This window comes from Acomys minous, assembly GCF_964271855.1.
Source record: "Acomys minous genome assembly, chromosome: 18".
Lineage (NCBI taxonomy): Eukaryota > Metazoa > Chordata > Mammalia > Rodentia > Muridae > Acomys > Acomys minous.
This window is the reverse complement of record NC_140501.1, coordinates 21,879,341-23,032,773: the sequence shown is the minus strand read 5'-3', so window position 1 is coordinate 23,032,773 and position 1,153,433 is coordinate 21,879,341. Positions and strand designations below refer to the sequence as shown.

Below are 1,153,433 nucleotides of genomic sequence, written 5' to 3'. Positions count from 1 at the left end.
TGAGGCTGATTCTGATCATGTAAAATAGTGTATGTCAGAGTGTCTCACTGTTAAGCTGCCCTTTTGCATTATAATTTATACTCTAACCTACATGGAACGAGGATGGGATTCTGTAAGTGAGCTTGTTCCTCCTCACAATGTCACTCAGTCTCCTTCTTGCCACTGTTACTCAAGTCCACTAATCCTAGGAGGTTGCAACATGGTGACTTTGTGACTGGGCTTCTGCTATGTTAGGTATGCTGCTGTGTTAGTTCGTTTTCTGTTGCTATAGTAAAATCCTGGAGCTGGCTTTTTCTGCCTAGACTGCTACCATGGCACCCGTGAAACAATTTGTGACAAAGTGGAGGCAGGAAAAGAGTCAGACACTTGCAGGGAGGTGGCGGAGCACACCTTTAATCTCAGCACTAGGGAGGCAGAGGCAGGCAGATCTCTGAGTTCCTGGCCAGCCAGGTCTACAGAGTGAGTTCTAGGACAGCCAGGGCTGCACAGCGGAAACCCTGTCTTCGGGGCTGGAGAGATGGCTCATTGGTTTAGAGCACCAGCTGCTCTTCCAGAGGTCCTGAGTTCAATTCTTGGCAACCACATCGTGGCTCACAACCATCTGTAATGAGATTTGATGAGCTCTTCTGGCATGCAGGTGGACATGTAGGCAGAACACTACCTATAGAATATATATAATAAATTAATCCTTAAAAAAAAGAAAAAAGAAGAGGAGGAGGAGAGAAAGACTACTGCCACCACCCTGAAGAAAGTGGATCCTGCCATTTCCAGGAGTTTCTCAGGGAGAGAGTCCAAGTGAATAGAAAACTGGGAGTCTGGGTAGAGGGCTTCTACCTGTGGAGAGGAGCAAGAGCGAGCTCCACTGTAACTTTCTAAGTGCCTTTCCCCACAAGACATCTGAACCTATCTTATCAAAAACAAACAAACAAATCTAGAGAACACTAAGCTACATGGTTGGTTCCATGTCGTTTGCTAACAGCAAAGAATTAGGATTGCGTTCCTTATGAGAATGAAAACTCATTCAAACTCATTGATTTCTGATGTTTTGTGTACATTTATAAGATTTGGGAAAACCAACAAAAGTCCCTGAGCTGGGTATTTTATAAAGAAAAGTAGCTGGAAAGATGCGAGTGTATCTCAGTGGCAAGTGTGGTGTTTGCGTGTCCGTGAAGGTCATGATGGTGGAAGGGGTGGTCCTTAAAAAATAGTTCTATATTATATCTTTAAAAATAAAACTTGTCTTCAACATTCAGTTTCTACAATGCACCCATCATCCCAATTGCCTCCAACTGATAGATTGTTTATTTACTTATTTATTTATTTATTTGGTTTTTGGCTGTTCTGAATTTACTTTGTAGATAAGGCTAGCCTCAAAAATCACAGCAATCCACCTGTCTCTGCCTCCCGAGGGCAGGGCTTAAAGGTGTGCACCACCACACCTGGCATTCCAACTGAATTTTTAAAGTTGAAAAAAGAACAAAATCAAGGGCTGCAGAGCTGGCTCAATGGTTAAGAGTACAGTCTGCTCTTCCAAAAGACCCTGATTCAATTCCCAACACCCACCTGTCTATAACTCAAATCCCAAATTATCTGACACCCTCACAGTAATGCACACAAAATAAAAGTATAAATTTAAAAAAAAAAAAAAGGACTGGGAAAGAGAACAGGTTCTTAGAAGACTTTGGTATAGCCATTAAAAACGTGACCTTTTAGAATTTGACACACCTCTTTAAAAATTAGGTCTTTTCTACCTAGTTCTAAGAGCCTAAGCATTTTGTCCAAACACTGAGTGGTGTTTAGGGAAGGATATAGGCTCTCATGTAACCCAAGCTGGCTTCAAACTCACCACAAAACTCAAGGTAGACCTGAACTCCACCTCCCAAGTACTGAAGTTAACCACGCACCTTTTCAAAACATGGTTTTGGTTTTTTCTTCAATAGTGGTTTTGTTCTATGCTTAGTTTTTTGTTTGTTTGTTTGTTTTTGTTTTCTCGAGACAGAGCTTCTCTGTGTCACCCGGGGTTGTCCTGGATTCACTTTGTAGACCAGGCTGGCCTTGAACTTACAGAGATCCTCCTGCCTCTGCCTCCCCAAGTGCTGGGATTACAGGCATGTGCCACCAAGCCCAGCTTTAAAATGTGGGTTTACATGATTAAAATAAAGCAACAAAATAAAATGAGACAGACAAAGCAAGCCTGAGAAAAATCTTACGCAGGAAGTCTTATTGGCGACGTAAGACACAAATCAAGTACTGCACACATTTACACTGAAACATTCCCAGGTTAACTTCTGTGACTTCAGCTCTCTTTTGTCATTTTCCTCCAGTCTCTTTATTCTCTAGGGAGTCCTCCAAGTGCAGTCACATGGTTCAGAAGGGGGCTGGGTGAGCTGTGGCTGTACTTGCTAATTTCACTGGGAAGTTGTTTGCTCATCACTTCCAGTCTCAACTAACCCTTAATAATGCATTTTGTTTGGTTGGTTGAATTTTGGGGTTTTTTTTTTTTTTGTTTTTTGTTTTTTGTTTTCAAGACAAGGTTTCTCTGTGTAGCCTTTGCTGTCCTGGACTTGCTTTATAGACCAGGCTGGCCTCAAACTCACAGCAGTCTGCCTGCTTCTGCCTCCTGGGTGCTGGGATTAAAGGTGTGTGCCGCTATGTCCAGCAAAGATAATGTATTTTCTTTCGTTCTATTTTTGGTTGTTTAACACAAGTTTTTTTTGTGTGTAGCATTGGCTGTCCTGGACTTGCTTTGTAGACTAGGTTGGCCTTGAACTCACAGCAATCTACCTGTCTCTGCCTCCCGAGTGCTGGGATTAAAGGTGTATACCACTATGCCCGGCAAAGATAATGTATTTTCCTTGAATATTTTACTCCGATTACAGGTGCTATATATCTAATTGTCACACATGTAACCAGGATGGTGGTGGCACATGCCTTTAATCCCAGCACTTAGAGGCAGAGACTCTCTTAGTTCAATGCCAGCCTGGTCCAGGGCTGTACAGAGAAACCTGTTTGTGTAGGAAAAAAAAAAGTGCATGCTGTTTTCATTTTGATTTTGTTGTTTTCAAGACAGGGTTTCTCTGTGTATTCTTGGCTGTCCTAAACTAGTTCTGTAGTCCAGGCTGGCCTGAAACTCACAGAGGTCCTCCTGCCTCTGTGGGAGGGATTAAAGGCATGCACCACCACTGCCCTGGGATTTTGTTGTTTTTAAAACAGGAATGCTTGCTGACCAGGCTGGATTTCAATTTACTGCAGAGCCAGGAATGATGCTGAATTGCTGATCCTCCTGTCTCCACTTCCTGGGTACTAGTATTACAAGTTTATTGTTGCTTTCTGTGATGTTGGGGAACACCAAGTGTTAAGCAAGACACTTGATCTGAATTGAGCTATATCCCTAGTCTTCAAGTACTTAGGACCCCCACCGCTAATGCCCAAAAAAAAAAAAAAAAAAAAAAAAAATAGAAAGAGGAAGGAAAAGGAAAAAAATTACCCAATAATTTTAATCAACTAATCATAAACATCAAAATATGGTTTGATTTCACTTTGAAGCTGGGTGGTGATAGGTAGCCCAGGCTAGCCTCAATTTCCTCTAAATCCTCTAGCCTCAGGCTTATGAATGCTGAATTATGCAAATGCACTACCACACCCAGAACTCTGTGACCCAGATGCCTTGCATTCATGAGTCTTCTGCCACCCCCCACCCCCCCCCCACACACACACTGGCCCTGTCTCTCAAGTAGGAACTGTCAATATGAGTAGCTTTGCCTGGCTTCAAAACCCAGTACTTTGTGCTTTCTTCTCACCTCCGTGGGTACATGTTTACGGAACTTTTGCTTTTTTCATTTTCTTCTCCTGTAAGCCTCTTTTACTTCCCATGTCAGGAATTTCCACTCTCCCTGCTTCTTCCTTTTCTTTTTCTAAAAGAGATTTTCCTTATTTAAAGTGTGTGTGTGTGTGTGTGATATACATAGCACATATATGTGCGTGTATACATATATATGCTACTTTCCTATTGTTGGATACCTGTTATTTCCACTACTGTGTGTAAATGTATGTTTATAGTAAATCTTTTCTAGGTGGAGAATTATCTCTTTGTTTTAGACAGGGTCTTGCTATGTCACTTTGAATGATTCCAAGTTGACCTTGAATCTGTAACTTTTCTCCTGGCTCTGCCTCTTGAGTGTTGAGAATATAGTGACATACTGCCAGGCCTGGCTAATCTTTCTTGAAGTCATTCATGCTTTTTGCCTTCTTCAGACTTGACAAACCCTCCTCCCCGAATGCTGCCCACACTTCCTTGACCACAGCAGCAGGAGGAGTCATGGCATCAGTCCTGGCACTGTTTTTACACATTTCATCTTCAAGGATGTTCCCTGTGAGGCACGCACAGACCATGGGCCTTTGGTCTTCAGCCAACAGCCTGGTGCCATTACTGCTTTTGTCATCACATGGCTAGCCACTGGCTCATTGTGATGCTGATGATGTGGCACCCCTGATGTTCTAAAACATTGTTTGGTGTAACCGCTTCAGGCCAGGAATTGTCTCTTCCCCTTTCCCATGATATTTTGAGTCAGAATTCAAATACTGTACAGTTGAAGCTGCAGTATGCCTGGCCTCTAAGTTGGTCTAAGGCATTGTGTTTGTCATTTTCATCTGCCTAGTGTACTAACGACGTGGAAAAAGCAATCCCAGTCCCTCAAAAAGGTAACTCTCTACTTTTTAAAAAAAAGTTCTGCTAGAGTTTTAAAACTAGGATGAATGAATTGCACTATGTCCGCATATGCTGAGAGCTCTGTAGAATATCATGGGGACTGCAAAACTAAATAAAACGTATATCTTATGAACAAGGGACAGGAAACAGGGCACAATCAGGAATGTGTTGCTTTAAATTGTACAAAAAATTGTACAAAAAACCTGAAATCTTTAGAATATATTGGTTGTATACTTGTCATCACAAAATAAAGAAAAAGGGCGGTATCTAGTCAGTCTCTAAAGCTTTAGAATCAAAACCATCTCCATTTTGTTCCATCTGAGTAAGAACTTATGCTTATTGTTCCTGTTGCAGTAATTTTCTAAAACGTGTGGCTTTAAGTAATAATGAAAAACTAAAACTATTAACGATAAGAAGTGTTCTAAAGGACAAAGTATCTTCTGTGTTTCCATTGACCCAGACTCTAACAGGGATACCCAGTAAACATAAAAGTCACTTTTAATTAAGTCACCCTCTGCTAGGGCACTGTGCACTCACTTACCACAAGTGACTTTTGCTCTTTCTTGTGCCTTTTCTATGACCCAGTCCCCTTTGGTAATTCAACACCAACTGACAGTTCGGAAATGGAATATCCTCTGGATCTTCGCCCAGAGTGAGTGAGATTTGGGTGACTTTCTGTGATAGGCCGAGTAACGATGCTTCTGGCATCCTGTGTTTTTGTATACACTGGCCTGCAGAGCGCTCCTTGCTTTCCTCATCTCAGTCAGAAGCTAATCGTCTATTTTTTTCCCACTGCCTCTTGCAAGCCCCCGCCCCCGGCGCTGGATGCCGGCTCAGCCCCCACACATTCAGGCATACTTATTCCCGTAAAGATAGTGACACTTGGGGTTTATTCTAAGACTAAATCCTCGCTGCCCAGTGACTAAGGACCTAAGCATGCACACTGCTTCTATGCTTACCCTCCTAGCCAGCCTGACGACTCAACATTTTGCTTTCTTTCCCTCAGAGTCCCCTTCTTTTGGCACACTTCGGTTCACACACTACTGCCAGGCCACTAATTGATTTCTGAAACCTGACTTTTTTTCCCCCCCTCCCATCTTCCCTAATGGTACAGGGCTAGTCAGCAGGGAGGAATGCTAAGAACTAGAGAGTTCAAAGCAAGTGAGGATCTGTCCATTCACACTGGCTGGCTGCATGCCCGTGTAGAACCTGGAAAAATCTGAAAAGTATTTATCAGGCTTTAACCCTGTTTTTGGAAGCTGATAGGACAGCTTGTCAGCAGTGGTGTTTGTCGTGGTTAAACATGAGCAGCATGGTACACACCTCAGAAAAGGATTACATTCCACTTTCCGGACTATTACAAGCGGCTAAGCTAGGTATTTTCTGTGAGACTGAGGAGCTGAGCATTCGAAACTGTTACTTACTTAAAAGTGGCGGCCATATTTCCCCTATCTTTATGCCAGAGATGAGTTAAAATAAATGCGGCCATAGTTGAGAAAAAAGTAGATATTCAAGTACTTTTAAAATTGTTAATTCACCAGCTATATGAGCCATGTCAAAGCCAGGCTCATAAATACGTTCTTAAGAAAACAAATAAGTGGGTAAATAAAAAAAAATGTGACAAAGTTAAAAAGCTACATTCTTAAGTACTTGCCAAACAGTTTGGTGGGCTTTTGTAAGGGGAAGCATGTTAAAAAGCTAGTGTGAAATTTAGAAGGATTTCCAGTAAATTAAATGGGTCTTATTGCAGTTAAAAGGTCATGGCCCACTGACACTCTGGTGGCAAAAAACAAAAACAAAAGGTGTAGACAGATTTAAAAGCAAAATAAAATAAAAATATACTCCAAGATGTATTAACGTTAAATGAGATTGAGCATAAAGAGTAAAAGAAACATTCCATTAAGAATTATAAATACCCCACGCCTTGGTTTGGTCATATTCTCAGCATTAAGTATCTAAAAATCTTCCACTGATACTGTTTTTCAAAAGGTAAAAATCTAATAACCAATTCTATGACCAGTCCCTGAGTTATTTGAGCGCGTGATTGGGTTTAATAACAGAAAATTAGGCCAGATTTTTTTAAAGATGGAAATTGACAACATGAGACTGTTCACTTAGAAACATAAGTGCAAAGACATTTATTAAATAACACTCTGGTGCCATGAACGTTGTCATCGCCTGTTCTCTGAACACGACGGCGACCACAACTGTAAAAAATGAATCATTACCAACAGGAAGGAAAAGAGAGAAAAGAAATCATGTTCACGGTATGATTTTATCTTTGCTGGAAAAAAAAAGTGCACGTGCATAGTCATTTACCCATACATTGGAAAAGAGGCTCAGACCTTTGATACATTTTGAAGTGTATTTCTTTTCTAAGAACTTTAAAAAAGATGCTTCACCGTGAAGTAGCCTGTGTGCTCCCTATAGGTACTCTGGTATAACGTGCTGTCAACGTATGTACAGATCTGTAGAAATACTACAAGCATTTAAAAAAAAATCGCAGTTTATTGTTTCAGTTACCCAATAAGTCAGACAAAATCATGTAAAAGAACATTAGGGATTAAGGAAAGTGGTTTCTTTCCGTGATTGATAAACAAACAAACAAACAAAAACCAAAAAAAAAAAAAAAAAACAAGCAAACAACCCTCCAAACCACTTACCCTCCATTAAAACAATGCAGTAAATGGGTAGTAATATATTTGGCTGTTACTTTCTTACAGATTTAGATTCCCAGTTCTCAGAGCTGTTGAGTGTGTGTGAATGTTTGTGGCGTCTTTGCTTCCCGCTTCGTAGGAAAAGGTGCCACTGTCTTAGGTAGATGAACTGTGCTTCTTTTCTGAAAATATTAAACTCCGTTTTTCCCCCTCTGGAGACTCCAGTGGTAGCAAAAATAAGCCAAAGATGTAATGTCTATTTAAATACCCAGTTGAGCTGGCTGTTAGCTCTCAAATTAGATTCCATGCTCCGGCTAGAATCAACATGGCTTAAATATTAAAAAACTTCATAGTTCGTATGGCCCACCACACCTTTTCCCCACAGTCGGCGACGGAAACTAGAAATGTCTGTGAAAACTTCTAGCTCCTTAAATACCGTAGGGAGAAATATGCCCAGGTTGGTATGCAAGGACTTGAAAAAAAAAATGCTTGACATTACAGTTTTTATTCAGGCCATAAGGGACTTGCTAAAGACTAGATAGGTCTACAGCTGAAAACACACAAATGAGAGCTGGCTTACATTTGTTACCATATCACTCACTCCTTGTTTTCCTCTAAAGTACATTTTGTATACTTAAAAATACACACTCATAGGACAAGACTGGAAACCTCAGCTCCCCCACCTAGCTGCCTTCAGTCTTCAGCTTTCGAGTTTCAGGTCCTTGCACAACACCTAAGACGTGCAATACTTTTTTTTTTTCGCCCTAATCCTGGCAGAGAACAGTTCAGAGAGATCTCCCTCCGCGTCTCCACCCTGATTTCCCCTCTTCCTAGATTCCACCCGCTCCTCTCCTTCCCTCCGCCCAGTGCTCGGCCGGACCAATCTGTCAGAGAAGTTGTGTACAAACTGCGCCGCAGCCCTGCGCGCGAAGCTCGTGGCCCGCGAGGGGTGCGGTCGGCCGGTCGGAGGCGGGACCTCGTGGGCTTCCTTCCCATTGGCTAGCCTCTGGCCCTGGAGCTTTGCTATTGGCCACGACGCTGCCAGTCGCCTGAGCTGGTCCTGCCTCCCCGGAGTTGGGTGAAATAGAGGCGGGCGTCAAGTGTCAGTAGTCGCGGGGCAGGTACGCGCGCTCGCTCCTTGCTGGTGGAGCTAGGAGGTGGCGGGAGCGGGTTCCGGCGGGCGAGCAAGCGAGCGAGCGCTGGGGCGGGGCGGGAGAAAGTGGCGGCCGGAGGACCTCGGCGGTGACGCGTGGCCGAGCTCAGGAGCCCCGATCTTCGTGTCCGCCTTCGTGAGCCGCTGGCTGCCGGCCCAGGGGTCTCCCCGCGCCGAGTCCGCCGTCCCGCGCCAGCCCGGGCCAAGTGGGAATCGCGATCGCCTAGTGCCCCGACCGCCCATGGCCACGCGGGTGCTGACCATGAGCGCCCGCCTGGGACCAGTGCCCCAGCCGCCGGCCGTACAGGACGAGCCCGTGTTCGCGCAGCTCAAGCCGGTGCTGGGCGCTGCGAACCCGGCCCGCGACGCGGCGCTCTTCCCCGGGGACGACCTCAAACACGCGCACCACCACCCGCCTGCGCAGCCCGCGCCGCCGCCAGCCGCCGGCCCGCGCCTGCCCTCGGAGGAGCTGGTCCAGGTAAGCAGAGCGGCGGGCCTCCCTCCCCGGGCTCGGGCGTGTCCCGCCACTGCGAGGCGCCGGCGACAGGGGCCGCTCCAGGCTGGGGCGCGCGGGAGCGGGTGCCCGGGTGGACAGCCCCGCCCTGCGCTCTCAGATGGGGCGCTACGGAGTGAATGGGGGGGAACGAGGCGGGGGGCTGGGGCCCACTCCTACCTGCCCTGAAGAGGCTAAAGACAGCCGCGCGCTCACGCGCACCTTGTCTGTTTTCTTGCTTGGGGATGAAGGCTTGTAGCCACGCTCAACTTAAATTGCTTCACCTTGACCGCTCTCCCTTATGGCCCTCGCCCTGGAAGTCCACCTGCCTGAGTCCTCTGGGATGAAGTAGAAATGCAGATTGGAATACTGGGCTTTCATATGCCTCCATAGTTCACCCTAGAATGGATTGTAAGGCCCTGTTTGGGAAATTAAGAATCCGAAGAGCTAAGGTTGTATTTGAACACTGCTTTTGCCTTAAAAAGAAACACAGGGACAGAAAAGGCCGGGATGTTGTTTTCCTCGTGTGCGCGTAAATTTCCTACCAGAGTCGCGTTGAAAGCTGGCAGTTGGCTTTTACACTTGCCCAGCAGCCGAATTAGAGCAGCGCCTGTTCCTTTCGCCCACGCACGGGAGTCATATAGCCCAGAAAAAACTTCCCGGGACTTTTAGCTAGTCCCAAGGAAAAAAAAATTGGAAACAGACCCACATGCAAACAGCTGGAAGAGCTAAAATCAGAAACCACTAACTGCCACAGGAGCGCAGTGCACGAAAGGGTTTAGTTCGGTTTATTTCAAGACGCTTTGGTTTAATAGCCTCTTGCTGTACTGTGTATTTGCATCCAACGCCTTTTTCTCGGGGTCTGCAGGTGTCGTCGTGCTTTTAGAGGGCAGTGGCATTTGTCAGATGTGACTCACATGGCTACAACATGAATTTTTTATTTTTAAGTCGTACATATCCGGGAAATCCTGCCCGTCTTTGTCCACATCCAGATCTTAAAGATCTAAGGTCTGAGATGACTTTCTCTTGAAGATTAAGAGCAAAAATGTGACTTCTATTCACCGACTACGGTGCAGTGGTTTTCTGTTCTATGAACCATTTCATTTAGTTGGGTTATGATCTTTTTTTCTAACCACTTTCCTATGTCCAGAAAAATTGAGAGAGGAAAAAAATGAACGCTTTCGTTATATTAGAGAAGAGATCTGGCAAAACACAGGCGGCTGGTCAGTAACTGGAGTATGTATGTTTTTCAACAGTCAGGGCCCGGGAGTCTCTTGGTTCTTTCACTTTGGTAGTTTTTTTCACAGGAGATAGCAAGAGGGTCGGTGATGACTGCGCTTTTTGCAGAGGAAGGGGGAATGTAGCATTGGCCCACGGAGAGGACATGATAAATGTTTTGCTGATGACTGTGCTGGCAGGGCACAGCCTCTCCCCACCCACGGGCTTCTTAGCACCCGTCTACCAAAGGAGTGATTTTCTCCTTGATAATTAAAGATCTGTTTTAGATAGGGATATGAATAGGAACATCTCATTATTGTATTAACCAATTACAGAACCTGCCGGTTAAAATCAACATTTAGGTCAAACGTTGAATGTGCAGTTGGGTTTGTTTCCGTGGATAACAGGGGTTTTGCTCCAGATGTTGGAAGTTTTTATTAACCAAAAAGGGAATGAGATGGCCAAAGAACATTTTATATTCGACAGGCTGAGATAAACTAAGCTCAATTAAAAGCCCTTTGAAATAATTATTTTAAGATTTGCAAAAGTGTTAGTTTTCAAGTAAAGCATATGTAATGTAGTGGACGGGAACAGAGCGGAGGCAGCTTGACAATATTCTGATACTGCGCTTTTTTTTTTTTTGAGACATGTTTCTCTGTATCCCTTGCTCTCTTGGACTCACTTTATAGACCAGGTTGGCCTTGAACTCACAGAGATCCAACCAATCTCTGCCTCCTGAGTGCTGGGATTAAAGGCCTGCGCCATCACATCTGGCTTCATACTGTACTTTAACCGAAGATTATCCTTGGGAGGTGGAGGGTGGTGGTTGAGATTTGATTGCATAGAAAGGAATACGTTTTGTCTTTGCTCCCCTCCTGTTTGCCTCTTTCACTTTTTTTCTGGGGATGATTTGGGGGAGTGATTTTTTTTTTTTTTTGAGACAGGATTTCTCTTGTAGTCCTGGCTGTCCCGGCCTCATTTTTATAGATCAGGCTGGCCTCGAACTCACAGCGAACCTCCTGTCTTCTGCTTCAGTGCTGGGATTAAAGGCGTGTGCGCGTGCCACAGTGTCCCGCTTGGGGAGCGATTTTTAACTAAAGACGTGTCATACAGACTTCCCGTTGACCAATAGTTAACACAGTTGACAAAATAAACTGGCGTTTATAAGCAGCCCCCGGTATGGTTTGTTGCTGAGTTTTCAGTAAGCCCTTCCTGGACGAGTCGGGTAGATTTATGGGTATTTGTATCTCTTCTTTCAGACAAGATGTGAAATGGAGAAGTACCTGACACCCCAGCTTCCTCCAGGCCCAATAATCCCAGAGCATAAAAAGTATAGACGAGACAGCGCCTCAGTGGTAGACCAGTTCTTCACCGACAGCGAAGGCTTACCCTACAGCATCAACATGAACGTGTTCCTTCCCGACATCACGCACCTGAGAACTGGCCTCTACAAATCTCAGAGACCCTGCGTGACACAGATCAAGACAGAGCCTGTTACCATTTTCAGTCACCAGAGTGAGACGCCTGCCCCTCCTCCGGCCCCGACCCAGGCCCTCCCTGAATTCACCAGTATATTCAGCTCTCACCAGAGCACGGCGTCAGAGGTGAACAACATCTTTATCAAACAAGAACTTCCCACACCAGACCTTCATCTCCCTGTCCCTTCCCAGCAGGGACATCTCTACCAGCTACTGAACACACCGGATCTAGACATGCCCAGTTCGACAAACCAGACGGCAGTAATGGACACCCTCAATGTTTCTATGTCGGCGGCCATGGCAGGCCTTAACACACACACCTCCGCTGTTCCGCAGACTGCAATGAAACCGTTCCAGGGCATGCCCCCTTGCACATACACCATGGCGAGTCAGTTCCTTCCGCAGCAGGCCACTTACTTTCCCCCGTCACCACCGAGCTCAGAGCCTGGAAGCCCAGACAGACAAGCTGAAATGCTCCAGAATTTAACTCCACCTCCATCCTATGCTGCTACAATTGCTTCTAAACTGGCAATTCACAATCCAAATTTACCTGCCACTCTGCCAGTTAGTTCACCAAACATCCAACCTGTCAGGTACAACAGGAGGAGTAACCCTGATCTGGAGAAACGACGCATTCACTACTGTGAATATCCTGGTATGTGGGCTCGGGGCGGCAGTAGCATCTTATGTTATGTGTGCTTGAATGCTTGCGTGTGAACCTTGGGCTTGAAAATATGTAGGATGGGTTTACTTGACTGTTAAAAATAGGTAAATCGCCTGTTTTTTGCTTCTTTGTTCGTTTTTTGATTTTTTTTTTGTTCCCCCCTCCCCCCGCCCCAAGATAGGGTCTCTCTATGTACCCTTGGCTGTCCTAGACTCACTTTGTAGACCAGGCCAGCCTCGAACTCACAGTGATCCGCCTGCCTCCCGGCTCCCGAGTGCTGGGATTAAAGGCGTGTGCTGCCACGCCTGGCTCTCTTGTTTATCCAAGACAGGGTTTCTCTGTGTAGCCCTGGCTGTTCCTTAACTCTGTAGACCAGCTTGGCCTTGAACTCACAAGAGATCACAAGTGGGGGGATTAAAGGAGTGCGCCACCACTGCCCAAGGTCTTAGCTCCTAGATAACAATTTCCAGGGTTATTTTTTTGGGGGGGGGTTAATGGCTAGAACATTTTCTATGGAATAAGTTAACTTGGATTTCTTTCCCTTTAGTTGTAAACAAAACTTGGGCTTCATTTAATCTAAGGAATTGTGGCAGTACATTCTAAAAAGTCACTGGAGAGACAATAGTGTCTGTGGTGAAGTACAGGATGTGTGTTTATGTGCAGATGGACAGGTTGTGTGTGTGCAGATGGACAGGTTGTGTGTGTGCAGATGGACAGGTTGTGTGTGTGGAGATCGGAGGCAGCTCACGCTGTGGTGGTGCACATCTTTAATCCCAGCACTGGGAGCCAGAAGCAGGCGGAACTCCCTGAGTTAGACCAGGCCAGGCCAGGCCAGTCAGGATATTGTTAAACAGACTCCGGGTGGGGGTGGGGTGGGGTGGGGAAGGTTGGTTCCATTAGTGTATGCTCATTCTGGAATGAGATACGAGACCCAAAATATAATTGGACAGTAATAAATATATCTCCCAGTTGCAGGCATAAGTGGGTTTATGATTAATACCTGGCATAATTTAGTGACTCTGGTGCAGGATGTGACACGACATGCTAAATAAAAAACAAAGTAGAATAGAAAATTATAGTCATCTTGGATAATGGCTTAGCATCGTCAGCTCTACATCCACCAAATGTGTGTGTGTGTGTGTGTGTAGCATGTACTATAGCAAAGAGTTTGGCTGCATTGCCTGTGTTCTTTGGATTTCTCTGTGTAATCTTGGCTATCCTGGACTTGCTTTGTAGACCAGGCTGGCCTAAATGTACAGAGACCCACCTGCCTCTGCCTCCTATGCCCTGTGTTCTTTGCTCCCACAGTGACACAAAAAGCAGATCGCCTCTGCCTTCTAATAATGTCAGGGGCAGGGCACCTTGAAACTTACTAGCCAAAGCTTCCAATATTAAGTCTACTGTGAGATTTTAAACACTGAATCATCAAATGTAAAAGTTTCAAAGGGCCCTGAAAATGACAAGCTGTTCTTCTGTTCCTTTTATTTTAGGTTGCACAAAAGTTTATACAAAGTCGTCTCATTTGAAAGCTCACCTGAGGACTCATACAGGTAGGCAATTTGCTTGTTAATTCTGTGAGTTGGGTAAATAGTTTAAGTGGCATTCATCCTTTTAAAAGCCAGAACGTGTTTGATCTCTTCTTTCTTCTGTCAACTTTTATTTTTTAATGGCCTACCTTTTCAGCAAGGGCTTGGCTCAAAATTCAGTTCCCCAAGGAAGTCTGGTTCCAGGAAGACTGGTCTTCCCTTGGTGAGACCTTGCCCTGTCACCCCACGTAGAATTAATGACCCCCAAAACGTAAACAAGAGTGTTTACTAATGGATTTTAAAACTTTAATGGCAATGCTATTCCTGTCTTGAAAGAAGGGAAAAAAAATTCCTGGCCAATCATCTTGCTTTAATAAAGCCCTTTTATGCTAACAACTTTTCCACTTACCATGTTAAATACCAATGTTTAGCACATCTTTAGTTTCACTGGTGGCTTCAGGTATTTGTGTTTAGCCTATTTATTTACTGTGTCTGAAAAATAAGCCTAAGATCTGCAGAGTATGAAATAGGGTAGTTACAGAGAAGGGCAACAGTGTCAACACCACCCCACACCCAGCCCCAGCCCTGCCATTGAGAGGGCCTCATTTTTAGACTTTTTGTTCATCATTTGCAGCATGCTTTTATGTTCAGTCTCTAATTTTTTTAGGGGGGGAGTGGAGGGAGGAGACAGGGTTTGGTTTTTTTTTTTTTTTGAGACAGGGTTTATCTGTAGCCTTGGCTATCCAGGACTCACTTTGTAGACCAGGCTGGCCTTGAACTCACATTGATCTGCCTGCCTCTGCCTTCCAGGCTCAGTCTCTAATTTTATAATGTTTTGTTTTGTTAAATTCACAGCAACCCCTTGTAGGAGCTATTAATTTTGAAGCCTCATATCAAAAACACTTAAACTGAAATTCGGTAGCATACTTTAATAAAGGGCTCCGCATACCCATAATATTTTCATGTATCTGGATGGTTACTATTATAATTTTCTTTTAAAAACGGAATAGCCCTAAAGGAAAGAACAGATATAAAAGTGACTGCAGCTTTTTTCCCCCTTAATAAATACACCCTCCTTACCTAAAGTTCAAAGAATAAGTTTGCTAATAAAAGCAGTGACCTAGCAAAATGTATTATTCCGCCATTGCTATGGAAACCGAAGTATTCAACAGTTCCTTTGAATGGGTGGTTGGATTACTCCAATCTCCCTAGGCTAGATGTTACTATGGAAATTGAGTTTTGATAAATGAAGTAGTTATCTCTAACTGCTGCATTAAAAAAGTAAAAGCCTTTGAACAAAGGTCAGTGCTGAGCCAGAGCGCTGAGAGTATGGCTGCAGACATTTTGTGTGCGTGTTAGGAAGGCACGCTTGATATCTGAATGCTAAACACTTATTCAAATCCAAACGGTAGATAACCGGCTTTCCGAGAATGGCTTTTTTTTTTTTTTAAAGGAAGGCATCTCTCTCGTTTATCTTGATAGGAATCAATTGTTTGGGCCAGAGGTTTTGTTTGCAGGTAAGCAAGTAAGTAAAAGCTCCAGCCTAAAATTTGTCAAGCACAGTTGACAGGTGCCAGAAGATTCCATAGAGAAATAGTAAGAAACAGACTAAAATATCCTTTTACAGCGTGCTTGTTTCTGTTAGGGAAACCGTGAACTTGGGTTTTGGAGCTTTTGGTTAAGGGGAAGTGGAAGTAGCTTAGAAATGTGTGAGCTCTTCTCCCCCCTTTCCTCTCCTCTCTCTCCTCTCCCCCTTCCTCTCTCATCACAAGTCCTTGACACTGGAGATAGGACACAGGGAATGCACTTTAGAGGTTAAAGTCCCCCTAATAAAAGAAGTGTGCAATTGCATATAACGATGTAATCAACTGCTTATTGCAGGGGTGTCATCAGGCCATATCTAAATAGCCTTTCCACCCCTGTCAGGGTTTTTACTGCTGTGAATGCTTGTACCTGGGATCCTGGAACTTGACCTGCTGGCAAAGAAATTTAATAGTGGGTAGTCTGAACAATGCCTGTACTTAAAAAGAAAGAAAGAAAGAAAGAAAATTAAAAAAAAAAAAAGCAAACCGAGACAGGATCTAGGCCTAGTTAGGCTCCCATGCAGGGACTTTTTCACTTGACCATTAAGTACTGTGGCCTTAAACTAATGAGTAAGAGCGTGTAATGCGGTTTAATAAAGTTTTGTCTCATAGTCTTTCAAATGCCTTGGGGAGGGTTTGTAACAGACTCGCTCATCTGGATAAACCCGTTCTTAGGTAATCATAGGGCACTGAGGCTTTCTCCTCATTTCTAGCTTCTAGACAATGCCTTTTAAAATTACCTGTGCGCTCGCTGCCGTTGTGTCCTCCCCTCCCCCCATCCCTGCTCAGCAAATGCGCACGAAGCCAGAAGAGGCTTGTGGGGTGGCTGTTTTCTTTTTCCTTCTAATGCCCAGGTAGATGAAACAGGTTTTCTTTTTTGTCTTAATTTTATTTCCTTTCGGAATAGTACCTCTGATTTAAGAGCTTGTCCTGTTTTTTTGTTTTTTGTCTTTCGTTTCTGTCCCGTTTCCTCCCACTTGGAAAACTTGTTTGTTAGACTCAAAAAACTCCATGGCAGTACTGATTGTGTGTTTGACGTTATAAAAGAAATGCTTTTCTAATGATCGCTGGCAGACTGTGAAGCACCCCAGCTTTTCTGTGGAAAGTAATTGTAGTTGCTTTTAAATGTCAAGTTACCATATGTCTCAATTGATTTAAGCAATTACAACAACCTTCAGCTGTGGGTCTGTTTAACCAGTGACTTGAGAGTGACAGAGGGAATCTAATCAAATGGCCTGTGTCTCCTGCCCACAGCAGGGACAAAAGAGTAAAGCACTAGTCTCCTTTTTTTTTTTTTTTTTTTTTAGTTTTTCGAGACAGGGTTTCTCTGTTGCCTTGGTTGTCCTGGACTCACTTTGTAGACCAGGCTGGCCTCGAACTCACAGCGATCCACCTGCCTCTGCCTCCCGAGTGCTGGGATTAAAGACATGCGCCACCACACCCAGCTCCAGCCTACTTTTTGAATCATAAGAATGACATACAAGTTTCCTAAGTTCGTGGACTTGGATTTCTTTATAGAGAAACATACAAAAGCTTAAAGCACTTCTATGTCATATGGTCAGACAATCCCCGACACATAACTCTAGCTGCATTTATCTGTAGGTAAGATAACACGCTTGTGAGTTCATATAGGCCTGGGTGAGAGACTGCTTGTGTATGTTATTAATATTCATGCACCTACTAATATGCTTCTGTTTAGAATTAGTTAGGGCTGCTGCTAGGCAACAGTATCAATAAGTGGTCTATTCCCAAATCAAAATATTTGTACTCTTAATAACATATAAAAGAATATTTCATTGAAATTTTATGCCTTGTGTTTGCAAAGGAAGGCCTACATTGCCTTCATTCTAAAATGTCTCCTGACTGCCTTTCAGACAGTGCCACAACCCTGCCGTCATGAATCACCACTGGGAAACTGTCTTTTGTAGGCAGCTGATATATCATTTGTGTTCGTTCATATGCTTTACTGTCTTTTAAAGAAGGAACTGTCTGCATTCTAGGCTACCTTAGCGATAAGCTACCCTCCAGACACTGTCCCCAAACTCCACTCTGAAGAGGTAGATCAATTGTTAGTTAGTCTTGGCCTTTGGAGCAAGGTAGAAGGCATAGCTGTGTAAAGGAGCACCTGGAAGCAACACCAGGGCCTGCAGGGCTCTGCTGGCCACGGATGAAAGAAAAAGGCAGCTAGGAACCCTCCTACAAACAAGCATAAGTAAATAACAACAGCAGCACAGAATGCACTCTTGGAGGTCCCCTGATGAAGAAGGACGACCGTAGCCTGGCCCTCAGGGTGAAGGGTAAATCGCCACCTTCTCCCTTAACCTGCCACCGGAACCAAATTATTGAGTATCATTTATCTGTAAGATGTTACCGTGGGTACTTTGAAGTAAGTGATTTTGGGTTTCTGCCTTAGTTTCTAAGTTTGACTTGGACACTACACGTGCTATGCATACATGTAGAGTCAGGTCTTTGCTGAGGACTCATGTTCCATTGGTCATATGTTGACATCTGAGATATTTTTATTATAGGGATTTTCCAGCAGAGAAGAACATTCAGATTATTCTACGGAAGGGGCGGGGCTTTAAAAGAAGGATTTCATTTCAGGCCATAATGGATGAAGAAGCTCATAAAACAGATGGATAGTAGGTAGTTGCATATAGACACAGTTATCTAGTGATTTTCATATATTTAAAAGTATTCAGCCAGACACGGTGGCTCATGCCTTTAATCCCAGCACTCGAGTGGCAGAGGCAGGTGGATCGCTGTGAGTTCGAGGCTAGCCTGGTCTACAAAACGAGTCTAGGACAGCCAAGGCTATACAGAGAAACCCTGTCTTGAAAAGCAAAACAAAACAAAAGTTTCTTTTTAATGACTCACCAGGAAGACTGACCTTTGCTTTGGTGGTGGTGGGTTCCTTCCATCTGAAAAATAATTACATAGGAAATTGATCCAAGCATTGTTTTGAGACGATAAAGCTTATCAAAAGTTAGGTCTAATTTAATTCAGCAGACATTTTTATTGGTTTTGTGAAGGATTCTGAGAATGAATCTCGTCTCACCCTGTAGTTTTTCAGCTAGTGGGAGGAGGCAGTGTCTACACAGATGAAATAGAATTGCTGAAATTGAGATAGAAGCAGTCAGCCAAGGATGGTCCAAGGAATGCAGAGAGCAGTATATAAAGCTATATATTTTAACTACCTAGGAATTTTCCCTTGCTAGGAATTTTCAAGTTCTACCTGGTGGCCTACATCTTTTCTGGTGATAGATTAGAAACAAAGTCATGTCCTAATTGAGGGGAAGTAACTCCCTGTCTGCCCGTAATAACTCATTCACAGAGCTCTTGACAGGTCTGATTAAAGACAAGGTGTCTTGCTTTAGAAGCACAAATGTGGCCAGCTTGTGCCCCCCAAAAACCATCTGCACAGAGCGAATTTCCCTTTGGCTACCTGATAAAGAGACAGGTAGGCTTCTCGGTAGGGTAGCTAGGTGAAGAAAGGGCAATTCTTTCTTTCTTTTTGGGGGGGGGGGGGGGAGAAGGAGTTTAAAAACACTTCACTGCTTATTTTAGGTGGGTTTTTGGTTTGTTTGTTTGTTTTATAAGATAGTTTGGGACAGTACTAAAAAGCAAACCAATCGAAAGTAGCATCATGTTGTCAGGAGCCTCGAGACTTGGGTGTTTAAGTTTCCACCATGAGTACTTGTTGAGAAGCAGCCTGCTGAGTGGAAGAGCAAGGGGCCCTTCATTATTATTATCACTGTAACTGCTCAGACCTGGACCATGCACTGTTTTCATGGAGGAATGCAGAAGCAAAGGGGGAGGGCCAGGAATACAAACTACAACATTCCCCTCCCCTCCCCTCCCCTCCCCGCCCAGGGCCCATCAAACAACTAGTTGGCTCAAGTGTATTTGATCCCGGAGACCAGATCCGCTGAGCCCTAGTCAAAGTCAGCCTATGTGGTGAGGATACAGGCAGAGTACAATGGACACTCAGTTTCCTCAGATGGGCCATTTATTCTTCAGGAAGTTTTAGCTTGGAAGTACTACAGTCTTGTTACAAGGGCAGGAGACTCTGCTACACAAACCTCAATAAAATCTTTTCGTGGAAAAGTACTAGCAGAGCCCAAATCAATATCACTCTTCTCAGTTATGTAAATACCATTTTCCAAGATTCCCTTGGTGGTTTTTATTTCCCCGTTTTGATTATTAGCAAGTGTGGTATTTGAGAAACTAACACCCTTAGGTCAGTGATGATAGGGGAAACAGCTATGGGTAGAGAGCATCTTCTATCACTAGGCATCGAGTACACGCCTGCGTGTCTTCCTGGACCAACACTGGCTTCCGTTCTGTTGCTTTTATTATTATCTACTGAGTAGACTGTCTTTTCATCATTGAGAAAGAAGCTTACGTAGGTTTACTTATAAGCCTTAGAGTTACTTCATTTCCTTTGTTACAACAATCTATGTAGACCTTTCTAGAAAAGGACCTTGGTATGAGACTATTGAATATGTTCAACCGAGCAGAGAAACCTCACATTCTATTGTGGTAGGCTCAGAAGCAAAATCTGTTCATCAGAGAAAAATAGATATGCTGTAGCTTAGTAACGATTTTGTTTAATGTGTGGTGAGACAATTTTATTTATTATTTATTTTTGGTTTTTCGAGACAGGGTTTCTCTGTGTATAGTCCTCGCTGTCCTAGAACTCTCTTTGTTGTAGACCAGGCTGTCCTGGAACTCACAGAGATCCCCCTGCCTCTGCCTCACAAGTGCTGGGATTAAAGGTGTGTGCCAACACCCCTGACTTGAGACAAGCATACTCGAACCCCCCCAGGGAAAGGACCCTCCTTAGTGTGGCATCTGTAAATGGCCAGCGCTAGTATGGAAACGCTAAAAGTTGAGTCTCTGTAAAGGGACAGAGCACCCCACACCCAGTCTCACTTTCCAGGTCCCCTTAGCTATCCGTTAGCCATCCCTTTTCCTTCACTAGGGGCTGGAGAAAACGAACAAATTTGAACAATATATATGTACTCATTCCTTGCATGGTTCAGAGTGTCAGTGTTTGCTAATGGAAGACGTAAGTGGGCAGGCCCGGGAGTCTTCCGAAGGAGCCAACCAATCAGTTCCCTAGCTCACGCTGGGGCTGTCTCTGCTGACAGTTGTAGCTTATCAGCATGGGGCGTGTGCATGTTCAATATGGACACATTTCTCAGAGATTGGGCATTCTCCGGCCACCTCTAGTTCTAAGGTAGGGAAGAAAATGTGAGTAGTGAGATAAAGCAAGAAGGCTTTCCATTCCACACAACCTTGCCACTGTTTCCATTTCCCCTCTCCGTAGCTGACGCTAGCAGCAGGAGCGAGCAGGAGACCTAAAATACAAACACAGTGGATGTTGAAAGAGCTTAACTGAGCATTTCAAATTGGTGGTATTGGAAAGATATTCTTTAAAAAAAAAAAAAAATCCAATTAAACTTTTGAAAGCTCTATCCTGTTGAAATATAACTTGGGAGGAAGTCAGTTTGCTTTCCCAGAAGTACTGGCCGTAGTGTTTCTGGCTGAGGAAAAAAGGCTTGAGTCTGCTCCTTGGCCAGAAATGGGGTACCAGCTTCCTCTGTAATGTTTTGCTTGAACAGTGTTGACACTTGAACAAATCCCATAGAAACTGCCCCAAGTGGGCGATAGTTGTCCTTGATTTTATGGTAAGTCTTGGCCTGGGCTCCTGCCCGTCCAGACACTGCTGGTATTCTTGGCTAAATAACCTATAGGTGCACATAAATTGAGAGCAAAACTTCCAATGTTTTAGGAACTTTAATGGCTACTGTGTGTCAACCAATCAGTAAAGTCAACTTGACAAAATAGTGGTACAGTTTATTACTTTGCAGCCAATAAAAACAGTGACAAAAAGTCCAGTGTCCCCTGCTTCTAAGGTAAACTCTGAAAACTTCATTCTATACTGTGTAATTATGAAATTCACAAAGCTTAAATGATCCTTCTTAAATTGGGACTCCTGGGGAAACTTAAAAAAAAATTTATTTAAACATCATAACTAGACCTCTCACCAACGGAACGACAGGAAAGCCATGCTTGTTACTGTAATTTATTTTCAATAGACATTTCTATATGAAGGTCTCCTGTGTGACTGACATTGCTGAGCCTGACAGTTAGTTACCACTACCATTAAGTTTTTTTCTGTGTGTGTGAATGAAAACGGAAGAGAAATGACTTTTCTGTTACTTCAAAGCTGGAGTGTTAATGTAATTTTCTAGATTGAGTTTACTATGAGAGAGCAAAGCACATAGCCCTAAATTCACCAGACTGAACTACATGGTGAAATACTCAGAAGTGTGTGTGTGTGTGTGTGTGTTCCTGTGAAGCACACCTCTAATGGAGAAATTTCAAATTGAGATGTTCATTTGACATTTCTTTTTGGAGAGAGCATCTTGTAGCCTAGGCTGGTTTGAAACTCATAATACCCCTGCATCAGCCTCCCCAGGTCTGGGATTACAAGAATTTACCACCATGTCTGGCTGAGATGTGCATCTAAAAAACAAAACAAAACAAAAACTGGTAGGAACCAGAAAGGGGGGTAGTCCTGTGTGTGCCTTAGGTCAGAGAGAGGGAAGGCTAGTGTCTTGTGAGTGACAGTGTAGTGGCATAGGGCCAGCCTCCAGTCTGTTCTGGTCTTTGCTGCTTTGTCCCGTGAAGGGACAGTGAAGGGTCCATTGACCACTAGCTGTGAGAGCTGCAGCCATTGTGGACGTCAACACTGTGAACTGCGCAATCTCACAACAACACAGCTTCTGGAAAATGACACTGCTGGGTTAGACAAGGGCCAGAAGGCTGCTCTGCTCAAAACTGCCTCAAGTTTCTTCCCTTTGGGCCCATGCTGGCCTTTTAGTAGCGATCTTTCTGCCTCAGGCAGGCCAGAAAAAGAAAACCTTTTTAAAAAGAAGCTGGGGAAAAATGACTTATAAAGCCCCAGCAAAACAAATAACACTTGAAGTCATGACAAGTTTTCATGCACAAAGACTTGGAATTTGGGTATTTGCATAGGAAAATATCCGGTCTTACATAGGATCAATTGTAAAACAGCATGTGGAATTATAAAAATTAAGTAGTTCTAGAAGTTAAGTGGCTGGTAAATTTGGGAGAACATTAGGGATCAAACAATTGCACACTGGTGTTGGCTCAAATGCAGAGAGCTGGTAAAAAAGAAAACAGAGAAGTTGGGCCAGATTTTTAGGTGTCAACAGCGTAAGCTTCCCCAGGCCCGGCCCTTTTGCTTTATTGTATAAAATAAATTTGTTGTGGCCTAGACAGTTGCCAATTTGTTCATTGAATCAATCTGGGATGGAGGTTGGGACAGGGTCTCTATGTAGCCCTGGCTGTCCTGAAATTCACTGTATAGACCAGGCTGGCTTAGAACTCAGACCCACTAGTTTCTGTTTCCCAAAGTGCTGGGATTAAAGGTGTGTGCCACCATGCCCAGCCTCACAGAATACATGTTGATAACCTTTGTGGAGCAACATTTGACACAGAAAAAGTTCAATACACATGTGTACCACCAGCAAATGCTAGGATTATGGGTTGTAAACAAAGGCTCAGTAGAGTGGCTCTCATCCAACATGCTGAAGACTAAACCTCGTGTGGTAGCGCACGCCTGTAATCCCAGCACTTGGGAGGGAGGCAGAGGCAGGTGGATCTCTGTGAGTTAGAGGACAGCCTGGTCTACAAAAGAGTCCAGGACAGCCAAGGCTGCACAGACAAACCCTGTCTCGAAACAACAACGAAAAGTCCAGACTGACTCCTTACCACTGTGAATTTACCAGTTCCAGAACTGGATTACTTGAGGAATTTATCGTTTCTCTGGTTTGCTATGTAGACCAGGTGGGTCTTGAGTGTTGGGAAGGTGGCTGCCATTCTCCACCTGTTGCAGGATGTAGTTTGTCCTCAAGAGTCTGCTTTGAGGGGCAGGCACGCAGCCCTGTGAGGTTCACAGCGAGGATGATGCATCAAGGTGTGTGGCCATTGCAGTTGGTCTTGCTGCAGACCCACCTCACCCTGTCTCTTCCTTGTCACAGGTGAGAAACCCTACAAGTGCAACTGGGATGGCTGCGACTGGAGGTTTGCCCGGTCGGACGAGCTGACCCGCCACTTTAGGAAGCACACGGGTGCCAAGCCGTTCCAGTGCGGCGTGTGTAACCGCAGCTTCTCCCGCTCTGACCATCTGGCGCTGCACATGAAACGTCACCAGAACTGAGCCGCTGCGCCAGCCGCCCGACGCCTCAGTCCGCTCCACCATCCTTTAAACCGCAGACCTAACTTCATATTAAAAAAAAAAAAATCAAAAGAACTGGAAATGTATATTTTGTATATTTGAGGCCACAGGAATACATTGTATTATTAATACCAAAGTGTTTGGCCATTTTGAGAAGCTGGAAGCTTGCTGTGCTTACCCCTCGCTTTATTCAGCAAACTTCATCTCCACACAGGCAGCCGCATCTCAGCGTGGGGAGCCGGTAGGGGTGTTCGGGGGTGCAAATTCTGTCTTTATACAGACTGCACACGCAATCATCATTTGTGACAATGTTTAGGATAAACAGACCAGTTGACAGGCACCCGGACAGATTGTCAAGATTTTACTTGACGACGTGGACTGCTTTTTTCCCCCCTCCCCCTCAAGATCAGATTATAGAGGAGGTACCTGGCAATTCACAAATAGCCATTGAACAAATGTGGGTTTTTTTTCGTTTGTTTTTTATATGAGTTGCTTATATTTGCTATTCAAATTTTTGTAAATATGCAAATCAGCTTTATAGGTTTATTACAAGTTTTTAAGGATTGTTTGGGGGAATCATACTTTTTTAAAAAAAATTATTATTGAGGACATTTACAGTCAGAATTTGGTACTTCTCAAAAACGTTACCAAATCTGTTTTGGGGGCGGGAGTGGGAGGGTGGGATAATCATTCAAATGAAAGTAAAACGCAAGTTTTACTCTGATTGAAATAAGATTATTTTAAATATGAAAGATTGTTTTTATGTGAAATTAAACTGAACAGCTTAAAGATAGTTACCAATCACAGCATTGAAGGGTCTTACCATATTTTACGTGGAGAAGGACTGACATCTTCGTCACGTGTCCTTGTTGAACTTAAGACCATGTTTTCGCTCACGGAAGCAGTTTTCTTAAGACTGGCATGTTTGCTCATGCAGTACTGTGGGTTAAATGGCAATTTATGTGATTTTTGCATGTAATATCCAGTGAGACACAGTAATTTTATTGAAATTACAGTGCAATGTAGTTAATCTTTTAATACTGACTCGGTGTCTGCCTTTAATATCAGTGATAATGTTGAAAGCTTACCTATATGCAATATCAATAGGAATGTGACATTGATGCTGTTAAACCAAAGGGCAGAAATCATAATAAAATGCCAAAAGCGGTCTTAATTGAATTTAAGTTTGTTTTTAAAATATTGTTTATCATTATTTATTTTGTGGTAATATAGTAAGTTTTTTTAGAGAACAATTTTCATAACTTGATAAATTATAGTTTTGTTTGTTAGAGAAGTTGCTTCAGCGTGTAAATAGGTGACAATGGTGTATATAGTTTTGTAAGAGGCTTAAATGTTTATACGTGGACACCTACATCAAAAGCTAACTAACTCGGCTGCTCTTCTGCTTCTTTGTCCCTTATTTTTGTATTGTGGTCATTTCCTATGCAAATATCGGAGCAAGCAGCTGTATAGTTGTAGAATTTTTTGAAAGAATGAGATGTTTATATATTAACGACAATTTTTTTTTGAAAATAAAAAGTGCCTAAAAGATTTTACGTGGTGCCTTCTTTACCTTCCGTAGCTGTGAGTGCGCCCTAAAACCAGTTTCTTCCATGGGTCGGATCATAGTGGGTAATGGAAGAGTTAACTGGATGAGGAAGTACATGCCTCTAATCCCAGCCTCTAAGAGGTCTGTCTAACTGAAGGACATCATGAGATAGTACCTGGAAAAACAAAACACTTTGGACCATACCTCCTTGAAAACATAGGATTTATTTAAAAGATGAAATTAGGGCTGGTGTCTGATTATGTAGAGTTGGTAGAGTGGCTTGCCTAGCGAGCATGCACGAAACCTTGGGTTCCATTTGCAGCCCTGTGTAAGCTGGGCAGCACACCTGCCGTCCCAGCCCCCATGGAGGCCGGAAGGCATAAAAGTTCAAAGTTACCCTTTGCCACATAGTTCAGGCTCCTGAGCTACATGCCCCAAAACTATGAAAATAGAAAGAAAGACAAAGGGAGGACTAATTCCCAATAGCTATTTTAGGGGGAGCTTGCTATGTAGGCCAGGCTGGCCTTGAACTCAGAGAACCACCTGCCTCTGCCTCCCAGGTGCAAGGATTAATAAAGGCATGAGCCACCACACCCCACTTGGAATGGGATTTCTTTTTTTTAAGACAGGGTTTCTCTGTGTAGCCTAGGCTGTCCTGGAGTAACTTTATAGACCAGGCTGGCCTGGAACTCTGCCTGCCTCTGCCTCTTAAGATTAAAGGTGTGCCCCACCACAGGCAGGATTTTTTAATTGTGGGATTGTGCACACCTGTGTGGGCTGGCAGCCAGCAGCACTTGTTCCTCTAGCTGGCTTTTCCCCAACAGCAGCATCTAGTCTTAGTGCTTAATGTTTATCAACCTGAGCTCTTGGGATTTAAGAGAAGTGAAGTCTTGGCCTGGCACGGGAAAAACTGGGCTGGGTCTTGAGCAAAGCAAGGTGTCAGTGAAAGTAAGGGCTGTACCAGAGCAGCAGGGATCTGATTGATAGCTGCAAGGCTAAGACCTCAGTTGAGGGCCTAGTAGACAGAGGAAAAGAGACGATGCAGAACTACACAGTCATTCCATCTTTAGCAACGGAACCCAGTGCTCTCAAGTGTAATTCCCAAGACTGACTTCCCTCTGTAACGAAGTGAGAGCAGGGGGTGAGACTACATTAGAGAAATCTGTTGTTGACACTGCTCTGGCCAGGTGACCAAGGTCCACACCAACAAAGATAATAAGTCATGCTGACAGTGTGTCCCCTTCTTGTGACCTGATGAAAATAAAACTCACCTCTGTGGCCTTTGAACATGTATATCCTGTGTCAGGAGAGGCAACAGACAGCCCCTGGGGCATCCTATAACATCCTGCCAAGGCACACTGAAGCTGTAAGGCATTGCTAATCAAAAGCCACAGAGGAGTAAAAGACAGAACTGGGCATGGTGGTCACGAGAAACAGGGGAAACGGAGGAATGGGAGACCAAGGAAACTCCCAACAAGGAAGTAATTAGGGTGCCAATGTTGGGTTTATCCATTGTGATAATTGTATTACATTAATGTACACTTAATTACTTAATTTATTTTTGGCTTTTCCAGACAGGTTTCTCTATGTAGCCTTGGCTGTCCTGGACTCTTTGTAGACCAGGCTGGCCTCCAACTCCTTGAGCTCTCCCTGCCTCTGCTTTCCAAGTGCTGGGATTAAAGGTGTGTGCCGCTACTCCCTTTCTGGAAAGGAGAATGGTTATAGGGTTTCACTGTGTGGCCCAGGTTGGCTTGGAACTTGCTGTTGTATCCCATGGGATACAAGGGAATGATTCCATGATCTTTCTACCATATCTAGTTAAATAAAAGCATATACAATAAAAACTTTATTTAAAAAAAAAAACTGACAACAAGTCACTCTAGTAAGTCACCAAAATAGCAGCGGTTGGATCCCTGGTGTGCTCAGATTTTAGAATGCGAATTGCAGATGGCAGATTTGGCCTTTGTTACTTTATTCCTCCCTCCCCTTTCCAGGCCTTCAATTAGTGTGTAAGTCAGTAACAGTTTGTTCCCTATTGGCTTCTCATTCTTCCATGGGAGAAATTTTTTTCTAGCCTTAAGTTTACTTCTAGTGATGAAAAATGAAGCCACAGCCTTCTTCCCCTCCCCTACTGTCCCCCCCCCCCCACCCCTTAAGACAGTCTCTAGCCCAGGTTTCCCTTGAACTCAGCAAGTAGCAAAGATGGTCTTGCGGGTAGGTGAGGTGACACACACACCTTTAATCCCAGCACTCAGGAGGCAGAGGCAGGCAGATCTCTTGAATTTGAGGCCAGCCTAGTCTACAAAGAGTTCCAGGATAGCCAGGGCTGTTACACAGAAAAACCTTGTCTCAACAAAACAAAACAAAACAAACAAACAAAACAAATAAACATAAAAAATAGCCTTGAAGTCCTTCGTGCTGCCTCCAACTTGAGAGCGCAGAATCAGAGGCACGCACCATCCATCTAGAGACACAACAGACTAACTCGGATACATCCCCCGCCCAGCCCTGGCCACGGGCTTCTTGGAACAAAGACATAGGTGTTCAGTTGTAAGTTGTAATTGTGTGAGTTAGCCATGGCCTTGCAGCTGTAAACCTTTGCTTTCGGTTTGGTCCCCAGACCTCACTGGCATTGAAGTTGCTGACAGTTTGGTAAAACTTGCCTCTGGGTGACAGAACAAGCTGTTTCTACTCCTTCCCTGTCATTTAACTGTCCCTTTCTCTTAGGAGGCTGCTCTTGAGCAGATCCTGATTCCCCTGCCTCCACTCCCACTGCTACAGTTTCCTGTGTTGCCTGCACATGGGCCCTTTCTTTTTGCTAGCTACCTGGCTGAATGCTTGCTACCATTATTGGCCAATGTCCTGTTGTGTTTCAGAGACACACAGCACATTAGCATTTGGTTATGTGTTCCGGTTTGGATTATTCAGATTGTTGCTTTGTTGGCAGGGACCATTGCCACCTCTTTGGAAGAATTTACCCATTCTTGGATTAGTGCTATTAGTGGTTAAGAAGGGGTGTGTTAAAAAGCACAATTACATTCTGGTTCTGTGTGGCTTGGCTTAAGCCGCTGTGGCAAGTAAATAAATCTACTGCTGGCCAATTTTCTCCTTTGCATGTGTTGCTGATACAGCCTTTGGTGGTGGATTTTTGATAAGGTAGATGAATGTGCAACTAGGATTATAATACAGGCAAACATGTAATGGCCTATAGATTTTTAAAACATGATTAGTTTCCAAGGGACATACTATTTGCAAAAGTCAACTTGCTCAGTGTATTTTGAAAACTTCAAGAACTGTACTTGCTGGTCACATATCCCAGCATTTTCCTGGAAGCAAAGCACAGCAGTTTGACATAAATGGAACAAACACATCAGATTCCAGCCGGCCAGGATGCTGCTATGTGACTTGATTTCTTTTCTTTTCAAGACAGGGTCTTTCTGTGTAGCCTTGGCTCTCCTGGACTCACTTTGTAGACCAGGCTGTCCTCAAACTCACAGTGATCCACCTGCCTCTGCCTCCCGAGTGCTGGAATTAAAGGCGTGCATCACCACGCCCGGCTTGTGATTTGATTTCAAATCCAGCAACCTTGGAGTTTTAACTGTGCCCCCCTTTTCCCTTCTTTCATGCAAACTTGGGTTACATTCTCTCCATTGGCTGTTACATTCTTCCCTCGCTGCTTACAAGAGCCGGCCGTACCGGCCTGGACAGACATGGCTCACTCTAGCTAAGCCCAGTGCAGCTTTTTGGATTAAGTGTCTCTTGGACTTCCAGGACTGTGAAGTAAATAGCTGTGTGTGTGTGTGTGTGTGTGTGTGTGTGTGTGTGTGTGTGTGTAGCCTCATGTTACCCAGGCTAGCCTTGGACTTACTATGAAGCTAAGGATAACAGAATTTTTCATCCTGCTCATAGGTATACACCATTTTGCCCTTTGTTATGTGGTGCTGGGAATACAACTCAACGCTTTATTTATGGTAGGCAAGTATTCTACCAAATAAGCTATGTCCCCACACACCCCTAAATAAACTTCTTTGCAGATTACCCACCCTAAAGTATTTTATTATAGAAACTAAAAATGAATGAATATCACAATTAAAAAAAAGAAACATATTATATTAAACATTGAATTCTATTTGTAGTACCAGAATAAAACAAAAGAAAGCAAAAAGACCTCAAACAGACAAACAAACAAACAAACAAAAAAACCCACAGCTAAAGACCAAAAGACAAATTTAATAGTATATCATCATCGTCGTCGTCGTCATCATCATCATCATCATCATCATATTATTATTATTATTATTATTATTATTATTATTATATTTAAACAGGGTCTATGTATATAGCCCTGGTTGTCTTAGAACTTAGTATGTAGAGTAGGCTGACTTCAAACTCAGAGATCTATCTTCCTCTGTCTCCTGAGTTTAGGATGAAAGGCATGTATGTGTCACTGCATCCAGCTTGAACAGAGAAATTTAAGTAGAGTTCTGAAGAGAGAAAAAAAACCCACAAAAATTCATACAACCTAAAAGGAGTCAGAAAAGTGGGGACAAACAGTAAAACGAGAGTTCTAAATCTTCCTGAAACAATTATTACATTAAATGGTAAAGCAACAAGTAACCCCCCCCCCTTTTTTTTTCCCGAGACAGGGTTTCTCTGTGTAGCCTTGGCTGTCCTGGACTCACTTTGTAGACCAGGCTGGCCTGGAACTCACAGTGATCCACCTGCCTCTGCCTCCCAAGTGTGGGGAATTAAAGGTGTGCACCACCACCGCAGGGCTACAAGTAGATCTTTTAAAGGGTAAGTATTTAAGTGTTGTTTTTTATTTGTGTGTGTGTGTGTGTGTGTGTGTGTGTGTGTGCGTGTATGTGTGTGTGTCTGTGTGTCTGTGGGTCTGTGGGTCTGTGTGCATACTTGCGCATTCATGCTGTTGCGTACATACAAAGATCAGAGGACAGCTTGTAGGAGTTGGGTCTCTTCTACCAGGTGTTGGTCCTGTCTTGCCATGGTGTGGGTGAGGCTTCACAGTAAGCGTCTTTACCTGCTGAGCCGCCTTGTGGGCCCTAGTTTACTGTGTATTCTATAACACCCCCTCCTCGAGTACCCACTAACTCATCCTCATTGATGGGTAGGACCTCATGAGCTCTTCTCTCACGCAGCATGAAGTAGTGACAGGCCAGGTCTTGTGCAGATCTAGTGAGGGTAACCACAGCTGAGTGAGCCCATGAGTGGCTGTGCCATGCACGTCCAGAGGACACAGACTTGCTGCGCTCCTCTGCAGCTCCTGACCTTTGGTCTGCTTTTTCTATGATGCTTGCCCAGCCTTGGAGGGAAGGATATAGATGTCATAGCTGGGGCCACCCACTCCGTAGTAACATAGTTGCTCCACTTGGACCAGTTGGGCTTCTCTACATTAGCTGCCTCCCGACTTCAAAATGAAGCTTCTCTGAGGAAGGCTGAGGTCATCACTAACCTATGAGCAGAGACATAAAGTCAGTTCATGTTTGAGGCTAGAGGCTCCCTGTCTTTGTGGGGAGAGCCTCCTCTGGAGAGCATATTTAATTGCGTAGGTATCCTTTAATTGCAAGGATACACACATGGCTCTAGAGGGAAAGTTTGTGTGTAGTCATCACTACGAATATGACCCCCACACAGGGACAGGGTCTTTGTCATAGCCAGACACCTGTAGGTCAGTGAGTTGGAGAAGCTGGGATGTGGAAGAATCTAGTATCCCTGTATCAGATCCTGGCCTGATGGTGAACGAAGATCAAAGTGATGGAAATTTTTCTTTGAAAAATCCAGGGCTGGAGAGTTGGCTCAGTGGTTAAGAGCACTGTCTGCTCTTCCAAAGGTCCCGGGTTGAATTCCCAGCACCCACATGGCAGCTTACAACTGTCTGTAACTCCAAGATCTGACACCCTCACACCAATGCACATAAATTAAAATTAAATAAAAATATTTAAATAATAAAAAAAGAAAAGTCCAGAGCTGGTTTCCCTTAACTGTATCCCTATAAGTACTTTACAAACCATAGCTAACACCCACGACCACAGCCAACATCTAAACACCATAGGCAAAACCTAATTACCATAGACAGCACTGTATCAAAGATCATACTGTACATCGTGATGCAGAAAAGTAAGAGTTGTTAAGACTAGCAGGAAAGAGGCATTTCTGGTGGGGCACAGTGGTACATGCTTGTAATCCCAGCACTCGGGAGGCAGAGGCAGGCGGATCACTGTGAGTTCAAGGCTAGCCTGGTCTACAAAGCGAGTCCTGGACAGCCAGGACTACAAGAGAAACCTTGTCTCAAAAAACCAAAACCAAAGCCAACCAAACCAAAAAAATAAAACATTTCTGCCAAAAATACTGGTCAGAATGAATCAGATGCCACTCAGTGAGGGACAGTCTTGTCACTTTGGTGATCACAGTGAATCCGTCAGAACAGCAAGCAGTTTTTCTTTTCTTTTCTTCTTTTTTTTTTTTTTTTGGTTTGCTTTTGTTTTTGTTTTTTCGAGACAGGGTCTCTCTATGTTAGCCTTGGCTGTCCTAGACTCACTTTGTAGACCAGTCTGGCCTCGAACTCACAGCGATCCGCCTGCCTCTGCCTCTGCCTCCCAAGTGCTGGGATTAAAGGCATGCGCTACCACACCAAGCTGTCAAGCAGTTTTTCAGATCAAACAATACTAGCGTGTGCTCTGATATCAAGCTAGTAGTTTAGCACGCATTCCTTGACTGCTTGTAATCCTCCAGTCCTCCTGCTTGTGTGGGAAACCCTCTAATCACTGAGCCATCTCTCCAGCCCAACGTGCTGATGGTGGTATTACCTTGCTAGAGGAAGAAAATGCTAACCAGGAAGCTGAAGCAGCTTACCCTTCCTAGTGGAAATGTAGCAGTAGAAAGCCAAATGTTCGAGGCAGGTGGTGGTGGTGTAGGCCTTTGATCTCAGCTCTCTGGAGGCAGAGGCAGGTTGATCTCTGAGTTTGGGGCCAGCCTGGTCTACAGAGTGAGTTCTAGGACAGCCAGGGTGACACAGAGAAATACTGCCTAGAAAAAAAACTAAACAAACAAAAAAAGAACCAAAGAAAGAAAGAAAAAAAAGAAAAGAAAGCAAGGCAGGTGTTCCATCTTGAGCTCTACAATGCCGCCCTCTTACACGTGTAGGTGATTCCCTATCCTTGTAGGACATCCCATAATATACCAACAAACTAGGGGGCTGGACCCGCAGACAGTTTTCAGTTCATGCATCCATGGCTTCCCCAGGCTCCTGATCCATAGACGTAAGCCTTCTAGAAAATGATGGTATCGGGTCCATCTGCTTGGAGAAGGGACTGCTGTAGATCCCCAACTGTTCTTAGAGATCCCTGGAAAGACTGTTGGTCAGGGACAGCAGACAGAGCCAGAGCCTGAGAGGCCACCCAGAAAATGCTCCGTGTACCGACTGGAGACATCTTCACGCAACAGAGTGTCAGGTATGTTTCTGCTGCGCACACCTAGAGAAAAGCTAGGAATGGAGGAAAAGGGAGAAATGTGCCCGGGTCTTTTTGATCTGCTTTACTGGCCACAGGTCCTCCTCCCCCACCTGAGTCTTCCTGGGGCAGGAAGTGGTGACATCACCGTGGTTTGTCAGCACGCCTGGGCTCTGAGTCATCACCATTGCTGGCATAGCGATCCCTCGGCTTTCCAAGCCTTAACAATGACCAACTGGGATCTAACTTTAATTTACCTGTCCTTCCACTTGCCTCCTTACCCTTTAATTAGTTAAAAGTACATCTCAGACACTTTCTTCTCCCATGCCTAACTACTTCAGTAGCTATGACAAAGACTGCCTTTAAAATATCGCTATGACCCAAACCGCTTCTGACTCCCCCTTTGAAGCCACATGGTCTGGCTTAGCACCTGTCTCTCTCGGTGGCCCACCAGCCTTCCATCCAGTGCGTGATTTCCTTTTGGAATGTCCCTGAGGATCCTCGTAGCTGCTGAGCTTTGTTGACACTCTCCTGCATTGACAAGTTCTATGTTGGGGGGGGGGGTGAAAGGTCATAAGAATTGCGAGGAAATGACAATTCCCCTTACCCGTGGCCTCCTCAGTGTTCGATAGGATTGTGGCTTCCAGCTGTTCGCTATCACAGTGCCGTAGGAGCATTTTCTCTTCTCAGCCACGTGGGCTGGAGCATTAGTGATGGAACTGGGGTGGTAACGGCTATAAACATTTATGACGTTAAATGTACAAATTTAAAACATTTTTGCAATGGAAATTCTCAAACAAATATAAAAGGAGACCCGGTAGAGTGAACAATTATCCTCTTTATTCAGGTTTAACAATGGCCAACTCACATCCAACTCTAATTTACCTGCCCTTCTACCTGGCCCCCACTTCCTACTCGTTTATTACTTAAAAGCACATCTCAAACACTCTATTATTTTATTTGTAACTATTTAGGTAAGTATGACAAGGATGACTTTTAAAAATGTCATTATAACACAAAACCATGTATGCCCTGCAACACAGAACCGCCTCTGCACTACAAACAACATAATAGCGTTTGTTTGCTTGTTTGTTTTGTTGTAAGACAAGAAAGATCTCATGCAGCCTAGGCTGGCCCCAAACATGCTATGTAGCTGAGGATGACCTTGAACTCCTGACTCCCTGCCTCCACCTGGGATTACAAATACGCAACACAATTCCTGATTATTTTGCACAGCTAGGGAGCAGACCCATGGCCTCGTCCATTCTAGACTAGCACTCTCTGTAACTTGGGCCACAGTCTTAGCCTAGAAATAATAATAATGCCGTAAGCAGAACTCGGTGACACGAGCCTGGAGTCTCAAGCCTTTGAGGCCAAGGCAGCTTGGAGTACGTGGTGAGACCCTGTCTCAGAAAACAACGATCCTTAAAATCAAGGTCATTTTAAGTTCGAATAGGTTGTCAGAAACGGCTCAAAAGCAGCACTGATTTATCCTTTGAGCCATAGTGCTGCTCTTGAGAGCAGAATTCTGGAGAGATAGGCAAAGCTCATGGGAAAAACTCACACAACCAAAGCCGAGACACAAAGCAGAGCAGAATTGTCCCTGAAAGCCCAGCAGGCCCAGCCCCAGCTTGCTTGCTCTTAGCCCCGCTACAACACAATCTTGAATACCAGAGGACATCAAAAAGCATCTGTGCCTGTCTCAGAATAAAACAGCTGAGCTAAACAGCCAATCCAAACAGCTGTACCATTTGGACTGAGCGTTACATTAAAATTAGATGTTTTTCTGTCTCCACACTTTTGTTTCCTGGCAGAAAAAAAAAAAAAAAAACAGAAAGAAAGAAAAAAACAAAACAAAACAAAAAATCAAAACAAAACAAAGCAAAATGAAAACAAAAACACAATGGAAGCATTTTTCCTTCACCTATAAATGTTATGTTCAAGTGATTTGCACACAGTCTGAAGTGAACTGTTTCTTGTGGGGCTCTGACAGGCTGGGCTGTCGCTTAGGAGCCGAGACCCTCTATTGTTCTTGCTACTCAACACCTCATTACTTAGTATTTGCCTGTGTGCTCTCAATATCACTTATAACCCAGACGAGGAAGCTCAGCAGCAAATTTTCTGAAACTGTGTTTGAAAAAAATCGTGGAGGGCTGGGCATGGTGGTGCACGCCTCGTGGGAGGCAGAGGCAGGTGGATCCAATGACTAGCTTTAAAAAAAAAAGTTTCAGCTGGCCTTGGTGTTGCACTCTTGTAATCCCAACTCTCAGGAAGGCAGAGGCAGGTGCATCTCTGCGAGTTCGAGGCCAGCCTGGTCTACAATGGCCAGGGCTACACAGAAAAACCCTGTATTCAGCTGGGGTCGGGGAGGGGGGAGGATGTGAGTTCTGGGCCTGCCTGGTCTGCAAAGGGAGTCCAGGACAGCCAAGGCTACACATTGTAACACTGTCTCAAAAAAAAAAAAAATCAACCAACCAACCAAACAACAACAACAAAAAACAACAGCAACAACAACAACAACAAAATCATGGAAACACTACATGGAATGACTTAAACGTACTTTTTGTCTTGTTACTGAACTGTTGGGCGTTGGTTCTGGGGCCCTATGCTGCTAGGTAAGAGCTTCACCACGGAACTCTACCCCAGTTCCTTTGTGAACTTTATTTTTATTTTGAGACAGAATCTCACAAAATCTGCCACACTGGCATCCAGGTTCTGCCTCCAGACCAACTGAGGTCACAGGTGTGTGCCACTGTCACCTCTGTCATCTCATAAGGAAGAATTAAAATACACTTTGTTCTATTTTATTGTTGTTGTTTGTTTTGTTTTTGTTTTTGTTTTGTTTTGTTTTGTTTTTTAAAGAAGGGTTTCTCTGTGTAACAGCCCTGGTAGTGCTGGACTCTCTTTGTAGACCAGGAGCTCACAGAGATCCTCCTGCCTCGACTTCCCAAGTACTGGGATTAAAGACCTGCACTACCACACTGGGATTACTAAGATTTAGTTATTTACTTATTTAAGATTTCTGAGACCAGCGTTTTACTCTGCAGCACAGGCTGACTGGAACTTACTATGCAGTCTAGGCTGGCCTTGACATGGGACTATTTTCTTGCTGTAGTGTTCTGATGCTAAAACTGCAGGCACTTGTTTGTATCTTATTCCTTTTTTGCTTGCTTTATTCAGTTTACATTGCTGAATTATTAGCAAGCCAGGAGTGGTGGCACATGCCTTTAATCCCAGCACTGGAGAAGGAGAGGCAGAGGCAGGTGGGTTTCTGTGAGTTTGAGGCTATCCCAGTTGAGAGTTCCAGGCCAGCCAGGGCTACAGGGTGAATTGTACCCAGGACTTCACACAAGCCAGGCAGGTGTCCCACCTCCAGCCTACTTTAAAGCGACTTTCATTATTTTGAGACAGGCTCTTGCTGTTTAGCCCTGGCTGGCCTGGTACTTGCTTTGTAGTTCAGAGGGGCCTTGAGTTTGTGGCATTCCTCTGCCCTCTGCGTACTGGCTTCTGAGAGATGGTGTGTACCACCATGTTTTGTTTTTGAGCCATGTTCTCACTAAGTTGCCCAGGCTAGCATGGAGCTCAGGATCCTCTTGGACCCATCTCAGTAGTAGGAATTCCAGAGTTGTTTTGTCTTTAAAAAATTTTTTTATTATTTACATATACATTTATATTATTACACACATATACAATAAACTACCTATAGTGTTATGTATGTTTTTTTAGAGAAAAGCTAATAACGAAGCTGGATGTAGCGATGTACGCCTGTGATTGCAACATCATGGGGGACTTCAGGCCAAAGCTTCTCAATTCTCCGGGATAAAACACCCCTTCTCAAAGTTCCTAAGATATTGTGAACTGATAGCTTTGAAGAAAACTAAGAAAGTGGCATAATAGAAATATTGTCAATAGAGTGTTAAATATTTTATAGGAGAAGGAAATAAGGGCACACAACCTTTTCTATTATTAGAGGGATAAATGTAAAGTTGCTCTATGAAATCGATCTATAAGTTTGTTTTTATTCTCAATGGACGGGATCCCTCTGAGGACACTTGTTTACACCACTGAGAGTTCATGCAGATGGTAGACATTCTTTCCCCTTTGTGGACAGGCAGACCGGAAAAGGTTAAGCTCACGCTAATGGCCTTTAACTACAGTCATCTCCTTAAAGACATTGTCTCAGTGCTGGTAAAGTGGTACCAAGAACAGCAGAGCGTGGATTTGCAACAGCAAATAAACTGGGCCTGGTGGTCCATGCCTGAAATCTCAACACTAGAGAGGTAGAAGCAGAAGGATCAGGAGGTCAGTGTCATCGCTGGCGACATATTTGTGGCTAGCCTGCACTACATGAGACCTTGTCTCAAAAATAAATAAGCAAATAACTACATCAATAAATACCCTAGCTCAAAAGCTGTATGTGTGTGATCCCAACACATGGGATGGTGAGATAGGAAGAGGAGGACCATCACTTAGAAGCTAGCCTGGGCTACCCTGCCAGACAATATCTTAAAAAAAAAATAGCTGTCTTCAAATACATTATGACACACTTTAGCCTTAACAACTCAAGCACCTGAATGGAAGGTTAAACCTTTGGGAGAAATGTGTCTCTAATTCACTCCACACCCGCATAGCCTCAGAATGAGGAGGATCCCTGGGTGGCCTGACATGACAAATGAGGTGACCTGGTGGCATGTTGATGTTCAGTTTCTTTCCTTTTTCTTTTTCTTTTTCTTTTTCTTCTTCTTCTTCTTCTTCTTCTTCTTCTTCTTCTTCTTCTTCTTCTTCTTCTTCTTCTTTAATTTTTTGAGACAGGGTTTTCCTGTATAGCCTTGGCTGTCCTAAACTTGCTTTGTAAACCAGGCTGGCCTCAAACTTACAGCAATCAGCTTGCCTCTGCCTCCTGAGTGCTGGGATAAAAGGCGTGTGCTACCACCGCCTGGCTAATGTTCAGTTTCTTAATAACTCCTTCTGTCCTGGTCCACTCTCCCATGATCTTTGCAGACAATTGCACAGCTCAGTATATGAGCTTTGTTCAGAATTTAGCAAGCCACCATTGCATGGATGGGTGCCTTCCGTCTGGGCACTCTTCATACACTGGACCAAAGAGTGGCTTGTCCTGTCTCTGTGCTGTAGAAACTTGGGGAGCATTTTAAACCTCAACACAGTAGAGGCTAAGCCTTGGATGCCACTGAGAACTCTTGGTCTATATAACATTTTGTTTTGTTTAAATTTAATTCCCCCAAGTAAGCTAGTCATGGCGGCAGGATTAGAAATTCAAAGCCACCCTTGCTTGCATAGGTAGTACATGGCTACCCAGGGCTATATAATAAAACAGCAATGTCTGTTTCAGGAGCCTTCACTGTTCAGTAGACTCTGTTTTCCCAGAGCCTTGTTTATATAAGGATTAGCTCAATGTCCTTTCTGTCCTGCACATTTCTTGCTCTGTCCCTTCTCTCTAGGACCTGTCCATGTGGCCCAATGCCTAAGTCCATTAGTTAGGAAGAACTGACCTAATTAATCTAAAAAGCCCAAGAAGTGACATGGCAAACATTGCTGACGCTAAGCTGTTCAAAGCCAGTAGGAATAAGTTGGTTCAGTTTTCAGGCTTTGTTTGTGCCTTATACAGGAATAGTTATTTGATAACTCATTGAAGGGTTTTTGTTTGTTTGTTTCAGTTTTGGCTTTCTGAGGCAGGGTTTCTCTGTGTAGTTCTGGCTGTCTTGGAACTCTCTCTGCAGACCAGGCTGGCCTTGAACTCACACAGATCCTCCTGCCTCTGCCTCTTGAGTGCTGAGATTAAAGGTATGCACTGCCACCGCCACCACCACCACTGCCTGGCTTCATTGAAGAATTCTTTAAGAGAACTTTAAGCAGAGATGATACGTCCAAACAAATATTCCTAGGATGGAGGTATTTCTGTCTAGCGGTAATACTGTATGACATTGGTCCTCGCCTAGCTCAACAACAGCTAAATCATCCATGTTTGTGAATGTTAACAAGTCAGTTCCCTTCTGTTGTCTGCTGAACACTGATGGAGGTAAGCAGCGTCTTACCATATAGCAAGTACACTGAATAGCAGGAGTTTTCTTTAGGATCCTTGGGACTTTTCAGAGAGCTAGCCCACACTAAGTCTCCAAAGCATCAGCCGATATAAATATAAACTGAGTTCCGGTTTTGAGAGAAGCACTGTACAAGTCACTGGCCGAGTCAAAGGCAGCAGTTATGAAAACAGTATTAGGGATTACCACCGCTGTGCTTCTGTTTACTGCACCTGTCACAGCTACATGCTGGGGGTCTTGTCCTTATTGTCATCTTTGTCCCTCACAAAGAAGTTGCCCCAGTAAACCTTACGAGTCCCATTTCATCAATGAGGAAGCAGATGGCTCCTGAGGTAAGCAATGGGAATCCTCGGCAGATATTCACACATCATGTTTTTCCTTCTCCTTTGCGCTCTTAGAGAATGCCATCTCAGCCTTTAATCCCAGCACTTGGGAAGCAGAAGCAGGCAGGCAGATCTCTGTGAGTTCAAGGCCAGCCTGCTCTACCAAGCAAGTCTAGGATAGCCAAGGCTACTCCAATACAAACCATGTCTCAAAAAACCAGAGAGAGAGAGAGAGAGAGAGAGAGAGAGAGAGAGAGAGAGAGAGAGAGAGATCTCCATCTCATTCCTTAGTTTCAGTTCTAAAGCCATTTCCCTTGAGGATGTTCTAGATTACCTTTACTCCCAACCCCAGACAGGCTTTGCCCATCCTTTATATGCCTAATACTGGAGTACTTGACTCTGCAATGCTTTTGTTATTGTGTTTATGATATGCGTATGCTATTTCTCATTCGTTAGGCAATTTTCATTTTTTTTAAAAAAAGATTTATTATGAATACAGAATGATCAGATCACATTATAGATGCTTGTGAGCCACCATGTAGTTGCTGGGAGTTGAACTCAGGACCTCTGGAAGAGCAGTCAGTGCTCTTAACTACTGAGTCATCTCTCCAGCCCCGCAATTTTCATTTTTTTGAAGTCAGGGACTCTGCCTTGATTCCCCCTATAGTCTCAAGGCTCATCACATTGAAAGAATCCAATGGCTAGCTTTTAAAAAAAAAAGTTTCAGCTGGCCTTGGTATTGTACTCTTGTAATTCCAACTCTCAGGAAGGCAGAGGCAGGTGGATCTCTGCAAGTTCGAGGCCAGCCTGGTCTACAATGTAAGTCCAGAACAGCCAGGGCTACACAAAAAAACCCTGTATTCAGCTGGGGTGGGGGGATGATGTTTCTGTGACCCTGGGAATTGACTACAGGGCCTTGTTTGTGCTAAGCAAACATTCTACATATGATATCCCTAACCCCCTAAATATCTCTTGAGGAAGTGAAGAAATGCAGGAAGGAACATTGGAATTGCCTTGGCAAGTAATGCTGGCCCACATCCTGAAAGGAACTTAGACACCAAGTTTGAGTAAATCAGTAAATCTTACTACCATCTGGAGCCAGGAGCCAGGAGCTAGGGAGTAATTTTGAACATGAGTGACTCCTCTTTTTTTTTTTTGTTTTTGAGACAGGATTTCTCTGTGTAGCCTTGGCTGTCCTAGACTCGCTTTGTAGACAAGGCTGGCTTCAAACTCACAGTGATCCACCTACCTCTGCCTCCCGAGTGCTGGGATTAAAGGCGTGTGCTATCATGCCAGGCGAGTGACTCCTCTTGAATGCCAGGCTTAGAGCAAGAGCCAGACTTGTAGGTACCAGGAGGCTCCTGGAAAACCATGGAGAAAGGTAGTGAAGATTTTTAGAGGGAAGCTAAGTAAACCTATTTTTATTTGTCAGTCGTACATTCCCCGTCGAAACCTAGTGCTTAAATGAAAAAATCCAAGGTTCTCAGTTCCTGGTGGTCTTTTGTTAAAAACAAAAGGAAAAAAAAGTCCCATTGTTCCTGGCTGGTAAGCAGGTGTTTTCCTACCAATGATACCCATAATGCAGCTTGGCTGAGGGGGCCTCCCTGATAAGTGCCAAAAGTGCCCCTTTCTTTTGTAGTGCTTAGTTTAATGTCTGTCTGTAATTACACCTGTATTCTTAAAAATCACCTCATTGAAGCTGGGCTGTGGTAATGCATGCCTTTAATCCCAGCACTTGGGAGGCAGAGGCAGGATGATCTCTGTGAGTTCAAGGCCACATTGGTCTACAGAGTGAGTTCCAGGACAGACAGGGCAAAACCAGAGAAACCCTGTCTTGAAAAACTAGAAAACAGCAGCAAAAACAACAACAACAACAACAAAAAACCACTTCACTGTCCTCATTCAGAAAATAAGCAAATAAACAAACAAAACAGCCCCCACCCCCAAAACCCAAAGCCCCTCTCTCTTTCTGGTGCTTAAACTTGGATAAGTCACTTATCTCCCCAAATGGTACTGTATCTCCTTTAAAATTAGATTTAATTTAACCTAAATTTACTTTTCCTCTCCTGAGTTAGCTTTTTGTTGGTTTGGTTTTCTTCCATGACAGAGTCTCATGTAGTCCTGGCTGCCCTGAACTCGCTATGTATCTAAGGGAGATCTTGAACTCCCGACTCGCCCGAGTCCACCTTCCAGAGCTGGGATCCCCAGCAAGAACCAACAAGCCTGACTCCCAGCTAAGTTTAATTTCCTACCTTCTACAAACCACTTTAATGAGGTCTAAAAGTTAAAGTAACTAAATTGTATCAGGCCTGCATATCGGCCCATGGCTGGGTCCTCAAGACAAGCCCGTCTTAACTTTGTTTTCAGACAGATTCTAAGCCAGGCCAGGCTAATCTTGAAGTCAAGTGTGACCCACAAATGACTTCTTTCAGTAAGTTTATTTTATTATTATTATTATTATTATTATTATTATTATTATTATTATTATTATTATTATTATTATTTGGTTTTTCAAGACAGGGTCTCTCTGTGTTAATCTTGGCTGTCCTGGACTCACTTTGTAGACCAGGCTGGCCTGGAACTCACAGCAATCGGCCTGCCTCTGCCTCCTGAATGCTGGGATTAAAGGCGGGCGCCACCAAGCCTGTCCTCTTTCAGTAAGTTTAACTGGCTCTAGTGAGTGCTAAGGTTCCAGACTGCATCACTATGACCAGCTTGGTCTTGGCTTTTAAAGTAAATCATGTTGATGTTGAGGTAGGGCGTTGGCTGCTGGTTCAGGGACACCTTGCGCTACAATATGAGATTCTGTCTCAGAAATAAAACAAAATATAAAAAAAATTCACGTTTAGTTCCCGTGTCTTCGATAAGGTAGGTATCAGGGGGACAAGGAGACATCCTTATTCCTGGCTTTACTTGAGCTGAATTGACTCAAATTTTGATATGGCAAGGAGTTCCACATGGGCTGTAAAGGCCTTAGGAATGTGGCCACATCTCTTGCTATAATCCCTCTGTAGTAAATCCTGGTGAAGACCACAAGCTCTGCCCTACCTTGTCCTTCAGAGTTATCTATGCAATTTCTCTCCTATCTCTCCGAGTCCCGGGCACACTCACAGAGTGACTCTGGGCGTCTAAGATTTGCTCTATCATTTGTATCAAAAGCAAGAATTTCAACTTGAATTCCTTTATCATACAATCTTGGAATTGTTATCAAGCTTAGAGGCCATTCCTCTAAGGGACATGTAAAATTGGAAGCCTATCTTCATTATCCAAAGGACGAGCAAGGATATCAAGATTAGCAGTGCTCAGAGCAATGACCAGCAAACGTCATGTGTCCTCATGAGATACCGGAGCAGGAAGAGAAGTCTGAAGGGGGACACACGTGGTGGCCTGCACATGGAAAAAAAGGGGGGAGGGACATTAGAATGCAGATGGAGAGTAGTGGGGGAGAAGATAAGATGTGGGAAGACCACATCTTCCCTGAAACACATTGTCCCTGAAACAAGAGGACTCCCTTTACTCCTTGAGCAGCTATGAGTCACCCCTTTGCAAGCCTGATCTGAAGCCAGCAGGGTCCTGCATCTACCGGGCCCTCAATGAGAGTCAGAGTCAGATACACTTTACAATAGAGACTGATAAAATCTAACAATAGAGGGAGGCCCCAAGAGTGACTTCAGAATATACTAAACTACGCTAGCACTAATGACAGTCGTCTATCATGATCCAAGGGTTTGGGAAGCCCCTCTGTGGCTTTTTGAACTTAAATTTTAAACCTTACATTTATCTCTCTATGTGTGGAGCTGGGGAGAGGGGGGTGCGCATGTGTCACATGATGCACAAATGGAGATCAGAGGACAACTTGTAGGAAGGAGTTGGTTCTTTTACTACTACGTAATAGGTCTGGGGCTCTAACTCAGGTACTTACGTTTAGCAGCAATCACTTTACCTGCTGAACCCCCTCACAGGCACTTCTTTTCTTTTGTCTTTTTTAATAGCACAACTTAAACTCCTAAATGAAAGTACGTGCATTAAGGTGGCGCACACCTTTAATCCTAGCAGTCCAGGGAGGCAGAGGCTTGTGGATGTGAGTTCTAGGCCAGCCTGGTCTACAAAGAGAGTTCTGGATAGCCAAGGCTACACAAAGAAACCCTGTCTCGAAAAACCAAAAACAACAACAACACAACAGAAAAACAAAAACACAAAACAAGAAAAGAAACACATATTTTATGTTTAAGGAGAAGACTTCTATGAGCTGATTTATTGAATAAGTACCTAAAATAAAAATTACTTTGTAAATATCTAAGGGAAACACTTAGCACCTTGTATACATCATCATACACTATACTGATTTACAGAGTCAACATAGGTCCCATATAATCATTCTTAGAAAGTGAAAAATAAAGCTTAAAGGCCAGGGAAATGGCTCATCTGGTAAAGGCATTTGCTGAGAAGCCTGGCCATTAAGTGGACCCACTGAAACCATGACAAAGGTGGAAGGAAAGAACCCATATGGGAAAAAAAAAAAGGCAAGAAAGAATCTTTTGGGTATATACCCAAGAGTTCTATAGCTGGACCTTGAGGTAGCACTATTACCAATTTCCTGAGAAATCACCAAATTGATTTCCAGAGTAAGCCGGGCGTGGTGGCGCACGCCTTTAATCCCAGCACTCAGGAGGCAGAGGCAGGCGGATCACTGTGAGTTGGAGGCCAGCTTGGTCTACAGAGAGAGTCCAGGACAGCCAAGGCTACACAGAGAAACCCTGTCTCAAAAAACCAAAACCAAAAAAAAAAAAAAAAAAAAAAAAGATTTCCAGAGTAATTGTACAAATTTGCTCTCCCACCGGCAAGGGAGGAGTGTTCCCCTCTCTTCACACCCTCTCCAGCATGTGCTGTCACTTGAGATTTTGATCTTAGCCATTCTGAGGGGTGTAAGATAGAATCTCAGAGTCATTTTGATTTGCATTTCCCTGATGACTAAGGACACTGAGCATTTCTTTAAGTGCTTCCCGGCCATTCGACATTCCTCCGTTGAGAATTCTGTTTAGCTCCCTAGTAAGGAAGTGGGGGCTGACTCTGATGGCCTCCCTGGCCTGCTTTTTGATCACTTTCCCCTGGCAGGGCTACCTCCCCAGGCCACAGGAAAGAGGATGCTCTCATTCCTGATGCAATTTGAGATGCTGGAGTGGGTGGGTGAGACTCCTCTTCTCTGAGGAGTAAGGAAGAGGAGATAGGGGGAAACAGGGAGGGAAGAAAGGAGTGAGGGCCTCTGATGGGCGTGTAAAGTGGATAATTAATAAGATAAAAAAATAAAAAAGAAAGAATGGAATGGAAAGATAAGAATTGCTTACAGGAGGCCAAGCAGGATAGCCAGGATGGTGACTCATGCCTAGACGAGGCAGAGGCAGGAAGATCCAGGCCAGGCTGCTTTAAAAAGGGAGTTCCAGGCCACCTAAGGATACACAGTGTGGTCTTATCTCCAAAACAAAGCAAAACACAGAGAGATAAACATCTCTTCTATTACCTTGGGCTAAAATGAAATCTAGTCAGGTTTCTCTCTGTCTCTCTCTCTCTCTCTCTCTCTCTCTCTCTCTCTCTCTCTCTCTCTCTCTCTCTCTCTCTCTCTGTTTTTTGAGACAGAGTCTCTCTGTGTTAGCCTTGGCTATTCTGGACTCGCTTTGTAGCCCAGGCTGACCTCGAACTGACAGCAACCCGCCTGCCTCTGCCTCCCGAGTGCTGGGATTAAAGGCATATGCTACCGCGCCCAGCCAGCTTTCTCTTACTCTAAATTTTTTTTTCTCCTTTTGGTATCCTGGCAATATGGTTCAGTTGGTAAAGTGCAGGCTGGACATTAGGAGCCTCTTCCTTAGAACCCACGTAAAAAGCCAGGAGTAATAACAGGAGCCTGTAAACCCTTGTCTTGGGAGGAAGTACCAAAATAGGCCAATCCCCTGAAGCTCTAGGCTAGCCGGACTGATAAACTGCAGGCTTGGTGAAAGATGTTGCTTTAAAAAAAAAATAACTGTGGTGGGCCCAGAGTGGTGGTGGTGCAGGCCTTTAATTCCAGCATTTGGGAGACAGAGGCAGATGGATCTCTGTTAGTTAAAGGCTAGCCTGGTCTACAGAGTGACTTACAGGACAGCCAAGTGTACACAAAAGAAACTGTCTCCCCAGCACTTGGGAGGCAGAGGCAGACAGATTGCTGTGAGTTTGAAGCCAGCCAGGTCTACAAAGTGATTCCAGGACAGCCAAAACTACACAGAGAAACCTTGTTTCAACCCCCCTCCTTTCGCCCAGCCCCAGAAAGAAAGAAAGAAAAAAGAAACCTTGTCATGAAAAACAAAAAACAAACAAAAATGTGGCAGTGGGTACTGGTGACGCATGTCTTTAATCCTAGCACAGGGAATTAGAGGCAGATAGATTTCTGTAAATTAATGGCCAGTCTGGTCTGCCAACTCTAGGCCAGCCAGGGCTACACAGTGAGACCTTGTCTCAAATAACAAACAAATAAACAGTAACAAATAACCAAACTAAGAAACAGACTGCATATGCCCCAGTCTGTATCCTTAGGCCAGGGGTTGGTACAGACTGAGAAAGATGAAATTAACTGGTATCAAAAATCAAAACAAAGCATTCTTCACACTAAAAAAGCTACAATTAGCAGTTCTGAGGCAGTGTGGTTTAAACCTAGTGAGAAGAAAATGACGCTGCAAAGGAGTGCTGTAGGACACTTCAGGGAAAATAGAAAATACTTAACTCCAAGAAAAATGTAACCTGTGAATAACAGTTAAATTAACTGAAAGTGAAAGCTCACCTGAGCCAGGCCGTGGGGGCTCGCGCCTTTAATCCCAGCACTCGGGAGGCAGAGGCAGGTGGATGGCTATGAGTTGGAGGCCAGCCTGGTCTACAAAGTGAGTCCAGGACAGCCAAGGCTACACAGAGAAACCCTGGCTAGAAAAACCAAAATATAAAATAAAATAAAGCTCGCCTAAATGGAATCTAGTGCTTAAAAAATCATTGTATTTCAGTTAAACAAAATGTTCACTCTACATGTAGCTTCCAATGCAATGTCAACAATGGTCCCATTTTCCCCACTAAGATGCTTATTGTCATGGAACCCGTCTTTCTTTGTGGCTCTTCGTTCGTTGCTCTGTTTATATTGTCTTTCTTTAGTTTAGACACAGAGCTCTATTGCCATCTTAACATGTAGAGTGTATGTAATGTTTAGGGGAGTGGGGTGGGTATGTGAGAGTTAGAGTCTTCTGGGTTTGAGCTAGCCTTAGCTCCTTATGTAGCTGGGGTTGGCCTGGAAATGCTGACTCTCCTACTTGCACCTCCTGAGTGCTAGGATTACAGGTTTGTAACATCCTGCCTAGCGCTACAATTTCTCCTTTTTAACAATTAGGTTGCATCTGTGATAGGCAGGACCAATCATTAATGGATATTTGATAACCAAGACTTCTGGGACATCAGTCTTTTTCATTTATTTCTGTTCCCAGTGAAAGCTAAGCATATATTAGGTATTCATAAAGTACTCTTTGATTACAACTTGGTCTCAATAAAGAAGTAAATACTTTTGATATCTCGTAGAAAAAGAATTTAAAGCCAGGCGTGGTGGCGTAGTGAACACCTTTAATCCTAGCACTGGAGAGGCAGAGGCAGCCTGATCACTGTGAGTTTGAGGCCAGCCTGATCTACAAAGCGAGTCTAGGAGAGCCAAGGCTACACAGAGAAACCCTGTCTCGGGGAAAAAAAAATTAAAAAGGAGGTGGGCAGTGGTGGCTCACATCTTCAATCCAGCACTTAGAAGGCAGAGGCCAGTGGATTTCTATGAGTTTGAGGCAAGTCACAGAGAAACCCTGTCTCAAAAAAAAAAAAAAAAAAAAGAAAAGAAAAGAAAAGAAAAAAGAATTTACAGTTCATAGTTACTTCTAATCATATACATATATATGTATATGAAAACATCTCTGGATAGATTTTCTCTGGTAAAATCAAGATCTGCGTTCAAGCTTATTTAGAGCTTGGATGTCATACTTAGGTTATAGGCGGCTAGGAGGTAGTTTCAGTTCAGGTAGCTGAAGAGCGGCCTGGATCCTGTGTTTCCACCGCTGTCTCTGGAATGAGTCGGTGGGACCCTGGAGTGTAGGTGGCTTGGCCTGAGCAGAATTGAGAGCGAGGACTCTTTTGCATGCAAATGGTAGCACCGGTGGCGTGACTGTACATATTGAAAATTCAATTGCAGGTGTATTTGCAAATTGGATTTTGAGGGGGAAGTTTAAGCAAATCCTTTTGAAAAAAGAATCCCTCCGAGGAGTGAGACGTAAAGCAACAAGAAGAATGGTGACAATAAAAAACCTGTTAAAATCTAATTTCCAGAGAAGAACCTGAGTGTCTAATGACATTTATGCTTTCATAGCAAGGCGTTCAGCAGTCGTCTCTTGTCAGTAGCTTTTTTTATAAGTGCCATGAAACAAAATTCAGTTCCTTGTACTTCAGAGATACATTTCTTGTCTTTTTTCCTTTTTTTTTTTTTTTTTTTTTTTTTTGAGACAGTGTTTCTCTGTGGAGCTTTGGCTGTCCAGGAACTCACTCTGTAGACCAAACTGATCTCAAACTCACAGAGATTCGTGTGCCACTGGGCCAGGCTTGCCAAACCATTAAAAAAAAAAATTTATTATCTATTTTATGTGCATTGGGGTTTTTGTCTGCATGTATTTCTGTGTGAAGATGCCCTGGAATTGGAGTTAAGGACAGCTGTGAGCTGCCATGTGGGTGCTAGGAATTGAACCATGGTCCTCTGGAAGAGCAGTCAGCCATCTTTCCAGCCCCCAACCATTCTTTTTTGTTTGTTTGTTTGTTTGTTTGTTTTTCTGAGACAGGGTTTCTCTGTGTAGTCTTGGCTGTCCTGGACTTACTTGGTAGACCAGGCTGACCTCGAACTCACAGCGATCCGCCTGCCTCTGCCTCCGGAGTGCTGGGATTAAAGGCGTGCGCCACCACCGCCCAGCTCCCCAACCATTCTTAAATGTGCGCAATGAGCTGCTGCCCAGTTGGAAGGAGAACTAATTCTGTTCTTTGCCCGCATACGTTTCCCTGCAGGAACCTGCAACGAACGATTGGCCTCAGTCACTGATACATGGAATCAGCCGCTGCCACGTAGTCACTTATGAGTATCACTTAATTTTTATTCATTTCTCAAAATCCTTGAAATTATGGCCAAGAAAAGGCTAAGCCAACCAGCCATTTAAAAGCCTCGGTGGCTGGTATGGCGATGAAGCTTGGTGTCGACATCTTTCTTATTTAATTTACTTTTGGCTCACATTCTTAGATAAATGCCTTCCTTGGGGGGGGGGGGGTGCTTGCACATAGGCTCATGCACGTGCCTGCGTTTGTGTCTGCGTGTGTTGTTTCTACTGTTACTCCACTGTCTTCTCTAAAGATTTTCCCCCTAACTGTTCTGTTTCATGCTTAACACTGACACAGCCATATCTCTGACACAAACAAGAGAGAGCAGTGTAAGTAAAAAAGACTCAGAGCCGGGCGCCATGGCTGTAATCTCAGCACTCGGGGGAGGCTGAGGCAGGTGGATTGCTGTGAGTTGCTGGCCAGCCTGGTCCACCAAGTGAGTCCATGCCAGCCAAGGCTACACAGAGAAACCCTGTCTCAAAGAACCTAAAAAAAAATAATAATAATAAAATAAAAATTTTTAAACAGAAAGAAAGGAAAAAAAAAGAAAAAGAAAAGTGGGAAAGAGGACTCAGGAGCAACAGATATACATTTTGGTCAGACTACGAATGTAAGGAGAGCAACAGGCGATCTGCCCCACGCTGTCACCCTTCGGCTCCTTTGTTGACCTTGTTCACAGGTCAGGCGGTCCAGGACCGTCCCCTCCAGGGTAAACAGTGTGACTTAAATTGGGAAAGGATGACATTATCCATTTCGAACATATCAACCAGTTTATAAAATAACCTGCAGTGACTGGATTTAAACAGAGAGATTTTATTTGATTCCTACCGGATTCTCCGAATTGTGGTAGCTGAACTTGTTAAAAATAAATGCCACATCGAGATATGTTTTCTGAAAGCACCACTCAGTGTTTGCAAGACTTGTGGACTCGTAGGTTTCTGATTGGGTGTGTACACAGAGACCCCTCCTATGTAAATACGTACCTTCTAAATGTACCCGAGAGCTTCAAGCAGCTCTTAACATCCTATGACAAGAGGAACATTTGTTAATCAGAAAAATTACAACCTATTCATACTTGCTGTTTGATTATTCCCCTGCTGACCTCTGAGGTCCCATTGTTGATTGAATTGGTTATAGTAACTTATATTTATTTTAGCAACCAGCTATTATGAATGCAAAGGCTTCTTATCTCCAGATGATTGATAGGCACATTAAGAAGTTGTTCAACAGGTTGCTTAGTTTGAAGAAATGCTTAAATCCTGATAGGTCACTTTTCCCCTCTTCTTCTTATCAGCAAAGAGCCAGAGAATTAGCTCTGATAAGCCCATAGTAAGGGAAAATTTATTTCCAAAGTAAAACGTGCTTGCCATTTCTTTAAACTTGATTTCCTTGAGAAAAGAATCTGTTGGATTCTAGAAGCATCCTCCTTTTATAGACTTAGATGCAGTTTGGGAGGTTGAGACCGGTTGCTTTCTGGGTGTTGACCAGGGAAGATGTACAGGGAGGATTATTGAGAAGCCATTGAAAGTGAGAAAGCGCCAGGCATGGTGGTACAGGCCTTTAATCCCAGCATTCCGGAGGAGTCAGAGGCAGCTCATCTCTGTGAGCTCGAGGCCAGCCTGGTCTACAGAGCAAGTTTCAGGACAGCCAGGGCTACACAGAGAAACCCTGTCTCTAAAAACCAAAAAAAACCAAAATAAAACAAAAAACAACCCCAATATAAAAAAACAAAACCAAACCCACAAACAAACAAAAAACAAACAAAAAAAAGTGAGGAAGCGATTTGCTGGATGACTCAGGATTTTTTTTGTGTGTGTGTGTCTTTGCTTCTTTCTGTTTTGTTTTGTTTTTGCATAAAGCCTCCATTTTGTAAAGACTCTCAGGTGAATAGACAGGCATAGTTTAGTCTCACAAAGGCCTGACATGTTTCCTACTGGAGTAAATACTGTTTAGATCTTATTATTATTTTTTTTTCAAAGGGAACATAAGCACAGCAGAGTTAGGCAAATTGCCCGTGGTTCTCTCTATAGACCAGACTGGCCACGAACTCACACAGATCCTCCTGTCTCTGCCTCCCGACAGGGTTTAAAGCTTCTCTGTCAGGCCAGGTTGTGGTATACAGTCCCATCAGGGCTCCTCAGCTAGACCTGGCAGTCACTTTGTTTCATTAATGTCTCTTCCTGAGTACACAGGTATTACAGCAGGTGCACGGAAAAGTCCAAATAGTATCACAATGAGTACAGAAAAACAAATGATTGAAACGGTTTGTAAGGTAGCTGAATGATGTTGCTAGAAAATTTCTGCCGTGTAAACCGTTCAGTTTCCAAAGGGTGCCTGGTGGTGCGTAAGGGCCTCGATTTCTGAGAGAGACTTTATATATAGAGTGAGCCTCCTGCCTCAGCCTCCCAAGTGCTAGGATCACAAGGGTGCACCACTGACTCTGGCTTATATGTAGAATGACAAAATCTCAAATTAAAAATCAATGATCATTATTGCATGGATGTGTATGTGTGTGTGTGCATGCGTGCATGGCTTTGGACATGTGTATTTCAGAGGGATAAACTTGGGAAGTAGTTTCTGTCATTCTTCTGTTTGGGGGTTCTGGAGGTACAATTTGGATCCCCGTCAGCCTTGCTTAACAGGACCTATTGAGCCGTCTTAGTGGCCTGAAGATGTATGGTCTTTTGTTTTGTTTTGTTTTGTTTGTTTTTTGAGACAAAGTTTCTCTGTGTAACAGCTCTATCTGTCCTGGAATTCTCTCTATAGACCAGACTGGCCACGAACTCACACAGATCCTCCTGTCTCTGCCTCCCAAGTGCTGGGATTAAAGGCATGCGCCATCACTGCCCGGCTTCCGTCTTATATACATTTTAAAAGGGCAAACAACCAATCAATACAATGATATATAAGACAGTTTTGAAATTAAAAAATTGTGAAAGATTTTAAGGGATGATGCGTTCGAGGTCCTGAGGATGCAGTTAGCCGGGACTCTCCTAGCTGTTTCGTGCACTTTATGGGCCCTTCCTCTGTTGCCCCATTGATGAATGGGTGCTGTGGATAGAGGCAAAATGGCGGAGTGTCTATTAATTGAGTCAGAGGCTCCTGGTTCTTTCCCCCTCTGTTACCCGTTTCCTTGGAGACAGTTCCTTGTCATTTTTCTCAAATTACATTAATATTAAACTGCAAGTTTGAATCAGAAAGAATGCAAAGTATCTGAAGAGTCATATTTATATCTTCCATGTGACATTTTCATCACACGGATAACCGCTTAAAAGGTTCCTGAGAGCAGAGGAAAATAAGGAAACGGAGTTCAGAAATAAAGTATAGAACTTGCTAGACGGGTTTCTGTTTAAAACTTGGTGGATTAGAGCTCTTTGTTTTAAAGCGTCAGAACAGCAATGATTAAATATCAGATTCCTTCGAGTCCCTAGTTCCTGCTGGAAAGTTTTGATGCAAGCACTGTATTTATGAAAAGATGCTTCCCACACAACTTTCCTTCAAGCTGTTGTTTTCCCCATGTCTACTCCGTTAATATTATCTGACAGTTATTGAAAGGTTAGATACCATTGAATTTCTGAAGATTTATTTATTTATTAATTTGGTTGCTTAGGTTTTTGGTTTTGTTTTCTTTTTTTTTTTTTTCCAAGACAGGGTTTCTCTGTGTAGCCTTGGCTGTCCTGGACTCACTTTGTAGACTAGGCTGGCCTTGAACTCACAGAGATCTGTCTGCCTCTGCCTCCCGAGTGCTGGGATTACAGGTGTGTGCTACCACTGCCCGGCCCAGTTTACTTTTCTATATTGTATTTTTTTTTTTTCTTTTTTCGAGACAGGGTTTCTCTGTGTAGTCCTGGATGTCCTGGACTCACTTTGTAGACCAGGCTGGGCTCGAACTCACAGAGATGTGCTTACCTCTGCCTCCTGAGTGCTGGGATTAAAGGCATGTGCCACCACGCCCGGCTTCTTTTTTATATTGTAAATCAACCCTTTCCTTTTCTTTTAATACATCACAAGAAGCAGGAAACAGTGTGATTCCTCAAACCGGGTGGCTTCCAGTTTTGACTCTGACATGTGACTTTGGATAAGTCAACGAAAATGCATGTGGCTCAGTCTGCCGGGCTGCATAATGGGCTAATAATTCTTCTCCTTCCACCTACTTCACAGGGTGGTGGGTTTTCTTTTCACTTTAAAGGACTAATTAGTTACTGTTTGTGAACCTGTCTCAGCTGTTGATAAAACACAAAGCACCATTATTTATGACTGTAATAATAGTGTCTTGGTCAGGTAGGTTTCCTTTCATCCAAAGATCCCAAAGTACTTTCCCACTGGGATCCGAACTTTACAGGGGGTGGCTGTGTGGTGGCTGGCTCTGGTTTTCACAAGGGAGTCATTAAGTCTCCTACCGACTTCTTTCATCATTTGCATAAACTTCGCAAGAGCAGCTCTCAGCAGAGATCTGGGAAAAACTTAGCAGGGCTTCTGGGTCGCTGCTAAGGACTACTTCTAAAAGAGTCTGGGGTGGGGGGTGGGGGTGGGGTGGGGGGTCAGGAATGAGGAAAGCCAGTGTTTTCAATCCCTCGCTTACCAGGACAAGTCCCAGGGTAACTGAGAGATGTCAATGTTTTCAATACCCTGATCTATTTATTCCTTGGACTATTTAGCCAACAGGTAAATTAGGTTGAACGAAACATCCTCCAAGTGTGGGTTCCTGGGGAGCGCCTGTCACTTACAAGGTCTGTGACCTCTCTGGCAGCCTGGTTAGATTCTTCAGTTAATAGGCAAAGATGAAGTAAGTGTCTATGTCACAGGCACGTCTACAGTCACTAAGAAGGAGGATGTGTCATGTAGTTTCCCCCTACCCTCGAGTTATTTACAATCTATTTGAGAAGATGAAACTTAGTCACAGGAACCAATGAATGGAGGTTGGAAGACAGTGTTTAATTAAAGGCAAACTGTGATTAGACCCCAGGGCATCGAAAGAAGACAGTGAGGGTTATGGGTCCAGACAGTGAATGTCAAGAAAGTGTTTCCCCGCAGGAACACTATAGAGGAAGGAACAGGCGCTCCGGTTAGGATGTGAATTCCGGGAGACACAGCAGGAAGATGGGAGGAAGCTTTGGTGTTCCAGGCAGGGAGGAGGAAGTGCCCACAGCATAGGGACTTTGTAAGTAGGCAGAGGAGGTTAGAGTTCATTTAATTCACTTAAAAAAAAATTATTATTAAGTCTTAAGTACTGGGGGACATAATGAAAACGGGGCTCTGGAATCCATACTGGCAACCATGTGTAGGAGTCATGGAAGCGGGAAGGAGAGGTAGCTCCAGGAGCCCAGCTGGACCAGGATCCAGTAATCGAATGAGAGTGGAAATCTCTGCAGGAGGCCTATGGCGGAAATGGCCAGAAACAGTAAGAAAAGGGCTTCTTATTGAGCTCTCACTGTGTGCTGAAATGTATGGCATCCCTCAGCAGCACAAGGTGATACTAACACCAACCTGTGTGAGTACCAGTTTTCTGTTGTGCAAAGTGGTTGAGGCTGCCCTTTTCTTTTTTCCTTCCTTCCTTCCTTCCTTCCTTCCTTCCTTCCTTCCTTCCTTCCTTCCTTCCTTTGTTTTACCTCTCTCTCTCTGTCTCTCTCTGTCTCTGTCTCTCTCTATTCTCCTGTCTCTCTGTCTCTGTCTCTCTCTCTTTTCTCCTGTCTCCCTGGTTTTGGGGGTTTTATTTTATTTTATTTTTCGACACAGGGTTTCCCTGTGTAGCCTTTGGCTTTCCTGGACTCTCTCTGCAGGCTGGCCTCAAACTTGGAGAACTGCTCTCTGGTTTTTCAAGACAGGGTTGTTTCTTTTTGTAGCCTTGGCTGTCCTAGAACTTGCTCTGCAAATCAGGCTGGCCTCTAACTCACAGACCCCTGCTTGCCTCTGCCTCTGGAGGCCTGGGATTAGCCAATAGAAATTGTATATGTTAGAGGCCAGTCTGATCAGTAGAAATCCTAAACTACCGTTGGGCTTGGTGGTGTACACCTTTAATCCCAGCACTTGGGAGGCAGAAGCAGGCGGATCTCTGTGAGTTCAAGGCCAGGCAGGTCTACAAAGCAAGTCCAGGACAGCCAGGACGACAAGAGAAACCCTATTTTGAACTCCACCCCCCCCATTCTCCCCCAAAATCCGAAACTACCATTTAAAATTTATTTATTTATTTACTTATTTATTTATTTATTTATTTATTTATTTTTTTTTGAGACATGGTTTGTCTGTGTAGCCTTGGCTGCGGCACTGATAAGTATTCCATTTTCTTTCTTTTTATTTTTTCAAGACAGGGTTTCTCTGTGTAGCCTTGGCTGTCCTAGACTCACATTGTAGACCAGGCTGGCCTCGAACTCACAGGGATTCATGTGCCTCTGCCTCCTGAGTAGTATTCCACTTTCAAACAGAGACCAGAAGTTTGGAATGGCTTAAGCCCGGAGCAGGATATCAAAGATACAGCCATGGCCCGGTGTGGTGACCCAGGCCTTTAATCTCAGCACTTGGGAGGCAGAGGCAGGAGATCTCTATGAGTTAAGGCCAGCCTGGTCTACAGAATGAGCTCCAGGACACCCAGGGCTACCCAGAGAAACCATGTCTTGAAAAACAAAACTCCTAAACAAACAACAAAAAAGACACAACCACGAGAGGCTGTCATTTCCCCGCCAGCCCAGGTTTAGAGATTCAAGGTGACAAACGTCATCAAACTGGGAAGGCTTACACTACAGGCAACTTAGTTGCAGAGAGGACTAGGAAGTCTGCTCCCTGCTCTGTCCCTGAGCTGACTCTGTGGATTCATGTCATCTGTCCTTAATTGAGTTTCTCAGCGTGCCAATACTGAGCCAGGCATAGGGGTTCACGTCTATAACCCAAGAGGTTTGGGAGGTTTAGAAAGGAGGATTCCTGTGAATTTAAGGCTAGCCTGCTCTACACTGCTGCATGATGAAGTTCCAGGCCAGCCTGGGTCAACAGGTCAAGACCCTATTTCAAAAAACAAACAAACAAACAAACAGCAAAACCAAAATAGAACAAAACACAAAGCCTGGGCATCTCCTGCCCTTGATGTGGACTTTACAAAAAGGAAGTTTCTTGTAGAGAAAGTGCTGCAAAGGTAGATCTCCAGGCTGAGGAAAATTCAGGGTTGTAAAATTTGCTTGGCCTCAAGTTAAGTTCCGGATCGATTCTAATGAGAAAACAGGGGCTAGGGATAGAGGACGCTTGCTGCCTGTTCCAGAGGCTTTGAAAACGGAAAGGGTTGGACCCAAACTGCAGCTGAGCTGAAAACCTAGGATTCCTTAACTGCTGGCTGGCTGAACAACTGCTGCACACGTTCAAGAGCGTTAGGCACCACGGCTAAAGTTGCAATTTGACTTAGGAGCCTACACACTGATTACATTTTGGAAGCTTTCAGAAGTCAGGAAATCATTACTGGATAAAAAAGGGCCACACAGGAGGAAGTTTTTATTGGCAAATAGCAACGTAGGTATTCCCAGGACCCTGTCATCATAGCTAGAAAGAGCTAACCGGGGGACTCACAGCGGCTGCTGCTGAAAGGTGTCCAAAGAGATAACAGACTGTCTTAACGGCTGCCCTCCCTTGAAAATGTGGTCCAAAAGCCATCACTGCTATCTTATTAGTTTTAATCCATTTTTTTTTCTTGTTATCTCTTCTGTGAACATGGAAAACAGTTATCATCTTTCTTCCAAAACCCTTTTCATATTCTAGAGGGCTATAATTACACCCTCCCCCTCCCCCCAATTTTCTCAGCTTCGGATGGGATCATATTTGTGTGTGTTTCTGGCATTTGTTGGCTCTTTGGGACACTCTGGGTGACCTTTATAATCCTACATACCAACACACTATTAAAAATAATAAAAATATATTTAAGAAGAAAGAAAGACACTCCCTGCCCCCCTGGAGACTTGCCATTCAGCTTGTAAAAGTTACCATCACTTTGAGACCCCACAGTCTTGGTAACATGCGGCTGAATGGGTACTTTACTGGGCTCTTAGGAGAAGCAGCGAATCCAATTGGGTGGCGGCTTCGTACAGGCTCGGCATACATGGTGGCTATCATGATTAAGCTGTTATTTATAACTAGCCTGTTTGATAGCAATAGGACTCTTCCCCCCCCCCCCCCCTCCTTGACAGGGTTTCTCTGTGTAGTCTTGGCTGTCCTACACTCACTTTGTAGACTAGGCTGTCCTTGAACTCACAATGATCCGCCTGCCTCTACCTCCAGAGTGCTGGGATTAAAGGAGTGCGCCACCATGCTGGGCCCTGTTTGTTTTTAAACAGACTCTTACTATTTAGCCCAGGATGGCCTCAAATTCATGAAAACCCTTCTGTCTTAGCCTCCCGAGTGCTAAGATTATGGGCATGAGCCAGGACACCTAGTTTCCATTCTCCTACCCTTCACTTTGTTTTTGTTTTTGTTTTTCTTTCTTTCTTTTCTTTCTTATTTTTTTTTTTTCCTTTTTGGCAAGCCACTTTAATTTACAACTTTAAATATGAAGTCTGTGATTTCTTGGAACATCTCACTCTGCTCCTACTTGTACAGAGCTGAGTTTATACTCAGTCCTCCTCCTCCTCATCAGGAGGGACCCCCAATTCTTCATCTGTCCACTGTGAAGGATCTGGATATGGAAAGTGACCCAGCACAGCATCCGAGTCATGCCAAAAGCGCCAGAGAATCCAGAACCACATGAGTGAGCTTAAGAACTCGCCCTGGATCACCTGGGACCGGGTAAGCTGGGGAAACTCCCTGGACCGGGGCTGAATATGCACATCACTGCCAGCATGACGGACTCCACCGTCTCCAGCTGCCCGTGCGCGGCAACGCCGGAGCAGGCGGCCTCTGACGCGACCGAAAGGTGCCAGCCGGGTCAGCGCAGACATACTAGCTGCGCAGAGAGCACTTTGTAGACCAGGCTGGGTCGAACTCACAGTGATGCACCTGCCTCCGAGTGCTGGGATTACAGGCATGCTGCTAGCAGCATTAAAAATCTTTTTTTTTTTTCCTTCCAGATAGTTTCTCTGTGTAGCCTTGCCTGTCCTGGATTCACTTTGTAGACCAGGCTAAGCTGGCATTCACAGAGATCTGCCTGGCTCTGCCTCCCTGAGTGTTGGGATTAAAGCCGTGCGCCACCATGGCTGGCTTGTTGATATCTTTTAAACAGTCACTCACCAATTCTTTTCACTTTTATCTTTGTCCTTCCATTCTTAGCTACTGCCATGCTGAGGATCAACGCAAGACTTCCGTCATGCTTGGCAGGTGCTTTCCACTGATCCATTCCTGGGGCACACGCTCACTTTTGAAAATGAGTGCATATACCCAGAGTGAAGCCGAGTGGGCTGCCCCTGGCCTCCCTCGATTACCACTCTTGGGCAGAACTCTCGGACTTCTGTCTTCACAATTAGCATTTGTCTATTTTTAAAAAAATTAATTTATGTACAGGAACACTATTTGTATGTATGCCTGCATGACAAAAGAGAACATCAGACAGAAGAAGGCATCAGATCTCATTACAGATGGTTGTGAGCCATCATGTGGCTGCTGGGAATTGAACTCAGGACCTTTGGAGAAGCAGTCAGTGCTCTTAATCATTGAGCCATCTCTCCAGGTCCCCCCAAAGAGGTTTTTAACACACCATAATTAACGGCACATTCTCTCCAATCCATTCTGACTTGACATGGTGACGTGTAGCTGTAATCCTAGCACTTGGAAGGCAGAGGCAGGAGAATTAACTTGAGTCTGAGGCCAACGTAGTGAGTAACAGACTAACCAAAGCTGTAAAGCAAGGCTGTGTCTCAACAAAACATAACAAAACTGGGCATAATGTGGCATACCTTTCATTTCAGCACTCTGGGAGCAGAGGCAGGAGGATCTCTGTGAGTTCAAGGCCAGGCTGTTCTACAGAGTGAGTTCTAGAACAGCCAGCACTAATATAAAGAGAGACCTTGTCTCAAAACAACGGAAGAAACAGAAGACAATTCCCTCATTTGATTTCTGCTTCTTGCTCCCGTCCCTGATGCGCTGCAAAGGGGCATCCATCCTCCACCTTGTCCAGAACTCAACCAAAATGGACTTGCTATCTTTCCATGGTTGACTGATACGGAACCTCCCGTCCCAGGGACCCATCCATTTATTAGAGTGTATGAGGGTGAGAACCCTACTTCGTGACTAACTTCCGATGGCTCCGGGGGCCAGCAGCACCATTGTTCTCCCACTGTGTCTCAGAGAGAAATATGCTGCATAATGCCATCCACACGAGACAGTAGCTGTTTTAGAATGGACTGCTCTGTGGCTGAAGAGACAGCACATACCACACTATTAGGCAAGTGTGTCACTGTCCCGTTAAATTTTATAGTATTACTTGAGATTTTTTATGTATATATATGTATATATGTATGTATATGTGTGTGTGTGTGTTGTACAGAGACAAAGAAGATGAATATCATTAAAAAACTCACTCTGACAACTTACGCTTCCTTTTAATTTTTCTTGTTCTCTAAACTCTCTAACAGGTAGCCAAGTTTAGATACCTGATAGAATTAATGTCTGGGATACTGAAGTAATTAAAAGACAACGAAAAGGCCAATTGGTAGAATACTTATGTAATGCACAGGAGACACTGGATTCAATCGCCAGCCTAGCATAAAAAACTGGGTGTGGTACTCAATTGCACCCATAGCACTGGGGAAATGGAGGCTGCTGTGGCCTGAGCTGGAAAATGGGTGACATAAAAAGATGGCAATAATAAAATACAGCGTCCAGGAGTGCACTGAGTTTGAAGAGCTCTGCAAAGAGCCCATCTGAGGGGTGCACCTGTCTGAGGGCCCACCTGAGTGACTTTCCTCTCCCGCTGAACCTGACTAACGAGGAAGTAAGAGAACAGTGACTTGGAACACACACACACATACACACACACACACACACAGCCCCACAGACTGGACTTTACGGCACTTGCTAACAAGAATGCACAGGATCCTTAAGCTGTAGAAACTCCTGTTCCACCCTAGTAGAGGAGAGAAGTCACACCTGTCCTGCAGCTTATTGTAAAGATAAATGTGATAATGTATGGAAAACACCGAGGACCATCACTAGCCCCGGGAACGCGCTTCCAGTTAGTGCTTGGTATTTAAAGCGCCTTTCTCTTACCAGAAGATAAAACATCTGGCACCATCTGCATTCCCGAAGTTCCAATATCTGTTAGCTGCTTGTAATGGACAGTGAAAGATCTTTGACCTATGTCTTAAGTCTATATTTGGCATCCCTGTAGGATTAATTGATGATACAGACTTCATGTATGTATGTATGTATGTATGTATGTATGTATTTTTTGATTTTTCAAGACAGGGTTTCTCTTGTAGCTCTGGATGTCCTGGACTCACTTTGTAGACCAGGCTGTCCTTGAACTCACAGTGATCTGCCTGCCTCTGCCTCCTGAGTGCTGGAATTAAAGGCATGCACCACCACGCCGAGCCTAATTTTTTTTTTTTCTAAGACAGGGTTTCTCTGTGTAGCCTTGGCTGTCCTGGAACTCATTCTGTAGACCAGGCTGGCCTTGAACTCAGAGATATTCCTACCTGATCCTCCCAAATGCTGGGATTAAAGGCATGGGCCACCAGTGCTTAGCAATGATACAGCCTTTTGTTTTTTTGTTTTTTGAGACAGGGTTTCTCTGTGTAGCTTTGCCTGTCCTGAACTTGCTTTGTAGACCAGGCTGGCCTCGAACTCACAGCGATCCACCTACCTCTGCCTCCCGAGTGCTGAGATTAAAGATGTGCACCACCACACCCGGCAATACAAACTTTTTGTTTGGCAGTTTGCTTTTGATTTTTGGAGACTGGAGTAGGGAGTTGGAGCTTACTCTGTAGCCCAGGCTGGCCAGGAACTCATAAGTAGCTCAGGCTGGCCTTAAACTTCTGGCGCTTCTTCTACTTCAGCTCCCCAACTCCCAAATCCTTGGATTATAGGTCTGAGCAACCACACACAGCTACAACACAGAAACATCTCAGGATAAAACAACGAGTGGGCATTAAGATAGATATAAATATGTAAACCGGGATCTTTCTTCATCCCAAATGCAACCCCTGCTCAAGAATTCCCTGATCCTTAAACATAGGTAACTTTCAGTAGTGAGGAGGTGGGAGATTAGGGGTTCAAGGTCACCCTTGGCTACTTAGAATTTGAGGCCAGTGTGGGTACTACTTGTATGTGTGTGTGCATATATATATGTATATTCTCTCAATTTTTCTCTTTGAAGACCATTAAGAGAAAATGAGACTCTTTAGAAAAGAAAACATCTTTGTACAATAGCTTTTCAGATCCACTGCATTATTCCAATGGTTGGCTGTTGGTGGTGAGTGTATTTTTATGAAATTTTGCATACTAAAATGTCGAGCAGGTGCTGAGACCCAGATAAACACACAGCCTGGCACGGTTCCTTGACGGCTGAAAAGTGGCCAGTACAATTCCGTTATTTAGTTTTTCCTTTCAAGCGTGCCCCCAGTTCTGAGATGGGAGGCAGATGGGACAGAAGGCTTTAAAAGGCAAAGTTAGGAAATCCGGAAACGCCACACTGGCCTACTTAGCTTCAAACTTCCCTATATGACTCTACTGTCCAGCGAGGACCTAGAAATGCCCGACCCGTCACTAACCTGTCATTTAACACAGCCACTAACAGTTAACTGTGATTTAATCACTCGTTCCCTCCTTCTTCTAAACAATTGAATATGCAGTCACTATCATGGCTTCTTATCAACACCAGACATTAATAAATGCTTTTTTGACTCTCCGGTGTTTGGGAAACTTTTGGCATCTAACTGCCCGAGGACCAAGTCCACAGGCTGTGTATTCTTTTTACACACAGCCGAGAGGCGACTGGCGCTTGGTGGTCTGGCTGCTTCTGACCCGCAAGGGATGTTTTGTGTCTTAAGTATTTGCTTCTGGGAAGCTTGAGTTCCGTCAGATCCAGTTATCTGGGCGCTAAAAGATGGCAAGGACTGTATCCTGCTTCGAGCAGCACCAATGACTGTCCCCAAAGCCACCATCCAAGGGCAAGAAAGGCCTCTTTCCACCTAGGCCTTCAGCTGGCCTAAGGAGAAAGGAGGACGACAGTGCAGTGGGCAGCCAGAGATTGCCTCTGTTTGATCATGACCTGTATGTCAATTTTATTCTGTTACGTCACTTCCTGTATCAGCCTAGGACAAACTGGATGATTCCGAAAATGCTTAGATTAAAAGGAAACGGCCAAGAATAAAAAATATAAATGCCATCGGGCATGGTGGCACATACCTTTAATCCCAGCACTCGGGAGGCAGAGGCAGGAGGATCGCTGTGACTTTGAGGCCAGCCTGGCCTACCAAGCAAGTCCAGGACAGCCAAGGCTACACTGAGAAACCCTGTTTTTGTTTGTTTGTTTGTTTGTTTGTTTTTGTTTTTCAAGACAGGGTTTCTTTTGTCATGGCTGTCCTGGACTCGTTTTGTAGACCAGGCTGGCCTCGAACCCACAGAGATCCGCTTGCCTCTGCCTCGAGAATGCCGGGATTAAAGGTGTGCGTCACCACTGCCCGGTGAGAAACCCTGTCTTGAAAAACAAAAACAAAACAAAACAGAGAAGAAAACACACTTAGTATCTGGTGAGTTTGTGGTTAAAACCAAAATGATAGTGAATCAGGGAAAAAAAATTTTTTTTTGAGACAGGGTTTCCTGTCCTGGACTCACTTTGTAGAACAGGCTGGCCTCGAACTCACTGAGCTCTGCCTACCTCTGCCTCCTGAGCGCTGGGGTCAAAGGCGTACGCCACCACTGCCTGGCTGAATTGGTGAACATTTATTCTTTTGTATGTGTCTCTGCCATTGTGTCCAGATGAAAAATTTGCTTTGCAAGAGATACTTTTCAATTTTTAAAAATTTTTTGCCATCCACAACTGAATCATCATAACACTTGCCTGCCTAATTTTGTTGTTTTCCTGCAGTGCTGGTACACATGAAGAAGCGTCTCATTTTTTTTTTCTCTCTCTCTTCTATCATGATTCACAGGTTTGACCCTTTACCCTGATAGGGATGGCTTGGTTTCATTCCTTCAGCTGTTTGACCTGCTTATCAATGAGAGCACTATGGGGTCTGGAGATACCACCCTTGTCCTTTCAGATGTGCTCACAGTCAGCAGGCTCTTCCACTTCAGAATTGAATTTGAGGACTGTAAGAACAATTCTGGTACCCTGGTTTTGAAATTTGATGACTCCTTCTCATCACTGTCTGTCCCTTCCCTCATGCTCCCTCCCTGAACTCTCCCATGACATGAAAAGGAACCCAGCTTGGAGGGGACAAAAAAAAAAAAAAAAAAAAAAAAAAAAGCAGTCCCAGGACACTCTGTCAGCATTTTAAGTTCAAATTGGGATTCTGTTTTATAAGACCATGCCTTAGTTTCTGTTTTTCTTAGAACCCAGCCCATTACTGAATTATAACAAGTGGGGAAAAAAAATGCTAAAAAGAAATTGGTTAACTGTGGCAGCAGAAAAAGCTCAGGAAAAGGCTGAGCAATTGTTACTGCGGCCTGGGCTTTATTTCCAGTCATCTTGTTTTGAAGATATTGATGTTTTACTTGGGTTTTTGTATTTGTTTTTGCTTTACTTTTAATTTTTTTTCAAGACAGGGTTTCTCTGGGTAGCACTGGCTGTCCTAGACTCACTTTGTAGACCAGGCTGGCCTCGAACTCACAGTGATCCACCTGCCTCTGCAATTAAAGGCTTGTGCCACTACCCCCGGCTGTTTTATTTTAAAAATATATATATATAATGTATGAAGAAATGATCAAAGCTCGACTTCTGAATGTTGTACTTAGTCGTGTGCCATCATGCCTGCTACAAACACAAGGGCTGTTTCTGTGCTTCTAAATTCTGGAAGTATGTCTATTTAAGAACTTTGTGGAAGGAAATGTTTGAAGGAAAAACAAGTGCTTTTTAATTTCATTCCCCCTCCCCCTTTTTTTTCTTGTTAAAATGGTCTCAAAGTAGGCCACCCTGGCTGGCCTCAAGCTCTCTTTGCAGCTGATGATGACCTTGAACTTCTGACCTTCCCACTGCTTTCCAAGTGCCTGGGATTATAGCTTTGCCACCAGATTTTATGTGAGCAGGGGGCCACTCAGGGCTGAGAGCTTGTTATGCAAGCACTCTCATGGCTGACCTACACACCAGTTCCTTCATTTTGTTTATAATAAAAATGCTTCATAATTTTGGCTTGCTCCTCTCTTTGCAGAAATAACTCCAAAACAAAACAAAACAAAAAAATTGAAATAAAAGCTATCTGAGTCTTGATTTTCTTGGATACTGTTTGATGGTTTTCAGAGTTGGCAGGTGCCTTGAGGGCAGAGGTACTGCAGGCCTTTATTTACTGCTGCGTTGCTAGCACTGAATGTGGCACACACCTTAAACATGTTTGGTTATTGACTAGGTATGTAGTCTTCTATGGAAATAGTATACTATATTCCTGTTTATTTGTTTTGTTATTTTTCTTTTCTTTTTTGGTTTTTCGAGACAGGGTTTCTCTATGTTATCTTGGCTGTCCTGGGCTCTCTTTGGAGACCAGGCCGGCCTCGAACTCACAGCAATCCACCTGCCTCTGCCTCCCAAGTGCTGGGATTAAAGGCGTGCGCCACCACGCCCAGCTTATTTTTGTTTTAGGAGACAGGGTTTCTCTGTGTCGCCCTGGCTGCCCTGGAACTCACTCTGTAGACCAGGCTGGCCTCGAACTCACAAAGATCCATCTGCCTCGGCCTCCCTGAGTGATGGGATTAAAAGTTTGCACCACTGAGCTGGCTATTGTTTTTATTTAGGAAGTGTGTGTGTGTGTGTGTGTGTGTGTGTGTGTGTGTGTGTGTGTGTTATGAAGGAGGACACTTGTGTTAAGGTCTGTGTATGAAAGGTTAGAAGAGAGCTTCACGGAGTTACTTCTATTCTTCCACTTTACATAGGTTTGGGATTTTGAAGCCAAATACTTGTTGGGCCATTTCAGTTGTTCTGCCCTGCTTAGTGGTAGAAGATTTGTGTAGCACGCATGAGGCCCTGGGTTGGATCCCACCCATGTGCGTTTAATACATTTAACTTACTAGAGGTCACCTACCTCTCATACACATGCTCAGAATGCTTGCCTTAGCCAGCAGTTGTGCACCATGATGTACATAACACCCTTCAGATCACCGGGTCGGACAAAGATAGAAAGGAAACAGTCACCGCCTGGTTTCCACCGACTCAGGTCACTTCCTTGTTCGGGTGTGAAAATCATAAGTGAAATCACTGTGTACCGTGAATTACCTGTATTTCAGTGGAAGGACCAAAGCAAATATACCTGTTCCTGTGTTCCAGACGTGGGATGACTCAGATGTGTATTCACGTTTGGACACAGGTAGTGTAGCTTATCTTGTGGACTAGGGAGATTTCTCCACATGAGATAGAGAAGGTGAGAGCTGGCATGCTGGTAGATTAAGTACAGGGAAAGAACATAAAAGTTGCCCTTTGTAGTTAAGAACTGATAAGTAATCAATGTGTAAGGGTTGATCATTTAGTGAATCACTAATAGCCTATGGCTAAAGGTCATTGCTGGGATAATTGAATTATGTGGGAGTTTTGGAGGGTGGCAGGGCTGGGGAAGCTCTTTTTTGTTTTATTGTTTAGGTTTTTTTTTGTTTTTTGTTTTTTCCCTCCTGAGGTAAGGTTTCTCTGTGTAGTTTTGACTGTCCTGGATTTGATTTGTAGAACAGCCTGGCCTTTAACTCACAGCCATCCACCTGCCTCTGCTTCCTGAATGCTGGCATTAAAGGTGTGTGCCACCACTACCAGCCTAATTAGGTGTGCTTTCAAAAGATAGGATAGATTTGAAATGACCATGATTTGGTTACATAGAAATAAAAATAGAGTTGACGGGACCTTTGTAACATGCTAAAAGCCGCTGGTGTGTGGAGGGTGTTGTGCAATGCTGTCTTCTAGACACACCATGATCTCATGAACTGCTGCACTGCACCAGAACATTCCAGAAGGTACCATTAACTGGACTCAGCACACACACACACACACATACACACACACACACACACACACACTCACACAGACATACAGACATATACATGGGGAGGCAGGAGACAAAGATGAGGGGGGAGGGAAGAGGGGAAGAGAGAGAGAGAGAGAGAGAGAGAGAGAGAGAGAGAGAGAGAGAGGGAGAGGGAACATGGAAACATGGTAGAGAGGAGATGTGTTGTGGGGTTGGGAGGAGTTGGGAAGGCTAGAGCATCTACAATATATTATGTACATATATGAAATTGCCAAGAATAAACAAGAGATAGTTTTGAAGGCTAAACAAATGGGATGTTGAAAATGCCGTTGTGCTTAGACAGAAGAGGCAGAAGTGGGGCTCAGCTCTGGGTCCTTAGTGGTTCAGTCTGAAGACATTTATTTGCTGGGTTCCTGCTTAGTGACGCCATCAGTCTCTTTTCACTAAACCATGCAGAGTCCCACTCGCATTTGTGTGGCTCACTGTTTATCTTGCTCCTAAGGTGAATGACCAAACTCCTGGAGAATTCAGCTTAACGGTTTGATGCTTCAGCCATGCTTCTCTGGTGCTGCCTTCCCTGGCCAGTGTCACATGTGTATGTCACACATGGAAATACCTAGATGGACGTTCCTGCAGTGGCAGGCAACCTGTTTCCTTAGTGTAACCTTACTATTTGGAAAAGCACCCCAATTTTCCTATCTAATACCAAACGGTCAGCCCTGAAAACATATACGAAGTAACTGAGAAGGTTTTGCTCATGTATTTAGAAATGAAAATGTTTACATACAGGTGACAATTAATGAAAAAAGAGGTCATGGATTTGAAAAAGAGCAAGAGGGGGGATATGGGAGGAGTTGGCAGGAGGAAAGACAGAAACAATGTAACTATACTATAATCTCAAAAAAAATATGGCAAGTCAAGTTTAGACAAATGGTGACTATAAATTACTTTAGATAAACTGAGTTTAATATGAGTAGTTTACATATGTCCAAACAAGTAGTCGAGTTCAACAATGCTCCAAGAAATAGCAGGCGGAACTATAGCCATTGGTATTCATGATGTGGGCTTAGGCCATTAAAAGTACTGTTGTGATCTCTCCGTTTTTACCTGTTTAGGAAAAATGCTAGTTGGTACAAATTTAGTTCCTGTTTTTCAGTTGCCTTGCTTCTCTTCGTGTACTTATTTTTCATGCAAATAATAAAATGTTCTTCTTGTAAAACTTCACCTTACAAAGCAGTGTGTGACACACAGGAAATTGTCTTCTTTTGAAATGTCACAGGCATTCTCAACTCTCTTGTTCTTGATAAATACAAATAATTTCATTTCTTTTAATAGAGCAAATCATATATCCTGTCCTTTTTTTTTTTTTTTTTTTTTTTTTTTTTTTTTTTTTTGGTTTTTCAGGACAGGGTTCCTCTGTGTAGCCTTGGCTGCCCTGGACTCGCTTTGTAGACCAGGCTGGCCTACAACTCACAGCGATCCTCCTGCCTCTGCCTCCCAAGTGCTGGGATTAAAGACATGTGCCACCATGCCTGGCTCCATATATCGTGTTCTATGATTTGATGTTCTCACTTGGATTTTTCCTCATCAGTGCTGAGAATTTATTGTTCGTTAATTTTTGTTTTGTGGTGTTAGGGATTGAAACCAGGGCCTTGTCCATGCCAGGCAAATGCTGCGCCTTTGTACTTCAAGGCCAAAGCCAGCTGTTCTACAAGATTGCAATGTGAGTACTCCGTAGCATTCTACTCAAGACTTTTCTTGTGTTTTTAAAGCATTCCTCTAGTCTCCTGCTTTGATTCTCTCTGCTTCCCCAAATTACCATGAGAATGATCCTCCAGGCCCAGTTTCTTCCAGTCTTCCGTTTCTCTAATGGTTGCCTTGGACTCATCCTGCGGGGTTTGGGTCTTGTGTATTAACTGTGCAGGTCAGTGTGGGACGTGTTGAGGTTTCCTTCCTGACTCTTTCCGGGTTTGTGGGAAATCCCGGGGGAAGAACTTTCTGCACTGAGACTCCCTACGACGTCGACAGAAGCGATCCTTATACTATATAGTCTTCCACGGCGCTGTCTCTCTTTCCTCTTCACGCAACAATCAAACTTTCTCAAAGGCAGGGACTGAAGTTTACTTTCTGTTCATTTCTCTACCCCTGCAGCGTGGACTCTGCCCCACCATAGCTACAGCTTTGAAAACGGCGGCCTCAAGGCCCTACGGTTGTCACATTTAGAAAATATTTCAGGCCTTTCTGACCTGTCTTCTGGGAACCTCTCAAGACACCGCATTCCTGGCCCATCTTTCCCTACCCTCGGGTTTCTGAGGCACTTCTCTGTTAATGAGCTCCTCTTGGGAAGAAACAAAACTCAAATCAAATCAGACGAAGCTATGAGGCTTTGAGGATGCTTCAAACTCTTCTTGTTTCTGCCATTTTGTTTTTGTTTGTTTGTTTTTTGTTTTGTTTTTTTTTCGAGGCAGGGTTTCTCTGTGTAGCCTTGACTATTCTGGACTCGCTTTGTAGACCAGGCTGGCCTCAAACTCACAGCAATCCGCCTGCCTCTGCCTCCCAAGTGCTGGGATTAAAGGTGTGTGGCACTGCGACTGGCTGTTTGTCCCATTTTTGTTGGCTGGATTTTCTCCTTGTAGGAGCTTCCTTTGTAGATTGGCAGAAAGAGAAGTCTGGAGTTAAAGTTTATGTCAGACATAACGCGATCAGGAGGAAGGCGAAGTGTTATTTCTAAGAGGTATTCTGGAAAAATGGCTTCCACTAATACTTTATTTTACTTTTTTTTTTTTAAAGATTTATTTATTATTCTGAATACAGTGCTCTGCCTGCATGTATGCCTGCCCACCAGAAGAGGGCATCAGGTCACATTATAGATGGTTGTGAGGCATCATGTGGTTGCTGGGAATTGAAGTCACGACCTCTGGAAAGGTAGTCAGTGGTCTTAACCTCTGAGCCATTTCTCCAGCTTTGAAGCTACGGTATCACTGTGTTTCCTTGACAGGCCTTCAACTCACAAAGATCCACCTGCCTCTGCCTCTGGAGTACTGAGACTAAAGGCATGCGCCATCACTCTTTGGCTTCTACTTTGAAGTCCCCAGCAGAAATATTCTGCTTTCCTCAAGCCTGCAACCCCCAAAGACCACAAGAGCATTCTTCTGCGGTTGCTTGCTTGCTTGCTTTTGTTTATTTGCTGTTGTTTTGATCCTGTCTCACACAGTAGCCCTGGCTGGCCTGACGTAGCATCCGAAAGATGCACAGCTACCTCTACCTCCTGAGTGCCCAGATTGCTGACAGACAGCACCACACCCAGCTTTTTAAGCTTTTTGTTTTTAAAATTTATAATTTCAGTGGGTGGTGGTGCACACCTTTAATGGAAGGCAAAGGCAGTCAGATCTCTGAGTTCAAGGCCAGCCTGGTCTACAGAGCACAGTCCAGGACAACCAAGGCTACACAGAATAAACCCTATCTTGAAAAACAAACAAACAAAAAAACCCAGAATACATTATTTAGGCTGGGTGTCATGGCACATGACCTTAATCTCAGCACTCTTTTTTTTGTTTGTTTGTTTGTTTTGTTCTGTTTTCGAGATAGGGTTTTTCTGTGTAACTTTGACAGTCTTGGACTTGTTTTGTACACCAGACTGGCCTCAAACACAGATTTCTACCTGCCTCTGCTTCCTGAGTGCTGGGATTACAGGCATATGCCACTGTGCCTGACTAATCTCGACACTTTTGAAGCAGAGGCAGGCAGGTCTTTATGAGTTTGAGGCCAACCTCTAGTGAGTTCCAGCAGAGGCAGGACTACATAGAGAGAGACTTTCTCTAAAAAAGAAGAAGAAGAAGAAGAAGAAGAAGAAGAAGAAGAGGAGGAGGAGGAGGAGGAGGAGGAGGAGGAGGAAGACAACCCATAAATTAAAAAAAAATTTATTTATTATTATGTACACAGTGCTCTGCCTGCATGTACACCTGCAGGCCAGAAATGGGCATCAGATCACACTATGTAGTTACTGGGACGTGAACTCAGGCCACTGAAAGAGCAATCAGTGCTCTTAATCACTGAGCCATCTCTCCAGCCCAAATAATCTAAATTTCCTTCCTTTCTTTTTATGTTTCTTTCTTTTCTTTCTTTCTTTTTCTTTTTTTAGTTTTTCGAGACAGAGTTTCTCTGTGTTAGCCTTGGCTGTCCTGGACTTGCTTTGTAGCCCAGGCTGGCCTCGAATTTACAGCAATCTGCCTGGCTCTGCCTCCCAAGTGCTGGGATTAAAGGCATGCACCACCACGCCCAGCCATAAATTTTAACATATGCCTGGTGCTGTATGAGTCTGGTATACTGTTGTGTTGTAACTAGGAAATATGTGCATGGCCAACAGAAACAGCAAAGCGGTGAGTCAACCAAAAGCCATACAGCCAATTATTTTATACAAAACTTATTTTTAAAACTTCATGACTGCTCCTCATCAAAGAAATGTCTCTTTGCAACAGAAACCATCACAGAAAACCACAATCTATCAAAACGAAGCGCTCTGCAGCCCAGTCTCAGCCTGTTACACCAGCAGCACAGCTTTTATGCCTGTGCGTCAGGAATCACCGTGGAAGAAGAATGGGAAAGATTGCAAGAGACAGAGAGGCTGCAGGTTGGCTGTGAGGCTGTGTCTCCTAGAAGTGTCAGAGACGCTGAGCCCATGCCGCCGCCCCAAGATGGCTGCCTAAGCATCACCCCCGACAATGACGACACCAAGAGACATGCTGATGTTGAAGGGGAAAGCTCTCTAGATCTCAACCCCAGACAAACAGTTACTACCGCCAAGGAGTGCTGGAGAGTGGGAGAAATAGTCTTCCCCGGGGAAGAACAGGCCAATTAGTTACCTCATCCCAAAATGGTCAGCTCTCAAATGATTATATACATGCCAGTAACATTATACAGACTGAACAGGTTGTATTTATGTAATTAAGTGTGTGTGGAACAGCAAGTCAAGAAAAAGAGGCCATAGATTTGAAAGATGACAAGGCAGGAAGTACATACGCTTAGAAAGAGAAGAAGGGCAGGTAGAAATGATTATAACTATATTATAATCTTAAAAAAGAAAAACAATATTTAAAAAAACATTAGTCAGGCTTGGTGGTGCATGCCTTTAATCCTAGCCTGAAGCAAGCAGATCTCTGTGAGTTTGAAGCCAGTCTGATGTACATAGCAAGTTGCCCGACAGCCAGGGCTACGTAGAGCCACCTAGTCCCAACACACAGACAAACACATCATGACTTTTTCTTTTTTTTAATAAACATTTCCATCTTCAATTTCATGAAAAAGAACTTTCTAGCTCAGAAGCGGCCCCGGTTTCCAAGCGCTGTGCTTCCTCCTGTACGCATGCGCTGCACTGCTTTTCCGGTGACTCGGGGACTGGGGCTACAGTTTCATCTTCGTTTTCTTGCAGAAAGTGGCAAAGTGTGGCCCAGTCTGCAGGAGACTATTTTCTTTTAGGTGCTGCCACTTACACCACCTGTGTTCCTTCCTTTCTGTCAAAAGTTCCTGTCTTGCTGAGTTCCTTCGTCATGTGTCATTTATATTTCAGGATCTTTTTTTTTTTTTTCCCATTCCCTTTTGATCTGCATGTTCAACACTTTCTTCAAATATAGCAGGGGTCCTGAGAATATCTTCACACTCAAAGCAAAATCATAGCTGTCTGCTCGCTGAACTGGAGTCTCAGGGCTAATTTCCTAAGGAAGGAGAAAACTGGTTTCCATGGCACTCACCCCCACCCACAACACAGAAGCCCCCCCCCACCCCCCCCACCCCCCAGTGCACAAATAAAGCAAATGTAATGCCAACATTTCCCCCTTTCAAGACAGGATTTCTCTGTGCAACATGCCCTGGCTGTCCTGGACTCTGTAGACCAGGCTGGCCTACAACTCACAAAGATCCTCCTACCCCTGTCTGCAGAGTGCTGGGATTAAAGGTAAGAGCCACTACCACGCTTGACAGCTGTCAACTTCTTTTTGGGGGGTTTTTTGAGACAGGGTTTTTCTGTGTAGCCTTGGCTGTCCTAAACTTGTTTTGTAGACCAGGCTGGCCTCGAACTCACAGGAATCTGCCTGCCTCTGCCTCCCGAGTGCTGAAATTAAAGGCCTGTGCCACCACAGCCCGGCCAGCTGTCAACTTTTTGATTTTGATTTTGTTTTTGAGACAGGTTTTCTCTGTGTAGCCCTGGCTGTTCTGGACTAACTTTGCCTCTGCCTCCCCGGCAAGATTTATCTTTTCTATTTTATGTGTATGAACGTTTTGATTGCATGTCTATGTGTACCACAGGTGTGCCTCATCTATTTTTGTTAAAAAACCGCCGTTTTCATTCAGAAGGCAGAGGCAGAACGGTCTCTGAATCCAAGGCCCGCCTGGTCTATATAGTAAATTCCACAACAGCCAGAGTTACACAGAGAAAGTCTGTCTCAAAAAACAAAACAAAAACAAAAACAAACACCCCCCCAAAACACAACAACAACAACAAAACAAAAACAAAAAGCAGAAAACAAAAGCCCCCCCCCCCCAAAAAAAAAATAAACCCAGCCAAACAAAGCCCTCGTTTTCAGTAGAGGGCCTTCAGGAAATGGTGGACGGGTATTGGGAAGTCTTCAAAACCTGAACAACGGACTAAACATAATGATTTCCAAATAGTCTCCCAGCTCTGAGGTCGGGTGCTCTTCCTTGACAGACTGCTCTGCAGTTAGAGTGGGCGGAGTCTGTGTGAAAATGCCAGAAACTGTGCCCTGAGGCTGCGAGTGCCAGGTCAGGGCCAGTGTAAACAATAGGAAAGCAGGTCAGAGGTCCAAGGAAGCTAAAGCAAGGGGCTGGGTGGCTTAGTATGTGTGTATCTAAGAGCCCGCTGGGAAGAAACATCTCAGAGCTATATAGCATCGCGTTTGCGAGGAACTGGACAGACTGAGGCGCTTCCGGTAATGGGAGGTGATTTTCTCTTCGTTGCTTTATTTTTATGGACCACACCTCAAATTTGGCCTATATTTCTACAGATTTCCTCAAAGACAAGCCATTCCCTTAGATAAACAGATACAGATTGGTTTTTTGATCTTTGTTTTAAAGGGTTCCATGCACTGCTATCTCCGCGACCATCTCTCCCGGCCCCCCTTCCACCCCCCCACCCCCCCAGGGCTCATAAGGACTGGCACTCTGAAAACATTTTTGGTAACTACGCGCCAAAGCTATCACTACCAGGTGGTTTCCTTTCTTTCCTACGCTTTACTGTAATATTTATTCCTTATTTGACATTGAGGGTGTGCATAGGGATGTGCGTGCCGTTGGGGAGCCAGTGGAGGCCAGAGGACATTGTGGGATTAATTCTCTTCTGGGTTCTAGGGCTTGTTGGGTTTGGCAGTAAGGGGCTGCTACCTGCTGATTTATCTCGTGGACGCTAGTTTTTGTTTTTTCTTGAGAGTGACCAACCCCCCACACCCCACCCCCACCTCCCCCACCCCCACCCCAGACACACACACACACACACACACACACACACACACACACACACACACGGGAGAGAGCTTGAATGCAGTTCCCTACTACACTAATTCTAAAGTTGAGTTTCCCACCAAGTTGCAGGGCTCAGCACATCCGTCTCAGTGCAATGGATAAGCCTTGTCCTGCAGATACCACATTCGTGATCAGGAGTTCTCTGCCCTCTAAGCATGAGAGTGACTCTCATTACTGAGAAAGATTATTCAGAGACTTTGGTTTAAATATACAAAAATTAACTTCACCATATTAAAATCATAAGCTATATATTTGTTATCAGGTATCAATCGAGTCCTGATTTTTGTTGACACGTTTAATTGTTGATCTTCTTTATATGGCACATATATATGTTTGTTTGTTTATTTTCTGAGATAGGGTTTCTCTGTGTAGCTTTGTAGACCAGGCTAGCCTAGAACTCACATTGATTTGCTTGCTTCTGCCTCCAAAGTGCTGGGATTAAAGGCGTGCATCCCCAAGCCCGGCCTCATTACTCTTTCTTGTTCCTTCTTTCTTCTTCTTCTTCTTCTTCTTCTTCTTCTTCTTCTTCTTCTTTTGTTTTTTGCTCTTTGTGTTTTTTGTTGTTGTTGTTGTTGTTGTTTTTTGAGACAGGGTTTCTCCATGGTAGCCTTGGCTGCCCTGGACTTGCTTTGTAGACCAGGTTGGCTTCAAACTCACAGTGATCTGCCTGCCTCTGCCTCCCCAGTATTGGGATTAAAAGTGTATGCCACCACGCCTGGCTCTTCTTTTTCTTCTCCTCCTCCTTCTTTCTTCTTCTCCATTATCATCATCACCACTACCACCACTATTTAATATGTTTCACTAATGAGGGAAAGCATGACATTTTTTCTTTTTGAGTCTGACATTTTTGCTTAGTATGATGACCCGCTGTTCTATTTATTTTTCTTGAAATTGCTATAACTCTCCTTGTTTATGGCTAAAAAATATCTATAGTGTATATAAGCACCATTTCTTTTTTGTTTGTTTGCACCATTTTTTCTTTATCTGGTCATTGACTGATCTATAAGCTGGCTTCTGTGACTAGTGTAGCAATAAATTCAGGTGTGTTAGTATTTCTGCAATGCTGACTTATGATTCTTTTACATTAGTCCCAGCATGGTAGGATCATAGAGATGTATAATTTAATTTAATATTATTTTTTGAGGCACGGTCTTTAATACCAGCACTTAGGAAGCAGAGGTAGGCAGATATCTGTGAGTTTAAGGCCACCCTGTTTTAAAAAAAATACAAACCAACCAAACCAAACCAAAGAACAAAAAACCAACCAACCAACCAACCAACCAACCAACCAACCAAGAAAAAAAAAAAAAAAAGAAAAGAAAAAAAAAAAAGAAATCAACCAACTAACCAATTCATCAGCCAACCAAATCAACAAAGGAGTTCTTGAAACAAATAAAACAATCTGTGATTTTTTTCAATTAATATATCTCTTCTACCAGTGGAAGTTCCATTGAAAATTTCATTAACTAAATATTTTACTTCGAAATACTTTCAAAGCAAATAGTAGTATTGTCTATTTATAATCCCAACAACTAAGGAGTTTGAAGCTGGTAGGTCTTGAGTTTGAGATTAGCTTTGGCTACATATTTAGACCATGTTTTGAAAAATGAGGAAGTTGCTGGGTGTGGTGGCACACACCTTTAATCCCAGTACTCGGAAGGCAGAGGCAGGGTGGATCACTGTGAGTTTGAGGCCAGCCAGGTCTACAAAGGGAGTCCAGAACAGCCAGGGCTACACAGAGAAACCCTGTCTCAAAAAACCAAACCAAACCAAACCAAACCAAAACCACAAACAACAACAACAACAACAAAAACAAAAAGGAAAAATGAGAAAGTTTAAGGTCATAAGACAGATCCATGTACTTTGAATTTTTAAAAGTTTTTAAAACAAATTAACTTTAAAAAAAATTACTTTTTTGTTTTTTAGTGACAGGGTTTCTCTGTGGAGCCCTGGCTGTCCTAGACTCTCTTTGTAGTCCAAGTTGGCCTCGACCTCACAGAGATCCACCTACCTCTGCCTCCCGAGTACTAGGACTAATGGTGTGCACTACCACACCCAGCCAACTTTGTATTCTTTAAGGAGTAACACTTTCACACAACTATCAAATGTAATCAAGCCCAGTAAATTAATACTGATACCATATCACACCATTACAGGACCTCATTGGACTTTCCCCAGCTTACATGTGTGTGTGTGTGTGTATGCAGGTACAGGACTGCAGTTCTAGGAACGGTTGCCCAATGTGAGAATCCGTGTAGCCACTGTTAAGTTGAACGCAGTGTTTCCTCAAGCTGCCTCTGCATACACTTTAAGGTTGTCCTAAAGCTGTTTCTATAGACAGTGAATTATAACCTAACTGTAAACTGCTTCAGCTCAATCGTATCATATCAGCAGAGCATCATTTATCCACAGCCAGCCACTGGTCTTTGTCCCCGTAAGTCACATACTGGGCATTGCCCAATGCAAATGCCTTGGACTGCTGCAAAGCCAATTAAGGAATTCAAGAATAGACTCGTAGTTTTCCTCTTTTAATCTCACCACATACAAGGATCTAGGACTGTTCCACAAAGACACCCTTTTGCCATATGATTTTGAGGACCTGTCTGTTCTGTCCTCTCTTGCCACCTGTCCTTCACTCCCCAGTATCTGGTACCAACTAAGTTATTTGTTGAATGGACTTGTTTGAGACCAGATATTCGGGGGGGGGGGGGCGGTTCCTAATTAGTTTGAAGACAAGAGTATTAGTCATTTACTAGATTTCAGTTAATGAAAAGATATTTGAAGGAAAAAATATCATACAATTCCATCTCTAAGTGACTGATTTGCAGAAAACACACACACACACACACACACACACACACAATCTTGAGCTGCCAAACCTCATAGCAGACATCATGGATTATTTGAATCCTATAATAGGACTTTGTCCATATACAAAGCTTCAAATGAGGCCTCAATACATTCTCTCTGTCTCTCTCTCTCTCCTTGTGTGTGTGTGTACAAACACACATGTTTAAAAATTTGTGTGAAAGGGCATTTTTATACCCTCTGGAATCCAAGCTGGCAAGCAGAGACTGCTTAATTGAGAACACTTTGTCTGCCTCTGCCTGGTTCTGTTCCTGGTTCCGCTTACTAACACTGTCCCAGGTAAACAGAAACATGACCCTCCTCAGCTCTTTCGACTGACTACAGTGAAACCTCCACTAATGGTACCAGGGGGAAATCGACTACTCCCGAAAGATATTTGCACATTGTTAGAGTTTCTTGACCTCAAGATATCTTTTTTGGAAGCGTTTAAAGAGCTAAAGAAAAGAAATTGCCCTTTAAGTAGACCTTGTGACAGAAGTAGGTGGGAAAGTAATTACACTGCATTCCAAACCTTTGCACAGGATAACTCCATGACAAACGCTAAAGCAAACACGCCGTAAAAATACCATAATATTCCTTCGCCTTCCTTCAGATAAGAAAGGCTTATGCATTTTTATATCTTGAAAACCTTTGTTTTGCAGGGTTTGTTTGAGCACCTTACTTCTTACTGAGTGAAGGGACGATCGTTTTAGAATCTGTTTGCATGGGGGTCTCTTGAGGCCTAGCATTTAGCGTGTTTCGTGTTAGAAACCACAGGTAGGGCTTGTTTCTGTAAATGATTTATTTCCATGGATCTGTTCCTTTAATTGATTTGATATTTACTTAAGAAAGTTCTTTCTTTGCTCGACCTGTCATCTCTCTGAATATCTCGTAGAGTACGAGGCCCCAGCAGGACCTGCCTGGTTCCTTCTCAGACAGGGCATTTGAAGGTCCAGGAGTCTTTACACAGACCTGGGCACCATTTCATAGGATTTTTTAAAAAATGTTTTGTTTTCTTCTTCTTTTCTTCTTTTTCTGTGTTTGGTTTGGAGGTTGGTGGCCACAGTGGTACCAGGGTTGAATGCAAAGCCTCATGCAGTACCGGGCAAGTACTCCATCTCTGAGGCCAAAGATTTGAATTGTCTCTTCTTGGACACAGGCTGTGTCCTGGGAAGGTGTTAAAGTGTAACTAGTCATTCTACAATCCTCAGAGCAATCATAACAGTAACCATAACACTCACCTTGGAGACTAACGTTCTTGATTCTATATGACTTATAAATAAAAGCATCCTTAGGACGCCTTGCCAGTTGATTGGTTTACAGATTGTATGAAACAGTGATTGTATGAAAACAGTGATTGTGTGAAAACTTAGCTTCAGCCGGGCCTCCCAAGCACCCTAGAGCCCTCAGTTGTCTGTAAGACCAGACATAGACTCTGTGCCAGATGTCAACCTGGATCCTGTCCCCCCCACCCCCCACCCCCCAAGAAACAGGAAGCCCAAGTGATTTGTTAGAGCTCAGTTCAGATTGTGGGGGTGTCAGGGACAGGACGCACTCTTTGGGTCCAATTCCATATATATATGTGTGTGTGTGTAAACTTTTTGTTTTTTGAAACCAGGTTTCTCTGTGTAACAGTATATGCAATTTTTATATATAATAAATTATGTTATATATAAAGATATATGAAGAGAAATATATAATATATAAAAATTTATATATTTATAAAATGTATATTTATATAAATCTATATTCTCATTACATAAATATATATGAATACATATGTACATATGGTACTCTTGTGCATAACAAATCTTCCAGAAGCATTTATTTATTTATTTATTTATTTGGTTTTTCCACACAGGGTTTCTCTGTGTAATAGCTATAGCTGTCCTGGAACTCGCTCTGTAGACCAGGCTGACCACAAACTCATGGAGATCCGCCTGCCTCTGCCTCCCAAGCGCTGGGATTAGAGGCGAGCGCCACCACCACCTGGATCCAGAAGCTTTTTCTAAAAGAGGAAGTGTCGTTTTTATGTGGAGAAGAGACCACAAGCTCCAGGTCACCAGGCTAGAAGAGGGCTAAGGAGGAGAGCTCTCATGACTCCTGGCTGCGGGACTGAATTTGAGTACAGAGCTCACAGAGCAAACAACCTCTTGCTCAGACCTCCTGCCTTAGTCTCCCAGTTGGCTAAAGGGAATCATGGGATTCCTCATTTGCTTAGGAAAAACTACACCGCGGGAGGGGAGGGGGCGGCGCAGGAAAACTTGCTCCGTGTCCAGGGGACTTCCAGGGTAGCACCCTGAAGGCCACGTGCATCGCTTGGTTGATGAGGCGTGCTTTCCTAACTGCTCTTCCGTCTTGCTCCTTATCAACCTGCCGCTTTGCCCACACGTTGCTTTCAGTGAGCGTTGTTAGTGGGGAGGGCAGAGCGCTGCTCACTTTCCGGCATCACGGAAAAATATATGTGCAGGAAACAGATCCTTTCAACTGGCTTAAGCCTGTCTGTGAGGCTCATTTCAAGGCACCCTATTGTGCTCGGTCCTTATTGGAGCATGATAAAAATAGCATACTGAGGAGGCTGTGTCTATAGACGCAGAGTGAAAGGGAGAGTTGAGGCAATTGTCTAGATAATCCAAGCAAAAACAAAACCAAACAAAATAAAACCAGCCGCCTGTTGAGAAAAGGACAAGCTTAGGAAGGAGCCTGCATGGTCATCCAGCCTGGCTTTTTACATTGTTCAAATTCATCAGCTCTGGATATATTTACCTTTTTGACATAGATGGGGCTTAAGTTGCTGAAGAGGTTTTCTCCCCCAATATTATCTTAAGTCCTAACTAAAAAAAAAAAAAAAAAAGCCTGTGTTTTAAAGTGTCCCTGACTGCTCTATCTCCCAGGCAGAGAGCAAATTTATCACAGGTGGCTCAGAAGTCGTGGGGGGTGGGGTGGGGGATTGGGATTTCTTTCTTCGTCTGGCTCTGTGTGTGTGAACTGATTCCGTTTTAACAGAGAGCTGAGGGCTTGGGCATCGTTTATCTGTACACTCCCGTGTTGGAGCCCAGTGGCTTTATGCTTGGCTAAGTGCCTGTCATGTGTGTTGGTTGCCGGTACAACAGCTTGGCTCGCTTAGGAAGGTAAGGAGCCCAGTTTCCTTTGAGATAGCGCCTGGTAATATTCCACTGGAGCTGGCAGGGCATGTGTTCTTGGCCAGGGTCCCCCACCCCCACCCCCCAAAGCCCTGGCTTTCCAGGTGGGGGTGCTCCTTGCCTTTGTTCTTTTGCTCTTCGTTTGGGGGTTTGGTTTTCCAAGGGTTCCACTGCATAGCTGAGGCGGGCCTCGAACTTGCCATCTTCCAGCCTCAGTCAGTCTCCTAGTGCTGTGATTACAAGTGTGTTACGGAGTTCGGCGACCCGCTTTTGGGTCGCCATCTTTCTTCCTAGTTCTGATTCTTCCTCTCGCATCTTCCCCAGTGTGTGCAGTCTCTAAGGACTATGACTTGTTCTTTTCCAAGGTTTTTTTTTTTTTTTTTTTTTTTTTTAGTCCAGCCTCTACTTTCCCCATCCCTCGAGTTTGAATTCTAATTTTCTCATCCCTGCTAATAATCCCCCCCTGCTTTTCTCCGTCTTGCTCATCTCTAAGTAAATGCCAGAGCAGCCCTCCCTGAAGCCTTGCCTAATTGAATTGTATTTCCTTGCGCAAACATCTTCAGTAGCTCCCCGAGGCCTGAAAGATCTCACTCAAATTCCACAGGCCGGTGTTTGAAAGCTTTTGTCAATTTGGTTCTGGTGACTTCCTGGCCTTGAGTGAGCAGTGAGCTTCGGGGAGGCAGGTCTGTCAATCCTGCAGGAAAGGCCCTTTCTCCTCCTCTCTCTGTACTGCATCTCAGCTGCAGTGCTAGAGCAGACACGCCCCTCCTTCCAAGAACACTTAAAAACTCATTTTAGAGAAGAGTGGCCATCTTTGAAATGGTTATCAGAGTTAAAAGACCCTGTGGGGGTTGGAGAGACGCTCAGTGGTTGGAACACACGCTGCTCTCCTGGAGGACTGTGCTGGACAGCTCAGTGGTCAGAGCACACGCTGCTCTCCTGGAGGACTGTGTTGGGTTTTGACGCCCTCATTGAGCCCCTCACAGCTGCTTATACCTCCAGCTATGGGATCTGAGGCCTCTGGCCTCCAAGAGTGCACGCATACTGCCCCTTTCCTAATATACATAAACAAACAAAACCCAAACAATTAAAAAAAGACATCTTGGAAAATGCCAGGTCCAACTTTTTACCCCGAGGTACCTTTGAATTCTGATAGATCATGGGTAAGTTGAGGACAAGCAACGCAGCAGCCCCTTGCTCTTTTTGTCAGTTATTGAAAACAATGCACCCCCCAGATGGTCTCTTCCCCTACTTAAGAACAACAAAAAAAAGTCCCTCCTTGTCAATGTGATAGTCACTATTAATGGTATCTTACCTTATCTGTGGTTCTAATTTAAGAGTCATAGATTCTTGAATTCATTGTCTTTAAAAAATTTTTTTTAAAAATTAAAAAAAAATTTTTTTTTAAATTTACTTTTCACATATTCATGTTTTGCCTGACTGGATGTCTATGTACTTGGTGTCCTTAGAGGCCAGATGAGAACATCAGTGTCCTGGACCGCTGTGGGCCACCCCGTGGGTGCCAAGTTCTCTGGAAGAACAATCATGGTCTTCTCCAGGTAGTCATCTCTCTAGTCTTTCTAATTATTTCTTAAATTACAATGCTTTCTAATAGTGGGACCCATAGTCCTGCCACTTAGTAGGCTGAGACAGGAGGATTCCAAAATTCAGGATCACATAAAGGAAAACCCTGGCTTAGGAGGCTATGTCTATAAGCCCCAGAGTAAAACAGAAAGTTGAGGCAATTGTTCATATAATCCGAGCACAAAGAAGACCCAAACAAGATTAAACCACAAACTAAACAATAACCCGTGTGAGCTGAGGTAGGAGGATCACGCTGAGTTCAAGGCCAGCCAGGGGCTATATAATAAGTTTCAAGCTCTAGAGTAAAGCCTTATCTAAAAAACAAAAATTAACACCACCAAAATGAAACAGCAAATGCTTCCAAGTAAGTCTCTGACATGGCCCCCTGTCAGTAAGCAGTCTTCTATGGTGTAACAATAACCTAAACCGGGTGTGGTGGCATGAGCCTTTAATCTCAGCACTCGAGGCATAGATAGAGGCAGGTGGATCTCTGTGAGTTCGAGGCCAGCCTGGTCTACAAAGTGAATCCAGGACAGTCAGAGCTGTCGAAATCCTATCTCCAAAAACCAAAAAAAAAAAAAAAAAAAAAGACATCAGACAAAGCATGGGTTTCACAATCCACACTCAATGAAATGAATAGTGTGAACTCATTATACAGTTGAAGACAACCTTGAACTTAGTTAAAGACAACCTTGCACTTAAAAAAAAAAGATTTATTTATTTATTATTATGTATTCAGCACTCTGCACGCATGCACACTGAAGACCAGAAGAGGACATCAGATCTCACTGTAGATGGATATGAGCCACCATATGGTTGCTAGGAATTGAACTCAGGACCTTTGGAAGAACAGTCTGTGCTCTTAACCTCGGGACCATCTCTCCAGCACCAGCCTTGAACTTCTGACTCTCTTACCCTCACCTCCCAAAGGCTGATATTTCTTTCTTTTTTCTTTTTAAAAAAGATTTATTTATTATTTATACAGTATTCTGCCCACATGTGTGCCTGCTCACCACAAGAGGGCACCAGATCTCATTACAGGTGGTTGTGAGCCACCATGTGGGTGCTGGGAACTGAACTCAGGACCTTTGGAAGAGCAGACGGTGCTCTTAACCTCTGAGCCATCTCTCCAGCCCCTTCTTTTTGCTTTTTTGAGACAGGGTTTCTCTGTGTAGCTTTGGATGTCCTGGACTCACTTTTTAGACCAGACTGGCCTCAAACTCACCTGCCTCTGCCTCCCAGGATGGTGGGATGACAGGCATGTGTCACTGCGCCTGGCTTAAAGGCTGATATTTCAAGTGTGCACCACTATGCCCACCTTTTTACACCTATACAATACATGTATTCACACATACATATATGGTCATAACGATTGTGACTTGTACTAATGAAGTACAGATTAAAGCATGACCAAGGTCACAATACACACAACACACACACACACACACACACACACACACACACACGCATGCACACACACGCATGCACATACACACACATTGATAGATGATAAGAGATGGTTCTATGTGTGAATATGATTAAGAATCCTTAGAGATTTCAGGAGACGCTGGGTGGTAATGTGTGCCTACAGTGCCAGCACAGGAAGGAGGCAGAAGAATCTTGTGTTTCATGCTAGTCTGGGCTATGTAGTTAAGATCCCAGCTCAAGAAGTTTTGGAAGCAGAAGGATAAGGACCCACGGTCAGGGATGGTCTTCGTTCCATGCTAATTTTCTTCTATCTTTACTGCTTCGGACACTTGTGTAAAATATTGAATGTTGTTGTAGAAATAGAACATGCTTTTCTCCAGACTTAGTAAGATAAAAATGACAAATACATCCACGAGGTACACAATTTGATGGTTTAATAGACAATTTTCTCTTAAAAAATATCCTTGACCTGGGCAGTGGTGGCGCACACCTTTAATCCCAGCACTCGGGAGGCAGAGGCAGGAGGATCACTGTGAGTTTGAGGCCAGCCTGGTCTATAAAATGAGTTCAGGACAGCCGAGATAACACAGAAAAACCCTATCTTGAAAAAAAACCACTATATATATATATATATATATATATATATATATATATATATCCTTGAATTCGAGTGACCTAAGGTGTAGTGTGTTGACTGTAGTTTGCAACGCTGTAGTGTATTGGGTGCTTGGCATCTGCTAAGATCTTAACCTAATCAAAATTAAAGAAAAAAGTAAAAACTCAAAGGCTATTTTAAGATAGGTATTTGAGTAGTTTACATGTATTTTCTCTTGAAGATGAGAATATGAACAGCAGAAGCCGAGGACGGTTTAGATGTTTACTTTGATGAGGGTGCTGTGGACAAAGGCATGCTGACTCACCTCCAAGTGTGGTGATTCCTGTGACTAATGAAGTGCCTGTGTTCTTCCTTGTGGCTGCCTTGTTTTCCTCTCCTTTCTCGCTCAGCATGACTTTTGCCCACTCTTAGTATTTAAGGATGTTATTGTATATATCTATACAATGGCTCCTTTCACTCATATTGTTAATTTTGCATTATTCAGATTTCATCTAAACCCACTCTTTTCCTATATTCCCATGTATTCAACAATTATTAACTTATCTTTTATTAATCATCTGTCTGTCCATCTGTATATCATCTATCTATCTATCTATCTATCTATCTATCTATCTATCTATCTATCTATCTATTATCTACTGTCTTCTATTATGTAGCTATCACCTATCTATTCTATGATCCATTTAATCCTGTTGTGAGCAATTTAGGAGATTTCTCCTTTTGAAAGGGTTCTCTGATCTACAGTGCCATGGGGCATTGGATCCCCTACCCCCAGGCATTACTTCCCTGACAGCAGGCTTCTGAGCATCTCTGGGCGACATATTCCCAAGCTCTCAGTCATGGCCTCAGCATGGGCTTAGGAGTTGAGCATAGAACCCAGCCTCAGCCATAGGATGGGCTCAGCGATGAGCTTGCAACCCATACAGACCCAAAGACATGCCAGGGTTGTTGGCTTGAAGCTTTGTCTTCCAAGAATTCTCTCTCTCTCTCTCTCTCTCTCTCTCTCTCTCTCTCTCTCTCTCTCTCTCTCTCTCTCCCTCTCTCCTTTTCTTTTCTTTTTTTGTTTTTTTTGAGACAGGGTTTCTCTGTGTAGCCTTGGCTTTCCTAGGCTTGCTTTGTAGACCAGGCTGGCCTTGAACTCTCAGCAATCCACCTGCCTCTGCCTCCTGAGTGTTGGAATTAAAGGTGTGTGCCACCACACCTAGCCCTTCTTTCTTTTTTTCTTTTTTCTTTTTGGTTTTTTGAGACAAGCTTTCTCTGTGTAGCCTTGGCTGTCCTGGACTTACTTTGTAGACTAGGCTAACCTTGAACTCACATCTATCCACCTGTCTCTGCCTCCCAACTACTGGGATTAAAGGCATGTGCCACCACACCCAGCTTGAAGAACTTTTTAAATAAGTCATAAAAGTAATACTGGAAAAACCATCTTGTCCTCACAGGGTGCCTCAGACTGACACCCATAAGGAAATCAGAATGGAACCCAAAGATAGAAGCAATAGAAAGCCAAACCGAGCTGAGTTTTGGCAAGCTCATCAGAACTCTACTTCAGCCTGGTCTGCACCTGGTCTTTTCATCTGTGGCACCAACTCTGTAGCACCCCATATATGCACATGCAAGCATACATCGATGCATAGACACACATGCACCATTCACTTTAGGTCTGTTTACATTAAGGGTATAGTTACCTAGTTTTGGCAATTTGTCTTCCAGAGCCAATAGGCATAGATTTCTGTCCTTCTATCTCACCTCTAGTCTCAGATATAGGACTAATCACAACATGGCTGAGTAGTTATAGAGAAGACAGCAGCCATCACCACCTCCACCACCTCCACCACCACTACCTCCATCACCTCCACCACCACCTCCACCACCATAATTATCATCATTATCATTATGATCACACTGGAGATTGAGCCAATATCCTAGGGCATGGTACTACACCACTCGGCTACACACCCCTGGGCTCCGTTCTTTTGTTTTTTGATACATAATCTTACTATGTAAGATCCAGGAAGGCCTCAGTCTCACTCCATACCCTAGACTGACCCCATCTCAAGGTGATCCTCCTACTTCAGCTTCCTGTGTGTTGGAATCATTCATTTCTGTAGTACAGTGCCTGGCCTGTGTTCAACAGATGGTCTCATTTAAGTTGCCCAGGCTGGCCTTGAACTCCTGGTCCTTCTGCCTCAGTCTCTTCTTGAGTAGCTAGCACTACAGGCATGTGTCACTGTGCCCAATCCATTTATACTTCTTGAAGACTTACTTCTGTCATCTTGCTATGTGCAAAACCATGTTTCAAAAGTGTTTAAAATGTTCAAAGTGGTGCAAGCTTGTCCTTAGGTCTTTGGGTCCTTCGTCATTGGACAACCGAGACAGGAACTTTGACACTGTCTTGAAGGAGAGATAAACGTGTTTTTTAGGATTCCAAATGTGGGGTCAGAATGGTCTCGTGAGAGAACAGGTCAGGTTAATCCACTAGAAGAACAACCACCTCGTGCAGGAGCTTAATTGTTGCCAGCTGAAAAGATCCCATGAACAGACTCTGGGAGGAGATATATAAATGAGCCCAGAACTGGAGGCGGGGCTTTTTGGAGACTTGGGATAGTTTTGGCTGTTCATTGCTGCACTTCGAGACGCTCCTAGAGAGAACCGCTGAGGGAAGGCTTCAGGGCTCCGGCTCCTGCTGAGGTTCTGGGTTCTGGTTACTCCAGGTTCCTGCAGAAGGAGATTCATTCCTTGGAACTGATATCCTTACAGTTTTGTTATTGTGTCCACTAATCCTCATTTCCTATTGTTTTGGTTAGTTGGGTTATAAGTGACGTACGCTCGGTCACTAAGTTGTTAATAAAATATATTGGTTAAGAAAATTGAGCCTACGCTGTCTCAAAAAAAAAAAAAAAAAAAAAGAAAAAGGAAAAGAAAAACAGATGGACAGAAAGAAAGAAGGAAGGAAGAAATAAAGAGGAAGGAAGGAAGGAAGAAAAGGACTGGGAGTGAGCCCTCACTTAATATGTATGAGGTCTTAGATTTAATCCCTAGTACTGGGGAAAAATTTTTTTTTAAGTTGAGGATTTGAATCTGCTAGACTACACGAGGAGCACGTCACACAGTCACACACAAGTATCCTGGAACATTTTAGCCAGGCAATCAGGCACACTGGCTTCTGTTTGCTACACAGTGAAGCCACAGAAGTTGGAAACCACAAAACATTCTCAGTTTTCCTTTTGCCGTGTTCCAAAGACAACTTATCTTTCCTGCTCAGTCATAGGAAAGGGAGCCAAGAGGCTTGAGTTGCAAGCTGCTTTGGTCTCACAGGCCTCTCCAGTGATGGAAGGCCTCCTCCTTCGTGACCAGAGCCGAGTGGATAACGGGTAGACCATCCCTCCTGAGCAGGCCCCTTGTATGGAGGCTTCAATTCTTGCTGGCTCCTTGGTCCAAGTGCCTTTGTACACTACAGAAAATGCCCACGGACTTTGCTATTTCTTCTGCATTTTAGATAGAGACAAAGATGTGTGACTTTGTTTCTGCTCAAAGTTTCCTCAACATGGAAGAGTAAGGCTTCCTTATGAAGCCAGGATACCTGCGTGGCTGTCTTACCTCTGCCCTAGTCACCATATGACCGTGAGCGAATCTCTGATCTCTTGTGGGTCCTTATGTTCTGGTTTGGAAACTGGAGATCTTCTAAGTCCGACCTGGATTGAGAAGGCTTGGCTGCTAATATGCTTCAGAAAGCCCAGGACACAGGATCTTTAGGCTTCACAGCGGGGTTTGCTTTTTAACAGTCGGCCTCTATCTTCCTCCTCTTATTGAAACTCAGTCAATTAGGCAATTTCTCTGCTTTTTCATTTTGCTCTATTTGTCAAATGGAGATAAGAAGAGATGCCTTAGAGGGATCCGGGAGCATAAACTAATTAATGGTCATAAAGTCCCAGTGGCCGTGTGCTTGCTAAGTGGTCATGATCCTAAACAGATCTTTGTGGCTTCTCAGCCACGGTTTCCTGAGCATCAGGCAGCATTTCAGCATCATTTATAACCTCTCTCCCCCTCTCCCTCTCCCTTCCTCCCCACTTCCCTCCCTCCCTCATCCCCAGCCCTCTTTTCATCAGACAGAACATCTAGAGTGGATGAACATCAGCAGCAGGGGCCAGAACAGTGGCTAGGAAGGGGCTGGAGACAGACCCACACTGTGAGCTGAGGGCGGAAGCAACTGCACCGGAAGGGATGACTGTGGAATAGAGATCTCTGAGGACAGCACTCCTGGGGGTTGATGGGATTAGACCCTGGCTGAAGTTTAGCCCTAGGCTAGCAGAGGCATGCTCTGGCTTTGTGTCTGCTGTGATCCTCCTGGTTTGTCCTTGTCTTCTCCTCTTACGTATACCTGTGAGGGGAAGGCAGGTCATAGCTATCGAGAAGGCAGCATGCACTTTCCTCAGGGTTCTTGCTATGGGGCTGAAAATTCCAGCGAGCAGCCCATTTAAAAAATACTGATTTAGTATTTCGGTTCTTGATGTAAATTGTCCTCTGTGTAGTTCCATACTCCAGATACTCGATCACATACTTCAGAATACAACATAGGGCCGCCGCCGCTCATGGGGGTCAACGCACTTGCTGCCTTAGCATGAGGAACTGAGCTCAAACTCCCAGATCGCAGGGACCTAAAGCTGGGAATGGCCACACATGCCCGCAGCCCCAACTCTGAAGGGCAGGGCAGGTAGAAGAAGATCCTAGAGCCTGTGGGTAGGCCATCCCACTGCCTTTGTGTTCAGTGAGAGACTCAAGAGACTAAAGAGGAGGGCAATAGAGCAGGGCTCCCAGCATCCTCCTGTGGGTTTCCTATGTGTGAGCAAGGGTGGACACCCCATTTCCCAACATGAAGAAAACATTAATATGAGTTGCTGGCCATGTCCAGGTTCAGAGTCTTCCTTGCAGCCTTTCTAGATTTTTTTCTTTTCAGTTCATCCTAATATCTCTGTGGACTGGCATCTTTCTAGGCTGCCGTGTCCTAGAGATGTGGCACGCCCCAGGAAAAGCCACCCTGTTGTTTTCTGAGCAGAAGCAGCTTAGGGGGTAGAGTTTCTGTCCAGGGTTAGGGTGTCCCAGACAGAGTGGCTCAACCTCTACCCATTTTGAGGAAGATACAGAATACGGGAGTTCTCGTGGGCCATGTGTTCCTCTGTGGTGACAAGAGCCTGGTTCTTATCATCCTGGTAAAGCCTGTGTGTCATCTACCCCATATGGTTATGGCAGCTTCTCAAGACGTGGTTTGTGTGAGGACGGGCGGCCAGGCAGCTGAGGGAGACAGAGTTCCGGTGGGCCTCGCCCTCCTTAGGCTGCCCAGTGAGTGCCCTCTGCAGCTCGCTAGGAACTCCTTCCACATGCTCCACACCTAACTCTCTCTTGGGCACCGTGCCTTTGAAGATCACTGTCTACTTCAGGAAGCCTCTGGCAACAGGTCTGCCTGGTAAGCCAGTGTATCCTGGAACCCTGGGTGGCCACTTCCTGGCTTCCCAGAGGTTTGCTCTTTAGAGAGCATTCAGTGTAAGTTCCTCAGAGGCGGGCAACATACAGCATTCATCTGCAAGCTCCAGAGCACAATGAGCGCTGAGAGTTTTCAGTAGCTACTTAGAAAACGGAATTGTACTACTTCATACGAAATAAAAACTAGGAAAATTTTCAGGATAGTTTTTTTTTCAGGATACTTTTTATTCTTCTGCATTTATTATCCAGGCAAATACTACAGTAGTTTCTTGATTTAACATTCTTTATGAAGCCAGAGTTTTCCTTTTGACATAAAGGCATGAGATTAGCTCATTTTATAGCTTAGATATGCCACCAGAGAACGCAGATGGCAGCAACAAAAAGGGAAAACTGAAATAAAGTTAATCTTGTTTGGCATGGGGGTGGGCTAGGTCCATTTAGAATGGAAAGTAATGAATAACATGGCAGCATGGCAGAGCACAAATGGGCAGACTCTGCTTGGGTAGACTCTATTCTGTTTTCTCCCTTGGATGTGTCTTCTTGGAAAGTCCCTTGCTGTGGAGCCACTGATGTCCTTGGCTGCCTTATCTCACCAAGAACACCAAACACAGTAAACTGCAATCTGTCCTCTGCTTTGGTTGAACTTTGGCTGACGATGTCATTGTCAGCAGATCCTTTGGCTGCAGGTCTTACCATATTAATTTTCTGAGGAACATTTACCTTTGTACTCCATACATCCAGACAGTAGAGGCCCAAGGTTGCATTCTCATGCTCTTTACGGGTGAAGGAAAGCCTACTGACCCCCAAGTCATGCGTTTTCTTCTTAACATGGGAAAAATGTGTGGCTTCAAAGAGATGAAACATTATAGGCCCATCTTTGGTTCACAAGGGTGGAGGGTGGTGGCACATGACTATATTCCCAGCATGCAAGAGGTGGGAACAGGAGTATCCATAGGCTAAAGATATCCTCAGCTACCCAGGAAGTTTAAGGGCAACTTGGGCTCTGTGAGATACTGTCTCAAAAAACGAAAACAAAATCAAAGGAGGAGGAGAAGGAAGAGAAGGAGGAGGAGGAAGAGGAAGAGGAGGAGAAACAACTGCCTCTCAGGTCACACATGAAATATGGTGGCTGGGAAGCTGGGATAAAATGTCAAGACAGGTCTCACTGTTAGCTTAGGGTGATCTTGGACCATCCATGCTCATGCCTCGGTCTCTAAAGCACTGGGTCATCACACATGGACCATCTTGTTTCAACCTGTGTTTTGTGTATCAAATGCATTAGATTAAGTGACATTTGTTAGAGTTCCGTTCAGCCTGGGCTGATAATTGGGATTTGTCCTCATGCGACACCCACCGTGGAGATGTTGGGCTCTTCCTATTCTAGAGCCCAGGGGACCACTCCTGGGGGGAGCAGTTATCTTGGTACAGGAGAGGACTTCTTAGAATTACTGAATGCAAAATGTGAGCTACCAACCCTTCACTGTTACTACTGTGTCAGGAGGGAATGCTTCGTGTTGCAAGCATGCTGACTAACTGCCTTGAGCAATGAGACAATTATCTCACATACAACTGCATGAGCAGACAGTCAACGATGTTCTCAGAGTTCAAGACTCGCCCTAACTTTCTGCTCTGTCATCCTCAGAGAATTGGCATGCGGACGCACTGTCTCAAGGTGGCTAGTCTGTTTCTAGGCAACACAAGGCAAATGGGTCAGAACTGGTGACCATCTCTTATTTACCTATTAATTTTTCTTTCTGAAGGGAATGCATAGTTTTAGAGCTTTATTACCCCTTCCCTCCAACCTGAGGACTTGACATATTTTCTTTCAGTCATATAATTATGCTTGTCTGAAAGGGGACCAAGAAAATGCTTATATGGCTTTTTTTTTTTTTTTGAAGATGCCTCCCTTGGTTACTTTAATTTTTTTTATTTTCATTTTTCCTTATATAGCTTTTTAAGCTCTCAGATGAAAGTAGGCAGAAATTGTAAATCAACCAAGTTCAATATATATAATTGTTACTCTGTTTCAATGTTCAATTCTGTTTCATGGCTTTGTCTGTCTTTCCAAGTTACATGGTAAGTTTCTCAGGGTATAAGTTAAGAGAATTCACTAGTTGTGGTAAAGCAGCCATGTTGAGAGGAACATGTAAAATTGTAGGCCGGCTGGCATCATAATGTTAATGGAAATGGGCTCTTTGAGGGAAGAGAGTAAACTAGAGTGGTCAAGATCATGGGCTTTTGGAACCAGGTTGTCATTTCCCGACTATGCAGTGTCACCAAGTTACATAAGTTCTCCACGTCTGTTTCCTTATGAGCTAATACAGATAATAATACTGTATCCATTGACTTGTTGTGAAGATTTATGTTTCTAAGTCCCCAGAGCTTAGTCTCTGGCTCATAGCAAGTGTTCAGTGTTATTGTCGTCACCATCACCATCACCAGCACCCTCATCATTCTCACCGTGGTCATGTCACCATCACCATCAAAACGGGAGGTGTTTGAGCACAGGCCTTAGGAATTTGACTTATAGTACATAGACGAACAGCAGAGTCTGAGGCGTGAGAGTAGGCTTAGTAGAAAGACACGAGCATGAATTAGGCAACACAGGCCTCTCATTGGGAAGGTGGGTGTTCTTTCTGTTGCTGTGATAAACACTGTGGCCAAAAGCAACTTGTGGAGGAGAGGATTTATTTCAGCTTACAACTTACAGACCACCACGAAGGGAATTCAGGCTAGAGATTCAGGGCAGGGACTGGTGGCAGGAACTGATGTAGAGGCCATGGAAGAATGCCACTTACTGGCCTGCTTGCTCCGTGGTTCACTTAACTTGTTTTTCTATATAACCAAGGATCACATGCCCAAGGGTGGTGATGCTCTTAGCGAGGTAGGTCCTCTCACATCAATCATTAGTCAAGAAAATTCTCCACAGAGTTGTCTACTACAGGACAATTTTTATTTATTTAATTATTAAATTAAAATAAAAGAACATCTTTTATTTATTTCTTTATTTCCCTTTCTGCACCCCCCCTCTGCTTTTTGAATCAGTGTTTCACTGTGTAGTCTGGGCTGTCATGGACTTTGATAGACTTTGTAGACAAGGCTGGCTTTGAACTCACAGCCATCTGCTTGCCTCTGCCTCCTGAGTGCTGGGATTAAAGGTGTGCTCCACCACGCCAGGCTTCATTGTCTTTTTTAAATTGCCTCTCTCTCTCTCTCTCTCTCTCACACACACACACACACACACACACACACACACACACACACACACACTATTGATTAGGTACATTCACTGACGCTTGAATATATATGTCTGATTGAGGCATTTTTTTAAAATTGAGGTTCCCTCTTCTCAGATGGTCCTAGCTTGTATAGAGTTGACAAAAAACAAAAAGAAAACAAAAACAAAAAACAAAAAACGAAACCCAACCAACAACCTAATGAGCCTGGAAAGCTAACCAGTACAATGGGCTATGTCAATTAAAGAGACTACCACGCAGGGCTGGAGAGATGGCTCAGAGGTTAAGAGCACTGTTCTTCCAGAGGTCCTGAGCTCAATTCCCAGCACCCACATGGTGGCTCACAACCATTTATAATGAGATCTATTTCCCTTTTCTGGTGGGGAGGCTCACATGCAGGCAGAACATTGTATGCATAATAAGCAAATCTTTGAAAAAAAGAGAGACTACCACGCATATTTAATAGAATGCATGACTCACAAGTGGAGATTCTTAACTTGTGCCTTAAACATATCTCCTGGGAGTAGTGTATTGATTCCAGCAGAAGAAGATAGAAAGGTGGAGGGGAGAAATGAATGGGGTAGGGTTCTTTTTGACTGTGCATCTTTCAGTAAGAGCCCCATAAGTCTATCAGAACCCTTCACCATAAAAGCCTACAGAACACTGCCTTCTCTCTCACTTTGATCTTCCCTGACCTGCTTTGATTGGCATGGAGTGTACAGGTGTGTGTGTTCTGTGACTCACCGGGGATGCCCATTAGCAATGCCCATTTATATACCAGCAGCTCCGGCTTGGGTGGGCATTCGGGCTCACTAGCTTGTGTAAACCTGAGTCCATCAGGAGCTGGGATTTCAGGTGCCATAAGGAGCATCCTTTTGATTTGAGGTCTGATTTGACTTAACTTGAGATGATTTGTTTTCACTTCTGTTGGTGGAACGGCAGCTAACTACCAAATAGATGTCATACCAGCCCCTGCTAGTTGTTGTCAGTTACATGGACTCCTGTTTCCCTAGGGAAGCCATGCATCATGTGATGGTACCATCCACAGGTAGGCCCGATGCTGTTAGTGATACTAACAACTCAACCCACAGAACTAGCCCAGGGGTTGTTACAGTGGCCATTCCCGTTCTCACAGAAGAGGAAGCTGAGATCAAGTATCTGAGAGTTTCATAAAGATGAGTGCTCTGGGGAAGAAGCAGCTTGATCTAAGCACACATGTCTGGGCAGTCTAAGAGCTATGGTTCTAGAACGGCTAGCGCAGCTGATTTCCTGGACCTGTGAAGAAACAGACTTTATGAAGCACTCACCTAAACCCTCTGCCAGAAGATGGAGACTTGGGGGGGGGGGGGGAATGAACCACACCTAGGCTTTTTTTCCCCCTCCTATGTGTCAGCTGACTGCTTATGCGAGGCTTCTCTTTGTTCTGACCACACCTACGGCATAAAGTGATGGACAGGAAGGTGCCATATTTTAGCAGTTCAGACTTGATGGAGGGGTTTTAACTGAGGGGAGACTGTTGAGGAGCAAAAAGCTTTAAGTGTGGAGTTTGAGCTTGTGAAGGATAAGCAGATGATGGTGGGACAGGAAATTCTCAGCACTGGCCAAGCCGTGGGAGCACAAGAGAATGACAGGTGTCCAGGAAGGAGGCCGTCAGCTAGAACAGGCTATAGCATAGATGGGTGGGAAGATAGGTTCAAAAAGACTTTAAATGTCAGCCGAGGAGTGTGGATTCTGGCCAATGAGTGATGAGGAGCCTGTGTGTAAAAGCCAGGACCCTGTGGGGAGAAGAACTTTTATTTCAATTGTATATAGGTGCATGGAAACTCAATTGGGCCTACTTTTTAAAGAATTATTTATACATTTATATTATTACACACACACACACACATACACACACACACACACACACACACACACACACACACACACACACACACACACACCACACCCATACATACAGTGAGAAGAGCCATGAAACACTCAGGAATTATATTAATGTTAACTCATAGTGTTTTGGCTATTTGTATTTGGCAACCTTGAAGAAAACCTCTTTCCTATCTTAGTGAGTCTAACATTCTGAATGAAAATCAATATCTATCATATCTCACCTCTATCAACTTAAAACATCTATCTGGACCTAAAACCACGTTAACCCCTAAACAACTAAGCTTAATTGTAAGACTAAACTTTCTGGTCTTCAATCTCACCAGAGACTTGAGAAGGAATAAAATTAATTACCTGAGTAAACAGAAGTGCAGGTTAACAGCTTTCAAAGTAGAAAAAAAAAATGACAGAGATAGTTTGCTGCCTGAACAGTCACCCAAAACTCTATAACATTGGAGCATCATCTTCAGCCTTCTGGCCCAATATATCTGATAGACATATTTATGAGGCAGGAATTACTGAGGACTTGCTTACCCTGTCTTGGCAGAGTTTGGTCATTGACTCTGCCTGCATCCAAGCTTGCCCAGTGGTAGAAATGAGGATATTTTGCCCAGTGGCTTGTTTGCCACATTTGAAGCCATCTCCATAAGGAGGTTCTTTGATGCTCATCATCTTCTTTGAGGTAGGCTGGGTGTTGCCTACTTCATTAACCTGTCTTGCTGTGAATGAATCTTTAAAATAATAAAAACATCTTTAAATGCTATATTCTGTATGTCTCTCACGTTTTTGAAGACCTTCTCTAACTGTTTTTACCTTATCTATCTATATGGGCCTACTTTTTAAACATTTGGGGTTTTTTTTGGATCTGGAGAGATGGTTCATCAGTTAAGAGCACTTGTTGTGGACTGGAGAGATGGCTCAGAGGTTAAGAGCACTGACTGCTCTTCCAAAGGTCATGAGTTTGATTCCCAGCAACCACATGTTGGCTCACAACCATCTATAACAAGATCTGTATCCATAATAAATAAATAAATCTTTAAATAAAAAATGATTATTAAGAGCACTTGTTGCTCTTGCAGAGGGCCGAGATTCAACTCCAGGCACTCACAACCATCTATAACTGCAGCTTCAGGGGCTCCAGGGGCCTCTTCTGATATCTCTGGTACCAGGCTTGAGTGTGGCTCACAGACATATGTACTGGCAAATATTCATACACATAAAATAAAAATAAATAAATAAAATGTCAGTTGTGGTGGTCCCTGCCTTTAATCTCAGTCCCTGGAAGGCAGAGGCAGGCGGATTTCTGTGAGTTCGAGGCCAGCCTGGTCTACAGAGTGAGTTCCAGGACAGCCAAGTCTATACAGAGAAACCTTACCTCAAGACAATTGATTTATTATTTAAAATTATGTGTATATGTCTCATGACACACACATGAGAGGGAAAAGAAGAGGGAGAGGGAGAGAAAGGGAAAAGGAGAGGGACACACACACACACATACACACACACTAATCATCTATTCATGCCTGTGTAGAATCCCAAAGGGGGTCAGAGGTGTTGGTTGTTTCCCAAGATCTGGAGTTACAAGCAGTTGTGAGCTGCCAACATGGGTGCTGGGAACCACACTTGGGTTCTCAGTAGGAACAGTATATACTGCTAAGCACTGAACCAACTCTGCAGTTTAAATGACTCTACTTTTAACTGCCAGACAGTCCGGATTGCGGGTTATGGCAAGGTATTCAGATCCTCCTCATTACCTTTTGACCTTCCCTTGACCCCCAAGAAATAACTTTTTTCTAAGCTGTAAAAGAAGCCTCAATGATAATCATCACTTGCTCTCTGATGTTAATTGTATGTCCGGCAACAGTGATGGGGACATCACACTGGGCCCAGTCCTTCCTGTCCAGAGCTTACGTTGAATGGACAACGCATGCCAACAGACTCACAATAGTGAAAGCACAAATCCAGGTAGTACTAAGTACCACAAAGAGAGACAGACCAACAGACAGATGGTGGAAAAGTGGCTTTCTGGGAAGCTGACATTCAAATAGAGACTTAGATGGCCCTGACTGGGAAGAAGGTATGCCATGCTGGAAACAGGGAGAGCATCCCAAGCATAAGGAACCACAAGAAGGAAGATGCTGGGGCAGCAACCAGAGACCAGTGAGGATGGTGCCCAGGGAGCATGGGGCAGGCAAAGCATCGACTCCACGGGACTAGTATTTCTGTTTCTGACTCTCAGGACAAGTTGGCTCATTTCAAAAACACTTAGAGCAACAGCTGTGGTGAGCACTGCGTTAGGGAAAATCACCAGCCTCAGGTTTAATTCTCTGGGAGGTTGGAAGGATGGCTCAGTGGTAAAGAGCACTTCTTCTTGCAAAGAGCCTGGGTTGGGTTCCTAGTTCCTCTCTATTGGTGGTTCATAACCATCTGTAACTCCAGTTTCAGGGGCCCCAAGCCCTCTTCTGACATCTGTGGGCATGAGGCACACAAATGATTTGTGCCTATACTATGTAGGCAAACTATTCATGCACATGAAAGAAACAAGTCTTTAAAAAATTTAAAAAACATAGTTCACTATATTCTTTTTATTTTTAGAGTCCTGCTATGTAGGCTGGTCTTTTAAAAGAAAGAAGTTTCTCAAAAACTTGCTATCCATCACTTATGCCTATCAATCCATCAATGCCTTTTTTAGTTATCATTTTCCCAATTTCCTTCTTTGACTTTAAAAAAAAAATTTTTTTTTTTGAAGTAGGGTCTTCCTACTTAGCTCTGGCTGGCCTGGAACTTACTATGAAGACCATGCTGACTTTGAATTCACAGAGACCAAGCTGCCTCTACCGCCCAAGTGCTGAGATGAAAGGTATGCACCAGCATATTTAGCCTTTGCAACTCCTGAAGAAACAACATCCATTTCAGGTATATTGACAGCAGGCTGCAAGTGCGGGGGCTCACTTCTCACTTTAAGCCCCTTGGCAGCAGCGAATAGTTTTTCCTCTGGTTGTTAGTAATTAAAACAAACAAGGATAAAGACTTTATATTATTCCATCTCACTGCCAAGTTGAGTATTGCTCAACCCAAAATTAAATGTACACACACCCATAAAACTAGCCAAACTGGCTATTACAATTACATTAGGTTCCTTGTGTTCATTAGCAGGCTGCCTTTCATGGATTTATCCTGTTTGGCCTATACATCAAAGTAAAAGTCATAAAGACTCCTAAAAAAAAAAAAAGGACCATGTAGAGGGGGAAGCATTTGTAAGATTATTTTTGTTCCTGGTTTCATTGGAAGAAATACATAGTGTTGTTATTGTCATATAAAGCTTGAGGGACAGAGCATGAATCTCGGGTATTTTGTCCAAAGCTGGTACTGTTAGGTCCAAGTCACCTAAAGATGGCCGATATGATTTAGGCTGTGCTCCTTGGGAACTATGTCAGAATACACCAGCCTTGATCTCTTTGGTGACTGATTCACTCTCTAATGTGATTCACAACCTGAGAGCCAGCCATGCTGGCTGTTAATACAGACTTTTGGAAGTTTCCTAGGTTTGCAGCTATGAGGATACACTCATTTATATTCGGGAGGGTAGATGTCCTCAATCTTCTCTTCTTATTTTTAGCAGTTTCTCTTTGACTATAAGAATGAGTTTTTTAATTTATTTTATTTTATTTTATTTTATTTTTTTGGATTTTTAAGACAGACTCTCTCTGTGTAGCCTTGGTCCTGGACTCACTTTGTAGACCAGGCTGGCCTCAAACTCACAGCGATCCGCCTGCCTCTGCCTCCCAAGTGCTGGGATTGAAGATGTGCACCAACACATCTGGCCCATCTTCTTTTGAGTAGTTCCCCCCCCCCCCAAAGAATACCTTAACAGATAGGATCAGGGCCTATGAGTGGCAGAACTTCACCAAGAAAGCTCAAGGTTATAGAACTTGGAGAGTATGTGAGGTTAAAAAAAAAAAATTAGCTTTTATTCATTGACCAAAGGCATGCATGCCTCTGAAACCTCTCTCTTTTCTTTTTCCTTCCTTCCTTCCTTCTTTCCTTCCTTTACTTATTTCTTTGGCAGGGTCTAATGTAGCCCAGGCTGGTCTCATATTCACCATGTAGACAATCATGACTTTAAATTCTTGACCTCCCTTACCCCCTGAGTGCTGGGGTTACAAATATGTATTACTAGGTGGTATTGGGAGAGTCAAAGTTGGGGGTATTATGTAAGCTAGGCACTAACTGACATATGTCTTCAGTCTAAAATACGGTTCTTTCTTTCTTTCTTTCTTTCTTTCTTTCTTTCTTTCTTTCTTTCTTTCTTTCTTTTTTGAGACAGGGTTTCTCTGTGCAGCCTTGACTGTCTTGGACTCACTTTGTAGACCAGGCTGGCCTTGAACTCACAGAGATCCACCTGCCTCTGCCTCCTGAGTGCTGAGATTAAAGGCGTGAGCCACCATGCCCAGCCAAACAGTTCTTTTCAAGGCAAAGTCTGACCATAGTCCAGGCTGGCCTCAATTTTGCTACGTAGAAGAGGCTGGTGTTTACCTCTGCTGCTCTGCCTGCTTTCACCTCCCAAGTGCTGGGATTACAGGCATAAACTGATCTTGGAACATTTTAACATAAGGAAATTTAGGGCAGGAAATCTGATTTATTGTGGTGTGATTGTTTGTTTACACTCTGCCTCTAAGAGTGGACTATGAGCTCCTCTGAAGACGACTTCTTTTCACCTTTGTTCCCTGCTGTCAGCTTGTGGGGACACAGCTACAGCGCCCCTGACAGAGCTGGTCTTTCATACTTGTTAGCTTATTTAATTCTTACCGAGACCTACCTGCTGGGATGGTCGCAACGTATTTTGTAATGACACCGAGACATGAAGATGTTGGTGGATGTGCTGATGACGGTCATCAGCTACTGCGCTGCTGAAGTGGCAGGAAACTGTCCTAAATCTGTGGCAAAAGTCACTATGGTAACAAGGATTGCTTCCCCCATGTACCCATGACCCAGTAAAGAACTGAGAAATGACACAGAGGAAAATGGAGGATGGCTGGGTCCTACAACTAACCAGCTAGGTTCACCAGCCAGTGAGAGAAGAGAAAGTTACAGTGTGGCTAAGAAGTTGAGGAATTACCTTTGCCTTGTTCGCTCCTAAAAGAAGCTGAGCTACGGGAGAGCCAAGCAGAGAAAGTGCAGGGTTACTGTCTCCAGAGGAGGTCAGTTTGTACCCAGAAGCTTCTAGGCTGATGTCTTTCACCCCACATTTTGTTGGGGTTCCTGCCTGAATATGCAGAGCAGAACAAAACCACAGAGCGAAAGGTCTGGGCTTGCCTCTGTAGAGGGAGCTGCCCTCCCCACACTCTCCATACACCCTCCCTACAACCCCCCCCCCCCCCCATCCTTGGTGCTTTGGAAGCTCAGGGCTGGAAAGTTTTGCCCACTTTGGCTTCCTTCACTTTTTCCCCCCGTGGGTGTGCGTTGTGTGCCCAGGTCTGTCACGAGGAGTGCAGGTCGCCATACCTGCTGTTGCGTCTCAACATGGTGAGACATGTGCCCGTCGTTATAGGCCTGCCTGTCCTGGGGAGAACTTGTCACACTGGATATGGAAATCGTTAAAAACAAAGCGGGAGGCTAGGTTGTCTTGTTTTCATGTGGGTACTCAGGCTGCTTTCCTGGTGGAGAGCTGGACCACAGGGACATCATTTGCATGGCTCACTCACCTGGCAGCTCTGGCTGCTTCAGTCAAGAGCAAGGAGCACGTTAAAGAGGTGTGTCTCTGTCAAAACCCGCAGAGGGAGGAGGGAAGCACCGGACTACCTCGTAGTCTAAGCTTCATCCTCTCCATTATAGATGACTTCCCAGCCTTTTAAGCCAATTTTGGTCAGATTTTCTACTCTTCCTTAGTGGTTCTCTTTCTCTTGCCTCGCTCTGCCTCTTCTCCGTCCTTCTCCTATTTTTTGGTACAAGGCCTCATTATGTAGCTCTGGCTGGCCCTGCATTTGCTAAGTAGACGGGGCTAGCCGCAAACTGACAGATCCACCTGCTTGGATGAAAGGTGTACACCCTCTTGCCTGCCTCGATCCCATCTCCATCAGGATGGTCCTCTGACTTGAACTTGATTTATGGATTTTAAAGACCTTACTTATTTAAGCCTCAGCACTGGTGTGAGAGAAACCTGCTGTAACTGACTTTCCTAAAGCCCATATGCGCACTTGCCAATGGAAGGTGTTTTCCCCTGATGTAATTACATAAGGATTAATGACGGGTGAACGTCAATGTTAAGAGATTTAATTTGGCTAAACATTATACAGCATGTCTACTTAATCAGCGGGGTTTATCTGATCTCTCTGTCTTCTCTTTCTTTTCCTTGTGCTACAGAATTTCCAAGAACAGGTAGCTGGGTGCTCTTTTGCTGATTTCCTTGTTCTAGGCCCATAGGACATTGTGAGATCAGCCTTCTTGTGATACTTTGTGACTTCCACTTCAGGGGAAACTAAGAGGAACCAGATCCATGCAAATAGGGAAGCAAAGCAAATATTCACAGGGCTGACTTCACACCTCCTTTCTCCCTGCAAGGGAACTTCTAGAACTTGGTTTGTTCTTTTTCAGCACGTAGCAGAGGGCTCACTATGGCTGTTTGTTTTTGAGAGCTTCTAGCCAGAGGACAAATGGCCTAATTTATCCCTTTCTCCCCTGGACCTCTTAGGCCTTTGTGAAGCCGTTTTTTGATTTTTTTTTTTGAAATGTACACGAGACACACCTACTGCATATGTAATGTCTATAAATCCTCTTGAAGATTAAGTAGTGGGCAACAAAGAAATAGTCACTGTTTCCAGGCTCCCAGGATGCACGCCAGAACCTCACTTCTCACATCTTCCTGCTGAGTCCCCGGCAGCCAACATCCTGTGTTCTGTTTCTGCATCTTATGATTTGATTTTTATCTACACACAGGCTCACACCGCTGCCCCATAAACACTGGAGAATAGGCCTGGGGGAGAGAAAATCATTTTGTGGATGTTCTTATTTTTCTTGGTGATGAATGAATTCTCTTAAGAGAGTACGCTCCCACTTGGGAAAGTTACATTCATTTCATGGTTTCTGCTTGTTGGCTATTTTCTTTATTCAAAAAAGAAAAAAGGAAAAGCTTCTCTCCAGGGCCCATCTGTAGTTACATTTCAAGAGAATTACATGCACTAGAAAATACAGCTAACCACGCTGCGTTCACATTTCCCCACCTTTGGACTGATACCAGTCATAAAACCCCATCTTGTATAGACTATCTGTTAAAAATAAGTTACTAACAAACCCAAACAGGTATAAAGGTCACTGCCAGTGTGAGTGGGCTCCTGTTTTGCTGTGGCTATAACCAAATCCAAACTGACTGAACTGGTGTTTTATAATCCATGCTTTACATTATATGACCGTGTAACCGCTGCTGCCAGTATCCCGTTTCCTGCTTTGGAACTCTCGCGATACGCGGTACATAATGTATGCCCTTGAAGTTCAGAGTTTGCAGACAGGTTGCTTTACTGCATTTGAAACACATCATCTCTCCCAAGGTGTTCCTTGAGAATAAATGAGTGAGAAAAGGGGGAGCCACAGGCCTGGAACGAGCTGAAAGGCGCAGGGTTTCTGGCGAGTCTGAGAAAACTTTAACCAATGACAGGAAAGGCGTGCAAGTTGAAAGCCAGAGCAAGTACACAAAAGGGAAGTGGCTGCTTTTCTCTGCCGTTTTTCTGGGCACCATTTATGTACCATGCACTTTTTAAAGTTCTGCATGGACAGTATCTCATTTAACCCTTGATGGGTTTCGGTGAAACAAGACCTTGGCATGAACAAAGCCCATGACTTACTTAAGATCAAACAGTAAGGAATTAGCTGATATAACATCTTGGTTGAGTGACATTTGACTATTAAGGCAGCTTATGCCTGAAGGCACTTTCTTTAGCTCTGATCCCTCAGTTTTGTGTCACAAATGACAAGCAAAAGAGGGACGGGCATCCATTTAGATCTGGCTTGTGTTTTCAGTGAGAAGGTAAGAGTGCTGGAAACGTCAGTATTCTCTGTGGACTCAAGCCAGAGTTGATTAATGTCCCTCGTCCTCTCTTGGATCCTGAACAAAGGTGACGTGTCACTTTTGATAATGTCAGAGCTGATCTAGTCTTTTTCCATGTATGGAGACATCCATTTTTTGTTTCTCATAATCTATTCTTTATTTAAAAACTTAAAAAAAAAATGACGTCTTGTGTGTGTAGTCATGCCACTGCACACATGTGGAAGTCAGAGCTCAATTTTGGGGAGTTGACTCTCTTCTTCCATTATGTGGGTCCTGGGGATTGAACTCAGGTCCTCTGGTTTAGCAGCAAGCACCTTCACCTGCTGAGCTATCTTACAGGCCCCCATCTACTTCTTTGAAAAGAACCCACAATCTTCCAGAACTTGCCAGGTGAACTTGTGTTAGCTGACTCTGGCTGTTTCTTTACCAACACTTTCATTGAAACACACTTCTAACCCTACTTGGTCTGAGATGGAGTATCACTTTCCTTGAAGTCATTTGGGTTATACAACTGCATACTTCTCAGTGAAATACCATTAAAGACAAAAATTTTTTTTTCCAATTAGAAATTGGTACCAGAGGCAGAGGCAGGCAGATCTCTGTGAGTTCAAGGCCATCCTGGACTACAAAGTGAGTCCAGGACAGCCAAGGTTACACACAGAGAAACCTTGCCTGGGGGATAGGGGGAGAGGGAAGAAAGAAAGAAAGAAAGAAAGAAAGAAAGAAAGAAAGAAAGAAAAAAATTGGTATCAGGTGGTGATGAAAGGCAGCTCAGGTGCTAAAGTGCTTATATCACAAGTGTGAGGGCCTGAGTTGGGATTCCCAGAACTCCTGTATAAAGTTAGGCCTGGTGTGGCCTACTTGACATCTTCAATGGTCTTGAGATGGAAAGAGAGGGAGGCGGATCCCTGGGAACTGAGGGACATGGACTATGTGACAAAGGTCTGTCTCAGACCAAGCAAATTGGCAGAAGGCTCCTGATGAGTGACACCCAAGGTTGTCCCCTAAGTTCACCATATGTGTGTAAGAAACTATTGCCACTTTGCACTGAGTATTTCTTTATAGCAATGTGTAAGGACTGCCCTGGGCAATGTAGGATGACTTGTAGCATCCCCGACTACCCACTGGGTGCTAGGGTCATCCCCCTACCTCCCCAAAACTACTTCCTACCAAGAAGAGACTTGATACCCTATGATCATATAGAGGGGGAGGTAATCCCCCTCAGGAACAGTCATAGGGGAGGGGAATAAGGGGAAATTGGGAGGGAGGGAAGAATGGGAGGATACAAGGGATGGGATAACCATTGAGATGTAACAAGAATAAATTAATAAAGGAGGAAAAAAAAAAGAATTCTGCAACCCAGAAAAAAAAATCCAAACCATTGAAATCAAGAATAAAAACTAAAAATAATTTTTATTTTTAGACAAAAAGGACAAATAATTTTGTGAATCTAATACAGTAATACTTCTCTCTAAAAAAAACAAAACAAACAAACAAAAAAACTACTTCCTATTAGGAAAACCAAAAGTGTCTCCAGATTTAACCCAACACCCTGCTGAGTGATGGGGCAAAAATCATCTCCAGTTGAGAACCACTGCTTTAGAGTACACGGAATGACCTCCTAACAGGTGTGGTTTCTTTGCCTGGAAACTTGTCACATCGAGGTATAGATTTATGACCTGAGAAAAGGTGTGGGACCTGAGAAAACATAGTGTCTCTGCCGTGAAAGGACAGAGATATGCTTTTTCTTTGGATCTTCTCCCTAGGGCCCAGCAAAATTCTCCAAACATAGAAAATGGCTGATAAACATTGAAGAAATGGCCCTGCCCCTCCAGCCCCTTAGAGTCTCAGGCTGCCTCTTGTCCTTAAAGAAGAAATCATATGGACCAGTGGCTATTTACTTGAAGTTCTACACACTCGCTGGTTTAGTGTGTTCTACTTGAGAGTCACTTGAGTATTGCAGAGGTAACCAAGGATACCAGTATGGTCACATGAGCAGACATACGGGGCAAGAATAGAGCAACACAGGTCACAAGGTCTGTTCTTCATCTTTACTACCAGAGTGCAGGGTTTGGAAGAGTGTTTAGAAGAAGGGCCAGAGCCGCCCTCATACTGGATATCACTTAGAGCATCCATCATTGCTAATTATTAGGCTAACTGAATTTCTTGTCCTTGAATGGTGTGTTTTGTCCTAACCAGGGGCAGGTTTGACTGTCTAGGAGGCAGGCCAAGATGGCTGAGGCCTGACTCAGAGAAGCTCTGCTGTTTCTTCCTCATTAATAGAAGTTGGGCCAGGGTCTCCCTGTGCAGCCCTCAAACCGTCCTCTAACTTGAAAGCCTCTTGCCTTGGGTTCCCTAGTGCCGGATTACAAGCATGTACTGCTCTGTCATGCTGAACTCCTGGATTTTCAGTGAGGAACTTGGCTAGTGGGAAGATGCTAAGTCTCGGGGCTGTGAGCTTTGTGTGGCAAGGGGGTAGGTGAGCATTCTCCTTCTGACTATTTGAAGACCAAGTAAAGGATAAAATCGAGAGGGCTCACTTGTTCTCTTTTGAGGACTCTTATCTTTCCCCTATCTTTTGATTTTTGTTTTTTGTTTTTGTATGCAGCACATCATTTTGTATTTAACATCTTCCCTAAGATTAACGTGGAGACTAAACAAGCAAACAAACAAAAATCAGCTTGAGGATTTGAGGGAGCTTCTGTTTTGAGGGCTTTTATGGAAAAGATCTTCAGTGCAGTGTCCTCCTTGACAGGCCACTTTCACTCACTGCATCCTCTGGGACGGGCCAGGGCAAGGTCTACTGTCACCTAGTCTGTGATACCCCATCAGCGCCAGCATCTTCTGTAAGCCAGACTCAAGAGCTGAGCAGAAATCTCCATCTGGGGATCCAGGAGCATCTTCGATGTCCCATTTCAGAAGGAGTGACTGCCCACTTCCCCTGCAAACTCATTTCAGTGTCCTTAGCTTCTGGCTTCAAAGGCAACCTCCCCCTTTCTGAGGCTAACCCTTGACTGCAATCTTTCTCTCTTCGCTTGTCACCTTACTTTAACCAACCTTGTTCACTTTACTTCAGAAGAATGTTTAAGATCTACATATTCTTTGCCCTCTGTGTTTCTACCACTGTGTGTCTGAGGTACCAAAAACCTCTAACCACAGAGTAACAAGATGATATTTGAAAGTGATAAGTAAGACCTTGCTACTCCTTTGCTCAAATCTTCCCCAGATCCTCTTATCTCATAGGAAAGACCAGATTCCTTATGCATGCATGCCCCTGCCTTTCGTCCTTATCTCCTGCTGTTCCTGGCCACCCTCCCTCCCTCCCTCTGCTTGCGGCTCCTAAGCATACACCACAGTAGGTTGGTCTGCTTATTCTCAATGACTGGATGCCAGTCTCCAGATAACGATGTGACTTTATTCTGCTCCTTCAAGTCTTTCCTTAAATACAATCCTCCCCGTTAAGTAACCATATCTTGATGATGCTACTTAAATCTATACTTCTCCACAGTTAATTCTTTTGTCCTTTGATTTTTTTTTGTGGGTGTGGGGAGGTGCTTCGAGATAGGGTCTGTGTAGACTTGACTGTCCTAGACTCGCTTTGCATTCCAGATTGGCCTCGAACTCACAAAGATCTTCCTGCCTCTGGCTCCCTACTGCTGAGATTAAAGGCACGTGCCACCACTGTCCGGCTTGATATTTTTAATAATAGCACATATTAACTTCCACTACTTTTTTTTTTGGCGGGGCAGGGGAGGGGGTGAAATCCATTTTATTCTGTCTGTTGTATTGTCCAGAAAAATGGTAAATAGAAGGGATTGCCTTGTAGTGGATAGTATACCACACTGTTTCTTTAAGTGTGACTATAAAATTCAGGGTCCATATAACTTCCTTTCTCTTTACATCAACTTCCTGGGTTAGTTACATGAAATCAGTGATGGCGCTTATATCACCGGGGAGGGGCCTTCCTTCTCTTGTAGTCAGCTCAGTGGGGTGGGCAGAGCCACGGCGAAGGAGCATTTCTGATAGTGAACACATGCATGAATGGACGGATTTTATTGTGACTTGTCCAACCAGTGGTTTACATTTTTAGCCCGATAGCTTTGATTTAGATTACAATTTTATTTGTTTTAAAAAAACTGTATGTATATGTGTATGTCTCTGTGTGGGTGTGTGTATCAGGTGTCTGGCCCTGTGAGCTGCCCCTCTGGAGTATTGGAAACTGAACTCAGGCCCTTTGCACTCTTAGCTGCTGAGCCATCTCTCCTGTCCTTTACTAAGCTTGCTTATTTATTTATTTATTTATTTATTTATTTATTTATTTGTTAATTAATTAACATTTTATCTGCTAGGTTTCAATTGCCACCTTTCTTCCTTTTAAAAATGGATTTCAGAGTTGAGGGCACCATGATGGGCAATGTATTCATCTACGAGTTCACATATGATCCATTTTCATTTTATTATGCTTATTGAGATTGTGTGAGAACGACGTGGTCTTCCATTACCCTTCTAATCTATGAATAAGGATAAAGGCCTTTTTCTCAGCAGTTCTTAACCCAGCATGCTGCTGCAATGTATAGTGAGTGTAAGCGCTTATCAAAGGCTGCAAAGTTGAGTGAGGCCTCCTTCTTATTTGGTGCCTTTGTTAACACTCTTTGAGCTTTTCTAATGTTTCTGCCTTCAATCTTAGTCTATGATACTGATTTATTCTACCTGTTGTGTTTATATTTATAGGCTAGCTACATAATATATTCAATTTTCTAGGATTATTTAGTATTTTAAAAATTACATGTATGTTGTGTGTGTGTGTGTATGTGAGTACCTGTATATTCAGGGGCTCTCAGAGGCCAGAGGTATTGGATCCTCTGGAACTGGAGTTACAGGCAGTTGTGAGGCACTAATGTGGGGTGCTGGGAACTGAACTTGGGTCACCTGGAAGAGCAGTGCATGTTCTTGACTGCTAAGCCATCTTTTTAGTTCATCACAAATATATTTGAAATACCCACTTGTAAGGGCTCTTTATACTAAGCATAGCAAGCTTTCTGAAATAACTCTCACAGGTTAAAAAACAAAAACAAAAACTGTAGAGCCAAGAGCTCAGTAAAGAAAGAAACAAACAAACAAACAAACAAACAAAAAAGCCACTGAACATGTTGACTTCTACCTGTTGGTGAAGTGTAATCTGGCTTCTAATTTCACCATGAAACTAACATCATGGAACTGTGCTTCCTTGGCCACAGCCTGCTCCTGGCGCTGCTCCTTCAGAGAGGCCCTCCTGCCGTTCACCATTGCTGCACTCTACACTGCTAACCTTCTCCTCCAAACAGCCTCGGACTTGGGACTTGGGGGAAGTGTCATCTTCTTCCCTCCCTGGCTGTGCTAACATCCGGGCACCAGCGCTTTATTAGCCTCCAAAGATCTGTCTTTGGTTACCTTCTTGCTTCATTTGCTTTTGCCAGAAGCTAAGTTCATGCTTCACCTGTATTTATGTGCTTCTGAGATGGATATGGTCAGTTTCCTACTGAGCTCCTGACTTCTGGTCCACATTTCCAACAGCATCCTATCGTGGACCAGGGGTCATCTGTGAGTGCCGCTGTCCAGACCTCTTCACATTTCCAACAGCATCCTACCATGGTCATCTGTGAGGGCCACTGTACTGACCTCTCCTTTCCAAAGCAGCTGTCTACACTGGTGCATACGTCTAAGACATTAAGTCTCTGGTGTCAAAAATGCCCAGTGGTTTTTAGTTGAAAAGTCTTCCTGTCTTTCCACCAGAGGGGACACTTTAACACCTCAGAAGTATTGATGATGGTAAAGTTCAGGCAGAAAATGGAGGGATGACAGGGCAGTACTTAACAGATTAGACTTGTGTCACACCAATCCTCCTGCCTCAGCTTTCTTTCTTCCTTTTTTTTCAAAAATTATTTTTTTACTAATCTTTAGGCATAAGAAGACTTTTTCATGAAAAATACTATGATTGTTTATCTTTTTCACTGTCAAGTTATCAAATCTGGTAAAAATAATCATGTACTAAGTGAAGAATCAGAATGAGGCACACAGCTTTCTTAAACTTGGATTACACACATACACCATCATGTTTGGCCAATGGGCATTCATCAAAATGTTTTTCTTTATTATTGTTATCATACTGTGATTTGTGGACACATGGTGGTCTTTGTGTATCTTTGTGTGAAACTTTTCTATATTTTGGGGCATAGCTCTCCACTCCCACCCCACCCCCCAACCCCCCTCAGAGCTCAGGTGGGAGGAAAAGAAGAGACAGGTCAGAAAGAGAACAGACAGACAGGGGTCACCCCAGTGAGGAAGAAGGAAGGTGGTGCAATGTAGCTTTGCTGGGTTACGTTTTGTGCTACTACAGAGGAAATGTAAGAGACTTAGCCTAGTGGCCAAGTTCTGCTAAATTTCTGCTTGATAATTTGATGAATGAGCCAGACTCTATAGGATGTGGTAAGGTTATTTTCCTTCTCATCTTCCTTTTCTCCCTCCTCCTCCTCCTCATCTTCATCTTCATCATCATCATCATCATCATTTTCAGGGCTGGGAGTCGAACCCAGAACCTTTTGCACGTTAGACACACTCTTGACCACTGGACCATTTGAAAAGCACCATGTGGTAACTTCTGAAGTTGCCTAGACTCTAGCGCATCCCAGAATTCTCCTGTTACCCATTTTGTAGAAATGACTGCAGTTCTTGCAAGTATTGTTTTGGGTCACTTAATGGTGAGTGATTTAGTATAGGACAAAATGCAATCTCTTCCAAAATTCCTGCACCACCGAAGAAAGAATCTTCTAGGTCAAACTGTGATTTATTCTGTGTTGTAGACTTTCTGATCCACTTCTGAGAATGTGCAAAACTAGAGCGAGAAAGTGGGCAGGGGAGGTGGGGAGAGCGCTGGCAAATTATCTCTTTGCTGTTTTCCACCTTTGGGGTTAGCATTTCTATCTTCACTCTGTATGAAGGTGGTGTTGTATTGAGTGACCTAAGACTGGCTGCTTGGTGCTTTGCAGCCCAGTAGCAGTAGATGGATGAGCATGAGAAAGCAGCCACTGAAGCTAAAGCAGACCCTCAAATGACACCAGGCAGTTTGCCTATTCTGTTCTTACACAAGACACATCCCAGTTGTCACAGATCTCACCCCTCTAGAAAGCCCAAACAAAATTCACACGTGCTAAGTCTCCTCATAAAGTCGGAAAGTGTCTTCACAGCATTTAAAGCATGCACAGTAAAACTCAAGGTAACGTGCAGGTTGGAGGTCATGCGTGCATGAACTTCCTGGAGTAAAGTAAGCAAGCAGGCATGAATTAGTCAATGAGAGAAAAATGTGAAAACTCTTGATTTAACGTTCGGACCTTACATCTACCATGATGGAAATGATTGACTTAGTTTATGGCCTTGTGACTAAGAGTTAGTTGAATAAATTTTTATAGTAAAAACTAGTTCCCTCCAGTGATGGAAGCATCACAATAGAAGAGAGTACACAAGTAGATTCTTTTGTAAAAATGCATTTTTATAGACAGGGCATGGTGCCGGACACCTGTAATCCCAGGACTCACGAAGCAGAGGCAGGTGAGTCTCTATGAGTTTGAGGCCAGCCTGGTCTACAAAGCAAGTTTCAGAACAGCATGGGCTGTTACACAGAGAAATCCTGTCTCAAAAAACAAAAACAAAAACAAAAACAAAAACAAAAAGCATTTTATGTATTTAGGCAAATGTATATTAATAAATGTCCTTGAAGGATGTTATTATCCAATGTTAAGTGTGAATGCATTTAATAAAGCCCAAATATCCATAATGCTTTAAGAAATAGATTTGAGAGCCTTTTGCATATTATCCAATGTTTTCAATGAATGAAAAACATTTTCATTATGAGGTCTAACACTGCAGGCTTCCTACCTGCCAGGTGCTGGTTCTGTTTTTAAGTTTCTGAACATAAAACCAGCAAGCACGCAAAGAGCCCCACTTCATTTAATGTGCCAGTGATGTAGACTGTCATCGTCTCTGTCTCACAATGAGAAGGCTAAGACACATGGATTCTTAGACTATTGTCCGAGGTTCATGTTGCTACCTAGATGTACAGCCGAGAATTGTGCTCATAAGCAGTCTGTTTCAGAGATAAAACAATGGCACAAAACCCCAAGAGATAAGTTGGACACTGGTGGCTCATGTCTTGGGATGGAGATAACTGGCTCTCTGTACTCCCACAAATATATAATAAAGCCCCTGAAAAATATTTGTATTTAAGGGGAATGATGATGATTGAATTTACAATATGACTAGCATCATTCTGTCACTATACCAAATACAATGCTCACACCTGAATAGATTCTTCTCTTTTTAAAAAATATATTTTATTAATTTATTCATATTACATCTAAATTGTTATCCCATCCTTTGTATCCTCCCATTCCTCCCTCTCTCCCATTTCCCCCTTGCTCCCCTCCCCTATGACTGTGACGGAGGGGGACCTACTCCCCCTGTATATGCTCATAGGGTATCAAGTCTCTTCTTGGTAGCCTGCTATCCTTCCTCTGAGTGCCACCAGGTCTCCCCATCCAGGGGACATGGTCAAATATGAGGCACCAGAGTTCATGTCAGAGTGAGTCCCCCTTCTTCACTCAACTGTGGAGAATGCCCTCTCCATTGTCTAGATCTGAGTAAGGGTTCGACATTTACTGCATATATTGTCCTTGGCTGGTGCCATAGTTTGAGCAGGACCCCTGGGCCCAGATCTGCCCATCACAATGTTCTTCTTGTAGGTTTCTAGGACCCTCTGGATCCTTCTATTTCCCCATTCTCCCATGCTTCTCTCACCTAGAGTCCCAATAGGATGTCATCCCCTCTGTCCCACTTTCCTGGTAAGTGAAGACTTTCATGGGACATATCCCTTGGGCTAGTGTGCAGAAATAAGTGAGTATAGATTCTTCTCTTAAAGTAAAGTACAATGTGATGCCTGGATTGCACTGTAGAGACCTCATGACCTGACTTACTATTAGGGAAGTCTTCAGAGCACAACTCTTTTACTTTTTTTTGTTTTTTTCTAGACAAGGTTTTTCTATGTAGCCTTGGCTGTCTTGGATTAGCTTTGTAGACCAGGCTGGCCTCAAGCTCACAGAGATCCACCTGTCTCTGCCTCCCAGCATGCTAGGATTACAGGCATGCACCATCACGCCTGGCTCACAGCACAACTCTTGATAATAATGAATATTAATGGCCTTTGAAGGAAAAGCCACAAGTTTTACATCTATAACCCTATCAGCTGAGACTCAAACTTGCATACATCTTTAAGAAAGATGGACTTAACTCATGAATACATAACTCAGTCATTGAGATGGCAGAGGTGATGAGGTCACACATAAGCCAGTCAATTCTATTTTATGACTGGACACCACACCCATGACAAGACTAGTCTAGCCAGAAAGGTGATCATAGGTGGTGACTAGTGGAAATCCATACATTACTAGAAAAACAATTCAGGTGCAAATGCAAAAGGCAAATGTGGTAGCTCATAACAGGGATTCTAGCACTCAAGGGGCTAGGAGGATTGCCAGGAGAGTTCCAAGCTAGCCTGGGCTACAGAGTAAGATCCTGTCTTAAACAAACAACAAACAAAAACCTTCCTGATAAAACTAGTTCATTTATATATAGAAGAAATGTTCATATAATTCCAGAAAGCTCAGAAAGCCTGAATAAAGACTGATGAAAAGAAAATAAGCTTTTTGATGTTTTCAAGTCTACTTCTTGACTTTGTTATTCCAAGGTGAGACAGGCTGATTTAGTTGTATCTGAAGCCATAATAGATTTCAACAAAATGTCTCAGGCAGGTTAAAAAAAAAAAAAGACATTTATTTCCTATTAGTTTTTGTCCTAGTATGGAATTTAGGTCCTTGCTAATGCTAAGCATGTATTTTAACACTTGGTCACAGTCAAAGCCCCATGGGCATTATTCTAACGTCAGCCTATACCACTTCAGGATATGGGACTGTTAATATTGATAAACATATAGCCCCTTCCTCATTCCAGACAAAACTGGTTAGTCTTATGTGTAGGGGCCAAATTGTGTGTGTGTGTGTGTGTGTGTGTGTGTGTGTGTGTGTGTGTGTGTGTGTGTGTATGTGTCTGTCTGTCTGTCTGTCTGTCTGTCTATCTATCTGTATACCATGTGTGGGTCTCAGAGTACTTTATCAATAGTGTCACCAAATAGAGAAAATAAGCATTGTGTTCAATAAAGAAAAGCTGGTTGAGCAGATGGACTATTATTGGATGATAAATTAGGCCCTTCAAAAAGATGTGATGAATTTCTAACTTCTGATACCTATAGGGGTGACCTGATTTGGAAATAGGACCTTGTAGGTATAATCAAATAAGAAGACATCATTCTGGAGTCATGTGAGTCCTAAATGCAACATGGTTGGTTGTTCTGATGTGGGGAACAGATAACACACTTAGAGGAGAAAGCCCATCCCCACATGTACACACAGAAAGAGACAGACAGAGAGACAGACACAGAAGAAAACCATGTGAATGCACAAACATGGAAGGCAGCCCGATGGTAACATGACAGTCCAACTATAAGCCAAAGAACAGCAGATTTCTGGCAACCCCAGAATCCAGGAAGAGGCAGAGAAGCACTCTCCCCAGTAGCCTTCAGAGAGAACATGACTTGAGATGTCTAGCCTTCAGGACTGTGAGTGTATACACATCTGTTGTTGACTTTGTTACGGTAGCCGTGGGAAGCAAATATAGACTCGTAGCAGTGAAATGTGGGTGAAAATAGGACCATGGGAAGATCTCGGGAGGAATCCTGAAATGCCAGCTGCTATGACCACGCCAAGCACTTTCAGTGTTCTGGGATAGCACAAGCCTAGTCCAAGGCCCGCCCTTGACTTCCCATATACTGGAGCCAGTTTGGATTCTCCCTGAGTTTGTGTGAGGGATCTGCCTACCATGTTCTTTCAAACCTTAAGAAGGGGAGGTCAACTATTTGGAGTGCTGCTTCAACGTATCACTTTCCTTGTGGACCACATCTGTAAGTGCTATCCTTTAGATTGGAGACAGACCAAGCCAACAAGTTTCTCTGCAAGGAGTAGAGCCTACCAGCTGCATCTTCCTTGGTGGGCTTTCATAGATAAAGTAGGCTTGACCTTGGCTAGCCAAAGGGGGTCCCTGAAAATGGAGTTGACAGTTGTAAGCAGCCCTGTATCTGGGTATCAAAGCATCTTTTGAAGAGAGATAAGGTAGTTCTTGTCTCTGCTTTGGTGGTGGCATCCTTGTATGACTTGGGCCCCACAGCATTTGAAAGGATGTTGAGGGGATCTTGGTATTAGAAATATTAGGGAATCTGTGGCTAGCGTTACCGTCTCGCCAGCAAGAACGACGCTGCACACACACACAGGATCCTTCTGCAGTAAAGCTTTAATGCATCTTGAGAGGGAGAGCATAAGCTTACAGCAAGTAAAGTGGAGACCCCAAACAGCAGAAACCCATCCCTTATATAGGAAACTGTCCTCCGCTTAGGATGTGTCAGTCCCTGATTGGCTGTTGCTCATCGGACGAGATGACGCCACGGGAGAGGCAGAGCACAACAAGTGGAAAATCCCTTCGCACATGCGCAGATTAGTTGTTTGTCAGCATGGGACACAGGATGTCAGCGCCATCTTGTAATGGCGAATGTGAGCGTGGCCTCTCACAGGAATCCATGAAGGAATATTCTAGATGAAGAATATAGTCTGTTGGTAGATGCATGGTTATGCTCTATACAGGAGATAAAAATATAGTCCTCTCCTGGAACGTTTTCTTTGCTGTGTACCATCTGGTTTCCTTGGTATATGTATGTGGACAGGCAAAGAAATCATTGACCAGTTCTAAGTTAGCTATCAACTGGAATATCAGATTAGTAATCATGTGACTGGATTAGGAGAGGTAGAAGATCTCTGGTAAAACAAGGAAGCAGCGATAGGCATGGAGAAATAAAACAAGTCCATTGAAAGATGATGTGGTTAGATAGGAGGAGGAAGGCGTGCTGCATTTCCTGCAAAGTTGAGCCTTGAAGAATGCCTTGCTCTGCTTCCTGTGGCCATGATAAAGTTCCCAAAGCTGCGTTTGTGTAAGGACCAAGAAGCTCATGATCCTGGAGACTAGGAACCCAAGGCCGTGGTGTGAGCACTTGTTTGCAAACTAAAGAGTCTTTTTGTTGCACCATAAAATGGGTGGCCTAGTAGAGGGCAGGGCCCACGCGCTACTTCAAATGCCTCTTCCCCCACTTCTGCTCCCCTCTCGCCTTCTCCATCTCATCCTCTTCTCCTCTATTTCCCTGACTCCCTCCCTCCTTCCTTCCTTCTTTCCCTTCCTGCTTCCCTCCCTCCCTTCCTTTCTTTCCTTCTCCCCTTCCTCCTCTTCCCTCTTCCCTCCTCTTATTTCTTTAACAGTCTCATTATGTAGTCCACACTGAACTCAAACTCAGAATCCTCTTGCTTCTAATGCTAGGATTATAGTGGCATCAAATGCCATTTCAGGGGCCTGTGGCACTTTGAGTAAGAATGGCCCCCATAGGTTTATATCTTTGAATGCTTGGGCATTAGGAAGCGACACTCCTTAAGACAGATTAGGGGGTGTGGCCTTGTTGGCAGAAGTGTGTCACAGAGGGCGAGCTTTGAGGTTACAAAAGCCCATTCCAAGCCAAGAGTCTCTCTCTTCCTGCTGCCTGTACGGATCCAGATGTAGAGCTCTCTCAGCCCCTGCTCCAGCACCATGTCTGCCTGCATGCCACCACACTTGCCACCATCAGACAATGGACTAAACCTCTGAAACTGTAAGCAAGTTCCAATTAAACTCTTTTGTAAGAGTTGCCACGGTTGTGTGTCGTCTCTTAACAGTCATAGAACACTGGCTAAGATGGGCCCCATTCTCATGATGCCAACTAATCCTAATTACCTCTAAAAGGCTTCAGCCTTGGCTACTTAGCAAGTTTGGGGGTAGCCTGGACTACATAAACCCTTTAAGTCAAAACTACAAAAGCAAAACGTGTTCTCTAGCCCATGAAAAATGACATGAAACCCAAATTCAGCATCTGTAAGTAAGTTTTACTGGCTAACTTCTTCCAGTGTTGATGGCAAGTGTTCTGAGAAACAGTGGAGTTGTACCCATGGGGCCATCTGTAGAAAATTTGATGAACCCTGGTGCCGACAATGAAGAGAAAACTTCTCCGTCTGTAGAATGCCAAAGCCACGGGCAGCCTAGTGAAGGGAGTGAGTAGACAGACGAAGGAGGATGGAAGACCCTCACGGCAGCTGTGAGCTGTGGAGAGTAAAAAAGCTGTTGAAAACAGTGCCATTGGGTATCAAGCAAATGCAGAAACTTCCCGGAGGAGAGGCCAGGAGCCGCTCTGCCAACAAGCGCCTCTGAGTTTGCATCCTGGGAAGGAGAGCAGGAGGCTAGGGAGTGGCAGAGATCCCGGAAGGGATCTTGGTGGTTTTAGGAGAGACGTTGCTGTAAAGTTTAGGGCTAGTGAAGAATTAGAAGGGGCCCTGTGTACAGATGGGAACCAGGAGTAGCCAGAGAAGGAGGCGATGTGAATGAGGCCACAGACACATCCAAGCAGCACTAAAAACCCATAAAGTATGTTATAGGGCCGCACGCTTGGTACTGGGGAACCAGTTGGGGGCTCATCAATGGGAAACACCGAGCCTCCCTCTTTTCCAGTCATTAGTTGCCTGCAGTTCTTCAACCAGTGGTAGAGCCTTTCTCCCACTCACGCATGCCAACTGGCGTCATTATGGTCAGCTCTAAAAGCACATTATGTGTGAATAATAAATACTAAATAGGCTCAGCAAGCTTTGTTTGTATGTTTATATGTGTGTAACAACAACAACAACAAAGAAAAAAATAGTTAAATTAATTAGAGATTTTGGAGGGAAGCCTCAAATGTATTTACTTGTTGGGTTTCTAAGGACAACATGGAGTGAGGGCAAATGTGTTAGCAGTGGAGGAGGGTGGTTTGGAGTATGGGTTTTCAAAGTCTCTTGTCTGAAAGCTCTAAAATCTAGTTATAATTGATGTCTACATAGGACAATTTATATACCTTGTTCCCTGTGTTTCAAATGCATCAATTCTAAAGTATTATATTGATGAAATGCATCTGAGTTGTTTGATAAAGGTCATCACACAGCTAAAAAAATTTTTATTTTGAGATTTGAGGGTTTTTTTCCCTATTCTTCTCTCCCTCTCTCACTCCTTCTCTTTATTTTGAGTATTTATTTATTTGTTTGTTTATTTTAGACAGGGTCTCAACATAGCTATGACTCTCCTGGAACTCATTATATAGAACAGGCTGTCATTCAAGGCTCTGACCTCTGGGTGCTGGGACTAAAGGCATGCACCACCATGCTGTCTGAGTCAGTATCTCTTTAGTTTCTGGGCCTAGGGAGCAGGATAGGGGAAGCTGGAATAACAGAGAACATCTAAGGTACACACTCAACTGAAAATGACCACACTGCCCCACTGAGAGACACTCCTTCTGTGTCCTGCAGAAGGAGCACACAGTGTGTAGGTGTCACACTAAGCCCCATTCCTGAGACTGGGTGGACATTGCAATTGATCCTGGTACTTTTTATTGATGAAATTAAATACCAGCTCGTCATGTTTCCAATATACAGTGCTCTAGAAATGACTAAAATTAATTATCTTGAAACATTTTATATTTTGCTTCAAATGTCCTTAGCTCTCCACAGTTTTCTATGATGTCACCCTGGAATTCTGCCCCTGGGATCAATAGAGTGGAATTCGCAGTTTAGTGGTTAAAATTTCAGTCTCCCCTGCATCCACTCCTTCCCTTCTTTGTTTCTTTTTCTCTTTGTTTCTTCCTTTGTTTGTTTGTTTCTTTTTGACAGTCTCACTATTTAGCACAAACTGGCCTTGTAGGCTCTCTCTCTCTCTCTCTCTCTCTCTCTCTCTCTCTCTATATATATATATATATATATATATATATATATACATACATACACACACACACACACACACACACACACACACACACACACACACTTCCTGAGTGATGGGATTCTAAGTATGTGCCACGACACCTGATTCTTAACATTTCATTTCCCCCTCCTCCATATTCAATTTCTTATGTCCAATGTACTAGCCAGCAAAGTCCTTTATCCTATGAAGTAGAAGCCATATTGTCATATTTGGTCTTTAAATAAATTAAAAAAAAACAATATATTTAAAGATATCACTGGGAGCACGTGAAGTGGCAAATTTACTAATACTAGCACGTGGAAGGCTTGAAGTATAAGGATGGCCTAACTGAGACCAGCCGTGACTACACAATGAGATCTTGTCTCAGAGAACCAAAATGAAACCAACCAACCAATCGACCAAATAAACAAACAGAAAGAAGGAAAGAAAGAAGGAAAGAAAGAAAGAAAGAAAATTGGAGATTTAGCTTAATGGCAAAACGATTGCCTAATATAAAAGTCACTCTGAGTTCAATTCCTACATACAAAATCAATAGACAGAGAAACACAGAGAGGGATGGAGAGAGAGAGAGAGAGAGAGAGAGAGAGAGAGAGAGAGAGAGAGAGAGAGAGAGAGGAGAGAAGAGAGAAGAGAAAAGAGAGAGGAGATACAATTGTCTTTAAATTTAAAGACGAATGTAGAAGACATGAGTTCTTACATCAGAGGCCATTTGAACATCGTTTGTTAAGTGTTCTGATCCTCGCTTAAAGATTTGCCAGGGCTGGGGACAGGGTTCTTTGGTGACAGTGCTAGGGATAGAACCCTGGGCCTCACAGATGCCAACCCCAAGTTCTAAGCCTGGGCCTCACCCTGGCCAGTGAAGTTTTCACAGAACAGTGTGTTCACTTGACTAGGTATAGCGTTTATTGCAATCTAGTGTAAATCTAAAAGATTCACAGTGCAGATTGGCATTCCCTGATTTTTCAGAACTGGCTAGGGTCTGTTGCAGAACAATTTTATTTGTACTGTGGGTAAAGAAAATCTATGCTATGGGGGAGTGTGCTGATAACACTCTGTTTTTGTTCTGTCATTTCCCCCAACTATTTTCACGTTTGAAGATGTTATCTTTCTGGCGTTCGTAGCATGTTTGGAGAAGGAGGAAGGTCATGCTGTTCTCACCTCACAGTGAAGTGGAGGTGGGCAGCTGCTTACTCTTGCTTAAGTCACAGATTATTCCCCCAAGGACGTGACATGAAACAGTCTCTCTGTTTGCTAGGCCATTGTGACGCAGAGACACCTCCTGTAGAGTCAAGACCTCTTTTTTTCTTCTCTCGAGTTAATGACTACACTCTCAATTCCCGCTTATCTGCTCTGAGGGGAAGAGGGAAGATCAGGACACAGTCTCCTCCGATGGTAGATGATACAAAAATACCTCGGATTTGGCGATGGAATATGTTTTTGTACTTGTGCTGGAACCTGGGTGTGGCTAGAAATTTATAGCATTCCAGTCCAACTGAAGAAACTATGCAAGGGGACCCAGGGTGGGGACGGTCTCAGGGCTCCTAATTCTTCTCTCTTGTCTCCCAGCCCACCCTGGCCCCTCTCAATCTCCCCCTGTGGAGGTCAGGCCAGACTGTGTTATCAATCCTCAGACTGGTGCGTCAAACCAGCTGAAATAACCTGCCCCCCACTCTGTCTTTCTCTCTTCTCTCTCTGTCCCCATCTTTCTCTGTCTCTCTCTCTCTAATTCTCTCCCTCTATCCCATTATAAGCATTTATTTTATCCTTTGCCTGAGAATGGGAGAAATTGGTATCTTAACATTAAAATATATGTGTTTTTTCTAGTTTCCCCTACTCTTCCTCTTATGCTGGGACTAGACCTCAGGGCCTTGTTTCTCCATCATACCTAGGGTCTTACCCATGTTTTCTTTCTTTCTGTTGTATATGCATGAACCTAGTGACCCTAACAAATCCTACACATAAGCAGTCTACTACTGAGTCATATAACCTTAGCCATAATCATCATATGGCTTCATCATATGGCATAACCTTTAAGCTTTTTTTTTTCATATTTTTTGATGTATGTATATGTGTGTCCTATATATGCGGGTGGCCCTGGAGGCAGAAAGAGGATGTTAAAGCCCCTGACCCTGGAATAGATGCTGGACACTCAACTCAGGTCCCTGGAAAGAGCATCTCTAGTTGCCCTTTCCACTTGTTTTAAATGATGCAGAAAGGAAAGTTAAAGCAAAAATTTCATGACTATGTAATAATAAGAATGTAAAAAAGACATTGAAGGCTGCATGAGTTCCAGATAATGACAAGACCTCAAAGGGAGGTGAAAATGTTTTATTCTAAGTTTTATGATGAATGAGAATAAATTTCTAATTAAAATTTATCTGTTCATTCATTCAAAAACCTAAGCATTACTTAACAGCTACTTGATGCCAGGAACTATTTATGACTAAATCGATGACAGGAATTTGCACATGAATCAACGCCAGAAGTTAAAAGTTAAAAGTTGTTACATAAAAGCCAGAGAAGCCTTTGTTCTGGACTAAGCTCCTGCTCTGGGCCTTGAAGAAAAGGCTAAAAACCAAAATGGAGTCACTCACGCTAAAGACCCATGCCATCAGCTGAAGCTAAGCTGTTTATCTGACCTTCTCAGAAGTCAGGATTAGAGAGATGTCATGCACTTTCCTAGTAGGCCACATTCAGTTGCTAGGATGACGAGGTTTCCTCTGCAGGAAGATAAAAAGACAAAGCAGTACACTGATGCCAACAAATCCTTAGTTTTCTATTGTCCACCTTCTTGGCCTCATTTTAAAATGACCTTCCCTTTCTTTCTGCCTCCCCCCCCTTCTTTATGGATCATTTGAACATTTATTTATTTCATGGAATGAACTGTTACCTGCTCCTACAATGGAAAATAAAGCCTATTAAAACACTTGCTAAATTGTTATAATTTTGTCATTGGACAAAAAGTCAGATAGAGGGAAATATGATGGCGCGTGCCTGTGGGCCTAGCATTTGAGAGGCCAAGGAAGGAAGATAGCAAGTTTGAGTGCAGTTCAGGTTACATAGTGAGGATCACAACATGTGTGTGTGTGTGTGTGTGTGTGTGTGTGTGTGCGTGTGTGTGTGCGTGTGTGCGTGTGTCTATGAGTGAATGCATGCATTTGCGCATGTACATGTATGTGTGTGGTAGTGCGCATGGGACTGTGCAGAGTCCAGAGTGGTATGGCACATGTCCTCCCTCTGTTGTTACCCTTGTTGCCTTGAGCCTGGGTCTCTCACTGACCTGGAATCTTGTGGGCTTGCTAGACCGCCTGGCCTTAAAACTCAGGTCTCCATGATTGCACAGCAAGCACTTTTACTCCCTGAACCATCTCTCCAGCTCCCTACATTAAAAATTAGCATTTTAGAGCATTTTTTCCCCTACTTCTACAAGCAAGTTTACTATAAAATCCTATGTCATGCATGCTGGCTCCTACATCTTACGTCTGTTTAATGACAATGAGAAAAATCTCCTAACATGTTTCTCAGGGTATCACCCTAGCCACACATCCGGTGACTATTCTGTTAGTTTGAGGTTTGAAATCATCTTTTCCTACTTCTGTATTTAGTTAGCATTTTGTTTGTTTCATGAATGGGTTTCTGCTATGAGAATCAGATTCCTGTAACTCTCTCTCTCTCTCTCTCTCTCTCTCTCTCTCTCTCTCTCTCTCTCTCTCCATTCTCTGCTTCTCTGTGTAGCCTTGGCTGTCCTGAACTCGCTTTGTAGACCAAGTTGGCCTTGAACTCACAGAGATCTGTCTGCCTCTGCTTCCCTGAGTGCTGGAACCATAGGCATGTGACACCTTGCCTTGCTTCCTGGAAAATTTGTAATGCTTTTTATTTTCTTGTTTTTAACTGGCATACTAGGTTACCCAGGCTTCTCTTAGGCTCGTACAACCCCTCCGGTAACCAGGGCTCAGTGTGTGTACCATGGGGCCTTGATCTCAACTGAATGTATTAATTTTTTATTTCTTCCAGTGTCTTGTGTAAGAAGCCCAGCATCACTCGGATCCTCCATTCTTCATGTAAAATGTATATGTCTTTCTCTTCGGAAAATTGCAGGGTCTTTTTAGGTGTCAGTGGCTCGTCGTTTTACAATGCTGTTGGGCTGCATTCATTTGCTGGGTTGGACCTATAGAAGTATCATCAGCCAGGAAAGCCTTGTCTTGTAGCTTGGGGTAAAAGCCACAGTTATTTTGCGAGCAATCTGTCACCTGCGCATGTCTTTTGTGCTTTGGAACTTCTCTTGTGTGGATGGTGGTGTTGCTGAGACATCTTCCGGCTTGGTGCTAGATCTTAATCTTCCTTTTACCCTGATTTTGTTTTTCTTTCAGGGGTTTTGACCTTAATGGGAATATCCAATAGTCTTCAGAGCTTTTCTTTTCTATTATTCTACTTTTTACTTCCCAAAAGCTTTTAAAATTATTCTTTTCTGAAGATTTTTTTTTTCCAAGACAGTATTTCTTAACCCAGATGTTCTCAACTCTTTATCTTCCTGCCTCTGTACTTCACAGTACTGTGCTGGCATTATAGACTGCATCTCACTCCTAATTTTTTCTTTGTTATTAATCGCCCCCCCTCAGAGGTTTGCTTTTCTTGTCTCCTCTCTTCTTCCTCCCCTCCTTACTTGCCTTTACTTCTTCCTTTCTTTTCCCTTGAGACAAAGTCTTATTTATGTAGCCCAGGCTAGCCTGGAACTCACAACCTTCTTGCCTCAGCTTTGTAAGAGCTGAGATTGCCACTAGGCGCCTCCCCCCACCCCGCCTCCGCCCATCTCTTTCTGAAAATATTAAGATGGCTTTTGGCATGATGTCATCTCGTAGCATTGCCTCTTTCCTTTTCATTGTTTCCTCTCTTACCATGTTGTTCTGACATGTAATTCCTGAAGTACCTGGGATCCTGGGCAGTCTCCATCTTTACCAACAGATCTCTGAGAAGCAGATTAAAATTTCAGTGGGCATGAAGCTACCCGGGCTTTGCCTAGACAGTGCACTTTTATTTTACTTTTTATTTTTAGATTTATTTATTTTTATTTTATGTGCATTGTATGTCTATGGGTGTCAGTTTTTGGAGTTACAGACAGTTGTGAGCTGCCATATGAGTGCTGGGAATTGAACCTGGGTCCTCTGGAAGAACAGTCAGTGCTCCCAACTGCTGAGCCATCTCTCCAGCCCCAGACAGTGCACTTTTAGATAGCAGTAGGAAGTCATAATAACAACAACAAAATCTTTAAAAAGTAGCAGGGATGCTGCAAGTGGTGGCATGTGCCTATAATCCCAGCACTCAGGAGACAGAGGCAGGTGGATCTCTGTGAGTTTGAGGCAAGCTTGGTCTACAAATCAAGTCCAGGACAGCCAAGGCTACCCAGACAAACCCTGTCTTTAAAAAAAAAAAAAAGGAGTATGTATATCAGACGGTAACCACGTCACTTAGGAGGCTAAGGTATCGGGTGGGGGCTTTCTAGGCTGTTTTTTTAAGAACTTGCCATGAGCCTGGTTTACAGAAGGAGTTCCAACTCTGTCTCAAAAAACCTGAGGGGGCAAAATACATGCATAAACACATAAAATATTTAGGGGGCATGGTGGCGTATGCCTTTAATCCCAGCACTTGGGAGGCAGAGGCAGGGGGATCTCTACGAGTTTGAGGCCTGGTCTACAAAGTGAGTTCCAGGACAGGGCATTTTATACAGAGAAACCCTGACCTTCACTTTGTAGACTGATTCTTATCTGTCCTTTACTTTGTTATTCAGTTGTCCTGAGTCACCATGGAAACCCACATCCACAGATGCTCAAATGCCTTAGAGTAAACAGCAGAAAACCCTGTGACCATGCAGAGTTCCTTGTATACTTTATCTCTAGATTACTTCTAATCTAACACAATGCCCAGGCTATTCCATAGCTGTTACACTGTACTGGCCAGGGGATACTGAAAAAAAAAAAAAACCAAGTCTGTATATGTTTACTACAAGTTTTGGTCTGTGATGGTTGACTCTGAAAATATAAAACCTATATATACAGAAGACCAAGTGGGTCACTGGTTCTTTCCTACATTCCTTCCTCCCTCCTTCCTTTTTTTCTTTTTTTCTTTTTTGAGACAGAGTCTTTCTATGCTGTTCTGGAACATGTTATGTAGAAGGCCAGATTGAACTTGAACTCATAGGGATATTTTTGCCTCTGCCTCTGGCATTAAAGGCTAGAATGAAAGGCATCTGCTACCATGACCAACCCATCATTTCTTTTATATTCATTTGGTGATAGTCTTCCAAGAGAAGCCCCGCCCCACCCTCCATTTGCTCTCAACAGGAACTTGTTATCCAGCTAGGTTGGGCTCCGATTCCTGCCAGTCTTCCTGCCTCAGCCTCCAGAGAGCAGTGCTGGGTTTACAGATTACAGGTGTTTCCATCAGCGATGCTCATATGCACATAGATGAGTGGCCATCTATTAGGGCACGAGCAATCGACTGTGGCCACATCCCTGCTCATCTTTCCATTCTTTAGCTTTTTTGTTTTTTTGTTTTACATATATTAGCATCTGATCCCTGTTGTTTTGCACTTGGATATAAATAGGTTCCTTTACTGCTGTTTTGGTCGAGTTTCACTTAGTGGAGTTTGACCTACATCTCTAATATGATATTTATAATAGTTGAGAACCATTATTAGTCTGTGATCTGCCCTATGTAGCTTTTCCCTGGGTACCCTACAACTCAATGATTCATGGAGAGTCTCAAAGGAATGTTTATTTGCTTTCTAGCTGATGAGGGGGAACGAGGACAGTGCAGATGAACTACTAAATAAGTCAATGGATGCAATATAAGGTGAACTACATCTCCACACTTAGTTGTCTATGAACGTGGTAGATTCTAAAAACTTACTCTAAGCCTAAGGCATGTGTTCAGTAAGGAGTAGTTGGAAAGTGAGGCATATCTTGTGAATGCTTACAGGCTTCTGTGGATAAAAGAGATGTTTCAGACCGAGAAAAAGGAAGACTTCATAAGAGTAGAGGTCTTTAAAAATTTATTTTTAATTTTTTTATTTAAATAATTTATTCAGATTACATCCTGATTGCTATCCCTTCACTTGTATCTTCCTGTTCTTCCCTCCCTCTCTCTTTCATCCTATTCCCCTCCCGTAGGTCTGTGGCAGAAGGGGAACTCCTCCCTCACCATATGATGACAGCCTATCAAGTCTCAATCTGGTAGCCTGCTTAACCTTCTTCTGAGTGCCACTAGGTCTCCTCACTCAGGGGAAGTGATAAAATAGGGGGCACCAGAGTTCATGTCAGAGTCAATTCCTGCTCTCCACATAACTGTGGAGAATGTGCTGTCCATTGGCTAGAACTGGGATTCTAGCTTTACTGCATGCATTGTCCTTGGTTGGTTGGTATAGTACTTTGAGTAGACGCCCCTGGGTCCAGATCCACCAGCCTTAATGGCCTTCTTGTAGGTTGCTAGGTCCCTCTGGATCCTTCTATTTCCCAATTCCCCCTTACCTTCCTCACCTGGAGTCCCAATAGGAAGTCCCAGTATCTATCCCAAACTCCTGCTAAGTGAAGACTTATAGGGGACATCCCAGTTGGGCTAGTGTCCAGTTATAAGTGAGTATATACCATGTGTATCTTTCTGGGTCTGGGTTAACTCACTCAGTATGATCATTTCTAGTTCCATCCATTTGCCTGCATATTTTAGGATTTCCTTGTTTTTAATAGCTGAGTAGTATTCCATAGTGTAAATGTACCGCAGTTTCTTTATCCATTTTCAACTGAGGGACATCTAGGCTGTTTCCAGATTCTGGCTATTATGAATAAAGCTGCTATGAACATGGTTGAGCATTATGCCCTTGTTGTGTGGTGGAACATCTTTTGGGCATATTCTAAGGAGTGTTTTTATTTCTCAGACAGTGTTTTCCCAAATGGTTTTTTCCCAGACCAGTTTTCCTAGACCAGGAGTAGACAGCTGTTATAAGTTGCCCTTTTAAGACACAGTTTTGCTTTCTGTTTCAGGCTGGCCTTGAACTCAGTATGTAGCCAGATTACCCTTGGATCTAGACAATCTCCCCTCTTCCCCTTGACTTTTGGGACTATAGACATGACCATAACACCGCTGTTGATGGAAACACCAATGGGAAAGTGGAGCGTCCACAGTATTCCAAGCCTTTGGAGAGTCCTAGAACATCACCGAGAAAGGAAGTACGATGCTAGTGTGAGAACAGTAGCCATGAGCATGGAGACCACAGGAGAAGCTTGCAGTGTAGACAGGACCGATCCATGAAGCCACTGACTGAGGTGGCTTATGTGAAGCATTGTAGGCAAGCTGCTGACTGGTAGGTTTTGTGGGGCCTTCATACTGTTTATATTCCTCTAAACGGACTTTCTTTTATAAATTTATTCATAAGTCCATATTTCCATATCTTTTGTGAATCAGGCGATCTGTCAGTATTGGGTTTGCTTTCCATGCTCATCAATGGCTGGAGCTGGGGAGGCCGAGGGTGGCATCTGTAGTCAACAGTCTCCTCCCCTCCTCCTGCCTTTGGGCTGCCTTGCTTCTCTCATTTATGTATACCTGCCTCTTCTCTACCAGATCTCGTTGGCAGTCTGGCTCTTTCTATAGGGAGGGGGGAGAGGCAAGAGTAACATACCTGGAGATGGCTCTTGACTCAGTGATCTGAGAAGCCAGACAAGTTCCTTGTCTTGGCAGCAGCAGCTGAGGAATTGTGGGAAGATTCCCAGTGGTTCTTTTGCTTGGTTCAGGTGTCTATTCCGGAGCCAAATCAATCACAGTGCCCAGGAGGAGGGGAGACCAGACGTCACGAGTCCCTTAAAGCTCTGTTGTAGTGTTGGCAGCATCTGTCAACAGGAGAGGAAAACAGGGCTTAAATCTCAATAGCAGGTCACTTGTCTAGCAGTATGAGCAGAGTGGATTCATGGGTTTAAGCTTCAGCACCCTACCCACCCCCCTCCCGAAAGACTATAAACAAAAAAATTAGAGGAGAAGATGATAGCCTGAAAAAGTAACAGCGCCTGGAATGGTGATATGTGCCTGTAATCGCAACACTCCTCAAGACGGAGGAAGAAGAGATTGAAGTTAGACAGAGTTACATAGCGAGATCTTGTTTTAAAAACAGCAGTGAAGGGCCAGGCATGGTGGTGTGTGCCTTTTATCCCTGTACTTGGGAGGCAGAAGCGGGTGGATCTCTGTGAGTTCAAGGTCAGCCTGGTCTACAAAGTGAGTCCAGGACAGCCAAGACAACATTGAGAAACCCTCTCTCAAAAAAAAAAAAACAAAAAAAAACAAAAAAAAAAAAAACCAAAAAAACAAACAAAAAAACCCCCAAAAAACCAACCAACCAGCCAACCAAAACAACAACAACAACAACAAAACAAAAATAAATCCCAAAACCAAAGACCAACCCCCCCCCCAAAAACCAACCAACCAACCAACCAACCAACCAACCAACCAAACCAGCAATGAAGTGATGTTGCCCTGACTCTATCTTCATTCGTATCTATGATTCATTCATTTATTGTGTATGTGTGTGTGCCTGCCTTGTGGGTACATAACACAGGTGCATTTGTGTCTCTGTTAAGGTTGACATTGGATATCTTCTTCAATTGCTGTCTACTGTGTAGCTAGGTTGGCTGGTCAGTGAACCCCAGTGACCTGTTGGTGTGTTCACTGCTGGTACTCGGATTACATACCCATGTTGCCATACCTGCCTTTTGTGTAGCTGCCTGGGACAAATTTCCAGTCCTCATATTGGATATTAAACATAATATCATCTTAGGAGGTGTGTTGATAAACATGTAGTCGGTGGCAATCCCTGAAATCAGATATGTCCCTCTTGTGAAGTTTCCACATTTATGCTATCTCATTGAGGACCAGCAAAAATAGCTCTGGTGATACCCCCTCTGGAGGACGTGCTGTTTCTTTAGATATCTTACCAGCAACATTGTGTTGGTTGAACATGGAATCAGCATGGAGTGGCATTCCTGCCCGGCATTCCAGGTATTATTTTTTTTCTCAAGGAAAACCTGGGACAGAAAAAAAAAACTCTAATATTTTCAGGATAAACTTAATGTTGAAAATTCTTGGAGGTCACCACACTGCTGCTCACAGGAGGACTATTTCAACATTTCAAAGCCTGTGCAGAAATGACTTGCTGGGTTCAGAGTAATAGACCTCAGTTCCATAAATTGAGCCTGAACAGGAAAGAATCTTGGCTTGGATATTTCCAAAAAAGCTGTTTGATGATAAAAAAAAAAAAAAAAAAAAAAAAGCTAGGCAGCTTTGGTAGATGTGTGTGTGTGTGTGTGTGTGTGTGTGTGTGTGTGTGTGTCCCTGTATGTTTGTGTGTCTGTGTACGACAGAGAGGAGTCGGGGGGGGGGGGGGGAGGAGGTCTGGTCCTTTCTCTATTTTGGAGAATGACTCCAATAAGCCACAGGGTTAATGGTATTGTTGGCAAAATGAAAGGAAGGAAGCCAAGGAACTTTGAGCCACTTGAAAGCAACTATAAAAAAATGTCTTCAGGTAGAAGATTTGCCGTGGACAAGGCTCATGGCGAAGACTGGAGAAGAAGATGCACACACTGAGAGACACAGTGGGAGTGACTGACTGACTGTGGCCACCGAAAGCGCCCCCCCCCCCCATCATGTAGACCAGGCTGGCCTGCAACTTGAGCTCCATTGGCCGCAGTATCTCCAGTGCTGGGATCAGAGGCCTGCAACAGGGCCAGGAAGTTTTTGTTCTGATTCGGCTCTCCTGTGGCCCAGGATGTTTAAGAATGACTTTGAATTTCTTCTAATTCGTAGTCTCTCCTCAATTCTTCCTGCCTCTTCTCCCTTTATCTCACCCCCTGCCCCCCCCCCCTTTTTTTTTTTGAGACAAGGTCTTAAGTAGCTTTTGCTAATCTCCAATTTTCTATACAGAGGAGGCTGGTCTTGAACTCTTCCTGTCTCTAACTCCCAAATGCTAGGTTATAGGACTGTTCCAATATATCTGTCTAGGAAGCTACTCTTTAAAATATTTTTATTGTACTTATTTATTTGGTGTGTGTGTGTGTGTGTGTGTGTGTATGTGTGTGTGTGTGTGTGTGTGTGTGTGTGTGTATACACATATGTACAGGTATGTGCCTGCCACTATGCTTCCTTGAGCAGAGATCAGAGGACAACTTTGGGGATTTAGTTCACTCCTTCTAACAATTTATTTAAAAGGATCGGATAAGTCAAATCTTGAGGTTAAATTTGTTGGAATATACAGAAATAGATTTGCTTACAAATGAAAGCCTACAACAAAATAAACTTGGAGTTAGAAATCACCAAGCAAAATACCAACAGAATATAACAAGGAAGAGGCGTCGGATTGTGGTTCACTCTAGTCTTTCTCACGTTACCGGCTCTGTATTTATTTGGTTTACAGAATTAGAGAAGTCTGTGAACTTTAAGTCCCCAGAAACTGTTCCAGGCAAGTGCATTCAGTCTTCACGGTCAGTGACACGGGATATACAGTCTTGTTTCTCTTAGGACTTTTCTTTTTCTTTAAGTAACTACGTGACTCATACGCTCAGAAAATACTTTCTGGTACAGGTAAGTCTGAGCTTAACATGAACTATTCTGAATATTTCTTCTCCTCTCAAGATGAGTATTTCAAAAATAGCAGCTCCTTCCTGGAAGGTGTAATTGTCTTCCGTTTGGAATGTTACAAATGACTGTGCCTTTGTGGAATGTATTTCAAAGCAGCTAGAATATGCTTTTTCTTTTCGCTATCAGAACCCTACTAATTTGTTAGGGCTCGGTTCAGGCGTTGCCTCCTTACCACAACTTGGTTTTATTTTTAGATAGAATTCATCACCTATTTCACCTGTACTAGAGAGGGGTGACATTTCTTTTAATATTTGCTATAGCCCAGGTTAGCCTAGAACTCATGATGCGGTAGAGACTGGTCTTGAGCTGGGATTATAAGCCTGGGTCCACCTACCCAGCTTTCCCTTTGCATCTTAACAGTGGTCTTTGCATGTTGTAAGTGATGAATGAGTGGATGAATTTATTTTTAACTATTTCAAAAGTTCATCAGCATAGTAATGCATTACTATGCTTGGAAAAATACCGTAGAAGTCTTATAATGAAAACCAATACACTCTACCCTTCTTTACTAAACCTCTTGCTTCCAAGAGGAAATAACATTTCATTTTCAATTACTTTTGTTTTATATTCTTTTGTTTAAGTTATCTACATTTCACTACTTATAGTGTACTTAATTCTTATTAAATTTGAGATATTTCCTATACATTTCTATTTATGGAACATGGCTGTAGGAAACGTGAAGATTTCTTCTTCTAATTCTTTCTTGGGCCTGCTCTAGGTCCTCAACCTAGAGACCTTTGAGTCTTCTCAACTGTGGCTACCACCTTTAATCTCACACCCAAGTTGCTTTTATTTTTGAAAGATTGGATCCAGTTCCTGGAACAAAGAAGAGATTCTTGGACATTTTCTTCTAGGAGCCTGGGTAAACTGACTGATGGTCCCCCAAAGCTGTCATTGGGACTTCCTGAACTAAACCTTAACTCTTCCTCCAGGCTTTGTGGGAGTACCTTCGGAAACTCTGTAGACATGATTGGGCGGGGGTTGGGGGGCGGGAAGGAAATGCTTCCCTGTATCTAGTCTTGTTTTATGCTTTTGTCGGAGGAAAGCTTCTGGGTTGAGCACCATTTTCTCTCTGAGGATTGGCAACACTGTTCTGTCTCCTGCTGGATGCTGCCACTGAAATCACATGGGGCTGAAATCACGTGGGGCTGAAATCCCACGGAGCGGCTCTCATTCCTACGGAGACGGAAATCTCTGTAGGAGTTTAAAGTCCTCCCTTCATCCTTGGGGTTTGGAATCTTCCCAATGATATGCTTTAGGTGAGGACACTTTACATTCTCTTGAGGGACCCTTTCCATGTGGGAGCATTTGAGTTTTGGCCTTTGATTCTCAGTCTTTTTGCGGTACAACTCGAATACTTTGTATTTCATGTGTTTGAAGTGCATAATTAAAATCAAGTGTACACATCACACAACCATCACGACTGTGGCATTTTAGAATTTTTATTAGCATTTCCTGGGCATCTGCCACTTGTTGGGCTCCAGGGCTGGATCCCAGGGTCTCAAGCATGGAGGCCAATGCTTTACCACTGCTACACCTCCAGCTCCTTCACAGTGTTTATTTGCAGATAAGGGTTGATTGCCCAGGCTAGCCTCTAGCACAGGTTCTTCCTAACCTCAACCTCTTGAGATGCTGGAGTTACAGGCATGTGCTATGGCCCATGTACCTTATATTGCAGTTCTATTTGTGGTTGACTATTTCCTTCAGTGGACATAGCATATTGCATTAGTCATCATTTGATGGAATTAAGTTGTTTCTTCTTCGTGGCTATTATATAAGATTGCTATAAACTGTTTTTCTTTATTTCTTCTTTCCTGTTTCCTCGTCTTCCCCTCTCCCCTCCCTTTCCTCCTCCCCCCCCCCACTCCTGTCTCTTTTCTCCTTCCCCTTTCTTCCTCCAACTCCTCTTCTTATAGTTCTGGAGGCCTAAACCTAGGATTTTGAGCACACTGCACCAACACTCTAGCATTGAGCACCGTTTCCAACTCAGTGAGAACTTACGCACATTTTAGTGTGCATTTCTCTAGGGACAATGCCTACAAAAGGGACAGCTAGGACACATGGCTGATGCTTATATGCTAATTATTTAGTTAATCACATTTTCTTAGTTGTTTCTTTTCAGAAGATCTGACTCCTACTTTAGATTTTAATATATCCTTGAACTGGAGAAAATGAATTAGTTTCATTCCTTGTCGTTGCTATGTCTGCTTCCTGTTTCCCAGAGAGCCATAGAATTCTTCTATTCACTGATGCTCCTCCTTGACTCTTCTTTTCTCTGTTCTTTGGAGCTTAAATCTGTAGATTTATCTAATGGAATTTTTATCACCAGTCCACCATGTTGATTTAAACCAATGAAAGTTCGTTAAATGACTGTCCAATTGGTTTGCAAGGTGCCTACATGTTGTCTAGCTGCCTACTTTTATGTGATAGCCGTGGAATACTTAATGAAAGCCTGAACTATTAGGGAAAGGGAGTAGAGCTCAGCAGTGGGGTTTGTGCTTAGTATGTACCAAGCTGTAGACTCAATCCTCAGTTCTAAATAAATAAATAAAATACAAAAATCAGAAACTGCAGACAATTAACGTGATAGATAAACTACCATTATAATCATAAGTGTGTCATCAGCATTTAAGGCTTTATTACTCTTATTTGGATGTGGTATTGTGTGTTCGTATTCCCAGCACTCAGGAGGCTGATGTGGGAAGATTGTTGTGAGTTCAAGGCCAGCCTGGTACATGGTGAGTATCCAGCCATCAGGTATTATATAGCAAGATCCTGTCTTAAACAAACAAAGCCCCCACAAACAATGAAAACATAAAAGAACTTATAACTCTAATTTAGACCCTCTTTTGTGCTTGAAAGAACAGATGCAAATCTTATAATCTTTTGTGGGGAAAGTATATCATGGTTTGGATATGAAATGTCTACCCTAATGCCCAGGAGTCCCCAGAAGGTCATGGTTTCCATTCCTGAGAGGTTTGATCAGATCACAAGGGTACTGACTTCATCAGAGGGCTAACCAATCGATAACCTCAACAGGCTGTTAGGGAGGAGAAGCCAGAAGAGGGCACAAGATCTCATTATAGATGGTTGTGAGCCACCATGTGTTGCTGGGAGTTGAACTCAGGACCTTTGGAAGAGCAGACAGTGCTCTTAACCTCTGAGCCATCTCTCCAGCCCCTCAGTCTCCACTCTTGACCCTCCCTCTGTTTCTCTGCTTCCTGGCTGCCATGGTGTAAGCAGCTGGATTCCCTATACCTTCTCTGCCGTAATTCTTTGCCTGACCATAAGCCTCGGAACAATGGGAACAGTCTACCATTGACAGAAACATCCGCTAGTATGAGCTAAAACTAATTCTTCCAATCTTAAGTTGGTTATCTCAGCCATTTTGTCACAGAGGCAACAAGTTGACTAACACACTGGAGATTAGATGCAAGCCCTTGAGCATTCTAAGCACGTGTCCAATATCTGAGCCATGGCCCATTTAAAATAAATAAATAAATACGAATAATACATATTTATTCTTTGACAATTTTATGCATGTATGCAATATATGTTGATCACACTTACCCCATTAGGTTCTTATGACCTTTCTATGAACCCCTTCTGCTTCCAAATGAGCTCTTCTCCTTTTTTTTTTTTTTTTTTTAAATTCATTGAGTTTAATTACAAGCCAGGCATGGTGACGCACACCTATAATCCCATAATCCTACCCCTCGGTGTTGGGGAGGCAGAGATAGGCAGATTTCTGGTTGAGGCCAGCCTGGTCTACAAAGTGAGTCCAGGACAGCCTGGGCTATACAGAGAAATCCTGTCTCACCAACCCCCCTCCCCCAAAGAGTGTAATTGCTTGTTGGCTCAGGAGTTATTTACTGGAACATGGATATCTAACCGGTGGCTACACTACCGAAGAAAATCACTCACCCCACACCCCACCCTTCCCCGTAGTGGAATGTTGACGGGTGAAATCTTGAGCAGGTGTCTATAATTGCTGTGATTTCATGAGTGTACTGGCCATGCCATGTCCAGGAGACTTTTTATTTGCATAGAGTTTGTTACTAGTTTGACCGTGACCAAAGACAAACCATTCATCGACTGCTGGGAAATGTGAAATAAGTCTATATACAAACAAATCATGTAAAATAACACCCGTTTTCATGGAGAGAAGGACACACATCTGCCATGTACTTGTGCTCACTGTCATGTCCTTTCTTAGGTGTGACTCTAAATGATTGGCAGTCAGGTGGTATTGCATACTGTTTGCCACGGAGGGAAGAAATGCCATCGCCCCTAGGCTTGCCCAGTGGTTCTTTCTTAGCATTTCATGGCTAGCGCTGCCAGACAGGAGCATTGGTCAATAAGCTACAAGACGGGATTGATGCTTCCTTGAGTTAGCTGGGCTGGGTTCCTTAGTGGCTGGATGCCCAATGCTTACACTACTAGATTGGGTGTGCCCCTGAGGGTTTTCGTATTGAATGGGTGAATGAGGCTGACGCATGTAGAGTAATTTTGTCTCCCAAAGTCAAGCCAATTTTCTGGAGGGAAACTATATGTTTCTATGAGTGAGTTTGGGGAAAACTTTCGTTATTCATGTCAATTTCCTCATCCGCAAGCAGAGATAGTAGAACAGCTTGGTCAGAGTCACTGAGGGTGGGTTAAGCAAGGAACCTTCAAAAAGAGTGCTCTGTATAGTTGTGTTGTTAAGAGTACTGGATTCTTGGGTGGCTAATGCACACACACACACACACACACACACACACACACACACACACACACACAGAGTTCTGGTGTGGAGCTTCATCCCTTTGCCAGCCTTAATCATTGCATTCCAGATTCTATGTTACTTAAATTGATAACGAGTTCCAGGCTTAAAATGACACGCTATGAAATGACGCATTATGCACAGGAGTGGGCTTCTCTTAGTGTGGGGACTGGGGGAGGCTAGGGTAGAGGTTTGTCGGTCTAGGGCATCAGGAGCAACCCTTCCCTTGGTGGGCTCTGAGGTTGGTGCACATAGGGTTGGCTGTGGCTTTCCCCAATGACTCCCATTTCCTTTATTTCCTAGATGGTCCTGGTTTGGTGTCGTTGGTGATTACCATTTAAATAATCTTATATTGTAAACTATAGTGACTTCTCAGGGGGACTCATCTGAGCCAGAATTTCCTCATATTTGAATTCATCGAGAAAGTTTGGATAGAAATAAAACTTGGGGGGTGTGATACCGCAAGCCTCAAGTGCTTCTTGAGACAAGAGTTTCTTGGCAATCCTACTCTTCCACTTGATTTCTCACAGTCCTCTTAATAATCACTTTTTTTTCCCTCTCTCTCAAACTGCTGTAGTCTGGCCCTTAAATGTACTGACACCACAAGAAATAAAGTTTCTTTGTGGATCTTATGGATGACGCTCTACCTGCAAACTGAGAGCAGGCCAGTTATGCTTCTTAAATCTATATGGTTTTTGTTTAATTTTTAGTGTGTGTGTGTGTGTATGTCTGTGTCTGTCTCTGTGAGTGTCTGTGTATGTGCTGACCAGATGTTAACATCAGTTGTTTTCCTCAATTACTATCATATTTTTCAAGACGGAGTACCTCAGTGATTCTGGAGCCCACTTCCATGCCAGAATGGGTAGCCAGTGAATTTCAGAGATCCTCCTGTGACTGCTGCCAGTACTAGAGTTCCTGCCACTTGCTGGAACTGTGGCTTTCCTGTCAGTGCTGGGGATGGGAAGCCACACCCTCACTCCTCCATAACAGACACTTTACCGGCCAAAGCCTTATCTAGCCACTCTTTTTATAGCTTGACATTGGGAAAGATCCCCAATATAGGCTAAATTCTGAGGCACTCTATGCATATTGTCTAATAACTACTGAATTTTAGTGGGGTTGTGAGAGAGAAAGATGATTGGCCTTATGCACTAACTAGGAAAAAATGATTAGGAATCTCTATCCATAAATATGTACTTGTTCATGGAGAAGCTGAAGAATGTGGACAAATTCATCTCGGTGACTTTTCATACACACCTCTCATCGAGGCTCACAGTGACCGAGGTATCCCCCTTGAATTCTTTTGAGAACGTGTTGATAGTTCATATTATATCACTGTAATTTGGGTGCTTGGCAGGCAGGCATTTTTTTTAGAGAAAAAAAAAATTAATATTTGCTTGATTTCCAGATAAGAATACTACAAAGGAATATTGCAAAACCTTGAAGGCTTGGCAGGCTTTCTCCCGTGGGTGGAAAAATGTTGTTCTGAAGCCAAGCTGGAATTGCTCATGAAATATAACATAAAAAAATACATTAAAAAAAAGAACATTGATCCCGGAGAAAAGACACAGATGTAAATATATAAAGCAACAAAAGTGTATGGGCTTTATCAGTGTGTTCCATGCAGACACAAGGCATCATCATGATGTTACGAAAATGGCAGATCTCTGATATTAGAGATAATTGGAAACCCTTTATTATGCTGATTTTAACCTTTATCAGAGTCCCGCTGTGTCTGGGATCTGCATTTGGTGTTGATAATGCTCCTATCTTGAGCCTGATTTCATTCCACCTCAACCTCTGTCACGTGGCCTCACTCAAACAACACAGATCCCTTCTGAGCTGGAAAGCTGTTAAAAACAGGAACATTTGAGCTGGCTGTGTTGGCTCACCACTAGAATCCTCCTGCTGAGGGCCCGAGGCAGGATCAGGGGTTCGAGGCCAGCTTTGACTATATAGGGAGTTAGAGGCCAGTCTCAGTTATGTGTAATCCTGTCTAAAGAATTAAAGGAAAAACAAAATTAACCATATAACCAACTTCCTGAAAGGGACATTAGGTTTATTTTTATTTTTATTATGCTTCTAAAATTTTAAGAACAGATATGTGTCAGTTCCAGGACCATGGCTTCTCCCTCACTTCAGGCTTTTTTCTTTGAACCCCTGCTTTGGTTGGATTTTCGTATTTCTCCTTTTACTTACACATAACCTCTTACAAAATCTTCAGCATTCTAATGTCCCCCACCTTATGCTACTTTAGAAGTACATGGGACAAAGAGTATTTAAAAAGTTCACCAAGCCAGGTGGTGGTGGCACACGCCTTTAATCCCAGCACCGAGGGAGGCAGAAGCAGGCAGATCTCTGTGAGTTCTAGGCCAGCCTCGTCTACAAAGTGAGTCCAGGATAGCCAGTGCTATCCTACACAAAGAAACTCAAAAAACAAAACAGAACAGAACAAACAAACAAACAACAAAAAGTTACCAAAAGTTAGCTGGTTCAATAAAAGTCTTGCGATTTTCCACTGGAGATTTATCTGTAATTTCACTCTTTAGTTCCAGGAATGTAGATTAAACTGTGTACCCAAAGCAGCACCCATGGACACTATCAGGCTTTCTAAACTTGTGGCCGTCTGGCTTTCCTACAGAATCCTGGAATACAATGGCTGTGAGTTAGGAATTCCCTATGAAGGAAAGGTGGGTAACGCCAACTGCCGTGTTTACCATATCTTATCCATCTGAACATTGTGAGTGTGAATGGTGTTTCCCTGAAATGCAAGTAACTATTTCTCGATAAATAGGAGAGGGAAAGGCGATGATGTCATGGGACAGGTTGGAGATTATTCCAAACAAAGGGTACCACTGTATAGCCTAGGAGGAGAAGTGGGAGACCAGGTGAGTGGGAGTTAATGAGTAATCAACACAGTGTTCACTCAGTCCTTCCTATAGCCCCAGAGTGAGGCAACTGGGGTGAGAGTCAATGCTGTGGTGTGGTGACTTAAGAGGAAGCTCTGATCTTATTAGGCAATATGGGCTTTGCATATCACAGGAAAGCAGTATGTTTCACAGACCTGTAGGAATTACAGGCAGACTCTGAAGGAGGGAGAGAGCAGGGCTACACAGTTAAGTAAGAACAGTTGAAGGGGGCTTGTGATGAACAGTGAGGAATTTTAGGTGGTCCTTTGAGACCACTGGATGGATATCCGAGGTAGGAGAATGAACGTTGACGTGTACGGGTATTTATAGGACAGGACGGTGGAGTCTCATGATTGATGGCAGATGACTGTAACCTTGGCATAAAGGGAAGTGACAGTGGATTCCTAACAAAGTGCACTCTGGGAAGCCCATTCAGTCAGCAGGGCACAGAGTGGAACAGCACAGGATGTGCGGAAGGTAGCGAACTTCCTCAAAGTGTCCTTATAAAGATGATTTATTGGGCTGAGATTCAGGTGGTATGGAGTCAGTGATCTGAACCAACAGGCCAGTGGCATGTAGCAGTCACAGCCTTACACAGCCATCTCTTCTGTGTAGCCCTGAAACACTTCCACCCTTCCAAAATAAGACTCCAGCCTACTGCAGTGACTTCTTCTCATTGTCTTTCCAGTCTCTGGCTGCTGCCAGTAAGCATTCTACTTCTGTGCTTATGCCTATTTCATATAAATGGGGTCATACAGTCAGCAACTTTTGTGTCTAGTTTTTTTCAATTTAGGATATGTCAGGACTTTCTTTTGTTTTGTGGCTAAAAAATATTCTGGAGATCTATATTTTAAAGGGTTTAAAACATTTATATTCCATTTATTTTTTATTCTGTATAGATGTGTGTGTGTGTGTGTGTGTGTGTGTGTGTGTGTGTGTGTGTATACACACATTTGTGCACATCCTTGGCACATATATGGAAGTCAGAGAGCAACTTTCAGGAGTTGGTTATCTCCTTTTTCCACGTGGTCAGTGGGACTGATTGCAGGTTAACAGGTTTGAAGGTAAGCACTTTGCCAACTGAGACAGATCAGCAGCCCTGAAGACCTAGTTTTGACCAACATGGAGGTGGATGAGCAAACTAGTTTACTTAAACTATATTTTATGAAGAGGTGACTGATAAGTTTTATAGTTCCATTAAAAAATATATAGTAGATACATGTAAGGCAGTTATTTTAAGTAAATGTAATTGGACAGGCCCAGGGGTACAGGCTAGTTGAGAGTCACAGCTAGTTGAGAGGCTGAGTCAGGAGAGTCACAAGTTCAAAACTAGCTTGGGCTACAGACTGAGTTAAAACTTGCCTGGGAAATTTAATGTGAACCTGTTGCTCACATTAAAAGAGATCAGTGGGAGGTGTTGGGTGACTGTTCAGGCAGTAAACTATCTCAGTCATTTTTTCATTTTGTAAGCTGGTTCCCTCAGGTATTTAAGATTTATTCCTTCTCAAGTCTCTGATGGGCTTGAAGACCAGATAGTTTAGTATTTCAATTAAGCCTTAGTAAGTTAGGGGTTAAGATGTTTTTATATCAAGATAGATGTTTTAAGTTAATAGAGATGAGATATGATAGATATTCATCTCCATTCAGAAATTTAGACCCAACAAGATAGGAAAGATGTTTACTTAAAGTTTGCCAAATACAAATGGCCAAATCACTATGAATGTAACATTTATGTAATTCCTGATTATCTCATGGTTCTTCCTGCTGTATGTAGTTTATTTTACTCATGTGTAATAATATAAATGTGTATGTTAAAAGAAACATAATGAAAAAAAAAGGTCAGTGAATATAGCTCAGTGGTAAAGTGCTTGCCCAGCATTGACAAAGCCTTAGTTTCAGTTTATAGTAATGCACATGTGCGCAACACACACACACACACACACACACACACACACACACACACACACGCACGCACGCACAAAACAGAATAGTTGAAGTGATGAATTTTATGGCCTACAGTCTGAAATTTAGAATAAGAGCAAAATTTATCAGTAGACATATCTGGCAACAGTCTCAAAATTCAGAAAAGAAATGATAATTGATGTCTTTTTTTCAAATTTGATTTCTTGTTTTCTGAAGATGAGATAGGGTCTCTGGTAGCCCAGGCTGCCCTCTAGCTGAAGCTGCGCATTGCCTCCTGTCTCTCTGGCCCCCACCTTCTGAGTGCTGAGATTCCAGTGTGATCCCTCATGATGGCTGAGCCCTCTTGGAAAAGATTTGTTGCTTGTTCCTTAAGCTTAGACTGATGAAAGCAGACTGGAAAACAGCTCAGGTGTGGAAACTGAATATTTCACAGAATGCCAGACATAAATTTTATCTTGGCAAAGTCTACTTAGCTGTGCTTATAATGGGATGAAGTCAAAGGCTGGAGGCAGAGGATTTGGAAGACAAGCAAAGTGAAGAAATGTCACTCAGGCATTTTCTAGGTGGCGTGACAGTGGGAGAGGATGATGTTGAGACACTCACTAAAAGTTGGCTTTGGTCAGGTTTTTTTTTTCCACAGCATTGGAGGAACACACTAACATAGCAGCATCACACACACACACACACACACATTTAGTCCATCGAGATAGAAAGTGATAAACATGAAAGTTTGCTTATTTGTTTTCGCAGCATTGGAGGAGGTCCCGGGAGCCTCATTGATAGTGGGCAAGCATTTGTTGCTGAGTTCCATTCCCAGCTCCACAACGAGGAAAACCACTTCTAGCTTCATGTTGCAAATTATCATCAGGTAACTAATAAACATCTTTTTGCATGAGACCTGACCATCAGATGATCTTTCAAGTGAAAACATTTCTTTTAACCCTTTGAGACAAGGTCTTGCTCGCTGCCTCAAACTCAAGATCTTCCTTTTTCTCAGTGGCCCATGTGTTAGGGCTCCAGGCACGCACCACACCATGCCTGGCTTTCCATGTGCAGTGTATCAGTGCCATCATGCTTACAACCATTTACATGTTCAAATCTAATCATGAGAAAAACATTAGGCAAATCCAGATTCAAAGCAACCTACAAAATCCATGACCAGAACTCCACAAAAACCAAGGGAAGACTGACAAATTGTCTCAGCCTCCAGTGTCCAGGCAGAAGAAATGACTGAAATGTGCTGTGCTTTTCTGGATGGATCCTAGGGACAAGGAAAGGAAACTAATAGAAAAGCTGGTGAAATTTGAACAAAATATGGGATTTAGTTAGAAGTTCCTAGTTTTGACAAGCGTGTGTTATCCTATGACTTGTTGACACTAGAGAAAACTGGGTAAAGGGCATATAGGAAAATCCTTATGCTATCTTTGGAGACTATTAAGCCCACTCTTTCTCTAATTAATATAGCAAAAAAAAAAAATTGATACTGGCAGCGCTTAGGTTGAAAGAGAAAACGTGTATGTCTTAGAATAAACACATAGGCCTTTCTAGAATGATCTAGGCCAGTCTTTTCTTCTCTAGTCTTTTTTGTTTGTTTGTTTTTGTTTTTTGAATTTATTATGTATACAGTGTTTTTTGTCTGCATGTAACACCTGCAGGCCAGACCTCATTATAGATGGTTGTAAGCCACCATGTGGTTGCTAGGAATTGAACTCAGGACCTTTGGAAGAACAGCCAGTGCTCTTAACCTCTGAGCCATCTCTCCAGCCCACTTCTTCCCTAGTCTTATTTCTGATAAATCTCACTCCAGTACACATCTCTTTACTAGGTCACATGGGACCACATGGCCATGTCTCACTCTTCCTTGAAACTGTGTTTCCTTTTTCTGTGTCACTTCCTAGTTCTTTTTTGAATTTCCTAAATATGATTATTACTTTTTGGAATATGTCTACCATATTCCCAAGTTCTGAAGGAATTCACTATTGCACCTTAAAGAATTACAGAAATCCTTTTCTGTGTAGGGTCTGTCTTGTTCCCATCCAATGTATTCTTCACTTAGCAGTTACAGCAGACTCTTAAAAGCATAGATTGTTCTCCAAGCTTTTCACTGTGCCATCTTGCTCTCAGGGTGAGAGCCACCCAGACTCTGCCAGCCCTTAGTTGTAAGAGTTCAGGGACATAATTTCCCTAACATATGTGGAGACAGCCTGCTGTGCATTCATGTGCGATCTCATCTGGTTGAGTCCTACTGCTTGCTCAACACTTCCTGCCCCTATTCCCACCCTCACCTAATGGTTTCTGTTTAAGATGAGCGAGAGAGATAACTGCCTTTTCAGGTTAATGTCAGTCTCTCGGTTCCATCCTTTATCAGCTGTGTGGCCGTGGGTAAGCTCTTTGGATTCTCTGTGTCTGTTAGCTCATCGGTTGTGAGGAATTACAGGAAGCAAAGCGCTTCCATCATTACCTGGCAACAGAGTGGGGTTAAGAATGGAGGTAGCTAGGCTGTAATGTACTCTGTGCATTCGTAGAACTGAGCCTAAATGTAGTGAATGCATTAGATTGATACCCCGGGGTTTTCTAAAGTCTTACACAAATATTTGTTGAATAACTGCTCTTTCCTTTGTTTGGAATGTGTTTGCCCTCTTTCCTCCTACTCCCATGTAGCCAGCAACGTATGCTCCTGGCTTCAACCTCAGCTCAGGTTGAGTTCTACCAAAGGCCTCTCCTAGTCATGACCTCTCCCCTGAAGCAGATCCATCCTTCTGCTGCTGGGTACCCACAGTTCCCATGGTGTTAAAATTTCCTGCCTCACTTATCAGGATATTAGATGGGTGAGAGCTGCTGGTTCTGAACGGAGCTCTCAGTGGTGTTGAGTCAACTGCTGATCATTGCTTTGGGGTCCACAGGACCACGGTGTTGTTGTGGGGACCCACTAGTAAGTTCGTGGTAACTTTCCTACCCAGGAAACCCATCTGAGGTTTCCTAAGGAATGTGAAAGGGTTAAGATTCCCTGATGTTGTACTACTGCAGTTGATAGACTTAGAACTCAGAGATAACAGGGTCTTGGGGTGCAATAAAATGGAAATGTGTTTGAAACGGTTTTAGGTTGGAGAAGTTTAATAGGCAGGTAGGTACTGTAAACACAGTATGCATGCTCAAATCCCCTTGCCCTGGAAACAGGTAGGATAAGCTTAAGGCTATTTTCCTCTCGAATAGCTCAAGCTACTTTATATGTTGTTTGTAGACAGTAAATGCTTAGCAAGTGTTTAGTGGATAATGACAAATGCACATCAGAGATGACTAGAACAGAAAGAGCTGCAGGGACGCCTGGTCACACTCCACCATGATGAATGGAAATTATCCTCAGAAGGTTTCAATATGAGTAAAACTATTTCTGAGATTTTATTTTAAAACCTAGCTGGTGTAGGCAAAGAACAGACAGAAAATCAGTGGCAGAGCAGATTTCTAGGTCTTCTTCCCAAACAGTAGTGGGACTTTCATGTCCAAAGCATTGGCTCCATTCAGATTTTTCTAATTCTCTGGGATGGATACTTCCTTTTATATTATACTGTGCACTCTAATTTGCCTCTGTCCCAGCTGTGCCAGGTTTCCAGCCTCCTTTGGAGAGATGCAGGTGTCATACTGGGATTGCCCAGGAGTGAATTCCTGGCAGTTCTGAAGTGATACACACACACACACACACACACACACACACACACACACACACACAGAGAGAGAGAGAGGGGGGGGGGGGGAGAATTCAAGAATTATCACCAAATAAGATCAAAGTAATTTAGAACTATGTCTTAGTTACTGTTCTATTGCTGTGCAGAGACACCATGACCAAGGCAACTCTTATGTAAGAAAGCATTTAACTGAGGGGGGGGGGACTTGCTTACAGTTTCAGGGTTTTAGTTCATTACCATCTTGCTGGGGAGTGTAACAGAATTCAGGCAGGCACAGGAGCAGCAGCTGAGAGCTACATCCTGATCCTTAGGAAAAGGTGGTGGGAGAAGGGGAGGACACTTGGTCCTGGCATGAGTTTTTGAAACCTCAAAGCCCACCCTTAGTGATACACTTCCTCCAATGAGGTTACACTTACTCCAACAAGGCCACACCTCCTAATCCTTCTAATCCTTCTAATCCTCAAATCCTCAAATAGTAACACTCTCTGATGACTAAGGATTCAAATACATAAGCTTATGGGGGGGAGCATTCTTTTCAAACTACCCTAAACCATTCTAAACACACCACTTATAACGTAGAATATACAAATTTAGGAAACGAAAAACCCCAAGCGAATTCACACATTTTTGGTGTTGATACATTCAAGATAGATGAAGAGAATAATCAAAATTTTCTTAGTAATATGATCTTGTGCCTTACAACTAAGTCACTTAGACAAAGTATGTGTTTGCAAAAACAAAAACAATTGAGAGACTTTAAAAATTCAATAAAAAGATACATTTCATGTAGGAAGCAAATTTTGAGCATTGAACCCTTGGTCTTTGGCCTTTTCTGTTTTGACTGGAACCAGTGAGTAGCACACCATCACTTTCCTGGAGTTCTGCTTGCTTTGAAGTTTTCTGTGAGAACAGCAACAGGGTGTTGCCCAGCCTTTGTGCAGTGAGCATTGGATGGAAACTAGTCTGTACGAAGTGAGGAAGAGTTAGGATGCCATGGCTCTCATATTGGTACAAGTGGGCCACTACTTGTGGCACAACTTGTGGCAAGGTTGTAGAGAACTTAAATTAAAGGCCAGAGCATCTAGTCATGAAAGATTGCCTTACCTCGAGATTGACGAACACTTTCATGAGAGAGACTGAGAAAGTGAAAGCTGAGTGTCCCAGTTCTCCCAGTAGGGTAACCAGGGGGCCAGATTGAGCTTAATTTTCTTTTGAATGCTTTCAAGGAGAATCTGGATCTACCTGAGGGGCTTACACCTGATTGACAAAGCCCTTGAGGTATTCTCCTCAGCTGTGGAACGAGAAGAGTTGATTGGGCAAGATAATGGAGTCGATTTTGTTAATTCTTCAAGTATTACACTTTCTTTTCTTTTCCCTGTCAGTTTAGGGGTAATTATAAAAGCAAGAGAAATCAGATTTACAGGCTGGAGTCTTTCCAAGTGATTTAAGTACCAGTAAGGGGTGGCTGGGCATCAGAAAGAAACCGCAAGGCAGAGAGCCTTCACAGATTATTGGAATTTATTATTATTTTTTTACACATTTCTTATTTAAAAGCAAAGACCTACAAATTAACTTTTATATAGTACTTAACCAGTAATTTACTTTGAGCACATGAAATCATGAAACAGATTCTCAGTTGTCACTGTGGAATTTTGACCACATGATAAACTATAAAGTTGGTTTATCTCTCATTTTTATGAATAAGGGATTTTCCCCCCTGTGCGATTTATAATAGCAAAAAATTCGAACACCCCCATCACCCATCAATAGGCAGTTAATAAAACATATTCATATAATCAAGTGGTATGAATATAAGATACCTAACATATGTTGCTCATTAATCTAATTCATTCATTCAAATAATTGTCTTGGGTGTCAGTTACATATAGTCAAGATGCTGGGGACAAAGGACTTGAAGAGAACGGAGCAAGGCCACTGTGTGCATATAGTCCCGTGGAGGCAGAGATAGAAGGACTGCTTCAGCTAAGTGGTTCAAGGCCAGCCTGGGCAAGAGCTAGACGTGGGGGGAGGGGGGAGGAGAACGGGGATGAAGAGATTCTAAGGTGGTAGAGATCAGTTTAGTCAAGGCAACCTGAGCCTCACTGTGGCTGGTGGGAGCGTGGTGGACTGAGAGTCGAGGTAGTCAGAGGATATGAAGGGACATTCCCACCTGGTACACTGCACTCATAAGTGCTACAGCCTGTGCAGCTGGCTCCCCTGGAAGTTGGACTTGCTCAGGAGATGATCATGTAGGATATTGCATGCCACAGGGAAGAGTTTACATGGATTCTGCATTCAATGCTCTTAGAGATGGGAGCAGCATGCTCCGGTAGATGGCACGCTGGCAGTGTGTGGTTAGAAGAATGGATGCGGGGCCAGTTGTGAAGTCTGAACACTGAGTCTAAGGATGGGGATGACTAGGGCCATAATGGCGGCTTCAGGGATGGAGACCGGGGTTCATTGAGGCTTTCTCTTAGAAGACAGTGCTGCTCAGACCTGCAGGTTCTAGTCTCTTGGTGTGGAAGTTGATCTAGCTCCAACGGTTCTGAACCTTCCTGATGGTGCGGCCCTCATGTTGCGGTGACCCCCAACCATAAGATGATTTTTGTAGCTATGTCATAACTGTAATTTATTTTGCTACGGTTATGAATCATAATGAAAATATCTGTGTTTTCTGGTGGTCTTAGGTGACCCTTGTGAAGGGGTCTTTCGATCTGAAAAGGATCTGGGCTGACCAGATGAAACTACAGTTATGGACTCTAATTTTTTTCCTTCCTCCTCTGAACATCAGATTGAATGACAAATGTTCTGTGTCGTTCGGAGGCTGATGTTAGTTATTATAAGATAAACCCACTGAAAGATTTGGTAATTGTGAGTGCACTGTGTAAATACATTTGTCTCTTGACTATCAAAAGCTGAGGCTGTTCAAGTCCTTTGTATAAAAGGCAGAATTTGCATGAAACCCACACACATCCTGCACTTTAAACTGTCTCTACTTTACAGAACATGATGTAAATGCCATGTAAATACCTGTTGCATTCTCTTGTGCAGGGGCTAATGGTGAGAACAGTGCAGAGAATGGGCAAAGCCCCTGGTTCTACCAGCAGCACTGGAAAATAAACAGTGACCTGTGCATGATTGGTTCTTGTGTGTTTCTCTGCTGCCCACTTTTGAACCTGGGTTGGTTGAATCCAGGAACGTGGGCACTGAGGGTCTAGTAGCCTACTACTTACTGGGGTGGCTGGGCTGTTTCAGTCATTCCCACTAACTTAGTGAGATTCAATATGGAAAATAGCATCACAATTGGGGTTTGGGGCTCCTTTGTCTCTAGTGTCCTAGGGGTAGCATTGGCTACTTCAGAGAAATTTGTCTAGCCTTTTTTTTTTTTTTAAATGAGAAAGTTGATCATCAGGGTACAGCAATCAAAGCATAGCAGGGAGATTGATCTGGCCAGGGGACAGACTGAATTAATAAGGATGGGTTAATTGGCAAACACACTGCTTTAGTAAATGCTGGAAAGAGTAAACGAATCAAATGCTTCCCAGTCTGTCTCTGTTGTGCTAGGGATGCTGCGGTGATTTCATTATGCCAACAGTCTCCAGGGCCCAGATTCTTTTTGTTTGTCAATCAGCTTCATCCAGGGAACTTTCCCTCCTAAGCACCGGGGGAAAGGTTGTGAGGTGCCAGAAGATCAGGCGTTTGGAAATCAGTGTTTCCTAACTGGAAAATCGGAAATGGCTAGAGCCTCCGAGAAGCATAGACAACTCTTTTCATACTTTGAGGGCTTAAGGGAGGGTGCATCAGTTTTTGTGAAAGTTGTTGTGACATAAAACACATGGTGTGAAAACAAGTGTGACAGAGGCATCGTGCCAGCTCACTTAGCAATCTTTGGGTTGCCTTCAAGCCGTAGGTGTTGAATGATATTCAGTTTATGTTTTGCAACGAATATGGGGAAGGCTTTGAAGTAGTCCTCCACCCATGTTTTGGCCCAGCGCATGTGGAAGATATGGAGAGGGGACAGTGGTTTTTGTTGTTGTTGTTGTTGGCTTTTTGTTGCTTGGTTTGTTTTAGATAGGTCTTGCTAAGTAGCCCAGGCTAGCACTGAACTCACAATCTTGGATTTCAATTTTATTTATCATTATCATTGTTTGTATGTGTGTGATGTGTATGTACGGACTTGTGTGACATGATGCACATGTGGAAGTCAGAGGACAAGTCATGGAGGCTCTTCTCCTCTTCTACCACATGCATAGGTTCTCGGGACAAGGCTTAGGTCGCTAGAGTTCACCAGGCTTGAGCAGCAAGTGCCTTTGCCTGCTAATCTATGTTCAGCCTCCTCAGTTCTGGTGTTACAGACATGAGCCCGCCCGTATGTCTGGCTGTGGAGGAGCTCATATACAACACTCCTCTGAGCTATCTCTCCTCTGGAGGTTCATATAAAGAACCAGATAAGAAGGGTAAGTTTTAAAATCCAGAGGTCAAATTCTATACTTCTTTCTTTCTTTCTTTCTTTCTTTCTTTCTTTCTTTCTTTCTTTCTTTCTTCTTCTTTTTTTATTTTTCGAGAAAGGGTTTCTCTATGTAGCCTCGACTGTTCTGGACTCTCTTTGTAGACTAGGCTGGCCTTGAACTCACAGCGATCTGCCAAGTGCTGGGATTAAAGGCATGTACCACCACGCCCAGCCTATAATTATTTCTTTTGTAAAAGCTGAGTTGATGGTAATGGCTCCAAACCACTGGTGTTGACTGTCTTTGAGTTCAGTATTTTCTTGGTTTCATTGTACCACTTGCTATCTCTCTTTGCCTTCAAACAATGGCCCACAAAGCTACCCAGCTCTGCTCAGGCCCCAAGATTGCTTTCTTAGTGGAAAAACAAGCATTGCCTCTCTTCCTGAAAATGTGTCCAACAGTAGTAGGACACTCTCTGGGAAAAATAGACAGTAATATTAACACATGCCAACATGGTTCTGGCTTCATGCAATTCAAGGGCCACTGGATATCTGCAGCAGCGCAGAACGTACAGACTCTAGACGGTCTTTGGGAGACTTTTTCCCCATTCTAGTATGTATTTTTAGCATGTGAAAAATAGCAGTCTTCCATATAAAGCAGATGTGAGGCTTGCAAAACATTAACAGACTTGGGCTTGTGAGGCAAAATGGAAGTAGTGATACAGTATTTTAGCAAAAAGATGTTTTCTAGGACCCTAACAAACCAAATGAGAAGAATGCTCTTTGCAAGCAGAGTCATGAAGAAGTGTGTTGGCATTTCTGCTCTGCTCACTGCCAGCTGGGGAACTGAGAGGCTCACCTCACCGATCCTCTACTGGAAGCAACTGATGCTGTTGCCTTAACCCTTTTGACAACACTGAGTAAAGACATCTCAAAAAAAAAGTATGTTTCTCACACATACACATCTCTTTGACCCTGGCCTTGGTCTTTGTGGGGGCAAAGGGAAGCCATGCAAACTAGAAGATTCAGCCACTTCCTTTGGACAGCAGCAATGGAGGCAGAGATGCCCACCTGGGCTTCCAGGCTTCTGTAGGACTTTCTCAAACTCACCAATAGACTCTTTGGAGAAAAGACTTGTGATCTCTTAGCATCTTTTAAAGATTCCTGCCTTAATTACTACCAAGCAGAGATGGAAGAGCTGGACATTATGGGTGCTACAGAGCAGCCCCCCCCAACACATCGACACCCAGGTAGCCAAAAAGACAGAAGATAACATCAAAGGGTTGCTGTCTTTCAGTACAGTGAACTCAGACACTCTGCTGCTCCCTGTGAGCTCCATCTACCTCAAGGAAAAAGGAGAAAAGCAGCTTAAGAAATATAATGCCCAGCTGAAGACATGGCTCAGAGGTTATGAACATGCTTTTTATAGCAGAGAGCCCAACAACCCGAGTTCGGTTCCCAGGATTCCCTTCGGCTTATGATCAAGGATCTTCAGCCTGGATTCAGTGCTTGCAATCTCTCAGAAATTCAGGGGGAAAAAAAAACGAATGGAAAGAAATATAGTGCCCAGGAGATGCCTTTCAAAGTCACCAAGGATGAGGGGAAACTGTGCAAACCGTGTTCAAGACTGCTACCTTTGAGAGTCGGTTGCTTCTGCATGTCAGCAACAAGCTGAACATCACCATCACGTTTCCAGATGAACACATTGAACTAAAAAACGGTGGTAAAGAAAATAACATATGAGAAATTCATAGAGCGGATGAGGCTGGACAAGACAGATGAAGACGAGGCGGAAGTTCTCCTCTGCAGTTTAAGCTGGAGGGGAATTATGACATGAAGGAGGCTGGGCATGTGATGCCTTTGAGCGGGACAGGGCAGGGCAGGCTTTTCTGGAATATCTTCCAAGCAAGGATTGTTTCTGTCCAAGGTCATGCCTAAGTCCTTTGTGGATGTCAATGAAGAGGCTGCAGCTGCTACAGCTGCCTTCATGATACTAAGCCGAGTGCGTTTCCCCCCTCACTTCTGTGACCATCACTCTTCCTTTTCTTCATTCAGCGTGTAAGACCGATAGGAATCTACTCTGTGGCCAGTTCTCTCCTTGACAGAATGATGCTGTGTTGGCCTTTTACCCACTCTCCACTCTTTATGGTTTTCCTGGGCCCAAGCACCCTCATCTATAAGTGCAATGCAAGTTTTGAAATAAAGTGCTTTATGGCACCCCCCCACCCCCGCAAAAGAAACGTGTTGAAATAGAATTGTTCACGAGTCATTATTGCTTGTTCCCATACAAATATTTTCTGTTTAAACTCAAAGCAACATTTTTAAACGGAGACATGTCGTTTTCATGTTCCATTTAACAATACAATAACTTTGTTTTCAAAATCTCATTTTATTCCAGCTGGATGATATATGATCTTGTTATATAAAGCTTTATTATTGGAACCTACAGCTCTGTGTTTCTGTAGGGAGTGTGAGGCATATCCTTTGTCTATTTAGACTACATGCTGCTCAGCAGAAACCTCATCTTTTGGGAGGCGATATAGAAATTATTTTAATAAGGTTATAAACAGCTCATACATGAAAACATTTGTAGCTTTTTGACAGCTATATGATTTGTGTTGTTCCGCAAGGAGACTACTAAGCAATATAGTCAATGAGCAATCAGCCTTAACTGTGTGTTTGATAAAGAAATTGGGCTATGTAGAACTGATGGGTGAAATTGTAAGTGTGTTTTTGGAAAAGAGCATGCTTGAGTTTGAACAGGTCTTGTGACACATAAGCCCATAGAGATGCTTTCCTGAGACCATCTGGGTATTGTCAGGCCAAAGACTCTTGGCATAAACTCTTCGGCAGCTGCAGCCTGGAGACGCTCTTTTCAGTCTGAAATGCCTTTCTCTGCCATCCTGGAACCCAGTGTTCATCCGTTCCTTGCCTTTGGTGTCTGTTTCCCTGAGAGCATCTGGAGGTCCCTGACTGTCCAAGACTTCCCAACTAGCTTGAGTTCTCTTTGAATGGCACACCTTGAACGTCTCCATTTGTATCAGCTAGTGTGTTTGCTATCTGTTGTGATGCTTCAGAATCTCTCCCCCCCCACCCCCACCCTCTCTGTGTGCTTCTCTGTACAGCACAAGTGTGCCTGGTGCCTGTGGAGTCAGAACAGAGGGCGTCAGACACCCTAGAGTTACAGAATGATTTTAGCCACCATGAGGGTGCTGGGGATCCATCTCCACATTCTCTCCAGGTGCTCTTAACTGCTGAGCCATCTCTCTAGCCCCTTAGCTCACAGTTCTATGGAGGGGAAGGCATGGGGTTCCCGTCTATGTGGATGAAAGCTGGTTACTTTATAATGGCTCAGGGAGCAGACCCAGGAGGTAAAGCAGCTGTGCTCTTTTTTAAGGGTTGTTTACAGAAGCCTGGGGGAACATTTGTTTACAGGGCCACAGGCACCTTACCAGTGCCTACACCATGGAAGGATGGATGTTAAATGTCCCCTGCCACCACTCCCCCCCCCCCCCCATTATCACTTTCCACCTTCTTCACTTGATGTCTCACTGATCCTGGAGCAAGGCTAGCAGCCAGGAAGCCCCAGAAAACCTCCTGTTTCCACCCTCATAGCACTGGGCTTACAGTCAGGTGCACGATGCCATACCAAGCCTCTGTTTTATTTTTATTTGTTTGTTTGTTTTTAATGTGTGTGCTGGGGATTTGAACTCAGGTCTTAAGATTGCATAGCAACCTTAAACTACTGAGTCATCTCCCTAGACCCTCTCATATGGCTCTGAGGTCGGGAAGCAACGTGACTTGTAAATTGTATTTTGAGACAGGGTCTTGCTGCCTTTCCCAGGATGGCCTGGAACGTGGGATTTTCCTACCACATTCTCCCCAGTGTTTGCATTGCAGGCCTGCCTGTGACAGCTTACCTGTGTTTACAGGGTGTGTCTCTCACCTGTCTCCTGTAGTCCACCAAATGGGGTTTCTTTCCTTGCCTCTTTCTCATACAGCAGCCCTTAGAATCAACCCTGACGTCATTCTTCGAACAGAGTCCGAGATGGCCAAGGTTTTGCACACAGAGCCAATGCTTCCTAAAGCCCACAAGACTGTTTTGACCTTGTGCACTTCCTGCTCTCCCTGCCCACAGTCTCCTCTCTCTTGCTCATGTTTCATGTCACCCTGGCCCTTGGGTGACTGCCGGGGTACACAGTGCTGCCACTCTCCTCCTGCCTTCTGCTTCCTTGGGCTTCTCGTTGGTTTAAAGTTATTTCCTTGAGCAGAATGTCCTCGCAACAGCCTCTGAACTGTGGCTGTCGATCTAGCTTATACTTTTCAGCCTAACCCCTATTTTTGAGTACTTGAGTGATTTATTTTCTTCCTCCTCCTCCTCCTCCTCTTCTTCTCCTTCTCCTTCTCCTTCTCCTTCTCCTTCTCCTTCTCCTTCTCCTTCTTCTTCTTCTTCTTCTTCTTCTTCTTCTTCTTCTTCTTCTTCTTCTTTTTCTCCTCCTCCTTCTCCTTCTTCTTTTTTTTTTAGACTGGGCCACACGTAGGCCAGGCTTTGAACTCACTGCGTAAGTGAGACTGGCCTTGACTATCCGATCCTCCTGCTTTCACCTCCCAAGTGCTAGGATGACCGTTGCTCACCTCCACGCCTAGTTTGTGCAATGCTGCCCATTTTTTTTCCGTTCCATGAATTTTGTTTTTTTTTCTCCTTTATTAATTTATTCTTGTTACATCTCAATGGTTATCCCATCCCCTATATCCTCCCATTCTTCCCTCCCTCCCATTTTCCCCTTATTCTCCTCCCCTATGACTGTTCCTGAGGGGGATTACCTCCCCCTGTATATGTTCATAGGGTATCAAGTCTCTTCTTGGTAACCTGCTGTCCTTCCTCTGATTGCTGCCAGGTCTCTCCCTCCAGAGGACATGGTCAAAGATGAGGCACCAGAGTACGTGAGAAAGTAATATCCCACTCTCCACTCTACTGTGGAGAGTGTTCTGTCCATTGGCTAGATCTGAGTAGGGGTTTAAGGTTTACCACCTGTATTGTCCTTGGCTGGTAATGCTGTCTATTTAACCCCAGCCTGTGTGCTTGCTAGGAGGATGCCCTTCCAAATGAGCTGCATGTCCAGCCTTGGAGTCATCATTTTCAAAAAAAAAAAAAAAATTCTATCTCCTAACACTGTAATCCCCATCAGGGCAGGACTGTGTCTATCTGACTCTCACCCAGCATGAGGCCTGATTGTAGGTGTTTAGTATGTTTAGACTAACAAAATAAAATAATGTAAGCAAAAGCCGGCATCGCCTGTAGTTACGTCATGGCTGTTGCTCTCTGCCTGTTTACTCGTGCTCTTTCTCCTCATGTTTTGTTAGCATCTGTATTTCCCTCAGTTGCTTTGTCAGCTCAGTGTGTTTTCTATGACTTCGTGCCCTACATATAGACAGGAAGTACCAGAAGGTGCTGCTGCTATTTCCTGGCTGTGGGACAAGGCTCCTCCCTCAACAAGCAGACAGGTTGATGTCACTCATGGGATCTAGACCCCCTGACTCTCTTCCAGAGAGATGGGACAGCTTTCCAATGGGAAGGCAAGTGTCTCCTCTGGAGTTCAGTGCTTGTTTCAGGTTTTTTTTTTGTTTTTTTGTTTGTCTGTGCCAGAGAGTGAATTTAGAGTCTCTCTCACATGACGTGAGAGGCACACGCAAGGCTCCTAGGTTTTCAGCAAGCATCTTTCAACTTGTCCGAATCAAAGGGGAAACGTGTCTGGTCACAGACTAGGGTGGCTCAGGCAGAGGTGGGTTTGACGGTGAGAAAGACAGTCTGAGACAGAGAGCAAAAGACAGCATGTTGAGCGGGGCAATGGCGGCACATGCCTTTAATGCCAGCACTTAGGAGGAGGTAGAGGCAGGCAGATCTCTGTGGTTTCAAGACCAGCCTGGTCCACAAAGTGAGTCGAGAACAGCCAAGGCTACAGAGAGAAACTCTGTCTAAAAACAAAAACAAACGAAAAACAAAACAAAAACAAAATCCAACCAACCACCCAACCAAAAAGAGAGAGAGAGAGAAAAAAAAGACAGCTTGCTGAGTGAGGTCTGGGAATGTCACTTTAGTTGATGAGCAAGGATTCCCATGCAACCTACTGGAAGGGATCTGGGCTTGGCGTGTAGGCACAGCCGCTGACAGGCACTGAAACCCCCAGCAGCAGCCCCTTAGTTCTTTTGATAGCTCTGAGCCTGCATCTAGTCACCAGCTAAAATAGGATCAGCAGGAGGCTGGAGAAGTGGCTCAGTAGCTGGGCACTCGCTGGGCATGTGGAAAGGCCTGGGTTCTCCGTTCCTAGAGCCTCAGACACTAAACCAAAAATCTGGTAGGGCGAGTACGAGGCAGAGCCAGCAGTAGAGACCTGCTACACCAGGACTCAGGCAAGTGGTAGGCTGGGAAGCGGGGCTGCAGGCTCAGGTAACTTCCTGAGGCTTAGTCACTGGCCGTATCACGGCTTAGCTTCCCAGCTGCTCCACCCAGCTCAGGAGCCTCAGAGAGGTCCACACGGTTCACCTTAGTTCGTTCACGTGCTCCCCGCTTAACCACAGAGCACAGAAACAGACGAAACCTGTGTGGTAAAAAGGGCCAGGCCGGTTTCGAACAAAGGGCTTTTTTTTTTTTTTTTTACCGAAACCACAAACTGGATGAATCATCAGCCTTTTCAGCTTTTCTTCTGTGTAAATTTAAGCCTCCGGTTTGTTGGGGGCCGATCTCATCATTTGTATCTATTTGTTCAAAGGAACCCAGAATTCCTTAAAAATATCAAACTAATTTCTGCCAATAGTGAGCCCTTTAGTTCAGATTTCCACGTTAGACATAATGTGTTTTGCCAGTGCAGTAACAACTAGGCTGGTTAGCCCCCGGAAGCCTCTTGGTTTCTCAGGACACTCCTGGGTGACTTTTCATTTTCTCTTCTTTTCTTTTCCTTTCCCTCTCTCCTCTCCCTCTTGTCCTCTCTCCCTCTCTCTCCCTCTTCTCCCCTCCCCTTCTGTATTTTCGAGACAGGGTTTCTCTGTGTAGCCCTGGCTGTCCTAGCTTTGTAGACCAGGCTGGCCTCAAATTCACAAGAGATACGGCTGCCTCTGCCTCTGCCTCTGCCTCCTGAGGGCTGGGATTACAGGCCTGTGCTGCAGTGATAAGATTTGAAGTTTTTAATAGAAAACTTTGTAGGAGGGGCTGTTGTGTAGGAAAAGAAAAAAAAAAACCCTCTACAACGATTGACTGTTTCAAAACTAGAGTGTTTTGAGCATCTGAAAAAGAGTGTCTAACATTGATAGGCTAGGAGCTTAGGATAGCATTGTCACTCTTGAAAAAGTCCAGGCCACTTATTTAATTTATTAATCAATTTCCTTTTCTAATTCTTCACTGACAGTGATATGGGTTGACTGGATGGCATTTCACTATATTAACAACATGAGACAGTTATTTAATCGGGAGTTCATTTTATACTTAAAGCTTGGTTTGTGGTAAAGACTATTTCCCCTGTGTTAGTTGATATGGTAGCAGTGGTCAAAGAAAGTGAAATTCTGGGTTTTACTATAATAGAGACTGAGGAAAGATGACTAAGTCTCCTTATTTGGACTCCAGGAAGTGGTTTAGGGTTGAGATCCAGAAACCTAACTTTGTTTGATGTTCCTAGTAGTGACCTGCCTTGATGTGGTGTCCTCGGATGCAACTTGGTCCAAAAATGGTGACATCTGGAAGTGGTGGGAGACTTTGGGGGAACAGTATTAGTCAGAACACCGGTACGGTACGTGACATTTTAGCCCGATGGTGTCACTGTTGCCAGGGCGAGTAAGTTGCCTCACGCTGGCTGCATTTAGCATATCTCGAGAACGTGGAGACTGTGTGCAGACCGTGGTTGACTCGGAGCAGCCTGTTACAGCTTCTTCTTGAGCTGTGAAAGCGCTCTGCTTTCTATCTTAGCTCTTCATCCAGACAGCAATTCTGTTCTTTCTAGTCCTAAGTGAATCCTGGGAAAGTAACCTGAAGGATGGGTGTGTGTCAGGTTTGAACTCCTTCAGTCAATGGGGACCAGGGGAAACTGCATTAAAAAAAATGCATAATGAGTATTTTGCTGGGAACGATTGCTTTTTTAAAAAACTGATTTTATCTTTTTCATTTTTTATTTATTTATTTTGAGACAAGGTTTCTTTGTGTGTAGCCAGCCCTGCTTGTCCTGGAACTCTCTCTGTAGACCAAGCTGGCCTTGAACTCACAGACATCCACTTGCTTCTGCCTCCCCAAGTGCTGGGATTAAAGGTGTGTGCCACCATGCCCGGCCCATCTGATTTTATCTTAATGAAGACTGAAGCTGATTATCTAAGTGATTTTTGTTGATTGTTTCTGCTTGTTTAAACAATTGTTTTAAAAGAAATATGATTCCTCTGGGCAAAAGAGAAAAGCAGTATTTTAGTCATTTCACTATCTCTTAGGTCACGAGGCAGGATGGCTAACAGGAAAAAAGAAGAGCATTGGCTTCTCCAAGGCCTCTTTCCTTGGCTGTCAGATGTCCCCTCTTCAAGTGGTCACCCCTTCTGTCCACGTGTATCCTTAGTCCCATCAGTGTCCATGTCCTTTCTTTATAAGGACCCCAGTCTGGTTACATTAAAGCCGACTCTACCACCTCATTTTAGTGGACTCAACTGTTTAAAAGCCATATCTTTGAACACAGTCACATTCTGCAGAATTAGAGCTTAGGATTTTAGCATATGATATATAACATCTTTTCTAAATATGTCCAGTTTATGACATCATATCATGCAATGGCAGTGAACTTAGGGACAACACACTGAGAGCTGCCATCCTCCACTTGCCTTGCCAGATGGGGAAATGTCTTCTGAGTAAGCATGTCTTGAGTTTTCAGTCTGGTAATTGTGACAGTTCTTAGCTGTCCACTCTTTCTCCAAAGCTGTCTCTTACTTCTCCGCTGCACTGGTTACTCTTGACAGGCCAGTTTCCAGTCTGCAGTCTACTTCTCTGTCCTCCGTGACTCCGGATGTGTCAGAAACCAACCCATGACTGCTGGGGGCATCTTCCATCAGGTTTTGTGTAGTAGATTCAGACTGAGCTGACTGACCTTGGTCAGTATACACTTAGTATTATTGCTTCTCTCTTTCCTCACAATAGTTACTCTGTAGATATTTCAGTGGGACAATGAAGTCATAGTTTATGTTTTTTCCTCATTCTCTGCTTCTTAGGGTTTCATCGTCAAGCTGAGAAGCATCCATTTTGATGTCTGGGTCTCTATGTCCTTTCTTCTACATTTGGCCATCTGTGTTTGTTTGGGTCTCATTAGTTCTCCTGTAAGTATTTTTATAGCTTTGTGCCCAGAATTTTTCCTTTCAGATTATTTGTTGTTGCTAGAATAATCTTTCTCAAGCATAATGCTAATGAGAATCATCAAGTGTATTCAATAGGTCAGAGCCCTCCAAAATGGTTTGGGTCGTTTTTACTAGGGAACTGTCTATTTGTCTCTTCTAGCTTGCCCCAGTGTCTCTTCAAATATTCACAGACATCTTCCATTTCATACCCGGCTCTTTATTATTCTTCCAGGCAGATCAACAAATGGGAACACCATTAAAGCCTCCAGCATATGGGTAAGGACCTCTGTATGTTGTATACTTGGTACTTGGTCCTTCCTCCCCAGTTCCATTGGATAATTTTGGTTTCATTAAAAAGTTGTCTGCAAAAGAAAAAAAAAGTTATGTGCCTATCATAACAGTTTGTGATGGAGTGGGAACATAATGGCCATTGTATAATCTCTGTACTGGGGGGAAAAAGTGAAATTTGAAGATTCTAGGCTATAGCATCTTTTGAATCATGTTGGATCTACATGATGATTCTGGTGCCAGGCAGTGGAGTGGTTGCCATGCTTACTGACCCTCTGCATCCAGGATATTGCCCTCTGGGATCCTTATCTATGACTTTTCAAGAGAGAATTAAAAGGTCTCCTTTAATTGGGGGGCAGAATTGTCACCCAGTTCTTTTGGTGTGAGTTTGAGGAGCTGGATTGCGTTTAGGATTGGCCAATCACAATGGGAACTTATTGTCAGCATGCTCTCCCAAGAAGCATAGGGTGGTTCTAATGTGCTTACTGCCATTCCATTTTACCTGTAAATACTTGTGACCAAAAGATCTCATCTTCAATAAATCTTTAGGCCCAGGTATTCTGGTTTATTATGAACAAGCCTCTGTACTTTGCCAATGCCTGCCCCAAAAGAACACGAGATGATTCAGTAGACAATGGTAATGAATTGTAGCTACCCTTAGCAGAAGCCTCCTAGAGGGAGTCGTACTACTGAGAGAGGGAAGGAGCCAGCTCTCCTCAGTGGTAGAGTTCATCTGGGCTCTGACATTTGACCATGGTTTATAATAGCTTCACTTTGGAGTAAAGAAGTAGTCAGCTTTGTAACCTCCAAAGGCTACAGATTAGTGGGACTTAGTCTGCTGGACTCAGCAACTGGATGTCCTCCCAGCCTGCTGCCAGACTATCTAAGTCTGTTCTGAGTTCATTGATCTTGTATAGGATTTTTTGTTGAAAGTAGCAAGAACCAGCTAATAAGCTTCAGTGTTCTGAAAATGTCCCTTTTCAGTAGCACAGTCATCTTGGTTGATACCTTCCAGGGTTGCATGATCTACCATTTTACCAGGATCTTCACCTCCCCTCATCATAATAATTTCCTTTCATTTGCTTGTTGTTACTTTTCCAGACAGGATCTTACTATATAGCCTTGGCTCACCTGAAACTCACTATGGAGGCTAGTTTGGCCCTGGACTTTTTGTGATAACTTGGATTCTACCTTCCAAGTGTTAGAATTACAGGAATATGCTACCAGGATGGGTATTGCCCTTTCTGATGTCTTCAAATGAATCCTGTATTTCAACTAGTGCCACAACTTCCTTCTGTTATCAAATTCTCTAAAAGGATTAAATTTGGATGGATCAGAGAGCAAAATACAAGTGGCCGGAACAGTGTTTAGGCTTTAAAAAATTTTATTTATTATTTATACAGTATTCTGCCTGCATGTATGCCTGCCCGCCACAAGAAGGCACTGCATCTCATTATAGATTGTTGTGAGCCACCGTGTCGTTGCTGGGAATTGAACTCAGGACCTTTGGAAGAGCAGACAGTGCTCTTAACCTCCGAGCCATCTCTCTAGCCCATTTTTTTTTCTTTTTTAAATCAGCTTTGCGCAACATGATTGAAGGAGTCTGTCCAGGGCTGGTATAAGGTTCTATGGCAAGCTGAGTACCACCAGCTTCCTTTGCAGCATAGTCAGCTTGATTGTGGGAATTCCAGGCACCACATTCACTTCCCATACATAGAGGTACATGACGTAGGAGAAAAGGGGCAATCGTTGTCACTCGCTTTCATTGGAGTTTTCTGAACACTCTCTAGTACACGATGTATGAATGGCCAAGTTTTGATCAGCCATATGGCGCCACTTAGCTTCAAGAGAGGCTAGAAATATAATCTTTCAGTTGGATATGTAAAAAATATATTTATGTACTTATCTAACACACACACACCAAAAATCCCAAAAACCAAGGAGTAAATCTGTGTAACGGTCAAAATTAGGAAAACAACAAACTTTCCATTTTCTTTCATGATTCATCTATTAATTACCCACATTCGTTCCTTGTCACCTAATATTTACCCTTCCTTGCTTGCTTTCTACATGATCTACATTATCCACTTGTACACTTGTTTACATATGTGTGCGTTTGCATATATGTATGTATTGCATATAATATATATTAATGTAATATATAATATATTAACATTTCAAGTGAAAATGAAAGGAAAGGCAAATGTTTGGTAAAGCCTTGGCTACAGGTAAACAAACAAGTAATCGGAAAATGAAATAAACAGTAGCACATACTTTAAGAGAGCCCCAGTTAGATTTCAGGGGAGACAGAGGTAGTTTCCAGCTAGAAGAAACTCTGCAGTGCTGGCTTAGTTGTCACGGCTCCCTTCATTTGTGTTTGTCTTGAAATGCTTTTTCTTGCTCCACCAGTTTTTTGTTTTTTGTTTTTGTTTTTTTTTGCTCCACCAGTTTTAAAAGATAGCTTTGCAAGGTATAATATTAATCAAGGTCACACAGTCTCAAGAAAGAAAAATCTCATATATTCTGCCTTATATCCTGGCTTTGTATTATATATAGCTTAATATATATGTAAGTGTAGTGTAACATAGAAAGGACCACAAGTCAGGGTAAATATTAGATGGTAAGGAAGAAAGGAGTGCACGTAACTGATAGCTGAGTTAGGGAAGAAGATGAAAAGCTAATTGTCTTTCTAGTATTGACTCTGTCAAGATTCCCCTCCCCTTGTGCTAGATAAGTATATTTGATATCTATACCTATATATCTGTATCTCTATATATTTGATATGGATAGAATAAACCCCAAACTGAAGTCCCACAGATTCAGAATGGCTCTCCTAACTGTTAGAACACTACTGAGATGCATAGATTTGGAGGCTGGGTAATTTTGTTGTGTGATATTTGTTTGTTTGTTGTTTGCTTGCTTTTTGGTTTTTCGAGACAGAGCTTCTCAGCGTAGCCCTGGCTGTCCTGGAACATGCTTTGTAGACCAGGCTGGCCTCAAATTCACAGAGATCTGCCTGCCTCTGCCTCCCTTGAGTGCTGGGATTAAAGGTTTGTACCACCACCACTCGGCGTGGTGATTTTTATCTGTAAGTCATTTATTATAAAGTTTTAATTAAAAATAAATAACAAGCCAGGTGTGATGGTGCACACCTTTAATCCCAGCACTCGGGAAGGCAAAGGCAGGCAGAACTCTGTGAGTTTGAGCCAGCCTGGTCTACAAAGCGAGTCCAGGAGAGCCAAGGCTACACAGAGAAAACATGTCTGGAAAAATCAAAATCCAAAAAGCAAGCAGCCCCCTCCCCCTCCAAAGTAACAACAAGGCCAAAGTGGTGGTATTTGAACTTAGGTTTGAAGAGTGAGTCTGAGAAAAGTAGGATATTGAATTTGAAGAATGATTGTGACTAAAGGGAACATTTGTTGCGCACCATGGCTTTGGCTTGTAACCCCACAACTCAGGAGATGGAAGCAGGAAGATCATGAGTTTGAGGTTAGCCTGGACTAGTAGGTGGGACTCCATCTCAAAACCCAATGGCTATAGAGAGCTTACCCAGCATGTTTCAGACTGAATTTCATCCTAATACTCCCACAGAGTCCTGCATTTGACTAGATGGGGCTGGGTCAGGGTAGGGGTGCCTGGAATAGTGCGTGGCCTTGCTCAGGGTCTAGGCAGTAGCAAAGGGACTTATCTGTGAAGTCGGCTCTAGGAACCTCATTTGCCCCAGCCCTGGCCTGGCCTGGCCTTAGTTAGCACAGATGATACGCTAAGAGGCAAGTTTTAAAGCAAGACAAGAGTAGGCTGATCCCCCTCCAAAAAGAAAGGTTGGCCTCTTGTGCTGGGTTCAGACGATGATTTTGTGATCCTTCTGTCAAATGAAAAACGCTGGTGGTGTGATTTTGTCTACATTGTATGACAAAGACAAATGACTCTGACCTTTCTTCCAGGTATTTCTAGGGCTTTACACAGCATAGTCCTCCCTGCTTAGACTCTCTTCAGATTCTGATCTGAGGACGCAGTTGACATTTTCTGTGATGCTGATGCAGCTGACACTTGCTGCAGGCATTGTGGGAAGAGCCCATTGTCACAGCATAGCTCAGTAGTGCTCATGCTCCTGTGAGTCAGAGAAGTGAGAGAATGGTTTGCACTCATGGGGATGTGGGGGTTCAGGGGTGCTGTGTTCTGAGGTTGATCTATTTTTTGAGGTTTGCGGGGCTCTGATGAATTGGGCATGAAGGCAAGTGGGTGAAAAAGCTTTCAGTCAAAAATTAAAGTTAGGAAATGCAAAAAGTTGTACTTCATGATGACGTGGCCCTCAGGTAAATGTCACTCAGCCCATTTGGAACTGCCATTGTAAGTAAAAAGCCAAGAATGAGACTCATTGTCCCCTCCCCCCACCTCATGCTCTGCAGCACAGCTTCTTAATCCTAGAAAGTATAAAGGGACTCTGTATTAAAACAAAAACAAAAATAATGAAACATAGCAGGAATCCATTTGTGAGTTGGTCTAATAGTGTTTACACAGACACTATATTCTAGGTATTGTATTTCTATTGAGGGAACCTAGATTTTACTTATAGCATCTTATAGCACCAGGAAGAGGTGTTACAATTCTCTTGTTGACTTCTGTTTGACAAAGCTTATTAATTTTTTTTTCATGTTTACTAGGCATCTTTCCCCTACACTCCCCTTTTGTAGTTGAGTTCTGGATGCAAACGTGGTGCTCACCCTTGTCTTGGCAAAAGGACGTTTTACATTCCATGCAGCCCATTGATGCAGGGCCTCAAGCTCTTGCTGAGATCGAGTCTTGCCATGGTCTCTCATTTTTTACTGCCAGCTTCATTTTTCTCACCCAACTCGAGAACCTTTCCCCGACACTTTCCAAGCACAGCAGCTAATCACTAGACAGACGTATGCCTAGTCATTGACACTAGCCTTCTGGTGGACACACATTCCTCATGCAGAGTACACTCAAGCCAGCGCTCGCCAAGCAGGCCATGTGTTGCATGTGAGATGCAACACATCTCAATTTGATGAGAGAGATCTAGGCACACATGGGAAACAGGGCTTCCGACCTTCCTGTGAGGCATGGTCTTGTGTTGAGGTGGTGAGTGGCACCATTCCATGACTGAGATCCTGGATTGTGTAAACAGAGAAAAGGAGACAGAAGAACAGCATGCCTTCATAGCTCTCTCTGCTTCCTGAGTTTAGATGTAGTGTGACCAGCTGGCTTCCTGCTCTAGCTGTCATGATGCCCTCCTTGATGGCAGCCCTGTCTTCCCCTGCGTGGTAGACCGTTTCACTCTGAGACTGAAAACCAAGATAAACCCCTTTTTCCTTAAGTTGCTTTTGTCAGAGAATTTTCCCACTTCAACAGTAAGGAAGCTACTTGTTTTCCTTTTGGAATTCCCTAGCTTTTTATAATTTTCATTTTTTTAAAAAATCAACTTAGTGGTTCTAACAGGAGATGGTTTAATATATTTCTTCCCATCTTGGGAAACATGGTGATATTTGTAGACTTCCTTTGTACATGGTGATGTGAGCACCTGTCTAGTGGATAAACAGTCAAGTTTCTAGTAAGCATCATTCTACTAAGTGTGCAGGACCAGCCTGCATGAAGACTCATATAGAACACCAGGGTGTGGGGTGTAGTCATCCTGTGTCAGGCTGTCCTGACAGCCTTTGATTGACTTCATTAAAGGCTATACCATCTACCTATGTGTTGGTGAGAGGTTTCACATGTGTTGGCATCCCTGAGAATGAGTCCCTGTTTCACAGTCCCCTCTGCCTTGTTACATGGCGCGGTTATTTATTAGACCTGGCTGCCTTACTGAGAACAGACGGCTCCAGGTGGGTGAGCAGGTGACACTGTGGGCACAATGAAACTGACTCCCCAAACTACAACTAAAAATTAGTTTTATGAGTTTCTGGCTCCATGCCCTATAAACATCTAGGGTTTTTTTTCTTTCATTTATATGTATGTTGGATAATAACACCTTTCCTCCAGAGATTTCATAAGGATATTTGGAGAAAAAAGAGATGGTGTAGGTGAAGAGTTTTGAACTTGCTGGATGGGACACCTACTTTAAAAGCATTGCTATAATAATTAGTGGTGGCAAGCTGGTGTGTGCAGGAACAAAGCACTGTGTAGTCAGTGTTTCCTACTCTAAAGAAAAGAACCAATTAAAGCAAACATGTTGTTCTGGTCCTAACTACTTTATATGGCCACAATTGATACCCTACACTATGAATGTGTCTTCTCATTCTGACCTTAGGGGACCCTACTAGGAGTCAGTCCTTGACCTATCACAGGTGGCCGAGTCCATGACAGAGAATGACAAAAGGAAGAACACATACAGAAATCCTGAAAGAGACACACATGCTTTTATTATTTAAAATGGAAAACTCACTGGAGTGCCCTTTGACAAGCTTAACTCATTTCCCCTGTTTTCTTGCACGGCTCTAAGAGACTTTTACGTGTGTACAGGACTTAAGATATTTCTGTGCAGAGCCAGCACGGCTTGTCCCAAGCATGTGTTCGTTTGGCACGCAAACTCTTGTCTCCATGCCACCTGCCTGCCTCACCTACCATTTGTCTATGTCCTGTGGCTGTTGTGCGGTTGGCATCCGCCCCCACACTAGCATGCCAGAAGAGTGAATGAACAATGGACCTACCCTGGCAGTGGCGGGCTGTTTTAATAACTGTGGAAAATAAGGAATTTACAGATGTATGATTCAAGCTCCCACTTCAAAGGTCCCCAACAGATCTTGTCCTGAAACTAGGAGCAATACTGCCAAACACAATGCCACCTTTTGCATGGCTGCCCAGCATTACTATAAATCTGCATGTGCCAGGCTTGGGAAACAGGTGCTCTGCTTTCATCTGGAACTCACGTACAGGGCTCTGGAGGTAACTCCTGCCTGGAAAATAGGAGCTATCAGGGTAGGAAGCAATTTGCTTTTCATGGATAGTCAAGACTCAAGACAGCCTGGGTTCATTGACCATGGAGTTACGCTTACGTCATTCTTTCCTCCTAAGCCTGGACAGTCTTCATGCTGGTCAAGGATGCTCTCTTCCCAAGTCTGAGACATTGCCAGAAAAAAGAGTCTCCTATGCTTTGTTTTTTTTTTTTTCTCTCCATCTTCTACTTCTTCAGCTACCAGTCAGAAGCCTACCAGTGTCTATTTGTTTTAGTGGATCTAGGTCCCCAACTCTGCTTCCCCTTGTGGACCCGAGTTACTATATACATTAGATGTTATACACACCTATGTACGTTAGACGTACCCTCCCTTTCATTGATGATCAGTCTCAGGCACCCACTGTCGGCCCCATACTGCACAGTGTTTATGGAAAAACTCGCCTCATGATACCGTGGAGATAGCTCAGTGGGTAAAATGCTTGCTGCCCAATCATAAGGACCTGAGTTGGAATCCTCCAGCACTGATGTCCCCATAAAAGCTGCCTGTAGCTGTGTGCATCTGTAACCCTCGGGCTAAGTGCGAGGCAGTTATGGGCAGTTTCTGGGGCTCAAGGGCCAATCCGTCTAGTGAAAATGGTGAGCTCCAGGTTTTTATATGAGAGATCCTCCCTCAAAAGAACACATGGAATAGGACACAGGATGTTGACCCCTGGCCTCCACACAGCCAGGCGAGGGCACACCTCTTGCCTCATGTCTCGTTCCTCCATGGTAGGTGGACCTTGTCGTGTGTGTCTATTTTTATACATGGAAGAACGGGCTTCATGATCCTAACTTGTTCACGGTTGTGCAACCAGAGATCTACAAACTCCAAGCCAGGGCTAAAGGCCGAACTCACCATGCTTTTCCCCTCTGCATCTTCTCTTATGAACACCTATGTCCTATTCCTTCAGATTAGCACTGACAATACGATTTCACAAACAGCATTTGTGTTTTAGGATTTGCTCAGACAGCGCCTGACTAGAAAGGCCTGATTGTGAGAGCTAGCCTTTTCCCACACTGCGGCAAGTGTTGAAGAGAGGGTGGGGCCCTTTGATTGTCTACCAAAAAATACCACCCAGATGGGGAGGCTTGTGCTTTGCTAAGCCTGATTCACACAGTTCATGATAGACTTATGTAGCTGTTATTATCAGACACAATCAGTTCTGCATAGCAGTTTGCTTTCTATGACACACACACATACACAAATATATATATATATATATATATATATATATATATATATATATATAGAGAGAGAGAGAGAGAGAGAGAGAGGACCTTGCGATGTAGTGCAGGCCTCTACCAACTGAGGGGTGCCAAAATTACAGGAATATGCTACCATGGCCAGCATGGATAGCTCTAAGTTCAATGCTAAGCAATGTTTCCCTCTGTTTCTTTTTCTGATAAACTAAAACTTTCAGATCTTTGCCAAGTGTTTGTTTTTTTCTTTTTTTCTTCTTTTTCCTTGCTTCCTTTTTAATTTTTAAGATCTGGGCTGATGTAAACCTGAGCTGGCCTTGAGCTTGCTACTTGTTATGCACCAAACACTGCCCTTGAACTTTTGTTCCTGTTGTTACCTCTGGGGTGTTAGAGTGTATTACCAGTCTGTGCTACCATGTCCAGTTCAAGTGTTTTCTAGTTACAGTCTTGAGTTTTGAGATGAGTTCCTGACATGTAGTTCAGGCTGGCCCTGAACCTAATTTGCACACAGAATTGGCTTGGAACTTAAAGAAATACCCTTGCCTCATCCACCCAAATGTTAGGAACAGAGGCAAGTGCCAGCACACCCAGCTGGACATTTCTTTAGTAATGTGTCTTCGTTAAGTAGATGCTATCGTGAGTAGTGACGAGGGAGCCACTGGACCCTGTGGCATATCTTTGTGGTCACCTCATCCTCACTAGGCAGCATTTAAGACATGTGTCATAGTTTTACCTTTGAGGAAATCAAATGTAGAAACAAACGATTTATGTGATTTTTCCCTTCTGCTCACCCAAAGTCAGAACACTGAGATGAATTTGGATTTTGAATTGACAGTGTGATAGAGGCAAAGATAGAAGGCCAGTTCTGGTTGGAGTGACACGATTCATCATAGTGTTATAAGCTCCTTGGGTAGGAACTTGGCAGTTATGCACGGCTAGCTGTACTTGAGATTGATGATCGTGCAGTTAAGGATCAAAGAAAATATACTTTCCTGGGTCTCTACCAATTCATATTGTTTTCTGATTTTTCTCCTGTTTTTTTTTCTTTGTCATGATAAGCATAAACCAAAAGGGCTTTGGAGTGTGACTTGGGACCAGGCTGCATTTTGGTGTCACACAACTTGTCAGGGCCACTTCTGTGTCTCGCAGAGTGTGTAGGTACGTTCTCTGAGAGCCTCAGGCAGGCTGAGTAGGTGAATGAAGCTAATAATATTAGAAACGTATTAAAGATGGTTTATTTTCCACCTTTCTTCCTGTATATTGAAAGTTGTAAGGATATATATATATTTTAGTCTTTTAGCTTTTGCTTTGACATAAATACTAGTCTTCAGTGTTTTAAGAAATAATTTCCAAGAGTTATTAACATATTTTTTCAAGTAGTCATGATTAAATCCAGGTATTCCTTCATGCTAGGCAAATATTTATGCATAAATTAGCACATCCCCGCTCCACCAGTTGTACGAAAGTTTAACATCTATTTTTGTGTTTAAGGTCAGATTTGATCATAGTGTGGTCCAAGAGTGTAGCCGACATACACAAGTTCTCCTAAGTACAATGAGATAGACTTTGGGACATGGCTTCTGTTGATTTTTAATACATTCCCCAGTGTGTTTTACAAAAGCCCGTTTTGCTGGGCAGTGGTGGTGTGTGCTTTTATCCCCAAGCAGAGGCTGGTAGGTCTCTTTAAGTTCGAGGCCAGCCATAGCTCCATTGTGAGTTCCAAGCAGGGGAGGGGTGGATTTCAGCCTTCTTCTCCTGTTTACTGATGAGGTAAACGGACAAGTATTATTTTGAAAACAGATTTAACAACAAAATCAGATCATTGAAGCTGATGAATGAACAGATGCGAAACTCTGAACCAAATCATTAGGAAAAAACCATGCTTTTCTTTTTCCATTTTGTTTTGTTTTTCTGTGTAGTCTTGGCTGAGCGGTCAGGCTGGCCTTGAACTCCTAATCCTCCCGGCCTCAGCACCCCGAGTGCAGAGCTTACAGACGTGCACCGCCTTGAAAGCTTCTACTGTGACAACTGATAAACTGATTTTGCAGTTCATAAATTTTCAGGTTTATGCTTGTCTAGTTGTAAACAAATTTAGAATTATTATGCCACAGTGACTCAAGTATTTAAGTCCATTGTACCGTATACTCCATCTTTACTTTCAATAACACACTTCTCCTTTTCTTCTTTTGTTTGTTTTTGACACAGGCTCTTTCTGTGCAGCCCAGTGGGTCTCTGACGTAAGAGCTTCCTGCCTGGCTGAGTAGCGTTGGGATTAGAAGCAAGTGCATTCACCAGCTGCTTGCTCTTTTAAAGTCTATTTTATCTCACGCTAATTTTATGGCCTTGTGTTTTTAGGGTTGGGTAGCATTGTCTACATAGTTCTCACTTTTGGTCTTTTTATATCTGTATCTCTTACAGATGGAACTCTTGTGAAGAGAATGTCTCTCAAACAAGTGAGCAAATGATCAGATAACCTTCGTTGTTTGATGGGTTAGTTCATTTTTTAAAATATGTATTCCATGTGATTAGGGGCCATATTTTAGCTTGTTCCTATCGCCTATCCTTCTACTTTTTTTTTTTTTTTTTTTTTTTTTTTTGGCTTTTCAAGACAGGGCCTCTCTATGTAGCTTGGTTGTCCTGGACTCCCTTTGTAGACCAGGCTGACCTCAGACTCACAGTGATCCCCCTGCCTCTGCCTCCCAAGTGCTGGGATTAAAGGTGTGCGCCACCACACCCGGCTCCTCCTACTTTTACATATGTCTAATTTTGTTTTTCATACCCTACCTCTATTCTTTTGGCAATAACACTTGAAAATTTTTAAATCTTAGAAGATAATGATTATTATATCTTAAAGATTACAATTTAAAACTGTATGTATGTGTATGGGTTTGTGCATGAGTATACGCACATTAGGGTAAATGCACACAGAGGCTGGAGGTGTCAGATGCCCTGGAGGTGTAGTTACAGATAGTTATGAGCAATTTGATGTGGATGCTGGGAAGAGAACCCAAGTCCTCTGCTAGAGCAGTTCATGGTCTTCCATGCTGAGTCATCTCCCCAGGCCCCTCTTCATGTTTTAATAAGCTTTAATATGCCACTGTGCTTGTGAAGCCAAAATCCAGTGACAGATTTACCACCACCACCACCATCACCACCACCACCACCACCATCACCACCACCACCACCATCACCACCACCACCACCATCACCATCACCACCACCACCACCATCACCATCACCACCACCACCACCACCACCACCACCACCACCATCACCACCACCATCACCACCATCACCACCACCACCATCACCACCACCACCATCACCACCATCACCACCACCACCACCACCACCACCATCACCACCACCACCATCACCACCACCACCACCACCATCACCACCACCACCACCACCACCATCACCACCACCATCACCATCACCACCACCACCACCATCACCACCACCACCACCACCACCATCACCATCACCACCACCATCACCACCACCACCACCATCACCACCACCACCACCACCACCACCACCATCACCACCACCACCATCACCACCACCACCATCACCACCACCACCACCACCACCATCACCACCACCACCATCACCACACCACCACCACCACCACCACCACCACCACCACCACCATCACCACCACCACCATCACCACCACCACCACCACCATCACCACCATCACCACCACCACCACCACCACCACCACCATCACCACCACCACCACCACCATCACCACCATCACCACCATCACCACCACCACCATCACCACCACCACCACCACCACCACCACCACCACCATCACCACCACCACCACCATCACCACCACCACCACCACCATCACCACCACCACCATCACCACCACCACCACCACCACCACCACCACCATCACCACCACCATCACCATCACCACCACCACCACCACCACCACCACCACCACCACCATCACCACCATCACCACCACCACCACCACCACCACCACCATCACCACCATCACCACCACCACCATCACCACCACCACCACCACCACCACCACCACCACCATCACCACCACCACCATCACCACCACCACCACCACCATCACCACCATCACCACCACCACCACCACCACCACCACCATCACCACCACCACCACCACCATCACCACCATCACCACCATCACCACCACCACCATCACCACCACCACCACCACCACCACCACCACCACCACCATCACCACCACCACCACCATCACCACCACCACCACCACCATCACCACCACCACCATCACCACCACCACCACCACCACCACCACCACCATCACCACCACCATCACCATCACCACCACCACCACCACCACCACCACCACCACCACCATCACCACCATCACCACCACCACCACCACCACCATCACCACCACCACCATCACCACACCACCACCACCACCACCACCACCACCACCACCACCACCATCACCACCACCACCATCACCACCACCACCACCACCATCACCACCATCACCGCCACCACCACCACCACCACCACCACCACCACCACCATCACCACCATCACCACCACCACCATCACCACCACCACCACCACCACCACCACCATCACCACCACCACCACCATCACCACCACCACCACCACCATCACCACCACCACCATCACCACCACCACCACCACCACCACCACCACCACCATCACCACCACCATCACCATCACCACCACCACCACCACCACCACCACCATCACCACCATCACCACCACCACCACCACCACCATCACCACCACCACCACCATCACCACCACCACCACCACCACCATCACCACCACCACCACCACCACCACCACCATCACCACCACCACCACCATCACCACCATCACCACCACCATCACCACCACCACCATCACCACCACCACCACCACCACCACCACCACCATCACCACCACCACCACCACCATCACCACCACCACCACCATCACCACCACCACCACCATCACCACCACCACCACCACCATCACCACCACCACCACCACCACCACCACCATCACCACCATCACCACCACCACCACCATCATCATCAACAACAACTCTGATTGTTAATGAAAAACTTTAATCAATATGTGATAGATCTGGACAAAACTGTATATATTATAAGAATATGCATTTTCATTAATTGAACAACTCTTATAAAGATCCATTAGCTCAAGAGAGCAAATACTACCAGCACCCAGAATTCTCTGGTGCTCCTTCCAGGTATGCCACCCTTCCCCAGAGTCACTGTTACCCCAGCTGTTTATATCAAGGGTCACCTGCTTCCCTCTCTGGAATTGGATGTTCACTAGCTTAGTCCTTACTGCTTTGACAGAAGCTTTACTTTTGTTTTCATTGCTTTGTATGATTATACTACTATATTTAGATATTACATTGTTGAAAAATTATATGTGCCGTATAGATCTATCTCTCAATGCTGTTTTTATTTTTATTTTCAGATAGGATCTCATTTGTAGTCTAGGCTAGCTCACTATATAGCCCAGGCTGGCTTTGGAGTCATGGTAATCCCTTTGCCTCAGTTTCCTGAGTGCTGGCATTGCATGTCTATGTCCCGATGCTTAGTTTTAATATGGTCATACTTCTAGTATAGGAGTTTTAATCCACTAGATTTCTAGGAATTTGAGTCTCTGTGGTACAACTCCAGACAGAATCATCTTAAATTTTCATCTGTTGTTGGTAGAAATTAGATCAGCTTTTTATATTGATCTATAATCATTGATTATTAGAGTATTCTTTGTACCAGATGACCTTGTTAAATTTTAATAATTTTTGTTCTTTTTAAGTCCTTTAAGTTCATCATCACGTCACTTAAAAATAATGATAATTTCACTTCTTCCTCCTTTCTATCCACTTATTCCTTTCTCTGAGCCTAGTACTATCCAAGATTCCTAATATAGTGTTAATGAAAGCAGTAATGGTGGATATCATCTTGTTCCAAATTCAGGAGGATTTTGATTTTTAACACTGTTAGAACACAACCATTTATTAGTAATAATTGATGGATATGCTACACAGTAACATATTTGTTAAATCATGAAAACATAATTTCCCCATAATCTGACTTAAGGACATGCTCTCTGTACCTGTTGTGACAGAGTCTCAGTGTTTTTCCCCGTCTGAACTTGAACTTACAGATTGATCTTCATGCCCAGCTCCTTAAGCACCTGGGATGGCATGTGTGCAACATTGCATCTCTTGTTCTTTACTTTTATTTCTTGTTTGTAATTTTCCACTATGCTTAAATTTTTTCCTGGCTGCTTGTTGTCAAGAAAGTGTGCAACTATTATGCAAGGCTGCACTCCTGTTTGTGACATAACCATTTTATCAGCAGCAAGGCAGCAGCCGCAGCAATGTCACAACCCATGGGATTTCACACCTGAAATGTATCTTCACGTTGTAAGGGGCTAGAGAGATGGCTCAGTAGTTAAGAGCACCCACTGCTGTTCTTCCAGAGGACCTGGGTTCTATTCCCAGCACCCATATGGCATCTAAAAACTGTTTATAATTCCAGTTCCAAGGAATTTGGTCTGGTCTTTTGACTACCTTAGATTCCAGGCAAGCATGTGGTACACATATACATGCAGGCTAAAAAAATTCATATGCATAAAATAAATTACTGAAAAAAACAAAGTTAACAAACAAGACTGAGAGAAGTTGGGAGACCTGCATGGGGGTGTGGGTGAGAGATTTTAAAAGTTTACCAAGATTTTCATAATCAGAGACCAATACTATTATTGTATACATTATCTCTCTATAGACTTTGATTCCCTACTCATTTACTGTTTGTCACACCCTGGTCTGTGTCACAGCTTAGTCATGAGCTGCTCCATGAAGTTATGAAATCAGTGAAATTTTCCATTGCTGAACCAGAATCATGCTTTTAGAAGTCACCGTGAGATTGAAAAGTTGAAAGTGGAGGATGGAAAGGAGCCTTGGTACCAGACTTTGCTTCAGATAATCTCTCTGGAGCTGATGGTGTTCAGAGGCTAGAGATCATCAACTGAACTTGAGTCTGATCAAATTCATCTTTCAAATTCATGACCCCACAATGTGATGCTATTCTCAATCGGTGAATTCTTGTGCAGGATCACAAGCACATCAGCTATCTAAACAGTCTACCTGTGGGCCAAGTGGAGCCTAAAGAAATGTTGTTGACCATAGCACTGGTGGCTCAGACCTTTAATCCCAGCACGGAGGAGGCAGAGACAGAGGCAGATGGATCTCTGTAAGTTTGAGGCGAGCCTGGTCTACAAAGTGAGTTTCAGGACAGCCAGGGTTACACAGAGAAACTCTGAAAAACAAAACAACCAACCAACAAACAAATGAAAACAAAGGAAGAAAAGAAAGAAAAAGAAAAAAAAGTCATAAGGCAAACAGATTTGTTGGGAGGTGGATGCCAACACTGATAACTACTGTTCTTCCTGAGATCTGTAAAACAGTTAGTTTTATATTAAAAAAAAAATCAGAACTAAATCCTCAGGACAGATGATTTGAGATGGCTAGCAGATGGAATAAAGACACAGACACATATATTTATTATAAGCTTAGGCAATATAGCTGGGCAGATTCTCAGTTATTCTATCCCAACAATACTGGCCTGGCCTACGTCCGGCCACGTGGCCTGTTACTTCTCTTAGTCCAAGCTGGTGACTCCTCCTGCCTCAGATTCTTTCCCAGAGTTCCTATTCTCTCCTGTAGACCATTCAGCTCTTTATTCAACCAACCAGAAGGTGACAGAGAACAATGTTTACAAGATACTGAGGCAGAAGGTTCTTCATAAAAATTACAATACCCAGGGACTGTATTCAACTCTCTGAGTACAGAAATCAGCATTTGTAGAGTAGAAGGGCAGTCTTTACACAGTGCATAAAAAGATGACCCTAGCAGAGCTACAACCTGTCTTCAGTTATTCCATCAGTTTTTGCTGCCTAAGGAACTCAAGGCCATTGGAAATCTTTAAAAACTGGTTTCAGGAGTAGGGTCAGGGCAATGGGATGACTCAGTGGGTAAAAGTGCTTGCTGAGCAAGCATAATGTCCTGAGGTCAATCTCCAGACCCCCACATAAAAGTGACAAGAAAAAATAGATTGCCCTGATGTTGTGCTTTGACTTCTGCAACACACAACACACACACACACACACACACACACACACACACACACACACACACCTGTGCACACTCACATCATCATCATCATCATCATCATCAATGATTAATAATAGTATAATAAAAGTAGAAATAAAAAATAGTTTTGGAAAATAAAGATTGGACAGAATTAAATACTCAGAGCAATGATCGTGGGGACATGTACACACACTCGCACAGCTACCGGAAAGGGCCAGCATGTGCCAGGCTTGGTAATTGTGGGTGGATTTGAGCTCATTAGCCCCAACAAATGCAACCTGCAGTGGGATTTCTCCTTTTCTCATGATCCAGAAATGGGTCCTGAGGAATGAAGTCTTCACCCCCCCAATGTGTCTCTTTCTAGTATAGATCTTTATAACCCATAGCATATACTTAGCTACCCTTCTTTATGGAATATACTAGATGAATTGAACCCCCCTCTAGATTGCTAGGGTCATTATTAGGCATTTGGGTATATTTCAGTGCAAGAGCCCAAGATTTCCGCAGGCTCATTGCACTCTGTGGAGTTTTAGTCCGTAATTAAGTGCTCTGCAGATTATTGTTATGAGTTTTCCCTTCACGGATGTCCATAATTTTTTCATTTCTGTCTTGTGGCAAAAACAATGTTTTTATTTTTAATTCCTCTGCTGTTCACTGTGCACAACACTTACTGTTCAAACGGAGAGATTGTGGGTCATTGCCGAGTCTAGAGAACGTTTATATGGTCCTTGTCTTAGTCTTTCGACTTGGGCCATATTTGAATATCCTTACGGTAGATTAGATGGGTCAGAGGAACAATTTAACTAAGAGAGGGCTGGAATAAATGGCCCCTCTCAAATAAAGCTACCGATAACCCACTATTCCATGTCACCTTCCAATCTCTGACCCATTGGGAGACGGGTGTAAATCAGAAGGTGAGGTCTACACCGTCGACACCCTGTCCCCTGCTTGACGTTTGTGATATGAAGGGAATCATGTGCTGTGTCTTACGGTCAAGGTCAGCTAGTCTATTCTAGGCAAGTTTTTTGGCCTCTTTGAACTTCTGCTTCCTTACCTACAAAGTGGGAACATGTGGATGATAACAACGGCATACTGAATCTAAAGGTCCTGGCAAGAGGCTAGCACAGGATACATCCTCACTCTGCACCTAGAATCTGAATGCTCTCCCCTTTCTCTCTTTCTCTCTGTGTGTAACACGTCTTAATTCTCTCCAGTTGCTCTCTTCTTAATTCTCAGGTATGGCCCAGACAGTTGAGGGCCATGGATAGATAAGTCACATTCTCTTTTTTTATTAAAATTTGGCCATGCCATTTTTATAACTCAAACATGAGGGGAAATTACAGTGCATTTATACAGGAAAGCAAATTATTAGCACTGGGCATGGTAACGTATGCCTGTAATCCCAGCACTCAGGGAAGCAGAGGCAGGCAGATCACAGTGAGTTCGAGGCCAGCCTGGTCTACAAAACAAGTCCAGGGCAGCCAGCATTACACAGAGGAACCATGACCCCGCCCCCCCCCCCAAAAAAAAAATAGTTACTAAACTGGTACATTTGAGGAGGGGAGAGACCATGTCATCTCCATTTTATTATTCTCTTGTTAGAGCCAAAGAAAGCACTTGATAGGTAGTGTGTGTGTGTGTGTGTGTGTGTGTGTGTGTGTATGTGTGTGTGTGTGTGTGTGTGAATTGCCATAAATACTATTTATGTAGACTTTGAATTACAAAAAAAGTCCATGGAATCAATTCATTATTTGTTTATTTGGGGAAAAAAATAAAGGAATTTTTTTTCTTGGAAAAAACCTACCCCAAAACCTAAAATGTAAATGTTTATCTTAACAATTATGAATTGACGTTATATTATTTAGAGCCATGAAAGAACACAAAATATTAAGATAACCATTCTTTCCACTTGTAGACTAGAGCTATTATCTCTGTTTAGTTGGGACATTGTGGTAGATATTAAGTACTTTGAGAAGGAATGAGTACAATGCATTTAACACAAAATGTTCTCATTTTTGTGATTCAAAGGCCAAAAAAAATGTTGAGTTAGTTTTGTAATTTAAATGAATTATAACCTTAAACGTGCTTTATAATTGCGAGTCACACCAAGCAAAGGCTCAATTTTCTTGTCACAACATAGAGAACATTAATTAGAGTGGAAATTATGAACTATGGCAAGGAATTTTGCTGTAATCTAGTAACACAACTTTTATAGTACTTTTTCATTTTTTGAAATTATAACATAACATCATTTCTCTCTTTCTTTTCCTGCCTCTAACCCCTTCTATGTATTTGCCCCTTTTTTCAAATTTATGCCCTCTTTTTCTTTAATCATTGCTACACACACACACACACACACACACACACACACACACACACACTCACTCCTGAATATGTAACGACAATATGCTCAGCCCCTATGTTTCTTGGATTAATATGTTTTCAGGGATGACCCTGGTATTGGATAATCAATTGGGAAGTTCTTCCCTGGGGAAGATTACTTTTCCTACTCTGAGAATTCCCTAGTTATCTGTAGTTCTTTGTATCTGGTTGAGGCCTCATGAGCTTTCCCTTTCCATGTTCCATGTCTTGTTTAGGCAGCCATGTTGGTGGGACTTCATGAGTGTAGCTCCTCTGACATCTCTAGGTGACACTATTTCACAGCAAACTCCCCGTTCCTCTGGCTCTTATAGTCATTAGGGCCCTCTTCTGCAAAAACTCCTGAGCCCTAGACACAAGAATTATGTTGTAGATGTATCAGTTGGGACTGGGTACCACAGGATTTCTTGTCATCCACATTTTGGTTGGTTGTGATTTATATTAAAGATTTATTTACTTATTATGTATACAGTGCTCTGCCTGCATGCACACCTGCAGGACAGAACAGGGCATCAGATCACATTATAGATGGTTGTGACTCACCATGTGGTTGCTGGCCATTGAATGCAGGACCTTTGGAAGAACAGTCAGTGCTCTTAACTTCTGATCTATCTCTCCATCCCTGTGATTTATTTTTTCCTATAATGTTCTCCATCTGTTACAGAGAAGCATATTATTGATGAGGGGTAAGAACTACTTTTGTCTGTGAGCATAAGGGTAACCATTTAGAATGTCATTAAGGATTCTTCTTGTTGAGTAAAGTGATGGTTGTAGGTTCTCATCCAAAATCTCTGACTTTTCCAGCCCCCACCCCCAGTAGTTGGCTAGGTTACCAGTACTAGGCATAATTTCCCTCTTGTTGAGGGGCCCTGAAGTCCAATTAGAGAGCTGATGGCTGCTGCCAAGGTATGTGTGCTACTGTTGTACCCTTGGGGTTATCGTGCCGTGCTAGTCATTGCGTGGTTTATAGGCATCAAAACTGGGTAAGACTATTGGTTGCTTCCCTCCCTTGGAGGCTTGGATGCTGCTTTCTCATACCATAAAGCTAGTTTTCAGAAAGAAGGCTTTTCAGGTCAGATTCAACAAAGGTCTTTTGTGTCTTATGTTGTACACCCATGGTATCTTTAGCAATAGGTGTAGGCATATTTTTTAAAAAGCTATTTTATTAGGGTTCTTATATCTCTACCTCTCTTCTCTACCCTAGTCTCTTCTAAGCCCTCAACACTAGGTAAGTGAGGAAGAAAGTTAGTAGGGAAAAGTTGCATAGGTCTATTTGGCTTCTTTCCACACCCTGGGATTAAAACAGAAATATGTTTACATAACATACCTGAGTTTTTAAAGACATCAAAACTCCTACAACATTCCCCCCCTTTAGTCCAAAAATGACCTTTTTCTTTATCATGGATGAGACTCTTTTGTTTCTTAAAAGGAGACTATCAGCAAACCAAACATGTTTAAAATCAGTAGTCAAGATTTTTTCTTTTCTTTTCTTTCTTTCTTTCTTTCTTTCTTTCTTTCTTTCTTTCTTTCTTTCTTTCTTTCTTTCTTAAACCTGGTAACTCTCAGCTGCTCTTGTCTGGCCTGGCCTGTACTTTTTGCTGTTGAGCCTCAAGCTAGGACCCCAACACTTCCTAATGACAAGGGGTCACCTCATACATCCCTCTTGGAACTGCATTTACTAGTCCAATGACACCCTTTACCATGTCTACAAATCCCAGGCGTTCTTGCCGAGAATCCAGTGCTGCCAGAAATGGCTTGTTTGCTTCTCTGGTGGAAAATATCATATTTCTCAGAGTTAATGCACCAGCCATTTTGAGCTCTGAGGCTTTAAGTAGCTTGGTCACAATTTCTTTTCAAATGACCGAATTTTCTGCAATTGAAGCACTGAGCATTTTGATATGCAAGGCTTTTGGTGGCTACTGGGACAGCTAATGGGAAATCTTATAAATCAAAGCTGCTCCTCTGGCAGCTTGGTCTGCTCAAGATTAAGTTTTTCTCTCAAAACAAGCAGTTTCTCTGTAACCCTTTCACCCTGTATAGCCTTCTGCTCCTCCCCAGCCTGCCCAAGGGCTGTAGGAACTTAACACCGAAAGTGTGCTAAGCAGGGTGGGGTGGCAATTGGGAGGAAACGCCAGTCTCAGTAACCAGGTCTGAACCTTCTTATTCCGACTTTTTCAACATCACCATTCACTTTCCAAGTGCTTCCATCTCTACCGTCAAACTCTGGTTGCACAGCCAACTCCGCAGTCCTTTCAAAAATGAGAGAGCTGAGTACCCTTTTGATTTTCCTATTTAATCCATTTTTTTTTTTGTTTCTCAGACACCTCCATATACACTCATAACTTTTTCAATTGTTCAGCCATTCTCCCAAACTTTTTTGAAATGGAATACAGGGAGAAGAGGAGGCAAAAATGAAAACAAAAACTCCCCTCTTGGAGCAAAGTGGAAGAGAACCCAGCAACAGGAGCGGGGTGGACCTTTTACTGATACCCTGAAAGACTATATTCATTTTTTTTTGTTCCCTGCTGTCTTCTCTATGGCATTAGAAACCAGATTTTTCATTATTCAAGCCCTACATCCGGGTGCCACTTGTTGCATGCATTTTTTATCTATTTTATTTGGCTTCTTATATCTCTACTTCCCTTCTAATTCCTTTCAACACCCAAACACCAGGTAGGAAAGAAAGAAGGTTACCGGGGCATAGGACTCTGGCTACTTCCTGCTGTTTAGGGTCGTTGGGTTCATTGGGGCCAGCTCAATCTTTATTTCAGGATATCTTCAACTTCCTCTTCTCATCAAACTGCAATGCCAGCAGCCAGGAGCATCATCTGCCTTCTTCCTCAGAACCCTTCCCCTGCCCCTCTCTGGGCTCTGGCATTTATTCCCTCTCAGAGTCGCCGAAATTAAGTTATTCACAGCCAGCAAAGATCACTCCCCTCTCAGAGCCCGCATGAGGCAAATAGTCTGCTGCTGTGTACAGTCTAAAGCGGCCCTATACCCCATACCTGGAATCTAAACAAAAATATGTTTATATAACATAACTGAGTTTTTAAAGAGGCCAAAACTTCTACTATATATAGGGACTCACTTTCCATTTCTGGGAAGAAATGATGGGCAGCAGCAACAGCTTGGAATATTTTAGAAATCTATTAGATAACTCTGACCAGTAACTCAAAAGGGGACTTCGCATGCCTGGTTTTTTAGTGGTTTGATTAGATGGTGTATGGCTTTTGAGCATTGTCAACATAGATGGAAAAAATTACATAAAAATGTGTGTGTATATATATATATATATGCACATACTTATATGTATTATATATATTTTAGGTAGCTAGATAATAATAATAATAATAATAATAATAATAATAATAATAATAATATGATGCCTTATGCCTTTATTCTTCTTCCTCATTTTACAGTTATCTTCCTCTTCAACATCTCTCTTCACATCACTTGTATCCTTCTACTTCCCTGGCTGTTGCTCCTCTCCTCCCATTGCTCCTTCTTACTTTTCTGGTTTCTATTGATACTCCATGTTATATATGTACAGCTGGTAATTTGCAGCTAGGAACTACAGATAAGAGAGAACATAGTTTTTTTTTGGGGGGGGGAGTCGGGGTTACCTCACTTAGTGATTTTTTTTCCTAGTTCAATGTATTTACCACAAAGTTCATGTTTTTTTTAAAGCTGAGTAGTATTCTGTGTCTATTTGTTAGTTGAAGGATAGATAGGCTGTTTGCATTTCCTAGCTACTGTGTGAATATAGCAGCAATAAGGATGGATTCGCTAGTATCTGTGCAGTAGGCTGTCGTGTCCCCTGAGCATATGCTGAGGAGCGATATTTTTAGCTTTTGGAAGGTTCTCTACATTGATTTCCAGAGGGCCTAGATTCCTTTGCAGCTTCCCACGCTGTGAATAAAGGTTCTCTCATCTCTATATCCTCTCTAGCATTTGTTGTTGCTTGTTTTAATGATCGTTGCCAGTCTGACTGAAGTAATATGAAATCTCAAAGTTGTTTTGATTGGCATATCCCAAATTGTTAGGGACAATGATCATTTTGTGTGTGTGTGTGTGATATTCCTTAGCCATTTTATTTCTTCTTTTGGGACCTCTCTGTTCACATTCTGCTCACTCTCTGAAGGTTAATTTTTTTTTCACTCTTTGTTTTTTGAGTTCTTTATATATTTTGGATATTAATCCTCTGTTGATAAATAGCTGTGAGAGATTCTCTCCCATTCTATAGGCTTCCTCTGCATTACTAAATTCTTATTAGCTATATAAACACTTTCTAATTTTATGACATCCCTGTTGTCAATTGTTGACCTTAGTTCCAAGGCAAATGGGAATTCTTTGCAAAAAGTCCTTTCCTGTTTCTTTATCCTGTGGGAGAACTGCTGATGTTTCTTCTTCTTCTTCTTCTTCTTCTTCTTCTTCTTCTTCTTCTTCTTCTTCTTCTTCTTCTTCTTCTTCTTCTTCTTCCAGTTGCAGTGTTTCAGGTGTCACATTTAGGCCTTTGATTCACTTGGAGTCAGTTTTTATATTTTTGGTGTGAACCTAGTCTTTAAAGGCTCAGCCATCTTTCCAGCCCTGGAGTCAGTTTTTATACAGGGTGATACTTATAGGTCTAATTTCATTCTTCCACATGTGGATATTTACATTTCCCAGAACCATTTGCAAAGATATTTTTTTCCAGTGTATATTTTTGACACTTTTGTCTAATATTAGATGGCTATAGTGATGTTTACTCATGTTTGGGTCTTTGGTTCTGTTCCATGGGTCTATATGTCTATTTTTGTGCCCGTGCCATGTTGTTTTTATTACTATGACTCTGTAGCGTAATTTGAGGTCTGGGATGGTAATCCCTTAAGCATTGTTCTTTTTGTTCAGGATTGCTTTGGGTCTCCAGAGTCTTTTGCGGCTCTGTATTTCTAGCCCAATTCTAAAGGAAATACTTCATTTTATTTTTATTTTATTTTGCACTTTCCTCTGACAGTTGTATTCCTTTTAAAAATATTTATTTACTTAGAATGAGGTTTCACATAGTCTAGGCTGGACTCAAACTCCTTCTGTGTGTAAGAGGACCTTGAACTACTGGTCCTCCTTCCTCCATCTCCCTCATGCTGAGTGTGTAGCAATTCCAGGTTTACATTATGCTGGGGATGGAGCTTGGGGACTTGTGCATGCCTGACAAGCATCCTGCTAACTCAGTTGCCTTTCAAGCTCCAGATTTATCATTTTTAAAGGGTGAGCAGTCTAGAGGCCCTAAAGACAAACTCCACGTCACCAGAAGAATATGCTGTTTCAACAACACAAAAATTCATCGTCACACAAAGTCCCCTTCAGGTTTAGGTAACGCTAGGTGGTAGCTCACCTTCCCAAGTTGTTTGACCTTGGGACCGTTGTGTCTATGGTGCTTCACAAGGGAAGAGAAGTAGAGAGGCATGGATCTTGGGTGCTTCTGCTCAGCAACAACACTCATCACTTCCATTGCATAATTCGTTATCCAAAACAAGCCGAATGCCCGTGCTTCTTTTCACGGATGGAGTCCCACAGTTGGATGGAGTCCTAGTCCTAAACATCCAAGTATGGCAGGAAGAAGGGGAAATAATATTGGTGAGCTCTCAGAATGGTCAGTCCAGCAAGCAAGATCATGACCTTAAGAATCTGGTTTGCCTTTTTTTTTTTTTTTTTTAGGTGAAATTTTATTTTGTTCCTTTGTTGACAATAGCACTGAGCATCAACGAACTCTCATTTCCTAAGGTTATCAGTGTACCTCCAGGTGCGGTGCAACTGGCTCCAGAACAAAGTGGAGCGGGCAGTGGTTCTATGTTGGATTCTTTCCAAGGGGTGGGGACACGTAGTACTGGAATTGCCAAAGGAATTGGTTACAGCATCTCTTTGCTGAGAATGCAGTACTGCAGTAGGGACCTAGAGGATGATACGCCAGGGAGCCTCTCATTTAATTATCTCCCTTGGCACAGGACCTGGAGAGGAGATACGGCTTGCAGAGTAACCATAGACATTACTGTAGCATATTTTAGATTTCAGTTCATTACTGCACAGATTGAGTATATCTACCTGGCTTTCTCTAATAACTGCTGGCAACCATTTCTACTCCTTACCTTGTGAGTAGTCAAAAGGATAGAAACGCGAAATGGAGGTATGAGAAGAGCCAGTTGGCAAGGAATTCAAATTCTGTATTTTCTTTGTTCCCCTCTAAAGCAGCCATGGTGTATCATGTACCTGTTGCTCCTCAAAGGCTGGATACAATTTCTTGTCATGCTTTGCTAGTATCTGGTTCTTGGCATTTCCTTTCCTGTCAGTAAGTGCTAAGACAAGCTTTGGATGGGAGCCTTTGGTCCATTGGGGTTTTGGTTTACCCTTAGCCCCGGCCTTGTCACTGAAATGCATCATGGGAAAATCTTACCCTTTGTGTGGTGTCTCCTATGCCACAAATGGAGCTTCATATGCTGTCTCTTGGTACACCATTTTCCTTCTATTACCTCTGAATTAACTCCTGAGAGCGTCTGGGTGTCGGGGTGGGTTGGCACTGTGTTGAAAATCTGTGAAAGTACTTACCCAATTGACTTTCACACAGAGCAGCAGGCATTTAAGAAGCAATCTAAGTCAGAGAAAGTACTTGAGGTTTGGTACTGGTCCACACTTTCCACTCTTTTCTTATTACTGCATACACTTTTTTTTTTTAATTCCTAACAGCATTTTGATAGTTTGTTGCCTTGTCCTAGAAATAGGGCAGTGCCCTACAGGATGTTTTCTTGTAAAGGGAGTGAGAACAATGTCGATTTATGAGACGCCTGTACAGAGCACTGGTGTCAGTATTGGAAGAAGTAACACCAGTGTCCTGGCCTGAGGGCACTGTGGCACAGACTGCTCACCAGGGTGGTGGCACTTTCTAGGAAAGGGAAACAAGGAGAAGAAGATGCATTTCAGTGAAAAGAACCTATCACTGCAGTATAAAGAGAGGGGTAATTCAATTGTTTTTCTTATGTCACTCTCTCTGACTTCTTTTCTCTATATGTATTTTTTTCTCAGTATACCATCATCCAATACCACACACACTGTTACCTTTCTTCCACCATTCAACAACCACAGATTCACTACAGGAAAAGGTTAAGTATGAGAAACAAGAGGCAGGACTTAAAAGTGTTTGCTGTAATTAGGACAAGGCCTGCAAAGAAGCATTAGAGATAGAACAGAAATGTAAGGAAGGTGAGGTGGGACTGCCGAGAGGCACGTAGGAGTTCAAGGAGCCAGGAGGAGAATTATCCCAGTTCATCCTACGGAAGGAGAGGCTGAAGTAGAGCAAAGGGGAGTGCTGGCTCCAGGCACAGGGAAGAGTTCAGCAACTTAAGCCCCCAGACTGCTAGGTGTGACAAGTGACACATGCAAGTGGTCAGCTGAGGAGAGATTGTGGCAAAAGGTGAGAATCGTGATCAAGATATGAACCTGAGAACAGGCAGCCCGGGGCGTGGAACTAGATCCTGGAGGGGAGGAGCCGCTGAGAATTTGGGATGGAGACGTGACTGATTTAGTTGCCATGACAGGATGAAGCCCTAGAGCAGCGGTTCTCAACCTGGGGGTCTCGACCCCTTTGGGGATGGCATAGCAGATATCCTGCATGTTAGATATTTACCTTACAATTCGTCAAAAGTAGCAAAATTACAGTTTTGAAGTAGCAATGAAGGATTTTATGGTTGGGGTCAGCATACCACAAGCAACTGTTTTAAAGGATCAGAGCATTGGGAAGTTTGAGGGCCACTGCCCTAGACACAGAACAGGATTCTGAATGGAGGATGATGGTGGATGGTCAAGTTGGCAGTGGGCATGGCAGGATGAGGGGAGATGGAGGATATTTTGATTACAGAGCCAAGGGAACCTGTTAAACCCTGGGATGCCCATGGTCTAAGAGAGGAGAGAATCAGGTATAAATTCCATTTTTCTGGCTTGTATGACTGGTTTTATTTTATTATTACTATTTTTTAGAATACATTTTTATTAATTTATTCACATTACATCTCAATGGTTATCCCATCCCTTGTATCCTCCCATTCTTCCCTCCCTCCCATTTTCCCCTTACTCCCCTCTCCTATGACTGTGACTGAGGGGGACCTCCTCCCCCTGTATATGCTCATAGGGTATCAAGTCTCTTCTTGGTAGCCTGCTATCCTTCCTCTGAGTGCCACCAGGGCTCCCCATCCAGGGGATGTGGTCAAATATGGGGCACCAGAGTTTGTGTGAAAAGTATGACTAGTTTTAAATAAGAAGAAGGAACATAGAAAAGCAAGTGCGTACTGACTCTTTTCGTCATCACATCTGGACTAGCTGTTTTAGTTTCTTCCACCAAATGTGAAGTGTTACCAGAAATAAGACGCAGCCGGATGTCAAAATGTGCAGGTGTGTGCTTTGTTTTTGTTGCTTGAGACAGGGTTAGCTATGTGTTTCCCAGTCTGTTCTTAAACAGGATATATTGCTCAGTTGGCTTCCGGTTCATGGCAAAGCTCTAGCCTCAGTCTCCCAAGAACTTGGGTTATAGGTGTGCATCACTATGGCTAGTTTTAAAGTAAATACGATGCAATATGTCTCCATTATTGCAGTTGAAGAAGCCTGAAGAACTGGCATTCCATAATTTATCCCAAGACACGAAGTGAGACGGTGGAAGACGTGGCATTTGACTTTAGCCAGTGGGTCTGACAAAGCACACTTCTAATCGCTGTGCTGTGTTACTCTTTTTTTTAAAATTTTTTATTAATTTATTCTTGTTACATCTCAATGGTTATCCCATCCCTTGTATCCTCCCATTCTTCCCTCCCTCCCATTTTCCCCTTATTCCCCTCTCCTATGACTGTTCCTGAGGGGGACCTCCTCCCCCTGTATATGCTCATAGGGTATCAAGTCTCTTCTTGGTAACCTGCTGTCCTTCCTCTGAGTGCCACCAGGTCTCCCCCTCCAGGGGACATGGTCAAATATGAGGCACCAGAGTTCATCTGAAAGTCAGACCCCACTCTCCACTCACCTGTGGAGAGGACTGAGGTCTTGAAAAGAGTCATCAGGGAGTGGGAGAGAGATCTGAGAGACACGAACAATCACAATTCTCCATGAAGCTGCATGTGATAGCTTCCCCCGTGCAACCTCAGTGTTTGGGAAGCCGAGGCAGGAGGATCAGGGCATATTGGAGGCCAACTTGGTCTACCTTGTGAGTTCTAGGCCAGCCTGGCCTACACATCAAGATCCTGTCTGAAAAGAAAAACAGTGAAGCAAAACCCAAGAACAGTGTTGCAGTTTGAATATGAAGTGTTGGCCATAGGCTCACGTGTTTGAACTCTCGGTCTTCAGCTGACGGTGATAACGTTGGGGAGGTTGTGGAAACTCTAGCAGATGGAACCCTGTTGGAAGAGCTGGTAACTTGGAGAGAGACTTGGGGCTGTGTGGCCGAGCCCCACTTCTCGTCATCTCTGTGTCACCAGTATGTTAGGAGGGGAGGAGTTCCAAATGGACATTCTAGCCACATGGAGCCTCATGCTGCCAAGCCATGCCCCATCCATGATGGTCTGTGCCCAAATTATCAGGGCAGATATTTTGTCACAGGCACAAGAAAAGTAACGAATGTTTACAGCCAAGTTCCCCGTGGATGGGCAGAGGTGAGAGTGATCATACAACCTGCCATTAATGAATTTATAATGTTGTTTGGGAGAAAACAAAGACAGTTAATAACCAAACATCTCTTTGGGTACACTAAAGGGACTTAAACACCAGCCTGTGCTTGCTTCTCTGAGGCACCTGCTTTCCCGCACACAGTGCCTTTCCTCACGAATTCTGTGAAATGACAGGTGAGAGGTGGAGCTGATCTCAGTGTAGGGAATACCACCATGTGGGGATCCAGAAACAAGGGTGTGGGGTTGCACGTTCAATCCAACAGCCTGCAGTCCTGGGAATGGCTGGATCCCTTACCTATGGGCAGGTGTGTATTTGGCCACTTGCCCTTACATATAAAGCAAGACAATGTCCCTCAGCAGGTGACTCACTGCCTCTGGATTCAGTCCCTCTGACTCAATAGCAACACATTTTGTTTTTCTGTCACAAATTTTCCCCTTCCTTTTCCCTACCTACTCCTCCCTTCTTCCTTCCAGGAGGATCAGCTTCTAATGAGGGGAGTGAAAGGGGACTGCACAGAGTGTTGCAGATAGAAACCCAGTTTACAGAGATGCCAAGAAGTTAGCATAGGAAAGTCTGGGGCCCAGTGCTTTTCTTGGTGTAAGGTTGAGTTAGACCAGGAGGGTAAGCTGAGAACCAGAGCAGGAAGGTAGCTCTCTCTATCCTTCTCAAGTAGATGAGGCTCAAACACACACACACACACACACACACACACACACACACACACACACACACACACACACGGGGCTTGGGAGGAGAGAGAGAGAGAGAGAGAGAGAAGAGAGAAGAGAGAAGGGAGAGAGACAAGGAGAGAGAAAAGGGAGTGAGAGGACACAGAGAAAGGGAGACACAAAGAGAGAGGAGGGGAGAGAGAAGAAAGAAAGGAGAAGGAGAAAAAAGAGAGAAGGGAGAAGGGGTGAGAGGAGAGAGAGAAAAAAAGTGAAGAGAGAGGCAGAAAGAGAAAGAGGAAAAAGAGGAGGAGGAGGAGGAAGAGGAGGAGGAGGAGGAGGAGGAGGAGGAGGAGGAGGAGAGAGAGAGAGAGAGAGAGAGAGAGAGAGAGAGAGAGAGAGAGATGTTTTGAAAGCAAGGCAGTACAGTAGGTCAGGAGAGAGGACTGCAGGGCTGCATCAGTAGCGAGCCTTCCAGATGGGGTCAGTGTGCACAGCATCAGGAGCAGAAAGGCAGTGTAACCCAAGCACAGGATAAGACACAGAACAGAGCCAGCAGCAGCACCCCTGCGGCAGGAGGACTAAGGGGAATGGGCTTTTGAAGAAGGAAAGCATCTTGTTGGAGAGGAAAGATTCCTAGCCTCCAATTTGCTGGGAAGAAGTTGAGTCTAGCTGGCTTTTTGATCTGTGGTAGCTACTAACTGCACTCCAGCTGAAATCTTCCACAGAGAATGTTTTACAAAACCTGAAGTGGGGCTTATTAGCTTGTGCTGGGGAGGAAGCCGTGTATCGGGAAGAATTTGATTTACATCATTGGCTAGGTATAACTGTTCTCGAATTTTAGTCCATGTTCTTCTTTGATCTCTCCCATCAATCCAGTAACCCACACCAAATAGATTAGATAGGCGATAAAGAGCCTTCTAGAAATCTTTTAAACAGGAAGTGGCTTATAAATACATTCGAAGATAAGAGTAAATAGCAAAAGTCCCTATATCATCTTAGATAGTGTTGGAACTGTTGCTCCCTTTTTTTTACTGGAGAGCTTGGCAGTGATGAAACCTGAGACATAGAAGGAAAACAGTAATTTCTGGAAAGGTGTCAGCAATAGATGGTGTAGTAAATACGTGGGTGGGTGGCATCCAGGCAGACTTTCGTGGTAGTGAAATCTCCAAGTGTGAAAGAAATCCCATTTTATAGTTGCAGACAGGAGCCATGAAGCAAGCAGCGTTAGTTCCTCACATGAAACAGAAGCTTTATTCCCTTAAGTTCAGAGGCAAGCCAACTGGGCTGCTGTGTGCTGTCCTCCTTAGGTCACCAGAGGTTAAACTTTCCTTTGATCTCCAGGCTAACAGCACAGTTGCTGGTGTTCCAGCAACCACATTCTCGACTCAGGTAGACCAAATGTAAAAGGAAGGAATAAACAAAGTGAATCTGCTGGCCAGAGCACTTCTCCGTAAGTGATTTTCCCTTATACGGCGTATCTTCAAAATGCCTACCACGTGCTAGGGAGATGGTGCAGAGAGTAAAAACACTTGCCATGTGTGAAAGACCACCTTAATTGTAAAACCGTTAAAAAAAAAAGTGAGATCACCTGGGAAGAGCCTCACTAAAGGGATTCCCTACATTGGGGCCGCCTATGGGTGAGTTTGTAAAGGACTGTCTTAAATAACTTAATTGATATGGGAAAGATGCTGTCTACTGTGGGTGGCATTATTCTCTAGTAAGAGGGGTTTGTTTGTTTGTTTGCTTTTGTTTTTCAAGCCAGGGTTTCTCTGTGTCTCCCTGTCTGTCCTGGAACTAACCCTGTAGACCAGGCTGGCTTTGAACTCAGAGATCAGAGATCCACCTTAGGCAGGGGTTCTTGAATTGTAGAGGAGTGGATGAACAGAGCTGAGCCCAGGCAAGTAAGTGAGGATGCGCACACTCATTGTTCTCATCTCTGGATCGTGGATGTGCCACAGCTAGGTAGCTGGAGTTTCGGCATTGCTCATAATGACGGACTGTAAATTGGAATTGTAAGCTGAAAACTCCCTCTATTTCCTAAGGTGCTTTTTTGTCAGGATGTTTTATCATGTCAACAGACATGAGACTAGAACATTATATAAAGCCTGGTGACCTGAGTCCAATTCCTGGAACCCACGGATACACGTATGATCATGTACACACACACACACACACACACACACACACACACACACACACACACTGCTAAGAAAGGTGATTTTTCTGAATCGTGTACTTGCTTAGTTCTGCCATAGTTCTGCTAGTAGGAAAGTAGGGAAAATAGTTATTGGCTAAAACCTAGTAGACTTTATCATATGGTATGAAGTACACAACAGGGAGGTTACTGATGCTGAAAGATTTTGCCATTCCAGTGAGGGTCAGATGTTCAGACTCAGAGTGGGAATGCTGTTGTTTGTTAAGATGGGTTAGCTGCGCACACTATGTGATCAGTAATATAACTTTGCGTGGTATCTAGGCATGGCCAACAATTACTGAAGAGCAACTGGCTGATCTTACCATCTTATTGGTCAATCCTGGCATGAAGGTTACTGCCATCTGTGGTTTGGATGGGCTTTGAGAGCCAGGGGGTGAACGCAGTGCTCTCTCTACTACTTTACAGCCGTTATGCAGAGAGCATGTCAGGAGCCCATTGACTCTGCCTTCCTGCATCCCATTAGGAGTCTTGGTTCATGCTCGGTGGAGCTAGCCCAAGCACAGAGGACAACTCTGTGCGGTTATCCAGAGCCACAGCCCAATCAGTTGCCCTTTGCTTTTGCTGACACAGTGACCTCAGAGTTTCCAGAAGAAGAAGACTCTGAAGTTACTACAGCTTTTCTAATGGATGTTGACTGTGTCGCAAACTTTGCTTAATTGTCTGTGGCATTTGTGATGTAAGAAAATCTAATCTCTCTGTCCCTCTGTGTAGGTGTGTGTGTACCTAAAGTAGCTGTTTGAGTTAGTTTAGCAGTCTGAGGAAACCTTCAGTGTAGTTATTCAGGCACCATCCTCCTAATTTTTGGAGGGTCTCTCATTGGTCCTATGCTTGCCCATTAGGCTAGGTGGGCTAGGCAGTGACCTCTAGGAATCATCTGTTTTGTCTGCCTCCAGGGGATTTCAAGAGTGTACCATTGCTGGACGTGGTGGCTCATGCCTTTAATCCCAGCACTCAGGAGGCAGAGGCAGGAGTGAGTTTGAGGCCAACCTGATCTACAAAGTGAGTCTAGGACAGCCAAAGGACAGTCTAGGTCAGAGAAAGCCTGTCTCAAACAAAACAAAACAAAACAAAACAAAACAAAACAAAACAAAACAAAACGAGTGTATCATTATGCCTGGTGCCTGGCAGCTGCTTCTTAACAACAACAACAACAAAAAGTTCTTCTTCTTCTTCTTCTTCTTCTTCTTCTTCTTCATTGTCTTCATCTTCCTCTCTCTCTCTCTCTCAAGATTTTACTGTAGCCTTGGCTTGCATGCACTCATCTGTTATGCCTTTCTCTGGTTCTCTTGTCTTTTTTTTTTTTTCCCCCAGAAAGGTTTCTTCTGTGTAGCCCTGAAAATTCTGGAACTCAGTCTGTAGATTAGGCTGGCGGAGAACTCAGAGATCTGCCTGCCTCTGCCTTTCCAATACTGGGAATAAAGGTGTTCACCACCACCACCTGGTGGTTCTTGGCTTTTTAACATTAGTTTAAGAATGGAACCCAGGTCCCTGTGCCTTCCTTGTGGACGAGCTATTATCTCCGCACAGGGAATACAGACTCCCCAGGGCTGTTTTGCAGCCTCTGTTTACTGGCAGTCACTTTTCTCCCTTCTCACAAAATAATACAAGCTCCCTGACCAAAATAAACATACACCTAATGACTTTCTGAATGTTCCCTCTTGGGGCTAGAGATACGGCTCAGTGGCTAAAGGCACTGGCTGCTCTTGCAGAGGACTTGATTTCAATTCCCAGCTCCCACATAGTGTCTCACAACTGGTTGTAACTCTAGTGCCAGGAACCCAATACTCTCCTGGCCTTAGAAGGCACTGCAAATGGTACACAGGTGTACATGCAGGGAAAAAGACCTATACACAAAATAACACAATTGTAAAAAATGAAAGTTAATTTAAAAAATTCAAAACCCCCAAATGCCTTAAACTTAAATTGTTGTTGTTGTTTTGTTTTGTTTTTGTTTATTGTTTTCCCCGAAAGGGGGTTTCTCTGTATAGCCTTGGCTATCCTGGACTCACTCTGTATACCAGGCTGGCCTCAAACTCACAGAGATTTGCCTGCGTCTGCCTCCCAGAGTGCCGGAATTACAGATGTGTACCCCCATGGTGGCCGGCTTTAAACTTAAATGTTAAGCCGTGCTGTAATTGCATCAAAGGAAAGTCAGAGGTGTACACTACAGTCTCAGTGCTTATTTCTTTCCCGTCCTGGGCTAACTCCCAGAAACAACGAGGTGAATTCGGAAGTGGCAATTTCTCTAAGTGATCTCAGTGGTCTAGAACATGCCCCGTCCTCCAGAAGATCTGGTTGAACTATGGCTTCCCTGTTAATTGCAGCCAATCACTGTGCTCCAGTTAATTCTGCTGAGTGTGAAAGAAGGCTCAGAATTAGCTGTCCTTTCCTTTCCTGAGGTATTATCCCTATAGTCTCATGCCTGCATGAAAACTAGAAATCACTTTTGTTTCTCAAAAAGAAAAACACAACAAGACAAGGAAGACCTGCACTGAAGCGTGTAAATGTGTAAGGAGGCAAAAGAAAGGAAATAATTCTATGATATTTGTTTTTCAACAAGGGCCTCCATCTGTTTTTAATTCACACAGATTATTGACACATCTGGGTGTTTGGCCTTAGGAACTGTATGTTGCTGCAGTGGCATTTATGTTTTTGAATCAGCTTTCAGACCACCCTGGAACTTCAGCAGCTTGTCTGGAGAGAAGGCCGTGGTCCTTTAAATAAAGTTACCTTCTGGCAAAATCCATGACCAGTGCAAATGGGGGATGCTGTCATCTTGGGTTTTATAAATTGTGGCTTTGCATTTTTGACACCTGCAGCAAAAAGAAGACCAAAGCCAAAGGCCTAAATGGCTTGACAGTGACAAAGCATCATAGTCAGATGAAGCTATCAGGGGGACATTGGAGACGGGTGTAAGGTTAGCTGCTCTGGCTGACTGAGGTCACCCTAGATTTCAGGAGGAACCAAATACCAAAGGGGTGCACAATGAGTGAAAATGTGCCTCTCGTGGGATGTCATGGGAATGCGCCTCTAACTAAGAGAGGGAGCTGTGATTAATAGCTTTACCTCTTGGACTGATCCCTTTGGTAATCAGGGGTTAACTTTTCTCCTCATGTGGTCTCATTGCAGTAACTTATTCCAAGGGAGTGAACAGTAGGGGACTCTGGAGGAGACCTGGAAGAGTTTTAGAAAACAAAAACCCTTATTTTATGGCAGACATTACTCAAGTGAGTAGCATGGTTTTATTAAAGGAACAGATGATCTACATCAAAAACCATCATGTAAATTAGCAAGGCCAAAACAAACCCTCCAAAGTTACTTAGTCCAAAGGTACAATAGAAGTAATTAAGTGCAGAGTGTAGCTTGATTAGTTGGGGAAGGAGCCTTTTCTTTAGAGTTCTTAGGGCAGAGAGCTCTCTGTCTCTGTCTCTGTCTCTCATTGCCCCATCTCCTTTTCTTTCTTTTCTTTCTTTCTTTCTTTCTTTCTTTCTTTCTTTCTTTCTTTCTTTCTTTCTTTCTTTCTCTCTCTCCTGTCACAGCAAACCTTAAACTTCTCTCCTGTTATTGATGGAGTTTCACTAGACTGAGTAATGTTTTGCTGCAAACTGTTGTATGGGAGAGAGAGAGAGGGAGAGGGAGAGGGAGAGGGAGAGAGAGAGAAGAGTGAGAGAGAGAGAGAGAGACAGAGAGAGAGAGAGAGAGAGAGAGAGAGACAGAGAGAGAGACAGAGAGAGAGAGAGAGAGAGACAGAGAGAGAGACAGAGAGACAGAGACAGAGACAGAGACAGAGACAGAGACAGAGACAGAGACAGAGACAGAGACAGAGACAGAGACACCTGGCTTTAGTCTTCTTGAGAGCCAGTCATGCTGTTCAGACTTGAAAGGGAAATGATCACATTTACAGAACATGTGACCTATCTCAGGAACAAACGTATCAATGCTGCTGACATTCCTGCCTTTATTGTTGTGTCCTATCTCTTTTGTCACCAAGCAGACTTGCCCAGTGCATATCAGTGCCTGAGATAGATGATACAGTTAAGAGCACCGGCTATCAGCCTAAATCAATTTATAATGGGCAGTGGAATTCCTTCCAGGATTTTTGTGCAGAGGGCAGACATTGAATGAGAAGGAGGAGACCCAAATCTAAAGACCATACATCGCACAAAGGAGTTGTATAATCAGCAATGCTCCTGCCTGTTTCAGCTCCCTCTTCTATTTTAACAGACTCTTAGGAATCCATTGGGATCAATTAATGGCCATTGGGAGTAGTTTTATTGCAACTAAATAGGGTGTCATCATAGTATTATACAATATTGACCCAGATAATTAAAAGAAAAAAAACCCATTATCACTTCTAATGTCACCTGTAGTCCTGTCATTTTCACGTTTTGGGTCTATGAATGTGTGAGTCACAAAGCTGACCTGGAAAGTTGAATCATAGCATCTAGCTTTTGATCAAGGACCACTGGATACTTTGGCAGTGGGAGAGAGGAGTGGCCATCTGCATCCCACATAGCGGAGAGCATTGTCTCTGAGAGAGGCATCTCATTTCTTCTGGCCAGCCATGAGTCACAGAAGGCTCCTGGGAAATAATGGTGGTGGCCAATGGGGAAGATGAAGATGAGGCAGAGCTGAGACAGACTCTGTCTTTATTTATTTATTATTTATTATTTTTGGAGGGTATGTTGGTGTTTCCCTCCCTCTACTAGGAGACTTGTCTAGTTAGAGGGTGTCCTCTTCAGTCTCTATGGCCCCTGCTACCATGAGTCTCTGCTACAGTCCTTTTCATATCTTCCCAGAGACTACCCTGACCTAGGTCTACAGGTTGTCACAGAGGTACTTTCCAAGTTTCTCTTTTCTCTACTGGTCTCCTGCCCTCCTGCCCCTGATTTCTCCAGGTCTGACCTCGACCCTCAGATCTCTCTATGTTCCCTCTCCTACCTTGTTCCCTGTCTTCAGCCACCACCTCTGTCTATTCAATTTCCCCTTCTGTGTGAGGCTTAGGTGTTCTCCCTTAGGACACCCCCTGTCTTTAATGTCTGATTTTTGAAAATGCTCACAGACACTGAAAACTCTGCAGTGATAGCACTGTGTCCTAAACCTTGCAACGATCCTGGAAACAGAAGTGCTTTTTTCCAGAAAGCTCCTTCACAGGGCCAAGATGCTCCAGACAGCTTCTCCTGGAGATGTACCTGAGGGGATGTGCTTCTTCAGTGACCTTTCTTTCTTTCTTTCTTTCTGTCTGTCTTTCTTTCTGAGGTAGATATGCTTGTTTATTTTTTTTAATTTTTATTTTATTAATTTATTCATATTACATCTCAATGGTTATCCCATCCCTTGTATCCTCCCATTCTACCCTCCCTCCCATTTCCTCTTTATTCCCCTCCCCTATGACTGTGACTGAGGGGGACTTCATCCCCCTGTATATGCTCATAGGGTATCAAGTTTCTTCTTGGTAGCCTGCTATCCTTTCTCTGAGTGCCCCCAGGCCTCCCCAACCAGGGGATGTGTCAGTGACCTTTCTTTAGCCTCTTTTCAAGTCCTCCTAGAGCAGATAGTGAAATAATAGAAACAGTCAGGGCCCTGAGGAGATCAGAGGTGTCATAAGCCAGTTTGGAGAATAGATCAACGCAGGAGGAAACAAGCAGGATGTTGAGGTGCAGAATACCCCAGGTGTTAATTATCTTGGTCAACATCTCCAAGGTTCCTATCTGTGCTGTGCTTTTCTTATGGGCTTCCCTTCCTAACCTAACCTCTGAGAGCTGGACAAGTATGTCTTGGGGCGTCATTGGATCCTCAACATGACATAGCCCAAGAGTGCTAGAGCGTAGACTCCCCTTATGTTTATATTTGTTTTAACATATTTGTTAAATGCACATGTGTTGGAGTTGGGGTGCGGTTGCGTGCATGCCACAGTATAAGTGTATGGAGCAGGGGGACAAGAACTGATGCTCACGAATCAGTTCTCTCCTGCCACCTTGTGGGGTCTGGCAATTGAACTCCGTCAGGTCAGGCATGCATGTAGATGCCGCTACAAGCTGCCAGCCCCATCCTACCAGCCTCTCCTCCCGTACCATCTAGATGGGGAATGAAGGCCCAGAATAGAGAAGTCTCTAAGCCTAACACTAACTAACACGTGAGCTTCTGGTTTTCTGGTCTCAAACAGAAGGAAATGATGACATAAAATATCCGGACCATCAACCAAGCTTTCAGTTAGTGTTTACTGTCCATGAACAGCATACCCCATACTGATGGAGATGCAATGGAGAAAGGATGTCCACATTTGACCAGCTGATGGTTTGACACCGATAAGCCGTGTGTTCAGCAGTCGGGTAAGTGGGCCTGGACACAGAGGGTCACACAGTGAAAGTGATTGTTTGCCGTTCAAGAAACAAAAGGAGCTTTCTTCTCCAGCCTTCTGCATGAACACACTACACGGAGTTCACATAGGTATCATGGCCAGCCTTTGCACAGGGAGAGGAAGTGGTCCATCAAGCATCCAGAGAAAGGGCCATCCTCTGGGTGCCTTGGTTTGTGGAGCTGGAAGATGTTCCTCCTTGCAGTGACTGCAGAAGGCCTCTGTCAGCATGACTGATGTCTTGAGGTGGTTACTAATCTTCAGGAAGAACTCGTAGTAGTAGTAGTAGTTCCTCCTTCCTGTTTCTGTTTTCTCTTGATACTACAGTGGCTGCAGGCTTTATCAAAGGCCTGTTCTGATTTCAAAATCTTCTGTCCAAGATCTTTCTCAATGTTTTCACTGACTGGTTGGATCATGTTCAACTTTCATCTCAGTTACCAGAAATTCCTATTATTGTGACTCACTGATTTCTTTTCTTAGGAAATATAAAAAGACCACTATTTTATTAAGTATACAAGCCATAGTAATTTTTCATCTAATCTTTAATCATTCATTTTTCTTGTTGCTTTTCTGGGTTAAGAGCTTAATACTTCATAGTTATGTTAGAAGTTGATGATTATTTTCTTTTTCTTTAATTATTTTTTAAAGGTTTGTTGGTTTATTATTTATTTTGTATACAGTGCTCTGTCTGCATGTACATCTGCAGGACAGAGAGGGCATAAGAATCACATTATAAATGGTTGTGAGCCACCATGTGGGTGCTGAGAATTGAACTCAGGACCTCTGGAAGAGCAGTCAGTGCTCTTAGCCTCAGAGCCATCTCTCCAGCCTGATTATTTTCTTTATAAATTAACTCATTACATCAACCATAAACACGCCTCCTTAAATGTGTTAAATGTTGCATTTTCCAGCTAGCACTAGTGTTGTACAGAAAACTTGAAGTACAAGCTTTGCATCTCCGAACTTGGTCTCTGATGAGAGAATATATTTTCAATATTTACAAGGCATTGGGGGGGGGGCACCCTGTCCACTGAGGTTTGCCTTGGTTTCTTTGACTGGAATAAAACTCTATCTTCCCAAATGTCTCAGGGAACTGATAAAACAGGGCACTTTTGCTGTTCCTATCCCATCCCTCAATCCACATCCTGCGTTCTGCTTCTGCCCACCTGTTCCTTTCATGGTATATGCCCAGCCGTGCTGTACTTTTAATACACAGGATATTGCTAGCCCTTCTCCATGCTCTAGGGCTGTGTGTATATGACATTATCACTGATGCTTCAGAGCATGGGAACTGTTTAGTTAGAGCTGTTAACAGAGTGTGGTGTTGTGTGCCTGGGACCTCAATATCCAGAAAGCTGAAACAGGAAACCTTGCTCAGAATTTAAAGGCAGCTTGGGCCACATAGTAAGTTCAAGTCAAGCTTGGGCAATGTAGTGGGATTCTGTTCCCTGAATTTAAATTACCTCTCAATTTACCACGGGCTCACATGTCAGTGTATTGTAAATTGAAATAGTATTGCGTTGGAGTGCAATCACTGTACGTGACCTATCCAGTTTCGTAGCTCAGCATCACGGCAACTTTCAGAGCATTGCTGTTCTTCTCTGTGATTGCATGGCTGACTGGCTGCTGTGGCTTCCTCACCACAAAGTGATGCTTTACGAAAAAGTTGAACCATCATAGATCTGGTACCATTTGTGCTCCTTTGTATTACATGCCCCTCCCCTGCCCCGTTCCTCTCTGGTCTCAGTCCCATTCCCCCAAGGCTTGGTACCTCTTGCAACTATCTGAGTTAAGTGCTGCCTTCTATCATGTTTCCTTTGGATCTCAGCGTATAGCTACTGCTTTACCTACATATATTCCTGACAAAGACACACCCTTCTTCCCACCACGAAGTACTCTGCCTCCTGTGCCAACATCGTCCAAATGATGTGAATTTAAATCAGAGAAAGCTATCCCCCCTTTGAAATATACTTTTGTGAATTCTTGGTTCATTCGTTCATGTGTTTGTTTGTTTGTTTGTTTGTTTTTTAAGACAGGGATTTTCTGTGTAGCCCTGACTGTCCTGGCATTTTTTGTTGTTGTTGTTGTTGTTGTTGTTGTTGTTTTGTTTGTTTGTTTGTTTGTAGACCAGGCCAGCCTTAAACTCAGGATTCTGACTGCCTCTGATGGAATTCAAAGCATGTAGTATCACACTCAGCTCCTTTGCTCTATTCTTACTGTTTTAAATGTCTTGCTTCATTTTATTTGATGAGAATATTTACAAATTACATTTACCTTACATTAAAAAAAAATCCTTGAAAGCATCATGAAGCTACATGTGTGTTTTAAGTTGAACACAAAAGGAAACGGGGTAAAAAGTTGTTTGCCAAGACATGCTTAAGCCAGATAAAGTCCCAGCATGAAGGGTGGAGGTGAAGATGCTATTCCATCACCAACAGAGGAGTCATTGGTAAAGATAACTGACAAGAGAGGGTGAATCAGATTTCTTTAAGGATGTGACCCATGATAGGTAGACCACATCCCAGTGCAGACTTTGCTCCCAAGACTAGTTTGTGTAACATGAATTGAATTTGATGGGTTAAAAATTAAAAACACCTTTATAAATAAATAAAAAAATAAAGGCACACACCTTTAATCCCAGCACTTGGGAGGCAGACACAGGTGGATCTCTGTGAGTTCAAGGCCAGCCTGGTCTACAGAGTGAGTCTAGGACAGTCAAAGCTATACAGAGAAACCCTTTCTCAAAAAATAAAAAGTAAAAAATAACAGAAGTAGGATAGGTATGCAGGTACAGGTGGATCTGGGAGGAGTTGGAAGGCAAATATCATCAAAATATATGTCATATGAAATTCTTACAGCATTAATAAAATATTACTTAAAATTATTATTTTTTTTTACCTTTCAACTTAGTTTTTTTTTTCTCCCTCTAGTGATTCATAATTATATACTACGCTTCCTTCTCTTCTTTTGGTCAGGGCCATTTACACTTCTCTACTAGTATTAAGAATTAATAATGGGTACTGCTTCATCTCTTCAATTCCAATATGTTACTAATCTGAGGTTTTAGTTCCAGATTCATGTTTTACAATATAATTTCAAAGACTTCTCATCTTTTCCAAGTAGTGTGTCAGGTTTCATGGTTTTATTAAAGGCAGTGTTTGAAGTTAACTGTAGGATTTGCCATCTCCCTCAATTAGAAATCTTCCATTGATGGGACTTCTTTGTCTTTCTTGCATTTTTTCCCCCCAAGACAGGGTTTCTCTATGTAGCCCTGGTTGTCCTGGAACTTGCTCTGTAGACCAGGCTGGCCTCGAACTCACAGTGATTGGCTTGCCTCTGCCTCCCAGAGTGCTGGGATTAAAGGTGTGCGCCACCACAGCCGGCTCTTTTTCTACAGTCTTTATTTTAACACCTACTGTCTATGTCTGCCTTGAGTACCTAAAGCATTACCAGGGCAGCCCACTCCTCTTGCCTTGGCCAGCTCTGCCTTATACACCCAGAAACCACAAGCCACGAGCAGTGGGAAATCTCTGTCCTTCCCATGCACTGACCCCGGGGGCTGAGGTTTAAACAGGCCTGAGCTTTGTTCCTGTCATTCCGTGGCCCATGCTCATCTGCAGCTTTCATCTGATCACACGTCTTGAGTGTTCTGGAAGACAGAAGCACTAGGGTTTTCTGATAGGTGGTTGGTGAACCAGATCTTGACACCATGTGCAGTGTTCTGTTTATTTGTTTGTGGGACAGGGTGTCACCATGTAGCTCAGGCTGGCCTCAAGCTCAGGTCCTCATGGTTCTACCTTCCCAGTACTGGAATTATGAGCATGCAGAAGCACCTGCACTTTTCTTGTTAAAACGGTGAGCCTCTCATTCATCATTGTTTTCTGTCAGATGCTTAAGACAACTATTAGTTTTAGGTTGTACGTTGAGCCAGTGTCCACGTTCACATTTTTCAGCTTTCCTTCACTTCACTGTTGTATGTGTTGATTTTATTCTCAGTGTAGTTTTAAGCACACACACACACACACACACACACACACACACACACACACACACACGTGTGTTCTTGCTCTTTTAACCAAAGACGTAAGGCATAACAGAATATAAGTAAACATACATGAAGATGACTCTTTAGGAACCTACGCCAGAACAGGTAAGAGCTCGCAGTATAGCTTTTGAGAGCTGATGAGTATCTAAGGGAACATTCTGGAATGGAAAGAAGACAGGATGCAAGAAGGTCAAATGGCTGCTCATCACTGGGAGCCACATGAGGCTGGATAAGTTCCTTGATCTCTCCAGATCTGATGTGTGTGTGTGTGTGTGTGTGTGTATGTGTGTATGTGTGTGTGTGTGTATGTGTGTGTGTGTGTGTGTGTGTGTGTGTGTGTGTGTGTGAGTGAGACAGAACACATTTTTCACTAAGAGTACATAAGAATACAGAAATCATTATTACTAACAAGACAAGCAAGACAAGCAATCTAGAGCAAGAAAATCAGTGCCCTGGGTGACAAGTGACCACTCCTCTGACCCTAGAGAGAGACATAAAATAGTAGCCAAGCGGAGCTGTTAACTAACATCAAATGAGCCGAGAAAAAACACACAGTCAAGTATTTGTTTTGATCTTTGCTCTCAGTTTTAGTAGAGCAGTGGGGCACAAGGTTGTCGTGGGACAGGCAGGGTGGCCATCTGGCCCGTGTTCACTAGCCACTGAGTATGTGACAGTTAGTCACTGAGCCTGTGAATACTCAGACACCAGATAGGACATATCCTTCTCACTCACTGCCTTCCATATGTCTCAAAATATTGACAGCCTGAAGAAGTAATGTGAAGAGCAAATAGAAGGTGAGGAGGAGCGAGATTACTCAGGGCAAACAAGTGCGATGGAAACCAGCTGTTCTCCATTTTTTTTTTTTCAACAGGACAAAGAGTTCTCTTCTGGGAACAGTCCCAGCACGTTTTCTTCCACTTAGCACTTAATGTCTTGGAGTGTGGCTATTTGTGTAGGAGGCTCATCTTCTCTACTGAACCGTAAGCTGGACCCCTTTCCATCTTTGGAGCCCCTCAGGATAGGACCTGGCACTTAACAGTCTCTTGGTGGCCATGCGTTGAAAGCATAGAAGAGCTGATAGCGGCCATAGCAGGATCTAATCACACAGAGCTAAGGACTGTTTTCTCAAGGGTTGTTGAGTCAGTGAATAATTTGCTGAGGGAGTGTTATCTATTCTCGAGGTCATTTTTTCCTCCTTGTTCTTTCTTTGCTTTTGGTCTCTCTCTCTCTCTCTCTTTCTCTCTCTCTCTCTCTTCCCTAAAGAAAAGCATATTCTCATCAATTGGAAATGATTTAAATATGGTCTTGTGTGTGGCCATAGCAGATGAGCTGCCAAGCTCCCAGGACTTTATCTAGAGCTCAGAGCTCTGATTTCTAGATGAGAAATATCAGTATCTGTCTCTTTCTTCCATTCCGTCTACCCTGTCTTTCAGCGGTGTTCGAAGTCACGAGAGAGCGATAAATGTTAGGACTCCCGCATCTTACCCTTCCCTGGAGGCTTCCTTACTGGGCATCATTAGCGGAAATAGGTCCAACTCTTGCCCAAGGCCAAGGGAAATCTCTATTTCTGAGACAAATACAGAGGAAGAAATAAGGCGGTTACAAAAGTGGGGGCCATTCATAGTATGAATTGTTGCCGATACGTGCCCCCACCCTGGAAACTTAACAAATAAGGACTCTTGCTCTAGCATAAAGATTTTCTGAAGAGTTTCCAGTATTTCTCCAATTGGCCCTAGATGTCATCACCTATGCCGGCAATCTAATACAGAGCCAAGGAGAGTCTCTCTTCCCCACTCCTACCTATGACTCTGTGGTACCTAGTGTCCCAGTGAAAGTAAAAAGGGTTTTTTTTGTGTGTGTGTATGTGTGTGTGTGTGTGTGTGTGTGTATGGAAGAGCTGTATCCAGGGAAACCATATTTTTGCTTGCAGGGGCCTCCTTAGGAGAAGTTTGGCCTCCAAAGTCTAATTTTCAGACAGTTCGAAACTGTGGGTGAGACGTATTTTTCATAATTTCTCATTCTCTTCAGGCTCCAGAGATTCTTAATTTGTTTATATTTCTTAAAATTCCTTTAGAAAAGAAACCCACAAATCATGATGGTGAAGGATGATCCCTGAGGTACTTTGCTGAGTCCAGGCCCTTTAGGGGAAGCAGGGAGCAGTGATTTGATCTTAAACTGAATGTCTGGGGCTCTTGCCTGGACCATTCTCTGGTATAAGAAGCCTGTAGTCACATCTGCATCAATTTGCCTTTTTTAAAAATCTGCTTTTCTTGTCACTTTACTTCTCCACCAGATGTTGGAGGTGTGCACTGACTATCAGGAAGGCACTTGGGGCAGTCCCTCAGGGTTGCTCCAGGACCAACTATTTTCTGGAAGTGTTCATGGTACAGATCTGTGTTCTCTACTATGGTAATGTAGCTACTGAGACCGTGAAATGTGTGTCAGAACAGAGATGTCCTTCAAATGTAAAAAATAAACAGACTAGTCTCAAAGACAGGTGTAAATAAAGAAAATAGACTGGTAATCTTATAAAATCAAGTACACAAAGAGATGATAGTACTTTGGATATATTTAGTGAAATGTCGCTGCTGCTAAATCTTCTCTCTCACTCTAGTTCTTTCTCCTTACTTCCTCTTTTCTTTGCTTTTATTTATTTTCTCTCTTTCTCTCTTTCTTTCTTTCTTTCTCTCTTTCTTTCTTTCTTTCTATTTGAGGCAGAGTCTTCCTGTGTTGTTCTAGGTGTGCTGACCTCAAACTGGTGATCTTCGTGTGTCAGACTCCTGAGGCGTGGGTTATAGATGTATATTACCACTGCCAACCTTCCTATCATCATCATCATCATCATCATCATCATCATCATCATCATCATCATCTGTCTTTTGAGACAGGGTTTCTCTGTGTAGCCTTGGCTATCGTGGAGTCACTTTGTAGACCACGCTGGCCTCAAACTCACACTGCCTGCCTCTGCCTTCCTGAGTGCTGGGATTAAAGGCGTGCCATGGCCCTCCGCTTCAACTTAAACGGAGCTACTGGACATTTAAAAAGGATGCGCAGAATTGGTTTTTGTTCCGGTGATTATTTACGGCAAACGGAAATTCTCATTGGTTCTTTCTCTTCTGTTCTATTTCCTGTAAGTACTAGAACTGTCACTCTGGGAGGTGGACATGCCTTTTCCATGTGCTTCTGGTTTTTCTAACGAGATTACAAATATCTGAGTCCCTAAGCCACAGAGTCAACAAGCCACAACACGTGATAACCATTGAGTCAGGTGGAATGCTAGGTTTGAGCATTTTGAAACTGAGTAAATCCTGGCCCCTGGCCTGGGAACCTTTAATCTAGAGATAAGGCAGGGAAGTATTCAGCAGGTACGCGTGCTGTGGCGGACGAGTACAGGTGCATGAGGTTCTCCACATGGGCAGTGGGACCTAGAAGAGGCCTTCCATTGAGTCACTTATGTCTGCAATCTCTCCACCACTACTCCATCATGCTTATATAGAAGCAGGTTTCTTATCACATAAGTAAAATGTAGCTATTATTTTTTTAAAAAGGAGATACCGATAAAGCAGTAAGTGCAAATGTCACAGTTGTTAACATTCGGGATATAACCATTTCCAGAACAAAGCTTGTCAAGAGTGAGGACCGAAACTCAGATTAGACACAGGAGAAACGGGCATTTTCAGCTTCTTGGTGGTTGTATCCAGAAAGTCAAACCACTACCATCTACCTGTCTGCCTTGCTCTCTCCGTCGTTCACCCCTGCTTCGGTCGGCCTGGCTTCATGGCGTCGGTCCCAGTTTGGCTTCCTGCTCATTTGGAAACATGGACCCTGACAGCTCCTAGTTACATGATCTGTGTGCTTGAAATATCGAAGGGGAGGGAAAAGAAGAATGGATCCCACTGGGTCAATCACTGTGCTCAGGGATCAAGCTGATTGGGTAATCCACCCAGCACAGTCCCTGGATTGATTATGAGAGGGGGAGATGGATCTGCACAGAGAGAAAAGCAGAAAGAAAGAAAAAGATGCGTGTCTACTCTCACCTGCACCAGCCTATTTATTTGTAGGCATAGTAAACTATTTGGAGGTATGAAGTACAGTACAGCCTCATTTTTATTGAAACACACAGGAGATAACCAGATAATGAGACACATAGCTTTAGCTCAGTGACCTTAGACTTTGTTCCTCTGCCCCCCCCATCCTCTATCCCCCTACCCCCACCCCCCTACCCCCACCCCCTTACCCAGCACCCCTCATCCCCTGCCACTTCCATGGAAGCCACCATGGCTCCTCTTGATGAGGCACACTTTCCGTTCCTTAGTTGACATTTTTCAGGAAGGAAATCAGATGCTCTCAGAGTCTCCACACTCACTGCCATTTGGGGTGTGACAAAATGATACTACATCTCACTATGCAACTCAGAGACTTGCCCCAACATTAAGTTTGGTTTTGTGCATGTACAAACTTAGACACAGAACCTTTGGCGCTATCCTCTCTCCATCCAGTGTGTGTGTGTGTGTGTGTGTGTGTGTGTGTGTGTGCGCGCGCGCGCGTGCGCGCTATTGTATACAGGCAAATTTATGTGCCTGTGGAGAGTTCAGAAGGCAACCTTAACTGCAATTATTCAGGCACCGTCTACCTTGGTTTTGTGTATGTATGCTGGTGTATGCATGTGTGTATATATAAGTTCACATATGCATGTGCACATGTATGTATGTGTATGTAGAGGCTAGAGGTAGACATTGGGTGTCTCCTTCACAATAAACCTGGAACTTGAGGATTTGGCAAACTCAAGGATGTTTCTGCCTCTGCCTCCTCAGAGATGGTATTACAGACAAATGTGTCTGCATCTGGCTTATTTGAAAAGGAAATGTGAGCTGGGCACAGTGGCACATGCCTGTAATCCCAGCACTCAGAGAGACAGAGGCAGGTGGAACTCTGGGAGTTCAAGGTCAGCCTGGTCTACCAATCGAGTCTAGGACAGCCAAGGCCACACAGAGAAACACTGTCTCAAAAACAAAAACAAAAACAAAACAACAACAACAAAAAAAACCAAACCAAGAAACAACAGCAAAACAAATTAAAATGAAATGTGGATAGTGGGGAACAGATTTAGGTCCTTGGGCTTGCAGGACAAGTACTTTCCTGATGGAGCAATCTTTCTGGCTCCACACATTGTTGTTTGTTTTATTAATTTTTCATTTATTTATTTTATATGTGGTCATTTTGTCTAAGTGTATGCATATATACATAGGCATGCTTAGTGCCTATGGATGGCAGAAGATGGTTTGGGATCCCCCAGGAATAGAGTTAGAGATGATTGTGAGTTGCCATGTGGCTGCTGGGAATTGAACCTTGGTCCTCTGGAAGAGTAGCCAATGAGTGCTCTTAACTGCTGAGCCATCTGTCAGATTCACTCACATTTTGGTTTTGGTTTTTGTTTCTGAGATAAGTTCTTTCACTGGCCAGGAGTTAACCAAGCAGGCTGGGCTGGCTGGCCAGTAAGCCCCAAAGATGTGCCCACTTCTATCTTCCCAGTACTGAGATTATATCTGTATATTACTATGCCTGGCTACAAGGGTCCTAGGAATAAAACTCAAGTTCTCATGATTTCAAGGCAAGCACTTTGTTGCATGACCCATTACATCATCCCTAGTATTGCATATTTAAAAACAAACAAACAAAAACACAAACAATAACAAAAAATCAAGAAAACAAAACCACCAAAGAACATTTTCAAGGGACAGTGTAGTTGCAAAAACCTAAGTCTAACAGAGCTTTCTGTTGCGGTTCAGGGGACAATGACATTCTGTAGTACTCTTGTTTGGTTCCCTGTCCATTATGTCTTGTGCCTTCAGGGTGGAGCTGAGTCTGTGGTAGTTATTACACATTGCCACTGGACTGACCAAGTTCTGTAAAAAGGATCGCCACGTCCACCTTCATCCTCTTTGGGGAACCAATAGAGAATGGATATCAGCCTTGGATGAGCAGAAGAAAATCTAGAGAGCCGTGTGGCAGCAGCGGCCAAGAAGACTCCTTAAGTGTGGCTAAGGTACCAATGAATCTGCTGAGCTGCTTCTGTTTTCTGGTAAAAGAGTTAGTGAATTATCCCTTTGGGTAAAAACAGTACCGGCCCTGTCATGGCCACATACCATTCATGTACTGTTGAGTGACCTTATTGTTAGGCCCTCTTCAATAGTGTGTTCCCAGGAGGTTGGCTTGTCTCATCAGGTGACATCTTATAGGACGTCATTGCTTATGCAGTCAACCATTGACCTTATCATTGTTTTGTAGCAGGTGGCTTTTTATGAAACACATCTCCTGGAAATGTCAGAACAGTTTCTCCTGTACTAGCTTTGCACAAACAGTGGTGGCCATTTGAGTTTCTCTGCTGCCTTGATACCTCAAAAAATTCTAGCAGAGAGGAAGTACAGTCCATCCTCCTGAATCTGCGTTCCTTCAACGGGAATGCAGCTGAAGGCATCTTGAAAAGACACCATCCCGCTCTTCTCCAGACTCCTGGCTCCTAGGAAACTAGAGAGCTTTAGTTGACTGTACAAAGGCTAAAGGGGCACAAACAAATACTAGGGATTCATATTGAGTAAAGAGTCACCTTTGCCCCCTAAGATTGATATATTGCTTCTTAATCTGATCATGTAAAACATGGTTCTTAAGCCAAGAGAGGACATGATAAAACCTGAGGTACAGAACAATGTACTTTGTAAAATAGATGATTGCAAAACACGGCGAATGTATAAAGCATTATACGGGTGCTTAATGATCACAGCAATTATTTTACAACTTAATTGCGGGAGAATTATAGGAACGGAGAAGCTTAGCAAGTTCAAAACTTTATCAGACTCCGTAGTATAAAGAAGATGAATGGGATAGTTTGCTGCTTTATGTGACCTCCCATGACCCTCAGACCTGCCTTAGACTTCTGTGCAGTGTTAAAGCTGGAGACTTCGGGCTTCACACTTGCTCGGCAAGAATTCTACCAACTGAGCTACACCTTCAGTAGCGTTGTGTGTTCTGTATAGTTTCAAACACTGGAGAGCTGTGCTAGTCCTGAGCACCCTGTGAAGTGAGCTGGAGGTAAGTGGATTTTGAGCTTTATTATATTTGCCTGCCAAGTCTATTGTAGAAATAGCTTACCATATTGTTCCCTGAGAGTGCTTATGGCCTTGGGATGTTTATACCTTTGGTCTTTGGCTGCAATATTCCCTACATAATAAACTGAGATTAAGGTCGTCTGTTGTCAAGAGATGAATAATATTTAACACAAGGATTCAAGGTATTTTCTTGGCAACCTTTGACCAAATCACAGGTGTAATCTGATTTTTTAAAAAATTATAATTTCATCCTGCTTCAATGTAAGTTGATTTACTGCCTCAAACAAATGAAAAGTTTGGAATGTATGCTCAGACATATGTAGTTGCTGTCATTTATTGGGAGCAAAGCTTGAGCTGGGTCCAGGGACACCGGCCTGGGATCCTAGCTACTGGGAAGGCTGCAGAACAAGAATGGAAGTGCAAGTCTTGCTAGGGTTACAGAGAGAGTTCAAGGCCAAGAGCGAGTTCAGTACAACCTGGGCAACTTAGTGAGACACACACCTTCTTAAAATAGATACAAAAAGGACTGAGGTTCAACCCTTAGTAAGAATAAAATCTACACATAAAAAGTAGCCTCCAAATAGATGATAATTAAATATTTCTTTGTATTTGAAGTTCATATTTGCTGTCTCACAGTCATTTCCAACCCATCCACCCAATGCTTATCCTTTTGAGGTATAATCCCACATAATGTATCACTATTTTTATACTACAATTAAGTTGCTTAATTCATGGGGCATTAGTTAGGAAAACATTTGCTATTTTGTACCATCTTCCATAAGCTATATTTTTCAGGTGATTAAAATGTCAAATTGGGATGGCCAAGGAAAGCAACAATAAAACTCAAAGAGAGTCATGTGCCATCTCCTCTGATATTGGAGTTTTTAAATTAGATTTTTAAAATATCGATCGGGGCAATAAATGAATGTGGCTATATGTTTAGATATTCAACAAAATTTTCAGAGGATCAATTTTAGAAATAAATGTCTTATTAAAAAGGAGTTTTTGGCAGGGTGTGGTGGCGCACGCCGGAAATTGCAGTACTTGGAAGGCAGAGGTAGGCGTATCTCTGAGTTTGAGGTTAGCCTGGTCTATGAAGAGAGTCCAGGACAGAAAAACCAAAAAAAAAAAAAAAAAAAAAATAAATAAATAAATAAATAAATAAATTAATTAATTAATAAATAAAAGGGGGAGGTGGGGGAGATTTTGTTAGCAGGTCAATAGTTGACTCTTTTGGAATGAAAATGGCTGGGCTTACATTTCTAGCATTTGCGCAGATTCTTGTTTGATGATTTCTAAACATTTAAATCAACACCTCTGTTTACAAGCACGTTTGACAGCCTAATGTGTGTGTTGAGTGGCATGATGAACTAGTTCATGAACTTACTTCCCACTACCCTGGAATTCCAGTTGTTAACTGCTGTTGATTAATCGAACAGAAGCCGCAGGCCTTTATCACAAGTGTTGGAGCTGGAGAGCTTGGCTGCCTTGAATTTCCTCACACTCAAGCCTTGGGAAATTCAAACATTCTTGGGAAAATCTGCATGTCTTATGAAAGAAAGCCTGTTGGTAACCTGTAATGGAGGCCGAATCTATTAGCAAAACAACAACAACAACAACAACAACAACAACAACAAAAACAAAAAACAAAACAAAACCCAAACAGCTTTTGGAGTCAAAGGGTAAATATAAGAGAGTGTGGCTGTACTAACTGCCCTTTGCAGTGCTAGCTGCTAGTTCAAATTTGGAAGCCTAGTTGTGCATGCGTGAGCATGCATGCATGTGTGCATGTGTGTGTGTGTGTGTGTGTGTGTAGTTGTATGAACCTGTACACTATGCACATATGTAGATATTACCTGTATGTAAAGCAGCTTTTTGACTGTTTTCCTTTGGCCAAGAGTACACGCATACGCAACAATCCATGGCAACTTTTGATGGAGGAGCTCTTGCCTTACTCCGTGCAGGCGTTCCTCCCTTTCCCCCAGTATCCTTCTAAATGCCCAGGCATTTCTTTCCTCGTCCATCTAAACACACAGGAGCTAGCTCCAAACTACGCGACAGCTGTTGCCAGATGCGCATTTGTGACATTTCCACCGTCTGGAAGAATAGAGTCACCTTAGAGATGCCCCACCAATAACCAAGGAGCAGTTATCCCAGATGACCAGATGGCAGGAGGCTCTTTTGCTTTTTGTTTGTTTGTTTTTGTTTTTTGTTTTAAATCAGATACTAGAGAGGAGCCAGCTGTGTCTGGAACAGGCTGCTTTACAAAATACAACAGTCCATCGACGGCATCTGAAGTTGCAGGACACCTGCAGCAAGCCGATAGATCGAAAGCTGTGCGTGTGTTTAGGTTTTCACGTCCATGCATGAAATAGATACTACATGCTAAACTCCACATCCTCGGCATGGACGGCTATCAGGTGCTGAAGACCTGTATCAGTCCCACCATGTTCCAGGATTGTGACAGAAGAGATGGACTCCAGAGACCCCGAAGTTAAGTTCAGAACTTTGGAATGTGCAGACAGCCAAGGGGAGCGTTCTCTCCTATTCCAGGTCTTTCTTGTAGCTCATGGATATGTCAGATATGCATAGCAGCAACCCACCCAACTCAGTAGCCGGGTATCAAAGCAGGGAGAGGAGGGCTGGACCCGAGGAGCGCAGTATGGTATTCTGAAGGCCAGTCTAGGGGCTGTTGGAAGAGGTTAAAGACTGTCTTCGTACTGAGGTGCATGACTGTGCAATTTCAGGGCTGACAATGGTAGATTAAGAACTCAAAGCCATGATGGGCTGTAGGGTAAGACCTTGTTTCAAGAACAATAAAACAAGCCACGCGTGATGCCGCACGCCTTTAATCCCAGCACTCAGGAGGCAGAGGCAGGTGGATTGCTGTTAGTTCGAGGCCAGCCTGGTCTACAAAGCAAGTCCAGGACAGCCAGGGCTACACAGAGAAACCCTGTCTCGAAAAACGAACAAAACAAAACATCCCCTCCCATAAAGAAAACAACCACAGAAAAGCTGGAAAGAAAGAGGCTGCGGACTGATGGGGACCTGGATTGGGTGAGCATGATGTGAGAGAATAGCAGAGTTGAGATAAAACTTCCTGTCTGCAACCAAGAGTATTCCCATGTTCCTAGACACAACCTCGGCAGGCTTACATGCTTTCACACTAGCCTGGGAAAGTAGGCAGGCGGGTGTGTGCGAGTTATATGCAAACACCCACTGTGGCCTAGACATAAGGATCTGCGGTTTCATATATGGAGTCAAGGAGAGCTGGCTCCAGGTCCCCATGGAGATCAAGAAATGATGATGCATTTGTTTTGTGCACTCTTCCGTGGATTTCTTAGAAATTCTGTTAAAGCACAAACTATAGCCCAGAGGGATTTTATGGAGTCAAAAACTTACACAATTTGAGTGACTCTTTAAGAGAAACAAAATAAAAATATAAAATTAGCTACAAAGTGATCATGTTTGTGAATACGTAAAACAGTTTTAATCTGTCACATGCCACCAAGAACATAAATACACACACACACACACACACACACACACATATACATATTAATTGCCTGATAATAAAGCTCTTTTTTAAAATATATTTTTTACTCCACATTTTTATTCTTTTCTTACATGCTCTTCTCTTGCATGTTTTTACTTAGTATTATTCATAGAAAGACTAGGAAGACAGTCTTCCCAGTAACATGGTTGATCTCAGTGTGGCTCTTTTGTGCTGATGTTGTTGGGCTCTGTAAAACTCATAGAGGTACAATTACAGACCTGTATTTGACTGAAAGCTTATGTCCATACAAAATTTACATGCTAAGCCCTAATAACCAATGTGAGGCTATCAGGAGGTTGGCTTTGGAATGGTTACTGGATCATGGAGATGGAGCCCTTACGAGTGAAAGTTGTGGCCTTGTATTGGAAGCCCCAGAAAGCTCAGGGAGAAATTAACCATACACATGCAGATAGAAGGTCTTCACCTAACACTAAATCTTTCCCTATCTTGTGTGTGTGTGTGTGTGTGTGTGTGTGTGTGTGTGTGTGTGTGTGTGTGAGCACACAGGCATGTATGCATTCATGTAGATTCCAGAGGGTAACTGGGTATTATCTCTCCTCAGCCACCACCCACCTTTTCTTTAGAGACAGCAGTGTCTCTTATTAGCTTGCATCTCACTGTGGCCCATGAGCCCTGGGGTTCTGGGTGTTTCCTCCTCCCCAATCACTGTCGTCATAAGAAGGGGCCAGCAGTCCTGGCCTTTTGTGTGGGTCCTGGGGACTAAACTCAGGTCCTTATACTTCCATGATAAGCTCACTGCCAATCAACTATTCCCTAGGCCCTCTTTGGACATCTCAATTTTTGGTTCTCAAAATTATTCAGTTTACATCTCAACTGCAGACCCTCCCTTATCTCTTCCCTGTCCTCCCTCCCTCCCTCTCTCCCTCCCTCCCTCCATCTTCCCCTACCCCTCAATCCTCAGAAAGAAGGAGCCCTCCTTCCCATCTGACCCCAGTCTATCAAGTCTCATCGGGACCTCCTGCATCCTCCTCCTCTGTGACTTTATAAGGCTGCCCCGCAAGGAGGAAGCGATCAAGAAGCAGGGCGACAGAGTCCACAATTATGTCATTCAATAACGTATTAGAAAATGACCTGATGAACCAATAGATTTCCCAATTCCTCTGACCTTTGTATTACAGTTGATCAATGCTGTATTTATTAAGATAAACTTGTAAGCACATTTTTAGTAGATTGAGACTTCGAAAAACAATCTGGAGCCGTGTAATTTTTTTTGTTTGCAGGCACACACTTTCCCTGACTCCATGTCTGAATATGAGGTTCATGGGATCAGTCCTTACAATGCTTCCGGATATTTTTTTTCCCCCTCTATTTTAGCCAGTCTCCCTCTGAGGCAATTATCTTTGACTTCCCTTGATGGAGTAGTCCATTTTTCCTTAAGAGGACCGTACCATCACAGAGGAATTTTAAGTGTTCTGCTGGACACTACTTGTACAGATGCATGTTTATTTCCACAGTGCACCTGTTCCTATGGTGGCAGGCCTCTCCTCCACTCAAGCCAGCGTCAAGCACCTACCTACGCACAGTTCTCTTCCATCTTCAGAAGGGCAGAAATAGCTCAAATGTACTAACAGCTTATCAAGAGCCCCCCCAAATGTCCCGAGCAATTTTATGTGCATTATCTCATTTCACCCCCAGAGGAGCTTGATAAAATAGCCAGAGGAGAAAATTGAGGTGTAGAGAGACAACGCTGCTTGTCGAATGTCACTTTGTTAGGAAACAGAGCAAGACTGAAGCCTAGCAATCAAACGCCAGGGTCTGAATTACTGTGTGGAGATTACAAGTGGTTTTTTGTGCAGTTTGTATGAGCTGAGGGCACACAGACGAAATCAGGTCTTTGTAATAACCCAAGGCCCCAATCAATTCTCTCTTGCCAACCTTATCAGATGCTACGAGGTGCATGCCATGCTGGGCTGTCTTCATCATCAACTACCCAACTACCCAATGGCACTTTCATGAGGAGATATGTTAGAACATAATGTGCCATAGCATTTTAAACTGATTAGATCACCTACTTGGCTTACACACCTACATGGTTCATTCATGTCTGTGTAACATTCAGATGTACATAGTAGTGTACATGTATATACGTATGAAGAAAACGAAAGAGTTTTCAGTCAAGAACGTGTGTGACCAGATGCAAACGTCTTCTCTGCAGGGAGAAGCGTCCTGATAAGAAGTCTGACGTTTCTCACTGCATGCTTCAAGTCCTTTGGGAATTTGTGTATGTATGTACACGTGTGCACACTTCCACAAGATTAAGTCTTGTTTCTTGCTGCTCATGGTACCGACCTCACAAATCTGTGATTCACAGCAGGAATGTAGCCCGGAACTTCTGCTATGTAAGCAGCTGCAGATGCTTTGAATGCCATTGTACATGTGATCCAGGACTCGCTATAAATTTACCCCTAAAAATAAAGTAACAAGTGACCGAACAGCAATAAGAATTAATCACTGCAGTGCGTGAATGGAATGTGCCAGGCTCTACCTCAAAAATCCCCTTTATAAAAAGGTGCTTATAATTAAAACCCCAATGAAATGCCTGAGGATGCTGTGTTGGAGTAAATGTGCTGAAAAATTTTGAGAAACAAGTTTTATTTATTTATTTATTTTTAAGGAGAGACAGAATGAAAAAGAGCTTCCTTCCATGACTTCTATATCATTTGAAATAGGGTGGTATTATTACGTCACAGAGGAATGCATCCTGCAGTGGAATTTCAACTGGACTCAGGCTTGGTACTTTGGGAGTTTTTTTTTTTTTTTTTTTTTTTGAATGCTGAGAGGATAGACAAGCCTCCTGGTTAAGCTGTTTGCCATGGAGGGAAAGAAATTCGTTTCTAAAATTTGCATCACAGCTTGTGGCAAAGATTAACTCGGTGATTCAGAACTGTGAATAACCTTGTGAAAATAGCAGGCATCTCACGCTTCCAAAAGTCGATCTCAACTAACTATGAATTTTGTGAGAAAGCAAAAACCCAACACAAAGGGAGAAAGAGGAAGCCCAGGATTCTGACTTCTATCTGCTCCTTTCCTGTGTCTGTACAGTCCAAATCCAATGACTAAGTTCCCTGAAACAGACTAACATGAAAAGAAGAAGGTGAGGAAGGGCAAGAGAGATGGAGAGGAAGGGAGTGGGGAGAGAGATAGGAGGAATTAAGATAGAAGAGAAAGAAGGAAAGACAAGAAGAAGGGAGAACTCACTTCTAACTCACTAACTCGTTTAGAAAAAGGGGGTGGGCAGATGCGGAATATACACTAACCAACACTTCTAAAAGTTTCAAGCAGCTGTTTAATGTTCTTATGGTGTTGTTTGGGAAGAGGTCGGGGACCAGTGGGAGGGGAAAGGGGAAAAGAGAGGGTATTTGGAATAGATGTATTATCAAAATAGGTTAAATGTGTGTATGAAAATGTCACAACCAAGTCCACTATTTTGTACAGTAAATATACAATTTGAAAAAAAAGAGAAAGAGAAAAGCTTTCTAATTCTGAGTGAATCATAGGAAAAATGCTCTGTCCATCTGGAAGAAAATTTGATTGAAGATCAATTTTTGGATATGGGAAAAGCAAGAGAGAGTTCTCAAAGACACTTGAACACTGGAGATGAAAGGTTAAAAGCCTTTAAAGCCGAAAGACTACATTAACAACTGAACAGCAAATGCCATCAGCAGAGGCTTGGAGAAATCAACAGAACAAGAGCTGGAAAGAAAGAATTCATTTCAGCAGCCAAAAACATTTCCTTTTCTCTATATTCCAAAATCGATTGTTTTGTAGATGGAAGTGCTAGTGGGTAGTTTCTATTCAGTTCTTTAAAGCAAGCACACCAACCACTCTGGCTTGCCAAGGGCAGAGTTCAAGGCAAGTGGATTCTTCAGACAGTCGCACCAGTGCTCTGCCCTGCAGCGGGAGCTGCGTTATGATCCGCGTCTGCCTTAATCTCACATGAGTGGGGTTTAAAACCGCAGGTCGGAAGTCTGGCTTTTGTGTGCTGCAGGGTGAGCCTTGGTGATGGTGAGATGTCCAGACATTAAGAGGACTCTTCCAGGTAGCGAGCAGTGGGCTTTTAATTATGTCATTTGCAGGGAAGAGGATGAAACCAGAGATCATCGTGTTAAGTGAAATAAGGCTGATTCAGGAGCCCAGATATTATCTTCTTTCACATGCAGAACCTAGGCTTAAAATATGTGTTTCATAAGATATCGAAGCAGAAATGGGACTGTGCAGGGAAAGGAAGGGACCTAAAAGGAAGGGGAAAGGAAAACATGAGGATGTGGGAGAGTAAAAACAATGACAAATATTGTATGCCCTATCATATATTTTACACACATACACACACACAAACACACACACACACACACACACACACACACACACACACACACACACACACACCCCGAAAGGCATGATACACATGCATAGAAATGTCATAAGCCTATATCTATTAAGATGTTTTAAACCATCATAGGTAGAATCAAGAATGTACCTTCCTGCCATTATAGAGTAAGACGATTATGGTCTAACATCTATAGATTCTACCACTAACATGATACTTAGTGGTGTTAAAAAGTAAAGTGTTTCCTCTAGGGTCTATAAGGCATGGATGACCACTCTCAGCATGTCTATCCTGCTGCTGTTGGAAGCCTTAGTCAGAGCAACTAAGTAAGAAAAAGAAGCTAAAAGACACACCTCGAATATAACAATTAATGATCAGATTTAGCGAAGTTGCCATATACAAAACCATTACTCAAAATCAGTTGTGTTTCTATGCACTGATAAGGAATGACTCAAAAGAAAACCGAGAACACGATCCCATTAAAGGCAGCATCAGAAAGAATATAATACTTAGGAATTAAACTTAACCCAGAAGACAAAAACATTCTATAAAAACACTGCTGAAAGAAATCAAAGCAAGTTAATAAGTGAAGATACCCCAAGCGCACAGATTGAAATAGTTAGCATTCTTAAAATATCCACACAGAGTTGATGCAGTGGTTTAAAGAAGCTCCACTCAAGGTCCAATAGCATGTTTAAAGAAATGGAAAACAGTCTGTAAGTTCATATAGAACCAGAAATCCCATTAAGTGTCCAAAACAATCTTGAGAAAGAACACAACTAAGACCTCAATGCATCCTGATTTCAAAACTTACAAAGAAACTGTAATCAAAACAGTCTTATATTGGCAAAAGGAGAGTCACGTGAGCCTGTAGCAGAGCAAGGCCAGAAACAGACCCTTAATATCAAGTCAACAAAGATTTTCAACAAAGATACCTAGCCTCCCAAGGCACAAAGAATAGTTTCCTCTACAATGAGTGCTGGGAAAGTTAGAAATATGAAGTCAAATGAATACTATGTCTGCATACAACAGAAATGCATCTCAAAATATATTAAAGGACTAAACATGAGAATTGAAATTATAAAGTTCCTAGAAGGAAACGGGAAGAAAAATTCAGAACATCATAATTTTTGGAAAAGACACAAGCAACAACAACAACAACAACAATAGACAAATGGGACTCTGTAAAACTTAAACCTTCTGTGCATCAAAGAAAATTATATGGAGAAGTACAAGCTATTGAATAGGAGAAAATATTTGCAACTGTGTACTGCATAAGGGCTCCTTATCCAGCATGCATGACAGGCTGCTATATCTTAACAGCAACAAGAATTATTTATTTAGTAATCCCATAATAAGCTAGCAAACTACTTGAATAGGTATTTCTTCTAGGAAGCCACACAAATGGGGAATGAGAACATGAAAAAATGCTTCATTGACTAATGAAGAGGGAAACACATATTACGGCCACGTCAGGATCACTGCACTTAGGAACTCATAGCAGCCGTGGTTGCCTGCACAAGACCTGCATGAGATCAAGCCAGTCAGCACTCCAGGGGGGATCAGAGAGGTGCTCACAAGCTTCCACGCCCAGTTGAGGAGCTAGTGACAGTTGATGGCAACTCAGGGAGGAAAAGCTAGTTTCATTTAAGGGCGTGGTCCCTGGTAGGTTTACCAGGTTCCAGTGGGTGGCCTCACTCCCATAAAAGTATCAATAGCATGAATTCAACTTTGTGGGGTTTTCAGAAAGGAAAAAAAATGGGGGAGGGGAACACAAGTTTGGGAGAGAGAAGTAGATTTGGGGAGAGTCGAGGTAGAGCTGGGGGTGCATATAGTAAAAATCCAGTGTACGCATGCATGGAATTCTCAAAGGAGAAAGTAGAGACCTTTTTTGTGTGTGTGGGTATTTTTTTGGCAGGATTATAAAATGGGGTGCCAACTACAGAAAACAATGTAGAGACTTCTCAAAAGACTTAGAATCGGGTTTCCATATAATATAACAATGTGTTCTAAGTATAATGCCAAAAGAACAGAAAATAGAGGGTCAAAGAGGTATTAGCCTGCTTGTGTTCAGTAAAGCACTAGTAAGGATATCTATGTTGCAGGAGCAATGAGCTTTCTATCAACAGACGCATGTATAGATTTAATGTGCAGGCCATGTAAAATGAAATACTATGCAGCCCTAAAAAATGAAAGCCTAGTATAGGCTACAATATGAACAACCTTTAAGACACTATGCTAAGTGAAATAAGCTAATCACAGATAGCTAAATAATACACAATTTCACTTGCATTTGTTGTCTAAAATAATCAAACTCAGAAACTGAAAGTGGGGCAGTGATTCTTGGGAAAGGGGGAAATGAGGCTGTTGGTGAGAGTCATAAATTCAGTGAGGCCACTTGAAAACATTTCAGAGATCCGGTAACATAATGGTGCATGCAATTAACAGTACTTTCTGTGAACTTACATGTTTTTATGCAATAAATTTAAGACATATGTTTTGGGCCACAATGGGGAAAAGAAAAGGACCACCATGTATGTGTGTGTGTGTATGTGTGTGTGTGTGTTTATGTGTGTGTGTGTGTGTGTGTGTGTGTGTGTGTGTGTGTGTATATATATATATTTTTTTTTTTTTTTTTTAGGCCTTTTCAGTACAATTCACTTCTTCTTGGTGGTGTAGATTAATGCATCTTATTTGGTGATGCTAAGTTCTAATCCTCTGTCTTAGTTAGCAGACAATGTTTGGCAAAATGACCCACACCTCTTACACATTTATGAGTGTTGTGTACAGCTGATTGCTTCTCAGTGGCCCACTTCCCGACTTACTCTTATAAACACACTTCTGAGGGTTGGGAATCTTCAAATGCTTGGCCTTACCATCCTATGTTGGATATTAATGAGCCTTCTACAATTTTCCCAGAGTGAGGATAGCTAATTAACCAGATAGTTGGGGATCAGCTGTTGCCTCAGGCTAGAGGAATTCACGGCTACTTTTTTTTTTTTTTTGATAAGACCTTCATGTTTGGCCTAAGAAACATAACAGCCCCAATTCAAAAGTCTTGTCATTACTCAGACACTGCAGACACTCTAGAATTCAATGAGATACAAACTTTTCATACTTGCCACGTCGGCCATATTTGGACAGTGATGATTTCATTTCCTTCTTGGTAGATAGTATATCCTGAGTAGTAACCTCTTCAGTTTTTTAACTAGTTGAACTCGACTTCTAACCTTATTGTTACTTTTTCTTGATCTTGATTTGCTTTACAGAGACAAGGTTTTCAATGGTCATTTAGAATCATAACATTTTTAATTGTACCTAGTGAGTTCTTGTTTTCAAATTATAGACAAATCAGAGCAAAACACCATAACAAATATTTATAGTCAAAACCACATTCTATGCCCCAGCCCTCAAGTCCTCCTTCTCAGAGTCAACCATTGCTAGCCAACAACTAAGATTTAAAATTTTTATGTGTGCTTTCAGAGATACACAATTTGCACATACACACACACACACACACACACACACACACACACACACACACTACCATAGAGTCATTCTGTACTTTGTTTTCTTCACTAAAAACAATAGATATTGGATCTAAAGTTATACATTGATCTATTTCATGGATAAAATTAGTGTTCTTTTGATGTATATTAAACTTGTTATATATTTTAGCTATCATGAATACTTAGAATACAATTTAAAAATAATTTCACATATAACTCAAATTCACAAAGCAGATTGTGAAAGTAACATGTAAATTTATCATAAAATCTTAGTCAGATATATTGAAACTATTTATATATAGAAACTTAGTCTTTTTTCTTCTCCTCCTTTTCCTTCCTCTTCCTCATTTTCCCTCTTAACAGGGGGTCACTGAATGGCCCAGGATGCCCTCAAACTTACTATATAGACCACAATGGCTTTGAACTTGAAATTTTGTCTTAGCCTGTTAAAAACTGGGATCACAGCCCACTACACCCAGCTCTAGAAACTAGCCTTTCTATATTGAGAGTTTGTATACTCATGACACAGATGAGATGGGGAAGGGGGATGTATATATCTGTCCAGAATAATTTATCCCAAAACACAGTATAGGCTCCTGAAAATATGAATTGGTTAAAAAAAAACCCATACAAGGCTCAGAAAAATTAATGCTAAATATACACATTCAAGACTTTGCAGAAAAATGCTTGCAACAACTTTATTTGTAAATTCACATAGGAAAAATGAATACGTTTTAAATAATTTGTTAATATTTGGCAGTTAGCATGTCTCCCTCCCCCGCAATCCCGGTGGATTGATTTTTCCCACAGAGAGCCTGGGTTCAGTTTCCAGCATGTACATGGTGGCTAACAACTGTCTGTAACTCCAGTTCCAAGGGATCCAACATCTTTAGCCTCTATGGGCTCCTCCATGAATACGGTACACAAAGATGCACTCAGGCACACATACCTACACATTTTGTAAGGGCACCAGCCAGAGACATAGCCAAGTGGAGCAGAAGACATTTCATATGAATTTGTGGGTCTTCCTCTGCAGCACAGGAACCCCATCCTTCAACACAGCAATACTAGTCTCTCCTAAATCTCTGGTACTGATCTTCAGATTGTTTTTTATTTTGGAGTTAAGATGGGGGGGGTCCATTCCATAAGGCCTTAATTATATAATTTTTAAGAAGTAGAATATACTTTCATTTCACTTTTACTTCATTATTAAAAAGCATGGACTTTATAGATAAAAAAGAAACATCTCCATTTCCAAAGATAAATAAATATCCTTAATGTGGTAGATGACTCCTCAAGCGCTTCTAAATGTTTATTTACTTGTTTATTTTTTTAGCTTTCATATGGATAAGATCATACTGTCTATATAATTTTATTTCCTGTTCAGACAGGCCAATGGTACACTCACTCATCAGAGTCCTGTATTATAATAAAGATGCCAAGGGCCTGAAGCATTATCATCATTAACAGCTACAACCAGCCAAGATAGCCATAAAAAGTCCTCAGGAAGGGTGGTAGCAGGGCATTGAAGGTCAGCTTTGAGAGTCTCATTTGGTCTATGGCTATAAAAGTTAAACACAGGGTCCAGTGGGGCCTTTAGTTTACAGTCCTTGATACCCTCTTGACTTGGGAGAGCCAGAAGGGAGACTGATAGTTGTTCCCTTATTGTACATGTTCCCTGTCATAACTCTTACTGATCTGGCAGAGCCACCCCAGGGAGTAAAGTAGAATCAAGTCAAGAATGCTCTGGCTCCATGTGCATTAAATAAACCGGAACTTAGTTTTCTCATATGATACATACGACTTATGGAAGTGAGCGTCTACTGGCCAGTGCTGTGTGGTGCAAAATGGCCACCCTACTTTACTTCAGATGTCAGAGTTATTTCTGGGGTAGGATGATGTGAATGTGTTGTCTTTCTTTAGGAAACCGGAAGCTCTTTCATAAGCTCTTCCCTCTCACCTGCGCGTTTCTTCCTGGCCTATGTTGTAGGAAAAATGAGAAAAGTGTTTGACTGGCTGGGTTGTTGTATCTGTAAAAGAAGGTTCTGTTCTGGAGGGGGAACTGAGGGGTACATGCCGTGTAGATCTCGTCTTGTCTGTCACAGGGGATAAAGTTTATCCCCTTCAGGTGCCTTTTTAAAAAAAAGCTGTGCCTCAGATGTGTCCCTCCTTAGCTGGTGGCCTTACAGCTGTGCCGTGCTGACTAGTGAGAATAAACGTCAGCTTCATTGGGACCTCGGAGAACACTGAGCTTGAAGACAGGCTATTAACAAAGAATGGACAGCTATTGGCCAAGCGTCACCCAGGTGTTACTGACTCCAAAAAGCCATCGCTACTTAGGGGAGTGGCCACTTCATGCCACACTGAGTCCATGTTAATCCCGTTAACATGGCCCATGATCATTTTGGAAGCTACCACTGTTCTCATGTATCGCCATAGAAGGAAGCCATCTTTCTTCTCCTAACTCTTCAGTTTAGTCCAGCACCAGACTAGTAAGCCCTAGGGGGAAGAGAGGAGGCTGTGATGAAAAGCAAAGTTCTCTCCACATCCCCAGACCAAAGGAGCTGCAGAATAGACTTGGTGAGAGAGGGTTAGAGATCATATATAATTACATCCGTGGGGTCAAATCTTGTAACCCCAAATGCAGCCACGTGGATATGTATGGAAGTCTAATGACCTTCAGAATGAAGCTGGAGTCATTAAGGAAGCTGTTGATTTGGTGACACAAACCTCTATGCCCCTAATACTTGTGACTGTGATGGTATTATGCAGTGAGATCTTAGCGAATGCAGTTGAGTTGGCACAAAATCACAGTGAACAAACGCATTAGTTAGGCTTTTTTTTTTTTAATTGCTGTAGCATAATACACGAGTCAACCAACTTAAGGAATAAAGGGTCTTTTGCATCACAGCTGAACACAGAAAGGAAGTCATGGTGGCAGGTGTTAGGGCTCAAACTTTGGGACAGTCGGACAGCCGGCTAATTGAGATGCCTATTTAACATATCAAAGTGGGCCTGTCCTCCAGATTCTCCCAGCATCTCTCAGTGCCTGTTACAGAGTCATCCCCTGGCTGGCATACCCTACCCGCTACCTCAAGCTGAGCAGCACAGAGCTGGGCTTTCCTCCCAGACGTCTCTGATTTCTATATGATCCAGCCACTTTGGCTACCACTGGTCTCTTGCCCTCTTGGCCATGGCTCTTGGCTCCTGTTCTCCTGGTTCTCCTCTCTCCCCTCCTCCCTCCCACACATGGCCCTGTTTTGTCTGCTGGCCATATTTACCTGGGACTCTTCCAGATGCCTCTGGCTATGCTCTCCCTCTTATCTCCAATAAACCATCTCATCCACCCATACCCAGGAGCCTCGTGTCCTCATTTCATGTTTTCATTCATCAAGAACTTGGGTCACACTGTATCTCCAGTCAGGAAGCAGAGAGAGAGAGAGAGAGAGAGAGAGAGAGAGAGAGAGAGAGAGAGAGAGAGAGAGAGAGAGAGAGAGAGAGAGAGATCGAGATCATGGTGGCTGCTCAGTCTAATTTTTCCTTTTTAAAAATTCAGTCCATGATGCCAGGCCATGGCATAGCCACACCCACATTTAAGGTGGTTCTTCCTACCTCAATTAACTTAATCTAGAACCTTCCTTACAGTTGTGCTCAGAGGTTTATCTCCTAGGTAACTGTAGATTCTCTCACGTTGTCAATCAATATTAGTCATTATAATTAAGAGAGATGCCAATCTGATATGCTTGGAGTCCTTACTAAGGGAAAAATTGGGCCCAAGGATACACAGCAAACATGATGTATGAACACAGAGATTCTTGCCAAGCAGTCAAAGTCTGCCACCCTACACTAGGAAGAGTGTGTGGCCTCAGCAGGTCATGGTCTGACAGACACTTGGACGCTGGACTTTCAGAACAGCAGGACAAGATTTCATGTTTTTAAGCTACCCTTACCTTTGTTATAGTAGCTATAGAAAATTAATACAGTACGTATGAAGTCCAGAAAGTTGTTTTACATATCATTTTTTAATGATGTGGGAGTGTGTACTAGACCAATAACACATATGCTAATTTGGGTAAGGGTGGATCAATAGTTTTGCCATGTTATTTTAAATGACAAGGTCTCTTTCTTATCTGCTTTACAAAGGCAATGTTCCTTAAATGCCTTGCATTTTTCCTAAGGTAATGATTCTGTAATCTGTACTTGATTAGAAAATGCATTTTGTTTGTGTTCATTGTTGCTATTCATTAAGCAACTCTCTCTTTCTTTCTTTCTTTCTTTCTTTCTTTCTTTCTTTCTTTCTTTCTTTCTTTCTATGTTTGTTTGTTGAGACAGGGTTTCTCTGTTTAGCCCTAGCTGTCCTAGAATTTGCTCTGTAGAGCAAGGTGGCCTTGAACTCAGAGATCTGCCAGCCTCTACCTCCCTGAGTGCTGGGATTAAACTTTCATCGGTGAGCCAAGAGCACTAAATTTATTTCAGAGAAATCATCTAATGCCTCTCTATTTCTGACCAGGTGACTTGAGTGAGCATGTCTTGGACTCTGACTCTGTTGTGTCTATCTTTGCAAGAAGAAGGTTTCATCCTCTCAGGCTTGAAATGCTCTGACATACAGCTGTACTTGTGGAAAGTTCAGGAGTTACTGTGACCACTGAAATTGCCAAATAGAGGTCTTCCTCTAAGATACTGGTTCTCAACCTTCCTAATGCTGAGACCCTTTAATACAATTTCTCATGCTGTGGTGACCGTCAACCATGAAATTTTATTCATTGCTACTTTAGAACTGTAATTCTGCTATAAACTGTAATATAAATATCTGTGTTTTCTGATGGGCTTAGGCAACCCCTGTGAAAAGTTTGGTCATTTCTAAAGGGATTGCAACCTACAGTTTGAGAACTGCTGCCCTAAGACTTTTGGTTACCTTGGCAACAAAGGTTGGACATTACTACCCAGTCAAACTAGTAAATTAATTTGCATATATAGCCACATATAAGGATGTGAGGCTTCATAGCGTGTCTGCGTTGTATGTATTATTTTACTTGGAGTTTCCTGGCTAACCTTTTTCCATATTTTGTAACATGCCTCACACATCTTACACAACTTTAATTTCCCCCCCTAATGTTTTAAATCATATTTTAACACAACAGAACTTGGCAGTTTTAACTGCTTTTGATGGTTTCCTCACATCTCTTTTTACTTTAGAGAATACTAAATCAAATTTTAGTAAATTACATTTGAGTTCCTCCACAAGTGCTATTCTTTTAAATGGAAATATGATGAATTCTTAAGTTATGGTGTCTCCAGTTTTTGGTTTTAAAACTTTAAAATTTTTTCACATTTCATTAGTTTAAAATAGCCTTTTAATTATTATGGGGTAGTTCTTCATGTTTTAATGTCTTTGCCAGGGAAATATATTTGTTATTGTGAGGATGTTTGATATATTTGCTCTTATTGACACATTTTAATTGGCAAATATACATAAGCACTACCTGTTAAATTCTCGATTCTTAGAACATTAAAGTTAATATTCCACACATGAGATGGAATAAGAAATAAAGACATTCTTACTGCCGAGCTTCTACCATTAAATAGTGCCTTAAAGTTTTCTGAACTTCATATGAACCTTTATTTTCATTCAAGTTCCATTAAGGAATTTGAAAGGGGAGTGGCAGAAACTCTGTTTGAATTTGTCTCTAAAGCTCCTTTAACCCTCCAAGTGCCTGCTCCAAGGCAGAGGGAGAGAGCTGCTCTGCCTCCTAGGGCCACTTTCCTCCTGGCCTTTCTTCCTTTTCAAAGGACAGCAGAGATTGATGTACACAGGTTCCCTGGGGACAGACTGAGTGGTGTGGTCAATCAGCAAGCTGTGGAACACCCAGGAAGAACAGCGTGGTTTTCTGACCCTCTGGCTCTTCCCTTCTCTCTGTGATTGTGCTGACCTGTGACCCAGATCACAAGCCTGGGAAAGCCTTTCCTGATGTTACCTCTCTCTGTCCCTCATGTCCACTCTTTGGCTCCTAGGAGTGATGTTTCTTGCCTTGCATGCACGACTGCCATTTCTGCTACAACCTTGGCAACCCTCCACACAGACAATTGCAGCAGACTCTAAAATGACCTTCCAGCCCAGACTGCACTCCTGCCTTCATGCTAACGCTTGAGACATCTCCCAGTCATGAAGATCATCTTGGCTTCAAAGGCTTCTCACAACCTTTAGATTAAATCTTGATCCCCAAAGCCCAGCCTTACCTTTTCCTGTGGCCACTTAAGCCTCCCCTGTCTCCAGGGTCACTGTGTGGGATGTGGTCACACATAGGTCTGTAGTGAACAGTGTGCCTAGTAGCTGTGTGGTGGTTCTTTCTGTTTGAAATGCCATTCTTTACCCCGTCCTTTGTGACACAAACGATTCTGAATGGAGCCCTTCTTTGTCTGAGCTGTCTCTCCATGTTGCACATGTTTCTTGCATGTACTCCAAAGTACTCCGTAGCATGTATTCATCTTCACGTTTCTCCACTCCCCTCTCCCCTGGTCCTAAGAGCTAAACCATTGAAAACAGAAGCTGTTGCACCTGTTTTGATAGCCAAGATCCTGGATGCCCACACCTTGTTTGAGAGAGAGAGGTGCATGCTATTTGCTATACATGGTTCAGGTTGTATGAGTCAATGCAAGTCAAGTAACTTTGGTGTAGGCAGTTCTGCGCTCTCTGCTTGCATTGCTTCACTGGGGATCTGAGATGTATTTCTTTCTGTGGTAGCCTCCCTTCCATGCTAGCAACATCTGGCCCTGCCCACAGTTTTCTGAGTGATGTACCAACAGCTTCTGCACCTAGCAGGAACTGGCTTTCCCCCAGAGCAAGTGTTATGTGCTCTCTTGGGTCTTATTTCCCTTCCTTCGGTGGGGCATCGGCAAGATTTCCATGGCTGCAGCGCAATTGGCAGCTGCCAGAGTCAAAACTCATTAATAAAAAAATGATAATGCTTCAAAGAACATTACATTGCTCCTTCAAAGACTTTGTGAACATTATCTTATTAATCATCACAATAGCTCAGGGGAAGATAAACATTGTTGGTTATCTTACCTCAGTCATATTTTGAAGGACCTTTTTTTTCCTTCTTGTTATTGTTTGATTATGCTATGAAATCTGGGTAGTGATTTTCATACTAGCTATTTGGATATCATTTGATATGCTGATGTAAAATTTCCCTGGACCAGTAAGGTGGTTTTTATTTTTATTTTAGATGTTATACCCGAACTCTTGTAGAATTCTTTCCAAAAAGCTGAGACTAGAATAACAAGCGAAAGATTCAGAGATTTCTACCCAATAAACGAACCCATCTAGATAGCTGGACAGGCATTAAATTATTGATACATGATGTGAAAATCAAGGGACAAATCTTCCTAAACACAGTAGGTGCCTAAATAATGGACACATGTCTAAACGGGCCATGAACTTATACTCTGGCTATTTGAAGGAAGAGCATAGACAGCAAGTACACATTGAGGTTCAGGATAGATAAAGGCAACTCTTTTCGAAAGAGATTTCAGTAGGAATCTGGTTTGCTTACCTTTTTCTTTCTTTGTTTGAGGTGCTGAGACTAGACGTCAAGGAGCCTAGATGTCAAACACCATTCGGTTGTTCTGTCCCTATTGTGCCTCTGTAGTGCTCATCACACGTCCTGATGCATTTGTTTACTACTTCAGAGTCCCTCCTGTATACTTGATACAAAAGGGAGCTTGAGCACCAAGTAGAGAAGATTCTCTTATGAAAAACTGACAGGAGCAGGCTGGGGAGACAATGGCTCGTTGGTCAAGGGCATGTACTGCTCTTTTTTAAAAAAATGATTTTATTTTATGAACATTGGTGTTTTGACTGTATATATGTCTGCGTGAGGGTGTCAGATTCCCTGGAACAGGAGTTACAGATAGTTGTGAGCTGCCATGTGGGTGCTGGGAATTGAACACGGACCCTCTTGAAGAACAGCCAGTGCTCTTAACTGCTGAACCATCTCATTTCTTAGCACTAATGTTGGGTGGCTCACAACTTCCCTATATGCCAGTTCCAAGGGATCCAATGACCGTTTATGGTCTCCAAGGGCATCTGCACTTATATACATATACCCCAACTCAGACCCACATGGTTACACATAACTAAAAATAAAATGAAATCTTTTTGAAAAATGTGAAAGGAGGATATGTTCAATTTCCAAATCATAGGGGATGATTATTGTCTGTTGGGTACTTTGAAATCTCCCAGTGGCTCACAACAAACTGGCCTTGGGATGCTACTCTTCACTTAACAGATGAGCAATGGCACATGATTGCGACACACTTTCTACTACTCTAAGGTGAGATCAAAATGTATGGGAGTGTTTAGGATAGAGGGACCATCCATGTGCCTCTCCCTAGTCCCTTGATTGCTTAGCAGTGTGTTGGGGAAAGGCCCCCGGGGTTCACATCAACTTATTTTCTAGTTCAAGCAAGTACTTCTGATTCTGTAGATGACTGTCAACACTGAGTCCACCCCTAAGGACAGAAGGGTGTGGGCGTCAGCTGCACCTGCCTTTTCTTATCACCATAGTTTTGTCATGTGAATGGAGAGTTGCCTGATGGCACAGAGATTTCTCTTGTCATTAGTTCCCCTTCCTGGTAGAGACCACATACACTCAATGATGCTTCTTGCTCCTCTAATTGTGCCTTGCACATACTTTCTGAAAATTCCCACAGTATGAAAACATTCTTGACTCATTACTAAGAGCTCTCAAGCAGAAGCCAGGGGTGTTTATATGCCACCATTTACATTTGGGAGATAAAGTACCTTTCTATTTTTAAAAGCTCTTGTCCACTCTGTTTTTTTTCTCGTTCAATAAGGAAGTCAGTGCTGGCATCCTTTATAGAGGAAGCATAGCAAAGAGGATTAAAAGGGGATCTAATGGCCAATTAGCCCAACTCTGCACACTGGGAGGAAAAAAAAGAGCCAATGGCATTACAAAAAAATAATATTTTGTACACAAACTCCAAATCCTTTGTAAATGTAGGTTCCTTAGTTTTTTAAGCTTTGTGTCCATACGCATGGCAGCATCTGCTTCATTCTTTTACAAAATAGCATTGTTTTGATGAAAATTTGTGCCCTGGCTATCTGTGTTCTACACAGCAGTTTTAGATTGAGCATTGTCATTGTGATTACTGTCTTGAGTGATCTGTTGAGCATAGATCTCCCAATGTGGAAACTTCTCTTGGACATTTTGTCTAGTTTTCAGGAGCTGAAGAATGCTTTGTGCATTTGCCATGCACCAGACTTCCCCTTTCTGAGCCAGGACAGCCTTGTCTTCAAGGATGGTCTGAGGAGCCGGTTGTGGTTTGATGCAGAAGCCCAGGATGTTACTGAGACACAGGCAGGGTAGTCATTCCAGCTTCTCTCCACTCACATTAACTCCTCTGCTATGTAGATCCTCTCTCCTGAAGTGGGGATCCTGGCAGTCAGGCCATCCCAAAGCTCTTCGCGAGAGACTCAGGCCATCACAGGAAAGCCCAACTTTCCAGTGGCTGTGCCACTGCTGTACAATGAAGAGACAGAAGGAAATTGCTCAAACTTCACACTGTCCTGAAAGTTATACGTGCCCCCTAATCTAGAGGAAGAGTTATACCCAAGAACCATCGGAAGGCTGCCTATAGACTTGGGCAATTTAGGCTTGAAATAACTACTCCATTATCCTAAGAAGTACAGCTCGAAAGTGGATTGGGACTCCATTCCATGTCTGTGGAATGAACTTCATTTGTGAATTCGATTAATCCTCAGTTATGTGAGCTACCAGGTAATAGGAACATGCTTTTTTTTTTTTTTAATAACGCATCAACTGTTAGACTCAACTTGCAAAACAACAACAACAACAACAACAAAATTACCTCATTTCTACCTTGGCTCTTCCCTTACTTTTATTCTGTCTCTCATCTAAGCCATAATTTGGAAGTAAAAAAAAATCTGCCACTGATAGAAACTCTTTGATGATTTTCAATGTTTTCATCTGTAAAGTAAGCAGATACTAGCCTGTGATGGTCAGTGATGGTCTCTGTAGTGGCTAATGTCAGTGACTCTCCAAAATCTGCTTCTGCAAAACTACATAGCTGTGTCCAGAGTGTGATGTACAACTCCAATGGCAGTCACTGTCTTAGGGTCCCATGTACCCTGCCCTGAAGTTGTACAATGTTGTAGCCCAGCAGGGTATGGCCGAGCTTCACCTCAGCCTTGAAATAAATCATTAAATTCCAGATGTTCTGAAATATTACCACAAGAGACCCGAGTTTAAATATTATTCTCTCCAGCGTGGTCCTTGGACAGATAACACATTAAATCATTAACAAGTCATGAGGATTGTTTTCATTTTCTTCATGACAGGAAGATCCTGGAGAAGTGTGAACACTCTGAGGTGATGTGAATGGGGAGGCACAGAGGGGAAGGGAGGCCTCCCTGTCACTTCCAAGCCAGAAATAATGTTTCCAGTGTTGGATCTGTTTATGGTCATGTGATCAGGGTCAACTTCAAACACTTGGTCCTCAGTTTCCTGTCTGTCACGTCTCAGTGTCTATCTCTGTAGGGCACTGTGAAGACTGAATTTGAAATTGTGTAATACATCTCCTGTATAGTAGGTACTGACTACATAGACCAGTGCCACGGCTAGACTTGTGATCCAATGTCTTGATCACCTGTTGGAAAACAAAACTTGGATCAAAGCATCCAGGGACAAGCAGGCACACCTTCCCACTGTAAGAAAGACTTTGTGTTTCGTCATCATTTGTGCCAGTGGCACAGAGATGAGGATGCCAGGAAATGTTTGTTTTCTAATCTTCTACCTTTTAGCTGTTGGGTACATGCTTTGATATGTGCAAGCAGGAGAGGTGCTTTCTGAACAGTAAAATCCCATTAAAAGCTCATTTCATTTTCTCCCATTTGAGTACAATCCATAGTGCCTGAGACCATTGGTTTTGATGTTGTTGTTTCGTTTTGTTTTTGTTAGGGAATAGATTTTTTTTTCTCTCTGTCTTCCATTAGAAAAGTATTATTTTGATTGCTTGCACAGTTTAGTTTGTGGAAATAAGAGTCTATTGTTCCATCAGGAGAAAAGAAAAAAAAATCCTACCGCAATAACCATTTAAGACAAGGAGAAGGAAGGAAAGTATTTTGGAGAAAAATAATTCTTTCCCCATATTTCTCTTAAGTTGTATATCTTGGAACGAGTTTGCCATTATAAGGACCTTGCCTTTTCTTTATTTAAAAAAAATCTCTGGGAAGACAAAGCCCATAGGATTTATCTTTTTTTTTTTTTTTTTTTTAGAAAAATTTCAAGCACAATGCAAGATTGTCATTAACAATCTTTGTTTGCTATCCTTTCCAACTAAAAAATATTTCTTTAGATGTTACAAAATATTTTAAAAATGCATTAAAGGGTTCTTTTTAAGAAGCTGACTCCCCCTTGGGAGGTTTTAAAATCAGAGTTTTAAAAGTGCCTTCTGAGCTATCTCTGAACTTTAATCTTGAACAGCATCTTAGAACCTCCCTAGCAAAGAGTGGTTTGATCTGGCTTTTGGACAGTGTGATGGAGGAGGTCTGAGATAGTCAGATGGTGCCCCAAACCCAGGTTTTATTTACAACTTCTCTCTTGTTCACCACAGGAATGATTAGATTCTTTGGAAGTCATTTTCTCCACTGAAGGGATATTTGTAGCAAAGGAAACTTGTTATTTTTTTTCTTTATGTTTCAAGTCTATTAGTATTTTTTCCCCTGCAAGTAAATAACGCATTCTAGGAGCTGGGAAAGTATTCTTTGGAATTTCCCATAGTCCCTCGGTAGCTACCCCATAATACTAGTTGTCTCTTTCCTGGTTATTAATCTGTTAGTTTAATCTGTAATGCACTATTTAAAATGGAGTTTGGGGTTTCTTCTTTCTACTCAACTGAGCTTACAGGAAGAATGTGTAAAAATAAAGATTCGCTTACTTCTCTCCCCTGCTCCACACCCTTTCCTCCTGATTAGAAATCAACTATTTGCAAAGGAAGCCAAGATGGTGGAGCTCAATGCAAAGGAATGTTCAGTGAGATGAAAAGGTTGATCCGTACTTCTTGAATTGGAGCTGTGATTGCAGCATTGTTACATCCTCATTAGACTGGAAGACAGATAGACAGGGCATTTGAATGCGTTGCAGTCATACTTTCCTCTGTCAGAAGATAAGAACTGGCCATGTGACTCTATTCTGTTGTGTCTTGTTGGATTCCACTTTGAGAGCAGGACTTACTCACACTTACTTATCATGACTGACTTGCTCTGGGACAGCAGCGTTCTCTGGTTAGGCTCACCATTTTTACAAGGAAGGCGACTCAGGGAAATCACATGGCTTTTAAGGCCAAGCAGCCAGCAGTGAGCACACAACCAGGGTGAGACTCTTGGCGTGACTCTGGGGCCAGGCCCTCACATTGGCTAGTTTTCATAAAAAGATGCACACACCAGAGGGCACCCCCGCCAGTTCCCAGAGAGATTAGCTTTTCCTTCAGTATTGTGTCCCGTGTTGCGTCCTTTGGAGATGAAGACATAATGGTAATGGAAGTACTTCCTCATTCCTACCTGCAACTCCTGGGATCTAATGTTGAGATGTAGAGGTGCGAGGCACTTAAGGCTGCCTAGCAGAAATTTCCCACCTAAAGCTTGGTTTTGAGGTAAAGAGAGGGAATAAAGGAGAAGTAGGGAAAAAGATCAAAGAATGACCATCTGCTGTTGTTATGCTTTCGCCGTCACATGCTTGTAGGCCCTGCTCTGCAGCAACGCACTCTCAATTTTTAAGGAGATACATAAGAAACAGGGCTGAGGAAACCAAATCGCACAGGCTTGTTTTTGTTCCCATCGTCACAGTTTGAAAGGTGTGGCAGGAGAAAGTGAGCGGACTCTCGGACAAAACACAATATTGACCTTTGGCATGCTCCCATGATTTTTCCACCCAAAGATATAAAAATCACTTTACCCACACTAGTTATGCCTCCCCACCACCAGGGCCAGCCCTTGGCACAGCCCGAGAGTCACTGGCATTGACTTTGGCACCGCCACAAACCCCTCTCCCCTTCCTTCCAATGCCACTCTTAAAATTTATCAAACTGGCTTAGTGACCATCTGCCAAGGAGCAGTTGCCACCCAGGGAGGACAAGTGGATTCCTGGGCCCTACGCAGCTCGAGTGAGTCAGAACGCCCATTTGTGGAGCCCAGTGATATACACAGTTAGCAGCCCCTACCTGCTAAGACCCCATTAACCAAGCTTTGTAAGCGCTGAGCAAATAATGATCAATGCAGCCCCTAGAGATTCATGGTCCACTTGACAAATTCATTCTTTTGAAGAGTACACTAGGGACACAGCACTGTTCACTGAGTGCTTGTTAAACATGCTTGAAGCCTTGGGTTCAATTCCTTACATAAGCTTGGTGTGGTGGCCCATGCCTGTAATCCAAGCACTTGTCTACATAGTCACTATGTCACAGTGAGTGTGAGACCACTCTGAGATACACGAAACTTTGTCCCCAAAGATAAAATAAAACAGCAATTGTGTTTTACTCAGGCTTCTAGTCAATGGTTTGTGCTTGTTTGTTTGTTTGTTTGTTTTTTGTTTGTTTTCCTATCATGATAAGCCTTCATCAAGGCAGCGAACAGCAGGAATGGGAACTGCCATGCTATCCTGAAGCATGCATTTAGCAGACCCCTGAAACCTAGTGAGCTACAAGGAGACACTTTGAGAAACCTTTGCTCTCTGTCACTAACCCAGGTAATAGGCATCAAGGTCATACGATGGCTCCAATAGCAGCCTGGGTGCTGGGGACACAGGGCACAGCACAAAGGAGAAAAAGAACCTTTGTCCTCTTGCCATTTCCATTCTGGCAAGCATGTTCATCAGTGACTAGTATACTGCACGAATAGAACTGCATCCTAAGGGAATATAGCTCCCAGAAAAGCTGTAGCTTGCCAGTCCCAGAGCCAACTGAGTAGGGTAGGATAGGACCCCAGAAACACCGAGGTTTGGACCGCCCCACAGGTGCTCTGTGGATTCAAAGTCTTCAGTGGTTTTGAGACATACAATGCTTCTTTTGAAAGCAGTTTCAAGTGTTTCTCAGAGAGCTGAGAAACCCAGAGACCCAGTGTAAGTGGGCACCCTTGATCCCCATGGGCCTGGGTGAGCTTTCCTCCAGACTGACGGCAGGGCTTGGGTGAGTTGGTCTTGTCCTGTGTTTGATGCTGTTGGTCCCCAGAGCTTTACACTCTCACTAGAATCTGCTAAATCCCGTGGTGCATAGACCTTTAAATGACTCCATTCGTTTTCAGCTTACCAAAGGCTGAAATGGACTTCTGCGATTCATGACTATTTGAACCAAACCTTAGGTAAATCTCTAGATCCATGTATCTGGGATTTATAAACTCAGTAGTGAGACTTAATCCAAGTGAGTTTAGGAACGGCTGGCTAATACTGAGATCTATCTATGTAACATAACACAGATTGTCTTTCCAGGTACTGAAACTTCTAGTAGTTCTGGTGTAATTCCCACCAGAGTTATTCATCCATTCACTTAAAAATAGTATTTCGGGTAAGCGATGGAACATATGTACTTCAGCCTCCATTTTTGTTATATCAACATGAAAGAACATCATATTTACAATGACTCACTTATTCATAACGAAATATTTATTTTACAGCTCATTAGGACCAGGAACTTACCTGTAATAAATATTTCATTACCATGTTGTTGTTGTAATTATAATGCTTGATCAGAAAATGACTGTCGAGCACAGTTACCGGGAACTCGTTACAAATGCGCGTCGCTTAAAGCTAATCTGAATTTTGTGTTACTGGTTTAGCCTTTTGAGATGGGATCTCACTATGTAACCCATTATGACTCAGACCTGTAATCCTCCTGCCGCAGCATTCTAGTGCTGAGACTGTAGGCCTGCTCTCCACAGTCAGCTCCAAATTGATTTAGAATATAAGCTGTCTGCGCTTTTTCCCCTAAGAGGTGACTGTACTGGTGTGGAGACCTAGCCACACACCCAGGACTTGGGTAAAGGTTGTGTTTACGTGAAAGATAGCATTTGAACTACAGATGACTCGGAATTAAGTTTCATCTGACTCATTGGAATGCCACGAAACTACAACTGTCATTAGCCTTTCTCCAAAGACCTTCAAATTGAGCTGCCATGGAAACGGGATGCCAGTTGACCCTAAAGCATTAAGAAGCATTTTCAAACATTCACACCAGAGTTTCACAGACACCGTAAAAACCACCCATTCCTTATGCTGACTTATACCCAACCTCAGTGTTCTCTGAGTTACTCATTGCTGAGTGACTCACTCACACACACACACACACACACACACACACACACACACACACATTGGAACAAGCCCGGTCTGTCTCCTTGATCTGTTTGTTCTCAGGTAATTTGCAGTCTCCCCCTTCCCCCCCTCCTCTGAGCATCAGTTTGGAGTGGGCTGAGGGAATGTTTTTTAGCACATTCGGGCCTAATGATTCACAGTAACAGTTAGGTTTTTTTTTTTTTTTTTTAACAATGGGAGTTCAGCAACTCCGAATTCCATTGAAGTGTTAAGTAGACCAGCTTTTCCCAGGGGACACACTGATGACAGCACATCCCAAGGACCAGAGTGAACACCTGGCTGTGTAACTTCAAGGGAAGAGATCAGTCCCTCTTTGTGTGTATATTGTCTCAGTTTTCCTATCCATAAAATGGGCATCAAAACAGTTCTTACCTCATGGGGTGGCTGTGATGGTCAAATGAGTTATATATGTATGACTAGGAGTGGAGTACAGAAAGGGCTCAGTGACTGACGTGTTGCTGCAGGGTCTCCACAGGTATTAGGAAGGGGCTTAAACACATTTCATACTGATGCTTATTATTTACTGGCTTTAGATTGCATTACATTGCTTCCTGGCCTAAGGCACCATTTATAAGTTAATGCTAACATGGGTGACATCTAGCAGGGTCCTCACTGTGTAAGCTGGTAAGGTTTTTGAGTCCTCAAAACTAACCTAAATATCAGTCCACTGCAAAGGGTCCATTAGCAATGCAAATGTGAAGTCAACAGTACTGTAACTAATTATAATCAAGAAAGCAATTACAGCCGCTAAATGGTACTTGCAGGCCATTCGGGTTCCCTGAACTCCGCTTTGATGATTTCAAAAGGCAGCAGGAAAGAGAGGGCACAGCCAACGGTTTCTGGTTTCTGGGCAGACAGCACAGAAGTTCACTAATCTTGCTTGTCTTAAGTCCGTGACCTTATCCACAGTCTGTGCAGTGATCCTACCTATCATTTATTGATCGGTTACCTAGTGCCAGCTCTTGCTAATCTTTTTACAGACATTATATCATCTGACCTTTAGCGAAATCTAAAAAGAGTAGTGTTATTACTTCCAATGAACTAATGAGGAAATGGTGCATTTTTCAGGCTCAAACAGTGTCCTAAGATTCCTGGGTCTGGTAACGGGGAAGGTCTGGTGGCAACCATGAAGAGCACCTGGTTCCAGCACCCAAATTCTTTTAAAAAATATTTATTTTATTTATTGCATATGAGTGCTATATCTGCAGAAGAGGGTATCAGATTACATTATAGATGGTTGTGAGCCACCATGTGGTTGCTGGGACTTGAACTCAGGACCTCTGGAAGAGCAGGCGGCGCTCTTAACCATTGAGCCATCTCTCCAGCCCCCAGCATCCAAATTTTTAACCTCCACTCTAGGCACACCCCCCCCCCCATGCTCCGAGGATTCATTATTCTTCTGCGGAGCTTTTGAAAACTATCTTTGGGTCAATTCTTTCTCCCGAATTCCTCTTCTCCCCCAGCTCTTTCTTTCTGCCTTTCATTTCCTTGAAAGCAGAGTTTTATTCTGAAGCCCTAGTTAGCTTAAAGCTTGCCCAGAAGAGCAGGCTAGCTTCATACTTAGGATGATCCTCTTGCCTCTGCCTTCCAAGGGCTGGGATTACAGGCATGCCCTTGCCACACCCTGGGTAAAGTAAAGATGTATTTTCCCTTCTATTTTTTTCTATTTATTTCATTCCCTTCTCCTTTTCTTCTATTCTAGTCTATTCCATCCCATACGGTTGCGCAGGTGGATACTTCTGGGGACTGAATCATGACTTCACACACACACAACTACCTACGTATTTTAGGATTGTGTTATATCCTCAGCTTGGTAACCCATTTCATAAAGATATTAAAAAAGGGCCTGGGTGAATGTCTACACATGAGGTGCAAGCATGGTAAAAATAAAGAACTTCATAAGGCCCCTTCATTTTGGGGAATGCAAGGGAAGCCTGTTTCCCCCTTGTTGGCATTTTTTTTCCTCTACCAATAATTGAAGCGACTCTACTTCCACTGCTCTTTCTCTTTTCCTTTTCGTCCTTCCTCTCCTTAACTATCTCACAAAACACCTAGAGGAACATGAGAAGAATGCTGCCTCTGCTTGCAGACTGCTCTGACCCAAGGAAGAACTTGTGAAATCAAAGCCTCTCCCCATCACCCCAAAGTTCCCACGTTGTGGCTGATTTGCATTCATATTTGCATGTGTCAAATCCATGTCATTTCCCTAACAATCTCATCAGGGTGTCATAGGGCTTGTGATTCAAACACACGGATTTATTAAAGGGAGGGTGGGTGCCTCAGCCTGCTCGGTGCTGACTAGGTTCTATTGCCCTTGATGAGTGTGAGCTTCCTAAATCAGCTCCCGGTGGGGAGCTGGGTGACCCAGCACGCATCTGTGCTGAGTCAGAGGAGCTTGGTGCTCACGTTTGGTTCCTGTGGACTAGTGAGCACATGAAACACTGTCACGCACACTTTTGACTCCGGCAACTCATCAACCACCCTGGGGACTCACCAGGGACGGGATCACACAGGGAGTCATCTGCAGCTAAATGATTCTATTCCCCCTTAAGCTGTTCCATGTCTGAATATTGCTTGGGAGTAGGGGAGGCGATGGTGCTTTTTTGAAGGCAGTTCTTTTTCTGCCAGGAGAGGTGATGCTGACGATACACAGACACCATGATTCTGATACGATCAGCAGAAATCATGAATGACTAATTTGGATTCTGCTTGTTACAAGAACATCTGTGTGATTTTCTGATAAGCACATCTGATCCTGAATATTCTAGAAGATTCTGGCTTTTACATTCTTATGCTTCTGGTAGGTACTTATTTAGTGTTTATGGGGAGCAAAACTCTGGACTAGATACAGGGGAGGGACGTCCTTGAAAGAAAAGACACCTCAACGTGACTAAAGCAGAGGCTCAGCCCTCAGGAGGGCATATGCCTCAGGGGAAGAGGCATCTCATACACATATCACAAGGCTGGGAAAGTGGAGTCTCTGCTGTGGGATAAATTTGATATGCACACCTGTTCACTTGGCCACCTGGCACGCTGACGTTTGAATGACGGCTGCTGTCACATTTGATCTTTTACAACAATGTATTGTTATATTGTGTTATACTTTGTGTGTGTGTGTGTGTGTGTGTGTGTGTGTGTGTGTGTGTGTGTGTGAACACATAGCGCCGTGTAGTTTTGAAGGTCAGAGAAGAACTTGCAGGAGTCCGTCCTTCACTTCCATCCTTGCGGTAGACCCTAAGGATGAAACTCCAGCCATAAGGCTGGGCGGCGAGTGCCTTTACCCATAGCTCACGCTTGCTCTTTAAGAGCATTCGTACATATCTTTTTAATTTCATGCATCCATTCAGAAATCCCACCTTATGCATCAGTCCATGTAGAACTGAGATTCTCAAGTTAGCTGGGACTAATAGAAACAAGTTGAAGTTTCTTGTTCTCGTCTCTAGGCGGGGTGTTCAGTTAGCGGACATCCTGTTGTGAGCGAGAGCTCCCGACTTCTTTCTTTCCTCTTCATAAAGATAGTAAGTAGCTCTAAGCTAAGCATTAGTCAGGGGGAAGAAATAAGGACACTGCAGCATTTCAACACGAGAAGGGAGAGAGGATATTTCTCGATGGATGCTAAGTACATCTTTACAGATTTAGCATTAGGGGGAAGTTTAGAGGTCCTGATAAAACTCCTCCAGTAGAATTTCTCCTTCCAGTATCTGACAGTGGCTCAAATGGCCCCCAAAGATTCAGCTACTTCATGGGGCTCCCAGATTCCCTTTTTGCCATGCCCTATACCCACTGTAATTAGCTTTTATTAAATGCAAGTGACAGAGGTTGATGAAGCTGAGACAGAACCAGAATCTTTTACATTACGTATGTGGGGAGGCATCTCACATCCTATCGTTTGTTATCTTGTCCTTTTCTCTGAGTGGGCTCATTTTCAGACATCTTCTGTTGGGACACTTATAACTGTTACCTGTGGTTACGTAGCCTCTGACCAACCTGTCCAGTGAGAATGAAGTGGAAAGCCCAAGCATCTTTCTTAAAAGCTGCAGGGAGGAGAGACCCCCAGCGAAAGTTTTGATTGGAGGATGCCATCTCCATTTCTAAATCAGGGAGAGGTGTGGCCACCCTGCACGATCTGGCAAGTTTCACTGGAATTGTGATTTAAAGAATGGGATAAAGATGTTTCCCAAGGTTGGTTGGCACCTCCATGTGCATGGTTAGTATACACATCTAACTCACTATGGCCACAACCAAGTCCTCTCCTGTCTCCTTTATTTTTCAGCTTTGTGTGTGTACACATGTGTATTTGTGAGCCTGAGGACAAGCAACCTCAGAGATCTCTCTCAGAAGCATCCACCTTGGTTTTTATGTTTGGCTTTTGAGACAGATCTTTGACTCAGCCTCACAGGGACTGCCCTAAGTAGGGGACAGCCGGCAAGGTCCAGAGACCTCCTTACCTCTGTCTCCAGTGCATACTCCTGCACTGGCTCTTTTTTCAGGCGCGGGGGTCTGGATATCCAGCTCAGATCCTCATCCTTGTAGGGTAAACCCTTTACTGACCACCCGTCTCCCCAGCCCACGCCATGCTGTAATCAACAATTCATTTATCATCTTTGGGCTGTGTCAGCCTAACCAGAACACTAGGAACATTCTAGATTCCTTCCTTAACCTCCGAATTCAATCAGCAAGTCTTTTCAACTTGACTTTACTGTTTCTCAAAGGTTTCTACTTCACCCAATCTGATTGGACTTTGTCATCATCTCTGGATTTCCTCAGCTCTTCAACTGATCACTTAAAGCGCACTGTGCAATCTAAACTCACCCTTTCACAACAAACAAAATGGTATTTTCCAAGTCAAAGTCTGGTAATTTTTCAGGTTCTTCTAATGATGGCAGTGGCCTTTCACCCACTTTTAAGATAAAGAACAAAACTCTTAGTGTGTCTAAAAAGGTCCCTCATGATCTGAACACTGTATGCACCTAGAGCCCACGCATATGATGTTGCTTTAGTTGGCAATTCCTTTGGCCATATTTTAGAATATTACCTTTATAGCAATGAGTTTATATAGAGTTAAAATTCTGAATAGTTTTAAGATGAAGTAATGAAAATAATAAGTGGCACTTGCAGAGAGCTTGCTCTCTTCTGCTGGTAGGCAGGAAGACTCTTCATCCTTAGGTAGGTGCTTGGCTGTAGATAACAATGTTTGATCGGAGGGCTTCTAGAGCCTTCTGCTGAAGTAATTTACAATATTTCTGACAGTGACTTCTACAACAGTTGGGGGTTTGGGGGTATTGATAACTCTAAATAGAATAGCCAGGCAACTTATGATGGACAAGAAATAGAAAGTGAGGAACAAATGTTAAAAAAAATGTTTAAGCAAATGTTGGGGCCATTTGCAAGGCAGCAAAATCTATCCCATCATGCATGAGGAAGGCAGATGTCTCCTCTGGTCTTAAGAGCTAGTGCCCTTTACTATGCTACTGGAAGTTGAACTGAATTTGGGGAGTGTCACTTAACGAGATTTAGCTCATGGTGGGTGTATAATGGATGCTCAGTAGTGCCTCAGGAAGAGACTTCGTTCTACCCTGGATGGTTTAAATGTAGGATTTTCTAAGCTTAGGAAGGTAGATGCCATCCTCTCCCCACTGTGACAGGAGCCTTGAATTTATTTGTGGCTGAAGATGCCTTTGAACTGCAGATGGCCTTCCCTCCTCCTCCCAAGTGAGGGTATTACAAGCATGTACCATTCCTATCATCAAAATCTTTCCCCCCTCTCTCTATAACAATCATAGAGAATGAATTATTAAAATCACCAGTGACCCACTTATCTTTACATCTTCCTCTGCAAGAGGTAAATACTAAAATATATATATTCACAACTCTAATGTATCCTACTACGATTTAGAAGCAAATATCATAGCCCTTTTGGGAGTTTATATTATAAAGTTATGAGAAATTTAGTGTAGCACATTTATAAATTTTTCCTTCCCACGGTAGGAATGTGATGTGGCAGACTCTGAGAGGACAAAAATGGCTGCCGGCAGACCTGCGCATCACACATATATTACAATGTCTGTGTTTGAAGTTAATCTTTCCCAGAACAGAGTTTAGAGATGTCTGAATGAGTGCTTGTAAATTTGAGTCAGTGTTGGGAGCAGTAAAAAATAAGTAAGGAAGGAACAGATTTCTACAAGATAATTCTTTATTGCTATAAAACGACTCTGTGTCCACCCCACCCTAAAGCTCATTGCAGTAGTCCACGATGGGACTCATAAAAAACTAAAACCACTCACATTGAACGAAAGCAACCTTGAAATTAACAATGCCAAAGCAGACCATAAAACGTCCAGGGGCTAGTCAAATCCTCTGCCCATCTCAATGAAGATTCCATGCCGAGGCTTGTGTGGGTTTGTCCGTGACAATGGAACCTCCTGATTTTGGCTGATAATAAATGCATCTTTCACTGAGGGAATTCGAGGGTTCAGAGGCAAATCTTTCCTCATTGTTAAGTGCAAGGATTTTTTTTTTAAAGTTTTTATTTATTTATTTATTTTTTTTAGGGGATGTGATACCCTCTTCTGGCTTTTTTCCCCCTTTTTTATTTATTTATTTTTTATTTTATTAATTTATTCATATTACATCTCAATGGTTATCCCATCCCTTGTATCTTCCCATTCCTCACTTCCTCCCATTTTCCCCTTACTCCCCTCCCCTATGACTGTGATTGAGGGGGACTTCCTCCCCCTGTATATGCTCATAGGGTATCAAGTCTCTTCTTGGTAGCCTGCTATCCTTCCTCTGAGTGCCACCAGGCCTCCCCATCCAGAGAACATGGTCAAATATGGGGCACCAGAGTTCCTGTGAAAGTCAGACCCCACAGTGCAAGGATTTTTTTTATCAGAAGGGTCAAATCACTGCTCAGATGTTGTTTAATTAATCACCTTTTAATAAATGCCTTTTCAAAGAGCAGTTCAGGTCTGAAGAGCAACTCGGTGAGTACAAGCCTAGTGTTCAAGCCCAGGGATGTGAATTTGGATCCCTAGCATCCATATTCAAAAATAGGTATGGTGTCACATGTCTGTAAGCCCGAATCTGGAGCATGGATCCCAGGGACTAGTGGTCACTTAGCCAGCCAAGCCTGTGAGCTCCAGGTTCAGTGAAAGAACCTGTCCCCAAAGATAAGGTACAGAAGAAGTAAAAGAGACCTCTACCTCTTACAGAAGCAAGAATGGGAAATTAATACCCTCCACATGCAAAAACTAGATAAAACACACACAGACACAGATACAGACACAGACCCCCCCCCCCAACACACACAAAAGATAGCAAAGAAGGAGGAGGAAGAGGAGGAGGAGGAAGAGCACATGGTGCACCACAGCGTGCTTAAATACAACCTTTATCTTTTATGTGTAATTTTGATTATAGGGATGTTTACTTTTAATTACATTTTAGTTTGCTTTGTGTGTGTATGTGTGTGCGTGGACATACTTTCATGTAGAGGTTCAAGGACAACTTGCAGAAATCCATTTCTCCTTCTACCACATGGGACCCAGGGATTGAACTCAGATTGTCAGTTTTGGCTGTAGTCACTTTTACCCATTGAGCCATCTTGCTGGCCTGGCATGTGTGAATTGGGTAATATCATGACTAGAGATTTGGACCCAGGCAAAGCAGCAGTCATTTATCTACAGTGCTAATTCTACGTGGGACTGCTTTACTTTTAAAGAACCATGTCCTGGTACCATATCTAAACTAAGTGGACAAATCTGATGCCTGCAGCTGCCTCTTCTGTCCTCACATCTACCCCAATTTCTTGTTAAGTGAAGACTTTCATGGGACATGCCCCTTGGGCTACTCTTCCCTTTCTATATATATGCGCCTGTAGCACAAGAAATGGGAATGGAAGAGCTTTGACCCTAAGTGACTTAGTAGTGAATTATGTACCATTAAGAAAGACTTTCACATGGTTGGCTTAAAAAAAAAAAAAAAAAAAATATATATATATATATATATTTGTTTGTTTTGTTTGTAGTCTGCCCAGTATGACACATCCACTGTTTTATCAAAATTACATTGTAGAGGCTTCAGAGACGACTCAGTGGGTAAGAGCCCTGGCTCCTCTTCCAGAGGAAATAGATTCAACCCCCAGCACTTATATGGCAGCTCACAACCATTTATAAGTACAGTCCTAAGAGTTCTAATGCCCTCCTCTGGCCTCTGTGGGCATTGCACACTTGTGGTGCACAAACATACCTGCAAACAATAAAAAAATAAATAAAATCTCTCAATCTTTGCTCCATCTTTGTCCCTGCACATCTTGTAGGCAGGACAAATTTTGGATCAAGGGTTTTGTGGGTGTCTTGGTGTCCTTGTTTCTCCACTGGAAGTTGTGGAAGGATTGTAGGCTTTGTCCCAGGTGAAAGCAATCTTGGCGGGCTTTGTCCCAGGCTTTGTCCCTTGGAAACACCACAGATACCCCACTGAGATGGACATTGTTATAGACTGGGAGGAACCATCCTGGGTCCAGAATTCAGGGAGTAGACAGGGACTCCAGCCAGGCTATTGTGTTTCTAATTAAACATTCATCAATGGGAGGACGATCCAGGGAGGAGAGACTGTTGATTGCACAGAGAAAGAAAGAGAGACAGAGATAGAGAGAGAGACAGAGACAGAGACAGAGAGAGAGAGAGAGAGAGAGAGAGAGAGAGAGAGAGAGAGAGAGAGAGAGAGAGAGAGGTGGAAAGGAGAGGAGATTCGGACCACAAGGGTACAGATCAGATGGGGAGAGGATCAGTGAGCAGGCCCGGAGACACCAAGGGATCTGTCCCATGGAGATGATGCCTGGAAGGTTTATTCTTGTTTCCCTTTAACCTTTTTTCCTCCTGTATAGGGTAGTTGGGTTATATAATAAACTCTAGTTGTTAAGAAAATGAGCAAACAGGAAGTTCTGCCTGGCTATAAGGTGGCCACTACAGGCTCCATATCCCTCACTACTAAGAGTCTCAGTTAGGGTGATACCCATGGACTTCCTGGGGCCTCCCCTATCCTAGGTCTCTGACAAATCCCAGAGATGCCCTGTTTCCCCCCCATTCCCTCCACCCCCTTATCCCCCCAAACCCCCATCCCCCATCCCCCACCCCCAACCCCGTTGCCCCATCCCATGGGAGAGAACCAATCCCTGACACTATTAATGTAATTCTGCTATGCTTATAGACAGGAGCCTAGCATAACTGTCCTCTGAGAGGCTTCACTTAGCAGCTGATGGAAATAGATGCAGATCAAACATGAGACAGAGATTGGGGAGTCACATGGGAGAGTTGGGGGAACAATTGAGGGAGCCAGAGTGTCAAGGACTCCACAAGAAGACCTACAAAGTCAACTAATCTGGGCCCATGGGGGCTCACAGAGACTGAACCACCAACCAAAGAGCATGCATGGACTGGTCCTAGGCCCCCTGCACATATGTAGCAGATGTACAGCTTGGTTTTCGTGTGGATCCCCCAACAACTGGAGTGGGGGCCTCTCTGACTCTGATGACTTCACTTGGATTCTATTCCTCTAACTGATCTGCCTTGACTGCCCTCAGTGGGAAAGGATGCACCTAGTTCTGCAGCAACTTAATAGGGGACCTCCCCATTCTCTGAGGAGAAAAAGTGTGGAGAGTGGGGGAGGGGTATGCTGGGGGTGGGGAACTGGTAGGAGAGGGGGCTGAAATCAGGATGTAAAGTGAATCAATACATTTAAAAAATAATAGACTCTCAAAAATATTTTTAAATGGCATTGTATATTCTCCTCAAGGCCAGGATTTTCTAGTATTCAATTTTGTAAAATATAATAATATATTTAAACATATTTTTAAATTTAAAGAATTTTGTTTGCTTATTTTTAAGTGTATTTGCGTGTACTTGCATGAGTTCGTGAGTAACAATCCTTGCAGGATCCTGTGAAGACCAGAAGAGACATTGGAGTCTCCTGGAACTGGCGTTACAGATGGTTGCGAGCCATCATGTGGGTGCTGGGTATCAAACTCAGATCTTCTTCACAAGCAGTGTGTGCTCTTAATCTCCAAGCCGTTTCTCCAGCCCCAACATATCTATCTATCTATCTATCTATCTATCTATCTATCTATCTATCTATCTATCTTCACCTTTTAAATCATGAAGCTTGCTTGGGGTGATAGATAAGCCACTCTTTTGAAGAGTAAATTCCTATTATTTTAAGTTCAACAAGATCACAGCATCTAAAGTTTAGTCAAGACGTTTCCCATCAATTGCAACAGGAGTAGAGTACCCAAGTGGCTAGAGGGGGGTCTAGCTTCAAAGCAGGTAACCAGGCCTTTCAATGGCTGGAGATGTAAAGCTAAGTGTAGGCCCTGTCTGTTTTCTGTTATGTATGGGGACCAGCATTTCTAAGCAATGGCAGTGACAAATGACTCAACCTCTTTGGGGTATATATCTTCAAAGGATTCCCCTCAAGATCAAGATCCAGATCACCTGACCTTGGTATGCCAATGCTTTGGAGCATAATTTTTTTTTTAAAGCACTCATATTTCACTAAAAAGTAATTTTTACAGGCTGTTGAATGAGATCGATTTTAAAAAGTTAAGTCATCTCCACAAAGGGAGCGGGTGATGATAACTCTGCCATCTGATGTGATCCTGGATCCAGGAAGCTGCAGCACTTGGGGTGCACTTTCAGGGACTAACCAATTCGTCATCGTTTCAAAGGGGCTCTCATGGTCTTCGAGATCCCTGCCTTGATCTTCCCCTCTGTTTCTGCCTTTCTCTAAGTGGAGACAACTGCACTTGACAATTAAAGATGAGTGAAGGTAGCTGGCTAGGGCTGAGACTCTTTCCACAAAGCACACATGCCCGAGTAATTAAGATATCAATACATCATTTTTATAGTTCTCATAATGTGTTTTCCTAGGACATTGCCACGAATTATTTCCCAGTATGTGAATTGGCTTCATCGAAGACATTAAGCCAACGATCATAACTATGTTCTTTCTCTCTTACAATTACTCCATCCTTTATTATGCCTTTTAATATTCTGAAAACTGTGTATGCAGATTGAAAGCACTGGAGAGAGAGGTGCTTGGGATACATTTATTCTGCATTTTTAAAAAGAAAGGCGATGTTTTATGGTAAAAGAATAACTGATACTGGACCCACCATGTACTAATTATGTGGTCATTTTCAGAGAATTCTTTAAGCCCTTTGAACCCACACTTCCTGGTCTGAAAGGAGAGAGTGATAATAGCTTATATTACTCTCCTATGGGGTCCACCATGACGAGCCAGAGAAATAATGTGTGTGAAAGGGCTTTGAAAACTCCGAGGCTGAGTTCCCAAAGTGAAAAGTCCACAGGAGCCAAGACACCACACGGGTCTATGAATCAGAGTCAGAATGACAGTGAGAGCAGAGGGGGCCTGGCTTGAGCTGGAGAGTGTGGACCAAGACCAAAGCCATCCAGGATGCTTTTTTATCTTATAAGGTATGCCGTCAAGCAAGGTAATCTAAGTATTGCGGATGGTTTCAAGACTTATGTCCACTGTATTTATAGGATACATGGAATGCCCAAATTCAGAAATAAAAGAATGACCAAAGAGGGGGATTCAGAGTAGCATTAAGAATGACATCTCAAATAATTAAACATATTATCTATCACCTTATCAGTTTGAAATACTAATATGGTTCCCACAGTCTATTGGCAGAAAGCTCTCTTGCTCTGATCTTCTGGGTCAGGAGGTGGGAGAGGGAATGGATGGGAATCATGACTGTTTTGGCTCACATCATGTTTTGCCTTGTGGCAACAAGTCCTGCATTTCTGGTCAGGATTTACTGACCGTGTTGTCATGTGCTGCCTGGTTTCACACCCTCTGAAGATCAGTGTCAATCTATGTAGCCCAGACTGGCTAGATTGAGAACTCATGATGCTCCTGTCTCTGTCACCTAAGCTTGAGGAGTTGGGATGTGTGCCACCACACTCCACTCACTCTTGATGGGCAGCTGAGTTGTGGTTTATAACTGAGTTGAGTACAGTGAGTCTCCCTCCCTCTCTCTCTCTCTCTCTCTCTCTCTCTCTCTCTCTCTCTCTCTCTCTCTCTCTCTCTTATACAGGGTCTCTCTGTGTAGCCTTAGCTATCCTGGACTTTGTAGACCAGGCTGGCCTTGAACTCACAGAGTTCCACCTGCCTCTGCCTTCCTGTGTTCTAAGATTTCAGTCATGTACCACCACGCCTGGTTGAGTACAGTGAATTTTATACAGAAGTTCTTGAGATGAGTAAAGACTACAATAGCAGATGAGCGTGAAATGGTCCCATGTGAGCTATAGGACAAAGTCTTGGAGAAGAAAGGGTAGATGCTAGATCCAGAGGTTTGTGTCTCCTGTCTCGAGTTCCCATGCTGAAACTTAATCCCTGAAGTGGTAGGAGGAGGAAGAGCCTTTGGCAGCTCAGAAGGCCAGCAGGATGGAACCGCCAAGGAAGGTATCACTATCCTTACAAAGACCTCAGGCTTGCCTTTCTTCCATGTGAGGACAGAGTGAGAAGATGGCCTCCTGTGAACTGGAGAGTTGGCCCATTGTTCCTAGGAAGACATCACATTTCACACTAGCATGAGGACAGCTATAACCTCCTATGTGCTTATTGCTATGCCAAACCTGGTTCATAAGTCTGTATTGCCTCTTGGCCCCTGTGGCCTCTTTGCTGTACAAACTTTGCTTTGGTTTTCAAAACCATTCACATTCATTTCCTTTGCTCTTCAAAATGCTCCCGACGAGAGGACTATAGTCATTCTACAATTCTTTTTCAGACCAAAAATTTTTTGACATTTTGATAGTGTATTTTCTTTTCTTTATTACTTATTTATTTTCTTTTTAGAATTTGTTCTGGTTTGGTTTATTTGTTTTGGTTCTGTTGCAGTGCTTAAATTCAAACCCACAGTCTCATGCATGCCAATACCATTACTCAGTAGCACCAGCCAGGCATTTTGTTGGTATTTTGATAAGAGTTAAAATATATATATATTCTAAGTCATGCTCACATTTTCAACTTTGTTTTCCTGTGCACAAATAAGGAACAATCAACTGGGGCAGGAGAGATGGTTCAGTGGCTAAAAGCACTTGCTCCTCTTCCAGGGACCTTCATTCAGTTCCCAGCATTCAAAGCAGGCAGTTCACAAATGCCTGCAACTCCAGCTCTACGCAATACAACACCCTCTCTGGACCCCAGGGAAACACACTCATGGTGTGCACACACAGGCACACACATACACAGAAATGAAAAGTAAAAAGAAACAATTAAGCTATATACTGAAAACAAAGCCCACTTCATTGATACTCCAGGCAGTTGTTTAGCTATACTTTGAATTCCCCTAATACTGTTTATAATTCTTGAGTCCTAGTTGTGAATAAATTCTAAGTGGCACAAATTCAGATTCTTTACATGATTCCGTCAGTTTCATTTTTCTTCAGACGTGGTCATATTAGTCCCTTTCAAGTGTTGCTACTCCTTAATTGAAATATATTTCCTGACAAAAATGAAACAGATCCATGTATTTATGGATGACTCCAGTTTTTTTTTTTTTGAAAACTTCATACATGAGCATGGCATCTGTGTCACACACACACATGCACACGTGCACACACACTCAGCCTATTAAGTCCATTTAGCTTGCTCATATGTACATGTTTCTAGCTAGGATTGATCACTTGGAATTGCATGTACAGGTGTGAGTGCTGGTGTGAGTGCTGGGACTCCCATGTGGGGGTCATCCCTGGAGGAAATTGATTCTCCCTCTCTTAGCAGCCATTAGCCATCTATAACTCTTCATGTGTGGTAGGACCACATGCAATTTCCCCCTTCCATGTTACCGTGTCACCTGGTGTCAGTGTCATAGGCTGATCTTGCTCAGGCAACCATGTTGTTGAGATCTTGCAAGTGCCTTATTCTTGCCAAGTCTATGGGATGCTCTCTAGCATCAGGCGTTCTGGTTCTCAGGCTCTTACAACTGTTCTACTTGAGTGTAGCAGTTACATTGCATATGTATCAATTACAGTCTGGCATCCCATGGCCAGTTGTGATGTTCTTTAATCCTCTCCAACTGTTGCAAAACAAAACTTCCATGATGAGGGTTGAGAGCTACTCTTATTAAGCTTGGCCAGCGTACAGGCAGCACATTTATCAGTTCTGGAACTAACTGTGTGGCTGTGGGACACATATTGTCAGTGCTCCCTTACTTAGTCATTGGTACGGTTTCTTCTGGGCTCAGCTGAGCAGCAGTACCAATCCAGAATGTCTGCTGAGGGTAGTTTCTTTTGCTGTTGTTAATTACAATTAACTTGATGTTCCTAGTAGCACATTTTTTAAAGTTGAGTAGAGCAAGAGGATACTGATGGTACAAAATAATTGTATTAAAATCAAATTGTAGAGGCTGGAGAAATGGTTCCTTTTTTTTGTTTTGTTTTTGTTTTTTTATCTTGTTTTTTCTTTTTCAAGACAGGGTTTCTTTCTGTAGTCTTGGCTTTCCTGGACTTTCTTTGTAGACTAGGCTGGCTTCAAACTCATAGAGATTCTGCCTGCCTCTGAGTGCTGGGATCAAAGGTGTGCACCACTGTGCATGGTGAGAGATGGCTATTGAGAGTAGCTAAGAGACTTACTGATCTTGCAGAGGAACCAAGTTGGGTTCCCAGCATACACGTTGGACACCTCACAACTGCCCATAACTCCACCTACAGGAGATTTAGTACACACACACACACACACACACACGAGACAATCTTTGGATATTTGATGAAATCTTTCCATATTTTGATTTGTTTCTTTAGTAACTATAAAAAGAAAAATTCAAAGTTTAGTACTTTAAACTGAGCAGTGAATGCTCCAGGACAGCTAAACACACATGAATTTACTCGTGCTCTTAATTTGTTGCTTTGTGACAGTAAATGCATTTTTCTCCAAAGTTCAGTGTACTTAATGCCCTAGGTGGTCACGTCTTGACTTAATAATCCTCCTTTGCTGAAAGCTCCTTCAGTTTCCTTCTTGCCATGCGAGTCTCTTTGAATGATGTTTCTTGACTGTTTTGTTATTCTGCACAGAGCTGAACACACATGTATACTTTTTGCTTTGTGATCCTCTCGTAGGCTCATCCTTTCAAAGCAGAAAGTGTTCAAACTGTCTTCACCAAGAAGGTTGGAGAATGTACTATTACCCTGGGAAGGCTGCTGAAGTGAGCCTCCAATATCCTTCTAAATGCCTAAGATTTCATGTCTGAGTGGTATTTAAGGCTGAAACGACTAAGCAAGGATCACAGGCTCTTGCCTAAGCATCTTCCAGGTATTTTATGTCCATTATCTCTAATCCTCAAAACAATGTGGCAAGGTTGGTTGTATTATTCCCTGTCTACAAATGAGGTCATAGAGACTCAGGCTCATTTAATTAGTGAGTCGTTTATTGGGGATACAAAATTAGGTCATTTGGATTTCAGAGTTTATAGTCCCTGTGGCATTTATACTAGGCACCTGCAGGATTCTGGGAATTTACCAAAATGTCAAAGGACAGATCTTAAAAGCAAAAAGAAAATAGGGCCTGCATCTAAGAATTCCTTTGCTTCTTCATCTTGTTTTTGCCCTTGTTAAGTGGGCTCCAAATGCACCTGGTCATTATTTAAGTTTAGGAGGCCTCAAAGGGACCTGACTAAACTTAAGGGAACTACATACAGTTCCAAGGCTCTAATTCTTTCTCCTGGAAAATCGAATGACACAGAATTTAATCCAAAAATACAACAAGCAAGAAGGTCCTGTCGATAAAGGAAAGACTCAACTTATGATCTCTTTGCAAAGAAGAAGAGCTTAGCCACTTTTTTTTTTGTTTGTTGCTTATTTGTTTTAGACAGAGCTTTTCTGTGTAGCCTTGGCTGTCCTGGAATGTACTTTGTAGACCAAGGCTGGCTTTGAACTCACAGAGTGCCTCTGTCACCTGAGTGCTGGGCTCAACAGCATGCATCTCCATACCTGGCTGCGTGTCCACCTTTTAACAGCATGGAAAAAAATACACTACCTTTGACTGATGGAGGCCAATCTTTATTTTGACCTGTCTCTAAACTTCCTGTCTCATACTCTTAGTAAGCCATTTTACCTCTCTGAGCCTTTGTGTTGCTCTTTGTCTGGTAAGCAACCACAATAATTTTGGACTTCTATGGTGGTGTGAGCAAAAGCAGAGCCGCAGATGAAGTCCTTAACCTTATGTATGACATTAAACGCTTGGTAAATGTGGAGTCCTCCCCTCCCTGCCTTACTGAGCTACACACCACTCTAAGAAAAGGTCAAGGTTGAAGGTGCAAAGCTCCTTTCTTCCCATTCATTAGGGAGCATTAAATAACCCTCAGCTTTTAAGAGCCTGGATTGCTTATTGTGTGAATTTTAAGAACAGCCATGTAGCAAACACAAAGGAGAATCTAGACATTTCCATGAATGAACTATGAAAAGTATGGAAATTTTAAAAAAGGGAAGTGACAAGGAGCATACTGTATGCATTATGTATAAGCAGGGACACTTTCTATAGGCACTCATGACTTTGTAAACTGTATATTCTTCTTAAGGATGGGGCAGCTTAAGCTAATGGTGTGATCCATTCTCCTTGCCATGTTTTATTTATGTTTTCTTTTAAAGGGACATGAAGAGTCAAAAACAATAGGTGTCTACTCTGTAGAATAGGAGTGGGGAGTATGTTTGTTTGTTTGTGTGTGTGTGTGTGTGTGTGTGTGTAAATTTTCCTATGATTTAGACTTGGTGTGATTTTTATCCCCTTCAGCTACGAGTTTATTTATAAAACCTTTTAGTGATGTTGAGGGAACAGAGTTCAATGTTGAGGATGGCAAATGGTTAAAACCATCAGGAACTTATGTGCAGAGTTCTAGCCCTGTTCTCCTCCTGTTTCAGTCACATTACCTCTGGGCCAGGTGCTGTTCCTCGGAAGGAGCCTGCCCTGAACAAAAGAAGGGAGGTTGAAAAGTTTAGGACATGGAAAATATGCGGCATGTGCTCTTGATATAATGATTTGTATTTTTCTTTTGCAATAAAGATGACCAATGACCCAGATAGGATGATGGCAATTACTTAATGAATCAAGCTTCAGGAACATAAAAACACTTCATAATAAAAATGAGAGCAGTAATAGTATGAAGCCAAGCTAAGTAAACAAGCACGGTGCTTCATGTGTCCGTGGATGTACATTTATAAATTCCAAAGCTATGACTGCAGAGAGCATTGCTATTCTAATGACCCCAGCACACTTGGTTCTTCCTAGTTTGGCAATTTGACTTCCTGTGCTACCTGGCAGTCATGGGTCACCTGTACAAGATCGTGACTTAGCAGCCCCATGGCTCTGGCAGTGATTTACCTTGCTGTAACTCACTTTTGCCCCTAATGGTGCCATGCATTTTAAACTAAATCATTTCCAAATCTGGTATAGCCACTGTAAAAATGGCCCCCCCTCTTTAAAAAAAAATTATGTACTTGAAATCTGCATTCCATATGGATGTTTCCTCAGTGAGTCACTATTATCGGAGTCTGTGATGGGGGACATGTTCTCAAGCTTTGGAGAAGAGGAAAGATGTTCTTTTCAATGGGGGGGGGGGGGGAGTGTAGGGAGGAGTATCTGACTGGGGAAGATGTTCCAGCAGCATCTTTATGGAGGCAGCAAGGCTAAAATTTTTATTGAAAGAAGGAACTTGTTGACATGTACCCCATATGCTGTCAGCAGGCCAGTGACTTGGGGAAAGCTTCCCTTTTTCTATTAAGGAAGAGATTGGGTTCTTTGTCATGTAAGAGTCTGCTCTGCCCTAAGACAGCGTGCTTTTCTTCTTGAGAGCAGAAATGCTTTCAGGGACAAGGAAACATTTTAGAAAACAGGAGCTATGCGGTTGTTGACATCAACACCCTCCTTCACCCACAAAAAGCATCAGCGCAGCTTTATCTGAATCTGGTCTCTATGCAAATTGTAGTAGGTAAGACAGTAACATGTGGGGCAATCTGATGACTTCATCTACAGCCTCTCGCCTCTATATGCCAGTATCACTGTGTAATGGTCACCTGGAGAGTCTGCTAAAAACACATTTGCAAACTTTTCAAACCTGGAGACTCTGGTTTAGTAGAGTGAAGATAGGCTCCAAAACCAACTCACTTCTTCTCTCCTTTCCAACTTCTCTCCTTCTGCTTTTTCTGCCTTTCCTATTTTTTTTTTTTCCTGAGGAGTCTTATTCTGTAGCATCCTCACCATTTGCCTAACATTGTATGCTAACATAGCCTAAGTTTGGTATGTGTTCTCCTGTCTCTGTCTCTGTCTCTCTGTCTCTCTGTCTCTGTCTCTGTCTGTCTGTCTGTCTCTCTCTCTGTATCTGCCTTACTCTCTGTCTCTGCCTGCCGGTCTGTCTGTCTGTCTGTCTGTCTGTCTGCCTGCCTGCCTGCCTGCCTGCCTGTCTGTCTGTCTGTCTGTCTCTCTCTCTCTCTCTCTCTCTCTCTCTCTCTCTCTCTCTCTCTCTCTCATTTTGGAACTCTTTATGTGCTCAGGCTGTTCTCAAAGTGGCTCCTGAGTGCTCGGCTTACAGGTAAGAACCAGTGTCCAGCAGAAACCAACACTGTAATGGTCTCTCAGTAGAAACTGTGAACGAAGAAGCAATGCATATGGAATTACTACAAATTGCAAGGGGGAAGGGGAGTCTTTCTGGGTGTTCTCTCTGGACTATCTAGCTAGTATGAAGGGAGAAAAGTCCTTTAACAGCCAGGCCTGACTAGAGAGGCTCTAAGCATGATGCTGCAGGTATAAATCTATGGCATTCCTTGTGTGGACTGAGGATGAATCACTGCCAAATACCCTTGGTCAGTTTCAACATGAAGCAATAATCAAAGAAGCCTGTAGAACAAACGACACTTAGTAGGAAAAGGGCTCCATGGTCCAACCCATTAGTGGGAAGGAGGGAATTAAATGGAAGAGCATATAGAGTTCTTACTACATTTCTAACCTGTACCAAGCATCTATTTAACACATTCTCTCCTTTAATTCCTATGGCAGCTTGTGAAGAGGTAGTATTAGTTTGCAAATGGAGGCTGAGGGGGACGGAGCCAGTGGTTCTTAGCCAGCCTACACATTAGAATCAATTGGAAGCAGGTAGGTGGGCTGTGAAAAAATACTTTTGAGTGACTCACACCTCTAGAGATTTTGGTATTATTACTTGAGTATTGATAACTTTAAAGGGTCTTGGAAATGTACCAGAAGGGGTGAGTATCACAGTTAATCATTTAATCATTGGGTTAAGATGATTTCTAAGTCTCAATGCATCTCCTTGAATTCACAGTTTACCACCTTACTCATGTGTTGGGTAGAGTTCATAAAACTAGCCAGTCTTTCAAGGCTGGCCTATTGTCTGAGGTCTGATTTTGTTAAATATGCCTCTCATTTTAGAAATAAAATCTTTAGGGGAAATTTTGTAAATCGAAACTTATTTTACTTGGTCATTCCTATGATGTGAGAGGAATCTTATGATTCAGGTAAGAGGGAGACAGGCCTTGGCAGCTTGCATTTTCTCTTATTCTTAGGGACTAAAGGTGGAATTAAATTCAAGCTCGGATAGCCTTTGGAGTCTGTCAACCTTGGGACCTTCCACTTCTTTATCTCAGAAGTTATCTCAATTGAAATTAACTTAAAGCAATTACACTTAAACTCCTGCAGGCAATGAAAACTGATCTATTTCCACACCCCCTCCAATGAAATCCTCAATATATTATCTGTGTGTATAGAATGGTCATTTAACTTCCTGAAGGTCTCTTAGCTGTCATGATTGCTAGACACGAGCAATGGCACCAAATGTCCTTAGAGATATCGTGGTGATAAACAAACACACTTAAATTCTTTTAAAAAAATCCATTTTACACAGAACATAAAGGAAAGAAAAACAATCCTCTAGAATATGTTAGTATTATAATAGCTTGTTAGTAATGAAATAAAATTTAATCCATCAATTTGTTTTAAAATCAGGAATACGAAAATTAATATCAGCTTTTATTCATGCAGCGTTATACAATTTTCTTGGTAAGAAGCATCTAATATCTTCTTTTAAATGTTTTTCTTTTATTGAATATTGAAAATAGTTTTTTGTCTCATATAATATATCTTGGTTACAGTTTCCCCTCCTCAACTTTCCTCCCATCAGGAATCACACCGTTTCAGTCTCTATTAGGAAGCAAACAGGCTTCTAGGGATAATAATAAAACAAACTATAATAAGATAAGACAAAAACCAAAACACATGAGTAAGACAAAACAAGAAGAAGAAGAAGAAGAAGAAGAAGAAGAAGAAGAAGAAGAAGAAGAAGAAGAAGAAAAAAGCCCAAGGAAAGGCACATGAAACTGTTATAGACTCAAAAAACCCAATTGTTTACATACTCAGGAACACCATAAAAACACTAAACTGGGAGCCACAATGCATCAACAAGGGACATACATATAGGGTGTAGTGGATGGAAACAGGTTTTTGTTTTTATCTCAAATGTGGGATGTGAAACTGCCTTGTGTGAGGGTGTGTGATGATTGTCTGCTAGAAAGGGAACTGCCTCATGCACGGGGTGGGGCATCGTCTTTACCAGTTGGTAAACATCCCGGTATGGACTCTGAGAGGAGATTGCTTCCCATCACTTGGTTGTTCATTGCTCCACTTCAACATGCTCCTAGAAAGAAACCTCCAGAGACTGCTTCTAGGTTCTGGATGCTGCAGTTGTAGCTGCTTTTACTGAATTGTGGGTTTGCTGCTTAATGGTTCTACAGCAATCCTGATGACGATGATGAATAGTAGAATCAGCCCAAGGAACTGAGTCTGAAAATGTCTACTTCCGTTGTCCCTATTAACCTCCTTTCTCTCCTATCTAGGGTAGGTAGGTTGGAAGGGAGGTAGAGCATTAAAGAACCCAAAATAAAGTAGGTTTTAAGAAGATCAAAGTGTACAGTAAGGCAAAAGAAGTGTGTGTGTGTGTGTGTGTGTGTGTGTGTGTGCGCGCGCGCATGTTTAAAACATCATGACAGAGCAATGTAAAAGAAAGAACCTCCTATAATGCTTTGAGTTTGTTTTCTGTTGGTCATCTAGTTCTGGACATGCAGCCTTCCCTTAAGAGGAATTTGTTGTCCCAGTGATGCAACTAAATACTCATTTGCATGTGGTTACCAATTGGGAATAGCTTCTGGATTTAAGAATGGTGGCATGTGTCCACCCCTCCTTTCAGCTCTAGACCCCCCATCTGGTGCAGACCCCAGCAGGTCTTGTGTATGCTACTGTAGTCTCTTTGAATTTACATGTACATTGATCCTGTTGATTGGAGGGCTTTGTTTCCTTGGTGTCCTCCATCTTTTCTGGTGTTTATACTGTTTGCCTTCTCTTCCACAGGGTTTTCTGAACTTTAGAAGAGGGATTTGATGGAGGCATCCCATTTAGGGTTCTAAGGTCTTTCATTCTCTCCATTTCATTAAGTTGATGTTGTCTATTGGCTTACTGTCAACTGCCTTTATTGTGTTGAAGTACGTACCTTGTATTGTAATCTCTCCAGGACTTTTATCAAAAAGGGGTGTTGGATTTTGTCAAAGGCATTTTTTTCATCTAATGAGATAATCATGTGGGTTTTGTCTTTCAGTTTGCTTATACTGTGTATTACATTTATTGATTGGCACAAGTTGAACCATCCATGCATCTCTGGGATAAACCCTACTTGATTATGCATGGTTGGTGATTTTTTTGATGTGTTCATGGATTCAGTTGCAAGTATTTTATTGAGAAGTTTTGCATTTATGTTCATAAAGGAAATTGGTGTGTAATTTTTTTTCTTATTTGAGTCTTTATATAGTTTGACTATCAGGGTAATTGTGGCCTCATAAAATGAATTGAACAGTGCTCCTTCTGTTTCTATTTTTGTGGAATAATTTGTGGAGTATTGGCCTTAGCTGTCCTTTGAAAGTCTGGTAGAATTCTGTGACAAAACCATCTGACTTTATGCTGCTTTTAGTTGGTATAGTTTTAATAACTACTTCTATTTCATTAGGGAATTTAGGTCTAGAGAGATGGCTCAGTGGTTACGAGTGTTGTCTGTTCATCCAAAGGTCCTGAGTTCAATTCCCAGCAACCACATGATGACTCACTAGTGATTTTAGGTCTATTTAAATTTCTTATCTGATTTTGACTTAACTTTGGTAAGTGGCATATATCAAGAAAATTATTTTAAAAGCCTTTTTTTTTTTTTTTAGATTTTATGATTTTGTGGACTACAGGTTCTTAAAGATCGCCTTTATGATTCTCTGAATTTCCTCAGTGTCTGTTGTTATTCCCTTTTCATCTCTAATTTTGTTAATTTGGATATTCTCACTCTACCTTTTAGTTAATTTGAATAAGGCTTTGTCAATTTAATGGATTTTCTTAAAGAAACCAACCCCTTCTCTCACTAATTCTTTGTAAAGTTTGTTCGTTTGTTCATTTTTATTGATTCCAGCCCTGAGTTTATTTCTTGCCATTTACCCCTCTTGGGTGTGATTCCTTCTTTTTGCTCTAGAGCTTTCAGGTGTGCTGTTAGGTTACTAGTATGCGATTTTTTTTCCTGAGGGCACTAAGTGCCATGACTCTAGCATTTTCTTAGTGATGGGATTCTAATGTTGTTGCATCAGCTTAGGGAAAAAGTGAGTAAGACGTTCAGACAGGGGTACTGGTGAAATAAAAGATGCCTTTCCAAGCAGAACTATATTGTCAGGAACAGAACTAGTTCAATGTGACTGGAATACAGAGTTTGTGTGGGTAGATGGCAGGGCCTAAGGCTGGGAAGGTCAGCAGGGGTGGATCCAAAGGGATATTACATATCTAAGAATCTGTTTCTTACAGAAAGACCCACATGGTATATACTCAATTATAACTGGGCGCTAGCCCAAAAGGCATGCCCCATGAATGTCTTACCAAGAGATTGGGACAGATGTGAGGACATCCTACTGGGACTCTAGGTAAGAGAAATATAGGAGAAAAGGAAATAGAAGGATTCAAAGGATCTTAGAAACCTATAAGAAGAACATCATAACGGGTAGATCAGGGCTCAAGGGTGTCTGCTCAAACTATTGCACTAACCAAGGACAATACAAGTAGTAAGCACCGAACCCCTACTCTGATCTAGCCAATGGACAGGACATCCTCCACAGTTATGTGGAGAGCAGGGACTAACTCTGACATGAGCTTTGGTGCCCCATATTTGATGATCTCCCCTTGGAGGGGAGCCCTGGTGACACTCAAAGAAAGAATAGGCAGACTACCAAGATAAACCTGCGACCATAAATTGGGGGAGGAGATCCCCTTCGGACATGGACCTAAGGGAGGGTAATAGGGTGGGGATGGGAGGGTAGGAGGAATGGAAAGATACCAGTGAGGGGTGAACAACTGAGTTGTAATCTGATAAATTAATAATAAAAAAAGAATCTGTTTCTTCTAGATCTGTATATCAAATACCTTAGCCAGTAATACATGGACATTGAGCTCAAGAAACATGGTCAATAAAAATTAAATCACGCCATCAGGATAAACAACACATTTATTTATTTATTTATTTATTTAAGACAGGGTTTCTCTATGTTGACCCAGATGTCCTGGAAATTGCTATGTTGTCCATGTTGACTGGAAACTCACAGAGAACTGCCTGCCTCTGCCTTCCAAGTGTGTGGGCTGCCACTCCTGGCTGTTTATTTATTTTAGATTAATTTGCAAATTAATAGCTTTCAGCATGATCTGTTCATACATGTGTCATTATACATTAGTCTCGTTTATTCCCCTTTGTATATTAAACATTAATATAAGGCATGGTAAGATGCCTAATAGCATTCATGTTTATTTTGTTTAATAACACCATAACGTGTATCTTAGATTCAATAACACCTATCACTGAAATAGCTCACTTATTTCTTTACCCCTTGCAAGTTTAGAATGATACTTGTGACTTGCATTGTAGTTCTGTTTGCCCCGGGCTGCTTTAAATCAGTTGTCAGCCCACTACAAGCTAGAGGCCTGTGCCTTGGACCTTGTACATAGTTTGGCTTTAGTCTGCTCTAGGATTATCCTCTAATCATTTTCTGCATTGATGTCACATAAGAGTTTGTCACAAATGCAGGACTTCGATCTCTATCCCAGATCTTCTGAGTTAGAATTGGCATTTCAATAACCTGCCAGGTGACCCAGATATATAGAGATGCAAGAGGCAATAAACAATCACCAGATGGTACCTAAGAAGGATAAGTAGTTGAGTCTTCTCTGTGGAAACCCTTAGTTACATTAGCAAAAATATTTTGTAGTAGTTCTGGTAAGTACATGAAAAATATTATATTTTGCGAAACATTAATCTTGAAAAAGACATCATTGAAAAGACATCTGGGCAAAGTGGAGTCTGTGCTAAAGGAACCAACAGGTGAGGGTGGTAGTGCTAGACCATAATCCTAACCCTGGGCGGGCTAAAACAGGAGAGTCCTAAACTCAAGGTCACATATCAAAACTGTATCTCAAGAGTTGATACATACACACACACACACACACACACACACACACACACACACACACACGGGCTTTTCAAAAAAAAATCATGCAATGATTTTTAAACTGTTTGACTACCAACTACAGAATGAAACTTCAGCAGAGAGAGCTTTCCACCAGGAGTAGGGCGCACATCTACACTCTAAGCTTGTGTGCTTGGCATCCTTGCCCAAGAGGATGCCGTCTGAAACATAGGGAGCTTGTAAACAGGACTGAGAGCAGAATACAGAAAAGGTCACCCAGGACACAGAAGCAGATTGAACCTTAGCCTCGCCAGCGAGGAGATAGCGCAACACTTTGTTATGCCCTGGAAACCCAGAAAAGCAACAGACAATAAGAAAAGATACCAGACTTGGGGCTAGTCATATAACTCAGTGGGTAAAAGTGCTTACTCTACAAGCGTTGCTGTGGGGGTATGCTCCCTTTAGCCCACAGAAATGAGAATGGACAGGACCAACTCCATGAAGTTATTGTCCAAACTTTCTTAGGTATGTCACGACACACACTATACCTACAAATCACTCATATATCCCCAACAACAACAACAAGAAATAATTGGAACGTGTCATTGATTTTCAAAGTCGTAGTCCTTTTTTGGCATTATAAACAGGGCTTTCCATCTTTTAAATTAAATGTACACTGAGAATATTCATGAAATTGCAGGGCATCTTAGACACGGCTCAGAACTTTCGAACTTACTATTTTGAGATTGTCCCAAGGTACCTTTCAGGTTAGTTTCTAAAACATCCTTGTTAACAAAATAGAAAACATGGGGCTACGGCTACACATTTTCCATCAACCGATTTTCACAAAGGATCAAGGGACATGCAGTGAAATGATGGTCTCTTCTGTGAAAATTCTGTTGAAACTGGTTATCTATCTGTAGAAGCATGAAGCCGATTGTCATATTTCACCACATACAGAAACCTACTGAAGGCTGGGTGTGGTGGCATATGCCTTTAATCCCAGTACTTTGGAGGCAGAGGCAGGCGGATCTCCATGAGTTCAAGACCAGCCTGGTCTACAAAGCAAGTTCCAGGACAGCCAAGGCTACACAGAGAAACCCTGTCTCTGAAAACAACAAAAAATAAAAAAACAAAACAAATAAACAAGCAAAAAAAACCAAAAACCCAACCCTCCAAGAAAACAAAACAACTCACAAAGAAACACACACACACACACACACACACACACACACACACACACACACACACACTCCACTTCAAATGATTTAAAACCTAAATGTTAGGTCTCAAACTATTAAAAACCAGTAGGAGAACACAGAGGTACTACTGTATGACATGGTGATGGGCAAGGCCTTTTTGGGTAAGACTCTGGGAGCACAGACAACAAAAATAAACACACAAGTGGGATTACATTAAACTCAAAGGTTTTTGTACAGCAAAAACCAGTAGGCTGAAGATATAATCTATGAACCAGAAGAAAATACCCCCGTGTCTTACATGGGATCAATATCCAAAGTATATAAGGAGTACATGGGATCAATATCCATAGTATGTAAGTCAATAACATCAATAACAACTACAGTGAAAACTAATAGGTTACAAATGGTCAAAAGGCATTCTCCAAACAAAATAGCTTTATTGTGTTACTTTGCATAGATATTTAACTGGGATCGAATCCTAATATTTTATTATCACCCCAATGGTTTACAAAACTACTGTTTTGTGATACTGGACATGTCTGACTCCCTATTTCATGCTGTTTTATGTAAGCTGGCCTCCCCTTGCATTCTCCATGAAAGTGATGATTTTCTTCCATCCACAAATAATACAAAATGAGAATGTCATCAACGTGTCGATGTATTTGCATATTCCATGATTTTAAAAAAGCCTGAAGTTACTGCTCGTAATTATGAAAGCTCTGCTGTTCATAAAGGATTCTGGGAGCTGTGGTCTGTGTGAAAATTACAGACTCTGCTTCTGTTGTCTTTGAGCTCTCAAGGGTGTAAATAGAGGCGGTGAGCGTATGAGCTCAAAGCAGCACCGTGAAGCGAGTTGCTAGCAACAGCGTTATGTTTATTCCTTTAGTATCTTTTGGGCAAACTCAGTTTGATACTTTAAGTCAAGTATCTTAATGTGCCTGAACTGTATGGAAGTTGGCAAAAAGTCAAAGTGTAAAGCCAAAAAAGAACACAGTTTGTTGAAAAAAAAAATGGTCTCAAGTTAGAACCTCTTTAGTTGGCTAACTTTTGAATACTTTTACATTAAAAAAAAATTATCTCCACCATGGTTCTAATTTTAATTGGAAGAATAGCTATGAATAAAATATTGAGGAAAAAGAGCACTCTAAAAATTCCAAAGACATTGACTCACACATATAATCCCAGCACCTGAGAGGTAGAGGGAGAACTGCATTTAATGCCAGTTAGCAAAACATTATCTCAAATAAAACAAAACAAAAAATTAGTAAAATAAGAGTTGTACTCTGCCTGCCCAAGGAGTACAATTGGAATCCTTGCCACAAACTATATTGCTATGGAAAGAAATAGCACAGGTCCTACCCGGTAGGTCCTGAGAACTTGGAGTGGGGGGGGGGGGGGGAATATAAACCACCTAGATGTTGGATCTCAATTTATTTTACAGCTTTCATACTTATGAAAAGGTTGAGGATTTGTGGCATATAAGAGAGACGATGATTTTACTTGGTTGGAGAATGCAAACATCTGCTTCTTTTCCCTGAATACATTCTGATTTATGTGCCTGTACGAACTTGAGAGCCAAAAAAAAACCCAACTAGCAATGTAATATTTTGAAATTAGCTTCCCTCTTTGCTTTAGGGAGCTCCAGAACCTAGGAAGTGAGTAATGATATTGCATGGATAGATGAGCTTAATTCTTTCATCGTCGATTTTTGTTTGTGGCTGCATGGTAACAACTGCAAAAATAGAGACAAGCGCTCACTGCTCGGAGCGATTCTGCTTCCTGTTCGCTTTGGGAAGATGCAGCTACGCTCCATAATTTAAAGACGCTTCTGTCCTCGCTCAGCATCATGATGACTCAGCAACTTAGGCTTGCGCTGTGGAAGCAAAGGAAGCAAAGTCGAGTATTTGGATTCTGGCTTAGTGGGGTGTCGGGCCGTCTCCCTAACTAAGCCAGCTCAGTCTTTGAACTCAGTGTCTTTACAGAGAGCTACATGATATTTAAAGAATGGGTTCCAACCTGGTAGTTACTGTTTTCTCTTGACAGTAGTGAATCTTAAAGGGGAAATCCTTCACTCTGTTCACCAGGTGTCTTTTTTTTTTTCTAAAATATATTGTATTTATTTATTCATATTACATCTCAATGGCTATCCCATCCCATGTATCCTCCCATTCCTCCCTCCCTCCCATTTTCTCCTTACTCCCCTCCCCTATGACTGTGATTGAGGGGGATTACCTCCCCCTGTATATGCTCATAGGGTATCAAGTCTCTTCTTGGTAGCCTGCTATCCTTCCTCTGAGTGCTACCAGGCCTCTCCATCCAGGGGACGTTCACTAGGTGTCTTAATCCTCTTTTCCCTAGGGAAAGGTCTTCTATTTGTCCCCATGAAGGGACTTCAGCAACTTGCGTTGAAGCTTTGCAAAGCTTTTATTTCCATCCTGGATCTAATTCTCTCACTAATATCTAAGTCCAGTGTTTTGTAAGTTGACGTGATTGTAAGTCACCTCTGTTCTCACTGAAGTAGCTGTTGTTTCTCCCATTCCTCTGCCTGCCACTCTCTCATTCTTTGCCTTATCATCCTGAGGAGGCTGCTATGGACTTTCTTTAGTTAAGCTATAATTTAAGTCTGATTTCATAAGCCCATTGCTGTGGCCAGATGACAGAAGAGCCTCTCAGAGGGCGCACTTAATACAGGAAGTGAGGTTAATGATTCAGTAGGCGAAACTCTTACTTGTGACTCACCCTACCGCCTAATAAAATGCCTTGCTCACAATGGAGATTTAGTGAATGTTTGTGGACTGATTACTAGACCGCTGATAAATCCTGAGTATAAGGAAAATGTCATGCAGAAATCACCGATTTCAGTCCTAAAGATTAGGAAACAGAGAAGCCAAAAATAAAACGTGTCTGACACGCTGTGTAAGGGAGTGCAGTGGAACCATCCTTGTTAATGGCTCTACTTTGTCCTTCCATCTTTCTTTTTCTCTTCTTTGAGATACAATCTCCTTACATAGCCCAGGCTGGCCCCAAAATCACATCTCCCTCCCTCCCTCCCACCTCCCCCTGTACCCCTCCCCCCATGCTGCCAGCCTCCTGAGTGTTATCGACAATCTTACTTTAAAAATTTTGCAACCTGTCACTACATAGACTTAGCTTCACAAGACATCTCAGATGGCTTTTGGGAACAGGCACAGTTAAGAGGACTAAACACTAGGAAGACAATGAAACCTTAGATTGCCAACTGTGCCATTGCCATACCTTTAAAACGAACACCCTGTGAACTGCAGGGAGGGTTTTCACGTGGTTGATCAGAGATGACGCTGTAGTCTGACAGCTGTTCAGCTTATGACACAACCGACCCTAGTTACATGTAGTGAGTTCAATTATGCAGGCCCTCAGGGTAGCTCACGTCAAAACATAAATGACTTTGAGTAGTTGAGCAGTGGACTTTGCATTCCTTGGAATGTAAGGACACAGGACAAAGGGATACATATGCAGCCACAGCATTTTGCAGATATTTCAGCATGCTTATGTAATATTTCCATGGCTCTTTGTTGACACTTCAAGGAACCATGGAGAAAACCAGAGTTAAACCCAAGAGTCTCTGGCTTAGAGAATCAGCGGGCACATCTACACTGGTGTAGTCATTTGTCTTAGTTTTACTTACTTAGTTAAATATTTAAATCTATTTCACATGACATCAGAGAAGCATTTTTCTTGTTAAAATACATTAAAAAACACTGCCAGTTTCACTGTGGAGATAATGTTCGTCCTAGCACTTGTGATTTTTTTTTCTCATTTTAGATGTGACTCATAAAGTTAGACTTCTATCCAATTGTCACATGATGATAATTAAAATAATTTCCAGTTCTAAAAATAAGAATTTAAGGGACCTCTAAGATGGAAATGATTCTATGTGGAGAAGTAAACCAAGCCAGGAGGATCAGCTGGGCCCAACCATCTGATTGTGTAAATAGGATTGCAGTAGAATTCAAATGCGGCCACTTAGTGTTCTTGTGGCTGACTTTGTATTTCCCAGGCTGACTTGGGTAATTGTGATGGAGACCATATATTACTAGCAAAGCTCAATATATTCTCACTTGGGTTTTTAAGGAAAAGTGTACTGAACTTTGTCCTACAGTGTTCTAATTCACAAATTCTCAGCCTCAGCATTGTTGGCATCTTGGGTTGCGTAATCTTTGTTGGTGTTGGGGACATCTTTTGTATTGTAGAATGCTGGTACCTACCTGATATTAGAAGACACACCCCTACCTTCTGGCCACAAGAAAAAAAGGCCTCTAGCTATTCCTAAATATTTGGTTGAACACCACCATTCTACTTAGGTAGATGTTCTCTGTGCCTGCGACCATAACTTCTTCATGCCTTAAGCATTTCTTCCACCATTTGGAAGTGCTCTGTTTTCTTTCAAAGAGGAAAACAGTTTCTGCTATGATATCAATTTGATTCTCATTCAACTTTTAGGTGTATGGGTGGAAGTGTGCGTGAGTTTGTGCATACGTGTGTGTGTGTGTGTGTGTGTGTGTGTGTGTGTGTGTGTGTAGGCTAGGGAGCATATTGGAGTGTCCTCTATCTAATTTTGTGTCACTCCTTGGCACAGAGTACCTCCTTGAACCCGCAACTCCCCATTTTTCAGATAGGCTGGTTAGTGGCCAGTAAGCTTCTGTGATTCTCCACAGCTCTGGGGTTCCCAATGTGTGTGCATGGCTACTCCTAGCTTTCTTACATGTATGTTGGGGATCTGAACTCAGTCCTCTTGCTTGGGCAGCAAGCATTCTTACACACAGAACACCCCACCCTCACACTTAGAAAAACTAAGTTTAACAAAACTTTATTTTTACTATTGTTGTTGTTGTTGTTAAAAGCTGACATCTAAAAAAAAAATCATCTTTACTTTTAGATAGATCAACAGAATTATAAGTTTAGCCACCTAGGTAAGCGTGTTGATTCTGAGGACACATACAAACACTTTTTGATCCAGGGAGGCATCTCTTTCAATATTTATCTTTAAAATATGAGTGAACTGACTTCAGATATCTGAAGTTCGAACTCGACAGAAGATGTGTTCACAGAGAAAAATCAAGCTCTTTTGTCAGTCCAGAATAACTGACATGCTCTATTACTGCAAATATATTACAATGAAAAAATGTACACACCTTGAATACAAAATGAAATTTAGAGGTCAGGACTGAATGTATTATTTTGAAAAATGTGAAATGAGTTTAACATAAATTTATTAACTCCTAGACTTTCATGACCTGCAGCTACAATTTTTGTATTTTACCTGATGAGGTAAAAATGACCTAATGTTTTAGAAGCTTGTTCAGTATGCGTGTCAACTGTGACGTCGCCATGGATCCAAGCAAAATATTGTTTCTTTGGCTCCACTCCTTGTTAGCACTGCTCTTATGTAACCTTAATTATCAGAGTCTGAGGTAGGGATCCGGCAGAACTCAGTCAGGTTGCTATACGGTAATCCCATGTGCCGCCTACCTTTCTGTGTACAATTTTTGTCGGGTGTTGTTTTGCTTCCTTTTTACTTAGGCATAAGAAATTACTTTCAAAGCGTGGGGAAAACAAACATCTCATAGTGTTTCCTCCGAGGCCCATGCCAAAGGGATCAAAGTTCCTCGCGTCTTCAAAGCTAGGAGCATGAGCTGCTTTCTTTGTTTTCTCTTTAGCGATACAAGGTGGTCTCATTTCTTTTCTTTTGTTTAATTAATCAAATTTCCCATGCCGGAAACTATTACTGTTTCATACTTGTGTGGGTAGTCTCTCTGACCTTCTTACACAAAGAATTAAAAAAAAAAAAGTTAATTCAAACCCACAAACCAGTGTTTTTATGTGGAAGGAAAACAAACTTTTTGTATCCATGAAAAGAAAAAAGAGGAAGACAGAAGGAAAGAAAGGGAGAAAAAGAACAGGAGACCGTAGCGAACAAGTGTTTTGCGATTTGCAATTGCTCAGTCCTCTTGGCTGTGGTGATTATCCGGTTCCATGTGGTTTGTCCTGTATCATCTTGTCTGTATATCTTATGGGTGTTATTCTGTTTACTTTTGCTTTGATTATTTTAGAAGAAGTGCAACATAGAGTATGCCTGAGAGTCGAAGTTACTTTCAGGCCCAGTCTTGTCAATCTCCACACCTACTTAACTATAGAAGCTTCCAGAGGCCACGTGAGTGGAGAGGGAAGAGTGGGAGAGAGAGAGAGAGGCAGATGAGAGACAGAGAGACAACTGAGAGACCATTTAGAGAAATGGGGAAAGGAACAAACAGTTTTAGACTGCATAGGGGAGAGGGTCATTGGGCATTCTTAATCGTTGTCTTTTATCACAACAGCATCGTAACTCACAGAAAAGGTGAGACAGCACCAGGCAACGTGTCCATCTTCTCCTCTTGGGAGATGAGTCTTTCTGGTGCCAGGGTCTTGTGGTGGCTGCTTTTCCTCCTACGATAGAGTTTCCTGGGGGGATCCTAAGCCCTAGTGCTGCATTTGAGGGCCTCTTTGATTGCTGTAGGCCAAGGTATCACAAGTGGAAAGGCTGGCTCTCAGCCTGTCTGTGTTTCAGATTTTGAGGAACGCTAGAGTGTTTGGCACAGCAACTATTACACATCTCATCTCCTCACTTTCAATGGGCAAGGAGCCCAGATTTTCCACTGCTTGTTTTTTTGACTTTAAATAATAGTATTCCTAATGGGTATATCCACAAATTAATATAACAGTTTATGAAGTATAATTAAAACCTGTGCATATATTTCTAGGCCCATGATCTTAATATAACGTGGCTCTCCTGTTTCTGAGCACAGTTCTAAGGGTTCATTATGAAAAGAACTTTCTGGAGGAGTACCTGCTTGGGAGCTCAGAGCCCGCTCACTAGGGGTACTTCTTACAGTGAACTACAGCTCCTAGGATTCTGAAAAATGTATACATTTTATGACCATCTACTCTCTCTCTGGATTATGTACTTACAGTGCATTCTGGGAAATAAACATAGCAGTTGCATTTGTGATGTAAGATTCCTAGGTAATCAGAAAGTCATGGGTTGATGATTTTATGATGAGAATCATACCTCCCTTTCCTTCTGCTTAAAACATAAACCAGGCATGGAAGATTCTAGAAACAGCAACAGCAGCCATCATGACTATGGCTTAAGACGAAGTGTGTCATCCACCGTCGTGCTGCTGGCAGAGGCAAGCGTTCAGTCAGACCAGGATGCCCAGGTGCCAATAAAAGGGAATGCAGGGGGAGTTTTTATTAGAGAATATTTAATCTCATGACTCATATTTTTGAAATGTTATTTTTCCCATTTTAGCATTAACTATTCCCTAGAAATGGAACTTCATGTTAGAAGATAAATTGAATGCCCTGTCAGTATTTTAATTGAAATTAAAATCTTGATTTGGCATCATGCAGCATTTCTCTGACTCACAATGATGTTGTATTTTCCCCCCTTGAGACAGAGTTTCTCTGTGTAGCCTCAGCTGCCCTGGAACTCACTCTGTAGACCAGGCTGGCCTCTAACTCAGAGATCCGCCTGCCTCTGCCTCCTAAGTGCTGGGATCAAAGGCGTGCACCACCACCACGTGGCCATGATGATACATTTCAACCAACCCATGTTAAATCAAAAACACTTGAAGCTAAAAATAAGTTGAATACACTCAAGCTACAGAATATCATGGCTCAGTATGGTTGACCTCAGCTGTATTCAGTGCACATACCCTCATGCTAGCTAGCACAGAGCCTGGCAGACAGCAGTGTGCACCAAAAGAGGGAACATCTTAATTTAGGCTCAAAAGTTTAGAGATATGGTCCAGCTTGGCTTCCATTTGCTGCGATAAGCACCCTGAACAAAATCAGCTTGTGTGTGTGTGTGTGTGTGTGTGTGTGTGTGTGTGTGTGTGGTAGTTATTCCATGTTACAGGTTAAAGTTCCTCACCAAGAAAAGCCAAGGCAGGAAGTCAAGCCAGAAGCAGAGGTGTGAAGCAGAAAGCATAAGGAAACATCGGTTTTGGTTTACAGCTTATGCGTTGTTCAGTACATGCCAAGGGACAGTACTACCCGTAGTGGGCTAGGCCATTCTAGATCATGTAGGAATCAAGACAAGGCCCCTTAGATGTGCCCACAAACAAATATGGGTGAGGCAAGCCTTAGGTGGGGCTCCTTCTTCCTAGGTCTCTCAGGTTGTCAGCCAAGAACAGCCAGAGGAGGAGGAAAGCTGAAAATATCCATAGTATAGTATTAGACAGAGGGTAGTATGTGGAATGTGTTAGACCAGAGAGAAGGAAAAGCCCTCATGGGTGTTGTTTGTGGGGTCAAGGTTTGGTTTTTATATGATTATCTTCCTCTTATTTAACTTAGACTCACCCCTTGTACCCAAAGTTCCTCTTCTAGGCTGAAGTGTGCACTTCTCTTCTAGGCTCTTCAACTGCACACACACATGTGCCCTCTCTGTACCCATAGCCTACATCCCTCTATGGGGGAGACTCCTGGTATGGCCAAGATAATCCCTCAGAGCAGCAGTTTCTCTGTTGAGTGGGCTATAGCACTAGGCTAGTCAGCAACCTTGTTAGGGACAGTGGTTCATGTTGAGGTGGGTGGACATGTTAAATACATCTAAGAACAGATCTGACATGATTACATGCATTGTCACAGACTGTGATGACAGATAGACATCTCATCCAACAATGAAACCAAAGCATCTACCAGTTTCCTCTGGGTGGTGTGGAGGATTTGATAAAGTCCATAGCTAAAATGCCTGAGAATGCATGGATGGAAATTCAGGGAACCATGTATGAGAACGAGTACTTTTCAAATTGTAGTTTAGAAGGAAAGGGAAGGCTTGAGCATATTTGAAACCTTTAATGTATTTTATTTTATTTTTTTTAAATCTGTATTTTCGTTGTCTACTCTGAGGCCTGGTTTCTTACAGAAGGTAAGGGTGGGTTAAGTTTCTGTCATCAGTGTTTAAGATGAGGTGTCTACCATTGCCCATTCTCCCTACTCATCCCAAAGCCTTGGGGCCAGTCTGTCACCTACAGAGGTGTGTGTGTGTGTGTGTGTGTGTGTGTGTGTGTGTGTGTGTGTGTGTGTGTGCATGCACGTGCATGTTTTGACAATGTGAAGAAGATACCCCATCATTGAGATTTTTTTCTATAGTGTTAGAAGGAAGGACTTCTTGAGTTATAATTGCCTCAGTGGCTTGGTAGCTTTCTTGTCTCCATTTTCCACTATATTTTATTTTTGTCAAGACCTATTTTGGGATTATATACACATCTGTACTGCATCTCTGTTAATGATGTTGGATTTGATGCATTTAATTTCTTATAATACTATATTCATGAAGAATTTCCAGTTAATACTGAACCATGGAAATTCAGGTGATAGCCTCAACAAAAGGATGTTGAATTAGAAATGGCAGATGTCAAACAATGACTGCCTGTCCATTTATTAATCTGCCTTTATGGGATATATAAAAAGTGTAGCCTCCATATAAAAGTGACTAGGTAAATAATAACATGAAAATCTCATGTCATTTGAATCCATCAAAGTCTAGATATGTCCATGTGGACATTTTGATAAATCATAGCTAATGACTCCAAAATAGTGTTTCTTTAATGATGGAAAATACAGCTAATCTTCTGGGAACTACATCTGTGGTAGCTTCCATGTGACCATGTGTGAGGCCCCAACTGCTTCACAAGATGATTCAGATGACGATGATGATGACCATGATGACAACAAAGACGACGACAATAGTGGTGATGGTGATAGTGATGATGATGATAACTTGTTGAATGTTTCTCATAACCATCAACTCTCCTACAAAAAGTCACATGTCTCTGTCACCCTGTTCTTCCAGTCACTGTGTAGAAGATGTCCATGCTCCCTGTTTTACAGAGGACACAGAAACGTAGTGACTTTTAAGGACTTTCTCCTTGTCAAGTTTTGGGTGAGAAGTAGAGCTGGGCTTTGAACTCACCTTTAGAATGAGTCTGCATGACACTCTCTCAAAGCCACTCCGTTGTTGCCTCTCTTTCCTCTTCATCATTCACTGCATTTACTTTAACCTACATATGAGCTCAGACTTAAAAAACAAAACAACAACAACAAAACCAGTGCTTCCCATAAAGCCCCAGGATACAGGCATGTGAGAGGAAAGGAAGAAGGGTCATGTTGCCTCCTTGCTACAGACATGTGTAAACTAAAAAATGTTCATGAGGTAAAAAGCTGAGTGCAAATACATTGACTTCTACCACTCAATTTTTTTATATTTAAAGTTTGTTTGAGTTTTTACAAAAGACTTAGTCATGTATTATTTTTAAAAGAATGGTGTGTTTTAAACCTAGTAAAATTTAACCAAGCAACTTCACAATACTTAAGAAAGAGACTAATAGGTTTAACTGTGTGAGTGTATTTTTACATATACATAAAACACAGATATGCATGGTAGGCAAGCACTTTACCACTACATCACATGTCTAGATTCCTACTCATCTATTTTTTTGTTTAGTTGCCCATGCTTTTGAAATTGTCATGAGCAAAAACTACCACCACCACAAAACGAAAACAAAACCCCAAACAGAACAAAAAACTTGTTACTCACACTACTGGGCAATTCCTCTAAGTTTTCTTATAGTAGTTTAATAATCTTGGGTATTACATTTAAGTTTTTAATTCATTTTAGATCATTTTTGTGAGTAGAGAAAAAGTTCTGTTTTCCTTTTTAAAATGTGTATATACCATTTTCCCACCATCATATATTGAAAAGATTCTCTTTCCCTTACACATGTTTTGGTGCCCTTGTTGAAAATTTGTTGCCTGTAAATGTATAGATTTTTTTATGTGATCTTTACTGTCTTCTACTGGTCAATGAATCTATTTTTATGAGAATATTATATTGTTTGATAGTTTCATGGTATATTTCAAAGACAAGTAGTATGGTGCCTTTGGATATGAACTGGCTATTTAGTTCATTGGTCCAAAATATTGATTGGATAATTAACTCTGTTGAAGCTTAATCTTTTGCAGTTCTTTACATAGTCTAGATATTAATCACCTGTCTGGTGTTCACTTGGCAACAATTTTATTATTCCATTCTATAGTTTGTTTCTTCACTCTGGTAACTGTTTTTTGTGTGTTTGTTAGTTAGTTTGTTTTTATGAACAGAACTTTAGTTAATTTGCATTTTATGTACACACACACACACCCTATGTATGTGTATATGTGTGTGTGTGTGTGTGTGTGTGTGTGTGTGTGTGTGTGTTTAAGTGGACCTGTAGAAGTTAGAGAACAAATTGTGTGAGTCAGTTCTTTTTTTTTTTCAACATGTAGGCTGCAGGGATGATCTCGAGTCATCAGTCTACATAGTAAGCCCCTTTATCCACTGATTTATCTCATTAGCCACTACTGGAGCCTTTTGATTTCATGTAATCCTTCTAGTTGATTTCAGGCCTTATTTCCCTTGCTATTGGAGCACTTTTTAGAAAACCCTTGCCTGTGCTTAACTCTTGAAGGAATTTCCCTAGAAATTTCAAAGTTTGAGATTATATGTGGAAATCTGGTTCTGAACATTATTTGGTAAGATTCTCTAATGTACGTTTTTAATGTGCTTGTGAGAAATAAACTGGCAGTAGCTATGTGCACTTATTTATTTATATATATAAAGCTATAGCTCTTTATTTAATTTCATGGGTCTAATGTCTGTTTTTCTGCTACTAATTATGCTACCATGTTACTCTGGTTCTATAACATAAGCCAAGGTAAAGCCTTATGATTCTTCAAGGATTGTCTTTCTGCTAAGTACTGTTTTAGCTATTTGGGTTATTTTACATTTCCATATAACTATTAGCAATTTTTTCGATTTGGTGAAGAATGCCATTGTGGTTGATGGGGGTTTTGCTCAGTTTGTAGACTGCTGTTAGTAACATAGGTATTTTCACAAGGTCACAGGCATTATGACACTGAAGAAAGAAAATGAAGATGACACTGAAAGATGGAGGGATTCCCTTGCTCATTGGTTGGCATAATTAGTACTGATAAAACCCAAGAATTCATGGAATACAAGAAGGACTGGGGATAAGCACTAAAGGCACAGAGAATTTAGTCAATGACACTACAGTAGACAAGTCTCCCAAAGAAGGAGACAATAAAGCAGAAGAGGTATTTAAAATTCCAAATAAACATTACCAAAAAGGAACTGCTCACCAACATGGTGGTCAATATGAAATGAAAAAACTCAACAAGCTAAATAAAAAACGCAAGGGTTATTTAGAGCCTTGAATAGACATGAGCATAAAACCTTTTAACAGCATGTTATAGTCAATATGTAAAAAGCACAGCAAAAATAAATAATATTAAAACTTATAAGGGACAAATACCAACTCTTCTCAGAAGGCAGACATATCTCAATGACATCAGATCTTTTATTAGTAACCCTCACAGCCAGCAAGGCAAGGGATGCTATATTTCAAGTCCTAAAACAAACAACTGCCAACCAACATTGCTATATACAGGAAAGCTATTTTTTTTTAGAGCAATGGGAATATGATCTAGAGAGATAGATGGCTTTGTGGGAAAGGGTGGTTGCCATACAAGTCTGACAAGTCAAGTTAAATGTCCAGAATACATGAAAAGGTAGATGTGAAAAGTAACTCTACAAGGGTGACTCTTATCCTTGGTGCAGAATTATCTTCTGACTTCCACATGTGTATTGACATACACGACACACACACACACACTCAATGATGGAAAAAGGATTTCAAGATAAATACAAACTAAGGTGGTTATGACACCAAGACAACATTACAGAAAATAAATTTATACACTGGAAAGGAAGAATGAATATCTTAATTATGAGAAAGAATAGAAGAGATCTCATGAGAGGAACAGATGAGCAAAGGAAAGCCAGGAATGAATCCACCTTGTCCAAACACAGTAACCTAGCAAACCACTGACACTAACAGGGAGTCAAGAGCAAAGAATCCTACTTCCATAAAAGCCATCAACAAAATTAGAGGAGTGAAAAAACTACTGTCTCAACAATAATCTTAAATGTAAACAGTCTTGACTTACCAATAAAGAGATTCGGAATGACTGACTATATTAAAAGACTAAATACAACTATCTGTGCATAAAAGAAACACACCCCACTGGTAAAGATACTCACACTCTGAGAGCTGAATGATGCAAAGCAATCAAACATGGAAGCCAGAAACAAGTTGGTATAGCTATTTTCATATCTGATAAAATAGGCTTTAAATCAAAATTAGTGAGGAGTGATAAAGAAAGCCACTGCATATTACTAAATATTTGTTCATCAAGAATATGCAGTAATTGTGTGTGTGTGGGGGGGGTGTGTGTGTGTGTACACTGAGGCCTCTGGCTTCATACAATAAACATTATGGAGTATAAAGGTCAGATAGATGCTGATACAATAGTACCATGATTTGAATACTTCACTCTCATCATTAGAAAGGTCATCCAATCTGAAAGTCAACAAATCACAAAGTTTAACAACACTATAGATCAAATGGACTTGACACAATATTTCATTCAACAGGCACAGAATACACATTCTTCTTAGGAGCCTGTGTACCTCATCTAAAATGCACTCTAGGCCACAAATCAAGTCTTACCAAATACAAAAGATTAAAATAGCTTCTTGTCCCTCATCAGATTATAATGCAATAAACTGGAAATAAACAGCAAGAAAAACTTCATCAACTACACAAGTGCATGGAAACTGAAAAAACTCACTCTTGAATGGCCAGTCAGTCTTTGCAGAAATAAAAGAGGAAAATTTAAAAATTCTTAGAATCAAATAATGAAAAAGCACAGCCTACCAGGAACTTTGAAATACTGTTATAGCAGAAGATCCCAAATAAATAACAGAATTATGCATCTCAATGTCTTATGAGGAAAAAAAGAAAAGAAAAAGAAAGAAACAATTCAAACTCAAAAGCAGTAGATGGCAAGAAATTAGAAATATCAGGGGAGAAATTAATAAACTGGTGATTGAAATAACAATACATTGAATCTGCCAAACAAAAAGGAGTCGTTTTGTTGACACAGTAAATCAGATTCACCCTTTTTACAATCCTTTGTTTCTCATTTTTATTGTGTCTCATGACCTGTTGGGAATTTTTATCTTTATCTTTGAGGAGCATCTTCACAAATTGCACTATAGTAGGGTTATCACAGACACATTCTCTGTATCTTAAAATGTCTTAAATGCCTCAGTGGAAATTCTAGTCTCAGCTTACCACTCTGTTTTCTTGCTTCCATGATTGCCTTGATAAGTGAGCTGTTACAGTAATTGCCACTTTCTGTAGGTAATAGAAGAAACAAAAACAAAACAAAACAAAACCAGCTATCACCTGTTTTTTTTTTAAGGCAATGATTCTTGTGTGTACTCTTTTGTTGTTAAAACAAAGGTTTTACTGTTGTCCTATATATTCTATAGGTTAATTCTGATGCATCAAACTATAGATTTCTTTTTATTTGCTATCTCAACCATTGCTTCTCTCTCTCTCTCTTTTTTTTTTTTACCTTTTCCTCATTTTATCTCATTAGAATTTATGTACAACTGTCTTTGTATTTAAAATAATAAAGCATTTTCCTTATTCTGCTTAAAAAGCAGTTGCTAGTGACTTATAAATATATTTATTAATGTCTACTGCTTAGCCATTTATTATACTTTTATTTAACAACAACTCAGGTTCTCTTCCATGTGCTGGATGTTACTGAAAAAGAAAGAAAGAGTGTAGTTCAGTGGGGGTGGCCAGCCAACATTTTTATCATTTCTTCCTGTAAAGTACCTTCTTGCACCTCCTGGGCTTTCTCAGGCATGATCAAGAATGTACCATTTTATATATTAAATGACACAGAGAAAATAGAAGCCTGTTTTTCCATGCTTCACCTCCAACCCACCTCAAAAGTCTTACCATGCCACCCAGCCTAGACTAGAACTCACTGTCCTGTCATCTCAGCCTCTTGGGTGCTGGGCATATAGGGGTATGCCACCAAACATGGCTTTTAATTTCCCCTCTTTTAGAGGTTACTTTTCCAACCTCAGTAATGTTTTGCAAATAAGAAGCAACTCTGCAACATTTCTGAAATAACTTTAATATTTCCGATATATTCCTATGTTTCCTAATATTTTCCTATATTTCCTATATTCTTCTAAACAAAGCCATTATATTTAAAAATCAAAAGGGCAAAACATATAACTGTGGACCTGATTAAAAGCCTGTCACAAAACTCACAACTGTGAAATTTTGCCAAATATGTACTGAAAATCATAAGGTATAAAAATGTGACATTTGTTCTGTAATGCATAAATCTTTCCTCCTGGTACTTGGAAAAAGGCACAAGTGGCCTTACACTGTGGTCTTCGAGCTCACCTAGGTTATGCTTTGGAGATGAAATATTTGCTCTGTGCCATATTAAGCAACAGTGTGGAGATTTGCATGTGTGTTTCCTTCACGTTCGGCATGCACTGATCTGACCTGTTTGAGCCTCACCACCACCTTCAGCCATGAGAAGTCACTGACTCATGCCAGCAGCACTTCCTGTGATTCATTGGCCTCATGAATCAAAAGGTTTAGCTGGACAGTTGATGGTTACTGGAGACTCAGAAGCAAAATCTTTTCTGCAGAGGCACCTGAGGTTAGACCTGTGTTAGGTCTTCTTCTCATCACTGTGACCAAGTACCAGACAAAAAGCAACTTAAAAGAGGGAGGGTTTAGGGCTGGAGAGATGGCTCAGCTGTTATGAGGACTGATTGTTCTAAAGGACCCGGGTTCAAACCCTAGCACCCATATGGCCGCTCACAACTGTCTGTAACTTGAGATCTGGCAACTTTATACAGACATACATTCAGGCAAAACCACCAATGAGCATAAAAATGTTCAAAAATGAGTTATAGAAGCACGAGTTTCATCACAGTGGGGAACACATGGTGGCAGGAGCCAAATGTCATAGCATATCCACTGTCAGTATGGAAAATACTGGGTAAGAAATGGCAATTAAATCTCACTCCCATCCCCCTTCCCCAAGTGATTCAGTGACCTCCCCCAAATGGTGCCAGCAGATAGGGATCAAGTACTCAAACACATGAGGCTATAGGGGACAGTTCCTGTTCAAACACAGCTCCTAGTGTCAAGCCACACTCACACATCACACTATTGAAGCAAAGCTTAGATAAAGCACACCTAAATGCTTTGGTGTCATAGGGCTTGACAATTGCTTAAGTTCGTATAACATTCACAACACACAACACGACTTCCCTTTGTAGACCTTTCTAGCCAGTCTTTACTTAAGCAACCACTTTCTAAATTCTGTTGTGACAGCTTGATTTTGAGTTCTTTTTGACAGTACGTAGAGGGAATCATCCATTATTTCTTTGTGCTTAGCCTCCGACATTTATTTATTTTCTAATTAATAGAAGTTTTTTGTTTTCTTATTTGATCTACTAAAAATAACTTTTAAGGCAATCCTCAAACACTTTGGATTGAATTGAGTATTTACTTTGTTTACTGACAATATATGCAATAAATAAAAGCATGGAATATGCATGTGATAGTATAGGTTTTATTGGCAAAACACATTATATCACATTTTGCCATCCCAAGTGAGGAAGTGTTTTAGCCTTTTCTGTCTATGTTAAACTGATGGCAGCATTCAGCTGAGCTGGTTAACTCAAAGACATAAACTTTAGAGCCCAGTGCTTACTAACTACTCCACTGTCACTGGGCATCCACTCTCAAGCAGCCACTGTGCCAGACGGACTTTGAAAATGGAGTCGGCAATCAGGGGACAAGCTGCCTGAAGAAATCCAGAGCAGGAGAGATAAAGCACAGACAATAATGGTGATAGCATGTGACAAGCTGTCTGACATGGGCGGTCATGAGCTATGTGCTAATATGACTTTGTCAGAACATCCCAGAAGGTAGCCTTGAACAATGGTTTCCTTTGAAAGAATGAACAGGAGTAAGCCAGTGAGAAACACCGAGCAGAAAGATGGACAGAAGAAGAGGGAGGAACGATCCAGAGACCAGAATGGGCAGCCGTAGGGAGGTACCACTGTCAGTACTTCTGGGAACTGATGGAAGCTTAGGAAGGACTCGAAGCGGCCAAAACAAAACAAAACAAAACAAAACAAAAAAGCAAAAGTAGCAGAGACCTCACAGCCAGGTAGATGTCTCCAGTTCCCTCTGATCTCACCAGAGGCCCCTGAAGGGTTTCACATGTGCTGTTACACAACCAAACTTGCAGACATTTCCTCCCTGCTGTGGGCTAGAAAGAAGCAAGACGGGATCCATGGCGATGTCGTAGAGGCCATGGCTTGGATCAAAGTGTCAGAGCTGGAGAGGAGATGTAATCGGGAGACATTTCAAAGGTAGTTATATCAGGATGTGGTAAACCCTGATGGACTTCCTGTGGCTGGAATGATCTATTATGTCTTTGTAATGGACACAGAGGGAGAAAAATAGTTCAAAGGGTCTTCGCAGGTTGCCTGTTTAAGCAACCAGCCATCTAGTGGTACTGTTTTCCAGAAGGAGCAATGCCTGCCAGGAGCGCATCAATGTGTGTGTAAGTGTGTACAGCGGAAAGAAGCATAAGTGAAATGTTGGGGCAACTTTAACAGAGTTCTCTGTTGCTTGCAAGGCCATTGACTATCAATGGTCAGTATCCTGCAGCACACACTGAAGCTCAGGAGAGAAGGGACTTGACTGGTTGCCCAAATTTGATCATAATCCACAAATAAATTGCTTTTTGAAATGGCCTGCAGAACCAGGTAACTTTTAGAGATAATTAACAAATTGTTTTCTGAAGAGAATTTCATCAGGGACCTGTTCTATGGACTACTTAGAGTGAAATTGCTTCGTAGTCAAGCATGCTTTAGAGAAGCACGAAATAACAGCTTCTCTTGAAAATGTTTAGGAAAACGGAGCAAATTAAGTCCACCAGGGTCCAGGTGTGTTTCAATTTACACAGTGCAGAGTTTCACAAACAGCCTACTGCCGTATTCATTGAAATGCGATTTTATGCTGGCAAGATGGCTCAGTGAGCCAAGGTACCTGCTGCCAAGTTTGACAAACTGAGTTCGATTCCCAGGAACTACGTAGGAAAAGGAGGAAATGGACTCCCATGGGCTGTTTGACCTCCAAATGAGAGCAGTGGCACATTACTCACTCTCCCCCAATATTGTAATAATTTAAAAAGTCAAACAAACACACTTTTCATAAAATAGGGCACATGTATCTTAGGCACATGCAGAGTAAAGAAGAGCTAAGCCCCGTCAGCCTTCTGCAATGCAGTTTCAACTAACTTAGCCATGGCAAATGGATATTCTGCTCCATTTTCCAATGGTCGCACTGGACACAATGAGTCCATGCATAGACTTGGGGTACAGCTAATAGTCTTGATTTTCTGAATGCTTAACATCAGATCTAAAGAGCATCCTAGGGTCAATGGCCTTAGCATTTTTTTTATTTGTTTTCTTTCCTAAACACAATTTAAAATTTGGTGGTGCTATTGTTGGATTCACAAATAATTGACAATTTTCTTTTGTCATAGTGTTATGTGATAAAAGATGTTAAGTCACTTAGTGAATCTCTGAGCTGTCTCCTGTCCTTTCTTTCCTTCTTTTACAGATTTGGAAAGACTGTGGCCACGAAGTTTTTTTAAGTGACATGGGAACCTAGCTTGTGAAGGTGTGCAGTATTTGCTCAATTGAACAGGTATGTTTCCGACCTTAGCAAAAGCAGCATCTGGGTACTGGGGTAAGGCAGATTAAGTAGAATGTGTTTAGTGGTTTCACCATCTCACTTGCCTTTGTGGTGTTGACCTTTAATGGCATCAAGGTCTCACAAGTGAACACTCCCTGTACGCTTGAGGGTATGCCTGCTCTCCATGTGTTCAAGTCTCACATTTGCTCTAAAGCTTCTTCTTGTAAACTCACTGACTGGGGAGGACGTGGAAGGATTGAATCATTCCAAACCTATGTCTCGTAGTTTCCCGTCTTGCCTCTTGGCATTTCTTTATTAACTCATGTCTTCAAGGAGTCAGTTATTGCTTCCCATCCTGGGGCAGAATGGAGAAAGACAAGAAGTTGCGGTTATCTTACAATCCAGCAGCAGCAGTACCATCAACTTTTAAGCTGTGTTGGGGAAAAAGAACGAGTACAAATGTGAAAGGCATTGAAGTCAAGATCTTCCATAAGCCTGGTGCTAAGTATTCAGCGAACCAAGACTCAGAGCGAAGATGCCTCCTCCATCGCTCAGTGCAAGCTGGTATCATGTTATTCTCTCTCTCTCTCTCTCTCTCTCTCTCTCTCTCTCTCTCTCTCTCTCTCAGTTTTACATGTCTCTGCTCCACCCACTCCTATGATTGGTTGCCCCAGAGCAGATAGATGCCTGTCTTTAACTCCTTACCTAGCTCCTCTGCTTCTTTTCTTCTTCCATCCTTCTCTGGCCTCCACCCTCCTGCTAGCATTATCTTCGTAAAGCTCCCATCTGAGCGGGTACTTCTACTTCCAACCCATAATTGCCATTGTTTCTGGGCGATACATTGACGTTTGAGTAGATCTGAAACCCTAATCTGATTTCATGGATTCTCCTAATCCCATTTTTCACTTCTTTCTCCACTTCCTTCTGAACTTCTTCAAGAGACACTGTTAACTCATCCCGTGCTCTATGCCTGCTCTCCATGTCCTGCCAATCTTTTCCCTCATCTTCTTTGCCTTCATTGTTATTAGAAATGCCCAGTCAGCTCAGATGTCTCCGAGTAGAAGGCTATCTTTCCCCATTATCACCATATGTCTACCAGGGCACTAGTCATTGCTGTGAGAATGAAATGTGCCCACGTATCCCACATTCAGCTATGAGCTTCTAAAGCAAGTGCCTGTAAACTTCGCACAGGCCTTTGCAGACCAAGAGGATCCTCTTACATCAACCTTTCAACTCAGCCATCATACTGAAAGCATGCGTGGACAAAAAAGTAAAAATTTATCAAAAAAGTGAAAAAAATCCTTGTTTCCACAAAATGTGGAATATAAATATAAATATTTGAATACAATATAATTTTCATATCATGAAATAGTTCTCCTTTTTCTCTTTGTACAGCCATTCAAAACCTTAAAACTATTCTTAGTTTGTGAATCATGCAAATACGACCTTGTCCTAGAGTCTATATTTTATTCATCCCTTTCCCAAATGATAAGGTTATTTCATATTCATAGTTCCTGGCCCACTGGGAACTACCAACATACCTGACATTAAATGAATCTTCATGAAATTGAATGCATAGAAGCAAATATGTATCATTTTGCGGCATCTTCCATAACAAACTGCAGTGATTTGATAAATAACAACTATTTAATTAGCTGGAAAATCATCTTTTTATTTCATCCCCTGTGCAAAATCTTTCTGAAGTATGTTATTCCAATTTTCTGCCCTAGTAAGTATGGTTTAGTGAATATGTTTAATGATTATATTAAAGTGCCCCCAGGTCATGATTAACGATAAGAATTCTGGTGTTGCCAAGTAGCATTAATGGATAAGCTATAGCAAATTGAACCCCAAATGCCTACAGATGAGGGTGACTACAAAAATTGCCTTTCTGATGCAGAGATTAAGTGTGTGATATATGTTAATTTTTAGTTCTCTCCCCGCCCCATCTCTCTCTCTCTCTCTCTCTCTCTCTCTCTCTCTCTCTCTCTCTCTCTCTCTCTGCACAAGAACTGAAGGCAGAAGAAAACAAAGCTAATTAATGACCTTATTTGCTGGACTCTAGATCCAGTGCTCCCTGTTGTAGGCGATCTCAGCACTGGCGTTATAGATTTCTTTGCTTTTCTTCTTATCCCCTCACTCAAGGGAGTCAAAACTGCATTGCTGGCCAAGGACAAAACACTGGAAGTCAGCAAATTTACAACACTGACCTAAGGGGGAAAACACAGATATATGTGTCATGAGTGTCTGGTTTAATGATCTAATTGAAGGTTTCCTTTAAATTCATATCAAAGTAAACATTCCAACGATCCTTTCAGAAGTCTGCTCATGTGGCAAGCACACAGCCTTTACGTTCTTGTTGTTATTTTGGAATACAAAGCTCACTTTCTTCTAGTCAAAGTTTACTTTGACTTTTTCTTTTCAGCATGGTGCCACGGGGAGAGCATTTATCTAATCGGACAAACTCGATCCCTGTTTGCTCTATAAAATATTTAAAATATAATTATTTTTTTTCTTTCTCAAAAATTTTTATGCATGTATACAATGTATTTTGATCATATCCACTTTCCATTATCTTTCTCCAACTCAGGATGCTCCACTCTGTCCCTCTTCCAACTTCACAGCTTCTCTTATAATAATAATAATAATAATAATAATAATAATAATAATAATAATAATAATAATAATGCCAATTATTATTAATAATAAACTTCAGTCCAACTCTTTCACATGGGTGTGGAGCTACCTACAGGGGCATCAGCAGCCTACCAGCAGGCACACCCCTAAAAGAGTGATGCTTTCTCCTTCATCAGCCAACAACTGCCACTGTTTCAGTGGTGGGGCTAGGGGAGACCCTCCCAGTCACATGCTGGAATTTTAACCAGCTTGATCTCGTGCAGGTCTTAGGCAGGTGGGCACAGCTGTTGTGAGCTGATGTGTCCACTGTGCATGTTGTGTGTCCAGAAGACAACATTTCATAGCTCTCTTCCTCCTCCTCCTCCACTGCTTATATGCTTTGCAATATCAACGTTTGAGATGCTCATATTAATGCCCACAAAACTGCAGTAGATTTAATACAGCACACATTGGATAGATCTGCATAGATTGGGTACTTATTGGGACGGGCTCACCCTCGTTTTATTAAGGACAGACCTCACAAGATGACCTCGATGCACAGTCGCATTGTAGTAGGGAGGACTTGCCTCTATTTTTAGAAATACAACTGTGTAGGGAAAAAAGAGAATTGTGCAAATGGTCCTGTGTGTCCTTGTAGTTGAAGCATCAGCAGTTGGATTCCCATCTTGAGAGAATTGTTATTGATGGGAGATATCTGTTTGGTCAATGAATTCTTCAACAAAATATATTTAGTGAGGGGAAGTTTCAGACAAGAGCAGGCCTGATCCTGTGGAAGCATTTCTTTGATCAAAGCACAGAAAACACATCCAAATCATCACCTGGGGAACACGGTTTCAGAGGATTCTGAAGGGTCCTTTGATACAACTTGTCTCGTTCTAAATGTCACTGCACTCAGAATTTCATGAGAATTCAGTCTTTGGAGTTGAATGTGACCCTATCTCACCCTGCTTTAGATAAACACACTCAAAAGCATCCATTAAGCACCAGTGATGCACAAGCGCAATGCTATCCTCTGAAACAAAACTACCTGAGCTATTAATACCTTGCTAGTCTTCCTGAGATGGGAGCTAATACAGACAACAAGAGCTGACCCTCATTGTACCTTAGACACCATGCAGAATAACTTATATGCACTTCCTTTCCCACTTAGCATAAATCAGAAACATTTAAAACCGGCTTTACAGTTGAGGAGAAGGAACAGGGTGGGAGCCTACCATAGAGGTCCTCTGAAAGACTCCATCCAGCAGGAGATCCAAACAGATGCTGAGACTCACAGCCAAACTCCAGGGTGGAGCACAGGGAGTCTTATGGAAGAGATGGGAGACAGAAGGACCTGGAAGGGTCAGGAGCTTCACAAAGAGACCAATGACGCCAACAAATCCAGGTGGAGGGGGTAGTGGTTCTGCGGAGACTGATGCACCAGCCAAGGACCATGCATGGTGAGGACCTAGACCCTCTGCTCAGATGTAGTAGGTAGGCAGCACAGTCTCCTTGTGGGTCCCATAATGTGGAGTGTAGGGACTACTTCCGACATGGACTCTGGTGCCCACTCATTGGTCTCTTCCCGCTGGTGGGATGGCCTTGCCAGCCCACAGAGGAAAAGGATTCAGGCAGTCCAGATGAGACTTGACAGGCTGAGGTCAGATGTTAGGGGAGGAGGGCTCCCCTTTCTGAGGACAAGGGGAGGGAGGGACTGAGGGAAGGGAGGTGGGATCCGGAGGCGACGAGGGGGCTACAGTCAGGGACAAATTAAAAATAAAGTGAACAAAAAAAAAATCCCTGCTTTACATCTAGAGGTCTCATCCCAAAGAGGTGCATAACATTTAAGGACATGGGAGCACTTTTGGCTATGGAGTAAAGATGGTGAGGAAAAGATTTTGTAAAAATAAGCTAAGAGGCATGGGGCCTGCCCTTAAAAATGGTTTGCATCCCCACTGAGACTCCATTAAACAAAACTAATTTTTTTTTTATTATAAATGGTTATCAATTGAAGATAGCTTCTGGGTTAGGGACTGGGGCTTGTGCCCATTTCTCCTCTTAGTGCGGGAACTGCATCTGGTGCAGACATGTTTGTGCTGCCATGGTTACCATCGGTCCTGCTGTGTTTAGAAGGCCTGGTTTCCTTATGCCCTCCATCCCCTCTGGCTCTTACAATCCTTCTGCCTCCTCCTTATCAAGGTTCCAGTCAATATCTTATTGGATTTAAGGCCTACTGCATGATATGGAACCCATCCCAAACACCGCTCAGCTGGCCAAGAGCCTGAGACCAGACAGGCCCGGAACCTAGGGGGCAGCTACATACCATGGTTCTGCTAAAGGAATGAGGCAATAAAATGATTTCTAATGACATTCTGCTATACTCATGGACCAGTGCCTTACTCAGCCATCACCCACAGCTAGATATTATGTAGAGACAAAGAGAGGGAGGGAGGGAGGGAGGGAGGGAGGGAGGGAGGGAGAGAGAGAGAGAGAGAGAGAGAGAGAGAGAGAGAGAGAGAGAGAGAGAGAGAGAGAGAGAGACCTTTGACTACTAAGTTCTTGGTACCATAGAGTTTGCCAGAACTATTGTTTTTTTCTTTTTTCACTTTACAGATCCTATAGCTTCTGATATTGAGTTTTTAAGATCTCTCTCTCTCTCTCTCTCTCTGTGTGTGTGTGTGTGTGTGTGTGTGTGTGTGTGTGTGTGTATGTGAACATGTGTTTCTATATCCATGTCCGTTTCTTATGCCTTTTCTTTGATTCTTTTCTGTTAGCTTTTTTTGTTTGGCCTATCCTGATTTGTTGTATGTTATTTTATTTTATTATTATTCCCCAAATGTCTGTTTATTTCCTAATGGGAGATGAGAAAGATGTGGATTCAGATGGGAGGGGAGGTAGAGAGAATCTTGAAGAAGTTAGGGGAGAAAATAATCAGAACATATTTTACAAAAATAAAATATTTTCAATGGAAGAAAAAAGTCAGGTAAGAGGGGTTTTTGTTACCTTAGTGGTTGCTATTTGTTTTGTTTTGTTTGTTTGTGTTTTTAAACTGCAATTATTTGTATGTGTGTGTGTGTGTGTGTGTGTGTGTGTGTGTGTGTGTATGTGTGTGTATGGGTGTGTGTTTGTGGTCATGCAAGCTATGGTACACATAGAAGTCAGAGGACAGCTTGCCTGAATCAGTCTGTCCTTCTACTGTGTGAGTCCCAGAGACCAAACTTAGAGCTGGCAGCAAGTGTCTTCACCCACTGAGCCTTTTTGCCATCTGTGCTTGCTATTGGTAATATTGTTTTCAGTTTCTCCTCTTCTCTCCAATTTTATGCTGTTGTAGTGGACTCAGGGCACAGTCTTTATCTTCACTTCTCTATTCTCTTTTTCCTCTTTGGTACAAACACTTAGTCCCAGTTTTGGCAACGGTATACATGCTGACAGTTTCCAAATTTACTTTGCTTGCAAGACCTGTCGCCTCCATCCGAAACTCATTTACTCAATTCCATAACTGCAAACTGCCCTGGGCAGCTTATAGATCCAGCTTCCATGTGTTCAAACGTAAATTCCTCTCTTCCTTTAGCCCTGCATCTATCACAGCTGATAAATTCATAATTCCACTTTCACATAATAAGATCCTTGATGTCTGTATTGATTCCCTTGCTCCTCACTTTTTAATCTGTCAAGAAGTATTGGAAGCCAGCACCACCAGTTAACAAATACACTGGTTATATTGATAACATTAACTGACATATTCTGGTGAGCTGTATTGAAGACCTATATTATTTCTATAAAGATGCTATATAATATCATGAGGAAATATCAGATAAATCCAAACTATAGGACATTCTACAAAACACCCAACTGTTACTCATCAAAAGTGCTGGGTCATATGACAAGGAAACACTGAGTATCTGTGTAAACAAATCAGAGGAAACCAAGGGGTACAACCCTTGAAGCCCGTGTGAGCAGCTGGAAGAGAAATCGGCACTGAGGAAGGACATTGAGGAAAAACAGGAGAACAAAGAGAAGAAAGTCTGTAATGTACATATGAATTAAAGCCATAGGAAAACAGAATACAATCTGTGACTTATGTTTATGAACATTATATAATAGAGATATAAGGTAATGTTGGGGAAAATTGTATGAAGGACTTATGGGAACTCTTTCGATATTTGGTTTGTAACATTTCTACAAAGCAAAAACTATTTCTGAACAAAAAGAAATCTTGGTGGGTGGGTTCTCCTTCACAGTTTATATAAAATCACACCCCTTATATCTCTATGAAGACCAGTCTGGATTATGCTTATAGTATCCATGAAGCCATTTGAAGATTGAACATCTTCTCTCTATTTTATTTTCCCCTTTTGTTTAAAAATTTCATCAATCACTATTCAACAAGCCAAGATTGGAAGTTTCTTCATGATCTCTAAGAGGAGTTTTTCATCAGAGAGCTGGATATATATATATATATTTGGAGTCTATCAAGAGAAAGAACTTTGAGAATTATTTATCACTATGTGTGTGGTTTTTAAAACAAAGACTGAATGTATGCATGAAAGAAGAAGCAATAACAGAGACATAGGGAGGAAGGACTGAGCCATGGTACACTGCCACCCAAGTAGCAATGGAAATTCCCAATGATGGTTTTTTAAAAAAATAGTTACATTTTCCCGTTTGTTTTCTTTAATTTCTAAAGAAGCTGTCTACTTTTCTTATTTATCACCATCATCATCACCACTGCCACCACCATTATGTGTGATCTGCTGGAACTCATGCAAACGTCATGGTGTAAGGGACCTTTTCTTTCTGGCAATGTATTCTATGTACCCCAAAACTTGGGAAGAATTCTTACACAGAGTAGACAGTCTACAAATATTTGTTGATGTGTTTAACAAGAGGTAGGATGGATAAGAACTGGAAAGTAGCTTGGTTGCAAAAGTCAAGCAGACAGCATGACTCCACAGACGTGGACGCCACAGACGTGGTCTCAGTGGCAAAGGCCACGCCGCACACCACACAGGAAGACTAGGCATAAGGAAAGAGAGATGGTGACACTTCCTGTGGAGATGTCCAATAGTATGCTCACTGCATAGGCCTGCAGCTCTGAGGACATATCAGGGACGCGAAGAGACATTTGGAGGTCTCCCTGGGACTGTGGGCATGAGAAGAGTGAGAAGGCTTACAGTTTATATATCCATACCATGAAAGGTACTACAAGTGTGGGTGGGTGGACCCCTGGAAGGCAGCGAGTGGGGGGGGGTCAATGAGGCTGTTGATCAAGGAGTGATGGGGAACAGTTCTGAAATGAAGGCTACCATATGGGAGACACAGCTTTGGCTCCTACAAAATTTAACCGGACACAAGCAGCCTTCTTGGGAAAGGAGGGGGAGGTTTAGAGAACGCACAGTTAGTCATCATGAAGCAGAAGCAAAGGGCGGTGCATCCGAACCTCGAATGCCCATTCCAGACAAATCAAACCATCTTAGTGTCGGCGACACTGTTGTATTATACCAGAGCTGGAGTTGGGGCAAGGATGACGGTGCCAGTAGTGAGGTCTGGAAAGGGACAATGGCTTACCTCTTAATTTTGTAAGCTCCAACAGTTGAGGGGACACGGTGGCATTTCTGTTGGTCTTTCTGACAATCACCTTGTCCTTTCCTGGCACAGAACGTTGTCATTACAGCTTGCTCTTGGCACAGATTTGCTTCATCGGGGAAGACAGAACTCTGTGTTTGCACGCTCTAAGGCAGAGATGAAGTCTACTTTGGCAAGCCCCACAAGGAAAGAGAGAAAAGAAAATAAGAGCCATAAATCCTCTGGAGGCCAGGATGTAGGATTAGAGACACTCGATCCATTTTCGAAAAGATGTCTGCTAGCATGTTTACCTAACGGCAGTTTCCTCTCCTTTCAGACTCTGGTCCAGTCCTCTCCCATTAGTGTGGAGGGGAGAAGTGACATCTTACAGGAGAGAATGCCTAGTGGGTGCAGGGGGTCTCCACTGTTCCCCGGTGACCCTCCTACAGATCCCCGTGCTTAACTGGTGTCACCTTGGAGAAGCTCTCTTCCTCCTGTTTATATGAGACTGTATCTTCAGAAATAATCAACACTTCAAGTCACCTCCCTGCTGCATGGTGATAAACAGAGAGCGGAGAATGGCACGATTACAACGGCCTGATCCCCTTGACGGGACTGATATGATCAAGTGTTCCTGAAGTCTCGGCGAAAAGCAGAGTCTAAGGAACATACCGTTAGAGAGACTGAGTAACATCTTTTAATAAATTCTGAGTTTTTAGATGTGTGTTCTAGGAGACCGAACTTTAATGAACTTTTCTTCCTTTTTAGATAGCCTGAGAGCAACTCTACACCTCATCCTGAGTCACCTAGCTAGTTAATGCCTGCTGATTTTGTAATAAAACGCTGCTGGTCAAATCTATGATGTTGCTCTGTACTTTGTGAAGGGAGAGCAATATATATTTGCCTGGTTATACCTAAAGTTAAAAGTGTAAAACTCCATTATCGTTCATTTGTAAATGGAATGCAGTGACGGTTCTATCAGGAACCCGGACAGATGATGTAGGGAGCTTTATTTACTTCTCCAGCCTGGAAGTGTGTCTTGCACGGATTCGTTTGTCAGTGCCCATTTGAAAATGAAGCAGCTGGAAAAAAAAAGGGGGACCAGCAGGTGAGTCAGTGGGTAACGATACTCGCTGCACAAGCCTGGTGGCTGGAATCGCATCCCTGGAGGAGAGAACTGACTCCACAAAGTGACATTTATCTGCCTCAAACACACTGTGGCACGTGAGGCCCCCATTATGAATAGGCACACGCAAGCTCTAGAAAAATACATACGTAAAAAAAAAAAAAAAAAGACAAGAAGAGGAATCAGGGTTTTTGGATCCTCCTGCAACCCTTTATGTTGTGGCTTGACCACAGTCAAAGGCAGCCTTCAAATGACAGCTTGCCAGTTAATTGTAATTAGAATGTATTTACTCAGAGAGAGGGGGTGGGGTGGGGGTGGGGTGGGTAGGGAGTGCCTGACTTCCTCTTTTAGTGTGTTTTCACTGTGATGGCGTGTGTACTGAAGAAGTGAGCATGCCATGAGTAAATATCTGTGGGACAAGTACATAAGGTATTATCCAACGACAACGCGTTCTCTTGGATTCCAGGGACAAGGGGAGCCTTTCCAGCACGTTTACCTGTTGCTCGCTGCAGCTGAGGCCATACTGATGGAGGGGATATTGATGGAGGCTTCGCAGCCGAGCACCAGTGTGTTACAAAAATGCCCCTGGCTCTCCCTGCACACTGCACAGGGTGAATCGCAGTCCAACTGGAGGAGGGAGCTAAGGGGTGTGGGGACAGGGGGTGGGGGAGGGGGGCTGTCTTTATGGGCTACCCCACCTTTATTGTTTTTCTCGGCTGTGAACCTTACCTGGTGACTTATCAACTTCCGAGCCGAAAGGAGTCTCCAATTCCAAGTCGCCCTCCCTAAAACCTTTGAATTAAGACTTGAATTTCAGAGTATCTGAAGTTTTGAAGGAAAGATAGCAAAAATGGTTGAAATTTTGTATCCATTTAAAAAAAAAAAAAAAAGCTTATACGGCCTCCACTTTTAGAATTTTTAACCAGCCAGCCTATCTTCTTGTCACAGTGGTAAAAGCTGGGATTTTAGTTGACTTCTTTGCTTTCATGAGCCACAAAGAGAAAGGCTATCTCATTCTGTAGTCCCCGCTCCATGCCAGGCTCTGAGAAGGTTGCCTTGCTCGGATTCACCTATGTCTCAGTAAACCGCAGCTGGTCGAAGGTGCTGTCGGTCCGTTCAGTCATCACTAGACTCCTGTTTCTAAGCTGCATGCGGTTACCTCAGGTCAAAGGGATTTATTTGCATGAGAATTTTCTTGCAGCTGGAAATATAAATGCATGCTTCATAATCAAATGTGGAGTAAAGAGAGGTTTTTTTTTTTTAATTTTTATTAAGGCCTCTAGGCAGATTGGACTTTACATGCTAACAGCAGTGGGCGCAGCTGCCTGTTGTAAGGGGCTACAAGCTGAGTTGAGGTCAGGTGGAACCTTGAGCTCTGAGAAATCCTTTTGGTGGCTGCCACTAGGACCTAGGGCTGAATAAGCAGAAACAGAAATCTGGCATTTTTTTTCCTCACGTGAACAGTCAAGTCTTGGGGAAGTTTGCGGAGGGTGGGGGGAGGGGGCTGGGTAGGGGGGTATTGGCGGGGGGCGGGGGTGGGGGGTGAGGGGTGGGGAAGAAGTCTGAGAAGTCTCCACACAGTTTGAATCGCTACACTGGAAATCTGAGATGAAAGGTGAGTGATTAAGGCAGGCGGTTTCGGTGGAAGCTGTTAGGGGTGCTCAGCACTTCTTTTGGCAGAGCTCGATTAGCCAGAACCGTTCCACCCTTCCCTGGGCAAAGATTAAGGACAGTACAGGTCAAAGGTGAGCTGTGGCAACTTATTTAGTTGGGAAAGTATACAAAAGCCCTCGTTAACCTTGGCGTTTGAAGGCTTGAGCTGTCAGTCCCTCGTGTTCCCGATCACATTTTCGTGTAGAAATGTTTTCGAGCAGTCTAGTATCGAAATAGAATCTGTGTCTCTCTCAGGTAGAAACATGTTGCACTGCACAGTGCCCGTAATACCATGTGCGCTGGCAGTTCCCTCCTGTAGATGTCTATCATGTGAGCTAGTCTTTTGTTCCTATAACTTTAGTTACTATTTTAAGAAAGAAGGTAATTTCTTTCTTTCTTTCTTTCTTTCTTTCTTTCTTTCTTTCTTTCTTCCTTTCTTTCTTCCTTTCTTTCTTTTTTTAAAAGATGGGGCACAGCAAAAGTACTTGATTATTATTTAAACCCTTTCTGCTTTTTAAAAAACTCCCCTTTTGGCTAACCTTTTAGGGGCATGCTTGTCCTATTCCCTGCCAGTGCTCAGTGTCTTTTCTTCTTGGGGGTAACGTAGCAACAAACCATTATTGTTTGCTGACTGGTTCTCTTGTGAGCAGGCAAGCTTCTATAATGACAGCTTATGCAACAATCTGTGATATAGTACTTACCTGGATGTGGCCACAACTGTGCTGTAAGCCAAGAAGAAGGGAGATGGGGGGGGGGCAGGGAGTGACGAGGGGCGGGGGGAGGAGGGAGGGAGGCAGGGCCCTGTGCGTGAGAAGCTTGTAGATACCCTGAGGTGACTTTATATAATTCTAAAATAGCAGGTAGCTTCTTGCATAGCTAATCAAGGTATCAGTGCCTGGAGCGAGTGGAGGTGGCTGACAGTGTACTTTGGTTTCAGATGCATTCAGCTCTTTTTGAGTGATATGAGCTTAATTCACGTTCTAGTTTCTATACTCTGAAAGTTCATGCATTCCGATTTGGCACCTAGCCTCCCTAGTAACCTGGCAGCTCTGAGCGCTGAAGAAGTTGGTTGACCTTAATCTTTTACTGGTGTTTGTTCGTTCTACCGTGGTGAGACGGTTGGTAAGACTGAATAAAGGAACACTTGGGCTTTTCTTTTCTTTTCTTTTCTTTTCTTTTCTTTTCTTTTCTTTTCTTGTCTTTTCTTTTCTTTTCTTTTCTTTTCTTTTCTTTTCTTTGTGTGTGTGTGTTTCTGCTTTTTCTTTACCCACGCCCTTCAGTTTCCACTCATTGCTGAGCGGGGGACATGGGTGGCTCACCTGAAAAACTTGAAATTCACACTCCAGGAAGGCGGAAAGAAATGAAAGAGAAAAAAGTCACTCTGCCTTTGTAAAAACGGGCAGGTCACTTTTGGGGAAACCAGTCCCTGGGTCAGAGTGCAGGTCGCAGGCTGACACCCTCAGGTAGTTTCCGTTCCAATATTTACAGATGACTTTGCTTTGTCTGGCCCCACATGAGTAGCCTTTCTTCTTCTTCTTCTTCTTCTTCTTCTTCTTCTTCTTCTTCTTCTTCTTCTTCTTCTTTGTCTTTTCTTTCTCATTCTCTTGAATTTCTGGTTCTCCTGCCGCCAATTCCTGAGTGCTGAGATGACAGGCATCTGCTTTATGCCATTCTGGGGATCAAATCCAGGCAAGCACTCTGCCAGCTGAGCAATATCCCCACCCCTACCCCCCCCCCCCAATCTCAGGGCTGTCTTTCTGTTTCTCTGTGGCCTCCCGTTCAGTGCACAAAGAAACAGTTTTTTGCCAGGCCTCTCTGCCACTGCATGAAGTATACCTGTCTTGTTAAACAGCGGCTCTGAGTCACATTTATTGCCCCAGTGCTCAGAAATCAAGTGGAAAAAAACTCCATGTGCAAAGAGCCCATAATTTGACTCAACTAGATATTTAGCAGCTTATGTGGACTAACAAGGACTGTATTCAGCCAGGCGCCATCCAGGAAGATCCGGTGGGTACTTTACATTCTAGTCTCTGAAAGGAAAAACATAATTTTTGATACTTTCCCAAGATATATGGATACTTTGGTATGCAAAGCGATAACATATCGTGCAGCTTTAAAGCTGAACCGAATTCGCCTTGGCCAGAAGGATTTATTGCTGTCAGTATAATGCGGGCTAGTCAATCAAGTTGAAATTTTCTTCTGAATCAGTCGACGAGAGCTTGCTCAGGCAGCTACTTGCTTCTCTGCTGTATGCATTCACACGCTGTTTGGTTTTCCCATGCTTAGCTGACAGGCATGGCGTCCACAAATGTGAACTCTCTATAACTCACCTCTCGATGCGTTCCTCTAAGGCTCAGACTTCAGGCCTCCAGGGGCGGTTTGATGCTCTCATAGTTTTCTCTTCCACACACGCAAAATTCACTGTGACTAAGCAGAATTCTCATCCTTTTCCCTCCTCCAATCTCAGACTCCTCGAAATTATAGTCTACCATGGAGCGACCTCCCCAGGCCGTAGAGTCTCCTTTGATCCTTCTGCGTGTGCCCTCTGCGTGTCCCGATTGAATTACTGTCACTGTAGGCAAGCATGTCGAGCAGAGATTCTCCTGGCAGGGGGGCTCTGCCCGTGCCACTAGCATAAGTGGGGATCAAATCCCTTCCGACTTAGCACTTAGAGTGTGAGTTCTGTCGTTACCCTGTCATGCGGCGATAATGAGAGGACTTTTCTCCTAGTCCAAACGCTGAAGTGCACACTGCGTGGCTAGCAGGTCCAGGGGCTCAGCTTTCCATTGGTCTTCCTTCTCTGTCTTCTTATCCGCCCACAATCACGGGCTATCTTCCTTCCACTGGGAAGTCATCAAGCCCCTCCGTTCTTCAGCCATTCCTCGCCATCCTGTCTGGTCCTGTTGGTGGAGCCCTTTGCATCCATTCAAAGTCCCTCTGGTCACACATCCTTCATCCTAAGTATCTGTGCTCTGTCCTCCATCCTGATACACATCATGTTTCTTCCACCCCTGTGTCTTTGCGTTCTTTCTCTGCCACTTGTTAAGTGCCACTCATCCACTGAGGGCCTGATCACACACCATCACCACCAGAAAACGTTTTCACTGCAGTATGCTCTCAAGTCTTTCCTGTCTGTCTACATAGACTGAATTTCACTTGGGCACGAGTTTTTCCAGTACTTTGCTTGGGCTTCAAGTTAGACTCACTCGATTGTGTTTCGGAATAGAGTTTGTTGCTTGTATCCGCCTCCATTCATGGGATTCTAAGTAAGTTTAGGCCAGGAATTCTTGCTTAAAAGTATTCAGTAGCCACTTAGTCTTATGCAATCAATAGATGTTTTAGAAGTGAATTAAATTGAGTACTAAATGGGTTGCTTTTGAGTATGGGTCGCTGATCTGGGGCCACTGTCTGGGTACATCTATTATAGACTATAGTGAGCGTAGCCTTGGAAACATAACAGTTCAGGAAACTGAAAGTATGGCACATCCCTGTCTCTTTGACCTACAACAACAGAGTTGGTTGTCATCTGCCCCAGACTGGAAAATATGCCACTTGGTCATCCCTGGAGAGGATAGGGGTGTCCTTTTCTACTAAAAGGGCAGAGAAGGGTGGGAGAAAGGGATAGTGATGCTAAATCATCTACAAAGTGTGGTGCTTGGGAGAATTAAGATTCCTATTGAGATTACAAGGTGTTTCCAGATTGTGCCAACATCATACAAGAAGGCTGGTCCTAGCACAGCATGGAACATACATTCTTATTAGTTGAAAAGTTGACTAGTGATGCAGGTAAAGAACGTGTACAGAATGTCTGTGGTGAAGATGCCTCTTGCCCACTAAAGCCACTTTCCCTCCCTTTGCCCTGGTAACAGAGCCATAGCTGAGATGTGATCGGGTGCCTATTTGACTATAGCTTTCAGATTCCCTTGCAGGTAGATCTTAGAGAAAACAATGTCCTCAATAGTGATGTGTACAACTTCTTCGCATATCGAAGGAAAAATAACTGCTACTGGAATTTGGCTTTTCCCTCTCTTCCACTTGGATGCAATGGAAGTCCTTACCTTGATACTGGAAGCCACTTGTGGAGTATCACATATCTGTGTTGCCTTGGCCCTCTGAACACCTGAGTAAAGGAAAGAGGACTGTTGAAGTTGGAACAGTGTCAGCCATTGCTTTACATTTGTTTTAGCAACTGCCATTTCTTTGATATAGTGTCTGTCCTTTTTTCATCCATATAAAACTAGTAACAAACATCTATTGAACATTTTGTTAAGCCCTGGGGACATAAAAACTTGAGTGAATGTGTCTCAGTCCCTGACCTTAAGGAGTTTATAGTCAGATTGGAGCGATAAGGCACATAGCCATAAAATGAACCATACAAGGCCAGGCTGTCACTCAAACCACAGAGAATAGATATCAGGGCAGAAAGAATCCTCTAGGGCTAATGTGAGCAAAGAGGATTCATGAAGGAGTGGGCCTTGAGAAAGAAAAAAAAGTATAAGGGCATCGTTTTAGGCAGGCAAGAACAGCAGTTGTTCATTCAGACGTTTTGTCTGATACTGGAGTAGGTAGTAGTGAATTTATCCTAGGTTAGGATGAAGCACTTAGTTCACATCTGAGTAGGAGGTTGTTGAGAGATGTCCAAGGTATGTCTTAAGGACCAAGCTGCCTAGGAAGCGCATTGGTCTCTCTCTCTCAGACACTGGTGAGCTGTCCAAGGCCGCATCATTGGATACTGCCATGGATCTTGCAGGAAGAATGTAGCCACCCAAGCAAGTGTTGTCTGCAAAACTATTGTCCTGGAGTCTTATACAAAGCCACGAGGAATCTGATCCAGTCCCCAAAGTGCAGTTTTTCTACAAACAGCCGATCCATGTAACCAAAGGCCCAAGGCTATCCCACAGAACAAACTACAGCGGAACAAATACGTGGTCAGTTGGCTCACAGGCTGGCTCAGCCCTTTTCTTTTAACCTCACCTTTAAAACAAACTTCCCCTCATCTTCCTGATCTCCCATTTTCTATGCCAGTGAGTTCTCACTGTACCTGTCTTTGTGTAATCACTTCTTAAAAAAAAAAAAAGAACGCAAGTAAACTCCGCATGTTTCAGCTTATTCTTCTTACCTCACTGACTGGCATTTTATTGATTTCCTTGTCCCAAAAGTCATGTTCAGACTCGGTTCTCCTATAGTCAATCTTGTTTATTTGTATTTATCAGCTGCCTAGCAACATAGTCCTTGAGGGAACTCTCCCAAACAATTGCTACCTCCATGCCTTTCAACCATGTTGTAAAGGTTTTTCCAGCTATACAAACGTCTCTTTCTTTCTCTCTGTCTCTCTCTCTGTCTCTCTGTTTCTGTCTCTCTCTCTTTCTCTCTGTCTCTGTCTCTCTATCTCTCTGTCTCTCTGTCTCTCTCTGTGTCTGTGTCTGTGTCTCTGTCTCTGTCTCTCTCTCTCTCTCTCTCTCTCCATCCAGTAGCAATTATCGCAAAAGCTGAGAAAGTACCATCATCTTGGCTTTCGCCTCTGGGAAAATCAGGCCTGTGGAAAAGTTACTGCTCAGTGTTTTTCCTTGTCTTATCTCTCCAGTTAAACTTCTGTTGTCTTGAAAGGTGCAAACGTTTAGATGAAGGACGCGCGATCGCAGCTGGCAACACTTGAGTACTATCTTTCAACTTGGGAGGGCTGACATTAACTTCACTGTGCTCCCTCAGCCTGTGAGGTTGGAAGGCGAAGACGCCGGAACAGTTTTCTGTGACCCTTTGTCCTGGACTGATCTTTCCTGAGTTACTGGATCAGATGAAGGAGAGAGTTGTATAAACATAAGAAATCTCCCTGCCTTTAAAAGCTTGAGCTACACGCAGCATTACTCTTGACAATGCCATGAAACATAATGGGGAAATCTGATCAACACCTCAGGACTGGAGACCCCTTTTGGGATGGAGTAAAAGAATCTTAGCTGGAAGCTGAAATCTCAGTGCCAAAATAGTGAAACAGTCTCTGGCTTTAATCAACAGAGCATGGCAGTAGTCTGGCAGGCTACTTTCTTCCTTCCTTCCTTTTTAATTTTCTGATAAGTTATGCTTACATAGGTTGGGATATACTCTTCTTGAAGTGATATCCACCATTTCCTGCCTTGTAAGAGGTGATTCTCGCAGTTTGGGGAGCGCACCTATATTGGTTTGCAGGGAGATCTGCTCAAATAGAGATGCAGAGTGGGCGTGTCACTGATTCATACTCTCCCCAAGCTCGTAGGAATTTGCTTGTGTTTTCCTTTCTCTTCCTGCCAATTGCTCACGCTTCCTTAGCTTCTCTCGCTCATCCTCCCATCTTACTTTCCATAGTCACTACTTTGCTTTTGTTTGCAAAGTTTACCATTGGAGCGAGAAGGACAATGAATGTTAGATGGCACCAAGGTTTCTTTCTCATTGACACACAATGTTCTGCAATTGATTGTGGTGACATAGAAATACAACAAACACTCCCTTATCTTTGGTTTAACTTTCTGTGATTTCGGGTACCTGCCACCAGGCCAAGTTTGAAAATATTAAGAGAAAACTCCAGAGGTACAACTCATACATTGTAAATTGTGTGCTGTTCGGAGATTTCAGATGAATCCCTAAGCCCTACATGCATGTTTAATTAGCCCCCTCTCTCTACATAGGTGCTACTTGCCCATTGTCCTTCAGTAGCTTGAAGACTAGCAAACTTACTGTACCCGATGACAGTGCTTCTATTCTAGTCACCTTTGTTTCTCTTAATGATTCCCAAGTGCAAGTATCAGTGACTTTTGGGCATTGTCCCTCAAGCAGAAATGTTATGGCTAATACCAACATTTTATAACAAGTCTATCTTTGAGTCCTTGACTCAATTTCTTTCACTGTAAAATGAAACTTTATGAATATAATATCGAAAAGCTTCAGTGCTATTTTCCCTCACACTTGCACACATGTAGTGCTTCATTTTAAACATTATTATTTTTTAAAAAATTTTATTTCAAATGCATTGGTATTTTGCCTGAATATATATGTTTGTCTGAGGGTGTTGGGTCCCCTAGAGCAGGAATCACAGACAATTATGAGCTGTCATGTGGGTGCTGGGAATTGAACCCGCGTCTTCTGGAAGAGCAGCCAGTGGTCTTAACCACTAGGCTACCTCTCCAGTCTCACAGGTAGTGCTTCTAATAAAAAAGAATTGAACCTGACATGCATATTAACATTAATTTGATGTCCAGCTCAAATTCTAGCACTTCACCGAACATTTGATATATTTTATAGTCCACTTCTCCAGTTATTCAACATTCATTTCTTTATAGGTAAAAACTACTGCATAGAAATGCATTTTGGAATTTTTCTGACTATGCTAAGAGAAACTCAACATGTCACATGGCTAATTTTTAACCAAGTGAGATAACTGTCCTTTATTATTAGAAGCAGCTTCATTCCTGAGTTATGATAATCAAAGTTCAGATTCAGCCAATATCACAGTATTTAACATATCAAAGTTCCACTTCCTACCCTCTCCACTTCCATCATCTCATCCTGTCAGAAGTAATCAGTATTAGCAATTCAATGAGGAGCCTCCTAGCTCTTTTGCTGCAGACATATGAACAAACATGCAAACACACATAGGTACCTGTTTCATTTTTAGTAAACAGAATAATCGTATGTGAATAATTGAACCACCAGCCTCTTTGTTCTTATTACTCTTTTTTGTCTTTGCAGAAATACATCTTGGAACTGGGCTGCTCCTTTTAATGTCTTTGCTGTAATTGATGGTATGGATAATTCTTTTTTCTTCTTTCCTATGCTTTGGTATTGGGGGCTCAATCCCAAGATCTCATGTACATTGGATAAGCAACCTACCACCAAGCTGTATCAATCCTCCACTGCTTCTCTAACCATTCTCCTTTGAAGAAGACTTAGATTTTAGTTTGATGCTCTAAAAACCAATTCTGCTATTCAAATCTTTCCTCCTGTATACTTCTTTTGCAAGCATATAGAAACATCTATCTACTATGAAATTCAAAAAGAAAAATTGTTTGGGCAAATAGTAATAATTATGTTAATGTTTGGTTAGATGCACTGAAAACATTGTCTTACCTTTCTCTCTGTTTCCAGTGACAGGGCTGTCACTTAAGTAACAGCAACTGCATTTTTTTTTCTTATTAAAGTCACAATATGAAAATAGAGGATAAAAAAGTGACATAAAAATCATGGAATGTTAAAAAAAAAGTTGTGACATAAACGATACTGGTGCTTTCTAGTTTTTTTTCCTCTACTGTTTTATTATTGCTTTGAGAATTCCATGCAAAGTATTTTGATCATATTCACCCTCCACTGTAGGCAGTGTGTGAAGTCCTGAGTGAATAATATGTTGTTTAACATGGGTGTGGCCATATCAAGGACCTTAACGCCTCAGACCCATGGAAATGGAAAGCCTTTCCTGAGTGAGGCTCAGAGGAATGACAAGGCCTTCCTCTGGCCTAAGTGCAAATGTTGACAGTGTATGCACAAATTATCCACTCTAGCTTTCTCCCCATGAATGTCTGGGGACTGTCTGTACAGAGATCGCTCCTACTGAGACTTGCTAACCTTGCCTCACTGCTTATGTGTTTGGGAAACCCTGCCTCCTGCCTAGTATTTTTTTTTTTTTAAACAAACTTGCTGAACTTCCAAGGATGCTATGGATTCTCCACCAGGGAGCCCAGTCTACCCAATTCCAACTCTTCCATCTGTGTGTGAGTCTGCAATGTATTCCTTCCCTGAAAACCCCAATCAGATCGGTCACTGAGGCCATACAAAGTCCTGGCACCCTAGTCCTCCTATTAAGTTCTACGATCCAAGCCTAACTCCCTGACACCCAACTTCATGTCCCCCCCTTTTTTGTTTGTTTGTTTTAGTAACCCATGGACTCTGATTTGTGCTGTCCATATATTCCTGGTATGGAGCCACTCAGTGGTGTGAGGCTGACTTACTAGAGGCCACACCCTTAAAGAAAATCTAGTCTGCCTTCCCCAGAAGCCATCAACTGTCAGTAACTCCTCAGGGATGGGGGATTTGTGAACCTCTTCCCGCTCCATCCTAAAATGTTGACTGCTGACTGACTCCATCTTGAGTGATTCTTTCTGTTCTTATTAACTTTTCATGTGACAATTTCAAAATGTCCTCTGTTTGGCTCATTCACCAAGGTCACAGAGCACTGTTCTGAGCAAGGCATTGGTAATGGTGATAAACCAAGTAAAAAACAAAAAAACCCAAAAGCCTGTATTCAAAAGCTTGACCTTATAATGATGGGGATAAATAACATATATTTAAACACATTTAACACCTTAATAACACTGCTAAGAAGTATAGGAGGAAAGTATTGTAGTCTTTGTCTAAGAAAGTCACCAAGAAATGTCTCTGAGAAGGGATTGTTTCAGGCAAGCCTGGATGGCAGAGAAAACATTTACATGAAGATTCAAAGTGAGGCAAAGCAATTTATTGTCATGGTTGCAATAGGTAGTCACTGGAACACATCAAGCAGAGGCATATACTATAGCTACACTTCTAGTTTCAAGAGAAGACCCACAAACCAGTCAAAACATTGTTACTATGTTCCAAAATATGTGTGTGTGTGTGTGTGTGTGTGTGTGTGTGTGTGTGTGTGTGTGTGTGTGTTTGATTTTTATTATGGTAAGTGTAGTTGAGATAGCAGAATGCCTGATTTGGGAGGGATAACCCAATGTGTATATCTGTTATGTTTTCTATTTCCCATTGCTGTGGCTTACACAGTACATGTCTTGCTAAATGATGCTCGCAAAAGACTGTTTGGGATGAAATACTTAAGCAAAAAACTTTTGCAATAGTTGAGTTCTGTTGGATGTCACTGGATTGTCTGAGCATGTGATATCGGTCAATAATACAAGGGTAATGATGGTTTTGTATGTCACTTGTCATCATAAAGCAATACCGGAGGAAAGGCCATCATCTGAGTTTACAGAACAGTGTGACTTGGGGATGGTATGGCTTCTGTGTTGTCCTGTCACCTATTACTGTATCTCCTCACCCTGGTGCTGTTCATTGAGTTAAAACACCTTTTCTTAAAACAAACAAACAAACAAACAAACACAAAAAAACTTGCACATAGAGAGACATGACCATTGGACTAATATTCAGTAGGGGAACAGAAATGGAAGTTATAAGAAGTGGAGTCTATTCTCTGAACAATCTATTTCACCATGCACTGCACAAAGACGGCATCAGAGTCAAAGACAATCAGTTTCCGTATTTGGATGTCTTGTTTCCTGAAAGTTGGCATTGTCACAAGAGCCCCATGCCTCTTTTCTGAGAAGCAGCTGACATGGGAGGAAAAGAGCTTGTCCCTGGAATGTTATTTTCTATCCTAATTCTGTCACTTGAGTGAAACCCTTCTGGATTCAGTGTCCACAGCTGCACCATGACAGCGGTAATACATTGCTTACCAAAAAAAAAATAAAAAATAAAAATAAAATAAATAAAAATAAATAAATAAAAATAAAATAAAATAAATAAAATAAAATAAATTAAAAAAAAAAAAACCCACCACCACCACCAGCACCACCACCACCACAACAACAAAAAAAACAAAACAAAACTGATTTTGAGCACTCTTGAGGTATGAGAGATCTTACAGAAGGTAACTGAAAGTGCAAGCTCCTTTAAAAATTTTTTAAATTAAAATTTAATTACATCCCGATTGTAGCCCCCTCCCTCATCTCCTTCCGGTCCCACCTTCCTTCCCTCATCCCCCTCTCCTCCCATCCTCTAGTCCTCAGAAAGCAGGAAGCCCTCCTCCCCTATCATCTGACTCTAGCCTATCAAGTCTCATCTGGACCACCTGGATCCTATCCTCTGGGGCCTGTTAAGGCATCCTTGCCAGGGGAAGTGATCAAAGAGCAGGCACCAGAGTCCATGTCAGAGATAGTTCATACTCCCCGTATTATGGGACCCACAAGGAGAATGAGGTGCTTACTTACTACATCTGAGCAGGAAGATGTAGGTTCTGGCCATGCATGGCCCTTGGTTGGCACATCAGTCTCTGTGGACCTCCCCCCCCAAATCCACCCCCCCTTCCCTGTTCAGATTTGTTGGCTCCATTGCTCTCCTTGTGGAACTCCTGTCCCCTCTAGGTCCTTCTATTCCCCAATTCTTCCATAAGACTCCCTGCGCTCTACCTTAAATGTCTGGCTGTGAGTCTCTGCAAAGTGGAAGCTCTTTACCAACTCTCCCCACCACCCCACTTCCTTTGCTAAAGATGCGGGGAGCTGTCCAGGATCATTTTACTGCTTGTCTGCATTCCTGTGTCATGAGAACAGAGGCGCATGGGTTCTAGGCAAAGGCTCAGCATGGCGCTGAGCTGAGAGCAGAGTCCTGGCTTTCCTGCAGCACATGGTGAGCTAGCTAAAGCAGCCAAGGATTAAGTGAACTGATGGGTTCCTGTGATTCAGTCAGAATCGCAACTCATGGTAAAGATATATGATCTGGGAAAGTGAGAAAGCCAAGGCTGGCTGTGCTGTTGTATGTTTGGACAATGGGCGGCGAGCGAAGGGAGAATGGGCTCTCCTTCCAGATGCCAATTCTTTGACTCCGGTACACTTTGTTTCCTCTTCAAACTGCCACTTTATTTTCAGCCAGCAAATGAAGAACAATCATTTGTTTTTGTCACGTGAAAACTAGGATCACTCTTCGGAAAGGAGGGCTGAACTTTCTGTACCTAGCGCGCCCGCCTCTCACACAAGCACACTTGTTTCCAAGTGCTCTGAATGCCCTTTTGTGCTGTGACGTTTTTCTGTCTCTGCACCAGAGTTTTGTGCCTTGATGTCTGGGAAGCAGTAGGGATTCGTTCTTGGTACTGCAGAGATGGGCAAATCCCCCAGGAGCTTGGAGATTAAACAATCACCACCTTGCTTGTGAGTTAGGGGATCTTTCTTCTCTAAGGAAAAGATTTGTAGGAGGGGAAGGGTTCTTGGATCATATCAAACTCAGGTAATGAGAGATGAAACCAGTGGCAATGCATATGGAGACTTGTTTGCCAACACAGAAAGACCAGCATTTGTATTTGCATCTTTGACTGCAAGTCATATGATGTCATCATAGAAGGCACTAGCATGCGATGACTTGAGACTCTCCTAAGCTTTTCAAATGTGGGCATGAGCAGGCAAATGTGTGTGGAAAGCAATGAGGCTGGAGAGAAAAGCAAGAGACCAATGTCAAAGGGCTGGCTGGGACAGCCTCCAGGGCTTAAACTGTATTCTGGAGGATGAGGAAACCATGGGGGGGGGTGGTCAGATGGGAGAGATTAATTTTAGAGATTTAATTTGGAAAGGGGTCTATGGGGGTTCAGTGGAGGTTTGAGTTGAAGGGTGCAGTCTAAAGGCAAGGAGACTGAGGGAAGCTTTATGCAAGACTCAGGGTGAAGAAAGAGATTATGAATTAAAAGGCCACCACAGTAGCAAGGGAGAGACTGAGCTCAGTCTGGGATGAATGAGTAAATAGATGAAGACCCAGTAGCAATCTGATAATGATAATTACAAGACATGATCAGTTCAGTCTTTTGGCCAATTTCCAAGTGATTTAATAGATTACTGTGTGCTGAAAGGAACCTTTCCATGTCTTATATTCTTGCTCACCTCTCTCTCTCTCTCTCTCTCTCTCTCTCTCTCTCTCTCTCTCTCTCTCTCTGTGTGTGTGTGTGTGTGTGTGTGTGCACACACTTGGATTGGATTTGTGTGTATGCATGGGTCTGTATGAGATTACATATAAAGGACAAGGGTTGATATCTAGATATCTTTTTCTATCACTTACCACCTTACTTTTAGAAACAGATCTTTGGCTGAACCCTGGAGCTTCCTAACTCAGCAAGCCTAGGTTCAGTGAGCACATGCATGTGTACAAATCCACACAAAGTATATAAATAAATAAAGCCATGTTAGTTTGAATTGTGACATTCATTGGCTTTGGAGGAATAAAAAAAAAATGAAGTGATCTCCAAGTTGGGGGAAAAAAACCAATAAAAGAAATATGAAGGAAATTCTAGAAAGAGTCAGTCTTTAGCTTTAGGATCACAAAAAGCATCCAGCCTCATGTCTAGTCCTGTGGGGTAGACAAAGGCAAGGCAACTGGAATACACGTTGTGATGGTGGGCAGAAACATGCATCCCACCACAAGGTTTTGAAACACATTAGCAGAGCATTGACAAATTCAAGGTAATTGGGGCTAAAGAGAAGGCTTGCTTTCAGTGATAAACTATCCCATGAGGCTGTAGAAAAAACAGGTATTCCCTGATCAGGTGGAATGAAAAGATTAAGAAGAAACAAAAGATCAAAGGACACAGTGTCTTAGAACATTTTGGTGTCAGTCAACAACCAGCAGGACTGGCCAGAAAGCACATTTAGGAGGGTTAAAGAACTGACCCAGATAATAACAAACTTAAGTCACCCAATGAGAACATGACATGGCAGCACATAAACAGGCAATACATCCAATATGTAAACATTTTATCTTCAAACATTCCCAGTTAGCAAATTGACCAACTGAACAAAATGTTGGCCAGGTCACTGTGAAAGGAAACTGTTGGCGAGCCAAAATAAATACTGTCCCATGCGACATTTCAGAAAGGCAAGGCGTCAGGAGACCAGGAGACAAAGAAACCCTTACTAGGAATGAACAGGAAGAGTAACTCTGGGATGTTTAAGAAAGACCAACAAAAAGGAAGGCAGAACTTATATTGGTTTGGGGCATAAATTGCAGCTCAGGAAACTTGCCATCACTTCACTTCTGCCAGAGGCCCTAAGTCCACTCCTAGCAGTTTGGAAGGGTCCCGTGGCCTCAAATGGCAGTAAGGACCCAGACTGCATCTTTTTCTTTCCTAAAACTCCTCGGATGAGAAGATGGAGAGGTCACTTCTGGGCTTGCATTTCTGTGACAGTTGATGTTTAGGGAGATATTTGCACATACAAACTCAGACCCTGTTCATTATCAGAGAGAAGATTACTTTAGGAACCCTTGAGTTCCAGGGCTAATTCTGCTTGTCCTGTGGCTTAGGACAAGTCTCTCACTTGTTGCCTCAGTACCTCATGCTTCTTATATAACATAATATAAAATAGTTAAAAAAAAAAAAGCTAACTGTCTCCTAAAATCTTTAGTACATTTAATTATATGTTTCAGAGTGGGCGGGCCACCACACTATTAACTATATAAGTAATCACTACCCCCTCCCCCCCCCCACACAAAACCTCCAGAGATACAAACAACTCTTGTGGGGGACAACGCCTGGATTATCTTCTAGAAAAAAGAAAGAAAAATGCATGAGAAGTGATCTGACATCTAGCACAGATGCACAGCACTTAGTGGCTACAGAGGCAGGATACTGCAGGAAGGGTGGTTGTTGGCTCTGTTGGGTTGGCTGTCAGGCTGTTTCCTCATGGTTTCCCAAACTTGGTCACAGTGGATATTACTGCTCTAACATTGTGGTTGTGTGTGTGAAAGTGGTTGATACCTTAAGTGGCCAGCGTCTTCATGCATATAGGAGAGGCATAATACCTCTCAGAAAGAGTGTTTATATGTACAAAGCCTTGACTATATGGAACTTCTATGTTTCCCTTGGCCAATCACTGATTTATCAAGGATTTTGAGGAAGAACGAAATATTTATAATATTAAGGTAAAGACTGATGTTGTAACAAATACCACAATACACAGTGATACAGTCATAGAGAAGTTTCATCTCATTACTAGAGAAACTGGCATACATCTTTCCTCCATGTGACCACTCAAGGACCCAGGTTCCTTCTATGTTGTCGCTCTTTCATTGACGATATATGGCTTCCAAGGTTGAATTAATGTTTTGAGTGAAACCAACTGAAATGGAAATGGCCTAGAAATTGTTTGGAAAACACTCTAGCAGGTTCTTTTGAATCATTGACTCGTACCATACAAAGAAAAAAAATGAGTTTGGGGAGGAGCCTTCTGCATTCTAACAATATGCAATAACTCAAATATTATTTCCTAATTTTAGAAGTATACATATGATGCAGAATATAAATCTACAAAATGTCTGAGTCCAATTGTAAATAAAATTGGAAGAATTTTTGTAATTAGTTTCACCTACTTGGTACTTACTGAACCCAAGATCTTCAGGACTAAGCCAGGTGGTGGTGGCATACAGCTTTAGTCACAGCACTTGGAAGGCAGAGGCAAGCAGATCTTTGAGTTTAAGGCCAGCCTGGCCTACGGAGTGAGTTCTAGGACAACCAAGGTTACACAGAGAAACCCTGTCTTGAAAAACCAACCAAACAAACAACAACAAAAAACAAACTCCAAAAAACGTTAGGACTATATTACCAGTGCATCCTAGTTTATTATCATAAAGGAGAACAGTTCTATTCTTCATTCATAGCAGGCATTTACTGTATATGTTTTAATAAAATAAATCAGTAAGTAATATTTTGAAATATCAAAAGTATTCATTATTTGTTTGATTCACAAGAAGCAAATAAATGAGTGTGAGAACGGCATACCTTCTTTCTTAAAATATTATCCTTGGGCAGTTTTCAGGCTACCACCTAGTTTATTTTAGGGACTCTTACTGAAAAGCTAGTGTGTTAATAAAACTAATAGCTCATCAAATCTTCAATCAGGATTGGATCATTCTGAAATGGGGCTAAGAGTTTGTGCCTCCTCCGTGATTCTACAGAACATGACCCAGGAATCACAGCCATACAGCTACATAAAGAATGTCCATCATATTGAGTTCTTGAAAATTTTAGTGATTATTGAGCAAGGGTCTTTGATTGTCTTTCTGGTGCTGTGATAAAATACTCTGAAACATGCCCCCCCCCAAAAAAACCCCACGATCAACAACAACAACAACGTAAAGAGCAAAAGGCTTATTATAGCTCACAATGTCAGAGTTTAAGCCATCATCGGAGGTAAGTCAAAGCTATAGGAAGTTGAAACAGCTAGTCACATCACATGTACAGTCAAGAGCAAACAGAAATCGATGAATGCACACTTCTTATTGTTCAGCTTACTCTTTATCCTTACATAGTCCAAGATCTTCAGCTTGGTGGGCTGAGTCTTTTTACATCAGTTAACATAATGGAGATAATCTTCCATAGACAACCTTACAGGCCAAACTAGTCTAGATAGTCATGAAGTTTCTTAATTTTTCTTTTTTTTTTTTTTTTTTTTTACCACCAGTGGGCTACGCATATTATGTAACCATGTCTTTCAATGTTTAAAGGAAAGCAGCCATATTGGCTCTCTAAAATGCTCTATACATCATCAATTAACTATCCGTGAGCATCCCTTGGTGGACCATCTAGTTTATTCAAATTTGCAGCCTATAATAAGACAATTGTTATTGTAAGCCATTACATTTTGGGTAGTTTGTTATGTAGTTTGAATTGCCTTGAAACATTCAAGTAGAGTAGATTTATCTTTGAGCTGAAAATAACTGAGAGTTTATTAGCACATAGGTGATATTAAAGCTATAGGACTAAATAAGGTGACTTGATAAGTGCAGATTAGGAGAGACATATAGACTGAACTTGGCCTCTTCATCTTTAAAATAGCAATGATCTAACCAAGGAGCTGAAATCAGCCTATGAGGTTATGAGAGGACCAGGAGGAAATCAAGTCCGAGGAACCAAGAGAAATAATAAACATCCTAAGGAGAGTGAGATGGTCGGGTTTGTCAAATGGTACTTCAAAGGCAAATGGCAGCTCAGAGTTATCTATTGGAGTTGGTAAAGTGCTCATTGACAACACTGATTAAAGCACTTTCATAAAGTAGGGACAGAGATTTCAAGTGTCCCCTAAACGTCATACCCTGAGGACTGCGTTCTCCCACTGGTTCGGAGGTGGTGTAACTTCAGGAGGTCAGATCTAGTGAAAGGAAGTTAGGTCATTGGGAGTGTGTTCTTGGAACCCAGGTCTTCTCTCAGTTTCTTTCTATTTCCTAGCATTCCTGGAGAGCAGCCTTGATCAGACTACAATCTTCTCTGCCTTGTTGCTTTCCTAAAAACAGTAGGGCCAACTGATCATGGACCAAGCTTCTGTAACCATCTACCAAAATCAACTATTTTCTTCTTTTAAGTTGTTTGCTTTGGGTGTTTTTTCACGGTGAGACAAAGCTAACCCAGGCCTGAGTGGAGTAAGTTCAAAAGAGAATGGCAAATCAGAAGACGGAGCTGGAAAGAAAGGAAACTGCCTCAAAGCCCTTTGCAGTGAGGGCAACAGCTGCTGGAGACACACATAGGGTCAAGATGCTCTTGTTCTGTAGCTCCATGGGATGAGAGTGATGCGGTAGAGAGAAATATTGATGCCGCAGTCAATCTGTGAGCTAGAGACAAATCAATAAGAAACATAATTTCAGATGAGGGCAGATGCTGGCAGGGAAACCCCATATGATGTGTCTGGGGGAACAGTGGGGTCCTGCTGTGACAGGGGAGAGGGTGAGGTGAATGAGTCCCTTTTGACATGTTCAAGATGAAATTCAAAAACCTTTTAATGAGCTAGGGAGGAGAAGAGAGAAGAGGGTGAAGGTGAGGCAGAGAAGAGGTGGAATGATGGAATGGTCCTAGAGAATGTAGGACTGCAGGTGTATGTGGAGCAAGGCCAGTGCTCACCAGGACCAGAGCAACAGATGGATGTAGGCTCAATTTTCTTAACAAATATATTTTATTATGAACTTATTAACCGAGTGTACATCACTTATAACCCAACTAACCGAAACAATAGGAGAAGAGGATTAAAGAATACAATAACAAAACCATAAGGATATCAGTTCTGAGGAATGATTCTCCTGGCATAGTCAGCAGGATTTCTTCTGCTAGAACCTGGAGTAACCAGAACCCAGAACCTCAGCTGGAGCCCGGAGCCCCGAAGCCTTCCCTTGAGTGGTTCTCTCTAGGAGCGTCTCAAAGTGGAGCGATGAACAGCCAAAACCATCCCAAGTCCCCAAAGCCCCACCTCCAGTTTTGGGTTCATTTATATATCTCCTCCTCCTCACGGATCTTTTCAGCTGGTAACAATCAAGCTCCCACATGAGGTGGTTTGTCTTCTAGTGGATTAACATCACCTGTTCTCTCACAAGGCCATTCCCCATCCCACACTTGGGATCATAACAAAAATAGGTTTATCTCTCCTTCAGATGCACCTGGAGCTAGACAGAAGACAGATCTGGAAACTGTGAATAGATCATGAAAAGTTTAGATTTCATTTATTTATAAATGCAAGGAGAATTCCCTGCAATGTCTTAAACAGGAGAAAGCGTTCATATGATTTTTAATAATGTTGCTAATAAAATTGTAACAATTTGCATTTGTAGGCAGGTCTCAAACTCTCTATGTAGCCAAAGGTACCCTTGAACTCCTAATCCTCCTGCTCCCGTCTCCCCAGTGCTGGGATCACAGACATTTACCTGGCTTCACCTTGCATTTTCAATGTACTCTATGGTTTACAAACATTAATCTCTTCAATGGAAGGTTCTCATTGTTCAACTCCTGTGCCCAGGCTCTTACCACAAACCCTGGCATCGAGCTCAGAGGTGAGGACAGAGAATGGTTGCAGACTTAGTTTCACCATGTGCAAAGACAGCTTCATTCTCCCCCCACTCCCCACCTCAGGCTGCTATTCTCAGGCTCTGTTCATATTCCCCACATTCAATTCATGCTCTTATTACTGCCCCTCAGCAGGTTCTTTCCACTGCTACCCAGTTGTCCTTTTGTTTGTTTGTGCAACAAAAAGGAGCAATACACAAAAGCTTTCATACTTTTTTTAATTAATATACTTATTCACTTTACATCCCAATCGTAGCTCCCCTCCGTCCTCTCCTCCCAATTTCACCCTCCCTCTGTCTTCCCTACATCTATTCCTCCCTACCCCTCAGAAAAAGGGAGCCCCCTCCCCATCCCAGCAGGTCAAGCAGAATCAGGACTGAGCATTCTTTACCATTGTGGCCTGGGAGGGCAGCCCCGACAGAGGGAAGTAATCAAAAAAGCATGCAAGCTAGTCCTTGTCAAAGACAGCCCCTGGTCCCCTTACTAGGGGACCAATATGAAGACCAAGCTGCCCCATCTGGTACAAATGTGTAGGGGGCCTTGGTCCAGTCCACACATGGTCCTTGGTTTGTGTTTCTGTCTCCACAAGCCCACCTGGGTGCAGGTTAGCTGGCTATGTTGGTTTTCTTGTGGAGCTCCTCCCTCTAGGTCCTTCTATCCTTCCTCCCACTCTTCCACAAGGCTCTCTGTGCTCCACCCAATGTTTGGCTGTGAGTCTCAGCATCTGTTTTGATCCATTTTGGGGTGGAGCCTCTCAGAGGATAGCTATGCTAGGCTCCCATCTGTAAACATAGCAGAGTGTCGTTAATAGTGTCAGGAGTTGGCTCTGTAGCACAGTGTGGCCGGGCATTAGTTGGACATTCCCTCAATCTTTATTCTTTCTTTATCCCAACACATCTTGTAGGTAGGGTAAATTTTGGATGGAAGTTTTTGTGGGTGGGTGCATTTTTGCATTCTAATGGGCAAATGCCTTTTCTGTACCTCAGCTAATGATCTTAATTTTATATGATTATAATCATTTCTCAGAGGTCAAGGACTTTGCCTGTCTTATTCTTCTGTCAATAAATATTGCTATGAGTAGAATAGGTCATAGCATCCTAGTGCCTCAAAGGTCAAACCTGTTCTCATTCAGAGCTATGAAACCCCACATTTATGTATTAGGAGTGACAGCAATAAAATAATAACAGCAGATACTATTTTGAGATTTCTGTTAATAGTTGCTCTTGATCTACTGGAAGGTATTATGGGTATTAAGTGTGACTGAAACAACATTTTCTAAGACATGAGAAACCTTTCCTATTACCAAAACCCATGAGCTTTTCAAATTTGATAGATTGCTCCAGAAAACAGAAACATTTTCCTGTGTTTAATAGAAGATGGTTTAAATAACCACAAATAGCCAGATGATTGTGGCACACACTTTTAATCTCAGCACTTGGGATGTGAAGCAAGCAGATCTCTGAGTTTCCAGGGCTACACAGCGAAACCCTGCCTCAACAAACAGTAGGACAGACAGACAAACAGACAGACAGACAGACAGAGAACTTCAATTTGTTACCACGACACAAATATGGTGGTCAGAGGACAGCTTTGTGGAGTCAGTTCTGTCCTTTTACCACTATTAGTTCTGTGCACTGAACTCAGACTTGTATGGCAGCCAAGCATTTTACCCACCAAGCTGCCTCACCAGCATCCCAAAATATTTCTTCTAATGAGAATCTTACTTATATCAGTAACCAAGAAAACAAACCAAATAACCAAATATCTAAAAACAAATTAAATCACAGATCCTGTCAACTATGCTGGATGTGATGGCAACCCCTAGACTCTTGGCTCTTGAGAGGCCAAGGCAAGAGGATCTCAAGTCTGAAGTCAGCCTGAGCTATATATAGCAAGCTCTTGTTTCAAAAGAAAAAAAAAAAGATGAAAATCAATGAGGTTTTTTGGTGGACCATAATTCAATGAAGGCTCTTAAAGTTTTTGAAACAGAGAATTTCCAATCTAAAGTCCATATTTTAATCAGAATGCAGTTTAGGAAGACTTGCTTATTAATTTCTAAGTTTCATTTCTGTTTGGAATTAGTCATGTATGAGTTTTGCATTGCATCTTAAAAAACAACTCCTGTACAATCAACTGTAAAGATGAATATCAACATCTCACTGGCATAGGGCTGATCTAAGGGAAGTTGGGATTAATTGTAAGAACCATGCGTTATGTAAGTGACTTGGGAACAACAAAGAATTTAGACCAGAGCTGATGCAGAGAGTTAGTGATGGAAACTGGCCCATTGGTTCGAGTGTCGCCAATTTATTTAAAAAAAAGAAAAAGAAAACAAACAAACAGAAATGAGAAAGCCCAATTTCTTCCACTTCTATCAAGGAAATAAACCAAGATAAGTAAAATTTCCTTAATATTTATTTCATTTATTTTCTATCAGCTATGTCTTCACAGCAACATTACAATTAGCATGGTTTTAGGCATTGCAGAAAAGTTTAAGCCATTCAAAATTTATGTACATAGAATCATTAATACTGTACTTTTCAGTGTATAATTAGAGATCATGAGAATTTTATTTTAGGTGAGGCAATTAATGCAATGTATGATGGATGCACTCGTTTACAATACAATTTTTTCTACCTTGTGTGAGAACAAGACCATGATTTTTTTTTAACTTAAAAGCAACAAGAGGCAAAAGGAAACAACTCATCCTAAAACTGAAATTATTCTACATGCAAAGGAAGAACAATGCTGAATATATTCCCAAGCGGAGGGACGATGTTGACAGTAAGGAAAGTAGCTGGACCATGTTCTTCCACTATTAAATCCTACTAATGTAAAAGAGTCTGTGGGGAAAGCTACCAATGATTCAACAGCAAGTTGAGACTTGGAAACAATAAGAGTTGCAGAGTACCCACCTGTATCAGCTTAGCTATAATTATGTAGATAAAAGTTTTTTTTTTCATTCAATAACCACTTATTCAGTTCAATTCAGTCTACTGAGCAACGGAGAACTTGATTCTTGGAAGTAGTTATCAGTCATAGCCTTTTGAATGGATTAAATTTTTCCATAGTACATAAGATCACATGCAATAATATTGTTCCCGTGAACTGACGGGAGAGTGGGGATAAGAATATTTAAGCCCGGCACAGGTCTGCCTGAGACAGGGGATAAAGGTTAAGTATGTGCCTTGTGTTTCCCCCAGAGGCGTCATGAAGGCTTCACAGAGTGTGTGTTGAGTAGAACTTACATAGGCCGAGAACAAACAAGGGGCTAAGTCACAACATGGTGGAATACATCTCATTGCAATACTTTAGTAAAGCATACTGTGTGTGTGTGTGTGTGCATGTGCATGCATGGGTTTGTGTGTGTATACACATGCACACACACATATGTGCCTGGGTGTACACTGACATATGTGGTACATGTGTGTCTGGAGGCCAGAGGACCCGAGACTGGCTAATTATTGCCAAGCAGGCTGGCAGCTGAGCCCATGGACTTGCCTGTCTTCATGTGGTGAGATTACAAACACATGTTTCTACCCCCAGGGTTCTGTTAACTTGGGCTCTGAAGATTGAACTGAGGTCATAGCGCTTTTAAGGCGACCACTTTACCAACCGACCCAATGGCAGTTTTTCATCACTTCTAGGGATTTAGCAGAGAGCCCCCACATGCTACGTGAACAAGCCCCTATCAGGAAGCACATTTGCAGCCAGCATGGAATCTTAGTACAGGATGATTAGAAATGAATCTACATGGCACGAAAGATTGAAAACAACCCCCAGGGCCATCATGCCTAGTGTGTCAGAAAGTCGCACGTTTAACTGGTACGTGTGCGAGGTGAAAAGTTGTCCTGGCTAGAGATGTTCACAGAGGGAGGTTGCTTATGTGAAAATGAACAAATGGCTTCCAACTGAAAGCCAATTCATGAGGGAAGAAACCCAGTTAGAGGAGTCAGTTAGTGTAGCTTAGCATAGGCCATCCTTTAATCTGTAAACAATGAAGCAGAAACCGACAGTTGGTCCCTGAAAAGACAACAACAACAAAACTGTCAAGCCCCAGGACTTAGTTATAATCTTAAGAGAAAGCAGAGAAATATTTGCTGCCACTTATACTAAGCAAGCTGTTTAAGAAGGATTTTTTTTTTCTGCTAAAGGAAAAAGGAAGTTAGAACGTTGCTACTGTCATTTGCTGTCTCCAGTGTGACAGTTGTGACAGTTTAAGTTTGGTTGACTTTTTTTTTTTTTTCAAATTTGGGTTCTGCAGAACAGAAGATGGGTGGGAAGCGTTGGGATCCTCTGGCTAAGGAAGGGAGAGTGGGGTGGGTGGTTAAGCAGCCCCCCCCCCCCCCCCGCCAAACTCCAAGACAATGCAGTGTAGGACAGAATTAGTAAGAAGAGAGGATCAGAAGAACCGATCTCACCTAGGGCTCTCAAATCCCTACCCCCTGCACATGAACAAGAATTTTCCAACATCTTAACTTGCATTTGTAGCAAGTCAACTATAACTTTCAGTCACTCAGAAAAAGTCACCGAGATGCAAACGACAAAGCTTGGCACCGAGTGCTCTTTCGGTCCCATATTCATGCGCTAGAAACAGGGAAGGCGTTACTCTGAGGCTGAGGGTCGGGACGGTACAACTGTTGGGACACTAACAAGGGCTTTTTGTGTCTCAGCTCTTTCAGGCCGAGGGAAGGAAAATGGCCTCAGAATGTTCGAAAAAGATATTGTTCAGAAAAATGAGGCGCGAGAAATGAAAATAAAGCCGGGCAGAGTGGCGCATGCCCAGTACTCAGGGAGGCAGAGGCAGGTGTTTTGCTGTTGAGTTTGAGGACAGCCTGGTCTACAAAGCTAGCTAGTCCAGGACAACCGCCCTGCCCCCGAAACAAAAACAAAACAAAACAAAACAAAACAAAAACAACAACAGCAACTAAAAACAAAAACCCAAACAAACCAAACCACCACCACCACCACCACCACCAGAAAACCAACCAACTAATCAACCAAAACCAAAGGAGTAAACATGATGTGCTAAAAAGAAAAACCTGGGCTTGGGAGATGGCGTTTTGGCGAAGAGCACTTCCAATTCTTGTAGGGGCCTTGAGTTGCTTGCCAGGACCCCCTACACAGCGGGCTCAAGACTGCCTGAAACCCCAGCTTTGCGAACTCTGACGCCCTCTTCTGGAACCCTCTGAAAACTGCATCCCTGTATGTACTCGTCCTCTACAGACACATAAGAAAGAAAAGAAATCTTAAGAAAAAGGAAAGAAAAATCTGCGTCATGGGGCAAAACTCAGTGAGGATTTAGAAAACTGGGGGCGTGGCAAGACATTGGATATAATGGCAAGGACAGAGTCTGAGAGAGCCGGCTGGTGGGGTCTGTCACTGTTTGTTGCTGGGTGGTATGGACAGAAAAGCCAAAACAGTAAGTGAGGCCCAGAATCACAAGGTCCCTAAAAGCGATCTTTTGTTCTAGGGACAGCAGGGGGGAGAAAGACACACTTTCCTTCCCCTTTGTCCCCTAGGAGTTTTGAAGCTTGGTGGCAAATGCATGACCTTAAGTCTTTAAGTGCCATTCAATCATCAGGGATTTTCCACAAGGCCTTACAAAAATGTAGATTACACTGTAAAAAAAAAATGCTTTTCAGTCCATAAAAGTTCGTTTATATTGAGCCAATTTCTTTATGATGTTTAACTTTGGTTCAGGTCCCGATTCCGAGAAGTGACATTTGGTGGAATGGGGAGAAAAACCAACACGGAAAGAAGAAAGACCCACGACGGCCTTTGAGAACACAACCTGACCTTGTTTACTCTAAGCGTCCCTTAAAAAACGCAAGTGATTAAGAAAATCCTTAGAGAACCTAATAATAGTCCCCTGAAACCCGAAGCTGCCTCTCATCTTTCTAACTCTCTCGGGAGCGTGCTTAATAAGAACGTATGTTTTTAATACACTGATTCTTAGCAACGACGTAGTTTTTAATTAGTACAAAACTTGAATAACGTGTTGCCCGTTATCGGGCACCACACACAGCATTCGGTGACATGTACTGGCAGCTTCGTTTACAGATGTCGCCACAGTACCTGTAATTTAACTTAATGCCAGGTCACTGTGACGCCCTCTCCCCCCCTTTCTGTCTCGTGTGTGTGTGTGTGTGTGTGTGTGTGTGTGTGTGTGTGTGTGTGTGTGTGTGTGAAGTTCCTCTTATAATTTGTTTCACAGAAATTTTAAGTAGTAATTCAAGCGAGTGTCCATTTTAAGACTTCACAATCTTCCTTGCAGTTAGACACAATATTTTTTTTCACACATTCAGGCAAGAAATGGTTCACCTTCTAGGGCGTGATTTAATATTGTGTTCTAAAAAGTACTAACTAGCTCAAGGTACAGGCGATCAGCGGGCAGCTGTGTTAAGGAAGACTGGGTTCTCTCTGTGAGCTGTATGCACGCATCTAAGCTAATGAGTGGGCAAGTGGGTACGCATGCGCATGGAGGCCGGAAGTCGCCGTCGTCTCTCATCTTCCTCTACAGCTGTACCTTGTTCTGAGGCAGTCTCTCTCTGAACCTGGAACTCATCTTCTCTCCGCCTCCCTATTGCTGGGATGGCAGGTGCTGCCATAAGCGGTTTTTGTTTGTTTGTTTGTTTGTTTTTAACCTGGATGCTAAGAATCTGAACTCAGGTCCTCGGGCTTGCATATCAAGCAGTTTATCAACTGAGTTAACTGCCCCACCCCAAGATAAAAGTCATCTGCCTTTTGAGCAAGATCAATTAAAAAAAAAAAAGTCACAGGACTTCAAATTAGCTTGTGAGACCCAGTTAGATGGTTATTTCATAAGATCAGGTACAAATGACCTGATCGATCTTTCTCAGGTTTGGTTTTTCTAATTCCTCATGTTGAAACGAACAGTGTTCTGACCAAGAGAATCTCGTCTTGGCAAAAGAGTCTAGTTTTTCTTGCATGACTGACTTGCCCAAAAGAAGGACGTCTGAGAAAGAATGTGTGCCAGGCCTACCACATCAATCTCAACGAAAATCATCTTGTCTGTACAGGTGTTGTAGCAAGACATTTTGGATGAAAAAAAGATGCCAGGAAAAAAAAAAGAAGAAGAAGAAGAAGCAACGTCACTCTATGACTTTCTAAAACTACTCCCTCTCTGTGCTAACCATCAATAGAAGAGTGACCTTTATTCATTGGCTCCACACTGGATTCCAGTGGGCAGACAGATAGAAGCATGGTGTTTTTTTTTGTTGTTGTTGTTGTTTTTAATCATTGTCATGGTTTAAGTCTCTAAGATCTGAAGTAATCTGTTTGTCTGACTGTCTAATCAGTGCAAACTTTAGCTGTCATATTAAAATGGCTAACTCCACAAGCACAACATACATAATCCTTTCTCTCTCCCAGAGCTATTAGCTTCTTGGCCTTTGGCTGGCCGAGATGTATACAGTATCTATAGTTATTGCATGCAAGTGTTCTCAACTCACTCCCAAGGTCTTTGATCAAACCAGCCAAACTTGATTTTCCAGATTGCTGAAGAGACAAGACCGACAACTATCAGCTTTTCAAGTCATGGCAAGTAATGCAGACCCCATGCTCCCTCACTGGGTTTATCAGAATCAAAGACAAACAAGGGGCCCAGCTCTCATTCGAAGATGCAGCATCAGGATCTTGCCTCGACTTTCAGAGTTGTTAGCAGCACAAGAAAAACAACAGCTGAAGTAAGAAAAAGGTTGCCTTGGCGGTAGATGCCAAACTAAATAATGACACCCAAAGCAAAAACCATGCTCCGTTGAAACTCGGCGTTAGTCAGCCCAGCCTACTGGAAACAAAGCTTTTTCTGTGATTTCAAAAGTGAGCATTGTACTTTGCTCTGGCAGCCATTTCTGTGTTTGTGAATGATCCGATTATGCACAAATCCCTGGCCTCTGAACCTTTCAGCACCTCATCTCAGGGGTGATTTGAAAACATGGCTGAAGTTTTCTGCATACAGTGCTTGCAAGTTTCTTCCTCTGAATCTTTTAAAGCATAGCCTTCAAGTGCTGATGTTTGGACATATGTGCTGTTCTCGTCTCCTTTTCCTCTTACTCTCTGAAATAGTCACAAGAGACAGAGGACTATATATATATTTCCTTGTCCCTGGGAACTCTATTTTCACCACCAACTTTTCTTGCTTTGCTCTTGTTCTCTTTCTGTTGACCTCACCAGGTCGCTCTTACTAGAGGGTTGTCCCTAGTCACCATCTCTGAAATCTGTGCAACCTGTGCTTGCAAGGTGACATGGGACACCAGGAGATTTTTTGTTTTGTTTTTATGCTTAATTTTTAATTGAACAATGACATACGGGCTTGGTTAGTAAGCAGATGATTAAACTATCAGAGTATAAACACTACCAGTTTGAGAGTACATGAGAGTTGGGGAGGAGGTGGAAGCAGGCAATAATTCTGTCAGGCCCCCTTTTCTTTGGAGGAATTCAGAGCTAACAGTGCACAGTCACACAGTCTTTGGAAGAGTGCACTGCACAAGGCAATAGAACCTGATAGATCTTGTGCCAGACCCCAACACAACTTCTAATTGCTTGACTGTTTTTTTCTTCTTCTACAATTGGGGCAGGGATGGCCCTACGTTTTGCTAAATCCCTACGTGTGCTGTTGCATTCTACGTCTTCAAAGTTTCCAAGGATGCTAAGAAGGCAGCTTTCCTTCACTCTCACAAGGCATCGCCTGCCCGGTCTTGCTTGGTAGTACACAGTGGGTTGGTTGGTGCCTCCCTCCTGCGGTAAGATGCTACAGATGTGAGGAACAGGCACAATGAACCCACAAGTGACCTTTCTGTTTCATAAATGCCAAAATTATGGGCAAATTTTTTCCAGAGACCAGCACAGTGCCCACATATAATCGTATACCCACATAGCCATCCTATACTAGGAGAAGCTAATTCCATAAGCCATCACGAGGCTTCCCTGAAAAGCCGTCAGTGTTAAGATCAAACTTAAAGAAAAGCAGGCAACTATATTAAAGGGAAGAAACTTCATGCAGGACTATCAATCCCATTGCTTGCTGCGTTTATGTTTATACATACATGTAGCCTCTCTCCCCCAATGAGGGCGTGCATGTGTGTGCATGTGTGTGAGTGCATACAACTGCACTCTGTTTTCTCCTCCCGCTCTGATAACTTCTCAGTTTCCTTTGCCCTTCAGTTTCACTCTAGATGTTCTAGCTAGATAAACTTGTTTACTCCTGCAGTTTCAACTCCCCGCTCTACCGTGGTTATTCTCAAGTCGAAATCTTGAGGCAATATTGCTCTTGGGGTTTCAGTGTCCTTTATCTAACTGCATCTGCGCTCATCCGCCTCTCAGGTACCTCGCACTCAAACTGCACAGCAGAGTCATGAGATTCACACTTCTCTCTGCTTGGTGACCTGTGACCAGCTGTGTGAGGCGCATCATTTTACCACATTGTTTAAGCTGTATAGCTACAAGCACGCCTGATTTCAACTTTTCCCTTAGGCATCTAGTCAAAGCAGAGCTATCGCGTCTCTCTCCCATGTCTCTGGATCTGCTGGTTTCACTGCACCTGCTTTGGATGCCGGGCACACAAGTCAGCTCAATCTCCTGCCTAATGCCTTCAGTCTTGGAGAGTGAATGTTCTGGGCTGTGATTCAACTCTCTATTCTCCTCCAAGCCATTCATGGTTTCTCCTTGTTCTCAGGATAACATCTAAACTCTTGAGTATTGCTTACAAAGCCTGTATGTTCTGCGATTCTTTGCCTCTACCCTCTGTTTCTTCTTCTCGCCATTTCTGTTTCAGGTACTGAGCATCTTTTAGGTCTTTCAAACTCTCCTTGTAGCTTTCTTCTGTTTATTATTGCTAATACTTATACCTGGCAGGTGCCCACAAGTCTCCTTTAGACAGGGCTGCTTCTTTAGGAAGCCTTTGTTTGTCAAGCCAGTGACCATGCCTTACAACACCCCCCTCCCTTATAATTCCACACCGCAGCATTTACTTCTGTGGATGTGATTGTCTCTTCAGGAGTTTCTATTAACATTCTCCCATAAGTCATAAATCCTTCGATGACGATGACTTGATAGTTACTTCGTCATATATAAATATTTGAGGAGAAAGAAACACACACACATGGACACCAAAAGAGGTTATACCCATCCTAGCAGAGCCTGACTCAATGAATGAGATGAACAATCCGTCTTTGTCTCTTTCCATATCTCAACACATAGTTCTGGCAAAACCATGTCTGGTCAAATAGGAAGAGATCATGGAAATATAGAGACTTGAAGGATTCTCACAGGTCACCTTTATTTTATGTGTGAAGTTACCAAGGTTCAGGAAAAGTCACTTCATCATCCTTCCATAGAAGAGTTCCATAACCCTTGCCCTACAACCTCTGCCCTTGGGATTTTTAAGTTTGGCCACATTGATATGTATAATATAGTGGTCTGCTTTAGTGATTTGCTTGTTATCATTTCAATTCCTTTAGATGACTACTGGGTTGAACAAAATTTTAATATTTAACAGCTCCTTGACATTTATCTTTATTCAGATGACTACAATCTTTATAAATTTTATTGGATCACCTGCTTCTCTCTTACATGCTTAGGAATAGCTTACGTGTTGTGTATATTAACTCTTAGTCATTTATATGACTTGTAAATTTCCCTTAAACATTTTAGTCAACCCAGTGCATGCATAGGCAGTCATCCTTGAGGGAAACTCTTATGTGTAAGGAAGTATTTGAGAGGATATTTCTTGAGAGTGCTGTTTGTAAAAGTACACAATTGGAAGTGCATAAATGTATGATTGTCTACTCAAGTTTGCCTAATCCTAAATGAGTCAGTAAATTATGGTGTGTTCACATAATGGAAATAAGGCATACATGAACTAACTGGTTCTACGTGTTCTCTACAGAGTTGGTGCCAGAAATTAGAGAGTTGGGTAGAAGCATAGATAAAATAAAACACGCAGCATTTGATGTCATCAAATTTTAATTTATGTTTATGAGTAAGTACATATGAGATAGAAGTGAAAGATACAGGGGATGAAGGGTATACCAAGCAGTTATGACTGTGTACTGCTCAGGAGAGGATCAGAGTTCAGTACCCAGCACAACTATCTCTTACTCCATGACTCCCTGACGCCAGGGAATCAGGTGGTTCTAGCAACCTTGCTCACCTGCACTCACATGCATATGCCCCACCATCAAACACACATGTACACAATCTTAAGAGCAAAACTAGAGCCTACCAAAGAATGTGAATGGGAGAAATTCTTTCTCCCTAGGGAAGAAGATAGGATAAAAGTAGGGTGTTTAATGAGGTCTGTAAAGGTCTCCTCTTTAAAAGAGGTTTGTGGAAAATGGAAAGACATTAGCACATGGTTAGTCTGAGCTATTGGCAAATGAATGCCGGAGATATTATTCCATATTGCTTATGTGTGCTTGAATTATTTCCTAATTAAAGAAAATATAAAAACCTGGTGAACAACATATATCAGAACTTCCTTCTAGTCAAACCAACAGAATATGTACATTTTTGATATGTATGAGACGTGTTTGTGTAACTTACAGAAGAGGTGGAGATTCTAGCAACAAAGGCATGTTTTAGTGCAAACGAAGGACAGAGGGAAAAGTAGGGGAGTAAAGAGGAAGGTACAGGAAGGGAATGGAGAGTTGGGGAAGGAAAAATGTTTACAAAACACCTCACCTTGGGAGGAGTTGGAGAGAGAAACACACCGTTGGGAGCCACAATCTTCAATTAAACCTTTACAAGCCATTTATATTAACATATTATAGGAACTAAAGCAATTCATGTATGTCAACATGTGTTTCATGTTAGTCATAGGACAAACAAGGTACAGAAAAAAAATGGAAGGTAAGTCTGGACATTTTATATGAGAATATTTGCATCCATCTGTGCCAGTCATTGAATATACTTGAACTGCAGAACTTTTTAGTTGATGTGACATCTAACTCGACTATGGTTATACATTTTAGACCGATGGTTACAAAGGCTACATGAGTTTTGATTAGGAAGCAAGGATATTGTTGTGACTACAGAAACATTACAGTACTGACTTAGAGGTATCCCACAGGCAACACCTGTGAAATGGGTATAATTATGGAGCCTCCAAGGAGGGACACTAGAATTAAACTGCTGCTACCTCCCACGTGTGCCTGGGGTCACCTTGCTTGCTGGTTGATCAATATCATTCTGGTTACATCTGTCTTTTATGGCTCCAATGAAGACTATCTCATTAGGTGGCCCAAGGCCAAGAGATAACTTTGAAGACCTTCCATGAAATTCTTGCAAAAGGTAGCCGCAGGTCACCACTACTAAGATGAGTCACTGTGCTTTTCCTCTGGGACTTTCTTCTAGGTATGGGCTAGTTGGAAAGTCTGGAATGTACCATAATGTCACATCTTTGTGTTGGCAACATAGACAGAGATCACGGTGGGGAATGACCCTAATAAAGATAAAGGAGGCAGCTGACTGAGGCATGAAACACTGGTCCATGGGCTTTCCTACATCACGGGACCTCACATTCCCTCAGCAAGGGCCAAAGGTGTGCAGATGCTGGGGGGCTTGGTGTCTTCTTTGACACGAGCAGAAGGTCTTGAGAAGGTAACATCAGATATGCTTGGCTTGTAGCAGATCAGTACTACAATGAATTTCCTAGCTTGGCTTACTGCATCTTCAAAAGAAAAGGGAGTATTGTCCTCATGAGGCGACATGTAAGACTGGCAGGTTTCAGCTGTCTGAGGAGAGACTACACCCACTTAAAATACGTAGATAGATAGATAGATAGATAGATAGATAGATAGATAGATAAGAGACTTAAACTTCTGTTGGTCACCTTGCATTGTGGCATTATCAGGTGATTTCATCCCTTCTCAAACACTTATGTTTTCCTTTGTAATACTTAGGCAGTTTTAATCAGGCAGTCATTCCTTGGCATTTGGTAGCTTTTCTGGATAAGCTGTAAATCTCATGAGACCAGGGACCACATCTCATTTTATTATTCGCATCATCTCAGAGCCTTGCTAGGAATCTAGTTTACATTATTAAGTCCAACATTTATTTGCGGACTCTGTTGTTAAAGGAGTGAGGAAGTGAGGATAAGAACAAAGGGAGTGAGTGAACAATGACTGGATTCAATGCATGTCACACCAAGGGTACATGGGGTATTGGTAGGAAACCATTATAGAGCAACATAGGGCAAGCTTTTTAGAGACAGCAGCCTAGCAGGACTAATGGCCCGATGCTGTGATGGCTACATTTCATTGCCATTTATATGACCTCAGGTAGCTCAGTTCCTGACTCTGATTCACTGTTTTACCCCCTTTATACAATGAGAACAGGGACTGTGAAACTTAGTTGTCAATGGGCGTAAGGACTAAATGAAATGGACAGTTTATATAAAGTTTTCGAAAATGTGTTCTTTTGGAGGTTATATTAAACAACGTTTAATTTCATTTATGAGAAAAAAATGGGTATGTCCCTGGTATCATTGATGGAACTGGAAAAAAAAAAGGCAAGGGTAGAGTGTAGAGACCAACATGAATGGGACTTGATGTCCAAATCACTGCCAAGAGATGGGGCATGGAGCAGATATGCCTGAGGCACAGGAAGAAGTGTCAGAGTAGGAGGTAACAGACACTACTTTCAGAGGAAAAGGAAGTCATCTTTGGACATGATGCTAGTTATGTTTAGGATATGGTTTTACTTTTTTGGTGGCTTAATCACACTTGAGGGACTCAGCAATGTCACTCCTCAAGCTCCCAACCCAGTACCACCTAGAAAAAGACCTTGAAGGTGAGTCTTTCCAAATGAACACAGTCAGTCCAAGCTTTTCAGGTTTGTGACTCTCACAGTCAATGGTTGGACACAATTTCTAGTTTGTAGCTGGTACTGGCTCTTACAACTTAAGTGAACTGCTGTTGAGATGGCTGGGCATGGAAAAGTGGTGCGTCATGAGGTGGTATCACCCTCCCCCTGTGACCACCTCTAGAGGGCAGCACTTCCGCTTTTCTGAGATTGCTGTCCTGCTTTAGAAGATTCCCAGGATGGGAAGTAGAAAAATAATCTGTCATACAGAATTCTCTCCTCTGTTTGATCAGCTAGCTGTACTCTCTTCCCTTTGTAACCTCATAACTATATAAATGGCCAAAATATAGATGTCTTGTATGACATAAAATATTTTACATTGTGCTTGGGGTTGAGGGATAGAGATATAAATTTTATGGCGACCATCTCTGATATTTCTTTAAAACAATAATTTCTTTTGTGGTTTAGCCTAAACCAAAGAGATTTTTGCTTTTTAGTATGCAAAGAAGTAGTTACAATCAGGCCTGATTTTTTACTTTGTTTCTGTGGTAAAGGGAAGTAAGTATATTTTCTTTTAAAAATACATCCTCTTCTTAGCTTCCTTTCACATTAATTGGATGTGTGTGTAAGTAGCATGGAAAATTTTCTTCCTTTTATTTTTGACTAGATAATGATTTTATTTTTAATTAACTCATTTTTTATTTAGTATAAAAAATAAGCATGTCCAACAATTCCTCCCATTAAATTCACATTGTTTTATAGTTTGGTACAATTGCACAATGGTAGAGTCTGGTGTTTACATCATGTCTCGCCAAGTTGCCTGCTTCTGTGGGGTTTGACAAAGGTCTGTCCTATGCTTACAGTTAAAATCATATATAAAAGTTTCACTGTCCTACAGATATGTATGAATGTATGCTTTTCACTGTTTCCTTCTTCCTGCAGGCTCCTCACTGGAATAATTTTACAGATACTGGAAACATACACATTATTTCAATAAATAGAACAATTTCAGAAACAAGATAAAAACCTAATGGGCAAGTTGTACTAATTTTCATTCTATTATTTTCATCTTTTTATTACTTCAAGTCCTACTTTTGAAAAATACTTTGTTAAATAAAGACTGCTTACTCAAAAGTTATCAGTTAAACTTTTTTGTGTGGCTGTAAGGCGTGTGTGTGTGTGTGTGTGTGTGTGTGTGTGTGTGTGTGTGTGTGTGTGTTGTATGTGTACAAGGTGGAATCATACATGTTTGTGTTAGTGGGTATACCTGTGTCTGTCAATAGACTAGAGGGACATATCAGACACCCAGCACTACCCTTCTCTGCCTTATGCGCTTGGGACAGTTTCTCACTGAGCCTAGAACTAGGTTGGTCATCAGCAGTCACCAAGCTCCAGTGAGATTTCTGTTTCTATCTGACCCAGTGCTGGAGTTACAGGCACATGCAGTTATGTCTGGTGTTTTACATGGGTGCGGGATTCAAACTCAGATTTTCGTGTTTATACAGCAAGTGCTCTTACCTACATCCCTTTGTTTTGTTTTTAAGACAGGATGCTTCTGCCTCCCAGTCTTGGAATGACAGGTGTGTGTCACACTGCTAATTATTTTCATCATTCACATTGAGAATTGTTTTCATTGTCTATTTTTGTCTCTAATATTGGAACTCTTCCTCGTCAAAAAAAAAAAAAAAAAAAGAAAGAAAGAAAGAAAGAAAAGAAAAAAAGAAAAGGAAAGAAAAAGAAATGTCTAGAATAAGAACAGATCAGATATTTTCTTTGTATTTTACGGTCTTCTTGGAGACAAAGGCATCAGACCATCCGCTAAGGCTCATGTGAATCCTGCTTATCACGCAAGAATACTCGCTCCCCCTGTTAGCTGCATCAGCTTCAACAGAGGCAGAAGCATCATCAAGGCCACTGAGTTCTTGTCAGTGTGGGACATTGTTTGGCCTAAGCTATCAGGAGGAGTTGGTTGATGGTCATTTGGGGGATCTCTGGGCCTTTACCCAGGGCTTTCCCTGACTCCTAGAGAGGTTCTGGGATTAGTTGTGATTCAGTTAGGGTTGGACCCCTGGAGTGGTGCCCCCTTGCCCTGACAGGCCTATAGTATGCTGGAGACTGAAACACACAAAGAAGATGACAGAGAGAGCTTCTGTCCACTCTTGACCACAGGGACAGAAACATCCAGATAGTACAGCGTCCTGAAACATAGCTTGCCTAATTTGTATGAACACCACTTTTTCTAAATTTCATGAACTTCATCGCTATTTTAGAGTGTGACACTTGTTTTTTGCTTATTAGCTTAGGAAAATAGAGTGCGTTGAACACATTATGAAGGCCACTCTTCTAATTAATGAAAAGACTTGGCTGAGTTTGAAAACAAGTAGCTCTTTTCATATCCAAGTTGCTTTTAGAAGCTTCTATAAATTATTACCTTCTTCATAAGAGGTGTCTTATGACTAAAGGCTGAGGCAGCCTCCATCATGCCCTTTAACAATGACTCTTATGTCTCTTTTGGTAAACTCATAATGTTAATTACACTCTGCAGCAGATGGAGTGCCTTCCATCCAGGACCTCAGTGCACCTTGCAAATGTCATAAATCTTCAAAGCCCTTCCATAGTGGAGGTAAGTATCTATGGTCACAGTTTTATGGGCAAAGAAGCACAAAGCAGGCAAGTGTTTTGTGTGTGTGTGTGTGTGTGTGTGTGTGTGTGTGTGTGTGTGTGTTTAAAGTGGAATATGCTTTGGCCAAAGATTTAGTCATCATGAAGAAAGTAGTGAAAACCCATGAATGCTTACTAAAAGGATAACTGAGTGAGGTGTCTCTTTGGCAAGCTTTGCTTTTCCTGCCAGAGAGCATCTGGCCAGTATTATTTGAGAAGTCGCAGACTAATAAATCAGAAAGTTATCCGCTGATAATTAATCAACTTTTACAATGATTAACATGGAAAAAAAAAAGCTCCTGGACCAATGTAGTGATATGGAAAACTGTGAAAGTAGAAATGCCCAAACTTCTTCTTCATCATCAATGTTCCTACTACCATTACTATTGTTATTACTTCCCCGCCCCTGTTTGTGTATGTTATGGCGTCTGTGTAGGGGGCGTGTATGGTGGCCAAAGGACAACTTCGTGAATTCAGCTCCCCTTCCACCTTCTGCGTTGCTGCGATAAAACCTATGACCAAAAGCAACTTGAGAAAGACAAAGGTTTATTTTAGCTTACAGGTTCACACGGCCGGAGTTCACTGTGGCTGGGAAGGCATGGTAGCTGTTAGAAAGAGCATGGTGACAGTTAACAGGAAGCTGGCTGGCCACACTTTCATCCATGCACAGGAAACTGAGAACAGGAAGTAGAGTGAGGCCATAAACTCAACTCCCAATGCCTTCTCCGAGTGCCTTTCTCTAGCAAGGTTAGACCTTCTAAAGTTTCCATACCTTCTCAAACATCAGCAGCAGCCAGGGACCAAGTGTCAAAACGTAAAAGTACAGAGGACATTTCCTATTTAAACCACAGGCATCTTGGTTCCAAAGACTGACCTCATGTTGTTGGGCTTGTATCACCAGGCAAGGTGCCTTTACTCATTGGTCCCCAAACAGTTCTCTGCTTGATTTTTGCCAAAAGCCCAAGAAGTGATCCCCAAACATTTTTATAACCCAACATGTCCAAAGCACTGAAACTTAGAGCCAAGAGTCCAGAGATGATTTAGTCAAGCATCCTCATAATTTAGACAAGAAATTCAAGATTCAGAAAGGTTAATAGGCAAGCTTGTATGAAATCATTCAGCTTTTAAAACCTTAATTTAATTTCTATAGCCTCCTTTCTGATTCAGAAAGGGTTTAATTTGGTTGAGTCATTCAGTTAATTGGTGGCATCAATAACTAAAATCCAGACTCCTGACCATCATCAATCCATCTTCCCAAGGAATTACATTTTTAAGAACCTTCATACATCCTAAGTATCATAAAATCGTAAGATGTGGACATTGTAAGGGTTGACTATTGTTACCCTTTTCTTTTCTTGAGGAGAAATATGCTATTCATGGAGTCTAAGGGAATCAGTTGAGGGACTGTGGTGCAGAGAAGCCAGACTCTCCATTCCTCCTTCCTTCTGCAGATCTGAAATGTTCATTTCTTAACTAGGATCTCTGCAACCAATACCACCAATACAATTTTATACTGACTTTTCTGAAGTACATTTTTATTAAAGACAGATTAGAAGAAAGCCAGGTAACGTTAAGGAAATAAAACCAAATAAATCAAACAAAAAATTCCAGGGAATGCCATTAGGTAAAAACATTAATTTAAATTTTACCTGTTTCTTTGACATGTTCTGAACCTGGAAACCTGATAAACAGTTTGATACGTTGTAAGGATCATGAGGAATTACAGGATTCTAAAGTGCTTACCGATGTTTCAGAGCTCATGCCATTATCATCAAAATTTCAGGAGCATACATTTTATTTATGATTAAAGTTGTCAGCTGGTGATAGTGGCATATTCTGATAGTCCCAGACAGTCAGGAGGCTGAGGCAGGATGATTAGTCTAGTCAAGAGTTAGAAAAGAATTGGTAGAGTGAGATTCTGTCTCAAATAAAACTTCCATCCTCAATCAAAAGAAAGAAACAAAAGACAATAGGTAAGTTGGAAGAAAGAGGGGGAGGGAGGGAGGGAGGCCATAGATAAAGTTTGATAATCCTCACTAACCAAGCAGGAATAATTAATGTAAACAACACACTGATTTTTAAAAAAATCATCACCGATAACCTAGAGCTTACAGAATTTTCATGTATTTTGAGCATGTCAACTCATTCTCTGACCACCTGACTGAAAAGGATGCTCGAATCCATTGTCAAGACAGTTGTTCTTGAGATCTCTTGGCCTTGCCATGGCCCATCAGAGAAAACTGATGCTCTGGTCCTGTCATACCTATGGGGGACCAACCTTGTGCCTCTGGGAGATCCACGCTCCCACCAGGAAATACTTGGGAACCCATAGCTCCAAAAAAGCCCTGTCTCCTGGCTCCACGGTGGGATTACCCAGAAAGGACTCCCAGGGGAGGTAGTACCACTCTCCCTCAGGCGCCTCCTCCTGCATCTGCTGGACTGAAGTCGCATCCTCCTCCCCCTCCTCCTCCTCTGGAGAAGTAGTGAAATAGATTTTTTCCCCCAGCCTAAATCAATCTGTGAGGGATTGCAGTATGGCTCCATTTCCTTGGTGCATTTGTAAAATAGTTCACTCACTGAAGACCATAAAGATGTTTTTCCCCAATGCTACCCTGCTTTTGCTGGTGTCCTGCACCTGGAAGTTGTGAATGCTAAAGGCTCATCTTATATTTTCTACCCCGTTGACCATTTCTCTATTTGACTGTGCTACTGGGAGATCATGTTTACAAGCTGAGTATTACGATGTAACAACTGTGATTTCACCTCTAGAATTTGGATGAATCTAGGACATGGGCAAGATCAGGTTGTAGACTTCTCGGACTGAAGGCCATGATGTGTGTGGATCACGGTAAACTCACCAAAGCAAATAAGGCCCTGGAGACGTTCCTGCCGAAGCCAATCGTTGCTCTCTTTTGTTGATGCCCAGTCTTTGCTGTGTTACATTAAAATGGTATAAATCCATTAATGTAAAAAAAAAAAAAAAGAGACAGTTGTTCTTATATTTTATATATCCTTCCTTCCTGTGGGAGTTAGCACAATAATATTCCCTTTGGGTCCTCTGGCCTACTTTAAAAGTTACAAAATGAAACTATGTTAAATAAATCTTGTTATATGACACCTTCCAACTGTCGGGTGTTTAGTGACAGCTGGTAACTCACGTGTCAGTTCTTTGGGTATCAATGGATGTTAGTAAACATGTTTTCTTATTACAGAGGTAATGAAGGGATGGGCTTGGTTTGGGCTGGGAGTGGGCATGGGGAGGGCCAGAACATTTCCTTGTCTCTCAGTCATCAACTTTAAGGTTGGAGTGGGCCTGGTTGGACTGTCTGGGCCTTCAACTCAAAAAACACGTCTAGATTTGTCTGCTGTTGCTAACATCTGTCCTGCTGGCTTGACATCTCCAAGCCTTGCTCGGACGAGCTCCAGAAGGCTAATGATTCCTTGCCACTATTTGTAAAGGAAATTAGCCGTGCAGCTCCCCATTGCCCTGTTTATCTCAGTGTGGACCGGGGTCTTTGAAAGGCTGTACTGTGGAATTTGTACTGTGAGTTGAATATTAATAGGATAAGAAGAAACAAGTTTCTCTTTTACTCTAGAGCCTCAAGCTGGCAGCACAAATGAAAAAAAAGGCAGCTCACGTGTTTAGGCCTAGATGTCCTGGCCTTGTACTCAGTTTCCTGTTAATACCTCATGGTCCCTGAGAGATTACTTTATGACAGTTCAGATTTAAGTAAAGTGTGAAAGAAGTCAGGGTCTTTTTCTCAAGTTGCGTGCTTTGCTTTGCTACAAAGACTACATTTTAGTCTTCTTTGCGCCTTCTCTTTGAAGTGATGGTAAGAATTAGGAGTGGCATTTAGCACAAGAAAAAAATTAAAGTGTTTTAAGCTCCTAAAAGAGATACTTTGATAAGCTTTAAAAAAAAAATTCCTGAGTATTCTATGTACAGATGTGCATTTTTATAGCCTTTTCTTCTGACAGTTTCTAGCCTTCCTGTCCTTGTCCAGGTTTTTAGCTTCCATGCCAACTAGGCAAATGGTCTATAGGAGAGTACCCTAGGTTGGTATGTAAGTGACACTTAAAAAGAGAAAGCCAAGATAAGTAGGTAGGTTCACACTGTGAAATTTCTTTTTGTTCTTTCAGCTGATTGATAGGTAAATCCTGATGTAACTCTTTAATCAGTGACTATTACTGAGTGCACTCTGCATTTTCTCTCCCAGGGAATACCAAAGTGGATGACAGCCCCGGGATAGGGTCCTTCTAAGATCTTTTCAAATTGAATGGATGATTTATATTAAATGGAGTTATCAGCCTCCTTTCTTAGAGAAATAGGAATGCCAATCGGAACTACCTGAATCTGTAAGCATCAGTAGTCTACCTAGCAACCGAAGGTGTGGCATCAAGCTCTAGCCTCTGCAGTCTGAATTCAGGCTGTTCAACACACAGCAAGGGGCTGCTACTGCGTGCCACAGGCAAGGTTGCCTAAAGATTATCATATAAATGAGAAAAGACAAAAATGGTGAAGTCCAGTTACTTTCCCGGCCACTTGCTTCCTCTTTTAAATCATGATTGTTTAGAATTCTGTTTTTCTGCTGCCTGTGAAGGTGGACTACTGAAAACCTGGCCCTTGGGTGTCAAAGGTAGGTAGAGTGTTGCGAGTTCGAGGCCAGCAAAGTGCAGAACAAGTTCTCGGATGGCAAGACTATGTCGTAAGATCTTGTCTCTGAGAGACAAAGAAAGGGCTGGGGAAAGAGGGAGCTCAGACAACAAAGTGCCTGTTCTGCAAGTAGGGGGATGTGAGTTTGATCCTCAGAAGTTGTGCTGAAAAACCAGCCATAAGGGCATACATTTATAATCCCAGAACGCTTTACCTAACTTGCAAGCCAAGGAGAGATCCATCACAAAAAACAACGTAGACAATGGCTATGGAAGATGCCCCGAGTGTCCCCTGGCCTTCATGCAACTGTGCATATCCACTCGCATATTCATATAGACTCTCACGAAATATCCCCCATTACCAAGAACTACATGTTTTTCTATATATTGCACTGTATAGCTAGAAAAAATGTACAAAATGCAGTGTTATTACACTAAATGCTCAGAAATGGAGATGGAGCCAGTAATCAATGTGCTATAAGTGAATTGGGATTAAATTCACTTCTACTAATAAATAAAGTGCAAGCTTTATTTGCCCAAGCTCCTGAAATTATTTTATTTCCTGAAACCCATCTTGTGGTGCTATTAACTGCATCTTTGTCATGTGTAAAGCTGGGTCCCTGGTCCTAAGAGGAATCAAAATTCTAGACTCCCAGGGAAAATGTGCAATGCTAAGAACTAATATGGAGTGTGTCCTCACACAGGATGATGCCCTCTATATTGCCAGCAACTAACATGCAGCCTTTCTGTGGTTTCCTCTCTATGGTTTTCATTTATCTAGCCCCCTCCCCGTTTCTATAGAACTAATACTATAGGACATTCCTATTTACTCCTTCATTGTCTTTCTTTAGCAGCCTTGAGACTGAGCCGCTAATCAATATGATCATTGTGATTCATGTTTAATAGACACAAAGACCTGAAGTTACTAAGAAGCTAAGTGGGTTTGTTGAAGGACAAGCAGAAACAAGGGGCAGCTGTGGATCTCTGCTCTACCCTAGTATTTTTCCTTCCACTGAGTGCCTTACGTGAAGAAGAGCTAGTTGATCCGTTTGATGAAAAAGCATAAAACCTTTTGTTGTGATACCATTACAAAGAAGGAAAAGAAAAAAAAACCCATATCCCACTCACCCAGTTGCACTTTCTAGATGGTTGTTGTCACAGACATAGCATCTTCAAGCCGAGCTATGCCACACCAATAGCTCTCTGTCCAGTAAATATAATGGTCTTATCATTGCGTGAATGCTTCATGAAGAGAATTTAGTCCCTTTCTTATCATAATTTCTGGGATTCTCCCAGCTATTCATTGTTCCTGCTTTTGTAGGTTAGGCTTCGATTGCTGAAATCCACTTCTGACTCACTCATATTTTTAATAACATCAGCACTAAGTACAGAATCCTGCTTAGAATCTGTGTTGCATACATCTTTGCTGAAGGAAGGGAGTAAGTGATTGCTTCCCTCGGGTGGTGGGACATGATTACACAGGTGATAGTAGATGCTCTTCTTGATTCCTGTCTGTCCTCTTTTCCTTTGAGGTACTTGGTGGCTATTCCTGAATCTGTTCTAGTACCATAATTGGTCATTGAAAGCCTAATGAAACCTTGGCCTCACTCATATGGCTCGCTTAGTGGTGTCCCAAGTCTGTAAGTATGGGTGGGAGAAAGGGACAAGAAAGGGAGGGTAGAAAAGAGATTTCCTTCAGAATTGTTCCATCTCTTTAAAGGTCAGAAAGTGCTCTAGATATTTTACCTGAGTCAAGTTATTTATTCCATTCAGTGTCCTCAACAAGCAAAACCAAAGCTGAATAATTTGTTCACCTCAATAATTTGTTCACCTCAAAGAGCCAGTAAGTGGTAGAGCCACAGATCAAACCCACTGTCACCACTGCATCTCCCTGACTCTCATTAGAGCTGCATGAAGCATCAGTAAGGGATCAGGAAGAAGGAAGAAAAGGAGGTAACAGTGGTCACTAACTGAGAGTCAGAGACAGCCAGGCACTACCGTGATGAAAGAACTAAAGAAGACCCAGAAATCTCAGATCCCAGTAGGAACTTGCCCTTGTGGGACTAATTTCGTTTCATCTCTGTGGCCTCTCTTTTCTAATCTGCTAGTGGCGTGCAATTGTTCTAGACAAACCACCCTCAAATTCTATTATATAAGAATGTTTTGAAATGGGTTAAGAATAAAGTACAATACTTAAAGTAAATACTGTACTGGCTGTTATATATAAAAATATATTTTTATCAGTTATTCTCAACAACTGATAGAGGCACAAAATGAGTAATATTAATCTCTATAGGTTCTGCCCTATACTAGTGGATTAACTGCAGAAACGTTATCATACAAATATTATATATATGGACCTGGTGAGATGTCTTTTTAATAGCTGATATACTGGTATTATCTACTGTCTTCCAATGCAGTGGTAGAGGAGGAGCTAGAATGGATTGAGTAGGTAAATATACAATCAGGAAGAGCTCCACCTACTGACTGTGATGCCGCTTCCCACCGTACCCCTGGAGGCCAGCCTAACACATAGTGGATCACATACAATCTCTTCCCTTTGGAAACCAAATGTCGTCATCACCTTGGACGCCATCAGTGCACTTGCATGCCAGCCCCACAAACCCTACCCCTTACTGAGTACATGGCTTTGCATCTACCAGTCTCAATGCCAACTCCACCAGTGTTGTTTAAAAGCACAGTTCAAATCTGAACCCTAAGGGTTAAGGCCTGAATCTTTCATTTCCCAGGTGTGTGGGAAATGTGGTAATATCTCAAATCTTCAGCTTTCCACATATGACCAAGGGCTTTAATAACTTCTGCCTCATTGGATGATCATGAGGATTTTTCAATCAACGTTTGTAAAGAATTTACAAAAAAAAAAAATGCTTGACTTGCAATGGGTAAATGTAAGCTGGACATTCAAAAGGAAGAATTGCACAAGGCAATTGAGGGTCACAGAACCCTTAACGAGGCCCTGTTAGCAGATGGCTATACAAGACACCAGTGCCTGTGCTCCTGGCCACTGAGTGGCTTGACTTTTTGGCGTATGACCTACAACGATAACTCATGACTTAAAGACACTGAAAACGGGGATAAACTCATATTTGTAAGAATAATGGTGTGGTATTTGGATAAAATCAAGTTTAATCTTTTCCTCGTGGGAATGCTTGGTTTCTTAATCATTGCTTTTCTAATCCCTGAGGTTCATCGAGATACTGCTACAAGAATTTTCATGAAACATCGCGATAATGACCACAGGTTCCGATTATCTGAACATATTTATCATTTTATTTACTTGTTACCTTAGAGGCCATTCCCAAGCAAATTTCTCATTTTCAGGTTCTGTTTCAACACGATTACTAAAATCACTCACTGAACTCCTGATACAAAGGTGTGCATGACAGCAATAATCCGTACTTGATGCCGTTCCCGGGAGTGTTTGCCATCTGGAAAAGTGACTGAAAAATAGCCTGACGCTGAGCACGATGCTCAGCTGGCTCAAACTGCCGAAGCAATAACTTTAGGAGCATTGGAAGGATTCTGAATTTGGGCTGAAGGCGAGACACCTTTTCTTGGGTTGACTGATGATTCGTACGTGAGAAAACCAAATAGCCTAAAACCAACGCAAGGAAAGTTCTGAGCAGCCGTAACTTCAAGCTGAAGTTGAACAAGAGACAGAACTATATGGGCACGTAGAGCCCACTGCTTCATATTCTTCCTAAAGTGAGCAAATTACAGGATGTAGCCTCAATTTCATGACAGAGGAGGTGGGGTATTATTTGATCTTACTATATTTTATATGGGATTTACAAAGTACATCATGAAACTTGGGAGTACAAAGATAATAAAAAATGTTGGGAAACAAAAAGTTAAAGGATTATGGGAAACATAACTGGGGGAATAAAACAATCATGGATAATTGAAGTTTTTCCAATCCTATGGAATGCTATTTGTGGACGATCTAAGTAGTTGGTCTTTGTTTCCACAGAGATCAGAAACAGAAATGGCCTGATGTTCTTATAAGAAATCTTATACTTATGTACCTAAAAGTACATCTTGATTAAACTGGAGAACTTACCAGTTGTGAGTCTTTGCTTCAGGAACTCTATAAAACTTGAAGCATTAGACCTTGCATAATCTGATGTGGTATTGGGTTGGAGCAGAAGGCTTAACTGGGATCCTTCTAGGTCTCGTCTGGTACTTACATTCCTGGATTGTATGAATAAGAACTTGTCCACAAAGCAGGAAAAGGAGCAGACAGCACAGTCAGGCATGGTCCACTTAGCAATGCAGTTGCTGGTTGTAAACAAAGCTCAACGTGTGCTTTAATGCGGAGTTGTGATGCATTGCTGGTCTTGTGAATACTGCGGAAGGCTGGTCAGGCACGTAGTTCCTGTAAACCTTCCCAAAAGGCCAACTCAGCAAAGATTTGTGGGGCTTTCTGATTATTCTGATTGCATGTGTGTACTTTTCTAAACATAATTCATTGTATGATAAAGAAATGCATCTGGTGAATTTGTCAGAAATGGGCCCAATCTAGCGAATTGGGATATTTTTCTGATAGTGTAATTTAAAGTGAAGCTAAAAGCTTCCATAATTTCATGGGAAAGATAATAATGGATCTCTCAAGATTTTCAAACCCATATCTTCACTTTTTAAAAGATTTATTATGTTTAAATTATGTATATGTGTTAACATGTTGGGTATGTGTGTGTTTGTCAGAGGTGTTGGGTTCTCCAGAGCTGGGGTTATAGGAAGTTGTGAATGCTAGGAATCACACTTTGGTCATTCGAAAGTGCAGGACAGGGCACCATGCCAGCCCCAAGGTCTTTATTTTTAAAAGTTAACATCCTATTATGCTTGGAGTCTGAAATATGCCCCACAGGTTCGTATGTCTGAACCTTTGGTCCCTATTCAATAGTATTGCTCTGGGAGATCATAGAACCTTTGGGGGCATGGTGCCTAGCTAGCTAATGCGGGCCACTAGTGAAGGCCTCGAGGGTATATCTGCTTCTGACTTGTCATTGAGCTCTCTGCTTACAAATCTATCAAGATGTAAGGAGCTGCTGTCACAAGCACCCAGCACCATTGGTGGAGCTGCCCAGACACCAAGCCCTCCCCACCATGATACACTATGTGCTAGATGCTGTGAGCCAACTAAACTCCCCTGAGTTACTATTGTTGGGTGTCCTGTCACAATGACAAAAGAGGAAACAAATGTACTACTCTAGTGTCAGCATTAGACGATGCTCACATAAGGGATATCATTGTAACTACACATGGCGCGTGGGGAGTCTGGGAACAGTTGAGAATTCAGTGGACTCTGAGAAGGAAAGCCAGGATGAGAGTTCAGAACGTGACTGTGATTTCTGTCACTCAGTATCTGGAATCTCAAACCTTGGCTTCTTCTCTTGACATGGAGAACGTCTTTTCTACAACAAAAGTCATCAACTCTGGAGTCAAAGTAGGCAGAGTCAAGGGGGACAAAATGATCGGGACAGGCTTGGCAAGACTCCATTGTTAGATGAGTGTCTCATGCTATCAAAGATAAGTCAGCCCTTGCCCTCTGATTCATATTCCTCACAAAGCATCCTTCAGATAGTGACTTCCTTTCCATATTGCTTCATGATAGGATTGCCAGCTAAATTATCCCCACCTTCTCAACAGTTGACGTTCTCATAAGTGGCTTATAGTTCAGTTCCTAGGCAACCCTTCTCATGGGTGATGGACCACCCAATGGCACACTGTACTTGGGTTCTAAATTAGTAGGGTTCGCATTCTTGAATATTATTTGTATTATGGTGAATGCCAACAAATAGAAATTTGCTGAGTAGCTTGCTCTCTCTTTTCCCCCCCATTTAAGCTGAAACAAAATATGATTTCAAAATAATTTTTTAAATGCGTTGTATTTATTTATGTGCACACATTTGGAGATCAGAAGACAAAGTGTGAGAGTTGGTTCTCTACTTCTATCATGTGGGTCCCAGGGATGGACTCGGGTTTTCAGGCCTGTGGGCAAGCTCCTACCCACTGAGACATCACAATGGCCTCAAAAATATAATTTTAAATATGGTTATTCAAGTCCTTATTTTTCCCTAGTCTCTCACAAACAAGAATTCCTTCACTGCTTTGGATGGCAAAAAGGAGAATAATGGGTGAAGCCTTGGGGGAAGGAAGTAATTGAGTGGCCCTGCTTGAGGCCACATAGCAAGAGTAACTTTCATAGGAGAACAGAAGTGGGCTTGATGACTCACAGGTTCATTAGACATCTTTATCAGACGCATTGTACGTCAATGGCTTTGAGATGTACTAACCTTTGTACTCACTTGGACATACATTAGCAATTTCCTGCATTGCTTTCCAGTACCCCCACTACGATGGCTTTGTCTAAATGACTGGAAACGATACCATAAAACTCTATGGATGTACTTGTGTATTGGTTTTTAGATAGCAATGGATTTCCTGATTCTTGTACCAGCTCTGGTGAATCTATCTCACTGCCAGCCTACCGCTAGCTGTGACCTTATCAGGTTTCATAAGCTGAACAGGCTTTGTCTGCGGCCGGTTGTGAATGGCATGGGTCCAAGGAAAGCCAGGTGCTACAGGAAGTGGAATTGGTGACTCAGTCAGGTGCATTCTTTCTTATGATTCAGGCTGACCCACTCACTAATCACCGTGAGTGGGCATTCTGCTTTCGGGAGTGCTCATGAATAAGATGTATGGTAAAGGTCTTAATCATTTGTGCTGACAGAGAGCTTTCATGGAGATTTGCTCTATCTTATGTTGTCAGAATTGCAACAGACAGGATCAGTTCTGTTGTAGCAATAAATGCTAAAGGTAATACCATTTTAGGTATGCTGCATGCTTCACTTCCTATCTTTGGTCAACACGGCAATATGGGATACGTTACTAAGCACCCGGGGTATTTTACTTCAGAGCTAAATGTAAATTTAGCTCTAAATGTACTTTTAACAATTTGTTTAATCTTTGGATATTAAAATAATGCATATGTGTATACTTGTGCGTTTCTATCTGCAACTTACATATCTAGCTATAAAAAAAAAAGCTTATTTCGTCTGCTTAGGAGGCTTTTAAAAAAGGACCATCAGACAGAAGCAACAGTATAATAGATTAAAAACCGAAGCAAGAAGTAAATATTACCAAGAAAGATTGGCAGGATGGGAGCTGAGGAGCCTGTACTTGCTAAAGAACATATGATTTGTGTGGTGTAGCTAATAGTTAAGTTCTTGCTTCTTTGCCATGACACAAATGTAGAGTTGTTTCAAGCCTATACTACCTCAGGTAAATTGCTGGGCAGGGTGTGGGTTGTGGGGTGGGGAGGGAGGGAGGGAAGGAGGAAAGGAGGTAGACTGTGAAATGGACAGTAGGCTGGGATTTATCCTCCAAAGACCCCTCATATGCAGGGAGATAGCCTGCATGGCTTCTTCAACAAGACACCTGGGATGGCTTATGGTTTATCAAATGCTAACTACTTTTGCAATAAAAAGTATTATTGTGTAAATTCCTGTACGTTTAAGGCAGACTGGTAAGCTGTTTTACCACAGTTTTATTAAGCACAGTTGCCTTTAAAATTTGCAAGGCTCTTTGGTGTTTAGAGGGGCCTAAAACCACACAGTCCATGGAGCAGATTTTATCCTTCTTACGCATTTCTTCCCAGGCTGCTGGACAGGATCCCCCAAGGGGACCTTTAATCTACCCTCATGGCTTTTGCCAGCAGTACAGTGGCCCCCCCAGGCCTTCTTTGCCCTCAGTATCTTCAGTTTTCCAATAGTGATCTGTATGTGTCCTAAAGATCGTCATGGTCAACCCAGGAGTGAAATTACACTATTGGTCCTTTAGAAGCAGTGTGATTGTGTAGAAAATGCTCTGGTTTGGTTTCGCTTTGTGGTGTTTGGGAAAGCTGTTGTCCCGGCTTTGCCTCTCTGCCCAGAGCCTGAAGAAAATAACATAACTCCCAAAGCTTTGACAAAAACCTTGTACAACCTGCTGGGCTCCTCACGCAACTCCCGGTCTGTTCTTCCTGGTGTGAGCATCTCCAGATTCCCTGCCACAGGCACAGACACCTACTTGTCAGGGTGAGGCTTTGATCCCACAATGTAAGTGACATCTTAATGACTGCTCAGGGCAAGATCCCCAATTGTTCCGGAGTTCAGAAAACAAAAATCTACCAAAGGTACAAGCAAGGAGTTAGTTACTAGCTGCGCGATGACATCTTGGTCCCTTCTCTAAATGTTTTGTGACACTAGGGGGAGAATGTCTAATTTTAAGTATTGGTCATTTCTGGAAAACATTTACTATGAAGGAGGAGGAAAGGAATCTTCAAAAGCGTAATTTTGGGCTGGAGAGATGGCTCAGCGGTTAAGAGCACTGACTGCTCTTCCAGAGGTCCTGAGTTCAATTCCCAGTAGCCACATGGTGGCTCACAACCATCTATGATGTGATCTGATGCCCTCTTCTGACCTGTAGGTTCACATGCAGGCAGAGCATTGTATACATAACAATAAAATCTTTTAAGAAAGCGTAATTATAGGCACTCTCAATTCTCTTTCCAATGTCTCTTCTTTAAATGCAGAGATGAAATAGACATGGAACTTGGCTAGTTTCAACACCAGGGAAACTTTCAACCTGAAAACAAACCAGCGTTTTGGGAGGTGGCAACTCAGGTCACATTAGAAACAACCTTTTAAGAGGCACCTTCAAATCCAGGACAGCCAGGGCTACACAGAAAATCCCTGTCACAACAAAACCAACCAACCAGCCAACCAAACAAACAAACAAAACAACAAATAAAAAGAAAAGATGAGAAAGAGGCCCTTCAAATATGTCCAGCTTCCTGTGAAACTTGGTCCCTAGCAGTTTAGTAAAGTAGCTGAATTGCTTAAAAAGCATTCCCAAACTGTATCTGTTCATTGCAGTACATTTTCACCTGAGTAAATTCTAGGTTCATGTTTCAAATTTCCTATGGCCTCTCAACTTCATTTTCTTTCAAATCACTGAGTATGACTACTCTGTGTGGGCTTTTGATGGATTCAGATCCTGGCCCCACACCGACTAGTTGAATGGCTGTACGCAAACCCTCACATCTCTCAGTTCTGAATTTTCTCATAGGTGAACTGAGCCCTAATGATCATTTTGTGAAGATTAATATGAAAATTGATTAGTACAATGCATATGTGTTAGCTGCTACTGTTACTAGAGTCATTATTTTAATGCTACATGTTAATTTCAAGGGTTCGAGAGATGGCTCAGAAGTTAAGAATGCTGGCTGCTTTTCCAGAGGGTCCAGCTTTGATAGCCAGCATCCATATGGGAGCACACAACTGTTTGTAGCTGCACTTCTAAGAAATCTGATGCCTTCTTGCTTACACATACACTAATAATAACATTTTAAAAATTGTTCATTTCAAAACCAACTCATTCAGACTATGTGAAAGAATACAAAAAATTCAAAAGGAAAACAAACTTATGAAAAGATGTTTAAAATTATTGAAAATGTGATAAATGGGAGTTAAGCATCAAAAAACACCTTTTTACCTCGAGAATTAGAAGAAGCTTTCAAAAACCAGAAATCTATTGTGGAAAATACAATTAAATAGATTTTTTAAAATTAAAAATCACATATAAATGTGAAAAGAGCACATGGAATTAGAACATACAACATTAAAAAATGTTTTCAACATTTAAGATTGAGAGAAATACTCCCAAGATGTTAGACACTGAGCAGGACATATTACTACATGTTATTATCAACACATACATGTTATACACCTGTTTGCAACGTCTCTTATACATCTCCATGAGGACAGCATCAAGTCATTTCAAACGTGACCTCCCATACCCCTGAATCTGTTCCTCTTTTACTTTTGTCATCCCTGTTTGCTTGTTTCCATGTTCTTCGAGACAAGGTCTTGCCACATCATCTAGGCTGTCCTGGAAGCCGCTATGTATTTAGACTGGACTTGAAGTCATGGTCCTTTTGCCTCAAGGTCCTGTGTGCTAAAAATGACAGCCTTGTGCCAGCACCCTGGTCCTAAGACGCTTCTGCTGTTGCTGATTATTCTTGCATCTCTGTCCCTTAGAACAACTAGAATATTTTTCTTCAGCAATTTTCAAAATTCGATGTTTCATATATTTGTCCTACACCCATCCTTGTTGAATAAAAAAAAAACCCAAATGAATTATTTTGGTTCAGATAAATTTTATTATTTTAATTTATATATGTTTCAACCTATATTTTCCAAATAAGATTTTTTTCCCTAAGATTATTATCAGGAAACACAATCAATATTCCCTTTTCTACTTTGACTTGGTAACTGTTAGTGTTTGAGGCCTGAGTGACTTGTTCAGCTGTCTCTGCATTTCACTTTGGGCCACTCCATGTGAAGGTGAGTCAGCTTTATAAAGGATAAGGATCTTTGCTTTTCATTTACTCTCATCTCCCCCCCCTCTCTTTTCCTTTCTTTTTGGATGACATTATGAAAACTATGTTATACATTTTAAAATCTGCATGAATAGCACGCTATTTACCCCTCCGTGCCAATCACCACTCCAGCGATTTGACTTTATGGCCAATACATTTCTATTTTCTCCATTCCTTCCAATATAGCAAATCCCATTCTAAGGTCAGTATAGCTGTTTACAGTTCAAGAAAAGCAACATCTATAGGGTAGCGTGGGTCCTGGGAACATGACCAAGTCACTGTACATCTATTACACCTTTATACCCTTAGAAAAATTCTCGGCAAGGCCATTATTACTCCATGTAGTGATGAGGTAGGAGGCTGTGGGTTTCAGAAACCGAGTGAAAAGCCCATGGTCAGTCTGAGGCAGAGGGATTTTTCTGACTACAAAGTCTGTCACAGTTGTCATTTTTCACAGCACACTGTGGTTCTTTTCCTCGCAGTTGTTTGTCTCTACCGCTATCTGTAGAACCCATTTCAGAAAGGGCTTGAGGCAGATGACTTGGATACTCTGTTGTTTTTGCTTCCACACTTAGTGAGGCCGAGAGGCCGAGGAGGACAGTGTCAGCTGTCGATAGACTGTGGGAGGAAGCTCTTCATGTCAGAACTTATCCTCTCATTGTCAACCTTGACAAATTTATGACAGAAATGACGTCACCCAGCTGGGGACAGTGTTGGGTGTATTTTCTGTTGGGAGATCTGTTTAGCCTGGGAAATTAAGTTACTACACTATAGGTGGGCTTTGATCAGAATTTTCATTAGTCCTTTGGTGATAATTTTCTTCAGCAATTTTTAAAGTTCAAAACATTTTTTTGGAAGTTTGCATCCATGTATACAACATGTCTTATTATATCTGTCTGGCTACTCCCCCTTCCCTCTAGTTCTCCTCAGCTTCACATTTCCCTCCTCCCCCTCCCTCCCCTACCCCCCCTCTCAAGTAACACTGTGAATCCAGTTAGTATTGTGCACATCAGACATAGATGTGGGTATGAGGTCATCCACTGGGCCATGGGAAACCCACCAGTGGCCCTAGCAGTCATCAGCTGTTTTTGGAAACTTTAAAAAAAAAGTGTGTGTGTGTGTGTGTGTGTGTGTGTGTGTGTGTGTGTGTGTTATGTGCATGTGTGCTCTGTGTGTGTGTGTGTTTGTGTGATGTGTATGTGTGTATTTGTGGGTGTGGTTCACACATGTTGTGGGTGTGTGTATGTGTGGGTGCCTGTGTGTGTGTGTGTGGTATGTGTACACACTCTGCTTTTTGCTGGTTTGCATAGGTGGGTTGTGGTTCTGAAGGTTTCAGTCATGTACAGAAGAGCACATAGTGTCATTGTGCAAGAGGCTGCTGAGGAAAATGACAAAACTTCAGTCAGGTAGAGAAAGATAGCTTGCCTCACAGACTTTGCAGATGTGCTGAGCGCCAGCATTTATTGAATTGATGAATCTGTTATTTACTCCGTGGTTTGGCTCACTCCTACGAGACGTCGGTATTGCTCACTGAAATCAGCTTTATGAAGACGTCTTGATGTATGAACATCTAAGAAAGCTTAACATTGCTTTGTCTAAAGGCAGCCCGGGAGTTAGCATAACGGCTTTCTCAGCCCTGCATCTGCGTTCTAGTGATGGAGTGGTGCTGTTAAATTTACACCAAGGTGGTGTGCTGTTGGCCCCAACTCCTTTATCTAGAATGTGATCTCGCATTTGCTTGTCCTTGGGAAGAATCAAGTTCTTCTCTGATGGCATTTCAGGGGCCGGAGAAGCAAACAAGTTCTACCAGTGTCGGGAAACTATGAGTCACCCCAGCTCTCATGCTCTCGGCCTCTGAATGAAGAATAGCAATGTTCACATAGAAACCGTATAATTTGTCACGTTGAGAACAGGCTGATCTTGTTCTAACGCTCTTGCAGAACTCCAGATACCCTTGGATGAGGAGAAAACTTCAGAAATTAATAAAAGGAGGTTCAGCCTTAAGGAATATGACTAACGCATCTGAAACGAGCGACTCTAAGACATTAGGGGGGGAGATGCTTTCAGTTTTACCATGAAACAATTTTGAATTGCTTGAAGTTTTTTTTTTTTTTTTAAAGAATCATAGCAACACTGTGTCCGCATTTAAGACATGAGAGCATTTCCTCCTTTCATAGATATAAAAGGAAATCAGCTATTCAATAGAAATAGAACAAAAATGTAACCCCTAAATGGTGATATATTAGTATTTTGATGTCATTTCACCACATACAAAAGAGCAAATACTTGCTGCCACTGATTGAATATTGACCTTAATGTAGAATTTTAATCCAGGAAGAATTTCCCAAGATAATTTGCTTGTATTCATCTTTCCCTGAGTGCATAGTGTCAGTCCCTGATGTGCATCTGTGTGTGTGTGTGTGTGTGTGTGTGTGTGTGTGTGTGTGTGTGTATGTGTAATGTGGTGTGGTGAGCTATGCAAGTGAACGCTCAAGAATATGCATAGGTAGTAGCCAAGCCCTCGGGGATGTCAGATGCTTTGATGCTGGTAATGGGCAAGGTTCCATATTTGGTGCTTTTTTGCCAAACTGCAGAGTGGAGCTTTGGCAAAGTGAGTTTTATCACACAGAGTCAGTAATTTTGGACATGGAAGAGACAGATAGCTGTTAGTCAAAGTTCTTTTTGTTCAGAGGCATGGGTTAAGGGTTTCCTTAGGAAGCAAACCTGTCCTTTCAGAATTACCCAGCATGCTGTGGATGCCTGTTTTCTCAAATTCATTGCCTAGCAAGTAGTTGCTAATAAATTATTTATTAAGAATTCACTGGTTGATGGAATGAATAAATGACAGAAAAGTCTTGGACAGGAGAGGTTGTGCAAACCTTTTGGCAAAGGAAACCCAGGTGTGGTTTTTTTTTTACTTCCAAATTTCTTGTCCTTTCTAAACCAATTAATCAATTCCTTTTTCTCTTTGATCCTTAAGCCTCATTCCTGGAAACGCCACCTATTGTTAGCCAGTGGAGGCCTTTCCTTCCCGGTCTACTTCTTCCCCTAAGCTTTGCTGAGTAACTGGGAAAACAGTGATTTCTTCCTCAACTCGACTTTGTCTCAACTTGTGTGAGGTTGTGATTCACCCCACTCCTGAGACACAAGGTTTGCTCAAATATTTACTGCTCTGATCTCTGATTTACTTAGTGCTAACACAATTGTCTGGTTAGCCTTATACCTTTGGTATATATACTAATCTTACTGTTTGTCTAAGATCCCAAACTACCTCAGAGTTCTAAATTTGGTAAATATGAGATCCTTTCCCATTAAGACAGAATTTAAAATGCTTTTTAAAAAAATTTTTGGGGTGCTGGATTTTGGTTTAGACAAGGCCTGCTGATTTTCTTGTTAGAACTTTCTCATACTCTCACAGGGTGAGAGATGTTGCAGCCACAGATTATTTTCTCCACATAAGGAAACCAAGGATTCACAGAAAGTTCCAGAGCTGTGTTAAAAGTTGAGATTTATCTGATTCTGTTGATGAGGTTCTCAGTGCCATAGTAAACACTCATGTTTCTTGTATTCAACACCCAACAATCACAAAGAACATGTCTTTACATGACAGGCAGGACTGGCCTGGGATCTCCAAAGAATGAAGAACGAGCAAGTGAAAGACCCATATGACAAGAACGTCACGACTTTGAAGAAAGAAATTGAAGATGTCAGAAGATGGAAAGATCTCCCATGCTTTTGGATTGGTGGGATCAGCATACTAAGAATGACCACCTTATAAAAAGCAGTCTACAGGTTCAATGCAATTGCCATCAAAAGCCCAGCACAATTCTTTACAGACTTTGAAAGAGCAATCCTTAACTTCATATGGGAAAACAAACAAACAAACAAACAAACAAACAAAAAACCCAGAGGATAGTTAAAACAATCTTGTACTATAAATAACTTCTAGAGGGATCATCATCCTTGATCTTAAGCTGTACTACAGAGCAACAGTAATAACAATGGCATGGTACTGGCATAGAAACAGACTGGTTGGACAATGAAATCAAATTGAAGACCCAGAAGTAAACCCACACACCTACAGACACTTGATTTTTGACAAAGAAGACAAAACTATACAGTGGAACAAAGAAAGCATTTTCAATAAATGGTGCCTGTCTTCCTGGATGTCTGCATGTAGAACAATGCAAATAGATCCATATCTATTTTTATGATTAAAATAAGATATAAGGCAATAAGATAATAAGGTACCAGGCAGCAGATATTAGATTATATGAAGAGTTTATTATATGAGCATGGGGAGAGAAGAAAAGGGGGGGAGAGATATGAGAAGGGGGGGTTAAGGGCATAAGAGAAAGAGATAGGCATGAGGAGGGTCTGACCATTTATATAATCCTGGGCAGGGCCACACCACCATGGCAGGTAGGCAATGACATCATAGGCAGAAGGAAGCAGAATTCTAACATTCCTCCCTTTTCCTATAATCAACAATGAGGAATGTTTGATTGTTTTATATAAGGGAAGTTGAAATATATAAATGTAGGTAAGGGAGAAAAGAGAGAGAAAAAGCAATAGCAACAAAAGGCCCAGATTATATAGTGAAGGGGAAGGAAAAGTTCTGCCCTGAAAGTTCAAGGTAGAGGGTGGGGTATGTCAGGGTGTCCTGCAGCACATAGGGACCGATGAGTTCAGGGAGAACCTGGCACTGTTTGTTTGTTCTGGGTCTGGAGCACACCATTTCAGCCTTTTGTAAATGGATAAGGGCGAAGTAATTGTCTTAACTACTTCCTGTTGACAGTAGAGTGATATGGGGTCAAAAGGCTGAAATGTTGGCCAGGTTCCAGAAGAACAGGCTGTTGATTTGCTGTCCAGGGTCTGAGAACATCTGCAGCTAGGAGGGGGCAATGCAGGTCCAGCTAGGAGGAACAATGCAGATTCAGCTGGCACGAGCTGTGAGGTTGGACGGGAGCACTTGTGGTAGCTGCTTTGATGATGTCCCAATGTAGAAGTCTGGCAGGATACTGGGACACGTATATGGGCAGAAGACAAAGTTATCAGGTTAGTGAGAAAATTTCCTTTAGGTGTACATTTGAAACTCCTGGGAGAGCAAAGAGAAAAGGCTTGAAAATAAGGAAAGAGACAATGGTTGAAAGTTTTGGGAGAACAAAGAAAAAGGTTTGGATATCGGGAGTTTCTTTCCATTTTTCTCGACTGCTGGCAATAATTAAAATTTCTTAGTGCAAGTTTGGTTGCAGAGGCGTGTAAGATTAGCAGTCCTTAATGTGGACATAGGGATTTGAAATTCTCAGAAGGTATCCCAAAGGCATGCTAGGAGGAACAGGCTTCTGGACATTTTCCATGGAGAGGTGAAGGCAACAATCCATAGGGCATCCCCCAAAATGGATAGTGACTTTAAAAACAAACCAAACCAAAAACCAAAAAACCAAAAATCCCACCCCCAAACAAAAAACAAAAACACCCCCCAAAACAAACAAACAAACAGACAAACAAACAAACAAAAAAACCAGGCACAGACTGTTCAGCAGCTCATCAGCACTGACCAGCAACCAAAAGAGTGCTAAGAAGATACCAGATAATTGATGCCAGATATTAGATATGGAAAAGTTTATTAAATAAGCATGGGAAGAGAGGGAAGGGAGGCAGAGGAAGAGAGGGTGGGAGAGAGAGAGAGCCATGAGGAGGGTCTGTCTTTTTATATAGCCTTGGGCAGGGTACTCCCCCATGACAGGTAGGCAATGACATCACAGGTAGGCAGACTGAAGCAGAATTCTAACATCTATCACCGTGTACAAAATTCAAATCCAAGGGGGATCAAAGACCGCAACACAAAACTGCATATACTAAATCTAATAGAAGAGAAAGTGGGGAAGAGCCTTGAATGCATTGGTACAACGGGAGACCGCTTCCTGAACAGAATACCAGTAGCTTAGACACTAAGATCAACAGTTCATAAATGAGACTTCAAGAAACTAAAAAGCTTCTGAAAGGCAAAGGACATGGTCAAAAGGACAAAACGACAGCCTACAGATTAGGAAAATATCTTCGCCAACCCTACATCCAACAGAGGGCTAATATCCAAAATATATAAAGAACTCCAAAATTCAGAGAACAATAAACCAAACGACCCAATTAAAAATGAGGTACAGAGCTAAGCAGAGAATTCTTAACAGAGGAATCTCTAATGGCTGAGAAGCACTTAAAGAAATACTCAACATCATTAGTCATCAGGAAAATGCAGTATCAAAACAACTCTGAGATTCCATCTTACAGCAGTCAGAATGGAAAAGATAAAAAAAAAAAACTCAAGCCACAGCTCATGCTGACAAGGATGTGAAGGAAGGTGAACACCCCTTCATTGCTGATAGGAGTGCAAACTTGTACAACCACTTTAGAAATCAATTTGCTGGCTTCTTAGAAAAATTGGAATAGTTCTATCTTAAGACCCAGCTAGGCCACTCCTGGGCATATATCCAAAAGATGCTCCACCATACAACAAAGACACTCAAATAGGTTCATAGCAGCTTTACTTGTAACAGCCAGAAACTGAAAACAATCTAGGTGTCCCTCAGCCGAAGAATGGATAAAGAAAATATGGTACACTTACACAATGGAATGTTACTCAGCTACTAAAAACTATGGCATCATGAAATTTGCAGGCAAATAGATAGAACTAGAAAAGAACATCCTGAGTGAGGTAACCCAGACCCATAAAGAGAAACATGGTATATACTCACTTATAAGTTGATATTAGCCATAAAGCACAGGATAATCACGTTACAATTTTAGGGACCCAAAGAAGCTAAGCAGGAACAAGGAGGGCCCAAGGGAGGATGCTTGAATCTCACTGAGAAGGATAAATAAAATATACATCTGGGGTGGATGGATGGAGGGAGGGAACTTAGTGGAAGGGTGGTGGTGGGGGTTGGGGGAGGGGAGCAGGAGTGATCAAGTATGAGGATGGCTGGAGAGAGATCTAGAATCAATGTGGGAGGAGGATGTGGGAGGAGGGTATCTCTGGGAAAAGCTAGAAATCTACAATAGAAATTCCCAGGGATCTATGCAGGTAGCCCTAGCTTAGACTCCTAGCCACAGCGGATATGGAACATGGAACAGTCACTTCCTGTAACCAGGCAACACTTCCCATGGGGGAATGGGGATACCAACCCAGCCACACAGCCTTCAACTCACAATTTTTTTTCTGCTAATAAGATGTGCAGGGATAATGAAGGAACAGAAAGTGAGGGAATGGACAACCAACGACTGGCCCAACTTGTGTATTATGTCCTGAGAGAGAGTCCACCCCTGACACTATTAATAATATTCTGCTATACGCACAGACAGGAGGCTAGCATAATTGTCATCTGAGTGGCTTCACCTAGCGTCTGATGAAAACAGAGGCAGAGACCCACAGCCAAACATTAGGCAGAGCTTGGAGAATCTTGTGGAAGAGAGGAAGGAAGGAAGGATGAAGGAGCCAGAGTGGTCAGGGGAAGCACAAGAAAACCTACAAAACCAACCAACCTGGTCCCATAGGGGCTCACAGAGACTGAGCCACCAACCAGAGAGCATGCATGGGATGGACCTCAGCTTCCTCTCCATATATAACAGATGTACAGCTTGGTTCTCATGTGGGATCTCTAAGAGCAGGAGCAGGGGCTGTCGCCGACTCTGTTGCTGGCCTTTGGAACCCTTTCTGCCAAATGCATGGCTTTGTCTAGCTTCAGCCAAAGAAGATGCACCCAGTCCTACCTTAATATATCAAGGTGGTCTTTCCCTCTCTGAGGAAAAAGGGAGGTGGGAATAGGTAGATGGGAGGTGAAAGGGAGGGGCTGGGAAGGGAGATGGGAGCTCCAATTAGGATGTAAAGTAAATAAATAATTAACAAAAAAAGCATAACGGCATGGAAAGATACAATAAAAAATATTAGCAGTGGCTGTCTCTGTATCTAAGGGTGACTATGATTTCCTTTTTAACCATTCTGTTTTCTACATTTTCAAAATAAGTAAATAAATATGTATATGAATGGATAGAGTTGGTAGTCTGTTCGAGGTGTCTCTCTCCCACCCTCTGCTGCCACTACCCCCCAAAATAAGCTGGTGGTGGAAGGTTCCCAGAGTTGGAAGTGATTGATTGGTGCGATAGAAGTGAAAATGTTCCTCTTTGGGTGCCAACAGCAGGCTGTGTTTGACAGCCCAGGGAACAATTAGACAGCAGCACGTGGAGACCCTGGGTTACCTTTCATGGCAGCAGCTGGGAACAAAGGTCCCAGTAGCCCCAAACAAGCCCAAATGCAAGCACAACAGGCTGTTTTTGTCCCAGAGGCAATTGGAGCCAAGAAGTGATGGACAAGTCATATTTTGGTTTGTTTTCCTTCAACTTTCTCCTTTCTGCTGTAGCACTGGGGAAAGGAGATGGGCTTTCTCTCTTCCTTCCTCGGTTTGAACAGTTTTCTTCTGATGGGCCCGATTTTAGTTCTCATTTGCACACAAACAACTCAGCAGTCAGGTCGAGGATGAAAAGGTGCAACACAAACACAAACGATTTTTACCACTACAACACCGGTTCTGAGCCAGAAGTCTGCTCCAGGCTGTGGACAACAATTTATCTCCCAGATCTCATTGGAGAAAGAGGAAAAGTATGTCTGAGACCTTCCAGAGACAGACCCACCACTAGAGTCCCTACACAGGTAGTGGAACTCTGGCTGCCTCTCACTGGCCTACTTGGGGATCCAGTATCCCTGCCTTGAGCCTCTGCCAGATCTGGCTGCTATTCTAGTCTGGGACCTGACCAGCTCTCTGCACGCTTGCTCTGCAGAAAACTACTGCTGTAGCAGTGACACTCGCCAGCAAGCTCCTGTTTAACAGCCCAAGTTCAGATGTGTGCTACTAGAGTCGTCATCCTTCGGCAGCAACTTATATTCCATGTGACAAACAAAAGTCACCTCTTACTTGTTCACAGTCTGCTGTCTGCTCTGTTCTTGGAGGGAGGGCGGGATGAGAATTCACGTGGTAAGTGGGGAACTGACTGTCCTACAGCTTTTGAAGCAGGTGTAAACAAAAACAGGCATCATGGGTGTGGAGATGAAGAGATAAGTGAACATAAAACGTGTGAGCATCACTAGTTACAGTAGGCAGGGCGTGAGGGTACACTCCTATAATCCTAACACTTGGTCAGGCGGAAGCAGGAGGATGGAAAGTTTGAGGTGGCTCTAGAAAACATGGAGGGCCTTGTCTCAAAAACAAAACAAAACAAAACAAAACAAAAAAACAAAATAAAATTAAAAAATCAAAAGGTGCCACAAGAGAAAGGTGTGTGTCAGTCATAGGGGTTCAGCACAACGGGGCCACTAATTGCCTATAGGATGGCTAAAAGCAGGATCTAGGAAGAGGACAGTGTCTAAATTCTGTGTCATAGATGGCAAAATATTCACATAGAATACCTTCAATTTCTTTGTTTGGATTTTAAATTCTGATTTTTTTCCATTGAAAAATTTAAGGATATTTTTACTTTGGTTTCAAAGCTTTATACAAACAGGGATATATTACACCTACTTTCATGACTATATGCCTAAACAGAGAATAAAGACAACCCAAGCTAGCCAATTAACATGGATAAAGCAATAGGACTGTCAAGAACTGACCCTGTGTGGTCACTAACTATACCAATAGGACAGACAGTTTCTGTTCTGTCACCTGCTTGAACTTTAGATCCCTGAATGGCATAAGGATCACAAGAGAGCTGGAGAGAAAAAGCATGCTCATATTGATCTCTCAAGTCATTTTATAGGGTCATCAAATGAGGAGGGAAGAAATGACATCAAATTTCCAATAACCAATTCTTATTTTTTTAAATTAATCATCATCATTATCGCTATTATTATTATTGTGTGCATGTATCTGTATGTTTAGAGTGTGTGGGGGGGGGAAAGCATGTGTAATAGCATGTGGAGGCCAGAGGGCAACTGTATAGAGTTGGTTCTTTCTTTCCTTTACATAGATTCCAGGTAGCCAAGCTTTGGTGGCAGATGACTTTTCCTGCAGAGCCACCTCACCAGCCTCAACCAGGACCTTTTACTCTTCACTCCAGGGTGGTGGCCATGCTGTCCTTTCTTAACTTTGTTCACAAGTGCATTCAGAGCAGTCAGTCTAGCTTTGTAACAGTCACCTATTCTTTAGTCTTGCTGCTAAAGGGACTCTCGTATAGAACCTTTTCTTTTTTTCTTTTTTCTAAATATATTTTATTAATTAATTCATTTTACATCTCAATTGTTATCCCATCCCTTGTATCCTCCCATCCCTCCCTCCCTCCCATTTTCCCCTTACTCCCCTCCCCTATGACTGTGACTGAGAGGGACCTCCTCCCCCTGTATATGCTCATAGGGTATCATGGGACACTGCCTTTGAGCTTCTTGTTCCTTTTCTGACAGTTTCATAACTGTATATGAATGAGGGAATCTATTCTAATTGCACTTACTCCCCCATCTTTTCTTATCTTCTTCCACCTTCATCAACCCTCCTCCCCCATATGTCCTTTACCCATACTCATTGTCTTTTTGTTTTGTTTTGTGACACAAGGAGTTTAACCATCCATATGCATATGGGCGTGGAACTATCCACCAGAACCTGCAGGCTCATCAGTGCTGTACAACAGAAGACAATACTCTCCATTCCCTAATAACCAAGAGTTCCCCAGGCACAGCCTGGGTCCCATGAGCCCCTCCCTAAACCTATGACTAACTGTGGACAGGCCCAGTGTTGTGGAGGCAAGCACAGTTGCTTTGAGTCCATGATTGCAACAGCCATGTTGCGTATAGAAGGTAGTATTTCAAAGCCCTCTTCTCCCTATCCTTCAGCTCTTAATTCTTTATGTTCTCTCTTCTGTGATGTTCTCTGAGCCTTAGAGGTGAGGATGTTGATATTCTGTTTAGAGCTAAGCACTGCTCACTCACTCACTCTTAACACCTTGGACAGAGGACTTACAGCAAGCGTCTCTTTCGTAAGATTTACTGCGAAAAGCCCAGGGAGGCTGTTAATAGGCACACTGATGTCTGTGTCCCTTCTCCAGCAGAAGACAAAGACAGGTAACTCTTGCAAGCCAGCCTGTGATGGCTATAAATTGGCTTATTCGTTCCTTCTATCAGCAAAGATTTACTAACTTTTTCTATGACAACTATGCGCACTATTAGAATAATGAGCAGCCCGTGCTAATCCACGTGGAGGACATGCAGATTAAAGGGGTTAGGACAGAGAAACTGCAGCTTCAGAAGGGTCCGTGAAAAGCTTCTTGGAGAGCTTCTTGCCTTGGAAGGGATAGCGCCTTAGAATAGAGAACAGTTTGAATACAAATGTAAGGAGATGGGAGCAAGCTGTAGAAGGGGAGAAGCAGGCGGGCAAGCTTAACACAGACGGGGTCTACAGATGGCTCAACTCCTGCAAGACAAGGATGGTGTTTTCCTTCACAAGGGCCCGGTCTTCACCTGAGGTGACACTCACATCTCACAGACCACAAGGGAACACTAATACGCCTGGGGAACTTGGTGGTGATGATGGGGTGACAGAGATGATCAAAGAGCTAATAATGACTGTGAGGATCTGGTGCCAGGTAAGAGGAGAGAAAGGCGTTTCTCAGGAGGTAAGGCAGTTAGTGGGAACAGAAATGAAAAGGTACAGCTTTCTGTTTGTGTAGTTGTGTGTACGGGTGTTTTGTCTGCATGCATACTTATGCATCCTTTGTCCACGGTGGCTAAAAGAGAGCATTAGATCCCCTGTGACTGGAGCAACTTTATGGATGCTGAGACCTGAACCTTGGCCCCTCCGGAGGAGCAGCCAGTGCTCTTAGCCACCAAGCCATGCTTTACATCAGGACACTGGTGAACATTTATCTAGGTTCTATTCTGTGTTGTGTAGCTTCGAGCTAATTAGGAGTCTCATGCACCCCACAGTGAGACCTCACAGAACTGAAAAAATGGACTTGTTCTGACCATTAATATTAGCTCCAATGAGACTGATGGCTTCCATTACTTCCTTGGGGAGATGCTTCCTTAAAATCACCTTTTTAGCTCCCAGAAACTCGTATTATTAGGTCTTCCCTTCCTTGCTCTGTTCATCAGGTGTACGTCCTCAGCTGGTACAAAAGTCCCACCCAAGTCTTGCACGTGTTTTATTTCCTTCCTCTAACAGTTGCATCTAGTGTGAGAATTCTGCTCCCTTATGCTTTCTGCTTATGTTTCTAAATCAGATTTGACAAGCACTTCCTGGATGTTAGCATACCGGCACGGTTTTAGAATGTCACATGCTGGCACACAGTTTGGGGTGGTGGTCGAGATAACCACGGCTTTGGATCTGATGGGTTACGGTTGGGATCCTGATTCCACTAAATTACAGCTAAGACCCTTAAACAAGTTTGTTAGCCAACTTGAGCCTTGGCTTTCACTTGTAAAATGGGACAAGAGGATGACAAGACCTTCCTAGCCAGATTCTTGGGTGGGGGGAGGGGGATGACTGCGTGTTTGGAACATGGCACCTCTTCTGTGGCAGATACATTGGTCATCTTAGCCTAACGGGACTGCATCCCAGGAGAGAAGATGAATACAGTGTCTTCATCTTGTGCTGACTCATTCTGTTTTCCAGCTAGGTCCAGGAGGCTCCTGTTCTTCTCCTCCCTTTCTTGAGATTGACACCAGAGAGACTATCAGACTGTGTTGCAGGGATGAAGGTCTGATTATTAACTCTTTCTATCCAAGGGTGTCCACCTTGTGGGCCACATATTGCCGAAAATAGCTGTAAACTCATTCAAAACACCGAGAGAAAAACAAAACGAACACAAACAAATAAAACTCTTTTTTTTTTCAAGTGTGGGACATTGTAGATAGTATCATATTGTAGTTCAGAAACATGGATACCACTTTTACATGTAAGTGAATTGCAAGGTCCAAATTAGAGGGCAGTTGAGGCTGTTGTATTTTGACTAAAATCTCAAATCAAGTCCCCTAGTTTTCTGCTCTGGAAAGAAGGAAACTGGGTTTTGTTTTGCTTTTGTTTTGTGTTCTTATTTTTTGTTTTTTAAAAAATTACTTATTCACTTTACGTCCTGATTACAGCCCCCTCCTCTCTTTCCAGTCCCCTCTGAGCACTCCTTCCCCTCATTCTCCTCTTTCCTTCTCCTCAGAGGAGGGAGAGGTCCCCCACGGGTACCAACCCGCCCTGGCAAGTTAAGTCCTTGCAGAATTATGCGCATCCTTTCCCACTGAGGCCACACAAGGGAGCCTGGCTAAGGGAAATGGGATCCAAAGGGAAGCATCAGAGTCAGAGAGGGCCCCTGCTACAGAAACTGGTATTTTTATACTATCTGGTTGTGGTTATTTATTTATTTATTTATTTGTGTGTGTGTGTGTGTGTGTGTGTGTGTGTGTGTGTGTGTGTGTGTGTATGTGTGTGTGTAAGCTATGTAGCAGAATTCAAAGCATCATTATCATAGTAGAAGAATTTGAAAAAAATACCTTTAGGCTTTGGTTAGGAAGCTCATAACAATTAAGAAAATTCACCCACATTCCATTGGAAAGTTCCTTGAGTTTGTTGGGAATTGAGAATTTAAAACTTCTTTCCTTTATCTTTCATAATTTTGGGAAACTTGGGCTTCTTCCTACCTAATCATAATATAATGAGTCACAGTTTTACTAAGAATTTTGGACTTTTTAAGTAAACAACAGTAATAACAAAAAACTAGAAGCCATCAAGCAACAGTTTTTATAAGACACAGTGGCAGACTTCATAAGAAGTAAGGATGTAGGCCAAAACGGTATTAGCTTTTTAATCCACACACTGAAATGCTTTGTCTATTCAAACTAGAGACACATTCAAATAATTTAATGAAGTTATTTTTTAATTTATAGTATCTTGGTTAGATTTAAATGAAAGAGTAATGCACACTGTCTCATGAGCAGCCTCTAGTCCTGTTTAATCCTCAGAGTTATTCTGTAAACTAGGTGCTCTGGCTATTGGTATTTAGCACATTAACAAATATGGCCAGATGTGTTAGAACAGCCATCCATCTTTATACATCCAATAAGTGGCTGAATCAGGAGGAACACAGGCAAGTCACTTCGTGAGCTGTAGTTCTAGAAGAGCCAGCCATCAGTAGCCATTTTCTCTTTAGAGACATGTCTTTAGCCACATAACTTCCCCGAGAAATGAGGGGAATGGGCCAAGAAAGAAGATGGTTCGGTGAGCAAAAGAATGACCCCGAAAACCTGTTCATCACCTGAGTCTCACACAGAAAACTGGGTGTGGTGATGGGTGTGTGTAGTCCCAGCACTCCAACCTGACAGCAGAATCCCCATCTTCTACCAGCCTGGAGGACACAACATAGAGGCAGAAAGAAAGGACTTTGTCTCAGCAGTGTGGGTAACAAATTCCAAGAATCGACCCCAGATCTCCACATTAGATCATAGGATTCTTAAATATGCACATCAACACACATGCCCACATGCACATACATGCACAAGCACACACACACACACACACACACACACACACACACACACATACACACATATATGACAAGAGAGAGAGAGAGAGAGAGAGAGACAGAGACAGAGACAGAGACAGAGACAGAGACAGAGACAGAGACAGAGACAGAGACAGAGAGAGACTATGTAGCTCTGGCTGTCCTGGAACTCACTATGTAGACCTGGCCTCAAACTCACAGAGATCCTCCTGCCTCTGCCTCCCAAGTGCTGGGATTAAAGGTATGCACCATCATGTCAGGAAATAGATATATTTTAAGTGATAGAAATAATTTACTTTGTAAGATTTTTAAATTTCTGAGCGATTCTCCATAATCATTTTATGTTATAGTCATCTAAAAAATTGTCACCTAAAATTAATTCTTAACCGAATTTAGAATTTGTCTTCATAATTAAAAAACACAACTTAATAGCGTTCAATGGAAACACACATATTAATACAGCATATGGCACATATATGTGTAAATATGTAAAAGATACATATATGTTCATTCTTTGAAAAATTCAAGTCAGTGAACTAGTAACTTTTTTCTTTAAAACAATTTCCCATTAACAATTTATTTATTCACTTTCTATTCCAATCACAGCTCCCTCCCTTCCCTCCTCCTGATCCGACCCTTTTCTCCCATTCCCAGATCCCCATCTTATCAGAAAAGGGGAGCCTCCCTCGAACCCATCAAGTGGCATCAGGACTAAGTGCATCCTCTTCCAATGAGGCCAGACAAGGCAGGCCAGCTAGGGGAAAGTGATACAAAAGCAGACAATTGCATTCATTTACTAGGGGACGTATAGGAAGACCAAGTTGTCCATCAGCTACATTTGTATGGTGTCTAGGTCCAGAGGTTCAGTCTCTATGAGCCCCCTGCCCCCGCCATGGGCCCCGGTTAGTTGACTCTGTTGGTCTTCTTGTGGAGTTATTGTTCCTTCTAGATCTCTCTATCCTTCCCCTCAACTTTTCCACAAGAATCCTGGAGCTCTGCCTAATGTTTGGTTATGGGTATTAACATGTGTTTCGATCCACTGCTGCATGGATCCTCTCAGAGCATAGTTATGCTAGGTTCCTATCTGCAAGCATAGCAGAGTATCATTAATAGTGTCACAGATTGGCTTTCTTTCACAGGGTGGGCCTCATATTGGGCCAGTCATTGGTCGGCCATTCCCTCAATCTCTGCTCCATTTTTATCCCTGCACATCTTGTAGGCTGGGTAAATTTCGGATTGAAGGTTTTGTGGGTGCATTGGTGTTTCCCTCCCTCCACTGGAAGTCTTGTCTGGCTATAGGAGGTGGCCACTTCAACTCTCCAAATCCCCTGTTACTAAGAGTCTTGGCTAAAATCACCCCCATATCCTTCCAGGAGCCTACCTTATTGCAGGTCTCCAACTTACTCCAGAGATAACCCCTTCATCATTTCCCCTTCCTTCTCCCAGCTCTTTCACTTCCTATCCTCACTCTCCCCATACCTGATCCCCTCATTCCCCTTCCCACTCCCTTTCCCACAAAGTTCTCTCTCTTCCTCCGCATCCAGTGTCTATTTTATTCTCCCTTCTGGTGAGATTCAAGCATCCTCCTTTGGGCCCTCCTTGGTATTTAGTTTCTTTAGATCTGTGGATTGTAGTGTGGTTATTCTGTACTATGAAGGAGAGATAAACATTTTTTTTTTTAAAATTTAGATCACAAGTGGGGGATGAGAAAAAGACTTGTGAGAGAGCAGGTGATGTTTATCCCCTTAGAAGTCAAACCACCATGTGAGGGAGATTGGTTATTAACCAGCTGAAAAACATTCTTGAACAAATTCGGAGAGGAGATATAAATGTGAACCAAAAACAAGAGGTGGGGCCTTTGGAGTCTTGGGATAGTTTTGGCTGTTCATTGCTCCACTTCAAGATGTTCCTAGAGAGAATTGCTCAAGAGAAGCCTTCAGGGCTCAGGGCTCCAGGCTTCAGCTGAGGCTCTGGGTTCTGGTTGCTTCAGGTTCCAGCAGAAGAAATCCTGCTGATTACGCCAGGAGAATCGTTCCTTAGAACTGATAACCTTACAGTTTCATTACTGTATTCTTTAATCTCCAATTTTTTAGGTTAGTTGGGTTATAAGTGAAGGTACTCTCAGTTAATAAGTTCATAATAAAATATAAGAAAATTGAGCCTACAGTACTATATGGATATTATCCACTTATAAGTGAGTACATACTTTCTTCTCATTGCTGTTACAAAAACTTATGCTTCTCTGGGGCTAAAACAGTATATAGACACAGCTGTCACCTTCTGGAGGATTGATGGTGGTGGTGGTGGTGGTGGTCATGGAAGTGGTGTTGTTGTTGTTGTTGTTGGTGGTGTGTGTGTGTGTGCATTTTATTGCCTTCCCACTCTCCAGACATTGACTCATTGACTCTTTCTATGTTCAGTGTCAACAATTTCCAGGTAAGTTTCAAAATGCCTTTTCCTTCCATCTAACTCTTTGGCATTTTCATCATTTAAGGACTACTGTGGGACTCCCCAGAGCATGCTGGCTAGCTAGAGAGTCAAAACAATGAGCCACCTTGTCTCAATATACAAAGGGGAGAGCAAATGAAGAAGAGACTCTATGTCTGTCTCTTTCTCACACATCTTCTTCAACACACATGGGGACACACACACACACACACACACACACACACACACACACACACACACCACAAAAGGGATCTCTGTGAATCTTTTAGAAGCATCCGGATAATCTGTCTTAATTTTACAGTCAGCTGATTAGCAAAGTTATCCAGCCATCACACATTAGGACATATTAGAAGTTCTGGAGAGCAGTTCAGGGCTTTTCCCCCCCAGATGCTAGTATTGTGCCACCACAAACAAAAACGTTTCCTTCCTGTAAAATGTACCCTGTTTTGGGATAAATATGATATTGAATTCTGCACATTTAAAGTATCAGTGTTATAGTTTAATGCAGAACAGGAACTCATCCAACCCAAACTCATGGACCAATTGGGTAGCTGAGGGAATGCATTCGTCATAAGTGGGTCAGCTTTTGTGAACATCGATAACAACTGAGTGTGTTTCACCATTGTATTTTTTTAAAGGTGTATTTATTTATTTATTATGTATACAGTGCTCTGGCTGCATGTACACCTGCATGCCAGAAGAGGGTACCAGATCTCATTATAGATGGTTGTGAGCCACCATGTGGTTGCTGGGAATTGAACTCAGGACCTCTGGAGGATCAGTTAGTGCCTTTAACCTCTGGGTCATCTCTCTGGCCCATCACCATTGTACTTTTAACTTGAGAAATTGTTTGAAATCACTTGGTCTCCAAAGCTCAATATAAATGATTTAATTGTTCCAATAGGAACCAGAATTTGTGCATTCTTGTCACTACTTAACAGACTGACTTTATTCTGTGCATGAGTGACAGTGTCTGAGTGCTGAAGAGTGGCCTGTTAGCTATAGTACATTCTAAACAACTACAATGAACATGTACACACACTCACACAAAGACACACACACACACACACACACACACACACACACACATTCTGCCCCTCTATTGTTAATGGACTAGAAGTTTTAGTCAAAATGGAAGACTGTTGTGAAGATATTAACACACTACTCTCCATGGCTTATTGCTTCAAAGAGATACACAGAAAGATAAAATGGCATACACTTTCTGGGAAAATTGATGTGTAATCTTCTGAAAGTCTGCCTCCTGCCTTGATCCTGCCATCAGGCACAGGGCTTCATTTCCTTTGTTTTGTTCAAGTCAGTAATGCAGATGTGGAGCTCCCTCTATTAGTGCCCCTTAAAAGGCACTTGATACTTTGGAGCTTTTAAATGGACCTAAATGGTTTTCAGTTCTGGTTTGCAGTGGCTAGGGAGACCCTGGGTGGAGGGCCGAGCCTTCTTTGTAAGTCCTCACAACTCCATCATGGGCTTAGCTGGGGTTTCATTATAACTTGAAAATACAGTTGTTAACCACAAGTTGCCTGTAAAAATGAACAGGAAACAAACATTGTTTGTATGAGAAACTGGCATAAACTGCAAGTGATTTACTTAAAGTGTACTCTTGGAAGCTCATCTTTTACTTGAGACTCGGCATAGAAAGGTGAGACTTCTATATTGCATTTCTTAACTGGTCAACTTTACTTAAAATTGGAAAAGTTTTCTTCTTGACCCCCCAACGGTTGAAGAATCAATAAAAATAAACTAGAGCTAAGCTTTAAAACACGCATTCCTCCCTACTCCCCAAGTATCTAATTGTTTAGGGTGCCTGATTTAGTGTCAGCCAATAAAATATTATGTCTTCCTAAGCTGTAAATTAAAACAGGCAACTCGGCAGACATGTGTGGGTCGTCCATTTCCAAACTTGGTGGGGCTAACTGAAATGGATGACTCACGCCTCAAGGACACAGCTTGGGAAGTCCATGAGCACGTTGGCTTGAGTCTGGTCTCCTAATGAGCAGAAACAGATAGAGCATGTCTCGTGCTCGCAGATGGGATGATTTTGGAAAGTAAATGAATGCACAAGCCCACACAGAATTCCTCTGCTATCACTGGGCAGATTCTGTGAGCTGTTGGCCATGAGTTTGCAGCAATGTGAGCTGTTCCTCGCCATAATTGGCTCCACAGAATTTCATCCAGCAGACACGTTTCCTCACTTTGCTTTTACAATGTGCTGATCTCCACACAGGATTTTCGGAATATAGTCTGTGTGTAAATGTGAGAGAGATTTAAGAGTTATGACTGAAGATAGAATTTACCTTTTGAAGATTATTTTGTTAGTAATTAGTGAAATTAAAAAATTATTTAATAATTTATGGAGGTAAAAAAAAAACACTTAAAAATTCACTCAGATTGGGGCTGGGGAAATCGGTCACTCAGAAAAGTGCAAGCATAAGGACCTCAGTTATGATCTTAAGTACATACATGACATACATACATGCCCACATAACACTGACACAGATACAAAGTATCACTAAAAAAAAGTATAAGGGAGAAGTATTAGAAATGCAATAACTTTTAGAATGTAGTTTTCCAATTTATTTAAAAATGCTCTAAGATATTTATGCATATTTCTTTGTTTCTTTGTTTTGAGACAGGAGTGTCATGGGCCCCAGGCTGACCTTGAATGCCTGTGTAGCCAAGGATGACTGTGGCCTTCTGACCCTCCTGTCTCAACCTCCACAGTTCTGGAAATACAGACCTGCAGTGCCTCAAGCTGGATTTGTTAAAACCCAAAACTTAAAAAGTAAAATAGTCTAAGTTTCCAGTAGTATGGACTTGGTTAATAGTAGCTTCGGCCCTCTCCAAAGCAATAAGCAATATAAGATCAGTCATATAAGAAAGAGATGGGCTGGGGTAAATGCCAATGAAGAGAGAGACAGACAGACAGACACAGAGAGAGACAGAGAGACATACAGAGACATAGAGAGACAGAGAGACAGAGGGAAAAAGGGAGAGAGTGAGACAGAGAGAGATAGAGAGAGAGACAGAGAGAGATAGAGAGAAGGAGAGAGAGAGAGAAGGAGAGAGAGAGAGAGAGAAGGAGAGAGAGAGAAGGAGGGAGAGAGAGATAGAGATAGAGAGACAGAGAGAAGGAGAGAGAGAGGGAGAGAGAGATATGATGGAGGGAGGAAAGGAGAGACAGAGAGACAGAGAGACAGAGAAAGGAGTGTAGGTCTTACCTTGGTGACAGAGAGGGGAAGGAAGTAGTCAGAATGAAGAGTCACAGCAGTGCACTTTTAACAGTAGAATTGAAGCCAGTCACTTACCAAAGCAATCTACCCAGGAAGGCTTTAGTCAGGAGCAGTGGAAGTGATAGGCCAATAATGTTCCTTGCAGCAGAACTGAGAGGAGCCATCCCACAGCCTCACATTGCACCTTACAGTGTAACATCACCTGGATTCACACATAAATAAAATGGGCGAGGAATTGCTAACAAAAATATGTGTCATGCATTTTTATTTATAATTAAAACATGAATCTACTTTATATGTTATTAACCCTTTGCTGTATACACACATTTGCCCTGGGCAATTTTTATCCCTTTTCAGTTTGGGAGATGAAGGTGTGCTAGCGAGTTGTCATTGGCAACATTTTAAAAAAATTGTTGTATTGCTGCTTTTCTATCTGATGGTGCCTGAATTATAATCACAAAAGAGACCGAAATATGAAATGGGCCAACCATACACAACTACAGGGTGTTGAAGAGTATTCTAGTTAGAGAATAGGGCTCTAACAGGCTCTAATGAATTTAAATATTTTTAAAAAGGTGTATTTGGGCTAGAAAGTTGGCTCAGTGCTTAAGAGCTAGTGTTGCTTTCACAGAGGACCCAGGTTCAATTTTCAGCAGGCACATAGTAGTTTACCATTGTCTATAATTCCAGTCCTGGGGGATGTGACACCTTCTTCTGCTCTCCATGGGCAACAGGCAGTCATGTGGTACATATACATACATACATGCTGGCAAAACACCCATGTACAAAAAATATATAATATATATAATACAATACAATAAATGTGTCTAATTTAAACTGGCATTCATATTCTGAAAAATGAATGCTGGATATGCGACCAATAAAATACTGAACAGATATGCAGACATTGCCACTTGTTTGGATGGCATATTGGCTCAAAAGAAAGGAAGGAGAGAGCATGTACAAAACCCAGAGTGGGTAACACAACGTACATCTTGATGAGTCTCAAGTCTTTCTTATCTGTCTGACGAAAGCCATACACATAAAGATGACCTCTCCCCACCAAATTGGGAGAATACGTAAGAACAGGAAAACACTGTCTTCTCTGTTCTGTAGTTCCACATATCTACCCATGAGATACAACACTGCAGAGCTGGTAGATAACTGCTCTGGTAATGACCTTTGTATACAAGCCAATTTGCAATTAGTCACTTTGGGTCAAAAAATGGAACCTCGAAGGTGGAAGCACCATAAATTATACTAAACTGCTGATATTTTAAAACAAGAGTCCTGTGGTGAAGAAAATTTAGATATTGTTTTATATGATTTTACCTTTATAATGGTGATTAGTGTGTCAAAAAGTGTGAGCAATCCTGTCATAAGACTCCATTTTGTCTGGTTACTATGCTTCTCAAATTTAGAATTTCTTTAGCGATACGTCTAATGCCATGTGTTCATGCATTCCATGACGCACTGTGGAAGGCCAGAACCTCACTCCACCATTTTCTTTCACTTAAGAACTGAGGCACTCACATGACCTGTCCATGATCACACACATGAGCTCTCTCAGATGAAGGTGCTTGACTCAGTCAATCAGACTGACTGTATATATAATGTACGTTTCCTACCTATTAAAGACAAGAGAGCCATTTTATCATCTTTTTAAAAAGATGGTAGTAGCTAAATTTGCCAAATTTTTGGAGAGCTACTTCAGAAATATACAAATTTTTCTTGTCGTGCAGCAAAGGACCAGTGAAAAATGCATCTGTTGTCTCCTTTCTTCCTCAGCTACCATTTTGAAAGCTATGTTTTGGATGGTTGGGCTGAAACACAAGCTGCTTTAAAGATAACTAAATTCCTTCCTTTTGAGAAGCAATGTATTAGTTCGCCTCTGAAGTAACTTACAGTTGTGTCCCTTTTATTAGGTTTCATAATGGAATGCTACAAGGGCTAGGTTGATTTTCTCTTTGATGCGTTTCAAGTTATAATAGAGACATCCATATGGCCAAGTGGAAACAGATTAAAAAGAAGGCATTTAACTATGTGCTTTGGGGGTGACTCTAGATTCTTCATCTCCTCAGGGGGACCGAGCAGCTGTACCCTCAGATTGCCCCCTCCCCCTGCCTTGAACTAATTTGCCAGGAGATTAGAAATAGATTGATGTGGGGGTGTGCAGCCCGGGGGGTCAAACCATAGGCGCGCTGGCTCTTCCAGTTGTTGATGTTTTTGTTAAAGTTTCCAGTGATCTTGGTGCCTCATGTTGAGTAAGCGATCCAAGAATGCAGCCAGGTTGCTGGACTGAACCCAACTATACAAATTCTGAAGCTCTGCTGGGCTCGAACCAAGAAACACAGGTGGTCTTACAGAGCGACTTGACTTCCAGACCAGCCTTACAATAGCAGCAAATACCTGGGTGTGTTTATTATTCTCCAACAAATATTTTTCCATTTATTTCATTTTTAAAACAACCAGAGACAAAGCTTATTCAGCTGTAAAAATGAATTTCTGTCCCAATTCGGTGGACTTTCCTCTGTATTTTTTTTTCTCAGTTTAAGAGAAAAAAGGAAAAGTGCTGGGCAAAGCAGTCATTTTCACAAGGGAGTCAATTAGGGAGTCTTTAAGTGTAACCTGACATTTTTTTTTTTTTAAATAGAGGTAGGTGTCTTCTGCCTTAATTATTTCTGGACTTGTCTACAAAGACTCTCTGAATGTTTGTTTCCACAGAGATCTCTGCAAACATTAGAGACCCATGAAGCAGAGTGAATTCCCTCAGTGAAAAGGCTACCCTCTGCCAAGGGTCAAAGGTCAGCCCAGCGGAGTGCCGTCCTCATGTTCAGCCACTACAGAGTGTCTGGAACAGAGTGAGAACAAAAGTGCTCTTCGCTTGGTGCCCCCTGACTCTTACAGGAAGAATCCCAGTGAAATGGCCACTGGGAATTCAGAGAGCGCATTTGGAGACTGGGAAAGGGCCAGGCCAAACAGAAGAGAATGGCAATGGCGAGTCAATAAGATAAAGGAAATAAATGACTCAAAGAAGAGTTTTAAGCCAATATTTACACCCATATTGCCATATTTACAGCTTAAACACTATGCCCTGGACATGCAGGAAGTAAGTTTTTATGAGTCTCTTAATGAATGTTAAGTCAACAATATGGCAAACAGTGGCCCCAGTGAACTTTCCTAGGAAGGCCATGCAGAGACTTACTCAAATGGAGTCAGGCAGTCCAACTCAGCAACTTGAAGGTTTAGCAACATAAAATTCAAATTAGCCAGTTCTTCTGTGACATAAAACTAAGCGTTCCGAATATTAGATGAAACTATGACGACATAGAAATAGAAAACTTCTATACTACCTGCATCAGTCTTCTTGTTTGTAGACATGGCAGTCGAAGAACATTTGTCACCATGACCACCATTACAAGGACATGTAGACAAATCTAATTAAAGGTCTAATTAACAAACTAATGTACTCAACTGTGAAGGCTTTGATAGCCAGGCAGTAAAAGGGTTGTCAATGGGTTGATACCATGGAGCAGTAACTGCCTTTCTCAAGCCTCCTCTCACATTGTTTTAGGAGACGGGCAGCTCTGACAAGCCTCTAACATAGCCCTCTGGACAGGCCCAGAGGAGCGATCTGTAAGGCACAGACGCTCTGATATGTAAAAGACGTGCCCTGAAAAAACACTGCTTAGTGCTTTGATCCGAATGGCATGCTCAGATGTGTTTTTGAAACTTGTGTTTATATTTTGGGTGTCCCATTGTTCAGTGTTCCCAGACTGCATTTACAAGTGTAATAGAAAATGACATCCCTGCCAGTCTTTCTGGAGAAAAAAAAAAAAAAAAAAAAAAAAAAAAAGAAGGAAAGAAATGTCAAGGACCACATAAAATGAACCTCATTCGGAATGAGCCCCACTTTTGGACATTATACCAGGCTCCCAGCATGATGGACTGGGCCTCATAATTTGAAAGCATTTATTCTTGGAAATAATGACTTTGTAAAACACACACACACACACACACACACACACACACACACACACACACACACACACAATCTCATCAAAAAAAGGAAAGTATTCCAGGGGCTCATGTCATGGCTCAGTTGGTAAAGTTTGTGCTGCATAGCATGAAGACTCAAGGTCACCCACGTACGAGCTGGGTGTGGTAGGGTACTCTCGAAATCTCAGTGGATGAGGGAGGTAGAGTGGCCTATTGGTCAGCTAGTCTTACTGAATGTGTGAGGTCCAAGTTCAGTGAGAGATCTTGTTTCAAAAGAAAAAAAATTGGACAGCACTTGAAGAGATCTGACCTCAACCTCTGGCTTCTATATGCACAGGCATATACATGTATGGGCACACACCCATATGCCACACTCATCCACACAGACACATAGACTAGAAAAAAAAAAAGAGGATTCTAGCTGAAGGCTAATATACAAATTAGTGATCTCCACACATGTATCATCGTATTCATGTGCCTGCATACACACACACACACACACACACACACACACACACACACACACACCCTGCAGACATATATGACAATAAAAATTAAGTTTTAAAAAGAGAAATCTTTTATTTATTAAAAAGGAGCCACTGTTCCTCTCTTAAATGAAAAATGTATAATTACTTAGGCAGATGTTACATCAGAGCTGTGTTACAAAATAAAGCCATTGGTGGTAAACACAGTTCCAGTTATGACTGTGAGGTATGTGGTGCTGTACCTGTCAAGGATACATAAAGAAAACTTTCTGAAGCTCATTTTAGTCATTAGCGGGGCTCTGATGTCATATCTGCCTCACAGGTTGTGGTAACAATGAAGTATGTGTATATTGAGTGCCTTCGTATCCGTGAGTTTCCAAGACACTGTAGACAGCAAAAGTCTGTGGGTACTCAATTTATCTTACATTAAAGGTCAAACTGTTTGCATGAGCCAGTCCCTCCTCCATCACATACTTTTGAACATTTCCAGATTTGTTTTAATAGCTGATACGGTGTAAATGGCAGAGAAACACATATTTGTGGATAGTTAGATACTTCTCCCAATACTCTCTATTAGTTGATGGCCTTCACGGATATAGACCCTAGGAGGCAGAAGGCCAACAGCATTGACATCATGTAGTTCATTGCTGGGCATCTGCACAACTGATCCATCCGATCCTAGAGATTCTCATCCACAGGAAGCCATTGTGAGTCACCAGAGAGTAGACTGGGAAGCACAGACAGCAATGGTACTCAACACTGTCCTTTCAACAGTTTTTGCCTTGGAGATACTCTAAGAACCTGATGGTCAGGGAGCCGACTTAATGGAAGTACTAAGATTTAAAAAAAAAAAATTAAAGAGAAAAACAAAGGGGAATTGGAATCAAGTTGCATTTTTTTTGTCTGTTGCATATTTTTAACAAAATCTTCAGACAAAATGTGTCGTAGTGGGTAGCTGCCAAATTGGAGGTCGTTGCTAAGGACAGATAAAATATATATTGCTGATTATTAGGAAGGCTGAACAAGCTGGCAGCCTAGGGTAAGTGCTTTTTTTTTTAATATTTATTTATTTATTATTATGTATACAGTGCTCTGCTTGCATGTACTCCTGCAAGCCAGAAGAAGGCGCCATATCACATTACAGATGGTTGTGAGCCACCATGTGGTTGCTGGGAATTGAACTCGGGACCTTTGGAAGAGCAGGTGGCACTCTTAACCACTGAGCCATCTCTCCAGCCCCCAACGTTTTAAAGATATTCCTCGAAATCCTATTTTGAATTTGCTAGCACTTTTGTTATTCCACATGACCCTTTAAAGGAAAGCTTTTGCTTCTCAGACTTTAGAATCAATAACTTGGACAAGAGGCCAGCTCGTCCCAGAGATGAAGGAGGCGATCCGGGTGATCTGCGCCTAGAGCTTCTGTGAGCTGTGTTGAGAGTGGAGGGTATGCAACTCTGAGGGCTAAAATAATCTAGAAAAGAGTCACGCAGGACAGGGAGCTGCATCGATTCAGAAGAATTCATGGCAGACAGAAGGATTCCTGATCATGTGATCATGTGATGGAGCAGGGATGTACAGGAAGGCTCCTCTCGGTAAAAGTGCCGTGTCTGTCAGAATGATGAGGGTAAACACAGGTCCAACGTTGCTGTACTGAAGCTGCTTTGTGAGGTTCAAATTCCAGAAATCGTGTCTTGAGGAAAATATGTGAACAGAAGAACTCAAGTTATTATGGCGATATGACTTCAGTCATGAGAAGTAAATGCAAAACAGCTTTTAAGAACCCAAACTGTTAAAAAACAAAAACAAAAACCCAAGCTGCTGTAACGTGTCACAGTTGGAAAAGGACTCGGTGGGAAAAATGCTCGCCCTATAAACATAAGGACCAGAGAGAGTTCAGACAGACTCCTAGCACCAGCATAAACGCATGGTGGACACAGAGGACACAGTGAACTCCCTGTAATGCCAGGACTCAGGGTCAGAGAGAGGGGACAGACAGAGCGAGCTGGCTAGTTACACTGGCTGAACTAGGGAGCTCTGGTTTCAAGAAATGGCCCCCCATCAATATATAAAGTGGAGAGTGCTGGATGAGGGGTGTCAGATTTCCACCTGCACACATGTGCGTGCCCTTCCCCCACAAGCACAGCTTCATCAGCTTCCAATCAACATGGGAAAGTCTAAAGCTTTTCTTTTTTATGTTAGCATCTTATTTATTAAGACATATTGCACACAAATAAAACGTTCCTTTCTAAGCGTTTATGAATTTGTATTTTGCTAATTTATTCTCTCATAGATTACATCTCAACCGTAGTTTTTCCTCCTTTTTCTCCCCGGAGTCCCTCTCTGCTTCCCTTCCAATCCTCTTCCTCCTCTGTTTTCCTTCAGAAAAGTGCAGGCCTCCCAGGGATATCAACCAAACGTGCCATATCAACTTGCAATAACACCAGGTACATGCATCCTCTCATATTAAGGCTGGACGAGGCAGTCGAGTCAGAGGACAAGGGTCCCATGAGGCAGCCCAGTCAGAGGACAAGGGTCCCGGAAGCAGACAAAAGCAGGTAATAGAAACAGCCCTGGCTCCTCTGTGAGGATTTCCACAAAAACATCAAGCCACACAACTAAAACATATATGAAGAAGGTGTAGGTGAGACCCATGCAGGCTCCCTGGTTGGCGGTTCTGGCCTCTGTGGGCCCCTATGAGGCCAGGTTTGCTGATTCTGTGGGGATTCTTGTGATGCCCTCTATACCCCTGGCTCCTACAATCCTTAACGTATACTCTGTATTCAAGATGCTAAATGCAAACAATTAAGAGAAAATTGTTACTATTATATTATTTTTCTAAGAATAAGGTAAATGAGTGCTCAATGGAAAAGATATGCGCAGTGATATTTATATAGCCCATTTGCATTAAAAACTATGGTATTGCTTGGTTAGGGGCTCACTGTTATAGTGGATCACTTTATGGTTCTTTAAATAACAGTATATTCTGGAAAAAAAAGTTTTGCTGATGTTAGTGCTTCAACTGCGTATAAACGAGCATATACTTGATTTAAGAAACTTATTTTCACATTTTAATATTAATACTGTGCAGACCTAGCAAAAGAGCTTCTGAAACATCAAGTTGCATCAATGGACAAAATAGTAAGATTTGTACAGAACTAAATCTGTGGGTTCTAAGTTTGTGCATGGGCTCCTTCACAGTGAGATATCTTGTCACTTTCATACTTTACTGCTTTTCCAAAAAGGGCAGGTGAGAAGAGCTTCGCTGTTCAGGAGGATGCTCTCACAGTGTGCAGGTGTAACCATTTATCTGTACCCATAAGTACAGAGGAAACTTCTAATTGTTTGCTGTCGTCTGCATCACATCTCTGTTTGGGTCTGTTTATGGTTAGGCATGCACAGGGTTGGCCAGCAGTCATCTTCCACTGAGGGAGGGTCCAGAAGGAGCTGATGGCCGATTGGTTCCTTCATCTTCTGTGCTGTTAGTATTTGCTATTTTCTTTGAAATGGTTAAAACTATCAGAATGTACAGATAAATATGTACAGATAAATATAGGTCTCAAACACTTTCCAAGGGATGGCAAACAATTTTTTCCCTTATATTCAACTGTCACAATTCCTGTTCATTGCCAAGGACATTAAAGAACTGGTCTTATCTCACATGGTATATACTAACTTATAATTGGGCACTAGCCCAAAAGGCATGTCCCATTAAAGTCTTCACTTACCAGGAGATTGGCATAGATGTGAGGACATCCTACTAGGACTCTAGGTAAGATAAATATAGGAGATGGGGAAATAGAAGGACCCAGAGTGTTCTAGAAACCTACAAGAAGAACATCATGACAGGTGGGTTGGGGCCCAGGGGATCTGCTCAAACTATTGCACTAACCAAGGACAATACAAGCAGTAAACACCGAACCCCTACACTGATCTAGCCAATGGACAGGACAGTCTCCACAGTTATGTAGAGCACGGGGACTGACTTAGACATGAACTCTGGTGCCCCATATTTGACCACCTCCCCTTGGTGGGGAAGCCTGATAGCCTCAAAGAAAGAATAAGCAGGCTACCAAGATGAGACTTGATAGCCTATGACCATATAGTGGGGGAGGAGGTCCCCCTCAGTCTTAGACTTAGGGGAGAGGAATAGGGTGAAAGCAGGAGGGAGGGAGGAACGGGAGGATACAAATGATGGGATAACAATTGAGTTGTAATCTGAATAAATTAACTAAACAATAAAAATGAGAAAAAGGGAAAAAAAGAACTGGTCTTATTTCGATTTTTAATATGTCCACTCATTACACCAGCAACCTAGTGAAAGTCAATCTTTCCAAAAAATCTTAATTTTAAATGACTATAACTAGAAAGGAACATAGATTAAAGTAAAAACCACGCAGAAAATCTATTTAGTTACATTCTCAAACTTGACCATGAATTCTCAATTGCCACACATCTCTAGCCTTCTTTGGACCTGCTTAGGGTTTTTTTTAAGACCAGAATTATTTCTTATATTACAATAACTATACAAATATGTGCCATTTCCATAGGTAGATCCTTAGTTGCAACTTTGCTTTCTGAGATTTCAGGTACAATACTTCATGGAAAATTCTAAAAATAAAAATTTATGTTTTGTTTTGTGCATCTTTCTTAGTGGCATGTTCCACACTCACTCCATCTTACCCTACATGCTCTCTGGAACTTGTCGTCTGGGCTGAGATCACTGACTGTCATGTGTCTGTGTTTAAATGGCCTTTACTTTACCCACCAATAGCCCTACAATGCAAGAGTAATTATGATGGCGTTGCTGGTGGTGATGGTGATGATTATGGTGATGGCGGTGGTGGTCATGATGATGATGATGGTGATGATGATGGTGGTGGTGGTTGTGGTGATGATGATGGTGATGGTGATTCTATTAAAATAGATTGCTGTAATCTTTCTATTTTACTCTTGTTTTTAATCTCTTGCCATGCCTAATTTATGAACTCAACTTGTCATAGTGTGTTTATATATGGGAGAAGATATAGCCTATAGAAGATTTGGTACTTTTATTGTGCCCATTAGGATCTTAGGTTGCATCCTCTGTAGGGGACAGGGGTAGGGTGGGGTGGGGTGGTTGCTGTGTCAGAGACCTAAAAGTCAAGGCTGTGGAAGAGGAAAGGGGTTTAAGTTGAAACTCAATTACCAAGCTGAGAAAGCTAACACAGAGGGCTTCATATCTTTATTCAACAGCGATAGCATTTCATTTTCTATATTTATATCACTGTACACTTCCAATGCACAATGGAAGCTTTGTTGTATTGTACCTGGCCAAAGTTTTGCATCTGTTTATGACAGGCAGTAATTGCAGTTGGTATGTCGTGTACGTGAGGTGCAGAGGTGCTGGCTTATGGAGTTTCCTTTTAGGCAGCGTTCTAGCTGGCACTGTTGCATTTTTCCCTTACCTACCTTTCCAAGCTGGCTTCTTTCAATGCCACTCATGTTTTATTTGTTTTCTCTGATCTAATATGCTTACGTGAGGGCAGTTCAAGAATACATAAAAGTCCATTGTGGGGTGGTAATTATAAACCATGGTTCTCCCTAGCACCTCATGTGGTCAGTCAATAAGTGCATAATCACCAGCGCCATGAAAGACTCAGACTGAGGGGCCAGAGGACTTTGTTGTTTTACTCCACCCTCTGTGAGTCAGAGGAATGGAGTGAAGTATAAACCAGAAACCAGCACTTCAGTCTGATGAGACTCATCCTAAGAGGCAAGTGTCACTACATGTTGGAAGTTTATAAAATGTGAAGATCTGGCTTAACCCATTAGAACCAACATGGCCTTAATAACAGCGGCATATTGGTAAATTAAACTGCCATTTTTAAAAGCAAACTTGTCAGAATATGTTTATGCTGTGACGTACATGTGGGCATAGGCATGTGTCTTCTTTGCTCTTTCTATACTTTTGGGGGATTGAACCCCAGATATCATACATGCTAAACAAGCACTTACTTTCCCAATGAACATATTCCCAACCCATAGACATTTTCATCACAGCTACAATTGAGAACAGCTTAAGCCACTTGGCATAGCATAACTATCTGAGACAGAAGCCTGGACTGTTTTATCTTAAATAACTGGACCTTTAGTTGATGTTATGCTCCAAGGTCATTGAACACCAGAGTCCCCTAGCCCCCCAAACACACACTGAAAACTTCCTCTGTACTTGGCTGGGGTGAAGGGTGGAGCTAGAATTCTAAGGAATCCATCCCAGTTCTCTCGTGCATCTTTAGCCCTTCCCAGCCACCCACCAGTTATCCTAGCTTTCTTCCTTCCTCACCTGTGAGAAGGTCCCCTCTTTCGGGGGGTAAGGCTTTCTCTGGGCCTTGTGGCTGGAGGGCTGCCTCTGAAGACAGACACTTCGCCCTATAGAAATGAGAGAAGATCTGCTTGACAGATTACCCACCCAGAGAGGAATGCAACTGCAGCGTATGGCTAAAGTTTACATACAAATTTATATACATTTTATGCAAATATGTATGTATAATGTTTGTTTTTCATTTCTCATATTGGGAAGTTCCCTAGGATTATATTAGAGTGCAGTGAGGCTTTTTTTCCCCCTAAGGTTGTTTAAGGACCCAAAGACAGCAATAAGCAGGGATTGTGGCATGAAGTTACTCAAGACAGGCTGAAAATAATTTGATCTAGTGGAGAAAAAGTCTGACGTGTCCTACAAACAAACCACTTTTAGAGTCATCTCAGAGTCTGGCTTTATCTTGGAAGCATCTGCTTATAACCTTGGTAATGACGTGTCTGAAGCAGACAGGATATGGCAGACAGGAGGGCCGAAGCTGTAATCAGGGGACTTACATCAAAAGATCTCACTTAATGTACTGTTACCAAGGTCCCGCTAAACACCGCAGATACCCAGCTTGATGCAGCCAGAGGTTCCTGCTTTGTCCCCAACATTTGAGGGGAGAGCAATGCAGAGTGAAAGCCAAAGCTACTGTTCAAAGAGGCTGTCCCTTACATAAGGATGGCTAGTAGACAAGGGGGCTGGGTGGCCTACAGTGTGTCCCTTCATAGGTTCCCTGGGCCATGCCTCTGAGAGAAGGCTCCATCTGCCCAGAGAAGCACCGTTTTCATAATTGTGCAGAGGTTCTTAATGAGGTAGCTTTGCCACTAACATCCTCACCTCACAAGGGCAGATGTCTGGAAGGGTTTCTAGGCCAGTAAAGCCAGAGGGCAGGTCTCACATAGCTAAGACTTGAAAAGAGATGCCTCATCGATAGTGAGGAACAATGCGAGCTCAGGATGGCATTCTTTTCACCCTGAAAGTTGAGAAAAGTCCTTCTGTGTAAGGAGCATGCTGTACCACTCTTTCACTATTCTTGAGACTGCTCAAAACCCAGGATTATCCCAGAGCTAGAATCATTGAGGAGCCATGCAGAGAAAGCAGAGTAAGTTCCCCAGAAGGCCATGTCGCCTGTGTTCTGAGTGGCAGAATAGGGCTTTAGCATCAGTCTAAGAGCACTTAGCATTCTCAAGAGCATTGCTAAAACTCAGACTGACAGTTTCTCTCCTATGCTACTGACACATGCTGCTTCCATGAAACTTGGTTGGGATCCATTAATTTGTAGAGTATCCTATACTTTAGCGAAATTCTCTCTGAGTGTGTGTGAGAGGGACATAATAACATAATAAACAAATAATGAGCATATTGCTTCACGTTACATGTCCTGGCTCAGGAACACACACACACACACACACACACACACACACACACACACACACACACACTCACCCCCCGCACCCACTCATACCCACCCCGCTCCCCCACCCCCCCATTATCAATAAGATTTAAAATTACAAGGGAGAAACTATCAGGAAATGGAGGCAAAAGTGTGCAATCAAGATTTCTTCTTCTTCTTCTTCTTTTTTAAAAGAGACCAGGGCAAATGGATTTAAAAATTCTCCTTCTATGATTAAACTCTGTCTAAACTGAAGGCATCAGAACCTGGCATTGTCCATAGTTCACTAGGGGAAAGTTCTGTAAAGGAAGCATTTGTTCAGTTATTACCCAAATGTAAATTATATGTGCTCTTGAAGAATGCCCTTTATTTAATTTTAATGCATTTTAAACTTTAATAGGGATTACTCCACACAAATCACTCTCTTTTCAATCCCATTAGCACACAAAACTTGAGAAAGAGATTCTATTTTCTGGTAATTCCAAGTTTTTTTTTCTTAAATGTGATTAAGCACACAATATCATCTCTTCTATGGCAGAGGAATCTAATACTTGTTGAAGAAATTTCAGTATGTGTGTTAGCTGTGATCTACCATGATCAAGGAATGACTTTCTCTTTTTCCAGCTTAAAAAGAGCCCATTCCCATCCCTAAACCAATCATTAGTTCACAATAAAACCAAGGCACAGCTTCTTTTTTTTAAAGGAATAGACTGGCAGTTCTATGAATGTGATCAAAGAGATTTGGCCAACAAATACATATTATCCTATGTCTGCGATAGAGTATGAGATTTTTTAATATTTGACTACATTTAGTAATTCATAACTCTGTTCCTGATACTTGTAACATTTAAATTGGGGGTTAAGAAAAGTATGAAAGAGACATTCTTTTTAAAAGGGACCAGGGCTGCTGTTCATTGTTTGGATTTAGAGCAGCGTACATGAGGCCTTGGTACAACAGCAAAACAACAACAAAAAATGTTGAGGTCATGATTTAAAGTCTTTTTGAATTTTTGGAAAGAGAAGAGAGAAGTTCACTGGTCACCTTGATGCAAATTGGAACTTAAAAGGTACCAGGCAAGTGACCTAGATTTGAGACCGAAGGAGAGAAGGCAATGGTAAGGCTGGAGGCAAGGCATTACAGAGGAGACCAATGCACAGTGTAATTGAAGGCAGTGTGGTAGGGTAGCTGAGTCCCTGGGGGCAGAACATGGGGTAATCTAGAACTGACATAAACAGAAGAATGGGGCTGCAGGCTAGCTGGGAGCCATGCTATGAAAGGCCTTGCATTCGGCACATAAGCAGCGGTATCCTGCTAGGTGTCAGACAGGTACTGGAGCCAGTGAAAGGGCATCAAGAATCACAATGTCCTCTGAACTTATGTTCCTCTCACGAGGCCACTGAATGTGGAACTGGCAGAAATGATAGCAATCTGCTATGGGGAGTGAGGATAAGTCAGTTCCACCACACTAACACTGTTAGCTGAGGTCGAGGGATGAACTGCAAAGAGAAAAGAAAAGGAGAGAAGGACAAGGGGGGAGAGGAGGAGACTAATTAACCAACTGTCATCCCTGGAAGAGCCAGTTGATTGCCTACTTTTAAGAATAAACAGTGAGGGAAACACAGATAGACAAGGAGAGAGGAGAGAGGAGTTCAAGCGGGGCAAGTGTTGAAGAAGCTGAAGAGGAGAGGCCATTGAGAAATGCAGCTGAGTTGGAAATTAAAAGAATTCTGGGGTTTATAGAGAACAGTCTTAGGAACATGGTAGGGATAAAAGTCAGAGCTGGAACAATTAAGAATTGTTTCAGCATATAAGGGAATATATACCATTTGACTCTTTCTACTTCTGGGTTAACTCAACTCATTATGATCAGTTCTAATTCAATCCATTTGTCTACAAATTTCGGAATTTTTAATAGCTGAGTAGTATTCCATAGTGTAAATGTACCACAGTTTCTTTATCCAATCTTCTACTGAGGGACACGTTGGCTGTTTCCATATTCTGGCTATTATGAATAAGGGGGCTATGAACATGGTTGAGCAAATGTTCTTGTTGTGTGCTGGAGCATCTTCTGGGTATATTCCAAGGAGTGGAATAGCTGGGTCTTGAGGAAGCCTTATTCCCAGTTTTCTGAGATAGCGCCAGGTAGATTTCCAAAGTGGCTGTACTAGTTTGCATTCCCACCAGCAATGAAGGAGTGCTCCTCTCTCTCCACATTTTTGCCAGATGTGTCTCTTGAGTTTTTGATCTTAGCCATTCTGAGGGGTGTAAGATGGAATCTCAGAGTTGTTTTTGATTTGCACCTCCTTGATGACTAACGAGGTTGAGCATTTCTTTAAGTGTTTCTCAGCCATTCGATATTCCTCTGTTGAGAATTCTCTGTTTACTTCTGAGCCCCATTTCTCAATTGGGTTATTTGGTTTGGTGATATTTAATTGCATGTTCCATGAAAGTCTTCACTTACCAGGAAAGTGGGACAGAGGGGAAGACTTCCTATTGGGACTTTAGGTGAGAGAAGCAAGGGAGAATTTGGAAATAGAAGGATCCAGAGGGTCCTAGAAACCTACAAGAAGAACATTATGATGGGCAGATCTGGGCCCAGGGGTCCTGCTCAACCTATGGCACCAGCCAAGGACAATACGTCCAGTAAACTTTGAACCTCTACCCAGATCTAGCCAATGGACAGGACATTCTCCACAATTGAGTGGAGAGTGGGGTCTGACTTTCACATGAATTCTGGTGCCCCATATTTGACCATGTCCCCTGGAGGGGGAGGCCTGGTGGCATTCAGAGGAAGGATAGCAGGCTACCAAGAAGAGACTTGATACCCTATGAGCATATACAGGGGGAGGAAGTCCCCCTCACTCACAGTCATAGGGGAGGGAAGTAAGGGGAAAATGGGAGGGAGGGAGGGAGGACTGGGAGGATACAAAGGATGGAATAACAATTGAGATGTAATATGAACAAGTTAATAAAATATATTATTAAAAAATAAAAAAGAAAAATACTAATATCCCCATTTAAAAAAAAAAGAATCGTTTCAGCAGCTGTGACTTCCTGTTTATTAGTGACCAGCACTAGGCCATATTCAAACAATCCCACTATCTAAAGAAACCCTACCTAGGTAATTAAAATAAACACAGGAAGTAGACCACAGTGCCTAAGTTACAAATTCCATAGCAAAGGTTTTGGCAAGCATTGCGCCACTCATCTGGTTTGGGACACTTTAGTAAGTTCCAAGTTTTCAGACTCTCTACTTGAACCTGTGCGATCATAGAAAACCTCAAAGTTAATCTGTGAGCAATTAGCTGGGCATGTGGGCAATCTTTTTTTTTTTTTTTTTTTTTGGTATAAATCTCTTAGGGAAGTGAGAGAGTATGAATTAGGGTAAGTACAACCCGTACAATGTTTGGATATACTTATAAGTCTTAAGTGTTTGTCAACCTGACAGGGTCTAGAATCACCAAAGAAACAAGCCTCTGGGTATGACTGTGAGGGATTATCTTGACCAGCTCAATTGAGATGGGGCACTCTGCTGTAGCCAGACCTCCTTATTCCATGAGCTGAGATTCTGGACTGAATAAAGGAGAATTCTAGCAGGACATAAACATCCACTACAAGGCTTCTTGGCTGTAGATACCATGTGACAAGATGCCGCAAGCTCCTGCAGTAATTTTTTTTTTCTGCTATTGTGACTGTACCCTCAAACTGTGAGCCCAAATAAGATGTTTTTCCCCTTAAATTACTTTGCTCAGGCTCTTTTTGTCAAAGCAACAAGTCACAACGACATATTCCCATGCAATATTTGCTTCTGCATGTTTGCACGCTCAATGTGACTTTCGCCCATTTTTATAAGCAACACATTTTAAATACATGGATCCCAAGCTTGCCACATAATTTTCAGGGCCAAATGCAGAATGAAAATGTAAGGTCTCTTTGTTTCAAAACTATTGTAAATTCTAAGATGATGGTCTCCGAGCACCACGAAGCGTGTTACCTTTCTAAGCATGGCACCCTGGGTCACAGCACAGCTCATGGCCCCGTGAAACTTGCCCTATTCTTTCTGTTTGACATGGTTTATTTGGCTGCATTAAGGTATAAAATAAACAGACAGAAATAGTATGTTTCAAATGAGATTTTGATGGAAGAGTCTCAAGTGGATCACTGACTGCATCCTGATTATAAGGTACATAAGGGTGGGGCCCACATGTAAGTTACTCAGTACTTTCTACTCTGCTGAGCAGTTGGAAACCAGTTTAAATACACACTGATTATCTTACAGGTACATGTGTAATATGCATTTTCCTTGAAGTGATATTAAAATTAAATAAAGATACATTTCAAACCAAGTATTTCTGTTTGAGTCTAAGAGATTAGGTGTTTAAAGTGAATTACATATGTACTAACAGTGTACTTCTTTGTATATTATGTAGCATGCATGTAATTATATATTTACATATATTTCAAAATGCCCCACATGGTGCATATATATGGCTTTATTGATAGTAAATACCAATATTTTCATGTTTTGAGAATGTCTACAAATAGCAGACAGATCCTGATTTGATTTTCCACAGGGATAACCCCCAAAGACCCCCTGAAAATCCTTACAAGTCTTTACATGTTGTAGCTACCCTGTTGGTATCAGTCAATTCTTTTTACCCGTGAAGTCCAAGGAGAAGAACAAATGATGGATGCTTCAGTGCCAGAGGCTGTGTCTAACACTTCACATCCTTTCCTGACCACTGTGATGCCTTTGACTATTATCCCTGTGGGCAGTCTATAGATCAGTGGCTCTCAAACTGTGAGAAAGTCTTCCATGGTAGGCTCCCACAACATAGTGTTTGTGCCCCAGGCGTACAACCCTTTTCATTGATGTCTAGAAAAGAACTTGGACATTTCAAGGATGAGGTTAGTGGGTTTTGGTGGGCATCTAGAGTCTTTAGATTGCCTGGCACTACCTATGGGAGTCAGGTGATGCCCTTTCTTTAATTCAGGATCCTATTTGTCACTATCTAGTGGAGAAGGGGCCTTGTTTCACACACATCATTCTAATTCCAAATTGTAGTCAGAATTTCTCAGTGGATCTTGGCCTCTAGGAAAATGAAGGGTATTGTAGGCTTCTGCTTGGTGACCGTGGCTAGTCTATGAAGGCTTTAGAGACCTGTGTAGTCAGTGCACTCAGGCACATGTGTATGTGGTAATGTTCATTTCTGATCCTGCCAGAACTAGAAAAAGGTACTTTATAATGTACTTTACGTAGACCAGGCTAGCCTTAAACTCATAGCTGAGGCTGACCTTGACTTGTAGATCATCTTGCTTCTATCTCCCAAAATCTGGGGTTACAGGCATATAACACGGTGCCCAAATAGATATTTTTATCTCTTGAAATGCAATTTATAAGTTGCTCAAATATCTAAAGTCTGCTTAAAAATTTCAACTTATTTTATTTAACACTCTCAGAAATTTATTGCTAATCTTCCATGGTTAGACAATACCAAGTTGGTAGAAAAATACTCTTTTCTAAGTCAAATACATGATTTGCTGCACCTGTGACAAAACACCTGGTAGCAGTCATTTAAAGGAGGATCAATTTATTTTTAGCTCAAAGAGTAAGAAGGGATATAGGCCAAACTTCCAGGCAGGGGCATGAGGTAGCTTAGCTAGTCAGATTGCACTCAGAGTTAGATACAAGAAGAGATAAATGCTAATGATCAGCAGGCTTCCTCCTTCCCTTCGTTTTATTCAGTTTGGAACTAAAGTCGATTGGATGGGACTGTCAACATTCAGGGTGGGTCTCCTCTGCTCAGTTAAACTTCTCTGGAAACATCGTCACAGACACTCCTAGATGTGTGTCTCATAGGCATTTCCAAATCCAATCAAGTTGGCAGTGAAGACCAACAAGTAACAACATACTCCTAGTCAACTTGTTACCCAAAACCACCATTTTAATCCCCAAAATTCTATCGTTACCTATCTTAAGGCTCATGGCACTAATTCAAAATTTATTTCTAAGAGTGCCCCAAATACTGGTAGTTCCATCATCTTTTAAGTGGCCAAAGTTTTAATATTATTGTTAAGAGAACTTGGAATACTGTCAGGCTGCCTTCTAAATACTTACTTACATTTATACCTACGGAAAAATGCTAGTGTTAGCCTTAGCGCGGGGCAAAGAAAGAATGTAAGAACTGGAAGACATGGAATTGAAGGGCAGCAAAATGCTATCATCTGGGTAAGACACAGTTCCTAGAGCTACACACTCATAGCAACTGTTGTAACAAAACACTTGATAGATGAAACTAAAGTGGTAGATCATTTTAGCTCATGGTTTTAGAGGGGTGAAGTCCACCATGATGTAAAAGTCATGACAGTGAGTGTGTGTATAGCAGGGGGTCCATTGTATATGCAGGAGAGAGAGAGAGAGAGAGAGAGAGAGAGAGAGAGAGAGAGAGAGAGAGAGACAGAGAGAGAGAGAGACAGAGACAGAGACAGAGACAGAGACACAGAGAGAGACAGAGACAGAGACAGACAGAGACAGAGACAGAGACAGAGACAGAGACAGAGACAGAGACAGAGACAGAGACAGAGAGCAATTCCTATATTGCTTTCTTCTTTTCCCCTTTTATGCAGTCTGAGACCCCAGTCCATAGCATGGTGCTATCCACATTTAGGATGGATCTTCCCTCCTCAATTAGGCATCTCTGGAAGCAAGCACCCTCATAACCAAGTTTATAATAAAGACTGAAATCACAGCTGCCACATTTTATTTTTTATATTTGTAAGCTTTTCAGGTCGAGCTATTAATATACTATTGATTTTATTGCATTAATGATTATTTATTAATGTATATGTGACATTCCCTATTCCTAAATATTCACTAAATTAAATGGTTGTGATAGTTTACTGAGTGCTAAGGCATAATTCTAATGGGAAGCAGTGGCTTTTCACTGCTTTTTTTTTTTAATTTAAAAACTGTATCAGAATTTATGGACTCAAATAACAAAATCAAATTTCAAGGTTACAGGAACATACATTTGTCTTAGGGGAATGCTTCTTTTTTATTTTGTAAAAGCAAAATAAAAGGCAGCAGTGTATGAGCAAAATAACATTGTTTGGGAGTGAATTGATCCTGAAGATCTCTAGCAAGAGCTAACATGTCAACTTGGGTTGGTTATTGATTTTCTGTGTCCCTGTTACCTCTTTTGTAAATTCAGTTGGCATAAGGATGTCTTTAACAGGAGAGTGTGCTATTGTCGGAACAACTGGCTTCTCCTCAAATTTGTTTAAAAATGTTTCATTTCTATAAATGTTACTTGCTCAGTCTTCCTCATTGGCTGCTAATTGTTCCATATTTACTAACCAATAAACTGTGGATCTAGCTCAAGAATATTAACAGAGACCCATGTACCATATGGCTAGATATTTACAAACAATAAATCAAGCTAACACACAGCTAAGCCTTACAACTCGACAGATCTGTGTTCTCAATGGGCTGGAAGTTATGTTTGACATCTGAATTCTCGCCATCTTTACATGACGTAGTTGGGTCAGAAGAGCTGGTTCCAGCCTCTGGACTTTGGTCTGTGTGTCTTGTCCTCCCTCTCCAGCAGCCATTTCCACTCTGAGCATCTCTGATATCCAGCTTGTCTTTCCCATCCTCTTTCCCATTTTCATACGTAATAGCCTTATGTATGGCGACTTATCAATGTGGACCCCAGAGAGTGGGGCTGAGTTGCTCAGAGAGAGACGGACTAGTTAAGGAAGACATGCGCATTAGGGATAGACTTTGAGTCATCAAGGCAGCTACATCATGATACCCAGATACCCAGAGTGTGGTCTAGATATTCATGGCTTGCTAGCCTCTTAGTGAGCATGTTTGCCTTTATAGGTGAACTTTCTATTCTGTGGGAAAAGAATCATATAAAGGGAAATTAGGGCGTGGATTACCAGTGCAGATATTCAGCGTGGGTAGCTATTTCTTGGTATGTATTTTCACATGGTAGTTTTCAAAACAAACAAATAAAAACAAAGCAAAACAACAAAAAACCTCCAATGTTATTATTATCTTTTATAAAAGAAAGATTTTTAAAATTAATTTTTAGTTTGTGCTTTGGGTATTTTTGGTTGTACATATATCCACATTACATGCATACAGTGGCTGCAGAGGCAACTAGAGGGTGTTGGACTCTCTGAACATGGAGCTACAAACAGTTGTTAGCCACTATGTGGGTGCTAGGAACCAAACTGGGCTCTCTAAGAAAGTGGGCAAGTGCTAGGATCTGCTGCATCCTATCTCTAGCCCAGGGATGTTATTAACATTTAATACGGTATTACATATTGGAAATTTCTAAGATTTTTTTTGACCACGAATCTATGTATGTTTGTGCATACATATTTGCATATGTGTGAAACACCTCCATTTGACAGAAGTACTCAAATCTCTAATGTCAGAAAGTGCTTACTCCTTTTTCTTCAATTGGCTCTTTAAAAAAGTATTTATTTTATTACTGTGTGTGTGTGTGTGTGTGTGTGTGTGTGTGTGTGTGTGTGTGTGTGTGTGTGTTCATGTCAGTTGAGCCCAAAATAAGGTATCAGATGCCCTGGAGCTGTAGTTATAGGTGGGAATGAACTGCCTTTAGGAGTCACACAATGTGGAAGCTGGGAGATTCTGGAAGAATATTAAGTTCTTTATTTTTATTATTTATTTATTTATTTATTTATTTTTGGTTTTTCAAGACAGGGTTTCTCTGTGTAGCTGTGGCTGTCCTGAACTCACTTTGTAGACCAGGCTGGCCTTGAACTCACAGCAATCTGCCTGCCTCTGCCTCCCGAGTGCTGGAATTAAAGGTGTGCGCCACCATCAGCAACCCTTGTCTCTGTTTCTTTCTTGATCTACGTTTTCTTTAAATTGTCTCCAAATTTTGTTGACTCCATCTTCATGACAGTTCCCCAATAGAGCGTCAGGTTTTTTCAGGGCTATTGTTTCTTGCCTAGATTCTTACATTTATGCTTTCCCCAACATTTTTTTCCTTATATTGCAATAAGAGCATATATTTATTTTTTGAACTGCTAGGGAGTGGGCACTGGACTTCGTGCATTTTAAATACACTATATCTCTAACCTCAAGTATATTTACTTATAAGAGGGTGTCTATGATGCGCTCCACAAGAAGAGCAACAGAACCAACAAATCTGGCTCAGTGAGGCTGGTGGAGACTGATGCACCAAAGACCATGCTCAGAGAGGCCCTAGGCCCCCTACTGAGATGTAGCTGATAGGCAGCTCAGTGTCCATATGAGTCCCCTATTAAAAGGAGCAGGGGCTGTTCCTGACATGGACTCTGTTGCCTGCACTTTGATCACTTGACCCTGGTGGGGTGCCTTATCATGACACAGAGGAAGAAGCTGCACGCAGTCTTCATGAGACTTGGTAGACTTGGGTCATCTGGTAGGGGAGAAGGGCTCCCCCTCTCCTAGGACTAGGGGAGGTCCAGTGGATCTGTGTCTTGCTTCAACAGTGTTTGGACGGAACAGACACGGGCACTCCCTCTTTGTTGGCTTCCTGCCACCTTAGGGTCTCTCCAGCCGCAGCCTCTGGGACTAGCGCCTTGCCGCCCTCCCTCGGTTCCTAGGACCAGCCAGTACTGTCTCTTTGCGGTTAGCTCCAGACTGCTGTTCAGCCATGACCTCCCAGGTTCGTCAGAATTATTCCACCAAAGTGGAAGCTGCCATGACCGTCTGGTCAACCTGCACCTGCGGGCCTCCTACACCTGCCTCTCTTTGATCGGGATGACATGGTTTTGGAGGGTGTGGGCCACTTTTTCCGCGAATTGGCCGAGGAGAAGCGCGAGGACGCCAAGCATCACCTCAAGTTGAGGAACGACCGCTGGGGCCGCGCTCTCTTCCAGGATGTGCAGAAGCCGTCTCAAGATGAGTGGGGTAAAACCCAGGAGGCCATGGAAGCTGCCTTGGCCCTGGAGAAGAACCTGAACCAGGCCTTCTTGGATATCCATTCCCTGGGTTCCACTCGCGCTGACCCTCACCTCTGCGATTTCCTGGAGAACCACTTCCTGGATGAGGAGGTGAAGCTCATCAAGGAGATGGTCAGCCACCTGACCAACATCTGTTGGGCGACTGGGCCGCAGCCAGCACAGACTGGAGGACCCCAGGGGGCTCTGGGCGAGTATCTCTTTGAATGGCTCACTCTCAAGCACAACTAGGGGGCCTCTTCGCCTTCCAAGGGCCTCCTCCCCCCAGCTCAGCTCTGCACCAGCCAGCCTTAGGACCTCCACCTGAATGAATCTCTCAAGCCACTAGGCAGCTTTGTATCTGCCCTGGATCCCCTCCCAAGTCTTGGAGCAAGTAAAAATAAAGCCTTTTGAAACAGAAATAATATATATGCTTTCTTTTTTTTCTCCAGGTATTTTGTCACAGTAATGAGACAAGTAACCAACACAAGCACTCACTAGGACCGTTTATAATGGCACATATTTTGGGGGTGACCAGCTGCTATAATTGGACCTAAGAGCTGCTCAACAAGAGGAAAACCCAGCTGACAACTCAGAGCTAGCAAAATCACGGTTCCTGGAGGATAAATCTATAACCACTAATTTCCTAATCTGGCAAAGTCCTTAAGAACAATCTATAAATATTTGTGTTTATACCACCATATAAGTGTAGTATTTAACCCTCATCAAGGAAACTTCTCTTTGCAACAGACAGAGACCACTACAGAAAACCACAACCAATCAAAATGCAGAGTTGCAGGGCCCATTTCCAATGGAAATCGTCCTTTTGAAACCACGTTTCCGCAGACTGTAGTAGGTGTTTCACGGCATGGCTGTTATGATCTGAGTCTGAAATATCCGACTTGAGACACTATTTGAAGAGAATGCGGAACTGACACGGCCCCAATGAATGCTATCAGACCCTTGGGCCTTCCTCTTCGCTATTTGCAATCCCCATCCTGCCTGTCCAGATCCACCTGTGAACCCCAACTCAGCCTTCACTATCTGACTCAAAACTTTCCTCCTAAGTTGAATTGTAATTGTGGTCTATCCTCTTTAATAATTCCCCAGCTTTGCTTTTGAGACCGTCTCTCTGTACTATAATTATTAGTATATGGTTTCTGATCTGGGATATGCACTCACTAATGGTGAAACTGTCTTGTAATCATGGCTGTATCTCAAGCAAACAACACAGAGCCTGGCACAGGACTGGCTCAATTAATGATAGAATACATGGATAAATGATGCAGTGATGTGTGAGGTATTTCCAACACAATCATCTCTCCTGTACCACAGGGGCCCAGGCAAAGCCCATGAAAAAATATCATTTTCCACTGAATAGTTCAGGGTACTTAAATGATGGAGACCTGACTCATGCGCATATCTACAGCAGAGGTTTTCTTTGAAACTTGGTCCCAAGTGTTTTCTGTTTTTACCTGAGTATTTTAACTTCATATTTTCATTGTTTTTCAGCTTTGGGGTGGGTGGGTGGGGAAAGTCAATTTCCCCAGTGATCTTTCCAAAATTTCCCCAGAGCAATTTCTCTTGAGGGAGATTACAAAACCCAACGCAAAGTCAGAGATCAGCCTTGGAATGAGAAGACACAAGAAAGAGAAAATTAAATGTGGGTTTTCTTCATAAATAATACTCATGTGTAACGATCAAACACAGTGTTTCATTTTCTACCTAAAACTGCCAGAGAGAGTGGGAGGGTCATTCATCATTCTGGGAACTGAGGCTTAAATCATCCACTATGTCACAGAACACATATTTGTCTAAATGGGGAATTTAAGTTATCTTTGTCTTTTTGTGGTACTGTAAATTTTTTTAATTGTAAGAATGTGCCTTAATTGCTTTTGGAATGAGCTTCCTTGGGAAGGTGGGTCAAAAGAGCTTACTTCTAACTTCCTGTTCCTTCCTGGTCCCTACCTCAGAACATTTCCAGCGTTTCCAATGAGCCATTGAATTGTGAATCTATGAGTTAATGAACCACTGTTTAGGTCGTAGCTCCATGATTTAATTACCCCTCAATGATCTGATCCACCTGCTGGGGACCAATAACTCATAGACCTTTTGTGGGGGCACTTGATACCCAAGCCATGACATCTCTATTTTCAGATATCATTAAAACTGATTTATAAGACTGTGGATTCTCGAAGATGTGGATTTGGATTCCACCTTGGGCTGAGACATTTGCTCAGGCCCTCAAAGGAGTAGACTTCAGAACTTTGGAATGAAGCTTCTGTGCTCATTAATGTTTCAACCAAACTTAAAACTCCTCTGTCACCCACTCTCTTTTCTTTACTTCTTCTAGTGATGGCATGAGATGGTTCTTTTTTTTTTTTTTTTTTTTTTTTTTTTTTTGGTTTTTCGAGACAAGGTCTCTCTGTGTAGCCTTGACTGTCCTGGACTCACTTTGTAGACCAGGCTGGCCTCGAACTCACAGCAATCCACGTGCCTCTGCCTCCCAAGTGCTGGGATTAAAGGTGTGCGCCACCACGCCCGGCTTATGAGATGGTTCTTTAAGGAAATACGTATGGCTTTTCTTTGGATGATTCAGTATGGATTGAATATTAAATGCTTCTCACAAACACATGTGTAGTGATTAGCTGGTGATATGATTGTTGGACATCATGGAAGCATCAGAGGTTGAGGCCTAGCTGGAGAAAGCTGCTCATTCATTGGAGGTACATCTCTGAGGGTCAAGCTTGTCCCTGGCCTTTGTGTAGGCTGCTCTTGGACTTCTACACATGCGCCATAGCATTCGCACACTCACCCACCCACCAAATGAATGAGCGTAATACAAACATCTCAAAGGGTAATTTTAGGTGTCAATGCCATGAAGGTCATCAGCCAACCTTGGTCCCAGTGAAAAGGTTGGGAAGTGGCAAAGCAACTGATAAAAGACTCAGTGGCCCATGTTGCCCATGTTTACACCATGCAGTTTTTCAGTAGGGACTTATATTCCTACTTGAGGGTGTTTGAAATATTTTGGTACTTACCATAATATGGTCTGCTTACCATACAATTTGGTATTGAATAAATGGGCATCCTTCGATGGGATTTATAATACCAAAACTTAACTAATTTTCAGCAGGAATTGTAACTTGGTCTTCCTGGGCCATGGAAGTTAACATGTCTACTACAATAGTACTGCCACATGTATCTTCCTGTTGGGATATATATTTGTGTCTAAATGACTTAGCTCTATGAGCCTTCTAAAAAGTAAATAATATTAATTATATATCAAATCAATTATTACTCATAGTTTTTTCATTATATTACTTAATTACAAATCTCACCTGTATCATCATTTGCGATTGTTTCTTGAGAAAAACCCCACAAGAAAACATTTTCTACCACTCTTTGGACAGGTCTGTCAGGCTTGAGTGCCCTGTTCTTGGCTGTGATATTGCTGCAATTGGCCAAGCCAGCATTGGTTGGAAGAAGTGTAAATCTGACAGCCAGAAGCCAGGCGAAGAAGGGAAATGAGCATCAGTAATGGGTTTGTTTTGAAGGAAGATGGGAATAGTCTAATGAGTCCTCAAAAGGACATTTACTTAGAAGCAGATTTGAAATCTGGCACGTAAAGAGACTTCTACAGTTAAATATAACTTCATTGCATCATCTGAATGTGGATTTATTTGTTAGTTTGGAGAGCTTAATGAAAAGCTCTCCATAAAACAGTTATTAGAATACAGAATCATTAGTTTTCTCTATGCATCTGACTGAATTATTTAGGCTGCATGCTGGGGCCCTGCAGCATTCTATATATGTAATGAACATTTGTCTAAGCACACTCAAAAGGTACCACTGATGCTTTAGCGCAGACATTTCCTAGTTCCATTAATATCTAAAATACGTATCTATTCAAACTTGAGATTACGGGTCAGGATCCTATTTAAAATTGTACTTACAAGGTTGAAAATATATTTATATTGTTCCCATGATGCGAAGAGGTCTAAGGACAATAAGCAAAAGAGGAGTTATTTTTATAGGGAAACATCAAGCAATGGAAAAAATCTGAGGTAATCTTTCTTTAGTGGTTTCCACCAAGAACACTGGGCAACTCATTTCCTGAGCATTGCCCTAGTATCATGAGAAAGGTAGATTCGTAAACAGGAACATCACAGAGAAGAGACTTGGGCTTAGAATTATAATCAAGAGCCAACATTTTGGTTGGGAGCCAACAGTCTTGTTGTGGAAATGCCCATGACTTTCCCAAACCATTTGGCTCACCTCCTGACGTAATTGCATCTGAGAGACAAATATTTAAATGGGATGGAGTGAAGGTAATGGAAGGATTTCAATTACCAAAAAGCATACTGGATTACTTTAAGTGGCATAAATCGGCCTTAAGGCAAACTGAAAGACCAGGCACAGCATAGTTTTCCAATGCAATATGCATCTCCCTTCTCCGAAGGTAACTCTATGTGCTCTTAGGCAATGTAAAAGAAAGGTTAGGAGTTGAGATGTAATTTGAGTGGAAATCTATTGGGAAACACAAATCATAATTTCAAATGTGGAGCAAGGCCAAAATGGTTGAGCATGCTGAAATAATGGTCAAGGGGCTCTAGCTGTGCTTGAAAATGATACAATGGTTTTAAAAATTCATGCAAGTATAAATTGATAATTATTGTATGGTACCAACCAATGAGAAGCAGCGATAAAGTTGTAGAGCAAAACATAATATCTTACATACCTTGCCAATTAAAAAGAGTCAGTGTCTTTGCACTTAAGGACTTAAGCAAAATAGACCAGAGTTTAGGACTAAATGCAGAGATGCATGCTTTATTTGTCTCTCAGAGCTTTGGCTGTGTGGGAACAAAGCCGAGCTGAGGGATTTAGCTGGATTCATTTCTAGTTTCAGAGATGGCAGGAGTTATGTGGGTTGAACTCCTCCTTTCTCCTTCTTCTTTCTCTTTTTCCCTTTGTGTCCTGCCTTCTAGAGTCTTCTGGTATGTTCACTGTGCTGCTGCACCTCTTAAAGGCAGTGGTTTCTTTCTCCTCCCACCCGAGCCTATCATCTGAGCCCTGTTCCCTACACTGCCTACACTGGCTTGCTTTATTACACTACTTGCATTCTGCTCACCTGCCAAGCCCCACCTGCTCAGAATGGAGGTTTCCAAATTCTCTCTTGTTTCCTCTTGCTAGTTGTTTTATTGAATATCTGCTAGTGTCCTTGCTGCTTGATCAAGCCAGTCAGGTAATACGAGTATTTTATATATAATATCTGAGCAAACGTTGCTGGGAAAAGATCTCACTGAAAAAGCATAGGCACAGGAAATAACAGATAAGTTATACAACCACATAAAGTGGAACAAAAATAGGTTGCACATCTTGATGGTAAAAGAAGGCAGAGCTAGAAACTAATGCATTTTGAAATGCCACACAGCTAGTTGTTCGTTATAGGTCACTTACTATATGTGGGACTCTGAAATTTCTTGTTCCATCCTCTCTGTGACAGGTGAAGGACAGTGCTAGGTGTGAAAGAACTGATGGGCAAATTGACTTTCCCAAGTCAGCCTCACCAGCTAATGCTGCGGCTAGTACCAAATCCATGCTGCTGGATCCCAGAGCCATATCTTAACCACTACTGCCCCCCCCTCTCCCAAAAAGATATTTTATGAACATTACAGAAAGTAATTATTAATTAGTGAGAATTTGAGGCTCTATCTAGCCTTATGGTGTGTTATATCATAAACCAAAAAGATCCAGGAAAAGTGTTGAAATGTATTTTTTAAACCACAGAAAACACAGTACATAATTAATGTCAACTCTGCAGGAATATTAATTTTCTAACTACTAAGTAAGAGAAAACATTAGACAAACTCACACATTTATTAGCAATTTTCTAGATTATAGTACTTTCAAAATTCTGTTAGCACTCAAAATAACAAGCCAAAAATTTAAATACCAACTGTACTAGAAGATATTTTCAAAAACTATAATCAGCAGAATCCATATCTCCAGTGTATAGGAGCTCCAAAATTAACACAAATGCAAAGATCTCAAATAGTTAAATAGGCAAAAATGATTCACAGAAGATGAAACATAAATAATAGTGACAAATCAAGCAGCATACAAAACATAAAAATTATTTTTCAACTAATCCTATTATAAAAGAGTCATAGAAAAATCCAGTATACCTCACAGACCAATTAGAATAAAGAAGAGATTTCAAACAAGCTTCAGTGAAGAATGAAGAAAATGATGTTGCTGGAGAAGAGGATTTGGAAGGCTTCGAAGACAGCAGAAGATGATGCTAAACGTGATTTCGGGTACCCAGCTCTGGCTATGGGAACATGAGACATTGAACTGGCTCAGAACACAGATGAGGTTTATGGCAATGGCCATCAAACTTTAAAGTGCATCAGAATCTTCTGGGCACTTGATAACAGGAGACTGTTGTGCTCACTTTCAGACTTCTATTGGGCCTAAGTAGTGTGGAACTACACACAGTTCCAAGTGCCTCTTACGCAATCCTGATGTTTCTAGGTAGGGCCTACTCTTGGCAAACCACTGAGTCATCAAATCATCTGCAGATTCAATGGCTGAAATCAGAAAGCACAATGAAGTCAGTAGCGTTGAAAAGAAGGGAAATAAAGACAGGGAGGCAAGGGTGGGATGGAGATACAGAAACAGTGTGCAAAGGGGGCTGCGAGACAAAGAGGTACTTTCTTACCCTCTGTCCAGAAACTCTCTGGCTAGAGAGGCTCACTGGGCAGACAGAAACCCTCTAAATGTATGGGCATCATTCTCCTGTCCTGCCCTACCTCTTTTTACTCCCAGTCACCGACAACAGTGCTAATTGAATAATCTACTAGAGGGACCCCTCCTTGGTCTTCACCTGTAACTAACTCACATTCCCTAACTCACCAATGTCTACTTCCTGCTTTCAGCTTCCCACCGAAAATCATTTAGTTACTAAGCCTGTAAACTGCTTGAAGGCTCATATCCTTGGCACACCACAAATCTTTGATAATTCTGTCTATTGCTGTGTTATTTTTTCCTGTTGTTGTAATCAAACATCTTACAAAAGAAAAAGAAGAAGCCGATTTTGGCTCACAGTTGAAGAAGGGCTAAACCAAGCAGGGAGGGGGAAGGCTAAGAACAGAATACTCGAGAGACAGCTAGTTCTAAGGGCCATTGGAAGGATGGTATGGAAACCTACCACAGTAAAGGCTTCCTGAAAAAATACATTATGAAGGATATCTAAATGAAATTGCTAAATAATGGAGGAGAAAGAGCCTCCTCCCACTCTTCTTGTGAAGCTTCTAGCACTGTGAATGGGTTACAACTAATTGAGTTGTTGGCCAAAGGGCTCTCGTGGGAATCTCCAAACAACCCAGGATTTTGCCAAGACTATAGGTTGATCTGCACAAACTGATGGCAAGGCTCTATTGCTGCACCTACACAACTCATTGAACATGGAGGTGTTATTGTCTTGAGCAATAGGTCCTTCCTCCCTATGTGCTAGCATCTTTGGTACAGGAAGGCACTCTGTGTGCTACCAATGGACAAACATAAACCCCAATCCAGCTACAATGAGGACCTGCCTGAGATATGTGCTAGTGCAATGGTGGTGAAAAGCTCGTGGAAGTAACCAATCAATATCTGGCTTGACTTAAAGACCACTCCATGAGATAGAAATCATACCCAGTGCTGCTTGGATGACCAATAACCATTGTCTAGATAGGCCAGGGACCCAGGGTAAAGCCAAATGCTAATGTTAAAAAACAAAAGAAAACAAAACAGCATCTCCCAAAATGTAGCAATAAAATGACTCTTAGTGACATTCTTCTAGTCTCATAAATCAGTCCCTTGCTCAGCCATCATCAGAGAAGCTTTCTGCTGCAGGAGATGGGAAAGTGTAGAGACTCACAGCCAGACAATATGTACAGTGAGAGACCTTGGAAAACTGAGTCCTTAAATGGAATGTCTCCATCAGATCTCTCCCCTCAGGGCTCAGGAAATTCTTCTGAAGAGGAGGCAGAAAGAGTGGTAGAGCAAGGAAACAAGGCCTTCTAAGCACATCAGGACCAGTATGCATATGAACTCATAGAGACTGAGTCAGCATGCACAGGGCCTGCACAGTTCTGCACCAGATGGGGTCCTAGAGCTGAACCGAGAAGCTAAACCATGTCCCCATCTCTAATCGACCAGCAACATGCAATTGATAACCACTTGAAAATGAAAATCTACTTTTCCCCAAGGGGGTCTCACTGGGGGAAACAAACTACTCTTAAGGGCAGGTTGTGTGTCCAGCTGATTGCTAATAGAAAATGAACTCAGTGACATCATTGGAGGTTCTTTATCTCACATCGTATCAGGCCTTTTCTTCTTCTTCTTCTTCTTCTTCTTCTTCTTCTTCTTCTTCTTCTTCTTCTTCTTCTTCTTCTTCTCCTTCTTCTTCTCCTTCTTCTTCTTCCTCTTCTTTCTTCTTCTTCTTTTTCCTTCTTCTTCTTCTCCTTCTTCTTCCTCTTCTTCTTCTTTTTCTTCTTTTTCCTTCTTCTTCTTCTTCTTCTTCCTTCTTCTCCTTCTTCTTCTTCCTCTTCTTCTTCTTTTTCTTTCTTCTTCTTTTTCCTTCTTCTTCTTCTTCTTCTTCTTCTTCTTCTTCTTCTTCTTCTTCTTCTTCTTTTTCCTTCTTCTTCTTCTTCTTCTTCTTCTTCTTCTTTTTCCTTCTTCTTCTTCTTCCTTCTTCTTCTCTTTCTTCTCCTCCTTCTCCTTCTCCTTCTCCTTCTCCTTCTTCTTCTTCTTCTTCTTCTTCTTCTTCTTCTTCCCCTTCAAATTTTATCTTTTATTTTTTTCTCCATTTAAAAAAATCTGGCATATATACTAAGGCTTTCAGTTTTGTGCTTTTTATGGGATTTTTTGAGTGTGTGAATGAGAGGGTCTCTGTGAGGGAAAGGATTTTCAGTAAAATAAACAGGGGCAAGATCATAAAAAAAAATACAAAGAGATCTAGTATTTTCTAACAAGGAAGGAATGGAGGCAGAAGCATGGGAGCCATGTGATTGCATGGAGCATATGACATCTAGAAGTCACGAGAAGCCAAAGCCACTAGAGGTACACGAGGTGAAAAGAACACATTCTTCCTCAGAAGTACCAAAAGAACAATTCTCCCAGCACATCAATTTCAGACTAGTGGCCTCTAGAATAAGTCCATCAGACATTTCTGTCATTTACACAACCCAGTATGTGACACTGTGGCTGCAGCCCAGGATACTAACACTGAGCCTAGGCATCTAGAGATTTGGGAAGGAGAAAGAGGTGGAAACTTACATTCTGGTACCAGGTAACTATAAGTTCCACTTCAGCAGAGCAAGCAGCTCAGGAGTGAGTTAAGGACAGGCTGTCCAGAGACAAGCACTCAGTCTGGATTGCTCCCCCATTCAGAACTTAACAGAGGAAGAGAGCACACACCACAGTGGTGGAAAGGATGCAGAAGAAGGCTGTGTCATAGAGGTCAAAACAAACACACTTAAAGGTTTTGTTCCTCTTCCATTTGAGGGCAGCATGAACCTCTGCTAGCATAGTAAGATGAAGACAAAGACATGACTGCCTTTGGATACATGATGCTCATTACCAACCTGCGAAGACCTGTTTCTTGTTCTTGAAGAGGGTGGGGAACAGAATTAGGATGAGAAAATCTTATGGTTAATCGCCATGATCAGCTTGGTTGTACCGGTACACAGCAACCATTGTAAAGCACACCTCTGGGTGTGGCTGAGAGGGAATTTCCAGACACTATTAGATCCTGGGGGCTCTGACCTAATTAATACATCAGCCTTAGGGAGGAATGGATAATATAGTAACATTATTAGATAGGGTAAAAGGTAGGAGCTGGCACCTCGTTGGAGGAAGTGGTCACTGGGGACATAGCCTTGGGGGGGACATATTTTGTCCTGGCTCTTTCCCATACTCCTGTGTCCCACATCTGGTCTACCATGAGGTGAAGAGCTTTCTGCACTCGGAACACCTACTGCCAAAGCACATGGAGCCATGCAACCATAGGCTGAACCCCTGAAGCCACAGACCCAAAATACATCTTCCTTTACTTGGAGTCATTCTCTAGCGTATTTTGATTACAGCTACCAGCCAACACAGGAAGGGAAGATGATGACTATGGAAGACCATGAGAGAGGGGTTGTGGCAAAGCATGCCAGGAATCAAAGTGGTGGCTAGACGGAGACAGGATCAAAGGGCCAATTTTGAAAAAGAGGTGACAGTGGCATTGGACTCATCTTCCTCCCAGGTGTTAGATGACAAGAAAAGGTGAAGTGGTCCTAAGTGAGCCCAAAGTTCAGTTCGGAAAGGTTACTGAAGAGGTTGGTGCCAAAAACACGGAGAAAAGTTGAAAGGGAAAGCAGAGCACACATGGTAAAGGGGTGGTGGCTTTAGATGAATAAAGTAAAAGCAATGACTTTAAAATGGTACTGTATCCCAACTCCAGGATGCTGAGTAGAGGGATGTACAGAGTAGAGGACAAAGCAGCCTTCTCTGGAGATGGCGAACAACACTGTCAAGCAGTGGCAGGAATCATCACCTGCTCTGGCCCCAAGCAAGGATTAGGGGCCCCCTTTTAAGTTTGCCACATTCGCTACCAGTGAGTTTTGTTTTCCTTTACTTTATATTTTAAAGGGATCCCCAAATTACATAAGTCTCCGGACTACATTGTTTAGCCCATTTCAGGCATCCTGGGTCCACCCTTGCCTGGAAAGCTGGGCAGGCTAGAAATTCAGAGTGTTTAAGTGAATGGGACAGAGTGAAGAAAACGTTTAGAGGAGAAGCCCCGGGAGAAGGGAAGTTTGTCTAAGAAACAGGGTGAGATAAAGAAAACCTGCTAGAAACACAGAGGCTATCTGTCTGTCTGTCTGTCTTTCTATCTATCTATCTATCTATCTATCTATCTATCTATCTATCTATCATCTATCTATCCCCTATCTATCCCCTGGGATAGAGTGTATCAATGTCCCAGGGGACATTCCTGTCTAAGAGTACTTTGCTTAGCCTCTTCTAGAAAGTTCTATTTTAAATCAAGATACACACCCCTGGTTCTTTCCCTCTAGAAATGCTTTTCTGTTGCTGTAAAGTTTGAATGGACTCATACAGAAAGGTGAAAGTATAAATGAATTATGGATAGATTTATGTCTCCATGTTAGCAAAGATTTCTTTTTTTTTTTTTTGACCCAGTTCTCTCCTTTATTTTTTTTTGTATTTTTATTTTATTTTAATTAAAAAAATTTATTTATTTTTATTAATTTGTTCATATTACATCTTGATTGTTAACCCTTCCCCTGTTTCCTCCCATTCTTCCCTCCCTCCCACTTCCCCCCTTCTCCTCTCCCCTATGTCTGTGATTGAGGGAGACCTCCTCCCCCTATATATGCTCTAAAAATATTGAGCATGGAAGAATGGGGAAATAGTAGGACCCACAGGGTCCTGGAAACCTACAAGAAGAACTTTATGACAGGCAGATCTGGGTCCTGGGGTCCTCCTCAAACTAAGGCACCAGCTAAGGAGAAATAGGCAGTAAACTTCGAACCCCTACCAAGACCTAGCCGACGAACATGATATTCTCCACCGTTGAGTGGAGAGTGAGATCTGACTCTCACATGAACTCTGGTGCCCCTTTTCTGACCACGTCCCCTGGATGGGGAGGCCTGGCAGCACTCAGAGGAAGGATAGCAAGTTACCAAGAAGCAAAGATTTCTTAAGCAGGGTAGAGATATGTCAATCCAAAGGAAAAAATGCCAAGTTGATGTACATTAAAATTAATACAGGTTCACCAAAGGACATTCTTAAAAGGACATAAATTTCAGTTGCAGGTTGCAAGAATATGCATCTTACAAGGTTATACTAACAAAGGATATATATGTGTAAAGATTATAAACGTGTAATCAATGTTCTTTTCAATGGGTCACAGTCTAGTTTTTTGCTTAATGTGTCTACTTTATTCGTATGCTTCTAGCTTATTCATTTTAAGCACACTGAACTTTTTCTCTCTTGTACTTCTACTTAATTGTATCACAATGAACTAAGCCTTATGTTTTTGGTTGAGAGCCTAGCTTTTAGTGGGTGATCCATCTCTCCAGCCTTGAAATGAACCTTATACATTACAAATAAAATAATTGAGGCAGGGGCTCACGTAGCCTAGGCTGTCTTGGAACTCATTATATAGCTGCGGATGATCTCAGCTCCTTATCTTTCTGTCGCTACCTCCTGTGTGCCGGGATTTGAGGTATATGTCTTCACAGCTGCCTAGTCCAAACATCTTTTGAAGGATCTGGGAACAGTGAAGACAGTTGATCAGGGCCACATGGTAAGGTGACCCAGGGTCCTGATTCCATCCACCCTGTTGGTCCTGAGGAGAGATGATCTCACAGAGGGTCCTGTATATAAAGCCTTTGCCCTCCTCCCAGGTTGAACTCTGATGGCTGCGTGCTTTGTTAAAAAAAAAAAAGATATTTTTGAAAAGAGGTTCACGATTTCTTTTTCTAGCTCATTTTTTGGGGGTGTCCAGATTCCTGTGGGGATGAAATCTTGATGAATTATAATATCCCATGATCCCCAGGATAAAAAAGAAAGATTCATCAGGGACAAGAAGGAAGAGAAACATTTGCTGCTCAGAAAGGTTCAGGTTGCAAGTTCTCATGCTTATTTATTGAGGTTAAAAGTTAAACTGGATTAGGACAATCATATTTTTCTGACACGTTGACTTGCTTCTTAAGAAAACATATTTAGCTTTCTTTTTCTTTCTTTTTTTTTTTTTTTTTCCGTGAGCCATTTCAGTGGAGGAGCCAGGAGCTCTGATCATGAGTTGCAGAGAAGCCCTGGGGGCCCCTCTGTGATGGACTTAGCTAGCTGTGTGTGTTTACTTGGCTCACATCCCTCCTCTAGGTTACATGTTTTGACGGAAATATTTGTATATGGAGCAGGAGGACAGGCATTTTGGCTCACTTTTTTGTGACTTTTTCTCCCACAGATAAGAATCGCACCAAGTTCATGGGTCTGATGGCATTGTTCCCCATGCTATGGCCTAGAAGGTTCTCTGCACTCAGTACCAGTTTCTTTTCCCCCTGTTTCCCTCTGTTCTTCTTTCTATTGAGTTCCTAAAAGCTACCCTCAGGACTAAGAAACAGGGATAAGAAAAAAACCAAGAGATGTCAACCGTCAGTCCATCAGCTCCGAGATGACAAGGGACCGCAGAGTGGCCAGCCAGTCCACAGAACTCTTTCACACAGAAGGGTATATGACCCTTGTTTGAGTTACAAGTCTCCTAATATAATTTCATACTGTAACTGGCAGACAAAGTCCAATATGGTGCTCACTTATGTTTGCATTAGGATACAGAAATATGGCTGTGTTTCTGCTCAGGGCATGAAATTTCAATCCTCTTAACTAAACTTTCGCAATTCTTTGCCAGGGAATTTCCTCTTTCATAATAGGAAATTGAGTGGATAAAACTTTTATTGACTTTATGGTGGTTATAATAGTTTAGACATTATAGACCCACATAAAGGCTAAAGTAGGACGACTACGTAATCTCATCTCTGGAGTTTTATGTATATCCTTTCAAAAACATTCTACCAGCTACGAATCCAACAGTTTTTCTAAGTAACATCTTCAGTTAAAAAAAATACAGGCTTTAAAAAAAATGCTTCACTTTTATTGTCATTTGTGTGTGTGTGTCGTGCGTGCGCACATGCACATGTGCGTGCACACCAGATTTATGCAGTGCTCACCAAAGGCAGGAAAGAGTGTCAGAGATCCTGGAGCTGGAGTTCCAGGCAGATGGGAGCCAACCTATGTGAGGGCTAGGAACCTGACTGGAGCCTCTGGGAGAGCAGCAAGTGCCGCTAACTACTGAGCCACACCTCCCTGCTGGCTTCATTGTGTGCCAATAAAATATACTTTTGTAGCCTTAATAACCAAAGATATTCCACAGGCACACGCATCATATTTATTTAATTAATTTTACACACATATTGTCAGGTGGGCCCCTTGTGTTTCCCATGAAGCAATAAAACCTCCTTGCAAAACTTTTTCTCATATCCTGTACCCACCCCTAATCCATGACTGAGCGGAAATGCTTCTGTGCATTGGTAATTTTTAAATCACATGTTACATTCTTCTCTTGTGAAAGCCCTCGCTGACTTAGACTCACCAAACAACAAATAAAATGTATTTATTCCCTTCTTACCCACAGCACAGGTATTACTGTTCTTAAAATAGCCCTCCAGTCTATTGGTTGAAAATGCTGTGTTCCATTTTTGTATTGAGTTCCAATGTATTAGCTACCAGTGAGGTGGGATACATTTTACTATTTGCCCTCTGATTGTCTTGTCAGGGAAATTCCGTCTAATCATTTTCCTACTGGAAAAAGTGTGATTGACTGTGAGAATTCAAGAACAGCTCTTCCCCCCCAGTGACTGTTTATCCCAGATCGATTTTGTATATCGTCCTTATACTCTTGCTTCTAGGCAGGTCTTTTTAGGATCTCACTCTGTTTAGTCACATCTACAAACCCTTTCCTTATGGATTTATTTCTTCGGGGATGGCATGCCCTGAAAGATCCCACAAGCTGACATTTTTAAAGAAATGGGTGCAAGATTCCTTGGACATTAACTTGTGATGGGCATTTCAAGAGACAACGATGTCTGGATTGTTAGGCGAGTGTCAACATTTTTTTTTTCAAATACATAATTGATAAATTTCTTTTTAACTTTCGGAGATTATGTTTGATGAGTCCATGAAAGACAGAAATACCCATGATCACTGGGTGATTGGGCTTTCCTAGGAATCATTGCACACAAAAGCCTTTATTCCTGGGCCTGGCATTGGCCACCTTCTGTTCTTTCTGTTTCTTTGTTCTAGGCCAGGACACCAATTTTGTCTTTCCTAGTAAGTGAGACTGCGTAAATAAATGATGATATTAAAAGGTGGAGCGTTTGGATTCTGATTAACATATATAGTGACGTCATAAAACTTCTCACCATACTTTACTGGCTAATAATGTTTAAACTGACTAAACCATTTCTATAACTTATGTAAGTTATTAAAATCGATTTAAATCAAGAAATCTGTTGTAAGCTGCTGGAAGCCATGCTGTCTGTTTCTCTTAGTTTTTTGGAAGTTATTACACACAGGCGTGTGAAGAGAGAGGAGAAGAGGAGAAGAAATAGACCAGCCTAGAGACTGGGTATTTTTCCCTGCAGATCCCTTATTTAATTCTATAAAATGAACCCGTCTCCAACATACAAGATTTCAGAGTGAGCCAACTGGTGAATCCTACAAGAAATTCAGTGAGAGGGAGAGAGAGAGGGGGGAGGGGAGGGAGGGAGGGAGGGAGGGAGGGAGAGAGAGAGAGAGAGAGAGAGAGAGAGAGAGAGAGAGAGAGAGAGCAGGTCTTATATTTTTACGCTTTAAAATCACTTCCTAGGATGTCTGTGGTGCCGCAGGTACAGGTGTATCAGCTACTAGAGAAATTAAGGAAGGAGACTGCAGGGTCAAGACTGCTTGGTCTACAAAGAGAAGGCAAGGCTAATGTGGCAAAGTTAGCAAATTTCAAAATAAAAGGTAAAGAAACTGTGGCAATGTATCTCAGTACCCCTGATTCGACCTTTAGCATGAATGAATGAATGAATGAATGAATGAATGGATGAATGGATGGATGAATAGATGGATGTTACTTCCTAGGAACTCAAATAAATTTCTCTTATTTTTTTGCCATTTTTTTGGGGGGGGAGCATAGTATAAATATACTTAATGGCAAATTTGACCCATCTTCCCTGTCCTCTCATAGCTGCCGGCCAGTGAACCTGATCACCAGTGATCTGGCACAGTCCTCTGTGGGCTTTGATCAACTCTTGGTCCTTGATCAAGTTTTGGACTGGAGAGATGACTCAGTGGCTAAGAGCACTTGCTGATCTTGCAGGGGACCAGGGTTTGATTCTCAGCCCTCACATCAGCTGGTTCAAAATCACCTGTAAGTCCAGTTGCAGCGGTTCTGACACTCTCTTCTAGCCTCCCAGGTACATGTCCACACATGAGGTACATACAGACAAGTCAGCACACACATGTACAAATACATAAAAATATTTTTTTCATAGGAGAAAAGTCACAGAAATGCTTTAATTTAATGACTCAAGTTCACACACCCAGAAAATAGCTTCAAAATAAACTAGTATGTATTTTGATCTACATATCATCTGTTAATGTCTCTTCAGCTACTTCACTATGTGATTTTCTTTTTTTAGTTGCTATATATTATTTAGTATGACTACCAAGTACCCAGAATGTAATAGTTTTCTTATAAAAGTATATATATATATACATATGCATAGTATTTATTTGTGTTCATGCACTATTATGTATGGAAAACAACATGGACATTTATATTTCAAATTATTCATTCTGCTAATCCTAGAATTGTTAAAGTTTAGAATTTTTGTTTGTTTTCATGTTTTTATTAATTAAACATTTTTTATTTTTTACATATACATTTATATTATTAAACATATATATAGTAAACTACCTATAAAACTAATAACTTGTACTCCTGGCATACTCAGGTAATCAAGTTTATTCCTTCTCAAGTATCTGATGGGGTTGAAGACCAGATAGTTTAGTTTTACAATGAAGCTTAGTTGTTTAGGGGTTAAGATGTTTTTAGGTCTAGATAGATTTTAAATTGATAATGACGAGATGTGATGGAGATTGATTTACATTCAGAATTTTATAGATGCACCAAGATAGGAAAGATGTTTTCTTCAAGGCTGTCAAATACAAATAGCCAAAACACTAAGAATGTAGCATTTATATAATTCCTGATTCTGTCATAAAATATTTTTAATTAAAAATTGTTGTCTTGTTTTATCTTTGTTGCTATACTATGACCCACTAATAAAACACTGATTTAAAATTTTCCTATTCAAATCTTCCAGAGTCTTGTTACAAAACTAGACAGTTTGCTGAGGTTGCAAAAGAAATCTTCAACCCCTTCTGTTTCACTGTGTTTCTCCCAGTTTCTCAGGAAAACGGTAAGTGAAAAATGCTTTATAGAGAGCAGCTGTACTTGTCATTTAAACTGGCATGCCTTCCAAAGTGAAGTCGTGGAAAGATTATACTAACATACCAGAATGTCAGGAAGAAACTGTAAGTGCTCAGGCAAACCAAGGCAGAGGGCCACTACAAAATGCCTTTAAAATATCAGGTAGGAATATTATCATAATTGGCTATAAATGCCTCTTAATGTTGTTTATTTCCATAGAGTCATAGAGGAGATGACAGATTCTATTCTTGGTTCACTATCCAGCTTTTGTTTAATTAATTAGAGGCTTCCTAGGATGTGATAGTTTTTAAATTATGAAGTCAATAAAGAGTCAGCTAAAACAATTAATAGTAATACACCTCCACTTGAAAGATTTGGGAAACACACACACACACACACACACACACACACACACACACACACACACACAAACCCTGTATCTTTTTGGCTGTTCATAATTGTGTAACACCTATGAGCCTTGAGTTAAAAGATTTACTGGACAAAATGTAGATTATATAGTTAGTATAAAAGCAGTAACAAGTACTGAGCTAAGTACAAGGGTGTGAGTAAGCAGAAATAATAATGGCCTTTATTAAATATATAATTGTAAGTCCTTATAAAAAAACCTTGGAATGTGCTGTATTTAACAGAAGAAAAAACAGAGGTTCCCCAGCTTGATAATGGTCATGAAGTAGCAATAAAACAGACTCATTCGTTGTCTGAATTCCAAACCCTGACACTCACTGTGAATGTTTTCTCTCTGTTTTTGTCTAGTTGCTCTCGTCATCTCCAATTTTCTTTGGGATGATTAGAGACCTATAATTATATTGCGTATCTGTTTTTTTTTTTCAGCAAAAAGAAATCTGTTGTTTATGTTGTTTGTGGGAAAAAACCTTCATGGTCTATCTGTTAGGATTATTTGACTAAACATTTTATCAGTGTGGCTAACAAAGACAGTTACAGCAGTCTTCTACGGCAGAGATATTAATGCTACTCAATCACATACTTTTTGGATTTTATAGTGGGCTAAAACACTAATGCTTTCTTAAGACCAATTGTGTTCCTACTTGTTTTGTCTTCCAAGATGGCTGTCTGCCTTGGTAGCCAGTTTCAGAACACATTGCATCCACTACATCCGACAGCCTCAGCGACTTGCCTCCCTCAGTCCTTCCTCAATGACAAGTAGTAACAGGCCCCTGGCCACTGTTGAAACGTGTCATGGGAACTCATGTCTGGAGAAAGGTAACGACACACCCAGGAGCGTAAACAGTGCTGTTGATGGTGCATAGCAATGATACTGCACCGGAGAAACCCAGGGCAGTGGTTTTTAACCACCAGGAGGGCTCAGCCTCCTCCAGCACCTGCACCCAGGCGTCCAGGTGTTGAAAACTAGTGTCTTTAAAGCACATTTCCATGGAGATTGGTAGACTCCATCTCCTGTCACTTCTGAGAGATATTTGACCTTCAAGGCACTTGCCTCCCGAAGGCAAGCCTGGAGACTTTTCATTTCAATATTTTTTTTCCACCACCCAAGAAATTCTGCTGTGAGATTAATGTGTTGCTTAGAACAGGTTTCAGTTGTATCTCTCTTTCTAAATTGTGTTTGTCATTAAACTCATCAACATGTCGATCCCAAAGAACAAATCAAACAACGCAAGTGCCTAGCATAAACATTAATATTTCTTTGGCAATGCTTCCATTAAAAGTTACGCCCTGCCCCCAATTTTTTGCCCATGTTTTTATAATACATTTTTTTCTCTTTTAATTTGGCACCATCCTTGTGCAGGCAAGATGGCTCAGTTGGTGGGGTACTTGCTTGTGAAAGCATGACATCCTGAATTTAAGGCCCACACCCACGAGGAAGCTGGTTGTTGCAGCGTATGTCTGTAATAGCAGAGCTGGGGACTGATAGCCAAGGGGATCTAATTAGCAATCGTCAGGATCAGGGAGGGACCTTGTCTCAAACAATAAGGCAGGCATGATTGAGGAAGAGACCTGATGTTGACCTGTGTCTCCAGCACACATATGTATATATATTTACTCATTACACATGCTCTCTCTCGCTCTCACACACACACATACACACACACACAAAAATCGGTAAGTGAAATAAAATTCTCAATAATTATTATTTAAAACTTGAAAATATCCCAAACATTTGGAAAATGAGTAAGTTATCACACAGAGTACTTTTTCTGCTTGCAAATGCTTGAGGTTAATTGCCAGCATGATGTACTATCACGCCGAAATATTTCTATTTGGGTCAAAGCCCTCAGTGATGTTTGGATTTTATCTTTGCCACAGTGATGACCCCACGAGCCATATCCAGAACTCCGTCATTGCCACTGCTGAGCCTGAGAAGATATATGTTGCCAGTTTACTGTACAATGCCCAAGTAGTCCTCAAAGCGGCTGTCATATGTCTGTTGTAGTACGGTTACCCCTTTCCTTCTTTATGGATGACATATTTCATTAACCCCAGTTAGTAGCCTCTGTACCTGTATAGAGAGGTCCCATCACACCAAGCCACTCACTTCCCGTAGCCAGTGCTCTCGTTTGCTTCCCACCACTTCTTTGGTTTCTTCTCAGTCTTGGCATTTATAAACTTTCCTATATATTGTGAGACTATCCTTGCATTCAATTGTCTCCATTTATTGGACAGATACCGATGTAATCGAGCCCCTGTATATTTAGGCATTCTGTCAGGCACTGCATGTCCAGCTGAATTAATTTTCTTAAGCTGCAGTTTGGATCATGTCACTATGTGCTCATATAGTATATTAATGCCTTCTCCAAAAGTAAGAGCAAACCCTGCTGCATCATTTTTATTGTCGACTTGACAGAACATCAAGTCCTCTGGAAAGAGGGAATGTCAACTGAAGAACTGCCTCCATCAGATTGGCTAGTGCTTTTGAGCGATGATTGATGTGGCATGGCCCAAAGCCCAGCCCTCTGTTTGCGGCACCACCCTTAGGCAGATGGGCCTGGTTGTATAAGAAAGCTAGCTGAACATGATCAGAGAGAGAGAGAGTAAGCAGCATCCCTCCATAGCTTCTGTCTGAGTTCCTGCCCTGGCTTCCTCCAAGCTAACAAGCACCCAGACTTCACCATCCATCATTCAGAATCATTGTACCACAATACTTTACCACCTTTGCCCTCCATTGCTCATATCCGACACCAGTAGTTTTTAATTTGCATGGCAAATACCCCTGCCCTGGGAAGCTGAATTATTATGATGCTGCACCTATGAATCTGTGTATCTCAGTACTAGATTGAATAAATGATATGCCTTGCCTATCTAAAAATCTCATGTCTATATTATTCCAATTCAATGGTGTATTTAAAGGCAGTTTGGAGTGACTTGATCTGCGTGTATAACCACTAAAAAAAAACTACTTCAATAATAATAATAATGTTGAGTGTGTAAAATGTTTTGCTAACTCTAAGTGAACCTAAGTTTTTGAAAGTCTTGATTCTAAGAAAACTAGATGCCACCACCCCACTCTCTCCCTGTCTCTAAAACTCGGCTAAACCAGCATCACCTGAGGAAATCTTTCCTACATTTGTTTCATTTGCCTTTTCAGACAAGGCTCCTATGTATAGCCCTGACTGTTTCAGAATTTGCTATATAGACCATGCTGGCCTCAAATCCAGAAATCTACCTACCTCTGCCTCCCAAGTGCTGGGATTAAAGGCATTTGCCACCACTGCCTAGCCCAAAGTTTTCTTCTTAAGTTGCCTTTAATGTGTCTGCCTGTTGAAATTGCTTTTAGTACTGTCCTTACATGTGGCTGATCCATTTCTACACGTCAAAGGACATGCCTTTTTGTTTGTTTGTTTTTTGTTTTTGCTTTTCTGTGTCCTAAAATACTATTTCAGTGATGGCATAGCATTCTATTGACAAACTGTTCAAGTTGGCATAAAGCAGGCTGACAAGATTGTTCAAAGGAGAAGGCATTTGCCACCAGGCCCCATGTCCTAATTTTAATCTCTGGGGACCCATATGGTAGAAAGAAAGAACCTACTCCATTAAGTTGTTCTGTGACCTACACACACGCGTGCGCGCACACACACACACACACACACACACACACACACACACCCGATAGCTATAATGATGAAAATAAAACTACCACAGGATTAAAGAAAACACATTGGCATAAAGAGTGTCCTATGAATAATCACTGACAGCTTTCTAATGAAATCATAGGCATCTACATTAGACCTGGTGGAAACGAAGTGGTATGTTGGAAATAATTAGAAAAATTATTATGTGAATCCATCACTATGCTACTTTGGAGCTTTCAGAGCTCTGAAACTTGCCCTGATTTCCAACTATTTTTAGCCCTTACACCTATAAACAAGAAGCTGAGATAGCTCATGTTTATTTCATATGCAAAATTAATTTCCTCCACCAGATGATTAATATAATGCTCTGTCACTAAACAATATCACCTGATTAATGTATTTCCATGCGGAATTAGCTTTTCAGGCCAGAGCTCAGAGTTTGCATTGCATTGTGATAGAGATCTTGTTATCTTCCTGTAAGGTATAACTCTGATGGACTCCTTTAAGTTAGTCTGGATCGGCATCTCTGTATTTCCTGCTCAGCGTTGCGCAGAACACGTGTGCAGAGTGTCTAGTTCGCGAGCACATGCTGAGATCTGCGTCAGGAAGTGCTCTGTGCTGATCTCAATGTTGGAACAAGTTAAGTCAAACAGGACCCTGTGTGATAATGGCTCACAATCAAGGCCTAAGAAGTAAAACAGTTTCACATTCCTGAGGTAGATGGAAATGTTTAATCCCTTTCTTGCACTTCCTTCTTTCATCTCATTAAAATTACATTTTATCTTGTTTTTTTTTCTGATTAAGTATCACAATGAATTTAAATCATAATAGACACACCCCTCCCTTGGGAAACCTGCATTCATCCAATCTAGACAGGTCTTTCAGATCTGTTGTAGCTACAAAGGGGTTAGTTTAAGAGTAGACAAATGCGAAACCTTGTAGGAGGCCATTATGGCATGAACAGTAGTGCTCTGATCCCAATTTAACGTTGAAATAGAATCACCATCGTTGAAGGTATAGGGTGATCTAGTCATGCGGCTAGAGAACTCAGGAGTGGACGAGCATCCTTAAAATGGGCCTCAGAGACAAGTTCGTCCCTGTGCACAATGTGAGGCCACCATAGGGCAGCATCTCAGAATCAGGAACAGGCCCTAATGAAAGCCCAGATCTCCCAGTGCCCTGAGCTCAAGCCTCTCAGCCTTTGAATTACGAGAAATACTTTTCTGTCATTTATGAACTTAGTCTTTAATATTCTGTTATAGCAGCGCAAAGAGACTTAACGAGAACACCCAGAAGCTCAGATTATATTCTTGGTGCATAAGTACCAGTCAAAGCAGGTTCGTAAAGGAACACTTGGAAGCCTGTTTCTACACTGCGGTTTAGCCGTGCTGTACAACGCTAGAGTATAAGCTATGGTCAGCTGGGATTCAGGCTATCGCCTCTCCGCCAATTTAGAGAAGAATAATTACATTTTAAGTGGGAAAGTATCATCCACATTCCCTCAGAAAGAACAATCTCTTCTTGTCATAGTGCTAAGGGTGTACTGAAGAAAAATGACAAAGGCCAAATTAAAAAAAAAATCTCCCTAGACTTTTCCAGGGTGCAGAAATCAAGGGTCAGTGCTCTTTACACAATGGTGGTGCTGATTCAAAGTCTCTTGGCTGGAGAGCTGGAAACTATAGCAGAGCTGGGAACAAACTTGGGGAAATTCTAGGAAGCAGAAGTGGGACTCCCATCAGACTGGTGGCCATGCAAATTCGGAAACAAATGCCTCATGGCAAGTAACATTAGGGAATATTCCTTAAGGTCAATTGATCCTATCATCAGACAAGCTATTTTTAATAGTCTTTATAAAACCCTCCATATAGTCGTTCCGGGGTGGGGCACTCATTTCCTCCTTCCTTTATCTTGGCAGGACATCCCTGTAATAGGTTTCCCACAGGGAAGTGCCAAGTCGTAACATCACAGATACACTCAGAGCAAGTAAAAAATCATTTCACATTTTATTTTACCCAGAGACCAGTCACTATGACTTACCCGTGATATCCTTACAACTGCATTCAGCAGTGCTATGCAGTTTCAGTCACTTGCACATAAACCTCCGGAGCTCCTAGGTTTAGCCGAGCTCTGATCGGAGGGAGTGAACCTCTGTGAGCAACAGCGCCGTCCATTAGATGAAGGTTCCTTTTCTCCAAGTCAAGTGTGGGCTGTGAGGATAGGAAGGGCTGAGTGACCAAAGTGTTAATCACACAGCTGAGCAGATGTTCACGAAGGACCAGCTCTCAAATCGGCACCATTGACAACTGTGCTTCAAACTTCCTCGCCCACTGAAAAGCAAACCTGAAGCATGGCCAGTCCCGAGCTGCAGATATAAGATACAAGCAGCCTGGATTTCCCGTGATCCACATGGCCATCTCCAAAATCCAGATAAATTGTTACTTAGTGTTGACCTCTAATTCCAAGAAGTTGCTTTGATTACTCTTTATTAGTTGGAAAACAAGTCAAAGAAAACAGTTTTTCTTGTGCTTCACCCTGAAGTGTATGTAGTCCACAGGAAGTGATCCCAGTTTCTAAAGGACAGTCACATTTTGGGCTTACTTTTTCTGTTCCAAGGAGCATGGACAAAGTAAAGCAGTTAGGCCTGCACACAATAGCTCAGTAGCATTGGTGCGTGCATGTGTGTGTGTGTGTGTGTAAGTGTGTGTGTGTGTCTGTGTGTGTGTCTATGTGTCTGTGTGCACCTTTGCAAGGGGAAAAATGAGGGGACTATCAAGATGCTGGCTTTCTCAATTTTCCTTTAAGAAAACGCAATCAGGGATGTGAGTTAGCTCAGTGTGGGATGTTTGCCTTGCAACGGCTGGCTCTGGGTTTGATTCTTTGCACTGGAAAACAAGGAACCTCCAGACTTCAGGATGTGTCTATGGTATTTATTATCATTACTCCCACTGGCCTCACTGAGGAGAGGTATTATGATAGGCTAAGAGGGTAAGATGATCTCCTGTAGGCTTTATTCTCTATTCCTAAAGCCCTTTAGCTCCAAAGCATCAACCATGACATCATTCGTGGTTTCAAAGCACTGTCAAGTTTCAACAGATTGGTCAATAGTCATGGGTAATTTTTTTTTTAAATATATGACAAATCGCCATTTACTTAAATCCAAGTAAACATCATCTGCTAACTTGTGTCAAAACAAGGTGTTCATACATTCCCTGATTTCTTAAGCAACTCATGTTAAACTTAAACAATGCCTCCCAGGGATTGTCCAGAGGCGCCCGCTTTCTTAAGCAGCGTGTGCTCGCTGAGAAGCCAATTCAAAGTAAATACTTAAGAAGGACACGAAACCATTTCATAACTCGTGCCAAGGTAAAACCCAAAAGCACCTCCTAATTTGAGCCAAACAAAACCAGAAATCTGTGACAGGTTTGTCTACTGATGTCCTCGGTGTTGTTAATTCTACTCATTTCTATCTGAAGCCGTTTGATTTTTATCTCATCTTATAAAATATGTGTTACCGAATTGATGCCAAAATCTACTTAGTGATATCCCTCCACTGTTTTTAATACTGGAAGAAATTCAGACAGAAACTGTAGTTTAAGCCTATCTGTACTTTTTTTTTTTTTGGCTTGTTTATAAGATGTTTGAGCAAATTAATATGGATCCAGAGAAGGCTAAGTGCTAAGACAGCCATGCTTAAGCTCTAATGTGATGTTGCTTTGCCTCCAACACAGTGCTACATCTGTGTGTTCAGACTGTGTGTCCTTTGTGAACGAAGGGCTGCTTATCTCTTCTGAATCCATCAACATTAAATTCACTGGAAAGTCATTCCAAATGTCTCTCTTCTTCTCTGTCTTCACACTGATGCTGAGATCACAGGCAGGCAGCACCATGCCTCCCTTTGACTCCATCCTTATGCTATATCAATTGTCACACTGAAGTGGCCCATCACCTGCAGGCTGTCAGACACTCTCCCTGTCTTCTTTCTGTTCTTGAGACAGAGTATCACCTACCCGAGGCTGGCCTCAGATTTGCTATGTAGCAGAGCACGGTCTTTACTTTCTGGTCCTCCTGACTGTGCCTCCCAAACCCTGGGATTACAGGCATGTCCACCACACCCAGGGCTTTCTCTGAAGCACACTGCCAGCCTTCTCTGATAGTTCTTTCTCTGATGTTTTTGCGTCTGTCTCACAATGCCTCCCACAGTGTTTGGAACATGGTAGGCATGATAAGGACTTGCTACAAGCTTTCAGCAAATGAAAGGATTGATTACTGTTTTCTTTATGCAAGGATCTGGGGACTCAACTGAATTTTAAAAACCCCACAAGTAGAAAAAAAAAAGAAACAGCACTTCAGAACCACCATCCCTTAAAATGAATAGCATCTTCAATAGTTTGGTGAATGCTATGAATATTTTCATAGACTAGAGACTTCCTTGTTCCTTCTGAGCCTTTAAAACAAAGCAAAATAATAGACTATAAGTCACACCAGGGATTTTATTGAGTCATCAGGTTGATTGGTTTGTTCTTAAAAAACAGTTTTTGAACATACAGTATAAGTAGCCAGAATCTGAAAAAATACTTGTGTCCCTATGTGTTTCCAAAGCTTGGTACCATCGTTTGAGTTCTGAGCTGTATCTTCAGAGATGATTCCTGTTTTCATCAGCAGAAAACACACAGCAGAAAAACCAGAATGGGATGCATGAGAAGGAATCATGGGACTCTAACGGTATTTAAAGTTAAACCTTTGCTCTCAAGTTCAGCAGTTTTCAAGACAGAGGCTTCTATCAAAGAAAGTGGCAAGTGTTTTCTCCTCTTCCTCCCCTTCCTCTTCCTTTTCCTCCTTCTTTCTTCAGCTTCAAGGAGACATCTGCATTTGACATCCTTGTGTTCCCTGGTGGGAAGGACTTCGTTTCTGCATTTTCTCCTGTGCTTTTTCATAGTTTAGAGTTGTCGTTCTGGAGGGGGCAGAGATGGTATTGGACAATGGAGACTGCGGCTGCTGATGGCTCCCACAGGCTGAAAGAATAGATCACCAAAACTTGATTACATCAACATAAACACGCTGCCTAATGTGTGAAGAAAGTTTATGAGACACCCAGTTAGGGAAGCAACTTTTTTCCTTCTTTTCTACTCCTTCCTCTTCTTCTTTTCTCTCCTAATGGCACAGAGAGTTTTCTCCATATATCCTGCTAGCCTCAAACTTGGCAATCCTCCTGCTTCTGCCTCCTGAGTGTTGAGGTCATAAGGGTTTACCACTACACCCATCCTGGGATAAAATGAATTCTCAGGAAATAAATTAACCAAAGCTAGTTAATCTGTTTCCTGGTAACAGTTCTAGCTCTAAATACTAGTTCCTGAAAGCTATACATTTCTTAGGCTGTGAAAATTAAAAGAGAATTCATGTAAAGAACATTATCTCAAGCTAGATTGGGAGTACACACTAGAGATCCGAACACTTGGACTAACTCCCATTGATAAGTGATTTATTAACATTCTGTTTAATTTTTAAATCGTTTGCTCTCTGGGGTTCAGTCTGAGTAAGTTTGATTGACCTGCCTTGAGGTTTACTGACCTGTAACTTCGCATTGTTTCAGTTGATCCCAACGATGTTTTTTTTAATTTTGTATTTTTGTGTTTGTCTGCATTCACGTGCCATGTGTGCACTGTTTACACTCAGGGACCAGAAGCGGCCATGGTGTCCCCTAGAGCTGGCATTACAGGCAGTAAGCCACCTGACGTGGCTGTCGGACCTGAGCTGTGTGCCTCTGGAAAAGCAGCAGTGTGCTTCACCACTGAGTCACCTCTTCAGATCTGGACAACATCAACAGTTAAAAAAAAAAGCTTCATATATTATATTTTCTTACTTTAGATATGCCTTTTCTCCCTCTTAAAGTTTTTTTTAATCTTTCTTAAATTTCTCCATCTCTTCATTGTTTTTCCTGAAGAACTTTAAATGTGCTTAGTTTAAAGGATTTGGCCACCAGTTTCAACATGTAAAGGGCTTGTGGGTCTGTTTCTGGTTGAACCAACCCTCAACTATTAAAAACATTTTGTTTTTCTCACGAGTAATACTTCTTGTAAGAGAAATTTACACTGAGATGATTCGTGACCATACCCTTTTAAGAGTCTGATTCTGCATTTCCTGTAAAAAGCAATGAGAATTTTTTAAAGGTTCTTTTTAAAGCAGGCGGTTAAATTACTGTGGATTACCCTGAGCCGGTCAGTATTTAGTTTTAATTTGAGGCTCTTAGGATGAGTCTATTTCAGTTTTGATCTTTGCTCTGGGATGTGATTTTTCTCTTAAGGTGTGGCCCTCTGGGGTTTCAATGGAAAGTCCAAGTTGTTCAAAGCCCTGTTAACTCGTTAAGATTTGAATGCCAAATTCCATCTATCCAGGACCTGGGTGTGCTGATCTCTCAGCAGGCTGTGTCTCCCCAAATTTGTTTTGTATGCTGATTGTGTAATCCTTCATCCCAGTCACTGCGTGGTCGAGATGGTACCTTTCCTCCTCGGAAAGCTGCAGAGTTGGGGCGACCCCCTCTCAAGTGAAGGCTTTATCTGTTCTTCCAGTGATTTCCATGGCTCTGCTGCACTGCTCTCCAGCTTTGGAGGTTCTGAGAACAGAAGGACTTGTGTTCACTGTCTTACTTCCTAGACTACCAATCCTTAGGTGCCCCCCAAAAAGAGAAAACAAGATGAAAAACTCTTGGCATTCAATTTGTTTCCCTTATTTCAAGGATCAATTCATCACGTTTTCCAGCCTGATTTTGTTGTTGTTGTTCCACTTTATAAACTCAGTCAGTTGTGGTTTATAGTTTGACCAGAGTTCATGGTCACCAATGTCAGGGACATTCTCCAGTGAATGCTCCTCGGCCACAACCCCAAACCATCAGTGTGTATTATCAGTACACTGGGTTATAAATGTTAATCCATCAGGTGCTGTGAATGTTAAATTGCTGGCGTAAAACTACAGCCACCATCATTAGAGAAGTGAATCTGATCTCATCAGAAGTACGGTGACACGGAAGGAAATTACTGGAAAGAAAAATCAGAGGATAGAGTCTATAGCTGCTTAAGCTCTTGAAAACCTACTGTCACTTTGCCCCACATTCACTAGGGTTGTCTTCTTACAGCCAGGTGTTTCTGAAAAAAATCCACCCTGAAGTTCATAAACACTGAGCAAAGACCTCTAGCAAGGAGCTGTTGTGACTATAAGACCAATATTCTAGAAGAACTTACTCAAATAAAAAACACAAGATGTAAGAAATCTAGACAAGATTTTCTTCAATGGAGTTGACAGAACGCATTGGCAGCAGATCATTTTAGTTGCTCCTACTTCACGAATAAGGAGAAAATTGGTAAATGTGCGACATGCTACCTTCTTATGGCATGTAATCTGGTGTTAAGATGCTAGTTGTCTTAAAATACAACTTGGAAAAAAATACTGACCCACAATTGTTTTTTAAAAATCACTATACATTTATCAAGTGCCAGCTATGAAAGACACTATGCAGTTGAACTAAAATAAAGTTTCTTCAGCTTTTCTACTCATGATCCCTTTTCAACCAAGAAATTTTTGTCTGACCCTGATATACTAAAAAAAAAAAAAAAAAAAGGGTATACAAGCCCAATTTACCTTTCAATAAATCATACAGAAGTTTATCTTAAAACAAATTATATATATGTGTGTGTGTGTGTGTGTTTGTGTGCGTGTGCGCGGATATACAAGTTCACCATTTATTAAAAACAAAAGCAGAACGTGTTTATCTTTACGTAAAAATTAAGTCCTGGGGCTGGTGCCTCAGTGGATAAAGATGTTTGGTGCATAAGCCTAGCAACCCGAATTTGAGCCCCAGAACCCATATGAAGGTGAAAGAAGAGAACCAAGTCTGGGAAGTTGTCCTCTGACTTCTATTGCACACTGCAGCAGGTGTATGCCTGTATTCATATACATGAAACACACACACACACACACACACACACACACACACACACACACACACACACGGAGAGAGAAAGAGACAGAGAGAGAGAATTAATTAAAAATTGGTTGAATATTTGATACTTCAGGAGGTAGACTATCTTCACTTCTCAAAGGTGATTGATAACTTGATTTTATAGTTATTGATGTTCAGAATTCTTATTAGTATACGTACATGTAAAACAGGCAGAAACACGTTTAATGTGATTTTTGAAATTTGTGGAAATTCAGTCCTAATTCCAGGCCCAAATATGTTGGACATTTTTTTAATGAAACTTAAGCCAACAACTCTAACAACCATTTTTCTTAAAACACAAAGACATATTGGAATTGAATTTTTATTTTTAAGTATCTATTTTATTTTATGTGCATGTTGCCTGTATGCATATATATTTGCACCACATGCATACCTCACACCATAGATCCCTTAGAACTGGAATTACAAACAGTTGTGAGCTGTCATGTGGATTGCTGGGAACTGAACCTGGGTCCTCTAGAGGAGCAGCCAGTGCCCTTTACCACTGAACCACTTCTCCATTCCCTCTAACAACAATTTTCAATCAAACATTCTAACAAAAAAAAAAATTCAAAAAATATACAAATGTGATACATGCTGAAAAATTATGGTAGGGAAATATTCAAACTCTCTGTTTTCTGTAATTAAGGCATTATGTTTCTACAACAGCAGAAATACAGCAAATAAAACACATAATAGGCAGTAGTCCCAAATCTTTGCCAAAGTTTTCGTCTGGTTTATTGTTTGGTTGGTGTTGTCTGGATTGAAGGCATACACAATGCAAAGTGCCCATGTTGTGTGTTGAAGACCAAGGCTGTAGTGAAGTCACAGGGTGCAAGACGGGCAAAGCCTCCCCAGAGAGACCTTCTTTGAGATTTGGAATTAAGTTTTGGTAGTTGTATATTCAGAAGCCTTCTCCTGTTGTCAACTCCTTAGTAACTCTTTTATTCATTTATGTAGTGGAATAGTGACCCACAATTTAAGAAGCTATGATATAAAATACTAGCTTTGCTTAAAAAAAAAACAAACCTATAAAGCAGTGGTCAATTGACCATGGTCAATACTTGTATTGGACTGGTAAGGCCCAGATTTAGATGTTTAGCATTGCAAAAAGGAGGCGAAGAAAAGGGAGACAAAGAAGGAAGAGAGATAGGAGGAGGAAGAGGAAATGGGAAGAGGAGCAAGAGGGGAAGGAAAGAAGAGGAGGAAGGGAAAATAGAAGAGGAGGAAGTCTATATCACAAGACAGTAGAAACTGAAACATAACTACATAGACAAGAGTTTTAGGATGCTCTGGAATTTCAACTAGAATTTGAAGAGTAAAAGTTGCAACTAAAAACAAATATGAAGAGAAACACAAGCAAGTCTAAGAAATGTGGAGGCCAGTTCAATTCAGTGGGGTAATGCAGTCATGACCTCTCTTGTTTTTGAGTTACTAGATTGAGTCTTGTCAGGGTAGAGTCAACTGTTAGGGAAAGGAGTTCAATCTTGCCAATAGGTCTTTCCCCAAGTCTGGAAAACAGTACTCTTTAGGAAATATGCTTAGTGGGAAAGGCACACTTGCCATCGTAATGCAATTATAAGTTTCACTTGATAGTATTTCTGAAATGTTTCCTAATAAAAGGAACTACACTTAGGCAACAGAGGAGAATGTGGGAGACATAGTCTACACTTAATGGGAGCTAAGTTACTGTGAAAATAATAGGCGTACTCATTACGATGGAATACAAAGCGAGAGTCTCTCTGTACAGCACAACTTCTTTCTGAGAGTGCCCCCTTGGGAACAATCTGATGGAGTCAGATAATTTTAAGACCTATTTATGAAGCACACATGGAAGTTGACATAAAGGGGACACCTATGCTTTAATAGGAATCCATACAAATAATTTTAAACCTAGGCTCAGCATACTTGTCTGAGTCTGGCTTAACAGATGTTTATTAAAAGAATCATTTCTAAACTCACTTTTCTTGCAAATATGATTTCATTTTGATTATGACTTCATAAAGCACCATTGCATATATAGGTACATATATAAATATATCGTTATCTTTATTCATTCATCTGCTGATGGACATTTAGGCTACATCTTTTTCTTGCTACTGTGAGCATGCTTTCAGATGGATAACCAAGAGTGGTGTATCTGGGTCACATGGCAGTTCTATTTTTAGATTTTAGGTTTTTTTCAACCCCCATAGTGATTTCCATAGTGGCTACACTAGTTTACATTCCCAGCAGCCATGAGCTGGGGCTCCTCTTCTCCACGGCTTTTCCAGCATTTGTTAAATTGTTCATTTTATGTATTGAATTGTATAAATTTACCTTTCACCTACTCATTTGCTCAGTCAACTTTTATAAATTGAGCACTTGCAATGGACATTGATGCAGGCACTTGAGTTGTAGTGACAAACTACAGAAGGAGTTTCTTTGTCTATAGGACTAACTTTCTAGGCCCAGTTCCTAACCCCTCTATCTGCCTCCTTGAGGCCACAGCCTTACTCCGTCATCATTTTTTTTTCCAGATAGGTAGACACACAGACTAGTCATTTCCACCTGACATGACACTTTGTCTGTCTTTTCTCCCTTGTCTTTATTACTCAGTTCCCTGCAGTGTGGAAGAAATGCTCAGTATAAGCTTTAGACTTTGGGACCTGTTCTTTTTGCATACCCGCTTATTCACAGAACAGTTCTAAGTCTGTCTGTGACTCTAGAGTAATACCAAGGCCCAGAGCATGCTGGGGCATTGAGAAACATAGGACGGAAGTTAACTTGTTCCACTTTGAACACACCAGTGAGGGTGCCGAAGAACAGACCCTATTTGAAGATGTGTAAGGATTAATTTTTATGAGTATACAATACAGTGACCATCACACTTTGGCCTCAGTCTGCTAATTGACTGCCTTCTTTTCACATGATCTCTTTTGTTAAAAGCAGGGAAGACAAGGGCTCCATCACAGATGTTTAATATTGTTTTTCTTCAGGGGAAAATATGTAACAATAAGATGAATCCTAATATTTTTCATTGTTTGGAAAATTAAATTTTATTTTGAGGCATGTGAGTATGTATCTCTATGTAGTGTGTGTCTATGGGTCTGTGTGTGAGTGTGTTTGTGTATTTGTGTGTGTCTCTTTATGTGTGGTGTGTGTCTATCTGTCTCTCTCTCTCTCTCTCTCTCTCTCTCTCTCTCTCTCTCTCTCTCTCTCTCCCCCCCCCCCCCGCTCTCTCTCTCTCTCTGTGTGTGTATGTGGTCCTGTGACACTGACTTAAGATAGACCCCAATGCACACGAGCCCATCCTACTTAGATTTTGCCAGTGTTTGGTTATATACATGACCCACATGCCTAGAGTCAAATACAAGGAAGAAAATAAAGTCTGGACCAAAAAGCAGAGGAGGATTCTTGGGGTCTATGAGCTCTGCTCATTGGTAGCTTCAGAATCAGTTTACATGAGACCCACAACTCCAGTGTCTCATCACATCTCCTCTGGCCTTCAAGGTGCATTGATTAAATGGATTCATGTTGTATTCATTAGTGTGATGTCACACTTAGGCCATTCATTGCATTTTCGACTACTATGGTAGAAGGAAAAAATTTATTATGGTAAAGAGAAACCTGCGTATAATCTTCCCAAGATTTATAAACATCCCAATTCATAGTGGACATGGCAACAAAAGGATCTGTTAGAATGAAAACGTCTATTTCATATTCATGCTTGGTTTTTAAACTAAGATCTATTATAAATCAAGAACAAAATCCAGAAAAAAATCCCACCGATCTACGTAGAACGCATACCATCTCCTGCACTGTAGCTGATGGGAGCGCGGTTTTAACTTCTTTTTAACATGTAGACCTTACTTTCACTTTTATGCCCAGCATCTATTTTTTAAAACCAGCTTGACTTGGGCAGGTTATTCAGTAAAGTCAGGAAAGTATGAATGAGGAGTCCCTACTAGGAAGATGAATGAGGGGCTGGCAGGACCAAGTCCTCATTCTCCAATTCCAGGGCTCATGCTGCCTCCACCTGCTGGACTCCTGTGCTTGAGATACTGCATATGAACTAAAACTGGGGGCTCTATTCCTTTCTAATCATTTCTTAGCAGAATATAATTCTTGACATACCTCATAGCTATTCTAAGCATTAATTCAGTGCAGTTCAGAATGGGAATTTTAAGGACTGAATTGGGGCTTAGATGCGTAAATACAGTGGTACACGGGTTATCTGAGGTTCTTTCTCGTAAGTCACTTGTGCACACATCAACCTACACATAGAGGCAGGCTCCAAGAGTCATCTTAATCCATCCTGGCAAGGCCTAGAAGACTCTAGTCTTACCCATTCAAGAATGAACCCTCAAATCAGGAGAATTCAAGGGTCCCATTCTTGTCAATTTTGAAGGGGCTTAAGATATTGAAGTCTTGAGTTAATTTTGTAATCCAGCCACTTTGCTGAATGTGTTTAATAGCTGTAGGAGTTCTCTGGTGGAATTTCGGGGTCTCTTATGTACACTATCATATCATCTGTATATAGCAATATTTCAACTTCTTCCTTTACAATTTTTATCCCTTTGATATCCTTTAGTTGTCTCATTGCTGTAGCTAAAACTTCAAGTACTATGTTGAAGAGATATGAAGAGAGCAGGGAGCCCTATCTTGTCCTTGATTTTAGTGGAAATTCTTTAAGTTTCTCTCCATTTAATTTAATGCTGGCTATTGGCTTGCTGCATATAGGCCTTATTGTGATTAGGCATATGCCTTATATCCCTGATCTCTCCTAGACTTTTATCATGAAGGACTGTTGGATTTTGTCAAAGGCTTTTTCAGCATCTAATAAGATAATCATGTGTTTTTTCTTTCAGTTTGTTTATATGATAGATTACATTGATGGATTTTTGTATGTTGAACCATCCCTGCATACCTGAGATGAAGCCTACTGGATCATGGAGGATGATATTTTTGATATGTTCTTAGATTTGTGAGCATTTTATTCAGTATTTTTGCATCAATGTTCATAAGGGAAATTGGTCTGAAATTCTCTTTCTTTGTTGAGTCTTTGTGTGGATTACATATTAGGGTGACTGTGGCCTCATAGAATGGGTTCAACAATGAGCCTTCTTGTTGGCTCTGTTTTTTAACAATTAAACTTTGTTATACAACCTAACTAGCTTACACAAAAGGGAAAAAAAGTTAAAGAGAAAAAAGAGTGAACCTTTTGGTGTCCGTTCCATGGAATGGGTCCCTAGGTGTCTCTGGCCTGCGTGCTGCTCCGGCCTGTTCATTGATCTTCTTCCCAAGTGTGCTTAAGCCTGATCTGACCCTGCTGCTCCTCCCTCTGTCCCCTCTGCTTGCCTGTCTGTCAGGTGCAAGGGGTGGTCTCCCTCTCTGATTGAGGGTCGATTAGAAACACAATAGTCCAGGTGGAGTCCCCAGGTCCATTTCCTGAATTCCAGGCCCAAGATGGCTCCACCCAGTCTATCTCAAGGTTAATCTCAGAGAGTATCCATGGTGTGTCCAAGGGCAAAGCCAGCCAAGACTGCTTTCACAAACCTTGCAATCCTTCCCACACCTTCTGATTCTATTTTGTGGAATAGTTTGAGCATTAGCTCTTCTTTCAAGGTCTGGTAGAATTCTGTGCTAAAACCATTGTATGTACTCACTTACAAACTGATATTAGCTATAAAGTACGGGATAACTATGCTACAATCTACAGATGGTGCACACCTTTAATCCCAGCACTTGGGAGGCAGAGGCAGGTGGATCGCTGTGAGTTCAAGGTCATCCTGGTCTACACAGTGAGTCCAGGACAGCTAAGGCTAAAACAGAGAAACCCTGTCTTGAAAAACAAAACAAAACAAAAAAAGTTAAATAACAAGTAGGGCCCAAGGGAGGATGAGAAGGGGAAATGAAATAGATATCTGGGGTGGATAGAGGGTGGGGACTTGGTAGAGAGGGGATGAGAAGGGAACAGGAGGGATCAATTGTGGGGAGGATGTTAGAAGAGATAACTAGACTCTCTCTCTCTCCTCTCTCTCTCTCTCTCTCTCTCTCTCTCTCTCTCTCTCTCTCTCTGTGTGTGTGTGTGTGTGTGTTGGACAAGCTAGAAATCTAGGACAATGGAAACTCCCAGGAATCTATGAATGCTAACCTAACTAGGACTTCTAGCAATGGAGAATATGGAAGAGAAAAGGTACTTCCTCTAACCAGGCAAGACTTCCAGTGGAGGGATGGAGACACCAACTCAGTCACAGTTGTCCTGCCTATACGAGGTATGGGGATAAAGAGGGAGTAGAAAGACAGGGAATGGCCAACTAGTGACTGGTCCAACTTGAGTCCCATGCTATGAGAGAGAGCACACCCTGACACTATTAGGAATATTCTGCTGTACTTGCAGATAGGAGGCTAGCTTAACTGTCATCTGAGAGGCTTCACCCAGCAGCTGATGGAAACAGGTGCAGAGACCCACAGCCAAACATTAGGTGGAGCTTAGTGAATCGTGTGGAAGAGTGGGAAGAAGGACTGAAAGAGCCAGGGAGGTCAAGGAAAACACAGGAAGACCTACAGAATCAACTAACCTGGGCCATACATAGGGCCTCACAGAGACTGAACCAACAACCAGAGAGCATGCATGGGATTGTCATTAGGCCCCTTACACATTTGTAACAGATGTATACTTTGGTTCTCATGAGGGACCACTAACAGCAGGAGTTGGGGCTGTCTCTGACTGTTGCCTGCCTTTGGATTCCTTTCTTCTATCTGGATGGCTTTGCCTAGCCTCAGTAGAAGAATATGAACCCAGTCCTACTACAACTTGTTATGCCAAGGTGGGTTGATACCCATTGGAGCTCTCCCCTTTTCTGAGAAGAAAGGGAGCAGACAGAGAGGGTGGTAAGGTGAGAGGGGGAGAGGCTGTGAGGAGAGGAGGGTAGGGGAAGCCCTGATCAAGATGTAAAGTAAAGAAAGACACGAATGAATGGGGAAAAAAAAAAGATATTCAAATCTCTCTGGGCTGTGTTGGCATACACCTTTAATCCCAGTACTTGGGAGGCAGAGACCGGCAGATCTCTGATTGAGGCCAACCTGGTCTACAGAGTGAGTTCTAGGACAGCTAGAGTTATACAAAGAAAATCTGTCCTGACAAACCAAAAGCCAGAACAAAAAGATATTCAATTGTCATTGTGGGATCATAAAGAATTGTGTAACTCTTGGATCATGCTTTCTACCGCATCCATCAGAAGACTGAGAGAAAGGACTGGAAAGATGGGAGAAGAAGAGAGGGGCTGCAAAAAGGAGAAGTAGACAGATCTCCCTAAAGCATCAACAGGGAGGGGGCGTGGTTGGGTAGTTTCTCTGTGATTTCTTCCAGGTGAAAGGTGACTCTGTCTAGGAGTGCTCATCTATGTACATAGTAATTCTCTCAGGCCCCTTACATGTCCATGTGTTCCCCACCACTAATACAATAAATCTTTCTTCCTTTCATTACATCTGCCTCAAGTTGATTGATAGTGTTCAAAGTCCAAAGCCTCAACCGATAGGAGAAAAGTTAATAAATTGTGTTAATAAAACCTATTTCAAATATATCTGAAGTAGTGTCATTCTTCAGTTTGGTCTCCCTTTGCTGCTCGGACTATGCGTGGGGATGTGTATTTCATGTGTCAGCCTTGCCCAGTCACCTTGCATGGGCATACTCTTCTGTCTGCCTTTAAACCATTAGAATCTGGGCAAACTCAGATGTCTCCAAAGTCATCAAACTTTACCAAACCTCTCCCGATCCCCTCTTAGTTCTGCATGGAGAGTTTTTCCAGCCTGGAGACCGTGCATGTGTTTACACTTTGCCTTGCACTCATTTTAAATCTCCTTCACTTGCTCATATTTGTCCCAAAGAGACTGAATCATCTGCCACAAAGGACAATGCATTCTAGTCCACACCTGGAAGTTTCACTCTAACTAGCCCCCATGCCTCCTATTGCTACCTCTGCTGCCCTACAAATATGTGTTGGCTGTCTTTAGTACGTCCCAAGTGAATGATGAAGATGGCGTTTTATACCACGAGAAGCAAATATGCCTAAGCTCTAACTTAAGTAAAATAGTGATGGGCATAGAAACACAAGGGTTCACAACAGGAAACACAGCTACGAGGCATTACCACGCTCAGAATCCCATTTCGGAAGAAGCGGTGTTAGGATTCTAAGGCAAGTTCTATCACACAGTCTACATGAGTCATTAGTACAGGTCATGCCCTTCTCAAGCCACATTTGTTGGGTGACAGGCAGGAGGTTCAGAAACCTTTTAATATTCATTGACATTGAGGGAACGCTGTAAACTCTGGGTTGAGAGACATCTCCAGCCAACCGGCTGCAAGCCAGAAATGGAAATCCCTAGCTGCGCTCTCCTCCCAGTCCCAATCTGTATGTGGTGGCAGGTCCTGAAGTGACTGCTATGAGAACGTTTTTGCAAATCTAAAATAAATAACCAGAGTAGGGTTTGCTGCTCACAGAGAAGCACAGCGTGTTTACCCCCAACACCTCTTCTACTTGATCCCTCTGACCCGAGAACTTGAGTGAAACCGCGAGAGGTGCCAAGTTCCCGTGCTGGCAGCAGACCCACCCGGGCAGCAGGGCTTTGCTTTTCTTCCCTTAACCACCTGGATCATTATCTCCACGCAACGAAGGTTAAAAATTCACAGTTTCATTCTTGCCAATCGATCAGAGTTGTAAGACTTTGGAGGTTACATATGTAATAGGAACGACACAATTTGTGAACGGTCTACTCAGCTGGCTTTTCTTGCTTCTTGTTACTTTACCCCTATTTCTATGTTCTTTTTTTTTAAATTTTTTTTAATATTTATTATTGCTTTTTCATCATGCATACAGTGCTAGAGGGCACCAGATCACATTATGGATTGTTGTGAGCCACCATGTGGTTGCTGGGAATTGAACTCAGGACCTCTGGAGGAGCAGCCAGTGCCTTTAACCTCTGAGCCATCTCTCCAGCCCTATTTCTATGTTCTTAAACCAAGATCTTTGGGGATTTTTAGCCTACTTATCTTTGTTCCAGAATATTTTTTTTTCCTGCCCAATCTGTTTTTGCCTTAACTCACAGTTTTCCAGTCATCTTGATAGGAATCACATCTCTGGCCATTTGATTGGTCAAGTGGCTAAAGGAATGTCCAGAGACTTGTCAGGTTAGGAAAGCTCATAAAAGAAAAGAAAGTGTGTTGTCTCACAGGAAGTTGGAGAACAGATGGAGGGACCATGTACACAGAGTGTTTCTCTCCAGTTGTACCCAGTCTTTCACTGATGTGAGGTCCTCCTGTCCTTTCTTGTCCTTCCTTAAGTCCTCATAGAGAACTGGCCACTCTACCTCTGAGGTGCCATTGTCTCCTTTGCTATTGTGACACTCTCTGTTTCCTGGTCCTAGAAAGTTCACATGCTTGCTGTCTGTTCAGCAAATATGGTACTGTTTTTTTTTAATGAATTAAATTAGTTCTTTGAAAGTTACATACATGTACATAATACATTCTGATTGCTCACACAAAAACCTTCTATTACCTCTCTCTCTCACCTCTGTCAACCTCTCTTTCTTTTCTCATGTTCATGCCTTTTTGTTTTGTTACCCACTGAGTTAAACCAGGGCCATCTGTGGTTTAGATGGCAGGTATAGACCTATCTAGTAAAGCCACGATGAGCTATTGGTAAGTCCAGTCTTGAATAGGTGCTATGCAGACAACTGTAGCTACTGTGAGTTCATGACTGTCATGGGTGTATCATGCCTAGAAGACTGCATCTCACTCTTCTTTTCTCTATCTTCTGACTCTTGGATTCACTCTTCCACTGTATTATTCCCTGTGGCATAAGGGGGGGGGGGTGGTATAACTATCCAGTTTAGAGGTAAGCATTCATTCTTGCTACTCATGCTAAATTATAGACTTCTTGGATAACTACTCATGAAAAAGCTTGCAGTTGACATTTTGTATGAGGATCCATCAAAATTAATTAAAACATATTTTCAAATCAGCCTACCATATCACCCAAGCTGTGGAAAACAAACAAACAAACAAACAAATATCTTTCAAAGAGAATCCCTCCCATAGAAAATGGTCTCCAAATAGTTACTGCATTGGCTCCCCCCTCCTCCTCCTCCTTTTTGGACCACCTTATTTTAAGTGACATCATGAAAGAGCATAAAATATGTGCATTTTATGACATGCCTTTGGTTTAGAGTCACAGTAAGATATCATAATTCACTTGTAAATATCCTTCCATAAAATTACCTAAGCAAGACAATAAAACATTAGCCACACACACCATCTACTTTCCTCTTTTTCTCTTTTGCTTTCTCAGACTCATCTGGATACCAGTATCATTTCACTAGAAATGTTTTTCTTCATTGCCTTTGTGATTGCCAAATTGTATGAGGGACTTACCCTTGTTTTGGTGAATGTTGGATTGCATTTTTAACTAAAATTTTGTTCTCTTAATATATTGTTGACATTATCATGCTTGTAATAATTTTTTAAACCACATGGACCATTCTATTCTTTGTTGTAGAAAAAAAAAACTAGCTTTCAGATGGTTGGAAGCCATGGAATGTTAAGTTTTGGTCTTTTAGAAATTCAAATAACCTTAGCTTTTGAATGCAAACAAAATTCAGAGACTAGCAAATGTTTGTACCTAGTTATAGAGATGAAACCTTTCACCCAAGGAATGTTTCAGTGTTTGAAAAATGCCAGTGAGAGTCCAAAATGGCAAAGTCACGTTGGAAGAAGTTTGGCAGTTTCTTACAAAACCAAACATGCTCTTATCATACTATTCTGCAATTCTTCTCTGTAGTATTAATGCAAATGAACAAAAACTATGCATCTGGAGAAAAGCCTGCACACGATTATTGATAGCAGATTTACTCACTTTTACTGAAACCTGGAAGCAACTAAAACATCCTTCAATAGATGAATGGACAAGCAACCCGTGGCTTCACCAGACAATGGGATAGTATATAAGAATAAAAGTAAGTGATTTATCAAGTCTTCAGGAAAAAAGGAGTTTGTTAAGTGAGCAAAGTCAGTCTGAAAAATATGCATACTACATGACTCTATATAAAAATTCTAGAAAAGGTAAAAATTGTGGGGACCATGAAAGACCAGCACTTGCCAAGACTGGTAATCAATTGTCACAAATACACCATACCACAATACTGCAAAATATTAACAGGAGAAAGCTGCTCAGGACAGGGGATAAAAGAGACTAGCAGAAATATTCCTGTATTTTCTGTTTGAATCTTGTATAAATTTACTCTAAAATGAGCAATTCTTAATTTAAAACAAAACCAAAAGTATGAAGCTACTTCTCAGATGTTAGAACGTCTAAACAACTTTCAAGAATTTTTCTGGTTGCGGATGCAGCAGTGGCTCCTTGGGGGATAACTTGGTTGCTTTCCATACTTTGAAGACCTGGGCCGGATCCCTCAGAACGCATGGCACAGCTCAGTGTTGTGTCACACATCTGTAGTCTCAGTTAGGAAGGTGGAGGGGCAGGAGCACCCCTGGAGCTTGCTAGCCAGACAGGACTGAGCTTCAGGTTCAGAAATCAAAACAGAAAAGCTACCAGTCATTCAGGTTTGAGATCCTGTCTCAAAACAATATGTGGAGGGTGATGGAGGAAAGATACCTAAAGACATCTGCACTCCCAACAGCTGTTCACAAGGAAGCAAAGAGGCGGGTAGACTTTTAATAACTTTCTGGCACTTAACTATCATGAAGGCAGAGCAAACTCCCGTCTTTGGAGAGAACTAGTGCCCGCCTCTTGGCTGTAGGCTTTCTATGCATTGTCTCAGTAGGACTCCAGAAAGTGGGCATTGCATGAGGTATTGCAGCTTAGAAACATGAGACAATTTGTCTCAGGCGGGAACAATAGAGCCATGATGCTATTGGGGAAACTGAGGTTCCCCCCCTTTTTTTTTTTTAGTTCTTAATGAGGTTAATGAAATAATTAAGAACCGGGCTAGAAATGAACCCTGATAACAATTCTATTAGTGTTTGAGAGGTAAACAGCTGAGTAGGTAAGTGAAAAAATCCTAATAGCTGTCTGGAAGTGGACAGCAGAGAGACAGGCGAGCCTTTTAAGTTAAGCATGTAGGTCAGAGAAACAGTGAGATCACCTAAGGTGTCAGGGAAAGCATGCTTAGGCTTTTTTGAATTGTATCCAAAGAAAAAAGAAAAAAAAAGTTATGCTCTTTTGAGTAACCCAGAAATGCAGACAGGCTACATGTCAGAGTCTCTGTAAGTGGCTGCACCAAGGGAGGGGTTTCTGGGAAGGATAAGAACATTATCTCATTAAAGGGATAATTATTCCTCCCATCTCCTTAGCATGTCTCCAGGTGAGTCAACTTTCTCGGGAAAGGGGGCACTCCTGATTGGCAAGCCCGGCCCCATTAGCTCTTAACAAAGGTGTCAGTAATACATAATTTTTTTATGTTTTAATCTTTGGAGCAGACCGGAATGACATGTTTCGACCTAGAGCCAGAGCTAGTCTATTTGTTTGACCAGGAGGTGTACAAAGGAGCAGTTGTGATGTGTTTTTTTTCTAGTGTTACCAGGGACCCAGGCAGTGGAATACAAAGCTGACCATGGATGGGGCTCTATCCTTAATGGCCTCCAAGCCAACAATAATAGTATTGGCCAAGCTACCTAACAATGTTACAACCCAAGTCTTCTTCACGGGGGGAAAAAAAAAGACAGCAAGGCCACTTCTGAAGATGGTACCAAGAGCATAATCATAGATGAAGGGGACTGTTTTCCTGTCCTGCAAAGGGCTCACCATGGTTATAACTCTGTGGGCTCCCCTACTGGGAAAGCCACTGCTTCCCATCTCGGTGCAGGCTGCAGGACTTCCCTACAGGGAGCTGGTAGCAAGAATTTAGAGTCTCTCTCAGAGGTAGCTGAATTCCAACATCAGAGGGAAAGCAGAGTAGAAGAAGAATTGTGTGGAAAGCTTGTCTGCATGATCTGCTATTAATATTATATAACACAGAAAATGATTGCCACACTCGCAGCATTCTTTACCATCCTCTCAGGATATTTTTATTACAGTTACGAGCAACAGTCCTTGGAAGATACACCGGTAGCTCTCAATTTTCTCCATCAGCTACCCTATTCTTTTCTTTACTTCGGCTTTTACATTAAAAGGCGGGTGCAGGGAGTGGGTGTTCGGGGCTCGCATATTACCTTTGCTAATTTTGAAGGAGGAAAACCTGCAGAATCGAAAGCTCAAATAGCTCACTTTAAAAGCACTTGAGAACAGGAGAATGTTCTATGTGATTACATTAATAGCAGTGACAAATGCATGCAAAACACTTAGCCATGGTGTGTGATGCAAAGAAAAGCCATTTAGGTGTCATTCATCTTTTTCACATTAGTACAATGAGTCCTCTCTGCTGTATCTTCTCAGGCAGCACTCGATTAGGATGCTGCAGTTTTCCGAGGCCAGCTTCCTAACATGTCCTCTTAGAGCCCTTTTACAACACTGGTTAAAATCCCAAATACAAAGCAAAATCTTTCTGAAGCTCAAAATATTAAAAAAAAAAAAACAAAACCCTTCCTAAAACACAAAATAAAAACAAAACCTCTCCTCCAATTCTACCTCTCTAAAAAAATATTTTTGGAAACGCTTTGTCTTTGGAGGGACATGATTTTTTTTTCTTATTTATAATTGGTTATCTCTGATACCTTCTCTCCAAAGGAAATAAACTATGCAAAATGAGCTAGAGTCCCTGATAAGGCATTTCCAAGGTCAGCATCATGCAAAAGAGAAAAAGAAATGTGGGATTATAAAGAAAATAGTGAATGAAAGTAGAGAAATGGGTGGGGGTGGAGAGGAGACAGAAGAGTTGGAAATGACGCCTCTGAGGAAGCTGTAAGCCGGTTCCCCATGACTGTACACGGAGAAAGCTTTGAAACGTCAAGAGAGTTGAGCAGTGTTCCTCTGAACCTACCCTCTCTGCAATTAAGTTTTCCAGGTGGGAGAACATGTACGGTGTGGGAAAAAAAGGAAGGCGGGGTGGGGGAGTCGGGACAACCTCCGGGTAACCAACGATGGCCCTGGCAATCACGGGAATAACCCAGGTCCCCATTTCCATACTAGAAAGCACTCAGTGGCTGAAGAGCCCCTTTTATCTTTTATCTCTTCAGTTGCTTCTAGAGCGTTACACAGCCTTGGAGCTAGCAAGAGGCAGTTCAGGCCACCTGGAGGGTCCCCGAGGATCACTAAGATGCTCATGGCTTCCTCTTGTGGGATGGTGTGTGATTGTGACTCGTCCACCAGTGTTATCCCCCATCTTTATCAGCTGCCCCCTTGCTTCAAGCCTCTGTACGGTTTTGTTCTTCGTTTTTAAGTTTTCCTGGGAAAATCAAGTTAGTATGTCTAAGACATCCATTGCAGCACTCCCCACCTCCCTTGCTTTTACTGTGAACACGGGAAGTCTCAAGAAGACCGGAATGTTTACTAATGGAAGAGATTAGGAAGTGTTTCACCAGGGCAGACAGGGGATCAGGTAAGTAAGGGATTTGGAGAACAGAGACCCTTCCTCTCCCAAGCCAGCTGGACCTTTTCCCATGGCTGGTCAAGTGTCATCACGGACAGGAGGTGCAGTGTGTCCTCTACTCTCAACTCTCAAAACACACATTTAATGACTCCCAAAGGAATTTTTGTTTTCAAACTCTGATGCGGAAGAAAGCATTTCCAGATACATATATATTAAAATATTACAAGCTTTAACATCACATAAAAGAAAAGAAAACAGATTTCAAGCTTTGCAAGTATCTTAAATAAGAGAATTTTGGTTAGGCCAGATATGGATGCCAGTACTATAGGCAAGAACCTCATAAAACATATCAAGCCTGGGCAAAAATAAAACAGGCAAAAATAGAATATAACTTGAACCATAGCAGGTCCATAAATTCTGCTCCAAAATTCCAAGCCAACACACATACCATATTGTCCAAGTGAGCCTGGAAAGAAGGAAATTAGCAATAAAGAAAAAAATCTTTTAAAAGTAACATGTTGAAGTAGGAAAAAAAAAACAACCCGGCAAAGCTACAAAAGTCAGAATAAGTACTTATCTGGGAAGAAACATCAACAAAATATGTGATTTTCCTTTTTAAAGATTCCGGATTGCTGAGCCCATCTGAGACAGTGCATGAGTCAATACGGGTGGGTAGGTTCGGCATGTTGGACAAATAAGTTTTGCTTCTCACCAGGACATTTGGATACTACATAAATAGAAACCTTCTTTTCATCTTGAGAAGCATAAGGGAGTGCTTTCTCGGAGTGAATATTTTCCTCAAATCACTTGGAAAAGAGAGAGAACATTTATTTCCATGTTTCTTGTATCTAGCAAACTCTACTGACCCTAGCTTGAACTGGAAAACACTGTCCTAATACAGCGGCCCTTAAAAATTCTGAACCTGCCTCTCTTTGCCATCTATTCGTGGCTTAGGAACAGCATCTCCTACTTTCCACTTTTAACAATGTGCTTTGGTTTGTTGTTGTTGTTTTGTTTTGTTTTTGTTTTTTGCTGGATGGTAGACCTCACCTCTGGTATAAATGCCACCATGTGAAACAAAGCACATGCAACCAGAGGTGGCAGCTGCCTATCATCCAACAAAGCTCTCTCCCTCAGTGTCTCGGCTATCCTCAGGACTGGGTATGGGTGTGGCACTGTCCTGGGCATCAAAACTACAATCTCAGCAAATCTAGTTTTGCAGCCTTTGACTGCAGCCTTTGAGTCCCGAATAGGGAATGATTCCTCACTAGTAGTTGGGAACGGGTTGCCCTATCACACCAGAAGGTCATGTTTGTATCTGGAGAAAGGAAATGACTATCAGGAAAGCCGGAGGTGAGGAGCAGAGCCTGCCTGATTGGCTGCAGCTGTCTTTGACCTTAGTTTGAACAATGACTGCTGGTCGTTTGTCAGCTGCTTGTTGCACGCTGTAGTTTACACAAGTAACGTTGTAGCAGGGTACAGTCTGTTTACAGAACAAGTTAGGTTGTAGTGCATTATGTAAGGAGAAACCATAGAGCAAACTCAAAGTGCCTGGGAGGTACCATACATCTAAAAAACAAAAAAACAAAAAACAAAAAACCCTCACTTTTAAACTGGGTGAGGCACTCGTGGCTGACTTGAAAGCCACGCCTTAAAGCAGTGTTGTTTTGCTTCCTTGATGCTACAGCTCATGCCGGGGAACTGCAGAGACAAGGAAGTCTTTTCTGCATTTGAGTGAGGAGGTTCTGGAGCCAGTGTCAGTGCTGCCAGGATGCTGTGTTTCTGGAGCAGCTCTGCTACTCTCTTCCATTTTGGGTCCATGTAAGAAACTGGCTGTGGAGACAGCTCTGGGTCACCTATCCACTATGTCCTGTGGCTGTGGCCCAAAGTTTGTAGAGGCTGCAGGTGGGCTGCTGGTAACCAGCTGTTCTCTAGTCAGCTTCTTACCTGCAGTTTTCAAAGTCTCCTGAAATTGAATATTCATATTTGCCATTCACACCCAGAGCTATATTTGTTTATTTAAAAGGTGGGTGGCATACTGCTGAAAAAAAAAAAGGTGGATGGGAGGAAGGTGGAATATATGAATACACACATATATACACACATATCTATCTATCTATCTATCTATCTATCTATCTATCTATATCTATCTATCTATCTATATCTATATATCTATATATATCTATATATCTATATCTATATATCTATATCTATATCTATATATCAGTAAAGGGAAAGAGAATAGTCCCAAGGAAATGGGTCAGGAGTTTGCATTTTGCAATTTATTTATTCCATGTCTGCTATTCTTTTTGAGTTTCTCTTGTTTCGTCTCCTACCCACTGTTGGAGCTAGAACAGACATCACTATCCTTGGAAGAAAACTGAATAATTAAAGGCCATTCAATATACCGTCGTTCTTTTGTGTAACCTCCAAGAGAAAGGCCCTTAGCTCTCACAATGCTGCATGGTTCAATTTGGTAAAAGTAGAATTAGAATTGCAACCCTAGAACAGCACGCTTTCTGCTTGGCAGAGGGAGAGGCCCTGATGGGCCTTGTAAAATGCTTGTCTGTGTATCCACCAGCGTACATAATAGGATGAGCATTCTTAAGCACCGTATTTCCTTAAAGAGCTTATTCTAACACCAAGTATTTATACTTGTTAAATATACATTTATGTTTAATATACAAATACATATTTAGTATATATATATATATGTGTGTGTGTAATGGATAGGTATCTTTCTCTATGACATATTGTTTTCAAAAAGTCCAGGTTGGCGTTTCTTGTGCTTTCTTTCACAACTTTTTTTGTGTTTTAATATTTATTGATAGATTTAATTAATTAATTTTGAGATAGGATCTCATGTGTCTCAAACCGGCCTAGAACTCACTGTGTGACCGACGCAGTCTTTGAGCTCTGGATTTACCTGCCTCTGCCTTTGAAATGCTATGATTATAGGTAAAAGCTGCAACAACTAACTCTTGTGTTTTCTTGTAGTCAAACCTCAATTTTATTATAATATCATTTGATTATTATTTCTTTAATAGATTATAAGTCTATAGATAATAACTGTTCTAAGACTTTGAGACTGAACAGAGGTGTGCCATGGAGTAATGCACTGTATCCTTTTATACTACCTAGAAATATGCTGGGGAAAGTATGTGCAGTGTTTTACCTGCTGGGTGATGTCTGTCTGAAAGAGTGGCAGGATTTCTCTAGCATGCAGGAAGTGTGGAATGAACATGGGAGAAGCTGAGCTTGTTATCTCTCCTAACCAATCCATCTATCGATCCATCCATCCATCCATATATATTTCCTCTCTGAGTTAAACTATCAGAACTAGAAACGCTTAGTTTTAAAGTATCAGAACTAAAAAATTAAAATGTTTGATGCCTTTTGATGATGTTGAAAGAGTTTCCCAACACTTTTTTTGTGTTATGATATTCAGAAAATTTAAAAAATTATATCATAAATGGGTAAACAGCAGTATTTGGAGGGCATCTTCATGGTAGAGCATGCATTCAGCATGCATGGAACTGTGGATTTAATCTCAGAAGGGAGCAGACTCTTGGTAACTGTGGAGCACTTGGAACCTAACCGATGTTCCCCTGTGCTCTAAGTGACTTTTCTCATGGGCTTGTGTCACCTGTAGCATCTTTATCTCATAGCGACCAATTCCGATCTAAACCATAGTTCAGGTGCCCTAGCTAGGCAGGCTGCAAAGCAAGCAAAGTTTGTCTTTTCTAGTTTCAGCATTTTCATTTAATGCCTTAAGTATCTAATAAAATCTGAAGCATGGTCCCTGGCTTCCAAAATGTCTTACACATGATAATCAGGGCTGTTAAAAATATGGCAGTTGCATATTTGGGCATACTGTTGTTATTTAAAGATGTATCGCTGGACTATTTTTTTTTTTAGCTTATCTCCAATTGCCTTATCTGCCTTCTGTTTGCTCATATGACTCACGATTGCCCCCGTCCCAAATCCTCCTTTTATAAGCCCTGGATAAAACATTCGTTCTCAGGTAGAGCAATTCCTGTTCAGCTGAGGTTTTTTTGTTGTTGTTGTTGTTGGTTTTTTTTTTTTAATTCCATCTGTTGAAAAGCATTTGGGACTGTAAATCAATTTTTATTTAATGGAAGCAATAAAACAACAGGCAGTCTTAATTTTCTCACAAAATCTTCAGGACTTCTGTTTTTATTTACTTCTTTTTTTTTTTTTTTTGAGAGCAGACCAACCAATGGAGGAATTTTTTTTTTCTTAATAAAGAATCCCATGAGTTACCTTTCCTCTTACTCCCTAGAATTCTGTTCTATCTTTGTTTGGGGGCAGGGGAAGAACCACAACGTTTGAGAGTGTGTATTTGTCGTGGATAGTAGCTCAGTTTTGAGAACCGAAATCCGATTTTTATAAGAAGTGCCCTGTTTATCTCTCATTAAACTCTCTTGAGAAGTTTATTTGGGGATGAGGTCATAGCTAGAGGTAATGGGCCTCCCTACAGTATGCCGAGATAGTGGTTGATTGTGTGAGAGAGAGATAGACAGGGACTGAAGGAGAATGAGAAAGAGACATTTACTTTTTAAAATCCAATTGTCTGAAATCCTGATTCCATGTTAGAGGATAGAATTTGGTCACAGTATCATGAGGACCACCCAGCTTAGTTCTCTTTACAGTGAACACTTGCCTGCTCCCTGATAGAGTGAATCCAGGGTTGGCATCTTAAAGATAAATGTTCTGTTTAATAGAAGCACCACAGAAAGAATCAGAAAGGCTGGGGCTTGATGCTTGATTTTGGCTTTCCCCTGATAGATGGTCTTGTTTCATGTAGGAAAGGTCTCTGATTCCTCATCTATAAAATGGGCAGTTAACACTACAAAGATATTGATGTAGCAGGGAAAGGTGTCCTGCAAGGAGCTGAGCACTGACCGTCACATTTACAAGGGGCAGTTTGCATTTAAATGGATGAGAGGTGGTTGTGGTTTCTCCAAGGCACCTCATAGGATTTCATCCCTCCATGAAGTGTTGGATTATAGTTGGGATTACCACATATAACTCTGAATAGCTTAGACTTGGAGGTATCAAAGAGATAAAATAGTCTGTCTCTAAAATTTTACTGTCAAGGAAGATTTTCCTAGGAAGCCAGAAATCTCTACAAAGGCTAATCCTACCACGTGGGAGACCTACTTTCTTAGAAGGAAATCTTAGGATGTATTCAACCCTACTCATCAAGACCCAACCTCTAGCCACATTACATGTTAGAACGTCATATGGAGCTTTAAAGAAACACACAGAGACTTTCCATAAATGGCTCAGATATAGTATCAAGTACCATATTATACCAGGCTTCTAGTGTTGTAGTGTGCAGTCAAGTGGCCTTGGCAGATCTGTCACCTGAGGAGGTAGAGGTCGAGGCTGCAATTGGAGGTGTTTAGTCACTTGATCCTGAAAAACCTTCTGATTCTCAGGATCTACAGTCATCGAGGCAAGAGCTGAGATAAGAAAATTGGGGGAGATGACTTCTTTTCTAGAAAAAAAAAATTAGCTCCACCCGAGTCAGTGTTGGGCAATGAGGTGTCTTTCTTTCCTGCCATGTGGTTTCCAGTTTCCCAAGTAGCTGTTGAAAAACACAGTACCGCAGTTTTGGGTCTTCGTTGCTGTCATTGTTTTTAAACAACGTAACTCCAGAAGCTTCGTTTTAAGCTGACATCATTATGGACTTTTAAATCTCCTGCCTGCGTGCAGTTCCTTGATTTCTGAATTAAGAAGTACTTAGACCATAATGACTTGCTTAGAGTGCCTGTTCTTTAATGGTGCCTACAGAGCTGGGCTCTTACACCACTGCACACAGAGGGTATTTTCATCAAGTTGCAGTCAATTGTCTTAAAAAGCTGAAGCCAGAAAGAGCACCGTGAAAGCATTCAAATGATGGGAAGAGAATCGAGCCTTCTTGATTTCCAGTCCTCCCTATTAATTAAGCCAGATAATAAAACACAGAGAGCAACTGCCCTCCCTGAATTGGGGAGATATGTGTCTTCTCTCTTTTACTAATGGTCTCTGACCAGCTGTCATGCCCTTTCCTTCTGCCTGATCGGATGCAATTCTTCTTGCCTAATTTAATCTAACTTCTGCTTTCCCCCTTGCTTGTTTCCAGCCACAAGTACGCGGAAAGTCCTTTTGCTATGTACTGATGGCATGGGCCCCATCATCTTCCCTGTAAACAAGTTTCAGATTAAGCAAATGGTGCTGCTCACAGCAGAAACAATATTGCTCTGGAAATTAACTCATTCGAACTCTTAAGAACTAACATTTCAGGCAAGAAACACTTCTGATTCAGAGAACTATGCAAGGAAAATACTCACTTAGTGACCCAGATTTCAAACCAAAGTCAAGGGACATCACTGTCCTTACACTCCGCCCGAGGGCATAGATAATTCATTGAGGTCAGATGTGACCGAGGATGGATTCAGTTACCTTCTGTGTGGGGCTGGAAATGTATGAATGTGGTCATGATAAAGCTCCTACTAAGCCTGATGGCAGGACTACGTGCACGGAAAACTTGCAGCATCTAGTTGTAGAGGGAGGTGGTGGCAAAAGCCATGGGTGGGGTCCACAAACATAAAAGGACCTCAAAAAGTGTGTTTTCAAAGTTAATTACTGCTTCTCTCTGCATAGTGGATTCCTTCACTCCACAAATATTTATTGAGGATTAGGCACCTATTAGATATAGTACAGCGAGTTTATTGGCAGTGCAGTATCTTGTTAGGGAAGGGTGGTGATTCTGGCAAGTGGATCAGCCTGGTTTGGTACACACTCAGTTTAAAGTAGCCTCTTTGTGTCTGGTCCCATGAAAGCTTTGTGGATTACTTGGAAGTTTCTTGGAAAGTCTTCCCCTTATTTTGGTATTTGACTTTCCTTATATGGAGTTAATTTTTCCTAAATTATAACTCTTTAAATTTTCTTTCAGTCTATAGTTACTAGTTCCTTCATTGATATGCTTCTTTTATTTTGTATTAATTCTCTTCCTAATTAAATTTTATAGGTCTATCAGTACATGCTAGTGATTATCAGTTTATTGTTATATACTATAAACTAAAAGAATATATTAAGTGAGAGAAGAATAGTATTTATGTTGGAGTATTACTTGGATCAAAAGTATTCTGCCTATTTATGGAAAGAAGATGACATAAATATCTTGTCAAAACAGGCATTATTTTTAATTCCTTCCCCTATATAGCAAGAATATTCTTTTTTATTTTTTAATTTATATATTCACTTTACATCCTGATCATATCCCTCTCCCTCCTCTCCTCTACTTACCACCCTCCCATCCTCCTTCCTTTATCACCCCTCCCCTTCCTCCAGAAAGGGAAGCCCCACCCTCCAGACTCATCTTAGTACATCAAGTCACATCAGGACTGAGCTCATCCTCATGCACTGAGGCCAGACAAGGCAGCTCCTCTTTGGGAAGTAATGGAAAAGCAGGCAACAGCGTTCATGTTATGGACAGCACCCACTCCACTTACTAGGAGACCCACATGAAGATCACACTTCCTGTAGGTTACATATGTGTGGGGGCCTAGGTCAACTCCATGCATGCTCTTCGGTGTTTCCATCTCTGTAAGCTCTCATGGGCCTAGGTTATTGACTTTTTTGATCTTCTTGTGGCCTTCTTGTCCCCTCTGGGTCCTTCCATCCTTCCCCCACAATTCTTCCACAGGAATTCCCTGAGCTCCATCTAATGTTTGGCTGTGAGTCTCAGTATCTGATTTGATCAGCATAAATATCCTTATCAATATTTTAAAAATATAAACAAATAACTGTCTTAAGTGAGCAGAAGACCCAGGACATTGTTTAGAGGTGGTTAAGCACAGCCTGCATATTCTCTAGACCTTTCAAAGTTGATTGTGCTTTTGAAAGCTGACAGCATGTCAACAGGGTCTATTGCCAAAGCCCTTAAGGGAAGTCACTAGATCAACTTATCCTTGGCACAATGGCCATTCTGCAAACACGCATGCTCAGGTGAAATGAATTGCACCAAGAACTTATTCCAAATATCAGTTGTGTTTTAAAGTCCTCTTTAGTTTTAAATGTGGAGCTGTTTCACAGCAACAGGAGAAGCACTTCCAGAATTACAGCGTTTAGCTCGAACCATGCTCTCCCTATGATCTGGCGCTGCTGCTACAGTTGATTTTCTAACCACAGTCCAGTCAGAGACTTCCAAAGGCTCAAGACATATGCCAAAACAGAACAAAATTTTGATGTCTGGAACAGAAAAAGTGACCAGGAAACATGTACACAGACTTGCTACGTAATGCATATATATACAGAATATACATATATAAACAACAGATAAAGTCCCCATGGCAAATGGACATATATAAGAGCACCTTATTATTGTAAAGCAAACTTTTACAAATTCATTCAACCTACACTAAGACAAATGGATGAAAGTAATAAGCCAATAGTTCTCAAACGATGAAATAAGGTTCATTTACTCACCACATTAATTTTCATGAGTTTTTTTAGCAAGAATATCATGTATTTGTTGCCAGGTTCCTATGTAAGGTAACTGGAAACCAGGAAGAGAAGACTTAATCTTCTACTCATTCAAAATCTCCATCATAACTATAGAGAGTTTCAGTCTGGCCTAAGAGAAATGTGTTTTTAGAAGCACTGGAAATTATCACCCCTGGCGCCTCAGTGTACAAAGAGCTTTCGGATATGGCTAGCCTCTGTGCCTGCCAATATTGGACTCCATACTTTAGTCTTTGGGCTTCACTTCCAGCATGCACTAGTTCCATGTGATTTAACCCTGACTCACCCTTCCCCATCTTTTAGCTCATGGTTGCTTGGCTGTTCAGTAATTTGGGACATAGTTGAGACTGATGTAGAAGCAACAGGGGACAGGAAGAAGATAAGTTCCCAACATGCCTCACGTATTACCATCCCAGAGCAAAGCAGATTATAGGGAGCGTGAGTGAACAAAAGGAAGAGACTAAAGATGAGTACAAGTTTTTGATAGGACCACCTGGGGGAATCGTGGTGCCAGGAGCCAAAACAAAAAACTAGAAGAATCGTGTAAGAAGAAAAAAGGTGCAATTCTAAACATGTTCCATTGGCGGTATCTGGGAGATACCAACACTGAGATGTCTTGAAGTATTTGGTTATACCCAGCTGAAGTTATGAAAGAGATCAGAGCAACAGATACATATTTTGTTGTCATCATCCTAAAGATGGGAATCAAGCCATCTATGGGTGTGGAAGGAATTGCTTAAGACTGATTTGTAGTGTAAGATGACAAGTGGGGCCCGCTAGAGCCTTAAGGGACCCTGAGTTTTCAAGGGCTGGGTCAGGAGGAAGATCTGGTAAAGTGGCCACGGAGTTGGAAGGAAGAGTTGGATTGTCCCATACTCGCGTGGGTCGCTCTTCCTGGAGTGGCCGCCCTCCCTTCTTTGCACAAGAACTCACAGTTGCTTCTCAAAGACATCTGAAATGTCTTCACTATGAGGCAGACCTCCTTTTTTAATTGTTTTTCTTAATTTTTCTTTTTTTACAGCTTTGTATCGTATGTCAAGGATATGGACTCTGGTGCAAGACAAACATTCTTTAATAATTCTTCAGTTCCCTAAGTGCTAATAACATTTCTTTTCTCTGCACCCACCAGGACGACCCCAGGCAAAAGCAAAATGAAACTGTGGCTATGGCTTCATCTCTTGCTCCTATCCCCATGATTTTCTGAACTAGCAGAAAATGAAGACTTAATAAGTGATTTTAATTGAACGGAATTTCCTCCCATCAAAAGGTACCCCAGACTAATAAAGATTGTATTATTATTATTGTTGTTACAATTACTATTATGATTTGAACACAGACAATTCTGTTATTTTGTTGTGACAAGGATTTAGGTCTCCTGGGACACATCACTCAGGAAAACTTCTGTGTATTTTTAAAGAATGTTGGCTTTATAAAAGGATCTATTTTTTTTGTACAATATTGCAAGTCAATTAGTTTATTATTCACACCACACCTACTTCCACAAAGAATCTGAGAAAGCTTGCAATGAGTCACATGAATAATTATATCTTAAAAAACAGCATGGAAGCATCATGCAGCAAGTGAAGCTGATGGTTTTATCTGAGAATTGCACCAAGGCTCTGCAACTAATCTTATGATCGGAGTCTTGCTCGTCTTAGCCCACTGAGTGATGATGTGTTCCATCTCTTCCTCCTCCTCTTTTCTTCTGCCACATCGTTATCTTCCTCCTGTCCTGCTTCTCCTCTCTCTTGTCTTTGAAAAGCCCTTAGGTTTTTGTGGTGCTTTATTACTTAGGTGCATCCAACCTATGAGTCCTAGGATAGTCACGAATGTGGCTTAACACATTTATAGATCCCCAAAGTAGTGTCACATTGTCAAAAGGTTGGATATTCCTGATAGATTGATGTCACCACATGAGCCTATTATACATACCAGCTGAACTTATGCCAGGATTAATTATAGTTTTCAGAAGTATTATATATTTGCTTAAAAGTGATCTGTATAATGATATATTACAACCAAGTGATAATAATTACAGTAATAACAATAACACACACATACATGCACAACTCTCTCACTTGCAGAAAAAAATCTAAGTTGATATTTTCTGCAAATTCTTTTCTAGAATCAGAATATTTTATGCTATTTAGTAATTATTTTTATAATAATCTGTAATCAGTATATAGAAAAATAAAATACTTGATAGACCTCAATCTTTTCTTATCTACTAACATATAAAAACATGTTTGTAAGATGGCACAAATATCCACATAAATTCACCTATTCTGCATAAAGGTCTTCCATGATATGTTCTCACAGTATCTGAAAGTGTTGTGATCCCAGATTTGCAATCTTAGCTTAGCTTGGTGGGTTTTCACAGTTATTGTTGTAAATGGTATTTGTTTAATGATAACTGGTTTTAGCACTTTAGCCAAAGAATCTGCACTCCAAAGATCAGCAAGTCAGAAGCCAAGATAAGCACGAACTGTGACTGGCATGTAACGTTAGCAACCCTCATTCACCTGAGTACCTCAGGTAGCATTTTCATCTACCTAACAGCTCTGATATACAAACGAGATTGTTACAGTCATTTCTCTAGGCAACTTTCTGTGCATTTCAAAAGCTTTGCATATTTAGTTTTCTCTCTCTCTCTCTCTGTGTGTGTGTGTGTGTGTGTGTGTGTGTGTGTGTGTGTGAGAGAGAGAGAGAGAGAGAGAGAGAGAGAGAGAGAGAGAGAGAGACAGACAGAGACAGAGACAGAGACAGAGACAGAGACAGAGATAGAGAGGCAGAGAGAGACAGAGAGAGACAGAGAGACTGAGTGAATCTATATGCATCATGTCCAGGCAAGAGCTCTCAGAGGCCAGAAGAGACTTCCAGGTCCTCTACAACCAGAGCTACTGATGGCTGTGAGCCATTATGTGAGTGCTGAGAACAGAACCCAAGTCCTCTGCAAGAGCAATAAGCCATGTCTCTGGCCACCAGATCACTGGATCACCCATGGCCAACTCTATATCCTCAACCACCATGGACTCTCCTATCCATCATGTCTCTTTATGGACTGGTCTTTTGCAAATGCTTCTACCTTTGGATATCCACTCCTTCCACATGATGGGTTAAAATAATCTTTTTAAATCTATGAATCTTAGGTGCCTCTCTCTTACCAAGCCTGGCTTAAGCATTTTTCAAAAATGTGACCCCATAACAATGACTTCCATCCAGTGCTGTTGTAATTAAATTAGCCTCACAGAATTATAAAGGTGAGGTGGCAGCCAGGACATATTACTTTATCCATCTGTATAACATTCCCAGTATTGTAGCTCCACGCCTGAGAACTAGGTATTCAATAAGAGCTTGGGAATATAAACATACATAAGGGGTAGGAATCCTCTCTTGAAAATCTTTAGTATCTCTTCAGCAAATTGCAATGTCATTGTTGAAATGGGGGATTGTTTTAGGTAATGTTTTGCTCCTGTGTTTTACAAGAACAACCATTGAACTTGCTCAACAAAGCTGGACACACCATAGGATCTAGCCTTGCAGAGGTAGTCACAGCATCCTGCAAAGGCGGGACTCTGGTTCCTTGCTTTTCACTGCAGTAAATCAAACAAGCCTTGCTCATTACCTTCAGCTCCCAATCTCCATCTGGTATACCTTTGCTTGTGGGGCTGTGATCTCCTTATTTGCATTTCTTCTACAAGTATCAATTAATGACGTATTGTTATATTTAAAAAGGTAGCCTTGCCATTTAGCCATGCAGCAACCAGAATGCCACTGAAGGATGCCATCGTCTCATAAATCAAGAGCCCAACAAATGCCAAGTAGAGAATGGGTAAAGGGAAAACCCTCACAAACCGCTCTGAGAGTGCTTTTCAAGTTATAAATATGTATTGGCAAAATCCTTTGATCAAATCTCAATCTGTGCCATTCCTCATAGTGAGGAATCATCCCACTCTCTCTTAGAAACAGATTGAGGCACACTTAGAGCCATCTGGAAGACGATGCTGGCTGATTAAGGTTCAATCTCGCTCCTTAGTGAACAGCTTACACAAAATTACACTGAATAGAGTTTCGGAATCAAGCCGCTTTTTCCCTTTTCCTTTTACAATATGTACTTTACAAATGCAGAGTGATCTCTCTTAAGACAGTTTTCTCCTTTATTTCCCAGTCCCTTTCTGACAGCAGTTCTTTTCTTTGCCTAGGAATAAGGCTTTTCTTTCATTGCCTCTATTCCCTTGATGACATGAAATGTTCAATCACAACCAATTTACAGCTAATGTTGTGCTCGCTTCTTGCGCGTGTTTGTCAGTTTTGTCACCTGTGCCAGATTGTCGAATGCATGCCCTAGATAAGGTTGCTACCTCAGTCAACAAGTTACATCATGTTTCTAAATGGAAATGTTCTGGAAATTTTTCTCTTGCCAACACCCGGCCCCTGCTTTTTGTTGCTTGCACCTTGTGTGATTGGAATTGGATTTTCTTAGTCTGGACATTGTCATGATGGAGGTAGCCCTGTTATCTGCTATGTACTTGATCTGCTTGTAGACTACATATCAAATTAATTACACAGATCACTATATATCTAGGTCATCAGCTAAGAAATACAGACAGGAAAAGAACAAGGCAGGTCAGGGATGTCTCAGTTGATGACTTTAGACTATCGCACTGGGAGCCTCAACTTAACGTAAATTCTCAAAATGTTTTCAACCTCTTTCCAATGCAAGAAAAAGTTCACGTGTTGTGCCTCACTACCACATCTGTCATATATATATATATATATATATATATATATATATATATACACATATATGTATATATATATATATATTTAAATTTTTCTTTTTTAGAAAAAGAGCTTAACACATTATGCTTGAAAATACCGCACTAGCATTGCTAGAATAACTTGGGTTTGGGTCAAAGGAAGGATCTGTGGAATCACATCCTATTGCCTTGATTGCATCAATAATGGTGACCTAAATTATCTTGCTAAAAATAAAGTGGAAGATAAGAAGTATGAGAGGTACAAAAGAAGAACGTCTAACCTCTAACTTTCTGCCTATGTACTTGTGCAGCCAGACTCCAGTTTTCCCTAAATCAGAAGCAGCGGGAGCTGTGTTTGCTTCTCCCTGAATTGACAAGTGTAACAAAAACAGTTGGTGGGTCCCTAGGTCATGCACGGAGGTGCCATCTGATTCTGTGGTCAGTTAATGATAAGTTAGTGGGAGACAGCAGGAGTTAGAGGCAAATGTTCTTTGTGACAGCCCGACTTCCTAAACATGTGACATTGGCAAGTAGAAATTCGAGGTTTTGTTTTTGTGGGGTTTTTTTTTTGACTGTTATGTTCTTGATTTAATAGTGTCAATTTATCTCTTGGTGCTCTTAAATTTCTTTGTAACGATGGATCTCACTTTTTGTTGCTGTTATTTTTGCACTAGAAAACATGGAAACAATCCCAACTACAAGGTGTACCTACAAGAACAAAACAAACAAACAAACAAAACAGCAACAAAAACTAATGTAGAAAACTGAACGTAGTATGTGCAAAAAACTGTGACATTCTACAATAACCAATCTAAACACAGAACTTCCAGTTCCAGAACACACATTCATACACATGTATACAAACACACACACACACACACACACACACACACACACACACACACTTGTGTGTGTGTCTATATTGAGAGACTTTTTAGCCATTTAGGAAGAAGATTTGTTAGTGAACCTGCCTAGATTTACAAATTTCCATAGGAAGTTTGTTTGTCTGGATGTTTCCATCTGCATAATGGAACAACAATGGCAGCTCTCTCACAGGACCAATGTAAAGATCAAATTATTTAATGTGTGTAAAATATTTAAATTATATATTAGCCCATAGAAAGGCTATACTTTCTACTATGTTGTTTAAGTCAGATCATGTTATTGTGTCAGATTATATTAAGAAAGCTATATAATACAATAAAAATAATTTCTTCTTTCAACAAGGGTTGGAAAAGAAGGGGATTCTGTGAAAGCCAAGTTTATGTGACTTTTTAGACTTTCTGAAAAAATACTTATTATGAACAAAAATATAGCAATGATTTATTTAGAAAGATAACATTGCAGTGGTCAAAGATACTTAAAACATACACGAGAAGACTAGCATAATATGTTTACGTAGAAACTGATTAACAAATATTTAAAATAGTTTTCCCTCTGTTCTTTTTTTTTTGCATAATCCTTCATTGTCTCATTATTTTACAATGCCTCTCTGTCTTTTCCAATTGTGAGAAGAGAAAGATAATTCAATTGTTCTCAGCAATCTTTTGGTATGTATGGTAGACATGGTTTGAATGTAGACTGTCCCCATAGGACTGTATCTTCAAACGCGTGTTTCCCAGCTGCTGGTGCTATTTCAGAAAGGACCACAAAGGCAAGCCTGACTTGTACCATGAAGTGGCCTTGGTACAAGAAAGTCTTATGCAGCAAAGTATGGAATTCCAGTCCCTGCTCTTGTCAGCATTAATGTTTATAATTAGTCTATTAAAAAAAACAATGACCAAGCATTAATTTTCTCATCTGATATTAATAATAAGTTTTGATATTTATTGTCCATTTCCTGCATAGTATGAGCTTTAAGTACATTATCCTACAACATTTTGGACTTTATTAAAGTTCTCTTTATTTATTTATATATATTTTTTTGAGTCAAGGTTTCATTGTGTATCTCTGGCTGTTTTGGAACTCAATATGTAGACTAGTCTGGCCGTGAACTGACAGAGATCCTGCCTCTGCTTCCTGAGTCCTGGAATTTAAGATGTGTGCCACCATGCTTGCCTTAAAGTACTCCTTTCACAATTAAAGAAACTGGTGACTTTCCTAGACCATAACAGCAATTACCTGATAATAGGCCTTGTGCAGTTAAAGCAAGAATAAATGCACACATGTCTTGTACACTCTAAAAAGCTGACACAAAAACCAATCTCTATCAGATAGAGATGTGAAAAAAGTTTGGGCTCTCTCCATTAACTACCTATCAGACTGAACGTGGCCAGCCTGCTCTCCTGCTCACTAAGACACAAGTGCTGAACGAAGGATGGTGGATACCTGCATACAGTGTAGTGCAGTGGTTTCCAAACTTCACTCAACACAAGAGTCATAAAGGGATGATTGTGCTTGAGAAATGAGTCTTGCTGGGACTTAAGTCCAGATACAATCCAAGTTAAGGACATAGTTTCATGGTCTGCTCTTCATTAAGCTTTCTGGTTAATTTTGGTGGAGGAGTTTTGGAGTTGTAGATTAAGCACAGCATGTCTGGTTCTTAAGGAAGAAAGCTACCAGACAATTTGCTATTATTGTTTTATGTGTTTTTATATCCAAACATCAACAGGAAAGTGAACGAAAGAAAATGGTATATGTGTGACATAGTTGCTGGTGCTTCCAGGACTTTGATATTCTTTGTATTTTACTGGGTGACTTTCAGATGTTTTCTTACAAGGTCAGATTTTGTCTGAGAGAGGGACAGTTGGTCATTTCAGTTCAGATTTAAAGAGAAAAATCAGGTCATGGGAACGAGAGGACAAATTTTCTAAGTTTTCATCTTACCTGTGTATATTTATGCCAGGCAGGGACCAAAAGCAATGCATCACTTTATGAAACAACTGTGGTCAGCTTGGAATTCAGCTAAAGGAACAGGACGCTCTGACGTTTGTGAGCAATTACTGAGGTTTGAACCTATAAAACAGATGAAAAGGCACCACCACATGGAGACTGTATTTTTGGATCTCTCCCAGTCAGGAATATTGTTTTTCCTCCTTGAATCCATTCATAGGAATACTATGACCAGAAAATCCTGAGGTGCCCCAAGGTTTAAGATGTAATTGAAATCCAAATGTGTCATAATCAAAGTGAATTTAAAAAGTGTAGAGTCTTTGATTCTTAAAGAATAAGACATGGAAACAATCTTTTGTAAAGGGTCTAATATTAATTATATTTAATTTTATAAGCAATATATTCTTCATGACAACTTATGAATACTCTCACTGGCTTCTCAAAGCAGCCACTGGAAACACATATGCAAATGAGTATTGCTAGGTTTCAGCAACACATTAGAGCCACGGGCATTCTTTGTAGACACCTGTTACTGAAGTTGGAGATGGCATACTGCTTACCTTTTGTCTTTGTTCTTTCAGGCGACGATCACAAAATACTAGCAACTCAGAGTCTCACAGACAGTTGCAGAGAAATTTTAATCCAGCAACCTGACTACTCTGATCACATCCAAAAATCTTCTAGAATACAGACACACCCTTAGCACACACGTTTAATCCAAAACATTAAAGATAAAGTTAGTTTGTTTAAGAAAGCACCCATTTTGGAAAGTGATGTCTAATTGAGTGGTAGACAAAGTGGTGAATCAGAGACAGATTTGACAGAATAGGGTATGTCCACCTCAGGAGAACAGAGAGGAGGAAAGAGTGTGGTAAGAGGCAGTAAACCTCCAAGACAGCAATTACCTCAGCTGAATAAAAGTTACTTTTACAGACAGTACAGAGTTATGTCTCTTATTCTGAAAGGTTTGAAGTTTGAGACCAAGGTGTCAACAGATTTTCTGTCTGGGTGGTGGTGGTGCAGTCTGTATCCACAGAGGGGTCTTTTCAGCTCATTCTCATGTGGAAAAAATGATGAACAGTTCTTGGGGATTCATTTACAAAACACTTCCCCCAAACTTGTTACATTGGCTTTACCTTCTAATGTGCCACACTTGTGGTTTTAATTTAAAGAACTCATTACATGTATACACCCCCTGGCTTCTGAAAAGTTATTTCAGTTTATAGATAATTTTTTATCCTGTGAATCTCTCTCTCTCTCTCTCTCTCTCTCTCTCTCTCTCTCTCTCTCTCTCTCTCTCTCTCCTGTAGCACTATAAATGGAGCTGAGACTGATTTCTGAGATGTTCATTTACGCTGAAATCCTATCAAGGCACCATGTCTAATCATGAGAGGACCTTGTGTTTTGTTACTAGCATCTTTGGCATGCTCCAAACTATTATATAATCCTTGGTTGACTCACTCCCCCTTTGTATTGCAGTAAACAGGTTGTACCACCTCGTGCTGAAGGCAGCAAGAGCAGAACAGATGGGTTCTCAGTAAATTGTTGGGGGGAAGGCAGACAGCTTGGGTTCTATATATTACTCTAAGCCAACAGGTGTCAAGCTGACTCTACAGATCACTGAAATGTGTTAACAAATTGTCTTTATTAACTGAGAAAACATGAGTTGCTTCATTACACCCTGAGCATCAATGCCCCACATCTGCCCTTTCTTAGTTCAAATAGCTATGACTTTAGTCTCACATTTTCTAAGATCTAAGTCTAGTTCAGTGATGTTGACAGTTTACCGTTACTATCTTGGGATTTATAAAAACCTCAAGATTTATGGGATACAGGAAGATAGAGAACAACACCATTCCTCAAGTCTTGCTTCCTAAAATATGATCAACCTCCATGTAGTACCAATATTTTTAATCATAAGTAACTTGAAGGTCTTCAAAAAGCTTCCAGTGTCACACGACACAGTCTTCCCAGCAGTTAGAGACTACTTTTCAGTGATGCTTGATTCATATCTCTTGTTTAGATGGACTCTATTTTTCTCTTCAGAATCAAATGAATTCCCCAGGAATCTGTTTTTCTTATCAAATTTGAAAACATCAGTCCTGCAAATATTCTTTTTTCTTTGTCATATGATCCAGGTTACTATTCTTCTTTGGCTGAGAATGCCAATGGTTTGCTTGTTTGTCCCTTACAATGATTCATTCTGTTTTAATTGGAGTTTTCTATGTTTGGACTGGGCAGGTCATCTCCAGTTTCTAATCTCTGCCATGTTCTGGTTAGTATTCCACTCCAACTAGCTTTAGCCATCATCATTATTGCTTAGTCTTAGGAGGGAGAGGAAATAATTACTTTGTTCCTTCCTGAACAGTTTATAGTCATGCAGACTGATATGATTTGATGTTTTCATAGGCTATCTTACTACATAAATTTTAAGGTGCTATGTTGTAAAGACTTTATGTATCTATTCTAGCCTGGGGTTCTACACTCGGTTCCTGGACTACAAGTATCAGTACATTCTGGGAACTCCCACAAATTCTCATCCTCCTCCCTAGATCTGCTGAAGTAAGATTTTTAATATTAGACCCACAAATCTGCTTCGCGAAGAGACCTTCCAATCAAGTTGGAGAAACATTGTTCTAGAACATACTGTGCTTTGGATGTGGCAGTCCATCAGAAGAGAGTCTACCATTAAGCACTCAAGGTTCAGATTGGCCTTCAGTGTGTTTTTTTGTTTTGTTTTGTTCTTGCATTCTCTCCATATGCTTCTCTGTGCTCTCTTGCAGTGTATGCTCTGCCAAGGTTTTGATGGATGCCCTCTTGTGGCTGTGAGAATTTCTAAATGGATAACGAAATCCTTTGACCTACTGTTCTCTTTCTGGCTTCTTATCACTCTATCATTCTGGGAAAACTCAATCTTAATGATCCGACGTTATTGGAAGCAATTTTCATCATCTTGTCCTCCCACACAACCTTTTCTTCCCTCTATTCCTGTTTATCATCACTGATCTCACAGAGGGACTGGACCCAGGATGAGCTGCATGAATCACTTACCTCACAGACAAAGTTGGAGGGGGTTAACAATCTCAGGAACAAATAATACTGTAATGAGATATCCTTAAGTTAAAGTTGTATAAAGTCGTTTATAATGAGCTAAAAATTTAAAGTAACTATGAGAAGGCTGGGGATGTGGCTCAGTGGTAACACGCTTGTATGTATATATGAGGCCCTGTTTCCACCCCCCACCCAGCACTGTCTCCGCAAAACACATCCCTAGAATACAGTAGCTTGGCTGTAACAAGTCATGTTGGAGCTTGCGGCAAAAGAGAAAGTCGGCACTGCCAATCTTATAAAATGTACTTAAATTTTTAATATTTCATGGAAACTATGTATGTTTCTACTTTTAAAAATAATCCATTGGATTTCTTTATGCTACTTGTTGTAGTTTTGGTACTCGCTCACTGTATTGTGAGGCAAGATGTTCTCTCTACCAACTCCGAAGGCTGGGCAAAAAATGTTTCTCATTTGCTTCCTACATCAAAACAGTGGTTTGGAGCAGGGCCTCATCCTCTTCCCTGGTCCCATAAGTCTCACTGCTTCCAAGCAAGAAAACTGACGCTGTGCAACCATTTGATGGGCATCAAGTAAGACCTGTCAGGACACCCATCAAACACATCTTATTCCTCTGCCTTAGCTTTCTAGGGCATAATTAAAAGTTTGGCCAAGGAGAAAAGAACACAGCTGGGCTCAGTGAGAGGTGGTGCTCTAGGCGAGTAAGTTTTCCAGGTAAGAGGAAGGTGGCCATAGAAAGGAGGATCTTGAAGGAAGCTGGGGACCACTGCTTGCTCTGGAGCTGGTGAGATCTGATCAGCATGTCTTTACCGTGCCACACAATCACTCCTGTCACATTCCACCTTATCATTAGGCATGAATCTTCACTTACATTATACGTTTTGACTTCAGAATGCCCTCCCCTTTCTTTGAAGAACAAGAATTGGCCAGCCATTTTAGAATCTATACTAAAATTGACCTTCTTCGTCGTCTTTTTATTCACTTTACACCCCATTTGAGATGAAACAGAATTGCGATGTCACTGAATAAACCAAAGCAGCATTTGGAAGGTTGGAGGCTGAGTCGCCTTTGTAGTGTGTCAAGAGGCCATAAGCCCAGCTCTCCAGAAGCTTCTAAGGCTGCAAGGTGGATACCTCAAATTCAGATACAAAGAACAGCACATGTAAAGTCACTTACACCACATCTACTCATCAAAACAAATTGACAGTTCAAACATGTTCTTAAGGCATAGCACTGTTTCTTTCATATATTTCCAAACCGAATGCAGCATGGACCCACAGCCAGATTCACAGGTCTTTGAAGATGTGAGCACTCTGTGCACAAATTCACCTTTCATGCAAAAATTCCAAAACCCAGTCTACAAACATGCCCTTCATAAATCACCAAATAGTCTCTTTGGTTGCAGTACTGCGTGAATTAAAATTGCCAAGACTCTTTTCCTTTTATAGCAGTCGATTCGGTCTCTTTTAAAGTTCTGAGAGCTGTCAGATTTCTAGAGTTTGAACTCCAATAAAGAAACATGATTTTCTTTGTATTTAGGGGTTTACAGCAGAGAATGTCAAGCTCTGACCTGTTTTGAAAGTCACCTGAGCAGGTTGGGATTTTATTACTCTAGTAACATAACCAGGTAGAGGCTCTTAAGGATATTTTTTTTCTAAAAGTTTTAAGAGATTTCTTCTTACCATTTATGGCTTGAGAAGAACCTCTTGTGTGAATTTATGTATTGTGAAATTATCTGTCACCAGAGTGTTTAAGTTTTCATTCTTTTATATTGTAGAATGAACTGTAAGTGCCTTGAGTCAGAATGAGGAGAGTTTGGGCCATTTTTGCACCAGTGAAAGTTGTTTTGATAGTGTGGAGCTTTGTGCCATTGAGGCTGGGAGTGTGCCAATCTACTGCCAGGCCAGGGGCAAACTGTGTCAAATGTGGGGTGACTTAATTTGTACTCAGCTGATGAACAGCTATGTGATGTGCCAACCACTGAGAGGAGAAACCAAGGCCCACAATAGCACACGTCTCTGACATTGACCTTGGAAGACACGAAACACACATCTTCCAGAGGATGTGGCATACTTCTTAGGGCATTGGACAAGTGTCCCTCCAAGCCTAGTCCTAGTACAGTGGACTCCAAATCTATCAGGCACTGTAGGAGAGGGGGGAGTTGAAGAAGGAGAGGATACACACACACACACACACACACACACACACACACACACACACACACACACGTCCACCTTTCAGAAAGCACAGCAAAAGTCCTGGCATGTCTGGCCTAGGAAGGGCCTGCCATGACAGTACGCACACACTGTTCCCCTCTCTGAAGCCCACAAAAGGTTGGAAAGTACCCTCTACTCACTCACTGTCCTGGACAACATGACTCATAACAATAAGATTCCTGCGTCTTTCAAATCACTTTGCACCCTAACATGTATAAATAAATCATGAAGCCGATTGGAGTAATGGGAAGTTAACAGGAACTTTTTATTCTAAATGTTTTTAAAATGAGTTCCAAGCACTATCCTGGCAGAGACGGGAGAGGAAGTTAATGTGTACAGGTTTGCATGCACACACAGGTTCTGTTCAGTTCTTGTTGGCCCTTCTGTTCTCCTAGGGCTTGACTACTTCAGCGTTACCTGCTGTGGGTGAGTCAATTCTCTTTCAGTTGGATACAATTTGCAGCCCCATTATCCAGTCTAATCACAACAAAAAGGCAACGAGAAAGATTTCCCCCAGAGTTGCTGGCACACGCAAGTGTGACGCTTGCTCATTTTCATTGCAGTTGCCATGACATTTTCTCAATTACCTCATGACCTGAATCATCCTTCCTCAATGCTGTTTTTGTCCTGACTGTGTAGAAGATGCAGACTTGGTTTTATATGGAGGTACTTAAGGAAAATGATAAGCAGGTCTGGATACTATGGCTCTCAAGTGTTAGACACGTACACAATGTGCTTTGAAGCATCAGTCTATCTTAGGATAACCGAGAGAACCACCCGGTCACACAATCATTGGATTTACTTATTTTCAAAGAGGTATTCCTAGGAAGCATCCCCATCTTACAAATGTGGAAGAATACCCATAAAGGTCCAATGTGGGAGAGACACAGCACATATAACTAAGAAAAATAGTGGAATACAAGGACTCCCATAATGCCTATGGGAAGGAAAGGAGACATATGTGTCTTGTAAGGCCTTCACTTCTCCTGTACATGTTTCAGATGCTCTCTTTATCATCTCCATGGTAGACAGACTAGAACTCACAGTAGGGACCAGCTGGGTCTCTAAGTGCATCATGGAAAAGCTTTAATCAAGTCTGCAGTGTCTGTCCTTAGGAAGATATATGGCACAGTATTTTAGCCTTTTTGATGATAAATAGTGGTTTTAGTATATATTGAATAAACACATGAACCACTCCTCAACACATAGATAAATGAATGAATAAATAAATGAATGAATGAATAAAGAAATAAGAAACATTAAAAATGTAACAATACTTGCTCACGCAGCAAGGGATGAAGTATGGCTTTCAGTAAGAAAGAAAGAAATTATATAATTAGCTCTGATTGATAGCTCCCTGGCCAAGTCATTTAATAAAATTAGCCTTTTGGAAGAGGCATTAATGGAGAAACAAATGAAATAAACAATTATGATAATAATTATCTGTTTACATTAAGAATGCATAGGAATAATATTTCAAGCTTCCTTTCTGATTATGTGACTCTTACCAAGTCTTGCTACTGCATGGAGTTATTAAGCACATTTCCAGTGGAAACGTAGGCAAACACATGGGAAACCTCAGTTCACTTTTACTATGTCCAACCTCTAAAAAAAAAAGCCAGGCTGGTTTTTGCCCAGAAGTGGTGAGGGTGCATTGTTTTGAGATTAGGTGGTCAGTTGAGGCCTCTGCAACTAGGTCTGTTCTGCTAATATTTATGAAAGACCACAGGTTCCTGAGTCTGGGGATCTTGGAGGTAGCCTATTGTCTGAGCACACTGTAGCGTTCTCTGGGAAATCTTGGCAAAGGGAAGAACATTTGCATATTTATTTATAACAACTGTCATACTTCTTTTCCCCCCTCTAAAGAAAATAAGTCTTTAATTTTCCATTGAATATGTTCAGTTGACAGAAAATTTCTTATGCAGCAGCCTCATGTTTAAAACATGAAGCAGGAACAAACTACCAGCACTATATGGAAATCGTCTGGAAGAAAGCTCTTTTCTGGTTTGAGTCATTTACATTGGAAACACAAACATGATCTTATTGAAAGAAGTCCTGTATGAACTGGGTGGCTAAAATAATTTTGTTGCTTCACCTCTTTGGGGTCCAGAGAATGTGGTAGGAAATTGAAATAGACACATGGTGATAATTTTAGAAACAGGCTTGCAACCCAGTTGTGACAATATTTTTTCATAGTATCTTCTAGTGTGATTCTCTAATACCGGAGAATACTAGAAAGCTCATTAGAGAAAAACACTCTACTTTATCTGCATGACTTTAGTCCTCATTTGCATATATGTATATATGTACATAACTGGGTGCATTTGCCTTTTGCCCACCCTGTCTTCATTCCATGTACTTTGAAGCTTTATAATTTGTTAAGTCAGAAAACCCACAGTGACAGTTTGTCCTCTTAACCCAATTGCCTTTTTGAGGAAATTTCACTGCTCCTTATCTCTCCTTTGCCTGTCTCAAGGTTATTTTGAGTCAATAGAGAAACATGATGTTTTAAAATTAGCCTTAATCCACTTGGACTTGAGTTTTGTGCATGGTGATAAATATGGGTCTACTTGCATTTTTCTACGTGTAGACTTTCAGTTAGGCCATCACCATTTGTTGAAGATGTTATCCTTTTTCCATTGAATAGATTTGGCTTCTTTGTAGAAAAAATCAAGTGTCCATATGTGTGTGGATTTATTTCTGGGTCTTTGATTGATTTCATTGATCAGCCATCCTATTTCTATGCCAGTACCATGCTGTTTTAATTGCTGTTGCTCTGTAGTACAGCTTGAGATCAGGTATGGAGATTCCTCTGGAGGATATTTTATTGTAGAGGATTGTTCTGGCTATTCTGGTTTTTTTGTTTTTTCATATGAAGTTGAGAATTGATTTTTCAATGACTTTAAATAATTGCATAGGTATTTTGATAGGGATTGCATTGTATCTGTAAATTGCTTTTCGTAAGATGGCCATTTTACTATGTTGATTCTCCTACTCCACGAATAAGAGAGATCTTTCCATCTTCTGATGTCCTCTTCAATCTCCTACTTCAGAGATTTGAAGTTTTTTTCAAACAAGTCTTTCACTTGGTTGGTAGAGACCTCAACACAAAACCAGAGACACTAAATCTGTTAGAAGAAAAAGTAGGGAAAAGCCTGGGACTCATTGGCATAGGAGACAACTTCCTGAACATAACTCCAATAGCTCAGGCCTAAAGGTCAACAATTAATAAATGGGACCTCATGACAGAAGACACTGTCAACAGAACAAAGCGACAGCCTACAGACTTGGAAAAGATCTTCACCAAGCCTACATTTGACAAAGGTTTAATATTCAAACTATATAAAGAACTCAAGAAATTAAATACCACCAAGCCAAATAACCCAATTGAGAAATGGGGCTCAGAACTAAACAGAGACTTCTCAACTGAGGAATATTGAATGGCTGAGAATCACTTAAAGAAATGCTCTTTAGTCAGCAGAGAAATGCAAATCAAAATGACTCTGAGATTCCATCTTACACCCATCAGAATGGCTAAGATCAAAAATTTAAGTGACACCACATGCAGGCAAGGATGTGGAGAAAGGGGAACACTCCTTCATTGCTGGTGGGAGTGCAAACCTGTACAACCACTTTGGAAATCAATCTGGTGCTTTCTCAGAAAACTGGGAATAGGGCTACCTCAAGACCCACCTATTCCATGCCTTTGAATATACCCAGTAGATGCTCCATTACACAACAAGGATATATACTCAACCCTTTTCATAGCACCCTTATTCGTAATAGTCAGAACCTGGAAAAAAAAACTAAATATCTCTCAGTTGATGAATGGATAAAGAAACTGTGGTACATTTACACTACTGAATACCACTCAGCTATTAAAAACAGGGAAATCCTGAAATTTGTGGGCAAATGGATAGAACTAGAAATGACCATACTGAGTAGGTTAACTCAGACTCAGAAAGGCTTACATGGTATACACTTACTTATAATTGAACACTTGCCCAAAACAGATGTCCCATGAAAGTCTCTACCTACCAGGAGATTGGGATAGATGCAGGGACATCCTATTGGGACTCTAGGTGAGAGAAGTATTGGAGAATGGGGAAATAGAAGGATCCAGAAGGTCCTAGAAACCTACAAGAAGAACATCATGATGGGTGGATCTGGACCCAGGGATGTCTACTCAAACTACGGCACCAACAAAGGACAATACATGCAGTAAACATTGAACCTCTACTCAGATCTATCCAATGGACAGGTCATTATCCACAGTTATATGGAGAGCAGGGACTGACTCTGACAGGAACTCTGGTGCCCCATATTTGACCACTTCCCCTTGGTGGGGAGGCTTGGTGGCACTCAGAGAAAGAATAGGCAGGCTACCAAGATGAGACTTGATAGGCTGTGACCATATGGTGAGGGAGGAAGTCCCCTTCTGTCACAGATCTAGGAAGGAGGAATAGGGTGAAAGAGGGAGGGAGAGAGGAATGGGAGAAGACAAATAAGGGGATAACAATTGAGGTGTAATCTGAATAAATAATAAAAAATAAAATTAGCCTTAAAAACACATTTCAAGAGAGATCTTGGATTATTCATTTAAAATTATATCTTCCAAAATGGACTTAATTTTTGTGACTAAGTCCTGGCTAGAATTCTCCAGAAAAAGAAGACAAAGATGAAGATGAAGATGAAGAACAAGATGAAGAAGAAGGAGGAGGAGAAGGAGAAGAAAGATGAGGAGGAATAGGAGGAGGAAGAGGAAGAGGAGGAGGAGGAAGAGGAGGAGGTGGACTTAGCTTTGTTCTTAACTTGCATTCTGGTAATACATAGGGGATGTAATTTTCCTTTGCCACCTTCCAAACAGTTATTTCTTAGACAGTATAGCAAATGCATATGTGTCCTTAGCCTGTCTTTGTAAATGCCTTTATATTCCTTCTGAATCAATCCAGTGTCTTATTGAGTACCCTCTGTTGCTAAGCACTGTGTAAAGTACTCAGGGTTATACAAAGAGGTCCAAGATTTGATGCTTCATTTCTGCTTGCAATGCAGTTAACAAGACTGAATTAATGGAAGCTTAAGAAGCAATGCATTGCTTAGCATGATACAAGCTGTCAGAATAGTAAGAAGATGTGTTAGGGCTCAGTTAAGGAAACATCAGTGAATTTGAAGTAACACAGGGCTACTTATTGAAGGATGCTCTGACCAGACAATAATGGAAGGACAGCTTTCTTTAAGGAGATAATAGTGTTTTGTTAAGGCATCACAAAACCGGAAAATAATGAGGAGACCTATTTTATATTTATAAACATGAATCACAAGTGAAACATTTCACTCTAGATTAATTGTGTTAACCATTTAGGTTCCTTTAAAGCAATATATTATTCTGGATAAAAAAAATACTATCACAGGAAAAACAAACCATCTTTTCTTTGGTATTTCACATTTTCTGAAATGTAAGTGCATCTTTTTCCACCATGGTAAGGAAGCTGGTGTGTTAAATATATTAACTTTTGTTGTTGTTTGAAGCAGGGGCTCATATAGTCCATTGTGACCTCAAATTCACTATCTAGACTAAGCTGATTCTGAACTCCTGATATTTCTGCTTTAACTTCCCAAGTGCTGGGGTTATAGGTATATCAGCCAACACCATCCCCACTTTTTCATCTGTTTTTAATGTCATTAAGCAGAGTATAATCTTAACTAAACAGATGAACTAAACAAAACCAGACCTGCTATTTGGTAATTTATTGCATCAAAATTTAGTAGCACACTGAAAAAGGAAATACACATATTGTTAACTATGTCAAAATAAACTACTTTAAAAGTACCTTAAGCTTCTCAGGTATCTAAAGATGCAGGCAGGGACTTAGGCTGTAACTTAAATGTAGCTTCACAGTGTCCATCATGTATCCACATGCCTGCGTTAGCACTGCCATGGTTGAGTAAAACCATAGCGCTTTTCTTTTGGCCAGAAATCAGACGTTTGTATAGGAACTTACCCTACACAAGTGAAAAGCCCGGCTTACTAGAAATTTATTAGTGTTGTAATTTCCACGAAATGTCGCCAAGACTGTCGTATTGTCAAAAAGGTTTGTAGAGTTAGAACCACAGAGATCATCACCCAGCCCTGCCATATTACAGTGAGGACTGTAAGGCGTGCCTCTACTTCACTGAATACTCTGACTACACTGGTCCTTCTCTGAACCTTCTTTCTGTAGGTATCTTTGGGCACCCCCTTTTGAAGTGTTTTGGGATCCTGCCAAGATATGTCAAGACTTTTGGATCTTGGAACATTTCTGAGAAGCTAAGGACATTGACTTACTGTAAAACACAGAACATCCAGGACGTCAACTCATGAGAGAGTTGCTTAAACAAATAGATGAATGAGACGAAGGATAGCAGGCCACCAAGAAGAGACATGATACCCTATGAGCATATTCAGGGGGAGGAGGTCCTCCTCATACACAGTCATAGGGGAGGGGAGTAAGGGGAAAATGGGAGGGAGGGAGGAATGGGAGGATACAAGGGATGGGATAACCATTGAGATGTAATCTGAATAAATTAATAAAATATATTTAAAAAAAAAGAAAGTGACTATGGTTAACATGAAGCCAGATTAAGGAACAGGTTCACTCTATTTTCATGTGAAATTCAGTCAGTCCTTTAAATTTTATGTCTAGAAAGTTCTTAATAAATGTAGACATAGGTGAACATCATCAGGTAAGCCATCATTCTACTGTTAGCAATGGAGGTGCATATTCATGTAGCAGACTGAGTGAAACCAGCGTGGTTTCCATACAAAAGATAACACACAAGTTCATCTTAGTCCTCAAGCATAAACATAAAAATAGTGAAATAAATTAGATTCAGATGTTTCAAACTAAACATGAAAATTTCCGCTTGTTAATGAAGATAGAGTGCATGCTTTAGAAATCTTGGGGCCAATATTTCTTTCCCTTATGTCAAACTAGACTCGTTTACCAGGTTTAATTTGAGAAGTTCTGGAGAGTGGTTTTTTTTTTCTAAAAACCACCCCTCAGGAAAGCTAAATCTATTTCTGTGTAGACTTGATCATCATCTTACACAACCAAAAAGGAGAAATTTGGTCATGTTCAACTAGGTTTAAAAGATTACTGTCCGCTAACAACTGAGTAACAAGATGTGGAGAAAAGCATTAAGGTTGGCTTGTCACCTGTGAGTCAGGCACAAGCCAGACCACACCTCTGAAGGTAGACATTGTGGTTTCTTCTAAAAGCAGGGGCTCACTCACTGTCCATCCTCCTGGGAAGGGGTGGACCTTGAGACTGCGAGTATGAACTTGCTTTGTACTCTGGTCTGGGACAATGGGTCTCTGTCTCTGAAACCTCATGGAGTCTAAGGGATGGTGTGCTAGGAGACACACCTATTGCACAGATTGGCTGCTGACCATTTGTAGATGACACTAGACCAGGAGGAAGACAAAAAGTATCATTCAGTAACTCCATGAAGAATGTTGTCCTGGCCTCAGGGCTAAGGTCTCTATGGTGTAACTTGTCATTTTTTTTCCTGGTGAGTTTTTTCTGCATCCATAAATTGTCAATAAATGTGATTAAAAAAAAACCCTGCCACCTGTAATCCTCCTGGGGAAAAGAGATATACGCACTCAGAACCCAAAATCTGAGTGCTGGGAGCCGTCAGGGGAGGGCAGTGGTGTCAAAGCTAGAGCTCCTGTCCCGAGTCATCAGCACAGACACAGGAAAGAGCCAGGGAGATGCACCCATGCAAGAAGTATTAAAAAAAAAAAATCTCCTTTGTCTCATCTCAGAAATATACCAAAGACACTCTGAAAGTGACTGATCTGTGGAAAGTAAGTAGGTAGAACGCAAGGTATTATTTTCTGAACTTTAAAGGGAAATATAACCTTATTTTATAGTCATGTGTATCCGAGGCTTGAACACTTAATTACATACCTTGGTAAGCAGCATCAGAGACTGTTCATGTCATACTGGTGAGCATAGTAGATCGTCATTAGACAGATGACTTTCTAGAATACCGCGAACGAGACCCTTCCATAAGGGCAAGGTGACCATCTACTAGCAGGTCCTTGCCAGCGGGAAGAGGATGATGGGCAAGCTTTGTGGCCTCGTGAGTTTGTGTAAGAAACCCAGAGACTTTGGAGATGAAGAGGGTCTAGTTACAGCTCACTTCAAAAGGTGGATCACGACAAGAAGATTAAATTCTAAAAAAAAAAAAAAAAAAAAAAAAAAGACATCAGATGTTTACAAAAGAAAGGGGAATGTGATGTGAGAGGCGGTGGTCTTTGGACTGTACCACAGGGAGGCTGCTTCCATTGAGGGAGGATATGTGCCTAAGATTACAGTTCCCTTTGGGCCCAGCTATTCTGCTACAGGCTTGGGTTTTGGAGCTAGTGACAGGCATGGTTCCCTCTGGGTAAAGTATATATGAGGAGCTCATTTCAGGATGGATACGTTTCCGTGACATGGCGTAGAGCTGTTTTGCACAACAACATTATGTGAGTGCAAAGAGCTGAGAGAATTTTAAGCTCCTTCTCCCAAGGGGCCTCAGCTAGCCTTTAGCTTTTGAAACTTAACATTTCAACAAAGAGTCTGTATGTGTGTGGGAGGAGGATGTTTTGTTGGGTCTCAAGAGTGAGATACTGGACTTTCCACTAACAAGTCCCATGACTGCGCATCGGAAATATAAAAGCATATAGCTGCTTTGAACTGCAGTGTTAATGAAGCGGGCACCAAGCCTTCACATTTGTAAACCTACAGGGAAATCACAATGCCACATTGTGTAGGACACCCCCCAAACACACGATGATTTCTTCCTTATGTTTATTAATTTAAATAAGAAGTCCAGGGAATCTCAGACTAGCAATATGCCCTGGAATCTTTCAAATGGGGGGGGGGCACATTTATTGGAAGTCTATGAACTTCTTGCAAGAATGAGTAAAGACTTAACTTCTAACTATTCCTTTTAAGATATTTTAAAGCGAAGTCTGGGAGGGAAAAAAGCCCCACAATATGAATGTTGATTAATCTGTCTACCCATTTTATATTTAATTCAGAATAGTTGACAAATTATATATATTCATTAATTATAAAGTACTGTCACATATTTTATGCCTCATAGCACTGATGGAGATAGCCTACTTGACCTATTTAATATATGAGGACATGAAGTATCATAAAAATTAAATGGTATCACTATGAATGATTATGAGATGGATTAAATTTAAATAACAGATATTTAAAATGGTAACTTCACAGTGGAAAAACTGTCAAACATCACTTTAACCAAGCGATCAAGGTCAGCATCACCAATGAGGAAATAGATTAACATTATGTACCTCCTGTTATTATGCAATAAAGAACATATACCGTCAGTTGTGTAGGATTGTGGCCAAAAATTACATAGCCCTAATTGAAGGGCATTCTGTGAAAGATTGTCTAGAAATACACACAGTGCCAAGGCCATATAAGACTCAAATACTAAAGAACTTCTCATGGTGGCTGAAAAGATGTACGGTATCCTGTGCTTTCTTCTGGCCTCTAAAGGCACCTGCATACGCATGGCGTATACATATATAAACACATATATGCAACAAATAGAAATAAATACTGAAAATAACAACAACAACAACAAAAAACTGTCAGGTGGTAGGAGACAAAGTCATCGTGGTGGTTAAACACAGTTTGAGAACCAAATTCTGTTTTCTAGCAGGATATTGCCAGGGAATGTGATGACCTGGAAATAAGGTCTGGAGATTAGCGTGCTGGTTGGTTTTTGTTGACTTGATACAGGCTATAGGGCCAGCAGGGACGAGGGAAGCCCAGCTGAGAAAAATATCTCTGTCAGGTTGGCCTCTAGGCAAGCCTATGACGAGGTGAATCTAGTGATGATGATGTGGGAAGGGCCACCCCATTCTGGGAAGTGGCACCCCTGGGCAGGTGGACCTGGATTGTATAAGTCAGCAAGATGAGCAAGACATGGGGAACAAGCCGTGAGCATGGCTTCTCCGTGTCCTCCATCTTCAGCTCCCGTGTCTAGGTTCCTGCGGCTCCAGTTTCTCTTCATGATGGACTGTAACAGGACTGAGCCACAACCTGTCCTCCTCAAGTTGCTTTGGGTGACAGTGTTTTATCACAGCAGTGTAAAGCAAACCAAGACCACCATGCAATCGCATTATACGTTTTCTTTATGAGCTTTGTACAGCATCTGTGTCAGATGTTAACATCTGGCGAAGCTGTGAGAAAGATCTATAGGAGAAAGGCATAGACTCTTGCTACACTTTTGTGCAAATGATCACATTTAAAAGTGAGAGGCAAGATAAACAATACCTCTTCTTCTAACAATGTCAGCTTTTAACCTCAATGGCAACTTACATAAGCTTCGAAACTGAGTGATTAATCTACACTAATAGGTTATTATTTATGTAGATAAAAGGTGCATTAATCATAACTATACCACTGATACTCCGGGCTCTTCTATGATCTACCATTCTAAGGAGGTAAGAACTCGTGGCCTTGGCTTTGGATAGCTCAGATTTTAAATCTCAGTTCTTCCATTTCCCACTTAGATTATCACTAAGTTCCATATCTGAAAATAGTGATGAATAAAGGTCTGTGGATTGTCATAGGGTGAAAGGCACCAATAGGTAGTAAGCCCTCAATGCAGTCCTAAGTCCAGGTTTCAGGTTTTGAGTTAGCATGTGGCCTAACCAAAAGTGCAGGAAGCCAGTAAGGTGGCTCAGTGTGTCACAGGCCTGGTGACCTGTGTTGAGTCCCCAGAACGCACGTCAAGCTGGGTAAAGAGAACGGACTCAACAAAATTATCTTTGCATCTTTACATATGTGCTGTGGCATGAGTGCCACCACCCTCAACACATAAATGGACACATTTTTAAAAGAAAATGTTTAAAAGTTCCTTCTTTTAGAGACTTGATACCCTATGAGCATATACAGGGGGAGGAGGTCCCCCTCAGTCACAGTCATAGGGGAGGGGAGTAAGGGGAAAGTGAGAGGGAGGGAGGAATGGGATGATACAAGGGATAGGATAACAATTGAGATGTAATATAAATAAATTAATAAAGTATATTTTTAAAAGCTCCTTCTTTTGTCAAATGACAGTTGGGCTGATATTTCTAGCAATTTCAGTGGACACTTCTACTGAGAAACTGCCTAGAAGATGCTCATTACTGGTTCATCAGGGAAAGAGCATCACTTCCTCAAGTTCCCCAGGGGGTATTTTGAAAACGATAAGTGACTTTCAGTTGCACACTTGCCTCAGAAAACAGCTCGGCTGTCACCACCACATCTGGAGTCAGTTGTGTACTGTCCCTAGAAGGGAGGGTGGGGGGGAGGCTCTTCCTAAAGCCTTACCACCCCCATCACAGGCAGCAGAAGGGAAACCAGGATTGCAAACAGGGCCCAGGGAGGCCTGCCCTGAGTGGGTGGAGATGGTTTTAAATACTTGGAAAGACTCTTCAAAGAACAATTAAAAACAAGCTCCCATGGTGGGAGGTGAGACGTGCTGGGCAGCTCCCACTTTCTTTCCCCAGGGTGAAATTCTCAGGCTTCTAGGTCCGGTGGAGCACCCTTGGCAGTGCACACTGCTACATGTGCCCTTTTCCCTTCTCTCGGGGCTCAGAGTAGTGGCTAAGAGCACACGGGGTGAGGAACATCTGGCCCTCCTGAAGCTGAAAAACGATTTCAAGTCAGCAGGTGGGGGCTGGAGGCTTATGAAAATAGCGAGCTGAAGTTCATTTTGTGGACAATTCCTGGCCATAGGTGCTAGTCATTTCCAACGTTAAACTGCTGATTCCCAGGGGCTGATTACAGGATCAGCTAATAAACAAACCAAGCTAAGTTGTGTCCTGGGGATAAATGATGAGGTTGTGTGACTTCGGGGTTGGATGTTAGAGGTAAGAAGGGAACTGTAGCCGAGGGCTTAGTATAATAAACTAAATTCCAGGATACTCCCGTACTTGGCCAGAAGATTGAAGACAAGTCCATGAACCATGAGCAAGGTTGCAGGCATCAAATTAATAAATTTAAAGGATTATTGTGAACCAAGGATAACAAATAATCTTACAGAGCAGCCAACTTTCTTTAAGATGACGTGAAAAGATGTAAGAGGTATTTTGGAGAACTGATGTGATCTATAAAATAACTTCAATATGTTTTTAATAGTTCAATAATGAAAGTCCCAAATAATCATTTATGCGATCATCTCACATGCATGTTTTATGTGCCTATTACGTGCCAGAACTATACACAAGCCAAGAGTTAAGTAGGTCATGGTAAATGTTTTTTCATGACTTCATAGTTTTCCCTTTATAAAAAAAGCTTCTTGCAACATGAACACCAAGAGAATGTCCCAATCTAAGACTCAATCTTTTCAATCCGAGTGACAATCGTGTGTACACACACAGAATCTTAGTGAGTTGGAGTGGTGTGGACCAACTTCATCAAAGTATGAGTAATCAAGAATGTGTTATGTGTGGCAGTGTTCTTTGTGCAAAGCAGTGAAAATAGTGGCTGCACATTCCCGTGGTATCCATGAAACATAAGGATGCTCCTTTCTCGCTGTGCGGTCAATCCCTTTGCAATCCTGGGAAGAGAAGGCATTTTCCAAGTGAAACAGTCATAATACTTCAGTGTAGCCTTTAACATACAAGTCCAGTGAAAGAAATGTTGCAGCTAAAACAGCTAAAAAAAAGTTGTGACCGAAAGGGAAGAATGGGGGGAGGTAGCATTTGAGAAAAAGGTTCAAAGTGAGAAAGTAAAGTGAACACAACGGAAGGATGATAAAACCCCCTCTTTTTCCTACCTTATCTGATCCACGTGTGACTTGGTGGTGTTTGTGGTGCAGTTTCATCTGTCCCTTCACTCTCGAGAGCATTTTCCCCCTCAGGCACAATGGTCAGAAGCTCTAAAGAGCACAACCACAAGAGTTGGTAGCAAGGTCATGAAAGATCATCTCTGGCCTAACTTTAGATGAACAGCAATTGGATTTGGTATGTGGGAAACATGGTGTGTGTTCAAATTCTGGATAGGGCTTGCATGCTTCAGTTCATAAAACAGGCAGTTTTATTGTATTGTGGTACACTCAGCATGGGATAACAGTGATTTGAGTAATTGGGAAAACAGTAATTTGATAGTTTAGAAGTTGTTGGCATAATTTTTCAGCCTGGTTCACTTCGGATGAGGGAGAAGGAGATCTGGAAGTTCGTCATGGTGAGCTTGGTACAGGAACAAAGCCTGTCTTCACGTCACACTTGGGTTTTTCCACGTCAACTCAGTGTTCTCAGATTTGACCTTCCACCTTCCTTCTCAAGATTTTCACAAGCTTTGCTACATTCATTAAATTTTCTATTCTCCCTTTTCAATCACCTGTCTCCTCTTTTAGGGATCACGCCCTTAATTCCTGAGTCCAGCAGTCTGTCTCTCTGTCTGTCTGTCTCTCTCTCTTTGTCACTCTCTCTCCCTTCCTTCCTTCCTTCCTTCCTTCCTTCCTTCCTTCCTTCCTCCCAGTCCTCCTCCTCTTTTTTCTTCTTCTTCTGCTGCTGCTTTTTCAAGACAGCGTCTCTCTGTGTAGCCTTGACTATCCTGGAACTTGCTCTATAGACCAGGCTGGCCTCAGATCACAGAGATCGTCCTCTGTCTCCCGAGAGCTGGCATTAAAGGCATGGGTCACCGCCGCCCAATTTGAGGGTCTTTCTTTAACTCTGACCCCATTGTTGCCTTGAACCCAGGTCTCTTACTAATCCCGAAGCCATCCCTTTTGGTTATGCTGTCTGCCCAGGGAGTTCTCAGGATCAGCTTCATCTCCAATGATGGGGATGCCTGTAACATAAAGCTGGGGGTGGTTTATTACTGTTTATTCCTGAGTGTCCTGAGGACTTTAACTCAGGTCACCATGCTTACATTGCAAGAGTTCTTACCCACTGAGCCACCTTTCCAGCCCCAGTTCCTGTTCCTCATGTTCTTTGGGGGACATTTAATACTTCTTTTCCCTAAACTTTCTGTCACTGTTTAGACTTACCTGTCTGGATTTTCAGTTTCTCACAGTAGTTTTACACACACAAACACACACACACACACACACACACACACACACACACACACACACAGTAACTTATTGAGGGCCTTATACTACCTCCATTATTCACTATACCCTCAGAAAGATACGTATTCCATTCTTATCCTCATCGAACCCACATAGGCACCCAGCTATTTCAAAAGTACTTCTATAGGTCAGTTTCTTCTCTTAAGCAAAGAAAACTCAAACTAGTGTCTGAAAGCAAGCCCTTATTTGCCCTCCCGTCTTCCTGATTTCAATGACTAGCTTGCCGAATTCCTCAACAAGTAACTCAGGCTCAGACTTGGGATTCTTACACCCATCCTTGTCCCGCTCGCCTTCATTGATCACAGCCAAACTTCAGTATCTCCCAAACTTTGCTTTTTCAGTTCTATCCTCTGTGGCAAGTTTTTTGTTTTTTTTTGTTTTGTTTTTAAGGTTGTGAAATACAAGCGATAATAGAAAGTGATTTGGGTACAGAACTCAAGTCACCAAGATAGGAGAGATTGTACAATATTTTTTCAAAGTTGCCAAATACATATTCATTGTGAATATAAATCTTGCCTAACAGTTTTCCTAATTGTTATTATTGTGTACAGTCTATTTAGTAAGGAAAGGGGCCTTTTATTAGACTTAAAGGGGTAAATGTAGAGGAAATTTCTTGAATGTATATATGGAAGCATCACCTATTAGTAAAAAGCTAATAGCCTATAGCTGAGGCAGGAAATAGAAGGTGAGACATCCTGCAGGCAGAAAGGACTCTGCGATAGAACTAGGAGTGGAGGATTCACCTGGCAACTTGCGAGGAGGACAGATGCATGGTATCTGAGCAGAGGTAACCAACAATGTGGCAGAATGTAGATTAGAATAAACGGGTTATTTTAAGCTATGAGCTAGTTAGAGAAGAGCCTAAGTATATGGCCTAGGTATTCGGAAATATATTCTGAGTTTCATGAGTCTTTATTCTGGAAGCTTAAAGACAAGAGGGAAAAAAAACCACTGCTACAACCCTCACTTCTGTATCACTTTAGATTCTATTTACTGTCTTAATTTAGAATAATTTAAAAATTTAAAAAATAGTTTCTCAGCTGGGTGCAGTGGAAGATGCCTGTAATTCTAGTACTCAAGGAGGTAGAGGCAGGTGGATCTCTGTAAGTTCGAGGCCAGCCTGGTCTACAGACTGAGTCCATGACAGTCAAAGCTTCACAGAGAAATTTTGTTTCAAAAAACAAACAACAACAACCAAAAAAAAAAAAAATTTCACAAGAAACAAAAAAAGAACTACCACAACCACCAACAAAAATAGTTTCCCATGTGACTTTTCTGCCATCTTTCTTATACCCTGCTAATTGATTATCTACACTTCGGCCCAGGTGACTATTTAAAAATTCAAATGTAATATAACTAAATCTATACTTAAAAGCTCATTGGCACTAACACGTTTAGCGGTTCTTTGATGAGTTAGTGTACTAAGACACACCTGATGTGACCCATCTTCTGCTGGACTGCACTGTACTCCTCCACCTACGGCCCCAGCCTGTGGTCCATGCACAGCCTAGGGAAAAGCTCACAAAGTAAACAGTTCAGGTATAAGATCCTACAGGCTTTTATCATGTCTCAAAAGATAGCCTCAGATGGCCGTGAGTAATTAGGCTTGATATTTCATTTTCTACTATCAGCATATAACTTGATTTATACTCTGTGCTGAGTGCTGTCACCATTGGCTGTTCTTTTGATAGCCTCCTGTCTTATTTGTAGCAGCTGTTGAGGTTCTCTGTGTTGATCGTATCACATCTGATACTTGCTCCCATGAGCAAAGAAGCCTGCTTCATGTTCTAACAAAATGGAAACATTTCACATCACACTGCCAGGATCTGAGGGTCTCTAGCAAATAGCACATGTCATTAATTCCAGCCTTTGATGATCCAACAAGTATGGAAAATTTCCATCTCCTTGTTCTTTGTAGGATTCATAATTCTGCCAAGTTTGAAGCTCATCAGGATATTTACTAGCTAAGTTTTGAGCAGTAGAGAAAAAATTAATCTTCACATCTTCAACTAGGGGCTTTATCAAGAGCATTCAAATAGGGCAGCGTACTTAGAGAGGAAAAACACTGCAACCCACTTCAACTTTATCCAAGAGCAAGGTATATTGATCAGAGAAAATTTCCTAAGTCTACCTAGGATTCAGTTTCCAAATCTGTTAAAGAAGATCCTTGCCTGATGACTAAATATATTTCTAGCATAGAAGCCAATGGACCTGAGTGGTTATTTCCCAGCTGAGACTGTAGGATGTTTCCTTTATATCTGAGTTGAGGACAAAGTAGCTTTTGTCCTTCTTTAAATGAAGAGATTTAGTTTGTTGCTCACAAATGAAGTTAAAGATATTTTAGAATAGTTACTGAAAAAATCGGGATTCTTCTTTTTCTCTGCAACTGACATTGCTGATTAACCCACTGCCCAAGTGCTGACCATCTACCACACAGCTAAAGAGAAGGGCTTCTGCCTGCTTCAAACAGATTTTAGCAGGATAAAACGATGTGAAATTATTTATGACTCTGAAATTTGTGTACGAGGAATCACAATTCGAAACTAGCAACCAAGGACCCACAAGAAGACAGCGTGTGGGACAGTTTGATTCAGGGTAAAGACGGGTGCGTGACAGGTGACCTAGAGTAGAGATATTATTTTTTATAGAGGATGTTATCACATCATTGCAATATCCTCAGTTCTTCCACAGTTCTGAGAAGAATGTAGGCTCTTATCCTTTTCTTTTAAAGACCTAGCAGATGTATAAAGTTTGGCCCTGGATCAAGCAAGCCAACATTCCAATCTCATCCAAATCGGAAATAATCACGCTACTCTCTGAGTAGCTGTATTTTCTGATTAAATCATACTGCCTAAATTGAGGATGGAAATATGTATGAATAAAGGCCTCTATTTGGAAACCAGTACCTGTGTACACATAAAAAGTTAGAAATCAGAAATGAAAAAAAAAATGGAATTCATGCGTCAATATGTGTGTTAAGCATCCAGAGCAGCAAAGACAGCTTTAACTTTATGCTGTGTTAGAATAAATCCAGTGAACTGGATCTCTAGCCCAAGGAGTGATGTGACAGGTACAGCATGGAGCAAAGAAGAAACAAAAGAGGGAGCAATTACTGAAAATATGTTTATTGCCCGGGAGAAAAACAGCAGATCAACAGATTATTCTTGAAAAGCTAATAAAATAGATAAATCTTTGGTCAGATTTCTGAAGGGGAAAATATTAGACATATAAGAGAAGAGCCATATCAGCAGATGCATCCTGGAGAGAAAAAATAATAAAAAGGCTTAGTAATTTTGTGTTCATAAATCTGCATACTTGAGTGAATAGGCAATTTCCTGAAAGAAATCAAAACTGACTCGTGAAAAATATAATACAACTGACACACACACACACACATGCACACTCACACACACACACACACACACACACACACATGCACACTCACACACACACACACACACACCAGGCATGGGCTGTATCATCCTTTTCATGTCTATGTGCTGCACTTACAGTGAGATAGCTCCTCGATGCTGAGTTAGCATACATGCCGAACTTGAGATGCCCGAGGTAGAGAAGCGTGATACCAGAAAGAGAAAGTGGGCCCCAATCTCCTTTGCTCTCACACGTATAAACTTCCTCCTAATCAGAGCCAAGCCAGCAAAACATTTGTCTCCCTGTACTTTCCACATTCCAAGTTAAAAGCAGAAAGTCCATGTGACAACCCTAAGGCTTGGAGAAAAACAGTAGACTGAATTTAGTAACTTCTGACATGATAAACATTCCCAGAAAACAAGAAATGAGAGTGACTTATTTGTCCCAATACAAGTATGTTTTGTATAACTCACAGCGGATACCACACATCATAGGAAAAGTTTCAAGTATCTGATTAAAATATGAAAATATAAAGCATAAACAGTTGACCGTCGAGACTATTTAAGTTGGAATCTCTCCTACCACAAGACCAGGAAGCTAAAAAAAAAAAGGAAAAAAAGTGGAAAGTTTGTCATCATTATGGATGATTATAAATACAAGATTGAAAGTGAGTCAGAAGGAAACCAGAAAAATGAGCAGTTCAGAGGCTACCGACATATGACTGTATTAAAAAAAATCAGAAGGTATAATTTAAATAATGTTAACAAAAATAATGTAGGAGACTTAGGAGTAAGTGCAACAAAAGTACTTAGGACCTTTGGAGAAATAATTGTAACATGATTGAAAGATATTGAAGGCATTATAGTTACAAAATATGTGTCTAGGGTTAGAAAGATCAATACAAATATTGGAGCGAATGCTCATATTCTCGCCAGGCAACGCTTGACACAGAGTGCTATTCATTCCATCGTAAGCAAGCAGTGGGCCAAATGCTTACTTTCTTCTCTTTCCCATTTAAAATAGTATTCCCCAAAGCCAAATCAGATTCTATTAATTTTTCACAAATACTTTATTCATACTTTGTAAATTTGATGAGGTGTACTTTGATGGTACTAACTCCCACTGCCTCTTAAGTTCTTCTAAATTAACTCCCACCTCCTTTCCATCCAATTTTCTGTCCTCTGTTCCTCATTTCTTAAACATAAATAACCCACTGTCTTTGTTTTGTACTTCATATACACCTCCTGGTATGGGTTTTTCTATTGAAGCCACACCCTTATCATTGACTCTCTCTCCCAGGGAAGCCATAAACTGCCCACAGCTCCTGTTAGGGGCGGGGACTCATGAGCCCCTTCCCTCTCCGTGCTATAGCATTGACTGGCTTGATCTTGTGCAGGCAACCATGGCTGCTGTGAGTTCATGAGTGCAGTGGTCCTGTCATGTCTAGAAGACATTGTTTGTTGCCATTCTCCGTAACCTCTGGCTCTAGCAATCTTTTTGTCTCTTTTTCTGTAATGGTCCCTGAGCCTTGGGGAGGGGATGTGATAAAGATGTCCAGTTTGGGACTAGGAGCCACACAGTTGCTTATTTTCTGCACTTTGGCCAGTGGCAAGCATCTGCACTAACTATCATTCATTCTGAGGACTGAAAGCTGCACAAATAGACAGGTAGACAGGCACAAAGTTAGAAGACAGTGTGATGCTATGTGCATTTAGCAAAAATAATAGTAGTAAGTTCATCCCTGGGGCCTATGAGCTCCCCAACTATGTTTTCTTGGTTATATTTTCAGTTCCAGGCATATCTCATCCTCTGTGGGATGGGACTTCAGTTCACTCAGAAAGCATGTAACATACATGCCAATATTGCACCCACAGGGCTATCTTGCTAGGCTAGTCCTACCACAGCCCACAGGATTTGCAGCTGGGTAGACTTTACCCCTCAGCTGTTTGCATAGCATCTTCCACTATTCTGAGATCAAGAAGACAGGCAAGAATCTTGATGGCGTGATGTCTCCATTTTCTGAACCAATGTGTGTGATATCTTCATGACTAGGGTCTCACCATTAAGCTCTGGCAGGGGAGGGGGTCAACCAAGAACAATGGTAAGAGGCTGTATTGTTTCAGGGGTTTCCAGGATACCTCTGATCAACAGTTCTAGGGGAGGTATCCCACAGCTGCTACTATGTTTTTAATTTTAATTTTTATTTAAACCCTGGAAGTTTATTGAAAGGAAGCTATGCTTGAGGCAGTAGGTGGACATTATTTTCACACACACACACACGCACGCACACACACACGCACACACGCACACACAATCATACACAGTGAGTATAAGAACAGAAAGCTGGCTCACATAAAGAGTAGAGCATAAAACTAAATGTATGGATGTTTTTCATGAATGGATAATTTCTCAGGACTGCTTGATTGATGTTAGAAGATCATAAAATCTAAATATTCAAAAGATTAGAAGATAATTAGTGAATAGAAATCCCACTGAGGAAAAAACATCTCTCACTTAGCTATTGACCATCACTGACACCAAGACTGATATGAGTAAGCTACAATGTTCAAGTGCTGTTGAACACAGGGACATAAACTCTTTAAATCAAAGAGGTTTTAACATAATTTCTAATGTATTATGGCAGAATTAACTATCGACATCCTTGCCATACCTACCTGAAAATAAAAGCGAAATTGTCCTATCCATTTTCCTGGAGATAGCCACCTTGATTAAGCATAGTCCATTGTTCTTTTTTATACTCTGGAAAAAAATATAAAAACTTAGAGGTTTGTTTGATGAAAATTAGAGGATTGTAAACCAGGCACGATAGAATATGCCAGTAATTGGAACACTCAGGAGGTTGAGACAGGAGGATTGGTGTGAGTTGAGACCCTCTTGAACAACATGATACTTTTTTAAAAAAAATTGGTAATCTATGATTTTGGGAATGAATATGCAATGACAAAATTGAGGATTTTTTTTTCTCCCCACTAACTGACCCCATAGATAACTCTATTTCTCCAACACTGATAATCTAATGTATAACCTAAAATTAATATGAGACAATATTTGGACAGTTTTTTTATGGTGTGTGTGTGTGTGTGTGTGTGTGTGTGTGTGTGTGTGTGTGTTATGATTCAAAGAAGAGACTTAATGATCAAGTTTGTCTATTCGGTACCTAATATATATGTTCTCAAAGGCAGAGGGAGAGGGAGGCAGGCTTTCCTAGCTCCTCTGTGCGAGGCTGCAGTTTTACTGCTAAGGCGTAGAGGAGCCTGTGACCAGCCGTAGGACATCTTAGCCTCAGCCCCACTGGGCTTGTTCCTGAAGTTTTTTTCAACTAAATCCAAGGATCAAGGATCAGACAGCAGGGCAGAGAATAACTTCCTGGACACCTTGCAGAATGGAGCTCTCTCTTCTTGGCTCACAGACACGGCTGAGATACCGTACCCATGCTTAGGATTGGGATGCACCTCCTATTAGTGAGCCTGGTTATGCTGTCAGTTGGCAGTGACAACAACAGACAAAATCCATTCCTGGGGGGGGGGGGGAAAGAAATGTATCTTAGATCATTTTGTGCTCATTAATGCCTGTTTTCTAATTTTGCTATGTTTTTGTTTGCATTGAACAAAATCAATTTTGATTTTAATAAAAGAAGTATGAGATCAATATTCCGATGTCTTCCACTTTTACACATCACTCTTTTCCATCTACTTCCCATCTTTGTGCTGGTGGCATCAGAACAAATCCTTCCCTGTCATCACTGTGGCCTTTTGCTCACTTTTATCTCCTCTCTCCATTTTTTTTCCCTTTCCATTTTCTGACCTCTCCTACCCGATCCTTTGCAGTTTCCTGGTATTTTCTTGTGTCTCTACCAGTTTTTTTCTCTTCTCTACCCATTATTCATTTTTCTAAATCTTTCTCACTAATCACTGCATAACATCACTCAAGGCATTATTTTTACACAGAAGTAGCAAAGCTCCTAAGGGTAGCGATGGAAACAACAGATCAAATCACCATCAATATGGAGGACTGGGCTCCTACCATCTCTTTTCTTCCTCTCTTCACAATTGTGTTTCTTTTATTTATTTATTTTTTTGTGTAGCCAGATAACATTTCAGATAATACTCCAGAGATTAATTATCATGACTTAGCCCAATTCTGTTTTTACTGCTGTGTTTATTATTATTATTTTAGAGTTAAATGTTGGCTTAGTTACAATTGTATAAACTCTCACCAGAATTTTGTATGTGACTTACCAGCAAGATGGGTGTACTGATAATTAGGTCCTCATGGGTACTTACGGAAAATTGTAATTATCTCTCCATGCCCAAAGAAATTAATGGTCAATGATTTGTTGATTTGAGAGGGAACCAGTGTCCTGACTGATCAGTTTGAAGAACAGTATTAACGTATGTGTGTTTAGTGCCTAACATGGCTACTCATATCAGTCAGAGAGATTCTCAGCAATTGCTTTTGAGTCAATTAGTTCCCATTCAAAGTATCTTTTGGGGGATCTGGAATTTCTAACCAAGGGTGGTCATATGCCTACATATTTCTATAAATACAATAGAGTATAGGACATACATGTAAAAGATTAGGCACAACTAAAGTATTTCTTGGCATTTATAAGCCACTTGGGAGGTCTTTTTTGTTTGTTCTGTTGTTGCTGCTATTCATTTTAAAAACACTCTGGGAAAGAGGACCTTATGAATATACTGGTGAAAAATTCAAGCAAAAGGGTATATAAATCTTTCCAAATTTTCAATTGAGTTTCAAACAAATATGAAATAGGGAAAATGACCTATTATATCATATAGTGCAAATCTATCTTTTCATTTCATGAACAAATGAAATGAGCAGAAAAAAAAAACACTGGACTGGCTTCCAGGAGATTCTGTGTTTACACAGTTCACTCAGTCAGTCAACTGCTCTGAGTTCTCTCCTAGGCACCTAACATAGCAACTTAGAAGTAAAGTTCGCTGGGGCAGTCTACGGTACACAACTCCTGGGGTCACCATCTACCCACAAGCACACACAAAGTGTTCTTTTAAGCTGATGTTTCAACAAAAAAAAATCCCAGGAATCAGAAAAATCATTATCTTTCATGTTCCAGTTTAGGGACTTTAAAAAAAATCCAAAATTATATACACAGGGTTTGCAGTGATGATGTCAGATCTGTAAAAGCTCAACCCAAGCAGGATTCAGTTACAAAGCCTGTCAGTTTGTTTGATTCCCTTCTAAAGTATTTACTAAAATGTTTTTGCATATAGTCATGCACGGAGAAAAGCGAATAGGTGAGGTATCCGTAGAGAGGGCATTTATAGCCGCCAAAAGCATTCATCTGACCCTCTGAATAATACACGTGCTCATTATAGTACAATCAAGAGAATTAAACACAGACAGTATGAAATGGTGGATTCCAAAACCACCCTTGCCCATAATTATACCCAAGACCATTCCAGACCCTTGGTGCTCTTCTGCTCATCTTGCCATTATAGTCTTGAGCTCAGAGGTTAGTCACCACGATCTAATCCTAGCCTTCTACTGAAACAGAAGGGGCAGGAGCAAGGCAGCAGACAAGGGACACAAAGAACAGTGGGCTTTGGTGTCGAGCCAGCCTTGCTGGGAATGTTCACTTTCTTTCTAGCTGCGTCATGGCGAGCAAGGTTTTTGAAGTCTTCAGTCTTGAAATACCAATTTTATAGGTTTTTAAGACTATTAAGGAAATAAAACACACAAAGACCTAGAAAATTCGGGAAGCCTGTCTTAGCATGCATGCTAATCACAGCTCCGTCCCCTAGTTAAGATATCGTTCATTTATCCGATCAGCTTTCACTGAGCGCTGCTGCGGTTTGGCTATGAAACATCATCCATAGGCTCATGCATGTGAAGGCATACTCCCTAGTTGGTGCTGCTGTTTCAAAAGGCTATAGAAATTGCTAGAAGTGGGTCACTGTGGGGCTGGGGCGTGGCTAAGCCTTGAGGTTTTATAGCTCAGCCCCACTTCCTAGATATTCTTTGCTTCTTGTGCATGGATGCAATGGACCAGTTGCCTCAAGCACCTGCTACTGTGCTTTCCCTCCCATAACAGACCTTGTGCTTTCAAACTGAAAGCCAAGACTCAAGCCTTTGTTTTTTAAATTGCCTCTTTCTTGTCCTGTAACAGCAACAAGAAAAGTAACTACTGTGGGTATATACCATAAGCCACGCATGGTGCTCATCATTCTCAACTGCTCCATAGCCATTTACATACTATACTAATGCAGGCTTTTGCTTAGGCTGCTCAGACCTCAACACTACAAAAGGAGAACAGAAAGGGAGGAAAACGAACAGCCGGTGGACACTGTCCTCCTTTGTAATGCAAGAAAGTATTTTCGTTTTGTTTTCTCCCTTCCTCATCTCCACTATAGGAATTTTTAAAACTTATTTTATTTTTTATACATATACTTTTATATTATTACATATATACAATAGATTACCTATGGCAAGAAGAACCATGGCACAATCAGGAATTATATAAATGTTACATTCTTAGTGTTTTGGCTATTTGTATTTGACAGCCTTGAAGAAGACATCTTTCCTATCTTGTTGCGCCTAAATTTCTGAATGTAAATCAGTCTCTATCACATATCATTATCAACTTAGAACACCTATCTAGACCTAAAAACATCTTAAACTCTAAACAATTAAACTTCATTGTAAAACTAAGCTACCTGGTTTTCAACTCCCTCAGAGACTTGAGAGGGAGTAAACTTGATTATCTGAGTATGCCGGGAGTGCAGGTTAGTAGCTTTCCAAATGAAAAGATGACAGAGACAGTTTTCTACCTGAATAGTCACCCAAAACTCTCTATAACATTGGAGCATCTTCTTCAGCCTTCTGGCCCAACATATCTGACAGACATATTTGTGAGGCAGGAACTATTGAGGACTTGCTTACCCTGTTTGACTGTTTACTCTGCCTGCATCCAAGCTTGCCCTTTTTAAAGGCAGAATTCTGTCTGTGGTAGAAATGAGGACTTTTTGCCCAGTGGCTAGCTTGCCACATTTGAAACCATCTCCATAAGGAGTCCTTGATGCTCATCATCTTCTTTGAGGTAGTCTGAGTGTCACCAGGAGTTAACCTGTCTCATTGTCAATGAATCTTTAAAGTAACAAAAAACCTTTTTTAATGCCATATTCTGCATGTCTCTGGGATTTTTGAAGATCTTGTCTTTCTATAGAGTCATATCAATCTGCTGTACCTAAGATGTATATTTTTGTCATAAAAATAAACTAGCAATTGACATAACCATGATTTAATCTGCTAACATTTAATTTGTATAATTTATTTATCCTAAATAGCTTGGTAGCACTTTCAAAGCATTGGAAGTAAATCTTGTATTAAAATTAATTTATATGGGTACAATAACTCATATTAGACTATATATATATGTATATATATACAATGCATATACATATAATGTGTGAAGAATAATCTTACGTTTGAATTCTATACCACTGTATCTAGAACTTACTTTGCATCTGTATACAAAACTCTATATCAGTGATTAAAAATATCTTGTGAGTGACAATTGTCCACTATAGGATTTTAAAAAAGAATAACATCTAGTTAAAATTAAAAGTATATATATATATATATATATATATATATATATATATATATATATAACCCAACATAGACAGAAATCCAGCTTTTTCTATTATATTCCCATTTATTTCCTTGAGACAAGGTCTCAAGTGAGCTCCTGGACCTGTCTGTCACTGACCCCAGTGCTGGGGTTACAGGTATGTATAGCCATGCTTTGATGTCTACACAGGTGCTGGAGTTGAGCAAAGGATGTCCTGCTTACACAATGAACTATCTGCAAATCCAAAGTTTCTGTTTTAAGAGTTATGATCCAATGCTACCAGAAACTATAAACCATATCAGCCAGTGCAACTTTACTGTGAGTTAACACACACAGTGTTCTCCATAATCCTTTTACTCAGCATCTGAGATGACAGCTTTCTTTAGAAAGAGCAGGGTTCACTGCTCTAGAATCTCAGTGTGGTAGGCAGGGTAACAACCTCCACAGATGCCCGTGCCACAGTCCTTAGAGCCTGTGAATAAGCTGCTTCACAGGGCAAAAGCAATTTTTTAGCCATGATTTTGAGAACAAGGAGATTCTCCTAAACTGTACAGTTGGACTCTAAGGTTACTTGGATCCTTAAAAATGCAAACGATGTCTCAACTCTGATCAGTAAAAGAAAAGCAGCTGGGTAGGGGGCAAGGAGGTGCTACATCACTGGATTTGACGTAGGCTGTGAGCCAAAGGATGTGTCAGTTTCCAGAAGCCAGGAAGGACAAGAAAATGGATGTTCCTCGAAACTTTAAAAGGGATGTAATTATGGAAACACCTTGATTTTATGCCATCAAGTCATTATTTAAATAGATAGATAGATAGATAGATAGATAGATAGATAGATAGATAGATATTGGTTGGAGAAGAAACAGAAAACTCAGGCCCCAGAAGACAAGGAAGTGAGGACATTAGGAACGAAAGGAGAAGAGTTAATGGAGAGAAGATGGAAGATGACCTCTTCAACGCGCTTGATCAGTCCAGAGACTCCACAGCATGAGCATCATGATGCTGTCAGTGGTCAATAGCGGGGGGTGCAACACTATGAATTATTCATGCATGTTTGGGCACTTAAAAAGACAAAACACAAAGACTGGGTTTTCCACTCTGGGCATTTCTTCTCTAACTCTGTCATTATGACCTTCATGTTTATCATAATCCTATTACTTCTTTTACACAGGAGGTCATCATCAGGTGTCATTCTTCTCCATTGTTTACCCCACCTCAGACTATCAGTTCCTCCATTCCACATTAGATCGTGAGGTCCAAGGACGAGGACCTATGGACTGACATACATCACTGCATCCCTGACCTCGCTTACTAGAGAATGAATAGGGGCTTTTCCCACATGTCTGCTCAGCCTGTCGTCTACTGGAGACTCTACTCTCCTCCTAGCCATGTGCCTGCGGATGGCATAGGTAACACAAAGGTGCTTTGAAGCAGGAAGCGTATTCTCTAGTCTTTTCAAATCAGGGAACTGATTTTTTTTTTTTTTTGGTATTAGCTAAATGCTTTAGTAAAGTCCATTTTGCTTTGTTCATTGAGGTAGTCTTACTTTTCAGCTATGTGGACCAGAGAGACTTAACTTTGAACAAGATTATGGAACAAGTTTGAGAGTCAAAACATTGAAATAGTCACCATAGAAGAATAAGAAAAATATTTGGCTTTATTCAATGAATCTGCTTGATATACAAAGTCCAGAAAAAAACCACAAGGAAATTGATCGTAAGGGGAGCCAAAGTACGTAGATTAGACCAGCCAAAGGTCATTTATAAAAAGAAAGGGTGGAGGTGGACTAAACGCTGGGATTAATGAATTTAAGTTGAAAAGTTTTAGGGTTTGAATTCCCCCCCCCTTTGTTTTCCTTAAGTACTTTCTTTCCCCAGCAGGCTCATCTAAAGGCGGGTGGAATCTTGACAAATCCTGTTGGGTTTCGTGTTTTTCAATCTCTCTCTTTCTCTCCTCCCAAGACATATCTTTACACTGATGAAATCAGACAAAAAGATTTATGAGGCTCAGTTCTTATGAGTGCCAGCTGGTCAAGGTCATTCATCTGCTCCCTCCTCAGTTTACCTGGAGGATGATGGTTGCCCTTCCTAGAATGAAGGAGGAAGCCCCTGTTAGGCCATTAAAACATGCCCACGACAGTCCGATTGTACACATGAGAACTGTGTTTACTGCCTTTTTCTTGTCCATCCTTTACCCTCCATTTCTGTCTTACAACTGGTGTCTCCTATCTGCCCTCAGACTGTGGATCTGATATCTCCTTTAATTCAGTACTTGGCCTGTATCTCTGCTAATACCCAGAGGCAGGCCAGGACTTCCGGAACTGTTCCTCCCCTTGCTTCCTAGACAGGACTTGATATTCATTTCTGGCTTCCCAGACAAGGACCTGCCTGTTCCAAGTTTCAGTCTCATTTACTCAGCATGTGACAGGCAGCATATGCTATGACATCTCTGCTTCCTATCTGTCTTAAACCTTCTGTGGAAATGAAAGGTGAAGTAGACATCATTGAAAGTCCTTTTCCTTTCCTTTTAAGAAGTTTTCTCCTTAAAAACAAAATATACCATGGCATTGGCCAAAGGCTGGTTAGAGAGTGGGAAGAGTTGTTGTTTAGTGGGGATAGAAGCTGAGAACCGTGGAGTGACATTCACAGTGCTGTGGATGTACTTCATACTACTGACCTTTGTACCTAACCATAATTAAATCGGTTTTAAAAAGTCATATTATGCATCCTTTATTTACTTAGTTCTTTTTCAGTCCTCTGAGGGTGTGTGTCATTCCAGGAGAAATCACACTTCCAGACCGAGGAGTGGAATGAACGCGCTCCATTCTGTCATTCTGCTCCAGAATCCAGTTAAGTTTTTGTCCTTGGACTGAGGACATATCATGCACTAAATTGATAAGAACAGATAATCTACTTGATCTCAGCCCAAAGGCCAAGAAGTCAAGTATGCATTTATTTTTTCCAATAGGTAACTTAAGACAATGTTTTTCTCTGGGGCTCTGCTCTTCACACCACTTCTGCTATTAAGTTGGTTGCTAAGCTTACAGGAACTTCTTAATTTTGTCTTTTTAGAAAGAAATGTTTCCAGCTGGGCGTGGTAGTGTACCCTTTAATCCCAGAACTTGGTAGAGTCAGGTGGGTCTTTGAGTTTGAGGACACCCTGGTCTACAGTGTGAGTTCAAGGACAGCCAGAGCTCTACAGAGAAGCCCTGTCCCAAAAAACAAATTAAACCAAAAAGAAAGAAATACAACTGTTGCACCTGTCTTTGGGTTGCTGGTAATCATGACTTCCTACCTCATACGTCTCACCCAGCCCTTTGGAGGTTCATGTTCCCTGAGTAATTGCTGAACACCAACTAAACACAGCTAAACACTGGCCAGTCTCCAAAAATGAATCATACACAAGCCATTTCTTATTGAAATGTTGTAAACAATAACAACAGATCTGCCATTTACTAATCTTTTTTGTTAGGAAGTGTACTATTATATACATATTACCTATTTCCTTGACTTCAAAATTGGATAATGCAAGTCATTTTTCTCTAGTCTTTGGCAATGACATACACCTATTTGGAAGGCAAGCTTGGGATTAAGTGCCATTAGAAATGGGAATGGTGTTTGCTAAGGTCTCTGTGCCAAGCAGAGTGCTGAGGAATGCTACACAGGACAGCCTGTCTACATTTTAAAGATAAGAAAATTGAGGATTAGCCAGGCTTAAAGAATTTACAGAGAAAACTTAGCTAATAAGACACAGAGACTGTATTTGAAACTGAGGTCTGGTGGACTCAAGGCTGTGTGAATCTTTCTGCCACCCAAAACAGCTGTCCTACACAGCTGTAACATAACTTAAAACAGATTTAGCATGATAGGCCCTCTGAATGTTAACAGTGTTGGAGAAAAGGAGGGGTTTAGCTCTGCCTGGAGCTGGCCAGGTATGAAAAGAAATAAAAGAAAGGGGGACAATACAAGCAAAGTTCACAGAATATGCTTTTGTGTGTGATTAGTGAGCATTGGGTTAACTGCAATCTCTCAAGCAAAAAGCAGAGAAACATGGATGAACTTTGAAGACCTGCAATCCATGAAACAAGCCAGATCTATGACGGCACATATTTCATGGTTTCACTTAAATGAGATCCTCAGAATAAGCAAATCTGCAGAGACAGAAAGGAGAACAGAGGTTACCAAAGGCAGGCCAAAGTTGTGTAAATTGATAATGGTAATGGTGATGGTGATGGTGATGGTGATTGTCATGGTGATGGTGATGATGATAGTGATGGTAATGCTAACGGTAATGGTGATGGTGGCAAAAATGTCATGAGTGACCTACTACCACCGAATAGTACACTTAAAAGTGGAGGGAATGGTAAATTTTATGTTAGGAATATTCTATGATGATTGGAAAAAACTTTTAAAATAATTCAAATTATTTCTCAAAAGCTGAAGATTCTCACTCTGTGTTAATAAACACAGAAACATATAACAAAGTAGCATCAGTCTCCCATGATTCCTGCTCTCTCAGAAAACACCAATACTAATCCAAGTGCTCTATGCATGCAAAACATACATTGGGTATCAAAAGTTTACAGAATATAAAATGTCTCATTAATGATGTTTTATATTGGTAACATTCTAAAGTGATAGCATTTGTAATATGCTAAGCCATTAAAACACATTGTGTTTTAAATAAAGAAAAAGGCAGAGAATGGGGCAAGAAGAGGTTGTGGGTTACAGTGGGGTGTGGGGTGTGGGAGAGAGATCAGACAGAAGTTCCAAAACCTTCAAGCTCCTGATATTAGACTTCAAGATCCACTGGACAGATGACCAATAAGATTGGGTAACAAACACAAAAAACAACAACAGAAAAACCAAGGACCAAAGCTGTACGTCGATGTACTCACCTAGAAAAAGTCTACAAAGTCAACTGGAGGAAGGTGAGGCGAGTTGGCAAAAGGAGTACCCTTTCTTCCCTGCCCCCTTAGGTCTAGCTCCTTTTGGGTCAACATAGGCTTTGACATTGGAAATGTCCTCCTCAATAAAATGCAGGGCTCACTGGTGTGCTTGTCTGGCACTCCTTGTTTTGAAATCACTTAAATAGGATATTATTTTACCTTTCCCCTCTAATATTAGTCTGTAGGTTTAGAACACAATTTGGAGCTTGTTTTCCAGAGAGGAATCCAATTTGGCTTTTCTTATTTCTGCTCAGATATTATATGATTTTATTTTTTATTGCGACTCTTTAGAATGGTTCACAGATGTTGCTGCTAAAATAGATCCTTCTGGAACTATTTGGTTTGAGAAAAATCTCTGTTGCCATGGATTAAACTAATAGAAGACTTCGTGTTTAAAATTCAAGGCTGCATTCATATTCAGAGACTAATAGTATTTTCTTAAATTGATGTGACACCCTCATAGAGGGCTGTGCTCTGGGCATATTTAAGGCTATCTCTTCTAATCAACCAAGGTAATATTTTCATAAACAAAGAAATTAATATCTCTATTTGGTTAACTATGTGGGGAAAGCATGGTCTCTAGAAGAATATGATTTAAATTTTACACACGAGTATGCTAAAACTTAGCAAGACATTATTTAGAAACAATTCAACAAAATATTATTAGATTTAGGTTTCAACTAAACACGAACTGAGATCTGTACATTCTGCTGATGTGTGCATGTGCATCTGAGATGCGCCTCTGGTTTCCCTCTCCAGGTTTGCACTGTCAGCAATCTTGTCTTCAGTGTCCAGCAGAGGTGCGCCTCCAACTGGGACCCATCTCTTAAGACTCAATCCATATTGTTCTATTCTGAATCAGGCTGCCAGGCACCAGACATTTTATCCATTGCACCACTGCACCAGAATCTAGTTTCCAAAGTAGGATGTGCCCACCAGCAGCTTCCAAAAGATGTTTCAGGGACACTGAGTCCCACAATATCTTATGTTATAAAAAGGATTTATGATCTGGGGAATTTTACTTATAAATCAAATTGTGTTGGATGTTTGTAATAGGGACCTTTGAAAGCTCGCACATCTCTTGCTTTAGGGAGCATTATTGATTCTTTTGTTTAACCCCATGTTTTGTTGCCGCCATCATGCATAACATTGTTTAACATGTTGAAAAACTGGTGTTTGCAAAAGACACTTCCATAATGGTGACCTCCATTTTTCCTTCTTATGTCCCAACTGTTCCATAAGCTTTATCACCTTCTTGGGTTGTTATAGGCAAGAGTCGAACTTGAGGTAGACCTAGAGAATTCACTTCCTCTCTTTACTTGTCAGTTATAAGATCACAGCAAGCAACATTGTGTTGCTTCAGTTCCCTGAGTTTTTGTAAGATGGCTGCTTTTCTTTAAAAAATTGCCAGGGCTAAAGGAAGTACCGTATCCAAAGCACTTCACATAATAACACCCAGGACAAACTATCTTTGCCATAGATATTTACTGTTACTGTTATCTCTAAAATATCGCTCAAATATTTACTGTTTCTTAATGCCCTTGACACTGTCAAGGTTCATGTGCTTATCATTTCATTTCTTTTATCCACAACAGTAATCAGCAATTTATACTCAGTAGCTGAGTTATTTATAAATTTACTCAGTGTTTTCTTGCACATTATCCAATTAGCTAAATAAGTTCTTCATTTACTCGGTTCACATACTCTCTGCTCGGCAATTCATTCACCACACTGCCATTTAATTATTTTTAAACACAAATCTAATGATGCTATTCCCATGCTCACGAACAGTTAATGATTTTCCATTATCTATGTACTAGAGGGAAGTAACTAACTACTCCTCGTGGCAGACACACCCGAGCCCACACTTGCCGTGATGCAGTTTTATAATCTAGCTGCCTTGCAACGTTCCTCCAACATATAACACACAATGAGTTTTCAAAGCCCTGAATTTGGTTGATATATGTTTTTGACATCATTGTTTTTGTATTTGCTTTGCCTTATTTGCTTCTTTGAATTGTTTAAAAGTGACTGCTCACTTTTTCAGGTTCCATCTTTAATCTTACCTGCCTCATAAAACATGTTCTCAATTTCATACAATTAATGGTTTTCCCTTGATCCTAGTTTTAAAAATATGCCAGGCACAGTGGCACATGCCTGTTATTTCATTACTCAGGCAGGCAGAGGCAAGCAGTTCAAGGCCAGCCTGGTCTACAAAGAGAGTCCAGGACAGCCAAGGCTACACAGAGAAACCCTATCTAGAATATATGTGTATATGTGTGTGTACATGTATACACATTATATTTAGTATTATGCTATATTTTAGACAATACTCAGAGAGAGACTATTGTCTGTATTGAATAGTGAGCTCCATGAAAGATGTCACCTTACTGATTCTTTTATGCTATGCAAACTAAACATAAAATATTAAGTACATTAGGAACCCACATAAATAGTTATTAACTACATTTGCCTATATAGAAGGCTTTTTGTCACTAATACCTGAAGCAACTATTACACCTTAAGAATGAATTGGTTGGTAATTTTCTCCTTCTCAAAGATCCTGCTCATTACAAAAGAATTCACAATAGGACTCTTTTAAAGGAGAACATATCCTCTATCTAAATAAAAACATAATCACATGGAAATCTTGCAAAACACGCCTACAGCACACACCTGTGTGCATGGGCTTTCCCAGGCAGGAGTCTGTCTTGTACATCTATGCTTCTGTGTTCCCATGAGTCCTTTAGTGGGGCTCTCTTAAACTAAATATGCAGGCCAATTAGTGCCCTGGCCCTATAAGAACATGGTATCTTCACTTTTCCGATGGAGATTTCCTGGTTGGCTCTCAGTGGGGTGATTTTTATCTGTAGTCTTACTCCCTAATCTAAGTTCACTTGTAGGTCAGGTGTCGCAGTGTGTTTCTGATTCAATGACCTCATCTCCTTCAAGGGAGCTCCCTTTCCTTCAAAGAGCTGCTGTTGGAAAATCACGCAGGCGACCAGACCCACGGTAAAGAAACATTTTCCAGGTCTAAAGGGCAGCATCCCTGCTGCGTATTGTTCTCAACACCTCCTCTCCTGGCTGGCGATCAGTGTTAGAAATGTGGGCTAGGAGGAGTGCCTCCTCCATACACCTTCTATTTTCCTTCATCTAATTACCTGTTTTCCGAGAGTTAAGTGTGCTTGAGACAGGATTCCTTTTCTTTCTTTCTTTTTCTTTTCTTTTTTTTTTAACTTTGTGAGTCTCTCAAGACTTGTCCAATATGCTAGAGACATCTCTGTGGCGTGGTCATTTAAGCACAGTGCCACACAATGTTCTCTTTGCTCATCCTAATTTTACTGATCCATAGGAGTTCTGCTTAATCCAATTGATGCACAGGACCTCTTAGTTGGTCCTACATCCCATGGGTATGGATAGTTTGATTCCATTTTGTCAGTTAATAATAAACTATTATCTATGCCTGCTACACCTTTGCCAAGAGCTTTTTCGAGAAATTACTTTATAGTTATTATCTAATCTTTATAAAACCATGAAGGAAGTGTTCCCATCTAACAGATGGTAAATAATTAAGGAACAGACAGTTGCAGGATCTGCTCAAAGTGACAGGCCAGTTTAGTGATGGAATAATACCAAATGTTCATTTTCCGCGGGTCAATCAGCAAACCTCTAGTATTGTCTGAGTTCACGGGCATGAACATTCGCTCCACTCTTCTCACAAACAGTGGTTTGATAAAACACGGTGTGTGTCCATATGCAATAGCGTCAAAAGGCATTCTATAGAGAACAAGCAGATTCTAGCATTGTTTTTTAACCACATCTTGTCATTATTTAAGGATTTGTGAGACTGTTATTAACTACGAGGGCAGTAATATTCTTGGGTATAATTATATACATAGATAGTAGGACTTTCTAAGGAATTGTATGAATTGCCAAAATAACTTTGAAGGGTGTATTTTAACATTCTAAATTAATCTAAATATATTTCATTAGACATTGTTCATATTTATTTTATTGTTATAAACTAGTTTATATTCAGTATAATTTTATAAGTAGATGGAAAAGATAAGACTACATGTTTGACTATGTTTTTAAATTTCAATAACTATCATGTTGGCCATGTCGATGCTATGTACATGTTATTAGGGAAATGGTAAAGACTGTATCTTCACATTTCTTTCTATAAATTGCATTTTAAGAAGAGTCGATATATTCCCTTTTCCTAGAAGAATAAAAAATTTACAGGAATTCAGTTTCTTCATAACCTGCCAGTACTTAGTGAAGTTTTGTCTCTCAGCTAGATAGTGGCGCTAAATAGAATCTTGTAAGTGTGTAAGTTTCACAACATTGAGCCTCCATGAAGAGAAGGATTAGTCCTTTCTGACACATCCCTCCCATATAAGCACTGAGAAGACGGTAGGTGCTTCATCAACCTTTGCTCTGAGCAAGGAGAGAAAGCTATGTGTACGTTTCTGGTGGTAACCCAAGTACATCTGACTTTACAGTGCAATACACGATGAGGATGCGCAAGGAGGATAAGAAATTTGTAATTCTTTTCAGATGCATTTTTATATCCTCTACACTTGTTGCCACAGCACTTCCTACACATCAAAGAAGGCTGCTTTGATGTTATATGGTGTACAACAAGTTCCAGATTATACAAAGAAACCTTGTCTAAAAAAAAAAAAAAGAAAGAAAAGGAAGAAAAAGAAAAAGATAGGAGGACAAATGTTAGATCATGTTTAGTTACTGTGTATAGCGCAAGGTAGATTATTTTCCATGATGGTTGTCACCAATTCCTTCCTCATAGGAAAATACTGTTCCTTATCAAAATAGGAAACCTATTCCCCCCACCCACTTTAAATCTAGGTTGACCTTCTCGGCCAGAGTTTTCATCAGTTTGAACGACCATTCTGTAACTTCTGTAGAGTTGCTATCCAGGCTTCTTAGAACCCAGCCACACTACTCTTTTGGGGAGTGTCATGAGTGATGTTGAGTGACCCCCAAGGGCCAGATCTACATGTCAAATAGCCTAGAAGGATATCCTCCAACCCCATTTGAGATGTCCATATTCTGTCATGTGGAGGAGAGAACCACTAATAGAATGTTTCTTAGGTTCTGAGTACCCAAAATACTGAACTATATTGAAAATAAGTATTTATTTAAACTGCTAAGTTTTGGGCTACCATATCAGGCATGACTACACCACATCATTCTATCTGAACATCACCCTGAAATTAACATATGTTAGAAATAAGTTTACATTGTCTTATACCTACCTGTTAAAATTTAATCATCATTACAGGAAAAGGGAGACCTGTATTTTCTATTTTCAGTACAGGTGTTAGAAGACAAGAAAAATAAAGAAAAAAAATAGAGCCATCAATTATTCTGATGTATTAAAGTTTAAAAGGTAAGGATAGTATCTCAAGTTGGCCTCATGTTAGAAGGTTTCCACAGAACTGCCCATTGGAATCACAGAGGAAATTGCCCTGCAAGACTTTCATCATCAAAATCTTTGGGCGAAGCACAGTATAATGTGCAGGGGATGGTGTACATGAGCAGGACAGACTCAAGGCAAGAGTGGACTTTACAAAGCCCTCAAGTTTCCGTGTGCTCTAGGAACAGGCACTGTACGCATAAGAATGGAGAGCCAGACATTTATTGGAATGGCCCTTTGTATTGGTTTGGATACGAAGTGTTTCCCAAAGGCTCCTGAGTCGAACATTTGGTCCTCCATGTGGCAGCACTCATGGTGATGGCCATATCTGTAGCTCATGGGCTGTGATGGAAGCCTTAGGAGGTGGAACCTAGGTGAAGGAATTAAGTTGCCACAGGTGTAAGGTTAAAGTGTGTTTTTGTCCCTGGCCCCCTTGGCTCTCTCTTTCCATGCTTTGTAGCCACCATGTCCCACGTACTCACTCAGGATGCTCTGCCGCATCACAGACCTGGGAACAGCAGCTCCACACAACCATGAGCCGAAACCTTTGAAATAATGACTGCCACTAAAATATTTAAAGCTGTGATCTAAGTATTCGGTTACACCAGAAAACTGGCGCCAAAGCCACGATGTAAAGAATTGATGGGCATGGATTTGGAGTCACATCCACGGTTGTCAAATAAATGAGAGGGGTCATGTCTTAATGGGCCAGTTAGGCTCCATCAAATTAAGAGACCAGCTCACACATTAACTAATGACAAAACCTGGACTATAAAAATCCAGGCTTTTCAGGAATACCAAAGCAAAATCAGCCAGGAGATGGGTAGCTTAAACCAGTCAGACCCAGTTTCGTCTTTGCCACTACCACGTCACTTACATGGCTGTTCCCTGAAAATACCTTTCAGGAAGTAAATGAGAGGTTCATAAAAGAAGAGTTTGTCCAAATGGTACTGAGAATTTGTCTAAAGAGATTGTACACCATTTGATAAGAAAATGCTATGTGGGTCTAGAACACCACATCACTAGCTAGCATTGGGAAGATCTAGGATGGAGATCAAATTGGTCTAAGTAAAAAAAAGAAAGAACACAGTTTTCTAAGCATTGGAGCATAGTTTGAGTACACACCTGTGAACAAACATATGCATATACATTAGCACCATTCTTTTTTTTTTTTTTTTTTTTTGGTTTTGGTTTTTCAAGACAGGGTCTCTCTGTGTTAGCCTTGGCTGTCCTGGACTCACTTTGTAGACCAGGCTGGCCTCAAACTCACAGCGATCCGCCTGCCTCTGCCTCCCGAGTGCTGGGATTAAAGGCATGCGCCACCACGCCCGGCTGTACCATTCTTATTTTCTAGATAAGCAAACCAAGTCAAATCAAAGTGAAATTTTTTTTTCCATGGCACAGCAGACACTAACTTTCTTTTGAGATAAATGTGCTGCTCTTTCTCTGTACTTTGTTTCCTTCTGTCCCCATGGCCTGTGTTTACTATTTTGATTGTGGGTTAGATGTGAGTTCTAAGCTTAAAGCCTGGTTCTGAGATCTGAGTGTAACTATAATCAGGGAGGAGACTGAAGGGGAAAGCAAATAGTACTTCCAAGGGCTTTATAGAACACACACACACACACACACACACACACACACACACACACACACACACACACACGTACAGTAACTACATTCTTATGCATTTACACACTTGGGTAAATACTGCAGAGTACCCATATGCACAACATATTTTGCATACCTGTGCTGTGTAACTATGGACACCTGATGACTTTTGTTGGACCCGGTGTACTTCTTGTTCTTGTACCTTCTGGAAGAATGTTGAGGTGAACTATGACTTGTTTGTCGAGTACTCTAGTCAAATAAGGCCACCACTTCTAGACAGAAGTGAAGGGATCTCACCCTGCCCTTGCTGAGGCACATTAAGGAAATTAAAGGTTCAATACAAGCTAGAAGAAGGGATCTAGGACCTGCTCTTGGGAATCATAGGGTCAAATATTGTTTAAACTGTCCAATCTTGTAACATCATGTTGATCAGCTTCCCCAAGTGGCTTGATAAAACTGTGGGCATATTTATTAAGATGTACACAGTGGTGGTGAACTCCACAAAATAAAGGCACTCTGGGCACTCCAAGAGGGTTCCAGCCATCCTCGGCTATGTGAAGAAGCGAGAAGTGGTCCAGCCTTACAGAATGTGGGTACAAAGAAGAGCTGTTATCTCTGGTTACTCATCCCATACACCAGAGGGAACCTTTGAGATGGAGCCAAGAAAATGGTCCATTTTCTACATTTAGTATGGAGGAAAATAATGTTTGCAAAAACGTAGTGGAGTCTGTAGTGGAAGTGAGATGGCTCAGTGCGTAAAGGTCCTTGCCACACAAGCCTGGTGACCTGAGTTTAATCCATGAGATACACATCAAGGTGAAAAGGAGAGGACTGATTTCCGGAAGGGCTTATGAGCCCCACATGTGCATTGTGGCAAATGCTCTCCCCTACCATACACATACACACTACTAATAATAAACAAATAAAATACATGTATTTTATTGGTGGACTTAGAAACTCAGCTCAAATTAGAGGTTTTGTCAACAGATTGCCCACAGCCATCAGTCTGGAGAAAGAGTGTTATAGAAATGCAGGGCACTGGGTAGCCGTGGGGAGTGGAAAAAACATCTCCGGTGTGATCTAACACACCAGGCAGAGCATCTGTGAGTCTTTTGCCTCTCCTTTTGAGGAATAAATTGGAAAACTGATGAGTTTGAAGGTCTTATTTTGAAGAAATTGATAGAGCCTGTGAAAAAGTTTTAGACAATAATCTTAAAACAAAGTTAAAGTCAGTATGTACCTCATTTTTTTTTACAGAAGTACTGGTTGTCATGGAAACTTTTTTCTAAAGATCAGCATTATGAGCAGAGTGCTCTACTAATCTAATGGGTCATAGATGATTTCTAAACCTCCAGTAGGTCTGAAATCCACTGCCTAGAAAGATCTTCTGTGTCTGTGAACTTTGTTCTCAGTATAGTGACAACTCTTCTATTATACCAAAGTTCTCTTCTCAAATTTATGCATTGTAGTATATTTTCCTCTTCTGTGTGGGTACTCTGGATTGTTGGTCATACTCCCAAATTTACTCTTTTCAGATTCATATTTTTATTTTTTTTAATTGAAAAAAAAAAACCTTTTTCTAAACACACTTTCCCTGTCTCCCACCTTCTCCCAGATGCTCCCCGTTTCCCCACCCACCCACCTCCACATTCTCCCCCCCCTTCCTCCCTCCTTTCCTCCCTCCCTTTCTCTCCCTCAAGAAAACAAAAATTAAATACAATGCTAATTTCAACTACAACTGGATAAGAAGATGAAATACTCCTTGACTAGTAGTTGGTGGATCTCTCTCATATTCTTTTTGTCTTTAATGTCCTTTGACTCATTAGATTACTTTTAGGAAGATAAGATGTCCAAGAACAAGAGAAATTCCCTTTTTGAATCCATAACTACACAGTAAGTGAAGATTCAGAACCGAATCTGAAATGTTTTTGTTATTATTTCTGTTCGAAAGCACTTTAGTTAAATAAATTCCTCTCCACATTTTATGAGAAATAAAGACACTACAAATAACAGCTCTTTGGAGCAGTCACGCTTGAATTTGTTAAGTGTTTGGCTTCTATGATTCTTCCATCTCTTACTCTTGGGAGGTATTTGCCAAAGACAAATATTTTCTAGAAAGAATTTTGTTAAGCAAAAGTAAAAAGATTTAGTGGTTTTCTTCATATCAAATTTCCTTTTACACACCTATCAACAAACTACAAATTATATGCAGAATGAAACAAAATGGATAGAAATTTCTATTAATGCTTTATACCTCAGTGACCAAGGGAAAAACTAACAGCATTGCTCTTCTATTCCTGTTGTAAATCATTGTAAAACTAAAATAAAATTGTGAGATATAGAAGGGAAGTTTTGGAGGTAACAGCCACTTTTAGATGCAGAACGAGGCACTTTGTTCTACATAGTAAGGACTTTTACCAGCTATAGCTGCCAGAGTAAAGAAAACTTCAATCGTTTCTCAGCAATTTCCCCTCATTTTCTCGCCTTATTTTCCATAAAATTTCCCTATGTTGTGTTAAGTTCAAACAAAACAAAACAAAAGGCTGAGGTGCCTATTTAACATATTAAAGCAGACCTGGCCAGCAGGTTCTCCCAGCATGCCCCAGTCCCTACCTCTTACAGGGCATGGCTGGCATTCCTGCCCTCTACTCTGTACTGTCCAGCCCAGGGAGCTGAGCTGCTCTTCCCTATATAACTCAGCTATTTTGGATGTCTAGCCCTATTGTTTTTAAAAATTATCTGTGTTACCTGTAGGCCCGGTTAGAAATCAATGAAGACACAGACACTTGTTATATTTTAAAATAGCCTTAGTTAACCTGGGGCAGGGCAGATATCAATCCTCTAAACTACCTCCCATCGTGGGACAGGCATGGGATCCCTGCCTCAATCCCATGCCGTCTGTTTCCAATAACTTCTATCAAACTACCTCCCATCTATAATCCCAAATACTTGCTCATGTTCTTCATCTGGGCCAGATTCTCCATCCACGCTGGCCACGTGCTTCTCCTCAATCTAACCCGTGGCGGCCTTCCTCTCTTCCCTTCAGGTGTCTCTCCTTTCACCTTCTTCCCAGGATTCCTCTCTCTCTAAGACCCACCTATCTCCTTTGCCCTGCCCAGGTGGGATGGCTTTTTACTAAGCAAAAGGCGAGTCACACAGACAATAAGCAGTAATTAGCATCAAAATACATCAGACCATCCCCCAACATACTCCTTTTGTACCTTTGGCATCCTGGATACATCACTTGATTCTTCTCTGTCCCCTCTCTCTTTCCTCCCTTTTCCTCACCAGGCTCAGGGTCATGTCCACTCTGGATTCTCCCAGATGTCCCTGTCTCTGGCTATGCCCTCCCACAGATCTACAGTAAACTTTCTCCTCCACCATACTTAGGAACAGTCATGTCCATTCCTTACCCTTTTCTTCCTTTTCATTCATTCATTCTTTTTATTATTATTATTAATTCATGTTGGACACCACATCTCTATTTGTCACTGAGCAATCTGTACTTCTTAAAAGACAAGAAATGAAGAGCTCACACTACAGGACTGCCAACGAAGGAGACTCCGCACCAGTGAAGTAAGCAGAGGGGTCAAGGAAATGTAAAAACAGATCCCTATTACTTCCAAGAATTAGTGTGTACTGTCTGGTCTTGAGAAACTAGCAGACTTGACATAGAGATAAATGTATCTCAGAGGAAATGCTTGCTTGAAAAAGCAAACAAACTTTTTTTTTAGGTTGGTAGTTTATATTGTGACATAAAGGTTTTACAGGAATTCTACATGACTATATGTAAAGTATTCCCTTAATGAGCATATGCATATATATATATATTTATATATATATTATATATATATAATGGAATACTTAACAAAGAAAATTTAAAATAATTTCACTTATTTATAAAATTGTTAATTGCTGTTTTTCACTTATTAGTTTATAGTACTCAAAAATCTTATCTCCTTCCACCATGTAGTTTATATGCCTATGATGAAATACAACCGACTAAAATGAATACAGATATAAGGTAATGATGAGTGCTGTGTAGAAAATGAAGTCAGACAAGTTTTCATAAATTTGTATTGCAACTTATGCTTTAAGAAGTTAAAAGATCAGGATCAAAACTTGGGTGAAATATTCCAGGTGGATAAGAGAATAGACATTAGAGGTGCTGAGGGAGCAGAATGCTTGGCACATTTAAGCAAAAGCTCAGAGTAAAACAGATAAGAGATAGTGCAAAAGAAGTGAGTTTCAAAAGGTCACTGGATGTTATATCTCAAGGTAGTTGTATTTTGCAGTGCTGGGAATTGAACTTAGGACTTCCCACATACTTGACAATTGCTCTATCAGTAAGTTACAGCCTTAACCCTTATGAAGGGGTCACATATAACACTATGTTAAAACACTAAGTTTATTTTGCTTACAGATTTGCATTTTTTCAGGGATTTGTGGAAATGGTGTCTGTTTAATTAATACATTACAGGCAGTTTAACAAGAGTCTGGAACATCTACATAAATGTAAGCTTCCTCCATGACTGCGATTGGTATCCTGAGACCTCATCTAGAACTCTGGGACGCAAGACTCATTTTTTTCTCTTTGTAATCATTCTATGTAGTCTTGGGACTTAAGATAAGGTGCCTGGTTCCCAAGCATAAGGAAGAAATACATGGGAGCTGTGCGACTAGCCTTGGAAGTCACAGCCTTGTGCCCCATACCGATTGCCAACATAAACACAATGAGAAGAAACTAAAGCTCCGTTTCTTGATTGCAGAATGACAAAAGTCGAGAGAATTACAAGGGATAGGAGGAGATGATCTATGGCTCTCTTTGGAAAATACAATCTGCACACCAAAGTAAAGGCTTCGGCTTTTTTTTTTTTTTCAGATGAAATAGAATGACAATCAAAGTGTTCTGTGCAGTCAGCCTCTTAAATTTTCAATTGCTCATTTGAATCTTTTATATTGAAAGTAGACTGTGAAAACAAGAACGCAAATAGGACCAAATGTTGAGTCTCTTTCTGTAACAGAGTGGAAAGTGATGGTAATTTGTACCAGCTTTATCACAGAGGAGCTGGTACAGAGTAGAGAGAATTTGAATGTATTTTGAAGGTAGAGCCAAAAGTAGGTTAGTAGTAGTAGGGTATAGTAGAAATATAAAAAATCTCCTTCCTGATATAAATGATTATTTTTTTACCAAATGAATGCTCTTCCAAAAACTAACTAACTTGAAAATTGAACTGAATACAAACATAATACCTTTTCGAAGGCAGAGAAGAGTTCCAACACTGCCATGAACTGGGAATCCAAGTTGTTAAAAAAAAAAATACAAGAAAGTAACCCAAAAACTTCATGTTTCCTTTTCCTTGGAGACATTTTCTGGTTTATAAGTAAGGCATATTTAAGAGCTAAAAAGCTGAGCAGAGGTATGAGTTTAACTGGCAAAGGAGTTGAGCGTCTTTTAGTAATTTCCGGGGGGCCTAATGGGACCAAAGTTGGAGTTCAAGGCTATATGAGTAGCCAAGATTAGAAAGAATAAGATCTCAAAGCATAAAAGCACAAAATAAGTTCTTTTTCAATATTTCTTGTTGTTTGATGCTGATTTCCCTTTCAGGAAGGCTTCCAAAAAGCTTATATACTGAGAAAACAAGTAAGCTAAAAGTTGAGCTGAGGTCTCAGTAGTTGATTGTTGCTCTTTGCATAGGCAGAATTTGAGATCCAGAGGTTAACAGGGATTATAGAGTTTGCTAACACCCAGGATTTACAGCAGAGACCTGGAAGGACTACATCCTTTAATGTGCCAGGATTAAGGGAAGAATGAGACAGATGAGACTTCATGAAGAAATTCTTATTCAGCAAAGAATCATCCTGATACCACTGTGGATCCTGCTGTGTTGCCAGCTTCTCCAGATAGTCCCTTACAATTTCTCAAAAATGTCACCCACAACTGTATTAGCTGCCTTTGTGTTGTATTGACCAAATACTGGACAGAAACAATTTAAGAGAGGAAGGTTTATTTTGGCTCATGGCTTCGGAGAGATTTCCGTCTCTCATGGCAGGACAGACAGGGAGACTTCATAATATGTGAGTTTTTCACAAAGACTTCTTACATTACAGAGGACCAGGAAGCAAAGATGGAAGACTAGAACTAGAGGCAAGTACAACTCTCAAAGGACCACCCCTAGAGATCTATTTCTGCCAGTCAGGCTCCACATCCTGAAAGTTCCACATCCATCAAAATAGAACTTCGTTATAAGGACCAATCATTCAAATAAGGAGCCTATGAGAGGCATTTCAGATTTAAACAATAACAATATCTTAACAAAAATCACCAGATATTATAAAATAAAAAAGAAGAAAACAAGTAGACATAGACTTACAGGTTATTATGAATATATAAATCGACTGGGCTCAATGCATTCAAGTAAGGACAGGAAATTTCAGAAATAGACTTACATTCATATAAAAATTCTCACATTGAAAACCACACCAAATTTAATAAAAACAATATAGAGATGTAGCACTGAACAGTTGGCTGAAACACTATTTTAAATTCATGTAAGAAAGAGACTACTGAACTAGTAGCCAGGCAAATAAAAGATGCTGAGAAGTAAAGAGAGAGAAAAGTGATTAGAAGAGAAATGGAGGGACAGGTAACAGAAATGGCATAAAATGCCAATATATTTAATCTATATGCAATTAAACTTCTAAAAATAGGAATGATAGAAAATGATTGGTAGAAAAACAATGGTATGTAGTTTTCTAAGACAAACAAAATCCCCCAAATTACTGCACATTTTTTCATACTTGTTCATTCTAATCCACTATCCTTACATCCATGAAGTCATAGATGCTCCTGACCACTTCTAGTGCTTGGGAGCACACTAGGCAGTTGTTCTACTTGCTTCTGCCTTCACTCTCGAGCTCAGCTCACCACGAGACCTACTTCCCATTGACTTTCCCAGATGTTGGTAGGTAGTGCATGTTATGCAGCGTAAGTAAAGAGATGCTTTTGTTTTTCTGTGTTATTTTTATTGAACAGTCCTCCAGAATAATTTTATTGCAAAGAGCATAAGCGTGATTACATTTTTTTTACCATCCTCATAATAACATTGGTTTGATTTGTGATGAATATAATTCGTCATGCTATGCAAGCACCATTCTCTTTCTAGTTTACCGACAGATTTTAAATTAAAAAAATGCTTACTTTCATCAAGACATTTTAGTATGTATATGGTAAATATGCTTCTGTTTCTTTCATCATTTCAATGTGGATAATTCTACTAATACATATAATAATAATTATTATTATAGAACAAAAGGCCATGAATCTGAGAGGGAATGGAGGGGATGTAGAAAGAGTTAGAGAAAAAACATGGATGATCTAAATACAATACTCATACAAATAATAAGGGTTTGAGAGTTCCTAATGTTGAGACCTCACAGAACTTCTAAATTAAATACTCTTTTGACAACACAATCTACTTTTTAATGCTCTAGTGAATTCACTAATTTTTACTTAGGATTTTGTATTCTTTATTCCCATTTCTGCTTGCTATCTTCATCAAGTTTAATCATAGACTATACTAGCCACAAGTAATGAATGAAGTACCAAGTCCATAGCTTTATGCAATCTATATTAGCCTGGATACTAAGAACATGATTTATTGTAAGAAGTTATTTCTAATTGTTTACCATGAGGAAGGGCTGGGAAAGGGAATATGGTACTTCTTTGGCCATATTTTTCTTTCTTTTTTTTTTTTGTGGTTATTTGTACTTTTGTTGTACTTGTTTTAACTATCCTCTTAGTTTATATATTTTTTAGTAAAATTATATATCTCATCAAATATTAAACAGATTAGCAGAGAATTTATGACAGTGTTGCTTTCTAATTTGTGTGTGGTTCTGGTATTAAAACTAAGGCTTCATACATCCTAGGCAGTGCATAGTTACATCATCTTTAGACATTAGAGTGTTTATAATGTTAAATATTTAAATTTATAATGTTTTTTTCCTGATTAGAACAGACAGGTTTGCCTATCTTTTTTACACTCTTTATTTATAAGTACTTACTCACTTTTAAATTTATTAGTTTCTGGTTTTATGTACCCAAATTTGGTTCTCTAGCTTCCATTTGAGTTCACTTTGTTATGAATTTTCTAGCTTCTTCAATATCAATTTATATTTAAGTAATTTTAAAATTTATTTTATCATATTAGGAATTAACCCATGGCCTTGGTGTGTTAAGCAAGTGCTCTGGTACTGAGCTTCATCCACAGCTTAATTTAAAGTTTTCTTCTTTATCAAAATAGTTATTTAAGTGCCTGAATATGTATGTCTTGGTTGTGTCCTGTGTAGAGCCATCTTGTATTGGAGAATCTATACAAATAAGCTCAAATGCATTTGATGAATGTGCCAAAAAGCTCATATTCAATAGCTGTGACCATACAAGAACTTAAGAACAGAGTAAGGTGATGGACCCAGACAGGTAGCTTCCTGGTTTTTTGTTGTTGTTTTTGTTTTTTTAAAAAGAGGAATATTGTATGAAAGGCAATGATGAGAAAGCTGAGTCAAATTGGCTAAGTCACATGACAGTGAGTGGCAAAGGCAGAGCTCAAGCCTCAAAGGTTCTGGAGCCCTGTTCTTAATTTTCATTACACTACCTACCAAAGCGCTAAAAACATGAACCCACAAAACCATGAGAGAAATACACATTGTCCCAGAGAAGCCTGGGTAACAGGATCCAACACTGTGATATCGCAACTCTTTTCAATGCTACATCACCGCTATGAATACGACAGTGGTTCCCCCTCAGACACCCCTGGCATGATGATCTGGGCCACAATCTCTGAAACCCTGAGGAGGAACTATGCCCATTATAATATTAATATTAATATTAAAACTATTCCTGCGTTTTCTTCCAAATCATGTATCAATTTTCTTACTCAAAAGAATCTAGTTTAAAGGACTCTATTAGTTACTTTCCCTGTGCAACAAGAAAAGCAACTTAACAAAAGAAGGGTTTATTTTGATTTACAGACTAAAAAGAGACAGTCCAATGCAGAAGGGAATGCTGGGTGGCCGGGCCAGTAGCTCCATGTTAGCGAGAGTGTGCCACAGTGACACACTTCTAGGTGAAATAGGCTGTGTCTTTAAAAAGAACAGGAAGTAGATCCACGTTATAAACTGTCACAGCCCATGACAGTGACCCACATCTTCTGCATCTTAAAATTCCACAAATTTCCACAACAGTATCACAGCTAGGGTCTAAGTGTTTAAACCCAAGCACTGGTGGGAGATGTTTACCACTCAAAGCACAACAGAGCCCTTACCTTGAAAGTAGCCACACTCAAAAAAGAAATGTGTGATGTTATTTGCCTGTGTTCTAAGTGCTGGGATGTTGGTAGAAGGTCCCCAGCAGATTGCAGGGTGTGCCCCCTAAAGAGGCCACCCTCAAAGGGTGTTTTCTTTCTCTTCCATAAGTTCTTTCCAACTTGGCATGGGTCAGGAACTTGAGTTCCTCTCCTAGAGCATCCTTTGTTTTTAAAAACCAATACTCACTTCCTCATTTTCTTTGGCAAAAAATAAAACAACAGTAATAGTAATAATACTTGGCACTAACAAGGAGAACTCAGGGGAAGATTAAAAGTGGCACTAATTAAGCCACTCCACTGAGTGGCTGCCCTCAAAAGGGACACTAAGAAAATTAAGCTAACAGCAATCTGTTCATAGTCTCAAATTCTTCCATTTCCCTTCTCCTTTTTATGAGTTTACAATAAGAATTAGACAAAAGAATCTGGTTTGGGCTCTCATTTTGGTTGGTTGGTGTTTTGTATTGCAAGGATTGTTTTTGTTTTTGTTTTTCTTGTTTTTCTTTTTTCCTGGCCAAGTGTGTGGTGCTTTTTTAAAAAATCACTTTCCTCCTCCCTGAGGAAGGCTTATGAGTTTCCTTTAGTTCTTGCACTTGTATGGTCATGCAATATCATCTTTAAGAGGGAAAAATAAAAGCTCAAATAAAACAAACAGTTGATATTGATCTAAGCTCACTACAAAGGAGAATAATTAAAGGATGGATCATTATTTCTCTGATGTAATTTTTAATCGCCCCCACAACAAATTCTCCACCCTGATTATGTCGCTGAATTCAGAGATTTGAGCTATTGTGTTGGAGTTTTCATGCCATATAGCTCAATTGAATCTCCTCTTGAATGTGGTCAAACCAGGTTTATTTGAGCCTTGTTTTAGTAAGTACTATCTTAGCCATAAGCTGCGTGTGTGTGTGTGTTTTTAAGACCCTGGACAAATAACTTGAATAACAAGAAATGGTTTATAGAAATGTAGCTATGTCAACAAGAAATGAGTTTCCATTGACTTAGTCCAATTGGATCACGTGTTTACACCATTCAATTCAACTGAAAGAGAACAAAGCTTTCAGATAGGCACTGTAGCTTAAGGCGATTTCCCATGTTCTGTGTGTAAATCTAGTGCCTGGTACATCATAAACACTACAGGGTGAATGAAATGAACAGTTTCAATTGCGTTGGAAATAAATTAATTCCATTTCACAGTGACAAGTCTTTGGAGTGCATTTTTCATACATGGGAAACACATATAAATTACCATTTTGTTGAATTGATTTGACATTTACTGCATCCTATTGTAAATATTGATCTACTCATATTTTTGATATTTGATCCTAGCACTAGCATTTAGGATGTTTCATCATTTCTTCATACACAGCAAATCTTGCCCCATCCTTCCTTTGTCTTTGGTCTTTTCTTCCTTTCTCTCTCTTATTTCATTACTTTTCTAAATATATGTTGTGTCATCTATTATCTTTTGATGTTTTGCCTCTTCAAATAGATGGTAAGTTCCTTGTACAAGCATTCATCTTTTTCATTTTACAATTTTACCCTTTACCTCAGTCTTGTAAACTCAGTAGGTGAGGAAGGAATGCTTGTCATTAAGATTTGAAATTGACTCAATGAAAATTTAAGTGGGAAAACATTAACATGACACACACACAGAATGTTATTACAACAAAAATATCAATTGAATCAATGTGTGATTTGTGAAGACCCTATGTATGTACCATATACATAAGCCATAAGATAGTTATTTAATTATTTCCATTCTTCACCTGTGGAGATGGAGACTATATGAGGTGTGGTCCAGGAAGCAGGCCAGTGCTAAGGAATGAAGAGCTTTAGCACTAAGCCGAACTTTGACTAAGAATGGGCTCTCTCCACGAAACCATGATGCCATTTCTGAACACAGTAAACATCACTCGCTCTGGTTTGAATTTGACCCCTGAAATGAATGTGCTAGTAACTTGATTTCTCAATGCAACACTGTTGGGAGGCTAGACCTCATAGAGATACATAGGTCAAGACAGTAGAGCCCTTATGAATGGACTAATGTCATTCATGTCTTTTCCACAGAGGTGAATTATGTATTCTGTTCTCCTTTCTCTCCTAAGCATGTGTCTCCTTAGCTGTTCACTTCTACCCATGTGTTGAGAAGCAAGAGGACATATCCAAGAGAAAAGGCTAGCACTGTGCTCTGAACTCTCTTACCTCTAGAAATGTGAACCTAAACAAGCCTTTCTGATGTAAAAATAGTTCAGAGATGGACTGGATGTGGTGGTACATACAGCTTTCATCTCAGTGCTTGGAAAGCATAGGCATGTAGATGATCTCTTGAAATTAAAGCTAGCCTCATTGACACAGCAAGTCCCAGGCCAGGCAGACTGCAAGGTGAGACCTTGTTTCAAATAAAAATAAATAAAAGATATAGATAGATGATAGACAGACAGACAGATAGATAGATAGATAGATAGATAGCTAACAGATGATACATAGATAAATAAGCAACAGAGAAGGGAAGGAATTCCCAGAAGATTTTTGTAGTTTGGTAGAGGGTGAGAAGTGTGTGTGTGTGTGTGTGTGTGTGTGTGTGTGTGTAGGGGGGGTGGGTGATGGTGATACAGAAGAACTAACATGAGCTGTGTTGAGTCAATTAGTTTTCATCCATATTTCACTAGACTCAAACTCTTTTTTCCTAGCTCCTTGTAATTTTTGGTGGTCTCTACAACCATCCCCCTTGGCCTCCTATTTGCCATTCAGGTTCTTTTTCTTGAGCCTTTTGAGGTTGTCTTTGTTGATGTTAGCAAATCACATTTAAACCCATAGCCCAATCGGTAACTAGTTACTAGTATTTCCCAAATACCTCCATCCAATAAGTTGTCATTTGTGATCTTTGAACAAGCTTTTCTGACTGTATACTTGACACCTTCACTTGGACATCCAGGAGATTTTTGGATCTGACATGCCTAAAATGGAATGACTCCTGACTCCTTAGTCCCTCCCCTACTCTTCTCACTGTTTAATGTTGTTAAATAATAGAATTGCTTTTGGATTTCCATTTACCTGGAGATCATTCTAGATGTTTCTATTTCATACTCATAAGCATTCACCAAGCCCCGTCATTTCTAAATCACCTGTTGAGCCTGTCCCCATTTGCCACACTTTTTGTTAATTATGGTTATATGCCCAGTACTCTTGATTTTCTGTAAGAACTTTCTGCAATGAAAGATTTTATCAGCCCAACCTCTTATACCAGAGCTGCAGAGATCTTTCAAAAACACATGCTGTGTGCTGTCTGTCACTACTAGCCACTGTTATTGACTGATCCCAGTGTTAATAAGAAAAATTTATACAAGCTTTTGAACTTGTTACACCTGGGGTTACCTTGTGATTCAACTGTCCTTCCTAAACTGCAGTGTCTATGGTTACACTGGGCTGTGCTGAGCCTGATCTTCCCTCATACTCTCACTGTCTCTAGACCTACACTGCCTCCTCCTTTCTTTACTATGTCCCACATATTTTCAACCTCAGTAAGATATCACTTCTTTTCTGCCACCCTCTAAGATCTCTCTTCCTCCTGAAGAGGTGTGACTCCCTCCCTTGCCCCATGATACATTGTACAGAACTTCCTATTTGTAATGAGAATTCTATATTCAAGTCCATGTAATGGTCATTCTCTTTCAAAGATGAAAAGTCTCACAGACCAATTTTCTCTATGCTGAAGGAATTAAAATAATGCCTGACTTACAGTGCAGATTACAGAAAAATGATCAGTTCAAATTGTCAAGTCTGTTACAGCTCATGTACCACTTGCTAGGCCTACCTACAACAACTACTGGAAATAACTGAACCCTACTGTCAGGCCCCCTGGCCTGCTGTTACCATCCTAGTTATAGTCAATGGGCTTGACTGATAATTTTGCATATTTCAGCCTCTACTCTCATTGATATTACCAAATATAATGAGAAGAATTTTAAAATCAATGGAGAGACAGGTTATATAAAGAGATGCAAGAGTCTTATGGAGAAACTCGATGTCAACAAATGGGTAGCAGAAGCTCTGTTCTCCTGAGACGGAGTGCACTGTGGACCTAACCACAAGGGAAGCTTGAAAAATACTGCACAAACTAAGTCAGACAATCTGAGGCAATTTCAACTTTAAAGAACATTGTTGTTTTTCCCAAGATCCAATTCTCCTAGTCTTATCAGAAGCAGGCATTCCCTGTGAAGACACCAACTGAGAAGGCCAGGAAATGGGCAACACACAACCACCACACTCTCCTGAAATCCAGAGGGGAAACAGAAACCAAGGGACAAAACATCCAGCCAACAAAGACAAATCCAGAAATCAGCACCTAGACCTATAATCACCCCAAACTCAGATTTAGATACCAGGATAAAAACACAATCAACAGCATCCAGGGCAATATGTTTTCACTAGAGCCCAGCCATCCTATCACAGTCAGCTCTGAATATTCCAACATAGCTGAAGCAAAAGAAAAATACCTCAAAACCAACTATAGGAAAATCATAGAAGTTCTTGTAGAGAAAATGAGAAAATCTCTTATAGAAATCCAGGAAAACACAAACAAGTGAGGGAAATGAATAAATCTTTTAAAGAAGACACAAACAAACATCTGAAGGAACCAAATAAAAATGTTCAGGATCCAAGAATGGAAATAGGATCAGTAAAAAAAAAAGCACAAATTAAGGGAATTCTGGAAATGAAAAATGTAGGAATTTGAACAGGAACTATAAGGGCAAGGTTTGGCAGCAAAATACAAGAGATGGGAGAAAGAATCTAAGGGCCTGAAGAGATGATAGAAGAAATGTATATATCAGCCTATGAAAATGTTAAATCTAAAAATCTCCTGAAACAAAACATCCAAGAAATTTGGGACACTATGTAAAGACCAAACCCAAGACAATAGCGATAGTAATATTTTCAACAAAATCATATAAGAAAAATTTCCTAACATAAAGGAGATGTCCATCAAAGTACAAGAAGTTTACAGAACACCAAATAAATTGGACCAGAAAAGAAAGTCACCACCATATAATAATAATCAAAACATTAAGTATACAAAAGGAAGAAAGAATACTAAAAGCCGTTCAGCTTTTCTTTCAAAAAAGACCAAATAACTTGCAAAGGCAGACTTATTAAACTATACCTGACTTCTCAGTGGAGACTCTAAAATCCAGAAGGTCCTGGACAGATGTGCTCCAGACTCTAAGAGATCACAAATACCAGCCCTGACTATGATACCCAACAAAACTTTCAGTCATAATAGATAGAGTAAATAAAATATCCATGATAAAGTAAAATTTGAATCTGTCCATTACTCCTTCTTGACAGGAGGTTCTAGAAGGAAAATGGCATCCTAAGGAGGTTAACAAGACCCATAAAAACAGAGGGAATAAATAACCTCAAACCAGCACAGTCAAAAAAGGGACACACACACACACACACACACACACACACACACACACACACACACTACCTCCTCCACTACTACCACCACCACCACCACCACCACCACCAACAACAACAACAACAACAACAACGTAACGTAACAGGAATCAACAATTGGTCATTGATATCTTTCAATATTCTCTAGTAAAGACACAGACTAACAGAATGGATGTGAAAACTAGATCCAACCTTCTGCTGCATCCAATAAACACACCCCAACAAGAAGGATAGACATTACCTCGGGGTAAAAGGTTGGAAAAAGATATTCCAGGTAAGTGGACCTAAGAAGTAAGCTTGTGTAGCACTTCAATGTCTAAAAAAATGGACTTCAAACCAAAACTGATAAAAAGAGATAGGAAAAATACTGCTTACTCATCAAAGGAAAAATCCACCATGATGACATTTCAATTCTTAACATTTATGCCTCAAATACAAGGGCACCCAGGTTAGAAAGAGAAACACCACTATAGCTTAAATCACATATTGACCCTCACACACAGACAGTAAGAGACTTCAGTAACTCTCTCCCCTAACACACACCAATGGACAAAACCTAAACAGAGAAATATTGTAACTAACAGACATTATGAACCAAATGAACCTAACAGATATTTACTGAACAATTCACCCAATCATAAAAGAAGATACCATACCTTCTCTGCACCTCACAGAACCTTCTCCAAAATTGACCACATACTTAGACTCAAAGCAAGTATCAACAGATGCAAGAAAATTGACATAGCTCACCGCATCCTATCATCAGATCACCATGGATTAAAGCTAGATATCATCAACAACAGAAACAACAGAGCGCTTCCAAAAAAACTCATGGAAATTGAATAACACCCTGAATAAAAAATGGGTCAAGAGAGAAATAAAGAAAGAAATTAAATACTTTCTATAATGCAATGAAAATATATACACAGGATATCCAAACTTATTAGGCACAATGAAAGTGGTGCTAAGAGAAAAGTTCATAGTATTAAGTGGCTACATTTAAAAAAATGGAGACATCTCATATTATCAATATAAGAGCACACCTGAAAGCTTTAGAACAAAAAGAGGTAAACACATCCAAGAAGGGTAGATGTCAGGAAATACCTGAACTGGGCCTGAAATCAATAAAGTAGAAACAGAGGGAATAATATAATCAATGAAACAAAAATTTTGTTCTTTGAGAAAATCAACAAAATAGACAAACCCTTATCTAAACTAATTAAAAGTCAGAGATAGAATATTCAACTTAAGTAAGTCAGGAATGAAAATGGGGACATAACAGCAGGTACCAAGGAAATTCAGAGAATCATAAGGACACGTTTAATAACATTTACTCCACCAAATTGGAAAATCTAAAAGAAATGGAATTTTCTTGTTAGTCATCATGTACCAAAGGGTAGACAATACCTTCCTGCCCTTCATGCTTGTTGTGAGCATCCAGTGAGATGACTTCACAGTTGAAAATGAGATATGAACAAAGCTATTATTAAAGATGATGACATCAGCAGTCCTTAATTATAGTTGTTTGGGGCCAAGATGAAAGACATGGATAAATTAAGTCATTAGTTATTAGTGGGGCTTTCTATGCATTAAAAAAAATATCTTTCCTTATTACATCTTTAAGGATGCTAACAAGTGTCCAGATTGGTGTAGGTCAAGGTTTTTAATCGCTTAATTCCATAAGTTTATGTACTTGTTGATTGTTCAGTTTGCACTTGGTACCTTTGGGGTTAGCAATGAACTCAGGAGGAGCAAAGACGAACCTTTGAATCTTTTATATGGGCACAGACAAAACCAAACCATCAATGTTATTAGAAAACTTATTTCTTATTAAAAGTTTTCCTTCCTTACTTCTTTGTTTCCTTCATTCCTTCTCTTGTTCCCTCCCTCCCTTCTTTCTTTCCATCCTCCTTCCTTTCTTCTTTCTTTTCTTTCAATTTTGACACAAGTTCTCACTGTTGCCTGAGTTACCTTAGTATTCACTGAGTAGCTCAAGCAAGCCATGAATTCTCAGTCCTCCTGCTTCAGCGGATTGCAGGCCTGCACCATCAGACCTGCAAAGCCAACTTCTTTAAAAGCTGATTCAAATAGTTTTTCATTAGGACCAAAATTAAGAACTACCTCACTGCCAGTGCCCCAAACTCTAGGACAGTCTGCTCATTCTTTTCTGGTCAGAAACAATGCTGTATTTTGTTTTTCTTCCTTCCTTTCTTTCTTTCTTTCTTTCTTTCTTTCTTTCTTTCTTTCTTTCTTTTTCTTTTGCTGAGCACACAGAAAGACTACATTGCCCAGCATCTCTCACGATTGGGTTGAAACATCTGACATTGTTCTGGCCAATGAACTTAAGCAAAAGTCACTTGAATTACTTCCAGGCCCAAGGTGAGAAAGCAAGAAGTTTTCCATCTCCTTTGATGAGTTTATGGAGACTTCCCCTCAAGATGGTTGAAATGGAAACAGAAGCAGCAGGGAGCTCCGGGGTATATTTGAAAGGAAGTGCTCAAAGAAAGGAGGTGTCTCTTCTGTGCGAAGAATTCATTTGCTGTTTTATTTTCTTTTTGCAACCAACCTCTGAGATTTGAAGGTTATTTGGTAAGGCAGTCTTATCTATCCTATTTTAAGACACAGGCCCTCCACTGACTGGGCATCACAGTCAGTATTATTCCCATGTCGTTACTGCGGCCATAGGCAGAACTGTTTCTCCACATTTGGATTTCTGTGTCCTTTGTTTCTCATCTACACTGTAACCATTCAAACTAGACATAAAACTAATCATAGGCTGTGCAATATTTAGTGATCACATCTATGTTTCATATATCTTGAATTCTTAGTTCTCTTGTGCTAAATGCTTTTCCTCCACTATCTCTGCTTAGCTACCTCTCCTGTCTGGAACTTTCTGCTTAAGCCTTGTCAAGGACCACTGTTCTGATTATCCTAAATACTGCAGCCTACATCTAAACACACTTTCTCTTGCAGCAAAGTCTACCTCTAATAAACTGCATACTAATTAAAAATTTGTTTTCACTTAATGTATTCTACAGGTAGAAATGATCTCTGAGTATAGAAAATAATTTATTTTTACAGCTGGCTTGTCATGGAAACAACTCAGTTTCCAATAGCCTGGCCTGCGCATGTAGAGACAAGCACTCAAAGACACCAGGAGAATATAGCTTTTGTGTGTCTAATTTCTTCCAGGCTGTGTACTTGAGGAAGAAGCTTCAATTTGAGAATATAGCTTTTGTGTGTCTAATTTCTTCCAGGGTGGTATACTTGAGGAAGAAGCTTCAATTTGAGGAAAACCTTTTCAGCTAAGGCAACTCAGCTTGATTTTCTGTTTGTCTTCAATTGCCTCCACTCCCTGAGGCTATCCTGGGGAATGTCAGTAGCTGACTATACAGCTGTAGATGTGTCGGGACACATGCTGGAGTATCTGCAGGGTTCTCTGGCCTGGCTGGCACTGTTTTAGGCTGACTACTGAGTCTTCAGGAGAGAAATTCTATTCTGGTCTCCACAGTTGATTGGCATCAAAGTTCTTCAGTTGTATAGCTCCCAATTCAGCCCTAAATGATTGGCCATGCTTCTGTGACTCTTAGCCAGAGTCCCCATACAAATGCTAGCTAGTCTGTCAACACTTTACTTTTCCTCAGAGAAATAAGGATGTTCTCTCCTTAATCACTAAGGCCCAAAACATGTTTTTTTTTTTTTTTGGTTGGTTGTTTTTTGTTTTTTGTTTTTGTATGGGGCATGGTTTGAGACAAGGTCTCAATATGTAACCATGGCTGACCTGGAATTCATTATATATAACCAAATTATTAGAGAGCTACCTGTCTCTGCTTTCCAAAATGCTGGCTGCCATTAAATGTGTCTGCCATCAACCCTCCTCATCCATGTCTCTGCATAAACAACAAAATAGTAATCCTCAGGCCACTCTCATGCAGAGGTGTGTGTGTGTGTGTGTGTGTGTGTGTGTGTGTGTGTGTGTGTGTGTACACATGTGTGCATGTATAGCTGCATGCATGTATATGGGTATCAGTACATGTGTGGGCCTGTGGATATAAGGGCTAGAGAGCAATCGCGGGTATCACATCTGAGGTGCAATTCAACCTTTTGTTAAGACAAGATATTGTACTGGCCTGGAGCTTGACAAGTAGGGCAGGGTAACTGGTCAGCCAGCTCTAAGGGTCTGGCTATCTCTACCTCTCCAGTGATGAGATTACAAGCTCTGGCTACAATGCCTGGCTTACTATTTATTTTTATTTTTAAAAGCATGTATTTAATTTTTAAAGTTTATACATTTATGAAGTGATTTTTTTGAGATGTGTGTGTGTGTGTGCGCGCGCGCGCACGCACGTGTGCATGCATGCAGGGATGGAGTCATACTTGCAAAACAAGGACTTTGCCAACTGTTCTCTCTCCCTACCCTCTACTACACGTTCTTTTTCCTTCATAAACTGAGTTCTACTTTCCAATTTCACTGAGCATGCAATCCGTGTGATGTTTTATTCAAATTGAGATTCTGATTCTTGGTGGACCTAGGGTGGGGTGAGAGCTCTAGCAGGCTCCTGGGTGATGAGGTGCAGCTGATCCAGCAATAATACCCGAGGTGGGAAACTTTCAAAAGCCAAGCATTTCACATGCACTCACGGCACCCGCCTTCACCAGGATGAGCATGATATAGGAGGCAGGAGAGAAGTTGTAGTCATCTAAACTGAACGGGTTATTAGCCCCGCAGTTGTAATGTGCAAGGGACATTCATATTAAGTTGAAACTTGAAACTAATGGCATGCCATGATTGTTTGACCCACAACATTAGCAACTTACTATAGTTCAACAACTGGATTTGAGAGAACTATGAGAACTCAGCCTGGTATTCAAGTGAAGGTCAGCTGTACTGTTTGAGGGTTGATTTGTTTGTTTGTTTTGTTTTTGTTAACCTGAAAAAAAAAAAGATGAAGTTATCTGAGAAGTTAAACCTCCGCTGTGAAAATGCCTCCATCCACATTGTCTGTAGGTAAGACACAAGAGCATCATCTTATTTAATGGCTGATGTAGGAGTTTCTGGTCCATTGTGGGTGGTGTTATCCCTAAGTGAGTGGTCCTGGGTATATAAGAAATCAAACTGAACAAACCAAGGAGACCAACCTAGTAAGCAGGGCTCCTTAAGGACCTCTGCTTCAGTTCCTGTGTTCAGGTTTCTGCCCCCACTTGCTTGGGTGATGGACTGTGATATGGAAGTGTACATTAAATAAACGTATTCTTCTCCAAGTTGCTTTCGGTCATGATGCTTTATTACAGCAGTAGAAACACTAAGACATTAGCTAAGGCAGCTGCTATTATATAAAAAACAAAACCCAGAAACATTTTTGAACACTGCACTTTCTCTTTATGATTTATGAACTACACTTAGTAAGATCACTTATTTTTCTGATAAGCATTTCCTAGAAAGAAAGAAAGAAAGAAAGAAAGAAAGAAAGAAAGAAAAATGTTTTTCTTATTCCAAAAAAAAAAAAAAAAAAGGGCTGTCCCTCCAAATGCTATGAATGTAATTTGGAAAACAGCGTATATCACACAGTCAGGGGACTCATACTATTGATTAGCATCTTAGAGGCCCTGAGAAGTTCCTCAGCAAAAGCCTTTGTTTACCTTTGTTTGCCCTCGGGTTTCATAAATTTATTTGACAAAAGTAACATCTAATTCCAAAGAGCTAATGTTTAATGAAATAAGAACACCTTGGCAAACACCACCCAACCAGCATTAAGGAGCGTCTACTCTGTCTTCACAGTAGATTAAACAAACAGCATCTTAATATCTGTTAGAAACAGCACAATTTGTGCAGGTGTCCAGAACACTGTACAAATTTTATTTAGTGGTGAAATAACAAATAGGGAAGCCATAGTACAAAGAAGCACTCTGTCGCTTGCCAGAATACACACAAGACTGAGACACATTGGAACCAAAGCCCACAAGTCCTGACAATGATTTCCAAGCTGTGTTTACAAACAGAACTGAACTGCAAATAGTTGTCAGGGGCCACTTCTGAACGGACCATCTGCTTAAGTATTAAGGAGAAAAGGTATACTCCTTAAACCAGAAATAAAGGACCAGGGTTTGAACTATGTCATGGCAGATTGGGGCCATCAATAATTGAGAAGAACACTCAGAGAAGCTCCAATATCATCGGCAGCCATTCAGAGACCTGTAGTCTTTGCTCAAAAATCTTACCAAAAGGAACAAGACACAAGTGTATAGCTCTATGTTGGTGAGGTTCTGACCTTGAAAGCATGACTTAGAAGGTTAAATAGATTTATGTATCCTGGAGGTTGGCTGGGTAGCGGGTGGTTTCTCAGCATTTTGGAACTGAATGCCAAGTGACACCCTGACAACTTTCAGAGAATACCTGTGCACCCTCTGCCAGGGCTGGGAGGTGGGAAGCAGTGATGTGAGACTTAAGAGAGTCAGATTTATAGACTCCCTTGCTCCATCAGCGTTATCTTTGAGTATGCTCCCAGTGCAGGGCCTCGTTGCTTCTGTCACAAACAATATCTGTTATTTCAGAACACTGCAAAGCTTACCTCAAGGCCAAGCGAGACTTGTCAAATAAAGATGAAGAGAGAGCCTTTGGCAAAAAAAGTGCTCTTAAAATGTTTACCTTCTCATACCTAATGGTTTTAGATCATATCTTGTTAGCCTAGGAGACCATTATATAAAGTACAATTAAGATCTCCTTGACATTTCTAGGCATTCCAATTCAGCTTTGCTAGTAGCTATAACTTTATTGCTTTCTTTCTCTTCTTTAATTTTTTTTTAACTTAATGACGTGCAGTGCTGGAAATGCAGTTTACAATAATGGGGACTACCCAAGGTGCACTTCAGTAATTACCCAGAATGTCAACTGCCTCTCAAGCTGAGTCCTGTGTTGATTGCTTTCTGGTGACACTCTCATTTTGGGCAGCATGTGAGGATGACACCGCTCTGCCTGCAGGCTTTTGCACCTCTGCCTGCAAGCTTTTGCTTGTCTCCAGGGCTGTCCGAAAAGTATCCTGAAACTTCCGGTTTGATGTCTTCAATTGGTCTAACATTCACCACTAGTGAAAGGAGTTAAAGCTAAGTCCAAATATAGGCTCCCAGTTCCTCTCACACCGCTGTACCGCCAACATTTCCTGGTCAAGAAATACCTACTGTGTCTATTCAGCTCCATTCTAGGCAATAGAGACACAATGTTTAGCAAGTTGGTTTGCTGTCACTTTTATATGTTGAAATATAATTAGGACATTTTTCTACCCACAGGAGAATTTCTATACAGAAAAGAAATCCCACAGTTATTAAAATTTGAACCATAGGCTTCCATCTCACACCTTTGTTCCCTTGTAATTTTTCTCCTATGGGCTCCTGCTTTCTAGGCTGCTCATCACCAACAGTCTTTATGTGGTTCACAATTTGATAAATGAGCATTACCTAATATTTATATAATGTCAACTATTTACCAAGCTCTATAATAGCTCTATGATATATATGTCAACTTATTAAATCCTCACAGTGAAACTACAGGGTATATATCAGCTCTGTTTTGTATGTGAGAAAAGTGAGATAGATTGTCTCGTGACTAATAAGTGAAGATTCCTGAAGTTTAAACCTTAATTACTTACAGCCGTGGGCCTAATATTGCTCTGCCATTGGAGGGGGAGTCCTTGTACAGGATGGCGAAAAATGAAACTAAATGCTATAGAACACCAAGCAAAACAGATGATTAGTGCACATTGTATAACTAGGAGGGCTGAAAGTAAACAGGGTCTGAGAAGGAAAAGAACAAAGAAAACCAGACTTCTCTTAACTGTTTTCTTTCCCAAGAAGCACAGGGGTTGAAAAAAAGAACAATATCCAACATATGATCTGTAATTGGCTTTAAAACATGCAGCTCTCATGCTTAGGTTAAGAGCCTCATGCACCTGAACTCATGCCACAGAAGACAGACAATCTGACAAACTAGCCAGTTTTGTTCTGTCCCTAAAGACTTCTTTATCACTAAAGACTGGATAGGTGAGTTGCCCTCTCCAAGGCCCTGTTACCAGGGCCCTGGTGCAGGAAGTGAGCAGACCAGGAAGGCTGCACTTGTCATTGGGTTTGGTTGAACCAGGCTTCTCCATTTAATACAAATGACACATTATTTTGATAACTATTAAAAGTGGGAAGCAGAATGAGGAAACCCATTGCATTACACCCTCAGTGAATTGAGGAAAGTACACACAGCAGAAGTGCCTGCCAGCAGTTGGTTCCCAGGTACAGATAAGAAGACCTACAGAGTACACCAACCTGGGCCCGTGGGAGCTGAACCACCAACCAAAGAGTGTGCCTGGGTTGGACCTAGACCTGCCACACATATGTAGCTGGTGTGCAGCTTGATGGGTCTCTGCTTACAGTGGAAGCAGGGGTTTCCTCTGATGCTGGTGCTTGCCCTTGCTTCCTTTTCCCCTAGCCAGGCTGCCTTGTCAGGTACCAACTGTAGAGGATGCACTTACCTGTGCTTTGACTTGAGGTGCCAGGGTAGCTTGATACCCCTTGGTGGGGGCCTCCCCTTTTCTGAGAAGAAGAGGGGGAAATAGGGGGAAGGATTGTGAGGGTGAGACAGGAAGGAGACGAGGGAGGGGGCTGTGGTCAGGCTGTAAATTGATTAAATAAATAAATAAAAATAATAAAAAATGAAAGGAAGGAAGAGAGAGAGCAGAGAGAGAGAGAGAGAGAGAGAGAGAGAGAGAGAGAGAGAGAGAGAGAAAGGAGGGAGGAAAGGTTATGGATCAGGTGTGGGTGGAAGGAAGACTGGTAAACAGGACGGTAGGGTGGAAAGGCTCCCAACAAAAATGCCATAAGGCCACTCCCACAGTAAAACTTTGGTGCCATCTTTCTAGCTGTTTATAGCCAACGTGTATCGATTGTCACTAAATGTGCTGGAAATGCTCTTGTAGCTAAAAGGAAATTGCCTTGTTAAACAAAAGATCAGCAAAAAAAAAAAAAAAAAATTGAGTAACAATATTTCTCTTCAGGCTATTGGTAGAAACTCCAGCCAGATCAGAAATTGCTACCCTCTGGAGGACTGTGGGGGAAACTGCATTGTGGACTCAAAGGGGTCTGATGCCTCCTCTCCCGTGGGGCAGAAGAAGGGCAAAGCACAATGCACGTCCTGGTCTGGTCTGAAAAGCGGACTTTTATTATTATTATTTTTTTAAAGCTCTTGTGTGTTGATCTTTCACCTCCAGGATTTCTTACGAACTATTTATTCCCAAGATGGAGAGCCAGCTTGTGCTGCTGGGTAAGATTCCACCTCCTGTAACTTTCCCACAGGGGTTTGTCTGATCAATGTCACTGTTGTTGAACTCACATCAGTGAACCAAATATAAAGTGGAATTTCCCCCAGCCTCCCAGCTTTTCTGGACTTTGTAACCTGAGAGGCATTTCCACAAGGAAGCAAGCCTTTAATTCGAAGTCACAGAGCGATGTATGGAGAAACTCAAACACAGAAGTTCCTTTAGAGTTGAACAAAGAACAAAACTCTTGTGTTCAAGATTTACTCATGTGGTAGGCACCTAATTTGGGGTTGCAGAGGGCAGAGAGGAATAGAGGTGTTGGAGGTTCTTGCACTGGTGTGAGAGTCTTACAAGATGCCCACCAGTCAGACAGCCTCAGATAAAGCCTCCTATGGTCCATGGTCCCAGACAAAACTTCATCCTGCAACAGTGATGCTCTTAAATGCTTACATGGGTGGCAGAGTGACTGTGCTTAGGGCCCAACTTCCTGCCAGTTGATGCTGAAGTAAAAGCTTTCTCTACACCCAGGAAACACAATGAAAAGAAAATCTTATTGGCTAGCTAATAATTCTGGCTAGTATTTCCCTTTTGAAACAAAAAAAGTGAACACACTCTCCAAACTCCTTTTCTGAGGTGCATTTCCCCCCTTCAAAGCTGGGTACTTTCATTTGAAGTTATTCCTGAGGAGATTAAAAGTCATCAGAACTTCTTTTCCCTGTGTCATCTCTATTCTAAATTGCTAGCTTCTCTCCACTTCAGTTTTATTATGGAAATCATAGTAATCAAGGGAAGGCTGTGCACACATCTCGGTGTGCACTTTAAGACACATGAGGGATGCTAACATTCATTCATGCTCTAGAAAAACTGTTTCCAACCTGACGGAGATGTGACTTGGGTCGTCTAGCTTGGGATACGAGTGCTGTGATTCCCAGAACATATTGACTTCTGTTTTTTCTTCTCTTCTGTAGGCAACTGGCTTCAAACTGGGAAAAGACATCCCTGTAAGCATAACCTACTTTTACAGAAATCAGGAAAGCCCTATAATCCCCATATCATTACAACTGGGCATTTCCCTCCCTTGTATAAAACAAATTTGCATAAAGAGCTTTTGGGGTTGCTGGGGTGGGATATTGACACCCTTGGTTATCGTGAACAGGGTTCAAGTGCCTGGGTTCAGTTCCCGATGCAAGAAAACACAAGGTCAAATGTAGAATGAGTAATGAATAAACTCATCTCATTCAATAATCCCTGATTTAGTTGGTTAGACTTAGCCTGTCGGACCTTTTTCTCCTGATAAATATTTGTGGGAAGTGGTGGTTATTGCTCCCACTAATAATTCTATTGAAATGTCAGGCCAGGACAGCACTTTTGTATAAGGACACAAGTCATATTAGAACTCACCTAGTGCCTTCATTTTAACACAGTTACTCCTTTGAAGACTCCATCTCTAAATGAGGGCTCTTTCCAAGGAGGCCACTCGGAACCTCAACTTTCCTCCTTTGGAGGAGAGGGTCTGATTTGGGAAAGGCCATGTGTTTGGTCTGTGTCGTGTCCAAACCTCTGCATGCATATATGAAGCATCCTGCTCATCATTTAATCATGGGAAAGGCCATGTGTTTGGTCTGTGTCGTGTCCAAACCTCTGCATGCATATATGAAGCATCCTGCTCATCATTTAATCATGATGTACAGGCTTTGTCAACATCCCAACACTATCAAACGAACACATATAACACAAGCGAACACAGAGCACCTACATCTAAGTACCATAAATCGTGATACCTAACCTTGTTCCTATCTGCTACAAGATTCTTGCATGCTTTCCTGGCTCTTCACCTTCAAGGCTAATCTAGTCCCATTGACGGATTGGGCTGTCAGTATCCTTCCACTCCAGGGCAATGCCTGCATGCTTCTACCGCTGTTAGAGAAACTGTAGGCTATGGTGTAAGCGGAGATCTGAATAAGTTTGATCTCCAGTTGAACAAGTGAATGCCATCATATGCCTGTGCTTATCTTGGGAACAATGATAAGATAAGCTGTGCTCTCTCTCTTTTTATAGTCTCTTTTCCCTTCATATTTCGCCTCAATGGCTGGTGAAAAGAAATACACGTTTTGTTATTTTTCGGACCTAAGTAGCGAAGGGCAGAAGGAAAGAGCTGGAATCTCAGAGATACCCTCAGTGGAGAGATAATTCGGGTGGAGATTTACATGGACTCCTTTCCAGTGGTCAAGGACACCGGTTTTGTTTAATAAGATTCAGATGCTTACAAGGAAAGATAAGAAGGATTTCTGAAGCCAAGTTGGTGGTTACTGTTGCTTCCTTATCTATGTTGATAACGCTCTTGGTGCTTATTTGCAGAATGTGGGCTGCAGTGCAGTGAGTAAAAGAGAAAGAGAGGAAAACAGGTGGAGGCTTGCTTGTTCTGCACAGACTGTATGCCCACGCATACATGTAAGAAAGAAGAGAGAGAGAGAGAAAACTACAGAGGGAAGAAGAGCGAGAGAATAAAAGAGAGGAAGAGACACAGAGGGATTTTTATCTATCCAATTGAAAAGAACCTGCTGCACGTATAGAGAGAACAACTGGGAAAAAGGAGAAAATGAGAGAAACGTTTTAGATACATTTTTAGAGATGAATAGCCATTTCTCAGAATGAGCAAACATATGATTAAGTCAACAAAACCCCAAGTCTCTTAGAGTCTGCACCCTTAGAGTATTTAATTTCACTCTAAAATTTGAGCGACCATAGTTATGAAAGGTAGGGGATTTCCTTGTAGAGAGGCACCAGTGGCCAAATCCTCCTAATGAAATCCACTGTGTAGTATCAATTGTTCCATCTGAACCCTCTTCAGTTCCCTGTGGTGGGCAGGGAGAGAGTAACAGTTCTGCTTAGGTTCCATCTATTTCCAACAGAATGGTAAGAAGTTTCCCTGGTAAGTTTTGTTTTGTTTTGTTTCTCTGAAAATCAGTGCTGAGCATCCCATACTGACCTCTGCATCTCAAGAGAAATTCACATGTATTAACACTGAGGGGCCTGTTACTGCTTCGCTATGCCAGTGTCCTTTCCTGCCCAACCATCATGTTGTTGTTGAAATGGATCATGTTTGCTCCTTTTTATTGTTTCCACAAATCTTGGGAAATAAGGCCTGCCAGCTGCCACACAAGGTATTGGAAGTTGTTGAGATTTATATGGTGTTCTTGTTTGGTTTTCTCTTGCTGGGATGAAACACCAACCAAAGCAACTTGGCAAGGAAGTTGGTCTGTTTTTCTTTTAAAGTTCCCAGGACCGAGTTTAGAGAGAGAAGAGAGAGCAGGAATTCAAGGAAGGAACTGGAATGTGGGAACTGAACCAGAAGCCACGGAGGGATGTTCATTGCTTACTGGCTTGCTCCCGATGGCTTGATCAGTTTGCTTTCTGATAAGACCCAGGACCACCTTCTCAGGAGTGGCAATGGCCACCTGAGCAGGGCCCTCTCATATCAGTCATTAACAAAAGAAAAAAAAAAAGCACCGCAGAGTTGCCGATAGGCTATACTGTTGGAGGACAACTGAGGTTCTGTTTTCCCAGATGACATTAATTTGTGTCAAGTTGAGACAAGCTAATGAGAACATATAGGAAGGCTCAAAACCCAAGTATTGTCAACTACAGACTCAACAGATCATGTGACAAGGTCTATATTCTGTTTATTTCCCATCTCCCAACCATCTGTGGCTGTCACAGCTTGATTGTGTCCATATCCAGGAACACTTTTAATTGCTAAGAACCAGCCTGAACCCTTCTCTTTACAGTCACGCCCACTATTAAAGATACCATGTTTAAATCTGACTTTTCAAAACTGCTCAAGGCCTAGATGCAGGTGGTACACTGTTAGTCACTTTATTTAAATCAATATGAAGTGCTTTTTCTGTTTCAGATGATACATACTCATATGTTCTCCTCTTCCAAAAATAAATTATTATTTCCTATTCCTTTTAAAAATCTTTGAAAATGTTCATGGAATATTAGTTGATTGAGAAAGAGAGCTATCATCCTAAATTTCTTACCAGCAGGGCATAGGTGTCTTTCTGTTCAAGCAATATTTTGAGTCTCAATGCTTTTTTTTTGTTTGTTTGTTTTTCCTTCTGTGTAACCTAAATGTCCACAAACTCGACTGTAAGAGATGAGGGTATGAGAAACCCATGAGGTCTCTCTCTATATATATGGTATATTCTACAGGATACAGTGAAGAATAGCTAGTGATTCTTGGGGTGGGGTGGGTAATCACATGCTTCTCTGGTGTGGTGTGTTTTTCTATCTCCCCTCCTTACACGTGCTCTGCAGAGAGCTAGGACTGTGCTTGAATATACATTAAGAGAAGTGGCCATGATGGTGTCAAAAGAACACGCATGCTTCTCTATTTTATCTAATAGAGAAGAGCTTAATATTGAAAATGGTAGTATTATTCATAAAGGGACCATATATTAGATTTCCCAAAGGAGTATTTTTGATAACAAATCACAGTCTCGATCTGGGCCCACAGCCCTGAAGATGGATCAAAGGAAGTAAGTCTGAGCACAAGCTGTGATGAGCTATAAATATTGGAGAGAAGTAAAAATTTCCAAGAATTAACTTCTCAGTAATATGCAAAATATGGGAAAGCTTCCCAAAGGAAGAATGTAAGGACGTACCAAAATAATTAATTCAGTCTTCTGAATGCTGTTGGAACCAGAAAGTTTCATTTAGGAATAGAGACAATCTTCTTCTTACACGGTAGAGGTGGTGTTTTCTGGAGATTTTAAACTTTATTTCAAAGCGTGTCTCCCTGTATAACCAAGCCTGGCCTAGAACTCACTATGTAGACCAATCTGGCCTTCAACTTGGAACAGTTCTTAAGGGCTGAGATTACAACTGTACACCACCATGCCTTTCTGGTTATGGCACAATTTTTCCAAAAGCACTTATTAAAAACTTTTAATTTGTATTTTATCTGGGTGTTTGGGTTAAATGTGTGGCTGTGCATCACATGCATGCAGTGCCTGCAGAGGCCAGAAGAGAGCATCAGATCCCCTAGGGTTGGAATTGCAGAAAGTTGTGAGTCACCATGTGAGTGCTGGGAATTGAACTCAGTTTCAGTGCGACAGCAGCAAGTACTCTTAATGGCTGAGCCATCACTATAATCCCTTTGCTTGTATGGGTATGAGCCTGTGTTAGTGTACATGTTTACACAGGGGGGTACCTGTATGTGTGTGCACAGATACCAGAAGAGGACATTGGGTATCTGTCTCTGTCACTCTCTACTTAGTCTTTTCTGAGGCAGCTTCTTTCTGAGAAGCTAGTGGTTGCATTTGCTCAGGTAGGCTGGAAGCCAGCACCCCAGAGAGCTCTGAATCCCCCAGAACTTCGATTGCAGCTGTGCCCCGGATGCTGGGCTTGTGACATGGCCATTGGGATCTGAGTTCCAGTTCCCAGGATTGCACAGCAAGTGCTCGTAACTGTTGAGCCGTGTTTCCAACCTCTGCCAAATTTTAATCTATAGGTTTTCTTGTACTCACATCAAGTAATGGCCTATCTGTTACATAGCAAAGCCACTGCATCTTGTCCCTCAAGGGACCAACGCAAGACTTTAAAGAAGTCACAACAACTTTAAAAAAAAACTGTCAGGTTTTCCCCCATACGTTTTTCTTTTTCTCTACATGTTATTTCTAAACCAGGTATGGGTGCAGTGTTTCAGATGTGGTCGCTGGGTTCCCAGAGGCCCATCATGACCATGGACTTAGCTCCCAGAGTGATGCTATTAGGAAATAGATCATTAAGAAGAAAGAGGCCGCAGGGAGAGAGTCTTTGGGTCTCTGGTGGCACAAAGGAATTGCCATACGAGTCCTTGGCAGTGCAGGTGTAACCTCTGAAGGCTGTCATGGAATCCAGCCTGATGTGCCCTTCCTGCCTGCTCTCTGTCCCTGCTTGATCTCCGACCATTGGCTCCCACACACTCTGACAACGGGAAGCCACCGTCTCCCAGCCATCACCAGGAACCAGATCACAGAGGATCTAGTAATCATCTCTGTGTATGTCAGCAGCCTCGGGCATTTCATTAAAGCAATGTGAAGGCAACTACGGAGCCAGCTTGCAATAAAAGTGAGGCATGCCTTCAAGTCACGCATGGCCAGCCTGGCAGCCCTAGCTTTGTAGTGTTCTCTCGGAGGCAAGGGGCGACAATGGATCTCAATAGAATGAGAACCCTGAAGAAGAAACCTGGGAGCTGGAAGAAGAAAGAAAGGAAGTGATGGAGAATTATATCCCCAGATAAGCCATTTTGTTTCCTAAAACATTACTTAAAATACCAAACCTAAACTCTGCTTGTGAAATAACCCATAGAACTGTAGAGCACTGAAAACTTTCTACATGCCAGGAGCGCCTCTGCGGACTCGTGAGGAGACTGTACTTACTCCCTAAACCTGAGCAAACTGGGAGACCCTGCCCCGCATAAAGCTGCGCTGTCCTCTGTGATAAAAATAGGGCTCCGTGCCTAGTTATGTGATATAAGGGCAACCTGCAGAAACATGCTGCAGGTCCAAAGTAGTAGGCTTGGTTTTACAGCTTTGAGTTTCAAAAACTGACCTGTCCATTGCATTAGAAGTATCCACTGGAGCCTGGTGGGGTCATTAGTGGCTGTACCATTGAGGAAAATGAGTCCCAGCCTCCATGAGTCCATCAGAAGCCAAACGTTCAGCAATGCAGACCTGGTACCTTGAACCTCTCCTCCATTTGTACCTGGCTGGCTGTTAAACAGTTGATCCTTATGCCAACACCTCACCTGTATCTGTAGCTGCTATGCTTTCCTGGAGGAGAAAGTCATCAGGATAGTATATGCATGTGTGAAATGGCCAAATAACAAAATCAAACAATGAACAAAGAAGAAAAAAAAATGTCGTGACACAGGCATAGTACTACACTTCTGCAGTTCCAGCAAGTGGGAGGTAGAGGCAGGAAGATTAGCAGGCCAGGGTCATCCTCAGCTGCCTAGCAAGTTTAAGAGTTAGACAAGACTACCAGAGAGCCAACAAGTAAAAGATGGATACTAGATATTCCATGAAATATTAACAAGTTACCTGTGCTTATTATTTTCATTCTTCTGGGAATTATTTTAAGTTAATTCCCACCAAAACACAATAGACCTCTTAAAGTTTCATGGATGGCATTCAGTTGACAGGCCACAGTGTGCCCCAGGAATAGTACAGATGAACAGAGACTGCCTCTGGCATGAACTCTGGTGCTTCCACTTTGATCACTTCCCCTTGGTGAGGAAGCCTAGTGGGCACAGAGAGGAAAGGGAAGCAGGCTATGCAGATGATACCTGATTGGTTGTAGCCATGTGGTGGGGGGGAGGAAGTCCCCTTCTGTCAGAGGTCTAGGGGAGGGGAATAGGGCAGAAGAGGGAGGGAGGGCGGGAATGTGAAGATACAAGTGAGGGGACAACAATTGGGATGTAAGCTGAATAAATTATGGAGTGTTATATGCAGGGAGGGATGCTACCTGCTCACTATACGTATCATCATCCAGAGCGCCAATAAACTTCTCTGTCCACTTTGCAGCTCCATTAGTGAGGTAATGAGGTAGAACTTGGAAGAAGGCATAGTCCAGCTGAGCAAAGGTCCCATGCTTGTAATCCCATGACCTTAGAGGCAGGGACAGGACAATCAGGTCTGAGGGCAGCCTACATAAGAAGATCTTATCTCAAGAAAACAAAACAAACAAACAAACAAACAAACAAACAAAAACACATCCATGGTCAATTGATTTAAGAAACAAGTCCCAGGAAATGGAAACTGACTTTGGAATCATTTGATGGTCCTGAGAATGGCACCTCCTGCAGGCCAGGCAAGGGCTCTGACACTCAGCTACATCCTTAACCTTCTTGGCTTGTCAGTCACGTCTCACTAAACTCGCCAACCGGGTTTTGATATCACGATTCTCCAACCTCAGCCTCCCAAGTGACTGAAATTTCAAGCCTGTGGCCCTGGGCTCAGCCTATTTTTGACCATTCTCTGTTCACTGGTGTGGAAGATAACTAAATCCAGGAAATCTGAATGCTAATGAGAAGAACAGAGAAACCTCACACAGCGTGACTTTAATAGCCACGAAACCTGAAGCATTGATTCAAGGAGCTGTGTTCTTCAGAGGCTTTAAAAAAAACTATCTACTCAGCTGAAATTTGTAAATGTTCTTATACACGTATGATTTAAAGATGAGGTTAGACAAGATGACCTCCTGAATTATTTCCAGTCCTATATGAGTAGCAAAGAAGGCAACCACAGGTAAGATTTACAGCCAAAACACTGTAGACTGTAGGAACACAGGCAAATGTTCAGCTGGCCCTGGTAACGTTCATTAGTATGTTAAAGTAAAACAAAATCCTACTTTAATATCGCTGATTTATTTTAATAGGACCACTCATGGAAGATGTATTACCAGAGAAGGGGAAAATGGCTCACTTTGCCTGTGCAATTTAATCATCTAGGGATAATCAGCCCATCTCTGCTGCTGTAGATGTTGACATTATCATTTGAATGGGTGTACTGCAAATGGATGTTTTAAATCAAAAAGGGTTGCCAAAAGAATAAGTGGGCAACGGAAGGTGTTTTATATATGAAAATTGAGGAGATGTTTGATTGTGACATTTCTTTGTCAGCAGGCCTACGTCTTCTGGTCTTCTGGCTGGATCTTATCACTCCTAGTCATTTGACAAGAATTTATTGACATTTACTGTGTACCAAAAACTGTTGGCTGTGCTGGAGATTCAATGGTGAACTCGTCTGACAAATACAAACAAGCAAAAGTCCTATTCTAGATTTCTATCTTAATTGCGAGCTGTTCTTGTTTGCTTTCTGTTGCTATGGTAAGCACCATGACAACACTGCAAGCAGTATACAGAGGGAAGGGACATGTAGCTTACACTTCCAGGTCACAATCCATCATGGGAGGAAGTCAGGACAGGAGCTGAAAGTAAACAACTGGAGGCAGAAATGGAAGCAGAGGCCACGGAGCAATGCTTCTTACTGGCTTACTCCCAGTCTCACCTTCAGTTACCTTTTTTTTTTTTTAACATAGTCCAGGCCCATGTGCCCAGGGAGGGTACTGCCCACGGTGGTCTGGATCCTTCTATGTCAATCAGCAATCAAGGAAATGCCCCCCAGATAGGGCCCTGAGCTAACCTGATCCAGGCGATTCTTCAGTTGCACTCCCCCTTCCCCATCGCTGTAGGTTGTGTACAGTTGACAGCTAAACTATGACAGGGATTTTATTTCACAGTCTCACAGACCTAATGTAGAAAATAAGTAAGAAATTTAATAGAAAGGATTTGGGTGTGGTTGAGGAGGTAGAATTAAAAACTTTCTAAATAGTGTTATCGTGGACAATCTGAGCCAGACATTAAGAGAGACTAGACTCTGACCAAACTTCTGCCAGCAGCCAGCTGACTGTGCTCAGACAAGGGACATGTGAGGACAGAAGGTCCCGTATTTTTGTTTGTTTTCCTGTCTATCAAAAAGCATATTCTTCTAAATATGTCAATCTCTAATTCTTGAAGTCTATCACTATATGGCATTACATAGTCCAAAGAACTTTCTAGGTGGCGATGTTATTGGTCATTACTCTGACATGAGAAAACATTAGTATTCATTAGGACAGGCCCAATCTAATAATATCATGAGTCCTTATGAACACAGAAGAAGGGAGAAGAAAGATACAGGAAAGAAAGAAAGCAGAGAGATCCAGTATAAAGGAAGACTTGGCATGAAGGAACACATTCCTCCATTATGGGAAGGGACCATGTAGAAAGAATGAAAAGTGTGTGTGTGTGTGTGTGTGTGTGTGTGTGTGTGTGTGTGTGTGTGTGTGTGTGTGCTGACCCTGTGACCCAAGCCTTGCCCTTGGTCAACACATGGGATCTCAGTGCTACAGCATGGAGGGAGGTACTTCTCAATTTGGATGAGCTCAAGAGCAAACTCCTTCTCAGATCTTCCCCAAAGGGATGGAGCTCTGCCAACACCCAGATTCAGCTTTGTAGACTCGGATCAGGAGTTGCAGCTGAGATGAGCTGTGAGGAACAAATTGGTGTTGTTTTAAGCTGGTAAGCATGTAGTAATTTCTTATAACAATAGAAGAGTAACCCGTCGCCATTGAACCAAGCATGGGAACCATCCGCTGGCCTTCTCTGTCTTCCATCCCACATAGCCTCCCACTCTCATCCCCAAACAATAAACAATTGCTATCATTTTCCCTCTAGAATATGTGTTATTCTATTTTTTTGGATCTGTATAATTCAACTTCATCTCTTTAGCAAACTGTTCCAAAACGCATTCCTCTACCCCCATGTTACTCAGTCTCTTGGTTTTCAGACTATCTTCCAAACAAAAACTGATAACATACTTTTCTAGGAAAACTTTATGAAAAATTTTTATTTAAAACATTTCCAGGATTCCAAATACCCAACAAATTAAAATTCAGCTCTTCCTGAATAAAAACATGGCACTGACTCCTGTCTAGATCTGAAACATTTTACACCCCTTTACACACACACACACACACACACACACACACACACACACACACACACACACACCTCTTTCTTTGTTGTTAGAGTGATGGGAGAATTATGATTTTTCCTCAATACCATTCCTCTATCTGGGAGTCTGCAATGTCCCCATCTCTGATATTTAGAGATTGGGAGATTGCAGCTATGGCTTCTTGGTTTTCATTGTGGAGGAAGAATCATGAAGCTAGGTAGAATGATTTACTAAGAATGCAGGCTTAGTATTCCTCCGCGAGCTGCATGATGCAGATGCCTGGTACCCCAGGCTCCCTGGGAAATAGCCCGAAGTCTTTTCAACACCGGCAGAGGTCACGTCTCTGAGTATGCTTTGTAGGCTCAACAGTATCTCTGGGCAAGACTGAGGTATATTGGCCAAGGGACAAATATCAACAGCCTTTCCAGAGATGTGTTTGGGCTGTGGAGCCAGGCTTAGAAAAGGAGCTGGTGGCTGTATCTTCTTGTTTGAGGTGTTATAACAAATACCACAGACCACGTGTCTTTTACACCCCAAGCATTTGTTGCTCCTACTTCCACAGGCTGGGAAGTCCAGATCAAGGTGCTGGCAGGTCTGTCTATAAGGACTTTACTCCCATCACTGGGGCTCTACCTGCCCCCCCCCCATCTGAAAGACTCCATTTATGAAGATCACATGAGCAATCAAAGGTCCAACATGAACTTTGGAGACAAACGAATATGTAGCTCAGCAGCGGGCCACGGCCTAATAACTAGCTCACTCCTCTCACTACATTTTGAGCCCGGAATTCCAGAAAGTTCTAAAATTCTAAATTATAGTCCAGCCTGCCAGAATATTTTGAAGATATATTTGTCTAGGCAGGAGGATAAGTCATGTTTTGTGTAACAGTTTGTGAACTTGGTCAACAACTTCTCTTTAGGTTCAAGTCCTCAGTTGCTATTTGTTGTCTCTCCTTGATTTTCCACAAGTGTTAAGTAGAGTGCTTTCCTCTGAACGTTCCATGGCCTTGTGCTGTTCCTTCCTGTGTGCCAGGTCCTCCCTACCTTCTCAACAGGCCTGCCTGTCTTCCTCACGTGGCTCAGGGCTCATTTCAAGGCTCCCTCACACCAAGCAGCCTTCGGAGACTGAGTAGTCTTCAGCGACTAGTCTTCTGCACGCCCTCCCAATTGAACGTGTGCAACTGTGAAGCTGTTAACTGGGCCTCTTCTAAAGCCTCAGATAGAGAAACGAGAGCCTACTTTATTCACTCTTGTTGTCTTACTCTTGTGGTTTCTGGCACATGTTATGGGTCTAATTAAAGTTTATGGAACTGCAATCAGCTAGCAAATGGTGAGTGCTTCATTCAGAATACACTCCACACACATTTAAGGAATAACAGCAAGAAGGAGAAGAAAAAGATCATCTGTGGATGGAGGAGGAATGACAGGTTCCTTACTCCAGGCCAAATAATAAGTAACAGTTAGCATTTCCTCATCAGTACTTGCCAGAAACAACAAAAATAATTGTAAACATGTAGCATTCACTCCTCCTGATCCTACTAGGCAGGACCTATCTCACCTTAGGAAAGTAAGGCATACAGATGTTGACCGGTTTGCCTGAAGACGCAGAGCCAGAAGGTCAGGAGACCACAGGGGCCCAACATCCTCATGTATAGCAGAGGAGCTGAACCCACCTTCCTTTGTTGAAAAAAGAGAAGCTACAAATAACCAGGCATTAGTTAGTAGGAAGTGAGCTGCACACCCTGGGGAACAGAGTGACACAGGGACATCTGAAATGTGTAAACAATGAGAGTGAGAACTGGAAAGAGCAATTTGGATTCCAATAAGAAAATGAAAATGCGCTTCATTGACAGCAGGGGCGTGCCCCAAAGGAAGCTGGGAGGTCTTCTCTGGAGGCCCTCACTGAAGCAAGAGTTTCTGGAAATTTCCTAGGACAGGATGTGAGAAGGGAATGTATGGGGGATGGTTTGGACTTCAAATCCAAAACAGAATACCAACACAAGTTTTACATTAAGATATTTTAAGGTACAAATTGTTCCTTACAACAGTTTTTCATTTGAAAGAGGGGTTACCATGTCTCCTAAAATGCTATTTAAAGCCATTTGACATGTCAGCTAATTGGAGCACATTATGACTTTTAAGCAAAATTCAGCAAAAAAAAAAAAAAAAAAGTAACTATTTTTCTATTTGGGAAAAAAAAAATCCATGCCAAATAAATAGTGATTTGTGTGTTGTAGGCAAAAAGAAAGTCCTCAGAAATGCCTGTACAGGGAGTTTCTTTATTCTAACTGCACTCCATGTTTATTTGCATTTGTCATACAACTACATCCTAAAAATTCGATTTCAGCTAAGAAAGGGTATCCTCCCACCTTTACTCCCTCATTTCATCCTTCATGGCTCGGTTTTAAGTTTGGGCACTGACGTGGTATTGAGGCCTGGAGAAGGGCCGAAAGGAAGGATGACATTCGCCCATCCCTCTCCATCTACTGGCTCAGCCATCTTGTTGGACTCCTCGTTATCTTGTTGCAAACATTCTCTTCGGATACATAGGATCATGTTTTCTTTCCCTGAGCAGAGGAGTGGGCTGGAGGACTCTGGGGCCTGTCTAGTGCAACATTCTCGTTGCCATGAGCTCTGTGTGTGATGGAGACTCTCCCCTACTGCAAAGGCCATTGCCTCAGCCCTACGTTGTCCATGGAAACTCCAAGGGCATCCTGGGTTCCGCGCCTCGCAGTTGCCCAGGCATTGGCTTCAGGAAGTAGGTCACAGGCCCCTTCTCAGAAACCACAATGTCTAATGCTGCTTCTGGTTTATGAGACTTTCCTTTTTCATCCCAGACAATCTTTTGCCTGGAGCAGGAATTTTTTTTTAAACAAACTTTAATTAAAATACAGTTACATCATTTCCTGTATGAGCAATTGCTCTAGTCTTGTGTCTCATTCATGCTCTAGGCTTATGAAACACCAATGCCAGGAAGAGAATTTTTGACTTTGCAATTTCTTCTTTTCCTAAATACTCCATAAAAGAAAGTTTCCTGGATCATCAAAATGAGGCAATACAATAAAACATTCAAAACACCAAGTTATAGCCACATTTCAGAGACAAGCATCAGAGATAAATGTAGTTTCTCACATTAGTAATCTCACCACTCAGGGTGCTGAGACAGGATTTCTTAAACCTATAAGTTCAAAGACAGCCTGGGCAGCACAGTACACCTAATTAAATTAAAATTAAAATTAAATTAAAATTAAAATTAAATTAATTAAAATAATTTTTTAAAAAAATTAAAAAATTAAAAAAAAACTTAATAGGATTTGATACTAGGATAAGTGTGTGCACTCTAATTAATAATAATCTTTTTTTTTTAAGAAAAGTTTAGTTGCATTGTTATTGAAACTATTTTTTCTGAGATTTTTCTTTTTGCATAGATTTTTATAGAGTCCTGGCTTCAAGAGTTACTACAAAGACTAAGGATCATTTGTCTCTGGCATTTATGTTGCTGATATACCCTATCCAGAGTTTTAAATGTTATGTCATAGCTCTTACTACATATAATAAGTCACCTAGTCATCCTATAATTAAAAAGCAAAGGTGGGTTAACCTTTTCCTGTAATAGAACATGTTTCTAATAATTTTGTTATTATTATTTATTTATGAGTACTTGGATATGTCTGTGTACAAGGTCATGAGGTGCCAAATTCCCTGGAGCTAAAGTAACAGGCAGTTGTAAACTGCCTGATGTGGGCGTCTGTAATACCAATGTGTGCTCTTAACCACTCAGCCATCTCTCCAGCCCATGGCCTCTGTTTTTTTGTTTTATTTTGTTTGTTTGTTTGTTTGTTTTGATATTCTCTTCATTCAGTAAATCTTGACCATAAGGAGCATCTAGGGGCTGGAGAGATGGCTCAGCTGTAAAAAGCACCGTCTGCTCTTCCAGAGGTCCTGAGTTCAATTCCCAGCAACCACATGGTGGCTCATAACCATCTATCATGAAATCTGGTGCCCTCTTCTGGTGTGCAAGTGTACATGCAGGCAGAGCACTGTATATGTAATAAATAAAAATCTTTTAAAAAAAAAAAGGAGCATTTAAATGTCTTAGAATAATGTTCCCTGGTTGGTCGTTGTCTTTCCTTGGTCTAAAGGGAAAACTGAGCAGGAACAAAACAGGCTGTGACACTGGGCTGGCACTCCTAGCTTTTGTGGTGATTAGGAAATGGCCTGGTGTTCACAGGCAGGCCTGCAGTTCTCCAAACGTACATATTTTTTTTTAAAAGAGAAGTTTATGGTGTACCTGAAATAAGGGATGTTTTACAAAATAATTGAAATTATAGAAACTTGTTTCCAAAAATTATGGACCCTTTACAATAAAGTTGACAATTACAAAAAGGTGAATAATTTTGAGCAAAACCCTATCAAAGATTTGGGCATCCTTTTGACAACGTATCATAAAATTCAGATGTAAAACACTCACAAATAATACAATGAAGAGGGTGGCTGACTTCCAAGCCACCAAGAGAAATGGTAATTGCTTTAAAAATATCATACAATACTCTAAATTTAAGTAACAGAAAAACCTAGCTCTGATACTTCCTATGTCTCATATTTTTAAAATAAATGATTGGTGCATTGTATATATAACACATATGTTATAAAACACGAAGACCGTATTTTCAGTTATCAGACAGAATGAAAAGCCAATTCAAGGAAGAGTCTACTTCTAGTTACTGTTAGGACTTTGAAGAATTTCGTTAACTCTATTTGTCCTGAGTATAAGAAAGGCGATTTTAGCCAGGCATGGTGGCGCACACATTTAATCCCAGCACTTGGCAGGCAGATCACTGTGACTTCAAGGCCAACTTGGTCTACAAAGCGAGTCCAGGACAGTGAAGGCTAACACAGAGAAACCCTGTCTCGAAAAACAAAAACAAAAACAAAAACAAAAACAAAACAAAACAAACAAATATACAAACAAACAAAAAGAAAGATGATTTGCAAGAATTCCACCAGCATTAAAATTCCTGAGTCTGTACTTTTCTCCTTAGTTCTAAAATAGGCATTGAAGTATTTTTGCATTGTCTATTCTAGAAATTAATATGAAAATCAAAATTCCTTTATTCTGTAGGATCTGCAATGCTGCATTTGTGGAATTATTTGCCTAATGGCAATTGCCCATTTGTTTCCAGAAGAGTGGAGAGGATGTCCCTGATCCACCGTGATGACTTTCTGACCTATGAGAGCTTGTGGTACATTAATTTATGTCCACTGAACAGAAAGCTTCAGCCTTGTGCAGAGAATCGGAAACGAACAAGCAGCATCTTTAGTCCCCTTCCTTGGGAAAACAAGCTGGAAACATACGGCCACGTTTGCTCAAGCCAGTGCCAGACATCAAACTCCTTTTCTAGAAGAGAAAGAAAGGCTGTGATATGGAGCTGTTCCAAGTGTGGAGCAAGAGCAGGCACAGCAGTGAGGGATGGGATCTCGCTAGAAATGCACACTTTATTTTCCAAGTAACAGAAGTAGGGCAGGACCAAGCAGTCTGTATGTCCACACGCTCTCTAGATGACTCTGATATAAATCAAAGTCTAAGTGCCCTGTCTTTAACAATCCCACTTATGTGTCTTCTTTATGAATTCCATGCACGTTTTTACTTTTTAGTCCAAAATGAAGTTCTTTCCCTTCATCTTAGAAAAATGATAAGAATAGCAACAATAGCTAAAGTTGCTTAAGCATTTTAGTACCCCCTAGGCCATGGCTGTACTGCATAAGTCTTAGAGAAAGTCTTAAGCTAGCACTTATTAATTTTATATATTACAAAAACCAAGGTTTTGTTGGCTTTTCCCATGTTCAATAAGTGAATACAGTAGCCCCATGCTCCTCGCTGTGACATAGCAAAGACTCCACGCCAAGTTTCAGACTGAAGGCAGACTCCTTCAGCCTTTTTGGGTCCTGGTTGCTCAGTGAGAGGCATGTGGAAGAAAGCTAAGAAAGCTGGGCAGATGGCATATTCCGATGGGAGAACAAAAGACCTTGCCCGGAAACTGGGTACATGACACCTGATATGAAGGTCTGATTTTTCTATAAGATTTGTCTCTAGACCTCTCCTCATGCAAGAATGCAATTGTTGACTGTTGTCTACACAAAGCCTATTTGGTGCCAAACTCTCGTGATTATTTTCAGCTTGGCAGACATCTTACTAATCGGCTGTTTCTGGAACTACTTACACAACGATATCCATTGTTTCTTAAGATTCATTTTATCCCTCAGAAGCCGCTTGTATGTGGCAAGTTTGTTACTTGAAGCTAAACAAAACAAAGTAAAAAGCAACCCAGCTCTGGTTTTGAATAAGAAACGTAGTCAGCAAGGAAACTGATATAATTTAGAGTATAAATCCTGTATCAAAAAGAATATAGACATCTCTACCTCACCCTACAATTTCTCTACCAAACAGACTTATTTCTTTCAAAATTTTTATTCTTTTAAGATTTTATGTGTACAGGTATCTTGCCTGAGCACCGTGTGCATCTTGCGCTGTGCACCGTGATCATGCCCTGTCTAACACACAGAGGCCAGAAGAGGGTATCAAGTGCCCTGCAACTGGAGGAATAGGATTGTAAGCTGCTGCTGCTGCTGCTGCTGCTGCTGCTGCTGCTGCTGCTGCTGGCAGCGGTGGTGGCGGTGGTGTGTGTGTGTGTGTGTGTGTACATGTGCATATATGTGTTTGGAACCAAACTCAGATCTTCTGAATGAGCGTCTAGTGCTCTTAACCACTGAGTCTTCCAACCCCAGGTTTCCTAATAGACTTCTTAAGTTAGAAGGAAGGAGAATTGGAAGGGAAATAATTTAATTTCCTTCCACTTTTTAATTCATATGGAATTTTTCCAGGAATATGGAAACCCCCACACTTCAAAGGGTTTTTAGGATAAACTAGAGAAGAAACCTAGGCTCCATCATTTAGATTTATGCCAGAAGACATTGCAGGATGTGAGAAATGTGGCCTGTGCCTAGGTAACTAGGGACGGAGCCTCACTGTGTCCATTCTTCTCCACTGCTTGGATAAAGCCAGGTGGTTCCAGAAGCAGCATTTGCATGGCTCTCAGGGGGCATCAGAAAAGACAAGACCTCAACGAGAGGGGCTGGTCCAAAGCAGTACAGCACTAGAGGGACAGTTGACTCCCTGGGAACACAGCCTTCAGCAGCCAGTTAATTCTCTGCTTGTTCTTCTTACTCACAACCCATCAGCATTGACCCTGGGCTACCTGTCCTTCATCTTCAAGTACTCTTAAGTTTCTAGTCTTCTCCCCTGTCTCTCCTCCTATTCCTTGGCGTTTTCTTCAACTCTTATTTCCTGAAGCCCTCATGTGCATCTACAAAGTCCCAGACGTCTACAATGGTTCTTTCTATGCAGTCACCCACTCACGTGGCTCAAATGCTACCATGTCAGAAAGGCCCAAACCAACCCATCAATCTGAAACAGTAACTCTTGAGCCTGCCTGTTTCCTTACACTCCCAGCTACTTTCTATTGTGGGGCTTACTACCACCTAACAGCATGTATATATGCAATTACATAGATGCACAGACTTGTGAAAACACAAACTTCATCTTATTCATGATTCTAGGGTAGATCCTGAAACAGAGCGTGCCACATCACAAGTGGTCAACAACAAATATTTATCGCATGAATGCATGAAGGAATGATGCCAGAGAATCCAAGGCCCCTTCCCCCATAGCTGGTTGAAGAAGAGATGGATTCTGGGTAGAACAAAAGAGTTGCCCATTATTCTTTATGAAAACTAATTCCTATTAAAATGAAAACAAAATCATTTGCAAGATGTGAGGGTATAGGCTTATAATTGCAAAGGTAATGAAGTTCATTTGAGGAACATATAATACTGTGTTGGAAGAACCCTGCTTTTCGAGGATAAAACCTCTTGAGCCATTCTGAACTCAGTGTTAGCTGCAGGACTCCCTCTCCCCAGCAGGACCTCCGGCTCTCTGTCTGGCTCCATCTGGAGAGTGTCTTTAGATATAGATGCCCCTAACCACATTTGATACATGGCCCTTGACACAGTTCCCTGCTATCTTTCACATCCCTGTGCCTATGGGATAATTAGGTACTGTGTTTCCCTTTCATGTGATAGGAACATGATGCTAAATGTGAAATAAACATCCTTAAAGTGCCTGGTTTCAGCCAATTATAAACACCTATCCTCAAAGCCTCCTTCCCACCCTACACCGCCAGGGCTATATAGCCTTTGCTCTTTCAGAGTAAAGTTGAACTAGCTCCTGAAGTAGTTCCTGGAGTGTTTGATCTACATACTTATGGTAGTACAATAACTCAAATATCAGATAAGAATAAAAAACATACTCAAAATATTTTTAAACATTCTGGAAAGCAAGCCTGTGATAATTTGAAAAATTATAAACAATTTATAATGGCTCTTAATAATACATTCCACAAGACAGAATTCATTCATGAAATGACTTTGGGAGAAAAAAAGGATGTCAACAAATTTAAAAAATAAGAATAAGCAATATCTTTTCATTAGTAAAAAATTAATATTCAACATTTTATCTAATCTAAGCCTGTTTATAAAATAACAAAGAAACACATACACTTATTTTTTTTGTTATTCAGCATCTACTGAGGCCCAATAGTAGAGCCAGACTGAGGAAACTGAGATGGCCCCAGAGGCATCGTGATCTCTTTGGGATGGTAGACAAGTCTACAGAAGATGCCAACATACAGTAAGTACAAGGCAGACACGTCACTCAGCCTACAGGACGCATGACAAGTCATGTCAACCCTTGGTCTGATCTACACTCCTGACTGGGGATTAATAAGGCCTAATGAAGGAGAGTTAATTCAGCAGAGTGGCAGTACAAGCCATGCAGACAGGACAAAGCCAGTGATGTGGGAGGATAAATTTCAACAGAGGAGCAAGCTGCTGGTCATCTGATATCATGGCTGAATTCCCTTGGCTCCACTGGACCTTCACTTGTTGTGTTCAACACAAATGAAAACTGTCAGTTTTCTCACATAAGATACTGGTGAGAATGCAGGATTGAACAACAACAACAACAACAACAACAAAAGACAAGACTGGATAGTATAAATTGACAGACATTAGTTCTAAATTACATTCTTGAACCCTAGGGAACTAGATGCAACATAGCCTTGGCTGTCAGACCTCTTCCATGACACCTGTTTGAGAGCTCTCTGTCAGGCAAACAGGGGAGGGGACTTAAGTACCAGAGGCAGCAGTACTAGCGAGGATGAGTGTGATTGTTCTGGGGCTCACGTAAGGAGCCTCTCAGTTCTGGGGAGAGAGAGGACTGTGTGACTAGAATGCAGGAAATATTTGAGCACATCACAGAAGGCTTTATAGCAAATGTCCCCGTTCGCTTCTCTCTGCCTTTGCTCTCAAGCATACATCTAGACAAAGTCCCTTTCCTGAGGGATTTCCATATATGCACCAATGATCAAAGACTACCAAGAAGAGACTTGATACCCTATGAGCATATACAAGGGGAGGAGGTCCCCCTCAGTCACAGTCATAGGGGAGGGGAGTAAGGGGGAAAAGGGAGGGAGGGAGGAATGGGAGGATACAAGGGGTGGGATAACAATTGAGATGTAATATGAATAAATTAATAAAATATATTTTAAAAAAGAAAAAAAAAGTCCCACATTGAGGTCTCACAGCACCTCTAGAACCCTGGCAGTTCTATTGTTTTCCCTCTCTCGTTCACCGATAGCCTCCTGACCCTAGTTGCTCCTTGAAAACACCACCATTGTCTCATCTCATAGTCTAAACAAAGAAAGCAACACTCTCTAAAGTCTATAGTCAGTCAACAGTGCATTTCAACACTCATACAAGCCTTATAGGTTACATCGGTTTTTGCCCATTTTAAAGATGAGAACATGGAGGCTAAGATGAGCTTATGTTAAACTGGGTATGGTGGTGCTTGCCTGTAATCCTAGCATTATGGAGATCGAGGCAGGAATATTGCCAAAAGCTCAAGGCCAGCAGGAACTCTATAACGAGCTCAAAGCCAGCCTAGACTAAAATTTAAACAAAAACATAAACAAAAGAAAAACTCACAAAACGACAACAATAACAACACCAAAGGGGTTAACTTACTTGTGTAGTCTACTTAGTGATAAATGAATTGGAGATAGACAGAGCAACTTTCATTTCAGGGTGGTAATGGCCTTTAAAGGCCTTGCAAAGGCCACAGAACTGTCTCTAGTCACTTCTTCTCACTCCCCTCCAGTTTTCACCTTCTTGTCCCTTTTCTGTTGAAGCTTCTGATGTGGCCCTCCCACACATCCCTGCTTCTCAGAAGTGTGTCACCAAGGCTGTTCTGTCCAGTTTCACTGCCCCAGTGACACCCACTCCACCTGCTCTCTCTGACACTGGCTCACACCTATACTGCTCTTTTCTTTCTTAGCAGTGCCAAACTCTGGCACAAGCATCGCCTTTGAGGTCTGTTCTGAGTATTGGGATGTGTTCTCTATTTTTCTTTAGGATGTAGACCTCTGAGTACAATGGAGCAAGGCATCTTAAAGATATTCAACATCTGCACTTTCAGGCTGCCAGTTGCCTCAGGGATCCACCCTGTCTCTTCCGTTTCCACTGTGGGTCCTTTGGATCGGGTCACTGCCGTAGCTCCCGGGACCACAGGACCTTAGATTGCAGTCTCTGCTTACTTTTATGTGTATATCCTTATCTAGTTTTGTCATTAATGCCAAAGTCACCTTCCTGTATGATACACATCTGCCCTGCCATTTATCTCTTCTGAGCCCTCCCAAAGCTCACTACAGCAAAAATCTACATTTGTTACTGTTGGATTAATAGTTTTCTGTCACTTCACTTCTAATTACCTCTGCATGAACGTTCTTCAGTAATATCCAATGTTCTAGGCAGGCTTTGCAAATATCATATCACACATTTTTCCTTTTGACCTGTTAAATCGCAGTACAAAAGTCACAACCAAAGAAGACATTGTGGGATAACGTATGAAGAAAAGAGTAGATAAAAAGAATAATTTGTTGATTTAAGTAAAGGACAAGTTGCCCTTGACTAAATGGAGTGAGGATGGGGGAGGGGGCCCAAGACAGGAAACAGCCTAGGAAGTAGCCATGAGAGGAACGAAGTTGAAGGAAAGCCATGGTCATTGGCTGTAAACATTTCCATTTCATTTTCTGTTAACATAATTGCTGGGTTTTACCACCTAGCTTCAAATGGAAGAATGACTGTCAAGAAGAACATACTCTGATTCAGGTCCTGGTGTACAGTGCTTTGTGCACATACACTTACTTGTTCTTCACAATGTTGGGAGGAGGAGGAGGAGGAGGAGGAGGAGGAAGAGGCTGTAACTCACCTTTTAGAAGAGAGTGGTGAAGTTGAAATGGCCCACTCAACCCTGCAGCGATGCATGTGAAAGTATCTGTCGGTGACCAGATATAAGTGAGTATATACCATTTGACTCTTTCTGCTTCTGGGTTAGCTCACTCATTATGATCACTTCTAGTTCAATCCATTTGTCCACAAATTTTGGGAATTCCTTGTTTTAATAGCTGAGTAGTATTCCATAGTGTAAATGTACCACAGTTTCTTTATCCATTCTTCTACTGAGGGACACTTAGGCTGTTTCCATGTTCCAGCTATCATGAATAAGGCCACTATGAATGTGGTTGAGCATATGTCCTTGTGTGCTGATGCATCTTCTGGGTATATTCCAAGGAGTGGAATAGCTGGGTCTTGAGGAAGCCCTATTCCCAGTTTTCTGAGATAGCACCAGATAGATTTCCAAAGTGGCTGTACTAGTTTGCATTCCCCATGAAAGTCTTCACTTACCAGGAAAGTGGGACAGAGGGGAGGACATCCTATTGAGACTCTAGGTGAGAGAAGCATGGGAGAATGGGGAAATAGAATGATCCAGATGGTCCTAGAAACTTACAAAAAGAACATTATGATGGGTGGATCTGGGTCTGGGGGTCCTGCTCAAACTATGGCACCAGCCACGGACAATACGTGCAGTAAACTTTGAACCCCTACCTAGATCTAGCCAATGGACAGGAAATTCTCTACAGTTGAGTGGAGAGTGGGGTCTGACTTTCACACAAACTCTGGTGTCCCATATTTGACCATGTCCCCTGGATGGGGAGGCCTGGTGGCACTCAGAGGAAGGACGGCAGGCTACCAAGAAGAGCCTTGATACCTTATGAGCATATACAGGGGGAGGAAGTCCCCCTCAGTCTCAGTCATAGAGGAGGGAAGTAAGGGGAAAGCGGGAGGGAAGGAGGAAGGGGAGGATAACAATTGAGATGTAATATGAATAAATTAATAAAATATGTATTTAAAAAAAGAAAGTATCTGTCAGACCAGGAATGCCTGAATCCATATCTCATGCCATTGGCAATCAACAGCCTTGAAAGCTGAGTCCTTCCTTCTGCTATCATTTCCTTGTGGCAAGGCCAGCACACAACTGGCTCCATAAAGAAATACACTGAAGAGCATACTACAGTGAAAAGTGTACTGTAGTGAAGAGCTTGACCCAGACAGCTATTAGTTTTTATGAGAACTGAGTTTTTCCTTTGAAATTTCGAATTATTCAGTAGCACTGTCTTGCCTTCTCATCGTTGGTGGAAAGAGATGACATACATCTCTTTTACCTTTCGCCCCTAATGCCCAAGATTTCAAACAACTCCTCAGAAATGCACATGAAAGACCAACAGAAGAGTGGATTTTGGCATTGGGATGTCTAGAGTCAAGTTGCCCCTATGCCCTAGTCAAGATGATTCTGTAATTTCTGTTGATGCACCTATTAATAGGATTTATTTGTGTTTTTCAGCCAATGTTGAATGTTTGGATGAAAGCAACTTTATCATGATATATAATCTCATGAATCCAGCTTGAAAGTTTTAAATTTATTTTTTTCATCTTCATTCATCAGGGACAGTATTCTTTTTTTGTTTGTTTGTTTAATTGTGTTATTATCCAGGTCTGTGTCAAGGCTATACTGGTTTATAGAACAAGTTTAGTGATTCCTTCTTTTATATTTCATGGAAATACAGTTTGGAAGAGTTAGTGTTCCATCTTTCTTAAATATTTCTTAGAATTTAGGGCAACAAATCTGGTTAGCCTTGGGGTTTTCTTAGTGGGAAATATTTAATTACTGCTTCAGTATTCTTGCTTCTTGTGGGTCTGTTTATATTGTTTATATCCTCTGGCTTAATTTGGTAGGACATGTATATGCTTAAAGCCATATCCTCTGCATTTTCCCAGCATTTTGGAATATATGTTTAAAAACTGTTCTTTGAGGATACTTTGTATTTCACCAGAGTTTGTTATAATGAGTCCCCCTTTCATCACTAATTTTATTAATTTGAGCTTACTCTCTGTTTTGGTTTGTGTGGCTGGGACTTAGTCAATCTGGCTCATCCTTTCCACGAACCAATTCTTTGATTCTATGCATCACTCTTTTAGGCTCTGTTTCGCTTACTTCTGCCCCAGCTTTTATTATTTTTTGCTATTTGCCACATTTGGATTTGGCTTCTTCTTGCTTCCTCTAGAGTTCTGAGATGCTCACTAACATGGGAGCTCGCTTCTTTGTTTCATATGATCATGCATAGCTCCACACCTTCCTCCTGGGACTGGCATGGCTATAATCCCACAGACAATGGTAGGTTACGCTCTCATTCTCATTTTACTGTAGGAATTAAAAAAAAATTCCACCCCAATTTCTTCAATGACTTATTATCCATTTAAAAGCATGTTGTTCACTTTCCAAATATCTGTGTACTTTCTGAAGGTCATCTTGCTATTAGTGTCTAGTTTTATTCCACCTTGTGCTGGCAATGTGTGGGGAATTTGGAATTAGGTTTTGGAACCATTACGGCTTGTTTTGTGGCCTATAATGTGGTCACTTTTAGAGAAGTTTTCATGTACTGCTGAGAAGACTGTGTTCTGCCTATCTGCTTGGTGGAAGGTTCTGTGGGTATCTACTGGGCACAGAAGTTCTATGGTACAGCCCAGATCTGGAGTTTCTGGGCTGGTTTTTAATTTGGAAGATCTATCTAGATGTGTGTGTACAGTATTTAAATGGACTGCTGTTATTGTGCCAGGACTCTGTGGTCTCTTACGATTTTTTAGGATCTGTTTTTATGAAACTAGGGGTACCAAGATTTGATGCCTAAATATTAACAATAATTATGTTCTCTTGGTGAATTGTTCCCTTTACTAATATGCAGTGGTTTCTTTTATCTTTTCTGCCCAGTTCTTGTATGAAGTCTACATTATAAGATAAGAAAACTGTTACCCCAGGTGACTTGCAGTTTTTATTTACTTGATAGTTTGATCTCTAATCTTTGACTCTCAATTTTTGGATATCTTTCCTAAGTATGAGTTTTGGAAACAGCAGATAGTAGAGACGTATACTTTTAATCCACTCCATTATTCTGTGTGTTTTCACTGGTGAGTTAAGGCCTGTTGCCTTTAAGGTTATAATCTTGAAAGCCTGGTTATTATTTGTGGCTTGCTGTCTGTAGTTCTGGGTGTTGTTTACTTTTAATTCTTCTTTTCCTCTTAGGATTGGATATTTGCTGGCTTGCTCTATTGGACATGGCGGACTCCTTCCCAGGTCCCTTCTGTTCTTCTGTTACTTTCTTTTTTCTTTTCTTTTTCTTTTCTTTTTGTACATGCATTACTTAATTTGCTTCAGATTTTTCTTTTTTATTATTATTTTTTTACTTCTACATATACATTTATATTATTACACATATATGCAGCAAACTACATATAGCAAGAAGAACCACAAAACAATCAGGAATTATATAACTGTATATTCATAGTGTTTTGGATATTTATATTTGGCAGCCTTGGAGAAAACATCTTTCCTATCTTGGTGAGTCTAAAATTCTGAATATAAGCCAATATCTATCACATCTCATCTCTATCAATTTATAACATCTATTTAGACCTAAAAACATCTTAACCCCTAAACAACTAAGCTTAATTATAAAACTAAACTCTCTGGTCTTTAATCTCATCAGAAACTTGAGAAGGAATGAAATTAATTATCTGAGTAAACAGGAAGTGCAACTTAGCAATTTCCAAAGTGAGATGATGACAGAGACAGTTTGCTGCCTGAACAGTTACCCAAAACTCTCTGTAAGATTGGAGCATCGTATTCAGCCTTCTGGCCCATTATATCTGGCAGACATATTTGTGAAGCAGGAACTTTTGAGGACTTGCTTACCTGTTATTGGCAGAGTTTGGCAGTCAACTCTGCCTGGATCCAAGCTTGCACACTTTTAGGCAGAAATTCTGTCTGTAGCAGAAATGAGGATATTTTGCCATATTTGAAGCTATCTCCATAAGGAGGTTCTTTGATGCTCATCATCTTCTCTGAGGTAGGCTGGATATTTCCAGGAGTTAATCTGTGTTATTGTCAAAGGATTTTTAAAATCATAAAAACATCTTTAAATGCCATAGTCTATAGGTCTCTGAGGTTTTTTGAAGACCTTCTCTAACTATTTATCTTATCTATCTGTAGAATCATATCTATTTGTTGAACCTAAGATGTATATTCTTGTGATAAAAATAGACTAGTAATTCACATGATCATGAGTTGATCAACTAACAATTGACTTGTATTAGTTAATTAATTAATTTGAATCCATGTATGTATAGACTGACTTGAGTTAGGAGTCTCTATATCATCTATGTCTGTTTCATTTTGACCTTTTTCTTTTAAATGTATACTTTATTTACTGTAACCTATTCTCACTACATTCTGACTACCCATCCCCTCCCTCCCTCCTCTGCCCATTCTACTCCCTCAGACCTCTAACAGCGTGGCCCTCCCACCCCAGTCCCTAGTCATCAGGGAAATGCAAATCAAAACAACTCTGAGATTCCATCTTCCACCTATCAGAATGGCTAAGATCAAAAATTCAAGCGACACTCATTGCTAGTGGGAGTACAAACTTGTACAACCACTTTGGAAATCAGTCTGGGGCTTTCACAGAAAATTGGGAATAGTGCTACCTCAAGACCCAGCCACTCTACTCCTGGGCATATACGCAAAAGATGCTCTAGCATATAGCAAGGACATTTGCTCACCTATGTTTGTAGCAGCCTTATTCGTAATAGCCAGAAACTGGAAACAATCTAGATGTCCTTCAACCAAAGAATAGATAAGGAAATTGTGGTACATTTACACAGTGGACTACTACTCAGCTATCAAAAACAAGGGAATCTTGAAATTTGCAGACTAATGGATGGAACTAGAAATGATCATACTGAATGAGGTCACCCCAACCCAGAAATATACACTTGGTATATACTCATTGATAAGTGGATATTAGCCCAACATAGATGTCCTCTAAGAGACTCTACCCAGTGGGGGACTGGGACAGATGCTGGGACTTGCAAAAGGACTATGGGAGAAGAGCTGTAAATTGTATGCAAGAGTTGGGGGATGGGGGAGCGGGTCCAGGAGGGAGCAGGCACCACACAGGGAGACCATTGGGGCCTATGGATCTGGACAAAGGGGGTGGAGGGCTTGCACATACTTATGCACCAACCAAGGACAGTACGTACAGAAAACCAAGACACCGTCCCCAGTCATAACCACCTGATAGACTGCCAATTCTCCACTGGGAGGTGGAGGGGAGGGGGACTGTGGCTGAACTTTTGACATGTACTCTGATGCCCATTGTTTGGTCCCTGCCCTAGACAGAGAAGAGGAGGATGCATCCTATCCTGATGAAATGCATTCTTTCCTGCACTACCATGTGTTTTTCCTTTGAAAATTTGAATTAGTTAGTAGCACTGTCTTACCTTCTCATCGTTGATAGGGAAGAAATGACATCTCTTTTGTACTTCATTCCTAATGCCTAAGATTTCAAGCAAACCTTTTGAAAAGCATGTGGGAGACCAACAGAAGGATGGAGTTTGTCATCCTAATGTTTGGAGTTTCTTCTTCCCTGGTGTAATGCTCCTTTAAGAATGTTCTACACTGCTGTCTTAGTTGTCATGAGCTACCTTAACATGTGCCTGTCCTCTGTTTGGAAATATTCTTATTCTCCCTCCTATCTCAGGAGATAATTTTGCTGCACACAGCAATCTTAGTTGACAGTTATTTACTTTCAACGCTCGAAATGTATCACTCCATGCTTTTCTGGCTCTTAGGGTTGGTGTTGATGTTTTCATTTCTATATGTGGTTGGCAGTGTTTCCTCACAGCTGTGTGTGTGTGTGTGTGTGTATAAATTTATTTATGCTTTTTTTACTTTTTAGTTTTTTTTTTTCATTCTTTTCGTCCTGTCTCAGGCCACTCTTCCAATATCCCCTCCCTTCCTCATACTTACTAGCCATCTTTCTGAAGCCATGCCCCTGGGCTCCCCAGGCCGTACTTGTCCTGGTCTGCCTGTACCATTCACCTTCTTTCCTCTACATCCTCCTCAGCCCAGTGTTTATTCTACACTCTGTTTTCACCCTAGAACTACAGGTAAGGCAAATTGACTTTGTTCCTGGCTTTCCCCTATTACATTGTGTGGTCAGTCTGGATCCTTTGGTCCCATGCATGTACATCCACAGTGCCCAAGGCTGAACTTTCTATCTCTATAACTTACTCATCCCCATGTACTTTCCACAGAGCTCCCATTTTTGTGGTCGATTTGGGCTAAGCATCTGCTGATATCGTATGGTCATGGCAAATGAAACTTATCTCTTGTATCTACCACCATTGTCCTCCAAGGTCGCTGTGATGGTTAGTGTGAACTGTCGACTTGAAAGAGTCTACAATCCCCTGGGAGAAGTCAGGTGTGCCTTAGGAAGAATTACCTTGTTTACTTGGTTGGTGTGAGAACACCTCTCTGAGCGTTGGGCAGAACAGTGGGAGTGTGTGGCGTGGAGAAAGCCAGCTACTCACTAGCGCTCATTTACTTGTGGTCCTCTTCTGGCCGTGATACACTGTGCCCAGCTGCTTCAGGTTCCCGATGTCATGACTTCAGTGCCATGATAGGGATGGGCTACAGGCCCCTGGATCTGTAGGTGGAAAAAGCCCTTTGCTCTTTAAATTGGTTTTGTCAGGTTTTTTTGTTTTTGTTGTTGTTGTTGTTGTTGTTGTTGTTGTTTTATCACAACAGAAAAGTAACCAGGATAGTCAATTTCCCAGACCTCCTCTATGGCCATAGATGAAATAGCAGTTGTTAAGTCTGTATGCAAAAATTTCTGAAATTGAAAACAAGTTGTTATGTAAATTAGCATGGATTGGAGATTAACACTATCATAGTGCTTTGAGTCTTTTTTTTTTTTTATTAATCAGGGTAAAATGGAGACCTTCATGTAAGAGTAGAGTAAACCTCACTCATCATGGGCCACATTAGTTAAGAATTCTGATGGATTATTTTCTCTATCATTTCACCTACTCAGGAAGCCCATAGGATTATGGACATGATCATTTAAAGCTGCTGGCTTCCAGAGGGAACTTTCCTGTTGAGGTTGGCTCCACGTGCTTAGGAAACTTGAAACCACATGAAAAGTTAACATCTTGCTTCCAAGTCAAGAAGCCACATCCTCACTTTGCTGTTCTGTTATTTTCACTTGATCAAAATACTTCAAAACTAGGGTCTCTCAGTCACAGTCATAGGGCAGGGGAGTATGGGGAAAGCGGGAGAGAGAGAGGAATGGGAGGATACAAGGGATGGGATAACAATTGAGATGCCATATGAATAAATTAATATAATATATATTTTTAAAAAACCAGGGTCTCAAAATAGTAAAGTTAGAGCTGGGGATGGAGTTTGGTGGCGGAGCTCGAGCTTAGCAAGTGTGTGGCCCTGGGTTCAATAGCCAGTGCTACACCATCACTGTCACCATCACCAAAGCAACACAGACATGGTCTCACTTCTCAGGACAAGGGTCCAACTGCAGGCTACCTAGGTCCTTTCAGAGTCATGAGTCAACCAGTGTAAAGGTCTCATCTCACTGTTTCCATCAAAGATGCTGAACCTCCTTTTCTAAGCTTCACATCTTTGGCAGAGTTCAGATCTTCAGAGCTGAGACTAAAGAATTAATTAATTAATTAATTAATTAATTAATTAAGAAAGTAAGAAAGTAAAGGTGGCACTTTACTTCCTTAGGCCACTAGGAACCTCTCTGGGTTCTTTCACTGTCTTATCTAGGATCGTATGTTGACCTTAAAGTGAAGTGATTAAGAAATTCAATTATTCCTGGAAAGTTTCCTCACAGCAATAGCCAGATTACCATTGGATGAGTAACTCAAAGAGTGTGCACCTCATTCAGGTAGAGTATCATATCAGGGGAGAGAATCTTGGGATCATCTCAGAGTCACAGTGTCCATATTTCAGATGGAAGGCACATCCCAATCTTGAGGAGCCAAGAATTCCTTTTACAGTCTTAATTTGTGGGGGAGAGAAATCATCTCCACAGAGCTGGTGCCAAGAGCAGCTACAATGCTTGTCAGCCACTTGGATGCACTTCAAGTTGTAGGAAGTTGTTTTCTTCAGCAGACTTTCTATCATAATCAAACTGTGGGAAGTTGTGTGGGAAAAGACAACTGGTTAGTTGCAAGAAACGGAGATCATGAAAGAGACTCCACAAGAAGAGGTCAAGGTACCACTAATTAAGAAAAGATTTTGTGGAACAGCCAGTCACCTGGATTAAATTAAGTCCATTTCCTTGGCTACAAGGCTCCCGGTCTCCGACAGCCAGTCTCTTCTAGAATCCCTCTGTGCCTTTTCAGTAACCCACAGAAAATTTTGGTATTCAATACTCTGAGTCCATAAATCCATTATAAAAATAAGAACACACATCACTCTCTGGGAGGTCTGTTTGTTCTAATGAGCAAAGAATAAAGCAATTATCTCACACAATGCTGCAGGTGTAGCATGGGAGCCCTTCCGTAACTGTGTGTGCAACTGATAATAGGCCTCCAGTGAGAAGACTTTCAGATCTCCCATTTCTCATAGTCCTTCTTTTTTTTTGTCTTACAAAGTATCCAATGCCAAAATTAGCTCAATTGCTCTTTTTGAGCCCTTCACAAGCTGCAGTTGCATTATTGAGTCTTTCGTTTAATGTATACTATCCATACGCAGCTGGCCAGCCTCTTCTAAGAGTTCAAAACTCTCTCTACCCTTGGAGGAAGACACGTGGCCTCCATTTGAAGTCACTGAGAGTGGCTTCTCATCCCATTTCTGCCTCTGACTCAGATCCATCCCCAGTGCTTCCACTTAAAAAGTGCCAAGGTATTATGATGGGCAGATCTGGGCCCAGGGGTCCTACTCAAACTATGGCACCAGCATATACAAGGACAATATGTGCAGTAAACTTCAAACCCCTACACAGATCTACCCAATGGACAGGACATTCTCCACAATTGAGTGGAGAGTGGGGTCTGACTTTCACACAAACTCTGGTGCCCCATATTTGACTACATCCCCTGGATGGGGAGGCCTGGTGGCACTCAGAGGAAGGATAGCAGGTTACCAAGAAGACTTGATACCCTATGAACATATACAGGGGGAGGAGGTCCCCCTCAGTCTCAGTCATAGGGGAGGGGAGTAAGGGGAAAGTGGGAGGGAGGGAGGAATGGGAGGATACAAGGGATGGGATAACAATTGAGATGTAATATGAATAAATTAATAAAATATATTTTTTAAAAGTGCCAATGCAGTTCGAAGTGTCACCAGCCTTCTCAAGCACATCTCCCTACCTTGGTCCCCCAGTGATTATGATGTCACTGTGTAAGGAGCTATAAGAGCTGGTGGAGTGGCATCACGCAAAGGCACATCTGTGTGTCTCGTGCTGGGACACGTGAAGAAATAGATTCCTTTGCAGATGATGATCCTCTTCACTGTTTACACAATGCCGGTTCCTGAATAAAACACAACTGACAAAAGACTTGGCTCTGAGTTCGAAACAAAATGAGAAAAAAAAAAAAGTTAATTTTTAAAACCGGAAGCACTTTTTTTTTAAATCAAATTAACTGACTGAACTGGAAAAAAATAATAAAATTAAAAGTGCTCTTGAATTCCAGAAAAAAAAAAAAAACAACTGCAAACTGCTGCCCCCGCCCCCTTTACCAACAGACGAAATTTCCTAATCGCAGAGACAGACTGCTGCAAGCAGAGGTTTCCCTCTCGGATGTACCTCTGGGAACTCTTGCTGCAGTTTTACCTGTGGAGTTGCAGAATAACTTGGGGGGAGGGGGTGGGGCAGGTAAACTCATGTACGTATTTATTCTTGGTTGCTTTGCTCTTTTCAAGTAGAAGAGAATGCTCTCCCGCTGGATGTGGAAGAGTGCTTGAGACGGAGTCTTTTCCCTGTAACAGAGCTTTCTGCTGAAGAGCGTGCTCCCACTGTTGGGCCTGGCTCCAACAGTCCGTCACAGTGATAACACTTTCCAACCCTCCCACATATGAGGCAAGCATGCTCCAGTTCTCTTTTCTTTCATTTCTAAGTGCATTAATTTGTGTACACACGTATACCATATATGCACATATATGATTATATGTTAAGTACCTGCTTTGCCTGCTCTTGTAAGAATGGCTTCGATCTTCTGTGTCCCAAAGGTCCTAGCCCAAGCCCAGTAAAATTATGTGCCTAGGACTACTTTTTCTCTTTCTTTTCAAAAATGAATTTATTGTATATGTTTGCATGTTTTACCTGCATGTATGTGTGTGCAACGTGTGAGTGTATTACTTGCAAAGACCAGGAAAGAACATCTGATTCCCAAAGGTCTGGAGTTACAGATGGTTGCCAGCTGCCACGTACATGCTACGAATGGATCACCCATCTTCTGGAAGAGCAGCAAATGTTCTTAACCACTGAGCCATCTCTCTAGCCACATAGAATAATTTCTTTAAAAGCCGCATAGGTAATACTAATGGGCCACTTTATTGACAACTATGGCTCTCAGGGGATAATGGATTTATGAGACGTGTGCACATTTTACCTTTAAATCATGTTACGTATCCTCCAGCTGTACCTAGTGTCTATTCTATCAATATAGAGAAAAAAAATTCTGTTGCTTGTTTACTTGATGGATAACTGTCAGACTTCACTTTTCCTCATTCAGGCGTGAATGTATATTTTCTATCATTTTGAGTCTGATGTATTACTGATGAGGGGAAGGGTAATTTTGCCTATCACACTTTCTTCTCCGTATCTCTTCTGTTCTGGCCATTCACAGCGTCCACATTTCTTGCTTCTTTTTCTGTTGCTTTTGTTATTGTTGCTGGTGGCGTTTTTTTTTTTTTTTTTGTTTGTTTTGTTTGTTTATTTTTCTGGGACAAGGCTGACCTCAAGCTCAAGACCCTTCCTAGTACTGAAATGCATATCTGGAAATGTTTATCTTCTAAAAATCTGAAGTATATAGTGTATAGAGACAATATACTCTATGCAGCGGTCTTCTTTTTTCTCTGGTGTGGTGGAAAGTATCTTTCCCAATCTGTTGTCAAGTCATTTCGTATTCATTATACCACTTAAAATATGATTTGGTTGTAAAGTTGGGTCGGTATAATGGAAGTTTACAAAGGGATAACAAATAACTGCTCCCCAACTTAAGTTATAAAAATTATTTTATATCATTGTAGGCATGCTCTGACATCAGAACCATTTTTCCATACTTTCAATTTGTGATGGAACATTAAGTTATTTTTATTTTTTTTTAATTGCTTAAAATATTTTTTGTTGCATATTATAATTTTTTATACTTTTGTTTTATTACACATGTATAAAACAAACTACATACAGTAGCATGTGACATTCATGAGAATAATGAGTTCTATATATGTTACATTCATAGTGACTTGGCCATCTGCATTCGTCTCCTTTGAAGTAAGTATTTTTCCTGTCTTGTTGGGTCTAGATTTCCGAATGAGAGTCAATATCTGTCTTATCTCAACTCTAATAGCTTAACTTCTTTATCTTGATCAAAAACGATCTTGTCCCCTAACCAGCTAAACTTGGTTATAGAACTATATTATCTTGTCTTAAGTTATTTTTAAAGATTTTGGTTTTTGTGTGTATTTGTCAAACATGTATGTATGTGTATGTGCCCCATGTGCATGCAGAAGCCAGAAAGGGGTGTCACATTTCCCAGAACTGGACTTACAGATGGCTGGGAATGGATCTGCGGGTACGCGAAACTGAGCCTGCATCTCCCTCAAGAGCGATAACTGTTCTTACCCACCAAACCATCTCTCCAATCGCATGGAAATAGTTTGAATGCACAAGCCAGTTAGTCTCTTAAACACGTGGGCTCGTCCGTGAGAACTCCTGAGTTAGTTCCTGCCTCTGCTAGTAATAAGATTTTTCCTCTAGAACAAAAAGTGGATGCCCACGAACATTTTTTTTTGTTTTGTTTTCTCTTTCAGATTTCAGCAGTAATTTGTGAAGTCTAATGAAAACAGCATGCTAGGATTTTGCTTATAATTGTATCCAACATACAGACTAATTGCCATCTTAAATCTTCCAGTGTCTTCTTTTTTTGAAAATGAGATGTTGTCCCTTTATTTAGCCCCTCTTTTGTATTTTTTTTAAAACTAGTTTTCAAAATGTTTTCTATTGATCTTCCTTCACAGCCTTTTAGTATAATTTCAAAATGTATTCTTTGATATCTATTTGGAGATTTTATTGTTATTGTAAATTGGGTCTCTTCCTGACTTTACTTGCCTATTACTGATGTTGAAGAGGGCTGTTGGCTTTTATGTGTTGACACTTCTCAAGTAATCAAGGAACCACTTGCTGCCTCTCAGACATCATGTATTTCTATGTATGATACCTCACGTTTCTATATATGATAAGCAACAGTTGTGCCTTTTAGTGACTTAATCCTTTTATCTCATTTCCTTTCTTTGTTAGTATAACTTCTGGGGCTATTGAGTAGCAATATTGTGGAAATCCATCATGTTGTTCAGGTCCCTCTGTAAGGGATGGACTTGCTGCCTAGGCTGCTAGGACCACCTTCCAAAGATTGCTTTTGCTGCAAAGTGGCCAATATCATGCCCCTTTTGGAGCGGTCCACCTATCAGTCAGCTCCAACAAACACTCCTATCTCTATAGTTGCTTGTGATTGGCTGAGGCTCTTGTTGTCCCTACTTTAACACTCAACATTTCTATTGTCAAACTCTGCTTCCTCTGATCAGTGTTGGTCAAATGATTCTTCTCGATACTGACGTTGCTCCTATGGGTGCTAGTTATGTTATGATATCTGTGAGCATCCTTACATTTTTCAGGCAACAGCTCACTCTAGCAATCCAATGTGTGGTGACAGGCAACAGAGATTGCCTCTGGGTTGGTTGAGTTCTTGTAAGCTCCGTGAATGCTTGGTGTTGACAGCATGGTCAACCCAGTAGTATATTATGTTCCTATATAAAGAAAATATTACAGTAAAGGGATTTAAAGAAGGTTGGAAATGAAAAGGAGAGCAGGGAGGTGCTCCATTCCATACTAGGGCATTTGAAGAAAGGCTTGTGGGAAGGGGTGGGACATGAGCTGAAGTGAGCACCCAGACTCCATGGCAGCAGAGCTAGGACCACTGTTAAGTCAGCTCTCTCCTTTACAAGTGACAGGCAACTCTGTATTTCCCTTTTAGATTAGCTTTCCCTGGTCATGGAAGGATTCTGTCTACCTGCTACCACCCCGCCTTCCAATCACGTGCTCCTCACTTCTGCTCTGACTCTTTCCACCTCAGTGTGTGACATGTTTCTAGGCCACAATAGCTACATCTCCTGAACATGCTCCTGTGGTCTTTGTGACCCATGGTTTTTTCACTGATGATCTGTGACTGCCATAAAACTCTCGGTCAGAACCTGCAATATCTTTTTTGATTTTAGGCTGTCAGATTCTCTCCTTGGTCCATCTCAAGGTCCATCTATTTTTAACATTTAGTTTTTATTAATGTATAGTATATTCATGTTTACATGGTTGTGTGTGTGTGTGTGTGTGTGTGTGTGTGTGTGTGCTCGCATGCATGAATAGGTGTGCACAAACACGCACATTTGTGGAGGCCATTGGTCAATGTCTTGTATTAACCTCAATCACTTTCCACTTCAGTTCTGAGAGCTGGTCCCACTCAACCTGGAGCTGGCCATTTGGCAAGATTGGCTGTCCAGAAAACCCCAAGCGTCCTCCTGTATTCATCATTATAGACATGCCATGGTGCTTGTCTATTTACATGGGTGTTGGAGAGCTGAACTCAAGGCTTCATGCTTGCATGTTATGCGCTTGACCAACTGAGCTCCACTCTGTCTCTTTTATGAATGCCCCTTTCTCAGTGCTCCTCTGAGAGCTGTGGTTCCTCACAGTTCTTCTGAGTACTGACTCATACTATTGTTATAATAATAATAATAATAATAATAATAATAATAATAATAATAATTACTATTTACTGCCACTATAACCCATACGTGAAACAACTTTTAGGGTGAAAGGATATGATAATGTACATACTGCTTTAATTCCAGCACGTGCGATGCTGAGGCAAGAGAGGCCAGCCTGTGCTATGTAGTGGAAATCCTCCTGTCTGAAGAAGGAAAGCGAGGGGGAAGGAGACGGGGAGGGAGGGAGATAGAGAAATCTGCATTGCTTTGGGCCTGTGGCTGCACACCATGGAGGAAGGATGTGATTGAACAAAACAGCTGACACATTGTGGGAAAGTGAAATAGAGAAAGAGGGCAGGGTGGTGGCCCCGCATCCCCTTCAAGGCTATACTCCCAGTGACCTACACACGGGGTCTAGCCTTACCTCTTAATGTTTCTACCATCTTTTAGTAGTGTTCCTCTGGCAACCAAGCCAAGCACATTGGCCCCTGGGGGGGGGCACTGAAGACTCCACTGGTGGCAGTAATGAGGCCAAGACTTTCAATGACGTAGTTTCTGATTACCTCCCAGCTCCCTTTCTTTGGACTTATCTCTTTGTACTCAAAAGTATCCTCAAGGGATCAGCAGTCTTGACATCAGCCAAGAATTGATTGGGCCCCATGGCAGATAAAGGGAGTCAGAACCTGTGTGGGATGGTAACCTTTGAGCTTCACACACACACACACACACACACACTATTTCTTTGCTTGAGTTGAAACAAGATCTATACTTTTAAAGTGCAAACTAAGTGTTGGTAGGGTACTTGTAGCTGTAATAGTTTCTCAAAATACTTAACTGAACTTTCTAGAGGAATTCCTTGGATTTTAACTTCTACCTACCCCCCCTCATGCCCCCCTAAAAAAAACTATGAAAGTGCTACAGGCAGGAGAAGTGGATGTGGGATGGGTATTAAGTAAACTTAGTGAAAATCATTGTTTGTTACAGAATGCCTAAGGATAGCACTTTGAAAAACTGGAGCCACTATCCCGGGGTGGGGGTGGGGTGGGGGGTGGGGGGTGGGGCCTGGGTGTGGATTCTGCTCAGAGCTCCCGCTGTGTACAGGAACAGTGTGCTTAGGGACTGGGTTGCTGGGAGATTTGATAGCTTTGTCCTGTGTCGCTCTGACTTAAGTAAGTTTCTGGGGCTTTTCTTTCTAACATCAGTGTGGCAGTGTTGAGCCACAGGATTCTTAAGGACTAATTGAGACAGCTTTTAACCAGTATGGCGCATAGTAAGCATTACCTGAGCAGGAGCCAGGAGCTCTTAATGTCTTTCCGGATCCCATGGAGAATAATGGTGCATTTTACCACCATCTTTGCTGAACAAAATCCTGGTCAAGACATAAAGGTGGTGTCCTCGGACACTCTGCATTTTATGCAGGACTCCTGCTTACAAAGCAGAAACTGTCTGCATAGTGATGCCTATCCTGCAACCCACACAGACCCCTCTTCCCTTAAAAATAGTTTGACTTCTGCCTCCAGAATGATAAGTACTTTCAAAAGTAATGAGAAGTCAAAAGAGATGGGGCTGGATAAACAGTCCAATAGCTAAGATCAGGGACCCAAGCTGGGTTCCTAATACCCACATCCAGTAACTCACAATCTCTCTTCAGCCACAGGGAACCTGACGCCTTCTACTGGTATATGTGGGCCCTGCACTTAAAGGCACAAGGCATGCGCACCTGTGCTTTCTCTCTCTCTCTCTCTCTCTCTCTCTCTCTCTCCCTTTCCCTCCCTCCCTTCCTCTCCCCCTCTCTCTCTCTACACACACACACACACACACACACACACACACACACACACAGAGAGAGAGAGAGAGAGAGAGAGAGAGAGAGAGAGAGAGAGAGAGATTTAAAATTAAAAATAAAAACTTTAAAAAGAACCCCAAAAGATGACCCAAAGAAAGAGGGCAAGAGGCTGCTTTGTGAATAACTGACTCATGAGCAACAAATAATTGATCCAAGTTGAAAGCTCACTTGCAAGAGGAAAAGGATCCCCTTGCCCTTAGGCTTGATTTGTAGCCTACAGCTATAAAAATCTAGGCCTTTGTGTGCTGAATTCTGAGGCGGGACACATTAAGGCAAGAAATGTTTATTTATAGGCGTCAATAAAGAGCAACCCTAAGCTTTAAGATCAGACTGGGCCTGTCAGGGACAGCTAATTCCTGCAAATACCTTGTTACTCATTGAATGTAAATGATCTACCTCTGCATCTTATCGTGTTTGCACAGTGATAGTTTGTGGTGGCTGCATCCAGGTTATGTGACTTTTTAATCTGGGAAAGTCCAGAGTTTTTTCAGTTGTATGTGAAATAAAAGGTCATTGCTAAAACCCAGAACCAACCTATAGGTAAGTTTCATCAGCGGTGAGGTCACTTATCTCAGTGGTCTCTTGAGACAACAAGAAATTGCAGCTAAAAGAACACGGCTCTACAGTGAGGAAAACAGCCGTGGTGGCTCCGGACATGGCCCTCAGCTTGTATCAGAGCTGCTATGGAGACCGAGCAGCTGTTTACCCTCTGTAGACAGAGAGGGTAAAAGTGAAAAAGATGCACAGAAGAACCCCAAGTGCATGCATCTCATTTAGGTTAAGTGTCATCTATGGAAGAAGCCCCCAAGCGTTTCTCTTATGTTAGAGATAAGACTGAGAAGATCAGCAGTTCTGATCTCTAGCCTTGACACCAACAAAGCCAGAGACCAACAGGTCCAGGCTGGTCTCTGGACTTAGCTTATTCTCAGCCTTGCCTGTTCTCTCCACAGTATAAATTCATTTGTTCATTGATTCTACAAAACAGTGTTTGTTGTTACTTTTTTTTGTGTGTGTGCATGCACACATGTGCACATGCGCGCGCGCGCGCGCACACACACACACACACACACACACACACACACACATCACCAGAACATTAGTTAAAACATGAGCTTGAGTACTAGCACTACCTACTAATGACACACCCTCTGACAAGCTTGTTGCACACCAGCATTCTCACATATGGAATGGGATGCTAGGACTCTGATCGCTACTTTTATGATTTTATTTTATCTTATTTTTTAAAATATATTTTCTTAATTTATTCATATTACATCTCAATTGTTAGCCCCTCCCTTGCATCCTCCCATTCCTTCCTCCCTTCCATTTCCCCCTTACTCCTCTCTCCTATGACTGTGACTGAGGGGGACCTCCTCCCCCCTGTATATGCTCAAAGGGTATCAAGTCCCTTCTTGGTACCCTGCTACTTTTCCTCTCTAATTATGTGTATATGTGTGTCCTCTCTGTGTGAGTACATGCAAGTGAGTTTCTGTGTCGTGAAGGCTAGCAAGCCTGTTCACTCTCTTGGAACTGTAGTTACAGGTGGTTGTGAGCCACCGGACTGAGGTGCTGAGAACTCCACTGGGATCCTCTGCAGAGCAGTATAAGCTTTTTAACTGCAGAATTGTCCTTCCAGCCCCAGTAGTGTGCTGTTTAAGCAGATAAACGTAACAGCAGTGGGAAACAGAGCTGCCCTAATGAGCAGGCGATGGGTGGTTCCCAAATGCTGTCTCTTGCTTGCCAGTGCATTCTGTGGCTCCAGGCTCATAAGCAAGGTTATTCTAAAAGAGGGAAACAATGCTAATGGGTCTCCTTGAAGAAACTGGCCAAACATAGAGGAAATTTCCTTTAGATGAGTGTTTTGGCTACTACAGGGAGGAGACATTTGGCAGCATTGGATTTTGAATGCCAAGGAAATGTATGGTTTGCATACCTGAAAAAATATTATTATGCATGGAATTTCTTCACCATAGAGATCCATCTGTCTGAGTTGAACAAACTGGTATTGCAGTGAGCAGTTTGCTCAGGATCAGGAAGAAAAAAAAATGACTACTCAAAGGGCAGGTGTTTCAAAAAGCTACAAAAGACATCAGGTGGCTTATTTGGCTATAAGAAGCCCATTTTACCACACAGTACACCCCATGCAGAGAGCCTGGCCAGGAGATAGTGATATTTTTTAAAAAGCTTTTGTTTGTATATTTGTATATCTATCAGCTCTACTGGTTTCTCACCAACATCCCAGGGCCAGTTTATACTCTCATAGAGCAAAGAACAGAATTTCAAAGAAAAATAAAATATGTCATAGTCTTCAACTCACACCTCTGCATTTCCAGTTTTCTTTTTGTTGTTGTTGTTGTAAATTAAATGTCTGTATTTGGTTTTTCAGCCTTTTAGCAAGGTTGAGTGGTCAAAACTAAATTGGACCAATGAATCAGAAACCTCAAGTAATATGTGTTGTCTTAACAACATGCCTTGTAGTGATAAGCATTTTCCATCTGGCTATTAGACTCGTGGACTCTTGGGCCCGGGAGTAAGTTTTTTTGTTGAATAGAACACAGGCGTTCCTGAAGCAAACCCATAAATTAGGTGAAGGCGGTTTCCCCCTGCGCTCTTATCTCTCGTCCGTGCACCTCTGCAAGTTCCCTGTTCTATATCTTTACACTTCTGTAACTGCCGAAGACTGAGCACAGCCACAGAAGCCTACGTACTTTCGTTTCATCCAAAGCTACTTTCTACAACACGCTTTCTGACACGTCCATATTAACCTGTGACCTTTGCCCTTCGAAGCTTCTGCAGTTAAGTGATAAGGAACCTCAGACAAGTAAGAAAAAATCAAACACATAACTTCAAACTCTGAAGGAACAAATAGAGAACATAGTTGCCAGAAAGAGGAGTTAAAACAAAATACATTCTTACATGATCCATTAAAAAAAAAGTTAGCTGTCAATCTATGTAGGTTAAGGTCAGGTACCACCTCCTACTAAAGAGATGTAATTCCTTGTTCCCAAATCTTAATGCCCATACTCCAAGAAAAAAAAACACACACACACAAAAACCAAAAAACCATGCTGTTTCCTTTCTAGGAGACTAAAGGGGAAATGTTCCAAGGCCCAAGTAAGGTGATGCCTTGTAAAGGGCAGTTCTTTATCACTATGAGCTTGAGGCAGGCTGACTCTGTGCTCAGCACTTTGTGTGCATCCTGTGTCCACTTCCCATCACAACAGGTAAGCAGCATTCTCACCTCCAGGGTTAGAAGCACCTCCCTAGGCAAGGGAGATTCTGAGATCTCTCTGTTAGCAAACCCAGTAACCAACCAATGGCCTCCATTTGGTCCCTTTTTTTCCTTGAAGATTCATTTCATTTTATGTATATGGGTGTATGTATACATACATATGTATACATATGTTTATGTATATGCCACGTGTGCCTGGCAGCCCTGGAGCTTGGATGAGGGCAGCAGATGCCATGGAACTTGAGTAATGATAGTTGGAAACTGTTATGTGGGTGCTGGATTTTGAACTTTGGCTGTCTGTGAGAACAGGTGGTCTTAACTGTGAAGCTATCTCTCCATCCCCTTCATTTGGTCTTAAGGTGAGTGTTAACAGTTGAAATAGCCATCTTTTGCAACAAAGCCTAAGACTACATAGCTCCAGCTCTATCAATATCTTTTATTAAGTTTCTGTATTCAGCTGTGTGTCCCAGACACAGTTATAACATCCTACCTAGAGGATCTGGCATCATGGAGAAAGATCTATTTCCAAGACTGGGCCTATTCTATCCTCTTGCAATATGGAATAAACAATGTTACATTCACACTGTCATCACCTGGATGACCACGCACTTGATCTTATTTACAGTTGCCTCGAACACACCATACTTGTGAACTGATACCAATGGACCAGGGGCATTTCCTTGACTCTGAGCTCAAAGCAACAATACATTATAAAGAAGTGGGGGATATGATGGCAGAACCCCCTGACTGAGTTGATGAGGAAGTTAAGAGGTAAAAACACGAGAGCATGTGTGTGTGGCTTTATGGAGCAGTTAACCTTGAGACTCACCTGTGTGTACAGATAAAGCGGCAGCTTGTGGTCTGCACATTTATGGAGCGTCACAAATCCTTGTGTTTCTCCATTTGTCCTTTTATCTCTTTCTGAACTTTATGCTGGTTTCTGTCTGCTGATAGTCTTTTACGCACACAGACTGCCACGAGATCAAACGAGGAGACGTCTGAAGGTTTCCTTTGTCGTCTTTGAATGTCTAAAAGTCTTTAAGAAAAGTGGCTCAGCTCCCACCGGTTAGAGAGCTGCAGAAAATGCCACCCTTCCCCCTGCAGGAGTGACAAGCATTTTACAAATCACAGCCTCAAAGATTATGTTGGAAAATAACCAGCTCACAGGTAGAGTTCATTACAGACTCAGAAAACTGCAGTACCTCATAGGATGCAGTCAGCAAACTGGTGGATATATCTGTATAGTTACACGTCATGAAACACTATTGTTGCAGTTTTATACAGGCGATGAAGAAGAAAGAACAGGAAATGCAAACCTATTTTAGTTTCCATCTGGACTGAGGGATTTCAATACCACAGAAAGCTTCACAAAAGACAGGAAGTGACGATGCTACGGTAAAATACGTTCATATTGAAAGCAGAAAGCAAACAACACACTGCTCCAGGAGACGGCTTGCTCCCACTTGCCCTACCTGGGAGGACTCACCTTGGTGACTCGGTCTTCGTGCTCCTGGGTACTGGGTGGAACAGGGTAAGGGGTGTGGGGGGAGGGGGTTAGCTACTGTGAATTCTCTGGGTCTGGAGAAGGTGTTTCTGAATGGAACATTTACAGTTTTAGCCACTCAAGAAGAGATGTGCTCATGGTTTTTTATTTTCCCTTGAAGAAGACTGTTTTCTGACCACAGTAAACTCTGAACACCAGCTAGAATCCTAGCTAGCTCTTACAGTTTTGTTCATCTGATCAAATAATGGAGTGAAAGCTCTTTCCAAATATTCCTATACAAGATATGGGTGATGCCAATGTGGAACTTTTCAAATGTGAATTGCCATAAAGATGTTTGTACAGAAAGATGTCAAAGCATTAAAAATCAAAGAAATGAAAATAAATATAGTTTCTAAATTAGTACAATAATGTTTTGAACCAAGAATAGGAAAGTAATTTGATAATAATTAGAGTGAGGGTCTCCTGCAGAGAGAAAAACTTTCAAATAAAATGGTACTTTAGATTTTTGGATGTTTGAAATTTTCGTATAGAGTACTTTGATATTGATAGAAAGCCTAGCTTCTAATATTTGATAAGGAAGTTTTGAACTGTATCATAAATCATATAAGTAGACAAATTCCAAAGGAAAATTATGGGATACATTTCAATCACTTTCTTTCACTGATAGTAATTCAGTATTAGTATTGTTAGTAATTAATATTATTACCACTGAGGATCCAACCTACAGCTTCACATGCTAAATTCATGCTGTGACCACTGAGCTACATCCTCTGCCCTGAAAAAATTTATAGTGATCAATTCTTTAAGAAAAATAATCTACTGGTACATGTGAAAATGCATTTAAAAATCTAATCCAAACCTTTAAATTACCAGAACATCCCTTTTCAGAAAGAACATCATATTACCCTCTTCATTACCTAGGCAACAAAGTTCAAATTCTAGAACTTAGTTTTTTTGCATATCTGTGATCTGTTCCAATTTTCCTTTTCCTCCCCTCCTTATTAAAATGCTGTCTCTATATTGGATCATTTGCATAGCTATCAACTCTGATAGGAAATGACTTCTCCTCATGCATCATGCTCCCTTGAATGAGAAATGAAGAAGAAGACAATCTTTGCTCTCAAACATCTCACAATCTAGCAACGGAGATGATATTGTAATGGCTTCTTGGAGGGCTGCAGGTGTAATACTTGGGCTGTGCTTACAGCCTAAGGGGAGACACCACTCGCCTCATTGCAGCGTGGGTAAACAGCTTATGCAAGATCTCAGAGGCGAGAAAGCAGACAGACTGGGCTTCACCAAGGAAAAGCCATACCCAGCAAGAGAACAGTATGCTCTCAGGTACAAAAACTTGAGACAGAATGTGTGTTTGTGTGTTCATCAGGGTTCCCTAGAGGAACAGAACTGACATAACGAATCCCAAAATGGCATGCATTAGATTGGCACATAGAAATTCATGTTGGGGAGTCCAAATGTGGTTGCCTGCATTCTGGGAAGGATAAGCAGCAATAGGGCTCAGCCCACGAGCCTGCATGTCTCAGCCATCCCAATTCCCTGCTGGAGGCTTGCAAGTTTCTTGGAGAGTCCACATTGGAAGGCTAACAAGCTAGGTTTCTTATATCAATGAAGAGCAACAGCAGCAGCAGAATAGATGCACTCACCATCAAAGGGAGAAGGTGGGCAGGCAAAAAGCAATAGTTTTCCCCTTGAAACTCTATATCTGTGTCACCCACTCTGGGAGAGGGTCTTCTTTTCTGGATTTAATCCCTCCAGGAAATATCCTTTAAAGACCTACCCAGAGGCCTATCTCTTAGTTGATTCTATTTCCACTAAAGTTGGCAGCCACGGTTAACCATCAGAGTGAATCTGCTCAAACACAGATATCTGACCATAGTTGAAAGAGTACACTGTTTGCCATTGTCCAAATGTTCACACACTACTTATTTTGTTCATGATTTATTTGACCATTTCTGCAACCCTGAGTAGTGGACAGTGTTTGACTGCTGATGAGGCTCAGATATCCTTAACATGAGCTTGGCCTTGGCTCCTCAACCTTGACATTCTCGAAAGAAGAACTATTTAGTTTGGGAACTTTTTTTCCAGCACTGTTGGGAGTTCAACTACATTATAGAATTCTAGCTACTGGACTCACCCAAGGAACACCCTACTGGCAGTTATGAGAGACCGAAATTTCTTCAGTCATTCTCAGCTTCCCATGGAAGAGGAAAGAAACTCAAGCTAAAAAACCGGTGTCATAGATAGGTGTGGCCATCACCATATGTTGACAAGGACTATAGTTCTACTAGCCAAGAAGGATCATAAAGAAAGACTCCGCTATATTCAAAAGTCTACAGGAATAGGAAGATTCCTATTTCATATATTAAGGAGCTGCATACAAATCCACCCAAATGCAACTGCATTTTGTGTATGCAGCTGTATAGACTTCTCCGAGGATGTGGGGACATTAGGTAAACAGACAATAATGACAACAACCACAGCAACAACACCCCCCAAATCCAAATCCATGAAGGCAGTTTAACCCTGGGATGCAGACACATGATCCCTGCTGCTGAGCTGTGGATTTCCTCGTCTTTGCTCTAAAACGGGACTGCTTGTTTCCAACTTCTTATGTTTCCCATCTGTTTTGCGAATGGTATATTAGTGTCTCACATGAGAACTCCCATTTCATGCAACTTAAGCCATCTGCGAAGGTAAGCCGCAATCTGTATGAGATTTCATAATTACTTGCTTTGGATCCTAAGACCATTTATAAGTGAGTATAGAAGTATTTGAGAATCAAATCTGCAGGATAAGTATTTGAACATAAGAAATTAGCACATACTTAGTGTTTTATTGACTTTTAATGGCTAAGAGAAGTTGGCCTTGGAGAAGAATCCAATCTTGTGACGTGAATATGTATTTTCAGCAACTATGTGAAATTTTAAAGATTTGAGATTAAATCTTGGGGTTTACATAAAAACCTGGGAGACTTGGGAGAATTTAAGAAGATTGGTTTCAGAGGAAGGAGCTGTTCAGTTAGCCCCCTTTTTAAAAACTGTATAATGCTCAACTTTATTATTATTGTTATTGTTATTATTATTATTATTATTATTATTATTATTATTATTATTATTTGTAAACACCTTTTTGTGTGGCAGCACTTGCCACTTGTTACCTAATCCGAACCTGTAAATGACGCTGCCTTTATAGTCACGTGTCACATCTCTCATGAAGCTGACCTCAGCACCTCTGTTCCAAATTGAAGCTGGGACCAGAATTTTCATGAGGAAGGTGATCTCTGGGCTGTGCAAAATGTCCTTGTTGGACACATAGAAAGGGAGGTAGGATTCTGGCGGGAGGAAGATGGATAGGCGCTTGAGAAACTCAGGGTATGGGTACAGTCGGGGTTTTCCAGCAGAGCAAAAGCAACAAGTACGTGTCTAGTTCCATACAGAGACATTTATTTTAAAGAATTGGCTTATAGAACCTAGGAGATTAGTTGATCAAGTCCTGCTTTGCAAGCACGAGGACCTGAATTTGGTCCCTAAAACCTATGGACCAAAAACTTGGTGTGGGGGTGCATGCTTGTAACCCCAGTGTTAGTGAGATAGAGACAAGAGGATTTCTGGAACTCACTGGCTTGCAAGCTCTAGTCCAATGAAAGACTGTCTCTGAGGAGGTTGTTCTCCGGTGTGTGTGTTTATTTATGGCTCCAATTGACTGTGGCCTATTTCAGAAGGTTAAGGATTCTGTGCTTGGTGCATTCCTACAAAACTCCAAATGGGTCATCAAAGGTGGAGTCAGATCTGTAGACTCTAATTCAGCAGCAGATGGCATAGGCCACACAAGTGTTTGATTTCATAGCCTCAAGAATGAGCAATAATGGTGAACCTTCTATGGCGCTCACTGAATGCCCTGGTCTACGTCCATACCTAAAGGGAACAAAGCAATGTTAGAAAACAGCAAGGCTCCTTTTGGGAGGCTGTGCTGACCTGTAACTTAGCAACAGACTGGCAGACCTGAGAACTGGGTACCACAGCAGCTCATGGCAGACTTTTAGCATCTTGGTACTCATTACAGGACAATGGATGGCAGTTTTACATATAAACCATAGTTATGGTAAGATAATGGATTATTCACACCCATGTACCTATTTAAACAATTCTGCACCTATCTGATAATGCTGATGCCATTGTGGTCTTGTACAACTCTTCCTCTCTCCCTCTCTCCCTCCCTCCCTCCCTCCCTCCCTCCTGTCTCCTCCTCCTCCTCCTCCTCCTCCTCCTCTTCTTCTTCTTCTTCTTCTTCTTCTTCTTCTTCTTCTTCGTCTTCTTCCTCTCTCTCTGTCTCTCTCTGTCTCTCTCTCTGTCTCTGTCTCTGTCTCTGTCTCTCTCTCTCTCTTTCTCTCTCTCTCTCCATACACACACACACACACACACACACACACACACACACACACACAGTAGTGAAACTATCAACAAGAAAAGATCACGTAAAAGTTGTCCCCGTATAAAGAAAATACAATTTATTTCAGAAACGCACAATCACTCATGACTATGTTATGTAGGCGTTTACTGTAAAATTTAGACTAAACAGGAAGTGATGTTAATTATACTTATTATACTGCTGAGAGAGAATTATATTAAATCCAGATAGCATGGAGACAAAGCACAAGCAACCCATTGTACTGAAGAAAACCATGTAACATTGGTGGGAAGACAAGGAACTGTGTACTATAAAACCCCTCAGTGGCCACTGGGGACTGAAATAACTTTTTAGGGATCTACTTTTTTTCTGTTGCTGTGTGTGTGTGTGTGTGTGTGTGTGTGTGTGTGTGTGTGTGTGTGTGTATTAAAGCCCCAAGGCATTCTAATTGAAAACACATTCTCTACTTTTAACCACTCCATGCTGCTGTTTCTTAGCCATTCAACTGGAGCCCATAACGAGTAGCGAGACCATCAACATCTCAATGAAAGATCACAGCTATGTCCACACACCCGAGTTCCACTGAGGCCTGAAGGACTTACTGAATTTTCCACCTCCCACGTAATCTCAGTCGTTGAAATGGTCAGGAGTCACCCACTTGAAGAATCTCAACACATAGATTACCTGGAGAGAAAACATCCCCTAATATGCTCTAGGAGACTTGTCGCAGTGGCCTACTGCATGAGGCAGTGTCGAGTGGGGATTGAAGGACAAATAAAACCAAACAGAATAGATGCTTTAGCTTGCTTGAACAGACTAAAGAGAATTTTCTCCGTCTGAAAATTAAGCCAAAGATATATAAATCTAACACTCAACTTCCTATTTTATTAACAGACCACATCCAAAACGAAGTAACTAGATAGATTAGGGTCAGCCTTCCAAGTGCGTCTACTCTGGATGAAGAGCCCACAAGACAAGATTTGTTCATTACTCGTCTTTGTCTTAGAAGGGTATGCCTAAAAATGCTACCACTAAAGATACTGCAAAAAAAAAATGAGGGAAAGTGGACTGTTTGCGGGTGGGGGGGTTGGGGGGTTGGGGATGGGGGACTGGTGGGTGGGGGGTGGGGGTATGGGGGGGCAGGGGGGCTAGAAAGATTTCTCAGTGGTTAAGAGAGCAGTTGCTCTTGTAGAGGACCCATGCTTATTTTCCCACATCCATATGGTGTCTCACGGCCACCTGTCACTCCAGTTCCAGGGGATCATATGTTTTCTTCTGATCTTCATGGGTACCAGATATCCAGGTGACGCACAGATATGAATGCAGACAAAACACTCACATACACAAGATAAAAATAAATGATACTTAAAAAAAAAAAGTCAGAGTGATTGGAACCATGGAGAAGTCTCATCGCATAAAGGTAATGAAGCAGAAGCCGAGCAATATAAGTCTGATCATCAGAATTCACATAAGGCTGATGGAGAGACCTGATGCCATAAACTTGTCCTCCGTTCTTCATGTGTGTGTGTGCGCACACCCACACCCAATTTATAAAAACGGACTGGTTCACTGTGTCAGGTTTTAAGGACCATACACTCTTAGTGGGTTGCTAAACTGGTATGTAATTCCCAGGAAAGCAGCTAGAAGGCTTTTAGTGGTAGAGAAAGAGATGTTTCCAAGACCCTTCAGTCATGTTTCAACAGGGATGGACTTGAGAAAGTTACAAAAAGCAGTGGTGACCTGGCTTCTTCACACCAGGAAAGGGGCAGGCTTTGATGCTGAAGGGTGTGAGGTACAGCTTCAGGCTTAGTCAAGTTCCTTGGGATGGAATAGAACAATATCATAGAACTCAAGTCTTTTGAAAAATGATTTGAGGAAGTAGTAGAGGAATCCAAAAATCTCTTGGGATCTCTGATTTTTGTTTGCTGAGTATGAAGAAAATTTTGGTGGGCTTATGTTTTTTATATGTGCACAACAAAGGAATCTACTGAATCTTTCCTACTCCCATTCTTTTTTTAATTCAATTTAATTTAATTTAATTTTCTCCTTTATTAATTTATTCTTGTTACATCTCAATGGTTATCCCATCCCTTGTATCCTCCCATTCTTCCCTCCCTCCCATTTTCCCCTTTTTCCCCTCCCCTATGACTGTTCCTGAGGGGGATTACCTCCCCCTGTATACGCTCATAGGCTATCAAGTCTCTTCTTGGTAACCTGCTGTCCTTCCTCTGAGTGCCACCAGGTCTCCCCCTCCAGGGGAACACCAACAGCCTACTCCCATTCTTCCTAATTATTTCATGTCTCCCTCCCTACCTCTCATCTTTTTACCTTCTCTGGTGGCTAAGGAAACTGATCCTACAAATAGACTGACAGGAAATGTTGCCTATATTGAGCACCAAGCCTTTTCATTTCCATATTCACTAGAATATGGCTACATTATGACCCAAGATTTTTGGAATGAAGACAAAGGTTTGAAGATGGTGTTAAGTATAACTTACAGACATTTCTTTTATAGCATATATTTTCTAGATCTTCAAGTGAAGCACACTAGGAAATAAGAAACAGTTTTCATGAATTTATTTTGTCAGTTACTTAAAGATAGTCTACGTATTATTGTTCTTATTTTCAAACTCCCCAGTAAGCCAGTTTTCTTAAAAACAGAGAGACCAGCTAGCCTTGGCATGCTCTATTTATCAATCCATGACATACAAAGTTTGAAGAAATTACAACTCATGGAATTCAATTTTGAGCTCTGAGAGAAGCAACCTTTGTATCACATGGTATTGCTGGACCACCTTTGAGTTTGCTAACCATTAAAACACCAGGAATGTCTTTACAGGTGATGGTTGTTGCAAAATAAGAGTCTCACAGACTCTATCTTGTCCTGGGTTTCAATTTACCATATTCAAGCAGTAAAACTTTTCCTAACAAAGGCCTAATTAGAATGGTTAATAACTATGATTTCCAAAGTGCCTGAGTCAGCTTTAGTAATAATTAAGGAGACTTGTTCCATACAAAATGCTTTATTGAACCTTCATGCCTTCATTCAGATAATTATACAAATGCATACAGATAAAGGTTTAAACTCTATTTCAGTTCACAGCTCAATTCATAGGAAAGTGGAATACAGAAAAGCAATGCACCAACAGAATATGTCTGAGACACCATTAAAAACGATAACACTTGTTCATTTAAATCTCTGAGAATAGACTGGAATAATCTTCTGAGAGAACCTCATTAGGAGAGTCTCCCTTTTCATCATCATAGGGCAAAAAAAAAATCACCATTTTACAGTAAAAAGAAAAAGCTCTGAGTATATTTACAATACATACACTATACATAAATACAAGAACAACACTTACATAATATTAATAAACTTATAACAGGAGCCGCCTAAACACTACAGAGTATATAAATGCAGAGGAAACTATTAGGAAATTAGATCTTTAAGCTGAAAAGAATAAATTCATTTGCAATTAAAACTCTGAACAGAAAAACCAAACAAAGATGTAATAACTCAACACATTTGCTTGCCAGCATCCTTGGGGACTTTATCCTTTAATGCTAGGCTCTCCTCTGGGCACTCTAACTCTGGGTCATATGCCCAAGAGTCTTTTTGTAAGATGCCATCCATAAACATGAATCAGAAGCAGCCCATTTATTCACTTTGCTGTGCAGAGGCCTCCAGCCTGGAATAACTAAATGACATCTTCATATTTTTACACAGAAATATCTTGTGATCCAATCACCATGTATAATGAGCTACATGTTGAGCAAAAGCAAAGAGATGCCTGCTTGATTTGGCCAAAGATGATGTTTTTCTTTATTCTCGTGCGTTTTTTTTTTTCAGATATGACTGGGAGATTTATTCAAAGGAATATGACGTCTGCACTGACCCCCACACACCAAGAGCAATGTCTAGACTACTGCTAATTATAACTAAGTCGTTGTAAGTGGCAGGTGGGTATATTAAGGGTGGCCTGTTCTCATCACTGCACAACACAGACAGTTCCTAGTACATCCTTCTATGGACAAACATGAATTTGCTGGTTTCTCTTTGTAAAAGGTGATCATGATACACATAATTGCATTATGAGGCAGGATGACATAATACATAAGACAGTGTTTTCGAGCTGGTTTTCTTAAGTAGTTATCTCACATCCATCAATAGTTGGTTCGCCCTGTGATGCAATGTGTCCCACATAGACATGAACAAAACAATACAGCTGCCATCCCATGGGGGAGACAGTGGTTTTCAGAAATGAACCTCCAAACACAACAGATTGTACACAGACAAGTTGATAGGAAAGAGCCTTGCATGTAGGCACCAGAGCCCAGTTCAATGATAGCCACTGAGTGCAACCATTTGAGGGACAAAATATATTCTATGGTTTGGATACGATCACAAAATTCTGCCACGGGAAAGCTAGAAATACAAGTAAAGGGAAAAGAAATTATCTATAATGTTTTGTGTTCTATTTTTCGAGAACAAAATGAGAATAAAAGGAAGATGTCAAAATATTGCTAACATATCTGAGATTTTGATTGAGTGGACACCAGCACAATTGGAGCTGAATTCTCTCCCATAAATCCTCATTTCTCAACAAAAATTAATCTGTGTCAAGGACTCGGCTAACCTGCCCTTGAAAAAGAATAAGTCACAACAGGAGCCACTGAAACACTTCACATTGCTAGAGATGAAATGCAGGAGGAAAAAAAAAACATTATTGATGTGACTATTCCCGCTCTTCGTCTCTTGTCAACCCACTTAGAGAGGTGGCATTGTCATCTGAGAAAGAGTTGTTGAAACTCAATTAAGTGACAGGAGTCTCGGTCTCCAGGAGGTTGTGGACATAGACACTTGCTTTCAGAATGGGAGAGAAGTTGTTTATACAGCTTTTATCTCCTCCCGCCCTCTCTTAACTAACGGGGAGAAAGATCATAATTCAGGAGATTCATTTTCAGAAACTGAAACACTCTGAGAAATGGGATTCTTAATGTTTTCAAAGTCCATTAGCGCTTCCATGAATCAATACTGCCAGAGACCTCCTTCTATGCTGACAGGGAGGGACTTCAATCCTCTGCTGTTAGACAGCTCCGCACGTAAAACTCAAACTAACAGTACTATAAGCAAATTATTTATGAGACTATTTAAAATACTCCAAGGCAGCGCTGTGAAGTGAGAGCCCTGGGAAGGAACTGCCCACTGATCTGCTAGGTGCCGGACGTCACCACTCATGGACACCTGTTAAGATTGGGCTCTGGAAATTAGTGGCTCCACCGAGGTGTGGGCTCCAGACGCCCTTTCACAGATTAGAGCAGGTCCAGTGGTGGTGGTGGGGGATGGTGATTAGAATACATACAAAGAAACCCATAAATTGAGAAAAACTAACCGGAACTGAATTGTAGTATTAAGTAGGAAGGGCTCTGAAGATCTTAAGGGCTCTGGGCAAACATAGGAGAAAAATGTCACATTTAGATCTCTGGTTCCATGTTTGTCTAGAGTGACCCCTCCCCAGTGCCCCCTTCCCTCCCCCCCCCCCCCCCCCGCCTTTGGTGAGGTGTCAGGAAGATTCTGATGTCAAATCCTCTGTCCTATTGTCACATTATGTGCTAGAGCATGTCCTGGTATTTTATCCCTGCAGGGTCCTGATAACAAAAGTGAGTTAGAGACTAGGACTGTGGCAGCCAGGAACCGGGGGCACACAAGGGTGTGCACTGCAGTAGAAAGAACATGGGCTGCAGAGCCAGGAGGCTATGGACTCCCAGTCTGCCCATTCCTCTTACTCTCAGCCATGTGTGCTGTGCCTCAGTCTCCCATCCATGCAGGGGAGAGCAGTTGTACAGACGGGAGGTTATGTTAACGTTCTTACTGCAGCAGTCAGCATGCGGCATTAGTAAGTGGCGGCTGTTGTTTTGCTGAGAGCTACGTTAGCACATTCCGACAACACAGGGAAAGAATGAAGTCGGAAGGTCCGACTTCACTGAGCCTAGGCTGAGCTCCGATGTGGTTGCTGTTTGGTTTTTCTTCCTTCTACCTCTTGATGCATTGTTTTCACCATTCTTTTTTTTTGACACAGAGTAGGGTACATAGGCGATGGCTTTTTTCTAGACTTGAAGTTGGGGGCCTGGAAAATGGCATCCACCGCAGTGACACACACTGTGTCAAACCTTGACAGCTACTTCCTAGCCATACTTTCCCAACTGCTCTTACTTAGTGTTTTTGGCTCTGAAAGACGATAGTTCTGCTGGTAACTTCCATAGCTAGTCTGGGGGAATGCATGCTCTGAGATAGTTCACGTCTATACACAGCCTCACTACTTATTTCTACCCACGACTCTACCTGTAGCCATAAAATAATAATAATAATAATAAAAAACCTTGTGAACTTCTGAATGTACATCATGTCAGGTAACTTTCAGGATGAACTAAACAACCGCCTGGAGGCCTTCACATGTATCAGACGAGTTTTTTGGGGGGTGGGGGTGACGGGAGGGGAGGAATAATTTGTCAGTGTTCACCTCTAAATGCTCCTTGATGAAAAGAGGTTTTTATTAGGTGAAAAGAGAGAATGAGGTGCCTGAACAGGGGCCTGTGTGCTGATCTAAGTGGGGAAAATAAAGGAGAGAAAAAAAAATCCCTGCGCTTTGCTCTAAGTACATCGGTGTTTTCACTGAGCAAGTCTGTTTGAGGTACACCACAGTCAAAGTTTGATCTGAACATTGTAATTGTCATACATTGTCCTGTAATGAAAGATAGCCTTATTCTTCATATTTGCCTGCTTATATTCAAGTAAGAAAAATAAAAACAAGAGCTAGGAATTGCAAATAAGATTAGTTCTGCTTCAAACTGTTGAAAGCCCTTTTCTGTGGGTTTGTGGGAACAGATTTAATTGACCTATTGCATGTATTTACTCTGTGTGTGTGTGTCAAACTGCAGGAAAAACCCAGTATGATAAACAATTATTGCTGTGTGAAAGTACAGGATTATCTCATTGGTCATACTGACTGACAGGCACTTTTAGCATTTAATTCATTTCTGAAAAATGGGCATTAACTTTTCCCAGTTGCCACTGAAGATTACTTTAATATGTGGCCATATGCATACACTTAACCTCATTAACATGTACCCACAGCAGAAAGCAAGCCCCCTCGAATGCTAACAAGAACACCTGTACTTTTTTTTTTTAATTTTTGAAGCACTTTGTTGAGGATGAAGTGAGAAGAGAGAATGATTGCTAGATGATTCTTTCTAGAACAAGTAAGTTCCCATTTTTCCCTTTTCAAAAAAAAAAAAAAGACATGAGTTTGAAAACATGACTGCCTTCATTTGAGTTTTAAACCATTCTGACTAAGCTACGACAAGTGGCTACTCTGTTCTAACCAAGCACCGAGAACATCAAAAAGTTGGGACTGGTTCCCATGGCAACATCACTAATTGTGTGCACCATCCATACACAAGGCATATCTGAACAAGTGTTTTCTTTTTCTTTTTTTTTTATTGTGATGAAAACTAGAAGCTTTCCCCCAAGATAGGTCATCAAACTATTTACAACCTCTGTAAAATTTGCGTGTTTGAAAATACCTTTTCCATTATCACATATGTTACGAATACAGTAAAATAGCTTCACTCTATTTTTAAAGATGCGGTACCCTTCTATTTTATTTTCTTATGAAAATCTGATTTTCATTGCAATTGCTCATTATTTAGCATATTTAAAATACCAATGGGCATGGGCTGCTAAACAGACATTATTCTATAATGAAATTGTGAAAATATATCATTTTAAATTTTTATATACATTTCTTAGCTATAAAATGCAGGCAATGTTACATCCATTGTATTATAAGCTGATTCTCTAGTTAGGTAATAACTTACATTTCTACATAGGATGGATTATTACAAATTATTTCTTTAAAAAAGTTCTTTGTTGATATTGATATTTACTCGCCTGTTGGCTGCTGCATATACAGGTGTATGCACACATGTGCATGTGTTAGGGGTGTCTGTCCAGGTAAGTGAAAGGCAGTGTGGGAATAAGTAGACATGAAATATGGAAGACACGACTGGCCAAACATCTTTCCTAAACGGAACCAAGTCAAGGTGAAAATGCTTCTGTGGGATACACAGGTTGTACAGGGAAAATTAAAGGGAGAGATTTGGCCAATGGCATAGATTTATGCAATAAAGTCACAGGCAATGGGAAAGGGCGGAATCTGAGTTTGGATTCTGAACTGAGTATTAAGGCTTCCTGGCCCTATGTGGTTCATCAGCATTAGTTCACGTTAGAGCCTTTTTATGCAGACCACATCGGTGCTTGTATCAACACCACTTTCAGTTCCACGAAGCCTCACTATAAAAGTGGTAAGACAGCCCTGTAACAACATCTCAGCTACATTTCGAGACAGTCACAGCATCGAAACAAAGGCATAGTAATACAACCGAAGGCCTCACCTCGCCGGATTTATTCAGTTGTCGCTTTGGTACACACCATACACAGAGCACAGACTAAGGAACACTGCGTGGTTTTCCCTACACGTGCTGTCATGCTAACGAGCTGCTCTCAAAGCGCAGACTTACATTTCCATTTTAGACACAAGTGGCAATCTCAGGTTGAACAAGTTGTAATAAAAAACGAACACAGTCTTTGCATGAGCTAGCCCAAATTTCATCCGTGCTGAACACAGCTTTTCTAATGACCCTGGACTTTTCATTTGTAAACACTGGTGGATTTTGAAAGCCCTCTCCCTTAACTTGTCTTCTTATCTCCCTTTTTAAACTTTGAAGTGATATTTAAAAGTGCTCATTTCACGCATGAGAAGAGACGATCAACTTTTTGAAAACAAATGCCCTATGTGTTTTGTAAAGGCAATAGTACAATCTCCATAGTAAAGCCATCAGGAACCGCTTTCTAAATGCCATAAAAAGAACTTGAAATCAGCCAGTGTCCAAAGCAATTGACAGCAGGAGGTTGGAACTGAATGGGAAATTTCTCTCCAGACAACCAGAGATTGGAATATAAGGAACTCTCCGAAAATCCTCAAATATCCCAACTCCTCTGTCATCAGTCTCTACATTGCCAAGGAGACAACAGGCTCTCCCCGCTCATTGTGCGAGGCGTTCTCAAGCACACACACCGTCCCTAGCTGCAAGCTGGACCACTTCAAATCTGAACTTAAAGCATGCTCTGCTTAGGAAACAACTGAGAGACTCACTTTAGGATTTGCTCCCTTTTTCAATAGTTTATCATCTACTGTGCTTTTCAAGAAGCTAGGCACACGTGAAATGGGTGGAGGCTTTTCTGTACCTAAGGATATTCCATTTTCTTTAGTCCCAAACCCCTTTCTTTCATACAGGAGATACACACCAAGGAGGCAACTCACCAGGGGGGATTGGCTACACCCCACCCCCACCCCAAGAAGTCCCAAGTAAGCTTCAGTTCTTGGGCCGGATCAGGGATGTGTTCGCTTGTGCTTGCATCTCTTCTAAAAAATATCACTATGTCACAAGAAGGGAAAAGCTGTGATGGTGGCAGGTTCTATCATGTACCTTGCCCATCTCAGAACGCTTTCCACCTATAGGGAGTGGGGGAGGCGGGGAAGCAGCTCGCTTCCTCAAGTCTTCCCCAGGCTGTTAGAGGGACTCATTTAGTTCTGTGCTAAATTTAAATCAAGATGTCACTCAGGAAGCTTTCCCCTGCCTGTCAGCTCAATGAATCCCACCTGTAAAACTTGCAAGATGTCTCGAGGTGGGAAAGGAGTGAGAGAGCAGCCAGAACTAAGGCAAATCTACACTTCGTTTGAGTGAACTCCTTACTACGGGCCAACCAGGCTCTGGGGCCAGCGCTTGAGGAGCTCATGGTTGTTTGGTATGGTCAGTGTTCTTCGCCCTGCCCGGTTGCTAATGCTGGTATGCACCGGAAACCTGTTTTTTACTCTGAACGATAACAGGCCATGCGAAATAGGAAGTGCATACAGTACAGATTGAAAAGTTTGGCTAAAAAAAGAAAGCCCTGCTGGCTGGTGGGTACCAACCTGTGTAGCTGAAGCTATTTTTTTTTTTTTTCAACAGAACTGCAGCCCTTGTTGGAGGGAAACTGCCTACTGACTTTTTCAGATCTGGCAGAAAATACAGAGCACATAGTTTTGAAGCTGGGACGTGACCTGTAAATCATGATACTTTTGCCTGAACACTGATTACAATTCCTTCAGAAGCTATCTAACACAAACGGTTCTTCTTGTACGGCTTACAATTCTTGCACTGTCAGAATGCAAACTATCCAGAGTAGAAGCTGATACTATAAAGGATAATTCTGTCACCAGAACTCATTTTTAGAATGTCCAGACATTTCAAAATGAGCTAGAAATATCATGAGGTTGACTTGTGCAATTCCCCCAGATCAAGCATGTCATTGAAATATATTGCGAAGGTCTTCACTGGAGACCGTTTATATTCAAGCTATAAAAAGTCTTAACAACAAAAATCTCACCAAACCCAACTGCCACATAAAGCTGGGAAAACAACAGCTTTTAGTGGGGACAACAACAACAACAACAACCAAAAAATGATACTATTTTGGAAAGGGTGCTTGTTGGGGATGTATTGCTTTTCCTGTATATTTTGCTAGATACAAAATACTATTCATTGAGAGGAACAATGGAACCTGACTTAGCTCTCATCCTTCTCCCTTGGATGCTAATGTGGGAGCAGGGGATTCTGGGACAGTTTAAAAAGTGACCTGTGTGGAGAAGAATCCATAGGGGAGTCAGATTCTTGGCTCTCCTAGCTGGAGAATTAGCACCAGGGCAGGCTTTCCATGGGGGCACTCTTTCCACAGGCTCATGCCCAGGAAGAGCTAGCACACCCACGGGCTGAAGCCCTGCCTCCCTTGCCTAGCTAGTCACCAAATAACTGTTTTCCAACAAGAAAGGGGGTGGGGCCAGGGGGGGGGGATGGAGAGGGAAATAATCTTTAGTTGTGGTACTCACGCAAGTAGGACAAGAAACAGCGGAAAGATTACCTCAGTCCTGTGGCCGTAACTAAGACATCTGAAATGCTGGGGTGTTTTTTACAATCCCTTTAGTAAGTATGAAAATTGGTAACGTGAATCCTCAGTGGAGTTATTGTAGGAAAGTCCTTCTATTCATTATTGCTTTTCTCCTCAAGAGGAGCACTATTTCCATCTCCGCTCTGTCTCATTTTCGTGTTCACTGACTTTACCTGGGCAGCCCCGCCTCTTACCTTGGTGCCAGTGTGTCTAAGAAAGCACCCCCCCCCCCACCTTGATTCCATGTAATCAAACACTAAGGGCAGGAAGAGATGATGCCTAAGTGACAGAACGCTGCAATTTGAAGTGGGGCAGTAGGTATTATTATTAATTATTCTTTTTAGACAGGCTCTTCCTATTCAACTACGGAACACCTCTGCCGGTCCGCGCCAGGGAGAAGCAGGACTAGCCTTTGAGAAACTGCTCTGCCCCTCTGCTGGAACGGATGAACAAAACATAATTGAAACAGAACAGAAACAAGCAACGACAAACAAATGAAAAAGACTCAATGTTGGTTCTCTTAGGGAAATGGCATGAGGACAAGCTGTGAGTGCTATCTAGGTCTGCCATCGTCAACAGAGAGCGCTACTTCTGTGTGCCTTTCTTTTTGGGTAAGGGAGCGTCTTTGTCTCCAATAGCCTGTTCCGTTCTGGTTCATGCTGCTTGCTGGTAACAGACTGGATGTGTGTTCTAGCTTAACTGAGATCCGAACTGAAATTTCTGTCAAAAGGGCTGAGGGTTGGGGGGTGGGTTGGGTTGGGGTGCCATGGAAGAATCCTCCAAACTGAGAAGGTCTTTTCTAACCATCAATTTGCGGTAGATGACCTTTAAGGGACTGATAGCAGTGTCTGCCAGCTCGGAAAATGTACAAGCTACAAACATCTTTTCAATGGCAGAGGACATAGCATGGAAAACAATGCCTGTCTCTTCAGGACCTGAGGCGCTGAACTCCCAGGCCAGCGTGAACGCAGAGGGCTCTCTCACACGCGCGCGTGGTCATGATGGGGGGTTACCTTCAGGCCGAAGGGAGAAGGGTTGGTTCCTTCTTGTTCCTGCTCTGGTTTCGGGCACCGTGGGAATGGCGGTGCCCTTGATGTTAACACTGTAGAGGGAGCTCAGCCCTGCTGAGTTAGTTGCTCCTTAAGAGACCCAGCTCTTCCGCCCAGCTGGACCGGAGCCCTTCCTCACACCAGCATGTGCCTCCTACGGTGCAGCGCCAGGTGGTCTGACCTCGAGAAGCTGCGGTCACAGTCCGCACACTTGAATGGCTTCACTCCCGTGTGTTTGCGGTAATGCCTGGTCAGTTCATCTGAACGGGCAAACTTCCAGGTGCAGCCTTCCCACGTGCATTTGTAGGGCTTCTCTCCTGGAAGAAACAAAGACACACAAGCTTTGGGGCTCCATCCTTTTTCTTGAAACAACCTAGCCAGCACTGAATGCTGGGAAAGTGTGTTGCTGTCAATGGGTGTTCCATTTGGCAGGTCTCTGTGGAAACCTTAGCACCCCACCAGGGGCTTTTGGGGCCGAGAGGTGAGTTTCAATTTCGTCTTTCCTGCTGTGACATCAGAGAAGTCAGTTAACATTCACATGTGTAGCTGAGGAGTTGCTACGTGGTTTTCTTGTCACACTGGTGGGCCAAATAGGAGTACTAACACTTCACTAGGGCTGATTTGGCTGTAGGGCTGGACTCAGACAGACAACAGTAAAGAATACTTAGTTCCATTTTAATAGCCCCCACCCCCCGCCTTTTCCCAGAATATACATCACATCAGTGCTCTAAGGCTGCATAGGGCATCGTGTCCATTTTTCCGTCATTCAAGGTACCCACATCACTTCATTACAAGGTAAAACAATCCAAACATTAGACATACGCTATTCACAAACATCTATGTTTTGTGTATTCCTCAGGAAGAAATCGTAGATAGCCTAGCAGTGCCAAAGCAAGTACATTTTTCAAGACCGGTGAACCAAATTGAGATTGAGACTGAGAAATCCTGAAGTTGGACTGAATGCTCAAAGTCCTTGTCAAAAGTCTGAAGAAGCGTGTAACTTGACCAGGCCCTTCAGTCAGCTTGTAAGGACAGTAAAATATCCAAAACCTGTGCCGGGAAAAGATAGCCTATCCATTGTCCTTACAGACTCCCGGGGGAGAAAGACAATGGCTGACCCAGGTGCACTGTTTTCCTAGCTCTCGTTCCAAATGGAAGCCCTGTCCCCGTGCAACCCCACAAAACTGATCCCTCTGGTCCCATCTGTCCCGCGGACCACAATGATGAAGTAGGCACCTGGGGCTGAGCCTGTGTATGGAGCTGCAAAGTGTCCCCCCACTTCACAGGTCAGACAACTGATGCTCAAAGTAGCAAGGTAAATTACGCAAGGCCTGCAGCCAGAAGATGCGGTTGGCTCTGAAATTCTTACTCTAACTGAACTACTGCATCCTTAGACCCGGCTAGTTTAGTACTCTCAACCTATTTAAATCCTTTTTCAATTAAGTCACTAGCACAATATACAATGATCTTATCTTGATATTGGTCTCCTCTACAGCTGCTCAATTCTTAAAAGGTCAGGGGCCACGCTTTTACTGTGTCTAGAGCCTAGATTAGGTCCTAAGCAAGTTCTTGGGCGAATGAACAGAACTCCAAAGCATACTCTCTTCTCTTTCACACCCCCATATGCCCACACACTAAAAGCATTTATATGTCACACATACACACACACACACACACACACACCCCAACACCATAACCACCACCACAACCAGCAGCAGCAGCCACAGCAAATTCACAGGATACTTCTAGTCCCTCTAAATAAAATATTTAGATAAAGCCAACATGGGAAAATTTGACCAAATTAGAATGAACATTTTTTAAAAATTCAACTGTTAAGCTGGTGTTGGGTCTTAGGATCAAGTGGTCCTTTCAGAAGAGAGCGAGTAAGTGGTTCAGACGCAGAGAATCTAGAAATGCTGAGGCACTAATTGTGGCCACAGGAAGTACCACAATGCTCTGAAAGGATCCATTCAAGTAAAAGCATCCTGTTTGCATTGACCAAAAACCTCAACTTCTAATTCATTCCAGTTGTTCCAAGGAGACAAAACCTGTATTTGCGTGTGTATGCTGACCAGAGTCCTAGAGAAAGGAAGCAAACACAAACCAGGCAAGTGTCTAACTTACAAAGAAATGACGATCTAGCATAGAATGTGTCCCTGACAGTGAATAACAGGTTGGATGTTGTTGATGATTTTGTCTGCATGAATTCTGGCACTTAGGGCAATATAAATAAACTGTCCCAGTGTTCTTCTGCCTTTGCTACTTTGAGTTCGTTGGTTGTCTCCAGAGATATTTCCTATCAGTGCCTTGTGTTATGGGATCATCCAGAGAGAGTGTATCAAAGCTGAGGAAGTAAGGAGAAGGCATCTTCTTTTTTTTCTACTCTTTTTTATTGAAAATTGCTTTCTTCCCAACATAATATATCCTGATTACAGTTTCACCTCTCTCTACTCTTCCCAATTCCTCCCCACTTCCCCTCTTATCCAGATTGTCTGTCTCTCATCAGCAAGTAAACAGGCTCCTATGGAATAATAATAAGATAAACAGAAAACTAACAAATTGGAATAGGACAAAACAAACAAACAAACAGTAGGAAAAGAGCCCAAAAAGAGACACAAGAAACAAATATGGCTAACAGAGATCCACTCAGGAATCCCATGTGAGCACCAAACTGGAAGCCATAATATATACACAAAAGACCTGTAGGGTAAAGAGAAAGGAAAAAAAATGTAAATAAAATAAGTAAGGTAAAAAGTGTCCAAAAGAAAGGAAAGGCTCAGACATGACATCAGGAAAGAAGAAACCGCCAAAGATGCTGTTGAGTTCATTTTCTGATAGTCATCTACTGCTAGGTAGTCAAGACTGCCTCACGAGGGAGTCTCCCTTCCAGAAAACTAATTTTCACACACAAATCTGTGGAGATAGTTTCTGTGTCAAGGAACATTTGTCCATTTCTCCTTTCAGCTACCAAACCCTATCTGGTACAGACCCTACAGGCCCAGTGCATGTTGCCTCAGGTCTCTGTGAGTTTATATGTGTGCTAGTCCTATTATTTGTAGAAGGCCTTGTTTTCTTGGGGTCCTCCACCCCCTGTCACTCTTAGCCTCCTCTTTGCCCCATGAAGGGATGGTGAGGTGTTTTTGTTTTTATGAAGACATCCTATTTAGGGCTGAGTGTTGCCAGTTTTCTCTCTTTCTTTCTACATGTCTGGCTGTGGGTCTCTATATTTGTTCCATTCTGCTGAAGGAGAAGGCTTCTCTGATGCTAACTGAGCAAAGCACTGCCATTAGGAGTCATCTTATTGCTACTTTTCCCCCCAGAACATTAGTTTTGGTTTTCCCTAAGTCCCTGGGGTATCTGGTCTCAGCACCTTGGCCTCTCAAGCAACATCAAGCATTGTTTCCATCTGGTGGAGTGGGCCTTATGTCAAATCCAATATTAGTTGGTTACTCTCACAAGGTTTGTGCCACCATTGCACTAGCATATTTTGCAGGCAGGGCACCATTGTAAATCAAAGGGGCTATGTCTGTCTTGCTGTTTATGGTTGTCTCTTGGTAGCCTGAAGAGTACTTTCCAGTACTAGACATTAGTACATGGGGCTGAAGGACCTATGCAGTCACCAGCTTGACTTCTCTGTGTCCAATGCGTTGTGTAGGTATTGTCTTCAGTAACGAGGCCTTGTTGTCAGTTTGTGAAGAGCAACTTAGAGACTTGCCAATAGCCTGGCTAGTCTGGGTGTGCCCATGAGACCCCTTTAGACAAAAACTCTATTAGATGGAACAATCCCAGCACTGGAAGCTTCACTGGTGACAAGAGATGTCTAGATGAGGCCCTGTCTCCTCTACAGTTTGGCAGTTTAGATCTCTTTCCCACATGTATGGATTTTTACAAAGCTTCTACTCTATTAGGTTTTCACACTACTCCTCAAACGACTCTTAATTCTAGCCGCCACTCCCTCATCTGCACTCTTTCCTGCTACCTACTAATTTTCCTGTTCTAGTCCCTCCCCATATATCTATAACTATCTTTTTTATTTCTCTTTCCTAGCAAAATCTAAGTGTCCCCTTTAGCCCCTTACAGTATACCTAATTTCTGTAGTTCTACAGATTGTAGCCTGGTTATCATTGACTTAATGGCTAATAGTCATATATAAGAAAATAATCCTATATTTGTTTTGTCTTTCTAGGTCTGGCTTACATCACTCATGATGATTTTTTTCTAGTTCCATTCATTTACCTGAGAATTTCATAGTTTAATTGTTTTAATATATGAGTAATAGTCTATTATATAAATGTCCCACATTTTCTTCATCCATTTATTTACTGAGGTTGTTTCCAATTTCTGGCTATTATGAATAGAGCAGCAATGAATATATGCGAGCAACATCTCTGTGGCAAGATGAAGCATCCTTTGGGTATATACCCAATAATGTATTATAGCTGGATCTTGAGGTGGACTGTAGGAGCTCCCTAAGGAACTGCCACACTGATTTTCATAATGGCTGTTTGTACACCTATGAACAATGTAGCTTTCCTCCTAATCCACATCTTCATCAACATGAGATGTCGCTTGGTTTTTTGATCTTAGCCATATCAGGTGTTAGATGAAATCTCAAAGTAATTTTGATTTGCGTTCCTCTGATGGCTAAGAATATTGAACATGTCTTTGTTTCTCAGCCATCCAGCTGTCTTCTTTTGAGAAGTCTCTGTTTAGATCTATACCCCCATTTTAAAATCAGGTTGTTTCATTGAATCTAATTTTTTGAGCTCTTTATATATTTTGGCTATTAGGCTCTTTTGGATAGATAGTTGGTAAAAATCTTTTGCCGTTCTGTAGGCTGTCGCTCTGTCCAAATGACAGTGCCCTTTGCTGTGTAGAAGCTTCTTAGGGGCAAGAAGTTCATCTACTAGCTGTCAGTTTTAGTGCCTGTGCTCTCATTGTTCTGTTCAGAAGTTTGAAAAAGGCTCTTCTTGGTGGGAGAAAAGCGTCGTTCAGTTGTGTGATAGGACAATGTGTGTCCTGTCTTGGTGGGAGAGTAGCAGATGAGATTAGGACAAGGCTGCTGGGCGCTTTCCTCATTGCAGTTGAAAGAAAAGATGAATATGAAGATGATGGTATGAACGTAACTAGGGGCAAGAAGATACAGACTCATCTCATGGGGCATGGGAGAAAATAACATGACCCAAAGCAAGACAGGCTGCATGCTGTGTGTGGACTAGATTTGCTTGTTTAATTCAAACATACATTGAATTTTACCAGTTTACCTCTCACAACTGTTTTGTCAATTTAATATGGGACTTCTGTCTTTTCCATTTGAAAAATAAATAGAAAGGATTGGCCAACTGTGGTTCCCATTTTTACACTTTGAAGGAAAAAATCCAAAGCAGAATAATTCACACTTGCATTGAATGCAGGTTAAACATTAGAGTCTGCAAAAAAGTTTTTCTTGGCACGTGCCCACATTAACTTGTTTACATATTGTTTTGGCTGTTTCCCAGTGAGGACAATGTTGACCAGTTATAACCTGCAACACATATCCTTCTGTGTACCAAAACATGTAGCTTCTGGCCTTTTATAGAGAGTCCACCAAACCAGATCCAAGGTTGGATTAAAATCAAAGAGATGGGGCTGGAGAGATGGCTCAGGGGTTAAGAGCACCACCTGTTCTTCCAAAGGTCCTGAGTTCAATTACCAGCAACCACATGGTGGTTAACAACCATCTATAATGTAATCTAATGCCCTCTTCTGGTATGCAGGTGTACATGCACACAGAATACTGTATGCATAATAATAAGTAAATAAATCTTAAAAAGGATACAAGTCCTACTTGAAAGAAAAAAAAAAGGTCGAAGAGATAAATACTTCTGCTTATGGTCAGCTTCCTGAATATATGCTAATTTATTCAACCAGAGTATATATTATGTGTTGCTAGCTTGGGGTAGAGAGATTAGTGGAATACTTTGGTTACAGTATCCAAATTCTCAAAGAGTTTCAATTCAAATGTCAAAAGTCCTCTCAGCCATATAGACAATATATTTCTGTTTTCTTTTATCACTCTCCAACATCGCTATTTATTTGAAACTATGCTCTCCTCTTTTCATCAAGCTACCAGGCTGTGCCATAATACATTATTTTAGTAATTATATATTTTTATAGTTTATTTATTTTATTTTTATGTACATTGTGTTTTGTCTGCATGTGTCTTTGGGAGGGTGTCAGATCCCTGGAGCTGGAGTTATAGACAATTGTGGAATTGAATCTGGGTCCTCCAGAAGAACAGCCAGTGCTCTTAACCACTGAGCTATCTCTCTAGCCCTAGTAATTATATTTTTAAATATATTTTTTATGATTATCATTATTGTGTATATGTGATGTGTCTACATGTGTGCATGTGCCATGGTACCAATACATGTATGGAGGTCATGACAACTTTGTAGAGTCAGTTCTCTCCTTTCATCTTACTGTGGATTCTGAGAATTGAACCCAGGCCACCAAGCTTGAATGGCAAGGCCCTTTATCAGCTGAGCCATCTCACATGAAATATACTTAATACCTTTTTGAATTTATGACTCTGGGTGTGCTTGGAGTATGCATATGTGCAATTGCGCAAAGGCTTCGTGGCAAGATCCTTCACCCAATGAGCTATCCCACTGGCCAACACTGTCACCTTAATTGATAGCCACAAGTTGTCTGTCTTTATTATCATGGGATATTTATGTGTGTGTGTATACTGCTTAGTGTTAAATCAGGTTAAACATACCTAACTCCTCACTTATCATACATTCCAGATTCCTTTCATCTAAGAATTTGCAATATCATTATTTACAACCATTTGACTGTGCATTAGCATGCTACAAGTCTTTATGCCCATCTCTCTGTAACTTTGCATCACTTACTCAACCACCTCCCCCTCCTTCTATTCCTACTCTGTTCCCTCTCTGCTAATCACTTGCCTGCTTTCATCTTTCACGGGATAAACTTCCTTGTGGTCCATAGATAAGTGAGATCACGGTAGCCACTGTCTTTTGGTGTCTGCATATGTGTTATTTCCTAACAAATAAATTAAATTGAAAGTGTGGAACAAAAGGAAATGAATGCCTGCCCATCTTCTAAGACTCACTCAAGTCCACCAGACTTTACTAGTATCTTCACGATCACTGATCACCATAAGGAAAGTATAGGTAAGCGTTAGAATGACATGTGTGCGGATACTGCTCAGGATGCCAGCTGGCCACCAGAGAAGTTGCCTCTGCACAAGGATTGGAGTCCTCTTCCATCTTCTGCTCCTTGGGAAAAGTGGCCCCTGTGAACAGTGATCGTGGCTACTCTACTGAATCTAGCAAGGAGCGGCCACATGGGGAAGATCAGAGACTGGCAGTTAAGATGTCAAAAGTCATTTTCACAGTGGGGTTTTTATTTTTGGGTGGGGGAAGGTGTCTGGGAAAGTGACAACTGTTAGCAACTGTGTGAGCTCATCAATGTGGAACAAGCAAACAGTGCACACTTGCAAAGCAGTCTGTGAGGTGTACAAGCAGCCATGAGAGATGAGGGGACAGGTGTCAGGAGGACCAGAACAAACCCTCTGTGATTCCTACGAAAAGCCAGTGAAAATAACATGGAAGCAGAATCAAGCCGGGGCTGCACTGCAGGGAATGCAAAGCTGCTCCCGTGGGGGAGGCAAGGAAGAGAAGCAAGGCGTAAGCAAACTTTCCTGAGTGTCACAAGATCTCCTGATGACATTTTTTTCTTAAGGAGAAATTTTGTTATTTTTTTTTTATTACACAAAAAAGGAAAACATCATATACATAGTATTTATCATCTCCACTGTCCTGTTGCCTCCTTAGCCAATCTTTCCATTAAATTTTCACAAATGAGGGGAAAGTAAAGATCTTCAATCACTTTCTCAACTTAAAGGCCCAGCTCTTAAGCACTTGGCGGCAGATGGAGCTCTGCCGGGGCAGCCTGCCTGTCTCAGTCTTCCCTCAAAAGAGAAATAGGTCCCAGTGACATTCGCCCTAAACAAGTATTTCATTAAAAAAGTCAAAAGCCACCACTTTATCTCGCACTACTCAGGTTTTAGGCGTAGATAAAAAAAGTTTGGTACCCATTGCACTATTGCTCATTTATAATGTATATGTTTGTACTTTGAAACAATTTAGAGAGTGCACATTACCAAATCAGAGATGAGCTTAGCGATACCATAAAGACCTAATTAAAGCACTAAGCAGCTTTTTAACATATATAAAAATGCATGCCAATAAGTTTTGAGTGGCTACGGTAAAAATTATTCCCCCTTTGTGTCTCCTTTCCTCTAAAAACTTATCATATTCCATTTTCATGTCAATGGAAGATAAGCAAGACCAGGATAGTAACAATACCAGTAGGTACACCAACATGGGTGGGGGTGGGGTTCACACACCTCCATGCCCAGATGAAGGGCTATTAAGAATCAGTGACTTCTGAGTGAGGGAGGATCAATTTTCAGCTAGGGTGAGTTTCCGCAGGATGTTCAGTACATATGGGCAGCCCTACACACACACACACACACACACACACACACACACACACACACACACACACCAGTACTAATGGAGTTAGTAGGCTGTACCATACCATACTATAACAATAGTAATGAAAGTGATTTGTATAACAAAGGTAATTAGTAGTAATTTTAAAGTAATGAAAAAGAGTAGTTACATGGGGTGTGAACTTGACTGGGGCAAGGGAAGAGTTGGATGGGTAGACAAATGGACGGAAATCAAGTAACTGTTGCATCCATGTATAAAGTTCTCAAAAAAAAATACAAAATAAAAACAAAAAAAAATCATTCTATTATGACAAAATGATTGCTCGTTGTTTTGTGTTACTTCAAGAAGTTCTGTTGCACAGTAACACACTCTAAAGTTCGGCAGATAATGTTGGGGGTTGGTCTGATGTATTTTGATGCCAATTAATAAAAGGCCATCACACCTGGGCAGGGCAAATGAGATAGGTCTGGCTAAGGTTCCTGGGCTTGGAGACAGAGAGAATCTTGGGAAGAAGAGAGACCAGAGGAGAGACCCAAGGAGAGGAGAAGAAGGAAGGCCATCAAGGGTTAAGTGGAGGAGAAGCGCATGGCCCGCGTGGATGGAGACTTGGCCCAGATGAAGAACATGAACAAGTATTTGGGATCATGGATGGGAGGTAGCTTGATAGATATTATTAGAAACAGATGGCATGGGATCGAGGCAGGTATGGGTCACCTGCCCCACTATGGGAAGTACTTTAGAGCATTAATGTCTGCCCTGACCCAGGTTAACTAAAGCTATTTTAAGATATAACAGGTGTCTGTGTCTTGATTGATTGCTAGCAGATTAAAAAAATACTGTTGTAATAATAATTGTAGGCCTAATGATAAACATTATTAGGCTATACTGGTAAATCAACAACAACAAGATAATGTGATATAAGGTTGTGTCCTGTTCTCTGTTTCTGATAACTATGAGTTCTTAAAACAAAAAATCAGTTCCTGGACACTTTAACTGTATAATAGAACCACAAAACACATTGTTACTATAGGTCACTTCTTTAAATTTCTGTTTTTTTTTAAACCACTTTTATTGTTTAAAGGGAGTATTTAATGAACCAACAGCAAAATGTAAAAATGTAAACGATATTTAAATATCATTAAAAAGTTGAGATGTTAAAATTGTACATCCCAGTCAATAGATCCATGCTATTTACATATAATTTATAGTTCAAAAATCATAATACTGTATCATCAGATATGTACTATATTCCAGAACTTTAGATAAAAGCCTATAAAACTAATAATATTGAATCATGTTAATATCAGCCTTGTTTGCAATTGTGAAAACTAATGCTTTTACAACTGGTTTGTTAGTAAAAATAATAAACCAGGGATCTATTTTTATTTATGTATATAGATCAAGTTGAGTGTTTGACTTTGAAAGACAGGCAGTGGCAGGAACAGAAGGGCAAGCGAATTTTAAGTGGAATTTTTTCTGTGATAGTGTTGGACCAGTGGCTCAAACCTGGAATGTTATCAACTTAGGAGGCTGTGCAAGAAGATTTGCCCCAAATATGAGGCTATAATTGGATATAAAGAGAGAGGTTCAGGACAGCAACAATACCTGGTAGAGGATAAGACTCTGTCTTAAACAAAACAAAACAAAACAAAACAAAACAAAACAAACTGAAACAAAAAAGTAGGCTTGGACAATAAAAATAGACACCAACAGCGGTCTGCTCCGCTTCCCTTATACTTCTTTTCTTCACCAAGATGAACTCTGCTGAGAGTGAGAGGAGTTCTTCAGGAATAGCAGGTTTTCCTTGAAGTTTAATTTATCTGTAGCAGAATCCCACACATATTTTATCCCAAACTCTTTTCCCAGGAAATACATTGAAAACAAAAATATCATGGCTACTTTTTTCTTAATAAACTATTAATGTGGAGGGATTTTTTTTTTTTTGACTGTGTATAAGTCTGGGCACCAGGTAAGAACCAGGTAAGCATCTGGTGTCCACAGAGGCCAGAAGAAAACATTGGATTTTCTGTGACTATAGCTATGTAGGGTTGTGAGCCACCATGTGGGCACTGGGCATCAAATATGGGACCTCTGGAAGATAGCGAGGGCTCGTAACTACTGAGCCATGACGCCAGACCCCTTACTACTCCCCCTTCTGTCTCTCTCTCTCTGTCTCTGTCTGTCTGTCTCTCTCATTGTTTTCAAAGCAGGATTTCTCTGTATAGGCCTGGCTGTTCTAGAACTCACTTTGTAGACCAGTCTGGCCTCGAACTCATAGATCTATCTGCCTCTTCCTCCCAAGTGCAGGCTTCCATTCTACCGTTTTCATTCCATTTAGAAAAAAAAGGAACAGACAACGAACAAATACAAATGTAACCCGCCACAGACAAAATCTTTACAACATATTTAGCATTTCACAAAATAACCTGGAAATTGTGACTTCCACATCAGACTCTTATTGATTCTGATTTCTTATGCTAATTCTATGAAAGAGAATGAATTATTGGTAAAAGGTTGGTACAGTGCGGTAGCAATAAGTCTTTCTATGTAATTCAGTTATTGCAACATATAGTTAAAACGTAAAAGAATACAAAGTCAGTGGTGGGTGTCTAGCTGGGTGACACTATGCTACTTCTATGGGTGCAGTTTAGCTTCCTTTTAAGCCATTTCTTTCATTGCTATGTTTTATAGTTTACTGAAACATTTTCAGCATAATCTGAAGAATACAAACATACCAGAAAGGAGGGAGGGGATCTTGGGGCTGGTGAGATGGTTCATTGGCTACAGGAGCTTATCATACACTTGGTGACCTCACTAGTTGTCCTCCAACCTCCCTGTGCGCACTGTGGCATACTCCACCCCCTCACCAACAGTAACAACTTATACGAAGTATCATTTTCTTGTTATTCTTTCAATGTCTTACTAGGACCCTTGGAGCTCCCACTGGCTACAGCTTCGTATGCATTTGTAGCCGGCATGCGCCTGCTCACTCCCAGGTGTTTATTAATGAAGTGTCCGATAAAATAAGAAGCCATATCAGAGTTTTTTTTTTCTGTCTTGAAACAGTCAACACAAACTGATTTATTATGAGACTCTTGTCTTTTCCCATTCTGGTTAAAGAAAAGGATTAAGACGGGCTCAGTGTGTTGCCATGGCATTTACCCAGCAGAAGGCACAATAAGGTCTAAAGAAAACATCAGGTATTCAATGGATTTTCCCAAACCTACCAAACAGAAATCACTTTTTCAGGGCCTCCTGTTTTTCACCACCTGAAATGCTGAAAGGTAAATGCGGATGGAGAGACAAAGGGCAGGTGCTTTTTCATATGAAAATAATGTGTGAGTAATCCACTTAAAGGAATGTGCAGTTTCAAAAGGCCCCCGTGCTAAACAAAACACCCGTGTTCCCAGCGGCTCCTCTGTTATTTTCTCAAGCAACTGAAAAGGAACACCTTTAGCAACAGGAAGCGCAGGCATTTTCTAAGTTCAGAAGTGCATTTTTGAACGATGTCCCTGTTTAACTTTTACAAAGTTACAGGGCCCAGACACTGACAAATGAGCTTCCTTACATTCAGGGCTCAACATATTTGCTGTGACAACCTGTTTCACTTGAGGAATGGTATTTGCATATGAGGAAAGAAAGGAGGAGGGGAGGAGAAAAAGCAAAAAGCAGAATCAAGATTCCTATCTTGTCTTCTGGTTTCTGTTGCATAAGTTCATCAAAGGTCACAGATTTCTAGATCTGGAAGGAAATTAGGCACTTCAAGATGACGGAATAGAAACTGGGGGACCAGGGAAGAGCTGGCTTTATAAGCTTCTCTGAGTCGCCTAAGGATGGTCTAGGCCACACTTCCTCTTGGGAGTCAAAGCAGCCCACACTACATGGAGGTTTAACATCAGTCAGAGTGGCCAAACATGGCCTCAGTTACCAACCTGCAACTGAGCTCTAGGCTGTAGAACTCAGCTTCCAGAAGCAGTTTCCCCAACTCCAAAACGTTGGCTTGTCTTAAAAGCTGTGAAACTTCAAACTGTACATCAAAGAACATTTAATTTTATGCTTAGGAAACTCAAGGTTTTCCTATTTACTTGGAAAAATATAAATAAAAAAAAATAAAGGTAGAAATACATCTTGTTTGTGTTGTATGGGATGGGAAAACATGTGGTGTGTGTGTGTGTGTGTGTGTGTGTGTGTGTGTGTGTTATATGGTTCTTTTAAAATATATTTAGATGTGCTCACCCATACAAGCCCATGTAGATCCCAAAGGCTGACACCAGAATGTTTTCATTAATTGCTTCTCCACATTACTTTTTTAAGACATAATTTCCCCCTGATTGCAGAGCTTACTGATTTGGCTAGACTGGCTGAATTCCCAGGATCCTTCTGACTCTTCCCTGTGACAGGGCGGGGACCATGGCAATGTGCCTGTAATTGTGGCTTTTTAAAAAAACCTAGGTCACAGAGAATCAGCGCTCAGGTCCTCCAAGCCATCTCTCCAACTCTGCTATCTTTAAAGAACAAATTAAAGTGTTTAGCTCAGTGGATGTCGATCCCAATTTTAGCTTTTGAAAACACTTTAAGTACAAAGCTGTCTAAGCCAAGTAGACCAACCTATTGCATAAAATATGCGTAAACCATTTATTTGGTCTTGGAAACTCAGTCAAATAATCAGTGTTTTCCTCTTCATCCTCCTGCACTGCTGAGAGAGGCCCTGGTCTCTTCCCCATGCCATTCTGGACAGACAAGCCTTGATAACAATACTATTTGCTAGAACATACGATACTTTCCACACACCATGCCTCTTTCTAAGTGACTTCAAGATTTTGTAATGCATTTGACCTTGACAACGTTCTAATCCAGCAGCAGCAGTAGCTAAGCCCAGTTCAGAATCGGGCATCCAGTTAGTTTGAGTCCTAAGCACTTTTTACACAACCACGCCACACTTCAAGTTACGGCTTTAGTAAGCCAGGAAATCTAGTCAGAACTGGACCGGCAGACAAAAGCGCAAGTTACGACTTACTGGGTAGACACTATTGGTAACACAAGTCTAGCCTTGTCACCCAGAAAGCAAACATTAATGCATGAAAACACTCTATAATAAAATCTACTTTATAGAAAGTAAAAAGTTCAAGGTCAAAGTACATTGTTTGATTTGGCTGGTCCGCTTTGTATTTCCATGAGGTGTCAACAATGATTGCCTGTACGTCTGGTTCCCTTTCCTTAGCTTTCTTCTGCAGAGTCTTCTTTACCCCGTCAGACAAACGTGTGCCAAGACTTTGAGAGTTCCTTCTCAGTTCCCCCTGCCCTCCCACTCTCAGCTCCCACTGTGACCCTACCAGGGAAGTCCTAAGTGTCAACTTCCCAGTCTCAGTTCTAAGGACCAGAGACATTAAAGGATAATTTCACCTGTGGGCCTGAAAGCCAGCTCGGATGACCAAAACCTTACTTAGCATCTACCACCTCAACAGCATGCTCCCCCTCCTTCACTACTATAGAAAGGGGGGTAACCTTATCTATACCCCCAAATCTCTTTGGGTGGAGAGTTTCTTTTGAGATTCTTCTATGGGGCAGTGGGGCAGGTATTCTTCACCTTTCCTATCATGATGGTGACAGGTGCCAGCTCTGGCTTCCAACTGCCACTCACCCCCCCCCCCCCCACGGAGGTGCTCTGTTTTTCTTTAGTTTTTTTCACCTTTCACCGGGTCCAACTTCAATGGTTTTGTTACTGCCCTGTGTATTGAACCATCATGCGTAGAACCTTCCAGCAACATGAAAGTCAGCCAGTACAGATAAGGCTTTCAGGTAGGTACCATCTTGATGCCTCCATGTTCCATGAGTCAAGCATGAGGTGTCTTCAACAACAGTGTCTTACCATCAAGTTTTGGAAGGTAATTAAAAACAATAGCAGGAGCCTAGAATGTTTGAGAGGGAGTCCTGCAGGAACCCACAGAACAACAGTTTGAAAAGAGGTAGCCCATATTTGGTACTGAATTTTTACTTGACAGCCTAAGGTGTTTAGAAGAGATACTGTTCCGTAATTCAACCTCCTTTGGTATAGGCATAAGAACACATTTTAGGAAGTGCCTACAGTAGGTTTCCTAATGGCTTTTTCAAAGATCTTCAGTTTTAACACTTCTTCCTCATGCTACCCTCTCTACCGTATCCTCTTAGCCCTCACTCCACTTAACCCTTCCTGTTTCCTTTTTCTTTCTTCCTTCCTACCAGTCGCATTCTATCTACACTCCTTTGAAATCTCACGTAGGACCCCTTCCTATTTTCCTGCTTTTGATGAGCACTCACATTTAAAATCACATATTTAAAGATTCAAAACTAGCATCCATGGATGAGAGAGAATATGTGCCATTTGTCTTTACGGTTCTGGCTTACCTCACTCAGTGTAATGTGTTCTAGCCCATCCATTTACTGGAGAATTTCATTTTTCTTTACAGCTGAGCATCCTATTGCATACATGTACCATATTTTCATTATTGATCCACCAGTTGCTACCCTATCTGCCACTGACACCTCAAGTACTATCAAGTCTGCTAGATCACATGGGCCAAGTGGCCTGTGCAGTAGCCTGGGCCTGTTGAGGAGGCTTCTCCTTCCTGTTCCATGCCCCACTCAAAGCTAGCAGAGATCTGAGTCACTTGGTATAGGGCCAGAGTATCACACCCAAATCAGAAAGTGCTGTCTCCAGGATCCAAATAGGCCCACTAAATACTGTACTTCTTTCTTGGTGGTGGCAGAGGCCAGATGCATTAGTTCATTGTTCACCATAAAAGGAATATCTCTGCATTTCTCATACCACTGGACTCCTAACAATTTCACTGAGGAAGAAGGCCCTTTATGTGCCATCCTCTGATGTGCATGTGTTCCCAATAAGTCCAAAGTGGTGCCTACCTGGTATTCACTTGGTCCAACCAGCATAATGCCATCAATGTAGTGGGCCAATGTGATATTTTGTGGGAAGAGACAGATGATGAAGTAAGTTATAAACTAAGTTATGAAACAGGCTGGAAAGTTAATATAGGCAGAACTAAAGAGGTATACTGCTGGCCTTCCCAACTAAAAGCAAACTGCTTCCAGTGGTTTGTATGGACAGGTGCTGAAAAGAAGGCATTTGCTAGATGAAAAACTACATGCTATGCACCAGGAGATGTGTTAATCTGCTCAAATAAGGGCCCCAACATCTGGTTCATCACCTGCAATTGGGACCTCTACTTGATTGAGTTTGTTATGTTTATATGTATTTGTGTGTGCCTATGTGAATTTACATGTACCACATGAATACAGAAATGTGCAGAGGCCAGAGGAGAGTATCAGACTTCCTGGTATAGGAGTCAGAAGCAGTTGTGAGCTACCTTGTGGGTGCTGAGAACTGAACCCAGATCCTCTGCAAGAGCAATAAGTGCTCTTAATTACTGGGCCACCTCTCCAGCCCCATTCCCACCTTATTTTTTTTTTCTTTTTGAGACAGAGTCTCTCGTTGAACATGGAGTTCACAGATTCATCTAAACCAGCTGACCAGGAATCCTCCAGTTTCTGCCTGTCCAGTGCTGGCTTGATACTTCACTTGGCTTCTACATGGCTTCTGAGGATAGAACTCAGGGCCACATGCTTGTGCAATGCAATGTTCCTGACAGAGATCTGTCCCTGGTTACTTAGCCTTGCATTTTACTAAGATGAGCATTACTGTAATCTTGATGATAAGAACCTTATTCTTAGTAGGTATAAAGAGTTAATTGAAATGATATCACAAACCCTTTACAAATTCTTTAATGATGAATAGATACCCGACAAATAAGAATTCTACATTAACGTTGTATTACTGTGTTCAACAAATCTATTAAAACCCACAGAATCTATCTTAGTAACAAGTACTGCTACCATTCAGGATAAGCTGATTAACAGTCAATATGTTTGATTCTCAGGTAGAACATAAGGAAGCCAAAGGCTGGGGATAGCATCGCCCCACATTCTTCCGTTTCACATCACTTTGATAAGTGCAAAGATAAAACGAAGCTCAAAATGAAAGGGTGTCCATAAATATCTCCCAGCCATTTTAATGTGATGATGTATGTGCTCACATAAATAAAATCCAGAAGCGAAATTCACTTTGTAGTATATTATTAAAGAAGACATTCATTGGCAAGGTGGTTTTACAAGTCTTTTAAGGGTATGTAAAAGATCAACTTGAAAAACAACAATTCAGTATGATACAGCTTTTAGTAGAAAATGCAAGCAAAGACACACACAAGTGCAACACAAGTGTGGGCATTCTGATGACTATGGATGTCAGGTACAATACACACACACATACACACACATATAGCCATTAACTCTCTGATGGGTCATGAGAACTCCCTTCCCTTTAGTGAAAACAGTACAATATTTGTAACATTTTCTAAGCATATTGATGTAAATCTAGACTGAAAATAGATGCATAGCTTTCCCCCATTTAGGTAGCAATGGGTCGTGCTTGTTTGTAAAGGCAGACGGCCATCAGGGTGGCCACTGATACTCCCTCTGTGCCACCATGACAACTTGCAAAGACAAGCACCTCCCTTTTGCTAGCTTGCTCCCGTGGAAGATATTTGCTGATGCAGCTGTCTCACCCACCAGATTTAGAACCTCTAGTCTTCATTTTTACATCTCATTCATTAGTATGCGAAGAGTTGAGTGCCGTGCAAGCAAGCGAGCGAGCAAGCGAGCGAGCAAGCACTCAAGAGCTGCCTGTCTGGTTTTATTTAGTGACTAACGCTCCTGGTCCAGGTCTTCCCTCTGGGTTTCTAACCGCAAAGTGGGAAAAAGGACAGTCATGAGTGAAAAGCCTCGAAGCCACACCACCAGTTACCTCTCTTGTCATCTTCAAAGCACCCCAGTAGCTAATGCTGAGTAGGTACATGCTGCCCTCCAGGCAAGCATGGGAAAGGTAGGCCTAGTGGAGAGACCACCCTAGCGTGTTTGTGAACTTGACAAAGACTGCGTGGAATGACAAGAACACAGAGCCTAGAGTTCCCAGGGCCTCAATTAGAACTGTACTGCTTTCTCAGCACTTGAGCCCGGGTGGGTGTTCTAACCTGGCTCCTTTCCTGGGATTTATACAGCTGAGGAAAATGTGGAACATACTTGCCTAGCTGTGCTTGATTTTCTGGGACAGAAACATGTCAGCACCCTCCATGTGAGATCTTCACGTGTGCAAGGATCCTAAGCACGCAAACCACACACACAATGGACACCCTTAGCCTTGTTCTCCCCTTATCTTCACATCTGGGCAGCTGCCAGGAATGATGCTCCAGTTGCCTCAGTTTTTCCCACACGCCTTTTCCTTTCTAACATCACCTCTTAACAATATCAGGCAACACACACTGGAGGGCCCTGGACAATGGAATCCCTGCTTGCTACGGAACGCGGTGGGGGTGGGGTGAACGGGGTCAAAGAGCTTAATAGGCCAGGTGACACCAAGGCACTTTGGAAAACGAATAGGGGTTATTGACTCAAAATATAGGAAGAAAGGAGTCAAGTAGGCAGGCCATTGTGAGGGAGAAGGGGATGTAAGAATAAGCTGCAGACTCTCCAGCTCTTCTGGAGATCTAGACATGTTTCCAGCGGAGGCATGGGATGTCTGCAATGACAGCATCCTTGCTCTTTCATGGTTATCTTGTGAGTTATCTACTCTGCCATGGGCAAGCCGTGCAAGCCCTGCAAGCCCTGCAGCATTGGGCCATGACTCTGTCCATCCTTCTGAAAGTCAGTCTACAGGATGCAGAAAATGTCCACCAATAGTTGTTGAGTTCAATCTATCTCCAGGGTCTTTCAAGTGGACAACTGAAGTATTTTAATAAGATTGTAACAGCTGCTTTAGTCACGATAATGGTGACACACTGAGCTTACTAAATGATGGTTAGCTTCACCCCCAAACAACTACAATAAATACATATTAAACTCATTAGAGTCCCAAGCAAAGGTATCTAATTATAGCCATATGCTTACAATGACATGTTTCTATAGCTGGGTCCACTTCAGTAAGTAACTACTGAATGCCTGTGATGTGTTATCACTGTATGTAATTGGGTTATAAAACGGATGTCCTGACTGGTACACATGTAATGAGACTTAGTACATCTGAGGATAAAGCTAAAAAAAAAAAATCTGAGGTTCCTCACCCCTTGGGTAGCTGCTTCAAGCTTACCAATCATGAGCTAAAGACAGATACAAACATTTGTTTCTTCACTTCAGATTTCATATTTCATTTTTAAATTTCTCAGCATACTTTGATGTATGTTAAGTATTATTTACATGCTAACCCACTCCACAAACAACAACAACAACAAAAAAAACCCAAACAAACAAATTCATGTTGAAACTTAATCCCCACCATCAGGCACTGAGGGGTAGGAAGAGTTGAGACCTTCATCAGTGACTAGGGGTTGTCTATACATGGTTGTTGGTCAATGGATGGAGGCACCATCTAAAGTGGGCCTGTGGTAAAAGCCAGTGTGGCTAAGCCTCTTATACATTCCTGCCTCCTGGGCTGTGCCACCCACCTCAGGACTCCGGCATCAAGAAGGCCACTATCTGATGTAGTCCTTCAACCCTGAAGCAGAATCACGATCTACTTTATTTCTTTAAAAATTGCTTAGTCTATGCTAGTGTGCTGTTGGTTGTAGAAAGCAGACTAAGACAACTATACAGCCATACAACTACAGAGACTAAGACAGTAATACAGCTCCATAGACTATGTAACTGTAAGGCTAAGGCAACTATACAGCTATACAGGCTAAGGCAACTAGACAGCTATACAGACTATGCAGCTATACAGACTATACATCTATATAGACTATACAGCTCTACTGCTATGCAGACTATACAGTTATACAGACTATAGCTTTATACAGACTATACAGCTAGACAGTACATAGTCCTGAACTCTGTTCAGGACTTACAAGCTCCTTACTATGAGAGGATTCTACCCTGAAACCAACCAGCTCTTAGAGGACACCTTAGCAGCATCACTAGGCCTCGTGCTTTCTCTTATAAACGAGGGAGGGGTCCTGCAAATGGAGTTCAATGTCCCATGAGCTATGCATTACCGACACAAATATTGGAACAGTAGCGCTGCACATATCTGAAGGTAGAGTTAATGCCATCAGGGCTTAGAGCTGCCACAGAATCTCCCCAAGTCACTTTAGAATCTCATTCAGTTAAAACAAAACAAACCAGACATGTCAAGTTAGAAAAAAGACAACATGACTAGCAATAAGGACTGATGAGTCAAGGTAAAAGGAGGATTGGCGGGATCTGCAGCCGCTTAGGGTCCCAGGGTGCGGGAGCGAGTGTGCAATGAGGGTGTAAGTGACCTTAAGTGCATCACCACATGTACTTTATGAGTAACAAACGGCCCCTTACAGCAATGCCCCTTTCACCAAGGGAGGCGATATTAATCACTGCACAGTTTCCTTTATTTGCGAAGGTAAAGAACACATTTTAGAGACAGTTAAATCCTCACTGGATAATATTTTCAAGTTCCCTAAACTTCTGATGATCAAAATTCTGATATGAGTTATTTTATAGATGAGAAATGTATTTATCTCAACTTCTGCTTTTCATATACATTTGTAACAAACATTAAACAAGACTGACCTATTAACCCCCAGATTGGTGGCAGAGGCACAGTATCAATTTATAATATGAAATATTTCAAAGATTTAAACTCCTTTGAAAGAGAAAGAATTTATATGTTGAAATCACTTTGAAAAACTTGGTTTGAAGCTTGACTGTGTTTTTCATTCATCCCTAAACTGAAATGTTCTGTGGAACACAGATAGGCTTGTTTCCCTTTCCTATGTCACACACAACAGGAGGGCATCAGGTTTCCCTCCCAGACTAGCTGCGACAGCTGAGTCTAGTGCTCCATCTAGTGGCGATACGAATTACTGACACCTGTGGGTTAAAGCGCAGCATTGTAGAAATTACTCTGTGCTTCACAGCCTTCCTAGTGCTGCAACACTTTTACACAGTTCCTCGTGTTGTGGTGAGCCCTGACCATAAACTTATTTTGTTGCTACTGTTATGAATAGCATTGTAAATATCTGTGTTTTCAACGTCTTAAGTGGGGGGGGAGATGGCTCAGTTCCCCACAGGAGTCGCAACTCATAGGTTGAGAACCACTGGTTTAGCTCCTAGTGCACATTCTAAATATTATATTTCTTTTTAAATGCACACTTTGATAATTTAATATGCCATGTACTATCTTTAAAAGAAGAAAATCAATAGTAGTTTTTCATTGTACAAATATGACTTCATTGACTTAAACCTTTTGCATTTTCATTTAAATATACTGCATGCCTCATTGGGTGGAGTATATAACCCATGCAGACCAGAGGATATAATCAGTAGGCCTGCTGGAAAAACTGTGATGTGACTCTTGAGCTACAGTTTCTCCTTTGTAATGTTCCTTTAACAATGTAGCCTCAACAGGTGTTGCTATAGTGACAACAGTTCACAATACTTGCTCATTTATTTGTGCCATTGCCTTAGCTGCATAAGAACAAAATAGAGCTGATTATTTTAAGATTTAAATATACATCCCAAAGCTGTTCTTTAACAGTGTGTTCACTGATAATATCTACAAAAGATCCCTTTTCTGTATACCTATAAGTATTTACATTTTTAAGTCCTAAGGAAATACACAACTGGTGAGACACTAATAAAGTGCAAAAAGTTAAAATGTATTAACAGGATAATTACTGGGTCTTTCTTGAAGAAAGTTTCTCATCACAGCTCGCTCCCCTCCCATAGCGTGCTGCGATTTCATAAGTCATCTGTTATAATCCCAAACTCCACATTAAGTATTATTGGTCACATATGAGGATCTTACTCAACACGCCTGAAGCAAAGGTAAGGCTAAGATGTTTATTAAAAGCATGCAAGCCAGCCTGAATTTCTATAGAACCAGTGTTGATTACATTTCACTCACTGTGTTATGAAATCTTTTGTATAATTATAAATTATAAGCTAGCCTGGGATCCCTTGACACCAGTTACAACAAGTTAACCAAATTTTATTTTCTTTGTATTTGACAATAATGTCACTTGACTGTCAGTTCAGGAGGTCATGTATTCACAGACTAGAGTGGTCCCTTTGGATCAGAAAACTGGTTCTTGTCCCATCCCCATTCCCTGCAGATAAACAAAACAAAACAAACAAAAAACCCACAGATGCTCAAGGTATAAGACAGAAACCTGTGGAACATTTGCATCTAACTTCCACGTGTCTTCTTGTACTCTCCAGATATATCTGGTTATTTACATACATGATACAATACATGTGCTTCTCACGGCTTCTACACACACTGCTGAGGGATGCTGGCAAGAAAAAGTCCACAGATGTTGAGTCCAATCCAAGTCTAGTTGAATGCAAAGGGGCAGACCCTTTGGATACAGAGGTCTGGCAGTAACTAATTCCCTGCTAAGGGGATGGATAGGTTTGGTACATTGGAGACTTGAGTAGGAATTTAGCAAGGATGTTTTGTGACATACTAGAGGTAGCATTGCCAGCTATTTAAAAGAAAAGCCTGACATATGAAGGTCTTTAGGATTACAAGCCAAGGCATGTTTTTTGTTTTTGTTTTTGTTTTGCATTTGTCATGTTCGATTTGCCCATCAATTAACTGGGAAAGATGGAGACGATGAAGGAGAGATGGTGGAGAGGGGGACCATTCAGGGCTTATAATACTTATTTTCTAATTACTTGGCTTATATGACCCTAGAGAGTGAAACTCCAGAAGACTTAAAGGTATTTTGTACACATTAAGAGAATTTCATAACTATCTCTTCCCTCAGCATATAAGGAACACAAACTTTATATGACAGGACAAGCTAGAGCACATCTCGAAAGGCATGGCTGACAAAATTGGGAGCATCTGATTTGGAGGTCGAGCATCTCCTGACTTCCAAGTAAATGATAGCTGAAGTGTGATTATTTGGAGGGTTCCCCACACGGCACTACAAGAGATGCATGCACACTGTAGGAGAACATGACTCTGTCTTCAAAGTCCGCCCGATGTCTTCTTGACAGATACACCATTAAGGGGAGTTTATAAGGTGACATGAAAAACCTACTTTTGGGGCAACAGTGCTTGAATGAAAGCATTCTGAACAGCTGCAGGCTACCAGGTCGCTTTGCAGACTGATCAAGACAAAAGGCTTGCAAGCATGTAGAAAACAACAGAGCAGTGACAAGTGCCTGTGAGAGGGGACAGTCAAGGGCTGCTCCCTCTAATTAGAAAACACTCTGTGGTATGACGTGTAAGGCCGATGTGACCTTCAAAGTATAGGAGGTCATCTTAATAATAACTCAAGCTCATTAATTCAGCTTCAGCATTCAAGGTTTATGTTGTTATGAATTACGGTGAATAAATGACGTCTCTTCCACTAACTCAGTATATGTTAAAACCTGTACGATGAAACCCAATAGTGCTGGGGAAATAAGTCCTTTAATCACACCCGATTAAAAACCCTCTGCTCTTTCATTATGTGTCACTTGGATTAGGAGAATAAGGGTGTGTCTGTGTGAAAAGGGGGCTAATATGTATTCCACAAAGCTCAAGGAGACTAGGAAATAGCAACAGCTTAACATATGTGATGATTCACTAAAGAGAATCCCCCCCCCCCCCCGCCGCTGTGTGTGTGTGTACAGAAATTTCCCCACAATAATCAAAAAGTCATATGGCCTGATCACACTTCCCATTATGATTTCTGTTCATTAGCTGCCAACAGAAGGTACTTGTGGGCTTTCATGTCTTTATGTTCATTTCTTTGCCTTATCGATTAAGAACATGATTTAAAGACAGTCCAACGGGCTGGGAACGGACCCAGCAGTCCATCTCTTGGTAGCATGTGCAGTGCTGTGGGTTCAATTCACAGAACGGCAGTAAATCAATAAACCAGAAAACTAAAAGTAGTGTCTGAGTCAGATGAGAACTTCGCTGGAGAACGTTCATAGTCAAAGGAGAGGGAAGAAGGTAGAATTATGTAGAAAGGGGGAAAGGATTGGGAGCAGAGGAAGCACGGAAGAAGAAAGCAGGAACCACTATAGAGTAGCTAAGAAAACCCCAGTACCACGCAGGGGATATTGGACCAGAGAGCCCAAGAGACTCCTACATCAGTCAGTACAGGCCACTGTCATCCCCCTTGGCTGTCTCCTTGCTTAACTAATGTTGTCCTCCACCAGAGATGTTGCTTCACCCAGAAGTCATTGGCTGCCAAAAATGAAGCCCAGTGCCAGCTATAGGACATTTCTCCTTGAGCTGTTGATCAGGGGTGCCCCCAGAGACCCTCCAAAACAGTACAAGCTATACCCATTGCTCTTGGTTACCCATCAGTACTGGGTGGTAAGACCCCAGTGCTAAGTATCATATACAAGGCTTAGTGAAACCGAGTTGGTCCTGACCAGAAAACTTATTTCCTGCAGGCTAGCTCTCATAGTATTGGAGGGTTCTGTGCAGGCTGGTAGGGTGGGGTGGGGCCATCAACAATCCTACTACTCAGTTTGGAACCCTGGGAGTTATAACAACCAGCATGACAAGATGTGCTCATGAGTGCAAGAGATGAGTGGCTGCAGTTCAACTCATGAGCTTACAGCATGTTGCACCCAGTTTCACCCCCTGTAGAGAGCATGTTTGATTAATGCTTCTGGTCCATGTCTTTGCAAACAGATGTGGTAACAGCAGCTACAGAAATGGCAAAGGAGGCTGGATTCAATGATTTCACAATTTAGTCTGGGAAGAGGTTTGCCTTGCACGATGATGTTGATCTACAGAAATCTATTCTACCTGAAGTTTCCCATGAGGAATGCATACTGCAGTCTGGGTCATGTTGATGATGGGCCCTTGACAGACTTGCTATGACTGTTTCCCTGTTCCATTTGCTTCTTTGAGTGTCTCTGACACCAGTCACCAGTCACTTGTCTTGGGAAAGCCAAGTGATGATTCGTCCTTCTGTCTTTCAATCCAAGCCAGTAGCTCCCATTGAAGGTACCCAGAAGAAAGCAGGAGATGCCAGCTTATGGCCACACAGCACACACACAAAAAATGATGCTGTGACCAGTGGCTGATAATGACAATCAATGCTTTCTAGATGGGTGGGGCATAGGTGTATGGAAGGATGGATGGTTGAGTTGTGATAAAGTTGTCAATTACTTGTGGTGTCAAGTTCTTTTCTCCGTGAGGATCAAAAATCCCCCTCCCTATGGGACAACAACTACTAAAGAAAATCAAACAGAATTTTATGGCACTCATTAAAAAAAAAATACATCAGTGCTGCTTTGTAATATAAATTTTGAGGTTTCCTTTTATTTCTCTGCTACTTAAGAGAAAGAGTATTGCCGGCCAGTGGTGGTGTACACCTTTAATCTCAGCACCTAGGGAGGCAGAGACACGCAGATCTCTGAGTTCAAGGCCAGCCTGGTTTACACAGTGAGCTCCAGGACAGCCAAAGGCTACATAGAGAAATGCCATCTGGAAAAACAAAACCACAAACCCTCCCCCAAAACAACAATAACAACAACAACAACAACATAGAGTACACATGACCTAAGGATGGTGTGGGTTAAATGTAAGCTTTAAGGAAGGGAAAAGAAGGGAAGGGAAGGGAAGGGAAGGGAAGGGAAGGGAAGGGAAGGGAAGGGAAGGGAAGAGTTTTGTTCAGCTTGCTGTTTGAGGTGCCCTGTGGCTATTTTTAAACCTAGTAAATTACATAATTATTAAGTGGCTAAGTTGATTGCCTTAAAGATGATTAGCTCATTCTTTCCACAGCATCTAAGATGTGTATGCAAGACAAAAGGCACGAACTAAGTTCAAAATATTTAGGATGTCAGCCATACGCTAACCAGCCCAGGGTGAGCTGTCGTCACGGCTCACTCCTCCTGACCCCAGTGGGAAGCCCTGTGTACCTGTGTGTGTTCGCCGGTGTGCCTTCAGGTGAGAACTCTTTGTGTATACTTTGTTGCACCCTTCGAAGTCACATCTGTGGATGCGCCGCTTCCTGGAGTCCGGGGACTCTGATCGTCTCTGGCGTCTTGTGCTCTCAATGCTGAATGGTGAGATGGAACTGCAAAAGAAAGGGTGACATCGCACGGTGAGAAGCACAGGCCTGCATTTGGGACTCAGCAGCCTGGGAACATGGTTTAGAGAATGCAGCGTCATGGTGTCCATGATCACGCACACCACTCTCAGCTCCCGGATGTTTCTCAACACTAGAGACAGCTGCATGGCTAGTATTGGTTAGAGTTCCAGGGAAAGAAAAACCATGCTTACCACAGTAAGCGAGGCACAGGGATACAGGCATGTCATCTCAGCATGTGAGTGGCTGAGGCAGGAAGAGTTAGAGCTGGAGCCCCCACTGCCCAGCCTATATAATAAGACCTTTTGCTAAAACACTCTAACCCACCAAGCCAATCTAATGTGACAAAACACAAACTAAAACCAAGCAAATCTTTGTCAGTGCTAAATTAACAGCTCAGTTCTGCACATCTAAATTGTCTTTCTAGAGACTGTTTTAGGAAGCCCTGCTCTAGACGGCGTCAATACACACATACTTAATAAGAGGGGCGTCTGGCTTGCATGCAGCATTATACAACCGTGCAAAATCACAGTGCACGTTTCGAAACCATTGAGGTCAGGCTGAAAGCATTGGCAACAGTACATCAGCACGGTGACTCAAGACAAACCCTTTCTGTGCAAAGAAACGCGTGTGATACTGAACTTTCCCACTTGGTGTTTTGTTTTGTTTTGTTTTTTTGTGGTGAGGAACAGAGTGCATTGTCTTCAAAGATTAGCTATACTACTATTACGAGAAAAAAAAAAAGACTTTAACTATGAAGTTTGGCCCAGACTTGCGTGTTGTTTCATTTTAATGCCCAGTAGAAAAAACAGGATTACTTCGTAATGTCAGGTAATTCATTTACATGTTCCTTTTTCAAACCTTAATCTCTTTTGATTGAGACAGAAAGAACATGACTCATCCTTGTCTTAGCTACCCATGAAGTTCTCTAAAATTATAATGAAATACAACAAAGAGACAGTCGCCCCTGTTTCTACAAGATACGTCTACCATGACTGACATTTGTTTTCCTTCCCCCCCCACCCCCGTTTTGATGTTTTTGTTTTGTTTTGTTTTGGGATGTCTTTATATGTTTATTATTTGTTATTCTACATGTTTTAAAACATCAGAATTAAAATTATTTTGGGGGGGGTTCAGTAGGGGGAGTGAGATGGTTTAGACTGTTTGCTACATTATCTGAGCACTCATGAATCTACTTCACGCATAGGTTTCCTCTGGCTTCCATGATCATGCCATGACACAGGCATGCACATGTACACACAGACATCGCCACCTGTATAAAGTAAATGCAAACCGGAAGGAGCTCTTTGATGAACAAATCCACTCTTTTAAGAGCCGAACACAAAGATAAAGATGAGCTTTTGTTCTTGCGCCGTCACCTCGATCCTTTCTCTTCCTCCCAGGGAAAAGCCACTGTCAGTTTTCTTTAGATCTTTCCAAGTAAAAGTGTTTTGCTATTATGTAGGCCCCTTTACGTACAGGTATACACTGCATGATGAGTACACCTCCCCTGTACCCACCTCCTCTCTCCTGTCTCCCTCTCCTCCTGTTAGTCCCCTCTGTTCCCCTACACAACTTCACACCCAATTTCATATCATATATGTATGAATATGTTACTATATGTATATATCTGCACTCATAGAAATTTATAATATGACTGTGGGTTTTTTTAAAAACATCCTAAGTAATGCTATGTCAATGAAATAATTTTACACAGTCTTCTATCTGTTCCCCAACTCCACGACCTTTTTAAACATTAAGCATCTAATCTATGTGGATACAAGTATAAGACAGAAAGAACATGACTCATCCTTGTACTAGCTACGTATCAAGTTCTCTAAAATTATAATGAAATACAACAAAGAGACAGTTGCCCCTGTTTCTACAAGATATATCAACCATGGCTGCCATTCATTTAAGTAGATGTTATCTGCTATAACCTATCACTTCTCATAGGCATTATTCCACATTTTAAACTTTTAAAATGAAGATGTTTCTTGCAGTTGGTAGATTGTTAGAGGTTAGCTAGTATTGTTTCCTTTTTCTTTTCTTCTTTTTTTTTTTTAGAGGTACATAAAGTCACTGCAATTTTTACAATAGCTATTTCAGTTTTGAGGAAGGAATTCGGTTGACTATTTTATGCAAAAATCTAGGTAGTAACTGCTTTATCTCAAAGTTAAGGACCGTGAAGTCTTATACTGTAGTTAATAAACTCTAAAACTCCATCACGAAAGCAGCTGTAGAGCACATGGCAGCAAAGGAGCACAGTTTCAATAAAGCTTTATTTGCAAAAATGTAAGTGTCCATGTGTCATAGTTGGCTGACCCCTCAGTTATGAATTACTGTAGTGGCTCAATGACCATTTGTCCCTGCGTTTTAAAACCCCATCTCCTAAGTGACAAACAGGGACTGTCTCTGACACCATATTATTCCATTACTCCAGCCAGCTGATTTCCAAAATTTCCTTCTAGAAGATTCATGTTTACTTTTTTGAAGTGTATTTTCTTGTCTACAAATAGCAGGTTAGTGAGCCAAAGCTTTAGAGTAGTTAAGATCAAACATACATTCTGTTTATCAAGCCTGAAACAGTTTAATTCGAGACGTACACGGGAGTGGAAGAACACGGGCTATGCTTTGGGCTCAGCCACTTTTTAAAGCCTTCATTATCAACCAATGTGGCTTTGTGGTTTTCCACGTCATGCAGTCAGTTGCTGGGACAGGAGTCGATTGTGACAAGAGTCAAAACAACATGAAAGAGCAGCTTCAGCCAGTCCTCAGAGTGACTCTAGCACTGAGTGTGATTCCTGCGGACAAGAAGCACTGTGTGTTCCTTGAGATGGTGAAAGAGATTCATTTCCTGACTATGGGACCAGGAAAATAAATATAGACTTTGGCACCAGGAGCCTTATAAAAGAAAGTCCTTTATGGTGTTGTGTGATGTTTGACATCTTTCACAAATCAAGACAATGATAGCACTTGTTCCATTAAGTTCAGACTTAAGGTCTATAACAAATACACCATTTGGGGCAATATTTCCTACACATTAGCATCTAGAATTTTAATGTCACCCCACACGAGCACAGCCACAGATTTTGCTTGTGGTTGACTCTAGCCAGTTACCCAAGCTAAGACTTTGTATATACCATGAGAAGTAAAAATAAGTTTGAAACCAACCTGGCTTTGAAATGGCCTTGAAGGGACAGTGAAACATGGCTACGATAAAAGCCACCCACTGGTTACTGTGGGGCAGCACAGAGAAAAGCAGAGGTTCCAGAATGGGAGGAACTGCTTTTGGCTTTAATGGAGGCAGAGCGGACATCCTTCACGCTCAGCCCTTCATCTCTGCTCTTCTTCATTCTAAAGCATAATAGTTTTAAGTGTGAAGTAGAACAACCACGAAAAGGAATCTGTACAACAAGAATCAAATGAAAAAATACTTTTGAAAGGCACGTATGGAATGTAGGAAGGCTGGTTCTGAGCGGTGGGTGGCTTTCTTTGTCCTTACAGAGCACAGGCTCTGCCAGTAGATACAGAGGGAGCACCATTTGAGGTGACACTTCCAACTCGACTTACTCCTCTGTCCACAGGAAGGTAATGGGACTGTGGCCATAGTGGACCAAACACGCGAAGACCTTAAAGCATGCAGGAGGAAGCTAGGGCGACCCAGTGCTGTAAGGACCTCTGCTGTCTGGAAGCCAGGGTCTCCATAGTTAGCAGGCACTGTAGGTGAACCACAACAGGGGAGGAGTTTGGCTGGACCAATCCCATGCTGTCAAGTACTGGTACTTAAGAAGTGTACTCTTGTACAGCCTAAGATATCGTAAGCATTTAAGAAATGGACCATAAGGAAGGTGTTTCTGCTTCATTTAACATATAACTTTGAGTTCAATAATTAATCTTCATTAGATTCTTAGATCGTTGAGTCTTCAGATAATAGATACTCAACCCTCACTCCTCTCTCCCTTTCCCCAAGCTTCATATTTTAAATGGGACTGAATATCAGGGACTCAGGGTTAGCTATCAACATATAAAGGTCACGATACTTGTAGCAGCTCAGGAGCATGGCATTCTGAAACACGTGTGTCCACCGTGGTGTGTGTGTGTGTGTGTGTGTGTAGGAGGCTGGTGAATGCAAGGAAGATCGTCTCCTGCAGGCATCCAGGTAAGTATGAAGGAACACATGAGTGACTGCTCCCAGAAGCTTCTCCTTGCAGGATCTCATTGTGAGGCTTATTGTGAGAATGGGGGTGTGTGCCAGAACGGCTGCCAGGACCCTCGCAGTGTTTCTAGTCTACCCTTCATGTCCCGTGGTTTCAGAGCAATGTGCCCTCTGCGTAGATGGCACTGGGGACCCAAGCTGACTTGCTGCTTTACAAATTGGTCTGTTTCCTAAAGAAGATAAATGGGAAGTGATGATTGTGCATTGCCAGGACAGGATTATTTCAATGGTACTTAGTAATAACTTCTGTATGTTCAAAATTGCTGAGACCAGGCTTTCAGTACTATGTTCACGAATCTGGTACTAAACACATCTATACAGTTCAAAAGAGCAGTGGCTGCAGCTGGCTAGATGCCCAGTGGGTAAACACAGCTGGCGTGCAATCACAGAGACCTATGTTCAATCCCTGAAGCACACTTAAAGGTCGAAGGAGAGAACCAACTCCCCAACATTGGCCTCTGGCCTCCTCATGTGTGGTGTGGCATGTGCATGAGCTCCACCATACATATGTGTGTTCATATATGTATGTGCGCATGCACGCACACACATACATACACACACACACTACCACCACCACCATTGTCATCATCAAGACCAATAGTAAATAAACAATAGAGCCATGACTTTATGGCCCCTTTATTCCCAAGAAGGCCAGCCCACTCAGCGTAGTGGCTATCCATGCCTGAGGGGCTTCCAAGGCCCAAGTGGGAAAATGTAGATCCTGAGAGGATAAATGAATGAATCATGGCTTCAGCAGCAGCACCATCAGGCTTGGAGTGGCAAGTTAATTGAGAATTAAATGCAGAGAGGCTGGGGAATCACATCCAGAAAAAGCTCCACTTAAACAGAGGGCACTGCATGGCGGCCGTTGGGGGGGGGGGGGGAAATCACCGTTAAGTATAATCAGGAGGTAATAAAAGGCCATTTGTCATGGGTGACCTCAGTGTGAGGAGATGCCCTCCACTGAAATTGGTGTTCCTAAAGGAGTGAAAGAGAGAGGGAAAGAAGAAAGGAAGGAAGGAAGGGAAAAAAAGGAAAAAGAATAAAAGGCCAGGACATCCTTTCAAGGCTAAGAAGACACACACATCAAAACATAAAAACTAGAAGCAGAAAATATTGGAATTGACAGTATTTTAGCAAACACACACACACACACACACACAAATACACACACACAATGATCCTGGCCTTCCTCTTAGCGAGCAGGTAGCTACAGATGTTTCTTCCACCATGTAGCCAACTCTGCTCCCCAAAACTGGCTCCAGGTCTTTCCTGGGCTGTTAACTAGGGAAAGCTATCCCATAGACCAGTCCCTGCTAAATCCCAGGAGCTGCCTCCTTCCCAAAGCACAGCACACACAGTAGCACAAAGTGCCTTCCTTGCCGCTTGCAGTTTCCCAGCAGATCAAAAATCCCAAAACTAGCAGTTGTTCCTGTTTCTAGAAGCTGTGACTCAGATATTACCCCACTTCATGTTAGAATATGAATTCAATATTCTCCCAGAATGTATGTAGATATTAAGAACGGTACCTTGTCTAAATTAGCAGAAAGCACAGTCTTGTGAGTTTAAACTAAACTTGACACTTTTTAAAAATATAAACAGAATATGCCCTAAATGTATTTCTGATTGTTGTTTTATTTTAATAAACAGACTCGCTTACAAAGTTGACAAGATGATAATGGCTTTAGAAGCAAGTCCCTTGAGAGGCTGAGGGACTGGGAGTAAATTCAGTGTTCCAGAATTGACCTCACTATAACAGCTGCTACGAAGTGCTTTCCCACACTGCTTTCTAGACTAGTACTATATCAAAAAATACCATAGACTGAGATTTTAGACATCTCATATTTAAATTGTGCTAAGAAAAACGATGTGTAAAAAGAAAGAAAGAAAGAAAAAAGGTGCAAAGATAATTTAAAAAGGCTTTTTAAAAACAGAATCAAAAGGTATCAGATGTGATTATTATATTTGTTTCTATTATCCAACTTCTAGTATGCAATTAGACTGGCAGTTGAAAGGATTATTTCTGACCAACAAGAGAAAGATCGCTTGTAGACAGATGGCGTCTACTGAGCCAGCAACTCCTGGGAAAATACTTTATGCACGGCAAAGACTACTCGTCAAAGCCCTTCATGCCACCAGGTGAAACATCTGCTCGGGACTCATATGAACTCCTGAAGTGTGCAGCACACACCCCCCATCATGGGAGACACATAATTGGCTTCAATATGTAGAAGAACGTTTCTACAGAGATGCTTCAGACATTGAAGTTTTATGCCAGGAGCTGTGGCTTGGTGGATCCTGAGAACTTAAGAAGAAAAGAAACAAAACAAACCTTCTAGGTCACAGTAGGATTACAGGTAATTATTTTAATCTGAATGCCTTTAAGGCAAGCCCTACCCTATTCATTGTGCCCTATCTCCTGCTGATTTCTGCTGCCTAATTTATTTATTGTTTTTTCTAGAGATTCCACCCAGGACCTCTTGTGTTGTAGACAAGCGTTCTACCACAGAGGTACAGACCAACCAAAAAGTAGCCTTTACAGCTTTCCTTATCCACATGGTTCTTTTCCTTCCTTCCTTCCTTTATTCACTTTACATCCCTATTGCAGCCCCCTCCGTCCTCTTCTCCCAGTCCTACCTTCTCACCCTCTTCCCTCCCCCCCCTTATTCTCAGAAAAGGGAACCCCCCCACCCCCCGCCCACCAACCTAGTTCCTCTCCATATGGTTCTTCAACTTATCTAAGATTGAAACTCTCTGGAATCTGGTTTTATTTTCTAATTTTATTTTTTAGCTTTGTATAACTTTGTCCATTTTCTTTTTTTTCTTTTTTTAAATTATTAATGTATTCTTGTTACATCTCAATGGTTATCCCATCCCTTGTATCCTCCCATTCTTCCCTCCCTCCCATTTTCTCCTTATTCCCCTCCCCTATGACTGTGACTGAGGGGGATTTCCTCCCCCTGTATATGCTCATAGGGTATCAAGTCTCTTCTCGGTAACCTGCTGTCCTTCCTCTGAGTGCCACCAGGTCTCCCCCTCCAGGGGACATGGTCAAAGGTGAGGCACCAGAGTACCTGAGAACATCATATCCCACTCTCCACTCAGCTATGGAGAATGTCCTGTCCATTGGCTAGATCTGGGTAGGGGTTTAAAGTTTACCGCCTGTATTGTCCTTGGCTGGTGCCTTAGTTTGAGCGGGACTCCTGGGCCCAAATCTGCCTATCATAATATTCTACTTGTAGGTTTCTAGGACCCTCTGGATCCTTCTGCTTTGCTATTCTCCCATGCTTCTCTCATCCAGAGTCTCAATAGGATGTCCTCCCCTCTGTCCCAGTTTCCTGATAAGTGAATCTGGTTATAAAAATTAATTCTCTTGGGTTTGTAGAGATGGCTTGGTAGTTAAGAAGGCACGCCGCTCTCGCTGAGAACTTGGGTTTGATTCCCAGCTCCCACACTGGGCAGCTCAGAACCATCTGTTAACTCTGGTTCTCTGATGCCCCTTCTGGTCCCTGAGGGCATCTACACCCCATCACTAAAAAAAAAATAGGTATTTTAAAAAATATTTTATTAATTTATTCATGTTACATCCCAATTGTTATCCCATTCTTTGTATCCTCCCATTCCTCCCTCCCTCCCGCTTTTCCCCTACTCCCCTCCCCTATGACTGTGACTGAGGGGGACCTCCTCCCCATGTATATGCTCCTAGGGTATCAAGTCTCTTCTTAGTAGCCTGCTATCCTTCCTCTGAGTGCCACCAGGCCTCCCCATCTAGGGGACGTGGTCAAATATGGGGCACCAGAGTTTGTGTGAAAGTCAGATTCAATGCAATTCCTATCAAAATATGTAAAAAATATTTTGACGACATTGAAAGATCAATTCTTAACTTCATATGGAGAAGCAAAAAACACAGAATAGCAAAAACAATCCTATACATTATAAGATTTTCTGGAGCAATCTCCGTACCCAATCTCAAGCTGTACAATAGAGCAACAGTAATTAAGACAGCATGGTACTGGCACAGCAATAAGCTGGTGGATCAATGGAACTGAATCGAAGACTCAGAAATGAATACACACACATATGGTCACTTGATTTTTGGCAAAGAAGCCAAATCTATTCAATGGAAAAATGATAGCATCTTCAACAAATGGTGCTGGCCTAACTGGATATCTACATGTAGAAAAATGCAACTGGACCTATATTTGTCACCATGCACAAAACTCAAGTCCAAGTGGATGAAAGACCTCAACATAAAACCAGAGACACTAAATGGGTTAGAAGAAAAAGTGGGGAAGAGCCTGGAACACATTGGCACAGGAGACAACTTCCTGAACAGAACACCAACAGCCCAGGCCTTAAGGTCAACAATTAATAAATGGGATCTCATGAGGCTGAGAAGCTTCTGTAAGGCAGGAGACACTGTCAACAGAACAAAGCAACAGCCTACAGACTAAAAAATAAATCTTAAAAAAAAAAGCCTCTTTATTTGATGAAAGATAATAGCTTAGCTTTGAGCTGTTCGAGCAGGAAGCCGTGATCTCATTCATACGTCTCTATGTTTGAAAGACTGAAGAGGAAAAGGAGGCAGGGAGGGGCCTGAGGACCATCCTCTGAGCTGTGACCGATCGACAGGACAGTGCTCGCTCTTTGACAGAACTGTACGGTGAGAGGCTTGTTTTCCTACATCAGAATGCTCTCCCTAGCAGGCGGATTCACTAGTAAAGCAGTTATGTGTGTGTGTATCCCCAGGCAAACACAGGATAGAACAACACACCACGTTTTAAATATTAAAACCAATACAGCATCTTTCAAATAGGTTATTCTAGAGAGGTATTTTTTTTTTTAACACAACCATAAAATAAAACTTTTGACATAACCATCAAAACAAGTTTCCGTCTATTTTATGCTGGTCATTAGGCAGGTCTATGTCACACTAGAGATTTGTTTTATTAAAGAGCACTGAAACTGTATCAGTGAACTACCTCGCACTTAGGCTTACATAAATTATTGAAAAGCTTTTACTGCTCACGTGGGGCTACATAAATAACAAGACCAAGGAGGGCTCCCCGGTAGTTTTCCACGTAAGCTTTTTTGTCACTAAAATGATTGTAGTGTGCCACAAATAGTTATCTTTCCTACCACAAGATAGGCTTATATTTGCATTTTTGGGGAAAGCTAAAACTTTTCAAACCAGACAGGGAAGAATATTTTATTTGCTCCCCCGGCCCTGCCTTTCAGGAAAAGGTTAACCTTCAAATAATATGTCAAATTAATGGTGCTATAGTAGGGCAGTATGTTATTATGACCTGATTTCATACTTGGAAGACACTTAGAAGAGAGAGAAACTGTGGCTTTTCAGGATTAGTCAATATTTCACGGGCACGCAGCTAACTGCTGGCAGAACTCAAGTCAGGGACCTGTCTTCTTGACCCTGGTAACAACTAACACCTTCCTTAGCATCAAGATGTCTGGAACCACCAACACTCTTTGTTCTCATCAGATAGAGCTGTGCATCGCACAATGTGTGCTTTATTGCTTTGGTTGCTAGGAAACCCAGGCCAAACAAACTAGGATTTTGTTTGCTTACTTTTCATTCTCGTTACACAAGTTGGAACAAGAACTACATGGCATTATTTTCATGTGGCACTATTTATTAAGGATCTCCTTAATTTTCTGTGTGTATGTGTGTATGTGTATGTGTGTACACGGCAGGAGAGGGTCACAGGTTCCCAGGACCTAGAGTTACAGGCTGTTGATGTTGGAGATGGGAATTGAACTTGGGTCATCTGCAAACCTGATGAGTCACATCACCAGCCTTTTATGGCACTTTTTTTTTTATGTGTTCATCATGAAATCCTACTCTGACCAGCTGATCTGTTAACAGACAAGAAAATAAAGCCAAGACAGAACTAAGGCACTGTTTAAAATGGAGTGCCGAAGACCACGGGAACTCTGAATCCAAGTTTCATTTGTGGGCCTCTAAAATTTTACTACCAATAAACTGCTTTAAAGAAAACAAGAATCTTAATTTTTATAGAAGAAACTGTTCAGGACTCAGAGTCTGAACACAAAAATGTGACACAGAGTTCATAATTTATTAACTATCATGTCTTGGACACTTCAGCTCTTTGGTGGTCAGGTCTCCAAACTTCAAGTTCACATTTAACAGTGGCTACTACACAGGCTTTTTGCAGATTAACGAAGCCCAATGTAATGTTGATCCCAATGTCCAATATATGCTCTGCGTTTCCAAAAACTGTGCTCCTCCTCCCTATTTGGTTATTGGAACATTGAGAAGACATAATTTACAAGCTATAAAAAGGTACTTGAAAGTATTACTGAGGACACTCACAACACTGTACATCAATTTGATTACAAAACATTTTCATCACCGCCAAAGAAAACCCCAAGTTCATTAGGGGTCCTTCTAGCAAACTAACTTCTTGTCTCTGGGGACACTGAACATACTCAGAATAGCATTACATGGTTTTTAATGCTTCTTTCACTTAGCACCATTTTGTAAGTTTGGTAGACATAGAAAAATCTATCTTATTTTTCAGTGCTGGGTACTGAACACAGAGCTTTGTACCCACTAGATCAGTAGGCAATTTGTTCTATTATTGAGCCACATGCTTAGTCCATTTTCAAGAAGCACCAACATTCCCTTTCTTTTTAAAGTATATATATATATATATACACACTATATATATTAAAAAGAAAGTATATATATAGTGTGTGTGTATACATATATCTCTGTGTGTAGCTGATGGGTGCTTCTGCTCTTTGACATGTATGAAAACTTAACATTTTTTGTATCAACGTATGTTTTCAGACCTCTTAGTTGTATTCCCATGTGTAGGCCTTCTATGCCATCCACTAACACTGTATTTAGTATTTAAGGAACTTATGACTATTTCACAGTGGCTGTAGCACTTTAAGAAATGTCCAGTTTTTAATAGATGAGTAGTATTACATAGTGTACATAATGTGTAAATGTGTACATAGTGTAAATGTACCACAGTTTCTTTATCCATTCTTCAACTGAGGGGCATTTAGGCTGTTTCCAGGTTCTGGCTATTATGAATAAGGCTGCTATGAACATGGTTAAGCATATGTCCTTGTTGTGTGGAGGAGCATTTTTGGGGACTGACTCTGCCATGAACTCTGGTGCCCCATATTTGAGCACTTCCCCTTGGTGGGGAGGCCTAATGGCTCTCAAAGAAAGAATAAGCAGGCTACTAAGATGAGACTTGATAGCCTCTGACCATATAGTGGGGGAGGAGGTCCCCCTCAGTCTTAGACCTAGGAGATGGGAATAGGGTGAAAGCAGGAGGGAGGGAGGGAAGAATGGGAGGATACAAGTGATGGGATAACAACTGAGTTGTAATCTGAATAAATTGATTAAATTTAAAAAAAAAAAGAAATGCCCAGTTTTTCCACATCTTCCTGAGGCATGTCCATCTTTGAAGTTTTAGGCATGCAGTGTCTAGGTTGATCTTCACGTGGTTTTCCTAGGCAGTTTTCTATCAACTGAAGACGCTGAGAATCTTTTTGAATGTTCATAGGCCTTGTACATATCTCAGAGAAATTTCTGCCTCAAGCATTTTGCCCATTTTCATTTTCTTTCTTTCTTCCATGGTGAGGGGGTCTAGATTATTTGGGCTGTGGCCTAGTTGAGTGGTTACCCCTTCCTCTGTGGGCGGGGATTTATCCTGACTTTGAATGGGAGAGGGGCAAGGCAGAACACAGGTAACTCACGTGTAAAAGGAGTTGGGGTAGGTGAAGAAAAGCTATCCATGTTAGCCTGCTGTGTTTATTGTAGAAACTATTTTGGTACATGCGCTAAGCATTCTTTTTGCATCCTCTGAATTGGATGGGAGGCAGCAGGATGGCTCGCCAGAAATAGGACAGGACATGAAACCCAAAATGGTACTGGTCCTGTGGTATCTATAACTTCTCCACCTGGAGGGGTGCCTTGCGTCAGGGGACTCAGAACTTTGTAATTATGCATCTGCTTTCCATGAAACCCCTTCCACCTAATTCCAATAAATCATGTATTTGCTTTAAAAATATTGGCAGTTTTGTTTTTTGAGTTGAAAGATTTCTTTGCATGCTCTGGCTATAAGGCCTTTACCAGGTACATACTTTGTAAATACTTGATGGGGTCATTTTTTACATTATCATGACTTGAGATTATGTAATGTAAACCGTGAATAAGTCCAAGCCATTATTTCTGTAGTGGTGTATGTGTCAGGTGTGGTATTTGAGATGGATCAGACAGACTACCCTGCCATCTCAAAGATGCCTTCTTTCCTTTCTCAGAAAAGCTTTGCACTTCAGTTTTTGTACTTAGATTTGTGATGCATTTTGCGCTTATTCATGGTAGAAGAAAGAAAGACATCTGGGGTGGAAAGATGGTTAGTCCCAAAACCAAAGTGACAAGAAGGAAATACAGTACATATCATGTTGTACATATCCTATATTTCTACAGAAGAAAATATGGCTTCCCTCTGGATGTTGAATGCATTAAATCTGTAGTGAATTTGTTTGGTTATTTGTGTGTGTGTGTGTGTGTGTGTGTGTGTGTGTGTGTGTGTGTGTGTGTGTGTGTTTGGTTTGTATGGGTGTCTGTGTATGCCTAGTGCCCATGGAGGCCAGAGGAGGGCAACAGATCCCTTAAAACCAGAGTTACTGGCAGTTGTGAGCCAGTTGTGGGGCTGGCAACTGAACCTGGACCCTGAGCCTCCAAGGAGCAAGGGATTTCCTTAAGCCCTGAGCCATCTCTTCAGCCCTGAGAAGTGAGTTTTAGAGTACTACCACCCTACAGGTTTTCAATCATGAATCCAGGTCTCTCTTTCTGTAAGCTAATTTTTACAGATTCATTCATTCATTTATTTATTTGTTTGTGTAAGGGGTACACCTGCCATGGTGAGTGTGGAGGCCAGAGAGCAGCTCATGAGATTTGGGTCTCTTCCTCCACTGTGAGGACTCCAGACATCAATCTCAGGTTGTCAGGCTCATCATGATGAAGCCTTGCCAGCTGAGCCAGCCCTATCCCTACCAACCACTAAAAATGTAAGTGATGTCTTGTGGTTTCTAGTGTTCAACGTACACGTCATTTGTTAAAGTTACTGCAAGGTCTTTTCTTCTATTCCATGCTATTGTAGATGGAACTGATTCCTTAATTTCATTTGCAGATTGCCTACTGTTAGGGAATAAAGAAACACTAATTTTTGAGTACCAATTTTGCATTCTGTTACTTTGCTGAACTTATTTGTTAGTTCTAATCATGTTCTGGAGGCCCCCTTAGGCCTTTCTATGTGGAAGATGGCATGTCAACCGTGAAGGAGGAAATTTGGATTTATTACTTATTTTTTAATTGCCCTGGGCTAGACTGTTGTGTGAAAGCTGTAAATGCGGACATCTTTGTCTTGATCTTTTTGGTCTTTCATCTACGTGATCTTCTATCCTGTCATCCTGTCTGTTAGATGTGAGTCTTTCATACCTGGTCCTTATGGGGACGGGGACATTCCCTTCATCCCATCTCAGATGAGGGCTTTCATCGTGAAAGCCTGGTAGATTTGCACACACAGACTTCTTTGCTTTCTGTCAGCTCAGTTTACTAGGGTTTTGCTTTAGGATTTTGTAGTCATAACCTATATTGGTATATTGTGATGTCTCTGGGTTTGCTACTGAGACATTGCTGTCCTCATAAACTGGGAAGGGTTCTGGTCTCCTTTGCGTATGAGCTCCATGGGTAGTTTTAATCTAGAACCATGTTCGATACACACTCCTTTATAAATACTTATCCTTTGTTTTCAAATACTTTCTGCAACTAGACACTTCTTCAGAGTGGATGCTTCTCCCACGTCTTTGCTCACTTAGGATACCTCCTTTTATTCAAGTCTTGGGTCAGGCTGCCTACCAAATGTGCAGACTTGGCCCATCCCCTACTCCACTAGGCGGAAGGGCCGTGTTAGAATCTGGCAAGTTTCAAATGACATCGGTACTACCGACTTTCTTAATTTCATTCTCTTCCGTTATTGGCAAAAGACTGGCCGTAGTTGTCAGGCTCAGAGTGCCCTTTGATACTGTTTAACTTTCAACATGTACTGAACTGTTAACAGTGCGCTCAGTGTACACTGTGGAACACTTGAGCAACATAATAATGGCTTATTTATATACACAGACACTTAGGAGTCTATCGTAAAAATTATGTAAAGATTGGCAGTGTAGATAATTCTTACTGGCAGTCTCAGTAGGTAAGAATGGGGTGCTTGGAATTGCTAAGTACTTGGCCAATGAATCTTATTAGCTTTAGCTCACATCTCTCCTCCTACATTGCATATTTCCTATGGAAGCCACGGAAAATATTTTCTATAGTAAGATAAAAACAGTAAGCACCATATTTACTGATGATTAAATATTTTATGCCCTGTTAATTTTTTAGCTTGACCTTTTCCAGCTAAGATAATCAGTAGGACTACGGTTTAACACCAACGGACTCAAAAGAATAGTTATTTCCCGTGAGTCAACCAGGGAAAAGCAGGTGTCCGTATAAAGCACCATCAGAGAGTCCGTGACCCAATGAAGCACGACATTTGGTTATTTATCTACCTTAAATATGTGAAATACGACTCAAGTCTCTGCCAATACATGACACTCAGGCAGTGTGGAGAATTCCAGGAGGCTTGTGTTCTCAGGGCTATCTCTGTCTACAGTGTTAATTCTAATGTTAAAAAATATCACCCTCTTCAACTAGCATCTCCTAGACAACCACAGAGCAGTCAGCAGTCTTTACTGGCTGCTTCTCCCCTGCCAGGAGGCTGAGATTCTCCTGCAGTCTCCTCCTCTCTGCCTTGGGGCTCACTCTATTTATGAAATATTTTTGGCTCTTCTGTGCTTCTGACGGTCCAACCCAGCCTCTGGCTCTCTTCATTTTCTTGAGTGCTCTCCTTTTCATCACGTCTCTGGTTTCTCCCTCATTCCATGCCAAATATATGTAAGAGGAAAACAACCAACTCCTTTCCTTGGCACAGGCAGCAGCTTTCCCTACCCATAGCCCTGGGAGATAGCTCTCACCCAAGGGGTGCATAGGTTCTGCTCATAGTGCATTTCTAGGCCTTTCTAAGGACATACTGTCCACACCAAGAGTTTTGCTGTGGAGGAATCCAGTGCCAGCTGTGAATGTAATAAAAAATTCTCCAATTTATTATGTATGCAAATCATAATTATGTTAAGTCATAAAAATGATATGTGATAAAGAGAGCCACAATCAAGTGCAATGGGTATCCAGGGAGGGAGGGTCCAGTTCTGTCTGGGAAAACCAGGGCAAGCTTAATGGAGGACACCAAAGAATGAGTCTTGAATCTTGATGAATAGATGTGTCTGTGGCAAGCAGAGAGCAGAAGAGAAGAGAGAGCTGACAATACCAAAGGGAAAATAACTTACATGTTTAACCTTGGCACCAAATTGTCTCCTGTACAGGATTCATATGGGAAGAGTGGGCTGGGTCAGACCTAGTGTATCCAGGACTACCAAGCCCAGCTGAAGTGGTCTCTGGATGGTTCTTTAAGGAGACCTTATTTTCCGGGCTCTGACAAAGTGTCTGGATTTTGTTTTTATGTTTACTTGATGCGGTTTGGGAGGGAACTCCTGGCTTATAAAAGCAGGATTTGCTGGCGAAGGACAGATTTAAGTTACACGCTGAGAGAGCCATCCACAGTTACCACAGAAGGGAGTGACTGAAGCAAAGTCGTGTCCTTAAATCTGAACCAGAGGGGACAGTTTCCCAGGCATGTCACAAGCCAGCTGTCAGTTGTTGGTGATTGACTGGATAATGGGGAATGAAAAGTGACTCAGGTAGGTTAGCCGGGGTGACCAAGATAAAAGGAACGTCATTAACCTGAGCCATAGGGAATAAGACACCACAGAAGACGCTAATGAGAAAAATTATCCTGGATGTAAACAGTAGATTTATGTCTCCAAGACAATAGAGCAGCACTTTCTTTTCATCTCTGAGACAAGTAATAATTTAAGAGAGTCATATAAACTAGGTAATAAAGAAGTATTTTCAGGGACAGCTTGAATGGGTTTTATCAAAGAAAGCTCATAAAATAAACTTAATGGTAATGGAATTTCATTAAACACCATCCAATGTATAATTCTAAAGGCCAGGTACTTGGTAAAGAAAATTAGAGTAAAAATGCATAGTTTTTGTTTATTCAGTCAATTAACGTTCATTAAATTCTTTCAGGGATATTGCTGAGTTTATGGTTGGCAGTTTACATACTTGATGAACTAGGTGATTGCTTTTCTGATTGGTTTTAATTATAGGAGTTTGTTTTTCAGCACCTCAGAGAGATGCACTGATGTGTGGGGCAGGACAAGGGGATGAAGGAAACAGACTCTGAGAGCTTACCATGGCCTGAGGCAGCTGGCTGGATGTCCGCTAGGCCACTCCAGCTCAAACTAGCGGACAGTCAGGGTGATGGAAGCTAACAACTACACAACATCTTGCTGACATATTCTCAGGTACCTCTTAGAAAACTGTCAGCTCCTCTATGCCTTGGCCTCTTTTCCTGTAAGACAGTAGTATCTACACCTTGCAGGGTCCTAGAAAGAATCTTGCTTATGACAATCAAATAAATCGTTTAGGCAGGCATATAGGTATCCTGGAAATGACTGATGGTCCTGTGCCATTTCATGCAAATTATGACCTTCATTTGAACAAGGTGGGTGAGAACTGGAGTCAGCCAAGCAACATGCCCAAGAGTACAGATATGAAGATGCGGGTGCTGTCTTGCCAGTATCTGTTTGCCCAAGCACCTAGACCAGTGGCTCACAGCTATCTCCTGAATGTTTAGGACATGTATTCCATGTGGATGTCACAGCCCCTCTCCTGGTTTCCCCCGGCAACCCCCACCCCCAGATCAGTCCTCAGACCACTTTTTTTTTCTGCACATCATCTCCTTTCCTGAGTCACCTTATTCATCATTCCCATGTTTGGTACAGAAGGATCCACAGTCCATCTTTTCAAAGCCACACTAGTGCATCTCAAGAGCTCTCTCTCTCCTGAATGAGAGGTGCAGCGTTTGATCTGCCATTCTTGTGTCAAGTGGGCATTTCTAACATGAAATGTCCACGGCCCGATGTGGTGGCACATGATGACAGTCTCAGAATATGGGAGACAGCGGCAGGTGAATCTCAGCTTTGAGGCTAGCCTGGGTTAACTATGAAGATGCATCTAAAATAAAAACAAAGGTCCAATTCGGCTTGTTCGGTTTTTTCCCTCCTCAGGAAACAACCATTATTTTCCTGACAGTTTGGAACAGAAACAAGAATCCTCCACGACTATTGGTCTCTACCACTTCCAATCTGTCCACAGTTACTTTCCGCTCAACGTTCAAAACGTTATCTCAAATCGGGCATACTGTGTGTTTAGCTTCTTTCTATATCAACTGAAACTCAACCTTCAACCCCCACCCCCAAGACTCTAATGCCTTTTTGGTGTGTTACTTTAATATGTACATAGCGTAAAATTAAATTTTAACCTCTCTTAAGTGTATAGTCCAGTGGTACTGAGGCTATTCACATTGCTATCCAACCACCACCCGCGGCCCTTCCTAAGACTTTCCATCCTCCCCAGTAGACACCCCCACTGCACACTAACTACTGAGCTTTTAACTTTACTTCTGGGATTTTCCTACTGGCCTCCCCATTCCCCTTCCTCTCTTTTACCTCTCTTCTTCTTCCTTTCTTCTCTTCCTCAATCCTTTTCTCCATCTCTTCTCTCTTTAAGTTGTTTCCCTATGTGGTCCAGGCTCAGCCTCAGCCTCTGTGGTACTGGACACCAGACCCACTGCTCTATTATGCTTTCTGCCTCTGTGGATTTACCAAATCCAGGTATTTCACTCGTATTGAATTGGGCAACATTTGTTCCTTTCATCTGCCTGTCCACATCTTAGCACATATCAGAACTTCATTTCTTTTCTAAAATGCCCCCATTGCATTTTAGTTTTTTAAAGACACATTTTATCCACCAGTTCATTCACTGATGGCTAAGTGGATTGGATCTACCATGGAAAAACTCTGCCATTATGGCTGAGTTCCTATTTGTAAATCTGTTGGGAAGCTACCCAATTTGCTGTATTGTCAACTGTCTAACTTTGTATGAGCCACCGGAGAAACAGTCTAAGGACCACAAGGGCTGAAAGGCACGTGATGACTAGAAGGCACTTGGAATTTAAAGTGTCTCTGGTGCAAATGATGAGGAAGAGCATCAGCTGACTTAGTGACCACTTGGCAAGGGATGTCGAGGCCTGGACCACCTATTTTATAAAGACCATCTCTTTACCCTTTCTGACATTGATACTGCTCTCCTCTTTTGTCTATTTTTTGTGGAGACTGAACCTTCTGCATGCTAGGCAAGGGCTCTACCAGGCCCCCTTTACTTTTTATTTTGAGACAGATTCTTACTAAGTTGCCCAGGCAACTCTGTGTAGCTCAAGCAGTCCTTGAACTTGGCATCTTCCTGCCTAAGATGTTCAAGTATCTGGGATGGCGGGCCTGCTCTAACAAGGTCCAGCTAAAACTAAGGGACAAGGAGAGACGCAGAGTGACAGATACTTTGGCAGAGTTTGAATGCTGTGACAATGTTCTGAATATGCTGCTTTCCATTCTAACCAGAGGTGAAGTGTCACTGTATCTCTTTGTCACTGTTGTTTATAGAGATGGCAACTCTCTCTGCAGCCTGGCTTAGATCTCACTATGTAGCACACGGGCTGTCTCAAACTCACAAGATCCATCTGCCTTTGTCTGTTGAGTGTTTTGTCCCTTGTCACCGTATCTTAATGAGCACTGGTGTCACCCAGCTTAAGAGTCTAGCCTCACATTCTCTAATCTCATGGGCATCACAATGAGCCTACTAGCCATTAAACACTACGAGTACAAGTGGCACCTTTACAACAGGTCTACTGATCTAAATGCCCGTGGCATACCTCCTCACTCTTCTATTGAAGGACTTACCTTCTAGCCCTTAAAACTCCTACAGTGTAACTCAAAGGGAAAACTTTGGAGGTTGAGAGCTGTTCCGGAGAGCAGTGGCATTAATTAAGGAGCCTGGAGTGTCTATAAATTACCGTCTATTCTGCCAACTCAGAGCTAATTGTCGGCATAATAATTACTTGATTCTTACAGATGCTAGCACTAGAGCACTAAAGCATATCAGACTCTGAGACAATCACCCATGTCTTAAGAATCTTACCATTTAAAAATACTCCCATCATTTTTTATTTAAATAGTATCTGGTATATATGCTAAAGACCATTTGAATGGAGAACCTTTATATATAAATAGCCAACTGCTGGGCTTATGGAATGTACAAACTTTATAATGCATATTATGGCTCTCAGATAATATCACAGGCATTAGCTGTCAGGCAGGTCGTTTTCAGGAGGGATTAGTGGGGTATGTTGCCATGGTGTTAAAACATGTTTAATATCAGTAGTGTAAAGACAGGTCTATTCACAGAACCTACCAGTAGGAAAAGGAAATATAAATGCCTATTGTGAAACAGATATTATAAAAGTGATTGCCAGTGAAAGTTACATACTAATAAACACACACACACATATATATATGTACATACATACACACACACATATATAATTAGAAACATCCCAGCTTTCACCATTTTTAAAAAATTTAAAGCCATAAACCATTTCCTTATTTGATTTGCAATTCTCTCCTTCACATACTAACTAAAAATATACTAATGTGCTAACTCAAAAGAAAGGTTATGATCCCAGAACTTGGGAGACAGAGGCAGGCAGATCTCTGTGTGTTTGAAGTTAGCCTGCTCTAATAAGTGAATTCCAGAATAGCTAAGGCTACACAGAGAAACCCTGTGTCAATAGAACAAAAAAGAAAAAGAAAGAAACGCTATTGTATTTGAGGATCTGTGGTAATTCTTCCGTTATTTTCTGACCAACATATGGTATTTTTTATTCTGTCTTCTCTCCAGGGTACCTGAGGGCAACTTCTATAGTCCTTCAAAAGCTGTGTGCTCATAAACCTAGCAAGTTACCTGGGTGCTCAACGTGGTCCATGTATCAATGGCAACATGGGAAATCCTTCTTCAGCTATCACACACAGCCTTCCTCTGAATCACAAACTGAAGAGGTCTCATCCACAGCCATATTTTTTTTATTCTTCAAACTGACTTAATGAGCTACTGGGGCAGCCTGTTTATAACATTCTTCCAGAGCTCTTCCCATGAGTGTCAATAACGAGGGGAGTTACTCTTTTTTTTGTTTTGTTTTTGTTTTTTTGAGACAGGGTTTCTCTGTGTAGCCTTGGCTGCCCTGGACTCGCTTTGTAGACCAGGCTAGCCTCGAACTCACAGCGATCCACCTGCCTCTGCCTCCCGAGTGCTAGGATTAAAGGCGTGCGCCACCATGCCCGGCTTGAGGGGAGTTACTTTTACTCAACCTTGGACAAAGCATTTCATGCCTCAAGATTCTAGTTTCTTCATGTGTAAAATAAGAGTGAAGCAAATCCATCCTTTTTGTCTTCCAAACTATGTGTCTGTGATCCTGCGGTGCTTTAGACTAACACAAATAATGAAGAATGAGTCACCATGAACTGACGGTGAAAGACACACGAAGTTCATACTAATTCTCAGTTTCATTTCCCTTGTACACGGGGCAGTTCAAACATGTTTTAATGTAGAAGAACAGGGCCTGGGATGCTTCCTGATTCTCTGTAGGAATATTACTTGCGTATATAAAGACACAGGAACCTCTCCTTTAGCTCTATATCATGTTGTTACTGTTATTTTTTTTTTCTGCTAAAAGATTAAAGAAGATGGACACTGTCAAGAAAAGATCCCATCAGAGCCCTTCAGAAGAGAGCCAGGGTGACCAGACACACATTGGTGTTGATTTGTTTTTGTTTTGTTTTTCAAGACAGGGTTTCTCTGTGTAGCCCTGGTTATCCTGGAACTCACTCTGTAGACCAGGCTGGCCTACTCAGAGATCTGCTTTCCTCTGTCTCCTTAGTGGTGGGCAGGTGTCACCACTGACTGCCATCTTGGTGTTGAAATGAGAATGTAATCCATTGACACAGTTGATTACTCTTTGGCACCTGCAAGAAAGACCCTCACAAATAAGACCAAGACTTTAATTTTCTTAAACTAATGCTAATGATACATATTTAAGTCTCAATGTGTAGCTGTGATTTTTTTGTTTTGTTTTGTTTTTACATTGAAAAGAGAGAAGAAAAGCACACAGTGTCTGATCTTTAAAATTTCAAATCAGTTTTGGGAGAGTGTGAATGTAAGAGTGAAGCAGTATCAATAACCAATAACAAAAGTAATATAGAAACCAAATGCGATGATCAGTTGTCACACACAGTCTATTCAAGGGTGTGTGTGTGTGTGTCTGTGTGTGTGTGTGTGTGTAAGTCTGTGTGCTGAGAGAGAGAGAGAGAGAGAGAGAGAGAGAGAGAGAGAGAGAGAGAGAGAGAGAGAGAGAGAGAATGCAGAGTGGTCTGTCACCCTATAAGAGCTCTGTAATTGAGACATTCAGAAGATGGAAGTGCACATTCAAATCAGCCATGGGGACTTTCTATCAACTTCTATTCATAATTATGTTACTTTTGAACTGTGGTCTGCTTGCCATTTGTTTTGGGAGAAAGGAAGTCTGTGATCAAGTGTCTCATGCAGCAATCAGCTTTCCTAGTCTGACATACATACCTTCTTGGCCCACTTAGGCTGGATGACAGCTCATGACCTCATTGCTTCTGTTAGTCTTCTATGAAATGGAAGAAATACATGCACTTGTCTGAAAGGACGGTGGTAAGGATTTAGCTAGCTAACACGTGCAAAGCAAGGCAGTGGATGAGGTGCTTGGGGTGGGAGGACCTTAGGACACTGTTGTTTAGCTTATGGAAAATTGCAAGAAGTGCTAAAAAACATTGTAGTTTTATGACCCTTTTGCCATATAGTCCACATGGGATGTAGAGCTGCGATTACAAACTCTAGAACTTAAAGAGCTTTGTATCTCTAAGCATGTTAGAAACCACTGTTGTGGGACGAAGATTGGGAAAATGATCACTTTGTCCCTGGTCTCATTCCTAGCTCTGGGGTTAGCACATGGGCATGCCACAGGGTTCTTACAAAGACCAGATGGTAAACTAGTGTGCTGCCTTTCAAGGGACAAGTGGGCAAACAGACTGCAGCTTATTCCTACCTGAAATACTATTTAGCAATGAAGTGTGAAAGAAATCCCTCTCCCCTGTTGCCCTGCTCCTCTCTCTCGGGGACGATCTCCCTATGAAGGCTAGGTAGGCTATGAACTTACATGCCTTCTGTCTTTGCCTCATAGATGCCAGAGTCTGGTCTCTAATGCAGCCACATGGGGTCGCACATGGCTGTCACATCTCTGCTTTTCCACTTACTGTTACCTGGACTACTAATAACTCTTAAGTCATTCTGGCACTCAGAAGAGATGATGATAAATAGACAGAGAAGTAGCTTTGCTAATGGCAAAAACATTTATAAATTTATCTAAGGTTAGCACATGCTTGGATAATTTTGCCCCTTTCATAGATTGTCTTGCTTCAAACTCTAAGTGCTAACTTTAGTGGACACACATTAGGCTCTAAGGTGTATCAATTAAAAACTGGTGGGATGCACAGGGACAGAGCCAACTGACCTTCTGGAACTGACCTGATAGGATCCACCAACGTAGCAACTGGTATTGTACTGAGTTTTGTGGACTGAGACCAAGAGTGCGCAACTTACTTTTATGGTTTTAAAGGGCAACAAAACATTTTCAGTTACTTTACCACTGTGAGAATTTCAGAGTGCTGTGGGGGTGATGCCTGTTCACTCCAAATTCATAGGTGGGCATCCCAGTGCTCAAGGAAAAAGGCTTTTGGTTGGTGGTGTGGTGTTTGTAGGTGGTTAAACAATGCGACCATGTGGGTGACACCTGAGCCTGTGTAATGTGTCTTAAAGAGCTTCTTTGTGCTTCTGCAGTGTGAAGACACCACCAGAGGGTGAGGTCCAGAACTCTGCAGCAAACTTTTCCCAGCACCAAACCTTCCAGGGCACTTTGATATTGGACTTTCCACCCTGAAGACCAATAGAAGAGAAATGTGTCTGCTTCGTAAGCCACAGATCTGGTGTACTTATAGCTGTCTGGACGGACCAAGTCACTGCTTACACATCATCATAGAGGGTGTTCTAGGGCTGGTCACACCACATATACTTGAGTTTTAGTAAATAAGCTTGGGGTTTGGTTGGTGGTTTCAAAGCTGCTATTTAAACTCCCTCTGCCAAATGCTCCTTCATGTCAAGATTCAGGGATGGGGGAAAGTTCAAAGAGGATCCTCAGGAATGTGCCTGTGAACTAAGAAACATCTGCATGTTGAGGCTCCTGCACACAGAGGACTTCTGGGGAAAGCATCAGGGCAGCCTGAGTCCCATGGAACAGCCATATGCAATTTTAGATGATGGACCATGGGACCCCAGAACATCCAGGTCACAGTTTTGGATTACTTCAAGTATGTAAGGCTATTACACAAAGACTCAACTGTCCTCTGTGACCTCCCATCATACATGTGTGTTTATCAGGGCTCTCAGGCTCTGAGAAGCTGACTTTAAAAGAAACCAGAGACTGCTCCCTAAAAACAACAAACAAAACAGAAACAAAAACAAAAAACCATATTCCATGCAAGACTAGGTAGAATAGAGCTTTCATTTCCCTCAAATCTTGAGATTGTTCATTCCCTCATAATTCACAGACATTTACTGAGTACTTATTGTGTGGAGGGGACAGCACTAAAATCTTGGGGTACAGTAGTGGGTAAGAGCGCAGAAATTATCCCTGTTCCCTTAGCCACAAATCTAAGATACTGCATGACAAGGGATGCCATTCTTGGAGTCAGAGCTGTGGTAACCATGGCTGGAAAGGCCACTGCTATGGTGACTTTCAGTCTTCGGCCACACCATCTTGACTTGGTGAGTGAGGTCTGTTGTTTTCTTGTTTAGCAGAGCCAACAAGTTAGTTTAGTAAAATGCAGAATATCTTTTCTTTAGTTCGTTTCTTCCTTCATAGGTGAATGCGTTTGCATGTGTGTGGGTAACACATGTTGGGGGATGCACATGCATGTGGGTGCCCGTGCACATGGAGGCCCAAAAGTGATGATGTGACTTATCCTTGATTGCTCTTCCACCTATTCAATAAAGTTAAGTCTTTTAAATGGAGAGCTGTTGCATACAGCTAGTCTCATTAGCCAGCGTGCTTTGGGGAGCCCCTGTCTCCACCCTTTATGGCTAGCATAACAGGCAGGCTGACATGCCCAGTGGGCATTTTGCATGGATTCTGAGGATCTGATCTCTGGTTCTCATTATTGCTCAGCAAGTGCTCAACCACTGAGCCATGTCCCCAGCCCCATGCCCAAATTACAGATATTTAAAAATATCCTTAGGAACCAAAGGACAGTGCATGCTTATACTTCAGCTTCTTGCATTTGATTTGGGCAAGTGTCCTGACCACTGAAGGTGCTATATGGAACATAATTTTTTTCTTAGAGAACCAGAAAATGCTAAGAACAGAACCACGTTTACACTTACTTGCCAGATTTACTACAGTCAACCTGAATGAAAAAAAAAAAGTACATGGATTTCATTCTCAATTTAGAGCATTACAAATGGTCGTGTTTCCTTCATTTGAGTGTTTTCATATTCAAATCACATGAGCTAACAAGGGCTAACAGTTACACAATGATTTAACATTTGCTAGCCACTGTGCTAAATATTTTACATGCATCATTTTACTATTCTCCCATTACTAAGAGGATGACATTATTATCTCTGTTTTACAGATGAGAGAAATAAAGCTTAGGCAGATTAAGTACCGTAAAGAAAATGAGGTCAGGCAGCAGATATTAGTAACACCAACCCTTACTGTGGGGAGAATATGATACAAGAGAGCAGCTATTTTCAAAAGAGATATAATTTTAAGAAAACATTACAATGAGAGCCTGGATATAAGTCATTGGTAGAGCGCTTGTCTTGTGTGAACATGGCTCTTGCTTTAAGCCCTAATGCCAGGGAGAGAAAAAGCATATTGTAGCCAGAAGACATATTAATAGTTTGCCCACAAAGGACTTGAAGTAGGCTCCCATGTAGCCTTTTGTAACATCCCTCCCTAAATTGGGAGAAAGCCACTGCTTCTTGTTCTCCTGGGTACAAGGGGGAAAGTGAGGCTGTTGCCTCATTGCTCTGGTCCTCTTAAGAAAATCCTGGATATTTCCAGTAGTTTCTCAACGTTAGGGAAAGTTGCAAGTGAGGCAGGAGGAAGCAGTGTTAGTCTGGCCACATGGAGCCTTTTTGCTCAGCTCTGGACAGTGCTGCATTGCCACAAATCTAGACAAAATGGGAATGAATTTTCAGTGAGGATTTTGGCAGAATCCTTGGTGCAGGCCCTGAGCTATGGGCTGTTTACCCCCAAATACTGACAAGACATTGTTTCAGGATTGACTATTCACAGCCAAACAGAAGGTAGAGCACAGGGGGCCTTGTGGAAGTGGAGGGAGAAGAATAGAAGACCCTGGAGAAGAAATCCACAAGAAGACCAACAGAGCCAACTAACCAGGGACTAGTGAAGAGCCAATAGAGGACCATGCATGGACTGGACCTAGACCCTATACACACATATAGCCAATGAGCAGCTTGGTCTTCTTGTGGGTCCCCTAGTAAGAGGAGCATGGGCAGTCTCTGACGTGGACTCTGTTGCCTGCTTTTTCATCACTTCCCCTTCCGGGACGGCCTTGCTTGGCCTCAGAGGAAGAGGATGTGATCATTCGTGATGCTACTTCTTGTGTTCTTTTGAGGAGTAGGGGAAGGAGGATGAAGGAAGAGGGAGAAAGGGTGGGTCCGGAAGGAGAGGGAGATGGGCACTATGATCAAGATGTAAAGTGAAGGAGGTGGGGGCATGTGAAAGTGTGGACGAGTGTGGAGGTATTAGGCTGACATTATGATGTCTTCTCCAATTGTTTTTCTACCTTGTTTTGAGACAGAGCCTCTCACCAAACCCCAAGATCACCGTTTCCACTAGACCCATTGAACAGCAAGTTGTTGGGATCCACCTAACTTCACCCTGGAGCCCTAGGACAAGAGACTGTGCCAGCAGGCCTGGCCTTTCTGTGGGTGTTGGGGATCACAACCCAGGCCCTCATGCTTGTGTAAGCGTTTACCCATTGAGCCACCTCAAGTAATGTTAGAGCCTTAAACTGTGCTACTGGGTCAGTGCCATCTTATATAAAACAGACTACATTTTTTTTTCTTTTTTTAAATGATAATTTATTCAGATTACAATCTGAATCCTCTCACTTGTATCTTCCCGTTCCCACATTCCCATCCTCTCTCCCTATTTCACTCTAATCTCCTCCCCAGACCTCTGACAGAAGTAGACCTCCTCCCCTGCCATATGACCACAGCCTACAAGGTGTCATCCTGCCTGCTTGCTTCTCCTTACTCTGTCTGGCCCAGTGGCATGCAAACAGCCTAGACTTTAAGACCCTGAAATCACGGTAGACTATAACTTTGCCTTGTGACTTTTGTAATGATCTAACAAGCTAGATGGATCTAGAAATCAGAGGGAGAGCACGAGAGCAAGTATTGTCTTGTTCTGCTATAGCTACAAGGGAACTGCTTTCCCAGTGGGTTTCTACAAAGCTTCCAGATGCCAGAGTTTACATTATGCTACATTCCCAGCTCACAAGCTGGGTGTTATTGTGTATATTGGGTAAAAGCTGATGCAAGAACCAGATTTTAAAACTCTGTTTTGGTACCAGCATGGCTCAGGACCACTCATAACTACATAATAATCGTTATGGTCTTATAAGTGTTGCTATGCTAATGAGGAAAAGGACCAGGCTTTAAGGGAGGAAGTCGTAAGTGTAGAAGTGCATTGAGTGCCTTTATAGCTCACTACCTCCCTGAGGCAGGGATGCATTTTAAGCATTCCGTTTAGAAGACATTAATGTATAGCTCTAGGGTGGGTTTGCGATGACCTTTCAAGAACCTTAGTAACTTTCCCCATTAATCTGGAAAGTTCTTTATGTGTGTCAAGCCCTCTGGCTCTATGTTTCCATACTTCAAAGAAACCCAAATGCTGAGATTCATGACATCACTGAATATAAGTAAAACAGCTGGCATATGATTTTAAATTTCCTGACTACAGGTAAGAATTGCACCGTGACTTTGGGCAGCTTTGTTGGGGTTAGGAGATCCAGCACTGCACTTAACAGTGAGGCACTGGGATGTCTGTCCAGTGTCACTGTGATAGACAACAGATCATGACTCTATTTTGGACTCTCCCATCAATCGCTGAGAACGTATAGGTCAATGATACCCAATGGGAATGTTCCCAGATTAGTTTGTGATACAGCAGGAGGGAACGGTGAGACTCCAGGTGTAGGCATGAGGAGCAGGAACACTCAGAAGCTTCGTCACCTGTGTGGGTCCAGTGTGGTATCAGAAAGATGAGGGCTGCAGTGAGCAGAGCCAGGTGGAGGACAAAAGGAAGTGCCTGAAGTCCCAGGGTGATGGGCGGGTGTAGGGAGGATGGTCTAATGTACATAAGGTAAGGACATCAGCACAGGCAGCCTGGCACCAACAGGACGAGGACCAGCAGCTCCTTGTTATCAAAACTTGGGCTAGGACAGTGAGGAAAGGGTGGCGAATGGGTGCCTATGAGGGCAGGGCTTTGCGTCTTTGCATGACAAGAGTTCATGAATTTCTAAGGTGGCTGGCTGGTTTTACTATCTATGGGGGGCTGTTGCTTCAGGAAAGAAGTTGATATTTATGTATCCTGGTGTTGATTTCTTAGGCAATTTCTGCATGGACATGTAGAATACTCTTGTTTTAGTCAACTACATTTTTTAGACTAAGTCCTGCTAATTTGATCAGTAACTGTTCAGTACTTGAGTATATAGGCATATTTACTTGAATACTTACTTAGTAGGAATTTTGGCTAATTAATTATCATTTTTTATAGCATAGCTCACTGCCATAAATGATCACAGCATATGTGTGTGTGTGTGTGTGTGTGTCCAAACATGCATGCACATGTGCATGTATGCATATGCATGCATGCATGCTCTTTGACTCTTGGGGACATAAGAGAATGAATGACACAAATTGATATTCAACAGAAGCATGTGCCTCAGGTAGGAAAGAGGTGACATTACTTTTGCATAGATCTGACTAAAACCATGTAGCTATGAAAGAGTTTATGATGAAAAAGCTGTGTCTGTTGTCCTGATGCCGGCTCTGGTCTCCCAGTATGGAAAAATCACATAACATTTAAGCAACTGGGCTAAAGGACGTGCATTAACACAGAAAATTCTTATTTTCTATGTATAAATAGATGTAGTCATTTTTAAAAGTATTTTTTAATTTATTTATACATATTCAGCCTGCATGTGAGCCAGCATGCCAGAAGAAGGCACTAGATCTCATTATAGAGATGGTTATAAGCCATCACGTGGTTTCTGAGGATTGAACTCGGACCTGTGGAAGAACAGCCAGTGCGCATAACTTCTGAGCCATCTCTCCAGGGTAGGATGTAGTTATTATTATCCCTAACATGCATCTAACAAAAACTGTGTCCTGCTCTGATTGTGACAATGACAGGGCTCATTTTCTGTAAGAGTGTCACATACAAGACCAACTGTATTTCACCTATTAGGCCAAGCACTTCATGCAAAAAGAACAAAAGAAATGATTGTTTGCCTACAAAGAGGGACTCTTTAGAGCTACAAGTCTCTAAATCTGCAAAGAAGCAAAACCACAGGTCTAGGGGGCCTCCATGCCCAAGGAGAGACTCTGTTTCCAAAGAGTCCCCATCAAAAAAAATGATTGAGATTTCATTCAAAAATATTTGCTCCCAGTGAGTCCTTAGTCTTCGTATTTAGTCATCCCAAGTCAATTTGAAAGCTTGAAAGTCAAGGTTATGAACCTATACAACTGGATCAATAGCTGTGGCAAACATCAGTTAGTGGCCGCATGACAAATGATGTATCTTGTTTACACTTCACGGATCCTAATGTCCTGCTAAGAAGGTAGTACATGCTGCATGCTTACAGCACAGGCTGCAAGTGAATGTCTGATGCCTTCGATATGGATTTCTAGACCTGCACAGAAATCTGCATTCAAAGGATACTTTATAATTGAGTAGCCTTGGCCTGGTGAGAGACACAGGCAAAAGTAATAAATAGAAATACAACATGCTCACAATTGTGAGTATGTATATTAGAGCAAGCAGTCATGGAGCTATTAGTTCCACTCTTCCCCTGCTCTCAAGCATGTTTAAGGCACACTAGGAGAAAACAACAAAGAAGCAGAAGCAACCGGCAGGTATACATTTTCTTACAACACAAATGAGAAATTTAAAAGGTAAATAACTTTGACCCCCAACTTCCACTGTATTGAATGAGGCTAGCTCCCACTGCTGCATGGGATGAAGTGTTCGAAGACATCAAATATGTGTGGAACACAGAAAGTTCTATCTCTCATGACAGGCGACATTTTTTTTTCTCTCTGCACATCAACATACAGATGTGCAAGTCTGCTGACTTATTCCCGAGAGGTTGAATTCTTCCGCCCACCAAAGGCGGAAACATCTAGAGGATTCCTCAGCATTCCAAGCGCTAGCACAATGCCTGCACACAGTAGGTGAACAAAATATGATAAAGCTCTAAATACCCAATTGTTTGAGCTAGGCCAATTTGGAAAGTCTTAAAACATTCTGTTTCTCGTAAGATTACCATTTAAAAAATAAAGAGCAATTTTGTCAGGGAGTTACAAATTGTTGAAGTCATTCTATTTTCAAGAAATGCATTATTCTTTCTGTCTCTTTCAAGTATTTGTGACCCATAATGTATCAGGTTTTATGGTAAGGGCTGAAAACTTTACTATCCAGGGAGAGCTCATATCACATCCCTTCATGCGCGCACACTTACAGAAAGGTAGGGTGGGGACTCAGAGAAGCCCATGACTCTAGGTGGTTTTCATCAGTGGGCGTGGACTTCAGCTATGGAAGAGGGTTTTATTGGGCAGACTATGTAAATGAGATAGAATTCTCAAGAGTATGAATATTTAAATGAGAGAAAAGTTAATGAGAAAGAGGTTCAAAGCAATTTCAAGGCATCTTAGTTAGATGAGGACTGTAGTAGCTATGTGTGGTTATGACATTGTACTAAATCGCTTTATGTCTATGTATACTGGTCATCAAAATTTACTGACTATACTAAACACTGTTCTTAGAGCTTACACATGACGCAGGACATGTAGTGCTCATAAGAACCACAAGATAGATATTATTAGGAAGCCCCATTGTATAGATTAGGAAGCTGAACAACAGATATATTAAACTACTTGCCTGAGGTTCTAGCTAGGATATAAAAACAGAAACAGAAGAGTCAGTAGACTGATGACATCATCCTTACTGTATCCCACCTCTTCTCATTTTAAAGATCTAGGTAGCACCATCTTTTAAGACATCTCAAAAGATGCCTATAAGCCAGAATAACTGTATTTATGCAACTGAAACTGAAGATGTAAAAGAATTGTAAAATATTATTGGAAAGTTGTTCTAATAATACACACTATCTGTTTCCGTGCTTTTGTTTGGTGAGAGGTGGTAGAAATAAGGGCTGAGGACTCTGGGGACTCGCTCTTCCCTCTAAGCAGGCACACCTGGGAGTGAGCTATCACTTCCAGGACCCATATCCAATCCCTATTAGATTCTTCTGTCACAGAGAACGCGACGTCAGGCAAGTGATATTTAAATAACTGGCTTTCAGCAAACTGATAATTAATTGCCATTTGATTAATAAGCAGAATCACAAACATGCATGATATTCATCTGTTCACATCTTTAACCTGAAGTAAAAGGATTATGGGCTGAAATTTTGATTCCCCACTAAATGCTCGGAAGAGGGACTGTGTTCGAAGACAGACTTAGATGAAGTCATAAGTGTGGGCCCATGGATGGATGAGAGACCTTGCACATAAAGGAAAAAAAGACTAGGCCCCGTTTCCTCTCTTCCTTTTGGGAAAATATCAATAGAATGTGGCCCTCTGCCAGCCAGGAAGGAACCCAAGCAGCTGCTGCCTTGATGTTGGACTCCTTGGCCGCCAGATCTGTGAGGAATACGCTCCTGTGGTTTAAGGAGCCCAGTCTGCAGAATTTGGGTACGGCTGGTTGAACAATGAAAAACACACATGCAGTTTACTCTTCTCAGCTCTAGCAAAAAGATGTTTTTGTTATATTTCTCTTCAGTGGAAATGGTTGTAAAGAGACTGAAGATTTGTTTCAGGTCAACAGCAGATGGGATTTGAACCAGCTCCCTTGGCTCCAAAGTCTGTCTTTTAGTTGTTGAGTTGCTCAGATGTTCTTTGTATATATTCAAATGAAGAGTAGTTTTAAAGGCATTAAACTAATTATTGGAGAATAAAAATCTACATTTATCGCTTTCAGAGGCCACAGCTCCCTCTGTGGCCAATTATAACACTAGATTTTCTTGGATGGCCACTTCCTCTATATGTTCTCACATGCCGCCAAATAGTACTGGCCTCTGCACTGTGCCCTAGGTCCGTGGCCACTTGACTACTGCACAGGCTCTGCACTGTGCTCCAGGTCCACGAGCACTCGGCTACTGCACAGGCCTCTGCACTGTGCTCCGGGTCCATGGGCACTCGGCTACTGCACAGGCCTCTGCACTGTGCTCCGGGTCCATGGGCACTTGGCTACTGCACAGGCCTCTGCACTATGCTCCGGGTTCACGGGCACTCGGCTACTGCACAGGCCTCTGCACTGTGCTCCAGGTCCATGGCCACTCGGCTACTGCATAGGCTCTGCACTGTGCTCTGGGTCCATGGCCACCCGGCTACTGCACAGGCCTCTGCACTATGCTCTGGGTCCATGGGCACTTGGCCACTACATTGGCCTCTGCACTGTGCTCCAGGTCCATGAGCACTCGGCTACTGCACAGGCTCTGCACTGTGCTCCAGGTCCATGAGCACTCGGCCACTACACTGGCCTCTGCACTGTGCTCCAGGTCCATGAGCACTCGGCCACTACACTGGCCTCTGCACTGTGCTCCACTCATCTTGTTGGGATCTTGGGTTCTAGCTTCTTAGTTCTTGGAACTATAAACGATTTAACTCTTTACATCGGCACATAGATTGGTACTTATCTCAGTGCTGTACAAATCTCAGCACCTGTTAAGTACCATGATAGGCTGAGAACAAAGACAGTGTTTGTTCAAGTGACAATGACATGTTGTACATTAATCCCGTTACACCCTGGGTCCAACAGTGACCTCCTGTTCCAAATCTTACTTTCAGGGTTGCAATGTCTGAGGGTACTTGTGTTTTGGAACATAACAAGGTCAATTGTCAAATCCATCAATACAGACCACAAACAAACCCATTAAATTAATGCACTCGAAGGACCCAGAATTTTATTTCAAAGCCGCATAACACTCACCCAATAGGAGAACCTGCTTGTCGGACTAATTACAAGGCGATATAAAATCCAAGCTTCTAGTAATCAAGCTTGCCTTCTTCAGCCCTGAAGAACTGCCGCGCAGAAAAAAGGCAGAGACAGAGACCCCGTGCAAGCCCAGTAATGAGACTCAGGATCAAGTGGGGCAGTATCCAAAAGGTAAGTGCATGTAAGGAGAGATGGCAGAATCTGCTAAAATAGCATATAGTTTGTGGAAACAAGAAAAGAAACTTCACAAAGTTTTGCTTTCATAAAGTATCCAGAGAAAAGGTTATACTTTAGAGAAAAATGAAGAGACGAACAGAAGCACAGAGGCATGTTGTCCCAACATGACGTCCTCTATGTCTTATAAAGCCCTTTCCTACAGTGTCCCTTTATTCAGCATCAGATTCTCCCTATAAAGTACATAGGCCGGAGCAGGAAAGAGAGACTCAGTGTTGTCCCGCATTTCCTAACTGGGGAGTTACAGAGCAGGTGTCACACCTGGGCTTCTGAGCTTGTCCCCATCACATGCTTCGCTTCAAAGGTTTTGTCCAGTGCGGTCATCACAGACAGGGAAGGAACAGAGATTATGTAATTGGTGTTTAAACGTCGCAGGCATAAGGGAACCCCTAACTGCGTCCTGAATTCGAGCACTTCTGCTCTTCCTAAATTTTGTTTTGTTTTGTTTTGCTTTGTTTTGTTTTGTTTTGTTTTGTTTTTTTTTTTGAGACAGGGTTTCTCTTGTATTCCTGGCTGTCCTGGACTGGCTTTATAGACCAGGCTGGCCTCGAACTCACAGAGATCCGTCTGCCTCTGCCTCCAGAGTGCTGGGATTAAAGGCATGCGCCACCATGTCCGGCTTTTGAAAGGATGGGAAAGGATGGGAACTGGCCATAAAAACTGGAAAGAAAAAAAGAATCGCCAAAGTTACAAGACATACGTGCTGCTCCCACTTTTGATTGGCTGTGCCAACTTGGAGAAGTCTTTTAAAACTTTCTACGTTTCAGCTTTCTGCTAACAAGATGGAGATGATGAAGGATGTCCTGGCTGGGTGATCCACGTGCCCTGACCCCATTGTGGCATGTCCCCTCTGGAGCTGAGGATGGACTGTCCTCATATGGGTGGGACTTAGTATTTGAGGGGAGGTGGGAAGTGTGTCACAATCAGAATGTCCAGCTATTCCCTGCCATAGGCACGACGACGTGCATCTTCACATGGTGGTATGGAGTCAGATGCATGGAGAGCTCTAGCAAAGTCGTTCAGAGAGGAAAACGTATAAGCTGAACATTCTAGCATCGGTTTCTTTGGTAGGGGAGACAGCTGGACAATGTAAGGAGTTGAATGCAGCTGAAACTTAGGGTCCAGGATGATGGCAACATTTACAGGAAGAAAATGGGCAAAGACTCAGAGTTGTACGATGCCCAGGGCCTCACACATCTGGAAATGACTCCTATATTGTGTTAAGGGCTCTGGACTTCTGACTGAGCTGGGAAACAGGAAGCGGATTCCATTGGCCTTCGGCCTCGATCACTCCTCGCATTTTGGAAGCAATTCCAGGAAGAAGAAAGAATCTCACGTGAGAGATGCCAGTGAGAAGGTCAAAGGAGTCCTTCCATCTGGAGATGGTGAGGGCATACTGTGTAAAGAGGAGGCCAGAGACACTGCCAAGAAACGTGTAGCAGGATTGCTAGACTTGGAGTCAAGCACACGCAGGCTCTGGTAGAATTGGCGTTTGAGGTTTCTAGTGTGGGAGATTTTGTAGTCAGTGAGTGGAAAAGCAGCCGAGTTTGAAGGACATGACAAATCAGTTCAACAGCTCTCTCAGAACTAACATCTTCTCAGGGAAGAAAGGAGGCAGGAAGCTTGGACTGATGGATGCTCTCACGCGTTAAGATTCGGTTTCAGTTGACGCTGGGTTTCTGACCAAAGAGCTGTGGGCTGGCCACATACTGTAGGCAGGGAGCATCATTGCAGTGGGTTGTGGACACTTTGTGTGTGTGTGGGGGGGGGCAAAGACAGACAGAAAAGTGCAAGCCTTGGGAGCTTGGGACCGTGAGCACATATGCCGGATGCTTCGGGTATACCAGAACATCGGTGAGATTTCCCTGTAGGCATTTGTGGCTTTGTCTCCACGTTCGTCTTAACCAAACCAAACCAAACCAAACCTCCATCCCTTATCCTCAAGTACAGATACATAGACACGCACACCTCAGAAAATGCCACACCGGTGCCAAGGCTTCTGTGTTCCTAGCCATAAACTTCCCTTTCCTCTAAGCTCCCAACCACCATGTCAAATTGCTCCCATGAAATAAAAGCTGGGCATCACCCCTGATTCTTCTCTTTTCCTGACTTCGTGGCAGCAGCAATTACTGACACTTCTTCCCGCCCAAATCCTAATTTCACTCTCTGCTTTCTCCCTGGATCCTCTGAAAGACTCAGCAAGAACCACTCCCTCCCCTTAGGCAACTACAACCGAAGCCTCCTCACTCATCTCTGGCATCCACTCATACATACTGTTCCCAACAACTGCTAAGCAACCCAATCTCCTCGTGGTGTTCAGGACCTACCCATGGTCCTCACTGCCTACCCTGAGCCTCTCAGACTTTGTCCTGCTTGCTTTCACTCCTTGACTCTTCCAAGTGTGTTCCTGTCAGGCCGCCTCTGTGAGAGCTGTTTCTAGCACCTGGGGCAACATCTCCAGCGCCCTGTGAAGCCATCCTCTTCGTTCCTCCAGTTACCAGGCACACCCACACAACATCCTTCAAGAATCCTGTTTCCACTAAGTCCACTGAGTTGTTGCCATGTTTCTAGTCACATCTCTGTCACATCCTCATCAGGATAATTATCCCCACAAGGCACACCCGCCCAACTTACTGTCTTGGTAAGCGCCATGCCAACAGGAGTCTGCTTTTTTTTTTTTTTTTTTTTGCCTGCTGAATACAAGTTAGATGGCTCAGGCATCCCACTTCGAATGAGAGTGATGAACGAGGTCAGCTGGTGTAGCAATGGTATTGTGTCCAACACTACCACAACAAAGCAATGCAAGACAAGAACCTTAAAAAGGTCTCCAAAGTGATCAGGGTTTCCAGGTGACTTAGGATCAGAGCTCTTAAATTGTAGGTTAGAGTTAAACACAGCGATGGGAAATTGGAGAAGGCAGTCATGTTAAAGCCCCCCAGTAGCCATTCAGTAGAGAAGAGATCCAGTGAAGACCCTGTGCAAAAGAGAAGGGTTTCTAACAGGAAGATGGCTATCCTCTTTTGCTAAAGGATACCAGGGTGTCTTCTGGTCTTTTGGCACAGCTCTCTGCCCTGAAAACCATCATCATAATTATTATAAACAATGTTTATTCAAGGCTCTTGTTCAAGACTGGGGGGAAAAGATGTGAAACTCACACATATTTTCTCGTCAGCTTTTTTCTTCTCACTTTTCCATGCCAATGTGTTTGGCTGTAGTGCTCAGGCAGGCACCTTCCCATGAAGGTGGTGAGAAATGTGTCCCCCGAGGGTGTGCAATATGCCAGGCTCATAAAGAAGAGGACAGCATGCACAATGTGACAGCACAAAGGTTCTGGCAGCCTAGGTGTCTTCGTTTAGAACCATTTTCCACTCAAAATGTCCCAACATCTTTTTTTTTTTTAAACAGCAAAGTCCCCAACAGTGTTGTTTTAGAGGGTGGCACTATATTTGATGTAGGGATTTTTGTTTGTATTGTTGTTGTTGTTTTTTATGTTTGTTTGTTTTTCAGACAGATTCTCATGTACCACAGGCTGCCCTCAAAGTCTTAGATGCTCTTGCATCTTCCTCCTAAGTGCTAGGAATATATCCATGCACCACTATGTGCAACTTCCTTGTAGGTTTCCACATAACCCAGGGAAAGCCCAGAGTCTTCTCTTGCTTCCGGGACCGTCAGCTCCCACCACACAGGTTGGCGCTGCCCCTGCCTCCTACCCTGTTTTAGGAAAAAGTAAACGTGCACAGTCCACCCAGTTTGATGTGAAGCAGGGCATCACTAGTGGAACTGCACTGTGGAGGATGAAGTCTTTCAGGGACTTAGAACTCCATTAACAGAAACAAGGATGCAGAGAGCATAAATGGAAAAAAGAAAAACAAAACAAACAAACAAAAAAACCCCGGAGACACTACAATCTTATTGGGGATACTGGCCCAGTTTTAATGGAGGCTAGAACAGCAAATGAGTGTAGTCCTGTTGAGAGCTGGAGACAAGTCCTTAGATTACATTTCAGTTTTAGGGATCCTATGACATCAATACCTTTACTGCACTCTTGGCGATTCCCACTTTCACCTCTAGGTGGCAGCAACTCTCTTCAGTTCTTAACATGGCTGCCTACCGCCTTTGTTTCCTCTTCCAAATGTAATTCTGTACTTCCTTGTCTTCCACAAATAAATACTATGCAGTTTGGGGAAGATTACTTAACTGTAAGTCACTTTCACTGAAGGGCATCAGTCCATTCTTTAGTTAAGCTACAGGGCTCTGCAAACAACACAATATGATTCAGATCTTAAGTGAAAAATAACAGTAATGTGTTTTCTTTTCTCTCTCTCTCAAAAAAAAAAAAAGGAGTATTTTTCTTTCTTTATAGACTTTTGAGGAAATGATTAGAGGAATGGGGAAACAGATGGAATTAAAGAAATTTCCACTTTGCAAGGATATCAGTGTCACCCTTTTGGTGATTAAAGTCGTTGCTTTTTTACAGGATGTAAGTTGATGTGCCAGTTTATAAATGTTCCCCATATTTTATAGCTCAGGAGAACAACTCTAATGCTCACATAATGATGAGGACAGAGTTCTGGCCTGGGTAAGCTGAAGCAAATACTGCATTAGCCCCTACAAGCTCCCTCCTGCTTAGATGTGCCACAGACCCATTCTGGAACACGTATTTACTGACTATATTGAACCTTACCCATTCTTAAACATACATACAGTCTCGGGATACTAAATTGTTTGTATTAAGAAAGGCCCACGAGAACTGAAGTAAATTATAGCCTCATCAGGGGCTCTAGGAAATACTAGGCAAGCCAATGAATCACCAGGTCTGTAGGAAAGAGATTGCTTTTATAGAAAGCCGAAATGGGATGGTAGCTAAGGCTTGGGGTTGATGCAGCTTGTTCTTTGAAGGTGCTCCAGTGAGGGGAATGATCTCCTAAGCACATTGCTAAGGCTGCAGTAGTTTGGGCCGGACAGTCATTGACTGAGGTGAGAGAAATAGTAAAAGGCAGGAATTTAAAGGCAAATGGACAACCCAAGCTTATGGCCCTGTGCTCTCTGCACCTCCCAGGAAGCTCTGCTGTTACCGGCCCACTTTAATATCAACACAGTGTGTGCTTTCCAAATTGAGGAAGCATTTTTGATCATGTGATGCTAGAGAGAAGGATTACGGTGATTAGAACGAAAGCCTCTGAGCTCGGTGGGAAGGGCTCTGCCAGCATTTTGACTGAGCTTCCTTATGTCCTGGTTATTTAATAACTGAGGGTAACACTTGAAACAGTCGCTTACATTAGCTACTGATGATAGACTATCTTAGTATCATCGAATAGATGAGAAATTACAGCCTCCTAGGGAAATTGTTACAATTCAAATCGCTAACTCTGAGAGCATCTTTCCCTTATGGTCACTTCTAGTCTTGAAGAGAAGGGAACACTGAAGGTACCAGCCTACGTACCAGGGACCTTCTCCATGGCTTGCAATGAAGGCTCCCTTTCCTTTAGGAAACAACGACTCTTTCCCATCCCTCGCCCTCTCCTCCTAGAATAGTCTTAGTCCTGTCAACTCCCAGGCCCTTCCCTCCTAGGCCAAGGACTGGGTACCACTCAGTCTCAACTCCATTATCCATGACCTGTCTTCTGTTAGTTATGATGAAGTTGAGAAGCAATGTGAAGACCATCTGGGTCGGAACTCCACTACTAAGCCCTTCCTTCTGCTGGACCTGGCCAGCTGCTTGGAGACTTGGGTTCCTCGTCTTCTTTCCTGTCACTCCCACCTCTAATGTCCCTGGATTCCCCTTTGTTTATGGCGTTACATTTACTTCATTGCCTTTACTGTGAGCCGAAGACTCCCACCTGATAAAGGAGGCTGAAGTGAATGGAAACTTAGGAAGAGATAATGGCCTTGGTGGATTCCAGCAGAGGGGACAGTGGATTCCAGAAGGACGGGCAGCTTATTATCTGTGAATCTATATAGCTGGGACCAATGATACTGCATTGCTGTATAAAGACATTAAAAGACAGGTAGTATATTGGCATGCTTGCTATGCTGAGACATGTAATAATTAGGTTTAAGGAAATAATCAAAGAACCTTATAAAAACCCCATGGTCAGATAAAACCATCATAATAGTGCAAAAATGTTTTATTTTGAAATGATCGATAATTTTGCTGTCTTGTGTCCAGAGAACCCTCCGCGTGTGCAAAAGGGCTTGGCAGATGCAGATCAAAATGAACTTTCTAGTCCACAGGACACAAGGTAGGCCTTCTGGACTTATTACCGCAGGCACTATAGCAAGCACATTCACAGACACATGAGACGTTCTAGTTGGCTTCCCATTTTAGTTGTTTTTCTCTCAAGTACTCACATGGAACAGAGCTGTTTTTTTTTTTCAATAGCCAGTGTTTCATGCAAATATTTCTGTTGGATATTATGATAAAAGAGTAAGTTTTTCAGTCAGGTGTCACAGTGCATACTTGTAATCCCAGGACAAGGCAGGAGAAAGATCTAGATTTCAATTCAGTCTTAGCTACAAAAGTCATAGGCTAGCCTGGGCTATACCAGGCTCCACCTCACACCCCTACCAAAAAGTAGTAAATGGTGCTATTATATGGAACGCACACTTATTTTCATATCGGAGCATGCTATTTTCTGCACTGCATATATTAATAGCTCTATGTGTCCACATATCATTACACTATTGTTTATTGTAAACTTTAACATCTGAGCAAGTTCAGAAGGGGAAGGAATTGGACAGAGGACAGCCATGTGACGGAATTCTAAATTCAGTGAGCAGCAGTGGTTTGGGTAGCTCTTCTGGAGAAAGTTGCGAGTTTGTGAAATTTAAATACTCATCGCTGTATAAAACGTCATCCCCGCCTCCCCCCCCCCCCAATAACAATTCTATGAAGAGTCAACAAATGCAAGAACTAAACAAATTGCTTTAGAGCATAAATGAATGTCTTTCATCCATGCTGTAGCTACTGTGAGATAAATGTCCTAGACCTAGTAGTCCTATACCTCTACTGGCTACAGTGGTGAATAGATGACATTAATCAACAAGGACTGTTGCCCCACATGTCCACACAGCAGGTCTCCAGTGTAATGTTTATAATGGCTCTGAGCCGGAGGTGATGAAAGCAAAACATTCACACACTTGTAACAGGAAAAGAAAAAAATCTCAGAATTGGTGACCTTCATGGCTCAGCATGATCTTATAGCCCCAGTTCTCATATAATTAAGGAAATAACTACAGAAGGTAACCTAGCTAAGTTTCTTTACCACATCATCTTTATTGTGGCTATAGAGATATTAGAGACACATCAGCTGACGCCAACGGGAACGAACACCAATTTGCGGGGCTTTTATCATGAAGACCTCTTGCTAAAATTCTAGGTAGTAAGAGAATTGCAGAAAATTAGATTGAAGCTTTGTTTTGTTTTAGAAAAAAAATCAAATTTGAAGATGAAACGTTAAATGTAAGTACATGTATGTGTCACCAAGCTAAATTTGAAGAGGTGGCTGGAGTTAGAAAGGAATTCAGTGAGCCAGATGTGGTAGGGCACGCCCATACCTTCAGCAGCAGGAAAGCTGATGAGAACGGGCTGGGGATTGAAGGCCAGAGAGTTTGAGGTCAGCTCACACTCGAAGTAATTAAGTAAACAAATTGAGATATATGAACCCGTACTGAAACACTTATTTTAAAGAGCTGTGGACTTGGAGGGATTTGAGATGCAGTTTCCCTTAGAGGCATTTGTTTTATTGAAAGTGCAAACAGGTTTGCTTGTTATATCAATTGTGGCCCGTTCACAGGAGAGAGCTGTCTTCCAAAAGAATCTTAAGAGGTTATTAAGACTTATTTACAAATCCATGTGGGCTGAAAAAAACAAATCACAAAGAGCCAGGCATTTGTGCAACTGGAATTGTCACATAATGAGCTCTACACATAATATCCTATATACTTTGTTCTGTATGTCATGAAATAATTAAAGGGACACAATCAATATTGCCCACATATATGGAATGAGTAAGAATACTCAAGACAATGAGTCAAAACAGCAGAGCGCTTGCTACCTGTCTGTTGTGAGCAGCAGTGTCTTTGCCTTCTCCACTTATCCTGCTGGCTGGACATTTTACTCTACTGGGAATTTCCTAGGCAAAGCCCTTGGCTTATTTCGTAATAATGTTATATAACACTGAGGATCTTTCCCATTTTCTAAGTTGGCAGACAACGGCCGCAGGGTGGGAAGACCATGAATGGAAAGACCAAGGACAGGTGAGTAGGGACTTGGATTTTGGTCCAGGTTTGAAAGATCCCATCTTTGTATTGGAGTCTCCTGTTTCTACATGTGCAGTGTGACGGAGCACTGCAGTTCTGAACTGGTGATGATGCTTACAGTTCAGAAACTGGCGATTTGAAAAGACTCTGGCTCTCTTTAAATGGCTGGTTCTACATCAAATTTCTGAGCGCTTTCTCATAGCAACAGCTGCAGTGTCTTCCTCTATATGGGAAAGAGGTTTAAGCAAGAAAGTCATCTTATTTTTATGGCATAAAAGGACTTGAGTCTTGCCCCTCTCAGAGATCCCATAAAGCCAGTGTTAACATCTGCAGTTGTATATATATAAATATTTAAGCTTAATGTAGCTTGTCTCCAATAGTACAACACCCAAGTGTGAACTCGAACTCCCTGTCCTCTACAAAAACTTGTGACATACACGTATAAACATTCACATGTTAAATATGATTAAATCCAGAATGCATATTTTGGCTGGAGACTATTAAAACAGGGGGTTTTCTATATCTATACAATCTCAGGCATATTGGTAAGAGAAAAATCATAATTGAGACTGTGAAAGCAGCATCCAGTAGACAAAATTACTTCTGCTTTACTGAGGAAAATTTCTATTAATAAGAAGAAACGCTTCATTTTCTATGTCAGCATAAAAATAACCCTGAAGTCTCAATTATGTGGCACCAAGTGCCAGTGCATGCAATGACCCTTGCGTGTGTTCTAGAGACGCTGTTCAACCACTACCAAACAATGACAAATATCTAGTCCTTTAAACCTTTAGGTACAGGGCAGGGTCGGGGTGGGGAGAGAATTCATGAAAAGCTAAGGATGAACATATACAGAGATGATTGTGTAGTTGAACATTTTCCCCGTCTTAAAAATATCTGCAGCATAAACCATCTTTGCTGTGTATTTAACAAAAATCTCTACAGACCCCGTCTTGATCCTGTTCTACCATTTACATCCACCCAAACACACAGATTCCCTATTGTATTGTACCTTGGAGAACATAATGGTGGAAATCAGACTTGGAAATGACCACTCTCCTGTGAATCTGATAGGACAGCTTCCAGAAAACATGTCTACAATGAGTTAAATCTAAGGTTGTGTTTAATGGCTGGATAGGGAGCTATTTCCATTTGCCTGGCCGATCACATTCATTTCTTTCCTACATTTCCATGCCAAAGAAAAGGAAGTGAATGATCTACAGGAAGATTTGTATGGTGAAAGGGAACAGAACAAGACACCCTAAAATATAGCAGTTTGATATAAGACTCTACATGATACAAGGCAAACAGAAAGCAGCAGCTGTAGGCTGGAGAGATATAGCTAAGTGTGTTGCGAGCATTCACTGCTCTTCAGAGGACCTGAGTTTGGATCCCAGTAACCATGTTGGATGGTTGCAATAGTCTATAACTCCAGTTCCGAAGGCCAGATGAGATTTTCTGTTCTCTGTGGGCACCTGTACACACCTAATACACATACCTGACACACACATATGTCTCCTAGACACACACACACATCCCAAATGTGAAATAGAAGCAGATATGAGAAAACTTCTCTGTAGTCCCCATCTGCCCAGAAGGACGGGTCAATTTTAGCAAGAGAGACAACTTTTATCAATCCAGGGATGATACTGGCAGAAGCTATTTAAGCAGCACTTCCCCTCTTAGTAGAGTACCCTACATATTGACCATCCCATAACTTGCCATCCCTAGAAGTGCAAAGTCCATTCTTTTAGTCTATCACCTCTAACAAACAAACAAACAAACAAGCAAAAAAACAAAACCAACAACCAACCAAGCAAACAAACCAAAAACCAACTCTGCTCAGATGCCACAGATGCTACAGTCCAACTGCCATTCACTCTAAGTTGCTCACTGGGCGTGTTCTACAAGCGAGCAGTGAATGTGTGTTCATGACTCTGTCTTTTCTTAAGAACTTTTCATATGATACCCTCTCTCTTGTCAGCTAGACTGACAGGGTCTCAGCCAACAAACCTAAGGGATGGGTAAAAGAAAAATATTTTCTCTTCTCTCCTCTAAGGAGTTAATGGACATTCCTTGAGGGGGGGCACAGTGAAAGACAGAGGAGAAATCTGGTCCATGATACAGAGCAAGACATTCACATGAACAAAGCCCAAAGGGTCAACAACCCCCACATCAGCATCTACTCCACAGTGTCAGGCGGTGATGGGGTTAGAGCTTATATGTAAACTGGTCCACTTTCTTCGGCTTTTTAAAATACTGTGCTTCTATCTCTTGTGAGGAGGTTTTTTTTTGTTGTTGTTGTTGTTTTGTTTGTTTGGTTTTTGCCATTCCTTACTCCCTGGGAGCTAACATACAGATCACACCTGGCTGCATCTTAACATCTGTCCCTGGACCCCATAATAAGCCCTGGTCGTCTGGTTCCCTCCCTGGACATGAACACACGTTAATACATTTTCTTTTGGTTCTTTTGCCATTTGCTTTGAAAAGATATTTGTGCCCACCTATTTCTTCCCCTCCAGAGTGGTGCTCCCATGAAAGTGGCTAGCGGATGCTTCCTTGTATCAGCATTACACAAAGGAAAATGCTACTAAATTTTTTAAAACTTGCTTTGCTCAATAATAAACAATAGCTTAGGAGCTGTAAGGCACAGCCATTGCCTTCCAGAATCAACCAAGGGGAGCTACATCTAACCCTGCATTGGAAGTTGAAGCCTTTCCATTATTTATGGCTTTTAATTGCCTATTTGATGAACAGCTTTAACTGCTGGGAACATTTGCTAGCCCAAATGCACTAATTCACAGTTCTAAAGTCTCATGTATACTATTTAAGGTTCTAACAGAAGCCAAAACCAAGCTAGCGATGAACTTGTCATCTAATTCTACAAATTATCCTCAACCTCTACTTTGAGGAGAGTAAATATCTTTTGCTGGTTCTCACGGCTGCTAGATGAATAGGTAAACTTTTGGAATTTTTCACAGTCAATATCTCACAACCAAGTATCAACCATTTATCACGTCACTAGGAGGAGATGCTGGGTGATTCATGGGCTTCTTCCCTGCCAGGTGATTTATCCATCCACCAGAGTCACGGTATTTAGCTAAGGAAGATTCAAGGTAGTATAGATCATAGGCATTTTAGCTGGTGCCTGATCAAACAAGTTTATTTATTAAATCTAGCTGAGCTCCTGTTAGGATCAATTTACAATGTCTCCATCTTCTTCCACATCTGATTGCATCTATAAAGGACACACAGCTCACCTCTCTCTCTGTTTTTCCTACCAACAATATGCCTTTGTTCCAGTGTTTTCTTCTCTGGGATGGATTTTCCTCTTTTGTTTTTCCAGCACAAGTGTGCCGGGCAAGATCAATAGTACATGCTTTCCACTTCAGTTTTTGGAATTGACTTCTAAGTCTCTTTCTTTCTACATGCCCCCCCCCCCCAGTACTACAATTCTCTTATTGGTCTTAAGTAAAGGTGAGACTTGATACCTGCGAACACCACACTACAAACATGTGTCCACAGAGTAGCGTCTACGTTGTATTAGGGAATCTAATCTTATCACACATGTTTGTGAGCATGCATATAACAGCAACATGAATACCCAGAGAGTATCAGGACCTAAGAGCATTCACTCGTGTGCGCGCGCTCTCTCTCTCTCTCTGTCACACAAACACACAGGCCCCTCCCCTCTAAGGCAGTTAGCCCTCTGAGGCTAGAACCTATCTTTTATTTATCTTTCTAATCTAGTGCTTGTAACAGTGCCTGGGACATAAATAAATGTTGTTAAATAAACATGAGCTGAACTTTCTCAGGGCTAGCAGTCAAATTGCTTTTGGTTATTTTCATGGATCGCTTATTTAGAGGTAAAATAGTTTAAACTTCCCAACCGACATGCTACAATTTGGTGGGAACAAATTATCCTCACCTCTTGTATAGAAAGGAAAAGAGAAAGAAAATGTATTGTCTACTCGGCGTTTCCCACTCAGCTCTTCAGAGCTAAGGGGTAGAAACCAGACCTCGGGGCTCACAGTGCGCCCTAGGATCTTTGGCTCAGGTTGCTGGTCACCTGAGGGTCTCTAGCTCTCTCTCCATGGAGTGATGTTTCTTTGGTATACTGTGACTTCATCTAAGGAGGAATACAGACCCTATGCAGTCCAAAGCGGAGAGGCCTCTGCCTTGCTTTCATACTCTATCTCCCAGCTTTGTCGTTCTCCCTTCATTCCAGATCTGGCAGGGGACAGCATGCTTTAGTGACTGAGAGCGACCATCAAGGGTGCCCAGCCTTTGGGCAGCCAAACAAAGGGGTCCATCCTCTCTGCTCCATTTCCCTCTGCCAAGCCTAATATTCCCCAAGAGCACAGGCTATTGTGAGGGCTAATTAGATTTAAGGGAGGGAATGGAAGCAAACAGATCAGGTACTATTCACAGGGGTATTTTTTATTTCTAAAAGAATAATTCTAGTTTAGGAATCAATTTAATATAGAAGTGGAAATTTTGGCACACGTCTTCCCACATTAAAAAAAATCATAATAACCAAAATCTAGTTCTAAGCATTATCAAAAAAAAATTAAGAGAGAGATCCATGACTTTCCACTCATTTTAAAGTAACCTAGTACATGGCTCTGTTCCTTCAATTTTCTTTCTTTCATCTACTTTTCCAAGATACATTATGAACTGAAAGGTTAATTTTGCGCAGTAATATAAAGAAACAGATTTTTAAACCAATATTAATCTATTTTCTTGGTTTCAAATAAAACATTGTTGAAGTCCTTTAAATTGGCTCCACAAAGAATCATTTAACAAACGTCCTATGGTTGAAATAACTTCATGTCATTTCTGGGAAGTTCCACTTAGACTTTTGTTCAAGAAGTTCTCAATTAAAGATCTTTGCCTTGGCTCCCTCCCCCAAAGTCAATAGATATTTAAGGTCAAGGCCAAAGGAGAGGAAGGTCATCTGAAGAGTAATTGCCAAACTTAATAAACAGGGTGATTAAAAATTTTCATGAGATGCAGAAGGTGGCATTTAAGAAAAACCTGGGTTTACTAAGTCACATTGTTAAAAGGAACCATTGTTTTCCAAAGATAAATTGGACGATGCTGGGAGGTTAGATTACATCTGCTGGTGTGTGTGTGTGTGTGTGTGTGTGTGTGTGTGTGTGTGTGTGTGTGTGTATGGATCCTGCACAGAGTGCTTTTGGCAAATGAAGAGTTTTAACAGGAGAGGAACTCTGTCAATGTTTGTTTGTTTGTTTATTCCAGGCAAGTCTGGGATTCATGAGATACCACTTCAATGCACACAATGAAACAGCCGCACCAATGAAAGACTGACAAATATTCATAAATTAACTTGCATACTCACCAAGCAAACTTCTGGTTAGTCATTCGATTTCCCCGGACCCTGGACACTGGGGATGGATGGACCCTGTCAAGAGACAAAGGAGGTCAGTGACTGAGAGACCATGTTTTTCGCTGCCAATGGGAAAGCAGGCCGTTATCAGCTTTATCAATCAACTTCCAGGTTTACTCCATTTGTTCTCCCCCGTGAACCTGACCATCTCTCAGGAAACAGCTGCAATTAATTTCCTGTCCATGCAAACCTGAAGGCGCCCTTCTTTCTCTCTCTCCAGGTTAGCAAGGTGCCTGCCACATGTTACCTGTGAGGGCACCAAATGCTGGACTACCAGTTCCCAGAACAGATGTACTCCTTTAGCAGAAGACACAGTCACTAAAGATATAATCTTTGCCTGGGGGGTAAGAGTGCATAAAGTATCTGGAGGCATGGTACCTGTGCTTACATCCGTCCCCATGGAAACTGCACAAATGGGGCAGTGAAGTAGCCATTCTTTAGGTCAATTTTTGAATGTAAAAGATAAGAAAACAGGAGGATCTCATCCATGTGTCCAGGGACACAGTATGTGTGAACAGGACAGGGCGGAAGCGCGGGGCGGGGGGCGGGGGGAGAGCGGTTATTTCTAGGAGACAGGCTTGGTAGAATCTATGCCCTCTATCTGGGTTGGGGAAGGCAACGTGAATTCCAAACTTTAGCCAGGCAACAGGAGTAAAGGTATAGCTTTGCCAGCTTCTAATGTTGCACACATGCAGGCTTTGCATTCAAAGCTTCTAGGAGCTGCTGGTATTCTCCAATCTGAGGCCAAGGCTGAGCTGCCTCATCTATGCTAGTTCCCAACTGGCTCAACAGTATGCCCTATGTCAGCTGCCTCGTGGCTCACTTCTTACATTGCACTGCTTGCCTAGTATCCCGGAGATCTCGGAGATCTTGTCATCCTTTCAGCTTGAGTTTTCTTCCCACTTCCCACCGGGCCCATTACTTTCATTTACAGGGAGGTGGGGGCGGGGGGGGGAACAGAAAGGGAGGAAATCAAGGAAGGATGAAAGAAACAATATTATCTTAATTGGTCTGAAGGCCCCATTAAAATCAGCAGCCCAAGGTCTATTTGAACCCCAGCCCCTCACTACTGCTCAGTGAAAAGAACATCCAAACAGATACACCAGGCCAGCCTTTTCTGCCCCGCGGGGGGTGGGGAGGGGGAACGGGGCGGGGCAACCTGCCTCTTTGTCAAACTTGGAGCTGGATGCCACTTTGTATTTGATGGCTGACTTCCTCCAGCAGCCCTTATTAACATTCTTTTTCTCCAAGGCTTCTCAATGGTGGCTGCAGCTGAGCTGCTCAGCACAGATTTTTCTGCTCCGCGAGGGGGAGGGGGTGATAATTATGCGGAAAGATGGAGGGAGGCCAGATAGCCCCTCTGCTGAACCGCCTCAATCAAGCACCGCCCACTTCCTGCTGTTAGGCTGCTACAAGGATCACCTGTTGGTCTTGGCAGCTGTCCAGACTGGGGCCTGGCGGAAGGGACAGAGTTGGCGAGAAATGAAAAACAGCTCCTATTCCAGCACCTCAAGATACGTACTTATCTCTGTCATATATGGATGTACATACGAGAGAGCCGGAAGACTTACATAGAAGGTAGCAAAACGCAGTTCGTCCTGCCTTCTTGAGATAGGATCCTCACGATGACCACTGACCAAAGGAAAACCTAATTTTTCTTGGCCCTCGCAGAGGTGTTGGTTCTAAGAGTTAACTACACTTCCAGATGTCATCTGCCCCAAGGGTTCAGTTCTTTACTACACACTAAGTCCTTTACAGCGTTAACCCCTTTGCTGCGCCCTCCCTGGGGCTAAACTGAAAGTACCAGAAACTTCCAGAGTCGGCTGTAGTGGAATGATCACAGTATGTGGTATCCTTGTTGCCCATTTCACACCTCATGTGTACATGGGCAAAGGGGACTGAGGTCCGTTATTCCATAATGACAAAGCATCCTAGACATTGGTATCTTTGAGAACAATTCAGTGATCCTAGAGCAAACACTATAAATGCACAATTCCCATCACAGCTTAGGGGAAAAATAAAAACAGAAACCAAACCTCCTGATGACGTGTATGACCAAATAATTCTAACATTTTTTAAACTCAAAAGAGGAATGGGGAAAGATCCCCTTCTTCTGAAGGTCCCTACTTCATCCAAAAAGGCAGACCATGAACTACTGTTTGTCAGCTCTCGGTTAAAATTGTGTATCTTCAAAAGGCCATGGCAAGTTTGGGCGAGTTCCATTTTAAATTGTAGTCCCTTCTGCTATCGGCCTCTTTCCACATACAGCAGCCAGGCAGGTAGCAGAGGCAGAAACCCAGCGGCACGGACCACCAGCTAATCTGCATGTCATGCATTATTCATGACCTCCCGATTTCTGCACCTGCACCTAGGCAGGAAGCTTGCCAGCACGCTCATTATTCTTCCCCGAGCCTCATACAGGCTCCATTCCTCCCAAGCCACTTTGCTCTGTAACTAAGGGTTCCAGGCCTTGGTGCTCACTGCTGGATATGAAGAGAAAGACACATCAGGCAGAAGCAAAGGATGCTCTTGGTGCTGTGTAACGTAGTGGGTCTGACAACGTACTCTACAGAGACTAACCGCTATGTGGAATGTTACAGCTCACATGGGGTGACTTACATCACAGAGAAGAGATGGAAGTCGCACCACTGAGGCTCTGTACACCACTTGTTCTATTTATACATACTGACTCATCTGGGGGCTTCGGGCAGGTTTGTAATTTCACTGAATTCTGAGCTTTTTTTTTTTTTTTTTTTTTTTTTTTTTTTTTTTTGCTAGGTTTTCAAATCTGGTGGTTAAGTTTCCATCTTTAAACCCCACACTGTCATAATTTGTCACTCCTCCCTTCGCAGCTTCCCTGACTCACACTGGTGATCCTCTAAGCTTTGCTGGTTTTCCTCTGCTCAGTCTCTCAGCCCTACGTGTGTTTGGGGGCCACTTGCTTGTGACCTTTTCTCTCCCCTGTGGATGTGTATTGGTAGTAGCTGAAAGTGGTTCCAAGGTGGCTAACCCTCACATCAGAGCAGGCAGGCCTTGCTGGGTTTCCCTCTCCCCATCTGTCACCCCTTTATCATACCGTGTGCCCAATCACACTTCCAAAGAGCTGACCACATGTCCTGAAAGCCCAGCACAGAAGCAGACAATTGCCCTGAGTCTTTAAGCCTCACTTTCTTAAGTCTGGCTTTGCACAGAGGTCTGAGATCAAATTGGTGTACTGTGGTTTTTTCTTGCGAATTCATCCTATGTTATGTGAGTACTGTCCAGACCAGAATTCCTGATGATGGGTAAGAAGAGAGATACCTACCCCCCAGTCACCCCATAATTTCAGGCCTCAGTCAGATCAGGGTTCCTCTGTCCTAATCTTTCACTGGGGGATAGGAAGGGAGGGAGAGAGGAAGGAAGGGAACTAGGGAGGGAGGGATGGACAGAGGGAGGGAGGGCAGGAGGGAGGGGAGGTTGGAAGGCTTTATCTCAAGAAATAGCAGCACAGCACAACCCATCAAGGCTGCCCCGTGTAAGAGAGACAGCTTCCTATGGACAAACTAAGATTAAACTTTACACACCAAGGACATCTGAAAACCAACAAACAAAACAACAACAGAACCCCACTGAGTCCCTGACTCTCAGGCCCTGTGTTGGTGACACTGCCTCATACTGAAAAGGTTGGAATACATTACTTCACAGACCACGAAAAACTTCTGATAGGACATCATTTTTCCAGTGTGATGAGCCTGGTGGTGGTGGCAGTGCACGCCTTTAATCCCAGCTCTCAAAGGCAGAGGCAGAGGCAGAGGCAGAGGCAGAGGCAGAGGCAGAGGCAGAGGCAGAGGCAGAGGCAGGTGGATCTCTGTGAGTTCAAAGCCAGCCTGGTCTGCAGAGGAAGTTCCAGGACAGCCAAGGTTACACAGAGAAAGCCTGTCTCATAACCTCTCTCTCCAACCCCTCCCAAAACAAAACAAAAACCTCTTAAAAATACCTACAAAACTACATACAAATACTTGCTATTGCATTGTCATATTCTTCTGTTATGTATAAGCCTATACTTTCACCTCCAAACTATGCAAATAGTTCCAGAGTTCTCTTAATAATTCACTTTACTGCATTTATTGAGGATGTAGAAATAAACCCACAGTTGTTAAATAACAGGAAGCTCTTATGCAAAACATATGAAAGATAACTTAGAAATGATCGTTGGTTTTGTTTTTTTTATTTTTTTATTTTTTGTATTCAAAGCATTGGAAACACATTCTCATGAGTATTCAGCCTAGTCCAGATGTTATTTTAATAGATGCACACAAGACCTGGACAAGTAAAGATGATACAAGCATTAAAGGAACCTTTTAGTCTTTGGTTTTTAAAAACTCATATCTATAATTACATGATCATTAGTAATATCATATACTAAAGGATATGAGTAACCTCAGAGGTAGGTGTTTCATGAATATGTGTGAGTCCTTGCTTTGTACTGTCACACAACTAAGTAAGGCCAAATATCTTATATGCATACACACACACATATGTATATATGTAATATTTTTCTAGTTAGCATATAGAATAGTTGATTTCATTATGACACTGTCATGAATACATATGTTGTCATTGTGTCAACATATATTGTTTAATGTTTCTTTTAGGACCTTCTTTGATGTCCTCTTCTATGCAAAGGCATCAGTAGTTTTAGAGGCATGGGTGAACTTAAACAGCATATAGAGTTCATGGTGTGACCATTGTTTTCCATGTTTACTGCAACACTTATGACAGACACTTAGAAAGCTTGCAGTAAACTGTGTTAAAAAGTATAGTCTGGGCTGGAGAGATGGTTAAATCAGTAAAGAACCTACCACAAAATCATGGGAGCCTGTGTTTAGTTCCCAAGAACCCAGGTAAAACCTGGCTGTGGCAGCCTGCTCAGGGGACCTCAGTACTGAGGGGCAGAGACAGGTGGGTCGCAGCCACAGCTAAGTCTATGGGGTTCAGGTTCAGTGAGTTTGTCTCAAAAAACAAGGGGAAAGAATGATAGAGGAATACATTTGGTATTGAACTTTGACCCCTACATACACACTCAAACACGTGCATATGTAGCTACAAATACACAATATACCATATACAGCATACACATAACACAACAGAAAGAAATATAGCATATTGACAGGGATATTGGCATTCATTTCTGCTGCATATTTACAGCAGTTGCAAATCTCATGACATTTGCTGCATCATTTCAAGGCATCAATCCGTCTTAGCTCCAACCCTCACTACCCTCTCCGAGGCAGGGACGCTGGATGTTCCTGTGCACATCTTTGTTATCACATGGCATAGCTGATGCCTGAGTCTTAGAGGCCACCCACAGCCTGTTCCTAGTTCTCATGCCACGGGGTGCCCTACAGACGCTGAATGAAGACTGTCTCTCAGGGCCATGCTACCTCCTCAAGAGGGTATTGTCCCCTTTGTCCTCAATCATATCTCTACTACCTGGCGGCAAGTAGACAGCCAACAGAAAGCCCCATGAGAGTCCTACCAGACTCTAACCTCTAGAATAAAGAACAAAGGCCATATTTGTACAAGCCACCACTGCACCCTTGGGAGTTGGCATATGCAGTGTCCAAGTACGCATTAATAAAGGAAGACCCAAAGCTTTAAATTTTAAATGTGATCTATGTCACCGACTTCCCAAACATCTGTCTTCATACCTAGAGCCTCAGTAAATAAGTAATGAGTTCAGTCCAGCAGACATTGCTTAATGGCTGCCACGAAGGGGTGCTTGCTGGCATGGTAGAGCGGCAGTGACAGTCTAGCCGAGACCAACAGGTAGCCACGACAGGAGCGAAAGCACAGGCGTTAGAAGGAGTTACAGATCCACAGGTGCAAAGTGAGGTTAGAATGAATTCAACGTGTAAAGTGCCAGGGTTCCACGGAGGAAATGGCACGATGGATGGTAAGGACAATTTCCAGGGGCAGAGTGTATGGTGGATGGAGGACACAAGGACAAGATGCTAAAGGATCCCCCTCAAGAAGAAAGTGAATTGAAGTTGTGAGGTGAACTATTTAGCCTTGTTCAAAGGGTGAGCTTTCTTTCTTTTCTTTCTTTCTTTCTTTTTTTTTTTTAAAGAAACATTTGATGGAAAGGAACTAGAATGTGAAGATGACATTATAATATAGATGGCCCAATAAATACCTATGGAGACAGACACTAGGGCAGGGGCTGTGGGATAATATCAAGGTTTCCTCTATTGCTCAGAGCTATGTGTGGATCATTTATTCTTTTATTTAGTCAATATGGCCTGGATGCATCTTATTTATGTTTAAAGGTAAATATTAGTTAGGTATTTCCCTGTACCAGGCAGTGTCTTCAGCCTCGGAATGTGTGGTACATTCCTACATGGTGTGGCAGTCTATTGGATGTGTGAAGTGCTCTTGATTTTGACAGGGCTTCTGGCTTCAGGCTGCCCATCCTACAAGGTGACTGCACAGAGGCAAAGGCCCACACAGTGCCCTGTGCTGAGCAGCGATAGGAACAGTTAAACCACCATGGGAATAGATGAGTAAAGCTACGGAGTAGACACAGAAATGCACTAAAGGGTAGAAACATAGACAAACAAAACTGTGGACTGGTGGAGAGAATGAGGGTAAAGGGGCTGGCAGGCCTACAGGGGCAGGAGATTAAGGGTCTCGTGTCGTAGGATAAATACTTGACTTAGAATTAAAGACAGCCACCAAAGGACTTTGTGATTGGATGGAGCCAATCAGGTTTACAAACTAGAAGAGTCATCTGAGCAGTGGTGCTGAGGGTGGCCCAAGGGGACCTTGTGACTCACGGAGAGCATTGGAGGCTAGAGCGATGATGTCTCAGATGGCACAGGGAAACGGTGCTGGGCAGACGGACGTGAGAGGAAGACAGATTCGTGATAAATTAGGATTAACGCAGGTGTGCTGGTTCACACCTGTGATCACAGTTCATGGCAGTGGAGGCTCGGGGGTGGGGAGGTGTTGCAGGCTTGAGGCCAGGCTAGGCCGCCCAGTGAGTTGACAAATAATTTGGATTGTGTATGGAGATATGTCTTGAAAATGCAAACCATGGGAGTGTGTTCAGCAAACATATGCAAGACTCTGGGTTACACCCTCAATACAACACACACACACACACACACACACACACAGAGAGAGAAAGACAAACAAGTAAATAAAGTATACAAGATGTACAAGACACACAAGCATGCACACACAAACAAGTAAATAAAGTATACAAGACATACAGGACACACACACACACACACACACACACACACACACACACACACACACACACAAACTCAGGACCAGAAAAACCAATGAAGAAGAAAGAAAGAGCTAGAAATGCTAACTGTGGGGTATGTCCATTATAACTTACTGTGTGGAACAGGATAGTTTGATGTGGCTTATCATAGACTATGGGGCTAATAATCATGAGCTTGGCGTATGTGTAAACCTCTGAGGGCAGAGGGCTAATGCCATGTTAGAGGATAGCCTGGTGATCCTTGTGGCTCCTCTGCTAACTCTGGTGTGAATATCACCATGCAGGGTGTATATGGTTTAGTGTAGGTGTGCGAGGCATCAAAACTAGGACCACACTGCTTGAGCCCTGTGTAGATTGGCTCTAAGTAGACCCTGCATGATTTCATGAATGTGGTAGAATGTAAAAGAAGATCCTGTCTTCCTCCCCTAGCTGAGAACTGGAAGGGTAAAGTCTACAGCATCACAGAGAGAGAGAGAGAGAGAGAGAGAGAGAGAGAGAGAGAGAGAGAGAGAGAGAGAGAGAGAAGAGAGAGAGAGAGAGAGAATTCTGTAAGATCTGATGTAAGTACAAATGGTAATAAGACATAGATGACACCTAAGAACCTGAGATAAGTGATGAAAGAAGCTGCCATATGCCACAAACAGAGTTCCAGATTTAACGAAATGTTCCTAGCGATGGGACAGAGCACTTGTTGTGCAAACATGGAGTGCTGAGTTAGGATCCCTATGACCCATGTAGGGAATCAAGATTACATATGTCTGTAACCTCAGTATGCCTACAGAGAGATGGGATGTGGGGACAGGAGAAATCCCGGAAGCACACTGCCACCTAGCCTAGTATATGTAGCAGCCAGTAACTAAGAAAGACCCCATCTCACAGAAGGTAGAAAGGGAAGGCTGGAGCTTGATTGCCCTCTGACCTCCATATGTGTACACACACACACACACACACACACACACACACACACACACACACACTTTTAAAGTAAAGAAATATTCATAATGAGTTTCTGTCAGATACACATACAGGGCAGGCTTGAGCAGAGAATTTGAGGAAGAGGCTTGGAGATGTGAGCATCCTTGCCATATAAATGGCCCGCAAATTTCACAGGGTTCCAATTATGGAAGAAGAACAGTGAGTAGGCTCAGCATCTCAGGAACTACGACATCTTGGAACCTGCAATCCTTATATTTTGAGATTATAATGATATCATTTCACCCTTCCTTTTCTTCCCTTAAAAATCCTCTCATATACACCTCCTTGCTCTCTTTCAAGCTCATGGTCTCGTTGTAAATTAATTGTTGTTATATACATATTAAGCAGAATCTATATCGCTACATTTATAATTACAATCTGCTTGGTGGGTATAAAGTGATGTGTAGGCCTATATTTCCCGGACTGACCATTTTGTATTGAATAAGGAATTCGTGTGCTCTTGCCTAGGAAAGACAGCATCTCCTGCTCTCGGCATTCCTAATTGCCTGTGTAGGGCTGACGTCCTATGAATTTTCCTCCTTTCACGTTAACACATCCACTCAGGTCGTCCTTGCTGGGCTCACGTTTAGATAGCCATGCTGTTAAGACACTATGGGTGTGGCTTCTGACATTACTAGGAGACATAACCCAAGAGCATCTTTTTTTCTATGTCTCTGTCCCATATGATCCTTGAGCCCTCTCTTCCACAGTGACCCCAGAGCCTGAGGTACAGCTGTATCACTTGGAAATGGGCTCTACAACTCTGGCATTTTGGTTGGTTGTGGATTTCGGTAATGGTCTCTCTCTGTTGCAAAGAGAAGTTTCCTTGGTGAGGGGTGAGTAGTACCCTTACCTGTGGGTCTAAAGACCAATAGTTAGAATGTAGTTAGAGATTATGCAGGGTTAGTCAAGTGTTGATTCTCCTACAAGATTTGTGGCTTCAAGAACCCTGGGTAGTTGAATGAGCTTCCAATACTAGGTATGGTTTCCCCTTTGTTGAGCAGGTCTTAAGGCCAATTAGAGAGACATTTGTTATCACCAAGGTTTACACGCCACTACTGCACTCTTAAGGTTGTCATGTAATGCTGGTTAAACGTCTTGCCTCAATGTCTGTTCAGGCCTTAACCATCTCTCCAGCTTTCTCTTCCATAATATGCCCCTCACCTGCTTTCTTTTCTCATCCACCTGCCGTGGCCACTCTTTTGCTTAGTCTCACTCCAGTGTATCTGCACATGCTGTGCTCTTGCTCAGCATCTTTCTTCACCTTGTGTTTTATTCACCCCAGCTTCCTGAGTGCATCAATGCTGCTCGTCACTCGGCTCTTCTGACCACCTCTCCCTTTTTGCTCCAGTTCTAACCAGATCTTACCTAATTATCACAGATCCCCACCAGCCCCATCCTTTATAACATCCGTGCATGTAAGCATCCACAGAGGCAGTTACTTGATGAAAACTTGAGAACTACTTTTGCTTCACTTATGTAGGATGATGCCCTACTATCTAGCACAGAGGAAGCTCATGGTAAGGACCAAAGGAAAATAAACATGGTAACTCGTAATGGCTGCCTTTCCATTTTTTCTGACTATTTCTTGCAATAATCTGGAAAAAATAAGGCAACATGTGTGTATGTATAATATATATTTATGTGTGTACATATATGTATACTTAAACAATACAAATCTTCTAGTAACGATTTCTTCCATGTTTGTCTCAGTGATCTCTTTTTTTCCCCTAACAGTTTGGTTTGTAAATAACATCTATTCTATGTGTGCTAATGAATATATAAGATATATACAGAATTATATAAACTCTTCAAAAGTAATTAACCATATTATGCTATATTCATAGTTTTGCATGTAATACAGAATTACTAACAAAAGGCATGCTGCAGAGTGGTAGATAAAATAGAGTAAGAAGGAAAAAGGTGAAGCCATTTTTAAAGGTTAATAAAAATAATGCTGAGAATTGGGGGAATTTAGGATTATGTACCACAGAGTAACTCAGATTACATTATGGAACTGACCTTCATCCAAGTTACACAGTCCCCAAATTCCCACCCTGACCTGAGACACTGATAATTCCTTCAATTTTCTGCTTGACTTTGCATGTACACAGCATCTGATATTATTTTTCAGCGTTCTGTATATGGTAAATTAAGATTCCAGCTTTTTATTCTATGAGCTGAAATACTTTAATTTAGCCTTTAGTGCAGATTGAGTTGGGAAAAGTTGGTGAATTGGCAGAAACCCTGGCTGATGGTTATCCCATTAGCCCCAGTGGCATTGCCTTTTCTTTGGGGGGTTCTGTGGGTAAAGGAGTAGGTAATGGGGAAACGATTCCAGATGCATTTGCTGTCTGGCAGCATTAATTTTGAGAAATCTCATTTGGGTTTAAAGAAAAGCAAACAAAGTAGATAATTCAGGTATTTTGTCAGTCTAAATTGCAACCTATTTGAATTCAGCATTCTTTCAACAAGGTGTTAAAGTAATATTTTTTCCTTTGAGTAGGACATAATTTTATATCATTCGGCTCACAGATATAATAGAAATGATATAAGCTCTATTCTAAAGATAAATCATCACCAATGGGGAGAAAATACAGTTTACATTTTGGTTCCAATAAAACCTCAACTGCTAGAAACCCCCAATATGGCAATTAAACGTAATCATTATCTTTATTTATGTGTTTACAAAAAGGGTTTTGCCTGTGTGTATGCTGTGTGCATTCAAGTGTATAGAAATCCTGACTCCTGGCTTGTTTTTATTTCAGTGACTTCTATACAAACCAAAGGGGAAAGTATTGAGGGGCTGGCTGCAGGGCTGCATGACAGAGGGCTCTGAGCCATAGGAGCTTGCGTAGCAGCCCTGTCACTGTCCATACTAGCTGCCAGGCTGCCTGGAGAACTTGAGGGTAAAGCTGCTAGCACCTTATGGATACACAGAACCACAGAGACACCTCGGTTTCAGAGCTCAGCATCTGAAGCCATGAGCTGCAAAACACCTCAATCATGCACACAGTGCCCAAGATGCATATGGAAACTAGCCAGGAATATATGAAGAACCACAGGTTAGCCCACCAACCGGACAGAATAAACCCCAGTGAATTTCTCCACACGTGCCTGCAAAATGAGGCAGGACTTTAGCTACTGAGCTTAAGTCAGGACAAATTCACCACTCTCTGCTCTGCTGGACTTCCCAGCCATGACTATTCCCCAATGGTGCTTGGTGCAGCTCAGGTCAAAAAGGATAAAGCATCTGTGTCCAAGAAAAACATCCTGGATGTTATTCTACTAACCAGACGGCTAATTCAGAGTTATTAATGACTAATACTTTGTATGGGTCACTACATCCTTGTTTTGATTGCTGATGAAGGACGCCATCACTGATACAATTAAAAGAAAGATAAACAGGAAAGAACTGATTAAAATGTATGAGACACTGCTTTGCTCAATATGCTCATCCATCACATTTGGTAATACGAATCTAGGATTACAAGTCTTGACCTTAAAAATGGCACTAATTCAGTTGAGCGAATACACAGTAACAGAGACCAGTTTGAGAAAGGTTAAACAAAATAAAGTTCAGAATATGTGGGTTTATTTTTCAATAGTTGCTTCCAGGCAGTAGATAACCCAACACTCAAGAAATAATGGAAGGATGGCTGGAAATAAGAGGATTAATAAGTAGAGCAGTTTCTTAAAGGGTAGGTCATGACCCCGTAAGGGGTCAAGTAACTGAAGAAGAGGGATTGCAGCACTGAAGCAACAGTGAATATCAAACCCTGATTAACTTTAGAAGGTCAGGAGACACAAGAGTCCCTTTAAGCCAATGCTGTGAGCTTGGAGCTGGATATCATAACACAAGACTTTGGTCAGACATGGAGAGTCATTCAGAAGAATGAATCAGGAGCAAAAGAGAAGGAGGAGGGAACAGAAACACGTGACCACCTTAGAATGAGGTCACTTCAAAGGTGCAGACTAGTAGTGGGGAAGGCTCTGATGTCAACCCAGGAGAGGGTTCTGGAGTCTTCTCTCAGACTGGACAGGCCACCAGGAGATTCTGTAGTGTCATGAAGGTGATGGGGCTAATAAGAAGGGGTCATGGCTCCCGATAGGTTGTCTAACAGTGCAGGATCAAAAAAACTTGGGTCCCAATGAAAAGTTATGAATGCACTGTGGCCAAGAATTAGTACAAACTCAAGCATGTAATAAACACAAGGTGTCTCTGGCAGTTCTCATCTGTGTTGCATCATGGGACTTCCCTACAGCCTTGATCCTGGACACACACAACACGTACTTTGCACACAACCTGTTGTCATGCCTCCTGACATCAGTGCGAAGTGCTGAGGCTCAGAGTCCACTCAGGAGGTTGTAAACTTCAGTGTTTTCACTACATACAAAGTATTTCTGTGCTATAGAAACAATGATTTGATTATGGGAAACAAAGATTTTTAGAGATTTTCACCCTGTCATCCCTTGAATGTAAATATCACTTTGATATTTTGGGATTTGTACTGTGATAGAATTTTTCATCTTAAAAATTGCTGTTTGAGTCACTAGCTTGAGTTACACATACAGCCAAGCAAAATTCTGTTTGGAATTAGGACAGATTTTTTTTTTAGCATTTCTTAAAGGGCCCCAAATATACTTCTGACATTTTGTGTCCCATATTTATGTTCTCAGCATTGATGACAATAAAATCAAAGTATGGATCAACTCTGAAAAGTGCTAAAGATGCTCTTCATCCTACAGTATCTAATATCTGGCCAAGATTTATTTTTTTTGTGTGTGTAAAAATAAGCATGTAATCTTCTCTTAGTTAGCTTCAGCTGTCAACTGGATATACAGCCATCAGAGAAAGTCTCATTCAAGGGGGTTGCCTGGATCAGAATGGCCTGTGGCCATGTCTATAGGGTAGTTATTTGATTGTTGAGTGATGTGACAGGTCAAATTCACTATGGGAAAGGCAGGTAGACTTGACTTTTATGAAAAAGGTAGATGAACACTAGCCTCAGGGGGGAGAGTAAGAAACATGTTGTCATAGCTTGTGCTTCAGCCCCTTCCCTGATGGACTGTAACCTAAAGGATGACATACATCCCTGCCAAGGAGCATTATGTCGTGGTGTTTATCACAGCAGCAAAAAGCAAACAAGGAACTCCACCATGTCAGTAAGAAAGCTTAGTTAAGAAATATTAAAGTTGAATGTACACAAGACAGTTATTTAACAACTTTCTATAATTTACTAGTAAATTTTTTTTACTCTTTTATATCTCTTTTTTTGTGTCTTTTATATCTCTGTTAAATACCGTAATTCCAAGAGCTGGGTCAAATTTTCTTAGGTGAAAAAATTTTAAGAAACTGTTCTGGGGCTGGAGAGATAGCTTGGTGGTTAAGAGTGCTTGATGCTTTTCCAGAGAATGGGAGTTTAGTTCCCAGCATCCACAGTGGGCTTATTACAACCTCTTGTAAGCCCAGATCCAGAGAATCCAATGTCTTCTTTTGGCCTCTACAAGTACCCCACCCCTTCCCCACAAAATAAAACAAATCTTCCGATTTACAAAAAGAAGCTCTTCTAGGGCTCATGACCTATCTAGTATCAGGTTCTTGGCCTCACAGCAGTGTCAGGTGTGCAACCCATCTCATGAAGTTGCCCTTAAGTCCAACATAAAGTCATTGGCTACTCTGATAACATCCATGCCACTACAGCAGCAATATACCTCATAGGCAAATCACTATGTTAGCAGGGATGGTAGCTGGGTGAGATTGATAGTTACATTTATCCTCTGGTAGCATAAATGGTCACTAGAAGTTTCATGAATGATAGTCAATAAGGATAAAGTTTCTAGTTAGGTACCTGCATGATTTCTTCACACTCAACGAAATAAGTTAAGTGGCATCTTCAGCAATAGGGCCTTACTGTCAGGTTGTAAGGTTCATCCAATAACTTTGGCAATATCCTGTAATTTTTACGTGTCTGGTAGTGGTCTATGGTACTCTTGGCCAACAACTCAGAACGATTTAACCCATTTCTCGCAGTGGAGTTTTATCTGGTAGCATATAATATATAGTTGGGACAATGTCTCCTCCATTATCTGGTAATTCCATTTAGATTTCTTTTACCAATTTAGGAAGCTTCTAGAGTAGTAGGATTCTATTTGGCTTCTCAATAGGCCTTTAGTGTAAATTGTTCCCCCATATTTCCCCCTCAATTAATCACCCTATTTTCTTAATCTATTTATCCCTTTATAATACTATTTGCTACTTCATTTTCTTGGGAAGATTCCCTCCTCTCCCACACTACTTATGATCTACCTAACCTATGCAGATATTCTAAATGAAATACACATTTTTAAAGCTTAACTACTAACATCTACTTGGAAGAGAAAGCATGAAATATTTTTCTTTTCAGTCTGGGTTACTTCACTCAGAATGATTGTTTCTAGCTCCATCCATTCGCTTTCAAATTTCATAATTTCATTTTTTTCTAAAGAGCTAACTAATATTCCATTGTGGAAATGTACCACATTTTCATTATTGATTCACCTAGGCAGTTGCCAATTTCTGGCTAACGTGAATAGAACAGTAATGAACATGGATGAACAAGTATTTCGGTAGAAACATGTGGAGACTTTTGGGCATATGGCCAAGAGCAATATAGTAGAATTTTTTGATAGGTCTATTTTCATTTTAGGGGGGGAATTAAAATGACTACTACTGATATATTGCTAGACCCATATTTCAGTGTCTCACTCAACCCTCATGAGAGAAGCTTTTTCTTGAAGTAGTTGTTAATTAGCATAGAGACCCAGAACTCGACAATGCACAGTGAGAGGCCCAGGATCACGCAGTCCTGTATCAGTGGCTTCATCAAACTCTCATCCTCAAGACTTAGGTCAGGGATCTATGTAGAACATGAGGCAGGAAGATTGTAAAGAGCCAGAGGTGATGGACAACTCCAAAGAAGCAGCACCTTGCAGACTCAACAGGGCTGATGACAAAGAAAATCTATTTATATAATGTCTTCCCATCTCTTTTCCATTGTCACCTTGGCTTCCAATCTTTAAAGTACACACACACACACACACACACACACACACACACACACACACACCACACCTCACACCCAATAAAACAGGATAAACTGAGGGTTGTTTTGTTGTGATGTGTTTTGCCTTGCTTTGTGTCTGCTTGGTAGGTGGACATAGTGGAAAGAGAGGCGAGAAATGCTCACAGTGAGAACCTGAGTTCTAGAAGACAAAAGGCATGTGAGCACTCACAACTCTTAGAAATAACAAGTAGGTGGGCATTTGGTAAGGGGAGCTTGCAGTGATCTTTGTACTATGTTGAGTTTGACCCACAAGTCTTGGGGATCCACACAGCAGCTATGGGTGTCACTATTTTCACTTTGTAAATGAGAAGAGCATGCCTAGAGATGGTATAGACCCATCAGGAGGTCACACAACAGGGCTGAAGTACAAATATAGGCTGACAGGGTTTATGCACACTCTTAAATGACAACTCTGTTTCCTTTATGAGCAACAATTCCACTTCCCAGAATGTTGTGCTGAGATAAGATTCAATGGTATTCAATGATGTAGTACTACAAAAATCTTTAAATGATTGGACAGAGGGTCACATCAAAAAAGTTACCTGGACCTCCATCCCAGAGAAAAGGCATGCAGAGCTGAGGGGTGGGTGAACATACTTGGAGTAACCTTGGCAGCTCAGGACTACTCTCTATCTTACTTGCTTTCACTCCACATGTGCTTCCTGAGTTCAGTGCTTTAAAACAACCAGTCTCCAGAAGGAAACATTTCCCCAGGTTCTGAGCCAATCAAGCCAATGACTGGCTTCAGAGACAATTAAGAGCCCCGCCCCCACCCCACCACCACACACCACCCATCAGAGTTGGACAGGCAGAAGTCTGTGTCAGTTGATGATCCAGCTGTGTCTGACATCTTCCTCAGTGAGGATTAAACTTGCGCATGTACACAGACACCCCCACCCCCACAAAGAGACAGAGAGATTCAGACACACACACAGAGACAGACAGACAGACAGACAGACAGACACACACACACAGACAGACAGATACATGCACACATACACTCACGCACACAGACAGGCACACAATGCATACACAATGAATGTGCGCGCGCGCGCACACACACACACACACACACACACACACACACACACACACACACACAATATAGTTGCTCAGGAAGGAGTTCAGAGCAGCTGTGACTGACCTCTACATCTTTGGACACTGAGCCCTGGGCCTGGGCAAGTCTGAGTGGAAACATTAGAAATAAGTCAATTTGTTGGAGATCCCACTCGCGTCAGGTCATTGGAAAATTGCTTCTTGTTGGGACAAATGATTACACAATTTATTATTCAAGCTTGGATGGACTAGATTTTCATGATTTTCTTATGTCCTATGTCTAAAAGTGAGAATGAGTCATATGAAATAACTATCAACAGCAGATATTGTACTTTTAAAGCATGGAATATAAAACTATTAAATGTCTACAATGTTTTCCTTGAAACTATTCTCTTTCATATGCCACTATTAGATGATATAGATAGATGAATAGTCATAAAATATAATTAAGCAATATTTAAACCTAACAATCTTGATAGTCCCTTTTAAATAATAAAGGCAGAATGAATTTACAAAATATGATTAGTTTGTCTAAATGTGTAGTCTTTGATTAAATACAGATGGCTTGTAAAGTAGACTAGTACTGGAAATTACCCATTAATGAATTCTTATTGTTTAGCTTTTTTGTTTTAGAAAAAAGAAACAGATCCTCCACAGAGTCCCTGAAATAGATACAGAAATGTAAAAATTGGTAGAACAATCTAGAATTGAACTGACTAAAAAAGTCTATATGTATATAAACAATCACATTTTTAAGCAAGAGGAATAAAATTGTACATTGACAAATGCTAAACAGATATATCACAATTAAAAAACAATGCAAAAAAAAAAAGGCAGTTGAAGTTTCTTGCCTTGAATTCCTACCCTGGAAGATAAAGAAAGTAAACAATAAGGCTAAGCTAATTATAGAAGTGATAGAGTCAGTGTTCAAAATTAACAACTGAAGTGCTTACTTTCTACTGTTTTCCAGGTCCAGAAGTAGCATTTGGCATTTACAAATGCCTAAGATATTATCCCTGCCCAAAGAACTTACAAGGTAGAGACTTCAAATGTCAGGACATTTTGGTGGTGGGGGGGGGAGGAGGGAGCTATAAGGCACCTCAGTGTAACAGACTTTTAGACACAGTAGCTCACAGCTCACAGGAGGCAGAGGCAGGAGCATAAAGGGCTGGCCCAGATTATAATTTGAATTCTAGGCCATCCAGTCACTAGAAGGACCGTGTCAACAAACAAACAAACAAACAAAGAAAGAAACCAACAACAGCAAAACCAAAATAGACCAGACAGCCTGAGTTCAAATCCAGGTGCTACTACTTCAGACTTTAAGGCCTATGAAATCTATTCAGTTGGGCATCAGCCTTCCTTTATAATGGGGGAATTCTTCCCTCATTCAGAACAGGGCTTAGAATACTGTGTTTGGTAGGCAAGTCTTAGCTCGACAGTCTTGTCTTCACCTCTTAGTTTCCATGTGGTAGTAGTGCTTCCTGTCTATTGTTACCCCTGGCTCTGTACCTAGCTTGCCCCTGAGTTAAAACAGCAACAAGATTTGATGTCTTATCTGTCTGTGTCCTACCATTGACTGGGGTAAAAAGGCTCCAATGCAGCCCACTTCAACACAGCCGGCTCCCAAAATGTACGTAGCAAGGAAACTCATTAGAAAACGTTTTCATGCTTTATTTTAGAAAAACCAACTGAAGTGTTGCAACGCGAGGCTAAATAGCTAGACAAACTTAGACCACAGCAGCGGTCCCTCTTAGCATTCTGCAGGAATACTAGGCTATATATATAACTCTCTGCTGATTGGAGGAAGGACCTTGGGGTGGAACAGTGACTCCAGCCTTAAGTCTGCATTTTCCCATTTGGTGTTGATTATAATATCAAATGGTTAACTGGCAGGAGAGCCCAGAACATTTGTTAACTTTCTGTCATAAGCTTTCATTTGCTATCTTCTAATTAGAGCTTGTGTTGACAAAAGCATCATCAGATTGTCCAGGGAAAAACAAGAGGGTCAATTGGACTGATGTACTGTATTCTGAATGCAGAGCAATGCTAGAGGAAACGACCCTGAACTTCTCCGCTGCTCACACATGAATCACTATGGTGAACACAAGCCTCCTCTCTTGTTTGAAACTTTACACCAAGCCAAGCACGTTCATGGGCATGTTATCAGCTGGATTCTTTAAATAATGGCAACACCTCAAGGGTTGAATGACGGAATACGTCTCTTGTCTTAATATGGCTACTGTAGAGTAGCAGTTTTGTTTCAGAAAAGTTTGTGGGACTGTTCCTTGCACTAAGCCACAGCTATGCAATCTGGAAATAAAGCCACACACTATTATATTCACATCATGCCAACATCTTAATATCTTCACAACCGTGAGTATGCTGCTTTCTCAGCTGAACACAGGTCCAGCGTAGACCTATCTTCCCACCTGCCTACCATGTTAAGTGTCTGCGAGTATATTCTGGCCAATTCTAATCCATCTCCAATGTAAGAAGGCTGAAAACACCGTTGACTGTATTGAATGTTTTACTACAATCTTTTTTGATGGCACCAATATTTTTATTTCTGATAAGTGTCTGATTTAAGTAGTTTCTGTTATTAAGTTTGTCCTTGCTCTCTAGAAATCTAGAGAATGGAAGACCGCATTTGTGAAAAACTGCCATGGTCATGACTTATGTTGCTTTCAATATTGAACTCCTGCAGTGAGTGGTCCACGTCATTCCAGTTTTTCTCTCTGTCCTCATTTGTTTCTCTCTCCCTATATTGCTATTTCTCCCCCTGTTTCTCCCCTTTTAAACCTCATGAGGTAACTTCTACTTTACCACTGATTTTAACTCAATATAAGGTCGCCACAATAAACTGGTTTTCTTGATTCACCACTCACTGTGCATCAGAGCCGAAACACACACAGCTCTTGGGGCCCATGTCCCTGTTGTTCCAACCTTTCACCTGTTGTCCAGCATCTAAGACACTCACCATCTCCCTCTGTGGCTCCCGCTCTTCTCTGTTTATTCTCTGTGGGTGCTCTTTGAGGTACACCATGCCGGTCTCTCCCACAGTTTTATTTTGGGCTCAAATCTTGCACAAATTCTAATTTTTCCCTTCCAGCCCCTTTACTCACTTGGATATCTTGCTCTTTCTTTAAACGTAGCACATCTAAGAGCCAAATTTATCTTGAATCGGCTTCCAATCAATGCCCCATGTTTCTATTAGTAAAGTAAGTGTCGTTGAAGTGACTATATTTCAGAGCCATGGAACAACTGTTAACCTCTAGCCCTTTGAGTCAGCAGGTAAAACATCCCGACCCTCCCATAATTCCCCACAGCTATCACAATCTTGCTACATGAAGTGGTTATTATATTACGCCAACTACCATACGCTGCGTGCCACGGGTCCACATCCTTCTTGACAGTCCATCGGACTAACGAAAGGGAAGCCATCAGCAGATGCTAAAAGTCAGCTCGCTCAGCATCTATTCTCATTCCACTCCATATGCTCACTTCACTGTTTTCTGGTTCCAAAGGCCCAGGAAACCAAACACTTACACTCCCCAGAGACTGCTGCAGCTAACGTTGTGCCTGTGTGTGAACAAGCTGCCATCAAGCTAACCCACGAGAAGGATGTGGCGTGTGGGATAGGGGTCATGCGCAAAGGAGGTCTTCCAGCAAAAGTGACAGCAAAGACTAGCCCTCCTGGGGCATCTAGGAAGAGATAGCGGTAGCTACTTTTGTCTAGAACTTCAGAACTTCAACTGTTGGGCAGGGAATGGAAGAGGCATTTTTACCAGGCTTCTGATCTGACTTCTCTGGATGGCATAGCAATATTTCATAGCCCACTGTTATCATAAATTTTAAGAGAGATTCTATTCTCAGTCAAGTATGAGCCTAAAACACTTTGCTAAACTACTTCGCTCATTAACTTTCTCACTTTCTGTTCCTAACCCATTAGTGCTATTACATTCCTGCAAAAGTCTTTCTTTACAATCATTTGTTCTCAGCTACAGGGCAGCTTTAGTTTTCATCACCTCACCAGGGGAAATAGCCTTCTGACTGGTTATCTGACAACAGCACAGAATGAGCTCCAGCTCTGTCTTAAATACATCCTTAAATACATCCTGTGCTACCCCAGGAAGGAGCTGCCTTTTCTCATCCATCTCTTGTAAGCAGGTAGGGTACAGTAGTAGTACACTGTCAGAGAATCTATTTTCACTTATAGCTTTATGTTCTGGTTCATTCACTCACACAATCTCTCTCTCTCTCTCTCTCTCTCTCTCTCTCTCTCTCTCTCTCTCTCTCACACACACACACACACACACACACACACTCAAGCATGCACCAAATCACCATCATTTTCATTTTTGAAGTTCTGAAACTTTAATACCTACCTGTAACAACTACAACTATACACCAACTTATTAAGCACCTATACTTTTCCCTAGACACCGACCCATGGACTCTTCCTATCTCCTTCCTAAAACAACCACATGGCTGCATTGAAAGTAATCAAATAGATAGATGATGACATAAATGTGAGGAACTGTAGAGCTTACCCCAGGCAATCTGCCTGACAAGAGAAGGAAAAGTCATTCTTAGACCAAATGTGGATACTGTCTTAGGGTTATCATTGTTGTGATGAAACTGCATAGCAAAAGCAATTTAGGAGGAAAGGGTTTATTTGGCTTATGTGTCCGTATCACTGTTCATCATCAAAGGAAGCCAAGATAGGAACTCAAACAGGTCAAGAACCTGGAGGCAGGAGCTGATGCAGAGGCCAGGAAAGGGTGCTGCTTTACTGGCTTGCTTCTCATGGCCTTGCTCAGTCTGCTTTCTTACTGAATCCAGGACCACCAGTCCTACCAAGTCACCATTGTGTGTTGGCCCCACCCACAATGCACTTGGCCTTCCCACATCAATCACTAATTTTTAAAATGTTCTACATGCTTGCTTACAGCTTGATCTTATGGAGGTATTTTCTCAGTAGAGGCTCCCTCCTCTCAGATGTGTCAGGTTTACCTAACATTAGCCAGTACACTACTCTGCTGTATTCTTACTAGAGTAAATTATAGATTCTTTACAAAACTAGTGATAGACAGACAGATAGACATTCAGACACTTTACTAAGCTACTGATTAGGCACTCTGCACATTAATGATTCACCTGCTTCTTTCTCGAGCACTTACTAGTTACCATGTTCTCTCCTAAATATTTTATGGTTCTTGCTTTACTTAACCTACTCAAGCACTGCTGATTTAAATTCTTCTCATTTTAAAAATGGAAAGCAAGCAAAGAAGTATCAGTGGAGAAAGACGTGTAACTTGTCAGGATAAGAGTTAGTACTTAGGTCATGGCAGTTTGGGAGTTTGTTTACTTATGCATGTGTGTACATATTCATGTTCGTATGAATTTTTAAAGACAGGCTCTCTTACTGCAGCCTCAGCTAGTGTTGAACTCAACTGTGTAGCCCAGGATGATTCTGAACATACAGCAATCCTCCTGCACCAACCTGCCAAGGCCTGAGATGTCAAACATGAGCCAGCATGCCAAGACAGTTTTTGAATTTAAACTCACGCAAATAGCTCTAGAGTTGTGCATTGGGCACTTCTGTTCTTAAATATACAATACTTTGACTAGAGGGACCATACAATGAAACTGATCATAGGAGCTTTTCTAAAAAAAAACAAACAAACAAAAAAAAAAACTTATTTCACGTTTAGGGGAAATGAAAAAAGAAATAAGTTTTAAAAAATAACCATCACATAGCATTTCACTGTGGGTCCAATCAAAGTATGGCTAGTCTGAGCACTTAAGAACTCCTAGCTGTCTATAGGTAGAAGTAACCAGTGATTTTTAAGTCTAAGAGGAAATCGAGGGACAGATGGAGACAGGGTGAGCAGAAGAACCTCAAAGCCATCGCAGTGACAAGGAGAAGGCAGCTGCCACCTCAGCCCTTCCCATACAAGTTAACATGCACTTAGGTTAACACAGTATCTGTCTACCTCTCTTATTTATCACGATAGCTGGCTTTATCTCTCAGTGCTCTCTTAGACTTTCTCCTATAAATCACTCTTGTGTAGTTATTTTCCTATTTAACTTGTAATCTGCAGAACTATAGTTTGCTGCATATTTATTGCCTTCTTTCACACATTTTTTCCCCCGGCTGAAATCATCACTAGAGAAAATCTGGCAGGTGCAGAAAAGTATATGTCTTTCGGGGATTCATTCCATCAAACTGGTTTTGAATCTTGAATTTCCGAAGAAGTGACGTAGAAGCAAGGTGAAGGAAGAGACCCAGCTCAGTCCAGACGCACAGGTCTTGAAGGAGGTGGGCTTCTCCCTTTTCTTATTCTTCTTATGAAGCTCAGTGAAGAGACAAATTGAGGGTCTGTAGAAAACAGCACCTGTAGGACAACTAGGCTCTGTAATGACCATGTAGCACAGGGGGGGCAGTGTGTGGGGTCCACACTGGGCACAGAGAAAGGCACCTTGCACTCTTACATCAAACACACCCTTTGTCCATATTTCTAATTTTTATTAAATTAGTTCTTTTGTGTGGCTTCTGTTAAAATGTTATTTTGTATTTCATCTTATTTTGTATTTGTTTTTTTTAGAGCGTTTCAAATAGTTTCAGCCACTGGCCTTCAGTGGAGGTAGACTACTGGGGCACAGTGACACTTTGCAGTATGAGGAGAAGGGATAAGACCTGCCACTTATTCTTTGGTCTTCATAGAAGTCCCCAGCAGGAGTCAAGATTTTAATGATAACATTTGCATTATCAATGACCCTTGAGGACCTGAGAGGGTAGACAGAAATAAGAATTCCGAGAAAAGTCAGTGATGATTAACCCATTCCCTGAATACAGGACTCTGAAAGAACAACCTGGCGATGTGGGGACTCATGGCTTCCATACTCTTCTAGTGAAATAGAAGAGTTGCACAGTCAGATCGGGCTAAGTTAGGATGCTGTGCTAAGTCCTCTATCTCTGATCCTGTGCAGGTTACCCAACCCCGCTCAACTTCGGGTTGCTCAGAATGGTAGCATCCATTCTATGAGATTTCAGGGATTACAGGAAAGGTGGGATACAGTGCACCTCACAGAAGTGCTACGTAACATCTCTTTGTAGCTTAGTTTATATAACAGAACTATCAAAAGTCCACATATTAATGGCTTGGTCCCAGCATGGAATGACTGGGTAGCAGTGGAATTTTAAGAAGTGGGTCCTGGTAAGAGGCCTTCAGGTCAGGGGGAGCATGCTGGGAGCCTTGAGGGTAAGAGCTTTCACTTCAGCGCATTCTCTACCATAATGTGCTATCGCATGCCCAAACACTGATGCCAGCCGACCAAATCTTCAAACTGTACTACTGCATGCCCCAAACATGATGCCAGAATACCAGACCTTCAAACTATGGGTCAAGAGAACCTTCTTCATAATATCTTTGATATGTGCTAAAATCATAAAAAGCCAATACAAGAATTCTCTTTCAAGTCTTATCACAAACAAAACAAATCAGAAATCCAAACTATCTTTGAGATGTAAAATTTAAATGTCTTTGTTTCTTTCAAAGGTGATCCTTAATTTACTTTAAACTAATAACTCAAAATTTTCATTACATACAATTATTTAACTATAAATATAAATATAAACTTACTATTCCTTTCGTAATTTAAAGTTTTAAAATGTAAGTTAAAACTACACTACAATAAGAGCTATAATTTATTATTTATGAAATTAAAGTACTTTTATAAAAATAAGTGATATTATAGTGGATTCTAGTGCAATCTGTGGAATGTTATTTTTCTTGGTATTATCATTTTTCTGCCACATTGACTGTCATTCTAAATACATTGTCAGGAGAGAAGGATTTACTGTCTTTTTAATAGGAGAATGTAGTATTCTTCTAGAGTCGAATCTTAAGAGATGTATCTTCAGGTATATATGAAAGACACTTAGCTCCAGCTTTTACTTGGTATACAGGATTGCGTGCCTTATTGATGTAAGAACTAACGTATCTCTAGATTTATTCAAATATTCTTGCATTAGTTTCTCTGTACTTGCATTGTTGGCTTGTGTCTTAGTTTATCCCACTGCTGTGAAAAGACAATATGACCAAGGCAATTTATACAATAAAAGCACTTAATTGGAGGATGCACATAGTTCCAGAGGGTGAGTACATTATGGTGGGAAGCATGGTGGAAGGCAGGCACGTCTGGTGGTGCTGAAGCTGTAGGTGAGAGCTTACATATGATCCATAAGCATGAAGGAGAGAGAGAGGGATGGAGAAGAGAGAGAGAGAGAGAGAGGGATGGAGAAGAGAGAGAGAGAGAGGGATGGAGAAGGCTGGGGGGGAGACAGTGACAGAGAAAGAGACACAGAGATACACACAGAGACAGAGACAGAGACAGAGAGAGGCAGACTTGGCCTAGCCTGGACTTTAAAACATCACAGCCCACTTCCAATGACACACCTCCTCCAACAAGGCCTCATCTCTTAACCCTTTTAAACAATCCACTAACTGGGAACCAAACATTAGAATGAAAGCCTTTGGGGGGCCACTTTCATTCAGAGTACAATGGCTTGGCTGTTATTTATTTTCAGTTATATTGTATATCACAAGTGTATTAAGCCATCCTAAATTCCCCCGACATAGCAAAGGGAAGAAGTAAGATGTGACGTATTTCCTCTTATTGTCAGACCGCATGCCATGGCTACTGGCCTGGAGTTACTGGCCTTGTGGGTCTGATGGCACTGCAGCCACACAAATCTGGAGCTCATTAACAACATGCTGGGATAATCTCGGTCTGGTTTGGCAGAATGTACCAAACGGGGCCGAGCAGACTACCACCGACTAACACCATGTCACGTGTTCAGCTGCCTCTCTCAGTGTTCACAACCACAGTCATGTATTTCTTCCACTCGTGCACACGTCCTACAGATACTCATGTCCTGGAGGACACCTGCTCCATCTACGGATTTTTTTTTTTACATAGCATGTTCTATGCAGAACTGCAGAATCCCAAAGTACTAAAAGATAAAAGCAATACTTAGTTGTAGTAAGATTACTTTTGTGAATGAGAATGGGAAATGAGTGGAAATGAATTTTATGAATATAAAATAACAAAAGATTGTGCTTTAATAGACATTAACATCTTAACAGTTTCATGGCAACACTTTACTTTACTTGCATTTTATTTCAATTAACGTGTCTAAATGGTTCATAATCCACTGCAACTCACAGCTCATGGCAACTGTGTGGCACTGAGAAGCCTGTGCGTGTAAGAATAATACAAGGTATTGTTAGGTGAGGAACCACTAAAACAGTCTAGAACATTCCTGGATACAACAGCTAAAGACAAACTTGTGTGTCTCAGAAAAATCTGCATATTAGGCTATATGAGGGTAAACTCAGTGGCATGCACACAAATTAACTGAGATGTTCACTTAAGATCTGTATACCACACATGGAAATGTTGTACCTCTATGATATCGGGGTACACAGCAGATCTGGGGTTCAAAGCAATCCATTTATAAAGCAAGTATATATTGTTACTCATTATTATAAACATTAGAAAATAAGAAGGGATGATTAATCACACACCATTGTAGCTGCACACACCAGACCTTCACTTGCTCTTATACACAAGACTCCAGGCACTCGCCTCTGGCACATGCTAAACACATGTGCCTCACTCTGCCTGATGTTTAATTCAGGCTGGCACTTGCATGCTCTAGTAAGGTACTCAACTGTGCAATTTTATGTGAGTGGACATCTGCACGCACAAATTTGAAAAGACCTAGTACAAAGTGACAGCCTTTCTAACCAATAGTATGCAAGAGAAACAGTGGTACCAGAGGTTAAACTGAGTCCCTAGCACCGTGCTAAGTTCTTCCATTCACCACATCAGGGATGTCTTTTATGGGATCTTCAACATATATGTTCGATTAAGAGATCTGCTGTGGTCTGCTGTCAATAGGAAAAGCCTGAAAGCACAAATCAGTGCGCTTATAGGCAGAGAATTTATAAAAAAACGTAGGAAGCCCGCCTGCATGCAGTCGTGTAATTTTAAAAGTAATTAAGATTCACTCAAATGCACCTTAAACACCTCTACAAAGCATGGTTGTATTCAGGTACTAAAGAGCATTTTACCAATTCCTTTGCTGATATCACACCCGAGACTTCTCATTCTGAGAGGTTGGAGTTGACAAAGCCCTTTGTTTGTCCATAATAACAAGAGCTTGGGGGCTACAAACAGACTTCCCAGAGCAGAGTTCGCTCCCTGAACAATGTGTTCATTATTACCATAATTTGTTTTAAACTTATTATTATAGTATGTTGGTGTGCTGAAAGTTGGTTCTCTTTTATAACAGGTTCCAGGGATGAAGTCTGAGTCATCAGGAGGGTACCAAGATGCTTCCCTGCCATTTATCAGTTTTTCTCATGTTTAAATTTCTTGATTTTTTTTTTTACTGACTCACTTGTTAACCATCATTAACATTAAATATTATATATCGTATTTTGTCACTAAGTAAATATTATATAATAGTTTTACTTTTAGACACTAGTTTATACACTTCCTCATTTGAATTTATGTATTGCTGATTGTTAAGGGGCAAATGTACAAGTGTACAAGTGTGACTCAGGCTGAGTCATAATATGCATTTCCTTCCGAAAGCCAGAATGCACTGGGATCATGGAACAGACTGCAAAGGATGCAGGCAGCTAGAAGAAGGTGTGTGTCCTGAGGATGGTTCTGTTCTTTCATTATGTTCACATTACATAACAGTCTGGAATAGGATCCAGGAGGTCACTCAGTATAAACTCGGCATTTTCTTTTGTGTGTGGAGGAGAATGAGAGAAATGAAGTGATATTTCTGGTTGTACTACTTGAGTATGACAGAGCACAATCCACTCCCCAAGGCAACTTTGGAAATGATTCTCCACCATATATTGGGACAGCAGTTTCAGAAATTGTAAGTATATAATTATTCATATCCAAAATATACATTTTAAAACAGTCAGCTGGGCTGGAGTGATTGCTCAGCGGTTAAGAACACTTTCTACTCTTCCATAGGAACAAGGTTTGGTTCCCAGCACCCACATCACCTGGCCCAGAGCCTTGTTCCAGGGGCTCCGACTCACTCTTTTGGTCTCACTGGATACGTGGTGTACATACAGACAAATTCAAATAAGTAAAAATCAATTTAATTTAAAAAGTCAAAACTTATATGGAGACTCATTTTCACATGCATATCCTAGTTAAACCCCAGTCAGCTAGCCCACTGTCCAGTCAACATACTTAAACGCGGTTTCAGGTTCAAAATTGTCCTGAAATTCCCCGTAAGAAATAATTTCCAAAGCTGGAATTCTTCCCATTGCTAGCATGCTTTTCTGACCATTTAAGAGATGGTTTAATTTTTATTTCCTTATTTGCTTATGGTTGTGGGTATGTGGTGGATGCACAGCAAGCGTGTGTGTCTGGCAAGCACAGACAGAAGACGAACTGAGGCTGTCCTGCTCTCTCAGTCTCTATCATATTCTCTTGATCAGAATCTCTTATTGAACCCAGAGCCACGCTGGCAGCCTACAAGTTCCAGTGACCTGGAACTTCCACCCACTGGCTCTGAGGCTATAGGCTCTTAGAAGGATGTGACCAACTTTTATGTCTGGGGATTTGACCTCAGGCTCTCATGCTCCCCCACTGAGGTCTACCTCTAGCCCTTTCCTCTGATCTCTGCCCTAGATCCAATTCTCCTTATACTTTTCAAGATGGCTCAGTGGTTAAGAGTGCCACCTGCTCTTCCAGAGGTCCTGAGTTCAATTACCAGCAACCACATGGTGGCTCACAACCATCTGTCATGAGATCTGCTGCCCTCTTCTGTAAAGCACTCATATGCAATAAATTAAATAAATAAATCTTTTTTAAAAGGCAGTGTTTCTCAACGTTCCTTAAGGCTGCAACCCCTTAATACAGGTCCTCATGTTGTGGTGACCCCCAAGCATAAAATTATTTTTGTCGCTATTTTATAACTGTAATTTTGCTACTTTCATGATCATATGTAAATATTTGACATGCAGATGGCCTTAGGCAACACCTGTGAAAGGGTCATTCAATGCCCAAACAGATTGCGACCCACAAACTGACAACCACTGTTTAAAATGTATCCTGAGCAGAGCACAGGCTATGTTTTGACTAACCTGGCCATGCTCAGAATGTACTTTCTTGTGAACAAGCCAACAAATCTAAGAACTTATTACAAAATAACCCCATTCAATTGTGAATACATTCTGTGCTCTGCCCTGGACATGGTGACCCTTAGCTCACAATGACTCAAGGGGGCATTTGTGTCTTTGTATTCTTCTCTGCCTCCTGAGCAGAACCAGGTCTTACAATTCTGTTGAGGGCTCATTTCAAAGTCACCAACATCTGTATCCTAGAATGATAAAGTTTTGACAATTTTTTCCTCCAAGCTGTTTAGACATTGAAGATAACCTTGACTCTGGTTTCCACACCCATGGTGGTGGACCTATGCTGGCCTTCTACACTTGTAATCCCTTCACATACCCTAAGTGCTGGATGAAATAGGTTTGCTTTATGAAAGCAAGTATTACCATAATGAGAAGAAGAAGTTCTGCTCATCGGAACTTTCCTTTGATTGTATACAGCAGGTTATCACAGGGAGCAACAGGGAAAGCATTCCTCGCTTGTTAAATGATGTCCTCCACTTGCCGCCTTCACAATCTGGCAACAGGCTCTCGTACATGTCAGATGCTCTGTAGGCACCATGTGGATTAAGGGTAACAATGGGGTGATTTCTTTCTGCAGCTGGTCACAGGACAAAGAATCCTCAGAGCAGTATAGCAGGAGTCTCTGGGTCAGGAATCTGGACGTGGAATTTAAATCTTGTATTGCTAATTCTCTGTCATATCAATAGCCATGTGGTGCCTATGCATCTTGCAGGGCTGAAGGTGTGGTGAAGAAGGCTAATGAAGGCTTGGGTAAAGTCCTGCTGTGACTTGATGTACCAGGGAGTGTTGGTACCCATGGAGGAGCCTCCCCTTCTCTGAGGAAACCAGGATGGTGGAAAGGAGGAAGGGGTGGGTGGGTGGGACTGGTAGGAGAGGAGGGAAGGGAGCTGCTATCAGGCTATAAAGTAAAACAAACAAACAAATAAAAAACAGAGAAGAAGAAAATAAGAAAGGCTCCTTCTCATCAGGATAAAGTAACATCCAATCAGCGCTCTGGGTTTGCAGTTTCCAAATATCTATTAATATCATAAGTTAAAATGTCAAAAAAAAAAAAAAGAAAGAAAGTCTGTGTGTGTAAGAAGACAAAGATGCTGTAGCTAGAGAAAAAAATCAAACAGAGAAGAGGAAGCAAAAATGGTTCAGGTAAATATCAGTTCTCTAAGGTCCTAATATTTGACATTTTGAATGGAAAAACACCATAATTTCCTTCTACAGTAATGTATTAAGAAACGGACAAGACAAATATATTTATTCTTCATAGATGAAGAATTTTTAAAATTATTCTTTCAGACACAGTTACTGGACAAACATCTCACCCTTCGCCCCTCTGTAGATGTTTCTGCCCTACAAAAATGACTGACACTACATTAGCTGCTACTCTTTCTTTCCTCATCACCCCACAGCTGCATCTCTGCACATTCTTTCTGACATCCTTAGGCTCCTACTTAATTGCTGCTCACAATTCTTTCTTCTCAATCTCTAGCATCCTGGTTTGTAAGTAAATAACTTATAACGAAATCCACACTACACTTACTTACTCTTCCATGCTAAGTGGGACAGAGAGCTCCCTTTTCATTCTCTGGATCTCTGAGGGATAGGACCTATTTTCTCCATCTTCTGTCCCCTGATTAAATATCATTGCATGGCTTTCTTCAAAACAGACTTCTTGGCCTCCATCGCTCTGAACTGAACAGACCCTTTGTTAAATATACCTTAAATAGAGACTATCAATACCAAAAGCTGCCAAAGCTGTCAAAGTACCAATGGAGCTGCTGCAGGGGGTGTAGAGGGATTCAACACCTTTGGAATTACCTGGTTCTTGCCAAAATTATAAATGAATATAGCCTATACACTACCATATTCTTTGGACTATAAGACGCACCTGAACATAAGACACACCCAGTTTTTAGAGCAGTACAACAAGAAAAACAGTAAAAACTGCAATCGGACCATAAGGCGCACCCTAATTCCTCCCCCCACTTTTGGGGAGAAAGTGTGTCTTTTGGTCCAAAAAATACGGTAATTCCTCTCTTTGATAATGACCTAAGTGAAATGAAAGCATGTGCCCCTGGATAGCTGCACACAATGGTACGTACAACCTGACTTAGAGTCCCAGTGAAAATGAGCCCAGTGTTTATTGGAAGCTAAATGCAGAATAAATGCAGAAGAATAATCATGGGTCCCAGCCACGCAGAAGATTCTGTATAGAAAATTCTGTCTCAAAACAAAACCGAGGCAGTAAAATGGTTCAAGGAGATCAATTGTTTGCTCCCATGATTCATCTGGTTTGATGACTGGGACCAAGAGGGTGAAAGGAGACCACCTACACCAACAATTTGTGTTCTGACCTACACACACACACACACACACACACACACACACACACATCTTTTTTGAAAAAGACATAAAATCACACAAAAATAAGTGAGTGGCTTGTAAATCATGCTACATTCCCACATAATGCTAACAACTTGTAAATACTCAACATGCAAGAATCACAGAAATTCTGTGCTTGACAAAAGAAGGCGAAGCAAGAGACCACACATGGTTTCACAAACAAAGACCAAGAGTAACTATTGGTGACACATAGGATGGGAAACGAAATTACTAGAAAGGTTCCTAATGTCGCTCAGGGTGATGAAAATTGTCTGGTTATTTGAGGGCATTATGAGTTTAAGCTTTGTCAAATGTGCCATTAAAATTGCTTTACTGCATATAAAGAACATCTTTTAAAAACTTGTTTCTGTTGGCTTGCCACTGACTACCCTTCTGTATATCTGGTCCTCCCTGTTCAGTTCTGGCTCTGGCTGTCCAAATGTCAAGAGGAGAGCTACACACGCCCATTTCATGATCAGATCCAATTCCTTCACCCACCCCTGTCTACCATAATCACCCTTTGATATCTTATGGGATTCCTTCCATAATCCCTGGCATGAATACCAAAATGGTGTAGCATGTACCTGGAACGGCGCCTTTCTTATGGTACACTTACTCATTATATTTATTGCCCACAGTGCAGCATACAATGTTCATAAACCATAAATAGGAACGCTGTATTGCTTAGGAAATGAGCTCAAGAAAACAAATCTGTACTTGCTCAGTACAAACATGATTGATTTTCATATATATATTGGACTCCCAGTTGGCTGATGTGCAGGCGTGGAAAAAATAGCTACAGACAGCTGACCGCAGGGGATGCAGGTCAAAGGTATGTCTATTTCCTTTCTTTCACTGCATCTGGTATGAGTTTCTCCCCAAATGGTAACTGTAATCTTTCCCCTTCCAGAAAACAGGCAAGAAAGCTTGGTTGGTTCACATGACAGAAAAGACATTTCAAGTCGAATCAACATTGTCTTTAGTTACAGCACACAGATTAAATCACTTTACTTCTTTGGGTCTGCAAAATGCCACCACTCATTTGAAGAGCTATTAAGAAGCACCATGTAATGCACAAACAAGAACAAATTGATAATTATAAAGCACTTCTCGATTAACCCAACATTTGTGGTTATTGCCACTGACGCTGAGAAGCCAGCACAGGAGCTCACGCCTGCGTCCACGGAGGCTTCTCTCTGATCTACTATAACAACTTCCAACTACTCTTGCTAGTGTTTTGGGCACATGATCACGCTGTTATTCATTTTTGTGACTAAGAACTTACTACATAAACCTTTAAAAGCATGACTATATTCTGTGTCTGCTAAAGAGATAGTTCGCAAGGTTTTGGAAACCTCACATTTCTTTCAAAGCAGCTGCTGACTTGAAACTTGAGTAAAGATGAAGCTATAAAAGCTAAGTTCACATTTTTTTACTAAAGGAATGTATTCTCAAACTCTGGGTAATTTTCAGACTCAAAAGGATTGCATACTTTCCACTTCATAATGATTCTATTTTTCCCTTGAATGATTTCTAATTTTTCTGGGTAAACTTCCCTTTATAAAACCCTTACTGGCTTGCTGATTTCACTTGGATGATAAGCTTGTAAAAAAAATAGTATTTTAGCCATATAATGAAACATATGCAGGGGAAAAAAACAAAAGACCTTTTGATCTCCTGATTGAAAAACAAGTCATGTTTTCCCTAATCAATTTTATTTATTACATTTAATCACATATAAGCAGGAAGTTCTCTCCATGTAAAATTTAAATTAGCTTAAAACCTGGTGTGATGCCTCAGCCAATAATCTCAGTTCCACCCCCAGGAAGTACATGGTGGAAAGAGAGAGTTAGTTCTTGCATATTGTCCTCTGATACACATGTACACACATACACACACACACACATGCACACACATGTACACTGACATACACACATGCACACATGCACACTGACACACACACACATGCACACTGACACACGCACACAACACACACATACATTTTGTACAGAGTATTAGTCTAATCATGAAAACATCCTTAGGTCCTTTGCTTTTGTATGATCTCTGGAAGTAGAAGTATTCAGTGATATTCAAGTGTGTGTCAACATGATAAAAATAAGATAAAATTATGGTGAAATGGCTGTACCTCCTGGGCAGCAGAAAGAAGACAGGGTCCAGAGCATCTAGAGCCTGTATCCTGGTGAACTCTGTCAACTTCAGCTGTGTTACATTTTGGCTCTGGTGATCTGCACCTTTGATGAGTATAGCAATATATAGCGATGAACGCTTCTGAGAACTTCTAATGAGGCTTATCAATATTTCACCATTATCATTGAATATTTGTGTCACTACCTATAAAAATGCACAAAACCAATTATCTACAGTCACTGTAGACATTAATTAAGAGTACTCATGTATGTATAAGACACCTATTTTAAATAAATGAGCAATGTGATTACAGATTGAACATGTAGCAATAGCAAAGCGACATGAAGTTCTCACACACACTGTAAGATCACATGAAGTACCAATATTTCAACTTATGAATCTTAGAAGTCAGCAGCACTAAAATAAATTATAAACAGAATTGAAAACAAATCACTACTTATAAGTGTGTAAAATACTGACTTCTAGATTCTGTCTGTGATGCAATCTGGAATCTTATAATTGAAGAAACAGAGTGAAGAGCTGGAGAGCTAGCTCATTGCTTAAGAATATATACTGCTCTTGCAAAGGACCTGGGTTCAATCCTCAGCACTTACAGAGCAGCTCATGACCACATGCGACTTCATTTCCAAGAGATCTGATATGGCTGCTCTGGCCTCCATGGATGCCAGACACATATATAGTATAAATACATGCATTTGGTCAAAGTACTCTCTATATATTTAAAATAAGTGTGCCATTTAAAAACACATAAAATAAAAACATAAATTATGTATATATGTATATATATGTGTGTGTGTATATATATATATACACACATATATATATATATATATATATATATATATCCTTTTATGAATTTATTTAGCATTTTAAAGGTAAGGTTTTACTTACTACATACTCTTACCCTTAGCCAAAGCTGATCTCAAACTATGGGCATCCTTTTTTGTCTCAGTCCCCTGACCCGAAGTTCTGGGATGATTGGCAGTAACCATCTCACCCCATCTGCCCCAATTCTGTCTTTAAACTGTTTACATTCTGTTAGTCTTACTGGCACACACCTTTAATCCCAGAACTTGGGAGGCAGAGGCAGACAAGCTAATCTCTGTGACTTTAAGGTCAGCCTGGTCCACATATGGGTTCTGGGCCAGGCTAGCTTACTCAATGAGACACTGGCTTGAAAGAAAAAAAAAAACAGTGAAAGAGTCTTATTTCTTTTTAAAAATTGATTACTGAGAAGTAATTAATCTGCAGAAGAATAAGATAAGACACACATAATATAATTCACTACTAGGCTAAGCAAGGAAGGTTAAAGAAAACTCAGGGTGTTTTGTCATTGTTTGAATAGCACAGAAAATGCCAGTCACAGAGTTAAGATTTACAAGCGCCCCCTCAAAACAGCAACTTGTTTGTGGCCACTTAGAGACAGTCTTTAATTATTACAAAGATTCCCTCCAAGAACTTCTGAAGATAAGCTAGCCATTGGATCAAAAGTAGCCATTAGGGATAAAAGTACCTATGGGCTACTTGAGGATAAATAATATAGGTGAAACTCTGCAGGAAAGCAGAGCGTTGACTCATTGGGGAAAACCGTACACCTTGAAGAAAACAGAAGACAGTCTGGATCCTTTGAAAGAGCACCTCGAGACAAATGCGTATTATCATTGTAATGATTAACATTCATGGTAATATGAACAATTTTCTTTCCGTGTGTGTGTGTGTGTGTGTGTGTGTGTGTGTGTGTGTGTGTGTGTGTGTGTGTGCATGTGTTAACTTACAAAGTCTTTGAAGAATTGCCTACACTCGTGTATATAACTAGACTGCAAAGACCTAAGCCAGAAAGCAGCCCAAAGACAACAAACATTGGAAGAAAAAGATGTTTTGCATGACTTAGGTGGGAAATGTAAACAACTGTTTATAGATCCCTTTTAAAGAGACAGGCAGACCCAGGGAATGGGGATAGAGGGGCCGAGAGAGCATAATGGCACAGGAAGAAAGTAGAGACACTGGCATTCTGCCCTGATGCCTCTCCTGCAGGTGTAACGCTTAAACAGCCAGATCTGACCTCTGTAGAATTCTGCTGCTTTTGTGAAAACAAGGAATTAGAAGTATGTTCTTCATTTGGTCACTAGATTGACAGCTAGTCATTCCTGAATGCTTCTGCCTTAGGGGCTCTGCACTTATTTTATCTCTCTGGACACTTACTTTAGCTATCCAGGGCTTTGTCCTCATACTTTGCCCTCATTCTCTGTCTCTCTTTTTTTTTTAACTTCACACAAGCCAGTCATTTAAGAAGAGGGAAACTCAGTTGGGAAATGGCCCCCTCTCCATAATTGGGCCATTTGCAAGCTCACTGTAGGCAGTGCCACCCCAGGCAAATGCCCTGGGTGTTAACAAGAAAGCGAGCTGAGCAAGCCATAAGGAGCAAGCCAATAAGCAGCATTCCTTCATGGTCTCTGTTTCAATTCCTGCCTCTAGGTCCCTGCTAGGAATTCTTGCCCTTGACTTCACTTTGTGACAGATTGTGGCCACAAGAGTTGTAAGCTGAAATTTAACTTCCCTTCTATGTTGCTTTTTGTGATGGAGTTTTACAATAGCAGTAGAAACTCTGAGACACATCTCCTTCAGTACACTGAGCATAGCCTTATCAGAAGTATTCCCTGTACATCCTATATGGAACAATCACACAGCCTCCCACCTGCACACTGACGGGTGCAGATTCTCTTTCCTCCATCTGTATCTCAATGTCTTTAGAACTGTCTGCTCCTACCTCTCCACTCAAAAGCAAGTACCATAAGATCAGTGACTACTCTACCCAATGCCTTTTTGTCCAAAACAGGACCTGAGTAGGTACTGTATTAGTCTTGTGTATGCAAAAAAAGCTAAGATACAGTATCTGTCCACTGAGTAGTAGAACATATTAAAAATCGTGTGTGTGTTTGTGTCTCATATATATAGGATTGATGCTATGAGACTCTGTGTCTAACGTGGGAGGTTGAAGGCTGCTAGATTGTATGGTTCATATCCAAGGTGATAACATTGGGACCTTTCGGGGTATATAGTGCTCAGCCTGTGCACCTACACTCAGCTTTCTTGAGACTGACATCTGTGAAACACAACAGCGATCATACTATGGTTAAAAAAAATATCCATGGATGGCACCCCACTGTCAAGAGCATGAAGCCATTCTTCCTGGTCAAGATGCTAACTTTGTCTCCAAGCAACCCTACTGTCCATCTTGCTTCCTCACTCAGTTTTGCATCAGTCATGAAGAACTTCTGTATCACACCACATGAAAAAGCTCTGCCCTGCTGCACTGTGGCATAGATGTACTTATATTTTCTCACAGCAGTGCCTCAGGCTTTTACTAGACTTCAACTAATCTCGCATATTTCCACTCACAGTCAAGAGCTATGAGTCATTCTGTCTTCACTGTGTAACACAAGGGTGAATGAACGAATGAATGAATGAATGAATGAACAAATAAATCAGGGAGTGGCTTGCCTAATGAATACATGGCTCAATTTGGTAGTCTATTAAGCTATTTAAATATTAAGTAATAAGCTAGAGTTCATTGTACTTTTTATTCTTAAAGAGAGACCAAGGCTGTCTCAACAACACAAAGAAAGGGGGCTACAAGTAGACACCGGGTCTCTATCAAGCTCTTAAACATCCAGGGACTGAGTTGTGATGTCATCACTATATTTTTTTCCAGTCTTTGCAGACTGCTGAGTTGATGCTGGACAAGCATGTACTTTAGACTTTATTATGGAATAGTTCTCAATACATCTTGGCTTATTTGTTTATTTGAACTTTCTGCAAGAGCCATCAAACAGTATCTCCCTCACTGGGCAAGTGTGAGCACTTCCTTCACTTACCCATCAGCTCTGGCACACTAGGCAAGCTACTTGCTCAGCAGCGACTGACTGCTACTCTTTTCTCTAAATATGTTTGCCCAAATGTGTCTCCTAGTAGGACCTGAAGTGGGCATTTGTATGTATTTCCAATCTTACTAAGATTATGAAATGAATAGTTTCATCAAATACAGCCTGGATCTGGGAGGATTCTGAGAGCAGAACCTGAATAATTCAACCTTTGGAAAGTAGAGAACAAATGTAATTTGGCCCTGGCTTTTCCTCAGTGTCTAGTCAACCAACTCTTAGCAGCTCAGAAAAGACATCAACATCTTGAAACTTTCTAGTAGGAAAGAGAAGAGGGAGGGTACCGTCCTTTCAGCTCTCACATGTTTCCCATCATTGCTGGGCAGAAAGCGATCCTAAACAGAACATGATTTGGGAGCGTTAGACCTGTCAGCATATAGGCTATACTAAAACATACCTGCAATTACAGTTTTTTTTTTCCAGTAATAGCTTTTAAAATAAAATATAATGATAATATTTTAAAAGCACTCTAATATTTCGCATTTTATTTATTTATTTATTATTTTTTTATTTATTAATTTATTCTTGTTACATCTCAATGGTTATCCCATCTGTTGTATCCTCCCATTTTTCCCTTACTCCCCTCCCCTATGACTGTGCCTGAGGGGGACTTCCTCCCCCTTTATATGCTATATTTTGCATTTTAAATCTTCATCTTTCAACATAATACATGGTGCTGTAGATGATAAATCATCTAACATATCTGAGAATATACTCAACAGTATATACTTAGATTGTCTATGCTCACACTGCCTGGCGTTCAGCACTCTCACACACAGGTACCTAAAGACAGTTAAGGTAGTGAGTTTAAATCCACAGCATGAAATTCAGGGCTGCAGCTTTGCCTTCCTCTGGGACAGCAGGCTTGCAGATGTCTTGATTTGACTAGGAGCTCAGCAAATGCCTTTCCCTAGGAGCCTTATGAGAGCGTAAACCTCCGCATGCCTCTGTTTTCTTGCTCCAGACGATAAAGGCAGTACCACCAGGCAAATGGAATAAAAACTGCAAGACTTCTTAGAGAAGCTGGCAACTGTAAACCCTCATAATAGTTTTTGTTTCCTTCCCTTTCTCATCTCTAGTACTGCTCTCTGGTGCGATTTAAAAGACATTAACAGAGGAAATTAAGGGAAGCAAAGGTGTGTTAACTGTTCAACAAGTTAGGAATGAGAAAAAAATGAAGAGAAATAAAACCTAGCATGTCTGACTTTCTTGGATCAACATTGCAGGTTTTTTGAGGCTTTTTTAAATTGATAATATTCATATTACATCTCAATTGTTATCCCATCCCTTGTATCCTCCTATTCCTCCCTCCCTCCCGCTTTCACCCTATTCCCCTCCCCTATGACTGTGACTGAGGGGAGCCTCCTCCCCCTGTATAAACCTACAAGAAGAACACTATGATGGGTGGATCTGGGCCCAGGGGTTCTGCTCACGCTATGACACCAGCCAGGGACAATACATGCATTAAGCATCAAACCCCTACCCAGATCCAGCCAATGGACAAGACATTGTCCACAATTAAGTGGAAAGTGGGGACTGATTTTCACACGAACTATGGTGCCCCATATTTGACCACGTCCCCATGACGGGGAGGTCTAGTGGCACTCAGAGGAAGGATAGCAGGCTACCAAGAACAATGCAGTTTTATAAAGAAAGTATGATGTGTGGATTAGCTAGGGGGAAGTTTGCAGGAAACACCCTGGGATAGCAAATTGGCTGCCATATTTTCTCTTTCAAGGCACACATATGCAAAAGAGGCACCAACCATAATTTTATTCATTTTCTGAAATCCACAAGTTGGCTTCTTTACGAAGAGTGCTGTATCACATAAGCCACATAATTCAATGGGGCAAGGGAGACACTGAAGTGATGGAAGCAGCTGGAATGTGATGGAAAACAAGCCCTTTAAAAGCTGTTTCATTTTAACCAGGATGCATGTCAGGATGTTCATCACAGCATCGTCCTCTGCTTCCAGCAGAGCATCACCCTTCTCGCTTCAGCATCACTTTGACAGACACCAGTCTCTCAAATTCTACTCTACCCTCTTGACCCTGGGTAGGACAGAAGTCCCTCTGGGAAGGGCCCCTCTCACGCGCTCCTCACTTGACACTTTAGCTTAGTTTGTGTGCGCTAAGAGTATCTAGAATGTTCAGAATTTAGAGAACGAAGATGGAGAAGGAAAGAGAGGTTCTGGGTAACCAAACTTTAAACTCAAAAGTTTACTTATTTCAAAAACATCAGTATTTTGTCTAGAATTAGAGTTAATTAAAATAATTTGCTCTGACCAAGTACCTTTACCTTCCTTCCTCTAAATACTTGTTTCATAATTATGTTTGCCAAGCTGTCAAGAGAAATGGCCTTGTTTTACCATTGTGGAGGGGCCTGAGGTTGAGATAGAGACAGCACACATGTGTCTCTCAGAGTCACTGACTTCATGGTTGTTGACATGCACAGTGTCTACAAGATTAAAATAAGAAAGAGTCCATCTGTGAGACTCTCCCTGGCTGCAGTTTGCAAGTTGGCTAAATTCACTGACTGCACTGATGATGGGTGGGGGTCACATTAGTCAGTGAGAATGGCTGAGGTGCTCTTTTAAGAATACTGATCAGTGTCCTCACTAGTTAAATTTATATAAATAGGGGTGGCCTTAGGGTGTTCCTTTTTATTTGAAGACACATCTGAGTTTCTGGGTAGAAAAAGCATGCTGGCTTACAACTTCTACTCATCAAATAAAAGAAACCGTTTTTAAAAAACCCAAACATCAATGTTAAAAATACTCTTTAAAAACCAGAAAAATGAATACTACTAGAAGGAGACTTGTTGGCATAATAAGGCTTATTTGATATATACTAATGCTAATAAAACAAGACATTAGACTAAAAGTCAAGCTATAATGCCTGAGAATAAAAGTTCCTGGAAAGAACCAGAACTTACACTAAATTATCTGTAAGTCTGATTAATTGATTTGACCTTTAAAGACCTTGGAGAGTCAGGAATGCTGTAGGTCCAGAGCCAAACTACTTTGAGTCAAACTTTACCCCCTCACCGGTAATAACCATTTATTGCTCTCTTCTTTATGTGGGCTAACATTTCTCTGATTGTTAGGTAAACATCTTGGAATGTAGAAACAGAATCCATGTTTCCATCAACCAAAAGGCTAAAAATGCTGTCACATACCATCTGAGGCCAGCAACTGAGTTCTCCCCACTTTGCTTTACCTGCCTATCTGATATACCTACTAATACCTTTTAAAGCTGTATGCATTAATGACTTTCTTCACTTTGTTACTATAAAAGTTTAATCAAATCATTATCAAGTGGAATGTTGGATAACCCATCTGAATCTGCTCCCTGGCTAGGGTCTCTTATATTTGACTACAGAATAAACTGTCTTATCTTTTTGGTGATGAGAGCTGTTTTTGTTTGTTTGTTTGTTTTTGTTTTAATGTCAACATGACAGCATATGTAGCAAGTACCCAAATAAATACAGGGGCTTTCTTAGTTTGATTTCTGTTTCTGTGAAAACCACAAAGGCCAAGAGGAGGTTGAGGAGGGAAAGGTATATTTCCGTTTATAGCCCATCATCCAAAGAAGTCACAGTGAACTCATCGCAGAACCCCGGAGGCAGAAAAAGAAGCAGAAGCCAGGGAGAAATGCTGCTTAGGGCTTGCTCCTTGTGGTTTTCTCCATCTTTTTTCTTCTAGCACCATGGACCACAGGTGGCAATTCCCTTGGTGAGCGGAGCCCTCGCAAGCAAGTCATTTATCAAAAAAGAATACCCCACAGACTTGCCTACATGCACTCAGAGGAGGCATTTTCTCATTTCCGGTTCTTCTACTTCTGCCCCAGCTTATGTCAAGTTGACAAACAACTAAGCTGGATGGGGACAAAGAGCGTCAGCAGGAGATACCTGCTTTGTGGTTCAGCTTCTTGCTAGGGGCCTTTGACAAAAAATGTGACTTCGAGCAAGGCCTCCTCATTGTCTCCAGTGTCAAAATCTTTCCGACTATCCTTACCCTTACACATTCTCTCTGCTCTCATGGCCAACTCTATATTGCTGCTAAAACGTAAAGATTTGGGCAAACATTTGGTTGCATCTCAGACCAGGGCTCCACTGCTCTCTAACTGGAAAAACAAAACATAAATTAATTCTCCAGGGTTTGAGAATTCATCCATCTGTTTCACGGAAAACTCAGATTTCACCATTGTTCTCCCTGTATCCTTCTCTACCCAAGAGTCTCAGGAAACAAAAGAAAGACATTCTCAGGAACCCTTAGAAATCTTCTTGTTATTTGCATGCTAAACTGATGTTTTTAATATTTTAAAATAGCATTGGCCATCAAGAGGGAAAAGCAAGAAGAATGAGATGAAAGAGAAGTTAATAGTGAAATAATTACATTACTAGGAACTCAAGAAAAACCAAGAGCAAGAAGACAAATTCACAACTGAATTTTCAAAGGCAATGCTGAGTAAACCAATGTACAGAATTTTCTTTAATTTAACATGGATCGTATATTTGTCTTACATTCAAATTTCTTCAATATGTTTCTAGAAGTTTGGAAATGTCTCCTTTTTGGGAAATCCTACTTGTTTTATCCAAAAGCATCTCTGTACTTCTAAATGCTTGCATGCAGACTCAGACTTTAAGGGTGGTGAATTCATCATTACTGGGTCTAGGTATTGTGCAGCTTTCTAGGTGACGGAAGCTCAGTGTATGTTTTACTAACCTTTATAAAGACATTGACATGAGTAATAAATCTAGCTTCCCCTAATATGCATACATGATTTTCAGAACAGTTTCAAGGGCAAGGACTTGAATTTTTATATAAAACATTGTATTTTGAAACCATATCTACAAAGCATATCAAAGAATTACCACTAATTTGTACGGTTAAGCAAGTTGAACATAGAAAAACAGAACAAGACAGTAGGTTGCAAGAGCTGGGAAGTAGGGGGAAACCTTGAAATAAAAACAGGTAAATCGACGATCTATACACATGATATTTGCTAAAATTTAGCTCTTGGGCTGGGATGGTAGTTCAGTGGTTACAAGCACTTGTTAGTCTTGTAGCCAGCGTCCAATTCCACTTTCATTGTGGCTCACAACCATCTACAACTCCCGTTCCAGGGAATCAGAGGTTAATCCCATTCTCTAGAGGTACCAGGCATCCATGTGTATATACATTCATACAGGCAAAGTACCATACATATAAATAAAATAAAATAAAAAGTAGACCTTAAGGATCCTCAGCAGAAAGCACAAAAAAGTACCTAGTGAGCTGAAGGGCACATGGATTAACTTGACTGTGGCAATTATTTCACAGGACCGAGGCATGTAACAGTGAATTATACATTTAAACATACACAATCTTATCAGTTCTATCTCAGCAAGGTCAAAAATAATCTTCTACAGAAGAACACACATGGACAAGCACACGTTCTACAAGAGTTGACAACAATACAAACGGGCTCATTTCTACGAGCAAAGGTTGATTTCTCATCCTGTGGTCTGAGTGAAAGAAAACAAAGATGGTGTTGGTGGTGGTGGTGGTGGGGATAAACAATGCCTTAGAAAGGTGTACATGATGCCTATCTTCCGCAGTACTATCGCAGTATCTGCCAATTTTAAACCATCCGTAAAACTCTCCTGTAGTTCTCTATCGAAGCAAAATGAGAATGGGCACGAGAGATGACCCAGTGCTTAAAAACACATGAAAGCTCTTGCAGAGCACTGGACTCAGTCTCCAGGGATGGCAGCTCGTACAGAGTTGGCTATAACTCCAGCTCTGGGGGCATCTGATGATCACTTCTGGCCCCCACAAGGACTACAGTCATGAGAATACACACATAGAATTCAAACTAAAAAAATTCTTAAATTATTTTTTAAAAAACATAATAATAACCAAAACAAGGATGCTTGACACATTCTATTGCCCTTGAGTTTGAAGATGAGTAATGATGGTGATTAGCAGACACTGATATTCAAAAGGAACATTTTGCTCTTCAGAAGGGAAGGATGCAAGTTGTGTTTGAGAGGAAGCACACAGGTGTTATATGTCACAGAACAAAAACACCCCCACTGTTTTGAGACATTCCATCCTTCTCCCTAAACTGCTCCCCAAAAGTGCAGGCCAAATGGACAGATACAGTCACGTGTGCCAGTTCAGAGCTAAAATGACACGCCTGGGGAACCAGAGATGCAAAGTTCCCGTTATCCATCCATCACCTTGCAATGCTCATTTCATCCTGAGAATGTGGTACTTACTCTTGTACTGCTCTGGCTATGGATAGGGCCGTGGATCCAGTTTCATTAACGCTATCTAAGGTCACATTTGGCAGGTCATCATCATCACTGTCACTTTTACTTTGTCTGGGAGATAGGCCTCGGGGGTCCATTTGTGCTGGGAAGAAAAGGCATATATAATGAATTAAAATTAGCATGCAGAACTGAACTTCGTGCTGGACCAACATCGAGCACAGAACAACTCTTCCTGTGCATTTCCCGCAAGCAGACTCCTAAACCCTACTGGGATCATTGTTTCAATGCGCTGAGCACCCACAGGCACCTTTGCCTTGTTCCTGAGAAAACAGCACCTGCACCAGATCGCAGGACCTCCTAGAACAGAAGCCATCGATATTGGTAAATTGTAATATTGCCAACACAGCTTGTCAAAGCTAGTTGTGCAGCTTCCGAGCAAGTGTTTCACCCCTCCCCCCCTGCTTTCTTCCTTGCAGCCAGGCCACTTTTATCAGCCCTGTCCCTGGAGGATACTACACACCAGCTAGGGGAGGTACTGTTTGCTTCATGCTCTCATAAGAGGTGAAAAAAGGGAACAAAGCTGACATGACTAAAATAGTTTCAGGTTTTGCTTCTTGTGCATGTGTGTGTATGTGTGCGTGCGCATGTGAATGGTTGTCTCACAGTTTATCACTGTTTCAAGTAGAACAGAAACTTGACTGCATAAAAGTGGCAGAGGAGGAAGCAGCAAGCAAGTCTGATATCTGTTCATTTGCGTTAAAAGGTGTGCGTTCATCTCTCGCCTGACTACAGCGCTCAAAAAGACATTTTGAAATCTGGTTCTTCTCCTCCCATGAACTTGCCTCCGTGAGAAGTTGATGTTCTGAGCCCGTTGGACTGTGGCCAGCTGAGCAGTTCAAAGTGGAATTTGATGGCATACAAGAAAGACTTTTAAAAATTAAATGTTTCTACTGTTTCCCCTCTAGGAGTAGCTTTAGAGATCACCGCCTTCTGCCTTTTCCTCTCTCAGAAAACATGCATACTTCCTTAATAAAAAATGCTCGCCTGGACACAATTGTTAAAAAATACACAGTTGTAACCCACTCAGGTCCAGTCCCGATAATTACTCCTCAAAGGCGCCTAAGAAAGGCTCCCCCAAATCACCATTGTTTGCAAAGGAAAGCAAAATGTACTTCATATCAAGGTTACAATGACATTTGGGTACAACTCCATTTCAAATCAAGATTACAATGGCAGTTGAGTACAAGCACATTTAAAATTATGGTTATAATGACATTTGGATACAATCGAGCAGAAAGACACCTTTTATTTTTTTGAGTAATTTTTTTGTAGCTTAAGTATTTTACCCAGGAATTGATAGAAAGTTTCCTTCTGGGCAATTCTGTTCTAGTGTGATTCATTTAATGACTGTTTACAGCCATGCAAAGACAGCCAAGGAAATTAACAGCAGCTACATCTAGGTTTCCAACCCCCCTGCCCCTTGCATGCCTCTATATGTGCCTGTAATGCCAAGAGTAGACCACTGAAGGTTTTTGAAACATTATGTACAATTTCCCCTTTGCTAAGGTATCGAGAATGACCAGCTAGCCAAAGAACAGAGTATTCTCACGGTGCCATTTTGTCAATGACAGCTGGAGTTGCCAAACACATACAACTTGAGGAGGGCTCAGGTGGCTGTGCAAGAGGCTGAAGGTCAAGCCAAGCTGTATGAAACATTCCAGAAAATGGAGGGAGCTGTTACCCCAGTCATTTAAATTGTATGATGTTTATAGCTAAACTTAAGCATAAAATATGCGAAAGAAGTTGGCTGTTTGAATGTACTTTTCAGGAGGATCGTGCTTGAGGACTTCTTTCCAATATTTTCAATAAATATTATGAAATACATCTGCTGCCACCATGCTGGGAGATTCTTCATCCTCATATCCTTAGCCAAGCTGAGAAAGTAATCAGAGAGGCTTTTCAAAATTTGAATTGCTGATGAGGTCAGATGATTAGCTTATCTACATACTTGCATAATTTCACTCTATTTTTATTAAATGTGGAACAGGGACATCACACCCAGTTAACCTCCACTAGTCTTTGCATGTTGGGGCCCATGTTAGGATAACTAAGTCTCTCAGCACTCTTGTAGGACAATGCAAATGTTTCCTGGGCAACAAGAGCACACATGTCATCTCATATTCAATCACTGTCTCTCTCCCTCGCTTCCTCCTCCTCTTCCCCTGTCTGTCTGTCTGTCTGTCTGTCTGTCTGTCTGTCTCTCTCTCTCTCTTTCTCTCTCTCTCTCTCTCTCTCTCTCACACACACACACACACACACTCACACACACACACACACACACACACACACACACACACACACACACACACCCCTTTACATGCATTCAGAGTTCTCTGAGTTAAGAGAGCAAGAGATGATTTATAGTTGGAAAGAATTTATCTTTGAGCTTGGTGTAGCACAATAAACCTTTTCTGGCACCCAGGAGCAGAAATGCAAGGATATTTCTGAGTTCAAAGCCAATCTGTTCGACCAAGTGACTTCCATGCCAGCAAGAGTTACATTGTGAGATTCAATCTCATTAAATCACATGCGCGCGCGCGCGCGCGCGCACACACACACACACACACACACACACACACACACACACACACACATTCACACACTTATATTGAAAATTTCACACATTTTCAAACTGGAAAAATGGATTGGGTTGTTTAGAGAAACTCAGTTCCTTGGAGTTGAACTTGTTCTGGACAAATCCTAGGAAGAAAACTGCAGCACTTGAAGTTGAGCAGACTGATTTTCCATTACTATTGTTGGCAGATCATGATTAGGCAGATTGTCCTTTGCCCCGCCCTTACACGGCCACTTTTGACAGTGACTCTGCTAGACTTTATGGCTTATTGTGGTTAAATCACATAGGTAAATGCAACCCAAATGGGGGCTTGAGAAGAAGTTCCTCATGAGGGCACTTACTCTGAGAAGCAAGTTACCATGGGATGGATGGAGCTTGGACACGCTAAGAAGAGATACACTGCTTAGCTGACTACCACGCCCAGCTGGCATGTTAGCCATGTGTCATTCGCTATTCACATTCCGGCCACCAGAAGACTGCATCAGTAGTAGGCACCCCTGATGAGGCCAGTGTAAAATCTGTCTACCTAAACCCATTCCAAATTCTGACCCACGGAATTGTGACCACATAAAACAGTTGCCGTTTTAAATTACCTAATTTAGGGATGATGATGTCTTAAGAGTGTTGTAGGCAAGCAACCGCAAGATGCCCTACTCCTATGTGTTCTTTTTGTCAAGAACAGCCTTGTGTTTAGTGACAAAAGCCAATGCGGAACTTGAAACCACACACAACCCTCTGTACTTTCTGCTCTGTTTTGTTTTATTTTGTTTTGGTTTTGGTTTTTGGTTTTTTTGAGACAGGGTTTCTCTGTGAAGCCATGACTAACCTGGACTTGCTTTGTAGACCAGGCTGGCCATGAACTTACAGCGATCTGCCTGCCTCTGCCTCCCAAGTGCTGTGATTAAAAGTGCGTGCCACCAATGCCCAGCTTGTACTTTCTGCTCTTAATTAAAGCCCCCTCCCTTGTATTTTTAGGTGTTTCCTTGTGGAAAGCACTGTGTTTGAGCCTCAGCATTACTCACCAACATTTCCTCATTCTATGGGGGAGAGGGGAGACGCTACCTCCAAAGAACACCCTTCCCAGCCTTTCTCTCAGCTGTATCCCTCACGGGAGGACCATCAGGTGCCTCTTGTGAGGCCTGCAGTCAAAGCTCCATGACCTTTTCGGTACTCTTAAATGTCCTTCTTTCCTGTGTAACAGTGGGCTGACACTAATGCATTTCACTAGGGTACACATTCCCTCAACACCCTCTCCCTTGCCTGGCACTATAAAAAAAAAATTATACACTTCTGATAAAGATAACCTGTGCATTCATGCCTCTGCTTGTGAAGTTTTCCATAAGTCCCCTTCATAAATGTATATAATAAAACAATACCTGAACATACTTTAAAATATAAGGACTAACATGTGCTTAAAAAACAACAACAAAAATGGGGACCTGAAGAGTATGGTAAAGCTTTTGTCTAATGTGCACACGGCTCTGGGTTCCCTTGTGAGCATCTCAAAAGAAGAGAATGGATGACAGACAAAGGTACAGAATCCCCTTCCTTACTACCGGGGCAGAAAAGAGAAGGTACCCATAGCTGGGCACGGCTATGAGGCTCCTGCGTACGCAGTGATCACAGCATCACTGGGTTGTATGTTCTCTTTCAGCCACTCACACTGGCTGCCAACGTGTTCATCCTGCCAAGGCTGAAACTTGTCCAGCTAGGGAAAGCTGGCCTCCAGGAGGGCTGCCACTGAAGGTACGATGAAGGGCACTAAAGGGACATGAATGTCTGCAGAGGATTACGTTGTGGAGAAGTCCAGTCTCTTAGGATAGCAGCTCCTCCCCCAACACAGCTTAAGCAGGAATTGTTCCCCCAAAAAACTTGCAGAGCTCTAGCATGGAAACAAGAGGCCTGACTTCAGAAAAAAATGAGGTGACCTCAGGCCACGTCACTTGTGACCAGCTGACCTTAGGCAATCGATTTCACATTGTGCAGCCTCGATTCCTCCCCTGCTACTATCTTGTGGACGTTTAGGAGGCTAGTAGTATGCTTGTGGTCCCCAGCCTGGTGTTCAGCAGTCAATCCCCATACTGTTGGCCCTGGCAGTACATGCAATGCTTCTTCAAGCACAGGGTGAATCACTGCTCTCTGAACCTTCACCATCTTCAGGAATATCCCACTGAACTACATTTCACTTTCCTCACTCCTGAACTGACAAAAAGTTAGCAGAAGTGCAACAGACACAAGAACATTTATCAAGGATGCCACTTTGTTGGATCCAAACATCCATTTATGTATTGAGTGAGTCAGTGGGTACTAACAGGACAGTTATAGGTACAAGGCACCATTCTGAGTGTTGGTAACTGTACAGTGAGCCAGGTAGACTATGGCTCAACTTCACACTGATGCTGATTATGGTAGCAACAGTGAGACAGATGGTAAGTATTACACACATAAGTGAGAAAACAAGTAAACAAACAAATCCTGCTCATTCACTCAAGGGTCACAGAGAAAAAAAGAAGAGGTGCGGCAGTCATGGGTTGCCGAGAGGTGGGAAGACATCATTAGCGTTGGTGGTGAGGAAAGCTGTCCTGGGAATAATTACACATGATCAGGAGCCTGGAGGAGTAGTGAGAGGCTTGTGCGCGAGCTGGCTGGTTTTCATTTGGGGGTAAGGGTCATCACAGGGACAGCAAACGACAGATGCAAAGGCTCTGAGCTGGCCTGCGGTTCTTGTCAGTGGGAAGAAGCAGCTGGAACTAACACAGGGAGAAAGAAATGGAGCAAGGAGGAGGGAACCATTTGTGGGGAAGATCTTAGCTGTGGCTAAGAAGGGAAGTCACTGGAAGGTTCTGGGTAGATGAAAGGCATGTTGTGAGTTGTGATCTCGGCTAAAGATCCCAGCTTACTGTGCCTGGGTGTCAAGGTGGACCCGCACACTGGACTCATCAGCTCTAATATAATGTTCCTGAAGGACTGCAGTGACTGCTTTATCCTTGGTCACGCCTTCACGGTGACTACAGTTAAATTCAGAACATTTGTATGTCCTGTGACGCATGGCTTTCACACTGCTTCTGTACAAGTGAATTTCTTTGCTTTTAATTTGTGAGTTCTTCAAATACATGGCTTACTTTACTAGTGTTATCAAGAAAGCATCTAAAAGTAAACAGAGCTTGGCTCACAGTAACGGTGAGCTCCCAGATCAGATCCAGCCCTCAGAGTCCCGGTCTATTTACCGGGAACACTTGAATGTTTCCCATCTTCCAATAGATGAGGCTTGTCAGCCCCATACCATGCCACAACTATTCATTCATCCCCGGCTCTTACCCTGGGTGCCCTTTCACACATCTTTGTTGTGTAACTTCCTTCCACATACAACTCACCCAGTAGAAATCCACTTTCCCTCTAGCACATCTGGTACATCTTCTCCTAGCCAAATGTAATGACTCCCCTGGGAAAAGCCATACTTTGTATCTGTGAATTTTTGGTGACACTTTTGCACTTTCTATTTTCAACTCTAGTTGAAAATGTACGTACATTACACACTCCGTTATCCTGTCTGTTCCCTGAGGGGAGAGAGGCCAAACAATTTATACCCCTGTTCTTAGAATAGAAAATAATGTTTGCTGATGAAGACGGTGGGGTAAGTGCAAAGTTCTACTTAAAATCGTCACAGAGGATAGAGACTGTCAGGGGTTTCTGCCGTAGTCTGATAGAAGTGGCTAAGTCATATTTTACTTACAGTCTAAGGTTAACATTTGTTTATGAAAAGTTATAATCATTACACGTGTGTGACTCTGTAAAGTCTTAGGATACTATGCTTCGGTGTGAATAGGGCACAGTATGACACAAATGATAATATTCAGTTTTTGCTTCTTTTCAGCTAAGTTACATTTAGCAAGGCTTTCTTTTGTTACAAGAAATGATTTTTCAATATCTGCCTATGTGCCTCAGTTCTATCAAAGGTGTTAGTGCACAGAAGTAGAAGAAAGGTTATCATCATTTAAAATACAATTTAAAAACTGGATTTAGTTGAGATCATCAGAAAAGTGACAAAGGTTTCCTTTTTTCTAACAAAGTATGACTAAAAAAATACTTATCTGTGGGTGGAATAAAGTGAATACAGATTCTCAACTGTCTGGTGTTTCCTGGAAGTGTATCTTAGAGAAGAAAGGCTTTTATAATAAAAAAAAATGAATAAAAACTCCCCTCAATAAGGAGGCTTTTCCACTATGCATGGTACCCCTGAAGTTCAAGGACCCTCTGTAGAGCACTATCTCACTCTCTCAGACTTACTTTCCACCTGGTCATCTATTATAGCTGCACCAAAGCCAATCAGTTCTAATTGATTTACTTACAACCGCATCCACTTCAGGCAGAGAAGAGTTACAATACGTGATAATAAAGAGGACTTGAGGTGAGCACATGTGGGGAATAATGGTCTCACCAAGCTCATCTCCCCCTACAGCACACAGAGTAGACTTCAGCTGTCATCCATCCATGGCCATTTCATTTACTGCTCTTCTTTTATGTAGTTGGTCTTTCTCTCCTCTGTGTTTTCTGGATTAAGGATGGGGTAAAATCAAATCTAAGACACTGGCTGAGATTAAGAGCCTTACTGAATCGTGGCTGCCGGTCAGGAGTTTTAGATGTGAGAAGTACATATGAAGGGGCCCAATAGTCACCCTGCTTTTACTTTTGCTTTTCTGTCAGCTGCACAATGCACATATAGGCATCTAAGTGCCAGTTTACTATAAAAGAGAGAGCTAGAAGCCACTGTGATGCTGCACACTTATACTGCCAGGGCTCCAGAGGCTGGAGCAGGAGGACTGCCATGAGTTCGAGACTAGTCTGAGCTACATAGGAAGTACCAGGTCAGAAAAACCAAGTCCCAACAAACAAACAAATAAACAAAGGAAGAAACGTACAGATCTAGGGGTGGAACTCAAAGTTAGAGATCTTGTCTATCAAACCAGAGGCTCTGATCTTAATGCCACATATAAGAGCTATGACATCAGTAGAAGAACTGTGTCACAGTGGGTCCTGGTATCATCTCCCCTTAAATCTCTTCAGCGAGTCTGCCTTCTAAGGCGCCTTTAAGGAATGTATGTCTGCTACCTGAAAAGTCACCCAAAACTCTCTATAACACTGGAGCATCATCTTCAGCCTTCTGGCCCAGTATATCAAACAGACATATTTGTGAGGCAGGAACCAGTGAGGACTTGCTTACCCTGTCTTGGCAGAGTTTGGCCATCGCCTATGCCTGCATCCAATCTTGCCATTTTTTTTAGGCAGAATTCTGTCTGTGGTAGACACAAGGATATTTTGCCCCGTGGATTGTTTGCCACATTTGAAGCCATCTCCATAAGGAGGTTCTTTGATGCTCACCATCCTCTTTGAGGTAGGCTGGGTGTCGACAGGAGTTAACTTGTCTCATTGTCAGTTAATCTTTACATTAATTAAAACATTTTAAATGCCATGTTCTGTATGTCTCTGAGGTTTTCTGTCATCTTCTCATTTTGGAAGCAAATAACCTGCACTCCCAGTATACTCAGGTAATCGATTTTATTCCTTCTCAAGTCTCTGATGGGGTCGAAGACTAGATAGTTTCGTTTTACAATTAAGCTTGGTTGTATAGGGGTTAAGATGTTTTTAAGTCTAGATAGATGTTTTAAGTTGATAATGATGAGATATGATAAATATTCATTTACGTTCAGAATTTTACACTCACCAAGATAGGAAAGATGTTTCCTTCAAGGCTGTCAAATACAAACAGTCAAAACACTAAGAATGTAACATTTATATAATTCCTGATTGTGTTATGGTTCTTCTTGCTATAGGTAGTTTGTTATATATATGTGTATAATATTATAAATGAATATGTAAAAATAAAAAATAGTAAAAAAAAATAATGTACGTCTGGTGACACTACTGAGCACTCTTCCAGAGGACAAGAATTTAATTCCCAGAACCTGTGTCAGGCAACTCACAACTGCCTGTAACTCCAGCTCGGGCAGCCGAACACCTTATTTTGGCCCCTCAGGCCTGTGTATATGCCACATACACATGGTGTATAGTCATACTGACACAAACACACACACGTAGATACCCACATGGCTCCGCAAATGTATTTAAAAGAAAAAAACCTTTACAAAAGAATATACTTAATCCTTCTAGATTAAAATAAATCCTGATATATGATAGAGTTAACTTTTCATTTAAAAAATATGGTAGACCCTTGTCATCCTTGAAAATAAGGGGATGTCCATCAAAATGTTCAAAACTGTGAATTACTGGTTACCATGTTGTAGCTCTCTGTAATTCTGCTTGGCTACATCACTTTAATTTTGCTTTTGGCTTTTTGTTCAAGTTCTCTGGTCCTTTGGCTTTGGGGTTAAGTACACGTGTCCATCCACGCTGCATAGTATTTCTACCAAGCGTGACCACTCTTAACTTCTCTCCTTGCCCATAACTCCTGTTCATTTCCTTACTGTAGTTATCGCCACAGCTCCAGAATGTGCAACCGGTAATCGATGTACGTAGAAGTTGGTAGAATTTCCCTACTGGTTCCTTGACCTGTGGAGTGAGAGCTGTTACGGTTGGAAAGACCAAATGGACGCCATTGGAGTTATTCCTACCAGGAGACATAGCAAACCAAGGGCAATACTGAGTTCCTAAAATAACTTCAAAAATTAATGCCACTATCGATGTCTTGAGAGATGTAGACACATCTCCTTCTTTTGACTCTCATATCTGTCCCATGTAGAAGATGGACTGATTACAGAGAATGGCAGCTGACTATTGAAGACTTAATCATGTAGTTGCCTCCAAAGGCAGCTGCTGTATCATATGTGCTATATTTACCTGAGCAAGTTAATACATCTTCTGGTACCACGTATGCAGCTATTAATCTAGCAAATGAATTTTCTCAGTACCTGTTCATAAAAATCACCAGAAGAAATCTGATTTCAGTGAGCAGGACCATCAGTATACATTTACAATTTCACCTCAGTGATATATTAACTCTTTAGCCCAGTGTCATAATTTAGTTCGAAGGGATCTTGAGCGTCTGTCTGTTCCACAAACTATCACATCGGTCCACTCTATTGATGACAGTATGCTGACTGGATCAAATGAACAGGATGCAACCACTTTGACCTAGTTGGTAACACATATGCATATCAGAGGACAGGGAATAAACCCAACCAAAGAGCCAGGACCTCCCTTCTCAGTGCAACTTTTAGGAGTCCAGTGATATGGGACACATGGAGATATTCCTTCTACGGTGAGTAGAGCTTCAGGGCTATCCATGCTCCTACACTTTGTATGGAAGGAAAAATGAACAAAGGTGTACTCATTCACAGATTCATGGTCTGCAGCCAATGGATTGGCGGGATGGTCGGGACTTGCATCGAGTATGATTGGAAAACTGGTGAGAAAGAACCTGGGAAGAACTTTGTGGACCGATCTCTCCAAGTGGGCAAAGGATGTAAAGATATTTGTGTCCCATATAAATGTTCACCCAGAAAGTTTTGCCCACAGAAGAGGAGTTCAAGAATCAAATAAATGAGATGAAACATCCTGTGGGCAGTCAGCCTGTTTCCCTGGCCATCCCTGATATTTTTCCATGGTCCCAAGAGCAAAGTGGTCATGGTGGCAGACATGGAGATCATGCATGGGCTCAACAGCAGGGACTTCTACTCACCAAGGTTAGCTTGGCAGTAGCTGCTGTTAGGAGGGGTGATTTGTACAGATTCCCCAGGGGAAATTGGATTGGTTCTCATCACTGGAGATTAGAAAGATGATGCCTGGAGTGCAGGAGATCCCTTAGGGCATCTCATGGTGCTCTCATGCCCTGGGACTAATGCCAGTGGGAAACTACAACCGCCTAATCCAGGCAGGATGACAAAGAGCCCAGACTTGTCAGGAACGAAGCTATGGGCCAACTCTTCCAGGAAAAGAGCCAAGACCTGTTGAGGTGGTTGATGTGGGTGGAGGAAATACAAAATGGGTAACAGGGGAAGGTACTTATAAATACCAGCTAAGGCCACGTGACTAGTGGCATAGATGAGGATGATAGTTGCCATAACTATTTCTGTCAGACTTTGTTAAGAATGCATTTGTGCAGAAGTTTGTTCCCTTGTCATATGATGTGACATCAATCAAGATAATGGCAGTGGTTATCATATTTAAGTCTTGAGTTTAAAACAATGACCTTAAGGGACATTGTCACCTATCTTAAAAATATATGCTTTTGTGGTTGTACGTGGCATAATTATTTCATGGTATCCATAATTATGACCCAGCTATTGTTTTCATTTGAGAACTAAACATGACACAAAAATATGATTGTGTGTCAAGTTGATAAAGTGTGGACTTTTGTGACTATGCTTAGTTGTCAACTTGATTATATATGATTCACCTTCTAGTGGCAGCCTATATAAAGAACACAAAGGAAGCCTCTCTGCCCCTCAATGGCATGTTCGTTCCTTCATTAGTATTGGAGTCCACTTCTTTGGGATTCTGAGGTATGCCTGAAGACTCTCTGAGATATCCAGCCCCATTGACTGAACAACTATTGGATTTTTAGACTTTCTGTCTAGAGACAACGTGACTAACCAGACCACAGCCTATAAGACACTCTAATAAATTCCATAAAGTCTCATTCTATCCATTCTGTTTTTCTATGGAACTCTGGCTAATAAAGACTTTTATGTGGGTGCCAGGTTGTACTGCGTTCAGGTCAGGCCTGACCAGGCCAATCAGCAAACAACTCTGAGGACCCTGCTGTTTTATATCATGTGCTAGGCAGCAGACAGCAGAGGAGGTACACGCCAGTGTGTTCTGCTCTCCTCTGTCCACTCTAGGTTTGCATTAGCTTCTGTGTGAAGCTCATCCTAGTTTAGAGAGATTTCTTTAAAAGAAAACAGAGTAACAAGATAAATAATGTGGTCTTGGGCTTTCCCAGGCAAATGCCTGGTACGTCATGTACTGCAGTATTTGGATGTAAACCAGTATAGAACTTTGAACCTTGGGTTTTGTTTGTTTGTTTGTTTGGTTGGTTTTTTTTCCTGCAGTAACCATGAGAAACAGAAATTTCCTTGGTGCAGAGCAGTGACATTCACATGTGGTTAATTTTGGGGACAAGTATCACTCTATATTCTCAACATCATCCAGTTACTTTTTTCAGACAAAGCTGCCACATTGCCTCAGAAATAAACATTGGCTATTCCTGAGGCCAAACAGAAAGGATCTGAGAGCTAAGAGGTCTCATTATAATCTGTGCTCCCTCCCCTGCTGTCAGGAGTGTGGCTATACTTCTTGTGTGCCCTGTGTAGTAAAATGATCAAATCCGAGGTCCCCTGGCTGCATTGATTCTGTGCTGTCTCAATGCCTCTTTAGTTAAGTGGTGAATCTAAATCGCAAATAGCATTTCCCCTCATTATTCTCATACCCATTTATCTAACCTTGATACAAAAAATGACACACACACACACACACACACACACACACACGCATACACACACACATACACATGCATGCGCGCACACACACACACACATACACACAATTTGACATGGGTTCCAATACTTAAATCTCTTGTGTAGCTATCTTGTGTACAAAGGGAGTTTGTGTCATTTGTTTTAGCAAAGTATATATAATAATATCATACTCTAATTTGCTTTATTTTACTCAACATGGCATGTGATAGCTACTGATACTTTCTCATTTCATTGTTACACTCTGTTGCCGTCTAATTGGAATATTTTCTGAAAGGACCGCTAGTATTTATCTATTCTCGTAATGAAAATTAAGTTTTCAAAATATTCAGTTAGCAATGATAACACAAGATGCTTCACAGTATAAATCTGAAAATGATGATGTAGCTTAATTCCTGCACATTGCCAAATGGTTCTCCAAAGTGGCTGAACCAATTTATATTCCCCCCTTATGTGTGCACATGCTACAGCCGCATATTAGATGAATATTGCCAGATTTAAACATCACTCTACCGTCTAAAGCCATTTAATATTATCTAACATCCCAGGCAAAAGACAGTCTGTTTGGTACCTTGCGAAGCTGGGATAAGGATGATCTCAAGTACGAGGCCACAAGAGGAAATAAAGAAAGCATATTCCTTATCACTAGATTCGGCAAATTTTTATGAGTTGTAAATGTAGATTACATGCTTCTGAAAAAAAATTTAATTTATAGTTTGTTGAATTTTATTTTAGGAGAAAATACCACCACACTGTCTTCCTGGCATGTGTTGATTCTCAAAGTCCTTGGTATTCTTAAACTCCTACACAGAGCATCCCAGGAGGTGCTCTCTATGTATCCTGCTTAACAACTTCTCCACGCGGTTGTCAACCTGCAGATGTATGTTAGCCTACCTACACTCTGAGACTCATTACTCCCTTAACTTTCACGGATTTCCAGATATCTCTGTGAGTGCTGCAATGTGATCTGTTCTTGTCTCAGAGAGGATACCAATATATCTTTGAATATTTCCATTCCTGTCTGTTTTATTTCTTGCTTTGGTCTACTTTTCTATCCCAATGTTGCTTCCCAGATGAAGCTGTCAGTGCAATATTTCAATCCAAACATTTTTTTCCCATTCAACATTCCCACCATGTTGCCATTTTCCCTAAATGAGAACCTAGGAAATAGTCTAAATTTACCTTTTTGCTCATCCTTAAAATCCATATTTTATAGAAATGACTGTTGACAGTCAGATATTCTCAGCAGACTTCTAGAACCAGCTTTCTGCTTCTTCTTCTGCATCTTACTACTTCCATCCCTTCACATACATCTTTCAATGCTATCACACTAACTTCTACCTACTGTAGCTTTCCATGTTTTCCTAGAGCTTGCAGCAAATGTAAAGCATGTAGCTTGCCTCAATTAGCAGTTTCATTGATACATATTCCTGTCCTAACTACATACATAGTGTACAAATAGTACCAACAGCAAGTCCATACTGAAATGGATAAATCATATCAACATGAAAAAGCAAGCAGGCAAGCGAATGCAGTGAGGCAAACACAGGGTTATAAAAAACTGTACCTGTGAATATGCCTCATGCATCATGCCCACTTTCACATGTCCTTCATGTGTCATGCATCACGACCTTACATGTCATCTGATCATATCAACTTATCCATCCTTTGGTACACTCTACTTCTCCACTAAGAATGCTTTCTTTCTTTCTTTCTTTTTTCAGAGGTCAGGGGATTGCACCTTTAAAATTGCTCTTGTCAGCCTGGCATGGTGGCACACACCTTTAAGCCCAGCACTCGGGGAGGCAGAGGCATATGGACTGCTGTGAGTTCAAGGCCAGCCTGGTCTACAGTGTCAGTCCAGGATAGCCAAGGCTACACAGAGAAATCCTGTGTGGAAAAAAAAAAGAATCTAAAAGATAACTGCTCTTTTCAATATAGATCCTATATCTAATGCTTCCCTCACAAGCACCTTTCTCCTGACCTCACACCTACCGACTAATGGCTTCTTTCTTTGTATACTACATCTGTGGGCCTGCGTAGGCATAAGGTTATTGTGTAACTTAAGTGCTGATTTCTACATCCACTCATATCTGGTTGTTCTGAGAATCTTTGTCTCAATCTTGTATAAACATTGTTCCCCAATTGTCCCCTGGCATGTCAATGAAGCAGCTTATAGCCAATTGCTGAATAGGGGAAAGAATAGGGCTGGACTTCCTGCCAGCCGGGGGAAGAGGAGTTAGAGCAGGAAGCAGGGGATTCAGGCAGGGGCAGAGGTCCAGGAGAGAGGAGGGGAGAGCAGCTGAGCAGGAAAGGCATAAAACACAAGTATCCCAGGGACTTATCCTGGGAGGAAGCCAGATTAGTTTAGAAGGTTAAGAACAGAGTAATAACTGCTCAGGATTGTGCTTTAAAGCGTGATAAACAAATAATGTAATTGAATCTCAACTATTTGAGTGGTAGGTTAATACAGAAACTGAAAAAAATGTAATGTTATAAAAATAACCTTCACAGGTCTATGTTTGGCTGTGTTACAGATTTGTCTCACTGGGTTTGTGTACTTTGGTGTGACTTCTCGTTTCACTGTGGGTTTGCTGTTGGTACTATTTGTACACTATAGATGTAGGTAAAGCAGGAATATACAAAAGTGAAACTACTAATTGAAGTGAATAGAAAAGAATGGGAAAGTTCTTGGGTAAGGCAAAGGAAAAAAAAAAAAGAAAGAAAGAAAAAGAAAAAAGGAAAAGAAAAGAAATAAATCAAGCCAGGGTTGGTGGTGTATGCCTGCAATCTCAGCACTCGCAAGGCTGAGGAAGGTAACTGTTACAAGTTTGAGAGGAGCCTGGGCTTCAGAGAGAGAGAGAGAGTACCAGGCCTGCTAGGATTCCATACCAAGATCCTATCTCAGTGGAAGAGAGGAACCTAAAGACTTTTGACTACTCAGGTTCATAATTGGTAGTTCAAAATATATTGAGTTTTGAGAAATGAGTCGGCCAGCAACAAAAAACTTTAGATGGCACTGTCACCATTGCATTTCTTTCAGTAGCAGTCATAAAGACTGCTTAATTTTTGATAGAACCTCATGTAGCACAGAAGGGTCTTGAGCTAGGTACATAGTGGAGCGTGACCCTGAACTCCTGGTTCCCTTACCTTTGCAACTAACCCTGGGATCACAGGTGTGAGCCAGCCCCAATCTCCTCTTTTTTTCCCTCATTTAAATGGCACAATACAAGGCATAAAATTTATGAAGCTTATAATAAGCCAACAAACTCTTTAGCTTAGGTAATACACATCAAATATATGGCATTGCATTATGGAGTTTTTAAATACAAAAGGCCCCTCTAAGTGGCTGGCTGGACAGTTACAACTAACTGTTCAGATACTAATTGAAAAGTATGACTGAGGCAGATTTTCCTTACGTCTCTTTTGGAACAAGGTCTGATCTACTGCCTTGAGCATACAATAGTGTTCTCTTGCTTTTGCTAAGAACCACTGCATTTCCGGTGCTTATAATGCAGATCACAAAGTGGAAAAGTAGTAACAATTCAATGGTTTACTTAGATGTACAAATGGAAAAAGTTAAGCTCCTTCATTTATAGTAGATTTGGCATCATTATACAGCTAAAAATTGTTTTATCATTGAAATGGTGTTTGCTTTTAAATACTAAAGGCTTATGATGGTGATTAACTTTACAAATGACCACAATTGGCTAAGGAATAAAAAAAGTAAGCCTGCTAATAGTTGTACAAGTTTCAAGGTGGATAATGAGATAATAAAACACGTAATTGGAGGTTATAGTACCTTGATTACTGTAGATTATACCAATGGGCACAATAACGCCACGAAAGAGTGCATCATGATCAACCACTCATTTGTTGGATGATGAGTGGATTATGTTCCATGAAAAGGTGGACTTGAAGAGTATAGTAAAATGTGCTACTGCACAGTGTGATGCGCATGTGCTGGACAGCAGGTAAGGTCCTTTACACTTTGATAAATTTAACGAATAAGCAAAAAGAATGACTAAAATGTAGAAATGACCTTGAAATCAGAGCTGGGAGATGTCAGTTCCTATCAGGAAGCTAGCTAGTCTTCACATCTAAACACACATGTCTGAAAATTTATTTTCCAGTCTGATGAAAGCATTCCTAAACATCTGCTCCGTGAGCTCGGATGAGTCAGAAAGTGTAATGCCCTAAAGATGACTAGCTATTGGCTGGTGCTCAAGATTTTATTGAACTCATTAATCTAGGAAAAATAAATATCACTGGAACAGTAACATTAGATGTTGACAGTATCTTTGTTGTTTTTTTCCCTCGTGGTCTTTTGGAAAATAACCACTATCTAGTTGAGACAAGATACAACACCCATGCCTGTGTTGTATGTGTGTCTGTTCATCCATTTTCTTCTTCAAAAGAGCTCCAGGCAGGGACCAGATATGTCTAAAAATGACACAGATGTCGGAGTCTGAAACCCAGTGAACCACACTTTGACAAAATTTCCCTACACCTAGAAATGTTAACCTATAGCTTGGGGCTTTTGTTCTTATGCTGTGAGATGTTGGAGACATGGATGCACACAATGCCACACTCCAATGTCAATACTTAGCTGTGTGAGATTGCATCATATGGTTCACATGTGAGCACATGCATTTGCTGCTACAGATACTTATTTTACACATCATAAATTTTAGACCTTAACCAAAACCACAAGTGATTTTAAAATGCAAATATTTTATGTTCGGTTAAACAGCACCTTATTTCAGGAAATACAGACTTGGGATAGTACCATTGCCTAATTACTTAAATATTCCAAGCTTAACCAGTCAAGCATCAAGCCAAAGTATGGAAAAACAGTTTTGAAGTATTTTTAAAATCTGATTTAATTCAAAGTGCTACCTCTTATAAACAGAACTGTTAGGGGTTGAACCACAAACCTCTCTATATTCTTACGTATGAAAAGTTGACAGCAGTGGCGGTAATTGGGGGGCTTAAGGATAAAATATGTAACTCACCAAGAACATATAGTCCACAAAGGTTATTATTTAAATAATTTAACAAATACATTTATAAGATTTATCACATACTTTGCTGACGTTCTCAAACAGACTGACAGCGGTTTATCATTCCTTTGTTACTAATGGTCATCATTTCACAGGCAGTTATGATACTTTTGTAAGATAATATCTCCAGGGACAGAGAACGGGCTACCTAGCCCCACCTAGAGCGTCCTGGCTTTGGTGACTCAAGCTCCTCCTTTGATAATAACGTTCACATCTCTTTTGCCCACCACCCTTTGCACTTAGTGTCCCTATAGATAAAAGTCACTTTCCTAATCTGTACATCAGTTTCAAATCAGAAAGTGAGAATTGAGCACGGGTTATTTTCTTACTGTATAGAAACCTACAGAACGTGAGGTGCTACAATTTCTTGTGTCTGTTGGGAATACCTAAAAAAAAAAAAAAATCTATCGAGGAAATGTTTTAGAGGGCCCAGGTAATGAAAATAAGGGTGGCAAAATATACCTTTCACTTTCCTCTTCTTCATCATGCTTATTTACTATGCTCAATCTAGGCACAGCTAGAATAATATCCCCACATGGAGTACAATAAGTAAATCTAAGGTCACAGTTAAAAGCCTTTGGCGCTGTGGTGAGTGGAGGGTATAGACAGTGCGTGTCACACATGCATGTGTTATGCACACCACAGACAGCGTATGTTTTGGGAAGTGCATCAGATTCGACACCAACAACAAAATTACACTGTGCTGTGCACACACCCTCCATCCTGCATTCCCGTCTATTCTTTTCCTGGTCTGACATGGTCCGGTCTACTCTGACACTGAGTTTAATGTTTCTTCACCTTTCACCTCAACTGTCCTGTCTTCTACCTTCATTAGCGCAATGTGACTTCCTCCAGGGCAATGTTCTTTGCAGATTTATGAGTGAGGGCACCCCCCTACTCCCTGGAAGGTTTCCTCTGTTAAAAGCTCCCCGTGTTTATAGAGGACTGATTTAAGGCATTCACTTTGGACAAAGACCACAGCAGACATGATTAGGGGAGCCTTTAGATTAGCACAGAGAAGACAAAAAAAAAAAAAAAAAAAAAAAGCCATCAAGAAATTGACAATGCCTTCTAAACAGAGAAAGGTTCCAGACAATTCCTACAAAGCTGTCTGAGATTTGAGCTTCCTTTTGCTTAATACACCTTTAAGGCCAGAGAGATCTGAAATGGAAAACCAAATCTTCCTTTTATGGCTGCAACAAATGGGCAGGCCATGGTAAATACATCATCGATTCTTTCTCACAAAGAGATACTTAAATGCAGGGAGCAAGGAAGAGGAGCATTTTCCTTCGACTTAAGGTTTGTTAAAGGAAATTTATGTTTTTAACATGCACTGCAAACACGGAAAAACGGATTGTACCATCATCAGCTTTTAAATCAAAACAGCTTGCTATCTGGTAAAGACAGGCGTACTGGTCGATTTATTTCATAAAACTTTATGTACAAAGAGACAGTGCCTATGAACTTAATGGAGAGAATATTGAGTGTGGAGGGTAATTTTTATTACAGTTTATAGTGGGATTATCCATACTCCACAGTTTCTAGATTTTTATGGTAGCACACTGCTGATGTGGTTAGCTGCAGTGCAGGGGGAGGTACAATTGCCCTCTCCCTGACTAGAAAATGAAATTGGCATAACTATTTTATATGTTATATGGGAAACATCACTGATTATATTAATTATCTGAGTCAAATTGAAACCCTCTTTATCCTATGTCCACAGGTAAAATAGTCCACTGAGAGAGAATAAGAAAGGACTGATTATAATTTTCATACAGCACAGTCTTCTCATTATAACTTTTTGGGAACCTTTAGAACATTGCTCACTCACAAGAGTTCAACTCCAGAAAGCATTACATCAATTATCTATGACTAATACCAAAAGAACTTATGGCTAGTGCAGAAACAGTACCTACTCAAGAACCCAGAAGACCCCGAATGATTCGTTGGCATAAGCAGTAGCAGCTTTGGGGATGGTAGGCAAATACTCAGACGCTGTGTCCCAGACACTGGATCAGGCAATGAGACACTCAGAGAAGTTACGGAGAGAGAAAGAAGGAGCCAGGGAGGCTTTCCAGTCTGGCATGCGCCTCCACAGAAAAAACGCATCACTGAACCAAGACGTTTGCCCAAGGCCTTTTCTGCATGGACAAAGGCAGCCTGGCACATGGCTGGGATATGAGGCATGTTTGGTGGAAGGGCAACAGGCTGGTTTGGAGGAAGCTGGCCCGCGTTTATGTCGAGTCTCCTTCTACTTCGTCATACAAAGGAAGATTTCAGTTAGGAGTTTGAGACTGTAGCTCAGTACTGGCCACAGAATTCCTCCACACCTCACCCACACCGCTGGCTACACTGATTCTTTTTCTTATCCATTGTCATGTTCACGTATCTCTTTTACAAATATCTACTGAGCTTTTGCTGGTATCGGACACTATGTTGGAGGAACAGGAACAAAAACAGCTTAAAGGACCTCTCACAAGCCCTAGCTTTCTATGAAGAAGTCTGTTAGATGCCCCAGGCTCTTATACCATAGGGTTAAGGATTTATAGCAATGACAAGTTATGCTTTATAAACTGTATAATTTTCAACTAAAGAACTTATTCTTACTAGAGGTCACACTACTAGGTCCTTTTTTTTTCTCTCATTAGGGAAGTGAGGCATGCACCAATATGCACATATGGTTACCTTAAAATTCTATCAGGTTTAAATTTTTCGTTCCTTAGCTATTGAAGAGCTTCTCTGATGTGTTCTCTGAGGGCAAGGCCTGCTTTTCCTGGACTTACCGAGCTTCCGCCCTATCTTCCTAAAGACACAGCCTTTTAGTTTCATTTTATTTTCTCTATGATGGTGAGCTCCTTGCCCAGTGGCATAAAACTTGCTAATAGCATACAAGCTGGAGCACACATGCTCTCTTTTAGTGAATAATATAAGCTATAGCTTTAAAACATGCACAGCTATAACAAAGAGGAGTTTAAGTTTTCTAAGTAAAGATAACAGTGTCTAAGACAGAGAAATGAGATGCGTGGTTCAGAAGTCACACCTTTTCTTTCTGAACCAAATTAAATAAGGTCTCCTACATACTAGAACTCTTAAAATAAGGTGTATATATATATAAGGGCCTTATGTAGCTCAGGATTGATTTTTAACTTTGTATATAACTGAGGATGACCTTTGACTCCTGCCTCCACCTCCCTTAGTTCCATTTCTAGAATTACAGGCACGTACCATCAAACTCAGAATATTTTCGTAGAAGGGAAGCGCTGCATTTTCTTATGTCTCTGAATGTGCTAGCAAAACACAGGAGCCATTCGAGGAAATGCATCTGATCACAGACTACTCCTGGGTCTTTCTGGGTACCTTTCCTAAGATTCTACCACTAGGTGGCAGCACAAAGACTCTGTTATTTCAGGTAAGTCTTAGTTAAAAAGACTTCTGGGACAGAAGCTTTGGTGAGATATGCAAGAGAAAGAGAAATCAAACCTTGGGTGGGGTCAGGGGCGAGGTTAGTGCGGTGTGCAGGGATGATGGGAAAGGCCTGCGGGGCATGATGGGACAGGCCTGCAGTCTCAGTACTCAGAAGGTGGAGACAGGAGGATCACGAGTTCAGGGCCCGGCTCTGATACATGAAGAGTTTGTGGCCAGTCTCCGCTACATGAAATCTGTCCCACTCCCATACTCAACTCCAAATGGATCGACTAATGAAGGACAGAGGGAGGTAAAGACAACTAAGCGAAAGGAAAGTAGAGAAAAGTCCTCAAGGAGTCTCTTTCAAATACTGGAACCATAATAAGTTTATATTCATTCCAGCATGGCGAGGGCACACCTACCACTGCCTGCACTTCAGCCTGACTCAGTGCACACACACACACACACACACACACACACACACACACACACACACGCATGCACATGCGCATGCACACGCGCGCACACACACGCACAAACACAGACACATACGCGCACACACACACATACACACACATGCACAAACACAGACACATACGCGCACACACACACATACACACACATGCACACACACATGCACATACAAGCTGAGGTCCGAATACCACATACACATGCACATAAATAGGCTAATCATATTTCATGAATTATTATTTATTTGAGTGATGTTCTCAGATTTATTTTTACTTTACTTCCCTAGTGAAGGACATGGCTGTTAGGTCATACATGGCATATAAAACATTTGTTAAATAAATGAGCTGATGTTTGGGCGAAGAAAAGATGCTGATATCATCTGATTATAAAAATCCTAATTGGCCATTGATCCAAGTAACACTCATCCTACATAATGGTGTCTGGAGAAGGATCAAGCATGGGATCACTGTTTAGACATTGCTGCCAGCTTTTTCCCTAATGGACTAGTATTAATTACATTTTTTTCTAAAGAAAACAATTAAATATCACTTAATCCATTCCCTATTAAGAGTAGAAAACAGAATGAAAAAGCTTAGACAATAGTAACATAGTTTGGAAGAGGAAACAAATTACTAAGGGAACCAGAAAAGGTGACGAGCAGAAAGCACAGGCAGAGACTTGTAAATTATTAAAAAGCCAATTTAAACCGCCGCTTGTGGTGATTCTTGGAGCAAGTTTGCCTTCTGAATAGTATGGTCTCCCTTCTCCAATTTGTTCCTGCAAGGCCTTATATGTCACTGAGTAAACTGTTTGCTAAATATGTGTCTATTTACCCAAATATATATATATATATATTTGCAATGAGTGGTACTGCAAAAATGTCAAAATAGTTCTATAAATAACTACATCTGAAAGGGAAATGGAATTCTTTTAGTGCATAGCACTACCAGTACTACAAGAAATCAGAAGATTATATATAGTAATAGTATCTTAAGTGGGAAAAGTAAAAATTCAGTACCTAATCGTCTACATTTTAAATGTCATAGAAAACTTGTCAGGTGGGAGCAAATGAAGAGTCCATTTAAATACTATATTACTGTAATGTGACATTCTATGCAGAAATCTATTTAAACATGAATTAGAACTCTTTGTCATGAGAGAAACTTGTCCTCGGCAAATGAATGTGGCACACGAGGCTATTTTATTCATCAGCTCTTAATAACACACTATAACAGATTGAATCTAAAGTCTATTTTGACAACCTCCAGCTTGAGCTGCTTTGACTAAGAGATAGATCCGTCTTCCTGTTCAGTCCCTCGGTAACATCCACCTTTTCAAGCAGGCTGCCCCAAGGAATCGCTGGTTCTTTCTCTCTTGCCTTTGTTCAGTGCTTGCATTGCTGTGTTAACTCAGAAAACTGGGAAGCCAATCAAAGCCCCTCACTGGCATTATCCAGCGTATGCAGTGTTTCTCTGACAGGTTTCTCTCTTCTGCTAATCTCTAAAAGTGACACAGACAGCTTATGTGTCCTTTCTGAGACATTTACTATCATGGAATCTTAGAACCAAGCCAGTCTGTGCAAGATGAAGCCGTGGAACTGACAGATCGGAGAGCTCTCAGATACACAAGAGCACAAGACGACACATTTTTTGGTGGAATCTATTCAACCTTATATGCATACCCAGAACTTAAAAAAAAAAAAGTTAAGTTTCTATTCAGCACTGAAATTTAGGCAAAAAAAAAAAAAAAAAAAAAGCGCAGCAAACCAGCAATTTATCAAGAAAAATAAGGCATGTGAAATTCCTAGTTACAAATTTCAAGAACATGGACTCCCCACCTTTCTCTCACTAGTCCGTAAGTCCTTGAGGTTGTTTGTCACTCTGGTCTTGTCAAAGCCTCTGTTTAAAAGTAATAAAACAAAGGACAGCAGGACTCCAGTCACAGTTTCCAATAAAGAACATTAAGACATAAACTAAAAGACAGAACTACTTGGCCTATTCAGACTAACCTAGTTCCCAATTAAAGTATAAGTTTGTCACCTATTAGCTACTATATATAAACAGAGTAAGTAGATGACATTTACCAAATGAGGAGGTAGTAGCAGTCAGCCAGAAGCCAGGACAACTGTACACACAAGCACAGGTCAGCTGCCTGGGGACTATTCTGGTCCTATGGACAGATGACACCAGGGTTCCACTGAACGGTGAACTAAAAGGCGACAGTCATGTGTAAGGTAGACAGAAGAAGCAAGTGTGTAACATGCATGAACTATGACCTGAAACAAGGAATCAGTGTCAACAGGTGGTTTTGGCTGACAACAGAAACAACAACAACAACAACAACAACAACAACACAGAATGTGAAATGGACTACTCAAGTGTGCTGACAGCTAGGGTCAGCTCTTCCAGCAACCTTTCCAGCCTCCGCTTGGATGACCATATTTCCTTTCACAAATACGAATGGCACAAGACTAAAAATACACTTGCCGCTTCTTCCTGTAGGTTGCTGAGAAAAGCAACAGCACTCAGGGAGAAAACTGGGGACTGGAGATCACAAATTTCCCTGTGGTCATGACCTTCTAAATGGCCTCTAAGAACATAAGTAGTATTTTGGGAGTGAGGGAAGCTTCTTCTGTGTGTCTACATCTAAATGGAATGACCAAAGAAACTGTGCATCCAAACTGACTTAGTTTCTTAATGGCAGGATCAACTTGCTCTAGTTAGCCAGTTTAGGAAAATATATCTTATTCTCAAGGACCTGATCACTTTTAAAAATCATAAATAGAATACTTATCGTCCACAATCAATCAATTATCTTTTTTTTCCAAGACAGGCTTTCTCTGTGTAGACTTGGCTGTCCTGAAATCACTTTGTAGACTAGACTGGGACTCGAACTCACGGTGATCCATCTGCCTCTGCCTCCGAGTGCTGGAATTCAAGGCATGTGCCATCACGCCCAGCCAGTTATGTTTTCAAATATCACACTAGTTTAACAAAAAAAGCCTTAATGAGATTTTAAAAAATGTTTTGTATAATTCTAATGTTTTTTTTTTTTTTTTTTTTTTTTTTTTGGTATGGGCTGCAGGAAAACAGAGCTGGAGTTCTTCTCCCTAGATAACCCACGTCATCACTGTCACACAGACTACAGAGCGCTGCGAGGGGCTCAGGAGAAAAGGATAATGGGGGAGGGGAGCACCCAGAAATAGCAGACAATCTATGTAAGATATAAGGAAGAAAGGGAAAGCACTTAGGAAAGGAAATTGTCTAACCCTGACATACAGCCCATGCCCCAGCCGCGCTGGACCTCTTCAGGCCCTGTCAGTTTCAAAGCAACTGGTCAGTTTTACCTTTGGCCTGTTCCCAGGCATCAAGGTCACCTGTTACTCTTGTGAGAAAGAGAAAGGATCTACTAAGATACTAGACGTTGGAGAAAAGTCTGTGTTCTGTAGAGCCTTAGACGAATTGTCTGAACTTGGCCCTTTAAATTCTACTAAATTCTAAAAATATAGTATCTATAAATATTGGTATTGAAAATACCTTTAGAAAACTAGACTAAGTAATTTAGGGCTTACTGTCCACTCTATAATACCATGTGTACTCCAAAAGATAGTGATGAAAATATTTGATCTTTATTTATATTGGTTCTAGTATCACTTTCATAATCAGCAATAGCGTTTGGTTAACTTCCGTATGCTTTGCATTGACCAGCCCAGGTCACTGTTTTGGGTCTTCACAGTTACAATTAAGAGTGGAACGTTTATTTTACTTAATTTCTATTGCTATGCTTTGACTTGTCAATCACAGATATTTATTGTCTGCTTGTACATTTCTTCTCATTTTCTTTGTGCATCTTTGTCATGACGGTTTTGTCAATACAACAAATCAATGCTAGAATGCAGATTAATTACTATAAAATACAGGTTACTCCACAAAATAATAGAAGGCCTCACATGCAATGAAATATTTTGTTCTTACATTCCTCCCTTCTACATAGTTAACCACAATTATCTGTTTTCAACTCACTACTGGATTATTCTTGAGAGCACACAGATATGCTGTTCTTTGTAAGTCTCCTCAAGGGAAACGGCAACACCTCCCCAGGTACCATTGCCCACCTCCACAGCTCTTCAGGAAAACACTCCCTAGGTTGGTTCTCACTTTCCTCTCTTCCCACCTGAACAAGGGCCTATTTTAGTCCTTTGGTTCCTCACTCCATGGCCATACTGTTCATCACCAAGGAAGTCTCCAACCTCTGAGCCGCAGCTCGCAGTTTTACTTTCACTCAGCCCCAGCCATTTACCACTAACTGGGAAGTCCCTCCTTTAAACATCCTCTATGTCGGACTGTCCTCACATTCTTCCACAAAGCTCTCTCGTAGATCTGCAGTGCTGGTTTTCTTTTCCCTTCCAGGCTCCTCAGGTGTCACTTCCTAATCTCTGAAGTGTGTCTACCTTGCAGCCCAGGGTAGTTATGTACATAACCCGACACATGTGTAGAGAGCAATGCCTTATTACAACATCAAAAGGTTAGATAAAGATCGGAGGATGGCTCCGTGGAAAAGCACTTGTACAAGTGTGAAGAACCTCAGGGCTTGGATCCTCAGAACCCATCCACATAAAAGCCAATAGGCATGGTGGAGCAGCCAAGACAGGGACCCCAGGGCCAACCTGGCTATTTAGCCTAGTTAGATTCTAATATCTCTATGTTCATTGAGAGACCTTGCCTTAATAAACTGAATAAAGAGCAATCAAAGATGACATTTGACATCCACTTTGGGCCCCCACACTCATGGGCATGCACACCACATGTAGGCATGCCAAATACACATGCATACAATATGCCAAAAATAAAAATGTGGATACTCCTGCTTGGTTGGGGTTTCATGTCTGCCCTTCTGTTTTGGCTCTCATCCAAGATGATCCATAGGAGTCACCATTAAGCAACAACTATCCTACCCTAAATGATCCCAAATGCATTTTTCCAAACTATCTCCTCTTGTCCAACACCATCTCAAGCTTTCTACTTAAAGGTAGAGCAGGGAGTTCTGTTGAATATAGCACACCCCAAAGGATTTCCCTTCTCAACTACGCTCCTCCCATCTTAGGAGACATAGCATCTTTTGCTCAAATAGCTCAGCCACAACTTAGAGGCCACTCTGCTTCCCACCTGTCCTCACGCACGCTTCTAATCCATATGCCAGTAGCCCCAAGCCCGTTCCCCATTTTCAGTGTGTACCATATTCTCTCCTGTGTGCCATGGTGCTATGATGATGATATTTTTCTCCACAGATGTCCAATTATGTGGCTTCCCATCACATTTACAACAAAAGCCAATAGGGGACTTGAGGTTCTAACTACCCCTGCTCTGGCCCCAATGCCTCTTAAGTGCTCATCTCTACCCTCTCCACTGGCTGTCCATGCCAAGCGGAAGTACTTTTCTGTTCCTTACCACAGGTGGCATTCAATTGCGACTTCAGATTTTTTTGGAATTTTTTTTGTTTTTCAAGATATTATGTACACAGATGATTTCTCAAAGGGCTTTCTTGGTTATACCTGAGTGTACCTTTGTCTTGCTAACTCTGACATGTCCTGTTGTTCTCTATAGCACTTACAACACCTGACACTTATTCATCACATTTCCTATTGAGATGTAACATTCAGGTCAGCAGGGCCTTGCTTATCTTGGAACTGCAGTTCCTAGCACCATGTTTGGAGTGTAGTAAATACACGCATTATACAGAAGATGGGAGGAGAATTCTACTTCTCCTAACTTTTCCACAAGGATACTAAATAAAGCAATGACAACCTTGCCTCGGATTTACTCTAATGCTACATGGTCTTCTGCCATGAAGTACCTACAACAAAACAAAACAATGACAATCTCATGAGTAAAAACGCCATAACTTTTCATAGGCTGGATTGAAATTCCTAGAGTTATTATTTCGAGGTAAGAAAACCCTTTGAGGGTTGCAGTTGCTACAGTAACAAAACATTCTTCTACTTGGGTCAGCTGTGAACCTAGCCCTCAGCCTCACAGTAGAGAGGGTACATTCTGCATGTCCTCAGCAGCCCTGTTACAGATCTGCTCCCACAGCTCTCTTCTCAATGATGTCCATTTACTGTACCTCTCCGAACACTCCCCAGCTCTCCTCCTGTTTCATGTTCCTTTCCAGGTCCCACTGTGATGCCTGTGTACGCTGGGATAACTACACCTCTCATTCCTCTAGGCCAGTGACCTTTATACTTGGATTAGTTCAGGCTCTCCCTTCCTTAGATAATATTTTCATGTCCCTTTGGTGTTATTCAAGCATTTATGGTGAAAATTTCAACCCATTCCTCCCTTAAACTTTGACCTCCATTCTTTTGTGGAGAATTAGAGTAAAGACATTTCTTCTTCCCACATATAACCATCCAACATGATACTATTTTTTGTCAAATACAATTTTATTTACTTCTAATTATCTTCTTACTGGAGACGTCACTAGCTGACATTTTATAAATTTTAGTCCAATTATAATCAAAGTTAACCAGTATTTGTTTCTAAGATTTCTTTAATCTGATATTTTCCATCAGATTTGCAGATAAATCCAGCCTTTTGAAACTGCAATGTGATGTTGTTGAGTACAAATTTCATATTCAAGAATATGCAATTTAGTTACAAAGAAATTGAAAAGAAAATCTTAAAGTTTTAAGCACGTTTACAGTTTTATGTTGGGTTGCATTCCTAGCTCACCTCATTTGCATGTGGCCATGGACTTCAGAATGAATAGACTACCAAGCAGTGTGACAGAGAGCCAGTGCCAGCTCTGTTTATGTGATATACTCAGTAGCAATAATGCCTGCTGGTGACAGACGCTTAACAGATCCTTGGATGAAGAAATGACTCGATCCATGTGATATGTGAGTTTAGGCATGGACGTGTACATTCATAGCCCTTTGTGACTATGATGTGTAATGTCATCCACTTGTCTGTCACAGAGCACATATGTTCTACCAATGCCAAAAATAATTAGCCAGTAAATTCACCTAATTGATATAAGTGATATTTAGTACCTTCCAGTATTTTGGAAAACTGGTATGTTTCTTTTGCTCATCCACACCAAGTACACAAGCCCTAAGTAAAGGTAAATGGAAACCCACTTTATTACTCAGCCATTTCAGTGCTGGCTCCATACCCAGCTGCATATGTGCAAAATAAAGATTTGAAGAATTACCCAAATGCCCTTTCCTTTCCTCATTCTGTGAGGTAGGCAAACCTTTCCACTAGACACTTTTACTGTCCCCTAGTTAATCAGCTAAACAATAAAAGGTTATAAAAGGCTATAGCAATATTTGTAGAATATGGTGATTATAAAAACTTAATATGAAGTAATAAAAATTTAAAAATGGGATGTTTCCAGACAATTTCTCATATGAATCTCCCATCCCTTATCATTGCTGTGTTAGCAGCTTTGAGAAGTAGTAGCATACCAAATTTTTGGGTTGAGTTTTTAATTCAACAAGTTCTGCTCTCTGTTCCACCATCACCATAAACTTTCTGTTTTACGAGAGGAGAAAAGGGAAATGTTGATCATTGCTTGTAATATTTAGGAGAAAAGTAACAATGAAGAAATGCAAACATTGACTGCTTCCTGGTCTACACAGGCATCTGTACTGTGTTCTCCCATGGCATCTTAGGGTGGACCATGTCCTTCCACGGCATCTTAGGGCAGACCACATTACCAGCCCCTTTTGTTTCACAGATGAGAATGAGTATTAAGAAGATCATTTTCTACAGCTATAAGTGATAGAAGCAGGATTTTATCTCATGTTCGTGATCTTAGAAACCATAGAATAGTTTGCTGAGCTTATGATTAAGTACATTTTTATTCATGACATAAAGATCATGAAATAAAGTACACTACATGAAGCTAACAAATAACCCACACAGTGCATTAAGTGAGTACTCGAGTCTTAAAGGGCTCCTGAAACCTACATTTTCCAGAAAATTAAATTTTAGCTATATATATATATATATATATATATATATATATATATTATATGTGCTAAATAAAAAAGCCTCTCCTATAAAATGATAATGATGAATAAAAGGCATTTCTTGTCCTCATTTAGTAGTGAGTCAAAGTTGTATACAAAGCTAATGTTCAACATTAAAATGTTTACTAATCAGTTTCATAAAGAAAGTCATGTTTTCCTTAAGTGGCACTGCAGAATGACTGGACCCTATCATAGGCACCCATAGAGGATTATGATACTACAGAGACAGTAGAGTCTGCCATGGACACACACACACACACACACACACACACACACACACACACACACTTTTCTCTGTGGAGCCCTGACTGTTCTGGAACTAGATCTGTAGACTAGGCTCCCCTGAATGCACAGAGATTCACCTGCCTCTGCCTCTCAAATACTGGGATTAAAAGCATTTTCCATCACTGTTTGGCTTAGAGACATATATATGGAGAGAGATGTGCTCTAGTACCTGTTAAATGCTAACTCTTAAAATTATATAACTATAAATCTCATTAATAAGTAAAACTAAACCAGATACTTAACTATGTATCTGATTTAGCCCCCAGTTATGCTATTAGTTTCAAACATCCTTTAAAAAGCAGCCCAATCTCACTGTTCCTCTACTTTCTCAGTTCAGAGCATGGTTTAGACCACTTTCTTGTTCCATGATAGCAGATTCCTCAGAGTACAGGGAGGCCAAGAAGCCCCCTGAATGAGTGAATGTGTGTTCTGACATAGGCACGTCCACATCACAGACTCCATGGCCACCTGACTCATGGGAAATTGGCTAAGCTATTATCCATATGGGTTTGACTCAAGATGAATGGCAACACTTTCCTCAGGGAGTCTGAGTGTTTATGAAAGATTGATCAGTGGGTACAGACCAGAAACTACGGCTTCCTCCTCCCAGATGGCTATAGCCTGAGCTTGCCCAATCGGAAACCACTGAGCTTAGCTACCCATCCCCCAATTGTACCTAACAAATACGCTGAGGTCCAGGTTGGTAGTGGTAGAAAACCCAACCTGACGCCAGCTTCACCATGTGTGTGGGTTGTATGTTTGGTTTCCCTTCATTTTCTCCACACCCTCAGCAGGGTGCTAGAACCCAAGCCATGAGGGCCACAGCCACAGGGACTGTTAGATAAAGCAGTGAATGTCTACTTTTCAAACTTGCAAACAGAAACTCCTGAATCAGGAGATTTTTTTAACTTTGTTAAGGAGGAAAGGTGAAACTTATTTGAGTGCTAGGAAGAAATTTAATATTGATAAAATAATAACTTCCAGTGGTAAACACACAGCTCTATAAAGATGTTTATAAACAGTCTGCCAAGTTTTCAATAATATATCATCTCTCAATATTGAATCCTACCCTTTACCAGAAGCAAAACAACCATGTTTCCTTGCATTTTATGAGAAGACAGTGGTTTATGCATTCATTGATCATGTTTTAATCATGGGACTCGGCAGTAACATAGTGTTGAAGCAAAAAGCAATATTGGGCAAGTCTGATTCTAGCATTGCTTTTGGCCTCTGAAGACAAAATACACAAATATGCACTCAGCTTCATAGGGAATAAGTCAATACTATGGGATTTTTATATTTTCAGAGAAGGGGGGCTTAGTGTTTAGGTTTGTGTGCAGGAAAGAATAAAGACACAGTCTAGTGGGATTTAAAATTTTTTTCTATTATACCTCGGCAGAAAGCAATGATTTATAAGTAGGAGTTAACTCCATATACAGCTACATAACTACCAAAGTGAATGAAATAACAAGATAGTATCACATGGGCATGTGACAACATATCTTCTTACCTCTTAAAACTTAGAAGAACCATTAATATTGTACTTTGGATTATTTCCATTATAACCCACCCTGCTATTTAAAACAATAGTAACTGAATTAGAAGATGATTCAAAACCTGATCAATATGAAATTTTACAGATAAACATCTATTTTTGTGGTGGCAAGTTGTGGTGTTCTGGAAAAGAATGACCCCCATAAGCTCATATATTTGAATGCACAGTCACCAGAGAGTGGAACTGTTTGAGCAGAATTAGAAGGATTAAGAGGTGTGGCTAGGTTGCAGTAGGTGTGGCCTTGTTGGAAGAGGTGTGTTGCTGGGTTGGGCTTTGATGATTCAAAAGTCCATGTTAGTCCCCATGGTGCGCTCTCTCTCTCTCTCTCTCTCTCTCTCTCTCTCTCTCTCTCTCTCTCTCTCTCTCACTCTCTCCTGCATGTGGATCAGGGTGTAAAGCTCTCAGCTACTTCAGAATGCTTCCTGCTATGTGTTGTGTTCAGAGACTAAGGCTCCGAAACTTCAAGCAAGCCCCCAAGCAAATGGCTTCCTTTATAAGTCGGTTGGTCTTGATGTGTCCTCACCGCAAAGAACAGTAAATAAAGACAGGCTCTCATTATGTACCCTAGTTAACCTGGAACTCGGTATAGAGTTCAAGCTGGCCTTGAACTCTTAGAGGCTGACCTGCCTCTGCCTTCGAAGTGCTATGATTGAAAGACAATTCCATTTTAATATAAAATTAATTTAAAAGGTACTCACAAAAAAGGGCCTAGATCCCAGGCAATCCATTTTAATGGTATTTTACCTTTCTGCTATCTAAAAAGTTCAAGTCTGAACAACTACCAAAAAAAAAATTCTCATTTACCTGAAAATGCTCACAGTGACCAATGTATATAAGGAGTTTATATACTTTCATTTCGCATATAATTCTACAGTATACAGGTTGCCCTTCTCATTTGACCATTCAAGCGAAGCATTGTTTTGTAAATTGAGATAGCAAAACTCTGACATGAAATAACTAATAAGCAAACACATGGACTTAATGCAGTTAGGAGAACTGTCCACACAAATGTGGCAGCTCTAAAGCTTTTTCTACTCAGTGTGGCCAATTAGATGGTCTGGAAGGTTCTACATTGAACTTCTTTATACATAGGGTCTGCATATAATCCCGGTCCCAGTCATAAAATAAAATAAAATAAAATAAAATAAAATAAAATAAAATAAAATAAAATAAAAACAACAACAACCCCACAATCTTCCCTAGTGCTGAAAAACATAAGACTTCATGTCTCTTACCTTTGCCATGGCTTCTCCCATCCTCCAGAAGCGGCACAACGACAGTGTTGTTCACATTTCCAGGCGACCGTACAGCTGTGTAGACAACTGGCACAGACTGTACCACCACGGGAATTCGATGAACATGACTGAGTTTGTTAGACTGCAAGTTCATGGGACTGGAAGGTGGGACAGGATGAATGATGTGCAAAAACTGCTGGCCGCCCACGCCGGATGCAGAGGCAACAAGGGGTCCTGGGGATAACACTGTGGATGAACACGATGCTGAAGATACTGAAGTTATAACAGTGGGAGATGAGGCTGGCCGACTAGACGATGATGAAGAGGTTGAAGTTGAAGAAGGCGAGGAGGCAGATGCTGTCATGGAGACTGGGGAGGATGAAACTGCAGTAGGGGGGGTCCTGGCTTTGTTGATTGACAAGTCCACTGGCTCAGTTTGTGTCTGGAAGTGATCTACAGGCAGTGAGTCCTCTGGGGGCTCCCCTTTCACATTATTTAGCAAGAGGGGGACAGCTTCCATATCGGGGTAGTTGTGAACGTTTGGAGACTGCAGGGAGAAAATACAACAAATTTATCATTACTAATGATACATTTCAATAGATGCATGACTTCTTGAACGTGTCTTAATTTTTCTCTTATTGCGGTGGCACCATCAGTTCATTCACTCAAATATTCAAATAAGTTTTCTTTGACAGTCACAGTGATGACAACCAAAAGTGCAAAATACAGCAGCAAGTAAGAAAGTCATTTCACATGAGGACATTTCCAGTCCCTTAGAAGGACAAATAAACACACAACTTCCTAAGATGGAATTCACCGTTTTATCCAAGAGGTCACAGATTTAAGAATGATCACTGAATTCATGTAGAATATTTCAAAAGACAACCTCGGTGTGTAAAGCAGCATCTTAGGACTGTGGAACAGGACTTATTAAATTACAGCATCTCTTTTGTTGTTCTGAGACATTCCTGCACTAGGAGCCCGTCTTGGTGCCTTGTTATGAAGGAATAAGAGTTTTCATTAGATGAACTGAAATGCTTTCTCCAGCTCAGCGGTTCTACAATGTAATGAATGATTTTACCCTTGTGCAACATGAGACTGCTCTAGAGACAAAAATATCATCTGCAGCAATCTTGGGAAACTCACTATGACCTTTCCATACTCATGTTCAGCACCAGTGCTAGCAGGACACGCTCATTCAGAGCATCCGGGAGGCACACAACGTTCTTTAGTCTCCCAGGCCTGGTCATCAGGTTACTGAAGTTAAATCACTTGATATGGCTGAATTTTAACCCTCAGTGCCTGAAATATTTTATTTCTTAAGAAATTTCACACAATCATGCCACCTAAACTTGAGGAGACAGTTTTCAGAAAGCCCTATATAAGAAAATTTAAATTGTCTATTGGCTTTTTGCTTACTTTGAAATGATAATTTTGTTTAAATTCATTTGTACTCTTGTATATTTTAATGAGGAAAGTTTGATAATAAATACAGTTTAACATACCAACATCCTCATCACACTGTTAATGGGCACAAATACACACCTATTAGTTGCTAAGTTGAAGAAGTATTTAATAAATGCATACATTTGGGGCCAAATGAGCCATGGTGTTCTATTAGAGTGTGTTATTAGAGCCATGACAGAGAGAGACAGACCACAGCAGACTATTTTGTTACATCTAATTTAACCAGGTCAACACTCATATTAGTATTATTCTATTAGATGAAAACCCAAAATCGTTATTTTCAGTTTTCGTATGGTATCAGAACAACAGTTATGGTAAGTTGGTCATTTCATTCTTCGTTTCATGAAAGATTTCCATTTGCTGTTCTTCTTGAAAACATGAAAATGCATTTAAAGGTTTAAGAAGAAACATTGTTCTTAAAAACGCTCATTATGGAATATAAATTATAGTTCTCTCCCAAGCATACAATAGGCAGCGGGGGGGGGGGGGCGTTTTAGTCAGTCACAATGAAAAGAGAAAGAAAACAAATCAACGGTGGCACCAGATAGAATGAAAAGAAAATGGGTTGATGTTTTCATGCTTTTCCCCCTTCTTGGCTAAAACGGTTGCCTGCAAAAGCATATGAATCAGAATGGTAAAAGCCAGGTGATCTATAATGCCTCCTCTTTGGAATTCTAAATACAATTTGTACTTTAGGAACTAAAGCTGTGAAACAATTTTATAAACTATCCTAAACACATTAGGAAACAAACAAACAAACACTCAAACACCACAAATTAAACCACTTTTGTGCAAATCTGTAGACATTATCACTTCTCCTATTAGAACAATGTTTATTCTTAGCATCATCAGCAGGGTTTTGTTTCTGTAGAATAGCCTGAGTTGTTTCTTATCAGTATTTTGAATATACATTGAAAAGACCTTGTTGATATTGCTTTTCTAAAAGGGAACAACTGGTTCAGAATACAAAACATAAATCACTAAACACATCATTAAGCAGTACCAATCTTGATAACTACACACATCCTTGACTCCTCACATATCAGACAAATTTGGAAACAATGGTTACTTCTACTTTATGTAAGAACAGACCTTTACAAATACAGTTGAAGATTATTGGATCCCTGTAGAAGTCATTCCCATCAGAAATGAAAAAGTACATTGGCAGATGGTGGCAAGGGAACAGGGACATATGGCACTGAGGTAAAGTGAAGGCTTCTAAGGCATAAGGCAGCACCACTGAGCTTTAGAGGTGCTCCAACTTCTCTGTATTGTGAACCTATCATTTGCATGACATCATCTAATTCCCAACCGAGGCAAATACTTCCTCCAAGAGCTTTGGTAGAGCATCAGAAAAAGACCTCCTCTCAGTCCCATTAGATAGACTAGAGAGCTAGGAAGACAAAACACTGAGAACCCCTAGCTCCTCCCAGATGCCTTAGAACTACACAGCTTTCTCCCATGCTCAAAGTAAAAGAACAAAAGAATATAAGCCAAAGCTTTAGATCAAACATTAAGGTCCTTGGAAATTTTTTGCATGAATTTATAAATACAAACATCACAGAGACACATGGTGATACCTCTCTATTATGCAGGAGTTGGATGAAGCCTGCCTATTAAATAATTATACTCTATCAATATCAAGACAATAAAATCCTTATTGTACCACTCAACTGCTTTCATTGTTGACAGGGTATCATATCTCAAATACCATTGCTAATCTCTCGGGACAAACAACAATCTGGCAGGTAAAACTGTCTGTGCTTCCAGCCTTGGGCTGCACAGACGTATCTGTAAAGTTAGCGATGTTATAGGATAAGGCCTCTAAGTAGCCATGGCAGGCTCTCTTTCTTCTTTTTAAGAAATGGAAAAGACCCACAAGACTCAACCCAGGGATCATCGTTAGGTATTCATCTCTTTACTTTTCAAAAGTGTGTCTTACACACAAATAGAATATTGACAACTATCTATTATTTAAATAAATTATGCTTTATTTCAGTTTTACAAAATTTTGAGCAATAATTTCAAGCTAATTTTTAGGAAATGTTATAAAATGTCGATTTGTCTAACATCATGTCTCTTTCTTAGGCTTTTATGAAATATTATTTTAAAAAGAGAAAATGAGCCTTGGGAAAGAATTCCAAATATTTGAAAGAAGACATAATCTAGTTTATTTTTTATTAGCAGTGTCATCTTGAATTCCGTAAAGTTTTAGGTTTTCAGAATAGTCTTTGTTTCAGACTTGGAAAATTGCTATGAAGATTGAACTGATAGCATCAAGTTCTTGTAGTAGTAAAAAGATAAACCAGAGTTTTTTCTTCTTGCAAAGAAAAACTGCAAACAAAGCCAACCTATTACTAAAGTGTTTCAGAGTTGAGTAATTCAATGTATTCCAGTACAAGACTGCCAAAGAGTCACTGCTGGGGTATGCATCTTACAAAGCAAGCAGATATACATTACAAAACAGAATATATTGTCCTTATGTCTATCAGATGGTTAAAACTTATCCTGAATATTTAACTCATTTTTAAAAAAAGATTATTCAGATTAATCCACAAGAAAACCACATCCTAGCTGCTGGAACACATTTCATCTGGTTGGTTTGATTTCTTAATGTTACAATATAAACAACTCCAAAGAGCACAGGAGCTCTTTTTCACAGAAGTAATTTAGTATTATAAAGTTCAGAGTCTGGCTTAATGCTTGGACTTGTGATTGATATGTGCCCCATATTTGACCACGACCCCTTCATGGAGAGGCCTGGTAGCACTCAAAGAAAGAATAAGCAAGCTACCAAGATGAGACTTGATAGCCTATGACCATATAGTGGGGAGGAGGTCCTCCTCATTCTAAGACCTAGGAAGGGGAATGAGGTGAAAGTGGGAGGGAGGGAGGAACGGGAGGATACAAGTGATAGGATAACAATTTAGTTGTAATCTGAATAAATTAATAAAACTAAAATTATAAAAAATATTTAGTATCCTAAAAAAAAAAAAAGAAAGAAAAGAAAAAAGAAATGTGTATTCTGTGGCCTGGCGGATGGTTCAGCAGTGGTGTATGCTGTTCAATGGCACAGCTCCCGTTACTCACATCAAGTGGTTCACAGCCACCTGTAACTTCAGAGCCAGAGACTCCAAAGCCCCATTGTGGACTCCATCGGCAGCTTTCCTCATGAGTATGTGTGTGGTCAAACATTTTAAAGTGTATCTGCACCAAATCCCCTACAATATGCTCCACTCTCCATCTCCCCAGCCCCATCTACAGTCCTAGAGGGAGACAGGCATCAGAGAATAACAGTCCTGGAGACCAGCAGCCATCAGGGAACAGCACCAATTATCAGGGAACAACAGAGACAAACAATCATCAGGGTTTAAGAGTTCCTTATCCACTCCATTACCTGTGACCCCCAACTCCACTTGAAATCCCAGATACCAGCAGCAATAAGAGACTACCAGTCCTTCCTATATCTCCTGCTACACCCAGGAAAACCAGCGATCTGATAGCACCCGGGACCACCAGGTGTACCTACAATTCTAGAGGCCTACCACTCTCAGGCACCAACAGACGTACTAACACCAGGGTCAACCAGATAGATGGCTAGAGGTCAGAGTAAAAAGACAAGCAACAAAGTCTAGGGCCACATGGTGCCTCCAGAACCTAGATATCCTACTTTAGCAAGCCCGGGGAACCCTAACACACAACAAAGAAAGAAAATTTCAGACAAATTTTACTCATGAACATTGATGCAAAAATACAATATAATATATTCACAAATCGAATCCAAGAACACATCAAATACATAATCCACAATGATCAAGTTGGCTTCACTCCAGGAATGGAGGGATAGTTCAATATATGAAAATCCATCAATGTAATCTACCGTATAAACAAACTGAAAGAAAAAAAAACACATATGGTAACCACATTAGATGCAGAAAAAGTCTTTGAGAAAATCCAACACCCTTTATGATGAAAGTCTTGGGGAGATCAGGAATACAAGGCACATAACTAAACATGATAAAACCTAGATACAGAAAGCCAATAGCCAATATCAAATTAAATGGAGAGAAACTCAAAGCAGTTTCACTAAAATCAGGGACAAGACAAGGCTGCCCACTCTCTACGTAGCTCTTCAATTTAGCTAAAGCAATAAGACAACTAAAGGAGATCAAGAAGATAAAAATCAGAAAGGGAGAAATCAAAGTATCACCATTTGCTGATGATTATACATAAGTGACCCCCAAAATTCCATCAGAGAACTGCACCTGCAAAGTGGCAGGATACAAGATTAATTTATAAAAATCAGTAACCCTCCTGTATATTAAAAAAGGTGTTAAAAAGAAATTAGGAAAACAACATATTTCACAATAGCCACAAATAATATAAAACATATTGGTGTAACTCTAAGCAAGTAATTAAAAGACATGTATGACAAGAACTTCAATTCTTTGAAGAATGAAATTGCACAAAATATCAGAAGATGGAAAAAAGTCCCTTGCTCATGGATTGGTAAGATTACCATAGTAAACATGGACATCTTACAAAGGTAATCTACAAATTCAATTCAATCCTCACCAAAATACCAACACAATATTTTACAGATCTTGAAAGAACAATTCTAAACTTCATATGGGAAACAAAACAAAAATAATAATAATAGTTAAAACAATCCTATACTATAAAGGAACTTTTAGAGTATCTCCATCCTTGACTTCAAATTATACTACAAAGCAATAGTAATAAAATGTGCATGGTACTGGCATAAAAATAGACTGGTTTATCAATGGAATCAAATTGAAGAGTCAGAAATAAACCCACACACATACATACACTTGATTTTTGACGAAGGATCAAAAAACATACAATGGGAAAAAGCATATTCAACAAATGGTGCTGGTTTAACTGGATATCTACATGTAGAAAAATGCAAATAGATCCATATCTATCACCCTGTACAAAACTCAAATCTAAGTTGGTTAAAGACCTCAACATAAAACCACAAACACAAAATCTAACAGAAGAGAAAGTGGGGAAGAGTTTCGAACTCATTGTCACAGGAGACAATTTCCTGTACAGAATACCAACACCTCAGGCTCTAAGATCAACAACTAATAAATAGGACTTCATGAAACTGAAAAGCTTCTGTAAGGCAACATACACTATCAATAGAACAAACGGTAATCAGTCTACAGATTGGGAAAAGATCTTCACCAATCCTACCTCTGACAAAGGGATAATATAGAACTCAAGAAACATCCATCAAACCAAATAATCCAATTGAAAATGGGGTATGGAGCAACACAGAGAATTCTTAACAGAGGAATATCAAATGGCCACACTTAAGAAATGCTCAATGTTCTTAGTCATCAGGGAAATATAAATCAAAACCACTGTGAGATTTCATCTTAAGCCCGTCAGGATGTCTAAGATCAAAAATACAAGAGACAGCACAACTTAGTGAAGATGTGGAGAAAGGGGAACACTCTTCTATTGTTGGTGGGAGTGCAAACTTGTACAACCACTCTGGAAAACAATCTGATGCTGTCTCAGGAAATTGTGAATTGTTCTACCTCAAGACCCAGCTCTACCACTCCTGGGCATATACCCAACAGATAGGGTAATACCTATCTTGGGGATAGTTATACCCAAAAGGACATTTGCTCAACTATGTTCATAGCAGCTTTTTTCATAATAGCTAAAAACTGGAAACAGCCCAGATGTCGCTTGACAGAAGAATGGATAAAGAAACTGTGGTACCTATACATAATAGAATACTATTCGACTACTAAATCAAGGAAGCTTTGCTATTTACAGGCAAATGGATGGAACTAGAAAAGATTATCCTGAGTGAGGTAACCCAGACCCAGAAAGACACACATGGTATGTACCACTTATATATAAGTGGATTTTAGCCATATAGTGCAGGATAACCTTACTACAGTTTAGAGATCCAAAGATGATAAGTAACAAGGAAGACCCAAGGGAGGATGCTTAAATCTATCTCACTTAGAAGTGGAAATACAATAGACAGTGGAAGTGGTTACAGAGAGGGAACATGGTAAGTGAGGGAGCACGGAGAGAAACGAGTCAACATCAGACCTGGGGTGAGTGGGGGCAGGAGGACGGAGGTCTTGCAGAGAGAAAAGAAACCTTTGGCGGAGGCTCCTCCGTGACAAGCTAGAAACCTTCAACAGGGTAGGCTCCAGGGAGGATATGAGGGTCACTCTAGCTGAGAATCCTAGTAGTAGAGGTCATGGAGACTGAAGAGGGCAACCTCTAACTAGACAGGACTCCTAGTGGAAGGAGGGGGAACACCAGCTCACCCACAGACACTTCAACCCGGAACTTGCCCTGCCTACAAGCTGTGCAGAGACAGGCACAGAGCAGGATTGAGAAAATGTCCAACAGGTACCTGACCCATTCTGAGACCCATCCATAGGAGACATCCAGCGCCTGACACTGTTGACTATACTCTTCTGTGCTTACAGATGGGAGCGTAGCATGGCTGCCCTCTGAGTGGCTCCACCCAGCACCTGATGGAAGCACATGCAGAAATCCACACCCACACACGGGGTAGAGCACACAGGGTGTCTTAGAGAAGAGTGGGGTTAAGGATGGAGGACACACAGGTGACAGGAGCTCCACGGGAGGACCAACTGGGCCAACTCCAGGTCCCAGGGGACCCTGTGGAGACTGGGGCCCCATCCAGGGACCATGCTTAGACTGGACCTGGGCTCACTGCACAGACGGAACTGGTGGGTAGCTCAGTCATCATGTGAGTACCTTAGTGCGGGAAGTGGGGGCTGGCTCAGACAAAGGCTCTACTGCCTTCTTTTTTGTTACTTTCCTCTGGTGGGGCTGCTTCGCCAGGCCACAGGGAAAGAGGATGGCTTCAGTCCTGGTACAACTTGATATGCTAGGATGGGTGAGGGGGATTCCCTGGAGAGTAGGGCGGGAGTATGGGAGAAACAGAGAGGAAGGGTGAGAAAGGAGGGAGGGGGCTATGACCAGGATGTAAACTGAATACTTAATTTTTAAAAAAGAAAAAAAATATTTTAAAGCCGTTTTTCAAGTCTCTAAGAGATATTCTGTAGTTCTTGTAAAATCTACCTGAGCTGGACCCGTATCTATGGTCATTTGATGTTTTATACTGTCTTATTTTAAGTAAAACTATATTTTAATTAAAGGGTGATTTTAAAAATATGACATTCATAACAGCTACATACCTCAGGGTTTTTTCCCCCTTAGTAATGCCTGCTGTGATCGCCCTGCAACTAGGGCTGATTGCTTTGCTCCCAGTGGACAGGCTATTGTTCTCCATATGTGGCTACAGCATTCACTTCAGTCTTCTCTCTGTACTTTGATTCTACTGCAAATGGAGCCTACTTGTTATATTTTTATTTCATAAGTTCTGCTTCCCATTCAGTTGTCTTGCTTTCAGAGATATTTCTTCTTCACATGTTCAAGTGCATAAATGCCATGAAGATGTAAGCTTATAAATGTAGGAAGATATAACATATCCTAAAGAAAGATCAACTGTAACTTCTCTAATTTCACTCATGAGAGTAAGAGGAAGTGACTCACAGTACTACCCTGATAACTGACACTGAAATTGTTGACAAAGTTATCAACCTCTGTGTGTAAGGATGGCACACTTGAATGAAAATTTAAGTAAATTGTTTCTTATCAATATTGTGGTTGAAAGTGGAAGAAGCGACTCTTCAAGAAATCAAGGACAGGGTTGGTAAGTTGGCTCAGCTGGTAAAGGCACTGTGCTTCTAACCTCTGGAATCTACATGGTGAAAAAAAAAAAAAAGACACTCCCTCAAGTTGTCCCCTGATTGGTACATGTCCATAGTGTCTCTACCCCCCCCCACACACTATGCAAAATACAAAAAGAAAATGCATAGCATAAGCACAACATAACGTTCCTGTGCTTTTGTTTATGTTTAGTGGCTTTTACTCTTAAACTGAGAATGTGAGCCTTTGAAAAGATTTTAGTACAAACATTCCAACTGCTCCCAACTGCTTCCTTATGTTATGGTCGTTAGATATTCTATGACTTCTATCACAGGGCTTTCCTAAGTTACACCATTTATCCAAAGCAATCAGAACCAATGTTTACAGTTGACTGCCCTCTCAAACTCTGGTGTGGCCATGTGTGCTTTGAGGCTGGTGGAAAGAGGGGAAAGAGAGGGGATTTTGTGTATCCACATTTCAAATTAACAAGTGGCATCCTTAAATACCAAAAAGATGGACAAACATGTTCAGACAGGAATGCCAATATTACCTGTAAACACAAATAGCCAAGAAAAGAGAGTGGTAATGTAACTTAACTGATGTCTAAGCATTACATTTGCTACAAAAGAATATGGCTTTTAAGTTATTCTGAATCATGAACCACTTAAATTCTTCCCATCTGGTCAAGTTAGAAGAAGTATTGTTTATAGTTAGCCAATGGTCAACTTGATACACCCAGGAAGGAGGAACTATAATTGAGGAATTCCATGCATTGAGTGGTCTGTGAGCATGGCTCTGGAGCATCTTCCTGATGGCTAATTGATGTAGGAAGACCCTGTTCACTGTGGACAGTGCCATTCCTAGGCAAGTAGGCCTGGCCTCTATAAGGCAGCTTGGGAAGCCAAGGAGCACAAAGTGGTAAGCAGCAGCTTTTCTCCATGGTCTCTGCCTTCAATTCCTGGCCTGAGTTCTTGCTTTGGCCTCCCTCTGTGATGGATTGTATCATGTAAGCCATATAAGTCCTGTCCTGTCCAAGTTGCTTTGTTTAGTATTTTATCACAGCAACACAAAGCAAGATAGAATAGTATGTTAAAAAAGAAAAACAGTAAGTTTATTTTCCACTGTCTAACTTAGTTTTCAACTAAGTTTCACAAAGAGGGTCAAGCTGATATACATTCCTCTCATATTTAGTGAAACTTTATTATCTTTGATCACATTCTGAAAAGTAATATACATTTAATAGTAAGAACAAAAGAAGTTCTAGTTATAAGTGGAAAGATAAAGCTACCTCCTTTTATCTATCAATGTGCATGTAGTTTTTTATTGGCAATGGTAAAGAAAATAACAGATTAAAGCCTTATTAGAACCATGAATAAGTGAAATTATTTTTAAAATGAGTAGACTGTATTTTCATACATCAAAAGATTATGCACCATTCCAAAATTGGCTTTACCCTGATACTGAGTTGGCTCAGCATATGCAAGTTAATACATATAATAACCTGTGAAGGTAATGGGTACATGATTATCTCAGTAGATACTGAAAAAGCTTTTGCCAAAATCCAACATGTCCTTCATGATAAAAAAAATCCTAGAGAATGTTGTGCTACAGGGAATGTACCTTCACACAATAAAAATCATATATGAGAAACCTGCAGGCAAAATCCATCCTATATGGTTAGATGCTTGATACAATCACACTGAAGTAAGGAACAAGAGAGAGATGTCCATTCTTCCCCCTGCTTTTCAACATTGTGCCTGAAGTACCAGCTGGAGCAATACAGCATGGGAAGGACATTAAGTGGATGCAAATAAGGAGCGACATAGTCACTACAAATTCAGTTGAGAATATGTGGGTAGAATGCATGATATGCACATTGTCTCTCTATGCATAATTTATCCTGTTTTCAACATCTTACAATGTTGTGGCACACTGAGTGTATGTAATGAGAAAGAATTTATTATAACATTATCATTACGCACTTGTGCATTGTTAAGATAATCTATAGCTTACATGATGGCTCAGTCTGGATTGAAATGTCCAATGAGTTTTGAGAGCTGTATAGTGATGTGTATCTGCGACAGTTTCATATAACAGTGCCTCTGCACCAAAGTCCACTGTGTCCCACCTCTTCATCTCTGCCTAGCTGCCTCTCTCTCTGAAACCCTCAGGAGCCATCTGCTCTACTTCCTCTAAAATCTCACACCTCGGCCTTCATGCATGAAAGCAAGACAAACCAGCTGGGAGATGGCTCTGTGGGTAAAAGCACATGCTTTGCAAGCACTGGGACCTGAGACTGAATGCCCAGAACTCAGATGTTGCTAGACACGTAACAACAGCGGCAGCAGGAACATCAGGGATACCAGTGCTCCTGAGGACAGATCAGATGCAATGACAGATGCACCTCTGGAAAGTCAAGGGCCAGTAATGTACACAAACAGCAGCAAAACCATTGAGACCCTATCTTAAATAAAGTGGACTCTGAGGACCAGTATCCATGGCTGCTCCCTAACCTCCACCCTTTATCATGGCATGGATGAGTACACACACACACACACACACACACACACACACACACACACACACACACAGAGAGAGAGAGAGAGAGAGAGAGAGAGAGAGAGAGAGAGAGAGAGAGAGAGAGAGAGAGAAATGCTGACAAGGACGTAGTAAAAACTGAAATACTCATGCGTTGCACGGTGGAAGTGTAAATGGAGGCAGGAGTGATGCAAAATTAGCTTGTAAACATCTTACAACCCCTGTGAATATTCTGAAGCATCTAGCCAGTCTCCTTTCTACTCTCTTCCCTACAGTCCTAAGTGAAGAGGAAGTGACTTGATATTCAGAGGCCACTATCTTCCTAAATACTGTGCTTTTAAAAATTCAATGTTTGGAACTGACATCCTTAGACAACTGACATTGTGGACCTTAAAGCCTCACCAGTGAGAATTTGTTTTTAAAACTAAATATGAAAACACAAAACCAAACAGAAAACAAAAACAAAAACAAAAACAAAAAACAAAACAAAACAAAAAACCCAGAAACAAAAAATCAAAAACAAAAAAAAAATCTGAAGTCAAGGGAAGATAGCACATTTATCCAGGAATCTTGAGGAAGGAGACCATGGAGTCAAGTGCCACCACAGTAAAGAAGCTACTTAAATGCATTTGGAAGAAAACACATACACAATCTTTTCAATTTCACATAAATAAGTGTTTTAGGTTGGGGTAAGGGGAAAAAATCTCAAAGCTACAATGCCCACTTACCACAGTAGAACCTATACCTCAAGCCAAATAAACAAGAATCAAGATGGCCCATTCCTTCAAAGTTGGCTGGATGGTGTACAGAGCAGCCCAGGGAAGAGGCAGACACTTATACTGAAGTTGTGCATTAGCACAGATTAGGAGGGGCTGTAGAGGGGGCTTAGTAGTTAAAAGCGCCGACAGCCTTTCCAGAGGAGCCAGGTTCAAATCCCAGCACCAATGTGGTGGCAGCTAACAACTGTCTCTAGCTTCAGTCCCAAGGGAATCTGGGATCCTCTTCTGTCCTCAGTGGGAACTGCATGCACAGGGGACACAGACAGTCATGTATGCAAAAGACTCATACTCACAAAATTAAAATCAGTAATGACGCTGAGTGGTGGAGGTGAATGCCTTTAATCCTAGCACTCAGGAGGCAGGGGCAGGCAGATTTCTGAGTTCGAGGCCAGCTTGGTCTACAGAATGAGTTCTAGGACAGCCAAGGCTATACAGAGAAACCTTGTCTCAAAAAAGCCTACATTAAAAAATGTAATGTTATAAATTAAAACTGCCCAGAATATAAAAATATGAATACAGCATTTATATACAATTCTTTATAAAACATGATTACTTTTTTAGTAATGAATACATCAAGAGACTATAAACATTCTGTTAAAACATTGAATAATTTATATATTCATTTTGGTTATAAATCTTTCTTCCTAGGAAAATAGGGAACAAAGTAAATTACCCCAAGGAATTACATTTGAATATTTGTGTCAGTTTGAGATTTTTCACAAGAATAGTTTAATGATTGCCTGATTTATAATGGTGAAAGGTGTAAAAAGAAACTGGGCATTAAAAACAGGAGGGAGCAAAAAGTGATGTGGGGGACACACAAGAGCGATGCTGTGGCAGTCCGCATGTGGCCTGAGTCTCAACTTTAGGCATTAAGGCACCATTTTCCCTCCCTGTGACTGGGGAAAACATTTTAGATAACGCTAAGTGAGAACTGTTACTATACAAAAGTAAATCGGAAGAATGAATTTTGTCCCCAGAACTCTTTGTTTTGTTTACACATGGAAATAAGAAAAGGGGTAGGAAAAAAAAACCTAGCTTCATGGTTTCTCCATTAAGAGACTATGCTGGTGAACTATTTTTCATTTTAAACCGTTTTACTATATTTTCTTAAGTGAATCTATACCACTTTATGATAAAAAGAAGGAATGCTCTATTTTCAGAAAGTACTGAAAATAATTTCTGTGAAATGCATTCGTATTGACTTCTAAATGAACATCCTTTTTATCTAAACCCTAACCTCAAAATGTGTGTGTATGTTAGGTTCCACAGCATCATCAGAGGAAAGAAAACACATTATATTATGATGAGAGAAATCATGAACCTCATTGAAGCTTAATTTGCCATGGAAGTTACTACCATCAGGTTTTTATTGGTGGCATGAATATTCTATAGAAATTAATGTGTGCATCCATCCATCATCTGAAGCTAAGCTAAACACGCGAACTGAGTATAACTTACCACTAATGGCACGTAATTCCAGTAACCACAGTGGATGAAAAACATGCTTCCCAATTAATTGTACTTCAGATAGTCCCATCACTATTTTTAACCATGTATCAGTACTGCAAAGCCTTTCCAGTTTTGATGAAAAGCGTTCACAATTAATCAATAAGTGTTTACTGAACATATAAATGGTATGGTATTTGTAAATGTATGCAATGTTCACTTCAACCCATCTAAGAAGGTTACAAAAGGAATTTTAACCCTCATCCTGAAAGAAGTCTCCCATCACCTGAGATTCAATGGCGCTTGCATTCACCTGCGTTCATTGACAAAGAAATGTATAAACAGTGGAGAGTGTTTAACCGTCCATTTTATAAAACAGGTGGTCTTCCCTGGCATGGTGGCTTATGCCTGTAATCCCAACACTCAGGCAGTAGCAACAGGGAAATTGTTACAAGTGCAAGGTAGCCTGGTCTACACGGTGAGACTCAGGTCAGCCAAGGCTACGTGATGTGAACCTGTCTAAGAACAAAACAAAACAAAAAACCAAACAGAAGGCAGGAATGTTGAGGTGGATCAATCAGAAGTCACTTGTTGTCACTCCTCAAGACCTAAGTTCATCCCTGGGACCACACAGTGGACATTTAAGCAAGGGGTGGCAGAGTGAGCATGTTGGAGGAACAGTACCAAGATTCCTTGAGATTATGACCCATCTAGACAAATGTATCTATGTGTCCATTTGCCTTCATTTCAGGCTCTGTGCTTTAAGTGCAGGTGTGTGTGTGTGTGTGTGTGTGTGTGTGTGTGTGTGTGTGTGTGTGTGCGCGTGCGTGCATGTGTGAGTGTTGAATATGTTTTATTATTTGTTAATTAAGCATACTTGGATGAGTAGAGCCTAAGTCACAAGTCCTCCTGGCACTCTTTAAAACCACTTAGAATCTGCCTGTGCAGCAATGCCATGACATGTCTGGGGTTACATAGACCCAAGCCACATCCATGAACTGTTTTCACAGGCGCAATGCACAATGTCAGGCATACATACCATGCACAACAATGTATTTACTGCATCTTACAGCCCTTCAATACAGAAAATGAATACACACACACACACACACACACACACACACACACACACACACACACGGGATGGTCAAGAAACACATCAGTGGTTCTATGGTGGATACCACTCAACCATCCTTCAATGAATTCTGACCATGAAATCCACAGCTTAAGTATGAATGCAATACAGACTTGTATGCCTGATTTCTTTTTTAAAAAATATATATATTTAATTTATTCATATTACATCTTAATTGTTATCCCATCCCTTGTATCCTCCCATTCCTCCCTCCCTCCCATTTTCCCCTTACTCCCCTCCCCTATGACTGTTCCTGAGGGGGACCTCCTCCCCCTGTATATGCCCATAGAGTATCAAGTCTCTTCTTGGTAGCCTGCTATCCTTCCTCTGAGTGCCACCAGGCCTCCCCATGCAGGGGACGTGGTCAAATATGGGGCACCAGAGTTTGCGTGAAAGTCAGACCCCACTCTCCACTCAACTGTGAAGAATGTGCCTGATTTCTAATGTCTGCCTTCTTATCAAGATAAGGTAACTGCTGTCACCACTTTAACAAGGTGTTTCCGGTTGTTCCATGTAACCCAGTGACCATGGTGCTATTGAATAAGAAGAAAGGGCTCATAGGTTAAGTAAAAGTTCTCAGAGACGTCACAAACATATCTTAGTAAGATTACTTTTTCCATTAAACATTTCCTTTATATCTCTCAAACAACATCTGCATATTAGTTGCTTGTTTATGAGTGAATACACAGAAGGAGAAGAGGCGGACGCGTTCATCACCCCCTTTCAGTCACATAAAAGGAGCAAGCTCCCATGAGATAAAGTTACTCTGTCCTAGTTTTAAATGATTCCTGTGATGAAATCTCAAATTAATTACTGAGTAAATAAGCAAAATCCTATGAACATGCTTCATTTTCTCCTTAACGTCAGGACTTCCAGTTGCAGTAAAATACCCACCGTTCAATTATCTGCAGTCAGAGAAGAGACCACGGCATAAGCAGTCCCTAGTGGCAGATAATCCAAAAAGCATTTATGTAGGGTTTTTAATTCATTTTATGATTCCTGTAGATTTATCACCATAATTGTATCTCCCCCCCCACCCCCCGCCTCCCGCAGGCTCGTATTAAAATCCATTTGTAGTTCTTGAACACAGGCCAATCGACAGCAGGAAGGACCACCCCAGCCACGTGCTGCGTGACAAAGGAAAGCTGATTTGTTAGTGGCATTGCTTTTCTCAGAGAGAGTTGATCCAAGGATGAGATAATCAGGCGTTGGTAATAAGATCGTAGTTCATATTTGTCATGCACATACGAACTCTAAGTGATATGATAGATAACAGACTGATAGTGCAAGAGTTAGGGGCACAAACTGTGTAAGACCTAGGTTTGGGTGATGGCTCTGTCTTTATTGTGTGAACATATGGAAATTTCTTAATTTTCTAAATTTCCAATCCTTACACTTAGGAAAACAATGTGGATACTAGCAGCTGCCCGAGTCAGTGTTAGAGGTTAGCTGTGGTTCTTTTTCAATTAGAGTTATTATCTATGTCATTCTAAGACTAAACGGAGAAAGACTTTTAAGTCTGACAATTTGTATCAATTTGGTTTCCACAAAAATGAGATGAGCTCTTACTACCGAATACATTGCAATGTTTACAGGAAGGTCCAATGTTGGATTATGCTCAAAATAGTCAGGCAACTATCAACTCTCAGAACTCAGGGCTGGGAGGTGTGGTTGCTTGTTTTCAATTGATGGCCTCATTTGTCTCTGAATTCACAGTGTTGAGGTGACATTTGGGGGTGGGGCGTTCTAGGCTAGAACAGGACAGAGAACTATCCCTTATGAAGACAAGAAAGATTGGCAATGAGAGGCAAGCGGCAAGGCTATGCACTTGTATGTCAGCTCCTTCTAAGTGCTCATCTTAAATGGACTTTGATTTTAGATTCATTGATATACTGTGGAAAAGAATTAGATGCCAATTATCACCAATTTCATAGTCTTCATTCATACTGTACAAAGACATCACACTGACATATGATAAGATAAATAAGGAAGTAAAAAATCCTTCTTTGTTCAAAAATGGCCCCAAGACAGTTTCTGTCACTGAAACTCTGAACAGTAACTCAAGCCCCAGTGATTATTCCTTGCTCCTATAGAGGACCAAAGATATCCCAATTTATTAACTGGTGGCAGTATCCCTTTACCTTCACTTGTCACTTAGGAAATGATTTCTTTCATATCTATGCTTCAATAGTGAACTGGAGGGGGCTGGAGAGATGGCGCAGCGGTTAGGAGCACCGACTGCTCCAAAGGTCCTGAGTTCAATTTCCAGCAACCACATGGTGGCTCACAACCATCTATAATGTGATCTGATCTTATGCCCTCTTCTGGCCTGCAGGTGCATGTGTAGGCAGAGAACCATATACATAATAATAAGTAAATACATCTTTAAAAAATAGTGAACTGGATTATATTGTTTTATGTTAGCTGTGATAACCTATGAAATTCTTCAATGCCTTTACCAGTCAGAAGCAGTGTGATAAAAAAAGAGGGGCTGATACTTTGGGGGAAAAGATCAATGGTTTACATTTTACTTTTTAAAAAATGCACACAATGTACACTATATTACTGAAAATATATTCTAATGAGGCCAGGCCTTGTAGCACACACCTTCAGTCCCAGCACTCAGGAAGCAGAGGCAGGTGGATCTTTGCAAGTTCAAGGCCAGCCTGGTCTACATAATGGGTTTCAGAACAGACAGGCTACATAGAGTGATGCAGCCTCAAAATACATACATACATATGTGTATACATAATACATACATACATACATACATACATACATACATACATACATAAATGAAAGGAAGGAAGAAAAATTAGCCCCAGTGAAGTTGAGGCCAGAAAAGATACTTATATCTGAAAGACTGAAATATGGGATTCTATACTCACTAACACTTGCAAGTAAGGGACACATTGGTGACAAACTACTAAGTCTCATCTGAAGGGCATAAAAGAACAACAGAGTTCAGAAATTTTGAATATTGAGGGGAAAATAAGAGGGAATATGTATAGTGCAGACAAGGTGTGAAAAGCCCTGCCACTGGAGGGAGCAGTGTGCAGGATTGTGAGGGGTGGTTTAGGACGGCAGAACTTCATCTGTACTCTGCTCAGGAACCCACAGAAGTTTCTGGGTAATCACTTAACTGAGTGTTATTTTCCTTATTTACATTTCTTTTCAAAACATCTATCTACTGTCCTCCTTACAACTGTGCAAATCAGCAAGCATATCTGAAACACTGACCACTCCAGGGAATCCAAGCAGTCAGAAATTTAATGTGGAGTTAAAGTCTTCAGTAATCTGTTGAAGGGATAAGAATCGGATAGGATTGAGGGGCAGTTTGCCTCCCATCCATTAGTATGAGCACTTCCGTGAGGGAGCAGTGATGGGGAAATCTGCCTCTCACCTTATTGCTTCTGATGCAACTGCCTTCACAGTCTACTAACTCAGCCTGCACGCGCTGAGGGCTGTCACAACTTCCATACCTATGAAGTGGCTTCCATCTATCTTCTTCTGCCTCCGGACATTTATGTTGGAGGTCAAGTGACCAACCAGGCCTTAAGTAGCCAAGATGAAGTAAAGCAAATAACACGAGCAGAGCAGTCACCACGAGCCAGCATCTTCCTGTGAGGCAGTCATCACATCAAGCATTTGTGAAAATACTGCACAGTGTCCCAACACACAGTTCTGCATTACAATATTGAGTTAAAGCATAGTCTTTTATTTTCCCCCCACATTTTACTTCCTGTTTTTTCCAGATTATTTCAGCTTATTTTCCATTGTGTTATATTGAGTCCCTTCCATGGAACATATCATAATAAAATCATCCAGTTTAACAAAGGCTTTAGAACAAGGGTTAGAAAAGTGTGTGTGGTCCACGATGGGACAGTCGGCTGTGGAGACCATTTCTGAGAGTAGTTTTTAGCCATGACTAGCAAGAAGATTGAGTTCAGGGCTTCACCGCAGGCAATCAATGATGCCTTAATAGTCAGGTCATTTTGTGTAAACCCCTTTTTCTTTTGGAGGGAGCGCCTGCCTCACTCTTTCCTTACGTGTTTTGTATTACAAGATTGCACACATCTTCATCAAATATTTAGGTGTCATTCCTAAAGAGCCATCTATTTTGTTTTTGAGACAGGCTCTCTCATTGGCATGGAGCTCTTTGAGTAGGTCAGGCCATTGAGCAGGGGACTCCTAGGGATCTACTTGCCTTGACTTCCCCAGACAGCTCTGGGGACCTCCATCTCTTCTCCCCTAACACTGGGGTTGATGGTACAGTGAGCCCTCAATTTTTCACTTGGGTGTTGGGGATCAGAACCTGGCCTTATCCCAAAGCTTCATCCACTGAACCACGTTCTCACCTCTTGTTGTATCTCCTTTGAGCATCTCTCCCTGAAAGCATCCTTTTGATCACCTCCGTCACCGTTCCATCTGGTATACTGTTACAGTTTTAAGCCTGGAGCAAGCATCTTTATTATGCCAAGTATGTGTGTGTGTGTGATAATAAATGGTAAGTAGAATCACATTAAAACAACTTAGAGTGAAAACTAATTACATCATTCTCTCCTAGACTGTTCTAATGGATTCAGCAGCACATCTAAATGACTATTTTTATTACCTTGGCCATTTGTTAATGGCCTGTTAAAACAAGCTAATCAATGATCAATTTACCAATTTCATCCTCACCTCTGCCCCTCTTCTAAATGAGAATTCAGTAAGTGGTAAAGAAATCACTGTAGCAGATGCAACTTCTAAAAATAAGCAAGAAAGAAAAGAGTGGAAATGTGGCTAAGCTTTGAGAACCACCTGCTAGGTCACCCAGGGAGAATTTCCTCCTAATGCTTGATTACATGCGTTAAGATTCTTATCCCTTCATCATTAGTCTGATCTGAAATAGATTGTCATTCTCAAAATTCTGTTTTCTATTGCAAAAGGGTAGTTATAGAATGGCTCTTGGGTCTCTAACGGTGAGAACGCATATGTTTCTCAAATAAACACCTAGAGTCCATTTAGGTAGCAGATCCTAACTGGCCATAATTATGTTGTGCCATGAAGTCCCTGGGAATCAGGATGTAAAGACGCACATTATTGTTTCAGAGATGCACCTTGTTATATATGCTCATATTTATTGTGTGGGTTTTCTGAAAGCTACATAAAACTTTGCTCAGTCTAAATGGTTATCCATTATTTAATCTAGAAACAAAATGAACCAGTGTTCCATTTATGTTTCAGGACAAATAAGACAAGGTATGAAAATATACAGTACCCTGTTTTCAGAGGAAGGAAAACGTTAAGTTTTAACTACAGGTGAATTGTATTGCTTTGAAATATCTAAAAATAACTGGTATCACCATAAGATTCAGAAGCCCAACTCTGGTGTTTAGGAAGCTCCAGGGCGTTACAGGAGGCATATGGTACCACTGGAAAAAAAAAAAAGCACCAAAGCAAATAATTCACTAAATATGCAAATGAATACAAGTGAACTTGGTTGGAAAAAGCAAGTGAGGGAAGCAAAGGGTAGCCTGGCAGTGACGGGGAGGGGCTGAGGTCTGTTCACGGGGGACATATAATGATGAGGTCAAGCAGCCTGCGGAGCTGCGGCCTCTTATTATGAAGTGGCAGCTCTGAATTTTTACTGCTGCATTTTGGCTCACGCTATGATGATTTCAGATAAGGTATTTATGGAATGCCTGGATATTTGACCTTGCTCCTTTATGAGCACTACATGCATTACTCTTTATGGAGACAGCAGGCAATTCCATACGGGTATATTATTTACATGTTCAGCAAAGAAAGAATGTTTGAGTGGGACCAGGAGAAGGGACTATGGAGACTTCTCCTGCGAAACATGTTGTGGATGCCCAGTAAGTTTAAGCAATTACGCATTCAAAACACCGAAACAGATTGTAAATCAATCAAGGGCTCTTTCTAGAAAGCCACCTGGTCATGTAAAATAATGATGTTCTTTTTCAATAAGGTTCCACCTTGGTAAACCTGATTATTTAGAAAAATGTCACTGGACCGATGTCAGCCTATTGTGAATCAAATTAAGTTCAAAACCAGGATTTTATTATTCAACAGAGAGCAATGTGTTTGTTTTTTAAAAATGAAAAAAAAAACCCAACAAACCAATGAAAAATAACACAGAGACTTAGGATCAACCAAACATTTCCTATTATATTGTGCCACCCACCATTGGAGCGTGTGGCCCACCGTGACTGACGGCACTAAACACTAATAGTTCACATCACCAAACTGTATGAAAGAATGTTCATCACCTTCATAAGTTTAGTCTTTATTAGTAAAGTGGTGGTTCCAAGCTTTTCAGTGATTGGTTTAAAACCTCAGTAAAATGTTTCTATCAGTTAAACTGAGATATTTAAGAATAAACTTGTCAAGCTGGGCCCTGCAGTCTGAGAGGTGGAGTCAAGAGATAGCTTGAGCCTAGGAGTCTAAGATGAGTCTGGAAAATATCGTGAGACTCAGAGAACAACTGAGCTAATTAATTTAGCTCTTAGCTTTCGTAAACCTGCAAGTATCTAGAACCATAAATATACATTTATACATAAGTGTATGTATGTACGTATGCATCCATATGTGTGTATATATAATAGCCGAGTCATTAGATCAATAATAAAAACTAACAATAATTTGAATATTGTTTCCTTCTTTGTTTCAATCCTGGTGATAGAAAGAATATTTAAATAATCAAGATCGTTGCCCACAATCAAAACAACTCTGAGATTCCACCTTACACCCATCAGAATGGCTAAGATCAAAAATTCAAGAGACACCACATGCTGGCGAGGATGTGGGGAGAGAGGAACACTCCTTCACTGCTGGTGGGAATGCAAACTAGTACAACCACTTTGGAAATCTATCTGGTGCTATCTCAGAAAACTGGGAATAGGGCTTCCTCAAGACCCAGCTATTTCACTCCTTGGAACATACCCAGAAGATGCTCCAGCACACAACAAGAAAATTTGTTCAACCATGTTCATAGCAGCCTTATTCATAATAGCCAGAACATGGAAACAGCCTAAGTGTCCCTCAATAGAAGAATGGATAAAGAAACTGTGGTACATATACACTATGGAATACTATTCAGCTATTAAAAACAAGGAATTCCCAAAATTTGTGGATAAATGGATTGAGCTAGAAATGATCATAATGAGTGAGTTAACCCAGAAGCAGAAAGACTCAAATGGTATATACTCACTTATACTGCATATTAGCCCAAGGGGCATGTCCCACGAAAGCCTTCACTTACCAGGAAACTGAGACAGAGGGGAGGACATTCTAGTGGGACTCTAGATGAGAGAAGCATGGGAGAATGGCAAAGTAGAAGGATCCAGAGGGTCCTAGAAACCTACAAGTAGAACATTATGATAGGCAGATTTGGGCTCAGGGGTCCCGCTCAAACTAAGGCAGCAGCCAAAGACAATACCGATGGTAAACCTTAAACCCCTACCCAGATCTAGCCAATGGACAGAACACTTTCCACATTAGAGTGGAGAGTGGGATATTACTTTCTCACATACTCTGGTGCCTCACCTTTGACCATGTCCCCTGGAGGGGGAGACCTGGTGGCACTCAGAGGAAGGACAGCAGGTTACCAAGAAGAGACTTGATACCCTATGAGCATATACAGGGGGAGGTAATCCCCCTCAGGAACAGTCATAGGGGAGGGGAATAAGGGGAAAATGGGAGGGAGGGAAGAATGGGAGGATACAAGGGATGGGATAACCATTGAGATGTAACAAGAATAAATTAATAAAGGAAAAAAAATATCGTTGCCCACACTAGAAGGATCCCTGACCACAGGATATTTTTAAGAGTATATGAATAAACTTATTGATATATACAAAAGAATATGATTAACACAGGTAAGTTTTATAACATACTAAGTTCTCATACTTAGCTTTTTCCTGATATCTATTATTCCTCTTTCATCAAAACTATTTTTATGGCACCCAACCAACTTGGATACATAATATTTTATATTGTTCTTTATCTTCAAAACTTGTATTATAATTTTTTTATCTGTCTTAGAAGTGATTTCTAAAGCTCTTAAACTTCAGTGTAAGGTTTTTAATGGTATTGTCTTCTCGTTAAATGCAGTAGTAATAAAGTGTGGTATGACAGGAATTTTTAGCAGATGGCTGAAATTTACTTTCTGCCATATATTTTGGTCCAGTTTTAAAACTATTGCAAGTCTTTAAAAGGGTATCTTTTTTTCTAAGTTGTTTGATGTGGGTTTCTGTACATGTTTTTTTCTGTCTATTGTCACTAATTTGTACAAAGTTTTCTTGCTGGACTCAGTTTCTGAGAATATGAGAATATGAAATGAATTCTACTGCCACAAAAGAGTGAGAATTTTAATACTCTATGTCCATTCATTTGTGCTTTGTGTTTTCTTTCCATTATTTGTAGCTGCTTGTGAGTTTACAATCATGATGTTGTCCAGAAAAATGATGTTGAGATATCTCTCCCTCTTTAATGATTCGTTTTTTTACTAAAATATGAATGCTGTAAAACAAAACAGTATAACAAAGTCAAGCCTAGTCATTGATCTTACACTTTAAATTTTTGTTCTTATATTGAGGTAATTTTCCCTACACATAATTAAACTTAAATTTAAAATCAAATCTCGGCGCTTTGTCTTTGGTGCTTAATTTTGTGATACTGAGAGGCAAACTCTAACACTTATATTGCCATAAGAAAATAACAGAAATTCTCTCTCATGAGATTCAGGAAAGGCGTTTTAGCTCATACTTCAGGCTGGCTGGTCGCTGTCTGCTCTTAAGGTTGCTCCAGGCTCATTGCACTGTAATGGTCAAGGATTATACATTCTAAGATTTGACTTTTTATAATTTTTCTCTTCTAAGACATTTCTTATGACTAGCATGGGAAAACTCATGTCTTTTAGAAGGCAGATTCAGGCTTTTCTTAAAGTCTATTGTGCTTTTGAACATAATGTACTCAGAGGTATAACACCCGGCAGAATTATAGTTCCAGTGATTATTCAAGGCAAATGCCCTGGGCTTAAGCAGACAAAACTCTCAGGGGTCAACCAGAAGCCCGCTTAGCATATTCCTTTAACTCCATTACCATCAGTGATATCTGAATTCATTTTTGCTATCATTTTTCATTCTATTTGTGATTCTGTTTATTTTCATTCGTTTCTGGATTAAGAAATGAAAAATAAAGAGAACTGTTTTTGTGTTTCATTTTTTTCATACTAGTTTTGCACTTTGTTTTGTACCCCTTAGTGCATAAGTGCTACTATGAAGTTTAGTGTTTTGGTGTGATCCCTTCGAAAGAACAAAGGAATCAAATGTTACCCAAGCAGCACTAGTGTTTTCAGAAAGAAATTACATGGGTGAATTTATGAAATATCTACCAAGTATTTGTCACCATTCTTTTTACTTGTCAGATTACCCTTTGGGGACAATTCTTCTTGAGGCATTAATATTTTAAAAGTGTGTATATGCGCTTCCCGCATATACTTTTTTGTTGTTTCAGCTGTGTAGTTTGAGTATTGAGTCAACTATGTTTTTGTTACGGAAGTTGATGATGACTTTATTTTTACATATTTACATTATTTTTATTTGATGTATATGGGTGCTTTGTCTGCAATGTGTGACTGAGAACCACTTGCTTACAGTGCCTGTAGAGGCCAGAAGAGGGCATTAGATCTGAACAACATTAACAAAGCCACTATGTGGGTGCTGGACACTCAGCACTCATCCTTGGGAAGAGCAGTAACTACTATTAACCACTGAGAAGTTTCTGTAGTCCATGTATGAGTCTTGGTCTTAAACTGCACAGTATCTTTGGGTAATTTGAACTTATGGGTTCATAACAAGCCATATATGTATGTGAGATTTTGTTAACTGGGGGAAAGTCCTATATTAAGTAGGACTTATGGGAGTATCTAGAGGTCTCTATTTTTCTTGTGTTGTAAGGTAGCTTTATGAACTACCTTTATGCCCCCTTGTGCCGAAGTAGCAATATCTATAAAGCACAAAGGATCAAAACATTATCACAAATTGTACCACACAAAAAAAACCACTTTCCCATAATGTGAAGTTACCGCCCCATAGTTTGAAAAAAAGTGAATTCCAATCAAAACACCTTCTGTAATGGGTAGACTGTAAAAGTAAGTCTAGCATACATGATCAGTGCAGTTTTCTCTAAGTGTAGACAACAAAAGTTGGGGAAAAAAATCTTATTTGCTCCTCAGAGGGAGGATGTAATTAATATACTATTCCAAACAATTCACTATCATATTATATCCATTGATAGACAGGTGAATGTCTTAGCCTTTCTGAATGTTGGAATTATAGGTATACACAACTAAAGACAAAAGGGGAAAACCATTGCTAAGTGCTCATGGGTTAATGACCAAGAACACTTTCAGTATGTTTAGTTAGCTTGTCCTGAACTTCATCTAGAGACTCACACACCTTCCTCTGTGTGACTGGGGAAGCCAGGGCACAGAGAATAATAACCCTACACAAACATCTCTTATACCATTGTTCCTGCATCAGGGGATTTCTTTCTCACCAAAGAGATGTTTAGATGGCTGCTAAAACTGCATTACATGCAATATCTGTGCTACTTCTCTTACCGTTTTAGCCATCAGAAAGAAGCACACCAAAAATTGATACAAACTCTATTGGCATTTTCCCTTGACCTTCAAGTCTAGAGCAGTTTATTGGGTAGCTTTCATGAATCTTAGAGTCTTAATGGGTAATCAGTGTTACATGGACTTTATGCCTGGTTTTGGAAAATTATGAACTTAAAGTAAATTTAACTGAATTACCTATTCCACAGTCTCTATTCACAATAGAAAAAATACATTCAATATGGATGATCACATAAAATTATAGAGAGGCTAATAAAAAAGGGGAAATCTTTTTTCCCCTACAGGAGTCATATAGACATAAAATTTAACCTTAAAATTTTAGTATTTCTTCCATAAAACGTACTTTTCCATTTGGACATGACATGGAACTATTTTAAGTAGGCAAAATAGAAATGAATAGAGCAAGAAGAGTACAAATTAGTTTTATGTGTTTTTTCAGATCTAAATTACTAAGAATATGTTTGTTCTCTATGTTGTTGATAATGTTTTGGCCTTGGTCTCGTTATTTTGTAAGTTGCCTCACGGATCTCAAGGATTTTGAACTCTTCTCTCTAGAGTAACACCAGATATACCAGTGTGTGTGTGTGTGTGTGTGTGTGTGTGTGTGTGTGTGTGTGTGTATGTATGTGTGTGCATGTGGGCATGTGCATGTGTGTGTGCATGTGTGAGCACATGTGGACACGTGTGGTGGTCAGAAGTCAATGTTAGGTGTTTTCCACAGCTGTTTTGCAAGTTTACTTCTTGTCATAGGGTCCCTCACTGAACCTGATGAGTTAAGTTTGGCTGAACTAGCTACCTAGTGAGGCCCAGAGATTCTCCTGTTACCCCATTCCCAGGGCTAAGATGGCAGGTACGCACCACAAAGCCTGGCTTTTATTGTTTTAACGTAAATCCTAAGGGTGCAACCCAGGGCCTCCTTCTTGTTCCTGCAAAGTGAAGACTTTACTGATTGAGCCACCATCACAGCTTCTAGATTAATTGTTCTGCAGGAAAAAAAATCTATGATAAGGTAAGGAGCCCCTGAATGACATACAATGTAGCTATTTGAATGGGATGTTCATGGAGGATCTGTTGATTAAAGACAGATATGGTCAGAAACGTGAATGAAGCAAGATTGGTACTCTTCCAGAGGATACGACTCTCACATCTCTGAGTGGGTATTCATGAGCAATTCCAAAGAGAGTCACACAGATGGGATGCACTTTAGTCATTCATAGCTTTACACTCAACTAAGTGTCAGATTCCTAGGAACAGAAATGTTTTGTGCACTTAGCAGTTATTTTCCAAATGTATAAATCCTAAACTTTTCAACATGTTTATTCAGACTTAGGCCTGGACTAAGACTGAATTAAGAGTCCAAACGGATTTTTATTTTTTTACTTGATTGTCTCATACATTGAACAAGAATGGCAGCACGGTCAATGATCAGGATCACTAGTTTTTTAAAAAGGGCTTTTATCAAATATTGTTTCAATTAGAAAGCTGTTGGTTACTACCAAGATGTGCATGCCGCTATTGGTTTTTCCTACCATCCAGACTGGTGGCTGTCTCCGTTCAGAGGAATCGTAGCTGGGAAGGACTGTTCATTGTATCACTGACTTGAAAGCCTTCATGATGCCTTCTGATAATTATAACTTCAAAGAGTAAAATGTTTGCTGAAAGGATTATGTCTAAGGCCAGGGAAATGGCTCAGTGGATAGGAGCACTTGCTGTAAAATAATGAGGACGTGAGTTTGAATCCCGGACACCCTCAAAAGAGCCAGCTATAATAAGCACATTCACCTGTAAAAGTAACATTGGTTAATCACAGACAGGCAGATCCTGGGAACTCATTTGCCAGTCAGGCTAACCAAAACGTCGAGCTTCAGGTTGAGTATGAAACCTATGTCATGGGCGCAAAATGGACAGTGATACAGCAGGACACCAATTATTATAACCTGCAGAAAATGGCAGGTTTGGAGAAAAGAAAAGCTGTTGCGTGCCCTTTAAAAAAGTGCAGTCTTGGAGCAAAAGACTTTTTTTTCCCAAAGAAACAAGGGGGGATTTTTTGGTCTTGCAAGTTTCCAGAGGCAGAGGTGATGGGAGTGTTCCATGCCATGTGAGCTAGCCTACACACCAGGAGCCACCAGGAACAAATCAAGTCTGTTCTGTAAGTCAGAGGAAACTGGGCCTGCTCATAGCTTCAGGGGGAGGGAGAAGACATAATTCCTTGTGAGAGTTGTAAAATGACAGCAGTTTTTGCTTAAAAACTGCAGGGGTGTGGCTTCCTGCTGGGAGAGGGAGCAGCTAAAGGATGTTAGGTAAAGAGCATGCATCCACAGGCACACGGACACACACATACACACACACACATACACACGCACACACAAGAGCATGTATCCACAGGCACCTGCACACACCTGCAGATGAACACACACATAGATGCACACACACACATACACAAACACATGCATCCACAGGCACCTGCACACACATATGGATGAACACACACACACACACACACACACACACACACACACACACATACACACAAAGCACGCACCCTTTGCCTATACTGGATCTTCATTCCTTATAGAGAAATGTCTCCAAGCGGAGATCTAGGTTCCATGGCTGCCTGCTGCTTCCAGATGGCTGGGACCCTGGTACCCAGTTACCTATAAACTTGCTGTTTCAGGATTGTCTAGGAAGCAAGAAAGTATAACAAGTGTATGGTAAAATTGGTACCTAAAATTAGACAGGAGCGACTCTGAGGACCCATGGAGTACAAACACAGCTGCTTTCCCAATGGTAATTTTCCCAAATTCCAGATTTTTTGGCTGTTTTAAAAAAGTGTAAAGCTTTTGCATTTTGGGTTATGTTTTTCTTTTGTTTTGGTTGTATTTTGAATCAGAAATTTAAATGAACTATTATGAGATGGAAAACTACTATGACCTATTTAAAAGGAAAACTTCTACAGATCTACTCCTCTTAGAAAGAACAGACAATACACTGAACAGATACTCTAGTTTAACACTACCATAAAAGCAATGTAATCTTAATTAAGCTTGATATGTAAAAACTTTCCTGTCTAAAATAGATTTGATTTTTTAAAAATGCATCTACTGACAATCATTAATGCCCTTAAATGTTCTCTGATGATTTTTAAAAAGTTAAATTTTTGGTCATTGCAAAGTCAAAACTCTGCAGAAATTAAGCATGCTGCAGAAATGGAAGGGGACATTATGGCAACTTTGTTACTCAGATTTATAACTCACTATTTACAAAGATATAAAATCGACCCTTATTTTAGTTCACAACATCACAAATAGTATTTTCTGTAGAGTAATGCTAGAAGTGTTTTCATTAAAATGTGTATGAACCTTAGATAAGCAAAATAATTATTTTATCTCGTTATCAGAACAAAAGAATGATAATTGCTGAAATCATTTTAACCAATTTACTCCACAACAGAATCTAGCCAAACATATCCTGTCACAAACCCCACAGACACTGTAGCTTATCAATGTGTCTGTAAAGTTCCTGCCAACAAGTCTAACGATGCTCCACACGGCCTCTGCATGGCCTCTGCATCCAATTTATGGCGCCTTAGAAATGTGGCTGTGATGTGGGACGAGCTCATGAATACACTTTCAGTCTTTACTTAGGAGTGATAACGGAGAGTAGAAAACAATCCAGCAACACATTACATTTCTCTATAACCACTAAAGAAATAAACGTGTAACTGGGTTGTTTTATTGGCACAACCAGAAATAAATAGCTTGATTTCTCTGGAAAATGACAGAAGCCTGAAGCTCAGGACTTGTTGCAGCATTGCTGTGGTACATGCCCTGTGAGTGCAGAGGGGCTGCAGGTGACTTCAGATCCAATGTGGGCTACCCAGAGACCCTGACTCAGAAAACAGCACAAGGAAAACCCAAGCAAACCTAAGTGGCAAGTAAAGATTTGATGGGATTTCATTTTTGCCTTCATGACACCTTAAAGGATCAGGTTCGGGGGCTGTCAGGGCTTGGGCTGGTGTACAACAGTAGCTCAGCTTCTTAGTCTCACCTGGCTGGCTTCTTTGAGTTATGTTACCTAACTGCCGACCGCTGTCACCTCAATAAACTTCTGCAGACTGTCCCTCAAGTTAGAGGTACAGTAACATTTCAAAAAGACTTTTTTGTTGTTGTTTTTGAGTTTTCAGAACTTGATCCTCCTAAATCACTAACATTCTTGTTATATTTTACTTTCACATTTCTGCACGCAGATTATAGTAGCAAAGAGACTGGAATGAAATTACAAATAAAGCAACCCCATGTACTTAGATCTCAAAAACAATTTTATAATAACAAACGTACTTGGGTTGAAGGAATTAAATATGAATTTCAAAGCAAGGAAGGGAAATTAATAAATAATACAGAAATATGTTTCAACTACACTGTGATATTGTTTTGCTGTTTGCCATGTAAAGAACTTGATATTACAGTTTATATTGTTTAATTGAAGAAAGGACCCATTAGTCATTTTATGTCATCTGTTCAGAGTGTAATGAAAATAAGACGTTTACATAAAAATTTGGAGTTCTTAGAATCAAAAGGTGCAATGATAAAATCTAAAAGAATCAATGTTCTCCACATGTGGATATTTTACCTTGTAAGCATATTGGTAAAATTTTAACCAGAAGCAAAGCTTTCTAGTCATCACTTACATAATTATATAGTAAAAGTGGAATGAGATCAAGGCCACATCCCATGTCCCCTGGCTCCAGGCCAGCATCCCCGCCCCTCCCCCGCCCCCCCCCCCCCCCGGGCCTTTCCACAGCAGGCACACCGACTCTTCAGTTTTCTCTCCTCTAGACTGAAATATTAGGGTCTTCGCAAATTGTCCTCTATGAAATGAAAACCATCAATTTTGGGTGTCAAATTTGCCCAGCAAATCTTTGTGAAAGGTTTGCTGGACTATGAATCCCTTCTCTAAAGAAGAACCACAGGTGACGTTAACACTCTTTTAAACTCACGCTAAGTTTCCAGGTGGCTATTAAATAAGAAAAGATTTCGCTTCATTGTGCATCATTTTTTGTTAATGAGCATCTTTAATAAGAACACCAGTTAATTCAAAAAATTATGCATGGGGAATAAAAACAAGTCTACCAAAGCCTTAAAACACACACACGCTCTCTCTGTCTCTCTCTCAAAATGATATTTTGTGTCATCTTTTAATTTTTTTAAATGTGTTGTGGTCCTTACTTTTCTTTCATATTTATTTCATTTGTAATTATGTATATGGGACTGTGTACGTGAGTGCAGTTGACACTGGAGGCTAGAGAGGGTGTCCGATCGCCTTGTATGGAGTTACCTGTGGTTGTGGGCTGAGATGTGAGTACAGGGACCTGTGCTCAGGTCCTTTGGCAGAGCACTATGTGCTTTTAACTGCTGAGCCATTTTCCCAGACTCCAAAGGTTCTCTTTTAAAATAACTTGTCCTTACAATGTGAACCTTTGGAATGAGTGGAACAGCACTAAAAAAAATCAAAATAAACAACCTTGCCAAATTACTGTCTTGCCTAGCTTACATACACAGGACGGCATTTAGTTGGAAAGGCTCTTAAGTATGGTTAAAACTTTATTAGTTTATATTTGTACCCTCAAGAGATATGACAGGGTAGGACATTGTAATATCAAATGCAGAAATAAAAAAGACCCAGGAATACTGCTGGCTTGGAAATGATTCTGTAGCAGCCACAGAGTACTTAAGTCAGCCCAAACTGTATCTATTTGGTAGCTAATAACTTGTAAAACTGAGCAGGGCAATGCAAATATACACCCACCATTCCGCTAATGACCAGACAACCTGGGGCGAAAATAGCCACAAATGTAATTCAACTATTACAAACAATGTGATGAAAGTAAGGTGTTTGCCTGCAGTTAATGGCATTATCAACCCATGTCAACATGCTATTTGGAAATCATTTTTATTGAATGTTACATTTAGGCATGTGCTCTGTGATAATATCTGAGAAAACCCACAGTCTTCCTCTATCCCAAGCAGCCATTGCACTATATAGTTCACAGAAGCTGCCACAGGAGTGGCAATCTCCAACTGAAAGGCAGGTTGGATGTGTGAGATTTTTACTGGTCACTAGGATCAAATGTTAGCCCCACCCCCACTTGGATTCTAGAGGCCTATGCAACAGTTTACCTGCCAGTCTCTTTTCTCAATGGAACTCTCTTCTCAAAAAAAGATAAAGAGGAAAATAACTTCAGTGACATGGTGACGGTACTCTGAGGGCTAAAGATGCTGGAAGGAACCATGCTGTCTTGCTATTATCCTCTTTCCTCAGCTGAAGGACATCAACAACCCCTTGTGGGTCTGAGTTATATACATTGTCACAATACAGACATAGTACCTGCTAAGGAAAGCTTTGCTGCTATACACAAGACTTCACAATCTGGGTCCTTTGATTTTCCACAGGAGCCACTGCACAAAGCAGCTAAATTTAATACTCGAAGATTAACAGTAATAACAATGATTTGTGATAGACACTCATAGTGTGCAAAACCAATTGTCCATAGGCTCCTGTCCACTTCTCCCCTAGTGACCTTCATGCCCTCATCCCCTCTGCCCTAAGAAAGGACCACTGCATACCAGCGCACTGAGTCACGGCCTACAAAGATCCTGTGGCCAGCTTTTCTGGTGTGCCCTTTTGTTGAAAAAAGTTTGGCATGACAAGAAAGCATGGATGGACCCACACAGAGCATGTGCCTGTCTTATGCAGGTTCAGGAGCCCCCAGATCATTCTGCAACATACAATGAAATGTTCCACTTCTCCACGTTGTTCAACATGCTAGGCAGTCACCCATGATGCTTTCCGTACACTTGATATAGGGTGGGTGTGGCTGAGAGTTTTTAATTAACTCGAATGGTGTCGATTTCAGTTGAACAGGCATGTGTGGCTAATGGCCATGACAGTGGCCACAGAGATTCCTCTCGTTAGTGCCTCTTGAGACTGCTTGGTAGTTCCTGTTTCATCTTTCCTGACGCGTCAGGAATGTCCAGCACTGCCAAAGAATCACTTCCTTAAAAACCACTTTCTCTTTAATCATTGAACCACCAACATTCCTTGTTTTTCTGGCAAAATATCTTCATATTTGCCTGTGGTGTTCATACTCCCAGACCTGGGCTTGCCACCTCACTCCATAAGGTAATCCGTTGACACTCTATCAACTACACTGCAATGTCTCCAAATACAGATTCCCCGAGCTACAAGTCCAACCATGCTCTTCCCTCCTCTGTACTCACCATAGTACCTGAGAAGCTAAAAGTGGCACGGTGATCTCCTCACTTCTGCAAACCTTCACCTCCTCTCGCTCATCAGTGGCACCTACACCTAAGCCCATCACAGAACTAGGTGACATCCTTCAATCCTTCTACTTTTTCTCTCATCTTTTACGCTAGGTAGATGTAAAGCAAGATGAAAAATAGTGTTTATTGTAAGGGAAATGGAAAGATGCTAAGAAGTTTCAGGTTTGGGAGAAAACTGTACTATGGGGAAAATAATTTGGAAGAGGTCCCAGTGGAATTAAGGGAGGCCATCTCAATGCCTTAATTGTTACTCACAAATAAGGTTATTTTTTAATTCAATGGTATTGAGTTTTGTATATGGATGCAAATTACGGTCATGTCAAAAACTAGTCTAATTTTATCACAAGAATATATGTTCTAGGTCTAATAGATAGATATGATTCTATAGATATATAAGGTAAAATAGTTAAATAACATCTTCAAAAGCCTCAGAGACCTACAGAATATGGCATTCAAAGGTGTTTTCATTATCCTAGTCTTTGACTACAAGACAAGTTAACTCCTGGCAACACCCACCCTGCCTCAAAGAAGATGATGGGCATCACAGAACCTCCTTACGGAGTTGGCTTCAAATATGGCAAACAAGCCACTGGGCAAAATGTCCTCGTTGCTGCCACAGACAGAATTCTGCCTAAAAAAATGTTTAGATGCAGGCAGAGTCGACTGCCGAACTCAGCCAAGACAGGGTAAGGAAGTCCTCAGTAGTTCCTGCCTCACAAATATGTCTGTCTGATACATTGGGCTAGAAGGCTGAAGATAATGCTCCAACATTATAGTGTTGGGTGCCTGCTCAGGCAGTTAATTATCTCAGTCATTTTTTTTTTTTTTCATTTTGGAAGCTGTTGACCTACACTTCTGGTTCACTCAGATATTTAAGTTTTATTCCTTCTCAAATCTCTGATGGAGCTGAAGACAAGATAGTTTAGTCTTTCAAGTAAGCTTAACTGGCTAGGGGTTAAGATGTTTTTAGATCAAGATAGATGTTTTAAGTTAATAGAGATGAGATATGGTAGATACTGATCTTCATTCAGAAATTTAGATCCAACAAGATAAGAATGATGTTTGCTTCAAGTGTGCCAAATACAAATAGCCAAATTACTATGAATGTAACATTTATATAATTCCTGATTGTCTCGTGGTTCTTCCTGCTGTACGTAGTTTATTTTATTCCTGTGTAATAATATAAATGTATACGTTAAAAAAGAAACACAAGCCGGGCGTGGTGGCGCACGCCTTTAATCCCAGCACTCGGGAGGCAGAGGCGGGCGGATCGCTGTGAGTTCGAGGCCAGCCTGGTCTACAAAGTGAGTCCAGGACAGACAAGGTTATACAGAGAGACTCTGTCTCGAAAAACAAAACAAACAAACAAACAAACAAACAAAAGAAACACAAATATGAGGCACCAGAGTACGTGTGAAAGTCAGACCCCACTCAGAGGAAGGATAGCCAGCTACCAAGAAGAGACTTGATACCCTATGAGCATATACAGGGGGAGGAGGTCCCCCTCAGTCACAGTCATAGGGGAGGGGAGTAAGGGGAAAATGGGAGGGAGGGAAGAATGGGAGGATACAAGGGATGGGATAACCATTGAGGTGTAATATGAATAAATTAATAAAATAAAATATAATAAAAAGAGACACAATTAAAAAAATAATACACAAATGTCAACATTAAAACAAAAAAAGAGAGGCCAGTTGGAAGGTACAGTGAGTAATGAGTGAGCAATTCTGGAGGTGGGAATCAGGCAGAAAGATGTGGAGGGTGACACAGAGGTGGACACGGAGGAGAATACCTATGATTTGACATTAAGAAACGACATGCCCATTAGTACACCTACAGAGATGAATCAGGCACTCCATAAAGCAGTTCTGCTTCTGATGGATGCTGCCACTGTTGCTGGGAGTTACCATCAACACGTCTGTGCTCTGTGTGCATCACATCACGAGGACAGGTTTGACAAAGGAACAAAACTCATTAGGTCCCAGTCTACCTGGCTTAACAAAGATCAACGTGGGAACCTGTGGCCCCCAGTTGCCACTTACTCTCAGTATGAAGGGAATAGTCTGGAGAAATTTTCCATTCTGAATAAATGGTCACGTAGAGAAATCCAACAGCTGCAAATGCAAATGTGAACAGGAAGTAAAAAAAAAGGCTGGCAAATTTGTCTCCATTGCCTTCAAGGACCTGGCTTACTTCTGCATGGTACCGTGCTCACTAGCCCCTGATCTATGCTCAGGAAGTAGCTAAATGACAAATTAATCTGTAGCACTATGGAATACAGCAAGGGCTCTTCTTCTGGAAGGTCACTGTTGTACCAGCAGCACAGTGAAACACGACGTTAGAAAGAACACTTTTTGCTATTTATTAGCACATGCAATCTATGCACCATGGTTGGGGATGTGCATAGCTCAGAGTCTGAGTGCTCCTTTAACTCCATTTCTCCCTGAGTTTGATTCCCCAGCAAGGGTGAAAACAAAGGACTCACTTGATCCTTCATATGCACACTCATAGGCTTAACCATCAACGGCCTAAAAAATAGTCTGCTCTACAACACAGTGATGGCATATGCATCCCTGAGCTAGCCTATCCTGGTTTGAATCTCAACAAAATATTTAAAGCCCGAGACATCACTAAAAACAAGGCAAGAAATTAAAATTAGCAGCGATAATAAAAAAGTATCGTCATGGTTTTCAAAGGCTAATTTTTCTCATTGTGTTTCAAGGAAATTATTATTTATCTGTTCCTCTGAAAGACCTTTAAAGTCCTTATTATGGTCCAGAAACAATTTTATCTGACAATATCTGAATTCTTTTCAATGAATAAGAAACTGATTTCTGACACAGCTCTCTCACAGTGTGACAGGAAGTGCAGTGTTTAACGCTGACCTTCATGAACTGATTTCATTATATGTAAGAAACACTCGTGACTGATCACCATTTTTTTTGAGCCTCATGAAAAATACCCTATAATTTTTAAAGAAAAATAATTTAGATTGAGGTGACTATAGGATACTTTTGAGACTTTCATGATTATAGTAGTTTTGTTAAGTCATTACCACTCTATTGTAATTATGAAAGCTTTTGGAGAAATGTAATCTTCCTGCTGATCAAAAAACTAAAGAGGGACTTCTCTCACATTAAACACAATTCTTTCTTTCACTGTTCCATACAGTTTGATTGGGAATAGAATACATTTTTCTTCTGTATTTGTTAAAACGAGGCGCCCATACCTCCGTCTCTTAGAACACTACGGTAAGTGAGCGGTTAAAGAGTTGAGGGAGAAAAGGAGCTATGCATGGCTCATTTGTACAATTATGAACGAACCATCCTGCAGAAAACATGCTTTTAGGCCTCATGAATCTTTCTGTCTCATTTGAAACCTAAGACATCTCTTCAGACTGGGGTGCAAACCTTGGTTCCTTCCTACATCTTGTCAGCTTTTGTGCTCTTCAATTTTGTCTACCAAGCTTAACTATAGAGGCTCCTGCGTTTGAAAAGGTCACCTAGGAAATATGGTCTCCACTAAACTACTACTCAAAATTCTGAAACTGTTCACAAAAACCTCCAGCCGGATAATAAAGACATCAGAACAGGACTTTATGGAGATTATTTTAGGACCAGACCGACTTGTTTAGATTTGCTGTTGTGTTTTGACATGTTTAGTTTCCAGCAGAGCTAGTGTCAACTTCATGGCATATAGCTAGCTATATTTTTTGTTCATCACACACTGATGCACAGTGACTCATGTAGCACTGAGATATCAAAGTATATAAAGATATAGCAAAATATACAAAGGAACAGTGACACCACTGTCCCTGGACATGTGGCTTGCCACTTGCAGTATGATACTGAATAAGGTCCAGACATGAATAGGATTCTCACTTCACATATTAAAAAATTTTTAAAAATCTAGAAAGCTAGCTTTCCCTTAAGCATCTCACCATAAAAGCTGAGAATCTGAGGGACATCCCTTTGTTTATCTCAACAATCAAGTATTAGAACTTTAATCTTGGTATGCTGAACCATGTCTGTAAAGATTCCAATGATAAATATGTTGTGGAAATTAAAATATCCAAATTTAGAAGACTACCTTTTAGCCAAAAGGAGCTAAGAATATCATTACATTTCTGCAGCATTTTATATATTTTCAAACAATTAGTAAAATATAAATGTCAACAAATTAGAAGCTAAATTGAAAGTGAAATGAACTTTTAAGTATTTAATCATGATACTAAAGTGGTCCACATTTTACACAATAAATAGCATTAACAATAATCAGTTGTTATTTTTAACATTAACAAGCACTAAGCATAACTTTTCAAATAGCTTATAAAGATATCTTTTGCAAATCAGTATGGCCATTTTTATTCATATCACAAAAGCAGTGAATTTCCAGATGACTTCTTAATGAGCTGTCCTCTAAATAAGTAGGTTAAAAAGTCATTGCCATTTGATTTGCGAGGCATATAGTAATGTTGACTATGTCTGCAGCTGAGAACACACCAGAACACAACCTTAGCCCATGACCATAGTTGGAATGTACCTATTCTTACTTCTAGTTCATTATCATCAAATAAACAATGATTAATTTTCTCTGACTCATTCCTACCCACTAAATTGTTTTCATTATACTCTGCCTCACTTAACCCAAGGTCATGGAGTTTACAAGCTTTACTTTGGGCTGTTTTTCAAAATATCCCTAGCAAAATAACTCTAAAACCAAGCACCAAACCACCAACCTTACAAAGATGCTTAAACTTCTGACTAGAAATATTAAATATTTTTCACAAAGCAGCATAGAAATTCATTTATTAATTCATTTTCCCTTAATCAAAGAACACTTTTAGTCTTATAATTCTTTAAAATTACTTTAGATAGTGATAAGTAGAGTTGGTTTGTATAACTTTAGACATTATAATGGGAAAATACATATTTTAATTTTTATGAACACTTTCAAAATAATAATGAACACTTTAATGGGTCTTATCATGCTAAACACTGTTTATGAAAAGGGATGCTGTTGGTCTTGCCTCCCACGGGCCCACAGTAGAACAAAAAGTCATCACCTTTGAATACAGTCAGATTGACAAAGTGAGAGAAACTCCAGTCAAAACAGAGGGACAAATAGGTGGATCTCTCTATTTTAACCCATCAAGGGAAGTGACTTTGCAATGGCTTCTCTACTTTTTTGTTCTATTTTTGTTTCTGTCACCCTTTTCCACTTAGAAAGCCAACCTGTACTTTTCCCTTCCTACGAGTGCAATCCTATTTTGTGCGATGAGGTATTGCAAAGTACATTTGTTAAAATGTTGTCTTTTAACATCCCACAGAGACAGATTAAAAAAAAAATTAGTAGTTTTTTTCACTTTTTAATTCAGTGTCTTGTTAACTGAAAAGCACTCAAACCCGTCATACATGTCTCAAAAGGTGAACCTCAGTGTTTCAGCTGAAGTGTTCAATTCTGGGATGAGTTTTGCTAGACTGCCCCAATACCTCTTATAATATTAAAAGATGAATAAAAACACAGAATTAAAAAGCCGAAAGCACAGGCATATTTTCAACAGTGAGCTGAAAGCAAATCTGTCACCAGAGCGTACTGATGTTTCAGAGGGCAAACCACACACACGGGTATGCTTTCATGAGCGTGGGCAGCTGTGGCAACTAATTTTAAATGCCAGCTTGTCACAACCTCAATCACCTTGGAAGAAAGTATCAACTGAGGAGCTGTCCAGAGCAGGCTGGCCTGGGGGGGGGGGGGTGTGTGTCCATGAGGGACCGAATACAAGTCCATTAGTGGCTGGGGTTTCGTGGGCTGGACCCTGTGCTGTATAATAAAGCGAGCTGAGTCATAAGCAGAAGCGAACAAGGAAGTGTGCAATAATTCTCTCTGCTCTTGAGGATTGCCATGATGCGACCAGATCCTTGGTTTTTGCCTTGACGTCTCTCAAATGATGGGCTGGATTCTGGAATTGTAAGAGAATCAACCCATGCCCCTCTAGGCTACTTTCGGTGAAGGTGATTTCTCACAGCAACAGACAGAAAACTCTGTTGGCAGGCTAGGCAACAACACAAATAATAAACACTGATCAAAAGATGTATTGAAATTAAGCATTAAGTGCTATTTAAAATGTAGTTTCACATCTTTTGAATGCAAGATTGCCTCTCAAAATCTGCAAAGGAAGCTGCCTCACTCATCTAGAATGGCGCGGAGGATGGCTCCTCTCTGCTTCTCCTCTCTGCACACATGAACACATTAGCACCAGTGGCATTTAAACCCCACTCGAGATTTTTATATTGATAATTCAATAGCTGAATTACTTCTGCCTCAAAAGCAAAACGTAAAAGTCTACTGAAGGAACACAAATTTTAAGAATGTGTAAGATGATGACTTCTGAACAAAAGAACTTTAAAAATAATCAATGATCTGAAAAGAAAGCCATGTGCTAGCCTTTGTAACCCAAATCAGGGTCTTACAGATCGCTCTCCCTGCTCACACACCTGTTACATGGAACCTGAAAGGGAGAACTCAATTATTGTCCCATAGTTTTTGTTTCTGAAGAAATTCCTAAAGAAGACGACACAGCATTTTGGAGCATTTACTACTCTGGGAGAGCACCTGGGTTCAGTTCCCAGTACCCAGAGAGCAGCTCACAACCATCTGTAATACAAGTTCCACAGTGTGTGCATCCTCTTCTGCACACACACACACACACACACACACACACACACACACACACACCCCCCAAAATAAATCTTACAAACAAAGAATCCATGCCAATTAGATGGCACCAACAGGAGACAGACTAGACAGACTTGGGGAAACACTCAGGAGATAGATCTCACATCCTCAGATCCTCAGATGAACTCTGAGCCTTGGAGCAGTGGATGGTTATTTCTGCCTTCGAGTCACAGAAGAAGTTTTACTCATGATTTTAAGATACCAGAATCAATGTCAGCATAAATATTCAAGTATTTAAATAAAACAAAAATATTCTGACACTGTGGTGAAAAAAAATATACCCCAAAGCCTACTCGGTTTGCACAGGTTGATTGCTATGTGTGTGGATAGAGGCCAGATCAACTATTAAGTTTCCCCTGACGAGGAACTTAACTAGATGTGTCCCTAAGAGAGCTACCACAACAAAACAGCAACAGCAAACTGGCATAGAGCTAGGAAGAGCTAGAGGAAGAAGACTAAGGAACCCTCTTTGACAAGAAAAGGATGAAAAGCCAGCTTGGGTGGCAGCACACAATTTTCCTATTCATCATGCAGGCTCAGACCAGTGTCTCAGGTACAATGAGGCACTACCGTGGTGGTGGGCTGACTGACCTTACTATTTGTCAGCCACAACCGACTGAATTTTTCTTATCACAAGAACATATTGTTTTTCTTTTTTTTTTTCTTTCTTTCTGTCTGTCTGTCTTTCTTTCTTTCCCTATAAAAGTACCACAAGTACCAGTAGAAATTCACACTTCTATCAGCAAGGGAGGTCTGCTCAGACAGGGCACCTTGTGTGGAAGCTTTGAAAGTCAATGCTGTGAGACACTCTGCTTATTCCCCAGCTCCCAACGTACCCCTCCACCTCCGCTAAGATCTTATTTTGAATAGGTGCTCCCCTACCCATCCCTGACCCACACCTCTGTGTGCTTTTCCAATTAGCATGGGGTCAGAGGAAGGAGTCCATCTGAGTCTCTTCTCTAATGACTAGATAAACACAATCCATGGATCTAATTTAATTATGCATAGTGTGCGGATCTTCTCATTAGCTGTAGTTGCCTGAATATCTGCAAGTCATTTGATCTGTTCATTCTTTCCCCCAGATAAAGAAAAAGACAATAATATGCCGTCGTGCAATTCCATGGTAAAAAGTAAGTGCCCTGCTGAGTATTTGAATACAACATACTGAAATGAGCCAAAACAGGGATGGGAGCCAGGTTGGCAAGAGGAAAGAAAAAAAAAAGAAAAGAAAACCAAACAACAACAACAACAACAACAAAACCCAACTCCATGCCTTCTTTTTGTTTGACAGCTTTGTACATTTATATAAGGTTTTTAAAAAGATCTATTGATTTATTTATTATTATACAGCGTTCTGGTGTTTCTATCCCTCATTTCCCTCTCTTAAGTCCCTCCCTCTCTTGATGGAAGTCTTCTCAGCAAGACTCGCTCCTACCTTCTTGTCTTGGGTATGGCCCACAATTAAGTTTCTTCTTTCTGAATTTACTTAGCAAAGAGAGTACAAGGAATCAGTGACAACATCACTGAAGAAAATGACTTCCCTTCCCCCAACAATGTTTATCTCCAACAGCCCTTCAGGCAGGGAAGGACCTCAGGGGCCCCTTCTCCTCTTCATGCCTGAGGAAATGTTGAGTGCACAATCATGTAGATCCGGTGTAAATATCCACAACTACAGTGAGACCACCAGTGCAATAACCATGTCATGTGAGGAGGGCATCTTTCCGTTGCTCATCTTTCCACCTGCTGCCTCTAATCTTTCTGCCTCCTTCCACAATGTTCTGTGAGTCCTAGAGGAGGGATAATGTCCCATTCAGTGACAAGCACTCCTGCTCAGCATTTACCAAAAAGCTCCTTTCATCCTCAGAAGTGGAAGAATAGAGCGGACATGCCAGAGCACAGGTCTGTCTCCGTTTAATAGAACCCAGAGAAACAGAACTGCATCAAGAAGTTCGTAATGAGATGCTGTCACAGCCAAAGAGCGTGGCAAGACAAAAAGTGGACTGAATCCTGGTTGATACATTTCTGTCATCTTTCTAGTTGAACTTGGGAAGTCTAGGAGCCTGGGAACTTGGCACACTGTTTTTTTGTTTGTTTGTTTGTTTGTTTTGTTTTTTAAGAAAAGGGGCGAAGAAAGGGTAACAAGAGACACGTAGAGAATAGTAATACTTTAGCATTTAAAGACATCAGTTGTTTTAGAAATGTCACCAAACCAAGTGTACAAATATACTTACAACCCAGCACACACACATACATGTACTTGAAGGAGACCATATTTGATGTCTGAAAATTAATATACAGAGAGCCCAATCTTCAAAGATTACTAGGAGCTAAATGTCTCCTTGACTACTCCATAGTATCAAGTGTTTTATGCTTTGAAAATGTATATTACATCAGGCAAAATAGTTTGTCATCATGAATGCCATTATATTTTTAATTTAGTCATTAATAAAGCATATATTATTTTCTTTAGCATTATTGTCTTATGTTTTTTTGGTGGTTTTTTTGTTTGTTTTGTTTGAGACAGGCTTTCTCTGTGTAGCCCTGGCTGTCCTGGACTCACTTTGTAGACCAGGCCGGCCTCGAACTCACAGCAATCCATCTGCCTCTGTCTCCTGAGTCTTACTTATGTTTTTAAATCACCGTTTTACCAGTCGAGGTACTGACAATTTCTCTCAAATTAGACCTTTTATTACATTTTATCTAGTACTCATATGTGTGTGTGTGTGTGTGTGTGTGCATGTAAGGGGTGTGCAAAAATAGATGCCAGGCATTGAGTGCTGTCCTCTATCAATGTCTATCTTATATTTATTATATAAGTATATAATAAACAAACTATACATAATTGTTTATATGTGTATATGCATATGTGTATATACAGTTTGTTGTTGTTTTTCTTTGTGTTGAAACAATTTTTCTCACTGAACGTGGAGCTCAGCAAAGGAACTGCCTTAGCACCAGATCACAGCTCTTTATGTGAATGCAAGGATCTGAATTCAGTAACTTGCACTGTGCAGCAAGCACCTTCTATACACTGAGCCATCCACAGCCTCAGCCTCTCCAGTGCTTATATCTCATGTGTCCCTCAGGAAAACCACTCAAAAAAATCATAATACATTGTATAAGTGGGCTATTTTCTTTCTTTAATGTGACTTTTTAGTTTTTTTGTATTTTACTTTTTATTATGTATATAGATTGCTAACAGTACTTATTCTGATATAAGTAAGTTTTTAAATTAAAAAAAAAAAAGAGAATGGCTATTAAATGCCACCAAGTTTACTTAGAAGATTAGCAATAGATTTTCTTTTCATTCTTTCTTCTATATCATTTCCTTCTTGACCCACTTGCATTTCTTAGTTTATCTACATAATTTCTTGTGTATATAATATATATCGTGTGCATATAATGCATATACACATGACATATAATATGGCCAGCCAGTGCAAGTCTTTCTTTGCTCTGTGGTTATCCAGCTTTCCCCACTGCTCTCCAGGAACCACACAGTTGCTGCCAGGGTTGAATCTGAGGCTCCTCACATGTCTCAGGAGGTTACCTCACTATGGGCTGTGACACAGTTGCTTCTGCAGTCCCCACGCCTTGCTTTTACTAGGCTTCCACATTCAGAGTTGCTCTAGGTGTCTCATGCGACCGAAAGTCTAACTTCTACAAAATAAAACAAATGTCTTACAGCTTCCTAAGACCCTAGAGTGATGAGAAGATTAGAAAACATTCGCTCTTGCTACACAGTGAAAACAAATGACTAACTCCCGGAGAGGTAAGTGATTTCTCCAGTGATGTGCCGGAAGTGTCAGGCAGTTGGGAGCCAGGCTCTAATTCTAATTACCAGGTGATATTTTCCACATACGAAGACTCTCCTCTTACACATTTGCACTTGAGAACTTATATTTAAACCCTGAAACATTAGAAAAGGAAAGTAAGTGCTTTGATCTCTGCCAGTTGTGCCGGTGACTTCAGTGTGGGTGGTCAGACATGCTGACATTGAAGAAAAAGGTGACAATATGAATTACAAGCCATGTGTCAAGTCAGGAATGGATGGCAGTAGAAGTAGCGCAGGGCTGTCAGGGACACACCAGGGAGGAATGAGTGACAGGGGACAAAAAAAGTCTGATCTAACTGGAAGAAAGGGAATGGAGAGAGGGCAGGCGGATATTAGATTACCAACATCTGCAGTCCTAGGTGAGAGGTTGAACCTGGCTGAGAGTCAGCGAGGAAAAGGTACATCCTTCTAGCTGACCAGCGGAAAGGAGTCATCACCTCACGAGCACAGTAGGCAGTGCTGTGGTCTTACAAGTGGAAAGACTGCAAAGCACACGGCAGAAGACGAGGTTGTGAAGAATCAGTCCTAAGCACACTGCACATCCACAAGAAGCAGCAAACAACCTACTTATTCACTGTAAGACAAGCGGCCTCAGCATCACTCAAATTTTAAGTTACCTTAACAAGTGGTTGCCGACTCAGTAATTTAAAACCTTCCCGTGAGAAACTATTTCAGAGGAAATTAAATTACTATTCTGAGAACTGTATTTTTCCCCCAAAAGCAATGTAAATGTGAAGAGGGAAAATTGGTGCATTCTAAAAGGCAAGTGTGGGCCAAGCAACACACTAAGAATGACTGGCTGACCGCTTGGCCAAATCAGGAAACCTCCCCATCTGAAAACACCATGAGGAGCTGACTGTGAAACTGGGTCAATTGCAGCTTACCCTATACACCAGAGCTTAAGGTAAAGGTCACTGAGACATTACAGGCTAGGACTGAAAGGAGCCCCCATCTCCATCTAAGCCACGTCTTTGAGGAGGAAGCTTTAATGTCTAGGATTTGGGGAAATTAATCCAACCTCAGCGCTCACCTACAGAGTTAGCAATTCTCTCCACATTTCTCATTTCCTCTGAAACTCACAGGCTTTTTTTTTTTGATAGATACTCATTTAATCAATACACGTGGATCCTAAATGATGGCCCCACTCCCACACTATGATACAATGGCTCTTGTGGCTTTCCATCAAGAGATTATCTGGATTATTGAAAACTTCCCTTCATTAGTTCTATGTTTTATCATTTTTTCCCATATTTTTTATCTGGTTACAAAAAGTAATAGCACCACTCTGAAGATTGCCAAAATACATTTCCATACCCCTCAGTTAGTTCCCCTGAGTGATGGTGAAATGAGGGAACTGTGGCCAAAGTTAGAGTACACCAAGAACACTCAGTGGTTCTTTATGATGGGAGAAGGGCATGTGTCAAATAAAGACTGTTGACTTTGCTCATCTTTTTTTAAAAGAAAATTTTGCCTTTATTAGAATGGTATTAGGCCTTAAATATGTCAATTTTGATAATCACATTATTGTTTTTTAATAAGAAACAACTCTACAGAATTGCAATACTGGTCCAACAGTCTTGTCTTTTCTTTTAAAGCAAGAAACAGAATGTGAGTAACCGGAAAGAGGGGCAGGCATCGGCTAACCCAGGAGACTAGCTTCTTAGATCCAAAGCCTTTGCAGAGAGAACCATTGGTGGGCTGGGGACGGGTGGAGCAGCTCAAGATAACTGGAAGCCAGAGAGGGCACCACATCCCATGAGGCTGCTTCTTGAACTCATCTTCTCCTTGGTCACATTGTTTCCCTCCAATACTACAGACTTTGCTGATCTTAAGACTGCAACACACCAACATGTCCAGGGGCCCTTTATTCATATTCAGATGAGCTGTCACAAATTCAGCTTTCTAAGCATAATATGCCTTCGAAGGCCATACAGTTAAAATACTTGCTTAGCATCCCTAGGATTAATCCCCACCCATATGAAACTGTCCACCAGCAGCAGCATCCAGAGGTAGGCTTCCAGTACCCTCTGTGCCTGCATACAGTAGAATCGAACTACCTGACATCTCTGGTCAGAACATGTACCTCACACTTAGCCCCGCCCTGACCTTCAACCTATCAGGCCTCAAATGCTAATAATGTCATGTCCCAAACCACCCTTCTCTCCCAGAGCGCTCTATTTCTTCATTTAACATCACTCTGCTGTCACCCTTGGAGTCCTGTAACAAATTAAGGAATTTTCCACGCCCCTCTTCTTGATATTATATTCGATGACCTCCCAACATATCAGCAGTCTGCAAGTCTCTGCGGATCTCAAATCCAGTCTAGACAAGGATCTAGCTCTTCCTTCCCTGAGCTTGCTTTCTGTGTATTGTTATCAAACCCAGAAAGACCACAGCTCTGAGCCCCTAACTTGGCCTTCTGTTCCAGACACACCGGGCTTCTCCATTTGCTCAGGTTCCATGTACTTTCTTCATTTTGATCCTCTGTCAGGACAGTTGTCCCTTCCAGGGAACAGTCAGCATCCTCATCCCCTTTGACTGGTCAGCTTTATTCCCCCACTCTCACCCCCAGGTATTTAGGCCGACCTCACTTCCTCCAGTAGAGACACCCTTGTCTCATGAAGCTGGGTTTTTTAGCTGTCCTTCCTATGAAAGCATTTACCTTCCTCAGACTAAACTGAGCTCTGGTTGTGAAAACAAGGCATAAATCTGAATCATAGGATTTGTGCTTGAAAAACACTCAGTGGAAGCAGGGGCTAACATCTCTTCTCCTTTCTGTTATCTATGCCTGGCAAAGAGAGAGACTACAAGTATAGTCAAAGGGTAAGTTATCCCGTGGATAAAGGTGACTGTCACATTAATATTTATTTTCTTTCTCCCTCCCCTCTCATCTTGTTCTTATTGCCTTCCATTCCTGGTTTCATTATTCTCTCATTCCAAGGAAACTTCCTCATAGAGTTCTTAGAAGGTGTTTTCTGTTGTGCTAGAAATGGTCACTATCACAGCTATGGTTTCTATTGCTGTGGCTAAACACCATGGCCAAAAGACAATTGAGGAGGAAAGAGTGTATTTCATCTTACATTCAAACATCACAACCCATCATCAAAGGAAGTCAGAGCAGGAACACAAGGCAGGAACCTGGAGGCAGGAACTGAAGTAGAAGCCACAGAAGAGTGATGCTTACAGGCCCCTTCTGGCTTAATGAGCCTGCTTTCTTTGTACTACCCAGGACCATTTGCCCAGAAGTGGTCACACACATAACAGATTGGGCCCTCCAACCTCAATCATTTATCAATAATATACCATCGGCTTACCCACAACCTGATCTTACAGAGGCTCATTTCAGTTAAGGTTCCCTCCTCCTCTAAGATGACTCTAGTGTTTGTCAAGTTGACATAAAAACTAGTCAGGACAACCACTAATATCCCATTTCTATGTTAGGAACACCGTAAATATAGCGGACCAGGCCATTTGTGCAGGAGTCTTTACAATGTGGGAGAAAAGGCTTTGTTCCCCCATTACAGTGTGTATTCATGACTCTCTTGTTAACTCACAACAAAAGTATTAGGAAGAAAATAAAACAAAGAACAAAAACAACCCTAGTACCTTAAGTAGCCTGCCCAGGTGAGGGGGACAGAGCAGGGCCAATCAGGTGTTTATTCTAAACAGGTAAACAAGAGGGCAGCCATGAGACTCTATCACAAACATGACACGATCTGAAAAAAGAAATTGTACTGCCTCTCAGTCCTTAGCCGAACATCCACCTAAGCAGTCTTTCCTATTGATTATCCTTCCATGACCTAAAGAGGGAGAAGAGAAGTTAGAGAGCCACAAATGAAAGAGGGATTAAGAGATTGAGATGGGACATAGCTCCTCGCACAGGGCATTATGATGACTTGACAATGCTGTGGGATAGAGCAACACAGAAAGAAGACCAGCTTGTCCTTTATAAGAAAGAGGACCTGGGATGTGATCTGATGGTAACCCTCCAGGGAGATGATGTATGGGGGAAAGGGCACCCACCCTAGCACCAGCTTTCCCACATCCAGCAGCTCAGAAGTTCGCTCTGCAAGGACACACTCTCCAGATAGGGGCATCAAGACAGGGGCTGCAGAGGCCACAGCTGACTAAGAGGAAACATAGATGCTAGGCTCTGGCAGGTTCTTTAAGAGAGTAGAGTAAAAGCTGGCATCATCTGTATGGTCAAGGTGACATCACCGGGTCACAGCCATAGTGTTAGACTGAGTCAATCAGTCTCAAAGTGACTCTCCTTGCTACCTTCTTTCCTGTTTCTACATGTTCATCCATTAAACAGAGGGAAAGAAAGCACCCCCAAGTCATTCCTCCCTTACCCTCGTGCAACAGACACTCCAGTGGAAACAGAAATTCTAGGGAGACTGTGCCTCCTCAGAGCCATTTGGGAAGGTAGGAAAGCCTAAGCTTGGGCTGCAGGTAATGAAACTGAAATGTGAAACCAAACCTAAAACTTCTTTTTTTTTTTTTCTGTGAATAATCCAAACTCACTAATAAGTTACAGAAAATATCTGAGAACTTAAAGATGGGAACGGAAGTTTAGTGAACTCAGGAAATATATAAAATTAATGAACAGAAATTACCTAACAAGTTGATTAGAGATGGCTAGTGAGAGACGTCCAGGCTGCACATGAAAATGGAAATATCTCAACACCACAACGGCTTCCCAGAGCAGAGCTGGCATTCACTTAGATCTACATGTGTGAAGAGAAACTTCATTTGGGCCACTCTGCAACATGAATCCGTGAAAGCATTTTGCTCACCACCCGTGTCAGTTAAATGTGATTGATTGGTAGTTACCAGCACTACTCAAACAAGTGGTATACATCTCCACAAAGCATAAGAAGACAGCCTAAACCTTTAAGATTTTTCAATCTAATAGATGACAGCCCAATCCTAGACTTTAGTGGGATTCATTCATCCTACATTGCTTGTGGTAATGGAATGATTATATAGTTCCCAAATACGGAGTTTTGTATTACAGCATCGCTTGTGAGATGTCAGACTCTGGGCCCAGAACACTGAGTGTGAAACATAACTTACAAATACCTAGAAATATTATGTAGCAAAAAATTTAGGCTTGTGCAGCATAGCAATTAAGTCATATTTTGTAAAGAGGCACAAGTAATGATTTTGTTCCCCAAATCAGTCAAATGTCTACACGTTCTTTCTTTAGTAACGAGACTGTACTGGCTTATTAGATGGGGTGCTCATTCATGACTGTTAATTCAAGGAACAAAATACCCGTACATATTTCAATCAGGATGAGATTTCTTTTGGCCCATTCATCTTAAATTTGATGCCAAGAACCAGGAGAAAAAAAAATCTTGGAAGTTCTAAGTTCTAGCTGTAAAAGCTGAAGATAAATCTGATTCAGAGGCTTTGTGCTTGAAAAACACTCCAACAATGACAACGTGATTAATTCAAAGGCTGTCTGCACTGAAGTGCCCTTTCCCCTAAAGAAAATCACAGAGGTCTCTAACAGTGTAAGTGAATAGACAATAAAATCGTCCAGTGGGCTGATGGCTCTTAGTGTGTTTGTGTGTTGCTGTTGATGTTATACGGCCAACGCAATCCACATTCAGTAAACACCCTGTATTTACCTATAGCTTTACCTATGGAGACAAGAAGAATGGGCTCGAGTTCTTAATATTCCTTGGAAATGTATTTCAAAGCTGTGCTAAAGAAATCAGTCAGAAAGCTTCAGCAGTCCACCCACGTTCGACCACCTTTCCCTACCTAATGATAATTACAGTCTGTGGAACAGGCAGCCTCTAATAAATACCATCACCCTTAGAAGACAAAGATCTGTAGGGGCCTCTCTGTTGCCATGGAAATATCTTCGGGCCACCTTGCCCTCAATACTAAACATCACCTTCGTGTTAACATGCTGAGAAAGAAGGAGGGGGGCACATGTTAGCCTAAATTATAGGATAGCTCACTCTGTCCTGGTGGTTATAAATGCCATGTTGTCCACAGTTCTAGAATAGTCCCCACAATGAAAAACACAAATCTCAATGACAGCAGCTTCTGACTAACAGGCTCCTGCTCCCTTGGTTTTCATGTGGCACCCCACCCACTTCACCCCCTGCCAGTGCAGCCGAGAAATAAAGAACAGCAAAGAAGTGGCCATATGCCTTCCCCCTCTAATAAGCTCTGGGATCTATGGCTTACTTAAGTACTGGTGTGGTTCACAGTTGTAAGAAAGGGAAAGAAGAGCCCAGAATTTTAATAATCACCCATTGAGAGTGGTGGGTGAGAGGTTGTGATAGTGCTCTCTCTGCAAAGGGAGCTGCGGAAGGCATCAAGGGGCTTCCTTGAGGCATTTAAGGACTAAAAATGACCATTCAGAGACTGTGAGAGCACACACAAAGACCTGGGCAAGCTCAGGCCAGACAAAAATCCCAGCATGGAGGATGAGAAGTGAACGTGAAGTCCCATCCTTGCCCAAAGAGCTATTGACACTTGGTTGCTTTTGGGGGGGAGGGAAGGAAGGTCAGTTTTCTTCACCGGAGTGACACCCTATGTATCTAACATAGGCTAGGCTAGGGGCCCAAGCCTAGGGAAGACAGGAAGATGAAGAGAGAAAATGAAATTGGGTGGGTAAGGAAGTTGTGTGGGTAGGGAAGTTGGGTGGGTAGGGAAGTTGGGTGGGTAGGGAAGTTGGGTGGGTAGGGAAGTTGGGTGGGTAGGGAAGTTGGGTGGGTAGGGAAGTTAAGTGGGTAGGGAGGTGGGGAGGAGATGGAGGAAGAGAGTGAGTACAATCAAAATATACTGCATAGAATTCTCAAAACACAAATAAGATATATTCTTAAAGCACAAGCTCATTTAATACAATCGCAAATACTTTCAGTGGACATCAAAAAAATCTGGCCTGTAGGTACCAAATACAACTTGGTCATCTAGAAAATACTGGCAACGTATATGTAACTTATACTTTAAATATGCTTCTTTTAAAGGCCACTCAAACATAATGCTCAAACTAGTTGTAGGCAATACTTTGGAAAGAAGAATAACAGAAGTACAGCTATTTTGATCTTTTCTTTTTTTTTTTTATCCCAATTGCTCAGGTGTGCAGAGAACACATAGTGCAGAAAAGACCAGAGAGGAGGTGAGATGGCCACATTCAGCCAGTGGCTGGGAGCCTGGAAAGAGTCTGATGCGCGGCTCTTGAAGGGAGGCCCTGGGTTTCTGGGTTACCTTAACTACCTACTGTGTTTCACTCAGACTGGTAGGCACTGCAAGGGGCACCGCACTTCATATAGACTCTCCCAATTACTTCTAAAGTGCCACCTTGGGAGAAGGTGCCATTTGCTTCCCTTTTCACAGCTGACACTGAGCTTAGGAAGATGAAGTGACTTCATCAGCTTCACAGATGTGTTCTCGAGAGTTCATGACAGCATTACTTCGGGTCTTCATTACGGCATTACTTTAGATACTTACTACAGCATTACTTTAGGTCTGTACTTAGTATAATGGCCACATTTACAACGAACACTCTAAAGTGTCCTCTGGACTCACAGTGAGTCAGCTTCCCACCACAGAGGAATCAATCATTGTTAACTCAGGAATCTAAAACATCTTTTCCTTCTAGTTTTTGAATGCTGTTCTTAAACACATCTATTAATGGACAAGTGCTAAATATCTCTCTTTGAATGAGGTGGTTACAGATACTGAGACGAGGTAGCACGTATTACTTTCCATGGAATAGAGAAACCTAAAGACAGGTCCTGCTGCACAACATGACACTATTTTATATACCCAAAACCATTTCTCTGGGGGATGTCCCCATCTGCACATCCTCTACTTGTTTATCCTGACAGAACACAGCAGCTTTGTAATGATCAGCTCTTTTAAATGTACTCCTATCAAATTCTAAGTTTTTTTAAATAACAAAATTGACCCAAAAATCAAGACATTATCCTTTTTCAACTGTGCTATCATGGGTTTTTAAGCAGCAGAATCTAAAAGAATATATCTTCTCATTTAGATGATGTCTGGTTGACGCACGAATTTTAAAAACAATACCATAATTTTAAGAGGTGCTGCCTGGGTGTGGCATCTGTGTATGCCCAAACATGTTATGATACGATAAAGAATCCACATACCAAACACTAAAGGTAAAACACATAGACTAATCTAGTGCTGATTATGACAATCCACAAATACATTAAGCCAGTAGGTAGTACAAACACACTAAAAGAAAGAGAAAAAAAATTGGTACAGTATTTGAAAACAGGATAGCAATCTAGCCTGTCTTGAAAACACACATTAACATTCAGTGTAAGAGACCTGCCTCTTGCAGGTGGTTTCAAGATAGGATTACAAAATTACTTGTGAAACTTTATTCTAATATCAACTCATATGTTTCTCCAGGGGTTAAGTGCAATTAACACTGGGATGTGGGAAAAAGTTAATGCCCCAGGAGCTTCAATCTTTCCTACCATTCCTGGGCTCAGGAGGAGGCTCCTGTAACTATGGGTAGCAGAGAACACAGTCAAACATTTTCCATGACAATTACAACATGGGTGATGCAGAAGTATGCAACAAACACAAACAAACAAACACCAGTAGAAAAGCAGAGGAGCTAGATGAAAAGTGAGCAACCAGAAGCCCCAACCGCAGCCATCAGACAAAATGGGACACACAGTTAAAGGAGCAGAGGGTTAATTACTGTCAACAAGGTTCACTGAGAGTATTGTACCTTGTACCTCAATAAATTGTTTTCTGGGATATTATAGGTTGGTTTACATAAAATCATTTACCACATATCACTGAAATTCATTTTTCTTAGACTTTTTTTTTTTAATCTATAGTGGATTTTTCACTGTTGAAGGCAGGATAATGCATTAATTTTTGGAAATGGTTGTTCTGTATTTTTTTAAAGCTGACTCAGTTCATACAACTTTAATCCTAATTAGTTCATGGTTTAAAAAATATGTCATATACTCACTTATAAATGGATATTAGCCCAACATAGATGTCCTCTGAGAGTCTTCACTCAGGAGGGGGATCCAGACAGATGCTGGGACTCTCTGCTGGCCTCCAGGTGAGAGTGGTAAGGAAGAATGGGTGAGTGGAAGGACCCAGAGGGTTCAGGAGACCCATAGGGAGACCATCAAGGCTGGCAGATCTGGACCCAGGGGGTTTGCACAAACTGTTGCACCAACCAAACACAGTGCATGCAGAGAACCTAGACCCCCCCCCCTCATTCAGATGTAACCAATGGACAGCTCATTCTCCACGGTTGTGGGGACAGTGGGCACTGCCTCTGATATAAACTCTGGTGCTCCCAGTTTGATCACTTCTGCATTGCACATGTTGTAATTGTCATGGAATATGTTTGACTGCATTCTCTATTCCTTTTGTGGGAAGGCCCTGGGGCATAAAGAGGAAGGGAATTCAGGTTATCCAAATAAGACCTAATAGGCTGTGGTCATAGGATGGGGGAGGAGGACCCCACCTGTCACAGGTCTAGGGAGGGGAATAGGGTGGAAGAGGGAGGGGAAAAAGTAACAAGAACATACAAGTGAGGGGATAACAATCAGCATGTAATATGAATAAATTATAATAAGCAAAGAGAAAAAAATGTCCCCAAAGGCCAAAGAATATAAATTCAGAAATCCTTGTATCTCTAGAAAAGTATTGGACAGTCAGTAGATAGAAAGATAGTCATGAAGTGGAGGACAGCCGGAGACACACTGAGTTCTAAGATAGCCTGAGTTACATGAAGAACCTGTCTCAAAAACCAACCAAACAAGCAAAAATAAAAAAAATAAATTAAAAAATAAAAACCCTCAAAATTATTCTCCATAACCAATGTGATGTTAATTTGAATTTTATAGCTCTCTGAAACTTTTATACCATTTATTTGTGGGTCTGTTTTGTTTTATGACTATATTAGCTCTATCACACATACAAATTTAAAGCTTATTTTTAATGTGTGCTTTTAATATGCAGCATTATAAACCAAAAGTCTAAACATAGTTTTAGAGGTCCTGAGTGTTTTCTCCTTTACTGTGGTCTGTTCACGTCTCGTTTTAACCCACAGTGTGCCACTCCTATTCCGTAACTCCATAACGTCTGATTCTCAGGGCACTGTCTCACTTATACACATGAAAGGCTTTTGTTCCGTTCTGACTAGCCTCGGTCTGAGGGAATACCAACCTGCTTTTATTCAGGTGAGGTTCTAGTGACCTGTGCCATCACCATGCTTAACTGTCCCACTGTTAAGCTGGGGGGGGGGGTGACAGTACAATAGCTTCACAAATACACAGTTCACAGCAAAGCCACCAAACCTGTGCCCAATTGCAAGAATTTCTACAAAGACAACTTCCTTTACTCTTGTCTGAAAATTTTAATGCTAGAAAGATAGTTTCTGGTCAGCTAGGTACTGGGATGTGTGCTGTGGTGTTCCCTTTTTGCTATCAACCCTGCACTAGACATAGGATGGCCTATATGATGAAATGCTCCACTAAAAATCAACCCTTCTATTGTCAATACTGGATAAATGACAAAACAAAATTTAAAGTTAGATGGTTATTTTTTTCCTACAAACACTCATCAGAAAATAATTAATAGCCACACAATGGGTTTCCCTTTGAAATGCTTGTATCAGCTTATTATTCACCCCAATATATTTTTGTACCTTAAGCCAGCCACTCCTCCTTTCCTCCCAAACTACCTACTCCACCTCAGTTTCCCCTATTTTTCTCACTGCACACGATGCCATTATAAAAGCCACTAAATTGATCTTTTCCTTATTCCTCAGAATCTTCATGGGATAATTCCTTTACAGACACTGGGTTTTAGTTCAGACATGTATTGACTGTCTCTTTCTCACCGTTAGTCTCATTAAGTCAAAGCATCATCTTCAACCTTATGGCAATCAAACACATGGCCTTTTGGCCAACCCCAGGTTTTCTTTTCCAGAATTTCACACTTCAGTCCAACGCATTTTGTGCATATCCATCCCTCCTTCACTTCCCCATGTCCTCCTTTGTCCCAAACCAAACAGTACTGTAGTGGTACCAATATGTTGAGGGTACCAACAGCTATCTGGTTGGACTTCAATCCTACTCAACAGAAGGGAACTTGTCCCTGGTACTGTTAACCTAGCTAGGGCCGGAGAGGTCTTAGACCCTAGAAGGAAACCGACCACTACCATTTTGCTGAAGCGATACAGATCAAACTGCCTTCTAAACACCTTTACACCGACAGACTAGCTCTCACGGCTCCTCAAAGAAACTTCCCTTTGTAGCAGATGGAGGGTATTGTAGAGAACCACAGCTGGTCAGGTGGAGAAATGGACAATGGCGTGCCTATTCCCGAATGGACCATCTACAACACAAGCCCTACCACCAAGGCTAGGGAACAGCGTGGAAGAAGGAATAGAAAGACTGTTCGAGATGCAAGACTGGGATAACTCTTTAGAAACAACAATAACAAAAACATGTAAAGCCTGTTTTTTAAGGACCTCTAAGGAGAAATAAAATATCTTTTCCCTAGTACACAACACAAAAGTATGTAAAGCCTATTTTTAAGGACCTCTAAGAAGAAATAAAATGTCTTTTTCCTGATACACAACTATCTTAATTTTTTTTTACACTACTTGGAATACTCTGTGCATTCTCAATCCTTGAAATCATGTGTTCCATGAGGTTATTTTTCAATTATCAGTCAATATGATTGCCAACACTGGTACTGTCTTTCATTCACTATCGCTGCAGGTCTGTGATTATATCCCTTCAGCTTTCATATTTACTCTTTGTTTTGTTATATTTTTATTTATCTATGTTATGTACATGTGTGTAGGAAGCCCTCGGGTCCTCTAGAAGAACAGCAAATGCTCCTCCATGCCGAGCCATTCCTCCAGCCTCACATATTTTTATTTTCCTCTTCTCTGTTGCCTTGTAAGTAGTTCACTATGTATGCACTGGCCAGCTCAATGTCTCCTTGACAAAAGCTAGAGTTATATGAGAAGAGAGAACCAAAATTGAGAATATGTCTCCTTTAGGATGGCCTGTAGTAAAGTCTGTGGTGGTATTATATTTTTATGTATATTTTATTTATTATAATTTATTCATATTACATACACTCCCTCTTACTATCCTATTCCCCCCTCCCTCCGTCTTTTTCCCTATTCCCCTCCCCTAGACCTCTGATGGGAGGATCATCCTACCGCACTCTCTGGCCACAGCCTTTTAGGTGTCATCAGGATAGCATAAGCCCCCTTCCAATGTGCGCCCATGAGGCCATCTTGCCAAGGGGCAGTGATCAAGTCGTGGGCACCAGAGCACATGTCAGAGGTTCAGCAGACATCCCTACCCATATGTGGAAAATTAGCTGTCCATTGGCTACATCTGAGCAGGGGGTCTAGGTTTTCTGCATTCATTGTCCTTGGTTGGTGCATCAGTTTGTGCAGGTCCCTGTGTCCAGATCCACAGACCTTGATGGTCTCCCTGTGGAGCTCCTTCTCCCTCTTGGACCTTCCATCTTTCCACTCTTCCTTACAACTCTCAGAACTCTGCCCAGAATCCAGCTTCGAGTCCCAGTATCTGTCCCGAGTCCCCACTGGGTGGAATCTTGCAGAGATCTATTTTGGACTAGCTAAGAACCACCAACAGAATACAAGAAATGGAGGAGAGAATCCCAGGGACTGAAGATACCATCGAAGAAACTGGTACATCTCTCAAAGAAAATATTAAAACAGAAAAACTCCTGACACAAAACATCCAAGAAATCAAGGATACCATGAAAAGATGTAACCTCAGAATAATAAGGATAGATGAAAAAGAAGATGCCCGATTCCAAGGACCAGAAAATATTTTCAAGAAAATCAGAGAAGAAAATTTCCCCAACCTAAAGAAAGAGATGGCCTTGAACATATGAGAAGCCTACAGAATACCAAGTAGACTAGACCAGAAAAGAAATTCTTCCTGCCACATAAAAATCAAAACACTAAATCTACAGAACAAAGAAAGAATATTAAAAGCAGCAAGGAAAAAAGTCCAAATAACATATAAAGGCAGACCCATCAGGATCACACCTGACATCTGAACAGAGACCATGAAAGCCAGAAGGGTCTGGGCTGATGTCATGCAGACACTACGAGACTACAGATATTACCAACCCAGAAAGAGAAAACAAGATATGCCATGACAAAACCAAATTAAGACAAAATCTATGCACCAGCCCATCCCTACAGAAGATACTAGAAGGAAAACTCCAACCAATGAGTTCAAATAAACTGAAGAAAATGTGGGGAATATTAAATTAATTATCAATTGATGCTGGAGGGTCTCACCCACAGGAGATGACGTTGCAAACTGTGCAAACCTTGGAATGCAAGCTTCTACATCTAAGTCGCCCTCCTCGATGGCCTCTGCATCAGTTCCTGTGGTGATGAATAGTCCCTGGATGATGAACTGTAAGATGAAATAAACTCTTTCCTCTGAAGTTGCTTTTGGTCATGGTGTTTTATCACAGCAATAGAAAGCTGAACTAAGACAATGTATTTTCCAGTTCACCAATTTTCTCATTAGCTCTATCGTATCTACTTTATACTCTTACTATGCCATGTTTTCTTTCTGTCACATTGTGCTCTATTTTAGAGTAACATGGTTATGGGGGTTCTGTTGTTGTTTCAAATTTTCTTGGTCATTACACTACTTGTTCATTTTTGTCGTTCATCTTTTAGAGCTTTAAATATGAATGCACATCTCATTTTGTGTATTTGGTAACTCTAACATTTGCTGTCTGTTCTGGATAGTTTCTCTGTTGCTGTGATTTAAAAAACAAACTAACTAACTAACAAACAAACAAAACAACCTAAGAGAAAGAGGTTTACCTGGCTTGCGGGCTACAATCTTTCACTGAGGGAAGCCATAGACAGAGCTCACAGCAGAAACTTGAAGCAGAAATCATGGGGGACCACTGCTTACAGGTGTTCTTTCTTTGGCTTGCTTGGCTTTCTCATAGCTCAGGCTCAAATGCCTAGGCACAGCTCTGTTCCGGATGGGCTGGGGCTTCCTATATCAGTTAGAAATTAAGAAAATGCCTCACAGACAGGACTAGAGACCAATCTAATGTAGCTCTTCAGCTGAGGTTCCCTCTTCTCAGGTATGTCATGTTGACAACCAGTGTTAACTCTGAAACACTCCGGAAGGATATTCTGAGTTTTATTATTTGGGCTCTCAGATGAAACGGGAAGCTTCATGAAGCTGGTGATTGAATGATTGCTGCCTGCTTCGACTTAATCTGCTAAATTCCTGAAAATCTATACCGGTGGTGCCTGACAGACACCTTCTGCCTGCTTTTGTCACTGTCCCGAAAATAGCAGCCCATTTCAATGGCCCTAAATGATCAATGTTGTCAGAAGTTCAAAACCACCTTCCTCATGACTTTCTCGGGTCGTGGTATCCGCCCTGCAGGGTTTTCATACATTTCACTCTCAGAACAACCTCTATGCCACTTCTCGGCTCTCTTTGGTCCAGTTCTTCTATTTAGTAAGGGAGACAGAAGTCTCATTTTTCAGGACTTCAGCACTTACTCCTCCCAGCCCACTAAAGTGTGTTTGCCAGAGAGCTTGTTTAAGATGATCTGTCACTAGAAGCCAAGTTTATGTTCTTTTCTTAAGCAGGGTCATCAATCTTGCTCTGAAATGCAATGGTGGATGGCTCCTAGGAGCATACTCATCTTCCTTGCCCATTGCTCAGCTTGGGGTGTACACCTTCAACCTACCTGCAATTCCTCCTTCTGACCACATGGCAATGAATGGTTCTTCCAAGTTTCTCATGCCCAGTACATATTTTAGCCACTGGTTGCCCAGCATTCACCATGTCCTAATCTCACTCCCGAGCCTCTTTGCTGCACCAATCTGAGCTCTTTGCACGTTTAAAGCGGGGTCATTCTACTGTTCTTTTCAAAATGTCTTCATTTCAACTTTTATTTCTTACCACAAACCAATACTTCTTCCAAGGTTCAAAAATAGGAAGGCCACCTGCTTCGGTCTTAAAGTAAGCCCCAGGGTGGTGGAGAAATAGGCAGGGCACCCAGGTTCTATGTAGCTCAGGCCACACAGCACCTGGCTCCTTACCACAGCCCAGGCCTCTCTTTCCTTTCTACTGTGCCAATCACTGGACAATTCTATTCTCTTTTCTGAGCCAAATTCCTATAGTCACTGCAAGCTAGAAGCAGCCTAAGGGCACGCTCAATCTGCTCTCTCAGGGCTCCCTCCCAGCTACTAATAGTATAACTGTGCTGTGTGGCTGGCATATACTACTACAAGAAGTGGAGGATACAAAGGATGGAATAACAATTGAGATGTAATATGAATAAATTAGTAAAATATATTTTAAAAAAAGAAATGAGTACGTGGTTCTCTACTTGACTCTGCACTCCCTGGAAATGGCTAGTCAAGGGCAGAAACACCAGAAAACACCCCTTGAATGAACAAATGCTAATACCAGTTGCAGTTAAACAATGAGACAGTGGCAACCGTCTAACGGCCATTAAGGACTGGCCTTTCTTTACCACTGGGCAAGCAAGTCCCACCAGGACACTTGCTGATGAGGGTACATAGTGAAAAAATCATTGAAATATTATCACCTTTATACCCTTCTCATTCAAGGAGTCCCAAGTAAAACTGCGCAGAGTAGTTGAGTGAGTTCCTGTCAACTCTGGATTATATGTAAACTATGTCATGGAAGAAAACATCGTTCATGTGTTCACAGATCAGGTTTCTTCTTGGATAAGTTTCTCCATGATTGAGTATTGGCTACATACAGGTGAAAATATACCACATTTTCAAAGGGAAGCTGCCCAGGGTTTTATCCTGTAGGCTTTCCTGGAAATGGTTACATAGCTGTAGCTGAGACTGACCTTGCCATTATGATTCCTCCACTGATGGCATGGGTTCAAGGCATACGCCATCAAATCTACTTTTCTTTTTTTCAGTACTAGAGATCTGAAACCATAGCCCCATGCATTCTAGGCAAGCCGTTCACCAACCTGGCTATACCCTCAGCCTTCATTTCAAATGTTTTGAATGGCTTAACTTACTTAGATAACTTAATTGTAAAAACAACAACAACAACAACAACAGTAAATCCCATTTTATCCCTTTGGCTTTTGCTTGGTTACACACAAAATTTCTCTGTTTTTTTTTTTTTAAATTATCCTATACTTACAAAATTTATACAGATGTACAGTCTTAAGTTTTAACGTCTTAATATTTACTTCCTTGGATGCATCCAACAATTCAACCACATGAGTAGAAATCATTGCCAGGTGGTGGTGATGTAACACACCTTTAATCCCAGTGCTCGGGAGGCAGAGGCAGGTGGATCTCTGAGTTCAAAGCCAACTTGGTCTACTATAGAGCAACTTTCAGGACAAGCAGGTGTACACAGAAAAAAAAAACCCTATCTTGAAACAGACAAATGAACTAAAAGACCTTATTAGTCTTTCCTGTAAATGAGTAAGCAGAACACGTAGGTTATAGCAAACAAGGGCTGTAGCTAGAATTAAACTCCAGGCCTGGAAGCATCTGTTCTTCCTGCCCCTCTTCCCAGGCCCACATTCTCAACATGCTTCTTCTGTATCTATCTGTACTGCAAATTAACACAACCTAGCCTACATTACTTTCCATATTCATTATTTGATACTAATGATAACACCCTCTAGTGTTAAACATCCACATCTTAGCCCCTTTGTCAAGGCTCAGCATTTGATAGAACTAAAAGCAGACTTCACCCTACTTTCTGGCAAATGCCTAACTAGATTAAGAGAAAAATCTGTCATCAAAACTGAATGTAAAATTAGACAATCAAATAAAACTAAAGATTCTTTTGATTTGAGCATTTATTAAATTAACTGAACCTTACCAACAAATGGTTTACCAAATAGGAATATTAAATTATGCAGTGATGAATTTAAGCTCTTGCCTCCTCAAAAGTAAAAAAAAAAAAAACTTCATAAAATTTTTAAGGAGTTTAGTGGTGAGGAAACTGGCAGTTGTTTCAAAGGGTTTAAGATAAAAATATAATTTTTTAAAAATGTGACTATAATCAATGAAACATATCATACATTTCAAATTAACTAAAAGAATAACTTTTAAATGCTTCACTATGAAATTGGGCAAGTTTCATGACTGATTTAGTAATTAAACGTTATTAATTACTCTGTTTTACACATATAAGAGACATCAACATCATAGTGTTTTCATCGCTGTATACAACTGTGATTTGTCAATCAATTACAGTGTTATTTAGTGAGTTTTTAAAATAAAATAATAAGAGGCAAGAGTATAAGATGGGTTTAAATGAATGGATAAGAATATTTGCTTAAATCTCACAGCTTATTCAAATAAAAAAGTTACTTTAGAAACCTGTTCCATGTTTTGTCCCTAAGAGGGGCAAATAAAAACTTTCTCCAGGCAAATGGTATAAACTGATTGGAATTGCTGTGCATCGGGTGAAGGCACTGCACTTCCTGGCCTCAGTACTGTGGTCTAGCGGCCGGACATGTCCCTACCTACACTCAGAGACAGTAACAGGGAAGTGTGACTTCGAAATTCAGCCATGTCCCTGAATGAAGAAACATACAGTACATTTCAGTGAATGGAAGACACACATATATCATTCGAATTGAAATAGTCTATGTAGATTCTAATGGACTTGCAATAAATATAATATACACTGCATTAGGAATTACAGGAGCAAGAAAAAGATGTTAAGAAAGAAGACACAAGTAACCCGAAGGTCGCATTTCCTGTGTCAATCACAGAAATGCCCATTGTGTCTTTGTGCTTTACTTCTGAGGCTCGCCTTCTTAGAAATGCAACCTTTTAAGTAAAGCTCTGCTGTGTAGTCTGGATGCCCTGCGACTTCACTGGGTTTATTCCTTTATGATTCCATAAGGTATAATGAGTTAGCACAAGGTGTGTCCCTCCTCGCCACAAAGACCTGCTGAAGGCCAACCTACTTACTTCTCTCTCACAATAACTCCAGAAAAGTACTTTCTAATGAGCTTTTCATAGCACCACAGACAACTGCTACTGCTTGTTCCTGAGTGACGGCTGCTAGAGAGATTCGTATTTACTATTCATTATGTTCCTTCTCGTGTTTTTCATTCCACAGGCCACTTTTTAAAAATTACCTTGATTTTTCAGCCCACAGTTTAAGTTCCCCACCGGGCAACCTTCCTCGGAGCAACACTGAGATGAAAATAGAAACAACATTACTACCCTTCATCGATGCTGCTTTGAGTTGAACCATAAGCCCTAGAAGTGATCAGCTGAAGCCCTGGCACTCAGTTCCTCAGAAGGCCTTATATAGAAATGGTCATTGAAAGTGTAACTAGAAAAGATGACGTCATGCTGGAATATAAAGGGCACTTAATCCAACGTGACCAGTGAGTGTCCCTAAGCAAGAACAAGAGACACAATGCAACGGTTGGTCTGAAGTGATGTTTATACAAGCAAAGCAGATATCATGGGTCCTTTAGCAACTGCTGGAAATAAGGACCAATCTCTCCCTTCGAGAAAGCTAGGTCCTGTCAACATCTTAATGTGATGGATGTACTTCTGTGGACTTAAAATACCAAGACATCCTTCTTCAGTGTCCAGTTAGATCAGTAGTCTTCACCCCTCATTAAGGAAACTTCTCTTTGCAGTGTACAGAGACCATTACAGAAAACCACAACCAATCAAAACACAGAGCTGTAAGGCCCAGTCCCAATGAATACATCTATAATACACTCCTGTACCGTAGGCACAGGGAACACTGAGGAAGAAAGGGCAAAAAGATTGTAAGAGCCAGAGGAACAGGAAGTTTTCTGTAAGACTGTGTCTCCTAGAAACGTCAGAAGATACACCCATAAAGGCTGGCCAATATGGCTGCCTAAGCATAAACACCACCGATAGAATTTGCTGAAGTTGAAGGAGGTGAGCTCATGAAGCCACAACTGGACACAAAGAACACGATGACAATTAAGCAATACTGAGAATGGGAAAATAGTCTTCCCTAGGAGAGAGCAAATCAATTAGTTATCCAATACCAAATGGTCAGTCCTGAAAATATATATATACAAGAATCATTATGTGCACTGAGCAAGTTGTGTTTACATATTTAGGAATACATGTGTATTTTGAAATATTATATATAGATATACACATGTAACAAGATTAAAGAAAAAAGGGCTGTGAATTTGAAAAAACAAGGTGGGGAGTATATGGTAATGTTTGGAAAGAGAAAAGGTAAAGAAGAAATGATGTAACTATATTATAATCTCTAAAAATAAAAAATAAAATAAAATACCAGGTTTGTAAATTAGTTAAAGTAGTTCCAGGGAACTACTATGTATCCAGTCCAAACTTCACTATCGTTTCTTTGTAAAAGTAACTTTTATTGGCCAGATGTAATTGTCTTGGATGCTTACTGCCTCCCTTTGCTAGCCTAGGCCTTGTCGTGGAAGCTTCTATCCTTCATACAGTCTAATCTAGGCCTAGAATGTTTTAAGAGTCTGAGACTTCCTCCTCAGTAAGCTCACCTTTCTGGCTCTTTCTGAGCTCTGGCTGGCTGGTTCAACTCAGCTGCTCTGACTCAAACTCCTTTGCAAGCTGATTCAATATGGCTTCTCTCAGCTTCTCACGGAATTGCTCTGCTTGGTTTCAATTTAACTCTAGCAACCTGTTCCAATCCTCTGTCTCCTTCTAATTCTCTGGCTCAGTCTGTATTCACCTGTGTATAACTTGTTCTTTCTTCAACCTGTCTCTGTAAAACTCTCCAGGAAAAACTGCCCCTTCTCTCTCTCCCCCTGTGCTGCTCTCTCTTAAGCCCCCTCTCTTTCCTGTCTCCTCCCTTGAGAGTTCGATCAAACTTTTCTCTGGTTCATCACTTTGTCTGCCTCTCAATTAGACATCACTTTCAAACATGGATGCTTCCTTCTATGAATTAATTTACCTACATTGTTTGAGATTAAAGGTGTATACAGTGCAGTTCTGTATTCCAGCCAGGTAATTCTGTAATCCAGGGTGTGTCTGCATTTCAGTTGCATCACATAGACCTAAAAGGTCTTTGGATGTAATTCCTTGCCAGATCAGCCATATAGCAGGATTAAACCTCAAAAGAAAGGATTTGCTCTAATAGCTAAGACTGGCCTTGAATTCTTGGAAACCTTCTTGCCTCGGCCTAGCCTACATTGGGATTATAGGAATGATCCACCTTGCACTACACTTCTTTTTTTTTTCTTTCATGTACATGTATGTGAGGTTCATGCCCAGAATCTTCCACCTTATTCTTTGAGGCAGAGCCTATCTTCCTAGTCGGTTTGCACCTGGGATGCTGAGCCTCTGCCTTCTGAGGCTATAATTGTAGGACATTGGCATGCTCCTGCCATTTACATGAAGCCTGGGGATCATGACCTAACTCTTGTCCTCTTCCTGCATGGCAAGTACATGAATGCTGAGCTCTCTTCCCATATTGTATCTCAAGGCTTTAATCAGTTCTTCAACTATTGCCTTCCTTCTCTAATAGCAAGCAACTTATTCAAGTCTCTCTAGCCTTCACTCTTCTCAGACACTGTCCCAACTTCTCTCATTGGCATCTTACGTCATTCATTGTGTTCAGAAACCTCTCTGAAGCCAGGTCTCCTGGCAGGCTAGCTTCTATGCAAGCTTCTGCTTCCAGAATCCCAGAATGCACTGCTCCTGCACCCTGAGTCTGGGTGCTTTTCCAGCACAGTTCCTGTCGTTCTTCACTACATCCTCAGTACTGAATCACACAAAAAAGCATAGTGCTGGAGGGAAGCATGGCTAAACTATTCCTATTTTGCGCTTTCCTTTCCTCATCATACAGTCTGCTTTTTTTCCTCTCTTTCTCTCAACAAGTCATTTTTTTTTTCTGTCATGAATTTAGGATTTAGCAAGTTCAATTTTTTTGAATTTCCAACCTTTGAGAAAATTCTAGAAAAAACAGCCTGCAACATTCTTTGAGAGACAGGGCCCACCTGTGTGAATCCAGGCGGGTTCCCTCAGATTGTCTCTAGTCAGGTGAAAGTGATGGTCCACGCTCCATTCAGCTCGATGCTTTGCCTAGGTGGTCAGCAGCCAGGCAGCAGGAGCAGCTCTCTGAGGACTAGGCATGAGTAAGACAGCCCACTCCTTCCCACTGGGTAGGTGACCACTAGAAAACAAGCTCTCCACCCCCACCCCAGCACTCATAGCATAGAGTGAGAGGCAGCTATGGATTTGGATGCAGCTAGCAAAGGAAGGAAGACATTTATGTTGGCAACGACCATGGAAACTGATGTGAACTTGGCAGAAAGAATATGCTTTTTATATATTTTAAGTAAAACATAGTTTTTTTTACATTTTAATTACCTTTGGAGAGCAGCTCTATTCAAAAATATTACCTCAAGTGGGTTTTTAGCTATTACCTTTTAAAGTGCAGGACGTTAAAACTGTACATTCTAAGCAGCGTATGCCAGATTGTTAACATGGCCCCATGAATTTATGGTAATTGCGTTCAAAACAGCATTATAAATATTTCTCTGATAAAAATGAAAAGCAGCACTTGGTGTGGTGGCATGTGCTTACAATCCTAGACCTTGAAAGCTAGAAGGAGGGCCAGCCATTCGAAGCCATCCTGAATCACAGAGCAAGTCGGGGGCCTGTCTTTAAAAGCAAATAAAAAAATAATAAATAAGTTTAAAGAGAAGAAGACAGTCACACACACTTTGTAAGAAATCTTTGAGACCCGCTGCATACCCATGCAACAAATGAATTTAATTTTATTCTCTGCTGCTCTGTGGTGAATCCCTCACTGATTCTCAAAGCTGACTGCTTTACTTCTGCCAACATCAATAAAAGCACTGCGCATTTCACCTTCATTTATACACTGTTATTCCCGTTCATACATCCATCTATCTCTTCAATTCTAGATATCAGAGTAAAACATCTTAATGTAGGCATAAGGCTATTTGTAGTTTAAATTCTGATTTCCTGTCTAAATGTTGTGTAAACTCTGCTCCCCAATTGTTCCCTTGTTATGTCAATAAAGCAGCTTACAGCCAATCAGTGAGCAGGGGGAGAGAATAGGGCTGGACTTCCTGCCAGCCAGGGGAGGAGGAGTCAGGAAAGAAAGCCGGATTCAGCCACAGGGGCGTGGTCCAAGGAAGCTCAGGAGGAAGGAGCTGGAGCCTAGGAAAGCTGCAAAGTCCAAGAACCCTGGGATGTTGCCTGCAAGTAAGACAAAATAGCACTGAGGGTTAAGGACAGACGTAAACTGCACAGAGTGTGTTGTGAAGCCTTGGATTATAAAAGAGTGTCAATTATTTGTGTAATAGCCAGGTTAAGAAATAAACTAATGAAACAAACACTGTTTTGTAAAAGTAACTTCAACATCTCAAATGCTCACTATTGACACGTTGACAAAAATGGCCCAGTGTGGGCTCCTTTGCCAAAACTCATTCTGATTAGGCTCTTGGGACGGACTGCTGGGGTGCTGAGCTCCTGAGCTTGGGAAGCCTCAGAACTGCTTTTGCTGCCATTGTTTGATTTTAATAGCTTTGACACTCCATGAAGAACTTGGTAGGTTATAAACTCCTTGGTTCATACTTTATCTGTTACAGATTTGTATTGCAGCTGTTTGGGCATGCTCCCTTTGCGATGCCCAACTTCACTCTAATTACTGGACTTCGTGTTTTCCTTCTTGTTTGGTCTAAGGAATGCGTATATTACATTATTCTGAAGTTTCAGATAGCAAATTTTTTAGACATTATATGCCACACATATAATTGGTTATCATCGAACTTTGTTTTATAACTGTTTTTGTTTGTTTGTTTCTATTAAGAAAGTAGAAATCAGAAGATAGAGACGGACTCAGTGAATAACACCACAGGCACCTTTTGTGGAAGACCTGGGCAAATTTCCCAGCACCACATGGCAGCTACAAGTGTCTGTTCAGGGCCAGGGCAGCCACTACCCTCTCCTGTCCTACACAGATACTGTGTATACATGGTACAGAAGCTAATAAACAGGCAAAATATTTACACATAAAATACAAATAAATAAATGTTCAAAAAATATAGAAACCAATCTTTTAGTTACAGAGGATATAGTTTCACAGCCTTGGCATCAAGCTATAAAATACTTCTTTTACTTTAAATGTATTTACTCTTGCTAGGAGCTGTATAGAAGCTCATCACTCTTTGAAGTATATTGTATACGTATAATAAAAAGTCAATGAAGCCTACTATCTGGTACATACAATACATGGTGATTATAACTTTTTAAACACTTAAGAGTTGTTGAACATTCTTTGTCTATATTACCAGATATTTTGGGAATATGCACATTGAGGTCTTCGTCAATCAACATTTTATTAGAGTTAGCTGAAAATATTAGTTATAGTTCACTAATTATGTTTGCCTAGTAGTTCCGAATATGTACACACTACATATTTCTCTGTCTTTCATTTCTATAACATGTTAGACCGTCATAACCTTTTCACCAACGAATTTTGAGAAACTTGATTAGTTGCCTGTATTTCATTTAATGCTTTATTAAGGTTTCCTTCTAACCAGTCCCTCCTGAACATCTCATAATTCACTCTTGATTGCTTACAATCCTATCTATTTTGTGATTTTTCTCTAAGATCAAATAAATCTTATTTATTTTGTCATCTTTTTAGGCCATTTCTACTCTTAAATTTTAAACTTAAAAAGTCCCACATTTCCACCCCTGCAACCCCAGATAATTGAAAATCAGGATTGATTTTTCCTTTTAAGGGATTTGAGTTCAATTTTACTTTCTTTTCCTATGATTTTTTCCCTCCGGAAATCTAGCTTTCTTCAAGGACCTGAGAAGTAATCTGAAGAAATCTTTTTTTCAGCTAGCATCACTTACCTTCTACATGTACCCAACTTGAGAGGTACAGTACTCTCTGCTCCCCTTATGCCTGTGTTTGATATATTTCTTATCGATATGCATATATTGTATGGCACTTCAGATGTTTTAGCTATAATTAGGAAACATATGCAACAACGGGAAAGAGGCAAATAAGCAGTTTTGCCGATGGGAGAAGAGTTGATTCATACACATGTACAAATCTCATACGGAGTGTTTAAAAGTTAGTTAATCACTTTAAATATTGGCTAAAATTTCAAATATTTAATTTTAAAAATCTTCAATATTCTTAGAAATAGTCAGAATAACAGCTAATGAAAAGTGATACATTAGCCGAGCATGGTGGCACACACCTGTAATCCCAGCACTTGGGGAGGCAGAGGCAGGCAGATCGCCATGAGTTTGAGGCCAGTTTGGTCTGTAAAGTAAATCCAGGACAGCCAACGCTACACAGAGAAACCCTATCTTAAAAAAAAGAAAAAGAAAGAAAAGCCATACTTGATTGAACCTAGGAACTAGATAGATCAATCAAACAAACAAAAAGGCAAGCACATCATCTTCTAGTGACTAAAATCTTACAGTTATTCATAGAAATAATACCTCATTAAAAGCAAACATATATTGAACAAACTTGGTTGGAACTCAAAATCTAGAGATAAGAGGCATCTGAGAAATCTGTGTCAGGCTATAGCAGAAGAAACACACAGGTCACTTTGTTTGCTGCACCCACCTTTCAGCAGCCCTAACTCTGACAATATAAAACCACTGTGGGTTTTATTAATGTGCCTACATCGAGTGCAACAGTCTGCCCACTGTGCTCTATAAAGTCAATGCAGACAAATGCTGCCAGTGACTTAGTTTCCTATTCTCAACCTATAAAACTACAACCACAATATTTAAACAAGAACCCACCAAGAAAGGTCATGAAGAATTAGAGCCCATAAGCTATTTCCTAAATGAAGGCTAAAGTAGTATCATTTAACTTGATGGGTGGGGTGAGGAAGCTTAAGCTTTCATGGCAAGCAGTGGCCATATAAATTAATACATTAATATTTAATGAAGAAATGGGATATGAGGAATCAGAAGGCCTGCATCTTGACATTAGTATTCCAGGCTGTAAATGGATGAATGGTTCCAAGCTCCTATCATGGTGCCGTCATTTATATATTACTGACCTACACCTGTCTTCAATTAGATAAGGAGCATATTTATAAAAGGGTGAAATGTGATCAGCAATCATGTTAAAGGTTGGAACACGTACACAGGGCTCGTGGGCCACTCTTCTCTCCAACTATGTCAAGCCATAACCATCTTTTCACATTAGATCTCTTGCTACTGAGAAAATCTAAATGAGATTCAGATACTCTGTCCTATGCTGCGCAGGCGCGGGTTATGTATCTGAAATCTGATTGGCCCCAACTTAAGAGAAAACTCTCGATTTTTCTTGAGTCTTCCAATTATTTATCTGCCTCCAAAGGAGAGTAAGGGATACTCCAACACTCAACATAGAACATTTTTACTGTCAAATCTACATATACCATACTAATAAGTCTTCCTGGACCTGAATTTCATAATGATAATGATGGTATCCTTAGATTAGCTCTTTCAAGGTCAACATGAATGGCCATTGCCCTGGCAGTCCCTAGGTCATCTAAGTCTGTCATGAGGACCTCAATGCATAAACCCATTGTGGTGACAGCTCTCTATCATTGGCCTCACCTCTACTGTGTGTGACATACACAATAGAGTAACATAAGAGTAACGTCTTAAACACGTGGTTTCAGATCCAGGCTTTGGTGTATGCTCGGTGCCAAACTGTGCTGTGTCATTTATCTGTAGGCATCACATGATGTTTTTTTTTTTCTATAGATTCAGTGTCTTTGAGGAGGAACAGGACAGTTACAACTCACAAGAGGTGACCACAGAAATGAAATGAAGTCTGTTAACAATGTTGAATCAAGGAAATAAGCCATAACCACTAAACAGTGTATGTTATTCACACTGGGTTCTGTACAACGGGCTCTTGAAACCAATCCAAATTTTCTGAGTATAATTTCCTTTGTGTCTGAGATGACTGTATTATTTTGTGTTCTTGGAGCACCTATCATCCAATGCCTTGAGCATTAATATTTGCAGGGCATTAAAAAAGAACAAAACTAAGGTCTGAGTAGGGCACAACAGAACTCATCTAGCATAGACCTGGGTATGAGCCTTGACCATCACTAAGTATTAATTAATAAAAGTAAAATTGAATTAAAATACATGTCAAATAACATCTACTGTGTTCATCGTCTTTCACAGTATGAAAGGAAAGCAGCATCATTCCTAGCCATTAGGCCGCTAAGTGTTTAGTTTAGTTAGATAGGTTATTCCAGTAACAAGGCAGTCAGTGATTAAGTGCTTAATCCCGTTGATTACATATATTACCATTATATGTAATTTACTCACAACACTGAGTAAAAAGGATGAACCTGTTAGTTTCCAAGCAAATTATAATTTAGGGAACAAAATTTTAACTGATCAAAACTTAAAACTAATAGTTAATCTTCTGTCATTTAGCCGTAATATAACTTCTATTTGCAAGTTTTCTTCCTCCTACACAAGTCCTTGTTTCCATGGCAATATCATCACCTTGATATCTCCCTGTCCCCTCCCCACCCCGAAGCTGCTACTAGAAAAATCCAACTTCCCAGCTGAGAACGTGGATAAGCTGCATAAATACTTCCATCCTTAAATTACATTCTCACTCATCTCACCCATCTTCCAGTACTGGCCACAAGTTCCTACACAGATCTATTTTAGGCACATTTCAAAATTCTTCACAACAAAGGACAGACTCACAATGGAGTTCAGGGTTCGGAGATGAGAGTCAAACACGATTCCAGGTCAACAAGATGCAAGCTCTTAATACAAAAGCAACTTTGAACGATCTGTCTAGTCTGGAAAGGAAAGAAAGTGCAGCTACCCAGCAAGGATTTCCTGCCCCTTGGTTCTGCTTTTGGCTCCATGCTCAGTTCATCAGGTCCTGGAAGTGCTAAGAGAAACCTAACTGCCACTGACAAGTTTTACACTGAGGCATCCTCAACCCTGCCCTGACTCGACCATTTATTTCTACTTCATTTGACCCCAATTCCTGTTTTGAGCTGGGCTGCCAAACTCCGGAGGATGAAAACGACATGAAATACCTGTGAACTGACTGCTTTTAAAAAACAATCCGATTCTGGAGAAAAGCTGACAAATGTCACAAGCTGATCAGGTGTCAACGCGCAAACCTTGTATTCCAGAGGGGTTGTTCATGTTGCAGGGGTGCCCACCCTGGAAAGTACATTCATACACAGAATTCTGGTGTTTCTCAAACAGCTCCTAAGGACTCACCCAAGTATCAGCATGGATCTTTCTAGAAGGATTACTCTTACCACACATCAATATGGGAGAGGGGTAAAACAAGGCAGCAGAGTGTTAACTTCCACAGCAGGGCACTGCCCTGAAGACATCCTAGTGTGCTTTTCTTGATTGCATAAAATACCTCACATCCCCTCTGTTGATTCACCCTGATATAATGAAAGAACTCACTTTTCTCTCAATTCCAAACCAAGAATGCAAAATGAGTAAAAACAAACAAACAAACAAACAAACAAACAAACCAGAAAACGAAACAAATCCAAGCTGACTGGGGCTATCATTTACAATTTGGCCTCACAGATACTATATAATTTTTGGTGCAGTTCATTCATTCTTAATTCCTAACTATATTATTAACATAGAATAATATCCCCTAATACCACACTGTCATGAATCAGTTCTTGACATGTGAATGTGTCCAGAGATCTGGATATTATAATAAATATACTTGAAAAGCGAAGCACCTTCCTGTCGGTTACAATGCTGGAAAACACTGTTTTTCTTTCTCAAACTAAGGGTTTCTGGTACATCGGGGGCTCCATCCAACAGTCTCTGCTAAGTCCTCAGAGTCTGGGTCTTTATAGAAGCGATATACAAGCAGGTCGCTATTACAACTGGCTTCTCTTTTCATCCCCTCAACTTCCACAGTTTATAAAAAGACAGTCTACCCAGCAGCAGGCCTTGCTACAGTCTGTACTGAAGGTCTTCTCTCTGTATCACCCCCAGCTTCTTTTTAATGGTCCATTTTTGTCCCTCTATTCCTTTCACGTTTAGAGGAGCACAAAGTCATTTGCTGTTTGTGTGTGAAATTATTTATGTACATATGCATAATATATATCTGAATTATCTGATATATATATATGCATGTGTGAGTGTGTGTGTGCATGCATATGTATAGGTATTTGAAGTATGTACATAAAATATGCATAAAATATATTTATATATGTAGACCTGTAATTACACCCAGATATGCAAATATACATATGTAAAATATGAACTATGCATCTGTTTGTGTATTTATATTAAAATATACATACTACAAACTCAGTGTGGGCAAGCAGCCTTCTGGGTGAAACAGAGCTGTACGTTGTTCAAAGAAAGGCCAATAGAGTATTTGAACAGCAATTTCGCTGTATAGTCAAATCCCTCAATGAAGCCGTAAGAACTAGGACGCAGCTGTAATGAATAAGGGTTGAAATCTCCTTTTCTGCATTTCCTTATCCAAACTGTCTGCCACACTCGTCTGTCTCTATCCACGAAGGTTTGCAACTCTCTGCCTAAAGTTGTCACAGTGTTTAATGATTGCTATGATCGATTCCCCAAAGGTTGTTTCCATACTTGCTCTCAAAGTTAAAGATTCCCCCATAGGAAGAATCCCCCGTCCTTTCCAGCGTCAAGGTTAGCGAGAAGGCTTTCCTGATGGTCAAGTCTAGCTGCTCACAGCAAGTCACCCTCCTTCCCCTGGCCACACTGAGTATAACACAGGCAAACAACAAACCAGTTGGCAGGTTTACAGGCAAGAGCACTTTCTCATTAATATGAACAATACTATCTCCTATCTTTACATCTAGTAGAAAATGGCCCGAACAATCATGTTCCATTGTGTGCATACACTGGGAAGGTATTTCCAAATCTTTGGTTCAGACAGCCATTTACACATCCTAAGACTGAAATCTGCAGCTAGAAATACAGCTGCCATAAGGACCAAATGCAGCGCTCCATGCCAAAGGACCTCAACAACTCAACAACCTGGTTGTAAACACTTGTCTCTGCTGCCCTGCTACTTTCAAAAGCATCCCCTAACTCCATCTCAATTTTTTGGGGGGTAGCCTAACTTTTGAAGCAATTCCAGTACTTTAAAAGTGTCTCAGCTGGAACCAAATAATGTCCCTACTGCAACCCATACTATATGCTTTCTGGATGTTTTTGACTTTATTTGTTCATTTGTTTATTTGTTCATTCACCCATTCATTCATTTATTTACTCACTTGTTTATTGATTGATTGATATTCCCTCTGTAAGGAAATATATTCCTCCTTTTTTAAGGACCAAAAGAGATGTCTCTGTTGCTAGAGGTTATCTCTAGGATGCACCTAAAGGTTACACAATAAAGAACAGCCTCAGAGTTAGTGAGCTTTCTGTTTACATGCTTGGAGTACCAAGAAATAGAATGGGATTAATTGCATATAATCACACATGCACCCCGCCCAATAACACACACCCACACACACATACACACACACACACTTGTGTGCAGGCACGCAGTCATGCAGGCACACATGCAGGCACACATACAGGTATGCACACCTCCCCCATCTCAGTCTCACATGTGTGAACACTCTCAGGTAATAATAGTTATTGAGCAATGCACAATCTGAGGATTTTCAGCTGCTAACAGACTTGATTCCATGCTAGGTCGACTTAACTGAATCGATGTATGGTCTATTCTCTTTTCATACTGTTATTCTTTCCAAGGAGTCAAAACATTGCATTCTATGTAAACTGAGCATAGCTAGATTCTTGCCTCTCTTTGCCTATAGTATTTTGAATGTGAATTGTAGACGAAGTGATGTGTGTTGCCATTTGGCCCTTTCCCTCAGCAGTGCAAGCTGGAAATCCTACAGATGTTCTGATTTCATAAACAGATGCTTCACACATTTGAACATAGGACTGAGCTTTGCATCTCAGGATCCAACAGAAGCTGTGGCAAAGTTAGGAAGCTGTGGGGCTGAAGGAGATTAGATCTGAGAGGAGGAAAAGAAGCCTGGGGAAAGCGAAGTGACTGGGGCATATGTAAGTGATCCTGTAATCATTCTCACAGTCTTTGTTTTACTCCTCATAGTGCAGGAATGGGATCCATCTTTTTTTTTTCAACCATAAGGAAGTACACTCTGACCATTCCTGTCAGAGACAGACACAAGGACACCCCATTGTAACCTGCTGGCAGAGCATAACAGAAACATAGCTTTAGATTTCAAGACAGGATACACAAACCCTGGCTGAGAGCTCTGGATACCGTGTAAGGTGTTGGGAACCTCAATGTTCCCTTTTAAAATCCATTTTTAAAATCAGAAATGAGACATCTTTTTTTTTAATGAAAAATACTCCAGGAAATTTGCATCCTAGGGTTCTGATTGGTCGGGGGAGCACAGGCTGAATATTAACCCTCAAGCTCCCTCCATGGGGTAGCTTTGAGTCAAGACACCATAGCCCTGTGGAAAGCCCTTCAGATCATTTCCGATTCAGACTGGCTCTCTCCAATAGCTGCTATCCTGCTATACAAAAGATGTGGCATCTTTGTAGACATCATTTAAATGCCAATTTTCATGCCTCCTCTTTGGAGTCATGGCACTTAGAACATCAATATTTTAAGCAGTTCAAAGTTTTTTTTTTTTAAACTTCTGAGTCACTCACTCTTAGCAGGGAAGTAAAATAAAATGTCAATGAGGAGAGAGAGAGAGAGAGAGAGAGAGAGAGAGAGAGAGAGAGAGAGAGAGAGAGAGAGAGAGAGAGAGAGAGACTGCTGCTTCAAAGGCAGAGGTAAGTACAGAGCCCCTGGTCCATTGGTAATTGCCTTGCAACTTGGAATACAATGCTGGGCAGGACAAAGGGATTCAGTGGCTCTGCAGGAACTCAAAGGCTGCTGGAGAAAGCAGCACAGTCCTCTCAGGCCACATTTAATATGCCCTTAATGCAATCCCTTCCCAACTCTCACAGAGATTTAAAGGAATCATGTGTGACCTTCGGGGATTTACATGCATCTATTAAACAATTTCAGATACAAGAGAGAGTGAAAGAAAAAACAAACAAACAAACAAACAACTCTCCAAGGCATCACAGGACTGCTTTGCTCACTGGCTGCTCTAACAGGGCCAAACCTTGAGGTTAGACTTCTCCAGGAGGCACAGGCATGGTGCCAAACCTTCCACTGTTCCGTTATAAAGGAGGTTCTGTGACGTTTGCTAGTCACAGCCCAGAGGCCACAGGCAGCAGAAAGCAAATAAGCCAGGGCCCACATTCCCTCAGTCTATGATGTAACAGCAGGAGAGCATAAGCGTAAGAGTCACTTGGAAACTGGTGAAGCATCTCTTCCTTTGGGTCATGCAAAGTACATCTCACTTCAAAGAGAATAATGTTACTTTATTCTGAAGCTAAATGTAAGTGTCCATGTCCCAGGTACACAGATCTGGGTAGTTCTGAATACCATGTTCCAATGTCATAAGACTTTCATGACTGTTTTATGCTATATAAACATGGAACTCTTACCTGGAGTCCCAGTAGGATGTCCTCACATCTATCCCAATCTTCTGGTAAGTGAAGACTTTCCTGGGACATCTCTTTTGGACTAGTACCCAATTATAAGTGAGTATATACCATGTGAGTCTTTCTGCTTCTGGGTTAACTCACTCAGTATGATCATTTCTAGTTCTATCCAATTGTCCACAGATTTTGGGATTTCGTTGTTTTCCATGGAGTACATGTACCACAGTTTATCCATTCTTCAACTGAGGGGCATTTAGGCTGTTTCCAGGTTGTGGCTATTATAGGGGATAGGGAAATAAAAGGACCCAGAGGGTCCTAGAAACCTACAAGAAGAACATTGTGATGGGTGGATCGGGGCCCAGCGGGGTCTACTCAAACTATTGCACTAACCAAGGAAAATAGAAGTAGTAAACATCGAACCCCTACTCTGATCTATGCAATGGACAGGACATTCTCCACAGCTATGTGGAGAGCAGGGACTAACACTGACATGAACTCTGGTGCCCCATATTTAACTGCCTCCCCTTGGTGAGGAGGCCTGATGACACTCAAAGAAAGAATAAGCAGGCTACCATTATGAGACCTGATAGCCTGTAACCATATAGTGGGGGAGGAGGTCCCCCTAGGTCTTAGACCTAGGGGAGGGGAATAAGGTGAAAGCAGGATAGAGAGAGGGAGGAATGGGAGGATAAAGTGATGGGATAACAATTGAGATGTAATCTGAATAAATTAATTAAATAATTTTTAAAATGGAACTCATAAATAAGGGTGGATTTAAAATACAGTGGAGGGAACATCAGATCAGTAGGTTTTAGGAGGGCAGAGATATCTCTGATAAGTCTGATGACATTCCTGTCCTTTGGATTAGTGGAACATAATACTTTGTACACTTCAAAACTATTTTACTTAATAGTCACGTGTATTTAGGTCAACACAAAGGTGGACTATGAGGGGCTAGCCAGTGGTGGTGGAGACAGCCTGAGATAATTTGACTCTGAACCTGTAACCTCATCACTCTCCAGTCTCTGACTCACACAATTAGCCTTATAGAGTCTTTAACAGGGACCTTTGTCTTTGCTCAGAACTTTTTACCCTTGCTTTCTCCTCTTTCTTCTTTTCGTTATCACTCCCTCTCTTGTTCTCATAGTTCCTCCCTCCCCAAAGCATTTGTATTAGATACTATGCCAATGACAATATGCCAATAATATAAGTTTTTAAAAAGTGAAACACCTCACAAAATGCGATGGCATCCTTGTGCCATGGTAAACTTCTGCCATTCAGATAGAGTGTATGTGCTGTCAATGAGAGCACACACTTGAAATTTTCTGTAGGACTTTATCTCCTGTATTCTGAGATTCTCTGGTAGTCCTAGGGTGAAACCCAAGACACTAGGTAGCCATTTCCTGTTGACTACATCTTCATAAACACTGTACTTTGTTCCCAAGATGTCAAGTGCCAAGACTGGCATCCCTTCACACCAACTTAACCTGGCAGTGAACTGACTGATCATCAACCACACCCAGGAACATCAGCATGAGGACCATTTAATACAAACGATTGCTAAACTGTATTCTATCTGGGCAAAATGAAATTTCTGTTTTCCTTTATGAAAAACTATTGGAGGGTAATCTGATGTTTGATGCTAATTACTGTTTGCTGTCTTTTACTGTCCCTCAAGTATTGCAATGTAACCTTGCCTAAAAATGTATTCATATTTGACCAACAAAATGCCAACACACCTGGGCAGGCAAATGGGATAGGTTCGTGGCCTTTAGAGAACAGAGAGGATCTTGGGAGAAGGCGACCAAGAGGGAGGAAGAGAAGGGAGAAGAAGCAAGATAGGATTAGAGGAGAGGGAAGTGGATGGGTGCCATGGGTTAGCATGGGAAAGGAGCACATGGCTGGGTCAGCATGGATGGAGAGATGGAGAATATTAGCAAGTATTTTGGAATCGTGGAGGGGATGCAGCCTGAGATGGGGCTGCGAGGTAAAGTTAGTTTAGAAGGTTAATATCTGCCATCCTCCAGGTAAAGGCTTGTTCTAATTACATATAACAGGTGTCTGTGCTTTCATCGATTGTTAGCGGGTTAGAAAATACAGCTGTAATAATAATTAGCCTCATAATAAACATTTATTAGGCCATATTTTCAAAGTAACCACAACAAAAGATGATCATAATATCTGATAGGATTCCAGCCTCTCAGTGAGTGAATATAAACCTCCTTTGATGACGGTCCAGAAAGTATTTGGGAGCATGCACTGTACACACAAGTGTATAGAGACTCTCAGGCAGAGTGTGGGAAACTCTTCCACTGTGTTTTGTAAGCACATATTATTAATTGTGAATTTCATTATGATATTCACATAATGTATTTTGATCATACTTCCCAGTGGCGTTCCTCTCTTTTCCCCTCTCCCACCTGCTGATCCTCTTCCTCTCCCGTAGTCCGTTTCCTGCTTCTATGTGTCTCTTTTTAATGACCTAATACATTTCATTACAGTTGCGTACATAAGCTTGGATGGAATCCTGTTTAGAGGAACACGAATTCCTTCACTATGGCCAAGCCATTGAAGAGAATGTCTCCCTCCTTCCCTCATCAACTGTTAACTGGCTACAGACATTCAGAGAGGTGTGAGGCAGGACAGGCAACTCTTTGAACAGGAAATTCTATAATAAACTATAGCGGCCCAAGGCTGAACTATACACATCATCTCTAGGGTTTTCAGGGTTCTCCGCCTGCTTGCTTCAGTGGTCCTTTAGTATATTTAAATAAGTATGTAGAACCTATTAGGCAGAATACATAGCAATAACTTACAGTGCAGAGTGAGTTGAGCTTCACCCCTCAAACTCAAATCCGCAGACAGAGTAGACAGTGCGGCTTTAAGCACATGTGATTTCTGTGCTTAAACTAGTCAAACTGCCCCTACAGGGAATCTGGCAAAATTCAGGGACAGCAACAGCCCTGAGGATTTGGGCTGAGCGGAGAGTCTGCAGAACCATCCTCCCAGTGTTTGAAGTCAACTGAGAGCATCAAAGAGCAGTGTTGGACCCTCTGGCTCCATAAGATCCATGGCTAGAGAAAGGAGAGAGCCCCTGGCCTCTTCCCAACCCATCTACACAGAACTGTGGGGAAGACGTACGAGACAAATTGAACGGCATAAGGAATCTGAGCGGGAATGAAGCATGAAGTCCAAATGCCCAACCACTTGGCTATAGCACAGCTTCAATGTGAACAAATACAGTAGCTCCAATGTCATCTAAATGAATTCTAAAATAGTTGGACAGGCTGGAGGACTCAGTAGTCAAGGGCTGCATATGTAAAGACATAGGGAAGAGAAATGGGGCAGGCAGTTCATCAGCCTTGTGAAGGGTCTTCCTGGAGGCGTGGATAACAACCACTCTCATGTTGCTCACTCAAAATCAATACATTGTAAGTAACAGAATCCTATAGTCAAAACAAAAGACTAAAGGCTGGAGAGATGGTTCAGAGGTTAAGAGGACTGTTCTTCAGGACCCAGGTTCAAGTCCCACCACACACACACACACACGGCAGTTCACAGCTATCTGTAACTCCAGCCCTAGAGAATACAATGCCATCTTCTAGCTTTCATGAGGATTGCATGCATGTGGTACATAGATACATAAGCAGGAAAAAAATACCCAAGCACATAAAATAAATAAAAACAATAATGAGTGACTTTGAAACCCAAGAAGATAACTATCATCTTTTACTAAACAAACAAAATGAAATCTGTTGTCGAATGGCAGCATGGGTAAGGAGTGGCTGTGCCCACTCAGGGACATGCGTTTGCACATCACTTCCATGGCATCCGTATTGTTCTTTCATCTTCTCACTGCATCTTTTTAACCTTTTACCTGTAAGACTCAGCTCCATTTCTCCCTAAATTGTGTGCTGGCACCAACGTATGCCAGTGGTATTCTATAGCTCTATGGAAAATCCTAATGGGTATATGTACCAACACTTAAGATGTATCGGAGGCTAAAACCTTTAGACTGTGGCTAAGGGTTCTAGGCTTGAGTTATAGTCCCACGATGGCTACTGAGCATCTCTGGGCCTCCTGGGAGTGATTTCATCATCTTCCCAATCTGCTTATAGAATCATACTCCTGATGCTCTGCTTTGCTGCTCAATGAACTGATGCAAACACTACAGAATAATACACTAAGAAGCAGTCTGAATTCCTTGAGGGACATCAAGTCCAAAAGCAGTCCATGGTGTCATTTTTTTTTTTCATTTAGACTCAGAAGACAGCAGATTAACTTTTCAAAACCAAAGATAACTTAAATATTTTCAGTAAAGTAAATAACAGACATGATGATTTCTCAGGAAATACAATAATGAGAATGACCCTTCAAGGTCTGAAAAAGAACATTCTGTGATCCTCACACTTGGGGCCTTTTTTAGCATCTGTTAAACAGTAAGTTAGTGATGTAGAAAAGTATGATTTTTTAAGATAGAGCTCAGTGGGTTCTGACACAGAATACTATGTGACCCTGAACTCATAAGACCATTGCTAATGACAGATGCCATCACAATTACAATGTGACTACAGCAAGAAGACTAAGGGTCTTGGCTGAGAGTTTATACATGGCCAAGCAAAGAGAAGCAAGTGCACAAGGTCTCCTTCATTCGCCTTCCAATATTTTTACTGAGAAGTTAATATAAAGATGGTCCCCAGGCAAACCATAGACCTACTTCTTCTAGTCAGACTCACGCCTAACAGCAGGTCCCACCTCTCAGACTCAGTCAATAAATTACACCCAAACCAAGCTAAGAAGAGCTAATGAACACAAGACAGAACTGAGCTCTTTAGCTGTTAAATTACTGGTCAGTGACTATATGGAAGACTCACTGGCAGTCCAGGGAAGAAGATCAATGGCAACACCAGGTGGAGGGGGAGCTTGTGTTGGAACTTGCCATCTCAGAGACACTGATAAAGGGACGGAGAATAGCCAGCATACTGCAGGTTGAAGCGATAGGCAGCATCTGTGGTGATTTCATAAATAAACTTGCTACATACCCCCAACTCTTTTTTTCCCTATAAACTTTGTGAGCTAGGACTATGATAAGCCCTGTTTTAAAGTAGAAGATACTGAGGCTGAAGGAATGGAATAAGTGTCGTGCTCAGGACAAAAATACTGCCTTCCTTTCTCCTCATTAGCAAACCACCTTTACAGTTGTGGCCTGGCACAGTTTTCATAAGATGAAGGTAGACATGTATAGATATAGTATATGCATATGCCAAATTCACTTTATAAACAACAGAATTCACCCTGGCAGGTTTAAGTGAAGAGAGATATTATTTAAGTGTCATATAACACACACACACTCTCTCTCTCTCTCTCTCTCTCTCTCTCTCTCTCTCTCTCTCTCTCTCTCTCTCTGTGTGTGTGTGTGTGTGTGTGTGTGTGTGTGTGTGTGTGTGTGTGTGTTTAGAAAATCTCTTGGTATTTCGGAGAATGAGACTTAAACACTCTACAGCCAGGAATAGCATGACTTCTCTCCCTGGAATGGCTTTTTAAAATAGTGCCCTGTGCTAAGTATTATGTATATGAATTTCATCTGGTCCAGCTGGACTCTGCAGAAGGAACACCTCAATGCTACTTCTGAGAGAGCAATGTGGAAATCAGTAGCCACTGTGGAAAATAAAATTTCTAGAGTGAGTGAAATTCAGAAAGCTAGAATCATTCAATTCTAGCAGAGACATAAGTCCTCTGTTTCTGTATTACGATTGATAAGATAATAGACATTAAGGATCTTCATCCGTAACAGATGCAATATTGCCTATGGGTGTATGATTCTGTACATGGGGTGGTCATATGAGTAAAAATAATCCTACCAGTTCCCTCAACTGTGCCAGGAACAAAAGCACTGTTCACAGCAAACATTCATCATAAGGTCTCAGCTTCTTCTTCAGCCAACGTGAAAGTATCATGATCATGCACTACAGAGGCGCCAAACACTCATCTTTTATATGAAGTTGGCAACAAAATTTGATTCATCATTCTGGACACTTGTCCCATCACTTTGTTATAGCTAACTTGGCCAATGGAGGTTAGGGCCTTACGTCCATACTTGGATTGATTCCTTTCAATTAAAAAAATACAAAATGAGTTTAACTTTTTAAAAGAGACTAATAAAAATGATATGGGCTTTAAGAATAAGTGAACTGCTCTGCATAGATTCATTGAAAAAAAAAATAGCTATGACATGAACATAGCAACAAAACTCAGGGTGGAGAGTTCACAAGTAAAAATTAATCCTGGTGACCATGAACCATTGGGTACCATAACTCTTGACAATTGAAAAGAGGAACATCTTTTACTAATGACAGTCTTCCTTTAGCATAAAAAAGGACCAGTGACAGTCGCAGAAGGGATCACTCAGAAAGACATTAAGTTGACCAAGCTTTCTACTAGACTGAATGCTGTGGAATTAATATTTTCTGCCATGGTAACTGTCATAATTTATACAATGAAAAAGTGAAAAGGAAAGGACAACATCTGATGGCATCTTTGTATCGTTCCGTGTTTGTTACATTAGGGGTTCCCAAAATACTGTCATAGGAATATAACAGAAGCTGAATCCACTAGGAAATACAGAGGTCAGCTCTGCCCCATATATTGGTTTTGGACACTGACAGAAGCAAAGAAGAGCTGGTCTTTGATTTCTGACAAAAAGGGGTTATTTTTGCACCTTTTAATATCTTGTCAAGAAGATGGGGTCCTGAATGATCGCTCAGCCAGGTAAAGCAAGCTGCCAAATCCAGGACCTGTGTCTAGTTCCCAGGACCACATGGTAGAACACAAGAACTCACTCCCACAATTTCTCTGTATTTCACATAGGAACCATACACACACACACACACACACACACACACACACACACACACACACAGAGAGAGAGAGAGAGAGAGAGAGAGAGATTTTTTAAAAGAAACTGATAACAATGTATTACAAACTAATAACAATTAACAAGCGAAAAGGGTGACTCCATAGCAGGTCAATCTCTCTGCAGGCTCTTGACTTCTGCAGACTAGTATTTTTTATTGTAATCTGCTTTAGACAGTTTTTAAATATTAACATAATACTGGAAATTATGTTATATCCAATCAATGTGATAATTAGTTACAATAACTCTAAGAATTGAGCTACAAAGACAGACAGATTGCTTGCAATAATGAAGATTTCAACTCCGAAGACAAGGGTGCACCCCTCCTCCGTTCTGTACCCATCCCTGCTTCTCTGATCTTAGACAAATATTTATCTCTGCAATCTTGTTTATGCATGGAGATGACATCAACTTGAAGCACTATGGTTCATAACTATTTAATTCTATTGTTCTAGGCTAGTGAACTGGCCCCTTCATTATACAGTTCCATTTCATCTGCTCAAGTTTCTCAGTCTGACAGGTCTAACAGAGGCACTGTTTCATTGTTGTTTAGTATGTGGATACTCTAACTTTTTTCACTGAAAACTTTTCTTTTTCTAAAAATACAATATTGTTTAAGTATTTTGCTTGGAGAAGAGTATATCCTAAGCTAATAACAGTTTTTATTTCGAGATAATGCAAGCTGACCTTTTATTTTCTTCTTGATAGGTTTTGAAAAGTGCTTACACTTGTCTTATAAGAAGAAAGGACTTTTTCCTTTTCAGGCTAAGAAATGAAGGGTCTGATCTGAGGCTTGACCGTGTACACAGGCAGTCAACTGAATCTTCAAGGCCAACTCTGAAGAGCTTTCTCTGGATGCTTCTTTCCAAAGCAGAGAGACCACAAAGGGAAAGCCAGTTTTCAGCTGAGGCATGGCCACCCAGATACAAGGCCACTTACATGCAAGTGGTTGTCACTGTAACTAAAGGAAGGTTCCAGAAAGTTGCTTTCCCTTTGAACTATCTGAAGCGTTTGTGCTCAAGTGTTCTTTTAGGCTGCCGCTCACATCGCTCTCTTTCACCGTCATGAATCCTCAGCCCTTGGTTTTTCATTTTGTTTTAAAAACATTTAATTTTGGTGGAGAACATAAAATGTACCATCTGGATCACATCGAAGTGCAGTGAACATGCAGCCATCTTATTCATGTTCACAACACTGGAAACAAGACCAATGAAATTCCTCTCATCTTGCAAAAGTTAACATCTAACCGCCAAACACCTGCTCTTTATTTCTCACTTCTTCTACAAGCCCCCAAAGTGTCACTTATCTTGACTGTCTTTTCCTGCTAAATTATCCCTGCCCTCATTTTAATTATAAGAAAAGGGAGGAATGTTAGCCTACTGCCCCAGTTGGCCTAGCAACCTGCGACGTCATTGCCTACCTGGCACTGGGTGTCTCCCTGGCCAGGAGTATATTAAAGGACAAACTCATCTCATCTCTCTATCTCTTGTTCTTCTCTTGCCCTCTTACCTATCTCTATCTCTCTGTCTCTCTGTCTCTCATGTTTTTCCTCTCTGGGGTACCCTACGGCTATAACAAACTTCTCCATATTATGTCTGTTGTACATCATTTTTCATATTTCAATCCATTCGTTTTTATCTGAATATTTCTTATGTATCATATGTTGCTACGTCTCACCTCCTATCATACAAACTAACCAGTGTGTGGAAAAATTCATGGTTTTGAGTTTGATATAATCACGAATGTATTTACATATATTCTGGCATATAAGACGGCTTTTTAACCTCCCGAAATCCACACCAAAGTCGGGGGTCATCTTATATGCCATTGCCTAGTATGTCCAGTGCATATAGTAGGGGGTGCCACAGCCAATCCCCTGCTCTGTTCTCCGTGCTCTGTGCAGGGAGGAGCAAGCTGCGCACATTTTCCTGTACCCTGAGGAGGAGAATGTGAGTGTGGGTTGGCTCCCTACCAGAATGCGCCCTTTTGACTCAGAGGGCTGTGTGTCTGTCTTTGGGTTAAGCATGGAGAGCACCTTAAAGGGGCAGTGTAGGCTGGCACTGGCTGTCTGTAGCATTTAATAAAGCGCCTGGCTGTCTGTGCCCTGCCTGAAACTAGACCCATGCCCGATTCTCCTGCACAGGGTGTGCATAGGAGGAAGTGTAGCCTTATATGGAGACTATATTCCATACTTTATATTTTAACTGAAAGGCCTTATTTGCCCAGTCATCTTATACACCAGAAAATACAGTAGAATTTATCTGCCTTTTCACTGCTTCCCACTTTCCTGATCCATTCCCTGTGTGTTGTTGTTACTGTTGTTTTCCTTTCTTTTAGAGGCACTGCATAGTCTTAGTGTTTCTAGCTCCTCTTCATTATTGCTTATCTCACCACTATGAGCAAACCTCTAAGTAAGAGCAACTTGTCGGGGAAGGGTTAACTCGGCTCACAGAGAGTGAGAGGGTCCACCCATCTTGGCAGCAAAGTTGCTGCAGAGAAGGCATGGATGGATCCATGGCAGTGAGAGCTGTGGCTTGGACCCCTCAAATCTCCAGGAAACAGCATAAAATCAACAAGGACAATTTCCCCTTTAAATTCTGTCTGGGACCCTATTGGACAGGGGCCTTTCCGCTCCCACTTCTACTTTTCTGGAAACCCCCTCAGAGCTTCCACGGACACATGTCTCTAAGTAATTCCTAGTCCAGGGACACTGACAGTGATGATTAACTGTCACACTGCCTGCTATCTGATTGTTATATTTTACATGTTGCATAGCCATCAGATTTACACTTTTCTTTATCCCACTTGGACTTCAAATACCATGCACTTTTCATACAGTGGCAAGAACCCATAGCTGTGTATCGTATTCAATCCTCCCTCTCTGTTGTTGCTATTCACTCAGCTAGTCTTACCCAGGGCCTCATTACTGTAACTCACTTAAGTAGGTGAAATACAAATATTAATTTTTTAAAATTGTGTGTATAATGTAGGTGTAGAGGTATGTGCACAGTGCACACAGCATCCAGATGAGAACTCCGGATCCCCTGGGACAGGTGGTTGTGAGCTGACAAAAAGGGTGCTGGGAACTTGGGGCTTCTGAAAGAACAACATATGCTCTTAACTGCTGAGCAACCTCCCTTACCTCAAAAGATTTTTAAACATTTCTTTTTAATTTATCATTTATACACTCAAATTCATCACTGCAGATGTACATTTCCTTGTCTTGATCCAAATTTCTTTTCTTTTAAATTAAGCACATATGCAATATCTGTATGTAGATTTGTGCACATAAGTGCTGTAGTGCCCATGAGAGCCAGAAGAGGGCATCAGATCTCGGGGGGGGGGCGGTGGAGTTACATGTAGTTGTGAGCCACTCCACTTGGGTCCTGAACACCACATTTCACTTGTCTACAAGAACAGTATGCACTCTGAATCGCTGAGCCATCTCCTCAGGCCCCTAAAATTCTTTTCTAACATCCTTTTCCTTCTGTCGGAAGAAGTTGCCATTCTAAGTGGTATTCAGTGATTTTTATTAAGTTGCTGTTCTAAATGGTATTCAGTGATTTTTATTCCTCTGTATAAATGAGGTATGTTTTCCTACTCTGCCTGATTATTATTGTTGTTGTTGTTGTTGTTGTTGTTGCTGCTGCTGCTGCTGCTGCTGTTGTTATCGTTATTTTCCTTTGTTTTGTTTCATTGTGGAAGAGTCTCATTTCAAACCAGCTGTGCAGTAGACAACACCCTTGCACTCCCTTCTCTTCTGTTTCCATTACCCTGTGCCGGGCTCACTGGCATGCACTACCACAGCCACACCCAGCCTGCCTCTGCCTGCTTTTAAGACTTTCTTTTATGCGTTTGCAGCAATTGGATAGTGTGCTTGCCGTGATTTCTACTTCTTGAGTTTCCCTTCACGTTTTGAGATGTATAGATTTATAGTTTCCACTGTATTTGACCAGTGTTTTGGAAGCTCTGTTTACTTGTTTGCCAACTCCCTGAAAGTATGCTGGTGCACGTTGGCTAGACAACTTCCTATTATTCCATCACTGAGCTGCACTTTGTTTTCCAGCTTTCACCCTCTCTGTGCTCCATTTTATATAGCTATGTGTGCGTTTATAGTCAGTATTCTTTTTCCTCTGTAGTGTGTTATGCTTAAAATCAGACATTGTTCCATTTCCAGCTATTTAAATTGTTTTTTTTATAGTTTTCTTTTCCTAAAATATTCATATTTTCATTCAAATCTGTGTGCGTGTTGATGCAATGATACAAACGTTTTAAAGTCCTGGACTGTTAAGTTCACTAATGTCATTTTTAGATATATCTTGATCCACGTTTGCATTTGCTACATGTATCTGGGTTTCTTACTCCTTTGAATATGTACCAATCTTTACTGGATGCCAGACATTGTCCTTTTCAGTTTATTTAGTGCTACAGTTCGGTGACTTCCTCTGGGGGCAGTTTTTGTTCTGGAACAGGGCTGAACTTCACACAGACTGGTTTTATCCTTTCTGTGCCTGGTTCCAGACTGGTCACTGCAGACGCAAGTCTAATGGTTGCAATACTAAGGAGCTTGAAACCCAACATTAGGCTGGGGTTGCTCTGGCCTCTCCTAGAACCCGTGCTTGCAGAAGGCCTCTCTGTTTGGGTTTGTATTGACACATGTGCTGCAAACATCCTTTAGCTCCTGGCCTTCTAGGTGTTAGATTTGTGCCTTCGTTCTTTGACAGAAAACTGGTTACTCAGCCGAATGCCTTGATGACCCTTGGGAAGGCCTCCAGCACACTCCCTAACTCCACTTTCTCTTACACTGCTCCCCTCAGAACATCTCTCTGGCTCACCAGGTTCCACCCTCTGCTTACCATGCAGACCTTGCAGGCCCCTGCTTCACAGCTCTGATGCTACCTCCAGGTCCCAGGGAAGTGACATCACAGCCCCTCTGGTTGCTCTGATGCTACCTCCAGGTCCCAGGGAAGTGACATCACAGCCCCTCTGGCTTTGCTTTTTTTCCTGAGGGTCAATGCTTCCCGCGCAAAAGGTAAAAAATGGGGTGTCTCTGTTGCTTGTTTTTTTCCCCAGTGTTTGTGTTGGGAAATGGCTTCACACAGCACACAATTAGAAGTAAAGCCCTCCATGGGTCAAGTAGGATATTTTTGTAAGGCACTTCATACACTGCGCAAACATCGAGACAGAGAGAAATACATACTTCACAGTCTAAGTACACCTACTGTTACTGCAGAAAAATGAGGACTGGACCTCAGTCTGGCACAAGCACAATATCCTGAGGAGGTTAATTTGCCCATACTCCAAATCCTGAAATTCCTCAAAGCATGCAATTGCTTTACGAAATATTCCTTTTTATAACACACGGGACCCCATAAAAATGCAAATGCCTCTCAGAAAGGGTCACATGTTCCGTGCCCCTCATTGAGTGAGGCTGCAGTGACAACTGGTCATCTGTGGGAACCTTGATCCATTGTAGCATAATGGGAGGGTAGGGGCTCGGGATGGCGGGGACAAAAGAGTAAAGCCGAAGGAGAAAGACTCCAGCTAAAGGGAAGGAGGAGGGAAAACGGAATTACCAACTTCCTCTGGTGCCCAGGGCAGGCCCTGTGGGACAAGATTTGTGTTCCAGTTATATTTCCCTTGGGTGATATCTTTAATTACTATCACAGCTCATTGATTTTCAATTCTTTCTATTAATACATTTATTGGCCATTCTGACATTATTAAATTCAGGCCAACTCTGCATCTTTAGCAGAGGAGATCTCGTCCCTAAAACCATGAATTCTGTGAGCATAGATTTTTTTTTTCTTCCTCTGCTTAGAGAAAAAAAAAAAAAAAGGAGGGGAGGGGACTTCACACGTTACCAAGATCATGGATACTGTGTGTGCTTTGAAGTCATGGTACTATTATGCCAAGATTTCACTAAAGATCAAAAGATCTCTGCTGTGGGTCATCAGAGAGTATGAAGTGATCAGCAAATTCAGATCTTTAAGATATTCCACCAATTTACCAGCAACGCCAGCCCTGTGTTCCACAGTGGGAGAGGAAAGAATGCGGCCCCGTTAAAGGGCAATGCAAGTGACATTTTTAATAAACGCCTGCTCTTCACTTCTGACAAAGTCGTTAAAGTAACTGAGTCTACCTAAGCCTCCACACGAAGATGGACATTAAAGATTTAGTGTAAAATTAAACAAAGACGTTAACCAAGGGAGGAAGAGAGTCTCGCAGTTGGTGCTTTGTTCCCTCACGCTGCCGAATTGGAAAGTAATTGCCTGCCTTGAGTAAACATTACAGAGCGTGGTCTCCAGGTTCAGCTACCATGCTGTACCTGCATCCGTCTATATTTCTGTAGGAAGTATAAGCATTGAGGTCGCTTTCAAAGCAGCACCAGTCTCAAACCCCTCTCCCTTGTGCAGTGTGGCAAACAGGCTCCGGCTTTACAAAACCAGCGTCCGAATGAATCGCTGTTGATCGAGCCCTGCCTATTCATGAGCTCCTGAGCCAAGATGACGAATAATGAAGAGCATAAAGCGAAAGAATTCCTCCATTACAGCTGCTTGGCAGTCCTCCTCGGGCCTTTACTATACAGAAATACCCTCAGCCCTGGCCTATGAGCATCCTGCAGAACGCTCTGTGAGTCTCAGAGGGAATCGGCAAGCCTCCGCTGTCCCTCTTACCCCACTGTGTCTAGAATACACACGCTCTAAGCAAGACTAGGGGTGCAGGCCTGCAATCCTAGCTCCTCGGAAGGCTGAAAGGTCCAGATCTACTTGAGCTACAGAGTGAGAGTTCAAGGCCAGTTTGGACCACTTAGTGAGACTTTGTCTTAGTAAAAAGTAAAAAGAGAAAAAAAAAAAAAGAGGTTGAAGATATGGCTAGCTAGGAGAGCCTGGCTCAGCACGGCCAACACACTAGGGTGAAAGGCAGGAGGGGGTCTGCAGTTGAAGCTTTACCTTAAATTTCTTGGTTGAATCACAGAGTAACTTAGATGTTCAAATCTCCGCTAAAAACAGAACCAGTCAGGTAAACTTTAGCAAACTGCACCTGAAGCAACAGGGAAGGTGTCTCTCACCACCCGCCACAGGAAGACAAGCTATTGAGAGGCTAGGTGGCGTCACCACTTCCCGGCTAAGGACCACTGGGCTGAGAAAGACTCAGCCTGACTGACAGGCCTAGTATCTGGTCCAATAGGCACCTGTGCTCACCTAGGACTCACTTTAATGTTTTTGTGTTTTTGCATTCACGCACAAGTAGCTTCTTTTGGAGTATGATGGTGAAATCTACTGTTAGAAATGTTCTCCCTCGTCCCTTGACCTTCTCTGATCATAGGCTATCTGAGGAAACCTGGGTAGTAGAATCTCTCCCCGCACTACACTCTCACTGCACGGATGAGGACAGAAAAATCAAAGAAACCCAGAGATGAGAAAGAGCTGCTTAACGTCACTCAAACCAGTAAACTGCGGGGCCAGGAAGAAGGTCATTATTTTATGTCTTTGAGGCAGCCTCTTTCGCTACATTCAGCCTCCTCTCTAGTCCGATCATTCTAGAACTCTTCTCCCGCAGTCCTCCTTTGCTTAGTAACACGTCAGAACATCCAAAGGTTGGAGGCTTTGGAGACATTCTTCTAACAGCAGGGTATATGCACCAGAGGTCAAAGACAAAGTCACTCCCTCGCTCCTGGCTGGGGTCCCTGAAGTTATCCTGAGAGCGCACTTCCTTGCTGCAGAGTGCTCAGCAGCGTGCCCTGTCTTAGGACAAGCCTGAAGGAAACTGAATTCACAGGACCGTGTACTGATCTTCAACGTCACTTGAAGTATGAGCCTTGGAACTCTGTCCACACAGGGCTAGTGCCTATGTGTGGCTATTTCTCTTCTGTTCACGTGGCTACAAGATGAAGATCTCTCCTCCCCAATGAAAATATGAGTGTCCAATATTTGTAATTCCATGTGTATGTGTACGTTCACAGCTACCGTATGAGGTAGACAAATCAAGCTGGTGACCAGCAAATTAAATTTACATACATGCTATGCTGGTTAGAATGGATAGGCAATGGTTAAATCACATATTAACTGAACACATGTCGTATATACTGGCAACCAGTAAGAGTGGCAAATAAGAAACAGAAGAAATAGCTCCTGCTATTGATTATGTATCTTAAAGGTGGTGTCCTGAGATGTGTTAACAGATTCTATGAATGCGCCAACTCTAGGCTTCTTTATCCATTGCTGCCATATAGAATGGTTTGGTCAGTGTTTGGTCTCTGAAACTAACACATGTAGCCATTTTCAAAAGCCTTTAACTGTATGTATGAGCATTCACTTCAATTTCTCTAACATACTTTATATTTTATGACAAATTAAAATTCAATCTACTTTTGTTGTGAGATAAGAGTTTTAAAATCTTCACAATTCTAATATTTTTCTCTAAAAGTTAGGCCTCAGATACAGAAATCATATGGTATACATAGCACGTATCCCATAATTTCTGGTGAAAAATCCAGTACAGTAGCCTAAAATGAAAACCACTAAACTCATGTCACTAAACACTAGAGGCAGTTTCTTTTGAAAGTTTCCCACAGGAGGATAAAAGAAGATTATACAGTTGTAGAGGTAAGAAATACACACAAAGCTGAAGAAAAAAATAAAGTTTCTATTTCTTTCCACCATCTACAAGCTAAATTGGTGCCATTCACAAAAAAAAGTTCCTTGTAATGCACAGAAGCTTATTAATAATAAGGAGCCTACATTTTTTCCTGTCCATAGCGAAGAACAATCTTTCTATAAATCATGTGATGTACAATTCGTATTCACTATAAGAACTATGTGGATATTGGCCTTTTTTTCCTGAAAACCCTGAATGCTTCATGCAAACCTTACCTGGGAACTGAAAAATGACCAAAAAGTAGAAAGAATTCTACTGGATAATGTTCCATAGTATCAGGCTGGTGACAGTGACCTCTGTTTCTGACCCCTGGTCCACACCATAGCTTATGAGTTTCCGTAGTTTTTGCCTCTCTCTAACATGTGTGGTTTCAATAGAATTATTGTTCATGTTGAAGAAAGTCCGAGCAGATAAGAGGAATGCTGAGAAATACAGACTTCCTTTCTTTTCCCTTTTCTCCCCTATCTGTAAGAAAAGGCCCTCTTTCCTATATTATAATGTGAAGAGATCACACAGACATTCGTTTTGCTAAAGTCATGACATGGTTCACATTTTAGGAAATGAATTGAGAGAGTAGAGCGCTGACAGAACAGCACCAACCTGTCCTGTTGTTAGGTTAATTAATCCAAGTCAGTGCTAACTGCATGATCAGGAAGCTTAACCTGATGAACCTGAAAGCTCATCTATGAACAGTTAACATGGGGCCTGTGTGGTCCTTTACTTTCATGATGCTCTACTCTCTCACCATGGAGTGGTCCTTACTCCAACACAGAGCTGGGGACCGTTACTGATGGGCACTCGCTACACTTTTCATTTCAGTGCTACAAAAATCAATGCCAGATGAGAAGATGAAGCGACATCCTTGGCCAGAACAGAGACTTGTTTCAAACACTGGCTTGCACTTTAGAGGGAGAAGGGATGAGATGCTGCATGTGGCCCACACAACGCAGAGGAATGCAGAAGTGGCTGACAGAAGCCTTAGGGCTACTACAGGTCCTAAGCTCAGTGGCCATTAATTACAAAGGTGATGACATACTAAGAGGCTAGGCCTAAGGGAGGTCTCAGATGGACATAACCACATTGATTTTTATGCTGTATTTGTGAGATGCTATTTACACTTAAATTTTATTTAGAGTTTTTTAAAGTACAAAATGACTAATGCTTTATTAAGACATGCATTCGTAAGGCAGAAATGATGAATTTCGTTATGTCCTTTTGTCAGCTCTTAGTGCTGCCTAAGTAGTGGCAATGTCATAAGGTATGTGGCCAGTGTGCACTCAGGAATGCAGTAATTTCTCCTCTAAATGCCATGGTCAGGCACCCCTGCAATCAGTTATATTGGCTTGATGGCTTTTATTAGCAAGGCTTTAAATAGTCCCCATGATAAAATAACTGCACACTCTCAAATGTAATCTGTTCCTAGATACTCTGTTTTCTTTATCATAAATTAATTGAGGAGTCTATCTGTGTATTGCTGGATAATTTTTCTTTGGCTCTTGGGTGCTTTTCACATTAATTTTCCCAATTTCATCAGCCATCTACAACTGGTAGAGTTTTAAAGACAGGGAGGAGTTCTAGATAGAAATAAAAAAAAGAAACCCAATTACCCAACAGCAGTATCCTCATGCCTGTTCACTGGCATCTCCTAATTTAGAACTTCATATTGAGGAGTTATATTCCCATCTTAAGTTAAAGGCTTTCTCTCTACTTTGGTTTCAATAGGTTTTCATGTAGCAATCTTAACTCAGCCATCAGGGACTCATAAGGTCACCACGAAGAAGACTTAGCTTCAGAATGCTATCCACTCCTAAGGGGGATGCTGATGTTTAATGTGGCAAGTGGGCGAGAATCAACCACAGGCTCCGGTGATTGCTTGGGCCAGGGATGGAAGAGAGGACGCTGCTCTGGAAGTGAATGGACCAGCCATGAGAAGGAAGGGGGCATCTGTGGAGATTTCTGCTTACCCCTTGTTCAGATTCCAAAAGCTCTGTTTTGACTCTGACTGCAGGCATCCCGTCAAGCATTAGCATTCTGATCTCAAGGGTGTTGAGAGTCTGAGAATAGAAGAAAGATGAAGATTCAGTTCCGAAGCTCCAGGAGGGGACAGCATCGGGTACCCCTCCTTCACTGCCATCCCTTCAGGACTGCTAACCTAATTCTTTAAGGATGGAGCATAATTAAGTGAGAATATCAGCATAACCAATTATCCCCCGTATCTGAACTTTCATTTGAAATAATGACTAGGAAGTACACTGAATCAATGTGACTCTCTGACCTCTGGGTTGGAGGTCAGGCTGTAATAAACTGCACTGTGGAACCATTACGTTAATTTATATGAGGCTAGAAAATGTATCACACCTTCTCCACAGTGGGAGGATATACAAAAGGATCCAGAAAAGAAACGGCCAGAGAAAAATACTCTTTATACTCTTGAAGCCAGAATAATCTCAAGACAAAGTAATATAATCCTAGTTTTGCTTAATTTTTATATTATGCTAATGCTGAACAAATGAAAGCGTCTACGTATTAGCCTTCATGCAACTATCTAAAAGCCACCAAATGCAAGTTTTAATTTAAAAGTGAACAGCTACAAGTCCTCAGGAAGGAAGAGCTTGTTCTAACTCTCATACACATTTGGCTCCGTTTATCACCTCTAAAGGAAAGCCACATTAAAACTGTGGCTCAACAGATGTCGAGTGTTGATTAGAAAAGTGAAATCAAGTTCCTATTTCTCTAATTCTCTCTGCTTTAGGCATTTTCTGAATCATCAGCCATCTACAAAAGCCATCAGAAAGTCACATGGGAGGGGCCCAAATTAGACTCATTATAAAACACATTTCAAGCATGGCAACTTCAAACTGACCTGCTGACTAAACTCAGAAGCTGACATGACTGAACCTGAGGTTTCAGCAGAGTCACTCAATGACCTTGCTGAGGTGATGTGACATTAAAGAGACCTTACTATGTGGGTATGTACATATTTATGTGTATAATAAAAGCATTATATGTATAAATGTGTACATATTTGCATGTATAGATGTGTGTTATAGACATATAAATATATTCCCCTTATGTGTGTATAACTTGTTTCTTATTAGTAAATTTTACCAATTCATGAAACATGGGACAAAAAAATGTTAATTGGCTGTAAGAACAAATTTCTGTGTGTGCTTATATATATAAAACAGTTCCTAAATATTTGCCTACAAGGAGACAAAGGTTAGTATAGTGTCCAGAGTTTGATGTTTTCACTTTTCAGGCAGGTAGTTTTCATGAAAACAGTTCAATTAAAAACTCCATTCCAACAAATCATAGTTGGAGAATTTAATACCAAATTCTACCAACAGGGCGCAGTACAGTGAAGGGCTCCCAGTTCCCCAGTGCCTGACTCTGTGTGAGAATGCTCTAAGAAGTACCACTTAGAGGGCCTCTCAGAAATGTTTTCTCTAAGACATCAACAAGAAATGGGAAAGCACACTGATTCTCCTTACCTGTGAGGAACACTGAAAACGATCACATCCCCTGAACTATCACAATTTCCTGTCATATTGTTTCCCTCAGAAGTGCACACACTGTCCATGTTTGGGGAGTATTTATCATCCTAACAGATCTAAACAAAAACAGCTACAATATTGCTTAACACATCTAGTGCACTCCATTAACTTAAAAATCCTTTCTTTAGGATGGGGTGGTGTGTGGGGGATGTTTACACATGGATCATCTCTCTCAGACAGGAACTTGTCACTTGTTGCTGCCAGTTTGGAGTGCTACCAGCTACTGGGGAAAGCGGAGAAGGATGCCTTGCTGCAGCTAGAAAGGCAGCCCTCTACCACTCAGCCTGTTTTCCCTGGGCAGCTCAGCTACTCTCCCTTCACAAAGCCTCCCAATGCTGCTTGGTTTGGTAGACAGTGAAGGATGAGCTTCTTACCCAGGAGCGGCCCCGCCCAGATGAGAAGGGAAGAAGATACCTTATAAGGGAAGGCTAGGCCAAGCTGTAGCACACAGGGGGAGCACTGCAGGAAAGGAAGGTTTGATGAACTGTTAGAACCTCTTAGGGGCTTGTGTCCCTCTTAGAGCTCTGGACCAGTTTACAGCTGGCCTACTCTAACCACTGTCCCCAGTAGCTGTGACAAACTCAAAAGCTTCAAAAGTGCAAGCAAGCCAGGGTTTTGAAATTAAAAACTGGTAAGTCATGAAAACCTGACCGGGTTACATCACCCATTTAGCATATTTAAGTCACTATATTTTCACAGGTGGTTTTTTTTTCCTTCCTTTTCACTGTTGGGTCTTGAAATTATCCAAGCAGTCGAGCCAAAATGCATATTTTAGTTTCATATAAGTGAAAAAACCCACAGATTTTGTTTGTTTGTTCTTGTTTTTTTTTTTTAAATGAAGTCAAGGTTTCTTGGGAGTAATCTACCTCCATGGCTTTTTGAGGCCCATGCCCAGCCACAACCCATCAGACAACATATGCAGCAATGTTCACACTAGAGAACAGCCTCCACGGCTAAAGTCCTTCAATCAGTGCAGCAATTGATAATCGTGCAGACAACACTGCACCACTCACAAATGAAGCCTATTTTTCTACACCTAGAATTCTAGCCCCACTTCACAGACTTAGGAGCACTGAGATCCCCAACTTGAGGCTCAACCATCAGGAAGGTACTGGGGAAGGTGACAGAATGTCCAGTAATCAGACAGCATTGATGATATCATCTGTTTAAAATACTGGTAGATCCATTTCAGTAAAAAGATCAGACACATAGGATATCAGATGACTGCAGATTTTAAAGACATAATAGGTGCTGACAAATTGAATTTGTTGTCAAACATGTCTTTCTATGATCTCAATTGAAACATATTTGCACAAAACTCGAGTCCAAGTGCATCAAAGGCTTCGACATAAAAACAGACACACTAAATCTATTAGAAGAGAAAGTGGGGAAGAGTCTTGAACTCTCTGGCACAGGAGATAACTTCCTGAACAGAACACCAACAGCTTAGGCTCTAAAGTCGACAATTGACAAACGGGACCTCTTGAAACTGAAAAGATTCTGTAAGGCAAAGGACACTGTCAATAGAATGAAATGACAGTCTATAGACTGGGAAAAGATCTTCGCCAATCCTACATCCAACAAAGAGCTAATATCCAAAATATATTTTAAAAAACTCAAGAAATTAAACATCAACAAACAAAATGGAGCTAATATCCGAAAAATATTTTAAAAACTCAAGAAATTAAACATCAACAAACAAAATGGAGCAAAGAGCTAAACAGAATTCTCAACAGAGGAATCTCAAATGGTCAAGAAGCACTTTAAAAAATGCTCAATGTCCTTAATCATTAGGGGAATGCAAATCAAAACAACTCTGAGATTCCATTTTCCCTCCCTCAGAAGGGCTAAGATAAAAAACACATGCTGGTGAGGATGTGGAATAAGGGGAACAGTCCTCCATTTCTGGTGGCACTGCAAACTTGGGTAACCACTCGGGAAATCAATGTGGTGCCTTCTCAGAAAATTGGGAATAGTGCTACCTCAAGACTCAGCTTCCACTCCTGGGCATATATCCAAAAGAAGCTCCACAGCAAGGACATTTGCTCAACTATATTCATAGATGCTTCATTTGTAATAGTCAGAATCTGGAAACAAACAATATGTCCCCAACCAAAGAATGGATAAGGAAACTATGGTACATTTTACACAATTCAGCCATTAAAAATAAGGAAGTCAGAAACGATGCAGGCAGGCAAATGGATGGAACCAGAAAACATCATCCTGAGTGAGGTAACCCAGACACAGAAAGACACACATGGTATGTACACATTTAAAAGTGTATTTTAGACATATAGTACAGGATAAACATACTAAACTGCACAGACTCAGAGAGGATAACAAGGAAGACCCACGGCTTAAATTTCTCTCAGAAGGGGAAACAGAATAGATAGCTGTAGAGGATGAAGAGAGGGAACAAGGTAGGAGAGGGACCATAGAGAGATATGTGGGTGGAGCAGGGATGGGAGGACAGAAGACCTGAAGGGAAAACAGAGGCATCCTGTTTTCCAGTGATGAACTGGAGACACAAGACAGGGTAGGCTTCTGGAACAATAAAGGGGGACTCTAGCTGAGATTCCTAGTAGCAGGGGCCATGGAGACTGAAGAGGACACCCTCTAACTAGATAAGAACTCCTAATGGAAGGAGGGGAACACCAACTCACCCACAAAATCTTCCACCCAAAAATTACCCTGCCTACAAGATGTGCAGGGATAAAGATAGAACAGAGATTGAGGGAATGTCCAACCAATGCCTGGACCAACCCAAGACCCACCCCATGGAAGAGAGCCAACCTCTGACACTATCTACGATACTCTGCTATGCCTGCAGACAGGAGCCTAGCAGAGCTGTCCTCTCAGAGGCTTCACCCAGGAGTAGGTCAAAACAGAAGCTGAGACTCATAGCATTGCATGAAGCATCAGGAATATTGTGGGGAGAAAGAGGAAAAGAAGTCCACAAGAACACCAAAAAAGCCAACTAACCAAGGCCCAGAGGGGCTTGTGGAGACTGAAGCACTAACCAAGGACCCTGCATGGACTGGACCTAGGGCTTTTATACAGATGTAGCCAATGGGCAGCTCAGGCTTCATGTGGGTCCTCTAGTATCTGTTGCCTGCTCTTTGGTCATTTCCCCTTGGTTGGGCTGCCTGGGAAGAGGAGGAGCTCAATCCTTATGCAAGTTGATGATGTGGAGTGGGTGGGAACATGGGGGCGGCTCCCTTTTCTGAGGAATAGGAGAGGAAGTAGAAGGAAGGAGGTGGTACTGGAATGAGAGGAGGGAGGGGGCTATGATTGGGATGAAAATATATTAAAATGCCAAAAGAAAACTGAATCTGTTATGGTATGAGGAGGCTGGGTCAACTGGGATAATACAGGCTTGGGCAGTCAGTACTGAGCTGTCTGAGATTTATATTAGATTATTCTTCCTAACCAGAAACTTCCTAATGGTATTTGTTTTGTTCTCTGATGGTACAGGACACATTTGCTTAAATACACATATTTTCTTCACTTTATGTGTGGCTGTATGTACATGCACATACGGGACCTCAGACCTGTAGCCGTGTCATGTTGAAAGCCATGTCAGAGGCTGATGGATGCCTCAGTATGCCCTGCCCAGAATGCTGCCATAATGTTATAGATGGTATAGCAGATTCTTACAGGTTTCCAAGGCAAGCATGTTAGATGGCTCACAGTACCATTCTGTGGGTACCTTATCCATCAGGAAAAGCAGCAGAGTCAGATTACAAGGAACTTGAGCTTTCTGCATAGAAGAATACCTCAGGGGCAGTGACCTCTCCTGTCTTGTCTTACTTGTGCCGCATTGCCAACCATAAAGAAAACAACAACGGTAGTTGCTTTCTCAAATCCTACAATACATGCGCTGATTCAACCAGATACCAATTCCAAAGCCTGTGCTGAAACTCAAGACAACCCAAGAGGTCCTCCCCCTCTGTCTGCCTTTCTAGATGAAGGACTCATACACCTACTGGGTTAGAATAGTGTGTGTGCTTCGGTAACAACTTCACTTGCTCTGTAGCACACCACGCAGTGGAATGGAATAAACATTTTTATTCAAAAAGCAAAGGAATGAGAGCTCCTGAGGCCTCATAGTTAGTCAGTGGCATCGTGCCATAAACCCTATGAGTAACCGCAAGCTTTGCCCTTCTCAATGACACTCTACTGAACAATCCATTCATACACTTTCCCGCCTGTTTATTTTCCTTATCAATATATGCAACCTGCTCACAAACGCAGAAAAAAATATGAGCAACTTATTGAAGGTCCAGTGAAAGGGGTTTTGAATTCTCAGTGACTGTTCCTCCCAAGGCTCAGCTGGCTCAGTCACATGAGCCTTTTGGTGACTGGCAACATCAATATTTTAGAGAATAGTAATATTAAGTTAAGGTAGCTTCTCTTTTCAAAGCTATTTCCCATTTCTCCATGTGAACTTGTTTGAACATCCCCTTAGCTTACTGAGATTATGTATCTATCTATAAATGACTCATACTTCATTTAGCCAGTCAGTCCCATCCTGGTTTCAGCACCCAAGGGCTCTGTGTAATCTCATCTGCAATTTTTTTTAAATACATTCTTGGTGGCTTGTTCTCTAGTCCCACAATATGGAATGCATTTCGATAGTAGAGTCCTATCATATTACATATCCTATACACAGGACACATGCTCATTGGATTTATATTCCACCTATAATTGCTAAGGTTAAGAGTAAGCATGCATTTGACTCGGCTGTCATATCCTCACTTGTAACTCAGTTCTACAGGACATATTAACACCCAACCTACCTGAATGGAGAAAAGAAACATTTTAAATGGAGACTTTGCCCTTTTGGCTTCTAGTGCAGCTTTCCACATTTCATTCCTTTGCAGCCTGTTCTTATTAATGAACACACACACACACACACACACACACACACACACACACACACACACACATACACACACAGCCAAAGCTGGCCTAGAAGGAATTGAAAGTATATGCCAGCATGCCTGGCTTTTGATTACATTTTATTTACAGAACTATGAGCTCTCTATGAAGACCCTTAATTTAAAGCCCTGAGGTGATTTCCATGACCTATGTGTACAGTACTCTGAAAAACCCGTCTTTAGACTAAAAAAAAAAATGTTTCCATACAAGTCTCCTAAGGAAGCATGCAGAATGGTTTCTCTCCTAAGGACCACCTCAACAACTACAGTGAAGGACAGTCTGCAGCCTGCGTTAGTCCATAGCTAAGCCCCACAATATACAGTTTACACAAATATTTAGAAGTGTTTCCTATAAGTACCAGTTGCTAAACCAGATGTGAATAAGAGAAGCTCATATCTGAGTTGCAAATGGATGCTTTTAAAATGGCAGCCAATACAACTTGAACTGGAATCTTAAATTTAATTGTCAAAGAGCCTCAATAATGCCATAGACCATGTAGCATCTTATAGACCACAACAAGGCACAATGTTGGTCCCAAAGGTTATAGCACTTACTGAGTCTGTAGCCATCTTTGTCTAGACAAGTGTACATACTATGATGTCTACACATGACAAACAATTTCACAGCACATATATAATGATGCTGACCAATCACTAGGATACACATGGCTGTACACACAAATGCATGCCTTCTTCGCTTTGTCTCAACATGCAGAAGGAGGTTAAAATGGCACCTGAGCTTCCAAACAGCATTGCCCATTTCAACCTTAATACAGATCTTAGCAGGAAGATAGTTCTGTCATTCACATGCTAAAGAGCATAACCCAAGTGTCACACTGGGCAGATCTTGTCATAAGGATCCAGGCTGCCCAGTCTTCTCTAATCATCCCATTGCTTTTCTACCTTATTAATAAATCATGGAACACCCATGAGAGATAAAGGGGTGAGTCAGGGGCTGGAGGGAAGGAATCAATAGAGTAGAAAAAGTACTTTGGGAAGAGAAGTATCGAGCTACCCTCAGCCGGAGCCTAGAGGGGAAGTGCAATGTTTCTGCAGACAGATGAACAGTATGTGAGTTCAAGTGTCAAGGTTAGGTAGGAAGGAGTAACAACTGGCCTTGATTTCAGGTAAAGATGATAGAGAATAAGCTGGGTCCTTGAAAGTAGGTCAAAGACAAGCTTCATCCAGGTAGCAGAGCTGGGAAGACTAACGTTCATGGACTAGTCCCAGCAGAATCCCGATACAGGAACCAGGAGGAGGTGAGAATCAACAAAGCTACCAGTGTAGTGGGCTCATGCTCCAAGTCTCTTTCTTGGGTACAATGGGTACCACCCCAAGAACCTAAACTGGGTGTCACAAGTGTAGGTAAGGGGCCAATGCAGTGGAGACAGCCCATTTATGGCTGATTAGAGAGGGAATTTGCAACACAACTACAAATATGATGAAAGTACTTCCTAATTAAAAGCAGTAGCATTTATTTCTCAGTATGTACCAGGTACTGGTCCATCTGCGTTACATTTACTATGTCATTCATGTGTTCCTGTTGACTTGCTCAACACATAATGAGTGCCAGGCACAAACTCATTTAGCAATAAACAAAGCCGAGAGTGGTTTTGTAATGTTCTAGCCTCATACTCCTCAGGTAACTTATTTTGCTCTATCCATTCAAGAAGATAAAATTATTAAGGTCATAGGAGCATACACACACTACTCTGGAAAGCCAACAACAGACTCCTGAGGCACCTTCAGGTGATGCATGCAGTCTTCTTCCCTTCTTCCCTTCTCTCTGGAGAGTCTGGAGCTTGAAGGCAAAGACAAAGATGCCATGTGCAGACAGTGAAGAAGAGGGTGACAATCTCACTCTGCAGCATCCTCACCCTGCCCCATGGCAGGTGCCTTTAAGAACTTGTCCAACCCACTTTCATGATTCTGCTCAGGTTCATGTTAGGGATGCTGCTGTCTCCAGGGCTGTGACTATCCCATGCCATCATAGCATCCGTACCGCACAGGTGATTTCACTGTCTTATGCTAGATCCAGAATCTAAGGGATAGGACAGCATGGGCTTGTGTCTGGGGTCATAGCATATTTGCACACTAGACTTTCAAAGTACCAAGGACACAGTAAATTCTCAGTAAATAAATATTAAACTAATGCAAATAATGTAAATAAAATCATAAAGTGAGGTAATTCACCCACTTAGTGGTTCTCAATCTTCCCACTGCTGCCACTCTTTAATACAGTTCTTCATGTTATGGCGACTCTCAACATAAAAGGATTTCATTGCTACTTCACAACTTAAATATTGCTACTCACATGAATCATAATGTAAATATCTGATATGCAGGATATCTGATATCTGACTGTCCCAGGGTCATAGCTCACAGGCTAAGAACCAGTACCCTGTAGATCCGAGGTGATAAATTCATTGTCTCTGGGTGAGAAGAGCACAGTTAAACTTTTGCAGCTACAGACTTCTCTGTATTTATGAGGAATAAAAATAATTTAGTAACAACAAAATGATACCAAGGATGTAGACAAAAAGGAACCTTTATTGGTGATACCAATTTAATATTTATTTTTATTCTAATTATCAGTATCCACCTCAATAATGACCTTTTGCATGCTTTTATAAAAATTTTTGTCATGTACATATTTGTATTTGTGTGTGTGTGCAGCTTATGCATCTGTGTGTGTCTGTGTGCATCTGAGTCTATGCACATGAGTGCAGGTGTCTACAGTCCAGAAGAGGTCATGAGATCCCATGGAGCTGGAGTTACAGGCTGTCGTGAGCCACCAGGCATGGGGGCCAGGATCTGAACTCAGTCCTCTGGAAGAGTAGGAAGTGCTCTTAACTGCTAAACCACATCTTCAGTCCCAAATTTTAATTTTATATCGATTTATATCCTCAAATTAAAAAGTCCGAATGGTACCTCAACATTAACAGACAGAAACACTTCATATAAAGAATATTTATAGCCAACTTCAAAATACAGCTGCTATTAATTTATAACACTCCCCTCCACCCTTTCTACATATCCAAGTGTTCCCATGAAACACATGCAAAGATTCCAGAATAGGGCTGTGAATGTTTCTGCTTACTTGTTCAACCCGTGGAAAATGGAAGGATCCTGTTAGGATTCAGGATAGGTAAAGGCATCTAAGGGGAGAGCTCTAGTCTTACTTTTAGACATGACCAATGAGAATTCCTAAGTCGCCCTCAGAACAAAGCCAAACAAAAAGAATGCTCCAACGGAAGTCACTCCATTTAAAATAATTTAAATATTGCACAATTTAATTTAAATGAAGAAATTAGGGTAAGTTGGAATCCACTAGAGTTGTTGGATAGAGCAGCTTTGCCCCAAAGACAGAATAAGTGCATATATGGAATTATGCACTGTGTTTGGATACTTAAATTTGAATTTAAAAAATTTAAAACAATTGAACTTTTAAATGATGCTGCGCATACCAACAAGTTATTACACTCACAACACAGAGCCAGTCAAGACAGTTCTCTGCTTTGCTATGCAACACTTATAGACTTTCTGTTTCTTGAAAAACAAGGCCAGCTTCTATATGAAAGACTAAAATATAAACCTCTTTATATTAGAACGGTTTAGTTAGAAACACTGTTGGTTAGTAGAAAACCCATGCATCCCTTGCAAGTATTCTGTATGGTCTCTGTGAAGCACAGGTTGGGAAATTATGTGGCTAAAGAAGAAATGCAACTAGAACACAAGCACTCATCACCGGAAGTGCAGCTGCCAAAACGGAAATGTGCCCAACATACAAAATGCACACTGCGTTTTGAAAACTTAGCATAAGACAGAATTAAAAACGCCTTTAATTTCAAATTAGTTACAAGCTCGATTATTCTGGTTATATTATCAATAAGTAGGGTATTAATTTAACTTTTCTGTCTACTATAAAACAGAAACATGACAATTTTATTATGTACTAAAAACCTTTAATTACATATACGCATTTTTATTCTGTTTCTTGTGGGCAATGCTGCTCTATCCAAAAACTCTAGTGGATTCCAACTATTCCTCGTTATAATCTTTGCTCTAAAACATCCAGTGCTTTCGAGAATTGGGAGGTGAAGAGGGCACAGAGAAATAAACAGTTCTGAGTCACATAATAGTGGAAGGGTGTCAGTGGTCTGAAGGGTCCAGGCATACTAACATCCTAAGTATTCCGTTCAATCACCCTAAAACAAAGAGTTATCCACTGGAAAACAGACAGGCCCACTCAGCTGCCAGTGACACTTGGTATCTTGAGCTCTGTCCCTGGCCTCAACTAGACACCCCATGGGTGTAGCTCGGTTATCAATCTCACGTGGCATTTACTGGTCCTGAACTCCACATCCCTTTCACATTTTCCAATTAACAATGAAAATAAAACAAGCCAAATCTTGCTCTGCCTCGTGAATGTTCCTCTGTCAAAGTGACCTCATCCTCAACCAGGTCTCCAGACAACGGGCTTTTCTTTTTCGCTCTTGCTAACCCACATGGCATTTGCTATGTTGGCTCATGTCCGCAAGTCCATCTGCCCTGTGGTGATCAAGCCTTATGTGCAATTGGGTCCTGCTACCATTTCTTTTTCCAGCCCATGTAGTCAAGAACCCTGGGTCAGGTAATTGTTCTGTTCCATGTATTCCTTAGCTAATTTAAGCGACCTAAGATGGGAAACCACCATCTCTAATACTGGAAAAGCAACCAGTCATAAAGAATGAATGGGAAGTCTTCATTTTACAAAAGAAGATTTCCATGTTCCCAGAATGTCTAGAGCAATGCTTCTTTGATGGAAGAGGAAGAGAGAAGAAACACGGAGTTGCGCCAACTGGTCGACTCAGCAGTGGAACAGACGGAATATGAACAGGTATGTCTTAACATATTTTCTCCGTTTATTTTTGTTGCTGTTGTTGTTGCTAGTGAAAACTTCCTTTATTTTTTTTTAATGTAATTAAAAGAAATGTCTGATGCCTTAACATTTGAGATACAAAAAGAGCCAAGCAGGCCTTTTTTTTTTTTTAAAGAAAAGGAGAAACAAAGGATGAGAATAAAAATCCAACTTCTCATCCAGGTTGACAGCCACAATGTGTAGGAGAGTCGTTGCCGTTCTTTAGCCAGGAGAACAAGAAATGGCACCAACTCCCCCAGGCACGTACACATGTTACTATAACATTTAAGGAAGGCAAGCCTAAAATCCCTGCAGGGAAAGCTCCAGGGAGCTCACGGTCTAGGTTATACTTATAACCAATGCATGGAATCTGCTCGACTCATTCAAGTAGACTCCCAACGGATGTTTGTAATTATCATAGAGATGCAGAAACGGGTATATTGATGTCTAATCTGAGCATGATGTCAGCTTTCCAGGTTCTAGAAGATACTATAGATGCTTATACTAAGTATTTACCATTGTGACGAAAAATACATTTCTCTCTACTGCAGAATAGCCAAGCATGGCATTTAACATTTTGTAGTTATTATGGAAAATCAATCTTATCCATTCCTCTTTGGGGAAACATATATTGATCTATTGTATATTTACATATGATTGACCCATGTCATTTTTAAATGACATTTTCTGATAATGATTACAATTAGAGGCTCTGCTTTTGTGTAGCTCTTTCCTAACCCTGGACCTGTGATTGCTAAGCCAAATTCTCATATTGTATACCAATACTGAAAACTCTATATAAGAAAGTTCCTAGAGAGTTACTGAGGAAAATCTAGGTTCTCACCAATGATTATTTTTGGAAGAACTAAAAATATCCCATGAGACTTCCAGCTTCCTGACCAGCATGCATGAAGCTTAGAGGTCCCCATAGCTCCTAACAAAAGGAAGAAAACGAAGACTGAAAAGTCAACTCTTTTCTTAGATTCATCAGAACAGCAAGGTCACAAGGAAAGGCCTGCCCAAGAGGCAGAATGGTGGAAGGACACAGAACAGGGACACCTCTCCCTATCTTACCCAGGTGGGAAAATCAGAATGTCAGTGATCGATTGGAAGATAATACACAGTTAAAAGATCCACAGAGACCAAGACAAAAAGGGTCCCGTACATTTGAACATTTTTTGTAAGTTAAATATTCATGTTTAATAAAAGGAATGTGTGTTAAGAGTATTTAAGGACCAAAAAAAAAAAAACAAAAAAAACTGAGCAGACACCTTGCTTAAGATAACACATATGGCAAGTGGGCATGTGAAAAAATGCCTACCATCTTACATGATGAGAGAAGTGAAAACTTAAAAAATAAGATATAGCTATGAGACTGGTCAAAATCCAAAGACACATGCTGTCAAGCACCACATCATACCAACAAGTAGCAAAGGCGTTTTGCTTTGTTAGAGGTGGGGATGAATCTGGAAGATGGGTTGGCTGCTTCACACAAAACTAAACAATATGGTCACCAGATTTTGTTATCATACTCTGGGCAATTGCCTGCACAGCATTTGCAGTATGTTGTCCGTAACTGCCAAAATCAGGACTGAACCCAACCAAGATTGCTTTTCCTCTGCAACTCGACAAACTGTGACACTTCTAGCCAAAAGAATACCATTCTACATTAGGAAGGTATCAAGTTGGTAAGATGGCCCAATGGGTCGTGGCATTTGTCATTAAGTCTAACAATTTGAGCTCCACTTCCCAAATCCACATGGTTGAAGGTGAGAAGTGACCTTGCATGTAAGTGCGCAAGCTCCCCCCCCACACACACACACCATGCTTTTAATATATCAAGCCATTGAAAGACACAGAGGACCATGTACCAGTGTCGTGGAGGGAAAGGGACACTCTCACAGGGCTGCACATTGAGTGATGCTGAGTATATAACTTGTTGCAAAAAAATGAAAGCATGGAGTTAGTATGACCATCATTGTCACCAGGGGTTAAAAAGGATGGGGGAAAGGACCAGACAGGACACAGGTCTTCAGGGCAGTTGTGTGTCAAAACTCACAAATCCCTTGACATATACCTGAAAAATGACACCTGACACAAACTACAGACTTTGCATGCTGATGATCCTGCAGTCCAGGGTCATCAGTTCTAACAGATGCAGCCCACCATGCAGAAACATCATTGAGGAGGACTGTAGGCAGGAGGGGAGGCGGGTGGCTGGGACACTACAAATGTCTTTTCTGTGCCCCTGTGACTCTCAGTCTCTAAAATGAAGCATATTAATTTAAAAAGATATTCTCTTGCAAATTTAATTTGAAATTCCATTGACTAGAATCTAAAAGAATATACTCTATACAGTGATCTGCAAAAGCACAATTTAAAAACTAGGCAGAAATATCAATATTATTGTTCTTAGTGCACTCAAACAGAAACAAAATGTGAGCATACCACTTCCTCAAAATAAGGACCACGCCACGTCTGTAAAATTAACCCAAAGTAGTGGGTACTGTCACAGACCTCTGAGATGACATCTCTTACACTAGTTCACATCATAGAAATGTTTTATGTTTACCTGCAGCAGAAAATCAAATGAAATCTCATGACTCACACCAAGCTTAAGCTTTTTGCTAACACCAATACAAAGGACTGGTCATTAATTTGAGTATTTAGCAACATGAGAAAAAAATTTGCACTCAATACATTTTCTCCTGAAAATAAAGTTGCAACTTGGTGCGTTGAGTCAGAAAATATAAGACAAAATGAAAATTTTGGAAAAGTAAATAGTCCTTTTTACACCATGGGATAGTAGAGGCCCGGGAGTATATAGGTGGAATGGCTAATGGTAATGCCTTGAATTTTGTACCCTGAGACAATGTCTGGTGTTAAGAATAAGAATAAGAATGAAAATGAGAATGAGGAGGAGGAGGAGGAGGAGGAGAGGGAGGAGGAGGAGGAGGAGGAGGAGGAGGAGAAGAAGAAGAAGAAGAAGAAGAAGAACAAGAACAAGAACAAGAACAAGAACAAGAACAAGAACAAGAACAAGAACAAGAACAAGAACAAGAACAAGAACAAGAAGATCAAGAAGATCAAGAAGAAGGAGAAGAAGGAGAAGGACAAAAATTATAAGTTCTTGAATTCTCCCTAAACTCATCTTAATTTTAAGTGTTTCCAGTTTTCAAATGGACAATGTAAATATTTTTAAAATTTTAAGTATGACGTTTTATAACTTCCAGAGAACAGAACACGCTTTATAATAATGCTCTGAGAATATCTACCAACTATCTTTGAAAAATCCTTATCTTTATGTATGTGTGTGTATGTGTGTATGATGTGTGTATATATCTGTGTATGTGCATATATGTATGCATGTTTATGTGTTTTCATGTTTCTCTCTCTGTGTCTCTCTCTGTCTCTGTGTCTCTGTCTCTGTTTGTCTCTGTCTCTGTCTCTGTTTGTCTCTGTCTCTCTCTCTCTCTCTCTCTGTGTGTGTGTGTGTGTGTGTGTGTGTGTGTGTGTGTGTGTGTGAGTATGTGTGTGTGCGCGCGCGCATGTTCACTGTGGCTACATGTTTGTCATAGGTGTATGTAGAGGTCAGAGAACAACTTCAGGTCTTCATTTTTGGTTTCCACCTTGTCTGGGAGTCTCCTTTTAGCTGTTGCATATGTCTAGCAAGCTGACCTTTGAGCCTAATCACATTGTGACTATCTCTGCCACCTATCCCACCATAGGAACTCTGAGGTAACAAGTGCTGTCCATCACCTCTGGGTATCCAAACTGTTGTCCTCCTGCTTGTCTAGCAAGTGCTTTACCAATGAATCATCTCCCCAGCTCTGGTTAGCAACTACCTTTTAAGCTAACAAGTGATGAGCAAAGTTCCTTGCTTGGTGATGGTGGGAGATTAAATATGGAGCCAAACAAGCTTTGAACTTACATCTATCAGCCTCACCCACATGAGTGGTATAGGATTCTGAGATCACAGGTGTACTAGAATGCTTAGCTCCACATCTTTATAAATGGGGAAAAAAGAGATAGAAAAGATACTTCTGGTAGGTTAGTACTTGCATACCAATGAGAATGTCTGTCAATAATTTTTTCATCCATTTCATCATAAGTATTCAGTTAGAGTGTATTTAATAAACAGAAAAGAAGTTGCAAGAAGCAGAAAATGTTAACACATATCTACCCTTGGTCACTTGATGAAGGCTTCTATTTATATTTCTACGAGCAATTTATTCTAAAATAAGGATCAATGGAGACCTCAGAAGCTCATGTCTACTCATGGGTTCATAAATGTGAACAAACAAAATAATTGGGAGGAACACCCAAGTCTTAATGACAAATAGGAAAAAAAAGCATTGATTGGAGATTATGAAAGACAATTTGATGCACATAGGGCTGCGTCAACCTGTGTGCCTAAACTGACAATAAAATCAGCAAACAGAAAAGGCTCTAATAGGTCCTTTAAAAGATGCTCTGATGAATATCTAATATTTAATTGCCTACAGTTGAGAATTTTCTATCAAGATGATAGATAATGACAAAGAGATGATGTGTACTATGTTAAAAGGTGAAAAATGAGTCTTAGGCGCCTGGGTCTTTTCCACATCTGCACAAACTGTGACCAGTGACAAACAATCTGACCTAGGGACAGGGAGATGGTTGGTAACTAAAGCACATTGCCATCAAGCCTGAAAACCTGAACAAGAGCCCATGGAATGTGTGATAGAGGAGAAAAATGACTCCCAAAACTTGTCCTCTGACTTCTTCACATGTGCCATGACATACACACATGCACATACCCATACACACATACCCATACACAGACATACACACACACACATACACACATACTCACACACATACACACACACATACACATACTCACACACATACACACATAAACACCCATATACACATACAGAGACATACACATACACACATACACATACACACATGCATGCACATACTCACACACATACACAGGTACACACATAAACACCCACATACACATAGAGACATACACACATACACACATGCATGTACATACTCACACACATACACATACACACACATACATATACATACTAAAAATAAATCAATATGCATAATTTTGTTAAAAGATTCTCTCCCCAAAATTAAATATTAATAAGCAAGTCCACAAACCATGGAACTCCTCCAAGACTTCCAGCCAAGGCAGAGGGCAGAGAATACACAAAAAGTTCCCGTACAACTTCAGAAACAGTCTGAGAAACTATGTCACCCTAGTATCAGTGAGCCTTCCAGACATTTTGGATATCATGATGTGTATCAAAATGAGTTGTAAAAGGCAAAGTATTGAGTAGAAGTCAAAAGCCAAGACAGGGTAGGAAGTGTGTCCCTGTTGTGACAGGTAGCACCGTTTGTCAATACGACAGGACCCAGAATCCCAATTATCTAGGACACAAGGCCTGGCACATCTCTGTGGGGTTCTGTGGACCCGGGAAGCTGCTGGCCAAGCCTTGCAGAGTGTATCGGGATTGGGCTAGCAGATCTAAGAAGCCACATTCTGCATGAGGGCAGCATCATTTGGGTTAGGTCCTGGGCCTCATGGGAATGAGAAAGGTAGCTAGCACAGCCATCCAGCGCTCTCTGCTTCCTGGATCTGGTTCTGATATCACCGGCTACCTAAAGGTCTTCCCTGTTGTGATACACTACATCATAAACACACAGTGTACTGTAAGCACACACCACACATGCACGCATGGTACCATATTTTAAGTGATACATATTTTGATAGATACTGCCACAAATAAAAGTACATTTTCCTATGACACCAAACCTGTCAAATACTTATGTAAAGGTCAATGACTTCAGGGGAAAATATTTGTGTTTCTGCTGAGATATTTTATTTTAAGGGTCCCTTATTTTTGTGGCCTATTCCTACATTCTTCTACAGAAACTGTATTAATCTCATCTCTATGTAAAGCATTCAGAGATTCTATCCTCTGGTAATTTCATTGCAGGCCTACAGAAAACAAGTGATAGATGCTGGTCTCAATCCGGAGACCTTGCACCTCATCCCCAGGGCTCTTGGTGACCCTCCACACTGTGGACAGTCTTTGAAAGAGCACTGTGAAGGCGGACTACTCCCAAGGCCAGAGAGGCAGAAAATGCTCACACGTTTGACTGCATGTTGTTTCCGTACTCCTGTTTCCTTTTTACGGCATTTCCATTCTTTCAAAGTTGAACATCTGAAAACTTTCAACTCCCATAAAAGGCCTGGGGAGGATGGGAGGATGCGCGAGGTACCAACCCCCTGCTCCAGCATGTTTTCAGGCTAGAAAATGATGGTCTCGCCGCAGTGAGCTACCCCTCTGAGCCACGCTGTGGCTGCAATGTAATTAGACCAGGCCAAGCTCCTGCTCTACTGGGTGGAGCTGTTGACTGCAGGCAATTTGGCAGACTCTATCAAAACCCATGAAAATCTATATGCCTTTTATCCCAGAGAGTTCAGCTCTTGGACCTGATCCTAGATAATAAGCGAGGATGTGCAAAATCATTTATTTTCCTACTGTTCATAATTAGTAATATCGGAAGCAAGCTAAATATTCCCAAACAGAACAATGCTAGCTGTTCTGGAGTTGACATGTCACAGACGTTCACCTCACATGACATTGCAATGTGCCCTCTAACATATAACAATGGCTAGTTTGAAAGACATACATGAATTTCCAAAAGACCATGTATTTTATATAAAAATCGATTGTATTCTATACATTCTTTTATTGTTTCTTTATTTCCTTTTTATTGATTTCTACTCTGAATTTTATCATTTCTTTTTTTTAAATTTTATTTTATTAATTTACTCTTATTACATCTCAATGGTTATCCCATCCCTTGTATCCTCCCATTCTTCCCTCCCTCCCATTTTCCCCTTACTCCCCTCCCCTATGACTGTGACTGAGGGGGACTTCCTCCCCCTTTATATGCTCATAGGGTAAACACAAACAGGAGACAAGTAGTTACCCGTGTGCACACATAATGATAGTAGCCTTGTTTTTCTTGTCTAATATTCCTCTAAGAGGTATATAATGAACATATATTATTTTAACAAAAAGATTCCAGTGAACTAAAAGTAATTTTTTCAGAGAAACTATCTGACAGAAGAAGGATTAGAAACAGGATTGAGAGAAAGCCCTTCCGAGTGTCATCGTGAGGCTCTGAAATGCACAGTGCACAGAGGTCACAGAATCTGTTTGCCTGAGAGATTGTAAGGAGAGGGGAGCAACCTCTCCTTTGAGCACAGCTTGAATGTGGTCCTGACCTCCACGGCCTCCTGCAGCTCATGTGCACAAAGACTAAGCCAAAATACAATTTTCACTCACTGACACACAAAGTAGTCAATTCCAAAGACCGCCTGATCCTCTGCAATCCTTTACCCTATACAAGGGAAAGTCACGTGGTCACCTTCCACCCAGCTCTGCAAGCCAGTGACCTTCAATATATGCACCCAGCAACTTGCTTGGGCATTAACCACAAATACCACTGAGTATTTAGTTAATATTGTGCAGTGCACCGACTCCAATTTTATCTAACTGGCTTTTCCATGTAAAAGAAAACTTAGAGACACTGAAGAGATAGGTCAGTGGACCATGCTTCCTATACAAGTATAGAGACAGGAGTTCAGATGCCTGAATTCATATGAAAGTCAGGTTGGCATGGGGCTCACCTTTAATCCTTGCACTGGAAAGACAAGGGATACCCAGGGTGATCTGCCTAGTGAGACTAGCCAGATCTTGAATTCCAGGTTCATCAAAAGATTCCAACACAGCAAGTAAAGTTGAAAGCAATTGAGGAAAACACCAGACATCAACATGTGGCCTCCACACACACATATACATGCACGTGCATGCATCTACCCACATACATGTGTAAACACACAAGCATACATACACACATACATACATATTAATGGAGAAAAAAGAAAAAGTATAATTCCAGCCACTTAAATGTTGCATCATAAGGCAAAGAAAATGGTGGCACCTATTAAAGTCTTATGTATGTTTACCTGTAAGTTTTACAAAGAACAATGACATGTTGACCAAAATTATTGTTTGAAAATGTTTAAAGACAAATGAGGATGTTCGGTTCCTTTGCTATGAAAAGGTCTCTAAAACATGTTTTCTGTTCTCCCCTATGAGCACATATGTAATATTCTACAAGAACGTAATTAAATGAATTTTTCATTAGGAATAATGTTCCTAGCCTTAATCAAAGGAAGATACAATAAAGGGCTGGTGTGAAAGCAAACGAGTTGGACAAAGAATGGTAAGTTATAATACCTCCTTGGTCACCCAGACTGAGAAAGTGAGCTGGAGTCGGTGGAGAGAGCCACAGAAATGCCCTGAAGGATTCGGCCAGGGATGCAGAATGGGGTCAGACAATAAAAATGATGCAAGGCCCTGGTCAAAGCCAGAGGGCAGGGTTCGGTGTGTGGAGTGAGACTTTAGAGACCATGTTCCAAAGTTTCTGCTTTGGGTTTTTTTTTTTATATGTGGGGTGTGTGTGTGTGTGTGTGTGTGTGTAGGAAGCTATAGACATTGAAAAGTCTTTCTCAACTGCTCTCCATCCTATCTTTTTAAGACAGGTCTCTCTCTGAATCACCTAAACCGGCTGGCCAACAAGCATGGTGCTAAGATCAACTCAGGCCACCATGTTTGTGTAGCGAACATTTCACCTGCCATTCTCTCCAGCCCACCAAAACAGAGTTTAAACAACAAAGGCCTCTCTTCTTGACAACTTGCTTTCTACTAAGGAGACATCATAGCCACTGGCTTCAGAAGGAAGGCTTCTGACAGAGAAGGTCAATATTTCAGGTACATAATACTCCACGCCAAACAGCTAAGTCTTGTCATTTTGATGAACTAGTAATCTGCTCACAAAAGACATCTTTCCATTCATCAAAGGGTCACACTTAAATGACACTCTTAGACTATTTTATAGTTTGCTTTCCTGAGTGGGTGAGGAATTGCTTCTTTTCACTGTAAATTTAAAGTGGGATAAAAATAATTTGAATGAAAATATCGATACTCCATTGTACTAAGAGTTAAAGGACAGAAGTTGATTTTTTTTTCTTCTTGATGATTCAGATGACTAATTAGGAACATGGATGAGCAGGCAAGGCTGCGCACAAAGATAAGTTCAGGACCCACTGAAGTGTGTCTGCCCTAAAGAACCCGAAACTACTGGACTTTGTGTGGATGGCATATTACACAGTATGTCAGGCTGTGGCTTCTCAATACAGATGTTGCTCTGCCCTAAGGCAGAATAGATGGCAGACTACAATGCTTGAGGGCCTAGGTGATCAGTCCCAGCTGGATGAGCTTGGGTATGTCATTTAACATCTTTGGACCTAAGATGAAGGATTTCAACTAGGTGACTGTTTTCTTCTTGCCTAGATTTGCATGGAAAGCAACATCTAAAGGCGCATGCATCATACTCCCTTGTTAAGTGACAACGCTATGCCCTTGACCTTTATGTGTCTTGTATGGAGGCTGTACTTGTGTCATTCTAGCTTTTTTATAGGTCAGAGATAGTAATATGGTTCCTGGATAACAAGGATCCTACTAGTGGCTTGTCAGTCTGCTTTCTCATTCCTTGATCTTACCTAAGTGTTCTTCTGTTTTCGGTCCCCAATGAATATATGCAAATGATCAAAAGTCAGCAAAATGAAGATTACAATGGGAAGCCTCTTTCCACTTTAGCTGTTTAGATGGCAGAATTTATTGAAAGTGTTCTACAAGCCACATGTGGTGGCACCCAGCACTCAGGAGGCAGAGGCAGGTGGATTTCTGTATGTTCAAGGCCGGCCTGTTCTATGTAGTGAGTTTGAAGCCAGCCAGGACTACATAGAAAGACTCTGACTCAAAAGCAAACAGACAAAGGATAAATAAAAGAATTCTATAGGGTGATGCTTTGGAAAGCATGAGGCATTGTGCATATATATAGAATTATTTCTACAAGTCCTGTGCGGCGGACATGCATTCAGTTTTTACTTTCTGGAATTGTGAGCACGTGAGTCCCTACTGGAGGATACTCAGTGCCATCATCGAGAAGAATCTAGAACCTGGGAGGTAGAGATCGTTCAGTGGTTAACAGTGCATCCTGTTCCAGCAGAGGACCTGGGCTTGATTCCCAAATTCTCAGCACACACATCAAGCATCTCTCAACTACCCACAACCCAATCCCAGAGGGATCAGATGTTGGGGGATGGTCCTATGTATTTTGATGCTAATTACTGCTTGCTGTCTGTTTGACCAACCTTTTGCTTAATAAAAAGCCATCCCACCTGGGCAGGAAGGAGATAGGTGGGGCTTAAGGAGAGAGAAATTCAGGGAAGAAGGACCACCACCAGGAAAAGGAGAGAGACCTGAAGTGAAGAGAGGAAGGCCCCCATGGCTTAGATGAAGGAGAAGCAGGTGGCCAGCGGTGTGGATGGAGAATCCGGCCCAGATAAAGAACCTGAGCAAGTATTTGGGATTATGGATAGGAGGTAGCTTAGAGTATTGATATCTGCCTTGCTCTAGGTTAGCCAAGGCTATTTTAAAATATAACAAGTGTCTGTGTCTTGATTGACTGCTAGCTGGGCCTACAGATAATAAGGTAATACAGATAATTTTTAAAACAATAAGTGGCACCCCACTTTGGGCTCGAGCTTGAGCGCACGTGGATCAGGAAAAGGATCAGCAAACAGGATGGACCAGCGCACAGACCAGAGACACCTAGAGACCCGTCCCGTGGAATGGATACCACAAGGTTCACTCTTGTTTCCCTTTAACCTTTTTTCCTTCTCGTGTAAGATAGTTGGATTGTATAATAAAGTTTAATTGTTAAGAAACAGAGCCAACAATCAGATACCTCAACCCTCCGTGGGTACTTGCACTCACATGCACATACACACACACACACACACACACACACACACACACACACGTGTATACACACATGCACATGCACACAGAAATTACAGACAGAGAATTGAAAGTAATAAATCCTACATTATAAAGAGAGCTTGAAATCTGGGCTGATGGCTCAATTGGCAAAACCATCAAGTTGCCATAAAACAAGACAACATATAGTGAATGTAATAGTTTGGTATAACAGTGTGCACTTGTAATCCTTAGACAGGAGGACACAGGAAGCTGGGCTTGCAGGTCAGCCAACCTAGCCTACTTGTTAAGCAACAACAACAACAAAACACTGTCTCAAATATAAGGCAGGCAGGACTGAGGAACAATGCCCGAGGCTGACCTCTGAACTCCACACACACATGTGCACGCTCACCTGCATACAAGTGTATACCTAAAAACACATGAACATGTACACATGCACACACATACAGAAAAAAGAACTGGATACAGTCCCCTCCACTGTCAGGCTGCATCTCTTTCCCTTGATCGGTGGTTTCCAAGCTTCTTAAATCTAAGAGCCTTTAATACCGTTCCTCATGTTGTGGTCAGCCCCAAGCATAAAATTATTTTGTTGCTACTTCATACCTGTAATCACGCTACTGTTATGAATTGTAAGGTAGATATTTGATGGACAGGGTATCTGATGCACATTCCTCAGAGGTTGAAAACTGCCACTTAAGATGCTCACTCCTAGAGAACACACTCATCCTATTGCAATGACCTTGTCTCCTTCCATGTATTCTGTTCCGAGGCTCCTCCCTTCGCATGAGCTCTGGATTCCTGTGTTCTAGCTCCCTCTCCTCTGACTTCCCCTAAACTAAAAAATGTGAAGAGAGACAAAAGATAAAAGGAAAGAAAAGAAAACTTCAAAACCAAAAAAAAAGAAAGACAATAAAATGAAAGGTGCTCTAGAACAGTCAGAGGCTTTCATCCAGTTTTGCATTTTTTTCTCACCACATACAACGCACTCTATAAAACGTACGGCACTAATTCTCAATGGGTTCTGCTGTGCCGCTTAGGAAAACATTCGTAGGAAGCAAGCACAGGGCTGCTCCTGGGCCAGGACTGCTAACATGGACAAGGAAAGGGGTATCTAGGAAATAAGAACCCTCACTGGTGAAGGCCCAGAACGTGAGGCCACCTACTGAGCTTAAAATACAGGGACCATGACCCACCCAGTCTTACCCGGCCTGGAAGGCATTGGATATGTGAAGATACAGAAGGAGAGAAAACATCATAAGCACTGCATATACTTCTCTTCTCCTCCTACAGCCAATAAAACTGGTGGCAAGCAGGTCACAAAACTAACTTCCCCTCCACTGTCCCCAGTAACAGGCTAACACTAACATTTACACTTCCTCTACACCTCAGAGAAGGCCTATTGGGAGGATTACCCTTCCTTTCCCTTGCCATCATTCAAGCATAGTTCTGGAAAGATTTTTCTGCCTTCACCATGCGAAGGAAGTCACTACCTAAGGATAGAAGATAGAAATGAAAACAGAATTTCAGGGATAGTGAACTCAACTCATGTCCTGGACAATGAGATGAAGCATCCTGGCTCCCATCCTAGCTGGAGGTCAGAAATGCCAGATGTATTTTGGGGGTTCTGATTTCTGGTCTGTTTCTTAAATATTGTTAGGGTGACCTCTTCAAAGGGTGAACTGTCTCATTAAACAAAAGCTACTGCCTCCTACTCCCCCAAATGGAGTCTCTTAAGTGGAAACATGCCAGGGTCTTCTACCTTAAGAATTAATTTAGTCTGGCTGGCTGATCACTTGGCCGAGGGGCCATACCCTCAGGAAGGCACGCAAAAGAAATAGGAGGAATAATTACTCTTTAATGAAATAATGTACCTTTCCTTCTCAGAATTTCTGTCCCTAACACAATCCCCAGGAGATTCTTTTGTGTATGACTGCTTTGTGAAAGAGACCTTCCCCTGACTCTACTGTCTTCTGTCTTTTCCAGATGCTGATCAGAAGCCAAGTGTGCTCCCTCTGGTAGTGAGGTAAGATGTCCCTTCCTGCTTCTTTAAAACTCCCCTCTAGACTGAGGCTGGCTGCCCACCACGTGCCTGATGTTCATGCCAGCGCCACTCAACCTTCATGGCTTTCTCTATTCCTGCTGAGACTTACAGCTTGCTTGTCCTGATTGTTTCTTTTAAATGCTAACAGGAAAGAAGGAAGAGAAGAAAGAGAAGGAGGAGGAAAAGGAGGAAGAGGAGGAGGAGGAGGATATGAGGCCATTTCTTTGTCTGTGTTTAGGTTCTTCATAAGATTCAACACTTTTCAGGATAGAGACTCATGCGTTACTGATATTTGTATCTTCCATCCTCAGCACAGTGAAGGGCATCTCCATGACCTCTTTAACAATTTGTCACTTTCTGTGTCTTCCTCACTGGGCTGTCATCAACTCTTCATTTGAATGCACACACACACACACACACACACACACACACACACACACACACACTACGTACATTATGTCTGTGTCTTAGATACATACAAACATGTATCTAAACTTTTCCACTTTTTGTTCTTAATATTTAGGACCTTTACATGGTTGCAAATCTCCTTCAATGGAAACTTTAAAAATCCTCCAGTGTTTAGTTGGCACCATGGAGTGTGTGTTGCTAATTGACCCCCTACTGCTTGTGGCAAAGCCAGAGTTCTTGCGTTCTTCATTTGATGCACCTTTGGTGTCATCTTAGCTCACTTCCCATACGCCATGCTGATTCTGGGTGCTGAAAAAAGAAGGCGGAGTCTGAGGAGGAGGAGTTAAGTGACGGAAGCAATACTTCCTCCGAGTGTGACTGATTCCTTGCCTGTGGATTGGAGCTAGAATATGCTCCACAGCTATTTTTGAGGTTAGTCCAGTGAGCAACCATGACAAATGCTTTTTGCTCCATACCCATGCAAAGGTGCTTGACTTGGGGGCTGGGAACCAAACTCAGGACAATCAGCAAATGGTCTTTGTCAATGAGATATCTCTCCAGCCCCAATCATAATCTATCTTTGTACAACAACAACATAGTAGCAATCCTAACTAGTCAGAATCAGCCGAAATTCTGATTTCCTTGGACCACTCATTGCTGCAAGGGATCCTCCCAGGCTTCCTCAAGCCTTCCTGAAGCCATTAAGGACAGACTGAGGAAACTCAATGCTAACAATATTGGTGGGGCCTAAATGGGTGGAGCCAACTTCTGCCAGTTCTAACATACATCAACTGACTGTACATGGGAGCATTCTAGTGCTATCTACCCTTAGTAGACATATACCTACTTTCACCCCCATGAGATACCAGACTGTCGGACAACTTGGCTGCTAGCCTAGGAAAATGTTGAAACACTAGAGAATCATTAGCCAAGGAGCACATGCTGGCAGCTGAATCGTATGTTTAGGCTCTGAGATGTACCCAAATAAATCGTTTGTGTGTTCTAACAAATGTTTTCTTTGGAAAGCATTTCTCAGTGCAGATGCCGTCAAAAGTATCCAGTTTTCATGGGTTAAATGAAGAATTAGAAACAGCAAGAGGGTTAGAGATGCTTTTTAAACAAAATTGCACACGCTGAAAAAAAAAAAAAAAGGTCAATGTTGACTGAAGGAGTGTGTCCTTAAAAGGTAGAAAACTTGTACATGTCTTTGAAAGCTAAATTTTTACAAGCAGCTAATTTTTTTTAAAGCTTAAATTATAGATGATGAGAACCTTATTAGAACTTAACAAGGTGTAAAAATGTGGGCTAGTTTTAAAGTATGTGTGGATCATATCATACCAAAGGCATATATGAAAAACTGAAGCAAAGAGGGAAGGAAATACTAAGAGACCATAAATCAAACCCTTGAGTAGTCAGAGGCTTCTAATAAGTCATCAATCACAAACATACCCAAAAGGCCTTTTAAAGAAGGTAATAATTTGAGGGGAGAGTCACAATGCCATCCAAGTATATGAATCTCCTCATCACCCAAGCCCTCACTAGAGCATCTGATATACTAGCAACAGCTAGTGGGTCCATAATGCTCTGCCAAATACCAGAAAACCTACTGATCCCCTCTCAGTGCTGTGCTGTGTGATTACCCTCCCTGGGTAAGGTGTTCTTCCATGGCAGTATGTTTCAAGACAGGAAAAGATATTCATCTGTAAACCGTAACTCTAATTCTTCTGAGGCCCCCAGTTAAGAGTCCTCTGGTGAATATTTCCCCTGGGCTCTAAATGAGGGAACTCTGTCATAATAGCAGGCACTTTCAGCACAACCAATACAGTGTACATATGACTACAGTTAACAATGAAAACACACACTGCACTCAGGAGGTAATACGAACTATGAAGAATGAGAGGTAATGGGATTTTAGCTGAACAAACCTAATGACTCAAAGGGGAATAGGAGGCATTGTTTGTAAATGATTTTGTTTGCTTGCACTTTTTTTATTCACTTGCAGACGGAAACTGGATGCACTAAACCAATTGAAAATGTTTGCTAAATCAGACAAAAAGAAATAAATCAAGGCATAGAAAAGGAAAAATATATATGTCTGGTTATACTAAAAGCCAAAGAAAATGATAAAATTCTGAAATGTTTTAAGAAAGAAGAAAAGTTAATATTCACGAACATAAGAATCATCTCACTGTGCCAATATAATTACTATGCAAGGCTTTGAAGATTATTTTATCATAAAAGTTTTGATTCATCAGGATTAAGAAATGGATAGGACACAAAACTTCTCTCCTTTGCAAATGTTGCTCTGGCCATAAATGTTTGACTGAAGACTCCTGTAAGGTCTTTAAAAATGAGGTTAGAATTAAATTTTTAATAATTAATCCAATCAATAAAATCACTGACGGGGTTGAATAATAATTTACAGCCCAGAGATCTGGGCTCCACAGTCACACTCAGTCAATCGGAATATGCCCCATAAACAACAGTCCCCTTCTCTGTCATCTCAGAGGTGTGAAAGTATTACACCAACAGCACAAAAAGCTAAACACTGTGAGCCCACACCAACCAAGGGAGACATCCACTCCAAGGCCGATGTCAAGCTCCTTGTAAATTTATAAATTTCCATGTATTTTTCTCATCTCCAGTGTTTCTGATAGAGCCCACAGTAATCACAGCTACAGTGGATCAACTTCAAACATAAGTGAAACAAATAACTGGTAAATCAATAGGAGGTGACACACTCCTGGCTGAAATCTTGCCCCAGCATGACCCCCGCCCCACTGCCCTCCCGCCCTCTAAAGACTTAATGAATCACCAGGAGTACAGAGCAGACCTGTATATTTGCCCAAGTGACAGCCAGATTTATCTCAGTAGCAATGATCATCCCGGCACCAGGAGATATGAGCAAGAGCATCAAAAGCCTGGTGCTCCACAGGGCACTGGCCAAGGGGTCTCTTGCAGCTGTGGACCTCTGGTTTAAATCTTAGAATCTTGAACTGGCAGAAAGCCAGACAGCCCAAGGAGGGATAGTTTGGGCAGGAGGCCCTTTAAGGTTATTTGTTTCTAGGTTGACTGTACTATAGCCAACTCAAAGAGAAGAAGATTTCTGAATGATGTTGCCCTAGGAAATGTGTAGAATAGCCTGGACCATGTTCCTATGGGCCACGTGGTGATTTTAAATACTTAATTCCTCTGTGAAGAAAATTCAAGTTCAGATTAAAATCTAAGTAATAGGGCTCACAGTGAGGAAGAGAAAAGCCACAGGACCAAACAGGACTAAACAAAAGTGACTAACTCTACGACACTCAGTTGAATGGTTCAGGGTAGTCTCCTGCCTTTGCAAGTATGCATATTGGAAAGCTCCTTTCTGTGGGAGCTGTACTTGCCCAAAAATGGGTAAGGGACACAGACGACCTGGGCCTAGCACAGCACTACGCAAAACAAATGCCAACACACTCTTCCGACAGTAAGCAAGTCCCAGTTTATAGGCCCCAAGGGATAATAGGTCTAAACCGCAACATCAAAAAAAGGAAAGGAGGATTGAGCAGTCCTATGTCAACGCTAACAGAGGAGCTATCCACCCTGAGGAAACAAGGCTACTCCATGTGGCAGATGTGTCCACATCCCACAGAGCAACACGGAAGCACGGGAACCGGAGAAGAAAAATGAGAACGCCCACTTGAACACTTGAATGCAGTGCTGAAGCAGAAAGGTTCATTTTATAGAAGGATTAAAGCAGCAGCAACAGTTAAACCTCAGCGTCAAGGGCAGGCCTTGGTTAGAGAAAATGCTTTGCCTGGCAAGCCTGACAACTGAACATCAGTCCTAGAAAACACACAGGACTTTGGTACTTAGCACCGAAGATGGAACACAAAGTGTCCGCCCTTTGTAAATGGTGCTTCCTTGTGAATATCTCACTGAAGACTCCTGGTAGGTTCCATTTAGATTATTTCTTTTATCCTATTTCTTGGTCTTCTAGATTTCACTCCAAAGTACCTTTCAGAGGAAGATGGGAAGAGCTGACTCCCAAGACGTACCCCCTGAACTCAGCACACTAATAATATTGGTAGATAAAAATAAAAACAAATTTGAAAACCAGAGGACCAGTAAGCATGGACACAAAGAAAACATAAAATGAATAAAAAGATTTTACAAAAGCAATAAAAGATATTGAGCAAATCTGTCAATTTACTAGTTACAAATAAAACTACATCATCAAGAAAACGAGAAGGCATGATTGAAATACAGAAAAATGGTACAAACACAAAGTTTTAAATCACTGTGTAGGGAGAGGGAGAAAGGGGAAAGGGAGGGAGAGAGGGAGAGAAAGGGGAAGAGGGAAAAATGAGGATGAAAAGGAGGGGAGAAAAAGTCAGTACTACTTGAAAGATGAATTGTTAAGGTAGGAAAGGAGCTTAATTAATTTCAAATGAATACAAAGAAAGAAGACAAACCCATTCTTCTGTGGAGGAATGTTTAAGAGTCATAAGAAAACCAGGAAAGTTCCAGTGTTAAAGAGGATAAACCCAAAGGCTGCATAGAAATTTTATTTGAAATGACAATAGTGTGGCTGTTTCTCTAATACGAAGAACAGATGCAAATAACAGATTGAGCTCCAAAGAAAACTAATGAGGGGTAATTCAAAGGAAGCCATACTCTTGGTAAGCCTTACTCTTAGTAAATCTATATTCTGCCACATCCTCCTTACTAAACTTCAAGGGAAAGGAAAAATTCTGCAGGTGTTCAGAGGAGCAAATTCCTTCCATGAATAGGAAATCAGAATGCCTCCATCCCTTTGTTAGGAACATTCAGTGCTTTGAGACAGAGAAGCAATACCTTGAGAATTCTAAGTAAGACCCAAGAATCATAGAACAAGGCAACATACCCCCATAAGTAAACACAGTTAAACATGCAAGGAGTCAAGAGATGCGTAAGCCTAAGGCCTTCATAAGGTGAGCCACTTAGTAGTGAAAACCAGTGAATCACTATTGTAAACACTGTAACTGGAAGAGTCTAAACTGAAACTAAATTTCTGGAAAGTTCTCAGGGAAGATGTAATCTAGTTCCTGATTATCAAGTCAGTCAGATATGAGAACATAAAAGCAACTAAAGATACACTGAAACACAGAATGCCTCAGAGAATCGAGACTGTTATGACTATTCTGAAAGCTGAATTCAGAGTGAAACCTAGTTGGCCAAGAAATACACTAGAAGAAATATTTTAATGGAAAAGAAACAGAAGCATGCACTCAAAATGACTTAAATGTAAATATCATTTGGTATAAAAGAATAGTAAATTAATGAAGTTATATCTTTTTCACAGGGTCAAGTTATATATTTTGTGGTAGCAGTTAGCTAATACATTTGTGAATCTCCTAATCTATCATTAAAAGGAAATACTAAAATGTAAGGAGTCAAATACACTATTTGACTCTTTCTGCTTCTGAGTGAACTCACTCATTATGATCATTTCTAGCTCAATCCATTTGTCCACAAATGTCGGGAATTCCTTGTTTTTAATAGCTGAGTAGCATTCCATAGTGTAAATGTACCACAGTTTCTTTATCCATTCTTCTACTGAGGGACACTTAGGCTATTTCCATGTTCTGGCTGTTATGAATAAGGCAGCTATGAACATGGTTAAGCAAATGTTCTTGTGTGCTGGAACATCTTCTGGGTATATTCCAAGGAGTGGAATAGCTGGGTCTTGAGGAAGCCCTATTCCCATTTTTTTTTTTTTTTGAGAAAGCACCAGATAGATTTCCAAAGTAGTTGTACCAGTTTGCATTCCCAACCAGCAATGAAGGACTGTTCCTCTTTCTCCACATTCTCACCAGCATGTGGTGTCACTTGAATTTTTGATCTTAGCCATTCTGATGGAAGTAAGACGGAATACCAGTGTCGTTTTGAATTGCATTTCTCTGATGACTAACGACCTTGAGCATTTCTTTAAGTGTTTCTCAGCCATTCAATATTTCTCTGTTGAGAATTCTCTGTTTAGTTCTGAGCCCCATTTTTAATTGGGTTATTTGGTTTGGTGGTGTTTAATTTCTTGAGTTCTTTATATATTTTGGATATTAGACCTTTGTCAGATGTGGGGTTGGTGAAGATCTTTTCCCAGCCTGTAGGCTGTCGCTCTGTTTTGTTGACAGTGTCTCCTGCCTTACAGAAGCTTCTCAGCCTCATGAGGTCCCATTTGTTAATTGTTGACCTTAAGGCCTAGGTTGTTGGTATTCTGTTCAGGAAGTTGTCTCCTGTGCCAATGTGTTCCAGGCTCTTCCCTACTTTTTCCTCTAACTAATTTAATGTCTCTGGTTTTATGTTGAGGTCTTTAATCCATTTGGACTTGAGTTTTGTGCATGGTAAGAAATAGGGGTCTAATTGCATTTTTCTACATGTAGACATCCAGTTAGACCAGCACCATTTGTTGAAGATGCTATTGTTTTTCCATTGAATAGATTTGGCTTCTTTGTCAAAATGTCCCATGAACATCTTCACTTATCAGGAAAGTAGGTCAGAGGGGAGGACATCTTATTGGGACTTTAGGTGAGAGAAGCATGGGAGAATGGGGAAATAGAAGGATTCTGAGGGTCCTAGAAACCTACAAGAAGAACATTATGACAGGCGAACTGGACCCAGGAGTCCTGCTCAAACTATGACACCAGCCAAGGACAATACATGCAGTAAACTTCGAACCCCTACCCAGATCTAGCCAATGAACAGGACATTCTCCACAGTTGCATGGACAATGGGGACTGACTTTTACATGAACTCTGGTGTCCCATATTTGACTATGTCCCCTTGATAGGGAGGCCTGGTGGCACTCAGAGGAAGGATAACAGGCTACCAAGAAGAGACTTGATACCCTATGAGCATATACAGGGGGAGGAGGTCCCCCTCAGTCACAGACATAGGGGAGAGGAGTAGGGGGAAAGAGGGAGGGAGGGAGGAATGGGAAGATACATGGGATGGCATAACAATTGAGATGTAACATGAATAAAATGAATAAAATATTACAAAAATTTAAAAAATGAACTTCCATTGATATTCATGTTTTATTTCTACATGTTCCTATTCCACCAGGAAACATAATGCTTCCATTTCTGAGGCAGGTATATGCACCTAAAAACTTAATGTTCCCATCAACCTACACCTTAAGTATGTTGTAATGACATGTGTGCTTAGCATACAGCTCAGTGTCGGAGCTCTTGCCTACAGTGCCTTGAGGCCTGCAGTTCAAATTCCTGACCATCAAAGAGAGTAATCTCATCATTCTAAAAGCTTTGTGGTTTTGAACAGATTTTTTTTTAATTGCCTTATACTTTGCAAACCTGATTACCCAAAAATATCCAGGCCGACCTCAAAATCCTTTGTAACATCTTCTGTCTTCAACCCTACATCTAATTTGTTAAACAAGTAAATCTTCACTTAATTTAGCTCCTAAATGTGCTTCCCATCATGCATTTCTCTGTACTTTCCAAGTGAATGGAGACCCCATGGAGACATCAGCACCACTTCTCCATCAGGTAATCCTTACTCACATTTCAATTTTTTTTTTTTAACACATCTTTGGCTCTAAATGCAATCCCAGCCTGTCAATGCTTTTCTAGAAATTTCTTTAAACGGTACTCACTGTTTATATAGTACATATTAACCTTCTCTTCTTAAAGACTTTTCACAAATTCCCCACCCAGGCTATGAATTCTTTCTCTCCTATGTCTCTCTCCATAACACTTAACCTGCTCTCTACTTTACCTCTGGCAACCTTAGATCTCAGCTTATGATTCCTTTTCATTAGAACATCCTCATAATGCTTGAAATTTAATTCTTCAAGTCTGTGTTGGTGGCATCTACAAGGTGTCCTCCCAGAACTAGATACACTCATGTGACTTTTGAGGTGAAGTCCAGAGATATGAACTGCCCTTGGATGTCACTGTGGCACAAACATCATGGAACAACCTTACACACACCTAGATGGCACTATCTTTTGCACACGCAGAGACTATATTTCAGACACAGATTCTACAGCCTATTGTTCCTAGCACCACAACGGACCAAACAGCACAAGATTATTTCAAGCACAGAACAGGGATGGAATCATGAATCCTTGTGAGTACCAAGCAATGCCTGAGGCACATGGTAGGTCTTAAGTCATCACACTCCAGTCATGATGAAGTACAAAGTTCACTAAGTACATAAACAAGTACTATATTATCCACCCCCATTATCCAGCATGTGCCCAACATAAGTCAATGGAGTGTTTTACGTGACTGGCAGCACAGGAGGCTGATTTATACTAGTTTCATCATAAGGACATGGGTAATGCACTGAGATGTGACCTTAGTACAGCCTTAAAGTCTCTGGGCTACAAGGACATTTTGCTCTACTGTGTTTTTATAGGACCACATGTTGTAAATAGGGTAAGATGTCATGGAGCACTTGACTGAGCATCTCTCACCAAAACTTTTCCCACACAGTAAGAACAAGTATTTTTGCATTTATATGTGATTACTATTAAACTCAGTTCAAAGACACAGACAAAAACATCACATTTAGGGTTGGAATCCAAGCAAAAGATTCTTACGTCATTTTCTGAATTACTAGATGGACTTGGATAGTTGTTCTTTCACACATATCTTACACACACACACACACACACACACACATCACCACATCTGTCAATTCTTCCCAGGAAATGTGCAATGATCGTATTTTCTTGTCTACATCAGGCACCAACACACTGAGCCAAGCCAACACCACCTCATATGGCAAAAACCAAATGGAATACAAAAGTATCAACTGAATTATGTAAATAATGATAAAAACATCATAGAATTCTGGCAGGTAAGATGACTCAGTGAATAAAGCTGTTTGCTTCCAAGTCTAATATCCTATGTTTGATTCCCTAGAATGTACATACACAGAGGGTAGAAAGAGAACCATCTATCCATCTATGATATAATAATATATCTCACATATATTTTATATCCTATATGGAGATATATATATATAACTTTTATCTTAAAGTATTTGAGAATTACTTTTATCCTCTCCTAAAGTAAAAAGCATTTAAGCTATTCGTCAGCCAGTGCCATACTTTTGGGATTCTATTATAGCGGAGGCTGAGACAGGGGGATTGGCAGTTCAAAGACAACCAACTACAGCGTAAAATCAACAAGGATCAGCCTCGATTGCCCCGCAAACACCGTCTCAAGAAAAGCAAATGCCAGGATAAAATAGATCTTCAGAGACATTCTGAGAAATAGGTGCAGTCGTTACAAAATGAGCCTAGGAGCACAGCTCTCTGGTACTTCAAACTTGATAAACGAGCATTTCAAGAACGCTCAAGGTAGAAGCTGAAACTTCATCATCTCCACGTCCCTTTTATGCCACCCTGCACATTTTATCACCACGTCTGTCAGTTCTTCCCTGGCAACATATAATGAACTTCTCTTTATGCTCATGTCCTAACACACGGCTAACACACGGCACCAAGGCAGCCCCTCCACACGCTGCACAAATTTATATGGAATATGAAAATAAAGACTGAAATATTTAAATAATGATAAAAAGCATAGGCTCTTAGCAGGTAACATGGCTCAGAGAGTAAAGGTGTCTCCTTCCAGGTCTAATCACCCATGTTTTATCCCCAGAAGACACATGATGGAAGGAGAGAACCAATTCCTACAAGCCCGGATCTTCATACATGTACCCAGGCATTCACTTAGCAACTTGCCTGAACACACAAAGCAGATAAATTTAATGTAAAAATTTCAACCACAAGATTCCATCAAATTATTAGTTAGGTAGCATCAGAGTTTATATGGAAAAGCAAAAAGGACCAGAATCATTAACACAATATTGAAAAGCAGCAAACTGTGAGATGGCTGACAACTTCACTTCATGAGATATTTGCCATAAAGCCATGTGCTATTAGCTAGCTAAAAAATGGATAAAGAGACCAAGGACATGTAACAAAGCATCCAGTGATTGGCCTATATAATGTGGCAAATTAGCTCTGAGAAAAGAGAAACCAAGCTGAAACTGAGCTAGAATTGTCCCCCTTGCTGGCTATCACTCACACTGAAGGACAATGCTGTGAGGGCTGTTTGAGAAGAAAATTCATCACCCTTACACCCAAGCAAAAAGCCTACAAGTTTGAACTATGTGGAAACATATGCCCACTGGTGCAATAGTGGTGTGAGTGTTGTAGCAGTAATCCACCCAGACTGGATTTAAGACAAGAAAGAAAATACATACCTGGAACTGTAAAAATGGTCAACAGCCAACGGTTATGGAAATTACAGGGCCCATGGGGCAATCTTTTACTGATGTTTTCTCAAAGAGACATGCAAGTAAACTGGTTTTCAAAAGTTATGTTTATGCACATGGACTAGTATAGATCTCAGTCGTGGTCAGAGAAGCCTCTTTTCCACAGAGGGTGCTGAAATAAGTAACAGATGAGTGAATGGTTCCAAACAGAAGAGGTGTGTGACCTCCTGCTAAAGCCTGGGGGACACAGTGAAAGAGAAAGGAGGAGGACTGTGGGAAGGGAAGGGTGCGGAGGTGTGTGGTAGAGCACTGTCTTCTGGACATGACCAGGCCACCGCACTCATGAACATACGGCAGCTGTGACTAGCTCCCAAGGGTTAGGAAGGCAGAGAGGGAGGAAAGCAGGGGTGGAAAGGGGGAAGAAAGAATGGAATGGGAGGAAGAGAGAGGAAGGCAGAGATGGAAAAGGGAAGAATGAATGGAATGGGAGGAAGAGGGAAAAGAGGAAGGAGGAAGAAAAGGAAGGATAGGAGGAAGGAGAGGGCCTAACCAGGAAGTAAGAGTAGGAAGCAGATAAGGATGGTAGCGAGGGATGAGTGAGAGCACAGAATTCTGTGTGTATATATAATCCTATCATGAGCTTAAAAACTTTAGAGGAAGAAAGACAGTGCAATGAAATGAACATTATCATTTCACCAAATGATGCTTAGAAACTTGGGCAGCCACATGTCAACAATGAAGAGGGAAGGAAGGAAGGAAGGAGGAGAGGAAAAGGAAGGGAAGGGAAAGGAAAGGAAGGGAAGGGAAGGGAAGGGAAAGGAAAGAAGAAAGGAGGAAATAGAAGGAAGGAGGGGAAGGAGCGAGGCAGACAGACCAGGAGTGGGAGCAGGGAAAAAAGAGGGAGAGAGAAAATGGAGTCAGCATGTGTGCCTTTCCCACAAATTACCTCAAAGTGGATCACAGACCCCAGTGTAAGTACAAACCCACATGAATCCAGAAAATAACTAGAGTTCTTTTCGAATCCTGGAAACAATGATTCTTCGCTTACTTTTCTTTGTTATTGTCCTTATAACCCGCATGCTACATGCATTCCTCCAACGTCTATCAAATAACTTATACAAAACACCTATGCCTGCTCTTTCAACTACAAAAACTTAGTCTTTGGTAAAAGAAGGCTTTTCAGAATTATTGATCTTGGAAAACATATGACTTAACTTGACAAGGATGAAGACTGTATTCATCAAACAACACAGGCAATTAGTTCCCTCTTAAGGCAAGAATCAAAAGTTTGTGGTATGGTGCCACATACCTATAGGGTCACTCAAGTCCAAGGTCTGTCTGAGCGACATTGGTTCCCTATTTCAAGCCCCATCTTCTGCCTCCAAAAACTCACCTTAGAAGCCTTCAATATACTTCTTTAAAAATATTTTTCTACCGCTACTATGGTCTTGTTAAACTAAAAGTGCTTGATTGAAATGCTTAGATGTAAAATAAATAGTCCATATAATTTTTATAATTGCTCTTCAAATAATCTGGCACTACATATAGACCATGTTGGTCAGGTACACAACACAAGATGACATATAGATTAACTTATGAACCTCTATGTTCAAGTGCAAAGAAACAAACCTGTGACTGAGAGAGGTAGAGGAAGAAGAGAGGGAGAAATTGTCTTTGACGGACACTGGCTGGTCTACTTAACGCCATCTCCAAACAAGATATGTGGCCTTAGTTCTACCAGTACAGCTGACATGGCAGTAAGGTGTTGCCAGACACAAGCACTACTCAGCCTTCACTATAGAAGTCTCTCTTTGCAGTGAATTATGGTTAATGGAGACACATGCATGTCCAAGGTGATAAGAAGCATTGGTGAGTGAGTGCCTGCCTTTAAACAGGGGATTTATAGCACCCCTCTGTGGCTCAGGGAGCACTGTAGAAAGGTTAGAGTAGGAAGATGGGCACAAGGTGCAAAATGTCATCTCCTGGGTAAGATAGAGCCACACGGCAATCATGAACTCATAGACCCTGTGGTGGCTTGAATGAAAATGACCCTCAGAGGCTCCTAGAGAGTGGCACTATTAGGGGGTGTGGCCTTGTTGGAGCAGAGGTGGTCTTGTTGGAGGAAGTGTGTCGCTAGAGGTGGGCCCAGTGTCACTGCCTCTACCTGCTCTCTGAGGACCTGGACGTAGAACTCTCAGCTCTTTCTTGCACCGCCATGCTTCCTGCCATGATGACAATGGAGTAAATCTCTGAAATGTAAGCCAGGCCCAGGTAAATGCTTTCCTTTATTTAGCCCTAGCTTAACAAAACGGCTCACAAAACCAACCAAACGAACAAAGTCATGAACTTAGGAAAGGGGCTATGGGCAACGAAGGGGGCCTGATGGTGACAGGTAGGAGAATAAGAGATGAGAATGGATAGGAGAGAGTAATCAGAATACATTAAGCATATATTATGTATATGTATGTGACTGCCAAATAACAAGTTCAATGAAAAGATTGGTCTCATTACTGAAAAAAAAAAATGGATAACGTGTGTGCTGACTATCATTGCACCATCTCCAAGAACAGGATTTCTTCCAAGAGAAATCCAAGTATATGGCCTCCTTGTCACCAGAATAGATCATGTCTTCCTTGTCAGACCCTAACAAAAGCTGCCATAAAAGCAGGGCAACTGGCTCACCCCATCCCAGCATGTGCATTAGTCAATCAGAAAACAAACTACAAATACTGGTCTGAACAGCTAGTTTTCCTAAAGCCAAATTGACTACAAACTAAAACATTAAATACCCACAACTTAGAGCAATAAAATTTTAATTTAATTTTCTTGAGAATTTCATGCATGAGCACTGTATATAAAGCGATCCTAGTAACTACCAGGAAGTATGCATGGCTTTCATTTTTCCATTGCTGTTGGTTTAGTTTGCTTTATAAATTTTTTTTAACGATATGTTGCCCAGGCTGATTTTGAACTCCTATTTTAATGATCTTCTGGTTTTAGCCTCCCAACAGGTGGGATTCCCAAGCCTTTGGTTCATTTAACTTTCAACAAAATTTGAGCAGTAGGCACTATTATAGTCATTATAATCACAGGCAGAGCAGCTAAATGAGAGAAAGACACAGCGTTAGAAGGACAGAGTAGTGGCATATGTCTTTAATACCAGGGTTCAGGAGGCAGAGGCAGGCAGATCTCTGAGTGTGAAAACATCCTGGTCTACATAGTGAGTACAAAGACAGCTAAATATACATAGTGGGAGCCTGTCTCTAAAAAAAAAAAAAGAAAGAAAGAAATAAAGAAACACCAAAAACAAAGACCTGAGGTTGAACACTTCAAAATCATGTCTTTACCTACTACATTTTAAATTCAGTACTCTCACTTGAAATACTGACTGTTTGTGGTCATGAAAACACCTTCCTCTAAGACCTACCGAAGATCTACAATACAAATTCAATAAGAAAAGAAACAGAAAGACCTGTGAAGATGGCTCAGGATCTGGGTCTGATCCCCAGCATCCAGGTAAATGAGTTGCACACAGGAACATACACAAGCAATTCCAGCATAGGGCAGGCTGCGGCAGGGCACGAAGAGAGAAGTGGACCCCTAGTCTCTGTAGCTAAATCAGACAGCATCTGGTTCAGTGAGTGACTCTGCCTCAAAATAAGCCAATGAACGAACAGACAGAGTGGAAAGTAGTTGAAGACCGCATCTGCCAGCAATATCTAGCTTCTACGTGTACACATGCATACACACCCTCCTATAACATGTGTGCATGCACACACACAAAGAAGGAAAAGCTCAATGTTTACTTAGACCACAATAAGGTAGAAACTCATTGCCAAGGTGTAACTGTCCGACTGTAGGAACTACGAAACGTCCCTGAGAGCTGACACACACCTCCGCAGACCTTGAGAAAAACACAAACTCCTAAAAACACAAATCAGAGCTATGCAAGGGCTACCCAGTGACTTTCCAATTAAAACCAATATTTGGCATAATGAGATGAGTACAAATCAGAGTCCAGAAAGCAGAAAAAGTGGTGGGAAATCAGTAAACACAGAAAAAGACATTGCAGAGGGGCCTGCCAGGCTGCCAAGAGGAAGTCCTTGGAGCTCCACCGGAAGTCCTTATCTCAAGGGCTTTGCTGTCCAGAGTCTTTGAAAATGACGACTTCACGCAGACCCCACCTACAATTCAGGTTCAGAACCAACCACCACTACCCCTTCTTACTCCATACTTTGAACAAACATGTCTTTTGTACAAATGTGTGGTAATCAGGGACAGGCACAGTAGAACCTGTCTATAAAAGCAGCAAATATCAAAATCAAGAGAGACAGAACATACATCACAGTACAGGAGGGGAAAAGCTAACAATGACAAAATTAGACAACTAACTCTTCCTCACACATGCACACGCTTGCACACACACAAGGCAAACGATCTCTTTTAAAAAGTTCAAGGAATTCTGAATGTAAATCCGTATCTATCATATCTCATCATTATCAACTTAAAACATCTATCTAGACCTAAAAACATCTTAACCCCTAAACACCTTAATTGGAAAAACTAAGCTCTCAGGTCTTCAATCCCATCAGAGACTTGAGAAGGAATAAAACTAAGATAGGAAAGATGTTTTCTTCAAGGCTGCTAAATAGAAATAGCCAAAACACTAAGAACGTAACATTTATATAATTCCTGACTGTGTCATGGTTCTTCTTGCTATAGGTAGTTTATTGTATATATGTTAAATAATATAAATGTATATGTAAAAAATAAAAAATATTTAATAAAAAGAAAGTTGAAGGAATTGGTGGATGTGTAGACTCAGAAAAGAGGATATGGGTGTAAGCAAAAGAAAAGAGAAGTCCAAGATATGAAAGCAAGCTAACAAAGTCATGAAACACTAGAAAGATAAAAGGGCCACTTTGCGAGTAAAAAACACCAAGATAAATGCTTGATTGAAAAAAAACAAAACAAAACAAAAAAACAAAACAAACAAACAAACAACAACAACAAAAACCCAAAAAGGTGCTCATTGGGCAAGTGATTAGGGGACAGGTGGAAGTTAGGACAAAGCTCAGTATAAAACCAAGGAGAAACTTGAGACATCCTCACAAGGCCAAGGACAGGGGTGGAAGAAAAGGTCCACTTCAAATGAAAGTACGTCTTAACAATGTACTTAACAAACTACTCCTGAGAGGTCCCAGGAAGGCCAAAGGAAAAAGATGCAAAGACATACATCTAAGAAATAACCTACAGTGTTATGAGTTCCTCACTCAGACATCCTGATCAGGAATTAAAAAAAAAATGCAAGCTTCCTCTGTATTTCCGCCTTCACAATGTGTACAGCTCTGCAAGCTACAGGACTGCGAAGTGACTTCAGCCCTGAGAATGGTCAGTTCAGAGGAAGTGACTTCATACTGTCATGACTCTCTGACAGAAGATATTGTCACTCAATACCACTCAGAGCTTCATGAGTTCGTATCTTTGTCAAGAATGGACATTCTAATTTTATTTCTTTCCTATTTTTTTTTAAAGAAGGGACATATATGTCCCAGGCTGGCTTCAAAGTCGCTTTGTTGCCTTGAATTTCTGATTTCTGCAGTGCTGAGAGGGCAGGCAAATGCCACCATGTTAGTTTAAGTATGTGTTGCGGGTGCCGATCAAACTCAGGATTGTGCATGCTAGGCAAGCACTCTACTAACTGAGAAAACTAACCCCACACTGCGAAGGAAACCTTAGGAAAAAACCACATAGGCCACCCGGGACTAGTTCTATTTTACAGAAGAGATCATAGAAATTCACACAGGAGAAATCCAGGTTCACATGAGAGAAGGGCAGAGCCAGGGTTTGCTTTGTTTTTTTTTTTTCCAATTTCACATTCACAGAACAGGTTGCTACCCTGAAGGGCTTTAGTGCAGCCCATGTTCAGGGCCCCAGGTCCTTCTCATCCCCTCCCCCACCCCTGTCCATCCCCCCAACCCCACCCCCCACGCCATGACCCCTGTGGCTTTCTGAACACCTAGAGCTACCAAGTTCAAGATGGAAGAAACTCTGGATTCCACCATTTTCCTTTGTCCTGTTTGAACATGCAGCCTGGGGACAGGATGAAAAGCATGTTAGCCCCACTGTGCACTTCCACGGCTGTGAAGCAAACTCTTTGGTATGCACGGAAAGCAGAGACTAGCTACTGTCCTCTTGCTCTCTATGTAATGAATACACATAACCCTGTGCTGGTGCTGGGGGGGGGGGGTGGTTCCAACAACTGTGGCTCACAGGAAGACTTTTCACCATGGACTCTGATAAGCCGGGATAATGTATATGCAAGTCTGAGTTTTAAACATCTGCTCAAAGCCAGCTGCTGAGAAGCACTGAGGAAATATGACGTCCCAGAAAAAAATCAAAGAGGCTAAAAGCCACGTCCACAGAAACCATCATGTCACTGTGGTAGCAACTAAGGAAGCACACTGATGAGTAAACACCAGTGGGATAACAGTGTTTGTGAGCACGACGCGGTGGATGGCTGGAATCTTTTCAAAATATATTTGATGTTTTCGAATGACCCATGGGAGAGGGAAAAACCTCAAGTGCAACGGAGTCGCATATGGAAAAGAATGTAAAGGGAATGTATATTTTTAATGAGGAGGCAGATGATGATCAGTCCTGAAAGCACGATTCCTGGACACAATAGACACTGTACAAATCCCAAGCAGGCGATTTGCATTTTGGGATGGAGGCCTAGAGGAACAGAGTGATATTCTGTGGCTCTTGGCAAGGCCTTATCACCACTGGCAAGCTGAAATTGTACAAAAGTACTAGAGGAGCCATATCCAAATCCCTTTTCAATTAGGCAGATGGCAAGAGCTCTTCTTCAAGCGGTATTTTTAAAAAACTTAGTCTTAATATTGACCTTGTCGATATATTAAGGAAAAAAAATCCCATAAAATTTCAAACTCATCAACTCTCTTTCTGATTCAAATGTTGTTAAAGTAGCCATAGCCTTCAAATGAGATTAAAAGCAAGTGTCAATATGTTTTCCATCCACAGGGTACCATGACTAAAACTGTGGTTGAAAATTATCAGTAAAAACACACAGAAAAATCCAGCGGAGGATGACTTCAAACTCTGTTCTTCCTGCCTCCCCATCCTGTCTGCTGCGATACAGGAATGTATCGCCACAGCCAGTTTATGGAGTACTGGCTCAAACTCAGGGCCTCCTGCCTAGGAACTCAGCCCTCTACCAAGAGATCTTTATGCCCAGACCACAAACAAACAACAAAACCAACCAACAAATAAATAATAATCAAAACCTTCCTGCTATTTCCCCTACAGAGACGTTGGAACTGGTGACTAATGAGCAACAAGAGACACAAGGCATGGCCACTTGGAAAGTGTGACTTCACGCTCAGGGTGAGGACTGACGGGGTGATTGGTCCTGTCATCATCTTCAGTTATCATCTTAAAATTACATATAGAACAATGATACTCCCAAAAATTATAAAGTCTGATCCATTCAAATAAAAAAGTCAATGATGCATCCATGTGAGGTAAAGTAACAGAATGTGCATTTACTATTTTTTATCCCACAAGTCTATGGCATACATTTTAACTTTAGCATAGACATGGGATTATTAGTGATGTGCTAGGCTCTGCTCATCACGAGCTCATAAAAAGGAACTGTTACATTTCAAGGAGTCCTGTAACCCAGCTGGTAAGCTACTCAAGCCAACCACAATGGGAGCACTTACACTATGAAATTTGGGGGAGAAAGAAAGAAACAGAAAAGCAAGGCCATACCTCTTCACTGTCTCAGAAAGCTGATTGACTAGCATGTCACCACCCTCCACACTAGAAGACACATAGGCACTGTTAGACCTCAGCAAGCAGCAATAGTGGGGGTAGAAAGAAAAATAGTGTCAATTCTCCCATAGATATCCTGGCTACCATCACTGACTCCTTAACCCTTCTCTAAAAACTTTGCAGACTAAAGTAGAAAGAAAGAAAAAGATTAACAACAAGCGTGGGAGAAGGCCAATCAAAAGAGGAATATCTAATATGGAAAATCGGTGACAAAGGGCTGGCTGAGGAAGACACCCCGTGATATAAATTTAGGTGAAAAGAGTAAACATGCTGGAAGAAGAAGAGCAATGAATTGTGGGTGTGGTGCAGCCAGCCACACAAGGAGCTATGAGGCACAAAACCCTGTGCTGGCTCTGCTGATTTTCTAAAACTCTGAAATGAAGATTATTTAATATACTCTAATTTTCTTCTTATTATCTAGTGTTATAACTACTAGGAAGTACCAGAAGGTAGTTTAACTACCACAACAAAATAATGCCAAGCACTGGACTACCATGGTAACTCACAGATTTTGACCTTCTTCCAATTAGCATTTAGGCTGAGCCTGTCTTTGGGAAGTCAAAGATCCTGCATTTGACCATGGTCATATATTATATTTACAGTATGCTCATAGGAACTTTTGCATATTAAGTAAAATATGGCTCTTTGTTCTCAGCAATCTGTCATTATCAAATGTTTCTCATTTTTGATGTTCAACTAAAATTTGGGTCTTAAAATACAGGCTCAACAGCTAAAGACTTAATTCAGTTGGTATGAAGCTGGCCTCGAGTGCACCAAGTGAACTAGATACAGTGGCACAGTCCTATAACCTCAGCACCAGGGATCTCCAGGGCAAGGTCATACTCAGTACACTATGAGTTTGAGGCCAGCCTAGGATACATGTAGCATAGTCAAAACAGAAGAGAAAAAGCTGGAAAACCACGATAGCATAAAGAGCACAGAGAGTAAAAGACATTGCCTCTTTATAAATATTGTGTGTTTGAAGGGAGAGAAAGGAACAATTGCCTTTTATATATGGTGACTGGGCACTGACTGACCTCTACCTGATTCAGGCAAAGAAATGCTCTAGTGACTGGCCGGAGTCCCACTCAGCAGAGTAGAAACCTTCCCAGTGTAGCCACACTGAGTAACCAACCTTTATGGTTTTCCTCTTCATATGGATATTCACTCATCCATTTGTTTCTACAGTCACATTGATCCTGCAAGGGAAACATCAAAGGCTAATGTGAGAGTGGGTTCTGTATGACTTGTCACTTATTGGGAAAAGGGAGACTGGTGATGGGGTGGGTCCACCTGAAGGAATGAGGCAGTAAAGGAAGTCGTATCAGCTGTGACACTCTGCCTATACCTTAGGAGATTAAAAAAAAAAAACCCAGATGAAGATGAAGGAGGGGATTAGAAAGGGATGCAGCAGAGGGACTGGGGTGAGCTTAGGAGAAAATGGCCACTGCAGGGCTGGGTGTGTATTCACTGTATTTGAAGAAGTCACCGATAATTAAACTAGAGCCTCAAGACAATTATTCCTAGTAAGTTATACATTTTAGAGAAATTGAGAAAATGATCACTCTCCCTTTATAAGTGACACAAATGTAGAGAATAGTGAATATTGCTAAATTTGAGGATCTGCGGGCTAGCCAATAATGAAATCACTTTAAAAATATTAAATAGAAGCATGTCACCTCCTAAAATCATATACACAAAACTTTGACATTTGTATTGTTGGTAAAAAAAAAAATTGTAAATCTCTAGCACACCTGGAGTTCACCAAATACAGTAAATATGACTGAGCTGGAACACAACAGACCATCTACCCCGCTTGGCTCTGTCTTAGACCTCTTTCTATTTATTCACTCAGGATTACATAACTGCTTCAGAATTTCCACTTCATGAGACAACTTTTCTTGGCACTCAGTGGATCCAGCTTATTAGCCAGATTTCTTTCCTTTTCTGGGTCGGGAATTACACTCAAGAGGGGACATGCCTGGCAGTTGACAGTACCCAGTATATGAGCCGCGGCAATGGCCTAGCTTTCTGTGTGTGTTTCTGTACATCTACACAGGAGAACCCTGTTGGTGCCAAAGCCCTTGATGAAGTGCTGTGCAGCCTTCACGTACAGCCCTTCACGGTTCCATGGTCTTGCCACATGATGCCATCTGGCTTTCAGCTCCCCACCCGACCCTTGCTATGTCTCAAGACATACCCCTATGTGAGCTGTAATTTACTACCAGAAATGCCACTAAAAATATAATGTAATATTTTAATATTAATGAAAGGAAAGAAGCGCCCTCATGCAATTCAGAATAAAATGCTACTTTGCATTACAAAAGCATAATGTACTATCCCATAAAATACACAGAAAGTCATCAACTGTATGATGTCATCAAGCACATCTTGTCCATTGTAGTCTCCAGAGTGCACTTATCTCAATCAGTTCCAATTTCTTAGCAGAATGGCAAGATTGCTTAACACCAATTGCAATCTTGTGCATTTCGAGGCAGGCCTCTGTATAGTTTCATATTTTAATGTGCTTTCACACCTACGCATTGCAGTTCCACATCCGTGGACTAATCAACTATTGATCAGAGCACACAGGAGGAGGATCACACAGGTTGTGTCCAAACACAGTTTTATGACAGAGACTTGAGCATGAACTCTGGCATGTAGTGAGGGATCTACAACTGAAACTCTGGGTACCACAACGTGGCTATACCAGGATTATTTTCTAGTGATTTAAACCTATTAGTGTTTCACATAATATAGATAATACTTCATTGTGGCAGTGCATGCATCATTATTTACATCATAATTTTGGCTATTTTTTTAATCATCAATAATGGTAAAACATCCATACATGTAAGTATTCCATGAGCTCAGATCTGTTTTGGATTGAATGACACTTTTGTGTAGGATGTAAAGATGTGCCCTCACTCCCAGCCCAGGACAGACAGGAGATCTGAACCAGGAAGGGGACCGGTCAAGGGGGCCTCAGTCACCTTGCTATCCTCATCCTGCCCTACTAATCTCATCCCTGCCAATTTGTATTTCTGCAGGAAAAAAAAGATTCCCAGTGTAGCAAAGAGAGAGCCTACAGAATTTTAGAAGATCAGCGAATGCCTGTGAAGTAAACGGAGGATGGAAACTAGCAGAAAACCTAGAAGGAAAAAGAAATCACATAAACTTTCCTTCTCTGTTTATTATGTGGATATGCTACTCAGGCAATTTAAGCCCTAATTACATAATCCATATAATCAGTCTGTAGACTTAAACATTAAACTGTGCTAGCTATATATAGCACAATACCACACACTTTGACAGAATGTGGGGATTCAGTATGGAATCCCAGTGTTTTACTAAGCACATGAACCACTTTAAGAGCCACTTGACCTTGATGAAACTGACTGGAGTTATACTGTGTATCCAACAAAACAATTCAGGTAATTCCACGGTCTCTGGGAACCTGATATTTTTGTCCCAAGTTGCAGCGTGCAATTCTTTATGGTGTAGTTTTATCACTTACCCTCAGATTTGCTACAATTTAAACGTAACTCTATAGCTGCTTTAAAGCTGCACAGAGCTGCCTTTGAAGACCATATGAACTTAGTGTCTCTCCAACTCAAATTCCTAAGAAACTGTTTGAGATCCAGCTCTGCCTGGGAGCCTCCCTGCCATACTTTGAACAGCACAAGTAAAGGTAAGACAATGGAGATTAGCGTAGGGCTATGGAGATGGGTCTCCAAGCTCAGCGCCATCAGTCACTGGCTGCATGCCCTTCATAAGACTCATTCAGTATCATGGAGGTCCAATTTTCTTTCCCGCAGAGGCAAGAAATGATGATAATAATTTTTGCTCTGTCTCCCACGCCGCCTCTAACTGGAGAAATGTTTACATAGCAATCTATAAAATCTTAAGTGCCGTACACAGAAGAATTGGCACTCTTTAATCAGTAGCTGAAATATTTAACAAGTAAAATGAAAAGAAGATTCTGCTCAATGGAGGCCATGTGACAGAACAGATGAGTCTCAGATTTTATTCATGCTAAGGGACCTCCATGTTGTTTCTCAAATCCCTTTAAAAACCAAGGCATGAGAAGAAATAGAAAAATGGCACATTTCCAGGAATGCTGTTCTCTTTATCAATTTTTGAATTCAGTTTACGTATCCCAGCCAAATAGATTTCTGAAATTATCAGTTAAATCTCCTCTAAGCAGAGACATTTTGAGTACCAGTGGTCACATCAAAACACTTGCAGTACGGATTGGCTATCCTGGGTTGGCTATCACTACCACCTATGTCTTTTTTTTCTGAAGATAAACTATAGGCAACTTTTAAAGTACAAATCCTGTGCTAGATAACAGCACATGTAAGTGATAAAAGTACACCAGCTAATGGTAACTCATAGTGTACCCCTCATTGGTATTTGTGTCTCTGTGGAAGTAAAATAATTGTGTTCATCTACACGAAGCAATCTTAGCTGACTGGTATGACATGCATTATTGCACGTGGAGCTCAATGGCAACTGGCCTTGTAGAAGCTTCCAGAAACTTTTGGCTAAGCTTCTCAGTGGAATGACCACTGAACATGGTTATTGGGAATCATATCAACCTTCCAGAGAATCTTTTCTTTGATTTTGCAGTAACTCACCAGGGGCAGTAATATTATCAAGCTGACAATAAAGTACACTGACAGAAACAGACATTTAGCATTCATTGACTTAAACCAGCACCACCTCGAGTGTCCTCTATGTTCCTGGATAAAGTAGTGCCGGCTTAGTGCAAATGTCAAAATGTTCAGTGCCCATGTGTCTGATGTGCTATTAACACACTTCTTTCTGGATTGATTTTAAAAGCAAAGGTAAAATTTTTTAAAGAAAAAACAAAAACAAAAACAAAAAACAAAAAACAAAAGCAAACAACCAAACTCAAAATATCCTTGGGCTGGAGAGATGGCTCAATGCTTAAAAGAGCTGAGGACTCAAGTTCAGTCCCCAACACCCAAATTGGGTGTACTCACATGTGTGTGTGTGTATGTGTTCTTTAAAGTAGTTATAAAAAAATCTTTATAAACATTGTTAAAGCCTCATCACACACTGTTTTGGTCCTCTCCTGCCTGTGCTGTAGGAGGGTTCTATGTTGCCATTAGACAAAGGACAGCAAAGGATGTGTTATCGTTCTCAGAAATACAAACAGGAGGAAGTGGAAAGGCCATGGGTAGAATCTTAAGTTTGTTCTCAACAAAAATTGTGTTTCCAAGAACCACAAATGAAACGTGTGTTGGGAGCAGAGCGGGCAGGAGAAAGCAGGGCTGCCTCTCTGCTCTTTAGTGGTTGCAAGCCCCAGACAAGCCTCCAGGTCACCTACCTCTTTTATTTTCTCTCTCTCTCTATCTTAGAATTTCCACACACGATTGTCCAGCTTCCTGCAGAACTCAAAGACTTTACACCATGGACCACAGAAATAGCTTTGGCTGTAACAAAAGGGGATATCTTCCACAAATAAGGAGTTTGGAACACCTTTGAGGATCCAGACATAATGTTTCTCTACATTTCCATGTGGTTCCCTCTCCCTCACAGCTCAATTCTCTACTAGGCTCTCAATCTTTCAAAGTCACAATTTCAAACACTTAAGCACTTCGGCACCAAACGTCCACTTGCTGTGATGTCTCCTGAAGGTCCTTTTATGTCTATTCAAATGGAGACAGAGAAGCCCACTTTGGATGTGTTTGTGGACATCTGACAACTCAGGGTATCCCACTGTCTGCTTGAAGGTAATTTAGTTGTTCTGTTTTAGGCAAATTGAATTCTGCCGCTGTTACAGCAACCCCATTTGGAATTCCGTTTTCGAGGCTGCGGTTTGTAAGTGACTGTTTCATTACTTGTGGTCTTTGCATTTTCCTAGTACTGATGAAAAGAAATAAAGTAATAAAGGTTTATATACATATTCCACTCAGTCACCATGAGCTTAACAGCCGATGAGGGGTGCTGACAGGCAGGCTTTGCCCATGTAAAGCTGATACAGTGTATAACAGGTCCCAGTTTGTACTCTGACTATTCAAGTTTCCATCCTGTTAGCTGAGTTTTTATTATTTAAATTTATTTCTGCATCATCTGTCACAGTGACTATCCTGGAAACTAAAAATATTAGATGCTTCATCTAAATATTTCTGGACAGAAATGCAAGTCTAAGTGGTAGGCATTAGAGCTATTTTGACTTAAAGGACGGCTAGATACAAGGAGAATCCTTGTTGCTAAGTGACAGGTGACACCTACTGTTTCTCCTCTGAACTCCTGAGCATCAGAACACAGTAATATCTGCTACCAAAGGGGGAAAATAAAAAGGCAAGTAGATTTCCATGGGACAAGTGTTGTCTTCTGTAGTGAAGCAGATTAAAGTTCTGGTATTGGTAAGCCTGAGTCACAGGTGACCAGCAAATCTGCCTGTGTGAAGGGCAATGTCTTCACAACAGGAACGAACAGGACTTTATCTCCCTGCTGAGTATAAATGCTAGCACTCTGAAGTATTTGCCTACTTTATGATGTTCTGTCTTTTCCTACACACACACACACACACACACACACACACACACACACATTCTATGCGAGAAGAGCTCTGTGACATCATGGTAAAGGTCCAGATATGAAAGCAAAGCATAAAGCATCATCATAAAACACTTTTGAGGAATATGATGAATTGTTGGCCATTTATCCACCCCACTTAGGTTGTTTGTTAAACTGATATCATAGACCTACCCTCCCCTCCACCTCCCCAGCACATACTGCATTCTGGTTAGGCTTATTGTAAACTGAAAAACAGAATGTCTGTAATGTGTATAGAAGACCTGATGGTCCATATCTCATATTCTATAAATGCTGGTTGCACCTTTATTGCCAATATTCATTATCAAGTACACGAAGTATGTCCGCACTTCAACTCTGCTTAGAACTAGAGGGCTGGACCACCTATACAAAGTTCTCAAGTGTGACTTTCAACCATGCCTGTGTGCTTCCTATAGACAAACCCTGGGCAGGCTGAGGAATAAGGTTGTCACCCTATGCTTTTATGTGGTCCTCATAATTCGATCACTAAGACAAGTCAGAGATGCGATAACTAACAGCATTAAGAGAGATGGGATTCAAAGGTCATAAATAACCCATATTCAATAGTGATCCCCTAGGAATTGTAACTGCATATATATATATTCTGTCTGTAAGCTCCTTTTGCTACTTCCAGTTTTGTTTCCCTAAGAAGATGCTTCCGCGGAAGAAGGCTTCACTGTTTTTAAAAATGGTAAGAATAATATAGGAAGGTGAACACATTTGAAGAAGGGAGGTGCCACTGAGGAGGCAACTGGAGCAGGCGGGAGGAAAGAGGTTGACCTGTGAAACAGCACTTGCAGAGGGCAGAGGTGAGACCAGAGCAAGGGACCCAGAAACTGCTGTGCCCTTCCTTCTCTCCCTCCGCTCTGCTGCCCTTCATCGTTCCGTGAACCCAGAGAACACACCAACCCCCAAAAGAAAGTAACCATGGCAAATGAATTAAGCATTCCCTTTTACATGTATTATGCTCAATATAACGGCCTAAGAAGTAATTTGTGCCACGCTTATATTCAAGGATAATTGCCATTTTATCAGCGAACTGCATTGCTTACAAGTCTGACTTACATTGCAGAGGACTGACAGGATGATTCCATTTGGCCCTTGTGTGTCTAACTCGTGTGATTTAGCTTGTGACAAAATGAAAGCATGTGGCATTTGTCCTGGCATATAAGAATATGAGTGCTTCCACATGTGTTACTACATTTTGCCCCAACCCCACCGGCAAACCGAACAAAACAAATCACTGGTCACACACATAAGCCTGCACCAAAGAGTGAAGAATACTGGGACGCCTCTCTTAAATCTCTGTCAGGATGTACTTTAGGTGTATCGCAAGAGGTATTAAAATCCGTGGAATCTTTAGGAAGCTGATGGAGGTAAGGAAAAACTGGGGCTCCCGGCCGTGACTGCAACACTGCCTTCCAACACATATACAATTACAATATGCCTGTGCACTTTTGCTATCACGGAAAAGTAAAGTTGACATTCCAAAAGCAATTAAAGTAGTCATAAGCACATAATTCAGACCAATTATGAAATATTGAGTTCTTATGAAATGCAGCCTGAGGTTTATATACTAATTCAATTCTGTGGCTGGTGTCGGAGGATAGCTGCAAACAGAAAGGGGTGAGGAATTCAAATTTTATGCACTACACATCTATGGCATACCAAAGTGAATGAGTCCCCTCATTCAGCATGCAGCAGGCACACGTGGGCTTCCCATGGACTGTTGACTTATATGTGTAATCTGCCCACACTAAACAAGAGAAAGCCCATGCACATGCAGGGTAAACAGTTTGCTTATGGAATAATATTTTTTTCTGGCCCATCACAATGACTGATTAAAATATGCTATGCTTATCCACATTTGAATTAATTCATGTGAAATTAAACAAATATTTATCAAACTGTAGGGAAACATTCCATCAAATTGAAAGACCTGAGTAGAGAAACAAATGGCATGTGCTTAATTGCAGTTGACATTTAAACGAAATTGGCATTCTTAAATTATTTAGCAATAATTAAAAATTATCAGATGCGGCATTTTGAAAATGTGTGTGTGTTTAACCTCATCACACTTCCTGAACCTAAGGAAATCTAAACAAAGCAGATTTTAGGATATAATTTGGTAGATGGATAAAAAAAATTAATAATTTGTTCCAGTACAATATTGATATAGTGATAGAGAAATGGGAGGAATCAGTATTTGTAGTGAATTTCTCTCAGGTTATTCATGCCTTTGTGGCTGGACACAGCATTCCAGTGTGTGCACATCTCTGTCCTGTGTAGCTCATAATCTTGTCCACAATAGAAACTGCCAATTAACACCTTTCAATGATGAACAAATTAGTACAGTCAAATGCAATGCCTAATGCTGTACTTCTCTCATAGCTAAATATACCCCCAAATCAAAATATAGTTGCTGAGAATGTGAAATGATTAATAAAGTATATTCTTGTTTATAAGAACAACAAAAAAAATACCCTCATATAAGCTGAAAAGGTCGGAAATTAGAGGCTGTACTCAGATATGTCCTAGCAGCTGACAATATCTGGAGATAAAAGTCACTTGGACAGTCATCTAGATTGGAGGGTAAATGCACTGCTAGTCATTCATCCATGAATCACCCATAGGCCAGGAATGGCCCTAGCTTCATTTCTTTTACAGTGATAAAATACCCTGACAGGAAACAACCTAGGGTTGAAAGGGCTTAGCCAACTTATATAGCACCAAGTTCCAGTTCACTGGGGTAGTGGGTTGAGGCAGAAGCTAAACCTAGCTATTCATATAACCTCCCCAGTCAAGAGCAGAGAACAATAAATGCATTCATGCTGCTTGCTTGCTTGCTCCTCTTAGTTCAGAAATTTCTGCCTAGAGAATAGTGTCACCCATAGTGGACTGGGTATTCCAGGTCAATAAACAATCAAGACAGTCCCCCCAAGATATGTCCAATGGCCAATTTGATCCAGATAATATTCAATTAACATGCTACTTGCAAGTAGTTCTAGGCTGTGCCGAGTTAATAGTTAAAACTAGCCGTCACATGAACAATGACATGTGACAACACCTAGCTTGAAGAAGCTTATTATCAATGAAGGTGAGCCAAATACTGATGAGTGAAACAGTTATTATAATATCTACCACCTGTGAATGACTGTCATTTCTTTAATACTGCCTAGACTGAATTACATGCATCATTTAATTTAAAAGGTGCATAAAACATAGCTATTCTGTTTAATTAAAACATGTATCAACTTTTGCAAAGGAAATAACTGTGTCTCTTCAATATTCTGCTATATCAAAGTACCATACTTAGTGATGTCATGGGAATTCCAGAGAAAAAACAAAATATGGGAAGGAAAGTAAAGAACATGGGCTTTAAGGAGGAAGACGATCAAAAACAAATAGTGAACAGATGACATTTCAAGCCAACGAGACAGATGAGTCAGCAGAGGTGGTTCAATATATGGAAATCCATCAATGTAACTCACCATATAAACAAACTGAAAGAAAAAAAACACATGATCATCTCCTTGGTTGCCAAAAAAGCATTTGATAAAATTTTAACAGCAATTCACATTAAAGTTCTTGGAGATATCAGTTACACAAGGTACATACCTAAACAGAGTAAAGGCAACGTACAGCAAGCCCATAGACAACATCAAGTTAAACAGAGAGAAACTTAAATTGATTCCACTGAAATCAGGGAGAAGACAAGGTGGTTCCCTCTCTCCATATCTCTTCAATATATAGTATTTGAAGTCCTAGCTAGAGCAGTAAGACAAGTAAAGGAGATCAAGAGATACAAATTGGAAAGGAAGAAGTCAGAGTATCACTATTCACAGATGATATGATAGTGTACATAGTGACTTCAAAAATTCTACCAGGGAACTCCTACAGCTGATAAACATCTTCAGCAAAGTGGCTGGATACAAAATTAACTAAAAAAAAATATAGTAGCCCTCCTGTATAAAAAGACAAATTAGGAAACAGTACCCTTTACAATAACCACCAAAAAAAAAACATAAAAGTATCTTAGTGTAACACTAGTTCAACTCTCTAGTAGAAATTGAAGTAGATATCAGAAGATGGAAATATCTTCCAGAGGCTCATGGATAGGTAGGATTAACATAGTAAAAATGGACATCTTACTAAAAGTGATCTACAGATTCAATGAAATTCCCATCAAAATGCCAACACAATTCTTTACAGACCTTGAAAGAAAAATTCTCAACTTCATATGGAAAAACAAACACCCAGAATAGCTAAAACAATCCTATACAATAAAGATCTTCTGGAGATATATCCACCCCTGATCTTAATCTGTACTATAGAGGAACAGTAATACAAACTGTGTGGTCCTGACTAGAAACAGAACGGTGGGTCAATGGAATTGAATTCAAGACCCAGAAATAAACCCACACACACATAGACACTTGATATTTGACAAAGAAGCCAAAACTATAAAATGGGGAAATCAGACTGCATCTTCAGCAAGTGGTGCTGGGCTAATTGGATGTCTATGTGTAGAAAAATGCAAATACACCCATATTATCAACTTGCACAAAATTAAACCCTATTCTTTAGCCTCCTCAATTCACCTGCATGAGATTCTCTTCCTTACAAATTAGCTAGCCCCAGATATGCTCTGACAGCAACAGAAAATTAGGACAAATCCTTGCAGCATAGAAACGATAAATTCTTGTTGAGATATACATGGTAAATATAGATTGTAGTTCAGATGTCATCAAATTATCAGCATGTAACACACATTGCGTTGATTTGAAAGAAAAAAATGTGTAAGGCCTAACTGCAAGTTTAAAATATCTATTTGAACATAAGTAAAACTGAAACTCTCACACCCCTGGTTAGACTTACACATAGGTTACTTTCTACCAGAATCATTAAGAACTTATCACAACAGAGATAATGGGCTGAGATCTTCCCCTTTTAAGTACAGGATCATGGAAAAACCACACTGGGGTTTTTCAAGATTTCTTAAAATACAGCGAAATACAATATCTGGAAACACTAGACAGGAAAGCTGTTAGCAACACAACTATTTTTCTGTACCAAAATCATTTGCTGATTGGAATGCCGTCAGCTCTCCACAGCAGAAGCAACAGCAATCAGGAGTGTCCAGCATCAGCACTTAACGTGCATCCGCCAGGTGCCAGAGCATCCTACGAGTTCAGCTGTGCATTAACTTATATATTACTCACAATGTGCAAGCAGGTAGAATTAGTATTCTCAGATTACAGATATGGAAGTACAGAGAAGTAACTACCTTAATAAGTGACAATACTGTCATGGTTTTAGGTACTATCCTGAGTCAATGTTGATGGATACATTTAGAATAACTTCTTCATGGGACACACAACATGAGACATTTTTATTTATGGAAAATGTCCATAATTCAAGCCAATCTCAATATTGTATGTGCTTTCCTTTCAACAAGTCTGAAGTTTTTCTGAGTTAAGTCAACAATTTTCAGTAAAAACAAAATCATAATGTAAAACTGAGATCATTTGAATCTCCCTCAATAGCTGATAAAGCTAACACCTTGGAAACCACTTCTATAATAGGAAACTAATGTTTCCCTTAAATCATTGTGTAAGTGTTCACAGAGCTTACCAAGATTTTTTCACAAATTCCCACACAAAAATCAAGATTTATGAATTTAATGAAAGTCTCCCTCTGCCTGTCCTTGGAGGCATTTGGAAACATCTAGACACATGGCCAGACACAAATGGCATTTAACTTTTAATATCGCAAATAAACGGCTGTCTTTATATAAGAGGATAAAAGCATGTTTAAATGAAATATTTTTTTCTCTGTGTTTGAGTCAGTTGCCATGGGCAGCTAATTTTAAGGACCCCACTCAAAACAATAACTCATCATAATTGTTGCAAAATATTTCCCTCAGCTCAGAATGTATTTAAACAACTAAACCAGGTTCAGTCCTTACTGGATTCCTGAGGAAATCACATGAATATAATGTTTATCTGTCTCAGTAAATTAACAAAATAATGAGTATACATGTCATCAGAAAATCTAAGTAGAAAGAGTTCATGCTTTTTAGAGTCAACATCCAAACAGGAATTAAAAAATAATGAAATTAGCAAAAACAAAAACAAAAAAACCAAACAACAACAACAACAAAAGGAACTATAAAATCTCAACGACATGCACTCTTGTAAGTTGTTCACATAACACACTCCCTTGCCTATCACAGGGGTTCAAAAAAGCTCAAGGAGTACTTGAGGAGCTGGTGTGGTACCTGTGCTTTGGAAAAGGACTGTGACATCAGGAGATGGTAGGGACCAGGTACATGGGCTGTCACATAGCTTCATCTTCTCGTAGAAGCTGGACAAGCAGAAGGCACTTCAGAAAAACCAATTAGATGACAATCTGCCAGCAATCTGGGGTGGAACTGTCATCACAGCTAGGGTGACTATTGCTCGGATGAAACAGGATGACCAAAGAAACTTGGGGAGGGACCGGCTTTATTTGGCTTAAGCTTTCACAACACTGTTCACCATCAAAGGAAGTCAGGGCAGGAACTCAAGCTGGGCAATGACCTGGAAACAGAAGGTGATGCCGATGGAGGGGTGCTACTTACTGGCTTGCTCCTTATGGCTTGCTGAACTTGCTTTCTTGTAGATTCCCTAGACCACCAGTCCAGGGGTGATAGCACCCACAATTGGCAGGGTCCTCCCCCATCAATCACTAATTCAGAAAATGTAAAACACAACTTAATATATCATGTTCTGTATCCCTGGGAGGGGAGGTTTCCCTTTTCCGAAGGGAAATAAAGGAAGGAGGAGTGGATCTGAGGGTGATGGGAGGTTGGATGGGGAGAGAAGAGGGAAACTGCAGTCGGGATGTAATACATAAGAAAGGAAGTTTTATTTCCAAAGGAAGAAAATATCCTAGGCTACAGCTCAGTCTTCTACAGGCATTTTCTCAGTTGAGTCAGCATCCTGTCTGATGACTCAAGCTTATGTCAAGTTGACACAAAACTAGCCAGCGCAGATGTGAAATGTGCACACGAACGTGCTGCCCAGCTCTACTTTAAAAGAGCATCGGGACAGCTTGCAAACGAACCCACATGCACACACGTGCAGGGCATGTACTGTTTATAGCTCTCTTGGGGCATCACGTTTTATGCAAAACATGTCCATTTCCTTCAGTACAGAAAATTGCCGATTGCTAAATCCCAGGAAGGTATTTCTTTTGGTTTTACTCACAGCTTACTCCAACAGCCTTCAGCCTTTGGGGTCATGGAACAGGTCTTTGTGGGGTAGCGAGATTGAGACCAAGGACTTGGGCAGCTATGCTTTTTCCTGTGTTCTTTTTTGGCTCAGAGACCTTACTACATTTTGATTCTTACCCCATACTCTTCATTAACACAGAGGACTGCTCTCCTGACATGGAAAGCTTCAGAAAACGCCCCCCCCCAATTCTCTATATTAATGTTGGGATGGCACAACCTCGTTGTACATACAGATCGATGTCTGTCCTTCTTCATATATGTCACCCCAGGTCATTAAATCTACTTCTACCCACTTCACCCACAGGTGGACGCTTATGAATGGGGAGTTTTGGCACTGCAGAAACCATCACCTGCAGCTTCTCCCTCATACCCCATTTTAGTGTCTGCTGGGATCCGGTCTCCACTCTGCAACTATCACCACTGCATTATCTTTTCATGATTCTCTCTCTCCACAAAGTGATGTCTCCCATGTTTATTCCAAAATGGGTTGTTTCTATGTCTGATCCCTCCAGAAGCTCAACTAGCAGAGTTTTTGAGATGATAACGCCTGCATAACTCCCTAATGGACTCACCTAAAACACATGATACTCTTTCATGTTCAGATATCGAGGACCAGTCTAACAACAGCCATGGCCGTATCACATGGCCGTATCACGTCGGGAGCTGTGATGAACTCGGAGATTCGGCACCAAGATCCTCCCATACAGTTTCCCACCCAGTTTTGGGGACAGTGCCACTTCTAACACTGCTCGTCACTTTTCCCTCATGGCAAATCTTTTCCCATATTCCCACTTCAGTCTGTGATACCACTAACGGCCAATCGATGTGCCATACTTTTGGATTCAATTTTAACATTTTTTTCATCACCATAGAATAAAAATTGTAGTAAATATTCCTTTAAAGACCTCTTTTGGCTGTTCTTCTGCTATCCGCCCTTAACCCCCTCCTCTTCCTGCACCCTCCTCTAGGCATCTGAACAACTGTCAGCCTCTCTACTTTAGTTCAGTCTCTCTAGAGCACATGGGAAGCAAAGCTAAGGTTTAAAATAGTCCACAATGTTACATTCAGTCAAGGATTTACCCTACCATTCATCTCCAGTTCAGTTCGATTTATTTCAGCATTCACAGGAATTTTGAAAATTTCTTCCCTTCCCTGGGAGAGGTTTTGTCTCGGCCTCCTGCCAAATCATCTGTCATTATCACCTCACCAAGCAACAAAACAGTACTAAAAGGGTGAAAAAATAAATCAAGCTATTCATGGTGGCTCATGTCCTGTAATCTCAGTTCTTAGGAAGCTAGAGCAAGAAGATAAAAATAAATAAAATAAAATAAAACTGAAGGCCAACCTGAGATATATTCATTTTAGTTCAAGGCAACTCTGGGTTCCTACATAAGGGAAACCTCTCAAAAACCAGCCAAACAATCAAAAACCAAACAAAACATCTCACCTTAAGAAAACAGGAATAGAATGGCTTTTAGAACTCATCAGTAGCAGTGGTCCGCAGCACAATGAAGAGAAAGCACACTGGCCTTTATGCAACACTTATTAGCATCATGTTTGGTGATGATATAATGAAAGCTTTCCCCAAGGAAATTAAAAGAAACAAAGACAAGAATAATTATTGTCATTATCTCAATTCAGCTCATGCAGAAGGTCTACCCAGTGTTGTAAAGCATAAATAATAAAAGAGATTATAGAAAAATACATTTACCATTCTTAGAAAACATGGTAAACATGATTATATAGTCAAAAGTACACACCATAGAGTAACAGTATGAGAGTTAGCGCATACATTTAGCAAAGTCATTAAATGTAAATTAAAAATGAAAGACAAATCAATGTACCAGACAATAAAAGCAATTTTACAGATCTAAAAGTCTAAAGTAGAACTAAAGAATTAAATACAAAACTATCAAACATAGTAAATAAAGTTCAAACCATCTATACCAAGAAACCAAAACACTGTTGAGAAAAATTAGATGCATGTTGTAATATGTTTAATAGTAGGAGAACTCTGGATTTAAAATGCAAATTCACCTCAAGTTAATTTGCAGATTCAATATAAACCCAACGAAAAGTCTCAGAGGGGTGGGAGGAAGTAGAGGAGCAAGATGTGTTGAAAATTATTTCAATTTTAAAGTAGAAATTGGGGAAACTGAGAATAGCTAAGCTGTCTTCAAAAAAACAAAACAAAAGACAAAGTTGGAAGGGGGACACTAGCTCTCACATAGACACATCTATTATAGAATTCTCATAACTGCAATTTGGAAACTGATACCCAAAGATAGAAAAATTAATCAATACACTTACATATAAGTATGAGTATGGGTGCATGATTCTAATAAAGTGGACACTGTCAGGTGAGGGAATAGCCCGTGGGAAGGAGGGTGAATTACCTTACATCTCACAGTATCATAACACAAGGGCTCAATCCAGATGGATATAGATATAAGCTGAAGGGCCAATCAGCCAACTAGGAAAAATAAATAAAGACCAAGCCCATCATGATTTCTGTTCAAAAGTTCATAAAATGAGAGACCAAGAAGACTATCAAAAACAAACAAGTCACAAGAGGGCAAGTGCCCTGAAAGCCATCCTGCATTCCAGCTCCTTCCAAAAACCCTCTTCCCTCTAGAGCAGCCATCAGAGCAGCCAACTTCGGGGTTTCTGTTTCAACAATATTGTATATTTGACTAATGAGTCAAAGTAGCTGGAGGAAAAAAATTACAGCTACTCCTGCTTAGTTATTCATGTGTAAGTTGTCAACTTTCTGGGTCTCAACTGCCTATGAAATTACGAGGTCCAAGACCTTCTAGGCGCCTTTCAATCATAAAGTGTAGACTCTGGTGCTACAATTCTTTTTAAATGCCCAAATCAGGAAGGAGGATGCAACGAGATGAAATGAACCAGTATTGGTCAGCAGAATATTTAAATTCTAATTCTGCGTGCATGAATTCATAAAGTGTATCTCACGCCATTCTCAGAGGTTCCCAACCAGCTCTGGCCAGGAACATCATGGGTAACTATTGTGTCAACAGAAAAGCATCATGTCTCGTCAACTATCCCATGTTGGCACTGACAGGGCATAGGAATGGTGGCCATGGAGGGAAATGTCATCCTTATCTTCCAGAAAAGCCTGAGAATCCAGCAGTGACTGAACCATATTCTAAAGTAGCAGAAGATGCACCAGTGGCCCTGGAGAATTCAGGGGGTGTGCCTTCCTCTCTGACACAGTTCAATAAAGCAGAGCATTGTAGCAGAGTTTATCTTGGACTGTAAATAACTCCATTCCATCCAGTTTTAACCACGGCCACTTGAAGCAGCTCGGAAATGCATCTGTCACGTTGCCTTGTGTGATTTAAAGGAGTTTATTGTTTACAATAGTATCTCAGCAGTAAAGGCACAATGCATAAATCAGGCACTTGCCAGGCACTGTGGTGAGTGCTTTATGCGAATTATCTTAAGTAATCCTCATGGTGACCTTGTGAAACAGCGATATTAACCTCCACTTCACGGGTGAAGAAATAGACTCTGACAGCCCTCAAACCTCAGAGCACATACTGCACGTTGCTGGCTCACTCACTGTCTGATTCCAGAGTGCAGTTTCTCTTCCCTCTTCCCACTATGCCTTTCACCGGAAGGTGAAGGCTGAGATGCAAAAGAGTGGTGTGCCTAATAGCTAGGCGCTGGCAAGGATAGGCAAGAGAGGAGAACAGAACTAAAGAGACAAAGGAAAAAAAATGTCTTAACTTCGGAAGTGGGATGTTTCTGAATAGCAAGGTTGATTGATTGATTGATTGATTGATTATTGATTAATTGTCCTGGGTATTGAACCCAGAATATTGTATACTATACTGAGCACTGTACTTCTCAGCCACGCCTCCATCCCAACCACATACCACTGATATATACAGAACTGTTAATATGGATAATGAATGAATATAGTTACAGGCTCAGGAGACGTCATCGTTGTCACAGGACCCTCAAATGATGGGAATCCTTACTGGAATCAAGGACTAGACTTAGCACCCTGCTGGGAAGCCCATGCTGATGACCTGGAGTAAGGGACTGGTTTAATTTTGTTTCTGTCTGGGCAGCATGTCTCTGTGTATGAAAGCAAAGGATATATGAAAGTGTAAGGGTTGAGATGTAATATGAATAAGTCAATAAAACTTTTTAAAAAATAGTAAAAAAGAAAGAAAGAAAGAAAGTGTAAGGGAGCTGTAGTATTTGTTGTTTGTGATGGGGCTCTACTCAGAAGCACTATTGATGGACTCCTAAGTACACGTGAACACTTCCATAGGAAGACTCCCACAAATACCACAGTTTCATATAGAACTGAAAAGCAGTGCCTTGATTTTCAGAGCAGAGCTTGTCAGAGGCAATTACATTTGCTTACACTTTCTCATTTCTGGGTTCAAAATTCGATCTGGCCTTCTTTAGGGTTGAATTACACATCTACCCTGTCTACTGCCAAGTTCCATGGCCCTAGTCACAGTCCACGTAAATTTTAATTGCTCCCCATCCACAGCGTGGATAAATTAATAGGCGCTTCACAGTGAGCCCGCCATGTCTGGAGAATGAAAGCAATGCAACTTGCCAAAAGCATTTGGTAAAGCTTATTTCACTTTGGTCTTTAAAACACGGAAACAAGAATACTACTAGGCCACAGAAACGGTTGAACTCTAAAGATCAGGAAAGAAAATCAACAGAGCCTGTGCCCAGCTTATAGCGTGCCCAGCAAAGAAAAGGAAACAATAATTGTATTTCTAGAGAGTGTCGTCCAACACGTCCAATACTCCCACAGAGAAGTCGAAGCCACTGAAGATTGGCTCATGTTTTCACTTCAATGTGGTGGCAATCAATTAAACACATGAGGGCAAAGGTGCCTGTGGAAAGCCATCTACCAGCGCACCTGCACATAAAGAGCTCCAGTGCATTTTAACTAATTTACGGTATCCCGGAATTAGCCTTGATTTTTCTGTGACTTCTTCGCTCTCTGTTTCATGGCCTCCTAGAGCTAATCATTTTGGCTTCCTTAACAAGTGAATCATGCCTTGATTACTTTCAATATAAACTTCAATCTTTCCTTGACTGAATCAGACACTTCAACTTCCTTTTCCACTTAAATCCAGTCTAGTTTTTCTCTTTCCCTTTTCCTTTTTTCTTTTTTTAAATTACCCAATTTCATAAAGTACATCAGATTTTGTCCAAATGCTAGGAATATCTGAATCAGAGTACTGAAAAATTTAATGACAGCCCTAAAGAGGGTCAATTTACTCCCGGTGGCTACTTTGGTAGCTACTGAGTCCACAGAGCATTGGTAATGTGTCCAGTTCAAAGACATTACTCTGCAGGAATTACCACTTTCAGGATCCTGTAAAAATAATTTCTAGTATTTAATTTATGCTTGTAACAGGTAGAAATTATAGTTTGTATATACTGGAATAAATGTACTATGGTATAAAAATGAGTTTCCATTTTGTTTTATGTTTTTTAGTGGGGCAATTTGGGAATCTAAATTATGTAAGATGTATGATTTATATTTTTTGGGGTAGTTCTGATCAACGCCCCACATTTCAACTCACACTACCACATATGGAGACTCTCCTCAGTCTTGTACTTTGTGTAGTGGCCCTTAATGACATGTCTGCCTTGTCCGTTGAGGCCTCAAAAGGCGTGTTTTCTTGCTTAATCTAGTATTTAATGTATCTGGATAGAAATGTATCATAACATGTTAGTTTAGTGCAGTTTTCTGCCCCTTGGAGAGCTATAATTGCACAGAATGCATCTGATGCTTGCTGGTACCTGATTTTTATCTCCCCAGATTATCAATCATTAGTTCTTCGAAAACTCTTAAAAAGTGATCTCAGAAGTAGAGCATGTGTCTTCCAAATGAGGCTCGTTCATGCACGGCCATGCCTGGATAGAAGTGTCAAGGACTTTCCATAATCCTCATAGCCTATTAAAACCAAACGAGTCCCAGAGGGCCCAAAATAGAATCCAGCATCCACTCCCAGGCTCACTGTTAAGTCCTGTGGTGTAGCTGTGTTTCAATTGATAAAATAAAATGTAGCCTATTCTACATTACACAGCCACTTCACTGCTAATTGGGAATGCACTGGGCAGTATAGATCATTAACCTGAACACAGCTAGAAATGTTATATTACACTTCTGTTCAGAAACTCCAGCCAGACAATCATCCTAATTTCAAAATGTCAAACCCACTGGTGCTAACATTTCATCCCCTCGGTCAACTTCTTGCTGTGACTCCTTTGACTCTCCTTGGACATTCCTCTAAGGAAACAACTTGACACAGTACGTAATGTTCATAATGTTCATAAAAGCAGGTAGAGAATGCATTGTCTGCTTAAGGAATTTTGCAACTTTCCCATCTTTCACAAAATCAACCTCATACTGCAACTCTCACTAGTTTATTTCCTCCAGAGAGACCATGAGGCCAGTACTGTCAAATATACATGCTCTCACACATGCCCTGTCCTGTCTTGGCTAGGACACTTCATAAGAAGCAGCTGTGACCCTGACCATCCTTACCAGACAAGGTCAATGGAGCTGTGTCCAGACGTGAGCACCCCACGGATGAGTGCAGAGTGGGAAGTCAGAACAAGGGCCTATACAATACAATAAAGCACATTCAAATTTACTTCCCATGACGTTCTAAGGCCTTTCAAATGTCGCTGTTGCCCAGGCCTGCGAGATGGCTTAGTGAGTAAGAGCACTGGCTGCTCTTCCAGAAGTTACAAGTTCAATCCCCAGTATCACATGACAGCTCCCAGCTGCCTGTAACCAACTGAGGAGATCTGAGCCCCTTTATTGGTCTCTGCAGGCAACTGGCATACAGGTATGAGTGTACAGACAAATATACAGACAAAATAACCCTACACATAGAAGTCAAGTAAATCTGAAAAAAAAAAACTTAAATATTGACTGTTCTCCATGGCTTTTCTTTAAAATGATCCTCTGAACCCTGGAAGCTGGGCTACCGAGGCATGCGTGGGTACCAAGTCATGCATGGATTTACTTGATGATCAGTCCAATGCTCCCCCACTTTCCACATCATTCCCAATTGCCCAAGGAAGCCATCAATCTGCACACCTGTAATGAGCCCACACTCATTTGCATGCTGTGCACTGATTGACTTAGGAAGCTTCAAATCTAAGTGTTCACAGGAGATGGAAAGTTAAAACAAATGAGTCTAGGCAGTCAGGGGAGGCTGGAAGAGGCAAGGGTGATGAATGCCCTTCAGAAGAGGCACCTGACAACCACTGTTCAGGGGTTATGTCAAACCAAGGTGAGGAATCTATACCCATTTGTGAGACCTACAATGTTTATTATAAACAGCCATATGCACAAGCATGCCATGGGTTACACAGCAGCAAGTGCTTTCCACGGACTACATGGTTCTGACCTTCAGATTCAAAACATCTGTGAGGACAAAGAAGCTATGCACTGCAGGCTCCAGATTTCCTTGTGGCCCTGCACTGCTGCACCAAGAGAAACGTAAATGCCTACACCAAATCTTGGTGTTTCTTCCTGAAACATCAGTTGTCTCTTAGATTCTTTGAGAATTTATACTGAAATAAATAATATGTCAGGAACACAACCTTGAAATCACATGACTGCAAGTAAAACAGGAGAAACAGAATGTCACCACCCAACCTCACAATTGCAAGAATTTTCTTTTTTCTAAGCAAAAGTTTAATAAGTATGTTATTGGAGGAAAGAAAAAGAAAACCTCAGAGGAGACAAGAGCCTTTCAAATAAATAAATAAATAATTTTCAAGGCTTCTTCACCATGTGGAGCTCTTGTCAGTGCTGGGCCACTTAGATGACTATATTATTTGTGCTTTCAAATTATTCTAGAAGGGCACGGGACATTATATTCAAGCAGCTCGGGCATGCCATCCCAGAGGAAGGAAGACACAGCGCAAATATTGCCGGAGAACTGGCCAGTGCCCACTCATGAACAGTTTTCACTGAGTGCCCTGTGTTTGTTTACTGGCAATGAATAAAACATTAAAATTGCCATTTAGAATATAAAGTACCTTAGTTCTTGCAAAAGGTAAAGTTATTCCTCCCTTAATGTAAGCTACCAAGGCTGTTATTTATAGAATAAAACCCATTATCACAACTCAAATATTGAACAAGAATAGTTTGTATTCAAAGATAAAATTGCCACAGGGGACTATTGATACAGGAAATGTGGCTGGAGAGATATAGAATGCATATTAAAATTTATATACCGAAGAGGGGAAATGTAGTTAACAGGTATGTTTAATATTCCAGCAGCATTGACTGCATTGTTAAAAGTTATATTTGCTGACATTTCAATTATAACCTTCTATTTTCAGTGCCTTTAGTTCAATCCAAAACTTTCCTACAGGTCCAAAATTATATGCTTTGCAAGGTCTCAGCATGCAAATGGTGATGATGATTTTTTTTTTTTTTTTTTTTTTTAGCGTTTGTCAGAGTGAAACATCCAGGAAAAGGCCAAAGGCAAATGTGAATTTGCTTTTCTCTTAGGACCATCAGCTTCTGAAGTGAGAAGAAGAGGGGACAGGACAGTTTTCCCCCAGTAAAGTCAGGAGATTGAGGTGTTATTACTGCAGAAATGGTCAGTGGTGGAGTCAAAACCCAGAACTTTGAGCTCAAAGTCTATAATCATAACGTTGATGGTTATTGTCTTTATATTTTATTGGATAGGAACATGTTTAGATATGAAAAAAAATATATTTTGTACTAGTGTAATATATGGGTATTATATTACAGACATATGTAATTTTATAAGGAGGCTAGAAAGATATTCTTAGCATTGCTTCCAAGATTTCACAACTTGACTTTAACTGTGTTCAGGTCAATATCTAACTTAATGCTATTTATTATAACTATCAATTCATTCTGTGTGTGCAATGCTTAATGAGATATGTCAAGTCTCCGCATTCCAAGTTCAAAGCATAAAGCCTTATTGAATGAAGTTTCCTGGCCACTTTAAAACCCAATCTGAAAAGCCCAGCTCTGCCAATGAGCTATATCCTTAACCACACATCTTTCTTTCATGTTTCGTTTTGTTTGAAACAGGATCTCACTACACATCGCAAGCTTGGAACTCGCTAAGTAGGCCAGCTTACCTCTTCACTTACAAGGACCCAGTGACCTACCCACCTGCCTCTGCCTTCTGAACGCTGTAATGACAGGTATGCAGCACCACACCCAGTTTATACAACTTGTTTATCATTTCTAAGAAGACGTTAAAATTCCACCTTTCCTATGAGACTTGACAGGCATACACTGACACTGTTAGTATCTGCTATTTCCTGGCAGGCATGTCTCCTTCTGAGAGCAGTGATAACAAAGTATCGCAAACAAAGAGATCAGAAGGCTTCAAGTCTGAACTCTAAGTGTCAGAGGGGCTATAATCACCCTTAGGACAGTAAAAGTCTGTCCCATGCCCTTCTCTCGGCTTCTGGTATGGATGCCAATCACTGGTATTCCGTGACTTGTGGACACGTCACTCCAACTTCTGCTTCATCACATATCTCCCCTGTGACTCAGTTGAGAATACAGTCCTATTGAGTAGATGTAGTCCAGGCTGGCCTCATCTCAACTCATTACACTAGCCACAAGCCAGGGGCTAAAAGAGAAACGAGTTATGTGGGGGCTCCTACTGAAGCAAGTGGATCAGGAAAGCTGGGAGGACACCCACTGTCAGAAGCCAACCACTGACTCTGAACAGGCACTATTGGGCAGATTTCTACAGACCTCAAGGAAAAAGAAAGGAGGATGTGGAACAGGGTAAAAGTCCCCCAGGTTCCCAAGATAGTTCATAACCACTAACGTACTAAGTCCCTATTCCAACCTTCAGACTCTGAACTACAAAGGATGTTATGTCTTAGAACTCTCAAACCCTTAGTTATGTTATCAGAGCTATGGGAATACCCTTAAGTGTTCAGAGATTCAAATAGAAATTCAAACATTTCTCTATGTATTTCACATATGAAATGACCACATGATGGTAGTATCATTTCTAACAGTGGTATTATAGAGGAAATGACCTTTGCAGTATCAACTCTCTCTAACACAGACTCAGTTAGCCACATGTGATTCAGCTGGTAACTTTGAACTCCAGTTTCATGTCCTACATGTAACCAGGAAAACACTCAATGCACTACAGATCTGAGGCTTGGAGTCCCAGCTAGTGGAGCAGGTCTGCACACTTGCACACAGTAGGTTGTTAGTTGAAAAATTTCCGCATCCAGTGATCAAAAGGAACTGAACTGGTCAGGAGACAGGTTCAGGCATTGTGCTCATGAGTTAATTTCTGATATATAACATGCCTCTAATAATGAAGGGAGCAGCCAGGTACCAGATCAGGAAAACACTGCATGAAAAACATATTTATCAAAATACATAAATCCATGGGCATGTGTTATATGAGTTCTGATTAGTTTCATCTTCTCTGGCCTTATGTAACCTAAATCATGGGCCTGCATGGTGGCATATGCCTTTAATCCCAGCACTCGGGAGGCAGAGGCAGGCGGGTCTTGGTGAGTTCAAGGCCAACCTGGTCTACAAAGGGAGCTCCAGGACTGCCAGGGATGTTTCACAGAGAAACCCTGCCTTGAAAACCAAAAACCTAAACAAAAGAATCCTAAATAACTATATATGCTAACACACTACTGTCATATAAACAATGTTTTTAGAAAGACAGGCAAAACCATCTGGTTGAGCCACACCTGGTCCTGATGAATAACGAGGGTAGCCAGGAAAGCTAGTCTGGCTAAAACACATAAAACTGCAAGAAAATCGTCATCATCACATTAATTTTTATTAGTTCTCCCAGCTTCCAAAGAGTTCAGATGTCTGTGGCTCTGCAGAACCTCACACTTCCTACCTCTCTGACACGTCTCAGCCTTTAATAATCCACTGTTTCCCTAGCCATGTTCACGTCTAAACATAAATACATCTCTTTATAGCATAGCTCAAAATATTTTTTCTATTTACTAAGTCGACACTTTCTTTGATCGCTTGAAAACCTATTCTGGTAACAATTTGTATATAATAGAGTTGAAAGTAAGCAGATTCCTTTGGGAATTTAAAACACCTTCGAAGTCCTAAAGCAAATATACTGAAGACAGAAGGGGCTGGCTGTCTCTCTCTTGCCTGCCTTTGCCTACTTGTTTGACAGCAATGATTTAAAGCCAGGTGAGGAAATAAATCCTTCAATTTGGCTGTGATCCTTGGAAAGAAGCTTAAAGTGGTTTAATAAGAGGGTAAGATTAACCCTTACTTCTAAAAAAAAAAAAATTCCAGAGATGGCAAAGGAAGTGCTTTTATGCAAATGTCAATGTCATTCCTTCCTAATTACTTTTATTCTCCTAGAAAGGGGCTCCTTTGCTAATCTACTCAGATGAAGGGTCCAAATGCTACCTCCAGTGCCTATCTCTTGTCACAGATTTAAGGTCATTTGGAATATTCTCCTTCTTCGTTGTGCTAAGAATTGCCAATGCACATTGGTAAATCCTCACATGTTGATGGCTGGATTCTTCAGGATTATTTTTGAAAATTAATAAACTCTCCAATTAGATGCAAAGATTTTTGTCACATTACAGCTGCAGAGCTTCTCAGTATACAATAAGTCTCCATTTGCTAATATATCCCATGAAAAGAGTCATGGGAATTTAGATCAATGCAGGTTATTAACCCAAGAAAACAGGGAAACTGTGATCTCTTTTGTGCATTATATGCTAATAAAGTATTTCTTAAAAGTAAAAAATGTCCTTATTCTCTTTTAAAAGGAGCTGCCATAGACACAAAGTAATATGGATTTCATCAACTCATAAAGCAAAATAAAAAATACTTGATTCAATAGATGGCACAGTCAAGTAATTATGAACCCAGCTATATACAAAAAGCATTTATTTATCAAAGACATCACAATTATCAAGTTGTCAATCATCTGTCAAGGCCCCATCATTGGGCTGAAAATACTATTTGCTGGAATGCAGTAGTATTTTCTTAAGTAATTTAGTGTTGCTACGATTCTTCTAATAAAGTTGTGTTTTTAATACTTTGAATTCAGAAGCTTGTTTTTTTTTTTTGACAATCATAATTCAGTCTAAACTATACCCATAATTATCAATTTCCTAACAGTTCATCAGGAATAACGGTACTTGAACTGCAAACTAATTTTATGAGGGGAAAAATAACTTTCTTTTATGACCTTAAGGAGTCGTGAAAAGAAAGATCTGGGCATGAGAAAGAAAACTGATTTTTAAAATTTGGCATTATCCCAATTATCAGAACATATACGTAGCAAATAAAGAAGGGGTGAAGACAGGGCATGTCTGTGTATGTGTGGTGATGAACCTGTCATTTTTAGTTCCGCAGAGAATGAAGGTTCTGGAGTCAGCTTGTTCTAAGCCCCATTCTTCAATAAAGCTTTGCTAAAGTTCCCTTAACCTTGAGTCGCATTAAAAAAAACTGTCTTGCACTGAACAAAGAGCAAGGACTGACTGTGACACGAACTCTGGTGCCCCATATATGACTACTTCTCCTTGGTGGGGATGCCTGGTGGCACCCAGAGAAAGAATAAGCAGGCCACCAAGATGAGACTTGATAGGCTATGACCATATAGTGGGGGAGGAGGTCCCCTTCAGTCACAGACCTAGGGGAGGGGAATAGGGTAAAAGCAGGAGGGAGGGAGGAACAGAAGGATACAAGGGATGGGATAACAATTGAGATGTTATCTGAATAAATTAATAAAAAAGAATGTAAAAAAGACATTTTTAAAATGATCAACGTCTCATCGTGTTCCACAACAATAAAAAATGTAATGATAGTTAGAGGGACCTTTCTGAGGGGAAAGAATTTTCATCTTACAATGTGTGCACATTCTCCAGCTGGATACAGTTAGGTGAGGTATATACATTTACCTACACTTCACTTTTTGAATACCAAAGCCCAGACCTTAGTCGTCTTCAACTTCCACAAATTAGAAATGTTTCCACTCTGCAAAAAAAATACCTCTTAATTGATGTTTTTTTAATGAGTAGTTTTTGTTTGAAAATTTTATACCAACTCAAAAAACTGAAATAGCAAGCGAAACCTGATTATTTACTAATGCCACTGACAATGGCATGTACAGAGGGAATCTGAGCACTGGCCTTCACACTGCCATCTTTTTTTTTCTTTTTTTAAAATATATTTTATTAATTAATCATATTACATCTCAATTGTTATCCCATCCCTTGTATCCTCCCATTCCTCCCTCCCTCCCATTTTCCCCTTACTCCCCTCCCTATGACTATGACTGAGAGGGGCCTCCTCCCCTGTATATGCTCATAGGGTATCAAGTCTCTTCTTGGTAGCCTGCTATCCTTCCTCTGAGTGCCACCATGCCTCCCCAACCAGGGGATGTGGTCAAATATGGGACACTAGAGTTCAAATATCCAAAATATATAAAGAACTCAATAAATTAAACACCACCAAAGCAAATAACCTAACTGAGAAATGGGGCTCAGAAGTAAACAGAGAATTCTCAATAGAGGAATATCGAATGGCTGAGAAACACTTAAAGAAATGTTCAACCTCCTTAGTCATCCGGGAAATGCAAATCAAAACAGCTCTGAGATTCCATCTTACACCCATCAGAATGGCTAAGATCAAAAACTCAAGTGACACCACATGCTGGCAAGGACGTACAGAGATAGGAACACTCCTTCATTGCTGGTGGGAATGCAAACTAGTACAGCCACTTTGGAAATCTATCTGGTGCTATCTCAGAAAGCTGGGAATAGGGCTTCCTCAAGACCCAGCTATTCCAATCCTTGGAATATACCCAGAAGATGCTCCAGCACACAACAAGAAATTTTGCTCAACCATGTTCATAGCAGCCTTATTCATAATAGCCAGAACCTGGAAACAGCCTAAGTGTCCCTCAGTAGGAGAATGGATAAAGAAACTATGGTAAATTTACACTATGGAATACTACTCAGCTATTAAAAACAAGGAATTCCCAAAATTTGTGGACAAATGGATTGATCTAGAAATGATCAGAAAACTGGGAATAGGGCTCCCTCTGGAGAGTCTTAACAGCAATCTAACCTTTCCAAAGTTCCTTCTTTGGAAGCCCAGCAGGCCCAAAGGCACTAACACAGTCCAAGCTCTAGCTGCCAAAAGTTCCCTGTGTGAAAATTCAGGGTCTAGCTCAGGGCCTGAAACACAAAAGGATGGAAGCCCCAGTGTGAAGATGCACACCATGGGGAGGGAGAGAAGCTTCGGGTTAAGGTTACACCACCAGCATGGTAGAAAGAACAAACAAGAAAGAGGAGCTGTTCTTAACCATAAAGTAGAACACAGAGTGAGGATGCAAGGTTAACTTAGCAAGAGCACAAACATACAATGAACAGCCATTAACAGAAAAGCTAGTGAGACCATCCTGTCCCAAAGCTGACAACGGCCTGCATGCCGACAGCAAGGAGAACTCAGAATGCCCTAGCACATTTCTGCCTTCCCCCTTAGTCTCCTCTTGCCTGTCTTCTCTTGAGCTCGCACAGCACCCCTGTCCCACTATGTACCCATCTCCTTTCCCATTATATAATGTTGCATCTCAAAAATATGCCCCCTGGGGCTGCATGCCTGTTTACTAGACAGCCCTGCAGTGTGTCTCTGAGACAGAAGTCGGGTATGGGTAGGATATATAATTGTTTTTCAAATGTCCTACCAATGAGGTGAAAGAGAGGCATTACTATGAAGGAAAGCCTGTGTAGTTGGTTTTAAACCAACAAGAAACCTTAGGTTTATTAAACTTAAGGTAACAGAGGGGATGGGGATCAGGGGGTGAAATGCTCAGATCCCCAGCACCATGCATAAAGCAAGGTGTGGTGGTATACGCTGGGCTAGTGAGTTGGAGCCCAATAGATCGAAGACGTTCCCAGGTCTACCAGCCTAGACCAACCAGTGAGCTAAACACTCACTGAGACCCTGTCTGAAACAATTAAAAGGAGAGCAGTCAATAAAGATACAGGAAACACAGACATCTGGGCTCTCTGTCTCCCCGAATGCACATGTGTACACACACATAAACATGTACACATGCACCAAGCACAGAAGCGAGCCAACAAAAAACCCTTAAGAAATAGATTTCCCTAAAGCTATTTGTAAGTGCTGTTAAAAAATAAAACAGTGGCTTCTAATATTTCACTGGAGACTTGGGTTTCAAATAATATGAGGTGGAAGTAAGGATTGTGTTAAGTAATGATCAGCTGAACCTAAATTACGGAAACCCATTTGTAAAAGGCTTCTGACCTTTTTATTTTTCCCTCAAAGGCTCCAGCATTGCTGAAAGCACTTTGAATAGTGAGCATACAGGGAGAGAACTGGGACAGAGCTCAGCGGTGAAGCACGGCCAGAATATGCAGAGCCCCAACTCCATCCTCAACAGCAGAAAGCACGAGTCAGTATGCTGCATTAATATGCTTTTTCTCCACAGCAATTCAAACACGTAGCTATTACAACTCCATTAATAGCTCAAGACTATCCCAAGACATAACATCTACTTGCTTCAATCCTACACTGACAACTGTATATCTATCTCAAGGCTAGTTCTCTCTCACTTATTTTTTATTTAAGATGTACTTTAGTATTTATTTGTGTGTGTGTGCGTGTGCATGCATATGTGTGCACATAAGCCACATGTAGGTAGAGGTACCCATGGAGACTGGAAGAGAGAGCATCAGGTCTCCTGGAGCAGAAGTCACAGGACCTTATGAGCTGATATTGGTTCTGAGAATGGACTTTGGGTCCTCTCTGCAAGACCAACAATCCCTCAATTCCTGAGCTATCTCTCCAGCCTGCTTTTTTCTCTTTTAAAGACAGATATACACAAAATTTAAAAAATCAAACATTGCAACATCAACTCAACTCACTATTTACAATTAATACTATTTCTGCCACGGCTACAAAATGACTAGACTCTCATTCATCCTGCTTCTAGGATTATCAATGATCAAAACTGTTTTGAAAGAATTCAGACAAAACAAACTCAAAGAACATTGATAACCCTTGACTCCATAATACATTCATGAATTAATTCTACAACAAACAGAAAAACATAAGAGAAAAGGGCTCACCAGTGGACCATCTGTGATATAAAAACTATAAATGATTCATTTTGAAAATATCTGTGACTTAATTATGGGTTTTTAAAAGGCAGTGGGCTATTATAATGTAACCATGATAAACTCCCTTAAGACAAATGAGGAAAACTGCTTATCATGTGGTTACTAGTAAAAATTTGTGCACCTAATGAAGGAATAACGCACATGAAGACATCTGCTACCCAACTATGGCATGATAGCTTGAGTAAGTTTTTTTTTAACCATCTTAATTGCATTGTTACCATAATTTCATGTTTTGAAAGACATTCTGTATACAGATTTCTATATAAATATATTCCCTAATACTTCAAAACAATGCCGACTTCAAATAGCCCTGCTGCTTGAACACTTACAATAATGAGTGAGGTTAGAGCTGGAACATCTCTTGTGTTCATACAGGTTCGTACAGGTTTTCCGAGCAGCCAGCTATGTGCTTCCGAGTCCCAAGTATCCCCGCTATCTAAGCTTACATCAGTAAGAGAAGAAGAAAGACAAAACAGCATTCCCAGTGTTTTAAAAGGGACGTCGCATTGCATGACTAAATTACAAAGCTCCAGAGAAGTTCTCTGCAGTAACCGTTGACATATTAAAGGCTTGCCATTATCGCTAATGCTACTAGCAGTTAACATTCACAGAGTACAAACTTCCAGCACCCTGTCTCCTGCTTTCCATAGATCTCATTTCCATAGTCCTCGGTGCAAAACAGCTAAGTGGTACTTCATCTAACTCCGGCTTATAACCGGGGACACTGTAGACCAGGTAAGTATCACATACCCCCAGAGTTACATGGAGGATCTATGATTGACAGTCAATGAGTCAGCTTAATACTAGCACTTTAAGAAAGCCCTGCTCCTGTACAGAAAGGCTTCCCCAAATACCAGTCTGTCCTTACAAGAACTACTTCTATCATGCCAGCATTTTTATTACATTTCTTTATGGAATCATTCGGGATTTTCTTTCCCAGTTATTGTTATCTATCCTCAAACTGGAGGAATTTGAAACAGCATATACCTGAACGGTGTATCGTTTCTCTTCTTATCTTTGGAGCCAACGTCACTCCTGATTCCTAAAGTGAGCATGTAGATTAGCTAACCATGGGCTGGGCCGACTCAGAAACACATCATCACTCTTAAACTTCCTTAGCAGGAATCTTTATGTAGGAGTTTTCTCAACCCAGAATCAGCGTGGAGGAGGAGCTTTGCTTTCTGAGGCCCATAGCTCCTTCTCTGGGTAACTCTAGGCAGTTAGCTCCCTTCCAAAACAAAACACACACAGACATACACACACACACACACACACACACACACGAGAGAGAGAGAGAGAGAGAGAGAGAGAGAGAGAGAGAGAGAGAGAGAGAGACAGAGACAGAGAGACAGAGAGAGAGAGACAGAGAGAGAGACAGAGAGAGAGAGAGAGAGAGAGAGAGAGAGAGAGAGAGAGAGAGAGAGAGAGAGAGAGAGAAGGAGGGAAGAAGGGGAAAACCCAACTCTTAGGTACACTGTGCTATTTTGTTCGTTCTGGTTTTATGTTCTTCAATCACCACATCTTCAGTCTTACTTCTGGACTATGGCTAAGTATAGAGTCAAGATCAAGTCCAAGGGAGCTGAAGATAGAAAGATGGAAAGGAACTGTAGTTGCTGCCACAGACAGAAGCAAAGGTAGGCTGCTCGGGAATTCTCTGGGTTTTTTTCTAAGTTTAATTTCTTCCATAAAATTTCACAGTGAACTGACTTGGGCACAATTGAAGATGTGTGAAATGACCATTTTTAATGCATTATCTAAGCACCCCAGTGGCCTTACTTATAAATAAAATGCCCTTAAGAGACTTGGACACACTGGATAGAAACAAACAGTGCCAACTTGAAATTATCAGAGAAAACACTGAAAAGACCACAGGACCACAATAGATAAATGTCCTCTTGTTTTGCCTCTCCATCATTGAGACAGTATTCATTGATCGAATCAATCTTGGATATAATTAAATAACAAGTTCTTTCACTAGAAAAGAAGCATCTAAGCATCTTCCTTAAGGAGAGTGTAACTAAATTCTTCATAACCAAAGTGTGAATGAAGGATGCGCTGTTTAGGGCTCTAACTCATATCATTAGGACAAACCTTGGTGTCCCTGTTCTGCCTACTTGTTCCATTTCCAATTAACTGACTCTTCAGAGACTGATAATTCTAATCCATTACCAATAGTCAGGTGACTGGCTGTCACTCCTTGTAGAACAGCAGTTCTCAAGCTGTAGGCCGTGGCCTTTTGCAGGCCAGACGATCCTTTCACAGGGGTTGCCCCAGACCACTGGGAAACACAGATATTTACACTATGATTCACAACAGAAGCAAAATGAAGCAGCAACTAAAATTATTTGAATCTTAGGGGTTACCACAACATGAGAAACTGTAAGAAAGGGCTGGAGCCTTAGGAAGGCTGAGAACCATTGTTCTAGAATCTTATGGCAGCTCATAGAATAGCGCTCTATGTTAAAGCCACCAAGACAGTTCTGTCATGTCTCAGTCTCTTAAGGTTAACATTTAAGCTACCATTACTAAAATCAGACCCACTAAAATCTCAAAGTGCTGCATGTCACACAGGTATGGGCATTCTAAACATCACCTTCGAGAATGACATTGAGGAATGCCACGGGCATGGAAGCCAATCTGAAGTGAAAATCCAAACTGGAATCTCATGACTAGCATCAAGTGTTGTTAAAGGCTTCTTTCTTTATAATCTATTTATTTTACTTTCCAACTGAAGGTATTTGTTGGAACTGGGGTGCACATGTGATGACACCTATGTGGAGAAGAGAGGGCAATTCTCAGGGCTCAGTCCACACTCCAACTTGTACACCTCTGGAATGGAAACCAAGTTGTTATTCTTGGCAGCCAGAGACTTTACTGACAAAGCCATTTCCTTGGTCCCAATGTTGGATATTTACTTAAAATATCAAGGATCTACTGTTGTTTTTGCATTCAAAGCTCTTTTATTTTCAGTGAAGATTTGAGATCACATTGGTCAAGTGTACTATATTTTCAAAATAAGTAGATATCACGTATGTCCAAAGTACTATGTATTAGCCTGGAATTATAGAAATTAACCAGGATAGACTACGTGGGCGAATATATGGTGTCCAAGGCATTACCACTCCTACACAGCCAGCTTGTGTGGCTTCATCCAGCCTCAGCTTTGTGCTCTTTCAACATTCTTGTCCATTCTCTGAATAATACTTTCCTTAAATAACTCTCCTCTATCAATATTGTTCCTTTTGTGTGACTCACAACTTATTAGTATAGTTTACAATTTCATGGTTTGGAAGGCTCCGTACAGTAGATTTTTTCATTTAACATATAGAGCATGTCTTCCATTCAGTTCTAAATCACTGGCTATATTTAACAATATACATTTAATATCACATAGATTATACAGATTAGTTAGACCCAGGTAATCTCGTGTACAAAGAACTGAATAGATTTTAATTCTAAATTTATGAGAAAGTATCATGATAAATTCCTCTTATTTTTTTAGTGGTGTACAGGACCAAAATCAACAGCCTTGTTCTTAGCTGAAGTCCAAGAGTAGTTATCAGTTTCCTAATAAAAATAACCCACATGATTTAAATCATCACCACAGAACATCTGGGGTCTTCTGCCACACCAAGATTCATTGTTGGTTGCATCCATCCTTAACACGTTGCCCGTGGTGTCACAGGTTCAACATTCTCCTAGCAGGAAGGTACATTGTATAAAGGAGCCACAAGGAGCTTATATTCTACTACATATTCTTTGGTGTTGCACAAGAATTAAGAGATTTATTTGAACGAATAGTAAGATCTAATCTAGGATCTCATAGGAGTCTTTTCTAACAAGTACAAATCTTCAAAACAATGTGTGCCTCTCAGTTTTCATTCAGTTAAAAATCCGTCTTTCAACAGATGAAATATGTTTATTATAACACTAAGCTAAACAACTAACCCAGCCTTTATTTTTCTCATTTTATCCACTATTTTAGGTGAAAACAACAAGAAGGGGGGGGAGGAGAGAGAGAGGGGGGGGGCGCCAGGGGCAGAATCAAGACTAAATGACTTCTAAAGCCCCATGAGGCCTCCCTTCTTAATATTAAAAAAAATGGGGGTGTGCACCTGGAGAACAAATTGTGGGTCTCACCTTCCAGGAATCCAGCCCAGGTCCTCAGGTGGAAGGCAGTAGGTGCCTTCATATTTTTTAATTTTTATGATAAAGACCTCATCAGAGGCTAGAGCAGTGGCTCTCAATATCCCTAATACTGTGATCCATGAATACAATTCCTCAGCTTATACTTACCCCCAACCATAAAGATGATTTTTGTTGTTACCTCATGACTGTAATTTTGCTACAGTTAACAAATACTGATGTTACGTATCTGATGTGCAGGAAATCTGATGTACTCTGTGAAAGAACCAATCAACTCCCAAAGGGGTCATGACCCACAGGTTGAGAACCACTTTTCTAGGGTGCTAGAGCAGGTGTTGGCCATACCGCCTGGAGACCTGATTTCAGATCCCCTCCATCCACATAAACAGCCAGACAAGGCACTGTGCCCACTGGCATCCCAGCCCTGGGGATTCAGAGAAGGAAGGGCCCCAAGGTTTTCTGGCTAGTTAGTCTGGTCTATGAGGGAACTCCAGGTCCAATGAGATGACTTTCTCAAAAGATAAAGGAGGAGACTAGTGTGATGGCACAGCGGATAAAGGTTCCAGAGGTGCCATCTCTGGGACCCAATGGTAGAAGAAAGTCATTTCCATGAAACACACACACACACACACACACACACACAAATAACTATAATCAAGCATTCTTAAAATAAAAAAAAAGTAAAGTGGAGAGCAATTGAGGACAATACCTCATACCACCCTCTGCAGACACGTACACACAAGGGCAAGCACACAACTGCACATGCATCTGCACACATGTACACATAATATATCTGTTTCTTTCAGTAAATCTCCTATGGGCACTAAGGAGAAACTTTCAGTAAACTAATGTAAGTATGCCATATAGAAGGTCTTCAAATACACGGGTGTAAGTGAGCCATATAGAAGGTCTTCCATCAAAGGTGGGTGAATAGATCTGAAAAGCTTTCAACGTAAATAGTTCCAAGTGGATGTTCCCTCTGTAAGTTTACTCCTACTGCCTCAGCTCAGCCAGACAACACCTACATTAGCCTGGCCACTTAAGCGACTATCTGGATGAGCTCACGACTGTCAGCTTCTCGCTTCTCTCTGTCTCCAAACGTTTGCCTATTTTCACATGCGTTCAGCCTGTGTACAATCCTAGCCTCATCACTCAGGCTTATGTGTCATCTAAGCTGTTCAATAATTCACTGTGACTGGATCATCAGCTGCCAGGTTCTGTTCTCACAGCAGGCTAGTTAATGCTGACTCCTACACCTCCTTATTCTGGCAACACTTGAGAGTCAGTGAATTCCTGACGGCTGTTTAATAAAAATAAAATATAATTACATGAGTTTCTTTGATTTTTTTCAAAAGCACTTAAAAGTTTAAACTATAATATGTGTTCAATACTGAGTTGTTTTTATTGTGTGAAATTACCATTTAAGTGTTTTCATAGCTTTCTCAGTAGCTGCCTTCTTCATGAAAAATATTAATGTCTACTGCCACATTGTAACTACTTTCTCCAGTTAATAGTTTTCCATCAAAAATATCAAATTTTTTTTATTTTAAAAGTATGTTTTATTTTTAACACATATCCAATACACCCACTATTTCCAAGTTATGATTTCTGAATTTGGATGAACTCTTGAAGTTCCATGTCCGTTGACGTTTTCTAAATCCTTCGTCTTAGCACAGTGACCTGTGCACACTGTGCTGACTCAGTTGCTGGGTTTTGTGATCCTGGAAATTGGATCCTGGATGCAGTCAGTGCATGCTAGGGAGCAGGCTACCACTAGGCTACACTCCCAACCTAGGTCTGGGTTCTACAGATGATAGTATCACCAAGATGGGTTCCATATCTAAAGAGTGGAACCATCTCCAACTTGACACACTGTATCAGACAGATGGACCACTAGAATTAATATAGAAGACGTTTTAAGCTTCCAGTGTAGAACCCCCCTAAAAAGCCCCAACATGGAAGCCAATGTGAGGCTACCATTTCAGCACTTAATTCTTCTCATAATTCATATACTTTTGCTTGACTTTCTGGGCTAGTTTGTCCTGTAGTCTTCTTCACACCTGCATTTGAATACTACCTCCTCTAGAAAGGCATCCTGGCTCCCTCTATTATCCCCTTTCTTTGGCAGCAAATCTCAGTTGAAAGTGATGCAATAGCTCTGGTTGGCGGTAGAGTAAAGGCTGACAAAAATCAAAAGTAGACAATATTGCGCGCTTAAGATGTACGCAGCATGTTCAAGCCTGCCACACGCCTGCACTCGCCACAGTTCATACTCTTCAGGATAGACTGTTTTTCTTCCCAAGGTGGCAGCTGCCTGGGAGCTGCGGGCCATCAGCATCATTCAGCTGGACCAGGAAAAGACCGAACCTCAAGCTTGGTTTCTTTTGTGCCATCTCCACACAATACTGGAGTGAAATTTTTCCAGTTCCATCTTAAGATGGGACTATCTGCACATTATGCTCCTGGATTAATCCAAAACTTGGTGAAGGTGACACTCTTCTCCTATCAAATCCCCATGGTCAGAGGCCCTACCCAAGAGATGCTCAATCAATGTTAGGAGGGAAACAGTAGTAGGGAGTGCTGGGAGGCTGGTTCAAGGTACAGTATTGTTGTTTGATGTCATTTGTTTCCTAAGAAAAAGTCTTTACAAAGCCAAATAAAAAGCTGAAACACAGGTCTGTGAAAGCAACCACTCTAGCCTAAGTTTCAGAAAAGCTAAAAAGTCATTCACAATGTGATTAATTTGTTATCCTAAACAATTTGGTACAATCTTTTTATGAATATTGAAAAGAAGCCAGGCTCATTTTTGCACACCTGTCCCAGCACTCAGGGAGGCAGAGACAGGTGCATCTCTGTGAGTTCAAAGTCAGCCTGGTCTACAAAGCGAGTCCAGGACTATTGTTTTTAAATTACCAGTATTATTAGTATGCCTGGCTAGCAATTAATTAAGACACAGACACTTGTTATAGTTTAAAATAGCCTTAGTTAACGTGGGGCAGGGAAGATGTCAATCCTCTAAACTACCTCCCATAGTGGGGCCGGCATGGGATCCCTGCCTCAATCCCACACCATCTGCTTCCAATAACTTCTATCAAGCTACCTCCCATCCATAATCTCAAATACTTGCTCATGTTCTTCATATGGGCCAAAGTCTTCATCCATGCTGGGCATGTGCTTCTCCTCTATCTAACCCATGGCAGTCTTCCTTTCTCTCCTCTCTCCTCTGGGGTCTCTCTCTTCTTCCCTTCCTTCTTGTGGCAGTCTTTCTCTTCTTCTTCCCAGGATTCCTCTCTCTGTCTCTCTGGAACCTTAACCACATCTCTATCTCCTCTGCCCTGCCCAGGTGGGATGGCTTTTTATTAATCAAAAGGTTGATCACAGAGACTGCAGGCAGTAATTAGTATCAAAATACATTAGACCATCCCCCAACACAGGACAGCCAGCACTACACAGAAAAACCCTGTCTCAAAAAACCAAAAACCACACCAAACCAAATCAAGAATATTTAAAAGGCAGCTGGAGAGATGGCTTGGTGGTTAATAGCACTGGCTGTTCCTCCAGAAGACCTAGGTTACAGTCCCAGCACCCACATGGTAGCTCAGGACAGCATTCTCTTGCAGCCTTCTCAGGTACTAGGCACCCACATGGTGCACAAACATACATGTATGTGGAAGAGATATGCAGATAAGCATGTGTGTGTGTGTGTTCATGTACATACAGGGGATACATACATGTGTGCAAAAGAGCCTGCAGATAAGCGTGTGTGTGTGTATGTGTGTGTGTTCATGTATATACAGGGGGTGCATACATGTACGCAGAAGAATCATGCAGATAAGCATATGTGTGTGTGTTTGCATACATATGGGGGTGCATACATGTATGCAGAAGAACCATGCAGATAAACGTGTGTGTGTGTGTATGTTTGCATACATACAATGGATGTATACATGTATGCAGAAGAGCGTGTGTGTGTGTGTGTGTGTGTGTGTGTGTGTGTGTGTGTGTTCGCATACACATGGGGGGGGTACATACATGTATTGTGGTGCTCATGTGAAGATCAGAGAATAACTTGAAATACTCTGTTCTCAGCTGTGGGTCCCAGGGACTGGACCGGATCACCAGACATATGGCAAGCACCTTTACAATCTGCGCCATCAAACCATCCCAGCCGCCTTGGTACATTATTCCCACCCTCACCTCCTCACTCTGCAGGTAGACAGTCTTGGTGTTATTCCTCGTTCATGGTATACCTTTGAAAAATGAAGGAAACACCCTCTTGTTGGCCTGGAGCTTACACTTAGGTTAGGCTGCCTAGCTGCTGAGCAGCATCTCAGGGATTCTGCTGTCTCTAGCTCCCCAATGCTGGCTTTACCAATGCATATCACCACACCCAGCCAAGGCAAAGCAAGCACTTTGTCAACTAAGACATCCTTGCGAGCCCCATTACACATCTGGAAACTGCCTAAGAGCAACATCTTCTCAGATGCTTTTCCATTTTAGAAATGTATACAAAGGAAATTTTCACATTCTAAACTTAAACTTCTAGGTCCAGTAATCAAAAAAACGAAAATTCCAATGCTTACAGAGGTTGGCAATTTAGAAGCATTTTTACAAGTATTACTTCTTAAAGAATTAACATGCCTTTAATGTCAGACAGGACTGCACACTTCAGGAAGGAACTCAACTTGAAATAACCAAGTGTAAGAAGGAATTGAACCCCTTATGTCCAGCCTTGTCCAACATACAAGTGGTGCGCAGGTTCCATCACACCCACTGCTCTGACTATGCTAATCTGAACAGCCTGTCGCCATCTCTAATCAGACTAAGGGGTCACTGTCAATCCCTACAGGAGCCCAACTGCCAGGCTTTGTAGCAAACGCTCACTCACTTTACCCTGGCCTATCAGTTGGCATTACTGGCGAGTCTCTTTTTCTCCCACTAGAAAAATCTTCTAAAAAGACTGTTAGTTCCAGGAAGACAAAGACTTTTAAACACATCCCACAGCACCTAAAGTAAGAGTTAACAACGCATTGTTAACAAACTCAAACAGGGAGGTTATGTTCCCAAAATGAAAAACAAGCTATTTTTAAAGGCCATGCCTGACACTCACCCAGACTCGTGGTCCCCACACCCACCCACAGACACCCAGATCCACTCTTTGCACAAGGCACACAGGAACAGGAACAGGAGGACAGAGATGGACTGAAGTCCCAAGATGTACTGATGGTTGTTAACGGAGGAACCAGCAGAGTTTTCTCATCCAGAGGATGGCTGAGTGTGCCTGAATGTTTTACTCCTTAAAACAAGTTTTCCTGGTTCCTTAGCTCTAAAAACAGCTCCAGGGTGGGGATTGAGAGCAGGAGAAGAAATAGTATAGCTGAGTCAGCGGAAAAGGACAGTCCTTTGACAACTCAAGCTAAGATTGACCTTCCTCCCATGATCCCCTAGCACTGGGAACTTCCTGAAGGAGCAACTGCGCATGGAAGCAGTGGCTCCTCTTCTTTACCAGCCAGTCAAGCCATGATGCATTCCTAACCTTGTAAAGTGACATGGCTATTTTTATCTGTGTGACATGGGAGAGTCATTTTTAAAAGCGTAACAATTTCCTCCACGAAAAACAATTTCCCCTTCTATGTCAAATTCCTGCTGTGGATAGCTGCATGTCTGCAACCCAAGATGCTGTCCTCACCCCAAGGGTGAGATCTCCTCTTGAGAACATGGGCACATATTCAGAGACACCTAGGCCTACAACATGCTGCCATCTTAACAGCTCACTTACACACATGAACTCCCCAACCATACCAACCCAAAACTCAGAGTACTCGAACCCAAGGTTTTACTCATAAGATCATTTTTCTAAAATGCACTTCTTAGTACTTAAGTCATTAATAGCATGGATGTTGAATTTTTTCTTTGAACATTCTACTTCTATTCTGTGAATCCATACATGTACATACATACATAAATACATACATACATACATACATACATACAACGGGACTACAAATTGTGTGTGATTCATAGTACGGACTCTCCTATGATAGTATCGGCAATCCTAACACCAAGAAACAAACCTCTAAGAATCTTTTGCTTTCTTTTATTTTAAAATGTTTCATTTGACATGTTCATTGTACATGGCGCTGTGCTACATCAGACACTGACAGACAAGTGCACATGTACATTGATCATGTGAGTGCACACGTACACTGAGCATGTTAACTCATAAGTTAAGGAAAGTAGCCTGGATCCGAGATGTCTAATCGACTGGGTCTGTTAACAAATTCAACTGTTGCTGTTTCCTTTTTCTCAACATAAACATCTTTTGCATGTCACAGTTAAAATGCAAAGTGCAAAGTTAAGACTGTTAGGAATTTGGTTTAAGGATAGAGAAAAAAAAAAAAAGCTTCTAAAGGGTGGTTCAAGAAAGCCCTGAACGAATGGGGAAACTCAAACAGAAGCCCCATATGTTGATTCTGGCCTTGATACATGGGATAAAATTACTGCCAACTACATACACAAGCACAAAAATGTGGCTGAATGTAAAAACTACTGCGCTCCTAATCAACTGTGTAGATTGTACCAATGCCAATTTCTTGGTTTTGATTCTGTGCTCTGCTGTTGTAAGATGCAAACAGTGGGAGCAGCTAGTAAGGGACCTGGTAAGAGATCTGGGTCTCTTTGAATTTGAAAAGGGCCAACCCAAGTGATTCCCATGAGCATGCATTTTAAACTTACTTCTGAAAAAAAAAATCTCTGCTGACTGCAAACAATGTTAGCCTAACACGATGCACTTAGGCCTCCATGCATCCAGAATGCATTAAGCAGACCCTCATGCCTGGAGCCTAGCTACATACTTGCATGACAGGCACACACAGATGTACTCACAATCCAAGCATCCAACATCCAAGCCACACAGTGAGGAAAAGAGGTGCAGGCGTGCTGTAACGGAGAAAGGACAACACAGTATCTGCAGAAGGTGCACATGTCATGCTCAAATTCGGAAGAAAGCACATTGGCCAATCACCACCCCGTTCACAGTTCACAAGACAAATGATATGTGATTATTATAAAATAGCCAGATGAACTTAAGGTTCACATCATTAAAATGCCTGCTCCGGGGAGAAATTTTTTGCTCAAGTTGTTCTGACATAATGGCATGGAACAGCAACAGACTCTTTCCAGGAAAGGGAAATGTATTGGATGACAGATGTGTCCTTTAAATTAGCTTTCAATATGTGTTCTTAGAAATGTTAAATTCTTCAAACTAAATTTACCACATAGTTCAAACTATGCATATATTAGGAGTGAAAGCTGCTTAGGGGGACCTAGCTTTACTAACGCATATTTTCACTAGTAAGACTATTAACCTAGTATCAGTTTTCAAAAACACAACTATTAGATTTACTTTGCAAAATCTGTGTTTTCCTGTGAAGGTGATCAATAAGTAAATAATTTAATTTCCAATTAGTGTGAGCTCCTACTTAAAAGATACTTTATCTTTATTTCTGATTAATTTACAATTTACAATATCTTTATACTTCAACTTTTGCCAAGTTAATCTAGCCAGTTCTTTGGGATTTATATTTCTAACATAATATATAAAAAGTATTATGGAAAAATAACCATATAAAAATTTTCAAAAGCAAAAAAGGAATTAAACTTTGAACTCATTAAAGACTTATTACTCAAATAATTCTATTTTGAAGTGGGAAGGGGAATGAATTGAAGTACTAAATTTCAAAATAAGTTTAAAAAGAGGTTTTACTTCCACATACATCTTTATCCTCAGCTCAGGTGTTCACTGTATGGAAGATGATAGACAAAAATGGAAAAACTGCCTCCACCAAACAATTGATCTACACACAGGACTACATTGTAATGTCAGTCAGTTTTCACTCATAAACTATGGTTTCAAGACTTCCCATGAAACAATGCCTTCCACTGATGGATGTGTGCAGTGTGGCTTGTTCAAATGAGCTTATGACTGTTTAAGAGTGAGTAGCCCAATAACAAACATTCTCACAGAAAGGATTCAACACATGTATGACTTGAATAATAAACCTATTATATAGGCAGGACTCTTGATCCCAGTATTCTCAAATAAATAAGTCAATAAATAAGTCATTAAAAATAACCCTTAAAGTTGTATTTCCTAGGTCAAAAGTTATCTGTCACGGGTACCAATGTATAGGAAAGACGTAATAACCACAGATTGCTGGCATCACTCACCAATAACTCACATTTTTTTCAAGCCAGCCAAGTACCACTCTAGAACCAAAGATAAGGTAAAGGCCATCAGAGGCAGTAAAATTCACGCTCTCTCATAGAAAGCACCACCAAGAAAGAGGGAAAGTGTGGTCCACACTATCTGTACGTGGGAAATAGACCCATGCACAATGGCCAACCACCAAAAGAAAGGCAGAGCATCTGGGGTCCTGGCCCAAGCTCTTCAGCCCTCAGACTCAATGAGAATCCTACATCAAGCCAAGAAATGGGCTTCTGGCTCTACAGGCTGGAAGCCATCATTGGCACACATGCAAATCCTCTGCACTTTCCACTTCAAAGCATCTAAAGACAACGAATAAACAACAAACTGAAAATTGTGCCACCAACTTTCCAGGAGTGTCCCTTATTCTTCAATACATAATATTAGTTGCACAAGCCAGGTTTCCAATGACCGTGGCCATCCAAAATGCCTGCACCATGTGTCATTTCATTTCTACCTACCCTCTCAGACTCTTCCATTCAAAAGCTCTCCATTGACCTTGACTCTTTCTTCACTCTAATCATTCTCATTACGTGAGTTCTGACCAGGTCCCATACATAAATGATGCTTGGAGTCGTCCTTTACCCCCTGCATTGCCTTAACTGTTGTCCAGAGTTAAATAAAACCCCACTAAAACTTCATTCATGCCTCTAAAATTCTTTCCCCCAATACGCTAGCCTCTATCTTACTAACCAATCACAAGCAAGCACATAGCAGCCTCTTCTTCCTCTATCCCTGTGTTTCCCCTGTGAGTATATGTGATATTTTGTGTGTTTTGTAGTATAAGTATTCATGTAGCATAATTAATTACCAAGGGAAGTGTTTACCGTAGTAGCGCTCAGGGAAAAGAAGATGTGTTTTATTTGCCTTTCTGTGCATCAAGACAGACACTGAACAAAAGATATGGGTTAATAAGTATATACTCAAAGGCACTGTCCCTCAATAGTCTTAAGATTTATTATCAAAGGAAAACTGTGTAAAAGACTACATTTAATAGTTAACTTATTTACAGTAAGCACACTTCTTCATACTCATTATTAAAATCACCAACACCTCAAACTGATAAAAGAGGAATCCAACTATGCCTAGCCAATTATTCTTGTTGGCTACAGAATCCCCCCTGTCTTATTATTAGATTCCATTCTTCCTATGGCATGAGTGAAGATGTACAGATGTCTTTCTTGTATTATTAAATGCTATTCTTCCTATGGTATGAATGAAGATGTACAGATGTCTTTCTTGTGCTCATACAAAAAACAGAGAACCAGCCTTAATTATTCTGTGCATCCTGTAAACCTCATATATTTAAAATTTTAGGACTGTATAATGCTTGTGAGAAATTTATACATTTTCAGAACAAAAGAACTGGACACTGACACTGGATCAGACCTGACAGGATTCATTCCTTTCAGCATGCTCGACACTGACATCCTGCATCTTTCATGTCCCAGCACCAAGTACTTCAGTTGCTGTTCCTCATCAGAACAGGACAGCTCCCAGGACAGCTTCAAAGAAAGCTTCCAATCCAAATTGCTCCAGCATTTCAGACTGTCACACATAGTGCTTCTATTAAGCCAGGAATTTCTCAACATTTAGAAACTGGAACACAAATAGTATTATTAGCTTGTTCAAGCATTTTCCACAATTTTATTTGGGCCCCGATAAAAGTATTATTCATCCGAAATCAGCCGGAAGAAACCTTCAGAGAACCACTCCCCATTTCCCTTAAGGAGGGTTGGGTAGGTTTTTGGTTGCTTTCTCAGTCTATAGATGTTTATTTTCATTGGGAGTTGGATATAAGTTATTAATGGTCTTATTTAGACAGAAAACGAGGTTGAACTTAGGGATGTCTTATTTTTCCTTTATCTTTCTTTCTTAGGTTGGGGGATAGGGGTTGTAAAGAAAGAAGGAGAAATATAGAAATATATAGGGATGATAGGACAAAAAGTAGATTACTGAATCTACTCAACTTAATCCCTTAATTGATACTCACAAGGCTATTTTTAATTCACTGGCATAGAATTTTGTATATTGATGCAAAATAAGTTTAATTTGGATACATTGGTACAAAATTCAAATGTACTATTATTCTTCACACTCATTATATATATTTCTACTCTAATATGAAGTATTGTGCCCATACAATGCTACTATAATACAAGGTTTACTTCCAATACTTTGAAAGTGCTCTTGTAGGCTGCTTAAGATAATTAAGTAATACAAGTTAATTGTTAGTTGAGCAAATCACAGTCATGTCAATTACTAGTCTATTTTTATCACAAGAATATACATCCTAGGTTTAACAGACGGATATGATTCTATAGGTAGGTAACATAAAATAGTTAGATAAGGTTTTCAAAAACCTTAGAGACCTACAGAATACAACATTTACAATGTTTTTATTATTTTAAGGATTCTTTGACAATAAGACAGGGTAACTCCCGGCAACACCCAGCCTGCCTCAAAGATGATGATGAGCATCAAAGAACCTACTTATGGAGAAGGTTTCAATTGTAGCAAACCAGCCTCTGGGCAAAATGTCCTCATTTCTGCCACAGACAGAATTCTGCCTAAAATTGGGCCAAGTTTGGATGCAGGCACAGTTGACAGCCAGGCCAACCTCTGCCAAGACAGGGTAAGCAAGTCCTCAGCAGTTCCTGCCTCACAAATATTTCTGTCAGGTATATAGGACCAGAAGGCTGAAGATGGCGCTCCAACATTATATAGAGTTTTGGGTGACCATTCAGATAGCAAACTGTCTCTGTCTCTTTGGAAGCTGCTAACCTGCACTTCCTGTCTACTCGGGTCACTGTCTCTCTCAAGTCACGGATAGGGTTGAAGACCAGATAGTTTAGTGTTACACTTAAGTATAGTTGTTTAGGGGTTAAAATCTTGTTTTTAGGTCTAGATAGATGTTTTAAGTTGATAAAGATGAGATATGATAGATATGGATTTACATTCAGAATTCTAGCCTTGCCAAGATAGGAAAGATATTTTCTTCAAATACAAATATAAACAGCCAAAACACTATGAATGTAACACTTGTATAATTCCTGATTATTTCATGGTTCTTCTTGCTCTAGGTAGTTTATAGTATATATGTGTAATAATATAAATGTATACATAAAAAATAAAAATAATAAATTAATAATTAATTAATTAAAAAGAAATAGGGATCCAAAAGTGAAGCTACAGTGACTCAACTCCCCTGTTCACTGAAGTAAATACACACACACACACACGCTCGCATTCACATGCACTCACAGATTCCTAGAGAAGAAATCCTCAGAGCAGACTAGCAGAGCTTTTTTTTTTTTTTTTGGTTTTTCGAGACAGGGTTTCTCTGTGTAGCCTTGGCTGTCCTGGACTCACTTTGTAGAACAGGCTGGCCTTGAACTCACAACGATCCGCCTGCCTCTGCCTCCCGAGTGCTGGGATTAAAGGCATGCACCACCACTGCCCGGCTTAGCAGAGCTTTTAAAGAAAAATCTTGAGTCAGAAACCTATGGTTCAATTTTGTCTTCACTGCTCACTGCGTGAATGCATACACGTGCATATTTCTCTATGCTTCAATTTCATCATTTGAAAAATGGCAATAGTAATTTTATCTTCAGCATATAAAACATACTATGTTAAAGATACGTAGTCTAGGTGCTTGATATTATTTTTTGTACCATTTGTGATATTAATCATAACTTAAGTATTAAGAATTGTGTCATCTAGTGGCTTGATTCTTACTGATAATGTTTCAAGGGCTATCTGGACGACAACTCAATCCTGAAAACATATATCTGACCTGGTAGCCTGCCCCCCCCACCAGGCAATACTTCCTGTTGCTACCATAATAAAGATACCAAGTGGCCAGAATATCCCAAGTATTACCAAAAGGATGGGAAGCAAGGAAGGAGAATTCCTCCTTCAACTGTACTGTCTGGAAAATTTTATGAGCTTGGGCTCTGCAAATATTGGTTCTGCCGTAGTCGGAGTGGACAGAAAGATTTAATGGCTTCTTGAGTATTAACATCAATTAAGTAAGACCTGATAAGTATGTTTAAGTGGTAATAAAGTAATTCGGAAGGTGCTTATAAGTACATGATGTTAAGTATTTACAATGTGTCACTCACTCAGACAGATAAGATGTATGCTTCATAGAACAGAAACTCATAAAGCACTTAGGTGAATATGAAGAAAGCGTTTAACTGGGGCTCACATTAAAACTGAGACAGCACAGTGGATCTCGATGAGCAGGAAGCTTTTCTAGGGCGTGCCCATGCCTCGGAAGAGAAAATAGGCAGCAAATGAGAGATTCAAGGGTGATCAAGATCTTCCACATGATAATCCACATCCAAAATCAAAAAGGAAGGGAAAAAAAGAAGGAAGGAAGGAAGGAAGGAAGGAAGGAAGGAAGGAAGGGGGGCGGGGAACAGAGAGAAAGCCAGACTGAGTGGTAAAGGCGCATGCCTGCAATCCTCACACGCACAAGGTTGACAGAAAAATATCAGGTGTTTCCAGCAGCCTGAACTAAAGGCTCGGGGGAGGGGAGAGGGACAGAAGAGATCGGCTTTTTAAAGGTTCACACATGATAAGTGAGGTCTGCCTAACTGCCTGGAAAAGCTCTTCACAAGGTTGAACTGAGAACCCACTCATGAGATATTAGTTTTCATTAAGTCGGTAAACTTGAAAGATTGGATGAAATGAGCGACTCGCTCTGTTCAAGCTTTTCTAATTACCCCACAAATGGCCAAAGGGAAAATAAAATGAAGGCCTTTATCCTCTGACAGATTGAATTGTTTCAAACATCAAAAATTAATGTGTTCAAATGCTTCAAAGGAGGAGGACGTAGCAGTGCTGACTAAAACAGAGGAGGAAAAAGGTAACTCCTCCTGGTTGGACCTGACCCCCATTCTATTGGTGATGATGCAGAAGCAAAGGAACTCAGAAACTGAACCCATGTGGTTTGAATGAGGAATGGTCCCTGTAGGCTCTGGCGTTTGGACACATGGTCCCAGTTGGCCCTTCTGTTTCCAGAGGGTTAGGAGGTACGGCCTTGCTGGGGGAAATTTGACACTGGGGCGGAGCTTTGAGAATGTAAAGACTTGAGCCAATTGTGTTCACTCTCTGAGTTGTGTCTGCAGCTCAAGACATCAGCTCTTGGTATCCCCCGCTCCAGCCATCTTTACTTCCTCAGTGGAAAGGTGGGTGGAAATCTGCCAGCATAAGAGAGGCAGAAACACCAAGATAGGAAAGATATTTTCTACAAAGCTGTCAAATACAAATAGCCAAAGCACTGTGAATGTAACATTATATAATTCCTGATTGTTTTGTGGTTCTTCTTGCCGTGGTATTTTATTGTGTATATGAGTAATAATATAAATGTATATGTAAAAAAGAAAAACTTTTTTTAAAAAAAGAGAGGCAGAAACAAACACAGAGAGAAAAACAGAGAAAGGAGAAAGGGCTGGAGGAGAGGGAGAGGGAGGGAGACAGAGACAGAATGGATGGGAGGATGGATTCCTGTGCTCCACTAATTAGTTCTAGGGGATAAAATCAATCTTCTCCACAGCTGAGTGTAGGTCCTTCCCTTAGAAAGAGCTGCTTGAATAAAGCATTGTTTCTCCATTATATTTATGCTTTCTGGAAAGATTTAACTCGTAGGACACTGGACAATGGGTCTCATTTGATCACATTAGGCACAGCCTCACAGCAATGGCCGTGTGCATTGGAAGCCATGTGGAAGAGCACCAATCACTTCAAACAGGAAGCGTACCCTCTTGACTTCAAGGACAGTTCTGTAGAAAACGCTGCCGTTATTCTTACCGCCATCAACAATATCCAGCACACGCTAACGCACCATGTTTCACTGCTAAGCCTCTTCGACAAAACTGAGAGAGAGAAAAAGTATGACCCGGGCAATCAATAAATAACTTCCCCAGCTTCCCCAACTATCAGAGCTAACAAATCCCACCTCACATTGTGCCCTTAAATGAGTAATTCGTCAGAGTGTCCAGAAAAACAAAGCACCTTGCAAAGCTCCCAGTGAGAGAAAGAAAAGGCTCCCATGCTGGAGAGAAACGGGGGGCTAAAATATCTAAAAGCATGGGTGGCCCCTGTTCCATACAGGGATGGTCACCACACCTCCTCTTCCTGCAACAGAAATGTCACTAAGGAGGTTTCATTCTGCATCTAGAAAACAGCATGAAGAACAAGTGCCTGGCAAGACCCAGCCTCACACACCCCACACCAGATTTGTGGGTTCCGATACCACTCTCAAACAAGAGAAGCCACAGCTGCTCTGAGAAACTGCTGGTGCCAAGACTGGAGAAAAGATGGACGAGAGATTAGTATGCAGTATATTCAAGTGCCCCAAAGAGCAACACTGCTACTTAAAAAAAAATACTTAAAAAAAAAATCACACAACAATGGCAGCAAATCAATCTGAAAGAGTACTAGATTACAGTATATGAATAAAATAAATGTACAGTTCATACTGACACACAAAACAGGTGGGAAACAACAAAATGGAAAAATCCAACAAATCTAATTTTAGCAGGTAACGGAGCCAAGGCATCTGCCTTTGAATGTGGCTCTCCTCCCAGAACCCCGCAGCCCCAGACATAACCATGAGGTCATCAAGTCCATTGCAACTGTGAGGCACTGTACAAAGTCCCTGGCCAGAAGTCTTCATACTGGCATGGCCATCCAATATGGGACAGTCTGACACACTGATACAGCCGATAGGCATCAAAGGGATGTGACCACAGATGTTACGTGATACACCAAATGAGAATATCTAACAGAAATAGAACTGATAAAACTTGAAGCAATCCGAATGAAGGACGAACTATAGTTAAAAGATTTACAGCCTAGCCGGGCGTGGTGGTGCACGCCTTTAATCCCAGTACTTGGGAGGCAAGGCAGGTGGATTACTGTGTGTTGGAGGCCAGCCTGGTCTACAAAGTGAGTCCAGGACAGCCAGGGCTACACAGAGAAACCCTGTCTCGAGAAACTAAAAAATAAAAATAAAAATAAAAAAAAATTACAGCCTAGAACAAATATACTTTACCAGTCAAAGATTCCAATGACAGAGAAAACTGAGTGCAGAGTTCAGGAGAACTTGCTGGACTACTATTGCATTTTTTTCCCCACAATTATATGAAGGGGTGGGACTTATTTCTACAGAACAGCACAGATGTGCTGTATTAAAAATAAAGAGGTGTATTTTGGAAACATGTCCCATTTCAGTTAGGCAGCCATTAGAGATAGATTTTGCCACAGGTGAAAAGAAGAGGAAAAGGAAGAGGAGGAGCAGGAGGAAGAAGAAGAAGAAGAAGAAGAACAGTAGCATCAGCAGCACACCAGATAGTAGTGGCATATACCTTTAATTCCAGCACTAGGGAGGTTGAGGCAGATGGATCTGGTTTGTGTAGACTAGTCTACAAAGCAAGTTCCAGGACAGCCAAGCCACACAGAGAAACCTTATCTCAAAAAACATAATAATAACAAACAACAATAATAGTAGTAATGGTAATAATAATAAAAAACTGATAAGCAATTGTGTCAGTAGGTGTGTCGAGTGGAGGAAAGGTGATTTTTTTAAAAAGTGGCTACAAATTAGAAACGCAGATTAGGAGATGACTTACAGGTAACAGTACATGTTGTACAAGTATGAAGACATGAGTTCAAATCTCAAGCACACATGTAAAAAGACTTGTATGGATGCATGTGCCTACAGCTCTGGAACTGGGAGATGGAGACACAGATCTAGGTAGCTCCATGGTCAGGTATCCTAGCTGAAATAATGACTTTCTGTTTCAGTGAGGGATCCTGTTGCAAAGGAGTAAACTGGATAGGATCAGAGGAAAACACACACACACACACACACACACACACACACACACACACACACACGCATGCACATCAATTAGAAATGAATGCTGTAAGGACATTTTCTCACTTGGAGTAGAGACCACTTGCATATGTGCACTGAGGCCTCTTGAGCAGGGATGCTCTGTTATCCCAGCTGAAAATATACTCTACTTAGATCCCATGATTTCATAACCGCAGACGTTTTTATTTGAGCCATTTACTATCCACCTTTACAAGGAGATTTCACTCACAGTAAATATTTACCTATGCTTACTGTATCACTCTAGATGTTATTTATCATTTACTACCTTGTGATTATTGATTCACAGAAATTATTCATTTTAATATTAGCTGCTTTGTATAGGAATTATTACTAAAACATGGAAAATATGTATCAGAAAATTAGCATATATATTGTTATTTTATGTCATGAAGATGAAATACAATAATTGTATACTACATGACTAGATAGAGAAATGTCTTCTTTTCCAACACAGTCCTCTTCCATTCCATAGGACCTTTGCTTAACCAATGTTGAGGTTAATATGTCTCTCCCCCCTATGCTGTCAGTGGGCACAGGGGCCTGTCTCTCCTCCCTGTCACCCTGAGAGGATTAGGGAAAGAGATAGCCAGCCGGTTGTAAGTTATCAGGGAGTAGTTGCTCATTCCCTGGCTGTAGCGTCTTCACTGTGGATATGGGAGGCAGCTCGCAGCTGTACGGCTGCCACACTGTGATATGCCTGAGGAAAGCAAACAGAGGCAGCGAAGCTGGAGGAAGGAAGAGAGAGAAGAGTCTCAGGACACTGCTTAAACTGCAGAATGCCGGATACCTAAGAACAGCGTCACTTTCTGGATATTTTTGTTTCACAGAACTGTAAGCTGCAAGCCCGCTTTTGACTCATCAAGCCTGGACTGGCTAAAGGATCAGAGTTAGCTGGACACATCATCAAACTGAAATGGCCAGGGACCAAGGTGTGGCTGCCCTCACTGCAGAGTGAAGCAGGCTCCTCAGGGCAGCCACAGAGGGTGGGCTCTTCCATCTTCAAGAACCCACGTATAGCCCAGTTTACAGCTGGATCATTCTTGGGCCTGGGAATATTCCTCAGGAGTCAATACACTAGCTTGCCCTCTAGCAATGGCATCTCCATTACATACAATAGAAACAGGAAAAGGATGAGACAGGGAGTCAAAAGGAATGCATCCGATTACTTTTTTAAACCTAATTTCTTTGTATGTAAAATAGTACACCATTCATAAGATAGGAAAATACTCATCAGCTAAGAACCGGATTGTATCTACTTTCACTACAAAGTGTTGCATTATATAATGTAACAGTGACACAAAGAAACCTGAAAAAAAAAAAAAACCTAAAAGCTACAGATAGCAAGAACACCAGTGGCATAATATGTTAGTGTGTGGTGCGTATGTGCGCCGGAAGACTTTAAAGATGGATTCACATACATACACTCAACATCAGGTTTTTATCCTGCTGACTGAGAACTTACTTGTCTATATATAAAGACAAGAAGATGTCAGCTTTACCATGACATCTGTGTAGAATCTACAGCCAGGTGTGTCCTAACAAACAGAAACCCTGTAATAAATAAGAAAAGTCAGAACAGAGTGGGGGACAACCAGCCTGAACAGTTGTGGTTTTTATATTTTTCAACCAAAAGAACACATATAGATCAAATGCTCTATAATAACCACCACCCAATGACTGTGTTTCTAACACCAGAACTGCAGGGCATTAAACCATTCAGGATCTGTGTGTTCTAGGAACTTCTGTAGTAATGACACTTGTTCCAGAAGCAGCCCCAGTAACACGCAGCAGCGCCTGGAAAACTTTCAGAGAACAGCTCTATCTCGTACTCCAGTGCTGCAACACTTATGACATAAACCTAAGAATGAATTAAACCTCTAGACTAGATTAGGAAACACCATTGGGGGTGGAGGCGCAAACAAGAAATCCAACAGAAAAGCATATGGATAGATCATTGACAGAAAGGTAAACTCCGAAAGTCAACAGGAATATAGCTTGCCTCTGAGCAAAGAGCAGGCGAGCATAAACACTGACTTTCACCCTCTCCCCAGTTCAAATACAAGGGCAGGTGACAGATTTTTGTTTGGGCAGAGAATGAGAAATGAGTTAATAAAGCCAAAATTATTTTTTGGAAAGAAAAAAAAGTGGACGGATGAAAGGTAAATAAATGATGTGTGTACCCCAAAAAAGCTGGATGAGGCTAAGCTAAAAACAGGGAGACTCATTGACAAACCATCTAGGGATGAATAAGGTTCCTACTCTAATGAACTCACCTATAGGACTGCATGCCCAGGCCCAGAAGACTAGAAGCTTATGAACAGAACAAAACACAGGCTTCCACTGAGAGATCCTCTACCCAGGGTAGAGGAAAAGGCTCAGACGTCCCCTTGATGGGGAGGCCTGGTGGCACTCAGAGGAAGGATAACAGGTCACCAAGAACAGACTTGGTACCCTATGAGCATATACAGGGGGAGGAAGTCCCCTTCAGTCACAGACATAGGGGAGGAGAATAGGGGGGAAGTGGGAGGGAGGGAGGAATGGGAGGATACAAGGGATGGGCTAACAATTGCGATGTAATATGAATAAATTAATAAAATATTTTTAAAAAGAATGGAGTTAGAAGTGGCAGATCCAAGGAATCTAGATATGAGCCATCCAGGCAACACACTGCCCTCTAGTTCTGTTTTATAAACTTCCAAGTTTAGAAGGCAGTTCTACAGAGAAGCCAAGCAGCCATAGATTAAGCCCTAAAGGTGCCTCCTGCCTCAACAAACAGACAAGCTCATAACAACCAGGAAGCTGACTGGTGTCCAATCAGAAAGAACAGACTTCCTTAAAGCATTCAACAAGTAAAACAGGAGGCTCTCGGGACAAGATTCTTAACAGAGCAAGTGTTCACAGAATTTAAGAATTACAATAAAAAAGTGAAACAATGAGAAATGGATCAGAAGACAGTGACGGGCCACATGGCAGAGCTGACACCACATCCCAAAGATGGTGGGTGTGACAGAATAGATGTTGCCTCTGAAAACACTGGGAGAACTAGGAAATAATGCATCTGAGGAGTATGAAAAGCCCTGAATCTGCAAACAGGGAAGAGTCCCAAGCATTGAACTGTGGATATAATCCCAAAAGCACAGCAACAAAAGCAAAAATAGACAAATGGGATACATGGACCTCAAGAGCTTCTGCATAGCCAAGGAAATTGTCTTTCGAGCAAAGGGATAACCTAGAAAATGAAGGGAAGATTTGTAATAGAGTATTAGAATGTGCTAAAAATAAGGAAGGCAAAGCCATGGAAGCTGAAGGCAGCTGAGGGCCGAGCTCACTGAAGAAGAAGGTAAACACCAAGGCTGATGGTTAGGAACTACCTGGGAGAATTAGTCCCCTGAAGCAAATTTCCATTAAAGTTTCCCAAGTTTTCAAGTCAGTGCTGTAGGGCAGCAACAAGTCCATGCAATGCTTCTGAGCACACATTCAACAGAATCAAGGACTGCAGCTTCCAGACAAGGTCACGCCCTCTCAACATCTGTCCTTCTCCCCTTGCCACAGCCAGGACTCTCTCCTTTATGCCTAGAGTTTGTTCACTGATGCCCAATAAACCTCTCAACGTCACTTTCTTGCCACTAGCTTGTTTTCACCCCCTGGCTACACCAGTCAATAGCTTTGTTGCCTCCTAAACTCTCCAGGTGCGCCGTGGTGGCTCCAGCTGTGTAGCGAGAACTCCCAAAGCAGAGTCTATTACAAATACATGTGGCAGACTAAATGTCCACGGACCCTGGTGATAGGTGATGTGTGAAACCTGTAACAGTACTATCCTGATTCTCGTTTCATGTTTGCTGTGTGTGGGCAAGGACCATCTTCAGATAGTTGCTATAATAAACTGGATATCTAAAAGCAAGTTAAGGGAAAAGTATTTTCCCTGTTAAATTTCATGCTCAGATGTTGGATGTTTTGTACCAAGATTTCTGCTTTCATTTTCATTAGCCGACCACCTCCCATTGGCATCTTAATACTTAACATATCGTATAAGTAAACCTGAATAAAATGTTCATAGAAATAAATAAGTAAATAAACATTCACTTATTAGAGTGAAAAACTGCCTGGATTCTAAATATACTTTGCTTATGTCAGTAACGTTGAAATAAGACGGATCTAATTCTCTGACATTAAACATAATAGTTTTAGTAGAGAGAAATACCATTATTTTCTTTGCCTTTCCTACAATCACTATGAATGGCAACCACAGGGTTATAATGTGCCATGTAGTGTCTCTACTAAGTCTTTTCTATGTATTAAATAATTGAATGATCCCCACAACACCATGAGCTCAAGTTTACATCATTATTTCATAGATGAGGAAACAGAGAATACAGAGAAGTTAAAAGATGGTTGGAGCCAGACAATGAGGAACCAGTGAGGCAGAAGGCAAAGCTAAGCACTGGGTTACGGGTTACATATTAAACACTCTGCTCCACCACCACCCCGTGGTACTTCTAAAGTCCAGAGGAATGGTTTGTGAAAGGGTGGAGCCTGTGTACCTGGAACACTGGACTTAGCACCTGCGGACACTTTAACCACTATCGGATGAATGCTTGCAAGTCTGAATATCACATGAATATAGGTGGAGTAGAAAAAACGTTTTCAAAGGCTAGAGACAGCTCTTCCAGAGTGTTTCCTATACAAAGACCTGTGCTGAGACTCCTGCACCCATATTGTACATCGGGAGTGGGAAGGCATGGAGCAGCAAGCCAGCCTGTAACCCCAGCTCTGAGGGGTGGGGAAGGAGGGCTCCCAGGGCTTGGCAACCATCCAGGTTAGCTGCGGAGTCAGTGAGAGGCGGCCTCAAGAAAGGAACAAGACAGAGCAAGCCAACCAACCTTCTCCTTTGGCCTCCATGAGCATCCACATCTGAGTGTGTGTGTGTGTGTGTGTGTGTGTGTGTGTGTGTGTGTGTGTGTGTACACGTTACATATGTATATAGCACACTGGTGGACACACTACAGTGTCCACTTCAATTACTTCTGACTTTTTACCCTGTCTGGAAAGTCCCAGTAACAGCAAAACACTTGCTCACAGCTCATCCAAATAAACGAGCTTAGGACATGTTAAAATTGAAATGGCTCCAGGATGTCTTACATGCCTATTTCAGGATATTCACAGTTTCAAAATTCGTACTGCAGAGGGACAGTAAAGAAAAGCCATGAAATCCCTTGTTATCTCCCAAGACTGGACAGCTAACAGGCCAGTTGAAATAGCTGAAGAAACACAGGGAACTCAAGTCCCCAGCTTCAGAGAGAGTGAGCAGCTAAACAAGAGCTGCAGACAGAAGATGGACTTCCTCCACAGCAGTAAAACCCTGACGGCAATCCCACTCAACTTGGCCTGCATCAATTACCCTGTTCCAGGCCCCCAGATCCTGGCTGACGGGGCTGCCTAGAAAGAGCAAGAAGCACACAGTTGGTTTTTAGAGTGATGAAAACAGTGTCTGGGGACAATTTAGAAACAAATTCAAATGCCTTGTTTTATCAACAAGAAAACATTCAAAACTTCCGAGGGAGAACACAAGTTTGAAAACGAGGACCGTGGTCTTTTGAGCTTATTAAATTAGGGTTTCCTGCACTTTTCACTACTGACATGAATCTCAGAAGCTTCCATCCGCTGGACCGTGACATATTTTTTGGCAAGACTACTTATATCTCGTCTTCTAATAAAAATAAAGATATTATTTTTTAGCTTTTAAAAAAATCATACCTGAGATGTAGACAGATGCCTCATCAGGTAAAAGCACCTGCCACTCCACAGTGGAGGCCTAAAGGCTCGAGCTAGATTCCAGGAGCCACAGTAAAGTGGAAGGAAAGAACCGAGTCCAGAGTCATCTTCTGACTTAATCACACACATACTCACATAGACACACCTTCACACACTTGTATACTCACACTCACACATCTACATACACACACATAAACACATGCATACTCATGCGCACGCGCGCACACACACATACACTTCAAGATCTTATTTTAAATTCACACAGGAGCTTGACTATTTTCAATGCACACGTACCCCCACTTCAAATGACTGAACACTTAGGCATTAAACCAGCACAAGTTTCCCTGGCATAGTGCAGCTTGTGATGTTGACACACTAGGTCCAAAACATCCCTGATGAGCAACAAATGCCAAAGCCTCTTTATGAAAAAAAAAAAAAAAAAAAAAGGAGGTTATCGGTAAGAACTCACATGCTATAGGCAGCAAAACCAAAACAGACAAGGCACATGCCATATTCAAGAGCATCTCGCATCCAACACAGCATAAAACTCTTCAGGTCTCAAGACATAAGCCCTGACAACACTGCTAAGTACCTGGAAAAAACTGGAAGCAAAGACACCAAAAGAAAACCCACTTCAAGTCTTACTATGTCAAGTTCTGCCCTTTATACTTTCACTGAAATGAATTGTACACTTATCATCAAATAAATTAGCAATTTAGATTTCTATTTCTTGAATCCACCCCGCTGATTTATAGTCCCTTAAAGGAAAAGGAAAACTCTGACAGTGGATACTTCACTAGAAGAAAGAAAAATGATGGGCCATGGTAAGAAATAAATACTAGAAATGTACTGAAGCAGGCACTGTGGGACATACTTGTAATTCAAGCTCTCTGAAGGCCGAGGCAGGAGGATGGATTAGAATTTGAAGTCAGGCTGTGTTATTAGATGATTTCTAAGTCCCGATATGGGCTACACAATGATGGGTTACATAGTGATAGGTCACATGGTGACTGGTCACATAGTGACGGGTCACATAGTGACATGGTACATAGTGATGGGTTACATAGTGATAGGTTACATAGTGACAGGTTACATAGTGATGGATTACATAATGATAGATACGCCATGATGGCTTGCATAGTGATGGGTTAAACAGTGAGATCTTGCCTCAAGGTAAAGCAGAAAGCAGTCAAGCTCTTACACCATGTCTGGATTCTCTATCACTGTACATGTAATATACACCATCCACACCATCGGTACAGGCAACACCCTCTACCCAACTTTCTGTGGTGTTTTTACAGGTGTTCTGCCTTTGGGCTACTCTGATCCTCTCTCTAGCCAGAAATCACAATGGCTCAGGGAAGCAAAGGCCAAGATCTATTTCTATTTTCCCTTTGGGTGTAGGAAAGGAAGGGTAAGCAATGCTGGGAGCCAAGGCGGTTAATCAGCATCATTAAACCCTGAGTTGCTCCAGACAGCGTGTGGTTAGAAAGCAGTGGGTATCAATCCAGGAGCCACAGCCAACCGATGTACCAGATGAGGCTCAGGAAGGCCTCAGAAAAGGGATGGATGCTAATCCAAACCAAGCGGCACTGGATGGGTACACACGGGCAACAAACGTAGATGGGAAAGAGTCATGAAGAGCAAAACTGGGGATGGGGGTGCCAACACTTTCCAAACTGGGGAGCGCAGGGAAGAAAGAGAGTGGCTGGGATGGGGGACACCTGACACCTGCGGACACCGACTTCAGAAGGGAAGGAAGCTAGAGGCGTGCAGCTTTTCATCATCACGGGTAACGTTATGAGGATGTAGATGTACACGAAGTAAAGGATAAGAGAAAAAGGGAGTGGAGGAGAGACTGAAGAGGTGGGAGGAGGACAGGTCAACAGGGAGAGTAAAGGGGAAGGAGATGGTAAGAGTGACAAAGAAGGCATCGCATGGTCTGAACAGAAAACCAAGGAACATACTGGGCAAAGACATCAGTCATGGTACATACATGTAACCGAAATTCCACCGACATGACCATCACCTCTTTCTGTAGCATCTGTTAGGAGATTTGTTCCCGAGTGCTAGTGGGGGGTGGGGGGGGCAGGAAGGCCTGCTTTTTAAGGGTCACTTATCTTTCTACTTACAGGGGAGACTAATGACACTGCATGTGGCATGTGACGGACAAGAAGGGAACTTCTACAGCACAAGCTGTGAAGTCGTGCAACAGGCTGCCTCGAGTGGGTAAAAACTCAGCTGAACACAAAGAGCTCCTGACACAGAGACAGATGAGAAATCTCCCCGTTTTCCAGGCGTTGGTCTACGGCTTAGAAAGATCATGAGTGAAAATGAAAATCACATTTCCAATGGTACTGTCGAGCTAAAGTAATGTTTTGTTCAAAAACTACAACAAACTCCAGCTCACCTAGAATCCACTGCTCTGAAACACCGCCTTTATCGTAGTTGGCTTTGGCTTCGGTTCTACATGTAAGAGAAGAGTGGAAAAATATTTAGAATCCGTGTCTGAATTCTTCAGGAGAGAGGAGGGTGAAATTCATTTAAGTGGAAAAATAAATGTGCATACTTGGACCTCCCTAGTGAGGCCTGGAAAAGGAGAAGGGAAGGCCTGGGGAAATATTAATAACCGGTCATTAGATGAGCCAGGCCTGGGGCCACAGAAAGCCGCAGTGTGATTTGAAGCCAAGAGCACGGACTTATTTTTAAGTTGCACAAAGGAAGAGGGATAGGACTGACTAGTCACAGTGACCTAGCAGGCACAAGCTGCTGCGTCCTGATGAGGCACCTTTTAAAAGGCATGCTCTGACATGTGATGGCAGGCGTTTCTGCTTCTAAACTTCCGAGCTTCACACTTTCTCCTTATTTTCATAAAGTCTATGCATCACAGTCTTAATAAGTAAAAAAGAAGAGGAGGAGGAAGAGAAAGAGAGACAAAGAAAGAAAAGGTAAGAGACAGCAACTGTGTTGGTGGTATGCTGGCAGGTTGGTACTAAGTGCAAGCCAGCCAGCCAGGTCAAGGTCAAGGTCAAAGCAGAACCTAGCTCCCTGCAGATCTGCTAGCCGTTCCTCATTTGCATGTTCCCCCAAAGAAACCTGCCCTGCATGTGATGTTGCTCAGCTGTGCTTGCCTAGCATGCTCTAAGGCCTTGGTTCTGTCTCCGGCACCACATTAAACTGGGTGTGGAGACTCACACCTCTAATACCACAGAGCAAAACGATGAAGAGATCAAAGTTTTCCTTGAATACAGCAAGCTGAAGGCCATCCTTAACTACGTGAGACCCTGTCTCACAAAGAAAGGAAGAGGAAGGGAAGGGAGGGGAGGGGAGAGAAAGGGAGGGGTCTAAGGCTAGGTAGCTCAGTACACAGTGATGCACAGCACTGAATAAACCAGAGGTGACAATGACAGGAGGATTAGAAGTCCAACCATCCTCAAGTTGGAAGCCAGCAGAGGATAGATGAGGCGCTAGCCACCACCACCCCACCCCCCAATAAGGAAATGATTTCTGATTAACACTCAGAAGCAAATGTAAAAGCAAGTGAAAAGATGGCAACTAGGCACATTCCTGCTCTTACTCTGCTGGGAGTGGGGGGTGGGGTTGTTGGACCAAGGCTAGGCATCACTCAGCCACTGACCTACACTGGTACCCTTGGCACCTTCTGAAGATAGAGCACTCAGCTCAAGGAGACATGCTATCGATGAGAAAGATGGAAGATGCATGCCCATGAGTTATTTCATCTCCCAACCTGCCTCAAGTTACTTTTTTCCTAGTTACTTTTCTTACTTATCCTTAGTCCTTGACACGTGGAAAAGGTGAGTCAAATTCACAGGCCAGAGACTGGCAATAGTATAAATTGGAACAGCAAATTTAATAGTGGCCTGAAAAAGAAAAAGTAGTATCCGCTTTTTACATTGAATATTGAAAGAATCAAAAATTAATTTTATGGACAATATTTTGTGTTCATTTGTTTGTGGCTATTGGTGATTTAATCTATGATACCACTAATGCTAGGCAAGTGTTCTGCTACTGGGCTACATCACCAGCCTTCATTTTCCTTCTTCTGTTGAGACAGGGTCTCACTAGGTTGCCAAGCTGGCCTTGAACACACCCTGTAGCACAAGGCTAGCCTTGAACTTTTGATCCTCCTGCCTTAACCTCCCAAGTCGATAGGGCTACAAGCCACGCACTCCAGCTGAGACGTGCCTTCTCCAAAGATGCTTTTGCTGTATATTACCAGGAAATAAAAATAAAAAGCTAAATGGGAGGGTATTTGCATGTAAGAGAGAGAGAACAAAGGGAAAGAAGGAGAGAAGGTAGAGAGAAGAATCAGGCAAAGAGAATGAGATTTAAAAAAAAACAAAACAAAAGGAAATCCTGAGCCAATCCAACAACTGTTTTTTATCATTATGATCCTTGATGACACTCTCAAAACTTTAGTCCTCCCAGAAGAGGGGTGTAGAGAAATTTCCCTAATAACCGTATCTTTTAAGTAATCCACAGAGAACACCCTGCTCACAGAAAGAGTTCAGGCCCTGAAAGCAAGAGGCCTCTTCATGCAATATGCTTTCCAGCAAGCTGCCACTAGGAGGTGAGAGTCCTGCTCCCACATTTTGCTCTTTGAAATGTGCACTGCCCTCTATTGGCAGTTTTTTACTCTTTCAACTTTACTCCCAGAAGGAATGAAGGAATAAAGAGAATGAATAAATAAAGGGAACAAATAAATAAATAAAACAATAAAGGGAATAAAGCATCTCAGATGGGAAATTATTTCAGAGTACATAGGGTGAGGGGGAACAGGACCATCACCTGAGTGGAATATATATACCTTGGTCTCCAGTTTCCCTGCAGTGCTCCCACACTTTCAGAACAAAACAAAATGCCTATTGCTGAAGGAGGGCCTCAGGACTGCCAATAAGGTAACACTCTTCTTGGGTCAGGAGAGCTGTCTTGGCAGTAATTAAGAGTAATTACTGCTAGTGGATTCAGTTCCCAGCACTCACAGCTGTCGGCAACTCCAGCTCCAGGTGATCTGGCACCCTCTTCTGGCCTTCAGGGGCACCAAACAGGCACACGGTCTATGCACACATATGCAGACCAAACTCTGAGTCACACAAAATAAGAGAAGTGGTGGTCCATCAGAACAGCAGGTCGCACTGAATTGCTGCTTTTCTTGTACTGTGGGGCCAAGCCAGGCAATTTAGACTTCCTCCTTCCAAACCTCTCAGGGGTGAGTTTACCCAGGTGTTCCTATTAAGTGCATCCTACCAATTAGGGGACTGAGGCCTGATACGTTAAGCAACTTGTCTCGTTCACACAGCAGCAAGAGCGCAGCTGGATTTCTGTAATAGATAGAAGGTTCTAGATTCCAGTTTTCAGCTATCTCTTCAAGAACCAGGATCTACGAGAACCTCATAAACAATCAACAAAAGAAGAAACAGGTACTTTAGACTTTTTTTCCAAATTTCTCCCAATAAAGTTAACAGGACAGTTACTGAACAGCCACAATTAGAATATACTATATTGGGCTGGAGGGATGGCTCAGAGGTTAAGAGCACAATCTGCTCTTCCAAAGGTCTTGAGTTCAATTCCCAGCCACCACATGGTGGCTCACAACCATCTGTAATGAGATCTCGTGCCTTCTTGTGGTGGGCACACATATGAGCAGAGCATTGTATTAAAAAAAAACTTTAGAATTTACTGTATCAAATTCCCAGGATGCTTGGACTCTGGGTAAAAAGATAAAAAGATGCCCTGGGGTGGCAGTTTCTTCATCTGTAGTTATAAATGCCCCCACTGCTACTTTGGATTCAATCAAATGATAGAGTAGTACTGCAAATCCTAGCAAAACCCAAACTCTTCAGATCTCTTTCTATCTGGAACAAATTGGTGACCTCTCAATAAATGTCTTTTTTATTGAGTTCCAAGGAGGCTATAAATAAAGATTACATTACCGGCGTATGTACTGTACTGTACATCAGTACCATAGCTACCAGGACCACATGCCAGGTCACATCTTCCCTTCACATGGCAGCTTTAGGACTGTAACCTTTTTTGAATAAGACACGGAAAGGTCCCGTCTTCCTACGTTCAGGCTTTAATCAGCAAACGGAAGAGCATACAAGCTTCTAGAGAACAACTTTACTTACTCTGGGGGGCGGGGGGAGGGTTGGTTTGGTTTGGTCTGGCCTCCTACTCAGAATGAGAAAGTACCTTCAGAATCCCCACTGTTGTCTGAGACGGTGGCTGTCCTATTTCTAACGCACAAAGCAGCTTCTTAGCCCTGGCTTCATAGCAAAAGCAGGACAAAGCTCCGGTAGCTCTCACCACCCTGACCCACGAGTGTACTGTGGCCACGGGATGACATGCTTGATTCTCTACTGGAAGAAGAGGCTCATCAGAGAGCACTGCCTGCTTCTACAACAGAACTGCTTCCCTAGGCAAAGCTGAAAGGGAGTTAATTTCTTACACCCAGAACCCGATCTCATCATCTCTAAATTTATCACTGTTTGGTTGACGTTCCTGAACTCTTTTTCTGAGTCTCTGAAGGGATGGAGGAGCTGTGCCTACAGTTTTCGATCTTGTCCTCAGTAGTTAAGACAGCATCCGGTAGAGAAATCTGTAATCCGTAAAATATTTACTTATATTGTTTTTCTTAAGGATTGTTGATGTCAAAACCCACACGGTGGAGTTCACAGAAAATGAAAAGGTATTTTAGGCTACAAAACCTTCCCCCCTGCCCCAGAGATGCTTTGGTAAGGATTTAAAATGCAATTTTCCAATATTTCTTCCTACTTTTGGGTTCTTGTAAAGTGAGTCACTGTCCGTCACAGTATTCAATTTGGTGTGTGTGTATGTTGTTGTTGTTCCCTTTATTTGCTTGTTACCCCCTACAGAGTTGGGTCAGCAAAGTATAGCCCTTGCACTTCAGCCTTCTGTAGTTAAAAATGCAAAAGAAAACAATAAGACAAAGAAGAGGAAAAATTCAAGATGTTTTATGTCTAGGGGTGTGGTTCATTCGACAGCATGCTAGTCTAGCATGGGCAAGGCTGTGGGTTTGGTGACCAGTGCTGTGAAAACCAAGTGTGATGGTACATGATTGTAACCCTTGTGCTTAGGGGACAGAAACAAAGCATGAGATGTGAAAGGACATGCCATGGCAAGTTCGAGCCAGCCAAGGGTTACTTGAGCCCCGTCTCAAATCATAAAAACAATTTGTCTTCCACATCTCACCATCACCATGTTTGTAACATCATCATGTCTTCTCACGGTGGACAGGGCCGCTCTCCCAATGGGGAAGAAGCTGCAGGTCTCCCTGAAAGGCTGGTGTAGCCCCAGTCCATACTGTCTCTACCTGGGCCATTGCACACGCCTCCGGTTACATAGAGGTGCCAGAGGCACTAGGTGCGCACCCGGGATGCCGTCAGTCAGCAGGGAAATTTTCTGCCTCGGAAAAACGTCCCTGCGCTTCCTCTGTACAGCACCTGCAGCTGCCTCTGCGCACCCGCCGTGTCAAGATTAAAATAGCTCAGGCTTGATGACTTCACTAGTTCTCACAGTTGGCAGAAGGCAAATGCTGCCTGCTCCTGAGCAGAGGATTTCTTTTTTTTTTTTTTTTTTTTTTTTTGGTTTATTTTTTGTGTTTGTTTCTTTCCTTATTACTCCCTAATATGAATACTTGGTTTCATTTTGACTCAGAAAGACATTTCCTTTCTGCGGTTCAATTCAGCACAAACTTCATGTAGATGTCTCTAAATGCCTTTAAAAGGCTCAAGCAAAAAAAAAAAAAAAAAAAAAGCCACTGCAAGCCAAGACTGTATTATAATTTCTGAGGTGAAACTTCAAGGACATTAAGACTACTGGGTAAGCTAGCCTTACATAATACATTAGTATTTCATTTATTAGAGGGCCAAACGCCTCCATCAAAAGTATTAGGGGTACGTGATGATCAGCCACAATTCTTAACGCCTCATTTCTTTCTCGTGTTTCCTCCGGTAACAAGTGAAGATGTCAATACAAAGTACCAAGGTAAGAAATGACCCGTGCTGAGCAGAGTAAGATGACAGAGGGCTTTGGAAGATGATATTTCATTATCAGACCCCGTCCAGATAAACGATGAAATTAAAAAGGCAATCGGCATAAAGCATTCATGCAACAAAAACAGTGTACTTCTCAACCAAATAATCAAATGTTATGCAAGCATTTTGAATTTTCCCTTAGAATTATTTCACTTCCACTTATGATTCACCATGCATTAGTGAGAGAATATTCTATGAAAGGGCCAGGCTTTCTTATGCTCCAGACTCACAGCTCGGTGCTGTGTCTGCACTGCACTGAGTCCAAGCGGGCATTTAGATTACCTGCTTCAGTGCCCTATGGACATAAGATTTATTCTCAGAGAAAAGGTGCCCATATGACTCTGGGGATGCGGAGCTAATGAGAAATTGTGGCTCGCTGGTTAAAGACGGTTGCTCTGAAGTGTACAGTCACTGTCCCTAAGTGTGGAAGAAAGTCGCTGACACCCTCTTGCTGGCACATCTCCATCCCTTGCAAGTACCCTAGGCTCCTAAGCATCTATAGAGATGGCCTCTTGTAACCACCACGAGGAGAAGCATCCACCCACCAACTGTAGCCATCAAAACATCGCGAGAACTTTCCAGTGAACATGAAAGCAGCTACATGGCAGGGAATTTGTAAGTGTCTCACAATGATGTGTTGATTACACAAGCATCTGCTGGCTATCTCATGAGCAGCGAGAATGGTGGACGCGCTGTCCACAAGGACCAACTGGATACCAAAATGGCCTCTAAGATTGTCACCCAGGAGCTGAAAATATACGGCTTGGTCAATAAAGTGCAGGCTGCCCGAGCATGCAGATCTGAGCTCAATGGCCAGAACTCATGTAAAAATCCGAGGCATGGACTGCCAACACTGAGAGGTGGAGAGAAATGTACTGACCAATCAGCCGATCCTACTAGGTGAGCAACAGGCCAATAACTGGCCAATAACAAGAAACAAGACACATGGCTCCTATTTACACTTGAGCTTTACCTCTGGCCTCCACACACTAGCACATATGTGTGCATAACACACAAATGCAAAGAATGTCACTCAGTTGTTTCTTTAGGTAAGTATTGTACAGCTACACAGCTTTAACACTGTGACAGCTGCAATCATAGTAGGTGTGTAAGCCAAAGTTTGAGGCTGGGTTTTTCCCGCTACCCTCCTACATCTTCCCAACTGGCTAAAGTGCTGACCACCAAGCTCTGTGGAATCTGTCAGTGTCGGCTGTCTGTCTTGCTCCCTGCTATCTTAGGGCTACACATGCAACAAATGCATGCCACCACACCTGTCTTTTTCTGCTGATGCTGAAGATCCCAACCAAATGGCGTATGCTCTCCTGGCAAGCTCTTTACCAAATGAGCCATTTCCCCACGCCCTGAAATCTTCTTACTCGAACTAACCTACCAGGACGCTTCGCTTTCAGTACCAATTAGATTAGACTTAGAATCGCCCTGGAAACAAGTTTGTGGGTGTGTCTATGAGAATTTTCAGGCTGAGCACCAGCAGTCCCTTCTCACTGCGTCCTGACTTTGGATCCAATGTGACCAATCGTCGCATACCCCTGCCGTCATGTCTCTCCCACTATAACAAACTGTATCCCTTTTTAAAATAGAAGCCAAACACCTGTCTTTCCACAAGTTGCTTCTTGTATTTGGTCAAAGCAAAGAGAACAGTAACCACTACACTGATGAAAATAACTGGAAGAGGTTGGTTATAATTTGCGGGGGGGGGGGGGGGGGGGGGAAGCTCATGAGATTTGAGTGATCGAGCCTCTGCTCCAGAAGCTACCAAAGACGTGTGGTGAGCATGAGCACTGAAGGTCAATTATAAAATGTATAAATAAAGTCTTTCGCACAGTGACTGAGCAAATGGAGTGATCAGTGATGGTAACTTCAATAAACATCAAATTTTAGAACCACAAAAAGACCCTTGTTAGGCTTAAAACCTCACCTTTTACTAGAAAGGTTAGGTGGGTCCTGCCGAATTACAAACCCACAAAAGTATTAAGTTATCATCTTGGATTCAGCACTATGCTTTATTTACCCTGCCTTTCCCCCCATTATTGTACCCAAAGTCTAATGTACACATACATACATATAAGCATATTTTTCCATATCTGATTTATAGTCTAACATGCCTATATAGACATACATATGATACTTGTCTATATGACTCAGACACAGCCAATATTACCTTAGTGTCTACGTCACATATGTGCAATCCATCATCCCACTCCACATATTATACACACACATGGAATCATATTCGTACACCAGTATGCACATGTGACTTCTAGAACAGCGACACCTCCCGTACGTGTTCCATATTACTCTGTATCTGATTTGTCCACCCATAAGTGTACGTGTTTTTCATTTGTATGTACACTTCTATTGACATGTAAACATACAGAAACTTTATATACATTTTCAAAGTAAGAAATGCAAATGTAAACAAATCACCCATAAAGCTATATGGAACTTATTGCATGTGGTCAGGTAATTCACTTGGACTTACTCACATCTATGACTTCCCAGAGACTTGAGGAGTATGAAGCCAGTGACAACTGTGGACCCTTGATGAGAACACAGGCATCCAAGTCCAGTGACTTCCGGTTCTTAGTTCATGCCGAGGATAAAGGTGGCACTTCCCTTTTCACACTGCTTTCCCACTGTGGGGCAGGTAAAGACAAAAGCAGAAAGCATGGTTGGATTCTGTGTCCATGTCCTAGGGGGAATTCCCAGTTTCTGAGCCCGTATGGTACAGGATGTGAATGAAGAACAAGAGAATATGACCTGAAGGACATTTCCCCCCCTCCACCAGAGCTGAAAATCCAGGAGCTCCAATGGCCTCTTCCAAGGACCAGCGGTAAGACACTCTGGGCATTTCATGAAGGGCTACATATGAGCAATCTGGAGGCAGAGGCAGACAAAGCTCCTCACGGTAACTAGTTAATGTAATAGATTACAAGCACTTAAAGTGTCCTTTGAAAAGGACACAGAAGCATTCGGGGAGACCTAGATGGAGCCCGGAGGCTCTGCAGGAACAGAGATCACTGCGTGTATTCAGTAAGGCATGCTGTCCTATAGAAAAGACTAAGATACAAAAGAGAGATACAAGACCCATGGCTGCAGTCGCAAACTGTTCAATGTAAATTTCCAGATCTACAGAGCCATAGGGAGTACTATGAACGTTTGCTTTCTTCTTTAAGCTACACGTACTGTGATATTAGCCTACATTTACTTCACCATAAATAATTCCTCTTTATCATTAAGTGTGAGCATTACCCACTCTTATGTACATTACACTTAAAGGGCTTCTCTATGGCCACACCATGAGGCATCAGTTTTGTAACTCTCTGGGTAATATTCTCCTTGTTTCAGTGAGAATATGTAAACAGGAAGAATAATGAGATGTACTATACTGAGTGTGCACATCTCTGTGCTTCCTAGGTAAACCTTACTGACAGTTACTCACTGGGGGAAAAAAAATGGTCTTTGCCTTGGAAGGGGCTAATCTCTCCAGCCTTGAAAGACTGCTATAAAGGTCACAAGTCAACTCTTAAAAATTAGGCATTATTTCTCAAAGAGAAATGTACAGCTTTAAGCAAATAAACCACAGTACTTTGAAGTCCATTTTAAAGAGCTTATCTGTTGCCTACGATAAGGATCAAAGAAAGCCACCTCTGGGAGGATATTTAAGGGGACAGACTAGGCAAGGATGCAAACCTCAAACTGCTTTTTAAATACTGCAATGAGAGTCTAGCCTGGTGACACACTTGAGAGGCAGAAGCAGGAAGAACATGAATTCAAAGACATCTCTGGCTAAATAGCCACTAGCCTGGGCTACATTAGATCTATCCTGCCTCATCAACAACATTATGAAAACGCAAAGAGAGACCTTCTGTCAAGGAACACACACACACACACACACACACACACACACACACACACACACACACGAGTTTCAAAGTATAGTAGGTCAAGTACAAACTATTAATCAAGCCTGCGAAGCAAGAATTTAAGTAACCTTGCAAAGTGCTCCAAGGTCAAGTTAAAAAAAAATGTTTCTTCACTAAATAAAGGCCAAAGAAAATAAAGTATTTTTTTCTTTGCAAAAAGAAAAAAGCATGTGTATAAAATGAAATAATGACTTCCTTCATCTTTATTAAGAAAAATATTGTAAATATGAAACAAGTTCAAGAGACTCAATCAGTGACTATCTTAAGAATAAGTGTTTAAAAAAAAATGATTAAACCAGATACACCTATAACCAAAAAACCAAACCAACCAATCAAAAACAAACTAGGTTGCATTGTCAGAGTGTTAAGGGCTCATGGAGAGCCTGCTGGTGGCGGAACGAACTACAGTGTGCACTGCAAGGCACTACACAGAAAAGAAACCAGTGCCTGAGTGTCTCTCCATTCAACTTTCAAAACAATAAGTAGTAGTTATATAGTATAGCTGAGCACTCACTTTGATGGTGGACAGACTGTAGACTACCTAACACATTTACAGTGTGCTGTAGTTGGATGGGGAATGGCCCCCAGCGGCCATGTTAAAGGCTTGCTGGACAGCCTCGGGGGCTACCGGAAGGAGATGGAAATGTTAGGAGGTGGGGCCTAGCAAAGGGAAGTGGGACACTGGGCTAAACCTTTGAAGGGTTTACTTTTGACCTAGCCCCTTCCTTTTCCTTTGCTTTCTACTGCCCTGAGGAAGATAGCCTCCTAATGGAGTCACTTTTCACCATGGTGCTCTCTCTCACTTCACAGCTACAGGGCCAAGCACTCAGGGACTAAAACATCATGACACCATGACCCAAAATAAACCATCATTCTCACAACCGCATCATCTCGGGGCTTGTATCATAACAACACAATGACAACGAACACACTGCAGACTAAAACCAAAAAAGCTCCTCTCTGCTATGGTTCCTCTATGAGATAAATGACAAGGACACGGTGTTATAAGCTCGAAGATGTCCAGGAGACAGGTGTTTAACATCTTTATGAATGAGGTTCAGGAAGGATGCACCAGCAGATAGAGAAGTCTGTACTAAGCTCTCTGGTTACCATGATGCCAAGTCACAGGGACAAGCATCCTTTTAGCATCAGTCTAACACATATGGTAGGATCTTCACAGACAGCATCCCCTTTGTCAACCGTCTAGATGAACCAATGTTCTCCAGCCCCTTTGCAAATACACTGCCTGATGATTCTAGAATGTTTCCAAGCAGGTGGCTCCTTTGAGTAGACAGAAAACTTCTCCTCCCATAATTAAAGTAGTTTTTATCCCAAATCTATTTATTTGCTCATACCATATTGTACTGATAAGATCTAATTGAAAGATTACTAACAGTTGACTATCTACAGTCAAGACTCAAGAAAAAATGAAGATGACTATTTAAGACACAATGTGAGCATGGTGGCACAAATGGGCCTACATATGAGCACAAAAACAGAAAGGATGGGGGAAGATGTGAAACTCTCTGAAATACCAGCTTTAGACACAGGAAGTGAGAGCTCACTTCCGTCAGTACTGGAAATTGGAGTGTGACAGGCAGAAAAGCATCCAGGGGTTTCAGAAAAGAGCTTCTATAGAAAGAGTCATTCAGACATTGTCATGGTGGCCTAAGTCACCTGATGTCCACTTGCAGTGACCCCTTTTCAAATTTCTACAGCTAGCCTATGGTGTGGATGACCAAGGTCTCGGTCTTTCTGCTCATACGCACTAGATGAATGAGTGTTCTCCCCAAATTCTGAGATCTTCACCACCAATGTGAGAGCAGAGGAGACATTTATGCTGCGACCGTGTAGTATGGGTTAGGGCCCTGATGAAGGAGAGCTCACAAGCAGGGTGGTAGCTTGGGAGTACACCACAGGCAAAGCCCTCAGGCAATCCCGAGCATCAGAGAGGCATAGTGTGAGTGAGAGCAAAGAGGAGAGGCAGAGGCAGAGACTGATAAACCCCCAAGAACTCCTTCATTCTCCTGCCATATGAGAAGACAGGGAGACTTTGTCCATCTGTAGCCCAAAAGAGGCCCATCTCAGAACCTAGACACACCGGTGCTCTGATCTTAAGTCTCTTGCTAGAAAGCTGGGAGCAGAAAAGTTCTTGTAGGACATTGAGAAAGAGGAAGGGAGAGAATGTGGACAAGATAATAGAAGGAGGAAAGGAATGGTATGGCACCAAGAGATAAGCAGTAAAGTAAATGAAAAGCAAGGTCAAATCAGGAGGTGGTGGTGCACACCTCTAATCCCAGCAGAAGCAGGTGGGTCTCTGTCAGCTTGGTCTACAGAGTGAAGTCTAGGACAGCTAAAGCTACACAGAGGAACCATGTCCCAAAAAGAAAAAGAAAAAAGAAAGAGAGACAGAGTAAAAGAAGGAGGAGGAAGAAAAGGAGAAGGAGGAAGAGGAGGAGGAGAGGAAAAAGAAGAGGAAGAAGAAGAAGAAGAAGAAGAAGAAGAAGAAGAAGAAGAAGAAGAAGAAGAAGAAGAAGAAGAAGAAGAAGAAGAAGAAGAAGAAAGGTTGAGAAGGAGGAGGAAAAGGTGGAGGAGGAAAAGGTGGAGGAGGAGGAGGAGTGGAGGAGATGAAGGAGGAGGAGGAAGAGGAAGAAAGAAGGAAGGAAGCAATGTTAAGTATGCCTTCCCTAGAGAAAGAAACAAAGTGAAGGAAGGCTCTTTAAAATATGTAACAGGAGCCAACAGCTGGCCTGATCTACACAGCAAGACCCTGTCTCAGAACTCACAATTAACAACAGACAATAAACAAACAGAAATGTAGACATTTTCCTCTGGAGGAGATCATAAGCGGTAGTGTCAGCAACAGCCTCAGTCCCAAAGGACTGGCCCTCTGCGGGGTGTGAAAGAAAGAGTGAGACAAGGCGAGGCAAAGGGAGGAAGACCGGAAACTGTTCTTCCCTGTAGGGGGTGAGTTGCACCAGTGTACAGTGATGGTAAGCCTGTAACATTTCCTTCGTCAGTGAGTAAAAGACATGGCTTCCGCTTATAGTCTCCCAGGTGGCAAAACTATTAATAAGCTTAGAAGAGGCTGAAGTGGCGGCTTCCGGGTAAGAGCACTTTCTTCGCAAGCACAGGGACCTGAGTTTGGATCGCAGCTGGCACATAAAAAACTGGAGGGAGCCACAGCCACTCTTCACTCCAGAGCTGTGAGAGCAAGGAACATGGCTGAGATTTAATGCTGCCAGTCAGATCCAGTTTCAGTGAGACACCCTGACTCAAAACAAACAAACAAATAAGTTTGGAAAACATATGTCACATATGTGCTTGTACCCACATCACACATATACATACATACACAGATACTCTACACACATACAAAATATAAGGAAATAAACAAACAATAACAGCAATAACAACAAGCCAGCAGGAGGCCAGCAGTCACTAGAAATAATTCTTACAAGTTCTCAACCTTAATATACTCTTATACACACATAACATGTGCACATACACAGTAACAAATATAGGCATCACCAACCAGAACTGGAACTAAAGCGCACACCATGACCTTTACGGCACTAAGATGCTGATGATAAGTTTAACCAACACATCATATTGTGACAAAGATTACAATTACTAATCCCGGCAAGGTGGGATCCCCGTGTAAAAATGACACAGTGTTTGTCAGCCTAGAGCATGCCAAATAATAAGTGGACTGCTGGTTGCAACTTGTAGGTTACCTCAGGAGCATTTCAGTAAACCTGGGCAAAATATAAATAAAAGGGGGACTAATCATTCTATTACATGGCTGGTGGGGAGCGGTGTCAGCAACAGCGTCAGGCTGTAGTCTGTAAGGCTAGGCTTTGTTGTAGATCATAAAGTTTTAACAAGGGAATAAATGATGAACCCAAATACATCTGACAACAAATAGTTAAAAGAAATTAAGATCCAAGCCTCATCACTGTGGTACAAGATTGGCCGTCCTGTGATCCTGTATGGTGATTGCTTATATTTCATAAACAGTTACTGTTTAAATATGCTGATGGGAAAGAATGAACAATTCTCTACCTAGTGACAGAAAAGCATAAAACTCCATGTAACGAATCAGCAGCAACTCTTACATTTCCCTTCCTCTGAGAACAATCAGATAATCTGCCATAGGAATTTAGCACAGAATGCAGGGCTAGGGTTCAATTCTCATAAGGGCCCCTCCCCCACAACGCCCATCAACTTTTCTCCACAGCACATACCGAAGTAGATACAATGGCAGTTTACCTAGCAACAAAGCAAATGACAGCACTGCTCTGCCACTCACCTTTACCCCAAATCATATCCCACTTTACTAAGATGCAACCCAATGGTTCTCAACCTTTCTGCTGCTTGGACCCTTTAACACAATTCTTCATATTGTAATGAAGTTCAACCATAAATTGTTTTCATTGCTATTTCATAACTGTGATTTTGCTACTGTTATGAATCGTAATGTAAACATCTGAGATGCGGGATAGCTGATATGTGAGCCCTGTCAAAGCCCAGGCTGAGAACTGCTGATCCGAGCACATACCTCCATGCATCTTTCTCTATTTTTGACAGTTTCATACATATATAGAATGCATTGTTTCATACATATGTAGAATGCACTGTGATCAGACGCAGCCCCTCATTACCCTCTGGTTTCCTCCTTCTTTTCCCTCTGAACCCCTTCTTCTTCCCACCTTGTGCATCCCACCCCCCCACCCCCCCACCCCGCCCCGCACAGTGTCTCCACCATTAGAGAGAATGATGCCTCCTCCAGCACCATCAACAGTCCTCAGTGCCTCAACGAGCATCTCCTTTATCAACCTCCAGAAAGTCAGAGGGTCCAGTCTAAGGCAGGTACCCACAGCTCTGAGTTCCTGGTTACAAAGGCACTGTCGGGTCTGGATGGCAGCACTTCATGACACTCTTCCCCATCTTATTGTTTCTGTCCTCCCCTCTGTGATGTTCCCTGGGCCCTGGAGGGTGGAGGTGAGGGTTAATAATCTGTCCAGTTTAAGGCCGAGAACTCATCAGTCACTTATCCTCAGCACTTTTATCAGATGAGTCTCAGCTAGCCATGTGTCATTTGGGGGCTGGGGAGAGGTATACGAACAGTCCCGATTGGTTGCAATGGTAAATGAATAGGCCGGACACATCAATTATGACTTCTAGGGCAGTGACCACAGAAGAGATTGCTGCACCTTGCTCATATCTATTAGAGAGCTTGTAAACAGCACATGCTGATTAAAAATAATTAAAAATAAAAACTAAGGAAACTATGAAGACCATGAATCAGACACAAATGGATCCTGGCAAGCCCCTAAATCTTTACTACTTGTAATATATTCATAAAATGTATGAAAAGTTACATTATATGTTATAAATAAAAGAAATGAACACTTTTTAGATATATCACATAAAAAGAGAAAAAGCAACACATAATCACTACAATATCCCTTACAAATTTTGAAACTTAATTTTCTTAAACTAACTGACTTTGTATTGGCACATCTTCACTTTGTTCAAGATCATCCATAATCAGGTGCTGTGAGCATATAACTAACTCATTATTTTGGGGGGGGGGGGAATCTCTTGTATATTGGGGGAGGGTGGAGACAGCAGGTGAGGAGCAGTTACTTTTTAAATATAAGATTCTTTCTTTCACCAGGCTGGTTCTGTCCTGGAAACTTCATGCGTCCAGGTGAGCTTCCATGGTGCTCGAAGGTACTGCTCATGGTGTGAGTGGACAAAAGCAGGTCTCATTCTGACCCAGCAACAATGTTGTAAAGTGCAATAACAACCATCCCGAGAGGATCCACACAGATGCAACAATGACACAAAAGCCATAGCAGTGACGTCTTTCTGATTGGCTTCAAGGCCTGTTCCATGTGATGAAACCCATACCTAGCAATCATTATCAGGGCCAAGAGCCAGTGGAGATAGGTCACAGTCCCTAGAGCAGACCCCAGTGCTATTTTTTCATTAAATGAAAATAGTATTAAACTGATTTCTAGTAACTTGTTAAATTCATTAAGTTAATGTATCACTCAACCCTCATCAGAGAAGCTTTGGTTTTGTTTTGCTGTTGTTTTGGTTTGTTTTTGGGGGGGGGGGTTTGGGGGTGGGGTTGGATTTTTTGTTTTCTTTTCTTTTGTTTTGTTTTTCTGTTTTGTTTCTGAAGCAGGTAGTAATTAGCAGAGATCCATAACTAGTCAATATTCAAACAATAGAGACTGTGGAGTGCTCAGCTGGAAATGGATTGTTAATATCACAACGCTTTCCCCAATGCTCAAAAATTGCTGTAGAAAGTGGGGTGGACAAGATTAGGAGCCTAAGGCAGTGGAGTGCTACAAAGACCACAAAGTTTTCAGGACACAAAGGGGCAGCTACACCTCTGTACGCACAGCACGCACAAGACCCACACAAGCTCAAGCCACACAAACTCTCATCATGGAGGTACGGACAAGGGCACAAAGCTCTCCCCTTCCTGGGAGCCATAGGCAAGGCATAGTTGCTGAGAGGAAAGTCAGTTTTTCTTACAGAGTATGACCCTGGTCTGGTAGTCGGTACTCCAGTGGCAGGAAGTTATATGGTTACGGCGGTAGGCCCCTCTGGGAGGAGTTAGGGGTCAAGGATGGTTATGATCAAAATATATTGTATAAAAATTTCAAAGGATTAGAATTTTTTTTTTCAAAAAGATTCTTTCAAAGAGCCTGGTGCCATGGATTGGGGGAGGGGTTGGGATTCTTGGGCTGCCACCTGACCTTTTGCACTTCCCTGAGTCTCAGATTCATTTGAGACATAGGAAGTTCTAAATCCTGCTACCTCTTGCTTAAGGAAGTGCTCTGTCAATAATCAGGAGGCTCTGCTGACTCTTTGATTCAGCTGGCCTAGCTGCTGAGTTGGGGACAGGAACTTAGGACATTGTATTCTAATGGTGGCCACTATGAAGCTCCCTTGGGCCACTTAAAAGGTTCCCAACAGACACCAGCATTAAAAAGGCACATGCACACATGTTCGCAGAACAAATCATTTGTGAAACCAAAAAAAAAAAAACAAAAAACAAAAAACAACTTCAGTGCCCCCACCCCAAACCAATGCAAAACCTAAGACAGACACTGCTGGAGAATTCCCACTTAACCTGCTGGGAATACTTCCCCGCAATTCAATTAATAATTCTATTTACCTCTACATGTATAAGTCCACCCACACTGATGTACCAGTTAAGGCTCAGAGAAAAGCCATGCCTAGTTAACAAACCTTGCAATCTTCCTATCTCCCACTGTACCCCCAGAAGCTCACCACAGAAACATGTAACCCAGCAAATGATCTGTTTACTCCTATTTTACAAGATATTGTCTCCTATGTTCGGAAAGCTGAGGTAACCATGGGCAGGAATTGGTATAAAAGCAAGACAAAGCCTCCCTTTCGCTATCTCATTCTTTAAAGTGGATGTGCACACCAACATTGTGCCATAGCATACCTATTTCCCACACCATCCCTAAAGCATGGCAGCTGCTACAGGGAAGCCTAAAGAGCGGGCCCCACCCAGCAAGAGCCACAGCATGCATGCCTCTGACCAGCCTCCACAGAGGAAACTATTTCAGGATCACATCCAAGTTTGGATTCCAAACATAGTAGATGCTTTGATGCTAGCTTTGTTGACTTAAGACCCGCTAGATTCTTTTTCCCCTTTTATTGTCTAACGTGACCCTACTAGTATTCAAATTCTGTAGTTGGCCTTTGAGTTACGCCAAATTTACTACTTTTAACCAATTTGCTCTGTGGGATAAAGCCTGGGCAAATTTGGCCTCTCCTTAAATATGGGAGAGAACAGAGACAAACAAGTGAGGAATCGACACACGATGTTTGGAATGCTGCTGGATACCAAAAAGGCAGCAGCATCTCTACAAAGGTTCCAGGCGCACAGCTCAGCCAAAAGGACTCAGCTGCAGCACCGTTCGATTCAACAAATATTTACTAGGCATCTTTTGCCAACTCAAATGTAAGAAGGAATCCAAACTACATTTATAATCTACAGATATAAAGCAGTGCTGGGACAAGCAATAAGCACTTAATATATGATTTAAAAAAAGACAAGCAGGGTGGGACCCCTCCAGGAGGAACACTGAGTGTAAGTACCAAGGACAGCCAGTGACTTTCATTGGTGTTGGCTAGGGACTGAATCTGGACTCATTCTCCATTTCTTAAGCTAGCTTTTGATTAAATCGGTCACTTTTCTTGACGGATCAAATCACAAAGGGAATAAAGCAGCTTAAAGAGAAGCCGCAAGCTTCCATTACAGTCTGTTTTTAATCTTTTAGAGACAAGATATTTCGGATTGCAGATGGCCCTCAGACTTAGTATACACCTAAAGATGGCCTTGAGTTTCGGTTCTTCCTTCCTCCAACTCCAGAATGTTGGGACCATAGCATCCACCACTGTGCACCTATGTTGTGCCGGGTACCGGACCCAGGGCTTCATGAATGCTGGGCGAGCGCTCTGCTATCTGAGCTATATCCTCAGCGCCAGTGCCACCTTCAGAGAAAACGGAAAGGTAACATTTTCTGCTCATTAGCCATTGTGGACTTGATAACATTAAGGCAGAAATTTAACCTACAGGTAAGACCCACTGGCACACTCAGCTTCCCCCCACATTGTGTGAAACTCATATAATAGCGGCTTCTCCCTCCTGACTAAACCGAGAAACACAAGAAGAAAAAGAGGAGACTGCTGAGCCAACAACATGAAAAGAGCCACGTGTCCACACAGGCACTCCATACAGCCTGGCAGCAGGGGCTGTCTCTGAAGGTCTGAGAAATAATCACAACGTAATGAAAGGTTTGCAAGCACAATTCTGACACTAATTGAGAGATTTTTGTCATAATTACCTGTGCTTTTAAACTCTTCTCTTTGTAGCTCAAAAGTGAAAACAGGCCAGATGTCCCTGAATACCGCATGTACTTTTTAAAGGAAGGTTTTCTAATGTCTTAAAATTAATTATGGTGTTGCTCAATTCAGTGACTATACTAGCAGTGACAAGATTATGGGTTTGGACTATGGGAATTGCATGGCATATGAATGATCCCTCAGTTTATTTACTATATACATATATAGTATATATATATTACTATATATATAGCATATATATAGTATATATATATTACTATATATATATAGCATATATATATTCTGAGTTTTAAAAATTTATCCTTTAGCTATATTGAAAATATTAGTGTTCTACTTTGTTCCTTTGTTGTTGTGATAAAACACAGGCTAAAAGTGATTTGGGGAGGAAAGGGTTTATTTGGCTTATGAGTTACAAACCATCTTCATGATTGTCAAAGTGCAACCCAAGGCCGGAACCTGGAGGCAGAAACAGGAAGAGAGACTGTGGAGGTCCACTGTTTACTGCCTTACTTTCCATAACTTGTTCATCTTGCTTATACAGGCCACAATCACCTGCCCACAGTGCACTACCTACCTCCTATCAGTCATTAATCAATAGAATATCCCACAGGCATGATTATTGGCCCATCTGACAAAAGGAATTCTTCAATTGAGATCTCCTTTTCTCAGACGACTCTAGTTTACATCAAGGTGACAATAACTAACCAGTGCAGTATGTGTTTTCATAGTTGCATGTCCTCGTCTATGCAGCTATAACACACTGCCTGACTCTGGGAAATGTATAAAGAACAGAAATACACTTGCTTCCTCGTAGAAGTTGCAAGTCCGTGATCAAGGCACTGACCGATTCCCTCACCTAATAGACCGCGTTCTCTGCTGGCAAAATGGACCCTGGTGGCTGCAGCCTCAGAGAAGAGAGATGCTGTGTCTTCAGGAGATGAGAGAGTGGAAGAGCAACTCAGCAGAACGTGGAGAGAGGAAGCCTCTGTAGTGGTCCTCAGTTCCACCTCAGAAGGAACAGTCCTCAAAACCTCCATCCCTTCGCAGCTCGACTTCTCAAAACCATCAACACTAGTTCAAAACCAGAATTTTGGAGGAGACATATACACGCATGGACTACAAGTATTCCACAAAACAGTAATATAAATCTGCTGTGATTCCCTCACTTTTTAACTGTTTTAATGTCAAGAGTGCATTCCCTATCAGAATGATTTGCCTCCAACCACTTTTAAACACCGCTTATCTACGTACAACAATGCAAAAGGTATGACAATGAGCATTAAAATGTCACCACTAATGATGCCATAGTTGGCAAGATGAGGCTAATATGGGATTAAGTCAATTAATCATGGAATATGAAGCACTAGACGCAGATAGAAGCCCAAGAGCCAGAAGGTCGGAGTACCAGTTCCTACCCCTTTACTGGAGAGATGAGCATTTCTTGGTGAGTTACTCAAAATAGCTACAAACATTGTACATCACAATTTATGATGAAAACAAGACAAAGCGATGTGCAGGAAGCCACGTGAAAATTGTGCGGTGATTTAATAAGTAACAATAACAACAACAAAAGGAATGAATTTCCGGGGATTAATTTCTCTAAGCATCTCAAAAACTCAGTTAGTCACCCACTTTTGCTTATGGTATTAAACTGCTTAGCATTTCCCGTCTGTATTTTCTCTTTCACAAAGTGCCTATTTGTCTTTTACTAATTATTAAACTCGGGAATTAAGCTTGCTGGCCTCACCTCCTTCACCTGCCCTTTAGACTAAAGAAGAAACAAATTATTTTGTAACCTTACAGTAAACACTGTGGGGTCTGGGAGTATTCCTATCCATTACAGGAGCCACCAGGCCTAGCTCAGCATCCAAAGCTGGTTTGTGTCACTTATGGCAGGGGTCTCTGCTATCCAGGGTAAAAAGGAGGGAAAGAAGAGTCCCAGAGCAGTCCAAGAAGTCTGGTGCCCAGAAAAGCAACATACTGACAGCTTCTTATTTGAATGCATGGGACTTGTGGAGTTTTCTTTCATTTTTATTAGCATATCGTTGCACAAAATTTTCATATATACATGTAACATCCTTTGATTATATTCATCCCACTGCTACAAAGGGTGAGACCTTCCAATTTTCCCTTCCCATCCCCTCTTCATATTCCTGATTATCTTCCTTTTATTTTACATCTTTGTCCACTGAATTCTACACATGAGAGTAAACAGGCAGCACATCTTTCTGAGGCTGTTTTTGCAGCTAGAATGTGATCTCCAGTCCCACTATTTTTTCTGCGATGACAATTTCATTCTTCTTTACATAAAACAACACAGTGTATACATACCGTGGGTTTTGTGTTCATTCATCCTCTGACAGGCACCTAGGTTGATCCCATATCTTAGCTATTTCGAATAATGCCACAATAAATGTAGATTAGGTGTTTTCTCTGGAAGTATGTTGGCTTTGATTCTTTGTATATGCCCACAACTGATATATAGATGGTTTATATGGCAATTCAAATTTTAATTTTTTGATGTACATCCATATTAATATCCACAGTGGCTATCCTAATTTACATCTCTATCAAAACTGTACATATCTCTTTTCTTCACATCCTTGTCAACATTTTCAGTTTCTTGGGATTTTCTTGTTTGTTTGTTTGTTTTGTCTTGTTTTTAATGGTAGCCATTCTCACTGACATGAGACAGGGTCTCAATGTCACTTTTATTTGCATTTCCCTAATAAGTAAAGATACTGAACATTTTTCATATATGCATTGGCTATTTGTGTTTTTCCATTTGCTGTGTCTAGTGTGAATTTGGTCACTTATTAATTATATTATGTGTTCATTTGGTGTTCAATTTAATTTTTTTATTTTTATGTGTATGACTGCTTTGTTTGTGTGTACAGGAGTGTGGGCAGTACTAGAAGAGGCCAGAAAAGGTCACTGGGTCCCTTGGAACTGAAGTTAGAGAAAGCTGTGGGGCACCATAGAGGCACCAGGACCTGAACTCAGGGCCTCTGCAAGAGCAGCCAGCATGTTCAGCTGCTGGGCCATCGCTCTAGGTCCATAGTGTTTCTGTTTTTGAAATCTTCATGTATTCAGTACACTACTCCTGTGTGCATAAGTTCTCTTCTCGTTCTCTAGGCTGTCTCCTTACTCTTCCCTGTTGTGAAGAAGCATTTTTAATCTTATATAATTGCATTTGTCAATATTTGCTGTTATTTCCTGCACTATCAAGGCTATTTTGAGAAATCTTGAGGTGGTTTTGATGTGTTTTTCTTTAACAGTTTTAAAGTGTCAGGTCTTACATCAAGACCTGATCCAGTTGGAGTTTTATTATGTGCAGAGTGAGAGATCACATTCAGCCTTCTGCATGTGGTTTTACTGTTTTCCCAGCACCCCTTCTTAGAGAGTCCAGCTTCCTGTGAATGTTTCTGGTCCCTTTGTCAAGAATCAGATGGCTATGGCAGGGTGGGCTTTTTTTTTTCTAGATAAGGTGGGGTGGTTTCGTTTGTTTGCTGGTTTGTTTGTTTGTTGTCTTTTGGTGCATTCATCTGTTTTGCTGCTGTGGCTTTATGGTAGAGGTTGAAGTCAGGTACTGCTGTACTTCCTCATGTGCTCAGGACAGCTTCAGCTATCTAAGGCTGTTTCTCTGTTTCTGTATAGATTTTAGTTATTTCTTTCTACTTCTGTGAAAAATAGAAATCCTGAAAGATATGTATATTGTTTTACTTGTACAGCCATTTTGACAGTACTAATCCTGCTAATTCATCAATATGGGGCTGTCTATCTTCTACTGTCTTCCTTTTTATTTATTTATTTTTAATTAATTTCGTTACTTTCCCCATCACTCTAGCCTTTAAAATATTTGTCTAACTTTAAGTATACATTGCTTGGGGAGGCTACGGATTTTTTTTTTTAATACCCAACTGTTAATGGGTTATTTTCCTGACTATTCCCACCAGATTCTTTATTGGTATCTAGAAAAGCTGCCAGTTTCTACACACTGACTCTGTATGCTGATACTTCATTGACTGTGCTTATCAAATTGAAGAAGGGTCTACACTGAAGGAGAAGGACCAAAAGCCAAACTCTGTGTGAAAGTCTTCCTATTTACAAATACCCCCATGATCACACATTCCATCCCAGTGCCAGTATGCAAGGGAGTAGACCCCATATCAGAGCCACTTTACTCCTCTCTAAAACATGGCAGCTCTCATGTCAGCATCATTACGTCTGGAGATGGAAGATGCCGGCTGGGCACTGCTTCAGCAGACTTGCCTAAGCATTACTTAAAACTGGTAGAGGGGGTGTGCAGGTAAATCATAGTGGGTTTAATACTACGATTTAATTAAATCATCTCCTTTGTAAGAACTGCTATGGTAAATTCCCCCCTCACTGTTTGACAGTGGAAACACACATATGCTCACACGTGTGAGCCTCTCAGGTGTAATTAATGATGTACTTTTATTCTCTATTATTGTGTGGAAAGCATTCTGACACAAAATAAATGAAGCAGAATCATTCAGAGTGATGGTTTCAATGCACTGACTAATGATGCCAAATAGCTCTGCATTCCTCAGTTAAATTAAAACATTTACGGTCTGGAAATCCATGAGGGTACCCCTAAACTGATGTTTCCCCACTAAAACTACCCAATCTGCCTTCGCTGGAAATAAGTTCCCTGCGATAGAAAGTCCCTTTCCCCCCTCCCCCCGAAACAACACCTAGCCATGCATCACAGGCTAGCTCTGACATGCTGTCCTCCTCTGCTGGTCCCTTCGTGCAGTTGTTACCATGCCCAACTGTCCCTGAGTGTCAAACTATTAGACAACTTTAAATTACCTCCACAGGCAGAAGGGAAAGGTGAAGAAAACATCCTCTGTCATGTTTACCAAAGGAAAAAAACATTGCAAGCCTGGGACATGGCCTAGGAGTTAAGTATACCTGCTGCTCTTACAGAGGGCCCACACCAATAGGGCAGCTCACTATGTCCGTAACTTCAGTCCTGGGGAAACTGAGTGCCTCTTCTGGTCTCTGTAGGCTTCTGCAAACATGTGGTGCACATAAACTCACACAGGTTCACAGACGTAATAAAAAAAAAAAGTTTTCAAAGAAACACTTTAAACCTAAAGCTATTTTCCATTGCAATTTAAATAAACCAAACACAAAAACATTACAGGTTTTAGTAATGAAAGATTCTAGAGCAGTGAAAATCCCCAGCAAATGGAGAGTAGAAGCATGGTTAACAGGAGCCGAGGGAACAGAGTTCCTGGTTAAGTAGCTGCTGGAGGCTCAATTTTGCAAGATAAAAGAGAGTTGGGAGAGCAGTGATGGGGATGGTTGTACAATGTGGGGGTAAGGACATGAAAGGCCTCCTGCCTCCATTCACAGTAACCAGCTCCACTCCTCAGTTCCTGCCAGACAGTGTCATAACGCGAGTCCTCTTAATTATTAAAATGACCAATTTCATCTGGATAGACTACAGCGTCTCATTCCCAGCAGCCTCGGTGAGTCAGTCTGAACATTAAAAACGTCTAGCCAGAGCTGAAAGCTTGCAAGCGAGCTAAAGGCTGAGGAAGTGAGGTGTTTTTGTTCAGGTACTACGCTGTCAATCTGTTCCTTCAAAAACATATTCACATGGACGAAAGCATCTCCACACATGTTGTTATAACATACATTCGTTCACATAGTCATGGGCTGTGCTCTTTCCAAAGCAAAATTATTTCCAGCTTGGCCAAACATGTAAGTGAGCTTAAAAACAAAACAAAAACAAAACCAAAAAAACACACACACAAAATAACACGAATCCTAAGGCAATTACACTGTGTGATCAGTACGTAGAGACTACTTTCACATATTAATTTAAACAGTTTGCCAATAAAGAGAAAGCACGAATTTCTCTACTCATCTGGCGCCACCCTTACTTCTTCCAGAAACCCTTTTGCTTCCAACCGGAGGGAGCTGCCTCACCCTCCACCCTGCAGACCCCCACACTGTGAGCTGAACTTCGCTCCCTCCTGAGGCACAACCAAATACAAGAGATCTTGAGTGACCATGAGTGTGCGCACGTGTCTGTCCAAGATGAATATCTGGTTTGCTATTTCTGGCAAAAGGGCAGGAACGTCCAAGGTTGTCAGCGTAACTTTTATCTCGTGATTTTACTGCTCCTCCTGCAAGCACAAAAGCCAGCTTCAAAAGAAGGAAAGGAGTTTTCCTTTTTCACGATTAAGCAAACAAAGCCTGGGGTGGAGGGGTGGGAACACACTAACAGACCTTCAGGCGACAGTTAGGTTGGTATTTAAAGAAAGACACTAATTAAAAGCACAATAGAATTATTATTCTTAAGTAAAGCAAAGCAAAATATGACAAATACCTACAGAGAAAAGAAAGATTTAAACAAAGTGACCCAGTGTACAACTACACCATGAACTTAATGGGGAAAAAGGTTTGTCACTGGCTATATTATGATACTAAGATGTTTGGGCAGAGTCTGTAGGTATACACAGAGCACTAGACTGCTCCGGTTTCAAAGCATGGCCTCCACTATGCACATGCCTTCTGCCAAGTGTCTCATAAGGAAGAGTAACAATTTGCATAAGCCCACTTGACCTCATTTCAACAAGAATCGGCTGGATGCATTTTTACATACAAAAGTCTCTAAGTGCCCTAGTGTGGAAGATCCTCCCCTAGCTCCACCCAGACCCACCACTTACACCCCGACCCTTTCCCTATTGTGAAGGCTTCTTAGAGGCGGTGGCATCTCAACTAGGCTGAGATTTTCGAAGTTGACATCATTAAAATAGAAAATGCAGGAAGGTGGTGGAGACTCATCAATGGAGGATGTGGACTAGGGAATCACAAACATAAGAGGAAGACCCTCAAATGTAGAACAACTGACATGGCAAAAATCTTCTCTTTCTTATAAAACAAATACGTTAAGTGCATTAATATTTTAGACTCGGCTCACTAACTGACATAGAACCCAGCAAATATTTAGGATACTGAACCAAAACTTGAACTAGTTTTCTTTCTGTTGGTAATGATAAAAAAAAATCATACAAAAAAAAATTAGGAGAGGGAAAGGTTTATTTGGCTTATACTTCTAGGTCACAGAGCACTATGGAGAGAAGTCAGTACAGATGCCCAAACTGGAATTTAATACAAAAACCACAGGGAAAAGCTGCCTGGGGGCTTCTACAGAGTTACTACTTTCTTATGCAGTCCAAGGTCTCCTGCCTAGGGAATGGTGCCACTCAGAGTGGGCTGGGCCCTTCCATATTAATCAACACTCAAAACAATTCACCAACATTCCTACAAGCCAGTCTGATCTCATCAATCTGTCAACTGTAATCCCTCCTCGGATTACCCTAGGCTGTCATCTTGGCAGTCAAAGCTAACTAGGACACAAGCAAATAGTAAATATTTTCTGATAAACCATGGAGGGGAAATGAAATAGGCACATCACAGCTTCACTTCCTTGTAGAAGAGCTATACTTGCTTTACTCTGCATTAGTCCCAAGTGTATTATTACAAGTCCTCATTCCATCTCAGAGGCAAGTGGGCCAACTACTAAATCATTCTGTCCTGTTCAGTGGAGGGCATGGCTCTTCAACTGACTGCTATCCTTATGGCTCTCTAGCCATTCTCTACAGGCAAATGGATGGAAGTAGAAATGATCATCCTGAATGTGGTAATCCATACCCAGAAAGATACACATGTATAAACTCATTTATAATTAGACACTAGCCCAACAGGGATATCCCCTAAAAGTCTTAGGATATTGGGATAGATGCTGGGACTTCCTAGTGGGACTCCAGGTGAGAGAGTTATGGGAGAATGGGGAAATAGAAGGATCCAGAGGGTCCTAGAAACCTACAAGAAGACCACGAAGGCTGGTAGATCTGGGCCCAACCAAGGACAACACACGCAGTAAACCTAGATCCCCTATTCAGATCTGGCTAATGGACAGCAAATTCTCCACAATTGTGTGGAGAGCAGGGACTGACTGGGACATGAACTCCGGTGTCCCCTATTTGACCACTTTTCCTTGGTGGGGAGGCCTGGTGGCCCTCAGAGGAAGGGTAAGCAGGCTACCAGGATGAGACCTGGTAGTCTGTGATCATATGGCGAGGGAAGAGGTCCACTTCTGTCAGGGACCTAGGGGAAGGGAATAGAGTGAAAGAGGGGGGGAGATGGAACGGGAAGATACAAGTGAGAGGATAACAACTGAGATGCAATCTGAATAAATTACTTAAATTAAAAAAAAAACCAGTCAGTGAAGGCCTACCACATCCTTCCAGTACCATGCCTTATAAGTCTTCTTTATTTTTAAAATTAATTATTTTAATTTAATTATTTTAAAATATTTTATTATTTTAAATAAAATTTTATTTTATTTAAATAAAAATTAAAATAAAATAAAAATTATTTTAAAATAATTAATTTAATTATTTTAATTAGTTTAATTATTTTAAAATTAAACAATGTGGTAGTTATTGTCTCATTGTCCCAAAGTAACAGACTAAAGCTAAACGAAAGAGAGAAAGAATGAAAGAGGGAAGAGGAATTGGTCAAGGGGAGATGAAGGGGGATGGGAATGATAGCACAGGGGCAGAGACTAGCACTCTGTTAGTCCTTTCAAAGCATTTTACCAAAAAAAAAAATATATATATATATATATATTCTGGAGTTATCTTGTGGTTTTCCCCAAGGGTCACATAAAATTATGTTTAGAGCTGAGCCTTAAATGGGTAGTGCCAGGAGATGGAGAGATGGCTCCATGGGTAAGAGTGCTTATTGCATAAGTATGCAGACATGAGTCTGCATCCCTAGCATCCAGGTCAAAGGTCAGGCACGTGTAATACCAATGCTGTGGAAGGATAGAGAAAAGAGGATCAGGGGTTGCCTGGCAAACCCGACTAGCTAAAAAAAACAAAACAAAAAAACAAAAACAAAAACCTGTGAGCTCCAGATTCAGTGGGGAAAACTATCTCAAAGAAATAATATAAAGAGTCAAAACACCCAATGTCCTCTTCTGGCCTTGACACCCACAGATGGGCTTGTGAATATGTAGGCATGCAAACATCTCCCCCACACACATACAGCACAACAAACAAAACAACAATAACAACAACAACAACAACAACAAACAGTGAAGAATTTCCTCCCCAGGTAAAACCCACAGCAGCGCTAAGGACCAGGATTTTGGCAAGGACAGGCACAAGTGCCTGCTCACACCAACCCATAAGCACTTGCTGCACATGTGATGCTAACTGGCTTAACAGAGCAGCCCAACCTCCTTGGGGCTGCTACTGTTAACATCATCCTCATTTCCAGATGTAAACATCTTTACAGAGGTCTTAGAAATGCCCTTAAAGTGACAATAGGGCCTCAGCTCAGACCTTCGGAGTCCCAGGCTGAGCAAATAGCCAAATACATTTCCGACACTGAACTCTGCCAAAATCCAAAGGAGAACTTGAGATAATGCCAAATCCTGGCCCTTTCTTCAGAGATTCTGACTTAGTGCTCTGGGGTTTTACCACATATTCTAAGCAATTCGGGCATATATTGTCAGCATAACACTAAGAAATCTATAACACAATGTGCCTTCTGAGCAAAAGTATAATTACTGGATTAAGAATTCCTTAACCCTTAACTTAAGCATATGATTATCTCTGAACAGTAAAAACTGCAGGAAATTATTAAAATTTTACTTTTAGGGTGGTTTATAGCTTAATATATAATATTACAGATAATTACAAAAGATACGCTTTTAAATGTTTCGTATAAATATAAAATGATGGTTTAGCATTTTGGAAAACAATTTTTGTTTGAAAGATTCTTCCCCAATCACTAATATTTTCATTTTGAAGGAGGCTTACGGCCATCAGTATTTTGGTTGGGAAGTCTTAGCCTTTCCTCCCTAGCTTTCAAGCATGCCTTGTCTAGGAACTTTTTAATTATGTGTCACTGAGGAGGAAGAGGCACTGTACCAGGACTTCGAGAACCAGGGTTCATTCTGACATTGCATCCGGCTGAAGAGAGAAAAGAACACGTAGCCTAAGGAGCCAGTTTCAGACAAGCTGCAACAATTACATGATTTCTGACACCAGAGGCACATGAATGAGAACCTTAGCTACCAGTAAGAACTTCTAAACGAGTCAACCCCCAGTCTCTGTCAGGAGCTGTGTAGGGCAGAGGCAAGGCAGCAGAATGGTTTTTAAAGATACAATCTTGAGGACTACCTAACCATGAAAGTAGCTGATACCCAGCAGGCACCATGAGACAGGGGTAGACTGTCTGAGAGCACAGCATTCTGCTGCCACTGACTCAGGATACCAGAGGGGACTTTAGCTACAAACCGTGCACCAAAGACAACATCTATCAACACAATACCTGAGCTCCAATCATATGCTAATGTATGTGCATGAGATCAGGGTAACACCTACTGAGGCATGCTCCCTGTTTCTGAGGAGTTTTCAATGCTTCAGGACAGATGAGTTGTGCCAGCTGTCACCTCAAGTCATTAGAGTTCTTGAACCCTTGTGGGTGGTGGTAAATTAAAAAGTAGAGAAATCAACAAGTTCTTCAGCTCTTGTGTCAAACAGGAGTGTCTCCAAAGACTAAGACACTAATGCACAATTAAGTAGTGTTCCCTGGTGCATTTTGGAAAGATAACCAGATGCAGGCTATCTATAGGACCCAATCAATACACAAACACATGATGAGCAGAAAAAGATGGAGCCATGAGTTACGGCACTCAAGTGCATCATTAGAGAAGACAGCACTGATGAGGGGCATGGCCCACAGATCTTACTTGTAATCTCTCATCCCCAGAAAGTTGCCATGAGTTAGTGATTAGAGAAAGGAGTGGTACCCAATGATCAAAGAACAAAAAGCATGACCCCCATACTCTCTCAACATAATTGATCCCCAATGAGATAGGTAAGTGTTTGATAAAATTCCATGAAAGGTACATGTTGAGCTGAGCACAAACATCATCCAAGTCTTGCTACTTAGCAAACCTGCTAATAATAAAGACCATTCTTGAAGGCATTTAGTAAACCACAGAAGCAACTACACTAGTTTAAAAAAAAATGGTGACTTCCATCTTTCAACTCTGGCACTCCAAAGGATAAAAGAGCAAAAGGATCATTTGGAATCATATGGGCTAAGATGTATCAATGTGCAATACTGATTTGCAAAAAAAAAAAAAAAGACCACAGGAGCAAGGTGAGGTGACACATGCCTATAATCCCCTAGCACTCTGGGAGGCAGAGGTAGGCTGAGATCTGTAAGTTCAAGGCCAGCCTGTACAAAGTGAGTCCAGGACAGCCAAAGCTACACAGAGAAACCCCGTCTCAAAAAAATAATAATAATAATCAAAAAGGACCACAGGGTTGTTACTTTAAAGAGCAAAGATGTTTCCTTTCCCACCAGACTGATTTAAAAGTGAGATTTTTTTTCAATAACAAAATTTGTTTTCTGACAAGTCAAGATGGACACATTAATTCTACATCTTTTATTTCACAGTGCATTGATGATGACAAGAGTGGATCGTGAATGCAAGAACACACTGAAATGCCAAAACCCCTCATGAGGAATCATGGTCCTTCTCATTTGCTTCTCTAATGCTGGGATACAACCACGACCAAAAGCAACTTGCAGAGAAAACAGGGGATTTCTTCTCCTCCTCCCAAGCGTCAGTCCATCATCATCATCATCAATGGAAGCCAAGGAAGAACCCCAGAGGCAGGAAGTGAAGCACAGAGCATGGCGGAGAGCTGATTATTCCTTGCTCCCTGGCTCACATTCATCTACCATTCTTATTACATCCCAGGTACACTTCTTACCCAGGAATGGCATTGTGCCCCCATATACTGGACCCTCCTGTACCAATTGGCAATTGATATTACGCCCCATAGACATGCCCACAGGCCAATCCAGTTGAGTTTCCTTCTTCCTAGGAAGGAAAATAGGGCAAAGACATTACCAGAAAACCAGTTCTCTTATTATTGTGAACAAAAAAAAAAATCTAAAGTCATAAACAAACTGACCTGCATACTAAACTCAGCAACATGCAAAAGTAATTGTATGCTATGACCTCACATGACTTATACTAAAAATGCAAGGTTGGTTTAACATCTGAAAAATAATCAGCTAACACCTTTTCATATCAAGAGATGCAATAAGAACATTTGAAAAGGGTCAAATCTTTCTTGATAAAGCTACTCTCTTTACACTAGTATTTAAAAATCTACTAGCAAACGTACCATACTACCATTGCAGAGAATGACAAAAGATGACATGCTCTCTCCTCCCCTTCAAAGAGGAAAACAAAGGATACTTGTGTCTACCACACAGATTATCAATGCACTGGAAATACTAGTGAGGCCAAGAATCATTGGATTGCACAGGAAGTGCAAAACTACAGTGGATGACATGGTGCTGTCACAAGCATGTGAAGGAACAGAGCAGACATTTCCCTTCCACCTGAGAAGCACATGAGGTAAATTTTCTGCATACATGATCAATACACAGAAGAAAATGGTATTTGCACACATAGTAAGTATTGAAAAATAAAATTAAGAAACTGACTACTTACAATAACCTCAAAAGCAAACAGGTATTAACTCACCAAAGAAACTACAAATTCTGTTCCCTGGCAACCACAAAATAGAAACTAAGATTTCTGTAAGTGGGGGGAAAAAAGTATATTGTTGGATTAGGTGACTTAATATTGTCAATATTATACCTAAACAGACCTCCAGATTCAGTGCAAATGTTCCAGAAGCCCACTTGATTTTGCTATAGAAACTACCATGCTCAAGAGGTGGTTGCCTATGGGACCAGCTCCTAGGAAGGAAGAGATGGAAGGGTATAGAGAAGGAGAGAGAGAGGGGGGGGGAAGGAGGGAGGGAGGGGGGGAAGGGAAGGGGGGGGGGTAGATCCTCACATTCATATGGAGTTACAGGGGATTCAAGAAAGCCAAAATTATCTTCAAAAATAAAAACTAAATAAGGCCCAAATGAACTGGTTTCAAATCTTGTATGAAATCAGTGGCCACAAAGAAGGAACGTGGTGAGTTCAAGACCTGCCTGGCTACAGAAATTCGGGCCAGTATGGGATATAAGACTCTGTCTTTAAAATAAGCCATAAATACATAAATACAAGAAAATATTGAAAAATAAGTGTGTGATGCTTATATCAAAATACACACCACTGGACCAGAAACTAAAGTCTAGAAGTAATATCAAATGTTGACAGTCAACAGCTTTTTGAACCATGTGTCAAGCTCATCAGAAAGAAAGAAAGAGAACAGTTTGCGATTCCTTTAGCCTCATTTCATATTTTATTGAGGAAGATTGAATCCAGGACTCCACACTGACCCCACAACCCAAGAATAGTCTGTTTGATTAATGGTGTTGGGGAAGGCGGGCATTCCTAAGTAAAAGCATGAGTGTGGGTGCTTATCTTGAACCATTTCTACAGATTCCATCAAGACAGATGAAAGGCCGAAGTGTAAAAACCAAGACAATTCTTAGCCAAAAATATAGGGAATACATCATCTTCATGGACTCAGTCTGGCAGTGGTTTCTAAATCTGAAATTCAATCCACAAGTAACAGCAAAAAAGCATGACGTGATAGTTCCATTGTGTTTGCAATGTTGCCTTTGCAGATGATCACACTGCGAGACAGACAGCCGTTTTCACCAAGAAATACGGATGCAGGTCTCCTCCGTGTCTCCTAGGGTTGAAAGCTACTTTTTTTTTTGTTGCACTGATACTTCATTATCTACCTATTCAAAGTTTATTTATGCATTCACAGGAGGCTTGGGCTGTTTCCAAGCTCTGGGAATGATGACTGCAAATGTAAATAGATGAGTAGTTCAAAGAGAGGTAGCAGGGAGAAAGAAAAAACTAAGCAGAGAGAATGCAAGGTCTATTTGGGTCAATGAACAGGTCCTCATACCTTAACATAAATGCGTCCAAGATCATGGCAAGCACAGCGCCAATATACAAACGTTTACTTTATGTGATAAAGATGTTTTTGCGCATGCTCACTGACTACAGCAACCGTGCAGCTGTGGTTGTAGTATGCTGATGGCAGGTAACACTAGGCATGGATATGAACTGGAAAGACAGGTACTCTACATATACTTCCCCTATTTTCCAGTGAATTAGAAACTTCTCTAAAACAAATAGGGTCTTGGGGAATAAAGATGAATTGGGTTTCATAAAAAGTAACATCTACAAAAAAATACCACACCTTCGGGTAGCCTACAGAATAAAAATATTTTCAAAATACTATCTTTGAAATTGAAACTATTGAAAATGCAGAAAAAAAAAATTGCCCCGAGTCAGCCACCAAAGGCCAACAACCCAAGGAGAAGCAAAGGACTCACAGAGACATCCTAGAAGATACACACACAGGTAACAAGCACATGAAGAAAAGAATGAATATAAATGGTTATTAGGAAAATGTAAAACAAAACCAATGAGATGCTATTTATAACCACTGGAAAGGCTATAATGAAAAGAGAAGTAGGTAACAATGAAGCAGCATTCACGAGGAAGTGGAAAACCCAGAACCCTCCGCAGACTGCTGGTGGAGATTGGAATGGTAGGCCCCTCTGGACACCAGGATGACAGCCCCTCAAAAGCATACACATAGAAGTACCACAGGACACAGCGCTTCCATTGCCCAGTGTAGACGCAAAATAACAAACACGCGTACACACACTCACAGCTGCATAATTCACAATAGGCAAAAGATGGAAATAATCCAAATGTCTATCCACACGTGAATGGAAACAAAATATTAGTGGGTAAATGGAGCAGAAAAATAATCTTAGAGGCAACAGTGCTGAAAAGGCTATTTCTGAAGAATGGAAAATGATACTGTCCTCAAGTGCGTTGAATAATGTCTCAAAGTTTCACCCAAAAGTTTATGCACAAGATTTTTTTCAACCTCAACTATTTAACCCAAACTTTAGTTCTATGAACCTGACAGTCTTAGCATCTTAGCGTAGTCCTAAAAATAAAATATGAAGAAATGAAATGTCAAACTCCTAGATGGAGCACGCTGGGGTTCCAGTTGCTTTTTAAAAAATAACTGTAAATTGTAAGCAACTGCAATAGCTGTAAGTTGAAGATAACAAAGAATTAGCTTATGTTAAGCTATCAAAATATTTCAATGATGATTCTAGGATTTTGAGAAATATACACAAAAGTAGAGTTAAGAATTGACTAAAAATTCCATAAATATACAGTATATGAATATGTGTATACTTATGAAAAGATACGTAGGGATATAATCAGTATAATAATCTAGTTTAAATTGAGTGAGCACTGCTTGTTTGCTTGTTTTCTTGTTTTGTTTTTAGTTTTTTTAAGACAAAGTTTCTCTGTGTGGCCCTGGCTGTCCTGGATTTGCTTGGTCCACCTGGCTGGCCTCGAACTTACAGATATCCCACCTGCTCCCGTCTCCCAAGTGAATGGATTAAAGGTGTATGCCACCATGCCCAGAGAGGACTTCTTTTATTTGAATATTAACCAGCCATTCTGATCTTAATCTGTTACTTATTGAACAATTGAAAATTCACTCACGCCTGAGAGAATGACTGCTTTCCACGCAGGTATCGGAACGTGCTTGGCACAAGATCTAAGGCAATGAAAGGCAGCTAAATGACAACTACAAGTATTGTATTTATGTTGTTCAAGCATGCATTTAAATATTTATATAGCAATTCTAAGTGTGTGGTTTTAAGTCCTGTACACAGCTATCTTTGCGGTATGTATACTATATTCATAAACACCTATTTCACGTGCATATTCACAAAGAGAGAAGTCCATTCACAGGAAGAAAGGTTTATAATCTTATTCATGCATCCAAATTAGATGTAAGTGGGAAAGCAGGGGACACTGGTTTTATTAAAAAGGGAAAGGAATATTAAAGTCTGGAGCTTTGTAGAGATGATACTTCTCGATTTTGAAGCTCATATGTGCATGTGTGCAGAGGACATGGTGGCTGGTGTGTATGGGGAGGACATGGACGCTGGTGTGCATGTGTGTGGAGGACATGGTGGCTGGTATGCATGTGTGTGGAGGACATGGTGGCTGGTGAGCATGGGGAGGACATGGTGGCTGGTGTGCATGTGGAGGACATGGTGGCTGGTGTGCATGCAGAGGACATGGTGGCTGGTGTGCATGTGTGTGGAGGACATGGTGGCTGGTGTGCATGTGTGTGGAGGACATGGTGGCTGGTGTGCATGCGGAGGACATGGTGGCTGGTGTGCATGTGTGTGGAGGACATGGTGGCTGGTGTGCATGCGGAGGACATGGTGGCTGGTGTGCAAGTGTGTGGAGGACATGGTGGCTGGTGTGTATGGGGAGGACATGATGGCTGGTGTGCATGTGGAGGACATGGTGGCTGGTGTGCATGTGGAGGACATGGTGGCTGGTGTGCATGTGGAGGACATGGTGGCTGGTGTGCATGCGGAGGACATGGTGGCTGGTGTGCATGTGGAGGACATGGTGGCTGGTGTGCATGCGGAGGACATGGTGGCTGGTGTGTATGGGGAGGACATGGTGGCTGGTGTGCATGCAGAGGACATGGTGGCTGGTGTGCATGTGTGTGGAGGACATGGTGGCTGGTGTGCATGTGGAGGACATGGTGGCTGGTGTGCATGTGGAGGACATGGTGGCTGGTGTGCATGTGGAGGACATGGTGGCTGGTGTGTATGGGGAGGACATGGTGGCTGGTGTGCATGTGTGTGGAGGACATGGTGGCTGGTGTGCATGTGTGTGGAGGACATGGTGGCTGGTGTGCATGCGGAGGACATGGTGGCTGGTGTGTATGGGGAGGACATGGTGGCTGGTGTGCATGCAGAGGACATGGTGGCTGGTGTGCATGTGTGTGGAGGACATGGTGGCTGGTGTGCATGTGGAGGACATGGTGGCTGGTGTGCATGTGGAGGACATGGTGGCTGGTGTGCATGTGGAGGACATGGTGGCTGGTGTGTATGGGGAGGACATGGTGGCTGGTGTGCATGTGCGTGGAGGACATGGTGGCTGGTGTGCATGTGTGTGGAGGACATGGTGGCTGGTGTGCATGCGGAGGACATGGTGGCTGGTGTGCATGTGGAGGACATGGTGGCTGGTGTGCATGTGGAGGACATGGTGGCTGGTGTGCATGTGGAGGACATGGTGGCTGGTGTGCATGTGGAGGACATGGTGGCTGGTGTGTATGGGGAGGACATGGTGGCTGGTGTGCATGTGGAGGACATGGTGGCTGGTGTGTATGGGGAGGACATGGTGGCTGGTGTGCATGTGGAGGACATGGTGGCTGGTGTGTATGGGGAGGACATGGTGGCTGGTGTGCATGGGGAGGACATGGTGGCTGGTGTGCATGTGGAGGACATGGTGGCTGGTGTGCATGGGGAGGACATGGTGGCTGGTGTGTATGGGGAGGACATGGTGGCTGGTGTGCATGTGGAGGACATGGTGGCTGGTGTGTATGGGGAGGACATGGTGGCTGGTGTGCATGTGGAGGACATGGTGGCTGGTGTGCATGTGGAGGACATGGTGGCTGGTGTGCATGCGGAGGACATGGTGGCTGGTGTGCATGTGTGTGGAGGACATGGTGGCTGGTGTGCATGCGGAGGACATGGTGGCTGGTGTGCATGTGGAGGACATGGTGGCTGGTGTGCATGTGGAGGACATGGTGGCTGGTGTGCATGCGGAGGACATGGTGGCTGGTGTGCATGTGGAGGACATGGTGGCTGGTGTGCATGTGGAGTACATGGTGGCTGGTGTGCATGTGGAGGACATGGTGGCTGGTGTGCATGTGGAGGACATGGTGGCTGGTGTGCATGTGGAGGACATGGTGGCTGGTGTGTATGGGGAGGACATGGTGGCTGGTGTGCATGTGGAGGACATGGTGGCTGGTGTGCATGTGTGTGGAGGACATGGTGGCTGGTGTGTATGGGGAGGACATGGTGGCTGGTGTGCATGTGGAGGACATGGTGGCTGGTGTGCATGTGGAGGACATGGTGGCTGGTGTGCATGTGTGTGGAGGACATGGTGGCTGGTGTGTATGGGGAGGACATGGTGGCTGGTGTGCATGTGGAGGACATGGTGGCTGGTGTGCATGTGTGTGGAGGACATGGTGGCTGGTGTGCATGTGGAGGACATGGTGGCTGGTGTGCATGTGGAGGACATGGTGGCTGGTGTGTATGGGGAGGACATGGTGGCTGGTGTGCATGTGTGTGGAGGACATGGTGGCTGGTGTGCAAGTGTGTGGAGGACATGGTGGCTTGTGTGCATGTGGAGGACATGGTGGCTTGTGTGCATGTGGAGGACATGGTGGCTGGTGTGCATGTGGAGGTCATGGTGGCTGGTGTGCATGTGGAGGACATGGTGGCTGGTGTGTATGGGGAGGACATGGTGGCTGGTGTGCATGTGTGTGGAGGACATGGTGGCTGGTGTGCAAGTGTGTGGAGGACATGGTGGCTGGTGTGCATGTGGAGGACATGGTGGCTGGTGTGCATGCAGAGGACATGGTGGCTGGTGTGCATGTGGAGTACATGGTGGCTGGTGTGCATGTGGAGGACATGGTGGCTGGTGTGTATGGGGAGGACATGGTGGCTGGTGTGCATGTGGAGGACATGGTGGCTGGTGTGTATGGGGAGGACATGGTGGCTGGTGTGTATGGGGAGGACATGGTGGCTGGTGTGTATGGGGAGGACATGGTGGCTGGTGTGTATGGGGAGGACATGGTGGCTGGTGTGCATGTGGAGGACATGGTGGCTGGTGTGTATGGGGAGGACATGGTGGCTGGTGTGTATGGGGAGGACATGGTGGCTGGTGTGCATGTGGAGGACATGGTGGCTGGTGTGTATGGGGAGGACATGGTGGCTGGTGTGCATGTGTGTGGAGGACATGGTGGCTGGTGTGCATGTGTGTGGAGGACATGGTGGCTGGTGTGCATGGGGAGGACATGGTGGCTGGTGTGCATGTGGAGGACATGGTGGCTGGTGTGCATGTGGAGGACATGGTGGCTGGTGTGCATGTGGAGGACATGGTGGCTGGTGTGCATGTGGAGGACATGGTGGCTGGTGTGCATGTGGAGGACATGGTGGCTGGTGTGTATGGGGAGGACATGGTGGCTGGTGTGCATGCGGAGGACATGGTGGCTGGTGTGCATGCGGAGGACATGGTGGCTGGTGTGCATGCAGAGGACATGGTGGCTGGTGTGCATGGGGAGGATATGGTGGCTGGTGTGCATGCGGAGGACATGGTGGCTGGTGTGCATGCAGAGGACACGGTGGCTTGTGTGCATGCGGAGGACATGGTGTGACACCCTGCATCTCCCCCAAAGGAGTCAGAACAGGCAGCCATTTATCTACTACCCACACATCCCATGTGTCAGGGAGGGGACTGGGCAAACAATCCCTAGAAACAATGTCTGGCACACAGGAATTTCTCCGTCAACATCTGTTTCCCACAAGCATACTCTCCAGATCCATCAGTTCTTATCAATGCATGTGTGAAGTTAGGTATTTTCCGAATGAGGCGGTTCCCAGAACTCATCACGTGCTCCACTTCTGCTCACATTTGTCCTCTTTCTCGCTTTTTAAATATTGGCTTTCAATTTCCATGGGCAAACTCAGTTCCAACATAGACTTCTGAGGTTGGATAATCAAGTGGGCACTTTGTGGACTCTCATCCCATATCCTCTTACCTGCTAAGTTCAGTCTTCAAATCTCTGAATAGAACAACAACAACAACTACAACTACAACAACAACAACAACAACAACACTAGTTCAGTTCCTCCTTACAGATCCAGATCTTTACCCCTAGGACAGACATTCAGCAGGTCTATCACAGTAGGTCTGTACCTGGTGAACCTTAGCGTTTTGTCATCTGAGATGAGCGATTTTCTGTTTTAGAGAAAGTTTCCAGTGCTGTATAATTTTAAGGGGGAAATGCGGAGAAGTCCTATGCCATGTTTCCAATTGCTTGCATGAACCATACCCCTTTCAGTCCTTGCAGCTGCCATTTTGGACAGCAGGTATTATGAGAAGCCATGTCTCCCCAGGCTCACAGGGGACCCCAGGATAATCCTGGGAGGGCTGGCATGTAGTCAGGAAGGGGTTGTTCTTATATTGGCAAGGAAACATGTGTCCAAACACTAACACAGGCCCAGCAACTCCTACATGTTTATGGAATCTTTTCTCTGTCCAGATGCCCCACCTCTTCCATTACATCAGGCACTGTTTTGGTTTGGTGAAACTCAGTTTCTATATGCATCCTTGATTGTACCTTTCTCTCATATTTGCTTTCTGCCCAATGATCAGAGTGTATTTGAGAAGGGTTCTTTTTTTTCTTTTAGTTACAAAATCTTCTGTATAAATTGATGATTGTGAAAGTCTGAAAGTTCTCTATAGAATGGATGAGAGGAGTCCATCACTACAGTACAAGCTACGCTTCAGTTCTCTTTGCCATTTTTTTGTAACCACTGGCTCTTTTTTTGGCACTGGGCACAGTACTCACAAAATCATAGAGGCCAGCTAGATCACACACGGCTACAAAAGACCAAGTTGCCTGTTTCTCCAAAGCAGAAAAGTAAAGACAAGGACTATGATGCAGCCCAGAGATACACCTGCTTGCTTGAAATGTGCAAAGGCCTCAGGTCTATCCAGAGCAATATACAGAGGATGAGGGAGGTGAGGAAACGGCGGGGGAGGGGAGGGAGGGGAGGAAAGAGAGAAGGACAAGGATGCTGTGAAGGAAAAAGGAAGAGGAGCGGAGACAAGCCAAAGACACACAGGAAAGACTACAGCCTGCACCTAACTTTCGAAGAAACTCTTGTGGTGCAAGATTACTCTAAACAAAATGTAGTCATCCAAGGTGTAATTATTTAACTTGATCTCTTCAGAAAAAAAAATATTTCACCGGCTGAAACAAGGGCTTAGGGATTCCTTTAAGCTTTTAAAAATCAATACTTGTAAATCTTGCTTGTTTCCAAGGCAACTAAGTAGGTTAACACCTGTGGCAGAAAACCACTCCCATTTTCTTTTCCATCCTTGGCTCACACACACACACAATCTGCTATTTATTAGCAGAAAAAAAAATTGCCTCTTGATATCATTGAGGGTCACAACAGAATAAGAAAGGAGACAGGATGCCAATGCCTCTGCCTGCCTCTTCTATTAACAACTACAGAAAAAAAACAAAATAAAAACCTGCATAGGGCTCCAGACAGATGGAGAGTAGTCTGTGCTCTGCTGTCTAACAGCCAACACAGTTCATGCCCATTTTGAGGCTAAAGGAGTTTAACACTTAGATTTGTTAGGCAGCTGTTTCTGTGTTCAAATTCCACATCTTTCCCCCTGAGAGTTGAGTTCTCTCAACCACAGTTTACAACTTTTAAATTTTGTATTTTGGAGCTGTGTGTGTGTGTGTGTGTGTGTGTGTGTGTGTGTGTGTGTGTGTGTGTTAAGATTGACGGCCAGAGTTGGGGGAAATTGTGGTAATGTAAACACAAATGAATGCAAAATATCAAGTTCAGAACTAACTTTATCCCTGCAGAGAATCTGAAAAGCTATGCTCAGTGGAGTTCAAGGAGTTTTTGGTGAGTATAAAGTAAGCTTTTACTCCGAGTCTTCATGTGCAAGCGTTTACATGAAGACATGGAATTCTCAAAGCTCAGTAGAGTGTCCCTTCTATAACTCTGCATGTGACTGTTGAACTCTGAGATGGGACAGTTTCCTGTGCTTCAGCCTTGCTGAGATCTTGCATCACCTAAGCACCAAACAGAGAGGGACCACCGAGTCACTCACTGCTCACTGCCCATTTGTGTAACACGTGCAGGCTCAGAGCTTGTTTAAAGAGTACCCACTCTTTTATAATCCATTATTACCGAACCACTGTAAGCTGCAGTGCACCCCAATCCTGGACCGTAGCTCCAAAGACTTCAAATACAAGTTACTGAAATGTGCTGGTTAGACTGACCCAAACACCACTTTATCTCGTGTGTGTGTGTGTGTGTGTGTGTGTGTGTGTGTGTGTGTGTATGTGCGCCTGCACGTGCGCATGTACAGATGTGTGCTTGTGTGAGTGCAGAGAGTGACATGAAGTTCTTCCTCGGGAACTCTTCACTTTATGTTTTGAGAAAACATTTCTCATTAAACCTGGAACTCATCAATTCAGCTAGGCTCACTAGCCAGTGAGCTCTATGGATCTTCCTGCCTCAGCACCCTAGCACTGTAGTTTAACATGTGCTAATATACGTAGACTTTTCATAAACAATGAGGAATTGGCTTGAGATCCCCATGTCTGTGCACCAGGCAATTTACTGAGCCATCTTCCCATCAACATTTTTAGCACATTTTAAAGTTTAAGTATTTCCCCAAACATATAACTCTACAGCATGCTTTAAACCATGCAGACATTATATAGTCATGTGCTTTCATAATGTAAGTATCTGCTACCGCAAAGCAATTTTTTTAAAGTAGCAACTCATTACTTTCCATAGTTGACCTTCAACTCAACAAGTTGAATTTCTTCTGGGTTTCAGGTACATCTAATGCCGTGCCACACAGATAATCAGAATTCAACTTTCTATCCTCTCCAAATAATACATAAAAATAAAAAATTTTTTAAAAAGAAGAAAGAAAAAAAAAGGCAAAGATTTTTAAAAAATAAACTGATAAAAAATTTCTCTTGCAGGCGACAGTTAGCGTCTCCCTCCAAGCAGACACTGAGACTTGAAAGCTATCACTACTGTAAGGTCACCGCTCTACACTTCCTATTTAAAACTTTAGAAATACTGAGGATGGGAATCTTATCATTCCAGCCTTAACACTGAAGATAACTTAGGTTTCTCTTTGTCATATGTTAGTGCTGAACTCAAATCTCAGAATTAGAAATTACAGGGAGGGGACTAATGCACACGTTTTTTATTAAAGGTGGGAAAAGGGCCACATAATTATTAAGCCCCAGTACTGCTTCTGGGAAAAATCTTGTTCTGTAAGTTGCTGGACTAATCGAATAACAGCAATAGTTAAAGATTATCAATGCCACTAAACCCAGAAGCCCTGAAATGGTGGCTGTAGCTCTGTGCCCAGAGCCAAAGTCAGTTCCCAGCTATGTTCCGTTCTCTACTGCATCCAAGCTCTGGAGTCTTATGCAAACCACCTCACACTCATTCATAAAAGAAAAGAAAAAAGTCTAAACCACCCTCAAATTGCAACATCTCTCCTTTTGGTTAATGCTTTAGAGATCTGCATATCGAATACTAAATAGCTGCCCTGAATCCTACATATATATTTTAATTCAAGGCAAAAATGTACTTTTCAGATCTTTGGCCAACACCCCAGGAAAGAACCATTATATAAAAGAAGACACTAATAGCCTTTGCTTTCAGTGTAGACTCTTCATAATCCACTTAGTCGGTGTCAGAAAGTATTTGGGTGGGTAGTTTATGCTGTATTAAATCACTATACAGCAATCACATAGTTTAAATAAAAACTAGTCTAAGCAACAGGTAAACAAGTTCACATGTGACAATGCATTCAGAGCCTTAAAGTTCTAGTTTTTTTTTTAAGTCAATTTTTTTAGATTATTGTAGTTGTGTAAATATTAGGAAGGGCTTTTTTAATGACACATTTTTGCTAATGGACTTAAATGCATAGTTGTTTCGGTTATTTATTTATTTGTTTGTTTATTTATTTATTTATTTATTCTGATTATTTCATCCATATATATACTTAATATTTGGTTGTTTTTGCCACAACCCCATCGCCCTCTCCTTCCCGCCACCTCTGAAGTGCTCCTTCCCAGCAGTCTTCCCACCAGTCTGAGTCCTTTTCTTTGTGACTCTCTCATTTTAATTATGGCTCCCTGCTTGAGTGGCAGGTTACTTGTAACTTCACCACGAAAGGAACTATTTCGATGATTTTCAAAAATCCCTTCATATAGGAGGAATGAGGCCTGCCTTGAGGAGAAACAAGGCGCGCCTGAGCTATGGGCATGCTCAGAAGGGGGCCTTCAAGTAGAGTCTGCCGGCCAAGACCTACCTGGATATGCCAGGGAATGGCCAGAGACTAACTGCCTGGAGTCTGATGACATCACAATGGGAATTAAGGAGGAAGAGCCATAGCAGTTTGGTAGCCAATGGGACACTGGGAGGGGGCTATGCATTACTTCAGCAATAAATGAGTATGCTTTTGCCTCATGCCGGACTCCCAGAGTCTGGGTCATTGACTCTCTCACCCCCACGCCCAAGGGTCCTGGGCTGGGGTCCCAGCAACACCTTTGTGCTCTTATCAATGCCCCTAAGCATACGAAGCCTTGACAATATAAAGTCTTTCAACTCAAAAACAAAACAAACAAACAAACCAAAAACCAAAAACAAAACAAAACAAAACAAGACCTGGTACTCCCCAACCAAAAGACAGTGACTATGAGTGTCTTACTAAACTGGAAGATATACACTGGGAATTCCCAGTACTACAAGCATTCATTTGAGCTACTCTTACACCTAGATACATCCAAGAAAATGGTTGCTAGCATCTGAAGGTGTGCCAGTGGAATGGGTGTCCTAGGACTGGCATCCTATGTTGTTCTTATTTGAGCAAAGACTCACTGACAAACTCAGGGAAGACTGACATAATGTGTAAGGATTGCTTACCGACATTCCAATGAAAGTCATAACGAAACAAAGGGCATGTAACAGTGCAAACACAATGAAATGCTAGTAACCAGGGCACTCTCGCAATTAATTTGATTTGAAGCAAGAGATTTGAAAAATTATTTCACAGGTTTTATTTCAAGACTACAGGATATGGTATAATTTTATCCAGTTGTTTAAAAAACAATCCAAAGCTTTTTTTTTTCTAATTAATTAAATGGTTGGAACATTTGAGCAGATCGCTAAAGCTTTTTTCCCACAGTGGCCACTTAAAACCATGAATTGATCTGAAAAGCTCTGTGTGGTTGAAGATGTTAGCTGGGTGCTAAGAAATAGTGCATCGGGGAGCACACATTCTAGGGTGCTGCACTTCCACACAGAAACATATTTCAACAGAAGATGAACGCTGGTTAAGGGGTGGGTAATAGACTCCCAGACAGGCTAAGGACAGGGTGCAGGGAATTCTGAAGAACAATGCAGACACCTTTAGGAGGGAAACGTGACTACATAGACTGAGCTGCTTCTCTGACTTTGCTGACAACTTTCTTGAGAACAACATAAATAAACGAAATGTTTTCAAACTAAACAGACCTAATTAAACATCAGCCTGTAATTCCAGCTCTCAGGAGATGGGAGACGAGTCTGGAGTTTGAGGCCAGCCTGAGCTACATAGCAGCTTAAAACCCAGTTGATCTTAGCTGCACAGTGAGATTCTCTAAAGACAGAGAGAGAGAGAGAGAGAGAGAGAGAGAGAGAGAGAGAGAGAGAGAGAACAGTAGTACAGTAGTGCACGCCTGGAATGCAAACAGTTAGGTCAAATGGAAGAGGATAAAGGTTAGCCTCTGCTACACAGTGTTATAGGCAAGCCTGGGCTACCAGAAACCCTATCTCAAAAAGAGAAAGACAACTACAAAAAGCGACCAAATACATACTGTTGAGCCAGGATGCCCAGTTTCACAGGCTTGTTCTACTAAAATGCTGTAAAGGAAAGTTCAGAAATTACATATAACTCAGTTTGCATAATGAGTCCAAAACAAATGGTCGCTCATTAGAAGCACATGGGGTTAGGTAAAATCCAATAACGTGAGAGATCCTAAGAAGCAAATTTAAAATTAGAAAGGTGAGAACAATTTTCCAAGTGGTTACAATTATCATTCTAAAATGGACTATAAAGTTTACTTTGTCTTTTATTAAACTACAAATACACAGACCTCATAAAACAAAACAAAATAGAGATGTACACGGAAATTTACCAGACGAGTCCTCTTGAGGCCTTATGAGTCACTGCACTTGAGCACATTTTTAGTACATCATTTCCGTGGTTTGTACATTGTGTTTCTAGACAGTGTCAAGTGGGGCATCATCACTTCTCTGAGGGCAGGTAGATGATGGGGTGAGTGGTTAAAGGCCTACTCTGCAACGACCAATAGCTTATTCAACCATAACGTTACAGTCAATACAGCACAGAGATTCATGAAGACACCTAAGACACTTAATTTCCACAGTCATGTCCTCTTAACTGTTGTGACACCACCAGTATTTCATGAACAACATATGTTAGTTAGTGGGTTCAGCCCAAGTGTTCAATGGCCAGGACTCAACTTTCTTGTAAGTCTGATGGCATGGTTCCTGTATCACCAGTGTCCCCATATTTCTCTGCTTTCTTCTTTCTGGAAACAGTACCACCAATTTTGCCTGCCTTTGACTCAAAAATATACATATCAGGGGTCATTAAATTTCTATCAAGAAAATGTACTTCCAATCTGGTGTCATAATGCAAACACATAATCCCACTGCATCAGAGATATGAGGAACAGAACACTAAATCCAGTCTCAGTTACTCAGCAAGTTGAAGACATCCTCTGCCACGTGAACTTTCTCTTAAAAAAACAAAGCAAAACAAAACAAACTATAAGGCTAGAAGCTGCAGTTCATCCACAGGGGGCTATGTCACTATTGTGCTCAGGCCACCTTCCAGGGCCACACAGAACAAAAGCTAATGATTGTTGCCCTGCTAATAAGAGAGATCTGCTTTTTCTCTAAACAAGGGTATCTGGAGTGATGATGGTCCTCGCACACAATCAGTGGGAACAGGAAGATGCCCTAATTTACCTGGATGGCATAGTGACTGACATTCAGGCCAGGCTGAGCTGTGTAAGGAAATGCTACCTCAAATAAATGAGTATATAAGTGAATGAATGAAAGAAAGAATGAATGAATGAATGAACGAACGAATGAACAAATGAACCAACAAAGAAATAAATAGAAGACAAGATTTCTTTTTTTTTGCTTTTGTTTTTTGAGACAGGGTTTCTCTGTGTAGCCTTGGCTGTCCTGGACTCACTTTATAGACCAGGCTGGCCTTCAACTCACAGCTATCCACCTGCCTTTGCATCTCTGATGGCTGGGATTAAAGGCGTGTGCCATCACGCCTACCTAAGACAAGGTTTCTTGATTAAGTTGCAAATAATCATACAGTTGTGATGAAGATAGAGTACCTTAAAAATACTAAGATGTTTACCAATTTCAGAATTCTGAAAGTTGGAATATTTTCTAGGAATGTAACCATAGGTTTTATATATCAGAAGAAAGGACTATTTTTCCCTGAACCAGCTCTAAGTGGGCTGGAGGTTATTTCTTTATTTTTATAAATAAAAAACTGATTAATGAAGGAAGATTAAAAGCAAAGCTAAAACAAATATATAACCACATTGTTATTACATGTGAGACAGTGTGATCAACATCACACAAAACATGAAATAGTTTGACGTACTATATCCTTTTATCATAGGGTATGTTCAAAGACTCTGTTGCATGCCTGCAACTGTGGGAAAAGTAAGGCCCTATGTGCACTTTTTGTGTTTTATATTGTTTTGTTTTCCCCAATACATTCCTATTGTATTTAATTTATAAATTGTTACAGTAAAAGATAATAATAGTAAGTAAAATAAATAGAACTATAGCAATATTCCCAAATTAAAATTGCCAGTCTGTAACTCTATCCTCCTACTGTAGGTCAACAAGTAAAATAAGGTTGCATGACCACAATCACTGCACTTCTATGCCAATAGAACAAGAGGTGATAACAGAGAAGGCTGCACTAAGTGGCAGGCAGCATATATGGCAGGTATACCCTAGGCAACACAATGACTCACATCCCAGGAAGGATGGAGCTGGGCATCATGAGATGTCATCATACTACTTAAAATAGTGCACACTACTTGAAACATTAGTTTTGGAATTTTCCATTTAAGGTCAAGTTGGACTCCAGTTTTAGTTAAAGCTACATTACTCGGAATGTCAGGGAGAAAGGGGAGAGGAGAAGGGGATGGAGAAGTAGGGGAGAGACAGAGAGGAAGAGGGGGGAAAGAGAGACAGAGAGAGAGAGGCAATGCATTTCACAAACTTGATTCAGTTCCTACTGTACAGCTCTTCGATGTACCTATTTATAAAACACTGTCCTGGTATTCACAAGCAATTTTATCTCACAGTTGATTTTATTTCATCATCACATCTGATGCACACTTTTAAGGCTTTTGTCTCTACTTTACCTGTACTTATGCAATACTTGCACAGCCTTAGGCAGTCCTACTCACAATCAGTTACAATGCAGACATTTTAGCTTCAGTCCATATTCATTTTAAAGTGGAGATATAGACTGTAAAAATTAATTAAAATATTTAAATTTAGAAACATTTATTCTAAATACATGTGAAATCATGATTAAAATATTTTTAGAAAAATCAATATTGTCTAGCATAATAAAATCATGAACCATTTAGCATACTTTATAGATGAAATCCCACTTCATCAGAGTGGAGCACTGTACTTCAAGTTTTAAAATTGTTAAATATTCTTCGTTTTTTTTGTGTGTGTTTTTTTGGTTTTGTTTTGTTGTTGTTGTAGTTGTTGTTGTTTTTGGTTTTTTGAGACAAGGTTTCTCTGTGTAGCCTTGACTATCCTAGACTTGCTTTGTAGACGAGGCTGGTCTCGAACTCACAGCGAACCACCTTCCTCTGCTTCCCAAATGCTGGGATTAAAGGCATGCACCACCACCGCCCGGCCTGTTAAATATTCTTTAAAGCAAGCTCAGTGAAATATACATTTAACTACAGAATTTGGAAATGGGGGCAGAAGGATCAAGAGTTCAAGGGGTTGTCTGAGATCCTATCTCAGCAAACAAACAAACAAACAAACAATAAATAAATAAATAAATGAATGAATGAAGATCTCTAAAATGTCTATTGTCATGACAAGCAATAATGACATTTTCTGCATGCCTAAAGCAAACACCACATTTGTGCACCAGAATTGTGTTGTTCTTATTATCAAGACTCTGTATTAGCCATGCACTGGGGCCATCCCTGTCATCCTCATGACTATCATATAGCCAAATAAAACAAAAGGCCATGGATAATATTCAGCAACCGGATGATTATGTTAAGCTAAACATATGTTCATTAGACACCTGAGTCAATACAAGCATGGCAACAGTACTTCTTCTTGAATGGTATGTAGCCCCTCAAATCCATTTCTCCCACAGCTGCAGAAGGCTTCCAAGCCAAATAACTCAGGCAGCATATCCTTACTTTTCCTCTGTATTGTGAAATTAAAATCGTCCCAAGGAAGTGTGTTCCTATTCAAAATAGCTCTGGGGAGTTACTCAGATGATGTGTTAGTCAGCTTGGGATACTATTATGAAAGCCATTGAGCTCTTTAACTGTTAGATTACAGAACCCTGTTTCTCACAGTCTGAGGGCTAAGGAGTCCGAGTTCCTAGCAGATCTGGTACTTGGCGTGTCCTCGTATAACAGAAGAAGGTACAAGGGCAAGAGAAGTCCCTTCAGCCTCTTTAGGATGGCATTATTACTGGCAAAGGTGGAGCTCTCCAGACTTAACTACCACACAAATGATCTACATCTTAATTGCTCTGCAAAGAGAAATAGCCTTCAATATGCAAAATGGAAGACTGGGAGACACCAACGTTCACCAGAGCAGGTGCTCGCATGCTTGTGTCAGGCAGGGACCCAATGTCATCAACTTTTCCTACCAGATTTCCAACTGAACATTACAGTAGCCAACCACTTCCAAGAATGGAAACAGAAGGCAGGGTGTAGAGAGTCCACTCATTTTAAAACAGAAATTAGTGGATATGGTTGAAACAGCGAGCCTTCAGATCTGAACAGCACCAGCAATGACAGAAGTGGGCCCTGATGCTCATGGAATGAGTCGTTACCGGTGTGCTTGTTATTATGGTAAAGGAAGCATCAAATGCAAGACTAGGAACTGAAATGTCCTCATTGGATCAGTCCCTACAGGCAGCTGGGCATGGTGGCACATACCTGAAATCCCAGCACTCGGGGAGGCAGTGGCAAACAGATCTTTGTGAGTTCAAGGCCAGCCTGGTCTATGGAGCAAGTCCAGGTTACACAGAGAATCCCTGGCTGGAAAAACCAAAACCAACCAACTAAACAAACAGTCCCTAAAGGCTAAAATACTGCTGAATTGCTATGAAAAATGGTGACCAAAGAGATTTATTATTATTATTATTATTATTATTATTATTATTATTATTATTATTATTATTATTCCTTTTCATACTATAAAGAAGAAAGATGAACAGAAGTTTATCAACTATCTAAAATAAGTAAAACTAGTCCAGTGAGATCATTTGGTGGGTAAAGGCACTTGCCACCAAGCCTGATGACCTGAGTTCAGTCCCCAGAACCTTCATAGTAGAATGAAAGAAGTAGCTCCCAAAAGCTGTCCTCTGAGCTCCACAGATGTGCCATGACATGCTTCTTCACAGTTAAAGCAATGAAGTCAAGGACAGGAATTTCTAATAAACAATAGATCCATTTCATTAAAAATTATTCTAAGTTTTAAAATAGCAACAAAAATAATGAAACTAACAAGAATTGCCAATACTGAATTAAATGAAACAGGAAAACTGATAAGGTCAGATCACTAAAAATCACATGAACCAGCAGAACAGACAAGAAATTATTTTTTAAAGGCTGAAAGGTAACAGATACAAAGTTTTCCAACGCTTAACAAATGGGTATCATGTGTTACAATGCTTTTCAAAAGGGCAGATCACCCAAAGGCAAGGAGAATCAGTCGACAGCATAGAGAAAGACAGACTTCCCGGATCTGGAGAGAAGGCTCAGTACTAGAAAGCACTTGCTTCCTTTGCAGAGGACCTAGGTTCAGTTCCCAGAACCCACAAAGAGGCTCAAACCCACCTGTAACTCCAGTTATCCCGAACCAACACCCTCTTCTGACCTCCAAAAGCACCAGGCTTGTGTATATGAAATACACAAATGTACAAGACAGTCATCCCATAAGATACAAAAAAAATGCATCTTTTTCAAAAGGTGGCTTCCTAATCAATTATTTACAAGTAAACCACTATGCTGTCAAAACATCAATATTTCTGAGGAAAATAATAATATATGTTCAAAACATTTGATAAAATTCCAAGTCTGTTCTTGTTATTTACTCTTAATTTAGAAAAGATAATGAGATTAGTTACTTAACACAATAAACATGTCAGTCAAACTCAGTGAAGATCTACCATGGGAATATCCCTCAATGAACATGCAAGGAGCACACAACAAGCCTTTGGGACATCAGTAATAGAAATGGGAAATATAAAAATATTGAGAGTTTTAAATTATGGAAAATGCTAAATTTAGCTAAGCATGGGAATGGGATATCCCAAGTATCTTCAGCTAAATATCAGGTTTAGGCCAGCCTGGGCAACGTGAGACTGTGTCTCTAAAATAATAAACAAATGAACAAATAGAAGAAACAAGAAGGGCCTAACAGTAGTAAAAAGCCTTAGACAGTGGTAATTAAAGTGACTATGGACTAAGTTAGATTAATAAGCTTCAACCTAGCATTGTCATAAGAGCCATAAAATTTTCAAGAGGAATTGGAAATCATGATTATGTGGTGCGGGGAGGGGTCCCATGAATCTCTGAGGCTTAAATCTTTGAAAGCACTACGTGTTTCCAAAGTAAGCATTTCTGTGGGCTAAACTAGCCAAGTGGACCTCCGCTAGTGGTCATGACCAGCACTTCCTGCCTCACCCTCAGCTCAAGTTGCTTCCTGTATCTGGAGGGCCCTTTCCTTTCCTCCACCCACGCCAGTAGAACCCACCCTTCACACAGTGGCTTACTGGCCATCCCCTCTACAGATCACCCACAGAACCGATGGTCAGGATTTCTAAAGCTGGCCTTAGGGTCAAGGCTAAAGTCCTTACCACAGCCTGACTTCAGCTTTCTGCCCCTGCCTCTGGGATGAAGAGCAGAAGCGGACTCCACTAATAACACCAGCTGCTAGCTCTTGGCCTTGCCATGTCCCAGGCAGTGAATTGGTACTTTGTAAAAAGGCTCTGGAGCTGCACAGCAAATACAAAATCGATGTCATCTCCACTTTATAGATGAGGGAGTGGCCAGAGGATTAAGTAACCAACCAAACAGATCCTAGAAAAACAAGATTCTAAATTCCCTTTCCCCAGCCTCTCCAAGCACATGGCAATTTGATGGTCTCTACTTAATTGAATGAACTGGGATCTTGCTGGAGAGGCCAGGAATGTGAGAGACGCGGCTAAAATAAGAATGAGCAAAGATCTGTAACCTACAAATAGAACATGAGAGAACCACAGGAAGACACTGGCTGCTAAGGATTCCAACACTGCATCTCAGATAGATCTCAATGACCTAACATCCCTCCAAAATCACTTTTTTGCTTTAGCAAATCTTACTGATTCCCTCTAAGTTGGTGCACAATGGGGTGAGGGTGAGGGGCCACAGATGGGAATGTACTTTGAGGAAAAGTCTGAGGATGTCCTTTGAAATCTTCTTAGTATTCTCTACATGTGAAACTTACTATACAGTTTTTCATAGCAGACAACTTACATTTGGTTTATGGGAACTAAATCATCCTATAACATCTTTTGCTAAAAAATTAAATGAGAGAGCTCTCTTTCAGATCTATACACCAATTCATCTGGAAAGAATCCTAATAGAACTTGCTGACGTCATCTATTTTAGAGTGAAATAGCTCACGATCCTCTGCAGGATTTCAGAGGTTTCAGGAACAGGAAAAAAAAAAAAAAAAAAAAAAAAAGACAAGACAATCTAGATGTCTACTGCTATGATAAAATACCATGACCAGAAGCAACTTGGAGAGGAAAGGGTTTATTTCCTCTTACAACTCAAAGGTCACTCTCCATCAATGAAGGGAGTTAGGGCAGGAAACTGGAGAAAGGGACTAAAGCAGATGCCACGGAGGAGAGCTGCTGCCCAGTTTGCTCTCACAGATTATGCAGACAGCTTTCTTATACAGGCTACATGGCTACCTGTCCTGAGTACCTCCATCCCATGATAAGGGCTCTTCCACATCAGTCATTCATCAACACAATAACCCATGTTTTGTCAGTAGGCCAGTCTTCTTTGTTTTGATTTGTTGGGGTTTGGTTTGGTTTGGTTTGGTTTGGTTTGGTTTGGTTTGGTTTGGTTTGGTTTGGTTTTGGTTTTTCAAGACAAGGCTTCTCTGTGTAGCCTTGGTTGTCCTCAACTCACTTTGTAGAACAGGCTGGTGTCTTGCCTCTGCCTCCCCAAGTGTTGGGATTAAAGGCTTGTGCCACCATACTGGGCTTCAATATGCCAATCTTATGAAAGCATTTTCTCAATTACAATTCCCTCGCCTTGCCCCAGATCAGCTCTGTCTAGGTCTCTGTCTAGTTCGTACAAACTAACCAGCATACATTCTAATAACAAAGCTCTCCTCCCTGATGATGGTGGTCTGAGAATGCCCAATTAACCACTCACCCCAACGAGCAAAATGTTGTTGAAGTGTTTCTAAATATTCAATCTGTGCCAGTGTGTTGGTGTCTCTACAATGTCCCTCGAGTTGCTGAACTAGCAATAGATTGTCTTGAAGAGGTTGCAGAAGCCCTGTGCCCGTTCCTCTTCTTACTAGAACTCTGAGATGTGCCTTCTAATGTTCCTCTGATCCAGAAGCAGAGATTGATACTGAAAAGCTAAGCATTTGTCTAGTTCTAGCGTGTTCAGTACTCAAGACTAGACAGCTATAAGCTTTGATCAATCATACCTGGGTGAGATTTTAAATTATTCATGAGTAATATTTGTTCTTTTGAGCAGCAACACATGGCTTTCTATAAAAGTGAAAAGCAAGCCCTAATTTAATACCTTGTCATGGACCACAGCAGCAGATTTCAGCTCATGGCCCATACAGAGCCCACAACCACTTAGCCTGATCCACAGAAAAGTTTACGTTTTAAGATATCTTATAAACATATGAGAGAGAGAGAGAGAGAGAGAGAGAGAGAGAGAGAGAGAGAGAGAGAGAGAGAGAGAGAGGAGAGAGAGAGAGGAAGAGAGAGAGAAGTTGCTGCTCTCTACTTGTGGTCTCTGCATCCTAGAATCCAACCAACCATGGACTGAAACTAACATGAATTGATGCTAAGCCTGTATAAAGGTTTTATAAAGGTCATTATCCCATGGAGAATCCCAAAGCTATTAACATGCAACATCTATGTTTTACTATGCATCATATGAAACTAAAAGTGGTATAAAGAGAGACAAATTTGCATATTACATATATGTGGAATCTGTATGTGTCTGGCAAACTCTTAAACAATCCTTATGTGGCCCCTCTGGAGTAGTCTGATGGTCTGATCACATAAAAAGAATCTGTTTTTAGCTGTTTTAATTCTTTGTTTTAATATTGTGGTCTCTGAGGTCATAGGGTACTCAACATGGCCAGAAGGACTCAAAGAGACCAAAAAGCAAGTGGGCAGAGTTAAAATTGCTTGAATTGTATTTACTGTAAAGCCAGAACAGTTGTCTGAGATGTCAGTGTCTAGTCGACTGTCTTCAAGGTCCCCTCTCAAGAGCTGAAAACACTGAGATTCAGGTAGATTGCTTCTCATGTCACCACAGGGTGAATGGAGAAGGACTTGTCCCCACCTTGACCCTCTTTGTTTAGGACACTCATCTTCACTCAGCCCTATACCAAGTGCCTCTTCCTTGGTGCCATGAACAAGGCTGTCCACGTCCTTGGACGCTTCCAGAATATGCTACACAAATTATACTGCCCAAAGTACTGTATGATGTTTTTGATAACCTTTTAAAAACTAGAATTTCTATTAGATGTTCCATCCTGGACAGCCACCATCTAGCAGAATGCCTCCCTCACTCCTGGGGAGTACTTAGGAGTCTCCTTTGGCTGCCCAAGCAAATTCAACAACCTCGGTCGCTAATAACTGGAACTACCCATCTCTAGAGAATGGTAGCAAGGCCACATTTCTTCTGGAAGCTCCAAGGAAAATTACTTGTGTCTCTGCTGGCTTCTGCTGGCCCTAGGCACTCCTTGGTCTGCCATGCCCTGTGGCAGCATCACTCCAAACTGTGTTTCTGTGGACACATGGCTTTTGCCTTCTGACTTAAGAGAATGACATTGAACGTTTCTGGACTGAAAAACCCAGAACATTCTCATCTCAGGATTCTTAAGTATATCTACAAAAAAAATTTTCCCCAAATAAAGCAACATTCCCATGTTTCAGGAATTTAGGTATAGACATATCTTTGCAAGAGTCTTATGAGTAGGCAGTGAATGTTTTCTTATCTTGGATATAAAAAGCCCAAAAGTAAGGAAAATTGAAAGTCGAAAAAGAAAATCCCACTTTATCTTTTTCAAATATTCTGTTTCAAAAGGAACCATGGAGTCCTGGAGGAACAGTTCCATGGCATATTCCTGCTGAGGGCCAGGAAGAATTCAACAATGCCCTGAAATGGCCCAGTAGACACCATCTCCTTGATCCTACAGGGTCTTGGATTTTTATGTTCTTGCTCACAAAGGATTCTCTCATCCACACAGTTATTGTGTGAAGACTTGCTCTGAGTGAGTTTTCAATCTCTTTAAATCCTTTATGCATGGTCATGAATCTTTTACAGCATGTGTGCTTTACTTGAGTGCTAGAAAGGAAAACTCACTCTACGGAAAAGTTAGCCAAATGTTTAAGCCACATTTTTCAAGATTTCAGTCTTTAAGTGAAACACAACCCTTTGCACAGTGTAAACCTTCATAGTGAGTGAGCTGTCCCCCATGTCTGTGATTGTTGTCCCTACAGGGTCAAAGAGGTCATCACAAGACTTTCACAAAGTACTTTACATCAGACAGCTACAATTTTTGAGTGTTAGAAACCAAGACAGCAGTTCCAAAGCTTCATTATAATATCATTAGAGCTGATTTTTTTTTACTCAAAGCTTAGAGTAACTATGAAAGCAATGAACCCTTAGTATCAAAGTATCCATCAAAATACAAAATAGTGCTAACAATCCAATGGCTCTAGAGATTGATCGTAAAATGAAACAGCCCTCATTCCAAACCATAGCAAGACACCAAGATAACAACAAGTAACAAAGAAATGATACAAGGAAAACAGAAGACACCTATAACACAGAGCAAAACTCTCCATTTTCTACTTTCATTATAGCACGCCACCTTATGAACAATGTACATAGCTGGGCAAAATGGGTTTTTATTTACAAAGAGATTTACTTATATTTCCTTTATTCATCAGATTACTATAAATACATCAATCAAATCAATCAAATGGCTGATTTTGACCAAATACAATCAACAATAAATACAGCACCCAATCTAACAAGCAGCAAGAACACTGCCCCTAGACCCAAAGTTCAAAATATCATTATCCAACAAAATGACCAAGAAGCCTGTAAAAGGAAACAGCTGATTTGCTGGTAGGAAAACACAGGATGGCTATGCAAAAATCAATGGAATGCAAGTAGGAATATGCTCACTGGATTAAAAAAAAAAAAGGATCATAAGGAAATAAACCCAAAAAGCTCAACCGCCCAAACTAGAATAATCTGAGGAAGAAGATAAATTGTATGTTACATGACAAATGTAACTGATAAGTAAGTATAAACATATCCATACTAACACAGATTTTAAAGTAAGTAATTGAAAGAGAAAAGCCTATAGAGTTTCAAATATTATATGTAGCTGCTGCCTTAACCCCAATCAGCATCTTTCAAGTAGGTCAGACTTAAAGTATGAAAAGACAACTTGACAATGAAAAAAACCTAGCAGATACAGTAAGCAAGGTTAAAATTTCAGCAAGCACCTTGGAGATACCATAAGATGCTGTTGTGTTGGTAACACTGAAAAGACTCACTAAGAAGGATATTTTCCTTCTTTAATATGACCTATAAAACCCTATAATCTAGTCTCGTCATGAGACTAGAGAGAAACTAAAATAACGAACATCCTCCAAAACTGACCAGTGAGCTCTTCAAAATGGTTGTGATCTTGTAAGTCAGAAACTTTGAAACTATCACAGACAGACAGATCTCACACACACACACACACACACACACACACACACACACACACACACACACACACGCGTGCATTTGTATGCACATTCCCAGGCAAAAAAGACAGTTCCATACAATGTAGAACTTGATTCATATCCTAAGAAATGGAAGAACTGATCAATGCCAGATTCTTAGCCTAGATACACATACCTGCTAGGTCCATAATGTCGAGTTCTCGTTGTTAGCTTTTTAAAAAGTCCTTATCCACAAAAGTGATACAGTAAGATTTCTGTGCATAAAATTAGATAACGTCTGGGATTTGTTTTATCAGTAAAATTACAAAATGCAGGAAAAAAGTGAAGAGTGTGCAAGACAAAGGCTTTATCAAGGTAAGACTTTATTAATACAGCTGTTGTACAAGTAAACATATCCACACTCATCTACACAGGCATGTTCACAGGCTGGTGCATGTTCGTGCACACACCATGAAACGATGGCATATAAGAAAGGATGCATAAAAGAAAGAAAAAGAAGATGCATGAAAAGACAAAAGCAAAGGAAAGGGGAGGATGCAGTAGCTGGGAGGGAGGGCAAATCAGAAGGGCAAAGAGACTATAAAGGAGAAGAAGCTAAAGGAGAAGGGGACGTGATGGCATGCTCCAAACTGCCTGCTCTGCTAGACACATGGCTCAGTGGTAAAGCCCTGACTATCATGTGCAAGGCCCTGGGCACCGCCACAAGAAAAACAAGTGTTCTATCTGAAGACAACAAGTATCTAAAGATTTAAAGAGTCTTCACAAGGAGGATTGATGAGAAACATACATACATTTATACCCCCAGTAACATCCCAAAATTATCACGGTAACCAAAACAAACAAAGAAACAAACATAAAAGCTTCCCATGTAAAAGCTATCATTGCTGCCATGATAAACACATCAACTACATATGAAAAAACACAACCCTGAGGTTTTAAATAGGAATTTGTTTCTCTTGAGGTCAATTAGCCCAAATGGATTGGGCGGTTCAAGGCCACCCTCGAACCATGTCATGTTTATATTGTACTTACTAGAACAGCTTTCCTTCAGCTGCTCCTGAACTCGCCTTTGTGCGGAACTATTTCAAATATTAAGTCTATCATTTTCATGTATCTATCCGCACTTCAAGAACCAAGATGAAAAAGTCCCCATCATTCTCAAGCCGACCCTCACACGTACCTTGCTGCCTTTCCGTGGGGTGAGAAGAAGTGGGAGGGATCACACAGGTGCCACTGTAAAGGCCAGCAGAGGAGAGGCTGACAGGAAGGAAATAACAAAGAATAGGAATAATAGGAACAATAAAGAAAATAACAAAGTAATAGGAATGTCTACATAACGCAAAGAAAACAAACGAAGCGGTATCCAACTTTTTTTTTTCTTTTACAAGTGAGAGGCCCAGAGAGTTGCTATAACAACGCTTTATAGTGACCTAGGTGCAAAAGGAAAGCAAATGTGCAAAGTACGAGTCACTGATCTGAGAAATCCTTGAGACCACAGGAGGATAAGCAAGGATTCTGTGATAACTATACCAGCCAAGCCTGTCTGATATAAATACTGAATCACTCTAACTAAATAACAAGTGAATCAGAGAGGCAGTGACACCTCAGTGAAGGACGGTTGAGAAAAGGGCACAACGGGAAATAAGCCAGTATGCAAATAGTCACCTCAAAAATAGATTACCTTAGGTATGTGCAGAATATGCTCTAAAGACGTACGAAGAGAGAAAAATGTCACCAAAAATGAATCAACACAATAAAGAGACCAAAGAGCCACAAGTCCACCAAAGGATGCAGTGGTTAAAAGAGAGGAAAGGAAAAGGGAAACGCACCCCAACTTCTCACTGGGTGACCTTCTTAAGAGTTAGAAATGTATGACTGAACAAAGGCAGACAGGCGTACACTGATCATATAAGGTATGAAAGAGCAAGGAGGTCGGAATCAGGCAGGAGACAAACATCTAGGTATGTCCATGAGGATATAGCCAGAGAGCTAAACGAAGAAGGAAAATGTACATTGTAGGCATCCACACTGTCTCCTGGGCTGTGGTCCACTATGAAGAAGCACTGTGTGATCACCAGACATGGTCATACAGCATAGTCTTGTTTGTCTTCCAGATAGGTAAAGGTCATGGAGGAAATACCTGTTTGATCACTTTAGGATAACTAAGGAAAAACCAGATAACTAATGACTCTTTAGAAAAGCCACAATCAGAAAAGCAAAGAAACATGATCATGCTCAAAATCCTCATGGCTCTGATCTTTACTTGCTTCATGGTGTTTTACATTGGAAAGCAAATAATCAACATGCAGATCATCCACTTTGGGCATACGTGTCCATTTACGCATGTGCACATGTCTGACTATAGGTGAACAAGCATTTGGGGCCAGAGGTTCATGTCAGGTGTTTTTTCTCCGGTGTCCATGTTAATTTTTGAGATGGGGTGTGTCACTCAGCCAAGCTGGCCAGCGAGACACAGAATCCATCAGGCCTTGCCACCCAGGGGTAGGATTACAGGCATGTACCACCTATTGGGCTTTTATGTGGTGTCAGGGCTTGAACTCATGTCTTCATGCTAGCATGAAGCTAGTAGCAAGCAAGCAGTTTACCAATGGAGCCATCTCCACAGGCCCTGTAGTTTATAATACATAAGTATGTGAAGAAAACAGCAGGAGATGGCACTACCCTGTTATCAGATTCTGACATCATACAAGAAGTAAATAGAGATGTTGGTGCTGTATCTTAGTAGCTACTAAATATTTAAATATTATTATGTGAAGATAAGATCTCTAATAATTCAGTGACTGCAATAAAATAGAATACAAATGACAACCAAAAACCCTCAGCTGAAGAAAGCAAGAAAAGGCATGAAACCAGAAGGGAAAAAAAATGAGGCAAACAGAAAACAAGTGCCAGGTTACGTATATAAGTGTAATCATATAAAATTTGCACTAAAAGCAATGGTTGAAGCACTCTATTAAAAAAAAAAAAACAGAGTCTGTGTTGGGAAGGTGGTTTCATGGTAGAGCGTTTGCTTAGCTTCCTTGTAGGGTCTGGGTTCAATTCTCAGAACCAACAACTTTCTTAAAAGCATGAACTGTTAAAGGTAGATCTTTAAAAGTAACAACGTACAGTAATGTTCTCAAGAAGTAAAAAGTTATACTACAAAATGACAAAGATATCAACTTATAAAGAAAATGTAATGATTCTATGTCTATGTATACATGAAAGCCTTGAAATGCATACAGCAAAGGCTGATGGAATATAAACGAGAGGCCTATAAATTTAAAACACTTAAGGGCTCCCTTCCCAACAACTTAAAGAAAAACCAAAATGTTACCAATGTTGTACAGTGGCAGTTCTTAACGTATAGGTTGGGACTCCCCACCCTTGGGGATCACTTACCAGACATCCTGTATAACAGATAACTACATTACAAGCATAACAGAAGCAAAATTGTAGTTATGAAATATCAGTGAAATAATTTGCAGTTTGGGGTTCCTACAACATGGGGAAGTATATTACAGGGTCACAGCAATTGGAAGGTTGAGAACCACAGCTCTGGAACATAGAACAAGTCTAATTAAACTTGCCACCCAACAAGGAGTATATACCATTTTTTAAAAAAATATGTGTAATATTACCAAAATAGAGCACAGTGTGACCCACAAACAAATCTTAGCTAAAACTTTAAAGGATATATTGTATGTTTTCTTGGTTAAAAAAAAATTAAGATATCCAGCTGGAAAACAAAGCATTAACAGAATATTATGTATACATTGCTCTGCCTGCATGTACACCTCCAGGCCAGAAGAGGGCATCAGATCACATTATAGATGGTTGGGAGCCACCATGTGCTTGCTGGGAGTTGAACTCAGGACCTCTGGAAGAGCAGGCAGTACTCTTAACCTCTGAGCCATGTCTCCAGCTATCCGAATAGCCTTTTTACATTATATGGTCAGACATGTTCTCAAATCAAAAATCTTATCCATGTTTAAAAAAATATATAAAAAGAATAAATTAAACCTATAAGGACAAAAGGAGGAAATTAATGGGTTAGGCTTCGGGTATAATATCAATGTAATAGAAAATAGAAAACCAAAATTTTAAAACTCAACGAAACAAAGGCTGAACATTCTACAATTTCAATAAAACTGAAAAACTGTAGCCAGATCAGTCAAGATGGGTGAAAAAAAAAAAAAAAAAAAAAAAAAAAAACCTCACCAGACCTAACTGTAAGGAGGGAGGTCATTGGTAGTCCTACAGACATCAACAGAAAAATAAGGAGGTATAAACATGTATCAAAACCTTCAGTAACTTAAATGAAAAAGTTATTTCCTTTTAAGCTACAAGCTAAGAAGTCTCATCAAGAAGCAATGCTTATCAGTTATACAAATTGAATTTACAGTTTATAGTGTTCTATTCATTATACAAACTGAATTTACAGTTTAAAATTGTGGGTCTATCAATCACACAAATTAATTTATGGTTTTCCTTGTGGTTTTAATCATGTGGATGCACAAATCTGTGTGTGTAGGTATGTGCATGTGAGTGCAGGACCCTGGAGAGGCCAGAAGAGGGGGCTAGATCCCAGGGATCCAGAGTGACAGAGGTTGAGAGGTCCTGATGTAGGTTCTGGGAAATGAACTCAGGTCCTCTACAAGGGCAGCTGCTGAGCAATCTCTCAGTCCCAAATATATAGTTTTAAATTAAAAAGAAAAAAAATTGACCCCGGAAGAATTCAACCTCAGATGGATTTGTAGACAAAATTTTCCATGTTTTAATAAAAAACTATCAATTTTACAACAAGCATATTCCAAAACCTAGCAGATAGCCAACCAAGGACCATGTGCAAACTGGACCTACACTGACATAGCTAATGGGTACCTTGGTTTTCATGTGGGTCTCCTACAAAGTGGAGCAGGGGCTGTCTCTGACAAGACCTCTGTTGTCTGTTTTTTGATCACTTACCCCTGCTGAGGCTGCCTTGCCAGGCCACAGGGAAAGAAGATGTGCCCAGTTCTGATGCAACTTGATGTGCTGGTGTGGATTAGGGGTGTGTCCCCCCATCTGAGGAGTAAGAGAGGGGATATAAAGGGAAGAGGGAGGTGGTGGGACTGTGAGGAGAGAAGGGAGGGGGCTACGATCAGGATGTAAAGTGAATAAATATATTTTAAAAATTGAATAAAAGAAAACTAGTAAATAGAAAGCTAAAAGTAATTCAGTGAATGAATTACTAACTAAAACATAAAACTATTGTATTTTCAGGCATATAAGACTACTTTTTAACCTCCCTCCCAAAAAAAATAATCTGTTCCGGAGTCCGGGGTCGTCTTATACACCTGGTACTTACCCTGCAGCTTACTTCCCCTTGCTTCATATGTCTGGTGCATATAGTGCAGGATGCCGTGGCCTCCTCATACCCTACTCTATACAGGAATTATGAAGCTGGGAGGAGCAAGATGCACACATCTTCCTGCACCTCGAGGAAGAGAATGTGAGCATGGATTGGCTCTCCATCAAAACCCGCACATTTGACTTGGAGGACTGTGCATCTTCAGGTTCAGTGTGGAGCACACCTTAAAGGGGCAGTGTAGGCTGGCACTGGCTATCTGCTAGAATTTAATAAAGCACCTGGCTGTCTGTGTCCTGCCTGAAAATAGACACATGCCCATGTCTGCTGCACAGTGTGCGCATTGGAAGAGGGATAGTCTTATATAGTGAGAATATTCTAAACTCTATATTTTAACTGGAAAAGTTAGGGGTAGTCTTATATGCCCAGTTGTCTTATACTCTGGAAAATATGGTACATCTCCACAATAGTCAGAAACCTGTAATGCTTTTAGAAATTAATTTAATTAAAGGAGAAATGACTACCACAAGTAAATTTTCAAATATTTCTGAAGTCTAAAAAAGACATGAGCAAACAGAGAAGAATCAACGTCTGTGATTCAGAATAATAGAATACACTATGAATAACATTAAAATGCTTATTGTCTTGGGTTATATATAATCAAAAGAAATGCATTTTAGCATCACAATGGGTAGGTTTTGTTGTTTGGTGTTGAGGATTTCTTGCCAAAGGAAGGTGTGAAGAATGGTTAAATATTCTTTTATATTTGACTACATGTCTGAGAAAGGCTAAGAAAATTATTAACGGAAGAATGCTAGAATGAGAGGATACACAAGAACATATGATATGACAGATGTGGAATTTAGATGCTCTGGGGAAAAGACATCAAATTTCAAAAACAATGACACAAAAGTACAGATTTGCATCTAGAAATAAAAACAGACCCCTGCCTTCATGGCCCATACGAGCTCAAAGAGCACACACAAATCGACAGTTGCAGTAAATCTAGCTGTGGATGACATGCCTATTTTACCAATGGAGATGACTCTGAGATCAACAGTCAAAGGCAGAAATTATGCACATAAAATATTAAAATTTCATATTCATAAAACAGGAGAAAAAACAATTCATTTTTGAAAAATTATTTGCAATGCAAATATCAGCAGATATAATTTCCACAAAGGAACCTTACTGAGGTGTGGGGGAGGGGCAGGGGGTAATGGACAAAGCATATGAAGGGTAATTCTTAGGATAATCCCAAATGCCCTACAATGGAAAGAAATTCAACTTCACAGCCATCAGGAAATGCTAACTGAAGTACAAGACACATACACAATACCACTACCAGACTAGAAGAGTGTCCGCTTCTGCTAAAGAGGTCTCAAGGCATGGACACTTGACTATACTGCTAGTGAGATGGGAACTCTTACATCCTCTTCAAAGCAATGTCATAACTCTCATGAGAACCAAAGTCACGTGCAGATTTTGAATGGATAACACTTTTGCGATGGTCAATCTTTACTGTAGACTCGATGAGTCCTACTGATATTGGGGACTGGCCTCTGGGCACGACTGTGGTTTGGTGGCCGTTGATGATTATCTTTAGCTTACTTGAGGTAGGAGGTCTCACCACTTGTGAGTGCCACCACTCCCTAGGCTAGAAGGCTGCACCGTATAAGAGGAAGTAAGCTAAACAGAAGCACTCATCTCCTTCTCCATTCTAACCATGGGTAGGATGTGACCAGCAGCCCCCATTTCTTCACAATGACCCATAGCCTACAACTGGGAGCCCAAAGGAATCCTTTCCTCCTGATGTTGCTTTGGTCAGGCATTTTACCATAGCAACAGAAAAAGAAGCTAATCCACTTTCCCTGGGCGTCTATCCCATAGGACAATGAGGTTCTCACTCGAAGGACATTTCAACACTGGATTTCATGGCAAGAACTAGATGCAAAAATCACTGATTAATAAATAAATAACAGAAGACACTGTGGTCTCGCCATACATATTTGACCACTGTACTGCATTGTTTTTAATAGGTCAGCTCTGTAGCAGCTGCCTTAAAATATTTCCTTGGGAAGTACAAAGTGAAAAAAATGCGTAAGAATTCAAAAAGGATCCCATTTTGCAAGTAGCGACCAAAACACCTTGCATTCTACATGTTACTAACACCTACAGACACGAAGGAAATTATGAAGGGACATATAGCCTGACTTGTAGCCTGACTTACGGACAAAATGAATTCTACTGGTGGCTAGAAGGGGAAGGGAGCTGAATGAAGCAGAAAGGAGCTCAGGAAAAAAAATGGCTTTAAAGTCTCCATACATAAGCACACTTTTTTAACGTGTGTGTGTGTGTGTGTGTGTGTGTGTGTGTGTGTGTGTGTGTGTATGTTTGTACATAGGTGCAGACAGAAGCCAGAAGAGGGCGCTGGAGCTACTGTTGCAGACAGTCATGAGCCACGTGAAGCAGGCGCAGTGGTCCTCTGTGAGAGCAGCAAACATTCTAAACACCACGCCATCTCTCCAGCCTTAAGAACACACACTTTAGTGAGGGAGACATACTCATGAGGTGAATGAAGATGGGTCTCTACAAAACAAAGCTTTACTTTCAATGGATCTTGAGTTGCGTTCCTTTGAAGTGCTAGACCTTCAAGAATGAAGTCTCATTTAGAGACCTAAACAATCAGTGTGTGGGTTAGAAGGAGGCCACTTAAACTAAACTGTAGCATTCATACGGACAGCAGATACACAAAACATGCTTAAAACAAAACCGAACCAATCTAGCAGTACTTTTAAAAGGCTGCAACGTTAACCTTAAAGCATCTGGGACACCTTTCAGGTACACTGACAGTCTAGAGAAAGAAGGTGATCTGCCTCAGAGTATGCTAACTTGGCCTCTCATGTGGACTTGGCCACACAGCCGCTCTCCAGATCATCTGCCCTTTAGCATTTTCTAGGGACTTTCACAGAGTCCGTCCCTGGCAGGAGGCCTGGTACAGGGCAGTGATAAGCCACCTCCCTCCCCTCCTCCTGAGGACAGATGTCTCTAACTTCACACTCCTTCCAGATTATCCTCAGTTGAGCTCTTGGGTTCCTACATGCAGTTTTCATAGGATGCATCTCTGAAGGCGAGCAGAATCCATCCCAAGCTGATGGACCATCTCCCATGCACCACATAGTAGGTGGTGACCCCACTTTTGTGCAAAGTGGTCTTTCAAAAGTCTGGCATATTAAGGCCAAATAAATGGAAGGGTAGCGTTGGAATGAAAAACAGAAAAAATACGTACTAAAACCCCACTGTCCTACTGGTGTTGAGAAGCACAGTTCCAGGTCTGGCTATGTCATCTTCTGGTTTAATTTACTGCTCTCTTCTATTAAGGGCTGCATCAGTAAAATGGACACACATGTCCTTTCCACCTTACAGGACTATCAAGGCCAAACTAATATCACTCAGTAAACCACTAGGCCATACATCTCAACCCCTTTAATTTCCAGGCTACCTATAAATACAAGACTGTCAGTCATTCCCTCAGCTTAGAGACTTGGCATGTTGCAGCACGGCTGGCCACCAACAATATACTTTGCAGAGTGCTCAGTATACAAAACAAACAAACAAAAGTCCACTCAGGCTCAGCATGCCATGAGATAAATGAACTTTGGTGTCTCAGAATGAGCTACCTGATGCCTATGTACAGAAGAGCTGACGTACACCGACATCATGCGGCCTTTGAACTAGCCTCTCACCCAAAGCTTCTCTTTCAAATACTCCTTCTAGCAAACTTGACCCAGTGCAATGCACTGCGACTCCCTGTAAGTTACATGCTAACAAATCCATCCTTCTCATGTTTTCACCCTTTAAACAATTCTTAATGCTATACTTAAAACATATTTGTCAATGCTTTCCAAAAGTCCTATTATTTACAAAGCATATACAACTAATGCCTTAACCAATATATTAGAATTCCTTGAAGGAGATAGGTTTGGATAAAGTGTGGTTTTTAAAGTTTTATCGGTCATCGTTATTTTCTGTCTGTTTTTTGTAGCTCAAATATGCCTTCCCTAAACTCACTAGACCAATATTGTCCCCCTGGCCAAGCACATGCTAGGAAATTCTAATTTTGGGGAAAAAAAGAAAGAAAGAATTCTGGTGAGATTGCAAAGACATTTGCCAAAACACAATAAAGCCATCAGTTCTGAAAGATAAGGGAGAAAGCACCACAGCTGCCAAATATATTTTGGGTTGCATTTATCATGTGCGTATTTACTTTTTCTGTGAGAAAAAAAAAACCACCATAAGCTTGGGCCAAAGACTTGGGTGTCTGTAAGGCCCTTGCCACTAGCCTAATGCCCTGCGTTTGATCCGCAGGCCTCACATAGAGGCCTCACATAGAAGTGGAGAGCTGACTCCTCCATGGTGTCCCCTGACCTCCACGTACATGGAGGTCTCTATGGCATGCTCCTACCCCCCCCACACACAAACATACAGACACGCAAAACACACACATTAATAAATGTAATCTTCTCCTTAAAAATAAGTAAACTAACAAACCCATTATGTAAATGAGCTTCGGTGTGGAGCTACTAAAACCCAGAAATCTTTGATTTCCCAGCAAGAGACACTTTACTTCCCATGTACTTTGTTCAAGCAACTTACAGCCCCTCCCAGATTTCCTTCAGCACTTTTCTATCCACCGCTTTAGTTGCCCCAGCATGATTTTTCAGCTCACAAGTGATAATATCAGACTCACTGTGCTGTGTGCTTACATATACAAGGGAGCATTAAAAAAAAAAAAAAATTGGAGGCCAAATGAGGATGTACAGAATTTCTTCCAAAAAGAATGTTTTGTTACTTTAACTACCCCCCCCCCCCAGCTTTAACAGCCTTATCGACTGGCAGAATGGGCATTAGCAAGAATCTATCGCTCTATTATGATCACTGTCATGGCGCAGCCTGCAGGAGCTCCCTCCTAAAGAGCTGCGAGCTCGGCCTTGTGGGTGGCTTTGCTATGTGCATCCACAAACCACTGACATCTATGTTGGAGAAAATATTGTAGCAAAGGTGGCAAACCAAAATGATCTATCGCCAATAAAATAATAGTCCATAAACAGTACTTATTTGTGTAATATTACTATTATTACCCTATTCTATGAGACTAGCTGTGGAATGTCACATTAAGTGCTTATGGTGACAAGTAACTGCACAAAGGTCAGAAGACTTCCCAGGTTCAAATCCCCACTCTACAGCTAACTGGCTACTGACTGTGAATAAATTACTTAACTCCAATCCTTACTTGCTAACAGTGTCATAAAATAAAATCCATATAGAGAGTAGTTCCAGCTCCTTGGGATGCTGAGGCAGGAGGATTGTTGGAGGCCAGGAGCTCTGGGTTGTAGCAGACTACGCTGATCTAGGCACAGCACTAAGCTCCATATCAACATGGTGAGTGCCAGAAACAGAGGACCACCAGGTTTTGTAATGAGAGGTGAAATCAACACAAGTTGGAAATGAAGTAGCTCATGATATCAAATATATGTAAGAGAGAAATCATTGTACAACACCTCCAGCACAACAGAAATAATGTCATATAAATAGCTTATATCTGCTATGTAGCATTTGATAAAGGATACAATTATTATATGTCATAAACACAGGTTAAATATCAATGAATATTTGTTCACCAAAGGAAGAAATTTCTTTTTTAGAATAATAATATTTTTTTAAAAACTATGTAAAGGCCCAGGGAAGAAATTTAAATTATAGAGATTCATTGCTATGCACAAAAGAAATGCTACAAAACCCATAATGTATACAACCTGCTAAGTACAACAATTAGAAATGCAGAAATCTCTCATGTTCTGTAACTTTCGTCTTCCTCACACTCATCAGTTAGTTCCGTTATTCCCATTCAATAAAGTCATATGGCTTTTAAGACTGCTACCCCCACTGTGCATCAAAACAACACGACCTGTTGCTCACAAGCGCAGACAAGACCTTTATTCTCTTTTCTCCATTCATTTTGTTTTTAAAAAGTTTCAAAATAACTTTTGAAACTATTATCCAAAGTGGCAAAGTCGGTGAGAGAAGGCCTGTTATTAGGCTAAAGAACAGCCTTTTATAAAGCCAAGTGCAACAAGTGCCTGTCTGCCAAGAGAACACATTACATAAGGTGACAAATGTAAAGCCTCCTGTCTAACCTGTGCTGTGTGTTACAGCGGAAGGACCACGAAGAGCAGCCCCTTCCATTTTCTGTTAGTTCTTAGTTAGGGTTTCTATTGATGTGATGAAACATCATGACCAAAAGCAAGTTAGGAAGCAAAGAGTGTATTCAGCTTACACTTCCATGTCGCAGTCCATCATTAAGGAAACCAGGACAGGAACTCAAGCAGGACAGGAACCCAGAGCAGGAGCAGATGCAGAAGCCATGGCAAGGGGCTGCTTCCTGGCTTGCTCCTCATGGCCCCAGTCAGCCTGCTTTCTTACAGGTCTCAGGACCACCAGCCTAGGCATGGAACCACCCACAATGGGATGGACTCTCCCTCATCAATCACTAATTTAAAAAGTATCTTCTCTGCTTCAACAGCTAAAAACTAGATGGTCTGGGGTTTTACATTCTATCCTGTTTGACCCTGGCACACTACAGGGCTTCTTTATACAATGGTTTTTGTTTTTTGTTTTTTAAGTTCAAAAAAACGCATTGAACAGAGATGCAGATGCATACAGCTAGAGTGGAACAGGTAGGTTGGGAGGAAAAAGACCATTTCAGGGATGTTTGCCTACTGAGTGGACGTGGTATGGATGGCACAGGACCAGCCCTCAAACCTGTTCCTTCGACGAGTATTTCAGCATTTCCATAGCAGTCACCACTTTAGGCTCTGTGTGACATGCCAATAAAGAATCCACACAGAAAAAGAAAAAAAAAAAAAAAAAGAAAGAAAGAATCCATACAGAGTTTCTTCCTTCTCCTTTCAAGATGCTTGTTACTGGGAGAAAACAAGGCACACAAGCAACCAGAACTCCCCTAAGGAGGGCCAGAGACCACAGAGTGGTACCCAACGAATTCTAATACAGCAGGCTGTAAATGAAGTAGAATCCCATGGAACATGATAGCGATGCTCACACAAACAGGAAGGAGCTTGAATGAGTTAGCCTGTGGAGGTCATTTGAGCCTGTGTCCTTGCCCTTATAAGATGGTAGTGTTTAGGCAGAGAATAATCCACTTTCTTGTTGTGTCCTTAACTTGCAAGATACATGGGGAGAAATAGCAATCAATATGTTCATGTTCTCAATGTCTTTGCATATGGAATACAAAGTATACATGGTGGGAAGTGTGACTCCCAATAAAGCAAGGCTGGCAAGTGTTGAGATAACCACTCCATTCCTCCCCGTCTCTTCACTGTGCACACTCTAAGCCAGGTGCAACTTAACCACTAGAAAAGATGGAGGTACGCAATTCTGCTCTCCATTCTACAGTGAATCACCAACTTAAGATTTAGACTTTTCTCTAAACAGGTTGCTTTGACCAACTCACAGAAACTTCAGAGAACTTCTTTAAAAAATTCTAAAGGACTTAGGGAGGCAGAGGTAGGTGGATCTCTGAGCTCGGAGCTAGCCTGGTCTACAAAGTGACTCCACGACAGCCGAGACTGCACAGAGAAACCCTGCCTCGAAAAACTGAAAGAAAAAAAAAACCCTAAAGGCTTTTATTTTGATTTTATTTTTACAATTTGTGAATGTGTGCAGTACGTGCATATATTCATACGCCTATGTGCACTTGTACTTGTAAATGTGTGTGCATATATGTTCACGTGTATGAAAGCCAGAGTTTGACACTGAGTATCTTTCTGTATCCCCACTGAACCAAGAGCTCACTGATTGGCTAGAGTGGCTGGCCAGGAAGTTCCAAAGATCCACGCACCTCATCCCCTATGACTTTGAAGTCATGGATATGTCCTTCCGCTTGCTCAACAGCACTTTACAAATTTCTGTTTTGAACAGCTCAGATAGGTCAGTGGCATTGCATACATGCTAACAATCAGTCAAGTCACTTTGATACCCACTCTACAGTAACTTTTTTAAAGACTTGACTTTTTCAAGGTCACACAGCAAATCTCTGGTAGGATAGGAAGGAAAGAAATCCCGACCCTTGACAGTCAGCAGTTTTCCACTCACCTTGGAAACCCCTCCCTGCATGGGTCACTTACAGGTTCACTTTGGGAAGCTGCAATGTCCTTCTCTCTTTTCTTTTTTCTTTCTTTCTTTCTTTTCTTTTCTTTTCTTTTTATTGTTTTTGTGATAGTGAGAGCAGGTGAGTGGAGGTTCAGAATAGTCATCAGGTCAAATTGGTCACAGCACCAGTGCCTTATAGTTCTCCAGAGTGGACATTACCTCGTATAACCCAGCTCAATAACTATAAGATGACTAGGCAAAAATAGGCACCAGGAGACTGGTAAAAGTAGACGTGCAGAGCGCAACTGCTGAGTGCTCAGCCCTAACTGGAACACCTACATCACAGCCTGGCCTCCCGTGCCACCCTCCGAGGAGACAGAGGAACACTGAGGTACAGGGGTGGGAAGAAGTTAAGAGTTGCTTTGAAATGTAGCCATCTGGACATGAGATGCCTGTTGCACCAATGAACTCAGGCTGCTAGCTTGCCTGCACAAAACCTGTACAAGGGCAAGCCAATCAGATCACTCAACATTCCAGCAGGCAAAACTAATAAGACTATCACACACACACGCAAGCACACACACACACACACGCACGCACGCACGCATCCCAGAGGACATAAACACAGAAAGGTGTCTACTAGGGTGTCCATGGGAAGAAAGAAAGGAGATCTGGTATGGATAAAAATAATCAAGATATATTGTATACATATATGAAACGGTGAAAAAAAAAAGCTCTTCTAAAAAAAAATAACAAAATAAACTGTGTTTATATGTTAACTAATGTTTTTTTAAAGGCTTTAAATTGAACAAAAGGACAAGTGCAGCTACCAGAGCATAATTCATTCACTGGACATCCTCTAATCTGCTGCCAGACCAAAGCAAATTTTTATAGGGCAGAATAGTCCCTCAAGTAGCCACTTTGTGACAATAAACACCCGGAGCCAAAAAAAGAAAAGAAAAGAAAAAATCCTTTTGTAACCTAATTACTGGGAATATATAGAGAAAGGAACCATTTAATCCAGAGCATGTGTCTACCACAAGCACTCAGTAGCTGGCTTAAAGACTGGGTGTGGTTTGTGTGCTTCCCCACCCCCCAAGAAGGAATTCTGTTAGTTTCAAGTCATACAAAGTTAGAATCCAAGTAGGTCTGTCAGAGCCACAGGCAGCTGACCTCCCAGGCACAGGACAAGGCCCATCTGTCAGCTCCCACTCTGCTTCTGGGAGCGGACTGGGTGTGGCTAGAGGGCGTTGCCAGTGACTTAAGTTCAATATTTTTACCCTTACATTTTACACCGATTTAAAACCAAAAGTTGTGCTTAACTCACAAGCTCAAAAATAAAAAAAAAAATTAGTTTTCTTTTTTCTTTTCTTTTCTCTCTCTCTCTCTCTTTTTTTTAAGGGATATAAGTGGCTTGTGGGGCACATGCCTGTCTTGTACCCAGAAGGTGGAGGCAGGAGACTCAGGAGCTCAAGGAAGCTACAGAGTGAGTGAAATGCACCAAGATTACATTAAATGGAGGGGGCACAAAAATCGAAGTATTTCCAGCCTGCCATTGTAATTACTGGTAAAATGTAAATGGCACACACAGAAGCTGCAATAATTCATTTCAGAACTTGTAAAAAAGGAAAGTTACTTCCTAAACAAAAAAGGCAGCAGTGATGTCACTTTTGTTTATTCATCAGCAAGCAAGTACGATAAATAAAATACCAATAATAATAATCTGTGTCATTGTAACTTTTGTAGGAATAATTTGTATTAATATACACACACTGCAACTATATTTATGAACGCAAACACTTGAGAACGCCTTGCCCAAATGTAAGCAAACAAACCATCTAGCACCTCAATTTTACAGAATTATTTTAATATTATTTAATTTATAAAATATGAAATACCATACTTGTCGTTTTGTATTAATTGGAGAAAATGCCCAGGGCAGTTGTATATTGTCAGCCATTAAACGTACTACCTCCCTAGGTAAGATTTCTCAACAACTACAAATGAACCAACATGGCCCATTTGAAATCCCTCAGTCCAGGCCTGAAGGACTAAGTAGTTAAGTCACCTTTGCTAAGACAAAACGCACAAGGGTTTTAAGATAAGTAATCTCATTATGTTGGTAACAGACTGCTTCATGGCTTAACATCTGACTTTCAGAGTCTTTGCAAATGTGTTTCTCCTTCACAAGAAGCAAGAAGAAAAATCGTGAGCAACATGTATATATATATATGCACAACCCCAACACTATAGACTCTAGGCTGTTCGCATGTTCTGGGGACTGAACACCAAGCACCTTAAGAGAAAGGTCGCCTGTACCACCTTTGCTTTGCAACACACAGAGGCAGCAGCAGCTGGAGTAAACAACCAGGCCAGAGTTGCTAAGGTCAAGGTCTCAACTGCTGGACCAGGACCATTTCCTCCCAGAGGGCATGGTTTCTTGAAAAGGACTTTCTAGAGGGGAGATAACAGTCTTCTTTCAATAAACAATCATAAAAAAGCATTCCCCAATAAAGTTGAACTGACCAAAGTTTCTTTGAAATATGCCTTACTAAGTAGTAGACAAAGAACGGAAGGATTTTAGTGACCAACTGAAATAAAACAAGAATGTCTTATTTACTCTGACATAGCTATGTTAGCTAAACAGATGCAGCTCGTAAATTAAATTTTCACGTGAAAATATTTTAGTTTTGTTGGTTTAAATATATTTCACATTAAATATGAGTTAGCATAGTAAACCTTTTTTTCTAAATGCATTAAGTGGTCCCCCCCCCCCCTTTGGCCAATTTTTAAATGTTCAAATCGCTCTACCAAACTCAAATGAATCTCCTCTACTCAGTCTAGTGTTAAGATTGACCAGGCGGCAGCATGATACAGATGTGACGTAGGCAGCTGAAATGTTTGTTTTCAAACATCCTTTTTCTAACAGCATTCTATAGTTGAATCTTTTCAAGCCTAAAAATACACTCTTTACATAACCAATTTCTACCTGGGTTTTTGTTTGTTTAATGTAACCAGCAGTCAGATAAGGACCCTCTGAAAGACAGGCTTTTTTTTCTTAGGGAGGAGGGGTCTCCCTGTGGTAATTAAATGCCAGTTTTAAAAGCATGTCTAGGGTGACAGTTTCTTTTCTCATCAAAGTGACCACTCCTATTCCCATCCAAAGCTGCTGTTTGCTGAACGCCACCAAATGTCTTTCAAAGCATTTACTTATCCAAACACCTCTTTCCTCCACTAAGAAAGGGGCATGAAAGCTTTGAGGTGGATTTGCAGAGTGACGTGTGTTTGATGGGCAGATGTCTAAGAAACGACTAGATGCACACACACAGTAAAGGTAAATAGAGCCTCTGCCTGTCTCTCTGGTGTTACAGGGAAACAGAATATTAATGCCAAGTTAAAATAGCTTAGTGCTCGGTCAAGAATTCTATTAGGCAGTAGAATTATTTAAAACAATCCATTACAAAACGGAGATTTAAGCCATCTGTATAGTTACATTAGAGAGCTGACAATACTAAACACAGAAACTGTTTATCCAGATTACGCATTCCGTTGTACTAATGCTCTTTAACAAAGTCAGCTTTTATCAACTGAATTAGGGCAATTACTAGTAAAGTATGCAAAACTAGAAGAGCAGCGAGGAGGGGGCTGGGAAGCTACAGGACTTATAACAAAGGAATTGGTACTTTTTCCAAGCATTTGCCACAAATGCTCCAAGAAACAAAACTGTTGAGTGCACCCCACCCTTTTCCCCAAAGGTAAAAGTTTGCAAAGTTCCGAGAGGCAGTTCTCTACCCAACAAAACCAGAGCTGATTCTCCACTTAGAAGAGCATCTAACGTGAACACCAATTTATGTCCCGGAGGTCAAGTCCTAGCTCTCTAAGCTGAGCGTCTAAGGCTAGAAGTGGCTCCGAGGCCAGCTCCGCGGGCTTCCCGGCCCAGGTGGCCTTACAAAGTTGTCCCTTGTCAACTCCAGCCAGGTCCTTCGTAATTGAAAATAACAGCCACAGGCCAGCCCCTGGCTACTCCCATGGACCAGGCACGGTAGCAAGTGACAGTTCCACATCATTACTACCCGAGACAATAATGAATGTAGCGCCAGGACCACTGTTTGTGCCAGCAATGTTATCTCCTCCTTAACCCCTTCCTTTCCACTCTCCAGAGCTCACGTATTGCCCACATGGTCCTGGTCCTAGTGTGGCTATTCATCCGGCACATTCATTCCTGGGGACCAACTATTTTTCCACGACTCCCGCGCCCCGTCCGCGCCCCCCCCCCCACACACACACACATTCAGCCCTGGGGATTTATTTCTCATCCTTGGCAACTGTCAGGCAAACACTGCAACCAACAATTCCAGTCAGGGGAGCAAAGCATTTGCTTAATTCACGTTACTTGCTAAGTTCTTTTAAAAATGTTTAGGGAGTGGGACAAGTAACCTCCCTCTTTCTTCTCTGCGAATCCGACCGCGGCTCCAGGCTCTGCAATAGCATCGCCCTACCCCGACCCCCTCCCGCTTCTCAACACTTCCCCCCCTTTAAGAACACAGACCAACCAAAATGATTTAACTTGAGCAGATGACAGAAGGAAAATAAAACATGTTAAGAGAATACGATCTGATTTGGGATGGCGAAAAAAAAAAGGAGGGGGTTGTTTATTTTGATAAAAAGCGGAATCGGCACAGACCTGAACAGAAGCTGCAGAGCAGGAGAAATTGTTTTCTTTCCCTCACACAGAGTCTCAGTCTCTCTCTCTCTCTCTCTCTCTCTCTCTCTCTCTCTCTCTCTCTCTCTCTCTCTCTCTCTCTCTCTCTCTCCCTTTCTCTTTCACAAGCGCGCGTACACACACACACACACACACACACACACACACACACACACACACGGCGTCACCCGCGCACACTCACACGCACACGCACAAGCAGAGCCTCTCAGCTGCTCTCTGCAGTTCTCAGGAAATGAATGGGGGGCAACCCAGGGAACTGTTGTACTTGCAAATGACTTACCCGGATCACATGATGCGCTAAATGTAGGGTGGGCCGGTGGGTGGAGGCTGCCGAGACGCGAGCCCGGGTCTAACGTGGGGAGCCTCGCCAGACCCGCATCGAATTACCCCGGGGCCCAGCCGAGGGGGTTGCAAGAAGCCGCTTCTCCTCCCTTTGCAGCCCGCAGCTCAGGAAATCGGAGAGGCGCGGGGGGTGGGGCGGGGTGGGGTGAGGTTGGGGTGTGTGTAGGGTAGGGTAGGGTGAAAACAGCAAACCCCCAAACAAAAGAGCTCCGGGTCCTCCTCCCCAGAAACAAAGCCCCGCCGCTGCGGGCGAGCCCCGGGGTGGGGCCGAGGGCGGGGGCGGCGGCGGGGAGGGGCTCGCTCAGCAGGCGCTAAGTCGCTTTATTGCCATAAAATGGGGCCCTGAGCCGCTCCGCCAGAGGATTAGGAGGCGGGTTCTAAGTGTGATGGTTGAAATCCCCTGTGGGAAACTAACCCCTCCCAGATCACAGAGGTAGAACGCAACACCCACTGCCCAGCCCTTGCCTTGCCAGCCTGGCCAGCGGCAGGGGGTGGGTCTTCGGAGCCGCCACCCCGCCCCACCCCGCCCCACCCCTACCCCCGCCCCTGGCCCTGGCCCTGAGCCTTCGCCGCTCCACCCTGTCACCTGCACCACCTCTCTGCGGCACCCCAAATAACCCACACATGGCCCCTGCCGTTCCTGTAGCGCAACCTGGGGGAATTCTAGGGGTCTCCGAAAGAGGAACCCCCAATGACAACTCTCATTGAGGAGACTCTTACTGAGCTGCCACCAAGTCCCCCTCTTTTGTGTCACCACGCGCCTAAGCAGCCTTTGGGAAAGAATTAGGAGACAAATAAAGCGGCCAGCCTGCGTGGCCCTAGCCCACTCCCCACTGCAACTAGGATGGGTTGGGGAGAGCGAGAAGGGGGGCCCCCGCGCCCAAGCCGTCCCCGCGGCTCACCCGCGGCTAACTTGGAAAGGTGTGGGCGGAGCCGACGGAGTCAGCGGGGCCCGCCCCCGGGCGCCTGGCGGCTTGGGCAACAATGGGGTCCCGACGGGGGTGCCCGGTGGGTGGCGTGGGCTGAGGGACTTGAGTAGCAACTGGAGAAAATAATTCTTTGGGTTCGAGTGCGTCGCACGTTGCTGGAGAGGTAGTGGGGCCCCAATCGCTGAGATTCACCTTGGCGGGATGAATGGGGGCGAAGTGCGGGCGTGTACCTTGCTCGGCAACGCGGGCACACCCGGGCGCCTGACCTCGCCAGTTATTTAGGAAAGCAGTGAAGTCCCTGACGCAGGGAGGGAAGAAGGACCCGAGCTGGGACCCCAAGCCGGGGCAGCGAGGTCATGAGTAGGCACCTTTCGGTGCTCGATCCTGGGAGGGGAGCTCGGTGCTGGACGCCATCCCTGGCAGCCCCGCCTGTGCGCACCGAGCAGAAGATCCGCGGGATTCTGGGCGGGGAGAGGGAGGAGGCTGCTCTGCCGTTCCCTCGGCGTCTGAGAGGACTTGGGGTCAGGCCGCCCCGGAGGGTCGGCGGGGGCGGGGAGCGGAGGAAGCGGAAAGGGCCCGGCGGGGTGCAGGAGTACGGCTGGCCCCAGTGGCCGCTGACGGTCTGGGGACTGGGTACCACTTTCTTGAAACCTAGATTAGCTCCTAGGGCCTGACACCCCCACCCTGTGCCTCTGAGCCCGCCCTGCGTGGGAAACCGCCCTGAAGGTGGGAGACTGGAAGGGGAAGTTTGTGTCAGAGAGAAAAAAAATTGCAGTTCTGTGGAGTGGAATGGGGTGGGAAGAGAAACCACGGGGAGGTCGAGAAACAGGAAATGAGAGCGAAGAAGAAAATTCAAGCCAGGAAAAGCCAGCTTCTACATCTGTGTGGCACTGTGGCATTTGCTGAGCACTTAAGGCCCAGGTGCGCTATTAATGAAAACAAAGGCGGGGCACCCGCCTGGCCTGGCTCTGCCCTTGCCACGTTTTGTGAAGGAGGCAAGTGAGAAAGGTAGTCCAGCCAGAAGAGGACTGGCGGGGCTCTGTCCTAGTCAGGACACGATGAATCAGCTGCCCGAAGTCCTCTTCTCGGTAAAACAGGACTGAGAGAGACAGTGTGTCCCTGTGTTAAGGTTTCTAAGAAGAATAAATGAGCTAAGTGTGAAAGTGTCTGAAATGTGTGGCGGCACACTCCGCCAGAGAAGTAGCTCTAAGTGAAAACAGTGGGAGCAGGGGCCTTGTGGGACCCAGGAAGCCAGGAAGGAAAAGGGACCTAGAGGCTGAAGGGCTGGTTCACTGCTGGGAGGAAAAGGTCTCTGGTGCCAAGAATTGGCAGCCTCAAAACCTCAACCTAAGCGGATCTTGGGAAGAAGCCCTTCTCCACTCTCCTGCATCCGGACAGAAAGAACGCTGCAAACTCAAGTTTGAAATATTGCAGAATATCAGCACATATGCATTATTTAAAGGAAAAGCTCTCCTCTTCTGGAATCACTAAAATTTCCCTGCAGGTGGGGCTAGGATAGGCGGGGACTGAATTTAACTAAAGATGGGAGGATGCTCTGTGAAATTATGTCATCCTGGCAGTTCTTGTGCTAACAGCTTTCTCAGAGACAGAGCCCAGTGCCGAAGCAGAACATCAGATCATCAGTATATTATGTAGCGAATATACTGTGCGCGGGAAAACAAAAACTCCTCCCCCCTCCCCTCTATAGCAGCAGCCCAGGGCCCTGCTAGTCAAATGATGACGTTGGCAACTAATCTGCAAGAATTCAGTCTAGGGAGAGAGAGAAATTAAGGGCAGGTCAAGGTTAATATCTGGAGTCTGGATAGGGCATGTGGTTAAAAGAAGGAAGTGCATCAAGTATTAGAAAAAATACTAGCAACATTTTGAAAAAAAAAACACTTTTAAGTAGGGATTACAAATGTTAAGGGAAAAAAAGAGAAATGTTAAAATATGGCAAACCACCAGTTATAAAAGGGAAAAATGAAAAGAAAACTACAGGTTTTGAAGGGAGAAACCTGAGAACGAGGGATGGGTGTGGAAGAGCAAACACACGGATGTTACTGCGATTCTGATCTCGTGTGTGTGTGTGTGTGTGTGTGTGTGTGTGTGTGTGTGTGTTTCTGTGTTCTCTGTGTATGCAAACATTTGTTTCTAATGGAGTTCAGTCACTCTGCCTCTGTACAGAACCTAAAGCGTGGCAGAAGGAAGTGAGGCGAGAAAATGTACACACACACACACACACACACACACACACACACACACACACACATATATATATATCTTGCTGTTTAGACCTTTCTGCTCTACTCCATGGGTATTCAGGGATATGGAAAACTGAAACCAGTAAAAAATAGCAAATTTATTTTTACTAAGAGTGTACAATTCTGATAATGTAAAAAAGGGTAGTAAGAGAGAAATAACTGAATCTTAGAATTTCAGGACTGAAAGTATTTATAAAATCTAATCCCATAGGATACTTCAGTACTATTTGAAAGCAAAATGCTTTGGACCAAGCATAGTGGCCCATTCCCCCACTCCTTACTAGGTCCTTAACCTGAAGAAAAATCAATTATCAGAAAAGCTAAATGGTGTTATTTTGAGATACACATGATACATACATTGGATTTTATTTACCTAACACAAAATGTCCAGAAAAAAAGAGAAAGCACAAAAACCATCCCAGGCACATAAGTGACTGGACATCAATTACATAGCAAACTAATAACTTTCTAAAAATAAGATGAAAGTAGATATTCCTTCCTACACTCCCTCTTTGAGATCTCATATTTAACTGGTAGTAATTACTGAAATTTCAGTATCAATGTGAGATAAATTATTCTCTCTCTCTCTCTCTCTCTTATTTTTTTTTGTTTGTTTTTTGTTTTTTTTCTGGTTTTTCAATACAGAGTTTCTCTCCGTAGCCTTGGCTACGGTGGATTCACTTTGTAGACCAGACTGGCCTCGAACTTACAGAGATCCACTTGCCTCTGCTTCCCACGTGCTGGGATTACAGGCTTGTGTCACCACACCCAGCTGAGAAATCGTTTATAGTATAAAAGGATTTAAACCTGTACCACACCTGTTTCTGTATGGTAAAAAAAAAAAAAAAAATCTCTTTGATGTGTATTACTAGTAATTAAATAATTTGACTAAAGAAGACCAAAACTGCATGGGTGATTTAAAACTGACTCTGGGTGGAGCCAGGACAAACTGAGTCCATTCCAAAAATCAAGCCATTGCAGAAAGATTAGAATCAATTGGAAGTGAAAACAAAGTGATTTCTACAGCTCTCAATAAAGTTTGGAAAAGAACCCAACTCCTTCCCAGGGCTAAACATGCATATGTACAGAGAGATTTTCCACTGCCTGTACTTTTCACGTGTCAGAGTTTGGCAATAATGTGCAGTAAAAGAGAATTCTGTTCAAGTGTGGGAAAGGCACGTTCGGAGTCTTTAGTACAAATGCAAACAGCTGGTGATGTTGTGTGACGATGCAGTAAACAGCGTGTTTTGATTTGGATGGCGAACTGTCTGAAGTTAGGAAAGAAAAATGCCACTTTATAATTTTGTCACACACAGTCACCACAGGCTTGGGTTTTCCCAGTTTAAGTGTCATGTATCAGCCACGCCCTTTTCCGAGTCGCTCTTACACTTCCTTCAGACTTATTGTCCTTAGTGCCACTAACATCAGACCCTCTTCAGATCCAAAGCTCTGTCCTTGAGTGCCGCCTTCTGTGCCATCCATCCCACCCTTCTCTAGACACAGCCTGAATTGTGTTTCTGTACCTGTACTGCTAGTTGGAGTTGACACAACAGTTTTTAGTACATCATCCTGGCATGTAAGACTCTGCTTTGACTTTCTTACCTTGTATTCTCTCTTGCAGCCCATGGAATCAGGGTACCACTGCCCAGCCACCCCTGGGCCTTTACCAAGTACTCTTTCTCTCTCTTTCCTTCCATTGAATTCTCCAAACATGGTTGCATTGACACCCCTCATACTTATGGGCATAGCCTATTGCTTTACCTTCTTAGAACTCTTTTTGGTGTAATGCAAAGATATTTCATTCACTACTTTGTAAGGACCTTCTGTGGTGTGTGTGTGTGTGTGTGTGTGTGTGTAGGGGAGTCGCAATTTTTCACCTATTTAAACTTGAGACTAATGTGAGTCATATTAGTTTAAATAGACATCAATAGATGTTGCTTTCTTACTGTGTTTTTCTGTAACATAAGCACTGATGCTTCCACTAACTGTAGTTGGCTCACATATTACACATAATACATTGAGAATAAGAACTGTGTCTTAACTCTTAACTACTTGTTTAACTTTTTTATGCCTACACCTAACTTGCATATAGTGATTAGTGAATGTTTGTTGAGGGGAAGAAGCAATTACAATAAATAAAAACTTAATGATGTGCCTTAAAATATAATTTTGTGGAAAGCTTAAATTTCTGTTTATGTGTCTACTAACAACAATAAAAACATCAATACCTCTGGAATATGTTGGTAAGCACCTTTGGCCATTAATTCTAAAAAATGTTTTTCAGATAATTTTAAGTTCAATGTTTTTACATTAAAATACCTTAACATTTCAATTTTTACTTAATTTTACTGTCTCTTTTACATTTAGATCTTTAAAAATCCCTTAATAAATCATACCACTTTTTATTCTTTTTATTGGAATTATATACCATTATACTGTATTAGGTAAAAGTCAGCTTTTCAATTCCAAAGAGAAATTCTTAGCAAATTTATTTATTTATTTATTAACATTTTTAAGCTTGTTGGGTTATAGACATTGAAGCTGTATTATCCTAGAGATAAATGTTATCTTTAAATATAATCAATTGGGGCATACAGTATTGAAAAAGTCATGGTCACTTAAAAAATTTAGGTGTAACCAATACCTTCATGGAAAGAATATAATTGAGTTAAAATATGGAACACCAGTTTTATTTCAGATGATAGAAAACAAACTGCCTGGAAATAGCAAGTATCTGTTTATGAAGAGAAGATGCAAAGGTACTAAGAGGACCAGAGATGTAGCCAGTGCTAAGAGAGGATTCTGTAACATTCAGAATCCTCCATAACACAAACACAGAGACAGACAGACACACAGACAAAGACAGACAGACAGACAGACAGACACACACACACACACACACACACACACAGAGAGAGAGAGAGAGAGAGAGAGAGAGAGAGAGAGAGAGAGAGAGAGAGAGAGAGAGAAAGCTTGAGTATAACAAAGATATGACACCCAATTGAAGTGGCACATGTTTAGAAACATTAAGAAATGCCAACAGAGGAAGATCACACTGAAAGGGATGTGCAGATGATAGGTATTTCTTCTTAAGATGAAATTTGTCATACATGTAAAATAACATACATTATGTTGTCTTAAGTTCTGCCTTTCTAGATCCTACTTAGCTTGAGATTCAGACTTGACTGCCAAGTGCTCTAAGGTGCCTAGTGGTCTTTCCCATTGTGTCCCTTTTCTGTCCCCACAATAATTACTTTCTAAACTGCGATTTATATTTTCACTGCAACATTTACTTGTGTTTGAATCTGGCCGTCAAGCCTTCCTTGTCCTTCCAAATAATAGGCTACCATTATTCACCTAATGCCTCCCCACAACATTAGAATGGTTTTCAGAAATTACATTATAGGCATCATTTTAGCTTCTCTGGTAAAAGGGATAAAAAAAATCTGGTTTTTACCTGTTATGTTACTGAGGCAGTTTTTAATTTTATTTGTAGTAATTAAACTATAGGTTTGACCTCAGAGGCATATAGAATATGGTGTTTAAAAATGTTTTTTATTATTTTAAAGTTTCATTGACAATGAGACAGGCTGACTCTTGGCAACACCAAGCCTACCTGAAAGAGGATGATGAGCATCAAAAACCTCCTTATAGAGATAGCTTCAAATGTGGCAAACAAGCCACTGGGGAAAATATCTTCATTTCTACCACAGACAGAATTCTACCTAAAAAGAGGCAAGCTTGCATGTAGATAGAATTGACAGCCAAACTCTGCCAAGACAGGTTAAGCAAGTTCTTAATAGTTCCTGCTTCACAAATATGTGTGTCAGATATACTGGGCTAGAAGGCTGAAGAAGATGCTCCACCATTATAGAGAGTTTTGGATGTCTGCTCAGGTAGCAAACTGTGTCTGTCATCTTCTCATTTGGGAAGCTGCTAACGTGCACTCCCTATATACTCAGGTAATCAGTTTCATTCCTTTTCAAGTCTCTGATGGGGTTGAAGACTAGATAGTTTAGTTTTACAATTAAACTTAGTTGTTTAGGGGTTACGATGTTTTAGGTCTAGATAGATGTTTTAAGTTGATAATGATGAGATATGCTAGATATTGATTTACATTCAGAATTTTAGACACAGCAAGATGGGAAAGATGTTTTCCTCAAGGCTGGTAAATACAAATAGCCAAAACACTAAGAATATAACATTTATATAATTCCTGATTGTTTCGTGGTTCTTCTGGCTGTAGGTAGTTTATTGTATGTATGTGCAATACTATAAATGTATATATATAAAATAAAAATATTTCATAAAAAATAAATTATCAGTTTGACAATTTCCCACATTTGCATAATGCAGACTAGCCATGGTCACTCCTCCTGTTCTGTTACCCACTCTGGTATACCAGTCTACCTCTCTTCTTGCAAATAACTTTTCACAGTCATGTCAGTCTGTTAAATTGGCTCTCTTAGTTTAACGAGAGCTATCTCTGGGCCTGTGGTGTGGAGCTATCCACTGAAGTCGGCCTCGATCAGCAGTGGCTACAAAACTGAAGACAATGCCCCACACCAAGAAATAGCCAATATTTTATCAGTAAAGCATGAAACTACCCCCAGGCCTTTGGTGACTGATGAGATTAAATGTTTTTGTATCTGCTGTGGAAACATATGACAAGTTATTTTTCAGAAATGTGTTACTATTTTGCAGTGACACCATCATACTTTGAGTGCCATTTTTCTTTCATTCTTGCTAATGCTAAGGTACTTTAAATCAAAACAAAACAAAAAACATTAAGGCACTAAACAAGAATGGCTTGAGGTTTGAATCTCTGAACTCCAGGAATAAAAATGAGACAGTCTTGAGTTTGAGCTGTATGGGACTGCTACTGCCATAGCCCGTCAAATAGATCAGAAAGCTTTGAAGAAGAACGGTGCCAACAACAACAACAACAACAAAATGAAGGTTGCAACAGCCTAAGAGATCTCACAAATCCATACCTAATATTCAGCAACATGTTATGGGGAAGGAGTACTGGGAATGGAAGAGAATAGGAGATGCTATCTCCTATTTTAAGCCTTAACTAAGGAAGTTCTAGTTGGTTTTAATTTTGATATAGGCAGGAATATCTAAGTAGATCTACCATAGTTGAAGCTAAAATTAATTAGATAACTGGTAATGGGAAATGGAGAGGAACAATGATATAAAACCTAGTTTAAAACTTGAGAATGAAGTAACATTGGAATAAAGAGAAGACATGTGGGTGGGGACGGGAGGAAGGCTCTTATATTGATTAGCATCCCTTTCATCTGCAGAAAACAGCCACCCTGACAAATGCCACCCAGGACATATATTTTCTCCCACCCCTTGAGATGATCCAATGCAAAGCTAGGCTCCTACAGCCTCAGGCTAAGCTGCTATTCTTTCAGTACTTGAAAGTGATACACCCATTTCCATTTTCTGCTACCCATCTCAAAGTATGGCTCTCCCTCCATACAGCAAGAAGAAATGGAAAGGAAGGCCGGGTGAGGTGACCCATGCCTATAATCCCAGCACTTAGAGGCAGAGGCAGGTGGATCTCTGTGAGTTCGAAGCCAGTCTGGTGTACAGCTCAAGTTCTAGGATAGCCAGGACTACACAGAGAAAGCCTGTCTAAAACCAACCAACCAACCAACAAACAAACAAACAAACAAACACAGAGGGCATCTAGGACAGCCAAGGCTACACAGAAAAACCCTGTCTCAAAGAAGGAGGAGGAGGAGGAGGAGGAGGAGGAGGAGGAGGAGGAGGAGCTGAGGGTAGACTCTTATACAGGTCTGCAGGACAGCTCATCCTTATCAACTGCTTCTATTTCATTATTCAGAGCTAAAATAATGAAATGATCAATAAATAACTCGTGGAGTTACAAAGTCTTCTCCCGTCAGACCATTCCCAAGATTGTGGGCATAGTAAAGGGCCTCTTGAGTGTAATTGGAGATTACCAACTGTGTCTGTGTTTTGCTATATAACCTACACAATGTTTTTACCTTAAATTAGAAACCATTATATTATTACAGTCCTCTTCTGAATTCTTGATATTAGATGACAAACAGAAAACAAATTACAAGTTATTCCTATCATTAAAGACATGAATTCACACCTGTATTTTAAAATATTTTATTATGATCATTAATATGTATCTTTCATGATGTGTTCAATAAATTACTAAAGTCTACAAACCATAATGTAGACAAATTTGAATTAATTCATGTGTAATTTACTAAAGGCAAAATATGAGTGGTACTTTCGCTTCAACAATTTACCGTCTGGTTATGGTTCGTCTTTCCACACCATTGATTTACATGCCTTTGAAAGAACAAACATTACTTTTTAAAGGTGAAAAGGCAACTCATAATTAGAAAGGTAAATCCATGTCTTCTAAAATATTAGCTACATTTTCATTGCAGATTTGGATATTAGTAAGGCAATGGCCTGCAATCCAGAAAGTATCAAACCAAGTGCAGATTTCACTTGGTGACTGTGCCACCTTTGACACAGTTCTTAGTGATTTCAGTTGACTCCCAGGTACAACTGGATTACACCTTCTTTGCACAGATGTGAAAATGTAATGAAGCTGCATATGTCTTCATCTACAAGACTAAGCGCTCAGCATCAAATACTCAAGGCTTTATAATATTTTAAGAGGCAAATGGAAACAATTTTCCAAAGACCTGCCATTTTGTAAGTGCCTCCAAAACTGTTTTCTTTTTGTTTGTGTTTCTTTGGCATAGAGATCTTAGCAAGACAAGCTATTAAACCCAAACTTGCCACGTCCCTGCCTCCCTCTGCCTCCTAGGGCTGAGGTGACAAGCATACGTTTCCATGCTCAGCGACTATTCCCTTTTAAGTATTGGAATCATTAGCGTCTTCCAGTATGAACAACTCTTGCTTGTTCACTATTGGCATATAACCTTTGTTCAATCCCCTACCAAAATTAGAGAGATCTTCGTCAAGAAAAATAATCTGAAGAAATGCATGTGCTGTACTTTAGCCCCCAAAAATATTTAGAGCCTGTTAGATGAATGTACACAAATTTGCCACACATCTGGCTTTAATTGTTCCAACTACCAATTAGAATGCATATAGAGGTAAATTAACATCTATGACATAGGACAACTTTATGCTTAAAATAGACTTCTTTTTTCTTTCCTTCTCTTTTTCTTTTAACTCTATGGTTTTAGTTCTTTCATTACTTCTTTTTCTTGCCTCATGTCCATCCCTAACCCCTTTCCTTTCTTTCTTAAGATAGGGATGGATTATGGAGAATTCTTACATGACGGTCTTGATCTGACAGTTCTTCATCCAGTTCATACATAATTTTGTTTAAATACAGCATTAACTTCAAGTCTGGATGCAAATAGTCATGGCAAATTGAGGAAAGTCATTGTAGAGTAGATAGATATAAAATAATAATAACAATGATGATGATAGATAGATGGATAGATAGGAGATAGACAGACAGACAGACAGACAGATAGATAGATATTAAAGATGCATCCCTGAAACAGCTTTTGATTCTACTTCCTTCTGTTTCAGTCTAATGTTTATTAGCATTTATTATGAGCCATGTCCTATGTAAAACATTTGGCAGCTCACCTTCTCCTGATGAGTTTCACCAAGCTAGTGCAACTCACAAACCCCACAAGCTTCTCCGTTCTTTCCTTCCTTTTCCTTCCTCTGTGCAGCATTTATCATCACCTAATATAGCACATTATTATTGCTGTATACAATCTTCCTGTCTCTCTGCAATTCACTGCCAGTGTGAGGAGCCCCAGAAGGATAATTTTTCTATCGTGTTCCCTACTTCAGCCCACTGTGCAGAAATCAACCTACCGTGAAGTAGGCACTCTATAAATATTTGTGAATAAAAAAAGTTCCAATTGCATATGTATAGAAACTGAAGCCCTTGATGTCTTTATGCCACTTTGTCTTCATAACAACAATGATAAAAGTCATTTCTAGTGGTGAGCTTCTCTAATCTTAGTGCTAAAGGGATGGAGGCACAAGGGTTCTTGGAACTCACTGGCCACTGGGCTAGCTGAATCAGTCAGTGAGTTCCAGGCCAGAGAAAGACCTTGCCTCAAAAAACAAAGGTGAATGGCTGCTAAGATACAACATCTGAGATTGACACTTGACCCTCCATGTGCACACATGTGTATATGCACATACCCCTGTGCAGGTAGGCACACATGCACGTGTGTGCACGCCTCATAAGGATTTTGCACACTTCATTTTTTGTTATAATCCATTTTCATGTGTCACTTGCTAGTGTAAGTTTAATAATCTTAACAGTCTAACCAGTTGACTATGTATCTCATGAACTTAGCTGGTAACTACAAGACAGTGACAGAGATGAAAGCTTCTCCCAAGGGAGACTGAAAATAAGACAAGAGCATTCAAACGCAGGATTATCAATAACCACCACTGAATCGAAACATTTGTATATTATTTGTATTGAAACAAACTACTGAGCCATTTTTTAAGTTAAAATGTAGTGTCATTCCTTCCTACTCCATACATAATGGTCCCGGTGTGTTTGTAGTCCATAAGGCACTTTACGTCCTTGAAATTTAACAGAGAAATATGGGACAAATGCACATATGGGCTGACCACTGTATTTTAGCTCACTGGGAGACAAATTACAGAGAATCATAATATTTTCATTCTCATATTATACTTCAATATGAAGGTGATGGTGTTAACGAAAGTGTAAATAAACGCCATAGAGGGAGTCTACACAGTGACTTTAAAGCTGTTTTATTGAAATACGGTTGTCTTTACAATCCTTAACTCCACAAATCCTCATCAATTATTCAATATTTTTTGTTGAATTAAATAGGGTGACTATTTTCTTAGGAGAATATGTCTGGTGAAATGTAAAGCTTACTTTTAACCTATATACATTTTTTTTTCTATATGGACACAGTTCCCCCAGCGTCTTTATACTTACCCCAAGCCCACACTAGAGAGAAAGCATACAACATATTTATTACATAACATGAAGGTAAATTCAAACCCTGTTTATTCTTATTACTGTTACTTTGATGCTACAAGTAGTTCTTTATTGTTGGAAAAAGCCAACAGAACATGCCACAGATTTTAACCACTGTCTGTGGCTAGGGATGAGCCTCTCCCATTGTCTACAAAGAAGTTCCCATAAATGTAGGTAGAAAAAAGTCAAAGATTGGAGGTAGCTATCACATCTTACGTGAAATATAGTCTTTCATAATTGATGATTATAAGTGAAGAGTATGTTCACTTATTTAAATTACTCATTAAAAAGTTTGATATTCTTCATTATAGTGGCGTAGTTTGCCATTAGCTTACCTCTTTGTTTCATTATGAGTTATAATCACTGTTTATGTGCCTTCTTGCCTGCTAGAACTGCCATGCACATGCATGACTTCATTGGGCAGCCCCTGAGACTAGAAACATATGGCTGGATCTGCTGGAAATATCAAGACACATGCATAAGGAGTAACTCTATCTCTTTGTGTGCATATGTGTGGACTCCTGTGGACACACACACACACACACACACACACACACACACACACACACACATACTCACACACACACACATTCACACACATGCTTATGCTAAGGATCTCTAGCTCTTACAATCACCGGATAATAAGAAAAAAAATATGTATATATTACTTAGCCCCACCATTGCTTACAAATATCTTTTTATTTAATAGCATGTAATTAAGCAGCCAAAATATATTTGTCTATTTTATCCAGCAGCATCAAAAGGAAATGCCTAATTCTCTACAGATTTTGCAATCAAGCCTGACCTTTTTTTCCTCTCCTGTTTCTGAGCGTAGTCTTGAATCAGGGTCCAAGGTTAATAAGAGACATCCCCCAAGCACATTTTAAGTCTAAACAAAAATGCAATGTAGTTCTTTTTCTTAGCATAGGCAAGTCAGTGAGTTGTGTCCTATAGCAAGCAAGCAAAGAAAATTCCTTGAAATTTCAAATCTAAAGTAAGTAAGGTTTTATTTTTAACGTGAACATGTTTTCCCCCATTAAAAAAAAAAAGCAATTGCTACAATTATCTTGGAGTTTTGTCAAAGTCCGACTCTTTGAAATTGTTAGGCCCGATTGTAACATGAGCATGAAGAAGGTAAAAGGTTCTTAGAGAACATTAACAGCTTGCAAAGCACGTCTAAGATAAAAGAGGAGAGGTTGAAGTGGCCAAAGACCTCTAAATAAAAAAGAGCAGTAGGCAAACATCTTAACCACAGAGTTATAAATATGTCAGAAGGACCGACTTTCCCACTGTGCCACAGAGAGAATGACTAGGCCGTCATGTGGACCTCCACGAAGGCCAGTTCCCCTCTCTGTTAACTGTGCAGCTCCTGTCAGGAGCCATACCTGCTCATGAAGGAAATGCTTGGTCTCAGATCTAAAACAGTGTGCAGTGTGTTCTATTGTCCACATTGGAGAAGCTGTGGACAATACAACGTGAGTGAGTGTGATAACCCTGGCATGGGAATGCCTGACAAAATACCAGAAAAGAAACAACAGCAATCCCGGCTCTTAGGGATTTAAGGCACAATGGATTAGAATCCAATTTAATTTCCATTTCTGTGCTATTAATGAGGAGTCTGTGCTGTTTTTATAATTTCATATAGGTTTTCATTTAAAAATGTGATTTCCTTTCAGTTCTCACATCCTCTTGTTACAATGTATGGGTCAAAACCAATGCTCTAAGCCTTTGCTGTGTCTGCGCTCCTTTGATCCCCACTACAGCCAGCAAGCTAGACGTTACCTGCTTTCCTAGATTCTAAGGAAGGAAGGCAAGGCCTACAGAGGTTAACTTGTTTCCAAGGTGACTGAGATGGCTAGTCTTTGCTGTCAACTTGACTAGATTTCAGTCACCATAGGAACACTCATCCAGGTGTCTATGAGGGTGTTTCTAGAATGGTTTAATCTACTCTGCATAGGAACAGCACCATTCCATGGACTGAGGCTGACTAAAAAGGAGACGGCTAGGTCTCAGCGTTCATTGTGCTCTGCCTCCTAACTGAATGCAACCTAGCCACACGGCTCACACTTCTACCATCATGCCTTCTCCATCAGGCCTTAGTTACCAATATGAGCAGTGCCCTCAAATCGGGAGCCAACAAGAACTCTGTATAAGTAGTGTTTGTCGGGTATTGAATCATAGCAAGGAACAAAGGAGCTAATAAGGCCATTCAATCATGCAAACAAACTATCATATTGGCCAGTAGGCAAGACTGACGGGCATTTTCTTGAATAATGATTGATGTGGATGAGACTAGACCACCCTTGGCAATATGACCCTTGGGCAAGTGGTCCTGGGTTTAATAAGAAAGTAAACCAAGCAAGGAATGAGAGCAAGCCAGTAAGCAGTGCTCCTCTGTGGCTGCTGACTAAGCTCCTGCTGCCAGGTTCCTGTCTAGCTTGTGTACCTGCGTGGCCTTACTTCAGGGATGACATGTGACAAGGACTTGTGAGCCAAATAAGCCCTTTCCTCCCCTAGTTGTTTTTGGTCATGATCTTCATCATGGCAACAGAAAGCTAGCCAGGATACAATCTGCAAGAAATAGAACTCCAATTTGCCTTTAGCTGGCTAACTCAAACAAGTACTCTTTCTTTTTTTCTTTTTAAATTAATTTCTAATTTGTATGTTCACTTTACATCCTGATTGTAGCCCCTCCATTCTCTCCTCCCATTCTCTCTTTCTCTCTTCCCCTCTTTTCCTTTTCCTCAGGAAAGGGGAGCCCCTGCCCCTCACCCCAGCACATCAGTGTGGATCTTCCAGGCAAGACTGGTGCAGTCAACTTGCTCTGAAGTGTTGGAGATTCACCGATGCCATCTACTCCATGCACATTAAGTTTGTGTTCTTGCATTGAGACACAACCTTTTCCCCAGACTAACTTGTCATCAAGGCTTTCTTCCCCTCCCCCTCCCCCCTGTGATGTTTCCTGAGCAAGGAACTTCAGGGAAAAAGAAATAATAAGTTTCCCCCCTTAATCTTTATCTAGAACCGTTAACGTCGGTATTTTTCATCTAGTTTAGACATTGTGTCTTATAAATGGAATAGCAAGGATATTAATTCATTACATTATGACTCCAGGAGGCAGGGCCACATGATAGACAGTCCTTCCCCAACATTCAAACTCAGTCCCACTTGAAGTGTGCTTTTTAGTACTCTTAGAACCTTTGTCCCAGGAAGCTAAGTTGCAAAATGTCCCTCGCGAGACTAAGCACCACCCAGAAAGCCCGCCCCTTTCCGCTGGTCATCTAACTGTGTCACACCTCCAGTCTCACCTCAAGCTTCCAGCACCCCTTTTCCATCCACACATTCTACTGACAGCCTTGCCTCTTATGGCCCAGGAAGACAGAAGTCCTCATAAGCCAATTGCACTGTCTCTGACAGCTTGGCCTCCTCTGTCCTCCCAGGTTAACCCTTTAGTGCTCTCTGAGATCAACTCCTCCACTCTCATCCTTACACTCCCTAATTTCTTACCCATTAATGGATCTTGGCCCAATAATTGTTTCCTGGCTTCTGGACCATCAGTTTTTCCTTCTTCACCAAATCACGCCTATTAGAATGCCCTATTTACCTAACCCTAGAAGCTGAATGCAAAAACCGTTCTCCTGACCCATGGGGTCTGTTTTAGCTCCCACCCCATTTCTATGCTATTTCTGATAATAAAAGTGTACCCCACATAGAGGTTTCTTACTTGCATTATCAAACTGGCTTGAAGCCAGTTCACCATGAGTTCCACTCCTGTCTCCGTGCTAACTCTGTGCTGGTTCAAATCGTGAGGAAACGTAAAGCCCTGCTTAACCTGAAGGCCATGTTCATTCTTCAATATTTTGTCCCCTCTGTGGCAGTTAGCTCTGATAGATCAAGAAGATGAAGCGAAAACCAACGCTAACTGGTAGTGAAACAGAGCTTAATATTTTCTTTCTTGGTTTCCAGAACACTCACTCTGTTTCCTGCTCTACCAATCCTTCTCTCTCTCTCTTTTTGAGTATCCTGACTAGGCTGGCGCTGAACACCTCAATTTAAGCAACCCCCTGCCTCGGCTTCCAGGCAGCTGAGATGACAGGTGTACCACACAGTGACTAGCCCTCTGCTTATTTCCGTGCTGAAAAGCATATGGTCATGACGAAATCTCTTAGCCATCCTCTCAGTGAGCTTATCCAGTCTCGTGGCCTTACTTGTTTTCATAGTCTTTTCTTTCTGTTATAGAAATCCCTTCTCTTGATTCATGGTGAGGGCAAAAACTTCAGTATTATCCTTAACTCATTCTCCCATGGCTCATTTGTGGCCACTTAACAATTCCTCTTGACTGCTATGTAGTCACGATATTCTCTCACCTTCATTGCTACACTCCTTCTTTCTCTTGGATCACTGCAAAACCCTTTTACTTATTTTTTTCTTCTTTTTTTTTTTTGATTTTTTAAATTAATTTATTCTTGTTACATCTCAATGGTTATCCCATCCCTTGTATCCTCCCATTCTTCCCTCCCTCCCATTTTCCCCTTACTCCCCTCCCCTATGACTGTGACTGAGGGGGATTACCTCCCCCTGTATATGCTCATAGGGTATCAAGTCTCTTCTTAGTAACCTGCTGTCCTTCCTCTGAATGCCACCAGGTCTCCCCCTCCAGGGGACATGGTCAAAGGTGAGGCACCAGAGTACGTGAGAAAGTCATATCCCACTCCATACAAAAATAACTCAAAAAAGTCTGCAAAACCCTTTTAAATTGATCTCATTTCCAGACCTTTTGCAGGATCCTACCCATAGGGAAGGAAACTTCTATGACGCACATGAGAGCTTACCTCATCACCCGTCTGTTCATGCCCTCACTCACAATGGGGACCCTTCTCACTACATGGGTTAAAGTCCTCTCTAGTTATCCAGTCATAATCAAACAGGGCTCCCTGGAGCTCTTCCAGTTCTATTTGCTATATTCAACCCTCACTGTTTTCTACTCCCAGTCATCTTCATCCATTTCTTGAGCGAGCAGGCCTCTGACCTCTCTCTTCCTGCGTGCTGTGTTCTGCCACTTCATACGTGCCTAGTACATATCCTTCCCCATTTACTGTCTGCTCACCCCCTCAGCAAGGCTTTTGTGGGCAGTCATACAAAAAGAGGACCCTCTTCTTCACTTCATCCAGGTCACAGCTGGCGTTCCGTTGCTATGACAGAACACCTGAGACTTGGGGATGGGTAAAAGAGAGAGCTGTGTTTGGCCTTACACTTCTGGAACAGGACACTGCCATCTGCTTGGCTTCCAATGAGTGTTCCATGCTGTTTCACCTCATACTGAAAAAAATGGGAGAAAAACCAGGAGACAAAAAAAAAAAAAAAAAAAAAAGATGATGGGTATCCTTGCTTTCTGACAACCTGAATAATCTGACCCTCAGGAAAGGCACTGGTGCTTAATAGTCTGTTGGGTTATTAAAATGTCACCACTGTTCAGTGTCAATAAAATTTCAGTCTGAGTTTCTGAAGGAACAAATTTGCAGCATGGCATATTATCTTTTTCTATCTTGTTCCACAGTTCACCAACATGAACAATAAACATAATTGCTTTACATTTTTGCTAGGCTGTGATCTAGTACAGACAGCGAGTTTTAACTTAGTTTTGCTCCATGATACACTCACCCAATCCAGAAGACGGCCTGGGATGTCCACTGGGCACATTCATCCTTCCTTCTGTCTTTCTGTTCATGTATGTGCATGTATACATACATGCACATGTGTTTCTTCCAGTGTTATTTTTTTTTCAGGATCCAACCACTTTAATTTTTGAGATAAAGTCTCTATCGCTGGACATGGGGTAGCCAAGTAAGCTAGGCAGCCTAGATAGTGAGACCCTGGGGTTTGTCTATCTCTGCCCCTCCCCCCACCACCCCACCATCCCCTTGCCCAGCATGGGGATTATAAGCACAGACCATGGCGCCTTTTTGCATGGGTTCTGATCATTATGCTCTGCCCCCCTGCTTACATGGCAGGTACTTCACTAACTGAGCCACCTCTCCAACCTCCCTCTACCCCACCCACAGGCAAGACTTTGATGAGATGGTTGCAGGCCATTCTGGACTATGTAGTGGGATCTTGTTTCACACGTGCGAATACAACAAAACAAGTTCCTTTGCCATTATTAGTTATAATGAAATACTGGTACTAATTTTAGGATTGAAGATTTACAACACGTGGTGAGTTTGCTTGCAGTTGGTTCTATGATTATAAACTCCTTTATAATCACAGTTACAAGTTTAATTACAAGTGTGGATGAGATCTGCCTTTCATATACTGAGATAAAGCTGGAGAGCAAGCATTGGGAAGGATGGGTCTCAAGCTAGCATGGAAGAGCAGAGTTTTTAAAGAGTTCTATGCTTTTTTTTTTTGGTAGTTTTATTTTGTTTTCTAGTGCCAGGAATGGAACCCAGGGTCTTGCACATGGTAGGCAAACCTCTGCTACTGAATTACTGAGCTACATTCCAAGCCTTGGAGGAAACACTCTGTATTATTTGGTTCTACTTTACACTTGTAATAACCAAGCAGATAAAAATAAAGTATGATTAGCTATTTAGTGGAGAGACTAAATCTTGTAAGGTTCAAACTGAGAAGAACCTCTATATCTAGGGAAGAATCAAAGAAACACTAAAACGTTTCAGATATGAAATAAATAGAAGCTGTGCGTACTCAAATCAGAAAACCGATTGGACAGAAACTACCTACATCCAATGTAATTTAAGCATAATTACAGTCATGACAGGAAGAATACAGCTGTGTCCTTACAGGATGGTGTAAGTAATGTTCTGGATAAAAATGGCTCTAACCAATCAAAAACATGTTAAAAATGTCTGTTGCAAACAGCGATGAGGTAGATCACTTAGAAGTAAAGACCAGTGCATTCTAGGTGAATGAAAAGGGCTGATTAATAATGTAAAATGATTCATATTTGGTAGTATATTTCAAGCAATAGGTTGGCTTAAGAATACAAATTGATGCCCTTGATAGTAAGTCCATTAATGGAGAAAAGCAACACAACCAAGCTCCTACTGGGATGAAAATAATCTGCAAAATCACCAACCACTGACTCTGATCCTTGCCTTACCGAGCTGCATGGAAAAATTTGATTTCTCAAAGCAGGTTGCCTGGCACAAATATTAAGCAAAATTTCTCATCATTTATTTGTCAATTTGTTACAAATAATTTGTGTATATCTCGGGCACAGATGAGATTGATTTTCTTTTAAACAAAATCACAAGCCAAGTACATTTTTGCAGAGTGTTCCCTACCAAGATGTTAGCTTAGACCCTCAGAATTTTACCTTCCCGCAGTTGCATGGTTATATTGCTAAGAACCAAACATATTACTGCTGGTGCTTTCTGCACAACCTGATTAAATGGTAATACATTAAAAAATGTCTGCTTTTTAAACAAATTTCAAATACTTTTGTTTGAATACAATACAACGTTTAAGTTCAAAAACAAGTAGACCAATAAGATTTTACATTTTATTTATAATAATTAACATCTGTCGTTTATTAAATACTTATTTTATGCCTGCTGACCTTTCCATGGCATTAGGTTCTCCAACTGTCTCTCCCTGCCACCACCCCTACCCCCGGCCTCTCTGCTTCTCTTTCTCTGAGCATTTCAGTCAGATCTCAGGCTCCTAAAATTTAACTCTCTCTTCTACATCCTTTCTTTCCCATGCTGTCTGTTAATATCTGTTCAACACTCTTAACATCACGGCTTGGGGGTCCAAATATCACTCTCAGGGGATCAGGGCTCTGACTTGCTCCAAGTTGCATCTACGGTTTGAATTAGTTCATGGCTCAAGTATGCTTTGCACGAATGTTCCCTGGAATTCTAAACATGTTTCCACAGTCATGGTTTACATTTTATAGTCCCTAACCTAGGTGGCCAAGAATCTAACACTGAATTTCTCTACATGTCAAACTAAGCCAGCTGCACAGCTCACATCTTTAAGATGGCAGAAAGACATCATGAATAACTCAAGGTGACTAATATGGGACAGTTGCTGAGGTACCCCTGTATCAATTCCTTTTCTTGTGCTATGAAATAGCCAACAAAAGCAACTTATGGAAATGAGAGGGTTTAACCTTTAGTTTTTATTTATTTATTTTGTGTGTGTGTGTTTGTGCATGCGTGTGTGTGTGTGTGTGTATGAGAGAGAGGGAGAGAGAGAGAGAGAGAGAGAGAGAGAGAGAGAGAGTCTGTAAATACAGAGGCCTGAGAAAGATGCCAGGTAGCCAGTTCTAACACTCTTTGCCTTATCCTTTGTGTTAAGGTCTATCCCAAGACCTAGAGCTTATATTTTTGGGGACCAGGGTAGCAGATAGCAAGCCACAATGATCTTTTTGTCTCTGAGTACCCAGAGTGCCAGAGTTACACCTGGATTTTTTGAGATCCAATCAGAAGTCCTGATGTGTTAAGCAAGCCCTCCTATCCACTGAGAAATTCCTCCAGCCTCACGAAGTATTTGTGTTGGCCTGTAGTCTAAGAGGATATTTAATCATTGTGGAGAAGACATGACTGCTGGATGGTCAGGCAGCCTGTTGGTCCCATTACAGTCATAGTCCAAGACACCAGCCCACAGAAGTGTGCCAGCCACATTTAGGGTTGTACCTTTATGAACATTATCTAGGTAATCCCTCCCTGATATGCTTAGAGGCTTATCTCTTCAGTAAGTCTACACTCTAGGTTTACTGTGAGGCACCATCCAGCTCCCTACCTTCTTTCTGTGCTGGGATAACCTGTGTTGAGATGAATACTGTTGTTATCCTGGCATTGGAAAAGGGAATTTGGCCTGAAGACTTTCTCCTGCAGTTGCTGGTCTCTAGAAAAACCAAGCTCACCTCTTGGAGATAGTCCCTGTAGTAGGACCACAAGCACAGCTGCTGATTCCTCAGCTCCTCCAGGGCCTCTTTTCTGGGGGACACGGATTCTTTTTCTGCCACTTCTGTGCTGATGGAAGTGTTTTTCTGTTGTTTGAATGAACATTTTCCCGCAACCCTTCTTTTTTACTCTGGGTGCTATATTGAAAACTTACTCCTAAACATATTTCCCAAAGATCTATGTTGAGAAATAACATCATTGGGAATGTTCCTCTGAGAAGCTCCCTCAAATGAAGGAGCTATACCATTTTTTTTTTATTCCTCTTCAAAATGTTCATTGCCAACGAGTGCAAACATCTGGGCATCTGTATGATCTAGTCATTCTTTCTCTAAATCAGTTCATTCTGACATTTAATTCTTCCCTTATCTCTGAGATGAGGAACTTCATCTACTACTATCATATAAACATTTCTATAATGAAATTTATTGTATAAAATTGTGATCTGGATCACACACACTCTGGATCTTTGTAACCTGTACATTTCACCTTTTTTCCCCCCGCATTAGATATACTAGTTTTAAGAAAGCAAACAACCTTCGCAATATTTAACATGAAAAGCTATGTGTAAGTCTGCTTTTAGGACTCCTAGCAGAGGGAGGTGGGCACACAAACCCACACACAAAACCTTTGACCCAAAATGAGTTTTGTCTATAAGAAGTGTAGCGGAAGATATGGAACATAGATTGGGGGAACGGCCAACAAGTGACTGGCCCAAGCTGACCACTGTCACTATTAGTGATACTCTGCTATGTTTGAAGAGAGGAGTCTAGCATAAGAGCCTTTTGAAAGGCTTATCCAGTAGCTGATGGAGACAGATGCAGAAACCCAAGGCCAGGCAATAGGCCATGCTCGTGGAGTGCTGTGGAGGAGTGTGAGGAAGGATAGATGAGCTGGAGGAGTCAAGGACATCATCATAAGAAAACCTACTGAGTAATCTAACCTGGGCCCATGGGTTCAGAGACTGAACTTCCAACCAAAGAGCTTTCATGGGCTGAACCTAGACTCTCTACACATATGTAGCAAATGTGCAGCTTGGTCACCATGTGGGAACCCTAACAATAGAGTAGGGGCTATCTCTGAATCTGTTACCTGTCACCGGGTCACTTTCCCCTACTGGACTGCATTGTCACTCCCAGGTGGGGGAGAATATGCTCTTAGTCCTGCCCTGACTCAAGATTCCAGGATGGAGTGGTACTAATTAGGGGCCACCCTTTCTCTGGGAGGAAATAGATGGGGAAAGGGAAGGAGAGGAGAGTGGGGCTGGGATTGAGAGGAGAAGAGAAAAGTGGCTAGGATTGGGATGTAAAGTGACTAAATAAAAAAAATGGAGGAAAAAACACAAAAAAAGGAGAAAAGGCAAAAAACAAAGGACAAAAAATAAGTCTCACAACCTTATTTTTCAAGGAACTAGTATTGATATGTAATCCATTGCAACAAAACCATTATAAGAATGGCCAAGATTGAGGGGAGGAAGTAGAGAGAAGTTTATAGGACTTCCTGGCTCCAATTTAGCTACCTCCTTAGAGAGTCAACACTGTATCACTTATTAGAGCATCAGGTCAGTAATCTGGCAATAGGGCTATCCCAGAACTCCTCCAGGCCCAGCTAAGGAAAGCAGGCTTGCTGCTTAGTGTTTGTTTTGTTTTTGTCAATGTGATACAACCTAGAGCCCTCTGGGAAGCAAGAGTGTCAACTGACAAATTACTCCGATTGGACTGGCCCATAGGTATATCTACAGGGCACTTTCTTAAACCCAATTTGATATAGCAGTGACTGGTCCTCTGTGGGGAACAGCATTCCTAGTTAGATGGTCCTGGGCTATACAAGAATGCTAGCTAAGTCCAAGCCAGTGAGCAAGCCAGAGAGCGAACCAATACACAACATTTTTTTATGGTTTCTGCTTCAGGTCATGCTTGAGTTTTGTCTTGACCTCTCTTAATAAGGGACTGTGATCTGGAAGTGCTAGCTAAATAAACCCTTTTGTAAGTTGTTTTTGATCAGTGTCTTATCAGAATAATAGAAAAGCCAACTAGAAGAGGAAGCATGGATAAATTAAAACTGTAGAGACCCCTGTTGCTGTAGGAAAATTCTGCCTCTGTGCCAGCTCATAAAGAGAAGCATTCATGGACTTCTGGACTTTATGACCCTTAGCAGCATCACCATTGAAGAATTGACACATGCTGAACAAAAGGGTAAAGATGTAAAATTATGTAAAAGAATAGTAAAATTTTGCCAAGAGATAAAGAACATGTTTTGAATGTTACATAATTTTCCTAGAAGAAAGCATGAAGCAAAGATTAAATGTTCAGTCCAGCCATCTTTCCATTATAGTGGAGAAAGCCCTCAGTCTAGGACTGTAGAGGTTTGAGTGAGAATGTCCCCCATAGGCTCAGATACTTGAATATTTGGGTCACTAGCTGGTGGTGCTCTTAAGCAAGGGTTAACAGGTGCAGCCTTGTTGGAGAAAGTATGCCACTGGGGGCAGGCTTTGAGAATCTAAAGATTTCCTACCACTTCCAGTTTCACTCTTCCTACTTTTTGTGGTTGTAAGTAAGGTATAACTTCCCATCTCCATTTCATGCAACTTATCGTCAAACCCATGTCTCTGCCGTGATGAAGTTCTATTCTTCTAGAATTCTAAGCCTCAACACACTCTCTGTAAGTTGCCGGGTCATCATGGTATTTTAACACAGCTACAGAAAATGAACTGATGCAAGGCACTGTTTTCTCTCTTTTTTTTTTCTAACAGGGTCTTGCCATGTAGTTTAGGCTGGTTTTTTAATTTGGATCCTCTCATGTCTGCCTCCTCAGTGCTCAGACTACAGACCTGTACCACCACACCTGGCTTGAGTTGAGGAAGCCTTGATGGCATTCCTAGAGATGCCTTAGAAATCTCCAGCTGAGACATTCTCAAGGATCGTTGAATCTCTTCAAGAGCAATGTGAGAGGACAAAGAGACAGACTAGAGAGCTATGCTGTATCTCTACCCGGGAAAAGGATTAGCTACTGAAAATTCAGAAAGAAGAGGTACAGAAGAGTGGGTTTGTCCATGACTTTGCTTGATAAAAAGGTACTAGTGGGTCTGTTGATAGCTTCGTCTGCAACAGTTGAGTCAGGAGGTGTCACTGAAAGCTGAAGGATCAAGTGGTAGGAAGACTAGCAGGTGGAACCAAACTCTCAAACCCTAACAAGATAACAGAGAAGCGGGGGACCAGGGAAGTGAGGGAACAGGAAGCACACTTACTTTATCATTGCGCATAATAGAAAGTTAATAGGCACTGCCTAAATAAATGGAAAGCTAGGGCATTATGTTGTTATAATTATAAAGGTTCCAATGCTGCTGTATGGGAAAACAAAATTCCTAAATAATAAGAGAACTGAACAAATGCACAGACACAAATAAAACAGGTCATAGAGTTAAAGGCTGAAATTACCAATAAAACCAAAGCACAGTGTTACATTTAGTGTCTTGCTTTCCTCCATTAGATTATAAGCTACATAAAAATAAAAACAAGTGAGTGCTTATCTATGAGAATATATTTCTATATACCACAGAGGTGATATAGAAGTGATTAATGCCTAGAAACTTAGACACAATAAGTAGTAACCGAGTAAATGACAGAATTAAGCTATCTCTCATTTAATAAGGACCAACTGTATGAAAAGACAAAGATTTCAGGCATTTGTTGTTGTTCTTATTTGAAACAAAGTTTTTCTGACAGCCCTGTATGTCCTAATAAGTTTCTCCCTTAATTTCTAAAAAAAAATGTTTAGCATATCTTCAAAAACTCAAAAAATATACAGAATGAAATTACTTGAAGTGCCACTTTGGAGATTGATAAAATGTTCAATATTTTTTAATTAAAATTATTATCTGCATGTGTACATAGGGCAGCGTGTCACATAGACTTACTTTAATGAGGCCATATATGCAGTTTTTATTTCCTTTTTTATTTTACCATGAATCATGTTAGGGATTTAGTGAGCTTTCTAAATCATTGAATGAAGTTGTTTACTTTTAAATGCTGCCAAGTGTTTATTATGGGAATTCATGAGTTGATGGATATTTGGTTATTTTACAGATATGTAGGATGCTGTAATCAATACTTTTATATGCATATATTTATTTTTTCTTAAATTGTTGCTCAAAGACAGATTTCTAAGATGAAACTTCTTGGCCTTATGTGCTCAAACTGGCTTGCTTAAAACCTAAGGACCCCCATAGCAAGGATGAAGTCACTTGCACTAATTATTCTGTGGATCAGAACGTGATTATGTAGGAAACAGCTGTTACATTTAAATGGTGTGTTTCCTGGAGCTGTGATTCAACTTGGAGGGCAGAGGGCAGGGACAGGGATTTTCAGTCCAATGCATTAGCCACATAAGGTTGATGGGCCACATATGGGGGGGGGGGAGAGAGAGAGAGAGAGAGAGAGAGAGAGAGAGAGAGAGAGAGAGAGAGAGAGAAAAGAAGAAGAAGAAGAAGAAGAAGAAGAAGAAGAAGAAGAAGAAGAAGAAGGAAATAAGAGGAGAAGAAAGAAAGAAAGAAAGAAAGAAAGAAAGAAAGAAAGAAAGAAAGAAAAAAACAGGTCTGAGCTTTGCACACTTGAGTTTCCTCGAGTAGAGCTGAGATCTCAGCCCACTTTCCAAACAGGGGACACCAGGGTAGTGAGAGCTGGGGCTTGAAGACTCTACTATCTGCTGAGCACATCCTAGAGCAACATGACAGGTGTTTTCATCTGCATGATGATGGAAATCTCTAGTCTCAAGTTGCTTTAGCTATTTTATGACTTTTTAAAAAAAAGGTCTTATTTACCTGTATGAGTATTTTGTCTAAGTGTACATCTGTGCAAGGATGCTCAGTGCCGGTGGAAGCCAGAAGAGCATTTTAGATCCCAGGGACTAGAGTTACAAAAGAGAGCCACCATATGGGTACTAAGAATTGAAGTAATCAGGGGTGGTCTGGAGGAGCAGCCTGTGCTCTTAACTGCTGGGCTATCTCCCCAGCCTGTGTGAGGTTATGTGTGCTACGTAGGGGGCAGAGCACAAGAGGGCATCAGAACAGCTGGAGCTGGAGTTACCAGTGGTTCTGAGTCTCTGTGAGGGTGCTGAGAAGTAATCCGGGTTCTCTACCAGAACAGCACTCACTCTTGACCTCAGAGCCATCTGCCAACCCCACCTTTGGATAGTGGAGTCTTGTTAAGACAGTTTTTACTTAAATTTTATTTCTCAGATAAAGATCTGTATTGAGAAAGCAAGTTTTACAACTTTAAAATAAAATGAATTTAGATTTGGGGTAGGCTCTAAATAAAAATAATCTCTATAAAAATAAATTAGTAATGTTTATCATCGTTACAGTCATCGCCATTGTCATTGTTGTAGGAGAACATATAAGCACACAGTGACACACAGAGACAGAAGACTATGTTGAGATGGGGTCAGATTGACATGTTAGCGGTACAAGTGCAGGAATAGTAGCAGTCACCAAGAATCTCCACAAGCCAAGAAAGGGTGGGGCATGCTGCCTTTGCTGGATCTAGAAGGAGCGCAGCCTCTGACACTGTTCTAGGCAGGGTGGTTACTGTCATGAAACGTCACAACCAAAGCAGCTTGGGGAGGAAAGCGTTTGTTTGCCTTACATGTCTATGTCACTGCTGATCGTCCAGGGAATCGGGCCAGGAACTCAAACAGGGCAGGAACCTAGAGGCAGGAGCTGATGCAGGGACCACAGAAGACTGCTATTTGCTGGCTTGCTCCTCATGGCTTGCTCAGTCTGCCTTCTTATAGAACCCAGGACCCTCAGCCTGGGGTGGACCCGCCCACAATGGGCTTGGCCCTCCCCTACCAATCGCTAATTAAGAAAATGATCTACAGGTTTACCTGCAGCCTCACCTTATAGAGGCTCCATCCTCTCTGTCGACTCAAGCTTGTATCAAATTGCCATACAACTAGCCAGCACTTAAACCTTCATTTTGGATTTCTGACCTGTATACTGAGAAAAAAAATATAATCTTTATTGCTTTAACTTTTACCCAATGGCAGTAATAACTTATACAGCACAAAGGGAAAAAAAGGTAACAAGTTTTTCTCAATTTTTGGTCTAGCACAGGGTAGCTTGTATAAGTAAGATTATTAATTGCTTATTAATCTAATCAGCTGAGATTTTGTTTATTGACTTATTTTACAGTAGCTATCTATTATTGTGTGCATATCACTGTGTGTGTGTGTGTGTGTGTGTGTGTGTGTGTGTGTGTGTGTGTGTGTGTCTGAAGGAATCCTTTCTTCTATCAAATAGGGTGAAGAGAGAGGGCTCAGATGGGCAGAATAGGCAGGCAGCACCTTTATCCGTCCAGCCATAGTGCAGGCCCTGCTTTGCTCTCTTTTCACCTTTAATTAGGATGGGGGTGTCAGCTCAGATCTCCAGGCTTGTACACTAAACCCAAGTCATCTTTACCCACGGAACTTTCTCAGTATTCCCCTTCCTGTTTTTAGACAATGTCACATGTAGTCCATGCTGGCAGTGAACTCACAGTGTAGCCAAGGCTAGCTTTGAACTCCCAATCTTCTGTTTCATTGTCTATGGTACTGGGATGACAGCCATAAGCCACCATGCCCAGGTTTTCCAACAACTTCTTTAAAAATATTCTAACTCTTAGAGTTCATTGTACACAAATGCCATAGACACTGAAAAGGGGACAGCAACAGGGACTCCCAACTCTCTGCATCTAGAAATCAAACCTAAAGAGACAGCTTTTGCCTCTAAAAGACATTGGGTTTGACTACAGGATCGTCAGGCAAGACCATGATTGCAGCACAAAACCAAGACACTTTTATGTAGACACTATTAATCCCACAAAACAGTATTGCCCTACTCCTGGTTCCTGGCCTTGACCCTCCTCAAGCAAAGACCTTCTTGTTGGCAACAAAGATTGTTCAGCCTGGGCTGAGCGGCTGTGTCTTTAACTTTTAGCTCAGGTTCTTTCTATTGTTTCATTGACCTCCTTAGGTTTGACCCCTGCATGAAGAGCAATGGGACTCCCTGTGCCAGCCACAAATCCATCCTGACAGCCTGCAAAGCTGTTTACGGTCTGTGCGTGAAATAACAGCTTTAATGTGTGGGGTCCCTTTTCCTTCTGTTTTTCTCCATCACTTCTCATTTGCCTCTTGAGACTCTGCTTGCTTGTTTCCTTCCACCTCCTCAGCATGTGCAGAGTCGTTATTTTCCTCACCTGGCAGGGGCCTGCAGGTCTCACCATGGAATGTGGGAGCACCTATGGAAAAGCCAGGCCCAGGTCCTTAGTGATCGCTATTCCTTGACTAAATTCAGAAAACGGCAGAAGGCAGAGTGAGCATTGAGTAACAGGGATTGCCAGAAAGGAGATTAAACAAAAACATGGCGTATATATATATTTTAAAGACAAGAATAACAATGAAAAAAAGAAAATAAGAGTAAATGAATTGGTAAAGTTTTATGAGCTTTACTAGTAGAGAGATAAGAGAGAAGCATATTAATAAATTAAACCAGGATAATCAGAAGAGGAAAACGAAGAGCAGCAAATGCAGAGAAGGATGAAGATCAGAAAGAGAAGTAAGAAATAGAGTATTGCAAAAGAGTAAGAATAAGAAATAACGAATAGGTGTGACTACAGGGGATTACATTTTAGAAAAAAACACAACTATGCATTGTTTTCTAGTTAAAAAAAAATTCCAAGAACTGATCATTTTTCTGGTTCCGGTTGGAAGGGAATGTAACACGAGGAGAAAAGGCCTTTGTCCTAAAGGGCTGCGTTCTGGCTTGCTTGTGAAGAACTAAGAAGAGAAAGATCACTGACAGATGGCTGAAACTTGTGTTATTTTTCTAAGTTGCAATATAAACATATTTATGACTTTTTTTTTTAAACTCCAAAGGAAATCATGGCATTATGGATTTCTCAAATGCATTTTAGTTAAAATGATTAATTAAGAGTCAGAGTATAAATAGTGTTTTCATTTTTAAAACGTTTGTTCATTTATTTTTTGAGTGTGGATGGTCTATGCCGCAGGCACATGTGGAAATTGTAGGACAAGCTTTGATGCTGGGTTCTCTCCTTCCAACTTATTGCTGCTGAGGCACTTCACCTTTTAGATTAGCTGGTGGCTCTCCTCTCTGCCTCCCACCTCGATACAGGAGTCCTGGTATTACAGATGCGAGCCACACCATCTAGCTCTTTATGTGGTGTGCTGGCTTAAATGCCAAAGCCTCCCCCAGAGGCTCACATGTTTTAACACTGTTCCCCCATAGGTGGCGCTGTCTGGGGAGGTTGCAGAGCATATAGAAATTGGAGCTTGGCTGGAGGAACAACATCCCTAGGTTCAGGCTTTGAGAGCTCCTGTAGGCTCTCTGCTTTGTGTTTGCGATTGAAGATGCGATCTCTCAGCTTGCAGCACATCATATGGACTCAGCCTTTGAAACCATAAGCACAAACAAACCTTTGCTTCCTTAAGCTGCCCTTTGGCTTGGTGTTTTATCACAGCAACAGACAAATCACTAATCAGCATGTGGATCCAGGGGACAGAATTTGTATCATTGACCCTGTCCAACTAGTTATTTTATTAACTAAGACATCTACCTGGTACAAAAATAATATTTTAAAATCCTATCTTTATTCCTATTTTAATTTCCTTATACATAGTTTTCTTATATGGTTCTAGAAGAGCATGTTAACATGTAAAAAGAGCTGGAATAAGCTCATCGTGCTTGAGCTATCTGGATCTATGAAAATAAGATAATGCACCCAAACTCCTTTTAGCATTGCTGGTTTGAGAGTGTTTATTTAAGTAGCTGCTTGGAATACTGAAGATGTAATTTCGTTTGAGGCCTCAAAGACACCGTGAAGGTTATACAATCATTGCCAAGTGCAGATATGATCCAGACACTAAATGCTTTTGAGTTTAAGTAAGAGACAATCCAGCTTTATAGTGGACTTCACACGTTCCATGTCTGGAAGTTTCCAGCAGCTGAAATGGCCTCAGCTCTAAAGAGCTTGACTTTCCAACTCTGTTTGACCTTTAGCAGGCTCAGTGGGCTTTCCACCTTTTCATGTTTTCATCTGGTGTCTCCTGTGTACAAGACAGCTGCTGCCTCTCCAGGCACCATGTCTTCATATACATTTCACATACAGGAAGGCAACAACTATTACATTGTGCTTTTGAGGCTGTGAGTGAAATGCCAGGCTTCTCTTTGATGTTTCCCAGGCAAGCACTGAATCTCAGCACATCTCTTGTCCAGTCATTTGCACAAGAAAATGAAATTAGTCTGTCTAGTGTAGACCAATGGCAACTCATGCCCTAGGACTATGTTGAAGCTGTGCCTGAGATCTCAGCTACCGAAAAGTCCTGTTTCCAGTAAAAGAGTAGGAAGGTGTATACACCCTCAGGTAGGCAAGTCAGTGAATGCCCTGTGGCAACCAAGGCATCTGTGTGTGTAGAATGCAGATAGCACAGTAGTTCTGCATATATCAGTTGCAGAGGGCCTTGAACTAATAACTAACCACCATCTTTAATGAAGATCGTGTTTTGTTGAATTTATTAAGTAATTAGTGGATGAAATAGTGACCAAGTGTACATTGTACCCAGTGATAAATTACATCTGCTCTAAAGTTTTCATAATACCCAGTAAAAAGAAACATGTGTTTAATTAGATTTCTATAGAAATTATGAACAGTATGAATTCCTCCATCATGTCCACTTTGTTTATGACACAAACACGCTTTCTCGTATCATCAGATTGCACGACACTGGAAATAAGGTAAGGGTCACAGCAGTAATCACTAAGAGCATATTTGGCTGGAGGAATTTACTTTCACTATTAGGCTTTTTTTTGTTTCTCCTCATAACTGGGCTTTCCAGAAGAATGCTTCACAGTGCATGTATATACATTAGCACCCACTGGTACCCAACATTTGCCCCATTGGCTCTCTGCAGCTTCTCTTTTCTTCTTCTTCAAATGATTTACTTCTTTTTCTATTGTGCACACTGACATTTTCGCCTGCATTTATGTCTGTGTGAGGATGTCATGTCCCCAGGAACTGGAGTTAGAGACAGTTGTGAGATGCCGGGAAGTGAACCTGTATCCTCAGGAAGAGTATTCAGTGCTCCTGACCACTGGGCCTCCACTCCTCCCCTCCCCCCCCCCCCGTAGTTCTTGCCTTGTTCTGATTCCAAGTTCCAAGGTCTCCAGCTCTACCATTTAGCAACTACTTCTTCAGGTTGGCTTTCCCAGCACCCTGTGAAAAACCTCTCCATTCTCCCATGGATGGTTCCATTTCTTCTAGCTACTGGCCACCTTTGGCAATCAAATGGAGAATAGGGTGGCCACTTTGATGTGTCAGCTAGTGTGGATGTTTTCTTTTTAAAAAATAAAAGACACCCTAAACCAACAAAGTATAGGCAGTGTTTCAAGAGGACAGGGGACCCGAAAGATCCCCGTCAATCATGTGCAAGACGGTAGCAAGGAATTGCTGGAAAAGAATTCTTTCTAGAGTGGAATGAACACTATCTTAGAAAATCAGCCCTTAGGCTAGGTAACATGCAAATATAGCATGAGCGACTGGGGAGGCTGAGATGGAAGGGTCATGAATTTAGTAGCTGGAAGACTCCAGACTGGGTTATACAATAAGACCAAAGTTCAAACACCACCACCACCACCAATATCAACAAAATATTCCTCTCAATTCTCTGTCAATGTATTTTCTGCTCCATACATTTAAAAAACATTTTATTGTTAATGTTATTTTTTATACAAATTTCTCTTCCACACACACTTTTCGTCTGTACATTACTTTTGAGTTTTGTTTCATTATTTATACTTTTTAATTTGATATAATATTTAATGGACTGAACAATGCATATGTGCGCAAAAGAATATAAGCATATAATAGGGATATGTGCACATCCATATTTATTTTGAAAATTTTCACAATAATGAAGAAATGGAGTCAGTCACCCTATCGATCCACAGATGAACAGATAAATAAAATGCTTTATTCTATCCTAAAGAAGAATGAAATTATGTAATTTTCTTTCTGGAAAAGGATGAAAACAGAGATCACCATGTTAAATGAAATAAACTAGACTCACAAAAATAAAAACCAGTTTTTCTCTTATATTTGGAATCTATGTAAAATATACACATACACAAACCAACACACACACACACACACACACACACATAACATAAAAGTGGAAGGGGACTATTTGGAGAAAGGAAACAGATTAAAAGAAGAGGACAAGGGGGGAAAGGATGATGGGGTACAAATATAATACATGTGAAAATGTCAAAATGCTGAAAACAAGTCAACACCTGCTGCAGAGCCACAACTACAATATAGCCCTTATGCCTGAGGTTCAGGGAACATCGTGGAAGAGTAGGCAGGAGGATGGTAAGAGCTGCATGACCAAGATGTCCGCTGCTGGTCTGCTAGACACAACAGGGATGCTGCACTCACAACTACCTCTAAAATATAATTACCTCCCTCCACAAGACCTGCACAATGACAGCCCCCACTGACATGCTAAATCAATAAGGGAAATTTCACAGGACACCACGTCAAGATGAAGAGCTGAAGGCCATCAGTGACTGTTGAGAGAGTAACAATCTGTCTTCTCTGGAAACAGGCCCCTGACATAGAAGACGTCATGACCTTGGGAGGGAGAGAGGGATATTAGAGGAACTGCAGGAGGGAGAGGGAGGAGTAGAAATGATGCAAATACATGACTCATGTATGAATGTCTCAAAAATATTTAAATAAAAATAAAATGTAATAATAAACCAAGTATAGTATAGGTTAACTAATAAAAAATAAGGTGTACTTTAAAAGGAACATGAATAAATACACACCAAATGCATTGACAGTCTTCGATACCTTCTCTTTAAACTCTGTCAATGTAGTTGGGTTTTTCCCCCCTCTACCTCTCCAAAGATGTTATCTTGTTGATTTGTACTCCCTGGGCTCCCATATTTTCTTTCCCTCCCTTTTTCCAATGTCCCTTTTCAGATTGCTATGTTGTGCCTTTGTACTTATGCAGAAGTGAGTGTACACAAACAAAACATTATACATGTGTGTGTGCGTGTGCGAGTGCATGTGCGTGTGTGTGTGTTTCCCTTTTTATCTGGCCTCTGACTTTATATAGAAAGGTTCTCCAGAAAAGAGTGCTTCTGACTGTGGCTGAATGTGAGCCTTTATCCACAATATATCCCATTGGTATAAGGCAATCCTTGGGACATCTGGTATACCTCCTTTCCTTGTTTATAGAGGGTCAGTGAGATGGGACAAAAGCCTTAAGCAGTGCTTCTCAATCTCTGGGCTGCCATCTCTTTGGGGGTCACATATCAGATATCCTGCTTATAAAATATTTACATTATAATTAATAACAGTAGCAAAATTACAATTATGAAGTAGCAACAAAAAGAAGTCACCACAACATGAGGAATTATATGAAAGGATTGCATCATTAGGAAAGATAAAAACCACTAGCTAGAGGTTTGATATTAGGTATGAGAACCAGCTTAAGGTTCAGTGGAAACATATCCCTTTTACAGAGGCTGTTTCTAACTAGAGTTATGAAAATAAGGAAAATACATTAGAACCTCTCAGATTTTAAAGTGGCACACTTCTGATCTCCTATCTACCTCTTTTCTCTATATCATAGCAAGGTTGATAAGATTCAAAGGGAAAGTTACAAAATTTGGTGAGTCTGAGACATATGAAGTGGCAAAGTCAACTTGAGAGTTAAGAATATATTTCTCAAAAAGAAAATAATATTAAACAAATTAGCTGAAGTATATCCAGCACTATGCCTATTCTTAATCTCATTTTTAATATAATCCTTTGTTGAATTTTTGCCTTCCACTACACCTCATTGCTTCTGGCATTTTATTAAAAGATTGTAATAGCTCTTCCTTATTATTATCAAAATACCAATGCCTTTTCAAATCTGTACAAACAGGGTATTTGTCAATTTGCTGAATATACACATCGTCTTTGAAAGTACAAAAGTATTCAAGATACTCAATAAGCAATGCATTTAATGCTTTATTTCCAGAGGTATCATCAGCATGTTTTAAACCAAAGGAATGAGTTAAAATAGAAGTATGTTAAAGTGATTGGCAGGTGAATATTATTGCATCAAGTATATTAGGCAAGTAGTCTACCACAAAGATATATTTACAGTTCCCGAGTCTATTAAAAAAAAACTTATTGAAATTCAAAAATTTCTAAAATTGATTGCAGTGGTTATACCAAAAGTGAACTGTATTTCCTGTATAAACTGGTTGACTTTTCATTAAATGAATGTGAGCTTTTTCATGTTCTTTTGGGATAAAACATCTAGAATGGAATAGCTGCTGGGTCATCTCCAGCTGGAGTAAGTGATGTCTGGGAAGTGCTGCTATCTGCTGCTCTTCTTGAAGGTGGTCCAGTATGAACAGCTTTACTAGAGGACAGTGTTTCAGCTACTGTTTCTGTCCTGCTCCCTCCGAGCCCTGACTGAACTTGGATTCAGAGTGTTATCATATGGCTTGTTACAGCTTTCTTTTGGCACAGGCATGCCAGGCTTCGGTAGTGGTGGTGATAGGGTGCTGTAGTGGTACTTATGTACACTTAAGATTTTAAATTTTGCCTTGTCCTTCTGCCATCCTGAGTGCGACAACTTGGGAAATAGTCCAACGGTGACATTCAACACAGAGACCGCGCTCTCCACATGTGACCTAGCTCAGGCTGAAAGGACTGGGTTATGTCAGCAAATGGTCTCTACAAGTTGGCAGCTTTCCTAAGGCCATCACTGACAGTTTAGAATAAGATGTGATGCCGATTTCCATAGAGCATGACAAAGAACCAGCAAGCCAGGAGGCTGCCAGGGTGCTTGTTTTTGAGTAAATAGCCTGTACATGATGTACCAACCTGGAGAAGCAGGACTACTTTGACAGAAGTAACTCAAAGAAACATAGAGGATAACCACGTGCCTCTGGGATGAGTCAAAGAAGAGCCTGTGCATTCTCAGCAGAGGTTATGATGTTAAAGTGTTAGGGTTGAAAATCACAACAACCCTGCAGTGTATTCATTGGCCAAAACACAGCACAGACCAATCAGTGCTGCCAACAGGCCATTGGATGATTTAGTCACCATTTGGTAGTTGTGTAACATAAATTCTGGAAGACTTTATGGATTACTCTGGGGCAAATGATTATTTAATTGGAGATTATTTAATAAAACCAATGGTATCTGCTAACTCAAATTATGGACCAACATGTTACTAAGGAAATATTTTAATAGACACCAACTGTGGCTTTCAATGGCACTGTATCATCTGAATGTGAAATTTGGAATATTTGTGGTTGTAAGGGTTGTAAGAATTCTCTTCAGGTAATTTCATTATCATGAGCAGCTCTTTTGTGCCTACAATATGCCTCACATTGTAAAAGGCACTTTGCTTATGTTTTCTAGTTCGTGAAGTTATCTTGTTGTTTCCTAGGTGAGCTCATTAGCTTATACAGACATTATATAATTTGGTCCACTGTGCTTGAGTACACCTGTGATCCCAGTACTCAAGAAGCTGAACGATTTCACACGTGGAGAGAGATTGAGGTAAACAGAAGGCTTCATCATTCCCAGTTATCTGGGCTACACGTGAGATAAAACCTCAGGAAAAATAAAATAAAATTAAAGAAGTCATCTGAGCAGCCATGGATATACGAGGCAGAACTGGAACTCTGATCTAGATCTATCCTCTCTAATTGAATGGTAAGACTGACCACACAGGAACTGTGAAGAAAAGACAAATGAGAAAAGAATATATACTGTAAAATGATGTCATTACGTGTCCGGCAGGCACCGTGATAAGCTACCAGCCTTCGCCTTTGGACAGCGTCTTAGAGTATTGAAGTACATTCTTCACACATGGCATCCTTAGACTGTGTAAATTAAGTAAAAGACACGGAGAAGCTGGTGAGAATATGCCTGTGTCCCACTGAGTGAGTTACAGTGTCAAAACAAAAGATGGTGTTGAACTGTGCCGAGGAGGAAGGGACACAGTGAATCTGAAGGCTGTCTGGAGGGTGAGGAAATCACTTGGGTAAAGCCAGCTTGCTTCAACTCCAGGCTTGCTAATTATTTTTACAGAGAGGCAGCTGTGCTACACTGCCTAAGGGGTCAACAGCTGTACATTCTTCATCCCACCTTTATGAGAATTGTTTAAAAGAAAACATATACTGGTGGTTTTGTTCTTCCAGAAAGCAGTTGTCAGATCTACTGTTACAGAGCTTTCTATCCATTGTCATATGCTACGTAATTTTTTCACGTGCACATCTCATAGCTAAAGACTGAACAAACCAGAGCTGTTGATGTTTATGATGATCTCCCAACTTTCTTCTAAAATTGAAATTATGCCATATATGATCTCCCCCACAGGACAGCAAAGCAAATAATGTGTTATAGAGATGTTTTCCACTGAATATGTTAAGCTGTTAAATCTATCTGGTATCCACCCCAGCTTCTGAGAATATGTGCAATTAAGATGTATATGTTAATTTCTGTCCAGTAAGAGCTTTCTCCTGTTTATAATTAATACTGAAGCTATTAAATAATACTTTTGGATGAATAAAAGATTTAATATACTTAATCTATGCACCTATGAGTTGTGTGTCACAAGCTTCGAAGTTATGACTTTCTGTGGAAGTTCAGAAATGATATACATTGTCAAAGTAAGATATAGTCATCCTTTTTAATGTAAACTACATTATGCAACACCATTTTATTCTTTATCCTCTGTCTCCAGGAACCTCAAACGCTAAAGCGTTGAAGAATTTGCCCAGTGTTCTTGTTTGCTTTCTGTTGCTATAGTCAACACCATGGCCCAAAGGTACTTGTATGGAAGAAGTATTTATCTGTCTTATATTTCTACGTCAGAGCACACATTAAGAGAAGTCAGGACGGGAACTCAAGATGGACTGGAGAACGGGGGGATGATGGGTAACCACAGGGAAGTGCTAATTATTAACCAGCTCTCCTGCTTCTGCTCGGCTACCTTTCTCATAGAGCCTGGGCCCAACCTGCCTGGTGATGGTACCACCCACAATGGGAACAGACCCTCCTACACCAACAGCAATGAAGCAAATGCCCCAGAGAGATGTCTATAGCCCAAGCAGATGGAAACGATTCCTCAGTTGAGATCCCATCTTCTCAGGCATGTCATGTAGATAAGAAGGAATGACCACTGTGGCCATTGCACCAAACTGTATAGTTAACACGCTTCCTCTTTTCTTGATTCTGACTTTCTCCTCTTGTCTTGTGTGCCTCAAGTGATTACTGCACATATTATTTTCCCAATCTGTTTAAATGTACAAAAGGCGATCCTACGAGAAGATAAATAAATGAATAAAATATTTGGCTGTGTCTGCTTTAGTTTTAGAAATAAGTGAAGCCATGTGAACTCAAGTGAGCCACATCACTGTCACATGCCTTTAATCTCAGTTACTTGGGGGGGCGGGGTGAGGCAGGAAGATTATGAGAGCTTTGCAAGCCCAGGCCATATAGTGAGACCCTGTCTCAAGACAACTTTAAAAAGAGACAGTGATGGGGTGGTTCCGGGATAAATTCCTAGAACTAGACAGGAAAATGTTCTTAAGTAATAAGCCTGAAGCTTCACCTCAAGTGTTGATTGTAAAATCCCATGTTGTTTCTAGAACATCCCATATCTTGAGAATAAAGTGAGCCAAGAGTTTATCAAATTAATGTCTTGTCTTAGTAGTGACACTATCAAGCTTTCTGTCAAAGCTTGGGCAAATCTATGCTGTTGTCCCTTCTGTCTTCTTACAGGTCCCTAAAGGAAGAGCAAAGCAGGACCGCTCTTGGCATTCCCAGATGTGCCACACATTTATCCAGGAGATCAGCCCTGGGGACGGACATGAGGAAGGCAGGTTAAGTGATGGGAGGGACCTTGAAACACGATGAAGCCTGCTGTGCGCATTCTCTCCTATCTCCTCCCAGATTAGAGAAAAAAAATTGCTTCTTTCCAAATGGCCCATACATCTTAGCCTGTTGAGATACTGCAGCAGCTGCCATCCGGTTCTCCCAGAAGCTCAGCATGAATTTTTCTCTTTGTTGGAAACATGATATAAAAAGTCAATGCATTATTTATAGTAGTTATTTTCATCATTATATATTCACAATAATTGAAAGGTAGAAGCAGAGTATAAAAGAATAGAATGAGGAGAAAATGATCTGCAATGGCTTCAGAAACATTCATAGGAAGTGTTCAGTTGCTAAAAACAACAAGCAAACAGCTCCCCAAACACTGATCTTAAAATACGGTGTAAGCCACCCACATCTGCAGGTTTCTATTTCTGCTACTATTTATTCATCCAAAGCAATAGTTGCCATATAATAGAACCTGAAGGGAGCTTCTCAGTCCCTTCTAGTTGCAAGGCTTGCTCTTAGAGTGAGTCTACCATCTGATAGTTAGCCTGCCATCCAAGGAGGTCAATACAGCAAGTTCTCTGGCATGGTCATAGCCCACATCATAACCTAGCATGCATTACTGACACTAGTTAACAAATATGTGCTCTCAGTTGCACACAGAACTAATTGACAACTGTACATGGATTAATCTAAACACATTACCTTCATGAAGCAGACTCACACACAAATTTTATCTACTGACATGTGTTCTTATTGCTATCTTCGACTACAAAGGAATATATCCATATCTATCTGCCTATCTATCTATCTATCTATCTATCTACCTACCTACCTACCTACCTAATCTACTTAATCTTTGTATACCTAACAGATATAAACACTTCTTTTTTTCTAAGAAAAGACATTAACCCTTAGATTTTCTACGCATAACATCATGTATTTGGTTTGGACAATACTAAGATTCTCTCTTAATATTAGTCAAGAGGGTACAGTGGTCTGAATCTGCTCCCCAAAGTTGATATATTGGGAACTCAATTCCTTAATGCCTAGTACAATTTAACCTTCTAGGGGCAACCTTTCCGTGTGTGTGTGTGTGTGTGTGTGTGTGTGTGTGTGTGTGCGTGCAAACACATACTCAAGAAAAACTATGGGAAGGAGAGAAAGAAGAGCAGGTGTCTTTCTCTTTTGTACAATGCCATCAGACAAGATGCCTAATGAAGTTGGAAGCTTTCCATTTAACCATAATGTCTTCCCAATTTCCAAAAGTATAAGAAATATTATACGTACCATACATCTGTAGTATTGTGTTATATAAACTCAGGATAGACTAGGATAGAGACTTTCAACTAAAAGCGACAGACAATGTGACTCAAAATGTCATGCCCAGTAATCAAAATGAACCACTGTACATAGTAGGAAAGAAATCTATAGCCTCTAATTGGGCAGCGCTAATGCAAGTAGCTACTGTAAGTTATAGCTTTGGTCCAGGATCATTCTCCCCAGCCTCTTTCTCAGTTCTGTATTCTTCTGTTGACTTCACCCCAGTCCAGATTCCATTTGGTAACATGGAGTTCTTAAATTTGTGGAATTTGTATACATGTACAACAAAGTCAGGTGGAAAAGATGGATTGATTTTTAGGCATGATTTTTTATTCAGCAGAAATCCTTTGCTAAAGCCATCCAGTTGATCTTCCCACTTCCATGATTCAAATTTCATAGCATGCTTTTTCCTTCTTGCACAGGCAAAGCGAGAGAGATCACTAGTTTTGATTAGGCATAATTAAGAAGAAATAAGAGGTCACCTGAACAAAATGTTAATTCTGCCTAAAAGGCAGAAGCAGGGAATTGATGTTAAATTAGCAATCAAGAGTGTCCCCTTAGGGTCACCCTGGGACCAAAAGCATCTAAATACCTGTACAGCATGCTCTATTGATATTTAATCAAATATACTTTTATCTACATAAAATCTTCCTATTCTGCCTTAGGATAGGATGACCCAGCCTCATCAGTTGATAGCCAGTTTCACACTGGACATTTTCTTGTCCTTTGTATTTTCATTTCTGTCATCACCCTCTGACAATGTGTAGCTCAGAACAAAGTTTTCTTGCTAGTATGTCATGTAGATGCTGGACCACCTTGCCAGTGAACCGTGATTCTGAAAGGAGGAACTGGAAGCAGCAAACAGAACCAGTGCTTCTCAACACTTGTGTTCTATTGGATGAGAGAAGGGCTTTCTGTCTTGGCCTTAGAGGATCTGAACACACCACTGGACACTCTATGTTCCACCAGGAGTTGATGTACTTCTCTCCTTAGTAATCTGCCTTGCAGTACCTGTTCCTTCTGTCTCTGTATGACCCGAGAAACCACGTTTTTTCATGCTTCCGTATACTTGGTTCTAGCTACAGAAGCTGAACGTCAGTGGACATGTTATATACTGCTTGCTGCCTGGGCCTATATAACATCATCAACATATACTTGTGTTTTCCCCACCCCTAGTTCACTGGTTAGATACTGGTTGGTTTCAAATATGCAAATTCCGTATGGTACAGCCTCTTTCAGACTAGGTCCCTCAATTACTACCTGGATGAATCCTATACCATCTAACTTTATCCTGCCTCTATGAAATTGACAACTAAATTTCCTATTATATTTCACAAATTTAAATACTGGCTTTATTAGTTATAGCAGTTACCCTACCCAGAACAAAATAACTCTCTTTTATGAAAAGGTTGGAGATGAAAACAGGAGAAAGCAAATTTTCCAGGATTATGTAGCTTTAGTTGTTTACTAACTGTTGGTGAAAAGTTAAGAGTTGAGGGAGTTGCTAATATCCAAGTGGTCACAGGCCATTAAAAAAAAAACTTTGCACTTTCTTTGGTAATACAATTCCTGTAAGAACTCAGTGGGCTTCAGGTGTTTCCAGTCAATTCCATGGTTAATAACACAGCCAACGATCTTTTCTAGAAATAGCCCATGAGTCTGAGAATTCCTTACTCCATTCCAGGGGCTTCTACATGAGGCTGGTCCTCCTAGACCTCAGATTAATGACCTCTGCCCTGAGGCAATTTAAAACAATAACCTTGGGTGTGAAAGCAATACCCATAATCCAATCTTTTCCAACTGGGTTTCTCTCTTTTTCGGGTAGAAACAACTTTATAAAAATTGTTTAAGACAGGTCTGGAAGATGAGGCTTGTCTCTTGGCTCACATTTATCTGTTGTGGCTAATCTTCTGCTTTCCTTCGTCCTTATTTTTTTCTAACTTTATCATTCATTCATTCATTCATTCATTCATTTTTTCATTCATTTATTTACCTGTGTGTATCTGTATGGTCATGCAGGCTACCATCAGAGTACAATTTGCAGGACTCAGAATTCTCTTTCCACTATAGTGTTCCCAGAGAGCGAATTCATAATTAGATGGGAGGGATGTGACTTTTCAAGTGAAGTCTTCTTTAAAGATCGCCTTTCTCTTTTCCACGAAATCTTGCTAGAAGGCATCAATCGATATTCTTATCACCACTACTAAGACTAATATCCCCTAGAGCTGGAGGTATCTGCTCAAAAGCAACAGAGGGCTTAATCAGTGCCTAGGCCACCTTGAGACCCATCCCATGGGAGAGAGCCAACTCCTGATGCTATCAATGGTACTTTCCTATTCTTGCAGACAGGACGCTAGCATAACTGTCATCTGAGAGGCTTCATCCAACAGCTGATGGAAATGAATGCAGACACCCACAGCCAAGCAATAGGCAGAGCTCAAGGAGTGTTGAGGAAGAATGGGGGCAAGGATTGAAGGAGCCAGAGGGCTCAAGAAAACCACAAGACCTAAAGAGTAAACTAAGCTGGGCCCATGAGGACTCACAGAGACTGAACCACCAACCAAAGAGCATACATGGGTTAGACCTGGTCCTCTTACAGTTTGTTCATCATGTGAGTCCCCTGACAATTAGAGTAGAGGTTGTCTCTGACTGTGTTGCCTGCCTTTGGATCCCTTTCCCCTAGCTGGGCTGACTTGTCTGGCTTCAGTGGGGAAGGAAGTGCTTAGTCCTGCTGTGACTTGATGTGGGAGGGTGGCTTGGTATCCATGGGGGTGTCTTCCTTCTCTTTGGAGAAGGGGATGGGAAAATTGAGGGGGGGTTGTAAGGGTGGGACTGGAAGTGAAAGAAGGATGGGTCTATGATCAAGCTATAAAGTGATTAAATAAATTAATGAAAGAAATCAACTGCTTTACAGCTTCTCAGCCAGGTTCCTAACCGTGGCCTCTCAATCTGCCTCATTTACTCACTTTCTCTGTTTTTTGTTTTTTGTTTTCTTCTGAGACAGGATGCCATACGCAGTCCCTGGTTGACCTTCACCTTGCTATGCTCTAAGAATCAATGTGAGCTTTTCATTCTCCTGGCTCCTCCTCCCTGGTGCTAGGACTGTAAGCATGCATCACTACACCCAGTTTATGGGGTGTTAGAAATTGAACACAGGCTAGGCAAGCCCTTGACCGAGTGAGCCACATGTACAGCCTAAAGTCTGCATTTATTTTTACTCCACTAGATAAAAGAGGACCTCTCTGGTTAAATGTGGTAACTTGGATAACCAGAAGGCAGCCAGGGAGGACTACGAAGAGCTCCTACTGCCCTTTGCAGCCATTTGAAACATTATGACTGGCAGATCTGGGCCCAGGGGTCCTGCTCAAACTATGGCACCAGCCAAGGACAATACGTGCAGTAAACTTCAAACCCCTACCCTGATCTAGCCAATGGACAGGACATTCTCCACAGTTGAGTAGAGAGTGGGGACTGACTTTCACACGAACTCTGGTGCCCCATATTTGACCATATCCCCTGGATGGGGAGGCCTGATGGCACTCAGAGGAAGGATAGCAGGCTACCAAGAGGAGACTTGATACCCTATGAGCATATACAGGGGGAGGAGGTTCCCCTCAGTCACAATCACAGGGGAGGGGAATAGGGGAAAAGTGGGAGGGAGGGAGGAATGGGAGGATACAAGGGATGGGATAACTATTGAGATGTAATATGAATAAATTAATGAAAAAATAAAAGTAAAAAAAAGAAAATATAGTTTCAATAAATGTGAAAAATGAAATTCATCTTAGTCCATTAATGAACAATTTCCCCTTATTCTTTTACTGGCTCTAATCTCTGACTGAATCTGCCAGGAGCATCCTCAAGATGAGACCCAGTCAAGGCACAGCAGTCCCCTTGGAGGTTTCCAGAGAAAGGTGGAAAGCTGGGGGCTATAGAATTCTAACTTGAATCCACCTGGGTTAGGGATGCAATAACTACTGCTCAGCGAGGTTTACATGCAAGTGCAGCGCAAAGGCCATAGGAGAATGACATCATTTTTCTTAGGACACACTTGCAGCTCAGCTTGAGCCAGGCTCCTATTCACTTATCCCTGGTGTTTCCTTAAAGCCTGCATGCCAGCTCATTCCCCTGTGGCTCACGAGCTGTCATCTGTGCCCAAAAAGAAAACTCCTCTGGCTATCAGTTCTCTCCATGTTTTTCTGCCAAGGATTTTTCTGTACTTCTTTGTTCCTGGCCAGACTCCTACTGCTCCAGTCTCTTCCAGTATTTTGCATCTTCATGAATTCTCATTTAATAATGAAGGGAAAAAAATCCCATCATCTTCAGAGAAGGTTCATTACAGTTTCTTGAAAAAATTATTAGTGAGTTTTGAATTTTGACGATGCTGATCCCTTTCCCTAACTCCTCCTAGATCCACCATAATAGTTTGAATGGGAAGGGCCTCCATATGCTCACAAGGATAAGGAAGTAAGCCCCAGGGTTATGCCTGTCTGCTTGCCTGCTGCTGTGCTCCCTGGCGTGACGGTCATGGGCCCATGCTCAGAAACTAGAAACCACAATAAACTCTTCCTTCCATAAGTTGCCTTGGTCATGGTGTCTTATCACAGTAATAAAATGGTTAGAAAAGACAGTCCCCTTTCCCTACCTAGTCAACTTCGTGTCTTTTTTTATTTTTCACTTTTATGCCTGTCAGGTCTAATTTGTGCTGCCCATACATTTTGGGATGTGTTGCCTTCCACTGGAGCATGGTTGACTTACTGGGGGCTATCGTCTTAAGGAAACCCTTTTCTATCGCGCCCAGCAACTATAAATTGCAAATAGCACCACTGACAGGCTTTGGATTCATGCCCTCCCTCATCCTTACAGTTCCTTGAAAATGATTTAAGTCTTATTGTTTCTCAAGGATATGATTTCCTTGACCATTTCAGTTAACAAATCTTCCCCCACTCCCTTTTTTTTTTTTTTTTTTTTTTTGTATTAGACTTTGAAACCTATATGTGAGTGAGCTAGGGGAAGGGAATAGCCAGTTTTGATTCCAAAGCATTGTTCCCCTATTACTGTGTGAGTACCTATATCGCATGATGGTTTAAAGTATTCAAGTTTTCAATGCTTTATGACTTACCATAGACGCAGGAATTTTCATTTGATGTTTCCTGTTGTAATAAAGTACCTGACAAAAGCAACTTCAGGGAGAAGGGGTTTGTATTGGTTCACAGTTGAAAGCTACTATCTACAGGGTGAGGAAAGTCCTGGCAACAGGGGTCTATTGCACTCATAGTCAAGAGGCAGAGACTGATAAGAGCCAGCAGTGGTCAGCTCCATTTCCCCTATATATTTAGTTCAGTCCATGGTGTAATGCTTCCTAAATGAAGGTGCATCCTCCCACCTCAAGTCACCTACTCTAGACAATTCCTCAGAAGTATGACCAGAGAAGAAGTTAATCTAGATACTCCTTACAGATATTACCAGAAGCTGATGAAATTGAGATTAGACATCACATGTGTGCCCAAAGGCTTGTCTTCTGTAGAGTGTTGGACACTTTAGAGTGTTTGAAGGAGTGTGATCTCTCTGAGCTACATTTTATGAATGATAATATCTATATTGGGTCTAGATAGTGTCAAGTTGATAATTAATAGTAACCATCAGACTTCATGTTAATGAGTCTTAATGTTCACCTCAAGTCCAGTCATCACTTTGGAAGACTTATCTGTCCAGGGGGCGAATGACTAGCATTCAAACTTCATTCTGCTTAGTCTCCCTTACCTTCAGGAATTCTCAGCCCTCACAGCACTCAGTGAGTCTGTATCTCCTCAGTGAACTTTATCTTTCCCAAATGTTTTGGACATAAAATCCTTCAATTCACATTTTTCATTCCAAACTATGACCTGTGGTCTGCCTTGTGTTTTCACAGCCTGCATTTACTATACTGGTGAGACATTGAGAGATTCAGCTGTTCTTTCTCTCATTTCTATCCCAGTTTTGTTAGCATTGAGAGCTTTTTGTTTCCTCCTCCTCCTCCTCCTTTTCTCCTTCTCCTTCTCCTTCTCCTTCTCCTTCTCCTTCTCCTTCTCCTTCTCCTTCTCCTTCTCCTTCTCCTTCTTCTTCTTCTTCTTCTTCTTCTTCTTCTTCTTCTTCTCCTTCTTCTTCTATCATAAAAGCAGGAATCTGATCATACATTTTCCTAGCTTTAGTCTTTTTTTTTAATACATTTATTTTATTATACACGTATAAAACAAACTACATACAGCAGGGAGAACCATGTGACAATCATGAGTTCTATGAATGTTACATTCATAGTGGTTTGGCTATTTGTATTTGTCCAGCTTGAAGCAAACATTTTTCCTATCTTGTTGGGCCTAAATTTCTGAATGAAATTCAATTTCTATCCTATCTCATCTCTAATAACTTAACTTCTTTCTCTTGATCTAAAAAGATCTTATCCCCTAATCAGCTAAACTTGATTGTAAACTATATCATCTGGCATGAGAAGGAATAAAACTTAAATTTCTGAGTGAACCAGCAGTGCAGGTTAGCACCTAGCTTTAGTCTTAAGTCTCCTAAAACATCAAGCTTATCCCATTTCAGGTCTCCTAAGTCTTCAGGAAAATCCTGTTTATATTTGTATATTTTGTTAATGACTGCACTTAAATGCAGATTTATGTACATAATAAATATTAAGTTATACTGGTTGCAGTTACTGCATTGTGTATTATCATTGTCTCGGACATGTTATAGCTAAACAGTTCAGATCACTACAGTTCTGCTACAATCAGCTTCCAATTATAGCCTGTTCTAAAGGAACTTCGTTGCCCTCTGACTGCATGTGATGTGAGTGTAGGTATGGATAATCCTCCTTAGGAGTTTTGTAACTTTTCTGTTCTAGCATGTGAATGAAAGACCTAGAACATAAAATTTGTTTTCTGAATCACTGGCACAGTGAGTGCTCACACCATCCGAGAGGAAACTCTAAACAGAGCGCCTTGTTGGGAGGAAAGGTGGACAGAAACATCAGACAAAGTGATGTGCAAAGTAAGAGTGTTTGAAAGAGTGTGGTATGTCTGAGTGTGATCTGTTTCATGAATGGCTGCTTTGCTTAGCCCTGCCTGCATGAGACACTCATTACTGAGCTAACAGTTCAATGAACGGGAAAACAGTCAACATATGAGAAAAGAGTGATGGACAGTGGTACTAAAAGAATGGCGAGATTGTGTACTTTGAGTCTCCTAAAGACTACTCATGAAATTTAAAGATTTTAGATTTACATCAAGGCTATTGGAAGCACTTTATGCTCTTAAATGAGGGATATATGATCATTTGTAAATATAGTTGGAGAAGATCCCTGGTAACATTAAATAGGAAAATTGAAAGCTGATGACATGAGCTTGTTTTTGTCATCACTATTTGTCACCTAGAATCATCTCTTGTCTTTGACATTCATTAAAGAATATATATATATGAAATCCTGAAAGAAGAAAGGCAACCTTTGTCACAGTTCAGTTGAGGTCCACTTGATCTGGGCCACAATAGAACAGATAGAGGAAAAGATAGCAGAAAAGTTGGGTTTATGTGGTGTAAGACACAGAGAGAAATTCTAAATAACTACATGATTTTATGCTAGCTAATTCCTTTAGATCTTGTACTGGTGATTCATACTTCACAAAATTTTATACCATCAAATGCTAATTATATATATATTATATACATTCATATCTAATTATATACAAGCTATATATATACTGTGTAAATACCATATTATATATGTATGTATACATATATATATTTATATATATATCATGCCATATTAGTGAATGAAATACACCTGGATATTGCATTAATAAGTAACAGAAACTTATGAAACTGAATTTTAAACACTTTAAGAGATGTATTTTCATACATTAAAAAAAAATTCGGAGTTTCCTGAATGTGGATACAATCTGACAAGCTAGCCTACTTGAGGTTGTTTGGATGAGAAGAGCCTCCATTAACTCTCTTATGTGAACACTGGGGATGCAGGTGGTGGAATTGTTTGAGAAGGAACAGGAGTTGTGGCCTTGTTGGAACAGCTGTGTCACTGCGGTCAGACTTGGGGGATTCAAAACTCCCATGCTACTCCCAGTTAGCTCTCTCTGCTTCTTTCTTTCTGCCTTGTGGTTGTTCTGTCACCACGCGAGCTCTCAGCCACTGCTTCAGCACCATGCCTTCCTGCTGACGCCACCCTCATTGCCACCGACATCATGGACCAGCTGCCAGAAGCTGTAAGCAAGCCCCCACTAATTGCTTTCTCTTAGGCGTTGTTTTGGTTGTAGTAGCTCCTCACAGCAGTCTGACAGTGACTAAGACACTTCTGCTCCTGCCTTGGCTTTCCCATCTGTTGCCCTGTTTGCCCAACCATTGCGGGATGGCCCTCTCAATCAGGAAGCCGGAATAAACACTTTCTTGTGAAAAATATCTGGTGTCAGTTGGTGACTAACTAGTTACAGGATTCTTCAGTAGCGCTGAGGACTCAGTTCTTCGGCTCTCAGCCTTGCCATTTTTATTAATGGGTGGTCTTGCTTCACGGCCACTGGTCAGCAACCACATTGGAAGTATCCTGTACGGAGGATGAGAAGGAGGCCTGAAGGACGAACACGCTACAGTGACTGATTCTGCTCCTTGTGCGGTGTTTCTAAAAGCTCTGCCTAGTTGGCCCAGGGATCTTTACAACACCCTCTGAAGCAAGTATGGCTGAAAAGGTGTTTTTGCTTTCATGATTTTCTTCCTCCACTCTATCCACATGAACCAGAAAAAGAAATTTGAAATCCACTTAACATGACAAAAACAAAAAAAAACAACAACAAAAAACCCCTAACATTGCACCATTTAGCAGCATACGCCATAACACAATGCACTAGAGAAATGAGGGTGTACCTTAATAATCTGGACATTTTTCTGTTGGGAAAACACCAGAAATTGTCCTTTTCTTTGTGGTACTCCTGAGCTAGAGGCCTCATGGGAACAGTTGCCTTAGTCCTCAAGGACACAATATTCCTATTTCTTGATGTGCCTTGGCCTATTGGCAGAGGGTGAGGCTTGGGTATCCTGGTTGTCAGGGAGGAAATCTCCTGTTTCATCTTCCCCAGGTCATACCTGCCTCTCTAGTAACTCAGTAAAAATACTGGAGTCCCTTAGGAGCATCCTACCCTTAGGTACATTAATAATTAATAGCCTGTAACTTTTTAGTTTTACAGTTTTCCTATCAGTTTATAAAATATAACTCTGTCTTTTCCCACGGTTTATTTTTTATTTGTATGTGTCAGCAGCACGTGAATGAATGCTTGTTTCTGGATGCCAGAAGAGGGCATCGCATTGACTATAGCTGGAGTTAAGAATGCTGTGAATCACTTGACCTGGGTGCTGGGAGGCTAACTCAGGTTTTTTAGAAGAGCAGTAAATGTTGTAAGTGCTCAGCTATCTCTCCTGTCCTGTCAACTTCTGTCTTATTCTCAAAAAGTAAGTTTGGGACTATCATATACAGTTAGTTGCTTGCCATTTAGTGTTACCATGTCTTCTCTGTCTACTTGCATACAATAAGTGTCTCTAGACCTTGGATTTTCTTTCCCTTTGACAAAGTACAAATCTAGGCTTCCAGCCTTACCCATCAGATCCATCACTCTATCCACCCCTTTCAAAGGCTTCAGATTCTATGACCCATGACTCATGGCTAAACAAAACAAAGAAGCAAGAAAGACTCCTGCCCAAAGCAAGAGCCCATTGGACAGCTGCAGGGGCTGAGAAATGCCTCATGGGGCTGGAGAGCTTAAGAGATGTGCCTCTTAACAGAGATGAAAAAAAGCATGTGGTATGTGACTCATAGGTTCAATATGATTGGTTGACTTGTTGTTTAGGAGATATGCTAGTATGTTAAGGAAGGTGTTGTTACTGCCAGTTTAGAACTCCAGCATTACATCTTACCTGTGTTCCTTTAAGTGTGAGACATGATGTAGAAATGAAGTGATTAAAATAAATGGCGCCATCATTTTCTTGGGAGATGTACTGAGAAATGAGCCTACCTGTCTGGAGAAAGACTTTTTATCCATTTAGTTAATAATTTAAGGTCTCCCTGACCTCCATTTTTAAGACATATTGACACCATGGTTCTTCAGCAAGCTGGTTAAAGTCTAGTTTTTCAGTGCCTCACACATTAAGGTTGCTTTATCGGCATCAATGCTGGAAAACAGCATACTCTACGGAGCAGAAAGATTGACAGTTTTATCCCTCCTTATGCCATAGGTGGGTGGAGCTTAACTTAATGTTACATAACATGCTCTAAGACGTGAGACTGTAGCCTGCTTCTTTCAGACTCTCTCCCCAATCATCCCCTCACAGTGTTGAGTGAATGCCTAAATGCTTTGTATATAACGAGAAGAGAGGTCCTTCCTCCTCCTGGAAAGAATCACAGAGGAGGACTCTCTTAAGTTTGGATGATGATGAGGTAACAGCAAATCCAGAAGACAGTGATGAAGCTATAATTACATGTCATAGTCACATGCACTTGAGAGTTTTTGGCACACCTCCTGGCTGCAGTTAGGGCTTTGATTATCTGGGCTATGGCATTATACAATGTATAGCTTCCTGTATAGAAAAACAGTTCCAATCTACAAATCAAAGCTGAACTCACAGTCAGTGTGACGAGTTCTTGATCAGACAAAAGGCCCTAACAAATTGTGAAGAAGAACATGTCGACAGGCATGTTGAGTTGGTGCACTGAGGTAGGGGCAATGCTTGTTCTGGCAGCTAATCAGCTGGAATATCTGCAAGTGAAAGATTGTGGGACTAATTCTCCTTACAGTTTATCTTTTCTTTCTCATCACTTTGAAACAAAGGCTCAGAACCCACTGTCTTTGCCAATGGGGCGACCCATGTGGTTTTTCCAAATCAGGAGTGGCTAGTGTGTGCCCTTTGAGAATGTCTGATCCTGCTGTGAAAACCACCAGGCTTTATTTCATCCAGTCTCTTTGCCCTTGTGACATGTGCAAGATTGAAACACACATGGCTATTAGATTTGCGATTCCATGTGACACTCTATCAATATCTTATATTTTGTGTATCAGTTAAAAGCCAATTTAACTAACAATAAAAATGAAAAAAAAAACCCTCATAAATCTAAATACGAGATGCACTTTATCAAGTTTGATACTATTATATCGGGGAATCGGAAGATAGGGTTTGGAGTCTGCATCACTCATAGGAATAATACATTTTATGAGTATATAATTATACAATATACTTATTATTTAGAAAGTGTGATTTCTACACTTGCATATCTTTCCTTCCAACAAATAAACAGCAAATGACAAAAGGTAGCATTTAAAAAAGAAGTCAAGTATGCGGTGTACCTAAATTTGTGTGGAGTATGCCAACATTGGCACAATCATGTTTTTTAAGTGCTTTATTTGAGATATGCAGCAAAGAGTTCACAGTTAAAATGGCTTAGTATCTGCAGGTTAGTCTAAACCAGTGCTTCCTAGTTCTGTCACCCTTTAATACAGCTCCTCATGTTGTGGTAACCTCCAACCATGATATTATTTTCCTTGCTAGTTCATATCTGTAATCTTGCTATGGTTATACATTACAATGCTAATATTTTTGGAGATAGAGATTTGCTACAGGGGTTGTGATCCACAAATTGAGAACCACCGGCCTGAAGTGTGATAGAAAATAAATAAAATGGTGAAGGATACAAGTGAAAACAAACTGAGAAGCGTCGGTACTAATGGCTGACAAATTGAAAGATTATTTTCACACTATTATTCCTACCTTTGTCTGTATTTTTTTAAATGCCCACAATGAAAGCTCAACTCTCAATTCAATCCTTCAGAAAGAATCAAATAAACACATAGAAGACGACTTCATTTTCTTCTATTACTTTTGGCATCGCTAACAAGGAATTCTTCTTAGTGCCACAGGCATAAAACTAGGGTCGTTTGTGTCCAGGGATGTCTTTTTTGACTCCACATGAATTATTAAGAAGGCGAACAAGATGGCCTCAACAACGCAGGGCTGGATTCAAATTCACTCAGTCGGGTGTCTTGTACCTGTATGTATGCTGTCGGCTGGAGTGAATGCTGGGGTGGAGGTGGTGGTGGTGGGGTGTGCATCCATGCACACATGTGTGTGTGTGTGCATGTGTGTGCGTGTGTGTGTGTGTGTGTGTGTGTGTGTGTATCCACTTCCTATTGTTACTTCTGCAAAGATGAAATCCTAGGACCAAGTTCCTTACCGTTGTCATTACTAGCTGCTGAGGAAAGAGTCCCCTGTAATTGCTCTGTGTGATATGAAGGAGAAAGAAGAGCAACTTCATTTGCTGTGAGGACTTCATAGGGAGAGGAATACTCTTGGCTTTCTTCTCTTACAAGGATTTCCCTATAGAAACAAAATATCGCTTCCATAGACCATTAAAAGCCACTCTTTCTAGTATGATGCATGGGGCCATGTCAGAGATGGTCAAGTCTCCCTGGTGTTGGGTCTCCCCATTCCTTCTCTCTCTTACTTCTGGGAACACAAGTTGGAAAATGCTGTCCATGAAGAAGTAATTTCTGAGTCAAGCATCAAGTGTACAGTACAGTCAGCCTGCCCTTTTGTGTGTTTCCTTCCATTATATTGCAGTTTCCTTGCGTTTGTTTTTCAAACAGCAAAGAGTCTCCAAATGTCCCCTATATGTTTACATTTTACTTGTCATAGAAGGCACCAATGAGACACATCCATGTCCTCATAAAGCACGTACTCTGCCACACATGATGTACACAGCCTGAATAAGTATTCATAAGCCATATAAACAAGGTACTCTGCTGTGCAGTTCACTGAAGATTGAGGACAACTGCCCAGAGGGCAGGTAAACGTAGTGTGAATGAGCTACAGTGTGACACACTGTCTGCCTGTCTGATATCTCTTCCCCGTACTCCACTATCCTCTTGTTTCTGCTTGGACTGTTTTGTGCTTCTAAAGCTGACTGCTCCAAAGACAGGTTAATCAGCATTCATCCCTCTGAACAGCTTCAGGTTCTTAAGCAATGGCTAACTAGCTCCAGATCTTGGGTACTGTGCCTGCCACGTTGGAATTCTGAATTTGTACTTCATGACATTGTGCAGCCCTTTCTACTGCTTTCAGTAAAGCTCTCTTATAAAATGAAATGAATAAACCAAACCAAACCAAACCTAAAACTGTTGGAGGCAGAGGAGGATGCGGCTGAAAATGTAACAAGGCTGGAACCAAACAAGACCTTTAAATGGAGTACCACAGTGCCTAAGCTACGTTGGCAACAGTTAACTCTGTGTAACACATTTCCTTCACTGCTTAAGAAGGTTTGGTTTATATTTTCTGTTTCTTATGCCTGTGACATCCTATAAAATGTATTCTCTGCTTCCATGCCAGACACCTTTCCTCTCATAAATGTTCTACTAACATTTTACCTTCTTTTTCTCTGCTAAATCTACAGTGCGTTCTCCCTCCTCACTGTCTATTTGCATGGTATTCACTCATCCCTTGGATGTGTCTGTGTTGAAGCATCCATATTTATAGATGTCTGTAGGTCATGGGTATGTCCTGTTTCTCAAAACAGAATACAACTGCATTGAAAGTGGGGTTTCTGCTCATCAGATGCCATGCTCTGTGCACATCCATTGATACTCGGCATTGCCATTGTGGGCATTTCCTGCAATTCACATCATGGCGCCCATGGTACAGGGAGACTGCAGCAGTCATCCACCTGTTATGTCTCACCTGTCACGCTATCTTGACATTTTTTTGATTGCTTTCAGGGACTTGTTCTTCCTCCCCCATACTCATGACATCACTACAGTTCTACAGTTATAGCACTGTTGCTTTCCCTTACCTCAGCAGCTCTTCCCCTGCTAGATTTGACCGAAAGACCAGATTATTCCATATTTGTTTACCCAATGTACAGTACAAATCCAACAGACCTCATCAAATACAACAGCTCCTCTTTGCATTCCTGGTTCTTTAAATGGTACTGAAATGGGCATACAATCCCAACTGATGCAATAACTCCTTCTTTATGCTTAGTTACACATGAGCAGAGCAAGCCAAATGGTAAAATGATCTTAAGCTGGACACTTCCCTCAGGCATTCAAAGAAAAATCATATCAATTCAGCTATAATCTTATCAGAAAAAAATTCTGTCCAATTTTAGTGCTAGAGTACAAAATTATTTCTGCAGGCAGTCTTGGTGCATGCCTTTAATGCCAGCACTCAGGAATCAGAGGCTGGTGGACCTCTGACTTCAAGGCCAGTGTGGTCTATATAGTGAGTTCCAGGGCTACACAGAGATACCCTATGTCAAACAAAGCAAAGTAAAGAAGAACAATCCCAAATGATTGTTCATATTTCTGAATGATCTCCTATACTAACACCACCTTCCTTACTGAGATAAAACAAGTTTTATCAAAGTATCTCTATGTGAGGTAGACAAGAAATGGGTGTTAGTAGATTCTCTTGGAGCATCAGGGGTCGGTGATAAATATTGAGTTAACTTACTGTAATAACTGGACTACTGATCACCTTAAGGGCTTTGCCTAAGTAAATAAATTCAGTGAAAGGAGCTGTAAGGCCTGGCTGGCCTTCTGTCAAAATCTGCATCTCTTCATCGGTCCCAGAGCTTTTTATTTGCCATGAAGGTGTTATTGATATAAGCCTCTTTCTTCAGATTTCTTAGTCTTATAGGAGGTTTCTACTTGTACTTCTGTAAAGATTTCTAAAACTCTTCTCTTTTTTTTAAACGTCCCACTGTCAACATTCCAAAGCAACTTCCACTTCAAAAGAAGCAACTTCCTTGAGTTTGTTCCATGCTGGTGATTAAACCTGTTACTCTATATTGATAAATCAGAAAGATGGTTTTACAGCTATAGAAATATTATCACAGTCATCAAAATGTGCACCAATTTATCACTTCAGAGTAATTAAGAAAAAGAGATGAGGGGCTGGAGAGATGGCTTCATGGTGGTTCGTGGCTTTCTGTAACACCAGTTCCCAGGGATCTTCTATATTCTCGGGCACTGGTCATACATGATGTACTTACATACATGCAGATAAACATAAAAAATAGGACAAATCTTAAAATAAGAATTTCACCCATATATTTCATATATATAATATATTTGAGAATATATATATTTGAGAAAACCATAAAAATTTCAAAAGCATTTATATGCATTCTAATAAATGTTTAGCAGGAGCTATAGATATACAGCATGCCGCTTTAGGCGTGGTCCATGGACTGTCATCTAATCAGCATGCAGGAGATGGATCTCAATGCAGATTTTCATATGATGCTTCAGCCTCCCTGAAACAGTATGCCGTTTACTGATTTCCTTTGCATTCCCAGAGGACTTCTGTGTGTGACGATGTTGAGAAACACTCAATACACGCATAGGTGTTTTAAAAGTATGCATCAATTTTCATGTGTGTATGTGTGCTTTCATGAGTTTGTGTGCAGCATGTGTACTCAGGAGCCTGTAGAAGCCAGAAGAAGGCATCAGGTCATCTAGAAGTGGAGTAAAAGGTGGTTGTATGTTACTATGTGAAGATGGCAACTGAACCCATGTTCTCTGCAAGAAAATACTCACATGTTGGGAGTGGTGGCACACATCTTTAATCCCAGCACCTGGGAGGCAGAGGTAGGCAGGTCTCTGTGAGTTCAAGGCCAGCCTGGTCTACAGAGTAAACTCCAGGACACACAGAGACATCCATTCTCAAAAACAAAAAACAAAATGAAAATACTCATACTGAACAAATGAGTCATCTCTCTGGCCCCAAGTACCAGTGTGTTAACCAAAAAAACATCTTTTAGCAGTTTATTTTCTTTACGTTGTGTTTTCCAAGATCTTACATGAAAATCCATTATAAATACTTTTCCAAAACGTAACTGTCTCAGTCTTCCCAACCTCAATGTCTTATAAAGATGCAAAACCCCTGATGAGAGCCTAGAAACCGGTGTGCCTAACTAAAGATGGTGAACTGGGATGCTGGTTTTCTCTGACCTTAAAAAATAGGTTGCTTATCACATTCCCACTTGACCAATTGCCAAAGCTGTTGGTATATTCAACACTGTTATTTATGGAACACAGTGCCATGCATCGAGAAATAACTGTGTATCCAACATTCTTGCAAACCATATTTTGATGAGAGCTCCCTCTAGTAAATTCTTCTCCCATTACTAATCGTTCAGAAGTTTGCTCATATAAACCGCAGTTACTGGAGCCTCCAGCATCATGTATGCAAGCTCAGTGTAAGGCTCACTAGCCTCGGCCTTGCAGTCATAGGAGAATTCAGCACTGTCCTGAGGCTGAGAGGCGCCAACACTCACTAACATAAAACCCAGTAGAATCCTACTGACCAGAAGGCCCAAACAGAAAACAACTTCAATTTCTTAACTTTAACTAACTTAATCAGTTAAATCAGTTCTCATATACAGAAACTGAAGCATTTACCTAAAAACACAGAATAACTTGTTACTTTAGTAAATGAGACAGTGAATATTTTTTTTCTACTCCAATACAAAGCTGGGACTTCTTTTACATCGCTGATACAAATGCTCCGCTTCATTAAATGCTCTCTTAGGCATCTCTGTACTAGGTACTGGCGATGTGAGTGGACGTGGTCCTGTTGGAATTTGCTTACTCTATAATGTTTATCTTTATTTATTCTAGTTTGGGCCACGCAAGTGACAGCCAAGGATTCCAGTAGAATTTGTACTTTGGCTGATATTATCTCTGAGCTGTGTTGAGAACCAAACTATAACAAATAAATATCTATTCCTGGTCTACTAACGATATATTAAAGAATCTTTCCTCAGATCCTCCTCTCTCATGTCCATTGCTCTTAAGCTGTGTGAAATCTGTAATAAGCTGCAGTCATCATGAGGGATCTGAAACGGTGGACGTGTTGTGACGCTGCCACATAAAACAACCAGTTTGTCTGTAGGCAGAGTAGCAAGCAAACATAATCGTTTCCAACTCAATCACTGCTACCTTTATAGCACTGTTACCTTCTTTGGTAGGTTTTAAGCTGTTCCTACAGGCTCCCTGTGGTTTTGGTGTGGAAACCTGGGCTGTTGTGGAGAACAGTGGGAAAAGGCGGAAGGGATCAACTTTTAACTCGGAGTGGGAATGGTGTTACCACTGTTCAGATAACGACTATGACCTTTTGCGTTCTCGGCAGGCCACTTAGGGCGCTCTAATAGGTATCGCGATGTACCAGGTTGTTACAGTGACCGGTGATTAAGGAAGCGTTTTTAGAGTCCGGAGGTTTTTATACATACTCGCTGATAATGGGTCCTTTAAAAAGTAATCATAAGGCAGTTACAAGGCCTCCAGAAAAAGAACATAACAAACAGTCTTAGGAACTATTTTCTTCTACAGTTGCTCTAACAGCTGTCTTCCCACCCCGACTCCTGCTTTAGAAGAGTAGAAACATATTTTCTTACTTCTATAGTCTCATTTGAATCTGTGGCTACTGGAACAAATTCTACTTAAAATTTAGTCGTACTTGGAGGTAGACTGAGTGTTGCCAGGAGTTAACCTGCCTTGTCAAAGAATCTTTACAATAGTAAAAACATTTTTTAAATGCCATATTCTGTATGTCTTTGGGTTTTTTGAAGACCTTATCTAACTATTTTATATTACTTATCTATAGAATCATATCTATCTGTTAAACCTAGGATATATATTCTTGTGACAAAAATAGACTAGTAATTGACATGACCATGATTTGATCAACTAACAGTTAGCTTGTATTACTTAATTTTCCTAAGCAGCCTGCAATAGCACTTCCAAGGTATTGGAGATAAACCTTATATTATAATTGAGCTGTATGGGTACAATACCTCATATTAGAGTAGAAATATATATATATAATATGTGTGAAGAATAACCTTAAATTTGGATTCCATACCAATGTATCAAAATTAAATCAACTCTCCGATGGGGGTGAAGACCAGATAGTTTAGTCTTACAATTATGTTTGTTATTTAGGGATTAAACAATTCTTAGGTCTAGATAGATGTTTTAAGTTGATAATGATGAGATATGATAGTATTGATATTCATTCAGAATCTTAGATTCACGAAGATAAGAAAGATGTTTTCTTCAAGGTTGCCAAATGTAAATAGCCAAAACACTATGAATGTGACATTTATATATTGTGGTTCTGTCAAGATCAGTTGGTCATGATGAATGGTAGGTAGAATGTCTGTGGCAGTCAGAGAACCAGAAAGGGGACCATGACAACAGAAAAGGAGGCTTGAAAGGTGGGTAACGGAAGTAAGACAAAATATGAGAAGTGAGTGCGGAGAGGAGAGTACTGTAGTACTAGAGGCAGACTGACCAAGCAGGTTGTGGGAGATGGAAGAGGAGCAGGGGAGGAGCTTCAGCCAAAATAAAGCATGCAAGGAAATGCCATTCTTTCTTCTAGTGCCATCAGGCCTCCCCACCAAGGGGAAGTGGTCAAATATGGGGCACCAGAGTTCATGTCAGAGTCAGTCCCCACTCCACATAACTGTGGAGAATGTCCTGTCCATTGGCCAAAGCAGAGGAGGGGTTTGATGTTTACTACTTGTATTGTTCGTGGTTAGTGCAATAGTTTGAGCAGATCCCTCTGGGCCCCGATGGCACTCAAAGAAAGAATAATCAGGCCACCAAGATGAGACTTGATAGCATATGACCATATAGTGGGGGAGGAGGTCTCCTTCGGTCTTAGACCTAGGGAATGGGAATAGGGTGAAAGCAGGAGGGAGGGAGAAACAGGCGGGTATAAGAGATGGGATAACAATTGAGCTGTAATCTGAATAAATTAATAAAATTAAAATTAAAAAAGAAAATGCCATAATTAAACTGTATTCCCTGTATTATCATTAAAAAATACAAAGACATCCTTTTCTCTCACAGTGGCAATGTAGCAAAGAGAAAGCTACCATCCCTCATTGTCCATTGTTTCCTGCACTGCACCATGTGAAATTGCGAATGACCATCAGAAGGTTGCTCACAACTGGATGAGCAATCACATCAAGGTTCTTCCAAGTTCTCTGTACACAGGAACACTCATGGAATTTAATGCTTGGTATTTTGGAGCCTATGTGGAATGGTTTAATGCTCAGAATTCCGTGGGGGAACACAAATGACTGAATGAAAGTATGACTTAATTAATTTGCACAAGTTTGATTTGCCTCAGGGATGACTAAGGGCCAGAGAAGTTGTATACTATTTTCCTATTGCCTGAAAGATGCCAGGATGACTCAGCAAGCCCTTATTCTGGCATCCGACAGTGACATGCTAAGCTGCTCGGGCACTGTCTGGCTTTGACATGATTCTAAGTCTGACACATTTTATGATTTTTGGATACTGACAAACCTAAGCCAGGACAGTCCCAAGGTGCTGAACGTCATCGCAAAGCAGTATAACTAGAAAAAATGTGTAACTATTAAGCCCCCTCATGAAAGGTAACATGGGACAATCTCATGATGAGAATTTTCTAAATGACAGCTCCTACTGAAAAACAAAATGTGTATATAATAAAGGCAGAGTTTACAGTGCTTCTCTGCTGATGTGCTCCATCATTTGGAGGTAGAAAAAGGAAAAAAAGAGATTGAGTATGATGGTGTGTTTGGTGGACCTGAATATTAGTGTATTCTATTTATTCTGTCAGCCATCCAATAACTATTATCACCTACATATTATATGCTAGGTACTGCTCCAGAAGTTGCAAATACACTGTGTTTGATACAAAACATGCCAAGTGCACAGCACCTAGACAGGATGTGCAGAGATTATTTGTATTAGAATAACATTACTTTGACATAATAGTAGTTTTCTGAAAATACAAGGAATTCATCAGCTTCCCATGTCTCTACTGAAATACCTGATTCAGGTCAACTTTATGGATAAAAAAAGTTCTGTTTTGGTCACAATTTAATTGCCTTTATATTGCCATGATAAGACACCACAGCCAAGAAAACTTGTAGAAGTAAGAGTTTGTTGAGCTTTATAGTTTCAGAGGGTGGTTCCATGACCATCATGGCAGGGAGCATGGCAGCAGGCAAGGAGGCAGGCATGGTACAGGAGCTGACATCCTCATCTTTGTTAGGCTATGGGGACCACTCCCATCTAAACTAATGCTGTGAATCAAGGTGGATCTAAGAGGAGTTGGCGAATGAGATAAACATGATCAGGCTATACTGTATGCCAATCAAAAATAACTAATAAAAAATTTTTAAAGAAATGGTGATGGGTGTTCTATGAAGATGGAGATTTTTGAAGATATAAAATATTGGGAGAAGCCGGATGAGGTGGCGCACGCCTTTAATCCCAGCACTCAGGAGGAAGAGGCAAGCGGATTGCTGTGAGTTCAAGGCCAGCTTGGTCTACAAAGTGAGTCTACAACAGCCAAGGCTACACAGAGAATCCCTGTCACACACACACAAAAAAACAACAACAAAAATATTGGGGGAGAACTGATTAATAGGAGTTTGGCCAGGGATAAAGAAACATCTTTAGAGAGCGAGTCCTACTAATAGTTTTTGTTGGAAAAATTTAATCAGGAATGTTAGTTTTGAGGAAGTATCTCTCTTGAATGGTGCCAGGGTGGGCTCAGAGTCATGTTTCTTAAGGTATGACTGACGCATGCCTGGGTAGTTTTTAAAATAGCACAATGGCATGTTGTAGTTGTGTTCTTAGCTAATGAAAATATCTCAAATCATAGAGCTTTGGATTTTTGAATTTTACTATCAATTTTCCAGTGTGCTACAGATTAAATATGCTTTTGACACTCTCACAGGGATCCATGTGCTAAAAGATTGATCCCAGAAGTGGAAATGTTAAATGTTGAAGGAGTCTTGGGGTTGGTTTTTGTGTAGTTGTAGAGCTTGCTCTTGCTAAAGAGAGATGAAAGTAGCCCATGGGTGACCTCTTTGTAGCTCTACATGTCTGTGAGTGGTTATAAAAGGAACAAATCTGACCTTCTCCTGTCTCTCCTTCCTGGTTCAAAATGTGTGGCTTCTCCCACATGCACTGCCATCTGCCATGGTACTCTCTGTACAGCCTTCATGGTGGAGCTCAGATGCAGAGCATCCATACTGTGACCTTGGTGATTGGAATTAGAATGGTACCCAGAGGCTCAGATATTTGAATGCTTGGTCCTCAGTTGGTGAAACTGTTTGGAAGGCTTTGAAGTTTCAAAAGCCCACACATTTCCAGTTAAATCTTTGCTGCATGCTCCTGGATGAGACTTGAGCTCCCAGCTACTGCTCTGGCACACACCCATGTTTTCAGTTTAAAAGACAAAAATGACTTTTTTCTTTTAAAAAAATGTTCTTTGCCTCATGAATACTAAAGATGAGAATGATCCTAGGGGTTTGCAAACCTGTAATTGAAGAACTCCCTATCAGGACTTCTGCAGAATTATTGGTTTCACCATCCACACATTTTAGAATAAAATGTTTGCTAGGCTGGTTCTATAATTTATTTGGCATGCACAGAAGAATTATGGTCAATAGCAGGCCCATAAGAAAAGCATGTAAAACAAATTTGTCATCTGGTTTTGTAAGATCAGCAACATCTTCTCCCAAATGTCTCTTAGGTTAACAACTTCCTTCCCTTCACAGTGTCCAGATCTGCCACCTGTCCTTCACAACACTGAGACCATAGGGATGCCTTCCTCTTTCAACTGACAGTGATGACATATGTACCTACCTGACTTTGTGTATCTGGTTTTAGGCTCAGTATCTTCCATTTGGCATCCCCCATGGTCGCTCCTCTTCCACATCTAACCTTTGTTCAGATCACTGACTTGATGAGCAAAGATTTTACTTTGATTTTTTTTAAAGCAGGGAATACATGCTTCCAACTTCAACAGAGTCGAAAGAGTGAAAAACCTACCCTCGCCTTTGGAACTACAGCCGCACAGCTCAACCAGTGTTCCTAATTTCTGATGTATCCTTTCATATATTATTATTATTATGTTAATAACACACACATATATTTTGATTTACTCACTCTCATATATTCATAATATATTTTTACACTGTTTTCTTTTGTTGAACCATGTTTATATGGAAACATTTTGAACAGTCTTTTAAAATTTTTAATATTATTTTCTATTCTTTCTTCCTTTCCCTGTCTTCCGTTTCCCTGCCCCCCTTTCTTCCTGGCCTCTCCCCTTGCATCCCCTCCTTTGCCTTCTCAGCTTCCCTCTTTCCTTTTTGTTCTCTGTCTTCTTTTAGTTGTTGTTCAGGGATTAAACTCAGGACCAAGCATATAATAGGTACACTTTGCTGGTGACATATCACTTCCTTATTCTTCATGTGTGCAAGTTATTCCATTGAATCGATGTTCTGTAGCTTATTTAATGACCACACTATCAGCTGACAGTGCATTTCTAATATTTTCCTGTTACGAAGATTTTCACAGAGAAAAATCTTTTTTAATTTTAAAACTTTTACAGAAATGATTTAAGAATATGTTTCATATTCTCTTGCCTTCTGTGGCTTAAGTCAAAGTTACATCACTCTTTTCTTGTCATTTTTAATCATGGAGGACATTAACTTTGTGTTGTAGTATATTGAAACCCTTGAGTGGGTAACGGTGGATGGAAACTTTTTGCCAACAGTGAGACGAAGTTCTGAAACTGCCTGGCTTATGTATGCAATATCTTCTCAATGTATTATCTGCTTCTTTATTAATATGTTGGGATGTAAAAGAAAGCACGGGGTTGTTCTTAGAGTCTTCAATGGCTTCCATTGAGAATAGACTTCCATGCTTCAGGTAGATGCCTACACATGTTAGCTATTAAATCTTCAGAGACTGTGAATGCTGTACATGTTGCATTTTCCTGATGAATCAACCGGGGTGACCAACAGTTTTGAAAGTGAAGAGCTCGAGTTTGATGTTTCAAAGTCCATGTTAACTTTCCTTTGGTTAGAAGAAAGGGCAGACTGTTGTCCTTGTGTTGTGACAGTTGTTTGCTTAAATGTTCAAAGACCATTTCCTCTGGGTATGTTTGGCTTTCCAGATGTGTGCTGGGTCTAAGGTTATGCTCCTGTGACCCCTGGAAGCACCAAGTGCTACTCACATCACCTAATACTCATTATGTTTCTGAAGTCAGAAACTCGGGCTATCTTAATGGGAGCCCAAGTAACTAAAATGCCAGGTCAGCAGTCATCCGAGCAATAAATGTCGGCTTCGTTATAGGGGAGACTCTCTCTCTCTCTAATGAATTCTTTTCTCAGAGGGTTTTATGGGAGGCATGTGACAAGTAGTATATTCTGCTTTGGAGTGAGCTGGGAAATTTCAAAGGGCTTGGCATCTGTGGCACAGCCCGCAGGTGGCTGATTTATCATTTCCTATCTGGCATAGGCAGATCTGAGGTTTCTGTCTTGCTGCTTCATCCCAAGGTTGGATTTTCCTTCTTGACCACCCTCAGTGTCCTGAGAAGACAAATGTTTGAGGCTCTGAACCATCTTTATGTTTTGTCAAATTTATTTATTTTCCATTTCTGTTCAATAAACAGGCTTCAATGTATTCTAACACAATCAATTTGCCCTCTTGAATGCTAGTATCAAACGATGTTAATGAGAGCCATATGCTTCTCCGTGCAAGATTTAGGTCCCTCCTCTCTCTTTTGTAGTGTGTGTTTGTGTGTGTGTGTGTGTGTGTGTATGTGTGTGTGTGTTTGTGTGTGTTTTTGTGTGTTTGTGTGTGTGTATGTGTGTGTGTTTGTGTGTGTTTTTTGTGTTTGTGTGTGTGTGTGTGTGTGTGTGTGTGTGTGTGTGTATTGCACTTGTCCATGTAGGTACACATATAAACAGAGGTTGATATTAGGAGGTGTTTTTCTATCAAATCTCCACTTTAAAAAATGGGTGTGTGGGTGGTAGGAGGCATGCACATGCACATGTATGTACACACATTATGGAGGGCAGAGGGCAACGGGTAACAAGAGTCGATTTTTCTCCTTTCCCCTTGTGGTGATTGCACTCAAGTCACCAATTCAGCAGCAAATACCTTTATCAACTGAACCATCTCAGAGGCCCCACTTTATTTTTTGAGATAGAGTTTCTCACTGGACCAGGACCTCACCATTTTGACTAGCCTGACTAGCCAGAGAGACCCAGAGATCCTTCTGTCCCCGTAACCTTGCATTGGGGTTACAGAGAGGGATGGCACAAGCAGCTCCTTGTTTTGGAGTGAGGGATCCTGGTGTTCACACAGCAAGCGTTGGCCCTGTCCTAAGGTTTTTGACGCTAAGGAAATCAGGGACTTAGAAGTTCTCCTGGCATCTTCCTGAAGCAGTCTTCACTGGATGGCTGGATAGCTCTTGCATAGAGGTCTATTTAAAAAGTGTCAGGAGGTAAGGAGTCCTGGACTCACAAAATCAAGTCATTCCAAAAACCTCCCTGAAACTCACACTTTGACTATCAGAAAGGCTAAGTCAATGAGAGGTTCTCTGCATGCACGTGCTGTAAAAGTGTTGTAACACAATCCCTCTCATTTGAGGTTTTCTTTTTTTCCTTCGGCAATTCTGCTTTTAAACCGTGAATGATTTAACGTCTCTTCTGAAAATGTCATGGTGCTCATTTTTTAAAGGAACGGTGATGGATCGAGAATTTTCTCTTTTCAATTCAAATCACCTATGTTGACTTAGTGTCAATGGCTTTTAAGGTTTATGGATCATTTTAAAATCTCAACAAACATTCAAATTTATGGTAACTAAACCTTGTAAACAAAAGGCAGAAAGTCAAGGGTATCTGGGGGGATTTATCTCTCTCCAACAAGCTGAGCAAATCAAGACACATGCTTTTGAATATAGCCTGAATTTCCTTCCTTCCTTTCGCCTTTCCTTCTTTCTTCTCCCCCATCTTTCTCTGAAGAGAGCAACAGATGAGCAATACTGCACTAACCAGGACTAACTGGCCAAGCAGCCTGTGAGCTAGTGTCCCCAGACTAGTCTGGAATGGGTTGTGCCGGCTCAGCTCTTTTGGCAAACTGCATCGTCCAATTACTTAATGTAAAAAGCCACAGTTTGTTACATTCCTAGAAAATAGTCTAGATTTCCCAATTTTCTCTTTAAAAAATCACTATAAGACTCTGGCTTTACTTTCTAAAAAAAACAGCAAATCAAAGCGCTTTCATGGTACCTAACACCACCCATTGGCTCTGTTACAAAGATATTAGGATTTGAAAGGTGTCTTGGCTCAGCAATGTGATTTATGAAGGTTTAGTATGTTTTGATTTCACATAGTGTGAGATGTGATTACAAGGTGATGGAATGGAGTTTTGTATGCAGCATGAGAAACCAGGTTCATCGCTTTGTCTTTAGATAGTTTGACACACATGGTTTTGAAAATGGGAGCAGGTTGGCCGTTCAGTGTTACAGCTATGTTCCACATTTGAAGGGTTTATATAAAGGAAGAGGCACTAGTAGTGATTATTGTTGTGCCCGGGATATTTGGGACAGTCAAGAGAGCTATATAAACTAATTTAAATAGATTCTCTTAAAATGCTGACTTAAGATTTGTTCTTTTTCCCCACAACTACCTTTTGTTACCTTTCAAATTGCCTCCACAGACCCTTACACAGGAAATAGGTTGGAAGGGTATTCTTTTGAAAAAGGATTTTGTTTTTGTTTTTAAGAGATACTAAATACTAGCTTATGTGCCTGGCCCTTTAAGATTCTGGTCACTATAAGAGGTCAGATATCACAGTATGGAGAAATGGGACCATGCACCCCTGTGTGTTCTCTCTCTCTCTCTCTCTCTCTCTCTCTCTCTCTCTCTCTCTGCACTTTTCTTTCTCCCTCCCCTCCCTCACTCTGTCTTTTTCTCAGATTTATGAAGATGTAGTGTTCTGTGGTCTTTACAGCTCCTCCTTTATACTCTTGCTCTCTGACTCCTCCACATTTCCTTGTCCCATAGGCTCCACTGAAGTTAAACCCTCTAGTATGCAACTTCCCACCACAACTGAAATGATATAAAGGCCAGATATTTCCCTTTGTTTAGAAGGTTTCTCTGACTACTCCTTCCTGTGGGTTCTCCGCCCTCCATTGGCCTGTCCATGCCAACAGCTCCTCTCTTATTTTTACTTTAAGCGAGTCATCTTAATGAAGCTTCCCTCTAGACTTTCAGGAGAGGCATCTCACATGAAGGCCCCTCATCCTGGGCCACCTAATGCTCTCTGATCTCACGCCTAGATAATGGTCCTCAAGGTCTTGAAACCCATTCTTAAGACTAATGTTTGTGCCAACCCCTTTTCTAAGCCGACCCACCTCTTTGTCTTGAACAGTAAAAGTGTGGAGGAATGGAGTGTCCTAAGCCCTTGCTTCCTCCCCCAGCTTCCCTCCCCCTTTCACCAGACCCTCAGAAGGTCTTTTCCCACTCTTTGCTATGTCCTAGCTCTCAGGAAGAAAGTGAGTTCATCTTTAGTACATCCTTCAACAGACACGTATGTTTGTGCTCTTTCCCTTGATTTATTATCTTTCATGGTGGCCTTTTAGAGAAAGTGACTTGAAGGGGACAGTGATCTCTTGCTTGGCTGTGTATTTATTGATGGCTCTATACATAGACATGTTTCTCAGCTTAGGGTGGATAATGTTTTTTACATTGTATTTCGTACCCCTGACATAATTGAAAATAATTTCTCAGCCTGTTCTACCTTAAAGAACACCTACACTGGCCTGCATTAGTTAAGCAAACATCATTTAGTAGAAGGCTTTGCTATTAAAAAAAAAAAAAAGAATGGACTCTCAAGTAATTTATCAAATGTGGTACAGAAGTGAAAAACAGAGTGGTTCACTTGGGAGGGTTTTGTTGGTTTCTTTTAAATTTAAAACTCTCTAGGAAGCTGTCCTAAGCTGGGGACAGTCTGTTTATGTTTGCAGTAAAGGAAACCTGGGAAGGAAGAAAGAGAGGAAGGGAAAGAAAAAAAGAGCTGTAAGGAAAGTGCTGATAGTATCGCACGCCCTGGTGCATACACATCACTAATAAAACTGTTTAGAGGCCCGGGACTGGTGAAATTACAGGCAAGCTTTGTTTGCAGGGAGGAATATTCATGACTCAGGAACTGTAGTAAAGTGAATACATCAGAAATTCATTGAAAAGGTCTCCATTATCTCCTGATTTGTTAGTGGATACTGTCTTGATCACCCTGTGCTGATATTGCCGAATGCCTGATAAAAGGACAAAGAACATAAATTTATTTGCTCACAGTTCTAGAGACTGAGAAATCAATGATCAATGTACTGACAAGTTAGGTGTGTGGTGAGGGCTGCATCATCCCACGGGGTGGGAATAGGAATGTCACAACCTCAACAGATATTAGTCAAAAGAGCAAGCTAGATACCCTTTCACAAGTCCACCTCATCTCTTTTGCAAAAACTGGAACATTCAGGACCTAATTTTATTTAATAAACCTCATACCCTGATACTATCTAAAAGGCTTTGTTGTTGTGTTGTTTAAGTATGTTTTTATGCAGAATTAGCAAGGCCAGCCACTAAAGCTCACAAACATAAACCTTAGTAGTGAGTACTGACTAGCTCTCAAAAATAATGACTTTGAATTAATTTCTGTGTTTGGTGTCTCAACTTACCAACAATGTAAAGTTTGAACATTTGAAAATAAAATATAAAAGTGTATACAACTCAATTTTCCTTTTATTCCTTCATTTTGTTTCCTTTAAAATGGTTTATAATCATCTTTGCATTGCTAAGATATTTTATCATATGTTTAGAGTTTTACCAAAGAAATACAATATTAGACAAGTAAATTGTTATAGATATGTATGATACAGTATCCAAAAGCCATTGTGTTCAAAATCTAGGTTTCTAAGACATATGCTTGAACTTCAGGAGACACGAAGTTTCTGTTAAATCACAGAGACAACCAAGGCCCACTTAACATCTGAATTTCAGATTTAAAGGTGCTGAAATTTGGAGAGAAAACAAAAGAAAATTTCAGCTTGAGATAGGTATCTCGCGTACAGTTCACACCTTGGCCCATGGCACTATTTGCTTACTTTTCTAACAAGCCTGGATCCTTTAAGGCTTTTTATGTAGATGCGATCATTTTGATGCAAAGCCCTCAGCTAAAAGCCTTCTGCCTCAGTCTTCCCAATGCCTAACTTTTAAGACTTACTTCTTTGGAAGAGCTTCCTGACTATTTAGGTATAAAACAAAGAGACAGAGTGGAGAGGCCACCTTGGAACTGTGCTCCATGTGGGCTTTGGCACCAGAACAGTGTCTTTGTTGTGGGCACGTTGGCCTAATGCATCATGTATACACATTTCCCCGAGTTCCATTTTCTTTATCACTGAGAGTAGCGAGTTTATACTAAAAATCATATTTTAAAAGGCTTATCATCCAGATATGTAAAACAAACAGTAGCAGGCCTTAGTTTTGCTAGTTTTAAGTTATTTAGAATGGCTTGACGAATCTTGGAGATGACCTGAAGACCAGACATGGAAGCCCGTCACCTAGGAAGTCTCTTGCCTTCAGAGCCTGGCTGGACAAGGACACAGGAGTCCAGAGAGAAAGGAGGGCCTAGAAACTGCACTTTTCTGAGCCCCGTTTAGAGTGACTGGACTCTGTGTTATGCTTCGGACACTCACTGGGAAAAGACAGCTCATAGGCAATTTTCTTTTTCCTTCCATGCTTGTTTCTAAACCCAGTCTGATTTGTCGAGTCTGATTGGTTTGCTCGAAGTTGCATGCCTGAGCTTGTTCATCTCAATCTTGGCTTCTATTTTAGGAACCAAGAACCAGAAGAAAGGGAAAACTTTATAAACCGGAAGAGGAATGTATAACTGACAGCCTCAAATGTGATGTTCATGTGGTACAACTAGCTGTACTAATAGGTAAGGAAAGTGCATAAAAAACATTTACTAGTGTCTAAGAGCAACTTGGGGAGGGAAGGGCTTCTTTCCCTTTCCAACTTTCAGGTCACCCTGCATCAAAGATGGAAGGGAGATCAGAAAGGAACTCAAGGCAGGCACTTGAGGACAGGAAGTGAAACAGAGGCCATGGAGGAACAGGGCTCACTGGCTCGCTCTCCAAGACCGGCCCAGCTTTCTTATATAACTCAAGACTACCTGTTCAAGTATGTCACCACCCACAGAGAGCTAGGCCTTCTTCCCACATCAGTCATTAATCAAGCAAATGTCTGACAGACTAGCATACAGGTCAATCTTTTTTTTTTTTTAATTCATGAAACAATCTTTTTTATTTTTGAGACTATACTTTAGTTACAAAATTTCTACCCTCCCTTCCTACCCCACCCAAACCTTCCCATATACCTTCTCTGACTCTCCTTCAGTTTTATGGTCCCCCATTTCCACTCATTGTTATTGTGTGCACATATGCACCCTAAATATAACCTACTTAGTCTGTATAATATTACTAGTATGTATGTTTTCAGGGTTCATCACTTGGTGCTGCCAAAGCAGTTGGTGTGCTCTTCCCCAGGGCATCCCACCTCTCCCCTCCCTGAGCTTTCCTCAGTTGCCAACCTTAGGAGACATCTTCTCAACTGAGAGTCCCTCTTACCAAAGGACTTTAGTTTGTGACAAGTTGACATGGCTATGGTTACCCTGAGATACTATTGTTACCATGAATACTACAAAAATGCATGGCAAATTATTTTACTCTTAACATGTATGCACTAGCTTTATTATGCTTTTAAAGCCAATGTCTACTGCAAAGAACATATGTGCAAACATATGTGCTCTCAGAGCACATACCACAAAAAGACATGTTGGTTAAACTAGAGTCCTTACCCTTGTAGCTTTTCTACTACATCCCCATATTCCTCTGGAAACTGGGTCTCTGACCTACATCTAAGTAGGCTTCTTTAGCCACTGACGAGATGGAGTCTCCTGACAGGAAACACCAGCTGGAGATCAGAAAGGGGAAAGAGTGAAGGCAGGCTGGTAATGCCTCAGGCCCTTTCCCTGCAGGGCTATGGACTTCAGGTTGGCTGCCTCACTTGACCCACAGTAGCAGAGACTGTCAGAAGGGACGTGACAGTAAGCACTGGGAAAGAATCATATACTTGATGTCATTTAAAAGTCTTCTTGCGTTTATAACAGAAACATGTGCTTCTACGCAGTGCTTCGTCATTAGCAGCTGCCATTGTGACAATGTCTCATCGGGCTTTTCCATCTGAAGTACAAACAGTTCTGCTCCAGGATGCAGCGCTATCTTCTGTAAGGCTCCACAATCTCACAAGGCATGCATTCATTAAATTCCCCTAAGCTCTGGAGTGTGAGTGTGTTGTTTTTCTCTGGTGTGGAGTTGGGGAGATAACCCAAGGGTAGAGTTTTAAAAGATATAATAGGGCACACTAGTATCTATTTAGTATTAAAAAGTATATACCTTCAAGATTCCTAGAATTAATTTAGTTCATTTTTTAAAATGTATACACTTGGAGGGGCACTATCATAATAGAAGTTTGAGAAAGTTTGAGGCCTCGCTCCCAGTAATTGACTAAGTTAATGACCATTTCTTTTGCATCTTCAACATCCTTGACCCTCAGCAAAACTTTCAAAATGTAAGACTAACATGACTCCTTGTGTTTATCTTTAAACTTCAAGGGGCATGGCTTCAGAAAGGCAGGATTTGTGGTTTTTATAGCAACTTCCAGATATATAATAGCTATTGAAGGGGAAAATAATGACAAACTAATTATATGGCTGTTAATAGAGAAAAAGAAAAAGTATACAAGACTACCTAGATTTTGGAGCTTTCGGGTGGCTATTTTGAATTACATAAGATAATTTTTCAGGCATAATTAAAATGAAGAATAGTGAGAATTTTCTCCTGGCAGCTCAGTATTCATAAAAAGAAAGCAAAAGTTAATCGCTACTGATGTGAAAATGTCAAGGGTAAACTGAGGAGCATTCACTTAAAAGTGAATCCCTCTTTCAGATGTGTGCCTATCCATGGTGGGGGTGGGGAAAAGAGAGCAGATGGAAGCAATGGGGGGGGGAAGGATGCATAATTTTAACTCTTTAGTTTTATTTTTGACTCTCCCCATAAATAAATATTAACAGAGACACTCTTCCTGTCATGATAAGATAGGTGTACAGTAAAGGAATATGCAAAGGTTTTCACCCAAATTATCACTTTATGTAATTATCAAGCAAGTATAATGCAAAACTGATGCAATGTCATAAAAATCTTTCATAATTATCCTATTTTTTATTACCTAGATTTTAGTGTAATAGGAGTTTTATGAAATATTTTTATATCCTGTAAATTCTTTTTGCCTCAGAGTCTCTGCCCCTTTTGTCAATGGGAGTTCTCCCTCTGGGAGGAGGGTGGATACCAAAGGAAACAAAGAGGCCATTGATCAGCCTTGACTTTGAAAGCCAACTTAGAAAAAATTTTCCTAGCAGGAGCTAAGCTTTTTCCTGAGTGAGGTTTTTTTTTTTTTTTTTTTTTTGGTCAGGGAAGAATGAAAGAGAGAGAGAGAGAGAGAGAGAGAGAGAGAGAGAGAGAGAGAGAGAGAGAGAGAGAGAGAGAGAGAGACCTCCTGTCCAAATAGGAAATAGGAAAAGCAGAGGCCATGAATGAGAGTCCCAGGCAGTGTCCTGGTTTTACCTTAAAGCCCTGAGGTGTGGCAGCAAGCACAACTGGGTGTGGCCATCAAAGCTATTAGGACTGTACAGGGGAAACTTGCAGACTTCTCCAGCAGTAATACATGCTCTTGCTGGCTCTGGGCACTGTCTGGTAGAAGTGCTTGGTCCAGCAGGGCACACTCTAGGCTAGTGTTCTTCATAGGTCCAGGCTAAGGCCTGCCCTGCCATCCCTTCTGAAGATCGTTTTCATCCACACACAGAGAAGTTCTGAAATGGAGACGAGGCATCTAAAGTCTTTTAGAGCAACTTTATACCCCAGAGTCTACTCTTTGAGTCAATATTGTTTTAGAAAATGGGGTTTGTACTGTGTGACATTTAGGTTTTTCTAGTAATTGACTCTTATTTCATTTTATAAAAACATTAATGTGAGGATTTGTAGCAGAGAAAACAACATAAACTGTTTGAGAAATAATGAAGCTCTACAGAATATTTTTCCAAGTGGCTTGTTGAGGGGTCAGACTTCTTACGTTTCAGAAACCTGGAACAAATGGCTAACTGAAGTGCCTAGTAACATATCAAGGAAGAGGCTGGCCAGCTCTCCCAGCATCCCTCAGAACCTATGGCTCTTTCCAACACTTCCCACCCCTCCCCACTCTAAACCTCTCCCTCCCAGGACCTCTACTTCCTTTCCCCAAGCAGGATCCCTATGGACCATTTTGGCTACACCAATCTCTTGGCGTCTTGACCTAGGCTGCCTCTCTTGGTCAGTGGCTCCTTTCTTGCTCTCCCTACTCTTCTTTCCTCTCATTGTCCAGTTTATTCTGGACTCTTCCATCTGTCTGCTTTCCCTTTCTACCTATAAGAAAAATCATTGTCATATTTTAGGAGTAGATAGCTCCTCCTCCTTTTTATTTCATTTTTCTCATTCAAGACTCATGAGCTGTCTTTCTGTCAACCACTTCTCCATCTTTCTGCACACACCCTTGGCTCATGCTCCATGGGTGGCATATCACATGTGGTGGACAAGCAGAAAACATGGAAAGTCTTAGGAAGGAGCCTCCATGAGTTAGCAGTGTGGCCAAGATAGAGTGATCTCTGTTGTGTCTGGACAGCCTAAGCTAGTGCTAGAGAAAGGTCTTACTAGCTGTAAGGATTTGGCTGCCACTCAGGCCTCCAGCTCTAAGGACAACCAGATGGGGTTGTTCCAGCCAATTTAACAGTCTAGATCCTGACTTCAGCTGAACAGGCCTATAGGATGTGGGGTGACTCCCTAGCCCTACGTTATCCTACAGGTCAGAGAGGAGGAGCAGTAGTCTATTCCTGAGGCATGGGAATGATGCTAAGATACTTTTCTCTCTGCAACTCATATTCAGGGATGTCCTCCATAGATCTCAGAGCCAAAATGGAAATACAGGTGAAGAAAAGTGGAAAGCGTTGGATTTACTCCTGAACCAGAGAGATTGCGTAAGCCACTCACTAGGCTTGTGGTCACCCATTACCCGGGAGAGTGGAAGCTTGAGAACAAAATTACATTAAATATTAAATGTACAAACAAAAGAAACTACATTCTCCTTTCCTATAGCCAGGTAGGGCATACAAGCTCAATAAATTGTGACAATGAGAATCATGCCTGGCATGTGCAATCCTTGTAGATAAGACCTGCTGAAGCCTTGAAGGGAACTTTTTGGAATGTTACATTTCTTAAAGGGGTACTCAAGCAGAATTGGATTGAGATAGAAGCCACAGAGGCTCTCTTCACCAGGGTGCAGCCACTACAGCCTAACAGATGAATAAGGTAGGAGTTGGCTGACCATACTGATTGATGACAAAGTCCTGAGCAAGTGGACAGAGAGAAGTTTGTGAGTGTGCATGCACATGCATGCACGTCTGTGTGTGTGTGTGTATGTGTGTGTGTGTCTATGAAGTCAAAACTAACCCGTCAATGAAATTTTGCTGGTCTCCCATATGTCTGTGTAGTAGAGGTAGAGGCAATCTATTTCTTAACTCTAGGCTGGGATGCCATAGCTAGAGCCTTTAGTATTGTCAGCGACTTGTGACTTTCAGTGATATTGATGACGCAAAGATCACTATTTTGTCAACTAATATTATAGCTGCTGGGTGCTGGGATTTTGCGATCATTAAACACGAAGTTTCAGACATAAAGAGGACTCTTCTCTCTTCCAAGGAGATGGTATTGAAGTGGGGAAGACAGAAGTGTCACTAAAGTTCTGTAAAGAAGAGACAAGGAAGCCACAGGACAGAGAGAGGGAAATACTCCCATCTGTTTTAGGCCCTAGTCTTGGAGGACTTCCTGAGAAGAGAGTGGTCTTCTGCATTGAGGCTTCCATCACTGCCCCTTGTCACTGGTGGCTAGTGGTTTGGGCTGGCCAGAGGAAGAAGGCAAGTTAAGGAGCCAAAGCCTTCTGACAGACACTTCCCAGGCTAACAGAGTTTCTAGGCTTCTGAGACAGCTCAGTGACTGAGTGTGAGTGCTGAGTGTGGTGGTGTGTAGCTATCTCTGCCAAACGGAAACATTCCTACTTGGGGAGAAAGAGGAGGTTCATCAGAACAAGGAAGCTGGTGAGATGAGTAAGGCTCAGAGGAAACGGAGATTACCAGGTTCATGAGGCCCCTCCACAAGGTTATATTATAATCAGTAAGCAATCTCTGGGAATAGCTGACTCCTCTGTGGAGTTGGAGGGTGTGTTTCAGGGATGCAGTGTCCAATGGCACAATGGAGTGGGCTACTCTGTGGTACTTCTGAGCCATTGAGTATTCCTGTAACAACCCTTAGCACATGTACCTGTGAGCAAATGTGGTCAGCTCAGTAGCTCACTGAACCATTTCTTTGGTCTGTCATTCATGCCCTATTGAGAGAGACTAGATATCTGTTCCTATGACCTCAGGAAAGTCACACGTGTTAAGGGCCATGGAGACACACTGAGGGACAAAGAGTTGAACTGCATTCTGGGTTAGATATACTGTTCTTACAGTTTTATCATGGTTTGGAGGATGGAAGGGCAGAGAGATAATAGGAAAAAGAATGTAAGACCTACATACGAAAGGCTGTGTGTAGGGACTGGCAGCTGGGATCCTCTAGTGCCTAGATCAGATAATGAGCCATGCACACCTGACAGTGGAACACTCAGGATTGGTTAATCTGAGGGTATGCAGACTGCGTTCACTATTAGAGACACATTCACACTCTCCTTTCGAAATGGCTTTTTTCCTCTCCTGCTTTGTGGGTCGGTTCTACTCTTTCTTTTGTTGTTCCAAAGCTGAGAAGGTATTTCGCTTATTGTTATCATTCTCCCTGACTTGGTTTCTCTCGACTGGCTGCTCCTGTGGTTTCAGTAGAGTACGGGAGCCTGGAGGAGCTCAGGAGCTGCAGGCTTCATTTGCTCTTCCTAAAAACGTCACAGAGACCGATAGGTTCCCGTTTAATGTAGAAAAGACAGGCTTAAACGACCCACTTGCTTCTGGCTAGGGAGCAAGCTGCAATGTCAAGGCAGCATTTTAAATCCGATCAGTTTTAATGGTTATGAGACGGTTTATCAGCCCAAGCAAGGACCCACTTAGAACATCTGAGTTGGATCCTAGGGGATACGAGCATCTTTTGCTTCATCTGTCAATCCTTCCCCACACCGGCCATCTGATGTACCGCTACTGATCACTGAGTCATAACTGAGCCACAAAAATCTTTGGACCCACACAGCCAGTGTTCTTAGTAGGGAACTGATTGGAGAGAAATGACAGTGCAAGAATCACTGTATATAGATTCCATGTCCCAAGCAATTATTTGGCAGGTGCTGTCTAGTTAGTGCCTCAATCTTCCACAGTCCTAGAGCAGACTCATGTGTCATTTGCAGGGGTTCTGCAGACTACGCGAATCTGGCTCTGTGCCTTAGTCACAAGTTCAGTTTGTAAGTGTCTTAGGACTCAGAATGTGACTTCTAGACGAAGCTAGTATTTCTCTCTATGCCCCCCACTGCCATTTTCCCCTTCTCATTCCAAGCTTGCAATACAATCTGGGTAGAGTTTCTCAGATCAACTCATTGGTTAAGCAAATGGAAAATTCATGCCTGCATATTCTTGCAATGGCCTCTGCATACTCCAAAGACAACTCCTCTCATTTCCTCTTGACATGCTTCCTTTTAAAACCTGGGCACTCATTTTGCACATCCCTGGATCTAATGGTGCATTTGAGTTCTTATGGCTGGTTTGTACCTCATTTCACTCGTTGGGGAGGTGAATGAATGCAGAGATGTAATTCAGAGGGACCCAGGAGTGGAGAAAGCCAGGCTCCTCTGGCTCCTCTCAGATGGCTCCAATTGCTCATGTGACAGCCTTTGCCAAACACAGCATTAATTTTAACCGTAGAAACTTGGCAAGTGAGACGATTCAGCTTGACGTTGCAATTCAGCAGTGGGAACTATTAGTTTTGGATCTGATTTTAAGTGGTCTCAGAATACTGGTTACAAACAGAAAGGGCTTCCTGAAGCCAAGTCATATGGTGGCCCTGTGTTTTCTTATCTGCTTTCGGCCAGGCTACCTGGGACCCGAGCATGTGTTTCTCCACTGTAGCCTGCCTAATCATAGTGGAGGCAGATGGCCAGCTCCGGTGTTTATGAATTTCATTGGCTGTCACTCCCTATCCTTACTGCCCCTCTCCTCTCCTCCTCTTCCTCCTTCTTCTTCCTCTCTCTCTCTCTCTCTCTCTCTCTCTCTCTCTCTCTCTCTCTCCTTTCCCCTCCTTTTCCTCTTTTCTTGTGTTTTCATTTTTTTTCTTCTTATTTTTTAAATCGCCAAACCAGTGCGTGCACATTATTGGGAGAAAAAGAGGAAGAAGAAGAGGATGAGAGTGGGGAAGTAGAGGGGAGAAGTAGAAGAGGAAATGCACACAATATGAAAGATCACTCAAGACTTTCTTGTTTCTGCTATACAAATATGCGCCCTTAATAACTAGAACCCCTTTCTTTCAAACAGATCTATGAGTGCATATGCATGTGCATGCATGTGTGTGTGTGTGTGTGTGTGTGTGTGTGTGTGTGTGTGTGTGTGCTTGTGTGCACACGCACATGTGTTAGGAGCTACCTGAGTTACTTTGTGTTGGTGCTGTGATAAAACACTGGGACAAAAGCAACTGAAGGGAGGAGGGTTTATTTGGGCTCACAGATGCAGCCTATCCTCATGGCAATTCTAAAAATACGTCATTGTAAGAGACTGCTGTACCCTAGTCAGAGTTAATACTAGGCCTTGAGGATACAAGGCTGCTAGTCTACTGTGTTTTCACACTGCTTGTTTAACATTTCCTTTGAGAGAACAGTGCAAAATTCAACCTTAATAACCTTGCAATCAACTTTTATAACCTAAGTTAATGCACAACCGCAACCTTAACTTATGTATTTTCCATGTCGCCGACACAGATAAAGCATGTGTATCACTTCTTAAAAGTAGTGGATACAGCATTTGAAAGCAACTTCCTAAACTCTACCATAAAGGTTAAAAACAACTGCTTATGGATCTTGGTTGATAAACAGTGCTGTTGGTTTCTGGGTCAGCTGGAATCAGTTGGAGCCAGGGACTTAATCCCTTGTTAAACTTTGTAAACTTGTTGGAATGTTTTGCATTGCTTCCCCGCTGTGCTGCTTTCTATGATGTGCAATAAATACAACATAAGCACTTTGTTGGCACATGTATGTACCTAACGGTACTCACATAGACACATATCGCATATACAGACATACTCACACACAGGTCATAAAATGGACAGGCACACAAAGACACAGGGACAAACAGATTCACAAAACAGCCTATACGCAGGCAGAGATTCAGATTCATCCAGGAGACAGAAGATGGAAGACACAGGGAGCCTAAAGCAGAGAAGTTACATCTGAGTGTGCTCTTAGCTAAATGACACCAAGAGGAAGTTCATGTCCTTCTTTCCTTCCTGTGACACTCCTTATGGCAGGGAAGCCACTGCAAGAGGACCAAGAGACAGCTGGTCACATGTCATCAAGAGGCAAGAAGCAGCTGGACATCAATGCTCAGCTCACTCCTTCCTAAGCAGCCTAGAGTCCTATCCTGGGGAAGCATGCCCAGGCTCACAGTGCCTGGCTCTTACCTCCTCAGTCACCCTAAAGAAGACACGACCCCTACGGGCTCACCCAGACAACCACCAATCATCGCTGTAATGATTTAGATCTCATCAAGTTGACAACTGAGTGAAGCAAAACAGAGGCATGCATTTCCTATTCCTTAGAGTCGCTCCAACGTAAAACCACCAACACTCTCCATTGATAGGATAGGACCCACTCTATCCATGCTGCACATTGATGTTATTTGACCTTCCATAATCTGATAAATGTATTTTCAAGCTAAGGTAGTGGGCCTTCAAGGCTACCCTCAACCTTCATCATATCTTTGCTATATCTTTCCAGTTCCACCATATATAAAGTAACATTAATAAAAGCATCCCCATTATTGTGAATTTGTGGATCACATTGGCTGTCATTAGCCTGCCTGTGCTTGAACACCCATTAACACCCTATTCTAGATTATTCTTACAGAAAATTCTAGGCTCCACCCAGTAAGCCTTCTTTGCTCTCTACTCTCTATGTCTGGATCACTCTCCCCAACCTCCACTCTCTATCTAAGGCACAGAAAGGCCTGCTAAGGTGCTATATCAATCATAAGCTAGACTTTTGAAGTCTGTGCTTGCTCTAACCCAAGTTAGGGGTGGAAAATAGAGTAATGCATTTTCAAAGAAGAGCTCATCAGCAAAAGAAATGGGAAGAGAGGGGAGAAAAGAATTTGAGGGCTGGAGATGACAGCTCAGTGGTAGAGTGTTTATCTAGCACATGCAGTGCCATGTGAATTTGAAGGAAAGTTATTTTGGGGGTAAAAAATAATAGGGTACAATAATGTGGTTGACTTTTAAGTTCCCAGATTTCTAGTTTAGATGAATGGGGTAGGTGGGGCTCTGTTAAGAGACATAAATATGAAAGAAGTGGTGGCTCATTTTGTATTTTTTTTTTCCTGAGAATATTTAGTTTGAAGAATGTGGGCATTTAAAGGACACTATCTTTTTATCGATCCTAACACAAGTTTGGAGAAAAAGGTAGCAATCTTGCAGCAGATGTGTGATTTGTGAGCCATCACCACCTGAGAGTGCACAGCTCAATCCATTGCATGGGAATGTTGTCTCTGTTCCTTGGAATAAGCTATTACAAGCAGATGGTAGTGAGTTGACGTTGGATTTTCCCTCTCATCATATTTCTAGATAAAGAGTACCAAAAGCAAAAATCAAGCATCTGTGCCTCCATAATGCTGTTAGTAGGGACAGTGTGATTCAATGTGATTATTGACAGACTGTTAATGTGACCTTTGCGCTAGGATGAGGCGACTGAAAGTAATGCCTGTGGATTGTGGCAGCCACCAAAACATGCAAAGTTCAAATCCAGGCAATGCTATGATTTTACTTCATGTACAGACTTGCACATGTTGGGTAACTAACTGTTCTTGGCAGAAAATGTTTAAAATGCAGTGAATTCCAGCAGAAAATCAGGGCTGATAAGGAAAGAAAACCCAGTGCTCAGGTTACAGAGGTGGAACTAACTACCTAATACCCAGCTTTTCCCAGGGACCAATATAAGAGACAAATTATCAATATGTAAATGAGCCATATGAATATGCAGTCCTCAAAGTCTATTATGAATTTTGCTTCAAGACTCTCAGAAGAAGCAATATTTACATCTTTAAATGCAGTGCATGGTTACTATATTTTCTTAAAGGCTTCGGATGGAAGTACACAGGACCATCAGGGGATGTGAATGGAGACTTTGAGGTCACTCTCACTTTTCTCTGATCACTTAGGCATCACTGTTATGGAATGGACCCAGGAACAACAAAAGTTAATTCTAGTCAAGTACTTTGGGTCAGTTCAAATTCATCTATAGAGCAGGGATGCTGCTGGGAAAAATGATGTGTTGGTCGCAGAGCACGTGGCACAGAAACACCTTTGAAGTGTTCGCAGTTCTTAGGTCAAAAGCATTTTCTTGGTAGACGCGAAAAAGAAAATCGGCAAGGATTCTTTTTGTTTCCCTTATATGCATTTCAATACATGTCTCTTTACGTTTGCCAACCACAAAAATCTTTCCCCACTAAAATCCTTTAGAGTTTCAGTCTGAAATTTACTCTGCTGGTTGAGAAGAATCTTAATTCTAAGGCATCATCACATATGAAAACATGCTAGAGATTCTATTTTGTGTGTGAATCTGATTGTGATTCGATAAGTCAGAGAGTCAGGTTTCTGAGTAGGACTCCAAGAGTTTGAGATTGGTTGGATGATTGTATACTGTCATTGGATACTGGGAAGTTTGGGGACCACTTAGGATGGTGTGTCATCTTGCTAGCAATTGGTTTCTAGTTTATTGTCCCTAATGGAAACGGTAAGAAATCCCTGGTCCTTTGTACAAGGAGGTTTTTGCAAAGTCAGGAGCTAATCAAAAGTAAATCATCATGCATACATTAACTCCGAGAGTGATCTCTAAGTTATCTTTCCGCTTGCTTTTTAGTGTTGTATTTCTCCCCGTGTGTGTGTGTGTGTGTGTGTGTGTGTGTGTGTGTGTGTGTGTGTGTTGCTCATGTACATGTGTGCCTTTGTGTTGGTTTGAATGAGAATGCCCCTTATAGGCTCATATGTTTGAATGCTTGGTCTCTAGTTGGTGGACCTATTTGGGAAGGGTTTGGAGGTGTGGTTATATTGGAGGAGGTGTGTCACTAGGAGTGGGTTTTGGGATTTGAGTCCATGCCATTCCTGTTAGCTCTCTTTTTGCCTTGGGCTTGTGTATCTAGATTCAAGCTCATAGCTGTTGCCTGAGCACCATGCTGGCCTGTTTGCTGTCATGCTTCCTACCGTGTTGGTCATGGATTTACTCTCTGAAGTTTTAGGGCCCCAGTAAATTCTTTCTTCCATAAGTTATCTTGGTCATGGTGTCTTATCAGAACAATTGAAAAGCAACTAAAACAATATGTATCCTTTTTCATATTTTTAATCTGTTGATATCTAAGTGTTTTTATTTCTCTGGTGGTTACCTTCACTAGTTAGAGGGTAAATTGCCTGAAGACCCAGACTAACAGGAAGTTCACTTATACTTCTCTAACTCTGGTTTGATGAATTAAACCATAGCACACTGTGATGAGAAAAACCAGCCAGCACTTACCAAAACGTGCTCGGGTGGGGTTCCTTGTGACTAATCTTGAGACCACATGAGAAAGAGTCTGTTATTCCAACATCACTGCTCTCTTTACTCTTTTCCTGGACTGTCTGAAGACACAGACAGAATGAGGTAGGGCTGTGAGACATGTAGCCAGGAACATGACCATGGGAATCTGTCACCTTTTTGTTACTCAAGTGTATAAAGAGAAAAAGGTATGTATTACAATGATGGTATTTAGCTTGACATATGAACATATGAGACTTGGTGACCACATGAACATGAATAAGAAACTCCTTTTTCTGGTACTCACTGCTCTATGGATACAGAGAAAGGACAGGGCTCTTTCTACATTATTTATTAAAAAACAAAACAAACTAGACTCGGAGGAGGCAAAAGCATACAAGTGCTAGAGATCCTCTCTGGGCAGCGAAGCTGAGGAAAGCCAAGCTGAGGAAAGCCTTAGCTGAATCTTAAGGCTGCAGAGAAGTTCAGGGCAGATTCTAAAAAGAAAACTCCTCGCCAGATTGTAGGGAAATTATGAGTATAACAAGGAAGGAAAACTGCTAAGCACTCACTCTGTTCTGGTAATTAATAGCTTGCAAATGAGGTAAACTCAGTCTCCAGCTGTCTCGTTGGTAATATCTGATATTGAGATACAATTATGGCTATGACAGCTAAATAGTTCCTACTCTCTCTACTTTAATGTGTGTGTGTGTGTGTGTGTGTGTGTGTGTATTGTGTGTGCACATGTACACAGGTGCGTATATGTGTGCACATCTGTATTGGCCAGAGGAGAACCTCAGATGCCATCCTCAGCAAAGTTACTCAGCTATTCTGAGACAGGCTCCATCAGCCTGGAGCTCGCTAGTTACCCTGGACTGGCTAGCTAACAACCCTCAGGGATTCCTTTGTGGCCACCTCACCAGTGCTGGAATTACAAGCATGTGCTGCCATATCTGGCATTTTGAAAATAGATATCTATTTTATTTTTCTTTGTACGTGTATATGGTGTATATGCACTGTGTGTTATATATGCATGGCGTGTGCATGTGTGTGTGCATGCATGTGTGTGTGTGTATGTGTGTGTGTGTGTGTGTGTGTGTGTGTGTGTGTGTGTGTGTGTGTGCTTTCTGTCTCTGATCACAAGACATTTCATTAACATGGGCGATAACTTTTGCCATCGCACTCAAACAGAATTCAATCTAGGGATGGATTTTTTTTTCTCAAGGAAACAAATAAGTGCTTTGATTACTTATTTATCACAGGCCCTTTCTTATTTTAGAATGCATTAAAATTTTTACAATAGCTGGTTTATAGAATGTTCTCCTTAACATCAACTACTATAATTATCTCTTACATGTCTTTATGACACCCCTTTAAAGGGATCTCTATGCAACTCTGGCTATGTTCCTTATAGAAACATTGACTTTTCTAGAGGCTATGAACTTCTTAAATATGTTTAAACACTATGAAACAATGGACTCCTTCAGTTTCAAACAATTACCTCAGGCTCTCATTCCCCACGTTCCAGACAACTGCTTGTGAGTGGCCCATTTGTCTCTGGCTACTCTGGTATTTTCCTTCCTCTCCTGTCTTTGTGTTCTCACTCACTCACAGGAATTGGGTAATCTGTACAAATTATCCTTTCCCTCCATTCACTGATCCAAGGGATATGAGCTGCATTGCTAATTTTCTACCAAGCAAAATGAAAAATGTTGACTCGAGAATGAGAGTGAAGGAGGCTACAGTGAGATTTGGCAGCACGAGCCACACTGTGCTTCTCTTGCGGGCAGCTTGCTCACCGCACACAGGATTATGGACAACAAAACGAAACACAGCCCAGCACACGGACAAGTCATTTAATCCTGAGCATTAGAACAAAACCCGGAACAGCTATGAGTTCCAAGCCAGTCTAGAAGTTTCTAAAGGCTTGGCATCTGCCTTCTTGCCAGGAATATGCCAATTACCACTTTTGTTCTGCTTCACTCGCCTTATCTAAGCCATGCACAGGATGGCATCTGAGACAGGGAAACATGAAAATCCTCATTGCTCAGGACAGAAATCGAAGGTCTGATTGGACTGTTCCCTCTTTGTTTTTTACCATTGTGTCTTAAATCAGCACAAGTGACTTACTACCTGAAACGATGGAGACAAATAGAAAACCCAAGTCTTGTCATGCTACTTTCTTGTCCCCAACCCCCGAAGAGACAACATTTAAACATTCTTCTAATGTAAAAGTGAACCCTATGCACTTAAAAAAAAAAACATTTTGATTCATCAATAAATTGAAGGGTGTGTGTGTTTGTGTGTTTGTGTGTTTGTGTGTGTGTTTCTGAGGACTGAATCCAGGGTTTTGTGTCCTAGACTGAGCTAAGACTATTTCTGGCAATTGGCCTTTTCTTTTTTTAAACAGACTCTCCTTATATATTCTAGGTGATTTTTGAGCCTGTTAGACTCTTGTATTTGTGTATTTGTGCTAGGGTTACAGGTGTGAGCCACAACCTGCCCAAATATTTTTGCAGTTTCATTGATGCGTTTTAAATATTCAGAATAAAGAATTTATAGGAAGAAGAAGAAGAAGAAGAAGAAGAAGAAGAAGAAGAAGAAGAAGAAGAAGAAGAAGAAGAGGAAGAAGAGGAAGAAGAAGAAGAAGATTATAATTTTAAGTTCATAGAAGTTAATTTTATTTTTGGTATCATAAATGTCGACAAGGTCAAGATCACCATTTATTGGTTCAAAAGGGGCAGAACACAGATATAATATTTTTACATGAATAACATGAGTGTTCTAAGATCATTTATTAGAATCAAACACATTGAAGAGATTATCTCTTCTCTATGAAACCTGTCTAAACTCTGCTTTTGAACTCTCAAGAGAGAGTTGACCTTCAAACCTTCTAACATGACCTTGACTATAGGCAATTCAGAATGTTACCATTTCATGTCTTAGGGATCTGAACTTCTGGTGGCCAATTTACTACTAATTATACATCATTAAAGAAAGAAAAATACAGTGCCACAAAATTGAAAGCATATGGTTTTTAGAACACATACTTATATTTTGTTGGAGAATTAGTGTTTCACAGTGACGTTGCAATATTAAAGAAATTGTATATTACTGTGTTGAAAGGCAAATTCATATTCCTTAAACCCAAGAGATAATATTTCCTGCCTGAACTTTTATATCATAGTGTATAAACAGAACATGTCTTGAATGTGTAAATGATACATTTCAACATAATATGAATGTCTGTTAGAGTCCAGAAAACACATGGCATTAAAAAACCTACAGAAACTGGGCATTTTGGCTCACACTTGTAATCCCAGCACTCAGAAGGCAGAAAGGCAGAGGTATCGTGAGTTTGAAGACAACTTGTGCTATACAACAAGGTCACAGTTAGCTAGGGTACATAGCAAGACTCTGCCTCAAAACAAAACAAAACAGAAGCAGGCAGAAACAAAATATATGAACGGTAGGGTTGAGTTCCTCAGTGGTATCATGGTCTCGTGTAACATAGTCAAGCCCCGGGTGTGATCTGTATGATTGAAAACAAATCAACCAAAACTAAAAATATATGCCATACTTGGAAAGAGAGGGAGCAGAGCTCTATTTTGGACTGGGAATGAGAGTAGTTAGCAAATTGTTGATCTGTGGTCTAGGTGCCCTGAGAGAGGAGAAGTATTCAAAGGTCTCATGAATGGATGCTGAGTGCAGGAAGAAGATTACATCTCAATTCAAGAAAAGTCTTGAATGACTTTGCAGTACACAGGTCTTGTGGCAATTGGAAATATTTATAAAATCATCTCAATACCTAAGGAACTTACAAACTTATTACTTAGGCAAACATAGTAAAACTCTTTCCCGGACATGGATGATGACAAAGGCCGCTGGTACTCCACAGATGCCAGCCGGAATGTGCTCTTCCCTGTGTCAACCCCCATCTGTAAACCATAGTCAGAGGCCCTTAATTTCCTTCCTGTGTCAAGTGACTTTCCTAGGTTAACACTGGGGGCCAAATACCCAATCCTCTTTCTTTTCTCAATTGAAACTTTGTCATTTCAAGTAATGAGCTTAACAATACCATGTCTCACCATGATTATTAGAACAGCTGCCTAACAACCCAGGGGTTCCACTTTCGCCATTACTATCAGTCACAGCAGAAAATTGGGGTATAAAACAAGCCGGAATACAGAGGGAGTTGGGGTGTAGGGAATAAATGTGATTGTATTTCATTATGTATGTGTTTTCTCATTAATATGGAGCAATTTTACAGACCAAAAAAGTTGTCTTCTCAATTATAAAATATTCAATATATAAATATTGAATCTGACTATAAAATATTCAATTATAAAATATCCATGTGTACCAAGGCTTCTGAGCCCTGGGCCAGCTCTTCAGCAGAGTGTGGGTTGAGAACATCCTGTATATGGATGATACACTAATGTCTGATGAAGATTTTTGCACAAGGAATAAAAGAACTAAAAATCCTTAATTTTAGACAACTTTAGGGGATAAACGCACAGCTTAAACATTTCAGGACTGATTTGGTAACCCCAGATTTTTCTTTAACTAACTGTGTAAGGTAAACAACTAATGTCATCTAAAAGCCAAGATTTTTCTTCAGTTGCAAAACTGTAAATTAAGTCAAGGGCCCATACCTTTAATCCCAGCATTCGGAAAGCAGAGTCAGGCAAAGCTTTGTGAGTTCGAGACCAGCCTGGTATACAGAGAGAGTCCAGGACAGCCAAAGCTACGCAGAGAAATCCTGTCTCGAAAAACAAAAAAACAACAACAACAAAAAAAACAAAGAATAAAGAGACTTGATACCCTATGAGCATATAGAGGGGAGGAAGTCCCCCTCAGTCACAGTCATAGGGGAGGGGGAGTAAGGGGAAAATGGGAGGGAGGGAGGAATGGGAGGATACAAGGGATGGGATAACTATTGAGATGTAATAAGAATAAATTAATAAAATAAAATTAAAAAAATAAGAACAAAGTAAAACTGTAAGTTATAAGCATAGACACTTGATGGAATTTTATGGAGCTTAGAATAATCTGTTTCAGATGCCTACTATAAGTGTTCAGCATTAACAATTGTCCTTGTCAGGATTTCTACCAAGAAAAGGATCCACTGGGTCTTACAGCTTGTAAGTGCATCACTAGGGGAAGTCACGGGAGGAACTCAAGGAAGGAACCTGAAGGTAGGAGCTGATACAGCGCCCATGGAGGAGTGCTGCCTCTGGCTTCTGGCTCCAGTCCTTCTGGCTTTATTGCCTCACACCTCCAGGACCTACCCATATCAATTATTAACCCAGAAAAGCCCCCACAAACTTACTGGTATGCCAATCTATTTGAGACATTTTCTAGACTCATGCTCTCTCTTCTCAAGTGACTCTAGCTTACGTTAGTTCACAGCAGGTTAAGCAGGAGAGCTGTCTTAACATACATACCTACCTGTATTTGTAAAGATTTGAAACACTGATACAGAAAACTAGCTACAGTAAAGTTAAAAGAAGCAGAATAAGAATTTGGCCACAAAGCTGATGTATACTGTTTTCATTCTTTTATCAAATATGCAAAACTGATTTATACTTTTAAAAGATGTCCTGAACTGGGCAGTATTTTATGGAAGATGGTAGTTAAGAACTTATGTTCAAATTCTCTCTTTTTAGCACCACTTGAGGAATGTGACAATAGTCTAAAACAGAACAAAGTAAGATGGGGAAGGGAAGTGGGGAGAATCAAACAAACACAAGACCACTGAATCTGAACCTAAGTCGTGGTTACCTTAAGTTCAACCAAACCAAGGGAGGGTACATTCTCCAGAAATTCTCTCTGTGGTCCCAAAACATACTGACTCAGTTACTGACAGTTTTCCTTAATAGTGATGTTAAATGAGAGAGTTTGTCAGAGACTCTCAGCTGCTCCAAACTATGCTTCTTTCCACCCAACTCAAACCCTGTGATATTTATAAATCTCTATTTAGTGAATGGTGCCAAAATGTCCAGGTTAGCTGTGTTATGAAATCTTGTCAGCCCACTTTCTTTTCTTTTCTTTTTATTATATCATATATCATACAAGGGAAAAAAGAAAGCATCTTCAACAAATGATCCTGGTCTAACTGGATGTTTACATGCAGAAAAAAAAAATGCAAACAGATCCATATTAACCACTTGGCACAAAACTCAAGTCAAAGTGGATCAAGGACCCCAACATAACACAGATTCACTAATTCTATTAGAAGAGAAAGTGGGGAAGAGCCTTGAACTCATTGGCACGCAGATGTAGCAGATGTGCAGCTCAGGCTTCATGTGGGTCCTCTAGTAAGGAGAGCGGGGGCTGTCTCTGACATGGACTCTGTTGCCAGCTTTTTGATCACTTCCGCCTGCTGGAACTGCCTTGCCAGGCCACAGAGGAAGAGGATGCACTCAATCTGATAAGACTTGATAAGCTAGGGTGGATGGGAAGAGGGGTCCTCTTTCCTGAGCAACAGGTGAGAGGTGGTGGGGAAAGGGAGAAAGGGTGGGTGGGGCTGGGGGGTGAGGCTATGACCAGGGTGTAAAGCGAATTTTATAAAGGATTTATTGTTTCTGTGGTGTTTAAATTTAACTTCTCATCCTGTACTTCAACCAGAATTCCTAACACACTTAATAGCATTTTTCCTATTTTTTTTTTCAAGATATACTGTTCAGTCAACTACAGCTAAGTGCTGTGTGACATTTCACTAAACTACACCTACATAACTAACAGTGGCCAGCAAGACCAGCCCACACAGTGAGTTCATAGCCATACTAGATGTTGCCCAATGGCAAAGTTACCCAATAACTCACTTCTTGCTTTTCAGAACATACTTCTTGCATTATGTAGTGTATGACAGTGCTGTTTGAAAAAGACATTCTATATAAACATTTCTTTTCATACAACATATTCTGATCATGTTTCCCTGAAGTTCTTCCAGATCATTCTGACTTTTCTAGCCAACCAACATCATGTTCTCTCTGCATTTCTGCCTTTGTCTCTCTGTCTCTCTGTCTCTGTCTCTGTCTCTGTCTCTCTCTCTCTCTCTCTCTCTCTCTCTCTCTCTCTCTCTCTCTCTCTCTCTCAAAAACCAAAGTGGCAAACAAATAAGCAACTAAAAAGGTGAAAATAAAGACAACCAAAAAACTAATAAGACAAAAAAGTGTTAAAATGAAATCATTCCAGAAGAACAAATTTGGAGATTTCTGTGTTGGCAACTCCCCCTGGGCAGTGGGCCTGCCTAGGAGCATGCCTGATGAACTGAGTGACATTCCACTGCAGTAGAAAAACTCATTCTGCCTTTGCCAGCAGGCAGGTTTTATCAATTAGAGGTGGGACGTTGTGTCTACTTCTCGTCGGGATGGCTGGGATTTTTGTCTTGAAACTCTGCAGATCTTGTACATGCTGCCAAAGTCTCTGTAACAAAAATTGCGATTGTCATCTTGACTGGCGTTTTCATGCTATGTTGGTTGGTATTTGTTGTGGAGATAGCTAGCCATGTGAACAGAGGGAGTCGAGTCAGCCCAGAGCAACTGTGAGATGGAGGCGTGTCCAAACCTTGAAAATCTTGTCTTTAGACTGACAGGAGACTGCTCTCTCCCTGACCTGGGCCTCCACGTCCCAAGGAATAGCCTCACACACCGTCCTCTGCCACCCTTCAGGTGGTCAAGGGACCTGGCAGCAAGGTTAAAAGTCCTCTCTCCTTATAAGGTCATGTCCAGTAAGCACCTGGAGTTCTTCTTCATGAAAATAAGGTATTCCCCGGGAGGTTGGCCCCAGACAATGTTATACACTCACCCCAAAAGCCTGTACCCACTCCTCAAAGGTTTACATATTATTTTCTTATGTTTACTTTTCTTTATTTCACTTGTAATCAATGAGAATAAAATTATAGTAATAGATTTTTTTTTGCACCAAACTGTAAAAAACTGATATAGTCCACACCCTATAACTGAAAAATAGAATAAGATACAAGGATGGGAGGTTTTTTCAACTCTCCTCTGCCCTGCCTTCTCTTTTCTTTCTTCCGCATTTAATTCACTTCTAGTCCATTTGAAGTACTATTATTTATTTGGGGTTGGTTTTTTTGGTGTAGGCTTGCATATTTGTGCATATGTGTGTATACTGTGCACGTGTGTACATGCCCATAGAGGTTAGAGGATGTTCTTCCTCCTTAGTAGCATGGCCTACCTTGGTTTTTGTTTGTTTGGTTTGGTTTGGTTTCATTTGGTAGTTTTGACTGTCCTGGACTCACTTTGTAGACCAGGCTGGCCTTGAACACACAGAGATCCACCTGCCTCTGCCTCCTAAGTGATGGGACCACACCCTGCTTCTTGCCTGTTGTTTTTTTGATACAGAGTATCTGTGCTTACCAGACTGACTGGCTCAGCCATCCTCCTTTCTCTTTTCTCCGGCCACCCAACATTGGGATTACAGATCCATGCTATCATGTCAAGCTTTGTAAAATGATTTCTGGCGATCAAACTTATTCTGCTTCTTGTAGGCAAGCATCTTACTGACTGAGCCATCCCCCAAGGCTTGATGTATCTAAATAGTGTTTGTACATTGTATAAACTTAAATTATCTTACAAAGCAGATATTGAAAATTAGCTCTCTAGATCGCTGATAACAATCTTCTCTTTTCCTTCTGTCTCTATTGGTTAATTCTTTGGATGTTTATCTTTTTATGTTCTATGTTGCTATTTCTTAACTTGAATATTTCTTTTTTATGAAATGAGGATTAACATTCTTTCCTTATTATTACTCATTTCCTATTCTCTCAAAATTATGTTTTATAATAGTTTTGCTGAGTTGATAATTGGTATTTATGCTATTATGCCCAAAGCAATATATTATAATTTCTGTCTTGTAAATTTTTTGGGTAGTGTAATTGAAATTCCATTATTATTATTATTATTAATATTAGTTTTTCTAAGTTGATACACCATGATGATTATGTCATACTCCTTAACAAGGACAAGTAAGTCCTCTTTGAATTTTACCTTGTGTTTAGTTAATATGTACAAGGCTTAGCCAGTGACTACTTCTCTATTCCCTATGGTCTCTTGAGTCACACCCTTTGGAACCCACCATTTTCCTGTTGCTGTGCAGACTGGTTTTTCTTGAGAGCTTTTGCCACCTTGGAACTTCTTTCCTTTCTTCGGGGTTCCTGTTTTCAAGATCCAGTGTCTTTTTCTGGCTTAGAACACATCTTTATGGTCCTAAACCACGGAACTTCAGGGGATAACATGCCTAGGAATCATATTATTTACTGTTTGAATGCTTGAAAATATCTTTATATATTTGACTGATGATCAACATCAATTGTTGCATGGTTTATTTGGGGACAGAATTTGTTTGAATACACATTAAATTTGGAGACGTCACTTCTTTATCTCTTAGCTGCAAAATTTGTTGTAGAATTGTCTAGTGATAGTCCCCATTTCAAATTACTTTATTTTCAACAGATTTCTCTTTGAGAGCATTGAATTCATATGCTTTTCCCTAGTGTGCTGAAGTTTCATAGAGAGTTGAACTAAAACAGGCATTTTTCCCAGTTATCACACTAAGATCTCCTAGATCTTATATAGCCACTACTCTCCTTTATTTTTTCCCTCTTGAACTCTGATTTCTTGTGTATTATATTGTTGAATTGATTTAATTATCTTAAATAATTTTTTTGTGTTTTACCATTCCATAATTTTATCTTTTTATTGTGCTTTCTTGTAGTGTTTTTCCTCTATCTCTTTACATTGACATTTTAATTTTAGCCATTTTTTGGTTTTATTTCTCAATAAAAATGAAATTATTCTTTGACTATTTCTTTTTATTATATCCTGTAATAATTTCACTCTGCAATACCTTCTTTTCAGTCTCCAAGGATACTCACTTTTACTTTTTTGTTTGGCTTTTTCAGACATTGCTTCCTCTGAGTTCCTTTTCATTTGAATTTCCCAGGAAATGATAATTGAGTCATTTGTTTACTTGTATCTCTACCTTTTTGAGACTGAATGCTTTCCTAGAATTTTAACGTTTTTAATCTAATAAAAGGTCAAGGCACTGCTGGCATCGCTCTGTGTGTGGAACTTGCTTGGATGGTTCTTTTGAGGGTCTGGCTACTTAGTTGTTGAACCCTCCTTTTCTTTTTATTTCACTCACTGCAGACAGGTGAATGTTCTGGGTGAGAAATCTCCTAGAAAACGATTTTCTTCTCCATTTCTGTTCCTGGAAGATGCGTTCCTGGCCTCATATAAACATGGATCATCAAAAACTGGGAGAAAAGTGGCCTTAGTGCACTGAATACAGACTTGCCATTCTTCCTTTCTCTTCTTACCAGCAGGTTTTCTCTCCATCCCGTGTTTCTGGTGCTTATGCAGCTGGAGAGTCCTTTTCTGGGTCACAGTCAGAAGCCAGCAGCTGTTCCAGAACACAGGACAGGACCCAGAACCCAGTGACTCCTCATTCTTGTTTATAGAAAGTGTCACCCAGTGCCAACTTCAGTCCCTCTGTGGTAATGGATTTATCCCCCTAAGGAAGCTGTCTGGAATCGTCCACAGTCTCTGTTGGCATTGGCATTCAGTATTCTAAACCTTCAGCAACTGTTTCAAATTCCACATCTCCCTCTAGTTTGAAATATCTTTTTCACTTGGAGTCACTGACATTATTTTTTGTTTGTGTGTAGCTATATTTTTAAAACCCAATTAACACTGATTCAGTGGCACTAGGTGCTAAAAATGGGTTTCATTTGTCATGTCTAAATGGAAATTTAAAATGTAGATTTGGCCAAACATTTAACTTTTTCTGTGCTCTCTCTCAGTGTTAGTGCTTGGTATGTTTGTGCTATGTAATGGGTATGTATTTCTGTATTTTAAAATACAAATGCAGAAATAATCATGAGATTTGTATCACCACACTATACTGGAAAGAGAATAGGATAGCCAAACCTTGCTTGTTATGTTATATAGATTACACACACACACACACACACACACACACACACACACACACACACCACCCAGATTTTCCCCAATAGAGTGTAATCAGTATTTCACACATATTTGGTGTGTATAGTGTTGTGCATATGCAAGGTGTTAATAAATATCAATAGAATAGAGGAACTTAATTCATGTATTATATTAATTTGTACTAAAAATTAGAAGAAGAAAAACAGCTCAGTAAAGACACTAGATATCTCAACTGACACTAGATTATACACGTACTATAAAACTTGGAAACCTCTTTTTATCTGGAAGACAAGATTAGTTAGAAATTGCTGCTGCCCCTAGTCCTGTGAGATTAAGCAGGCCTGGATACAGCTGCACATAAAGGAGACGTAAGCAAGTGGAGAGTTGGTGAACACATCGAGTCCATGTGTTCTCCCTGATGGGATCAAATGTAAGGAAAGAGCAGAGGGTACCAACTATGCAGATCATGAGATGAAAATCATGCCTGGGAACTGGGCGACATGTAAGCCCGGCTGCGCCTTAGAGGATGCTGCTTCTTTGCTCATCATTTGATTTTGATTTCTAAAGGAAATGCATCCCAGGACATAGTGAGAAGGACAGAGGAAGAAGCTGAGTGCTTCGTTGTTTGTTTTCCTTGATACAGACCATATGTAGCTCAGGTTGACCCAGAATCATTTATTCTCCTGCCTTACTCTCCTGAGTGCAGGGAATGTGCCACCAAGACCAACCTTCAAAATTGAGAGTGATTAAATAATTTTTAAATTTCCAAAAGTGAGAAGGAATAATACCAATAATTTCTGTGTTTGTGGTGTGGCTCAGTGGTAGAGCACTTGTCTCACATGCAGAGATCCCTGGGTTGAGTCCCAGAAATACACATATACACTCATACAAACCCATACACACTCACCTTTCAAAACTGCACAGAGATAGTAGCTTTACATTATACAGGATTGTTTTTTAAAAATCTATATATTCTTCCTAATTAAAATCTTGCTCTGCAAGCAGTCCCAAACAGAAAAGGGCTTAAAGACTACAGATAATCCTGCTTCGTTATGGGAATGTATGGCCTTGCATTAATATAATACTAATGATTAAACATTCAAAACTTTTTTTACCACATGTAAAACTTTCATGTTCTTCAGGAAGACATATCCAGGGAGTTGAAACTATCTAGGGGAAAAGCAAAACCCATAAATTTCAGAGAGGTAATTTATTTTTCCTTGGTTATCAGAATGGTAAACATTAGAAGGATTTTTTGGTAAGGGAACTGACACACTCATTGCTAACACAGGGGCCCAGGATACGTTGCAGGAGAATGCCCTGAGACTTTTTTTTTTTGTATCTACATGCTAAATATACTTTCCAGAATATTCTGAAATGCTTGCTTAGAATTTTCCATAGTACATCATTTACAGTGATGTGTTGGAATGTATAACTTCAACTTTTCCATATATTCTACCTAAACAATCCAACAAGCTGCTCAAATTCCTCCCGTGATTCCAGCTGTAAATCGAAAGTGATATATTTGGATTGGAATGAAGCCTTAGGCTTATGAGGCAGGCTCTATATTACACAAACTCCCAAAATTGTTACCAGGCTTTTCTTGCTGCAAAGCTGAGAGGTAAAAATTTCAGGCCTGAAAAATAAAGGTGAGATTAAAGTTCCTGTTGGGCGCCATAATTGGAAAAAAATGGAATACCTTTTTGTGGCAGTAGATTTTGAATTGGCAAACTTCTATTTTTTTGGGGGGGGGTTTATCTTTTTAAAACATCTTTAAGATTTATTGTTATTATTTGAAATTGTATGTATCTGTATGAGTATGTTCCTATGAGTGCAAGTACCCAAGGAGGCCAGAGGCTTTGTATCCACCTGAAGGCCTCTGTGAGCCAACAGAAGACAGATGCTGAGAACGAACTCTGATCCTGTGGAAGTGCCCTCCACTCTCGTATTTGCTTAGCTCTCTCTCTCTCCAGTTGGGTTCTGGGTTCATGAGAATGAAAATAGGGAAAGTGAAGTGCCTCAGACCTTCAGAAGCAAGTGAGGATACTAGGCAGAGGTTAAGAAGGCCTGAGAAAGGACACTTAGTCAGTAGAGTTTGGCTTTGATTTGACCTTAACGAGTCCCGGGACCTGGGATGGTCTACAAAAAACAAAGGTCACTTCTTTCAAAGAGAATGAGATAGGAGTCCGACTGCTGGGGGAATGTGAGACACCGTTACCATTGTTGATGCTCACCTGGTCTGAGTTGTGTTTTCTTTTCATCTTCGTGCTTGGCAACAGCCGTACAATGTCTCTTGCCACGTGACACAGGTACACCAATGAGCCTGGCTCCTTGGGGGATAGACCATGTACACCAGAGTCCCAGTGTGGACAGCTTTTATGGACAGCTTATTGACCTACACCGGCAACAGTTTCTAGGTAGGCTTCATTCAACACCGCTGAGGAACTAAATGAAATGACAAGTCTAAACATGATGGAGGCCGCAAAAGTGTCACATGACCAGAGAGCCTCAGTGACTACGGGATGATCCAAAAGGTCGGTCCGCAGGTGGGCCCTTGTTTTTGGAAAGGACGCTAAGGAAACTGAGGCTGGAGGGATGGCTCAGCACTAAGACACGGCTTACAGCCTCTCCTGATGTCTGCTCCAGGGGATTGACTTCCCTCCTGTGGCCGCAATCCTCACTGCACTCATTCACACCCACACAGACACCGAAACGCACATCCATAAATCAACTAAAACAAAACGTGTTAAAAAGAATACAAGTAAAGTCTATGGAACCCTCCCATTGTCCTGCATCCCAGAACAAGGTGTCATGTGTACTCATCTCAATTTTTTTGTTTATGCCAACTTACCCAAATAAAATGTATAATTTTGAACTCGCATTGGAGCAAATGAAACCTGCTGTTTCCTAACATTTTTTTTTGCCTTTCCCTACTTATTATAGCTTTGAAGACATATTTCTGTGAGTACAAAAGACCTTGATAGTCTTCCTAACCTAAATAATGGATACATTATCTGTGATTCCAATAACCCTCTAGCGATACACATTTCCCATGCTCCCAAGATTTTTATAGAATATCCAGTCGATAATCAGAAACTCACTGAAACTACATCTTTTCATGATTGTTCTGTTATTTATTAGTGACAAACTATTGGAATTAGAATCATAGGAACTATGACTTGAGTACATTTAATGTAAAAAATATGTATATATGTATATATAATCTTAAAATTCTTTAGTATGGATTTTATTAGTACTTTGTCATTGAAAGTGTCTTTATTTTACCCCCTTTTTTGTCTCCAAACTGAAAAAAATCATTTAGAACACTAATTCAATTTTTTAGGTAAGATTTGTCTTTAACTAGCATAACAGGCATGGAAGTTTTCTCCTAGAATGCTCTTTCTGTTATGTGTAGATTTGAGATCTGCCCACTGTAGACAATGATCCACCATCTTTTAGGTTGATGGTGAAATCTGGCTCTTGGTGTAACTTTTGTTCTTTGACATTTTCTATTATTGTTGTTTGCTTTTAAGAACCCTTGGTCCCTTATTCTCCCTGCTTGTACTAAAAAATATGTCCAAGTGTGGAAGCTCTTCAGCAATTTTGGAGTATAGTCAGGTCTCCAATTATTGCTATTGCTCTTGCTCTCCCCTTTCCTGAAATTTTCTTGCTGTTATTTCTGCATTCCTGTGTTCTATACTTTGCTATTTTCGTCTCTTCGTTAATTTATTTTGATGAATCCTCTGGAATGTTTATTATTTCTTACTTTAAAACTTGTTAAAAAATTTAGTTTAATCCTCCTCACATTTTTCTCATTCCCTCCCTCTCTCTCTCCCTCTATTCCTTCCTACCTTCCTTCTCTTGGGTCGCATTAGCTAAGTGTACTTCGATATGTACCTGGATCCCTTTTCTTTACCCATGTGTTCTCACTTCTTTTTCTTACAGGGCATTAGGCCCAGGTTAAATGACCTGGCACTACACGACAGTCCAGTTATCATGAGGTCAGACAGGAAGCCTTTTTATTTTCTGGCGCTATCAATGCACAGTAACACCCTTTTGGAAAACTTCAGCTTGGGTTGGAGTTTGTTGCTTCAGGGAACCTTCCTACTTGAGTCTGCTCTGAGGATTTGACCCTTTCTTTTGGGAGCTTTTGGGAAGGCACATACCAGAGGGGGTAGGGAGGAAGACAAGAATCATGTCCAGCCTCCTAAATCTCAAGGCATTTCTGTAGAACATGTCTTTGTTCAATTCACTGTATGTTTAGGTTCCAGTTGCCTTTACACCATAGCCTGAAGGATATTTATCAAGCATCAGATTGGCTGAGGAGAGATGGCTGGCAGGTGTCTTTGCAGTAAGCCTCCCACTGTCTGTGGATAACTGGACCTTCGTCCTCTTTTTCCCCATCCAGCACCTCAGGTTTTGCAATTTCTACTTAATGATTTGTTTAGCATATGGAGTGATCTCATTTTATTTAGGAAACTTTTATACATTAGCCAAGATTTGAAGCGCAGCAAATTGGTATTTGGACTTCTCTTTGGCATTAGAAGACATGCCTGTCTTCTATAGCTTGGCCTTGAAATGTTTCCCAAAGGCTCATGTGTTAAAGGCTAGGTCTAAGGGCGGGGCTCTTAGGAAGTGGAGGAAAGCTGAGGTCGTCGAGCCTTGGTGGGAAGAAGGGAGGTCACAGAGCCTCACCCAATGGTCAAGGTGGGATCTCAGACTCTACTTTCTAACTCCTTTGCCTCCCAGCTGCCAAAAGGTCAAGAGCTCACTCTACCCTATGCCTCTGCCTTAATATACCCAACATAGACCCCCAAAACAAAGCAACTAAGCATGGAGCAAAGCTTTTATAACTATAACCTTACTCTTAAAAATCATTATTTGGAGTATTTTGTTACAGTAACAGAAAGCTGACTAACATACATTATTTTCATCATTTTATGAATAATAATCCATGATTTTGATTTTTCAGATGTTTTGGCAAGTTTCCTAGGCAGGAGCAGAACAAATATTTCAATTCTCGGTTTTTACACAGTGCATAAATATGTTTCTGAAGTCTTTTCATTGACTTGATTGTCAGAGCCTACTGTGTTTTAAAAATATTTTTTAAACAATTCCTTGGTAATTGCATACAATGTACTTTATATATTTGTCCTACCACCACTCACCTAATTCTGCACACATCCCCACATCATCTTTTTTTAAAACCCATTGTTCTGTTTTGGTAACTTACTAAAATCATGGGCTCGTGAGCATGGCACTATTCACTGGAGTGTTGTCTTTCTACCGCGGGCCACACCCTTAGAGAAAACTAACTCTCCTTCCCATAGAAGCCATCAACTAAAACAACCATGCAGACTCTATTTCTGAAATTGTCCTAGAGTCTAACACAGTGCCTGGCATATACTTAAAAAAAAAAAAAAGGCCGGAGTGCCTTAATACCATTGAATAAAAATAAGTACATTTTTGGTTTTTAGAAATATCATATCTCTGTAAGAATGAAAAAAATAGATTACTCTGGTTGATTTAACAAGCAACAAAACAACTTTAAGTTGTATAAGGCAAATAAAGACTTCATCCTTTGTCTTTCTGTGTACATCCCCATCCTTTTTGTAGTGTTATACACATTTCAAGAGAGGCTCATTTATCTGGATAGGGTGCACTAGATGGATAGGGGAAAGGAGGCTAAGTTATAAGTGAACCACAATGTTTAACATATTCCAGACTCCTTCAGTTATGGTTTAAAGAGCGTATAATGAAACCCTTCCAGTATAATAAAGCATGGCTTTGTTTGAAGATGAGAAAACTAAGTACATCGCAAATAATATTTAAGCAATAATATTTATACGTAGAGATTATATCCCAATCTATGGAAAATCTCAATCTAATTGTCTTTGAGACCAGTTCTCACTATGAAGCCCAGGCTGGCTTAGAACTCATGACTTTTCTCTTTCATGGTCCACATTCTGAAATCAGGTGACCACCACCATTCTCGCCTTCTCATCTAATATAGACTTGTGTAATATTCACATCCAAATATAGCTGTTATTATGCACTTGCATTTATTTAATCCAAAGCTTTCCAACCTTACCTTACACAATAGTTTACAAATGATGGGGCCAAGAGGTGTAATGGGCAGTCTCTTACATTAAAGGTCCCAGATCTTGCCATTGAACCATCCCTGGAACCAAAGAAGGCCTTCCCAAATCTATCACTTGAGTGGAACAGGAACGGAAGACAGTGTCCCTCTGCACCAGAACACTTGGGACAGTTACTTCCTATTATTTCTGAGATGACAGGTTAAGCCAATCTGCATGAATGTCCTATAGTCCAGTGTGGAGCAGTATAAGTCAAATTTCTGTGTCTCTTTGAACAGTTTTGCCTCTCTGCTGCTGGTTCTGTCCTGGTGGCTTGAGCTGCCTGTGTGTTTTCAGGGACTCCATAGTCAGTTGGGGATGGCAGTCACCAATTCTGTATTGTGCTCACTCCCATAGTTCAATGGCTTTATTGTTCTTGTGTTTCGCCATCTGTGGTGCAGGGGACATGACATCCACAACATCGTGTCTCGCAGGGGAATTTCTCACACGCTGGGCTTGCGGGTACTTGAGGGAGCTTTAACTCAGTGGGTCTCCAGATACTTGGGTGCTAGAAGAGGACCTCACAGAAGGAAGAGCTGAGGGGCCAGCCACTCTCCTCTCCTGTCTGTCCTTTCCTGGGGCACTTCTGACAAAATGAAAATCCTACCAATAATCCCCTGACAGCTTCATCCCCAACAATTCAGTCTACATATGAGCTAGTGAGGGCTCAGAGTTTCCAATATTTCTAAATGGCTTGTTGGAACAAACGGCTTTGATTATTTCCTTACTTATGTGTTCACCGGAACAAGAATCAATCGCAGAGCTTGGACTACCACTTTGACAATAGAAAGGAATAACACAGCATCTACACGCTCAAGATTTCTCATATCCAGTCCCATTTTTAACAATAAAACCCAGAAGTGTTATTCTTTGAGTCACCCAACCACCAAGATTCCAGCTGATGTGGAATAATAGAGATGTAAAAAGAGGAAAAATTTGTTCCTTTACTCCCATGTGAAACTTTTTCTTTGGTTTTATTATGCATAAGACCCGTGACAATTTGCAGTATGTAACTGATAGGAACTGGCTGCCTCAGGTCTCTATTAAATAATTGTGAACACAATGTATAAAGGGTCTTACTAGAATAGAAGTGTGTTCTTATTTGAGCTGTTAACATTTTCTCCTCTCTCAAACCATTTTTCAACTATCTACTACTGTCTGGTATAAGGAACAAATATTATGAGGGATAAGTTGAATTTTGGAGGCATATTGCTGCGATTTTGCAAAACCTGCCAAGATGTCCATTTAATTCATCAGGAAAACATTTTCCCCCAAGAACTGACAGGTACTGGGAATCATCTCACTTCTCCAAACAAACTAGAAAAGAAAAACCGGGCATAAAATAAGAAAGGCAGAACACTGGTATCTTCTTCAACGTCATCTTTTATTTGGGCACAAATAAAACTGGGAATTCAACCAATTAAAAGCATTTCTAGTATTAAATGGCTTTCTTCTTGGTTTTGGATTAATCAGACTATCAATGACAAAAGTTGTAAGAATTAGGAGGTTAACATTTATGACAGTGAACAAACAAGAGGGTGTTTTAGCTGTGCAATCCTTAGGAAGAATTTGAGAGTCCACATGGATTATGTATGTAGTTTTCTCTCTTGACACCAGATCCCTTGATACCCTCATCCTCTTCTAAGTTTCATTTGCCACCTCTATGAGGGAGATAACTACATTCAGGGTGAACGAGTGTCCCTAAATTCACTTCCATAGTAGACTTTTGATTTTACACTATCATAAATATGTTATTTGAGTTCTTTCCTCTCTCTCCTGTCAAAGCTATGTTTCTTACAAGAGCATAGTTACATTTTTCCTCTCAAAACAATCTTTCCAGAAGATTCTGAATTCTTACCTTTTCTCCATAAACTATTGTGAATAGCCCTGGCCTGTATTGCTATTATTTCTAAAGGGTAATTACTTATTTGTACAGTATCCAGAAGTGATAATCAGTCATTCATTTATTGAACACATGCCATTTACCAGGCTAATTAGAGACACGGGAAATTGAAAGGTCAATGGAATCAGTTCCTTACCCTTGAGAGTTTTGTTGTCTATTGAAAGGCCTCTGATGCATAAACAGGTAAAGTTGCAATAAAATTAGGATGATGTAGAAAGAAAGGTAGGAGCACTATATGCTATGGATATTGGTGAAAAGTACTTCTCCTATAGAAAGATAAAAAATTGGTTTTATATGTCTAGAATTATGAAGAAATATTTAAATTTAGACAAAGAGAAATTCCATATATATATTATATATGTATATACATACAAATGTATTACAGATCTATTCATCTCCTAATGGTCACCCTCTTTGCTCCCCTCTTTCCTCTGTACCACTTCTTCTTTCCAACTTCTCGCTCTTCTACTTTCATGTTTCTTAAAACTTCTTTTTGAGCCAGTGCCTTTGGTTCAAATTTCTAATGCCACATTGGAGCAGGGGTCATCTAATGGAGCACAGGCATCTGATCAATGACTGTAATGCTGAAGGTAAGGATACTTCACCCTCAGATGGCAACCATTAACTTGGAATAGCTCTTTAGGAGAGCATGGAGCCTCATGGGACACCCCATCCATGAAAGAAGTTGAAGGGTGCAGTCTTATGCCAGCCTTGTGCAAGTGTGCATAGCTGCTGTGCTAGAGTGTTCTCCATGGCCTTGCTGGGTTCTGATACCAATAAAGAAAAGGAATTTTTTTTCTTTTTTAATGATTTATTTGCTTTCATTTTATGTGCATTGGTGTGTTGCTTGGATGTAGGCCTGTGTGAGAACTGTAGTTCCAGACAATTGCAAACTTCCATGTGGGTGCTGGGATTGAACCTGGGTCCTCTGCAAGAACAGTCAGTGCAGTGATTTTGCTCACTGAGCCATGTTTCCAGCCCAAAAAGGAACTTTTAAGACAAAGCAATAGCATGGGCAATGGTCATAGACGATGTTGTTGAAGGGCACCTAGAAAGTCTGATCAGAAGCTTAATGCAACTGCAACTGAAGGGATGATGAAGAACTACCATGTTCTGGCCACATTAAAAAGTCCTTTCATGCTATATTTGTGAATTTGTTTTTTTTCTCTTGTGTAATATATAAATAACTGAAAATTTAGGCAAATGAGGAATATGAATCTGTTTTTTTTTAAGGAAGATAGTTTAGGGAGCTGTGTAGACAATGCTTAATGAAAAAAAATGCAGTAGAATTAGAGGACCTGTGCAGCCATTCAGGTGACAGTTGTTGGAGACATGAAATATGAGAAGCTTGTGGCTTGGAAGGACAGTCTCAAGAAGAATTCTTAAGCATGTGAGATCACGCCCAGGCCTTGCTAATTATTCGGTAGAGAGTTTCCAGATAAAGAAAAGAAATCACACTGTTTAAAAACTTTTTGCCTTGAGAGACAAGGTGTGGAAAGATGGCAGATGAGGGAAGTAGTGTAGCTGTGAGGAGAAGGTGGATTTAATTGTGGTCATGTCTGTTCAACAGGTGTGCAATGAATGTGTCCGGCAGGCTGTGCAAAATACGACCTCTGCTGTGTCCATCGATTTGGCATGGTGTTCTGGGACCCATTAGCAAACAGGCCTTAATAAAAGCTATGGGCTTCAGTGAAAACACAAGCGGCAAAGCCGGCATCACCAAGGATGCACATGCTCCGGTGCTCCACCTGTATTGCACCATGGATCCCAATGTAAGTGCATAGCTGGTTTATGTTGCACCAAAATTCTGAGCTGCCTTGACTTATTTTTTTCTCAATCTATACTGAAGCCTCCTGCTTCTTCCAGTGGAGTTGCACAATAATGGTACGTGCATTCTTTATACCTCTTTGTATATTTTTTCTCCTTAACACTCTAATGCTTCATATGTTACAACAATGTCACTTGTTGTATCAATTTTGATTCTCTTACTATGTTCTTTTCTATATGTAGCCAAAGTGGCTATTGTGAAGAGGCCACTCTCTTGCTTTTCTTCCATTCATAGCCAAGTCTAACAATGGTGGATATCACATCAGTTATGACATTATGGCACCAGCTTCACAGAGCTCTTCTCATTAAGAGTGAAAAATATTAGGAGAAAAGGGGTAACCCATGAATATTAATATTTCATCCTGATAATGAACACATAGCTACACAGTCAGAAAAATCATTCCTTTAGAAATTTACAGTTTCTGGGGAAATTATGTGTGTGTGTGTGTGTGTGTGTGTGTGTGTGTGTGTGTATGAGATTAGGACTGATATCTTAGGATAATATAGAATCTGGTCTTTAAAAACAACTTTTTGAGACAAGGTTTCACTGTGTAGCCTTGGTTATCCTGGCATCACTCTGTAGACGAAGCTGGCCTCAAACTCCCAGAGACTGCCTCTCAAGTGCTGGGAAGAAAGATGTGTGCCACCACCACCTGGTATTAAAAGCATTTTTAAAAGACAGAGGTTTTTTTATTTGATGAAAGACATCTAGCCAAATTCTATGGACTTTCGACTGAAGCAAAGATCAATGTGTTGAAGTCAATCAGTAACTTGAAATGCTTTTCTAGAGTGTTTGAAAGATTTCAAAAGAGACAGACTGACGTGAATGCATGATATTTCTGCAAAAACCCTTGTACCTTTACCAATTTTAATGTACTATTTCTTCTCCTCTCGTTTGTTTTACCTGTGACTTTACATGAAATTCAGAATGCTCATGTCTTCCATATCCATGTAGCCAGGCTTTGTGAACTCTATGCTGAAGCCCAGAGATCATGTTGTGTGCTTGAAATGACTCAAGTTGTAGAAAAGGTTCACAAATTAGACTGGGATGAAAATAATGTATTTATGAGGAGCTACACATTGTTTTCTAAAGCAATGAATTAAATTATTTGATCCCTGAGATACTATGAATGCATCATCTTCCCATGAAATATAATACATAGCCCTATGATTTTAGAATGTCATATAATTTTGAGATATCCTAGGCCAATTGTATCATTTTATGGATTAGGAAATAGTAAGAGGAGAAAGGTCAAGTTCCCTTTCCAAGGTCACAGAGGAACCAGTGACAAAGTGTACATGGGAACTTACATGGTCTGGCTCTAGCCCAGAGCTTCATTGTCTTCATACTGTAGCATCTCTATTGTCTGAGTTCAACACTTTCGTTTTGACAACGAGTCTGTTTAAACTCAAATGGAAGCAAAGGGAGTGTGTCAAAACTCATTCTCCGGTCAAGTCTGTACTCTTCATACCTAAGACACAAGTATGCTTTTATTATTTCTTGTGTACCACACTTTTTTCTAATGTGCAGATTAAATTCTAGTACTCTGTCAATTTTTATGGTCTTCTTTCAGGGGACAACAGAAAAGAGTGAAGGAAAGCAAGTAGTAGTGCTCAAATATCCATCATCAGTTCCTGAGAATTCTTAATACCTGTGGCCAACCAAGGATGATGACAAGGCTGAGCATGTAGTTCAGTGCTAAAGGACTTGCCTAGCACACACAAGTATAGCTTTATTCACCAGTCTATATTATATATATCATTTTGGTATACATATGTATACACACACACACACACACACACACACACACACACACATCAGAGAAGAATATATTTTCTAGAACTCTACATGTTAAAACAAGCAATGACGCAGACAATTTTAACTATCTTCTTAAGAAAATAAAACCAAAGGAACAAATAATCCTTTGAACTTGCTGGTTGGTATGGCTTCATTTACCGAGAAGAACTCAGTATTTTGTCATATCCCTGGCTTCCTAGTTGCTGAGAGCCCATTGCCAGAGCCCTCTCACCACCTTGTGAATGTACAAAGGTGGTTGTGTTGAGCAATCAGAGCTTTGAACCCAGGCAAGTGCCTGCAATTAGAGCACCTTTCCACAGCCTACAAAGAATAGATTCTCCAGGTGTAAACGCCCACCCTCCCATAAGGTCTTCTGCGCCTGGATTCATTGTTTATGGCTTGGAATGGTCGGCACTCATCGGTTCTGTGTAGGGCAAGGATTCTGTGCTTTCCTTCCCCTGGTGCTGTGCACAGGTGCTGAACAACTGGAGGGACGTGGAAGAAGATGCCACACGGCGAGGAGGAAAAGGTCATTCTTGTAGGACTTGAAAGGGTGAAAGTTGGAAGAGCTAAGCCTTTGCGATAATCATCTTAATGAAAGAAAATTGTTCATGCATACTAATACTGGGAGAGCCATCTAAAATAATACACGCTTCTTTACATTCCCAAACTTAAAAGGTAAGTTGGCAATTTTCTTCTGAGGGCTGGAAGGGCAGCCCAGGAGCCACTAACAACTAATAGCTGAGCCCAAGAAAACCACAAGGGTTGGCTGGAAGGTTGAAAACCCCAGTGAAACGAATCCTGCTCTTCTTATATGTCCTGTTTTAGCTGTGTCGTCCTTGTATTCGCAGCGGTGTACTTCATCACTGCAAAAACAGATGCGCTTCTCTGGTCTTTTAAACCACAGTGGAAAATGATCGTCTACTCATAGTTTTAACCCCTTGATGTGAAGATAGGCGGGGAGTCAGAGCATTCAAGTTTTCTAAGCATCACTTATCTCATCTTTGGAATGAGATGGGGGGGCCATCTTTATTTATTTCTTTTTGTTAAAGATTAAATAAATTAGGCAGAAAGTAGGTACTCAATAAACAGGAGTTTTAGTTTAATGTGTTTCATGTTCTCTCTTTGAGTGCTAAAGTAATCTACGTCAATCCAGACCTTTTGGAAGCCATTGTGCCTATTGTAGCCTTAGCCAAATTTGTACCAGATATCTTTGCACAGAGTTGAGAAATTATAACTGCATTTCTTCCCTGTTCCTCACACTTCAGTCAAGTCTTCTTCTGAGACACATTCCTGTGGGTCCAACCTCAGGGCATCTATGAATCACTGTTGCCAGGGATCGTTACACAAAGCCTGCCTCATCTCGCTTTCATACATTCATTTCCTGTTGCCTTCGCTCTCAAATAGTCCCTAGAATTTGTTTTCTGCTCTGTAGCTTCTTGATTCACTTGCTTTAGCTTTGTGCGGCAAGGATAGCCATGCATTGTACCATGCAGTGCCAAATACAGAACTCAGTTATAGATCCTAATTTTAGTTGAGTTTTCAACATGTTCACTATTGTCACCCTAGCCTGCGACATTGTGAGTTCTTACCTGAAATGATACAGCCATGGGTAAACCATATATGGTTCATTCTATTTCTACTTATAAATGTACTCAAAATAACTCCCAGACATGTCACTCTGAGGAGACTTCAGGTCAGGGTCTATGTCACTCTCTTTGGCAGTCCTCAGTGTTCCTCACAAGAACAAAGAAACCACTCAATAAATATATTGCTGGGAAATTGACACTAAAAGAAAAAAGAGGAAGAAACATGCAAATTGTTCTTGCCAGCTTCCCTTAACTTTGGACCATATTAACAATGCCTTGTGAGGATATTAGTGTCAAATAATCTCATCTAATGCAACTGCCATATGGAATTTTGGGCCAGATATTTAAGTTGAGATTCATAGATGTTAAGAGATATTAACTAAATCGTTTGGAACCATGTGAGGTGATACGTGGGGAGACTGATGGAGGAGGACACAAGGAAGAGATTATCTTGGGATGCATAGGGAGAGTGCCTAAAACAAGCAAGCAAGGTGCACATGTGTGCGTGCATGCGTGGGCACACACACACACACACACACACACACACACACACACACACACAGAGAGAGAGAGGCAAGTAAACCAGAACAAATGCCCCAAACTACGAAAAAGGAATTTTTGAAAAATTGACTCTACACTTAAAAAGAATGGTGGGCTCTAGGTTTGCAGGTTTCTAACATCATAAGATTAAAGATAAATCAACAAAAGTATTTTTGGCACTATTTGAAAAGTTTTAAAAGTTATATGCATCCCCTGTAAGCCATCAGGATTTTATTTTTTCCATTCTGTGTAGGTTGACAAGAATTAGAATAAGATCACATTCTATTCCAAGAAGAGATTTCAGTGACAGAATACATAGTTTCTCTGAGGTAATTGACAACAGGTCTCCTCTTCATATTGTCAGCGAGCTTTTATTCTATTGTTCTGATCTGGAACATGGTAGACCAGGCTTACAAACAAGGATATCCTATTACATAAAACAAATGGGCAAACAAATAAGAGATTCACATTTTGAGGAAGTTAGTCCTCTGATACACATGGGTTTTGCATGAACAACTCCAGCAACCAGGGTAGTGAGACCTTCTTGCACGAGGCCCTGCAGCTTGGTCATTTTTGTTCTATGGCCTGCAGCTCTCAATTTTCTTTCCAATGAGTATCTTGAAAATCACTTCTGCAGTGGGCAACTGTGCCAGAAGACGCTTATATTGTATATCCGTGGCAAAAGGATCTGAGGCATGCCCTGAGGACTGTATTTTGTAAGTAATGATAAAAGGTCTTATTAGCAGCTCTCCCCAAAGCATGTTTGCTCATTCATATTCATCATCTATAATAATAAAGAGCAATTTCTTTGTTTTCAACTACATATAGTTGTTTGGAAAAGCGTGGCAAATTTTAAATTAAAAACAATTTATGAAATATATGTATAGAAATATTTCATCTGGTTAATAATGTACCTAAAGGTAAATAAAGAAAATAATTTTAACATGAATCATGTAGGGTATACTACATAAAATTAGGTGGAGAAAATTCTTTTGTAAAGAGGTTACAGTTTTCTAACCACTCTCAGATGTTCTGTGATAAAAGATGTGTTGTAATGTTTAAAAATATTTTCCTAATAGTTGAGAGCAAAGTTGCAGTATATGAGGTTAATATGAAAAACATTCACTACTCTAGTTATATACCAGAAACAAACAGATTGGGTTTGAATTAAAAAGCACCTTACTGTTAAGATTAGCACTGAAGAAATGAAATTCCTCCTAGTACATCTAACTAGATATGAACAGCTGCTGTGTCAGTAGACCTGCAAAAAGGATAAACTACCAATACTGGATTGCACATTGTAGCCATTGTACTGATGTAACATGAGGGATTCATAACAGGGAAAGTGGGGGCCATCAAGGATGTACAGGGACTCTCTGATCTGTCTGTTTTGATTTTTAAAACAAAAGGCAATATTTACTACTACCTGAAGTATAACTATTAAAAATAAATACCACCTAAGGGCTATGTATATACCTATGATGTTTCTCTAGTAAACATTGCCCATAGATAAAAGTCATCCCAAGATTCAGTACAGCACACTTGCCGATTCTTTGAAAGGAAGCACAGTACAGTGAGAAAGATCCAGCTTTGCAAATGAGATAGATCTGGATCAAAATCCGAACTCTGCATCTGACAAAAAGCTGGCTGAATCCAAACAAGTGGCCTTAATTTTTTTTCCCCTGGACCTCATTTTTGTCATCTGTAAAACATGGATGACAACAATTGCATCATTTAAATGCAATTATGACGGCAATTCACTTAAATACTGTGTGACACAGCGTAAATGTCCAATAGTGGATAATCGCCAGTCCTTAATGTATGAAGCCACACTGAAGCACTGTCCACATTTCAAAGCTAACAGACTAAAGCACACAGTACGAAGGCCATTGCAAGAAGTAAAGTGTCTTTCTACAAAAAGGGGACAAGTGACTCATTTGTTTGGCTACGCATACATTCAAAGACCACCTACTAAGTGTTACTCATGCTATAGATTTTTGTTTTTAAAGATTTGATTCACTTTTAACAGTGCTGTGTGTGTGTGTGTGTGTGTGTGTGTGTGTGTGTGTGTGTGAGAGAGAGAGAGAGAGAGGGGGGGGGCGTGTGAGTGGAGGTGTCTCAGGAGGCTACAAGAGGGCATTGGATCTCCTGGAATTGGAAAAGGCAGCTGTGAGCTGCTGAAGTGAATGCTGGGATTGAATTAAGACCTTCTAGAAGAGAAGCAGATTCTTATAACTGCTGAGCTATATTTGCAGCCCTAACTTTATAGTTTTTACTATCTTCATTTGTCATTGAAAAGTTATTTTATGTATTTTTTTCTTGCTCAAGTTTGCTACACACGTGCGCGCGCGTGCGCGCACACACACACACACACACACACACACATTTTCATATTTTGGAACTTTGCACTATATTTGAAATAGGTTTCTATTTGTTTAAAGTTTATGAAATGGTTTATTTTATTAGTAATGACACACATATTTATATGCATACACACAAACATACATAATAGTTCTGCATGCAACAAAACTAACCAAATGTCTTCAGTGGTCATTGTACCACTGGTTTTGCTGAGACACCTGCTGAGGGTATTGGCTAATTCATGAATGCAGACACACCCGAGAGCTTTGAGAGACACAGAGGATGTTTTTATCCCTCCATAAAGGCAAAATCTGAACTTTGACTTATATCTATACTTGCTGGAAGTCACTGAGATATTAGATTGGGGTGCTGGTGAGGCAAATAGGAGGTTTTACTTCTCTCCATTGAGCAAGGAGTGTATGTTCAGTAACCTGGATATTCAAAGCCATGCATGGTTTGGGGTTCTAGCTCAGTTTGTAGAGTGCTGGCTCAGCATGGATACAGCCCAGTTCATGCCCCAGTATGACACAAACAAGTGGGACAAGCTTGTAGTTCTCACAGCCAGGAGATGGAGGCACAAGTGTCAGAAGTTCAAAGTCATTCTTGACTATGTAAGGAGTTTGAGAAAATAAAGGGATGCATGAGACCTTGCCTCAAGGGAAAAAATTTAAAAGTCAGGCACTTTTATTCATAGCCTTAAATATTATCCTAGATATTGCTTTAAGTTAAAATTCTGACTAACATAAATAAAAGCATTTTAACAGAAGATCAATGGTGGAGTTTGGAAACTCACACACCTACTTTCATCTTCAGCATCCAGCTCTCTAACAAAGCAGTGCAGATGCATGTTGGTGGTGAGGACTGAACACAGAGGTCTTGTACACACTGAACACATGTTCCTGAAAACAGAAGTCTTGTACACACTGAGCGTATGATCCTGAATGCAGGGGTCCTGTACACACTGAGCACACACTCCTGAAAGCAGAGGTCTTGTACACACTGAGAACACACTCCTGAATGCAGGAGTCTTGTACATGTTAAGCACACACTCTTGAATGCAGAAGCCTTGTATATACTGAACACATACTCCTGAGTGCAAGGGTCTTGTACACACTGAGCACACACTCGTGAATGCAGGGGTCTTGTATACACTGAGCACACACTCCTGAAATTAGGGGTCTTTGATACACTGAGCACACATTCATGAATTCAGGGGTCTTGTACATACTGAGCCAACTCTCCTGAAAGCAGGGGTCTTGCACTAAGACCATGCTTTGCCCCTGATATGTATTTCCAACCCTAAAACCCCATCTCATTGTTTTTCTTCTTCTTCCCTCACATCAAAGATCAAGTTTAGACTCTTACACTGATTATGCAGGCCTTTAGCACTGAGCTAAATCCATAACCTCTCCCAAGCCTAAAGGAGAAATACTAAAAATTCTCCTACTCAGCAGGGTGTGCTGGCACATGCCTGTAATCCTAGCACTCAGGAGGCAGAGGCAGGTGGATCTCTGTGAGTTCAAGCCAGTCTGATCTACCAAGTAAGTCCAGGACAGCCAAAGCATCACAGAGAAACCCTGTCTTAAAATAAAAATCCAAATAAATTTTCTACTTATTTTGTAAAGTGTTATTAAAGGATTAAAATTCAAGACAATTGTATATTTGCAAGATTGCTTCTTAATCTACCTACAAATATAAAATGTTCGCTAATGACATTAATCCTTTTGGGAAATAAATATTCTGGTTTAGGTAGTCTAATTTATAGAAGACACATACAGCCCAGACATTTGTTATGAAGTGAGTTTGCATGTCTTTGTTGTTGATGACAGGAATGTGTGTTTGATAGAACACTGTTATGTCCACTTCCTTTGCGATTGTTATTCTGTAGTGCATTCCTCTAATATGACTTTCTTCTCCTCGTATGTATGTGTCAGGCACTGAGCAGGATGCAAAGGATGAGGCATATGAAGCCTTAGGTAGCTATTTGTGAGGAATGCGCAGCCTAAGGTAGGGAGGTTGATATGCAACGCATTAAAGTGAGATGAGTCTATCAGACCCTGTGTGCACAGAACTTCTGGGCATGTAGGGATGGAGCCTCTTGATGCAGCTGTATTGAGTGACAGTGACAGATCATTCTTTAAGAAGACATCTCTCGAGAGGGGTTTTGACGTATCAGCAATAGCCTCATCTGGAGCGGGTCTGCAGTGTAGCAGTCCTGTAAGTAGTGTAACTAGAATGCACACACGGTGTGTAAGATGCCTGAAGCCCGTGCAGAAGCGTGAGCCTGGGCACTCAAGGTCTACACCATGACACATTGCCATCTGTCCTATTGTTTTAAACATATAAGTGTCGAGATGAAAGGAAATCTGAATGTGCTTCCATTAACCAGAGTATCTAAACGATTGAACTAAGGGAGTCCACCAAATGAATCATTATCAGAGTTCCTTCTGTGCTTGAATTATTTTGCTTTTAACCTCAAGCCCTTAGAGTAAAATGTGTGGTTTATATATCCATGGTTGACTTTTTGATAATTGTTAAGAATCTCATGCTTTATCGGGGCTGTGGCCTGGAGTCTGCACTCTATCCTTTCTTGCTTATAACACTCTTTTCTCCAGAATTACCACATGTAGGCCAGAGATTTTGCTTCTAAGTGATAAGCAGTCTTGTCAGTCCTCTACCTAGAACACTTAGGGGCTTGCCATTGCTAAAACGGCTAAGTCTTGTTATGAGAGACTGTCTTCTTCATGGCATAACCCATGGAATAATTCTTCAAAACCTCACTTTAAAGGCATTATTTTCTACTTCCCACCAAACCCACTAAGTTTATATCACAGATGATTCATCATCATCCACCATATTCTATCCTTTTTTCTATTTCACATCTTTATGTGAGAGTGACAGCACACTGAGATAAAAGTAACTTTGCTGAGGTTGAAGGCCTGGGTGGGACAGGAGTGGAGGAAGAGTGTGAAGCAGTCGAGGTCAAAGCATGGGTCAGATAATATAGAATTACAAATGCTTCAGTAAGAGGCTTGGTTCTCTTCTGTGCTTGCCTAAATGATCCCAAGGCAGCAGAAGAACATTGTGTCCTTGACCATGGCTTTGAGAGATTGGCCTGAAATGAACTACTGAAACTGAGAACTCTTTGGCGCCTCTCTCTCTCTCTCTCTCTCTCTCTCTCTCTCTCTCTCTCTCTCTCGTTTAGAAAGGTCACCCTCATGATAGCCTGGGTGATAGGAGGAAGTTACCAGGGTGACAGGGGAAGAATAAAAGCACAAGTCGGGGGACCACCTGTCTATTTACCAGAAGTTTCAAGGAAAACTCAGCTTTCTTGGTTTCAGTTTATCAGTTTTGTTAGATGTTCAGAGAGATACAAGAGTAGAGGAGGGTCTTTGAACATGAACCTGGGAGTCAAATTTGAGATGCCCAGGTGAAGGAGCACAAAGGGGAAAATAATGCTTTAGAGCAGGAAATGAGGATCTATTAATCAATGAATAACTTAGGTATCTGTGTTTCCATTATATACCTACCTGCCTGCCTGCCTTACCTACCCACATATGTGCATTGGTAAATCAGAATAAAAGTGAGAGCCATGGGAAGATGTTCAGTTTTTCAAGGAAATAATACACACACACACACACACACACACACACACACACACACACACGAGAGAGAGAGAGAGAGAGAGAGAGAGAGAGAGAGAGAGAGAGAGAGAGAGAGAGAGAGAGAGGTTTCATAAGACATAAAGAAAAGAAAGGAAATTAGAACTAGTAAGACTGAAGAGAGATCTAAAAATGTCAACATTGTAAACAAACTTAGAGCCAACATATTTCACTTGATATAACAAGAAGGGCTTAGAAGCATCAAATGTGACTCAATGAAACTTATTACATTTTCTCATTCTGGGTGGAATGCTAATTTCATACTTTACAGACCTATCTTTATTAATAGCTTTGTTATGGCTAATTAATATTACATATATTCTGTCATCATTCGAAGGTATTTTTCAAAGTATAGTCATCTATACAGTGTTTTTAAAGAAAGAAAGAGCCTTTTAAGAGAAATATAGAGGCTATGAAGGCTGGAGAAAGATGGATTGAGAGCCAGCAGCGGAGTTGGAGGGTGGATGGGTGTTCTCAAAATACATCGTGTAAATGAATGAAAATCTCAAAGAATATATAAAATGTTATTTCAAAAGAGTACAGTTTTAACAGACCAAACTAAGAGGAAAGAGTAACAGTTAAATTTTTAAAAATCTTATTAACTGTGTATCAAAACACCAGTAGGAAGCCAAATGGATCACATGACAATGTTCTGGTTCCTAGGCACTTTTCACCTGGCAGAGGGTTGCTTGTGGCATTCATGAAACTCTCTTTAGAACGTCTTTCCTTGTGCTTAGTGGTCTTTTTTCTCAAGCTCTGGTAGATGGCAGTGCCATAGCCTCCTGCTGTGACCCGTGAGCCCGTCCTATTTGCTCTACACATCTTTCAGTTGTAGTAACAAAATACCTAGAGAAACTGTGAAGAACTTCATAATCTGTGCCCATTATTAGTGATACACTCTGCTTAAAAAATAATTATGTATTCTCTGTGTGCTTCTTGTAGGACCACCCGGTAGGAGGGGCTGGTCAAATTCTTGGTAGTTCCAGAATGAAATAGAAATGACCTATTCTTATACTCCAAGTCAGCGGTGGGTGATCCTTTATGAAAACAACATTTTCTCAGCCTTTCAAAAGGGCAAAGTGGAGTCACTTTGAATGTTTCCTACATTCAGATCCTGGATGCCAACAGCTATGGGCTCAGTTGCTTCTTGTCATCCTCTAAGCAATGGTTAGATTGAGTCAGGCAACACTTACCACTTTCAAAGACAAGAGGACCACTCTCTCTGCTTCAGAGAAAACTGAAAATGGCTGCCTGTCAGCAAATATAGGCACTGAAGGGAGGGAGGAGTTGTATAGGCTGGCATGAGTGACACGTCAGTTCCCTTCCCTCCAATGCTCCTAAGAAAGTCTGGGTAGATGGTGAGGATCACTTTGGTGGAGCTTCCATTAGAAACTCAACCCTAAGTATCCAGAGCCTCTGAGGAGAGATGGTCTCAGCATCCTGCTATAAATGGCCCCTGAAAATCAGAGTGCTGCAGCCTGTGCATGGCGAGTAGGAGCATGCAGCATCTGTCACAGTGCTAATTATAGTGCTTCAAAGGGTTAAAAAGATGTGGGATGAGGACAGAGAAATTCGTTACTTATGGCAACCACTTGAAACATTCAGAATAATTAAATGGTATTCAGACATTAATTTTAAAAGAAATTCTTTAAGATGAAATAAGTTATATATATGTGTGTGTGTATAAGTTATACATATATATTTAAATTCTGTAAATATTATCTTATTGCTTGAATAATGTGTTGGGAGGCAATAAACAACATCTTATGGAGCTGTCTAAATTTCAAAGAAAATAAATCGAGAGGGTAGAAAAATAACAAAGCTGAACAAATAACATATTTGATATGTTGCTTTGTATACTGTGGGAAGATGAGTGTGTTTAAAGGGTCTTGATGATGTAGATTGCTTTAAATTGCTTTGAACTAAAAACTATTACAAAAACATGGTTTCATGGTGTATGTGGATGACCTGGGTTGAATAGTAATATTTCTCTGTAATGAGAACTCTAAAAACATCAGATACAAGGGCATCTTGGAGAGATCTTTGTCCTGTTAATTGAATTTTCCTATGTCATCAGTTTATTGTTACTTACCAGAATGTACCAGCCTGTGCATAAGGGAAGAAGGAAAGGAAGGATTCACACATGCTACCTGGTTTTCCTCATCTCACCCAAGTAGAGTGTAAATGCATTTTCCTCTCACTTAGCTGAGCATCCTCTACTAATGTCCTTATATGGAGGCTGAGAGAAGGGACTTCTGAAAATTGGCCAGTATGTCGACTGGAACTGATCTCTGAGTAATGACCCATGAAGCCTAGGACTACAGCACCAGGGTGTATCAACTCACATCAAACAGAGAATGACTCTCTGTTTCTCAGAGACTTATGCTTAATTAAGTTAACAGGATTAATGTCCTTAAAAGGGGGATATGTTCAATATCAACTTGAGATGCAGGAAGAAGCAAAGAAGCCCAACGCAACCAGAGCTCATTCAAATCCTGCAAAGGACCTGAGTGGGGGGGCTGAGAAATCAGAATTCTGTCTTCATAGGCAAGACTATCAAAACTAGGACTCTGAGTTCCATGGGTGAATTTAGACTAATACCTTATGAACACAAAGTGGCATCTTCCTATGATTCCAAACTCCCATGTCTTATATAATAAACAAAACTACTGGCTACTGGTTATGGTATTTCTAATATTGAGGACTTTTTGTGGTGGTCCTGGTTCAAAGCACATTCTGGCTTTGTAAGTGTGTTTGCTAGTTTGCTTATCCTAAGTGTTTGCTCTTACTGCCCTGAAAATATTTGGGTTCCAACACTATACTACTTAGTTTTGACTGTTAACTCCATGTAACTGAGACTCACCCTGGAAGAGAGTCTTAATGAGTAATTATATTGATCAGGTTGGCTCTTGTATGCTGAGGGAGAACTGTCTTGATCTTTAACTGGTATTGGAAGATCCCACCCATTATGGGCTGCGCCATTCCCTAGGCAGGAGTCGAAGGTCTACTTTGGCTCACAGCCCCACAAGCTTGTGGTCTATTGTAAGATAGTAAAGTATGTGAGAAATGTTCAGTGCGGGGAGGTGGGAGCATTTCACATCTCGGTGCACCAGAAAATATAAGACTGCCTGGAACCAACGCTGAGCTCTGAGTAATAACCTTTCAAAGGCCACCCGTTTGTGACTCATGTCTGCCATCCAGGCTCTATCTCAGCCTCCTAATAGTGCCCCCTCCCCCGGCTGGGGGACAAGAGTTGAAAGCACAGGCCTATGGAGTTCACTTCAAATGTGAACCCTTATAATCACGACGGTAAATCACTTACGCAGGAAGCCAAGTGCAGCAAACTTGACCCGACTAGCTGGCTGTGACTTGGGGGTTAGTTAGGGCACCTGAAATGTAATATTCTTTCTGGCAAAGAGGCTTCTGTTGACCTCCAAGCTCAATGGCTTAAGACAGAACTGGGCACCATCCAGATCCCGCTTGCAGTGAGCAGAGGCAATGCTTCTAGTTCTGCTAGCCGGCGTTACTGATTGGTCCTCAGATGGGAGTGGCTGAGAACCCAGATGGCAGGTAATCATTATGGGAGGCTGGCATGGGGCGAGGCCAGGCTGCAACTGACAGCTGTGGCTGTGATTCACTCCAGCAAGCATCCAGTTCACCACTAAGGACCTTGCAAGCTGCATGCTCTTGTGCCAGAATTTTGTTTGCCCCTCTGTTTATTTTTCTTTATCTTAAATGCTTCCGCACTAACAAACCTTATTAGAAATGATGCTAGTGCTAGTTTCCGAAGGCCTTTAGACTTTTAACCCAAATCTTGTTTTCTCTGAGATGATCCTGGTGTCTCTCTGGGCTCTGCATTCCCAGAGACCTTTAGCTGAGGTTAGCAGCAGATCTAGCATGTTTGCTCTTTTCTTTCGATATCATCATTTGGACAGTAATAGGCCCTGCCGGCCTTGGCATAGAAACATGTTGCACTCTGGCCTCAGACACTGTTGCAGACAGACCACTGCCCCTGCTGTTCCTAGATACAGCATTGCCTGCAGTATTTGGCCAGGTTGGTACCCAACACACCCAACTCAGTCAGACACTGATTACATCACCTATCATTGCACACCTCAGAGACCTGTAGTATATTGCAGTGTCTGGATTCCATGTACAAAATGAGAAGAAGCCAGAGAGGGTGATGCAGAAGATAACTACACTGATGCTTCTTTTCCTTGAGACTTAATCATCACTTTCCTCAGGGTCTTAACAAAAATTATTTATCCATAGCAGTGATTTTATATGATAAACTCTTCCTAATAAAACAGGAAACAGCCCAATCAAATGAAAAACATTTAACTATGGGTATCACTCCCTCTTTATTTTTAGATTTTACTTATTTTCTTAAAAAGTAAACAGTGTTATGTATGCCTGTGAGAGAGTACATGCACTGAGCCAACAGATGATAGAGAGTGTTGCACTAATTGTACATTTAAGATGGAATATGCTATTTGTTACTTCTCTTTAGTCTCCAATGATCACGAAGAAGACCATTTTTGTGCATCTTTCCCAAGGGTTGTGGATATTCACCAGTTGCAGTCTGTGCAGATATGCCACTAAGCTGGCATTTGAATTGGTTTCTTATATGAGCTCAAAACCCTAGACCACAATCCTTCCATCTTTTGTTTGATGAACCCACAGGTCTGGCCTGTGCTCTCAAGCCATCCAGATTTAAAGATGGCCAAATTCATGTAGAATGAGGCAAGGAACTAGGCAGAGAAATGACTCCCTAAACATGCGTGTGCTGAGCTATGCCATCTTACCATCTTGTGCCTGTGTATGTGTGACTCATTTATCCTTTTAGTATCTCTCAAGAAAGAAGCTGCATGTGAGTGTTCAGGTTTTGCCTCTGTTTGTGCTGAGAGTAAAGAAAAGAAAAGATGGCCATGAATGGACCAGAGGAAGGAGGTCTTGCAGAAGGAGGAGGAGAACCTCTCCCACTTAGTACTGGGCACACCTCTCAGAGGTGCCTGGGGAGCCAGAGAGCAGAGGACACAGGTACCACTAGGGTGGTCTGCATTAGAGCGTAGCATGAGGCTTGTTATAATGCCTATCATTCACTTCCATAAATATGGCATTGAAACATCACAACTATGAAAACACTTAGTTATCCGCTTTAAGAGAGTGAGAATTTTATAGTATTCCTTTTGAGATCCCCATAATGCTTAGCATGGATCATGCATCCCCAGTAGAACCTCAACACATATTGCTCATCAAGAGAATACAAGCCTGTCTCCAGGTTTTTAAGGGAGAATACTTGGGTGGCAATTCTCACAGGTGCCAGAGTTGTATTTTGGTAGTGACAGTGAAGGATCCCACCATTGTTTTTGAAGGACACTCATTTGCTGAAGGTATAAAGCGAGCTGGGGTTTTAGTTGCTTATCAATTAAATGACATTTAGCCTTTTTATGTTGCGTCATTTAGCAGCAGGCTACTAATCAGAAATTCATTCAGCTCTCAATTGCTTGATATAGTGAGACAGAAAATGGATATCATTTCAGGAAGTTGCTTTACCAAATTATTTTTGACCTGAGAAGAATATCCACCAAGCAGCGACTTGTAGAGTCCATTACACTGAATAGCTTCTACTTAATTAAGATTGTGTTCGTAGCCTAGAAATTATCTCTTAAGAAATGCCTCTTCCATAACTGAGATTGTTATATAAGGAAAACTAATTCGATCCACAGACTGCTGCTGTTTACCGGGGGAATAAATGTATTTCCATAAAATTCAAATAAAATGTTCTTAGGTTCCCATCATAATGCCATTATCTGTTGGGATGATGCCTGATCCTCTTAGATAAGTTGAGAAAGAGCAGCTTCAAGCTGCAGGGAAACAACATCTTTGATGAAATGGCCAACACTGGAGTCAGGATGGCCCCATGCATAAAAATCTAAGAGAAAAGCACAAAAGCAAAAAGAGAGCAATAAACATAGCTTAAATAAAGCCACCTGCACTTCAGTCCCAGATGGGCCTCTGCTGTGCTCTGTGGGTCTCTGTTCCTTCTCATTACAAATCAAGAGGCTGGAACTAGTCCTCAGTGCTATGAGGGTGAAAAGTTCCCAAGTACCATGTGGGTCTGGGAGGGACTGTATGAAAGATTGGCACAGTAAAACAATCATAATGGGATGACCGGCAGGGGACATATAGATCAGCAGGTAAATTACTGCCGGTGGGATAATGCTGCCTGTAGCCTCCCGGTGGAACTGCAGAGGAGAGCTAGCACTTCACTCCTTGGCAGCACTGGTGCCGTGAGTTTATTTGTATTAAGCTTTTCTTTTATTAGTGGAAGGTTCTGGGCAGGGGCTCTCTAATATTTCATGATGGTCATCATGCAATTTTGGAAATGGTTTTGTATTTGCAGAGACTCGCTGTCATCTACCATTGCATTTTTAATCAGATTTTGATCTTATATTATACATGCAATGGTAGACTGATAATTAAACTTTGTCTCATTGTCCTTTGAGGCATATTTTCACATATTAATTGTTGATTAACCTGCTTTTGGGGGCTAGCAGTTGTTAATCCATGACATCTTCTCTATTTAAGCAGGCAGTATCTGAGGCACTAAAAAAACCAGAGAAATGTCTTTAAAAATTGGTTTTGAGGACTCCCAGAAGGTGAGGTCAAAACTCAAGGGGAGATTTGGAAGAATATATAATTATACAGTGGTAGCATCCTTAATCATACTGTTTGTACTTGGGGAGGTATGCGGCCTGTTAGAAGTGGGAGCCTTGGAAGTTGGTTGTCTGTACTGTGGTCTGAGTCCCAGGCTGGAAATGACCACAAACCTGAGACACAGGAGAGACTAGTTCTGATTCTCTTGAGCAGGGGCTGGGAAAGCAGTGAATTCCCTGAGTTTTCCTGTGGTACAGGAGCTGGTATCTGTCATGGCTGACCTCTAGGCAAGTGGATCTGCACCTGTTCTGAAGCTCCCATCCTCCCACACAGCAAGGGTTAAGGCAGGTTCAGGATATACAGACACAATGCAGAAGGTCACCCAGAAGGTCACTGTGGTCCGTGTTTCAGTACAAAACGTCCCCAACAAGCTCATGTACCTGAACGTTTGGGTCCCAGTTGGCACTGGTGTTTTGGAATGTGAAGCCTAGAGGAAGGAAGTAGGTTGCTGAGGGATAAGATTTGAGGTTTAGCCCGGCTGCACTTCTGATACAAGTTCTGACTCCTCATCCAAATTGACACAAGCAAGGTCCCACCAGCATAGCTGCAAGCCACTTCTGTGGCCCTGCCTCACCAATCACCGTGAACTGTGTCTCCTAAATCAAGAGGCAGAATAAATATTGTCATCCTTAAGTTTGTTCTTGTCAGAAATTTCATCAGAGCAAAGCAACAAGTAGGTTAAGATACACAACATGATTCAAATGCGGGGAGGCGGGGGTCGGGGGGAACTGAATGGACCAAGGACCAAGATCCGGAGATGAACTACTGATGCTGTGACCCATCACAGACCTCCCCGAGACTTAGATGCACTATGGAACATCAGGATTTGATAGAAATTAAGTTTTTCCACCTTAGAGACTGTGAGGTTCCTGGGGAAATTAATTTCAGTTACATGGCAATAAAAAACAATGCGCTTTTTACATGTCTGATTTGTGGACACAAATTAGTTTCCACAACTCAGCTGCATTAATATTCATGAAACTTTGATGCAGTTGTTACTTATCTTTGTTGCCGCTTTCAACTCCCCTAATCTTATTCTGAATTCTCAGCTTTAGTGAATGTTTGTCCTGAGAGCACCTAACAGCTACTATTTATATTAATTAAGTAGTTTTGTCTGTATTAATAATAAATAACAAAGGTCACCTAACTTTATGCTTCTCTCACACATTAAGCGACATCCCTAATCCGTGAAAACACCACAGGGCAAGATGTCACGTTTTAGAATCTTATAAGACATGACTTTTCAGTCTAAAGTCTACTCCTTTGACGAAAACCAGGTGTGTTCAGGGCAACAGGGCTGTGGACAAGCCTGGAGGTCATCAGTAGATGATACAACGGGTAACGCAAATGTAGTATCTATGCCTTGTGGACTTTTATCCAGCTGCAAAGAAAATAAAATTATGACATTTTTCAGGTAAATAGAATTGGAAAAACTTGCGCTGAATCACCTTGCTCTTGATCATATCAAGATCATGTAATCTTAGCGTGTAATGTTCAGATGTGTGACTGTTTGATTTGGAATACCTGTAGACTGCGGGCAACTAGACAGGGACTGTTGATTGGCATCAAGAAAACAGATTTTAAGGGAGGGAAAATAGAAGAGCATGGGGGATATGAAGTGGTGGAAAGATGATTGGACTAATGAGGGAGAGAAAGGTTAGAGAGGGAGAGAGGTAAGAGGTTAGGACAGAAGGGGTGGTTGCTGGTGGCATAACTAATGTTATGGACATCCAAAAAAGTCATGTGGAAAACATTCTACATGTAACCTAATTCTCCTTATCCATGCAACCCATCACACCTACATACGTCAGCTATTAGGACATAAGTCTCTTTGGGGAGCTGTTATGAAACACCCAAATGTCTTTCCTACAAAGTAACTAGTTAGACTTAAGGAAAAAGGTGCTACTCTGTCATTGCTACTGGGAAAACATCCTTCAAGAACTTTGGTCTATTGCTATAATCTACTTGAGTATACACTGGCAATAAAGCTGCAATTCACTGTTCTTTCCGACAGTTTTCCCTCTGTTGGCAGATAGCTGAGGCAGGGACACAGAACAGAGCTCGGTTAAAACAGCTTTTGTTCCTAGGCCTCTATTTACCCTCTGTTGCTTCTGTTGGAGCTGTGTCTTTTCTTTGAACGTTAGCTCTGTTGTATAGAAAAGGAGTGTCCTGAGCAAAAGACAGCGGGTCTCCATAAATGCAGAACTCTGCTGACTCCTTGGGCTTTCACTCCTTGTGAGAAGGAAATCCAAAGCCCCCTGAAGATCAGTAATTGGGGCCAAGCTATGTGGAAAGCACTAAACTTTGTGTTTCTGTAAAGGTCAATAGAGGACAATGTTAGCTACTGTGTTTTTGGTGTGCTCCATAAGTAAAGCAGTGGACAGATGGTGGCAGCTTAGAAGCTGCATTTTTGCTATCAGGGGACATTTGATATGTGTGATGATGCTCACTTGTTATAGAGCTTGGCATCTCAAGAAGTGATTGCCTCTCCATCACCACCTTCAAACACTTCATTTTTCCCTACTGTGCAGACTGATCTAGTGCAGAAACAGATCCCACAATGAGGTCTGGTGTGAGTCCTTGGAAGTGAGAGTAGAGAAGAAAGCGAGCAAATGGATTTTATAAGTGCATGGCATATCTCCCTGCTGGAAACACCTGGAAGGCCAAGTAGAGCCTGCTCCTGGAGATGCTGCCTTCTGACGAGTCAGTACAACCGAGACATCAATGTCCTGTTTCCCATCTCTTGCTTCTTCATGGAGTAAGCTCTCCCAAACTATGGCCTGTGCCCCAGATAGGCTGGGCATGCTTCTGTGACCAGAGAGAGCCCAAGGCTGGAGTGTCACAGATGCTTGTGGTAGGTAGCAGGTGGTGTGTATGGAAATGGGGATGGTGATGCCAAGGGGATTTGGGCAGGACACCAGGAGCATCTGCCGTACCACCCTACTCCAAGTCAGTATATTTGTGCAAGGAATCCTCTTCTGGCCTCAATTGCCTCTCACTCTCATTCTTTTTACACCTTCCTTATCTGAAATAGTGCCTGCTTATAAAGGTTCTTTTGACCCTTCTCATCTCTGTACCACGTCACTCATCACACCTCGACGACATGTCAACACGCATGGTCGGCTTCCGCTTATTTCTAAGCTGTTCCTTCTACTTGCTATCAATTCTTCAGTTGCTTACAACAGTCTGCCCTCTCCTTGCTTCATGGAGTTTTGTCATAGAGAACGTAGTCAACGTGTTGAGTTTTTTCTCCAGATCAGTTACACATTTCTTACGTGTTATTCCCTTCAAAGGCTGGACTCACAGCACCTTAGCCAACATCCACTCAGTTCCTGCCTTCTTCCTTCCTTCCTTCCTTCCTGATCTCCTTAATGTGAGCACATTTACCCCCCCCCCCCAGCAGCCTTTTCTAATTCCCATGATTGCGGTGGAGTTGCATGCTGCCTGTTACAGAAGTGTGTGATGCTTCACGTTGCTCAGCATTATCTGTGATTACCAGGGTTCTGGGATCTACTTTGAAGGCTTTGAGTCCAGTAATATGATTTTGCTGCACTCCTAAAACCTGGCCCACTGACTGGCACGTCAGCATCTTCTGGAACGTTGCCATTTGAGATAACTGAGATTTTTAACGATGGCTTGGCATTACTGTTTCTGAGCACGTTTTTAACCTAAAGAGTTAGTAAATGTATTAAAGATGGAGCCTCTCTCTTGCATCCCCCGTAAAAGGTTTGTATTTAGTGTACCTCGTATGACAGGGGCTTCTTAAAAATGATTGTAAATTAAACCAGCATGATAATTCCAAGGCCCTGTGTCTCCTGATTTGAAGAGTGATAATTTGGAATGCCATAGGCACACTGCTCCTTCCTAGGCTAGGTGGGTTACAGCAACAATTCAAATAGAATATAATTGCCCAAGGGAATGTAATCAATAAAGTTAGAATTGAATGCAAAATATATATGTACATTCTAAAATCAAGAAAGGTAATAAAGGTACTGAAACTGTAAATGATTTGTAAAAGTGCAGAGAAAATTTAGAAGAATTTAAATATTAATATATTGGTTAATTATGCTCAATAATATACTCAAAATAAAATAAATAAGTTTAAAACAAACAAACAACCCCGTTCACCCCCAAATTGGTATGAAAGCCAAAAGCAAGTATAACATTTTGTGGCTATTAATATTTTAAAAAGAAATAAAAGAAACAATAATTAATAAGAAAAGTTGTTATTCAATTAAGATCAAGACATATTAAAAGAACACGCACCTTTAAAAACGCCTAATATTGAACCAAGTAGAGTCAGTGTTCATCATCCAAAGACATCGTCTCTGAAATGTGTTTTATTGATAAAGGTACAATTAAAAAATCAGCAGAAGTAAGTTGGGTATGGTGGCTCATGTCTTTAATCTCAGCATTCAGGGAGGCAGAGGCAGGTAGATCTCTGTGAGTTCTATGTCAGCCTGGTGTACAAATTGAGTCCAGGACATACAAGGCTACACAGATAAACTCTGTATGGAAAACAAATGAAAAAACAAACAAACAAACAAACAAATAAAAAAGCAAAACAACCCCCCCAAATCAATAGAAGTAATTTGTTACTTTTTATGTTGGTATCTGCTTGTGGATTCAATTTCCACTACATATGTAGGGTTTTTTTCCAAATGGAAGAATGGAACTAAAACACCCCAAAACATGAAGTAATTTTTAAAGCATTAAATAGGAAATTTTACTTGTCCCATTCTTCAAAGAAAAATATGTAAAGAACAAGTAACTTTTCTTGAGTATTATCTTTTTAAAAAGTTAAAAATGGATTGTGATCAAGTAGCAAACTATGAAGCAATAGGCCACATTAACAGCTTCTTTTGAAAACATACAAAAACAGATAAACACACATGGAAATAAATATGTATACATTTAATATGTATTTTTATGTTTCCCCTAGGTATTTAAAATCCATGTTAATTAGCAATAATATATAGTTGTATTTCATTTCTTTATGAAGCACTGTTGTTTCTAAAGTATTGTGATGACTCATTTATGTCAACTTGACACAAGCTAGGGTCATCAGAAAGGAAGGAGCCTCAGCTGAGGAAACGCCTCCATGCGATCCAGCTGTAAGGCAGTTTCTCAATTAGTGATCAGGGGGCGGGTCCATCCCATTGTCAGTGGTGCCAACCCCCGTCCCCCCCACCCCCGGGCTGGTGATCCTGGGTTTCATAAGAAAGCAGACTGAACAAGCCAGTATAAACAAGCCAGTAGTAAGCAGCACCCTCCACAGCCTCTGCATCAGCTCCTGCCTCCAGGTTCCTGCCTGCTTGAGCTCCTGTCTTGAGTTTCTTTGGTGATGAACATCAAGGTGGAAGTATAAGCCAAATAAACCCTTTCCTTCCCAACTTGCTTTTTGGTCACAGTGTTTTGTTGCTGCAATAAAAACTCTAACTAAGGCAAGTGTATTCCTGCAAAATGAATGCATAAAGTTACAAAGATGCTGAAAATACACTCAAAAGCAACGCTTGCCAGGTACTTCTAATATACAAGGAGGGCTGCACAGTTACATGACAGTGGACGTGAGGTGATAAGCATTAGCACAATGTGTAGCACTGTTCTGTGCTCTTCCATGCCTCATTGAACACATGCTATTCTCTACTGGGAGTATCGTTTTGTATTCTCTTGTATGGCCTGATCTCCAGTTACAAACAATTGTGACTGACAAAGTCTGTATTGGCTGTTAGCTGGTAAGGACAGAGAAGAACGTGTCTCAGTTGGTGATAAAATGCATGTTTCTGTAATTTTTCAAAGAGTTGGTCAAGTGGCCTTGACTAAACGACAGGGAACTCGTTCTTTGATGCTTTGGTATTGTGAGGGTCATAGTGAACCTGTGGCTGAGAACGATGGGGCAGTGTTACCTCGCAGTTGACTAGAAGTTCCTGAGATGTGGTCTAACTCCACAGGGTTCAAAGAAAACAGAAAAACAACTGCAGGGTGTAAATGCTAATGAAGTATTTATAAATGACATGTTCAAGATGCAGACTCACTTATAGTGGCTGCTATAAGGTTGTGGACTCTCTGGAGGATAGCACGCAAACTATAGGCTTCCAAGTGTTAATGTCAAATATTGATTCATGGTAATTTTATAACACAAAGGAACTAACTTCAGGGCCAGTGACTTCTTAATAATGATGGCAAACTATTAAGATATGAATCATTAAATCAGTGATTATTAGCAACAAAAACATTTCAATTTACAAAAAAAAGAATCCATATTAAAAATAAGTTTTTCAGACTTCCAGTTGAAATAATTTTTATTTCTATATCATAAAAGTGCTCAAAGTATAACAGATACCTGGTTAGATGAGCCTGTGGCCAAGAGCACTGGCTACTCTTCTAGTGGACCCAAATTTGATTTTGATTCCCAGTGCCCACATTGCAGCTCACAACCATTCATAATTTCAGTTCCATTGTATATGTTGCCTTCTGGCATTCATGGGCACTGCACACATGTAGTGCACAGACATATACTGACAAAACCTGCGTACACAAAAAATAAGTAATGCTTCATACATGCATTTTTACTTTTCTTATGCACAGAGAGTTTTTACTTGCTCTCAAACCCATCCAATATTTAGGAAAATTGGATAAGCTTAAGAACTTTGTTCCACAGTTATGTCTCTACTGCATACAAGTGATTGTTATGAAGAAAATATTAATCTCTATGAATTCATATAGTGCAGGACATAGAGAGTAGGTTGGGATCATTGCTTTCTTAAATATCTGATGATAAACCTTTGGTCTATGTGTCATTTGTCTAATACTATGGCATTAATATCCATCTCTATATACTCCGCAAATCCATCTTTATTATAGGACACAGCTTCATCCTGTCTTTTCCCTTTAAGAGAGCTGATGGCCAACGAAGATGAATAGATGTATACTTCGCCCCATCACCACAGGTCTGGTCATGCAGCTCCATAATGAGTCCACACAGTGCTCTGTGGCTTCTTAATTGTTTTAACATCATGGTCCTTACTCCCTCTATTCCAGCGTAGTCAACACATATCTCTAACTAGAGCTTTTTCTTTGTGGCCAGTGTGTATGTTCCCTGGAAGTCAAGTGCCTTAACTAGCATGGATGTAGGCTTTATGTGAGTGGTGTGTGTGTGTGTTGTGTGTGTGTGTGTGTGTGTGTGTGTGTGTGTGTGTGTGTGTGTGTGTGTGTATGTGTGTGTGTGTGTGTGTGTGTATGTGTGGTCCTTCAGGAAAGCGAGAGTCTGGTTTGTAGCTGCCATAACTGGAGTTATAAGCAGAACCATGTCGTCATGCCCATGAAGGACAGATGACAGATGGTAGTGGGCAGTGAAACAGTAAACTTTTCTGTCATCACTTGAAATCCATCACACACTGGAGAAAAGCTTTCAGTATCAGCTTGCTTCTGGTGAACAGCAGCTGGAGATAGTCAGTTGTTGGGAGAGCAGTTAAACACTGGGTGGCCTTAAGAAAGACAAGAAATGCCGTTATTAGGTCAAAAACTTTCACCTCAATGGCTATGACTGGTTGTGCTGGTAGAATCATTTGATGCTAACAATTATAGACTAGAGTGAGCTAAACACAAATGAAAGGCTGATCACAGTGTGCCAACTGGCACATTATTTAGTGTATCTTCTTTCCAGGTTTCTGCGAGAAGTGCTAAAGTATCAAATGGGGCAGAATGAGGCCTGGAATATTGAATTAGGGATAGCTGGAAAGATCTGAATGTTTTAAGTAGTTATGAATGCCAAAAATCCTTAAGCTTCCTTTTCTTTTTCTTAGAGGGCCATTTCTCTCTTGTTTGTGTTGGTTCTCTTTAGCTCCTAACCCTCTGTCCTTCATGTTCATCACAAATCAATAACCAGAGTTGATTTTCAGGAGAGTCAATTATGATGACAATCTTTATAATAGGTTTATATAACAAAACAAATCTATCTACCAATTTATGTAATAAAACACCCAAGGGGAAAATAGATGGTACTAAATTCTGAACCTGCTCAATCAAAGAACAGAGAGGGGAAAAAAAAATAGATTTAAGTGACTCTAATCCTTTTTTTTTTCTTGTTAAATAGAGGCACAAGGCAATTATCTGAACTCATGGAGAAGGCGAAGTGGTTGTAGTGCTTTGAATGGGAGGTGGCCACATATACTCACAAACTTGAGCATGTGGTTCTCAGGTGGTGGTGCTCTTTGCGGGGGTGCTTAGGTGTGGAGTTGCCAGGTGGAGTGTGTCAATGGGGGTGGTCTTTGAGATACTGTAGCCTTGACTTGCCTCCCAGGTCCCTCTCTGCTCCATGCTTGTGGTAAAGGATGTGTGGTGTCAGCTTCCAGATCCGGCCTCCTGTCTTCCTACCACAATAGACTCTATTCTTTCTGAACCACAATCCCCTCCCCCCCCCAAATCTCTTTCTTCTATTAGTTGCCTTGGTCATGACATCTTACCACAGCAACACAAAAGTGATGAATATAGGAGTGTTGATGCTTAAGTAGATTAGGTGGCTGAAAGCTCTGCTGAAATGTGATCAGCCTACCGAAAGTTAAGGCTGACATAGATTATTTGTCATAATATACAGAGAGGAACAGAAAGGCATCATTGATAATATAAATCTCACATTCTTCCGAGCGGGGATTCAAAAATGGACACAGAAGATGACCTCTTCATTAAAGCTTTGAGAAATACGTCAGCGGTGGAACCAGTGGTGTCACTCCTCCATGTGGTTAGGAACCCTGTTCAGCACATTTTCTGGGAGACACTGATATTGAGATGTCCTTGCTCTTTCTAGTGGAAATGTAAATGACCCTGTGTGAGCGGAAAGCAGGTGCAAAGGCTGGTCTGGCAGTTGCGCCCTGGGGGATGTGTATTTCTGCTTTCCCTAATATTGACTTATTGATCTTGAAACCTACAGATGGGAAGTGTGTGGGAAAAATCACAAAACCCCTTATAGATTCTAATAATTTTTCCACATCTGAAGCTAAGCTGACACAAAGAGGAGGCATAGCTGTTCTACTATTTTCTGGCTCGTCTTCACTTTGGGGTATAAATATATGCTGAAAAGGAGAGTGCACTGCAAACTTTCACTGGTTTTTGGATATTGGCGGCAAAGTAACTAATTTTTTTTTTGGCAAAGAAGAATGACAGGGTGGTTTCTCATGACCAGAACCAAAGCTATGGTGTTTGAATGACAAATAAACTTGACCTAAATCCATCTCATTTTAGGCACAGGGCTCTACAGACACCTTTTCATTTCACTTCTACTTTCTTTGTGTACTCTAGGAAAAGGTATCCAGGGCAACTGGCCATAATTCACAAGTGTTTCCTGTTCTATAAATACATATGGGAAATGACCAGAACAGTCACTTTCCTAGACAAACTCAACATTTCTATTGAATCCCACAGATTAGTTCTAGCAAGAATGGCTGGAAAGATAAGGAGTGGCCATTTCCATCCCAGTTCCATTTAACTCCCCAATTAGGCTGATGCAGAAGACAGATGGGTCTTGGAGAATGAGAGTAGATTATCATAAGCTTAATTAGGTGGCATTTCCAGGAGCAGCTGCTGTTCCAGATGTTGTCCCCTAACTAACTCCAATCAATACAGCCCCTGGCAATCAGTCCAGGCTTCGGTACAATCACCTCTACCTGGCAGTCCATAGGACCCAGCAGATCCAATGAAGCTTGAACGGTAGGTAATAAATTGGGATGTTTTATGGAGCCTCAGTAGGAAATTCACGGTCAAGATACCAAATATTATTTTTATAATACCTCCAGGCTCTTCAGCAACCTGTTTCTCTTCCTTCCTTCTTTCCTTTTAACTTTCATTCTCTCTTTAATTCTTTCTTTTTACTTCTTAAAAAGGAAACATCTAAGTTGTTGCTTGATTTGCATAGCAATTGGATTCCTGAACTTTTGTCTTACTATTCCATAATTATTTTACCTTGAGATTGATCATCAAAATAATAAATAAATTTTATCTATCTATCTATCTATCTATCTATCTATCTATCTATCTATCTATGTCATTATATTTCTATCAAGACTGAATACACAGGCAGGGATCCTGAGTACATATGTCAAATTGAACAGGGTTGCTCCTTCTCCAACACATTTCTTCATGTACACTGCTACTTTCTCCCAAAAATCTTTAAAGTGGATTTATGGAGGTAGAAGTCTGCTAATGATTAGTCAGTAGCCTAAGGAACTAGACAAATAAATAGGCAAAATAAAGATAGGCATGTAGGGTAGATGGTAGGCACACAGATCTGTAAAAAGCCTAGTTCATAAATATAAAAATATGATATATAAATCACAATTATATAAATATATAAAATTATATACTATATTATAGAACATATAATATATAAAGATCAACATATATTTATATTTTATATATTTATGATTATATAACTTCATATTTTATTTATATTATATATGATATGTGGTATAACTGTGTATTTATATATTAATATATAATTAATACTTTTATATAATATATAATATAAATGTATATATTTATATGTATGATTATATCATACATATTAATATAATATATAATATATATTTATAAACATATAAATAAATAAAATATAAATGTAAATATTAATTTACTAGGACTAATATTAGTGTATTTATGCAAGTTTACTAGCCACTGAACTCAGTATTAGTCCTAAAAGGAGGAACAGCTTGTCTGTATCACCTGGAAAAAGTTAAGAATTGACTTAAATAATGATACAAAGTGCTGAGTAAAAAATAATAGTTTGAGCAGGTGATTGGAATCTTGGCAATATAAGCTTTCGGCTTGAGAGTAGTGAATGATCTTCTTGGAATTTATACACAAGGAAGACATTCACACGCAGCTCAAATGCTTTTCAGAACTCTCTTAAGAGTCAGGACTGATAGTAACCCTCTTTCTACTTGTCAATCGTCCTTCTCTTCTGAATTTCTCAGTCCTTGCTTAGTGGTCCCATTAATTAGGCAACAGCAGTGATAGCTATGAAACCTACTGTAATAGACCTACTGGCTCCCCCTTCCCCAAATGTATGTCTACCTTCCAATTTCTAGACCTCAAATCCACAGCAAAGCATAAGGAGGGCTTGGAATATAGCTTAAAAGTCAGCACAAAGACCTGAATTTGACCCCCTAGAAGACGGGATCACAGTGCACACTTGTAATCCCATCGCTGGGGAGGTGGGGACAAGGGATCTAGGGATCTAGTCTGTTTGTTGAGTTCCAGGCTAATGAGAGGCCTGGTCTCAGAGAAAAAAGAGTGGATGGCCCCAAAAGTTGTCTTCTGCCCTCTCCATGCAGGTATGTACATGCAGACACACAAGCCCCCCCCCCCACACACACACACAAAGTGTTTTTACAAGGCAAAGAGAAAATAAATACAGAGAAGGCTAAGTGATTATAGGCCCAGCATTTGAAGCTATACAATCACAAGTAAAGAATTCTCCAGAAACAGGCACAAATAAGGAGCAACTTCTCGAGAATCTTAACAAGCATCTAGGCCCTGTCTCCTTACATCCAAAACTGGGAGAGCAAACCTATGCTACTTTAAAGCCACCATGTCTGTCATGATTTGTCATGGCAGCCGCACACAAAGTAGCATATCAAGCTGAGACTTCTCTGCATCGAGTCTGATTTTGCTCTCCTGTCGTTGCTGAGGCCTTGGTTACCTACCCTGAACTGAGAGCTTAGATCTGGGTCGGAACTCATGGCAGTTCCATTGGATGGCTTTCATCAGATTTTCATGAAACTGGGCAAAATGTTCATGATATGGATTTGATTTTCCTGCCTATCATCCTTCTGGAAGGATCACTGACTCTGGATTTTTGGGGTGATGTTTACTTTATTCGGGTACATTGTTCAATGCTTTTCTAGCGATGCACTTAGGTCTCAGCGTAGGAAAACATTATGCTGATGCTCAGGAGAGTATTGGTTTTATCATGTAATCCATCAAGCCAGAGCAGCCTATGTGCAGAATTGCTCAACAGGTTCTTCGGAGCCGCTTATGGTCCTAACACACCATCTCCTTGTGAGAGGGGAATGCCCATCCACAAGGATGCTATGTTGAAACAGACTTGTGGGAGGGCATGTGGTGTTTGTCCATTGGAAACAGATTTGTGAGAGGGCACATGGTGTTTGTCCACTTGAAGAACTGCCTATTGTGGGGACATGGTCATTGCCAGCTGATAAACATCCTGGTACAGACTCTGAGAGGAGATATACGTGAGTCACAAAGCATAGGCTTAGTTTTTTGGATTTTGCATTGATTCTTATTGCTTGGCTGTTCATCGCTCCACTTCAAGATGTTCCTGGAGAAAAATGCTTAGGAAGGTGTTTCAAAGTTCAGGCTGCTTCTCCAAGCGCTGGCTGCTAAGGTTGCAGTCACTTTTGCTGAATTACTGCTTTGCTGTATAATGGGTCTTTGGGATGCCTGATGATGAAGATTAGACTTGCTCCAAGGGTCTGAGTCAAAAAAAGGTCTACTTCTCCTGTCCCCATTGACTTTTTTCCCTCTCCTATCTAGGGTATGTGGGTTGGAAGTGAGGTATAGGCATTAAAGAATGTCAAATAAAGTAGGCTTTTAAAAGACCAAGCCTACACTATGTGGAATAGCTTTTCTTTCATACAGAACATGTGAATTTTGGGGAAATGGATAACAGAAGTGTTGATGTTGTTTAAAATAACACATCATGATATGCTGTACAGACTGTGTTAACAGCAGTGCTGTGCTTAGAGGATGTGGTGCGTAAGAGATAAATGGCACCAGGCACCATCACAGAGAGGTTTTGGAGTTGGAGGTGGAGATAACCACTTGGCCTTTTAGGTTTATCACCATGAGTTGAATATAGCTTTAAAAAAAGAGATACTCTGATGCTGTGTTTGGAGAGTAGGCATATGTTACAGGAAAACTACAGCTTCTAGGTCACAGTGGTGGCAGAAGGGACTGGAGAGAGAACCAGTGGAGGAAACAGTGATGGAGGGACATCACATCTATATGTTAGCAATACAACAGTAGTGCTTGAAGACAACTTCAGGGATTTTTTAAATTTTGTATTAACAATTAAAATTCATTTGCACTCTTCTGAAATTTGGGACATGAGAGATAGACCTGTCAGCAGACTTACTTTCTTCTTAAATCACCCTCTTCACTTTCATTTATGTCTGTGTTTTAGGAGTTCTAGGTACTGAACTTAAGTATTTTTACTTGTAAGCAAAGAATTTTACTGACAAATCTATGTCTCCTGGCTTATTGTTTGTTTGTTTGTTTGTTTATTTATTTATTTATTTATTTATTTTGGTTTTCTGAGACTGATTTCTCTATGTAGCCTTGGCTGTCCTGGACTCATTTTGTAGATCAGGCTGGCCGTGAACTCAGACATCTGCCTGCCTCTGCCTCCCCAAATGCTAGGACCATAGTCACATGCCGCTGTGCCTGGTGTCTATTTTTTATTTCTGAAGTGTCATGCCTGGCAGGCATTTAAGCACTCATCATACACCCCTGGCCCTCTCATTTGACTTCATTTTTAAACTTTATTTGGCATACAAAAATGGCTTTTTCAATTTATAGATTCATTGCAGTTCCTATCGAAATACCTACACAATTTTTTAAAGACATTGAAAGATCAATTCTCAACTTCATATGGAAAAACAAAAAAACCCAAGCATAGCTAAGACAATCCTGTACAATAAAAGATCCTCCAGAGGAATCTCCATTCCTGATCTCAAGCTGTACTATATTGCAACAGTAATTAAGACAACATGGTACTGGCATAGCAATAGGCTGGTTGATCAATGGAATTGAATTGAAGATCTAGAATAAATCCACACACATATGGTCACTTGATTTTTGACAAAGAAGCCAAATCTATTCAATGGAAAAATGATAATATCTTCAAAAAATGGTGCTTGTCTAACTGGGTGTCTACATGTAGAAAAAAATGCAAGTAGATCCATGTTTATTACCATGCACAAAACTCAAGTACTAGTGGATTAAAGACCTTAACATAAAACCAGAGATACTAAATCTTTACAAGAAAAAGGGGGTAAGAGCCTGGAACACATTGGCACAGGAGATAACTTCCTGAACAGAACTCCAACAGCCTAAGCCTTAAGGTCAAAAATTAATAAATGGGACCTCATGAGACTGAGAAGCTTCTGTAAGAAAGAAGACACTGTCAATAGAACAAAGCGATAGCCTACAGACTGGGAAAAGGTTTTCACCAACCTTACGTCTGACAAAAGTCTAATATCCAAAATATATAAAGTACTCCATAAATTAAACACCACCAAACCAAATAACCCAGTTAAGAAATGGGGCTCAGAATTAAACAGAGAATTCTCAACAGAAGAATATCGAATGGCTGAGAAACACTTAAAGAAATGCTCAACATCCTTAGTCATCAGAGAAGTGCAAATCAAAACGACACTGAGATTCCATCTTACACCCATCAGAATGGCCAAGATCAAAAACTCAAATGACAGCACATGCTGATGAGGATGTGGAGAAAGGAGAACACTCCTTCATTGCTGGTGGGAGTGCAAACTTGTACAACCACTTTGGAAATCAATCTGGCACTTTCTCAGAAAACTGGGAATAGGAGTACCTCAAGACCCAGCTATTCCACTCCTTGGAATATATGCAAAAGATGCTCCACCACACAACAAGGTCATATGTTCAACCATGTTCAAAGCAGCCTTATTCCTAATAGCCAGAACCTGGAAACAACCTAAATGTTCCTCAGTCGAAGAGTGGATAAAGAAACTGTGGTACATTTACACTACTCGGCTATTAAAAACAAGGAAATCCTGAAATTTGCGGGCAAATGGATGGAACTAGAAATGATCATCCTGAGGCAGTCAACGTAGACCCAGAAAGACTCACATGGTATATACTCACTTATAATTGGACACTAGCCCAAAAGGGATGTCCCATGAAAGTCTTCACTTACTAGGAGATTGGGATAGATGCATGGACTTCCTATTCAGATCTAGGTGAGAGAAGTATGAGAGAATGGGGAAATAGAAAGATCCAGAGGGTCTTAGAAACCTACAAGAAGAACATCATGATGGGCAGATCTGGACCCAAGAGGTGTCTGCTTAAACTACCGTACCAGCTAATGACAATACATGCAGTAAACATTGAACCCCTATTCATATCTAGCCAGTGGACAGGACAATCTCCACAGTTGTATGAAGAGTAGGAATTGACTCTGACATGAACTCTGGTGCCCCCTTTAACCACTTCCCCTTGGTGGGGAGACCTAGTGGCATTCAAAGAAAAGGTAATCAGGCTACCAAGATGAGACCTGATATGCTGTAGCCATATGGTGGTGGAGGAGGTCCCCTTATGTCACAGACCTAGGGAAGGGGAATAGGGTGAAAGACGGAGGAAAGGGAAGATGTAAGCGAGGGGATAACAATTGAGAGATAATCTGAATAAATTAATTAAATAAAATTTAAAAAGAGAAAAAATGGCTTTTCTTTTAATATTTTCATATATAAATATTATTAGATATTGTTCAGTTTTGTTTTTTTGTTTGTTTGTCTGTTTTCGAGATAGGGCTTTTATGTATAGTGCTGGCTGACCTAGAACTAGCTTTGTAGACCAGGCTGGCATAAAACTCAGAGATCTGCCTGCCTCTGCCTCTGCAGTGCTGGGATTAAATGTGTGTTCCATCACACCTGGCTGTATTTTGTTCTTATTAACCTCTTTGGTCCTCTTCTGCCCTCTTGTCCCCTTGTTGGACTCCTTTATATCATGCCCCCAAATATTCTTCTTCTCTTTTTTCTTTTATTGCAAACACATTTATTACTCTTTCTTGCTATCCCAGGCTTGAGTTATAGCTATGAGGTTGAATGACAGCAGTGACATGGGGGGGGAGGGGCTAGTGAGGGCAGCTTTGTGGTTTTGTAGGACTGAAGTGCTTCTATAGCATTGACTTACTTATTTGGTGTCTACCTACATACATATTTATATCTTTAACTCGCCTTTTAGGTACTGTTTAATTATACTATTTTCATTTTTAAATGAAGGTTGAAGAATGAATGTTATTTTATAGAATGAAGAAAAAGGTAAAGGAAGGATAGACATTACTACCAGATTGGAGACTTCTAGTTGGGTTTGTAGTGACTTTGGATAATACTCTAGTTGCATGAGTTAAAAAGAAGGTTTTAATTATCTAAAAGCTGATAACATGATATCTTACAGAAACACATTTTTGAGAGAAGGGAGTATTGTGTATAGATTTTAATTAGTGGAAGAGTCGTATGTACAGAAATTATCGTGGTTTGGCTGCCATGGACCCAGTTTCTTATTATAGCAATTTCATTACTTCAGGCAGAAGTCTCAGTATGCAGCCTGAGAAAAATAAATGTGCTTTTTCCTCTATGATCCAGGGCATGCCATGACCTATATATTTGGATGCAGTGGACTGTTCCTGGCTAGGACTTTGGATCTGGGAGAAGCAGCTTTAATCACCTCATGTGTGTTCAGTGAGGAGGGAGGCGTCAGCTCCGTCAGTGCTCAGCACATGTGTCTGCTGTGAGGAAGTTGGTGGGTTCCAGGGACACTACAGAGATGACTAGTGTCTGCAGCTGAGAGTTCCAGTAGAAATATGGTAACTCTAACATTTTCTACTTAGTTTTCTGAGCTTGATTCTTCTGTATTATTTACCATAAAATCTGATTGGTTATTAGCCTGGTTACTAGTTGGGAACCTCGAAAGCCTTGGAATTCCCTGTGTGAGTATCTTTGTAGTAATGGTGATCCCCTTAGGTCATGCCTGATAGGTTATGCTAATATGATTTATGACTGATGGTGCTGACACAAGAGAAGTGTGACTAGGTGAGAAAGATGAAATATATAATTAGCACAATCGACTTACCTCTAGTGAGGAAAGAGAGTTGGAGATTTAGTTGGAGATGTGGCCAGTGATGTAACCAATCAGGATACATAACGGAGGACCCCATAAAAACTCTACATGCTCAAACTGCAAGTGAACCTATCTGGATGGTAACCACACGCAAACATGCAGGAGGCATGAAACAGCCTAAAATCATGCAAGGTTTCTGTTTGGAACACTCTCAGGCCTTGCTAAATATCATTCTTCATTTCATGGGTCCTAGTTTGATTTTTTTGTATTATTAAAAATAATATTCTGATTACTGTTTCCGTTCTAGGTACTCCTCCCATATCCTCCCCACGCCCCCACCTTCCTAAATCTACATCCTTTCTTTCTCTCACTAAAAAGCCAACAGGCACCTAAATTAATGAATAAGTCCAAGAACAGCTGATTTGTATTCTGAAAATAATCCACTAACTGTAAGCATAGTACGTTCATGGGCTCTTGTGGGAAATTATTGAATGAGTTGTAATAGCAAATTCTTGATCCGGAAAGGGTAGTGATAACCTCCAATTCATAGCTAGTTGTTTAGATATTGTTATGGTTCAGGGTATAACGTTCCCCATAGACTTGTGAGTCTGAACACGGAATTCTCAGCATGTTGGCTATTTGGGGGATGTTTTAGAGCCTCTATATGGTGAATCCCACCTGTAGGAAATGAGTGTTTACATGGGGAGCAGTGATGGGCCTCAAGGGGGTAGCACAGCTCTGCATGCAATCCTGCTTTCTAATCTGAGGAGAGATGAGCAAGCAATCTCGTGCTTCCATTTCTGTGTCTCTCCACCATGGTGATCTGAATTCCTTCAAACCATGAGCAGAAATGCACTAAGAAAGAGATTAGTGCAGATGTGCAAAGGACCTGGAGACCCTGGCGCCTGTAGGTTCGTATCTGCATTTAGTGTCTTATGGACTGCTGTCTCCTTCATATGGAATATTTGGCCTCACTCTGGGTAGTGAGGATAAAAATTGTTTCCTGTCCAATTTGTCCTTTAATTAATGGAGAGTCATCTATACTGCTCCAGAAAATCCCTCCATTGCTTAGGTTAGAACAGATTTCTGTTATATGTAGTTAACAGGAAGCACAATAACTTAAGGGGTAACAGAGAAAAACTATATTAAACTTTAGTAGGAGCCAAGGGTAAGCTTTTAACATGTATGAAAGATCACTAATCATATAATGTTCCCTCCTCTTCCTCCTTCTCCTCCTCCTCCTCCTCCTCCCCCTCTCCTCCTCCCCTTCTTTTTCTCCTTTGTTTTTTTTTTCTAGACAGAGTTTCTCTGGGTAGCCTTGGCTTCACTGGACTTACTTTGTAGACCAGGCTGGTCTTGAACTCACCGCGATCCATCTACCTCTGCCTCCCTGAGTGCTGAAATTTCAGGCATGTGCCACAGCACCTGGCTCATATAATTTTCTTTAATCAAATTTATGATCAATAGTTATTAAAAATATCAAACAATAGTAAGTCAATTTTGTATTTTTATATAATAGGGAATAGATGCTTGTGGAGCTGAAGACCATCTTAAGAAAAACTAATGAAAAAAAAAAAAAGAAGGAAAGAAAGTCCCCTCTATGATAATGTGACATTTACTCCAGGTGAAAGTTACACCTTCTAAAATGACCTTTGTTTAAAATTTCATATGAAAATCTTTTTTTTCCTCAATCATAGCAATCAGAAAGATGTTGAGCCTCTCTCTAGTCACAGTAACCTAAAGGGTTAATTTTTCTTCTGTGTGAACAGAATGATGGTAGGAAACCTATGTACATCAACTGCAACACCAATAGAGATGAAATCTTTCTTTGTTTCAGGCATATGGCACCATCTGCATGATTTGAAGATTGCTGCTGTCCTGGTGGGCCTGCTGATGTGACTATTGCCAGAAAGGAGGCAGAAGTGAAAAAAGAAAGAAGTCAGGATTCTAACTTCTAATGATCTCTTTATATTTGCTCATTGTATAAACTACTCTTTAATCTAGGACTTATTTTTTATTTCTAACAATATAACAGGTTTTTAAAAATAAACGGATACACAGTTTAGTAGCTATTTATGTAATGGCTAAATAGTCATGCAGGAGGAGACTAAGACTCCTGTCATGTTCCTCTGGTGTAAATTCACTCTTTTGTATCATCACTAAAGATCAAATGCAAACCCCTGGTAACATGGTATTGGATTATCATGCAAGGAAAGATGTGGAGATGACAGTTCTATTTGACCTGGGCCCATGGGGGCTCACAGAGGCTGAACTACCAACCAAAGAGCATGCAGGGATTGGACCTAGACCCCTTACACATATGTAGCAGATGTGCAGCTTGGTCAACATGTGGGCTGTCTCTGACTCTGTTGCCTGATTTTGGATATTTTTCCCCTAGCTGGGCTGCCTTGTGTGGCCCCAGTGGGAGAGGATGCACTTAGGCCTGCTGTGACTTGAGGTGCCAGGGTAGGTTGGTACCCATGAGGGGCCTCCTTTTCTCTTTGGAGAGGGGAACAGATGATGTAGGGAGAAGGTCTGAGGGTGGGACTGGGAGCAGAGAAGTAAGGAGGCTGGGATCAGGCTGTAAAGTGATTAAACAAATAAGCAAGTGGCAAGAATTGAATTAAAAAAAAACAGAGTGTTAAAGAATAAAAGTTGAATCAACTTTAAGAAAAAATGACTTCCTTGTTGTTAACTGTGTACATGAAGCATGTCATGTTAGTGTCTTCGGGAAAGAATGTGTCTATACACGAGAGCCTGAAAACAAAACTACAGACATTGAATGTGATGGTCTGAGAAGGAGGATAGAAGTCTGATGTGACCCTGTGAGGGACAAAGACAGGACACAATGAAGCACCTGGAGATCAAGTGCTGGGAGAAACAGGAGTAAAAAAAATTAAAAAAAAAAAAATCTCCCAGATGGGCAAGAGTAAGGAAGAATTTGGAGAATACAACAAGTACTTAGGAATAGGCTCTGTGTCCAGAATAGTGCCAGATTGAGTTCACACAATCAGGAGAGGAAAATTTTTCTGAAGCCAAAAGAGGGGTGTGATGTGTAGGCTGAGAAGCGCTTAATATACCAGGTGCCTGGATCTCTGAGCAAGACAGACCAGACTGTGGCCAAGAAAGAAGGCAAAAGAGGATTTGAACAAAGACAGAACAGCTGGAAAGGTTAGGACCTCAGGAGCAACTTCACATCACCTCGGTGTAACTTAGGCCAACTAGGGCAACCGAGCCTGAGAAAGCACAGATATGGAGGCTCCTTTCCTGCATGAAGCAGTGTGCCTCCTTGGCTTTCTCTCAAATGATTCTGGGGTTAGTTTTTTTCTTTTTTTCTTTTTTCTTTCCTGCTTGGAAAACTCTGAAGAAATAAATGATCAGTGATAGAGAATTCCTTTTGTTTGTGTGTGGCTTATGCTTCTGTGGTGTTCCTGGAGGAACAATGCCAGATTTTGTTTGTTTGAAAAATGAGAATATTTGAAGTTTATTAAATATGAAAATATGAGTCTTTAAGTTGTAAATAATGCAGTAATATCCTTTCTGCTTTCCAAATAAGCAATTTATAGTCTTTCTCCTTGGATTCATTTTTTTCCTTGGCAAATATATCTGTGCTGCCTTGAAAAATGATTAGAATTGACTGCATATTAATCTATTCCTGTAACACAGTTTTGATATCCAGCTTTTTTAAAAAAATGTGAGTGTGTACAAATCTTTTTCTTGTAGTGGTGAATGTTTCTTTGATGTCAACCCTTCACAATGATTGTGTCTAGTTCTATTGAACTGTAATAAGATTGTGCCCAATAATTTTTATGATCACAGTCTTCAATGCTGGGTAAAAATACCTTAACAATAGTACTCAAAAGAAACGTAAAGGAGCTGTAAAGTAGAAACCAGGAAGTAGACCTGGAATTGCTTTGGCCTCTAGAAGGGTAATGAATTGTTTTCTGATCCACAGTTCTCTGGAATAGCTTCGAACACCCAGAGGATTTAAAATATTATTGTGGTTATGTCATGCAAGGCAGCTGGTGGGTTGACAGATTCTTCTTCCTCAGTTTTACTAAGATATCTACTTCATTTGGACAGTAAAACCCAATCCTGTGTTATTTTAATGATCTAGAAGAAAAGCTACTCCGATGTGAGCCCCCATCACGTGATGCGCAAATACAATGCCCGGACATTAAGGCACAATTTACAATAGAAAGTGGAATGTGAACTCAAGACCAAACCTCACCTCTTGGAAGCATGCACCAAAAATTACCTTAATTTGATAAAAATTCGTTCTGTGCCAAAGGCCTCTGGAAATGTGATTATACGTCCCCTTCTTTGTCTGGTACCCACGTTTGCACAGCTTCCTGTTAGGAAATACTTCCTTATATTTCACCTAAATCCCTTTGAGGAAGCTTAAGCCCACTGCTTCCTCTTATCGATGTAGTGAAGATGAGATACAGCTGCTGCTACCAGATGGCCCTTGAAACACACATGCACGCACTCCCTCTCTCACACTGACCTGGAGTCATTTACACTTAGTCAGCTTCTATAACCCTTGCTCTTCTACCCCCACCAGCAGGAGGAAACTGCTGCACCTTATAGTCCCTTTCCCCACTTAGGTTGCATGTAACTCAACTCGTTTGTTATATCTTTGGAGATGAATCGAATCTCCCCACTTGCCTCTAATTATTTCCTTATGACCAGTTTCCATAAGTGAAATTCCAAGATTGAAAGGCAAGCATATTTTTAAATAGTTTTTAATCCATGTAGCCCACTTACTCTTGACAAAGTTGCTCTTTGTGTATCGACTGGCTGTGTGTGTGTGTGTGTGTGTGTGTGTGTGTGTGTGTGTGTGTGAGACGTTTCTTACTCATTCTTTTCTGAAAGGTGGGATAGTTTTTCACATAGTGGCTATTTGGTTTTACACACGGGCAAAATTCTATTTACCCTTCTTTTGTCCATATTTGCATTGGTATTTCTGTTATATATAATAGAGGCTACTTTTATTTTAAACAAATTAACTTTTATTCGGAGCATATTATCAATACTATTATTCCAGCTGTTACAAGCTATTTAGCTCTAGTCATACTTGGAACTCACAGATGTTTTCCATCTTTGTGTTGCTAAATTTATTAGTCGGTAGGCTGTGAGTCAGGGCTAGGGAAGGCGTTTACACCCATTGATGACCTCACCATGATCTCTTTCTTAGTGCTTTTTTAAAATTTAAATCATGATGGTGTGAGGCCATCATGACTGGGTGACATTTACACCAAGTTTTCAAGGAGGTGCACACATTCAGGGGAAAAGGAGCCACCAATGTGAGTACCATGTGCCTAGAGTTCTTCTGTGTTGTCTGAGATCCAGCATTGGTTTCAATGTGTTGGAGGCATACTGACACAAGGCGAGACCAATATGAAATGAATTTAGGAGAAAATATGGCTTAGATTATGTAGGGCCTTCAATGTACATTGAGCCCTTTACCACGAAAGATGGAGACTATCAGAGTTTTAAGTGGAGGAGTTATGTAGCCTAAAATTCACTGCAGTAGGAAAGTTCTTCATTTTCTAAATAGTATAATCACTTGTCTTCAAATTATTTGCTTAATAATATATTTATATTAACAAAATATAATGTATAAATTATTAAATTCTTATGCACATTCAGGTTTAATTTATGAATTTTCATTCTATCAGTTTTAGTTTGTTCTCACTTAAATATAATAGTGTTTTAATTATTGAGCCTTGACATATATTTAAAATAGAGCTGGATAGATTCCTCTGCTTTATTCTTTTCTCAAACTATTTGCCTCCTATGCACCTATATTCCCTATATGAACTTCGTTGGGATCATGTTTCTTAAAATCTGTTTGGCTTTTGATTTGTAGAAATTAACCAAGTTACGATGAAGACGAATTAAAAGTCTGTGCTGTACATCATCCATGATCCAGTCCTTCAATTCCTCTGGCAAGTTTTATTATCTGTAAGTCACATATTACCCCTTATTTTTTAGGTTTATTCCCTGTGTTAAGAGCCCTTAATGTTTCTCTTGATTACAGTGTTTCTCTGACTACGGTGATGTAAGTAGTGCCTGCCACAGAATTGGCCACTTTGTGGAGGGTGCATGTTCTCTTGTTTTCCTTGCTAGGTACCCTTTATACACAGGAGCGTCCTCTTATCTAGGGACAGGGGGCCTTTGAATTTGGTGATATCTGAATTTCAGCCCCAGTTCTGCCACATGCCTTGCTTTGAATGTCTGTTTAAGCTGTTTGAGCCCCGGTTTCTTAGATGGCAGGATGCTAGTTATCTCTTATAGTGATTTTCTGGAGATAGGATGAGGTGAGGTAGGTAGGCTATAGCACCAAGTCACCACTCTATGCATTCTCCTTCCCTGACTTTTGTAGTAACTTTGTTTTTTCTTCCAGTTTGGAAGTCTATATTTAACCTTCTATGGCATATCCACAGTAACACAAAAACCAGATGATGTTTCTAGCAGGAACTTTAAGTTTTTTTCTTCTCCAGAGCCATTACGTCATCATCACCATTATCAACACCACCACCCCATCATCTTCTTCTTCTTCATTATCTTCATCGTCATCATCATCAGCTTAGTTTTTCAAGGCAAGGTTTCTCTGTGTAGCCCAGGCTATTCTGTAACTTTTTCTATTCTAAAACTCAGACAACCCTCCTGCCTCTCCCTCTCAAGTGCTGGAGTTAAAGGCATACCCCACCATGCCAAGTTCACACTTTATTTTGTTTGCCATTTTCTCTAGTTTTATGTAACCTAGTTTTCTCAAAAATCAGTTGGAAGTGTCAATAAATAGAGGAGTAAAAAATGCTCTTCAAGTTGGGCATGGTGGCGCACGCCTTTGATCCTAGCACTCTGGGAGGCAGAGGCAGGCAGATCTCTATGAGTTCGAGGCCAGCCTGGTTTACAAAGCAAGTCTAGGACAGCCCAGGCTATGCAGAGAAACCCTGTCTCGACCCTCCCCCCATAATGATCTTTAGTGACAGAAAGAAGCTTCGAAACTCAGGCACTCTACCATGCTAATCTAGTCACATAACTTCCTGTTTCCTCCAACTGGAAAAGTTAAGGGCATTTCCCTCAGAAGACTTCACTGCCTTGAACCCACAGCTTTACCCTTCTGTTCTCTGAAGCAGTGTCTGTATCCATGGCGTGCAAGGGTCAACCATTTCAGTGAACAAAACAAGGCTTAGTACAAGGTTAGGGGTTAGTACTAGACTTAGCACAAAGATATACAGTTGACTATTAATCTCATTTAAGCCAGCTGTTTTGACTCAGCCGAGCCCATCTGCTGGGTTATCCCGGTTTCATTCTTTTCCAGTTGGCTTCTTCCTATTTGAGTCTGGTGTTTGCTTCTCCTAGCTTTGCCTTTCACTCGCACCATGAGGGGAGGCTAATTCTCCTGCTTATAAAAGCCAGCCACTGGAGAAGCAATGTCCTTTTATACCGGCAACAGGATCTCACTCTCCAACTTCAGATAGACTTTGTTGCTCTCTTCTGATTTAGCAGCTTCCTCTTGGTGATGCAGGCAGTACTGGCCAGGATGCGCCTCTGTTGTGTTTCTCATCTACTCTCCTCTAATGAATTTCATCTGTTTCTGTCTCAGGCCCCGCCAGCAGGCTGCTGGCCTTGGCACTCTCCAGGCTCATTATGGCTACCCTCCTACTCATTCTCCTTTACTACAAGATGTCACACCTGGCTCCACATTGCCACCCGCAGAATGGGTACATCTTTCACTTATGAACGCCAGTGGGTCTTCAGCTGTACACTTCCTCCTGCTGTTATGTTTTTCCTTTAATTCTGTTAGCCCAAAGAAGTACCTCATGCGATGATATTGCTCTTGCATGGCCACTTCAAGGATGCCCAGGTTTGTGAAGTCTTCTTGTTCTATCCAACACCATGGTGTTTTTCTTCCCTCCCAATCATGTGACTCTCTATTTCTGTTCCTCAATAAGGGTGGAATTATCCCTTGTAGGGATCCACCATATGCAAAAGGATGAGATAGATGCCAGGACAGGTAATTGAGAATACAAAACTGAGCAAGGCAGAGTAGCTATCACCAGGGATACCGGAGATGGAGAGGCATGTAAAGTAACAATGGACAGCCTGCTGAAAAATGTGGCTATCACGTAACTATGTTGGTTTCTAGAAAGCCTTGACATGAACCTTATAAGGTTACTCCCTTCCCCTGGATGAAATCATGACTTTAAAAACGCATTTCCCCGCCCACCCTTGGTCTTCCCACCACTGATCCCCACCCTTGCTCCCCTCCCCCTCCCCTCTTCCACCCAGTTACCTCTCTTGATCCACTTCCAATGTCTATTCTATACTGAGATTTTAGCATTCTCCTTGTTATACAGCCTCTGTGGGCCTGTGGACTATAGTACGGTTATTTTGTATTATGGCTAGTATCCAATTATGAGTGAGTAATAGGATGTTTGTCTTTCTGGGTCTGGGTTACCTCACTCTGGATGATCCTTTCTAGTTCCATCCATTTGTCTGAAAATTTCAAGATTTCCTTGTTTTGAATTGCTGAGTAGTCTTCCACTATGTAAATGTACCACAGTTTTTTTTTATCCATTTTTTAGTTGAGGGACATCTGGGGTTTTTCTAGTTTCTGGATATTACAAAAAAAAAAAGCTGCTATGAACATAGTTGAGCAAGTATCTTTGTTGTATGGTGGAGCATCTTTATGGTATATGCCCAGGAATGGTATAGCTGGGTCAAGAGGTAAAGCTATTCCCAGTTTTCTGAGAAAGTACCACATTGATTTCCAAAGTGGTTGTACAAGTTTGCATTAATGAGGGCTTGGAGAGAGAAGGGAAACCAATGTGGGGAGGGCTTTTCTGAGACATGCTGAGTATCTGCCACAGAGTGGGCTCCTGGGAGGTTACAGGGAAGAGTCCTAGCAGTGGAGGGCATGGAGACTGAAGTGACCATTTCCTGCCCAGGCAGGACTTCCAATGGAATGATGGGGATACCAACCCACCCTCAAAACCTTTGACTCAAAATTTTCCCTGTCTACAAGATGTGCAGTGATAAAGATGGAGCAGAGACTGAGGGAATGGATAACCAATGACTGACCCAACCTGAGACCCACCCCATGCGAGAGAGTCAAGCCCTAACATTATTTACAATACTATGCTATGCTTGCAGACAGGAGGCTAGCATAACTGTCTTCTAAGAGGCTCTACCCAGCAGAGGATTGAAACAGATGCTCAGTCTCACAGCCAGACATTAGGCAGAGCTCTGAGGGAATCTTGTGGAAGAGTTGGGGTAAGGATAGAAGAATGCAGAGGAGACAAAATCTCCACAAAAAGACCAACAAAATCTACTAACCTAGGTCCATGTGGGCTTACAGAGATTGAGGCACCAACCAAAGAGCAAGCATGGACTGGTCCTAGACCCCCCTACACATATGTAACTAATGCAGCTTGGTTTTCATGTGGGTCCCCTAGCAAGCCGAGAGGGAGCTGTGTCTGATACAGACTTTGCTGTCTGCTTTTGGATCACTTTTCCCTAGCTGGGTTGCCTTGTCTGGCCTCAGTGGACACAGATATGCTTAGTCCTGAAGCAAGCTGATATGCCAGGGTAGACTCCTTTTCTGAAAAGAAAGGAAGAGGGGAGAGGGAGAAGAGGGTGGGACTCTGAGGAGAGGATGGAGGTGGCTTCAATTGGAATGTAAAGTGAATGGATAAACAAACAAACAAACAAACTCACTTCCCCAAACCAGGAAAGTAAAAGAGGGTCGTGGGGTGAGGCTAAAAATGGGTACAGGTGATATAAAGGGGTAGACAAGAAAAATGGGGAGGGAGATTTAATAGGAGATGAGGAGGGAGGTGCAAAAAGAAAGGAGAGATGAATAATATGAAGGATGATTGATTAAACCTCAAAGAATTATATTTACCTAAAATTGTATATAATACATATAAGTGTTTGTATATACACATACACACACAGAAAGAGAGAGAGAGAGAGAGAGACAGACAGACAGACACACCCACACACACATCATAAATGAAGTTATGCTACTTGGGCTGACAAGGCCCCACAAGAGCCGTAGACTAGGTAATTGAATGCCACACACATACACACACACACACACAAACACACACACACACAAACACACACACACACACACACACACACACACACACCAAAAACCCAAATAGACAACAACAACAACAACATAAAAAAAAATCACAAAAAATTTTCAATTTGAGTTGTTGGTTAAGATAGTCTAACTGACTCACGAAACAATATATGCTATTGCTGTTACCTGGGCTATGAAGTGAGTTACAGGACAGCCAGGACTACAGAGAGAAACCCTGTCTCAAAAACTACTAACAATAATACTACCAATGCATGAAGATCCTGTAGAGGAATTTTAATGCAGTAACATAGCTCTTCTGGCAAGAGATCACATCCAAACCACTTCTAGGTCTGTCTAATCTGGCTGGAATACGAACACACCTTTAATCCCAGGAGATAGAGGCAAGCATATCTCTGAGTTTAAGGCCAGCCTGGCATAGAGCAAGTTTCAGGTGAAGAAAAGCTTAGGTTCAGGTGTGGTGATCCACGCCTTTTATCCAGAACTCAGGAGAGAGGGGCATGCAGACCTGAGTCCAGTCAGTCAGCTGAGTTTACATCAGACAGCTCAGCGCCATTCAGAGTGAAGGAGTGGGGAGTAGTGACATGAGCTCAGTGGAGTGGAGGTGGGCTTCATGCCCTTCATTGCAGGTCAGCGAGGCAGTGGAAGCCAGGGAGTAAGAAAGAGCCAGAAGATTAGAACAAATTGCAAGCGTTAGTGGGAAGCCAAGCAGGGTAATTCAGTCAGAAGTTGAGAGAAGCCAGCTTGAATCTGTCAGCTTGGAGAGGTGTTTGAGCCAGAGCAGCTGAGTTGAACTAGCCAGCCGGAGTTCAGAAAGAGCTAGAAAGGATGATCTTATTCAGCAATAAGCCTCAGAGGCTGAAAACATTCTAGGTCTAGATTGTGTTGCACAGAGGCTGGAAACTTCCGGGACTAGGCATAGGTTAGCAGATGGAGGTGTAAGCCTCTGAGACAACAATTGCATCAGGTGAATAAGGGCTTCATTTACAAGAGCCTTACTCTTAAGGTACAGGAATGCTCTCTCAACTTAGTAATTCGGATGACTGTACCATGATGTGTCAACAAATGCCTTTGCTTTGAAGTTGTTGTGTCTCCCACTGGCATCCAGATTTGCCTGCCTGTGTAAGTTCAAGACTTGGATTCATCTGTCTCCTCTTATTTGTGAAATTTTCTTGTTCTTCCAAGCAGTGGGGAAAAGAACAGGAGTAAAGAGAGGCTGGACCACGCTGCTCCTTGCAGTCCTCTGACTGTTGTGCTCTACCTGGAGCTACTCTTTGCCTGGTGGATGCTCAGTGATGCTGCTTCCCGGTCCAGGTGCTTGAGTTTCCCAGGGCCTTCCTTTCCTACCATCCTTCTCTTGACCTGCGCAATGGCTGAAGACTTCTCTGTCTAGCTGGGGTGACCATTCTCTACCCTCAGCTCTGGGGTATGATAATACCACCAGCTTACCTATGGCGAAAAGTCTGTTCCTCCTTTGCCTAAGGTATGTAGGGCCTAAGGTAATCTAGATAACTGTTTGTTCTCACCCTTGGCCATATCTGGCCCAATGGACAGACATTTCATTCTCCCACCCCACCTAAAGGTCTGTGAATGCCAATTCAGCCACAGCATTGCTTTTCATCCTTTTCCTGCAGGCCCACTTCTTAGCCTTTCTCGCCAAGCAACAATGAAGAAGACACCAGTGCATCAACATCAAATAGTGAGCTAAGGATGAGCACCCAATCCTTGCAGTTGTCATGGAAAAACTGGTTTCTTGACTAGAGACATAGTGAGCAGCAGGCTCTCCTCCAATAACTGTCTCCACAAACCTGCATTAGTTTCCACCCTCCCTTTCCCCAGGATAGTTTATCTTGTGTATGTTTGGAGAAAAATTTGCTGTGTGGCCCAGTCTGGCTTTGAATTCTCAATTTTCTGACTCAAACTCTCCAGGGATAGGATTACAGATGTGCACCCCCACATCTGGCTGGATTCCTCATAACTTGTTAAAATATATGTTATCTTCCCAGGGCCTAAAAGTAATGTCCTACTACAGTAGTTTATTTAATATCCCACTTTAAAACACATTGTCTATTTTTTCATATTTCAGCATTTCACTTAAACACCCAATTATACAATTATTTAGATTGTCATGTCTAGTAAGAAATGCTCATCCTTTGTACCTCAAAATTACCAGTGAGGGCAGATAATCTAGCTGCTTTGCTACAAAGAGGAAGTACTCCTTTTCTTCTCTTCTATCCAAGGTGACCTGCTAATGCACATTCTGGGGGGAGACGCTGGACACAGCTCCTAGCTGCCATCCCATGTATCAATAGATAAGGTTACACCCCATCTAAAGGAGTGTGGACTGGAGTTCCATAAGCCATGAGGTCATAGTGTGATCCCATCTGAGGTCACTTAAGCCCATGTGGGGTTGTAAAACACTGAGCAACAACAGAAGAAGGTTCTGATTGTCCAACAACCAAAAACTCGATTCAAAATCAAATTTATAATCCAAGATGTATCTGGCAATGCTCTCGCTCATATTGATTCTCATGACTTCACTTCAGTCTAGGTTTTAAACATATGACATGTGCATTTTATATACACTTGCCATCACGCCACACATCGCCCGTGAATGCTGCCTGCAGCACTGTGGCTCACATTCAAGTCTGATGCGTGTTATGAATTAAAGAGTTTTTACTGTACATGTAAAGTTTCTGCTGTTATACAACATAAGGGTTTAATTATGGAAAACTAAGACTTTGTACTATTTTTCTGATCATCATTCCTTAGCATGTAATCATTAACATTGTATTAGTATATCTTGAAATTATATTATGTTGAAATGTTTGCTTTTTTTTAAAGTTGTTTGAGTTGTTGGCTTTTTTTTTTTAATCAAAAATCATTAGGTAAACTTTTGGTTTGGGAGTAGCATACGGTTTGCAACAACTTTTTAAATGATTCTAAATATACTTCTACCATCTTGTATTATCTATTTATGGAAAGCAACATTTTCAACATTAGTGATAAAAATATCAACCAATTCTGAAAAATGCTTAAGATACCCTACCTCTTGAAATATTGAATTAAAAGTAAGATATGTAAAAGTAAATAAGCACATACATTTCATTAGTATGCAAATTTGTCTTCATATTTAATAAATTACAAAATTAAATGAATAACAAAGAATTGTTTAAAATAAAAATTTTATGATCTTTATCAGTATATTTGATTTGTAAGCCTACTTTGTAGAAATATATATGCTGACTTATCAAACATTTCTGGGGATAAAATGGGAAAAGATTAGGGATCTCTCTGCTTTGGATACCTTTTTTTCCTCTTAGGATGGAAGACACACACTTTAAATGCCCCAGAGGAGAGCTCTACCTGACCATAGTATATTTGGCTCCTGCCTTTCTGCTTAGACTCTTGGCAGCCTGGAAGAAATGTTAAAGAGCTTCTAAAAACCAGTCCTTTTACATTGGAAAGTAGGATCTGATTTTCAGTGGGTAAGGGAAAAAAAAACCTACTTTTCTTCAGCACAATTCAGCATCGTTCACAATGGACGGAAAGAAATAAGCAGGGACATTGTTGACATTTCCTTTAGTCCTAAGTGCTCTTCGAGGAGGGTAATTAAAGCGCAGAGCTTAATTCAGCACGGTAAGCACAGTAATGGGACCATTAGGTCTGTAACCAACGGACAAAAAGGTGGAGACAGTCCAAGCTGAGAGTTTAGCTGGAACAAAACCACACCAGGGCAGAGGAACGCACATCACGGGGACTGTCTGCTCCTGTGCCTCACCAGGAGCTCGAAGAGAAAGCACACAGGGAACATAACATAACTGGAGTAGGCAAACATTATTAAGATGGTTTGTCGGTTTTTTTGTTTTGTTTTGTTTTGTTTTAAGATCCTCAAATTCCTTCTGAAAGCTTTGAACAATACTAGGGTAGGGCAAGGAGAATCAAGAGCTTGGGTAAACGTGTGGGAACAGGAGACTCAACGCTGAGGGATGTAGAGGCAGAGGACATGAGCTTGAGCAACCTTGCTCTTCCCTCAGCCACTGTGGGGACTCCCTAGAGAGGAAGTGGACATGCAGAGCATGGAGGCCGGTGGAGGCCTTTTTTCAACTGAAGCTCCTGATTCTAAAATGACATTGGTTTGTGTCATGTAGACACAAAACTAGCCCCCACGACAGTTTTGCAGTGAATGTCCCCAGAGCAATGGTTAAAGTTACCCCAGCCTGTCTGTCCTTCAGAACCTTGAAAAGCTAAGAATGCAGACTTACAAAGGGTTCACATTCCTGCTATGATGTCATGGAGAAAGACATAGCCACACATGGGATGTGATGTATAGTTATTAATCAGAGACAATCAGATAAACCAAAATAAAATATAAAGTATCAGGGTATCTATATGTGTGTATTAATATATATAGTTTAAGATATATTAAACAAAACTATAAATATATTTAAAAATTAACCAGAAGACAAATTTAGGAAGAAACAAGTATTTTCTTCTGTCAAGGTAATGGACGAAGGCTATAAAATAAACAACACTGAAATATGTACAAGTTGCGAGGCTCACATAAATCCATTTTTGATCTATGTGCTCGGTTACAAGCCATTCTCCGTTTTGGAAGATTGTTGCAATCTTCTTGGTGGGTGAGGAATATATTCTTCCTGCACAATAATTCAATATTTCTCACAGCAGTTTGGAATAAATGGAAACTTGGTTGACATCTCTTCAGGCACAGGTAGAATTGTTCGTACTAACATTCTTAGCTCCTGTCACCGAGAGTTTTTCCTCGGAAATGCTTGCCAGAGGGGTTCCTCTTAGCCTTTTCAAGGCCAGTTCTCTGTGCAGACCTTTGAAAAGCACAGCTCGGCCTGGGATGACGTAGGTAGCGCCATCTCGGAAGTCCAGCCACATCAGCCTCACAAGGTCAGTCAAGTACCAGGTGAGGCTGAAGGAGGCTGGGGGGGGTGGCGGGAACAACGTGCAGTTGCACTGTAGCCCTCGCGTGTGTGACTGATTTCTGACAGCCACATGCTCAAAGCTCCTCACGGGGCAGCTTCATAATTAAATGTTAAAATGAAAGCGTGCTTCTGTGATGGAGCACACACCAATTTCCAAAGCCTAATTTAATATTCATCTTCAGAGCTCATAGCTTAGTTGAAAATTCAGCCTTAAGATTCTGCACACTCAAGCAGGTGGGATATGATTAAGAGGATGCCTTGCTTCCCAGACACTGACATCCTGCTCTTCATTGGCACATGTTGACTTTATGGATACTGACAACCGGATCTGTAGAATTTCTCCACGCTGGTACCATAGTGTTGCCAGTGGTTTTTTTTGGGGGGGAGAGTCACCAAGCAGAGATGGTGACCAAGGAGAAGTGTGTTAGTAGTTGAAACTCCCCCCACCAAGACACCAGGGTGGTGGTGTTTCAGTCTTTGCACACCACCCCTAGCCTCAGTGTAAAGGAGGCACCCATTCTGAGACTCTGTATGATGCCAGCACCCACCTATGCTGACACCCACCCCAGTAGCATGGGTGTGTTTGGAATTAATAATTTCCTGGGGAGAAGAAACAGCAAACCAAAGCACAGAAATGAAGCAAAGAACCCAAAAAGGTGCAGCAAGGATAATGGAAGCCAGACAGGTCTCAGAGGTGAGAGACAGCCACTTAAGGTGTCAGTCCTGTTGCTGGTGTCCTGTAGTTTAGGACAAGATGCTTCTGCTGGTCCAGTTTCCCTCCATGGACGCATTAATATGATTCGTGGACTGGTTTACAATTCCAACATCCCTGAGTTCTATTTTTTTTTCATTTTAAGTTTCCGTATGCTGTTCTATTTTATTCCAGCAAAATACAAACATGTCTTATTTTTTACGCCATGTGGTGGGTTAGCAAGCATATTAGTTTTGAAGGTCCTCAAGGTCTCGAGATTTATAAATTCTAAAACCTACCACACAAACGATCTGCACACAGTCTCCTAACTTGTTCAACTAGAGAAAGCAGAGGAAGTGCAGAATGGCAAAGTCTTCCTCATGTCACATTGTAGACTATGTTGCTTAACACTTCCGCTGCCTTTCAAGGCTTCTTCATGAATATGCTATAATGTAAACGGGATGCTTGCCCTTGACTATTAAAACTACTGGGGGACAACTGTGAGTGCTGTCCGGAACTCCTGTGAAAGCCTCATTTCCACTACCTGCTGAGACACAACTTGAAAGAACTAGTCAACAAAATCCAATAGTATATCCAAGACTTTTAAATTAAAAAAAAAAAAAAAAGAAAGTCACAAGCGTTTGCATCACATTCACATGCAGCGATACCTTCTGAGGGGTTTGGAAATTTTTCCTACTTAATGAGAGACATTAACGGGCAGACAAAGCATTGGACTAAAATTCAGGGAGCTTGGGCTGTACATTCATCTAGGTTTTACTCCACTACTTGCAGCACTTTCTGCTCCTATGTCCCTGTCTCCGCAAGTGTGAAAACAGGATAGGGAACTGGGAGAGCTGTTCAGTGGTAGAACTGTTACCCAGCATTCGTGAGGAACTGAGTTTATCCCCATCACCTCAAAACAACACTAAGCAGTCCAAGTTTTGTCTATGCTCTTAATGATTTGTTGGTTGTGTCTACATGTATGGATACACATGTTACTGCCGGGTCCTGGCCTTAGCCCTTACTACTGTAGGAACCCGGGACTCGATTCAGGTCATCAGACGTGGAGGCAGGCTCCTTTCCTTTCCTGTGGCTTTGTCTCATGAGCACAGGCCTCTCAGTTCACCCAGCTTGCATATACCCTGGAATGCCACCATAATACCTAATGTCAGATAAAAACTATTACCTCAGCAAATCCTTTAAACAATTCAACCCAGAAACATAGTCTGGGACAAAGATATAAACGCTCTTAAAAATTTAGTTTTCAGAAGCCCCGGACAAGCCTTCCCCCCCCCCCCCCCCGCTTTCTTGAAGAAGAAACATGAGGTGCTGTTTGCAGAATACAGGACACCTGGGGATGCTGAGCAAATTGTCTCATTTTGCCAGGACGGCCTGACCTGTTTGCTGGATGCAGAGCCTGGCCCTCATGGGTGCGGACTACAGCAGAGTAACCCTGTGTACTTCCCAGATACTCCCTCGCTCTTGGCTGGCCCTGTGGCTTCTGATTCACCTCTCCCTTAGAGAGAGGCAGAGTGTACTTGAAGACTGTGGAACACGGCAGCTTGGAGGTGCAGGGTGATCCTTGAGATAGGAAGATCATGGGAGGGAGGACAGGAAAGGGGTTTCTGCATAGCTCCCTGGCCTCAGATCTTAAATACACTATGAAGCCCTTGGAGTATATTTAGAATCTGTCATAGAATTATGACACCATTCTTATTTAGCCAACACCCTCTATCCTGTTTGACAGTAGAAATATGTTCATTTTCACTCATATTGAATATGGTCTTTTGGGTAAGTCTGCACTTTCTGAAATGAGAGCCAATAAATTCAAGGGCACAGCCGTGAGATTAGAGGCTTATGAACATTTCGCGCTATATGGAGAAGCACAGAAGTACCATATATTTCATGGGGCTCATGGTTTTTCTTGTGGGAATGTAAAATTTACTTGGACTACTTATTTTTTTTTTATGAGGTCAAATGTAGATAGCTAGACTTACCTGGTTTTTTTTTTTCACTCTATAGAAAATTGGCTTCCTGTTAATCGCATGTGCTGTCCCAAAGCTCTTCATAGAATCTTTCATAAGTGATATTAATAGTAATGGTAGTTTTTATTAATAATGCATAATAACAATAGCTCTCATTAAAACAACATCAGTGAAGTGATTAGCGGAATGGTTAGAGCTGTGGTTAGAAAATGGGCCTGTAGACATCAGTCCTGCTGAAGTCATTTAGGTTTTTTCCCTATCAAATAGAGACAACTATAATGACTGATTAAGAGCTTAATAAAAATCTGCCCTAATTGCATAGCTGTAGACTGGGGGGGTTCTGTTTGTAGGACTGTCCTTGGTGGATCTTATGATGGGGTTTCCCCAGGAGAAAGAACAGAAAACAAAGGATCATTTGCAAGCGGCTCCTCAGTGCCTCATGGCTTTCCTTTGTCTTCCTGCGCTGTAGCTATCATCATTAAAAGTAGCAGCTTCTCCTGGCTTTTAGACGACCCAGCTTTGTTAAACAATGCCGAGTGACCACACGGGGCAGCGTCTTTTAAGCCTGGTTTCTCCAATGTGTCAAATGAGGATTACGTCTGCTTGGTGGACGTTTTATTATGACTACGGGGAAAGAGCACTAACTAGTGTCCTAGCAAGTGCTCTCTGAGCATCCCCGGACACACCCACCTTTGTCTTGAGGCTCTCATTCCCAGGGTACATATTCTGCTTCTGCACCTCCTCAGGCACAGGGTGGCACCCCAAGTTTCATGTAACCTCCCTCTAACCAGTTCTCTGCTCTCTCTGTCCACCTACCGCCCAGGAACTGAAGATAAGCGAGACTAATGAACTCATCATTAGACGCTGAGTGTTGGGAAAGCCAGGCCGCCTCTTGATTCTTTCTCCCCTGTTCTTTCTTCATTATATATGTGTATGTACACAAATAATATGAAGCAATATATGCGGCACAGGTGTTCAAAATTCTAAAATAATCAATGCAAGGTAGAAATTCATGATGAGAAACGACGTAAGAAAAGTGTGATAAGCCGGGCGTGGTGGTGCACGCCTTTCATCCCAGGACTCGGGAGGCAGAGACAGGTGAATCTCTGTGAATTTGAGGCCAGCCTGGTCTTCAAAGTGAGTCCGGGACAGCCAGGGCTACACAGAGAAACCCTGTCTTGAAAAACAATAACAAAAAAAAAAGTGTAATAGAAAGTCTACTGAAATTTATGATGAAAATTTGTTTTCCAGGAAGACAAAGCAAAGGGGGAATCAGTGAAAGTATTTAGGGGAGATAAAGTTTACCTTAACTTCTAAGGAAATATATGTATGTATATATATATATATATATATATATATATATATATATATATATAGTCACAAATGTATATACACATTTGACATATACATTTATAATATATCTGTGTATGTAATACACATATGTAATATATGTATGTACATATGTAATATTTATATATGTATATACATATATATTAATATTCCTAGGTGTATAAATTAGTTAATAATATCAATGCAATTTTTAAAAAGTGAAACTCAATCTTCAGGAAAAGTATTAAGTCCTAATAAAACAAGCTGACCTAATTTATGCAGAGGCTCTTGGGAAATTTGCAGTTTGAAAGTGCACTCTGATCTCCACCCCACAAAGTCAGCATTTCTGTGGTTAGGTAGGAGGCTGACCTAGGCGGCAGGAATCACACTCCTCCTTTTCTGCACTTGCTTTGGCTTGCGGTGTGTGTGCTCCCGCTCCAGCCCTCAGGGTGCCTTTGCTGAGACTTCAGTCCCTGACTTCTGGTGTTTGGAATGGAGACGAATGCGTGGAGATAAGACCCTTGGAGAGAGAATGGTCCAGAATCTCTTTACCTTCAGCTAAGCTTTACCTAGCATTTACAACTTCCCTTGGAAGAAGGACACACATTTTGCACCTCAAAGATATTTGAAAGGAGGCTTCATTAATCATTACATGGCCATTTCTTAGGCCCAGTCCCAAAGGTCTCCTAAGCTTTCAATCCCTAGTGACACCTGCTGGGCAGACCTCTGCTCTGGCGGCAGCATTCCATTGGTTTGCTGCTTCTTTAACTTGTAACTCCGCTGGCCCGGGCGCGGGGTGGAGGAGCTGGCTGCAGCTCCCTGCTCATACAGGTGCCCCTTGCCTGGCAGCACATTCCTAGGGACCTCGAGTTCCTACCTGCTTAGGCCCTAGGAATCGAGTAGGGAGCTACTAAAGCAAGGCAAGAAGGGAAAAAGACTTCTAGGGAGGGAAGAGAGAGAAGCCGGGGGTGGGGGTGGGGTGGGGGGGAGGGGAGGGGAGGGGCGGGGGGGAGGGGAAGGAGAGTAGAGAAGAGGGGGGAAGAGACACAGAGAGACTGAGAGACAGAGAGGAGACAGATGAAGAGTGAACATCAGACACCCCCTCGCCCAGCCCTAAGTTACTAAACTGCTTCTTTGTCTGTAAACTCTGGGGTGAACGATGCCACTTCAGCCTTATGTTTTGTTCAAGCACAAACCCAAATTATGCTATGCTTGCGTATATCTGAACATATTGGTTTATCTTACATGGAGTTTAATTGATGCAAACTTGAACTTCAGTATGTTAGATTTTCAGCGAAAACACCATCCTGCAATTTAGATCACTATGTTTTCCCTCGAACAAAGAAAAAAAAAAAAAAGAGCAAGGCAATTAAAAACCCCCGCTTCCTTTATTTTGTCCACACTCTCCAACCACTACAAAAATCATGTTTAACCTCTTGTAGTGTGACCTCGTCTGTCCTTTCCTGTCCGATGGCAAAATTTCTCTCTGAGCCAACATCTGCATCCTTGCACAGATGTACTTGTGTGCAAAGTCCATGTTAGCTGATCAAGCATGGCTTTGTTTGCACTTATTCATTGCTCACCCAGCACTGTGTAAGTGGTTTTGCATATTAACTAAGTGCACAGTAACCTTTCTTTACCTCCTTAGAGCTCCACCCCCTCCCACCCGCCGGGGAAATCAACACTGTTACTAGCTGAGGAAGCTGCCAAGAGGTTGCCATAGCAACTGTTCAGCTTTCAGCAGCTACTTTTCTGGTTTGAAGGGGAGGGGGAGAGGGGAAAAAAAAGCACCAAACGTCCAACAAACTGAGGAGGACTAGGCAGGTTTCTGATCAGAGTTCAGATAAAGACGGGCACAGTATTTTGTGGGCACTGACTAAAATAACCCCACGGATAGGAGCGTTAACCACATAAGAGGCACACCGAAGCAAGGCAAAGGCAGTAATTAAGTTATTTGGTAGTGGTCATAAGCTGAAGCAAAGCGAATTTTATCAGCCCCTGTCACCTAAGATGCTATCTTTCTGTTTTCATCCCGAGCCAAACAGAGATGATTTTTATGGCGTTCCAAATGTCAGTGAAGCAGTACAAGAGGGTAAAGCGGCCCCAGAGGGGAACGTTCACATCTGAAAGTCATTTTCCAAAACTTCATTCAGCTCAGGAACAATGCGGCATTCAGGCATAAGGAGCTGGAACTACGTGCGGTGCCAGGTCAAAACGCAGCCTCCCAGCTCCCCTCAGTGGGGTGCCTGGCTAGGTGTGCCAGGAAACAGTCTGGTTTCAAAGGAAGGGAGGAGCAGAGTTAGTCAGGAAAGGGGGCAGGGAGTCAAGAAATGGAAGCTAAGAAACCTAATGCGGGTGGGTTGTCTGTGTGTGTGTGTGTGTGTGTGTGCGCGCACACACACACACACACACACACACACACACACACACTCACACACACACACTCACACACTCACACAGCTCTTCTATCAGTCTAGACTCCCATCTCCTCAGCAGAGAGTACCTAACAGCTCAAGTTGACTCTTGGCAGAGGGTAGGAGGGTGGGGCAGAGCAGGGTTGAGCACTAGGGTGGAAGGACTTGGAGCCTGTGCCTCACCCTTTCTGCTCCTCTGTCTGTCTATCTGTCTGTCTGTCTGTCTGTCTGTCTGTCTGTCTCTCTTTCTCTCAGTAGCACCTGTTCCCCGCTAGCCAACAAGCTTTCCAGCACCCTTTGCATCCCATCCTCTCCCGCATTATTGAGCGCCTTGGGGGGGAAACAACATAGGAAAACATCCTGCAGTAGCCATCCTCACACAGGCTACTTTCTGAATTGGGGAAGTGTTCTTCAGAACCCAGCTGCAGCTACAGTAGCCAGATACATTTAAAAGAGCTAAAAATAACACAGAAAAAAAAAAACCAAGCAAACAAACAACCTAGATAGGGCTGTCTGTGAGTAAATAGAAATGCAACCCCCCTCCCCCATGCTGCTAAGAACACTTGTTTTCTTTCATAGTTTATTCAAGTTTTAGTTTCTTTTCACATAGTCTCTGTGGAGCCCTGCAGCAACACTGTGCTTTCAGGTGCCAGCACCTGTTAAGAAGGTGTCCTTCAACGCCACATCAGACTCCACCTGTTTGACTGAGTAGCGGTGTTTAGTTCTTTGCATGCACCAACTTGTCTTCGGACCTGAAATACTATCTTTGCCAAACTTCCACTTTCTGTGGATGTTGCTCACTTGCCTTTCTGACTTGACTGGGACAAGCAGAAAAGAGTTGGGGTAGGAAAGAAGTGGTGGAAAAGGCCCCGGGGGAGGGGTGGGAAACGTCCATAAATATTGAAAGCAGGAAATGACTGAAGCCAATATTCCTCAAGGTGAGGTTCAGTAGTTTACATGGTGTCTTAGGTCATAGATCTTCAAAGATGACAAGAGACAGCGAGACAGACATGTGAAGAGGTCAAAAAAAAAAAGTACAATTAAACATAAAAATCAGGAAACTCTACCCATTCATTCTAGCAAAGCTGTGCAAGTTCTTGAGATTAAGAATAACAGTAGAAAAGGTCAAAACCCTAGCCTCCATGCGGGACACTTCCCTGTGAAGCTGGAGGAAAGTTCTAAGAGTTAAAGACAGCGGAGCGTCCCCGATGTCGCTGCTGGAGCTAGAGGCCCCGTCTTACATAACTGTCACAGGCCACAAAATGACAGTTTCTCAGCCTACAGTAAATGTGATTAAATTATCTCATCAGCCTTGTTCTCCTGAGGCTTTTCACGGTTTCAGAAAACCATCTGTTAATATGACCTGTCTGCTAGACCCCTACACAGCACCGGACAGGGGTATTACTATTCAAAGACATTCCTCCCAAATGACCCCTTGGAGGGCTACCAAGTACCAAGTTTAGTCTCTGCAGCCAGTTGAAGCCAGGAAGGAGACATGGAGAAATAATAAGGAGGATGGGAGGAGAGAGAGAGCAAAGAGAAAATTCAGAAATTAGTTGTAACTCAGCCCCAGATTCTTTCAACTGACCTGATCTAATTCCAGCAGCGACTCTCTCTCTCTCTCTCTCTCTCTCTCTCTCTCTCTCTCTCTCTCTCTCTCTCTGAAACCCTGCCACAGCTGAATTTATTTTTATTTTGCCTGCTCAGAGACAGTGCACAGAGAACCCAGGAGCACATCACCTTCAGGAAAGGACTGCGGAGTGTATTACTCACCCCCCACCTCCCCCCGTGTGGAAAGGTTAATTTGAATAAGGCTGCTGCTTCCACAAATAGAACAGTACCGGCTCACAGAGGAATAGCCAATGAGAAGGGCTTTCAGTGATGTCATCCTTATACCTGCTTCTTATTATTTGCCTAGTGGTAACAATGTGTGCCTTGACTCTCACATTTCATTGGTTAAGAGCTCTGTCATTCTGAGTACTTCTGGAGAGTTTTAGGCACTGCAGTTTCTTTACATGCTCAGGGCTTTTTTTTTTTACTTTCAGTTTTCATACCTCCATAACCTGCTAGAAAGTGAACATTTTAAACTCTTGTTCTGAAAACAAATACAGTGGACTTTATAGCTCAGACCCGACTGTCAGGGTCTATGCTACGAGGTCCATTTTAAGAAGGGAGGGACAGTGTGAGAGAGGATGCAACATTGATTGTACCCATTGAAAAATCACCTTGCCTCAGTACTTCCCTCTGGTCTAATGACAACAAACTTGTTTTGTTTATTTTACAACCTAGTCTGCCATGGAACAGGTCTAAACTTTCCTACTGTGTAGGATTGAGGTCACTGGGAAAACGAGACCTGCACGGTTTATTTTTGTCCTAAGTGGCTTTGATTTTTAAATCAATTAAATTTTAGATCATTAAAACGTGTGACTCCAGCTGCTTAGGCCCCTGGGCTTTTCTGGGGGAACTCCTACAAACCAGGCTGAGAAAAAAAATCCCTCCTACCTTGAGTGAAGGTAAATCAGGCAGGAACGAGTTAGGAATTAACCAGTGCACTAAGGAAGCATTCTGGTTAGCACGAGACACAAGTGTGGCTGGGAGGCCAGAGGCAAGTGTTGCTGTTCAAAAGCCTTGGAGTTTGTGGAGGTAAGGGAGGTGCAGGATGAGCCTTGCCAGGCAAAGTCACGTCCTTAAAGAACCGAAGACAAAGTTGAGTTGTCCACACTTAGCTGGTAAAGCAGAACACAGACACAGAGGTTAATCCATGGTACAGCCAGGACGGCATATTAAATGCTCCAGTGGGGAGTGCATTAACGGACTAGTGAGCTCCTAATAGGCACAATAGAGAAGCAAGGGGTTCTTCAAGGGTGGTGGGAGAGAAGGAGGAGGAGGAAGAGGAGGAGGAGGAGGAGGAGAAGGAGGAAATGCTTGAATATTTATACAGCACACATCCCTTACTGGATGTATGTTGGGAAAAAAACAGGTGCACAAGTTAGCAAAAACGATTCAAATCAGGAAGAACTAGAAAATGCCAAGTGTTTTGACTGGGTTTGAAATGTCTGCCTGCAAGCTTGTGTGTTTGAATACTGGGTCTCCAAATATTGCTGTTTTGGGAGAAGATTGAACCTTTGGGACATGGAGTCCAGCTGGCAGACATACGCTAATAAACGCAGGCCTTTGAAGGTTGCATTCACCTCTGCTTTCAGTCTGGCCCTGCATCCAAGTGCAGTAAGAGCATACGTCATGCCATAAGCTTGTACCACTAATAGACTTAGCTGCTTCAGCTATCCAGCCTCCGCTGCCATTAGCGACTGCACCCTGAAACAATGAACCAAAATGAAGCTTTGCTTCCATCGGTGGCTTTTTTTTTTCAAGTATGCTGTCTCAGCGACAAGAGAAGGAACTAGTCTACAAAGCATGTTGAGCATCTCAGCTCAGTAGGCAACATCGTTGAGTTCTGAAGATGATGGGTCTTTAGCCATGTATGCCATGGCTCCCTGTCTTCAGAGCCTGGTGTGAGGTTATCTAGATGGCCCAGAATTTTGATTCATCAACAATAGCACAGCGCTATTACAGAAGAAGACGTGGGAAGATGGTAAGAACCAGAGAGGACCATGACATCTGCTTTGCGGTTGTGTCTTCTATGTGACTGGCAAGCTGTACCTATGAAATCACAAAAATGTGGCTACCTTCATAAGACATGTGGGGAACTCTCACAAGCTCCACTCTTAGATGTAAAGCTACTGATGACTCCTGAGAAGTAGCTTCCGTCTTCTCTAAGGACGAGCTTCCTGATAGGCTATCCAATCCCAAGTGGCAGTCCTAAACACGCACACACAGAAATAACACCAAATGGATGCAGACTGTATTTCAACAACAAATTGTGGCATGTGGAGTCCAGCTGGCAGGCAGAACACTGTGCATATTCATTGAGGTCCTTACTCTGGCAAGAGTATGAAAATGAGAAAATAGTGAATTTTATTTAGGACTTTTCTCATGAAGCCATGCTACATGGTGTCAAACACCTTTTCCTCATGCGTTGTTAAAGTGATCATATAATTTTTGTCCTTAATTATATTTATATATATGATGCACTACATTTATTGGCTTGCACATGAGTATGACTTCTCTGGAGATGGCACCCTCCTATGTAGCCCTGTCTAGCACAGATCTCCTGAAGATCCATCTGCATCTGCTTCCCCATATTGGCACGCCAAATAAATATGATCCTCTTAATGTGTTCTTGAATTTAATTTGTAAGCATTTTGTTGAGAAAATCACATCTATGTACATCAGAAAAATTTGTTTGTAGTTTTAGGAGTGTTTGATGTGCCTGATCTTTGCTCTTGTCTTCACGGAATGATTTTGGTAGGCTTCTCCTGCTCCTTCTATTAATTGATCAATCAATGTTGTGGAACTGTTTGAGGACAAAGAAATTAAAGCTCTCTCTCTCTTTTATTCTCACAAAAAAAATCAATAAAAAATGGATAAAAGTAATGAATTTAGTCATGAATTTAAACCTGAAACATTAGAACTAGAGCAAGAAAACACTTTCCCACATAAGCACAGGCAATGACTTTCTGGGCAGGCCATACAGTAGTATAAGAAATAACTTTAAGATTGGAAAATGAGGTTACAGGAAATTAAAAACCTCCATACAGTAAGAGAGTGAAGAGACAGACTATAGAGTAGGTTAAAAAAATGTTGTTAGCCCTCCCGTTGGTGGGGACCCCTGGTGGTACTCAAAGAAAGAATAAGCAGGCTACCAAGATGAGACTTGATAGCCTATGACCATAAAGGGGTTGGGGGGGGGGAGATCCTCCTCGCACATAGACCCAGGGGAGAGAAATAGGGTGAGGGTGGGATGGAGGGAGGAATGGGTGGATACAAGTGATGAGATAACAGTTGAATTGTAATCTGAATAAATTAATTAAAAACATAAAGGTAAAAAATGTTGTCAACTATATCTCAGACAGGAGGTAATATCTAGAATATATAAAGAACTACAAAATTTAAACAAACACACACACACATGAGAGAGAGAGAGAGAGAGAGAGAGAGAGAGAGAGAGAGAGAGAGAGAGAGAGAGATCTTGCTAATAAGCTAATGAACTAACTAGTGAGTTCTCAAGAAAAGAAATCCAAATGGCCCAAATAGTCAATAAATTTTTAAAAATATATTCATTATCCTTAGCCACCAAGAAAATGCAAGTTGCTTTGGAATTCCATCTTATCCTCATCAAAATACCTAAGATAAAAAAGACACAAATGACCACAAATAGTGGTAAAGATATGGGAAAGAGAAATGTTTATTTGCTATTACTGAGAAGCTGAAATGTTGCACCCACTATGGAAATCAGTAGTTTTTTAAGAAATTAAAAATAGAACGACCATATGACCCAGCTGTTCCACTCCTGGGCGTACACCCAAAGGACTCTCCATCCCACAGCAGAGATATTTACACCCATGCTTGTCACTGCTGCATTTACTGTAGCCAGAAAGCAGAGGCAACTCAGATTACCATGCATAGATAAAGGGTTAACAAACAGGGAATACACATGAAAGTGTAGTGATAAAGTGAGATTATTAAATTTTCAAGAAAAATAGATGTATCTGGAAACTCTTATGATAACTGAGGTGACTCAGATTCAGAAAGGCAAATTCTTTCTGCTGTCTCTCACATGCAGGGGCTAGTTTTTAATGTTTTAAATATGTGCTTAACTGGTATGGTAGTGCATACCTTTAATTCCAGCATTTGAGAGGCAGAGGCAGGTGGATGTCTATGAGTGAGAGGCCAGCCTGATCTATAGAGAGAGTTCCAAGTAAAAAAAAAAAATGCTACACAGAAAGACCTGATCTCAAAAAGGAAACAAAACAGAAACAACAACAACAACAAACCCAAACACAACAACAAAAAGAACATATATATGGATGTCACTTTGTCATGAAACTAGACCCAGGCAGGAAATGGGGACTAGAGTACACATGATATGAAAGCAGAATGGAGCCCTTCTGGAATTGGTCCTGTATTTGTGAGAGGGTTAGGTGACGGGAGCGAGGGTTTCGGAAGGCAGATGAATCAAATCAAAGTTTGTAAGAAAATGCCTTGACAATACCTATCGTCCTGTAGCCCGTGAATAAACAAGTAAAACAGATTTGAACATTGTGAACTTTAATTTTGGTAAAGAGTGGAGAGTAAATTGTACCGTTCTTTTAATTGTAGATGTCTCTAGAACTTCACTGTATTTTCACCAGTGAAGTGTATGTACGTTTTGACTTGAGAGCTAGGCTACAGTCACATCCAGGAAGTGAATATCATGGCCTCATGGGATGCAGCCTTGCATGCATACCCCACTCCCAGCATTTAGTGCCTATGAACTTGGCTGTGGTCGTGAAGGCCTCTGAGCTCCATGTTCCTTTGAAAGATGATGATTATATGCAGGTATATGAGGATTGCCAGGATTAGACTGAGGAATGTGCGGATGTTTCATTTGAGCAGCATCTGCCTCAGTAAGTGGAAGATTTATTAGTTATCGCAACATTATGACCCAGAACATTTTTAGGGCCTTGCATGGTGTGCTTCTACCCTAGCCATTTTCTCTGTATCTTTCTTCTACAAAATCCATATTCTACTGTTGTCAGACAGACCTTCTTGATGCTTCCCAAACACACGTGTTATACCCATGCCTGGAGAACTTTGTCTTGCCAGTTCCTTTTCTTTGCAACTCATTGACTCGTATATTATAGTATAGTTATATCATACTATATTTAACATAGTATATGATATTAAAATATCAATATTATGGACTAATCTGACCTAAGACCTGTTGAAAATGTTGTTCCTAGAGCTTTCTTCCCCATAAGTCTCTACTCTGCTTCTTTGTTACCACTTTTCACTTCATATTTCTTTATGGCTAATTATTTTGATTTGTTCACAGTCTTCAGTATAGATGTATGTGATACACTCACTAATCAGTGAGGGGATCTGAACTCTTCTGGCTCATTCTAAGAGGTAAACAAGCTTTTCACATCAATGTAAGACTTTGCCCACCCTTGATAAGGATCAAATTAGCCACTAGGCTAGAGAGTTCCACAGAGAGAGCCAGTGTTCCTAAGAGTCAGCGAGGAAGGGAAACTGTACCAGTGCTCTAGGAGGGATTGTGACAGCAAGCCCTGGGTGGAGACCATTAGTTGGCGTCTCGTTTCTTAGGCCCACTTGTTTCATTTTCCCTCCCACCTCTCCCAAACATATTCATATAGTATGTCCGGTTCTCATGAATGGCATGTCTTACCTAGAGACTCTGAATCAGTGAGAGATCAGAATAGTAAATCCCAGAAGCAAGAGGGCACTCAAGAAGGCCAGGCAACCTCAACACAGCACACATGTACACATACAAACTTAACGGAGAGAAGACTATAAGTTTCAAAGACTATTTTAAAGATTTTCCTACTCAAAGAGAGAATAAGCAGGCTATCAAGATGAGACTTGATAGCCTATGACCATGTAGTGGGGGAGGAGGTCCCCCTAGGTCTTAGAACTAGGGGAGGAGAATAGGGTGAAAGCAGGAGGGAGGGAGAAATGGGAGGATACAAGTGATACAATAACGACTGAGTTGTAAGTTGTAATATGAATAAATTAATACAATTGAAATCTAAAAAAAAAAAAAAAAAAAGATTTTCCTACTTGGTCCCTCCATGAGTCAATTGTGATGACCAGTTAGACTCCCAGATTTCTGTTTCCCCCACAAATGAAGGTCAACGTAAGATGACGTAGTGCTGAAGCCACATGTCCGCTGACATTCCAAAGGGACAGTTCAAATGCCACCTAGTCAGCTTGGACTTCTCACTCTTTTCACAATACCAGATTTGGAGGAACATCTGCCCTTTATATTTCAGCTACATTAATACCTGTGGTTGCCCCTTCCAGAATACCCCTCACTCCACCATCTGATGTTTGAGATTGAATCCAGGGCTATGTGTCTTCCTAGCAAGTGTGTTACCGGTGAGCTACATGTCCAGCCCTGGAAGCTTTCTAACATAATAATGAAAGAATGACCAATAACATAATAATAAAGGAACGACCAACCAGAATGCTTTGGAAAGCTTAGACATGTGTGGCTCAAAGTTAACTGTGCTCTTACACCTACCTCCTGCATGATGCTCAATTTCAGTTCCTTTAGGTGAGTTTTACTTAGGCTATGGAGTGTATATGACCATCGAGAAGTCATGGAATCTCTTTTGAAATCAGATTGTTTTAGAATATGTAAAGTGGAAGGATTCGGGTTTCCAACAGTGTCCCAGGTGAAGCCACGTGCCGAGCTGAGCACTCTGCTCAGAACAGAATGAATTTAGAGTTTATATGACATAACATCCCATTGGTTCTGTTATTTCAAATTTGTATGAAGATTTTGAATGTAGCTCCTATGGTTCTTCCTCACCTACCTCCTTGTGTCTGGAGTCTGATTGTCCTCTGAGCAGTGTTCAGGCATAGGTGGTACTCAAACCTTTGAGAGTTCCTCTTAGACAGTGTCTTCCTGACCCCTCCTTGCAGGAGCTGCTTTAGCTGAGAATGCCCTGCCCTTTGCCTACAAAGTAACAATGACCTCCAACTCATACCCCGAGCTCAGTCCTGACCTCCCTCTATTTTATCACCTTACTTTACCTTGTCACCTTATTTTCCTTTAAGAAAATACCTTTGATGAGGTCATTCCTTTGATAAAAGACCCCTGCAGCTTCTCTTGCTTAAAATAGAGGTTAGGTTGGCATATAGGCTTGGTGCCCTGACACAACTGGGCTGGAGTCCAAACAGCTCCGATTTCTTGGTCTGTGACCTTGGGCAAGCTGCTCAGCTTGTACAAGGCCCACTTGCCCTCATCGGTAAGACAGAAACAGTACTGCTCTGCATTTCAGAGTGCTGCCGTGCGATGTGGATGAGAAAACACATAATTCAGCTGCCCAGTGCTACCTCAGCCATCCACAGTGGAGGTTTAAAAATGTATCCACGCTATAATTTTTTTTCAGAGATGGAGGTTAAATTTTAGGTTTTGAAAACTTTGTAGAAGACTGCGCTGCATCTGCATCACCCCACTGACCCCCAACTCCTTCCATATTCCTCTCCCCAAATCATGGTCTCTTCATATATATGCATGCATATGCACACGCACACACAACCTACTGAGTCTATTTGGCTTTGCTAATACGTATGTGCATATATACAGAGTTCTAAACATGGTTTTGGGCATCCTATGTGAGACTTCTTCCTAGAGAAACCTGACTCAGTAGCCATTGATGACCTGCAGCTATTCATCCAAAGGACCATATCATATGTGATTTCCCTGTCCATGTTGGTACGTCAATAGCTTATCACCATTATGTTCATCTTATTGACGAAACCATATTTTCAGGTTTCATAGGTGCATTTTCCTGGCTACCCCTAGGGCATACTATTTAGCAACAGACATCCTAGGTTTCTGGTTCTTAGAGTCTTTTTGCTCCCTTACAGAGGATGTTAAATTATCCCCATTTGCAGACAATACAGAATACATAAACATTTTTTAAAAATCCATCAGAAAGCTTCTAGAAATAATCAAAACTTTTAGCAAAGAGACAGGATAAAAATATAACCTCAAGAAAAATCAATAGCTTTCCTATACACTAATAATAAGCATGAGCAAGACATCAAGGAAGCATTCTTATTGATGATAGCCTCAAAAAATCTAGGAATAACTCTAATCCAGGAGGTAAAAAACCTATAAAATGAAAACTTTCAATCTCTGAGAAGAAGTTTGAGAAAGATACTAGAAGAGGGAAAAATAGATGACCTTCCACATTCATGGATTAGAAAAATTAGCATTGTAAAGATGACCATTCTATCAAAAGAAAATTATAGATTCAAAATACTCATCCTAAACATTCCCCCATCAAATTCTTCACAGAAATAAATAAAAAGTATTCATACATATTCTTATAAATCTCTTGGAATCCTCTCAATCCCAATAGTACCCAGCATCCCAGCAGATTCATAGAATGCATGGGTCTGTAGAAGATGTTGAGATATGGAATATGCTAGGATATTTGGAAATAGGATATTGTTCCTAGGAATAGTTTAAGGCCTAGACAGGGGCACACATTCCACACATAAACACTGAGTTATAAAAGCCAACGGCATCCTTGCTACTAGAATCTGGATCCCGACTCTCCCAGGAGAATGGGTTGCTGCATTTTCATTTGTTTTGGAGAATCCCATAGCATCTGCAGGAGAGAGACACAAGACAAACATGTCTCTGTAGGAGCTGTAGAGATGTGTGCATCTGTAGCTTGTCTCTTGGGCTTTCCATAGGCTATGTCCAGCTGGAAGCTAACATACCACTCACTGTTGTAAACTAACATAGCATCCTTGTGCAGACTGCAAACCCAGAGCGGTAAAGAAAGAATCCTACTTCAAAACACAAAGGATTGAAGACAAATAAGACTTTGATAAGAACCACTAAGAAGACATATTTCTATAAATGTAAAGGGAAAAAATCTACATAGCACCTTAGTGATTTGAGTGAATCCTCTTGTGAAAGCTTGACATTTTATATTTTATTCACAGTTCACATGGCTAATTTTCAAGTAATGTCAAATTATCACACCAACAGAAATGGAAAATTTAAAATTTTATACACCCAGACATTTGTGGTATTTTAGTAATCAGGGTATGAAGGGTCCAGTGTCACTGTGTGGAAATCATGCGTTTTAGGGGATTCTGCAGTGTGGTCAAGAGGGATTAAGTTAAACATGGTCTGCTACGGTAACGGCAGAAGCATTGTATGCTAATTTCTGGTTCTATCGTACTGAGAAACATATCTTCTCTCTCTACATACATCTGCGGGCTAGATGTCACACCTTTTTGCAGCATCTGAACTCTTCCTGAGAAAATTGCACAAAGGACACTGAGTAACAAGTGGTGGATCCAAGAAGAAGAAAGGATCCAGGCTTAGGATGCTGGTTGATGTTGATTATTAAATTGAGCAGGTATCACATGCTCTTTTGCATGTACTTCCTCAGTTGGACCAGTGATGCTCCAAATGGTCCATGGGACAGCTGGTTTCTGTATGGAATGTGTCAGTCTGGGCATCCCTATCACTATGAAAGGTTCAATTAGCAGCAGTGTTGGTAGATGAATTTCACACCCAGGAGTCTGGCAAGTGGAAGCAGGCAAGAGAAGAGAGGCCAAGGTTCCTCCAGTAGGGGGTTAGTTTGTGAAGTTACTAAAGATGAAAATGTATGAAGCCCTGAATTTTAAAGCTCTTGATAAGAAGAATTTCATGCTTGATAAAAGAAAGCATAAAAATACAGAAATACAGAAGACATTATGTTAACCTCTAGCTCTGTTTCAAGTGCATGTTTGCTGCTCAGCTTTTCAAGTATATTGTTTACATGGCCAATAAAGTCAAGAACTTCTGTGTTCACATGGTTTCCTAGTGGTTCATTTTAAGGAGAGACACTGGTCCAAAAGCTAGAAGCAAAACAACCTGAAAGAACAGAAAAAGTAGGATGGTGGTTAGGACCGGGGCCAGGGCGGGCAGATATTAGAGGGATGGGTTGAGAGCAATGTGTGGCTAGTGTCAGTGGCTTTAGGAAGGCAAATGGACACTGAGGAAAATACTAGTTTTCATTAAACTAAAAAGTATGAAGTGCTTTAAAAAATAAAACAATAGGAATGTGATCTTCTTTTATAATCCCACTTCTCAGTGTACAACCCAGAGGTGTGAAATCGGTGTATTGAACAGGTAGCTGCAGGCTCTAGAGATGGCTAAGGTCACTGTTGGCTCTTTCAGAGGACTTTACTACAACTCCCAGCACCCCCCCATGGAATCTCATAACCATCTCTAACACCAATTTTAGAGGAATAGATGACTTCTTCGGGCCTCCGAGGGCACCAGGTATGTATGTGCTACACAGAGACCCAAGCAGGCAAAACACCAATACACATTAAAAATTAATACAAATTTAAAAAGCCAAAAAAAAAACTTGGAAAGTTGCTGCTTTATGTTTGCTGAATAGTCAAAATATAGAAACTACCCAGATGCTAATCAGTAACACAAAGCAGGCCCATCAAGGCCCGGCCTGGATGATTGAGCTTACCTGTGGAATCCAAAGAAGCGGTCTTATAAAAGCAGGAAGTAGAAGAGAGGCTAGAGAGGGTGGAGAAGGATGGGATGTCATACAGGGCGGGGTGGAGGATGACTGACAGTCTTGTTAGACAGGGCTTACAATGCTGGTGATCTCCGCATAGTGGCGAGGCTGTGACCAACAATATCCTAGTGGATATTTCCAAAAAAGCTACAAGAAAAACATCTGAATTTCCCAAACACTCTTCTGGTTTGAAATGCTGAATACTCTTACAGGACAGTTACTCCATGTGTTCATGTACCAGAACAAGCAGCGCGCAGCAACCCACAAACCCATTCAGATTTATAACAGGAATAACGAGAAGGTAGGCGACAACATTTGGAGCTGTAGCCAGAGAAAACTCAGGCTTAAACTGATTTCAAAAGATGATTGGACAGAGTTTGCTGCCTTCCCCCCCCCCCCCTTAACCAAGAAAATAAAAGAGAAGGGCAACATGAAAAACTAACAAAGTCATATCAAAGGGATAGTGTTCAGAAAGTATTGCGCTGGTATATAATTTTAAACACGAAGAAAGTTCAAAGTTAACATTTTAGTGTTAAAAATATCTAATTACTACTTTGCTGAGTTAAGATTTGGGAGCAGTGTCAAGTGCAATCTTTTTATGAAGGCCCAAAAATGGAGAGGTTTTTAGAAATCTAAAATTACCTTAGCGTTTAAATTTTGGAGGGTAATTATCCAGCAAATATTTGCTGAGTCCCTTCACTGTGCTGGACATCGCTTTGGACACTGGGGAAGGAACCACAATTTGTGCCAAGCTCCTAGATGGAGCTTGCTTTCCAGTGGGAAGACAGATGATAAACTAATCAGCAAATCAACAAATACTTAGAGTTTTAGGCATTTTTATGTGTTCTGGAATAAATACTAAAGGCTACTGATAGCAAGAATATTGGAGATAGCACGTCTCTTTAATTGATCATGAAGGCTGCTGCTTTTTAAAATGTTGAGAAGAACTGGCTGAAAACATGACATTTCACCCAGATGTGAGGGACCCTTGACTCATGACGCCATCATCTGGAGGAACTCTGTCCTAGGCATCCTAGGCGGTGTTTGCAAAGGTCCTCAGGTTGGTGCCTGCTTTGGTGAATAGCAAGGTTTGTGTGACTGCGGCTGAGTGAATGAAAAGGAGAGGAGGAATGCTGAGATCTTACAGGAAAGAGAAGCAGAGAGCAAATGGCAGTCTTGGCCTTCGTAAAGGAGTTGAGCTTTCCTTGAAAGAGCTGAAAAGACACCAGCCAATTCTGAATGGAGGGAGAATGTGCGCTGGGCCAGGCTTTATTGGTAGCTTATTGTATTTTTGAATCTATTCTGCCTTCTTCCTGAGTGCCTTTTAATTTGCTTGCCTCATAAATTGTAATGGGCTCTCCAACTGTATTAACTATTTAGACACATTTAATCAACCATAAATTTCTATTGTATTCTCTAAGTGCTATTAATTCATCTATGTCTGTGTTGCAAGTGTGCAAGCAGATATGCACGCATGTGGATGTGGTATATATTTAGAGGCGACACATCTGGATTTCTATATGAATTCTGGACAGCGAACTCAGGTCTCATGTCTGCATGGCAGGCCCCCTCAATTCCATCCTTAATTATATGATTATTGTCAAAACTAAGGGATGTAAGTTTCTGCACACCCTCCAGTACTTGCTCATTCTGAAATACACTATCTCATGGTGAACGTTGGCTGGTAAGTTGGATTTTGAAAAGGAATGGCATGAACCATTTTGATGGAAAACCTTCACTGCTTGTGTGCCAGAGGGAACAGAACTGGGCATCTGCCCTCTTCGTCTTGTCTTCTGTTTCTTTCTTTTCTTTTTCTTTTTTACTTTTTAGGCTTAAGTATAATTAGATCAAAGCAGCGCCCTAGTAGGCAGGGCATGCTACAATTCCCAGCTCCGTGTCTTCGTTCAGGAGGAGTGAAGGAGGGAGGTAACTAGAGGGAAGAAGAGAGGACACCACACTCTGAAGGCCTCAGCGGCTGCAGAAAAGCTCCCATTTCTCCTTGTCCCAGGCTGGGGAAGTATACAGTTCAGACCTTGCAGACAACAACAATCCTCTGTTGGAAAAAAATGCCTGTAAGAAGAGCTCACTGTGCCTGTCCAAAATAGAAGCCATTTCAGAGATCTGACTGGTGAGAACTGCTTTCAAAATAATGGAAAAAAGGAAAGATTTTAAAAAGAAGGGTATTGCATATAAATGGTATCGTGCTTGATAACATTATATCAAATAAATATTTATTTTTCTGAAAAAACCTACTGCCCTTCCATACAAGTAAATCTTTCTCTGTTTTAGAGATTGTTTCTGTTTGCTGGCACATGGTTTTCCTTAGGTCTACACTGTAGCCACTAGTTCGTTCATAGCACCTGTACAGGCAGGCTTATCAAATACAAGGTGGAGTTTAAAGACACTGTGGGGCAGGGGCGGCGATGAAGAACAAATATGTGAAATTCATGCTCAAGGCGGTGGTGGGAGGGCGGTAGACAAGCTGTCACGTTTCTTTGTTTCTGCTTAAGACTCTATCTGAGATGGTTTTCTTTAGCGATAAAAGGCCCCATCCTTACAAATGAGGTACTTCAAATCTGCAGAGCAAAGGCATCATGACCTTACCTTCGAATCGATGCCCTTTCTCAGTCTTGTTATATAAAATTCATCTTTGGTGGCTAGAGATTCACTTTCTGTTTGCTATCTGCTATTAATATTGAAGAATTAGATTGGAAAGGTTTTTTTTTTTTTTTTTAAATTATCATGCCCAATAAAGAAATGCAAATCTCAGACTTAGCTCTGGAAACAGGCTCATACAGAATCCTGTGGATGGGCCTCTGGGTGGGTCTGAAAGTTCAGGCAAGCTTTGAGCCCCAGATTCACTGTGCTTCTCCAGATGTTACAGTGAGCATGGGGTGGGGTGCTTCCTGGGGTTCATCTTAGACAAGAATAAAGCAAACAATGTCTGTAGAGGAAAATCCCAATCAGGTGCTGTAAGTTGCAGATTGACTGCCACATGTATTTCCAAGTGACAGTGAGTTATTTTTTCATGCAGTTTTGCTAACTCTGCTGAGTTGAAAATAAACATTTTGGCTTACCTAACTTTTGTTTTTGTTTGTTTTTTTTTTTTTTTTTGGTATGCTGCTCCAGTGAGAAATGCCACCACATACCTGGTTACTTTTTCAGCTAAAGGCTGATCCCAGAAAAACTCCAAAGGGAGATCTTAACCCTAAGAGTCTCAATTCTGGGCACTGTATCCTAAAGACTGCTCAAAATAAGGCAATGCCAGGATTCAGTGATGAGTGTCCCCAACACACAGGTTGTTACTGTTTCCTTCTAGTCACGGAATTCTTCCCAGTTAACCAACATATGGAGATGAAATGTGAATTTAAATGAATGCTTGCATGCCTCTTTCTTTTCTTCTTTGTTTTTATTGTTTTTTTTTTCCAGGCCAGTGATGAAAGGTTATCTTTTGTAAGATTTAGCCAGTGAAACGCGTAGCATGAAAACCTGCATCCTGCCTTCAGACCCAGAAAGAGCTAAGAAGGAATCAGGGAGAAATGTCCCGTTGGGCTGCAGCACTGGAGTGCATGTAGGAATGATGTCATTTGTTTTCACAAAAGCCGGTTTAAATTTGTTCCTGCCTTTCAAGAACTGCAGCGCGGAGCATCTGTGGAGACTTCTGCAGACTATATTTCAGGCCTTTCGAGAGTGCGCGCTGCATCAAAATCTAACCAATGGCATGGGGTGGGGTGGCGTGGGGGGGGGGAGCCTTGTCTTCCCTAGCTTCCATTTGTTCCCTTTACCTGAAGCAAGAGTGTGCTGCTGCGGCTGTGAGCTGACTGCCCAGCCCCCTCCAGGCCCCTCCTGCTCTCTGCTCCAACTGCAGAGGCATGAAGGCAAGCTTCACGTGGTTTGAAAGAGAACTCTGCCCAAAATCAAGGCTGACTTCTAGCCACCCTCACACACTTCTCTGGCAGGTAGCCTCCAGGGGAAGGCGTATCTGCAAAGGATAATTTGCTTTGGGATGTTTTAAATTCAAACCTAGCAGTTTATTTCCAGCCCCCCTGGTGCAATAGGGAAAACTGTCCTAAGAAGAAAGAAGGAACGAGGCAGATCCTGGGCTGCTGGATGCTCGCCGGGAGAAGCGGGACCTCTGAATTCTATAGCGATAATTACCTTTCACAAAGCAAACCCATCGCCCGTGTGTATATTTGTAGAGAGTGATTGGGAAATATGCAATGAAGAAAGAGCACCAGCGCAATCACAAAAATCAATGGGTTAGATACAGAGTGGAAAAGAAAGTGCTAAGTGGCATGTCACCTTAACCGTCCCTTAGTTCTTTCCCTCCGGAAAGAAATACAGACTATCTGTCGACAATACAGTCAGTGTGTGTTCTTTGGTCGGAGCAGCAGAAGCCGAATTCGGACTAGTTTCTTATTGAAAGCCTACGAGGAAAGTTACAG

At 41.5% G+C, this 1,153,433-nt stretch overlaps 5 protein-coding genes, 3 long non-coding RNA genes and 1 pseudogene across 20 annotated transcripts; 7 read left to right on the top strand and 2 right to left on the bottom strand.

The window, feature by feature from the left end:
* The first annotated feature begins 4,564 nt into the window (after positions 1-4,564).
* Positions 4,565-25,304, top strand: KLF5 (KLF transcription factor 5). 4 transcript variants are annotated; one of them, XM_084766963.1, is made up of 5 exons: positions 8,455-8,996; positions 11,489-12,362; positions 13,862-13,921; positions 15,380-15,414; positions 17,481-21,380. In XM_084766963.1, the coding sequence occupies exons 1-5, from the start codon at positions 8,760-8,762 to the stop codon at positions 17,595-17,597; spliced, it is 1,323 nt and encodes a 440-aa protein (XP_084623089.1). In that variant the 5' UTR covers positions 8,455-8,759; the 3' UTR covers positions 17,598-21,380. The 4 variants fall into 4 exon arrangements, with proteins under 4 accessions (XP_084623091.1, XP_084623089.1, XP_084623088.1 ...); XM_084766965.1 differs by lacking the exons at positions 8,455-8,996; positions 15,380-15,414; positions 17,481-21,380 and adding exons at positions 4,565-4,701; positions 23,556-25,304; XM_084766962.1 differs by lacking the exons at positions 15,380-15,414; positions 17,481-21,380 and adding an exon at positions 23,556-25,304 and having other exon boundaries at positions 8,456-8,996.
* A 31,487-nt stretch (positions 25,305-56,791) lies between these two features.
* On the bottom strand, positions 56,792-57,250 carry LOC311589145 (NADH dehydrogenase [ubiquinone] 1 beta subcomplex subunit 2, mitochondrial-like). The gene has a single exon (XM_084767425.1). It carries the CDS (start codon positions 57,236-57,238, stop codon positions 56,915-56,917), a length of 324 nt encoding a protein of 107 aa, XP_084623551.1. The 5' UTR covers positions 57,239-57,250; the 3' UTR covers positions 56,792-56,914.
* Positions 57,251-249,868: 192,618 nt separating this feature from the next.
* Positions 249,869-284,340, top strand: LOC311589445. Its single transcript, XR_014776555.1, has 3 exons — positions 249,869-249,967; positions 275,228-275,314; positions 283,821-284,340. It is a non-coding gene; the product is annotated as an uncharacterized lncRNA (long non-coding RNA).
* A 1,831-nt stretch (positions 284,341-286,171) lies between these two features.
* On the top strand, positions 286,172-319,781 carry LOC311589326. The gene is made up of 4 exons (XR_014776501.1): positions 286,172-286,224; positions 293,982-294,034; positions 312,360-312,551; positions 319,609-319,781. It is a non-coding gene; the product is annotated as an uncharacterized lncRNA (long non-coding RNA).
* Positions 319,782-323,567: 3,786 nt separating this feature from the next.
* Positions 323,568-323,811, top strand: LOC311589583 (negative regulator of P-body association-like; the record flags this gene model as incomplete). Its single annotated transcript, XM_084768090.1, has 1 exon — positions 323,568-323,811. Exon 1 carries the CDS (start codon positions 323,593-323,595, stop codon positions 323,809-323,811), a length of 219 nt encoding a protein of 72 aa, XP_084624216.1. The 5' UTR covers positions 323,568-323,592.
* An 18-nt stretch (positions 323,812-323,829) lies between these two features.
* On the top strand, positions 323,830-324,244 carry LOC311589078 (uncharacterized protein). The gene has a single exon (XM_084767380.1). It carries the CDS (start codon positions 323,976-323,978, stop codon positions 324,105-324,107), a length of 132 nt encoding a protein of 43 aa, XP_084623506.1. The 5' UTR covers positions 323,830-323,975; the 3' UTR covers positions 324,108-324,244.
* A 54,104-nt stretch (positions 324,245-378,348) lies between these two features.
* LOC311589192 (ferritin light chain 1-like) lies at positions 378,349-379,252 on the top strand (annotated as a pseudogene). Its single transcript has one exon. The product of its transcript is annotated as a ferritin light chain 1-like (transcript).
* Positions 379,253-558,260: 179,008 nt separating this feature from the next.
* On the bottom strand, positions 558,261-1,139,365 carry KLF12 (KLF transcription factor 12). 9 transcript variants are annotated; one of them, XM_084767870.1, is made up of 11 exons: positions 1,139,315-1,139,365; positions 914,603-914,752; positions 910,490-910,639; positions 906,431-906,486; positions 848,993-849,056; positions 804,919-805,008; positions 712,106-712,652; positions 679,937-680,072; positions 636,487-636,549; positions 589,666-589,823; positions 558,261-564,501 (listed from the first exon to the last, which is right to left on the bottom strand). In XM_084767870.1, exons 5-11 carry the CDS (start codon positions 849,011-849,013, stop codon positions 564,320-564,322), a joined length of 1,197 nt encoding a protein of 398 aa, XP_084623996.1. In that variant the 5' UTR covers positions 849,014-849,056; positions 906,431-906,486; positions 910,490-910,639; positions 914,603-914,752; positions 1,139,315-1,139,365; the 3' UTR covers positions 558,261-564,319. The 9 variants fall into 9 exon arrangements, with proteins under 9 accessions (XP_084623996.1, XP_084623992.1, XP_084623993.1 ...); XM_084767866.1 differs by lacking the exon at positions 1,139,315-1,139,365 and adding an exon at positions 980,594-981,028; XM_084767867.1 differs by lacking the exon at positions 1,139,315-1,139,365 and adding an exon at positions 980,275-980,568.
* LOC311589404 lies at positions 1,083,867-1,121,337 on the top strand. The gene is made up of 4 exons (XR_014776531.1): positions 1,083,867-1,084,228; positions 1,114,844-1,115,064; positions 1,117,156-1,117,256; positions 1,121,191-1,121,337. It is a non-coding gene; the product is annotated as an uncharacterized lncRNA (long non-coding RNA).
* Positions 1,139,366-1,153,433: the final 14,068 nt, after the last annotated feature.

Excerpts from the sequence above, each read along its gene's own strand:
- KLF5 (XM_084766962.1), top strand. The coding sequence starts at position 8,760 with ATGGCCACGCGGGTGCTGACCATGAGCGCCCGCCTGGGACCAGTGCCC. Across the intron at positions 12,363-13,861 it reads TCACTACTGTGAATATCCTG|GTTGCACAAAAGTTTATACA; the intron begins GTATGTGGGCTC and ends CTTTTATTTTAG. Across the intron at positions 13,922-23,555 it reads TCACCTGAGGACTCATACAG|GTGAGAAACCCTACAAGTGC; the intron begins GTAGGCAATTTG and ends TCCTTGTCACAG.
- LOC311589145 (XM_084767425.1), bottom strand. The coding sequence starts at position 57,238 with ATGTCTGCGCTGACCCGGCTGGCACCTTTCGGTCGCGTCAGAGGCCGC.
- LOC311589078 (XM_084767380.1), top strand. The coding sequence starts at position 323,976 with ATGCTAAAGGCTCATCTTATATTTTCTACCCCGTTGACCATTTCTCTA.
- KLF12 (XM_084767870.1), bottom strand. The coding sequence starts at position 849,013 with ATGAAGAGGAAAACCATAAAG. Across the intron at positions 712,653-804,918 it reads TTTTGGAATCTGAACAAGGG|TCTCCAAACGTTCACAACTA; the intron begins GTAAGCAGAAAT and ends TTCTCCCTGCAG. Across the intron at positions 636,550-679,936 it reads ATAGCCAGAGCAGTACAAGA|GGTCCATCCATCCCCAGTGT; the intron begins GTAAGTACCACA and ends GTCTCTTGACAG.